Source organism: Ambystoma mexicanum, chromosome 9 (assembly GCF_040938575.1).
Source record: "Ambystoma mexicanum isolate Mex_15411 chromosome 9, UKY_AmexF1_1, whole genome shotgun sequence".
NCBI classification, from domain to species: Eukaryota; Metazoa; Chordata; class Amphibia; order Caudata; family Ambystomatidae; genus Ambystoma; species Ambystoma mexicanum.
In genome coordinates this window covers 660,266,350-661,326,899 of record NC_090931.1, presented here as the reverse complement: position 1 = coordinate 661,326,899, position 1,060,550 = coordinate 660,266,350, and the positions used below count along the sequence as shown (strand labels likewise).

Genomic DNA, 1,060,550 nt, shown 5'->3' with positions numbered 1-1,060,550 from the left:
CATTCCTTCGTGACCTCAATAAAAGTGTGTACAACAAATAATAAAGGAAAAAACTTAGATCAAAAGAAAAAAAAACTAAATATAAAAGAAAAAAACAGTGCCGGAGAATATAAGCAATTAACAGTTATCTAACATGAAGACCAAGGTACTTTTAGATGGATTTCACACCTGACATAACAGACGGTTTACGACAAGGTTTGGCCAGTTCTCTTATAGCTTTTTCCTTTTCGATTATCATCAGTTTCGAGTTTTATTTCAGTTAGAAAATGTATAGTTGCATAACCTACTGTTCTTGAACACACATGAAATATATACTTCAACAGATCTTTCGACTCTGTGTGTTAGGTGTTTGAAGAGATTTTTGAAATACTTCTTAAATATTCCAATTCTGAACAGACAGTGGTCAGATGTTCCAAAGATTCCTCATACATATTACAAAATCGACATAAGCTGTTTCCTTCTTCAGCCATAGCCCACTTAGATGTGACATCTTTAGTTTTCCATTGATTTAGCCTCAAGCTCAGAAGTCCTGCTCGGTGCAAGACACTTGGTGACTTTAAATGATACTCTTCGGGGGTGCCAAAAGGTTTCAAGGCAAAGGGGTTTTGGTCAAAACATTTATACACATGACACAGTTCTCTGGTCTTGATCCAATCTGTTTCCCATATTTTTTGTTTAGACATGTCAGGATTTTGTAACAGAAGTTCGTGTTCTATGTCTGCCTCTCGCATGAATTTCTGCGCTTGTTGCATCCATTGCCGAACAAAACGGTCCTCCGACGCCTTCATATAGTTCGCTAACTGCTTTACCAGCCCATTGCTATGATTTTTCAGGGCACATTTCCTATACAGCATGCATATTTTCCATTTATAGGTGGCTTGTATTGATATAAGCCCTAGTTCGTGCCTTATGAGGGCTACAGGTGTAGATCTAGGGAGTTTTAGAAGGCTTCTCCAATAGGCCCCCTCTTTCTTATCCCAGTACTTGCTTGGTTTGCATGCTCTTGTTTCAGCCCCATATAGCAGAATTGGGAGAGCCTTTTGCTTATAATACGTTAACAAAGGAGCAATGGTAAATTTACAATACTTGCCACTAATGATTCTGGATTGCGAAGTTAAACTATTCCATTTCAACATTGCGGTGGTTTCATACAGTATGTCATTTGGGTTGTTGTTGATGTTCACTCCCAAATAAGTGTATTCGCACACTGATTCAAGCTGTTGATTATCTAATGTCCACCCATGTTTTTTGTTTCTTTGTTGCGAATTTCCAAACTGAATCACTTTCGTTTTATTAATATTTATGATCATTCGATTAGATTTGGCATATTTCTCCAATGCTTGGAGCATGTTACGTAACCCCACTGGTGTCTTAGAAAGTAGAAGGAGGTCATCGGCATATAATAGCCATTTGATCTCATGTTGACCTAACTTCGGAGAGTCAGTTATGATGAGGAATTCTTTGCCCAGGTCAAAAATTAAAGTTAAAGATTGCTGAAGCAAGTATAAACCCTTGCTTGAGACCTCTCGATGTATCAATGGGGTTTGTCAGCAAACCATCGCTGTTTAGCCTTATCTGTAGTGAAGTGCCCTGATGAAGCTCAATGATCCACTTCAAGATGTTCCAGGGACAGTTGTTTCTCATTAGCTTCATAAAGAGTAGCTCTCTCAGGATGGAGTCAAACGCAGTTTTAAAATCGACGAACGCAACATACAAAGGTAATTTCTTGCTGGATTGTTTTGCAATGATGGCATTTATCGTCATTAGATTGATGCCTGTGCCCAGGCCCTTAATGAAACCTGTCTGCCATGGGTCCCTCAAGTTCTCTCTGTCTAACCAAGTGTTAAACTCACGCAGGATCAAGCGTGCAAATATTTTCCCTGGACAATCAAGGAGTGCTATTGGCCTATAGGAGACCGGATCAAGTCTGTGCCCTTTCTTAAAGAGCGGAATCAATATGGATTTTTTCCATGATTCTGGTAATTTCCCTGTACGCATCACTTCTTCAAATATTTTCATTAATATTAAAGACCAGACTTCTGCCTCTTCTTTGATCATTCTATTGTCGAGCCCATCCGGGCCCGGTGCCCTTGAAGAGCTCAATTTTGAGATGTAATTTAAAATATCACCTTGATCAAATTTTATCGTATGATCTCAGTTTACACTTATAGAGGGCATATGATGGATCAGTATCGGTGTCTGGTATATTCTCAAAAAGTTATCCCACCAGGTTTTAGCTGATATGGAGTTGACTTGAACAGAGGTCTGGTCTTTGTAAGTAACTTTATTCAAAACCTTCCAAATATCAGCAGAGGACTTTGATGCAATTCTTTTTAACATGTCCTCACTGTCCCTTTGATAACATAGCGCCTTTCTTCCTCTTATCCAGTTTTTATAGACTGACCGTATATGCTTTATTTGTGACCGTTTCTCTTCCAACGTTGAACACTTTAACAGGCGTATCTGTTTCCTCATGTCAGCTTTTTTGATTTTAACATCGCTATCAAAGACGTGGGCATGTTTATAACCATGTCCTTGAGAACTGTTTTTCACATGTACATATCTTTGCATAGTTGTTACATAATCCAGGCCTGGATATATGGATAAATGTTTATCAAAGTCCCACAGTGAACCATTAGTCCATTTGATTCTGTTCCTCCTGTTACTTGCGGTTATGGCGCCTTTATAGGTGCCACAATCGCTTTCGCACTGTGCCCTGCTTTTCCCAAATTAGACAGAGTTGACTGATTTCCCTATTTGATTTTATAGTCATAGATTGGACTATGTTCAACATTGTTGTATTCACATATATATATATAGTCCAATGTTGCTTCAAATGGACCATTGTGCCATGTACTAGCGGCCTGTATGTCTCCTTCGACTGACCCATTTAGCATAAATAGCTGCATGTTTTCCATGACTGTGAACCATCTTCGCTCTTCGACCGTTACTTTCCATTTGACCTTATTCAAGAGATGAAGGTTAAGGTCACCCATGACCATTACATAATCAACATTTTTTTCCTTGGCAATTGTATCAAAAACCTCTTGGAGTAGGTCAAAAAAGCAATCTGGGGTCAGATGCGACTTTCCCCAATAGATATTGACAATTAGAAGTGAGTGTGAATTACTACTCAACTTAATAATTTGAATAAAAGGAGTAATGGAGTCATACATTGATACTTTAAAACCCCTTGATTTCTTGACTGCTATCAAGAGGCCTGCCATTGGTCTACCACGAGGCAGGCATATGGCCGGCTGCAAAAATATTTCATATCCATCCCAGATGGGGGCCTCCCTCAATCAGGTTTCCTGTAGAACCACTATGTCAGATCCATCGAGTTCCACACTTTGTGTGTTCGTAAAGTGTGCAAATCCACGAGTGTTCCAACATATAAGTTGGAATCCTTCTTTTGTTGTGGATTGTTATGTACGGACCAACTGATTACATCTTCCCTCATTTAATCCTGTGGCGTTAGAGCCATAAATATGCAGACTCCATTTCTTGGAGCTCAACAAGGCTCCTTCAGTTGTTTGGGGATGGTCTTGGTATAAATTAAAGCCCATTTGAAAGAAAGCATCCTTCGCATGCCACATTATATCTGCAAGAATGGTTGAGTGAACAGAAATTCGGGATCGTGATGAATCTTGATCATCCATGAACTCTACTCTATCAATGTCAGAAGATGTTATTTTCTTCAGTTGGGATATCTCCCTACAGATGTTTATAACACTTGATCGATTCAGATCAAATTGCTGAAATGGGTGATTTCTGCATTCCAATATAAAGCAATGGCCGTTCTTTTGTGTCACTGCTCTCGACTTGAATGCATGTTCTTTAGTCATACTCATGTTCTTTTGCCATTGCACTGTTTTCCTCATGTTGCCAGTATCCATTGACTCTCTACTTGGAGTTATCATATTGGATTCAGGCCATTTTGCTCCTTCTTGTTTAGGCCAGTTTCCATAGTCTCATTTAACCTGTTTGTTATGTAATTTTCAACAGTGTTGTTTATTTCCTCTCTCTTTTGAACATCAGTTAACCCACTCCACCTTGAATCTACCAGTTCAGCACTGGGAGGTATCTGAGATTGGGATCTTTCTTTTTCTCTCATGGCTGACTCTTCGGCTACTAGATTAATTAGTGGTTTTTAGAATAAACTTGGGGTGATTTTGTTACTATCACTTACAGGCAGAACTCTTGTTTGACCACTAGGTTCATTAGTGACTTTTGGTTTTCAATGGTTTCTTTTGCAACACTTATTATCTTAAGGATTCGTCTATTTTTGGTCCTGCCTTTGCCAGCCTTTTCTGCAGCCATTACCCTTTTTGTCTTGTTTGTCCGAGATTGGACCTCTTTAGTTTGTTTATTCTGTCTTGCATCCATTTTTAGAGGGACACTAGGCACCTCATTTTGTATGTTCTAACTAATGCTGTCTTCAATGGTTGCTACTATGGCTTCCTTATTTTTAGACAGCCCACCATTGTCACATTTTGCACTACTCTGAAACTGTAGGTTTGAGGCTTCTACAGATTTTTTGGTAATGGAAGCCCCACTAAAGTTAAACTGTTTTAGCTGCAAAGCTGTCTTTGACCTTTGGTCTAGGGGGAATTCAGTTTGAGCTTCCGAGTCTTTTGACTCGCAATGTCTGAATATCTCGTATTGTTGAAGACACTCTCCCCGTTCACCCATTGCCTGGCAGCCATTGTTTTGGTTTGTCAGTTTGTTCAACAATATAGTCTGGTTGTTTAATTTTTGGTCCATGGCTTCATATAATTTGGCTAAAGATAACAAGGCTGCATTCATCGCTAATAAAGTCATGCTAGTTTCTGCCTGACCTAAGGCCTCCTCTGCATGACTTCCGGCAAACCTTAATGAGCGGGACCTTTCACCAAGAATTTTATTTTCCTTCATCGGCTGCCTAGGGATTGGGGGAACAAATGAGTGAATTCACAAAAGCTGCTTCTTCGGAGCATTCAGATATGTCTAGGGAGGTTTTTGTTTTTTGCCCTAATGATGTCCCCATTATATTCTCCTCCTCAACTCTCGGCATAACCGTGATGCAAAAATGTTGCTTTGGAATTGGGGATAGATTATCTACTTGCATTAATTCACCTGTGTTTGAGTGTACAAATACAACTTCCTCTTCATTTGTGGATGCAGTGCTCAGGTTCATAAAATTTAGAGCTTCGTCATCTACTTGTCCTATGATTTGTAGGTTTTGATAGGCTTCTCTCAATTTCTGTTGGGCCTCTACTGAGCATAATTTAGGAGGACTCTCGGCAAGTGTTTTGGGTATTAACGCTCTGGCAATCTCACACCGTTTGCTTTCATGCTCCATAGTGGTGTCTGATATTATGTTTCCAACACCTGAACTTAACATCGCTGGCACATTTGTCTTGATAGCAGCTACTTCAATGTCGAGTCGGGTGTTCAACTCAAGGAGCTTGTCTTGATCTAAATGACTATTTTTGATCTGTTGATCTTGACGGGTCTCATTCCCCGTACCTACATTTAGATTATAGTATGAATGAATGTCAGGTACCTTTGATGTTAGACGGTTCCTGTTTTTATTTCCCACTTTTTTCTCTCCTAAACAAGATGCCATTTTTTTCTTTGAAAGGTGAGAGATTGGTGTGTGCGGGGTTGCAACCATGTCTTTGGAATTTAAAATGGTTCCCTCCTTAAATAATGCAACATTCACAGCCGGCATGCCATATTTCAACGTGTAGGGACCCTTATCCATTTTAGCACAGTTGGACATCCGCTACAACAAACCTCTTTCACTAGGGGATAAAGATGTGTTACTGCCCTTTTCAATCAAGACACAAGTGTACTTCACTTTGTGTCAAAGGGCATTAAGTGAATTCTCGATATGAGCTTAAATGGTAAATCAATAATCTTTTTCCTGTCGTTTCCTGCATATTAAAAATGAAATAGTACAAAAAAGAAGGTGGGTGAGGCGCGCACTCCCGGTCCTGGTCAATTGAACCTGTTGCAGAAAAAAAAATAATAAGTAGCTGGGTCAAATCCCAAAATGGACAAATATTCACAGGGTTAGATCCTTCTGCTGCAAATCCAGGTACTCAGTAATAACAGGGTTAGATCCCTTGCTGCAAATCAGGTACTCAGCAATAACAGGGTTAAATCCCTCAGCTGCAGTTCTGTGGTCTGTAGTTGTTCTCCTCCTAGCGCTTTCTCATCTCAAATAATCATCAGGGAGGCTGTTGAGCAGGTGTGTCTAATTAGACTCAAAGGATTCTGGTAGCTGTAGTGAAAACGTTTTTTCTGTTCAGGTGACCAGCAACCGACACCCCTCCAAAGCACAAGTCCTTCCCAAATTTGGGGGAGGGGAGAGAACCATCTTTATGATTCTCCAAAGTGGGGCACAGTCACCCCGTGGCGCTGCCTCTGGAGCCCGGGACTCCCATAGCATTCAGTACAAAAAAGAAGGTGGGTGAGGCGCGCACTCCCGGTCCTGGTCAATTGAACCTGTTGCAAAAAATATAATAAGTAGCTGGGTCAAATCCCAAAATGGACAAATATTCACAGGGTTAGATCCCTTCTGCTGCAAATCAGGTACTCAGTAATAACAGGGTTAGATCCCTTGCTGCAAATCAGGTACTCAGTAATAACAGGGTTAAATCCCTCAGCTGCAGTTCTGTGGTCTGTAGTTGTTCACGGGGTGACTGTGCCCCACTTAGGAGAATCATAAAGATGGTTCTCTCCCCTTCCCCAAATTTGGGAAGGACTTGTGCTTTGGAGGGATGTCGGTTGCTGGTCACCTGAACAGAAAAAAACATTTTCACTACAGCTACCAGAATCCTTTGAGTCTAATTAGACACACCTGCTCAACAGCCTCCCTGATGATTATTTGAGATAAGAAAGCGCTAGGAGGAGAACAACTACAGACCACAGAACTGCAGCTGAGGGATCTAACCCTGTTATTACTGAGTACCTGATTTGCAGCAGAAGGGATCTAACCCTGTGAATATTTGTCCATTTTGGGATGTGACCCAGCTACTTATTCTTTGCAACAGGTTCAATTGACCAGGACCGGGAGTGCGCGCCTCACTCACCTTCTTTTTTGTAAAAATGAAATAGTAATAATAATAATAACAACAAAAAATAACTATAGTCTCTTACCCTTTCATTCAATATGGCTCAACAATAAACCTCCAACCACATTCCCTGCCATACGTAAAAAAAAGGGTATAAAAAAATGACAACACTTCAAGACGCGTTGTACGCTGCAAAAAAAAAAGAAAAGGAATTTTCTTTTTTGGCAACGTAGGGAACCAAAAATAACGAGAGAGGGTCTCATCTCCACTGCAATTTCGCAGTTAGAGATTATCACTGGCACCCCTCGCTGTCGGTAGCTCACCGCTTTTATAATGCCCTACAAGCCCATGCAGACGCAAGCTTCCTGCCAAACAGGACCAACCAACTATGTACAAGAGGGCTGGCGATGCGCACCGCGAACAGCAAACAGTACTTTGTGGTACTTGGTGCGCGGCGCAGGTGCGCCAAGATGATGGTATTTAAAAAAAAAAAACAACCTGGACGTCACGAGGGCAATGTGGACGGGACCTCTCTCCAGGAAGTACCTTAAGAAAAAGAAAAAAAAAAGCAAGTACACACTTAATAAACCTGATATAAACGAATGCAGGGCAAACGTAACTATAAACAAGACCAAATGAGTCCAAACAGACACGAGGAGCAAAGCACGTAGTCACCTTGTTGTTAGAAAGTCAGGCAAGCCAGGTGCTGCATTGAAAGACGTCCTCCTGGACAATTGACTCCACCATTACACGGCACGGCAGCAGGCTTAAGGAAAGTCTTCAAACAGTTCTCTCCAGCGCTATACAGCAATACAGCAAGAACAGCAAACAGTACTTTGTGGTACTTGGTGCCCATACTCCGTTTATTAATGATAAAGCTTTGGGATTATATGTGAACGCCTTTTCTGGTGTAAATTCAAGTTTATTGCAATGATACAAAATAAGCTTCATTTTTCTTCAGGACCCACAGCCATTCCCCAATTTTAGCCGGCCTAAGCCAGTAGTTCTCCAGCTCCCCTCATTGCTTATCCCTATTGCCTCTCAAGTGCAGAATGATGGCCCTAAACTGGCCAGCCCTGGATCTGACAGTCACAACTTCAGCAGGTTCAGGGTGTCATACACCACCACCCATTTCTGACCCTGCCAGAGGTACTGTTGGGTCTTATGTTTCAGTTCGGAAAACATCTGTCTGTGACCCCAATTGGAAGAAACTGAAACGGGTATAGAATTGTCGACATCACGGTCTTCAAGGCATTCAGTCTATCCATCCATGACCATGTCAATCATGACCAGTCTTTCTACCCTTTATAGAGACTGCAGGGCATGGGGCGATAGTTGGCCCCATAGAGACCGTCCAGTGTCCTAACACCATCACCAGAACTCCAAGGTACTTCAAACCCTCATGCTGAATGCCCATGTTCTGTGCCCCCAGGTCATCTACAGCTGTATCCGGCCCCCTATTATATGGAAATAAAGTCAACTTTTTAGCATTAACCTTGAATCTGGACAGGGACCCATATTCCTCAATAACAAGGAGGGCTGCTAGGACTGAGGAGTGTGGATTCCGCAGGTGGAGGAGAATGCCATTGACATACATCCCTAATTTGTATTCCCCATCTCCTACCGTCAGCCCCTGTAGCCATACATCACTCCTTATTTTTACTTCCTGCGACTGCATAGAAAGAGCAAAGAGTAATGGAGACAGCGGGCAACCCTGGTCTCTCCTCTCAAATTGAAACCACTGTGATCACTTGATGTTTACCACCACCTGGGTGGTAGGACCCCCATTCAGGGCTCCTATTCCTCTCCTAAATCTCTCCCCAAAAGCCAGTTTTTCCAGGACCGCAAACATGACCCCCCCCCCCCCCCTGTCCACACATTCGAATGCCTTCTCTGCGTCCAGGGCAAGCAGTAATCGATCTCCCCTCCTGGATCCATTACATTTTCTAAGTGTGTCCACCCCCTGATGGCCTTGAATAAAGCCTATCTGGTCAGAGTGCACCAATTGGGACAACAATTTATTGAGGCGTGTGGCCAGAGTTCTGGTGTAGATTTTTTTCATCTACATTCAATGATATCAGGCGATAGGACTGACACCTCTCTGGATCCCTCCCTTCTTTGGTTAGTACCAATATTAATACTTCGTTGAACAAGGGGGGAGCCATCGCCACCTCCATGATATATAAAGAGCAAAGGCAAGTTCGGCAGCAACAGCCCTGCATACTTTTTGCAAAAACCAATCGTGAACCAGTCCTCCCCAGAGACTTACCCATTGGCAATCTATCAATCCCCTTCTGAATTTCCTCCGAGGTCAACGGGGAGTCTAGACAGCACGCTTCCTCTGTAGACTGAGATGGAAGGGGATCCCTTGCAAAGTAGTGATCCACCACCTCCCTCATTCTCCAATCTGTCCTTTTGTGCAACGCTGAATATAATCCCACAAAACACCCAGAGATGTCTTCCGATGATTCATGACTCTTCCTGTCGTGATCGCTTACCTTATCCACCCACCGGTCTGCTCTCTGGGCTTAAAGTCTCCCCGACAGCAATGCGTCTGCCTTGTCCCCTTTTTCATATTTTTGTTTTAGAAACCGCAGCTTTCTGACTGCTCTCCATACCCAAAAATCTCAACTGCAGGCGTTTGTGCAAGGCCTGCTATTTCATCCCCCGTGTGACCCGTCGCCTCATGTAACTTCAACTCTCCAATTGCCCTCCATAGGAATTCTTCAGTCAAGCCTGTCCCTTATCAGTAGCCTCCCTGTGGCTTTCCCTGCATCCCACAATATACCTGTGTCTACCTCTCCTGTGTTATTGCACCCCTGGGGATGGGTGGCCCTCCAAATATCCACCAGCTCCTGGCATGGTATCAAACAGTAAAACAGATACTAATGATCACAGTTCAAGGGTGTTTAATGAACTTCAATCTGGCTTTAAAAACGCCCATCTAATCCTAAATCTAAAAATGGTCGCAAGCTATGACCATCAAACAATTAAGCAGTCCTATTCGAGTCTGTCAAAATAAAAACGGCCTATACTAATAAACATGTTGCCAGTCCTTGCTTCTAAATACAAAATAGTGTGGGAAACCATGTCATGCAAAAGAAAAGTGTTCAAGAAATGATACGTCGGGCTATTGAAACTGTTGGCCTTCCCCACGTTTTCAGCACTGGACAAGGCGGCACACTCGAGCTTAGCACAGTCACTAGCTTCTCTAGCACGAGGATGCAGTTCAAATCTCTGTACCGGGGCCTTCTATGTCAAAGTCTCTTTGCTATTCAAAGTCTTTTACTTCAGAGGGCCTGATGCGACAACCATACATTCAAAAGTTCCTTTCTCCTCAGGATTTTCGTGTACAACTTCTTGAGTGATTTTCGATTCACCCCGGGCCCCCCTCTGCCATGCTCAGACCCACTTTAACACAAAGCTTTCAGTTGATCGCCCTCTGTCGGCCTCAGACCAAATCCGTGTACTTTTCCAAACTTTCTCTACTTCATCGAAATCGAACACTTTCGACTGTGCACAGGATTTGACTTGACCCGTTGCAGGACCTCTTCGGGTTCACATTTAGTTGTCCTCTTTCAATTGATCTCCCTCCACAGGGTTTGGACCAACTTTATCAACTTTTATCACTTCTCAGCTGGGTACCTTACAGAGACCTTCGATTGAGCACCCACGCGGTGCCGTGTACTACTCTGTCAAAGGTATTGTAACTTGCTTTAAAGTTCAAACACTCATCGGCAGTTCAACTTCATACACATCTCTTATCACACGCCTTTTGATAATGTTCATTCCAGCGCTTGCCGTACAATGTTGCTGCTTGCAACCTTGGCTGCAACACAGAACGGTCTTGTATGGGTCACCCCAACTCTCACCGGCTGTGTTGATTTCACTGAGGTTGCTTTGTTCTTGGAGCTAAGGACACTACCACAGCAGCTGGCGCTTCTTCCCGCTTTGATTATTGATGTGGAAGGTCCTCTGGTACCTCCGACACACAATGCAGGATTCTTCAGCCTGGTTTCCTGGTCTTACGCTTTCTGTTCTCGAGGTTTCGTGAAAGTAGCGGTTCCTTGTCGAAGGTCAAGGGAGATTCCCTCCTTGTGACCCCCTTCTATTTGCCGTCTTTCTCCTCTTGTTAAACTGCCATCTTGGAACTGCTGTTTTGTCGTGTGCTTTGCCGGCTCAGAGTGTTCTCTCATGCTCTGCCTTTTATGCGTGTGGGGAAGAGTATTGGACGTCGGGTGTGAGTGATTGTCTGTAATTGCCTGACCTTGCCTGACCATTGTATTGGGACACGTCGGGTATACTGCTTGGGTGTTAGTCTGTTTTCCCTTAGAGCAGGCTGTCAGTGAGAAAGTGTTTGTGTTGTAAAAGGGGTAGGTTGAGTTCCTAAATATCCTACCGGGTAGGATGGGATAAAGGTATTACAGGGAACGGAATACCGCGTCTCATCATCCGTTGTCCCACTCCCCGAAGACCCCTGAACGAGGTGATCCTCCTGCACTGGTCCACCCCCAAGAACTGGACCCAAAAGCGATGGCTGTGTCCTGGCCACCTGGATGACAGATCCCCAGGGACTACTGGGTGAGACACCTTCTGGTTTCTCACACTGCCCAAGGATTGAAACCGCCCCCATAATCAGCATATCCCCCTCCTTCAGAACCATGTCCAGAGCTTGCTCACAAAAAAATAAACTTCTCTTGATTTGGGCAGTTAATCAAGGCCAATACCACTTTCACTTCCTGAGCTCTGCCGATATAATGAGGAGTCGCCACCCATCAATTTGGCTACTGTTTTGTGCTGTAAACATAACCCTTTATGGAGTAGGATCCCTACCGTTCTTCACCTGCTCCAATGCCCAGTATACTTCCAACCCCCCCCCCCCCAACTCTCGCCCCAATCTGTCTCTCCTCCTCCTCATTCAGCCTAGTCTCCTGCACAAATAGTACATCCAGGCCTGTCCTCTGGAACTCTCTTGCTACCAGTGACCTCTTCATAGGGGAGTTCAGTAGTTTAAAATTGAGCATCCCTACCCGAAGCTGACTCCCTCCATGCATCGTTATCCCAGTGGGTGACATATCTTTCAACAGTCTGCATTGACAACATCCCTCCCTTGCTCCCTTGTGCCAACTTCATCCACAGGCTCCTCACCAGCTCGAAGCCCTATCCCTAACCTTGATTCTTCTGACAACCCACACCTGTCCCTCACAACCCAAGTAAACATTGCCAACCATAACAAAACCAACATACCCCTTGAAATGCCCAAACCAAAAATAAGGGCCCCCTGGGTCACACTCCCCCCTGACCGCCCACCCCTGCTTCCATTTCCCAGTCCTCCTTCATTGCACACCATGAAGACTTTAGAGCGTCCCTTCAACCTGATACCTCCCTCTACCCCTGAGCTTCAGGGGTCCTTCGTCAGATATTGGGTGCCCAGCTTCATAGATTTCTTTGCTCTCGCTCCTCTTTTCCGCTGAACTGGGCCCCTAAGTAGCAGCCGTCGTCCTTAACATGTGAATGTTGTGTGCCTGGCACCAATCCGGCAAGGTAACTCGGGGCATGCATTGCCTCTGCAGCCGTTGTAATTCTGTATTCCTCCGCTCCATGTACTCCACTCCATGTTCAAACTAAAGCAAACGGGTAGGCCCATCAATACTTAATTCATGCATTAGCTAGCCACTGGGTCAGAGTGCAACAGTCTCTTCTAGACAGCATAAGGCCGGATAGATCCTGAAAAACTCAAACCATTCGCTCATCATATGCTGTGTACTGTGCAGATCTTGCTTTGGTCAATACCTCCATCTTTTCTGTGTAGCGATGAAACCTTACTATGATCGAGCGTGGTCCTCTCCCATAAGCCTTTCCGCCCCTGTGCGCTCATTCTCTCAATGTTTCTTTTCAACCTTTTTCAAACATGAGATTGACAATGCCACGTATCTTCCTCTCCACTTCACTGTCAATCCCGCTCTCACAGAACCCTGAGGTTGTTTCTACATTCCCAATTCTTGAGATCCAGCTTGAGAAGGACCTCTTCCTCCCTGGCCTCTATCTTAGTTAGCCTGGCATCCAGCCTCATCTCCACCAGGTCTGCATTCAGCTGATTGTTCTTGGGACCCTCCATTTTGGCCTCCACCGTATCAACTCAGCCCCTCAAGTCCACTAAGGAGGCTTGAATGTCACCACATAATGCTTTAATTTCTGCAAGGATGCCACATATAATTTTTTGTGGCCAGAAAAGACTGCACCTCCATCGGCAGCAGCACCCCTCCTGCTGCCATTCCCAACACCCCCTCCCCTATACCTCTGATGGGCAGTGATGACAGAGCTGAGACTGGATGGTATCCCGCTCTCCAGTATGTGTGGAACCTCCTCCCCTGCCGTTTTGGTGAGCCTCTGAGTAACCCCCAGGGACCCAGTATCCGCATGCACACCCCCACCTCACAGCAGGTCACCCTTCCACAGCAGACCTCCTTCCTACCTAAGCCCCTACACTGCTCTGAGTGCCCTAGCATGTTCTCGGCTCTCAGTTGGCCCTTGCGGTCTCAATCCTGTGCTTTCTCCATTCGCATTTTGGGGCAACTCTCCCCAGCCTTCCAGTCACAGTGCCTCCTCACTGTCGTATAGGACTCGTATGTGGGCCCCTGTGTGGAGGTCCGCACTCGAATGCTGTTTCTGAGTCTTGAAGCCACAAGTTTTCACTTCTACAGGTCAATGGTCCTCTCTAACCTCCATGGGCCCCCGACAGGCCAAGTACTGCGGCGGCCTTCGAATGAGCCACACCAATCTGCCTTTAGAAACTTCCCTTCTGTCGTCGGCACTGCCACGTGCCTCCCGTTCCCTTCCCAGCAAGCCCTCTGCTTGCGCTTGGCACTCCGTGCTACATTGACCCTTTGCTGAGTTTAGCAAGTCCCCAGTTATGGCCACGAAGGCACCGCAGCCGGTGGGGCGCCTCACAGGTGGGGATGAGATGTCTGTCAATCGAGTCCCCTGCTTCGTCTACCCCAGGTCTGCCCTTTAGGCCCAGGAACCCTCACAGCACTCCACACACTGTGCAGCACCAACAGGTGATCTTACAAGGGGACCCAACCCTTCAGGGGTCCTTGTGGCACATTCTCACAGATCCCCCTTATATGAAGGCGGACTGGGCTGCACATAATAATTGCATTTCTCGGGGGGCGGGGGGGGAAGCTGAAGCCATGTCAGCTCCCCCTTGTTAACGCCTTTTAAAGCCTAACTGATTATTTGTGCTAGAATCTTTTTTTGTGCCCTTTTGCCAAATACTTCACTGTCTCTTAATTTCCAAAAATAACCTCCTTATTCCACAAATATATCTGTGTTTTCTGTGAGTTCACTTGTGATGTCTGTGTGAATCAAGAACCTTGACAATGTTCGAATGGCTGATGTGGCCCACTGACATCTCCTGCCTTGATATTTCCACAAATAATCAATAGCCATTACTATTTCTGTGTTTGGCCTCAAAACCGAACCTCTATTTGAAGCACCCATTTCCAATTTGTTTTCTTTTGGACTGCAATTCTGTTTCATCATTTTGCTCTGAGGGTGTTGAGGTTGAATATGAAGCCCATCAGTTCCATCCTGGTCCTTCCTCCCTCTTACCAGGAAGCCATGCGTCAGCAGTTGCTATCCAGGCCTGTGTGACTGCAATTGGCTGTAAGCCATCTTGTGAATGGCTTCCCTGCAGTTAAGGGTTCCTGCTCTCCCCTTACACTGTGCCCCCGTACACTGTGTAATCAGCTGTGAGGCTATTAGAAAGAACCCATGTCACCCACCAAATTCATCCTGATCAATCCCTCCTGATCCAGGAAGCCAAGCAGCAGTCGTTAACGATCCAGGCCTGCCGGACTGCCACTAGCTCTGATCTAACCTGACTCCCTATCTCCCTTTTATGCATTACCGCTAGATGTCCTCTGTGCACGGTATCTGAATTGTAGGGCCGAAGAGGTCGAGTGTATCTCGTTTGTACCGGTTTTGTGATTACATTGACCACAGTAACTTCGTGGTCATCTAGTTCCACTCTTGGATGTAAATTTGTTTTCTTTTTTTCTTCTTAATCCCATATCCCTCCACCCAGCGCCTACCCCACTTCTCCACCCATATTACCCTACACACACACACACACACATATATATAACAAATGAAAAAAGTCCATATAAAAGAGTAGAACCTGAAGACCACAAAGTAAATGTGGTCATTGGAATCGCTGCATACCGTTTTGTCCCGTTACAGACTGGCTTGGCTTGGGGGCATGACTCCTTCCACTCACCTTAAAACATCCTACTGTAAACATAGAGACCTGAACCCTGATCACACCCAAACCCTCCCCCCCCACCCACTTTAAGGAAATTGCTTACAACTGAGACTGCTTTTCTAACTACTTCCTCCCACAACCGTGCATAGATAATTGTCATTCTTCTAACACATCTGAACCTTCTCTTGGAGTCTCCTATGTTCCCTGTATCTTATGTGCATGTGCGCTTGCCCAGCTTCCATCAGGGTCCCACTCAGCGCACACAGAAAATGTTCACCTTCCCAAGAGTTCATGATGCACAAGCTGCAGCAGTTAACTTCTGTTTGCTTTGTTTCTATGCTTAGAAAGCTAAATTATACTATTGAGTCTCAACATCTGGGGCTATCCCTGTTTATACTGCCCATACTATGTAAAGGTGTGTTGAGATTGGGGAAGACGCCCCTTCTCGGGTATGCAGCAGACAGACGAGGAGTGTCCCACACCCAAAAAAAGAGTCCAGTAATGAGGCAAAAGTACCGTTTTATTAACAATATCCAAACAAAACTGGGCCAGCAATGGACATCTGGTGTTCTCCAGTTCTTTCTCGTCTTGGTACGGGCTTACCACAGAGTTTTGCTTCAATATGACATCCTACACAAATGATACATTGCACAAACCTAGGTGGGATGCGATTGGGTGAATTGTATGGTAGAGTATAGGTTAAGCCCTGAGGTATAAGGGCTGAGGAGACGCTGTTTGGCTGTGGCGAGTGACAGTAGTATCCAGCAGAGAAACCAGCAGAGGAGAGAGAGATCCCAGGAGCAGTTAAACAGTGTCCTGAGAGGTGCGTGTGCCTGTGCCTTTTAGACTTTTACCCAGTCATCAATCACCTGACTGGGTCTCAAGGCATAAAAGGCCGCCTCCCCCGCCCTTGTGGCGTTAAGCCCTGAGGTATAAGGGCTGAGGAGACGCTGTTTGGCTGTGGCGAGTTAGGCGATGGATCCATCAATTCTGGTTGCCTCAACAACACTAAGGACTCGAGCTCAACTCAAGCGCGTGGTCCCGCTTGAACCTCCGGAGCCCCCGGCGAAAAAATGCCGTCAGAAGCAGGTGAGCCAATATTTTTCATGTAACTCGCCCACAGACAATTTTGGCCACGTGAAAGAATCCATTCCCCATTCATATGATAATGACAATGTGTTCATTGGCCCAGCCGAAGTAAAGTCTTATTCGAAGTCTCCTGGATCCAACTCTCACTTAAACCCTGACGTTACGTTGGATATCTTGCAGGTTACACATCATACACCCAAATCGGCTCAGAAAAGATCTAAGACTCGCCGTATGTTGAGCCACGAACTACTACCGACGTGTGATTCGCTTGAAAAATGCAACCACGCCACGGTGGACTTACCGGTGGGATCGGATCCCTCCCTTGTAGGCTGCGATGAGGCGAGCGAATCCCCCCGGGAGTCGCGGAGTCCAATGGTGGAGCTGATGCGAGGCGCCCCCTCCCTGGATGCGCGCTCGCGGGCGCCGGCGGTTGCTTCCGGCGAGTTCGCCGTGGATGAGGGGCGGTGCCGTTCGGTGGCTCCGGAGGAGGAAGCGGAGGATGTCGGGAGCCGTGACTCCCTAGCGGAGGCTGTGGATTCTGCACAGCGACTTGCTGATCCAGTGGAGGCGAGCCCCGGCAGTCGGGTCGTTGCGGAGCCTGGTAAGTGTTCGAACTGCTTCAATGAAGGCGAAGGACTTTCTGTCGCGGAGGCACATCGTGGTAACGACGTGTTGGTGATTAATCATGAAGGCATACTGCCCATAAAGTACAATCGAACACACCAACACTCTCGCTAATACGCCCACCCGCAATCAAGCCGACTGATGTTGGATTGACTGATGTTCAAGCTTTGTCTGATGACGTCCTATCAGGTGACAAACTATGGGTCGGCGACTCGGTGCCTGCCACCTCAGACAGGAGAAACTCGCTGGAGGTGGTATCATCAGTGTTAAAGAACCTGAAATTAATGAACAAATCGTACTCAAATAAACATTCTGTCACATCCACCCCTAAGTTTGTTGCAATGTCGGAGACTCCCCAGGAAAGGTGTCGTCCGAACATCACGACTTTAAATAGTCGTAGTTGGGAGTATGGCAAGAGTATGAATCACAAAGCCCTTGACCCTGTAACCCCAGATGAGTCTGTCTCGCCTACGCAAAATATAATAGCAGACTCACAAAAAAGACTCCCGATGCATGGTGGATTAAATCCTAACCCCAGACAGAATTCCCAGCATCAAATTACAAACGAGTCAAACAATGAAGGCTCTGTGAATGATTCGACCACAAAAGACTCCTCATTTATTGAACGCCCGTTTCCGAAAATTAGACGGGAAAGGAATCGACATGGACACGTAAAACGTAATACACAAGGAAAAGGCAGGGAGAATCAGCCAGCCCCAGGTGTGCATGTACCAGCAAATGAGCTTTTAATTGCCCTAACTTCGGCAATGGCGATTTCCTTAACACCTTTTACAAAGTTATATGAATCACTAAATGAAAATATAAAGGATATTTCGACCCTAACAGCCATGCTGAATTCTAAAGTGATGCACCTGGAGTCATTACAGTCCGCCCAAAAATCTAAATACGAGGAACAAAATCACACCATATTAGTGGGACTAAAGTCCTTAAATGAAGTCAAACTAAATGATAACATCGATAAAAAACTCTTTGCAGAAGTTGCAAGAGAAGCCTTGTCTCTCTTTCGAAAACCGAAAAGTGAACAAACCTGGGAAGTGCAAATTCCGGGAAGTGATATAACACAATCAACAAAGTCAAAGAAAGGCTCTCGTGAAAAGGATAAATTCAATTGTGACAAGTTATCCAAAAAGCCGACTTCTAAAAGGCAAGACTCCGAAAGCCAAGCAGAAGGATCTGGAGAAAAAGAGAAAACAGCCTTGCCCCCTTTGCGTGATGTAGGTTGTTACCTAGTGGAACCGTTGGCCGGGCCCCTAGCCAATTGCACTACATCGACAAGAGATAAGCCGGATGATGCTAATACCCTGGATATGTCCTTTAACACTGCTTTTCTACAATCGAAAAATATTACGAATCCAGCCTTACTGGACGCCCAACAAGCTTCCAGTTCCATGCAGCCCGCGTCTGAGGTTTCACAAGCCAGTGACCCATGTAGTCAACCTCCGTCTGTTGTGATGCCGGGCATGCTCTTTCCAATTTTTGGGAGTCAGGATACAGAAACGCACTTGAAATCCCATGTGACCGCAAAAAAACCACAAGCTTGTTTGGAGAAAAAACAGAAGAATTTGCCGGCACGGAAAAAAGGGCAACAAAAGGGTGCTCGCAAATTCTTACGTAACCTAAACATGTTCAAACTGGTGGATAAGGCTATTACCTCGAGCTTGAAATTAGCCGATACGATTAATGAGAAGGTACCCGTACGCTCAATCGAAACGGTAAAGGAACCTGGTACTATTGAAAGCTTATCATGCCAAGAGGACCACTCAATTCAGATTGAGTTATTGGATCTTTCCACATATGAGGAGACTGATCCAACAAGTGTCTCTGGTCCAAGTGAGCCGCCAGGCATTGAAGTTCCACAGAAAGGAAGTATCACTGGTTTAATGATTGCTCCAAAAGGTGACGTTCCTCATCGACAGAATGATACCCAAATATCGCACAAAAGTTGCGCTGTCCCTGAGAGCAATAACCCGCTATCTTGTCCATTTGACCTCTCCAAACTGAGGCGATGAGAGATCATTCCTAACATAACTGGAGACGGGGTAAGGGCCAGTGTACCCAGGAGTCCGGTCTTTAAAACACTTCAAGAGAGACGGGAAGGTCAGCGTATGAATAAACCACAGAATACGTTCGTGCCCAGCAAAATCAACCGCATTGGCTCGAATGGAGCCAACCAAATGGAACGAAGCGGTGTCTCCCTCCCTACTTTCGCCACTGAATTCCGATGTCCTCGACTGGAAATGTCCTTCGATCACCTTCCATTGCCAAAAAAAGGCGATTCTATGGCTGAACAAAGGCAAGAACAAATGGGTGAGAAAGAATCATCGATTCTAGTCAAACTAACGTTGGAAAGTCTATCTAGAGGAGATAACTTAATTTTGAATAGATCTAACATATTAAAATTATTACATCATATTCCCCATCTTCGGTCGCTTGGCTCAAAGGACATACAAACGGTAGAATTTCCAGATGAGATCCGTACAGACCTAGTGATCCTTCATTTAAATTCCCACATAATAGCGAATGAAATTTTGGAGGCTGAAGAAGACCTGCTATCGATGGGTTTTGATTTATATAAAGTGGAGGACGTCGAAAGCAGTGCAAATGAACAGAGATTGAAAGGCCCCCGAGATGCACGGGCCCCTCAGACAGATACACAACGGCCCAGTCTAATAGTACGAAATGCAAAGGTATCTAATTACTCTCAACGGCTGCAGCAGAAGCAAAACGAAAAACTGCAGCCGCAGAGGCAAAATGAAGAACTCCGAAATGTTTGTCACAAGGAAGTCATAAACCTGAACGACGAGCTCCTCGAGGAGAGTGAGCCAAAGAGAATGACCCCGATGGAGAAAATCAAAATAACAATAGCAAACAGAACTCCAGTTCCTGGGGTAATGGCCCTGAATACAATTAATCAGGTAGAAAATGAGGCCCCGCAGGAATGGTCTTGGTTAGCTTCAGCCCTGCATATTAAAAAGAACAGCTAACGTTCGATCCTGAATCAGGCTCAAGACTGTTTGTTTGCATCTTGGAACACTCGCGGCTTTTTTCATCTGTTTAACACCCCATGGTCTGACGACCTACAGGTGATATGTCTGCAAGAAACTTGGTTGCGCGAATCTCCACTGTTACCTGATTTTGAAGTTGCACTGAATCCAGCCTCGAAGGGTGAAAAAGGACGCCCGGTAGCAGGGTTATTAACCCTGATCAAACGATCGTCCGGTTACCGCCTAATTAAATCAACAAACCACACGCCCTACATCCAAGTATGCGAGTTAAAGAAATCCACTGACAAATCTTCGTCAGATGACACATTAAATATAATTAATATTTATTGGAATCATCAAGCGGCGGGGACTCATTCTTTTATCGATCAAGTTTCCGTAATAATCGACAACTTGCGGGAATCTTCCAAGTGGTTCAGGCACTATGCTCTGCGGTGACTTAAACATCGACTTTTTTACACCGCAGAGCGAAGCTAAAAGACGCCTCGCACAATCTTGGTTGGAAGAACTGAATATAAGAGGGTTGGAGATGTTAAACGGACACATACAGGGAGATACGCCACCTAAAGCCACGTGGCAAAATGGAACTCAACGTTCAATCATCGATTACATTTTTGTCTCTGATAAACTTCAGGATCGAATAAAATCTTTGAATGTCTGTAAAATGATGAACAGCGACCATGACATGTTGGTAACAAAATTCGACAACAAACTTGCAACACAAAGACAAAAATGGGGTTTTAACACCCTAGTCGAACCGAACAGACTACGCTTAAGACTAGAAGAACAGGATGTCGACAAGATTTATACTCAGTTTAAATCGCACCCAACAGACATCGAATATGCTCCGATTTTGATGCAATTCAAATCTAAGATCAATGGAATGAAAAATCACAGTTTCCAAAGAAATCACTCCTTTGATTTAGCAGTGTTACTACGAAAGAGATCAATGCGAGCAGAAATCAGGAAGAACAATAAAGGTCCAGCAGAAGAAAAATCGCTAAAAAACAAGGCAACTAGACAGAGCTACAAAAACTGGATTAAATCCCACCGAGCCATTCTACATCAAAATGACGCTGAGGCAATGTTACGTACGTTATTATCCAAGAACAGCGGGGATTTTTGGCGAGTAATAAACGAATTGGAAGCACCACAGAAGGCGTTAGTTACATGTCAAGTAACGGAAGAAGACTGGATCAAGCATTTTACCACGTTATATGCTAAACCTCGCACTCCAGAAAGGCTATCACTACCCACACTACTAAAGTGGAACCTGACTTTTTCAAAAGCTGAAATCCGGGAAGTCATAATGAATGCAAAAAACTCAAGAGCACCGGGACCAGATGGACTGACGAATCTTATGATTAAACAGTTCCCTGCCCAATGGACGGATTTGTGCTCTGACTTGTTTATACGAATAAATCTAGAGAAACGAGTGCCGACTTCCTGGAAAACTAGTATCATAGTACCAATATTCAAAAAGGGGAACAGAGCGCTACCAAACAACTATCGCCCTGTGGCACTGCTCGATGTGTTAGGTAAAATATACGCATCGTTATTGCAAAAGAAATTGATTAAATGGGCTCAATCGGCGCAAAAAGTCGATGATACAAGCGGGGTTTGTGAAACAAGTAGGGTGTTCATTGAATTTGCTGATCTTGAATCTGCTAAAGATGGAAGCTCTGAGGACAAACACTAGAGTCTACGTGGCCTTTGTTGATTTCTTGATGGCGTTCGATATGATTGATCGCAAATTGCTGTGGCAGAAATTGGAAACCCGGGAGTGTCCAGAAGATCTTCTCGCAGCGATCAAAGAACTTCATACTGACACTTCGATCGCCATTCGCCTCGATCAAAAAGGTGCTTTATCGCCCAACATTAACACCTATAAAGGAGTCAAACAAGGTTGCCCATTAGCAGCAGCGATCTTTAGTTTATTTATTTTTGATATAGGTGAGGCAATCCAATCGGTTAGAGCTTTTTCACCTAAACTTAACTCAGCTCCAGTAAGTTGGTTATTATATGCCGATGACCTAGTTCTTCTGGATCGTACACCGATCGGGCTTCAACGTAAATTGGACGCGGTCCAACAATACGTAGACAAGAACCGTTTAAAAATCAACTGGTCAAAAACAGAAATTCTGGTGTTTGAAAATCTACGATCTAGTCGGAATCAAAAGAGACTAAAATATCGGTGGAGTGTAAATCAGGTCAAGCTAGAGTCATCGACCTCCGTAAAATATCTGGGAATGATCCTTAACTCTACCATTTGTGATGACCCGTGGGTAATTGACTCCAAGAGGAAATGCGGGCAGCTGGCATGTCAAGCACTAGTAATCCACAAAAAATATGGCCGTCTTTCGATACGTCCAGTGAGGAATTTTTACGAACAAAAAGTGGTCCCTATCTTGTCTTACGGTGCAGAAAATGCTTTTGGCTGCCCTCCATCTCATTGGGCCTCTTTAGAACATATGTTTTGGTCAAAAGCACTGAGTCTGCCAATAGGCATTTCTACATCGTGTATAAGATACGAACTTGCTCTCGTGTCACTACACGCACGGATCTGTTGGAACCAACTGGTGTTGTTACGAAAATCTAAACCCGAAGTCGGAATTCCCCAATTCAAGATCTTCCATAAAGCAAGCGATGGTGTTACCGACATATGGTCGCAGTGGACAAAACGAGGTGAAGACTTGTTGTCTGGGTTTATCAATGCACAATCTCTCTGCGTTAACCCAGCTGGTGCCAAAGTAAAGATCTGGCGCGCAGATTGGATAACAACAAGTAACGAGCGCCTTTCCGCAAGTGCGATGAAAGATGCGCCGGCTGAAGCCAGAAGGTATAATTCGTTGCTTCCCTACATAAGTCTATTCCCAAATCCAAATGCACGAAGACTTTACATGCTATTTAGGCTGAACGCCTTCCTAACGAAGGATCAACTCAAACTGAAAGCAGAAGAAACTGACGTAAATGTAATCTGTCGTATCTGTGGTAAAGATATGGAATCCCTGAAACACCTCGTCTTATTCTGTTCGGCTCTAAAAAACGAAAGATCTATTCATCTGGGTGAATGGGCTTCAAATCACCAAGCATTGAGTGCCGAAGATTGGTGGCAGAAAATGTGGAACGTAACGGACCGGAAATTAATCATGCCCCTGACCTCATTTTTGTCAGTAATCGAAGAGTTGCTAAAGAAATTTATGCCAAAAATGTAAATGAATTCGTGTGATTTTTAGATTTGTGAGTAGTAAGAAAATTCGATTTGTCATTTAAGCCAGAGAAAAAGACAGAGAAATGGACGAAGGCTACAGGGGCACTTTTAAGTAAAGCCGCGATAATTGTAAAAGTGTGAATGCGGAATCGTTGTGAAAACATTTTAAAGGTTTGATTTTCAAACCAATAAAAAAAAAAAAAAAAAATGTTCTATATGGGGTTAGTACGCTAATTGGTCCGGCGATATCGGGTAATTCTGCTTGAGACCTCCTACAAAAAGATACATGGGAAGCATGAAATCGAGGTGCGTTAAGAGTGGTGGCTGCAACACTGTTGATGTGAGCGTGAAAGCTGACTGATTGACCAGGGATGGCTTTCTCAACTTTGCCAGTCTGGACTGTTACAAGCACATGAGCAACAATTCAAGGTGATGAGAACCGCCCCAAGGTGCTGCGTGTCCCGCTAAAGTTACCATTCCCTGATTCCCAAGGCCTACAACCAGAACATTTAGCTTTCAACTTTACACTGTATTGTATCTTTCGTCCCAAAGAGATGGATGGGAACGAAGATCTCAGTCTGCCCATGTCTGGCTCTAATGAATAGACATTCTCTGGCTGCTACAAGTCATGTCTTTGGGGGCCGCATTTCAAATTATTCTGCTAGGTAATTTGAGGATTTTAGCCCTTTTTGCTATGGGTCTCATTACATCCTTGGCCTCTAGAGACGTGTCTGAGCTATTTTCCTCTCGGTGTCAGGTGTGAGCTGGTGGAAACTTGACCTTCCTGCCACATTTGTTTCTTTCCTCCTTCAGATAGTTATGTCCTTCATCTGGGATCTGCTTATTGTCTGTACTTTTCCAATGCTGGTTCAAACCGGTCTTTCCCTGCTAACCTTGGCACGATGTGCACTCGCTATCTGCGCTGTTCAGGCTAGGCTCTTTTGCTGACTCAGCAAGACAGGGTCTCACTGCTGTCTTGCCATCTTAATGTCTCCTATTAGCCTAAAGTGACTGCGTCCTCTATCTTGGTTTACATGGCCACTCATTTGAGTTGTGTTCTGAATTAAGCAAGCGTTTATATGTATTATTATGCTACTTGCGTTTTAGCATAGAAACAAGATTATATGTTTTCTACATTAGTGGATACAAGCATATTATTTGTATCGAAGTGCAATGTGACCTAGGGTTTGTGTATCTTTGTGCTTGGATGTATGTGATTTGTGTCTAATGTGCCTACGTGTGTCGCCCTCAGCCGTGACTTCATTTGTCTCTTTCAGGATTACAGCTCATCCAAGGGTTCTATCGCCTGCAGATTTATTGCTTCAGTGATGTCATCCGGTTAGGGTCTATAAGGTTATCTCAGGGAAGAACGTCCCTCACATCGGCCTACAATGGTGCTGAGTGATAGATGCTGTCAGTGAGATACACTGTTCATGTCTATACTGTCTTAAAGGGCTGATGCGATGATGGACACGTTCATTTTCTCGTCTTCAGATGACTGTACAAACCTATTTAATTTGCCCTCCAAGGATTTTGGATAAGCAAATTTCATTCTCAGCGAAAACCAGCATTGCAATATCATTTGCTTAGCGTACATTGGACTATGGGTATGGAAATGAATCCCGGCACCACTTGTAATTAGCATTATGTCAATCAATATTGATACATTTACATTCTAAACTTCAAAGCATGCAGATTGCGTGAAAAGCAGAGTTCCAATAGGCATAGATGCTGATGAAATGCTATAGTAACCCAAATCTCTCCTGTAAATCATCTGTTTCACAGAGAACTTGTATAATCCTACCCATCAATATTAGGGTGAGAGGATGTTGCAAACAATCTTGTTTGCCCTCAAACATGATTGTATGTATGCAGATTTATGAAAACTGCTGCCTCTTCTTAAACTGCCCCTAATGTTATGGTGAGGCTTTATATATTTGTTTGAATGCAAATCTTTGTGGGTATTGAAATATTACAATGAGTAGTTATGTGGTACAATCTCAGGAAGAGCCCATCTCCCTTTTTACAAAGCCCTGTCAACTAGTAAAGGAGCCAAAACAGGAGCAGGGGGTCGGGGTTGGCATCACAGGCGCATATTCCTTGGGTGTTATAAGCCGCTTTCAAAATCCATGGCAGTTGTTTCGTCAGTGCAGTATGGGTACCCAGTGTTTAAAATGGAGAAAAAAAATGACGAACCTTTCAAACAAAACCGAATTTTAAAGTAAAAGTATGTATGGAGGTAGGGGGGGGGGTTAAGGGATTAAAAGGGCTGGGGGTAGTAGGAGGGTAAAAAGGGGGGCTTGCGGATGGACCCCCCAAATTAAAATAAATCAATAATAATTTGACTTTTTTCGTTATTTAGGTGTCGTTTTTAAAGTATGTTGTTGTTTTGGGTGTCGTCGTAAAGACATGGAACCTGCAGTATAGTGATGGAAATGGGCCATTTGTTATCACCTATGGACAGCAACCTCTAGAAACAGTGTAGAAAACTGCACCTTCTGTTTTATTTCTATGCTCAACTGCTTCTTAACATAGTCCTGTTTTCTACGTTCTGAGGCTCTAGCATACCTATCATGTCCAACTGTTAAGAATGAATTGCAGAAGGATCTACGACTAACAGAACGTACTTTGCATATTACACCATTGATCAGTGCAGTAATCAACTTATAAAGAACACCTACATGATTGTTATAAGGAGAACCTATCTCTTATTCATTTGCGTTGAGGTTAGGAAAGGTTTGCAAAACAACTAAAGGCCTGTTTCTCTGTGCCCAGTAATTTCACTTGCTATCTATGACAGGGTTTTGTGGTGGGAGTATTTTACTCCATGCTGTTGGTTTGGAGCGAAAGGAATTCCGGGAACTTATTAGAAGCAAAATGGGACAATAACCACTCTGCATCATCCTGAGTCAGCCATCAGAATTAGTAGCAAATATAGCGAAATGTATCTATGCATGTCGTAAAAGAAGACATTGCATAAGGCAATATGGAGTTGTAGGGAAATCTGGAAACCAAAGTGATAAATGCTGGAGAGAATTTAACATTGTATGTATCCTATGTGCTTATTTAACCTGTTGTGGCAATAATGAGGCTTGTATTATTGTAATGGGACTTTTGTGGGGGTACATGTAACGTATAGTGCCAATGGGGGTACTTTTTAGACAAGTGGAACTATGTTGTAACTCTAGAACCGATCACTTTCATAATCCATAGACCACCTAGTGATTAAAATTAGAAAGATACATTTTTCCCCTTAATGGTACTTTACAGATCTCGTGAAAATATTACTAGATCTCCTTCCCATGCCACTGTTATGCTGGTACCACTGTTCTGAAAATTGTAGGTGAAGGCTTCTATGGTTCCTTTGTTTTTGATATATATTTATTCCCTATTTTCTTTTTTGTTGAAAGCATCTGCCTATTGTTGGGGAATAAGAGGTGCGTTTGCTTATCTGTAAGGCTGGTTGTCGGTAAGTGTTGATACTGGTCTGTTTCTGGGGCCATTTCATGTTAATTGTAAGCAGTGGCACAGATACTCTGTGGCTCATGAACACATATTGGCATGTTTTCTGGCACACTGCTTTTGATTGCTATTATGCTGTTTCGCAAATAATGCATCATCTCTACATTTTCTGCCAGCCACTTGACTTATGATCAAAAATATTGTTCTCTGAAAGACATTTTAAGGTGAGCATGTGTTTCCAGTGGCATAAATCAAGTTCTGTTTTGCCTATGCGTAGTGCTTGCCACTGGACAAATGAATAAACACAACTAAACAATGTTTACATTGAACATACAGTGCTGTTTGACACATGAATGTTTCTCTGCGCAGAAGTACTTTGGCAGATCATAACGTCATGGATTTGTTTATGGGTACTCGAAGAACCACCAATAAAACACATGTTTTTTTAAGCCAATAATTCAGAGAAGTGCAGAAATGTGCACTTTTTACACTGAATTAAGAATTGTATTGTTTGGAGAGGAGGAAATTCCCTTTTACACTCCCTTCAACAAAGATCTCCCCATACTTCTGTATGCTCACAAATTGGATCACCTCTTTAGTTGTGCACGTGGAGTGTGCACAAAAGCAAACCATTTTCACACTTGCAGAAAAATAGTGAACATTACTCTTAACCTATCTTTACAGAACTCACTCTCTCTCCCCTCCATTTTACCATAGCCCTTTTGTCCATATCATCTGCCTGTCTTCCATTCCCCTCCCATTCCTTCCCAAGAGTTATGTAAAGCCCAATCACTGTGCAATGGAACTTCCTACCTCTTTGAATACTTCAACTTATACAGTGCCCGGATTATGTTAATGGGTATTGCAGAACCCCTGAGTTCCACCCATCCTCTACTCTGTGATGCTGCCACACTTGCAGACCTTCATTCTGACTCTGCTGCCATTGTACCGCCCGACTATTCAAAAGGGATTTGGCTGTTACTGGGGTTCTCATCTGCCACCTCCACATCTCACTTTGTCACCTTCTTTGAGCTCACTGCCACACAACTGCTTGTGCCTCCACCTCTGCCCTCCAAATCTTAGGACACCCTGGCCAGGGTCTCCTTTTTGGTTCTTCTTTTCAAACCTTCTTTATTCAATTGTTTCCAAACAAACCATGTCAGTTCAGCAACACCTCTCAGAATGTCAACTATTATAATAATTAAAACTTCCATCTCCCTTTTCCCATGTGCCCTCACATAGACCCATGCTTCCCCTCCCTGAACTTAAGGATTCTTCAGTGAAACAATTCGGAGTGGGTCGTCCCTGATAAGCATATTACAATTTCTTGATAGACCCCTCTAGCATTGGCATTGTTAAGGCAACATACGAGTGAAATCTTAATGACTGTGCATTCTCATAGATCAAGATAACTGTTCCCAAAGTATAGTGCTGATCAATCATAGGCAAATACATTAAGTTTATATACAAGTTTTCAATCAAAAAATGTATGTTTAAAAACACATTATTTCCAATTTATCAAAAGTGATTTGCGCATCCGAGCATATCAAGTTCAGAATCATAAAATGAATGATATAATCTAGCTTACGTTTTTGGTTGTGGAAAACTACTATACTGTAGTTCACGTATGGTGGTGTTCCATTAATATTAAGCTATTTTCATATAGCGTATAATATTACCCCCACCCACATTCCCTGCAGCATCCATTACATCCCTTCATCCTTTCATTTACCATTCAGGGGTGCTTCAAATCTGGGGACGAGGTCAACTCGTTTAGGACTTGACTGCAATGAAACTCCACCCCATCTTCTGAGCCAGGATCTCTGGTTTTCATCAAAGTCTCCACTTCCGCCAGACCCCATCTTCATATATCTTCAATCCATTGTCTCAACAATGGTCCTTTTGGGGATTTCCAGACAATCTCCATTCGTCTCTTTGCCAGGATTAACATAAACTGAGCGATTCTCTTTCTGGTCTTTTCTTCCGTGGAACTAGCCCCACAAACACACCTGCGGAGCACACAGGTAGTCAGTCACAAGTGCAACCACCCATTGATACAAGAAGCCTCCTCCTCCTCTCAGTAAGTCACTATGGTCAGACACTCCCACACCATATGCCAAATTCCTGCTGGCCCAGTCCCACATCTCGGGCGGTCAGGAATTATGGAAGTCCTCATGGTATGCAGCTTTCGCTGGAATCATGTACTCCCTATGCAATATATTAAATTGGATGAGTTGGAATCTTGCATTCTGGGATACCTTCTTCCCCTGTTCCCACACTTTAATCCATTCCTCCTCCCAAATCTGAGAACCAATATCCCCCTCCCACCTTTCCTTTATTACAAGGGATGTCTGGGTTTACAACCCCTGCAACACCTTATAGAGTTTCAAGATGTTCCCTCTTTCTTCCCCCATGATAGTAACAGCTGCATCACTGGGTTACTGGCTGGTTCCTCTTCGAGATTCCATATATCGTTAGAATTTAACCATCTCCTCAATCACTGATAACGCACAGCCTGGAATTTTCATGATCCCAGTCAGTGAGCATAGTCCACTTTCAGGCATTCATGCCAGGCAGGGAACATTATATGTTTGTTTATTCATTTATCATGCACACCAGACCCGAGGGTATCAGGGTGCAGTGGTTACAGGATATGCAAAGCTTAACTTACAGTTACACAGTATGAACAATAGTAGTACAGGTACAAGCAAAGGTCAATAAATACACTGGAGAGAATATATAGATACAGAACAAAGATGAAGTCCACATGAACGGGTATTAGAGATCGGTAGAATTGAGCCAGTTAATGTAACTGAGTCTAAAGACAGTTACATATCAGTCAGCAGGTCAAAGGTGGGTGTTCGCCTGGCACATATGGCATTTACAGATTATGTTTCCAAAGACTTGTGATGTTTAACAGTAATTACATGCACTAAACATGGCAGCTGCAAGATCCATTTACAAATTTGCAGCATGTTCTATTCATATTGCAGAGGGAGCTACTTAAGCCCCGCCTCCGCTGGAATGTGCGCTTCGCGTCTGCTCCACTGACAGCGGGTAACTCCATCAGCATTTCTCCTCACAGAACCTGTAAAAGGAGAAAATAGAGACATTAGCTTTACAGAAAACTACAGAATACAATAGTTTATAGAAAAGACTTACCTGACCGCAGTTATCTCTGAAGCGGTTATCAGTCAAAAGTTTCACTCACAACCGCAGCATCTTCAGTCAGAAGTTTTCGCTCATAGCCACAGCGTCTTCAGTCAGAGGTTTCTTCCGCAGCCACTGTATCTTCGGAAGGTAGTTTTCTGAAAACCTGCAGACAACACAAGAGGTATTTAATTAACTAACGAATATAACAGTTAATAAAAGAAGATGTTTTAATAAGCATTTACGTACCTGAAGGTTCTTCAAGGTTTCACCTCACAGTTGTTTCCGCGCTCTTCCTTGAAGGCTGCAGTTACTCCATATAGGCGAACATCCGTTTTAACACTTTTTCTCGTCCTGAGTAACTCCGCAGCCATCAGCAGCCATAATTCTTTTCCCAAATTCTGAGAACCTGGAAAAAAATAGAAAAAGAGCAAATTATTAGAAAGAGAGATCTCTCCAACGTAGGAATCAATCCAAGCCCTTAAAGATTAGTGTTTTCACCAGCTTACCTACCCAAAGACTCATTTTTAAAAGTACAGACATTTCAAGGCAAGAAGTTATAGAGTACATCAGCTACCCCAGTTACCATTGTTTCTTCATCTCAACGCGCCCCTGTAGAAAAGCAGGATGGAGAGCTCCACAATAAACAAACGGAGGTAAGAAGGGAGGGATTAAAGGAGTATACATCTCATGCAGTACTAGCTCAGTTAATAGATGATATAGCATTTCTATTGTTGTCATTGTTTGTTTAAACAGAAAGAGAATCCTAAAAGTGCCAAGGTACCAGGTCCACAGGCTGAGAAAGCATTACGCTACAGAGAAGTCCAGGTAAGCGTTACAGTAATGTACATGAAAGTATCCTCAATATCATGATACACTTGGATACCCATATATCTGAAATCCTCCGGTTCCCACTGCACTCCCCAATCCGAGAGGGCAGAAACCTTGCACAACTGGAGGTCTGCTAAAGGAAACAGAATGGCCTTTTCCTGGTTGAAGTGAAAGCCTGACGGTCTGCGAAAATTGCCAAGGACTTCTAAAATAATAGGCACTTTTTCCACTTGGTTACACACATAATGCAACCAATAATTTGCATATATAGATTATGCATCAGCGCTCCTGCCAATACATCTCCCTACATTGCATTGGGTGACACTGGGCACCCCTACCTTGTCCCTCTTTCCAGTGTCTGCTGCAATGAGATCCAGTCATTCGTTTTTCACCCTGGCCGGCGGTCTGCTATACAACATCTTCAACCAATTTAAAATGTTCTCCCACAGACCATACACCTTGAACAACCACCTCCATTGTAAGCAGTCCAAGGACTTTACTGTGTCCGAAGAAACTAGAGCAAATTCTCCTTTTAAGGTTTTTACCTGGTCCATTACATGATGGAGGTGACGCCTATTCTGCCCACCTACAAAACCACATTGGTCCGGAGGAACCAACCTCTGCACCACCTTAGACAACCTAATCGCCAAAACCTTTACCAGGTACTTGGTGTCCACATTAAGTAATGATACAGGACGATAAGGGGCACAGGCCTTGGGGTACTTTGGCTCTTCAACAAGACCGCAATGATCGCCTCCCTCATCGAATCTGGCAAAATACCAGTATCCAAATGCATGACCATATACTTTCTTTAACTGGGGGACCAGTATATCAGTATATTTATAATAAACACTATGCAGGGAAACCATCACTGCCCGGAGACCTACCAGCGTGCATCAAATTAATAGCAAAGTGAATATTTGATTCCTGACCGGGCCCTCCAACCCATCCCAGAGATCCTCTGCTAATGTTGGCAATCTCACCTGTTGCAGTAAATGGGTCACATTTTCTACTGAATTAAGTACCCTCACATCTATGTAACTGTTGTTAATAACCCTGAAATACTTAATTGATATCCTGCTGGGACCACACCGGGTCCCCGGACTCGTTAAGAATCTGATCTGAATGATTACAAATCTAGGCTGTTCCCGCCATATCAACCGGGCCAACAGTCGCCCCGCTTTGTCCCCCTCCCCATGAATCCTGACGTCCCATTGACTCTTGTCGAATTTCAATAAAGATTCTTGCGCTTTCCAATGGGATGCCAGCAAGATCACTCCCCACCTGCAAGTCCCCCCACCATTTCCCATTCTTAACATGCAACCGATTCTTCTAACTTCGTTGAGGAACTATTCAAAGACTTCTGAATTTCTGACACCATGGAAATGTATAACCCCCTCATCGTAACCTTGAAGGCTTCCCACAAAGGCCCTATGTCCTCCATTGACCATTAGTTTAAAAAAACTGAAATATTTCATCCCTCAATGACGAAAATGCCCCATCCTCCAGAGGCGCATGATCCAACAATATCCACCCCAAATATGCGGTGTCGGAGAACCAATAAAAGGATTCATTCCCCCACAAAAATATAATCAAGATAGGAATACGTGCCACGTGCCCGTGAAAAGTATGAATAACCCCTCTCCCGCCCATGTGTTTATCTCCATAATTCGACTAAGTCCATCAGATCGTGCCTTTGCTGCCTTCCAACCACTTCGGTTTGCAGGAAGCAGGATTATTTCAGGATAATAACAGGGGAGGGCCTGGAGTTCAAAGATCACATATCTACCTAGCGAGGCTGTTGGCCACACCCCCTCAAAGCCCCAGACCTTCTTGACTTAATAGTAATGTCCTAATTTCCTTCATGGGAGATTTGAACTGACCACCCACTAATCCATCTATATACATTCATGGTAACTAACTTGACCTGGTGTTATCCTCCTTTACTACTGCCAACCTTATGATTGATCCTTCCCTTTCTAACTGGGTCATCCTTCACTTCAAAGGCTCTGCTCCTCCTCCTCTCCCTCCCTCCCCACCATCACCAAACGTAAATTAAAGATTCATTCACTGGGCCCCTTCTTAGATAAGATCATCCCCCCCTTGCCCCTTTGCTTTAGCCCTGCCTGATACCACCTTCTTTTACCAGGCATTCAGTGACTTCAAATTGGCTCTTCACCCTCTCAAACACCACTAACTGGCTTGCACTTTACTGTGTCCACCCCTCTGCCCTGGATCACCCTGAGATTTGTTAACAAGACTGACCTAAACCTCCATCAGGGCCACTTGTGTAAATCGCCCTTCCCCCTGTAGCTTCCAAGTATGGTGGGTTCTATTTTCATTCATCACCATTTTCTTTCCTGGTTTATTTTTTTGCCTGAAAAAACACATCAAATTTATTTTTGGGGGGTTCCCCCAAAACCCTGAAACTCCTCCCCTATTATTTATTCCCAATACCCCACCCTACCCCTTATATGCCCTTGCTCCCACCCCCCACATATTTTTCGATGGGTTTTTTCAGGCAAAATATTTTGGCAAAACATGCCATGAAAAAAAACTGGCAATAAATTAACGTCATACCGTATGGTGTCCTTGCACTCACCATATCCCTGGACGCTGTGAAGTCTTGGTACTTTACTAACATCATTTCTTCTCTTCACTTGCACATTTGTAAGCTCTCCTCTACCCTCAGGCTCATTAACAGCTGACCAACACTCTAATTCCTCATCCCTCTCAGCAAATGATGTTTCCCTCCACTTCTCTTCTAAGGTCTTCAACACCTTCAGCACCCTTCTTTCCTCCTTTTTTTCTGTCCCTCATGCACCTCTGCTGTACCTTGCCTTTGCTCTTTCTGCCCTAACTCACCCACTGAATTGATGCCCATGTTTAGACAGCTAACCAGTTGTGCCCCTCACTCCCCAGTTGAGCCCTTTATTCCCCAAACTATTATACTGTCAGCACACATATCCTGCTCCTAACTGTCCCCACTCTTCAACCTCTTCCTCTTTTTTAGGATCTTCACCATCTGAATTAAAGTTGTCACAGTTTGGTTTTAAGAAACCCTCTTCTGCCCTGGATTGTCTGTAGACCAATTTACCTCTTATTCCAAAATGCTGCCTCAGCCAAATCACTGGTTACTTAGAAGCTAATGATCTTTGACCTCTTTAATCACGATTCCATGACTTGCAGTGAGTAATTTGAAGAAAATAAATCCATATTTACTCAGACCATTTAATGACTTTACATAGCAAATATATATATGGTTGGTACTGAAGCCAGTAAAAGTGTAAAAAAAAAAAAAAAAGTTAGAAAATTTGGACAGCGAAAGGGAGAGGGGGGGGGGCCCTTATGAAAAAACATTGTCAAAGTGGAAGGTTGCACAGTTTTCCCATTTATAAGGGAATCGCAAATAAAATGGCAATTTGCACTTCTGACATATGACTGGATTCTGTATCTGTCTTGCCATTTAAATGGCCTTCGCTCATGTTGTCTGCTTCCTCACTCGTGCTTACCACCTCACGATGGCCTCCATACCCTCATCCGGGACTTCCGTGCAGCTATCAAAACAGTTGATCTCCCCTTTCTTCTCATGGCCCTCTCTGACTTAGGAATGCAAAGATGTGCGCTCACACGGTTTGCCACCTACCACTTAGATTGCTCATTTCCAATGTCTTGCAACATACAGATCTGTCACCGATCCTTTAGTGTGTGGTGCTCTCTTCACCCTATACGCTGCTTCTCTTGGGAAGCTTATCTGCTTTGGCTTTTACCGTCAGCTGTTTGCTTATGGCACTCGGATCTTCTTTACCTTCTCTCTTTTCACCATTGAACTGTCCCCTTGCATTTTCTGACTTTCTCAGCCATTGGATAGTATTTTGCCGTCTCATGCTTAACTTGTGTAAGACTGAAGCTTTCTACCCCCTAATTTTACTTATATACTTTTTCCAAAACGTCCTCTTCCTCAAGGCTTACAATCTTCTATGACTGCAATCTGAAGCTCAAAGAATTCACCATAACCACTTAAGCCTGATCTGCATCCTGAAGACCCACCCTCTTCACACCTGCCACTTCAAAATAATGTGCATGTCCAGTCTAGTTCTTGGTCAACTGGACGACTTTACACGGCTGCTCATAATACTTTTTCCTCTACTATTTTGTCACCCTCACACAAATCTTAACTTCACACCTCACGCACTATAATCTCCAACCTCTCCCCACTGTGTTCATGCCTGTTGGGTTTCCATGAAAAACCCGCCCATCCTAAAACTCCCACTTCTGGTCTTTGAATGTATTCATTTGCTATTCCCCTGTCTCCCTGGTTGCTTCTGTATCCTATTGCTCCCCTCCTTTTTACCCTTGTCACCCACCATGTGTATCCTGCCGCTCCTTCTCATGCCCTCATCATTGGAGTGCACCAACATCCATGCTTTCAAATTGCCACCTAACCTATTTTCTCCACCTGTTAAATGCTTTTCACTAGCTTGCCACCTTGCAATTCCCTCTCCTCATTGTTCTCCCCCATCTCCCTATATCATCTCCCTGTGTCTATTATCTAGCTCTTTCTCTCCCCAATATTCATCCTACCTCATCCCTCTCCTAAACCATAATCCTGCTCATGGCTTGTGTCTTAATGCAAAGCACCCACTTGTGCAATTGCCCTTATTATACCCATGTAAATGTCTGCTTGAAACACCATGTTGCTAATACATACAGTGCACATAATGCCATCAAGTAGTTAGGCTGGAATATTCTATTTTATCTCTCCTCAAATTTGGAAACCTAGATATAAACATGAGCGTATCGCCAACTAATAATTGTTAGTCTATCAGCTTCCCACAGTGCTCCTAGGACAAAGCGTCACCTGAAGAAGGGTTTTTGTGCCATGAGTTCAGATACAGCAATCAGAATCCAAAGGAGAACTTCAAAGAAGCACCCAGTGGACTTGCTGCAGACAAAGATCAACCAAGAATTTAGTCAGACATTAGGTGGTCTTCTCAAAATAAATGTACATTTTATTTGTAAATTGTAATTTCTTCATTTTTGGTGTTTGGGGCTGATGTACACAACTTTATTTGTTTAGCCTGTATGTAGTGTAACTATCAGCTCTCCAGCATTGGATCTTTTATGGATTCAAGTTCTTATTGAATTGTCCCCAGCTTTGAAGAGAAAAAGCTTTGCTGTTAAAAAAATGAAATCATTACCCATTTAGCAATACATCTATGTGACCATCGTTCTGTGTGAGCCCTACATTAATGTACCATTTTTTTTTAAGGCCAGTTGGTTGTGCTTTTTTCCAGCTGCTGCCTTAAATCTACGTCATAGTGTAGGGGGCGGCACTTTATAATTTCTTCAGTGTGTGCTGTGATATGTTTCTGGGGTAGGTGCAACATCTAAGAAAACGTCTAAACAGAAAATAGACTCTTTAAGCTATGCGATAACTGTACCCACAAGAGCACGTGAAAAGGTGGTCCATCATGAGGAACTGCTATCGTTTATACCAGGACCACAATGTGCAAGAAGGATCTGGCACACATAGTAGGAGGGTGAAGACTAAAGGAAAAAAAAATAAAGGTAAGCAGAAAACCTGGAGACCATCCCCTCCCCACTCTCAAGCACCTTAGGTCCAGACACTGCTCACTAGACTTTGTCAGGCAGATCAGCACAGATGTTATGTTACACAGATTTGCAACGCACACGTACACCCAAAGGAATCTTGGCACGAGGATAGTCACAGTAGTGCAACATCAATCTAGGAGACTAATGAAAGAGCAGAGTTTTTAACAAGCGACGGAATTGCAGGTGGTACATGGTCAGCCTCAAAGTTAAAGGGAGACCATTCCATAACTTGTTAGCGGCCAGTGAAAAGGCTGGACCGCCCACTCTTTGAAGACGTAAACAGGGGACAACGACCAGACAGTCACTGCTTGACCGAAGAGGGCAGCCAGGAATATAAAGAGTGAATTTATCCCACAAGAAATCAGCACCAGCCTGGTAGTATGCCCAGTGAACAAGACAGAGGGATTTAAAGACTATTCTTTATTTCGCCGGGAGCCAATGCAAAGAACCTAGCACTGGGCTGGTGTGGGAACCTTAAGGGGTGGCTGTGGCCGCCTGAGCAGCCAGGTTCTAAAGCAGTTGCAGGCGATGGATTAGGTAGGCCCGAGCGCTGGGCCAGGTAGAGAGCATTACAATAGTCCAGCCTGCTGGAAATAAGAGAAGCCAGGATCTTCCTAAGAACTATCAGTAGGAAGTGGCCAGTCTGACATGCTACAATCCCCTATGACGCCATGGACAGAGAAGCAGAGTGATAGACCCCAAGATTCTTAACTACCGTCACTGGAATAGGAAAGTCACCCAGTGAGGATGGCCAGAAGGCTGAGGACCAAGAACAGGATTCAGAGGAGGCACCCACCACCAGGACCTCAGTCTTGTTCCCATTGAGTTTGAGCCAATTGGCACCCATCCACTCCCCCACGACTGCCAGCAGTCACACAGACTGGACGACACCTCCTGCCAGTCCTGATCTAAATGGACCAGGATCTGTGTGTCGTCCGCGTACGAGTAGCACCTTAAGCCGTGAGAGCGAATGAGGTCAACCAAAGGCTGCACATAGATGTTAAATAACATCGGGGACAAGGCAGAGCCCGGGGGACACAACAGAAAAGAGAATAGAGAGAAGAGTGTGTCCAAGTTTCTCCCGCGACCAACAGTCTGTACCAATCCTTGCAGTAGGCTTGCCCTACACAGCATGCCTCTGCAATTGTCCCACGTATTTGTAACGCTACCATATGGAGTTTAACTAATCAATAATTGCACTTATTATCCTATGCCTTGCCTCTGCTATTATACTGTCTACATTAACTGCACTTGACTATCCTTACCGCGTGTTGCCTGCTCCCAAGTTTAATACAGTATATTGTATAAACATAAGTATAATGTGTACCCTCTAATCTAACCTCACTGGACTATTCCAGATACACCACCCTAGGGTATTAAAAATGCTATCCAAAATGTACTTGATTCTGCTATAAATACCTAGAGGTGCGTATGCCAACACACTCAATTGTCCGCACTACTTTCATTATGAACATTGAGTAATACCTTGTCTAATCACGAGTCTACACAATAGACTACTGTGCATATAGTGACCTACTACGCCTATGCTTAAGCTAGCCCTGTGACCATGTCAATCCCTATGTTTAATTTGCCAGTGTAAATATATTGAACTTGGCCCTCTGTGATTACACTGACTCTAGCCACGCTCAACCCAGCCTACTGTAAAAGTTGAATTTAGCTATTGGTGCATAGATTGAATTTAGCCATTTATGACTACTTTGATTTTAGCCATATGTGACCACACTGTTATTAGCCTGATCAACCCAGCCTACTGTGAAAGTCGAATTTAGCCATATGTGCATAAATCGAATCTAGCCATTTTATCTTATTGAATTTAGCCATCTGTGAATATATTGAACGTAGCCTTCCACGACTACTTTGATTTAGCCTATGCTCACTCAGCCACGGCAACCAGATTGAATCCAAGCTGCCCTTGCTATACCTAGCCCAGGTGAATCACTGTGCCATACCTGAACATAAACCATTGCTATAGCCCCCTAGACAAGCCTAATCTAGCTCCATTTAAATTCACTAAAGTCTCCATTCAGGAAACGGAAAAAATTATTGACTCCCTAAAACCGTCAAACTGCAAAGGTGACAACTGCCAAGCCCAAATAATTAAGGATGCAGCCAGAGATCTAGCCCCCTTCATTTCTAAGCTCATTAATGCCTCCTTTTAATCTAATACTGTCCCAAGTAGCCTAAAAGAATCCTGGGTTCTACCCCTCCTCAAAAAACAAACTTTAGACCCATCCATCCCCACAAATTACAGGCCCATCACAACGGTCCCATTCCTTCTGAAGATAATAGTTAAAGTGGCCTGTCTTCAAATTCAGAAGTATCTTGAGACCAACAAAATCCTAGGCTCCCGCGAATCTGGTATCAGACCTCATCATGGCACAGAGACAGCTTTAATAGACCTTAAAGCCCAAATGAGCTGAATGTGTCATGACCCTTGGCCCTGGACCTCACTGGCAAGTTAGCCTTCCAGTTAGGGCCAGGTCAAAGGCCTTAAAACCTCATCCAAGACTCTCTTGGAGTCAGTCCTGGCGCCTTTGGCGCCAGGCTCATAACCATCATGAAGACCAACATTAGAATGGGACTATTTACTTGGGACTATTTAACTTGGGGGGGGGGGGGGTTCAGCCAACATGGAGGCACACACATAAGCTCAGTAACCAGGAACTGAGCTATGCGGTCTAGTCTTTTGGGTGTGGCAGGCCTGGGACTACTTTACCTGGACTACTTTGGGTGTGGAAGGCCTGGGACTATTTTACCTGGACTACTTTACCCGCGACTATTTAAACCGCACCCAAACAGCAGAACATGCTTTGCGTTATTCTGCTGTGGGCAGCGTAACGCCCACCGTGTCCAGTTCTTTGATGCCAGCTTACCTGAAACCAAGGACCTGTAAAGAGAGAAAGAACACTACGAAACTTACCTGGAACAGTATCCTGTCTTCAATCCATCGCCGACTTCAGTTGCACTCACCTGGAATACCATAACCTGGAAATGGGGAAAGAAAGACAGCGTTAGTAAGTGTTTACTCACGTTTCCTCCCGAATGAAGAAAGCCACACAATTCTTACCTGGGTAGTCATCTCCTTGTCAGTATCATTGTTGGAACATTACGGCTCTCGGCGAGGAACATCGCAACCTGCAAGGAGAGAAAAGACACAGGTTAGCAATATAAAAGGCGAAAGAGAGCCGCGCATCGCGCATTACTCACCATACAGCATTGCGCACACCGCACTTTCACCTACCAGCCCATGCTCATCTTCAAACTGCATGACAACACCAAAATACCTTTCCATGCCTAAAAGCAAAGAAGCAAGACATTATTATTCGAACTAAGAGGAACATAAGAACTGCATTTAAAGACTGTAAAGCAGCAAACATACAGAGTCGCAGCAGGCCTGGACTCCCACAGGGGGGGCTTGCACCAGTGAAGTAAGTTGGTCGCTGCTCGCCCCCCACATCTACGTGCCCCTGCCACGAGGAGCAGGACAGAGAATCCACCTTTTACAATATTAAGGTGAGGAGAGGGCCCAAGGGGGAGGAAGGAGTTGAGGCCAAGGGAGGTAGGAAAACATAAAGACAATCTGTTATTGAATCCAGCTCTCCTATATTGCAGACCCATCTTTAACCAGAGGCCTTACCAAGGGACCGGGAGAGGGTTCGAGAGTGCAAATCATCCAACCAGGGCTGGGTGGCGTCCCCGTGGATACCAGGTGAGCATAACAGAATGACAAATGAAATACAGCTATGCTACTCCTCCTTGATCTGTCGGCAGGATTTGACTTGGTGGACCATGCAGTATTATGCAAACACCTAGCATCGGCTGCCCACTTTTCAAGTGAAGCTATAGCCTGGGTCCAATCCTTTCTAGACAACAGAAGTATGCAAGTCTTCTCCACCTCAGCATCTGCAGACCCAATTCAAACAACATGTGGAGTCCCCCAGGGCTCATGTGTCTCACCAACGATGTACAATATCTTTACTAAGCCTTTATTTGACAAATTGGACAGACTGGGCGTCACCTACACAAACTATGCAGATGACACCCAGATCCTCATTCCCCTTTCTGGCAATTTCACCTCATATACAGCCTTAGTAAACGAAATCTACATCCTCATTCAGGCATGGATGGCAACCCATGGCCTTTACATGAATGACGATAAAATGGAGATCCTGATCCTGGGCTCAGCCAACAACCTAAATAAACTTGACTCTAACTATAGCACCTTCAACATTGATGGCAATATAATCGCAGTTGCCAAAGAAATGAAGACCCTTGGCTTCTACCTGGATTCCACGCTATCCTAAAAAAAAACAAAACAGGTTAACTCCCTGGCCTCATCTACCACCTACACTGGCAAACTTATTAGAGCATGCAGACCCTCTAGTAAGCTGTATTACCTTAGCCAATGCCCTTATCCTATCAAAACTGGACTACTGCAATGCACTGTATGTAGGAGCCAATAAATACATCATCATCAAGTTACAAACATTGCAAAATAATGCGCTCAGAACGGCCCTGAACCTCCCTACTAGAGAGCACATATCTAATGCCAGAAGAAACTACACTTGGCTGAAAATCAGTGACAGGATCCTCTTTAAAACTGTTACATTAACCTTCAAATGCATAAACAACATTGCCCCCCCATACCTAAAGGAAAACATAACTAGAAAGTCGTCTACACGACCGACTAGGGCAGCCAACTCCTACTGCCTCCAAATACCTAGATTCTGACAAAAAAAACTGTAGGCAACAGCTTCCCTATAAAGGCAGCCCAGCAATGGAACGCACTACCAGTGGAGCTAAGAAGGGATCAGTCTTATAATAGTTTTAGACGCAACACCCGCACCTGGTTACGCCAAAACGACCACTAGACTAACAATTTAGCTGTCTGTTTCCGTGTCTTGCCTCTAACCTGTACCGTTAACATCTGTAACTGTGCCTGTAAGCATTCTAGGTACCTGCCTATGCCTGTAACTAAGTTCTAAGTATTCTTGTCATGCTGTGTGCCCAGCTACCTAAGGTTTTAGGGTGCCCTACAAATAAATAAACAGAGAAAGGGAGGTAAAGATACTTCTGATGTTTGTTAATCTGCTTAGAATCACATGCTGTGCATAGGTCCGACATCCAGTGGTCACTGCGGAGTATCGCATTTTGTTTTTCGTAGTCGAAAAGGGACGTCGACAAGGCGTGTCTGAAATACTATCCCTATAGTGACGTGCGTTGTACCCACAATCCCTCACACGTCGAGGTCCCTCAGATTGTTTTTTTCCGCCCAGCTACTGGTCGCTTTTACGCGGAGCTCCTCGAGAGACATTGCAGAGTCCATCTCCTCGACCTTTGGTCGTTTTCCTATTTAATATATAACATATCGATCCCTCCCTCGACGCAGTTGTGAAGCTGTCTCCGCCGAGCAAGATCTTCGACGGAGGGGACGAGCGGAGGAGATCCTTCGGCGTTGCCGAACATGTGGCCTGGCCTCGCAGGCCAAATACAGTAGGGAGAGTGGGGTCGTGGGACATCTCTGGTTCTTTTCTGAGAATGCCTTTCCTTTTCCCCTTCCTTTCCCTTGGGGTCGTTATCACGATTTATTGCCTCAGCTATGGAGAGGACACCCTTTAGGTTTTGGCCACTTTGCAAGGGCAATTTTACTTGGAAGGACAAGCATTCACGGTGTAACCGCTGCTTGCCCCTCGATCAAAAAGAGGAGGGTTGCACGGCTTGTCGGCTTCTGAAGCCAAAGACTCTAAAAGACCGTAGGGTCAAGAGGTGGGCGGCCTACGCTATGTCGAAGGCCGATTCTTCACCCGCCGCTGCTACCACCGACAGTGACGAGGAACGTGATAACACGACCTCCGCTACGGAAGTCGTACACCCCTCTAAAGAGCGCTCGCGCTCTTCGTCGTCTGTCCCCGGCCCCGACGGGCTCGGCTCACGCCCTGCTTATGGGGATGAACACCCCGGCGACACTGACGCACACGATACCACACATAAGCATACAACCCATAGCTCTTCTTCCTCAAAGACGAAGAAAGCATCAGCGCCCAAGGAGACGCAGGTTCCACCGGCGGCCTCCTCGGACCGTTCAGGTTCGAAGCCCCTCTCGCAACCGCAGCCGCGACCAGCGACTGGGCTTTCGGCAAATAAGGGCGCCGCCCCCAAACCATCGGCCGGCGCGCACCAGCAGAGAGCGCACGCCGCCGTAGAACGATCGACACCCGTAACGTCGAAACCACAGCCCTCCGCTGACAAACGAGTCGCAGAGAGCTTGGCGAGGATCGTTGTAGCCGACGCCCAGAAGCGTACGCCGAAAGACACGTCGAGCGCTGCGCAGAGGTCGAAAGACACGCCGAAAAAGCCCGAAGAAAGACAGGGACTACCCCCTTCAGTCGGGGGGACCCCCAGCACACCGGAAGGCTTTTCGGAAGGCGACGGGACACTTTCCTCGACGTTATGGGAGAGGTGGAGCCGTTTTCAGCTAGATGACACTAATATTCCCCCGCTAGACCGCTCAGGGGTACCCCATGAAACCATGGAAAGGCTCCATCTCTGCATGGAGAGAATGGAGAGGTTTATGAAGACCCAGAACCCTCCCACTCCCAAGAGAACAAGAGAAGGGCCTCAGGAGGACCCCAGGGCCAAATATCCGAGACTAGTCAATCCCCAGCAGGACACAGCCTCAGACTTCCATAATGTGTATGACCTCACTGGTGAGGAACAATACTTGGAGGACGAGGATGAATTTGTGGACGATGAAGAGGGACAGAACCAGGAGGAAGGTCTGGAAGACAGCCCAGACATGGTAGGAGAAGGCTTCAGAGAAAATCCAGAAGAAGGACCTTCTCATCCCTGGCAATCCCCATCAGTATATTCGGACACTGATGTCCTGAACCTAAATCCTCCTGACAATTCACCTGTTAGAAACACGTCTCCCATTGACGATCAGCCCACATTCAATGCCCTGTTGCGCAGAGCAGCAGCACATTTCGAACTGGACACTGGGGAGATCTCTCCTGAAATAGGCTTTGTGGAAAGAGTAATTAAGGAGAAACCCCCAGTCAGCCAGACCATTCCCCTCCTCGCTTCAGTGAAGAGAAGAATCATCCCTTCGCTATCCACACCAGCACTAATCAGAGGAGTTAATCCAAGAATTGAAAAACTTTTCACTCCTTCACCCTCAGACCCGCTGTACATCAGGGGACATTCCATTCCGGATTCCTTTGTAGTAACTAATACAAGGAAGAGGGCAGGGGTGCCGCTGTCCACCAGCGAGGCACCACCTGACAAGGAGGGCAAGAGGTTATATGCCCTTGCAAAGAGAGTCACATCCTCGGCTGCCTTTTCGGCAAGAATTGCGAACAACAATTCTTTGCTAGCTAGCTACGCGGACGCGCAGTGGGCCAAACTGCGCAAAGACGCCGAAGAAGCGCCGGAACCACTACGTACACGCCTGCTATCAACTATTGGCGAAGGAACCCAGGTCAACCAGAGTATTGTAAAGAACTCTCTGGACGCTGCAGAGACAGCGGGACGTTCCCTGGTTCAGGGAATACTCCTAAAACGCCATGTATGGCTGCGCAACTCGGGGTTCAAACCGGAGACACAGGCGTCTTTAATAAATAAACCTGTTGAAGACTCAAACCTCTTCGGGAAAGCGGTGGATGAGGCTCTGGAGATGGCTAAAAAAGAGTTTGATACTATCAAAACTCTTGACCAGATCTCTAAGCCCACTACCAGACGCGGCTATGGCAACAAAGGCTTTTTTCGTGGCCAACGCCAACAGCAGAATCAGCAGCAACAGTACCCTGCCACCAATTACCAGACCAATAGTGGGCAGTACAGCCAAAGAGGCCAGCGCCGGGGCAAAGGGAGAGGTCGGGGGTCCACCCCCAGAGGCTCCCAAGCCCCCAACAACACCAAGTGACACGAAGATTCGCGTCCCCTCCCATGCAACACCGGTCGGGGGCCGGATAACATCCTTTCTTCCAGCATGGGAGGGAATAACGTCAGACCGCTTGGTACTTTCCACCGTAGCCCACGGATACTGCATCGAATTCAACAGTTCCCCAACATACAGACCCCCGAGGGGACGACGCATGACACCGGAACACCTTGCCATCCTTCTCCAAGAAGTACAACAACTGCTGGAAAAAGGAGCCATAGAGGTTGTGCCTCTATCTCAGGTAACGGAAGGTATTTATTCAGTGTACTTCCTTGTACCCAAAAAGGATCTAACCATGCGCCCTGTATTAGATCTGCGCCCAGCGAACAAGTTTATCAAACCCCAGAAGTTTCATATGGTGACCTTACAGGAAGTGATCCCACTGCTATCACAGGGAGATTACATGACAACATTGGACATGAAAGATGCATACTTTCATATTTTAATGTTGCCAGCGCACAGAAGATACCTCAGGTTCATGATAGAGGGCAAACACTACCAGTTCAGAGTGCTACCCTTCGGCATAGCATCAGCACCAAGGGTATTCACGAAGGTAGTGGCAGCGGCCCACCTGCGCAGGTTGTCCATCCCAGTTTACCCTTACCTCGACGACTGGCTCATAACAGGGGATTCTTACGAAACATGCTTCTCCAATACCCAAAAGACTGTAGACCTTTTGTTCCAGTTGGGCTTCTCCATCAACGAAAAGAAGTCCAGCCTAGACCCCAGCCAAATCAAACAATTCCTAGGGGCTCTAATTCAAACAAAGGACGGCCTCGTCTTCCCCTCCAACGAGAGGGTCCAAAACATGCTGTTTCAGATCCCTCAATATGTGACCGGTCGAGAGGTGACGGTACGCAAAGCAATGCGCTTGCTAGGCATGATGGCGTCGTGTATTTATTTGGTACCTCACGCGCGCCTGCGCCCAATGCAAGAGTGGCTCAACAGCCAGTGGTGTCAGGCCAGCGGACTATGAGACGATCTAGTGGTGGTCTCGCAGGCCTTGGTTCTCTCGCTACGGTGGTGGACAAAGGAAAACCTGGAAAGAGGGAAACCCTTTGCCACACCCGCGGCGGAAGCCACTCTAACCACAGACGCATCCCTCACAGGATGGGGGGGCTCACCTATCCCATCAGACTGGTCACGGAGTGTGGACTCCGAACGTAGCATCCAAACACATAAATCTACTGGAGCTACTAGCTGTGTTCAAGGCGCTAAAAGCCTTCCAGGAACACCTACAAGGCAAGACTGTGTTGGTCCTTACAGACAGCACCACAGCCATGTACTACATCAACAAGCAGGGGGGCACCCACTCTCCAGGACTGTCCAAACTGGCCCAAAATATATGGAAGTGGGCTCTCAAACAAAACATGTTCCTACTGTCACAACATGTACCAGGGGAACTCAATCTGCTGGCAGACAAACTTAGCAGAGATTTCCCCCCTGCCCGAAGAGTACGAATGGCGACTGCACGAAGACATCGTCTTCGACGTCTTCACACAATGGGGATTCCCAGAAATAGACCTATTCGCAACCCTGGAGAACTCACAATGCCTAAGTTACGCCTCCAGGTACCCCCAGAACCAATCCAAGGGGAACGGTCTGTCGATGCAATGGTCAGGGAAATTTGTTTACGCTTTTCCCCCCGACTCCCCTTCTCAACAAGGTGGTGCACAAGATGCACCAGGAACAAGTGACCATGATACTGGTGGCCCCAATGTGGGCCCGACAGCCATGGTTCGCTCACTTGATGGAGATGTCTCTATCTCCCCCAGTGAAACTCCCCTGCCCGTACAACATGCTGTCACAAGACAAGGGCAGGACTCTGCATCCATGCCCCCAGAACATGAACTTAGCAGCTTGGCTCCTGAGATCATAGAATTCGGACACCTACAGCTCCCGCAGAGATGCATGGACATCCTCAGGGAAGCCAGAAAACCTAACACAACCGCCACTGCTATTCTAGCAAGTGGAAGAGATTTGTCATCTGGTGCAGAGGAAAAAGCATCAACCTGATTGACTGCTCTCCCACACATATTGTTCTATACCTGACCCACTTATTGGATTCAGGTCTAGTGTTCAATTCCATTAAAGTCCGCCTAGCGGCACTTTCTGCATACACCACTTCCCAACTCAAGGTGTTGTGGTGGAAGATCCCTGTTATAAAGGCCTTCATGGATGGAGTAAAGAGAATACACCCCCCGATAGCTGACCTAGCTCCCGGATGGGACCTTAACGTGGTACTTACCAGACTCATGGGCTCACCATTTGAACCCATGCACAAAGCATCTCTTAAAGACCTCACTCTTAAGACTGCTTTTTTAATAGCTATCACCTCCATCAGGAGAGTAAGTGAACTACAGGCTCTTTCTGTTCTAGACCCCTTCGTTACAGTTCACAGAGATAAGGTGGTTCTACGCACGCACCCAAGGTTTGCTCCGAAATTCATCTCGAAATTCCACGTAAACCAGTCTATAGAACTGCCAACGTTCTTTCAAAATCCTTCCAACTTGGGAGAAAAAACTCTGCACACACTAGATGTGCGCAGAGCGGTCATGTTCTACATGGAAAGAACCAGACCACTGAGGAAGACTAATCAGTTCTTCGTTTTGGTGGCAGCAGGAAGAGAAGGGGACTATTTCTAGATGGATTGTTCAATGCATCACTCTCTGCTATACTCTTGCTAAGAGAGAACTGCCCTTTAAGCCAAGAGCACACTCTACTCGAGGCACGGGGGCATCCATAGCATTCATTGCAAATGTTCCCCTTGAGTCCATCTGCAAAGCGGCTACCTGGAGTTCTGTGCACACCTTTACAAAACACTACTGTCTATATGCACACTCGAGATCTGACTCCCAGGTGGGACAGGCAGTATTAAGACATCTTTTCTCTACTGTTCCTTCTCATAACCCACCGCCAACTCCGGGTACTGCTCGCTAGTCTATGCACAGCATGTGATTCTAAGCAGATTAACAAACATCAGAAGACAATGCATTACTTACCGTAAAAGCATTTCTGATGGTTGTATCTGCTTAGATTCACATGCGCCCACCCTTCCTCCCCGCTCGGATGGAAGGAACATAGACTTCCTTTTATATCTCTCTTTTCTGCACTCACTCACGTCTAGAAGGCTCCCTCAGGGCAGAAAAATACAAACAGAGGGACCTCGACGCGTGAGGGATTGTGGGTACAACGCACGTCACTATAGGGATAGTATTTCAGACACGCCTTGTCGACGTCCCTTTTCGACTACGAAAAACAAAATGCAATACTCCGCAGTGAACACTGGATGTCGGACCTATGCACAGCATGTGAATCTAAGCAGATACAACCATCAGAAATGCTTTTACGGTAAGTAATGCATTGTCTTATTGGCCTGATAGGTCAAAAAAGAGGTAAACTACGACAGGACAGGACCTGAGATGCGGATAGAGGCCAGGTGGGATAGGACTATGGGGTGGTCGACAATGTCGAAGGCTGTTGATAGATCGAGCAGAATTAGGGCCCCCCCACACCACATCCATTGGCCAGCCTGGCCTTATTATCCATTGCTGAAACTAGGACACTATCAGTAAATCTCTAGGGGCGGACACCTGACTGAAAGGGGTCAAGCACAGAGGAGGACTCAAGAAACCCAGAAAGAAGTGGAGATATCAAGGCCTCAAGAAGCTTCATAAAGAAGGGAAATAGAGAGATAGGGTTGAATTAGACAGAAGAGAGGCATCCAGTGATGGCTTCTTTAAAAGAGGGACCATGATAGCCTGTTTAAATTTTTTAGGGATCACACCAGAGCAAAAAGAATGGTTTACCGCCTGGGTCACCAAAGGAATAATCTCAAACAAGAGATCTTTCAGAATGAATAGAGGAATAGGGTTGGATGCGGCTGCAGATTTCAGGTGAGCGATGGCCTTCAACACGGCCTCATCAGAGAATACAGGGAAGGTAGCCTAGCCAGAGGTAGCTTGCTGGCTGCACCCCACTAGGGTCACACCAGGGCTAACCTACATGAGGTGAATGTTGTTTCGAATATTAACAATTTTGGAATGGAAAAACTCAGCAAGAGCATCAGTGTGACTGAGAAGCAGGCACTGTGGGAAGAAAGCAAGGTGTAAAAGAAAATAATTTTATCGACTGCAAATAGCTCCTTAGGCTGGTTGAGTTTCAATCTTGAGAGTAAAAATGTCTGTTTAGCGCTGCTTTGTGAACCCCAGTTTAGCCACTCTCAGTTCTTCTGTGAACCATCCCTGAGACTGGTGACCATGCAGCAGCATTGTTTTAAAGGGTACCAATTGATCGGCAGTAGCTAGCAGTGCCTGAGATAGGGTGGAAAAATCCACAGGCAAGTCAATAGGACCTTTTAGTCTTCACCGCAGCTGCCAAAACAGCCTTATCAAAGCCATGCCATTTCCTCTTCCGAACCATGCCTCTAGATGGTGTAGGAGGGGGAAACTCCAAGGGGTACTGAAAAAGGGATCAGAAAGTAGTCGGACTAAGGGACAGACACTAAGGGGCAGACTACCAGACCTGGGACAGCAGAAACAATAAGATCCAGGATCCCCCCCACCGAAGATGGGTGGGTTCAGTAACATGTTGGGTTAAACCCAGATCCACAAAACCCTAAAAAGAAAAATCTAGAGTCGGGACAAGAGGTGGGTTAAAGCGGATATTAAAGTCACCTAGCACTATAAGATTTACATGTTTCAGGTGAAGTGAAGCCACAAGTTCCAGGAAAGGTAACAGGAAATGCGTATAAGGGCCAGGTTGATGATAGACCAACAAAAAATGAACACATTCGGAAGCTGAGATTTCCAAGCACACTAAAAAAGTGTTATGCTCACCTGGTCTCTGCGGGGGCGTTGGGGCACGGTTGGAGCCCTCTCTCGACTTGGCTCCCCTGGATCGCCTCTCTCCTCCTGTTGCTGCAGAATATGCTGTTCTGGATGCTGGTATTGCCCCTGAGAGAAGATGAGAGGTAATGAGAATGGTGTGGTGGTGTTGTGACTTCCCTCGACCCTCTTGTGCCAAAATGAAGTGCGCAAGCGTTTTCCCATGCAAGCTCACCTGTTGTGTTGTAATGTTGAGCTATCCGTCCTGCTTCTTATGGCAGGGCGCGTAGAATGGACCTAGTTGCTTCACTGGTCCGTGAAAGTGTTGATCTAGACCGGCTGCGACCAATCCACTTAGAAGGTAAGTCTTTTGGTTATGATAAGAGTTTGTTTATTATAATGTCTTTTGTCTTGATCATAAATAGTCATTCTTGCAATCTTATCTCTTCCCAATAGGTGTGAAGATGCAAATCGGAGTCGTGGAGCGAATCCGGGGATTCCCCTGAGGATGATTGAGCTCCCAAAGTAGCTGGTAAATTGGCCTTTATGATGGAACTCTAGTCTAAAGTATGGCGCAGCCAAGCGTTCGATCGATAGGATTTCCAACCTGTTGTGTTCTTTTTCACTTGCAGGAGAAGGTCGGTGGCATGGAGCGAAGCCTGGATGTTCGGCGCAGCTCCGCGGTTGCAGGATGAAGTTACCGCAAAGGAGAAGAAAAGAAGTGGAGCTCCGAGTAGCTGGGCGCCCGGATCAGGTGAGAAGAAGGCTCGGACTCCGATAGTGATGGGATGCAGGTAAGAGGCGCGCACAGCGATGGAGCAGCTGGAAGTAGGTAAGGTGCGCCTACAGCGATGGAGTAGCTGGATTCAGGTAAGAGGCGCCTTCAGCGATGGAGTAGCTGGGTTCAGGTAAAAGGCATCTTCAGCGATGGATTTGCTGGAATCCGGTAAGATGTCTTCAGAGATGAGCAGCTGGAATCAAGTGGATGCACAGGTAAGGACAGCAGTAAGCGTTACGCTGCAGAAAGCAGAATAACGCGTAGCGGAGGCATGTGGATGGGTTGGCCTTTTATATAGGCTGGCCCTTGCCGCTCCCTTTAGCCCTGCCTAGTGGCTCCACCTTGCCCCTCCCAGGGACTCCTGCACGTGCCTTACAATGATATTCTATGGCCACGCTGCACATGCCTTAGGCATGGAGTGTGCAAGGCACACTTTTCCATGAGCCTGGCGCCAGAGGCGCCAGGTCTGGGTCCATTTGGACCCTGGGGGGTGAGGAAGAACCTGACCCTTGTCCAGTGGCCATGACAGCAATGACAGCAAGCTTCCATGTTCAAATTGTTTACTACCGGTACAGTAGTAATCTTAAGGGTGGCTTTAAATGTAACCGCTATCACCCCACCCACATGGGGTGCAGCTCTGTCTTAATGAATGACGTTATACCCCTCATGCAAGAATTGGGGAAACATGGGGGCCGATGTGTCTGTTAGCCAGGTTTCCATAAGACAGAGTACATCTGGACCATCGTCACAGATGACGTCATAAACCTGATCATCCTGTGCAACCAGGGAACGTGAATTAAGCAACTAGGCACTGAGAGGTTTGTTCGAGCTGGAAGAAACCACAACAGGAGCACAACATGCCGAATTAAAATTAAGGGGGTTGGGGGGGGGGGAGGGGAACAGTACCTGCTGGCTTAACTTTGGCACAAATTCAGCAGGATGTGCCTTTTCCTGCTGCGCCCGACCACTGCGCTGTCTGTGTACTGCTGGCCTATATAGGCACATTGTATAACCATAGCCAATCCCCTCCTACTGCTATGAACAAGGAAGAGGGACTGCCTCCCCAGTGAATGTGGGTAGGAAATAAAAACAGGACTGCCGGTTCCAACTAGCCTCAGGGTCCTCAGTAAGGCCAGGCACCCTCAGACCTGGTCCAGAGCCTGTATACAAGGACATTAATGCAGGATTAAAAGCAGGTAAAGCAAAGGAATTAAAATAATTAAACGCTAATCCAGTTAGAGTGTATGCGCAGTATGCAGCGGCCAGTCACCTGCCGTGGCCCAGGTGAAACCTGTGGCTAAAAGGAAAATAATGATGAAAATAAACAAAATAGAACAAAGGAGAACTGCAAGACAGAAGCGGAGCTGGTTGCCGAGGTTGTTGCAGTCTTCGGCAGTCGGCTCGGTTTTTTCCCTCAGTCACGATCAAGTAGTCTGTTTGCTACCTTTACTGCAAGAGGAGGAGTTTGCCAATAAATCCTTCTCCGTGCCGCGGAGCGGGCGTCGAGATGGTTGCCGAGGTTGTTGCAGTCTTCTGCATCCCGCTCGGTTTTTTCCCTCAGTGAGGATCGGGTAGTCTGTTTGCTACCTTTACTGCAAGAGGAGGAGTTTGCCAATATATCCTTCTCCGTGCTGCGGAGTGGCTGTGCAGAGCTGGTTGCCAAGGTTGTGGCAGTGTTCGGCAGTTCGCGGCTGCCCGGGCCGCAGGGATCCCAACATGACCTCGCACAGATGTAAGGAACCCGCAACGAGGATAGCCGCCTGGAAAGAAGGCGTCCGCTTAAATCCTCCCCAACCGGCTCTAATCAAAACATCCGACAACAGCTAGCCGCCATGAAGCCTCAAGAAGGCATGCAGGACACTGTGATCCCTGCGAGACCCAAGGACAAGGCCGCTGACACGAAGGCAACTATCGGTCGCCAGCGGCGTGGGCACTCCTCACAACTCAGAGCAAATAACCACCTTCCAGGACCCCTTGCGGTAGATCGACAAAGGGAAAGGAGACTTGCTGCGAGAAGAGAAGGCGACTTCGGAGTTGAAAGGTGAAACTCCACAACAGACCAAAAGCACTTTGCCCATTCAGCTACACCCTCCTCTCCCCCGCATTTGCCCTTTGCTGGGCTCAGCAGGCTACCAAGGACATTTGGCACATGACCAAAACTACTTGGCTCCTGATACAATCGCCTTGGAGTGCCATGAAAGGACACGAGTTGCTCGACCTATCCCCAAGGAAAGGGAAGACCAGGTTAAACAGAGCCCTATACAGGAGGAACCTAAGGGTGCCTCACTTCCACAAAACTTGGAAAGCAACGACTCGGGCTTCAAAATGGAATTACCCCCGCCATTTCTCCAGCTAATTTGAAAAACTCCTCAAGGAAAAGAAATGGCAATTGAAACGGGGGTCACTGAACTTTACAAGCCCTTGGTGGAGGCACAGACTGACTTCGACACGGAACATGAGTGTAAAACGAATACAAACGATAAAAAAACATTGCTCACACCTTCGCCCATGCTCCAGGACGACGATCTGATAAAAGGAGCATCGCCAACTGAAAAAGAAAGGCCGCTCAACTCCCTAAGACAAACGCTGGAGGTCGCCATTGAAATCTATCCAGTGCTGGCCATGGCCGACCTTGCAAGCCCTCAAGACACTACAAACGGATGGACTGTGGTCAAGACGTCTCCTACCTAACGATAGACGACTCAGACTTCTCAGAGTCGATCAAAGAGCCGGAGACCTGCATTCAATCCCGGTCCCAAGAAAGACCATTTTCAAAGAAAGAAACAAACAACCCTCATTGTTAGCAAAGAAGCCCAGAGCAATTGAAGGGCTCCAAAACTGTATGCTCCTAAAGGAGCAGAAACAGCCCAGTACAAATCACAAGGTCAACTGAAGGAGTCCAAATCTCTAGATCCGCAAGTTGGTCCCAAGAAATCTTACTAGTGCAAGCCCATTAATAAACAATGTACTCCCAAACAGACATCTACAATCACAAAAATATCACCAAGCCACCCCTCCTCTGGTGCGCTGAACACAATTTTCTTCAAACACGACAAATGGACAGAAGCGACAAGAAACGACCCCTCAGATGCCGAAATATTAGAAGGGATCGCGGAAGCACAAGAGCAAGAGGTTGGAGGCTCCACAGGACCCCAGACTGGAACCAATAGAGAGCAAGGCAAAGTTTTCCTAAAAAAAAAAAAAGAACAGACCTCCACTCCCAAGAGATGGCATTTTGGGAAAGGTCCAACATCTGACCCACCCCTCCTAAAGAGCCCTCCTCGGGAACTCCCCATCCACCATTAAACATCCTGACTCCGGCAACTGAAAGATCATTTATTCCTAACCAGATTAGGAGGGCGGGCAATGACAACTCTATTATCCAAATATTGAAATAAGTACCCGGTAAACAAACTAATTCTCCTCCCTCTTCAGCTAAAGCATTTAATTGTGGATCGAACTTACTGAATCAAAAAACAGAAAGTAAGGTTGACACCTCAAAGCCACTCCACCTTCCAGTTTCAACCTTGAACCCTAAGTCTCGGGTCCTTCCTGACAACATTCCAGACGAACCAAATCACTGGGACACACAAACATCACACACCACAATATCTACAAAAATCTCCACTAAGTCCTAATAGAAGAAGCAAAATCCCCAATGATGGAGGGAGAGAAACACCAAACAAAAAGACGGACCTTTTCGCCATAATGTCTGCAATAACAAAATCCTTTGAAAAGAGAGCGGGCCTTTGAAACTAAAGAGAAGAAACTAAAGCTATTGAGCCTCAAGCATTCAGTCCTAACCAAATCTGTAAATTGGCTGAATAAGGAAAAATTCAACACCTGTGAAAAGACAAGTAAGGAACCCAATCCAGCCACTAGGCATCTGCAACATAAGGACCGTCAAGGAAACGACCACTCGATCCTCAACTTCAACCGAGTGTCAAAACAAGACGACAATCCAAAAGAGCCCGCCTATCGCGATCAAATCGATCTACAAAGTCTAGAACTTTTAAGTTGGAACAAATTTGGGATGAAGGGGAGCCGTCCATCCGAAATTGAAAATCTATAACGTCTTTCTTCCACTACATCCCAAAGCTAAGATCGCTGCACCCTTACGACATAGACATCATAGAGTTCGAGCAAGAAGACTTAATGGATAGTGTCTTCCTGCACATCTCGTCAGAGGTGAAAAACATACTGAGGGACCCAACAGACAAATTGAGATACTTAGGTTATGACCTAAGCGAACTCAAACACTGGGAAAAGGACATAAAGAGATCACGGCCTACAAGAAACAGAGAACACTACGAATATTCGAGCCATACTAAGTCAAAGCACTGAAGTCCAACAGGAAAAGATGGAGGAAGACTACCATCTACTCGCCCTGGGCGGTCGACGAAAGTATTGGATAGACACTCTCTAGGGAACGTCAACTACCGAGAACGTCAGAAACCGGACGACACTAATCCAAAGTTGAGAGATGCCTCGCCTAACCGGAATTGTACCTCATTGCGAGGAGTTAGGTATTTGAGGTCCTCCTCCTCAACAGACTACTCCCTGAACCCTCGATCCACAGGGTCAAGGCAAGACTAACGTAACAGTAAAATCAACAGCTCAAAATATCATGACCTTGAGTCCTCAATTGACCATAAGAGTGCCACAGGGCCCTTTACAGAACCGGGTAATAACTATTGACCAGGATCCTACACAAACGCTCGCCCGTTTGGAAGGGAATGTCCACTTACAGAATCTAAAAGACCAGGATTTAAGGAAATGGGCATGACTTCCTGAAACACTGGCAAACTTTCGAAGGTCCTAGCCACCAAGATCGCCAGCCCACTCTGTGGCCACCGAACAAAGAACAACACCTGTACTTCAAGAAGAACCTTCATTGATCCTCGGTCATGGAGTACTTGAGGATTCAATCATCTAACATCACTGAGTGATGTCACTCTGGCATCCTTTGATCTTTTATGTCTTCAAGAGACTTGGTTAACGCTTAAGCCTGCCCTAGATGGATTTGAAATCGCGGCCTGTGCGGCTGACAAAGGAAAATTGGGGAGACCTTCTTCTGGTCTCTTTACTGCAGTCCGTTCTGGCAGTGGCCTTCACCTGGAGCACATCTTGTTCTCAGACACCTTCATCTTGGCTATCATAATGACCTGGAAACCTAGCTTGGTCCTAAAGAAACCCACTAGAATGTAGAAGTTTCTAGTGATAAATACATACTGGAATCCAAAAACTCAACCCGTTAAGATTTTCCTAAACAAGATCGAAATGCTAGTAGATGAAGCTAGCGAAGAAGTTGATCTTGAACACATCATATGTGGTGACCTGAACGCAACATGCATAAATCCAGGATACAAACAAACACCAGAGTTAAATACATTCCCTACGGTGGAAAGACACTGCGAGAGTCACCGAAATAGTACGGTAAATAGAGGCTTACTCTGGTCTACTATCATGGATTCACGGGATTTGCACAATCTTCACTTCCTCAAGACCCCAAAAGAGCCACCAGTTCCAACTTGGGGAAAATGCGGCCAGTGCATCAACATTGGACTTCTTTTGAGGTGGTGAGAATGGTCCATAGCGACCACAACCTGTTGGTCGCTCGCTGGGCAGTACTCGGGCACTCAACACTCGTAGAGAGGAAACAAATGGGAAATTCATTTGAAATGGCTGGTAGTGGTGCAAGACTGAAACTCGCCACAACCTCAATAAAGGAAATAACAAGGAACTATCTAACTCTGAAGCAAGTGGACACAACATTAACTGGCATCAGAAAGATCGACTATTGTCCATTGCTGGTTTCTTATTCTCAACCACGGAGTAATAATACACCTAAACGACACCATCTACACTTCAAAAATCTGCTTCTTATAGCAAAGAGGAAAGCCATGCATGGCTGCCATGACCATGGCATGGAAGCGTTTATTGCAGTCCCATCCAGACCATCATCCGTACTATAAGTGGCTGCCCATCTGGCAGTTCCCGGGCCTTAGCCCCACTCATGACAAACTCATCACACGACACTGGCACGATCTTGGCTATCGGGCACTGTCCAACCTATACCCTGAAGGGAAATTCATCACCCCACAGACATGGCGACCTGGGCACTCGGGCTTGGTGCTGGAGCTACTGCAGTATTTCAGGTTGAGGGCAGCGGTTCACACCATGTGGCCCTCCTATCCCGACAAACCCCCAGACTCACCTGAAATCCACTTCATAACCAATTCAGCCGGGGTTAAGGGCATAACATCCTCCCTGTATAAAATGTTGCTGGAAAAATTAGATGACGCACCTCAGACACCACGGGACGCATGGAGTGGCGAACTGGGCCTGATGCTCACTGACGTTATGTGGGGTAGGATGTGCTTGCATACACGCAAGGTTTCCCTTAATGCCAGACTCTGGTGTATGCAATACAAGCTCCTGAACCGTCTATACTACACGCTGCATAGGGTGGGGAGATTTGCACACAGCCAGGCCCATGCCTGCCCGAGATGTAAATCCATGGAGGCAGACCACATCCACATGTTTTGGTCCTGCGATGCGCTGGGCCCGTACTGGAATGCCATCATGGAAGCCCTCTCTGAGATAATTGGGATCCTGATCGTCCCTGACCCATTGGCTGCCCTGTTTGGATTATGGGATGGGGCTGGGGTGAGGAAGGTGTCTAAGTTCTTGAACATTGGTACTATGGTGGCCAAAAAATGCATACGGCAGCGCTGGAAGCGCCGCTCCCCCACCCCTAATTCGAGATGTGGCTGAAGGCCCTCACTTGGACCCAAATGTGGGAAGAGGACTACATTAACACTCTCCCCATGACCTCTCGTCCCAAAAATGTACGGTCTGATTTTTGTAGCTACCTGAACAGTAAAGATGGTATTAAACTGCTTTCCTCCTCCCCACCAGACATATAGATTTTGCTATTCCCTGAAATGTGCTGCGCTGATGGAGCTGTGGCCTGTCCTTTCCTGAAAACCCTTGTATGTAATACCATTAATGTATCTACAACGTTATCTGCTAATGCACCGTATTGCTTGCCTGTTCTTGCCTCATGCCAATAAAGAAAAGTTTTAAAAGAAGCAAAATAACACACTGGCAGTCCGCAGGGGAGCGACTTGAAAAAGTAAAACACTTCAAATATCTGGGTATAACAATCAGTACTAACAAGCAAGAGACACCAATGCAAGAATCTTTATTCAGCAAAATCAAAAACTTGACATCACAAGCAAGGATGCTTTACAGAAAATATGGTTGTTTCTCGCTAATGCTGGTAATTGATTTTTACAAGGCCAAGGTCTTACCCTCAATTACTCATGGAGTAGAACCAATGCCCTCCATTCCATCTCATATCTGGCCAAAAATAGAGGGTTATTTCTGGAGAAAATTTCTTAATTTACCAACATCTACTCCTCTGCCATCTATAAGAAGAGAACTTAGCTTAATCTCACTGACAAGCTTAGTTGACCTAAATGGTCTCATGCTCTTTGATAAAATCAGCGCTTCCGAACAAAAAAAATATACAAAATGATTAAAGAGGAACAGAACAGTGGTAACAATAAGATGTTATCAAAATGGGCGTCTAAGAACATGGACCTTCTGGAAGAAATCGGCAGTTCAGAGCTAGAACTCTGGAACAATCCGACGAAAATATCTTAGCGCCTGAAAGACCTCGATTGGATCAGAACCCAAAAGACAACAGTTAAGAACAAACTAACAACCCAAACACCACCTAATCCTCTGTTACGCTCACCTGACTCCCACGGAGGCGCTGGCCTGGTTCGCGCTGCTGTGAACTCTTCTAAGGTGATGCGCAGGGTTCGGAAGACGGACTGGACCGGGCACCCAAATCTGGCTTGTCTGGCTCGCAGAAGTATCCTTCTGTAGGCGAAAATAGGGGATTAACTGTCTGCGGGGTAATGCAATCGGCCTCCCACTTTCCCCTCTCACCCTCCTTGAAACCCTTCTGTGATTTCTCGTAGCGTCTCACCTTAGGGTCTGGAAGGACGAGCTCTCCATCCTGCTTCTGATGCAGGGGCGCGTTGGTATCCAGTTACATCACTGGATTTTCGGATTGGTGAGAACCAAACTTGCTTGGCTTCCAGGTAAGTTTTTTGATAAGAGGTTCCCCTTGTGTCCATGCATTAATGTACTAATGCTAGTGTCTTTTTCCCCATAGGGGCCGGGGTACGGAATGCCGGGGAACAGGCACCGACCCGAGATGAGAGGTGAAATCCTTGTAGAAATCAGGTAAGTCTTTAATGAGCGTTTTTTGGTAATGTCTTTTCATTCGCTCATTAACGCTGATGTCTCTTTTTCCCCTTAGGGACCGGGGTCCGGAAATGCCAGGATGCGGCGCGGACCCGAAATGAAGAGGGAATGAATCAACAGGTAAGTCTTAACATGGAGATTTAGCTTTCCTTATTCCCTTCCCTCTCTCACCTTTTGTTATGGTCTTTTTCTCCCTAGGCGCTGGGGCGTGACTGCGAATCCGGATGATCGTTGCTGAACATGGAGGCGCTCTGTAAAGGTGAGTGGAATGCGGCGCTGCAGCGATCGACGCGATGAGCTTTTAAATTAAAGTCTTCCTTTTCAGGATTGTCGGCGAGATGTCTCCGGGATGCGGATTTAGCAGGTAAGGACTTTTCCTTCTTCTGTTCTCTTCTTCTCTTCCTTTGCAGGTGATCCAGGATGCTGGCAGGCGTGGCAGAAGTCAGGATGCAGGAGCAGACACAGTGAGCGTCCAGCTGCTAGATGCAGAACAACGCGAAGCACGTGTGGCTGTTCGGGTGGGGTTTTAATAGCCTTGGAAGAAGTTACAGGTATGTATCCTTCCTCCAATCAGGTATGTATCCTTCCCCGACCACGCCCGGATGGTAAATTAGTCCCACAGGTAAAGTAGTTCCTTTCAGGCCTCAAGGAGGCCGGGATCCTGCAGCATGGTCTGCATCAGGTAAGTGCACCCAAGCATTCCCATAATGAGCCTGGCGCCTTTTATGAGCCTGACGCCATAGGCGCCAGGAAACTGTCCAAAGGGCCCCTATATGGGGTTGCTGCGTCCTTCCTTGGGGACTGGATGTACGCTTTCGGGGACGCCGGGCTTGAACCGGCTCCCCGGGAGCGGGCATCATGACATCCTCAAAGAATTAACAAACCAATGAAATACTAGTTAAAATTCCCAAACAAGAAACTGAGAACAATTTTTCTAAGGGCCCAACTGAACCTCCTAACGACTAAAGAGATCTTAACTATACGTGGAGCCCTGAACGAGAACAGCTGCCGGTTTTGTGAACAGAAAGAAACCGTGGCAACATTAAGCCATATGCTCCTTTCCTTCCCTGGAACATCATCCAAAAGACGTATTCACATGGGCCACCTTTTCAGAGACATGAGGACACTAGATAAGGAGCATTGGTGGACCCACCTTATGAGCAGGCAAAGCACAAAATCAACAATAGCAGTCAGCCAATTCTTAATCAGCATCGGGCTCGACAATGACAGGATAGACTAGCGCAAAAAAAACTCTAACAGTGGGAAATCGATACAGACTCAAACATGATTTATTCAGGGCCTAAAAGTCGAAAGGCTTCAAACTTGGGAGGGCCATCGCGACAATCATTTCATTGAACAATAGATGAAAGAAGACTTTTTGACTCTTTTGTAAAAATTGCATAAAAGCAGTTAAACCAAGTAATAAAATAAAGAAGTGTAAAAAGCTCCAAGGCAGCCTAACGCCTCCCACTGCTACGAACAGGGACTGCCTCCCCAGTGAGTGTGGATAGTAAATAAAAACGGGACTGCCGGTTACGAGCACGAGACTTGCGTTCCTCAGTGAGGCCACGCACCCTCTGACCTGGTCCAGAGCCGGGATACAAGGAAATTAATGCAGGATTAAAAGCAGGTAAAGCAAATTAATTCAAATAATAAAACGCTAATCCAGTTAGGCTGTATGCACAGTATGCAGTAGCCAGTCACCCACCGTGTCGCAGGTGAAACCCGTGGCTAAAAGCAAAATAATGATGAAAATGATGAAAATAAACAAATTAGAATAAAGGCAGCACCACAGAGGAGCATCAGTGGGCGCTTTTAAACAGTATATTCTTATTGTATAAGCACCTAACAAGCAAACAAATAAAATCAAAGCATGTGGTGGCTGCTCTATAAATGGCAAAAGTTCCAACTTTTTGCTTATGGGCACCTAACTCTCTTCTGCCTCTGGCAAAGGGAAAATACACTGACACTCTTATGGTTAGACATCAGATACTATGCTGGGGGGAAAAAACACAGAAGTCTGTGGTAGGGAAAAGGTGAAATAAATTGGAGAAAAAAAACGGTGTAGAAAGCTAGACAAAGGGAGAAAGCGTGGCCAAAGCAAGAGACCCTGGGCAAGTAAGAAGCCAATTGCAAAGAGAAAGGAAAAACTAGCAGAAAAAGAGACCAATGGAGAAATAAAGGAAAATTCTCTATTAATACCGAAGAACTGCCTTTCTAAGTATTCTGAGAACGTTGCCACAATAATGGCGATTATAGCAAAATTTGAGGCAATCAAGATCATACCAGCCCACCTCATTCAACCACTGCCCGAATTCTACATGGATAGTGACTTCGGGGAGGGAGACATTTCTCATTTTAGAGTGGCTGAAGAGGAGGATACGGTTCTAGTGCAGGAAATGTGCCAACTAGCAGTGGGAAATGAAGAATGGTATGACATTTACCCTGATATTACAAGGCTAGTAAGCTGGCCTGATCAAGAAGTCCGGAAGGGGCAGGAAACCCTCTCAGCCATGGGCCTACAGGGAGAAATCCAGCTCCAGTACATACCCCTAAGTTACACCACACAACAAGTTGTAGATGCTCTAGTTTACCTGGAACAAGAAGAGGCAGAGCATCCATCCTTCCCCAACAAACTTATCTGGAGGCCCCACAGAAACTTGAGCGGGGAAAGTGGGTGGGGCCTAGACCGCTTGTTATGACTTTTCGTTTCACACACGAACAAGTACCGGGTTGGGAAGACAGGACCTGATTGGCCAAGCAGAGTGATCCCATCAAAGCCAAAGGAGGGGGTTTAATCTGAGTGCAGGAAGTGTGTGTTTTTCAGGTGCCGTCAAAAGTGGAGGACGACCAAGAGACCAGGAGGAAGGAGCCACCAGTGGATTGTGGTGGCAATTTATGGAGCTGGTGAGTTATTGGCTATGGAGTAGAAGTGGTTCTGCAGTGCGAGTGTACGTGGTTGTGTGGCAAGTGTATAGATAAGCTAGCGTAAGGAGTGTGTAAACTAGGGGCGGTTGTTGGGACCAGTACACTGCACCTATGCGTGAAAGTTATGTTTAAGAAAATTGAGCTGCTTCTCAATGTCCCCTCGCCCAGTGGGATGGAAGACCTCCCACGAGAGGCTGTCTCGCCTCACCACTACAGACTCCCACGTTCTACTCCGGACCTGACCAAGGAAGGAAGGGAGGGTGGAGGCGGAAGGGGGGTGGGGAGGGTCATTTGTTACTGTTTGATTACAAAATGCAAATAAAAACTTATTGGAAAAAAAAAGAAAATAGAGCTGCTACTGCCAGCATACAACCAAAATGCTACAAACCAAGTAGTGAATTCACAAGCGCTTCACCCTAATGCAGGTGCTCCAAAGACAGAATAAGTTATAATAAGTGCATTGAATTGAGATAAGTTGGTTTATTCAATTCATAAACTAACATGAAGTACTCTTTAAAACTTGATAATCATAACTTGTTAGTGACATCCATACATCACCTTTCTGTAATGGATATTTGAAATTACAAACAACTAAGGAGAGTTTGTAAGTTACAAATTACTAAAGGACATTTGCCAACTCCATGGCCATCAGTTTCGCCCTACCAGGCTTTCTCAAGGCAAATACCACAAAAATATATTGATTAATTCCTCAAAGCAAAATACACGCTTCTATATTAGATACTTTATTGTGGCCTAACAGAATTCCCTTAGTTTTAAACAAAATATGCCAATATGGGGATAGGCATTTGTGCTGGTTCACTTATGAAATGCATATTTATTTATAGCTTTTTTGTAACGCCCAAAATCTGCGGTATCACAGCATTTGGTATAGTAAGACCGTAGTAAGAGATAAATTGGATGGATGTATTAATCATATTTGTCAAAAAGCCAAGGTTTTATAAGCTTTTTGAACACCATGTGTGATTGTTCGTTTCTGAGAGCTGTAGGGAGAGAGTTCCAGAGTGTGGGTGCAGTAACACAAAAGCTAACACTGCCTGCTCTTTTGTTCCTATAGCAAGGGGTTAACAGTGAAATGCTGGAGCTCTATCTTAATGAACGCACTGGAACTTTGAGAGTGACTGTTGTTGAGGTACAGGGGTGCCTCTTTGTAGATGCATCTGTGGACAATAGTCAGACTTTTAAAGTTAGTATGAGCTTTGATTGGTAGCCAGTGGGCCTCACGTCTGGTTGCCAAGATGTGGTCAGATCGTTCTAATCCAAAAGTGGCCCACAGGGCTTTATTCTGCAGAAGTTGAGGTTTAGCCAGATTAGATGCTGAGGTGCCCATGATGAGAGTGTTACAGTAATCCAATTTGGAGAGGTTAAGTGCTCGAGCGAGCGGGAGGCAGTTGCTTGGTGAAAGGAATTGCCTACTCTGAGAGATGAGCCTAGATGTGTAGGCAGTGGCAGATGCTAGTGCATTGATATGCTTGGACATGGTTAGCTCTGCTTCCAGGTGGACACCCAGTGTTTTGACCTGTTTCATGACTGTGAAGAAAGTACCATCAATGCAGACGTTAGTGAAGAAGGTGACAAGGTTTTTCAACAGGAGGATGATCCAACATTGAGGAGCTCGGTTTTATAGTCATTTAGGCAAAGGTTTGGGGTGGCCATCCAGTTTTGTATGGTGTTGTTCACATTGTTCATTGTGGCAGTGTCTAGAGAGCCTGTGCTAGGGATGAGTATTTGCGTGTCAGCTGCAAAAATGGTGTAGATGATTCCCAGTGAGTCTAGGAGGTCAAACAGGGGCTTAGTTTATGTATTGTAAAGTGTGCATGAAAGGAAGGAAACTTGTGGGACACTTAATGGTGCGAGGATGGGATCTGCTGCAGCCTTGCCAATGAATACTCTAGTGGTGCGTTTGCTGAGGAATGATTTGATGCATGAAGTGGCATCAGGTGAGAAGTGGAAATGATGGCTGAGGTGTTGGCAGATGGTGTTGTGGTCAACTAGGTTGAATGCTGCAGATAAATCTAATCTGAGGAGGATGCCTATGTTGCCGGAGTCTAGGATACTGTCCATTTGGATTTTCAGGTACTGCAGTGCTGTTACTGTGCCATGTTTTGGGCGGAAGCCAGATTGTCTCATTCTCCGAGCAGGTGGTTACGTTCAAGGAATTGTTGGAGTTGTGCGTAAACTGATCAGTCAAATAGTTTGATCAGAAATGGGACTGTGGTAATTGGGTGGTAGTGCGAATGGAAGATCAAGGGAGGGCCTTTTAAGAAGTGGGGTGACCCAGGCTGCTTTAATACTCAAAAGAACATTGCTGGTCAGAAAGGATGCATTGGCAAAGTCGGTGATGATGGGGGTCAATGTAGGTGCACAGAGCTTCACTATGTGACTGGGGCATGTGTCACCTATGCAGTTTGAAGGTTTTAGCGATAGAATGATAGCTAGAACCTGCTCTTGCGTGACTTGGTTGAACTTGAATGGCAGGGGAGAGGAAAAGCGGGCCACACTGGGGAGGTAGAGTCTGTTGTGTGTTTGGGCTTTAGCTGTGAGCATGGCCAGAACAGAAAGACACCCCCCCCGCCCTGGGGTAGCGGCCATGTAGTTATGGTTAAGTTGCTAAACCCATCGGAAGAGCACTTTTTGGGCATTTTATAACTTCGCTCCCCCTGGACGAATCCTCACCAAACTCTGCAAAAAAAAAAGTATATGGCCCACTTTGAATTGTTTTGTAAAGTTTGGTGAGGTTTGGCCTAGGGGGGGGGGCAAAGTTATAGGGGGGTGCCAAAATGTCTTTTTTCCCCCCATAGACTGAATGGAGAAAACTTTCGTCATGCCTACAGCCTAAACCGCTGGACGGATGTTCACCAAATTTGCGGCAGGAGCAGCGGTTTGTTCCCGAAAGCGTGCTTTTGTAAATGTGGTGAAAATCCATCCAGTACTTTTTAAAAAAAATTACCAAAAAGTGGGTCTCAAAAAATTAGTGGTATCTATGTCCGCTCCGCAGACACACTTCCCTGTTCGCTCCGCGGACATCGGACGCGCCTACTGATTGGATGGTGAAAAGCGTGACGTGCGTCACACTTTTGGAAACACCCGCCATCTTGGATTCGCGGACAGCGGCCGGTGTCCACGGACATCGCGGTAAAAACATTTTAAACACAACATTGCACTTGTCAATGGGGTATGGCTGCAAGAAGCCATAAAATGGGTGTTTTTCGCTGCGGAAGTCCGCAAACAGTTCGGATGTTCGCGAGCAGTCCTGAGAAGTTCGGGGAGACTTTAGATGTTTGGGGGCAGTTATTGGATGGCATATAACTTTGGCACCACTCGATGAAACTGCATGACATTTTGCAATTATATTTCTGACCTTTTGCACAAAGTTTGGTGGGATTCTGTTAAGAGGGGGCAAAATTAGAGGGGGGTCCCAAAATTATATAAAGGCTTATAAATGAGGTGCCATTTGACGGATCTACACTTAATTTGGCAAACTGATAATAGATCTAGATATAAATGTTTTTGCAAAGTTTGGTGGGATTCTGTCAAGAGGGGGTAAAATTAGATGGGTGGTCCCAAAATATTGTAAAGGCTTATAAATGTGGTGCCATTTGACAAATCTACACAAAGCTTTGCAAAAAGATTCTAGATCTAGATATAAATGTTTTCGTAAAGTCTGAATGGATTTTGTCAAGTGAGGGCTAGGTTATATGACGATTGTATGTGCATATATTTAACACTTTTGAAAAAATAAAACATGGGTGGATTTCCAGCAGACATGTTATGTTATGTTAAAGGTACTTATATAGCGCACCGTCACCAATGGAATTGGTCCCCAGACATGTGTAAGAAGCATTGGCAAGGACCTGAAAGCATGGTTTTGCAAATGTGCCAGTGTTTTATTTTTTGACAAGTGTCATAATGTAGGTACAAAAAATAGTAATATATCTTTAGTGACTAAGGTGTAGCCTGTGGCCATGGGCAGTGGCCAGATTGTCCGGGTCATGGAATAAGGTCATGATACTGACAATCTGGCTACTGGCCATGACCACGAGGGACAACACATGGGGTTAAAGTGGCCATGTCCACCTGGGACTGGCTTTGTGGTAAAGCTATTCGAAATTGGGATAGATTTGAAGGTTCCATGTGATATTTTCGCCGCAAAAATATCGCGATGCAAAAATATCGCCATATTTTTGCGGCAAAAATAACACATGGACCCTACGCGGGACACCCCCGCATCATTTTTTTATGTGCGGGTGACACCCCCGCACCTAATATTTTCGCCACCAAAAATATCGCCTATGGCCGTTCCCGACGACCATATGTACGGCGATATTTTTGCTAGCGAAAATATTACCTGATACCGATTTAAAAGGGAAGAAAAATGTGCTTGTGGTAATAAGGTCATAGGATTCTCTTTTTGCCTTCTATAGGCTTCCATGGAAAGCAAAGAGGGGCCCTGTAAGGAACCCCGCCTTCCCTTTCCATGGTGGCCATCTTGGAAAAGGATTTTCCTTCCTACACAGGAATACAAATCTTTTTTTTTTTAGCACCCAGGGTTCCCACTTTGGGAAGCTAGGATGATAATGCCTTCATCCCCCATTGGAATTAGGGGATAATGGTCCAGAGACCTCGTTATTCACCCTCGCTTCGCTTGGGCTGATAACTTGGGCTGGTATCCACTGTTCCATTCCCTGGAACGGAGGATGAACGCCACAATATTCCCATAACACAAAATGCAAATGGAAATGTTGGAAAATCTTGTTGAGTCTATGTACTTTCCTGAGAAATATAAAGTAGGTGGAGTCTATACGTTTTAGTTCTATTTTATAACTGTGAAAGGTGGTTCCTAAAGGAACATTTCTTTTGTTGTTTTTGGATGTATTTGTTTTGTTTTTGGCAGGAGAGCTAAGAACGAAAGGTGGGGAGGAAATGAGGGAAGAGGCACCAAACACTCATATGGAGAGGTAGGTGGACAGGGGAAAATGTTGCGCGTGTGTTATTTCTAAGGTAGGTGGCAGTGTTTCTCATGCTCCTTGATTACAGCAGTGGCGGTGGCTCTTGGGGAGGCGGGATGGCATTAGCTGATGCCATTTTAAGATAAATAGCAGTTTTGCTAAAAGTATGTACTGTGTACTAGATTGTTAATGGATAATGAGTAGGAATAGGTGTTGGAGCTGTGCAAGGGATGTTTTGAAGTTGAAAGTTGCTAGATCAGTAGAAAATGCAGTTCCGAACTGTCCACGAAGAACGGATCTTATCGTAAAGTGCAGACGGTTCTCGGACACGTCATCATGCCACGCGCCAGCGTATGGTCATGTGGCACTGCCCGTAAGGTCTGCAATGAAGTCAGATGTTCGTAGACATCTAAGGATGCAAAACTAGTTGATATAGTTGCAAAACGTGTATAGAAGTGTTAAAAATGGTTCTAGAAGGTGGGAAATGGCAGAGTGTTAAGGTGACACTTTGTAAATTGGACACAAATATTGCTATATTGGGTAAGTATAATATTAGTAAATTGTAGGAAAAAAGCACACACTGGTAAAAACCCATGAAATTCACTGAAAAAACTGTGTTAAAGGGACATTATGGTTACGTTGGACTAAAAAAACCTATGAATTTCAATGAAAAATCTTTAAGGGGACGTTATGGTTAAGTTGCACTAATAGAAACCTTTGGAATTCACTGAAAAAACCTTGTTAAAGGGACGTTATGGTTAAGTTGCACTAATAAAAACCTATGAAATTCAATGAAAAGACTTTGTTAAGGGGATATTATGGTTAAGTTGCACTAATAAAAACCTATGAAATTTAATGAAAAAACTTTGTTAAAGGGACGTTATGGTTACAAGTAAAACCGAAAAACCCCTGAAATTCGCCAGTTATGGTAAGCTAAGCAACCATAACTCGCGCCGCCACCATGCACTGATAAGACTAACACCCAAGACATCAAAGATGACATCACAAATGTCAAAGATGACATCACAATTTCTAGTTTAGCGCATAACCGCGAGATTATCATAAGAAAGGCTGATATAGGTGGCGTTGTAGTCATCTTGAATATGAAAGACTACCTAAATGAATGTTATAGTCAACTTGAAGACAGATCTTTCTACCAACCGATTGAAATAGATCCCACTGAATGCCTCAAAGAACTAATCTGAAACAAAGTTGATAACGCTTTGGAGAGAGGCTGGATAAGCAAACAAGAGGCTACATTTTTAGTAGCTATAAAACCTACTACTCCGAAACTCTACATTCTTCCAAAAATACACAAAACATTGACAAATCTTCTGGGTCGACTGATTGTCTCTAGCACTTGCTCCATTCTCGAACCATTGGCAAGAATTTGCAAACTTTCACCTAAAACCATTTGTAAAATCTATGGCTTTGTATCTACAGGATACTACTGCAACAATAAAACTTGTTGAAGATCATCCTTTTAATCAGACTAGTGAATTAATTACTTGTGGGACTTGATATAATTTCATTGTATACCAAAATCCCTCAGGCAGCGACCCTGGCAATGTTTGAAGAGCTATTATACTGCAAACGACAACAAAGCAAGACACTTAACACTTTCATTTTATGGTGCACAGAGCTTACCCTTACAGAATTTTGTTTATATTTTGATGGTAAACTTTATCAGCAAATCCATGGCACTGCTATGGGTGCTGCAGTAGCCCCTACACTGGCCAATTTATATATTGAGAATATAGAACTTAACAGAATTGCGAATGATGTGAACCCTTTTTGAGAAAGAAATAACCTGGCGACTACATAGATATTTTCATGGTGTGGCGAGGGACATCAGATGAATTGAACAACTTTATTTTGTGGCTGAATTAGCAAAATCCTTTCCTGAAATTCACTATGTGCTCCAGCAATCGTGACATCAACTTCTTAGATTTGACCATTTGGGTAGATAGTGAAAATCGATGTCTCAAAATAAGACAGTATCACAAACCCACGGACCATAATCCCCTTCTTCTTTTCACTAGTTGTCATCCGAAACACCTCAGAGAGTCTGCAAGTGGGACAATTTTTCAGTTTGAAAAGAAACAGTTACACATAATAATGATTTTTTTGACGGAAGCTACTAGCTTTAGCCATAGGCTATCAGCACGTGGTTATTCTGACAAAACTATACGTAAAGCGCTTAAAAGGGACAAGTCCAACAATAGAGATTCTCTTCTCAAATATAATGTGAAATGGACAAGATATGAGAATTTAGTATTTGTGAACACTTTTACTCATCACTCTAATCAAGTTCAGAAGATCATTTAAAAAAAACTGGAAAGCGTTGGAAGCAGGTAATATCCCTTTGTAATGTCTCTTATGCGTACAGAAGGGGAAAGAATTTGAGACTTATTAATGACAAACGATGTCACTCCGACTGTAGAAAGACAAACTACGATTAACAAGACATGTGGTATGACTAGACCGAAGGGACACAGACATTGTGGCAGTTGTTCTTCAACTAAAAGAAGTGTTGATGTAGAGATTGGTCTTAATATCCTGTGGTCACAAAATACGTTTAGCAATTGCAACACCTGCATGGTCATCTATGCTATTTGGTGTCCATGCAAGAAATGGTATATTGGTTAAACTGAAAGAAAAAGAAAAATACGCATTGGTGCACACACAAGTTGTATTCGCAATAAAGTGATCATTGCACCGTTAGTGTTGCAATTTCTGGAAAAGGGACATAAATGTGACGAATTTACGTGGACCATGTTGCGCAAAATAAAACCAAGAAATGATGAACCAAACGACAAGAATAAACATATTGAATTTGAACAGCGGTTCATTTTCCTTACCAAATGCCATATTACGGGCCTGAAGGATTCAGTCAAATGGCACAAGTTATAAGCAGATGGCATTAGATGTGCAATTATATTAACAATCGATTTGGTGTATTCATTTAATTCATCTAGACGGTTTCCAAGTAATTGTTTTATTCTGACAGCTATTCTTTCATCGTTGTTCATCTTTTGAGCTATGAGACTATATTGTATACTTATGCCATCTGAATGTGGTATATAGATTTACGCTTCACTTGGCATTTTGGGTGTGCAGTGAAAAAGTCGAAAACATGATGTGGAAAGTCATAATGTTGGACAAAAAAAAGTCAATTTTTTTTTAATGTTTTATTTTTTATTTACATGTTTTTTGGGGTTCTGCAAGTAATAAAAAGGGGTGAAACAAAATTACAAAAAAGCAGGGGTTAGGGGGGGACCCCCCCCCATTTCGAACAAAAAACAAACAGAAATAGACATTCGAATTTTTTTTTTTTTCTCTCGACATTGACTTCCGACATAATGTAATTCGAAATTATCACTATAAACGGCATTTTGTATTGCACTGAACATAAGCAGTTCTTTCACATACTCACTTGTGTCTTCATATATCCTCTTGCTGTTTTGTTATTTATAACGGCTCAAACTGACGTTGGTCTGCACTCACGTCACACACAAATGAGGGTAATAGCAGCATGTCTCCTATGAGCATTTATTAATAAATGAACATTATTCATACGCATATTAAGATGTATGCTTCATAACACATTAACATATTCCAGTGCTAGTTCACTATGTAACATGAACATCATTGCTCTTCTCCAAGATGGCTCAGCTGTTTGCTGTAGAGCTAAGTAATGGACACGTGGTTTGAAGTCACATGAGCAGGTTTTTAAATAACCCCACGTTAGTTTCAAGGCGCCTCGTGGTCAGCGCAGCGTGTCCCGAACGGTGCTCATGCAAAGAACCTCACAGGTATTTTCCATTTGGCTTGGTAGCGACTAGTTCCCATCCGAGAAAAGGACCATAGCAACGGCCCGCCCCCTCGTTGTCACGTGACCTCTGATGTCATCCTTGTGCTTTCCGGAGAAGAGAAGCGGTTCCGGAGCACGTTCAGTAAGTGGGCTGGGGCTGAGCGGAATTTTGAACGCTCTGGCTGCCGCTGGTGCAAGTGCAACCGGACCCTGCCAGCCTTTGGCTTGCAGCGTTTGGGGTTGGCATTTCAACACCGGGAACATTTCTAGGAGGCCCTGGAGCGTCCTGAGCGGCAAGGCTCTGGCTGCCAGGCTGCAGGAACAGCAGCAACCCGTGTGCTTTTGGCTGGCTGTAAATTGGAATTTTCTTCCGGATACCGTGAACGTTCCTGCAAGACACCCGATTTAGACGGGGGAGCAGGAAATTACATTTACTTTAAAAATCATGCTCAGCTATTCAACATGAAAGGTATGGAGGGCTAAGAAAAGGAACAGGGAGACAGTGTATGCTTATGTTTAACTGATCAACGGGGGTTAATAGAGTGATTTAATGTTTTATGAGGGTGTGATTATTAGGATGCGTGGTTTTAGAGGGCGTTGGCTGGGGCTATCTGCGTGCGATTCGGGATGGCACACAGGCATCTGTTGCTATTTGGAAGAAGGATCAGGCATTATGTTATTGGACTAGAGGGAGGGATTGGGCATCTTGCTGGGGTCTGAATGGTTGGATAGGGGCATGCTGGTGTAGGTCTGGTGGGATGAGGCACTTTTGCGTGGCTCTGGAGAAAGGGGGCACATTGGTGTGGGTCTGGAGGGATGGATAGGACATAGTGGTGTGGGTCTGGGTGAGGGATAGGGACACTGGTGTGGGTTGGGGTACATTGGTGTGGGTCTGGGGAGGGATGGAGGACATGGGTGTGTTTCTGGAGGGAGAGATGGGGCACAGTGTGTCTGGAGGGTGGCATGGGTCATCTAGGTGTAGGTTGGGAAGTGGGACGGGGCTTTTTGGTGTGGCTCTGGAGGGAGGTGGTGGGGGCACATTGGTGTGGCTCTGGAGGAAGGTGGTGGGGCACATTGGTGTGGATCTTGGCGGAGGGATGGTGCACATGGGTGTGTTTCTGGAGGGAGAGATGGGTCATCTAGGTGTGGGTTGGGAAGTGGGACGGGCATCTTGGTGTGGCTCTGGAGGGAGGTGGTGGGGCCCATTGGTGTGGCTCTGGAGGGAGGTGGTGGGGGCACATTGGTGTGTTTCTGGAGGGAGGTGGTGGGGCACATTGGTATGGCTCTGGAGGGAGGTGGATGGGGCACATGGGCGTTTTTCTGGAGGGAGAGATGGGGCACAGTGGGTCTGGAGGGTGGCATGGGTCATCTAGGTGTGGGTTGGGAAGTTGGATGGGGCATCTTGGTGTGGCTCTGGAGGGAGGTGGTGGGGGCACATTGGTGTGGATCTGGGTGGAGGTATGGTGCACATGGGTGTGTTTCTGGAGGGAGAGATGGGGCACTGTGTGTCTGGAGGGTGGCATGGGTCATCTAGGTGTGGGTTGGGAAGTGGGACAGGGCATTTTGGTGTGGCTCTGGAGGGAGGTGGTGGGGCACATTGGTGTGGATCTTGGCGGAGGGATGGTGCACATGGGTGTGTTTCTGGAGGGAGAGATGGGGCACAGTGGGTCTGGTGGGTAGCATGGGTCATCTAGGTGTGGGTTAGGAAGTTGGATGGGGCATCTTGGTGTGGCTCTGGGGGGAGGTGGTGGGGGCACATTGGTGTGGATCTGGGCGGAGGGATGGTGCACATGCGTGTTTCAGAAGGGAGAGATGGGGCTCAGTGGGTCAGGAGGGTGGCATGGGTCATCTAGGTGTGGGTTGGGAGGGTGGCATGGGGCATCTTGGTTTGGCTCTAGAGAGAGGGGGTGGGGGCACATTGGTATGGGTTTGATGGGAGGGATGGAGCACATTGGTGTGGGTCTGGGGGTAGGGACTGGGCACCTGGGTGTGTTTCCGTAGGGAGAGATGGGGCTTAGTGGGTCTGGAGGGTGGCATGGGTCATCTAGGTGTTTGATGGGGCATCTTGGTGTGGCTCTGGAGGGGAGTGGGGGCACATTGGTGTGGGTTTGATGGGAGGGATGATGCACATTGGTGTGGGTCTGGGGGTAGGGATGGGGCCATGGGTATGTTTCCGAGGGAGAGATGGGGCACGGTGGGTCTGGAGGGTGGAATGGGTCATCTAGGTGTGGGTTGGATGGGGCATCTTGGTGTGGCTTTGGATGGGGGCACATTGTGGGACTGGGGGGGTGGTTCATCTAGGTGTAGGTCTGGAGGGCAGGATGGGGGCATCTTGCTGTGTGAATGGAGGGTTGGTGGCATCTTGGTGGGGTCTGCAATGCATAGGGGCACATTGGTGTTGGTCTTGTGGCACATTGGTGTGGGTTTGATGTGGGGGCTGGGCCCATTGGTTTGGGTTTGATGGGAGGGATTGGGACATTGGTCTGGGGAGGGATGGCCGCATATTGGTGTGGGTCTGGAACGAGAGGATGGGGCACATTGGTCTGGGTCTGGGGCATACTAGGATGGGTGGTTTAGAGGGGATTGGCTGGGGCTATCTGCCTGTGATGGAAGGGGCATCTTGCTATGTGTAGGGAGGATGGGGCATTATGGTATTGGTATAGAGGGAGGGATGGGGCATCTTGGTGGGGTCTGAATTGATGGATAGGGGCATGCTGGTTTGGGTCCGGCAGGGAGCGGCACATTGGTGTGGGTCTAGCGTAAGGGGCACATTGGTGTAGGGCTGGAGGGAGGGATAGGAACATGGCGTGGGTCTGAGCAGAGGAATAGGGACAGTAGTGTGGGTTAGGGGTACATTGGTGTGGGTCTCGGGGAGGGATGGGGGACATGGGTGTGGGTCTGGAGGGAGAGACGGGGCTCAGTGTGTCTGGAGGGTGTCATGGGTCATCTAGGTTTGGGTTGGTAGGGTAGGATGGGGCATATTGGTGTGGCTCTGGAGGGAGTTGGTGGGGGCACATTCGTGTGGGTTTGATGGGGGGGATGGGGCACATTGGTGTGTGTCTGTGGGGAGGGATGGGGCACATGGGCGGGTTTCAGAAGGGAGAGATGGGCCACAGTAGGTCTGGATGTGGCATGAGTCATCTAGGTGAGGGTTGGGAGGGTGCGATGGGGCATCTTGGTGTGGCTCTGGAGGGAGGGGGTGGGGCACATTGGTGTGGGTTTGATGGGAGGGATGGGGCACATTGGTGTGGGTTTAGGGGGAGGGATGTGGCACATGGGTGTGTTTCTGGAGGGAGAGATGGGGCACAGTGGGTCTGGAGGGCGGCATGGGTGATCTAGGTGTTTTGGGGCATCTTGGTGTGGCTCTGGAGGGAGGGTGTGGGACCACATTGGTGTGGGTCTAGGGGAGGGATGGGGCACATGGGTGTGTGGCCGGAGGGAGAGATGGGGCACAGTGGATCTGGAGGGTGGCATGGGTCATCTAGGTGTGGGTTGGGAGGTGGGACGGGCATCTTGGTGTGGCTCTGGAGGGAGGTGGTGGGGCCCATTGGTGTGGCTCTGGAGGGAGGTGGTGGGGGCACATTGGTGTGTTTCTGGAAGGAGGTGGTGGGGCACATTGGTATGGCTCTGGAGGGAGGTGGATGGGGCACATGGGAGTTTTTCTGGAGGGAGAGATGGGGCACAGTGGGTATGGAGGGTGGCATGGTCATCTAGGTGTGGGTTGGGACGTTGGATGGGGCATCTTGGTGTGGCTCTGGAGGGAGGTGGTGGGGGCACATTGGTGTGGATCTGGGTGGAGGTATGGTGCACATGGGTGTGTTTCTGGAGGGAGAGATGGGGCACAGTGGGTCTGGTGGGTAGCATGGGTCATCTAGGTGTGGGTTAGGAAGTTGGACGGGGTATCCTGGTGTGGCTCTGGAGGGAGGTGGTGGGGCACATTTGGTGTGGCTCTGAAGGGAGGTGGATGGGGCACATGGGTGTGTTTCTGGAGGGAGAGATGTGGCACAGTGGGCCTGGAGGGTAGCATAGGTCATCTAGGTGTGGGTTGGGAAGTTGGACGGGCATCTTGTTGTGGCTCTGGATGGTGGTGGGGGTACATTGGTGTGGATTTGGGTGGGGGGATGGTGCACATGGGTGTGTTTCTGGAGGGAGAGACGGGGCACAGTGGTTCTGGAGGGTGGCATGGGTCATCTAGGTGTGGGTTGGGAAGTTGGACTGGGCATCTTGGTGTGGCTCTGTAGGGAGGTGTTGGGGGCACATTGGTGTGGGTTTGATGGGAGGGATGGGGACATTGGTCTGGGGAGGGATGACCGCATATTGGTGTGGGTCTGGAAGGAGGGGACAGGGCACATTGGTGTGGGTCTGGGCGGATGGGGGCATACTAGGATGGGTGGTTTTAGAGGGGGTTGGCTGGGGCTATCTGCATGTGATTCAGGATCGGCACATGGGCATCTGATGCAAGGGGCATCTTGCTATGTGGAGGGAGGATGGTGCATTATGGTATTGGTCTAGAGGGAGGGATGGGGCATCTTGGTGTGGTTCTGAGAGGAAGGGATGGTGCACATGGGTGTGGGTCTGTAGGGAAGGATGGGGACATTGCTTTGGGTATGAAGGGAGGCATAGGACACATTGGTGTGCATCTGGAGGGAGGGATGGGGCACATTGGTGTTGGTCTGGAGGGAAGGATTGGGGCTTATTGGTCGGAGGACGGATAGGGGCATCTTTCTGTGTGGAGGGAGCATGGGCCATCATGGTATGGGTCTTGAGGAAGGGATTGTGCATCGTGGAGTCTGGATCGGTGGGGGCATTGTTGATCTGGAATGGGCATATGATGGGGGCATGTTGGAATGGTGGAGCATGTGGGTCAGGGCTGGAGCGCTCTGGTGGGAAGGAAGGGGGCATCTGGGTGTGAATGGAGGGATGGGGTATGTTTATCGGGAGAGAAGGATGTTGGTTTATTGGAGTGGTGGGAGCATGTGTGTGTCGAAGGGATGGGGTAATCGGGTGTGGGTATAGAGAGAGGGCAAATGGCGCCATCTGAGTGGAGGTAGAGATGAAGCATATGGGTGTGGCTCTGAGGGGTGGAGCATCTTGGTGTAGGTATGGAGGGATGGATGTTGGTGTCTTTGTTTGGGTTCGGATGGAGGGATGGTGGCATGTAGGTCAGGAGGGAGGTGGCATTTGAATCTGGAACGTGTTTGGAAGGAGAAATGGGGCATTTGAGTGTGAATGGTTTCTGCTTGTGGGTGGGGGCATAAAGGATCATTAACAGCGGAGCAGCGGGAGGGAGAGCCGTGGGCCCGATCTCGTTTGCATCCCAGACGTGCACACCCACAGCCCGGGGCACCTCTCGCAGAGCGGTCCGGTGCGCGTGGTCAACCAGCCCCCTCTCCTCACTGAGCCCGCATCTGCGCTGGCCGGGGGCGCACACTCCTCTCTCTGACCTGCCAGCGGCTGGGCATTGGTGGGCACACCCCGGTCACCAGGGAAGCCCTGACTGGGGGCAGCCGGGAGCCGAGGGAAACCTGACAGCTCTCTAGGGGTGCCTCCCCAGGCAGACAGGCACCCGGGCAAGGCAGGCATGAGCCATGGTGCAGCTGGCTCACTTGACGGTGGGCGCCAAGGTTCCAGCTGCCCACATCTGTGTGTGAGCAATGGCCAGGCCCGCTGGCACAGTGGGTGACCTTCCCTCTTGCCCAGGTACCTGGAGCTGGGTCCTATGCGGCCGGGCTGGGGTTTGAAGACTCTAGTGGTCCCACCCGACCCCCTGTCTGTGCTGTCTCTGGCCTGCCTCGTTGTCCATCTCCCAGCCCCCCTCCCAAAAGGGAAGCGGAAGGGGTCAGGAAAGGATGAGTGGATCGGGCCGCGTGGGCAGGTGGCGGAGCGGCCTACCTCCATCCCCCTGGGAAGCACTGTGCTGCTGCAGCTGGCGGTCAGGCTGAGCACCTGGATTATTATTATTATTTTCTTTTGAAACCACAATGGTTTCGGCCGAGCTAGACAGGGAGCTGGGCTGTCCTGCCACAGCCAGCGCTGCCTCCCCCAACCTCTCCTGCACCGGCAGGGTCAGGCCGACGTCTAGGACAAAAAAAGTTGCCTGTGGCTCTTGGCGGTGGATCACTCGACTCGTGCATCGATGAAGAACGCAGCTAGCTGCGAGAATTAGTGTGAATTGCAGGACACATTGATCAACACTTCGTACGCACCATGTGGCCCTGGGTTTTTCCCGGGACTACGCCTGTCTGAGGGTCGCTTGTACATCAGTCGCCCCGGGGTTCACTCCCAGGGGCGTGGCTGGGGCTGTCGCAGGGACCCCATTCCCTTCATCCCCCTAAGGTCAGACCCCGATCAGCACCGTCGCTGGATCCTTGGATCTGGCGTGCAAGCTCATTGCCGACGCGTCCTGGTTTCCCCAGTTTCCCCACCTCATGCTGGTTTCGGGAGGGCCGGGTGGCGACGCACCCCGGATGTGGTGGCGGCGGCAGCAGGCTTTAAAAAAGCCTGGCGCACCTTCACCCTACCCCGGGGCACCTGGCCATGCTGTGTGTGGCTGTCTTTGGTGTCCCACGGCTGCCGGCGCAGGATGACCATGGAGCACGGACCTTGTGACCATGTGGGCTTCGGTCACAGATTGGGACAGAATACACTCGCCTGCGCCAAGGGCTGGGGCAACCCCCCATACGGGCCCGAGGCCAGCTGCCCTGAGCTTTGTGCTCCCCGACCACGGCCTCAGATCAGACATGGTGACCTGCTGAATTTAAGCATATTACTAAGCAGAGGAAAAGGAACTAACCAAGATTCCCTCAGTAACGGCCAGTGAAAAGGGAAGAGCCCAGCGCCGAATCCCCATTCAGCAGCAGGCGTGGGAAATGTGGCGTACAGAAGACCGACTCCCCGGCATCGCTCAGGGGGCTCAAGTCCTTCTGATTGAGTCTCCCCACGCGGATGGTGTTAGGCCGATAGCGGTCTCTTGCACACCGGGATCAGGTCTTCTTGGAGTCAGGTTGCTTGGGAATGCAGCCCAAAGCGTGTGGTAAACTCTGCCTAAGGCTAAATACGGGCGCGAGACTGGTGACCAACAAGTACCGCAAGGGAAAGTTGAAGAGAGTTCAAGAGGGTGTGAAACGGTTGAGCGGTAAACTGGTGGGGTCTGTGCAGTCCACCCACAGGATTCAACACGGCAGGCAGGTTGGTCACCTGGAACGGTGGAGGCCCTTGCGGGTCTGCGGCCCGGGTACATCCAGCCCCAGCAGGGTGCATTTGGGAAGGCAGGTGGCTCTCTGCTCCAGCAGAGAGTGCTACAGCCCCCTGACAGCAGTTTTGCTGTGTCCACGGGGCTGAGGGAGATAGACCACCACCGGGCCCTTATCCGGCAACTGTCCTGGCCCTTCTTTGGGGTTGCTAGAGTGGCCATGGGAGACGGGGCTCCCGATGTGACTGTGGTGGACTGCCCTCAATACACCCCAACCACGTCGTGCTGCCAGGCGGGGAGGCCCACAAAGGGCGCCAGGGGTCGGTTAACCACCCGACCTGTCTGGAAACACTGACTAAGAATATAACGCCTGCCCGAGTCAGAGGGATGAATGAAACCCTGTGATGTAATGATGTTGAGGGCCGGTGCCGGCGATTGCAGTGGCATCCTGTCACGGTGGGCTCTCCACCGACCCGTCTCCCCCGCTCTGTCAGAGATGATGCATGAGCATGTGTGATAGGACCCGAAAGATGGTGAACTCGGTCTGGTGGAGGTCCGTAGTGGTCCTGATGTGTAAATCGGTCATCCGACCTGGGTATAGGGGCAAAAGACTAATCGAATGATATAGTAGCTGGTTCTCTCCGTAGTTTCACTCAAGGTAGCCGGCGCACGGAAATCCCAGTTTTATCTAGCAAAGTGAATGATTAGAGGTCTTGGGGCCAAAATTATCTCAACCTGCTCTCAAACTTTAAATGGGTATGAAGTCCGGCTTGCTGGCGTGGAGCCGGGTATTGTATGAAAGTGCTCAGTGGGCAACTTTTGGTAAGCAGAACAGGCGCTGCGGGATGAACCGCACCCGGGGTTAAGGCACATGATGCAGATGCTCATAAGTCCCCAGAAACGGTGTTGGTTGATATAGACAGCATGATGGTGGCCATGGTAGTCGGAATCCGCTCAACTAGCCCTGAAAATGGATGGCCCTGGAGCATCAGGCCCATACCAGGCCGGCGTTGAGAGCCGCGGGGGCTAAGTCAGGCAAGTAGGAGGGCTGCTGCAGTATGCACAGAAGCCCGGGGCGAGGGCCCGGGTGGAGCCGCCGCAGGTGCAGATGTTGGTTGTAGTAGCAAATATTAAAACGAGAACTTTGAAGAATAAAGTGGAGAAGGGTTCCATGTGAACAGAAGTTGAACATGGGTCAGTCAGTCCTAAGAGATGGGCGAGCGCCGTTCGGAAGGGATGGGCTATGGCCTCCATTGCCCTCAGCCGATCGACAGGAAGTCGGGTTAAGATCCCCAAATCCAGAGTGGCAGGGCCGGGCGCCCTTGCGGCGTCCAGTGCGGTAATGCAAATGATCCCAGAGAAGCCGGCGGGAGCCGCACAGAGTTTTTTTTGTTTTTTGTTTTTTTTAAACAATTTTTATTTTATACAACACACAATTCTTGGGACTTCCACCATCAGATTCAGCGTCGGAGTGTTACAATCAGCATTGTCCAGTCCCATTCCCTCCCTCCCCCCTAACTTGAGCCATTATGTCCATGTCATCATCCTGTGATTTTTCAGGCGGGTTTATCGTTGTCTCTTTATCCGTTTTATCATCGCTCTGATCAGACTGGGGGGGCACTCATAGTAGCCACCAGCTGCCTCCATTCAATTAGGGGTCCTACCTCCTCCTCCCCTCCCCTACAAACCGTGTCCCACCAAACAGCCGTTTCTGCCTCTGCCCATTTTAAGAGGTCAGCCCACCACAACTCTATCCTCGGCCTCTGGGCTGCCTTCCAGCACATTGCTATCCTTCGTTTGGCCAGGACATATGCTAGATCTTTCATTTTGCTTATGTGCTTTAAGTTACGTGGCCTAGGGAATCCCCCCAGCATGCATGCCGAGGCCGACTCCACCTCCAGTGTAATACCGGTTCCTGCTAAGCGTGCCTTCACTTCTTGCCAAAACCGCCCCACCTCAGGGCAGGTCCAAAACATGTGGAGTAGCCCAGCCTCCTCCACCCCACACCTAGGGCATTTCTGAGTCGTACGGCCACCAAACCTAGCGATCTTACTGGGGGTGAGCTATGCTCTATGTGTGACATATAGTTGGATCTGCTGGAGCCTTGCATTCCGGGACACTTTTTTATATCTTTGGGCTCTTTTCCAGAGCCCATCCGATATGGGCTCTCCCACCTCATCCTCCCAAAGTTGTCTGTTGGGTCAAGTCCTTCCCCACCTTGGACCCCAACAGCTCGTATATGCGGGAAATCTCATGCCCACCCTCTGAAATATCATATATAGCCTCCATGGTGGCATCCGGTTGTCCGGTGAGCACCTCTGTTGGCCACTTCGCTCGTACTCTCTTGACAACTCTGGTGTAAGTTATGTACTGCCCTTTATGCACCCCAGTATCTTCGATCAGGTTCGGGAACTCTAATGCCTCCCCTTCCAGCCATATGTCTCCCAGGGTGGCCAGGCCCACTGGTTCCCAGTACTTGCGGACCCCTTGTATCAGCTGGGGATCCTCTCCACATAGTGCTGCAAGCGGCACCTGCATAGAGTACGGAACCGGGTGTCCCGCAATCTGCCACGTTCTGTGCCATATCTCCCATCCCAGTACCAGCAGTCCCGCCATCCCCCGGGCCCTCGACTTTCCCTGCACAGCAACCTGGTTTCTGCCGTCTTCTCGCCAGACAGCCATCTTGCTACATACTGCAGCTGCCCTGCCAGATAGTATAGCTCAGAATTTGGCAGGTTGATCCCTCCCCTATCACACGAGTTCTGTAGTTTCCAGAGGGCCACCCTGTTCCTGGAGTTGCCCCAGATGAAGCTCCTACACATGCTATGGAGGCTAGCGAAAAAGCGCCTCAGGATCCCATGCGGGATGTTAACAAAGAAATGCAACAGTCTAGGCAAAACTACCATTTTTAGCAGAGCAGCCCTCCCCACCATAGCCAGGGGTAACCTGGACCAGAATCCCATGCTGTTCTTAATTCCTTCTACTGCTTTAACCGTGTTGCGTGCATGTTCTTCTGCTATATGGTATATGTCAATTCCGAGATATCGGAACGACTTTGTGTGCCAGGGTAATCGGCAACACTGGCAGACTCCTGGGCAAGACAAGCTTGTATCTCCCCATAGGGAACACGCTAGACATTTTGGGGTTAACCGCTATGCCAGAGAGAAAGGCAAATTGCTCCATCATGTCTAGAATATATTGCATGTTCTCTCCTGGGTAGCGTAAATATAACAGTATGTCGTCCGCATATAAAGAAACAAGGTGCATGCCATCCGCAGTGTGAATACCTATCTCCTCGTATTGCTGTCTCAGGCAGGTGGCCAATGGCTCCAGTGCCCATATGTATAACATGGGCGACCACGGGCAGCCCTGTCTAGTGCCTCTGCTTAGTTACCATTTGTCCGAAATGATAGCACCCGTTTTGACCATGGCGATCGGGGAGCTGTATAACATTGTCACCCACCTGAGGTACCCCGGTCCCATTCCATAGCCCTTAAAGGTCGCGATCAACTAGGGCCTTTTCACTGGCTCGAAGGCCTTGACCACGTCTAGTGAAACTATTGCCAGTTCACCTGGGTCATTTTTTGTCTGGTCAAGGATGTGATGCAGTCTTCTGAGATTATCAGTTATGTTCCTGCCCGGGACATAGCCCGTTTGGTCAGCGTGTATCAGTTTACGAATGACAGCCTTAAGCCTATTTGCCAGTATAGCAGTGAGGATTTTACTAACCTGATTGAGCATCGATAAGGGCCTGTACGACCCACAATCAGTGATAGGCTTGCCCGGCTTCAGAAGCGGGATACTCACCACCTCTCACAGGGTCTCTGGTAGCCTGTCTTGCTCATACGACTGGTTAAGCATGGCCAGCAGCGGGGGAAGCAACTCTTGTTCATAGGTTTTATAAAATTCACTTGGAAGCCCATCGGACCCGGGGGCCTTACAGGTGGGCAAGTAGCGAACCACTAGTTCGAGTTCTTCCATCGTAATAGGGGCATCTACGTCTGCGCGTTCTGCCTCATCTAAGGTGGGTAGGCCCATGTCCTCCAATCTTACCCGAATTTCGTGGTCTCTAGGGCCACCTGGGTCCTCATAAAGATGTTTATAGAATCTCAGGAACTCCTCATTCACCCCCTCCTGGGTATTCTGAGCCCACCCTCCCTTGCCTTTAATTTCCCTGATCACCGTTCGCGGCGTCTCACTCTTGTATAGCCAGGCCAGCAACCTGCCCAGCTTATCTCCCCCTGCGTGCTGTCTCTCCACGTATTTCTTATAGCTTAGTTTACATAACCTGTCCCAGCAGTCCCCACTGGCCTGTTGTAATTGCCTTATCCTGTCTCTGTCCTCATCAGCGGTGCCTTCCGTACGCATCCTGCCCTCCAACTCCTCCTCAATTCCCTTCCACTCTGCTCTATGCCCCCCTGGATTCCCCTAGACTTCAAAATGGCAACCCCCCGCAAAACCACCTTAAACGTCTCCCAAACAGTTCCCATAGAGCTTACACTACCAGTATTTATCTCGAAGTACTCAGTGATCGCCTCTCTTAAATCCTCCCTGAATCCCGGGTCCTGCAGAGCCTCGGCTCTGAGTTTCCAAGTGGGAATCCGTGCCCTGGGAGGTTGATGCCGCCACTCCAGGTCCAGGGGGGAGTGGTCCAAAAGCACCCTAGCTTTGTATTCCGCACCTTCCATCTCTCCTGCCAACTCTGTGGAGGCGAACACAGTCTAATCTTGTGTGAAGGGCGTGTGGTGCCGTATAGTGAGAGTATTGTCTATCCACTGGATGCAACTGCCTCCAGACATCCACTAGGTCGAAGTCCCTCGGGAGGGCCTGTAGCACCTTTGCTGCTGGGGTTGGTTTGTCTATCTTACTATCCGATCTGTCAACATTAGGGTTAAGTACACAGTTAAAATCACCTCCCCAAATAATCCCACCACCCAGCAGAGGGCCGAATCTACCGTACAGGGTCCTAAAGTAAGCCGCTGTGTCCTGGTTAGGGGCATATAAATTTACAATACACACTTCTCGGTTTTCCAATATACCCTTCACAACAGTCAATCTGCCATTTGGGTCACCCGTGACCTGAAGCAGCTGAAATGGCACCTGCGGCGCCACCCAGATGATAACTCCTCTAGCATAGGCCGAGTATGTGGATCCCACCAGGTACCCCCTCCACTTCTTCTTAACCACCTCCAATTTCTCCCTAGTGAGGTGGGTCTCTTGCAATAATGCTATGTCGGTCCTCATCCTTTTCAGATACATCATCACCGTGTTACGTTTCAGATAGCTGTTGAGGCCCCTGACATTCCAGGTAACCACTGTAAGGCACCCTGGCGCCATCACCATGATATCCCGCCTCACATTTTGGCTCAATACCCTTTCCCTCCCATCAAACTTCCCTCCAACCCCCTTCCCAACTCCCCATTCCCCAACTTCAAACCACTGCACACCCCTCTCACCCTCCCACCTCCCCCTCTTCGTCTACCCCAACCCCAACAAGTGCCCAGCTCCATCCCTGGATCTCAGGCCCCCCTGCGTTTGGTTCTGCCCTAAAAGGCCCCAGCCCAGAACCCAACAGGGTGTCACCGAGCTACCAGTGACCTAACTAAACTATTTGCTATGGGAGTGTGAGGTCCTGCTCCGTATAGCTCCTATATCTATATCAAGGTTTCCAGTGCCACCGTCTCATATTTATAATTGTAGCTCTGAACACACTCCTCTGCCGGTATATGCAATGCTATATTCAAGTCCCATTGTCATGAGCTGCAGCACCTAGGGCGCTTTACCGACGCATGTTACTTATCTCCACCTTCTGCTCCCTGGATGTCCGGTTCCTGGGGACAGCTCTGCGCATCTAACCATCCCATGGCATCCTCTGGGGTGTCAAAAAACAAGGTTCTGCTCTTGTAGAAAACCTTCAGTTTAGCTGGATAAAGCAGCATGTACCTATGGCCTGCATCCCGCAATCTTCTTTTCACGGACCCAAAGTTCATGCGGCTGCGCTGTACTTGCAAGGTATAATCCGGGTATGCCGTTATGTTCGCAGCACCTCTTTGTATCGTGCCGCCCTTCCGAAAGTATTCAAAGATTTTGTCCCGGTAGTTTAGGATCTTTGCTATCACCGGCCTGAGGGGGTGGGGGGGTTCCCCGGCGGTGGCTTCCTCATCAGGGCCCTGTGTGCCCTCTCTACAGCGAACCCCTAGGGCAGGGCTCCCCCGGTTATCTCCTGTAATAGCATAGAATCGATGTATTCGTAGGGTTAGTTCCCTCAGCTCCTTCCAACAATGGGAATATTGTTCCTTCGGGTGCGTCCCTCCGCCTCTTCCGACCTGCTCTCCAGATTGCCCACACGTTGTACCAAGGCGTGAAGTTCAGATTTATGGGCAGCACAGGCTGCTGTGTTCGGGGCCACCTCTTTTTCCAGGTCCTCCGTGCGCTCAGCCAACAATCGTACGTCTTGCCGGAGAAGATTTACGTCCTCCTGCACCGCTCCAACTTTGAGCTCAAGTGCAGCTTTCAATTCACTGATTGCCAGGCCCACTTTGGTCTCCAAGGCCACTTTCAGGTCAGCAATCGCCGCAAGTACCTCCTGGTTGCCCATAATGTCTCGGCCCACAGCTTTCTTCCTGGCCCCTTCTGCACCTGGTGGTGTTTTGGCAAAAACGTCCAGTGTGGGCTGCTTGCCTTTCTGTCTGATAAGTTTGTTGGACATCTTGCTGCGTCAGGGTAAAGTGAGTCGGCCCCAAAACGTGCTGTCCTCTTTTAGAACGTGCTAAGTTGCCCAAAATGTCTAGGCCCGGCATGATCGTTTCAGGGGTGTCCTCCAGCGACCGGCCCTATTTCTAGAATGGACTGTGTCCTCCCACGTACCCACGTGGGTTCATTCAGCCTTCACAGGACTAAGGACCCTGCCCCAGTCGATCTAGCTCCCCGGGCTGTCTGCCTGGCGCTGGTGTGGCTCTGCGGGTTCCGGTGGCCACTCTTGCTGGTCCCCACTTTCATGGGGCAACCCCGTACACCTTCATCTGCAGTTACCTCTTGCGGCCACCTCGGGCACGTTGTCTGCGTCGCTTTGTTCCCACTTCAGGTGGCTGCAAGTCTCTGTGTTTCTGTCTAAGCCTGTCTGTGCCCCTCGGGTGGCTGGATCAGCATTCCTAAATCAATCATAGGCATGTCTTGTTCTTCGTTGTGCTATTGTGTTTACTAGACTCCACAGTATGGTTTGGTGGAGTTTGTTGCAGGTTGGGTTGCCGATGTGTGCCTGCGCCTCTTCGTCTCACGGTGCGGCGCTGGGTTTATTGTGTCATGGGCATTTCAGCTTATCATCAGCTGTCTGTGAGCGGCAACGGTGCTCTTTTCTCTCCTCCCGTCACCTCGTTAAAGGAGACGGACGCTCCCAGCGTCGCCTCCCTCTGATCGATCCGCTTGGTGCACAGCGTACCGGGCAGCTCCCTGCGTCTATATACACGCACGCATTGGCGCCATTTTGAATGCACTATCCAAGCTCCGCATCGCAGCCCATTCAAAGAATTGCTTGGCAACGTGATAGTTAGTTCAATATAAGTCAGTAGTGCTCTGGTCGCCACCGGTTCATTCTAGTTACTGGTTCCACATTCCACCATGCAATAGTTCCATGTTTGCAGGGTCAGCGCTCTGCATGACCCTGCCCTGTGCTGCAATTGCAAGATCAACTCCCTTGTCCCCGGTGGATGTATGAAGTTATACACATTGCAACGGGTAATATGATTAAGCTGGCATCTGTTTTGCTAGGAGCTGCTATGACATCTAATCAGGGTCCCCCTGTGTGCCTCCGTCAGGTCTCAGGCAACCCTTAGGCTGTGCTCGGCTTTATTATCAGTGAAACTTGATTGCATCCGTTTCAGGGTCTTCCTGTGTGGCACTCCGTATACTAAGCTGGCCCTGTACATCCGTGTTATTGCGTTACCTTCGGTCCGGATGGCCGCAACACGGACCCTGCAGCCGTGGACACCATGCACGACCCGAAAGGCTGCCCCGTCAAAGGCCTGTCTAATGGCCAAGTCTCCACTGCGGCTGCAAGCTAAACCGCCCATAATGCTTGGACGGCTCACACACCGTCACTTCGCTACAGCTGCTTGTGGGCACGCCGGTGCCTCGTATGTGTTGCGCATACACTGCCGAGTATTGCAGTGTATATTGTACTGTCACTTATTCATGGGTGAGCAGCCTTGTAGTCTATCACGCATACACGCGGACTGCTTGGGGTTCCAGTCCCGTTTCGTCGCGCACCCGGCATGCGCTTTTCAATCACGGCACTGTTCGTTTGCCGTTTTACTCCGTCGGGCTTCTCCCCCGGGTCCCGCGCTGTGGTCACAGGGGGTCTTCACAGCTCTGCTCTACTCGCGGCCCCTTCTGGCAGACCCGATCTGAGCGCAGCTCTCTCTCCTACAACGGGCTGCTCGCGAGTCAGCTGTCCTCCACATCTCTTTGTTGTTGGCGGATCGCCATTTTAGATTCCTCACAAGCGCACCGCCACAAAATTCTTCCGACTGATTTCGCTCGCATCACAGCGCCGATCCTCACCCTCTCCAGCTCCAGTTGGGCAGTGTTAGTTCATGAACTCGGGCAAACGATGTATTCAGACCAGGATGGTTTCAATGTGTCACATTTTCTCAGATCATCAGGAGCCTCCTTGGAAACACGTCCTCCTACATGGCTCTGTAGCCACGCCCCCAGCTGCACAGAGAGTTCTTTTCTTTGTGAGGGGCAGGGCACCCTGGAATGGGTTTGCCCCGAGAAAGGGGCCCGAGCTTTGCAAAGCGTCGCTGTTCCGGCAGCGTCCGGTGAGCTCCCGCTGGTCCTTAAAAATCTGGGTGAGATTTTGTAAATCTCGCGCCAGGCCGTACCCATATCCGCAGCATGTCTCCAAGGCGGACAACCTCTGGCATGTCAGAACAATGTAGGTACGGGAAGTCAGCCTCTAGATGCGAGCCGGTCCCTTCCTGGGGATCACCCCAGCTGCAGGGTTCGCCAATCTTGTTCTTCCTCTGGGGGTTCAGGGCCGGCATTCTGCCTCGGCCGACACCTAGCAGCTGACTTGGAACTGGTGCGGCCAGGGGAATCAGACTGTTTAATTAAAACAAAGCATTGCAAAGGCCTGTGGAGTGTGTTGACGCAATGTGATTTCTGCCAAGTGCTCTGAATGTCAAAGTGAAGAAATTCAATGAAGCGTGGGTAAACGGATGGGGTAACTATGACCTTTAAGGTAGCCACATGCCTCGTCATCTAATTAGTGATGTGCATGAATGGATGAATGAGATTCCCACTGTCCCTATCTACTATCTAGCGAAACCACAGCCAAGGGAACAAGCTTGGCAGAATCGTCGGGGAAAGAAGACCCGGTTGAGTTTGCCTCTAGTCTGGCACTGTGAAGAGACATGAGGTAGGATAAGTGGGAGGCCCTCGGGCCGCTGGTGAAATACCACTACTCTTATTGTTTTTCCACTTACCCGGTGAGGCGGGGGGCGAGCCCCATGGGGCTCTCGCTTCTGGCTCCAAGCACCCGGCACCTGCCGGGCACGACCCGCTCCGGGGACAGTGGCAGGTGGGGAGTTTGACTGGGGTGGTACACCCTGTCAAAGGATAACGCAGGTTCAAGGAGGACAGAAACCTCCCGCGGAGCAGACGGGCAAAAGCTAGCTTGATCTCGATTTTTCAGTATGAATATAGACCGTGAAAGCAGGGCTTCACGATCCTGCTGACTTTTTGGGTTTCAAGCAGGAGGTATCAGAAAAGTTACCACAGGGATAACTGGCTTGTGGCGGCCAAGCCTTCATAGCGACGTCGCTTTTTCATCCTTCAATGACAACTCTTCCTATCATTGTGAAACAGATTTCACCAAGCATCGGATTGTTTACCCACTAATAGGGAACGTGAGGTGGATTTAGACCTTTGTGAGACAGGTTAGTTTTACCCTACTGATGATGTGTTGTTGCAATAGTAATCCTGTTCAGTACGAGAGGAACCGCAGGTTCAGGCATTTGGTGTGCATGCTTGGCTGAGGAGCCAATGGGGTGAAGCTACCATCTGTGGGATTATGACTGAACGCCTCTACGTCCAAAATCCCCCCCTCTACCCCAGACCGTGATACTGTAGCGCTGTCGAGCATCAGTTAGCTTAGGACAGCCGGCCTTGGGGCCGGTGTGTAGAGCCGCTTGCCTCAGGACTTGAGTGTGGACAGAATGGGGGCCACCTCTCTCACCCATAGTGCACCGCATGTTTGTGGGAATCTGGTGCTAAATCATTCATCGACAACCTGATTCTGGTTCAGGGTTTCATAAGTAGCAGAGCAGCTACGTCGCTGCGATCTATTGGAAGTCATCCTCTGAGCCAAGCTTTTGTTTCAAGGCGGCAGCACTGCCAAGGTTCTCCATCCTTCCTCCTGGGGCATGCGGGGTGCACAGGAAAATACCACCCACCATAGGGGCGCACCTGCGGGGGTGTGCGGGGAGCACTCTTCTCACCTTTCCTGGTCAGCCTGGCAGACCAGATGGCCTTGGGCCCGGGCCTTCGAGGTGGTGCCTTAAGCCCCCGAACAGGGCAGGGGAAGAGAGGGTGCAGCCACCCCAGGGCGCGGGGTTGTAGCTAAAGCCTGTGCCCCTGGAAAGTGGGGTTGGGGCAGGCCCGGCTGGGCACTGGACCACCTGGCCTGGTACTAGGCCCAGATGACCCAAGTTGTGGCTGGTGGACCAGATGCCCGAGTTGCGGCTGACTCCTGCATTTGTCTCCGGTCGGGTTCCGTAAGCTTAATAGTCGGCGTGGAAGTGTCTCCCCGGCCCGAGAGCGCTGAGTTGGTGCCTTAAACCCAGGGCTGGGAAGAGAGGCAGCAGCTTAAGCACCCACCCCAGAGCACGCGGGGTGGTACCTTAAGCCTGTGCCCCTGGGCGGTGGGGGCAGGTACGGCCGCTGGGCCATCTGGCCCGGGGAGTAGGCCCAGATGGCCCGAGTTGTGGTTGCCACGGCTGACTCCTGCATTTGTCTACGATTGGCATGGAAGTGCCACCTTGCGGCCTTCAGGGCGGCCGTGGCGCAATTACCAGCTTTAGTTCAATGGCATTCGTGGGTTACTCCCGGTCCTCTGGCAAGTATCAACCAGTTGTGGTCAGGTCCAAGACGAGGTGCGTGTGTCAAGGGGCGCCCTGAGCGGGTCCCTTTCCTCCGCGTGGGGGTAAATGCTCTCGCAGTGGCCGGCCCTGAGTTCCACAGTGTTTGTGGGTTAGTCCTGGCGGGAAAGGCTCTAATGTTGAGGGAACAGCTCAGGCCAGAGCTCCAGGGTGAAAGCCTCCGGACCCAGTGGTAGTCGCATTGCTCCCCACAGGGAAAAGCTCTAAAGGGGCCCTGCTAAAGCTCCAGGGTGGCTGGCGGCGGGGGTGTCCTGACCTTGGGTGCCTGTCTGACGTCTGGGTTGACTGTCCCCAAGCCTGGTGGTGATTGTGGGGAGCCCTGTCCCTCTCTGGAGGGTAAAGCTCTAATGTGGCGGGCGAAGCTCTAAGGCGGCCCGGGCCAGAGCTCCACGTTGGCTGGGGCTGCTGCCCCCACTGGCCTTGGGTGCCAGCCTTGTGCGTGTGGGTGGAGTCCCCAAGCCTTGCGGTAGTTGCGGGGAGCCCTGGAAGGGGAAGCTCTAAATGGGCCCTGCTAAAGCTCCAGGATGGCTGGGGGGGGGGGATGCTGGTCCCCCCAAGCACCCAGCCTTGGGTACCTGTCTCACATGCGGGGCGACTGTCCCTCCCCAGAGGGATAAGCTCCAGGGTGGATCAAAAACCTCTTATGTGGAGGGGGGGGAGAAAAACTCTAAGGTGGCCTTGCCAGAGCTCGAGGATGACGATTGGTGCTGGCCCATGCCTTTGGGCACCTTCCGGTGCCCTGTCCTTTGTCAGGTGGGGGGGCCAAAGGCCCTTCCCATCCAGGCCCATTGGAATGCTTTGACCTACCAGATGGCCGCTCTCCGGGCCCGGCCATCTGGTTATTGGCCAGAGGAATGTCTGCAGGGACCAGGCGGCTTGGCTGCTCTGGAAGTTCTGATGGGCGTCAGTTTAAAATGTTTCTCCAGTTGGGTCTCTAAGGAGCCCGAGGCTTTTGCCGAGAGGTCCCGCTCTGTCACTCTGGGTACACAGATGACGAAACTTAGTCTCCTTCCTCCGGATTACTATAGACTGGGTGAGAGGGACCTGTCTGCGCTCCTCTTGGTTCTCGTTGCCCAACCCGGGCTCTATGGTGAAAACCTGGGCCAGCCGGGGGGGCGTGCCCCACGCAATGCCCCAGCAGAGACTGGCCTGCTGGGGGTGCTCTTCCGAGCACTCCATGGGATCGATTTGGTGCACTTGGTCTGTCTAGGGTTGGACTGCTTGGCCATCCTCGGCTGTTTCAAGCAATTTGCTTCCACCCGCCTTGGGACCGTGTCAAGGGTTTGCTTCCCTCGGGGAGGGCCCCCTCGTTTGGGCAGCTCTAGAGCGAAGGCTAAGCAGCCGGCAGCTCCCCAGTGGTCAGATCAGAACGGGTTCCCCTCGCAAGCCACGACGCGGCCCCTCCTCCACCAAGCACGTTTCTCCAGCAGTTCGGAACACACGTTGGCTGCTGACCCCCTCTGTCACCATACCAGTGGCAGCGTGCTGGCAAACCCCACTACCGGTTCAAGTTGTGCCTGGCCTCTCCCTCCCACCCACCCTGTGGCATGGCTGAGCAGGCCCGGCCGCCGGCACCTGCGTGACCAACCTGTCCACCCGACACACACACGTCTAGGGATGCTCTTTGGCGCTCGGGTCCTGCAGACAGCCCAAGAGGGTGCGCAGGTTGGCTCTGAGGCAGTCGCGCAGCTCCCCCCGTTGCCACCCTCCATCAGGTGCGGCTACCTCATTGATCCTGCCAGTAGCATATGCGTGTCTGAAAGATTAAGCCATGCACGTGTAAGTACAAACGACTGGTACAGTGAAACTGCAAATGGCTCATTAAATCAGTTATGGTTCCATTGATTGTGCCATCTGTTACTTGGATAACTGGTAATTCTAGAGCTAATACATGCCGACGAGCGCGGACCTCCCGGGATGCATGCATTTATCAGACCAAGACCAATCCGGGCTCGCCTGGCCGCTTTGGTGACTCTAAATAACCTCAGGCCGATCGCACATCCATGTGACCGTGATGATGCATTCAGATCAACTTTCGATGGTACTTTGGTGACCACGGGCAATGGGGAATCGGGGTTTGATTCTGGAGAGGGAGCCTGAGAAACGGCTACCACATCAAGGAATGCAGCAGGCGCCGAAATTACCCAATCCCGACTCCGGGAGTTAGTGACGAAAAATAACAGTACAGGACTCTTTCGAGGCACGGTAATTGGAATGAGTACAATGTTTAAATCCTTTAACGAGTACCCATTGGAGGGCAAGTCTGGTGCCAGCAGCCACGGTAACTCCAGCTCCAATAGCATATATTAAAGTTGCTGCAGTTAAAAAGCTTGTAGTTGGATTTTGGGATTGAGCTGGCGGTCCGCCGTGAGGCGAGCTACCACTGCCTGTCCCAGCCCCTGCCTGAGCGTCCTGGGGGTCTGAAGCGTTTACTTTGAAAAAAGTACAGTGTTCAAAGCAGGCTGGTCACCTGAATACCTAAGCTATGAATAATGTAATAGGACACTGGTTCTATTTTGTTGTTTTTCGGAACTGGGGCCGTGATTAAGACGGACGGCCGGGGGCATTCGTATTGTGCCGCTAGAGGTAACATTCTTGGACCAGCGCAAGACGAACCAAAGTGAAAGCATTAGCCAATAATGTTTTCATTAATCTACTGTTGTTTTTGGTTGTTGGTCTTCAGGTCTGCCACTCTGCCAAATTCCCCTAGGAGTGCTGTTAACTTCCCGAGGGAAGTGTCCATGTCTGTTAGCACGACTAGCAGGTCGTTGGCAAAGGCCCTTGCCTTATGGTCTTCCCCACCAAATGTAATCTTTTATTCCCCTCTCCTGTCTAATTCTAGCTAGGAAGGGTTCGAGAAAGTCTGCGTACAGGAATGGTGACATGGGCAGCCCTGCTTAGTACCCCTAGTGATCCTTATTGCCTGGGAGACATGCCTATTGATAGCCAGCCTGATAAGTGGTGCTCCATAGTTGACTTTGACCAGGTGGACAAGTCCTGGGCCAAACCCCATAACCATCATCGTAGCAAACAAGAATGACCATTTCACTCGGCCAAATGCCTTCTCTGCATCTAGTGCTAACACTCCCTGCCCTCAGGACTGCCCTGTTTGACTTCTCTATCAGGTGGGATATTCGCCTAATGTTGACAAACGTTTGTCGCCCCTTGACAAAGCCTGCTTAATCCGGGTGGATCAGGTCAGTGATTACTTTATCCATTCTAGATGTTAGAATTTTTTGTAAAGATTTTGGCATCAAGGTTTATTAGGGCAGTAGGGCGGTAGGCTACAGAGGGTTTGTTTCTTGTTTGGCCTAGGGGAGAGGATTACCTTGGCCTCCTCCATGGACTGGGAGATGCGGCCCGTATCGGAGAAGGAGTTGAACAGGGATGCCATTAACGGGACTAATGTGGTATGGAATGCTTTATAGAATGTGGCGGGGTACCCGTCCGGGCCTAGGGCTTTATTTGGTTGTAGCGATTGGATCGCTGCACGCACCTCGTCTTAGGTAATCGTCCATTCTAAAGCGTCACGCTGGCTCTGTTCTAATCTTTTTAGCCAGCAAGATTTTAAAAAGGCCTTTTGGAGGTCACTCTCCGGTGCCTCCGCAGAGTAGAGGCTTGTATAGAACTCTCTGAACGCCTGAAGGATCTCTTCTGTACGTGTGGTTTCCTGTCCCTCCACCATCTGAATGTGGCGTATTGTACCTGCCGCCTCCTTCTGCTTAACCTACCTGGCTAAGAGCCGGCCTGTCTTGTTTGCTGGAGGTAATAATTCTTGAGAATGTTCGGTGCACATGTGAGTAGTATACCCCTTGGAGTCCCCTTTAAGTTCATGCCATGTATCTGCTAATGCTATTCTGTTATGCTAGCCTGTAGTTTACTAGATGGGCCTTCAGATGTGGGTGTCCTGTCTGCGCTTCTGTCCGTGGATGGGAGCCACGCCAAGTTAAAATCCCGTCAGTATTAGCTGGCTCGTTGTTAACTGGTTTAGCTTCTCCAAAACCCCCTGCAAGTATTCTTCCTGCCCTGAGTTGGGGGCGTACACTGCGGCGATTGTGAGAGGCCACCCCCCATTGTAGCTGAACAAAGAGGAATCTACCTTCCTTGTCGACTTTTGTGCCTATTATTTCGATGTCAGGTAGGTGTCTAAATGCTATGAGGACCCCTCAAGCTTTGCTCTTGTCGTTGGCCTGCAGAACCTGGGGTTATCCTCAACTTCATTCTGTATCTGTCTTGCTTACGGATATCGGTCCCCTGGAGCGTCACAATGTCCGGCTTGGTATCCTGGAGGAGGTTCTCCAGTTTCTGTCTCTTTAGTCAGTGTGTTTAGTCCTCTAACATTGAGTTTTAGTATTTGGATCCCTACCCCTACCCCGTTACGTTCTGAGAGTAACCATGTCGAAACGATCCCCCTCCGGCTGGACTTGGCTCAACTTCCCCAAGCCGTAACGTCGTCCTAGGTTGCTTGATCTCGTTCCCATCCCAGAGAATAACTGTGCGGGGAGAGCCATTCCTCTGCTCTCCCCTGTTTCCAAGATCCGTCACCCCCTAACCCCCCGTCTCCCGGAGCCGACCCTTAGGCTGACATTCCCTGTTTAACCCCACCGGGTCTTAACCCTTGTCTCGTGATTTCCCCCCCCCCCTGCTGCTGTTAAGTGGACAGCCTATTCAGCCTGGGGCTTCGGTTGCTATCCCCCGCCGGCCCCTGCAATTGTTTGTGTCTCGGCTCTGACCTCTTTACTCTTCTTCACTCCCATGGCTTCTCTTGGTGGCTTTCATGTTCTGGCCTCCTATTAGGTCCTCCCCCTGCATCCCCTTCTTCTTCAATATTCAGGATCTTGGGTCCCTCATCCAACGTAGTGATGTGGTGTTGGCACCCTTCCCACTTGAAGACTATTCCAAAGGGGAATGTCCACCTGGATCTTATCTGGGCTTTGGTAAGGGCTTTGGTCACCGGGCCCATTTGCCTCCTCATTGATAGTATGGATTTGGCCAGGTCCTGGAAAAGTTCTGACGGCGCTGTTCACTTTTATCAGGGTTGCTTTCCTTGCCGCTTGGAGGATCCATTTGTTTCGGTCGTATCGCTGTAAAGCCATCGCCACTTCTCTTGGCCTGGCCCCGGGTTCTTCTCGCTGCGGACCTTCTATCTGAGAATTTCTCCCCCAGCCATGCCCAGCAAATCTTTGAACACATGCTGCATTGTTTCCCTGAGGTCGGCATCGCTCACACTTTCTGGCAGCCCCTTCACCCTGATGTTGGACCTTTCCGAGCGGTTCTCCAAGTCCTTGGCTTGGAGCTCCAGGTTGTGTCGCTATCGCCTGCAGCTTCGCTAATACATCTATCTTCCGGGTGTTTTAAGTGAGTTCTTGAATTGCGTTTCATTTGTATCAATTCAACTGTCGCCTTTGATTTCCTGCAGGGATTGTGCAAGTTCTGTGCGTATTAGGCTTAATTGTGTCTGAAGGGTAGCAGTCATTTGGTCACTGAATGCCTTAAAGCACTGTTGCAGCCCCTTGCTCGTGACCTCTTGCCCCTGTGGTAGCGTCGGGGGCTCCTCCAACTGCTGCCTCTCTGTCACCCATGGATCCTCTTCCTCCGGGGCTTCCCCCTCATTTCTACATAGCTTTTGGAGGGTCCCTTCTGTTTTCTTGAGATCTTGGTCCTTGAGGGGCCTTTTTTGGCCTCCTTGGCCTTGTTGCGCAACATTGCCTGCTGATGGCGAGTGCCTGCCTGCACCTTACTGTAGGGGGCTTCTTCCCAGGCCTCTGAGGTTCCTCTTGAACCCGGGGTATTGGCCAGTTGTTCTGTAGGAAGGGGATGTTTTTCTCTCCCTCCTGTGCGCAGCGGGGGTCTAGCTCCCCTTTAGAGCCTGGGTTGGTTGCCCCCTGGGGGCTGTGGGGCTAATACGCTCAAAGGTGAAAGTGGTTATGGTCGCAGTGTCACACTGGCCTGGAGCCCAGGAGCTTCTTGAATTTCTTCCCGGGGGGCCCCCGTGCTCCCACCACTGCTGAGCCTCTAAGTATGCTCTTGAACCCATGCAGGTTCCTTCTCGGTTAATCTTGCATGGCAGGGTTAGTTTTCATAAGGGTGGGTGGTGGAGCGAAGCAGCGCTCTCCTGCAGAGTCAAATGCTGAGGGTTGGGGGCACGTGCCGTCCCCACCCCTCGCCCCGGGTTCCTTCCCTGGCCGTTAGCGGGGGGGATGCTGCAGGAGACTTAGTGCTGTCACCCTTCTATTACTGCAGTTTGCCTCTGATGTTGCTGAATGGTATGGGCATGGGCCTTTGCTGGGGTCCGGGTATGCTGCGGGTCTCCTGCTATAGGGGGGGTCTCCTTCCAAGTGTAGTTTATGGTGCGCTGGGGCAGATGCTTTCATAAGCCTCCATGTCCGTTGTTTGTGAGAGGAGCGTCTTGCGTGCGCCTGCTTCATGGCTGCCAACTCCCTTAATTATGCCTACTTACCCTGCGCCAGCTGGGGCGCATCACAGCTCATGGGGGCCCTGTGCCGCGTGGTTCGTGGAGGCCCTGCGCTGCGTGGAGCCAGGCTTGCTGTATGGGGCAGAGGCAGGCGCAGGATTTCAGGGGAATACTACTCGCTCCCTCTCATTTGTAGCTGGGTGTCCGGGCTGCGCCGGCTCTGCTGTATTGCCAGTGGATTCGCGGTGGTCCGCTCACACTCCCCAGTCTCGCCTATGTTGCCTTGGCTGAATGGGCACCCTGCGTCTTCTGCACCACCCGCGTGGGTTCTCTGATCTCCTCCGGCTTGACTGCCGGTCCCCACACAGGCATCGCTGCTGGCGGTCTCAGGTCCACTAACTCTGCCCTCAAACGCTGCAGTTGAAGTTTTCTTGGGGACCGCTCGCTTCACGCGTCGTCCCCTTTGCTTTTGCTGCCCTGGGGTCTTGTAACGCCACTTATTGCTCCTTTTTCGGATGGCCGGGGAGGAGCGCGCTCCTCACGGTGGGGTGGTCGCGGGGGCCCTTTTGGAATCTTCTTATGAAGCTTTTTGAACCTTCGTCTGCCCTTTCTTGAGTAATCTTTCTTCCACACTTCTCAATCCATTTTTCGTCCAGGATGTGGCACAGAGGGGGTGCTGGTCTCCAACGCTGATGATGCGGCTTGGATGCACAACTCTGGCAGCGTCGGTGCTTATTACTAGACTTATCTGCTGCCTTTGATACCGTTGACCATGCCGCCTTGCTCGTCTGGGCTGGCCTTTCTGGTGCCGTACTTTCCTGGTTTTCTTTGCTTTCCTCTAACCGAACAGTCAATTTCCATCCCCCCCTTTTCACTCTGTACCGTCTGCCTTGAGATGTGGATTCCCTCAGGTTTCCTCCATCTTCCAGGTTTTGTTTAACATGTACATGTAACCTCTTACCAAGCTTATCTGCTCTCACGGCTTCCACTGTTATTCTTAACAGATCCTGCTCCGTTTAGATCTCTCTCTTGTCGAGACAGCGACCAGATTTAGGTCCTGTCTGGAAGCTGTGGGTGCATGGATGTGTAATAGCTGCTTCAAGGGGAGAAAATGAGGTGTTGCTGGTGGGCCCTCCTTCCTCTACTGCCTTTTGGACCCCCTCTTTTTGGCCATCTTTAGGGGTAAATATGTCATCTGAGATTCCGCAGACAGAAAAGCTAAGTCTAGTATGTCAAAGGGGCCATCTTCAACTGAAAACCCCATAGTAAGGTTCTTTGTTTACTCCTTTCTCAGTTACGTGCCCCTGTGTTGTCATTACTTGTTATGTCCTCCATGGAACACTGCAACGCCCCATTTCTGGCACAAACTGGTTACTTCTTATGGCACCTTCAGGTCCTGCAGAACTCTGCAGCCAGAGTAGCCACTTACACACCTAGTTGTGCTCACATTACTCCATGTGTGCACCATCTTCATTGGCTACCCATGGCCAAGCCCATTCAGGTCAAGGGCTAATGTCTAGTACATCATGCCTTTTATGGAACTGGGGCAGAATGTCTACAGGCTAAATTCTGTTTGTACATTCGTGCTCGGCCACTCTGCTTGGAATGCCTGATATTAAATACTGACAAACTGCCTTGTACATATAAATCCATTATACATCCATATAAAAGTGCTGTGTGCAAATGCGTCATAAAGTCCAAGCAGAACCATATTACTTTAAGGCAAATCGTAACTATTGCAAATGCCTGACTAAAGTGCCAAGAGTATAACGGATTCAAAAAGTGCTAGGTGCGCTTGAGAAACGTGTCAAGTGTTTCTGAGTTCCTTCCACTCTAATCGAATTTTTAATTTTAGGCAGTGTGAGTTGCTTTTCATGTTATTTTAACTCAGTGGGCCGCATTACGAGTTTGGAGGTAGCCATGGTGCTATTAGCGCCATGGCTGCCTCCAAACTCTGGTCCGGGTTCCTTGAATGAGGAATTACCAGGCCATTCCAACCTTGGAGGATCCGGTAATTCCTCATTCAAAAAACCCATCCCCATTTCCATTTGAGCCCCCACAGGGCTCAATGGGAATGGTCCCCTTGCGGGACCCGCAAAGGACGTCTGGTCTGACCAGACGTTCCGAGGGGGGTCCCGCAAGGGAACCTCGTAATAGGGTGGATTGGGTTTACCGGCGCTGTTAAACCCATTCCGCCCACCTTGTAATGAGGCCCACTGTCCTATAAATCCATATTTCGAGTGACATTTTTTACTTGCAAATATTCTGAGACCTTTAGTTGTCTATAGTTTACCTGTACTTATTCACACTACAGCACCATTATGAAAAGCAAATAATTTATAGATCGATAATTGCGTCACAAACCTCCGGCACTGTGTATCATCGTTCCCCTGCTGAAGGTGTGAAGTCGTAATATCTGTTAAGCCCTTACAGGAAATATTGTGACAAAAGATTGTGAACATTTGCAATAATAAAGTTTACTTTTTCTTTTATCCAATTCTTGCAGCGACTCATGTGCAGTTATGAGAACTGTTTTTCCATAAATGTTTCACTATTCAGCTTCTTTTTCCTTCCAATCCCCCAGGTAAAGCAGGTTCACTCCATATGGCTCCACCAATTTGATCTTTGGTTTACACATGTATATGTATTATTTGTTGCTTTACAGTGTAAGCACTTGTCATAATAAAAACACTTCAGTTACCCAATTGTCTATTTCTTTAAGCTAATGTGTTATTTGTTTTTAACCCCTTAACTGCCAATGCCTCCCACCCCCCGCGCGCCAAGCCCTTTTTTGGTGGTTTCGGTATGTCGCCATTCAATCCCTTGTAATGCTTTATTTACATGTGATATCTCCCTCAAATTTGGCCGGCAGAAAGGTCCTCTCGTCTAATGGGAACTAGCCCATTCACACTGAAGCAGCTATTTCCCATTAGAGAAACGGCCCTCCGACCTGCAGAGGCAGAAAGGTCCTCTCGGCTAATGGGAACTAGCCCACTCACACTGAAGCAGCTATTTCCCATTAGAGAAACGGCCCTCCGACCTGGAAAGGCAGAAAGGTCCTCTCGGCTAATGGGAACTAGCCCACTCACACTGAAGTAGCTATTTCCCATTAGAGAAACGGCCCTCTGACCTGTCAGTGTGAATGGGCTAGTTCCCATTAGACGAGAGGACCTTTCTGCCTTTACAGGTCGGAGGGCCGTTTCTCTAATGGGAAATAGCTGCTTCAGTGTGAGTGGGCTAGTTCCCATTAGCCGAGAGGACCTTTCTGCCTTTCCAGGTCAGAGGGCCGTTTCTCTAATGGGAAATAGCTGCTTCAGTGTGAGTGGGCTAGTTCCCATTAGCCGAGAGGACCTTTCTGCCTTTCCAGGTCGGAGGGCCGTTTCTCTAATGGGAAATAGTTGCTTCAGTGTGAATGGGCTAGTTCCCATTAGACGAGAGGACCTTTCTGCCTTTCTAGGTCGGAGGGCCGTTTCTCTAATGGGAAATAGCTGCTTGAGTGTGAGTGGGCTAGTTCCCATTAGACGAGCGGACCTTTCTGCCTCTGCAGGTCGGAGGGCCGCTTCTCTAATGGGAAATAGCTGCTTCAGTGTGAATGGGCTAGTTCCCATTAGACGAGAGGACCTTTTTGCCTTTCCAGGTCGGAGGGCCGCTTCTCTAATGGAAAATGGCTGCTTCAGTCTGAGTGGGCTAGTTCCCATTAGACGAGAGGACCTTACTGCCTCTGCAGGTCGGAGGGCCGCTTCTCTAATGGGAAATAGCTGCTTCAGTGTGAATGGGCTAGTTCCCATTAGACGAGAGGACCTTTCTGCCTTTCCAGGTCGGAGGGCCGTTTCTCTAATGGGAAATAGCTGCTTCAGTGTGAGTGGGCTAGTTCCCATTAGCCGAGAGGACCTTTCTGCCTTTCCAGGTCGGAGGGCCGTTTCTCTAATGGGAAATAGCTGCTTCAGTGTGAGTGGGCTAGTTCCCATTAGCCGAGAGGACCTTTCTGCCTCTGCAGGTCGGAGGGCCGTTTCTCTAATGGGAAATAGCTGCTTCAGTGTGAATGGGCTAGTTCCCATTAGACGAGAGGACCTTTTTGCCTTTCCAGGTCGGAGGGCCGTTTCTCTAATGGAAAATAGCTGCTTCAGTCTGAGTGGGCTAGTTCCCATTAGACGAGAGGACCTTTCTGCCTTTCCAGGTCGGGGGGGCGTTTCTCTAATGGGAAATAGCTGCTTCAGTGTGAGTGGGCTAGTTCCCATTAGACGAGAGGACCTTTCTGCCTTTCCAGGTCGGGGGGCCGTTTCTCTAATGGGAAATAGCTGCTTCAGTGTGAGTGGGCTAGTTCCCATTAGCCGAGAGGACCTTTCTGCCTTTCCAGGTCGGGGGGCCGTTTCTCTAATGGGAAATAGCTGCTTCCGTGTGAGTGGGCTAGTTCCCATTAGCCGAGAGGACCTTTCTGCCTTTCCAGGTCGGAGGGCCGTTTCTCTAATGGGAAATAGCTGCTTCAGTGTGAGTGGGCTAGTTCCCATTAACCGAGAGGACCTTTCGGCCTTTCCAGGTCGGAGGACCGTTTCTCTAATGGGAAATAGCTGCTTCAGTGTGAGTGGGCTAGTTCCCATTAGCCGAGAGGACCTTTCTGCCTTTCCAGGTCGGAGGGCCGTTTCTCTAATGGGAAATAGCTGCTTCAGTGTGAGTGGGCTAGTTCCCATTAGCCGAGAGGACCTTTCTGCCTTTCCAGGTCAGAGGGCCCTTTCTCTAATGGGAAATAGCTGCTTCAGTCTGAGTGGGCTAGTTCCCATTAGACGAGAGGACCTTTCTGCCTCTGCAGGTCGGAGGGCCGCTTCTCTAATGGGAAATAGCTGCTTCAGTCTGAGTGGGCTAGTTCCCATTAGACGAGAGGACCTTTCTGCCTTTCCAGGTCGGAGGGCCGTTTCTCTAATGGAAAATAGCTGCTTCAGTGTGAGTGGACTAGTTCCCATTAGAAGAGAAGACCTTTCTGCCTCTGCAGGTCGGAGGGCCGCTTCTCTAATGGGAAATAGCTGCTTCAGTGTGAGTGGGCTAGTTCCCATTAGACGAGAGGACCTTTCTGCCTCTACAGGTCGGAGGGCCGTTTCTCTAATGGGAAATAGCTGCTTCAGTGTGAGTGGGCTAGTTCCCATTAGCCGAGAGGACCTTTCTGCCTTTCCAGGTCGGAGGGCCGTTTCTCTAATGGGAAATAGCTGCTTCAGTGTGAGTGGGCTAGTTCCCATTAGACGAGAAGACCTTTCTGCCTTTCCAGGTCGGAGGGCACTTTCTCTAATGGGAAATAGCTGTTTCAGTGTGAGTGGGCTAGTTCCCACTATTATGCAGGACTTGGCCACTAGGGGCAAAAAGGGCAATTTTTCTAATGGTAACTAGCCTTCTTAGTGTGAGTAGGCTAGTTCCCATTATTATGCAGGACTTGGCCACTAGGGCCAAAAAGGGCCACTTCTCTAATGGGAAATAGCAGGACTTGGCCACTAGGGGCAAAAAGGGCCATTTCTCTAATGGGAACTAGCCTTCTCTGTGTGAGAGGGCTAGTTCCCATTATTATGCAGGACTTGGCCACTAGGGGAGCAAAAAGGGCCATTTGTCTAATGGGAACTAGCTTTCTCTGTGTGAGTGGGCTAGTTCCCATTATTATGCAGGACTTTGCCACTAGGGGCAAAAAGGGCCATTTCTCTAATGGGAACTAGCCTTTTCAGTGTGAGTAGGCTAGTTCCCATTATTATGCAGGACTTGGCCACTAGGGGAGCAAAAAGGGCCATTTCTCTAATGGGAACTAGCCTTCTCAGTTTGAGTAGGCTAGTTCCCATTATTATGCAGGACTTGGCCACTAGGGGCAAAAGGGCCATTTCTCTAATGGGAACTAGCCTTCTCTGTGTGAGTGGGCTAGTTCCCATTATTATGCAGGACTTGGCCACTAGGGGAGCAAAAAGGGCAATTTCTCTAATGGGAACTAGCCTCTGTGTGAGTGGGCTAGTTCCCGTTATTATGCAGGACTTAGCCACTAGGGGGCAAAAAAGGGCCATTTCTCTAATGGGAACTAGTATCAACCATTTGGCTTGGGCGAGCTCCATCTAGTTACAAGACTTTTCTCAACTAGCGAAATAAGACCACGTCTCCGTGTGTATACTGTCTCCGCAGATACCTCTTCTATCTATAACCTACACCCGCAAGGTTAAGAGTTAGAATCACACCAGTACGTTTTTATTTTTTACAACCTTTGACATGTGCTCTTTTATGCACACGCAACGCAGTAGTCTACAATTAATTTTTTGTCTATGGTCATAACAGGTCGAATTAAAATCATTGGCGGATTTACGTATTATACGTTGCACATCTAAGAACATTTTCATTTCCGTATTTCATACGGTGACTACAAGACATGTTGAAATAGAGTAAGTGATTTTGTGCTCCTTTGATTTATGGGTAATTGATGAGGATACACACTTTCTCCTCTTTGGTTACTAATTAGAATATATATCTTTTGGTAACTGACGAGGACATATTCTCTCATATTTTCCTTCTTCAGAAATGTGTATTGCCAGTAAACGCCTGCACCATATGACATATGACTTTATAACACAACACCCACGTAATTCTCCATTGTGCATATTAAGGTAGGACTGTTTGAGATAACTACAAGCAATGATGGATGGTTTTCATAAGTTATTATGGCAAGGGTCTTGCTTAATTTTTGACATTTGTGAACAAAATGGTGAATTGTAAGCCATTAAAAAGGTGGCATCTATTATGTTTCAATTTTTGCTAAATGTTTTTCTTTCTTCTACTGCTGCCGTCATTGTTGAGTTTTGGTAGAATTACTGTGTCTATAGTAATAATTATTATAGTTCTGCCATTATAAAGGAAAACTCAGGACCCATATATGTAATATGAGTCAAGCTTTCACATATCAGTTGAAATAATAGCCCGTTTGTGTGACTGTTTCCAATATTCACAGCTCTTTTTGTGAAAATGAATGTTTCTGTTCTGTAGGTGTTGTCTTAGCTGATGAATTGTTGTCAAGTATCATCATACCGCTGCATGTACCATTGGTCCCCTGAAGAAAACCCAGTACCCGCTGAAACATTTTTTAACGAGATGAAACATGTTGAGCAGTTGTTACAAATAATCATGTTTTAAAATTGTCATATTGGTATTGGTTAACACACACAAGAACAGTTATGAGTGTGTGAAAGCATATATATTAAAAACTGATATAGCATGATCCCTTGTTTTGGTGTTTGTTATGCAAGTCCTTGTCACTGGTGATGATGTTTTTAGATTTGTGTATGCGTCATTTTAGATGAGAATTATTTAATTAAAGATGTATACTTTTGTATTCAGTTTAGCAGTTTACCTTTGTTGGTAGACACACCTACTTTGATTACTTGGGGGAAGGTCTTTCTGTTTGGTTTGTTTTTCTACTAACGGTGACCTTCTCTGTTAATTACTCTAGAGTCTCTCCTAGTCACAGTTGTATGGTAGTACACCAGGCTTTGTCCGTATGGGTTGTAGGGATAATGGGAATGGGCATCTCAAGTTCTCTCAGGATGGCGAAAAGCTCTTTAGTATTGGACCCTGCATTGAATATTCGCACATTGTAGGAGTTAGCTTTGAGAGTAACTATCGCCGTCTTGTAAGAGTGGGAGCAGGTGGCGTGGGATTTGCAGTTGTTAAGAAAAGGATGCTTTCTGCATAAGTGTTCGAGGGCTCTTTTGTTCCTGTGTAAGGTTACAAGCTTCTCATTAAACCAGACGTTATTGGGCTTTGGGTCTTTTAGCAGTGATAGGGGCATACAAGTCCATGGTGTGTAGGAGACAGCCATGGTAATGGTTGTCTATGTCATGTGGGTTCTTGTTTGTAGACATGGAGGAGGAATTGAGTGACGCCAGGAGTGTTGGCTTCAGTACCTCGTGTCAGTTTGCTGGTGTTTTGGACACATACTGGGCTCGGCATAGGTGAGTGCACAATGCGAGGGGTAGCAAGGGTGAGATTAAAGTGAATGAGGAAATGGTCAGACCAAAGTATTGCGCTAATGGTCGTGATGTCGATGGTAGTATTAGCTGTAAGGATCCGATCCAGGATTCATCCTTTTACGCGAGTAGGCTAGTCTATCAATTGGGTGAAATTCATGTCATCTATAGCTAGTGATAGAGCTGATGCTTTATCGTCTGATGTGTCATTGAATCCAAGATTGAGGTCACCCAGGATAATTAATTTAGTCGTAGGGTTCATGAGTGGCGTAATCAAGAGGGAGGTGTCAAGGTCAGGGCGAATGGGGCCATTTGGTTGGCGGTAAAGCAGAAGGAGGTTGTACTTGGTTTGGGGATTTGTGGTAAGCTTAAGTAGCAGAATTTCGAATCCAGGGGTAATAGGAATAGGGTGAAGATCTGATCTGTATACGTTTGGCTAGAAGGGCTACACCTCCTCCTATGGCATTACGTTGGGTCGCCCTAAAGATAGTATAGTTGGGGGGGATGGCTATGGAGAGTGTACATCAATTGGTGCACATTTTAGAACATCAAGTTGTTTGGCTTGAGGTTGGGGGCTAGCATGGGACGGTGGCTGATGTACATCACAGCTGGGCAGTAGGGGGGGAGCTGGTGCGAGAGCCAAGTCTAGCATGTCTGGCAGCCCATATATATGGGCTAGGAGCTAGGATATAGACTAGGATCTAGATCGCCTAAGCCACCACGAGCCCACCCTGCTCTAGGTCACTCCAAGACTGAACATACATGTGCACTACATGACCCCTCCAAAAGTAAACCTAGCTGCACACAGAAACCCTGTACTAAATCATCTGACCACACCAGTGCTACCACGAAAGGAACACATAACCTCAAGGGAGGCCTCATCAACGCCAGTTCCTTAATAGCCAATGCCTCTGAAATTGCAGATCTCATCATTTACAATGAGCTCGACTTTCTCGCAGTGACAGAAACATGGCTGCACAAAGCAGCTGGTCCAGCCTTAATGCTCGCCATTCCTCCTAACTTCACCATCTAGAAAGGATAGAGAAACCTCCAAAGGAGGCGGCATAGCTTTCATCTGTAGAGTTGACCTCACCATCAAAGAAGGAGATCATATGTCCATGCCCTCAGCAGAACTACTCTCCCTCAAACTAGCTATCTCCGCATCACATACTATTACTGTGCACCTTATCTACAGACCTCCAGGCCTACTTGGTTCTTTTGAAGAAGACTTAACCACCCTTCTCAATACCAATGCTAAACCGGGGACACAAATGATCCTACTCAGTGACTTCAACCTAGGATACAATGACCCTAAAGACTCTAATGCCTCAATCCTAGCAAACACAATATTGGAAGCAGGCCTTACCATCCGTAACAACGGCCCCACACATGTCAAAGGCCGTACTCTGGATTGGGTGACAGATATTAACTGCACCTCCACCATAACGGCTATTGAACCATGCGTATGGTCCGATCATCATCTGATCTTGTTGACCATCTCAGACCTACCCCAATCTAAAACAACCAAACTACTGGCACCTCCAGCCCTTACACGTTGCAAAAAAAACCACAACCGTCGCAAATCTCCTCCCTCTGATTCAGCCTATCATTAATCACTCTAATCTCACCACTAACCCGATTGAACTGGTTGACCTGTATAACAACACTATCAACGCAGCTATAGATGGCATTGCGCCACTGAAACTAAGTAAATCCAAACCTCCTGCCCATCTAAACACCTTGTTCACCCCTAGCCTAAAATCCTTGCACAAAGAAAAAAGACACGCAGATGCCCGCTCGGGGAAAAAAAAACTCCCCTCATAACAAAATTCTCCTCACCACTTCCACCAATAACTACAAGAAACAAATCATTTAGGCAAAAAAGAGATCTTCAATGACAGAATTAAAAAAGCGAACTCTAACACCAGGGAAATCTTCACCATCCTTAGAGAATTAGAATCACCCATCACACCCATAGACTCCTGTAACAAAGATAAAATGTGGTGCACCAACATTCAAAACGCCTTATGCAATAAAATCACTATGTTACAAGACAAAATCTCTGCCAAAAGATCCTCCCTCCACAACATCACGCTCTCCACCCAAGAAGCCATCCTATAGGAACTCTCTGCCAACCAAACTAAACCTCACAACCAATTTAACTTCAGAGCTATCTCCATCGCAGAAGCTAAAAACATCACTTCTCTTAAACCCTCTCTCTGTCTTGGTGACACCTTCCAGCCCCTATTATCAAAGAAGCTGCTCAAGAACTGGCCCCCTTCGTCACTTCCTTTATTAACTCCTCCTTCAAATCTTGCTCTGTGCCTACTAACTTCAAAGATGCCTGGATACTACCCCTCCTAAAAAAAAACTAACCTAGACCCCAATACCGCAACTAATTACAGACCTATAACGACAGTTCCGTTCCTCCTTAAAATCTTAGATAATGCTGCCTATCTACAGATCCAATCTTACCTGGAGATTAATAACCTACTAGGCACTAGACAATCTGGATTCAGACCGAGGCATGGAAATGAGACAGCCCTCCTTGATCTCAAAAACCAACTAGATGAGCGTAAAAACAAATGAGACACATCTATTCTCCTACTCCTAGATCTATCATCCGCATTCAACTTGGTAGATCATAAAGTACTTTGCAACCACCTTAAATCGGCTGCCAACTTCTCCACTAAGGCCACGGCATGGATAAACTCTTTCCTGGATAATAGAACTATAAGAGTCTTTTTTGCCTAGTTCAGCCGCTGACCCAGTTCCCATCACTTGTCTGGTTCCTCAGGTGTCATGCGTCTCCCCTACTTTGTATAATATTTTTACAAAGCCCCTCTTTGATAAACTGGGTGTCTCATATACTTCTTAGGCCGATGACACCCAGATCCTTATTCCAATTCAAGGAGATTACGACAAAGACACAATCCTCATAAACAAAATCTACCAAATCATTCAAACTTGGATGGCTACACACGGCTTATGTCTTAACAATGATAAAACCAAGCTCTTAATCATTGGATACACCAGCAAATTAAACAAACTCTCCAATCTTTACAAATCCTTTGCTATTGATGGTATCAGAATTAATGTAGCCAAGGAAGTTAAAACGTTAGAATTCTACTTAGACTCAACGCTCAACCTTAACAAGCAGGTAAATGCCATAGCCTCAGCAACCAGCTACACCTGCAAGCTAATTCACGCATGCAAGCCATTCCTGTCTAAGGACAGTTGCATCACCATCGCACGAGCCCTTATCCTATCTAAATTAGACTACTGTAACGCACTCTATCTAGCTACCAGCAAACGCAACACCCACAAACTCCAAACCCTGCAAAACAACGCCCTCAGAACAGTACTAGGCATTCCCAAAGGTCAACATATTTCTGACCATAGAAGAACTGTTAACTGGCTGTCCATTAATGACCGTATCAAATTTAAAACCCTGAACATTACACACAACTGTCTTAACAACAAAGCACCTGCATACCTCACTGAGAAATTTACTAGGTACACATCTGAACGCCCCATTAGGAAGGCCCAATCCAACAGCATCAGAATCCCAAACTTCAATCTGAAAAGAACAGGAGGTTCAAGCTTCCCAGTATTGGCTGCTAATCTATGAAACTCTATTCCAGACCCACTTAGAGCCATTCCCTCCTTTCACCTGTTCAAAACTAATGTTAAACTCTGGCTACAAACCAACGACTGCTGACACCTCCCCTATGAATGACCGGTCTCCTAGACACCTATACCCTCTCCTTACGCCATCCCCTTATCCTTTTATCTCACCATTAATTGTATATATTTCCTAATATCCTGTATGTAACTTGTAAGATATGCTGGGAACTGTAACATAAGAATTAGAAGATAAGAAATGTAAGATATTCATGCAACATTAACTTGTAACTGTAACATAAGAAATGTAAGATATTTATGTAACTGTAACCTAAGATTCTCATAAGCGCCCAGGTGCCTAATGGCCCGGTGCGCTCTATAAATAAACAATGCTATATATATATATATATATATATATATATATATATATATATATATATATATATATATATATATATATATATATGAGAGAAGCTTTATACCGATGTACAAAGTGAGCGGTGTGCACTACAGAAAGCAGTCCAGTGAGGAAAATCCACGCTTGACATTGAGCCAGAAGAAACAAGTAGTTGCCGGGCAATAAGATACTCCTTTATTTAATTAAATATCATGGACAGGCAAAGAAAACACACGAAAACGACCTGTTTCGCATTAAAGACACCGCTTGATCACGTTTGGGGTGTAAACAGAGAAGAAGGACGTTTATACTGGCATACTCTCTATGGTTGCGGAGTGTAGAGAGGTGTGCAGCTGGAAGCTGCCTGCAAATGAAATCCGCCATCTTTGAACGTTATGTATAACAAGATAAAACATTCCAAATTCATGTTCATACTTGCAATCAGGTATTAAGGTAGCATTCCACATATCTCGACAATATTTAAGGCCGTACAACAGAAATGTTATACCCAGATTCAATGTGACGGTATGAGAAAAATAATAATAATCATAATGATTTGGGGGTCGGGACAGCAACTCCCATATTGGGTATGCTTAATCTCACAAATCAGTCTGCATGTGTGTATGTGTGTATGCGTGTGTATATATATATATATATATACATATATATATATATTAGGGTTGATCCATTAATGCACTCATAAAAGTGGCTGGTCCCCATGCATGGTGCTGTGTGCTGTATTAGATGTATTGCATTAACACATGCATGTGTTTATGGGCCAGAGTTCCCTCTGCCCTAGCGGTTGCTGAACCGGAGAAGAGGGAATGCAGTTGGCAAACTTTCTTTAGTCGTTTGTAACTGCAAACTCTCTTTAGTTTGTAATATCAAATTTCTGTTAGAGAAAGTTGATATATGGATGTCACTTCCAAACAATCTCAAAAAACAAGTTGTAAGTATCAAGTTTGAAAGAGTATTATTATAACTTATTCTGTCTTTCGAGCACATGCATAAGGGTGAGCCTCTCGTGCATTTACTAGTGTAAGGATTGTTTGGGAAGCAAATGTTACTGAGTGAGAGGATGGTGTTTTTGCAGTGGTTGGGAGGAGGGAGCAGTAGTGGGAAGGAGAACGTGGTAGTGTGGAGGAGGAAGCAGTAGTAGTGTGCAGGAGGAAGAAGTAGTGAAGTGGAGAGGTAGTAGTGATGGTGTGGAGGACGGAGTAGAAAAGGTGGAGGTGAGGCCTAGTATTTGTGAGACATTGAAGGGGCAGAGAGGCAGTTAAGGCAGGAGGAGGGAGACAGAATGTAGAGAGGGATAAGGACGAGAAAGAGGTGAGTGAGTGCGACAGAAAAGCCTTGATCCAAACGGTTTAATTGCAAGGCCCTATCACACATCTGTGTAGAACACTAACAACTGGATGGACTAGGGAAGGTGGTAAGACTACCAGCATCTCAGTTTACCATTGTTCGCATACGCCAGTTTTGTGAACAGTAGGTGTCAACCTTCAGTAGCATTAACCTGGGGTTTAAGGATGTCTGGGCAAGGATGTCTGGGCAAGGGAGGAGGTTCAAAACCAGAGGAGAGCGAGGGGGACAAGCATAAACCCCACAGAAGGACAATAAAGATCCACCTGGGACAGTGGGCAGAACAACCAGCTGTGAGATGTCCCTGCTCCTCCTCAAGCTGATCGGTGGGAGGACTCTATTGTTCCCAAATATGTCTCTATCCCAGAACTGCTGAGAAGATCACCTTTTGAGATCAATGAATACTACATTATACTCCTGCACAGAGTGACTGAAGCTCGTGGTGTCCACCTATAAAAGGAGGAATAATGTGGATACCATTATGCACTTGAAGAGGAGCAGGCAGGTATTTTCATGATGTCAATTGTGCCCAATTTGTGGGAAGAGATTAAATGTCTTCAAAACCCTGGCAACATTCCTATGAGACCTCCATGTGGGGAGAAAGTATAAAGCTAGAGACAATGCTCTCAGGCTTGAGAGGTCTGTGTCACCAGATTCCTTGGCAGCAAGTGCAGCTGTCAGTCGAGTATTATTTACTTCAATGCCTCAAGATAAAGAAGTATTAAAAATGGAGCGCATGGAATATGAAGTGCTTTTCACAGCATCCCTTTCATTCAGAGCAGCGAGTGCCACTGTTGTGCTCCCAAAGTAAGAACATGAAAGGCAGTGAATTTCACCCTAAAGTCAGGCAATAAGAGGCGGATGACATTCTGCACGAGGTAAGACTCATGTAAGCATACAGGGAAGGCTGCCCTTGGTGTAGCAAACGCTGAATTCTGTAGCGTGTCCAATTGATGAGTAGGCAATCTTGGTTTAAATACTTCAGACTTGATGTCCAGGCAAAATATCTGGATTTCCCTAAAACCTAGGGAGTCCTAATACAGCACTGTCACACACGCCTCACAATGTAGACTGAGAAGATATTATGGGATATCTTCTCATTATCTGGCAACACTGGGGGCCAGCAAGGGTACATACCGGTCTTTGCATAGGTCAAGAAGAGGAGGTGGCCAGCTGGGAAATACTGTCCCGACTCCCCTCCATGAGAGGCCCCTAAGCACCGGTTCCAGGGAGCAGAATATGCCACTTTGTCTCTGAATGGAAAGACATTGCATCAGACAAATGGTTGCTGCAAATTATTCATCAGGAGCACCTTGGGGTTTGATCAAAAACAGTTACCCTCCAACTCCTGTAAGCAATGACATGCAGCAACAAACAACTGTACTCATTAAAAAAAAAGGTGGTTTCCAAGATGGCCTACAAAAAGCGTGTGAACGTGTCCAAGCATGGGGGCAGGGAGTCTACTCCTGTTAATCTGGAGATAAGTGGACAAAAGGCAATTGGATGGATCTCACAATCCTCAAGAAATCCACTAGTTGTCCAAGCTTCTGTATGTTAACACTCTCTGATATAATTCTTCAAATCCGGCGTCTGGATTTTCTGTGTTCTCTTGTCCTATAAGATACCAACTTTCATGTTCCAATCTACACCATTGTCAGTACCTCCTGGTTCCTAGCAGGGATTAACCACTGGCAGTTATGAGTCCTGTTTTTCAGAATTTCATTGTGTTGACCAAGTTCCTGGTCTTATATATGCGGCAAGGGTGTCTACATATTGTGTTCCATGAGGTAGATTACTTAATTTTGCCACTTCATAGAGTGGTAACATTTCTTAATTCCAATTCATGGATGTGCATAGAAACACACTTGTATAGTTTTGCAAGTAACTAGAAAAGCTTAAGTACATTAGATATTGTATTTTTTTTTTACCATCAAATGTGTTTCAATTAAACAAATGGATTATGTTTATGTACAATAAATGATGGCCTACATGTATTTTGCCCTTTTCTTTTTAGCTCCCTCCAGGCCAAACTTCATTAATCTAGCTTTGATTTTATGTTGGGTAATGTATTTGGCTTGGTTGATGTTTTTTTTAGTGAATTGTGGCAGGAACCCAATAAATTCTTGCTAGTGCATGACTCTGCTGACATTTCTTTTTTAAATTGAATCTCTGGCAATGAGGCTAATTTCTTGATGAAAATTATAAGGAATATTGCCTCAATGTCCTATTAACTTTTGTGTCAACATGTCACAATGTGTCCTTGTATGGTAGGCCAGAACATGAAGGTTCCTGGTTCTTGCTTGTGTGGTATGCAAGCATATATTCTACATATACCTAGACCCGGATGACTGGCTATTCAGGAATGGCCATCACCTTGTTCTCTTTGAACGAGAACTGTGAAATTACATACAATTCTTGAAAGCTGTTCTGGACATGGCAAAAAAACAGGGCAGGTTCCATAGATAACAGTATCTGAAGCATTACAGAATGGCAAATTGGATTTGAGCAAAAACAACAGTGACATCAGGTAATTCAAGCTATTCTTTGGTTTAATTTCTTCTGCTCATTCCACTATGTAGACTGCACAGGAGGATGTTGCAGGAAGAGATTCAACTGCGGCAGTTGCAAATCGCAGGGCAATAGGGCAATGCCATTCAGGTCTCGAGCAGTATGCAACAGGCTCTGGTGTGCCAAACAAAAACCTAAAGCCTCACCAGTAGATTTTCCCTTGCGATACCAACTAGAAATTTGCATAGTGGTTGATACCGTTCACAAAGGTTTGGGGGAACTCACTCAGGGGCTCCTGTCCACTAGAGGTCTTCGGCTGAGCATTGTAAGGAAGGCATGGTATCAACAGTAAAACAGACAAAAGTGACCACAGTTCAAGGGTGTTTTTTTCAAACTTCAGAAAGGGTTTGAAAAACGCCTATCTAATCCTACATCTACAGATGGGAGCAAGCTACCACCATCAAATAATAACACAGTCCTAGTGGTGTCTTGTCAAAATAAAAGGGCCTATACTAATAAACCTATTGCCAATCATTACCTCTAAATACAAATATTGTGGCAAACAATGTTATGTAAAAGAAAGAAATGTTCAAGAAATTATATGTCAGGATGTTCAGGCCGTTGGCCTCCCTTTCCCATGTTTTCAGCACAGGATAAGGTGGTACACTCGAGCTTAGCACAGTCTCTGGCTTCTGTAGAACAAGGGTGCAGTTCAAACATTAGCATCAGGGCCTCTTGTGCCCAAGTCTCTTTGTCTTCCAAAGTCTCTTCTTTTTGAGGGCCTGATGCGACAAATAAAAAGTTATTTTCCTCTCGGAATTTCACATGTACTCAATTTCTCAGGTGATTCACTATTCACCTCGGATCCGCCTCAGCCGTGCTCAGAACCCCCTTAATACAAGATTATAAGATTCGAAGGGATTGTGTCCTCCGACGTATTCCTTATCTTTGATATACGTTTCCAGCTTGCTGGCCTCAGAAATTTTTTCTGTAGAGGGCGCTGCGCGTCAACGTCCGTCGAGTCGATGTCCCTCGACGGCCACCGTATCGGCGCCGACTTCACCATGCCCATAAATAGACACACGCTGCGTCCGTTGCTCAGTTCCGTTTTTCCATGCTTCGCGGGGCCTCGGAACGTCATTGCTCAGTTCAGTCAGGTTTATCTATTCTATTTCGACGAATATTCCTTATCGTTCTCGATGGCTTCTTCATCAGAACCGACGACGCCGCGATCCGGCTTCAAGAAATGTCGAGACTGCGGTAAAAAAATGTCAATAACGGATCCACACAGGGTCTGTTTATGGTGCTTGGGGTACGAGCACCATTGTTCGGAGTGTGAGGACTACATGTCCATGACGGCGAAAGCCCTGAAGGAGCGAAAGGGGAAGCTCGAGAGAGGTAAGTCAGCCAAATCCTCCTCAAAGGTTTCGTCGGCCGAGTCGAGGCATTCGTCTCCTCGCCTTCAAAAACACTCCCATTCCAGATCTCGAACCAGCTCCCACCATTCGTCGAGATCTAGACACTCAAAAAAGAGACGTCGAAGGTCCCATTCCTCGTCTTCGGTGTCCCCAGAAAGAGTTTCCTGTCCCACCAAACACAGTTCTCAAGCTGAGTGGGAGGAATTCAGAAAGAAAATGTTAAGCGTCTTCGAGAACGTGGCCTCGACCCCCTCGAAGACAGCTGAGGGTGATACCCCGGGTGAAAAACCCAAAAAATCAAAATGCCGCGAGTCGCAGCACCCGGCGAAACATTCCACCCGAGAGCACCATGAGCCATCGGGTAAGAAGGCACCGTCTTCGACGCCATCGTCGAGGTTTACCTTCAACGCTGTCGTCGAAGGTTCCTTCGACGCACGGGTCGGCGCCATCGACGCCGTTGTCGAAGGGTTCCTCGACGCATCGGTCGATCGACTCGATGCCATCGTCGACGCCGATGAAAGAGAGGACCAAGGCTCCACAGCCAACAGTGTTTTCAAGGGCCTCCGGCACGACGCCGAGACCGTCGTCGATGCCCTCGAGTAGGATCCCGATCCTCTCGAATTCTTCGAGGCCCCTTCCAGTTTTTTCGACGGCATTTTCGGCGCATTCGAGGCCGGTTACATCGGCGTCGACGACTTTGACATTTTCTCGTCCAATAACTACGAGTTTGGCTCCTTCAGCCCTAGAAATGGGCTTTACTCCATTTCAGAGATCTGAATACCCTGGTCTTTCTTCCATTTATGAAGAAAGAGAAGACTCTGACCAAGAAAATTTTGGTTTACAGAGATCCTCATTGCCTGCTGCAGAGGATTTCACTCTGAAGAAAGGAGGCTGAAGGAACTACAGGACTCACTTCATGAGGCCAGTGGACTTGACACTTCCCCAGAAGTGGAATTTGTAAAGCCAGACCCAGGGGAACATGCCGAAACACCATATAGAACCCTGATGGCAAGAATAATTGAGTTTATGGGCTGGTCTGCGCCTTCACCTGTTTTCCAACAGGATGATCTAACGGATATATTGGACAAAGGCCCACAGGAGGACCCGGTGGTCCCCTTCCATGCAGCCCTGCAAAGAAAAATTGCATCCAATTGGGAGACTCCCGAAGTCATCCCAGCAGTCAATAAAAGACTGTCGCCAAAGTATAGGGTAGCGGCTGCTGACCCTGAATACCTGTCAAAACACCCGACCCCAGAGAGCCTGGTGGTTCAAGCGGCAACTTCATCCAGCAGTAGGACTGCTTACCCTACTGTCCCTCGGGACAGGGATGACAAGAGGTACGACTCTATGGCAAAGAAAGTCTTCTCTGCCTGTAGTATGGCGTTGAAGTCCATCAACGCCACCTGTACGCTCGCCAGGTTCAGTCACACATTATGGGAGTGTGCTTAATCAGCGGCTGACTGCATACCCAATGGAGAGGAGAAGGAAGCCTTCCTTAACATCATTCAAGATGGCAAAGATGCCATGTGCGAGTCTCTTCAAACTGGCATCGATTCCGCTGACAGTATCAGCAGGGCCATGGCGGCTAGTACAACAATCTGCAGGCATGCGTGGTTGCGAAAGTCTGGTTTTGCTCCAGATGTACAGGCCAGACTTTTGAATATGCCCTTTGACGGCTCTTCGTTATTCGGGAAAAAGGCTGATCACAGTCTGGAAAAGTTACAGACTTCCAAGGCAGCAGCAAAATCTTTAGGAGCTGCTATCCGCCAGACTCCTTTTCGCCCCTCAGGAACCTCTGGGAGAGGAAAGTCCTTTCGCTATTATTCCGCATTCGTAAAAGGCAGAGGACAGCCGGCTCAAAGAGGCCAAAGAAGATCCACCCGAGGTGGACGGGTCAAAGGTACTAAGACCACAGGAGCAGCAGGTGCCTCTTTACCCTCGGCATCTGCATCAGCCGCCCCCAAACCACTTTGAGGCCTTCGCACACAAGACACCTGTGGGGGGCAGGTTAACTCACCATCTGACGGAATGGCAGGCTATAACGTCAGATGCTTGGGCGCTGGAGACAGTTGCCCAAGGTTGCTGCCTACCTTTTCTACACATCCCTCGGAGTCATCCACCAGGGAACAGCTCCCGAAAAGTTCCAGATCCGCTCCTCTTTCAGGAAATTATGGACCTGCTAGAGAAAGGTGCCATAGAACCGGTACCTGTAGCGGACAGGAACAAGGGCTGGTACTCCCCCTACTTTCTCATACCAAAGAAGGACGGAGGACTGAGACCCATCCTGGATTTAAGAGAATTGAACAAGTTCCTCAGGAAGGACAAGTTCAAGATGGTAACTCTCTCTCAGAGCCTTCAGGCCCTCCAGCTCCAGGACTGGCTGGTATCTCTGGACCTTCAGGATGCTTATTTCCATGTGCCAGTCCATCCCAAGCACAGGAAATACCTGAGGTTTGCAATTGGCAACTCTCATTATCAATTTCAAGTTCTGCCATTTGGGCTGACCTCCGCCCGAGGGTCTTCACCAAGCTGATGTCGGTAGTGGCGGCGAGTCTAAGGAGGGAAGGGATCCACGTCCATCCCTACCTGGACGATTGGCTGATCAGGGCCGTATCTTCGGAACAGGCCCGGACCCAGCTAGATTATGTCTGCCTCTTCCTTCACAGACTGGGCTTCTCCCTCAGAAGATGGACAGGAAGGGCCCCTCTACTCTGGCTTCTCCGGCTCGCAGGAATATTCCCCTGTGCGTGAAAAGGGAGTATTACCTACTGACTGAGTTATGCTCAAGCCTCCCACTCTTCCAACCCTCCGCGATTCCCCGTGAAGTCTCACCTTAGGGTCAAGAAAGATGAGCTCTCCATCCTGCTTCTGATGCAGGGGCGCGTTGAACCCAGTTACTTCACTGGATTGAGGATTGATGGGAGTTCAGGTAAGCTTGACTATTCAGGTAAGGCTCTGTAAAAGTTCTGTTGCAAGTCCAAAAGTCCTAGCTTATTAATAATGTTCATTGTCTTTTTCCCCTTAGGGGCCGGGGTTCGGAATGCCGGAGATATGGCGCCGACCCGAAGTGAAACGTGCAGTTCCAGTAAATGACAGGTAAGTTCTGGATGAGCGCTCGGGTAATGTCTTGCATTCGCTCATTCAATGTCTTTGTCTTTTTTCCCCATAGGGGCCGGGGTCCGGATGCCTGGAAGCGGCAAGACCCGAAATGAAATGGGAATGACCCAACAGGTAAGACTTAGAAGGAAACTGAGCTTTTCCTATTCCCTTCCTTCTCTCACCTTGTTCTTGTCTTTCTCTGTAGGTTCTGGGAAGTGGCTGTGGATCCGGATGATCGCTGCTGAAGATGGTGGTGTCCAGGAAAGGTGAGTGAAATGCAGCGCTGCAGCGATCGTAGCGAAATGCCTCTAAAATGTTGTCTTCCTTTTCAGGATCGTCGGTGTGATGTCTCTGTGGCGCTGATTTAGCAGGTAAGGTCTTTTGTCTCCCTTTGCAGGTGACCCAGGATTCTGACAGGCGTGGCTGAGGTCCAGAAGCAGGAGCTGACACGGTGAGCGTCCAGCTGCGAGGAGCAGAACAACGCGAAGCGTGAGTTGCTGATCAGGTGTGGTTTAAATAGCTTTGGAAGAAGTTCCAAGTGTGTATCCTTCCTCTGATCAGGTATGTATCCTTCCCCGACCACACCCGGGTGGAAAGTAATCCCACAGGTAAAGTAGTTCCATTCAGGCCTCAAGAGGGCCTGGATGTGGCAGCATGGTCTGCATCAGGTAAGTGCACATTAAAACACTTGAACACATGTCTAGCTTTATGAGCCTGGCGCCTAAGGCGCCACGACAGGGGTCCAACATGAGCCTGGCGCCTAAGGCGCCAGGACTGCGTCCAAAGGGCCCCAGCTTGGGCCCGCTGGCACTCCCCTGGGGGAAATGATGCCTGCCTCTGGGGTTGCTGGGTCGGACCTGGCTCCTTGGAGGTAGGCATCATGAAAGTACCCCCCTCCCCCCCCTCCTCCCCTCAAGGCCCCTCCCAAGGTTCTTCCCTCCGGGGGTTTTGGCTTGTTCGGAAATCTCCGGTGAAACCTTTGTACTAATCGAGGTGCGTGGACATGGTTACTAGGCTCCCACGATCTCTCCTGAGCTCCATATCCCTTCCAGTCAACAAGATAGAAGAGTTTCGACTTTACCACCTTGGAGTCTAAAATGTCTTTAACTTCGAATTCTAATTCCCCTTCAATTTGAACTGGATCTGGAGGCTTGGACAATCGGGTTCCTGGTTGTACGGGCTTCAAAAGTGATGCATGAAAAACTGGATGTATACGCATGTTGGACGGTAGATCCAGTTTAAAGGCCACTGGGTTGATTATAGCCTTGATGGGATAAGGTCCTATGAATCTGGGATTGAAGGTTCGCGGGCCCTTGAGGGATAAGTGTTTAGTTGCTAGCCATACCTGGTCTCCTACTTGCTAAGGAGGAGTTTTACTTTGGTGCAAATCTGCGTTTTCTTTATACTTTTTCTTGGCTTGCTGTAAATGAGTTGCAGCTTCTTTGAAGGCTCGGGTTATTGTGGAATGCAGATGATTTACTGCGGGCATTTCCAGGGTCAGAGGTGGAGCTAGGTTAGAGGTCCGAGGATGGTGACCATACAAAGTATAAAAGGGGGTTTGTCCGGTTCCAGAATGCACTGAATTGTTGTATGCATATTCCGCGATCCAAAGGATGTCTTTCCAATTTAACTCGGATTGGTGCAACATGCACCGAAGATATTGCTCGAGAGTCTGATTGGTTCTCTCGGTTTGTCCGTCGGTCTGGGGGGTGGTGGCTGGTGGATAACCGCACATCTATTTGTGCTAGTTGGCAACACTTCTTCCAAAAATGGGAGATAAATTGACTTCCACGATCCGAGACTAATATGGAAGGGAAACCATGTATGCGAACTACATTCTCCAGGAATTCCTTGGCCAAGGTGGAAGCAGAAGGCAAACCCTTTAAAGGGATAAAGTGGGCCATTTTGGAGAATAGGTCCACAATTACAAGGATTGTGTTGTAACCTGCACAAGGAGGCAGGTCGGTTATAAAGTCCATTGACAGGGTGTGCCATGGTGCCGGTGGAATATCCAAGGGTTGAAGTAGGCCGGCTGGCCTTTTCTTTTGAGCCTTGTTTTGGGCGCAAATTCCGCAAGACAGAACAAAAGACTTTATGTCTTTTCTCCAAGAAGGCCACCAGAAGTAACGTTTAATTTTTTCCTCCGTTTTAGCAATACCAGGATGTCCTTCCAATAAAGATTCATGATGATGGGCAATAACAAGTTCTTGCAATTCTTTACTTGGCAGAAACAACCGCTCCTGGAAGTAGGGTAAGTCATCCTTAACGGTGTAATGAGGACCCTTCTGACTCCATTCCAGTAAGGTTGAAGAGTCTAGAAGTTGTTTTACTTGCGTTTGGATGTCCTCAATAGTGTGCAATGAAGTTAAGCCTAAGATTCTTTGCTCAGGTATGATGGGCACAGGTTCTAAGCTCGAATTAGGTTCTTCCATGCCAATCCGGGATAAGGCGTCCGCTTTTCCATTCTTGCAGCCAGGGCGATAGGTAATTACAAAATCAAATTCCGCAAAGAATAGAGCCCATCGGAGTTGTCGTGAAGATTGAGCTTTGGCCGTCTTTAAATACTGTAAGTTTCTGTGGTCCGTAATTACGGTAATGGTGTGTCTTGCCCCGAGAAGATAGTGACGCCAAGCCTTGAAAGCAGATTTGATGGCCAGTAACTCTTTATCGGTAATTGCGTAGTTGATTTCAGAAAATTTTCTGGACCAAAAGGCCACTGGGTGTAGTTGGTTAGTTTTTGGGTCTCTTTGCGACAGGACAGCTCCCATGGCCGAACTGGATGCATCGGTTTCCACTATGTACGGGAGATCTGGGTGCGGGTGTTTCAGTACAGGTGCAGAGGTGAATTTGGTTTTCAGGTCCTGGAAGGCTTGTTCGTCTTCAAGAGTCCATTCGAAGCGTTTGTTTTTCTTTAGGAGAGCGGTGATGGGTTGGACTGTTCTGGAAAATTCCGGGATGAATCTTCGATAGAAATTGGCAAAGCCGAGCATGCTCTGAACTCCCTTCACCGAGCTAGGAGATGGCCATTTGAGGATGGCATCCACCGTTCGCGAGTCCATTCGGACTCCTTGAGGTGTCAGGATGAATCCGAGAAACTCAACTTCTGTGGTATGAAAAACGCATTTTTCGAGTTTTGCAAATAGTCTGTGCTGGCGCAATTTCTCAAGAACTGCCCTAACATGTTTTCTGTGATCAGATTCTGAAGAAGAGTACACCAGGATGTCTTCAATGTAAACAATGACACAGACATCGATAAGTTCCCGAAGAACATCATTCATAAAGTACTGAAAGGCGGCAGGTGCATTGCACAACCCGAAGGGCATCACCTGATACTCGAAGAGCCCAAATTTGGTGCGGAATGCAGTCTTCCATTCGTCGCCTTCTTTTATGCGCACCAGGTGATAAGCTCCTCGGAGATCTAACTTGGTGTACACACAAGCGTCTTTCACCTGGTCGATAAGCTCAGGGATCAAGGGCAGAGGATAACGATTCTTAATCGTTATTTGATTTAGGGCGCGATAGTCTATACACGTTCTAAGGTCGCCTTCTTTTTTTCGGCACGAAGAACAGAGCTGAAGAGACAGGAGACTTGGACGGGCGAATAAAACCATTGGCTAGGTACTGATCTAAATACTGATGCAAATGCAGGTTCTCAGGTTCCGTAAGAGCATAAATCCTACTACAAGGTAGTTGAGCATTGGGTACGAGATCGATTTGGCAATCATAAGACCGATGGGGAGGTAACGTGTTAGCCTGTTCTTTCTGAAAAACGTCTTGGAATTCTTGGTATTCTGACGGTAGCTGTACAGGGGTGGAAGTTGCTGAGGCTAGACCCATAGCTGGATTTCTTGAATAACAAGTCGGTTCACAATCAGGAAAACTTATCTTCTTTGCTCGCCAGTCAATTCTGGGATTATGTGTTTCTAACCAAGGTATTCCAAGAATTACTTGAAATTGTGGGGCCTTGATCACATCAAACACGATTGCTTCCCGATGTCCATCCTGACCCACCAGAGTCACTTCAACAGTGGAATGCGTTACTGGCCCTGAGGCTATTTCGGTTCCATCTACTGTAGTAATGACATCTTGGGTTACTTTCGGGCGGAGAGGAAGCTTGATCCTGGAAGCCAATTCACGGTCTATGTAATTTCCAATAGCTCCACTGTCGATGTATGCTTTTATAGCATGCAACTGCTGAGGCTGTTTTGGGTTCACGAGCACCATTGGCATGACAAAATGCGAGGTCAAAGAGTTAGTTTTCAAGCTCGGCAAGCGGACCCCTACGCTTGTCGGGCTAGGTCGTTTCCCGAATCAGGTGTCAATAATTCGTTTACCAGTAGCTCCAACCACCTTCTTAAGTGGTTTAACTGGACAATTTCGAAGAAAGTGACCGGAAGTCCTGCAATACAGACAAAGTTGCATTTGCCGCCTTCTCTCTCGTTCTTTCTGCGTTAATGGTCCTTTAATGCCACCGATTTGCATAGGTTCAGATACGTCGGTACTCTTGGATTTAGCGTGGGTCTTGATCGGTACTCGGTTTTCATACTTGAACCGATCTGCTTTTCTATTTTGAAGTCTGTGATCCAGTTGAACCACCAAGTCTATGTAGTCTGCGCAGACCTGGGGTGGGTTTACTATCTGAGCTAGAACATCCTTTAGCTCTCTGCGCAAGCCTCAATGAAACAATGTGATCCTTTTGTTTTCTGGCCATCCAGTTTCCACAACCAGTCTGTTAAAGGTGGCAATGTAGGACAGAAGATCCTGATTACCTTGTCGTAAGGATAGCAGTTCGTTATCAAGGGCCTGTCCTTGAGAGTGTCGAGCGAACAATCTTTCCATGCTGGCCTGGAAGCCCTGAAAATCCTGGAGAATGGGATCATCCTGATTTACCAATGGAATAGACCAATCGGCAGCACTGCCACTGAGGTAAGATAGTATAAAGGCTACCTTGGTCTGATCGTTAGGGAAGGCTCCGGGTCTGCACAGAAAGTGTAAACGACATTGGTTCATAAAGACGGCATATTTCTTGGGATCCCCCGCAAAACGTTCAGGCGGGGCCAAAGGCATGTGTCCAGGTAGATTAATTTGAACCGGGTTTCTCAAACCCATTGATGTGGAAATGTCTCCGGCATTAGGTAAAGGAGTGTGCCCTGCCTGGGCCTGTAATAACCTTTTGGCTAGGTCATCTGTTCTTTCCTTGGATAAGATCAGTTCTCTTTTGAGAGCGTTAGTCTCCTGGCGGGCTGAGTGCACCTCCGCCCGTAATTCCCCCAAAAGCTGGGCCAGCTGGTCAGTCTCGGAAGTCTCCATAGCGCCCGGGTGGGATATTGTGGGTAGGCTTCGCGTTCTGTAACGCTCACCTGATTCCCACGGAGGCGCAGGTCTGGCTTCGAGTGCTGATGCTTCTTCAATGGTGAAGCGCAGGACTCTGAAGACGGACAGTAAGGGCCCCTCTACTCTGGCGGCTTCTCCGGCTCGCAGGAATATTCCCCTGTGTGTGAAAAGGGAGTATTACCTACAGACTGAGTTATGCTCAAGCCTCCCACTCTCTTCCAACCCTCCGCGATTCCCCGTGAAGTCTCACCTTAGGGTCAGGAAAGATGAGCTCTCCATCCTGCTTCTGATGCAGGGGCGCGTTGAACCCAGTTACTTCACTGGATTGAGGATTGATGGGAGTTCAGGTAAGCTTGACTATTCAGGTAAGGCTCTGTAAAAGTTCTGTTGCAAGTCCAAAAGTCCTAGCTTATTAATAATGTTCATTGTCTTTTTCCCCTTAGGGGCCGGGGTTCGGAATGCCGGAGATATGGCGCCGACCCGAAGTGAAACGTGCAGTTCCAGTAAATGACAGGTAAGTTCTGGATGAGCGCTCGGGTAATGTCTTGCATTCGCTCATTCAATGTCTTTGTCTTTTTTCCCCATAGGGGCCGGGGTCAGGATGCCTGGAAGCGGCAAGACCCGAAATGAAATGGGAATGACCCAACAGGTAAGACTTAGAAGGAAACTGAGCTTTTCCTATTCCCTTCCTTCTCTCACCTTGTTCTTGTCTTTCTCTCTAGGTTCTGGGAAGTGGCTGTGGATCCGGATGATCGCTGCTGAAGATGGTGGCGTCCAGGAAAGGTGAGTAAAATGCAGCGCTGCAGCGATAGTAGCAAAATGCCTTTAAAATGTTGTCTTCCTTTTCAGGATCGTCGGTGTGATGTCTCTGTGGCGCTGATTTAGAAGGTAAGGTCTTTTGTCTCCCTTTGCAGGTGACCCAGGATTCTGACAGGCGTGGCTGAGGTCCAGAAGCAGGAGCTGACACGGTGAGCGTCCAGCTGCGAGGAGCAGAACAACGCGAAGCGTGAGTTGCTGATCGGGTGTGGTTTAAATAGCTTTGGAAGAAGTTCCAAGTGTGTATCCTTCCTCTGATCAGGTATGTATCCTTCCCCGACCACACCCGGGTGGAAAGTAATCCCACAGGTAAAGTAGTTCCATTCAGGCCTCAAGAGGGCCTGGATGTGGCAGCATAGTCTGCATCAGGTAAGTGCACATTAAAACACTTGAACACATGTCTAGCTTTATGAGCCTGGCGCCTAAGGCGCCAGGACAGGGGTCCAACATGAGCCTGGCGCCTAAGGTGCCAGGACTGCATCCAAAGGGCCCCAGCTTGGGCCCGCTGGCACTCCCCTGGGGGAAATGATGCCTGCCTCTGGGGTTGCTGGGTCAGACCTGGCTCCTTGGAGGTAGGCATCATGACACTCGCCACCAGAGGTGAGGGCTCAAGATATTCTACAGATGGTCACCAAGTTTCAAAATGCCCAACATCTCCCAGCCTTCGACTTTTTGAGGTTGCTAGGCCTCATGGCATCCTGCATCTTCCTTGTGCCAGGGGCTCGCCTGAGAATGAGATCTCTTCAGTGGGCACTGAGAAGTCAGTGGTCACAATTCTCAGGGAGAATGTCAGACCTTCTCCGGATTCCGGACAAGGTAGCCCACGACCTTCAGTGGTGGGCCTATTCAGAGAACATCTTGAAAGGAGAACTGTTTTGGCAACCATGGCCGGAGATAACAGTAGTCACAGACGCCTCGCTCACAGGGTGGGGAGCCCATGCCAACGACTTGACCATCAGCGGTCGTTGGTCTCCATCGGAGTCCATACTACATATCAACCTATTAGAGCTGAGAGCAATCAGACTAGCGCTGAAAGCTTTCCTGCCATCAGTACAGGGGAGAAATGTCCTGATAATGACAGACAACACGGTGGCCATGCACTACCTCAACAAAAGAGGAGGCGTAGGATCACTGCCACTGTGCAGAGAGGCAATGCAGCTCTGGTTTTGGGCAATTCGGGAAGGAATCTCTCTATCGGCAGTCCATCTAGCCGGAGAGAAGAATTTGACAGCGGACGCTCTGAGCAGGCAGAGCACAGTCTCCCACGAATGGGAGCTAGCTCAGGAAGTCCTTCAGGAGATCTTTGCCCTTTGGGGAACCCCTCAGGTGGATCTGTTCGCCCCAAGCACCAACAGGAAGTGCGATCTGTTCTGTTCAAGGGAATTTCCCCCGAGAGGAGCTCTGGGAGACGCGTTCGTAGTGGAGTCGGAGTTTCCACTCCTCTACATGTTTCCACCAGTCCCTGTTATTCCTCAAATGATCAGGAGGTTGAGAAGATTCCGGAAAACCATGATCCTAATTGCCCCGGACTGGGCCAGGAGGACGTGGTACCCGGACCTTCTAGATATGTCCATCTGTCCTCCAATCCGTCTCCCACTCAAAGAGAATCTTCTCTCGCAGAAGGGAGGTCAGGTTCTCCATCCAGACATCAGAACCCTCAACCTTCACGCTTGGCTTCTGAAAGGTTGAGGTACAAGGATTGGGATCTCCCTGATGACGTCATGGAGGTGTTGCTTTCGGCCAGAAGACCAGCAACAAAGTCTTTATACCGCTGCCGTTGGAACAAGTTTTGCAGCTGGTGTAGGGAAGAGAATCTCGACCCTTTTTCATGTGATACACCAACGGTGCTATCGTTTCGACTATACTTGGCAAACTCAGGCCTTCAAGTTAGCACTCTAAAAGGCTATCTTGCAGCGCTTTCTATCTTCAAGCGCACTGCGGAGGAACCATCGCATTTCAAAATTCCTCTAGTGGTACAATTTCTCAAGGGTCTGACTAATGTTTACCCCCCAAAACCATTCCAGGTTCCATTATGGGACTTAAATTTAGTCTTAAACTTCTTAATAGGCACTCCATTCGAGCCATTTCACTCTTGCGCATTAAGATTTCTCACACTGAAAACTGTCCTACTTGTAGCACTAACATCGGCTAGGAGGGTGAGTGAGCTACAAGCTCCCTCTTGTAAACCCCCTCATACAATCTTCCACAAGGTCAAGGTTGTCCTCCAGCTGAAGCCTAATTTTCTCCCAAAGGTGGTTTCTGAATTCCATATTACTCAGAAAATTACCTTGCCTTCATTCTACCCTCCTCCCCATCCGGGGAAAGAGGAGGAAAGGCTACACAGGCTGGACCCTAGGCGAGCTATCAGCTTTTACATCAGCAGAATGGCTAGAATCAGGCAAGCAGACCAGCTGTTTGTAGGATACTCAGGTCACAAGTTGGGACTACCCATAACAAAACAAACCATCTCCAGGTGGATTATCTTGGCCATCCTGGAATGTTATAGACTAGCAGGGAAAGAGCCACCACAAAACCTCAGGGCTCATTCAACCAGGGGTATCGCAGCTTCTTCGGCTCTCCAGAGAGGGGTACCGGTCCGGGACATATGTGCGGCTGCCACATGGTCGTCCGCACATACATTCACAAAATTTTACAATCTGGATTCCTCCACTGCTCAAGAGACCAGATTTGGCAAAGCCGTATTACACTCGGTCCATCCCTAAAGGGATACATAACACTATCACTCCCTCCTCCAATTACATACCACTGTATGGGAGTCTATCAAAGATAAGGAATACGTCGGAGGACACAATCCCTTCGAAGAACAAGTTACTTTCTTACCTGATAACGTTCTTTCGACGGGATGTTCCTCCGACGTATTCCTTATCGCCCCTCCCATCCATCCCCGCAGTGATATCTTCCCTAGTGGTTGCAGCTTTCGCTCCTTCAAGGTTACTAACCAATTCAGGCATGTCTTTCTTATACTACAAAACGGAACTGAGCAACGGACGCAGCGCGTGTCTTTTTATGGGCATGGTGATGTCGGCGCTGATACGGTGGCCGTCGAGGGACATCGACTCGGCGGACGTCGACGCGCAGCGCCCTCTACATAAAAAATTTCCGAGGCCAGCAAGCTGTAAATGTATATCAAAGATAAGGAATACGTCGGAGGAACATCCCGTCGAAAGAACGTTACCAGGTAAGAAAGTAACTTGTTCTTTTCATGTATCCAATTTCTCGGGTGATTCACTATTTAGCCCGGATACCCCTCAGCCGGGCTCAGATCCGTTTTAACACAATGTTCAATCAGTCTCCCTCCGCCGGGCTCAGACCAATTGAATTCACTTTAACACAAACTTGCTTTATCCAAAAGCTTTCAATTGATCTCCCTCATTCACGCTTGGACCAACTTTCTCTATTTTACTGTCAACTTATTCAATTGATCTCCCTCGTTTGGACTCGGACCAACTTTCTCTATTTTGTCATCAACAACTTGCTTTATCCCAAAACCTTTCAATTGATCTCCCTCGTTCGGTCTCGGACCAACTTTCTCTATTTTGTCATCAACTTGCTTGGCAGTATCAACATTGAAGGCTTTCGATTGTGCACAGGATTTTGATTGACCCGTTGCAGGACCACTTCGATGTAAAGTTCTTTGCCACTCTTTCACTGTTCTCAACTCTCATTTGGATACCTTACAGAGACCTTCGAATGAGTACTCGCATGGTGCCATACCACTCTGTCAAGGGTCTTGTATCTTGGTTTCAAAGTTCAATCACTCATCTGTTGTTCAGTTTTTACTCGCGTTGGGGATTGCATGTGTTTCATACACTGTTCGCTTCAGCGCTCACCATACAATGTTGCTGCTTGCAACCTTGGCTTCAACACACACTGGTCTGGTATCAGACGCCCCAACTCACCGGCTGTGTTGATTTCACTGGTGCTGCTTTGTTGTAGGAGCCAAGGAGAGTACCACAGCGGCATGCGATTCTCCCTGCCTTGATTATCAACGCCAGAGGGCCGTGGGTACCTCCGACACACAATGCAGGATTCTTCAGCCTGGTTTCCTGGTCTTACGCATTCTACTTTCGAGGGTTTGTGAAAGTAACGGTTCCTTGTTAAAACGGTCAAGGGCACTTCAGTCCTCGCGATCCCCTTCTATTTCGCCATCTTTCTCCTTGTGTTAAACTGCCACCTTGGAACTGCTGCTTTCTCATGTGCTTTGCCTTGCTCAGAGTGTGCTCATGTGCATGTGCCTTTTATGCGTGTGGGGGAGTCTAATGGCAGTCTGGTGTGCGTGATGCTCATTAATTGCCTGACACTGCTTGGCCATTGTGTTGGGACATTTTGGGTATACGGGTTGGGTGTTAGTCAATTTTTTCTCATAGCGAGCTGTCCATGTGTAAGTGTTTGTGTTGTGAAGGGGGGGTGGTGAGTTTCTAAATATCCTACCTGGTAGGATGGGGGTAAAGGTGTTACAGGAAAGGGGATACCGTGTCTCACGATTCGGTGTCCCACTCCCTGAAGACCCCTCACCCAGGTGATCCTCCTGCAGTGGTCCACCCCCAGGAACTGGATCCAAAAGTGATGGCCGTGTCATGCCAGCTGGATGACAGATCCCCAGGGACTAGCGGATGAGACACCTTCAGGTTTCTCACAGTATTGATAAGTTCTTCTTATCCATATGCTCTAAGAGCTTTGAGGCTTTCCCTTCGATGCTTAGTCATGTTTTAGTTATACGAGTGGAAAAAATAAATCATTTTTTCTTTTAGAGTATTAAGGCTGTTCCTGTTAAGAAGTTCCCAAATGTTACTGTTCATGTGATGATTGAAAAAAAAAGATGCTTTCTACCACCCAATATTATCAAAAATCAAGTTCTTGTACAGCAGTAGTAGGTGGGAATGGCCATATGAACTAGCATGGTCATGGATGGTGAATGGGTGGGTAAATAACAAAACATCCACAGGCTATGTGTCCCTCCTCACATCTCATTTTGCTCCTACCTTCACTTCCCATTACAATAGTGTAGGCTTATAGGCAATGCTTGGTGTACCACCCAATAGCCAAGACTAAAATATTTGAAAATATCAATATAGCCAGATGAGTGCTTGACACAGTTTCCAACGGTTATTGAATGGAATTTTAACAAACACTCCATGAAATGGCTGTCAAAAACATGAAGGTGAGGAAAATATTCCTCTAGAAGTGAAAGCTAGCCTAAAAAAAGGCCACAGAGGACACTTTACAATTAAAACTTACTTATTCAATGTAGTTCATTATTCTAAAGAAGCAATGCACTCTGGGGCTCATTCTTAATCTAAGGCCTCTAAACAGGTGAGTTATGACACAAAGGTTCAATACATTAAAACGTATCAACCTCAATGTTGCATTCTTTTACACTTCCATGTACCCAGGATACCAGAAATGCATATTAGTTCTGGTGTATGCAAAGGGTTTGTCATTTGGAGGTAGTCTGGTCTGAAAATGTTTGCAAAGTGTGTACTTGTGTTGGCTGCACATTTACACAGGAATATTGTACATGTGTTCCCATGTTTGGATGACTGGCTGATGAAGCCTTCAGGATGTGGTTCCCCTTTACCAAACATCTCAATCACGGATGGGATGGGATGAGAGGTGATGGAAATAATTTCCTCTTTTATACATCTAATTCCCAAACCAAACTTACACATGAGACCCAGTGCATGAATGGTTTAATGCTCAATCCTAACAAGCAACAGAGGACTGGAAGATCTAGTGGTTGTAAACTCCAAGATTAAAAAGTACCTAAAATGGTGGACAAAAGAACACCGGAATTACCATTCTCTGCCCCACATCCTCAGGTGATATTTATGACAGATGATTGTGTGGGATAATGGAGCTGGGATTAAAGCATGATGCACATTAACATAAACTGAAAAATAAATAATTGTGCCTTGGTCTATGCATCGCCATCCTCTGTGAAACAACTACTTCCTCCATGCCCGTGGCCCCAACCACCAATCCTTTTCTCTATTTTTTGTTGTTATTGGCATTTGTTAAGCGCACCGAACCCTGGGGCATCTGGGCGCTGATTGCAGGGAAAGCTTAGTTGCAGCAGGTTACAGACAAGAAAATGCAATGGGTACTTTGATTACATTCTATACATTAGTTAATTACATTTACATTGATAGCAGTGGTTGGGTAATGGTTGCAGGAGATGGTAAAATAAGAGGTGCATTAATTTTGTCTATCGCAACCTATCTGGCTTGAATTAAGTTAGATTTGGAGGTCTTGTGAGAACAGCCAGGTTTTAAGGCCGTTGCGAAAAGACCAATAGGAAGCATCAGATGGTAGGGTTAGTGGGAGAGTATTCCATAGCTTGGGAGCAATCACCGGGAAGCTACTTTCCCCTGCTTTCTGTCACTTGTATCTTGGGATGACAAGTGAGTGGGAGTAAGGGTCACGGGTGGGTCTGCTTGACTGGGCCTTATTGATTTTCCTGGACAAATAGGTAGGTGCAGTGTTAGAAATGCATTTGTGGGGCAAGGCTAATGTTTTAAATGTGATGCGTTCTTGGACAGGGAGCCAGTGTAGGCTACGTCTGGCTGTGGAGATGTGTTCTTTTTTTGGAGATGTTTAGAGCTGCTCTTACGGCATTGTTTTGAATGATCTGCAGTTTTTTTTATATTGCAGGTATTGGTACCTGCAAAAAGGGAGTCACAGTAGTTGATCCTGGATAGGATGAGTGCTCTGGTGAAGGTAATGCAACTGTCAGTAGATAGGAAGGCTCTGCAGATGTTGATTAGTTTAGCAGTGTATGCTGCAGCTGATGCAATGCAGTTAACTTGTCTGGTTAAGGAGAGAGTGGAGTCTAGATATACTCCCAGGGTCTTTACTTTATTTGCGACAGTAATGGTGTTCCCGTCAATGTTGAATGTTTTGTAGGAGTTGAGTGTCTTTAGGTGTGATTGTGTGCCAATGAGGAGTAGCTCGGTTTTTTCCGTCGTTGAGGCATAGACCATATTGTAACGCTCACCTGACTCCCACGGGGCGCTGGCCTGGTTCGCGCTGCTGTGACCTCGTCTAAGGTGATGCGCAGGGTTCGGAAGATGGACTGGACCGGGCCCCAGATCTGGCTTGTCTGACTCGCAGAAGTATCCTTCTATAGGTGAGAATAGGGGGTTAACTGTCTGCAGGGTAATGCAATCGGCCTCCCACTTACCCCTCTCACCCTCCTCAAAACCCTTCTGTGCTTCCCCGTAGCGTCTCACCTTAGGGTCTGGAAGGACGAGCTCTCCATCCTGCTTCTGATGCAGGGGCGCGTTGGTATCCAGTTACGTCACTGGATTTTCGGATGGGTGAGAACCAAACTTGCTTGGCTTCCAGGTAAGTTTATCTATAAGTGGTTCCCCTTGTGTCCATGCATTAATGTTCTAATGCTAGTGTCTTTTTCCCCATAGGGGCCGGGGTACGGAATGCCGGGGAACAGGCACCGACCCGAGGTGAGCGGTGAAATCCTTGTGGAAATCAGGTAAGTCTTTAAAGAGTGTTTTGGTAATGTCTTTTCATTCACTCATTAACGCTGATGTCTTTTTCCCCTTAGGGGCCGGGGTCCGAAAATGCCTGGATGCGGCGCGGACCCGAAATGAAAAGGGAATGACCCAACAGGTAAGTCTTGACATGGAGTTTTAGCTTCCCTTTTCCCTTCTTTCTCTCACCTTTGTTCTTGTCTTTATCTCCCCAGGCGCGGGGGCGCGACTGCGAATCCGGATGGTCGCTGCTGAACATGGAGGCGCCCTGTAAAGGTGAGTAGAATGCGGCGCTGCAGCGATCGATGCGATGTGCTTTTAAAAATAAATGTCTTCCTTTTCAGGATTGTCGGCGAAATGTCTCTGGGATGCAGATTTAGCAGGTGAGGCCTTTTGCTTCTTCTGTTCTCTTGTTCCCTTCCTTTGCAGGTGATTCAGGATGCTGGCAGGTGTGGCAGAAGTCAAGATGCAGGAGCAGACACGGTGAGCGTCCAGCTGCTAGATGCAGAACAACGCGAAGCACGTGTGGCTGATCGGGTGTGGTTTAAATAGCCTTGGAAGAAGTTCCTAGAATGTGTCCTTCCTCCAATCAGGTATGTATCCTTCCCCGACCACGCCCGGGTGGTAAATGAGTCCCACAGGTAAAGTAGTTCCTTTCAGGCCTCAAGGAGGCCGGGGTTCTGCAGCATGGTCTGCATCAGGTAAGTGCACCCAAACACTTTCATAATGAGCCTGGCGCCTATGGCGCCAGGACTGACGTTTTCTATGAGCCTGGCGCCATAGGCGCCAGGACGCTGTCCAAAGGGCCCCTATAAGGGGTTGCTGGGACCTTCCCCGGGGACTTGATGTCTGCTTTCGGGGACGCAGGGCCTGAGCCGGCTCCCTGGGAGCGGGCATCGTGACACATATTGAGCCATCCAGGCATGGAAAAGTTTGCAGAGTACGATGGAGTCTGTGTTGTAGTTGCCAGAGATGGGCTGGAGGATTTTGGTGTTGTCAGCGTAGTTTGTGTATGTGACTCCCAAGGCAGTCAAAGAGGGGTTTGGTGAAAATGTTGTACATGGTCGGTGAGACACATGAGCCTTGATGCACTCCATGGGTAAGGGTCGGGCTGCCGCAGAGGCGGAGAACACTCTCATAGTGCGGTTGGTAAGGAAGGACTCAATCCAGGCGATTGCTTTGGGCAAAAAGTGGGCAGCTAATGAGGTGTTGGCAGAGAATCTTATGATCGACCAGATCAAAGGCTGCTGAAAGGTTGTGGAGGAGGAGGATGGCCAAGTTGCCGTTATCTTTGATCTTGTCCATTTGGGTTTTTAAATCCAGGAGGGCGGATTCAGTTCCGTGGCCAAGGCGGAAGCCCGATTGGTGAGTGCCAAGGAGTTTGTGGGTTTCAAGATGGTTTTGGATTTGCAGGTAGGTTGCTCTGCTCAGTATTTTGAGGAGGAAGGGTACGGTCGTGATGGGATGGAGGTTGTTGGGTATGTTGGCATCAAGTGTGGGCTTCTTGATGAGGGGGAGTACCCAGGCTTCTTTTAGATTCTCTGGGACTTTGCCAGTTGAGGAGTTGTCAATTAGTTTTGTGATGAAGGGGCAAGCTCTTCGGTGCAGTCCTTTATAAGGGTGGCCGGGCAAATGTCTCTTTGGCATTTTGAAGGTTTCAGTCCTTTGATGATCTTGGTTGTTTCAGTAATTGTGATCGGGGTGAATTTGAACCAGGGGGTGTAGGAAGGGGTGAAGGGTTGTTGGTCTGGGGTCTGGATAGGTGTAGGGAGTTTGTTTTGTTTGGTGATGATTTTGGTTTGGAGTAGAGCGATTTTGTCTAGGAGTGCGTTCTTGATGTTTTTGCACCAGCTGAGATCTTTGGGGGGGGTGGGGTAGTGTTTCTAGCTCGCAAAGGATGGTGAAGAGCTCTCTTGTGCCAGAGCTTGCTTGCTTCTATTTCTTGTTGTAGATGTAGCTTTGGGTTTGCAAAATGGCTTTTTTGTATTTCTTGGAAAGGGCTGTGAAGTGCTGTTTGTTCTCGATGGAGGGTGTTTTTTGTCCAGGTATTATCTGCTGCTCTTTCGGCAGAAAGGCAGAACTTTGATGTTGGGGGTGTACCAGGAGTTGATGTGGGCACTTTGAGGACGGTTTGGTTATAAAGGTCAACCATGGAAGGCGGGGGCTGTGTGTGTGTGTGTGTGTGTGTGTGCGCGCGTGCGCGCATGTGCTGTTAGTGGGAGAAGTGAGTGCAGTATGTTGCCTGGCAATATGTTCCTTGAGTTTCTTGAGAGGGATGCTGGAGCTGGTTGTGTTACGGCTTCTGAGCAGTTTGTTTCGATGATGTTGACGGTAATGATATTGTGGTCTGGCAAGGAGAGTTGATAAGGATGGTGGTATTGCAGTTGAGATTTACTATCCAATCTAGAGTTCAGCCTTTATCATGGGTGGGGCCTGAAATCAGATCTGTGAAACCTAGGGATTCAATGGTGTTGGCTAGTGGGAGAGCATGGGCATCCGATGCGTCATTGAGACCTAAGTTGATATCTCCCAAGAAGATGATTTTTGGAGGTGGGTTTGGTGTTGGTGGAGAGGAGGTGAGTGATGTGCTCTTCGAAGGAAAGTGGTGGGCCTGAGTTAAGTGAATTGTGAGGGTGACTGTGGCAGACAGTGCGATTTTGATTGAGAGTAGTTCACCTGAGCTGATGGATTGGTTTTGGATTTTTCTAAGGGGAAGGGTATTTTCGCAATGAAGGCTACGCCTCCTCCTCCTTTAGTGATCGGACTATCTTTCCTAAGGATAGTATAACCATCTGGGATGGCTAGGGAGAGGGAAGGGCCGTCAGCAGTGTGCAGCCATGTTTCTGCAATTGCTAAAAAGTCTAGTTTGTTGCTAGTGATGAGGTCGGAAATGTGTGGGCAAGGACTGGATCTATCATTCATGAGTGCTCCTGTGAGTGGTGTTTGCTTTCGAGTCAGGAGTGGGGGCAGTTTGGGTGTGTTTTAGTCTAGTGTGGGAGGGAGGTTTGGGAGTGGTGGTGGCGGAGGCTCTGGATATGGCAGTCAAGTCTGGGATCAATTCAGGAGGAATGTTGTTGGCTAGGGATCTGGCATTGATGAGTGCTGATGCATCTGGAGCAGTAGTGTCCCTTTTATGTCACAATTCATTTCTATCCTAGTTTGTCCCCTTTTTATTGTTAAATGCCCCGTGCTTTGGGTTTCAAGCACAGATTGCACTGTGAAAGGCATTTCATCTTTATGACGTGCACCCATTTGTGTCTAGTGTGTCTGTGGCCTGACCATTTTTGGGCCGATGAAAGCTTTTGTTACGCTGTCATTGAGTGCACTGTGCCGAAGCATTCAGGAAGTTTGAAAGAGATGAGGTAAAAAAGCCTTTATTTTTTTTTACAGGCTTCCTAAGAAGATGATATATTTTACATAAGTTTGAGTCTTTATAGGGTTTCAGCTTTGCTGATTCCTACCGATGGAGAGCCGGAGGTGCAATAAAACCAGTCATTGGGCAGAGGGTCCTTCTAGACCGAGCACCAGAGTTTGCGGTCAATACAGCTTTGGTGGGCTATTTCTCGCTGAGACGCCAGAGTATCTCTAAGGGAAGGGCAGTTACCCATGCATATCACAGAGAGCCTGTCTGGGGCTCTGGATAGCTCCTTACGATCCCTTACAGTGGTTGCACGTGAGGCCCTTCCGGCTATGTGGCTCGGTCTTATGCTTTGATAAAACCAAGCCTTCTGCTCACTTTCACAAGCTTTTAGCCAGCATCGGGCATAAAGTCTGCGCTTGGAGATACCCAAAACATGACATAACTCGCCAAAAGAAGGCTGAGTCTCATTCTCATCCCTCCTTTCAAATGAGGTTTCACAAAATGGCCTACAAAGAAAGAGCTCGGGCAAAATGGTGGAGAGGTGCACTAAAAGAGCCAACCAGAAACCAAGAGAAAACCACTTCAGCAGCATTTGACAAGGCTCCCCCTATGCAAGAAGGCGCTACGAGGTTGGCGGAGGAAACTGCGTCCACACATCTGTCCTCTGAAGAACAGCCTCGTGGTGTATTATCTGTATTGAGCTCCAGCTTTTTAAGTTTATTGAGGCAAGTGGCAGAATGTACGGTTGACTGGTGTTCTCACAATACTTCTATGTTTGGCTTGCCCTACATCCTGTATTCAGTGATTTATAGCGTGTGTTAACAACTAGCCTCAGGCTACCCTGCTAACCATCTACTTATTGGCTATCCTCCATTGTTTTAAGTGAGATAAGAAATCAAGTGGAGCCCTAAAAAGTCCTGAAACAATAGTGGAGGAAGACTATTCTCGTCATGCCACCTAAGAATTGCATTTATTTACAATAAATAAATGTACGTTAAAAAAGACACCTAGGAAACTCTAGAAGTAGTGTCACCTTAATAAGTATAGGAACGGTTTTACAGACGTGATTGCGGTTTTGTATCTTGCATGAAAGGGGGAACTGTATTTTAAAAAAATATGTGCTAAAAAAGGATTCAGCAGCCATCAAAAGCATTCTACCAGATAAATACATTCAAATAAAAAGACATTTGAAAACTTTTTCCTTTTGGTGGAAGTTGGCTTTAAGATAACAAAGGGTTCCTTCAATTAGTACTCGGGAGGTTATTTTAACGAGGTGTTAATATAGCGGTAATGATCCTGTACTTTAGTTGGCTTGGCCAGTAATGGTGAGCTAGCCTCATCAGTGCGGGCTCAGGCCTTTTACCACCCACGCTTACCCCAGTATAGAAATGCTACAGCTATTGGCACCCTAGGCCTTAGGGTTGCGATTTCTCGTAAAAAAGAAGTACAAGGCAAAATGGCAGGTCATGAAATGGTCATTGAACGTTCTCCCTTTACAATGTGTATGACACAAGGTGAGCACCAAAGAAGTGGATTGGTGGTTAGAGAAAGGCAGGTAAGTGGGGAATAGGGCTGGAGTGAGAGTTTCAGGGGCGTGAAGGTGGCATTCCAGCAGGTGGGGGCTGTAGGGCAAGAGTGGAATTGGGGGCACAAAAATATAGTGGTTCAGATGAGTGGTGCAGAAAGCAGTAATGGAATACAGTCGCATTCTGGCAAATATAGCTCTCATTCTGAAGGCACGCCCCTGAGTGCCCATGCCAGCAAAAATAAAACTTGCTAGTGAAAAAAGGCCAAGAGATTTCTTGCAAGGATAACAAGTTTACACAGCACAAAAAAATAAGTATGCCAACAAAGAACTCTGCTGCTCGAGAACGTTCTGCCGAAAAATAGTACAAGCAGAAGGTTATAAGGCAACACATTGTCATTACTACATCATCCATACAGTAAAAAACCTGCGTGGCTGGTTGGTGAGACCCTATACATAGGCGACCTGCTCCATAGGGGATGCCAGGCTGCAATTCCCAGCCCCATCCGTCCGCCTTACATCACGTGGGGTCAGCTGGGCTCATCTCTCCACGGACTTAAGGTCACGTTCCTCATAAGTTACTATTGTAAGACAATGCTACTCTATCATTATGGTTTTCATGTGGAAAAAACTCAGGCACTAGCACAGGGGGAGGCTGAAGATCATGCTGACCCACACATTCTTCACTCAGTTCATATCGCACTCTCTGCACCCAAGGTTTCCACCCTCACTTTGGCCTATAATTTATTCCACCCTGTACCTCGTATTATAAAGTGGGTCCTTTATGAAATAAGGTGGAATGGTTGTGTTCCTTTAGATCTTGGGTTTATGGTTGGTGGCCTAAAGTCACCTACTATCGCGGACTTCAGTGGTCTTGACTGGGGCGGGCAGTTGTGGGTGCCATAACTCCTGGTGGGCTGGGTGGGGGTTGGAGGTCTGCTCTTGGTCTGGCTGTGATGAATGTGCACATTGAGGCAACTGGTGCTGTCTCGCGGCCTTGCAGGGCGCATCGCTTTTTGGGATAACAAGTATTTGCAACAGTTAACCAACAAAGAGAAGTTTCTATGAGAAGTAGCAGTGCAGGTCTTTCTACCATCAGTGCTTGGGCCTGTTCAGGTATCTTTGCCGAGCCGGTGTCTACCGCGTAGTCATGCAAGGTTTCTTAGCACAGCTCCCTTCCCATGGTACATCGCAAATGCATCTATGGGACTCTCCTCACTCTAAAGCGCCTAGGGGGGTGGGAAAAGTTCATTTCCTTCCCAACAATTCCTAGCCTTATGATTGGGTGGTGCCACACCCACCCCCTGTCTAATGTGTCCAGTTGGCTCCTACGGACAGAAAAAGATCAGATTTTGGTGAGCGTGTATAAATGACTGTCACTCAATTTGTTGGAGAATGCAGTGCCCATGTTGGCACAGCAGTATGCGGCATGTGTCTTGTTCTTGGATTTTGGTGAGGGTCTCTTAGCTCAGCAGCACTAAACTCCTCCATGAGGTGCAGGATAAAGAAGGGGGAATACTAGTTGTTGGTACTCAGTTACTTGATGCCTCTAAAGATAAGTCTGTACTGTTTTTGAGTTTCCCTTTTCTCCCCAGGACCTGTGGGGAAGTTTTGGCTTTGGACCACATCCACTATTGCCACCGGAGAAATGCACAAGAAGAGAAGCAGAGGCACACCCGTCTGCACCCACGTTGTGCTAAGTCAGCTTTGTTTATGCTGTTCAGCTCCCGTGAACCTGTGGGGAGTTTGTGCTTTGGGCCATGGCCACTACTGCCACCAGAGAACACACAAGGAGAGAAGCAACGGTGCCCGCGTTACTTCCAATTTGCGCTAAGTCAGTGCTGTTTTATTTCTGTTCCCCCTGCTCCCCTAGAGCTGTGGGGAAGTTTGTGCTTTCGGCCATGTCCACTACTGCCATCAGAGAAACCCACAAAAAGAGAAGCAGTGGTATGCCAGTGCCCTCGCCGCGTCAAAGTCGTGCTAAGTCAGTACTGTTTCTGCTGTTCTCCCTACTCCCTGGACATGTGAGGACATTTGTGCTTTGTGCCACGCCCACGGAGAAACACAAAAGAGAATCGCCCCGTTCCCATGCCACATCCAAGTTGCGCTAAGTCAACTCTGTGGGGAGTTTGTGCTTTGGGCCACGCCCACTTCTGCCACAGTAGAAATACACAAGAAAATTAGCTCTCCCCGGAAGCGTCTGCACTGTGTCAAAGTCGTGCTAAGTCAGCACTGTTTTTGCTGTTCCCCCAAGCCGCTTGAACCGTTCCAAAGGAAAACACAAAAGAAGAGGCGGTGCATCCGAATTGTGGTAAGTCAGTGCTGTTATTGCTGTTCTCCCTAGTCCCCTGGACCGGTGGGGAGGTTTGTGCTTTGGGCTACGCCCACTTCTGCCACAGGAGAAACACACAAGAAGAGAAGCTGCAGCAAGCTGTGCCAAGTCAGCGCTGTTTTTGCTGCCCTCCCCCCTCTGCTGCATGACCTGTAGGGGCATGCCAACTATTGGCATCAAAGGAACACACAAGAAGTGTAGAGGTGATGCGCCATCACCCATGCTGCATCCAAGTCGCGGTAAATCAGGCCTGTTTTTGCTGTTCTCCCTGCTACCCTGGACCTGTGGGGAAGTTTGTACATTAGGCCAGCCCAACTATTTCCACAGCAGAAACACACATAAAGAGAAGCAGCAGGAAGCTGCGTCCAAGCCACGCTAAGTCACCCATGTTTTTGCTGTTTAGGCTGCTACGGCGCTGGAAGGTATTAATTTTTTAATGAATTGTAGATTAACATTTGGTTTTAACTTTCTGACTGCTATTCCTGGAACTTAGAGTATTTGAAATTAATATTACACCAGTAGGGGAAGGAAAGGGCAGTCGGACTGAAACAGCCCTTCGAGCCAGTCGGGTGTGCACCTCAAGGGGCTTGGTGGTTGAAACAGCATGCTCAGGTATTTAAGAAAGTACTTGCTTTTTTTCAATTTACTTTGCTCCATCCCTACTGTAACATGACACTTTAGTGTTAGTACAAGCTGAGGCCTGGTTTCTTGCGTCCTGGATACTATTATGATTAAGAGGAAAGCAGCAGGGAATATATCCCTGGTGCCAATTCAGAAAATGTCCTCTGTAATCCCAGTACCAATTCAAGAGGTCAATGATTTAATACAAGAGATCAAGATATTATTACATGATCTTGTGGGTGACAATGAAGTGGGTCCACCACGTGTTTTGACACTCAGAATTAAGGGAGCAGAGGCTGCTTGCCAAAGCAAGTTACTTGATCTCCCAGGTGGGAGAAACAGACGAGGGAAGGAAGATCGTAGTGTTAAATTTGAGGTTGATAAATAATTGGAGACCCAAATTGCAGGGGTGGCGGGGTAGGACATTGCTTTCTTGTTGAAGTGTACCACAAAGATCCCAGCTTGGCGATTAATAGGGCTGTAAGAAGTTCAGTCCAAACTTCCAAGGAGGCTGATATTGAGAATACATTTACAGTCGCTAAGGAAAGTATGCTTGCCAATAGATTCTCGGTACTTATGAAATGGGAAGCTCCTAGTGATGCAACAGACTAGCACAGAATCAATTATCTGGAACTAATAATAGAGCTTGTTGTAAGGTGGATATGGTAAATGTGAATGATTGGGAGAATGATGGTTTGTGTGTGTGTGATTGAGTACTATATTGAGGCTGTGAACGCCATTTTTAGGAGACATCAAATAAATTGGAACAGAGATGATTCATTGCCAGTCTTTGATAGAAAAAGAGAAGAAGGGGGTCATTGCTAGAGAAGAGGGTGGAGGAGAGGAAAAGGGATGTGATAACATGAAATAGGATGGACCCAGAAAATGCAACTACTGCTAAACATGATTGCATGGAAGCTATAAACAAGTGATCAATATACACACAATTATCCGTCTCCAAATAACTAATGCTCACCTTCAGATTAGGGATAAAAGACACAGGGGTGATGAGGGTTCACAAGATAAGAACACCCTAGTAGGAAGAAAGCCAAGGATTAATTATCATCAAACTAATCCCTGGCCCCCATCAAGTTGCAACTGGGTTAAGTGGGAAGGTGTTTATGACGAACCTACCCAGCTTGAGTGGGAATGCGTAAGAAAACAAGAAATCTCTTAAAAAATATAACCACAAACTAATTAAGACATGTAAAAGGGTGTTGTTCATTGTGCATGCGGACATTATAGAGAACCAGTGTTTAACCTCCCCAGAACTATGATTACATCCGCCTATGTCTTTCTGACCCCTATTTGGTTGGGTCTTTTATCCACAGAGTTTAGAATGCTCCCACCACGGGGTTCTTTAATACAATTAAAAGCCTTGCCACAAGACAGTAGAGTTGCCTCAATACTGCCGTTCAATAAGAGTAACACAACGATACAGAAGAAATTAAAAGCAGTGCAGGATGTTTACAGTGCCAACCATGGAGAGTAGGAACGCAATCGGACAATTTCTTACTCAATGTTAAGTGAAAGGGAGTATAGGGCATCCTGTACCCATCAAGGAACAGGCTATAGGGCAGAATACACAGCTCAAGGTTATGTCCTGGAATGTAGCTGGAGGGGGGTAAATACCTGGAGGACACAAATTGGATAGAATATATGGACACTTTGTAGGAGACCTGAGCACGAATGAGCAGCATTTGGATCGATACAGAGGGCATTGCAAGGTTGCTAGGAAAGGAGATCGGCAGACCCAGTGGGGGTTTAACAATCTGCTTACTTTTTACTTAGATGTTAAAATCGTTGTAGTAGAAGTAGAATCCTCTGATATACAGGCGTTTAGGATTAATCTGAAAAGTAATGGAGATATACTACTAATAAATATTTACAACAGACTGTCTGAATGTAACACAACGGTCACATTTGAAATGATGGAAATTATAAATGACACATCATAATGAACACCAAGGGGAAGGAAACCTTCATTATTGTCATAGGTTGCCTCAACATATAATATGAACTACTCCCAAACACTGTTTACCTTGTAAAGGAGGAGAATCATTTCTGGAATATTCCAGCATCAGGTCCCACCACAGTAAAGAAGATGCATACCCTGGCATATGAAGTTGGTATGGATGTACTTAGGATGGGTTTGAGAGTTTGTAATGGGAGGATGGACAATGATATCCTGTCCAAAAAGACCTTTGTAACGGGGAGCGCTGCTCACTTATAGATTATATTCTGGTAATTCAAAATACCTAATCATATGTAAAAAGAAAAATCTATTAAAGGGAGAGAGGAAAGTGATCATGATCCTGGGATTGTCTGGCTAGACGTTCATGCTCAGGAGGGTATAGGTGAAGAACCAAATGGAGATAATTGCCATAAACTCAGGAAAGGAATAGCCTGCGGCAGGTTAAAAGCCCATGGCAATAATTTCATTCTAAGCAACGTTGTGAATAGACACGTAGAGGCCTCAATAGTGAATCATACGATTGATCGAATAGCATTTATTAAGATGCATGGAGCTATGGTTAAAGAAATATACCCATACTTTTCTACTCAAATTATCTCTGATAGAGGGAGAATTAAAACCATTGAAATCTGGTATTATAAAGATTGTAAAAGGGCTAATATGTGCCTGATGTAGACACTTAACATTAAAGGTATTGGTAACTTGGAGGCAATCCATAAAGTAAAGAGTATATAAAGTAGCGACTTAGTATAAAAAGTGAGAAAATAAAGTGACAAAGTGGGCTTAAAAAAAAACAAAGACTCCATATGGAGGAGGGTAAACAACCTTACCTCTGAGACTGCAATCTGCCCAGAGAATGGTGTGAATAAGGAGAAGTGGTATGAATACCTCAGTACCTTATACCACAAAATCAAAGAAAAGTATAGCTCAGTTATACTTGGAAATGATGGCCAATAGAGGATCGTTTTCGTACTGACGAAATATCCAAAGCTATTGGGCTCCAAACAAGGTGGCGTGCATCAGGGCCAAACAGAATCCAAGTTGAATTTTATAAAGCGAATTTGGCCATATGGGCTCCTGCAAATGATCATGCTATTTTGTTACTAGATGCAGCAGCTAAAATATATGGGAAAGTATTACAGCTTAGGCTAGAGGCGTGGGTTGAGGAAAAGAAAGCATTGAACCCTTGATGGGCAAGCTTTCAGAAAGGGATTAGCTGCATCTATTTATTTTTTCAACTTGAGAACTCCCTTCGATAGTGTACCAAGATCAAAACAATGGAAATGCCTGTCCTCCTCCTTTGGTCTACCCTCAGATGATCTGAGTAACATCGGAGAACTGTATTGTATAATAACAAAGCATGTGTTAGATTTGGTTCAAAGAGGGAGACAAACTATTTCCCCATTGACAGGGATGTATGGCAAGCCTGCACCTTGGCCCCTGTATTATTCTGCTTATATATTAACCAAATAGTGGATAAAAGGAATTGTAGTCAGATGCCTCGAGCCATAAGGGTAAGAAAATATGCATTTTATTACATACTGACAATGCCCTCCAAATCTCTAATACTCCAGTGGGGTTGCAGAAACAGATCCTCTTTTAGAAACTCTTTGACAAAATGGGGCTAGAGATTAATGTGACCAAATCTAAAGCAATAGTCTGCCGTCCAAAATAAAGGAATATTTAAGATGTGCTGAGAGATATGGACAGTGGGAATATTGGTACTTTTATTTGGGCCAATCAAGTAAAGTTATGGCGAATATACTTGGTCTTCAGGACCTCTGGTCTAATCCAGAACAGATGACCAACAATGCAAACATATCTGGTCAAGAACGCCTTGAAGATGGTGGCATGGAGTGACTATGTGAACAAGGCCAGTACAAGTACAAATGGTCGGTCATATTTGTTCACAAAATTTCTAGGAGGTTTTGAAATCTATCTCGACAGTATATACCCAGTGGAAACTAGAACAGTATACTTGAAATCTAGATTTGGGATACTGCCATTAGGAAGTGTGTTAAACGAATGGAATCTAAGAAAGGACCCAAACTGACTATTCTGTCCAGATACTCTGGTGAACGTTCAACATTGTATGTTCCTTTGTCCAGTTTATAGCAAAGTTTGAAAAAACATTCTGAAGCCTATACTTTTGTGGGCCGGCATCAGGTATCTCACAGAAGCAATGAATATCTGTAGATTAACAGATGATCCAGCCATTTTTACTAAGGTTGCTTAATTTCTGTAAGGCAAGAAAAGCTTTGGTATTGAGGAGGATTGGTGTAACTTTGTTTGTCACTTGCTCCAAAGGCCATAGATTTTAAAACATGTTCTATTAGGTTAAGAATACTTCAGCACCATAAATGTACGTGGTTTAAATTCGTTTTTGAGAAAGGTAGCTATAGACCCTGCATCTGCCCTGTAAATTGGTATATATAACATAGTTTAAATGTATGTTTTATGTTTATACTATCCTCCTGTCACTTTATTGTGAGTTGGGTACTTCAAGGAAAATAATCCCACTTTAATTTTAAGAATGGCATCTAAAGGTCATGCACCAGGAATGTATTAGGTGTGTCTTTTATAGTCTGATTATATGTATTAGGAATAATGTTTTTATGTTAGACTATGCTGTAATATGATGATTGTGAGGTTTATATAGGTTAATAGGGTGGCTGTTTTAATCATTGCTGTCATAGTCATCATGTGTATATTTGGTGGGTTTTGAGGCAATTGCCAAAACAAGATAGCCTCTGTTATTACAGATGTTGAATACAGGCACTGAAATGTATATTATTTACTGTAAATGGCATTGTGGTGCTGTGGAAACATACCAAAATTGTGACTCTAAAATGTGACTGCGCTTTTACTGCGCCGTCTGTATTTTAGAGTATGCCGACTCCCATTACTGCGCCCTAGTGGAGCGGGGGTTACAGAGGTGTCCCCTGCTCTCCTTGGTCACAGTAATGGGAGTCAGAGTTGTGGGGGTGTCCCCCTGTATACCATTGCGGTAAGTGGGGGACAGGAAAAAGAAAAAAAGTTTTTTTTAAAAAGGACACTGCAGCATCAGCACCACCCCACGCAAGTGGGAGGAACTGACGCTGCAGGGGTACAAGGGAGTCAGCGGCGCTGTATGGAAGACATGGTATCAAGAATAGACAGACACAAATGATCACAGTTCAAGGGTGTTTATTAAACTGTAAAGCTAGGTTGGAAAAACGCCTAATCTAAACCTAAATCTAAGATGGGAGCAAGCTACGACCATTAAATCAAAATAAGGAAGTCCTAGTGGCGACGTGTCAAATAAAAGGGCCTATACTAAGAAAAACCTATTGCCAATCCTTACTCTAAAATACAAAAGAGTGTGGTATAGCGTTCACAAGAAAGAAAGAAGTGTTCACAAATGATAAGTCAGGATGTGTTAGTCGGGGGTCTCCCTTTCCCACGTTTTGAGCACGGGACAAGGCGGGACTCCTGAGCACAGCACACTCTTGAGCTTTCCCAGCACAAGACAGCCGTTCCGTTTCACATATCAGGACCTTCAGTGGTTAAGTCTCTATACTATAAAAAGTCTCTTACCCCAAAGACCTGATGGCTTCCAAAAATAACAAACAAAAGAAGTTCTGTTTCAAATGTACGGTGGGTGATGGTTTCACCCCTAGGTCCCCCTCTTCCGGGAGCAGCCCCCTCAAACAGTTCTTATCAATATAGGGATCTTCGGAGGTTGTCTCTCCTGCTTCCGAGGATCTGATAGATTCAAATAACAAACAAAAGGTTCTTTTGGATTGCACTTGAGGTGCTGATTCTTCACCCCTGGTTCCCCCTCTTCCGGGCGTTAGACCCCTCTCGAATATCAGCCTCCCTCCCATCGGGTTCAATCTGGCTTATTTTCTTATTCTTGCCTTCATGTGTCGACGGGGTGTTGGTTTTCCACCCCCTGGATCCTCCTCGGCCGGGCTCAGACCGTTCTTGAATATTGGCCTCCCTTTGTCGGGTTCACTCTGGCTCTAATCCGCAGGGTTTCTTCTTTTGCTTTCACAGTCCTAGTCCACGTGTATGTTGGGTGATAACTTCACCCCTGGGTCCCCTCTTCCGAGCACTGACCCCTCATGAATCTCAACCTTCTTCCGTTGGATACACTTTGACTTTTGCAAAGATATTTTCTCCTTGTCATTCACAAATCTTAATGTCTTTTCAAACAGTTCTCCGTGAACATCCCTCTGCTGGGTTCACTTTTGTCAACACACTGTTCCTTGGGATTTTAGACTTCGCCCCTCTTTATTGGCATCCTTCCGCAGGGTTCACTCTTGCCATTTCACAATTCCTTTTACTTTCCTCTGATGCAGGATTTACTTCCCTTATTTTCTCTTGATGCAGGTTTCACTTCCCTTGCTTTCCCAACAGTTTGTCGGTCAAAGACTTTCGACTGTACAGGGATTCTGCTAGATCCCTATATGACCACTTTGCCCTTCCTCAGTGGTGGTATCAGTAGTTTCACTCAACATGGGATTAACAAGAGTCTTTCGAGTGAGCACCCATGTGGTGCTGATTCCCTCTGCAGCTGGCCTTCCCTTAACAATTTATAGTTCTTTTAATTTTTCTCAATGTGCCACTTTGCAACTTTCATTCAACACCTTTCGGTTTCTTATCGGTTCTTCCCTCGACTCACTGACTGTGATGAACCGCTTGGCTTTCCTTGTATCTGAGTCAAGGCCGGTATCACGGTAGCAGGCTTCTTCCTCTGTCCTGCTTATCAGCATAGGCACGCTCTGTGTACAGTTGACATCTGCTGCAACACACTTGAGCTATTGTCTGCGATCTTGCAATTTCCTTGTCAGCCTTTCGGTTCTCAACGCTCTTTCTCCTCCTCTTGAACTGCCATGCCTGGATAACTGTCTCTTTGTGCGGTCTGCCTTGCTCATCCTTTGCTATCGTGCTCCACCTTTTATCCCTGTGGGGAAGGGAAAGGGCTGTCAGGTTGTGTGATCCTGCACTTTTTTGTACTTAGCACTTTATTCCATTGGCAGCAATTTCCTTTTCAACAGCATCTTTATCATTCAAATGAAATTTAAAAATATGAGACAATGATGCTTTATCTGGATTAGGCATTCATTACTCTTTTGCACCTAGCACTTTATTCCATTGGCAGTAATTTCCTGTCCTATAGCATCCTTACCATTCGAATGAAATTCAAAAATATGAAGATAGTGATGCGTTACCTGGATTAATACTGGGTCATGAATTGTGGTAATTAAATTGCGATTGAATGGTTTAATGTATTAGATTGAATAAGTATTTTATACTAACATTAATTCATCCATTTTATTATATACTGTTTATATATTATGTAATTTTATAATGTTTTGTGATGATTATTAAAACATGAAAATATGAATCTGTTATGATTGGGCCACTATTCCTTTCCACCTTTATTCCTATAAATTGGGTACTTAAATTAATATAGTACTCCTCCATGTGAACTCTTCCCCTTCGGGGTTTTTGTTGTCTTAATTGCCTGAGTTTGCCTGACCCTTGTGTTGGGACATGTTAGATAAACGGCTTTGGTGTTTGTCGTCTTTCATGATGTGCAAAAGTGTTCTTGTCGGAAAAGGAGGGTGGGGGGTAGAGTTTCTGAGCTTCCCATATAGCAGGATGGAGAAAAGGTGTTGTACGGGAGTATGGTCCTTGTGCTAGGGGTTTGGGTTAGTACGGAAGAGTGAGATTGGTAGGGTTGTGGGACGAATGAAAATGACCAGAGTTTTTGTTGTGACCTGAACAGGGGGGATTGTGGGAATGTTAGTGTGATGTCAATACGGTATACTGGGGTTTCAGGAGCGAACAATCAGAGGGATGTGAAAAAGAATGACCAGGAGCATTTGGAGAGGTCATAGAAAAACAAGGATTTTGGGAGTTGTGGTTTTTGAGTGTAACGGGGTGTTTGGGTTTTATTAAGGGAGCTTCTTTGGTTGGAAGGGAGGTGGATGTGGAATAACCAAAAAAAGCCTCAAGGACTTTGTCCTTGGTAGAATACTGCATCTCTCCTGGGGTATTCCTCCAAGCATAACCCCGGGATCCCTTACCCATGTGATACTCCCTCGCTCTACCGGCCCCAGGATTGAGATCTGAGAGTGCCAGCCCTTCCCTAGGCACCTGAATAAGGGATTCTTGAGGTCTACCTGGAAGAATACCCTCAGGTTTCTTATAGCGCACATAAAAGTGTGCTGCGGTAAAGTTAAGTGGGGTGGGAGTTGGAGTATTGCGGGGAGAAAAGTGATCTATCTGATTACTGTGCCACGCCGTAATTGACGTCAACATTTTTGACGGTGCAGTGATGATATAGATTCTCGTGCTGTTAGTAGATGTCCTATCTGCAGGACATAAAATTAACTTGGGGATGAGCACTATATGTTAAGGATGATATGGAAACTAGAGTAAAAATGTTTATCGGTCTAACTAGGGTGATTGATTTTAATGTCTGCAATTTTTAAGGTAATTATTTGTTTAGGAAATGTAACTTGCAAATGATTTGACAACTATTGCAAATAAGCCAATCGTGACCAATTGTGCAAATTAACTTTATGCTAATGTCTTAACAAAATATTTATCTGTATGTTTGTGCACATGTTTTAAAGACTGGACGTCTGACATGAACATAAATAAAAGCTGCATCCCACATCTGCTCCCTACAGTACCTATAAGAAAAGAGAGAAATCATATTGGGCAACCAGAGACTTCCAGTCCATGATGCAAGACTGCAGGGAACATAGACACATATTCTCACAACCATGCAAAAAGCATAAGACCCTAAAGGGGTTATATTCCCCCCTTCTTTTCAGATGCTGCTTATAAGTCAAGAAACTGAATGAGCCCAGTGAGCATATCACCCCAGTTGGTGGCTGAGTGGTGTGTTTCCTCGAAACCTGGAGATCAATATCTCAGGATTTGTAAATGCCCTCAGTAGTGGGACACAGCTTCCACCTCCCAACCTATCCCTCCTGCCCCTTGCTTTCCCCTAACTTCCACTGAATCTGAACAGAAAGATTCACAAACTCCTGCAGCGTGATGCTGTAGAGAGAATCCTACCTTTGGAAATTGGAGAAGTGATACCGTGTTCTTTGCAATCCAAAAGAAAGACCAGGCTGGATTATGCACAATTTTTAACCACTAGGTTCTGCATGTATCTTCTACTTCAAGAGAAGTTCACAATAGTGACTATGGCTCAGATCTTGAAAGCACTGGAGGAGGGGGGAATTGGCTTTGCACTACAGACCTACAAGACTCATTCCTGCATAACCTATTTGGGGGCTTAACGCAAATATCTGCCATTTGCAATAAACTGGGATTACTTCAAATTCAAGGTGCTATCATTTGGCATCAGGTTTACACAAATGGTGTTCACAAACGTAATGTCAGCAGTGATAGCCTTCTAACCGCATGCAGAAATACATCTGTATCGCTACCTGGAAGGCTAACTCATTCTGACCTCATTCACTGTTTATATTCTCCTTGAGTTTTTCCATGCATTGGAAGAAACAGTATATGACGCCGACAGAGACTTGAAAATACATATGGTTCCTATAGGACTCCAATTAGGGAGAGTTTTTTTTCCACTGAAGGTGAGAGTTCAGGATATCTTAAAGTTTGGCTTGGTCACTGTCACAGTTTCCACATCAGCCACAGGAGTCTGGAACTTTAGGGCTGTTGGAGCCACCCCTCCTGTGATGCTACCGCTAGTGGTAGAAAAAGGGGGAATAGTCGATTTAGAAAGCTCACATATATATATATGCACAAATAGATGGACGAAGGCAATTCCTTCACAACCTTCCTAGGAATATCACTGGGCCAGGCACTTAACGTGACACTTCTGCCTGGTCCTAATATGGTGGGCAAATTAACAAAAACAGTAGAAAATCTTCATCTGGATTTAAGTAAAAAGCGGTTTTATAGGCAAGGAAAGGAGGTGGGCGCAAGAGGCCAGGGACAGGTAAGACCAGGAAGAAACCGGCCAGCCAGTCAGAGCACGTATTAACCCTTTCAACCTATTACTCTTGTTAAGAAAGGCAGCCAGTTTCCATTAGCTTTATTTAGGAAAGAACAGTATTCCGGGAGCTGGTTTTTTCCAGAGAGAGATGAGCGGGAGAGAGGGGAGGGAGGGAAGGAAGGAAGGAAGGAAGGAAGGAAGGAAGGAAGGAAGGAAGGAAGGAAGGAAGGAAGGAAGGAAGGAAGGAAGGAAGGAAGGAAGGAAGGAAGGAAGGAAGGAAGGAAGGAAGGAAGGAAGGAAGGAAGGAAGGAAGGAAGGAAGGAAGGAAGGAAGGAAGGAAGGAAGGAAGGAAGGAAGGAAGGAAGGAAGGGAGGGAGGGAGGGAGGGAGGGAGGGAGGGAGGGAGGGAGGGAGGGAGGGAGGGAGGGAGGGAGGGAGAGAGAGAGAGAGAGAGAGAGAGGAGGGCAGGTTTTCAAGTTGAGGAGGGACAAGAGAAAGTGGTTTAGGAAAGTCAGGACAACAATAGAGGTCCAAAGGAGTGGAGCGCAACTGGCCAAGCCAACTTGTTCAAAGAGTAGTGGAGGAGGGGCCAAGGGACAGGTGGTAGACCAAGGGATCCAAAGTTGGAGAGAAGCCCGATCACGTGCATAGCAGGATGCAAGTAATGTGGACCAGGGCCCCAAAGACTGGTAGGGCACAATCTAAAGACCCAGACAGTCACGTGGGGGCGGACCCAGGGATCAGGAGGTGGGTCAGTGCCAGAGGACCCAGAGGGAGAATCCGGGGCAAGGTAAAAGGCATGTTGAGGACATGGGGATAGGAGCTAAACAGAGCACCAAGGGCACTATACATCCCCTTTATCAGCAAGACCTTAAAAACAGTGCAGTGCTAAAACTAGAGAATGGAAGAGTTAGTACCCAGGTCGGATGAGAGAAAATCCTACCCAAATCAACCCAGGCAGGTGTGGTGTTGCCTACCCAATTATGCAGGAGGGCGAACTGGCACCTGCCTATTTCAGAACCCTGAGGCCAGAAGGCATCCAAACAACCACTGGTGGCCATAGACAGTCCCAGATGGTGATGGCAGACCAAACAGGTTCCAAACTAGAACTAGGGTGTCGGAGAACCAGATCCCACCATGACACAAGGGACAATTTTATTTCCCTTGCCAAGTCATATATGAATACACCATCCTGGGGTGATCGCCCAAGAAGCCTTACTAGGCTTCTTTTCTAGGCTAGGCTCTGGACTTGTTGGACGTAGGAAACTGTCATTCCAGGGTAGGGAATGCTCTATTTTTCATTCATCCGGGCACTTGTTTGCTGATAGAAAACTACTGTCTTTTGGTTTTACAGAAGACCCTCCATCTCATTGTAGTTCTCCCAAATCGTTCTTAGATTTCTCATTTTTTGGGGTTGCTCAGGCCGGCAAGCTGGTGGCAAATGGAACCTGGGAAAAGTGATTGGGCAAGAGGAAGCCTTTATAATATTGCAAGTGCCTACCCTGTTGCCAAGAAGGCTTTCATTTTTTAGTGTTCTAAGAGGTGTGCACATTTCTTTGGCATGTAAATAAAACAATATTGAGAACTAAGGAAATCTAGTGCCTGTTTTTTTTCAGCTCCTCCCTCTTTTTTTGGGATTTTATTAGGTTTTATGGAACATAATAAGCAACATACAGACATCATCTGGAACGTATTACAACCAGCAATCCTGTTACCCTCCCCCTTCCAAACAAACTGCAGTCTTTAAGAATGACATAACTTCCTTTCCTCCCTCCACCCCTTCTCCCACCCCCCCAGAATCCAATTTCTTCTCTTATTCCACACATTTTTCGAGTTTACCTTAATGTTGTATGTGGTCCACTTTCCTTATCGTCTTGTTTCGTAGCCCAGACTGAGCGGCAATGGCTTGGATAATAACCTATCCCCAGAGTTCCCAGGTGCACGCATTTTGTCGATCAATCAATACTACATTTGGTAGCAGCTCATTTATCGTTTCCTCTGTGCAGACCCTTGTGTGGAATTGGACATGCACTCATTGACAAAATCAGTCCACATTAACTCATTCTGAGCCGCTCTCTCATTGAGGGCTGCAGTGATTCTTTCCATTGTATAAATGTTTGTTGCAACGCCAACCCACACTCTCCTGCTCGGGATCAAATCAGCTTTCCACTTAATCACCAAACAAGCCCATGCGGCGAGCAGCAAAGGAACCACAATTCCTTTCATCCTCCTCATTTCACCTTCACATTCTTCCAAACCGAACAGTATCAGGAGAGGTACAGCCTCACGGGAGATCCCATCTATCTGCTTGATCCAACCAAGGACCTCACACCCGGGGACATTCCCACCACATGTGCCAATAGTTGGCTCTCTGCCCACATTGGCGCCAGCACAAAAGGCTCATGGTTTGGAACATTTTGGATAATCTGTGAGGGTCATATTGCCACCTATGGAGTCATTTAATGGCATGCAGTTTATATTTCGCCGCTATAGACACTTGTGAAGTTACTTTACATATCTTCGCCCACAATTCCTCATCCAATTCTCTACCTAAGTCCCTTTCCCACCTGTGCTTCAAAGGAGTAGTTGATCCCCTTCCAGTATCTAACAGTGCTCTGTACATGCTCGAAATCATTCCCTTGGTCTCGGTCACTGTATCAAGTAATTTCTCGAATGGTGTTAGGACTCTGTGTACTTTCTCACGCCATTCCATCCTCATGAGGGTGCCCTTAAGTTGTAAAAAAAGGAAATACAGGTAATGGGTGTAATCCCCGGGCCGCTTCCAATTCTGTAATCGTGAGGAAGCTACCACCCTTCCATAATTGACCCACTCTCTCGAGGCCCGCATCAAACCAGGTCTGGAATCGAGCATGGTCAGGGATCTCCTCACGCACTCCTGGAGCCCATATGTGGCTTACTGGGAGGGCCACGTGGTGACACCCTTCATGTCCGCCCCATATCGTGCCTAGTATGGGGTGGTTTCAGAGTCTCCGAAGTAATTTATCCCTAGGGACCCACAACCATTCGGAGACAGTGGCAGGAGGTAGATTATGATTATAAAGATGTATCCACTGCAACGCATTCCTTCCTCTCAAGTGGGGAATCAGTACCCTCAGTTGCACTGCACAATAATATAATTGAGATCAGGGATACCCACCCCCCTTTTCCTTGGGCAGGATGAGGACATCATATGCTATCCTCGCTTTTTTCCCCTGCCATAAGAATCTTAGAATGGCTTTTTTTACTACTCTGAAGAATGCCTCGGGGAGTTTCAATGGGAGCATTTGGAATGGATAAAAGAATCTTGGGAGGCCCACCATTTTAATGGCGTTGAGTCTCCCTACCCAAGAGATCGTGAGCTTCTGCCATTTTGTCAAATCAGCATGGAAACAAGTAAAGAGGTCAGGGAAGTTTGCGTCATAAATATTCTCTAAGTGCCGTGTCAAATTGATCCCCAGATAACAGAGGGTGGCGCCTACCATCACAATGCCAAGCGTAGAGAGTCTTGTGGTGTTCTCAGGAGTACGGTCTTGTAATGGGAACAATATGGATTTGGACCTATTAATTTTGAAGCCGGAGAGTTCCCCGTATTTTTCTATCAAGTGTATGGCTCTAGGTGTCGATGTTAAGGGGTTTTTAACATGTAGCAAAATGCTGTCTGCGTAGAGGGCTACCTTGTATTCCCTCCCATCTACCTGAAGACCCTCAATTCGACAATCCACTCTGAGTGTCTGGGCAAGAGGTTCTAGGGAGAGAGCAAACAGTATCGCTGAAAGTGGACAGCCTTGCGCCTCTCGAGGTCAAACCATCTGGAATACTCTGAATTCACCATAAACGATGCCTTGGGAGATGTGTAGACAGCCTTGACTCCTTTTTTGAAGATAGGGCCCAGTCCAACCTTGTCAAGTACTGCCTCTAAGAAGCTCCATTCGACACTGTCGAATGCTTTTTCAGCATCGATTGACAGGACCACGGGTTCACCTGACATTCTCTTCGATTCATGGTTTAAGTGGAGTGTCTTGCGCATTGTATCTGCACCTTGCCTCCCTAAAATGAATTCGACCGGGTCGGAGTGTATTAATAGGGGCATGTGGGTCTCAAGTTTGGCGGCCAATACTCGGGTGTAGATTTTTGCGTCGATATTGAGTAGTGAGATGGGACGATATGATCCGCATAGCTTGGGGTCCTTACCCTCTTTGAGGATCATGGAGATCAACGGCTGTGAGAAGGATTCAGGAGCCACCCCCGTCTGCAATATGTCGTTGAATAAGTCAACCATAAAGGGGAGGAGGGACAAGATAAAGGTCTTGTAAAATCCTGCTGTGTACCTGTCATTGCCTGGCACTTTCCCTAGTCAGAGCCTCTTGATTGCTCTTTCGACCTCCTGCTGTAAACGGAGACTCCATCTCTTCCACTTTATCTCGAGAGTGTCTCGGCATGTTCACCCCCCCCGCATGTATTGGTCTATTTCCATTTCCCCTTTACTATTTCGGATCTATATAGATGTTCATAAAATTTCGCAAAGGCCTCTGGGATCTCTTTCGTTCCATTGTTTGGGTATCTCCCTCCCCTTGAATAGAGGCAACCCACCTCTCTGCTCGTTGTCCCGGCAGTCTAGCAGCCAGCAGCGCGTCTGCTTTATCGCCCTTCTCCTAATGCTTCTGTCTGAGAAATTGGAGTTTGCGTACGACTATACCCTCATCTAATCGTCGGAGCTCCTCCCTTTTCTGCACAGCCTCTGCTATTTTCTCCACCCTCCCCTCAATGGATTCTTGTGCCCCAATATCTAGCTGCTTGATTTCCCTCCTCAGTCTATTCTCTATCAGAGCCCTTTCTCTCTTTTTCTCAGCCCCTTCCTTGACCAGAATACCCCGCCATGTTGCTTTCCCCGCCTCCCACACCACTCCCTTGGATACCTCTACTGTGTCGCTTGTTTTAAAGTATTCTTCAATCTCACCTGTCAGTTCCGCTCGGAAGACAGGGTCCTTCCACAGAGTTTCATTGCAACGCCACTTCGCAGATTTGTGTGGCAATGTGACCAGATTCATGTCAACAGTGACCATGTCATGATCTGACTACGAATTTGGGACAATCTCTGAGGCGGTCGCGGTATCACTCAGGGTCTGCGAGAGATACAAGTAATCTATCCTAGTAAATGAAGAGTGAGGTGCCAAGTAAAATGTATACCCCGTTTTGTTGGGGTGAAAGTTTCGCCAAATGTCACACAATTTGTACATTTCCATCATTTCCAGCACCTCCGCACGGCCACGGTCCATCGGTTCACTTGCCTCTGGGTTGCCAGCCTGCCTGTCCCATTTGGGATTCGCCCATAAGTTAAAATCTCCACCCAGAATAACATGCCCCGAGGTTTCAGACATTATCTTTGGGACTGTGCGTTGCAGGAAGCGAGACTGCCCAACTTTGGGAGGAGTAAAGTGTAGCAAGTGTGAATGTGGTTTTGTGTATCTTACCCACCACCAAGATGGCCCTCCCTTCTACGTCAGTCCATACTTAAGTAATCTCAAGATTGAGCCCCTTCCCTACAAGAATACCCACTCCCACCTTACGCAAGGGACCAGAGCCTCAATATTCAGTTCCCACCCTGGAGTACAAGACCCTACGTTCCTCCCCTCGGATATACTTGGTCTCTTGAAGAAACAGCACATCCAGCTTCGATCTTTTAGATTCCTTATGCACCAATGATCATTTTGTGGGTGAATCCAGTCCTTTTACTTTGAGCGTGCCCGCCCTGAGAAGTCCGGGTCTACTGGATGGAGACTCTACCACCATGGCCCTTTCTCTGTCTATCCCGCTTGTGTGTCACGCACATACAACCTCTTCTCAATACATTCACTGCATCATTAAACTTATTGTTACGCTTATCTGGTGTCCACGGGGACGCCACTCAGCCCTTGTTGGATGATGTGCGCCTCGAACCCTTTCCCCGATCCCTGGGTAGTGCCTCTGATGGAAGTTGAGCCTGAAATACAGGAGAGCTGGATTCAAGACCTAACTGTCTAGGTAGGGTGTCGTCCCACCTCCCTTGGATTCAAAACCTTCCCCTGGCCCTCACCTCACCTTAATTCCTTAGAAGGTGTGCTCTCGGTCCTGCTCTTCATGGCCGGGTGCGTAGTCTCGTGTGGGCATGAGCGACCAAGTTGCTTCACTGGTGCGAGCCCTTTTGAGTGTCTTTAAGGTAGGTCTTGCTGCTTTTCAGAATTTGTATTCTATTATGTTCTTTCCTTCCTTCCTCTTATTGTTATTAATGTCTTATTTCCTCTCAGATTTTGGCGTTTTTTGTGCGGGTTGGAGCTGAGCAGGAGCCGGTAAATGAAGGCGCGGTGTGCGCGATGCTCTCCGGTAAGTAATGCGTGGCGCTGTTTTGCCTTGTATATGCTAACCTGTGTCTTTCCCCTTCCTTCGTAGGCCAGTGCTCTTCGCCGGTTGCAGTGATGTTCCGGTATGATGCTGAATAAGAGGCGACTGATCCGGTAAGAATCTTGTGATTTTCGTTGTTCAAGTGGAACCGTGAGTATGCGCTCACTAATGCTGTTCCTCTCTCTCCCCTTTTCAGGTTGCTACGTTCCTTGAAGCATGTGGTGCCCAGATGATGGAGTTCGCTGGATCGAATGTCTCCAGGTAAGCAGAATCAGGAGCTGACGATGGGCTAAAGACAGGATGCTACTCACAGGTAGGATTCCAATAACAATGTTCTTTTTCTCTCTGCAGGCACGCAGTTCCAAGAATAGCTGGCATCAAAGAATACTGGAGATCCAACTGGACACAGTGAGCGTTATGCTGCAAACAGCAGAATAACGCGAAGCATGTTTTGCTGTTTGGGTGTGGTTTAAATAGTCTTCAGGTAAAGTAGTCCCAGGCCAGCCACACCCTAAACACTATACTGCATAGCTCAGCTCTTGGGAACTGAGGTATGTGAGTGCCTCCATGTTGACTGAAGCCCCCAAGAAAGTAGTTCCAAGTAAAATAGTCCCAACCTAAAGGTGTTCTTTATGAGCCTATGCCAAAGGCGCCTGGACTGACTCCAAGAGAGTCATGAGCCTCCTTACCCCCCTCACCACCCCCAGCTCCAAAGCTAAGTAAACCCTTACGGTGTCTCAAAGCGACCCAACCCTCATTATAAACATTTCAATGCTGGTATCTGGCTGAGCTATGTCAGCAACTACCCCGGTTTACATTTGGGGTGCCCCTTTCAGAGCACCACAACGTTTCACGAAAGTCAGCCGTTACCACATGTACAAATGTCAGTACAACGATTGGTCTATCACACCTTCCCAGGGCGACCTTCCACATCACTCTGGTCACTTCTAGCACTCAGTTAATTCACACAGGCAAGATAGCCTGTACGGGCAGCTGGCACATGTGTCTATCATATTGCGGGTCGCCACTTGATAGTCACTCCTTATCTTGTGAAGCGTCCTTTCTCTGGTATTGTATAATTCCCATACTCCTCAGAGTTCTGCACCTGGCGAGGCATTCATCCTCCTGTATTTTCTGGAACCTGGAATCTTCTTACATCTCGGACCTTGGAGGTGCCAGTGCCTGTCATCTTCACGTCCCTCTTTGTGGTTTTGTTTGTTGTCCTGGTTGCCCAGCAAGTCTGATGTGCAGGTCTTTGCCTTTCTCCATTTTCATATTCCCTTCCCATTCAAACGTGAGGGAGAAGGGGTAGCCCCAGCAGTATCGGATTCCCTTTTCTTTGAGCCATTTGGTCAGATGCATACACATTCTTCGCATGGCAAGGGTAAGTGAGGATAGATCTTGGAAAATAATCGCTCTTGTTGTGTCGAGAAGGATTTGTGGGGTGTGCTTGGCTTTTGCAAGAATTCTGGCCTTGTCGGCATAGTTGTGGAACCGTGCAAGGACTGTCCTCGGTCCACCCACAGCTCCCACAGCCCTGTGTATCCGATCAATTTCCGGTTCATCAACTGTGTCATCTTCGAACAGAAGTTTCACAATCGCATGTAGGGTTTTTTTCAGGTCCTTCTTGGTTTCCCCTTCCCTATTCGGGATCCCGAAGATCCGCAGGTTGTTCCGCCGTTCACGGTTCTCTAAATTGTCCATCTTCCGACGAAACTCCTCCTCTCTGGATTCTATGTCTATGATCCTTTGATCCATTTGGGACTCCAAGGTATCGAGGGAAGTTTGGTTGTGCTCTACTCCTTCTAGTCTCTCCTCAATCTTGTCAATTCTGAGCGTTATATTGTCCACCTTACCACCAATGTCCGCCCTCATGTTTTTCATTTCAGTGAGTAAGGCCGCGACATCAGCCTTGGTCGCAGCTGCTTCCACCTCAGATGCTGCCATTGCAGACTTCGGGCAGAAACCTACTTCAGAATGATGCAGGGTATAACTGTATTGTGCCAGCTTCTGGCGAGTGTTCATGTGTTGTTCATGTGTGACTTGATGGGTGGCCAACGTAGCCACAGGTCAAGTTGTTCAGGGACAGTTGTTTTGAGGGAAGATACATCTCTGATATGTGAGGTTAGTGAGTCTAGTACCTCACAGGCCCGATGTGGGATCACCTTGGTTGGCGAGGCAGTTACTCTCTCGGAGTCGGGTCTGTTGGAAGTACGTATAGTGCAGAGTGAGTCACTTCCTGTCGTTGAGGAACAGTAGGTGTACCTGGAGGAGGGCACACGCCCTGGTTTAGGGGGCCCAACCATCCGGTTGCCTCTCGCGGTGCGCTTCTCTATGCATCTAATGGGAGTCCTAGAGCTTCTTTCTCACTTGACATTTCCTAAGGGTTAACAGGTGACGCGTTGGTGTTGTGTCTTCGCTGTAGGAGACCCCCTCTGTAAGGGATAGTCTGTTCAACCCCTTGGAGAGGCTGTAGCCGTCGCATTCTGCGTAGGCTCTGTATCTGCATAAGGTAGTGCTCTGTCACTGACTGTCAGGGTGTAGAAGTGGACCTTGCATGTGTCTCCGTCTGCTGCGGCGGGGCTGTGTACTATAGAATTGTCACCATCACGTTGGTGCCCTCAAGGTACTCACTGTACACTGGGTTGTCCACATTGGTATTACTTGAGATACAACGGCAGCCTTGGGTCAGGGGACTCCAGATTGATTACAGGAGTGCGCCTCGACGTAAACTGGTCATCCGTGGCTGGTGTCCTCGTATTTGGACCTCCCCGTCTCTTATCAACGAACCAAAGAGTTCTTATTAGTGTCCGTGGGAAGCAGGTTATTTGAGGCTCTTAGGCTCATTCCGGAGGTCTATGTCCCTATGAGCCGAGCCTGTACCTCACTTACATTCAGCAGGGCTCAATGAGGGTCCTGGGTGGATCCTTTTGCATGTGGCCGGTGTGTATGGGGTATCGGGACAGGGGCTGCACAGATCGTGCCCGGGATCCAGTTCCTGGAGCAGAGCGCTCAAAGTGTCTTATTGCACCGCTCCCCAGCAGTAGTGTGTATAAGCTGAGGAGGTTCCAGATCAGTGTGCTGTCTCATGGGCCATTAATGGGTTTTTGCTACAGTATTTGAGACCATGGGAATCTCACAATCCAATCGCCCCATTTCCTCAGCGTGACTCCCAACGTTGCTACGAGGTTGGGCTCGAAGTCTGTGGAGGACAGCCAGTGCTGGACGTGGTGATGGTGTCGGAATTGCTCCAAGGAAGAGGGTTCTTTGCATGGAAAGTCTCATGTGTTATAGGTGGGTCCCAAAGTGCGTACGGGGCCACGCCACGTTCGCCCATTTCGCCAGGCGGCGGATCCGACCTCGGTGGTCACTGTGGGCAAAAGACCGGTAGGGCGGTCTGTAGCAAGTCGGATCAGCGCAATAAGTCTTGATCTCAGGATTTGTACCCTTATGCGGAGTGGGGCCCACACGTAGCACCAGCCAGGGTCTGCCCCGGAGCGGGACGTTGATCACGCTCTGCTGTCTGGAATGGAGCGAGGAAAGAAAACTGGTCATAGCGGGGGTCCGCATGAGTTGGCGAAAATCGCTGGCCCGCCTTCAGTGTTCCTCTGCAGCGCTGTATTCAGACCGGGTGCACTCGCCGCTCGTTCCTCGTCTCGTGGACCTGTGGGGGAGCAGTGCGCCGTCTGGAGAGCATCACGTCTTCTGTGGTGTTCGTTTCCACTAATGACCTCCACACATGGCACTAAGTAGTTTCGCAGTCGTCTGTCTCCTGGTTCTGAGTGTAGTTTTCCTCCGCGCTCACCAGCGCGATTTCACTTTCACTTTTGGCAGCTCCTCTGCTATTCCTGCACCGATTTTCTTCGGGTTTTCGATCAATGGGAGGGGGGTCAGTTCCCACAGTGGTTTCACCAAGTTATCCCAGAGTGGGGTGTCCACAAGTGGGGGCTCAAGCCACTTATGGGACCAGGGGGTATGGAGCTCACACGGGGGTTGGGCTCATCCATGTGCCCCCTGGTGGCCAGTTTAGCTCCTCCCTCTTTGACAGTTCACAGATTTTACAATCCACTTCAGTGCCAACCATTATGTTTCAGAGAATTCTAGGTCTCATGGCTTCTATTGTTTTGGTAGTTCCTTATGCCATGCTACATACGAAAGATGCTAAGAAAAACATGTGGAGCAATACAATCGAGAGTCCCGGCTACATTTCAGTTTAAAGAAAATAGCTGGGAGAGGATCCCAGGCTTTTTATCACAATGAATGCCCCCTTCCCTGGTTTGTGTGCTATTATGTGAACACTACAAGTCCATGACTTTTGGTGTCCTCAGGAACAAAAGTGGCACACTAATATCCTGAAACTGAAAGACAGGCTTTTGCTCCGAAAGAGAGCACCACAGCCAATGGTTTATGTGATAAAGCAGAAGATTGCAAGATCACTGTAATTGTGCGAACTGCCCAAAAGGTTATGAACATGAGCAACTCAGAACCAGGTGATTCCTATGGCGACAAATCTTGCATGAGTGTTTCATGTCTGCACGGATGTGCTGGCACACTGTAACAGGGAACCCATGAATGGGAGATTTCCTATCCTTTGCTGATCCAGACGCTCATAGAGGTGGTAACCTCTCTGGTGGATTGTTTTCCCACTCAAGTAAACAGGAAAAGTCCTGTACATAGCATGGATAGGTCAAGGAGCAGAAACCCTGTGAGCTGCATTTCTACTCCCTCAGAAGAGCCAACTTCTGTACGCTTATCCTCTCCCATTGGTAGTAAGAGACCTGCAACGTGGGCCTGATGGCCCCATCAGTCTTCAGAGAATATGTTGCTCTGACCTATTGGGCTGAACTACCATTTGTCTGTGTTTTTTATCCCTTGCTCAGCACTTGCCACCTCTCCCCCCTTGCACTTTCCCCCTTCCCTCTCCCCTGCACTTGCGCGTTCTCATTGTCACTGGGCCAAGTAAGATCGTTGTTTTGTCCTCCCTGCAATACAAATAAATATCAATATCAATCCCACCTTAGGATATCCATGCTCATCTTGTGAGAGCTAAATTGATGTCTGTTGGTATTCAATGACATTTGCTCTTGGAAGACATCTGCATGGCAACTATTCTGGGTACGCTTCACACCTTTGCCAAGTATTATTCCATGGATTTCAGCTCAATAGCTCATGCGGGATCTGGACAGCAGGTTCTCTGCAACATTTAGGGAAACCCGGTGTCATCAGAAATTATTCTTAATGGGTCACCCAACAGCCTATTTTAATTTGAAATCTGTTTATTAAAATACATAGTATTAACAGTATCGGGTAATAAAATCGCTGCAAAAATGTTGCCGGTAAATAGAATCGTGGCAAAAATGCTGTGGTTTGACCCCATAAAGGTGTACCCCATTATACCATTTAAGGGGAGCGGTGGTTGTGGGGGTGTCCCCTGCACCCCTTAAATGGTATAATGGGACCGGGGATTGCGGGGGTGTCCCCCGCATCCTTTACATGATTGTGGCGGCAAAACCACAGCATTTTTGCCGCGATATTTTGTATTCACTGCCATTTTTGCTGCGATTTTAAGACATGGAACCGTATTAACACAGGATGTAGTACATACAAGAATCCATGATACAATCTTAGGTGTGCAAGGCAGTTCAGTTAATAACCGGAAGTGCAGTTTAAGCCTAACTGTAATACAAACTAGTACTACACAACAACAAAACACAACCAAGCCGTGTATCAAATGCTAATCGTTCTGCTTTGTGTGTGGGAGTAATTTGGGCCCCCCAGCCTCAGAGTTTCTGATTTGTTGCATTTCCTGTGAATTTTGCGAGCGTGAAGGACATTACCATGTTCTCTGCAGGGAGGATAATAGTATACTTTGCTATTCTTGGGAAATCCTCCAGTGTAAAGGAACAGGATTGTTCGTAGAGATCGTACTCTGTCACAGGGGTTTATCATCTGAGGGGCTAAACATTGCTTCTATAAGGGCGTACCATGCTGTGATGTTCTCTTTAGGTTCCGAAACATTCACCTTCATGGCTCTGTGCCGAGCTGCGGTTTCAGCTGTGCTCCATCTCAAAAAGGTATGGTACCATGCTATGTTTTGCGGCCCCCTATTGTCCTTCCAGGACATTGCTATGTGCCTCTTTGCTAGTATACATGCCAGGTCAACTTTGGTAACCTGTCTGAATTTTTCAGGTCTGGTGTACGCTCCCAGTAGGCACGCCAGCAGTGCCCAGTTGAAGCGTGTTATTACCGTTTTAATGCATGCAGCTTTAACCTGGTGCCCAAAGGATTGTACATGTATACAGCTCCAGAACATATGTATGGTGTCTGCCCCTTCCTCACCACACCATAGGCAATCCGAGGCCATAGTTGGGTCGAATGCAGCTATTCGGAATGGGGTCATGTATGTTCTATACAAAACATTCATTTGCAAGGGACGGAACCGTGCGTTAGGGGATACCCTTTTGGTGAAAAGCAAACCAATGTTCCATTGGTTATCACTCACCTCCCCGCCCAGGTCCTTTTCCCATTTCTCTTTCAGTCCTGCATTTCGTGCACTCATCAGTTACTGCATGCAATTGTATATCCTAGATACAAGGCGCCAACCATCTTCCAGCTCATATAAAAGGTGCAACAGTAGGCACAGTGCTGGTTCTTCTGGACAGACCGGCCATTTCTTTTCTGCCATCACTGCCAGCCTACGATACCACAAGAACTGGCCTTTGGGTAGTCCCTCAGTGTGAAGCAAGTCCAGAAGTTCTCTATATCCTCCCTCCTTGAACCTGTCTCCCTGTGTGCTAAGCCCGAATTCCTCCCATTTCCTAGCCACAACCAGCTCTTTCACTCCAGTGCAGATATCAGGTGCCAAAGGGGCACGTGGAGAGTATGGGTTACGCATTTTTTATATTTTCATTGCCCACTTCCAGACCTTCCTTCCCACCTCTCAGAGCACCTCGTTATCCACTAACTGGCCACTCATCCAAAGGACGTCTTTCAATAAGACCAGTCTGGGCAGTGTCTGTAGCAATTCCGTCTCAGCTGTGACTTCGTCAGACAACCAGTACGACACATATTGTAATTGTGCAGCCAAAAAGTATGCCTCAAAACGTGGCAATTGCACTCCCCCATCCTCATACTGCATGCACAATGTCTTCAAGGCTATTTTCTGTCTGCCACTTCCCCTACATGCATTCCCTGAGCAGTGAGTCCAGCCTACGAAAAAACACTGCTGGTATCTAATAGTGCACATTAGCAAATTGGTAAAGGAGTCTCGACAGTGCAGTCATTTTGATCAATGCGATCCTTCCCAATAAAGACAATAGCAGTTTCCCCCAAAACATCATGGTTTTTTTTATCACCTCCAAAGACCTCACTTTGTTCTCTGCATGCATTTTCTCAGGAGAGTGTGCTATATGTATCTCAAGGTATCGGAAAGTGTCATGTTCCCACTGTAGCCCAAGTTCCGGCAGATCTCTAGGATTGCAGTGCCTCAGTCCTGCCAGTGGGAATAAGCACGACTTCTGCCTCTTAAAAGATATACCTGAAAGTTTGGCAAAGTTGTCCATCACTTGTAGCAGTATTGGCAGGTTATGCTCTGGTTCGTTTACATATAGAAGGACGTTGACAGTGTACAATGAGATTCAGTGGGGCGTCCCACCCACCACCACTCCCGCCTCTAAGAACACCTGCCTTAGGTACACTGCCAAGGGTTCAAGGGCCACAATATACAGCATTGGTAACAGCAGGCATCCTTGTCGGATGCCCCGCTGCACTTTCCAGGCCTCAGAAACCCACTTCCCTGGCTTCACTCTGGCCACAGGCTGTGTGTATAACACCTGCAGTGGTTCTGCTCCCTTCAGATGTCTGCCAGTGTAAAGTCAGCTATCATTGTGTTCCTGGCCACCGACATCAACCTGGGTCACGATGAGTCTGATCTGTCAAGGGTCAGGTATCTCACACAATTAAAATCTACACCCCAAATGAAGAGAGCCCCCCTCAAGTTTCCCAGTTTTGTTCTCAGTGATCCAAGGAAAGCAGGCACTGCGTGATTGGGGCTGTACATGTTCACTATGCATACTTCCTGGTGGTCTATGTGCCCATGTACAACCACATACCATCCCTCACTATCTATTTTGGTGCTTATAAGCCGAAAGGGGGATCTCTGCATTCAACCATACTAGCACCCCCCCTGGCGAATTTGGAATAAGTGGAGCCATAGCCCTTGTCGCCCCACCTAGTTAACAGTGAGTTCTGGTCTTCCGTTAGAAGGTGTGTCTCCTGCAGTAATGCAATCGTGATCCTTTCCTTTTCAGGAAGGACGTCACCCGATTCCTGCGCATATATGTGCCCAGCCCCCTGACATTCCATGTTGCAATTCTAATAAATGCCATCTATGCGTGATACCTTCACTCCCTCCCATATATCATTAGTGGCAATACGAAGGCACCCACCAAAAGCTTTAAGTGCATGGCTCATTCTAAACCTGAATGACAAAACAAAACGTAACCTTAACAGTGCGTACCCAAACGTGGGACAGTAACATTGCCCATCAGCTTCCGCCGCTCAGTCGAACCTGTATCCTCGTATCCGCAAGGCTACTTAGGCATGGGTAATTGTACCAACTAGACGGTACCAGTGGAAAACCCATTTGGGGGTGCCTTTTAGTCCTCGCCCTGGGCAGCAGCGTTGCACCCCTGCTGTAAAGCTGCAGTCTCAGGCAGTTAATTATGTCAATGCATGTGAGCTGCGTGTAACCCATAGTATGTAATGTGCTGTTAATGTCATGCATCTATCTCCTGCCATCCTTCAGGGTCTCCATACGCTTTTCTAACATTCCGTTATGTACCATCCACATGTTAACAGCTTCTGGTGTCTCAAACATGTGCATCTTCCCATTGTATAGCACCTTTAGTCTTGCCAGGTAAATAAGCATGTATTTCAGGCCTTGTCGACGGAGATGTTCTTTCGTGGGGACAACCGTGTTGCGTTTTCTTTGTACCAGTGGGGTATAGTCTGGATAAATAGCAATCGTAATGTTCTTCCAAGTCTCCCCCTTCTCTAGAGTACTGTAGTATTACTTCTCGATCTCTGAAGTTAAGGACTCTTGCTATAATTAGTCTTTGATTAGATACTGGTGGGGGTCTTTATTGTAATGATCGGTGTGCCCTTTCAATTGTGAATCCGTGGGACAGCTTCCCAGGGCCCACCTCTTGCAGTATTAGATTTTCAATATATGTTGTGGGGTCATTACCTTCACTCCACTCCGGTATTCCGAGCACTCTAACGTTGTTCCTACTGCGTCCTCTGCACGCTCTTCCAATATGGTGTTTTTGGTTTCCAAAGCTTCCATTCTTTGCATTAATTCTGCAGCAGCGGTTGCGGTTTCTTGTAGTAGTGACTCCGTCGTGGTAACCCGCTCTGTGAGTAGCCACCCTGCAGTGCATGTAGTTGGAACACGACTCTCCACTTCATACCTGGCCCGGCTATGTGAACCACTGTGGGTTGTGTCCCTCGTTCTGCACTATCGTTGTGCAGACCTCCCTTTTGGGCTCTTGCGGTCGTGGTGTCAGCTGTGAGCTCCTCTAATACTTCTGCAGCTGCTCCTCGCTTCCTCCTCCAGTCTGTTGTCTCTCACAGTCGAAGCCTGACCGCACATCCTGTCATCACCGCCTGTCCCCGATTCCAAGTCTTTCGGTCCCCATCAGTGGTACTGCAAGCCTACAGCTACTAGGGCAGTGGTCTTCAAACTTTTTTGGCCAGGGCCCCCCTGAGCAAAATTTGGGCAGGTCCGGACCCCCCAGGAATGCCAAATGGACAGTATATATTGCGCGCCATCACCTGCTCCCATCACAGTCGCTGGGCTCCCTCATCCCACTCCTACCCAGTCGCTGGTCTCTCCACACCCCATCACACACCCTGGGCTCTCCCCACTCTGCTCCCACCACTATCCCATGGTTCCCATCCCATGGTGCTCCCACCATAGTCCCTGGGTTCCCCCATCCCGTTCCCAACACAGTCTGAGGGCCAGTGGCGGCTGGTGATTCTTTTTTAAGTGGAGGGGCATAACTATTTCCGCCAAAAATGCAATAGCGACCGAGCACAGTGAGGGAGCTCGAACCAATAAGGGGGGATTCGGGGGGGTTTCCCCCGTGTGAATTTTTTTTAAATAATATGTTAAAATGTTGCATTGTAGAGCATACTTTTAACAAAAAATTGGAAAATAGCCAAACAGTTTGCAATTGGTGCTGGGAGTCCAGGGGGCAGGCATTGATATTTATATTGATATTTTATTTCTATTGCGCTCGTACACAAGTGTTTCAGAGCGCGACAAGGCAAGGGAGGGGAACAGAGGAGAATAAAACAGCGATCTTACTAGGCCCAGTGACATTGAGAACGCGCAAGTGTGAGGGGGAGGGGAAAAGTGCATGGAAGGGGGGAGAAGTGGAAAGTGCGAAGCAGAAGAGAAACAGATAAATAACAATAAATAAATAATAAAGGCAACAAACAGTGGTAGTGCAGCCAGCAATTTGCAAGTACTACGTTTAAGGCAGCAGACAGGGTAGGTCTGATAAGTGCAGGAAGAAAGATGGTTCTCCTCAAGTTTTAGAGTGGCAGGGCGCTGTTCCAGAGGGAGGCCCCAGCCGAAGACAGAGATTTACCCCCAGCTCGTTTCTTTGATAAACGACTGACCCTAAGGGAGTTGGAGGTAGAGGAGTGAAGAGCTCGAGAGGGGAGGTATTTGCGGAGGAATAGCTGAAGGTATTTTGGACCCACGCCCCAGAAAGCATTGTGGACAATGCAGAGGGTTTTGAATGATAGATGTCCAGTAAAAAGATACCATCCCTGTCCCCTGGGCCCCACTGGTCCTAACACAATCAACATGATTATGTGTGTATGCAAGGCACTGCACATTCATACAGCAATCACTCTATCATTCAAATGAGCATCCATCACCATACACTCACTCATAACATAAGCATACACGCATCCATACACATGTTTAAATAAAAACAATGAACATAAACGTACCTTCTGCATTGGCCTGCGTGTGGGTGCTGAAACGGCCTGCTCCACCTGCTCTGTCCGTATGTGCGAGGAGGCGCAGGAGCTCCCCCTCGGACATACAGACATGCAGTGCCCCAGCCAGCATTTCCAATGAGCTATGCAATGCTGGCGAAGCAAAACGCCCCAGCACTTGCATGGCTCAGTGAGCATGTGCGGCTGGGGAACTAAACTGAACTGTCAAAGGTAAACAGTGTTTCCCTTTGACAGTTCAGCCAGCCCAGGAGCACTCCATTAACTGGATAAAGCAGCTGAGGGAGTGCTCACTGTTTCACTGGGCTGGCTCCTTAGCTCCTCCATAATGGGAGAGGGGCCACTGGGTGGGCGCCCCTTGCCATTATGGATGAGCCGCCAGGCTCGGACAGGCCTATAGGGCAATGCCTGTACCAAAAATGTAAAATGCCAGTGTGGGCCAGTCAAAATGGGCCACCATTTTGGCCAATGTGGACCATTTTGATGAGTTACTTAACTATGCAGTTAGTAATGTTGACCATTGTTGCTGAATATATCACAATTTACTTACATTTTAACACAAAGCACCCCCTTGGATACTATTGAAACAGTGGGCTTCATTACAACTCTGGCGGTAGCTGTGCCGGTAAAACCGGCACGGCTGCCGCTGGAGTTGCATCCGGGTCTGGCACCCGCGAATGGGCAATTACCAGGTCATGCCGAGTTAGGCGGACATGATAATTGCCCTTTCGCGGTTGCCGGTACCGGTAGATCCCCATTCCCATTGAGCCCCATAGGGCTCAATGGGAATGGGGAGCTCGGATGCACCGGCACCGTTAATAACGGTGCCGGTGCATCCGACGAACTGTGCTCGCGGGTGCCGCACGGCCTGCCAGGTCAGAGCAAGCACAACTCTTACTATGGCGGTACAGTAGCAACGGTGCCAGTAGCTTACTGGCACCGTTGTTACCATACCGCCATAGTTGTAATGAGGCCCAGTCTGTGACTAAAGGAATGAATATCCATTTACAACTGTGGGCCACTTTTTCATTGTTGCCTGAGACAGTTTCATGCTTCAGCCCGACCATGTGAGCCACCCCTGACCATTTCTTGGAATCTAAAAAAAAAAAGATTTTTTTTTTTAAATTCATGCTGAGCTTTCAGGGCCCCCCAGGGATGAACCCGCAGACCCCTAGGGGGTCGCGACCCACAGTTTGAATACCGCTGTACTAGGGGGAGGCTAAGACTTTTCAGCTTTCTTTGTTGTTCTGGTGCTCTTGTCTTGCGTGCTGTTCCGGCCAGGGAACGTTATCATCATCCCCGCGCAGCTGCCATCTTGCTCACCACATGTGCCTGTGTCGGCTCACCGAGCATCTCACCTGTGCAAATAAAGGCACTGCATGCAACACCAGCGTTTCCCTGCGTTATATGTTAGCTCACACAAGGTTTTTCTGCTGTACGCCTTTGTTAAGGATGTTGTTTTAGGATCGTAGGCAGGAGCACTCAGCCAACACTTCCTCACGGCATGGACCCTGGCCAAGCCTGCATGCCCTCAGCCATCAGCCTATATGGTAGGTGCTTTCAAATATTCATAAATATGGAAGAAAGAGGACGGGATATAGGAGTGAGTTAAAGTTTGGATGGAAAGGATAAACAGAACTTGCCGCCTATGTAGTTCAGACTCTGTGGAAAGAGCTAGACATCTGCTGACCGAATGCATAGCGCTGCAAGATAAGAGACGAAAACACCTAATGCAATATGGAGGTGCCAATGCCAACGGCTTAGAACTGATGTGCCTTTGGAATAGATTTATGACGGGTGAAGATACATCAACTATTTACCATCTGACTTTGCAGTGGCAGGAAATGGAGAAACAGATGATACATGGATAAAAAGGACGAAATGAAACGTTCCTTTGCAAACGTTTTTAAATTGAAACTAAAATGCAAACAACAAAATAAAATAAAAATAGATAAACTACTTATATGAGTTAGGTTGTGACCATTGTAATTGAACTGTACTGTGATAGGAAAATACACCTATACTCGTAGGTTATACAAACATGTATGGATAGAAGAGATTTAACAACAAAAAACTTGGAATTATATAGTATAGTGATAGGAGACGTATGAATATGTATTAATGTGAAGTATGCATGAAATTTATAATGACCATTATACTAATTTTAATAATGAGTCTTCAGGGCACTAGGGCAGGGATGCCTGTTGTCTCCACTGATGTTCACTTTGTCACTCAAGCTTGTGGCCGTGGTCATTGTAAGAGGTTTGCAAGTGATGGGTTTAAAATTGGAGAACATCAATGCTTATCGTTATATATGCAGAGGACAGTCTTGTGTTCATGAGAGACCATAGCTTGTTGCCTGATGGAGGAATTCAGGTTGGAAATTACATGGAATATATTTTTGTTACACTCGCTCCCAGGACGCGAGTCAAAATCAATCCCCAAAAACGGACTGATTTTACCAGTTGCTAGGAGACCATATGCGCATTCCGCTGATACCACTATCTTTCCATTCCAGTGCACCCAAAAGACAAAGTATCTAAAAGAGTCATCCTAAATATTTATAAGCACCCTGTCCAAATGTCCATTTTCACTAATGGGTAGAGTGGCGATTGCCAAGTTGCTGATGGTGCCACGGCTGCTGTACGTTTTAGGTGATGCCGATCCAAGAGTTATGCTTTTGCAAGCGATGGGTTGCTACGAAGGTTTTTATGGGGTAAAAAGTCCCCACTGATAGCATGAGCCCCTATAAGAGTGCCTTATGAGATGGTAGGCATGAAGGAGTCGCATCTTAGTTGTACATTTGGGCTGCTATTACACAACATGCAGTACCATAGTTCTCAGACCCACTGATGGGACAGGTTGATGCATTAATTAGCACAATGCTGTTTCCACTGTGCTAGGTGTAGAACATTATGGACATCGTACTAGATCCTGGAAGCATAATTCGAAAAGTCCTGATAGAGGATATTTCCTTTTATATTTAGTGTCACTAAAGCAGTCAATTCAATACTTGTCACTCCTGAGTCACTCAAGTGTTTATCAGCCAGAAATTAAGGCTGATTTTTTACAGAGCTTGAATATAATGCAACCTCTTTGAGCAAGAGTCCATTACCTTTATGAGAATGTTCCAGCCACGTGTGCAGGGTTTGGTGATCACCTTAAACATGGGCTTAGGCAAGTGATTCAGGTGCATTCTTTCTTGGCAGTCTGAAACAGTCTGAAACATAAATGAGTGCATTGGTTTTTGAAGAATTAGTGCATTATTTGATAAAGAAAATCCATTACTGAAGTCATCATCTAGGTTTACTAGATTTACTAGCTCAAACACATCCTCTCCCACACCTCTTCCAGTTGGAGTCCTCCCGGGTCAGTCCTGGGCCCCGCTCCTTGCCATCCTCTACACCACCTCCCTGATAATACTCATCTTTTGGCGTTCAGTACCACTTTTGTTTTGCTGATAACACAGATTTTTTTCTCCTTTACCTCCTTCCCCCCCTGCCTTCGCTGAAAATATCTATAGCTCCCCCGTTGCCATCCGTCACTGGATGGCCTCACACTGCCTGATACTAAACTCCTCCAAGACAGAAGTCTTCTTTCTTCCTGCCTCCAACGCTAAACTCACACTCCTATCTCCTTCGCTCCTAACCTCCTCAATCGAGGATCTCAAACTTTGTGTCCTCTTTGAAGTCAGCCTTGGACTCTAGCATTTCACTATGCCCACTCCCAGGATTAGCATTCTCAATGTAAGGTAAAATCCACCCTCAGCACCCTGACCACTCCACCAAGACTAATCTCTACCCTTATGCTAAACAAACTTGCCAACTGTTCGAGTCTACTCCTTGGTCTTCACCTCTACTCTTCCCCACAACCAAAAGTTCTCAACTTCGGTACCCACTTCAACCTTGCAAGAGTTGCCCCTAGATCTGCACACCACCATCATGCTGGATAGCTCATCATGCAAAATGACTCTTTTTAAATTCCTATTCATGTCTGCAAAACTATCTATGGACTTGACCGACCCCACTCTGTTTTCTTGCTGCCTCAATCGCTGTACTCTCCCATTCAAATTCTGTGATCCTACTCTCTCAACGTCTCTGTCTTCTGTCACCCAGTTCCCTCCAGTTTCCACTCATCTCTTTTACCCCCTCGACTGCATTGCTCTCCGCTTAGACATCGACAGCCCATTAATAGAGTTCTTTTAAGACAAGTCTTGAAATAAACCCAGTCACTTAGAAAGGGAAGCTTCCCATCAACTCCCTGGCGTTTATAAACGTACCACAACCCTTCCTGCCTGAAAATGACCCACATACATGTAAGTAATGTAAATATATATATATTAATTTTGTAAAGTCACCCTACCCAGGGACTTCCTCTGTCATCTGTATAATTTTCTAGGTTTTCCATTTGAAAGGACATCCCTATTGTTTAATAAATACTGTAAGCCGTCATGTTTATTTCCTTAACTTCTTGCGAAAAGGTGCTTCCATAACATCTTTTGTAGGACACTGGTTACAGTAATCAGTCCATTTTTTAAAATGTTTTATATTTGTTGGGATTGCCTAATATACATAAAGGAAAAAGAGGGAGGGATGATGAATGGGGTTTTAGTGTATGATAACACTGTGGGTCAGAAATATACAGTACTATTTAACATGATAATTGCAGATGTCTCTCTTGTAAGTACTCTTGAGTGTTATTACATTGCAGCAGTGGGGCAAACGGTATATTACATTTTATTGGAACAACATCTCTGAGTTGTTGGCAAGTTCAGCTGGTCATGTTCTGTTATCAATAAATAGCAGTGATGTGTGCGATTCAGTAGCTTGCCGTGTCTGGCATACAATTAAGGGCACACAGAACTGTCATATTATTGATAATGTAACATGACCAATTGAACAGACCAATGAAATTAGTGTCTAGCATTGCTGCAATGTAACACCATTCACAAGCCCTACAGTCAAAGGCCAAGAGATCAACAGACGACTTGAAGACAAGATTTCTCATGGAAGGGGTTTTATTCTACAGACAGAAAACTAAGGGATTGGGTTTGGCTGAGATCACTTCTTAAGACATCAGCAGTACATAAACTAATCAAGCTTCTCTTCAAGCCATGGCCCTTAGAAGTTCCCTCTCACTTATTCACTGCATCTGTAGCGGAAAGCACCAAGACGACACTTTTTCTTTGGGGTTTCAAGTACCCTGTTCTTCTTTCTTGGCTGTTAACATTGCTTGCATTCCTTTCACATACGTCAAGTTGTTGTATTTATTCTCAGACAAAATGGACAGGATCAGCTCTGGTGCCTTCCATGGTCTCAAAGTGGGCCTGGTGTCACTCACTTTAAGATCCCTTTCAGGATCGTGTTGCCAGATCCTTGGTAGACTGTAAGTGACATCTTTGAGTTATACTTCTCCACCAAGCTAGGATTCTCACTTGGGGCTCATATCTGAACAAGCCCTCTTGCCTCTCTCTGGCCACCTCCTCTTTCTGACTTAAACTGCCCCATTCTCTCCTCCTGCGCCTCTCTCCATTTCAACATTCTGCAACCCACTACACTGTTCTCCCAGCCCTTCTTGCTTTCACTGGTCTCCTCCCTGTTGATATTCCGCTGTCCCTCATCTCTCTTGGTGTCCTTTGCACTTTCTCTTCCACCTTATACACTCCTTCTCCATATTACTCTTTTCCACCTCTTTCTGCGTCCCCCCTTGTGATGTTGTGCCCCCCACATCTCTTCACCTTCTTCCTCTCTTTCAATAGTTCTCCCCTCTTTCACCATACTGTTCCTCTAACTCCTTCACCTCCACTCCTCCTTTCCCATCCGCACTGTTCTCTTCCTCTCCTCCTTTCCGCTTGCCTTTCACCTCCTTCTCTCAGCTCCTCCTTGCTGCATTCATCGTATGCCGTTCTGCTGCTCAGTGACGCTTCACTGCGCACTGACCTCTCCCTCACGCTTCCAACTCCTGACAGCCACACCATTCTTGCCTTCAATCCTTTTCTCACTTGTTTGAATAATTTCACCTGTTCATTGTCATAGAATGAGCACTGTTTGCTCATTTGTCAGGGAGATACAGCTTCCCCAGCCGTTGCTGCTTGGTAAGAGAGAGTGTGCACTGCTCTGTAGTTTGCTGCACTCAGGTGCATGCCACCATCTTGGATGTGCATTTCTTTCTGTGGATGCTGTTGACACTCTTTTGAATGGAAGTGTCTCCTGTTTTTTGTCGAATAGTAATAGTTTTTCTTCCTCACTGGGGTTTGCTCAGTAGCTCTCAAACACTTACTACGGCAGTAAAACACCTCTAAAACCAGTCGTTCATAAAAGTGTTTGGGGTAAAATAACGAAAGGAAACAAGGCCCAAAATACTGAATGTTTTTTTTGTCGAATTCCCAAAACGTGTTTTTGCACTTTTTTAATGCATGGGGAGGCCCCACCAGAACCCTGCCCACATCCCCCAACCTTTTTATTATTCCCTAACCCAACCCTCCATCTATGTATTTTGAAAAAAAATTACAAAAATACCGAATTATTTGATTAAAGAAATTGTGTTTTCATCCTTGTTATTTTGCCATTCGTTTTTTTGATGAGATACTGAAAAACATCAAATTCCTAGTGTTTTCACATGTATGATTTTCCTAGTTTTAACAACAAATTGTTTCTGTCGTAAACCAGAAGTTCTGCCAGTGAGTCTCTCTGACCATATGTGGGGGCTTCTTGGTTAAGGTACACCTTAGACTTCCCCTGCTACACATAAGGAACATCCATACTAGTGTGTAAGGGAATGGTCTGGACAGCTGAAGAAGTCTGACAGTAGGCTAGGGATGCAGTGGATCCCAGGGGGGTTCTTCCATATACCTCTAAACGGGCCTTCTTCACAAAGCAGGTAGTATTCCCATGGTCTTCGCAGCCCCATCCTCTATCCTAATATCCTTTTCCAATTAAAGGGGTTGCTCAAAATAGTCTCTTCAAGGTAGGCATTCGCTCCCCTTCTTTGACAACCCACTACCCATGCCCTTCCCACTAAACATTCCTAAGTGCAGGCTTTTTTGGGGATGAACCGAATCGCTTCACTCTGTCCAATCCCTGTCAAATAGAATCTGTCTTCAGAGGTCTAGGCAACTACTATGTTCCTGAGTAAGACGTAGCTGTAAGGTTACACACAGCTGCCCCTGTTGGGCTAAGATCCATTTTGTACATGTCTGAGTTCTTAGTAGATCCTCCTCTCAGGTCTGAAGGAAGAAGGTCTCTGGTTCAGCAGAGTACGGAGGGGAAGGGGCTAACCAACCCTTTCCAGGTTACCTTCCCCACCTAACTGGGCCATAGCCACCACTTTGGTCATGCCCTTCTCGTCGCCAAGCAACACACTCGTACCTCCACACACCATGGGTTCAACCCTTTCTGATCAGGGTCTCGCCTCTAACCTAACCATCTTCTGCTCAACGTCTCTGATCTATCTTGTCTAATCGCCTTCTCCTTGGTTCTACCGCCTTGCTTGACTTCGCCTCCTTCTACCTCTCAGTGTTCACTTGCCACCTCCTTAGCTTCACCACCTTCCTCCTGCTTCGGGTCACCCTGCTCCAACAACCTTCCCACTGCCTTTCTAATATTTCCAACGTCCTCCAACAACACTCTGAAGTCTTATTCAAACTCGCCCACTTTCTCTGAAAACCTTCCAACCTATCTTTACCAACCCCTCCAATATCCTCCGTAACTCCAACCAGCTCCTTCATTAACTCTCCACTAACCTCATTCTTAAACTTTCACAGGAATATAGTGCCCTGATCACCCACCTCCTCCTTAAACTCACTCAGGACTACAGTTCCCAGCACACTCAAAGATATTGTGCCCTCCTCGCTCACTTCTCCCCCACCCCACCCTTCCAAAATCTTACCAACTCCCCTCCACACTCTACTCCTCCAGTCTCCTCCCCCTTGTCCCACTCCAGGCCCTCCTCCTCCCCAGCTCCCTTCAAACACAATTCAGTTTGCACTCCTCAAAATGAGATGGGCTGTGGGTATTTGTATAGTGTCCAATCCCCAACACCTGCGTGTGCTTCAGCCTCAGAGTTTGTAGATGTGAGCTCCCTGAATCCTGTCATAGTGCCTGCTGCATTTTCCAGGTTTGGGCCTTTTAATTTATTCTAGCTTGCCAGACCGCATAAACAAGCAGGCGCCATTTTGGAATTGAGGGGGTGGGGAGAGGTCATGTCACCTGAGTATGGACTCTGTATGCTGCTTTTACTCTCCTGTGTCTTAAATGGCAAGTTAAAGATGTTTATATCATGTTCCCCTTTTCTGCATTTGCTTCGGTGCAAACCTGCTTTGAAAGTGTGTGAGGACTGTTTTTTAAGAGTATGCTTTTATTTCTGAGGTGTTCCTCGCGTTTCTGTTGTTACTTTCCTGTAGATCTGCTGCTTCCATGTCTAGGGAAATCTTTTCAAAATGCCAGGGAGTTGAACTCCATTCGACAAAGATTCAGAATTACTTTATAATCACTGGTGAGTAGAGGCATCTTTCTTCTCGGTAAGCAGAACTGACTGAGAATCTTAAAAACAATGCTGCCATTTACCCGATGTGTGTTTTCTTGAGCAGTACATGCTTTCCAGACGAAGTAGAGATTGCTGTGCATGTGCTCCCTGACAGCTTTTCTCATGCTGGCGATGTTGTGCAATGGAGGTGAAAAGGCATTGTGGTGCTTGAATGCCAGTAATGCTGTTTAAAGAGAACAAAGTGTGCTGTAACTTCCCTTCTCTAGATGTGATTTCAAAAGGTGAAATATGTTTTTTCTTCTAAGAGGTCTCCCTGGGGCCCCTGCAGCTTGGTTACCCACAATGGTGGTCATTGGTAACAAAGGGGTCCATAGAGTCCTGGGCAGTGGTTGAAGTGTACAAAAAGAAGTAGAGGAACAGTGTTCCCTACTTGCCTGCCCGCGCTCCAAATAGACCCCATCGCCACGCCCCTCCCACGTGCAATACAAATCCCATACATGGGTCCGGCTTTTTATCCATTTCGCCGCCACCACTGTGTAAAGGCTGAAAGAAACCAAGCAAAGGAAAATGCTACATGCAGTTTAAACAACCTGCATTACCTTTATTCATTGTCCTCCAGAGCATGCAGCTTTACACACCCTCCCCTTTCCAATCACCCACCATTCGCACCTCTTGAGGGACATGCTAAAGATTAAAGTCACCCCACCCGCCGACCCACAATGCACATACTGCTGAGCCTGCAGGATTTTTATCACGTTAAGTTGCTTAAAAGCCAAAGAACAATTCTGATTACAGTGGGAGCAGGGCTATGGCGGGGCCTAGGAATGGGCTTTGTCCCAGTCACGATACAAAAAAAAAATAAGGCAACCCAGCAGTTCTACAACAGCTGATAGGAAGTTGGAGCTGATCCAGCAGGTCCCAATTTCGAATCCCCAATTAGGCAAACATAAAAAAAACAAACGCTGTAGCTCTGGCAAGGTGACACCGCTTCAACTTCTTCCTTTATTTTAAATTGAAACCATTCGTGAATGGTGTATTTTTAACATAAAAGTATAGAAACAGTAAAACGTAATTTAAAAAAAGTAGATGAGCGCTCACTGCTTGCAACCGCTACCCGCCCACTTAGACCACTGGTCCTGCGACTATGCAGTGGGGGTTCGAGGGGAAGCCCTATATACCTCCTATAGGTCCACTATCCTGTAGTTTAGGGGTTCCCCACTCACATGGGGAACTTTGTCAGGCAGGAAATGGTCACTGGCACCACTTGGAGCTCTACTGTTGGGAAGAAGCTAGTGCCTTCCTGTACCCCAAGCGCTTTAGCATTAGGCAAGATTTCTTTTGACTGCTTCTAGGCACTACAAGGGACAAGGGGGAGGAGGGGCACTGGGAAAGTGCTCTCATAGAAATATAATTATATACACAGACATGGGCAGGCACTAAAAGAAGACAGTTATTTAAATTTTAGGTGCAAATAACTATTAGCTGAATACATTTGTAAATGTTAAATTCTATGCAGTTCTAAAATCTCAAAGCACGGTAGAGGCAAGCTCTCTGCCAAGAAGAATGCAGCCTGTGCTAAAAATAGAATACAGGCTTCCACACAGTGTTCGTGCTAGCCCTGCCAGCACAAAGGGACCCACCAGCTGTTTGCTGTCTAGCAAAGCAGGCCAAGGCTCGATGCACAACATGCAGAATTATGAAAAAAGGGTTTAAAAGAAATTACAGGACCACATAAAAACATGAGTAGAATGAATGGAATATGGAGAGAATGATGGGAAAATGTTTTTATATGTAAATGTTCATAGGTAACAAAATGAAGGCAAAGTATGAGCTACAGCGTATATTTGCATAGGCTAGCAATATGTAGTAGCATGTACTGACAGAAATCGCTGACAATGAAGAAAGGAAGACTTTGCAGCATCCCTTGTATGAAGCAGGACGGTTTGGGATGGAGCCATGCCCATATCCAGTAAACAAGCCAAGAGAATATAAGCCCCTGCCGGGCATCATTTTGGCAGGAGAATAGAATGGAAGAGGGACAGAAGACCTTTCAGGCAGGAGAGTTATTTGTGACTATCCTCATTTCTGTAAAGTATAAACTTGTTATCCTTGCAAGATAGACTACTGGCCTTACTTCCTTAGAGGGGTGTAATTTACTGTGGTGTGAGCGTAATTAAGGGATACCCTTATAATATGTGCCACCCATACAGTGGTGACGGTCCCAACGTGATCTCAGTTTCGCCCCCGTAGTTTACGAAGCCCCAGGCCAGTCACCAGGAAAGAGCCACGGCCATCTATAGCGACCAGTCCCTTAAATCAAATAAACACGTGTATCCTGAGCGGTTTTAGGAGGGGTCATTTTAATATAAATCCTCTCTGCTCACTAAAGCGGGGCGTGGCTCCAGAAAGAAAGACAGGCCAGCATTGGGACTTCGTAAACGGAGGAAACCCATGTGAGTATACTCTTGTAAGCAATAACAAGGGGATATGTATGTATGATAGTATGGTGATTTGGATGAAGTACAAGGTCAATGGAATAGAATGAATAGGACTTTTGGCGATGTGCTAAGCAATAGATTGAATAGGACTTTTTGTGATGTGTTATGGAATCCATTGAATAGGACTTTTGGTGATATGTTATGGTATAGATTGGATAGGATTTCAGGTTTTGTGTTAAGGAGTAGATTGAATAAGAGGCGGGCTATGTATTGAAATTGTCGCACATGTTTTTCTACTTTTTATAATGGAAAAAGGAAGCCTCTGCGTATAAAAGACTGAGAGGAAAGGGAGCCCCAGTGTATAGACTGGGAAGTAAAGGATCCTCAGCCATAACAGGTTGAGAGCGTAGTACCACACATTTTTCTTTTATGACGATAAAAGCAATGGGATCCTCGACATATTAAGAAAGCTGGGAAGGTGGTATTACAAGGATATGAGGAAAATAAGTAGTGACTATGTATAAGGAATGGGCTTGGATTTTAGTCAATTATTTTTGTACATTTTCTCTTGCAGTGTTTTGTGGTAAAAGGGGAAGGAAGGTGGAGGAGTGTGTGTGTGTGTGTGAAAACAAAGTGGAAAAGAACAAAGTGGGGTGTGGGGAAAAAGTGGGTTGGTCTGTATTTTTGTGTAACAAGCAGCAGCGTGTGCAGCATAGCAGTAAGGTCTAAGTGAAACGCGCAACATTATGGGGGAAGAAACTCCAATAAAACACATGCGCAGGGTCCTGCCACTGTATTGTGACAGGATAAATATCACAAACAATGTGTAGTGGAAATAAAGGAAGCGGGATGTCCTGCTCCTGGCCAGAGCAGGGCTCCCATAACAGAAACATGCTAGAAAAAATATGTATCTTTTTAGCAGCAAAATATAAGGGTAACAAATTCCAAAAAAGAAAAGAGATTCTATATTACTGGCGATTATTGGAGGCTTTGGAAGATCACGAAGATGAAAAAGAGATCCAATGTAAGGGGATAAACCCCCGTAACACCTAAACCTGCAGTATGGTATACAAATCCAGTCTATAATCCTCCAGTGGTAGAGAGAGTGTCAACAACAGGATTATCAGGAATAGCAACTATGGGGGGGACTCGAGAGCTTTTGCACCTCCACCTCCATATAACCCATCCACAAGCAATGATATGCCTGTAGCATCAGTGTACCCGGGGGGTTCGCAAGCAGATATAAATAATGAGTTAAGAGCATTGCGGGAAAGTTTAGTCAGGTTACAAGAACCTGAAGAAGTATAACCAGAAATAAGGGTACCAGTGCAGAAAATAGGGGATTGGAAGTCAGGAGATTTTTTGGTTAGATTCAACCCTTGGGCAATAAGAAATGTTTGTGCTGAAAAAGATGATGTGGAGTGGGTATAGAGGGTCCTGGAATAAGAAGTAGAACAAGCAAGGGAAAATGAATGGGAAGATCAAGGTGGCACAAATAATGAAGAGGCAGGGAAAGAAAGATATCAAGGAAAGTAGGTGGTGAGAAACCCCGCCACAAGAGGCAGTGAGGAAGGTTAGACAAGAAATGGGCCAGATTTTAACGGTGGTAGTACAAGATCAGAAGAATACTAAAAAGTGGTAGTAGGCAAAATAGACAAGCATATGCCTCTTATGCATAAAGGAGTAGGGATAACTTAGTATGTGCCATGGCCTCAAATGGACAAACATAATTTTATTAAAGTTGTCCCCCAGCTTGTAGCCGGAGGAAGGAATAAAAGGCACTATTCAAGCTCTTGTGGAGCAAGGGATCATTGTGCCATCCACGTCCCCATGTAACATGGCCATTTACCCAGTCAAGAAAGCAACAGGGGGTAGTTGGAGGATGATCCAGGATCTACATCCTCTTAATGACATGGTGCAGAAGGAGTTTCCGGTAGTTTCAAATCCAGCGACAATCCTATGTAGCATTCCCAAGACAGCGACATACTTCACAGTGGTGGATATGAGGAATGCGTTCGTCTCAATTCCACTTCACCCCGATTCATGGTATCTCATTGTGTTTACACATGGTCAACAGCACTTTGAGCACACAAGATGCCTCAAGGGTACTGTGAAAGTCCAAGTATTTTCAATAGAGTATTGAATGCCGGCTTGGGAAATATTTAGGTGCCTAGCACAATCATCCAGTATGTGGATGATCTGCTGGTATGTAGAAATAATTAACAGTGCAAGAGGGATTCTGTTGCATTATTGAAATTGCCGGTTCACCAAGGGTACAAGGCAGATAAAAAGAAGCTACAATACTGCCAATAGGAGATACTATACTTAGCATAACTTATTTCTGCAAATGGGAAAAAAGATATCAGATAGGGCAGCGGCAGTACGCGCCACCCCTAGGCCCAGTATTGTCAAGGAAATGCAGCAGCTTTTGGGCTTAAGTAATTATTGTAGGGCATGGATCCTAGACTATGCAGCCTACACAATGCTGCTGTTACAAAGTCTCAGAGAAGGACAGAAGACAAAAAATTGGAAATTGGAATGGACTGAAGAAATGACTAGACAATTTGAGGACTTGAAAGAAGCTATTTGCACGGCCCCTGTTTTAGCAACTCCGGATTATATACAGAAGTTTTATTTATTTTCCCACTTTGATGGACGGCTCATGACAGCAGTATGGACTCAAAAGAGCACTATGGGCCACAACCCATTGGCTTATTATAGTGGGACGCTCAATTCGTCATGCAGGGACAGTTGGCATGCAAACCAGCACTCGCCGCGGCTACATTTGCAATAGAAAAAAGTTCCACGATTGTCATGGGGTGCTCTGTTACTTTGTTTGTGGAACATTCACTCTTTTCCATTTTGAAAGGTCTAAATCGACCTTGACAACTGAGAGATCCTCTGCATATGAGATTATAATATCCAAACCTCATATTCATATAGTAAGGTATAGGACGGTGAATCCTGCCACAATTTTGACAGAGGCATCCACTGATGAGGACCTGAAAATACATGACTGTGCTACATATGAGGGTGAAGAGGAGGGTAAATCTAAAGCTAGAGACAGTGCATTGACAGAAGGAGAGACACTATATGTTGATGGGTCATCAACAATTGACCAGGGGGGCGTGGCCTATGCGCATGGAGTGAAGTCGTACTCCTCTGGAGCTCCTGTCCAGTTCCTGCATCTGATTCTCCGAGAACACGGCCCGACTAACATATTTGCTACAGAAATTAGATGCTTAAGTAGAGTAACCGTCTCTACACGCCCCGGCAGCAATTCCGATGAGAAACGGATCTCCCAAAGTGAAAAACGAAGCCCCCGAATGCATGTCCCCACTGCATCAAGATGGCGGCCACCACAGAACGCTGACCCGGAGACTGAGGAGGAGCCGTGCGATCACCCGTGAAGCCATCTGGAAGCCTGTGGCTCAAACGGACACCAGCGGACCCGGCCTCCTGAACACCCCCTCCTGCAGGAACACCCCCTTGTTATTGGTGCTGGCGACCCGCCGCAACCTTGAACGCTGTCCAGCAAACAGGGACATCTGAACACGCGGCTAGGAGTGGACCGTGGGGGGGTGCGCGCTGTGGCGTCCCTGGCAGGCGGCCCGATCGCAACCTGGATCTCGCCCGCCCGCCCTGTTTTGATCCCACACAGTGTGCTGCCAGATGCCCCTCGCTGCAGGGATCGGTGCACGCGCAGGTGAGAGGTGTCATGATGCCCGCTCCCGGGGAGCCGGTTCAAGCCCTGCGTCCCCGAAAGCGGGCATCCAGTCCCCAAGGAAGGACCCAGTAACCCCATATAGGGGCCCTTTGGACAGTGTCCTGGCGCCTATGGCGCCAGGCTCATAAAAGACATCAGTCCTGGCGCCATAGGCGCCAGGCTCATCATGGAAGTGCTTGGGTGCACTTACCTGATGCAGATCATGCTGCAGGATCCCGGCCTCCTTGAGGCCTGATAGGAACTACTTTACCTGTGGGACTAATTTACCATCCGGGCGTGGTCGGGGAAGGATACATACCTGATTGGAGGAAAAATACATACCTGGAACTTCTTCCAAGGCTATTTAAACCCCACCCGAACAGCCACACGTGCTTCGCGTTGTTCTGCATCTAGCAGCTGGACGCTCACCGTGTCTGCTCCTGCATCCTGACTTCTGCCACGCCTGCCAGCATCCTGGATCACCTGCAAAGGAAGAGAAGAAGAGAACAGAAGAAGGAAAAGTCCTTACCTGCTAAATCCGCATCCCGGAGACATCTCGCCGACAATCCTGAAAAGGAAGACTTTTATTTAAAAGCTCATCGCGTCGATCGCTGCAGCGCCGCATTCCACTCACCTTTACAGGGCGCCTCCATGTTCAGCAGCGATCATCCGGATTCGCAGTCACGCCCCAGCGCCTAGGGAGAAAAAGACCGAACAAAAGGTGAGAGAGAGAAGGGAATAAGGAAAGCTAAATCTCCATGTTAAGACTTACCAGTTGATTAATTCCCTCTTCATTTCGGGTCCGCGCCGCATCCTGGCATTTCCGGACCCCGGCCCCTAAGGGGAAAAAGAGACATCAGCGTTAATGAGCGAATGAAAAGACATTACCAAAAAACGCTTATTAAAGACTTACCTGATTTCTACAAGGATTTCCCCTCTCATCTCGGGTCGGTGCCTGTTCCCCGGCATTCCGTAACCCGGACCCTATGGGGAAAAAGACACTAGCATTAGTACATTAATGCATGGACACAAGGGGAACCTCTTATCAAAAAACTTACCTGGAAGCCAAGCAAGTTTGGTTCTCACCAATCCGAAAATCCAGTGAAGTAACTGGATACCAACGCGCCCCTGCATCAGAAGCAGGATGGAGAGATCGTCCTTCCAGACCCTAAGGTGAGACGCTACGAGGAATCACAGAAGGGTTTCGAGGAGGGTGAGAGGGGAAAGTGGGAGGCTGATTGCATTACCCCGCAGACAGTTAATCCCCTATTTTCGCCTACAGAAGGATACTTCTGCGAGCCAGACAAGCCAGATTTGGGGGCCCGGTCCAGTCCGTCTTCCGAACCCTGCGCATCACCTTAGAAGAGGTCACAGCAGCGCGAACCAGGCCAGCGCCTCCGTGGGAGTCAGGTGAGCGTTACAAGAGGAGCTGAGCGCACCAGCACTCCATCAGGTGAGACACCATAAACGTGCCGCCCCCGGGGGCGCCGGCGTGATCAGCGCTGCTCCCTGACCCCACGCTGCACCCCGCCGCCCTCACAGTGATTATCAGCAGCTGAAGAGGCCAACATTGGCCAACGGCCCATCCACTAAGGGCAGTGCCTGAGAAGCTCCACCAGCATGGCTACACTAACTTGGTGACCTGGGGCGTGCGGCACTCCCCTCCCATCCTCTGTCTTTCATTATTGAGGGCACCCACCGCCCGGGAAAAGCATGCATCAGAACTCACACCCCTACAAAAAGAATAACCGCCATGCCGGTCCACGCCTGGTCCGTGTCCTAATCCATCACAAGCGGATGTCACCACATATCCTAACTGCACTCGCCAAAGTGGCAACTAAGTCGAGAACTCGGCTCAATCACTTTAAACCGGCTAGCCCACTTGTCCTCCACAAAGACCACACGCTGGCCTGCGAATTGACCCTCCCGGGTTAGGAATTGCTTGGAGTCCCGGCACAGCACTCTGCTGACGAGAGACTGGCGAGGACAGCATTGCCTTAGGAAAACTCTGGCAACAAACAGCACCACACACAAGTCCTGCTGACACACACCTGACCACTCCTACCCCCTGGATACCTTTACCCTTAGCTGCCACCAATGCCAAATGGCAGCCTTTCGGCACCACTAAAACTTTCTCTTGGGTACCCCTGAAGACAGCACCAAAGTGCAGACAGAAACTTCCCTCGAACTTTAGAAAGTTACACGTCTTTACCCCACCCCACTGGGCAGTGGTTGCACCGAACTCCACAATGGCGGCCTCCAAAAGGACAGCCAAGACTACAATTATGGATTCATTCTCCGGGGCCAAACCTAAAGAAACCACTCAAAAGCCCAAGGATACTGACCCTGAGTCACCAACACCGGCGGAACCGGGCAGAGATGACCAACTACTAGAGGCCATCAACGGACTGCGCTCTTTCATAAACATTAAAATCGAAGAAGTGAAGTCAGATGTGCAGCTGTTGCACCAAGATTTGCGCAACCTCGCAGACCGGGTAACTACCACAGAATCGATGCAACGGAAGACCACCGAAACACTGAAAGACATGCAAAGCAAAGTGCTGGACCTTGAGAAATGCAACAAGCTCCTTGAGGAGAGGGTGGAAGACGCCGAAGGGCGTTCCAGACGCAATAATGTGCGCTTTCGCGGAATCCCGGAGGGGAAGGAGGGCCCTAATCCCACCTCCTTCATACAGACCCTCATTCCACAAGAAATAGGAGTCTCCCACCTCTCGCAGGGATTTGCTGTTGAAAGGGCCCACAGGTCCCTTCAGAAAAAACCACCGCTGGGCTCCCGCCCACGCCCAATGATTGCCCGAATCCTGAACTTTCAAGACAGGGAAGTTATCTTAAGCTATGCATGAGAAGGCGGAGAAATCGGGAGGGATAATGCCAATATTTCCATTTACCTAGACTATACATCTGCAGTACAAAGAGCAAGGAACTCCTTCGTTCCAATTAAAGCACAGCTACGACAACTGAGCATTAAATACATGCTAATGTACCCCTCAAGGGTCAAAATAATCCATAAAGGCAGGGCAATCTTCCTGGAATGGCCAGCGGCCGCCAATATGTGGTTAGAGCACAATAACATGGCTGACAAAGCCGATGATACACCATGATGCTCTGATGTCACAAGCATCCCAAGAACTCCTGGGTTAAGAGTGGAACATTGACCTGGCATAAGCAGCAACCACAAAACACAACATCAAGGCACTGGACTCGGGGGACACCCCACCGTTACAACCACGAATCATGCCACCAAGGACGGGAGCCCACGTGCTCACTTATGAGAATCGCCACAACCCACCCCAATGAAATCTGTGCCGGCCTGTTGCCAGCACTATACCTGCGCCATATGACCTAGATAGGCCAACGAGGTGTGGTAACTCCTGAGCGTTGCCCCTTCACTGCAACTGCTGGGGGCAGTTCAATGTTGTTAAAGTTTGTTAACTCAGTCGTTGAAGTCACAGTTCAAACAGTGGTACGTTCTCCAATATATGGATCAATATCTCTGTCAAGGACAAGGGAAAGAAGAGTAGGAAATTCAAAACCAAGTGACCCTGGGGCCAGATGCCCGCACTGTCTCCTCACTGGGGAGAACGAGAACGAGAAAGCGACACTGAAACCCCCCCAGAAACCGCCATGGCTGCATGCATTAAAGTATTAACCTGGAACGTCAGAGAGCTGGGCACATTCCTCCGTAGAAATAGGATTAAATCTTACCTACACAGGAAAAAGATCGCGGTGGCCCTCTTACAAGAAACCCATCTTACAAAGGACTCCATGGCAATGCTACAGAAGCACTGGGACGGACAAGGGTTTGGGGCCACCTATTCCAAGTACGCTAGAGGGGTCTTCACATGGATCAACCCTCAACTCCCCTGCCAGCTAACTAAAACCGAGTCTGATTCTGAAGGAAGGTACGCGATATTATGGGGTCATATCAACCACACTGAAGTGTGCATTGTAAACTCATACCTCCCGAATAGCAGCATACCAGCCCACCTAAACTTGTTGTATGCCAAAGTCACACAATACAGAAGTGGATTTTTCATCTGGGGCGATGACTTTAATTGTGTGTGCAACCCTGAACTCGACAGGTTCACACACCTCCCCAGAGGCCCGTCAACCCCTACTGCAGCACTAAACACTATGCTGAACTGCCTCGACCTAGTGGATATTTGGCGGGAACTGCACCCAGGCGAAAGGGCCTATTCTTTTTACTCATGCCCTCCACACCAGGATTGATTACATATTCACTGGCAGGGAACACTTATCCCAAATCGGTGCAGCGCGATACCTGGGCCGAACCATCTCCGACCACTCACCCCTAATGATAGATTGGAATATCACAGGACCCAGATCCCTGATACCCACATGGAGAAAGCCCACAGACACATTGAAAGACCCGGCATTCAGAGATTATCTTAGAAACTCCCTAGAAAATGATATCGAAGAGAACATGGGCAGTGTAGACCACCTGAGCACAATATGGGACTCCTTGAAGGTGGTAATACGAGGAGAAATCATAGCAAAAGCAGGTGGAATCAGGAGACCGCTACGGGCTGAACTGGAACAATGGGAAAATGAGATTGAGAAGCTAGAATCCAACACCCAGGGCACCCAGAAGGACCAGAATAAACTCGCCCAGATTAGGGATGATTGCAAAGAAGCCTGGGGCAGGATAGCCAAGTTTGACTATGTCAGTAGAACCAATAGGCACACACTGAAGCAGACAAACCAAGCCAGCTTCTGGCCTGGTTGTGTAAAAAGGAACACCCTAGGCATATAACCCTGGCCTTGAAAGATGCAGGGGGAGGGCTACACCAGACCCAACAGAGCATTAATGACACCTTTAGACAATTTTATGCCCAATTATACTCACATAGCACTCAGATCTCCCCTACCGAGATTTTTGACACACTAGAAGAGGTGGGGTTGCCCCGGCTAGCACCGGCGGACAGTGAAGCCCCAGTTGCAGACATCACCTTGGAGGACATTTCTGAGGCTATTAAATCCCTGGCCACATGTAAAATTCGGGGGTAGTCCGTCGCTGCCCGGGGCCTTACAAGACCTACGAATCAACGCTGACCCCACTGTTGCAGGAGGTCTTTCTAGCAGTGGTCAAAGTGTACAAAAAGAAGTAGTGGAACTGTGTTCCCTGCTGGCCTGCACCCACTCCCCACAAGCCCCATCACCATGTCCCTTCCCACACACAATACACACACCCAAACACTTGCACCTGCTGTTTAAGGGAACGTTCAGTGCAGTGAGTGCACTGAAAGGGCAAGTTTCAACATCTTCCTACACTTTTATTTTAAAACGAAACCATTCCGGAACGGTTCCTTTTTAAAATAAAAGTATAGGAGCTGTAAAAGATCATTAAAAAAAAGTAGAGGAGCACCGCTCCCGCTCACTTCGACCACTGATTTCTAGAAGCATACAATTTTGGAATCCTCCCCGAAAGCATGCCCAAAACACTGGTGGTCCCGATGCTTAAACCCAACAAACCGGCAGACAAATGCGATTCTTATCGCCCATTAGCAATGCTCAACTATGACATTGAAATATTGACTATGATCCTAGCCAGAAGGCTCTCCAGGTTGATAGGAAGGATAGTACACACTGACCAAAACGGCTTTGTGCCAGGCCGTAACACTAGTGCCAACCTCCGCCGGCTCCAGCATATTATGTCCCAGACCAACCACAATGGTGGATCCTATGCGTTGCTATGACTAGATGCTATCAAAGCATTCGATTTCATCTATTGGGAATGGCTGCAGGCTGTCCTCAAAGGTTTTGGCTTTGGGGAGAAATTCATTAGATGGGTTGAGGTGCTTTACACCAGACCGAAAGCACAAGTAAAATCTGGAGGGCTAATCTCCACAGCATGGGACATACAAAGAGGCACTAGACAGGGCAGCCCACTCTCTCCCACGCTCTACATACTTGGGCTAGAACCTGTTGCCATCTACTTCAGGAAACAATTTTTTGATGCAGGCATACGACTAGGTGGAGTACATCACATTATCTCCCTATATGCAGACAATGTCCTCCTATACGTAAAGGACCCACACCTAAATGTGCCTACCATGCTAGAGGTTCTAGATAATTTTGCCAAAGTCTCTGGAATACGGTTCAGTAGACACAAACCCTGTCTCTTCCCATTGGCTGGCCTCAGAAACAAACCCGTCGACGACCTACCCTCATTAGGAGTACAATGGCAACAGACCACATTCCGATACCTCGGAATCAATATAATGCATACTTCTGAGCTAATGCATGAAAATAACACTCTGACGGCGCTACCCCCTCTATGCAAATAGATACGTTTTTGGTCAAGGCTCCCCATATCCGTGATGGGCAGGATTGTCCTCCCCAGATTCCCTTATGGATTCCAAAACGAATACCACTATATTAAAGACCCTTTCTTCCGCTTGCTTGAGTCGATATTTAAAGACATCCTATGGGGCGCGGGCAGACACAAGATGGCCCTAAACACACTCACTCTCCTGAGCAGACAGGGCGGCATTCAACTCCCCGACCTGGAAAAATATTACCTGGCGGCCCAGCTCAGTTTTGTGGCCAAATGGTTAGCGGACGAAGCTACTTCAGAAACGGCACTACTACAACAACCAATCACCCCAATGCGGCTTAAGGAACTCATCTGGGCACCTCAGCATCTTTTGAGTGAAACACCCCTACTGGCTGCCCTGGGTAGGCAAATATGGCACAGGACACAATTGCCCCTCCATTTGAGGCACACATACGCCCCAGAAATCCCACTGATCTCTGACCTATGCAAGACGACAGTCAACCTACCGACCATCAGACACTGGGAAAGGAAAGGGGTCTACACGTGGGGAGACCTATTCAGAGATGGCTCCTTCCAGGATTTCTCCTCCCTGCAATCTGAAGATGGCATACATAGCGGCCAATTCCTGTGGTACCAAAGGATTCGCAAAATGGCGCAAACCAAATGGGAAACATGGCCCGAGGAACCGGAATCAAACCCCTTTTTGACATTACTCTACAACTTGGGAGACGGCTGGAAACTGCTGTCCCAAATATACGGTCACTTAATAGATAGGCCTAATCCACGTAGCCCAGAAATCCAAATGGGACACCGATCTGGGGTGCAAAATGACCGACAAGGAATGGGAGAGGGCCCTAGCGTTCCCCAAGGAAGTTTCTAGGAATTCCAGGTTCCGACTGATCCAATTGAATGCGTTATACCACACCTACTTAACCCCATACAGACAAGCGAAGTTCAGTAAACAACCTCATCATAACTGTCCCTTGTGCAACGGAGACAAGGCAGGCCTCATACACATGTTCTGGGAATGCACCAGGGTCCGGCCGCTCTGGGCCAAAGTGGAACAGGCCTGTAGGGCGGCGGTCATGTCCAGATATGAATGGACCCCGTGTGAATGTCTACTGGGAACTTACCCCAGGCTTGCTAAAATCAAACATTCTGTGAAGCTAATGGACATGGCTTGTATCCTAAGAGGACCATTGCAATGGCATGGAAAAGACCAGCGGGCCCACGATTCCAAATTTGGCATAAGGAGTTTGAGCGATGGGTGGGAGCAGAAACAACCGCATGGGAAGACAGTGTGGCCAAACCTCCCGACATGGAGAGTTGGGCACTAGATGATTGGAAAGCCCTGATGTGGGCAGTGCTCCACCCCTCAGACGATGAGAAGGCCCCGTGAACGATTTGTTCCCTGTTGCCTGAGTTCCGCTCCCCCAACTATACCCCTACATGCAACTCCCTTAATCAGACTCTGGCTTCGCTTCCAATTGCCTATCCTGGCCTTATCTTTCCCTCTTCCCCCGTCTACCCTACTTCTCTATAATCCCCACATCCCAGACTGATTCTAAAACCACATGGAGATAACCACTGTTATTGTTATATGTTTCTGTTACCTAATTGTTTTTACCTTGTTCTACGTTATCCAAGATAAATTCATGCTGCGGTTGGCCACTTGACCACACTGCTGTTGCACTTATAACAAATGCCAATAAAGACATTTAAAAATAAATCAACAATTGACCAGGAGATGGGACAGAGGCATATAGGGGTGGCAGTGGTGCGCAGTAAGTGGGTTGGGGGGGAGCATGAAGTTCTGATCATGAAAAAATTACCTATGCATTATTCAGCTCAGGGAGCGGAACTTGTCGCTCCCATTGCGGCATTGAGAGCCTCTCAAGGGCAGTGTATCACAATCTACTCAGACTCAGTATATATCACAACAACAGTGCATGCAGGTCTGTTTTAGTGGAAGAGGAGAGGGTTTTGCAGTGCAGTATGCAAGGCTGTTGGAAGAACTGATTGAAGCCTTATCATGGCCCTTCGCTGTGGCAGTTGTCATGACCCTTACCCCAGGCAAGTCAGCCTTCCAGTTAGGGCCAGGTCAAAGGCCTTAAAACCTGATCCAAGACTCCCTTGGAGTCAGTCCTGGCGCCTTTGGCACCAGGCCCATAACCATCATGAAGACCAACATTAGAATGGAACGATTTACTTGGGACTATTTAACTTGGGGGGGGGGGGTTCAGCCAACATGGAGGCACACACATAGCTCAGTTACAAGGAACTGAGCTATGCGGTCTAGTCTTTTGGCTGTGGCAGGCCTGGGACTACTTTACCTGGACTACTTTAGGTGTGGCAGGCCTGGGACTATTTTACCTGGACTACTTTACTTGAGACTATTTAAGCCACACCCAAACAGAAGAACACGCTTCGTGTTGTTCTGCTGTGGGCAGCGTAACGCTCACCGTGTCCAGTTCTTTGATGCCAGTTTACCTGAAACCAAGGACCTGCAGAGAGAGAAAGAACACTACGAAACATACCTGAAACAGTATCCTGTCTTCAATCCATCGCCGACTTCAGTTCCACTCACCTGAAGGTACGAACTCCATCATCCGGCACCACATGCATCCTGGAATACCATAACCTAGAAAGAGGAGAAAGAAAGACAGCATTAGCAAGCGTTTACTCAGGTTTCCTACCGATCGAAGAAAGTCACACAATTCTTACCTGGATAGTCATCTCCTGGTCAGTATCATCGCTGGAACATTACGGCGTTCGGCGAGGAACAGCGCGACCTGCAATGAGAGAAAAGACACAGGTTAGCAATATAAAAGGTGACACACCGCTGCGCATCGCGCATTACTCACTGGACAGCATGGCTTACACCGCGCTTTTGCCTACCGGCCCATGCTCATCTTCAAACTGCATGACAACACCAAAATAACTTTCCATACCTAAAAGGAAAGAAGCAAGACATTATTATTCGAGCTAAGAGGACATAAGAACTGCACATAAATACTGTAAAGCAGCAAACCTATGGAGTCGCAGCAGGCCTGGATTCCCACAGGCGGGCTTGCACCAGTGAAGTAACTTGATCGCTGCTCACCCCCCACATCTAAGCACCCCTGCCACGAGGAGCAGGACGGAGAATCCACCTTTTACAATATTAAGGTGAGGAGAAGGCCCCAAGGGGGGAGGAAGGAGTTGAGGCCAAGGGAGGTGGGAAAACAAAGACAATCTGGGATTAAATCCAGCTCTCCTATATTGCAGACCCATCTTTAACCAAAGGCCTTACCAAGGGACCAGGAGAGGGTTTGAGAGTGCAAATCATCCAACCAGGGCTGGGTGGCGTCTCCGTGGATACCAGGTGAGCGTAACAGAACAAAAAGCATCAATAATATTATCCACCTGGGCGTCATGGAGACTTCAGAGATTGACCAGTTATCTCAGTTGTTGGGGCAGTTACGCGCTGAAGTACAGTCAGCCAGGCAAGTAACCAAGCTCTTAGGAGGGATTTGATTGTTACGTACCGACAAAATAAGTAGACAATTGCTCCAATCACAGGAAGGACAGGCCCCATTGCCTGGTAACATTCCGCCAGCACCTGTACCAACTTCTACCAATCCAGTACAAATAACCCTTCCTGGGGCAGTTCCTTTAGCTCCACCTGAACGATTTACAGGGGACCCCAAGAAGTACGCAACGTTCATGAACCAGTGTCATCTACATTTCCTTTGCAGACCTGGGGCTTTTCCTAACGACCAAGCGCGGGTTGCTTTTGTTTTGTCATATCTAAGCGGCAGTGCTGCAGATTGGTCGGTACCATTGGTAAGTCAGGATGACCCATTGTTACATGACTTTGGGGGTTTCCAGATGGAAATGGAAAAACTCTTTGCTCGTCATACCCAAGACCAAGCATTAGACAAACTTTTGTCACTCCGTCGAGGAAGTCAAGACTTGCTTACATATATAGCAACATTTAACAGACTACTTGTTGAAGCTGGGTGGCCTGAGGAAAAAAGGACCACACTATTTCATCGGGGTCTACGAGGGGAACTAAAGGATGTCCTTGCTCAAGTGGTTAACCCACCTAAAGACTGCAGAATTCATCAACCTTGTGGTGCAATTAGATCACAGATTACAAGACCAAAAAGTGGACCAGATAAGGTTAGACACTCAAGATGTGTATGTCCGGTCAAAGGATAATGTTCCACGTACATAGGGAAACACGGTAGAACCCTTGCAAATCCGAGGTGTACGACCCTGTTTAACTAAAACTGAAAGAGACAAGAGAAGGCAACAGCAATTATGCGTATATTGCTGAAATTCAGGCCACTTCATCAAAGAATGTACAGTGAAACCACCAAGGAGAACTGTTGGAGCCACAGAGAAGGAAGATAATAACGAGTCGGAAAACAACCGAGCCCGGCAAGTGTAGAGGTCTGCTTGACGAGCGAGAAGGATGAGGCACAGACCTCACACTTTGCATTACCAGTAATTCTGATCAATCACCAACAACCGTCTTGGATGCATGCCGTCGAAGCATACATAGACAGCGAAGCAGTTGGGAATTATGTAGACTAAGATCTGGCAGCAGAGATGGGGCTTCCCTTATGCTCTAAGTCGACTACTGAAAAAGTTACTACTGTTGATGGGACAGAAATAGCTTCCGGACCAGTAACCCAATGTGCAGCAGCACTAACCCTACTGTGCCAGTATGGACACCGATAATCTATTGCATTCGATCTCATCAAAGCTCCTCAGTTTCAACTAATCTTAGGGATGCCATGGTTGGTAGCTCACAACCCTCTAATAGATTGGTGAGCCAAGAAGTTGGCCTATTCCAATGATTGTGCTTGCACCTGTTATTACCAAGAAAAGGGGAAAACAGACTTATGTACTTCTGCTACTCCCAGTACGGCGGTGATTGTACTAGTTGTCACTAGTACTCTACCAAATGAACACCAAGATTTTCAAGACGTGTTCCAGAAAGAGCAAGTGAAAACTCTACCACCGCACAGGCCCTACGATTGTCAGATCGACCTCATACCTGGTGCGCAAATTCCTTGTGGCCGAATCTATGCACTTACTGAACCAGAAATCCTCCATTTGAAATCTTATCTTGATCAGTACCTGGCAAATGGATTTATCCGCCCGTCTAAATCACCGGCAGCCAGTCCCTTATTCTTCGTACATAAGAAGGAAGGAGATTTGAGGACTTGCATCGACTATCGCCCATTAAACCAGATCACAGTAAAAAAACGTTATCCACTGCCCCTTACTCCCGAATTATTGGATCAAGTCAAAGACGCCCATATATATAACAAACTGGACCTTAGGGGGGGCGTACCATCTTGTTCGAGTGAAGAAAGGAGACAAATGGAAAACCGCCTTTCGTACCAAATACGGCTTGCATGAATACCAGGTAATGCCTTTTTCGTCTTTGCAACGCTTCCGCTGCATTCCAGTACTTTATGAATGATGTTTTGCGGGAGTTCATCGACGTTTGCGCCCTGGTTTAGATTGATGACATCTTAGTGTATTCTGCTACAAAAGAAGACCATGTCAGGCATGTCCGCTCCGTCCTTACTAAACTCTGCCAACATCGACGTTTGCGCCCTGGTTTACATTGATGACATCTTAGTGTATTCTGCTACAAAAGAAGACCATGTCAGGCATGTCCGCTCCGTCCTTACTAAACTCTGCCAACATAAACTGTATGCTAAACTCAAAAAATGCTCTTTTCATGTCACTGAAGTGGAGTTCCTCGGTTTTATCCTCACACCAAAAGGTATCAGAATGGATAGGCACAAGGTAGATGCCATTCTTAACTGGTCGTCACCAACTTCATTTAAAGGAATTCAGAGTATGTTGGGCTTTGCAAACTTTTACCGCTGATGCATCCCAGATTTTTCTCAAATAGTGCATCCAATTACATCACTATTGAGAAAAAACAGTAAAAAGTTCCATTGGACCGAAGAAGCAGAGAAGGCCTTTCAAGAACTTAAGAAAAAATTCACTTCTGCTCCAGTTGTACGGCATCCTCGCCCAGACCTCCCTTATATAGTTGGAACAGATGCCTCTAGCATGGCTATGGTAGCTGTCCTCTCGCAAAGGGACCCAGGAACTGGCCAGTTACACCCTGTGGCCTTCTGGCCACGAAAAATCTCACCTCCCGAACTCAACTATGCTATCACAGAGAAAAAGAACTCTTGGCTATAAAATCAGCTTTCAATGCATGGCGACACTATCTCCTTGGTGCTAGACATACTGTCACGGTCATAACTGATCATCGAAACCTGCAATACCTAAAAACAGCAAAGGCTCAATCATCCCGTCAACTGCGGTGGGCTCTTTTCTTCGCTGAATATGACTATGTGATCACCTATCGGCCCGGAGTCTGAAACGGAAAGGCAGATGCCTTGTCCTGCGTGGGTGTTGATGAAAAGGTATACATAACTCCAGATCCAGTAGCCATCATTCCAGAAGACAAACTCCTGGGTCTTACGACAACATTGACACAGGGTGAACTCCAAAACAAGATCCAACTCTTAATGGATCCCACTCTCTCACAAGAGTGGTGTACTCAAGGAGAACTTTACACCATTAAAGACCAGTTACCATATTTTAGGAACTGTCTATACCTGCCAAGTAAAGATTTACAAGAGCAGGTTATTTCGGGTTATCACAACTCCCTGATTGAAGGTCATCCTGGAATTGCCAAAACTCTAGCTAAAGTAAAACGAAACTATTGGTGGCCCACATGGCGTAAAGACATCTTCCAATTTATCCAATCTTGCAGTGTGCGTGCACAAAACAAGTCCCAAAAGCAGAAACCAGCTGGTCTTCTTCAACCATTGGAAATTCCTCCCGCACCATGGCACACACTGTCCCTTGATTTCATTACAGATCTACCTCCCAGTTAAGGATTCAACACCATCCAATTCAATTGTAGACTTGTTCTCTAAAATGGCACACTTTATTCCTTTTAAGGGTCTTCCAAATGCGTCCAGTTTAGCAAAAGTATTCCTGGAGGAAATCGTACGGCTACATGGCTTTCCATCGGTCTTGATCACAGATCGAAGTAGTCAGTTCATATCCAACTTTTGGAGGAAATGCTGTTCAATGGCCCAAATTGACATTCGACTATCCACAAGTCACCATCCTCAAACAGATGGACAAACAGAAAGAACAAACCAAACCCTTGAGCAATACTTACGTTGCATGTTACATCAAGTGGAAAGAAATTGGAAGGACTTGTTATGGATAGCTGAATATGCCTATAATAATTCATTACACACCAGCACTGGACAAACCCCTTTCTACACTATATATGGTAGACATCCACATACTTCAGAATTGGATCTCCCAACCTCTTTGGAAATGCCAGTGATTAAAACCCTACATACGACTATTTCCCAGGCCTTCAAAGAAGCACCAGAACATTTACTGCAAGGCAAGAACAGACAAAAGAAATGTGCTGACCAACATCGTAGTAAAGCCCCCGACTATCAAATTGGAGACAAGGTCTGGTTAGCATCAAAATATGTGCCCATAAAAGGGACTCGGGCCTTTCGTCCCCGATATCTGGGACCTTTTTCTATTGAATCCATAATAAATCCAGTGGCAGTTAAATTAGCCCTACCACCCACTATGCAGATTCATCCTGTGTTTCACATATCACTCCTGAAACGGGCACAACCTGGTACTCTGTTTACAACACCACCAAAACCAGTATTAGTTGACGGAGAACCAGAGTTTGAAGTAAAATATATCCTAGACTCAAAATACACCAGATGCAAACTATACTACTTAGTTGATTGGAAGGGATATGGCCCTCAAGACAGATCATGGGAACCTAGTGAATACATCTATGCACCTCGCTTAATTAAAAGGTTCCATCAGAATTACCCAGCCAAACCAGGACCAGGCAGAAGTGCCATCGTGAGAAGGGCCTTTGGGGGGGATAGGGGGAGTGCTGTCATGACCCTTACCCCTGGCCCTCACTGGCAAGTCAGCCTTCCAGTTAGGGTCAGGTCAGAGGCCTTAAAACCTCATCCAAGACTCTCTTGGAGTCAGGCCTGGCGCCTTTGGCGCCACGTTCATAACCATCATGAAGCCCAACATTAGAATGGGACGATTTACTTGGGACTATTTAACTTGGGGGGGGGGTTCAGCCAACATGGAGGCACACACGTAGCTCAGTTACAAGGAACTGAGCTATGCGGTCTAGTCTTTTGGCTGTGGAAGGCCTGGGACTACTTTACCTGGACTACTTTGGGTGTGGCAGGCCTGGGACTATTTTACCTGGACTACTTTAACTGAGACTATTTAAACCACACCCAAACAGGAGAACACGCTTCATGTTATTCTGCTGTGGGCAGCGTAATGCTCACCCTGTCCAGTTCTTTGATGCCAGCTTACCTGAAACCAAGGACCTGCAGAGAGAGAAAGAACACTACGAAACTTACCTGGAACAGTATCCTGTATTCAATCCATCGCCGACTTCAGTTCCGCTCACCTGAAGGTACGAACTCCATCATCCGGCACCGCATGTATCCTGGAATACCATAACCTGGAAAGAGGAGAAAGAAAAGACAGCATTAGTAAGCGTTTACTCACGTTTCCTCCCGATCGAAGAAAGCCACACAATTCTTACCTGGGTAGTCATCTCCTGGTCAGTATCATCGCTAGGACATTACGGCGCTTGGCGAGGAACATTGCGACTGGCAAGGAGAGAAAAGACACCGTTTAGCAATATAAAAGGCGAAACAGTGCTGCACATCGCGCATTACTCACTAGACAGCATTGCGCACTCCGCGCTTTCGCCTACCGGCCCATGCTCATCTTCAAACTGCATGACAACACCAAAATACATTTCCATACCTAAAAGGAAAGAAGCAAGACATTATTATTCGAGCTAAGAGGAACATAAGAACTGCATATAAAGACTGTAAAGCTGCAAACCTACGGAGTTGCAGCAGGCCTGGATTCCCACAGGGGGGCTTGCACCAGTGAAGTAACTTGGCCGCTGCTCGCCACCCACATCTAAGCGCCCCTGCCACGAGGAGCAGAACGGAGAATCCACCTTTTACAATATTAAGTTGAGGAGAAGGACCAAGGGGGAGGAAGGAGTTGAGGCCAAGGGAGGTGGGAAAACATAAAGACAATCTGGTATTGAATCCAGCTCTCCTATATTGCAGACCCATCTTTAACCAGAGGCCTTACCAAGAGACCGGGAGAGGGTTCGAGAGTGCAAATCATCCAACCAGGGCTGGGTGGCGTCCCCGTCGATACCAGGTGAGCATAACACAGTCGTCAAATATGCTGCCCGTATTAATGCCACAGATGAAATCTCTAAGGACAACATGGCTGCAGACCAGGTGGCCAAGTTGGCAGCCTATCTCCCAGATACAATGTTAACAGAATGTACAGTGACCACCCCTGTAGAAAGCGGAACCACAGTTCCATACACAGCATTGTCTATATCACAGAGTTAGAAGGGAAAGCACCTGAGGAAGAAAAGGAGCTATGGTTGCAGAGGGGATGCACACATCTCCCACTGATCTATTGTGGAGGCAGGTGAGTGGTAATGCCCCAAAAAATACTCTGTGGCATTTGAGCAACTACATTTCCCCTCCCACAGCTACAAACAACATATTGTGGCAGATATTCAGGAGGACTGGTTTGTGCCAAACCTCCAGGAGAGCATTTAAAAAAAAAGCAATGCATTGTCTGACATGCCAAAGTTTCAGCATAGGGATGACATTATGGACATTAAGAGGTACATTACCCTGCCCTATAGGGCCATTCCGTGAACTGCATATAGATTAGGCAGATAGGGGGGAAAGGTGCAATGTATATAGGTACCTTATTGTGGTGGTTTGCCCCTTTTCAAGGTGGGTGGAGGCAGCACCATGTGCACACCAGATGCAAGGTGTGCAGCATGCTTCCTGGTCAGAGAGGTGTTTCCACGATGGGGCGTGTGCGAAGTATTGAGATCAGATAATGGCACACATTTCTTGAATGCGCTATTTCAGCATGTTGCAGCGTTATTGGGCATAAAACATTGAATGTGCTCAATTTACCACCCTCAGGCTAATGGCGTTGTGGAGAGGATCAATTGGCTTTTCAAGCGTAAACTGTCAAAATTGTGTTACAAGTTGAAAAAAAACTAGGTAACCTGTTTGCCCTTGGCCTTTTCAGTTTACGCACACATCCTAGTAAGGAACACTATTGGACACCACATGAAATAGTCACAGGCAGGCGCATGTAAACCCCCATATAGCCTGTGAGGAAAGCATCAGATGCACATCAAGCAGTGACAGTACTAGGAGAGGAATTTAGGGAATATTTAACAGCACTAACACGTGCTATCAAATATATCTCTCGACAGATTGCGCCACCCAAGAGCAAAGGATAGGACACACCGGAAAGGGACAGCAACTGCAAACATATCTGCCACAATTGGACCATTATTACCTGGGGAGCAGATCTATGTAAAAAAACATCATGCATCTTTTTAGTAGTATATTGTTTTGTATTACAGTGGTCGTGGTTGTTGGAGTGTATGAAGGTGTGTCTGTTTTATGGGGTGGCCATATAAAGGGGGCGGGGGGGGGGGTCAATTGGAAAATAATACTAGTATGACTATGACTTTGTCTATGATGAAAGAAATCACAAAATGTCTCACTTTTTGCCGGCCACCCCTACAGGTTTTCTTAGACGAATAAAATGGGAAGTATGAATGACGTATGATTTATATAAGGGTTTGGGCTTTGACACAATCTCTGATATCGAGTACTCAGAATCATCCAGGTCCACTATCCTGTATCTTAGGGGTTCCCCACTCCCATGGAGAACTTTGTCAGGAGGGAAATGGTCACTGGCACCACTTGGAGCTCTACTATGAGCATTGCCTCAGATGAACTGCATCCGCCGGCCCGTACAAATGTGTCCCACACTCCTTCAGCTCTATCCGCAAGAGGGGAGGAGATGAAAGGGAGGTGGCAACTCTAAGAAGAAGCAAGCGTCATGCACACAAATGGCTTTTGACAAATCAATTTGTAAATAATTTCTGTTTATTCTACTGCTCAACTTATGTCTGATGTTAGGGCCCATACATTTCTTTTGAGCATCAATGTTTGTCTCTTAAGTTATGTGTTCTGTTAGGCAATGGGCTGGTTGATAATCCCTGATTTTGACAGCAAGAATACAGGGTAGGGTGGCTACGGACCAATGGCCTTCATTCGCCATTAACTGCTTCCATGCTCTGACCAGCTGGTTGGCTTTTGTCCGTCAACAGTGCAGGGGCTGGGATAGCGATCGCCATAATGTATGGGAGGCATAACTGAGGTCCATTGCATGTCAATAATACTCATTCCCCAATGATCAGAGCAGCCAGTCATCATGTATATATAAGAATCACAGATATTGGTCTCGTCAACCACACATTGCATCTCAGTTGAAATATTTTAAAACCAGGTCATCCCACATGGTAGCTGCCACTTCACTCTGTTCAATGACTGCATGTGGGGCCGGTGGATTGCGAACACAAATCTGTTCATAGCTGTATTTGCATGCCATGTCTGGGGGCTATGCTGTGTAGTACTGCATAAGCAACTATCACGTTGTAAAGAGTTAGGAGGGTGTCAAACAATATCAGTCCCCAGAGTGAACTAGGCACCCAAATTGTGACTTCAGCATACCAAGTGTACGCTCAATGGGATTCTGGGTGCATGTGCATGCTGCTTTGTAATGTTACTGGGCTCTAGTAGCAGGATCTCTGTAAGGAGTCAGTAGGTGTCTTACCAGGGGCTAGCCACTGTCACCTATGGATAAGAGAAGCATCACATGGTGTCCTGTGTACTGATGCAGATGAACGTGCTTCAAGTGTGGTGGGCACGGACTTACCCAGCAGCCAGGTCTCTCTGCACTGTCCATCCTTAAATTGCTGTGCAATGAAAGAGTGCCAGTAGATAAATCACTCATGTGTTAATCCTGGATAGTTGGTGTTCACATTCAGGATGTTTGCTGCATCACACACCATCAATATATCCATGGAATGGAAGTTTTTCCCTATTCCTATACAGGTGTTTTGTGTCTGCCTGGGGTACAAGGGTCACATGAGTACAGTCAATGGTACTTCACTACTCTGAACATCCCACTATATCTTAAAATGCCTGGACTATGCCTACCCTTCTGCATGCATCATGGGGCATTGTGTCATGTTGTCTGGCAGGAACCACTTGGAAGACCTGGTGTATTGCCTGGAGTGTGAGGACTGGTAGATCCTGGGTGCAATGCCACTGTTCTTCTAAAAAGGAGCCTGTGGAAAGGAAATGCAAGACTGACAGTACCTGCAGTCGTGGTGGAAAGGCATAGAGTTGCATTATGGGTGAGGTAAGGGCCCCTTCCTACTGACTCACCACTTCCAGTATGATCTGGGCTGGGAAGCTGTACCTCGGAGTGACATCTTCATCAGCCAATTGAAATAGGGTGATCCTCCTCCTTTACCCCCTCATCAGTCAGTGCAGTTACATGATGTCTTAAACTGCAGCTGTGTTGTTTCTTGTGTTTGGAGAGCCCTGTGTGACTTCTTTGGTTGGTCAAATCAGTTGCACTCTTTCCTGGGCCACTTGCTTATCACTGTGATGTAGCTAATGTTGAACTGCATTATTTTGGAGGATATATGTTGGTCAGGTTTTGGGAATCTGGATTTTGGGAAAGGTTTGCGCACTCTCCATTTGCATGCTTATTCTGGGGCATGTGTGTGCTCTACACCCAATTTGTGGATCTTTACTACACCTATTATGTGCTGGTGCATCTCAGAGGCACACTTTTGCAAATTAGGCACATGTGTGGCACAGCTCAGATGTGTGCACTTTTTATTTTTGAGATTCTGGCCTGCAGTCGTCTTCCCAGCTCCTGTTTGCAGGAAGCTAAGACATAACTGACAGAGGGTGCAATGTGTTCTTGAATGGAGTAGTGACGCCTGTACGACTTAGTTATCAATTCGCACTGGCACAACCTCGTACTCATCTGGGCAATTGCTGAAAAAGTTTCTGGATCTAGCACTGGGAATATTTCTACATGTTTACACTGTAGAAAAGTATACATCAGAATAAATGTTGCTGAAGGTAAGTTTTGCTTTAGTCACCCCCGGTGGGACGGGTATACTCAGATGTGGGGTCCCGTGCCTAGAGACCAAAGCTACTCCTCACTTGTGATACCCAATGAGGCCGAAACATGTCTGTGGATGCTTGTGGTCTCGTGCAGAAGGGATGTGACCTAGCAGTTCCGGCTGGACTGCCCCTTTTGGGGTGGGACCAAGCCTGATTTGCATATGGCTTTTCCCCTTTTTGTAATGGCTTGATAGGCGAAGAACGATGGTCGGGAGGGTTGTCCAGAGCGATGTCAGAGGTGAAGATTAATTTGATGCCTTCCAGCCATCACCCCTTTTATTTTACAGAAGATAATTAGCCCGTCCTTCTCCAATATTGGCTAGCAGGTAAGTTGTGTCGTGTTCAAGGTGACTCTGAAGATTTAGTGATTCTCTCACGAAAACACCCAGACTCACTGCAGAGAGGAAGAAAGAAAACATGCCCTGCACAGACTTCCTTGTGAGGATTCTCCCCCCCAAAATGTGGGGTGGGGGGTTATACACAATGAATACATCTACTGGAAAACACTGTGCTAACTGAACACAGTGTCCCTCCCTCTGGGGCTCCTGTATGGTACTGACTAAATAACCACTGCATTCATGTTGAACAGAGTCCAAATAACACCACATGATTACTTTTAGAGATTTAAAGAAGAAACTAAGGACGTTGTGGCTTCGTCAGTGTGCACTGAAAATGACCAACGTGCTTTAAGCATGAGCTTTTCTACAGTGTCATACATACATATATATATATACACATACACATATACACACACACACGCATGGAAATATGTAACATCCTCTGGGAACATGTAGGGTATGTGCTACCTTCCACCTTGACCATGATATCTTGCTAGTTAAGAAATGCATTTACTCTAATATCTATAAGCTACTGCCATTGGCTCATGAGCATTGCACCCTATTAAGTCCATTAAGTCCCTTTGGGTACAAACTATTTGAATGTTTACATGCAACCTTCAGCCACCTTCACATCCAGGTATTACACATGTGCAGATGATATGCAGGACAGAATGCATCCTGGGAGCGTGGGGCATCAACAGAACAACGCTGTTGTCGATCTTCAAGCCTGATCAACTAGCTGCAAGGTAATCAGTTTAAACTTGGTGAGAAATATAGGTGCAAATCATGGGAGGAACAAACAAATTGAAAACCACAGATCTAGAGCGCAGCAAAACCAGACTGAAAATTGGGTTCCTATTGGGTGAAGATATTTGATAAACTAAAACTCAATGCAAAATCAAAATCTTGTTTTCAATATCTAAGAATGAAAAAAGTGACCTACTAGAACTTCCACCTTCTAACACAGCAATTAGAGTGTCATGACTGGTCTCTTCGAGATGCAATTTATGGAACTGTCTGCATCCAGATCGGCAAGGGTACGTGCTTCATCAGTACTCCACCTCCGTTATGGGAGATGAGGAAAATATTTCCCAGTCATTACTTCCAAACTACGGGACTCCATGGCACTCTACATTTTTGAGGCAGAATGCCATTACATATTCTCTTGCCAATTGCAAATAACTGTTTTTGAGTGCTAATATATGATCTCCCTGTCAATAAATCTCATTAGAAATAAGGGCCACGTTATTGTAAACTATGTGCTAAAAGAAATCCTATTCAATTGTTTTAGATTAAATCTTACCCCAGTGAAAGCATGTAAATGAAGTGGGTCAGTAGGTCACTACATTTTTAAATACATGAGTGGCGGATTGTTGGCCTAGCTGGTCAAATGCAAGCAAGTGATATTAAGAAAACGGGTAAGGCATATCACCATGTTTTATACACACAGCCGCCTCTACCCAGCAAAGAGAAGGCTGTAGATCTACTGCGGGATGCAGAACGCTCCCCTCTTCCCACCAGAGGCAAACAGGTACTGGATGCGCCAATTACCAAGCAAGAAAATAGGGCCATAATAAGAGAAAAGAACAGTGATAACCCACCAACAAGCTATGTTCTTACGGCTTTATTTCATCAAGAATATGGGCACTCTTTATAGCCCAGGTGTGGAGGATGTAGCTTCTCTCTTACGAAAAGTGGATTTTGTTGCAAATCATAACGAAGGATTATGCTGGGTTCCTACTGAAGCCCAAGAAAACCCCATTGAACTGTGGTTCACATAGAGCGTTATCAATGATCAATGTAGACATCAAAATGGTGTACACATCATTGGTGGTCAGGATACTGTCAATCATAACCACATTTCAAGTGGGGCTCGGGTTGCCTTTATTTCAGTCAGGAAAAGTGTTGGACAGCAGAATGGGAGCAGAGAAGAATTCTGCAGTAAAATCATTGAATGACAAAAAATAAATTTGACTGGTTAACCTTTTTACTTCGGCATTAATTTGGGAAACAATGCTGCACTAATTAAGAATCGTGTGCTGTGACCAGGTGACCAGCCACATCTTGGAAAGTCATAGAGATTGTATGTGACATGGATGGCTACATCCTGGGCAGTAGAGACCTAAATCATGACCTTAAAGGCCATAAGTTTAGGTCCCACATAGGTGGACTACAATTAACTATTCTAAATATCTGACTGGAATTAGAACAGGCTGCATTTTGTCAAAGTGGTGGGAGATTGAGAAGAGAACTTGTCAGGGATGCTTGCAGTCTTTGGGCCTATTATGTAAACCAATCAAGTCTTTGGTTGCCATTTGTAGAGGTTTTCAGGTAAGAGGGTTAGCACTTTTATAGCAGGCACATGTGTGCCAATGTTTTCTGAAGACTTCTTTCTTTACACATCTGAACGTGAGGTGAAAATAACATTCACGTTTGAGGAGCTAGAGGACTCTGGTCTTGTTTAAAGATGAATTGTGCAAAATCATGTCTATTCCCGCTGTTTAAAAGGCTGCCCGCAACACAGGGCAAACTCACCTTTTGTGGGAGCATGTGATTTTAAGATATCTGTGGTGTAGATATGTAGTGCAGTGAGCTTCTTCTTTAGCACAGTGCAACCAGTGATGTGGTGTCTCTTAAAAACTCAGTTGAATCTTGGCTCACACTTATCTACAACCAGGAGGGTGGTGATTATTAACATGGTAATCCACCCGATGTTGTGATATGTCCCAGGCTAACTACATATATATTAAGCCACCATTTATTTTTTATTTTAGGGATTACACTTCCTAATAAATAAATTGGTATGACATACATTACTCACCGTAATCGTATTTCTGATGGCTGGATCTGCTTAGATTCACATGCTGTGCATATAGTCAGGCACCTAGTGGTAATCGCAGATTATTGCATCGTTTTTTTACCAAGATCGAAAAGGGATGTCGACATGGGTGTGACACATCAAGGTTACACCAGTTGTTTTTCTTCTGTGGCATGGGAGCCTTGCAGAATGTGTGAGAACAAAAGAGAGAAGTTGTAAGATGTCTATGTTCTTTCGACTCTAAGAGGGGTGAGCGCATGTGAATCTAAGCAGATACAACCATCAAAAATATGATTACAGTGAGTAATGTATTTCTTCTGATGTTTGTGAATCGCCGTAGAATCACATGCTGTACCCAAAGATGGTGGTTGGATGTGTGAAGGAACAGTAGCAATGCGATGTCATAGCACTGCTTGTCCCACTTGAGAATCAGACCTCGAGTGTGTATCCAATAGTAGTGCGGGGGTGAAAGTGTGAACAGAGCTACAGGTTGCTGCTTTGCAAATGGAATCTTGAGGCAGTACATGCTATGGTAGCCCCTGTGCCCCGAATTGAGTGAGCACTAGGTGTAAAGAGTAGCTCTCTCTTGGCAAGAGTGTAAGACAGTGTGAAGCAATTTACAGTCCACTTGGAAATAGCTGATTTAGAGATAGGGTCGTCTTTTCTACCAGCTGCCACAGAGCTCAAGAATTGGTTTGTCTTTCCCAGTGGCTTCATCTTCTCAAGGATGTAAATAACAGCCTTCCTTACAGCCAGTGTGTGGAGGCATATTTCTGCCAGATTTGTGGGGTTTCGGAAGAAAGCAGGAAGTTTGATTAACATGGAACTTTGAGATGAATTCAGGTGCAAAACGTGGGTGGGTGCACAAAGCCCCCTTGTCTTTGTGAATAGCCACAAAGGGACCCTGAACTGAAAGTGCCTGCAGTTCACAAACTCTTCTTATAGAAGTAATGGCCAGTAGGAAGGCAGTCTTATAGGTGAGGGCCTTAAGGCTAACCTTGTGAATGGGCTGAAACTGAAGCTTCATTAATCTGGTAAGGACAACATTCAAGTCCCATCCGGGAATTGGGTTGGAAATAGGGAGATGAAATCTCTTCACCCCTTCCATGAAGGCCTTAATGACAGCAATCTTCCACCATGAAAACTTGCTCTGGTACGTGGTGTACACAGAGAGAGTGGCCAGGTGGACCATTATGGAATTGAAAACAAGTCCTGAGTCTTATAGGTGTGTTAGATAAAGGACAATATCTTTAGGGGAGCAGTCAATGGGATTGACATGTCTAGAATTGCACCAGATAAAGGGCTTCCACTTGTTAGAGTAGCAATGGAGCCAAGCTACTAAGTTGAGTGTTTGGGGGCAAGGATGCAGTGTCTCCACCTGGTCTTGAGACAGCATGTTGTAACGGGCATAGCAATTTCCTGGGAGGAGAGACTGACATTTCCATGAGATGGCAGAACCAAGGCTGTCGGTCCCTCATTGTGACTTGTTCTTGGTGCATCTTGTGCGCTATACTGTTGAGAAGGGGCATCAGGGATGGTAAGCCAATGCCCCAGACCATGTTATCCAGAGACCGTTCCCTTTGGATTGATTCTGTGGGTACCTGGAGGTATAATCTGGGCATTGGGTTTTCTTCAGAGTTGCAAACAAGTCTATCTCTGGGAACTGAACCCCCATTCTCAAAGGACGTTGAGTAGAATGTGCTCTTGTAATTGCCACTAGTGCTCTACGGGTAGGGGGAAGTCTCTGCTGAGCCCATCTGTCAGAAGATTGAGTTACCCTGGAACATGTTGCAAAAGGAGGAACATGTCGTGTTTAAGTGCCCTCTTCCAGATGTTTTGGGACAGTCTGGTTAGCCCTAGAGAGTGAGTGCCCCGTTTGTTCAGGTAGTACATGGCTGTGGTACTGTCTGTGAGGACCAGGACTGTCTTCCCCCTAAAGGTGTGTCTGGAAGGCTTTCAGGGCTTTGAGCACTGCAAACAGTTCCAACAGGTTGATGTGATTGAATGCTACTGATGGGGACCACACGCTGTGCACAGTCTGTGGAAAGAGGTGAGCCCCCTCACCCTGACAGAGATGCATCCGTGGTGAGAGTGGCCTCTACTGCGGGGGTGGTAAAGGTTTTCCCCTGCAGAAGGTTTTCCCTTGACCACTACTGCAGAGACTGAACGAGGGCTGTCGAGACAACCACTAGATCATCCTACTGGCCTTGCACCATTGGTTCGAGAGCCCCTCCTTCATGGGGCGCATGTACAAACGAGCTGAGGATCTAAGACGACGCAGGAAGCTATCGTCCCCAGCAGCCACATCGCCCTGCAAATGGGAACCCAGTGACTGGCTACATAGGGAGGGCTCTGGAACAGCATGTTTTGAACCCTCTCATAGGAGGGAAGACAAGCCAGTCTTCTGTCCGAATCAGGGTGCCCAGAAACTGATTTGGCTGGGGGCCAGACTTTGATTGTTTCTTGTTGATAGAGAATCCCAAGCTGAATAGGAGATCTACTGTTGCCTGGGTATTCGCTAGGCACGTTCCGTATGAGTCCCCCGTTATGAGTCAGTCATCAAGGTAGGGATACACAGGGATGGACTGCCAGCACAGGGGAGCCGCCGCTACCGTCGGTACCTTTGTAAACACCCTCGGGGCTGAGGTACTGCCGAAGAGGAGAACTTTGAACGGATAGTGTGTCCTCTATCATGAACCTGAGGTACTTTCTGTGCGCTGACAACATTGAAATATGAAAGTATGCATCTTTCATGCCCAGTGTGGCCATGTAACCCCCCTGCTGCAGCAGCGGGATTACTTTCTGAAGAGTTGTCATCCTGAACTTTTGTGGTTTGACATACTTGTTCCCAGGACACAGATCTAAAACAGGGTGCATGGTTAGATCCTTTTTGGGTAAAAGGAAGTGCACTGAATAAATTTGTTTACCTGGAGGTGAGGGACGACTTGGACTGCGCCCTTTTCCAACAGGACCTGAACCACTTCCAACAGGATGCACAGGTGGTCTGATGACAAGTGTATGCTTCTGGGTGGATGGTAGCGGGGTGGCTGGAGGTACTCGGAGCAATACGCATGGGCGACGATATTGAGTACCCACTGATCTTATGTGATCCCCTACCATGCATGGGCCCATGATGTTAGACGTCCCCCAACCGTGGAAGTGTGGTAGGGGACCCGTATCAACAGGTCCCTTGGAGGTGGAAGCGAGGAGCCTCTGGAAGCAGAGTTTCTGCCCCTACCCTTTCCCTGACGAAAACCGCTCTATTCGGATTGGATGTTGCCAGAGGATCCCTGTCTGGAAGCCTAGCTGGATCCTCCTGAGCTATATTATGCATGGGCAGAGCGGGAGAAGGACTGCCCACTAAAGGACCGACGGGAGTTGGAGTTAAGACGTTGGACAAAGGGCTTAGCCAAGATCTGAATGAGCGACTTGAGGGTCTCGTGCTCCTTTCTTGCTGTCTCCAGGGCTTCATCAACTGTTTTCCCGAAGAGGTTGGCCTCCTCCACTGGCTTGTTGATCAAGGAAGCCTGAGTCTCTGGCTTGAATCCTGAGTTCTTTAACCAGGTGTGGCATTTTAGTAGGGTTACCTAGAAAGGGTACGCCCCGCAGTTTCGGCAGAGTCCAGAGTATTCTTTAAGATATTCTGGGTGACCCATCTACAATCTGCGAACACCGCCAACATGCGGCTGTGAGTAGGTTCCAGTACATCTTGAAGGCCGCCCTGAACAAAGCCCCATTGAACGTCACTATAGCTCACAGGGTGCGTGGTGTTGTAGGCAATCCTGGTGGAATACGCTGCAGAGGTGGTAACACGCTTGACCAGGGTGTACAACGTTTTGCAGTCCTTGTCAGGAGGAGATTCCGACAAGGAGAGTGGTAACACTCTCTTGCAAGTAGTGGTTACAACTAAGGTGTCCCCTGATGTAGAGCGGGTCTGAGGGAGTCGGGCAAAACATTTTTTTTCCACATAGGGGTTTACCGTGTGGGTGAGTAAAGAGGGGGCCAGACACTTCTTGATAGGGTTCGGCAAGGGGATGGCTTGGCTGACCGGGGTCCTTTCCTTAAGAATATCTTCCACAAAGTCAGAGTCAGGGGCAGAATTGTGTGTGATAATTTTGAAGTGGTCAACAGCCTTCTTCAGGAGGGTGTTGAACATAATCTGGTCATCTAAAGGCGTCGAGTCTCTGGGCTGAGAGGCAGTAGCGTGTCCTAATGATGTTGTCAGTGTCAGCGTCATGTGGTGGGATGTGCCACGTGCCCTGGTCATCCACAGGATTCTCCAGTCTGGGTCTTGGTAAGTGGGATCCTGGGCATAGGCAGCACCCTGGCTAGGATAATTTGGGTCATCCCCACATCCCCAAAGACGTCGACTTGGGAGTCCTCGAAGGAGGGAAACTGAAGAGTGGAGCCTCTGGGACTGAGAAGGGATGCGGCACAGGTCCATATCCCTGTCTCTTTAAAATGTCCTCAAACTGGTCTTAGAAGTCAATAAACCTGGCCACCCTGCACATAAAGGCCCACACCTATCGCTGGTCCATTCAGAGGAGTCTGAGGGGTCAGGAGGGAGGACAGGGCGATGCAGGAGGGGCTGAGCCATGAGTTAGGGCACTAGAAAGAGGGGAGGAGGCTGGAGAATAGCCCTCAGGTTTGGAGGGTTCCTTCCTGTGGTCCAAAACGGTGAATAAGCCCTAGAAAGCTTCTCCCGAAGCTTTAGGAGTGTTGTCACCGATTGGATACGTTTCGTCGCGTCTTTTGGCACTGCCACGGTGGTCGGCGGTGCCACTGTGCCGTTCAACAGTACTGTGTCAGAAGTGGACGCTTTAGAAGTAGGTTTAGAACCGTGAATGCAGTCGCGCAGGTGGGTGCCGAACCGCACGGTTTGGTAGGCCCAGTAGTAGACTTTGTTGGGCTTGTAGACGCTGAAACTTTGTTCAGCTGATCCGTTGAGGATAGTTTGGGGGTTGTGTGCTTTGAAGTTTCATGTGGTGCGTGAGTGTCCTTGTTGTTGGCATGCCTGTCTGGGCCGGGGATGGACATGTGGGAGCACAAAGGCTCCACAGTAAGGTCAACGGCCTCTGAATCAGAGCCATGGCTGCTGACGGATTCCTCGCTGATGGGACACCACGAGTGGGGGAGTGACTCTCAGCGTGCATAGCGTAGGCCACCCATCGTTTCATACACCTTTTTTTCAGAGTTTTGGGCCGAAAGAGCTTACAGGTTTTACACGAGCGCTCGTCATGGTCACGAGGAAGACACCTATCACATGGGCAATGGGTGTCCTTCAGGGATATTTTCTGTTGCAAGACGGGCAAAACTTAAAAGGAGTACTCTCCATAGCAGAGGGAAGCGGCAGCCATACCAAGAGAAAAGGAAGATAAGGGGTAAAGAAAAGGCATTCTCAGAGGAGAAAGAATGAACAGGGCCCCTCTCTCTCTACAGTGAAGGCCGGGCCAGAGGCCAAGGCCACGTGGCCAACAGTCGCTGAGCAGCCCAGGAAGGAGTGTCGGCAGACGGGACCAAGCGTCTACAGCCGTCAAAGTCATCTAGGGCAATCGAGCCACCAATTTATTACGATAAATAGAAAACATCAATATAAACTCTTACGAGCTCTGCATTATGTGTGACCAACTGGATAGGCAGAAAAAAACATAGTGGGACTGCAGCATGTAAGGGATTTTGGGTACACTACACGTTATGTTAGGGATAATGTTAAAGTCACGGCCATGTCGACGTCCCTTTTCAATCTTCCAAAAAAAGATGCAATACTCCGCGATTACCACTAGATGTCAGAGTATATGCACAGCATGTGATTCTAAGCAGATTCACAAACATTAGAAGGGGAAATTGCAGGGTCAGATTAGTAACAGCAGTTCTGAGAGAGATGGAGTGTGAGTTTACGACCTTTGCGTGTACTACTGTCCGGCCAACCTTCAATGTGCAGTGCACTAGTGTCCCATTTAGTCAAAAGGCTGTAAATTGCATTGGCTTTGGGGAGAGCCTCAGCTAACACTAGGAGGAGGGGGGAGATTCTGCAAGGTGGTCACTGCAAGGGTCTAATAAAAAAAGAACCTAATATCAGAAATTCAATCCCTAATGTAACCCTCAATCTCCTGGGTGTTCACCTTGTGCCTTGACACACTTGTGAATAGGCGCGTTATAAATGCCATATATCATTTGAAGGTTCTTCAAGTCACAGAGTCATATGGCTGTTTAAGTGTCACACCATTCTTCTTTGCCTTCACCTTTTTCTTTTGGAGAAGGTGCTGGCCTCAAACCTCCTACCAGGGTATGCCTTATATTGTACCCCTCTTGCCAGAGCGGCATTTACATCATATTACCATTTGTATTTCATCTTTGCAAAATGATCCCTTTTTCGAAACTCCCATTACACACTCACCCTCACGCAACGGGAGTTATGAAAGGATCTATCTTGCTCCGTGCCCACCTACCCCCATCTTCCTCCCCTTGTCCTGCCCCTCCTCACTTTCCGGAGGACACACCTGGAAGTACCGCTCAACTACCCCTCCCTCCACATACCCCCAGTTCCCTTCTGTGATTACCCAGAAGACATACTCTCTAGTCTGTTTGCCCCCTTCCAAAGGCACCCCTTCCGCCACCCTGCTCCTCCTGTCGCCTTTTGCTTCCCGGATTTCACAATGGACGTTTCACACTGGCTATGAGAACAATTTTCATTTCACAATCCACAAAGTGCATCTCTCCCCTTACCTGTATTCTCATTGGTTGCAAGATTGGGCTGGTAATCTTGCACCTACCATCAGGATATGGGCTAGTGCCAACAGCCGACTGCTTAAATGCTTTTTCTCAAGGCCTGGCTCCTTCATGCCTTTGGAGTCACGTTCCTAGTCTAACCTTTCCCTGTAACCCGTCTTTTTCTATGGTGTGGCTAAATTGGCACTGCCACCTCTGGCTCGTTCTCCCTCTATACAGTTATCCTCTATGGCTTGCCCAGTGCTGGTTCTAACTATGTGCTACACCTTCCCCGCTTACTTTAATACAACTCTCTCTCCCCCCCTCTGGAACACCATCCTTACACCCTCACAGGCTAGCAGTCTGGACAAATTCTATCAGCATCTCTATCAAAATAGGTACAAAGGTGTGCCCTCATTTATACTCCTATTTTCCCATTAGTGGCTTCATTTGCGTTTGACTCTTCCCTAATGGTACCCTCTCTGATTTAAAAACTCACTAGTCATTAGTTACTGTGCATGATTTACAAATGGAAATTGGCCTATGCCACACGTTTTTCAGCCGAAGGTGATAACAGACTTGTCTTCCAAGTAAGGATCAGGTGGCAGTGTCATGGTGCCCAGAGGACCCAGTGCCTCATATCTCCTTTCACCCGTAACTTTGTTGCAATTTCTAGTATCATCACACGATTGCTCGCTTCGCAGCCACTTCCTGGTTGCCAGAGATTTCTCATTTGGCTCCAGTTTGGACTCCATGCTGGAGCTTTAGAACCCAGAAAGCTTTGTTTGGCAAGTCACTATCTGAGCATAGAGTCGTGATCAGTAGCAAAACTGTTGAATCCATTGCTTCCGTGAGATACATGTTCTGTAGCTTTTCTGTGGCTAATTAGTTACCCCAAATGCATAGGCTTACCTTGCTATTAAAAGCTTCCTTTCCTTTCTTTATGAGGCATATTTCCTCTGGGTAGGTCTGGGGTCCGTCTCCTGGGAGAAGAGCAAACCAGGGGAATACTGGGGGTTATTTTATATACCACTTCCAGGGATTGCATCACAGAGCAGGTACCTCCCCTTGTCCCCCAGAGTTCCCAAATCGCCCTACCTAACAAAAATTGAGGACATGGTCACAGAAATATGATGTGCTCCAGGCATTACCCAAAATTAAAGAGCAGGAATGATTATGCAACTGATATGAGTATAACACTGACAAGAAGCTATGGTCCAGAAGTGAAAGAGGATCCTCTGAATTTTCAATTTAAACTTGATTCAGTTAAAAAATCTGTCCGTACACATCCCTGACTACACTTTCTGAATTTGGCCATAGTGAGGGAATGCCAGAATTAATTAGTAGTGTTGGCTTCTTACATAGCCGTGGACATTCCCCATAGATGCAAAAATGGCTGCAATGAAGTTACTAATAGTTTAACTTGAATGATGGGTAGGAGACAAAGCCTGTCAATGGTGCCATGTCTGCTATGACTCCTCACAGCTGACATGGATGGGACGACAGCAAAGTTGATATACTACCTGAAAGGTGTATACATGCTATGTTGAAGAGCCAGAGGTTCTCACACAAGGATTGGAGGAGAGAATTGAGTGTTTAGGCACTAGTTACAAAGACGGCAGAGAGGTCAAGTAAGATAAAGGAAGAGAGTTTTGGATGGCCTCCAGGTTGAACAGGGTTTGTGACGCAAAGTAAAGCAGTTTCTGTAGCGTGCAAGGATGGAAAGCCAGATTGGTGTAAGGAAAGTAGATAATGTCAATAGAGATAAGCAGAGACTTCAGAATAGATTACATGTTCCAGGAGTTTTGAAAGAAATGGAAGTAGGGACAACCAAAGGCTGCTATTGCAGTCGGTCAACAATTGTTCGGTAGATCTGCTACTTTGGTGAAGTGTCCTTTCCTTTTGTCAGCAATTCTCTTACACAAGTCGGCCAAACATCTCCAGAAAAATATATTGAGATAATTGGTTTACGCCACCTTTCTGACCAGCCGCCAAAAATCTTTTTCTTTCTATTATTTTCCAAAAGGCACATCAATTATCAGAGGGGGCTGGAACTCAGTTATAGATGATTTTAGAAGTTCAACTGAATAGTTTACATTTCTAGCACCATATCAAGATCAAAGTTTGTCAATCATGCAGAAATGCACTTTCCATATTTAAATGTGTAATCGGTCACTGTTAACAGAAGTTCACTTTCATTTAAAGGCACAAATCAATCAGTCTAATTTCTTGTTCTGAAGGTTAATCTCTCTATAGATGCCAATTTTACCTTTGGGATTATTCATGCTCAAAAACCTCTTCTAATTGTTTTGTAGTAAGTTTTGGCACCATTTTAATCTTCAGAGAATCCTGTACTGCAGAAGAAGCTCCTAAGATTCATGAACGCGATTTCACCGCTTATCAGTGCTCCAGATAAGATTTTGAAGAGGGAGTATTTTACTTTAGGGAGTAAAAATGTAAATCCAATTCCCCATGGAGGTATTTTATAAGCAAGTAAAAATATATTTTAACTGGGAAACGGAACTGTTTTTGTAATAATTATTTCTTTGCACCTAGTTATTCATACACATTAAAAGATACCTGTTTACTTCTTTCAATCAGGCACTACTAATAGCAATTTCTTCCTGTGGTACTAAGTCCACTGCTGGTAAAACATATCCATGGAGCCATGTGAGTGAAAGCAGGGGCACATGTGTTTGTTTCCCATTTTTGGTTGAGAGTATTTTTACTCAACGTTTATATTTTCTAGGAATATTATCCTATTTTTAGGGAGTAAAGGTGCCGATACACACCTATCTGTAGGGCTGACTCTTAAATTTTCTCCAAAAAGCAACGAAAAGCCATTCCATCGAATTACTATTTTGGTTGACTATAATTCGATGAATCTATCGAAATTAGTAATATACATTAATTACAATAATAATAATAATGTTGATACATTTTGCTTTTTCAATGAAAGTTTTATCAATGTTGAAACATTTTGAACATTAAATAGAACTTTTATTAAACTTAGAATAACTTTTTTTTAACATTTAACTGTTTTTTTTCTTCCGCTAAATGGCACTAAATATTACTGTCTTTTTTTCAATGTTTTTGTTTTGAAATGTTCCATTACGTCATACGTACTGTCACGATGCCCGCTCCCGGGGAGCCGGCTCTGGCCCTGTGTCCCCGAAAGCGGACATCAAGTCCCCGGGGAAGGTCCCAGCAACCCCTTATAGGGGCCCTTTGGATGCCTATGGCGCCAGGCTCATAGAAAACGTCAGTCCTGGCGCCATAGGCGACAGGCTCATTATGAAAGTGTTTGGGTGCACTTACCTGATGCAGTCCATGCTGCAGAACCCCGGCCTCCTTGAGGCCTGAAAGTAACTACTTTACCTGTGGGACTCATTTACCACCCGGGCGTGGTCGGGAAGGATACATACCTGATTGGAGGAAGGACACATTCTAGGAACTTCTTCCAAGGCTATTTAAACCACACCCGATCAGCCACACGTGCTTCGCGTTGTTCTGCATCTAGCAGCTGGACGCTCACCGTGTCTGCTCCTGCATCTTGACTTCTGCCACACCTGCCATCATCCTGAATCACCTGCAAAGGAAGGGAACAAGAGAACAGAAGAAGGAAAAGGCCTCACCTGCTAACTCTGCATCCCAGAGACATTTCGCCGACAATCCTGAAAAGGAAGACATTTATTTTTTAAAGCACATCGCATCGATCGCTGCAGTGCCGCATTCTACTCACCTTTACAGGGCGCCTCCATGTTCAGCAGCGACCATCCGGATTCGCAGTCGCGCCCCGCGCCTACGGAGAAAAAGACAAGAACAAAGGTGAGAGAAAGAAGGGAAAAGGGAAGCTAAAACTCCATGTCAAGACTTACCTGTTGGGTCATTCCCTTTTCATTTCGGGTCCACGCCGCATCCAGGCATTTTCGGGCCCCGGCCCCTAAGGGGAAAAAGACATCAGCGTTAATGAGTGAATGAAAAGACATTACCAAAACACTCATTAAAGACTTACCTGATTTCCACAAGGATTTCACCGCTCACCTCGGGTCGGTGCCTGTTCCCCGGCATTCCGTACCCCGGCCCCTACGGGGAAAAAGACACTAGCATTAGAACATTAATGCATGGACACAAGGGGAACCACTTATAGAAAAACTTACCTGGAAGCCAAGCAAGTTTGGTTCTCACCCATCCGAAAATCCAGTGACGTAACTGGATACCAACGCGCCCCTGCATCAGAAGCAGGATGGAGAGCTCGTCCTTCCAGACCCTAAGGTGAGACGCTACGGGGAAGCACAGAAGGGTTTGAGGAGGGTGAGAGGGGTAAGTGGGAGGCCGATTCCATTACCCCGCTGACCGTTAACCCCCTATTCTCACCTACAGAAGGATACTTCTGCGAGTCAGACAAGCCAGATCTAGGGCCCGGTCCAGTCCGTCTTCCGAACCCTGCGCATCACCTTAGACGAGGTCACAGCAGCGCGAACCAGGCCAGCGCCCCCGTGGGAGTCAGGTGAGCGTTACACGTACTACGTCCACGTACGGCTTACGTGAACTCTATTTTTAAAGTCCCGGTTGAATGAGTCAGTTGGTTTGTAGCGATGGATTGGATTCTCCTTTGGATGTGTGTTTTTTTTTGGTATTTTTCTGGAGTTCTTGTTTTTTTGTTTGCATTGTTAATTTAATTTGGAATGGTTTTCTTCATATGGAATATGCTTTTTTTCCTGGATTTTGTTTTTTGTTTTCCTGGTTGTTCCCGTTTCGCATAACATTGTATGCATTGGAAACCTGGTGAGTAAATCTTTAAACTCTAACATTTCAAGTTGTATGCAACACTGTGTAGGTAGCATAAGGCTTCCATTGTTCCATATTGATGTACACGTTTTCAGGCGTTTTTCATATTCCCTGTATTTTTTTTCCCATTGATGTGTATGTTTTAGTGATAGCGTTTGTGAAGTCTTTACTTCCTGGGATGACTGTTCAATTCATAATTGTTTCAAAAAGTGCCATAAGTTTGGATTTGATGTGTTAAAGTTTTTATTTATTTTATTGTGCCATCCTTCCATTATGTTGTTTGTTCGTGCACATTCTCCTATCACTTCATTGTAACAGTTCCATATATTTTTGGTATATCTTGGACGTCTTCCTGACCCACTGAGTTCCTGAGTTGACTTATCCAGGTGCTTTCTACGTAATCTAATAATTCTGCAAAGTATGTTTCGTTCATTTTATAATATTCTGTTTCGATTAATTTTTCATGACATTCCTCCACATTTTCTAGCTTTACGAATCCAAGTGCAAATAGTAGTTTCATGTTGTGCTGACAATCCGTGTCTTGTACGTATTTATTTTGCATGCCAAGTTTCTGGATTTACCTCCAAATAGACTGACAAAAGTTAAAAAAGCAGCTTTGTAACGTACTTGTTGGGTATATTTCTGAGAATGCTCTTATTTGTGCCATTTCAAAATCCATTATCATGACTTCTGGTATTTCTGGTTGTATGGCTTCCTTCAAGGTTCAAAATATCATTTTGTAAATATCCTCTATCTTTCCAGGCATTAAAATGTACACTAGTGGTATTAGGGTTTGTTATATCATCGCATGGACACTGTAAAATTGAGAAAGTGGGTTTGGACATATTTTGAACGTTGTGTCTCATGCCAAATTTTTGAATGTCTGAGGTGTTTTATATTTTCATTTGTTGCAAATATTACTATTTTCTCATCTTGTATATCTATTATTTTCATTTCGAATTGTTCTTCCTTTTCTGCAAACATTTTGGTATTGTTATTTCCATATATGACATAGGCGCAACGGGTAGGTTTTCTTTTTTTTGTTTCATCTGCTTTAACTGTCTTTGGATTGTTTTTGTCTCTGGCCTTTGCACCGCTACATGAATCGGTATTTTTCCACACATTCTACTGATAACCGACCCACTCGGTTCTATCAGGTTTTCCTCAGCTCTATTTTTAATTTCCATTTGTGTCTTTTTAATCATAACTGTTGTACTGTCAGGCATGTGATTGTGTTCCCTGTTAGTCACCACGTAATACTCCTGCGTAATGGCTCTTCCTCTACACTTTTTTGCATAATATGGACTGCATTGCCAGTAGAATGTGCCTTTTCTTGCCCTTTGTTTGTTATACGTGTATCCTTTATATACCAATTGGTTTTTGCCTATCTGTGATTTTACAAATTCTACCTCATCTGACATTTTATTATGTAATAAGAAACAACATATAGTAAACTAAAACCGTGTTATATTTTTTACATATATTTTCTGATATTCTGTCAATGCCATGATTAACTAAGCTTACAGTTTCTTTTGTATGGTTTCGTTTTCCTCAGTTTCCCAAATATGTTGTCATTTCGATCAACTTTCGTGTCATCTGACAGACTATCATTTTGTTTCAACCGTCAGCTGTTTTTGCCTGTCAACGTAAGGTCCTTTACTCCTTTGCTTTGCATCATGTGTTAACTGTTTGTGGTGCGGCTTTAATTGTTTAGAGGGTGGTCGGAAGGTGAGGTGCCCGTGGGTAAGGTGGGGGGTTGAGGGAGGACCCCCCCATAATGTTTAAGTTGCCTACATATAAAAGGCTTTTTTTGGTTTTTCATGATGTGTGAATTGTCGATGGACTAGTTTCGATGGAATGGCTGTTTCTTTTTTTTTCTTTGGCATTCAATGCCTTTCATTAGATGCTTTGGTAATTCAATGCTTTGTTTTCTAACTGAAAGACTATAAACCTTATTGAGAGTTTAAAACATTACAGTAACCTTACCAGCATATTGACACACACACACGATTGACAAGATCACTCTCTCCATTCTTGACATTTGCTGTAAATCTAACAGCCAAGCTGACACTGAAGGCATTTGCTCACTTTTCCAATCACGCAGTATTCTTTTTCTTTTGCAGAAATGTAAGCTCTGAAGAACCAACAAAGCTGTGGGAAAGAGATCCTCTACCAGATCATCCTCCCCTACGATAATACTTGTAAAATCATAATCCACATCAATCATCAGTACTTTAATTGTTAAAAGGTTATTGTTGATCCAATCCCTGCAGAACAATAAGCTGAAACCACAACATGGTAGAAGTTTAAGCTAGTAGTATATGCAGCGCACATGGTGGAACGGAATTTCTTTCATCTCTTCTCTGTGATCGCGAGCATAGTCCCATAAATAGTGGTCAAGGAGAATGGCATTGATCTCCTCCTTCATTGTCAGGCCCTTCTGCTTGAAAATCGCCCGTACACGATCACAGATCAGTTCAACACACCAAATTGAGCAACCCCGGATCTCCATCTCCTGCCGGTCACCGTACTGGAACAGCAAACCTGTAGGGGACAGGAAGAGAGCACTTTAAGAAGCACACAAGTACCCAACCTTAATTTTGACTACAATTAAAGTAGATGTGGCAGAGAAAACATGGTGCATTAGGTAAAATGATGTTAACAGCAAAAACCCGGTACCGTTTCTTTTCTCCAGAGTTGGCCAATTGGCACATGGAGATCATCAATTACCTCCTCTCAGCCAATCGGAATGTTCAGAGTCCAGTCAATAACTACTGGTATTGACTATATTCCAAACATTCCGGAGCTTATTTTGCACCATTTTGTAATTTGGCTCTGGGGAGCCATCACCTGTAGACATACAGGTAGGCGGCCCCACGTTGCCAAATTTTGGTCATTTTCACAGCATAGTGCAAATGTAAAGGACAAGAGGCGGCGTACAAACATGTACATTCCACCATGCAAATGAGTAAACGCTGCCTACCATGCTTGCGTAGCAGGCAGCATTTAATTATAATTATAAGCGTTGCCTGCCATGCGCACTGGGGCAGAGTGTAAGCGAGACAGCGGAAACGCAAGTTGCGTTCCGCCCCTCCTCTCTCCCATAAAAATGAATGAAAATGTGGTGTGAATGAAAGGTGTAAAAGCCTTACGCAAGGCTTTCATACCTTTCATTCAAGTTACGACACAGCTCTTCTGACTTTAAAAGCAGACCATGAAACGATAATGCAATTACCAGGCAAGATGTCTTTAAACAAGACACTTGCTATCTGGGGGGGCCGGTTTTTTTCGCTACAACATCCTATTTAACTTACCAATGAGAAGGCAAGAACATGGGAAAATGCTTTCACTTTCTTATGGAGAAACCATTTACTTTTACACAACCCTCAAAGCATGTACATGTAAATTCCTCTCTAGTTTAAATAAGTTCCAATTGAAATGCTTGACCTATGAAGACAACCTTGTTATTTAAATAATAATAAATAAAAACACTTAATTTACTGAGTTTGCCAATTTACTTAATTCTTAAACAAATGTTCTTTGACTACACCGCAAACACCCAAAACCATGATTGGCTACTACCAGCATGTGCTAATAACCTTATAGACTTTGGGAGGAGTCATTATCATTTAGGATAAGGTTTAAGTTACTGTAACTATTGTTCTCCAGCATGGGTCTGGCATGGATTCACATGCCATGAATAATACCTCTTGTCAGGCTGGGAATCCTCGGTAAAAGAAACAACAGTTTCACTTTCACTTTAAAAATGTATTTCTCCTCTGGACCAATCACTGTTCTCTGGGTCATACTACTCCCATCCAATGACAGTCCTCTCCCTAAGCCCCGCCTCTGGCAGCCATCTTCAGATTTCGTAAGCATGTAAAGTGGCAGTATGACCAAGAAGAGCTGCAGAGGGGTCGGAGGGAGGGTTTTCATGTGAATCCATGCCAGACCCATGCTGGAGAACAATAGTTACAGGTAAGTAATTTAAAACCTTCTCCAGCATGGGTTCTGGCATGGATTCACATGCTCATGAATAACAAATACACAGCTGCACACATTACACAACCACGGGAGGGATCAAGGCTCAACACTTAACCCTGGAACAGACTCAACTCAAGCAAACAGGTTTCGTAGCACTGCCCGGCCAACTCTGGACTCCTCCCTGGAATCCCTGTCGATGCAGTAGAACCTCGTGAAGCTATGCGTGGACCTCCATTTCGTAGCCCTGCAGATGTTGAGCAAGGGTACACCAGAAAGGAATGCGGTAGTCGCATCGATCGCTCTGGTGGAGTGAGCTCTCGGGCGACCTGGCAGAGGCTGGTTAGCCAGCCGATGACAGTGCATGATGCAGCCGGATAACCATCTTGAGATGCAAGTCTTGGACAAGGCCTTCCCACTATTTACAGGTCCAAAGTTCACAAACATTTGAGAAGTCTTCCAAAACCTCTTTGTGCGTGCAACGTAGAACTCCAAGGCACAAGAAACATCCAGTGAATGCAAAGTCCTCTCCACCGGTGACGAAGGCTTTGGGAAGAAAACAGGTAACACCAAAGGCTTGTTGAGGTGGAATTCCGACGGAACCTTCAGCATGAAAGAGGCGCTCTCACCGGCGGGAAACATTGAAAAAAGCCCCTTGAGAACCTCCTTTACATGTCTATGGGACCACAAGGATGATCTTCCCGGGGATCTGGTGTAGCGGGAGATGGCCGCCAGGTGTACCTTGATGGACGAGCGAGCTGGCCCAGCTTTTGCCAGGGAAAGCAAGTATGGAAGAATCTGTGGGGCTGTGACCCTCAGAGGGATAAACTTTGGCTACCGGCACCACGTAGAAAAACACTTCCACTTATGGCCGTAGCACTTCAGTGTTGACGACGCTCTGGCTTGGCGAGGAACTCCCTGCAGTCCGCGGGCAGCTCATAGCTCCCAAACTCTAAGTCTGCAGGAGCCATGCCTCCAGGTTCAGGGATCCTGGGTCATGATGAAGGATTGTGCCACCCACTCTGGTGAGCAGATCCGGAAGTACCAGCAACTTGACTGACAGGCTGAATAGGTCTGGATACCAAATGCTGGGGCGATGAGTATCATCCTGCACTGCACTGACACTGCCCGAGTGTGTTGATCACACGTAGCAGGAGAGGAAACGGGGGAAAGTCATACAGAAACAGACCCTGCCACAGGAAGGAGAACGCGTCCCCCAAGCTCCTCGGTGGAATCTGCTGCTAAACCTCTGGCACTGGAGTGCACCGCCGTGGCAAACACATCGATCGGGGCTCTGCCCCATTTGACAAACAGACGGTCCACCTGATCCTGACGAAGGTCACACTCATGGCAAGTGCGCAGTTCCCTGCTGAGGGAGTCTGTGATGGTGTTCTTGACGCCTGCCAGGTGGAGTGGGACAAGGAACATCCCCTGTCTGATGGCGCAGTGCCACAATCCCTGAGCTTCTTTGGAGAGCGCTGGGGATAGAGTGCCCCCTTGCTTCCTGATGTGGACAATGGTGGTTGTGTTGTCTGTGAAGATCCTCACCACCTTGCCCTTCAGAGACTGTAGGAAAGACTTGAGGACCCAGAATACTGCCCATAGCTCCAGGATGTTGATATGCAGCTCCTTCTCTTCCGGAAGCCACACACCTCTGGCGTGCAGATGTCTGGTGTGAGCCACCAACCTTCCAGAGAGGCGTCTGTGGTGACCGTCTCCTGGTATGACAGGGTCTGAAATCCCGTCCTCTGGGCAATGTGGCAGCGCACCCCCCACCACTCTATCGCCCACTGGAACTCCTCAGCGAGGGGGAACCTGTCCGCAAAACCCCTGGATACTTGCTTCCAACGTGCATCCAAGAATTCCTATAGGGGTTGCATCCGCAACCTGCAGGGGGACGAGGTAGATGCAGGGCGACATCATGCCCAGCAACGACTTGATGGCCCGAACCGTAGCCGTCTTCGCTGACGACAGTCACTGCACCTTCCCCTGAATGGCTGCTAGCCTCTCCTCCGAGGGTGACGCCAGGCAGGTCGCTGTTTCATTTGTGTCTGTTTGCTATCTTTCGCCCAGAAGACCAGACAGCTTCCAACCACTGCTGATGCAGCAAGACGGAAAGTTTCTGCATCGCTGCGTCTCACGCACACCTATTAAGACGACAACCCTCATCATAGACTAATTTTCACACATGGCTGCCAGGCACAGAACCGTGTTCTGGTACTCCACCAATGTGCCATGGGAGGGTGCCGTAATCTCTTCTTCAGAACAACCTCCCAGTGCACATTTGCCATCAGCCAATAGTTACCAACAGATGTCCCAGTCGTGTACCGCTTGCAGTGTGCCGAGTTTTCCAGCCTAGGAGACATGGAGCTCCGTTACCTAGGGGTCCTTGAACTCACTCCGTGAGGATGGCAAACCCATGGATTCTCCATCTCCAAGAGTCCCTTTGAAAGGGATGCGTTTATTGAACCCCCATGGAGATAGGAGACATGTACATTTACCTCGAACAATTATATCAATGTTGAAATACATAGGATTTGTTTCTGTTTGCCTTACGTGTGAAGAAATTATCTTCTCTTATATGTGTTAGGTGCCAAAAAGGTCTAGTAATTTATATCCCCATTTATGAAGTGTCTCTAAATATTTGATGGTCAATGTATAAGTGTACCAGACCTTTAGAAGCTGTTTTTTTGTTTATTTGGCATTCAGCCTGCTCTTTGGTTCTTTATTACTTTCTCACTGGGTCTTACCCTTTTTCTTCACATTTTCTGTCATTTCTTTTTTCTTCTGTCCCACTCTTATTACTTGTAGCAAAGAAGGTTTAATGTATCAACCATTCTTCTCCCTTTTATTAAATGACCACAATAACATTTCTTAATATTGTGTATTGAAGTGCTTACGAGACAAAGTGTCAGTCTAAATGTTTGGGAACTTATATGTCCTTACCTTCTGATACAGCTTGGTTAAATCAACGACCAACTGAGTATCATCTTTGTTGGCAGGGATCCTTTTGTTTAGTTTTAGGCCACTGTGTTGAGTCTGGCGCCGAGAAACAGCACGTTTTGCGATGGCGTTAAGCAGGACTTTGGATAGTTTACAGAGAACCCCAGCTCCGTCAGTAGCCGGATGGTCTCCTTTGTATGCTCGTCAGCCAGTTCCTGGGAGCAGACGCGTATCGGCCAATCGTCCAGGTACAGGTATACGTGTAGGCCCTGCAGATGCAGGTGGGCCACCACCAGGGCCAGGCATATTGTGAACACTCTTGGGGCCGATTTTAAGCCAAATGTTAGGGCCTAGAACTGGTAGTGTTGGCCTTGTAGCACGAACCGTAGGAAATTTCGATATTTCCTCGGGATGAGGACATGGATGTACGCATCCTCTTCCTCCAGTTGGCCGAGCACATATTGCAACGTGCCCATCCTGAATTTTTGGGACTTCCGGTACTTGTTCAGAAGACGTAGATCTAGGATGGGTTTCCAACCCATCGGCCCCCCGGTCTTCTTTCTGACCAGAAAGTATCTGGAATAAACTCCAGAGCTCTGGAGCCGTTGGGGAACAAGCTCTATCGCCCCTTTCCGTAACATGGCTCGCACTTCTTCCAGCTGTGGGATGTGCTGCTCCTGACAGGGAACACGTGGAATACGAGGGCACCTGCATTGGAACTCCAAGGTGTGTCCCTGGGCGAGTGCGTCCAGCACCCATCTGTCAGTGGTGATATTCCACTCGCTGATGAATCCTGTCAGCCGGCATCCCCCCGGGGTTGCACGAGTGGGACCCCGACTTCTTGGCCGCCGGCACCATACGCTGTGGGCGACGGCGATGCTGACCTCCGCTACCATAGGCCTGGGAGCTACCCCTGTAGGCTTCCTACGTGGAGGATTGGGGAGGTTGTCTGTACGACGTGGAGTATCCCTTGGATGATCTGCTCGATTTACCCCTGGAGGAGCATAAAGACAATGAGCGATGCTGCTGCAGAGTGCCAAGGGAATGCCCCGTCTCCATGACGTCTTTATGGCTTGAAGGGATTTCTTGACCGCCTTCCCAAACAGATTTTCGCCGTCGAACGGCATGTCCAGCACCTTTGCATGAACGTCTTGGCCAAATTTAGTGGCCTTCAACCATACCTGCCGACAAAGGCAAACACTGTTTCCCATCTGCTGGAAGCCCAAATCAGCCATGTCCATTACCACTGTAATGGCATGGTCCGACGCCACCTCCTCTTCCTGGAAGAAGGCGAGTGCCTCAGGTTTCTTGACGTCAGGAAGGAAATCCAGGATAGGGGCCAGCTGATACCAATGCTCCTGGTCGTATCGGGACAAGATAGCCAGAACATTAGCCGCTTTGATCGTGGATGCAGCCGCGTAGATGACTCACTTCCTCATGGCGGCCATCTTCTTCCCCTCGTTGTCCAGAGAGACTGATGGTGCGGATGCCGGGTTGGTTGAACATTTTCTTGTGACAGCCAACACTTCTGAGTCCGGCGACGTTTGTGCCCTCAAAAACTTGGGTGTGGAGTCCAGCACCCGGTGATTCTTCTCCAACCTCTCCTGTTTGGTTGGAGCCGTACATGGTTCTTCTTGAGGACCAGCTCCTCCTCCTAAATGACATCCAAAAAGGGTACAACCATGATTGTCTTCCTCTTGGACTCCTGTCGCTGATATAGGAAGCCCTGCTTTTTGGTTTCCTTGGGCACCGACTGGAACAGCTCAGAGGTCTTGGAGATCGAGTGGAAGGATCCCACCTCGTCTGGTGGAGAGCCTCTATGAGGGGCGTCCAAGTGCGGCTATTTGCCATCGGCCGGGACAAAGTCCACATCCTCATTGGTTTCCGTGGCCGTCTCCATACCAGTGTCCACGTGTATATCCGGGTCCGCTGGTGGAGTCGGGTCCTGACGTGGTGGAGGGGGCTAATGCGGCGGCATCGGGCGATGCTTCCTTTTCTTGCGTGGAGACTGAACAGGGGGCTGTGGAACAATAAGTGCCAGAGGCAACATCTGCTGAATCTCTGTCAATAGGGTGTGGAGAGTTGGATATGTCCCTCAGCTGAAAAGGGAATGAGGAAGTGCTACGTCCTGCTCCGTCGTCCTCCTTGTGGACTGTGTGGACAGACGCTTGGTCGTCGTCGTCCGTGGAGATATCCATTGGCTGAACGTAAACCTTGGAGGGCTGTTTTGGGGCCTCCTCACCCCCCCTTTCCCTCCTGAGGGACGTGTACCATAATGTCAGCAGTAAAAGAGGGTGGAATTCTTTGAGAAACTCACACATGCTACTATGTCAAGACCTAGTTCTACCTCAACGCCACCAACACATTCACCATTCAAAACCTAAATACATCAATATACAACAGGTGGAGGAAGCAGTCAACCTCCCAGTGGCAGTCATTAGATCCTGCTCTACTCACTACTACAACACACATGCCTGATTCAGTTATAAAGGAACATGTTAATTCAGATGACCCTCGATATACAGAAGAGGACAAGCCAAAGGGGGTGGACACTGATGATGCCACAGCAATTTTTTCTCAGGCAAATACATTGAAAGAGAAAACTCTAAAGGTACAATGGATCATATGTGACGCAACCTTGTGAGTTCTCTAGTCCTTTGTATGTAATGAAACAGACATTTGTCAAACAATTTAAAGGCGCAAGTTGACTGGATTTCCTATTTCATGTATACCGAGCAATTGTTGCTCAAAGAATAGAAGGACATGGTGTCACAAAGTGGAGTGGAACCGAAATTAGACTTACATAAACATAGGAGAAAATAAAAGTTTATTGAGAATACTTATAATCCTTTCCCAAATAAAAAAAATAAAAAACACACACCACCTTATAGTAATGGTCCCTGGGATTCAACAGGGTATGGTATACTTTGACAAAGTTCTGAGTGTTTCTCTGCAGTTAGCAAATCTCAGGGTTACATCACCCCTTGCCAGATCCTTGCACAATGTATGGTGTGCCAACTATGGATATATGGAAACTCAATAAAAGGCTGTCTTTATCTTGGGGTTCAACAACAATGGGCCTCATTACAACTGTGCCGGTCCGGAAACAACAGTGCCGGTAGGCCTACCAGCGCTGTTATTTCCGGAACGGCACAGTACAACTCTGCGGGCGGGTGTTGTTAACAGTGCCGGTGCTCCCGTGTCTCCATTCCCATGGATGAGGACTAACAAAAGGACCAGCGCCTGACTTTCCGGCAACACCGGACTCCGAATAGCCCTGGGCACTGGGAAGTCAGGCGCCAGTAATTCTTTTTGGGTCTGACCGCAACCCGCTGGTTTTACCGGCAGGGTTACCACCAGACCTGTAATGAGGCCCAATGTCTCCAATTAACAAAGTCTCTGCTTCCACACAGCCTCAAACAGTAACACTCTCTGTTTTTCATGATCCTTAATCTGGGGTTTCTATCCTGGTGTACTTCGTTACTCATCATCTTGGGGGATTGAGTGTCCTGACACTTCTTTCCTGGATCTTCTCTACATAGCTTGGTTCCTCTGCTTCCTGTACATCCTGTACTGAACTCCTGGAGAGGAGCGCTGCACCCTTTCCTGAGTCCCAGGGCTCTATTTGCTCCCACAACATGGCTGGCCAGCTGAGCAACCTGGCAGTTAGACCAGTGAGGAGTGATATGGCGACCAGCCTCGATACTTTCACGTGGTGGCTAGCCAGGTAACTAACTAAAATGTACAAGTATAGATTTTGGGTTAGAGCACAGGAATATACTGAAACAACCCACTGCTCGTCCCCTCGATTTCCTTTTAGGACTTGAACCGTTAGTAGGGTGTTTCATGTGTGGATCTACTTGCAAAAGCAAATAATTATAACTAATTCTGCTCCTGCTCGAAGGAGTTCACTGGGCAAAGGCCTTTGGGAAATGTGCTAGTGAAGATTTACAGTGGAGGTTCTCCATTTACCTTGTTCCCTCAACACTCTGAACCTTGTCAGGAGAGATTGATACCCAGAGCTTCTAGCCCTTAGGATTTCCTCACCATTGAGGCTCCTGTTTAGGCAGTGTCTATTCATTGTCAGCTTCCGACAAAGGTTAGAGTAGAGATCTTGAGATTTTTTAAGTTATATTTGTTGCTAGACAGCTTTCTACTTTGGTCTCATTCATGTGGTTGGTAGATGTAGTTTTGTTAACCGTTTGATTCTGAATGGATACGCTATGCATCTTGTTCTCCTCCTACAATTCTGGAGGTCATTATTTGTCGGACATCTGCGGGACTACATGTGGATAAAGTTTGAGTTTATTATAAGGTCCTTTCTCATGTAAGCGAGTATTAGGTCAACTTATGTAAGGCAGGAAAAGGCCAGACAAGAAACCTTATGTGCCAGCATACAAGGAATTCAATGTGGTCTTTAGTCACATCATGAAGCCTACACAAGTCCCAGGCTGCTATCTAAGAAAATTGTTAATTTCCAGTAAATTGTGCTTCAAAGGGCCAGTGAATTGGTACCTAGAAACACTTGTGAAGAGCAGCATTATAAATACCATATTATATTAATTGCACACTCGGTTCTGCACATCTGAATAGTAGTTTTTTTTTCTTCTTTTTAGGAGGATAAGATGACCAAAGTGTTAAACCACTGACTGTTGTAAATAGTTACACCATTTGACACATTACAAATAGTCAATCTGCTAGTATATCACAACCTCTGCATCCTTATGAAGGGACAGTGATTAGATGCAATCTACATAACTAGAGCTGATGAATAGAAGTTGGGTAGACAACTTTTTATTGGGGCTGCTGAGTGCAAAAACACATTTTTTACAGGCAAATAATTCCTCTTTTTGTTTTGCAGGTGTACACTAAATAGTGACAAAATAATAACAAACACTTCTAAAGATAATTTAATAATGCCAATGAGAATAAAAACATGCAAGAAGCATAAGTCATAAAGTTACCATTTTCATTAAAAAAAGGCTAAATGTGTTCACAGACAAGCCTATATCCTGTCCTCCAAAAGTAATTCTTAACTCTGTTCACATAAAGTGAATAATGCGATCAGTACTTCTGCATATTATTTGCATGTAATAATAGTGTGAAGCCTTCAAACCAATTCCAGCTACTACATGAAACACACTTGGTAGCAAACGAGTACTCAATGAATTGTCTCATATATCATGTGTTAGGTAAGAAGTGGTGCAGTCATACTGTGTGAGACTACACAAGACTTATCTGCTTGGCATTAGGTAACCCACCTTTTGGTGTAGGTCTGTACTACACAAGTTGGTAGTGTGACTGAGCAGCCAGGCCAATCTCAAGAGGGGTAAAGGTGAGCTGTAGAGCTGTACAAATTAAATCCATCAATACAAGTCGCAAAGTAACACTTACACTCAAGGTTTCAGTTATAAACATTTATTTAACATCAGTTTTAGTAAAGCATTCTTAAAAAGGCAAATTGGTTGTAACAGTCAAGTAGAACTTTGGAATTACTTTTCAAAATCAATAAAGCTGGGGACTACTCTTTGGAGATGCCAATTCCTTGCTTCTACACCCTGAAGGGACTTCAATAACAAGGATAGTATTGCATTAATATAGAACACCAATATACTCTTTAGAATTTAAAGGAAGGGTTGGGGAAAATAGAACGGTCAGAACATTTATTTATAATGTGAGGACAATTGGAATCCTCCAATGAAGTCTAGGTATGCCTTTCCCAGTAGAAAAAGTGTTCAACAATTTTCAACCTATGAGGGACAAGCAATGCCAAAGTCAATGAATTCAGAAAGGTGTCTTTAGGGAGCCAGGACAGCCAAAGTCACTTGGACAAAGTCAATAGTTCTGATGCACTTCTTGGATAAAAGTCTTTCACAAAAGGTAGATGGTTCAGAAAATCAAGGTAGGCACACAAGCTGTTAAGCCTGTGCAAAGGGAGTTCAAATCAACTCAGAAAGTTAAGCAGGTTTAAATCTCAAGTGAGACAGCATGACTTAAGGCAAGAAGGTAAGTACCCCAAGCCCAAACAGTACCTCTGGTTAGAAGAAAAGTGGTCCAGCTGGATTCCGTCTTGCTAGAGCTATGCAGACCTTGCTTCCTGAGCCTCAGTCGTGGGGACAAGAGGGAGGACGTCTGGAGGGCTCATGCAGCGGTACTTAGGAAGGTTGTCAGCAGCTACAGCTCTCTTCGAATCAGCTGCACTTCTGGTTGGACTTTCCTTGCTCGTGGACTCTGGTGAGGGGACTTCGGATCGGGATTTCCTGCTTCTGGAGTGTCCTTAGGAGGCTCCTGGAGCTTTTGGCCGGATTCATTCCGTGGCAGACGTTGCACTCTGTTATGGACACTCGTCCCCTGGAATTGGGCTTTTGCAGCAACTGAGAGGCACAGCAAGTCAGGGATTGTGCCAAAGTGGAGTTTATCTCGGGGTTAGTTGGTCCAACTAACCCAAGGGAAGAAGTCGTCCCTCCTGGAGCTTCTCTGCCGACTTGAAAAAGGAGGTCAGCACAGCAGCAGGGCTTCACTGGACAATTCAAGGTCCAGGAGGTTGCAGCGGACTTCTCTTCACGGTTTCTTCGTCAGATGTTTCTTCCAGTGGTCGACAGACTCTAGTCCCAAAACCCTCACCTTTTAAGCATGTTTTCCCATTCATGCACAGCCTAGGCTGTCAATCATAGCAGGGTGGCTGTCCTTTAAGGACAGCCAGCCGGCCAATCAGGACTGGTTTCGTTCAGACACACCTAGAGACAAAGGACAGGGCAGTTCCAGGACCCTCCCTCACATCGTGTCCTTCCAGACACGCTTAAGCCCACCAAAGGCAAAACACACAAAGGGCTCAAATGTGTCTCAACGCACAGAGTAAAAGCCAAGAAAGACCTCACAAACAGAAAATGGCGAAAAAAGAAGACAAGGGCCATTTTGACATGGGTGCTTTACTGCAGCCGAGTGTACAGCCTGCGGTAGAAAAGCACAATGGTAATAAAAATTAAACCACTGCCACCAGCCATTTAAAGTAGTGAAGGTGCACTGCAGCGCAAGACAACTGGCCAGCGGCAAGCGCAGATATGGAGGGAGATCAGCCAGAGGTGTCTGCGGTGGGCCACGTGTCCAGGCATAGTGAGGACTGCCGCAAGCGCCTCAATGACTTGCTGGTCCGAGTACGTGTCCTACTCTCCCAGCACAGGTGTGCAAGCAACTGGAGAAGGGTCAGCACCACCACCACCACCACCACCCAAGATCATTGCCTGGGAGGAGCAGATGACAACACTCATCGATATGGGCACCATTGAGGGAGTCGGAGGAGCGGAGGCTGGCGCCGGTACTCAGGAGGCTGCAGGTGAGACCACCCTAAAATTGTACAAAGGTGTAAGAGGCACGCCCCAAGACCCTGAGTGAAGTTATGTGCACGCAATGTGCGTGAGGCACTGCAGCCAACCATGACTGACCCTCGTACCAACGCACCGTAGCGTACCTTAGTCCCCTGAGTACGTACACTGCATGAACACAAAGCACAGGGGATAGACATCCATGGCCATGGCACAGCAACGTGATGTGTGAGTGTGCATGAACCCCCCCCCCCTCCCGCAGCAATATGGTCGCCGTGCATCCCCAGCAGACATCCGAAGATGTCACACCAACATATCCAAGCAGTGTCCCTCCCCAGTAACACATTGCACCAATCACAACATGGGGAGTCAACAAAATGCAAGGGCGAAGCATTGATACTGTGTCCAATCCCACTGTAAGGCATGATATGCATGATACAAATCTAAGCTGCCCTCAACTCATACAACACCCTATGTACTCCACAGGCACACAGCGCTCATCGCAGGCCGATGATGATAGTGAGGAGGCTACAACATCCAGCTGCCCGACCTGGCGTGCTTCCACCAGCACCACCACCCCGCAAAGGGGCTGCCAGTAAAAACACGACACAGGACACATCCAACATCACCCCACCGTAGCCCATGGGAGCAGCATCCACAAGGCCACAGGGGGCCAGCGCCTCATACACCACCAGCCACCATGGAAACCCTGGATATTGAGGGAGCCACCAGTGGGTCTGGGCATGATGTGGAACACACATCAACAGCTGCACCTAACACTGCACTGTTGACCTCTCCAAGCCTCAGTGTTACACATGAAATAGGCACACCCCAGGGAAGCCCGGAGCCAGCGGAAAAGGATGCACAAACTCCACATGTGCATGTGTGTCGTGTTTGCACACCTGAGCCAGACGTGGATACATAGTCCTATGGTACCCTTGAGGATAGGCACTCCCACCTCAGGACCCCCACCCAAGGTGGCAACATGTCCCCCCACGGCCCCTCTCCCAGGCAGTGCAGAGCAGTCAGCCCGATCCCCGGCACACCTGAAGTACCACTCATCATGGGAGCTGCAGTGATGGGGCGTCTGGATGTCATTGAGGCCAGACAGATGCGAATTGAGGCCATGTCCACAGTGCACAGAACCCACATCGAGGCCATCAGCCGTGCCATATGGAACGCATCTAAGAGAATGGCCCGTGACAATGCACAGACCCGTAAAGTGGTGGCAGGTTTCGGGCAGAGGGTACGGGAGTTGTGCGAGGGCCTATCTGCGCATGCAGAGCAGATGAGGTAGTCGAACAATCTGCTCCGCCAGCAGCTGCAGGTTACCGGAGCCATTCCATCAACTTCGACTACGCCCACAGAGGGATCCCTGGAGGCTTCACCCAGGCTCTGTTCCATGTGCAATATTAGACGCCGCTCACCAGAGGATCCCGGACTTGAGAAGCGCCCGTGACCATTGTAGATGGACATGGCACAGTAGTGGCGGTCCTCGGGCACGTGCACCTACCTGCACTGTTTTGGGGAGTTCTCAGGGGGAGAGGGGATTGTGTGCTGGGGAGTTCTCAGGGGCAGAGAGGATTGTGTGCTGGGGAGTTCACAGGGGGAGGGGGATTTTATGCTGGGGAGTTCTCTGGGGGGGGGGGATTGTGTGCTGGGGAGTTCTCTGGGGGGGGAATTGTGTGCTGGGGAGTTCACTGGGGGAGGGAGGATTGTCAAACATATAATACATAACATTCAAAATACACACAAAGCGTGGACAGTCATGATTGTGATAAAGTGTTCTTTAAAGTTCAAGTGATATGTCAAATGTACCCATCACCTGTATCAAAAATAATTCTCAATCAAGCCCTGTCTGGCCAACCTCCCCTCCCTCACCCCATCCCTGTGTACACGTGCACCAGCTTCTGGCACATCATCATCTTTACTCCCATCCCCAGGATGCTGCATAGCAGCATCGTGGGGGCAGTGGCACATTCCTGCAACAGCAAATGTTGTGCAGCATGGCACATGTAAGTACGATTTTGCCAACTTTTTCAGGTGCATACATCAATGCCCCTCCCGTACGTTCTAGGCACCGGAAAAGTGCCTTCAGCAGTCCAAATGCCCTCTCCACGCAGATGCGTGTATGTCCATGGGTAAGGTTGAATGCCCGCTCAGCTGGAGTGTGTGGATGACGCACAGGGGTCATGAGCCATGTGTACTGGGGATATCCAGAATCACCTGCAGGGGACAACGCTCAGTCATCAGTGACATTGGCAGCAGAATCAAGCTTGTGTTGAAGAGGTCATGCTATCTCATTGCAATGTTGGCATACACTCTTCGCCTTCCGGGACATGAATGGTCTGAGGTTGCCATGCAGCTGTGTATCAATGTATATGTGAGTGCTTATGTGTATTACACTCATGTACTACATGTGCACTAGATATCATATGGTCACGTACATTGTGGTGTGTGCTGTGCTAGGGGCAGCATTGATTCAATGGACTACTTACTACTAGCACCACCCCGTGTCTAAATGTAACAATACCCTGTCCCTTGTCACTGTATGAGGGGACCATTGTATCTGCTTGTGCATGCAACATGTTGTTAGCCCAAGTGTCATTGGCATTCCCTTTGGCTGCTGTTGCGTTTGCTGATTGGCACAATTATGTACAGTTCTCCAGGCATGTGATTGGCCAATCAGGGGTCAGTATTTCAGAGATGTACATTGTCGTCAATCAAACTACTCCTGTGTAGTGCGTTTGAGGATCTGCCTACTTTCGGGCATCATTGGCATGACTGTCGGGTGGCTAGGGTGGGATGTCTCTGCTGTGTCAGGGTGAGACGCAACACTGCGACACACACAGGAGGCTTTGTGGTAGTTGGGCTTCCATATGTGACTGTGCTCCCACATGTCTTTGCCATTCCGACGCGGTGTGCTCTGCTGTGTTGCACATGTCCAAGGGTTCTCGTGCGAGGTACACACATGGGAATGTTGCAGTGATGGTGCTGCCCATGTCTCCTGCTGGCATGCAGGGATTTCACTGTGTATGTCCACCCCCATCAGAGGTCATTTAACATGCATTTCAGAATACATTTGTACTCACCCAGCATCCATGTGTTTTGGCCTTGGTGCCTTTCCATGTACGCTGGCAGGGTACATTTGCGCAGGACCATGGAGTCGTGGGTGGATCCTGGATAGCAGGGCTACATGTCATCTGCACATTCATGGAATGGAAATTCTTACGGTTTCTGTAGGCTGCCTCATGTGCCGGGGTCGAACTAGTGCTACATGTGTGCAGTCCAGGGCTGCTATGACGTTTGGGACTTGGGCAATGGCATGGAACTGGCCCTTCAGCTGGTTCACCTGTGCCTGTGTGGCTGGCAATGCAATGTGCTCATTCACATGGAGCAGCAGTGTATCCAGCACCTGTCCCAGCACGGCACTGAAGGTGGACTGGGCCATGCCATGCATCATGGCAACGTTGTGTTGGTAGCTGCCAGTCCCGAGGTATTGTAGCAAGGACACAAGCTTCACAAGCGGGGGCACTGCAGCGCTGATAGCTATATGGCTGCCTATGTCAGCCTGGATTGTGTCCAGCTACTGGGTGATGGTTGCCCTGTCCAGCCTATACTCAGTCACCAACTGCCCATCAGTCAGGGCCCAGGGTGTTGGCCTGACCCCGGGGATGGCTGCCCACCTTGCTGGTGCTGCTCTCCTCCTCCTTCTCCTCATCCACACCACCCCTTGTGCTCTCAGGGCCCTTTCCTGGTTGGCTGGCCTCTGTAGCTCCAGGCACAGCAGGTAGATGTCAAGGCTCCCGGCTCCAAATGGCAGCATGGTGTTTGAAAAAATGCGTGTTGTGCATGGGTGGGTCCTTTGTAGGCCTCCGATTTACATTGGTTTCACCTGGGCACCTGTTGCTGTCTCCTCCCTGCTGTTGCTGGTGTTCTGGTGTTGGGGAGGGTGTGCTGTGCATGGATGGGTCCTTTGTAGGCCTCTGATTTCCACTGGTTTCACCGGAGCACTTTTTGCTGTCTCCTGTGTTTTACCTCCAGCATTTGTCTAGGGGTATTTTCGGCGGATTTACCGCCAGTTTTCTGGCGCTAATAGCACCTACGTCGGACTCGTGATGGCTCTATAATAGCGCCGGCTGTACTTACGGCCGGCTGTAATAGCGCCGGCGGTATGTGGACTTGTGATCCGGCGGAGCAGTATTCGCAGCGCTAATACCGTTATCGCCAGATTTAAGGGTTACTGCCAAACTCGTGATAAGGACCAATATCTTTAGGGGAGCAGTCATGGGATCAATGTTCTTAGTACTGCACCAGATAAAGTGTTTCCACTTATTGGAATAACAATGTCTGGTGTTGGGTTTCCGTGCTTCCCTGAGTATGTCCATACATCTCTGAGGGACTTGGAGGTGCCCAAGCTCTAAGACTTCAGGTGCCAAGCTTCTAGGTTGAGTGTTGGGGGCACTTGCAACAGGATGCTGTACGGGCAAGAGACCGACATTCTCATGAGATGGGAGAACCATGGCTGCCGTGCCAACTTTGGTGCCACCAGGATCATTGTGACTTGTTCCTGGTGCATTTCGTGCACTATTCTGTTGAGAAGGGGAATCGGGGGAGGGGGGAAAGCGTAGACAGATCATGTTATCCAGAGACTGTCCCATTTGGAGCATTTCTGTGGGTACCTGATGGCGTATCTGGGCATTGGGCGTCCTCCAGAGTCGCAAACAAGTCAATGTCTGAAAAACCCCACTCCGCAAACACGTCGAGTAGAATGTGCTCTTGCAAGCACCACTTATACTCTATAGGTAGATGGAAGTCTCTGCTGAGCATGTCTGCCGCTGGAACATGTTGTGAGAGGAGGAACATGTGTTTGAGTGCCCACTTCCAGATGTTCTGGGACAGTTTGGATGGCCCTCGAGAGTGCCCTCCTGTTTGTTCAGGTAGTACATGGCTGTGGTACTGTCTGAAAGGACAAGGGCTGTCTTCCCCTGAAGGTGTGCTTGGAAGTCTTTCAGGGCTTTGAACACTGCAAACAGCTGCAATAGATTGATGCTATTGGATGCTACTGATGGGGACCACACGCTGTGCACTGTCTGTTGAAGGAGGTGTGCCTGACAGAGATGCCTCTGTGGTGAGAGAGGCCTCTACTGGCGGGGTTGTAAAGGTTTTCCACTGTAGAAGGTTTTCCGTTGACCACCACTGCAGCGACTGAACGAGGGCTATTTAGACAATCACTAGATCGTCCCACTGGCCTGACAACATTGGCTCGAGAGCCACTCCTGCAAGGGGCGCATGCTCAGATGAACGTGAGGAACTAGGAAGACGCAGGAAGCCATCATCCCCAACAGCCACATGGCCTTGCAAACGGTTACCTGGTGACTGGCTACATAATGAGGAATCTGGAACATCATGTTTTGAACCCTCTCGTTGGAGGGGAAGACAAGCCTGTCTTCCGTCCGAATTAGGGCCCCCAGAAACTGTTTGACTTGGCTGGGGACCAGGCTTAACTTCTTGTCGTTGATAGTGGATTTCCTATTCAGTCTGGGATTCTCTATCTTCTGGGTATTTCCCAGGCATCTTCCGTACGAGTCTCCGGTTATGAGCCAGTCATCGAAATAAGGATACACAGGAAAGCACTGCCTGCGCAGGTGAGTCGCTGCTACCGCTAGTGCCTTTGTAAACACCCTCTGGGATGAGGCAATGCAGAAGGTGAGAACCTTGGAACTGATAGTGTGTGTCCTCTATCCCGAAACTGAGGTACTTTCTGTGCACTGGCAACACTGAAATATGAAAGTATGTATCTTTCATTTCCAATATAGCCATGTAAGCCCCCTGCCGCAGCAGTGGGATTACTTCCTGAAGAGTTGTCATCCTATACTTTCATGGTTTGGCATATTTTTACACAGATCTGAAACAGGGCACATGGTTACATCCTTTTTGGGTACAAGGAAGTATATTGAATAAATGCCCTTGTTTACCTGGAGATGTGGGACTACTATGATGGCGCCATTTTCCAGTAGGACTTGGACCTCGTCCAACAGGATTCGCAGATGGTCAGGTGACAGTCGTCTGCTTCTGGGTGGATGGTAGCGGGATGGCTGGAGGAACACGATGCCGTACCCATGGGTGACGGTCTTGAGTACCCACTGATCTGATGTAATCCCCTCCCACACATGGTTAAAAGATGTTAAATGTCCCACGACTAGGGGGGCGGGAGGGTACCCCCAGTACCATTGAGTCACTTGGAGGCGGAGGCTAGTGAACCTCTGGAAGCAAAGTTTCTACCTCTGCCTTTCCCTAGTCAAAAACATCTTTGCTGAGAAAACTGGAAACCATGGGGGAGCCCTGTCCGGAAGACCAGTTGGATCCTCCCCGAGACATACTGTCCATGAGGAGAGCGGGAGAAGAACTGCCCTCGAAAGGGCTGTGGGTGTTGAAACTGCCTCGCTGGATGAAGAGATTGGCAGAGATCTCATTGAGTGATTTTAAGGTATCGTGCTCCTTCTTGGCGGTCTCCAGAGCCTCATCAACCGCTTTCCCGAAAAGGTTGGCTACCACCACTGGCTTATTAATCAGGGAGGCCTGGGTCTCTGGTTTAAAACCTACATTCTTTAGCCAGGCATAGCGATTGAGAAAGGTCCCCTGGGCAAGGACACCCCCACCGTTTCGGCAGAGTCCAAGCTATTTTTAACAATATTCTGGGCGACTTGCCACCGCTCCGCAACCACGGCTAAAAGGTTGTTGCAAGTGCAGTCCTTGTCAGGAGGGGATTCCGATGAGGATAGTGCTAACCCTGCCCTCTTCTGTGTAGTAGTGACAACCAGGGAGTTTGGCATGGCATGGCCCCTGATGTACAGCGGGTCTTCAGGAGTCTGGCAGAACATTTTCTCCACACAGGGATTGACCACACGTTTGAGCGATGGTATGAGCAATGAGGGCCCCAGGCGCTTCTTGACTCAACAAAGGGACGGCTTGACTGACCGGGGTCTTCTCAAAGATACTTTCCATGAAGTCTGAATCAGGGAAGGCTTCTTACGTGGTGATCTTAAACTGATCAGCAGCTTTTTTCAGAAGGTTATTGAACATCATCTGGTCGTCTATAGGCGACGAGTCCCTGGATCGAGTGACAGGAGGAGCATCCAGAAAAATGTTCCCGGGGGCGGGGTGGAATGACTTGTGCCCTGGTCCTCCACAGGGTTCCATTCTGGGTCCTGATAAGTGGGGTGTTGGCCGCCCTGGCCAGAGTCTTGGACATAGAAAACATCCTGGTTAGGATTATCTGGATCATCCAGAAAGACATATTCGTGGCAGTCCTGATGGGATTCCTCCAGGGATGAGAACTGAGCACCTGGGGAATGACTCAGGACAGGGGTCGACATCCCTATGTCTCTTCAAGATGTCATCAAATTGGCCTGAGAAATTAAAGAACTCAGACATTTTGTTCATAGAAGCTTCAAATGTGTCCCTGGTCCATTCAGGGGTCTGGTGGATCAGGAGGGGGGAAAAGGCAGTGTAGTAGGAGCTGGGTCCTGGTGCAGGGCTCCAGAAAGAGGAGAAGAGGCTGGAGAATAGTCCTCAGGCAAAGAGGAGGCCTTCTTGGGGTAAAAAAAAACACTAGCTTTGGAAAGCTTCTTCCAATGCTTTGGAAGTTTTTTCAATGAGTGGACCCGTCTCAGTGCGTCTTTAGACGCTACCGCGTCGGAAGCCATAGATTTAGTGGAAGCTCCCGCTACAGAGGAAGATTTATCATTTTGCGTAGGCCGTGGGGGCGGACACGTAGAGGGCACCGAACTGCAAGGTTCGGAAGGTGGAGTGCAGGTGTAAAAAGTTCCTCAATGGATCCGCCAGAGAAAGTTTAGGGGTTGTGTGCCAGGATGTGACTTTCCCATAGCATTGCCAGCGGCATGCTTGTCAGTGCTGGGGACGGACACGTGGGAGCACAAGGGCTCCACAGTAAGGTCGTTGTCTTCCGAATCGGAGCTGTGGATGCCGACAGACTCCTTGTCTGAGGCGCCGGCAGGGGAGTTACTCTCGGCCTGCATTGCGCAGGCCACCCACCATTTCTAACGCCTGGCTTTAAGGGTCTTATGCCGAAAGAGTTTGCAAGCTTTACAAGGACGCACGTCATGATCACGAGGCAGACACCGATTTCATCGGCAATGGGTGTCTTTCCAAAGGAATTTGCAATTGCAAAATGTAAAGGGCTTCCTCCACATAGCAGAGGAAAATGGCAGCCAGATCAAAGGAAATGGGAGGGAATAGGTAAAAGAAAGGCATTCTCAAGAGAAGTCAATACTAACAGGGCCCCAATCTCCCTACTCTAAAGGCCGGGCCGGAGGGACAAGGCCACGTGGAAATCAGTTGCTGAGCAGTCATGAAAGGGACATCGGCAGACAGGAGCAGGCGTCTAATAGCTGTCGAGTAGTTGTCGAAGGCAAGCGAACCGCAGAAGAACAGGAATCAGCAATATAAAACTCTTATGAGCTTCGCATTATGTGCGACCGACTAGTTAAGTAGAAAAAACAATCTGGTGGGACCTCGACTTGTGTAAGATTTTGGGTACACTACACATCACATTAGGGATAGTGTTAGTCACGCCTGTGTCGACCTACCTTTTCAAACTTCAAAAAGAATATATGCAATACTCTGCAATTACCACTAGATGTCGGACTACATGCACAGCAAGCAATTCTAAGCAGATTCATAAGCATCAGAAATGATTTTACAGGTGCATGGCATAAGCATATAGGGACTTGGACAGCTACAAGGTCTGTTTAAGGAATGTTCTGTTTTAGGGTCAGAAATCAATGTTTCAGTCTTTCTTTTAATCAACATTTGGTGCAAGCAGGGATGTTTATGGGTTCCTCTAGATCAGAGGTCGCCAAACAGTCGATCGCGGGCGACTAGTAAGTAGCTCGCCTGAGCCTTTTCAGTCGCCCGCGCTGAAGATACCGAAAAATAAACATTTATCCTAAGTTATATTATTTAATGGTGATTTTTGCAGCCATCTTCTGTGTTCAGGAACAGAACCCTAGTCGGCCCAATTGCAGGCAGAGAGCTTGGCTACTGTGCCACTTGGAACTGCTTGTAAATCCATTGACAAATGTCAGTATCACGTTATGCTTCTGCAGGCCGCCTGTAGTACCACAGTTGGCCTTGTGCGCCCCCACGACAGTCTTTCTTAAGCAAGCTGCTCTTGTTTGCCAGAGATGTTGGAGGGGCTGGGGCAGGATCAGGATCATTGTGACCACGCAATGAAAACATCACAGTAGCACTGCTGCTCGCCTGGAAATGTTCAAAATAATATTTTAAAAAATGGTGCAATTTCTTTCCAAATTCCACACCGTACATTTCCACTTTAAATCACTTCCATGACACAAGTACACCCACTTTTAGTACATTAGGCAATCCATAGACACGCTGTACAGTAGAAGCCTACCAGGGTAGTTCAGCAGGTTGACAGACCGATGCTGAGATGTTATATATTCAAAACTACAGGTTGTTAATCGTATGGCTTTTTGCAATGCATTATAAAAAAAGTGCTATACAATGTGTTTGGCCAGGGTATGGGTTGGGCTGGTTGCTTGCTTAATTTCAGGGCTGAGGTGGGGATATTTCTGCCCCTGTGAAAATCAAAAGTTGGCACCCATGAACCCACAGTTTAATTTCCTAAAAACTGCTGTCAGCATAACAGAAGCATTTGTGATTAACCAGTTTGCCAAGCATATAACATCTTTATAAATATAACTTGTGCTAAAACACAGAGGGGCACACAAATAATAATGATGTGTTATTTATATAGCGCCTTAATCCAAAGCGCTTTACAGAGCACATATTTACATGCAATATCACCCAACTGAAATTGGTACGTGTATCGACCTCAGAAGGATGAAAGGCTGAGTTGGCCTTGCTGGGATTTTAACCTGCGACCTGCAGATCACGCTCAGATAGCAGCAGCGAGCGCTCAACCCGCTGAGCTATCTTACTGGCAAATAACAGAGTATGTGTGGTGTCTGACAAAAAAAACATTTCAAAGAAAACTTTTGAACGCAAGCAACATTTTTCAATTTGGAAATTACTTTTTTTTAATTTGGAAAATAATAGTGTGCCTAGCATGTAGAAAGCCTGCATAAATCGCAAAGGAAGGGGCACAAAATTACAGGATATTTGTATGGTAGTCCAACAAATATCTGTCTTTTTGAGACAGCTACTAATAAATAATAATGCAACAAAGAGGTTTTTGAAGTTCTTAATATATTTGTGAAGGCATAGGTTATTCCATCTGTTTATAGAGGGGAAATAATCGACCCAAAAAAATATTGGTAAAAATTCTGAGGCTTATAAATATCCCCACCCCGATATCGTCCGCTAGTAGCTCTCCACTGTTGGCATCCACTACAAGTAGCTCTAGCTAACGTAAAGGTTGGAGACCCCTGCTCTAGATTAACACTGGAACAGTTCAGATTATGGGGATTAATGAATAAACACAATTATTTTAATTTTTTATTAGGCGCTTACCCACAAAAGTGATGATTTCACAAAATAAGTATTGCATGTTTCCATGTATGATGACATAGGGTCATAAACCAGAGGATTTCACATCATGGGCTTCAAGTCAAAGAGTGTCAAAGTAAAGCCCTACACCCATCTACTATGCACTGGGCCCTTGTACTTGCTCATTAAAATCCACAAACACACATTGGTACACGTAGCGTCAATGCACACGTTGTCTTCCAAGGGAAGCTGTGCCTGACCAAACACACTCAACCTGGTCTCTTTGATGAATTTCCTTCAAGCCTGGCTGCTCTAACCATTTCACTGTTACAACATCGCTGGGTTCCTATTGACATTAGGATGTATAACAATATATCCTAAGGGCAAAGAAAGTGATAAATCAGGAAACCACTGAGTAGTCCTAACAGTAATGTATTGTTAAAAAGGTATATAGAATAGATTTGCTAACCTTCTTTAAGTTTCTTCATCAGTTCTTCGGAATAGCGCATTGTCCTGAGGTGCACCAGCGCCTGAGGAATCCTGTAGTCTGCAAACATTGTCACTTCAGAAATGTCACTGAAGCAGCCATCACCTTTTCCTTCAAGCACAGTCCATGTGTCTGCCACCAGAATTTGCACCCGCTTGTAAAATGTCACTCTTCTTCCCTAAAGAAGCAAGTGGTTGTTAAAAGGACTTAGTCAGAAAGGCAAAACTTCCTACCAGCACCATCAAGGGGCTTTGTGGCCATGGACACAAACATAGTTGGGGCCCATACAGATGACTTCGATCATAATAATTGTTAGAATGTGCCCATTTCCATGACCCATTGGTTTGTGAGGTAGGGAGGAGGTCATCTTCATTTTAGAGCCACATTAAAACATGCAGACCCAAGGATCCTGTTCAGTGCAACAACTAGTAACATGCAATTTAAAGCTATGGGAGTGCAGACCTTGCTACCACAGCAGATTACATTTCTATCTTAATCTGGTAACCAGATGACATGGTCAACATCGTGGAAAACAAATTACATATAATGATTATTCAGATGCTTGATGTACCGATTTTATCTCCCTCTGTATACTTTCATCCAATTTGGATTTCATTTTAGTGGTTATACTGGGCTTTAACCATTTAAGTGTTGGCATGCAAGACTGCAGAATGCTGCGAGAAGAAGCAAATAGCAACCCCACTACATACAACACTGTTGTCAGAACTAAAGGAATGTGATATGATGATGGTTTTTAGAAAGGCTGTAACTTGCATGTGATTTAAAGAACACATGTCATATGTTATCATGTTCCTGAAAAGCCAGGGAAGGGCCAGCAACTATAGGTCAGTTTGCGTGACCACCAAAATAAGAAGGTCATAACAGTCAATTATAAAGGATTGTGGGATGGAGTGGATTACAAAATCAACAGTAGCATGTTTTTACTAGGTAAAGGTAATGCCGTACACATCTAATTAAAGTATATGGTAGATCAAGGAAGTGGTGAAGGATGTGGTCTAGTTAGGTTTCACTTTGGAGTATTGTTAGACAAGAATCTACGGTGACAGGAGCTGGAAGGAAGGGTGGGGTGGAGCCCATAAACGGACAGTACATGTGAGTCTTAAGCCAAGGCTCTTAAAGTGCTTGAGTAGTTTAATCAGTGATGGGGTAGGAGGCGGCTAAGTGACATGCAGGAACGAGTTCTGGTAAATAGCACTTAAGAATACATCATACAAGCGGCAAACTTTTGAAATGTAAATGCATTCAAGTACAATGGCCGTGACAAGGGGCGGGGAGGGAGCAGGAACAACTTAAGTACCACTACACATCAAGGACATTGATCCCTCTCAGTGATGGGCCCTTGTTCTTACTTTCCTATGTGCATTACAAGCCAGATACCTCAATTGGGGACTTTGTGAAGAAGAGCACTGTGCGAAGAAGCTGGTTAAACCAGGTGGTGTGTTTGCATTATAATGTTCTGCGCATCTAGACTATAAGTTATACACTGGGAATGCCACTGCCAAAAATATTTCAGCCGCCAACCTAATCATCAGGAGGGCCAGTTTGGCGAATGATGCCTTGAGTTACTTGTTCAGTTCTTGCGATAGGAAAAGTAGGACAAGGTATAGTGTTTTGAGGAAGGAGTTTTAGTGCCAAAGAGTCTAATTGCCTCAGTGTTTCTGAATATGCTTGGACTAGAAAGAAAGGAAGCTGAAGAGCATAATTTGCCAGCCTGTACTTGATTAAGAGAACATATGTTTAACTTGAAATTAAACAAGGAATGTCTCCACAGAACCCCAGGCATCACACTAAGGGCCTTATCACGAGTTGGGCTGCATCCCGGCTGTAATACAGCCTGACTGTAATAGCCCTAGCACAGCCTGGTCCAGCAGTATTACCGCTGGATCACAGGTTGGGTGTCAACGGTAAATCCCCATTCTACACTGGGTCCCATTGGATTCAATGGTGCATTTTGAGCGCTAATTATGCAGACTAATACATCCGGTGGTAATACAGCCGAAAACGGGATTTCCACCTCTAGAGAAAGGCTGGAGGTAAAACAGTCCATTTAGCGCCCAACTCGTGATAGGGCCAGCCCTTAAATGCGTCGATAATACCGTTACCACTGCATTTAAGGGCTACAGCCCAACTCGTGATGAGGCCCTAAGTTCTCCCCCAACATCCTTATCCAAGTTTTGCAAAGGAGGATTGTGTCCAATGTCTTTGGAGCTATTATAGGAAAAGAGTATCATATTAAAGCCTCATCACGAAGCCCCTGATTGATATATTGCGCTGGACCTTTAGTTATTATTTAGCCATCTAGGAAATCTAGTTACTCTTGTAGATATCAAAGTATAAAATAAGACACAGGCAATATGTACCTACCAACCACTGGCTTCCTCATCCCAGACTTAACTGCCTTCCTTGAGCACCCATTCAAAGACAGCACCTCCAGTGATTCCATAGACCACAATTAATTTGTGATCTTCTACTTCGACTCTTCTCTGACAACTGTTTCTATGTATATACTAGCAAAAAGTACTCGTTCTCCACGCGGGTTATGTAGATGGACATGACAGCACTCATCCTGTAGGTCGCTGTTTCGATTTGCTTATCACTTGCTGTGCTTTGCACTCTGAAGTAAACTGCACTGTGACTGGGCATGTGTGGCTGGTTGACATACCCCAGAGCAGACTTTGGGGGAGGAGGGCCTGGGGGAGGAGGTGAGAGTTGGTGTGCTGCTGCATACTGTTACCTTCTATGCTCCCTACCCACCTGTCGCCTCACCCTGGCGCAGTTCATTGCAGTGCAAATATCTTGGAAACCGTGCATCCTAGGGCCTGGACCTCGAGTTTTGTTCCTCGTGACTGGACCGGTCCTTCTACGACCACGTTGATGTTTCACTGATTTCAGGCAACCATCTCATGTGTGAAGGTGCTAAAATCTGGGGAAAGGGATGGGGTGTCCAAATGTCATGTAGCTAGTAATGTCTGGAGGGTCTTGACCGGTAACTATGCAAAATGTGGTGCAGATTGGTCAAACGGTGTGGAATTGTATATGGAACAACGCTTAGCAAAACCACTAACCCACAAATGTTGACATTTGCTGAAATCTGCGAAAGGGGTGGGGTGTCTAAATGACATGTAGCCAGTAATGTCTGGATGGTCCTAACAGGTAACTATGCAAAATTTGGTGCAGATTGGTGAAACGGTGTGGAATTGTATAAGGAACAAGACTTTGCCACAAATCCTGCCACAAACAAATTTTGACTTTTATACATATAGATAGATGTGTAGGGAGGAGGGGAGTATGGTATGGGGAGCCCCCCATCAAAAGAAAAGAAGACACTTCTATACATACAAGAGTCATTTAGAAGACCACAAAGTAAATGTTGTAGATGGAATCCCACAGAACCCAAAGACAGGCACTCTGCATTCTACCAAGATATGGACCAATCACAGCAGAGGAATTCTCTAGTATACGGGGGGTGGGATGGGGGGTTGTGTGAATAAAGCAGATTACACCCCTTCCCTCATAGTAACCAAGAGAGAATAGCTGGTAGACCAGACATAGACCATCTGTGATGATCTTGGTTAGAAAGTCAGGTACGCTTTTTTTGTATGCATATATACAGTCGATGTATGTGGTTCCAGTTACTCTTAAGCTATATGCAGGAGTGCAACCACTGACCATCCTCATGCACTTCAGCATAGGCCCCCAAATGACACACTGAGAACATTCATACTCAAGCACTCATCAACATTCTCCTGAGCGGCAGTCACACACTTGCATCAACATTCTGTCCGCATTCATAGATGGCCAGTAGGACAGAAAATCACCCAGCAGGAAATTACACCCCATTTCATCCAATGAAAAAGAAATGAAAATAGAATGTGTGTAAGCACACAGAGTAGAAGGTGGGTATGCATTCACTCACCGGACGCAATAAGGAGATCTGCATGTGCACTCTAGTAACTAAACACACACATCCAGACACCGAGCAAGAATAAAGGAGAAGATTAAACCACACAACCAGGAATAATGAATCGGCCACTGCCCTGGCACTCATCATTCCCCAGCACACCAACCATACCAGTGAGCTCAGGAAAGAGAAGAACATGCTTTGAAAAGCATTCAGGAAAGACAAAGCCTTCAGTCATAAAAGTAGATACTTTATTTACACGTTTAGAAAATCCAGCTATTCTTGTATATATGTAAATATAAAGTAATACACGGGCAACAGGCACTCACCAGCCATTGCACCCTCATCCCATACCTACCGGTTACCATAGAGCACCCATGCAAAGGCAAGATCTCAGCATTCCAGAAACACATGATACGGAACACTCCCACCAGAGCATCTGGCATTCTCTAGTATCCAGGAAGGGAACGAGAAAGGCAGGTTAGAACAAAGAGCATCATGTCGTGTAACATGCTTGTTGAGATCCCTTTTTTAAATTATGTTTTAATCAAAGATGAAATTGAAGTGGAAAGAAGTCATTACTCCCAAAAAGTGATGTACAGGCAAACAATGCCCGTCATTGACCTGAAAGTGACTTTCATATCTGTATTACAGTGTTCATTTTAGGGCATACTAGTTTCCCTCTCCCCAAACCCCCTCATTCCTACTCTTTACTCATAGGGTGTCCCTCCCACTGTTCAGTTGTCACCATTGCTTCTCACACTTCTTCCCTCCTGCTCTCTCATCACTCAATGTACAGCTCTGGGCCTCATAATGCACCCCCTCACACTATCTTAGCTCCCAATTTCTCCTTCTTAGTTACACCTTAATACTTGTCTTCACAACTCATGCGTCAGACATCACTACTCCTTTTTAGTGGTCATTTCGCCCCAAGTATCATTAATACTCCTTACCACAGCAGATGTCTCAAAATAGTTGTTTGTTTTAAAGAGGCCTGCACTGAAGAACGCTCGGTAATGAAGAGGGGCATATTCGGAATAAGGCTAACTGCCGACTCCCTCCCCCTCGCTCTGACAAGCATGTTATTTGTGCTGCAAAATAAATGTATTATTGGGTCTGGCTCAGGAAAAGCACATCCAAATGACCACTCATCCTTTTGCAAAGTTAAATCAACAGCATCTACGTATGTATATAATACGGTGGATGTTTTTATGCTCCACTGTGCGAGACCTGCTTCATGAAATCCATTCCCGAATGGCAGTGAGTGCCATTAATGCCTGCCTAGTACTTTACTACTTGAAATGCCACTCTGATTTCGGTAGTACTCGGATTAGATCAGTCAGTGATTGGCTTCTTCCTTAGTACTCTCAGAATATGGATTGCGAGCTTACAGCAATATGTTTGACAAGTATCAATGAGGAACATGGGGGGGGAGGGTGGAGAGTGGGAGAGTGAGAGAGTGAGAGAGAGAGTGAGCGAGTGAGAGAGAGAGAAAATACGAGACTGTTGAAAGAATAAGTAGGAGGTTGAACAGGGAGAAAGCATAGGCTGTGGGAGATATTGAAGAGATGGTTGGAGACGGAGAGAGAGGTTCGGGAGGGGTATTATAAGAGAACGGGGAAATAACCCTAGGGAGAAGAAAATGGGATTTAAGAAGGACGTGGCAGTAACTAGGAAGCACAGAGTCATTTGGAGTAAGGTTTGGCGCAAACCCAATAGACAAGGTTGAGCCTGGGAGGAGAGAAGGGAAACGTTTTGAGTAGATGAAGGAAGAGAGAGCAAAAGAGAGAACAGGAGCTACAACAGGGGTTATCTTGGGCCTAACACCATTGTTACCTGTCGAAGAGGACATGCAGGATGGATCGATAAGGGACAAAGCCATGGCCCTACAACAGAGAGGGGAAGGGCAGTAGAGGCTGAGTCAGCTAGCCAATTCCAGTTACCAGCTTCCTGGTAGATGCTCTTGTTGATTCAGCCCCAGTTTTCACACTCTTGGCAGTCTAGTGGACTGGCACACGGAATCCTGAAACCCAAGAGCTAGTGAGTCTTCCCGGAGAGGAGTATCAGAAGAAGAGGACCAGAGACCATTGAACAAGGAGACAAGAAAGAAGTGCAGGATATTTAAAACCCCAGGACTGTGAGTGACCGTCAATTGAGCAGCTACTCGGGAACGATCCACAGAGTGGATTTACAAATTAAAGACTGAAGCTGTTTAACAAAAGGTGAACCAACCTCTTATTAAAGTTTGGTGTTCCATGTACGTATTTTGGCACAAACCTGTAACAATCCCCAATACATCTCTGTTTAAATGTACATTTCTATCTTGGCCTCATGTTGGAAGGGTTTTGCTATACCACCACTGGTGACTATAGAGGCCAACCTAAAACGGAGCTTTAGTAATGGTTACTAAGCAGTACTGCAGCAACCCTTATGAAGTCTAAACACTGGTCAAAGTTACAGATTTACCTGGTATCCTTTTCAGTAAACACTCTCAGCATAGTTTATTGTGAAAATATATATGATATTTATTTACCAAGAATTGTGTGCATTCATGTTAAAAGAAACTATAAGGTAAGTAATTCCAAAATGCACTTACATAAAAAACCAAGTCTCTGATCTACAACAGGACTTTCCTCTAGTTCATCTGGGCTCCATTGCACCCCCACCAGACATGCCACTATGATTCAATCTCCCACAACCACTCTGACAAAAAGTACTGCAATTAGGGTACATTCTGGATAGGGTGAGTGGAGCGTTCTGCCATGTGTGGAGCAACATCATGCTTTGGAGCTTATATTGTCAGAAAAGCAATGTATAAAGGCCCTAGAGCATAACAAATTCTAGAAATTGTCATAGAAGATCCCTCCTAGGCCATTCTCCCAGTGACATCGAGCTTTCTGACAGCCATTGCCCTATGAGGTGAGGACCCTATGGAGACTCGATAGCCAGCCCTCCGATCCCTAAAACAGATCTATCACTGCTCAAAAGTTGTGAGATCGTTGCAAATATTGTCCACCCATTTTGGCACAGATAATACACCCTTCAGCTGGAGAAAGTGGAAGGCAGACAAATGCTGTACTCCCAAGTTTCATCTGTAATTGTAAGAGGTTTTATAAACTGGCAATTTCTCCATAGTTGCCCTACTCTTTCTTCCTCAGCAGTATGAATTCCCTTCACCCACCTTAAAACCCTAGATGAAAGTTTTATCACGGTCAGTGGCTGCTATAGGCTTAATTATCAAGGTAAATAGCTGGGGGGGACAATAAGTAGCCCTCTCTTGTCCCCCTTCCCAACATGATCCTGTCAGACCATCCCCCATTAACCACCGCCGAGGGACATGCATACAGTGCCTCAATGCAGCTCCTCCAGCCCTTCCCAAAGCCTGACTTACTTAGTGCCTCGACCATGCGAGCTGACCCGTTCAAAGCCTTTACTACTTCAAGAAATAGCAAGTCAGCTCAGTTTTCATCCAAGCAGCTAGAAGATTTTTGCATGTAACCAGCACCACACCGACCATGAGAAGCAGATGGCAACACCGAGCGCGGAGCCGTCTAAACGCCCAATAGGGAATGATATAAGGGGACAGAGCCCAGGAAGGTAAACCAAGTATGGTACCACCCAGAGGATGAACTGCACAACCAAGCAGCATCTTCAAGTACAACAGGACCCCAGGACAGCGGAAATCACTCACCGGAAATAAGGACCACAGAAACTTGTTCATTCAAGAACTAAAAATAGTCGAAGACTAGAAAAACATTGCCAATAAATAATTTCTTTGTATTATGTAAATGGAATGTACCTATGATTCGCACTTGATGCGCTAAAATAATGCATTAGTGCCTTGACAAAGCCCAAGAAAGGATGAAACACGCACGTGCCTCCTAGTGGAGTTATGTTGGCACAAGTTTAACAAATATGTTAGTAAATCTTTACTTTTACCTAAGTGAGGACACTGTAAGCATTTGAATTAAACTACCTATTTCTGACACACTAAAGAGTTTGCAGTAGCAAATTATTGAGGAATTGTAACATATGAATATTGTATATATGAATGCGCACAGGCCTACATAGAAAAACAAACTCTTTACTTTACTCAACAGACCAATAGGTGGATGGTGGTCTCTATGTAGCCATGCAGCCACTGACCTCCACTTAGCATGGAATAGTTCGAAATTGAATAAGAATCACAAGGAAAAAAGGGGGGCTGAGCGCACAGACTAATATCATTCACCAAACCCAAAGCTAACCCGGCCACATATTGCGTTGGGCAAGGGAGAGTCGAGCTACATTGCCACAATTATCTTGTAACAATCTTTACATCTATGTTGAGTAGCGAGATGGGTCTGCATGACCCAAACTCCTTCAACCCTTCACCTTCTTTAGGTATTACCGATATCACGGCCTCTTGAAATGACGCTGAAATCTCTTCTCTTTCAAGAATACCACTGAAAATGCTAATCAAGAAAGGGACAATAATTCAGAAAAATATTTCAAGAATGCTTTTGTGATGCCCTCATTGTAAGGTGCTTCCCCCAATGCCATCTGCTCTATTGTTTCCATGACTTCTCTAGTTGCTATGGAGAGTCCAGTCATACAGCTTCTTCCGCTAACAACCTTCTAAGGTTTAGCTTGGCTAAATGGTCTCTTCTTGGCTAGATGCTCTCTTATCTGTTCTACTATCACACCCCCTTGCTGTATATAGGTCTTCACAGATGTGTGCAAAATGGTGGGTGATTTCTCAGGGATATGTAGTCTCCCTTCAACTCGAAGTCTGTCACTGATAACACCTCTCTTCATTCTTTAGGCTCACAGTTCACTGACCGTAACCTACTTTTTGTAGAATATCTGCTTTAAGAAACACAACTTCTGTCTATAGTGTGTTGTGCTAGCCTCTGTCTTTATTTCAGGAATAAGATCCCTTTTGTCTTCCCTCTCCTACAGTAATTTCCTCTCCAGCTTTCATATCTCCCTTTTAAGCCTAGTTAATAGCAATCTTTCTTCGGGACTCCTTACACATCAGTAGTCCACACACCATGTAATTCGGCACTTCTCAAACTATACTTCTATACACCTCTCCCATATGTTTTATGGTGAAAGGTTTTCTTCATTTTCTCCTTTAGGGTTTGCCTAAACAGGGCAGCCCGCAAGAGCAAATCATTGCACTGCCAATGTTTGCCATCATGATAGAGTTCCACTGCATCGAACCATATAGTGGTCCATTCAAGCCAACTAAATTTTTAGAACTGGTAGACACTACAGACTCCTAACCCGTTCCACTAACACATCTTTATAAGTACATATGTATAGAAGGGAGGGAGGAGAAAAATGCAAACACTTAATTCCTTGGACTGTACACTCTCCATACATCCACCAAAAATAAATATTTCAGTTGGTGCTTGAATTTGTTTGATTCATTCTGGCATTGGAGGAGGTCCCATCGTTTAATGTGTGCAAATCAAGGCCAGGGTCTGAGACCACCTTTTTAATTTGAATGTATTTCATTTATCTTGTATAGCGCGCTTAATGCCAGAGTTTGGTTTCTAAGCACGGATCCAGGATTCGAACCTCTGTTGGCCTGCGTGGTCTTGCTTCCAAGACAAGCCCGTTGCCCCTGTGCGATCCTCCGTTGACATTGAGATCACATCCCAAGAGCAGTAGCCCCTCAGTCCACCCGAAAAGTCTTAAAATCCTCCACACAGAGGGCTCCTTGACCTTGTGTAGGACCATAAATAATGCCTAGAGCAATCCGCATATACCCCAAGGGCCATTAAAAGCCGCCCTTAAAATACCTTGGGTATAGCTGTCAGTTTGAATCTCAGGGATTTTCGGAAACAAAACTTGTTCCCCTCATTTCCTTTCTTTTGTACATCTGCGGCCCAATAGGATTATCCAAACTGTCCCAATTAAAGCCTGGATTTCTCTCCCTCCTTAAATGCGGCTTTCTTCGAGAACTATACAACCTATGTCATCTAAATTCCCTGAAGACCAAAGATTTCTTGAAGGGCGAGTTTAGCACCTTCAGGTGCAGCATTCCCATTCTCAGTCCACCCAAGCCATCCGCCATGCTCAAAGTGGGAGTCATCTTTCATCATTTGCCCTCCCTCTTTCAACCTCTTGCTGGGTATGAGAGTGTTCTTTAGGCTTTGTCAAAGTTTGGGTCTCTCTTTACCCTCAAATAAAACCCCACAATAAAATCCCCAACCACATACAAAACTACTCACGCCACTACCAATAGAATAATTTCAAATGCACAATCCATGTACATTATCTGTACCCTATATAGGGGACATATGGTACATTGTGGGCTACCTAGAAGGCCCAGCAGATCCCCTCCCTTCGAATCCCAAAACAAATCCCAAAAATAAAAACTCTTAATCATAATAACATTATGACTCCTAAGTAAAATAGGTCTCAGAGTGATATCCTGTTTATTTTCACAGTCCTAATAACAAACCTCCCAACATACACAGAACATCTAACATTAACCCAATCATTTGTCCCTAAGACATATTATGCCTGTACAAAGATTTCAAATCACAGTAAACATTTACTTTAATTCTACTTTCTGGGAGTCTTCTCTCATCCTTTCACAGGACTGGATATGTTCATTTTCTTATTTTTTCACAAACTGGACATCTTTTTACTTGTTTTTTTTTAACACAACAGAGGCCACAATTCACCCAAAAGAAGTTCTTTGTCAAAGAAGGCTGGCTGGACCTGTCTTTCTCTTCTAAATACAGAAGGCTGGTGACATCTTGTGAAAGATTGTAATTCTATAGTCCTCGCCGGCTTGTTTGAGACTCAACAAAAAAGGGTACCAACCCCAACCTATACCTGGTGGTTAATGGTTATACATTTTCGCATGTTAAATGTCAGCAGTGAAAGGTCTTGGAAATTGCAAACCTACTTCAAAATCAATATACTCAATCATTCGTATCCTTGCCAAAACGTGCACTTTTTCATGATACTCATGGCATCTTACAACAATGAAGTGGGGCCATTAAACAGACCACCTCCCATGTGGGCTCTGTTAATCAGATGTCTTTGCCATGTTTGTCTTTAAAACCTTTAAGGTTAGGTTTGCTTCTTGAACTTCCAAGACTGTCAGTCTTGCTACATATTTGATTTCCATTAGGTCCGCCAGCAATTGCTTGTTCTCAAGGGATTCCACTCTTGATGCTCTTATATGCAGTAGTTGTATCACATCTAACTCTTGATAGCAGTAGCTCTGTCACATTGATCCAGGTTGCATTTCTGAATAGGTTATGATTACTCAAAAGGTTCAATCAAAAAGAAGATTTACAGAATTCATATTCGCTCGAATGGCAATTGAAATCACCTTTCTTTTCTCGAGGGGTGGGTTGTTTATCTTTCTATGTAAAGCAGAAGACCAAGTGGAAAGCAAGGTCACACAGCCGCTCACAAAAGCACCCCAGCAGGGTGTGTAGGTAGTTGAATCTATTCGAAGTTGCTTTCAAAAGTAAAACGTAAAAATTATTTTTAATAGAAAATAATGATAGTCTTGAGATTCAATTGTTTTCCAAAATTGGTTTATCCACCGAGAATTTGAATAAGAAAATTATATACATATCATGCGATGAAAAGTCACTAATAAATCCTTAGTGAGGAGGAAACCACCATATGTTTTTTCAATCAGACCATGAAAATTGCCAATGCATTTCGGAATAATATTTCCTTCATCAGGGCAGGTCTATAAGCAATATACATACAATGAATCGATAGTACATAATCAAACCAAGCAGTAGTGACATATAATATAATCAACATACCATATTGTTGTGATTGTAGAGGTACGTAGATGGTAAACAAGGAAAAAAGAACAAAGGGTAATGAGGCCCTGTTGGATGTAGATAAAGACCATTAAACAATATGTAAAGTGAATGCAGCGAGTATTCACGGAAAGCATTTTACCTGAGGCGGGTTGTAAGCACAGTATGGCGTGAGTGGCTTAAAGAAGCCTTCGAGTGTTCAGACTGTCTACAAGGAGTCAGCGTTGAAGCGCAGCCTCCAGGAAATGGGCTGGAATCAAAAAGGTGTATATAGTTGCAAAAACGGGTCTGATCCGTATATAGAGACAAAATTCTAGCAGTAACGCAAACTAACCTTACGAGTCGCAAGGAACAGGCGTTCTCCTGTGATCGGCTTGCGTACATCTGAGGCTATCGTATCAAAGTGTCGCCAAGGCAACGCTTCCTTTTAAAGACACGTGACCGCGAAGCTTCCGCGAGGAGCGCGCAGTCAAAGTAAAGACACTGCAATCAGGCCAGTGGGCTTGAATTGCTATGATCCACATATTTAACATGCCTCATCTCTACCCAGGCGGAATTGTGGTCACTAAAAAATCTGAAATCTAAAAAAAGTCGTACTGTAATGAAAATAGAAAAAATACTGTGATAAAGCGGCATCATATGGAAAAAGGGACCTAGTGCAAGATCCAAACCATGTAGAATATATGGATCGGTATGTGTGGTTCTGAAGCTGCCGGTACAAACACTATCGACTGGTGATGTATTCTTAAGTGGTCTCCCTCTCCCAGCGGTGAGGGTCCTAAAATAGTTACATTGCGAGTAAACTCAAACTAATGTATCATTACTGCGAAATCTACGCATCTGCATGTAATCAACCCTGCTGGTGGTGGTGACATCCTAAGATGGCACCTTGCGTCCCAGACAATCTGTCCGGGAGGGCCATCAGGGTTCCATTGCTGCAATGCAGTTATACATTAATGTCATGTTCATGGTAATACTTAGGGTCAGGACGTATGTCCAAGAGATGCAACAAAGTTCCATTGCTTGGATACAGTTACACATCGTAGTAATCATTCACAAATATAGTGTGAAGAGCAGTGTCATCCTGGTTCATAAAGGGGATTACTCTTCGGGTACAAGGATAATCGTACAGTACAGTTACTAACACTCAGGCATCACATACAGGAAATAGTGCCAGCAGTCAAGAACGTATTGAACAAATGTTAGGATCATAAAAAGCAGTGGTAGTTGATCTCTTCATTGATGCCATTGGGGGTCAAGCTACTTAGCTTGTCGATCCAGAATGCCTCTCTACGGTTCAGACGTTGATTCAAGTCTTCATGGGGACTGTTCTTCGTAAGTGTCTCTAAAATCACGAATCTCATCTGGGTCAGATTGTGTCCATTGTCAACCCAATGTCGGGGTACAGCTGAGTTCATGTTTGCATTGCGGATGCATGACCGATGTTCATTCCACCTAGTTTTAGCCATTCTGGTGGATTGACCTACGTAGAACTTGCCACATGGGCATTTGATACCATAGATGGTATTTACACTGTCACAAGTACCGTATGTTTTTAGTAGAATCTTTTTCCCTGTTCTGGGATGGTTGATGACATTCCCCTTGATTATTGAGTTGCAGTTAGTTCAATGTAGACAAGGGAATGTTCCAGTCCTTTGAGTTATAGGCTCCTTGAGAGGCAGCCTTGTGTGTACCAATTCGTCCCTAAGGTCTCTACTGTGTTGATAGGCGAACACTGGTAATTCACTAAACAAACCTTGAACTCTAGTGTCGTTTCTCAAAATACTCCAATGTTTATTGATGGTTTTCTTTATTCTGTTGCTCTGGACCGAGAATTTAGAAACATACACAGGTGTCTTCAATTCTCTCTTAGTCTTTGGATTCTGAGTGGTAATCGAAGTGTCTCGTGCCAGGCTACTCACTCTGGTGAATGCTGTGTCGAGTTCATTCTGTTTGTAGCCTCTCGCTAGAAACTTATCTTTCATCACAAGCTGTTGGGCTAAGCAATCTTCTGGGTCGCTAACTATTTTCTTCACCCGAAGCAGTTGACTGTACGGGAGGTTCCTAAGCAGACTCGGTTGATCGAAGCTTAGACGATGTAGGAGATTATTGCGGTCTGTGGGTTTCCTGAATAGCAAAGTACTGTAGCCAGTTGATTGCTTTTTGATGAGAACGTCCAAAAAGGTAATTGTGTCATGGGAGATCCCTCGTGAACTGGATGCGCTGATCTATGTTGTTCAGATATTCAAAGAACGTGTCGAAGGCGGTCCTAGTGCCCCTCCACACACCAAAAATGTCATCGATATACCGCGTCCACAAGTGGATGTCTTTGTTCCATACTTGTTGGTTCAGTACATTGTCCATTTCAAATTTATACATGAAACAGTTGGCGTATGTGGGTGCCATAGTGGCCCCCGATTTTTTAGTGACCACAATTCCGCCTGGGTAGAGATGAGGTATGTTAAATATGTGGATCATTGCAATTCAAGCCCACTGGCCTGATTGTAGTGTCTTTACTTTGACCGCGCGCTCCTCGCGGAAGCTTCGCGGTCACGTGTCTTTAAAAGGAAGCGTTGCCTTGGCGACGCTTTGATACGATAGCCTCAGATGTACGCGAGCCGGTCACAGGAGAACGCCTGTACCTTGCGACTTGTAAGGTTAGTTTGCATTACTGCTAGAATTTTGTCTCTATATACGGATCAGACCCGTTTTTGCAACTATATACACCTTTTTGATTCCAGCCCATTTCCTGGAGGCTGTGCTTCAACGCTGACTCCTTGTAGACAGTCTGAACACTCGAAGGCTTCTTTAAGCCACTCACGCCATACTGTGCTTACAACCCGCCTCAGGTAAAATGCTTTCCGTGAATACTCGCTGCATTCACTTTACATATTGTTTAATGGTCTTTATCTACATCCAACAGGGCCTCATTACCCTTTTTTCTTTTTTCCTTGTTTACCATCTACGTACCTCTACAATCACAACAATATGGTATGTTGATTATATTATATGTCACCACTGTTTGGTTTGATTATGTACCATCGATTCATTGTATGTATATTGCTTATAGACCTGCCCTGATGAAGGAAATATTATTCCGAAATGCATTGGCAATTTTCATGGTCTGATTGAAAAAACATATATGACGGTTTCCTCCTAACTAAGGATTTATTAGTGACTTTTCATCGCATGATATGTATATAATTTTCTTATTCAAATTCTCGGTGGATAAACCAATTTTGGAAAACAATTGAATCTCAAGACTATCATTATTTTCTATTAAAAATAATTTTTACTTTTTACTTTTGAAAGCAACTTCGAATAGATTCAACTACCTACACACCCTGCTGGGGTGCTTTTGTGAGCGGCTGTGTGATCTTGCTTTCCACTTGGTCTTCTGCTTTACATGTATTTTAGATTTGGGTGTCTCCAAATTTGTCACAGCCAGCTCCTTTTGAACATTTGAACACCGATTGTACAAACAAGCAAATCTATTGCTTACAACTTTTTGAAAATTGGACGAATGCGGGTTCAACAATTAAAGTGGTGCCCACTCATCTTCCCTCTTGTTTATCTTTCTACCCAACAATTTTGGGAGCAAGGTGTGTGCATCTCCAGCCTTTCCCTGTGAAACCTGGTCTATGTGTTGATGGGATGTACTACATGCAAGGGAGCATTCCTGGTGAGGCTGATAATGCAGAGGACGTTTTGCAACAATGTCCCAATTCACCTTCAGAATCTTTCCTACGGATACATGCCCACAAGACAGATAAGATCAAGGGACATAGCCTTAGGCTGCTAGTACACAGCAATGTGGCAACGACCACAACGGAACAAAACTAACACCTCTTTGTGCTCAGCTCTGCAACAATCACCTCCAACCGCTTCATGGATGAATCAAATTACTAGAAAGAAATTCCTTAAGGAGCTGAAAACATCTTTTTAGTTTGGGCTATTAGGTGGCGCATAGGCCCCACCTATAAGCCAACCTATTGTATTTGAGTACAGGTAGGAGGGGGGATAACATGCGAGGAGGGACACAAAACTTCTGGGTGGTGTTTGGTTATTACCCACCCATTGATGGCCCATGGCCATGCTAATCCCTATGGACATTCCTATCCACAACTAGACGCTCCTGGCCCTAAACACAACCTCCAGGGATCCCTTTGAGCAGTAATATAAAACTGTAGCTTTCTATTTTTTTTTCCAAGCAGTCTGTAGAATATTAGTGGCTTAACTGCAACTGTAAATGGCTACTGGTGCAATACAACATTCCCAACCAAGTGTACCTTCAGCCACTTCATCTATACCATATTACTGCTCAAAACAAGCATTTGAGAGGTACCGACATCATATGCCCAGGTAATCGCACCATTTTCCAGCTGCTGTAATCTTATAGCCAGGTAGTACCATTATATCAGTGATTAGCAAGTGCCTGTAGCATTCCTACCCAAAGGCCCAAACTGTTGGCTTTGCCAATACTTGTTTCAATCGAGCCTTCTGTCTATAACTGACTAATGAGTGGGTACTCACCCCTCCGAGAGAGAGAGAGAGAGAGAGAGAGAGAGAACCCCATTGTCCAATGCATCACCCTGATTGTTCTAAACTCGGAATCCTCAACATTTTGTGGTTAATGGGCACTGTATCAATTGAAATGGTCAGCAATACCCGAAAGTCAATTCAACATATCAATTTGTAAATGTTGCCAAACACAAACTATTGTTGTAAAGAATATATACCTTGCAAAAGGTTCCTGTACTCAGCACGGTTCTGTAGACAGACATAATAACACTCATCAATTGTTGAAAATCAATGATCCTGTAGATCGCTGTTCCGAGTTGCTTATCGCTTGATGCGCTTTGCCCTCTGGAGTGAACTGCACTGAGAATGGGCGTGTGTGGCTGGCTGACATACCCCGGCGCAGGCATGGAGGGGAGGCGAGAGTTGGCCTGCTGCAGCATGCTGGGACCTTCTGTGCGCTCCCCCCACCTGTCGCTTCACCCTGGTGCAGTGTGTTGTAAATATCTCGGGAACGGTGCGTTCTAGGGCTTTGAAATGTGGTTTGAGCCTTTGATCTTTTGTTCCTTGTGTCGAGAGGCTTAAAATAAGATTTGCCCAGTCCTTCTACTGTCTCATGTCTCAAGGTGCTGATTCCGGGGTGGGGTGTCCAAATGTCATGTAGCCTGTAATGTCTGGAGAGTCTTAACAGGTAACTATGCAAAATTTGGTGCAGATTGGTCGAATGGTGTGCAGTTGTAGAAGGAACAAACTAACAGATGTTATGCTTTATATATAGGGAGATAGATATTACTGCACATATACTTACCTCAACTGTAATTATATCCCTGGTAATGTGGCTTCCTCCCCATTTTTCATTACCTGGGGAAAGCAAAACAGTATAGCTCGGAAATCTCGTACAGCCTAGAAATTGACCAAAGGAGGGGAATGGGGGAGCCGTGGGTGATTGACTCAGTGTGTGCTGCCGGCAAGACTCTCAGCGTAGTGCTCCCTCTTATCGTAGGAGTGCCACAGAAAGCACTGCAGCTGGCACAGCTACCATTCTCGCCGGAGCTGCACCTGACGGGGTAGCTTGGGTTCTCCAACATCCCAGGCACACCTGTCCCCGCTCCTTACTTTAAACCCAGGTCGCTCGAGGCACTTGCGACCCAGGTCCATGACTCCGCCCACCGATGCTGCACTGAATCTTCACTGGGCCCCACCTGGTAGAGCAATCTGGTCTTGACATGAAAAACTCCACCATCCCTCCGGCCGCTGCTTCGTTTCCTTATATCAAGACCTGCTTCTCCCTCGCGATGTGCTCCCTCTTTGAAAAACAAAACCACAAACCTTGGCATATAATAGCTTTATAGATCCGCCCTCTTGCCATGCAGGGAGTTATGGGCTGTAGGCCTTTAACTTAATTCTCGGTACAGCCCTATGTTCTAGGTCTATAAAGCACAATTACAGACCTAGTTCAAGTGAATTATTTACTTAATTTGAAATTAAGGTGGTGTTTCCAGGGTTTTGAGGTTCACCACTGAAAACACGCAGGTGAGGCTGGAACATTGCCGGTAGCATTTGGATGCATTTTCCTGCTCCTCGGGCTAGTAACATTGATCATTGATCAGAGACCTATAGGATTTAAAGATGACTTTACTGGCAATTTGGGGATCCCTGCATGAAATTCTTGAACCTGTGATTGGTAAATGGCTTATTTCAAGGCATATTCGGCCAGTGATACCTGCGGGAATTTTAAAGGAATAAGAGACCACATCATGGTTGGAGGGGAGGTTATCAGCCCAGGAACCTTTGGGGAATTTAGTGGGAAATGGTGCATTTTGCAGATCATTGGATCAGGACAATTGGTCAGAGACTGACAGCCAGTATTTAAAAACCACTCACTGGGGGATTTGGAGAAGCAGCCCAGAAATGTTTAGAAAATGTATTGGCAAATATTTTATTTGAACGTACATCTAGCCAATATCATTCTGCACTTTATTGTGTTAAAAGAACACTTTACAGAGAGTGGGGAGAAGGGGCTGAGATTTTGGCAAATGCAGTTAATAATTGTGCATTTCATACCTCACTTGGTCTGAGACTGACAGGTTGAAGATCACTATGGAGGCTGGATTGATGTTCTCCCCAGAAATGTTTGGAAAATGCAGCAGCACATTTTGTGGGGGCTTTATACACTTTCATTTTCTATTTTCAACAGTGCTTACAAGCAGAAAAAAAGGATAAAAGCGTTACTGCCCCCATTCACACCCATGAGTGAAATCCACCCCCCCCCCGAGACTCACTTTACAACACATGCACATCTTAAACATGTCCTGCATCATAATCAGAACGTTGCTACTCGTCACATGTAACAGGCACGAAAACAATGCAAAAGGTGCACCTCCAAGCACACCTAGCATGTAACATTGGCCGAACCCAATCAACATATCATTGCTAGTTTTCAAGAGCCACTTAGAACTGCATTATCAGTTTTCATAAATCCCAGTTAGCACATCAGGGCCGGTTTTCATTACGCACATTGTAGATCATAGCCTGTTTTCATGATCCCCAGTATGTATTACATTATACCCAGTTTGTACTTCACAGAGACAATCCATTATGCCCAGAAAGAACAGATGTTAGATATCTTTATAAACAGTTAATAATCATAGCAATAATGTTCTCTCTCTCTCTCTCTCTCTCTCTCTCTCTCTCTCTCTCTCTCTCTCTCTCTCTCTCTCTCTCTCTCTCTCTCTCTCTCTCTCTCTCTCTCTCTCTCTCTCTCTCTCTCTCTCTCTCTCTCTCTCTCTCTCTCTCTCTCTCTCTCTCTCTCTCTCTCTCTCTCTCTCTCTCTCTCTCTCTCTCTCTCTCTCTCTCTCTCTCTCTCTCTCTCCTCCCCCCCATCCCCCCGCCCCCGGGGATGGCCCCACAAGCAGAAAAAGGTACAAAAGAGGCAATTGGGGTACACTTTTCAAACAAGTCGGGTTCTGTGTCGCTATAATCACTAATACTACAACACAGACAAGAGGAGGAGAGGAAAGGGGAAGAATAGATCCAAACATTCAAGGAGACCCAAAATAATGTCTTCTGTTATTATAGCGCTCTGAGACCTATGTGTGTATAGCGCTATATACGAAATACATTATTATTAAAGAGGGTGACTCGAGAGAGAGAGACACTCTCTCTTCAGGGCCAGGTCCTCACAGCCCAGCTCTCAGTAGTTCTTCACTCGCAACACTCGTGAAAGAAAGCCAGTTAGAGAGCTGCCCATCTCTTCAGAGGCACCTTTCTCACATCCCGGTCTAGTCAATCTGTTTTCTAGGAAATCACTTCAGAGGCTCTCAACATCCCTCTTTTTTTCCGAAACCCTTTTCTCCCAGCACTTCTTAGAGCCTTTGTCTGCCACAGACTTTCTTCTCGCCATCTCTTCATCACCGTCTTCTCACAGCACTTCTACAGCATAGCACATCCCTTCTCCTGCTACTCTCACACTCTCTCTAACATCACTTCTCCTCAAAGCTCCTCATAGGCCCTCTCTTCCAAGCACCTCTGCCCTAGAACTGGTATCCATCATGGCAGAGACAATGCATCTCTCTCAAAGCCCCTGTTTCTTTCAGAGTCCTCCCCCAATCCCATCAGAATATCCTCTGCCAGCACCAAGCATCTTTCTAAGATTCCTTCACACAGCACTTCAGAATCCTGCTCCATCCCTCTCCAAGTTCTTCCCCATGAAAGTCCCTCCCTCTATGCACAAAGTGCTTTACTTTCTGAACCCCTCTGTCCCTGAGCGCTTTCCTTGATAAGCCCTTCACAGCACCTAGAAGACTCTGGGTCTCTTATAGCCACTCCTCTCTTGCATCTCCTCTCACAGTCACTGTTTCAGAAGCCCCTCTCCACCAGAAACCCTATCAGAGTCCTACTCTTCTGAAGCCCCGCTCTACCAGAGCCCTTGCTTCACAGCACTATTTTTATTTGCTTATACCGCGCCGAAAGCCTGCAGGCATCAGGGCGCAAACTTGCACTTGCAAAGGGGATGGGCGCTCTTTGCAGTAACCTTCCATCTTCTTCTAGAAATGGCTTGGCCTTGGAAGCGGTCAGGGTCTGCCCAGGCCAACCTGTGTTAAGCCCAGGCCCGGATTAACATAAATGGTGGCACACAATTTACAGTCCTGGTTGGCCACCCTGGCTCATTGTGTAATGCAACCTATTCAGTGTTCGATGGAGACAGGCATCCATTATGCCCAGTTAGCAATGCATGCCCATTACCCCCTTAGCAGCTCTTACCTCAAGCTGCTGAAAGAAGGGAGACCAAAGTTCAGCTCATGCCTAGCACAGCCTGTTGCTTGACTGAATCGAGACCACAGGGAGGTGCATGGGCAAGACCCCCTCCTTACCTCCTGCCGGCCAATAGAATGCACCTCTGGGGGATATTTGTGAGCAATTTCAAGAGCGGTATCAAGGATGGTTTGGGTTCCTGAACACATTAGTGGGCTGAAGGTCACACTGATAGGCCACACAGAGACCAGCCCATGCGAGAACATTCATTGCACCAATAAAGCAGGTGCAGCTTTGCAGGCTCCTAAATCATGCAGTGTCCTCCTTTAGGTGCAGCCCAGTTGTGTGAGCAGCAGCCGGCAGGCTACAATTTGGGTTTTCACTTGCGAGATACATGTTGGGGGAGCACTGGTCTACACTGCCCCTCAACCACATCCTACATCTGACTGTCTGAATCAGCAGATGAAGAACACAGCTGTTTGCTTAATGTGTTGAACCCGTTTCTAGATGGAAAGGACGGATCAGCCACGAGTAAACATGTCTTAACTCTTAATAAATGAATGGATATCCAGAAAGTTCGACTTACCTCAAATGTTCCCTCATCTCTGTAAGAAGGGAAATTCTCCACCACCATTTGCATCAGTCTAAGTGCACTCTTTTCACTCTTTTTCACACAGTTGAGGTAGGACCCTCCAAATTTCTCAATCATGATGTTTCCCGTTTCGTGGAGAACGCGCAGCCTCTCTTCCATCAGCGGCATAGGAATGTTTGTATCCGAACGCATCACATGCCTGAGCTGGTCTAGGGTTATGGTGGCATAGTAGGAGGCACTGGTGATAGGTATGCCTGAAAACAGGAGTGAAGCAGCAGCATGAGTTAGCAAGAACCTAACAAAAAAGAGTTGATTAAATTATTAAGCAAGGAAAATCTATATTTTTTTTTAAAGGTTTGTATTGCTAAAAACTCTCATTGGAGGGATCTGGTTCAAATACATGGTGACTGAGCACAAATGAGAAGCATCTTGGAAACACCCGATTAGGACTTACACAATGGCTGGTATTGGGTAAGGGAGATCAAAAGCTTCGATATATCCAGATACATTTCCCCTTTAATTCTGTGAACCAAGACCCAGAATTATCACTGGCCATAACAATGCAAAATGGACGGAGTGGGTCTTGCAGTCACCATGCCAGTCACTATGCCAAATGCAGAAATATGGGCAACCAAGTGACTTCAAAACATGGCAAGTGGGATCCCCTTACCTTGTCCCTCTGTTGTACAGTCACTGTTGACCTGCTAATTTTCGTACAGCCTTCATTTTGCGTCCATGCATTGTGATGAATCCTATGGGTCCCTCACTGAATCCCTGCCTAAAGTCTGCTCCCAGGTGGCCAGAGAAAGGCAGATGCTTCCTGATCCTGACCTTGGTGGTGGTGCTCTGCGGGAGGATCACCTGGGAGGAGAAAAGGCTCGAGAGGTGAGAGGAATCCAGGGGATGAGACACAGTATTTGCCTCATTTGAAGGGGACATTTTTCCACTCCCACAATATATAATGGCTTGTTGCCACCACAACTCATCTGTGGCACGGGTTAATCATCTTAGTGTGGGTGGAATTAGTCAGAGACCATGGATGAATAAAACAGATGGATATCTTTCTCAAATTCAGGGAACTCAGAGATTTGAAAATTCTCCTAACTCCCAAAAGTGCAAGGGAAGGAGGTTTGGGATTGTTAATAGCATTTCATCTAAAAACCTATATTCCTCTTTATCAACCAATCTGATGACTGATTCGTAGACCATTCACTTAGTAAAGGTTATAGGAAATAGAGACCAAAACCTGAATAAGAAAATAGTTAAGAAAACTAACTTTGTGGTTTGGGTCTTCAGCTCCCATAATTCCCTTAGTACTGGGACGAGAAAGAGGGATGCAGAGGAACAAAACTTTAGTAATCAGTTCATTAGTGGAAATTGTCCACACCTGAGGGAGCGTGGGTGGTTTAAATGGCTCCATCAGGTACAGACTGTAGAGAAGCTGGAGAAGTCAGAAGGGAGAGGAGCCAGAGAGGCCGAAACAGAGGAAGTAGTGTATGCTGTGCGGGCTGTGTTTGCAGGTGGAGGTGGGATTAACAGAGCAAGAAGACGCCATGACCACTGAGTATCCTGAGAGGGTCAGTGCCTCTCCTTATCCCCCTTGCAGAGGTTCGGCAGCAGAAAGTCGGCATGGTGGATGTTAAGGAGATTTATCCGTTTTATGCTTAATCCCTTTTCCTAATGAGACCCCAGCACTTTATGATGGGCTTCTGGCCCTTTTCCTTTTTATTCTGAATGAGTGCAGCCTTTTCCCCCTCATTCATTCTTATTTGCTCTGAATTCTGGAACTCTGTTTTCTGTATTTTACCTTTTCTATGCAGTCTGCTTTCCTCCACAAAGGCATCTGTGTTTAACTTTTGCAGCGCACATCACCTAATGTGCAGTGTTGCTGGGAACCCTTTGGGTTCTCCTTTGAGATTATTTGGCTACTGTTCTTAAGGATAGAGGGATACCTTGTATCCTTCCTAAAACTTTAACCTATGAGAGATTAGGACACATCACCTTAAGTGCTCAGGTGATACCTAGTATCCCCCTTTGCTCTGCTCCTGTGACTTTCTAATCACTGTGCCAACCAGTTATGGCTGGTGGCAGTGGACATGTTCTACCAACTATTGTGGTATTTTATACTGCAGACTGTGTTCACAGTCTCAGTTATGCACAATAGGGTCCCCTATGTTCTAACATGGTGGCTCCTTTCTTTTTTGCCATTTCTCGTGTGGTTGTCTTTTGTTAGCCCTTCTTCTACCATTCTTCGAGGGGAAGGTCTGTGTGTGTGTTTGCCTTTTGCAGGAACCCTTGGGTGTCCCCGCCTAGGCTCCAGTGCGTCTGTGAAGGTAAGAAGCAGGGGAAGAGTAACACTACCCTGTCTTTTTTTCTGCCAGAGTGCCTGAATGGAACCAGTTCCCACTGGGGGGGCAGGCTGCCCCTTTCTGTAAACTGCTGAGAGTTTGCTGAGGAATGAGTAGGAAATTCGAATATAAGGTGAGGTTCCTGAGGTAGAAGGCAAGTCGACCACTGGAACAGAAGATCCGAAGCTGAAGACGACCAGAGACGCCTGCAGAACCTTTCAGTAACCGTGAAGCGACCACTGCTGTCCTGACCCAGTTTGCTTATCTATAGAGGTGCTGCGAAGAGGACTCCTCCTTCCCTTTGACTGGGGGGGACCAACTAGCCCCAAGACGAACTGCAGATTAAGCCATCTCCTGAGGTGCTGCGACTCTCCATGGTTGCAGACCGCGAATACAAGAAGATCTGACTCATTTGCAGTGCAACTTCTTGGCATAGACAAATCTGCCCAGAACTTTGGTGAGCTCCAGTTAGACCTGCAGAGGCATGATCCCACTTATCCACGTCCCCTCACCAGAGTGCAGGGCTTCATGGTCATCAACTTTCTTTACGTTATTAACATCGAGAATTTCGATTGTGCACAGGAGTTTACTTGACCCGTTGCAGGACCACTTTGATTCACAATTCTTTGTCACTCTTTTGCTTTTGCCACCTTTCAGTTGGATACCTTACAGAGACCTTCGAATGAGCACCAACGCAGTGCTGGACCACTCTGAACTTTGAAGCCAATATACGATACCTTAGACAATCACTCATTTGTTCTTCAATTTTACTTGCGTTGTTTATCACATAGGCTTCACACACTGTTCTCTTCAGCGTTCATAATACAACGTTGATGCTTGCAACCTTGGCTTAAACATAGACCTGTCTGGTAGTCTCCCCAACTCTCCTGCTGTGCTGACTTCGCTGACGCTGCTTTGTTGTAGGAGCCAAGGACAGTACCACAGCGGCAAGCGATTCTCCCCGCCATGACTATCAGCGCGGGAGTGCCCTGGGTACCTCCGACACACAATGCAGGATTCTTCAGCCTCGTTTCCTGGTCTTCCGTTTTCCACTCTGGAAGACTCCTGTATGTAACGGTTCCTCCTTGAAGACATCAAGGGCACTTCCCTCCTTGCGATCCACTTCAGCTTTACCGTCTTTCGCCTTGTATTAAACTGCCATCTTAGAACTGCTGCTTCATGTGTTTTGCTTTGCTCAGTGTGCTCTTGTGCTCCGCCTTTTATCCATGTGGGGAAGTGTAATGGAAGTCAGGTGTGTGTAATGGTCAGTAAATGCCTGACCATTGTATTGGGACATGTCAGGTATACGGTTTGGTATGTTTTCTCTTATAGCGGGGTGTCCGTGGGAAAGTGTTTGTGTTGCAAAATGTGTTGCAAAATGGGGTGCAGGGGGATTTAAGTTCCTAGGTATCCTGCTTGGAATGATGGGGGTAAAGGTGTAACAGGGAAGGGGATACTGTGTCTCGTCATCCGGTGTCCCATCTCCACTCCCCGAACACCCATCAGCCAGGTGATCCTCCTGCACCGGTCCACCCTCAGGAACTGGATCCAAAAGCGCTGGCCATGTCCTGGCCACCTGGAGGACAGAACCCTGGGGTCTAGCGAGTGAGACACCTTGAGGTGTCTCACAGTACTTCCCTACAGCTCACATCCTCCTCCTGAGATAAGCTTGGCTGCTTTGCTATTCTACCAAGATCCTTTGGGTAGTACACACTATTACCTGTATGCCAAGGGACAGTTTTCTAGAGTCTTACATGAAATGGGCTTTAGGAAAACTCCCCTAACAGTGAAAAAGCAGAGATCTTCGGTGACTGGGTCACGCAGGAGATTCGTAGGAGCTTGGGAGGCTCTTAGTTGGGGGGCGGCGGTGAAAGCGAACGACAGGGAACTGTTTGCCGGGTCCAGTAGAGCCACAGAAGCTAAAGACCAGCGAGTACTAAGCGATACTGGCATACCTGGTCAGTCGCCCACTGGCGAGTGGGACCGGAGCGCTCAGGTGTTGCTCGCATATGCCAAGTCAGCTGCATCGTTCGCCTGCGAATGACAGAGCCACGTCTATGGGATCTTGAACTATCAGAAAATCACTGAATTAATGAAACAAAGTAGCTGTGTAGTTCCTTGTGCGAGTTTGTGGAGATACCAACAACCCGGTGGGGAAATATTAAGAACTAAGGCATGCAAGCAATGCCAAAGCCAAAAGAAATATAAACCTGGGCAGTTTGAGATCACCAAGCATTGCCAAGTGCCAAAGGAGAGTAATACGAATTCCAAGGGTTGTAGTAAGGAATGCTCATATGTTGAGAAGAATGTGCTTAATCTAAACTCACATTGCCAAAACCAAGGCAGAAGCAGGAAAATACTTTATCCTGACCACTATTTTGTTATTGATGCAGAAGGGTAAGAAAGGTGGAAAATAGGCTGCCCTTCTGGGAGAAGCTATCTAGAGGGATAGGAGCATAGTTTGCAGAACAGTCCCAATATGGATCAATGTGAATGTTCCATTACCTGAAAGCTGTTATTGTGCATTGAAGCACTTTTCTGTTTTGGTTGTTGAAGTAGACGGGCAGGCGAGTATATCCGTAGGGCAAGAAGTGATTGCCCATAAGATACCTGGTGAAAGGGTAAGCCAGGTGGTATCGGGTGCAAGTGCTGAAAAGTGGTACCAATAGAAAACAACATATTGAGTTGTGACATTTGGGGAAGAATTGTGAAAGCTGGCTGAAGGAAAGCTATAATTCTTCCTGCAGTTAAAATTGTGGTAAATCATCTTGACCAAATTATTTGTTCTTACTACAAATGTTAAACAGTTCTTATTCCAGAATGACAGAGTTTACAAGAATTGTGGTAAACTATCCTGATCAAGTTATTTGTTGTTGCTGCAAATGTGAGAACATTCTTATACCAGGAGGAGTGCAATCATATATGTTTCTCTTAAGACGCTTCATTGAAGTAACGGAACTCAGTGAACTGGAGTGCAAGAACTTAAGAACTGTATTGGAACTCTGTGTTAAACCAGATTTTCTTGTTCTTCCTTTGAACTGTGGAGATGACCTTTATATTGATCTGGGGAAGGGAAGTTCACCCAGACTGTGACAAGAGACATTGATCATTTTGTGAATCAGGTCATATGTTATATATTGTTGAATTGAACTGCCATAAATTTCCTTTTTGCTTTGATTGTTATACAAGTGTGAGGGTTAGATATCCCTTGGTTAGAGTGTTTCCTTTAGTTTATTTTAAGCAGGGAAATCCTCATCAGGGTAGAGATAGTGAGGTGTTTATCCAACCGTTTTATTTAATAATATGGCTAAAGTTCAAAACTCTTTATTTACAAATGTGGCCACCTCACATTTCTGACCCCTAAGAGTCTCTTGGTGCACCTTCCATGTCAGCATGTTTGCGTTCAGGATGGTGGGTACATCCGTCAAACTGAACAAGTGACAGTATTCCTCTGCCCTTCCTTTCATTTTCCATTTGGTTAATTTTCTTTTACTTTCTCACCTAAAATGGGCGATACCGCCTGTGATCCTTTTTTTCTCTCGCTGCCCCTCTGCCGCTCCATGCCCACGCTTCCCCTTCTCTTCAAACTGCACATTCTCCATTTGTGCTAGCAAACACCAGCCTAGGATCATAAAGCATCGATCCCAGCATCACTCTTGGTGGCATATTACCTGACAGAACAGCATGGTCCAGATCTGAAGTGGTGGGCAATAGAGAAAGTGTCAGGAAAAGACAGCCGTAATGTAGCCAATAGTCGCTCTCAGAGAGAGCAATGGTGGATGTAACAAACAGATAGCCACATTAATGTATTGAACAGGAGGAATGGAATCAATTAGGACGAGTTTCTTAATTCCTACACCCCTAACTTGAACTTTTGGGTTATTTTGATTCTTTATCCGACCCAAGTGAAGCACACAGGACTAAGGGGTGCCGCCATTTTCTACAGCATTTCCAGGTGTCATCACATGCTGGCAACCCTAACTGCAGCCCTGTGCGTTGACATGTCCCTATTATTTAGAGCAGACGCTGCAGGGATACATTTATTGCCTTATGCAATTTTTTATATTGTCAGTAAGGTTGTTTCTATCCCATGAGTATTACTTCATATGAATATTGTTCTATGAACTCATACGCCACCTTTTTTTCATTTTGAGTGGGTTTTTCTAACCGTTGTAGAGCTTAATCAGTGATTAGACGTGGTTGTGCTGGCTTACTAAAGTACACCATTGTTAAAGAGTTAGCTTGCATCTAAATCACTTGAATAAACATTGCTCCTTTACATGGGAACATGAAATCTCGAGACTTTAATTGAAAACAAAGCGGCCCTTGACATAGGAGACGCCAACTCGTGGCCACATTGTATCCAGAGCGGGTTCTACTCAGATGCGGTAAGTCAGCTGTGCCGCTCGTAAATTGTAATTGATTCCCCTTTGAGGGAGTACACATTCAAGTATAACGTTACTTACTGTACTAAAATTATCTCATCGTTAGTCACATAACAGCGGGTAGAGATAGACAGTTAAATCTATTTTCACTTAATTCTAGATGCCACCGAACTGGCGAAAAACAAATTGTTAAATTTATGTTTCAATACCAAACTTTTGGAATCCAATCCATCAGGCGCCCTTGTGTCGCAACATTTTCACCTCTGCATTTTACCCAATGAAGCAGCCAAGGATTCTAGCCATAGACAAGGTACACACTTTTCTTAATATATGGGTTGTATATTTTTCTTTAACATAACAACAACATTTGGGTTTTAATCCAAGTTGTAGGTTCTGTTTTTGCAGGAACCTTTGGGTCTAACATCACTAAACGGAATCACAAGACAAAATGAGTCTGTATTTCTAAATGAGAGGCAATTCTTTTCCCTCCTAATAAACTACGGTACGTTAAAGCGTTGTGGCAGATATCTAGACATAGCCTAGAATGAAATGAAATGCTGTAGACTAATATACGTGTTTACCATGATCACCCTTTAAGTTGTCGGATGTCAGATGATAATATAAGGGAGACTATTCTTTGCTTGATCCCTGAACACAGAGTCAATAAGGAGACACCAAATGAAGAATCATTTGAGACAGCAACTCTTGTCAATCACATGAAGGGAGGTAACCTACTAGCTCGTTTGGTCCGGAGTAAGACGGTTAATGTTATTAAATATGGTTTTGTACCGTCAAAACTAGCAATAGGAAAGATACCATTCACTTAATGGGAATCATTATTTCTATGTTTCAAAGGGCTATAAGTCACCCAGCACCCTTGAGCTCCATATCCTTGTACACTTATGTATTGTTTTTTTCTCTACCATTTTGTATTTGTTAGGGGGTTATTCAAGCCCACCATTTTAACATTTTGTATTCAAAATATTAATTGTAAACTATTTCAGAACTGATATAGGTGGTTGCTAGCCCCAGATCAGTAAAGTGTCTCCTACTACAGAACATCTTGCAGGATTAGAATGGGTGTAAGCAATCTGGTGCACAGCCCCTAAAATGCAACTGTTCTGAAAAGAAGTTCGGTCATTGATATAGGAAATATCTACGAGCCGAAAGATCCACTGGAAAGATTAGCTAACGTAGACAATGGAGAAGTCTACCCCGTGATTTCTCCAAAAAGCAAATTAATCGCACAGCTTTGGTGGGCCACAAGAGCGAGCCTAGCAGACACTAGGAAATCGTCCAACAATCCTATCTTCAATCAGTGTAGCACCGGAGTGTGGCACATTTTATCGAAGGAAATAATAACAGCCATGGTTTACAATGAAATGAGTAAATGCTTGCACATTTTCTAGAATATGCCAACAGCATGAAGGTAGAATTGTGAAGCTTAACAAATCTTGTGCATTTTCAATTTGAATAACATATTCATCACTGCATTTACTGCTAGTAATCTTCTTGATAGTTTTCCTTTCATCTCCATATGAGCATCTTCTCCAGACTCCCACGCCCCTTTTGCTATTGGCCTTCCCTTTTATACGGCCTTAAACCTGCCTTATACTCTCCCTCTTCCCTCAGGGAACTAGGGTAGCTTCTTCCTATGCAACTGGTATGGGGAATGTTGATGCGCCGGTCTCTATGGATGTCTTGCAGTTTTGATGTGGGACTTGGGGTTGGCTAGTCCTTCCCAATGCACCCCCTTCAGGAAAGATTGCCATCGCCTAACATGCTTTGGGATGTGTGGGTATGTGTGTGTGTGTGTGTGTATAGATCTTGTGAGGCGACAAATTAATTGCTCAGCTTTTGCTGTGTCAGGCCCCACTCCTTCTCCCTGTTTTGGATGGGATTTCTGCACCCACACAAGGGGAAACGAGCGGCCAGGTGCTGCCTGCTCTGCACGGCATGCCTTTTTACCGATTCCTGTAAAGGGTTAGATGTTTCTAAGGCAGAAATGCAACAAGGCCTTGCCACCTTCTGGTGTCATGATGAGGGTAATGAGGGCATTACCTGGCTTGTGGTGGCACCAGGACCCCCTGGCAACTCCACCATCCACCAGTAAGGTCAGGAAGGAGACTATCACTGGATTACTGCACCGGTGTACAACAACTTTGGTGGTAAGGTGGAGGATTTTCCTCCAGCAAAATGCTGGAGTTTAATCCTCCACCATACCAACAATAAAATGCAAAAATAATGAAAAAGAAAACCCCAGCAAAAATGCAGCCAGTGGAATTACCGTTGGCTGTCATTCTGCCGAAATCCCTATAGGGACTTGCACTGCTTACCACCTATTGCAATACTGTGGTAAATCGTGGGACCAATTGGCGGCAACAGTAATTCTGTTTGGCAGTATTTCAGCAGATTTACCACCAAAATACCATCAAACTTGTAATGAGGCCCTTTGTCACGCAAGCTAGGGCCACCTACGTTTCCATCAAACCTTTTCCATCTCCTGGAAAAGGGACACATCTGATTCAACCCCCATTCAAGTTGGAATTTCCCAAGGCTCTGTGCTTGGCCCTCTTTATGTCCTCCCTCAGGACAGCTGATCGCCTCCTTTGGGTTCGCCTGACACACAAATCTTCTATGTCCCTACTTTGACTCCCGAACTCTCTGCACATATATCCAGCAGTCTCTCTGTGATGCATCACTGGATGGTCCTTTGTTGTCTTTTGCTCAACTTTTTTAGGAACAAAGTGATCTACCACCCTGCATCTACCACCTCTTCTTCCCTCCTGTACCACCTCTTTTCCACCTGACTTACTCCCAAAACCCTGAAACACTCAATCTTGATCTTGGGCCCCTTTTTGACAGCAACCTTAACCAGCACAACTGTATTACTTCTATCTCTATCGCAGCCAGGATTAACATGCTTAAGACCAGGAAAATCACCCCCCCACTTACCAGGCCAAAACCGTCATACTGACCTTGATAATCAGCTGCCTTGACTACTATGGCAGCCTCCTCCTTGGCCTGCATCCATACCCGATAAAATCTTCCCCTCTCTTCTCCCACCGCAAAACATTGCCTCTATGCCAGCTAGCAGGCTAAAGAAAAAAAAAAAAGAAAACGCTCTACCTTAAAATTCCTACTGCTAGTTTTCAAATCCCTGCTTGAGCTTGCACCCTCCACCCTCCACCTAGCAAACGCAATCACCTTCTCCATGCAACTCTAGTATTCTCCCTAATCTCTCCATCTTCAGACTACCCTGTGCCTTCTCTTGATTTCGCTTCTTTTCCCTTCCTACCTCATACCAGTAAAACTCCCTTCCTCTTTGTGTTAAAAGCACTACTACCATACACTCCTTCGAATCTGCCCTTAAGCTCTACCTCTTTAACCTTGAATCTGCACCCTCTACTTATTCAAACGTTCCCCTCTCTCCTTGACTATGCCCCCGCCTAATACCATTGTACATACCACCCTATTTAAAGGAAGGCCCTTTGGACCACTGTCTGGTATTTGCCTGTTTTGTCCCTAGTTTCTGTACCATTTTTTGGCCAAAACGCAATGGCCAGTTGCTATCCAACTCACCTGCTAATGTACAGCACCTGTTTCGGGATTGCCACATCACCTGTTGATTTCTTTTCTACCGGTTTCTCTGTGAAAAACCATGTGTGCCTTCATTAAATACAATAAAAATACAAGAAATGCATCCATCTTCCTGGATACATCCGCAGCATTTGATATCAACAGTGACAAAACCCGGCTAAAATGACATAGCAAACCTCGGACAGGAGGGAAATAATGCAGAACACTGCATTACCTCATTTCCCATTGAAAGGACATCAAGAAATCAGGCCTCATTTGCTTCACCCATGTAGGTACCACTCAAATCATCTACAAACTTAACCACAACTGATCGTCAATCAACCACGACTTTGGAACTTACCTCCCCATGGTTGACAAACAGACTCAAACTTAACACAAACTAAAACGAGTATTTGTGGCACCACAACCACTCCGACGACCCCCTGGCCTGAAGAAACAGGCACCTGCCACACCTGCCCACAACCGGCTGCAACGATTGAAAGCTTTGCACTCTTTAGCCGCCGTGCCATTAGACTTGAACCCTAGGTAAAATCCATCTTAAGAAGCAGTTTCTTCAAAAACGGAAAGATCCATCACAGTAGCCATGTATGACTTTCGAGCACTGAATCATGGCAGTTATTGTACTTGTACTTTCCACTGTAGTCTACTTCAACAGCCTCTACTTGGGCTACCCGGGAAACATACTAAACACACTATAAAGAGCCCACAATGATGCAGCCAAACTACTTCTGAGGTTGCAAAAAATAGTCCATAGGTGCCCCTCTTTGAGAACGAACACGGCTAGATGACCTGTTCTTTGGGATGGTACCCACTCAAGAGTCCGCAGCCACACTTTAGCTCACTGTACCTTTCACTGAAGAGAAATATCCATTTGCATATCAGTCCAGCACCGAAATGCTATGGCAATTCTCTTCTGAACAAGAGTACCAACAGCAACTCCATACATGTGTTTCAGCCTTGTTGGGCCTCATCAGTGGATTTCTGCTGGTTGAATGAAGTATGCTTACTTATGCTTATCTACCACAGGGGCAGGGGGAAGCTTGGCCCCAACAGAGCTCTACAGAGCGGAACATCAGGTTATCTCAAGGTTCGCCAGCACATTTTTCACAGCTGCTGCCTTCTCAGGAGCGCTGTGGCTGAAGAAAGTGTCCCAGGTGATATTGGCTAGCACGCAGCTCCCGACCACATGTAGCCCATCCACTGGGCCCGGTAAGACCTTCATTATGGCTGCCATGCGATCCAGTGCCCAACTTTGTCCCGTCTTCCTCTGCCTGGAAGCAGAGCCGATTGGTCCGCATCAAACACAAAGCCTGTTGCCCAAGGGCCTCATTTAAGAGTCACTGCAGATCCATCCCCCTAACCCCCCACTCCGTCGCTGATCCAGGTTTTCTTTGTGCCTTGCATGGCCCTGCACTTCGGAGCTCCGTTAAGCCTCTGTGTCACCCTCTACAATATGCCTAAGTGTGCCTCAGCCAAGTTTCAATCTGCACTGGCTCATTGTTCTCTTCTTCTATGATCCAGGCGCGTGGCTGCTCACACAGCCCAGCTCCCTCGCAACCAGACTGTACTACAGTCTCTGTGTGCCGAACTCACATCCCCACCTTATCGCGGCCTCCCACTCGCACGGAACCTTTATGTAATTAACAGACATTCATCTTCCGGGCTTGCTGTTCCTTTCTCTGGGCCCTCCATCTTTGGTTACCTCGTTGCCTCTGAAGTACTCTCCACATGTGCGCCTCTTCCCCACCCACCAATCCCATGTTTACTTGTAGGCCTCGCTTTCTTCTTAAGCTGAATCCTGACTATGATCTCTATGTTTTGATTTTCGGGTTGCTTCATGATGCATCATTTATCTACTGCATTTACTGTATGGCATGAGATTCGAATCTGAACACGTTTTTTTTTCAAACGTGCATTCTGTTGTTTCTTGCTGCATTGAGTGCTGTGCCTGAAGATTGATTTTAGATTAGTTAAACCTGCACTCCGACTATACTCCTGTAATCTGAAGCTAGTTTTTTAAAATTTTGCTAGCTTAACACACTTTCTGCACCCTGTCAATTCAAATGCCCAAACTCTTTGGGCTGTTCTAGGTTCTGGTGCATCTACCTAGAACTACATTTAAATTAAGTTCCTTGTGTTTTATTTAGCATTTTAATTGTGTGGCTTTTTACATTAGCTTGATTATCCCATTTTAATTGACACTTAACTCACTGGTAATTGATGCTTATCTTGAATTGGCCTCATCAATGTGCTGCAATTTGGTTATTTGCTTTAAAATCGAATCTGGCTGTTCAGGACTATTATCTAATTGCTGCATTGAGCCTTTGTCTTGAATGCGACTTGCAACCTGCTTATCTCTTCACCCATTGCTTCATCCTAATGTTTGCATACTGAATGTACAGCCTTTTAACTGCTTTCTGCTGCACTTTAGTGTGCTACTCCCAACCCCTTTTGTAACCCTGCCCTGCCCCTGTAACTGTGACCCTGTTAATTGCTGGCATTTCTCATGTATGCCTAATCCTCATTTCGGGGTACCTAAATCTCTGCTACCCTTGTGCAATTTCGTGTTAAAGCGCCTCCTTCATCTTCATCTGTGACTGCCTGGCTACAAGACCGCCTGGTGAGTTCTTTGTGCACTGTGCAGCGCTCGACTCACTTAAGGGTCTCCTGGTCTCAAATCCAGGTCTGCCCATTGCTGACACCTATGTCAGTGCTCTCTCCAGGCAGACTATTACTGACATCCTCTTTGTCGTTCCCTCTCCTGACCTATGATATGGTATATGATATGCATTTATAACGCGCCTATGCAAAAGTGCTATGGACTCCCCATATGGTTTCCGTTCTCTCCCCTTTCTCTTCCTCTCCCATTAATGGTGGAATCCATTGGCACACTTCCCATCTTCCAGGTGCATCAATGTATACTTGAATGGCACTATAGTGGCTCAGGGCTATCAGCCCAACCTCCTCCTTTTTGACAGGCGTCTTCCACCTCTCATTAACTCCCATCCTTCTCATGCCACTCATCCTTCCCTGCCTCCCTCACCCCTCCATTGGTGGTACCTCGTCCCTGCAGCCCGCCTGGCAAAACCTTTAAAGGAGGCAACCAGCTTCACTTAGCTACCCTCAATTCTCGCTCTGCTTTCATGCACTACTCTGACATCTATCACCTTCTTGAAGACTGACCATGAATTCCTTGCGCTCACCGAAACGTGGTTCAATGCCAGCTCTGTCAGTGCTTTTGACACTCTACTTCCTGAGGGCTACAAGATCCTCTCCAAGTTGAGGCCTAACCGGTCTGGAGGCAGAGTGGTCTTTGTGTTATCGAATGGATCCCTGTCCCTATCATACCTACCCAATGCTACTCATCATTTGAATTTCTTGTCTGCAAATTTTGTCTGGAGCTCGCTCTTGAGCTCCCCAGATAAGCCTCTGCCCACACTGACAGCCTCCTCTGTCATCCGACCGATGAAGTGAGTGTCAGTTGCCGCCTCTTTTATCCCCCTTCCACTCCTGCTACAGATTCCCACTTTGACTCAGTCCTTGCTAACCTTCACCTCTCCATCTCCGACACCCTTGCGGAAGATCTGCATGAATCCTCCCTCCAAGCACAACAGTTGGTATGATTTCGACCTAGCCTCGCTCAAAAGCAAGTGCAGAGATGAGGAACGGAAGGGGCTGGCTTCGTGCACATCCTCTGACAAACTGGCCTGTCACCTGCTCCAAAAGCATTACAGGCTTGCCATCTGGGCCAAGAAGTTGGCCCATATTCAAGCCTGCATCCCTGTGGCCACCAATAACATGGCTGAACTTTTCAAAATCTGCAAAGAACTTGTCAATTCTACTGCAGTCTCTACTTCTCTTCCTTCCCAGGCCCTCTGCATGGCCTGGTCACCCACTTCTCTACAAAATCTCATTCTGACCTCTCTCTCCTCCACTCCCCTCCCTCCTTCACCTGTACCTAGGCCTCCTTTGGCCCCTCCGTCTCCATCCCTCCCACTCTCCTCCTTCTCGCCCATAGCACCGGATAAGGTCACAAAGTTTGGTCTATGAAAGTCTCCTACAACCAGGTGCAGCCCTGCTCCTCTAGAACTATCAAGGGCAACATTGCCACCCTCGCTCCTTCTTTGGCTGAGTTCTGCAATCACTCCTTTGCCACTGGCACCTTCCCTTCACCTTTTAAGCACTCCCTTGTGCATCCCCTCCTAAATAATCCATCTGCAGACCCTTCCTGCCCAGCGAACTACCACCCTATCTCCACTACCCCCTTCTTTGGCAATCTTTTGGAGAGGTTTGCCATCTTCCAATTAATCCAACACACCAAATTGGTTGGCTGTCTTCACGACTACCAACCAGTCTGGCTTCAGAGCAGCCGGAGGCACGGAAACTGCTCTCCTGAACACCCGTGAAGACTTGCTCTGAAACCTCGACTCCAACTCTCCCTCTGTTCTCATCCTCCTTGATCTATTCTCTGCTTTCGACACGGTCAATCATGCCACCCTCCTTAACCGACTCAGTGATACTCTGGGCATCACAGACTGGACGTTGGCTTGGCTAACCTCTTTCCTCTCAAATCGGCCCTCCTAGGTTCAAATGGGCCCTTTTCTCTTTGTTACCTCACTCTCTACCTGCAGCATCCTATCTCCATTGCTTTTGAACATTTACCTCTTGCCCATCTGATTTCCACCAGCTCTCTTCACTTCCAGTGTTATGCAGATGACACTCAGTTCTCCTTTAAACTTCTATCTTCTATCTCCTCTCCTGCCTCTCTCATCCCGATTGTCTGAGTGCTATTCAGGCATGGTGCGCTGCAAATGATCTCCGTCTTAATGACTGCAAGACAGTGATTCTTCTCACTGGCACCCCACCCACCTTCTTTCCTTCCCCCCTACTCTCTGCCCCCCCTCCTTGGGCCCCCTCCCCTCACCCTCTTGTGAGGCAAAAAACCTGGGGGTCATCTTTGACTCCTCCCTCTCCTTCTCTCCTCATATTGCTGACCTTGCCAAGAAGGCTCACTTTCAGCTTCACCTACTCAGAAGCATTCTGTTTCCTCACCTTCCCTCAGAAACTCAATGGGGGATCATTACAAGGTTGGAGGTAGCCATGATGCTAATAGCACCATGGCTACCCCCTCACCGCATGCTGGGTCCGGGTTCCTCGAATGAGGAATTACCGGGCCATTCCAACCTTGGAGGACCCGGTAATTCCTCATTCAAGGAACACGGACCCGGTACCTCCCCATTCCCATTCGAGCCCCCATTCGGCTCAGTGGGAATGGGGAGCATGCTAAAAACGGGCCCGTTATTAGCATGCTGGTCCTTTAGCGGCTCCCACAAAGGGCGCCTCGTAAAACCAGCTGCCCTTAGTGGGCACCGCTAAAGGACCTCGTAATGCGGCGGTAAGGGGTTAACGGCACCAGCACCATTACCAGTGCCGTTAACCCCTTACCGCCAACCTCGGAATGAGGCCCAATGTCTCTAGAGCTCTGGCTCTCTCCAGGCTGGACCTCCCTTCGCCCTCTTCAACTAATCCACAATAGGACTGCAAGACTAATCCTTGGCCTCAAACACAGGGACTGCATCTCTCCAGCCCTAAAAGCTCTCCACTGGCTCTCGGTGACTGCAAGGATCAAATTCAAGACCCTCTGCATCATCCACAAGGCTTTCTGGGGCCTGGGACCGCACTACCTTCAACTTTCTCTCACTATATACCACCCTGCTAGAGTCCTTCGGTCCTCCAGCTCGAACTCTCTGCAAGTCAGACGTTTCTCCAAGCAGAGAGTTGCTCTGGAATGGCCTCCTTGCACCTCTCCGACTTGTGCCAGATCACCTTAAGTTCCAGAAACTTCTCACAACCTTCCTCTGCTCCCTCTCTCTCTCCCTCCCTTGTTAATTTCCCCCGCTGATACAACAGGCTTCCTGGTCCCTTCTGAGTTATACAGGGGCCAGGCCCGCCCTCGACCAGTCTGCCTCAGCACTATGCACTTGCCTTCGGGCCCCCTCCCTGATCAGACAACAGAGTCTGGTGCCCCGCCCCCCCTCCTCGCAATCCCTTACCCTCACCCAATCCCCAATAGCACTTGCCCCAGACCCTCCAGCACTTGCCCAGCCCCTGCACCCCTTCCTTCCTGCATCCCCCTGCCCCTCCCTTTACCTTCCCCTCCCCTCACCCTGCCCCTCGACCCCCCTGCCCCCCTGCACTTCCCGTTGCTGCACTTGCATGATCCGAATGTCACAAAGCCAAGTAAGACTGTTTTTTGGTTTTATCCTCCTCCTGTTCCCTCACCTCCTTAGTCTTGTGGCGCCTGGAAACCCTTTCTGCTATGTAGGCGCCATATAAATGTTCAATAAAGATTGCGAGCAAAGATTCCCCACTTCTTTGTTTCTCGCATTGCCCTGCTAATGGGTAGACGTTTAACTCAATGGCTGTGGCACCCACATCCCATTTTGGGCTTTGCTGAAGGGACCTGCTCCCCTTTCCAGCTATCATTAGGAGGACAAAATGCAGATGTCAAAAGGCACCTTTTAAACGGCCACGCAATTACTGTTAAAGCGTTTAATTTATTTACATCCTTACGCAAGAGTGTTTGCCTTTCTTAGGCATGGGTGGTTAGTCAATCCGCACAGTGATGGACCATTACCAAATGATAGACCCTTCCCCCCACACACCACTCCAGTTACCTACCCGATCAGTATCTGCGGGCAAGTCAATTAAAGTGAGTAACACAAATCTCCTTTTTAAAGATGAATTTTCTATCCATGATGCCTGCTAGCTTCAAATGCCAAAAAAGGGGTTGCTTTGATATGTATGCATAAATGTGAGCTGGACATTTGTGACGAGCAATCTCTATACACAAGTGTCCTTACTACACTATTTCTTTTAGTGTGCGTCTTAAAGTGCTAGAAGTGAACTTTTGTTAAATAGGACATTTTTAGACATTTATTATTTTGCTTTCTGAGACTTTAGTGTCCCTATTTAGAATGTGCAAACTAAGCAATGATTTATTAATTTGGCTTAACATGGTTCCACAAGGATGTATGTATTGTCAGATTGCTTCATAATGCCATGTGTACTTTGAAAGTAATCAATATGACAGAATTTTATTACAGTCCTTCAATGCCAAACCTTAAATATTTCCAAAAAGTAAAATGTAGAAAGTGTGCGGTTAAGTGTCTATAGTGCAGAGTAGGTTAACATATTGGCTTTACTGCTTAACCAGAGTTTGTGGACTGGGGCAAATAATGTAATAACACTGACTTAATTGCAAAAATGGGAGTTATTAGAAGATGAAGGTCACCATAATTGCAAAAAAGGCCCCCTTACAATGGACCAGAGTTCATTATTTTAGAGACAAAATGCTTGTGCTCCTCTGTCAATGGCGCCTGAGACCATCGGCTAGAATTGTAATTTTCTTTCATGGCTCTTCCTCCATCCCATAAAACGTGTCTTGACAGACAGATTCATAGGGCATCATTAGGAATGGGCCGTTCTGGAAAAAATGCTAGTCATTTTGGCACTGGCATTTTTTCACAGACCGGCACACTTCAAGTTTGCAGATGGGGGACACAGATCTCCCAGCAGGCCAGACCTGCCGGGAGTTCAGGCCCCTACTGGCAAACAAATGCCTGAATCACCGGCACCATTACCAACAGTGCCAGAGATTCAGGAAATCCCATCCCATGGAGTCCTATGGGACTCCATGGGAATGGGAATTTAGCGGCTCTCCACCACCCGTTATATCCCGGTAATACCAGCATATTGGGCGTCAGGGACGGTAAGTGCAGTGTGCCGGTATCCCGCTGGTAATACCAGCAAACTTGTAATCTGTGCTGTAGTCTACCAGGAGCCAGTGTTTGAGAGAGTCTAGTATAGCAGAGAGTCTGTGGAAGAACCAATGTTAATTTCCTCCTCTGTTGTTACCAATTGCCAAATTTGTTTGCAACGTCCTGAGTACTGCCCCACAGGGAAACAAGTGAAACTGTTTGGTATGTCTTCTTAGATTATGCTCTTTTGTCTTGCATCGCTCGCCTTCTGCTGTTTTCACAGGTTCTTGGAGCTTCATGATCTGAAAAAAGTGGGGTGGGTAACTAACCTAGGACCAGGGAAAGTCTGCTTTGTTGCAATGTTGATATGTGCAGATCGGAAAATCTAGAGCTTTCTGCAGTGTGCACATTTTAGATACTTTGTGAGTTGCCTGGAGCAGTGGTTAATATACACTGCAGGTTACTAATATAAATTGTTTGTGTGGTTGTCTGTCGAAGTGGTGTTTAAGGAGTGTGGAGAGTTTTGTTGGTCTATCTGTGGTGAGTTAGTGTGGTGTTTAGGGAAGTTTAGTGTAGACACGTGTCTTCTGGTGGTGTAGGTTCCATTGTGTAACATGTGTTGTTTCAGTACTGGAGTTGTGTGACAAGATGTGTTGTCTGTTACGGTGGGAGGTAGAATGCTTTTGAGGCGATTATTGCTACCATGCTTTGGCCAACAAACTACCCAATAACCTAGGAGAACATTTTTCACTTTAGAAACATCACAGATGGTCACATTTGTTTAAATCTATGCAAAACATTTCTCCAGCTGTCTTGCCTTATTATGCCATAGACTATGATGTCAGGCTTAGTGACGCTATGCCATGGCACAAACCCACAGTCCGCGGTTTCTATTCAGTTGCCTTGGACCTCCCTTCTGACTGCCCGTTGATCTCAGACACTCCCATCTGTAGTGTCACTCATCCTTATATGGGATTATCGTAAAATGCAGATGGACATGGACCAAGAACTAGTAATTGACAAAGCCACCATTTGAAGAGTCAGCCTACTCCCATCCCTGAAGTAGTGTCCTTGGGAAAGGACATGGTAAACAATGCAGGGCTAACCCTTTCATCTCGATATTCTCAGCTCTGTCCAAGTGTTACAGATGATTGTTTGACGTACATCATGCCTTAGGCCGGGAGGATAGCTCATGGGCAATGTGTTTGTCTTGAAGCAAAGCAACGCATAGCAACACAGGTTTGATTCCCGGTCTCGCACTTAGAAACTGGTCTCCGGTATTAAGCGCGTTATTGAACAATTATATTATATTTATTATAAACAATAATAAACAATGTTAACCAAACAGGTTTTTCTCAAATGCTCTTCTGGTGGGTCTAACTCTTGGACTTATTAAGACTTATTGGACAGTTTCAGGAGGTCTCATGTTAATGTCAGGTGTAAAATAATTAACCATTCCGGGCTTTTAGGTTCATTAAAAAAAAAAGGTGCGTTTAAAAATATTATTGTGCATGCTGGTTTTCATGAATGTATTTATGCATGTGTTTGTGTGCAGGACATAGGCACAGTTTGTGAGCACTGAAGCAACAGGATGCAGAACTGGGGTCAACATGGGCGTATATTGAGATAGATTGTATGATTTGATTTGGGAATAAAAGGTGGGCAGCGCAAAAGAACAATTATATTATAAACAATGTTAACCATACAGGTTTTTCTCACATGCTCTTCTGGTGGGTCTAACTCTTGGACTTATTAAGACTTATTGGACAGTTTCAGGAGGTCTCAAGTTAATGTCAGGTGTAAAATAATTAGCCATTCCTGGCTTTTGGGTTCATTAAAAAAAGGTGCGTTTAAAAATATTATTGTGCATGCTGGTTTTCATGAATGTATTTATGCATGTGTTTGTGTGCGGGACATAGGCACAGTTTGTGAGCACTGAAGCAACAGGATGCAAAACTGGGGTCAACATGGGCGTATATTGAGATAGATTGCATGATTTGATTTGGGAATAAACGTTGGGCAGCACAAGCATATGTTGTTGAGACATACGTTTATTTGGCAATGAAAATGTGTTTTACAGGCGCAATGCTGTCAGAGACAAGCATCATTACTTTCTTTGAACACAAAAAGCAAGAAAGGGAGGACAAACCTCATGCTCTGGTTTAGGAAGAGCCTGCTTGAAAGTGGGGCTATGTTGGCATAATCTTGTTTTTTTCTTTGTGGACTGTGAGAAAACTGGTCTCACCAGCTAGTCCCCGGGGATCTGTCATCCAGGTGGCCAGGACATGGCCATCGCTTTTGGATCCAGTTCCTGGGGGTGGTCCAATGTGGGAGGATCATCTGGATGAGGGGTCTTGAGAGAGTGGAAGTGGGACACCCGAGGGTGAGACACGGTATACCCTTCCTTGTAACACCTGTTCCCCATCCTACCAGGTAGGATACCTAGGAACTCAATCCCCCCATGCCCTTTCTCGACACAAACACTTTCTCGAGGGCAGTTCACCGTGAACGACAACGGACTAACACCCAAGCCATATACCTGACATGTCCCAACACCATGGTCAGACAAGATCGGGCAATTACGGATCATTACACACACCTGACTTCCATCACACTTCCCCATACAGATAAAAGGTGGATTACGAAAGCACACTCTGAGGCAAAACACATGAGGAAACAGCAGTTCCAAGATGGCAGTTTAATACATGGTGAAAGACGGCGAGGCCAGAAAGGGTTGCGAAGAGGGAAGCACCCTTGACCTGCAAAGACCATTACTTTCGTGAGTCTTGGAAAGTAAGAAACCGAAGACCAGGAACTGAGGCTGATCAAACCTGCAAAGTGTGTCAGAGATATCCGGGGCTCTCCCCCGTCGATAAGCAAGGCAGGAAGGAGCAATTGATGCCATGGTACTGTCCTCGGCTCCTACAAAAAAAGCAGCGTCAGAAAACACAGCACAGCTGGTGAGTCGGAAAGACTGATACCAAACCAGCTTGTGTTTTGAACCAAGATTGCAAGCTGCAACATTGTATAAACAACAGTGTGTGTAGCGCCTTGGACGCACATATAATTGGAAGTCGAAGGAAGTAGTTGAACTTTATATTTGAACTTTGGGAGGCCAAGAAAAGATACCATAAACAGAGTGGTCCGGCGCCACAGGGGTGCTTATTCAAAAGTCTCTGTTAGGTATCCAACTGATGCGGAGTGTGAGAGAGAGAAATCTTGAGATCGAAGTGGTCCTGCAAGGGGTCAAGCTAAACCCTGTGCACATTCGAAAGCCTTCGATAGTTTAATGTAGATCATAATTGGTCCGAGCCCAGCTGAGGGAGACTAATTGAACACAAGAAAGGGATCTGAGCCCGCAAGAGAGGAATCCGGTGTGAACCGCGAGTCACCCAAAAATAATTTATCTGAACATAGTTGCGAAGGGATCTGAGCCCAGAAGAGGGGGATCCAACATTGAACTTTTGGTTTTGAAAAGGGTCTGAGCCCGGCTGAGGTGTATCCAGGATGAATACCCAAATTGAATACTGGAAAAGAAAAATAACATTTTCGTGTTGTTTTGTATACCAGGCCCTCTGAGACAAGAGACTTGCAAGAAGTAAAGAGGCTTGGACACAGAAGGTCCTGAACTGTGAAAATGGAACTGTATCCTCGTGCTGCAGAAGCCAGAGTGTGAGCTTTGCTAAAGTGAACCACCTTGTCCTATGCTGAAAACGTGGAGAAAGGCGGCCAAAGGCCAGAAAAGCCTGACTTATCATTTTGTGAACACTTTTCTTTTTCATGAACATTACCCTGCATTATTTATAAATTAGTGGTAAGGATTGGCAATAGATTTTATTTTATTATAGGCCCTTTTTATGTGACAAGACCCCACTAGGACTGCATTATTATTGGATGGTCGTAGCTTCCTCCCATCTGTAGATTTAGATTTAGCTAGGCCTTTATCACACCCTTGTACAAGTTCAATAAACACCCTTGAACTGTGGTCACTTGTGTCTGTCTTACTGTTGATACCATGCCTTCCTTACAACAGCCAACACCTGTTACAAAACGTTCCTGTGCACGGCTAGGACCTGGCATCTATTGGAGTGTTCCATGTGTGCCCTTCACAGCACAGGATAAATTCTGTATTGCTGCCCAATGTTTCGGAAATCTTGCATGAAATTAATGATTTCATACCTATTATTTTAAAAATGGCCAAGGAGATGCACCGTGAAACTTCAATAGATTAGTTCATGAGTGCACGCTTGGTTCAACTCAGGAAAAAGATTGGTGTGAGTATTGGTCACGTTTAGGTCTGTGAGATTGCGTTTGTTGTATTCGTTCTGTTAAGTAGGAGGGTTCAGACTGTGATATACATCTGTGCGTGATGGTGAGGGCCTTGAACAGTATGTGTTCTCTGATCGGGAGCCAGTGGGTGTCTTGTCTGGCATGAGAGATATGCTCTCTCCTAGGGATACTGAGAGCAGCTCTGAGAGCATTGTTTTGGGTAATTTGTTAAGATGTTTGGAGGAGGTGCCTAGGAGGAGGACATTGCAGTAATCCAATTTAGTGCCTATGGTGGCCTTAGCAATGCTGAGAACATTTTTGGAGGAGAGGTGGGTTGTACAGCATTAATGATTTTAGTTGTGAGCGCTGCTGATGATGAGATGTAACTGACTTGTCTATCCATGGACAGAGCAGAGTAAAGATATACTCCCAATGTTTTACCGCAGCAGAGACTTTGATAACAGTGTTCTCTATGCTGAAATTGCTGTATTTACTGTCTAGTTTGTTCAGTAGGATTTCCATTTTGTCTCCATTGAGACACAGGCCGTTGGCCGCCATCCACACCTGGATGAGTGCATAGGTCTTCTGTAGGGGTTTTGAGGTCCTGCGCATAGTGGTGAAAGTTAATGCCGAATTCTACTAGGTCCTTGAATAAGGGTAAAGTGAAAAGGTAATAGTGGGTAGGGGATGTCCATGAGCCTTGTGGCACTCCACAGCCGATGGGGGTTGGGGTGGCTGATGATTGGTCTGAAAAGACCCTCATAGCTCGACCTTCCAGAAAGGATGTTATCCAAGTGGTGGCTTCAGGAGAGAAGTGCGCATAGTCTGTGAGATGTTTGCCTAGGATCTTGTGGTCCACCAAGTCGAAGGCGGCCGACAAGTCTAGGAGCAGAAGAAGCACAGACTTACCCTTGTCCATGTTTTCTAGTAGCTGATTTTCTAGCAAAGCTGACACTGTGCCATGTCAAGGGCGAAAGCCTGACTGCCTCTTCCCCAAGATATTGTGCGTTTCCAGGTAGGCCTGGATCTGTAAATAAGCAGCTTTATATAACATTTTCAGCAGGAATGGCACAGTGGTAATAGGCCTGTAGTTGGGGAGTCTGGGTCGAGTGTGGGCTTTTTTTTAGCAATGGCCGAACCCAGGCTTCCTTGAGGGAGGAGAGTACAGTGCCTGAAGGAACAATGCATTAATAAAAGCTGTGACAAAGGGAGCTAGAGTTACCGCACAGTCCTTGATTAAGCTTGCTGGGCAGATGTCACCCTTGCACAGTAACTGTTTGATATGTTCCATAATTAGTAAGACCTCAGGGATGGTTACTTCCTTGAAGGCAAAAAGTATTGGGGCCTTTGAGGCCCAGGTTAAGAGCCACTGTGTGTTGGGAGCGCAGCCTTAGGCAGATTGTTGGGGTTAGACTTAATTTTCTCCTGAAGTAGGTTAATCTTGTCTAGCATAGCGTGCTGGATGCCATTAAACCATGTCTCATCTTTCAAGGTCTGTTGAGTAGATGTTTGTCAAAACCCAACAATCCCTCCCTTTCTTCCTCCTCACCTCCGTCTTCAATGGGTTCTTCTTGGGTCTCTAAATCCTTCTTTCTGTGGCTATTCAAGCCTGCCCCGCCCACATGCCAGCACTTCGCGTAAGTCTGCTCATTCAGCGTAACGCTCACCGCCGCATGAAGCGCTTCTTACCCGATTCCAGCAAAACCATCGCCTGAAGCGCATCTTACCTGATTCCAGCAAAACCATCGCCTGACGTGCATTTTAGCTGATTCCAGCAATACCATCGCCTGAAGCGCATCTTACCTGATTCCAGCCATACCATCGCCCGAAGCCTACCATCGCCAGCAGCGCATCTTACCTGCTTTCAGCAATACCACCTAACATCGTCTAAAGCGCACCTACCTGGCTCCAGCAATACTATCATCTGCAGCACTCCTGACTTGCTCTGCAGGTCCAACACTTACGTGGAAGCTCTTCTCTACCAGCATCCTCGCGGCTGCAGCCATCCATCTCCCGCTGACAGATCTTCGGACAGCTGCTCCTCATCTGACGTCGCCAGGCCATAACTGCAGGGGAAAAGGACAAATAAGGTCAGATACCACATAAAGACAATTCGCTAAGGTCACGCGCTACACAACCTTCGCGCTGACCCTAGGGCCCAAACTTACCATCTATTTTGGGACATTGTAAACTCCTCAGGGCTCCGTTTGGGCTCACTTCCAGCACTGCGACTATGCTGGGCCTTCATCACCTATTGGGGAAAAAGAAAGACATTACTAGGGAATACGAACACTAATCATAGGAAAAAAGACATTGCAAACGAGTGCGGACAATAATCATTGTTGAAGAACACTTACCTTCGACACAACACGGGAGCAGGGGAAGAAGGCTGATCCAGGGAAACCAGATCCTGGGAGGGCTGCAACCGTACCCCAACGTCCCCGCAGAGACCAGGTGAGCATAACAGGAGGGCAGAAAAGTGTGCCATCTTGCTATATGTGTCTACCGTCACCATGATAACCGTGTTGCTCTTTGACGGTGGAAGATCTACAATAAAGTCAGTAGAGACCTCTTCCCAGGGTCTCGAAGGTAGACGCTCTTGTTGAAGAATACCAACAGGTTTCTGTTGAGAGACCTTGTTAGAGGCACATATAGGACAAGACGCAACATAAGACTTGACATCTCGAACGAGAGAAGGACACCAATAATTTCTTGATATGAGGTCCAACGTAGCCTTCTGCCTCTTATGACCAGACAAAGGCAAATCATGAAACCATCCTAAGACTCGAGTCTGTAACGTTTTCGAAGGTACGTAAAGTGCCTTACCGTTGAATAATAGGTTTCCCTTCTGTGATCTCATGTCCATAGGGAGATCCTGCTTCTGGCAGTTCTTGGTGGCTGCTTGCACTTCCTGGAGAAAGAAAGCTACAGTTGTTCGGAATCTCTTGTCTAGTAACAGCCGTTCATTCCCCTGATAGATTCCGGTATCATCTCCTAAGCTGCGAGTCAGGGCATTGGCTACCAGATTCTGGGAACCAGGAACATATGCGATATCAAAATCAAAGTGGGAAAAATAATATGACCATCTGGCATGCCTTAAATTCTTGCATTCCATTTGTTCTAGTACTTTTAAATTGCGGTGGTCAGTACGAACAAGGAAAGGATGCGCAGCCCCTTCAAGTAAGTGCCGCCACTCCTCACAAGCCTGTTTTATGGCTAATAGTTCCTTCTCCAAAACCGAATAATTCCTCTCACTGGAGGTTAAGGTTCTGGAAAAGATATGCGATCGGGTGTTCCAGCTCCTCCTTCTGAATAAACACCACACCTAGGGCTCCACCAGATGCATCTGCTTCGACTATAAATGGTTTGGTCTGGTCGAATAAGGACTGGGGGTGTAGAAAACAAGGTTTTAAGTTGCTGGAATGCTACTTGTGTCTCTGAAATAAACCTGAAAACCACCCCCTTCTTAAGCAAAGAGGTTATAGGCAAGACCACCTCCGATAAATAAGGGATAAATCGCCTATAAAAATGTGCTAGTCCCAAGAACTTCTGGATCTCTTTGACAGTGGTTGGTTCAGGCCAATCGAGGATAACCTTAACCTTGGCAGGATCCATCTTGACCCCCTCCGCGAAAAAGGATGAAACCCAAATAGGACACAGATGATGTTTCAAAAAAGCATTTTTCTGGCTTGGCGAACAGATGGTGTTTCGGGAGACGATTGAGTACTTCCTTTACCTGCCTGGGATGTCAGTCAGAGTAGGCGAAAAGATCAAAATATTATCCAGGTACACTACCACTGACACAAACAGGAGATATGAAAAGATCTTATCAACAAATCTTTGGAAAACTGCTGGGGCGTTGACAAGGCCAAAGGGCATCACTCGGTACTCATTTAGCCCTAACGGAGTCCTGAATGCAGTCTTCCACTCATCACCCTGTTTTATTCGCAGCAGAAGGTATGCCCCTCTAAAGCCTAACTTAGTGAACATTTTGGACCGTTGGACTGCTTCCAGTATGTCTCTAATCAAAGGCATGGGATACTGGTCGTGGACTGTTAAATGGTTGAGTCCTCGATAGTCTATGCAGGGTCTTAGTTCAGAGGATCCCTTTTTGGATATGAAAAAGAGGTGCCCTACCTGGAGATTTGGACTCTCGGATTAACCCATTCTGCAGATTGGCCTCTAGATAGGATTTGAGTGCTTCCCTTTCCGGTATTGAAAGGGGGCACATCCTCCCAAAGGGTACTTCTGAGTTGTCCTTGAGGTCAATGTTGCAGTCCTCAGGTCTATGAGGTGGTAGGAGACGAGGGAGCTTATCCCCAAACACCTCGGCGTATGGCTGATACTGAACCTCTACTGATGAGACAGTAGGCTTGGACAGACCTATTGAATCCCCTAACAGGTCTGAGATCCCAGGTTCCCCAAGACATCTCTGATGACAATAGGTAGAAGCAAAACACATACTGTTAGCTCTCCAGTCTATGGGCCTGATCACGACTTCGGCGGTAACCCTTAAATCCGGCTGTTACTCACCGGACAGGGAGTATACCAAATCGGTGGCCGGAAGGCACAGGACTGAATTATTGATTGAAGAGCTAGGTCGGGGCCTCCAACCTAGCCTCCTCTCTGTGAGGGCACAAGACCTTTTTAACGATATGACTCTCTGCTGGATAAGACCAGGCAGAGAGACTGATCGCTCAAAAGGGCGGGGAGGACACGCCGCCAAGAACCCAGCTGTAAAGGAAAAACAAGAGGTGAGCAATAGGGAATAAAGAAAGATCCCTTTCCCTCGATACTTCTTTCTAGTAGTACCTGAACTATGCCCTCCCCTTGTTTCAAGGCAACAGGAAACCACCTCCAAGTAAGAGAGGAGAATGTAACCTGTCCTGACTATAGTTGTCAATTAACTAAGGAAAATGGATAACCATACAAAAGAAAACCCTTACCACTAATGTGCTGTTGAATCTGTAATGTCCAAAGAGTTCAGAACAACGGAAGTGCAAAATAACAAATAGGTAAGTTAGTTAGGGAAACTGAACCCGGGCGGAACGAGGGCCGCACTAGAGTCGGGTAGGTGCACTATCCGCAAAGCGTCCCTGTGCACTACTGAAGAATGTCCAATGGAAGTCTGATTGTGGAAAGCGGATGTTAACAGCAACAGCAAAGGACACAATTGAGTTGGAGTGTTGCAGGTGATATAGTTCAGCGGCAAGGTACAATGAGTACAGGAGATGTGCTTGTTAGCAAGTGGTGAAAAGAAGAGTCTTACTGATGCCGTGATCACAAGGTTCCAAAAGCGGCAGGCAAAAGCAGTCCGTGAAAGAAGAAACAGGTCTGGTACACGGGTAAGTAGTTTTCCAAAAGCGGCAGGCAAAAGCAGTCCGTGAATGAGGAAACAGGTCTCGTACACGGGTAAGTAGTTTTCCAAAAAGCGACAGGCAAAAGCAGTCCGTGAATGAGGAAACAGGTCTGGTACACGAGCAATTAACGGAGGATTGAAAACGAAACTTCTAAATACCGGGATGCAACTTTAATCAGAAGCAGCGTTTCGCCCAGTTCCGAGGTTTAAATCGGGAAAGAGAAGGCGGAACCGGACGAAACCGAGGCTCACGCATCATCGCCTCTGAGCTGACAGCGGGAGGCGGAAAGCTGGGAATTGTAGTCCGAACTGACCGCGGAGTACTGAAGAGTGAGCCGAAGCCCTATTTTCCAGGGCAGTTGCCAGTGGGTATAGAATGGGTTTGCGATATGACGCATACCCTTACGGAGGGCAATAACCTTCCTGCGGGCCTGCCGAGGCGTAACACCGGCGGTAGCGCTAATATCGCCGGATGGATTTCGCCCCAGCTCTGAGCTGGGGGGAAATCCACCGAAAATTTGCGCTATTGCCGCCGGCGGGAAATCCGCCGGCGGTAAGAGCGTGAAAATTTCCCATTGAGCCCAATGGGGAATGGGGCATTTCCGAATGGGCTCAATGGGGAATGGGGAATTACTTTACCGCCGAACTTGTGATCCGGCGCTATTAGCGCCGGGGAGTTCGGCGGTAGGGCTATTACCGCTGGCGGTAATACCGCCAGCGTTAACGGCCAAGTCGTGATCAGGCCCTATCTTGGGGTTGTGTCGCCGCAGCCATGGAATTCCCAGTATTATTGGGAAATGGGCTGCTCTGATGACATCAAAAACTATCATTTCTCTGTGACCTCCCATGGTCACTTGAACAGGTTGAGTTTCAAAGATAATAGGGCCAGATGACCAGGGTGTGCAGTCTACGCCCTCCACTGGAATTGGTTTCTTCTTCTCTTGCAAAGGGATCTTGTTCTCCTTAGCCCAGTAAACATCAATAAAGTTTCCCGCAGCTCCAGAGTCCAACATCGCTAAGACCTTGAGTGAAAGGCCTTTAGATATGGAAATAAGTATTGGGAAGACCATTAGACAACTGTCTTCTTCTTTTACTGGCTGAGTGTTGTTGCAGGGGGCCGAGTAGTTGTTCCCGTTACTTCTCCTGCATACTAACGGGATTGTGCGTTTCCCTGATGCCGAGTCGGTACTTCAGGACATTTACACAACAAGTGTTTTGAAGACCCACAGTATGCACAGAGACCCATCTCTCATCATCTCTTCCGTTCCTCAGGTGTCAAAGGTCCTCTAGTAGCTCCGATTTTCATTGGTTCATCCATGTTTCCTCTTTCTCTTGTAGTTGGAGGCAAGGAAGGTAACAGTGGGTAGTTACAACCTTTTCTTCTTTCACATCGTCTTTCTGTTAGTCACGGCAGCCCTACAGACTAACTAACTTCTGGAAGGAGGCTGGGTGGGCGATGCAGGCGAGTTCATCTTTTATCTCCTTGTGTAAACCTCTCTGGAATAATGTCTGTTGAGCCGAGTCCAGCCATCCTGAATTTGTAGACAATCTTTGGAACTGGGAGACATAGGTCTGAACATCTTGGGTACCTTGTCGGATATCGATTATGGCTTCAAACGAAGAGTATTGTACCTCAGGTCTGTCAAATCGGCTCTTGAAATTCTGTACAAACTGGGCGTAATTGGTGAGAGAGGGATCAGCATTTGTGACCAATGTGGTTGCCCAGGCTAGAGCATTGCCCATAAGATTGGCAATCAAAAATCCTACCTTGGTTCTGTCAGTTTTGTAGGCCCAAGGCCGGAAAGAAAAATAAACTTGGCAGGCATCCAAAAATTCTTTGAGAAGCTTCGGATTTCCATCGAACTTCCCAAAAGGAAATGGAAGAGAAGGAAGATCGCCACAGAGGTCATCCCTAAGGGCCACTTGCTGCCGAAGTGTTATGTTTTCAGTCTTGAGGGTCTGTACTTCTACCCTCAGTCCCTGTATGGCATTAACCAGCTCCTGGTATTGTTCCATTGAAGCCATGGGTTCGGGTGGGCGTTGTATGCTATCAAAAAAACCTGTGAAAGTCTTGAGATGAATAGCGGAACTAAAGATGGATAAGCGATAAAAACAGTCTCTTGCTTAATACAGTTCCAATTGTGTTTCCGGAAAAAGCATGGAAAAAGCATGGTTCTTTGTCCTCTCTACACACTTGAGTACCCGTAACCGGGATGGTGGCAAGCAAAGTCTGGACTGACGAATAAAGAATCCCTCTGTAACCAGGGTGGTCAATGAAGGCAGTGCAGCAGGAGACCCCAGGTAAGTAATATTAGGGCCTTAGCCAGAACAGTCTATTGCAACGAAAACCCTAAACCGAATGAAGAAAGGGTCGGGAAGAGGAATACCAGAATGGAGAAATGAAAGGTAGATAAGAGTACAGAATACGAAAGGAGGCGAGATTAAGTCAGCTATAACTGGAAACCCGAAAGAAAAGCCAGCGAACTCCACAGAAGGTACGCAAACGTAGCTAGCAGAGAAAAGGTAAGAATACGAAAACGGATCTCGGCCTACCGAAGAAAGGGGGCGGAGTTCAAGTACAGTGCAAAGTCTTGTAACACGGTTACGGGAGAAAAGGTTGAAACACATATGCTACGACATTAGGAAGGATAGTAAAGATTGCTACAAAGGCGTGGTAACAATATCAATAAGACAGAAAAGTGAAAGAAAGGACGAATAAACAAACATGGTTGAATACCGGAGGGAAAGGGAATAAAAAGCTAGCGATAGAAACAAAACAGGAGTAACTGCAACGCGGTTGAGAACCGGAACAGAAAGGAAGCAATAGCAAGAAAAAAATGGAACAGGGGTAGCTAGACAAAGAGGGGAGAGAAATGCTACACAGACACAGGTCAAGCTGGTACAGCAGGAACAAAGTACTAGCACAGCGACTGGCTCCTAAGGACGGATACAACGCTTAGGAAACAGGGCCACACCCAAAGAAATACAGGAGGCGGTCATATTGGAAGGCGGCTAGACTGTGCCGCACAGATGGAGGAATAAGTCACGTTACTGTAGTTTCCATCAGCTCCAGCACTTCCATTGCATGGCAACGTTGGGTGCGACTACCAATCAGTTGAAGATGGCAAACAATTCCTTAGACTGGGATTTTGCTTTGTCGATCCTGAGGTTGTATATGGCGGTTTTCGCAACAGCGATGGCCTTTTTAGATTGCTTGGCAGCTGTGTGGTATGTGTCTCGTGTGAAGACAGAGGGGCAGGTTTGCCATTTGTTCAAAGCCTGTCTTTTAAGTGTTTTTTGGTCAAGTAGATCCTGGCTGTACAAGGAGTTGGCATGTTTAATATGTTTGCCTTTTTTTTCTCCAATGGGGTAGATGCCTCAGATTGATAAGTACATGGAAACCCTAGCTAAAGAAGTTAATCTCAACCTCACAAAATGATATTAGAAGGTCCCACATAACCCCAAAACCAAAGAATAAAAGCCCTTCTCCACGCCTGACGGGCTATTCTACTTTGCAGCCCTGCCCCTTGGACTTCTCAGAGTTTGGACGACTTTCCAAAGGCTCATGGATTGAGCATTGAAACTGTGTAGAGAATTTCCAGGCACCTAGCATGGACGACATGGTCATTCACAAAGAGATCTTCAATATCTCTAGGCTGTGTTTAAACATACACGCTTGAGGAAAGCCAGCCTAACCACCAACCACTCTCAATGTCACCTGGTATAAACTTCCATAAAATATGGAGGGTTCCAGGTTGGAAATGGCTACCTGTGTCAACTTGAAGTCATGGTGGAATCAGCCAAGTGCACCCCTTGACCCCCAACAGGGTTAGTTGGCTACTATCGTTGATTTGTCTCCAACCTTTTCACCACAGCAGCACCCTTGACTGACGAATTGGGCAAGGATCAACCACACTGCCTTCTGGGACAAATCTGCTCAGGACGTATTTGAACTAAAAAAATTCACTGTCATAGTCCGGTTCTCATTATGCCAGATTTCTCGCAAGCTTTTATCCTCCAGTCGGATACCTCTTTTCGTCCCAAATACGAGAGGGAGAAGAGAAGACAATATTATGAGTCACCAGGAAATTACAGCTGTGAGAAAGAAACAATCCAGTGGTGGAGCTGGAGTGCTTGGCAGTCAATTGGGCAGTGCCTGGCCTCAGATGCTACCTTAGAGGGAGACAATTCAACGGGTCACGCCTCTCTAGTTTGGATGGAAATGAATAGACAAATTAGAAAATATCCAGGTGGTTCCTAGGGTGCAATGTTACTTATGGCTCTCACAAAACTGTGAGAATATAAAGTCATCTGGGACAGCCATGGTAAAGAAGTGAGACATTCATGCCTTCTTGGGGCCAAGGGTATGCACCACTTTTGCCACGTGGCAACTCTGCTGAATACATTTGTGCCGCATTTGTTTTGCCATTTTTTTTACCACAAACCGGTAGATGGTAAATTGGGGTAAGGTATATATTTGAGTGGTGTCTGGCGTGTCTGGCGTGCAGAAGTGGAGGTGTGGGCAGTCTCCCCTCCCACCAATGTTTGTGGTAAAAAATAAATAAAGCTAATCTGGCGTAAAAAATTCAGCGAAGTTGCCATTCAGAAAAACGAATGCGGGAAACCTTCATAGAACCAGGCCGAATACACATTACCTTTGACAGCAGAGAACATGGATACCCTGGAAATCAAGTCAGAAGTATGGTGCAGAGTAGGTGCACAAAATGTTTCAATACTGCTTCATAAATATATTTACAAAAAATAGACATAAATTAGAGAAGGTGACAAGAGCAGTTAATTGAAGTGTACTGAGCTTCCTAAGATCCCTTGTGACTGAAAATTTGAAGAAATGTATAAAGGTAAGTACTGGAATGACATTTCAAATGAGTCAGAGCAACCAGGGAAGAATACATTGTGGGTGTAGAGCTCCAGTGCAAGAAAAACAACAAAGAGGAGGCTATGAAATGGAGCAGATAAAGAAGAAGAGAGTTCAGCTGTTACTGGATCTGTGCTTTGAGAGTACCGCAGAGGCGTTGAGGATTGCAGAATGCAGTTAAATCCCTGGTCAAGTTGATAACACCTGAGGCTCTAAGACACAGCTTGTGAGTGGAGCGAGCCATTACTTTTTCCTCAACCAGAGAGGAGACAGTCCTTTTTGGCAACAGTTAGGCATGCTGTTGGGGACGGACAGTGTAACATTGGACGGTGTGCTATTGTTGGCTCTCATTGAAAAGTGTATGCTCTGCTGTGGTGCAAGAGGATCATGTCACATCTCCTTCCAGAGGGTTGTATGATGTCTTTCATGCCACCCTTTAGTATACAGGGTCAGGTTACCTTAGATTCTGCTGCCTCCTCCCTCCACTATGAAAATGTAGGGGCCGCTAGAGCGCAGAGACGGGATGTAGTCGTTGGTTGCTGGAGCTCAGCATATCACCTTACAAATATTCTGATTATGGATAATCAGAAATGTATTTGGGGGGAAATTAAGCTGCCCGCTGGAGTGCGGTACCGAACCACAGCTTGCATCCCAGGGTTGGTGCCCATACCATCGGCGGAAGCAGAGAAATAGAATCCATGCAGAGGGTCAGCGTGCAGAGGCCTGGAAGCCACGGATGCCAGTACGGGCTGACGCTGCCAAAAGGCGCGAGCGGTGTGACATCGTCAGTCTAGACAACCCCAGATGTGTTGGGGGTACGGCCCCCGGCGGCAGTGACTGTTCACGGAAGATGGACGGCAGATCTGCCAGCTGGGGGAGGCCACAGTGCCCCACGATGTGCCCGGTCTTCACACAGTACTGTGGGGTACCAGGTTTTTCTTCCCCCTCCTCTGAGAAAGTGGGGCGTGGCAGAGTGTTAGAGCAGAAGGCCCATGACACAGGCCTCGGCCAACCCAATCCCTGGGCCTATTGGGAGACGGCTTGCTGACGGAAGGAACGAGATCTGTGCAGTGCCAAGTGTAGAAATCTTGGAAGTAAGATAGCTGCTTCCTGTCCCCAGGTTGGGCCCCTGCCGAGTGGTGAAGGTGCAGGGGGTTAGGGAGGGGGGATTGCCCCATGGGAACTGGCCCCCTTTGGAACCACACCGAGATTCTCGCTCTGAGATTTCAGGATGGCTGGGTCCCCCCTCCCAAACTCCACAGAGAGGACGAGAGATAAGCCACACAAGCATAGTTTACAGAGCAAGATAGAGGCTTACACCTCTTCGTCTGCCATGCGGAAACAGTCCCTGGGCGTCATTGATTATGGGCACACAGGTACCCTCCATGCTGGATATTATACAGGCCATAAATGACTTCAGGTCCTTGATAGAGTGCCTACTGTGGCAAGACCTTCATAAGATCTCGGGCCGAGTGGGTGAAGAGAAGGCCAGGAGTGCTACAGAGCCAGGATAGCATTATTCCCTGATTTCACCCAGGTGGTGCAGACAATATACCTTTTATTATATGGACAATTTAAATATCTAATCTACCATGAGCGCCAATATTTGTTCTTCACAGACCCCAAGCAAGCATGGGAGTGGCTGGAGCAGAGATGGGACAGAAGATGCACTGTTAACGCAGGAGAAAACTGTCAGTGTTGTCCAGCGCTGATACCAATGCTGTGGACCTGAGACACGAAACGAACGAAGACCCAAAGATCTCCATGCCATCCCAGTGAACAAGGGTGCATTAAATTGTTGGAGGAGGATGCACAGAAGGGGCTGGCATCCATGCCAAGAAGCAGCGTCTGTACTATGTTTTTGGGTTGGTTAATTGATGTTAATGGAGGTATGCAGTGGTACTTGGAGAGTTTGCGGTTATCGCTCTGCTCTCTGCCTCCGCAGAAGTTGGAACCTGGTTAGTTGGTTCTCCAGCATTGGATCTTCTATATATTCACATATTGTGAATATTCACCCGTCGTCAGGCTGGGAATCCTCGGTAACAGTGCAGTTTAAACTTAAACTGAAAACTTTCAGTCACTTTTGCACTCTAGTACAGTCATTTTGTGTAATTCTGCCCACAGCCAATAGGAACACCAACTCCGCCCTGTCGGCCATCTTCTGAATTTTTACTGCACGTTCGTGTTGGGGGGTCCTCAAAAAATGTCCCTCTTCAACTATTCTTCACTAAAAGTTGACTTTAAATACATTTGACAAAAATTTCACCTTTTCGACATCTCATCGACAACGGGCGCAGACGGCAACGCTGCAGGGTCCGTAGACCGTTCCCATCGCCAGTAATCTTTAACAGCTCATCCTCTGAATAGGTCGGGCCTACCGCATGACCGAGTCCACATGGAAGAGCCTGTGCCCGCTATAGGCTGAAAAATGTCTACGTGGAAGACCATCACGATGACTGGCTCTACTGTCTTCATCCGCCACACGTCATACAGGACTGCAAGATCTGCTAGTCCTTCTCTAACAAGATGCTAAGGGATTATCATCGGCATCTCGTCACGTGGCTCAAGCACGCTGGTGGGGCCCTCTGACTCTGTACGGAGCCATGCCTCTCTATGACAAGGCAGGACAGCCCAGTGAACCACCTCTAGGTCGCATGAAGTCCACGCCACCAGCAAGAGGAAGCACAAGGAATCACAAGGAAGCTTCTGACGACGAGCCAAGATCTTCGCACAAGAACCGGTCATCACTTAATATCAGTGGCAAGTGCATGTGTAAAGAAAAGAGAAGCTAGGGCGTTTTCCACAGCCCGACGGAAGCAACCCCATCAAGCAAGTCCATTTCGAAGTCTAGTGCCACTCTTCCTCGTTGATGGCAATAGCTACCCAGTCGACGTTTTCCAATTCAGCACCAAGTAAGTCCTTGTCAACGCCCAATTCTTCCTCCAGGGCATCTACGCCGAGGCCAATGACACCGTCCATGAGCATCCCGCTGACGACAACGAGCAGGCAGGCTACCCTGTCGACGAATACTTCATTGACGAATACTACATCGACGACTCTGGTACCCTCACCAACAGCCCCGTCGACAGGAAAAACTGTTTCTCACATGCTTACGACCACCGCAATTGTGACGAACATTTCTGCCACCCCCACAAGCATGTTGTCAGCGCTAGTGGCGGCACTACCGCAAGCATCATACCCGGACCTCAGGGTGGTGGTACTCGCAGAAGGGACCATTGTAGTGGAGCCAAGTCTCTCCTCCTCGGAGGGTGTAGAGGAACGGGATGTCATGCAGGACACCACCTCCTAGGAAGCAACTTAGTTCTCCATGGGGTGAGGCAAGCTCTATTAAGCTACCACTATTGCCACCCCTGCACACATCCCCTATGGGGGACGAATTGCCTCCCCAGAGGGACATGTCACTGGAAATGTTATCCACACAGATGGCTACATTACAAAAAAGGCTTCCAGCGCGAGTCTCGGTCCCACCTCGACGGCCTCCTGTTGATGTCCCTGTGCCATCCAGGGAGGAGGATGACGTTCTGTGATCCCCGGGGAGGGCTGAACACCAGTCAAGGCCCCAGCAACTGTCGAACACAGGTACGGACACATATCCAGACCACCTGGAAGATGTGACGTCAACACATACGTCTCAAACGCACAGATTTAAAGATTTCATCACGGCTAATGGGGGAACTGGATGATATCCCAATTAGAGACTCTTCCCCCAATGAGGTGGAGGCCTTCCACGCACTCATGTCCAGGGCGGCCAAAATGTTCGGCCTCGCCCCAGAGAAGCAGCGTAAGGACAGGGTGCTGTACCAGCACAGAGAGCAGTGCATGAAATCATTAATGGCCATTCCGCTGTTGGAGGACGGCCTAGTCACCATGGCCCACCGCGCAACGGCCCCTGCAAAGAAGGACCGGCTTGACAAAAAAATACAGGGCCCTGGACAACCCTCACCCCTGCCTCCGCACTCAAACTACACCAGACTCGGTTGTCTGCGCTGCCAACCAGTCGTCGTCCTGCTCTGTTCCCCCAGGCAAGGAGGGAAAATGCCTGGATGCCTTCAACAAGAAAATCATTACCACCGCAGCCACGACTATCAGGGCTGCAAACGCAATGGCCGTTCCGGCACGATATGATTGCTAGTTATGGTACAAGCTGGGTCCCATCCTAGAGTTTCTGCCCGATAGCAAGAAGCTATGGACATCTTCCATAAGGGCGAATTGGCATCAGACCATGCCATCACGGTAGCGGTGGATATTGCGGACACAGGGTTTCACAAGTTTGGTAATGGAGCAGTGGTTCGCACACAAGGGTGGCTCAAGGCCACAGACTTTCAGCCTGATGTGCAGTCCTGGGATGTAGACGTGCTTTTCGATGGCAAATACCCATTCGGAAAAAAGGTAGATGAGGCTTTGCGATCTATTAAGACAGACTGCTCGCTCCCTGGGCACGCTAAAGCAAAGGCGCCAGTCCTTTAGCTCTGGGAAAGGGCGTTATGGTAGAAATATCGTCTTCCTACAAGTCACCATACTCCTCAGCCCTCAGCAGACCATTACAGGAAGAGGTCCCAGTCCTACAGGGGTTCTCAGCACCGCCAAGGCTCCTCCCAGTCTAGGACCCAGTCCTCAAGCAGCCATGACCAGCCCAGGGATCACATCTGACGAATGGGTGCTATTCCGTCTCCAGCAGGGTTACTCGCAGGAGTTTGTACTCTTTCCACTGGACATTCCAACCCCACACAAGCCAGAGAAGTTAAAACAAATCACCTTCTGCTACAAACCCGCACACAAGCCGGAGAAGTTAAAACACCTCCTGCTGCAAGAAGTGCATGCAATACTAGCAAAAGGGGAGGGTGCCAAAATAGGAACTGGCCACAGGAGTCTACTCCCGCTACTTCCTGGTACGAAAAAAGGCACTGCGCAACAAGTCACGGTGTTGGTGGCCCATATTAGATCTAAGGGTGCTCAACACATTTCTAAAAGGTACAAACGTTCTGTATGGCAATGCCGCAACAGGTGCTGTCCCAGCTGCAACAAGGAGATGTCTTGGAGTCTCTCGACCTTGAGGACGCTTATTTTGACATCCCTATTCGCCGCTCTCTCCAGCAGTACCTACGCTTCTTGGTGAGAGGAGTAAACTATCAATTGAAGACCCTTCCCTTCGGCCTGCGTTCTGCTCCTCAGGTGTCTATCAACTGCCTCGTACCAGTAGTGGCACACTGCGGCAGAGGGGCATCCATGTATACCGTACTTAGACTGTGGTGAGAGCTCCCTTCCACCCACTGGCACAAGTCAGCACGACATCCACCATCCAGTGTCGTCTGCAACAGCTAGGATTCTCCATAAACTTCCCAAAGTCGCGCCTAGTTCCATCAAGACAGGCGCTCTACCTTGGTGCGGGACTCCAAACCTGCACTGCCAGGCCCTCTGACGAGAGGGTGGCAGCTCTTCTGGCGAAGGTGCACTGGCTCAGCGGGGCCCAGATGATCACAGTCCGCAATTACAAGTCTTTGCTGGGGATGATGTCACTGCAAGCTGCACATGTGCAGGAATTCCTGGATGCCCAATGGATACAGGTGTCAGGGTCTTGGGACGATCACATCATTCTGACACAAGCCGTGAAGCAGAACCTTCACTGGTGGTCAGCGAGGGAACATCTGGTGAACGGTGCCCCATTCAGGCTGCTGGACCATAAGGCCATCGTTATGACGGATGCCTCGCTGGAAGGCTGCAGCGCCCACTGTCAGGACCAACACAGGAGAAGCCTCTGGTCCGAAGAGGAAATGTGCCTGCATATCAACCTACTGGAGTTGGGGGCAATTTTCTGGGCCCTGAAGTCGTTACTCCCCCTACTAGCGGGGTAAGAGGTACGGGTCTACACCGACAATACGACATCAATGTTTTATGTCAGCAAGCAAGGGGGAACCAGGTCCCCCACCGCTCTCCAAGGAAGCTCAGGCTCTCTGGCATTGGGCATTACAGCACCAAATGTTTCTCATTCACCTCCATCTGCCGGGGATTAAGAATACCCTAGCAAACTCCCTCAACAAGGAGTTGCGCTCTTGTCATGAGTGGGAGCTGCACAAGGATCAACTTCACCTGTTGTTCCAGACGTGGGGCACACCGGAGATCGACCTTTTTGCCACTTACGACAACAGTCGATGCAAGACTTTTGCAAGCAGACTTCTCCCATCCAGAGAGCTTGGGGGACTCCTTTGTATTTCCATGAGAGGGCAAGTTCCTATATGCATTTCCTCCGATACCGATGGTGCCTCGAGTCATCCATACCTTCAGACTATCGGTGCATGCTGATTATTAGTGGCCCCTACGTGGCCGAGACAGTTTTGGTACACAGACCTCCTTGCACTCTCGTCAGATGCTCCTCTTAAGTTGAATCCACACCAGGCTCTCCTGTCCATGAACCAAGGGGCAGTGCTGCACCACAACCCGGCCTCACTCAATCGGATGGCCTGGCTCCTGTGTTCTTAGAGTTTGGATCCTTGTCGCTTCCACAAGACTACCAAGAAGTGCTGGCCAGAGCAAGAGCTCCATCCACTTTGAAGTGCTACAGGAGCAAGTGGAAACGCTTCCAGGTATGGTAAAGGGAGTCATCAGTTGCAGCCTTATTTGTTATCCTTGGCTCGGTGGGAATTTGACGCATTCTTCGATCAAAGTGCACCTGGCTGCAATTTCCAGGCACAACGGTTCGTTACACGTGCCAACCCTGTGGTCCCAACCGCTGGTGAAGGACCGTTCAGGTCTTTTCCACCCGTCCATCGTCCAGCTCCAGCATGGCAACTGAATGTGCTTCACGTGAAACTGTCCTTCAAGCATGTGCACCAGGCATCCATCAAGCATCTTTCCTGGAAAACCGCTTTCTTTGTGGCTATTACAGTGGGTGAGATTCAGGCATTTTCTTGCAAACCGCCTTATTTGATGTTTCACAAGGAGAAGGCTATCCTTCGTACTAACCAGATATTTATGCCTAAAGCTGCCATCCTCCTATCTGAATCGAATAGTGGTTTTGCCAGTGTTCTTTAGCATCAGTCGAGCGAGCACTGCACACGCTGGATGTGGTGCGTGCTCTCAAGTACTATATGCCACCAACTAAGTCATTCCTTTCTACGGATCGATTGTTTATGTCTTTCAGACCTACTGGGTTGGAGAAGGCTCTGTCGAAGTTTTCCATTTCAACGTGGATTGCGGCCTGTATTTCCTTCTGCCATCAACAGGCTGGCAGGCCCCGGGCTCACTTCACTACAGCGGGGCCTCACTGCCTGACATTTACTGTGCAGCCACCTGGAGATCGGTGCATACATTCACCAGGTTTTACTGTGTCGACAGATTCCACTGCAGAGGGACCAGTCTGTTCTGCTGAACCTTTTTTTTGCGTGAGGCAGGTAAATCTCCAGTGGCAAATTGTGCTGGGAGCTTGTGTCTGCCCGCATGTATTGTTTATTAATATTGCTTTGTAATCTATTCATAGCATGTGAATCTATGAAAGATTGAATGCTGGAGAAGGAATAAGTTACTTACCTGTAACTCTGGTTCTCCAGCATTGGTATTTTTCATAGATTCACATGCGAGCCTCCCACCTACCCCGCATGGCCCTTCTTTTGGCTCTTACTGCCGCTCACGTACGCTTGCCAAAGCTGAAGATGGACGGCTGGGGAGGAGTTAAGGGAGGTGTTACGATTGGCTGTGGGCAGTATGACCCAAATGACTGTACGAGCACAAAAGTTTTCAGTTTAAGTTTAAACTGCTCTGTGTTACCAAGGATTCCCATGACGACAGGGAATATTCACAGCGTGAGAATCTATGAAAGATACCAATGCTGGAGAACTGGAGTTACAGCTAAGTAACGTATTGCTTACTGTTCGGCAACGCATTCTCTGAGATGTAGGCTGTATCGGGTGGGGGAAAATTTCAGGATGCACGGGGTTGCTAGGTGGAATCGGCACATGCGATGTTCATTTCCTGTGTTTAGACATGTTTCTTTTGATGCTAAGATTTGGTCCTGGTTAAATATGGCGAAATGACTCGATGAGTTTAGATGGTGAGAATACATTTCTGTGTATGTATGGAATGTTAATGGTCTCTGTAACAAAATAAAGGGGGGGTACAGTCTCGGAACACCTTAATAAGCACAAGCCCATGTTTTTATTCCCCCAAGAGACTCACCTGGCTGGGAATTCATGCAAGTTCTTGAGAGCCAACTATGGCTGGACCTTTTATGCCAGATTTACAAGGGGCACCGGGGGGGGGGGTCATGATTATGATACGGAATGGTGTCCCATTTGAGATCAAAGTGTTGGTGCCAGATGACAGGTGCAGGTACTTCTTACTGATTGGGATACTTGGTTGGCAGGTGCTGGGGCTTCTTATGCCCCATCGCCTCCGGGGAGGGATCTCCTACTTGAACTTCAATGGTGGCTAGCAGGACATGTAGTGGACCTTTGGATTGTGGGAGGGTATTTCAGTGGTGCCATGAATAGAGCTTTACATAGGTTCACCAAAACTACTGGTAAGACCCGCACTCGTACTATGCTCAACACTTTTGCGGATGCCTTCGGCGTAATTGATGTATGGCGGGTGATCCATCCTCACCAACAAGATTATTAATTTCATTCGGGGTACATCTTACCTTATCACAAATATCTTACCTTATCACAAATATTTAACTTTTTTATGCCAACTACTGATATCATCAGTGATATCATCAGTGATGCCACTATAAACTATCTACCACGCAGTATTTCAGACCACTCCCCACTGTTGTTGGGGGGCCGGTTACACACAAGGGAAGGGACAGTTGACCCCATATCATTCGGGGGCTCCACAGGTGATGAAGAGGCTCGAGGATAAAACAGAAGAATATTTTGAGTTAACCTTCTCATCAGTGGGTGACCCTGGTATACTCTGGGAGGGGTATAAAGCAGTGCTCTGCGGTGAAACCATTTCAGTACTTGCGGCTAAAGAATGGTAAAGGGTAGGGAACCTCATACAATTGGAGACAGCCTCCGAAGACTAGCAGGATTTCATCTCTAACCGCTCCCTCGAGACACGGAGACGATAGATGCGAACCCGAGATGCATACCACAATTGTGCAACTGACACTGCTCAGCAGGAATATCTGGCTTCCCAAGCCAGGTTATACGACGCAGCCGATAAAGCTTGGAAACTACTGGCCTGTTTAGAAAGGAGGGAATCTTCCTCAAGTCACACACAGGGTGTCAAAACAGACACTGGGGAGACGGCCACAGAGGAGGTTAAAATCTGCATGACCTTTGTAGATTATTACGCAAAATTGTATGGAGCGCCTGAGGACCAAACTGAACCGCAACATGCAGATCTTTTAGACAAACTCCATATCCCCACCAACACCCAGAAACATTTCCTAGAGTCGGATATTACCGAAGATGAGGTAGCGGCAACAATAATGTCACTCCAATCGGTTAAATCCCCTGGGCCCAGTGTCTTCCCTGTGGAGTTGTGGAAACGACTACATGACAATATCTAAGCCTATGCTGTTCATGTTTCTGAGCAGCAGAGTAAAGGAAGAACTCCCCCTGATCTACAATGGGCCTCCCCAAAAAAGATAAACCGCCAGAAGACTGCGCATTCTATCGGACAATATCGCTCATCAACATTGAAGCTAAAGTGTTGACCAACATCCTTGCTCTGAGATTGTCGAATGTTTTCCTATCTCTGATCCACCCAGACCAGAATGGCTTTCTACCAGACAGATATACCCATATGAACTTACACAGACTGCATATCGCTATGGACCAAGTGGGGCACATCTAGGGCCCTCTTGCAGAGGCAGGCAAATTTCGAGTAGGCATTCGATACGGTCCGGTGGGAATGCATATAGGTAGAGTTCATTAAAATGTGAGTGGGACCAGTGTTTCTACAATGGGTACATTGTTATACAAACATCCTATGGTTGTGATTCGGGTCAATGGAAGGAACTCCCACTAGGGGGAGGGATTTACAGGGTTGCCCCGTCCCTCAAATATTTTTATTATGGTCATAGAGCCACTGGCGATCTGGTTACGTTAAGACCCTCTCATGAAAGGTTTCATATGGCCCTCGGCATGAGAAGACAGAGTATTTCTACATGCTGATGCTTTAGTGCTGTATATGGGGGAGCCGCGGTGGTCGCATGCGAGGGTAATGTAAATATTATGACTTTACGGGAGCTATAGCAGACTCTACGTCAATTAGAATACATTTTATTTTATTGTTTAAAGTGCGGACCTAGCTCGAGAGCAGCAGAGCGCTGTACAGAGTGGGTAGCCAGCATTTGGGCTGCCATCTTTTAACAGGAGAGCAGTACTGTGAGGTCTGTGTTTTTGGTAAGGTGTTGTTGAAAGAGCCATGTTTTGAGAGATTTGCGAAATTGGAGAATTGTGGGGGAATTACGAGCCGACACCGGGCTCGAGTTCCAGAGGGTGTGTGCATGACAAGAGAAGGATTGTTTGTGGGTCCTCTCTTTGCGGGCAAGTTGTGATTCTAGCCAGTTGGTCTATTTGCTGCACAAGGAGTAGGTGCCACCAGATATGTGGAGCTTAGCAGCCAGGTACGCTTCTGTGATACTTGTGACTGTTTTGTAGGTGATGCATAGGATGGGGGTAATTTGGTGCTCCTGTAATAAGATGTGCTTCAGCATGGTGTACTGCTTTTAAGGGGGGCCAAGTGAGCACTTCCCCCATCGATGAGTGAGACCACATTGGCCTGTACTAAGGTCAGGAAGTTCTGCGGTAGGATGAAGGGTTTGATTTATCGAAGGGGTAGAGTCTGTGCCAGGCTATTTGGGCCTTCTTGGCTATGTGTTTCTGGAAGCTGAGGATGCTGTCAATGGTGAAGCCAAAGGATTTTGCTGAGTCTGACAGTTGTGGATCAAATCCTTCTAGGCGCATTTCATTGAGCCATTGTTGGACAAGTTACTTTTTAGCGGGCGGGTCGATGAGGACAACTTCAGTCTTGAATGGATTTAGTTTGAGGTAGGCGGTCGACATCCAGGACTGGATGATAGCTAGGTAATTGCAGAGCCTAATGATGTCCTGCATGTTATTTACTCTCATGTACAACTGAGTATAGACTGCGTACTGGTGGATGGCTATATTGGGATCTTTGAGGAGAGTGCCCAGAAGCTCCATCTAAAGTGGGCGCAGGTGGGATGGGATGGGGGGGCGGGGGTTTCACCAGTTTCATGGCAGAGTTGCTGAATAGTTCAAGGAGGCCTGAGGAATTCCCTGTGGTGGGGAGGTCTGCAAAGTTTGCTTTCAGCTCACTGACCAGAAGGTTTTGAATGAGTGGCGTTGAGTGAGGGGGTGTTTAGCCTGACCTTTGTGAGCCGTAGTCTAGTGGGTGACTGATAATGGGATGGTGGCGTGGTCGACCAGTCAAGTGGGATAAGGTCTGCACAGGTGATGCAACGGGGATGATGTGAAGACCAAGTCTAGGGTGTTGTCTTTGTTGTGCATGGGGGAGAGCACAATTTTCTAAAATTCCATGCAAGCAGTCAGTGTGAAAATCATGCTTCGAGATTGGTTGTCTGTCTGTGACTCAGGGACATTAAAATCACCAAGAAAGACATTACTAGAATGTGCTAATTTGGCAGAGGAGAGTATGTTGGAGATCTTTGCAATGAAAGAGTCACTCCTGTGAGGTGGTCTGTAGATGAGGTGGAAGGTGATGGATTCCTTGTGTGATGGGCAGGCGAGTGATTAAAATGAGCTTTTTCTGGGAGAGGGAGTGATGGAGCATGGCCAATAGCTCCTGTGGATGATTGCCACTGCGCCTCCTGCCCTTCCTGGCAAGTCGGCATGTTGGATGCAGTAGACTTGGGGTAGGACGACTTTGAAAATCTGTGCTGTTCCCAATCCATATTGCAGATTCTCTGTGGCCATTAAATCGTTCAACTACTTGGACATCCACATTTGTTGCGACCCTAGTGCATTCCTTAAATGCAATTTGACACCAATCACTGACAGGTTCCTGATGGACACCAGGTTTTGGGCTGCTCCTTCCCTCATTTTGCTGGGACGGTCAGCCTTGTTCAAGATGATGGCCCTTCTCAGGTACCTATATGTTCTCCAGAAAACCCTGCTTGCAATATTGCAGAGCGAATTTCAATAATTGAACAGGCCTTGAGGCAGTTACTCTGGCGCATGTCACAACCGAGGATTGCACTGCGTACCCTTTGAAGTTCAGTGTGGAAAAGTGGAATGGCTACATGGCAACCCATTGCATCCTCATATTGCCATTGGAGATGAATGGTTGTCTGCTCCGACCCTCTATAGACCAGACACTGTAGATGGCATCACAGCAAGTAGTCCACAAGAATACCATTAGGCAAGAGGGAAGGGCGGGTAGGGTCACCATGAAAACTCCTCTATGGAACAATAGTAATCTATTAGAACTCTGGAAACTGAACTTCACCAACTCAAGGTGGGGAAAAAATATACATCTTTTTGTACTGTCTGAGGGATGGATGCTAACTTTCACGGATATGCAACACAGATTTGCGATGACTGCCATAGATGGATTCCACTATTACAGGTTCAGACACACCATGTGAGTACAACTTTGTGGAACTTATGACTGCCCCGATCAAAATCTGCTAGAAGCCAATTTGAATACAGAACAGATTCTGAAAAAGGCTCTCAAAACTATATCAAGTTGTTCTTAATCTTACCCGCCGGCCCCGCTTGACACGGCTCCAGCTGAAATGGGAGGCGGATGTTGGCCCCATTAAAGCAGAAGACTGGCAGGAGGCACTGATGGCACCAAGGAAAATTGCCATCTCTGCCGGATTCAGGCTGGTCTAGTTAAAATGACTACATAGAGTTTATTATAAGTGCAATATGCTGTTTCGATGTGGCTGAGCCGGGAACCCCAACTGATTATGCTGCCATGTGTTAGTTGGCATCTTCCACCACACAGTCTGGATATGTATGAAAATCTGCAGGAACTGGCTAGCAATTCAAAGGTGCATATCCCAAACACTCCGGCAGCCCATAAACAGGTGAGCCGAAACTGGATCTGTTGAGTATATCGGAAGAGATGGCTTATTATCGGTACGAAAAACCTTTCATACCAATGGTATAAAAGGCGATATATAAGTGCAAAATAACATAACATAACATGTTGATTTTGGCTAAATGTAAAATTGCCCGACGGTTGGGAGTGTAAGAAATGCCTACAGTTTCTAAATGGGAAAAGGATTTGGACAATTTCCTGTCAATAGAGGAAAGGATATACAGGGCCTGTGGTAACCCACATAAATTTGCCAAGATATGGAACAAATGGGGGAATAACGAATAACTGACCTGTATGATTGCACTGAATTCTTTGTTCTTTGTGTTCTGCTCGATCCTTTTGTGACAATGAACTAGGTATACTGTTACGTTGCTGATCAAATTATTGTTGTTTTTGTTAATTATCGGGTATTGGTAGTATCTTTTGTTAAATATAAAATCAATAAAACAGATTTTATGAAGAAAAATAACTGATGTTCTTGTATTGTTTTTTATAGATTGTTCATGCATGTCCGAAATAAACATGATGATGATGATGAACTATGAAAGTGTAATCTAAGGTTGATATATCTGCTAATCCTTTTAGTAGCTCAGTGGATAGTGTTTTTTTAAAATTTATTTAGGTACTACACGCAACAAAGTAAAGCGATAAAGCAACTATTTGGATGTGGATACCTGCTGTGGTCGACTGCGGAAAGTCTACTTTTTGTATTTGTATTTATTTGGAGGACACAATGAGAAATTACTTACAATAGCACATTTACAGATGGTGAAGGCATTCTCCAAAAGGGCACTTGTACAAAAACACAAAGATGAAGACAAGTGTTGCACCAGATTATGAGGGTTGTAGAAATGGGAAATCTACAAAGGACGCAACAATACACACAGAGAGAAATATATATAAGAAAAAAGCTGACTTAAAAAGGTAACATTAAGCCAAGGGGGCATGTTCCTGAAACTAAAGAAGAGCAGTATTTAAATATACCAAACTACATTATTAAGTGTCACTGGAGGCGGTGGTGGGTTAGGTAAGGAGTATGGTGGAAGGTGAAGGGTGAGCCCCCTCTTAAGCCAGAAAGTGAAGATTAAGCATGAGATTTGAAGAGATCCACAGTTGGGCTGGCTTTGATTGTTATGGACAGTGGGTTCCAGTGGAGCGCGGTAAGTACGGAGAAAAAGCGGAAGCGAGAGGAGGAAGAGGGAGGGTATGGGACGGTGAGGTTACGTGTGGAGGAGGATTGTAGAGAACAAGATGGTGAGTAAACCGAGACAGGTAGTCTGCCCGGTACTGAGGAGCAAGACCATTGATGGCTTTGTAGAGTAGGAGAAGGAACTTGGAATTGAGCATTTTGTATGGAGAGCCAACCAACGTGCGTAGGTAAGTAGAAGTAGGACAGGATCTGGGTAGGTTTTAGAGTGCGGGTAGCAAAGTCGAGGACTTTTTCTAGACGGAGGAAGGAGTAGAGAGGAAGGCCAAGCAGTAGGCTTGAGCAACAGTCAAGTTTGCTGAGCACAAGAATGGAGATTGGAGTCTTTGTAGAGTGGTTAATAAGAAAAGGAAGAATTCTATAAATGTTAAGGAGGTTAATACTAGCAGCAGAGGAAGTAAAAGGAATGATTTGTTGCTATTGTAGGTCGCTATCAAAGTGGACACCAAGATGGCGAGCCTTGGGAGAGGGAGCAAGGAGGTCAGGCGAGGAGGGTAGGGATGCATTGGAAGCCGGGATAAAGAGGACTTGCGTTTTTGACTGGTTCAGCATGAGGCAGCTGAGAGCCATCCAGTGGCAAATTGCAGTTTGACAGTTCGCAATCCATTGTGAAATGGCTTTGTACAATGCTTAATGGAATAATTTGAAACCAAAACATTGATTGGACACCCCCCCCCGCTCCCCCTACACGTGCGCTGCTTCACTTAGTGTGGCCAACTGGAGTTCTGCCTCTGACATCTCATCCTTGCTTTTCTGGCCTCTGATTTTACTAACTCTATCTGGTAGGGAGATGCAAGCTAAATCCTAATTTGTTCTGTGTGGGACCAGGATAACCAACTACTTATCAGAGCTTTCCTGTTTAGAAAAGTGTCTGGAACTGGGCAAGGTACTTCCGCTGCTTACTTTCCCCTGTCTGCAGCAGGCAACCTGCAGATAGTTTGACGTCCCTGAAAGCCAGGTTGTCTCTAAGTCTCATGTACCAGCAAATTGAATTTTTGCAGCATATGGAGGAAATGCTGTTGCATGTTTGATGTCTAAATTAATTCTTTCATGTACTCAAGTCTTTTAAAAGGAAAAAGGTAATCTGCACTGAGCATTTAAAAACAACAGCAAAGGAGAGTGACACACTAACCTTCATCTAGCGCCCGGTTGACAGCCGCACACAGAGCCCAGAACCCACTGTAGGTTTTCCCCTTGTAGGACACTAAGCACTTATGCTTGTTATTTTCAGCCCAGAAGGAGAAGTTAAGAGTGTCGGTCAGGAAAACCCAGTTGACAGCTTCTTCATCCATTGCTCGCGGGTTCAGCTCATGGAGGGATTTCCAGCCCGCCACAGAAAACTGGTTCTGGCTAACTTTATCCACCAGCGTTGTAGCAAATTTTCCCACGCCATCTTGATCGATGAAGACATCTTTGCTGTGCTCTGCAATGAATTTTCCAGATTCCCTGGGAGACAATGGACTTTCCATCTTCTTTTATATACCTAGAGGAAAGAATTACATTTGTTATGTTTCTGTGCCCAGAGAATTGCTTTCAAAGTTTTTACAAAACACTACATCCAAAAGGTGCATATCATCTTGATCTAAAAGCTTATTTTTTTTCCCCTATCCGCTTAAGCCGACGCTCGGGGCATAAACCCTGCAAAGATGCTGGATGTACCTGATTATTTCAAATACGAACATTTCGAAGACGAAAATCTCAAATTCTAAATGTTCGTAGTCGAAATAATCGCCCCAGTACTAAATGCCCTTTCTACACCCCGATCCCCCAAGCCCCTTATTTACCTTTTGGTGGCACACTTTGCTGCTCCCCCCCCCAAACTGTTTGGGATGCGGGGACACCCCGCCACCCCCGATTCCATTATAGCGAACAAGGGTGTAGGGGACAGCCCTGCAACGCCCGCTTCCCTTGTTCGCTATAATGAAAACCGAATGGTTAAAATGTTTGGCATTTTCAACTGTATGTAATTTTGGTACAGCCAAAATCCGAACATTTCAACCATTTGGTTTTTTATTTACGATATTTTCGTATGTTACCAGTCAACTCTTGGCAAGTAAGAAATGGTGTGCTCTGTGCAAGTGGGAAAAGGGTGTTAATGCCAGGGAGACGTGATCCTTATGCCTGGCACATAGCCTGAAACGTCATCATGTTCATCCTGATACAAGGATATTGGGGCACATTGGCAAACAATGCAAGGAGCATGGGGCATAGGTACAGTGTAAGGAGCTTTGGCATATTGACAGCCAGTGCAAGAAGCTCATGAGCAGACAGGGCCACCTCCTAATTTCAAGTCACTTCACACCATCACTGTGTGACTTCTTTCAGACATCTGCTGCTGTCCTCGCACGGTCTTCCCCCAATGGCTGCAGCTGGAGATGATTCAGTTTGTAGTGTGTGCCTACAATAATCTCTTCTGACTCTGCGGCAATATCCAGCAAGCTTCCAGGGATTACCCGAACATTTCTAGCCTCAAAGTGTTGCAGTCACCAAAGAATGTTATCTCTTGCTTCCTGGGACAAAATCACTACCAGAATATATCGGCCCTCAATGCAAATACCCCCCCATTCAACCGCTACCACGCCCTCTAAAGCAATAGTGCCGGAAAGATGACATACCAACAATGGCATTTCCCCCACCCTAGCCAAACTTCTCAAAGAACTTTCTTTGACTGTAGTACCCCTTTAAATTCTGACATGTGGTGGATATTGAACCGCAAAGAGACCAGACATGGGAATACACCTAACAGGCTTTATTAACAAATGCGCACAAATGATGGCCGAAATAAACAAGCATTTGCAATGTCAAAAGGTTTGGCTTTTGTGTTGGCCTGAGCTAAACATGTGCCAGGCATTGCCATCAATGGTAGTAGCTACAAAATGGTGAATGTACCTACGCACACAATAGTAGTGCCTGGAAATGCATATTGAGTACCTATTACACAAGCCAAAACTGCTGGCTTTGCCAATGCTCGCTTTTGATAGGACTTCAGTGAGGAACATGCATACTGCTTATGAATCAAATGGCTGAAGGCACACATTGTTAAGAAATGTGTATTACACCTGCAATGCATTTACAGCTGCAATTAAGCCATTAACTCTCAGAAGACTGCTTTCAAATAACACCAACAGGCACTTCGAGTTTTGATGTTACTGCTTAATAAAGCGAGCTCCAAGAAATGTCAGCAGGGTGTGCTTTTGGGGTGGGGGAGCAGGGGATGGGTGGGAATGACCACAAGCATCGGTATAAATATGGGCATTCAATTGGTGAGTAAATAAACAAAGACCTACAAGCTTTGTGTAACTCATCCTCCCATCTCCTGCCTAGCTGTACTCCAATGCAATAGTTTTAGCTTGTAAGTAGCACTTAAGCACCACCGCATATGCAAAACTAAAAACAAGTAGGGTCCGAATAAAACTAAAAATTGTCTGTCTGGCAATTCTCCAGAGTGGGATAGTGCTCTAGGACCACAAAAGAAAGTGCCTCGGGGAAACAGAAAATGCTCAAACTAAGTTTCTACCAGTTCTTAGCCAACCCCGGTTGGCAGGTCTCCTCTTGCAAATTAGTACAATAATCAGTGAGCTTACAGTATCAAACTCTTCTTTTAGTGCATCTTGATGACTTATTTTTAGGGGTTCTCGAATCCTTTCCCCACAGCTCCCAGGATTTGTACTCCTTGGTTTGCAACGCTCGGTTTTAAGAGTTGCTGCACCCAGATTAGCACAGTCATTCATTCAAGATACCGAGCATCCACCCCAGCCTCGTCGGCTCTGGATTGGAGCCTATTTGAAGGACTCTGTAAGTGGGGTAACAAGTTGCAGACCTTTAGGCTGAGGGGAGCCCTATGGAAGAGAGGATTCTGAATCTGTCCTTCACTGCCTTGCTCATCTCCAGGGTTCTGCTCCTCCAGCCACCTGCCCTAGTCTGTCTCTCTTCCCCTGTGCCTTGCCTCTCTCGTCTGTCCCACAAAGCGTTGCACTATTTTGTCTGTCTTCCTAGGTCTCCTGCTTTGTATGTTAGGTCCTGCCACCTCCTCTTTTAAGAATATTCCACTCCAACCCCCTCTCTCTCTCTCTGATCTCTTCCTTTAACTGGTCTCTTTCCTCCTCAGTTCCTCATACTACATCCAGCTCCTTGATGTTAACCAACCTTTCCCCCTTTACTCCTTTCACCACTCTTCCACCAGCCCTGATTCTCTTTACTCGATCTACTATTCTTTTCTTGTCCCCTTTTTATCAGGATCTTTCAGCCGCCTACTCTCCTTTATATCTGCTCCACACTACTGAGCTCTCTGTTCACCCCTTTGGGCACCTTGAATGGAGTGGTTAGGGTTCTCTTGTGCTGTAATATCACTTCCACCTTCATCACTCCTGTGGACCCCCTCTTCACTCCTTTGAGGATCTGGAATGCAATGGTCAGGAGTATCTAGTTCCTTACTACCACCCCCCACCTTCTTCATCATCCTGGGTCCCTTACGAGCCTTCCTTACCTCAACCTCCTGGGTCTTTCTTCTCCATCCTGTTGGGTCTCCTAGCTCCCCACCGTCAGAGAGTGTCTTTCACCAGCCTTCTGGGCCTTCCCTGCAGTCTCTGGTTTCCTCTAACTTGACACAAATGAGACAAGTGAGACGGAGGTGGGGCTATTTCAGCCACAGACATTAAAGGCCGTAGCAACGAGTTCTTTATTGATGTTGGTAAGGACCTTTTAACCCTCATCATTATGTGCTGCAGCGGGTTAATCTATGTTTGAGATATAATAGCTGAAGGACCATTTTGGCCATATAAATGCTCAGAGAGAGGATTGCTGGCTGATGCAAAATCTTGAAAATGACTTCTTTGTACGAATAAATTCGTACACCTGGGCTGCAGGAAAGACTTGACTTCTGAAAATACTTCTGTGTTCAACATGTTGCGTAATTTTCATTTTCACTTAGAGTCTCAGCTTGCACAGTGGACTCATTCATGTTCTATTCCTTTTCATAATAGGTGGAACTTTGGGAATTCTCATGTGATGTAGCCATTGCCAAAATCGGTGCATTCCTTAAAGCTAAGCAGGATCTGCTGTGATCTCCCTTTGTAGATGGGCTTGTTCTACTGCTAGATGGTAGCTGTATTCTTCTGAACGTTTCCTAATAAAACAGGTCCTTAATATGCAATTCCTGTCCATCCAAGGTTTGCTCTGACATCCCTTCAGTTGTTATGGAGACTAATTGTGATTTTTAGTTAGTACTTTAGTTTAACCTCCATCTTCATATTCCAATTTAGGACATCGTGGAGGTCTTCTCAAAATTAAAATGTCTAGGAAATAATTTCCTTTTTTCTGGGATTCAGACTGAGAGTCTGGTCCTGTTCCCCCCTTGTCTAGTCTGGACTTATTTACTAACAGGATCTGGATTTAACTTCTGACCGATTCCCTGGGGTGTTGTCTGAGTGAACGATTGTATACCTGTGGAAATGCGTACATGTATTGGCTACATTCTATTTTTCGCACTGTGCTGTCAACTCACTGTAAGGACTGTGACGAGGAAGACGAACATGGAGTAATGACAATTACTGCTAAGTAAATGGGCCATTTACTTCGAAAGTGGCAGAGTCAAAGTCCAACTTGGGCTTTCAAGTGCATATGTCTCAATGCCAAAGCAAATGACCAATCATTAACCTTAATGGCAGTCGCAGCTGGTAAGAAAACAGGGCCCTCTGATCATTAATCATTACGTCCTGAGGGCTGCAGCAGCCATGCATTAAAAAAATGCTGCTTAAAACAAAGAGTGTTTGTGAAAGACAATTCTGTAATATGAATACAACATAAATAAGAGACAACTGAACCTTTAATAAAGTTAGACAGTAGGGGGCGCGCACCATATACATTTATTTTTACATTTATAGCAGTGCACAAAACCCTGAGGCTTTAAGGCGCTAGTTACAATACAAGTGCATTGGAACAGTCTACAGTGTAGAATTGCGCATGGCATTTTCAACAAAATGTGTCTGCAGCAGAGTGCTGCAACAGTCAAATTAGGAGGGTTGCAGGTAACATCCATACACTGAAAAATGATGTATAAAGTCAAATCAGGTAGGTTGCAGGTAGCAGTCTGGTAAAGCCTCACCTCATGTTGGGGGTGGGGGGCTACATCAGGCATCAGGTGTGCATAAGAAACATTGGGCCTCATTACGAGTCCGGCGGTAACCGTGCCGGAAAAACTGGCAGGCTACCGACGGACCCGTATTACCATTCCGCCTTCGTGATTTCCGGAATCACTGGGGCATTATGACCCCGGTGACCCGGGAATTCCAGAGGCGGAATTCTGTAAGTCTCCATTCCCACGGAGTCCCATAGGACTCCATGGGGATTGGGACAATGGAAACACCGGTTCAGTCTATGACGAAGCCAGTGTTTCCATTTGCGCCTGCAGACGGGTGGTGTAAATCCTGCCAGGTCAGAACTAACGGGAGTGACACCTCCCGCCTGCAGGACTCTTAATCAGCCGGTCCGGAAACAACGGTGGCAGCGGTTTTACCGCCACCGTTCTTTCCGGACCGGCAGGGTCGTAATGAGGCACATTATCTTTTTTTAAAAATGTTTTATTTGTTTATGGTTTTTTTTTTACAAACCTTTATAAATGTTCATTTTCAACAACAATTGAATTCATGTATATATACACACAATTACATTAATACATGAAATACATTAAAACCTATACATATACATTCCTTAATCGTACATAATACACAAACAATTCAATAGTTACACATCAGACAGTTTTCAAGATTAGAATTAAAATTCATACTATCATACCACAAAAATACCACAAAAATACACCCTTCCTAGTTCTAAAAATATTGGACTAAGCCCATTTATCATCATACACAGATAAGCATCACATAATCACATAACTTCGATTTGTCATCCTATCGGACTTGCAGGGGGAGTTTTCTACTCCGACATCACAGAGTGGTTCTTCATAAGCTTAAAGCCACTAGGCACTCATAGCTTCGATTACATGTCATTATTTCTGCTAAAAAGAAAACTCTTATTTCAAGGACCCATCGAAGAAAAAATGTTCCGCCTTAGGCAGGTTATCCAAAACACTATACAATCCTAAATTCTGATAATTTATTGTTAATTTCTATCAGAAGCGATGTCAAGGCTAAAACCAATATGGAGTTATTCCCCCACATATATCTTTTCCATAATGATTCTCTGGAATACCAGGATTTAGTTACCATAAATTTTGCAAAGACCCTCATATGTATATTCTCAAAATATGGACAGAACATTGTCAAATGTTTCAGGGTTTCTTGTTCTTTCAATCCCATACAAAAACGACACCCGCCCATATCATTTGCTTGTACAACACCTCTCCAAGATTGTATTCTTTCAATTGTTAACAAATGATTTCATTTAAACCGCATGTAAAAGGATCTTCTCTTCCCACATGGACATTTTATGAGAAAGGGTGATCTATCTCCTATTTTCCTCACAAACTTTGCATATTCTTTGTAGAGTTTATACCCATGATTTTTATCAGTTATTATACACCAATCATAATCCTGATGCTTCCTCTTTACATTCAGCAATTGTGCCGCCCTCTCCAGTGGGGTAACATTGATCCTAGCCATTAATGTATTCACTATTTCCCTAAAATGGTTCATTGAGGGGGTAGGGGGTTAGCATCAATTAGCCTCTGTGTAACAACTTAAACGTCTATGAACTACTAACAGTGTAATAGGTTACTAACGAAGTTCATAGAATGGAATGGCAGAACCCGACAGCAGACCGTCTGGAGCAACAACTGCAGAATGGAAAGATCACCCGAGAGTCCCTGCCCCTCCCAATCACCGGAAATGCGAGTACCAGTGAGGGAGAAACACGAACCCCAGGGAAACCCTCGGGGGGAAAAAACCCTGGACGTCCTGGACCGGTTCTCCTGATTGAATGGCTCTTCTCAGGGCGAAGTGTGCTGGAGGAATATGACGAGAGTTCTAGAGGACGAGAAAGGACAGGTAAATAACAGAAAGCATGGTAAGTCTTTGAATGAACGTCTTATGGAAGGGCTCTACACTTACGGAAGCCCAGATAGGCAGGGGTTAGATCACTTGTGTCGACCGACCCTGGGAGCTGGTAATGAAGTTGATTGCCGGAGAGGGTATGGTTCCTAGCAAGGGAAGGAATGTTAGTAAGGACACAAAAGGAAGGAGGGAAAGTAAAAGTCTAAAGAAGCCATGAGAACTTACTTTCTCGCTACTGATCTCTTTTCTAGTTCGGGTGCTTGAATCAAACAGGAAATGCTACTCGGAGGTAAGATTGAGGATGCGAGACGGAAGCGGTTCTCAGCAGGACAAAGGCGTGACAGAAGTCTATGATGGAAAGAAAGGTAGTCAGAATGGGGAGAGCTAGAGAGTACTTGCTAAAGTATCAATAATGGGGAAAAGAGTATCCACGAACTTACGGTGCATCACAAACAGCAGAAGCGACGCACCGAAGCAGTGTTCCGTGTTCCTTAAGTGGAGTCACGTGATCCGTCAATTGCGTCTGCCGGCAGCGTGCAGCAACTAGTCTGTTACAATTTGTTCACCAGTGCTCTCTAGCCATCTCGCAGTTCACACGTAGCATGCCTCTGTATAGAGACCAAGTACGCCTACTTAGCCATCGCTGGAAAGGTGTAACAATCTGACCCAGATCCTCATACAGTGAGGTCCTTGGCGGATTTAACATTTTAGCATAATTGTTCATCAATCTCCAATTCCATTTAGATGAGATTGTAGACAACCCTTGTTTGTGACAAATTATGGAATTTGGAATTGATGTCGCTAGAGCCAATGCATATTTCCACATCGTTCCCTGTGCTTTGTCAAGTATTGTATCAATTTCTAATAAACAAATATCCAGGCCATATAATATCACTGCCTCCACCTTTAGTGTGTAAAATCCAATTAATGGTAGAAGTGAGAATTTGCAGTACTTTAGATAAATTAACCTCATTTGGTTCATGAGCGGTTTAATCTTCAGATCTAAAGCCTTTTTCCACATCACTACCGAGGCAGAATCAATAAGATTATAACCCACGTAACGTAGAGAAATCGACGCTCAATTTTTATACCCTCAATTAGCCAGTTAAATCTTATGATTTTCCTTTTCCTATTTGCAAAGATCATAATATGAGACTTCAAAGGATTGGCCTGTCGGTTAAATTCATATGCACATTTCATAAAAAGATTTAGTTTTGTTTGAAGGCCAAATGGTGACCTATCAAAGAAAACTAAATTGTTCGCAAATGCCATCCAATTAACCTTAAGCTTACTAAGTCTTACCGGGAACACATTCACATTTTCCCACAGGCCATTTAGATCACATATATACAAATTAAACAAAACTTCTGCCAGGTTGCACCCCTGTTTAAGACCAATGTGCGTAGGTATTGGATCGGTTAAAGCTCCCTCCTGATTAAGTCTCACTCTGTAATTTGTCCTTGTATGCAGCGTAGCTATTATAGTAACTAAATGCAAGGGGATTCCCAACTTCAGCATTTTTTTCCATAACAATTTTTGAATTACTCTATCGAACGCTGCTGTCAAGTCCAACGCTGCCATATACACTGGCCCACAATTCGAAAGTTTTGGTCTTCTCAAGTAAGTGAGCTAAGATGGTTGCATTAAGTGCACATCCCATATGTTTCCGGACCCCTACCTGGTACTGGGAAAACTTTAGATGAAGCATCCATTAGGGCTAATGGCCTAAAATTGCTTGGATCCAGCGGGTTGCCTTTTTTATAAATTGGGATGACGTTAGCCGAACACCACTAGGCTGGAATTTCTTTTGATTTGAAAATATTATTGAATTTAAGTTTGAGGATAACGCCCCAAAAGTTCAGGTCAGATCTTAGAACACAGGGGGGAAATTCATCCAGCCCAGCCGCTTTCGAGTTTTTAAACTTAGAAATTGCCTGTATAATTTCAGCCTAAGACCACAGGCAAGTCCCCAAATTAGAGGGAGACACGTCATCACATTCCACATTGGAGTATGGGGTCGGGAGTAGATACTTCCGTGTTAAATATTCAGACCAAGCATGAGCAGAGATAGAAGATTGTAATTAATCATGAGTATTAACCGTGATACTCCTTAAAACTGGCCCCATAGGTTCCTAGTATTAGGTTTAGTCAAGTTATACATAGTATGTTGATTGTCTGCAATAACTAACTCATACTTTCTAATTTGTAACTTATTTTTGTAAGCTTGCAATATTTATTTTTTAAAACATTTAAACTCCGGTTGCTTCAACATTCTTTTTTTAATTCTCTTACTTTGACGTTCTTCTGTCTTTTTAATTTCCGCCATTTCCACATTGTATATATGTGAATCGTTCGACGCTTGCCCGTTTTTTTTTTTCATTGGCAAGTCTGTATAGATGGCATTTTATAATTTCGACATTCACTTCTTGTACTCGGCCTAAATTTTGACCATTCCACCTGTCAAAAGTTATGAACCTCTTATCCCAACTAATCCGTTAATTAAGCTCATCACATAGCTTTACATTCCTTCGGATAGATATACCTTGGCTGTCAGGCTCTATCAGTTCTTGCGGCGGTTAGTCATTTAACAGATTAGAAGAAAAGAAAAAAATAAAAATATATACGTTTTGGCTTGACCTCTAGCCCAAGTGTATTTACAATTGTTTGGATTCGATTTTACTAGCTGCACATCTCAATCTAAAAAATTATTAACACAAGCTTGACCTCTTTTATACGATAGTGATTCACTTTTTTGTTACAGTGAAATCCCTGATGTTAGATTCGGTAGAGACAGAGTTGAAGTTTCCTCCAATTACTATTTTACAGTTCGAGTTTCGAGCTAAAGCTTCTTTCAATATAATGTCAAGAAGAGAGAGTGCATGGGCTTGGGAGTATTTAGCGGGGTTCCAATAGATAGTTACTATCAGAAAGGTTATATTCATGTCACCATGCATAACTAATTTCACCATCAAGAGATCATCAGCACCGTAGATTTTACCAGAAGATGCTCTAATATCATTATTGACTACAATTGCCAGCCCCCCTGAGGGTCTACCTCTGGGTCCTTTTATGGCTGGTGGTGTAAATGAGTTATAGCCATCAATTGTGAAACATTGGGAATTCATGGTTTCCTGCAGTTAAAGAATATATGGTTTATCCACTGCAGGGATTAATTCAAACCAGGTTTTAAAATTCTTGAATCCACGGACATTCCAAGAGGTCCGAATGAATTTATTTTTCTACGTGACTAGAATAGCTTTTTTATGTCCTATTAAACTGGACATAAGGGGTTCCAGCCACAAGAACTCCTTGGTAACAGAGGCAAAAGCTGTAAATTGCTTCAGTAGTTCCTCATTGTTAGCTACAGCTACTATTTGGCATTGTGGACTCAACCTGTGTCTCCACAAATCTTGTCGCCTCTTCTTTGGTTGCAAAAATATATGGCGCCATCCCTATATGCTCAAGGTCATTTATTTGCTCCCAAATTAACTTTGTGATTACGTAAGACTGACACTGCCATATCATACGATTTATTATTGGTTGCTGGCAGCGTTATCCAGTATATATCATGCGATATTAATATTCTTAACGGCGGAATCAGTTTAAATGCATTTAATATTTAGGTTCGATTTAATCGTGACCTCCCGTTCCTGGCAAGGTCACTCTCCCCCCCCCATAATATTTGACATATCGGGGAGGGGACTTGCGGTTGTCTTTGATCAGACATATCTATAGAGCTTGTACTGTTACTACTTAAAGTATCTGCTTTTTTAGGTTTGTCCTTATCACAATTTCGATTCCCGTTTTGACTCGCCAGTGCTATATCATTTTGCCCTACCTCTACTTGACTGCCCCCCGTTACAACTGGACATACTATCCCCGTGGAGGCCTGCTTTTTATTGATTCCTGACTCAAAGGTCAGTTTTTCAATTTCATTGTCAGGCGGAAGGTCTGCTCTTGGTTCTTCTGCCTGGCCAAAATTGATTTCAATGCTGCTGCTTTCTTCGTCTACACCTATTTCTGCTACTGTCTTTTTGCAGTTTCTAATTTTGGTTCCCTGTTTGTTTCGCCATTGGATTTTGTATGTCGAGGTTTAAAATAACAGGCATCGCTCCACGACATATACTTTTTCTTTTCTTTTTACCATCCATTTGGACAGTAGGTTTATGCTTATTCTGCTTCTCATCTTTTTTTTTATCTCCAGTAGTGATTTGGATTCATCATTAAGCTGTTTCAAGTCCAACAATTCATCATCACTGGAGATATTACATTTCTTTTACATTGGTACTGTGTTGATTTATTTTTTTGGGAGATTGATTTTTAGTTTTTTTATCCTGACCTGCTTGCATTTTCTTCCCAAAGGCTCTTCTTTTTTGCCCTCTCGGAGCAAGGCGCCTCGCTCTATGTGATCATCCTAACTCAGCACCTCCTTGATTTTCACAGTCTAGACTCTCCCCCCCCCCTCATCCTCTAAGACCGACCCATTGATTTTTTTCTCCCAAGTCCATCAAATCAGTAAGAGCAGATGGACTATTCGGGTCTTCACCAACATGAGGTTTTTCGGGCTCCCCTAATTGCATTTCCATTTGGGGGACAGTGTGATGGTCCACTTGTACTGCCATTAATCTTCCTTATTCGACCTCAATTAGTCACATTTTTTCACTATTTCGGGCTTCAAGCTGTGCTACTAGGTAGTTTGCTTTCTCACTTTTAGATTTAGGTTCGGCCACAGTTCCGGCAACTACCGCAGCATAAGATTGTGTTTTAGACTCTGAGGCTGTGAATCCGGAGTTTGACAATACTATTGGGGCATACAGTTGCATTCTTTTTTGTCACAGCTGACAATGTTATTAACATATCATAAGCGAAAAGAAAGCCTTCCAATATATTGGGTTTCCCCAGTATCTCCGACAGAGACTGCTTAATTTTGCGCATTTCAATGTGGGTGGTTTCGTGATCTTTGTCCAACAAACTAAAAATATGCAAAAGTACTGGGAATGAATAGTTGTCAACTATACTGGTATCATGATAGTCAGGCGAAGTTGCCTTGCCTTCCTCTAGCAAATGATCTTCATTGTGCTGGTACAGGCTAATACCTGATCCAGTTTGCCCTTGAGTGTTTATAGGGCCCAGATTAGTAATGGGTTTAAAATGTTGTGATACATGTGAAGGTGAACTAGCCAAAGGCAAGAACTCCCTTCCGGAAGTAAGAATGCTTCTGGTACTGACTGTCCTTGGAAATTACCATGCCTGTTATTAAACAAAAAGACATTCTCCACCCCCGTAATTTTTTGCGTGACTGGGGTTGAGGGTCCTATCGAGAGTCTAATTTGTTTCTCTAACTCGGCCTGTATCGCAGGAGCCAACATAGAGAAGTCGGAGATTACGGGGACATTAGTAAAATGCCAAGGTAGGCTGCTGAGGCTATTGGAACAGTGTTGCTGGTGTAAAAGAAGCCAAGAACTTCTTTAATATATAGTAGCAAGGATACAACGCTAGCCAAGTTGCCATGAGGGTGCGGCAAGACAGACAGATGCAGCGCATGAAGATAAACCCCAGATTGCTAACCCATTGCAGAACACGGTCTATGGGCGTGGTTACAAGCAAGCACAGGGATAATGAGCGTTGGTAGATGCATAGTTAAAAAGGTGAGAGCTGTGAGAATTGTCCAATGGGAGGAGCCAAGGCAGAGCCATGTCGTGCCCAATGTGAATAGGGTCTGCAGCTGCTGTGAATGTTATTTGCGGCACAGATTGGTCAATGTAAGTGTTTTCCCCAAAGGCATGCGATAGCGGTGCAGTGTGTTGCTGGCATTCTCCCAAAGGAGAAGATTGGGAGCTACTAAGGACCCCCATGACATACGCTAACATGAGGAGTGCAAGGGGGCCTGGGGTGGGGAAATGGGGGGAGGGGAGGGGAGGATTAAGGTACAGTGGGGTATTAGATGGCATTTGGCCGTTTTATCTGCCTAGCAGATATTCCAAGCGGCAGTGAATCCATCGTTGCGGGAGTCAGGCTCCACTGGCAGAAGAAAGCTGCACGGTGGGCATGCAGCTCCTCAATAGCCAGGCAGAGATGTGTGGCCTTAAATCACAGCCTTTAGTTAGGGCTGGCTCAGCCAGACACGGTTATTGATGGAATCCTATTGCCAGTCAGGTCGCCTCATGTGGGGAGGTGTCCCCAGGGCTGGCAAGCCCCTGGAAGGTCGTGTAGTCAGCCATCAAGAATTGATCCAAGTCTTGTCTTAAGCCATAGCAAACTGCCCTACAGAATGAGGTTAAGAACATTGAACTGGCTTATAGCAAAAGGGTAATAACTGGGAACAGATTTAGGGGCGTTATCGGCTCTGAGCTGACTTTAAGGAAATTCAAATCTTTAAAGAGCAATTAGTAGACTTTAGACAAGTTCAATTATGGACTGATCTCTCTACTAAGAAATGTAGTGGGAATTACAATGAAACGATCTTGAGTGCATATGTAGATTCGGACCGTTTACAGATTGCGAAGCATCCTATTTGTTATTGTCCCTTTTTTTCTTTGGAGCAGAGGAGAACATTGAGAGCAGTGGGATCAGAGGGTATATTTTATAGAAATCTTACCATGGAGTACTTAGATGGGAACGATGTTCCTCTCATCTACCACAGAACTAAATTCTGGCTTGCACAGAAGGGTCGTCTGGAACTTCTCAACACAAACATAGAACGTTAGGATTAAGTAATGCACTATGGTTGTAAATCAAATTTTCTGTAGGGACCTCTGTGTAGATTGGATTCAGCTTTGTAGGATTGTCTCCGATTCGGAGAAGTGTACATTGCATTCCCCTGTTGTATATTATTGTTTTTATAAAAACGCCTATTGGCTGTATTATAATTTTTAAAAAAAATAAAATTGACTTAAAGCGCAGCATGAAACTTTCAGAGAAAAAAAAGAATATCTGGTAGGTACTCAGCACACCCAGGCACCCCCATGCATCATACATTCATTCACATACATTACAATACACAGTATTACGCACCCTTGCATGCATACAGCACAAACGCACACAAAAATAAACACCTTTATTCTTACCTGCTCTTGCTCGGGATCCAATCGGTACGTATCCGCTAGGAGGAAGGCCTCCACGTCAAGCAGCGCTCCAGGCTCCACTACGCAGACAGGAACACCTCTCTACGTAGCGGAGCCTCCAACTTCACAGTAACGTTCTAGTTGCAGCGCAGCGCTCTGGAGCCATGCTTCAAATAGAATATTACTTTGAAGTTGGAGCGCTTGCATCTTGACTTGTGACAGTGCATGTGCTCCGGCTTCAGCCAGGGCCGGCTTGAAGGGTGATGGCTACGGTGCGCCCCTGTGCGGCCGCACGCTCGATCGCGCCTTAAACTGGCCCAGATTTATATGCCGCTGCCAAAGTGTGAAGTTCATTTTAGCAAGTTGCTCTGTTCTAGAGAGCTCCGGCGGGTGCCTACTATCCTCTTCGTTTAGCGAAAGTGTGTGTAACAGCACAGAATACACTACTGGATTACTTTTCCCGTTGAACCTTTCTGCCTCTCTGTTTTTTTCTTTTTTTTGTCTAAACGCTATAACTTCCCAGGGCATTTGCCTTCCGGAGAGCCACTCGGTCCTCCAAAACTCTATTGTTGTAGTCTTTGGTGCATCAAACTGAAAATGTACCTACACGCAAATTAATGATTGATCTTAGAGTTCGCGAGCATGATAACATTTCACATTCCACTCAGTAGGTGCTAGTCCAGTCCTGGTGTTTTACTTTGCATTCTGGGACATGTAGTGCTGGGTTTACAAGGGAGAAGCCCAGAACTACAAGTCCTAGGGTTGCCACCTTTGAAGCAAAAACCGGACTTTTAGTTCCGCCCACTTTGTGGAAGCCCCACCCGTTGACACACTCCTTTTATAGATATTCCAACTATAGTACAATAGCAACACAAGAGAAAAATAAAATCATGCTTGCAGCAATTTTTTTAGTGTACCATATTCGTTTACTACATAACAATCTGCATCATGAAAACAAATAGTTATCTAAGGCTGAAATTACATTTCTCTAAATGATTTACCATACCTTTTATTGACCTAGAAAAGATGAAAAGCTGAACTGGTTCAGACAAAATTGGATCCAGAGATTGGCAAGCTGTTAGGATATTACTAAAATCAGATGTACATTAACCCACTTGACCTATTTGCCAGAGAAAATGTTATTACTTTTAAATGCAGCTGTATTAACATTGCTATAGTAATTATTTTGAGCTCTGAAAGCCAATGAATCCTTGGAATAGCTCAGTGATTTAAGAACCTGCTGCAAAACTCTAGCTGAAGGTTTTACATAAATCACTGCATCGGGAACATTAAGCCAACAAACCAACATTCCAAAGAATCAACCAAGGAGAAAAGGTGAGAGTGCTTCTTAAACCAGTTTATAAAGTGCACACCATTTACAGCATGGTCTATAGCAATTTTTAAGAAATGTCGCCATTTTTGCCCAACCAAATAATTTTATACGAGCATGAAAGTTTAAAACCTAGTTTGGGCACATCCAACATTAAGATGGTTGTTACCAATCACTACAAAACTTTGGAGCCGGAGACCAGTCATAAAATACAGCCAGAACATGTTTTCCACCAGAAAAATATACGTTTTGTCAGATGAGCTAAGAGGTGACGCTGGGTTTACTGACTTACAATGGACTTTTCCCACTTCCTAGCCTTTCGCATATTAAGCATATCAAACAGAAATTTTATATATATCTTGCTCCCATAAACCATAATCAGATCCCCCAGGTTATGTCGGTTTTGCAATCATTTAAAATACAGTGAAATCAGTAGTTTTGCACAAACACCCACAAAATAAGCTGTTTTTGAAAAAACACACAAAGAAAGCAGTTTTTGCAAAAATACCCATTTAAAAAAAAAAGATCTGCATTTAAAAAAAAAAAGTAAAAAATAATCACTTTTTTACAGCAGTGGGCCAGACAAGGAGCAGTGAGCCAGAGGGGGAGCGGTGAACCAGAAAGGACAGAGAGTGGTTGTCCTGAGAGGAAGAGGTGGGCCAGATAGGGAACGGTGGGTCAGAGAGGGGGAGCGGTGGACCAGAAAGCAGAGAGGGAGCGGTGGGCCAGAAGGGGAGGAGCAGTGGGCCAGAAGGGGAGGAGCAGTGGGCCAGATAGCAGGGAGCAGTTGGCCAGATGGCAAGGAGGGGTGGGTCAGGAAAAAAGGCAGCGGTGGGCATGAAATAGAGGGTGCTGTGGGCCAGAAGGAGGGAGCAAGCTGTAGATTGGGAGAAAGGATGGGGGAATAATATAGATAGGGAAAAAGGTGCTAAAAGAAGGAGTGAGAAAGAATGAAGGACTAGAGACTGCAGAAGGAACTGGCACACGTAAAGTGTGAGTTGAAAGCACGACAGAGTGTAGCAGGGACTACGTAGTGCGATTTGTGACTTGGCAGTGTGACAGAGACAGTAAGTATGCACATAATTGGCAGAGTGAGTGGTTTGGGAGTGTAAGTTATGACGGAGAATTGGTGAGTGTGAGGGGTTTTGGCCAGTGGGGGGATATGTCAGTGCTTGGGGGATTGAAGAGCATAGAAGGGAAATAGTAGAAACTTTACAAGTTATAGTAATCAGTAACGCTATTAATATAAAATAGACTCGTACAAGAAATCATAGAAGTAGAGCAAAACAAACCATGTTCAGTCAAGCCAGGGGACACCTCGGACCCTATTAACTTGAAACTACATACAACGGGCGCAAATAATCGCAACCTGTCTCATTTGCAGCATAACACACACACTCTTTTGCAATCCCATTTTCTAGCACCCTACAATTAATACAAAATGTGAAGCAAAAATACTGGAGCAAATACAAATGAGTGCCACAAAATTAGATTTTTTATTTGGTAAAATGTTTAATCTCAACACAAAAAATCCTGGCGGGTCTGAATAACGAAGTTTCATTTTTCTCAATGGAAATGCGGAGCTGCACGTAACAGACTTGAAGGCTAATGGGGGCGTGGAGGCCATGAATGGTGCAACTCTCACTTGAAATTGGTTAGCTAGATAGAGCTAAAAGAGGGGGCTCCATTCCAAAAAAGCTTTAAGTATAGAGAAGTGGTCCTATAACATGTCTGAAACCTCCCATCCAGTACTGGCTGTTCATTCAACTGCAGCTTTCATTCTGGAACTAGTATTTTAGCTTTTCCCAAATGTGTGTACCGCAAAGCAAATGCAGATTGGCATTGGCAAAAAGGCAAACACAGACCACTAGTCAGCTTCTTTCTCACCACTGCCTCCTTCCTCTATGTGCTGGTTGTGAAGCAGAGAGTGCTGCATCCTGTGCAGAGTCTTTCTCTGCATTCTGGTATTCATAGTTGCGCTTTTCATTCAGCATTGCAGAGCTGTGACAGAATCCTGAAAAGGAGGCAGGCATGGAGGCCCTATTCACATGTGACACTGCACGAATTGAATGTATCTGAAGTCTGCTATGGGTTTGTTGTATTATTAATGAACATGTCTTTCGTTTTTCATTGTTGAAAACAGGCATGCACCCTATTGTTGTGCAAAAGGTCTTCATAAAAGGTGCAGTTTTGCAACAAAAAAGTACTATTCTTGCTTTCAAACAAGCAGATAACGTTGTACATTGCTTTTAAAGAAACAGTTTACCTTTTCTTTCACAAATACACCAAACAGCTGGTTAGATCTGTTGTTTGGACTTTGCTTTAAAATGCCCATGGGCCATCAAAATTAACAGCCCCAACATTAGCACTTTGCTTGAAGAGTTGGAATTTTGCAAATAAAGTGTCACTGAAGGTGAACTTGCCACCGTGACCCATTGTATATCAATTGCTGCTGACTGGGCAACCCTTAAAAAGGAGTTGTGAATCACAAGTCCGAGGATTCGTATGCAATTAAAAGCCTGGCAGGCTGATATATCCCTCCCCCCCCTTAAAACCTCAAAGGCTGCTTTTGCTGCTATGCTACTGGATGACACTGGATTCTGAGTATTTCTGTAAACTGAGTCTGACCCACGGGAAGGATAAAAAATCCGGATTTATTTTCTGTCAAGCGACACAGATCTAAAAATACGGTCACTCAATCCGGATCGTGGCAACTCTAACAAGTTCCAGAATGTAAAGTTAAAACCAGGACTGGACTAAGTTCTTCCGAATAGAATGGGGCATGTATGCATGTTGTTGGGTAGTTTCTGGGAAAAAGCTGATAGTGTTGCAGTGTAACACAATTGCCTGCCCCCGGAACGGCTGGGCCTTTTATTAACTTGGTAATGTCATGTTCGCTGCGCGTCTGGTGGCTAGGCGCCATACCATTACAACATCCCTCCCTCATCATGAACAAAAGAACACATGCAACATGAACCACAAACTGTTCCACTGTTTTGTCTAAACATTACTGGCAATTTGGACCTGCAGTATGCAAGTTCTCGTACCATTGCCTAGAGGTTTAGTTCTCAAATTTCAAGAACATAGTCTTTCAGTCTACTATGTATCTTTCGGTTGATTTGTTTATATATGATATGGCATTTGTAATGTGCCTATACACAAGTGTTTCAAGGCGCAACGAGGCATGGGAGGCGGAACAGAGGGAAGACAGACAACGATCTTACTAGGCCAAGTGTCATTCAGATCGTGCAAGTGCACGGGAAGGTGAAAAGTGCGGGGGGGAGGGGAGTGCAGTACATGGGATAAAAAGAATAATCTCAATCCCTCCAGTAAACCACTTTCTCTTCTCACAGGTGATGCTGCTGTTTTCTCTACTGACTAGTCATCACTGGTTACTGCCTCGTCTGTGGGTTCATGGAAGCCCCCAATCAGCGTCTCTTCTTTTGCCTCCTCCAATGTTCCACTTCCCACTGCTTAAGGTGTTAAGAATTGCTGGAACCAGGTAAATTTCTGATGACTTCTTCACTTTGCCTTTTGGCAGTGCACATTAGACCTTTCCTGTTGGTAATGTCCCAGGATGTTGATTTGTATATGGTAGACTCAACTTGTGATGAGTCATCTGTTATGTACCAATGCATCGTCTCCTACTTGGATGGTTCGAGACATCATTCTTCACCTGGACAATTCCTTTTCGTTATTTGTGATTAGTTTCTGGCTCAACAACATGGTGTCAATGTTTTGTTTCTTTCTAGACTCATGCTCTGGTATGAGGGATCTGACTTTCCTGTCAAGGAACGCCTCTGCCACTCCGGTTGCCATGTGTGGTGTGGTCGGGTAGGAAATTAGGAAGGTGGTGAGTGCCAATTGTATGGCTGTCCCTTTTACGTGAGCAATGCAGAACGCCTTGTTCAGGGTTCACATGAACCGCTCCACATTACCATTCGCCCATGGCCAACACAGGGTGATGTGACGGTGGCGTGGCGTACTCCATAAAAGGACAAAGTCCTAAAAGTCTTCGCTTGGAATGGTGGCACTTTGTCTGTCCCTATAGTGGGTGGTATACGGTGGGCCACAAAGCTCTCTTCGATTAGAGGCAGAACCTTTTCAACTGCTGTTGAAATGAACCTCACCTTTGGGTACCTTGAGAATTCATCTAAAAGCACCATAAAGGGCCTGTTCTGTTACACTGTTCCAATGTCCATACTGATTGCTTGCCATTAGGCAGTGCCATGTTTGGATATTGTATTGATGCAGTCACATTGGTTCTCGGGTAGCCAGACTCCATTTGCAGCAGGCTAATACAGAGTCAACCATCTTCTCTAGTTTGGGGGAACCACACGTCCTCCATTAATCGTGCTTTTATTTTGTTAGCGCCTTGATGTCCCATGTGAGCTACATAATTACCCTTTGTATTAGTGCAAGAGGTATCACTATTCTTCTTCTATGAAGCAGAATACCTTCTGCTCCCACAGATAGTTCTGCACGTACCCTCCATAGCCCTTGCATAAAGGAGCGAGTGTCTGGTATGCAGTGAACATAATCGGACAAGATTGACTGCCACTGGCCTCCACAAGTTATTCTATGATGCACTACATACGGCTGTGTCATGCTATGGCATCAATTATTTCGTCCATCAGCATTGTTTGTGGTCAGCCAGTTTCGTTGACTAGTGCCTCTGCTTCGACTTCCACATCTTCCAACACAGACGGAGTAGTGTACGACAGGTAGTCTGTGGGGATACTGGCCCCCACCTCAAGGGGAAGTTGCAGCATCCAACTCTCCAGCTGCAGCAGTGGTCTCAATGCTGAGCTCTGTAATATGGGTAATAGTGGCTTGTTATCGGTATTTACTGCGATGTGGTGACCGTACAAATATAGGTGAAAGTAGCGGTATACCGCCGGTATCCCGAGAGTGCCACTGGTGCCTACCCTCAATTTGGTAATACCTTCTTTCTGTTGGTGTAAGCGCTTTACTAGCAAAAGCTATGGGGAACCGCACCCCTTTTGCGTCGGTTTGCACCAACACTGAGCTGGAATCCACCAACATTTCTGATTGCCTTTCGGGGTCAAAGAACACCATGGTGGAGTTCTGTTAAAGATGGCGTCACTAGGGCGCAGCGTACCTGCTCGTCCGGAAGTCGGCTTAGTAGATGATGCCAGAATGCCAGAAGTTCTGTGGTGATGTGAGAGTGACACAAGGAACCAGCCCAACTCCCGTCCAAATGGATACTGGACTGGAGGTGAACCAGCTCCCGATGCCACAGGTTAGCTCACCCCTGATTAATGTGGCATCAGGACAGTGCAAGCACTGACAGGGGGAGCCTGATAGTCTTTGGCTAGAAGTTCTCTGCAGACAACTGGAGCAAGAAGAGTTGCGAGTCGAATCCAGGAGCAGGAATCCAGGAGGCGGCAGAATGCAAGGGAAGGCGGAAAGGCAAGGGAACCAAGAAGGACCAAGAACCCAGAGGAAGGAACAGAGAACAACTGAGAGGGGGGAACTACCCCAGCAGGAAGGGAGCAAGGAGAAGGGAACCAGGGAGACCCCTTACCCGGGCAAGGAAGCGCAGGTCTAATACAGAAGGAACTGGAAAAACCAGGCAGGACAGAGCGGAACTTAGATCAAGGCAAGAGCAAAACAACGATCCGGTCAGACCACGTTGAGACGCGGTTTGATCAAACCGCCGGGCTCCTTAAGGAGGACCTCCCACACCCGGGAGGCTTGGAACGCAAGCCGTGCTGCTTCCCAGGTGCTGGGAGGCCCAAAGCGAGGCTTGGGCCGCAAACCGGCCAGGAGCCGAGAGCATAGTGTACCGCGCATGTGCGGAAAGCGGGAAGGGGTCGACCGCACATGCGCGGAACGGCACGCCCCGGGAACCCGGAAGAGCGCGGGACCCGGAGTGGCCGACCGCGTACGCGCGAGACCAAGCATCCCGAAGATCCAGGAGCAACCGGTACCCAGGACCGCCCCGTACCCCCAGGCGAAAACAGGGGTAAACCCTCCAAGGCATGGCACGCCGCATCAGGTAAGTGGGCTGGAACAAGCCTGGGTTGGGCGGCGTGACAAGTTCTCTGCAAGTGATGGTTTGGCATCGTCACAGAGGTTTTGAGTATGTTAGGGCCATTCCCATTCGTGATCCTTCTGGTTCAGATTCCTCCAGATTTCTGTTAATGTATCTCCTGCAAAACTGTATCATCATCACAAGGAAACTCTTTCTGATGGGGAAATAGGGAGTGCAAAGTTCTTAATGGTCACAACTGTCTGAGGGTCAGCGGAAATGCCTGTGGTTTTGGAAGACAACTGTGTACTGAAAGACTTCCCCAGTCAAGGAGACAGTGAAACAGTTGCTTGTAGTAGAAAAGATCTACGTGGGAGGAGAATGTTGTAATGGGGCGAGAATCTGGCTGCAAGGAGATCCGGTGATAACCCGATTTGAGGTCATTATTGGAGAAAATTGCTGCCCTCTGGAGGTCAGCTAGGATGATGTCCATTGTCAGGGTGCGGTGCCTCTCTCGTCTGATGGCTCAATTGGAGAGTCTCATATCTACACACATGCAGTCTTCTGGCTGTTTCAGCTATGTGGGTATGAGTGGTGATACCCCTGAGGTTGGCCCACTCATTCTTTCGATAATGTCAGCGCCTTTAAATCATTGTAGCTTGGCTTCCACCATCTTCCTTGGGTGGAAAAGGATGCTGAGCAGTCAGTCTATGTAGAGTCTGACATCTTGATTTTGTAGAGAGCCTACACTTTAGAACAGGTCTTCATACGCCACCCCTCGTCTCTTGATGTCCATCTCATAGACATTGAATGCAAAATGAACCAGTCCTAAGTTTTCAGACATGTTGCAACTGAGCAGTGTGTCCTTGGCCTCTTTAGTGGCATAGAACGTGGTGGGCAAAGTTATTCCATTGTGGATGATGTGCGTTTGGAATGCTCCATTTAGGGGTTTGGGTGATGTTTCACTTCATCTGGAATATTCCTATGTTGGGTGCTGCCAGAGCTGGCTTGTGAAACTGAGCAGACAGCATCACCTTAACTGAGCCCCCTGTATCAATTAATACTGGTACTATGGCAGATAGCATTGTGACCACACAGCAGGGTTGTCTTCTCTTACCTTGGATGTCTGGTGAGATGGCTGATATAAAGAAAACGTCTTCTGCATCAAATGGTTCCTCGAGGTCTGTGGTGACGTCGGACATCTCTTTAATGACTACCGTCACATTGGCTGGGCGACCTCTTGTCTGAGACAGATTTTAGATTTTTCTGAAAGGGCGTTGGAGGCCAGGGCACCCTACAAATGCTGGCAAAGTGATTCAATTTCCTACATCATTGTCAGACAGCTGCGGGGCAATCTTGTCAGTGGGGCAGTGCCACACCACATAATTCACATGAGTTCTTTGCAGGTTCTGTCGTTGTGGTCCCATAGCATGGCCTTGCAGTCTCTCTCTCGTGCTGGAGCCTCTGTGGGCTTGTCCTTACTGCATCAGCTTCTTCAAGCTTGAGGCTCTTAATGGCTCTTAAATGTTGGCAGCATGAGCCCTGCCATGTTCCAGTCTCCTAAGTAGAGGCAGACAGGGTTCCTTGAGGATTTGTTTTCCCAGTTGAGAGGACAAAGACTTGTGCATGATATTTCCTCTGATCCCACCTTTCTCATCTGGGAACAGACATGTCTATGCTAGGTGTCCCAGTCTGGTGTAAGGCATCCAGGGATTCTGTCAGATCCTGTTGAGCCTGCCCATGTTGGAATTCTTCCAACTCGGGTAGGCTCATTTGTTTAATCGATGTTCACCATGGGGGTGAAGTATTTTGTCAAAGCCCTGCCAATGTCATTGTATGACCCATTTCCTTGAGGTAGAGTTTTAAATAATTTATGTCCAGCGTGTAAGCACAGTGAGTGTGCTTCATTCTGTGTGCCTTTTGTGGATTTTCTGTAGGGACCCAGGCCCTTAAAGCACTTCTCGCAGTCCCTCTCCCACCCCGCACCCACTTCTTGATTCCCTTCCCTCCCGCCTCCCAACCCACCCTCCCCTTCCCTGATTGGTCCGTCAGTCCGTGTTTTCAAGTTCTAGCAACCGGTGTGCTGCACCGGCTCCACTTTTTCAGCATGGAAGCATGGTGAGTGTGCCCCATTCTGTGTGCCTTTTGTGGATTTCTGTAGGCACCCTGGTCCTTAAAGCCCCTCTCGCTTTTCTTCTCCCATCCTGCACCCTCTTCCTCATTCACTTCCCTCCCGCCTCCTGACCCGCCCTCCCCTGCCCTGATAGGTCCATTAGACCATGTCACCCAAGCCATAACTGACCTTCCCAGGGCAGCCCTCTGCCCGTGCAGCCCTTCGGCTAAGGGCCCTAGGGCCAAGGGCAGCTCCAACAAGAAGCGGCTCCAGAAAGTGTATGCAGGTGTCCGCAAGGGAAGCGAGAAGCCAGTATCCTGCCGTCAACCAGCACCAACCACTAAAGTAAGTGTGGCACGGGCGGGAACTGAAGCAATCACTTCACTCCAGAAAGCCCTGCCACTCTTAATTAAAAATGTCACTGTGTTGAATTTCTGCATCTAGATATTATGGTCAAGCAGCATTAAGTGTGCCCTAAAAGTTGTCTGTGTAATTCTCCGCCGCTAGATAGCGTGGCCAAGCAACATTGAGGGTACCCTAAAAGTTTCACTGTGCTGAACTCTCCATCTAGACATTACGTCCAAGCGATATTGAGTGTGCCCAAAGTTGCACTGTGTTGAATTCTGCACCTAGGTATTATGGTAAAACAGCATTGAGTATGTTCTAAAAGTATTCTGTGTAATTCTCCGCCTCTAAATAGCGTGGCCAAACAACATTGAGTGCGCCCAATAATTTCACTGTGTTGAATTCTGCATCTAGGTATTTTGGTCAAGCGATATTGAGTGTGCCCAAAAAGCTTCACTGTGTTGAATTCTGCATCTAGGTATTATAGTCAACAGCACTGAGTGTGCCCTAAAAGTTTCACTGGGCCTCATTCCGAGGTTGGTGCTAGTCATGGCGCTATTAGTGCCATGACTAGCACCATTACCGGTACCGTGTCCGCCCTGGTTCAATGGGGACTTACCGGTCTAGTCCGACCTTTGCGGGACCGGTAAGTCCCCATTGAAAATGCCATTCCCCATTCCCATTTCAGCCCCCATAGGGCTCAATGGGAATGGGGAGGGTACTAATAACGGTACCGTAAATTACGGTACCATTATTAGCTCTGAAGTCCCTTTGCGGGTCCTTAACGCCTGCTAAAACCAGGCGTTAAGGAAGGATCCGCAAAGGGACCTTGGAATAAGGCATAAAGGGATTACCGGCACCAGTGTCATTACCAGTGCCCGGTATCCATTTGCGCCCGGGTCGTAATGACCCCCCCCTGTGTTGAATTCTGCATCTAGGTAATATGGTCAAGCGATATTGAGCGTGCCTTAAAAGTTTCACTGTGTTGAATTCTGCATCTAGGTAATATGGTCAAGCGATATTGTGTATGCCCAAAAGGTTGTCTGTGTAATTCTCCGCCTCTAGATAGCGTGGCCAAACAACATTGAGGGTGCCCTAAAAATTTCACTGTGCTGATCTGTCCATCTAGACATTACGTCCAAGCGATATTGAGTGTGCCCAAAGTTTCACTATGTTGAAATCCACATCTAGGTATTATGGTAAAGCAGCATTGAGTGTGCCCTAAAAGTTTCCCTGTGTTGAATTCTGCCTCTAGGCATTTTGGTCAAGCGATACTGGGTGTGCCCTAAAAGTGTCACTGTGTCGAACTCTTCATCTAGATATTACGGTCAACCAGCATTGAGTGTGCCCAAAGTTCCACTGTGTTGAATTCCGCTTCTAGGTATTGTAGTCAAGCAGCATTGAGTGTGCCCTAAAAGTATTCTGTATAATTCTCCGCCTCTAAATAGCATGGCCAAACAACATGGAGTGTGCGCTAAAAGTTTCACTGCGTTGAATTCTGCATCTAGGTATTATAGTAAAGCAGCATTGAGTGTGCCCTAAAAGTATTCTGTATAATTCTCCGCCTCTAGATAGTGTGGCCAAACAACATTGAGTGTGCCCAAAAAGTTTCACTGTGTTGAATTCTGCATCTAGATATTACGGTCAAGCGATAATTCCCATTACTCCACGCCATGACTCCACCCCACCCATCAAAATCCAAAATGAGAGCTGCACTCTGGCACGCCTCCCACCTCCCTCCCCTTAAACCCCCCCCTCCCATCCCAAACCAAACCACCCTCCACCAGCCATCGCAAACTTGCCAGTAACCCTCACCTTGCCACCCCAGCCCCTATCCAACTCCCAAGCCAGAGGAGCCCGATGGGATGAACCGGGTAGGAGTGAAGGAATAGGCAATAGATGGATGGAACGGATGGAACAGATGGAACAGCTAACATAGATGGAATTGATTAATGGACAAAGTGGACGGAATAGACAGAATCGGTAGAATAGATTGAATGAATGGAATGAATATAGTGAACAGAATAGGTAGAATAGATGACATAGATAACATGGATGGAATAAATTGAGTAGATGAAGCAGAAGAAATGGATGGAGTGGATTAAATGAATTGGACAGAATGGAATGAGTTGTATCACTCTGCACCCTGTTCCCCGTGTTGTTGCTATATATCTGTATGCCCATATATACCTGTATCGACCCCTGTCCCTATATATCTGTATTTCGCTATGTCCCCACCATCCTGTTTCACGTGCCTGGTCTCCGGCGCTTTACAGATAACCACCATATCACACCACTACGCTCACTCTCTACTATACACCATCATTCAACTAGAACACAGCTATACCCCTGATAATTCGGCCTAGCTGTTCACACACGAATACGACCCCATGAACGCCTCATTACCCTAATAAAACGCAACTAGCCGAGCACATTCCGGCCTGGCTGCTCACATAGGCGTTCCTCAGGCCTAACGCAGCCAGAACCCAGTCTGGGTATCCACCCACCAGACTGCACGCATCCAACTGATATCCTCAGCACCACCTATGGCTAGGAAGCAGCTACCATCTGACATTGAAACCAGCTGCACACATACCCGGTGCACCCATGAACCTTACAACTCCATCTCTCTCTACTGACCTAAACTACGGTTCCCGAGGGCGTTCAACCTACCAGCGCTTTGAGGTCATACCAATGATATATAAAGCGCTATATAAATACCAAGTAACAGAACATAACTTGACTCCCAGCATAGAAGAGGTGCATGGACCTCTTTATGTCATCGGACTCGAGCCAGCAGCAGCAAAGAACATGTCCAACCGCTCTTTCCATAATGTCCATCTGGGCCCTAGGGTTGCAGGGGCCCCTGACACATCAAATTATTGGACCTCTACCATCACTTGGCTCCATGGGTATTTTGACCCTTTCCTGTGTCCACAGGGACGCAGATGAGGGCACTCGATCCGCTACCTCCTCTATGCCCGCCCTGTCACAAACTGTTTGAGACATTGGTCCAGTTAGTAAATCATCTAAATTAGCACTTCTTGGGGTGAGGAACGGGGCGTGGACAGGCAACCACATGCTCAGTTAAGTGTTGCACAAGCACTCTGGACACCCAGAGCCTCTGACACCTCTGGATTTTGTCCCACCTAATGTGGATCCTGGCCCCTCTTAATGGGGACACACACCTGGAAGTAGCATGCTTTCCTTTGAAGAACAGCGGCTCAGGGCCACCATCAGCCACGCAGGCTCACTGCCGGATCGCTCAGCATAGAAAAGGTGATCGAGCGCCCCTCAGGGTTTGTAGGCCATCCATGGCACGATCACTAGGAAACATGATGTGGCCCCCTTCGTCTTACACAACAGGACCCTACGCTACAAAGAGCATTGCACCAATCGCGGATACCTCCACTGAATCCTAATTCTCTCTTCTAGACCTCCTTCCCTACTCCCCATTTCATCCCATCTCCTTCTCTACCTTGACACCCTTGCTTTTTTCCCCCGGGGTGTGTTCGCTATGTAAACCTGCTTCACAACTAGATCTGTGCTTTATAATTACCACACACAGTCCACATCTGTATTAGTTAGGATTTAAAATGACCAGGATTTGGGAGCTATTTAGCACCTGCTTGTAGCCTAAAAGAGCCTAGTTAGTGTCAAGGTAACAGCTACCCCAAACTACTTTCAACTCCCAGGCAAAATCGGGACTTATATCCACACCTACTTGACACGAACTCTGAGTGTTTGGGAAAGTCTTTAAATGAAGGGACATTAGTACGCACTTAGAAGGAACGCAAAGCACAATGCATCATTTGTTATAGACAAAAGTTTAGGGTGTGTATCTTATGTGGAGTTCTGATTTGCAGCACATACTGCTGTGTATTAGAGCCTGGTTCCCTAGAGATGGCTCCTGCTTAATAAGGCTGGTGTCTGATATGCAGGAGCAGAGTTTAGCCCTTGCTCATCAAATCCTTATTTCTATCCCTGGCATTGCTGACTAACCTCGGTTGAGGCATTTTTCATCAGCATTGAAAGTAATGTCTATGAAATGGAAACCCGCCGCCACAGGATGGCATTTCTTGTTTTAATAAATATTGACATTCCGGGTAAAATAAAAGAAGGGGAGAATGAGAGGCCAATAGCGCCCTCACACAGAGCATTTTATGTGGAATTTCCTAGAAGCACACGCTGGGCAATCCCATAGGGGCCATCTACTTCAGTGTTGCCGCTACTCCCAGAGTACTGAACAGGCTATTTGAAAGCAGCTCAAGTGCAGCAGGGATGTATGTCTTTATTCCATCTGCATTCATTTTGCCATACATTCAGTTCATCAAAACAGGGGGAGACGCCCTACCCCCTTCTTTATTTTACCCCACATTCTACGCCCCAGCCACTCTTGACCACAACCATTAGCTTTAGCTAACCTTAACCACATGCATTGCCACATTCCCAATATGAAGATGCAGACAAGGTAAAGGCATGAAGAAGTAAATGGTGGTCATTACAGGTTTGCCGGTATCCTGGCGGTAAATCTGCCAGGATACGGGCAAACTGTATTACTGTTACCGGCACTCGGTCTGGTGAAATGTCCACCAGATTTAGAGTGCGGGGTGACAGTGTAACTTGTCATTCCATGGAGTCAGATAGGACTCCATGGGGGAGTTTGTCTGTATTACCGGCGCCTGTAATACCGGCTATGTTTGCCAGTAAATTGGCGGAATGACGGGTCACTCCGGTCACCTCACCAGCAAACTTGTAGTTCACTGGTGCAGTAAGGTGCCGGTAAACATTAATACCGGCATGTTAATGCCGCACCACCCAACCCGTAAATGTCTGGCGAAGTGACGCTATACTCAGTAACTTTAGGGGACGTTTTCTATGCAAAGTAAAGGCAGTGGTCAAAGTGTGCGGGAGCGGTTGGGAGCGGTACTCCTCTACGTTTTAAAATTACGTTTTACTGTTCCAATACTTTTATTTTTTTTAAAGAAACCATTCCAGAATGGTTTCAATTTAAAATAATAGTGTAGGAAGACGTTGAAGCAGCGTCACTCTGCCAGAGCTACAACGTTTGTTTTTTATGTTTTCCTAATTGGGGAACTTGGGACCTGCTGGATCAGCTCCAACCTCATATCACAGTGAGCTATCATAGAACTGCTGGGTTGCACTTATTTTCTTTGTATCATGATTGGGACAAAGTCCATTCCTAAGCCCCATCATAGCCCTGCTCCCGCAATCATCTGAATTTTTCTTTGTATTTAAGCAACTTAACGTGAAAATACTGCAGGGGCAGCAGTATGTGCAGTTAGTGAGTAGGTGGGAGGGGTGACTTTAATCTTTAGCATGACCCTTAAGAGGTGCGAATGGTGGGTGATTAGAAATGGGAGGGTCCATACACCTGCATGCTGTGTGGGACAATGAATAAAGGTAATGGGGGTCGTTTAAAATGCATTTAGCATTTCCTCCCTCTTTGTTTCTTTCAGCCTTTACACAGTGGTGGGGGTGGAATGGGGAAAGGCCAGAGCCAGGTATGGGGTTTGTATTACGTGTGGGCGGGGGCGGTGCGATGGGGTTTGTAGGGAGGAGTGGAATGGGGAAAGGCCGGGGCCAGGTATGGGGTTTGTATTACGTGTGGGCGGGGGCGTGGTGATGGGGTTTGTAGGGAGAGGGGCATGCCAGTAGGAAACATAGTACCTCTACTTCTCCTCGTACACTTCGACCAATGTACACCCCCCCACCATCCCTAGCCAGCCAAGTCAATGGTGTGGCATCAAACGAGTCGTAGTCCAACACATCTGGAAAGCTACTGGTTGAAGACACTTTGCTGACTGCCAGACCGGGTCGGTGTTTATGGAGGCACACGTTTTTTGAGCCCCCAATTTCCCTATCATCAATAATCTGCTTATTGCAACTAAAATACAAAATCACGAAAAACTCAAATAACATATGCAGAATCTTTGGAGAGCAACTAATGGCGAAATATTCTAGTTGATGATAGTCACCGATTTTAGCTCTTTGCCAAACTCCTTCTGAACACATACAGACACACATGCGCGCGCGCGCCTCACCCAGTGTTAGCTGTCTGGCTCTGTCAATAAACACTCGACTCTTCTACCACATTGGGGAGCCGAAAGGCTGAAACTATCAGGGAAAGCCTCCCTGGTAGAGGACACACACTGCCACAAACCCGAGGCAGTGTAAGAGGCAAACATAAATCACACAAGAGCATCTCAATCACTAATAGAATTTGCACAGTAAACGGAGGTTTTTTTTTTACAACATTTTCATGGTAAGGTTCCCCAATAAAAGTGCCAACTTTTCAAAATAATGTCAATGTACTTGTTCATTTTTAGCCAACTTATAAAGTTCTTACCTGTCTCTCTACAAGCGGAATACATGGCAAGACAGGCGCACACATGGAATTTTATACCCAGTAGGCTACAATAAAATGCACGTGAGTGCTGATAGTGCAAATACAGGTGCAGCATTGTATAATAATCTGAGAAAACGTTGGTTGGTTATCAAACTGCAACTGAAAAGTTATATTGTAACCAGCCTCGCCTTGATTAAAGGCAGAATTAGTCAATGGGACATCAGTGGGTTACGTCACATGGTGCAGAGAACGGTGTATAACCTCAGGTGACTGGAGTACTTGCGGTCCATCTCGGGGTGATACAATGACTAGTAAGGCTGTTGCAAGCAAATAGCAGCACCACAAGGAACCACTTGGTAAATTAAAAACACACACTGGGACCGTGAGATTATAACAAATATATATATTATTCTCTCAAAACCTATCACGTATATGAAAAATATTTTAAAAACCTACATCAGAAAACATCCAATGTTTAAAAAGACATACGATAAAAGTGCAATGTGCTGAAGTGCAACATCAATTAGCATTCTTCCAAAGGTATATTCATGTTCTTCGACTTTGTTAAACACAAGTACTTATATGAAATAGACAGGTTGCTATCAAGCAATTCCATGAATCAACATAGTGCATACTCATTACTATATTTTAACATCACTAGAGAGGAGACTGCAGGTGACACTCATAGTTTTTTTAGTCAATTCTAGACACGGTCACCAGTACTGACTGGTTTCTTCCAAGCACACAAAATTGTCGACACATTGGGCCTCATTGCGAGTTTGGAGGTAGCCATGGTGCTTGCTTTTAGCACCATGGCTAACTGTCACGACCCTCAGCCTTGATCCCCACTGGCAAGCCCATTGGCCAGGTGGAATCAGAACTCGGATCGCTAATAAAGCCTGGCATCCACTTCTCAGGCTCTCTTGGGGCCAGGCTCATAAACAAGGAAAGACATCTGCTTGAGGAACTACTTTATTTAGGCTTTCAGCCAACATGGAGGCATCCACATAGCTTGATTCCTAGAACCAAGCTATGCGGTATAGTGTTTTGGGTGTGGTAACCTAGGGACTACTTTACCTGGACTACTTTGCAGTGGCTATTTAAACCACACCGGAACAAGACAACACGCTTCGCGTTACTTTGCTACTAGCAACGTGACGCTCACCGTGTCCAGATTTCTCACGAGCCTGGCGAATTCCGGACCTGCAGAAAAAACAAAGAACATTGTTAGCGGCAGAATCTTAGCTGTAATCTCCATCCTTTACTGCTCGCAGCTCCTGGGCAGCTCCGTTGGAAGAGTTTGCCGCCCGGATCGAAGGAGCTGAGAAAGGGAGAAAGACATTATTAAAAGAGGTAGTAGAGACATTACAACCACGAAGCGCTTAGAGACTTACCTGGCTGGTTGATTTTCGACCAGCATAGCTCCGGAACTCCATCTGCACTGGGAGCACACCGCGACCTACGAAAAAGAGAAAAGCACAGGTCAGTGAAGACAAGACATCGCTGTGCTGCGCAAAGCGCCTCCTTACCGCATCATAGCACTATTGTGCGCCATCGTTGACCGGCAAGAACCAGCCTACCCAGTTCTCCAAGCGGACACTCCGTGCACCTAAGGGAGATAAAAAGAGGCATTTTAGAACAGTGAAAAGGCATGCAAGAATAACGTCATAAACTCGCAATAAGACCTGCCTGAAAGACATTACTAGGGCCGCAGTCAGTGAAGTAACTGGACAACGCGCCCCTGCCCAGAGAGCAGGACGGAGAGCCCACCAATTCCGACAACCAGGTGAGAAGAGAACCCGGAGGGGCTGAAATCACAAGGGAGGTGGGAAAAACTTACCTTGGTCGTTCAGTCCTAACGTAGTCTTCATTTCCAGGCGGAATACCATCGACACCGAGAACCACACCAGGTAATCATTGAGAAGGGCACCAGCGACCAACTGGCTGGGTGGCGTCCCTGTGGATACCAGGTGACCGTTACAGAACGGGGAGCCCCACATAAATAGTCCATCTGGGCGCCATGGAAACATCGGAAATCAACCAATTGGCCTAATTGTTGGGGGACCTTCGTGCTGAGGTTCATTCAGCCCGACAAGAGACTAATGCACTCCGAAGAGACCTAATAGTGACCAAGGAGTGCACCGACGAAATCGGCAGACAGTTCATGCAATCGCAGGCAGGTCAGACTCCTCTGCCTGGAGGAAATCCACTGATGCAAAATCCTATCTGTCACGATCTCTGCTTCCAAAAGATCAGGACTTGCCCGACTCCCTTGGAAGCAGACCCATAACCCCGGTTCCGAGTGCCAGCCAGTCCCAATTGGGACCTTTTGGACCCTGTCCTGGCGCCAGTGGCACCAGGCTCATAAAGATGCCCAGTCCCAGCGCTGGAAGCGCCGGGCTCATAATGCTTGGGTGGACTTACCTGCAGCAGACCATGCTGCTTACTTACCTGCCAGTTGAACCCCTGATCCTCTTCTGTTTGGGACTACTTTTCCTGTTGGGTGGGGCAGGAGCCACTCCCTAGGTTCAGAACACTGGAACTCTTCTGGAAAGCAGGAACTCTTTTCTTACCTAGGCGTGGAAGGAGACACCTAAGCACTACAGGAGGCTATTTAAACCACACCCGATGGATGAATCTTGCTTTGCGTTATTCTGCATTCTCTGCAGCAGAACGCTCATCGTGTCTTCTGCTTCTGATCCTGGGCCTAAGGGAACAAAGGCTTACCATCCTGGAATCCAGTCTTCAGCAGCACCTGTAAAGACAAAGAAAGAACAGGTTAGCACTACGGTCTTCAGTGGCAGCGCATCTCTTACCTGGTCCATCGGCTGTCACCAACGCCTCGTGCTGCATTCCGGCATCTGAAAGACAAAGGCTTACCTACTCTTCGCATGCTCCGGAGGTCTTCGCACTGCATTCCGGCATCTGAAAGACAAAAGCTTACCAGCTCTTCGCACGCTCCGGAGGCCTTCGGCGCTGCATCCCGCATCTGAAAGACAAAAGAAGGTGCGTTTCAAGACATTGGGCAACTTTATTACTCACGTGCCATTACTCCTTCCCACGCCGAATCCAGTGGGTATTCCAGCACCCTTCAGCTTCTCTAAAGCTCCGAACTTGTACCTGCAAGATAAAAGGGACAGTTAGTGCGCATCGTGAAGCAGGCTACAAGCGCTTACTTACGTGCTTCCAGGCGCTTCTATTCCTCACGCGGGTTCGATCCTCAACTCTCATCAGTCCGCCATCCGCCATCGCCGGAACCCTGCAAAACAAGGGATATCATTACAAAAGACTTTTAAGACATTTGAAGTGCCCAGAACTTACCGTTCGTGCAGTTAACGACGGACAGCAGTCGACTGAGGTCAAGAGGCCTGCACCCTTATCCAGTGAAGAAACTGGTTACGGCACCCTGCCCGAGGCAGATGGAGAGCACGGCGTTCACTTACCTAAGGTGAGGGCGTTAACCTTTGGGGTTCTACAGGAGAAGAGAAAGGGAAGAGGAGAGAGGCACCCAATAACCCCAGTTCATTAATCCCATATTTTCTATCTGCAGACATCTTACTCTTCGAGTCAGACATACAGTGCACAGAGGTCCAGCCCAAAGAGCCAACCGTGTGTTACACATCACCTTTGAAGATACGGCATTCACCCAGTCAAGACCGGCGCCTCTGCGGGAATCAGGTGAGCGTTACACTATCTCACCATCTTATACCCCCACACCAGTACAGATCACGCTGCCTGGAACAGTTCCCCTGGCACCACCAGAAAGGTTTTTGGGCGACCCACGAAAGTATGCTGCATTCATAAATCAGTGTCGCCTTCATTTCCTTTGTCGCCCTGGGGCATTTCCAAATGACCAAGCTCGGTAGCTTTCATCCTATCATACTTGAGTGGAAGTGCAGCGGATTGGTCGGTGCCGTTGGTGACCCATAATGATCCATTGTTACAGGACTATGGGGGGTTCCAGAGAGAAATGGAAAAACTGTTTGCTCGCCATACCCAGGAACAAGCAGTGGATAACGAACTCTTATCCCTCCGGCAGGGGAACCAAGACTTGTTAACATACATTGCAACTTTCAATAGACTGGTTGCTGAAGCCAGGTGGCCAGAAAACAAAAGAACCACATTATTCCATCGAGGCTTACGAAGCGAATTAAAGGACATCTTGGCCCAGGTAGTTGATCCCCCAGAGACTGTACCGAATTCATAAATCTGGTCGTGCAGCTGGACCATCAGTTGCAGGACCGAAAAGCAGACCGGTCCAAAGCAGACTCTTGAGTAGTTTATGTTCGGCTTTGAGGCAACGCACCACGGGTGCCAGACAACGCCGGAGAACCCATGCAGATCGGAGGGATACGACCTCCATTAACAAAACAAGAGCGGGATAAAAGAAGACAACAGCAACTTTGTTTGTATTGTGGAAAATCAGGACATTTCCTGAAAGACTGCCCGGTAAAACCCCCAAAGAGGACAGTCGGGCCACAGAAAAGGATGAAGTTAAGAAATCGGAAAACTACCAAGCTCGGCATCCGTAGAGGTCAGTTTGTCGAGTGATGAGAAAGAGCCACTGATCTCACACTTTGGGATACCCGTCATCTTAATAAACCACCAACAATCGTCAAAGATGCATGCCGTAGAAGCGTACATCGACAGCGGAGCAGTTGGGAACTATATAGATCAAGAGCTGGCAGCAGAGATGGGGCTCCCTTTGTGTTCTAAGTCTACCAGGGACAAGGTGACTACCGTGGATGGGACAGAAATCGTCTCCGGACCAGTAACCCAGTGCACAGCTGCAGTAACCTTGCTGTGCCAGGATGGACTCGGGAGTGTATTTCGTTTGATCTTATTAAGGCACCTCAGTTCCGGATGATACTAGGGATGCCATGGTTGGTTGCTCACAACCCTCTGATAGACTGGCGGGCACAGAAATTAACCTTCTCGGGCAACTGCTCCATGGCCTGCTACTCTCCTGAACCAGAACCCGACTCCTGTATCTCCAAGACTTCCAATACTGTAGCTTCTACCCTAGGAGTAACTAATACTTTGCCAGATGAATATCATGACTTTCAGGACGTCTTCCAAAAAGACCAGGCTAACACATTGCTGCCGCATAGGCCTTATGATTGTCAAATTGATCGTATTTCTGGGGCACAAATCCCTTGCGGCAGGATCTACGCTCTCACCGAACCAGAAAACCTTCACCTGAAATCCTATTTGGACCAGTACCTTGCAAACGGATTTGTACAGCCATCTAAGTCCCCAGCAGCCAGTCCTTTGTTCTTCGAACCGAAAAAGGAAGGGGACTTGAGAACCTGCATTGATTACCGCGCAATAAACAAGATCACCGCGAAGAACCACTACCCCTTGCCTCTTATCCCGGAAATGCTAGACCAAGTCAAAGATGCCCAGATCTATACCAAATTAGACCTTCGGGGAGCATACCACCTGTTCCGGGTCAGAAGCGGAGATGAGTGGAAAACCGCTTTCCGTACCAAATATGGCTTGTTTGAATATCAAGTCATGCCTTTTGGCTTATGCTACGCTCCCGCAGCGTTTCAATATTTCATGAATGATGTCTTGAGAGAACTGATTGACGTTTACGCCTTAGTGTACTTAGATGACATCTTGGTCTACTCAGCCTCAAAACAAGATCATATCAGGCACGTTCGTTCAGTCCTCACCAAGCTCCGCCAACATCGTTTATATGCAAAACTGGAAAAATGTTTTTTTCACGTCACCGAAGTAGAATTTCTTGGTTTCATCCTTTCGCCAAAAGGCATCAGAATGGACGTACATAAGGTTGACGTTATTCTAAAGTGGCCATCACCAACATCTCTGAAGGGGATACAGAGCATGCTAGGTTTTGCGAACTTTTACCGCCGATTTATCCCAGACTTCTCTCAGGTTGTGCACCTGATCACAGTACTGCTACGAAAAAGCAATAAAAAGTTCGCTTGGACCGAGGAAGCAGAAAGAGCCTTTCAGGAACTGAAACAAAGGTTCACCTCCGCTCCAATCCTGCGGCACCCTTGTCCAGACCTCCCTTATGTCGTAGAAACTGATGCTTCCAGTATGGCAATGGGAGCAGTCCTTTCACAGAGGGACCCAGAAACTGGCCAGCTGCATCCTGTGGCCTTCTGGTCAAAAAAGTTCTCACCCCGGAAATTAATTACGCTATCACGGACAAAAAACTCCTAGCCATCAAGTCCGCTTTCAAGGCGTGGCAACACTGTCTTCTAGAAGCTAGACACACCATTACAGTGATCACAGACCACCGGAACCTGCAATATCTTAAAACAGCCAAAGCCCAGTCTTCACGCCAGTTACGGTGGGCCCTCTTCTTCGCAGAATATGACTATGTGATCACCTTTCGACCAGGGGTCAAGAATGGGAAAGCTGACGCCTTATCTCGAATGGGCATCGATGAAACGGTGTATACAACTCCAGACCCGGAACCCATCAAACCAGAAGACAAACTCTTGGGTATCACAACAACCCTATCACAAGCCGAATTACGAAACAAAATTCGACAGTCAATGAACCCGGATGCTTTCCTCGCATGGCAAACTCAAGGAGAACAATATTGCATCAAGGATCAGTTACCTTTTTTTAGGGACCGGCTATATGTACCCAAGAATGATACAACAGGATATCATTTCAGGGTATCATGACTCTCTGATCGAAGGACACCCTGGAACCGCTAAAACCTTAGCCAAGGTGAAAAATAACTTTTGGTGGCCTACCTGGCGTAAGGAGATTGTCCAGTATCTTCAGTCCTGCGGCGTCTGTGCACAAAATAAATCTCAGAAACAAAGCATCGGGTCTCCTACAACCACTGGACATCCCTCCCGCTCCATGGCACACTCTTTCCCTTGACTTTATCACTGATCTGCCACTGAGTCAAGGCTTTAACACCATTCTTGTAGTCATGGATTTGTTCTCTAAGATGGCACGTTTTATTCCTCTCAAGGGCCTCCCGGACGCATTCCACCCTAGCAGAAGTATTTCTGCAAAACATTGTCAAGCTACATGGTTTCCCATCAGTTCTGGTCTCCGATCGAGGCAGCCAACGGGCCTGTTATTACCAGCCGCCCTTAGCGGGACCCGCTAAAGGACCTCGGAATGAGGCGGTAAGGGGTTAATGGCACCGGCATCCTTACCGGCGCCGCTAACCCCTTACTGCTGCACTCGGAATGAGGCCCATTGTGTTTCGGCCATATGCCAAAGGATATTGTCAACTTTCTATGTTCCTTTTTGTTTCTAAAATAAGGACTTCAACAGGACAACAACAATAATTAATGATTAACTTATGCGTCCCTCATACACCATAATTCAGAGCAGAGGTAGGAAATCAGCACTTGACAGTTGGTACAATATTCAGTTCAACACCTGAAAATATACTAAAACAAGAAATTTTTAAACACCATACAACTAATGAACAAGAAATCTATAACCCAATTCCACATGCGATTCATCATTCACTGACCAGTACCTTATTTCACATTCAGTTTCATCTGTAGTGCTGTTAAAATATAGTAATCAGGAGGGGGGGCGTGGCCTGAGCTCATGGTGTGAGGCTTCCTTCGACCGGAGCTCCTGTCGAGATCCTTTCATGACCCTACAAAAACTCGATAAAAAGCTGACTTGAGCAGACATACGCACACCGGTGGACACTGCAACCGATTGCCTTACCCCCGGGCGAAACATACCCGAAAATCGGAGGACGGAGGCTGAGTGGGACGGAGGCGAAGTGGTGCCCCTACGAAACCAAGATGGTGGACGCAACCATGTCCCAGCAGTGAGGAGGAGCGGCTGGGGTAGGCAACAGCACAAGTAGGCACCGAGCGCCCCAACATAACAGACGTATAGTGACAGAAGGCGATGCTCCACAAGCGGGACGAAACAAGTCAGCAAAGAAGCCCCGCATCGCGGCTACCTGAGCGCCTCGAATGCTGAAGTGACTCAGACACGGGAAGCGCAACAACAGAGGCAGCAGAGTGGGAGAGCAGCAGTGGCGGCCCGAGGACACACACTGAGCCACCAGCGGCTTGGAGGGTGAATTCAGTGGCACAAAGCAGCGGATGTCCCCCGTCGGGATGCAGGTCAGCGCAAACGAACCATTGAAGACAACGGCACAAGACTACGGGCTGCAGGCACCCGGGGAAAAGAACTGCCAGGGGAGTAAGAAGACTAACGCAAGCGTGGAGGACAAAATGTAGGCCTGGACACATCAGACCAGTGACGCGGGGTCTTGAGGAGGAATCCACGGCTAGCAGAAGGTAGGCTGTGACACCCATAGAGGCGGGTGCACAGGTCTGTGAGGCTGTACTGAACTGGCCTGGGGGTGCCGTGGTAATCACAACATAATCTATGCACGGAATTGAGGCAGGCACAAACAGCATCATCAGTGGAATGCTGGGACGCCACACAGCAGAACTGAACCCCCACAAACTGTGGTTGGTGCACAGAACTATAAACCTATAGACACAGTACTGCGAAGCCAAGTGGCAAATAACTGAATTGATGTGAGGGACCCCCCCGTGTGAGGGACAACAACATACAAACAGCAGTGTGTACACCAAACGGACTACACTCACTACATAGTTAGGCACTGTCGAAGACATGCCCTCCACCAAAAATAAAAAGGACACAACGATCATGGACTCCTTCAACGCTGCTAAACAGAAAGGGCAAAAACAAACTGCTTCAGAGGTGCAAGTCGAGCAATCAGATAAGGAATCAGCCACCAAAGATGACCAAGTGCTTGAAGCAATTGCAGCCCTAAGATCCTTTATAGATACAAAAATTGAGGAGGTCAAATCGGATGTACAACTGATGAGGCAAGATATGCACAACCCCACAGAGAGGGTCACAACGGCTGAAACAGTGCTGAAAGAGAGACAGAAACCACTAGGGATCTGGAGAAGAGGCTGATGGAGCTAGAGAGGAGCTGGAGGCCTGGGCGGAGGACGCGGAAGGACGTGCCCGGTGCAACAACATACGCATACTGGGAGTCCTGGAAGGGATGGAGGGGTCCAACCCAACAAATTTTGTTGAAAATATGATACTGCAGGAAATCGGGGCAGGGGCACTGTCACAGGGGTTTGTAGTGGAGAGGGCCCACAGATCCTTGCAGAAAAAACCACCACCGGGCTCACACCCTCGCCCCATGATAGCAAAAATATTACATTTTCGTGACAGAGAGACGATCCTGAAATTTTTGAGAGAAGGTGGTGTGATCCGCTGAGATAACGCCAACATAGCCATATACCCCAACTATACCCCTGCGGTGCAAAGGGCAAGGAACTCATTTGTGCCAATCAAACTAAAGCTCAGGAAACTGAACCTCAAGTATATGCTGATGTACCCGTCTCGGTTTAAGATACTCTACAAAGGACGGCGGTTTTCCTGGAAACGCCGGCGGCGGCCACCATGTGGTTGGAACACAATAGGCCTCATTAGGAAAAGCACCAATAACGGGACAGTGTCCGCCCTTGTTCAATGGGGACTTACCGGTCCAGTCCGACCTTGGCGGGACCGGTAAGCCCCCATTGTAAAAGCCATTCCCCATTCGAGCTCCCATAGGGCTCAATGGGAAGGGGGAAGGCGTCAATAACGGTACTGCAAATTGCGGTACCGTTATTGACCTCGGTATCCCTTAACGGGTCCCGTCCATAACGCCTGGTAAAACCAGGCATTAAGGGAGGGACCCGCTAAGGGACCTCGGAATAGGACGCAAAGGGATTACCGGCACCAGTGTCATTACCGGTGCCCATTATCCCTTTGCACCCACCTCAGAATGAGGCCCAATAACTTGGATGACAGCAAAGAGGCGGTGGCATGAGAAGCAGCAGGCTCAAAAGATGAAAGGGGGTGTCATGCACTCTCCATCATGGCACTTGTGGAATAGATGGCGGTTTATCCGCCATTGAATTGCCCCGTCTTTAATCTTTCACTTCCGCATCTAGCGGTCTAGTTGTTCTCTTACTGTTGTTTTGCTTCCCTTCTTAAGTCCCGCCCCTTCTTCTGTACAGCGCGTTGCAATCCTTCGCTTCATACTCCGGGTGCCTGCGCTTTTTCTTTTTTGCATTTCGCCTCGGCGTCCTGCCTTTTTTTCGGGTCTCGCCCCAAATCCTTTCTTCTTTCCTTCCTCGCTACTTTTTGCCTCCTACTCACCGTTGCCGTCTCCTCCTTGACGGGTGCCGGTCTTGCTACCTTTTCCTCGCCTTCGTTTTACTTTTTACCCCCTTCGGTCCGGTACTTGTTTTTCTAGTCGGGCCCTTGCCTTCCCTCTCCTCCCTCTCCTTACCTTTCTGGCATTTCCTTCCAGTCTTCCTGTTTCTTTCTTTTTCTCTTGTCCTCTCCTCTGCCTCCTTGTCCTTACCTGTTCTTCTGCTTCGGTGGATGTCTTTCACCCAGTATTTGGATACCGCCATTCAAGCCTATCAACCATTGAAAGCTCCTTCTGCCTTGAAGACATTGGTTCAGCACAGCTGCAATCCGGACCCTCTGCTCCGTCAAGATCCTTCCGGGCTACCTTCCTACAACGCAGGTACTGTTCAAGAGTCTGGTTGGTCCTCTCTGTTTGACCATCGGTCTGGGGGTGGTGACTGGTTGACAACCTCACGTCGATTTGCGCTAATTGACAACATTTCTTCCAAAAATGTGAAATGAATTGACTACCTCGGTCAGAGACCAATACGGAGGGAAATCCATGTATTCGAACGATGTTTGAGAAACTTCTTGGCCAGAATTGAAGCAGAAGGTAATCCTTTCAAAGGAATAAAGTGGGCCATCTTGGAAAAAAGATCCACAATAACCAGAATGGTGTTAAATCCATTACATGGAGGTAGGTCTGTAATAAAGTCGAACGATAAGGTGTGCCATGGTGTAGGTGGAATATCCAAAGGTTGTAAAAGGCCAGCTGGCTTTTCCTTCTGACTTTTGTTTTGAGCGCAAATGCCACACGACATTACAAATGACTTTATGTCTTTTCGCCAGGTAGGCCACCAGAATTGTCTCTTAATTTTAGCTTCAGTTTTCGCAATACCTGGGTGCCCTTCCATCAGGGTGTCATGATAATTGGAGATGGCTAGTTCTTGTAGTTCCTGGAGTGGTAGAAATAGTCGTCCTTGATAATAAGGTAGGTCATTGATGACTGAGTAGTCTGAGCCTTTCTTTACCCAGTCCTGCAGGGCTGTTGGATCGAAGAGTTGTTGGATCTTTACCTGAATATCCTCTAGTGTTTGTGAAGTAGTTATGCCAAGAATTCTTTGTTCTGAAATTATAGGCACTGGTTCCGGGTTCGAATATGCTTCTCCCATTCCTATTCGGGATAAGGCATCTGCCTTGCCATTTCTACAGCCTGGTCGATAAGTGATCACAAAATCGAACTCGGCAAAGAACAATGCCCATCGAAGTTGGCGAGACGATTGGGCCTTGGCTGTCTTTAAATACTGCAAGTTTCGGTGATCAGTGATTACAGTAATGGTATGCCTGGCGCCGAGAAGATAGTGCCGCCAAGCCTTGAAGGCAGATTTGATGGCTAATAACTCTTTATCGGTAACCGCATAGTTTAACTCGGGTGCCGAGAACTTTCTGGACCAAAATGCTACTGGGTGAAGTTGACCGGTTTCTGGATCCTTCTGGGACAGAACTGCTCCCATGGCTAGACTGGATGTGTCGGTTTCAACTATATATGGAAGGTCAGGGCGAGGATGCTTTAATACCGGTGCAGACGTGAATTTAGTTTTCAGTTCTTGGAAGGCATTCTCAGCTTCTTCAGTCCACAAGAAGCGTTTGTTTTTTTGCAAAAGTGCTATGATAGGATGTACAACGTGCAAGAAATCTGGAATGAATCTGCGGTAGAAATTAGCAAACCCGAGCATGCTTTGTACTCCTTTAACTGAACTGGGTGATGGCAACTTGAGAATGTCGTCCACCTTTCGAGAGTCCATTCAAACTCCTTTTGGAGTCAAGATAAACCCAAGAAATTCAACTTCTGTAGTATGAAAAACGCATTTTTCCAATTTTGCATATAACTTGTGCTGGCGTCCATTCGTCGCCTTTCTTTACACGTACCAGATGATATGCCCCTCGAAGATCTAATTTTGTGTAGATGCAAGCGTCCTTTACTTGGTCCAGTAACTCGGGGATCAGAGGCAATGGGTATCGGTTTTTAACCGTGATCTGATTTAATGCGTGGTAGTCTATGCACGCTCTAAGGTCACCTTCCTTTTTTGGCACGAAGAACAAAGCTGAAGATACAGGGGACTTGGATGGACGAATGAAGCCATTGGCAAGGTATTGGTCCAAGTATTGTCGTAGGTGAAGGTTCTCGGGTTCCGTAAGGGCGTAGATCCTACTGCATGGAGGTTGTGCACCAGGGATGAGATCAATTTGACAGTCGTACGACCGGTGAGGTGGTAAAGTGTTTGCCTGCTCCTTTTGGAAAACATCCTGGAATTCCTGATATTCTTGAGCTAACTGCATGGCTGGAGTAGCGACGGTAGCCAGGTCCTTGTTCAAGGTTTGTTTTAGATAACAGGTATGTGCACAATCCGGGAAGGTTATTCTCTTTTCTTGCCAATCAATACAAGGATTATGTGTTTCCAACCAAGGTATCCCCAGTATTATTTGAAACTGCATGGCTTTGATTAAATCAAACACAATCGTCTCTCGATGCCCATCCTGACCCAATAGTGTCATCTCAGCGGTGGAATGGGTTACCGGCTGTGGTGTTCGAGCTAAAAAACATGGCGCTGGTGCTCAGTGTATTCTGGGGGAACTCAGAGCCATAATGGATATTTATCCATGCCTCAGTGGAAAGCTGCACTTGCTTTGCGAAACAACATGTTTTCAACGTTATTCACTGATGGGTTTGGAATGCAGGCCTTCTCAGCCAAGGACACAGCGCTGGGAAAGCTAAGATCCGCAGGTGCCGGCTGGTACCTGATAACGAGGTTTGTTTTGGTTTGCTATGCTTGCGCCAAGGTTTTGAGATGAGTTATGGAATTGTTTTCCGGGGCATTTAGGAGAGGGAAGCGCTTTGCTCCTTGAGGTTACTGACTGTTGACCCAGCTGGCAACCAACGGTCACCCATCAATGCGCAAGCGCAATGCCAGAAGGTTCGAGAAGTTGCCACCCCTTGTTGCGGAGGGCATATATGCGGAAACCCTCAATGGTCAGACGGGATAAGCACAAAGACCTCAGTCGGAGGGGGGACGCCCTGGTCCGATATACCTGTGGGCTGTTGTGCTCTTGGCCTGGCTGTTATCGGGGTCTTTCAGCCGCTTCTAGCGAGATGAGGTTTCGTCAAGTTACGCCCATGGTGATGTATTCTTGCTAATTTACTGTCTTTCCTAGAATTTATCTGATCTATGCTTATATTGTATATATGCCTAACTATGAATAAATAGCCGTATAAGTGCTACTTACTCTCTAAGCGTGCGTGTGGTTGTAAGTCATTGCGTTGTCTACCTGCGTTCAAAGTATTGGCTCTGCGGCTGTACTGGTGATAAATTACTGTCCGTGCACTATTGGTGAGCAATACATTTTTGGCGACGAGGATGGGATATTTGTGATGAATTGTTCCAAATATTAAAGAATCCGTTTGAACGCAGATAGGTTTTGCTTACATTGCGAGCGAAAGGTTGTTTTCATTTGGCAGAGAGTGCTGGACTGTGTTAATCTGTTCTGTGTGTGTGTGCGTGTTTGCGCAAGTGACTGCGGTGTAGGAAGAAATATATATATATATATATATATATATATATAGGCTTTGTTTTGTACATTAGTGCAGTGATGAATAGTTTGTTCAAGAAAAAGGGAGTTCTCGCTGGCGGTGAATGTCCTGATGTGATGATTCCAGGGTGGGTGAAAAGCCCATATGATAAGTTGGCTCAGTTATGGGCATGCGGTGCGGAGCTGTGTGAAACATGGGATGATGAAGTGGGAGACGCTGATCCGTCAGAAGTAATGTCTTGTTTCAAACAGATTTCAGTAGAGAGGGGAAAGGAATGCGCCGCGCTAGGCAGGCGGGGTTGGGTTCTGCTGCATGCCTACCGAAAGATACATCAGAAAAATGTGGAAATGAAGGATGATATTTTGCGACTGGAAAAAGAGTTAGCTGCTGAGAAACAGATTGCGTTAATGCAGCAGATTCAGATGAAACTTTTCAAAGATAAAGCTGACAAATATCAGGGTGTGGCTGAAAGGGCAGCAGTCAGAGTAGCCCGATATAAGTACAGAAAAAGACGGGGAGGGGTCAACCAAAGAAAAGTGGCAGCGGTAATCGCTACCGCAGATGTAAATTGGGATCCCGATAAATGGGATGGAGACATCTTTGACTCAACAAGCCCAGAGAGTAGCTCGGCAAATGAGTCAGATTCCAAAGCAGAAATTAATCAAAAGGCAGTGGCAGCCAAGCCGGTCAGAAGACGCCGTGCTGGGCCCCACCCGCAGGACCCTGAAGGCGGGGTTGTGGATTTAACCACGCTGGAAGATTACACTGAGCAGGAGGTTGGAGAAATCATTACTCGTTTGAGGCAAAAGTCAGGGGAACCTTTATTGACATGGATGGTGAGATTGCTAGACGGGGGAGCTGCTGGGTTGTTAGTAGATGCTGCAGACTCACCGCGCTTTTTGCCTTTGTCCAATGACACTAATGTACAGGAGGTCTTAAGGGCAGGGCCGCCCCCTGATGAGAATGGCCAACTTTCACAAATGTCTTTGTTGAATTTAGCAGCCCAAGCATGTAACCGCAAGTACCCCATCACCACAGATTGGCCTAGTGAGGAAACAAAGTGGTATACTTTGAAAGAGGCGATTCAAAAGGTCAGAGAGCATGCTATGAAAGAGGCAATTCATATAGATGCTCCAGGACACATGGGGCCGTGTCGCTCTCAGTTTCAGCTAGAAACATGGTGATCAGAACTGCACCGCCCGCATACAAAAATTTCATTATGACTTTGCTCGTAGGTATGACGGGCAAACCCACAGATGAAGTAGTGGATGCCATTCGGCAACTGGCAGATTTAGGGGAGTGGGATAAGAGTGATAACAAGCCACGGGAGAGGGAGGGGCGTAGTGAGAGAAGAACTGAAGGCAGGAGGCAAGATAGTAGAGACTCCCGAGTGTCCAGAAAAGACATGTTTTTGGCCCTGTTAAAAGATGGTGTGCCACGGGAAGAAATTGATGGCATTGAAACAAGGGTCATGTACGAACTATACAGAAAGAGAGGGCTTGCCGCCAAGGAGCGCTACAAACAGGTTAAGAAACAGGTGGTGACTAAACCACAGAGGGACACCACACCTTCTGCCCCTCCTGAGGAAGAACAGGAAGCGGGGTCTATGGGGACACCTTCCCCGTACCAACCGGCATATGCTGATTTGAGGAAGGTGGTGAGTGCGATGCTAGAGGCAGAGTCAGGTTACACTCATTCAAAATTTGACTAGGGTTATGGCCAAGCTCCGGCAGCGTCTGCTCGCATAAAAGTGGATAGGCGGCCCCATGTTAATGTTAAGATTTTTTGGGGACCAGGAAATACGCAAGGGGTGCGAGCATTGATAGACACCGGGGCGGAGGCCTCTCTGAGTCACGGAAATCAGACATGATTCAAAGGCAGTCGCTTTACTATTACAGGTCTAGGGGGGAAGGAGATCCCCGCAGTACAAACTGAAGTGGAAATGAAAATAGGCAGTTTGGCTAGGCAGAAATACCAAGTGTTGATTGTCCCGATACCTGAGTACATAATTGGCTTTGACATTCTGGAGGGGTTGACTTTGGGACTTGGAGGTAAAACATACCAGTTTGGGGTGAGTGCATTGACCTGCACACCCATTACCGTAGGCAAATTGAAGATGCCCCCGGTACAGCTGCCTGTGGCGACCAAGCGGGTAGCAATGAAGCAATACCGCATTCCTGGGGGGCACAAGAAAATTTCAGACACCATCAAAGAGTATGTAGAGGCGGGTGTGTTACGACCTATCACTACCGCATGGAACAACCCCCTCTGGCCCGTCAAAAAAGGGGATGGGTCTTGGAGGATGACGGTGGATTACCGCGAGTTGAATAAACACACTCCTCCCTTGGTGCCCGCAGTCCCAGATGCCATTACCTTGATTGAAAATGTCCAAAAGTTTGAGGCGACGTGGTATGCAGTGGTAGATTTAGCCAATGCATTTTTCTCTGTGCCAATTGCTGAAGAGTGTCAAGAGCAGTTTGCATTTTCTTGGAGCGGGCGTCAGTACACCTTCACAAGGTTACCTATGGGGTACATACATAGCCCGACTATCTGTCACCGGCTGGTGGCAGAGCACTTAGACAAGATACCTTGTAAAACTGATATACAAATCTCTCACTACATTGCTGCTATTTTGATTCAGGGCAAGGATGAGCGCAGTGTGCAAAACCAGTTAGAAGTCATTATGGAGGGATTGAAGAAGGAAAGGTGGGAGATTAACCCGAACAAAATTCAAGGCCCAGCTGAGACAGTGATATTCCTAGGGATTCAGTGGCATAATGGGCATCGAGAAATGGTGCCGAAGGCCCGACAGAAAATACTTGAGTTTACCACTCCAATGAACAAAAAGCAAGCTCAGCAGTTCATAGGGCTGTTTGGGTTCTGGAGACAGCACATTCCCCATTTAGGGCAGATACTGGCCCCCCCTTTACAAAGTGACACGAAAGAAATATGAGTTTCAGTGGGGGGGAAGAGCAGCAGAAAGCATTTGAGTTGGCGAAAGACACCGTGGAGCAGGTGCTCGATCTATGGCCATTAAAGGAAGGAGAAGTGGAATTGAATGTGTCTGTACAAGACAATTATGCTAATTGGAGTGTGTGGCAGAAGAAAGACAGGAAACATGTGCCATTGGGGTTTTGGAGTCGTAAGTTGCCCGATGCTGGTAACTCATACACTCCATTTGAAAAGCAGTTGCTGGCATGTTACTGGGCCCTGGTTTATACTGAGCAAATGACGGTGGGCCATGATGTATTGATGAGGCCAGAAATACCGATTATGCAATGGGTGTTGAGTTCTCCTAAAACACACAGAATAGGACATGCCCAGGAAGCCAGCATAATTAAATGGAAATGGTACATTCAAGACAGAGCCAAATCAGGAAAGGGTGGGGTTGCAAAATTACATGAGCAAGTAGCCAACATACCGCCCTCAGAGTACATACCACCGGAAGTGTCTGAGAAACGCGAGTCTCCCGTGAAATGGGGAGTACCATATGGCGATTTGACCATAGAGCAGACAGAGCATGCCTGGTTTACTGATGGCTCAGCCCGATATGTGGGAACAGAGCGATACTGGAAAGCGGTGTCATATAATCCCAAGACAAAAAAGATGTTGACGACGTCAGGGAAAGGGAAGAGCAGTCAGTTTGCAGAGCTTTACGCAGTTTACCAAGCATTGAAACAAGAGACCCCTGGTCGATGTCATTTGTACACAGATTCATGGTCAGTGGCGAATGGGTTGGCGGTGTGGCTGCCAACCTGGCAAAAGAATGGGTGGAAGATTCATTCAAAAGAGTTGTGGGGAAAAGAATTGTGGCAAGATATTGCAGAAATGTTATCACAAAGTGAAGTCACGGTGTATCATGTGGATGCGCATTGTGCGACAGAATCATTTGAACGTTGGTTTAATTCTGTTGCAGATGAACACACCAAGATTTCATCTGTGGATGCGGAGGCTCAGGAAGACGATTTGGAGGGTTTGGCCAAGTGGGCTCACCAGAAATGTGGGCACTTTGGAGAAAAGGCTACTATCAGGTGGGCACAAGCTCAAGGAATTAGTATTCCTTTAGAGGTAGTGAAAACAGTCATCTTGCAATGTCCGGTATGCCAACACCAACAGCATAGGCCTATCCCTCAGATTGTTCACGGCACGTTGCGAAGAGGAAAGTTACCAGGTCAAATTTGGCAGATCGACTATATCAGTCCTCTGCCAATCAGCAAAGGTTGTCAGTATGCATGCACCATTGTGGATACCTACTCTGGATACATGATGGTTTTGCCATGCAAGTGTGCCACACAACTGAATACCATTAAGTTGCTAGATCAGATCACGATGCATTACGGAGTGCCTTTGCAAATTCAAAGTGACAACGGGTCACACTTCAAAGGCAAATTAATTCAGGACTATTGCCAGGAGAAGAGTATAGAGTGGCTTTACCATGTGCCCTATCACCCATAAGCGTCAGGGTTAATTGAAAGAATGAATGGGTTGTTGAAGGAACAGCTACGCAAATCTGGAGATGGCAGTTTGGCCGGTTGGCGTGATCGTGTGTTTGATGCGGTGCAGGTGTTGAATAATAGACCGGTGAACAATCATGAGACTCCATTGTTGCGACTAATGACTCCTGCTTTACAGATTCAACCTAACTTAGTTAGAGAGACTCTATTGTACTGGGAAATTACCCCGGGCTCTTTAGCTCCCTATCGGGCGACTCCCGAATCAGTAGGAGTAGACTTGTATTCTCATGAAGAAATCAGATTAGACCCGAGAGGGATTGTTGTGATTGAAACAGGGATTGGGGTACAAATTCATCCAGAGCATATGGGATGGATTGCCCCTAGATCTGGACTAGCATTGAAGGGAGTTCAAGTGCTGGGAGGGGTCATTGATGCTGATTACCAAGGCGAGATCAAAGTCATCTTGATGAATAGTGGGGACCAAGTTTTACCGATTCATAAGGGTGATAGAGTGGCTCAGCTAATTATCATCCCTGTTAAATTGTCCATGATTAAAAAGGGGGAGCCTCCCACAGTGTTAACTACCCGTGGGGATCGTGGTTTTGGCTCTTCAGACAGCATGATACCGGGTGCAAAGGTGTGGGTCGAAAGGCCAAGTGGTCCACCAGTGCCCGAAGATGTTATTGCATCAGGCAAAGACCAGATAGTCTTAGTAATTGGACCTGGTGAAGACAGATGGCAGTATGTGCCCGCAGACAAATGTTACCTAAGGGAGTGATTTTCAACACTGATATCTCTTTTCTGGGTTTGCCTTGTAGATCCTGTGTCTGGCTGGTGTGATTGTGGAACTAAATGGACTCCATTTGGGAGAGTCAAACGGCATGATGCTCCGGATAAAAAATGTCATATCTGTGCCAACGATCCATGGGAGACCGATGATGAGGAGCAATGATGTCCGAAAGCAGCTCGATACCGATGCTGAAAAGCCAGCCAGACCAACGACATGGATTCATGGAAGGCGACAAACACGCCAGGTGCAAGTGCAAACAACATCGATGCCAGCTATGCAAGAGGCGTCTTTAGGACGGCGAAAATATTCCCCGATGATTGCCCAAACGGAGAATATGTGGACATACCTGGCACAACAAGTTCTCAACATTACGCACTTTTGCTTAACCGATGTGCCCAATGCTGAAGCTTTACTGACTACGTGTTTAGTTGCAGTGCCGACGCCAGTTCTGGTTCTAAAGCACATTTTTGCCGTCACGCACAATGATTCGTTAGTTCAAGATTCCGATATCAGACAATCCTTTTCGGTCTATGAGTACTGCAGGTTTTGCCAGGAAACGGATCGCAAATGGAGAAATTTGACACGTATTATAACCTACAATATAACTCAAGGCGATGTGTGCTACTTTATGACCTGCAATGCTAAATAAATTGGCAAATGCCAACAGCTAAATTTAACCAAACAGAAAAATCAAACTGTGTTCGAGAAACGATTGTGTTCACGAGTTCCAGGCACATGTACCAGTGTGAATAATACTATGTCTTGCAATCATACCGTGATAGCTGCCAGTCATCTGAATCATGTGAAACTTCCAACAGGATGGCTCTTTTCATGTGGTAACATCACATACACTTATATTCCAGCTAACATTTCTGGAGGTCCATGTGCCTTAACTCGATTAGGACTAATGATGTTTCCTTTACACCCAGCAATATCTCGAAGCAAAAGATCAACTTTCGAATCTGTGGGTCTATCCCCCGATTGTGATTCACATGTGCATTTGCTATCAGAAGCTGAAGTTCTAGCATTAACCCTTTCATTAGTGGGAGTTTGGGGTTTAGCTGCTGGGGGGTACAAGTCTTTGATCAAATTAGCATGTTTAGTAGTAAAAGGACTCAATCATACTTCTCAAGCTTTAGAAGAGTTACTCCTTGACAGCAAAGTTATTAGAAAAGCTACTTTGCAAAACAGAGCTGCTGTTGATTACTTATTGCTGAAGCATAATTTAGGTTGTAACGCAGTTGAAGGTATGTGTTGTTTCAATCTAAGTGACCATTCACGATCCATTGAAAGTCATATTCGAGGTTTGAGGGATCTCATTTCTCAAGTGTCCCAAGAGCATACTGGGAATTGGTGGGATTGGTTATTTTCATGGGTTCCTGATATTGGAGGTACACTGCGTTATGCTTTTGCTTGCATTTGTATTATATTAGCTATCATAATAGCTTGTTGTTGTTGTATTCAATGTATTCCCAACTTGGTTCTAATATTTCGGCGGTTTCAAAGACCGCCTCCTTTGCCACTGGGCTATGGAAGGTAAATATCCAAGGTGGATTGTGGTGTTCGAGCTAAAAAACATGGCGCTGGTGCGCAGTGTATTCTGGGGGAAGTCAGAGCCATAATGGATATTTATCCATGCCTCAGTGGAAAGCTGCACTTGCTTTGCGAAACAACATGTTTTCAACGTTATTCACTGATGGGTTTGGAATGCAGGCCTTCTCAGCCAAGGACACGGCGCTGGGAAAGCTAAGATCCGCAAGTGCCGACTGGTACCTGATAACGAGGTTTGTTTTGGTTTGCTATGCTTGCGCCAAGGTTTGGAGATGAGTTATGGAATTGTTTTCCGGGGCGTTTAGGAGAGGGAAGCGCTTTGCTCCTTGAGGTTACTGTCGGTTGACCCAGCTGGCAACCAACGGTCACCCATCAATGCGCAAGCGCATTGCCAGAAGGTTCGAGAAGTTGCCACCCCTTGTTGCGGAGGGCATATATGCGGAAACCCTCAATGGTCAGACGGGATAAGCACAAAGACCTCAGTCGGAGGGGGACGCCCTGGTCCGATATACCTGTGGGCTGTTGTGCTCTTGGCCTGGCTATTATCGGGGTCTTTCAGCTGCTTCTAGCGAGATGAGGTTTCGTCAAGTTACGCCCATGGTGATGTATTCTTGCTAATTTACTGTCTTTCCTATGATCTATCTGATCTATGCTTGTATTGTATATATGCCTAACTATGAATAAATAGCCGTATAAGTGCTACTTACTCTCTAAACGTGCGTGTGGTTGTAAGTCATTGCGTTGTCTACCTGCGTTCAAAGTATTGGCTCTGTGGCTGTACTGGTGATAAATTACTGTCCGTGCACTATTGGCGAGCAATACACCGGCCCAGAGGCAATTTCAGTTCCATTGACTGTGGTGATGACATCTGAAGTGATCTTTTTGCAGAGAGGTAGATTCATCCTAGAAGCCAATTTGTGGTCCAAATAGTTTCCTATGGCCCCGCTATCAATGTATGCCCTTACTGCGTGCATACGTGATGGCTGCCTTGGATCCATAATGACCATTGCTATGATGAAATGCGAGGTCTGAGTATCCTTCTTCAAGCTCGGCAAGCGGACCTCTACGCTTGTCGGGCGTGGTTGATTCCCGAGTCAGGCTTCTTGTGGCTTTTATCAGCCGCTCCTACCATTTTCTTAGGTGGTTTTACAGGGCAATCCCGTAGAAAATGTCCCGACGTTCCACAGTATAGACATAATTGCATTTGCCGCCTCTTTTCCCTTTCCTTTTCCGTCAAGGGTGCTTTAACTCCTCCGATTTGCATGGGTTCAGAGGCCTCTGTTCCTTTGGGGTTAGCATTGGGTTTAACCAACACCCGGTTCTCGAACTTGGCTCGATCAGCCTTTCGATTTTGAAGTCTGTGATCTAACTGGACCACTAAGTCTATGTATTCAGCACAGTCTTGCGGTGGGTTCACGACTCGAGCCAAAACATCTTTAAGTTCTCCTCGAAGGCCACGATGAAATAATGTAACCCTTTTTTCCTCGGGCCTTCCAGTTTCCACCACCAGCCTATTAAAGGTTGCGATGTAGGTTAGCAGATCCTGGTTAACCTGTCATAGGGACAAAAGTTTGTTATCCAGGGCCTGTCCTTGGTAGTGTCGGGCAAATAGTCTTTCCATGCTCATTTGAAAACCCTGAAAATCCCGAAGAATAGGGTCATCCTGATTAACTAATGGGATTGACCAATCCGCTGCACTACCGCTGAGATAGGATAATACAAAGGCTACTTTAGCTTGATCGTTTGGCAAGGCTCCGGGTCTGCATAAAAAGTGCAATCGGCATTGGTTCATAAACACGGTAAATCTTTTTGGATCCCCCGCAAAACGTTCTGGCGGGGATAAAGGGATATTTCCTGGTAGAATCACTTGCACAGGGTTGCTTGATGTAACAGGGGTTGGCATCCGCCCCCCCCCCCCGAGTCCCGGTAGAGGGGTTTGCACCGCTTGGTTTTGCAATAATTGTCTAGCAAGGTCATCAGTGCGTTCCTTAGAAACAATCAGCTCTCTCATGAGGGTATTAGTTTCTTGGCGAGCGTCATTTACTTCCGCCGTAAGTTCTCCTAATAATTGGGCCAATTGGTCAGTCTCTGAGGTCTCCATGACACCCAGGTGAGGATTTGTAGGAAGGCTTTGAGTTCTGTTACGCTCACCTGGCTCCCACAGGGGTGTCGGACGGAACTGGACTCCCACAGTCTCTACCAGTGTGATGCGTAGTGCAGAGATGACTGACTGGACTGGCCCACCTAGCTTCGTCTGCTTGACCCGTGGAATTAGTCTCCTAAAGACGGGGAAAGGGAATTAGCCACCCGTGGATTCGAGTATTAGCACCTCACCGCGTTCGCACTTATCACCCCGATATTCCCTTTCACAAAGCTCACCTTATAGTTTTGAATGATGAGCTCTCCATCCTACGAGGAATCCATGGTGCGTTGATGGCCAGTTACCTCACTGGCTTGAAGATATTGGAAGAGTTCTAAAGAGTTCACAATGTCTGAGTAATCACTCTGTCCAATTTCTTTGTTTTCTGTTGCAGCTTAGATCCAAAAGAAGATCGTCTTGTGGCAGCTGAAAGCGATCAGGTAAGAGTCTGTGTTATCCAACACTGTCCAGTAAAAGTTGCTAAGGTAAAACTTGCTGCTTTCTCTTTTCATGCAGATGCGGCGAAAGAGGATTTGGCGTTCTGGTGATTAATACCTCTGGCGGTAAAATCAGGTAAATATATGATGGAAAGAGATTGTCCTTGTTTGTTTCCTTGGCTCACCTTGTCGTTTTTTCCTTGTTCCCCCTTAGGTGCTGGAATGCGGTAACCAAGTGATGGAGGCAGCGCCAGACCGTGGTGGTGCTGCGAGGAACGGTAAGTATGGAGCGGCGCTGCTGCTGGCGAAGCGACGTGTTTAAAATGAAGTCTTTTTCTGGTTCAAAGATGAGTTGAATCCAAAATCAGGTAAGAAATCCAGTAATGTTCTTGTTCTAACATTTCTTCTTCTTTCTCCTCCTTTCTAGGCGCTCTGGACTCAAAGCAGGCGTGGCAGGATGCTGGATGCTGACTCCAGGCACGGTGAGCGTCACGCTGCAGGATGCAGAATAACGCGAAGCATGTGCTGCTCTTCGGATGTGGTTTAAATAGCCTCCAAAGTAGTCCCAGGTAGTATTCCTCCACATCCACGTATTCCTCCACAACCACGCCCAAGTAACAAAATAGTTCCCTAGATAAAGTAGTCCCTTCCAAGCCTCACAAGGGCTTGGATTCCTTGCAGCATGGTCTGCATCAGGTAAGTTTAAACATATGAGCTTGGTGCCTATGGCGCCAGGACTGATGTCCCATATGAGCCAGGCGCCACAGGCGCCTGGACTGTATCCAGATGGCCCCTAACAGGGGATGCTGGGCTTGCTCCAGATGACATGATGCCTGCTTCCTGGGTTGATGGACTAGGTCTGGATGCCAGGGGGCAGGCATCATGACAACCTCCCAGTGAAAGCCTTATTTTTTTAACATGTCTCAGATGCAGATTATTTAAAATAGGAAGTGATTAGTGATAGGAAAAGGTACTTTGTTCTTGAAATTATATACGCTTTTAATAAGTGTGATTAGAAATGATGGGGGTAAAGAACAAGCTGTGTGAAACAATTACTTTGTTATGCATTTCATTTCACTTTGTATCTGTATGAGATTTTTTGTAAGTTCTCATTAATTAGCATTCTGGAGCTTGCAGGCTTCCAATCAGGATGGGGAAAATAAAGCTACAATCACATCATTTTGTCGCCACCTTTTCCACTCCACAGGACTTGGAAAATGACCACATATGATTGCAACTTTATTGGTAAAAGGAAGCAGATTCTAAATCGTTAATTGTGGGAGAAATGTACACTTTTCCAGACACATAGTGTAAAAGTGAAGTGAAAAGGGGATTTTGCCTATGTTTTGCTATTTACTTTTCCAGGACTTTGTGGAAACAATTCAAATTGCCTATGGGGGCCTTTTTGCAAAGAAGTGCAAACAAGTGTAGTCCCCTCAATGCAAGTTAAGATTCAAAATAATATTACCCCAATACACTTTTTCATCCACCCGGATTCTACAATGATGAACACATTGTCGGATTGTTTTATCATGTGACTTGTGCATTTTTAAAGGGATCTGTCTAAAAATTAGTACTATTATTTTTTATTGTTTATTACAAACATTTACAAAAGAAGTTAGCAAATGAAGAAAAATAACTAAATAAATGGAAAAAGAAAAGTAAAGAGAAAAATCAAATACAGAAACTTACAGTAATAAACAACATTTCATTTTCATGGCTTACAATCATTGGTATAAAAGTATGCAATTCATAACAATATATATACAGAGTAGCAGCTATGGTAATCAGGGTTTAAGTACCATTTCAAATTCTGTAGAAAAAGCGACTTGTGTGCAAAGACTCAGAATTATATATTTTTAGGCATTTAAAACCAAACCTCAATACATATTTGTACCAACTTGAGCTGGGAAGATGTGTGGTCAAGTAACTACATTTCAGGCTAGACTCAGATTTTGGCTTTACCACTTAACCAAAGTGTGTAATCCTGGTCAAATCATTTAATCTCGCGGTGTGTTTCCTACCAAAGTTAGGAGCCCTTAGAAGTGATTCAGTTTGCAGAATGAGCTATTAAAAAAACAAAAAACACTAATGGTTTAATAGATCGGCAGTGCAGGGGTCAGAACCTGCAAAGTAGACATACACACATCTTTCTTTGGAAAATATAAAGCCACATGTATTGATCGAAATTGTGACATTAAATAGCAAACCAAAGTCATCTAGGGCAATTGCATATTATAAACAGTATGTAAACGGGTTGAAACAAATAAAAAAAGTATAGAATAACATTTTAACGAAACATAAATAACGAAATGACATTCTAATTGTTTTTTTGCAGGGGTCCCTACCAAGCCCCCCATTTCCCCATGTTTAAAACCTCACCCAACCCCCTCCCACCACATTTAACCCCTTACCCCACATGTTTTTAAAAAAAAATAAAATCAGTATTTTTTTCACTATTTTGTACTTGTTAACATTTTATTCAGTATAATCACGGCATACCATGTAAACGGTATGTAGCAGACAATGATGCATAGGGAGTGGCAGGGGAGCGGCGGCCCCTCCTCCTTGCCACATCCAACCGGGAGTGATACCATGAGGCCAGAAACCCCTCAACCTGCACTGCCTACCTCCTGATCCCACTCTCCCCTTCATTCTACCACAACCATACACTCTCAATTCACTTACAATTAGCTGCAAAATTGCAAAAATACAATGTTGTGCCTCAAAATGTCATTTTGTAAGAAACAAAATATTCTATTCCTTGCTTCAATATTTATTGAAGAGGAGGGGGGCCGCCTTTCACAACAAAATGGTTGGACCACAAGCACCTCATACATGGTCTCCTCGGAGTAGCCACAGAATTCAGGAAGCGATTGTTGAGCGCACACTATCTTAGATGGAATAAGGACTGTGGGCCACGCTGCTGAGCCCCTGCAGAGGAGGAGGTGGCATCATCCTCAATTCTCCCCAGCCAGGCCAAGAAGACATGGTGGGGCAAGGGTAGGGTAGGTGAGATTGATTCTAATTGGGAATGGTAGTTGTGGGGAGCTGATGGAAGGTGACATGAGGTGATATTGGCATATTATTTCTGCTTTTCTTTTGCTCTGTACTTTCTTTATATCTCAATTATAGCATTACATTGAAAAAGGTACGAAACACTTGTCTTAGGGCACGATCAATTGGGATTAATCTCTAAAACTCGCGTTAAGGGTTCTGCAGTATACAGCTTTCATTTTTCATGCTTTGGCAATAGTTTTCCTTATGGAGATGGGGGAGCGTATGGAAGATGAAGTGGGTAGCCAATGGAAGGTCAAAGTATTGAGGGAGCTTATCGAAGGACACACAGGAGCAAATGGAAGAGAGCAGAAGGATGTGGAAGGGGTACTGGAGAGCCTGTGACTTTGGAAGGATGAGCAGGTGGAAGGTGAGAGCAGATTTCCCATTTGAACAAATTGAGTGAACCTGAGCAAATCAACTCATGTCAGCAAAACCTGGTGAGGTGAACAGGCTGTTTCCAATCAGAGTCATGCCCCTAAACATACAGCTCCAATAGTAGAAAAAGACAACTTAAAAAACATGTAACATTTGTTGCACTCATGAAAGTGATTTACTACTCCCACCATAAGCTCCACACATGCCTCACCTACCTGGGACCATCTGTCAGCCTTGTCCAAGAATCCCTTTACCGTAAATCTGCCATGGAGTGCAATCCTAACAAGCTTCTTTATCAGACATTCAAGTAGTCTTGCAGGTAAATGTGTCAACCCTGGTCCTAACAACCTGGGTTTGAATCCAGGCTTATGCACCTTATAAAGTGTTCTAACAGACAAAACCAAATTAAGGGCAAATTGATTTTCAGATCCAGGAAGAAATGTTTTGCCGGATCACGGTTGTGAGAATGGTTGGGACTCCTGATCACAAACCTGATCCACCCAGATACAAATCTCTGGAGCCGGGCATGGTGCCATGATCAGTCCCAAAGTAATATGGGTGCTGTATTCCTATAAAGGAAACAGTACCTAACATTGCAGTGAATACCGAAGCTGTATACTGTGACATAGTCAGAAAAGAAAAACAGTCAGTTATAGCTGATTGTACGTGGTGAGGTTGCTCCAAACTCACATTAATAAACACACAATAATGTCTGCATCATTATATGGAAGATGCCGACCTTTGGCATGCTGTGTTGCCAATTATACATTAACGCAAATATGACTTGTATTATGTGTTTTGAAGATTGATAACAGAATTGTCTCTCAATTTATTTTATTTATTGAACATTTGTATGGCGCTTGCCTATACAGAAAAAAAGTTTTTCCAGGCGTCACAAGACTAAGGGGGAGGGGGAACAGAGGAGAATAACATTAAACGGTCCTACTAGGCCTTGTGACATTCGGATCGTGCAAGTGCAGCAATCAAGAAGTGCAGGAGGGCAGAAGGGGTAAGGTCAGGATGAAGGGAGGCAAGGGGAGGCCGAGGGAGGGGATGAGTGAGGGGGGGACCCCGGGGCTGGGTAAGTGATTTACCTCCCACCCTGCTTAGAGAAACGTGCGACCTGCAGAGAGTTAGAGCTAGAGGACCGAAAGACTCTAACAGGGAGGTATTTAGGGAGAGAAAGTTCAAGGTAGCGCAGCCCAGGCCCCAGAAAGCCTTATGGATGATGCAGAGGGTCTTGAATCTGATCCTTGCAGCCACCAATGGAGAGATTTTAGGGCTAGAGAGATGTGGTCCCTGGGCTTGAGGAGAAGAATACGTCTCGCAGTTCTATTATGGATTAGTTGAAGAGGGCAGAGGGAGGAGAGAGGAAGATTGAGGAAGAGGCTGTTGCAGTAGTCCAGCCTGGAGAGGACCAGAGCTCTAGAGACATTCAGTTTCTGGGGGAAGGTGAGAAAAGGGAGAATGCCTCTGAGGAGGTGAAGCTGAAAGTGAGCCTTCTTGGCGAGGTCAGCGATATGAGGTGAGAAGGAGAGAGAGAAGTCGAAGATGAAACCCAGGTTTTTTGCTTCACGATAGGATGAGGGCACAAGGAGGGCAGCCAGAGAGTGGGGGGGGGGGATCTCGGTCTTACTGGCATTAAGACAGAGATCGTTAGAAGCACACCAAGGAATAAATTAGTTTTGCAAAATTGATTAGTCAAAATTGCTACATAAAATATGTTTGATTAGCATTTCAACCTTAATGATTAGCAATGTTCATGTCATTATTTTCAATGGGACGAGCAGTTAATTGAACCATGGCATCAATAAAGACTCTGCTTATGTGAGTGGCATTTTGCTTTTCCATCACATTTTTCCAGTGATGGGCATACAAGTGCGAAGCCACAAGCAAATGGTTGGTTTAAACAATTTTATCAAGGAATCTAGGACTAAGGCGGGTCATGAGGTGTGCTTGGTGTATTGTGCTAGACAATGGAACAATTCACCAAGTGTACTTCGAGTTGGCGCTGGCTTGGGAAATTGGGTGGGTGCAGAAGGGATCTAACACAGTACGGGCATTTTCAAACATCTGTTCAAGGAAAGACTGTGAGGGCTTCGTGTGGGTTGCAGTGCTGTATTATCAGGATTGGGGTGCATTGGCAGACCAGAATGCAGGTTTGGAAAATCTGCGGTAATACAGAGCACAAATGAAATGCATTGGCAGAGTTCTAAGTAGGCCCCATACTTGGAATAAGAGTGGTGTCACTGCTGGAATAGCAATTGGTGCTCTGGATCAGGATTGAGATGCATTGGGAGAACTTATTGGCCCCAGTGCTGCACAAGCAATGTTTGCAAAATGTTCTAATTAATATACAATTGCAGCGCTGTGTGCTGGCTATAGTAGGGAAAGCTACACTGGGGTGCTTTAACAGAGGTGTACGTGAATCCCAGTGCAAGAACAGCAGTGCTTTCTGAAAGTCAGGATTAATGTGCATTGGCAGAGCTCTGCTGACCCCAATGCTCTAATATGAGTGGGTGCTGCTGGTCAGGATTGAGGTGCACTGGCAGAGCTGTGTGCTGGGTCGAGTGTAGGAATAGCAGTGTGTGCTTCATATTAGGACTGAGCCACATAGGGCTATATACTGCCTTGTGATGGAGTAGCAGGGAGTGTTGCAGATCAGAGGTACATTGGTAGATTTATATGCTGATCCCAATGCTGAAGTAGCATGTGATTCTGCAAGTTAGTAAGAGGTACATTGGCGTAGATACGTGCTGGCCCCTGCGCTACCTTCAAGGCCATCTTGATGGTATAATGGGAGGAGCATCAACTATATATTCCGCAAATATCATTACAAAGCGAAAAATATATATTAGTCTGTATGTTCATGGGGTGAGCCGAAACATTCCAGCACCAATACCAATAGGTCCCTGCGTCCACTCCTGCTCGATGCAGCCAACAGTTAGTGGCGACAGGGGATCTGTGGCAAACAAGCTGCAGCAAATGGATCACTGCAAAACGTCCTGATCGGAATTGTTATGTGCACTTTTATGTCCAATAAAACCTGACAGCTACTAATGTTAGCCTGTGAAGCCAAACTGGACTCACACTTTTTACCAAATAGAGCTAAAAAAACAGCTTCACTGTTTAAATAACGTGTGATCCTCGGCAAGCCATTTACTCTGTCTCACTGCACGTTTTAATCTTCAAAAAATTGGAAGTGTTCCGTTGTATAATTTATTTATAGAAAGCCCTCACAGTTTTGAAATCTAGTCAACAGATGCATATGATTACAAAGGTATTTGCTGCTTGGGTCGATCATGGCAGTTAATTTAAATTCCCATTCTAGTTTGAGTATCATACTGGTGCCACTCAGGTACGCAACTAGGCAAACATTTATGGAGGGGGGGGGGGGGTAATCATTCAAATGTGAGAGGGGCTAACTTTAGAGACTGGTAAGGGAAACCTTGTGTGGGTGCACCTAACTTCTTTACAAATTCGAATGAGACTATAGTGCAGCTTAGTGTTACAAGCTATTAACTCGCTCTGTGACTGAAACACACTGCTATGAGAATGAGCTGTCTCCTGTCCCCCATGCCCTGCTAATTGCTCCACTGACATAGAAGTACTAACAACACCTCATCACGATTTAAATTGCCCAAAAAAATGTATGCATATGAATGCAGGGGCTAACCATGAAATGCTTTACCTCGGTAACTGCCGGGCCTTTGTCAATAGTGCAGCCCCAAGCACTAATGTCCTTGTCCTGTCTTGGTAGTTCAGCCAGGTCAAGTCAGCATAACCCTAAATTTCAGGGTGGTGGGAGGGCTAAAGCCCAGTCTGATCAACGACCGTTGCGCCACTGTTGTCGCTCCAGACTGAAACGACGTTCTCTGGAACTGCTGTCATGCGAAAAACACAGAACGGCAATGTGTGTATTTAGAGGAGGGAGAGGTTTGTAAAGATGGAAAGCGCAGCATTGTCAAGGTGACTGTGAAAAGGACCAGGACAAGTGTGCTGCTTGGAGGAGGATCTGTCCGACAGGCTGGACTCTGCAGAGCAGCACATCAATCAGAGGTGTCATTCCAGGCCTCCTAACACAGAATGGGCGACAGGCTGCACATAATACTCCCAGCACTGAAGTTTACGGGATTGTGTGTGAGCGAGTGCCTGGAAGCATTTCTCTTGCCAAATGCACATCCTGCAGGTCCGCCCTCCTCCCCCTCACTGTTAGGGGGTGGAGCTGGCCATGGGACATCGTACCAGCTCCCCCATCGGATTCTATGGGACACCAGCATCAGGAGGCCCAGGGCCTCAGAGGTTGGAAGGGTGGGGGCTGGGCATGGGACATCGTACCAGCCCCACCCTGAAGTGCTATGGGACACCAGCACTTGGGAGGCTTCGGTGCCTCAATAGGTGGCAAGGCTGACCTTGCTGACTCAGGCAGGCTTGTCTGGCTGGCCGTGGAGGGTGCCCCATGAAGCCGTGGTCTGCAGGCCCCTTGTATTCAGGGTGGGCCTGCAGGCCGCAATAAAGGACACACACACAGATTAGTTAGTCATGGTGTCCGCTGCCGTACTGCCCCGCACGTGCCTGCGGGCTCCCTTTTATTATCATGGGCCATGACGTGGTCATGGCCTATCTTAAAAGGGTAACACAGTAGAAAGGTACACACCCCCTTAAAGGGGAAACACATGTCAGAGGTCCACTCCATAACATCCCTCCTTTTTCAAAGGGAACAAACATGTGTGATTCCAACATAACGATTAACCAGTGTAACCACAAACATAACTGACTTTATGACCGTCACAGTCTGTCAACTCATCCCGCCCCAATGTGCCAGTTGCAGTAGGCCCCTCTCTGGTGGATGGTTGGCAGTTGGACCACAAATTACAGAACCCTTTATTAACCTCGGGTACGGAATTGCCACCATTGTAGGACACTCCTACCGAATGCCGGAGCACAGCTTCACATTGCTGTCCTTTACTGAGACCACTTTAAGCATGTACATACTAGGCAGGTTCACAGCATCACAACAAATTTTACTGAGTCCTCTTAAAGCTAGGGCGGGACTCCAGGGGACCAATTCGTTCTTCATGAGCGTCGGTTCAGGAGTCACTTCCCGGGTCCAGGTCCGTTGACAGTACAGCTCACGGCCGGCAAAGCCACGCCTGGTAGGTACCAGAGGCCACATCGGCATAGTCCCTTGATGTGGGCAGGGCAGCGATCCACATACCTGCGGTATCCAGGCTGCTCCATTTCCTTGTTTATTTCCTTCCATGGCACAGGAGGGTGCACAAGCACTCGTCCCGAGCTGCAACCCAGTGCCTGCCGGATGCGCTGCTTCTAGGTGTTGGTTCAGTTTTGTGACTGCCTGGCATGCGGGCGGCACCAGTGGCAGGCACTTCAGGAGCCTTGGTGGTTCGCATTGTGTTGAGGCCCCTTTTGGGCAGGCAGCCCGGGTTGCTTCCATGGCAGGGTGTTGGAGACACATGCCCAGGAGTGCGCACAAGCACTCGTGAGAGCTGCAACCCTTCCTTTCCATTCTTCTCCTTTTATATCAGTGTGCGCAACACGGGACTAGGATGCGTGGGTGATGTTTCCTGGCATGAACTTGGGGCTACAGGCCCCCAGTCCCTGAGGTGCAAGTTCACTCCGGTTGGGGTTCAAGGCTGCTTCCGTGCCTCTTAATGTTCTGCGGCCGCTAGAGCTCCGTGGCTCTTCCTCACCCACCCACTGGTACCCCTGGGGATGAATGCTGGGGTGCACACACCCCGGCGGCCTTAGAGCCAGGGCTGCCTTGCCGGCGCCGAGTCCTCCCCACTTGCCGTTCCTTGATGATGGGTCTTGGGGATTATTTGAGGGTAGGTCCTGGGGACATGCGGCAGCGCCGGCATAAGGCGCACATTTTGTTTGATTCTATTTATAGCTCCTACCGGAGCAGTGCAGCACTCACCACCGGCAGCCCGGGTCTGAGGATGGCCAGGGAGCAGCACCTTACTTCATTCTTCGCTCCGCTCTGGAGCATTTCTTTTCTCGAGCGGAATGGCCGCAGCACAGCTGCAGCTTTCTGTACCGTGGCTCGAGTCGCTTTCCTTCTGGTCTGGCCTGTGGTGATGGCAGGCATGCGGGGGATGGGCAGCTCACTTCTCCATGCGGCGGATGCCGCAGTTGTAGCCGCTTCGGGTTGAGTGGGGAGGGGCAGCTCCTCTTCGCTGCGACCGTGGCCCAGGACACGCTTCTTCCCCTCTGAGGTGTGGAGGGCGGGCAGCTCACCTCTCTCCCAGCGAGCAATGCCTCCTCGAGGCTCTTCCTTGTTGCGGCGGACGCCGCTTCTCCTTCGCGGCAGGTGGGGGAAGTGCAGCTGTGGCTTTCCCCACTGCGGCTCAGGCCGCTTTCCCTCCATCCCGGCATGTGGTGCAGGCATGCGGGGGAGGGGCAGCTCAGGTCTCCATGCGGCGGAGGCCGCAGAGCAGGCTTCGTGATCTGTGGGGGGGAAAGAGAGAGGGAGGGGCAGCCAGCTCACCTCCTTCCCAGCGAGCGATGCCTTTTCCCGGAGCACTTCCTTGTTGCGGCCGATGCCGCTTCTATTTCTCGTCGGGTGTGAGAAGGGCAACTCACTCCTTTGGTGCGGCAGTTGCGGCGAAGCATCCCCCTTCTATCAGCGTGGTCCGCTTATTCCTTTAACTTCGTGGCGAGCACGCCACTTGGGGACTCTTGGCGCGGCTTACAGGTGGGGGAAGGGCAACTCCTCTTGGTTGCAGCCGCGGCCGCAGGACCGGCTTCCTCCGCTTGGCGGTGGGGTTTAGAGGGGGTGGGCTGCATACCTCTTCTGGGGTTGTCCTGGTTGTGGCGGGTGCCGCCTTCACCTCACGGCCGGCGGGCGTCTTCACAATTGCGGCCGGGGCCGCGGGGGCACTCTTTCCCGTTCTTGGAGGGTGCGGGAGGCGTTAAAACACTTGCAGCCTCCATTGCTGTGTGGCCGACGCCGCACTTCATGCTGTGGGGCGCAGAGCCCATTTCCTTTTAGCTTGCGGCGGGTGCCGCGAGGGAAAGGAAGTGTTGCTTTCTCCCCCAGGAAACGCCACTTTCTTTGCGGCTGTGGCCGCTCCACTTTCCCTCCTTCTTGCCGGGCACCGCAGGATGCAGCTCACTGCAGGGTGGCCCGGGCTATTACCGTAATACGTGCAGTGGAGCGCGGGTCCTTCCTGGCTGCAGTGAGGGTTGGGTGCTGTACTGAAGGAACGTAGATACTGCTTGCACTTTGTGTGCTCGTGGTCTTCTCTCTCTCCATTTCCATCTTGAGAGAGATACAACTTCCTCATCGCCAATGTTAGGGGGTGGAGCTGGCCATGGGACATCGCACCAGCTCCCCCATCGGATGCTATGGGACACCAGCATCAGGAGGCCCAGGGCCTCAGAGGTTGGAAGGGTGGGGGCTGGCCATGGGACATCGTACCAGCCCCACCCTGCAGTGCTATGGGACACCAGCACTCGGGAGGCTTTGGTGCCTCAATAGGTGGCAAGGCTGACCTTGCTGACTCAGGCAGGCTTGTCTGGTTGGCCGTGCTGGCTGTGCAGGGTGCCCCATGAAGCCGTGGCCTGATGGCCCCTTGTATTCAGGGTGGGCCTGCAGGCCACAATAAAGGACACACACACAGATTAGTTAGTCATGGTGTCCACAGCCATACTGCCCGCAAGTGCCTGCAGGCTCCCTTTTATTATCTTGGGCCATGGCCCATCTTAAAAAGGTAACACAGTAGAAAGGTACACACCCTCTTAAAGGGGAAACACATATCGGAGGTCCACTCCATAACACTCACCAGCCTGTGGTATATCCCCACTCCCAGCTTGACTATACGCCAGGCTGTACACCCTCTCACCTAAGTAGCTGCAGCGAAGGGGCCCCATCGTTGAATTCTCCTGCTATGCTCCGGCTTCTTACTTATCCACATCCATGAGACAGGGCAGTAGATGAGTATGTAACTCGATCTGAAGATTTGGGCTCTCCTGCACATGCGCACTATTGAACAGCACGTGCTTGTGCATCCGGGCTGGGCTGAAACTGGGCACATAAGTTGATACAATGTTTCAGTCCAGCCGCCGAGCCTCTGCCTTGTCTGCATGCTGTGCACAGTACTCTCAGGCAAAGATAGTACCAAACTGGCACTATCAACGCTCTAGAAAATTATGTTGCAGTTAGTGCGACAGGATTGATTAAATAAAACGCAAATCACTGGTATTGTACCGCAAATTGCGATACGATACCGCTTATTTTATGCCTTGCACACCATGGACCTCATTATAAGGGTGCGCTACCGTAATGAAGGGGGCCGGTACGGGATCGGTCCCCTTCATTACGGGAGTGCTGATCGCAAGTTTCCCTTTGCGGGACCCGGATCAGACGTCTGGTAAAACCAGACGTCTTTTCCGGGTCTCACGAGGGGAAGAGGGAGGTAACAACGGGACACTTGTAATGTGCCCATTGTTACCTCCCTCCCCATTCCCACTGAGCCCTATGGGGGCTCAAATGGGAATGGGGAATGGTTCCTGCAAGGAGGATTTACCGGGTCCTCCTATGTCAGAGTGACCCGGTAAGTCCCCATTGCAGGAACCCGGTAATGGAGCTAGGTATGGAGGTAGCCATGGACCTTATAGCTCCATGGCTACCTCCATACTCGTAATTAGGCCCCATATCTGGATAATAGTCAGGCAATCAGGAATGAGTGAGGTGGTAGAGGAGGGAAGCTTAAAGGAGAGCCAAGTGTCATCCGCATAACACTGGAAATGAGGAGAGAAGGTGATCAGGTGGGCGAGAGGGGCAAGGTAAATTTTAATGAGCCACAGCGAGAGGATAGAGCCCTGAGGGATGCTGCAGGTAGTGAGTGAGGTAGAGGAGAGAAAAGGGCCAATTTGAACCTGGGAGGGCCGATTCGAAAAGAAAGCAGTCAGCCAAGTCTGTGCCCAGTCTGTGATGCCCAGAGTATCATAGAGGCGATTTAGGAGGGTGGCATGATTAAGTGTCGAAGGCAGAGGACAGATCAAGGAGGATGAGGATAGAAGGAGAGTTGGAATCAAGGTTTGAGAGTAAGTCTTCATAGGTGTTCAGGAAAGCAGTTTCCGTGCGTCTGGCAGCTCTGAAGCCAGACTGGTGGTCGTGAAGTCAACAGATTCAGTATGGTGGATTAGTTGGGAGATGACCAACTTCTGTAAATGTTTGCCAAGGACGGGGGTAGAGGAGCTAGGGCGGTAGTTAGCTGGGCAGGAAGGGTCCGCAGATGGCTTTTTTTTAGGAGGGGGGTGCACAAGGGAGTGCTTGAGAGGTGATGGGAAGGAGCCAGTGGCAAAAGGGTGATTGCAGAACTCAGCCAAAGAGGGAGCAAGGGCGGCAAATTCTAGAGGAGCAGTGAAGCACTTGTTTGGAGGAGACTTTCATAGATCAAACAGTCTTGGTGACATCGTCCAGTGCTATGGGTGAGACGGAGGAGAATAGGAGGGGTGAAGAGAGATGGGCCAAGGTAGGCCTAAGAGCAGGCGGAGGAGGGAGGGGAGTGAGGACAGGATGGCCTGCATTTTGGTTGTGAAAGGGAGGCCAATGCTGTGCAGAGGGCCTGGGAAGGAAGAGGAGAAATAGACTGCAGTAGGACTGGCATGTTCCTTACAGATTTTGAAAAGTTCAGCCGTGTTGTTTGTGGCACCAGAAATGCAGGTTTGCATATGGGCGCGCTACGTGGAGCAGATGGAGTCTTTCTTGCTTTTGGAGCAGGCGACAGGTCAGTTTGTCAGAGGATGTGCGAGAAGCCAACCACTTCCGTACGGCAACTCTGCACGTGCTTTTCAGCGAGGCTAGGTCGGAATCATACCAACTGTTGCACTTGGAGGCAGGCTTCATGCAGATCCTCATGGCAGGGGCAAGGATGTCAAGGGTGTTGGAGATGGAGAGGTGAAGATAAGCAAGGACTGAGTCAGAATGAGAGTCAAGAGCAGAGGGGGGAAAGAGGCAGCAAAGGCAGCTACTGACACTCGCTTCATCGGTCGGATGATGGAGAAGGAGGCTGGCAGTGCGGGAGCCCAGGAGATCCAGATGAGAATAGAGGAGAGAGTGATCAGACTAAGAGAGGGGTGTCCTGAGAGGGTTAGAGAGAGTTAGGTCAGCAGAGATGAGTGCATCCAGAGTGTGCCCGGCTGAGTGAGTCGGGCCAGAGAGAAGAATGGTGAGGGAGAGAGTCACAGAGGTTGGAGAAGGGAAATGCTGCATTCGGAGTGTCGAGATGAATATTGAAGTTTTTGAGGAGGAGAAGCTTAGAAGTAGAGGTCTGGAGAGAGGAGTTGAGGTCGGCCCACTCAGATAGGAAGAGGGAGACCGGCCTACGGGTCCTGTAGATAGTAGCAAGAGTGATCAACAGGGTAGGTGAGATGCAAAGCTTATAGACAAGACATTCAAAGGAGAAGTAGGCTTGAATGGGTATTATAGAGGCAGGGATCCATTCAGGGAAGACAAGGGCCACTCCGCCGCCTGGACTTGGAGAGGATCATGCAGCCTTCAGGAAGAAGAGTGTCAGAAGCAGTGACAGAGCGGGCATTGAACCACGTCTCGGTGAGACCGAGGATGTCGAGGTCAAAGTCTTTGAGGAGGTGACAGATGTCAGAGGCATGTTTGACAGCAGAGCGAGAATTGAGGGTAACTAAGTGAAGCCGATTGCCGCCATTAAAGTATTTTCGAGGAGGGGTACAGGGATGAGGTACCATCGACAGAAGGGGTGACAAAGGGGTGGGGGGTGGAGAAAGGAGGAGTGGCAGGAGATGGGAAGAAGTTGAGAGATGGAAGGTGACTGCCAAGAAGGAGGAGGTTGGGCTGAAAGCCCTGGGCCATGATAGCGCCATTCAGGTAGACATTGATGATGCACCTGGATGATGGGAAGTGTGCCAAGAGCACTTCCCACCTGGTACCACCATTAATGGGCGAGGAAGAGAAAGGGGAGAGGAGAGTAACCATAGGGTGAGAAAGAGAATGTTAGTAATAGTCTGCCTGGAGAGAGCTTTGACATAGGTGTCAGCAATGGGCAGACCTGGGTTTGAGAGCAGGAGACCCTTTTTAAACGTTTTCCTTCCAGATTTAGAAAGAGAGGGGTGTTAGGTAACAGAAATGCAGTTAGAATAAATTGGGGAGATGGAGAGAGCAAAAGGAATGGGGGAGTTTACAGGAGGGTGTAGGAGAGGGAGAGAGGAGGTGAGCTGCACCATACACGAAAAACCCATCAGCCTAGCAGGCACAGATGAAGCAGGTACTTTAAGCAGGATTCAGACATGGGCAGCAAATTAATCAGGTTTATTCAGATTGAAAACATCCATCAAACACATAAACATCACATACACATAAGAAATCAACAATAAACCATTACATCACACTTAGCAATACCATTATCAGGGCAGCTCACAGATAAAACTACAACTAGTTCAGACCAAGTTTCTTAAAACAATTACTGTTCATGTAAAAACACCTTTCTCAGGAATATGGTGTTTAAAAAATAAATAAGAAAGAGCCCAAGCTGTCCACACAGATTCAGCCATCAAAAGAAAGAATAGTGCCGGCCTACAGAGGCGGATATTGGTGAGCTTGACCACCTGCAGGATGGTGGACCGTCTAACTTCTCTATACGCCAGACAAAACAATACAAAATGCTGCAGGTATTCCCTCACTGCAATGCAGACTGGGCAGCGGAGATAGTTTGGGAAGTCAGGCCACTTTTCCGTGTTTACCCTGAATTGTAAGCAGTCACACCTTGCCTGGGTCATGAGCCATCTTTCCTTCTTTTTCGGGCTCCACAAAAGGTAGGGCTGGATCACATATGCCCTACTTATCAGCACATGTTGTCTATCAGAGTATGTTGTGCATGCCATGTTCCCCCTGTTTTCCTGTGCCCCCCCCCCGATACAATGCCTGCTATTAGCTGTCAATTGCATGGTTGACAGCAGTGTTTCTGTAGGGAACGAGTCCTGAATATTACTGGTGCGCAAGGACTCCTTATCGTATGCCAGCCAGGGGATTTTGTGCCAGTTTTCCTTACCCATAATGCTCTTAATGACATACAGATGCATGCTCATTTGCCCATAGGCGTGACCAGAAAATACTTGGGGCGACAGCCCATTGATCCGCCCAAAACTCCATCCCCAACACCCTGTGGACTGAAGCACAGGGGGTTGAGCCCGGGAGGCACAGGAGCTGTCAGAACCTTTTCGCCTGTATTTCCACGGCCATCGTGTGGCCCCACAATGCAGCTCCATATAAAGTAGCTACCTCTGTCTGGACAGCATAGACCTACAAAACTAGTTTCAAGGGCTGGCCTTGGCACCTACTTAAAAAACAGGAAATTCCTGCTCAATATGGTTTCATTTTCAAAGATTGCTTTTTAATATGTGCCTTGCCTGTAACTGCCTCTGAGAATCTGCCCCCCAGATAGTCAAATTCTTTGACCCTTGGGATGATTTCCCTGTTACACACCATGGGGCGCTTCTTGGCAGACCTCTTGCTGCCTACGCACCCCATAACTGCCGACTTGGTCGAAATAATTTTTTACCTCAGGCTATTCATAAAAGCTGCGTAACCATCGATCACAGCCTGTAGGGCCCTTGGGGTTCTGGCCATTAGCTCTGTGTCATTGGCATATGCCAGTACCAGAAAGGCCCTCCCACCCAAGCTCATGTAATCTGCTCTACTATCCACTAGGGACTTAAGAAGCCCATTTATTTATAGTGTGAAAAGTATTGGTACCAACACACTGCCCTGCCAGACCCCCAGCCCAACACCAAAACAGTCCGTACACTGGCCTCCCCCCCCCCCAGACCAGTGTGAACCCAGGCCTTATTTTCTGTGTCGATTTCACGCAACACAATCAGTATTGCTTCCGGGGACTCCAACGACCCCAGCACGGCCCACAACTTTGATCTATCCACTTTATCAAATGTCGTGCGAAGGTCCATAAATGCAAAATAAACGGCCTCCCCCTTGCAGAACACAAAATTGGAGGTGCGAAGATACACATTTAGGCCCTGTTCCATTGTTCGTAGCCCTGGCGAAAATCCTAACTGAATATCAGAGAGCACTGTCCTTTCCAAGAGTCAGGACCTAAGGTGCCCCAACAAGACCCTTCCAAAGATTTTACAGGAGGTGTCCAAAAGGGATATTGGTCGGTAAGACATCGGACTGGCGGGGTCTCTTTTTTTAAATCGGGAAAATAATGCCAGATTTCCATGAAGGTGGAAGCCGGCCAGACATTAGGCATGCATTATAAGTTATGGTCATCACAGGTGCCCAAAGATCAATTTGGTCCAGAAACAAGTCGGCTGGTATTGCATCAGGTCCAGGGGCTTGGTTACAGGCTTGTGCCGTGATTGCCAATGAAACCTCTTCGATTTTTTTAAAGTGTAGGGTTGATCTGCCATCCCTCCCAACCTCTAGTGCTCCAGTGGCTCCATACAGCGAGGCAAAATGTGACACCCAAGATTCCACTGCCACGAGTGCCACTTATGCCTTCTGATGTATTGTGGAACGCCCCCCTCCCCCTATACAAATTCCCGAATCTTTTGGAGTAGTTTGTCCTGGAAGCCTCTAAGAAGCCTTCCCATGCCTGTTACTCCAGTTCCATTTTGTTCTTGCCTGCGTAATCTCCCCTCTTGAAATAACAAGGGATTTTAGGGCATTCAAGAGGGCTTGTTTGGTAGTCGTACAAGCTTGGTCAAACCATCCCCTCTGTTTAGGCTTCCCTTTTTGGTTGCACTCTATCACAAAGCCCTCAGTAAAAGCCCCTAGAATACTCTTAAAGAACTATACCACCTGCACTGGGTTGTCCTCATTCTATAGGATGCCGTTGAGTTCCAAACTTTTCCTAGCCATGATGCTCAGATGCAGACCAGAGTCCCAAATTCTCTCCCAGGACACTCTTTTTTTGACATACTGATTCAGTTTCAACCCAGCAGAAGGCACAAGCAGGCGGTCCTTTCCCTCCGACAATCCCACTTAATGTTAAGGTTAGGGGGTTATGGTCACTATTAGGGTCTGCCACCACCTCAAATTACTATGTTACTCCACAAGTCTAAGGATATACAGAAAAAATAAATTGTAGAGGTACCTACATGGTTGTGGAAGTTTAGTTTTCACGGAATATCAGGTCAATGCGGCCATTGACCGATCACATTTCCCATTCTATCAGCCACACACTTAGCTGTAGACCCTTCACACATACCCTAGTATCCTCCATTTGCGGTTCCTCAAAATTCATGAGTTCATCCTCTAGAGGGTCATAGAGATCTTTAGATATTCCACACCCCATTCTGAGGTTAAAGTGGCCCCCCCAGACGAGCCTGGTTCGGCTATTCCCTCCTTTCCCTAGGTACTCGTCCACAAAGCCCGAGTTTCCCCAGGCGGTTCACCTCCGCCTTATGGAGCTTTTGTAAAAATGTAGGATGGCTGTTTTACCGCCTCCAGGTGAGGTTATCAGCAGCATCTGAAGGAAGTCCAACTCTGTCTCCACAACCTTGACTCTACAATTCAAAGCAGACTATAAAAAAAACCTGATGTGAAGTTCAGCATGAGAAATGCCGGCATTAAACTTGACAACATGATTTTAAATACACCTGCATTTGGCGCTCCAAAGAAGCAGGTAAAATGCAGCAAATCAACACGGGCAACAGATAATTCAACGTGTCCAGATTTGAAAATCACACATGCATGAAAAATGCCAGCGTTTGAGTAGGGCACCAGGCTTTAGCCAGAGTAACATTTGGCACAGCCAGGACATTGAGCAGCAGGATACAATACGCTGGAATACAGATAGCAACAGCTTTCAGCTAAGGCCTGCAGAGTAAATACAACCTCTAAGTTCAAAATTCAAATGCACAGCCACAAAGGTGTTTTTTAGGTAAAGCCTGCAGAGTAAGTGCAACATGTAGGTTCAAAATTCAAATGTACAGCCACAAAGGTGTTTTTTTAGGTAAAGCCTGCAGAGTAAATGCAACATATAGGTTCAAAATTCAAATGTACAGTCACAAAGGTTGCATTTACTCTGTAGGCTTAACCTAAAAAACACCTTTGTGGCTGTACATTTGCATTTTGAACCTAGATGTTGTATTTACTCTGTAGGCTTAACCTAAAAAAACACATGTAGGTTAAAAATTCAAATGTACAGCCACAGAGGTGTTTTTTAGGTTAAGCCACAAGAAACTCCAGGATCAACGGACTTCTAGACTTGAGCACAGGCTCAGAGATCTGCATTTCGGAACTAGAAACCCTCTTTTCTCAGGATAAGAAGTATCAGCAGAAAACTGCAAACACCTGTTTTCTTCTGATAGCACCTCTGAAAACTTATGGACACTGCATAAATCTTAAAATCTATGACCAATAACAGTGTGAATATCCAGGATGCACTTTATTATCCCTCCTGATGAGCCACATATTTAAAGTGGTGAAACACATGTAGAGGGCTTGAACAACCAAATCAGTAGGTCCGGACAATTGGATGACCACTAACAAAATCACGGATTAAGACTTTCATATGGATTGAACTTCAAATTAAATAAGACTGATTATGAGGAAATAAGGAATCACGAAGTTGGGACAAATCAAGAATTAAGACCTTGGACATGTAATTAAAAACTAAGGACATGAAACTACAAATCAAGAATCTAGAAATCTCACAAATCTAATACAATTCAAAACAACCTTAATAAATGTTTCATGTATTACTTACCGAAATCTAGCCAGAATGTATTCTTTCTTTTAGAACAGACAGCAAACTGAGCCACACAATTGTGTAAGACATATGGTGTTGGTTCAGGATAAGAGCCTACACACGATTTTGTTTCATTTGAGAAAAGGCCTGTGGTTCTAAAAGCATCAAGAAGTGATTTTTTCCCATATGTTTTTAGAAGTCAATGTGTGTATTGTCTAGAGCTCAACCAGTAAGCACGCCGACTGAGGGCAGTTCAGGAGGGTGCGTAGGGTACTATGCAGGCGAAGACAAGAATACACTTTAGTCGGGAGGGTCAAGGGAAGCTCAGGAGGTAAAGATAAAAAGCACGCACAACCTGAACGGTGCGTGGAGCAAGGTGCGGCTACTAGAATCAACCAGATGCTTGATCGGGCTCATGGTAGAATGAACATGAACGATGTTGGCAGCAATGCCGAAGTGAAGATGGGGAAACACGTGGCGTAGCCATGGGTGGGCAGCCATGGTGGGGGCCGCCGGCAGAGAGGTTGCGGGGGGAGCACTCCGTGGGAGAAGTGGGTGGGTCTGGGTGCAAGGTGATACCAGAACTTACCCAGGAAAATCAGGCGACAGTGGGAGACACAGGGTTCGGAGGAAGGCACATGGGGGCCAGCGTTCACCTGCTGGCTCCCAGGCTATTAGTTCCTTTCAGAGTTCTTGCAGCCAATCAGGGGACACCAGCGAGGCTGGTGGGTGCCTTGGAGATGAGGTGCCCGTCCGGAGGCCATGATGGAAGGCCCAGGATGAAAGAGGGCTGCTGCGGACCTCGAGTTCCTAGGACCTTGGAGTCAAGGGGCCTCATTACGAGATGGGTTGTAGCCATGGTGCTATTAGCACCATGGCTGCCTCCCATACCGTGGCCAAGTCCGGTGTTGTTCAATGCGGACTTACCGGTGCAGTCCGACCATGGAGGGACCGGTAAGTCCCCATTGAACAAACCATTTCTCATTCCCATTTGAGCCCCCATAGGGCTCAATGGGAATGGGGAGGGCGCTAATAACGGGTGCGCAAGTAGCAAGCCCGTTATTAGCGCCCTGGTCCCTTAGCGGGACCCGTAAAGGACGTGTGGTTTCCTTACCGGTGCCGGTAATCCCTTACCGCCCACCTTGTAATGATCCCCAAGGTGTCTTGCCTCGGACTAAAGTAAAAATGATTCATGAAAGTCCTCATTTACTGGAACTAGTAGTGCGTAATTGTGATTATGAGAGGCAAGGACTCAATGCTAAAATCTACATCTAATCTTAAGGTCAAATGTTGACTGGCCCGAGTTAGCCTTACATCCTTCAGAAGTCAGTAAACTGATTTATTCACTGAGCTAATAATCGCAGTGCTTAGAATTTGGAGGAATCCTGCTTGAAGTGCTACATAAAAACTGAACTACCTCTCTGGATTACCACTACAGGGCCACGTTTTGCTGAGTTTCTATTTCATTTGCAAATGCAACTATTTCATTTTTATTTTGTAACAACGCTTGCACTGGCTGCAGAGCCACGTTTTTAAATGTTTTTTAAGTGTAGTTATGTTATGTTTATTTATTTTAGCATTTATATCAGTGCACAAAGCCCATAGGCATTTATGCGCAAGTTACAGAAAGTGTATCGTACAGTTCATGAAGTGCAAAAAAAGCGTATCCATTAAGGTAGTTGGTGGGTGCACGCTTTGTCGAGCCACACCTCATGGTGCGAGGGCTACATAAGTCATTCAAGCAAGCATATGTGACAAAATAGGTGTGCATGCATAGACTGGCAAAGCCACACCATATGGCATTTGTATAGCGCCTACTGCCATTGGTATGGCCGTAAAGCACTGTGGGATGAACGCCCTTCGGAGGACAGTAGTCCCAGATGTGAGATGTGAAGGAAGAATTTTTAAAATGCGTGTGTGCATTTTTAGCCAGCACGAAGGAATGTAGGGAGAGTCATATTGAAGATTTGAAAGAGGCTATGGCCCATGTTATTGGTGTAATGACAATCACTTACCATTGAGCAAGGGCCCTGCTGTCGCTGACCATTAATAGTACCATTTAACACATTGACTTCATGTTAAGGTTTAATAGACATTGAATACTAATCCATGCCCCAGATATGGTTTTATGGTGGGGAGTATTTTACACACTGTTTTGACAAAATTAAATTGTAAGAGTAAAAATAATTTGCCTTCGTCAAAGTGCAAATAGTATGCCACATGCAACCAGAACATTACTTAACTTAAAAATGAATAAAACACATAACCAAAACAGTTGTGTCGCAAAGATGTCTGGCTTTGAACAGATTATTACATTTGTGAAAATTGTTCCTAAACACATTGTGTAAGAACACACCAGATAGATGCAACTTTATGATAAATGTACACAACACAGGAACTCTGAAAAATGCCTTTGTGCAATGCAAGTAAGCATTCACTGAAAAAATAATCACTTGTTTGTTAAAAGTATACTTCCCAAATGTAATTAAGATTTCTATCTTATTACTGCTACAATCACAAAATGCTAGGAAAATAAATATGCAAGCATAATGCCCCTCTCCAGACACAAAATACAGCAGCAGTTGAAGAAAAATAAACCATTCTTCATCTCACTGAGTGCTCTTTCTGACAGGCTCAGAGAACACAGTTTAGAGAAGAATGTCTGTACCGCTCTCCTTCATTGTCTGCAGTTTCAAACATGAAGATAAGAATCAAAATGTGTTCTGATTTTTGGCAAGGCACCTGCCCTTTGTAGTGACCTCTGCTCTCAACTGGTGCGTAAATGTACCCGTATATCGTCCTTTTGCAGACAGTTATTTGTCTCATCGATATGTATATGGGGGTGGGTAAGGGTATAAAAATTGTTGGGAAGCGGTCTGGGTAACAACATAAGGAAATGGAGGGTTTGCGGGGGTGACCCCCACAAATAGCCATGCAGTTGTGTTAAAGGTGCTAATTCAGCACCAGACAGGGGGGATGCACCTACCAACTGTGGGAGTAAAGAAGATGTACAGTAGGGATTGCCACATGGGGAATAACACAGATAGTCTGAGCCACAGACATACTGCATAAAAGGACTTCACTGTGAATGGTAATGGGTAACGATACATTGGATGTAAACTTGGTCCAACACACTGCTCTATGATTAGCTAAAGGAGGGGAGGAACAAAAATAGCACAATCACAAATACGCGTAGTGGGAAATCCCTCGGGCGGGCGGCATCTGGGAACTTTTCAATTTAAAACACGTGACCACAACGACAGGGCTGTGCAAGCGGGGGAGGAGGCTCAATTTACTTGTTATATGGGAATTAACACAACCAGAACTGGGTGATGCAACTGCAGGGCAGTCAGCCAAACAAGCCGCCCTACGCAATAGTGGGGAGGGAGGCTCTGTTCCAGTGTGCCAGAGACATGACCGCTGATGCCCATCAGCAGGCACCAGTGGGAAAGAGTGGCATTCCTGGCAGGACCATTCAGAAGGTAAGCGCCTAAGCTCTGATAAGGTGGCCAGCCCTCGAAGTATCTACCTGAGTCCGTGATGGTCATTATCTAACAGGTATCGTGTGAATGTCCCCTTTACCACCAGCTGCAGGGTGTCTATTGTGTCCCATTGTCAATGGTGCTGACCAATGGCAGTATATTAACCCCTTAACTGCCAAGGGTCCCCCCCCCAGTGCCAAGGCCTATTCTGGTGATTTTGGTATGTCGCCATTCAATCCCTTATAATGTTTTTGTTACATGAGATAACTCTGCCAAATTTGGCCTCTTTTTTCCCACATGTAGGCTGTCATAACGCCACCAAGGAATCCTAGTTTGCTGTATGGGGGTGAGAGAAAATAACCAAAAAGGGAGAAAATTTGGGTTTTTTTCCCCTCGGAAAAAATGCCAATATAATGAAGTACATAGAAGCCTGTGGTTTATTCCTTGTAAGAGGTAGGAACAAATGGTTTGCTGTGCTGAATTCACCATTTTCCAGGCTTTCAAGAACAGGTTGAGTGCAAACCAAAAAAAAATATTTTTATATGGTTAGCATCCATTTAGTGAGAGGTAGGCGATTTTGCCATTTTTAACCCAATAGGACAATCGTGGACGGAATGGAAGAGGAGGGTAGGAAAGCTGAATGGGAAGACAGAAAGGCATACAATTCTAAAAAGTAGACAAAATCCAAAGTCTAGGAAGGCGTGATTTGCGCAGGTCAGGCAACCTAGGGAAAGTGTCCATAGTTTGGGGAAAAATTGGAAAAATAACAGATTAAAAAAGGTATGTGGTGCACATGGTTGGCACAGTAAGGCAATAGCTTCTGTGAATTTTGAAAAAAGCAATGCTCTGCTACATTACCCCGACTCTTCTAGTTAGGAAATCACACATTTTTCGTAATGTTTCACAAAGCAAGCAAAACCACAAGGCAAACACTGAGCCATGATACACAGGATTTTTATGCTTACGGCCTAAACAGATGTACTTAGCATGTGTAAATAAGGAACTGAAATGTGGTGAGAAATGCCAAGCATACATTTTTTGAAAGAGCACAGGCAGACCTTTTGAAGCGTAGGTGACTTGTGCAGGCTACAAAAGCGTATAGTGCCTAAATCAGCAACTAAATGTAGGTCACATTTGGGAAATCAATGCAAGTGTTGGGGTGACCAGGTATTTGGGTGCTGTATCGGTTAGGTAAATGAGCATACACAATATCCGTGTGTGCTGCAGAAGGTGAATCCCTAGGCTCCCCCAGCCTAGCGCAATGAATGAGAGAAATGATGTTGGACCACCAATCATGCGCTGACAAATATCAATAAAAAACAATATGGAGATGGGTCATCTGATTTAAACCTATTTAATGGTGATGCTTAATGCATAGACAATGGTGCCTAAATTATGCAGTGGTGCTGACACGTGTTTCGACCCGTCGGGTCTTTTTCAAGGCACACTTCAATTAATACAAACGTATCAATTAAACCCAAAAAGGGGCACGATTACAGTGACCAACAAAATTAACCAGTTGGTTAACCACACATGTGAAAGTGAAAGAGAAACCTAAATATAATGCAGAACAATGAAGTTGAAAGCAAGCAGGAGGAATACAATCCAACATTAGAATGTACACATTTCATAGTATCACAACAGAACATATAGTGGTAGATAAAAAAAGGAGAAAAACAGTAGAAAAACACACACAGAAAACAAAAGTTAGTCTTGGTCCATTAAGATCCTCAATGAACTGATCAAATCAAAGAAAATTAAATCAATCTGTTGTTTCATCTCGTAATCTGCAAAAATGATCAAAGAGTGCATGTAGCAATACAATTGCAATTGGATATGAATACACAACCTAAAAAGTAGGTCAGTGAAACCTCTGTCATCCCGGTATGAAAATGAATGCAAAATATACCACAGTTCAGAAGAAACCCCCTAATGAATGCTAACTGGAACGCACGGTCTGTCCAGATGCTTTAAATCAATATCTTACAGAGGAATCTCTAGTATGCCCACGAAAGTTTAGTCGGATTTGAAATAAAGCCGATTCAAGTAATTGGCGTGAGAGCTAAAAGACACAAAGAAGTATGGATGTAGTGCATTAGAGCATGGACATGTCACGCTTGACAATTTGGTGCTTAAACATCTCAAAATTGTGCATATCGGTGCTGCGCTGTTATGGGAAAATATGGGAAGCGCCAAATTCGTGTTAAGGCGTGTAACCAAATCAAAAACCCGATGGACACAGAGAAACCTGATAATCCCAGTACATGTGGCCAAGTGGACCACGTGCAAGCATGGGTAAATAACTGATAAAGATAAGATAGTACAGTGAAACTATATGCCTCATAAGTGGACCAAGTGTGGCAGTTATGCATCGTCACAGGATTAGAGAGTGATTAGTGGCTAGCCGTAATCTGAGTGACCAATTAAGGGTGATATGCTGCCCAACACTAACCATATCATTGCAAAGAATGAAATAGACACTAACAATAGTATGTACCGTGATGTCCTGTAAGAACACACCAAAATCAGGGTGCTTCTGAATGTATTGTCATTGGCCACAACTTCTAAAAGGTAGGATAGGACTGTCCTCTATACGGAAAGCACGTTATGCAAACAAGCAGTATGGCAGGATGCCACTACTACAAACTTAAGGTAAAAAGACACAAAGAAATGCGAATGCCATATATCAGGCCACGAACAAGTTATTGATGACAATAGTATGCATCAGCACCTCATAATGAACACAGAGGTGCCGCACTGCTAGGGAAAGATTATTGTAAAAAGCACCTCGAGCGCATCTAAGCCCGTGACGGAATCCCAATAGCCGGAAAGGCATAGTAATCAAATAGTCCCGGTGCATTTTGCAAAGTGAACCACTTGGACAGATAAATGAAAAGTTAGAAATGAGGTGAGAAGGTAATGAAAACCTGCAAGCCCAGTGGGTACAGCATGCGTCACGATAATACGTCTCAATTGTGTAAAAAATGTATCCGAAGTGGTAATCTGAAATAAGATGTACGTGCAGTTTAGTTAGTCCGCACTCAAATCAAGGTGCTTCTGAGGAAATCATGGTCATCCACAGCTTCTTTGGAGGTAAAATATGTCTACCTTCTATATAAATGGCACGTTGGTGTGGACAAAAAGAAATGGCACTAGCAGTTGAGCCAAAATGGAACACAGGCCAATCTCAGGCCCTGTATTTGCGGGGCATACAAATGCTGGACAAACATGATGGAGTTACGATCACAATAAATTGTACAATGAACGATCCTCGTACCCCATGTTTCATATAAAGACATATGGCATACATTTTATGGATAAGGGTGACGTAGAAAAAGCAACAAACAACGTCTATAGCTAATGGCTGACAGGTCCGAACATACAAGGACCAGGTGCAGGAAAAAAAGCCAAGCGCTCAGGAAACACACAGTGGACGAATATGTATGGGGCTGGTGTCATAAACAAACACCTACAGGAGTTAATGCAGGTCCCCGTTGGAGCCAAGGAAGATCAGAGGGAGGATAGGAAGAGACAGCTCCCCCAGAGAAGAAGGTGGAGGAGACGGGCAATTGTAAGACCCTCTTCTTGGAAACCCACCAATGAGCAAACCTTGCCATTATGCAGTCATGACAGGGAGGCCATCACCTTCATCCTCTAGTTCACTGAAGCAGGCATAAATAGCGGCATCTGCATATGGACTGTAATACCCCCTCTGCACATGCTGCTGGTGGCCCTGCACTTCTCTGCTACAGGAACAATCTCACATACCACCATACTACTGTATGAAAAGTCACATGTCATACTCAATGTGGCACATTGCTACGCCCGCCTCCCAGCCCCACTGCAGATGCTGACTGCAAAAGCATCAAAGGCAGCTTTTTTCCAAAGCTGGCTTCTGTAACCTGTTGGGGGCAATGTATTTCTTCAACAGTTCATTGAAAATCTCCAGGCAAAGCACCAGGTCCACACGCACCTGAAGCTACAGCACAACCTGTGTATGTGTGGGATTTAGAACGAGCAACCCTAGTGGAGACACAATGAAGCCCCGTGCACAGGACACACACACAGGGGGGGTTACAAATAAAGTGACCGGGGAGCAAAGGTAAATAGAATGCATATGGATAGCAGGGGGGGAGTTTTACAGGTGAGAAGTAGAGATGAGTGGAGCTATGAACGAGTAGTGCCAGTGGCATGCAGTGCCACCTTTTGCATCTCGTACTTATTGTGCCTGTTTCCCAGGAGCAACCCATGACTCCACAATCCAGCTGAACAGCATCCTTCACAGGCTCATGGAGTTACTCAGACAAACCCTGCCCTAGGTACGTGACCGTATCAGCTCATTTTGAACCAAACTTCCACGCCCACCCCTTCAAATCCCTGCACATCACTCTTTGGCCCTGTCTGACCTGGAACATCAGGATCAAGAGCGTGACAAGGAGGAGGTGGTTTCACATAGCCAATGTGATGTTTGTTTGTGATGTTTCTTGGGTAAGAAACAGGGTGGAGGTGGGATTCCTTTAAGCAGTGTTTTTTTTCATTCTTGCAATCGATGATGACACAACGGAGGTCGCTGACCAGAGGTCGAAGTGGGCGGGAGTGGTGCACCCATACTTTTTATTTTTAAATTTCACTGTTCCTATAGTTTTCTGTTCCTGCTGTTCAACAAAACTGATCAAAACTATTAGCTGCATGGTGAAGTAACTTATCAAACTGGCCACACTATGAGTTATGATATATTTTATTTATATCGCGCTCATACACAAGCGTTTCAGAGCGCGACCAGGCAGAGGGAAGGGAACAGGGGAGAGAAACAAACACAACGATTTTACTAGGCCCCGTGTCATTGAGAACGCGCAAGTGCAAGGGATAGGAAAAAGGGCGAAAGTGCACGAGAGGAGAGAGAAATTGGAAAGTGCAGAGCATAAGAGAGGACAAGATAAATGATAAGTAAATAAATAAATAAATACAGTGATCCATAACAGTGGTAGTGCAGCCTGTGAGGGCCAAGTGCAAGGTTAGTCAGATAGATAGTCAGATAATCAGTGCAGACAAAGAGTGGGGGGGGGCTGTATGGGTATAGATACAGGCCCCAGTGCAAGGGGTGGCCAGGGGGCAGTGCAGGAGGGTGGCAGGGTGAGCAGGTACCTGGGCCCGAAGGGTGGCCAGGTGCAGCATTGCTGAGAGAGAAAGCAGATCAGCAGGGGAGAAGATGGGCAAAGGCAGAGGCGAAGAGGAAGGTCTTGAGGAGCTTCCGGAACCGTAGATGGTTCTCCTCAAGTTTCAAGGGGACAGGTGCAGTTCCAGGGGGAGGCCCCCGCAGAAGACAAAGCTCTACCACCAGCTTGTTTCTTTGAAAAACGACTGACCCTCAGGGTGAGGGAGTTGGGGGTAGAGGAGCGAAGGGCTCTAGAGGGGAGGTATTTACGGAGGGATAGTTGAAGGTAATTAGCATCCAGGCCCCAGAAAGCCTTGTGGACAATGCAAAGGTTTTTTTTATTTAATACTTAATCCTTGGATGCATGAGAAAGTGGGGGGGGGGTTGAGGGAAAAATAACTGGTTAGAATTCTTTCCTTTTCTTCCCTTCTTTTAATTTAGAAATTTGGATCTGGGAAAAAACAAGGAATCTTGATTAGGACGTAATGGACAAAAACAGAACACGATTTAGAGGACTCAGAACTTAAGCTCTGCAGCTAAATAATTGTCTTTCTTTATCTCTAGAGGGCTTGAAATATGATATGTTGTATATTTTTATTGCAAGATGATACATTGTTTTATATGTGTTTTTGTAAAGGTCAAATATGATCAAAACAAATAAAAAATAAAAATGTTTCCTTGCAAACACAGAGAGCCAAATGAAGGGATTTCAGAGCTGGAGAGATCCGATCCCAGTGCTTGAGACCAAGGACAAGTCTGGCATTCCTGTTCTGGATTAGTTATAAAGGCGGAGAGTGCAGGTAGGTAGATTTAGAAAGAGGCTGTTACAGTAGTCCAACCTAGAGAGAATCAGAGCTTGGGACACAGCTTCTGAGGGAAGGAGAGGAAAGGAAGAGTGCCTTTAAGGAGGTGCAGTAAGAAGTTAGACTTTTTGGAGACATCAGAGATGTGTGCAGAGAAGAAAAGTGTGGAGTCAAAGATGACCCCAAGGTCCTTAGCTTCGCTGGTAGGGGCAGGAGGAGGGCCAAGGGAGGCCGGCCAGAGAGTGAGGGGAAAGGATGGAGGGGGTGTACCAATGAGGAGGATCTCAGTCTTGTTGGTGTTTAAACAAAGATCATTTTACGGCACACCAATTTTAAATGGCGATTAGGCAGTCAGAGATGAGGGAAGGAGAGGAGGTGGCCGAGGGAAGCCTGAAAATGAGTTGGGTTTCGTCAGCATAGCAATGGGAATTTGAGAAGCAAAATGTAAATGCAGTAGGTGAGAGTTGCCAGGTATTGATTGAAAAGCCAGTGTGAGAGGTTAGACCCCTGGGGAACACCGCAGGTAGAGAGGGAGATAGAGGATAGGAAGGACACAAGTTGTACCTGGGAGGGTCGATCAGAGAGAAAAGAGGTCAGCCAGGCCAGAGCATGATAGGTGATACCCAGGTTGTCACGGAGACGATTTAGCAGGGTGGTATGGTTGACCATGTCAAACACAGAGGAGAGATCAAGTAGGATGAGGACAGAGGGAATGTTAGAGTCAAGGTTGGAGAGCAGGTCTTCACAGATGTTCAGGAGAGCAGTTTCCGTACTTCTGGCAGCTCTGAAGCCAGATTGGTGGTCATGGAGAGAGCCAACTGAGTCAGAGTGAAGGTTAAGCTGAGAGATGGCAAGCTTTTCCAGGAGCTTACCCAAAAAGGGAGTAATGGAAATTGGGCGATAGTTAGCCAGACAAGAGGGATCAGCTGTGGGTTTCTTGAGGAGAGGATGCACAAGGGAGTGCTTCAGAGGGGAGGCGAACGATCCAGAGGCAAAGGAGACGTTGCAGAAGTGGGTAAGGGCCGGAGCAAGTGTATCGATGTGGTCCTTAATAGCTTTGGAGGAGCAGGATTGGACCTGTCGTGAGGAGGCTTTCATAGATCAGACTTGTCTAGCGACCTCATCAGGGGAGAAAAGAGGAAAGCCAGAGAAAGAGGGAGGAGGGGTAGCTGAGGGTGGGTCAACAAGCAGAGAGGGAGAGGGGAGAGGAGCGGGGGAGGCAGAGAGTGAGGGACAAGATGTCCTGGGTTTTAGAGATAAAGTGTGAGGCTAGGTCATTGCAAAGAGCCTGAGAGGCGAGATGAGGGGTGGATACTGCATCAGGGTTGGCCAGCTCCTTGCAGATTTTAAAGAGTTCGGCCGAGTTGTTAGATGCCGCAGAGATACAGGCTTGTATATGGACTTGCTTCTTGGTATGTACAGAGAGACGTATTGCCTTTGGAGTAGGCGGCGGGCCAGTTTGTCAGAGGATGAGAAGAGGCCCTCCTTTTCCTCTAGGCCGCCCTACACTTATGTTTGAGTGTAGCTAGATCGGAGTAAAACCAAGAATTACACTTGGTTTTGAGCTTCAAACAGATCCTCATGACAGGGGCAAGAGCATCAAGAGTATCAGAAATAGAGGAGTAGAGGAGAGGCAGGGCTGTGTCAGGGTGTGTGTCAGCCAGGAGTGGAGGAGGGGGTGAGAAGGTGGCAGCGAAAGGCTTGACTGACACACATTTCATGGGCCAGATGATTTCCAAAGCAGAATGCTGAGGAAAGAAAGCTCAGCAGGTTAGGCAACTGTTGATAAATTGTTATGTTTAGACCTGCCTGTAAATATTTTTGCTTTTTTCACTATTTGTGCTGCTCGCTGTGCTCCAACATGGCTTGGTTTTGACATGAGGATGGCCCCTTGCTTCCCTCAGTATGGGAATTTGTGCCCCTGTATCCAAAAAAATGAGGCGCCCATGCCGGGAGTAATTGCCAGGGTAGCGGGACAGGATATGGCTCATTCTCACAGCAGTCCTTAAGTGGGGCTTCATATATGAAGGACAAAGGACAACATGGTGTGTTCGTGTGTGCCTGTTCATGGACCCCTGCTGTCACCTACAATTGCTTTATTGTTGCACTGGCCCTCATGTAGTCCCAGATCACTTGATTTGACAGGCAGATAGTCTCACTATCCATTCATACCAGAGATTTTTGCATAGAGGACTGACTGTAGCAGGGCCAACATTACTTTTCTTCTATGATCATTTTTTTAATCAATTATTCTGACTTTAGGACTTTTAAGGACGGTCGACAAAGTAGGCTTTAACCTTCATCATCCTTGGCTAAATTCTGTGACTTGGCATAGGTTCATACCACAAAGTTAATATTTTCAGGAATTGCGAATGTGCTAAAATGGCACTGGTTTTAATTTTTTGACTAAGCAGAACTTTGTGTGATCAATTATTTTTAAATCTATAATAACACATTGAAATCCTCCTCAGATTACATTGCAAATGTAGTCCCAAAATAAAACGTACAAACACTTGTTGAAATCATGGATGCAGAAGAAGGCGGACCATCCAACAAAAGGCAGAAGGCGTATCATTTTCATCAAGAGCGGGAGACCAATTTCTTTTGCGCAAGTGTAAAAGTGAAGTGTGTGTGTTTAATCTGCATGGCCAAAGTTACAGTGGGAAAAAAGTAATGTTGAGAGACATTTTGGGACAATGCATACAAATTATGAAAAGAATTTTCCTAAAGGAAGCCATCTGCGATCCCAAAAAGTAGCTGAACTAAAAGCTGCCCTGCAGATGCAACAGTCATTATTTCCCCAACCAGCAAAGAAAGCTAATGCTGCAACAGAGGCATCCTTCAAAGTTGCAAATTATTTGGCAAAACACAAATGTACTTTTACAGATGGTGCAGTTGTGAAAGGTGCAATGGCTCTAGTGGCTCAGTCCATTTTAAAAGATGTTAAAAACTGCCCTGAAAATATGTCTGCCATTTCAGATGTGCAGTTAGGTGCAAACACAATGGCAAGGAGGGTATCTGCACTATCAGCCAATGTGATGAGGCAGTAAGAAAAATATCTGAGCATATGCAATGCTGGCACTGTTTGCTCGAATGGTGTTTGAAGATTTCACCAACAAAGAGGAATTCTTGACCTTGTTGCCTCTGAAATCCACAACCAGAGGTGTTGATATCTACAATGAGGTGAAGAATTATTTTGTCAAAACAAAAATTCCATTGAACAAGTTGGTGGCAATAACAACTGATGATGCACCAGCAATGACTGGGCGTCATTTTGGTTGTGTTGCGTGTTGTAAAGCAGACCCTGATTTCCCTCCATTGTTGCACACTGCATCGTCCACCAGCAGGCAATGTGTGCCAAAGTGATGGGGTTTGATCATGTAATGGCCCCTGTTGTGCAAATTATTAATTCAATGTGTGCAAAGGCCGAACAGCACAGAATGATCCAAATATTTTTATCTGCCGCACATGGTGATCTATTGCTAAATACGGAAATCCGATGGCTTATCAGGCGGAAAATACTACATTGCTTTCTTTCACTTTTGCCAGAAATCAGAGATTTCATGGGATCAAGAAATGAAGACATCGGCCAAAGATTGCAGCATTTCTTGGCTACTTGATTTGGCATTTCTGGCAGATATTACTGAGAAATGAAATACCCTGAACTGTGAACTGCAAGGAAAAGGTAAAACCCTTGCTGACATAAGCGCAGTAAAGACATTTAAGTTCAAACTTAACATTTTCAGTAAACAAGTGGTGAAAAGGAAAATGCTTCTGTAATCCAAATGCTGACAGACAGAGACTACAGCTGGTCCTGAACTCCTGAATATTGACAAATACAGCAGTCTCCTGAGCAAGCTTAAGGAAGAGTTCAGTGACCGGTTCAGGAAATTTCGAAAAGATTGAACAGTCTGTGATATTCATCACAAACCCCTTCATAGAAGTCAATGTTTGTGAACTTACAGAAGAAATGAGTGAGCAATTTAACTTGAACAGGTTTGCTATGGAAATGGAGATTGTCAGCCTGCAAGGGGACATTCAGTTGAAAAGCAGACAATCTCACACTCATTTCTGGAGCCTTGTTGATTACAAGGAGTACAGTCACCTTTGAACAAGAGCATTAAAAGTGACTTCTCTGTTTGGTTCCACCTATCTCTGTGAATCTGCATGTTCAGATATGATATTCCTCAAATCGAAATTTCGAACACTCCTGACTGATGAGCATTTCAGTGACTCCATCCGAGTTGCTGTTTCAAGGTATACACCAGATTACAGAGCACTGGTGGGTGGAATGCAGTGTCAACCTTCACACTGAATGTCCCGATCGTTTTCCTACATTGTGAAAGTCTTTTTATGAGACAGCTTCTAATAAAAAAGAATGCAATAAAGAGCTTTTTGAACTTAACATAATCGTGAAGGCATATGTTGTTATTCCCTCTATTTATAAAGGGAAAATGAACAGCTAAAAGAAATGATTACAAGTTCCAATGTTTATGAACATCCCCCACCCCTGATATCGCCCGCAAGTAGCTCTCCTCTGTTGGCCCTCCATTGATAGTAGCTCAAGGCAACGTAAATGTTGGAGACCCCTGCTCTAGAAGGTCCTACCCATGCCCTTTTCTTACAAACCTGAATCTGGTACCACTTGACAAGGACACATCCAGATCCCCGATTCTAATTAGTCCAAGCCACTTGCTTTTCAAGGTCACATTACCCCTCTCCAAAGTGGCAGCCAAAACCCCTCTGTCAAGTCCAAACCTGTCCTACTAATAAAACCCCATACAAAACCTATCTGGCATAGTTCTATCCTGAGGCTCCTCTACAAAGCCCCAGACAAGAAAAAAACTCTGAAAAGCTCCAATCTTGGTGTCTTCTACAAAGCCTCGCTCAGAACACCTATACCAATGTGCCATTCAACCCCCACTCTGCAAAGCCCCATCCAAAAACACTATGACAAGGTCCAATACATACAGGTGCCCTCTATAGAAAGCACATCTGAAACCGTTCTGCGAAGATCCAAAAGTAATGCCTTCACTGTAAGCTCAGTAAGGGAACAACATAAGGAAATGGAGGGTTTGCGGGGGTGACCCCCACAAATAGCCATGCAGTTGTGTTAAAGGTGCTAATTCAGCACCAGACAGGGGGGATGCACCTACCAACTGTGGGAGTAAAGAAGATGTACAGTAGGGATTGCCACATGGGGAATAACACAGATAGTCTGAGCCACAGACATACTGCATAAAAGGACTTCACTGTGAATGGTAATGGGTAACGATACATTGGATGTAAACTTGGTCCAACACACTGCTCTATGATTAGCTAAAGGAGGGGAGGAACAAAAATAGCACAATCACAAATACGCGTAGTGGGAAATCCCTCGGGCGGGCGGCATCTGGGAACTTTTCAATTTAAAACACGTGACCACAACGACAGGGCTGTGCAAGCGGGGGAGGAGGCTCAATTTACTTGTTATATGGGAATTAACACAACCAGAACTGGGTGATGCAACTGCAGGGCAGTCAGCCAAACAAGCCGCCCTACGCAATAGTGGGGAGGGAGGCTCTGTTCCAGTGTGCCAGAGACATGACCGCTGATGCCCATCAGCAGGCACCAGTGGGAAAGAGTGGCATTCCTGGCAGGACCATTCAGAAGGTAAGCGCCTAAGCTCTGATAAGGTGGCCAGCCCTCGAAGTATCTACCTGAGTCCGTGATGGTCATTATCTAACAGGTATCGTGTGAATGTCCCCTTTACCACCAGCTGCAGGGTGTCTATTGTGTCCCATTGTCAATGGTGCTGACCAATGGCAGTATATTAACCCCTTAACTGCCAAGGGTCCCCCCCCCAGTGCCAAGGCCTATTCTGGTGATTTTGGTATGTCGCCATTCAATCCCTTATAATGTTTTTGTTACATGAGATAACTCTGCCAAATTTGGCCTCTTTTTTCCCACATGTAGGCTGTCATAACGCCACCAAGGAATCCTAGTTTGCTGTATGGGGGTGAGAGAAAATAACCAAAAAGGGAGAAAATTTGGGTTTTTTTCCCCTCGGAAAAAATGCCAATATAATGAAGTACATAGAAGCCTGTGGTTTATTCCTTGTAAGAGGTAGGAACAAATGGTTTGCTGTGCTGAATTCACCATTTTCCAGGCTTTCAAGAACAGGTTGAGTGCAAACCAAAAAAAAATATTTTTATATGGTTAGCATCCATTTAGTGAGAGGTAGGCGATTTTGCCATTTTTAACCCAATAGGACAATCGTGGACGGAATGGAAGAGGAGGGTAGGAAAGCTGAATGGGAAGACAGAAAGGCATACAATTCTAAAAAGTAGACAAAATCCAAAGTCTAGGAAGGCGTGATTTGCGCAGGTCAGGCAACCTAGGGAAAGTGTCCATAGTTTGGGGAAAAATTGGAAAAATAACAGATTAAAAAAGGTATGTGGTGCACATGGTTGGCACAGTAAGGCAATAGCTTCTGTGAATTTTGAAAAAAGCAATGCTCTGCTACATTACCCCGACTCTTCTAGTTAGGAAATCACACATTTTTCGTAATGTTTCACAAAGCAAGCAAAACCACAAGGCAAACACTGAGCCATGATACACAGGATTTTTATGCTTACGGCCTAAACAGATGTACTTAGCATGTGTAAATAAGGAACTGAAATGTGGTGAGAAATGCCAAGCATACATTTTTTGAAAGAGCACAGGCAGACCTTTTGAAGCGTAGGTGACTTGTGCAGGCTACAAAAGCGTATAGTGCCTAAATCAGCAACTAAATGTAGGTCACATTTGGGAAATCAATGCAAGTGTTGGGGTGACCAGGTATTTGGGTGCTGTATCGGTTAGGTAAATGAGCATACACAATATCCGTGTGTGCTGCAGAAGGTGAATCCCTAGGCTCCCCCAGCCTAGCGCAATGAATGAGAGAAATGATGTTGGACCACCAATCATGCGCTGACAAATATCAATAAAAAACAATATGGAGATGGGTCATCTGATTTAAACCTATTTAATGGTGATGCTTAATGCATAGACAATGGTGCCTAAATTATGCAGTGGTGCTGACACGTGTTTCGACCCGTCGGGTCTTTTTCAAGGCACACTTCAATTAATACAAACGTATCAATTAAACCCAAAAAGGGGCACGATTACAGTGACCAACAAAATTAACCAGTTGGTTAACCACACATGTGAAAGTGAAAGAGAAACCTAAATATAATGCAGAACAATGAAGTTGAAAGCAAGCAGGAGGAATACAATCCAACATTAGAATGTACACATTTCATAGTATCACAACAGAACATATAGTGGTAGATAAAAAAAGGAGAAAAACAGTAGAAAAACACACACAGAAAACAAAAGTTAGTCTTGGTCCATTAAGATCCTCAATGAACTGATCAAATCAAAGAAAATTAAATCAATCTGTTGTTTCATCTCGTAATCTGCAAAAATGATCAAAGAGTGCATGTAGCAATACAATTGCAATTGGATATGAATACACAACCTAAAAAGTAGGTCAGTGAAACCTCTGTCATCCCGGTATGAAAATGAATGCAAAATATACCACAGTTCAGAAGAAACCCCCTAATGAATGCTAACTGGAACGCACGGTCTGTCCAGATGCTTTAAATCAATATCTTACAGAGGAATCTCTAGTATGCCCACGAAAGTTTAGTCGGATTTGAAATAAAGCCGATTCAAGTAATTGGCGTGAGAGCTAAAAGACACAAAGAAGTATGGATGTAGTGCATTAGAGCATGGACATGTCACGCTTGACAATTTGGTGCTTAAACATCTCAAAATTGTGCATATCGGTGCTGCGCTGTTATGGGAAAATATGGGAAGCGCCAAATTCGTGTTAAGGCGTGTAACCAAATCAAAAACCCGATGGACACAGAGAAACCTGATAATCCCAGTACATGTGGCCAAGTGGACCACGTGCAAGCATGGGTAAATAACTGATAAAGATAAGATAGTACAGTGAAACTATATGCCTCATAAGTGGACCAAGTGTGGCAGTTATGCATCGTCACAGGATTAGAGAGTGATTAGTGGCTAGCCGTAATCTGAGTGACCAATTAAGGGTGATATGCTGCCCAACACTAACCATATCATTGCAAAGAATGAAATAGACACTAACAATAGTATGTACCGTGATGTCCTGTAAGAACACACCAAAATCAGGGTGCTTCTGAATGTATTGTCATTGGCCACAACTTCTAAAAGGTAGGATAGGACTGTCCTCTATACGGAAAGCACGTTATGCAAACAAGCAGTATGGCAGGATGCCACTACTACAAACTTAAGGTAAAAAGACACAAAGAAATGCGAATGCCATATATCAGGCCACGAACAAGTTATTGATGACAATAGTATGCATCAGCACCTCATAATGAACACAGAGGTGCCGCACTGCTAGGGAAAGATTATTGTAAAAAGCACCTCGAGCGCATCTAAGCCCGTGACGGAATCCCAATAGCCGGAAAGGCATAGTAATCAAATAGTCCCGGTGCATTTTGCAAAGTGAACCACTTGGACAGATAAATGAAAAGTTAGAAATGAGGTGAGAAGGTAATGAAAACCTGCAAGCCCAGTGGGTACAGCATGCGTCACGATAATACGTCTCAATTGTGTAAAAAATGTATCCGAAGTGGTAATCTGAAATAAGATGTACGTGCAGTTTAGTTAGTCCGCACTCAAATCAAGGTGCTTCTGAGGAAATCATGGTCATCCACAGCTTCTTTGGAGGTAAAATATGTCTACCTTCTATATAAATGGCACGTTGGTGTGGACAAAAAGAAATGGCACTAGCAGTTGAGCCAAAATGGAACACAGGCCAATCTCAGGCCCTGTATTTGCGGGGCATACAAATGCTGGACAAACATGATGGAGTTACGATCACAATAAATTGTACAATGAACGATCCTCGTACCCCATGTTTCATATAAAGACATATGGCATACATTTTATGGATAAGGGTGACGTAGAAAAAGCAACAAACAACGTCTATAGCTAATGGCTGACAGGTCCGAACATACAAGGACCAGGTGCAGGAAAAAAAGCCAAGCGCTCAGGAAACACACAGTGGACGAATATGTATGGGGCTGGTGTCATAAACAAACACCTACAGGAGTTAATGCAGGTCCCCGTTGGAGCCAAGGAAGATCAGAGGGAGGATAGGAAGAGACAGCTCCCCCAGAGAAGAAGGTGGAGGAGACGGGCAATTGTAAGACCCTCTTCTTGGAAACCCACCAATGAGCAAACCTTGCCATTATGCAGTCATGACAGGGAGGCCATCACCTTCATCCTCTAGTTCACTGAAGCAGGCATAAATAGCGGCATCTGCATATGGACTGTAATACCCCCTCTGCACATGCTGCTGGTGGCCCTGCACTTCTCTGCTACAGGAACAATCTCACATACCACCATACTACTGTATGAAAAGTCACATGTCATACTCAATGTGGCACATTGCTACGCCCGCCTCCCAGCCCCACTGCAGATGCTGACTGCAAAAGCATCAAAGGCAGCTTTTTTCCAAAGCTGGCTTCTGTAACCTGTTGGGGGCAATGTATTTCTTCAACAGTTCATTGAAAATCTCCAGGCAAAGCACCAGGTCCACACGCACCTGAAGCTACAGCACAACCTGTGTATGTGTGGGATTTAGAACGAGCAACCCTAGTGGAGACACAATGAAGCCCCGTGCACAGGACACACACACAGGGGGGGTTACAAATAAAGTGACCGGGGAGCAAAGGTAAATAGAATGCATATGGATAGCAGGGGGGGAGTTTTACAGGTGAGAAGTAGAGATGAGTGGAGCTATGAACGAGTAGTGCCAGTGGCATGCAGTGCCACCTTTTGCATCTCGTACTTATTGTGCCTGTTTCCCAGGAGCAACCCATGACTCCACAATCCAGCTGAACAGCATCCTTCACAGGCTCATGGAGTTACTCAGACAAACCCTGCCCTAGGTACGTGACCGTATCAGCTCATTTTGAACCAAACTTCCACGCCCACCCCTTCAAATCCCTGCACATCACTCTTTGGCCCTGTCTGACCTGGAACATCAGGATCAAGAGCGTGACAAGGAGGAGGTGGTTTCACATAGCCAATGTGATGTTTGTTTGTGATGTTTCTTGGGTAAGAAACAGGGTGGAGGTGGGATTCCTTTAAGCAGTGTTTTTTTTCATTCTTGCAATCGATGATGACACAACGGAGGTCGCTGACCAGAGGTCGAAGTGGGCGGGAGTGGTGCACCCATACTTTTTATTTTTAAATTTCACTGTTCCTATAGTTTTCTGTTCCTGCTGTTCAACAAAACTGATCAAAACTATTAGCTGCATGGTGAAGTAACTTATCAAACTGGCCACACTATGAGTTATGATATATTTTATTTATATCGCGCTCATACACAAGCGTTTCAGAGCGCGACCAGGCAGAGGGAAGGGAACAGGGGAGAGAAACAAACACAACGATTTTACTAGGCCCCGTGTCATTGAGAACGCGCAAGTGCAAGGGATAGGAAAAAGGGCGAAAGTGCACGAGAGGAGAGAGAAATTGGAAAGTGCAGAGCATAAGAGAGGACAAGATAAATGATAAGTAAATAAATAAATAAATACAGTGATCCATAACAGTGGTAGTGCAGCCTGTGAGGGCCAAGTGCAAGGTTAGTCAGATAGATAGTCAGATAATCAGTGCAGACAAAGAGTGGGGGGGGGCTGTATGGGTATAGATACAGGCCCCAGTGCAAGGGGTGGCCAGGGGGCAGTGCAGGAGGGTGGCAGGGTGAGCAGGTACCTGGGCCCGAAGGGTGGCCAGGTGCAGCATTGCTGAGAGAGAAAGCAGATCAGCAGGGGAGAAGATGGGCAAAGGCAGAGGCGAAGAGGAAGGTCTTGAGGAGCTTCCGGAACCGTAGATGGTTCTCCTCAAGTTTCAAGGGGACAGGTGCAGTTCCAGGGGGAGGCCCCCGCAGAAGACAAAGCTCTACCACCAGCTTGTTTCTTTGAAAAACGACTGACCCTCAGGGTGAGGGAGTTGGGGGTAGAGGAGCGAAGGGCTCTAGAGGGGAGGTATTTACGGAGGGATAGTTGAAGGTAATTAGCATCCAGGCCCCAGAAAGCCTTGTGGACAATGCAAAGGTTTTTTTTATTTAATACTTAATCCTTGGATGCATGAGAAAGTGGGGGGGGGGTTGAGGGAAAAATAACTGGTTAGAATTCTTTCCTTTTCTTCCCTTCTTTTAATTTAGAAATTTGGATCTGGGAAAAAACAAGGAATCTTGATTAGGACGTAATGGACAAAAACAGAACACGATTTAGAGGACTCAGAACTTAAGCTCTGCAGCTAAATAATTGTCTTTCTTTATCTCTAGAGGGCTTGAAATATGATATGTTGTATATTTTTATTGCAAGATGATACATTGTTTTATATGTGTTTTTGTAAAGGTCAAATATGATCAAAACAAATAAAAAATAAAAATGTTTCCTTGCAAACACAGAGAGCCAAATGAAGGGATTTCAGAGCTGGAGAGATCCGATCCCAGTGCTTGAGACCAAGGACAAGTCTGGCATTCCTGTTCTGGATTAGTTATAAAGGCGGAGAGTGCAGGTAGGTAGATTTAGAAAGAGGCTGTTACAGTAGTCCAACCTAGAGAGAATCAGAGCTTGGGACACAGCTTCTGAGGGAAGGAGAGGAAAGGAAGAGTGCCTTTAAGGAGGTGCAGTAAGAAGTTAGACTTTTTGGAGACATCAGAGATGTGTGCAGAGAAGAAAAGTGTGGAGTCAAAGATGACCCCAAGGTCCTTAGCTTCGCTGGTAGGGGCAGGAGGAGGGCCAAGGGAGGCCGGCCAGAGAGTGAGGGGAAAGGATGGAGGGGGTGTACCAATGAGGAGGATCTCAGTCTTGTTGGTGTTTAAACAAAGATCATTTTACGGCACACCAATTTTAAATGGCGATTAGGCAGTCAGAGATGAGGGAAGGAGAGGAGGTGGCCGAGGGAAGCCTGAAAATGAGTTGGGTTTCGTCAGCATAGCAATGGGAATTTGAGAAGCAAAATGTAAATGCAGTAGGTGAGAGTTGCCAGGTATTGATTGAAAAGCCAGTGTGAGAGGTTAGACCCCTGGGGAACACCGCAGGTAGAGAGGGAGATAGAGGATAGGAAGGACACAAGTTGTACCTGGGAGGGTCGATCAGAGAGAAAAGAGGTCAGCCAGGCCAGAGCATGATAGGTGATACCCAGGTTGTCACGGAGACGATTTAGCAGGGTGGTATGGTTGACCATGTCAAACACAGAGGAGAGATCAAGTAGGATGAGGACAGAGGGAATGTTAGAGTCAAGGTTGGAGAGCAGGTCTTCACAGATGTTCAGGAGAGCAGTTTCCGTACTTCTGGCAGCTCTGAAGCCAGATTGGTGGTCATGGAGAGAGCCAACTGAGTCAGAGTGAAGGTTAAGCTGAGAGATGGCAAGCTTTTCCAGGAGCTTACCCAAAAAGGGAGTAATGGAAATTGGGCGATAGTTAGCCAGACAAGAGGGATCAGCTGTGGGTTTCTTGAGGAGAGGATGCACAAGGGAGTGCTTCAGAGGGGAGGCGAACGATCCAGAGGCAAAGGAGACGTTGCAGAAGTGGGTAAGGGCCGGAGCAAGTGTATCGATGTGGTCCTTAATAGCTTTGGAGGAGCAGGATTGGACCTGTCGTGAGGAGGCTTTCATAGATCAGACTTGTCTAGCGACCTCATCAGGGGAGAAAAGAGGAAAGCCAGAGAAAGAGGGAGGAGGGGTAGCTGAGGGTGGGTCAACAAGCAGAGAGGGAGAGGGGAGAGGAGCGGGGGAGGCAGAGAGTGAGGGACAAGATGTCCTGGGTTTTAGAGATAAAGTGTGAGGCTAGGTCATTGCAAAGAGCCTGAGAGGCGAGATGAGGGGTGGATACTGCATCAGGGTTGGCCAGCTCCTTGCAGATTTTAAAGAGTTCGGCCGAGTTGTTAGATGCCGCAGAGATACAGGCTTGTATATGGACTTGCTTCTTGGTATGTACAGAGAGACGTATTGCCTTTGGAGTAGGCGGCGGGCCAGTTTGTCAGAGGATGAGAAGAGGCCCTCCTTTTCCTCTAGGCCGCCCTACACTTATGTTTGAGTGTAGCTAGATCGGAGTAAAACCAAGAATTACACTTGGTTTTGAGCTTCAAACAGATCCTCATGACAGGGGCAAGAGCATCAAGAGTATCAGAAATAGAGGAGTAGAGGAGAGGCAGGGCTGTGTCAGGGTGTGTGTCAGCCAGGAGTGGAGGAGGGGGTGAGAAGGTGGCAGCGAAAGGCTTGACTGACACACATTTCATGGGCCAGATGATTTCCAAAGCAGAATGCTGAGGAAAGAAAGCTCAGCAGGTTAGGCAACTGTTGATAAATTGTTATGTTTAGACCTGCCTGTAAATATTTTTGCTTTTTTCACTATTTGTGCTGCTCGCTGTGCTCCAACATGGCTTGGTTTTGACATGAGGATGGCCCCTTGCTTCCCTCAGTATGGGAATTTGTGCCCCTGTATCCAAAAAAATGAGGCGCCCATGCCGGGAGTAATTGCCAGGGTAGCGGGACAGGATATGGCTCATTCTCACAGCAGTCCTTAAGTGGGGCTTCATATATGAAGGACAAAGGACAACATGGTGTGTTCGTGTGTGCCTGTTCATGGACCCCTGCTGTCACCTACAATTGCTTTATTGTTGCACTGGCCCTCATGTAGTCCCAGATCACTTGATTTGACAGGCAGATAGTCTCACTATCCATTCATACCAGAGATTTTTGCATAGAGGACTGACTGTAGCAGGGCCAACATTACTTTTCTTCTATGATCATTTTTTTAATCAATTATTCTGACTTTAGGACTTTTAAGGACGGTCGACAAAGTAGGCTTTAACCTTCATCATCCTTGGCTAAATTCTGTGACTTGGCATAGGTTCATACCACAAAGTTAATATTTTCAGGAATTGCGAATGTGCTAAAATGGCACTGGTTTTAATTTTTTGACTAAGCAGAACTTTGTGTGATCAATTATTTTTAAATCTATAATAACACATTGAAATCCTCCTCAGATTACATTGCAAATGTAGTCCCAAAATAAAACGTACAAACACTTGTTGAAATCATGGATGCAGAAGAAGGCGGACCATCCAACAAAAGGCAGAAGGCGTATCATTTTCATCAAGAGCGGGAGACCAATTTCTTTTGCGCAAGTGTAAAAGTGAAGTGTGTGTGTTTAATCTGCATGGCCAAAGTTACAGTGGGAAAAAAGTAATGTTGAGAGACATTTTGGGACAATGCATACAAATTATGAAAAGAATTTTCCTAAAGGAAGCCATCTGCGATCCCAAAAAGTAGCTGAACTAAAAGCTGCCCTGCAGATGCAACAGTCATTATTTCCCCAACCAGCAAAGAAAGCTAATGCTGCAACAGAGGCATCCTTCAAAGTTGCAAATTATTTGGCAAAACACAAATGTACTTTTACAGATGGTGCAGTTGTGAAAGGTGCAATGGCTCTAGTGGCTCAGTCCATTTTAAAAGATGTTAAAAACTGCCCTGAAAATATGTCTGCCATTTCAGATGTGCAGTTAGGTGCAAACACAATGGCAAGGAGGGTATCTGCACTATCAGCCAATGTGATGAGGCAGTAAGAAAAATATCTGAGCATATGCAATGCTGGCACTGTTTGCTCGAATGGTGTTTGAAGATTTCACCAACAAAGAGGAATTCTTGACCTTGTTGCCTCTGAAATCCACAACCAGAGGTGTTGATATCTACAATGAGGTGAAGAATTATTTTGTCAAAACAAAAATTCCATTGAACAAGTTGGTGGCAATAACAACTGATGATGCACCAGCAATGACTGGGCGTCATTTTGGTTGTGTTGCGTGTTGTAAAGCAGACCCTGATTTCCCTCCATTGTTGCACACTGCATCGTCCACCAGCAGGCAATGTGTGCCAAAGTGATGGGGTTTGATCATGTAATGGCCCCTGTTGTGCAAATTATTAATTCAATGTGTGCAAAGGCCGAACAGCACAGAATGATCCAAATATTTTTATCTGCCGCACATGGTGATCTATTGCTAAATACGGAAATCCGATGGCTTATCAGGCGGAAAATACTACATTGCTTTCTTTCACTTTTGCCAGAAATCAGAGATTTCATGGGATCAAGAAATGAAGACATCGGCCAAAGATTGCAGCATTTCTTGGCTACTTGATTTGGCATTTCTGGCAGATATTACTGAGAAATGAAATACCCTGAACTGTGAACTGCAAGGAAAAGGTAAAACCCTTGCTGACATAAGCGCAGTAAAGACATTTAAGTTCAAACTTAACATTTTCAGTAAACAAGTGGTGAAAAGGAAAATGCTTCTGTAATCCAAATGCTGACAGACAGAGACTACAGCTGGTCCTGAACTCCTGAATATTGACAAATACAGCAGTCTCCTGAGCAAGCTTAAGGAAGAGTTCAGTGACCGGTTCAGGAAATTTCGAAAAGATTGAACAGTCTGTGATATTCATCACAAACCCCTTCATAGAAGTCAATGTTTGTGAACTTACAGAAGAAATGAGTGAGCAATTTAACTTGAACAGGTTTGCTATGGAAATGGAGATTGTCAGCCTGCAAGGGGACATTCAGTTGAAAAGCAGACAATCTCACACTCATTTCTGGAGCCTTGTTGATTACAAGGAGTACAGTCACCTTTGAACAAGAGCATTAAAAGTGACTTCTCTGTTTGGTTCCACCTATCTCTGTGAATCTGCATGTTCAGATATGATATTCCTCAAATCGAAATTTCGAACACTCCTGACTGATGAGCATTTCAGTGACTCCATCCGAGTTGCTGTTTCAAGGTATACACCAGATTACAGAGCACTGGTGGGTGGAATGCAGTGTCAACCTTCACACTGAATGTCCCGATCGTTTTCCTACATTGTGAAAGTCTTTTTATGAGACAGCTTCTAATAAAAAAGAATGCAATAAAGAGCTTTTTGAACTTAACATAATCGTGAAGGCATATGTTGTTATTCCCTCTATTTATAAAGGGAAAATGAACAGCTAAAAGAAATGATTACAAGTTCCAATGTTTATGAACATCCCCCACCCCTGATATCGCCCGCAAGTAGCTCTCCTCTGTTGGCCCTCCATTGATAGTAGCTCAAGGCAACGTAAATGTTGGAGACCCCTGCTCTAGAAGGTCCTACCCATGCCCTTTTCTTACAAACCTGAATCTGGTACCACTTGACAAGGACACATCCAGATCCCCGATTCTAATTAGTCCAAGCCACTTGCTTTTCAAGGTCACATTACCCCTCTCCAAAGTGGCAGCCAAAACCCCTCTGTCAAGTCCAAACCTGTCCTACTAATAAAACCCCATACAAAACCTATCTGGCATAGTTCTATCCTGAGGCTCCTCTACAAAGCCCCAGACAAGAAAAAAACTCTGAAAAGCTCCAATCTTGGTGTCTTCTACAAAGCCTCGCTCAGAACACCTATACCAATGTGCCATTCAACCCCCACTCTGCAAAGCCCCATCCAAAAACACTATGACAAGGTCCAATACATACAGGTGCCCTCTATAGAAAGCACATCTGAAACCGTTCTGCGAAGATCCAAAAGTAATGCCTTCACTGTAAGCTCCATCCAAATCACCTCTAAGTACAATACTGAAATATTGTCTGCAAAGCACCATCGAAAAGCAATGTCAAGATTCAATTCTGACCCCCCTACATTGCATTTTCCATTGCATCTCTAAAAAAGGGTCATGTAGACCCATCTACTGCAAAGCTCTATCCAGCTACCCTTCCTCAAATCCAACCTCTAAACCCTGACATCACCCAAAAGGACAATCCTGACTCTACTTTATAAATGCCATGTGCCCCATTTACAAAGCCCCATACAGATGCTACACTTTCACAGTTCAACTTACAATCATGTTTCTAGTCCTGTGGAGAATGCTCTTCACAGAACCCAAACCTAAAACGTAACACGGTTTACTGCAATTCGCCTCTCTGCACAAAACCATAAGAAATCCGCCTCTCTGTAAAGGGAAAATCCACTTTTCTGAACAGGATCAGAAGAAATCTATGCCGAAATATGTCCCTCTATCTGCCCAGGGCAAATAACATCCATCCCACACTTCTGCTGCACGGGACAAATCTCCAAATACCCCCTCTGGGCAGGGAAGTCTCATCCCATTCCCAGCATGGAGCCAATCAACAAAGCTGTACCTTTGTAAAGTACACCTGTCCCCTGGTCAAATACCCCCTGCTCTGCAAGACAACACATACCATACTTCCCCAGCTCTCTAGACTAGACACTCTCCGCACAGAACAAATACCTAATTTTAACACTACAAATGGCTAAATACACCCTCTGCACAGGACACACTCCTCCTTTATATTGGAGCCAGGGATGCAACTAAACCTAAATTTCAGGGTTGATGGGGACTAACTGGTGATGGGAGGGGCCACTTCAGAAACTGGGTGGGGTAAACTTGGAGGCTGGCCCCCACTGTTCTACCCCCAAGGTCTGGTGTGGGGACCAACTATCCAACAGTACATTTTAAAGTGTAATATGCAGAAAGGGGATGGAAGCCTTTGTTGAAAGTAACAGCTTTAAAGTTTTAATGTGTTTGTGCAAGTACATTTTTCTGAACAAACACAGTAAAACTTGTTGGGAAGGAGCCTAGAACTTTCCTTCATTTCCAAACTGTCCCAAGCGCTTTACAAATAAGTCATGACCTCTAAGCACTATAGCACTGGGAAAGCTTTTTTCATGCAAAAATAATCACACACAGGCATGGCCAGTCACTAAATATAGATAGGTAGTATTTAAAATATAATGTACAAATAAATTAGTTGAAAAACACGTGTACATGTTATTCTGTGTAGTTTTAAAAATCCAATGTCAAGGCACACAGTAAAGTCAAGCTGTGCTAAATATAGACTAGGCAGGCTTGAACAGAGAGTGGCTGACCAACTGGTCCTGTCAATCACAGGCCAATGGAGACTAAAAAAGATTCAAGGCACGACAGAATACTATGGGAAAACAGTTTTTTTGTAGGAATTGCTGGACCAGATCAAATATAAGTTTATTGAGTTAAGTGCTGAGAGAATGGCGTGAAGATGTGTTTATGTATGAATGTTTATAACATAGTAAATTATGCTAAACAAGAACGACAAAGTATTCCAGCTAATACAGCATTATGTAAAGTTGGGAACCTGCCATGCAACACTGGAGACACTGCAGCATCCCTTGTATGGCAAGAATAACACGTTTGGAGGAGCTCTGCGGGTATCCAGTGACCAACTGAAGAGTATTGAAGCTGCAGGCCCAGGAGTAGTCGTCAGGACCTTGGAGGGAGCCAGCGACAACGACAGAATGCTGGCCTCAAATGGCAGAGTCCTCTGCCATTTCCCCAATCCTTGTGATCTGTACAGATTAAAGTCTTATCATCTGCAAGACAGACTCATGGCTTTTGATTCCCTAGAGGGGTCATTTACTCTGGTTTATGGTGATTATGATCCCATGTATTTAAGGGGCGCCCCGGTAAAATGGGGTTCGCTTTCAGTGGTGACCCCAACGTGATACTTAGTTTCTTCCCCTGTGCTTTGTGAAGCCCCAGGCAGGTCAGCCACGCCAAACTGTAGTGATCAGAATCCTAATATTAAAAAACCCATGTATCCTGAGTGATTTTAGTAGAAGCCATTTTAAAAGGAATCCTTTCTGCTCACTGGAGCAGGGTGTGGCTCCAGAACGGCTGGCATGGGGACTTCGTAACAGAGGGAAACTCAAGTGAACAACACCAACGTGAGTATACTCTTGCAGGTGATGACAGCATGGGAACATGTATGTGATATGGTGATATGGTGATGTGGTGATGGTGGTGATGTGATAGTGGTGATGTGGGTGATATTATGGTGATGTGATTGTTGTATGAGGTCAGTGGAATAGATGGAATAGGACTTTTGGTGATGTAGTATTGGTGATAAGTGAGTCATGTATTGAAAATTGTCACATATTTCTGGTTTTCCACTTTTTATAATGGAAAGGAAAGGGATCCCCAGCTTATAAGGACTGGGAGGTAAGGGATCATCAGCCGCCATACAGGTTGAGAAGGTAGTACCACACAGTATTATTCTTATGATGATAAAAGCAATAAGTGGTATTACGTAGTGGCTCGGTATAAGGAATGGGCCTGGATCTTAGTCTTTTATATTTTCTCGTGCTGTCTTTTGTGGTAAAAAAGGAAGGAAGGTGGATGAGTCGCGGTGTGTGTATGTATGTGTGAAATCAAACTGGAGAAAGTGTAAAAGGGAGTGGGGGAAAAAGTGTGATGATCTGTATTCTGGAAGCACGTGCAACATAGCAGTAGGGTTAAAGTGAAGCATTAGGGACGCGCACAATATTATGGAGGAAGGAACTCCAATAAAACACATGCATAGGGTTCTGCCACTGTGTTGTGACAGAACACATAAACAATTGATAGTAGAAACAAAGGAAGGTGGGACCTCCAGCTCCTGGCCAGAGCAGGGCTCCCATAAAAGAAACATGCCAGAAAAAAATGTCCATCTTTGTAGCAGCAAAATATGAAGGGAACAAGTCCCAAAAAAGAGATGAGATTCTAGATCTCTATAAATTAGTTGAGGATTTGGGAGATCGGGAAGGTAAAAAAGAGATCCAATGTAAGGGTATACAAACCCAGTATATAAGCCTCCAGAGGTAGAGAGAGTGTCAACAGGATTATCAGGATTAGCAACTAGGAGGGGGGAATCAAGAGCTTTTGCACCTCCATATAACCCATCCACAAGCTCTAATATGCTCGTAGCATTAGTGTACCCAGAGAGTCCACAAGTAGATTTTGACAATGAGCTAAGAGCATTGCAGGAAAGGTTGGTCAGGTTACAAGTGCATGAAGAAGTATCACCAGAAATAAGGGTACCGGTACAGAAAATGGGGGATTGGAAGTCAGGAGATTTTTTGGTTAGGTTTAACCCTGGGGCAATAAGAAATGTTTGTGTTGAAAAAGATGATTGGCAGAGTGTATGGACAGTGCTGGGACAAGAAGTAGAACAAGCAAGGGATAATGGAGGGGAATTGTGCATTGTCCACAAGGCTTTCTGGGGCCTGGGTCCAAAATACCTTCAGCTATCCCTCCACAAATACCTCCCCTCTCAAGCTCTTCGCTCCTCTACCTCCAACTCCCTCAGGGTCAGTCGTTTTTCAAAGAAACAAGCTGGGGGTAGATCTCTGTCTTCGGCTGGGGCCTCGCTCTGGAACAGCCTCCCTGCCACTATAAAACTTGAGGAGAACCATCTCCGGTTCCAGAAGCACCTCAAGACCTTACTTTTTTCTTCTGCCTTCGCTCCCCCTCTCCCCTGCTGATCTGTTCTCTCTTGGCACCGTGCACCTGGCCACCCTCTGTCCTTCGGGCCCAGGTACCTGCTCACCCTGCCATCCTCCCGCACTGCCTCCAGGCCAACCCCTTGCACTGGGGTCTGTATCTGTACCCATACAGCCCCCACTTTTTCTTCCTGCACTTATCAGACTTACCTTGTCTGCTGCCTTAAACCTAGCACGTGCAAATTGCTGCCTGCATTACCACTGTTTGTTACCTTTATTATTTATTTATTGTTATTTATGTTTCTCCTCTGCTTCGCACTTTCCACTTCTCCCCCCTTCCATGCACTTTTCCCCTCCCCCCTCTCCCATGCACTTGCGCATTCTCAATGTCACTGGGCCTAGTAAGATCGCTGTTTTGTTCTCCCCTGTTCCCCTCCCTTGTCGCGCTCTGAAACACTTGTGTACGAGGACGATAGAAATAAAATACCAATCAAAAAAAAAAATAAAGATCATGGTGGTAGAAATAATCAAGAGGCAGGGCAAGAAGGAGATCAAGGAGAGCAGGCAGTGAGAAACCAGTCCCTGCCACAAGAGGCAGTGGGGAGGGACAGACCAACAAATAGACCAGATTTAATCATGGTACTACAAGATCAGAAGAATACTAAAGGGGTAGAAAACAAAATAGATATGCAGATGCCTCTCAAACATAAAGAAGTAGGGATAACACAGTATGTGCCATGGCTTCAAAAGGACAAAAATAATTTGATTAAAGCTCTCCCCCAGCTTATAGACGGAGCTAGTAAATGGATCTATGAATTTGAAAAACAAACAGTAGGGGTAGCCTTAGCAGTAGGAGATTTTAAGAGTTTACTGGACACCATAGTCGGGGACCAGGCTGGGGACATATGGGCAAGGGCTGGGGTAAGTCTTGCAAATAATGAACATGATGGAGCAGCCTTTGATGAGGTAAGGGCAAGGGTATGGGCTGCCCTAAGAAGGATGTACCCAGATACCCCTGACATACCTTCTTTAATGCAGTGCACAATGGGAGATGATGAGGACCCAGTTAGTTTATTCTTAAGTTACAGGAGATGTGGAGAGTTGACAGTACCATTTTTCTATTTTACTGTAAAGAGGGGACTACCAAAAGAGGTCCAGAAAACACTAGATAAAATTGTGGGAATTGAAGCCAAGGGGTGGGCAGAGATACAAAGTGTAATAGTCCACAATTGTAAGAGAATCAAGAAGCAGGACAGGGAGACAGTCCAGAAGCGGCAAATCGACGAGGCACAACTAGTGGAAAATAAACTAAATAAGTGTAACGCTCACCTGGTATCCACAGGGACGTCACTCAGCCTGTTCTGACCTCTTACGACCTCAAACCCTTCCCTGGAGTCTACTCGACTGGAGACTGGGCCTGAAACAGAGGATTGGTAGAGTTTAACTCCCTATAGTCTCTGTGTGCTTGAACCCCTTCTTCCCCGGGGTCCAACCCTTCCCTTTGATCCACAGCTCACCTTGTTTTCTTGGAAAGTGTGCTCTCCGTCCTGCTTTCAGCGCAGGGGCGCGTTGATTGATGCAGGCTCGTTGCTGCCTAGTTACTTCACTGGCAAGATAGGTAAGTATAATGAGTCTTTTGAACAGTTCTCTAACTTCGTTCCTTTCCTTCCTTAGATGATGGCCGGCGTCCGGGGATGGCGACATGCTGCAGAGATGAGTAGCGCTGAAGGTGAGTGAGAGCGCGATGCGACCCTTTCGTATTTGTATTGAACGGAGTTCTTTTTCTATGTCTTTTAGGTGCCGCGACGTTTTCAGCGTGGATGCCGGTTATGAAGAAGAAATGCGGTGAGTAAGCGAGGTATATGCGGCGCCTCTAGAAGTTTCAGTCTTTAAAAATAAGCGAAGATTTGCTGAATGCTTACTAATGACTTTTTTCTGTTATTTTCCCTTTTCCTTAGGAAGCGGCGTGCCGGGATGGTAATGACACCGCCGAAGATGCCCGCAGAATAGAAGGAGCGATGAATGATGGGAAGAAGCGGCGCAAGGTAAGGCTGTTCCTAACGGTGTTCTTGCAGGAGCTGAGCGCAGAAGAAAGATGCAGGCCTACTGGAGACCGGTCCGAACACGGCAAGTGTCACGCTGCAGGTGCAGAAAACACAAAGCATGTTTCTCAGCCTGGGTGTGGCTTAAATAGTCTCTGGGTATCCCAGGTGTCTCTGGGCTGAACCACACCCAAAAGACTAGACTGCACATGCAGTTCTGGGAACCGAAATATGTGGGGGCATCCATCTTATCCCCAAAGCACTACAAGTCCAATCCCCAATGTTATCCTATGGAGTGAGTGAGTCTGGTGCCACAAGTGCCAAGTCTGACTCCAAGTGGGTCTTTGGAGGGATGGAGAGGCCCTTGAGGGCCATGTAGGTGATTGTGGCCTGGCTCCAGTCTGACATCTTGGAGGGCTGGGGACATGAAGGGCAGGAATCATGAAAGCACTCCCCCCCCAAGGCCCCTCTCAAGGTGGCTCTTCTGTCTGGTCCTGGTTTGTTTGGATGGTTTTGATGAAATCGTCTAAGCAAGCGAGGTGCATGGATGTACTCCCAAGGCTCCCATGTCCTGTCTTGTGGACCATACCCCTTTCAGTCTACCAAGTAGTATAATTTGGATCTGACGTACTTTGAATCCAGGATGTCCTTGACTTCGAATTCTGGCTCCCCGGCGACTACTACTGGCTGCGGTGGCGTTGCTACCCGGGTCCCAGGTTGAACAGGTTTAAGGCGAGACACGTGGAACACAGGATGAATCTGCATGTTTGACGGCAAAGCTAGTCTGACGGCCACAGGATTTATCACGGAAGTGACAGTGAATGGACCCAGGTATCTTGGACGGAAAGTTCGGGTTCCTTTAATGGAAACGTGTTTAGACGCCAGCCAGAATTTGTCTCCCACTTGGTAGTTGTGGGCCTTTGCTCGCTGTTGATCAGCAAACTGCTTTTGGTGATTCTTAGCTTCCAGTAGGTGTTCAGCTGCCCTTTTAAAGGTTTGAGAAATGGTCGTGTGCAAGGTTTTGACTGCTGGCATTTCCAGGGTTGTAGGAACGTCCAACTCAGAAGTACGTGGGTGCCTGCCATACATGGTATAAAAGGGTATCTGCCCAGTGCAGTGCGTAGGGAATTATTATAAGCATATTCAGCTATCCATAATAGGTCGAATCAGCTTCCTTCAGCTTGGTGTAACATGCAACGCAGATACTGCTCGAGCGTCTGATTTGTCCTCTCAGTTTGACCATCCATTTGGGGATGGTGACTGGTGGATAGCGGTTGTCGATCTGGGCCGTAGAGCAGCATTTTCTCCAGAAATTAGATACGAATTGAGTACCTCGGTCTGAGACTAAAACTGAAGGAAACCCATGGAGCCGTACCATGCCTTCAAGAAATACCTTTGCCAGAGTGGAAGCATTTGGGAGTCCCTTGAGAGGAATGAAATGTGCCATTTTTGAAAATAGGTCCACACCACAAGAATAGTGTTAAACCCTTGACTGGGTGGTAAGTCAGTAATAAAATCGAGGGACAACGTGTGCCAGGGTGCTGGTGGGATTTCCAATGGTTGTAATAGCCCAGTCGGTTTCTGCTTGGATGACTTGTTTTGAGCACACACTCCACAAGATAGGATGAATTAGATAATGGGCCTCATTACAACTCAGGCGTTAAGAGTTAACGCCACCGTTAACCCTTAACGCCTGATTCTGATTTTAACGCCTGCTTTTAGCAGGCGTTAAAATCCATGGCGCTAACCTGCCATGGTGCTAATTACGCCGCCGTAATTTACGGCGGCGTAATTAGCGCCTTCCCCACTCCCATTATGCCCTATGGGGCAAAAATGGGAATGGGGAAGGGAAAATGGGAAATGGGGATTTACCGCCCCACTCACCTTGGAATGGGGCGGTAAATCCGCCATCCACCATGGTGTAAACAGAGTTTACACCATGGTGGTAAAGTTGGTGCACTTAGCACCAAGGTTGTAATGAGGCCCAATGTCTTTACGCCACGTGGGCCACCAATAATTTCGTTTTACCTTGGCTAGGGTTTTTGCGATTCCGAGGTGGCCCTCGATCAAGGAATCATGATAACCGGACATGACTTGTTCTCGTAGTTCTTGGTTTGGTAAGAATAAACGATTCCTGAAGTAGGGCAACTGATCTTTTATCACGTAATGTTCTCCTTGTGCACTCCACGCTTGTAATTGCTCTGGACTCATCAGGTTTTGGATTTCTTCATGTAATTCTTTCTGAGTTATGGTTGCTGTGATTCCTAGGAGCTTGTCACTCGGGATGATTGCTATTGGGTCAGGGGTCTGATACCCTTGCTCTTACACCCCCACACGGGAAAGGGCATCAGCCTTCCCGTTTTTCACCCCTGGTCGAAATGTAATCACATAGTCATATTCAGTAAAAAAAGAGCCCAAGGTAGTTGTTGTGAGGATTGGGCCTTTGCCGTTTTCAGGTACTGGAGGTTCCGGTGGTCAGTTATTACAGTGATTGTGTGTCTGGCACCCAAGAGCTAGTGCCGCCATGCCTTAAAGGCTGACTTAATGGCCAGGAGTTCTTTGTCTGTGATAGCGTAATTGAGTTCAGGGGGTGTGAATTTACGCGACCAGAAGGCAACAGGGTGTAACTAGCCCGTTTAGGGGTCCTTTTATGAGAGGACGGCTCCCATAGCCATGCTTGAGGCTTCCGTTTCCACCAGGTATGGGAGATCAGGGCGAGGGTGGTGTAAGATTGGGGCAGATGAGAATCTTGCTTTCAGTTCCTGGAAAGCTTCCTCGGCTTCTGTTGTCCACTGGAACTTTTTGTTGCTTTTCCTTAGCAATGACGTGATGGGATGCACGATTTGCGAAAATCCTGGGATGAACCGGCGTTAGAAGTTTGCAAAACCCAGCATACTTTGAACCCCTTTGAATGAAATTGGGGATGGCCAGTTCAGGATAGCATCTACCTTGTGTACATCCACTCGGATTCCATTCGGGCTGAGAATAAAGCCCAGGAATTCCTCCTCAGAGACGTGGAATGAGCACTTTTCGAGCTTGGCGTAGAGCTGGTGTTGACGGAGTTTCTCCAATACAGATCGGACGTGTTTAACGTGGTCCTGCTTTGATGCGGAATATACTAGAATATCGTCGATGTACACTAGAGCACAGACATCAATCAATTCCCGTAGGACATCATTCATGAAGTATTGAAATGCTGCAGGCGCGTTGCAAAGGCCAAAGGGCATTACTTGATATTCGTACAAGCCGTATTTGGTGCGAAAAGCGGTTTTCCATTCGTCCCCCTGTTTTACACGAACAAGGTGATATGCCCCCCTCAGGTCTAGGTTTATGTAGATTTGGGCACTTTGACTTGATCGAGCAATTCAGGGATCAGTGGCAGGGGGTAGCGGTTTTTTACGGTAATCTGGTTCAGTGCGCGATAGTCGATGCACGTTCTCAAGTCCCCCTCCTTTTCTGGTACGAAGAATAGAGGACTGGCTGCTGGAGACTTCGAGGGACGGATGAACCCGTTGGCCAGGTATTGGTCAAGATAGGCCTTCAGGTGCTGGTTTTTTGTGGTTCTGTGAGTGCGTAAGTTCGCCCACAAGGGATTTGTGTGCCGTGTATCAGGTCAATTTGGCAATAGTATGATCTATGCGGTGGCAGGGTATTACCCTGTTCTTTCTGAAAGACATCTTGAAAGTCCTGGTATTGACTTGGTAGGATGCCGATTGCCACAGTTGCAAGCATGGAGGTTCTGGTGTCCATTGGTTGTTTAGCTTGGCGATAACATGTGTGGTCGCAAGTCTCGGAAAAGGCCAATTCTTTTGCTCGCCAATCGATTCGAGGATTGTGAGCTACCAACCATGGCATTCCCAAAATCAACCGGAACTGTGGTGCCTTAATGAGCTCGAAAAAGATAGATTCTTGGTGTCCATCCTGGTACAGAAGGGTTAAAGCTGCAGTGCATTGGGATACTGGACCAGAAGCTATTTCCGTGCCGCCGACAGTGGTAACAGTGTCGGTGGTTGATTTAGGGCGTAATGGAAGCCCCATCTTTGCCGCAAGATCCTGGTCGATGTAATTCCCAACGGCTCCACTGTCAATGTGCGCTCTTACTGCGTGCATCCGAGATGGTTGTTGGTGATTGATCAAGACCACAGATAGCGCAAAATGGGAGGTCTGTAGTTCACTTTCTTCGCTCGACAAGTGGACCCCTACACTTGCCGGGTTGGGGAGTTTTCCGATTCCTTGATGGTATCTTCCTTGTCGTGGCCCCTCCGTCCTCCTTGGTAGCTTCACAGGGCACTCTTTAAGGAAATGACCTGACCTTCCACAGTACAGACGTAACTGCTGCTGTCTCCTTTTATCCCTTTCCGCTTTAGTCAAGGGGGATCTGACCCCCCCTATTTGGATTGGTTCTCCTGAACCTTCCGTTGTGTGGGCAATATTGTCCTTTGAACGCACATACATAGGGCGAGGGTCTGGTCTGGTTCGATCTGCTCTTCGATCCAGCAACCTATGATCCAGTTGAACAACAAGGTCAATGAATTCTGAGCAGTCTTTTGAGCGGGGTTCACTACTTGTGCGAGAACATCCTTGAGCTCCCCCCGCAACCCCCTATGAAATAACGTGGTTCTCTTCTCCACTGGCCATTCTGCTTCAACTACGAGTCTATTGAACGTGGCTATGTATGTTAATAGGTCTTGATTCCCTTGGTGTAGGAACAGAAGTTCATTGCCTAATGCCTGCTCATGTGTATGACGGGCGAACAGCTTTTCCATCTCCTGCTGAAAGCCCCTGAAGTCATGCAGCAAAGGATCGTCTTGGGCCACAAAGGGTACAGACCAGTCCGCGGCGCTACCACTCAGGTAGGATAGCACAAAAGCAACCCGTGATTGGTCATTCGGAAAGGCCCCTGGTCTACAAAGGAAGTGCAGGCGGCACTGGTTCATGAACGTTGCAAACCTCTTGGGATCCCCTGTAAATCGTTCGGGCGGGGCCAAGGGAACTGCCCCAGGAAGGGTTATCTGAACGGGATTGGCTGATGGCGCTGGCATCGAGGGCACGCTTCCCGGCAATGGTGCATGCCCTGCTTGTGACTGGAGAATTTGCCGGCTTAAATCATCAGTGCATTCTTTGGCTACTATCAGCTCTCTCCTCAGGGTGTTGGTCTCCTGCCTGGCTGCATGTACTTCGGAACGTAGCTGCCCCAACATGTGGGCTAACTGGTCGGTTTCTGACGTTTCCATGATGCCCAGGTGGATTTTGATGTGAGGCTTTGTGTTCTGTAACGCTCACCTGGTATCCACGGGGACGTCACTCAGCCTGTTCTGACCTCTTACGACCTCGAACCCTTCCCTGGAGTCTACTCGACTGGAGACTGGGCCTGAAACACAGGATTGGTAGAGTTTAACTCCCTATTGTCTCTGTGTGCTTGAACCCCTTCTTCCCCGGGGTCCAACCCTTCCCTTTGATCCAGAGCTCACCTTGTTTTCTTTGAAAGTGTGCTCTCCGTCCTGCTTTCAGCGCAGGGGCGTGTTGATTGATGCGGGCTCGTTGCTGTCTAGTTACTTCACTGGCAAGAGTCTGACCGGTAAGTATAATGAGTCTTTTGAACAGTTCTCTAACCTTTGTTCCTTTCCTTCCTTAGATGATGGCCAGCGTCCGGGGATGGTGACGTGCTGCAGAGATGAGTAGCGATGAAGGTGAGTGAGAGCGCGATGCGACCCTTTCGTATTTGTATTGAACTGAGTTCTTTTTCTGTGTCTTTTAGGCGCCGCGACGTTTTCAGCGTGGATGCCAGTTATGAAGAAGAAATGCGGTGAGTAAGCACGGTATGCGGCGCCTCTAGATGTTTCCACGCTAACCTGGAGTGTCTTTTCCCTCTTGCAGATGGATGAGAAGTTCCGGAGACAGAGTTCCCCCAGAGCGGCTGGGATTCAGGTAAGCGTTTGAAGCTCGTACAGTCTTTAAAAATAAGCAAAGATTTGCTGAATGATTACTAATGCCTTTTTTCTGTTCTTTTCCCTTTTCCTTAGGAAGCGGCGTGCCGGGATGGGAATGACACCGCCGAAGATGCCCGCAGAACAGAAGGAGCAATGAATGATGGGCAGAAGCGCTGCAAGGTAAGGCTGTTCCTAACGGTGTTCTTTTTCTTGCAGGAGCTGAGAGCAGAAGAAAGATGCAGGCCTACTGGAGACCGATCCGAAAACGGTGAGTGTCACGATGCAGGTGCAGGAAACACAAAGCATGTTTCTCAGCCTGGGTGTGGCTTAAATAGTCGCTGGGTATCCCAGGTGTCTCTGGGCTGAACCTCACCCAAAAGACTAGACTGCACATGCAGTTCTGGGAACCGAAATATGTGGGGGCATCCATCTTGTCCCCATCAAAGCACTACAAGTCCAATCCCCAATGTTATCCTATGAGAGTGAGTGAGTCTGGTGCCACAAGTGCCAAGTCTGACTCCAAGTGGGTCTTTGGAGGGATGGAGAGGCCCTTGAGGGCCATGTAGGTGATCGTGGCCTGGCTCCATCCTGACATCTTGGAGGGCTGGGGACAGGAGGGGCAGGAATCATGACAATAAGGTGGTCGTTCAAGCAACAGTGAAGGCACCGAGTCAGGGGGAAAGGACAGGAGATACTCAACAAATTGGGAATGCCACAATTGTGGCACTATGCAGTGTAGGAAGACAGGGACAATGGGGTGGAGGGCAGTACCCCAAACCCACAGTGGCGATATGAAGGAGCACCAAGGGGAAAAGGAGGATTTCAAGGAGGAAGAGCAGGAGGCTTTGGGAGCATAGGGCCTCGGGGAGGAGGATTGGGACCATCACAGTGCTGACTTTGCGGGAAATGGGGGCATTTTGCAAGGGAGTGCAGGAAAAGGCCTGGGATGAGATTTAATTATGGGTCTTCGCCTATAGGGGAAGCATTCCAAGGGCCTCAAGGTAGAAGACAACAGCAATTTGGGCTACAGGGTAAAAATCAGTCCCCTGATGGGGCTGACAGGCAAGGGCAACATGGGCAACAACTACAGCATGGTGAGGGAACACAGTTTAACAGAATGGCCGGGGGAACGGGCGCCCCATTCCATGGAGTTACAATGACGGGGCGGCTCTTTTTCATTCCCCAGGACAAATACATATTCTGATCAGGACAACCCACAGAAAGCAAGTCCATGTCCAATCCTATTGATAACCGCAGACCCTGAAGAGGAGCCCTTGGTGGAAGAGGAAATAGGAAACAGGCAATTTATATTTATGATAGAATCAGGTGCAACTAAATCATGCATCATGGAGGGGAACTTTCCATTATCAGGTAAAAACTCTTTACATGCAGGGATTCTCTGGGGCTATTTCGAGAGTTCCATAGACAGAGGAGCTGGATATAAAATGGGAGGGGGGGTGGTACGAGCCCCCTTGTTATATTCATAGAGTTCCCCTGTGACCTTGTTGAGTAGTGATCTGCTCAGAAATGTATTAGTCACAGATCAAGGGGTAGTGTGTTCCACTCCAGAGATGTGTGTAGCTCAAGCAATGGTAATAATCAATGCAATAGCAAGGGAGTCAGTAGTACATGGGGTCCCTGTGGTCCCAGATATATTTTTTGTTATGGTATTATGGTATTAGTAAATGCAGTGCCTCAAATTGTGACAAAGTGTTGGCGAGTGCTTACAGATTTTAATTTTCCAACTCATGGTGCCAACCGAGATGGTGGCAGGGGCAATACTGTCATTAGATTTGCAAGGACTAGTAGTGTCAGAAAAAGAGTAGTCCTGATTGGTACAGACCAGGACGGGTGAGAGTGGCACACAAAATATTATGTATAGACCAGATAGTGTATTTAAAGGAAATGACGGATAAGGAGTTATTTGGGGACAGTGACCAAAATGGGGAGATTATTTTGGGAATCTGCATCCCATGTTATATCATGGTGCAGTATAGGGAGGTACCGTGCCCCCTGATGGCTGTAGTAACTCAGATGTTTTTATTTTTGAGGAGGACATAGGATACGTGCCAGCATAATTATGGACTGTTAATCCATATGATGTTGGGTTACTGAGAGCTGTGACCCCTGGCCAGATTACAATGAAGACAGGTGCTTAGCACAAATCATCCAGTATGTTGATGATCGGTTGGTATGTAGGGAAAAGGATCATCAGTGCAGGAGGGTTTCTGTTGCATTATTGCAATTGCTGGCTCACAAAGGGTACAAGGCGGATATAAAAGAAGCTACAATACTGCCAACAGGAGGGACAATACTTAGGACAACTAATTTTTGTAATAGGGAAAAATGTTTTTATCGGATAGGGCAGCGGCAGTACGCACTGCCCCTAGGCCCAGTACTGTGAAGGAAAAATAGCAGTTTTTTGGGCTTATGTAATTTTTGTAGGGCATGGATCCTAGACTAAGCAGTCTACACAAGGCCACTGTTACAAAGTCTAAGGGAAGGACAGAGGACTTAAAAGTACATTTTGATGGACTGACAAAATGACTAGACAATTTGAGGACTATAGCTATTTGCACGGCCCCTGTTTTAGCAACTCTGGTTTATTTATAGCAGTTTTATTTATTTTCTCACTCTGATGAACGGCTCATGCATTGACGGAAGGAGACATATTATATGGCGATGGGTCATAAATAATTGACCAGGGGATGGGACAGAAGCACACATGGGTGGTAGTGGGACACGGTAAAGGGGGGGAGAAATAGTGACAACCCCTGTAGAAAGTGAGATCATGGTTTTATACACAGCATTGCCCATAATGGACCATTATTATCTGGGGAACTGATCAGCCCCAGGTTTAAAGGTCCATTTGAGGTGGTGTTCTGTACTCCTCTCGTCATCTGTATGAAGGAGTTAGATATTGGGTGCATCTCTCGGATGTCCTTAGAGCACCCAAGACCAGGCAAAGTTTAGTAAGGGCATAGCAAAAGAAGAGACATTTTTGAGGATCCATGCCAGGATGGTGTGCAGTGGCACACATCTGCTTTTTTCTTTCTTTTTAAATGGTTTAATTTGCTCTTGTTTTTTCTTTTTTCCATTTTTTATTTTATTTTTCATTTCTGTTTTTTTGTTTTCTGTTTCTTTGGAAGGTCCAGGATATGGTCAGCCCTGGTGGAAAAGGGGTCTCTTTTTTCATCTGCGTGTCCCTCTCTCTCTCTCCCTCTCTCCCCCTGTGTCTCTCCTTCTCTCTCTCTCCCTCTCTTTCCCTCTCTCTGTCAAAGGTCAAAGGCCTTAACACCTCATCCAAGACTCTCTTGGAGTCAGTCCTGGCGCCTTTGGCGCCAGGCTCATAATCATCATGAAGACCAACATTAGAATGGGACTATTTACTTGGGACTATTTAACTTGGGGGCAGGGTTCAGCCAACATGGAGGCACACACATAGCTCAGTTACAAGGAACTGAGCTATGCGGTCTAGTCTTTTGGATGTGGCAGGCCTGGGACCACTTTACCTGGACTACTTTGGGTGTGGCAGGCCTGGGACTATTTTACCTGGACTACTTTACCTGAGACTATTTAAACCACACCCAAACAGCAGAACATGCTTTGCGTTATTCTGCTGTGGGCAGCATAACGCTCACCGTGTCCAGTTCTTTAATGCCAGCTTACCTGAAACCAGCAGAGGACCTGCAGAGAGAGAAAGAACACTACGAAACTTACCTGGAACAGTATCCTGTCTTCAATCCATCGCTTCAAAAAAATGGGCTCCTGGTTATGGACCTATTCTACCCAGGAGGGTTACTTTAAGACAAAAATTACAATTAAATAGGTACAAAGAAGAGTGCTCTAAGGAAAACACACTGTTTCACCCCTTATTACCCTCTGCATTAAAGGAGAAAAAGAAAGAAACTCACTTTCTTTGTTGTTTGGAGAAAATAATAGTTTGTTTATCTATGCAGTTAAAAAAATCAACATAGAGTGAACAGTTCTCCAAACAGCATAACATCACATGGTTCAATGAAACCAACCGTACAGGCTTATAGGATATATTTACAAACACATGGGGTCACATAGTTTGACACAACAGACGTGTAGGTAACGCAAACTCAATCAAAATACATAGTTTGTTATGGTGATTCATATACTTCAGTATAAAACAACACAATTAGACAAAGTAAGCAACAACAGAAAAAAAAGGGGTTCGTGAATTGACAATTGGTAGTGGACAGTGACAATGCACTGTTGTTCGGGGTGCGTCTACACCAAGGTGTTTCGGCCGTTTAGGTGGACCAATTATGTCCCAGCATATGTACGGCCTTCATCAGGACGAAGTGCTGCACGGGGTGGAATAGGTGCTGTGGATAATTATTTCCACTGGCACGAATTTCTAGTATTACGCCAGGCGTGGGAAGGATCTTAGTGTAATCCTCATTTGTGAGGATCTTGGAGTGGGATGGACTCTGATTTTAAATATGCGGTCCTCGCGCGGAAACCTTTGTGCATGAATCACGAATAGCGGGCCAGTGGAGAGCGCTGTAGAAATGTGCTGACTCACTTCGGGGCTCGAAAGGGGCCTGGCGGCATAGCGTTAGTACTGTCCACTACCAATTGAACCGTGTGATGTTATGCTGTTTGGAGAACTGTTCACTCTATGTTGATTTTTTTAACTGCATAGATAAACAAACTATTATTTTCTCCAAACAAAGAAAGTGAGTTTCTTTTTCTCCTTTAATGCAGAGGGTAATAAGGGGTGAAACAGTGTGTTTTCATTAGAGCACTCTTCTTTGTACCTATTCAATTGTAATTTTTGTCTTCAATCCATCGCTGACTTCAGTTCCACTCACCTGAAGGTAAGGACTCCATCATCCGGCACTGCATGCATCCTGGAATATCATGACCTGGAAAGAGGAGAAAGAAAGACAGCATTAGTAAGCGTTTACTCACGTTTCCTCCCGAATGAAGAAAGCCACACAATTCTTACCTGGGTAGTCATCTCCTGGTCAGTATCATTGCTGGCACATTACGGCGCTCGGCGAGGAACATCGCAACCTGCATGGAGACAGAAGACACAGATTAGCAATATAAAAGGCAAAACAGCGCTGCGCATCGCGCATTACTCAGCGGACAGCATCGCGAACACCACGCTTTCGCCTACCGGCCCATGCTCATCTTCAAACTGCATGACAACACCAAAATACCTTCCCATACCAAAAGGAAAGAAGCAAGACATTGTTATTCGAACTAAGAGAAACATAATAACTGCATATAAAGACTGTAAAGCAGCAAACCTATGGAGTCGCAGCAGGCCTGGATTCCCACAGGCGGCTTGCACCAGTGAAGTAAATTGATTGCTGCTCGCCCCACATCTATGCGCCCCTGCCACGAGGAGCAGGACGGAGAATCCACATTTTACAATATTAAGGTGAGGAGAAGGCCCAAGGGGGAGGAAGGAGTTGAGGCCAAGGGAGGTGGGAAAACATAAAGACAATCTGGTATTGAATCCAGCTCTCCTATATTGCAGACCCATCTTTAATCAGAGGACTTACCAAGGGACAGGGAGAGGGTTCGAGAGTGCAAATCATCCACCAGGGCTGGGTGGCGTCCCTGTGGATACCAGGTGAGCGTAACACTCTCTCCCTCTCTCTCTCCCCCTCTCTCTTTTACTTTCTCTCTTTCTCTCCCTTTCTTGATAACCTTTTTTCTCCTCTCCAGGAATAAGCAAAGATGACTGACCGACCTCTCTGTTATGTAGGGATAAAGATAAAGATGTTATTTAGTCTATAAATGTAGTAGTAATGTGTTGTTTTGTATGACACTTGTTGTGGTTGTTGGATGTTTGTTATATGGGGTGGCCATATAAAGGGGGGGATGGACAGTTGGAAAAAATGCTAATATGTCTATAAACAAGGAAACACAAAATGTCTCACTTTTTGCCGGCCACCCCTACAAGGTTTTTTAGACGAATGAAAAGGGAAGTATGAATGACGTATGATTTAAATATGGTGTTGGGTTTTGACACTATTTCTGACATCCAGAATGGAGAAACATTGAATAGCTAGTACTCTGATATGCGCATTGCAGGAAGGAAATCAATGAAAGATGTTACGTGTGTGCATTTATCCCGCACACATCAGGGTCTCCTAAGGTTTTTTAGGTCCACATCCAGTCCAATTACAAAGGCACAATGCTTGGTACATCTTGCACTATAAGGGATAAAGGGCATATTCCAGGCACATAGTGTGCAGTTGAGGAGCATTGATCTAGATCCAGGGTTATGCAATGGCAACACGAAATACCGCCAGCATCTACAAGGACCATATTTCTCTTTGGGAGGTTACGCAAATGACAATGACAAATGGCAGGGCACCACAGTGATGTGCCTGGCAGATGGGCTGATCAAGTACAGCGGAGAAGCAATATCCCAAATAGAGACTATGTATGCGCAAATATGGTCCCAATACATCACAAGGTTGACACAAATTGCAACAATGAAGAAACCAATGTGAATAGATAGGGCCAAACATTTTGAACTTTGTTTTAGCAATGAAGGAACAGTTCCTGGTGGCACAACCACACAGTGCAACCACACTCTTGTGATCCCTGGTATGACGAAAGGAACAGCAGGAGTGATGGATTACTACTGGGTTTGTGGCTGATAAACCTACTTGCAACTCCTACAATCTTGGAGGGGCAGGTGTTCACTGGCCATCCTTCACTCAGTGGTACTAGTAATCCTGGATGAACACCTGAAGGGAGAAGAAATGCCTGTCCAGGTGCCAACAGCCACTTTAGCACCTAAGAAACAGAAAGATGCTTGAAGATCACACAAGAATTTGGTATGCTGCCAGAAAAAGGACGATTTCAACGGCGGGGAAGAAAGAAAAGTTGAAACTGTCAAAAGACTGTTCCGCATTGCTCAGAGGAATACCTGACAAGTATTGGATTTTTAGCTCAGCAGAGACTTTCTTTTTAATCTTTTTTGGCTCCTGGGGTACAAGCAGCTGCTTCACTTTTCTACCCCCGGAGGATGCTGAGAATGGGTCACTATCCCATGTCATCAAGGCGGTGCACAATCTAGGTGTTCAAATGAAGGAAGATGGTGGAATTCAGAACACAAATTGGCTACCGCTTGCCGTTGATTGGGCCCTGTCACGGCTGGGGGCAGCAATAAAAATACTGGTTCCTGTGATCATGTTCTTCTTGGTTCTCTTCTGCACGTGCCAGTGGGGTCTCCAATGATGTGTTCCTATAGTCCCTAATATTGCAAAGATGATAGTATCTATTGGGGGACCTAAAAAACCTTGCCATACAATAAACAGAGAAAATCAAACTAATATTTCTGGGGTTGTAGATATGTGGGGTGGGGATGAGTTTGTTACTGTAGAAGTAATGAAAGGGTGGAATGTTGGGAAGGAGCCTAGAACTTTCCTACATTTCCAAACTGTCCCAAGCGCTTTACAAATGAGTCAAAACTTCTAAGCACTATAGCACTGGGAAAGCTTTTTTCATGCAAAAATAATCACACACAGGCATGGCCAGTCACTAAATATAGATAGGGAGTATTTAAAATATAATGTACAAATAAATTCATTGAAAAACACGTGTAAATGTTATTCTGTGTAGTTTTAAAAATCAAATGTCAAAGCACACGGTAAAGTCAAGCTGTGCTAAATATAGACTAGGCAGGCTTGAACAGAGAGTGGCTGACCAACTGGTCCTGTCGATCACAGGCCAATGGAGACTAAAAAAGATTCAAGGCACGACAGAATACTATGGGAAAACAGTTTTTTTGTAGGAATTGCTGGACCAGATCAAATATAAGTTTATTGAGTTAAGTGCTGAGAGAATGGCGTGAAGATGTGTTTATGTGTGAATGTTTATAACATAGTAAAATTATGCTAAACGAAGTATTCCAGCTAATACAGTATTATGTAAAGTAGGGAACCTGGCCATGCAACACTGGAGACACTACAGCAACTCTTGTATGGCTAGAAGAACACGTTTGGAGGAGCTCTGCGGGTATCCAATGACCAACTGAAGAGTATTTAAGCTGCCGGTCCAGGCGTAGTCGTCAGGACCTTGGAGGGAGCCAGCAACGACGACAGAATGCTGGCCTCAAATGGCAGAGTCCTCTGCCATTTCCCCAATCCTCATGATCTGTAAAGATTGAAGTCTTATCATCTGCAAGACAGACTCATGGCTATTGAGTCCCTAGAAGGGTGCATTTACTCTGGTTTATGGTGATTATGGATCCCCTGTATTTAAGGGGCGCCCCAGTAAAATGGGGTTCACTTTCAAACTTTAAAACTGCCATTTTTAGGAAAGGCTTCCCTCGCCTCTCTGCCTAGCAAAATGCAAGTGCACACATGAGCCCCCTGCCCAAGGATGTGAAAGAACACATAACGTTGTTATATGTTGGCTCTCATTGTGGGAAGGGGGCTGGTGTGCGCATTTGATTTTTCCTGAGGCAGAGAGGCGATGGAAGCCTTTCTTGAAGGTAGTACCTTCAAAGTTCACTGCGTTTGTGCAAGTACATATATCCATGTTCATCAGCTCTCAACCACAATGCTGTCTCAAAGTCATGCCTTCCTGTTTGTGGAATGATGACAAGGTGCTAAAGTGAAGGGCGCTGCAATACTCAAGTATGCCCCACTGCACAAAACACACCTCCTTTCGCTGTTGCACATATGAGATCCACAAACTAACCCCTTCCCGGGCCTTCCAAATCGACAATTTTTTAGGCGAACAGCCATCCCAATTTTGCTGGACTGTCCCAGAATTGGTACCGCTCTCCCCGCCCCAACAGTTTTTTAAAATTAAAAACCCTGTCCTGGTTTTAGGGAAAGGGAAGGTCACCACTATCAGTCCCACCATGAAATGATTGAATATTGATAGTGGGCAACACTTATAAATCAAACAAGCACCGGAATACTTTACATATTTTCTTGTGTCACATTAACCATATCTCTGACATCACAGGGTCGGTCGGAACCCCCAACCTTTCAGGTACCGAACACACGAATTACCTCATTGTGCCACAAAGCCTGATTACAAAACGAATACATATGAAGACCTGTAATATTAATTGGAGCAATCACAGCAAAAGCTGCTTTCTTAACGACATGCTTACATTAGAAATCAAAACAGTACATTTTATATGGATGATAGCAGTCCAGTCCTAGAAATACTGCGCGATAGGGTGTTCCAAGTCTCCATCTTGGTAGTCCTTTTATGTTTGTGACTATCCCATTTTTTTTTATCCTGAAAATGCGTTCGCCCTACTTTCTGCACAAACAAAATAATTATACGCCTTAATGTAAACCGTTATGCTGGAAATTCGTCCCCAAATGTGTCCCTCTGCACAGGAAAAACAGTCAAATATGTCCCAGTGTACAACACACATCTCCCCTCTCTGTTGAAGAGTGCACACAACAAATCCCCAAAATACCTCTCTCCAGCAGGTATGGCAAAAACTCCTCTCCAATTGGAAAGAAAAAGAACTATTCGCATTATTATAAAATGGAAATTCGCCGGAAACTGGAGGAATGGCTGTGCTCATTGGCCGTGCTCATGCCCCCCCCCAAAACACTACCTTGCACATAACGAATCGGCCAAATACACCGTAATACTCGTTCTTTCTGGCAGGCCAAATTTAAGACTTACTGTATACCAAATTCGTTTCACAATTTAGGAATGACGGTGTTAATAAGCTCTCAGCCACGATGTCCTCTTACATTCCGGCCTTCCCCTCTCGGCACGAGGCTGCGCCAGCCTTCCCGCTAGAGTCCAGCCTTACAAAGACTACACGTTGAGGAAGTGCGGAACCTGAGGCACGTGACTACCCAGACGTGACCGAACGTGTACCCCACGTGATGGGGGGGATAGGAGCGTAGCTAAGGTCCGTTTCTCGGATGGCAACTAGGCACTATCGTGGGTATGGGATGCAGAGTTTTAGACAAGTTATATGGAGAGCTAAAAAGCACACCGTAGCGAATTGCAATAGGTAACTGGCACTTTATTATGTTAATAACAACAACAACGTTATAGTTTTGTAGCCGCTGTTCTTCATATCTGTTTTTGTATTGACTTGCATATGCAGGAGGATGGAGGATGTTAATCACATCTTTTCATGTCTCCGAGACAAAGTTCTCATTTGCGCTTTCAAACCACCTCCCATGTTACATCTACGTTATTAGTATTGTAATATTATTTAACTTAATCTACGAGGAAATAAGCATGGCTCAACATGGATATACTACGAGTTACGTAAAATATACCAGCCTGTGGAAAGCACTATATATACACGTGTGTGGTTCTAGTGTATATCTAAAATAACCACTTTAAGGTCATAACAATGTTGTCAGCTAAGGCACAATGGTGTAAAGTGCATTGGTCGGAATCACACCCTATGGTCAAGTGGAGAAGCGGGGATTTTAGGTCAGGTTTCCTGATTCTATAGTTTGTAGTTCTAGGTGGTAGACCGTGGGGCCTTTGCGCGTAAGGTGGTGCAGTAAAAAGTGTCAGTAACGAAATTACTGCAACGTTTACTGTACTACAGAGCCATACTTCAAATTTGCATTGTATGTATTTCATCCACTTCTATACCTCCAAAAACTGTATTCATTACTGCATTGCCACTTCCTGTTAATTCTTCCAAGTCCCGTGAATGGGGACTAACGCTATTTTACCACCACTTGCAACGCAGCTAATTTACTGCGGATATGAGTGGCATTAGCGGTAAACTAATATGGCAATATTTGTTTGAAATATCGCCATCCTCGCAATGACCCCAATACCTCATAATCATTCATACAGATAACAAAGACCTATTTTAGGAACATTATCAGAACTCGGGTGCTGTTTGAGGCGAAACCTAAAAGCCTGCTGCATGGTACTATTTCTAATAGACATTGGTTATTTGTATCACAACCAACGCCTAAAGTGCCCAGTAATCTACAGCCATACCGAGTACTGCTACGTTTACCCACCACCAATAGTCTATTAACAGTAGATCTTAAAGAGTGTATGGGGATATCGCTGAACCAGGTTGGATAGATACTCGCACATCCATTCAGAATTGCCCACATCTGCGACAACACCCGGGCTTGAATCTGGTCTTCTATAAGCAGCCCTCTAAACGATAGGCGGGCCTGAGAGATGTAGCCAGCATTTCTCTGCCCAGAAATCACACATACTGCATGGTTTTGAACTTCTTGAAGCTTAAGCAGTAAATTATCGGCAATACAAAGGTAAAGAGACAGGCAGAGTTGCATTCTAGTTAGGGCAACTGCCTGAACTAGGAGCTAAAGGGGCCCCCATCCAGTAAATTGCTAAACTGGCTAATGTTATGTAGGTGGTAATGAGCGGTCTACCCCAATAGATGCCCATCGAGATCCACAAGGTTTTGGGCATCATCAGCATATAGATGACATCCATGACCCATTTGAACCACTGGTTGCATGTTTTAGGTAGAACATATTTGGGTATCTCATATTTGAGTATCTCATAAGTGTTGCAATGTCTATAAATGTGCAGTGGGTGACAACAATATTTGCATTCATCCCCTGAAGTCCTCACACAATCTCAAATGTCTCTTCTTTTTTTAAAATCCCATTAGGGGAAAGCCACCCTGATGTTTCTTCATACCCTGCCCTCGTTATTGACAATCAAACCATTCTTTGTATATAGGACAGCACCCTGTGCTTTCTGTATTCTCATTGCTTCGCCTAATTATGTATGGGGTATATCTGAATATGGCTTGATCTTTTGCCACACCTTTGCCAGAAAGCTCCAACTTTTGTTAAGGCCATGATTACTTTTACCCTGGGAATCCTGTATCTCCTCCCTTTGTGCTTGCAGTTTCCCTATGTTGGTCCTCCGTTCGGGGTATTAGGAATATCCTGGACCTTTGGGCCTGAAAAACTGTTGAGTGCTTTAGAAAGAGCAGGTTGTCCAGTAAACTGAGCTGTTTTCCAAAGCTAAGTATATTTCACCATACAGCCACCTGTTAACCTAACTAAGCAAGTGCAGCTCAGGGAACGGGTTGTAAAGTGGTCATTTTTGTGCAGATTATTCGAAGAGGAGCCAGGCATCCACCTAAGAGGGGTCCAGTCTTCACAACATCCCAGGAATCCTCAAAGGTTTGCTAGCATGGGCCAAAGGCAGCGCAGGGAGCAGCCTCAGTTCTTTATCCGCCAAAGAGAACTGGAAAGTTCGGGGGTGGGGGGTCCATCATTGCTGCTTTTTGGACACACTGTTGCTTAGATTGGTGGCTTGTAGTCTGAAAGCTTCCCTCCCCACTGCTCGTTGCTGTGAGGTAGCTTTAGTGTGGCATTAAGTGGTCTACAGAACACAAACTGTGCTTACTTTATATGCAGGGTCAGACATGACCTATTTACTTTATTAATTCTCTCCACTTGTTACCAGCAATATTCATCTCTCACACAACGTACTCTTCGATTATGCTCCTTTCTGATTTGGCATGGGAGCCCCCAAATTATTATTTGGGAATTTACCTGCGGTATCACAAATGGACAAGGCAGGTATTTTAAGCCTACATATCTACCAGGATTTCCTGAGCACGCTCTAGAGCCCATCACACACCAAACAATAATGAATATCTATCTTCTAACACTCCAAAACTGCCTTGGAATCCCAGTGCCTATATTGGCTTAACACATTCTCTTCTGTGTCACCTTTCTGAAAAAGAAAGCCCACATATAAAGGATGAATACTCACCCATACAAATACAAGCATTTAGCCGTGCATAACTAACCACCAGTGTCTGTAAACTCCTTTCCAGATTCCCTCTCTTACTTCAACATTGCCATTCTTCCCAGCAGACTACGGTCTGGTTATCCTGATCAGGGGCACAATATTCTTCGGACAAGGATTTGTCGCTTTGAAAGTACTAGGGCAGTGATTGGACTCCGTAAAAATGGCTAACAACATTCACACAATTCTTTTCAATCTTGTGAAGATCTGCTCTCCAACCTTGACTCTAACATCCCCTCGGTCCTCATCCTACTTGATCTCTCTTTAGCCTTGGCCATAGTCAACCATACCATCCTGCTCAACCGTCTCCATGACAACCTGGATATCACTGATCAGGCCCTGGCCTGGCTGACCTCCTTCCTCTCTGATCGACCCTCGCAGGTCCAATTTGTGTCCTTCCTTTCACCTATCTTCCTTTCTACCTGCGGTGTTCCCTTGGGGTCTAACCTCTCCCCCTGGGTCTTCAACCAATACCTGGCAACTCTCGCCCACCGCATTGGCATTTTCTGTTCCAATTTCCAGTGCTGTGCTAACGACACCCAACTCATTTTCAGGCTTACCTCGGCCACTCCTCTCCTTCTCTCATCTCTGATTGCCTATCTGCCATTCAGGATTGGTGTGCCGCCAACGATCTCTGCCTGAATGCCAGCAAGAAGGAGATCCTCCTCATTGGCACACCTTCACCCTTCTTTCCCCTCACTCTCTGGCTGGCCTCCCTTGGCCCTCCTCCTACCCCCACTTGGTCATCTTTGATTTCACACTTTCCTTCTCTGCCCACATCTCTGATGTCTCTAAAAAGTCAAACTTCCTACTGCACCTCCTCAGAGGTACTCTGTCTTTCCTCTCCTTCCCCAAGAAGTTCACAGTCTCCCGAGCCCTGGCTCTCTCTAGGTTGGACTGTTGTAACAGCCTCTTTCTAAATCTACCTGCCTCTACTCTCCTCCCTTTGCAACCATCCAGAACAGGACTGCAAGATTTGTCCGTAGCCTCAAGCCCTGGGATCGTATCTCTCCAGCCCTGAAATCTCTCCATTGGCTCCCAGTGGATGCAATGATTAAATTCAAAGTCCTTTGCATTTTCCACAAGGCTTTTTGGGGACTGGGTACAAAATACCTGCAGCTGTCCCTTCGTAAGTACTTCCCCTCTCAACCTCTTTGCTACTCTACCTCCCTCATGGCCAGTTGTTTTTCAAAGAAACAAGAGGGTAGATCTGTCTTCGGCTGGGGCCTCCCTGCCACTCTGAAACTTGAGGAGAACCATCTCTTGTTCCAGAAGCACCTCAAGACCTTCCTCTTTGCTTCTGCCTTCACCCTCTTCTCCCCTGCTGATCAGCTCTCTCTCGGCACCGTGCATTTGGCCTACCCTCTGACCTCCAGGCCCAGGTTCCTGCTCACTCTGCCACCCACCCGCACTGCCTCCTGGCAATGCCTTGCACTGGGATCTGTATCTGTACCACCCCCTGCACTTACTAGACACACCCTGTCTGTTGCCTTAATCCCAGCACTTGCCGCGTGCTGGCTGCACTACCATTGTTTGTTGCGTTTATTATTTATTTATTTTAATATGTATTGTGAGAGGATTCAATTCAACACTACAGCTAAGTCAATGCCTAGTCTGGGATACTGAATGGAAACCCTTATTGATATATCTTTATGTCCAGTTCATGCGTTCTGGATGACTACCCCTATATAACACCCCTCTCTTGGAATCCCCCTGACCCCACTGAGCCAAGAAGTAGTTCTGTTTTGCAAGTTTAAAAGGTTTATTTGATAATTTAAACAATAGATATATATATCACACTTTATAATAATTTAATAATTGAATATCACACTGAATCTGAGCAGTAATCAATAATGGATAGTCTGGCACTAGCACACTTGTGAATAGGAACAGAAGAATAAGGTGGTAGAGAATGCTTTATATAAGTTCAGATGGATGTAATGTTGAATGAAAATGCAATACAGAAAATACTCAATATGATTTCAACAAAACAATGTAATCACGTTTCTCTGGCAATCCCCTCGCCCCTTTATGCAATGCAAGGAAATGCAAGGAAAGCACACAGTTCTCAGAAATGCAATCAAATGTAATTCAGTTCACCCCAGCAAGCTTAGACTACAGAAGTTTGAAACACAGGCCCCAAAATGCTTTTGTATGTGATAGCAATATATTGGAAAATGTGCTAAAATGATTTTAATTCCCTCTGGAGGTTCAGGGTGAGTGGTATCTAGTTAATATTAGTCCAGGCTCACTCTAGCAATGATTCAGGGATGGTTCTTAAGAGGCAAACGAAATTTTAGCAAGGAAAGCAAGAACTGCTGTTTTCACACATGGAGAAATGTGCAAATCGCGGCAAATTCGCGAGTGCGGCAAAAGTATCGGGGGTAGGAATGCGGTTCTAGGTTCGTAGGAAAACCAAGATTCCCAGCTTTCAGAGGAAAGTTACTGCAAGTCTCTAAGACAAACGGTCACGGAGATATGAGCGATATGGTAAAGGTCGTTTTTCAGATTTGAAATTTTAAAGTTCAAAAAGACAATTGACAGCTAGCAACTAGAAATGACAGGTAACAGCTTTGCAAATGACAGGTGACAGTTAGGAGGCAGTTCTGGTTAGATTAAAATAGATTGAATTATATTATTTTAACTAAGAGATTGGTTCTGCACCGTTCTGCTAGGTACTCACAATATATTTAGAAATAGGCCTCGCCACGGATCTGGTCAGGTTTTTGGACTGTACTCCGGACTGGTCTCGGCACTTCACAGTGATCTGGGTCAGCTCTCTGGTTCTGCTAACAGTGGTCTGGGTCAGCTCTGCTCTCTCTCTGGGTACAGCACTGCTTCTGGATCTTTCTGCACAGCTTTCTCTGGACCCAGCGCTGATCTGCACGCTGTTCGGTTTGCTGGATGCTGAGGCCCATTGAGAAGAGTTCTCAGTTTGTGGGTTTAGGCCCTTGCTTTGAGTTCTGAATCAAGTTCTTTGGAGTTTGTGTTGAATCTAGTATCTTCTGGATGTTGTGTGGTCCGGCAGAGCGCGTTGCAGCAACTGGAATTGAATGTCCCTATCTGTCCTGACTGTCTGCTTTTATGTGTTTTGAAAATGGGTGTGTGTGCAGCATCACTAGGCTCTACCCCTCTCCACTTGTCATTGGCCACTTCATCCTCTTCCCCTTGATTGGGGGAATGAAATGAAGTGTCATCATGATGAGGTCTGTTTATGATACAGAGAACCCACCCCTGTCAAATTACACACAATCTATATTTTGACCCAAAAGACATATTTGCACAGGTACACATTTGTTTAAAATTACATGCACCCATCACATATCACAGGAGGTATACCCTGTCCAAATCTGCTCTTCCTGGGAGCTTGCGTTCAGAAATGGCAACATATTTCACTTTTTAACTGGTTTCGTAATATCGGACATTACCCCAAATTTATACACATGTGCGCAAGGAGTATAGACATTACTTGATGAAGTGTCAGATTTTTAACATGCATACATTTTAAGTAATACCCTCTTAACTGCTAGCTTCCCCCCAGATTATGCCACCGGTTCTAAAAACCTCTTAAAATGTGGGCAGAAAAATCACAAGAATTATGGTATCATTTAAATAATTATGACAAGTCCGTACTATGAGATATTCATCTTTTTCTAAAACCATATTCTGGCTACAGGGGTGTGTCTTTTCAGGCCACATGGTACAGAAACCAGTCTTTCCACTTTCTTCAAGCTCAGCCTCTGTCTCCAGTTTCTCCCCCTCCCAGTTTCTGCCAAGAGGAAGCCATTTTTATTACCCCTGCAATAAACCATCTGCCTGGGCCCTGGAAGGCCCATTGTTCAAGAGGAAGCCATTTATGGCCACTTCCATAAACCCTCTGCCTGGGTCCTATGTTTAGCCTCTAGCAGTCCCTTGGTAATCCAATCAGAGACGTGTCATATCCCTTTTGGTGGGAGCAGCAAAAGGGCAGCTAGGCCTGGGAACATAGCTGTTGTGCAAGTCTCATCTCCTGTCGGGGGTAGCTGGTGGGCAGAATTCAGTTCCTTAAGCCAGGCCCCAGCTAATGTCACTTTTGGTTACCCAGTTTTCTGCATTCAAATAAAATGAACCATTTTTACATATGCAGCTAGAATGCTGATTCTAAGTTTAAAACTATGACATTTAAACAATTGCAACCTATGTGACACTCAAAAGTAGGTCACTCATTTCTTTTAAACATTTAGATTTTTAGTGTCTTTCAGTCCAAATTTACTTAAACTGCTGAAATCCACAACTCAGCCAGTCTTGTTATAAACCTTAAAGTCACTTCAGAATATAACTTTAGATTGTATCCACCTCTCAGTAAGTCTTTCTTTGGCCTGCCTTGGGTTCATTTATTCAGTTTTACACAAAAAAGAAAAAAGTCTGGTGTTGTTTTAAACCGCCGGCTTTCTGATAGTGGTGAGTACTGGTAATGCACCCATTTTTGGGATTTAAGAAAATGAATTCCCCACAATTCTAGGTTGCTTTTGGCAATCAGCATTGCCGTTCCCAATGGTTTCAGACTACTGTGTGGGTAGTCCAATGGTGGTTTTAGGCAGTGCCCTTCTGTGCCCATAACATCGGCAAAAATGAGTGGCAGCCTATTCTTCATGCATTTCCCTGTGCATTTTCTGGGAAGCTCTGGCCGTCATGATGTTTTCAATGCCAGTACTGCACAGTTTTAAGGTAGGGCTCGGATGCATGGATAAAAACATCCCACAAGCCCCCCTCTTGCGATGGCCATTCTGTTTCACTGATGGGACTCGCAAGACCTGGGATATTTCCTCATCTTCTTCCAATAGATGGCACAGTTCAGCATCTTTTCCTCCATCCGGTCGGATCGATTGGTTCTCCTCGCCGGTCCTGATGGGAGTATTGGGCGGTACCCTGGGCCCCCCGGTCTCTGCTCCCGGTCTCCGGATCGTCCTCCTTGGCCAGTCTCCAGGTTTTCTTTCTCCTAGGACGACAAAGGAAGAGCGGCAATACCTATTCATGGACATTTCTCCCCCACCATTGATATAGTGGGGTGGCATGTAAATTTATAGTCAAAACATATGAACATGCACATTTCTTTTTGCATTTAAAAACAAAAAACACCCACATTGAGAAACTCAGAATTTGATAGGCGATATGTAGGATATTTTAAGTTAGAACTGAATTAATCTGAGACAGTACCCTCTAGGATTCCAGCGGATTCCTCCAGTTGTTGCAGAGTGTGCCTGGGATGGCAACACTTCAACAGGTTAATGTGGACCCACGTGTCTTCCCCCTCTGCCAAACCGCCTTTGGGGATGCGGATCTTGTAGGCCACAGGGGAGATTTTGTCTATAATCTCAAAGGGTCCCTTCCATGTAGGCAAACATTTTCGCTGTTTGGCCTGGTTCCTTTGGAAATTGTATAGATGGACCCGGTCCCCCACCTGATATTCCTTCCTGGAAGTCTTCAGGTCATAGTGGGTCTTCATGCTATCAGCTGATCTTTCTAGATTCCGCTGAGCATAAGCAAAAGCATGTTGAAGGTGTTTCCTTAAATTCTCCACATACTCATGAGTTGTGGAGGCATTTATTAGTGTCTGCTCTTGGGTCCTGTAGAGCAAATGCTGCGGAAGCACCATCTTGCGCCCAGTCATCAACTCAAATGGTGACATTTTGGTTGCAGATGAAGGGGTAGATCTGATGGCCATTAGGACCAGAGGTAATCGGATATCCCAACTTGGCCCAGAATCTGCCACAAACTTTTTTAATATGCTCACAATGATTCGGTTATATCTCTCTACTGCCCCAGAAGAAGCTGGCCGGTAAGCAATATGCAACTTCCTTCTGACCCCCAGTATCTCCCACATCTTTGTCATCACTTCACTGGTGAAGTGGCTACCTCTGTCTGACTCAATCCTTTGAGGTAAACCGAAACGGGAAAAGATGTGGTTAATCATCAGGGCAGCTGCAGTTTCTGCCTTGCAATTTGGGGGTGGGAGACATTCCACCCACTTGGTAAACAAGCATGTCACAGTCAACATGTACTTATTCCCCCTAGCCGAGCGAATCACGGGGCCTACAAAGTCGATTTGTAAATCTGACCATGGCAGTGTCATCCCCCTCTTTTGGAGGGGTGCACGGTGCGTGAGGGATGATGGCTGAAATTGTGCACACACAAGACACCCCTTCAAGTATTGGTCGAGGTCCTGCCCCATGTGTGGCCAGTATGCAACCTCTCTTAAGATTTCCAATGTTGTGTGAAACCCCCTATGACCGGCGGTGGCCGCATCATGGGCGTGACTTAACATCAGGCTTCGGAATGAGGTAGGAACCACCCACTGATCGTGGCCAGCTTTGGATTTCCTTACCAACAAACCGTCTTGGATTCGGAACATTTTTGGACATTTCATCAACACTCTTAGGTCCTCTTTCCCAATGTAATCGGTATCCGTCAGGGGAAAGTTCTCAGGGTCCTCAAAGTGCTGGTAGAATTTACCAATTATTGGACCCCCCTTCTGAGCGGTAATCAAATCAGCATCAGGGGTCTCCTTACTCCATTGTGCAATTGAAAGATCATGGTGAGCATTTGTCTGGGACCTAGTGATAGCAGTGACCTGGATTTCCCCCAACAGGGACTCAATCTCAATTAGATCCCCTTGGATGGCCCCGGTTTTGGCCAGCTGATCAGCTAAGTCATTTCCAGTTTTGTCTGGTCCCTCTACTTTGGAATGACCCTTGATCTTTTTCCAATAGATGGTCATCTCATTCGAGGTGACCAGATCATCAATGTTTTGGATCAACTTCCCATGTTTCAAGGGTTTGTTGTTAGCACATAACATGCCTCTGGTTTTCCAATTAACCAGGTGCTCCACGAACCCGTTCCGTACATAATCCGAATCTGTGATTATGACCAGTTCGTGGAGTTTATGCTGGACAGCAGTGAGGATGGCCTGATGCACAGCCATCAATTCTGCCACCTGACTACTTCGGGGACCAATTTTGTATCCAGTGGAGGGTTCTAGGAACTCATTCACCCATGCATTCCCTACGCCGGCCACCAGTTCTTTCTCCCCGTTGTTGTCAACATGGTAAGAGCATCCATCCACATAGACAGTGGGCATTCCCTCACACTTGTCCTCTTCAAAGACTTTGTGTGGGGAATTAAGGTATGCCTCCGTGTTGTCCTTGATTTTTAGACTTTCGTCCTCGAGACAGTTTTCTCTGGCACAATCATGCAAGTCAGCCAGACCTTGCGCGAGGGGACTCTTCTTGTTTTGGCCATATCTGACCTCCACAGGAAAGCCTTGCATTGACAGAATCCAGGAAGTAATTCGGGAATTACTCACATTTCCGGCCCGGATTCTGTCACTTTGGAGATATTGCAGAGGCTGGTGTGGAGTCTCCACTATGATGTGTTCCCCCTGTATAAACGGGTGGTAATTCTTCAATGCCCACACCGTTGCCAGGAGTGCCTTCTCACAATCGTTGAATTTTTCCTCCACAGAGGTTAAAGTTTTGCTCGCATAGGAGATTACTTTATTGACCTTGTCATGCTTTTGGTATAATTCTGCTGTCAAGCACGTATTAGAGAACCCCGTCTCCAGGAAGAACTCCTTGTTTCTGACAGGGTAAGCTAGGCAAGGCGCTTGTGAGAGGCTTCTTTTGAGTTGTTTTACTGCCTCGGCTTGTTCTGGACCCCATTCCCACTTGACCCCCCCCCCCTTCAGGAGATGAATCGGGGGTCTGGTGATCTCTGCGTAGCCCTCAATGAACTTTCTGCTGTAATTAGTCAGTCCAAGGAGGCTCCTTAGTTCCCGCTGAGTTGTGGGGTCTTTCAGTTTTTGATGTGCTTCCACTTTCTTTTCCTAGGGACAGAGACCCTGAGGAGTAATCTCATGCCCCAAGAAATTAACACGGGTTCTACACCACTGTGCTTTCTGAAAGGAAAGTTTTGCTCCGGCGGCCCTCAACTGGGTCAGAACATAACGGATCTCCGCTATGTATTCCTCCACAGATGAACTTTTGATGAGGACATCGTCTACATAAGCCAGGTTACCCCTCGCACCCAGGTCGGGCATGGCCTTATGTAGGAAAATATTGAACTCATTACCGGAGTTAAGGTATCCGAAGGGAGTCCGGGTCCATGTGTACTGCTGGCCCCCAAAGGTAAAAGCCAGCTTGTATTGGTCCTCCCTACTGACAGGCACAGTCCAGTATCCATTGGTCAGGTCTATTGCAGTGAATACCTGTGACCCCTGGATCTGGGCCAGCCTTTGGTCAATGTAGGGCAGAGGCCATCGGGAAGTATGGACCCGTTTGTTGAGCTCCCTGAGGTCGGCGCAGAGTCTCCACTGGCCGTTTGGCTTCAATATTCCCAGCACCAGATTATTGAAGGTGCTGTGGACTGGACGGATTATTCCCCGGGACTCAAGGTTCTTAATTATTTCAGTAAGGGACTCCATTGATGCAACAGGCTAGAGATATTGCTTCACAAACACCGGAGTCATGCCAGGGTCCGTGGGGATTGTTGTTGTGTGGATGTCGGTGCGACCACAGTCATATGAGTCTACCGCAAAGAGATCTTGGAAATCCAAGAAAACTTGTTTCAACTTTTGCTTTTGTTCCAGAGTCACACAGGCATCAGCTAGGTTGACTCTCTCTTCCACCATCTGCCTGAAGCCTGGAAAGACTTCTGGTTTGGCTATTTCAGCGGCCTCCTCCAGCTGGGTGGAGAAGTCCCTGGTCAGAGTGCTGATTTGGACTGGAGGCTTCAGGTGGGAAAGGCAACCCTCATGGACCTGGAAAATCCCCTCATCCCTCCTGAAGTCACAAGTCACATCTTCCTTACCATAAGGGCAAGAAGTGTACACCAGGAAGTTCCCCCCCATGCCGGGTAAAAATCCTGTCTGGTGTTGTATTGTCATCACTGTCACTGTCAAAGCAGTCCTTGGGGATTGGCCCTAACAGTTCATTACCTAAATCAATGGAAAAATGTCGGTCATCAACCGCCATTCCAATAATGGTGCCTGCGGCTAGAGTAATACTCTTTAAGTCGCTGTTATCCACCTCTATTAGAATGGTGTCATGTTCTATGTTGACTAATGGTGTTGGGTTTACCCCCAACCCTTGCTGTTGGAGAGAAGCGTTTAGATGTATGTAAGCATCAGGGTTTTGCAGATATTGTCCTCTTTTAACTTTCACTTCCAGGGAGAATTGTCGGGTCCTTTCTGGGATGGTGACTTCCTCTTTGATCTGAATTTCAACTGCATAAGGTAGCAATTGAGCTGACCTAAATGCTTTTTCTGGATCATCAAAGCCCATGGGATTATCCGCTAATCAGGACCAAGCTTTGAAGTTTATTAGGCCCAAACTAATGGCAAAGCGATTGAGAATGTCACTGCCTAAGTAAAAGGCAGCAGTGACGTCTCGCACGACCCAACAATTATGGACTATGCTCTTGTTGCCAATGGAGATTTTGAGCATACACCTGCTTGGCAGGAGCTGTTTGGAATTAGGTGCTTCCAGGTCCATTTCCCATTTGTCTATCAGTTTGAATGTGGGAATGGCTGGATCTTTTGGGAGTTGGCGGAACATGGCTTCGCTTATGAAGCTCTTACCGTTGTTCACACACACTCGAGCGAGAATAGAGTCCTTCCCATCATTTAATCGGACAGGGATGAACAACTGCTCTCCAATTTGCTGAATATCAGCCAGGCTCTGAGCTGATTTCACATCTTTCTGGACTATAGGAGTGGGAGTTTCTGATTGTGGATTAGTATAGAATCTCAGACTGTTTCCTTCCAGCGTGGAGTACCACTTTAGACTGGAAGGAAGGTTGATTTTCAGAAATAGAGAGGACCCTCCATCACCAGTCTGTTGTCCTACTGCTATTACTGTCACGTCTGGAATTTTGCTATTCCGAAGTGGAATTCTACTTGGTCAGATTTTTGTTCAACCATGTGGCAGGTGCCGTTTAAACTAACATGGTTGACACTCTGTTTTAATTTTATTGGTCGGCTAGTCTGGGTCCAGAGGACCTTGTTTACGCAATCTATTAGAGGTAACAACCTTCTCAGGAGGTCATTCCCTAGTAAACAAGGGGTGCCCTCTGGAGTCACAACTATGACTGGGTGTTTCAACTTGTGTCGCCCAATTTTAATGTCCAAGTCTGCCGTCCCCTCGACGGGAATTTCCTTCCCGTCAAAGTTCTGGAATTGTCCAGGAAGTGAGGTGAGAGGAATTTGGTAATTCCCTCCCCTTCCTGCATTCAGTTCATCAAAGGCCCTTCTGGACAGAAGGGTAGCTTGAGATCCAGTGTCCACCAGTGCCAAAATTGTACCCTGCCCCTGTACTTGTACCGGGCCATAATATCTTCCCTCCTTCTCCTCAAGGGGGCACAGATAATGCACATGTTTGGACAACTGGTGGGCTAACTTTCTGGTTTTGGACATTTCAAGAGAAGAAATTTGGGCAGAATTCTGTGGAGAGCCTTGGGAATCTGAAAGAAAAAATTGGCAACTGGAGATCAGAGCCATTGTGGGCCGCCCCCCCCCCCCCTTTTTGGAGGCAGTCACCAGGATGGGTTTGAACCAGGGGATTTTCTTGCTGTTGGTTCTGGGATGAGATGGTGGGCGGCGGTAGCTCAGTCTCCACATCTCCCCAGTCTGGATTTGCATCCCTAGGGACCCATTTTTATTTGGGAGGAGTTCCCCCCTCTCTGAAGGAGAAGATCCTTTTCCCAGGATCCTCTGAGGATCCCTCTCCCTCAAATTGGAAGATCTGTACCTCCTCCTCAAACTGAGTCTGTTTGGGTCTTTTGTTTCTCCTACCCCCCCTCTGCTCCTTAGGAGGCAGGCTTTCAGGGGCAAGAGATTTTGTTTCCGGTTCCTGGGTTTCCAGGGGCTGTTTACAAGTGAGGAAGGAAGCTTCCTCCAAGGCTTTACACCCCCCTTCCCTTTGTGCCTCCTCCCTGGGAACCGGTGAGTTATCGGGGTGCTGCCCCCGTCATTGTTCTGGAGCACCAGGTCCAGAGTTGGGTGCGTTCTGCGCCGGCATGCCGATCTGAGGGTTCTGCTGAGCCCTCAGTATGTGACCCAGATCCCGCGCCATGTTTTGAACCTGGCGCTCTAACTGGGAAACCCGCTCAGGCTGTTACGGGGCCCTGTTTTCTCCCCTGGGCTGATCCCGGGAAGGGTAGCTATCCCTTCTTTGGTAGTACCCCTGGTTGGGAAGATTTGGATACCCCTCCACCCTTGGCCTCCCCTCTCCCGGATTCGGTTGTCTGGGCTCAGGGAATTGGGGAAAGAAGGGTGGAGGATTTTGGGGCTGGAAATTGGGTGGATACCTGGGGAAAAAGTTCTGCCCAGGATTTGGAGAATTTCTGCCCTCCTGTGGGAAGTTGGGAGGGAAGTTCCCTGGGTTAGGTGCTTGGCTGGATCCCCCCCTTGGGCTGGAGGAGTCCACACATAACCCAGGATGGGTCGACTTCCCTTGTAACGGGGGCTTACATAATCAGGAGAGCGAGGGACCCCATTTGTGGGGCTGGCTCCCTGTCTGTGACTGGCCCGAGGACCTTCTGGGCCTAGCATTATTAGGTGCAGGTAGGTTTTTAGGCCCCCCCATCTCCAACTCTAAAACGGGGGTGACCTTTACCTCTGCCACCTTGGCAGCAGCAGTGGTGTTGTTGACTTTGGGGTTTTTGGGCGCATTATTTTTAAATTCTATTGGCTTCTGCACCTCATAGATCCGGGTCGCCTGTTCAATGACCCAGTCTAAAGATCTTTTCTCGTGAAAATCCCTCACAAGCTGGATCATTATGTATTTGGGCAAGGCATGGAAAAACGTATTAATAAATTCTCTGCTATCCGTGCGCACCCTTCTTGTGGTCTGTGCAAAAGCACACTTTAATCCTGCACAAATTCGTGTGGGGCCTGATCCTCCCCACATTGTAAATTGTAGGCTGCCTTGCGAGCCTCTTGAGGATTTCTATGAGTAGAAAAATGTTTCAAGATGGCCGCCTTATAGGTGGACCATCTTAAATGATTTTGGTCCTCCAGCCCTGCAAAGAAACTGGAGTATTCCGGGGAGAAGGTGCACTTTACATATTGATTACAGCTTTGGCTGTCCTTCAAATGGAAAGTCTCCATCATTTGCTCAAACAACTCTAAGTGCTCCCAAACAGAATACTTGGCGTTCTTATGATAAGGCGTGATGATGCTCCTGATTGCCTTAATCTGCTTTAAGGGGTCCTTAAGCAAGGCCCTTTTTGTCTTATTGGCCCTTTTGGTCCGGGTAACCCTGGTCCATTCATCTTCTGACTCAGAGGCACTGCTCCCAGAGGTTCCCGTCTGTTCTTCCAGGTTTTCCCGGATTCTGCGAGCCTGGGAATGGCTGGCAGAATGTGGGGACCTGGTCTCCTGTGTCCTGCACCGCTCAGAGGAGTCTTCAGATCCCTCCTTGCTGCCAGGATTTGATGGGTACCCCCACCCCCCACTGACCTAACTGTGCAGAGATTTTCAGGATGCCCTTAATAATAATTTGGCATTTATATAGCGCTACGAACCCTTAGGTATCTGAGCGCTGCTTATTATTTATTACCCACGGTGTGTGGTGCTCATTTATCGACCTCGGAAGGATGAAACGCTGAGTTTGGCGCTGCCGGGATTCGAACCTGCGTTCGCAGGCTCTGCACTGATGTCAAAGCGAGCGCTCTACTCGCTGTGCCACTTGACCGGCCTTAATGGGCCTACTCTCCTGGGGTTCCCCATCAAATTGCACTGTGCTTGGGTGCCCATACCCGGATGCCCGCCCCTCCATTCCTGGGTGGTACTGGCCTATGAGCCCCATGCTTCTGGCTGGATAGTAATCTGCCATCCCTGTGGCCCTGTGCTCATGTGCGCCAGGGGACATGGGGGTGGCAGAGGCCAGGGACTGAGAGATATAAAGGCCTCTGGTACTAGGGCTCCTGGGGTTATGCTCAGGAGTTTCTCTTTCCCAGCGAACCTCATCTCGATCCACCCCTGCTCCCTGTTGCAATGCAAGAGCCTGCGCCTTCAGTTCCTCAGTTAAGGCCTTACTAGACTCTATCAGTCTCTCCTGCATCGCTACCTGTTGTTGGAGTCTATCATTGTGCTGGCAGAGAGCCTCATTCTCTCTCTGTGCCTCCTGATTGGTGGTCTCTTTCCTGACTAAGAGCCTGCATTTGTGCCGCCAGGTCGTCCCTCTGCCTTTGAAAGGCACCAGCTTTCTGGCGTTCTTCATCAAACTCTGCCTGGGTATCCAGGTCTTTCAAAATCAGCTTGTTGCTCTCTGCCTTCACTCTATCTAGATGACTTTGCAGGGTGGCTACCTGCTCCGTGCATGCCCTGTTAAAGTCTAATTGTTGCTCCAGCTTTTTCTGGCTCTGCAGTAGGGAGTCCAAACCTTCTTGGTACACCTTCTGCAAGGCCAGAAATCTGGTATCCTGGTCAGCCTTTTCCTGTTGCAGGATGTCCATATCCCTCTTTATTTTAATGATGTGCTGTCTACTCTCATTTTCTGACTCCTGGCTCCCCTGCAGCCTCTGCTCAGAAGAGACCAGGTCAGATTGGACCTTCTCTAACGCCATCTGTCGCTTATTCGCCAGATCTTGGCTTTCAGTACATTTATCCTGCATGTCTCCCATATATAGGTACAGGTATGCGGCTATCCTAACCATCTTGTCTTGTTCATCCTTAGCTTTAGGAGCCATGTATAGTTCACTCAGGGCCACATGTAGGGGACCCTGATCTCCCCATATATCTGACCCCGTTTCAGTGACCTGTTGCGTGATGGCCTGCAACCAGACCATGCGGTCCTGGTGAGTCCACTCACCTCTCACAAATAACTTATGTAAGAAGTGCTCTTTGGCTATTTTCATGTCTACTAAGGTCGTCATTCTAGAGATTGGTCTCTGTCCTGACTTACAGAAGTTTGTATTTTATTTTTGCAAAACAGACCTTTTCCTTAGAGCGTTCCTTTGAGGAGTGCTTTACAGCGTAACACAGCGTGGTGATCCGACCGGATATGTGTATCTGGTCAGCTGGCACGCTGTATTAATCTGCACAAATGGTAGATCTAACCCAAACGTCCAGCTCGAGCCCCAAATTTGTAAGAGGATTCAATTCAACACTACAGCTAAGTCAATGCCTAGTCTGGGATACTGAATGGAAACCCTTATTGATATATCTTTATGTCCAGTTCATGCGTTCTGGATGACTACCCCTATATAACACCCCTCTCTTGGAATCCCCCTGGCCCCACTGAGCCAAGAAGTAGTTCTGTTTTGCAAGTTTAAAAGGTTTATTTGATAATTTAAACAATAGATATATATATCACACTTTATAATAATTTAATAATTGAATATCACACTGAATCTGAGCAGTAATCAATAATGGATAGTCTGGCACTAGCACACTTGTGAATAGGAACAGAAGAATAAGGTGGTAGAGAATGCTTTATATAAGTTCAGATGGATGTAATGTTGAATGAAAATGCAATACAGAAAATACTCAATATGATTTCAACAAAACAATGTAATCACTTTTCTTTGGCAATCCCCTCCCCCCTTTATGCAATGCAAGGAAATGCAAGGAAAGCACACAGTTCTCAGAAATGCAATCAAATGTATTTCAGTTCACCCCAGCAAGCTTAGACTACAGAAGTTTGAAACACAGGCCCCAAAATGCTTTTGTATGTGATAGCAATATATTGGAAATTGTGCTAAAATGATTTTAATTCCCTCTGGAGGTTCAGGGTGACTGGTATCTAGTTAATATTAGTCCAGGCTCACTCTAGCAATGATTCAGGGATGGTTCTTAAGAGGCAAACGAAATTTTAGCAAGGAAAGCAAGAACTGCTGTTTTCACACGTGGAGAAATTTGCAAATCGCGGCAAATTCGCGAGTGCGTTTTTCGCGATTGCGGCAAAAGTATCGGGGGTAGGAATGCGGTTCTAGGTTCGTAGGAAAGCCAAGATTCCCAGCTTTCAGAGGAAAGTTACTGCAAATCTCTAAGACAAACGGTCACGGAGATATGAGCGATATGGTAAAGGTCGTTTTTCAGATTTTAAATGTTAAAGTTCAAAAAGACAATTGACAGCTAGCAACTAGAAATGACAGGTAACAGCTTTGCAAATGACAGGTGACAGGAGGCAGTTCTGGTTAGATTAAAATAGATTGAATTATATTATTTTAACTAAGAGATTGGTTCTGCACCGTTCTGCTAGGTACTCGCAATATATTTAGAAATAGGCCTCGCCACGGATCTGGTCAGGTTTTCGGACTGTACTCCGGTCTGGTCTCGGCACTTCACAGTGATCTGGGTCAGCTCTCTGGTTCTGCTAACAGTGGTCTGGGTCAGCTCTGCTCTCTCTCTGGGTACAGCACTGCTTCTGGATCTTTCTGCACAGCTTTCTCTGGACCCAGCGCTGATCTGCACGCTGTTAGGTTTGCTGGATGCTGAGGCCCACTGAGAAGAGTTCTCAGTTTGTGGGTTTAGGCCCTTGCTTTGAGTTCTGAATCAAGTTCTTTGGAGTTTGTGTTGAATCTAGTATCTTCTGGATGTTGTGTGGTCCGGCAGAGCGCGTTGCAGCAACTGGAATTGAATGTCCCTATCTGTCCTGACTGTCTGCTTTTATGTGTTTTGAAAATGGGTGTGTGTGCAGCATCACTAGGCTCTACCCCTCTCCACTTGTCATTGGCCACTTCATTCTCTTCCCCTTGATTGGGGGAATGAAATGAAGTGTCATCATGATGAGGTCTGTTTATGATACAGAGAACCCACCCCTGTCAAATTACACACAATCTATATTTTGACCCAAAAGACATATTTGCAGAGGTACACATTTGTTTAAAATTACATGCACCCATCACATATCACAGGAGGTATACCCTGTCCAAATCTGCTCTTCCTGGGAGCTTGCATTTAGAATTGGCAACATATTTCACTTTTTAACTGGTTTCGTAATATCGGACATTACCCCAAATTTATACACATGTGCGCAAGGAGTATGGACATTACTTGATGAAGTGTCAGATTTTTAACATGCATACATTTTAAGTAATACCCTCTTAACTGCTAGCTTCCCCCCAGATTATGCCACCGGTTCTAAAAACCTCTTAAAATGTGGGCAGAAAAATCACAAGAATATGGTATCATTTAAATAATTATGACAAGTCCGTACTATGAGTTATTCATCTTTTTTCTAAAACCATATTCTGGCTACTGGGGTGTGTCTTTTCAGGTCAAATGGTACAGAAACCAGTCTTTCCACTTTCTTCAAGCTCAGCCTCTGTCTTCAGTTTCTCCCCCTCCCAGTTTCTGCCAAGAGGAAGCCATTTTTATTACCCCTGAAATAAACCATCTGCCTGGGCCCTGGAAGGCCCATTGTTCAAGAGGAAGCCATTTATGGCCACTTCCATAAACCCTCTGCCTGGGTCCTATGTTTAGCCTCTGGCAGTCCCTTGGTAATCCAATCAGAGAAGTGTCATATCCGTTTTGGTGGGAGCAGCAAAAGGGCAGCTAGGCCTGGGAACATAGCTGTTGTGCAAGTCTCATCTCCTGTCGGGGGTAGCTGGTGGGCAGAATTCAGTTCCTTAAGCCAGGCCCCAGCTAATGTCACTTTTAGTTACCCAGTTTTCTGCATTCAAATAAAATGAACCATTTTTACATATGCAGCTAGAATGCTGATTCTAAGTTTAAAACTATGACATTTAAACAATTGCAACCTATGTGACACTCAAAAGTAGGTCACTAATTTCTTTTAAACATTTAGATTTTTAGTGGCTTTCAGTCCAAATTTACTTAAACTGCTGAAATCCACAACTCAGCCAGTCTTGTTATAAACCTTCAAGTCACTTCAGAATATAACTTTAGATTGTATCCACCTCTCAGTAAGTCTTTCTTTGGCCTGCCTTGGGTTCATTTATTCAGTTTTACACAAAAAAGAAAAAAGTCTGGTGTTGTTTTAAACCGCCGGCTTTCTGATAGTGGTGAGTACTGGTAATGCACCCATTTTTGGGATTTAAGAAAATGAATTCCCCACAATTCTAGGTTGCTTTTGGCAATCAGCATTGCCGTTCCCAATGGTTTCAGACTACTGTGTGGGTAGTCCAATGGTGGTTTTAGGCAGTGCCCTTCTGTGCCCATAACATCGGCAAAAATGAGTGGCAGCCTATTCTTCATGCATTTCCCTGTGCATTTTCTGGGAAGCTCTGGCCGTCATGATGTTTTCAATGCCAGTACTGCACAGTTTTGAGGTAGGGCTCGGATGCATGGATAAAAACATCCCACAGTATCTGTTTTTCCTTTGCTCAGCACTTTCCCCTTCCTCCCATCCATGCATTTTTCCCTTCCCCTCTCCCATGCACTTGCGCGTTCTCAATGTCACTGGGCCTAGTAAGATCGTTGCTTTTGTTCTCCCTTGTTCCCCTCCCTTGCCTTGTCGCGCTCCGAAACACTTGTGACTGTATCATTTCTACACTGGCACTTTGTACCCACGATACTGAGGAATGACAGTTCATAGAAGGATATTTGTTGCTGATTACTTTCCTGAATCGTACTGTAAGGGTGCAGAAGGAGGAGACTGGTGCAAAGGTGACATCGTGATTGCTATATACCTTTCAATATCACAGAAAATAAAGAGAAAACCTAACTTTCCCTATCTCTGAGGGATTTTCCTACCTGAACTAAAATACTAATAGGGTTCTCAGAATGACCTTAGAGCCCACCGTCCTGTTTCAAAAGTCCCCATCTCTGTCCCTTATACTTATAACTAATCTAAAGGTTGCATCAATGTTCTTGGTCCAGGAGAATGACTCCCTTCTCCTGGGCTGTTTGGCACAGTTCTGGTTGCACTCCCTTCCACTGTTCTCATTACTTCACAAACAAAAGGACTGCCAATCTTATAACACTCTGTATATGAAAGCTCACTGTTTCTTCAATCCAGAGGGAATGACTCCCTTCCCCTGGATCACTTGTTCCCAACACAGTACTTGTCTTTCCAGGGGACTGAATTCCTTCCTCTGGCCTCATTGTTCCATGTTCAAGTCTCTCAATTGTCAAGAGAGTAACTGCCTTCTCCAGACTGTGGCTTTTCTGTAACCTGTGTGGGGTGAGAGGGAGGGTGGATGACTCCCTTCCCTGGGCTTCTTGGCTTTTCCTTGTGGGTATCACTACAAGGAGAATGACTCCCTCCTACTGGTATCTTGGTTTCACAATCACTTTTACCCTCAGTGATACTCAGGGGGAATTACCCCCTTCCCCTGATGATCCTTCTTTCACTGCTTTCCTTCTTTCTCGACAGTTATATACAAGTATGATCCTTGACTCAGGTTTCCCCAGTATAGCCCACTTGCTTGCCAAGTACAGCCACAAGGTAGATTACTTGTATCTTTCTCCTTGTTTGGGTGCGGGTCCCAGACCCGTATTTCTCTGTCCTTGTACTTTGGCAAACTTGGTCCATGCTCCTGGGAAGTATTGCCTTGAAGAAGATGACTTGTACTTTCCTCTTTATTTGGGTGCAGGTCTCAGACCGTATTTCTCCGCTTTGGTAATTCGGAGGACTTGGTTAACTTTCCTGCTAAGTACTACCACAGGGAAGATGACTTGCCTCTGGTAACTGTTAGGGTCCCAAACACTTCTTCTCTGGTTGTTGCAGTTCCCCTTGCCCCTCTTATAGTTCTCGTGTGCCACCTTAGCACCTCTCTGCCTCTCCAGTGAGCATGTAGCTGCCTGCTTGCTACTAGGCCGTGAAGGAGCTGCCGCCGCTCACCTGGTGACTGTCCCTGTACCCCTCTGGCTTTGCTGTACCACCCATTACCTTACTTCAGGTCTCGGTACCTTGCCGGGGCTTCCTGGTGCTGGACTCGCCACTCTGCTTCACCGGGCTCTCATCGGCAGTGTCTGCGGTCGTCCTCTCATCGGCGGTGTCTGCAGTCGTCTGACACCACCTGTTCTCGGGCTGCTCAGCTTCCCTTCTTCTGAGCGTTCGCAGCTCTGCTCCTGCTAAGCCCCTCAGGAAGGCCCGTGGCTACCCACATGCATGCTCCATTCTGCATTGTTTCCCGGACAGGATACTAATCTCCTGTGCTGGAGATTCCTTGCACCTGATGCCTCCTTCGGCTGGATTCGACAAAAGGTCTTGTCCTTTGTCAACCTTTATGCTTTGTTACAAGCCTATTCTTCTGTTTCCCGGGTGTGATCTTCATTGCTTCGCAGGGCCAACTTGTCTCAGTCCTAGATCATCTTGGGTCTGGCATCTTTTTCATCCCAGTACTTCCCTTACAATAGTCTCTACAAGGTACTGAGTTCCCAGAGGAAGAGAAAAGAGAGAGTGAAGATGTGTGGTTGCGGTTTGATGTCCCGGGCCATACTCTAGGTGGTCGTCCCTGTCCCCAGAGGAGCAGTCTCTCCCGATGAGAACTTCCTGCTGTGCACCCCCCTCCACGGGGATTGTTGGGTAGCAGCCTCACCACCATGGCCACGCAGGAAGGGGCTCCCCCCTTTGGGAGAGGTGATGACATTTAAGGATTTGTCACAGTACGTTGAGTATAACTCCCATTTGAACTTTCTGTGTCACATATTAACACCCTGTTGAGTATTCAACACTTTCATGACTGGTAACTTTGTCTCCTTAGGACGTTGCTATGAGTCGGCAGAGAAGATTGGAGACCGATGGCCTACATGTTCAGTTTGTGGGCGATGAAGATGTTTTGGAACATATCGTCGAGAAGCAAGAGGTTATTGGTGTGTTGAGGGGATTTTGTTTTTTAAACTATTGCTTTGATTGGTGGTGCTATTCTAACTACTTTTTTTCAAGTTAAATTCCTTGAGTTTTAATGAGCCAATACAACAGCCCCCTCATCCCAACTGTCAAAAAGGCTTTTCCCAAAAAAAAACTGCTTGCATGAGGGTATACAGAGACCTTTCACAAATTGTAACAATATAACTTGTTAATGGCTTCCAAGACAAATGAGAATGTAGGAGCTCATAATGCCCCATCCCATGATGGACACAGTTTATCAGCAACCAAAGAATGATAGACCTCTTTTATTAAGCAGATGCAGGATTTTGTAAGGGTATGCAGTTTAAGTGGCAGCTACTAAAGGCAGTGCATAGGTCCCTGCTCCTGCCACACCAACAGTGTATATTGCTATCATGTATTCGGCTTACACAAGACCTGAAAACACTACATTATATTTTGGGGCATACTTCTATCCCTAGAACAATTCATATTCGTATCCCTAAATTCTGGACTTTATTCTTGTATTCAATCAGCCACATTATATAATATTTCTCATGTTTTTCAATGTATATGTAACTTTTTTAGCAACTGGACCCGTTTAATTACTATCTTTAAAATGTAAGCCTTCCCACCCCCAATTAACATGTTGGTCGGGTGTGTATAGTATAAGAATTGAGATTTGGGGCATTGTGTCAAGTGAGCAAAGCCCCATTTTTCCTGTTTGAACATGTTTATATATTCCTCATGATTCCAGCATTTACATGAATACGGAATTGAACATTGGTGTTGCTTATATTAATGACTGGAACCTTTAGACTGGGGAATGAGCTGCACTTTGAGGTGACTATTGTCAGAGTTTTGGGATCATAAGCCAACTGAATGTTGAATCATGTGAAGGTTTTTATTAGCTTGGGCTGTCGCTGCATCAGGCCTACCTTGTCGGGGTCCTGGATCTGCGTATGCACTGGCTGAACCACCAGCAAGCCCGTTGTTTCTAGCCACTCGCCATTCTTGACTACCCAGTTATGTCTCACTCCACCTAGCTCTGAAAGGAGACAACACTGCACCAAATCACTGTAGCAAGCAACATTTATTACAAGATACTGCAAGAACATAGTTGTCTGACTGAGATGCCTGGCTCTCTGCCCGCCACATCTATGCATGATCTAGTTAAATAGAAATATTCTAATCAGACCCACCCTTTATCCTGACTTTGATTGGTCCTCACAACCACTCGTCCTTTACTTCCAACGCACAATTGGTCCATATCGATACACAGGTCCTAAAAACAAAAAGTAAAAAAAAATGTGTGCGTGGGGGTTCTTCATAACATACAATAGGAAGTTATGTGACCTGAAGTGAACATATCCTAGGCGGAAATATGCACATTTCATTGAATTGGTCTTTTCCAATCAAAGGTGCACAGAACAAATAAGCATTTGCCTTTCAGAAGATTAATCTTAAACGGCCGGAAAAGAAATGTCCTTGTAATGTTCCCGGCAAAGTGTAAAAGGTGCGATCCATTTAAACCTAAGAATCTATATCTAAATGTTGTCTGCAATAGCAAAAGTCCAAAATAAGAAATGTTCCGTCATGATCGTATTTTCCATGTGGTCTTATGGGTGTTTGGCCTTGGAGAATGGCGGCCTGGGTTAAAACGCCAACTTTGGCCGAACAAACTAAACCATTAGTTTAATTTAAAAAATGGAATGGATGCAGTCCATCGGTGTGTCCCCTCGCTATGTGCCTTGATCGATAGCCTACAAAGCAGTGGAGTGGCTGGCTCGAAAATCCATCCATCACTTAACCTGCTTACTCTAAAAAGCAGTCACAGGAATATCCTATCCTAGGACAATTGGGTCTTCTCCAGAGGCCACAGGAGAAGATGCTGACTAGTGGCATGACCCTACTGCTTGTGTGTGCTATCCACCCCATTTCAAAGGGCAAAGTGTCTGCTCCATGTCGCAGCTCCTGGCCCTCTCCCTCTGGGTACTAACAAAGTAACCCTTCCGCCACAGAGTGAGTAAACATCACAGAGCTCGATCTCTGACAAAAGGCTTCTATGAAGTACCTTCGTGTAGCTTCTGGGGGTATTGTAGAACAGAGATGGGAGAGGGTTCCTTTTTGGAGTGATTTGGGGGTGGAACAGGAGCGTCGCCAGCTATGGGCCGCCTTGAATGAAAGGAGGTATGGAAAACCGGTTTCAGCTGGAGCTGCCACCCCCCCCCCCCATCTCTGGTGCAAGAGAGGTGGAAGACTTGTTTGGCTGCCCTCGTCAGGACTTACTGTGCTCAGCTGTTCCCATGCGACCTACTGGGATGATCACAATAGATGGTGTCACTCCATTGTACTGTAATATATACCTACATCTCTACATCTGAACTCAATTGCATACGTCTTTGCAATCCCATACAGTGCTCTGATGTATACTTGACACTGTTCCAGATCTAGCAAAACACTCCAGCTTCTAAGTTCTTTATGATATCTGCAATGAATAAACATTACACATTGTGAATATTCTTAGAGCCTGCCCAAATTTTGATTTATCAGTGGTATTAAAACATGCCTTTGTATTCTGTGTTCTTTGGTGGCCAGAAATGCTGTCGAACTATATACCCTTTTAATAGAGCGTTTGTACATTTCCGTTTAGCATACGTTTTTATAGAAATTTAGTTTTGAAGGCACCAAGTATTTTAACCCGAGTTTATAATGCTTGCGGACTAACCAATCTGAAAGAGCAGCTGTGCACTTTTTAAATCTCACCCGGGATAAACCAAAAATATAACGAGGGAATTTTACATTCATATTAGAACATGGGTGTAAAAATGGTCTCCAAATTGCTTGAATTCTTATCTGGATTACTGAAGTCTCTCTACCAATAGTGTATTTTGCTATATAGTAACATTTTCCGGCACTCTAAGGAAGACACTCCTCAGTTATTCATTGTTTGGCTCTTATAGATTTCAGTGTTTTTATACACCAAAGGTATGTGGCATAAGAACTTGGTTTCTGTTTGATTGTAGGCACGAGGTCTCGGAAGGACGAGAAGAAGACTGCAATCAATGTGAAGGCGTTTCTAAAGAAGGACCAGGAAAGCTCTGAAGGTGGAGAGGAGGATCTCTTGAAGGAGCAGGACTATGTGGATGTTTTGGGGACTGATGTTCAAGGTAACTGGTGGAGTATTTTATGGTTTAAATTGGATTCATGGATTCTTTTAAACCGTGTTTCCAACCCAACAAGCAGTGTAGCGCCTCTAGTTTAGTCTCATCTGTTGATCCGATGTTCTGGAAAACCCTCAGAAAGTGCCACTATTTCTTTGTTTCTAGGACCTCTACAACCTTTACTTCAATCAGTTGTATTTTGCTGCTGTTCCTTTTGAAACCCATGCACCTGCCAATACTTGCTCCAGAGTCCACACTGATCACCTGCACTTTTTCCTTGATTGATGGCAGTGAATGTTGTACTGCTCTTTCTGAAGAGATCAAACTCCAGGAAATTAGCCCTCCGGTTTGTGTTGCCTCTTCTAAAACCCTATGGACTGGAAGGAGTACACTCTAAGGTTCATCACTTTGAGGGACAGGCATTCCTGAAATGGGACTAGTGAACAGCTTTGCATTTGCCAGCTCCAAATGTATGTGTGCATGTTGCTCGTTGTACACTTGCACATTTCTGCCCCTCGCTCTGTGGAGCTGGCACTGCACCCCCTGAGACATCTTACCAGCATTAAAACATGTGACCTGTAGGTGCAGCACAGATCTCTACAGCTGGCACATTAATTACTAATCTATGTACAACTTTCTGCTGTCAGGCTGCAATTCGAATGAGAAGCTTCAATGGGTTTGTTTGTCCACTGCAAGTCTGCGTAAGTTGAAAGTCACACGATTCAATACTTGTAAATTGGAGACGTTTAATGCACCCAGGGCAGAGGTCTGTGTATAACCTGCACGTAGCAGGCTCTGTCCTAGCATGGCCTACTTGGCCATTCGCACATTATTTAAGCACCAAGCTTTTTTGTCCTTTTGTGGACGATTACAGCCCCCAAATATGGGGTAAACACCAATGTGCATGTTAGACTCCTGGAGTCAGTAACCGGAACCAGATAGTTGTACTGGTGGTCACTATTTTGAAAATAGTGACTGAATGAGTTGCAGCAATTATGGCTCACAGTGAAACCTGCTTTTTTCTCATTGGAGGCTCACAGAATTGAGTCTCCAGTTGCTGTGAAACCCAGTAGTAAGGCAACTGTACTTGGTTGCCACTGTGTGACGGGTGGAGCCTGGAAATTACTGTGTGATAATTTGCTCCTGTGAACTCTCATAAGACTGTGTAGGTGCCTGAGGTGATTACTGGCTTGGGTTCCCCTGGAATCCACATCCTTCGAGTTCGCCTTGGAGATTGAATGTATGAATGGGATTTATAAAGCGCACGGTAAGCAACTGAGTGCTGTACATCAGGTTGCACCAAGGGTGCAGGGGTAACAGAGGCACTGGGATGGATAGGGATGGCAGTGAGAGCGGGAGTTGCAGAGAGGGAGAATTATGGTTGGGTGGAGCGATTGGCGAGATGTTCTTTGACTAGTAGGGCCCTTCCTTATGTTTAGGATGGAGGGGGGCCAGTCCTAGCTGTGTTGATACCTTGTTCCTGAGACAGGGTGCATAGTAGGAAAAGGCCTGTTTCATTAATCCTGCAGTGCTTTGTTTCCAGTCTGGTGGTGATGTGGCTCCTGGTGGTGCACCAGCTTCCTGGAGGTGGTTCGTTTCACGGCCAAGTAGATTTGTGTTTTGGTTGTGACTGCTTTGTAGGCGATGCAGGCTGTCTTGAGGATGATGCATGCTTGAAGGGGTAGCAGTGCAACTCCTTAAGGATGGTGGTAATGTGCTGTGGGTTTATTTTCTTAGTCCTGTGATGAGGCATGTTGTATGGCTTTTATCAGGGTCATTTTGACATCTGGGACTTCTGCAAGTAGGCGGTTGTAACTGTTCTGTTGGTGATGACTCGGTCTTCAACAGCCTTTCTGATATCCTGGGCCTTTGATGAACAGATTGCATTTGTGGATAAGCTTATATTGGTACCCTGCTGCTTGTTTTTCCTGGCGATGTGTGTTTTGCATGAGAGGTCACAGTGGATTAAGCTGAGAGATGTTTCACTAGGTGAGATTGGAGGCATACATCTTTCGAGCTTCATGCCAATTAGCCAATTCTAGAACTGGGCAGCCTTGGTGGGGTTTCCAAGGAGAATACATGTGGCCATTTTTGAGATGAGCTTCATGTAGGCACTTGACATCCAAACTTGAATGAGAGACTGACAGTGCTTGAGCCCATGGATTTTTTGATGCCATTGATCTTTAGGTAAAGCTGCATTTCATTGGTCTATTGGTGCATCTTGATGTTGGTATAGAAGAGGAGTTCCCTGAGATGTTATGTATTGGCTAAAGATGACCAGGAACAGGATGGCACTCGGCAGGTTACTTGGTGGCACTGGGATTTGTTGAGGCCCATTTGGATGGGTTGATCTCTGTTGGAGACGTAGAAGGCAAACTATTGCAAGACTGTTCAGTTGACGCCTGTGTGCACAGCAAGGATGTTCAGGAGGGCTTTGTGGTTAATGTACTCGGAGGTGTTTGAGAGGTTGAGTAAGTATGGGTCTCCTTTGTCCAGAATGTGTGCAGTGTCATCCGTATCTTGGATGGTGGCAGTCTCTGTGCTGTGTCGTGGTCAGAAACCAGATTGGTAGTTTTGTAGGAGATTATGCTAAGTGATACTTTGATGCAACTGTCTTCTTAATCACTTTTATGAGGAAAGATCAAGGAATGGTAAATGCATGATGAGTGAATATTTGGACCATGTTATCTGGGTATCTTTTTATATTTATTTTATTTATTTATTTATTTTTTGTCTGGTTTATTAAAACCTTACCAAAACATAGATATGACACATACAGCATATATAAAAAGATGAACAAGACAATACAATTTAGAAATGCAGTTCTTAAAACATAAAACCAATAAAATGACATGTACTCTTAAATCCCTGAATTAGTAATTAATAAAGTTAATTAAATTCCACCATAAAATTCATGATAATCAACTACTCAAATCAAATTGATGATCAATTACTAACTCATGCTCTGCACATTTTGAATATGTAACAGCAGTAATGATTAAGGATTTATATATTTCTTTTAACATTCTTTCTCAAAAGAGGGGAGTCTGGAGGGTACCTCCATCATGGACAAACTTACAAAAATATACAACTCAAATATGTGTTAAGTTGGTACATTCCACAAATAAATGCTTAAGAGTCTGCACCTTTTCTAATTTGTCACAGAAAGACATGTCCTAGCCATGGGTCTATCTTGCTTTTGACCCCTATTAGTTCCACGGTTGCAGAAGGTTGGGCCTGAGTCTCATAAATTATCTGGGTTTCTTCATCAGGGGAAGGAACCTTCCACAGTTCGGTGCCTCTGGGAAGATGCTCTGTGTGAGGGATACTTTGATTATGTAGATAAGTGACTTCAGCACTCCACCTGTCGTGACCTTCACAATCATCTTTGTGGGTAGTGGGTTTGAGGTCTACAAGACTGTTGCTTTAATATTTCCATAGTAATTGTCCTGAATATGATCCATCTTGATACATTGCGGGCTGGTATGTGTGGGTCGGCTGTGGTGTGTCTACAGCTGTCAATGAGTTTCCTTATCTTGGTGATGAAGAGGTTGTTGATATTGATCCATTTTTCAGCAGATTGCAGTCTTACAGGTTCTGGCAGAAAATTAATGACAGAGCATCACAACTGGAAAAATGTCTCTGCTCTTGTTGGATGCTTCCTTGCTGTTTGTTGTGTAGTAGTGTGCTTTGGCTATGGTGATGTTTGCTGAACAGGGGGTTCTCAGAGTTATAATATCTTCTAGTAAGTGGGATTTGTGTCAGCACTTTTCTTAGCTGTTTGTGGTGCACTTGCTGTCAACGAGTTCCTATGTGTATGTGTGTGTAAGGTATGGGGGGCTTATGTTTGTTGATTCAAACTTTCAGTGATGCATGGGTGTTGGTGGTCTCATGGTGTGGTTGAGTGCACTGTGCTGGGTGTTGACATTCTATGAGGGGTTGGACGTGGAGGCTCAGGTGATGAGGCTTCCTTCCATAGCATCTATGTGGAAGTTCTGGAAAGTGCATTTGGATTGGTATGTGGTGGTGGTGGAGCAGAATGCACAGGTCTGTGTAGTCTGTCCTGCTGAAAGATACGGGGGAGACATAATGGCTGAAGAGATGGTGAATACCAAGTAGATTGTTACATTTATTGTGGGTTGATTCTGTGAAAAGCTGTTTGATGTCTCTGGTGTCGAGCAGTTTGAGTAGAGTATCTCTGGTTTTCTTGGTGGCGTAACTCCTGGGCAGTTTGAGATCTACAAGGAAGATGTCATTTGTGTTTTTGATAGATGCTATTATGATTAGGTCTTGATTTTGTTGATGGTCGGTAGAACAGGTGGAAATGACATGCCAGTGCGTGGGTGAGCAGGCAGTTGCAAGTGTGGATTTCCAAGGATGCAGGTGTGGTGAGCTTCTGGAGGGTGTATGTCTATAAGGTCATGTGGATGATATCAGTCCAACAGTCTTCCTTTTGCATTACTAATGTTGGATGCTGTAGCACATGGGGATGTGAACCTTCACGATGTGAGTGGAGGTGGGGGTGAGCCATTTCACAAGTTTTAAAAAGTACAAAAGAAAATAGTTGCCATGAAAAAAAAGGAGACTGGAACTTCTTGGAGTGCCTTCTCCCTTTTGATGGTGGCCATTAGGCGCAGACTGGAAGTGGAAGCCGCAGCCTTTAACAGGTAATTAAAGCTTTCGGGTAGGGGTGCTTGGTTGTGATCAGAAGCACGGGGTGGGGAGGAGAGGGGACTAGGAGGTTTATGAGGCACATCAAGAGAGTGAGCAGAGTGGAAAATGGTGTCAGCGTTGGCAGAACAGGGTCTGTAAAGGTGCACAATACAATGAGGTAAAACTCCCCTTTACAGACGCCTCATTGGCTGTAACACCATCTAACGGCATAAAGCGGGTGCCAATAAGATAGTAATAACTTTTGGTACTGCAGCAAATGTCTAGCAGCAAAGCAGTACTGCTCACAGAGCCACAGGCTACCCATTACAGGCCTGTAATCTTTCTGAAGAGTGCGGGATCCCCTCCATTGAGAACAAACATCATTCAAATAACCTGTTCTATGGGATGTATCCCACTCAGGAGGGCCTACAACCATATTTCAATATTTTCCCAATACTTTTATTTACAGGTGTATTAATTTTTACAATAATACAATACAGTTTACACATATTAACTTTTTCACACTTATAAACAGCCCAGAGGCATTGTGCCGCTGTTAAAAGCAGTCTTACTTGGTTACAGAGAAGAAGCAGTGCATACACAGGCAGATACGGCAAAGCACAGGTCCAGTAATCATATCCACTCTAAGAACCTCCCCCAAATTCCTTCATATAGATTGAATTTCTTCCGTTTGCTCAAGATCACTCTCTCCATCAAATACAAATTACATAAGTCATCAATCCAGGCTGACCTGCTTGGAGCAGTAGAATGTTCCCAGTCTCTTAGAATAATTTTGTTTGCAGAAAGGGCCGCTTTAAAAAAAAACAGCACCTTTGAGGGTAACGCAGGTCATCCAAAAGGGTATACTTCCCCAGAATCGCACTGTGAAAGTCAAAATCAAGATCTGGCACCAAAACTCTATGCATAGTCATAGTGACTTCCAGCCAAAATGATCTCACATTTGAGCATTCCCAGATCATGTGATCGAAGGATCCCACGTTGTGGCTGCAACCCCAAGAAGCATCAGAAGCAACAAGCATCAGAAGCAATCAGTCCTCATGCAAATATCTTAACCGAAGTCCAGTACACGTTATTCAGTATTTCGACTTGACAAACTCTCTTCCCTACACTCCAGAGAGGTCAGGGCAACATTTCCACACATTCGTCCCCATCTCCCAGCTGTTACCTCTGTCCACAGGCACTCAGACCAGTCCTTGAGAATTTTTTTCGTTTGAGTGCCTATAAGTCATCAAGAACTTGTACATGCAAAGAGCGAAAGGAGGACAAGTCCCCAACACTTAATGAGAGGCCAATGGCCTTGTCGAGAGTCTTCTGCACCATGTTGTAATATTCTGAAATATCCTCCAGTGACATGCCATTTACAGAGAAACTGCAAGGATTCAGAAATATCAAGTTCTTACTTTTGTCATAGAACAAGTTCTCTAATTTTTCAAAATAAAACAACTCTTGGGAGCTGAATTTCCTCTGTCATTTGCATAAACGACAAAAAGGTATTGTTCCTGAAGATATAAACCTGATTGCACCCAGCTGAGTGCAACTTCATAAAATAAAGTGATACTCGGCCCATGCCTGATGACAAATCGGCTATCCAAGTAACTTTCAAGTATTTTAACTCTTGATTATGTTTTAAAGAACTTATATTATGTTTGGATCTCTAGCTTTATCGCAAGAGTGTTCATAAATGAGGGGTAAGATAACTGAAGATTTTCTTTCCTCAAAGCCTAACTTATTAGGGCTTTGCAGTATTGATTACAGAGCAGTTGGTACAACTGAGATGCCATCTTAGAACAAAACATTTTTTTGTTGTATGCCTACGAAGAGAACCGGTGTCCTGTGTCATAAAAAAGCCTGGTGTACCAGGCACAAAGCATTAAGTGTAACCTTTGAAGGGACACCAGTACAGAGCACAAATGGCAAGAGAAGTATGATTTCTCTGCTTCAGCCTCGGTATGTGTCTGGCAGTGGCAAATTCTGCGTACGAGATATGCTGGAAGTCAAGATAGTCTGTTGGCATAATCCAATTTGACAGGATAAGTGTGACAATTGCTGGCATTTCATTCTATCTGTTAAAAAAGGAAAATTACATCTTAAATGTCTTGTATGATTAAAAGCCTGTTTGAATGCAGAGGAGAACCGACAAGAAAGGAGTAACTTCTTTTCAAATGTACGCAGATGACATACCTCATGAGCTAGTTCTAATGGCCATATCTTTGTCAAAGTTCAGGCTGAGTAGTTTGAGTAGTAGTTGAGGGGCATATGTAATTCTGTGGGATTCTGATTTAAGGGAAGTTATGACTATTGGGGGTGCATTGCAAATGAAGCATATAACAATAATGTGTATTACCAGGTGTTTTGTCTTAATTTGTGGCAGAGGGCATGTGTGGCGTCATTAATCCAAGAAGGCCGACGTTACAATGTATGAATCAGAATTTGATCTATAACTACTTTCAGAGTGATCCTATGCAATATTTTCTAAGGACCTTTTTTGTCCACCATAAAAACTGAATATAGAAGGTCCTTAAAAAAAATTGATATCTCTTATTGTTTAGGAGTTTCTGTTAATGATTTCTAAAATGTTTTCCTTCTATCTTGTTACAGGTTTTGGTAATTGGCAAGAAAATTTGAAAATGATTTAAGAGCAGTTGAAGCGTGAAATTTGATTCCATTTTCCAGTAAAATACATTTTTTTAAAATGTCTTTTTCTACAGATATCGAAAGTCATTTAAAAGTTCCATCATCCTACAAAAAAAAGAAAACAGATAACCGACTTTTCCTTCTGCATGTTATGTCAACAAAGAAAGAAATATCGCCTGGTTAATCCAAAATGTTATGTAAAGGTTTTAGAGTGTGTTAAGAAGGGAGCCGAGTAGAACAATAACGACTACGTGAACATAAGTCTATAGTTAGGTAACTTAACACCTGAAGAACTGAAAAATGAAAAAGCATCATGGCATTCAGAATTCTACAAACAATGTACTCCTAAGGCAAACGTGAATCAATGCAAAAAATTGTATGGAGAGCAGCTGTGTGAGCCAAACCGTCTGTCCTCAGCCATGAAGAAGAGGAAGAAGTAGAACAAAGCTACACGCATCCGTTTGAAAAGAGCAGTAGAACTGTCTTAACAATGACACATTGAGATCCCGGAGACCCTTGCGCAAGGGAAATTTCATATCACAAGCTATGTTGGAACACACATGTATTGAATGTCTTATGACACAAGCCTACACCAAGCAGAAGAAAATGCAGCCAAATTCCCTTTCTTATGAAGCAACAATTGTTGAATGTGTATCTTCAATCAGTGATTTCCTCCTTGAAGGCAACGTAACAACAATGGGGAAATTCAAAAGCTTCAAAGGAAAATTGCAGCCAACAATGGTTTAGAAGGACAGATGAAAACAAGAATGCAAATCAAAAGTTTAATAGAAGAAGATCTTGAATGTACTGGCATTATTTTTAGTAATCCTAAAAGGGTAAATGAACCACAAGAAGTCTCACTGAAAGTAACAGCAAATGTTGCAATATCTCATGCAGAAGAAGAATTTGAGGATATTGAAAAAAATATGAGAACCCTTCTTGAAGCAGCTATGATTTTACAGAGAGCCGTACTAACTTGTGAAAAATTGAAATTCACTGGCAGTTTTGAAGAAGTGAATTTGGCACATGCTCCAAAGGAAGTTGTTCTTTTTAACAAGTGGTGCTGTCAAGGACAGATGGATATGAAGTTATTCAGAAAAGCGGGATACCACTTTAATGAACAGGTTTCATAAATTGTCACAGATGGTTATATGTGAATTGCGAACACCAGGACAAGCTTCCTATGCGAGCTCTTCTACCACACAGCATATCTGCGAAATGCCCTTGCAAGTGGCAGTTGGGCTCACAATGGACACAGCTACACACAGCAAATTCATCATTCAATTTCTCTTTGGCATGGGAGCTTCTATAGCTTCTATAGATTACGCCTGAGTCTTCTGTTTGAGACACAGATAGCCACAGAGGTAATAAAACGCCTGGATGAGTGTGGAGGATCTTACGTTCCCTCAGAGTTGGTAAGAGGAAGATTTGTCTAGTGTGCTGCTGACAACATTTACTTCCTCGAATACTATGTATGGTAATGGAGAACTTTGTATGGTACAGTTATGGTGGTCTATCAGGATAAATAAGAGTCAGATGTCTTAAGCCCAGTTGAAATATGAGGACCATCATCACTTCGATCACTGCAGACGATTCCTTAATCCTATCTGAGGTCATGTCTTGCAAGATTCCCAAAGTTTATAGATCACAGAATCCCATAAGCAGTAGAATTACTGATTATAGCGAGAGGAATAAGGTTATTTTATATTCGAACAGGCTTGAGGACCTACTTTGGATAACGGCTGAAGTTTCGCAATTGAGGGATTTTTCAAGAATGTTTCGATGAAGAGTTGCTGGGTTCACATTGTAATCTTATTGAAGAAACCAAGACTGATAAATGCGAGAGTCAGAACCACTCAATACAGTTCTGTAGGTAGAATTTCCATCTTGTGTGTAATTCTCCCCACTTAGTCCTGCAAAAATCGCTGGGGGACTCACTATTAGTTTTTTCTGACTCTCCTGAGTGAGTGGGAACCTTTTTCCTCATTCACTCATTCTTTCTCTGTGACCCTGGGAACCCTTTTTGGTAAACTTTGATGGAGCCTGCTTTCCTCCATCTTTTTCAGTGTCCTCTTCTATTTTACTATTGCCGCACACAGCATCTTCTGTGCAGTGTTGCTGGGAGCTCCTTGAGCTTCCCTCTTTAGCTTTATTTAATTTCTTTTATGCCAACGTACTGTTACCAGGATAGGGGGATACCTTTTATCCTACCTATGCTTTTCTTTTGTGAAATCAGCCCACCCCACCTTATGAGGAGGGCTGAGGGGATACATAGTATTCCTTTTCTCACTTCTCCTGTAATTTTCTAGATACAGTGGCAAATCAATCTGAGAGGCTAGTGGCAGTGGATATTTTCTACCGACTTTTCGTAGTTTGTACACACAGGCTGTTGTTGCAGCTGCAGTAACTGTCACATCGGTCACTATTGACCTAATATGGTGCCCGTCTTCTCTTTTCACTAGCTCACAATGGCTTGCCCTTTCTTGAGCCTTCTTCTGCTAACCTGAGTGGGGGAGTCTTGCTCACTCCTTTGTCTTCGACAAGCTTCCATTCGGAAGCCTGCCCGTAGGCGCCAGTGTGTCTGGAAGGACACCAAAACTCCTCAGGTCTTTTTCCTCCAGTGCGTCTCCTTGGATTCAGTTCTAATTGGGTGCCTGGCTGTCCCCTTCAGTCATCCACCACCCAATGTTTGGATATTGTACGCATGTTGATTGGCTGGGTGCCTGCATAAAAGGCGGGGTCTTGATGCTGAAGCAGGAGTAGACCACTGGAAAATCCATTCCGAATAAGAAGAAGGAAGAGGACAGCTAGCTCCAGGGAGTGCCAAAGCCAACTGAGTGACCGCTGCTGCTCCAGCCCTATCTTCTGTGCGACAGGCATAGTCCAGAATGGACGACTTCTTCCCTTGGACTGGTGGGCCTAACCAGTCTCAAGACCATCTGCGGTTCGAGCCATCCATGAAGTGCTGCAACCTTCCAGGCTTTCAAAACCTAAATACCCTGGGACCTCTGGCACTGCTACGGTGCATCGCCTCTTTGAGCGTGGTTCCTGCTGAAAACTTGTGGGCATCTTCCTGAAGCTACAGAGACTCCGTCGTGATTATGGAAGTCCCCTCAAAAGAGTTGAGGACTGAGAGAAGGAAGAAAGTCTTCCGGGTGACAACTGTCGCTGCTACAAAGCCTAGGTCGAGCCTCCAAAACTAAGTGCCGCGAAGATCGTCTGCTGGGCATCCCTGTGAACCAATCTGACCATCTGCTCCTGCCAAAGGTTCTTCCTCCCCCCCCCCCCCAAGGCCAGCGACCCGAACCAGAGCTACGGTCTCCCGTGGGGACCTGCAGGTGACATCGCTTTTCTTCAGTATGGAAGGTACTGTCTGTCTCCAGGGTACTTACCTAGGTAGTTGTCTTGCTGTTCGCTTCTCCTCAGTTACATTCGGGTGGACAACCAAACCGTGTTGCTGTAGGCCTAAGAACATCCGTCCTCGAGGCTGAAATCCTTTAGGTGGCCTATCTAGCACCCCCTGAGCCCGTTTGAATCCAATTGGATTAAATACTTGTTACAAACACATTCCTTCTAAAATTTGACAACTTTGTTTGCCTTCCTTTGCTGTGCTGCCCAAGGGTCATTGGTACCCCAGTGTCCCCATCTGACATTTTGAGACACTCATTCCCCATATAGAGATGGGCTTCTAAAGATGAGGCTTTCCTAGAGTTGTTAACCTACCAGTATTGCTAATTCAGTAAATGTTGGTTAATGTATGATTTACTAACCTGAAACTACTCTTGTGCTTACCTGATTACCATCTAAAGGTCTACTGTTTGAAATGAGTATTGCTACAGCAAATATCTAGTGTAAATATCTATCTGTGTGAACTGTTTTTACATACCTGAATTTTTTTGAATTTAACATTGCCTAGCATATATTATAAATAAGAATAGGTTTATGTAACTACTAAATGTTTCCTTGGCTATAAGTGTGCTCATAGGTCTGTGTGCTGAACTATAGCCCTTCTCCCTCCTAGACTAAGCCTGGCTGCTCGTCCATTGCTACCAACTTTTGGGTAGTGTGAAGGCATCATGAAGGAGACACAGACAACTGAATAGAATTTAGGCTATAAACATCTATTAACAAAAAAAAGAGGGTAGGAAAGAGGCCTAACCTGCCCTATGCTAAGGTGGCATTTCCCTACCTAAATAAAACTAATGATAGTCTGTGTCAGGAAGTCCAAAGCAAATGTCATTATGTGTCCAAAACCTATACTTGCCCTCACATCTAATTGTATACAATGTGTAGGAATGTCAGCATGAAATGGGAAGTGTTCAAATAAAAATTCAGAGTTTCTTCCAGCTCTTGGGTAGAAAAGGGTTTCCCTTCCCCAGTGTTCAAACAGTTCACGTTACAAAAGAGGGGTTCCCTTCCCTAAGCTTTCAAGTCTATAAATGTTCCAAAATAAAACAATTGCTTAGGATAATCAATGTTCCAAAAAACACATGCTTCCCAGCTCTTCAGGTTTGGTTACCTTTCACCAATTTATAAAGTTCAGTTCCTCGATTTCAGTTCACATATGTTTTCATTTATTAAGTCACAAATGGCTCTTCCTTCTTGGGTGGGTGTATTTGGTCTAGGTGCAGTTGTCAGACCACATGGCCCACCCGTAACAGGTCCGACACACCTTACTTGTATCTGTTTCATAGTAATCTTGCCACAGTTTCAGCTTTACAGTGAGGCTTGACTTATCTTTTCAGGTGCCCTTGAAGCTTTAATATCGCTTGTTTTGTCACCATTCACTTGCTTAGTAGCTTTCACTTGCAAAGACCCAGATAGGCTTCCCAGTGCACCCTCCTGCTAGGAAACTCAGTCACAGTTCTTTTGCATAAACCCTCATAGGTTTCCCAGTACTCTCTCCTGCTAGGAAACTCAATCACTGTTTCAGGTCTCTTGACCAAAGCATCTGGCACCCTTTTCCAGGTTTCTCTTACATACAGGTGTTCTCTTCTCAACCATTCGTTGCTTTCAATAATGCTTAATGATATTTGTTTGACTCTGGGTAATGCTTGATTCTTCGCAAGGCTTACTGGACTCTTGGCAATGCATGCTTGCTTGACTCTTGGCAATGCATGCTTGCTTGACTCTTGGCAACGCATGCTTGCTTGACTCTTGGCAATGCTTGCTTGACTCTTGGCAATGCTTGTTTGCCGCTTGACAATCTTCATCTCGACCATTCATTACTTTCATTAATACTTGATGACATCTATTTGACTCTTAGCACGACTTACGTTCACTTATGCTTGTTTGGCTTTGTGTGTTATGTGAGAAACCTGAAGGTGTCTCACTCACTAGTCCCCGGGGATCTGTCATCCAGGTGGCCGGGACACAGCCATCGCTATTGGATCCAGTTCCTAGGGGTGGACCAGTGAGGGAGGATCACCTGGATGGGGGGCCCCCGAGGAGTGGAAGTGGGACACCAACGGGTGAGAAGCGCTATCCCCCTTCTTATAACACATTTTCCCCATCCTACCCCGTAGGATACGCTATCACTCTAACCCCCACCCATTTCCGACACAAACACCTTAGCACACCACGAAAGATGACAGACAAACACCAAAGCCATTTACCTGACCTGTCCCAACACCAGGGTCAGGCAAAGTCCGGCAATTGACCAGAATTGCACACAGGTGACGGCCCTATCCCTTCCCCAAACGGATAAAAGGTGGAGCATGAGAGCACAATACGAGCAAGGCAGACCGCACGACGAGAGAGCTAACTAAGCATGGAAGTTTAAGAGGAGGAGAAAGACCGCGTGAATCGAGAGGGTGTCAAGGAGAGAAGCGACCTTACCCTCTCCGACCAAGGCCTGTGAAACCTCCCCAGAAGTAATCGTAAGACCACAAACAATAGCCAGCGTGTGTTACAGCAGATGTCAACGGTACACAGGTTCCTCCTCTGCTGACAACCAAGCCAGGGAGAGGCGCTTGTCCCCATGGTACCGGCCTTCACTCCAGAGACAAGAAAAGCTAAGTGGTTCATCACATCCGGTGAGTCGAGGAGAGAGCTGATAAGAAACCGAACAATGTTGAATGCAAGTAGCAAGCAGCTGATTTAAAGAAAGTACAAAGAACTGTTGATACGCAAAGGGAAAGCCAGCATATAAAAGTCAAGCACAATGTGGGTGTTTATTTGGGAATCTCTGGTCGATTACCCTGTTGTTGAGCTACCTTAACCAGAAGGCCTTGGGAGAAAGGCAAGAAGGGGGTCAAAGCGGTCATATATGGGTCTAGTAAAATCTTCTGTACAGTCGAAAGCCTTTGACCGACAGATGATTGTGAATCTAAGGGAAGCGAATCCTGCATCGTAAAGTTGGCAGATTGAACCTGACAAAGCGATGACGATAAAAGGGGGGGGGAGTCTGAAGTCCCAATAAATAGTGTGTTGACAAGCATGAGCCCGGCAGATGGATGCCCACAGTGAATCAAATAGATGTCGCAAAAAAAAAATACATTGCGTGTCATGATGCCTACCCCCGGGCATCTGGACCAAGCCCATCAGCCCTGGAAGCAGGCATCCAGACATTTATTAAAACCTCAGAAGCCCCGGCTAGGGGCTATCTGGGTTCAGTCCTGGCGCCTTAGGCGCCAGGCTCATAGTCATCACTTACCTCAGGCAGACCATGCTGCAAATGCATCCAGGCCATTTGTGAGGCCTGGAAGGGATTATTTTTCTACAGGGACTATTTTTTTACTCGGGTGTGGTTCTAGGGACTTCTTACCTGGGACTACTTTTGAGGCTATTTAAACCACGCCCGACCAGCAACACACGCTTCGTGTTATTCTGCATTCTGCAGCGTAACGCTCACCGTGCCTGCAAGCCGGCATCCAGTCTTCTGCCACGCCTGCCTCGAATCCGGAGCTCCTAGAAAAAGAGGAAAGAAGGGAAAAAGGTTAGATCACGGACATTATTTTAATTCCTTACCTGATTCAGGATCTTGCACGACTCCAAGCCTGAAAGGACATTACTTCAGCACGCATCGCATCGCCAGCTGCAGCGCCGCGCCATACTCACCAGTCCACAGCATCTTTCGACTCGGCGCTGCCTCCGTCATTTTCTTCAGCGAACTCCAATACCTGGGGGAAAACAAAGGAATAACAAGGTGAGCCTAGAGAGCTGACAAAGACAATCACTTTTACCACAAGGCTTACCTGATTTACCACCGGAGGCATTACCCTTCAATACGCCACATCTTCTTATGCCACATCTATAAAGGGAGGAAAAAACAACAAGTTAAACTCGCGCAACTTTACCGGATAGTGTTGGGTAATACATACTCTTACCTGAACGCCATCAGCAGCCTCCAGACAATATTTTTTTGCTGCAAATCAACAAGGGGATGCAAGAGTGAACATCGGACATATTGAACTCTTTGAACTTAGTAAACCCCGGAGCGAATATTCCTCCAGAACTGCAGTACCCCAAACCAGTGAAGTAACTGGTATCAACGCGCCCCTGCATGCCACGCAGGATGGGGAGCTCATCATTTAAAAACATAAGGTGAGGATACTAATTGGGAATATCGGAGGTGACTAGTGGGGAGAGCGAGAACATTGGGGAGGGACCATCACTCAAATCCACGGGGCTAAATCCCTTTCTCCACTTGCAGGAGAATACTTCTACGCGTCAAGCAGATGAGATTAGGCGGGCCAATCCAGACTGTCATCTCTGCACTACGCTTCACGTTGGTGGAGACCGCAGCTGTCTGGGTCCGATCGACGCCCCTGTGGGAACCAGTTCAGCGTAACATTGTGTTGAAAGCCATAGTGAACCCAGCGGTGGGAGGCTAAGAATTGAGAAGGGTCTGAGCCTGGAAGAGGGGGACCAAGGGTTAAGAATTATCATCCAAAGACCAGTAGAGCAGAACTTTGGACTTTTTCTTAACCTTTTGTTTAATCTTTTGGAGCCCCTCAAACCCTCATAAGTGAGAAGCTTGAATACCGAAGGACCTGATATTGCTAGGAACTTTCTAGGCATCTGCACTTGGAAGATGGGCATCCAGGGGTGAAAATGCACCACCCAACTTGCAAGCAGAAAGGAGCTTTGTTTATTATTTTGTTGAAGACATCAGGTCCTCGAAGCCAAGAGACTTTTTGTAGAAAAGAGTTTTACCCACCGAAGCCCCTGATAAGCTGAGACCGTAACTGTTAGCTTGTCCTGGGGAAGCTAGAGCGTGTGCTGTGCTCAGGAGTCTCTCCTTGTCCCATGCTCAAAATGTGGGCAAGGGAGACCCAGACTACCGCATTCTGACTTATTTGTGAACACTTCTTTCTTTCCTGTGAACCCTATCCCACACCCTTAGTTTGTATTATATTTAGCGTAAGGATTGGCAATAGGTTTTTCTTAGTATATGCCCTTTTATTTGACAAGACGCCACTAGGACTGCCTTATTATTTGATCGTCATAGCCTGCTCCGATCTTAGATTCAGGCTTAGATTAGGTGTTTTTTCCAACTCGCACATACAGTTTAATAAACGCCCTTGAACTTTGATCACTTGTGTCCGTCTTTACTGTTGCCACCATGAGTTCCTTACAGTTAGCATTGCTTTTCATGTCAGTTCATAACCAATTCACTTCACTGGTATCAACGTTTCTTCTGGTTTAATCACAGTTCATTCATTCACTGTAGTATTCTGAATTTTCCCTGATTTAAGCAAGGGAGTTCACATAAATGCAGTCTTTTTCTTTAATCAGCATGTCAGACATGGCAAATTTCCCACTGAAAACCGTGTTGGTATGCCCCGGGGCTCGCAGCACTCCAGGGCAGACTCCCTGGTTTTGGTTAGCGTGTCTGATGTATGGCGTGGGGCTACAGCACTGGTTGTGTTTCTGGTAAGTGTTCCCTGTCCTGCCAGTCCTCCTGCGGTGTTGTGGACAGCTTCTCTCACCTGCCGGTATAGCCAATGCACCTCACTGCCTCTGTGACTTCGCCAGCCCCTTCTGCTGCGGTTCGTTCGGCGGTGCTCCTTCAGTTCTCACATGGCCTCTCCAGATGTCTTTCCGGTTCAGGGTGAAGCACTAGCTTTCCTCTCCAGAGCTTTCTCGTGCTGGACTGCTTTCCACCTTGCTTCCTGCTGCACTTGCTCTGCATCCCTCTCTGGTTTCCCTGGACTTCTCTGGGTTTCGCTTCCAAACTGCTGCGCTCTCGTTCACATCTCTCCGCTTCTTCCAATACTGGCCTCTAAATATACCAGTACTGGCCTTTTAAATATACCACCAACTTCATTAGGTTGTCAGCAACTAGACTGTGCAGGGTTAGTTCTGTAGTCTGTCATCAGTCTTTGAAAGGATGTGTGGCTCTGGTGTGTGTCTTCCTCGTCCCAGTACCTGACTGGTGTTTACTGGGGGATGTTTTTTGTAAAAGATAGTGCAGGAACTGGTAATATCCTACAAAGGCCTGGGGGGGGTGTTAGATTCATTAGAAAAGGGAAATTGGGGAGTTTGTGTCGCACAGAAGGGTGCCTCATCCCCCATGTCTCCTCCACCCAAGTGAACCTCCCTCGCATATCCACCCCAAGGGTGGGATCCGATAGTGGATGCCTGGCCACCTGGCAGGAGGGTATATTGGGGAGAGAAGTGAGGAGGCCCTCCGGTTCCTCACAGTAGTTCAGGCCAAACCTAAGAGTTGGAGCCCGGTACTCTATAGTCCTACCATTGATGGACTTTACTAAAACTCCCTAACAAGTTCTGACTTGATCCGCTTACAATTCCATTATAAGTGATAGATGCCAGCCCAACAAGTACACAAACAGCTCACATTCATGCAGAAGATATGGAAAAAAGCGTCTGTTGTCACCCCAGAATAAAAAACAGTTCTAACATTCGGATCTTGGTCTTTACAAGACTCGTCAAATAACTGGATGCTTTACCAGGTGAGCTACATCTAATAATGGCAGTGCTTTGAGCTATTGGTTCTTTCTTGGGTGGTGCAATCATTGAGGCCACCTTAACTGTACTTTATGATGCAAATGTTGTGCCGAAGATTCTATCGGGGAAGTGCATAAGTAGAGCAGTTGAAGCACACACATCGCTAAGGCTTGCCCTTTTCAAATGCTTAATCGATTCATTCTACATGTTGAAATCAACATGCTATTTGTAGAAAAGGATGGAACCTGAGCTTAAGTTACTCCAAAGTTTACAAGTGGATGATTCCCAGATACAAAATCAGTCCATAATTAAGTTGTGACCGTTCTGACAAATTTGAATGTGAAGGCCAAAATGGAAGCATTTGAGGCTAAAGAATCTCAAGAAGAACCAACACTCAGAGTTGCTCTTCAGTACATTCATATGGTGGATTCAATGCTTTTATTTATCAGATCCGTGCGAATTGGGATTTACACCTTGCATCATTTGAAGAGTTGTACTTTTTCGCCCTAGATTTGATAAACTATGCAAGTACGATAGCATGGTACTTCGCAGAAATGAAACCGTTCGAAAGCAAACACCCGGACCTGTGGAGTGAGTTTCAGAAAGGCAATGGGTTTTAAGCAAGACAAAAGTACTCTTTTATGCGTTAGGTTCGGATGAAGCTCTGGAACATCAAAACGGGGCAATGAGAGTACTTTGTGTGGTTAATTTTACTCAAAGGAAAAAGGCTCTACCACGATAAGTTTGAGCCTCTCCTGAGCTGTCAAGTCTGTTTACAGAAGCAAATTAAATTGTAGTAATCACAGATTCCAAACGGTCAAAACATCATCACCTAACAGCATCCAAAGCAACACGCCAAAAGGAAGATGTTCAACAGATCTACAACTCAATCATAACATTTACTAATTCTGTGAACACATCAAGAATGACAGAAAAAGATAGCCAAATGTACAAGTGCTTTAAAGAAGACTGGATTGAATTAGACAGTTGTAGCATGTGGTCACCAAAGAAGCAAGAGAACCTTCAGCTGTGTAAAAATGCATGCAATGTTGTTAAGACAAAAAGTAGCAGGCACCATAGTGAAGTTAAGGTAGATAGTTCTCTGTTCACACGTTTGCTGCTTGCTTCACGAATTCGAACTGACATTGATCTTCAGGAATTCTTCAGTAATTATGAATTCTCTGCAATGCCTCTTTCAATGTTCAACTTAGATGGTACAATGATTTTAGCCACAAACAAAAGCAAGCTGGTGAAGATACTGGAAGAGGAACCAACATACATAGGTTTCTAACAACATGACAGAGGTCTCTTCATTTGTTACTGAGGACAGACAGTCTGTGCCAGAGCAAACCTATACAGCAGCTGCCCTTGACGGAATGGCAGAATTGCAAGCACTGCAGAAACCGTCATGTGTGAAGTCCTGCCGTGACCTTGCAATTGAATTCAACAAGATAATAGAACCTTATCTGTTCATTTATGATGAAACTCATTTAGTATTTGGTGCCTACCTAGAAAATTCATTCAAACACTACATGCAAAGGAAAGGAGCAGGAACAGCAACACCTGTTGAGTACAAAATCACAAATTGTACAAATATTGAAACAATTTCCAATGCAAACTCTCCTATTGCATTCTAAAACTAAATATGAGCTAACAACTTACCTCTCAAAGTTATTCTTCACTCACAGAGGATAAAAAGAAGCCTGGTAGTCAGTTGGAGAAATGAAGCCAAGTCAGATGGAAATTGTGTTGATGACATTGAAAGCACACGTGATGTGGCAGTCACAACATTATTTCTTCACTCCCTTTATGTATCACGTTGTGATGCTACCCCTCCATATTTTTTCACCGGATACCAATGTTTTTGTCCTTTCACTATAGTGGTTACTGTTTTTCCCATTTGACAGCATGTTTGTCACAGGAGTTGGAACGAATGGAAGGTTTATAGCTCTCAAACGTGTGTGCTCCTGCTTAGGGCCTACAAAAGTACAGGCATTAGTAGGCCTTCGTGCTCTTTCAGGGTGTGATGTATCCAGGTGCTTTTTACGAAGAAAGCAAAACTATCTTTGAGGAAAGTTTTCAAGACTTCAGAAAAATAAATCCTTGACGCTTAGGGAAGACTTGGATGTCTAGAAGAATTTAAGAAGGAAGATGACCGATTGATGAGCAATTCATTTTCTAGTCGCCATGAGCAAAGATTTCGGACATTGATCAACTGCGTTGGTGGTTGTTCATAAAAAATAGGTGCAAAGTGAAAATCTGCCACCTACAAGATCCTCTCTAATTCCATACATCGTAAGGACTCATTACCAGGTGATGAAGTGGCGACACACTGATGAACAATACCCGACTCTCTCAGAGCCATCACAATTCGGGTGGAGAAGGCAGATAATCAATATTCTCCTATGTGTATGCTTCCATGTGCACCACAATCATTCATACATCTGGTATGGTATGCATGCATCAAAGGACGGTGTGCTGTGCATTTCAGATGCCGAGCCCAGTCACTAAAGTGCACAGAACTTTGTAAGTGTGGTGGCGGCTAAGAGCTCTGTGACGATGATGATGATGATTTTGTAGATGATGAAAATTAACTCTGGGACTCAGAAGATGACCTGTAACACCTTAATTTCTCTCTTAAAATGTAAATAACTATTGTAGTTTTAATAAATAGTATATTTCAATGAGAATGTTGCAAATCATTTAAAACTTTCTAATTTAGTGAGCGTACAGTCGAAGGTTTGTGATGAAGTAGCAATAAGAGACTATATCACGGAAACAGTAAAAGATATTAAAAAAATGACCTTTTCTATTCTTTTGATCATGCTCCTACTTAGCAAATTATTCAAAATCCCATGGACTAGGTTATTTTAACAGCTGTCCCTCGACTATATATTGGAGTACATTCATTGATTTATCACCTTAAAACACATGCGTAAAGACTGAATATTAACTTGTGATTGACAGGGTCTAAACATGAACCGTATGTCATCCACATAGTTCTACACTTTTATATCCTCTGTATTATGTAGATCACTGGTCAGACAGAGCAGAAGTCTATATGGACACCAGATTTATTAGGAATAAATTAACAAATAACAATTGGGGTAGATTTGCAATATCTAAACATGTTTGAATCATTACTCTCCAAGGTCCAAAGTGCCTATCGGGGGACATAAAGACTGTAAACCAAAAGTTCTCGCATTTCTCAGTAAATCAGAGACCAGCAAGCTCACTCCAAATCAGTTTGTTTTACTCGTGAGGTTAAATGGATTGCTACACCCTTTTTGCCTATCTCATTGGGCTTTATTTTCCCACACCCTTCTCTTCTGTGGTTCCAGTCTTGTTTGGTGGTGTTGGGTCTCATAAAGGAGTGAGAGGGACGGCTTGAATTTTTAACTGTCAATTTGGAGGCAATTGGATTTAACTTGCCAGGGAATAAAAAAGCTCCCTCTGTTTTGAAAAGCTGCTCCTCTAGCCTTAGCCAGAGCCATGGAAGAGGGTTTCTATGAGAGGGTGAGCTCCACAGAACTGCTTTTCCCTTCTTCCTGGTGTCTGGTTCCCTGTATCCCCCATTTATTTTATAGTTTTTCATTTTCATAGTTTATTCAGATAAACTCCATAAACCAGTACATTGCACAAATAAAATAAATAATAACACAGCAATAAAATTAGATATACATCAGTGCGGTTACAAGTTTGCCAGTCTGGTAACTACGGTACTGGTAAGCTTGCCGGTACCGCAGTTACCGGACCGGCAAACTACGAGTTCTGCTCGCGGGTGCCTTTTCACCTGTCAGGTCGGACCTGGCGGGCGGAACGGCACCCGCGAGCAGAGCATGTCGGATGCACCGGCACCATCCGACCTACCCATTCCCATTGAGCCCTATGACAATTTGACACCCCACACCTTTCTCCGGATTTCAGCACCTTCACACATGAGACGGTTGCCTGAAATCAGCAAAACATTAATGTGGTTGTAGAAGGACCGGTCTTGACACGACTAACAAAACTCAAGTTCCCTATGGGTTTTCAGGGTCCTAGGATGCACGGTTTCTGAGGTATTTGCACGGCAATGCAACACAACAAAATGCACCACGCCGGGGTGAGGCGATGGGTGGGGAGAGAGCACAGAAGGTCCCAGTATTCTGCAGCACAACTCTCGCCTGCCCCTAAAGTCTGCTCCAGGGTATGTCAGCCAAACTGCACCACGTCAGGTAACATACATGCGCCCGTTCTCAGTGCACTTTTCTTCAGGGTGCAAAGCACATCAAGTGATAAGCGAATTGGAACAGCGACCTACAGGATCATTGATTTTCAACAATTGATGAGAGTGCTATCATGTCTGTCTACAGAACCCGTTCGGATAACGGGTATGTTTTGCTAGTATTTATATATAACTGCAAGAGTTGTTTGTGTGCTCAAAAATCTTTGTACTCTGCTACAGCCCTTCTCCCTCCTAGACTAAGTCTGGCTGCTCAGGCATATCTACCAAATCTTTTAGGTAGTTGAGGCCTATACTAACAGTTGGAACCCTGGACACTAAAGACAGAGTCTTCTATAGTCATACCTTAGGTGGACTTTAGTAAAACTCACTAACAGGAGCCTCCTTATTACCCAAATTGATCGAATATATTCAATAGAATGGTACATTTGACCCAATTCGGGCAGTACCATTTGTTCGAATATCAAAAATACCGAACATATGGAGCAGGGGTGTTCCCCCTCTCTCTTCCCCCGGCTCACCATGTTCGATATTGTTTGGCCTTTGGGTGTTGCATGGGTGTCCCCCGCTCCCAGAACATTGGAGGCGGGGATGAAAAAAATAAGAAAAGGTGACCTTGCAGCGTTTGATCCGACCTGCGTTAGAGGGACGGAACTGATGCCGCAGGGACAGGAGAGGTGGCGGACGGAGAACAGGTAAGTAGGGGGTGCTGGGGGGATGTACTGGGGAATTGGGGAGAACATGGGTTTGGTGTGTTTGGCCATGGCAAAATTGTATTTCTGTCAATTCCACCGCGAACAATTCTTCCACGGTCAGACAACCCAAATGCAACCCATGCTGGAAGCTTGCTGACTCCTGATCATTCTGAAGGCAAAGCTCTGCCTTTCTCTGGCCACAACAATCCTGCTTCAGGTTCTTCCTTCCTCCCTGGTCTGGCAGTAACTGCAGGATTTTCCACCTTTGCAGCCTTTTTTCTCCCCTAATTGCTAATGGGATGTGGGTGTATCCGTGGCCCCCTGCTGCTTTACTTGAGCCTGAGCGGATCTGTTTCTACTATTTAAAAGCTTGCTCCATCATGAGACATTTTGGGCTGGACCTTTGCATCTGTCCACCTTTGAGGGAACCTCATGGTTCCTGTCCTCTTTTTCGACCGGAGCATTCACCGACCTGCCCCAAAGAGTCAGTTTTGACCTCCCTTGCTCTCTGCTCTGCTATTGTGAGGGTTGTCTGCTTTGGTTTCCCTGATCTTGATGGCATTTCAGGCTTCGTCCTTCCTTTGTAAGAGGCTTTGCCTGCTGACCCCCCTGCATGGAACAGTGATCTTCAGAAAAGTGTGAGTCTCACCTTACTTATGCACCCTTGACACCTGGAGGTTGTTATTCCTGCACAGCAGCCTTTTGCACACATGTTGGAAGTCTGTAGACTCTCACTCTGTTGCTGTTTCCTTCAGTGTCTGAGGCCCTCAACCGCAGGCCGCCATGCCAGGTGCAGGCCTTCTTGCCAGGTATCGCCACCACGCCTCTGCACCAGACTCCTGTAATCACTTGCGCACTCTACATTTAACGGCCTCTGGTCATCAGACCTGCATTTGGGTCTCCAATGCTTGGGTCATCCATTGTTGCCATCCTCAATATTGCCTTCTCTGCAGCTCCCCCTGGACTCTGGTAATACTGTTTAGCCTCTTACCGTTGTCTGCCTATTCACTTGGTCGCTTTTGTTCTAATGGGCAAACCTTCTAAGACGATCACCTTAATCTAAGTAACTTAAATATTACCTTACTCTGAAATAGTTTTGCATACTAGCAAAGACGGCTGCTTGTTTATTTTAATTTTTTTAAGAGATGCATTACTATGTTTTGACATTACTGCTTTTTGATGTATATACTGGTTGTTTCCTCAAGCACAACCTAACAAATATTCTCAGTAATACACCGCACGGCAGTCCATTTCGTGCTAATGTGCATCAAGCTGCACTTCAAAACCACCCCCTCTCTCTGGCGGGTGACGGACCTTTCAACCACATTAACATGTGTGACAGTCCGTAATAACTGCGGGGAACTCTGCCTGTCACTACAGGTTGGTTTTCAGATCTTTTGGAAAATGTCCACAACAACACTGAAAACAGCTATACAAAAGTCCATACTGGTCTATTGGTTGCAAATTGTCTTTGTTTGAAATGCCTGACTGATCAGAGCTAAGCTTTTGTGCAACAAGAGCGGGCGCAACATAGGAGATAACCTTATCATGGTACAGTTTAATGTTTGTGCAGACTTGTATTACTTAATTTCCACTTGTGTACAATTTTATTTTATATTCAGTCCATTACTTATTTTAATGTGGTACTTAAGAGTAAAGAATATTGTTCCTACATTTTTCTTACTGCCACAGAAACAAATACGTGTTTGAGATGTAGCGAGTTTGTGTGTGGAGAGAGAGAGAGATATATATATATATAAATAAATATCTCTCTCTCTCTCACAGTTTTCCCACAGTGAGGTGATTTCCTCATACCCTTAGCTTCTTTCTGTTAGACATTTTATCATTAGTTTGACTGTATATAGATGTTGCCTGGTTTGCTAACTGACTCACTATTTATCCCAAAAATAAATCTCGTATTTTTTTGTCCCCAATAGACCTTCAGAAGGCCGGGCCAGTCGTTGGAGGTGGGGATGTTTACACCTTTCAAGCTATCAAGCGCTCCCACAAGATGGCACAGTTGGGTAAGGTTTTGATGGTCAAGTGAAGCCAAATAAAAGTAAACCTTCAGGGCAATATTATGGAAAGTGTACCTTTTTCATAGTGGTCTGTTTTCCTGCCTAGCCATTTCTGTCATTGTTTCACTGCTCGCCCGAGGAGGATAAGCCTGAAAGTGTTTTTGTGCTGGGGAGTGGCATGCGAGTGACATGGATGGATGACAAGTGTGACAGGACAGGCAATACAGAAATGACAGTTGCACGAATGAGGAGACTGACGACCAGGATGTGAGGTGGAAAAAACTTTGGCCACAAGCTTTATTTTAGTACCAGCCATGGTGCGAAAGAAAAACCAGCCATAACATCACATTAGGAATAACAATACAATATTTTGGGGACAGAGGGAACAGGTGAGCAGGGGGCCCTAATCCCAATTAGGGGCCGCTCGAGGCTGCTCTCCGCCACCATTCATATGAAAGCTTGTGACAATTGTTTGGCTACTGCGTGTGCGCTGTGACATGTTCATAATTGTTTGTCTTTGAAACAGGTTCATCCTACTTTCTCTTGTCCTTTCCATGTGAGGTGGGGAGGTGTGTGCTTGTGTGCCATTTATTGATGTCAAACCTGACAGGGTTTAGCACTTGCGCCCTCTCTTGCTCACAGGGTGATTTTCGCTGAAGTTATGGCTCTTGATCCGTATTTCTTGATAGAACAAAAACCCCGCGTTGTGAAGCTTTTCACTTGATCCTCCGCGGGATGTGTTCTTAGAGCCATTTTGATTTTTTTGGTCATGTGTTTTGTACTTTTCCATGAATGGAGGCGTTTTAGCCTCTTGGTCCACTCTTTCGAGATGAATTTGGCACTTATTACACACATGATCCACTTGAGTTTTTGAAGCCCCCACGCTACGTTTGTGGGCTAGTTGTTTCATCGGGGGTGGGTTCTAGGAGCCTTACTAGGGTCTTCCCTGCTCCTGATCCACTTGTGCTACGAGACCCCTTCCGCGCATTAGGCTGCTTGTTTTTACAGCCAGGGTGGGTTCAAAGAGCCTTACTGGGTTTTACCCCGCTCCCGATCCACTTGCCTTGTGAAACCCCCTCAGCGCTTAAAGCTGCATGTTTTTACAGCCGGGGTGGGTTCAAAGAGCCTTACTAGGTTTTTTCCCTGCTCCCGATCCACTTGCGTTGTGAGACCCCCTCGGCGCTTAGGGCTGCCTGTTTTTACAGCTGGAAAGGGTTCAAAAAGAGAGCCTTACTAGAATTTTCCCCTGCTCTTGATCCACTTGTGTGAAACCCCTTCAGTGCTTGTGTTGTACTATTCCGCCGCTGGGGTGGGTTCTACGGGCATAGCTGGGAACTTCCCCTGCCCACGATCCACTTGCGTACCCCAGTGCGCTTATCTTGCCTAAAAAGATGCGAGGGGGTGGGTTCCGGAGCCTTACTAGGAACTTATCCTGCTCCTGATCCACTTGTGGTGAGACCCCCCCTTCTGCATGCATGGAGATGGATACTTGAGGCTTACTAAGACATTTTTCTGCTCAAGTTCCTCTCTCCTTTTCAGTTTTGTAAAACCCCTAGAGCTCCCACCTGTATTGATGTTCTCTGGTGGATTCTGAGCGCCTGGGTCTTCTATAACTGTATTTTCCTAGCATATTAACTAATAGATAAAAGACCCCCCGGTATTTTAGAAGGAGGCCCTTCTTGGAGTTGAATGTTTATGTTTATTTTACAAAGTGAGGCGTTTTAGCCTCCCCTAATGATATGATTGTGTTCCATCTTCTATCTGGCCCTCGATACAGCCTTTCCCTACAGTTATTTGCCGGGTGGGAGGGATGGTTTTTTAGACCTGCAGCCGTCCTGCTGCTGTTCGTGGCTGACGGGGAGGAAGCATGAGAAGGGCCACCTTGCCCCGCCAGATAAAGGCAAAATTCGGCCTGGGGGCAAGGCGGCCCTTTCCTTGAACTTCAAAAGGCCCCCGCTCAGCATCCGCAGGATGGGAAGGGGGACCTTTGAAGTATGGAGGACAAGGTGACAAGGGGCAGTGACTACCGGTTGTCACCTGCCCCTATCACCTCACCCTCCTGTCTTGGAGACGCGCTGTCTGGGTTCCCATTGTTACGGGACCCAGCAGCCCGACCCCACCATGTGCATGCTAAGTGGGGCAGCGCCAAACAGGCGCTGCCCCACCGGACTTCACACAAATCCCCCACCTCCCAGCTTACGTCCCCGGGCCTCCCATCCGGGTGGGCCCGGGTGTAAAAGCCTGGAAGTGTTTTTGTGCTGGGGAGTGGCATGCGAGTGACATGGATGGATGACAAGTGTGACAGGACAGGCAATACAGAAATGACAGTTGCACGAATGAGGAGACTGACGACCAGGATGTGAGGTGGAAAAAACTTTGGCCACAAGCTTTATTTTAGTACCAGCCATGGTGCGAAAGAAAAACCAGCCATAACATCACATAAGGAATAACAATACAATATTTTGGGGACAGAGGGAACAGGTGAGCAGTGGGCCCTAATCCCAATTAGTGGCCGCTCGAGGCTGCTCCCCGCCGCCACCCTGAGGGGATGCTGACCGGCGTCTCCCAGGTCCCCCCAAAATAAGGGATTATAGATTAAGTACAGCCTCTGGCTGCAAGGGTCCAGAAAATATTCCTGGTGAGGATGTCCATACCTTCAATGGACAGGTGAACCCCGTCACTGCAGAACAAGGTCTGGTTGTGTACCAAGATCCCATGCTTAATAAATTTGAGGCCTGAGAAAAGGCAGAAATTGGCCACAGCTTTGTTCAGTTTGCGCCTAGAAATCTCCATGGCTTTGTTGCACTCCGCCCCATGCCAATGTTGGCGAGGGATGATTTCTGACATCATCACTTCTGTTCGAAGTCTTAGCATGTGTACCAGGGATCTGAGGGAGGTGCAGATTTGGGCCAGGAGAAGCTTCCTGCCCAGCTGAGGTAAGTCATTGCCCCCGAGGTGGATGATGAGAAAATCGGGAGGAGGTGAGCAGGCCCCCAGTAGGCCAGCCAATTTGTCGTGTAGGTCTCCCCAGCGCATGCCCGGCTTGCCCCACCAGTAGGTGATGGTGTCCTGGAAATGCATGCCGTCCTGGGTTTCCTCCAGCCAGGGGGGGAGATGGAGGATACTATTAGATCAAGTCTTTCCTGATGTATCTTTTGTAAGCCCCCGATCTCCAACTCCCAATCCCTTTTATGGCTTTCTCTTGCAGCCCCCCCATCCAGGCTGAAGTGGCTGCTCCTATCCTGAAGGAGTGGGATCCAAACTCAGTTGGATTCCATCCTATAGCTATTATAGTCTTCTTGAGGACAGACCTCACCTGGAATCTACTGAGGGCAGACCCATTTTTGTGTGTGAATAATTGCACCCCCCCCCCGACTGGGGCGCTTGTTCATGAATGCCTTGGTGGTGCAAATGGGGCAATATTCTGTTTCCTCGATGCAGTACAGGTTGATGATCCTCCCTTTTTCCTACCTGGTCAGTTTTGGACCTACACAGTTTCACAGCCATGGAATCCTTCCCCAGGTGGATGTCGCCTATATACAGCCCTTCCTCTGATCCTGTGTTTTTGGAGGCTATCTCGCTGATCCTGAACGCCCCAAAGTAGTTTAGTGTGAAGGCGGCTCTAAATAGTGAGGTCTCGTAGGCATTGTTGCATACTGCAGGGAGGGTGTCTAGCAGAATTTTTAATTTAGCAAAATTGAGGGGGCGCCTGGTGTCTGTCTTGACCCCCTCCATTTTGGACCAACCCTTGAGAGCATATCTGGTTAGTGCGCTGTGGGTGGGGTCGGGTGCCCCCGCTAATCTAGTGTAATATGAAACTGCTGCCAGATGGGATGAAGCCCATGCCTTCTTTTTGCTTTGTTTGAAAGCCCATTCCATGAAGTCATTGACATGGCACTCCTGTATATCCCTGATGTTGGTGACTTTTGTGATCCTTCCAAAATCAGTCAAGCACTTATTGTACATTTTGGCAGTTTTCTGTGCCAGCGCCTTTTTGGCCAATTCCCCTAGAACGCCTTTAGGCTCACCTGTAGGAGTGTGGTGCCGGGAAAGGCAACCCCTTTTGTCCGGGCCCGGGGGTGAGGGTAGAGCTGGGCGCGGGCATCTCAGGGAAGAGCTGTTACCGGCTGGCTGGCGGGAGCTGCCTTGGGTGTGTCCATGATGGCCCAAACCTCTTCCGGAACCGCTGTCCTCCTGGCTTCTGCCTGTGGGTTTAGTGCCTTGAAAGTGGAGAACTGAAAACGGGACAGAGCGTCAGGGGCCTTATTATCTTTGCCTGCAATGTGCCGCCCAATTATTACAATGTTATTTTTCAGGGCGACTTTCGTCATTTCTCTCAACACTTTCAGCACCAGAGGGCAGGAGGCAGCACCCTTGTTTAAAATGTGTACAACCGCCATGTTGTCTGACCATGTGACCAGCTCTGTGTTGGCCAACAGGTCCCCCCATAGGTAGAGTGCCAGCCATATGGGGAATATCTCTAGCAATGTGATGTTCCTGGTCCAGCCCCTCTGCTGCCAGCAGGGCGGCCAGTGGCCGGCGCACCACTTGTTACCAAAACATACCCCAAAGCCTCTGCTGCCAGCCGCATCCGTGAACAGGGACCTTTTGTCTGCCCCATTCATGGGTTTGCACCATATCACTTGGCCATTGAAGTTGTTAAGAAATGCTTCCCACATGGCCAGGTCTTGTGTTATCTCCTTGCCCAATCTGATGTGGTGGTGTGGCTTTGTAACCCCCCTCATTTTTAGTTCCAGGCTCCTGTGAAAAACCCGGCCTTAGGGCATGATTCTGGTGGCAAAGTTCAGCTTCCCAGCAAGGGACTGTATTTCACGCAGCGTTGCCTTGTTCCTGCCTGTCATCTGCCTTATTGTCTGAAGAAGGTCCTCTATTTTGTCCCTGGGCAGGCGACACTCCCCCATGGAAGAGTCAATCTCTATTCCTAGAAAAGACAGGGTGGTGGTGGGTCCTACAGTTTTTTCGGGTGCCAGCGGAACCCCTAACTCCTGCATGGTTTCGCTGAATGTTTTTAGGGATGAGCTGCATAGGAGGGATCCTGCTGGGCCAGTGAAAAAGAAATCATCCAAATAGTGTACCGTTCTGGCTCTGGGCATGGCCTGTTGGAACGCCCACTGTAGGAAAGAACTGAACTGTTCAAAATAGGCACACGCGATGGCGCAGCCCATGGGAAGGCATTTGTCAAAATAGAATTTGTCAAAATGGAAACACAGCCACTGGTAGGTGCTCTTGTGCACGGGCAGCAGCCTGAAAGCTGACTTAATGTCTGCTTTTGCCATGGGAGCGTGTCTACCTGACAGTTTTACTAGGTCGACAGCATCTTGCACGCAGCTGTAAGAGACAGCGGCCTCCGTGGCAGGGATGCCGTCATTGAAAGAGCTACCGGGTGGGTGTGATAAATGATGGATCATCCTGAACTCCCCCGGCTCTTTTTTGGGCACAATGCCCAGGGGAGAGCATAAAAACTCAGTGAAGGGGGGATGCTGGAAGGGGCCCTCAATTCTCCCTAGTTGTAGCTCTTTATCAATTTTTTCTCTTATTATGGTAGCCAGGGATGAGGCAGATTGTAGGTTCTTGGGTATGGTAGGAGATCCCTGGCCCTTGAATGGGATCCGGAAACCATCTTTGAAACCCTGGGCCAGGGATGCTCTAGCTGCTGGGTCAGGGTAGTTCTCTAACATTTTTAGCAATTGGTCAATTTTTATTGGTGAGGCCCCTAATCTATAGCTAGTGCATGCTTTTACCCTCAGTGACTTTTGGGCTGGGCCTGGAAGGAGAGGCCTTTGTGCAATTGTTGCTGCTGTGCCCACCACTGCATGTGCTGCATTGGTGCTTGTATCTGCAATCGGTGCCCTTGTTACATGACCCTCTGTTGAAGTACCAGCAGGACCCCGGAGTGCTTCCTTTGGCCCCCCCCGTTGCTGCGGTTGCCAGACTACCCCTGATTATGCCCTGTTTTTCACCCCCCTGGGGGCATTCTTCGAAAGGGGGGTTTGTTTTTGTTAGTATTTATACTGTCATGTTGAGGCCTGCGCTGGTTATGTTGCCTGTTTCTTACCCCTTCTATTATACTGATGTTCATAATCCTTGCTGTTTTGGGCGCTCTTAGCTGAGTTTTCTTTTAATACATGAAAAAGATACAATTTAGGGTCTTCCTCCTCCCAGCCCAAGTCAGGGAATATCTCTGCATCTCCTTCCTAAACTCTCTATCATAGTTCAGCCAAGACTCCCCCCCCCCCCCCCCAAAGGTATTGTGGATCTCCAAAATTCTGTGGTGATAGGCAATCAGTGCTGTGCCCTCTTCAGGGAATTTTTCTAGAATTATTGTGGAAAGTATTTGGAAAGAGGCCTCCCAGTTCTGAATATTCTTCTCCAGTGTGGGCCTCTTTGCTCTCTCTTTTTCTTCCTCTTTCTTATCCCTTTTTGAAATGCCAAAACCTAATTCTTCATATTCCAATAGGCAGAAAATGTCAATAAATTGCTTTTTCCATATCTTTCTCTTAATTTTCCGCTCAATGTGCCATGCAATGGTCTTTTTTAGGCTTCTATTTACACTTTTGCCGTCAGTGCGCCTCCCATATTTAGTCATATGAGGGGTTGGAGACGGTACATAATGGCTAGGCCCAACCCATGCTTTAAGGTGGCCGTGGTCATCCTCGCCCCCAGATTCCGACTCTGTGTCTGTGCTGTCCCTCTCGCTGCTGGAGCTGCTCGAGTCATCCCTGTGCCTCCTCTTTTTCCCAGCACCCGCTCCCTTATGCCATTTTAAAAATTGTTCAAGCATAGGCCCCAAATCATTGCTTTTCACAGTACCTGATTTTGCTTTCCTTTTGGTGCCTGGGTGGGTGTCTGAAGAGGCGGGCATGCTGCGGACGTCAAGGCGCTGCTTCTTCCTAGCTGGCTGCTCCCTTTCTGCTGGCTCCTCATCGCCGTCGACCTCCTCTTCCAGGGCGCCTGCGTCATCCTCATTGAGACTGGTGGATGCGAGCTCAGCCATTCTTTCCTGCACCACATCCATGCCATGGACGGCTTCCGCTGCTTTGGCCCATTCCAGGAGTAATGTTTCTTTCAGGGATAAGGCGTTGGCCATCTCCTGCCTGTTTGGGTCTCTGCGTGCTGGTTCGTAATGGGTTGTCCTAGTGTTTCCCAACTTGCCGTGTGGGTCAGGGTCCTCTTCCCCCCCTTATTGTAATTCCCAGGCGAGGTAAAATGCTGGGGCTCTGTATCTGCCTCCTTCTAGTGCAGGTCTGCCGAAATGTGCGTCTGGGAAATCCCGCTGTCCCCTGTCCTCTGTGTCCTCCCTGATCCGGAGAGAAATTAAAAATTGTTTTGCCCAAATATAACTTCTTGCGCCCGCTCCGGGGCTCGAACCAATGTCCTTATATGCTTGGGACTGACGCTCTGCTTGTCGTGCTATGGAGGCTCTGCTGATGCAGCCCTGCTCACTCCTTGTGTTGTGCTCGAGGACCCGCCTTCTTTGGGCTCTGCGAGCTCCGTGTGCGGCCGTGCAGACCTCCTCGAGCTCTTCAGAGACCTGCCTTCTTTGAGTCCAGTGTCCTCCCAGAGCCGGATCGAAATTAAAAAATGTTTGCCAAAATATAAATTCTAGCGCCCTCTCCGGGGCTCGAACCTATGTCCTTGTACGCTTGAGACTGACGCTCTGCTTGCTGTGCTATGGAGGCTCTGCTGCTGCAGCCCTGCTCACTCCTTGTGTTGTGCTCGAGGACCCGCCTTCTTTGGGCTCTGCGAGCTCCGTGTGCGGCCGTTCGCTGCCGTGCAGACCTCCTCGAGCTCTTCGGAGACCTGCTTTCTATGAGTCCAGTGTCCTCCCAGAGCCGGAGCAAAATTAAAAAATGTTTGCCAAAATAAAATTCTAGCGCCCTCTCCGGGGCTCGAACCTATGTCCTTGTACGCTTGAGCCTGACGCTCAGCTTGCCGTGCTATGAAAGCTCTGCTGTTGCAGCCCCGCTCACTCCTTGTATTGTGCTCGGGGACCCACCTTCATTGAGCTCTGCGAGCTCCGTGTGTAGCCGCTCACTGCTGTGCCGACCTCCTCGGGCTCTAGATGTGCGAAGTCCGTGTGCAGCCGCTTGCTGCAGGCTTCCTCGGGCTCCTTGGTCCTGCCTTCCTTGCGTCCTCGGAAAAAACCCGAAACGCCCGCCGCTCCTGCTTCGCTGGTCCCCTCAGCTGTGGGGAAAGAAGTGTGAAAGAAAACGAAAAGCCTGCAGAGGCAAGACGATCTTTTCTCTCCTTAATCCAAGTCCTGCAGACCTGCAGCCGTCCTGCTGCTGTTCGTGGCTGACGGGGAGGAAGCATGAGAAGGGCCACCTTGCCCCCGCCAGATAAAGGCAAAATTCGGCCTGGGGGCAAGGCGGCCCTTTCCTTGAACTTCAAAAGGCCCCCGCTCAGCATCCGCAGGATGGGAAGGGGGGCCTTTGAAGTATGGAGGGCAAGGTGACAAGGGGCAGTGACTACCGGTTGTCACCTGCCCCTCTCACCTCACCCTCCTGTCTTGGAGACGCGCTGTCTGGGTTCCCATTGTTACGGGACCCAGCAGCCCGACCCCACCATGTGCATGCTAAGTGGGGCGGCGCCAAACAGGCGCTGCCCCACCGGACTTCACACAAATCCCCCACCTCCCAGCTTACGTCCCCGGGCCTCCCATCCGGGTGGGCCCGGGTGTATTCTCGCTGTGATGGCAAGAGGAGCAGACCACTGGCACCCCCACACACGAAGAGATCAACAAGCGGCGCCTTGCTATTCTAGCCAGGTTTCTTCCTAGTATGGTTTTCTCCAGCACTCTGAACCGGAGTGCAATGGGGAATCTACGTAATTACTGCACATCGGGAAATTGCAAATATGAAAATATCTAATCGCGAAATCCTCCGCTGTGATCACACTCGCTGCCATCCTGCAAACCCCACCCCTCCCCCTACTTAGCTCTTCGGCCTCACACACAGAAGTGTTCCGCCGACTCTCTTCTGTCCCCGCAGCGTCAGTTCCTCCCAGCAGGGTCCCCTTTTCTCTTTTCCTTTTTTTCTTCTCTTTATTGTCCCTTGCTTCCAATGGCATGGAAGCTGGGGAAATCACCGAAGCCCATCATCATGAACAAGGCAGGCGGGGGTCACCCCTTTAACCCCCACTCCCAATGTTCGTCATTATGGGCTTCGATTATTATTATAATTCTTTTTTTTGCCAGCCGAAAGCTTTTTTTTCTCAATATTTTCGGGGAATACCGGTGGTAACTGGCAGATGCTTCTGCCAACAAGCAATTTCCTGCTTGCATGTCTGTGCACAGAAGTGAATTTCTTTAATGGAGGGTAAGGGTAGCAGTCAGCCCATGGAACACCGGTCTGCCCCCAGGTGGATGGAGGCTATGCCTATTCTGTAATATGGCCTTCCATGATGCTGAGGTTTACAGATTATGTTCAAAGTTGCTTCCAATATAGATGTATTGTGGTCTAGCTATATTTTGTATTGACATATTTTACCTGCCCATTTATGGCTGCGTGATCTACAGTTATTATAACAATACCAATAGTAGCACACATAATTATCATGCTGTGGCGCTAGTTCTTCATAGTCATGTAGTTTTGTAGTCCGGGCTGCCTGTTTTATGATTTTGAACTGGGCATGTTCTACCCACTATTTTTCAAAGTTGGGCCGAAATGTTTTTTTAAGGAATAAAATAGTAATTGTTATCCGATGGGAATAATTTGTAGGCGAGTAAAGATGTACTTTAACTCAGTTATATTTATTTTAATAATCCTCTTTGCACCTATTCATGCAATTTAGGGAGGCTCCTTAAAGATCCTTTTTACAATTAGAGGCCCTTCCTGTAGTACTGCTCTGGTGGATTCGAACAGATTCTTGGAGCTTTGAGGATGTAATCTTCTTTTTTTGGTAGTATTTTTACTCCCTTTTTTTGTATTCGTTACTATTTTTTGGGGAATAAAAGTGCCTTGTACACTGGACCTCTTATCTGTCAGGCTTGATACAGTGGTATATTTTATATTCATGTTTTCACTAGAAAAAATAGTAATTTAAGTGGAAATATCAAATAGTTAATCATAAAGTAAATTAATACCACCCAATTATTAAGTATTCACCAAAATATTAAGTCCATAAATAATCTATACACAGATAATAGTAGAAATAACCTAAAGCTTGTTTAATTAAACCATCTGTTTCTTCACAACCAACCGTCTTTGTTGGATGAAACAAGATTATAGTGTCGTGTAATTTAGGGTGCTGCAATGAACACAGCTTTAGAAAAAATAAGCATGCCATTGCTGTACTGATCAGATCAGAACATATATCTTTAGGTAAAAACCTGAAAAACATGTGGGTCCAAAAAAGCTGCAGATCGAGACAAACGCATTCTATGCATGAGGTAAACCCACGCATTAAGTCTTGTCTTTCATTGCCAACGTTTGGTCATTTACAACCATGATTCTGCTAAATGAGTTAAACGGTACAGTCTAATGATGAATCCTGTCACCAAAAGTGCCACCAAATTTGTCCAAATCGGACTGACTTTGTATATGGAACAATATCTTTCCATGTTTGTACTACAGGAAAGGGCCTTGGGCCTGGGTTCTGGTAGTGAGTCTTATTGTATTTAAAAATCGTAGCCTTAACTATTACTAGTATTTTGTTTGTAGTCAACGTCATTTATTTATTCATAAACTCTAAAAAAAAAAATAGAGCACACTTCTTAAGTTTGCTGTGCAAAATAGCTTGTTTTTGCAACTTTTTCTAAAGTTAAAAATTATTGAAATGCTTGATTCACATTTGCAAAGTACAGTGTGGTTGAGATATTGCGCAAGTATTTGGGGAAAAGCAACAAGCTAGTTTATCAAATATGTATACATCAATTTCAAAGTATATGTTGTGCAAAGATTAGCACAATTGGAACGCTAGTAAAAGTCTGCCGATAGCAGGTCATCCAGGAGAACCGCTTTTCCAATATAGCAAAATGCATTCAAATCATTTCAAGGCTGGACATAAACAAACCACCCTTCTCAGGCACCAATTTCCTTATCAGGTAACCAGCTAGGTACAACCCATCTCATATAAGAGTCAGATTTATAATGTAGAATGTCTGTACCCTCAATCGCATTCAACACCTTCAAGAGGAAGCAGCGTAGCAGATGATTTTTAGTTCAGTATTATTTTTTTATTGAAAACCCCTTTTCCTAGGAACGATAAATGTAGTTTTTAACTGTTCAAATGAGCAGAGGTTGCATTCCCAAAATCGCATAGTGGTACATTATCGCTGATCACAGCAATACAACATTAACTATTGTTGAAAATGGCCTTGCCGAGGATTTAAGCCATGGCAGAGAATGACCATTAATATGTTACAATCATTTGTATTGTTCTTTCATTATATCCAAAGAATTGTATTTGTAGAATAACAGTATGTAAGTAATCATTGACATGCAACACAACAATGGGCCTCATTACGACCCCGGCGCTAAACCATGGTGCTATTAGCACCATGGTCCATGCCGGGGTCCGCCATAGTGAATGGCGGAATTACCGCCCCATTCCAAGGTTGGCGGGGCGGTAATTCCCCATTCACCATGGGCCCTTCCCCATAGGGCTCAATGGGAATGGGGAAGGCGCTAAGTAGGGTGCCGCAAATTGCGGCACCGTACTTAGCACCAAGGTCCCTTTGCGGGTCCCTACTTTAACGGCTGGTAAAACCAGCCGTTAAGGTCGGGTCCTGCAAAGGGACCTCGTAATTAGGCGCCAAGTGTTTAACGGCGCCACAAAACACTTAGCGCCTGGGTCATAATGAGGCCCAATGTCTGCTGCAACTGATTAGTTAATGATTATTATTGTTTAATCTAAGCAGAGAAAGAGCCACGATATTATGATCCTCATGACCATTATTGTGCATGGAGTACTTCTATATCCTGAGAGTGCCTCACTTTAATTTACTTATTCTGTGGTAATCTGAACACTAGAAGTAGCCTGGAATAAACGTTTTACATTGGAACTTTGATTGCACAGTGCTCCTGCCAGAGCTGGCATAGTGTGATAAAGCCTCTCCTTGAGAACGATAGCAACTGCCACTGGAACAAGGAATTAAATGGAAAGCTCTCTTGAGGTCCTTTCATGTTACTATCCTTCCTTTCAGCGTCATTAGTCAAAATGAAAAACGTTTCCTTTTGCTTCCACGTGTACTGTTCTTCTTGTCCCAGATCAGGACAGGAAGGGAGTAAATGGGATATTATTTAAAATGGGCAGCTTTGTGTGACCTCCACTTTACTGCTTCTAGAATTTTCTTGCCAAAAATATGAGGCTGCAGATTGGGTTATCTATTTCCATACTACTGAAGGTACTTTTATTGAATGCACTTAAGGACATGTGTCAGAGGGTGCAAGAAGACACCAAATATTTGGGTAGGCGGGAGCGAGGATGGTGAAGGTGACCATCTATCATAAGGAGTGCATTATCCTCTATTGTACTGCTCGTGGGGAGTTGAAGATCATTTGCAGGGTTGAGGTACAGGTGTGGAAGGATCTTGGCTTGTAGTCTTGTGACTATATGGTCACAGTACATCTTAGGACTTGTGATATGCTTAAAACTCACAATAGAGGCTACTGTATAACTTGTTGATATACAATAATTGTCATCACCATTCCTAACCTCTGCACAGGATATGTCAAAGGTTTGGAGGAAATGGTGAGAGGTTTCAATATGCTAAAAGCCTGAATGCACAGTATTCTACTTAGTAGGGGTGAATAATGTGTTGGATCAGTAACAAGACGCTATGCAGCCTCACCCCCATTATTGATCTCCCCGCTCTTGCCCTCTGCGCCTTCCATTGGCTATTGTTACTTTAATGCACGTAGCCTTGATACCAGCAAACCAAATTGGCCACCAAGGAGCTTTGGCTTTGAACTGCACTGCGACTTTCCAGTTATTGCTCATTAAGGCACAATGAAAACTTTGCAAATATAAAAGGATAAATAGACTACAGTATTTCTGCTTTAACTGTATCCATGTTTGGTTGCTTCGGAAATCAAATATCGGTGTTCTGCACTTTGAATAAAAATCCCTTGGAAGCCTCCAAAGTAAAATAAATAAATACCCGGTCTACACCTCTCATTGACTTTGAGCCACAAATAGTGTTCCTAATGTCAGCTGTGGAACAGTGTAATGACTGATTTCAGCTATGAAATTACTATGGCACAGCCTCTCGAGTAGCTAATGAAGAGATGCTTTTTATGGTTCTGGAGTCCTTCCCCTCAGATATGCCATCTCTAATCCGCCAGAGGTGTCAAGTGTGATTAGATAGTCTTAATGCCTGGCTGATGTTCAGTGACCAGTTGCCAGTGTTTGTCACTGAAAACACTATTACATGTGGCATCAAGTCTCAACTGTGTAAGCCAATTTCAGAAATATGGATAGGATGAACTGAGTTTGGCAACATAATTGCATCTCGAATTCTGGGCCAGGATTAAGGCATGTTGACGGTCAGCTCGGGTTGCATGATTTTTGCTGAGAATTTTTTTTCACTTACTTTTTTAATGGGCACTTTGTGCCTATTGCCTATTTCAAACATTTTATGAAGGGGGGGCGCTGTTGCTCGGCAACCAAGATGGCCGCATAAACGTCGAGCTCCGGATCAGCAGAGCGATTGATCCTGTTTAGTTCTGCCCGACGCTATCGAGACCCCGCAGGACTTCACCCGATCCCGCGGGAGCCCCGTCGCTGCGGCTGGGTGCAGTCTGGAGCCGCTGCGAGCCCCGTGGACGCGGCTGTGCCTTCTTTTCCTCCAGCGACTGCGACCTCCCGCTCTCCCCGCCCTGCGGCGCCCGCGGTGCCGGCTCTTCTTCAACTTGAAGCCGCGGCGCTGCGGGCCGCTCTGGGGGAGGGGCGCCCGCCCGGCGAGGCACGCCGGATCATCGCGGCCGGCCGGGCCTCTCCTCACTCCTCTGCACCTCCCGGCCAGGATCCCCGGCGACTGCTGGCCTCTTCTCCATTCCGGCGAGGCTCGCCGGCGCTGACCGGCCTCGGACCCTCGGGCCAGGCCCCGTGGGACCCCATCGTCGCCGGAGCACCCGAGAGGTAGGGGGCGTGCGGGGGGGGGGGCTGTGCCTGGCTGCTGCGGCCCCGGATCGACAACTCGCTCCTACTCTACCCTGCGAGCGATCCCCCTGCACTGGGGCCGGCGCCGCTGCTGGGCCCGTGGCGGTGCGGACCCCCCCACCCCTGCCCTGCCTCTCCCCCGACGTTGCTGACGCCCACCGGAGGCCTACTGGGGCGCCCTGGACACCGTGACCCGTCGGGCCGCGGCGCACTCTCCACGCCCAATCTGCCCTTGGGCTGCCTGTGTCCTGGAGCTGCGGAGCCGGGGAACAAAACTACGCTGTTGTCTGCCACTGTGTCCTACACCGCCTGGGCGCGCTCGGGCCTGCTGCATCCTCTTCGTCATCAGCCTCGGCGACACCTGCCCACCTGCCTAAGAGGGGTCGTAGCCTCTCCTTCTCTCCACCCCCCGGACTCTAGGTGTGCCCACTAGTTGCTCCTCGCCTATACTGTCCCGGTATACGCATCGGTCCCGGCGACCTGGAGGACGTGTCTCGGCACCAGTATCTAGCTCCCCCCCTTCTTTCTCCTCGATTCGCGTTACGGCCTGGATAACCAAGGGTGGTGCGAGGAAGCAGAGCTCCATCAATATGTTTGCGAAGGCTGCGGAGAGACCATCCGGGGAGGCTGCTGAGCGGGCCTCTACCGCCCCGCCCGACGCAGCCCCGGAGTCCCAGAACATGATGTACTTTATACGTGAGGGTTTCACCGCTCTTCACTCAAAACTAGATGATATGAACGGCACCATATCTTCTATTAAGGCCCACATTGAGAGGACTGACAGCCGTGTATTGGAGGTCGAGACGCGGGTCGGTTCCGCTGAGGATGCACTGGGTGCCCTGCGCACCGAGGTTGCCGCTCTTTCTAACCGGGTCCTTGAGGTGGAAAAGAAGAATGAGGATTTGGAATCCCGCTCGAGGCGCAATAATCTCCTCATCATCAGGGTCCCTGAGGATGACATTCACGAGCCAATGGAGGACTTTGTTCAGCGCACACTTCTGTCGCTCCTTGATGAGCCCGAGCTTTCTCCACACTTCGCAATTGAGCGGGCACACCGTGCCCTGGTGGCTAAACCTAGGCCCGGTGCCCCTCCTCGGCCTATCATAGCTCGTGTATTGAACTACTGTGACCGCGACGCCCTCCTCAGGGCCGCAAGACTCAAGGGTGAGCTATTACTGGGCGGTGCAAGGATTCATCTTTACCCTGATTTCTCAACGGCTGTCCAGCGGGAACGCAAGACTTTCCAGGCAGTGAAACGCAGGCTATGAGACCACTATCAAATATGCTATGCTCTATCCCGCCAAGCTCCGCATAGAGCACGCCAATCAGGTGTTGTTCTTCACGATTCCAGAAGAGGCCTCCAAATTCATCGACAAACACTTCCTTGGCTGATCCCTCTCCCCTGACCTCGGTTCAGCAGTTATCCTAGGTCCCCGACAGGGGGCGCATGGGTTCGCCCGCCCTCCTGTATCGGGGCCACACTGCTCCTTCATCCCGTAGCCTGCTTGCTCAGTTCAACTTGCAGGACCCGCCCGGATCACTACTTGCGAGAACTTTGTCCAATCTACACTTCATCTCTATTGTGGGCACCTTACGTTCTATTTGCTCTGCTGTAACCCGGAGTGATACGGCCAGACAGGCCTTCAGACCCCCAGGCGCTGATGCCTTCGTTTTGGTTTTGTTTGCAAGGGGATGGGCTTGTCATCCCTCTGTTTGGGGGAGGGGTGTGGGTGGGGGCGGGTAATGTTGGGTTTTTTGTTATTGGAAAATTAGCGCTGGCAGCGAAGGGGGACTGTGCTGAGGCACTCTGGAACTGTTGTCGTAGGACCGTTGACCCGACCCTTTGGTCACTGACATTCTACCTAATCCCAAACACCGCCACATTGTGATGGAGAGTGCCCTGACCTTTATGAGTTGGAACATACGGGGACTGGGGAATTATAGAAAGATGAGACAACTTCAGTTGCAGGCCGAGCGCCATGGATCCAAGATTCTCTTTCTTCAAGAGACTCATGCCCGTTGTGTACACTGCATGCGTTTTGCCAAGTCCTGGGGTCCCCATAGGTTTTTACCGATTACTCCTCTCAAAGCCGGGGAGTCATGACCCTCATTCACAAGAGCCTCCATTTTACCCTCATCTCCTCGACAATCGACCCCCTGGGTAGATACGTATTGCTCCACGCCATGCTGCACCACAAGGAAGTGATTCTTCTGAACATCTATGGCCCTAACCTTGATGACCCGGATTTCTATGTGCAGGTCACCTCCCTTCTCGATGGCTTCCCCCTTGTTCCAATCCTCTGGGGTGGGGACTTCAACAGGATCTTTGATGTAGCTCTAGATAGATCAGGTTCCAGGCCCCGTCACCTCTCCAGGGCGGCTTACGCGGCACTGTCTTCCCTTCCCCGTCTGGCCATGGTGGATGCATGGAGGTTCTTTTACCCGGATTCTCGCATCTACTCTTTCTACTCCTCTGTTCATGACTCCTACTCCCGCATTGATAGGTGGGTGATTTCTAACGTATTGGTCAAGAGCGTCACCCAACTAATGATCCTTCCGAGAACCCTATCTGACCACTCTCCCATCACCATCTCTGTAGAATGGGGTCCCGATCCCGCCCGCATCCGACACTGGAAATTGAAACCCCTTTCCCTACTTGATCCGGAGTTCTGCTCCGAGCTTGAGTTGTCGATCGAAGAGTTCTTCGAGACCAACACGGGCTCGGTAACGTCCCAGGCCACCTTATGGGAGTCATTCAAGGTGTATATTAGAGGGATTGCGCTGTCCAAGGAGAATTGGGTCCTTAAGTCGATCCGTAGAGACCTCGCCACCAGCAAATCTAGACTTTCGTCCCTGGAGGCTACATGCTCGCTTCACTCTACCCCGGGTAACCTGGCTGACATTGGGGAGGAACTGGACAAGTTCCGTTCTCTTGCGGACCGTGAGCAGAGGTTTCTCGATAACCCTGGCATGGCGAGGAGGTATGGGGAGGGGGAGCGCCCCGGCCGCTTTCTGGCTCGGTTGATTCGACACGAGACGGGGTCCCCGCACATCCTCGCGGTCGAGAGTGCTGATGGCTCTGTGGCAGTCTCTTCACAGGAGGTCAACAAGGAATTTTTCACCTTCTACGAATCCCTGTACGCCAATGCTGATGAGGTATCGCTGGCAGAGATCGACTCCTTTCTCGATGCCCTCCCTTTGTCGACCCTGTCGCCGGAGACCACGGGTTCCCTTGATTCCCCTCTCACGCGGGAGGAGCTGTCGGTCGCTATTGATTCCCTGTCTTCGGGCCGCACTCCTGGCTCGGACGGTGTCCCGGTCGAGTTCTAAAAACGCTTCAAGTCACAACTGCTCCCTTAATTGCTGGCTCTCTGGGAGGAGTCCGTGGAGGCCGGGGTGCTCCCCCCTTCTCTCCGTGAGGCCACAATCGCGGTGCTACTTAAGTCCGGTAAACCCCCTTCGCAGTGCGGTTCGTATCGCCCACTCTCTCTCATAAACTGCGATGTCAAGATATTTGCCAAGGCACTGGCTCTCCGGCTGGTCCCCCTCTTGCCATCTATTATCCACCCGGGCCAGGCCGGCTTTATCCTGGGTCGCTCTACCTCCCTGAACCTGAGGCGCCTATTCAACATTATTGACAGAATCAGTCCCGGAACACACGCTGTGGCTGCTGCCCTTGACATAGAGAAAGCATTCGACTCGGTTTCGTGTAGGTATCTGTGGCGGGTTCTCGAGTGCTGTAAATTCGGCCCCTCTTTTCTTTCCTGGGTCAGACTGCTTTACTCCGAGCCGGTTGCCAGGGTCAGCACAGGCGACCGTTGCTCCCCCCTTTTCAAGATCGCCAGGGGGACGAGACAGGGATGTCCCCTCTCTCCCCTGGTCTTTGCGATAGCAATCGAGCCTTTCGCTGACATGCTCCGCCAACTCCATGCTCACAGGGGCCTCCGTTCCGCGGGACAGACGGACATAGTGTCCCTCTATGCGGATGACGCGTTGTTGTTCGTGCGCTCTCCTTCCACCAACCTACCCCCTATGCTAGCGGACATTATCCGTTTCGGTCGAGTCTCGGGCCTTAAAATGAATTGCTCGAAATCCATTCTCTTTCCGCTCACGGAATGTACCTCTCCCCCTCCCGACACCCTTGGTTTCACATGGGCCCAAACCACATTCACCTACCTGGGGACGGCGGTGACTCGCCAGCGCGAGCTGACCTTCCATGAAAACTACCAGGAGTATCTCACACACTTGACAGCTAAGATCCAGGTCTGGGACAAACTCCCGATTTCTCTGGCTGGCAGGATAGGTCTGCTGAAAATGGTGGTGTTGCCCCAGCTGCTCTACAGGTTCGCTAACATTCCCTTGTGGCCGAGGGTGGGCTTTTTCCGCGAATTGACTCGCACCGTGAATTCCTTTCTTTGGCACTTGGGTGCGGTCCGCCTTAAAATTGGGACCCTTTCCACTCCCATGTCTAATGTGGGCCTTGGTGCCCCTAACTTTCTTAAATACTGGCTGGCGTCACAAATCCAATACACATCCTATTGGTTTAACACTACGGATCCTGCCCCGCACGTCCGACTCGAGAGGCTTGCGGTTATGGACCGGGATATCCGCTCCCTGGTGTTGCAACCCGCCCCCTTGGCACGGGACTCACAGAATCCGGTCGCCTGCACAGCTGTTGCACTGGCAAAAATGTGGAAGCTGACGGGGATCGCCTACGCCTTCCATGGCAATCTCCCTCTTTGGAATTTTCTTCCTGGGGTCCCATGGGTTCCACTGGGTACGGTCCGCCGATGGGCGGACGCGGGCTTCGAGCTGTTGTGTGACGTGTTTGACCAGGGTATATTCGTCGAGTGGCCCGACCTCCCCTTGCCCCTGAGAGGAGACCGGAGTGTATGGCTTCAATACGCATCCCTTCGTAGGACCCTTAAGCGGCATTACCAAACATTCCCTGCATTACCACCTGACGACCCGGCCATTGAGGAGCTCACTTCCCCCGGCCCCACGAGGGGTAGGATTTCTAGGTTATATACCATGTTGCAATCCAGATCGGTCCCAGACTTCGCTAAACTGAAACGTGCCTGGGAGGCGGACCTCGGTGTTGAGATGACCGATGATCGCTGGACCCACCTATGCGAACGCGCGCAACGGGTTTCCTTCAACTCCCGGTTTAAACTTATCCAATTCAAAGTGCTTCACAGGTTTCACCACACCCCGATTAGACTACACCGTATGTCCGCCGACCACCCTGCCAGCTGCCCCAGATGCGGCCAGGATGATGCCGACTACATCCATATGATCTGGTCCTGCCCCCGCCTCGCACAATTCTGGGAGGCCGTTTGCTCGACGGTGTCCGCTGTAACTGACCACCCCATTGTTCTCTCTCCGCTGGTGTGCCTCTTTCATGATCTCCCAGGCCTCCCCCGAGATTCCAAGAAACTTGCCGGTCTCTGCCTGCTTCTCGCGGTGCGCTCCATTCTGCTTTGTTGGCTTCGCCCCTTGCCTCCCACACATGCCCAATGGCTGAGAGCGGTAACGTGGGCCTCTTGACTCTGAGGAAGCCTGGTCCCACTTACAACCCACTCACTCCAGACCCAGAAACATATGGCTCAGGTTCCGCTCCTATATGTCTGACCTAGTCGAGACTCAGGACACCTCCTCCCCCCCCGTTTCCCCCCACCAGCTTGGGTCCTCACCCCAGACATAGCTTTCTGATGTCCTTTTTCACGATGTGACTGTATTTTGTTCTTTGAATGTTTATCATGTGTAGTAATCTCTGCATACCTACGCTATGTACGCTACTCTTTTACATTGCTACTGCCTGACGCTGTTCGCCTGTGTTTTGCTGCCACGCTTATAATAAAAAGAAGTTTAAAAAAAAAAAAAAAAAAATTATGAAGGCTTACGTTTAAAATTTCCACACGATTGGGACTAAGTCACACTCTGCATTGTCTGCTTAGCCTCTTCACTCATTCCTCTGTCAAGCACAGAAAAGGTAATTTTCAGCAAACAAATCCTATTTGATACCTGCTTACAGCTCCAGTTTATTTATCTATTTTGTGCGTCGTTACTGTATTTTTGTGTTGCCTTGAGTCATTTGGGGGCACAGGGGAAGTTGCCCTTTTGTGATATGCCCTTTTGTGTTTTTTAGCTTCAGAGCTGGCCCGAACACCAGGAAAAAGTGTGACCTTCAGCACTGCAGATAGCCCTCCAGAGGCGGCCACACCTCCCCCAAGCAGCAAAAGTGAGTGCAACATTAAATACACATTTTTAGATTTTATAAATTTGTGTGCCGCTGTTCTATATCAGTGTTGCTGATATGCTCTCCAATGTTGACATTATTGGTTAGTTTTGGGATTAATTCAAATCTGGTACTTTGAAAGGCGAGTTTTCTAGAATAAAATGAAAGTGTGTGTGTGTGTCATAAAACATTTCAGTGTCATAGAGAGACCAGCCCATAATGCACCCTTAATAGTCTGTTGGATAGTATCTCAGTGGTGCTGTACTGGGGCAGCTACACAAAATGTGGCCTAATTTATTATGACCCTCCTATGCCAGTTCCTCAAACAATCAGATGCCTGCCACATGTTTATTTTATTTATAATGTCTTGGAATAGTACCAACAAAGCATGGTGTTTATTTCCCTTAATTGTATGTTTCTATCGGAGGAAGCCACCATGGGCCAAACTACTACTACTCTTTTTTGTTGTGCTGCTGGGAGGAGAATCCCCTCCATGTGGCTCCCGTGCATTCCTGATGATTGCTAGGGCTGTTGTAAAGCCACAAATCAGGCACATTTCCCGTTTGGCCTCTACAGCCCCAGTTTTGAAAGAGTTTGGGCCCATTAACTGGTGGAAAAAATGTCTTTGCACATATTGCAGCGATCGAAAGGAGGATTTGTTGAGCAGGAGCTAGAAAGAAGCTCCGGGGTATCCAGCATCAGCCAGTGAGCAGTAGATACCTATGGGAAACCAGGAGTTGGTAGATGGGTACATTTTTTTTTATTTTCTACTCTATTTAATTTGCTTGACAAAGTGAGCAGCACATGAGCTATCAGCATTTCACAAGAAAGTAATAGTGTGGCCTCGCAGGACCATGCAAACAAAACTTAAGAGCCTTACAACGGGTGAGGTCTGCATCAAAGGAGCAGTCGGACAATTTAAGTGAGGTTATGTTCAGAATCACCCCGCAATGAAATGACATGGTACAACGTCCTTTTCATCGCGGGACGTTTTTTCACTGCGTTTTTTACCGTGAATTCTTTATCGAGAAAAACCCATTGAATTCTTTGGAGATGGGGGGGTATAAAATTATATATATATATATATGGGATGTGGGTTTTTGGTAATATATATAAACTGAAAGGGAATGGGTGGTTGACGGGGGGGGGGGCCCCCCAAACATTTTTTTAAAACAATTAGATGGGATTTTTCGATAAGAAATTCGCTGTGAAAAAAACAGTGAAAAAACATCACGCTATGAAATGACATGAAACCGTTCAGGGGACGGGGGTCATCAATATCGTCCTCGTCTTTACTGGAAGAAGAAAGTAAACATTTTTTTTTAAATTTTTATTTTCATTTAGTTTATACAAACTTTTGAAAAACTTTCTTTAACACATGCACAACATTCCATCTCTCATCCTTAAGTATTCTTCTCTATAACACCTTATTTGTTCTACTTCTTAAGGATTGTTCTACAATCATTTCCTCTGACTTCGCCCCAACAATTATTCTTTCTTGTCGGTCTTTTCAGAGTGGTTGGTCTCATGACTTGTAATTGTATGGGACACTGTTTAGGCACCACTGGACTCGTTTTTAGACGATTCTGCAGTAACTCTAAAAATCACATTAATTCAATCAACAGTGACTTGCTTGCAGTCAAGTGTAGTTGTCTCCACCATTCCTCTTCAGACAGCGTCTGGTAATTTGTCATCACCTTTCCCATGCAACTATCACGTTGATCGTTTAGTTCAGTACAATTTAGAATGAGATGTTTTAAATTTTCATCTTCCTCCCCACAGAATCGGCATAGAGCATTTCCCCTTGGAATCGCACGCCTGTTCCTCAGAATTTCTTTTATTTCTAGAATATTTCAACAGAACATCAGATAGTATCTTCTGAGGTGCTTGCACGGAGACGGATCCAGAAGAAAGTAAATATGAACGAAAGGGGATCCAGATATTCCTAAATTTGCTTACTGCAGGCTGCAAGCTCGCCCAGTCTTTCTCAGTATCAGAAGCCCAGGTGACAACCTGAAGCCATTGGTTGAAAGTGGGAGTTCTAGGGCGCAGCCAGAGCAGCAGAATACAGCGGGCAGCAAGCAGCATGCACAATTCAGCCAGTTTCTTGAGATTGCGACCTATACGGGGAAACTCATGAAAGAGGCAGGCCCACGGGGATGGTGTAATAGTGCACTCACGTATTTGAGATATTGTTACACATACTTCTCTCCAGAAAGGGGAAAGATCTGGGCAGGACCAGAGCATATGTATGTAATCTGCATTGGCCGCACTGCACCTGGGGCAGTCAGAGGGATGATCTGCTGACATGCAGTGTAGCCTGACTGGGGTGTAGTGGTATCTGCAGAGTATTTTGAATTGGATTAATTTAAATCTAGAGTTGAAGGAGACTTCTTCAGTGCGGGCACACATAGACTCCCAACGTGGATCAGTCATTTCCCTCCATGTCTCCCTCACACGAATGGACCATTTTTCCCTGAAGGAGGCCGTATAGTCTGGAGACTCTCCCCCTGGAGGCACTACCCATCATGATCTCGGCTAGCAGGGAATTGAGGGGAATACAGGCCATCTGCTCTTGAGGGACCAGCAGAGCCCCGCATATTGAAGCCAACGGGAAGGCCGTCCACGTAAGGATTCGGGTAGGTCTGGCCATTCAGTGAAGGTCCCCAACGTGAACACATCCCATAAGGTGGCAAAGCCCTCAGTAACCCAGTGGCGAACCGTGGTGGTGTCTACACGTGGGGAATAGGGGGAGATAGTTCCACAAGGGAAAGTTACTGTGAAATGGGCGTGGGGTGCCTATCTTTTTCCAGAGTTTGTTCCATGCCATCCTTGTGCAACCGGTAGTGTCCACAGGGTCTAGCATGAGACATGGGGAAGGGAGAACCAAGGAGCGAATGTCCAGCTCGCCAGCCGCCAAACGCTTGACTTTGACGTGGGGGGGAATCTGTCGGAATCAAACCAGAATACCACAAACTAGGCTTGCGCAGTGATGCACTATCCCTCAATTTGGGGGCACCAAAACCACCCTCCACAGTTGGAGTAGCTAATGTTTCAAATTTTAGGCGAACAGCCTCGGAGTACCACAGGAAGGCGTTAACAGTCCGGGTCAGTGATTTAAAGAACTCCTGACCTGGCCAGAGTGGTATATTTTGGAATCTATACAGGATTTGTGGCAAGACGATCATTTTGAGGACGGCCACCCTTCCAGCTAGTGTGATCAGCAATTTAGCCCAATCAGCCATTTTTCCGGTAAGAGAGGTGAGGTAGTTCCCGAAATTGAGATCATAATGAGGGATCTGGTGACGAGTGACTACTACCCCAAGATAGGTGATTTCTGTCTGGGACCATGTGAACCCCGGAGATCTCCGTGGGGGGGGGAGGAATCGGTGGCATCAGTCAACAGGAACAATATGGATTTAGTACAATTAACCTTTATGCCTGATAGTTCACCAAAAAGGAGGATGTTGTCTAGTATAGGGGCAGATTAACATCAGGAGAGCGGATGTAAAGTAAGGCATCGTCCGCGTAGAGAGATATGATCTCAGGAGCCTCAGACAGTCTATGAGCATGCCGCTGCCGGATCTGGTCTGCCAGAGTTTCGATAGCCAATGCAAATATTAGCGGGGAGAAGGGACAACCCTGTCTGGTACCTCTCTATCTCAAATTGGGTGGAACACCTGTCTTCGGTACGGACCCTGGCCACAGGAGAGGCATATAACCGTTTCACCCAAGATATAAAGTGGGGGCCAAAATTGCTCTACTCCAGCACCAGCCATAGAAACCTCCAAGAGACCGAGTCAAATGCTTTTTGCATATCTAGAGTGGCTGTCACAGCCTGTGTATCAGGGTCACTTCAGGCAAGAATGTTAAACAGACTGCGTAGGTTAAGAGAGGTGGAGCACCCAGGAATAAACCCTGATTGGTCTGGGTGAAATACAAATGACATGTATGGTGCAAGCCGGAGGGCCAGTACTTTGGCAATTATGTTTACGTCGTAATTGATATGAGAGTGGTCGGTAGGAGTCGCAATTCGTTGCCGGTTTGATAGGTTTCAGTAGTACTGAGATGATCGCCTCTCTAAGAGAGGGGGGGAGTTTACTAACCTTGCAAGCCTCCACCCATACAGTGAGTAATCGGGGAACCAGGCGAGCCTTATAGCATTTGTAGAATTCAGTAGTGAGCCAGTCCATGCCAGGCGCCTTACCTGATGATAGCGAGTCTATTGCCTTAGATAACTCCTCCGCCAACACCGGCTGGTCCAGGGTTCCCCTGGACTCTGCGGACAGCATAGAGAGTGGCAGACTGTCTAGAATGGTTTCAATATCGGCTCTGGGGGCTGTGTCAGTATTAGTCTATAGTGTTTCATAGAAAGAGCTGAACTCGTCATTCATTTCTTGAGGCGAGAGAGCTAGGGTGCCGTCCGCTCTTTTGATAGCTGGGATATGGGGTGCCCCCCTTTCTTGACGGATTAGTCTGGCTAATAGAGGGCTGTGGTGTTCCCCCTCCCCATATCTACGAGCGACCCGGGGGTCGTCAAGGAATTTTTGCTCACGCTCGGCCTTGTCCCGGAAGGTATCCAAAGCAGTGCTTATCTCACCTAGTATAGTGGCAGATGGTGATGTGGCGTATTGAGTTTCAAGTCCAGCCAGGAGTGACTTGCTCTCCTTGATGGTCCTCCGAATCACTTTAAGAATGCCCGCCTCCTTGGCTAGCGCGATGCCCTTGATGTAGACCTTGAACGACTCTCAATGAGTGGTTCCATGTGATAATATTGCTGCAAAAATATCGGCATACAAAAATGTCGCCATATTTTTGCGGCGATATTACCCCATGGAACCTGCGGGGAACCCCCACAAACCCCATATACTTTAAAAGGGAGCGGGGGCACACCCCCGTAACCCACCCATCCATTTACCCCATAAATTATCCCCACCAAAAATATCGCCTATGGCCGTTCCCGACGATATTTTTGGTGGGGATAATATTACCTGATACCCAATGAGTGGATTGGGATTTCACAGACCCAGTGTTAACTCGGAAGAAGTTGTCGATACTAGCCCCGAGTTCAGACTCAAATACAGCATCTAGCAAGGCGTGTGGTTTCTCCATGTGTGTGTGTGTCCGTTTCCCTCGCCCAAATTCAATGAGACGGTGACCGGAGAGTGGTCCGAGAAGGTTCTGGGTAGGATGGTCATCTGTACAATAGATCTCATGGGGATGTTGGAGACTAGCCATCTGTCTATACGTGAGTGCGAGCCGTGTACCAAGGAGTACAAAGTGAAGACTCAGCAGTCAGCGTGCGTCAGCCTCCATGCATCTACCGCTCTAAGCTGTGATTGTACTTCAATAATGGTTTTGGCAGCTTTATAAGCTGGCGAGGCTTAGTACCAGATTGATCTAGGTCAATATCTACTATATGGTATTGAAGTCTACGCCCCAGAGTATAGGAATGAGGGCAGAACCTAGCTAGCAGAGAGGAGAGATGAGAAAAGAATTCAGGATCATCGACATTGGGGCCGTAAACGTTAAGTAGAACCACTTCCCTTCCCAGGAGTGAGCTGAATAATAATACATAGCGCCCCAAGGGATCAGCATGTGTTACCTTTATACACGTTTTAGAGACTTGTGGATTTGGGTAGAGTAGGTAGTATAATGATACTGGGGACCCCATGACCTAGCAAACCCCTCGCACCCCTTAGCCTGTGCATGGATTTCTTGTAAGAAAAGTATCTTTACTTTGTGATGGTCAACATATAGTTGTAATTTACGCATTTTGGTTGGGTTACCTACCCCCCTGATATTCCAGCTCATATAAACAATGAATTCATCCACCATCAAGGCGGTACGTTCGCAACTGTGTAGACATGCCTAGGTGGGAGCATGCTCGTAGTGTTCTCATCCAGATTAGAAGGGGTAGCATGCTGATATAGTTATTCTGAAAGTGGCAAAAGCCTTGAGTCCTCAGTCGCGCATCAAGCAGTTGTTCAACCATTTTACCATTTGAACATGAAACGAACTGCAACTGAAGCAACTCCTCTATGCTAGCCTGTGGACTGTGCGTGAGCCTGTGATGACCGTTACTTCAACATTGAGCGTAAGACAAACCTAGTGAGGTGCACAATTTAGAAGAAAGAAAGAAAGATAGTAGAGACCATGGATGGACTCAGAACTGGACTCTGGCATTCCCAACATGAATGATGCTAATGATAAGGGAGACAAACAGGCGTATGCAGTGCCGCTAACCAGAGTAAGTGAAGGGCGCTTCCAGTATGGAGGAAACCAGAAGGGAACACGGGTGATACAATCCGGCCGTCAGCCCGGGAAGTGATCATCAATACATTTGGAGGCCTCCTCTGGGATAGTGAAGAAGAAAACTCGGTCTGCATACTCAATTCTTAGTTTTGCAGGGTATAGCATGGAGTATTTGACCCCCAGCTCTCGTAGTTTACTCTTAACGGCTAGGAAGGTTTTGCATTCTTGGTGAATAGCCATTGAGAAGTCTGGGTACAAGTGGATCCTGGCGGAGCCGAGCATCAGTTCGCCCTTGGTAGCAAAGTATCCCTGTCATGGTAGTTTCTTACAATAATGGGACGTGGGGGAACGCCAGGCTTGGGCTTTGCGGCCTGGGATCGATGGGCCTGCTCAACTGCAAACTGAGGTGAGAGCTTTGGAGGAAGAAGGAGCAAGAAGTAGGCGCTCCACGTATTCCTCCATAGGGCCATCTATTTTGTCCTCTGGAATAACGATGATACGCAGGTTGTTCCGTCTGGACTGCGATTCTAGGTCCTCATTCTTCTTGCTGACCGTTTGGACCTGCCTGGACAGCGTGGCCACCTCAGCTTCGGGGGGGGGTTACAGTGTCATCCTCTGCCGTGCTGATCCTGGACTCCACCTCTGTCACTCTGGTGTCTGTCTTCTCCATCCGTGCCTTAATAGAGCTGATTGTCCCGCTCATGTCGTCAGGTTTCGAGTGAAGAGGGTGAACCGCTCCCGCATGTAGTCCCATCATTTTCTGATGTTCTGTGGGCTCAGAGGGTCCAGCCAGGGGGACTCAGACTCGGGTGGGGCTTTGTTTGATTTCAGGGCTTTTTTTGTGAACATGTTTATGGAGCTCTGTTTTTTGTTGGCCCCTTTAGTCATGACCGCACCAGGGCGACCGTAGGATTGCTGCAAGGCTCAGCAATTGGCAATAGAGTTCGGAGGGGGGAGTCCAAGACGTCCCCTCCTGTCACCAGTAGGCGGAGATGGGGCGCGGGGCGCAGAGTTTCAGAGCAACTGCGAAGGTGGCTCAGGCATGAAGTGTAGACGTAAAGATGTTGAATGATAGTTGTGTGTAACACAAAAACTTCGGGAGGCAGGTTTGTTAGGCAGTGTGTGTGTCCCCTGATACGTGGTGTCGACGCAGGGGGGGAACCAGGGCACAATCTGGCTAGGTCCTGTGGACTATTTGTGCATAGCTAGTACCTGGAGGGCGCCAGTGGTGTCTGCGCAGTGCATCGATCTAGCACTATGAGGACACTGAAGCAGGATCTTTATTGTGGATCAGCTCCGAGAAATCCCGTACGTGCTGGTGTAGTCACTTGGAGAGATGTCGACTGAGTAGGCTAGAATGGGTTGTGTTCTCCCACATAGGACCCGGCTTAACACGCGTGGGCGACCATCTGTGAGGAAGATACGGCAGTTGGGAAGGACCAAAGACAGGTAGAAGTGCACATATGAAGTCGGAGCGCTGTGCGGGGCCCCCAGCCACCAATGTGCGTTGTCGGTGCCCAAGGTAGGGTCAGTTGAGTTATAGCAGGGCAGGGGGGGGCCCTCTGGAGCAAAGCCGGGGTTAGGAGCAACAGGCTCCTCCGCCACTATCCGTCTCTGCTTACCGTGGCTGCAGCTCTGTATTTGTAGGTCCGGCAAGGTGAAGCGGAGGTCCAGTCACCACGCTCTGATTGCACCGGTTGTCTCCTGTCTGCATGCCCGCTATCCCTTGTGGGGTCGCTGGGGCCCCCTGCCACCTGGATGGCTCCGTGGGTCGAGCTGGGCCGGGCCATGGTGTCCCATATGCGGGCGGCGGGAGGACTATTATCGTAGGCTAGGCAAGTGGGGGAGGCCTAGCGGTCGACGCAGCAGTCAAATCAAGGGCACATGAGACCCGCAGCTGCGCCGAACAGGTCGCAGCAGGGGACATGTAGGCAGTCCCCCGCTCCACGGATCAGCGGTCCGGAGAGTGAGGTCTGAGCTGCCAGGGGTGCCGCAGAGGAGGTCCTGCAGTCCGGACCACAGAGAAGAGCCTCCTCCCACCCAACAAGGCTGCAGTAGCGGCATCTCTCCAGTCGGCAGGAGCCTATGCCAGGTGGAAGTGTGCCGCGGGTCGCGGCACAGGGTGCAGTCGGCAGCCAGATCAAGGCGAATATCTCAGTTTCTGCTCCAATGCGAGAGACGGCGGTTTGGCAGCTTTAGCACAACGCTGTCAGGCACCAGTTCCGTTATTTAACTGTGCTTAACGCGGCACTATTGAGGATTTGTCGGACATCAGGATGTTGCTCAAGTCGGAGCAGCCCGTGCAGGCGGCCATGTCTCGTTTGTGCAACTGCACCCCAACATCTTCTCCCCCGACCCCTCCCACGATTTTGTAAATTTTACTTCCACATGGGAGGCAAACTATAACCTTACATCCATTATATATAGTTTGTCATAGGGGTATTTTTCTAAGGAACCAGTTGGGCTGGGGAAGCAAAAGTAGTTCCTGGTGGCTGTTGGTGTCAAGCTACCCAGAGTCTTCTAGGCTACAAACAGGAGCTCCGAGCTCCTGACAATTTTGAACCCTGTATTTGTGTGCAGGGCTGTATCACATTAAGAACGATTCTTTGGAGAAAAATGTATATAGTTAAAGCTCACATCTCACACAGTTGTTAGGATAAATGCAGGAAGGGGGCCAACAGCAACGTTTAACTATCTAACCCTGCTAGCAGAACATTCTGTCCCTACAACGGGGTGCCTATCCCCTAGGCAGCGTATGGTGCAGCCCTTATCTAATATGGATAGTGTGGGAGAATAGCTGTCCCTCCACTAGCCAAATGTATGGGTGCTCCAACCTGCATTGGTACTTGCTTAGAGAAAATTAATAACTGTATCTAAAAACGAGCAACCAAAATGCAAAGCAAACGCACAACTCCTATGTCTCCTGGTGTGACAGAGCTGGGTATTAGATCACTGTCAATCACAGCTCAAATAGCTTGGATGAGTGTTTATATGACCGTGAGATTTTCTGTCCGCGTTTTATTCACCCATAGGCTATTTAATCAAATCTCGTGTGGAGTGGTGAGTTTTGTGAACATCTAAAAACGGGGCATCAAGTGTGGTATTTAGATGCCTACTTAATCAAGAGCACTGTAAAAAGCTCACAAATTGTGAATAAAAAGTAAGTGATATATTTCTTCTGGGATACAACCCCTTGTTATTGGGGATATCTGAAAGTGGTCATGGGTTCACCCATGACCAGTGAGGTCGACTGGTTTCGATGGAATAGAACGGTTCCAACCATCTTCAGGACCGTCTCATTAATTTAGCTGTAAATCTATCTTCCAGCCATGCCTGGGTGTAGGGGCACAGGGTGGAGTGGCTGCTCCATCTCCTACAAGAAAGCCATAAGACATCAGACAGATGCAATGTTGTGTGCAGGGCCTCAGGAAAGGCATGGGGTACTCTTAAGGACCTGTTTATGCTTTTATTCAAATACTGTTCTCATAATCTGTTTTTTGTATGTAAATGGAGGTCTGGGGGTGATTGTCCGTCTCCATATACCATCGCAGTTAGGTCAGCCCTCCCTAATTGTGCAACTTTGTCTGGTGCATACTTGGGGCCCTCTTTTAAGCCAACGTGTGTATTCCATCCATCATTTACTTAGTGATAACTATTGCTCGGGAATAGAATATATATGTAGAACTCTGAAAGTGTGTTAATCGTCATCATCACTTTTCATATATTCCAGGAATAACTAGAGAGCGAGTCTTTATCATGTCTGTTTTAGTTTGCTATCAGTGGACATAGGTTCTCATTTAATAAACATCAAAGGTGCTGGTTGTGTGCACCCCCAGGCATTTGATACTGTCCACTCATTAGGAAATTGGCAATTGTTGCAGGCCCTACTTATTCTATGCAGAGTTCACCAAGTCCATGATTTCGAACTTGGTAGGTGGATCTTGAATACAGATACGTTATGGCAGATTTGCAAAATACAAATATAGGGTCTGTATCAAAGTGACAGGGCTCGTTAATGAAGCGCAAATTGTCTTCATGCACGTTTTTATTCAAACCTCCCAGCTCTATCTATCTTAATCTTCTTGATGGAAGTTTCTTTCTCATGTGTGTGGCTAAAGTCTTCATAGCTAGAATAACAAGAGTGACAGAGGGCAGGCCATCTTGTTGTGTCCCCCTACCTATCCACAACCTCACGAGAGATATTGGTTCAAATACAGCTTTAACCACAACCTTCCCTACAAATATCTACCTGGTTGTATTTTTTGTTTTTTTTCCCGTCCAACTCTAATAGTAATCCAGATTTATTTTGCCTCCTTTCATCTTAAGAAAGCTGTACCACCACCTGATGATATCGCTGGTCTTCCTCCTGGCCACGAAGGCTGCCTGGTCAGAATCAACCAGCAGCAGACCCAAGGTTTGCTGATTTGAGGCCAGGATCCCATTGCAATTCTTTGCGTCAGTGTAAAATATTTCTCTAGGCCTGTATTATGTATGATTTTCTTGATTTTTTCAATGGTTTAAGAATTTGCGATGATGACTTCCATGATTGATTGTATAGTCCTTCCCGCTTGTAGTAAAGAATTAAATAGATCTGCAATAGTCTGCATGAAATTGCCTCACAAAAGGATGCAGGCAAATCAATCTAGTCATGATGCCTTGATTAATTACAGGTTATGTATTATTCATATGAAGACTGTGGTCCTAATCGGTCCTTGCAAAACACCCCGAAGTTCATCACTGATCTTGGGCAGGTCAAGTCCTCTCAAGTAATCTTATTAGGCCCGCTCCCTTTCTGGTTCTACTGTATAAATAGTCTGAAGTGTGCCTATGTCCAGCTTACCATTTATATTTTGTCTTCTGAAGCCCTTCTGTGACTGCAGTGTGTAAACATGTGCCTGTGCTTGCATAGCTTTTCATTTGCATGCTATATTGCAACACCACTTGTTTCCATGCCCATAGTTATCACTGTGCGAAAATTCCCCTCTGCAGCTAGATAATGGATTGAGCTACCCCTTGTGAGTGGGCCCTACTGCACGTGTTTGCCTGGTGAGGTGAGTGCCCCTCCACCCTCACCCCCCCTCCATTTTCATTTTTTCCTCTTCTTTTTGCTTGTTTCCCCCTGCCCACTGCCCTTAGCTGCAACCGTCCGAGATCCCTCCCCTGTCCTCTTTCCGCCTCCCTGGTCCGTGATTGGGGATTTCTTTTGGGAAGCCAAACTTCCCCACAACCAAGACAGTCTTTCCATCTGCAGGCCTGTGTTAGCGGGTCCTGCTGAACCATCTTGGCCTGGTGAGATGAGTGCACCTTCACCCGCACCCGCTCCTCCATTTTCATTTTTTGTCTCCTTTTTGCTTGTTGCCCCTGCCCGCTCCCCATCTGTTAGGAAAGATTTCATGATTATAGGTAATTTTCCTTCCATGTGGCAACCCCCAAACTTTTTGATGTTGTTCTACACCCTGATCTAGACTTTGCCAGAGAAGCACGGCCTCCCGCCGCACTCCTCTGGGCTTTCGCTCCATTCTTACGGGGAAACTGACATGCCCTTAAGACAGTCAGTACCGGGAAACGTTGTTTTCCGTAATTCTTTTATCATGTTGCAGCTTTCGCGCAACATGACACAAGAGGGCACTGTAAGCTAAATTACTGCTCTCTTGGGTCTCTAGTCACTCTACAGGCCCTAGAAACTCTCATTGGATTGTTAATGAACGGTGCAAGTGAATCACGGACGGGACTGGTGGCAGCGATCATTTCTTTGTGCTTTGAGCTCCTTTTGGCTGTTTAAGCACGTTTCTCGCGCTTAGCCCAAAATGGTGGCCTGGCTTCCAAAATGGCCAGACCACGAGGTTCTTTGTCCTGCCCGCTGACCGTCTTGCCCCCTTCACCTTCCCCAGGTCGAGCCGACCCGGGGCCTTCCTTATTTGGGCATGTACTTTCCCGCGAAACACAGATGCTTTCCCGGGCTTCTACCGGCCTGGTGTGAGCCTCCAGGATGTGGGCTGGGATGTCTGGTCCCAATACACATCCTGGGTGCCAGAGAGTCTAGTGTGTCTTGAATGCCTTGGACCACCGTGGTCCGTGAGAGGTCCACTTATGGTGTGAGTGTTTTGTGAGCAGATCTCCCATTGGGTCCTCTCCATTTTGGCGCGAAGGGAACTCTGGATAAGAGGAGGCTGCAAACACCATTACTAGGTCGATCTCCTGAGTTTTCACGAACAAAGGATACAGGAGCCAAGTATCCTGCAACTAAGAGGCTGAACCGAGGAATCGCTGGTGACCCGCTGAAGGACTGCTCCTCTGCACTGCTGTTGCCCTGTGAGACCATTCTGCCTCTGATCGAACGAGAAGGCCTGTACTGATACTTCGACCCTTTGGAATAGTGGGAACAACTATTCTCGCCATCTTCATCATCTGCTGCACGTAAGCCTTCGGAAGCGTCCCTTGGCCATCCAGTGGACTGACCAGCCTACCCAGGAGTCTTGCTCTGTCACCGCCGTCAGGTTGCTGCTGTAGTCCTTGACACTCTCGCACGATTCGTACACTTGGCATTCCCAGGTCTGAAGTGAGAAGTGTACATTGGGCTGAAATACGCATGGCCGCTGCGTTGCCCTGCTGTGGTAACAATCTGTGCGGGTTCGCTGCGTTTGGGACATCCTCAACTCTAACTTCTACACGACGCTGAGACGTCCCCTGCTCGTATCTGAACCTGCCAGCACTGAAACTGACGCGGAGAAGCCTGGGTCTGCCTGCATCGGGGACCGGTGAGTAGCAACGCTAGAAACCGGTCGCCCTCCTGCAGTAGCTTGTAGCTTTTCCTTGCTGTGTTAAACAGCACGCCTTTTTCGCACTCGCGCTCTGCTTCTGCCCACAAGTGGAGGCTGCGCTTGACTAGCGGAGATCTGTTCGTCCTCCTTTGTTCACCGCTCTGAACTGCCCGATTTCCTTGAAGAGACTCCCCTTGGCCCGTTGGCACCAGCGTCTGCAGGTACCTTTGAGCACAAGGCTCCACTTTTCGTAGGGCTCGGACTTCCTTCTAGTTAGGAGCCTTTGAAGGCGAACTGGGTCTAACGATTACTTGCACTGCCTGTTTTCCTCCCCATCTAGGTGGTCTGCATATTTCGTGCTTCTAACTCTTTAGACCCTTCGGTAATTGTATATATATTGTATTTGATTGTGATGTGTTGTTTTACGTGAGTTTTACCGTGATTCTTTACTATGGTCAATGTTATAGAGGCCTTGCAATAAATGTGTCTATATTTTTTAATATAACACCTGTCTGGAGTAAATTGTAAGTGTCCTTGCTTTGTGTGCTCATTGCGGGCTTTCAGTCACCCTCACCCCTCTTGAGACCTAGTCTTGACCGCCGCCATCGCTACCCTGATTGGTCTGGCTTGTCCAGAGGTTACCCTGTTCCAAGAAACTAGGCTGGCCTTCTGATCCATCTTAACACAATTTTAGCAAAGGAACCCAGGGCAGCCTTGCCCGTGCAGCCGGCTAAGGGCCAGTGCAAAGGGCATTTGCCCTCTGTGCAGCTCCCATCGCTGTTTGCCCTTGCTCACCAATGGATGCCAGACAGACCACCCTGCAGCTACAACTCGGGTAAGGGGGTATGGGCGGTGAGCACAGCCATTACTGTGCTCCAGTAAAGCTCTGCCACATTTACATTACTACCATTTGTTGGGGAGATTTATCATTTGTATGCTTCCTCCCCTCTCCTAGTGAGACCCCCAGCACTTTTTGTTGGACTTCTGGACCTTTTTCTTTATATCCTAAATGAGCGGAGCCTTTTTCCACTCATCCATTCTTATGTGCTCTGTCTTTTGGAACTCTGTTCTCTGTGTTTTACCTTTTACATTTCATTCATTTCATTTAAAAAAGCATTATTCGGTATAGACCTTTAGCAAAAATGTATACAACATAATAAATTGAGATAGAGTTGTATACATTTCTAATACAATCCATTTAAAAAAGACCAGTGTCATTAAAATAGCTCGTACATATAAAAAGACACACTGTATTCCAATAAAAATTAAATCTTTCGAGGAGAGCAAATGCTTGCAGCCTCTATATCCTAAATAGTGAAATAAAATAATCCGATCTTTTAATCAAATTCATAAAGAGTTGCTTACATAAAAATAAAACATCACGTTTGGCCTTCGAGTGGGCAACTGGCCATAAAAAGTTTAGTAATTCTTATTGCTACAGGGTCCGTTGCACTCCCTTTCTGCATTCTTCTGCCTTTGCAACCAGGCGCTATGGGTATATCTTGCTGTGGCAAAAACAACCTTCCATTTTACTGAATATATCAAGTACAGCATGGCTTCGTGAGTGTGTTGGATCTGTTCAGTGTTCAATAACCGTTTCAAATACGTGCATCTCAGTTTCATAGCGATAGGACAGATTAGCATGTAATGCAGTTGTTTCATTTACGGCTCTGCACATAGGGCATAAACCAGACCTCGAGGGAGACCATGATCGAGTTTACCACGCTGTCTGAAGAATCTCGAACCTCAGTCTGACATATAGCGATCTTTCGTATGCAGGGTGGATTTCATCCACGTGTGTTGGCCAGCTGTAGCTCTTGCCCCCCTCCCGATACAGTTCCAACTCCGGGGAACTCAAGAGTCCTACCCAATACAACACTGGTTTTAGAGCAATTTGATCGGCTATGGGGAAAATACCAAGGTATAAAAGTACTGATGAGATTGGGTAATTTTTGGCTAACAGAAGCATTTTTTTCATAAACTTGTTTTCCTGTATAGATAGAGATGGTGCATTAGCGTAACACCAGATCTCTGAGCCATAAAGAGATGCTGGCAGAGCTTGTTTTCCATAGAGATCCAGAGCCGGGGAAATTGCTCTTCTACCATGGCGGGAGAAGAAAGATTGAATTCCCCCCTGCTATACTTTCCTAGACTAATCTCGGCATTGAGCAATTGCTCTGTCCATCCACCTGATTTATGGAACCTGGTTCCTAGATAGTCAACATGTTTGACTTTTTCCAACCTAGTGCCATCGATTTCTATTCTCAAGGGATCACTCCTAGCAAAATGTGGTTTTAAAACCATCACTTTAGTTTTATTTATATTCAGTTAGTATGGAGTCTACTGTCATCCATATCTCTTTTAAGGCATCTGTGTCTACTTTTACAGCCCACGGCCCCTTATGGCCCCTTAGGGCCAGTGTTGCTGGGAACACTTTGGGTTCTCCTTTGAGATTCTTTCTTTATCCTTACTTACTACTGCTCTTAAGGATAGAGGGATCTTTGTATCCCTCTTAAAACATTATACTCTGAGAGATTGGCACACACCACCTTATGTGGAGTACCAAGTGGATAGCTAGTATCCCCCTTCCCTCTGCTCCTGTGACTTTTTTGCCACATAGACAACCCTCTAGTTATGGCTGGTGGCAGTGGACATGTTATACCAACTATTGTGCTATTTATTTTACTACAGACTGTACTCATGTCTTGGCTGTGCACAATACGGTCACCTATGTACCAACATGGTGCCTTCTTTCTTTTATACAATTTCTAGCTTGGTTGTTATTTGTTAGCCCTTCTACCATTCTGGGAGGGGAAGGTCTGTGTGTGTTTTCTGCCTTTGGCAGGAACCCCGGGGTGTCCTAGCTATGCTTCTGTGTGTCTGGGCAGTCAGGAAGTGGGGAGGAGGTCTTCACTTCCCCGACCTCTGTCTGCCTGAGTGCCTAAATGGAACCAGCTCCCACTAGGGGTCTGGCTGTCCTGATTGGACTGTCATCCGGCCCTTTCTGTAAACTGCTGAGCGAGATTGCAGAGGAGTGTGTGCTGAAACTGAATAAAAGGTGAGGTTCCTGAGGTGAAAGGCAATGTCGACCACTGGAACTTGAAGTAACCGAAGAAGACGATCAAAGACGCCTGCAGACCCTTTGCAACACACTGAAGCGACCACTGCTGTCCTGGCCCCGTTTTCTATGCGACAGAGGAGCTCCGAAGAGGACTCCTCCTTGGCTGATGGGACCAACCAGCCCTGAGACGAAATACAATCTGAGCCATCTCCTGGGGTGCTGTGCCTGTCCAGAGCTGCCGACCATGACTACCAGGTGACCTCCGACCCAATCATAGTGCAACGTCCTGCAGAAACCCAATCCATCCAACTCTTTGCTGAGCTGCAGGTGAACCTCCAGAGGCACAACCCGACTCATCCCAGTCCCCTCACCACCAGAGTGCATGGCTCCAGGAATTGAAGAGGATTGACCGGGTGAATCATGTCCTTTGTTGGTCTGCAGATAAGGTTTCAAAACCACAAATTGACCAGAGAAGCAGAAGAAATCCATGCCAGAGGTCCTCTCTCAAGACTGCTGCTGAGACATCCCGTTCAGTGGTCCTGCCTTTCGTCACCAGACCAAGGAATCCAGAGCCCGGGTCCGTCTCTGCTGCACAGAGGAGAATCCAGCCATGAACATTTCTTCTCACCTAAGGTACTGTGGGGTGAAAAGGTATTGCTTACCTGAAGTCACTCCAGAGTTTTAGAGTGCATTACAGAGATGTCCAGCGTGTTCAATCTTACCTCAGACCCAAGCTGTCAACTTGTGTCCCTTTTGCAAGTCCTTTAACATGGTCTCCAACTTTGTGTTAATTCTTCTAGCATCCTTAACTAACGACTGAAAGTATCCATAGGAACCTTTGCTGTTCTGCTGCTTCGTAAGACTTTGAGACTTCTCCAACCTGACTTTTGCATAGAGTTGGGGGATCAGACTTTTAAAGCTTCCGTTTGCCTGAAAAAATGCCTAATAGAACCTTAAGCTCTGCTACTGTTTGACTAGTCAACCCCTTTCCTTTCTAAAAGACTTTTAGCCTGATTCATGGAAGTGTTTCATAATGGCGCAATCCCATAGGAAAACGTTCCATGAATCAGGCCCTTTATCTTATGTGGTTTTGCTAACTACAATTACTGTACATCTTTGTCTGTGTGTGCGTGTGTGCTCGTACCGATAATATGGTAGAACTGCCCTTAGTCTCAAACTCTGTAACAATTGTACCATGAACAACTGCAAACTAAGCAGTGGTCTTTGAAAAGTATATGTAATCCTATGTGCGTTGGTTAAATGACATTTATTATTTATTTTATGACATTTGCGCTCAACCCAGGGCCCTGCTGGACTGGATGCGTTTGTTCCCCCCTCAGTGACCCTTCCTCGCACCTCCGTCTGTATGCATGCATGACCTAAATGTACTAGGACTAGTAAGTTTGTCTGTCTTGCTCTCTCCTCCCCCACACTTTTTTATCCTCCTCCCTAGCTTGGTCGCAACTTTAACACTTCACAGACTTGCAATAGGGGAAATGCCGCCAGGCCTAGTATGCTCGTTTTTCTGTTTAGATCATTCGGATACTTCAAGGCCTAAAAATGATTACTGTATTCCCTTGTTCCCTTCCCGCCTTGAAGCACTCCACCTGTGTATAAGCGCTGAATAAATAAACAATTACAATTCCTTGTATAAATAATAAATATATAAATGTATTGTTTCTCTTTGGACTACTGTACTGACTGGGTTCAGTGTACTTACCTGCAGCTCACATCTTCCTCTTATGATAAGCCTGTCTGCTCTGCCACTCTACCAAGGTTCCATTAGTAGTAAAAACTGATACTAAGAGTTGGGGACCTGTATGCCATTGGGATAGTTTTATGAAGTCTTACCTCAAGTGGAGTTTCGGAAAACTCCCCTAACACCATTTACCAACACACAACCCCTAAGGCCGCTTCGGAGTCGTCGAAGAAGCGCACAGCGCCAACATGGCCGCCAAAGATTTTGACGGCACCTTTCGAACCTTGTGGTTTGGTGCCCTCCACACAACAGATTTCGCGGCATGCGACTGGGCATTCCTCTGGAAAGGGAGTTCACCCTAAAAAACATCCCGCCGTCGACACACCGTCCAAGGGCGCACAAGCACTGAAGGCCTCGGTGGAGTCACTGACAGTGCCGTCGAGACCTTTGATTCAACCGCCGGAAATCTGCAAAAGCCTTGCAGCTATCATTTTGGCAGCCACAGAGCACGAAGGCACCCCCTCTTGTCTAGAGGAGTATTCTGTAGCCCCCCAGCCCTTCTGGCAACCTTTTCCACCTCCAGACCCTTCTGCCTCTTCTCTATGGACTAGGGAGAGATTTGAACAATACATGGACAAAAGGGCTAGTTTATTGACTTTTCTGACAGGTACATTACATCCAAAAGGCCCAGGGAGGAGGACTCCTGCCCCACTCCCTACAAAAGGCAGACATTCCCCATCTCTGCACAGGGACACCAGGAGGATATCTTGGATGTCCCAGTGGACCCAACACAGGAAGATACCTATGAAGAGATTAATCCCTTTGGAGAAGACACAGCAGATCAGGACCCATACTGGGACTAAGATCAGGCAGGGGGTCGGGAATCAGGGCCCTTGGTTCTCACCTCCACATACCCCTGACCCGGACATCATCTGTCTAGATCCCCCTTCTTCGCTTCCACAGAGGGATTCCTCCCCTGTTTACGACCAGATGTTGTTCAATGCTATTTTAAAAAGAGCTGCAGATCATTTCCAGATTGCTAGATATGAGGCAGCTCCAGATTCTGACTTTGCTGAGGATATCCTGAAGGAGAACCCTCTGACTAGTCAAGCCATCCCCTTATTGAACTCTATAAGGAGGCGTCTGGCCCCTTCCTTAATGTCAGCGTCTCTCACACGGGCGGTCAACCCCCGGGATGAAAAACGATTCTGCCCATCACCTTCCGACCCACTCCATATAGGGGTTCATGCTACACCGGACTCCCTGGTGGTTACTACCACTCGGAAAAGGGCAGGGGTTCCACTGTCCCGGACAAGGACTGTAAAAAGCTTTATGCTCTGGGTAAATGGGTCACCACCTCTGCGGTCTACTCTACTAGGATTGCAAACAATACCGCTCTCCTGGCAAGTTACAGCGTTGACCAATGGGGCCTAGTCCAGGATGCCTTCAAGATGTCCCAGAGCCCACCCGATCACGCGGTCGTGGCTGAGGGCAGACAGGTTACCCATAACATATTGAAGAACACTCTGCACTCTGCTGAGACCGTTGGACGCACTCTAGCCCAAGGTACTTTACTTAAGACCTGCTTGGTTAAAGAAATCTGGCTTTAAACCCGAAACTGAGGCCTCTCTTATCAACAAACCAGTTGAGGACTCTAAACCTTTTGGGAAGGCTGTTGATGATGCCCTGGAGACTGCAAAAAAAGAACACGCAACACTAAAGTCTCTCATCCAGATCACGGCTAAGTCCTACCACCAGCGTGGAGACTCTAACTCACGGCAGTCCTTTCGTGGGCTACCTTTTTCCCGCTCTCCTCATGGACAATACGACTCAGGGAGCACCCCCGGGTCCTCTGGCCAAGGCTCTTCTAGTAACGACCAATATCAACAAAGAGGCCCTATCAGAGGCAAGGGTAGAGGCAGGAACTCTACTCCTAGAGACTCCCTGGCATCTACCTCAAAGTGACTCGCTGGTTCGGGTCCCTTCCTACGCTTTCCTGGTCAGGGGTTGCTTGTCATCATTCTTCCACGCCTGGGAGGGGATCACATCCGACTAGTGGGTGTTAAAGACCATTGCCTATGGCTTCTGCATTGAGGTTCACCAGCCACCTCGATACTACCCACCAAAGAGCAGACACCTGTCGCCAGAACACCTGCACATCCTGCTGGAAGACATTCAGGTGCTACTGGAAAAGGGCGCCATAGAAGTCACCCAATTCTCCAGGTAGACAAGTGTATTTATTCAGTGTACTTCCTTGTACCCAAAAAGGATCTCCCCATGTGCCCTGTTTAAAACCTGCAACCGGTGAACAAGTATGTCAAACCTCACAAATCCGGAATGACAACTCGGCAGGAGGTAATCCCACTGTCGCAGCAGGGGGATAACATGACCACATTGGACATGAAAGATGCATACTTTCATATTTCAATGTTGCCAGCCCTCACAAAATACATCAGGTTCATGATAGAGGACACCCACTATCAGTTCAAGGTTCTCCCCTTTGGCATTGCCTCATCGCCACAGTTTTTCACAAAGGTACTGGCGGTAGTAGTTACTCACCTGTGCAGGCAGTCCATCCCAGTCTATCCTTACCTAGACGACTGGCTCATAACAGGGGATTTTAATGGAACATTCCAGACAAATACCCAGAAGACGGTAGATCTTCTCTTCAAACGAGATTTCTCTATCGACGACAAAAAATCCAGTCTAAACCCCAATCAAGTCAGTTTCTGGGGGCTCTAATTCAGACCAAAGACAGCCTCGTCTTTCCCTCCAGCGAGCGGGTTCAAAATATGCTGTTCCAGATCCCTCACTATGTAGCCAGTCACCAGGTGACCATACGCAAAGCAATGCGACTGTTGGGATGATGGCTTCCTGTGTTTCCCTAGTTCCTCACGCTTGTCTGCGCATGTGCCCCATGCAAGAGTGACTCTCTCAGGCCAGCAGCCAGTGGGACGATCTAGTAGTTGTCTCGGCAGCCCTCGTTCAGTCTCTACAGTGGTGGTCAAGGGAAAACCTTCACCACCCTTGCAGTAGAAGCCACTCTCACCACAGACGCATCTGACGGGATGGGGGGCTCACCTCCTTCAACAGACGGCGTACAGCGTGTGGTCCCCAGCGGTAGCATCCAGTCACATAAGCCTGTTGGAACTGCTAGCAGTGTTCAAGGCCCTGAAGGCCTTCCAGACACCTCCAGGGGAAAACCGTTCATGTCCTCATGGACAGTACTAAGGCCATGTATTGCTTAAACAAACAAGGGGGCACTCACTTTCTAGGGCTGTCCAGACTGTCCCAGTACATATGGAACTGGGTTTTCAAACACAAAGGGCCTCATCACGAGTTGGGCTGTATTCCCGGATGTAATACCGCCGACTGTAAAAGCCATAGCACCGACCGGTCCGGCTGTATTATCGCCGGATCACGAGTTGGGTGTTAACGGTAAATCCCCATTCCCCATTGGGTCCATTGGATTCAATGGGGTATTTTCAGCGCTAATTATGCGGGCTAATACAGCCGGCTGTAATACAGCCGAAAACAGGGGATTTTCACCTCCAGAGAAAGGCTGGAGGTAAAACAGCACATTTAGCGCCCAACTCGTGATAGGGCCAGCCCTTAAATGCGGCTGTAATACCGTTACCACCGCATTTAAGGCCTAGAGCCCAACTCGTGATGAGGCCCAAAATGTTCCTCTTTTCACAACATGTTCCAGGGGAACTCAATCTTCTGGCGGACATACTCAGCAGAGACTTCCCCCTGCCCGTAGAGCATGAGTGGCAGCTGCAGGAGGACATTGTACTCAACGTTTTTGCAGAGTGGAGCTTCTCAGAGATCGACTTGTTCGCCATGCTGGAGAATGGCCAATGCCCAGATTACGTCTCCAGGTACCCTCAGAACCGCTCCAAGGGGAACAGTCTTTGGATAACATGGTCCGGGAAATTTGCCTACTCTTTTCCCCCCCTGAGTCCCCTGTTCAACAGAATAGTGCACAAGATTCACCAAGAGCCAGTCAGGATGATTCTGGTGGCCCCTCTGTGGGCCCGCCAGCCTTGGTTGTCCCATCTCATGGCAATGTCAGTCTCCCCTCCCAGGAAGTTGCTGTCCCTGTACAACATATTGTTTCAAGACCAGAGGGAAACACTACATCCATGCCCTCAAACTCTCAATTTAGCAGCCTGCCTCCTGAGGTCCTAGAGCTCCCTCAAAGATGCATGGACATACTCAAGAGAAGCACAGAAACCTAACACTAGACATTGCTACTCCAGCAAATGGAAGCGCTTTGTCATCTGGTGTAATGTCAAGGGCATCAGTCCTGTTGAATGCTCACCTAAAGATATCGTCCTGTACTTAGCCCACCTGTTCGATTCAGGAATGGTTTTCAATTATCTAAAGATCCACTTAGCCGCTCTTTTGATGTACACCACGTCCCAGAGCAAAGGTTTCATGGTGGAAAATTCCTGTGATTAAAGCTTTTATGGTAGGGGTAAAAAGACTTCATCCCCCTATTTCCAACCCAGCTGCACGGTGGGACCTGAATTTTGTTCTTACCAGACCAATGGGTCCTCCATTTGAACCAATGCACAAGGCTTGCCTTAAAGCACTCACCTACAACACCGCCTTCCTTGTCACGATCACCTCTATAAGGAGAGTTGATGAACTGCAGGCCCTTTCAGTTCAGGACCCATTCGTCACGATTGGTGTCCAGACATTTGGTCGACCTAAAACTGGTCGAATGACATTTGGTCGACGCAATTTGGTCGAAAACCAAATGGTCAAATTTTTTTTTTAATTATATATTTATTTTTCGGGTTTTCGTTTTTTACAAAAATGGGTTTTTAGAAAAAAAAAGGGGTTTGGTGGGGGGGGGGGCCAAAAAAAAAGGTGAAAATAAAAAAATTCGACCAAATTGGTTCGACCATTTGTCTGGTCGACCAATTTTTTTCGACCAAATGTCTGGTAACCGTCACGATTCACAAAGATAAGGTGGTTTTGCGCACACACCTTTGCTTTGCGCCTACATTTATCTCAAAGTCCATGTAAACCAATCCATAGAACTACCCACCTTTTTCCAGAACCCCACTAAGGCGGCGGAAAGAAGACTCCACACACTGGATGTAAGGAGTGTGGTTGTCTACTATCTGGAAAAAACAAAGCCACCCAGGAAAATAACCCAGTTTGTAGTTTCAGTGGCAGCTTGTACAGCAGGGGACCCAGTCTCTAAATCGGCTATCTCCAAGTGGACCATAAACTGCATCACACTGTGTTACACGCTTGCCAAGAGAGATTTAGCATTCACACCGAGAGCACACTCTACTCTGGGCACAGGGGCTACCATAGCATTCATTGTAAATGTTCCTCTTGATTGCATTTGCAAAGCAGCAACCTGGAGTTCTGTACACACCTTCACACAACACTACTGCCTAGATACACACCCTAGGTCCGATTCTCAGGTGGGACAAGAAGTGCTAAGACATCTCTTTGCTACTGTTCCTTCTCACATCCCACCATCATCTCTGGGTACTGCTTGCTAGTCTATGCACAGCATGTAATTCTAAGCAGATTCACAAGCATCAGAAGACATGCATTACTCACCATAATAGCATTTCTGATGATTGTATCTGCTTAGATATTCACATGCGCCCACCCTTCCTCCTCTGGTGGAGTGGAAGGAACATAGACCTTTTACACCTTCTCTCTTCTGTACTCGCTCACGCTGACTATTAGCCTCCCTCATGGCCGAAAAAAACACATCCAGAGGGACCCCGACACTTGAGGGATTTTGGGTACGCTACATGGCACGTTGGGGATAGTGGTACAGTCACGCCCATGCAATGCTCTGCGATTTCCACTTGATGTCGGACTATATGCACAGCATGTGAATCTAAGCAGATACAATAATCAGAAATGCTATTACGGTGAGTAATGCATGTCATATAAAGCTGCACCTGTCATGTGAGGCTGCATTTGAACATAAAAGGCTGCTCCAGGACGCCTGAAACTGTACCTCGACACATAATGTTTTAGCTTGGGTCATGTGGCAGCACCTTGACATGTGCATAGGTACTTTGTATTCAGTGCCCATAATTGTCCAATTAGGCTGTACCTGGGCATGTGAGGTTAGGCCTAGCATAAGCTGATTATGTAAAGTTCACCCTAATATACCTAAATAATATAATTTAAGTAAAGCTGAAGTACCAGATGAAGTACAGTGTATTGCAAGGGTGACACTTTAGTGACCAAGAAAAGTAGGGGGAAGCACTTCCAGCTTGTAAGATTTCTTCATGTCATTCTTTTTAACAGAGCAGGCGACTTCCAACAAGACTCCTTCTAAGGTAAGTGCAAAGTCCTATGTATCTTTTGTTGTCCATAATTCATAGCTCAATTTCCCATTTGCTTTATGTTTGAACATGTTTGTTATTGGAAATGAAATTGGAGTTAAAATAAGAAAGCTTTAAAATGTGGGGAGGAAAAGCATTCCCAACTGCAAGAAGATGAGGAAGTGGTAGGGGGCAAGAGGTGTGTTCCCCTGTTGCGTGATAGAAAATGTGTCTAAAGAGTGAGAATATGTGAAACAGGATAAACCTGAGAATGGGACAATGGGATATTGGAGAGGTAGCATACAGAAATGTAATTTAAACATAAACATCCAGAACCAACCAACAAACAACAACAAAAATAATTTGTTCAAGTACACAATTGTTGCATACAGTACAGAAAAGGGTGTGTTTCAATTTTGAAACTGCGCTGCTTTCAGCTTAGTTTTCCTGCTATAGACCATAACTTTTACTTTTTACTAGTGACAGGCTGATGGTAAATGCTGCAGTCCTGCTTGAAAAAACAGGGTAGGGCTTGCCAACGTTTGCTGTTTTAGTTAGCCCATATGGCAAACCTCCAACAACAGATGAAGTGAACGTGGAGAAACTGAAATTGAGGAGCAGAGCTAATGGATCCTCTGAAAAGACCCCCAGTAATGTCTATAGAGTACCTTTACCATATCTGCACTCGAGGAACCACCAAAGAAAGAACTAGCAAAACTACTAAATGAAACCCCAGAGGAGTTCCTTGGTGGAAACCTTGATTGGGAAGAAGATGAAAGTACCTATTTCTTAACCTACATGCCAATATATGAACCACCAGACTAAACTGGACAAGTACTAACTTCCAGTTTGAGTTTTCAAGAGTGAGATACCAGCCTAAATGAATTTCTATTGTCACCAAAGTGACATTTGAGCTGGGCTGGTGCCTCTATATTTAAGAATATGTATGTGGGCCTACACAAGCTTACTCAGGCATTCAGATTTGTGGGCTACATCGCCAAAAGTGCATCCTCTCAATGTTGCCCTCACACCCACTCTGCAATAATAATTGCCCACTCGCTCAGTTCAACCAGTGGTTTGGCAAAGCCAGTAGATCCTACTATGGAAACACTCTTCCTCCCAAATGCTAGCATGCAGTATTGACATGATTTCCATCATACCATACTTACCAGAGACTAAGCACTGTTACAGAGGCCTTCCGCTTGCTCTACTGTGTATTTGGCAGGTTTCGTGGAAGAGAATGGTGCTATACCCAATGCAGGGCTCCAGAGGAAGTTGGATCTATATGCTCATGTCAAGCGAATCCTATGCCCTGGAGCACCTCCGGGGAATAAGAATAATCAGCAAAATTGTTGTGAGCATTAAAAATAGGTTGTCAAACAGTAAGCAATTATCAATAATGTACTTGAATATAATGCTAGTATTCTACTCTTTTCCTATTTACATAATCTATTACCTACGGACAGTCAACAATCTTTATAGCCATTTAAAATATGGTATGTAAAACTAAGGATATATTCAAAATAGTGTTTTCAGTAGTCATATGATGTTCTTTCAGCCAATGTGAAACCTGTCAAAAAGAATGGCTAAGGGCCATACAAAACCCAATGGTTACTAAAAGGCTTTATTATATAAATAACCTAAACCCACAGATGAAAATCACAGGTAAACCAAAGAAATCCACCTCTTTGGTTCCTCTCTACCAGCCACCCATGTATTTATGGTGTCACTTATCTTGACCAGAAGTGGTGCAGGCTTTGAAAGGTGCTGTACCCAAACTCAACTCAACTCAGCTAAGTGTGGCCCAAACGCCAGTGGCGGTCAAGGACTAACCTTACAAAAATAGCATGGGCACTCTGCTGTTGTATTCAAGGCAATTTAAAATGTAAAGAAATGATATTCAAATCTAATTCAATCACGGAAATATAGGAACAAGACAACAATTAGTCTTATTACCAAGATGCAGGTGGAAAATGTGTCTGCAAAGCTTCTACCCCCTTGTGCTGCCCATAGACTAGTTTTATCAGTTTTTCCCCCACATGGAATCTCCTCGCCATGAGTTCAGGAATGTCTGCGGTAACCACAACCATTACTGAGACTACTATATAGCACTGAACCACGCTTTATCTAACCGCTAATCCTCGTCTGCTTTGTCACTGCTTATTTTTCTCATTGAGCTCTCACCTGCACTTCCCTGTGCTGTGGCATAGGCACATCATGTAAATAATTAAAGTCGCTGGAGCGTCATAGTCTCCTTATCAAAACCCCTCCCATAACCTTGTCTTGCTCGTCCCAATACTTTAAAAGGGAGTGTCATGAAAAAGCATTTATTAGTCATTTCTGGTGCACTTTCATTGCATGCATGAACACAGTTTGCTCAATTGAATCTAACTCATTGCACTGTTAGGCGTCAAATTGAAATGTTATCTTTTATACGTAGGATGGACAATGATGATTCTAAGAGGATGTATCATTTTGCTAGTTTGCCAGTTCTAACTTTATCTCAACGAGATGTTCCCTTGTACTATAAACAAGATATATCTTGATTTGCCTAATGCTTTTATAAATCAAAGTAATTACAGACTAGTGTTCAATGTTAAAAGTTAGTCTAGGTTTGTTTTTGTTCTTTTTGAAAAGTAAACATTCTTTCCATTACTCATTGTGACATGGCTCTACTGCAAAATGAAATGTTGAACTTTACCATGACTCGCTTAGCAACTCTTTTAGTGGTGAGCAATGAATTGCACTTTCATAAAATTAACACTTTTAAAATGGATATTTATGAATGATCTGCTGTTCAAAAACAAACACCCGTTATAGGACAAACCACGAAGAAGGAAATGTCACTGTTTTTTTAAATAGTGATACATACAAGGCATTATGACCTATTTGAATGTACACTTATATGACTGTTGTATGTCTTTGCTTGGGCCACAATGGCGCAATTTACTTGTAGCACATTCAAAGCAGAGTTCAAAGCAATATGTTTTTCAAAGCAGGCTACATGTCTGCATGCAGCCCTGAATGGTACAATGAAAAAGTTGAGCAGGATGCAGATATCCACATGTTTTTGTTTTTATTATATGTGAAAAGGCCAGATCTCTGGCCGTGTCAAGAGGGGCATGGTGGAGCCGGACTCCCTTTTCTTAGTGCCTACAGTGAGAAACCTGAAGGGTTCTCACCCGCCAGTCCCTGGGGATCTGTCATCCAGGTGGCCAGGACACAGCCATTGCTTTTGGATCCAGTTCCTGGGGTGGACCAGTGCAGGAGGATCACCTGAATGAGGGGTTTTTGGGGAGTGGAAGTGGGACACTGAATAGTGAGATGCAGTATCCCCTTCCCTGTAACACCTTTTCCCCATCCTACCAGGTAGGATACCTGGGAACTCATGTCATGATCTCTGCTTCCAAAAGATCAGGACTTGCCCGACTCCCTTGGAAGCAGACCCATAACCCCGGTTCCGAGTGCCAGCCAGTCCCAATTGGGACCTTTTGGACCCTGTCCTGGCGCCAGTGGCACCAGGCTCATAAAGATGCCCAGTCCCAGCGCTGGAAGCGCCGGGCTCATAATGCTTGGGTGGACTTACCTGCAGCAGACCATGCTGCTTACTTACCTGCCAGTTGAGCCCCTGATCCTCTTCTGTTTGGGACTACTTTTCCTGTTGGGTGGGGCAGGAGCCACTCCCTAGGTTCAGAACACGAACGCTTCTGGAAAGCAGGAACTCTTTTCTCACCTAGGCGAGGCTGTGGAAGGAGACACCTAAGCACTACAGGAGGCTATTTAAACCACACCCGATGGATGAATCTTGCTTTGCGTTATTCTGCATTCTCTGCAGCAAGAACGCTCATCGTGTCTTCTGCTTCTGATCCTGGACCTAAGGGAACAAAGGCTTACCATCCTGGAATCCAGTCTTCAGCAGCACCTGTAAAGACAAAGAAAGAACAGGTTAGCACTACGGTCTTCAGTGGCAGCGCATCTCTTAACTGGTCCATCGGCTGTCACCAACGCCTCGCGCTGCATTCCGGCATCTGAAAGACAAAGGCTTACCTACTCTTCGCATGCTCCGGAGGTCTTCGCACTGCATTCCGGCATCTGAAAGACAAAAGCTTACCAGCTCTTTGCACGCTCCGGAGGCCTTCGGCGCTGCATCCCGCATCTGAAAGACAAAAGAAGGTGCGTTTAAAGACATTGGGCAACTTTATTACTCACGTGCCATTACTCCTTCCCACGCCGAATCCAGTGGGTATTCCAGCACCCTTCAGCTTCTCTAAAGCTCTGAACTTGTACCTGCAAGATAAAAGGGACAGTTAGTGCGCATCGTGAAGCAGGCTACAAGCGCTTACTTACGTGCTTCCAGGCGCTTCTATTCCTCACGCGGGTTCGATCCTCAACTCTCATCAGCCCGCCATCCGCCATCGCCGGAACCCTGCAAAACAAGAGATATCATTACAAAAGACTTTTAAGACATTTGAAGTGCCCAGAACTTACCGTTCGTGCAGTTAACGACGGACAGCAGTCCTCTGAGGTCAAGAGGCCTGCACCCTTATCCAGTGAAGAAACTGGTTACGGCACCCTGCCCCGAGGCAGATGGAGAGCTCGGCGTTCACTTACCTAAGGTGAGGGCGTTAACCTTTGGGGTTCTACAGGGGAAGAGAAAGGGAAGAGGAGAGAGGCACCCAATAACCCCAGTTCATTAATCCCATATTTTCTATCTGCAGACATCTTACTCTTCGAGTCAGACATACAGTGCACAGAGGTCCAGCCCAAAGAGCCAACCGTGTGTTACACACCACCTTTGAAGATACGGCATTCACCCAGTCAAGACCGGCGCCTCTGCGGGAATCAGGTGAGCGTTACAGAACACAAAGCCAACTGCAAAACTCCCACCCAGGCGCTATGGAAACCTCGGATACCGACCAGCTGGCCCAGTTACTTGGGGAACTAAGAGCAGAAGTGCATGCAGCCCGTCAGGAAACGAATGCTCTAGGAAGGGAACTGATTATTTCCAAGGAGCGAACAGACGATTTCACTAGACAATTGCTACTGTCACAAGCCGGACAAAACTCCGTTACCCGCATCAGGGGCAAATCTTCCTTCAACATCCTCTACGAACCCAGTGCAGATCAACCTACCTGGGAATGTACCTCTGGCTCCGCCCGAACGTTTTTCTGGTGACCCAAAGAGGTTTGCAGTATTTATTAATCAGTGCCGGTTGCACTTCTTATGCCGGCCAGCAGCCTTTCCAACTGATCAAGCTAAGGTAGCTTTCGTGCTTTCGTACCTTAGTGGCAATGCGGCAGACTGGTCGATCCCTCTAGTTAATCAAGATGATCCGGTTCTCCATGATTTTCAGGCTTTTCAGCTCAGTATGGAAAAACTGTTTGCAAGACATTCACAGGGGCAGGCCTTGGACAATGAGCTCCTTTCATTGCAACAGGGTAATCAAGACCTTTTGGCTTATATTGCGTCTTTCAACAGACTGATAGTGGAAACTCGATGGCCTGAGGACAAAAGGATTACGCTGTTTTATAGAGGTCTATGTGGAGAGCTCAAAGATGTGTTAGCCCAAGTAGTGAATCCCCCGCAAGACTGTTCGGACTATATTGACTTAGTCGTTCAAATTGACCACAGACTGCAGAACAGGAAGGCCGATCGTTCCAAGTTTGATGCTCGAGTATTTTCCAAACCACCAACACCTACCAAAGGAGTAGACTCCGGGGAACCCATGCAAATAGGGGGCCTGAAAGGACCACTAACACAAAAGGAGCGGGAAAGGAGAAAACAGCTGCAATTATGCCTCTATTGCGGAAACTCGGGGCACTTTCTTCGAGACTGTCCGGTGAAACCAGCCAAGAAGGCAGTAGGAGCTGCAGTTACCAGGGTCACAAACTCTGAGCAGGGAAACAACCTCGCCCGACAAGAATAGAGGTCCTCTTGCCGAGCGTTAAAACCAGTTCCGTGACCTTGCATTTCGTGATACCTATGGTCCTCATTAGCCCTGAACATCCGGATCGATTACATGCGATTGAAGCTTACGTCGACAGCGGTGCCATCGGCAATTATGTGGATCATGAAATGGTTTTGAGGATGAATCTGACTCTTTGTCCAAAGGCTGTAAAGGATGTCATTACTACGGTGGATGGTACGGAGATAGCCTCCGGACCAGTAACGCATACCACCCAAGAAGTGACGCTAGTAAGTCAAGATGGACACCATGAGAAGATCGTGTTCGATGTGATCAAGGCCCCTCAGTTCCAGATTATTCTAGGAATTCCTTGGTTAGAGAGGCACAATCCTCAGATCGATTGGCGAGCAAGAACGGTTCAGTTTCCAGAATGTGTCTCTACTTGTCACCCTCGACCTGGTGTTGCACTGGCAGCAATTTCCTCGGAGGCTCCCCAGTTACCTCCTGAATACCTAGAATTCCAAGATGTTTTCCGGAAGGATCAGGCTAACTCTCTACCTCCTCATAGGTCTTATGACTGCCAGATAGACCTGATACCTGGATCTACTCCTCCTTGTAGTAGAATTTATGCCCTCACCGAGCCTGAGAATCTTCACCTCCGACAATACCTGGATCAATACCTAGCGAATGGGTTTATTCGTCCTTCCAAGTCCCCTGCTTCCTCAGCTTTGTTCTTCGTTCCAAAAAAAGAAGGGAACCTTAGAACTTGTATAGATTATCGCGCCCTGAACCAGATCACCGTTAAGAATAGATATCCGTTACCTTTGATCCCTGAACTCCTGGACCAAGTCAGAAAAGCATGCATATATACAAAGCTGGATCTTAGAGGAGCCTACCACTTGGTACGAGTAAAAGAGGGCGATGAATGGAAGACGGCCTTCCGCACCAAGTCTGGGCTATTTTAATATCAGGTCATGCCCTTTGGACTTTGCAATGCCCCGGCCGCCTTTCAATATTTTATGAACGATGTCCTCAGAGAGCTCATAGATGTGTGTGTTGTTGTTTACATTGACGACATCCTCGTTTATTCTTCATCGGAAACTGAACATCGGAAACATGTGAAAATGGTCCTCGAGAGATTGCGTCAACACAAACTTTTCGCTAAGTTGGAAAAATGTGTTTTCAACGTGACTGAAGTTGAATTCTTGGGATTCATATTATCACCTAGCGGAGTGCGTATGGATTCAAAGAAGGTCGATGCAATTCTCAAATGGCCATCGCCATCATCCGTAAAAGGTGTTCAAAGCATGTTAGGCTTCGCTAACTTTTACCGCAGGTTTATCCCCGAATTCTCTCGAATAGTCCAGCCCATCACCGCCTTGTTAAAGAAAAACAAACGTTTTGAATGGTCTACCGAGGCGGAACAAGCTTTCCAGAATTTGAAGACTAGATTTATCTCTGCACCGAACTTAAAACATCCTCGCCCAGAATCCCCTACATCGTTGAAACTGATGCTTCGAGCCTTGCCATGGGAGCAGTTCTATCACAAAAGGACCCAGTAACCAATCAGTTGCATCCCGTGGCATTTTGGTCCCGCAAATTCTCGCCTCCTGAAATCAATTACACTATTACTGATAAGGAACTTCTAGCTATCAAGTCCGCCTTTAAGGCTTGGCGGCATTATCTTCTGGGGGCCCGACACACCGTTACTGTGATTACAGATCACCGAAACCTGCAATATTTGAAAACCGCAAAAGCTCAATCCTCTAGGCAACTCCGTTGGGCACTATTCTTTGCCGAGTTTGACTTCATAATTACCTATCGACCTGGTACAAAAAACGGTAAAGCTGATGCCCTTTCTCGGATGGGAGTGGAAGAACATTTGATCAATCCTAAACCTGTACCTATCATTCCCGAACAAAGAATTCTAGGTGTAATCGCCACACAATCCATAGAGGAAGTTAAGGATAAAGCCAGGCTACTGGTAACTCCAGCAGACATACAAAATTGGCATCTGCAGGGAAAGGACTTTACGGTGAAGGACAACCTATTATATTTCCAAGAACGGTTATACCTGCCCAGCACAGATTTACAGAAAAAGGTAATCTCTTGTTATCACGATTCTTTAATGGAAGGACATCCCGGTATAACCAAGACCTCGGAAAAGATCAAGCACTACTTCTGGTGGCCATCTTAGAAAAAAGATATCAGAGACTTTATAATGTCCTGTGGAGTATGCGCCCAAAACAAGAGTCAAAAGGAAAAACCAGCCGGCCTCTTACGCCCTATTGACATCGCACCTCGCCCTTGGCATACGCTTTCTATGGACTTCATCACCGATCTACCTCCATGCTCCGGATACAATACGATCCTAGTAATCGTGGACCTATTCTCCAAGATGGCGCATTTCATTCCACTCAAAGGCTTACCAACAGCAGCAACTCTGGCCCGAGAATTTCTCGAAAACATCGTCCGACTGCGCGGTTTTCCTTCAGTTCTCATTTCGGATCGAGGTAGTCAATTTATTTCTCCTTTTTGGCGAAGTTGCTGTCGGTCGGCTCAAATTGATGTGAGACTTTCGACCAGCCACCACCCTCAAACCGACGGACAAACCGAGAGGACCAATCAAACTCTGGAACAGTATTTGCGCTGCTTGCTACAACAAACTGAAAAAACTTGGAAAGATATCCTTTGGATAGCCGAATATGCCTACAATAACTCTGTCCACTCGGGAACTGGGAAGACCCCGTTTTTTCTTTTATACGGTAGTCACCCTCGAACCTCGTAGTTGGATCCACTCCAAGATCTTGGAACACCAGCAGTAGACCACCTGCATTCTACAATCACCCAAGCCTTTAAGGAAGCCGTTTCTCACCTTCAAAGGGCTAAAGAACAATACAAGAAAGGAACAGACCAACATCGGAAGGAAGCCCCCCAATATCAAGTAGGAGATCAAGTCTGGTTATCCACCAAATATCTACCTCTAAAAGGACCACGCGCATTCAACCCAAGATACCTTGGTCCCTATTCCATCACTACCATAGTAAATCCAGTAGCGGTCAAGTTGGACTTGCCCCCTCACATGAAGATACATCCGGTCCTCCACGTCTCTCTATTAAAACCCGTGCAACCTCAAACCCGACTAACTAAATCTCCAAAACCTATTCTAGTTGATGGAGAACTCGAGTTTGAAGTCAAAAGCATCCTGGATTCCAAGATCTCCAAATCTAAACTATTTTACCTGATTGACTGGAAAGGCTACGGTCCCCAAGAAAGATCCTGGGAACCTGCAGAATATGTCCACGCCCCTCGTCTAATCAAAAGATTTCATCGAACATTTCCTAACAAGCCCAAACCCCCGGAGAAGCCCGGTTTGGGAGGGGCCTTGAGGGGGGGTGCTGTCATGATCTCTGCTTCCAAAAGATCAGGACTTGCCCGACTCCCTTGGAAGCAGACCCATAACCCCGGATCCGAGTGCCAGCCAGTCCCAATTGGGACCTTTTGGACCCTGTCCTGGCGCCAGTGGCACCAGGCTCATAAAGATGCCCAGTCCCAGCGCTGGAAGCGCCGGGCTCATAATGCTTGGGTGGACTTACCTGCAGCAGACCATGCTGCTTACTTACCTGCCAGTTGAGCCCCTGATCCTCTTCTGTTTGGGACTACTTTTCCTGTTGGGTGGGGCAGGAGCCACTCCCTAGGTTCAGAACACTGGAACTCTTCTGGAAAGCAGTAACTCTTTTCTCACCTAGGCGAGGCTGTGGAAGGAGACACCTAAGCACTACAGGAGGCTATTTAAACCACACCCGATGGATGAATCTTGCTTTGCGTTATTCTGCATTCTCTGCAGCAGAACGCTCATCGTGTCTTCTGCTTCTGATCCTGGGCCTAAGGGAACAAAGGCTTACCATCCTGGAATCCAGTCTTCAGCAGCACCTGTAAAGACAAAGAAAGAACAGGTTAGCACTACGGTCTTCAGTGGCAGCGCATCTCTTACCTGGTCCATCGGCTGTCACCAACGCCTCGCGCTGCATTCCGGCATCTGAAAGACAAAAGCTTACCAGCTCTTCGCACGCTCCGGAGGCCTTCGGCGCTGCATCCCGCATCTGAAAGACAAAAGAAGGTGCGTTTAAAGACATTGGGCAACTTTATTACTCACGTGCCATTACTCCTTCCCACGCCAAATCCAGTGGGTATTCCAGCACCCTTCAGCTTCTCTAAAGCTCCGAACTTGTACCTGCAAGATAAAAGGGACAGTTAGTGCGCATCGTGAAGCAGGCTACAAGCGCTTACTTACGTGCTTCCAGGTGCTTCTATTCCTCACGCGGGTTCGATCCTCAACTCTCATCAGCCCGCCATCCGCCATCGCCGGAACCCTGCAAAACAAGAGATATCATTACAAAAGACATTTGAAGTGCCCAGAACTTACCGTTCGTGCAGTTAACGACGGACAGCAGTCCTCTGAGGTCAAGAGGCCTGCACCCTTATCCAGTGAAGAAACTGGTTACAACACCCTGCCCCGAGGCAGATGGAGAGCTCGGCGTTCACTTACCTAAGGTGAGGGCGTTAACCTTTGGGGTTCTACAGGAGAAGAGAAAGGGAAGAGGAGAGAGGCACCCAATAACCCCAGTTCATTAATCCCATATTTTCTATCTGCAGACATCTTACTCTTCGAGTCAGACATACAGTGCACAGAGGTCCAGCCCAAAGAGCCAACCGTGTGTTACACATCACCTTTGAAGATACGGCATTCACCCACTCAAGACCGGCGCCTCTGCGGGAATCAGGTGAGCGTTACAACTCAACCCCCTCCCCTTTTCCGACACAAACACTTTCGCACGGACGGCTCACCATGAGCGAAAACAGACTAACACCAGAGCTGTATACCCAACATGTCCCAATACAAGGGTCAGCTAATCACTACACACGGTTTATAGTGATGGCATCGAATGCAAAAGCATAGAAAAAACATTTTTTTTTAATGGGGGTACCCCCAACGCCTGTTTTTTTTTTTACCCCTTAAAACCCATTATAATAAAAATAAAACCTTTTAGCTTTAAAAAAAAATGCATTTTTTCGATGCTTTTGCATTCAATGCTTTGTATTCGAGGGCATCACTGGATACCATTACACACACCTGACTTCTATTACACTTCCCCACACAGATAAAAAGCGGCGCACAAAAGCACACTCTGAGCAAGACAAAGCACACGGGGAAACAGCGGTTCCAAGATGGCAGTTTAATATGAGGAGAAAGAAGGTGAGGCCAGAGAGGATTGCAAGGAGGGATGTGCCCTTGACATTTTCAGACCGTTACTTTCATGAACCTTGGAAGGTAAGAAACCTAAGACCGGGAACTAGCGTTGAACAAACCTGCATTGTGTGTCGGAGGTACCCGTGGCTCTCCTGCGTCGATAACCAAGGTGGGGATTAGCGATTGCCGCTGTGGTACTGTCCTTGGCTCCTACAACAAGGCAGCGCTAGTAAAGAAAACAAAGCCGGTGAGTCATCGAACCAAGATTGCAAGAGGCAACATTGTATAAAGGATTCTAAAGAGAACAGTGTGTGGTACGTATGTGACGAGCGACGCAACTATAATTGAAAACCAGAGTAGTGATTGAACTTTGGGAGGCCAAAATACCGCAGACAATGGTCCGATGCCACGTGGGTGCTCATTCGAAGGTCTCTGTTAGGTATCCAACTGATTGGCAAATGTGGAAAGGAGAACTTTGAGATTGAAGTGGTCCTCCAACGGGTCACACTAAATCATGTGCTCATTCGAAAAGTCTTTGATAGTTTAATACGAACTGCAATTTGTCCGAGCCCAGCTGAGGGAGACTGTGTAGAAAACAGGATCTGAGCCCAGCTGAGGGAGAACCGGGGTGAACCGTGAGTCACCCGAGAAATAATATTCTCTGAACATTGTAAAAAGAAGGATCTGAGTCCGGAAGAGGGGGATCCATAATGACGATGGTGGTGACAAAAAGGGATCTGAGGGGGATACAGGGGAAGTCACCCGAATTGAATGCTTCTAAGAGGAACTTTTGTTTATCATTTGTGTACATCAGGCCCTCTGAATCAAGAGACTTTTGAGAAGTAAAGTGACTTGCACCGCTAAAGGCCTTGATGTTGGTAATGGAACTGTATCCTTGTGCGTAAGAAGTCAGAGTGTGTGCTTTGCTCGAGTGAACAGCCTTGTCCCGTGCTGAAAACGTGGGGAAGGGAGGCCAAAGGCCTGAACATTCTGACATATCATTTTGTGAACACTTCTTTCTTTTTCATGAACACAACCCTACACTATGTATATTAAGCGGTAAGGATTGGCAATCGTTTTTTTATTAGTATAGACCCTTTTATTTTGACGAGACGCCGCTAGCACTACTTCATTATTGTTTGATGGTCGTAGCTTGATCCCATCTGTAGATTTAGGATTCGATAGGCGTTTATCACACCCTTGTTTTGTATTGTATTTTATTTATTTGTATAGCGCACCAGGCCCAGGGGCAACCGGGCGCATCAAGTTGGATTGAAGTTCAGTAAACACTCTTCAACTGTGGTCACTTGTGTCGGTCTTACTGTTGATACCATACCTTCCTTACACTGCCTTATGATCCAGTGCAGTTGTAATATATTTACTTCCTGCCACTGCATGCAAGACCTGGCTCGTGACTCCATGAGTCATTGCTCTCGAGGTTGGAGAGCGCTCGCAGTAGAATGCGAATGCGGGTTGTATTACAACGGCGGCGAGAGGAGGTGTCAAATGGTGGGGCCTTAATGTCCATCTAGCTTCCGTGTAAATATACGGATATATAAATAAATAAAATGACAATCGTTATAATACTAATATTATCTCACGTACATCATTACCTACATTACATGTGGCGACGAGGTTGAGCCCTGGCCCCACCGCCTCTTCAGTCTCGGTCATCACAGAGCAACGTAACGGCTTCCAGCCGAGCTGTCCAAGAGCGTTGTAGCGGCTTATTGCGGTACCGAGGGACACTGCGGCCGCTCCGCTTTCTGCGGGCATTGAGTTCCAGCGAATTAAACAGGTACTTTCTCGTATTTGGATTGATATATGCATGCGCTGCTGTGTCCCTGCTCACCGTAACTCAGACTGTGATGGGATCCCTCTGGCTCATTTCCTGTACATGCGCACTTGGTCAGAGCAACGCCGTAGAACTTAAAGGGATATGCTCATCAGTTTCAAGGCAATTTAAAGGGATATGCTCATCGTGTTCAGGAAGATTTAAAGTCACAGTGTAGAAAGCGTGATGGGAACAATTTAAAGAGACAGTGATAGAAATCCTTACTTCACGTGCTCCATTCCACAGAAAAAATGTATTTCCTCAAGTTTTCATGGCAATAATATAGTATGCTGCATTTTTGATGCTCTCAGTATTTTTACCCTTCTTCTCCTGCAACTACAAAAAAGTGTAAAAGGAATTATCTGTGGGCAGATAATATATAATTTGTGCACACAATTTTGTGAACAACTTTGCAGGTGAAAGTGGATATATGTGTATATAATTAGTGTACCCATTACCTATCCATACACTGCAAAATGGGTATCTAGACCTGAAGGAAAATGTCTTTCAATAGTGTACCTCCACCCATGTTCTTCCTACCCGATGTGCGAGAACCAGGAATTCTATGGAAAAGATGGATCAAATCTTTTGAGCACTATGCGGGTGTTGTGTGTGGTCAGAATTGCAGTGTAGAGAAAACAAAATCACTACTACTGCACTGCCTGGGCCCAGCTGGACAAGAAAAATGTGAAGACCTGCCAGAGTTGCCCCTTGATGAAAGTGCAGAATTGAATGCATATGAGCGTTCTTTGAAGAAGAGGAGTAAACACTATGATAAGAAACTAAGTACAATCCTAGAATGGTACAAATTCGGAAAAAGAGTACAGGAAAAAAGGGAGAGCGTGGAACAATATATAACTGAATTGAGGAAATTGGCAAAGACTTGCAGTTTCAATGCACAATTAGAAGAAAGAATGAGGGATCAGTTTATGTTGGAATGCAGGAGCAGTGAGAGAAAGACCATGGTCTGAAGATGATCCACCTTTGGATTTTTTTTATGTGTGGCCAAGGAAGAAATGTGAAACGTGTCAGAGAATTAGAAAATAGAGTTCAGACAGTTGAAATTAAAAATGACATTCCAAAAATAACCACTACAAATAATGCCATGCCAATAAAAATAATGAAATTAATCTATTGCCCACGTGGCAGAAACATCGAGCAGGAGGGGTTCATTTGAGAAAGTTTGCAAGACACCATGGAGAGAAAAGAAGAATAGCGTATTGTCTCCCAGGCCACAATCTGCGTATCAAAGGAGGAGAAATCCACGCAGACGAAAAGACAGTCCAAGGAGAAAGAATACCGGCAGATGTTTCAGGTGTGATGGTACAGATCATTGGCAGATAACCCTGAATGTCCCGCTCTCAAGATTATTTGTGGAAAATGTAAGGGCAAAGGACATTATGCAAGATGTTGCAGAGTTCAAAATACTTCAACTAATTGAATAGGTGATGAAAGTTACAGTGTTGAAAATGATGAAGAATGTGTATTCATCATAACTGATGAAGAAAATGAAGAAGAAATGGAGAGTCCCAAAGCCACAGTGTGTGTTGATGGTATCGACATGCAAATGATGATAGACTTGGGTGCCAAATACACCCTTGTACCGCAGACCCTATGGAATAGAAGTAAACATGAATACCTGCATGAATCGGATATTAAACCCAGAGCGTATGGGGGAGTCAAAATAGATATCATTGGGTGGTTCTGGGGCACGTTGAAATTTAAAGACAGAAGAGCTAATGGCAAAATATACATCACGAAAGCAGGAAGAACACCTTTACTAAGTTGGACTCATCAGAGTAAACTTAAAGTGAAACTTGATGCCAGTGCCAGTGAGTCTGTACTAGCAGTAGAAAGTGCTGCATGCAAACTTGGGAAATCTAAGTGTACTACAGAAGTTGATAAAATACCAGACAGTGTTTTCACGAAAGGAATTTCATGTCTTTGTGGCTATGTGCATGAAATTAGAATGAAGCAGGGACATGTTCCTATAGCACAGAAATTGTGCACCATTCCAGTATCCATGAGTGAAGAAGGAGATTAAGGCACTAGAAGACCAAGGTGTCATAGAAAGCATAGACGCTAGTGAGTGGGTCTCGCCACTAGTTGTTCTCAGAAAAAAAAATGGAAAGTTGAGAATATGTGTTGATATGCGAGAACTCAATAAGTGTGTTGTTCCTGACAGGCACCCTCTTCCAAATATACAGGAAATTGTTTCCACAATAGGACCGTCAAAATACTTTTCCACTCTTGATCTTATTTCAGCATACCATCAGGTTAAATTACCCAAAGATTCAAGGAAGTTGACGGCTTTTATCACACCTGATGGGCTATATCAATATAAGAGATTACCTTTTGGATTAATATCTGCTGCCTCAGTTTTTCAGAAGATTATGCACCGGTTATTTGAAGGAGATCAGGGTGTCATCTGTTTTCAAGATGACATTTTAGGGCACGCTATTGACCAGAAATCACATGATGAAAGACTTCAATATGTATGTAATAAACTACATGGAGCTGGAATGACTTTAAGTAAAGACAAGTGTAATATCAACCGACATGAAATTGACTATCTGGGGCACACAATATCAGCTGAAGGGATAAAACCAAAGAAAGAATTAGCTGATACTATTAAGAAGATGCCAAGGCCTAAGTCTAAGGAGGAAGTGCGTACATTCCTTGGGATGGCGGAATACTATTCCAAGTTCATACGAGATTTCGCACTCCACACCATACCACTCCGTGAACTTTTGAAGAGTAAGATATTTGAATGGAGTGTCGAATGTGAAGAGGAATTTGAATTAATTAAATCAGCATTAAACAAGGCACCATCATTGAAGAACTTCAGAACTGACAAGAAAACGATTATTACCACAGATGCCAACAATTTAGGGCTTGGAACAGTTGTCACTCAGGAAGTTGATGGAAAAGAGTTTTTAATAGCTTTTGCATTTAGACTTCTGAAGGGTGCAGAGAAATCTTAGGCAGCCATAGAAAAGGAGACATTGGCAATCAAGTGGGTGGCAGAGAAGTTCAGAAACTTCATCTGGGGTGTAGAGGTAGAATTTCGTACTGATCGCAAACCTCTGATACATGTTATCATGAACAAAGGTCTGGATAAGGTGTCCAATCGAATAAAGAGATGGGTACAAGAGTACAACTGCAAGGTGAGGTATGTGCCAGGTGTGAGGAATCTACTGCTGAATGCTTTTCACGTCTCACGACCATTTCTGAAAATGATGATGACAAAGATACTGACTCAGAAGTTGTTCTAAATATTGAGACGCTATCCATTTCAAAAGACGAATGGGAGGAAGTGGAGAAACAAGATTCTATATTAGTACGATTGAAACAAATGGTCCCGGGTCAAGGTCCTTTGAAAAAAGCAAGGTTTGAAGAACTTAATCTCATGGATTTTTGGAGTGTTGTTGAAGAATTAAATTTAGAAAATGACAGAATCAGGAGAGGCGACAGAACTATCCCACTCGAAGGATTAGGGAAGAAAATTGTTGACCTGGGTCATGAGGGTCATCAAGGAGTGGTCAAGACGAAGCAAAGAATATATGAAGATTACTGGTGGCCAGGATATGATTTACAGATTGAGAGATTTTTCCGTAACTGTATCCTTTGTTATGAAAGTGATAGAGTATGTATGAGTGGGAAATATCCCATGGTAGTGACGAATATTCCAGAGAAAGTTTGGGATGATCTGGGTATGGACATATTGGGCCCAATTTATTGTGATGGCAAACAACAATTTTGTCTAGTCGTTATTGACCTTTTGACCAGATGGGTGGAAGTTTTAATTAGGCCGTACATGACTGCTAAGGTAGTTGTTGATTTTCTGTCTGAAATTTGTGCAAGAGAAGGGATTCCAAAAAGCATCATGACAGACAATGGTGTGCAGTTCCGTTCGAAGGAGATGCAAAATCTCTGTGTAAATAATTCCATGGTACACAAAAGAATTGCTATATACCACCCACAGACGGATAGTTTGGTTGAGCGTTTTTAACAAGGTGCTCAAGGATGCCATTCGTTGGGTCGGGCGAATGGGTTGAGATGGGAGGATGTTGTTAAAGAGAAGATCATTGCTCACCGTTTCACACCACATTGTACAACAGGATTGTCTCCATTTGAGTTGAGTAGGGGACGCAAAGCAAATACGAAATTGACTCCATCTTGGTTAGCAAGAGTGACTGTTGTAAAAAAAGATTTTGGGGAAATATGTGAGAATATTAGGAACACTCAATTGAAGAACAAACAGATTCATGACAGTTTCCTGTGTGGTGTCAAAAGAATAACAAGTCCATCAGTGGGTGTGTTAGTAAGAATTAAGTAACCTCCTGTTTTAAGAGATGGACCATGCAAGTGGTCGAAACCTGTGGGAGTGGTTGAGGTTTTTAAACATGCAGTAAAAGTTGAGGATGGGAGGATCTGGAACATGGAGAGGGTGTGTGTGATGGACACAACCGCGTTGTTTCTGCCTGAATCTGCTTTCCCATTTGGGGCTCTCGGGCTCCCCTGGGAGCACCGGAGACCCAAAGTGATAGCCACGGCAGGCAGAAACACAATGCGGTTGTGTTGGAAAACGCTGCAGTTTTTCTTTCCGAGTTTCTCAGGCTCCTGCGAGCCGGAGGAGCCTGAGAAACTTGGAAAGAAAAACTGCAGCGTTTTCCAACACAATAACGTTGTATTTATGTTTGCGGTCGCTTCAAAAGCCACCGCAAACATAAATACAGCGTTTTTAAAGCTGCGGTTTAATTTCTAAGTTTTCCGGGCTCCTCTAGCCTGGAAAACTTAGAAAAAAAACGCAGCTAGTGCTTATTTTTTTAAAAAAATAAATAGCACTTACCGAGATTCAGCTGCAGCTTTCCTGCTATGGTCTCCGGTCCCCGTCCTCCGCGTACAGCACTAATGAAGGGAAAGCCACCCAGCGGTAGCTTTTGTTTACTACAGCTGCCTGGCTTTTCCTTCATTAGTGCCGCAAAAGCCAGCATAGGAGGGCATCCATTTCACAAAATGGATGCGCCCATGTGCTTGCTTTTGCGAATTTTGAGCTTGAATAGCTCAAAATTTTACATAGGAAGTTTTAAAAAAGAGAATGCTAGTATTTTTTTTTATGTTGCCTATCTATTTTTTAAATAACATTTTTTACTAGACCATGCCTTTAAGCCTGATCACTGTAGCATTTTCTTGGGAGACCAGATCACCCGGTAACAATTGTAACCCTCCAGCCAGTGGCCCGCCTACAGTGCTGTTGGTGCCCCAGCCCACAAGAGACTAACCAGAAGGGGCACTGACCCCAAAAGTCAATTGACTTGCCACACGATTGCCAAAGGTTGCCCCCCCTAATACGAACTGGAACCCCTGGACTTTCGCACCGCTATTGATAACCAGCAGCAGTCACGCTCAGAGATTGGGAGCGGTTTAGCTCCTTCTTATGGATTTTCAGTCAAACACCCAGCTGGAGAAAGCCAGGGCGAGATTGGCCAGCAGGAGGGAGATTTAAGTAAGGGACAGGACACCGGTAGTGTGGGTTATCCAGGTGATGTCAGAAGTGGAATGGAGGAGGACCAAGAGACCAGCAGGAGGAGAGAAGTGGGGATTGTGCAGGGTATAGTTTGATTAAGTAAGGTATTTACTGAATAAATGGGTACTGCAGTGTGAGTGAGCATGTCTGTGTAGCAAATTGTTAGTTTAACATAGTGGAAGTAGTGTCTGTAGTGAGGGAAAGCAGAGTGATGTAGAAAGTGAATGAAGTGATAGGAGTAGTAGTGTGGCGAGGAGAAGTGGTACTTGTGGTGTGGGAGAGGCAGAGTGTATGGAGCCAAAGTAGTAGAGGAGGAGGTGTGTAGGAATAGTAGGAGGGATACAGAAGAAATATGGGTGAGTAAGGGAAGTAGTAGTAAGAGCAAAGGGTGTACGGTGACGATTGTGTGGCATCGGATGGAGAGAAGGAGGATTAGTAGAGTGTGGGTGTGAATGAGCCATCCTCTGCCCCACTGAGTAAGTGCAAGGCACTATCCCAACTCGCTATAGAATTCTAACACCTAGTTAGAGTAGCAGCAGATAGGAAGTCGCGAGGGAGGCATGATAGCCTACATTCAGGGAGACTGGCCTTGGAGAAGGAAAATCTAGCTAGTAGGTGTTACCTGGGTAGAGATACTAACTTGGAGGTTAAGGACGCCTGGATTGGGATCCTGCGCCCAGTCCAGCTTGAATGAGAGGGACCGCCCTAGACCCCACAAATCTACAGTAGACACCATTGAACTATAGTGGCAGTTGGGTGTGCCTTCTCAAGCATGGGGTCTGGCATGGATTCACATGCTCATGAATATTCCCCGTCGTCAGGCCGGGAATCCTCAGTAAAAGAAAAACTGTTTCACTTTTGCTTACAAACTCTTTCCTCTTTAAAGCAATCACGGAGCTCTGGGTAATACTGCCTCCAGCCAATGACTGCCCTCCCCCTAATCATCTCCTCTAGCAGCCATCTTCAGATTTTTTACTCCACGTTCAAGTGTTGGGAGTCCTCGTGTTTTGCTCAGTGAGCTTTTCTACGTTTTCGAGCTTTTTTCAATTAAAAACTTCTATTTTTCATCAATTGAGCCCTTGTGCTCTTTCACTCCTTTGGCCGGCAAGCAGGGATCCATTTGTCGGTATCTTCAACGTCCCTCAAGGGCAAGAATCGTCGAAGTTTCATCGAAGATTCCAAAATGCCTTTGGGCCTACACCGCACACCACACCATGTCGCAGGAGAAAGAGGGAGGATCCCTTTTCAAGCTCTGCTCCAGCTGCGTATTGAGAAACAGGTTTGTAGAAGACCAACAACTCCAGTGCCTCTACTGTCTCCATCCGGACTACAGGGAAGCGGATTATGAAATCTGCTTTGGTTTTTCCAAGCGAACCTTCAAGGATCATCACAGTAGGTTGGCGGCATGGCTCAACGCCAAGGCCCCTACCCCATGCAGCAAGCATGGGCATGCCTCACCCAGGACCACCTGGTCAGAGGAGCAGGCATCTAAGGCCTTTGAGGGCGCTCTATACGTGGGGGCCCAAGAAAAGGCCAAGCACTTCAAGTGCATTTCCGTCGGGGTCGCCACGCAAGCGGGTCCCGCGTTGGGCAGGGCACGCTCATCTTTACCGTCTGCCCTCCATCTCCAGTCATTGCTCCAGCTCCTCCTCGAAGAGGAAGTCGGCTAACTCAGGGAAGCTGCGGGAGAAGCCAGAGAAGACCAAGGTGAAGGGAAAGGTGTCCGACCTACCCCTGAAGGCCCAGGCAAAGTCATTCTCGACGATCGAGCTGGTGGCAGTCGCCCTCTCGAAGGTGAAAGGGGGCTGACCCGGTCCAGGGGGCCCAGTGGTGCCCAGAGTATCCCAGGTGTCACACTGCTGAGACCGTGGAAGTTATGGGCAAGATGGAGGCGCTATTAGGTCCCAACAGTCTGTCTGTGAGCGGTCCAGTCTTTTTGTTGCTGCTGCATTTAAGGACGCCACGCCCCCTGCGAGTCGCGTTGCAACTCGCTATGCTGACTTTCGATTTTGTGCCTACTACCGTTCCTGACATACCGAGCTCCTCTTTTGTTTTCTGGGTTAATCTCCGCGGCCCTTCGCCTTCTCGTTATGCGACGGCCGTTCTCTCTTGCCTTTCCTTTCCTTTCCCCTTATCTGGTCCTCGGTTCCAGCCTAGCTTCGCCCCCCGTAGTACCCTCTACCTCGCTCGGCTGGTACCTGTCTTCCCTGTCGGCGAGGTTCCGGTTTTCCGGTTCCCTGTTGCTCGGGGTCTTTTCCGGCTTCCCTCGGTCTTGCCATCCCTCTTTCACCCCCTCTTTCTTTCGCGCACTCTCACATTCACTCGCTCTCTCATTCATACTCTCTTGCATTCACTCTCTCTTTCATTCGCGCACTCCAGCATTCACTCGCTCTCTCATTCATACTCTCTCGCATTCACTCTCTCTTACTCTCACGGACTCACTACTGCTCTCTATTGCTCACGAGTTTTCTCTCTCTCTCTCTCCCCATACCTTTACCTGTCTACCGAAACAACTTACCTCCGTTTGCAGTCTTCTGTGCCTATGTTTGATCCTTCGGAAGCATAGAAGTTCTCCTTTGTGGCTCCACACTCCATCGCCTCTTCCAGGGCTCCTTCATCCATGCCAAGGAATCACAGTCCGGTAGCTGTCATCCATTGGAGTATCAACTGGACATTGGCCTCAAGACTTTTAAAGCCTCTGATCTGCAATTCCTCCAATCTATCCTCGCCTGCAGCCTCACAGGGTTTTTTCTGCCTTACTGGCTTTTTCCCTGTTTTGGGAGGGGCGGACTCCCCAGGGTTCACCTGACGGTTTATTCCAATAACGGTCAAGGTGGCCTCCGGAGGAGACCGTCCCTATCTCTTCGAACGCAAGAAGGGGAAAGGACTCCTTAAGAAGGATACTGAAGAGGAGAGAACCCCGAAAGACCGGAGGAGAAGACAGAAAGTCGCCAGTCACAGTGAAGACCAAGGTGAGGAGACTCCTGGGGAAGGAACTGTGGGAAGTGGCTGTGACACCAGGTGGGAGGCCTCGGCTAAGCCGGTGGAGAAGACGTCGGAGAAGATGCCATCCCTAAACCTGAGACAGACCCCTTGGGATGCAAAAAATGGGGGGGGGGGGTCCTAAACCGTGCTCCAGGGCACGGATATTTCTTCCTTGGATGAGGAGGACCTGGTGTCCGTTCACACTCTCCCAGAGGACGTGGGGAATGATGATGACGGCAGAAACGCTGAGTGGGGTGGCGACGGCAGAAATGCTAACTAGGGTGCTGGGCCCAGCAAACCTCCTGCGACACATCCAAGGGACGTATCGCTGGACATCCTCTCGACCCTCCACACTCTGGTGTCAGAAATCCAGAAGAGGATGCCTCCGGCGACACCGGGCCAGCCCCAGCAAAGAGGAGTACCCTACACCGCTGAATTAACCTCTGCACATGCCCTCCCCCCTAGGGATACAGGGACAGACACAGTGACTACGGACACAGACAACGCCAGCATTTCTCCGACTCCGAGGGCTTCTCCGTCATACGAAGTGGGGTCGTTCCATGCCATGGTAGCCAGAGCATCAGAGCTCTTCCAGCTGATGCCAGAAGAGGCCAAGAAGGAAGGTTTCCTTTACCAACGGCGTGAAGCCAGGAGAAAGACCATTCTAGTGGTGCCTCTCCTGGATGACGTTTGGGACGAGGGCCTGGTGTTGATTTAGAAACTTGGCATTGATTAGAAACCAGGCCTCGGCCCTGGCAAAGAGAGATAAGCTGGAGAAAAAGTAATGAGTGCCTGAGTCTGCACCCAAGTGCCTATGTTCTCAGACTGCTCCGGACTTGGTGGTCTCTGCGGCAGTAAGAAATAAGTCATCTAACCCTTCGTCTTCAGCCTATGTCCCTCCAGACATCGAAGGGAAAAAGTTAGATGCCATGGGTAGGAAAGTGATCTACTCAGCGGCAATGACAGTCAAGGCAGCTAACTCGCTTGCAATCCTGGCCAGATACGACAGGGAGCTGTGGTATAAGATGGCCCCGCTGCTGGAGTTTCTGCCCGATGACAAGCGGGTCCAGGTGCTGGAGATCCTCCAGGGGGGCGAGTTGGCATCGGGCAATGCCATCTCTGTGGCCCTAGATATCACAGACACGGGGTTCTGCCAGATGGAGAACAGTGTCTGCCTCTGTCGTCGTGGCTGGTTGAAAGCCACCAACATCCGTCAGGAGGTCCAGACGAGGGTGCTGGACATGCCTTTTGAAGGGGGCAACCTCTTTGGGAAGGCCGTCGACGAATTGTTACAGCCATTAAGAATGACGCAGAAGTGGCTCGTGCCCTGGGCACCCTTCCGCAACATTGTCCTTCCTTTTGTGCCTCAGGAGGAAAATCCGGCAGGTCTTCGATCCACGACCCGGGGGGCCTATATGGGCCGCTCAAGGCTTTCAGAGGAGGTGGCTGATGTCACTCCCAAGGCGGCATGCAGACCCGAAGCAAGATTGAACCGGCCAGGACGTTGGGCCGCCACCCTTGCACCCGAATGGGAGGCTGACTGGGCTTCGTCAGCCAGTGCAAAAAGCCGTCCACCGGCCGATGGGTGCTGGACGCTCTCGCCCACGGACACCCTCTGGAATTTCAACAAAAGTGTCAGCGGATGCCGCAGGTGGCCCGGCAGGAGCAGCACATCCCCCAGCTCCTGCTGGAAGTGTGGGCCATGATTAGAAAAGGTGCGATAGAGCTGGTTCCAAAGCGGCTCCTGGGCTCTAGAGTCTACTCCAGATCCTTCTTGGTAAAGACATGGGGATGGAGGCCCATTCTAGACCTGCAGCGCCTCAACAAATAACCAGAAATTCAGGATGGTCATGTTGCAGCACGTGCTCAGCCATCTGTAGGAAGGAGACTTTCTGACATCGTTGGATCTGGAGGGCGCTTACTTCCATATCCCCTTTCCTGAAAAACATTTCGGACTGAATTCGGTGCCCATGGTGTTTACGTAGTGCCTGGCACCCATGGCGGCCCACCTGCGTCTACAGGGGATACACATGTAACTGTACTTCGCCGACTGGCTCATCCGGGCCAGGTCAAGGGAACTGGCTGTCGAACACACAGAGAGGACCGTCCGGCTGCTGACAGATCTGGGGTTCTCTGTCAACTAGCCAAAGTACTGCTTGATACCATAGCAGAACGCACTGTTCCTGGGGGCCAGACTCAGCACGGTCTCCTGCCTGGCGGCTCCCTCAGACGAGCAGATGGCGGCCCTGATAGGCAAGGTGCAACAGCTGTTGACACTGAAACCGCCACGGTGCGGACCATCAAGTCTCTACCCGGCATGGTGTTGTCGTGCATTTACCTGAAATGACTGCAGGTTGCGGATGCAACCCCTTCAGGAATTCCTGGACTTGCGATGGATCCAGGTATCTGGAAACTTTGCAGTTAAGATTACTCTCGACGAAGAGTACCATCGAGCAATAAGGTGGTGGGGCATGCGATCCAACATCTCTGGGGGCATGGATTTCCAGAGACCCCCGTGATAGGACTGTGGCTTGCTGGAGGAGAGGAATCTCCACAACCATGTCCTGGAACTACAGGCAGTGTTCTGGGCCCTCCAGTCGCTCCTTCCGTCCCTCAAGGGCAAAGTGGTGAGGGTCTTCACATACAATACCACCTTGATGTTCTACATCGGGAAGCAGGGGGGGGGACCAGATCCCTAGCACTCTCCAGGGAGGCGCAGAACTTGTGGCACTGGGCCGTCGCTCAGTATCTGTTCCTCATTCCTTTCCACCTGGCGGGAGTCAAGAACACCATCGCCGACTCCCTCAGCAGGGAACTGCGCTCTTTCCACGAGTGGGCGCTTTGACAGGAAGTTCGCCAGAAATTCGCCAGCAAGTTCCAACAGCCGAGAAGCATGGGGGGACGCATTTTCCTTCACGTGGGAAGGCCTCTTCCTGTACGCGTTTCCTCCGTTGCCTCTCCTGCTGCCTCTCAACTCAAACAGTGCTGATGCAAGATGATCCTAGTCGCCCCGGCGTGGCCGGGGAAGATTTGGTACCCGGACCTGCTCAGCCTATCAACGTCACCTCCGGTCAAGCTGCCAGTGGTCGCGGATCTGCTCACCAGGGAAGAAGGCGCACTTCTGCATCACGACCCAGGATGGCTGAACCTGAAGGCTTGGCTTCTTAGAGTTCAGAGGGTACGAGTTACCGGTGGACTGCATGGAGGTCCTTGCCAGGGCCAGAGCATCATCAACTCTTAAGTGCTACGGGCACAAGTGAAAGCGTTTCGCTACGTGGTGCCGGTTGCAGAAGATCAACCCTCTGAGGCTCAAGGCCCTGCATATTCTTCCGTACTTGTTGTCCTTGGCCAAGGCGGGGCTGGTGCACGCCTCTATCAAGGGGCATCTGGCGGCTATCTTCCGCTACACCAGGTCACCAGGACGGTCTTCTCTTTGGACCCACTGTCTCGTCAAGGAGTTCCTCAAAGGACTATTTCGATTGTTCACGCCGGCGAAGGCTCTTGCCCCGGCATGGCAACTCAACGTGCCACTGACAATGCTCATGGGGCCCCCTTCGAGCCTGTGCATCAGGCCACTCTCAATTTCCTCTTGTGGAAAACAGCTTGCCTCGTGGCCATCACCTCTGTCAGCAGGGTGGGTGAGATCCAAGCCCTATCCTGCAAACAGACTTATCTGACTTTTCACGACACAAGGGTAGTGCTGCGGACACACCCCTCCTTCATGCCAAAGGTTCAGTCGGAATTCCACCTCAGCGAGCCTTTGGTGTTGCCTGTGTTCTTTCCGAAACCTTTGTCGCCGTCTGAAATGACTTTGCACTCGCTGGATGTGGCACGCACAAAGAGTTTCCGGAAGACGTCTCGACTATTTGTGAACTTTGGTCCTGTGAACCATGGAAAGGCCCTGGCCAAGGCTTCCATCTCTAGGTGGCTCTCCGGCTGTATCACACTGTCATCGGTTGGCAAACCGACCGCTGCCCGGCCGTCCGAAAGCCCATTCAACCAGAGCGATCGCTGCAACGGTGGCGTTCCTGTCTGGTGTGCCCCTGATAGACATTTGCAAGGCTGCTACATGGAGGTCCACGCAGACCTTCACAAGATTCTACTGAGTCGACAGGGATTTCAGGGAGGAGTCCAGGCGTTGGCCAGGCAGTGCTACGCAACCTGTTCGCTTGAAGGTGAGCCTGTTCCGCAGGTAAGAGTAATTGCTTCTGTTGAGCCTTGCCACCTCCCGTGGTTGTGTAAGGTTGTACTGCTATGTATTCTTTATTCCTGAACATGTGAATCCATGCCAGACCCCATGCTGAATAATGAACAAGTTACTTACCTGTAACTATTGTTCTCCAGCATGGGTCTGGCATGGATTCACATGTGAACCCTCTTGCCGTCCCCTCTGTGACTCTTCTTTGTCATACTGCCACTTTACGTGCTTACCAAATCTGAAGTTGGCTGCCAGAGGAGGGGCTTAGGGAGTGGTTAGTCATTGGCTGGGGGCAGTATGACCCAGAGCTCAGTGATTGGTTTAAATGAGAAGGACAATTTGTAACTGAAAGTGAAACAGTTTTTTCTTTTACTGAGGATTCCCGGCCTGACGACAGGGAATATTCATGAGCATGTGAATCCATGCCAGACCCATGCTGCAGAACAATAGTTAAGTAACTTGTTCCTTTCCTGCCATCTCTGACATAACCAAATACTAACTTGTTTTAGCTTGGGGTGTAAGCTGTTCAGACTCTGCTCATGAAATATTTGACTGTGTCTATGCCTGAAGTGACTCGCACCATTTAGCCAGGATTAACAAAGGGAAGGCCAATCCTGAAGAAACCAAAGAGATAGTATTTTTGTCTGGAGATAGCCAGAAAGAAAGGGGGGATTTGTGATGAAGTGACCTCCCGGTCAACGTAACAAGGATCTATGACTATCACAAGGTCCTTGAAGCCTGCAGTGCCAAAAAGGAATCTTAAGAACATTTCCAAAGGCTAAGCTTTCCAGGCCAATTTTAAGGTCAAACAATGCAGACATTTTACCGAATTCCCCTCTCGCTGAGAGAAACCCCAGAAGGTTTTAGCGAATTATGGATCCAAGTGATGGAACACTATGAGGAAACCCTAATCACTCCACAGAAATTCATACCCACCCTGAAGAGGCTAATTATGGGAGACCTTAACCTCTCTCCCATTTAACACCAAGGCTGACCGGCAGACATGCAGCTCTTCCTTCTGCAGTGGCCAGGTACACTGAGAGGTGACTTGAGGAGAGGGAAACTCTTTTCCCTCCAGCTGGAACCTTAGTAGAAAGAGCCCGACTGCTGCTAACACCCACAGTGAAATGAATGGGGAAAGCAGCCACAAAACATGGAGGACAGGAGAAATGTTTCCCAAACTCCCAGTCCAACAAAATGACTCGTCACACACAGTAGCCTGCTGAGCTCCAGGACAGCGCAGCCAAACTGTAAGAATCGGGAAGTGCTGCAACTAGAGGTGGAGAGCAACGACAGCAGCACTATTACAGCAGCTTCATGCATACAAGAAATCCAGAGTAGTGGTTTACTCATTTTAAGTTTTCTGTGGCATGCTCTGACACAAAACCTGACTTTTTCAGCTATACTGTGTGAAGCTATTCACTACAAACCCTTTTTAGAAGGTCAGCTCATAGAACAGCAATGATGGGGAGTTTTTAAGTACAGAGTTATCAAGTTGTAATATTAGAGAGCTGGAGAAATGATGTGTAAAGGGGCAACTGCTGTGGTGTGGAGAGTTGGTCAGAAGAGAAAGGTGTAAAGTGTAAGGAAGGCATGGTATCAAAAAGTAAGACAGACACAGGATCACAGTTCAAGGGTGTTTATTGAACTTTCAAATGGTTGGTAAAACTTCTATCTATTCCTAAATCTAAAGATGGGAGCAAGCTACGACCATCAAATAATAATGCAGTCCTAGTAGAGTCTTGTCAAAATGAAAGGGCCTATACTAATAAACCGATTGCCAATCCTTACTTCTAAATACAAATAGGGTGGGAAACAATGTTATGCAAAAGAAAAGCAAAGTGATCAAGAAATGTCACGATATTTGAGCCGTTGGCTCCTCTGCCACACGTTTTCTGCACTGGACAAGGCGGCACACTCAAACTTAGCACACACTCTTGCTTCTCTGGCACTAGGGTGCAGTTCAAAACCTCAGCATCGGGGCCTTCTGTGCCAAAGTCTCTTTGCCATTCAAAGTCTCTTATTTCAGAGGGCCTGATGCGACAAACAAACCCCAAAGTTAATTTCTTCTCAGGATTTCATATGCAAAATTTATTGTGTGATTTACTGCTCACCCCCGGTCCCCCTCCGCTGGGCTCGGAACCACTTCTCTCAGGATTTCCCCATGCACACTTTCTCAGATGATTTACTGTTCACCCCAGGTCCCCCTCTGCCGGGCTCAGACCCACTTAAACACAGTGTTCTTAATTGATGTGCCTCGTTCGAGCTCGGACCATTTTATCTCATTGTTCAATCTTTCCTTTTCTATATCAAAAATCGAAGACTTTCTATTGTGTGCAGGATTTTGCTTGACCAACTGCAGGACCACTTTGATTCACTAAATCTTTCTCTTTACAATTGTTTACTTTCCCTTCCGCCACCTCTCAGCTGGATACCTTACGATTGTGCATTCATGCAGTGCCGGACCACTCTTGTCAGCGATATTGTATCCTTTCAAAGTTCAAACATTCATCAGTAGTTCAACTTTACTTGCGTCTTAGATCACACGCATTTTAACAATGTTCGTTCCAGCGCTCGGTATACAATGTTGCTGCTTGCAACCTTGGCTTCAACACAGGCCGGTCTTGTATCAGTCTCCCCAACTCTCCAACTGTGTTGATGTCTCTGTTGCTACTTTGTTCTTGGAGCCGAGGACAGTACCAGTGTCTTTAGCGGTGGCTGCTGCTTCTCCTGGAGTCGGTTAGTCATGTAGTAGGAGCGCAGGTACCTCCAACACACAATGCAGGATTGTTCCGACTTGTCTCCGGGCCTTAAGCTGTCCAATCTCGGGGTCTCTTGATCATAATGGTTTCTTTCCAGAAAGGTCAAGGGAATTTTCCTCCTTGCAAACCCCTTGTAGTTTGCCGTCTTTCATCCCTCATTCAGCTGCTGTCTCGAAACTGCTGTTTCCTTGTGTGCTTTGCTTCGCTCTGTGTGCTTTCATGATCCACCTTTTATCCATGTGGGGAAGCTTAGTGGAAGTCAGGTGTGAGTGTCGGTCAGTAATTGCCTGACCTCACCTGACCATTACACGTCAGGTATACTGCTCGGGTGTTAGCCTGTTTTCTCCCAGAGCGGGCTGTCCTTGTGAATGTGTTTGTGTAGGAAAGGGGGAGGGGGGGTAAAGTTCCTACGTATCCTACCTGGTAGGATGGGGTAAAGCTGTTACAGGGAAGGGGATACCACACTCACCATCCAGTGTCCCACTCCCCAAAGACCCCTCACCCAGGTGATCCTCCCACACTGGTCCACCCCCAGGAACTGGATCCAAAAGCAATGGCTGTGTCCTGACCACCAAGGTGAGTAGAAATGACCTGGACACTAACCCAGGCAGAAAACAAGATAGAAGAGTTACAGAGGTACTAACACTGGAGAGACTAGGTCATAGTGTGAGGACACTTTAAAAACCCAGAGAAACTAACAATTATCCTTCAAAAAACAAATATACCACTTTAAAGCAGAATCCTTGTACATGTCATGTTGAATGACTTCTCACAGTGACATTCTTCTGGCAGAGCAAAGGCGACTACCCGTGAGGACAAAACACAGTAGCCTACCTAATCTGTAGCTCTGGCATGAGTCCCTGTATCTCTTCACTTATTAGTGACTTTTCCCTGATGAGTCTTTATCTCGGGCCTCAGGGAGGCAAATTCCGGCTGAGCCCCAGAGAGACACTTAAGGCTCCCATGTTCAGGGATTATTCGTACCATTTTTACCCACACTGCCATACTTGTAATGAGGCCCTGTGAGAGAGATGTTGGATACAGATGTTACAATATAAAGTCATGGTGACTGCCTTCCTCAAAGAGTGAGGGCTGCAGTTGCCATAACCAGGTACAAGCTTTTTTTGTGAATGCTGTCGAGGCACCCGGAGAGAGCGCCTCGAAGAAGCCTGCAAGAATTGAATATGCTAGCCTGAGTGATTGGGTGGCAACCACAAGTTTAAACCGATTCACTCCTGTAATTGGACGCAGAGTTTCCACTGTGCAATGTTTACTTTATGGAAACTATCATGTTTTCCAGACAACTCTGTATAATTCATCTGATTTTCACAAATGTACCATATAGTATTCTGTTGTACATATGCAATCTTTTGTTCTTTGCTTTGCATAGTAAATCCATTCTACAAAAGCAGAGCATTACTTGAAAGTGGAAAAGCCAGATTAGCATGCATAGTTGACCCAACTACTTCTCTTTTAGGGTAAAAAGAATGAATTTGTTTCAACCACACCTCACCGACTGAGAAAGCGCCTATCAGGTGAGTATTGAGATAGGATCTTTAGGCTAATCAGTTGCAACCTCTTTACAGTTTATTTTTTGGGTGAATGTTTGCTCTTTAAATGTGCGCTTTCATGAGACATAAGTTCTTTCATTTGCCCAGAATTGTGGCGCTGAATCAAACCGGGGTTTCACTCGTCTTTATGATGGGTTTAATTCATGAGCGGACATGTTCCAGACACTGACAGTGGAAGATATTTGATTTCTTGGGGACCATGTCTCCTAGTGCATGGGTGTGGTTGGACTGTAGGGGCTCCTCCTTTTACACCTCTGCTGGGAAATGGTACACATCTATTTGAACCCATCACAGTGGGTTGCAGCGACCATTAAGACTGGGGAAGGTATGCACTCCACGAGACAACAAACATTGCAATACCAACCCTCCTTCAACCAGATTCTGAGTTTGTGATGCATGTAGAGCCAAGACAGGAAGCATGAAGAGTCTCCTGGGTAAAATATTCATAAGCATCATTTTATGGGGTGAATAGAACTTAAAATGATACAGCTTTGTTCAGCCCTACTTGGGAGTTACCCCAAAAGTTGACCTGTGCCAGCATAGTGAAATAGGTTGCACTTCATGCACATGTTGGGGAGATTTATAATTGTTTTGCTTCATCCCCTCTTCTAGTGAGACCCCTAGCACTTTTTGCTTCACTTCTGGACCTTTTTCTGTCAATCCTGAATGAGTGGAGCCTTTTTCCTCTCATTCGTTTTTGCGGGCACTGTCCTTTGGAACTCTATTCTTTGTATTCTACCTGTTCTGCTTCATATCTCAAGGCATCTGTGTTTTACTACTGCAGCACACAGCTCCTTATGGACAGTGTTGCTGGGGACCCTTAGGGTCCTCCTTTAAGATTATTTTTATGTATCCTCAAATACTACAGTTCCTAGTATCTCTCCCAAAAGGAGAGATTTGCACACACCACCTTCAGTGGAGTGCCAAAGTGTGAGAAACATGAAGGTGTCTAACTCACTAGTCCCCGGGGATCTGTCATCCAGGTGGCCAGGACACAGCCATCGCTTTTGGATCCAGTTCCTTGGTGTGGACCAGTGCGGGAGGATCACCTGAATGAGGCGTCTTGGGGAACATGAACACTTTCTCACAGACAGCCACTGTGAGTGATAACTGTGTCATGGCCACAGGCCCCAGGACACACAAACCACACCAACTACTAGTGATGGGGGCAATGGGTCACATGTCCCACTCATGTCCCTTTGGGACTCATAGGCACAGGGGCACTGGCTGGACTCAGTCCTGGCGCCTTTGGCGCCAGGCTCATATAAAGAAGTGAGCAGGAACAATTTATTTCAGTGCAGGAGTGCTTTTATTTCACAAGAACTTTCCAGGTGCTGAAAGCCTTTATTCCAGAACATGCACTTTACTGGGGTGTGGCTCCCTAGGCTGGGTCTTGACGTGCTGACTCAGGGAGTGGCAGGGTGTGGCAAACCGGCTGAAGCTGGTGGGCATGGCTTCTGAGGCTCAGCTATATAAGCTGCTCCATCCTTCAGGCCGGTGCTTCGCGTTACATTGCACCTCCGTGCAACGAGACGCTCACCACCGCCAGGACCAGCAACAGACTTACCTCGTACAATCCTGTTCTGCAACTGCTTGCTTACCTGGAACCTGGTGCTCATCTACACGGCAGCAGTCCATCTTCCTGACAACAGCCGCTTGCTTACCTGGACTCCAGTTCTCATCTACACAGCAGCAGACCATCTTTCAGGCAACACACCGAGCTTGATCCCGACGCCGCAGCACCCGCGGTCTTCATTCCAAGAAAGCCGAATTCCTGAAAAGAAGACAAGACAAGGTTAGAACAACTACCGACACGTAATCTTGGGTTGCGCTGCAATTAATACTCACGCACACACTTAGAGGTTACTTACCAGTTACCAGACCATCGTAACTACTCTCCTCTTATCTCCGGTACTGCTTCAACCTCTGCAGCGACCGCCGGAAGGACAACATCACCTGCATGGGGAAAGAGCAGAGAAAGAGACATTATACACTGAACAGACACTAGATTAACAACGAACTTCACCAATACAATAACGAAAAGTCGAAAAACTAGCAGGTGGGTGAAAACAATGGAAACACTTACCAGCAAGAGAAGTGGACTAGCCGCAGCCGGCCTGGGCTACCACGACAAGGGACCAGTGAAGGAACTCAGTCCATTAGACAAGCGCCCCTGCCAGAAGCAGCAGGACGGATAACCTGCCATTATCATTCAACAGGTGAACCCTCCAGAGTTAGTGCATCCCCTGGGAAGGCACATCTTGGGAGAAGAGATCTGAATAGGGGGTCAGGGATGTAAGCTGCATACTTACAACTCCCTTATATTTACTCAGGAATCGCACTGTCCCGCCGCAACCATTCGCATAGGCGCAGAGGGTGAAGCCAGACAAGAGAGGTTTCATCCCTCGTAGGGCTGCAACCGTGCCCCAATGCCTCCGCAGAGACCAGGTGACTGTAACAAACGGACTAATACAAGAGCCGTATACCTGACATGTCACAACAACACGGTCAGGCAATTGCAGATCATTATACACACCTGACTTCATCACACTTCTCTACACCGATAAAAGTTAGAGCATATATGCACACTCTGAGCGAGGCAGGATGCACGAGGAGACAGCAGTTCCAAGATGGCAATTTAATACAAGGAGAAAGACAGCAAGACCAGAGAGGGTCACAAAGAGGGAAATGCCCTTGAACTATAAAGACTACTACTTTTGTGAACCTTGAAACATAAGAAACCGAAGGCCAGGAACGAAGGCTGATCAAACCTATACAGTGTGTCGGAGGTACCCGGGGTTCTCCCGCGTCGATAACCCAGGTGGGGAGGAGCGATTGCCGCTGTGGTACTGTCCTTTGCTCCTACAACAAAGCGGCGTAAGAAAAGACAGCACATCCGGTGTGTCAGAGAGACTGATACCAAACCAGCTTGTGTTTTGAACCAAGGTTGCAAACGGCACTTTGTATGAAGAGAACAGTGTGTGAGGCGTTTGCGATTAGCAGCGAGAATATAATTGGAAACTAACCAGAGTAACTGGACTTTGAGAGGTCAAACCAAGATACCATTTAGAGAGCGGTCTGGCGCCATGAGGGCGCTCATTCAAAAGTCTCTGATAAGTATCCAACTGATGCTGAATGTAAGAAAAGGAAGATTGAGATCGAAGTGGTCATGCAAAGGGTCAAGCTAAACCCCATGCACATTCAAAAGTCTTCGATAGTTTGAAATACATCACAGTTGGTTTGAGCCCGGCTGAGGGGGATCTGGGGTGAACCGTGAGTCACCCACGAAAGAACTCTCGGACATTGGGGGTAAAGGGATCTGAGCACGACTGAGGGGGGGCGTTCAGGGTGAACACCCTACTTGAAAACTGACGGAGAAAGTATGTTTCCTTGTTATTTTTGTACAGCAGGCACTCTGAGTCAAGAGACTTTCCAAGGATAAAGGTGCTTGGATACAGAAGGTACTGTACTGTGGAAATGGAACTGTATCCACGTGCCGCAGTGCCAGAGTGTATGCTTTGCTAGAGTGACCCGCGTTGCCCCGTGCTGAAAATGTGGGGAAGAGGACAACGACCCAATCATCCTGACTTATCATTTTGTGAACACTTCTTTCTTTATAATGAACTTATCCCCACTCTATTTGTAAATTAGTGGTAAGGATTGGCAATAGGTTTTTTTTAGTATAGGCCCTTTTATGTTGGCAAGACTCTACTAGGACTGCTTTCTTTATTATTTGATGGGCATAGCTTGCTCCAATTTTTAGATTTAGGTTTAGATTGACGTTTATCATACCCTTGCAAAAGTTCAATAAACACCCTTGAACTGTGGTCACTTGTCAGTCGTACTATTGCCACCATGTGTTCCTTACAAAAGGGATAACTAGTATCCCCATTCTCTCTGCTCCAGTGACTTTTTAGTCACACAATCACCTAGTTATGGTTGGTGGCAGTGGACGTGTTATACCAACTATTGTGTATTTTTTGTATTGCAGTCTATGTCCATAGCCTCAGTGCACAATGGGGGCACCCAATTACCAACTTGGGGCCTACCTTCTTTTTTCGCCATTACTAGCATGGTTATTCTTTGTTAGCCCTTCTGCCATTCTGGGAGGGGGAGGTCTGTGTGTGTTTTGCCTTTAGCGGGAACGAGTAGTTATCCCCGCCTAGGCTCCAGAGTGTCTGGGCAGGCAGGAATAGTGGAGGAATTTTCCACCCCCCTGTCATTTGTCTGCCAGAGTGCCTGAATAGGTCCAGCTCGCACAGGGGATCTGACTGTCCTGATTGGACAGCCAAATGCCCCTTTCTGTAAAATGCTGAGAGAGATTGCAGAGGAGTGTGTGCAGGAACTGTATAAAAGGTCAGGCTTTTGGAGTGAAAAGCAAGTCAACCACTGGAAAAGAAGACGATGACCAGAGATGCCTGCAAACCCTTTGCAACACTGTGAAATAACCACTGCATTTATTATGCAACAGAGGAGCTCCGAAGAGAGCGTTGCCTTCCCTTTGGCTGGTGGGAACAACAAGTCCCAAGATGAACTTTGAAATGACCCATCTCCCGAGGTCCTAGGCGCTTCCAGAGCTGTGGAACCCCAATACCAGGAGACCTGCTGCGCATTTCGAGTGCATCGTCGTGTAAAGGCTGAATCCATCCAATTCTTTGCTGAACCCGTATGGACACTCCAGAGATCCGATCCAACTCACCCAGACCCCCCTCACCAGAGTGTGGGACTGCAGGAAGTGAAGAAGATTGACTGGGCGATCCGTGTCCTTTGTTGGTGCTGCAGATCAGGTGTGTATTGAGATAGGATCCAAAACCGCAGATAGAACCAAGAAGTTGCTGAAAGTTGTGCTACAGGTCCTTCCTCGAGACTGCTGCTGAGAGATCCTGTCCATTGTCGTGCCTTCCGTCACCAGACCAAGGAATTAGGAGGTCCGGTCCAAAGCTGCAACATCGCGGGACATCCAGCATGAACATTTTCTACTAACCTAAGGTACTTTGGGGAAAAGGGTTTTGCTTACCTGATTCCAAGAAGTCACTCCAGTCGAGGGCAACACAGTCTTACCTCCGACTCAAGCTGCTGCTTGTGTCCCCTTTTCAAGTCCGTTTTAAGGTCTCCTTTGTTAGTTGTTGACTTGCTGCTTCAATAACTCTAGAAACTGAAAGAAATCCACAAGAACTCTTCATTGTTCGCTGATTGTCAAGACTTCAAGCCCTCTACAAACTGCCTTTTAGCTAGGTTTGCGTTTTTGGACTTAAAAGACTTACTAGGTGAAGAAACTTTCTCTAGAACCTTGAACTAAGCTCTGGCTACACTAACAATTTTTCTCCCTTTAAGTGACTTTGCTATATGTGTTTGCAGAGTAAATGTACTACCGTATAAACCGTTGAAAACTGCATGAGTGCACAATAACCGATAATACAATAACATTGTCTTTTCCCTTTCTAACGTTGCTACAAATGTAACCGTGAACCAAAACAAGCATGAAAGTGCCCTTTGAATTGTATTCTCAAGTATTCCTAAGTGTTCTACTGTAAGCGTCTGACGTGTTTAAAGTGATTCTGGTGTAAATATAATAATTATATACTTTTTATATAAATCTATGTGTAAGTGCTTTTTTGTTTTGCCCGTTTAACTAAGGTTCAGGGCCTCATGCCAATTTTAACGGTAAGCTGCCTCCAAACTCTGGTCCGGGTCTGTGGTCCCTGAATGGGGAAATACCGGGCCATTCCGACTTTGGAGGGCCCGGTATTTCCCCATTCAGGGGACCCGGACAATCCCCATTCCCATTTGAGCCACCATAGGGCTCAATGGGAATGGGGAGCATGTTAACAACGGGCCCGTTAATGACAGGCCCGTTGTTAACATGCTAGTCCCCTCGCGGGACCCGCAAAGGACGTCTGGCCCGACCAGACGTCCAGACCGGGTCCCGCTAGGGGACCGCGTAATAGGGCGGAATGGGTTTAATGGCGTCGGGACCTTTACTTTACTGGCGCCGTTGAACCCATTCCGCCAGGGTCGTAATGAGGTCCTCAGTGTACTTACCTACAGGTCACATCTTCCTGTTAAGATAAGCCTGACTGCTCTGCACTCTACCAAGGTCCTGATCTAGTGCAGACTGATTGTGTATCTACAAACCACTGAGATAGCTTACTAAAGTCTTACTACCAGTAGGACTTTATGAAAACTCCCCTAACAGTAAGTAGACAACAAACATTCATCCATTCAGATGAGTTTACAAAAGCAACGATTGTCTCCCAGGGTTGATGGTAGTGACTGGAAACTAGACCATTGCTCCAAGGATGAGAATGCCGCTTACTTGGGGGCATTGTAGCTGGTGAAACCTTGCCAGATGGTGGGGTGCGCCAGAGCTTGCGTGAGAAATGCTGCTTACTGTTCCTTTTAAAATATGGAAGTTGTATCTCGGCTATAAAGCTCGTCCATCGCATTTCTGCAATGATTTCCAATATCACTCAGTGGAGATTGTGCCATACTATATATGCCACCCCCTTCATGTTGATTTCTTGTCTGTAGCACCAGCCCTGCGTTCAGAGAGTGAGAGCGACTACTCTGACTCTGGCTCAGAAGGGGAATCGCCAGACGAGCGGGAGGAGAGTGCTGGCGAAGCAGTATCCAATCGAAAGACACCCATTAAGGCTGCTGCAACGCAGGTTGCCAACAAAACACCAGCCAAGAAAGCTAAGCAAGCTGCTGCGGTATGTGAAGGATATGGACATTATCATTTTTGTAGGAGGAACACCATCAATCTAGAACTGTTTCTTAACCGGTGGTGGTTTTTTGGAATTAAATGTACAGCTTTCTTCATGATCATGTATGGTTAGTTTTGCTACAGTGATATTTAGGACTGTTTCACTTTTGTATGCACTGCTCTCCCAAGGCACCACCGCCATTCTCGTATTGCTTGGTCACTGCTCAGTAAGTGTAGACTGTGAATCGGGTCATGTTGACATAAACTCCCATACATACTGCGCACAAGCACTAAATGCTGTGTCAGGTGGCTTGCCTCTAAATCGTCTATACTGTTTCACAGTCAAATTTACATGACCACTCACACACCCACTACCTGGAACACAAGGTGTCAGTCAAGGGAATGTTTGTTTTCAATAGTTTCCTTCATATTATTGTAAGGGTGATCTTTTGCTCTTCACAAAAAGACAAATAATGTTCCTGTACTGATATGGCAAGGCTCTCTGAGGAGGATATGGGAAGATAGAAGGTTTTGTTTTAATCTTCAGTTGTGCACAGCTCATGGACCTCAAAAATGAATGTAAAATCCTCTTGTCTGTTTTAGGCTCAGCTAGTAGAAGAGTACTTTGAAGCTCACAGCAGCTCAAAGGTGCTGACCTCTGATAGAACGTTACAGAGGTTACGGACACCCAAACTTGACCAGGTAAGTTATGTTGGTCCAGTAAAAGTCATTTACTTTGTGAGGACTACTGTATAGCCTTCTCCCTGTGTATGTAAATTCAACTCGCTTCAGCAAAGAGTGAAGTCTGCTTTGAAAAAAAACACTTCAATGAAATAATATGACTGTCCTGTTTATGATAGATTTTAAGACCCTGAAACACATTTTCTCAAAGTTTGGCTAGAAATAGACAATGCATACAAATCAGTTTTGGAAAATGGTTGTAAATGATTGTCCACCTATATTAAACTATAAGGCTTAAATGACAATAATGTGATGGTTAACTTAGCTGAGAGCATTAGAATGATTTAGCATGTAGTTGTAGGAATTTAATCAAGGAGTAGCCAAGAGTATACAGTCCGAGAGGTAAGCAGAGGTAAGCAATCACAAAATTAGTGGTCACATAATATAGCTACATACCTCCCACTTTCTGCTTTGTTTTTGATGAAGCAGATCTCAGAACTACTCCACTGAAAGCGAGGAAGACTGCATCAGTGTTAGGCCACGCAGTCCTATTGGCTCTCCTTTTGCTAACTTTAGTAGTTCCCTGTACATTTTGTTGGCTTTTTGGCATCCTGACTTATTTTTGCTGACATACATCTACTGACGTCTGCCTGAAAGCTGAAACTGTATTTTTTGAAAATGTGCCCTCGGTTGCCTAGTGGCTACCAGGGCAGGGGTTCTCCCAAAGCAGACCGTTTTGTCATTGGGTAGGTGTTCTTACCCACAGTGTGGTGGACCATAGCTTTGTGGCAGCTGTGTGTTTTACTTTGACTTCACCGCTCTGGTAGCCACATAGTCCCTGAAAAAGAGCAAAGGGACTACTAAGGCATTTTAAGTCCTGTGGCCTTCCCATTTTATTGGCATTGGGAATATGCATGTTTTTAATAAGGGGTGTGCTGTTTTGAATGTTCTGACTATGCAAGGCCTGTGCAGAGTGGAGTTTGGATGGCCCATCCTGTTCAGATTTCTGCATAAACGTTGAAAGTGCAGAGATGTTGACTGACTGGGCTAATTCCCAGCTCTATTTGTCTGTCTCTCTGTCTGTGTGTGTGTGTCTCTCTCTCTCTCTCTCTCTATCTCTATCTCTCTGTCTCTGTCTGTCTCTCTCTGTCTCGCTGTATGTGTCTCTGTCTATCTCTTTGTCTAGAGACACTCCAAACGATTGCAGGTGGGATCATCTAATCGATTTGGCGAAAGGTGCTGGAGAGACCTCTTGAGTCTGGCTGTGCTTCTGAATGCTCATGCTCATGCTCCTGTGGGTGAAACGTTGCCTCTTTGTCCACTGACTTTGTGCTCCTTCCTGCTACTTGATCCAGCTTCCTCGACCCACGATACTCGCTGGACCTTACGTGGAAGTCCCTGCTGCCTGCTTGAACTAGCGTCATTGTTGCTGCTGCTTAAAGCTGGCTACGACTGCTGCTCCTTGTGGGACATCCTGTCCTGCTCCCCATTGTCCTCACCGGAGCTGCCTGTCATCAAATTCAAGGTTCACTGTTGTGCTTCTGTACAGCTGTCCTGCTCTCCCCTTTGTAAGTTGCCTGAATGGGGACATCTGACGCCACAAGCAAGGTTTTCTTTTTTCTTTTTTAGCACAGCCGTTTCCAGACCCTGCAACAAACAATAGCTCTGCGACCAAAATTAAAACCCAACACCAGATCTGATCTTTGCACCTAGGACTCCTGGGCTTCCTAAATTTATTACAACTGGGGTCACATGCTTAGGAGGGGGACATTTGACCTTCAGTCTGTCGCTGATTATTTTCTCCAGGGTGTTGGGGCTTTGTGTCCAGTCCTTCTCCAAGGCAAGGATGTTGGTAACAGTTCTCAATTTTCGGCATAACCGCGAGCAGCCTACTGACTGTGTACTGTTAGTCTATGGGCAAACATTTAAGACTACCTAAACTAACTGTAGTACCTTTTACTGAGGAGTGAGGCAGCAGTGTGATAGCTGTAGCCTGTGGCAATGTTAAGTTTCCTTGCACCCAAGTATTTCTACTATGTCCATTGGAGGAGGAGCATGCATTGAACAGCTTGTGTTTAAAAACTCAGTGCGGCCGCAGAGCGGGCCGCAGAGTGATACCTGCAGTCTGTGGCAGTTCTTGCGGTCTAGAGCCTTTTTATGCAGTTTCAACCACCATTCAAGCCGAAGGTAGCTGTATGATTATGCTAGAACTCTAAGGTACAGTAAACTGCCATAGCCTGACGAGTCTCTTAATCCAAGTAGTCATCCCGGTTGATTTACCAGTTTTGAATTGTCTGCCTGGGTGAACTACCCGACCATAAAATCCAAACGACTCTGGTTCAGGAGCTCCCTCACCCCTCCCCCCTTGTCCCGCGTCCTTAAATCTACACCGTTTGTGACTGCTTGCTATCAACTCACCGGACTATGCTTGGTTGTTTGTTTTTGAGGTTTTCTGCCAATAGACAAACTGCGGTTCGCTACGCTTGTGGTGACGGGCTTGACTACTGTGGACAAAGTGAAGGTGTTGGGAGTCTCCGGCAAAGCAAGACTCGGCCGAGCAAGTCGCTTTCAGCACCTCAGCTCTCGGATTTCGACTCTTGGGAGGGCCAAGCGGGGTCTGCTTGCGTTACGCCTTTGACCCGCGTAAACCCGATCAGGGTATAGCTGAGTTCTGAGTGCAGTGTTTTTTTGAAGGTGCACGCTCTTCAACGCTAATTGATCAAAATAAAAACATTAAGGGACTGATCACCATGACAAAGAGCTACAATTTGCAGAGTGCCTCTGCAGGAATTGATATCCGAGCTCCTGAAATAGAGGAGTCAGGCGGCCGGGGCAAAACATTATTCCGGTAAATAGATCAGTATTCAGATTGCTGCCGGTGTGAAGGGGGGGTAAGGGAGGCTTTTTTTAGAAAGCAAAGCCTCTTCCCAAATGATGATCAACAACCTTCGAGCTCTGGTTTAGCCTCAACGTACATCTCTGCCCAGAGAGATTTGGGGGAATCTACACCCATTGGTCCAGCCCTGAAGCAATGCTTGTCCCTAAATCGGGACTATACCCTCACGGCCACATCTATTAAAAACACAATTCAGAATTATTTCCCCCTGGAGCATAATTCTATCGGGTCGAGTGCAAGGGAAATGGCGGGCAATGAGGTCCAGGCTCCAGTGAAGCCCCCGCAACAGGACCTGGCTCAGGATGACCGAAGAATTGACTTGTTGGAAGAAGAGTTGGTGAACTCTAACATCCTACCAAATCTAGACTCGTCGTTCGAATTGAATGCGATCTCAGCATTTTTGGATATGTCTAGACTGGCAAAAGACGTTCGGGAGAAAGCTACTTGGAGAGAGCAGGATGTTCTGGAGGAGGTAAGGAGAGGGAACAGTCCTCAGGAAGGGTCACAAAATATTTCAACAATGACAGCCCTCAACTTTGTTTTACATTCCCTTGTGAATGTCTTTGAAAAACATCAAATCCGAAGTTCAACAACACTCGGGATTCCTGTTGGAGACCACCAAGGATCTGGAAACAAATGACAGCTCTTTGGTGACTCTTAAATCAGCTGTGAATGACTCCATTAAAGAAATTCTCTCCGAATTCCGCAAACCATCTGCAATTCCATCACATAAACTGGACGCATTAACTTCCAACTGGGAGGAAGCTAGGGAAGTCTTGGCAAACCTGAATCAAAATGTATTGCAAGTCAACAGTGATTTACTTCTAGGACAATGCTCGAGATGCTCTAAGCGGTCTCAGGTTACTTTGGCAAACCAGGAAATGGATGATACTCCACTCTCAATCTCGACTATGGATGAATTTATACAGTTAGTTCAATTGGTCGAGAATGAAGAGGCTGCCTGATCCCTGGCTGGACAGCCGTTGGAGGAAGGGGTCTCGGCCATAAACGAACCGAAAGCTCAACCTCAAAAAAGAAGAAAGAAAAGTAATGGGAAGTCCAAAAGAAAACTGAGAAAACAACTCCAGGCAGCAAGCAAAGCCTCCGATTCGGAAGTTACAACTGAAGATATCATAAAAGGCGTCCCGATAATAAAAAAGATAAAGAATCAATCATGTGCCACCAATCGATTTATCCGCAATCTTAAAGGGCAAACAGCTGAGTCCTCTGAGAAAATTAAAATTCGAAAGGAAGGAAAGACCATAAGAAACTTTTAAAAGAAGCTTAATGTAACCCTCTTCCCCTAATTTGTCCATAAATGAGCAAGAAGTGGGACAGCTTACAGTGGGGATTCAAACGGAGCCGATTAAACATCCCTTAAGGATCGCTCCTATCTTCTTAAAAGCTAAGCCCCCTGTAAAGATTGCGCCAATCTTCTTAAAATCTAAGCTAAAGGGGGTGAGCAACATTACGATAACGTCTGTTGCAATGGGAGGCTATACTGAGTTACTGAGTACAGAGGGAGTGGGTCCAAATCAATTTGTCGATATAGAATCTAACTCCATTAGTTCTAAATCTTCTGTCGAAAAGCCTTTGTTTGCAGGGGTAGTCCAGAGAGAGAAGAAAGGTGAAGTGGAGTGCACTTCACAGAGCAGAAGTATGGAGCAATCAGGGGACCACAAAATGGAAAAGCATGAGATGGTACCTCGTGGACTGAATCTGTATCTGTCCCGCTCCACGACTAATAATAAGGGGAAAGCTCAGCTGAATTGATCAGCGATTCTGGCAGCGATCAAAGCTATTCCAAGCCTAAAATACATCACAACGATGGACATCGACCAAGTTGGATTTCCATACCTGCCCAACACTGATACTGCAGAACTTGTGCTGAAATCTAGGCTAGGATTGGACTCTATATTGAGAGCAAGTTCAGAGTGGACTTGGAGGGGGTTCTTGATCACAGAAGTCTTTCAGATCTGTCTGATCCAACTCCAACCCCTCATCGAAACACAGAGCTGCGCCCCCATTCTAATGAAACGACGAAAGCCTCAAATTCACCACCAAAAGTTTTGGAAATGGTTTCAGAGATAGTTTCCCAGATTCTTCGTAAACTGGGTATGGCGGAACAGCACCTCTTACTAGCTCTACGATTAGAACTCTCATGGAACTCTACGGGATCTAATTCCTTTTGTAATGAGGCCATGAAACGTTACACATTCGTGTCATTTGATTTGATATTTTTCCAAGAAACATGGTTGACAAGGTTGTTTGACATCTTACCATCAATTGGCCAGAGCAGTGGAGGTGGGCCGTCCTATTGGTGGTCTGTGTGTTATGTGCAGAAATTAGGTATTCAGGGGCTCAGTTTTACTTTCTGAAGAAGTCACTGGGATTATGATAATTAGAGTTGTATCAAAGGATGGAGCTGGGGAGCAAGGTTGGTTCTCCAGCATGGGGTCTGGCATGGATTCACATGCTCATGAATATTCCCTGTCGTCCAGCTGGGAATCCTCGGTAAAGAAAAAATCAATATCAGTTTAGTTTCTGACCTGTCTTTCTTAGTAGTAACCAATCACTGATCTCTGGGTCATACTGCCCCCAGCCAATGACTGCCCTCTCCCTAAGCCCCGCCTCCGGCAGCCATCCTCAGATTTTTACTGCACGCTCAAGTGTTGGGAGTCCTCGTGTTTAGCTCTCGAGTTTTTTTACTGCGTTTTCACGCTTTTTCAGGAGAATTTCTCTTTTTTTCGGTTAATCGAGCCTCAAGCTCCACCGTTTCTACTTCTGATAACGGGGACCCGTTTCGGAATTTTTCTACGCCCCTCAAGGGTGAAGTTTTTGTCGAGTTTACACTTCTTGGAAGATTCCGGAAGATCTGCGGCCTACCTCAACGGACATGGCCCAGGACAAAGGGAGCTCGACGCCCGGATCCAAGCTGTTCAGGAACTGCCCTGGATGCGGACTACGTAACGTTTTCAAGGAGGACAAGCATTCGCGATGTCTCTACTGCCTGGCAGCGATCAAAACTATTCCAAGCCTAAAATACATCACAACGATGGACATCGACCAAGTTGGATTTCCATACCTGCCCAACACTGATACTGCAGAACTTGTGCTGAAATCTAGGCTAGGATTGGACTCTATATTGAGTGCGAGTTCAGAGTGGACTTGGAGGGGGTTCTTGATCACAGAAGTCTTTCAGATCTGTCTGATCCAACTCCAACCCCTCATCGAAACACAGAGCTGCGCCCCCATTCTAATCAAACGACGAAAGCCTCAAATTCACCACCAAAAGTTTTGGAAATGGTTCCAGAGATAGTTTCCCAGATTCTTCGTAAACTGGGTATGGCGGAACAGCACCTCTTACTAGCTCTACGATTAGAACTCTCATGGAACTCTAGGGGATCTAATTCCTTTTGTAATGAGGCCATGAAACGTTACACATTCGTGTCATTTGATTTGATATTTTTCCAAGAAACATGGTTGACAAGGTTGTTTGACATCTTACCATCAATTGGCCAGAGCAGTGGAGGTGGGCCGTCCTACTGGTGGTCTGTGTGTTATGTGCAGAAATTGGGTATTCAGGGGCTCAGTTTTACTTTCTGAAGAAGTCACTGGGATTATGATAATTAGAGTTGTATCAAAGGATGGAGCTGGGGAGCAAGGTTGGTTCTCCATCATGGGGTCTGGCATGGATTCACATGCTCATGAATATTCCCTGTCGTCTGGCTGGGAATCCTCGGTAAAGAAAAAATCAATATCAGTTTAGTTTATGACCTGTCTTTCTTAGTAGTAACCAATCACTGATCTCTGGGTCATACTGCCCCCAGCCAATGACTGCCCTCTCCCTAAGCCCCGCCTCTGGCAGCCATCCTCAGATTTTTACTGCACGCTCAAGTGTTGGGAGTCCTCGTGTTTAGCTCTCGAGTTTTTTACTGCGTTTTCACGCTTTTTCAGGAGAATTTCTCTTTTTTTCGGTTAATCGAGCCTCAAGCTCCACCGTTTCTACTTCTGATAACGGGGACCCGTTTCGGAATTTTTCTACGCCCCTCAAGGGTGAAGTTTTTGTCGAGTTTACACTTCTTGGAAGATTCCGGAAGATCTGCGGCCTACCTCAACGGACATGGCCCAGGACAAAGGGAGCTCGACGCCCGGATCCAAGCTGTTCAGGAACTGCCCTGGATGCGGACTACGTAACGTTTTCAAGGAGGACAAGCATTCGCGATGTCTCTACTGCCTCCATGAGGACAAGACGCACGTGGAGAAGGACTGTGCGTTCTGCAAGAACCTTTTGGAACGGACCAAACAAGATCGTCGTTCCCTCCTCGCCACCTGGCTGGAGAAGGGCACAGCAAGTGAGAAGGCGAAGAAGAAGTCTGAGCGGGCTTCTAAGTCCTTTGAGGTCGCCCTGGCGACGGGGGCCCAACAGAAGGCCAAGCACCGCGAGTCTGCGGGCTCTGGAAGCACCGAAAGATCGGGCTCTTCGGTTGCCAAGCAGGGCGCTACTTCCCCGGCACGTTCGACCATGAGCCAACGCTCTGGTTCGGGGAAGAGGAAGTCCGAGAACCCGGTAGGCCGCTGGAGTGGACCCGGTCGATCTCGAAGGGGGAGCGAGGCGCCGACCCTCCCCCCAAGGCGAAGGCCCAGAACGCACCTAAGGTTGTGAGGGCCTTGATTCACCCGGCTAAGGCCTCTACCGAAGTGGTCGCTGCGACCCTGGTGGAGCCGGCTGAGACTACGCCAATGGAAACGGCCTCTGGGCCCAGAGTATCCCTGCCGCCGCAGAGGGAATCCTCTTTCCAGCCCATCTCTAAGACCCCCGTGAAGCCCCCGGCTGAAAAAGAGGGGGGGGAGCTGGTGGCCATTACAGACTCAGAATCAGCCTCTGAGGAGGAACTGGTGGAGACCGAGAAGGGCCTCAACGAAAGGTCCATAGGCCTCAACGAGAGGTTCATAAACCTCAACGAGAGGTTCGAGAAGGTTCGATCCCAGGGGGCGGTCCCTGCTGACGTGATCGAAGATAGCGACGACGAACAGGGCCCAGTGGAGTGGCCATCCCGTCCGTCGCAGCCATTGCCCGAGCCCCAGGATAGCTCGGCAGCCATTTTGTTGGCAATCCAATCCTTATGTACCAAGATAAGGACGAGATTACCACGCACCCCGACGGAGGAGCCAGAACCAGGCCTGTCGGGAAGCCCTCCGAACAAGAAGAGGAGAGTCCACCCCGCTCCGCCCTTCGTGCCTGCGAGACCGGTGGAACCCTCATCCCCCGCGCCGGACCCTAGAGAGGATACGGCGACGGATACGGGGGGCAATGATACAGCGACGGTGGCAATGATACGGCGGACATCCCGTCGTCCTCACCCCCCTAACCCTGCGGGCATCCGCAGCCGACGAGGTTGTCTCTTTCCACGCCATGATAACCAGTGCATCCGAGCTCTTCCAGCTCTTCCCTGAAGAACAGAAAAAGCAGGGGTTTCTGTACCAACGACGGGAGGCTAGGAGGAAGACGGTCCTCGCGGTGCCCTTACTCAACGACATCTGGGATGAGGGGCTTGCTGTCCTCAAGAACCCTGCCATGACACCCACCAAGAGGGACAGGTACGAGAAGAAGTACCGAGTCCCCGATGCCGCCCCCTTGTGACTCAGGGCCCAGCCCACGCCGGACTCGGTCGTCTCGGCAGCGGCTAAGAAGAAGGCAGCGGGCGCGGCAGCTTCATCTCCACTTCCCCGCCGGACAGCGAGGGCAAGAAGTTGGACTCTATGGGACGACGAGTCATCTCGTCGGCGGCGACGACGATTAAGGCGGCCAATGCCTTAGCGATCGTGGCCTGCTGCGACAGGGAGCTCTGGTTCAAGATAGCTCCCCTGCTAGATTTCCTGCCTGATGAAAAGAGGGCAGAGGCCCTAGAAATTCTGCAGGAGGGCGAGGTGGCGTCGGATCACGCCATCACGGTGGCGACGGACATTGCCGATACCGGATTTCGCCAACTAGGCAACGGAGTTTGCCTCCGACGACGAGGATGGCTCAAGGCGACAGAATTTTGCCAGGACGTCCAGACCAGAGTGTTGGACATGCCGTTCGACGGCAACAACCTCTTTGGTAAGGCGTGGATGAGTCTCTACAGGCCATCAAGACCGACTCGGAGACGGCCCGGGCCCTTGGGTGCTTCAGCAGCGACGGCCCTTTCGGAGCCCCGGAGGCTGACGGGGTGCCTCCAAAGGATCCAGCGGTGGCTCCTCCACTTACCGCCAGGCAGCCCGCTCCTCTTCCCAGGGGGCCTACAGAGGTCGCGGCAAGCAAGGGGGTTCCCGCCGTCGTCGCCAAGGAGGCCAAGGCGGCAAGGCCGCTTCCAAGCAAGACTGACCCTGCCGGGTTGTCGGGCCCCCACCGAAGCACCCCGGTGGGAGGCCGGCTGACGAAGTTCGTCAGTGTGTGGGAGTCCATCTCCACCGATCGTTGGATGTTGGACACCCTGGCCAACGGGCACTCGCTGGAGTTCCTAAAGAAATGCCCTTGCATTCCTCAACTACTGTTGGAAGTGAAGGCAATGCTCAAGAAAGGTGCCATCGAGCTCGTCCCCAGGAGGCTCCGCGGCTCCGGAGTGTACGCAAGGTACTTCCTCGTCAGAAAGAAGACAGGCGGTTGGCGCCCCATCCTGGACCTGCGTCGGTTAAACAAATGCATCAAGGCGCAGAAATTCAGGATGGTCACCCTCCAGCACGTGCTGGGACAGCTGGAGGAAGGCGACTTCCTATCGTCGTTGGACCTGGAGGATGCTTACTTCCACATCCCCATTCTAAAAAGGCACAGGAAGTTCCTTAGGTTCGTGGTTCAGGGACACCACTACCAATTCAGAGCCCTACCGTTTAGATTAAAGTCGGCACCCAGGGTTTTCACCAAGTGCCTGGAACCTGTGGTGGCGCGGCTGCGCCTGCAGGGGATCCACAGCTACCCCTACCTGGACGACTGGCTAATCCGGGCAAGGTCAAGGGAACTCGCCGTCGATCATACCGCGAGGACTGTCCGGTTGCTCACGGAGCTGGGGTTCTCCATCAACTACCCCAAATCCCACCTGGTTCCATCGCAAGTAGCACTGTTTTTGGGAGCGAAGCTCGATACAGCGGAGCAATTGCCCTCCCCTTCAGAGGAGAGGACCAAGACCATCCTGGGCAAGGTGCGGCGCCTGTTAGCCACGGACGTGGCCAGGGTGAGGTCCATCAAGTCCCTTCTCGGGATGATGTCCTCATGCATCTACCTTGTGCCCCTTTGCAGACTTTGGATGCGTCCGCTTCAGGAGTTCCTCGACGCCCGCTGGTTTCAGGCGACGGGCTGCTTCGAGGACAGGATCCTTCTCGATGAGGAGTTCCGTCGGGGGATCCTGTGGTGGGGCACCCGGGCTCACCTCACTGCAGGCACGGACTTTCAAACCCCGGCGTTTCAGGAGACGGTGACTACGGACGCCTCTCTGGAGGGTTGGGGGGCCCACACCAGAGATCTCCACGCAAGAGGCCTTTGGCTCCCGGAGGAGAGGTCTCTTCACATCAACATCTTGGCGCTCCGAGCAGTGTTCTGGGTGCTCAAGTCGTTCCTCCCGTCCCTCAAGGACTAAGTGGTGAGGATCTTCACCGACAACACCACCACGATGTTCTACATACGGAAGCAGGGGGCACCAGATCCCCAGCCCTATCCAAGGAGGCCCAGGATCTGTGGCACTGGGCCTTCGCCCAGGGGATGTTTCTGGTTCCCTTACACCTGGCAGGAATAAAAAACACCATCGCCGACTCACTCAGCAGGGAGCTGCGCTCGTGCCACGAGTGGGAACTGCGGCAGGATCAAGTGGATCGACTCTTCCAACGATGGGGCAGACCCCAGATCGACCTGTTTGCAACGGCGACAAACTCCAAGTGCAAGAGGTTTGCCAGCAGGTTCCCACAGCCGAGGAGCATGGGCGATGCTTTCTCGTTCCCTTGGGACGGCCTGTTTCTATACGCGTTCCCTCCATTGCCGTTGCTGCTCCGTCTCATCAACCAGCTCAAGAAATCCAGGTGCAGGATGATCCTCGTCGCTGAACTTGCAGGCCTGGCTCCTGCAGCACTAAAGTTTGGAGGGTACGATATCCCGGCTGATTGCAGAGAGGTTCTTGCAAAGGCCAGGGCGTCCTCAACTCTCAAGTGTTACGGTCATAAATGGAAGAAGTTCTCTGTCTTGTGCCGTGCACAGAAGATTAACCCTCTGCGAATTACGGCCCCTCAAGTGCTGCCGTACCTGTTGTCGCTGGCCAAGGCTGGACTGGCTCACGCCTCCATAAAAATACATCTGGCTGCCATCTCCCCGATATACCAGGACGACGGGACGGGCGTCCTTGTGGTCTCATCGCCTGGTGAAGGAATTTATGAAGGGACTATTCCGATCATTCCCGCCGGTGAAGGCTCCTGCCCCGGTGTGGGAGCTTAATGTGGTGCTGACCAGGCTCATGGGAGCCCCATTCGAGCCTATGCATTCGGCGCCTTTGAAGTTCCTGTCATGGAAGACAGCGTTCCTCGTGGCCATCACCTCTGCACGACGAGTGGGAGAGATTCAGGCCCTATCTTGCAAGCCTCCATACTTGACTTTTCATGACACAAGGGTGGTGCTGAGGACGCACCCCTCCTTCATGCCCAAGGTGCCGTCAGACTTCCACCTCAACGAGCCCTTGGTGTTACCAGTTTTCTTTCCGTCGCCTTTGACGCCGGCCGAGAGGACTTTGCACTCGCTGGATGTAGCTAGAGCGCTGAAGTTCTACGTGGACCGCACAGAGAGTTTTCGGAAGACGTCACAACTGTTTGTGAACTTTGCGTCTGTGAATCAAGGGAAGGCTCTCTCGAAGACTTCCATTTCCAGATGGCTCTCCGGTTGCATCATGCATTGTCACCGGTTGGCAAACCGACCGCTGCCCGGCCGTCCGAGAGCCCATTCGACCGGAGCGATCGCTGCTACCACGGCGTTCCCATCTGGTGTGCCCCTGCTGGACATCTGCAGAGCTGCTACCTGGAGGTCGATGCACACCTTCACAACATTCTACTGCGTCGATCGGGACTTCAGGGAGGAGTCCAGGGTCGGCCAAGCAGTGCTGCGCAACCTGTTCGCTTAAGGTGAGCCTGGTGAGGAGGTAAGAGATGCTTAATGCTGAGTTGTTGTATTGCTTAATGTTGAGCCTGTTGCCACCTCCCGTGGTTGTGCATGTGTATACTGCTATGTATTCTTTATTCATGAGCATGTGAATCCATGCCAGACCCCATTCCGGAGAAGGAACAAGTTACTTACCTGTAACTGTTGTTCTCCAGCATGGGTCTGGCATGGACTCAAATGCGAACCCTCCCACCTACCCGTCTGCGGCTCTTCACTTGGTCATACTGCCACTTGGCGTGCTACCAAATCTAAGGATGGCGGCCAGAGGCGGGGCTTAGGGAGAGGGCAGTCATTGGCTGGGGGCAGTATGACCCAGAGATCAGTGATTGGTTACTACTAAGAAAGACAGATCAGAAACAAAACTGATACTGATTTTTTTCTTTACCGAGGATTCCCAGCCTGACTGGGAATATTCATGAGCATGTGAATCCATGCCAGACCCATGCTGGTGAGCAACAGTTACAGGTAAGTAACTTGTTCCTTATTGGTAAACATTTACTGGAATCCAGCTCATTTGCCAATAATTGTCTTTTTACAGAAATTGTGGGACATATTTATCATATGTAGAACACTGTATCCGAGGGATGACATAATAATTAAGGGGGATTTTTAACTCTGTGTTGGAGAGGGTCTGCCGCAGATCGCCCAAGGAAAGCGAAAGATGGCAGCCGGTAAAGTTTGGTGCCAATTCATGAATGACTGGGATTTAGTAGTCCTAAATCGTAATTTGTGTGGGGATGTTCCTGCAGCACCAACGTGGAGAAGAGGTTCCTCATACCCTACCATTGATTATGCTTTTGTCACATGGCACTTTTTTTTTAATGTTGAATGGAATTCAAAATCTTAGAGGAAAGCCTTAGTGATCATGCTATGCTGGTGGCAACATTTAAGATTTCCCGGAACCTTAAAAGTACATCCCTGTGGTGAAAGGGCTGGATTTACTCGCTGTTAGGCTGTGGCGAGTGTACTGTGATTAGAGAGCTCCTGTATCCTGTGCTTTGCGGAGGTGCATGTGCCTTTAAGGACTTGAGACCAGCTGACCTTAAAAGGCTGCCTCACGCGCCCTTGTGGCGTAAGCCCTGTGGAAAAAGGGCTGGACTTACTCGCTGTTAGGCTGTTAGGCTGTTTGGCGAGTGGCGCCGGCGCCTTTAACTAATGGCTGCTCACGGTACTCCTGTGTCTAGAATGCGGGCCCAGAAGAAACGCAAACGACCTGGAGGGAATGAAGGAAATGGAGATTGCAGTGCAGCAAATTACCCCAGAAAAGTAAGTTGTTTTTATTCCTGTACTTCAACGAGCGAGAATGTAAATGTTGGCACCAGTAACGTAATGAACGAGGATTTAGCATCTGGCTCGTGTAAGCATTTGCCTCATTGTAGCGGGATAGACTTTGGATCGAAGCCAGACGGGACCCTGTGTAACTGTAACTGTAGTGAGTTTACTCAAGAACTGGCTCTACCTCACTCGAGCAAGGCTGCTCTTGGCGTGTTAGGACCCAGTAATAATGGAATACACTTTAACTACTGTAACAAAGACTTACCGAGTGTGCCGCTGGTGCCTTCAGGTATGGAGGAGGTTCCTTCGAGGGAAGAACGTGCCGCTATGGAGTCGGAGGAAGTCGCAGGCGAGTCCGGTCTCGGACCGCCGGCGCGCCCAGCGACGGCAGGGTACGGCGTTGGTGCAATGACGCCAGTCTGATGACGCATGCGAGGTGGGAGGGCCAGCTGGAAGATAGCTTCAATCGTGAAGCCTGTAACAACTACTCCTCTAGAGGACGCTCTTCCATGCCAGCACCCACCGCTTTAATTGTAAATGCTGATGGTGAGGTTGGGTTAGCCGGAGTCACTTCGCAAAAATGAGCGAATGACGTGCCTAACCCAGGTGAGATCTCGAGCATAAGCTCGCCGGTCCTTCGTCCGGAGATGATTTCTGATTTGAATGCAAACGAGGAATTTAACGATGAAGTATTCAGTTCCTCGCTCAGTCTGTTAAAGGAATCCGCCGTCCTGGAACTGTATTCAAGAACACCAGCTAGGGCGGGCTGACGGCCCACAGGTGTGAAGAGCGTTGCGACTTGTTGGAGGTCGCGAACAAGATATTGCACAGCCTGACTTCAATGAACAAAGCATGCAGCAATAAACTAATGAAAGATTTCACTCCGCAATGCGAGCAAATGCATAAAACAGCAATAAAACATCAGAATGCTCAATTAAATGATCCTAATGAGGACATATGGGCTAATGTATGCTACAAACGTATGAAGCCGTCTGTGGTTCAATGGAGGCGACAAGTGAGACCTTACTGAACGACTTGTCTTTTAACCAGATTAACTCACAAAAGAGACTAGTCAACGTGAAACGGCTGGAGTCGAAAACAACGCATTAGAGTGTTCGAAATGTACAGTCTTCTGGTACGACGAGATTGGATACCTGTGATTTGTCAGATTCCTCCTTTATAGAACGCCCCTTCCCAAAAATAAGGCAGGGAAGAGTTCACAGGCAAAAGAAGTCAAGGAAGCGTGCCTCTCAGGCCAGTAATCTGGGAACTAACAAATTTAGACTATCGACTGAGTTACAAGCCGCAATAATATCCTCCTTAGCGATCTCTCTGGCCCCCTTCATGAAGTTATACGAAAACCTGAATGACTCAGTGATCTTACAACACTGATGGCTCTAATGAATACTAAAGTGGGTTACTTGGATCAAATATGTAGTCAGTCTTCCTGCAATGTCGAAGAAGGTTTGAAAAGCCTAGACGCTTCATTTAAATCTCTGTATGAACAAAAGAGAAATGACTCCTCTGACAAAAAACCTTTGGTAGAAGAAGCCCGGGAAGCACTGGCCTTATTTAAATACGAAGGTCTGGGTCTAATAGGACCCAATTGACACAACAAATCTAATACATCAAAAAGGGACTCTAAGCTGCTTCCAGTCGCGAGCCCTGAGTTAACGGTGCAGACTGTTGGTGGAGCTCTAGAGGGTGTCCACAGCGCACCAGAGAACGCTACCCGAGGGTCTGAAGGTACTGTACTAACTCTGCTAGGCAGCGTGATTGACCTCACACGCCCCAAGGGCATTGCTCAGGTTATCCATTCTCACCCGAGCGGGGATAGTGCAGTGTCAACCTCGCAGGGACGAGCTGCTAGCACTTCATCTGAGTGCAAACAAATTGCCGACATTTCATTCATCACGGCCTTCGAGCAGGCTAGAGCTTGTAAGAGACAACTGTGTATTGATGACCAAACGCCATCGACGTCTAACATGGACCCACATCTAAGTAGGGAGAAAAATGTGCCAACTGTTAGCCAAGGTTTAGAGAAACTTAATGTATTCTCCATTTTTGGAGGCATTCCAAATAGCAGCATGAAACTAGCAGAAGCAAAATCCAAACTCACAAAGCCCGCTAAAAAACCAAAGAATTTGCCGGCTAAGGAAAACAACAAAAACACAGGAGCAGGAAAGTTGCTGAGAAACATAAAATTCGTACAAATAGTGACGAAAGATTCCAGCAAATCCGAATTAAAAGAAAGAACACATCAACTGGAGCAGATAAAGAAAGTTGCCCCTCATGAAGTAGAGAAGGAGGTTGAAACACTGCTTAACGAGATCTCGGCCGAGCCTTTAAATATGTCTACATACGATGAGGTGGAAGAAGTCGAAGTTATAAAAACCGGGCTGCCGACGTCACGAGGGGAAAATACGTGCGATCAAATAAATTCTGCAAGTGAACCAGAGTTTACTCACATAGAACGTCCAGATGATATGGACGGAGGTGCCGCCGTGGCTCAAGCTTCGAGTGTACAGCATTTACATGGGGCTTTGTCATTGCAGATTGCGGGAATTAAGAACACCAGAACCTGTCGCATTGTCATCGAATCAGCGACCCCAGAGATGGGTCCAACTGTCCCAGTAAGCCCACCGTTAATGACAATGCATGAAAGGAGGCTGAAACTATGCACCAGAGAAAAAAGTGTACAACTGGATGAACGCAAGGTGTCCCAAACCGACACGCATAGAAATGAGGAAGCAAATTCTGCCTATACTCGGGGAGCAGTTGGTGCAGTTGGCGGTTTTACCCATATAAAGGGGAATGGAAACTTATTAAGCAATCAACTTGACTCACATGTGAATTCTCAAAGAAGTAACAGAAATCAAGCTAAAAGAGGGAAAGACTTGGCGCTGGTCTTCAAGTTAATGATCGAGAGGCTGGACTCTAAAGATAAGCTGATTTTAAATTGCGCAAACATCATCAGACTATTTGACATGATTCCAAGTTTACGTGCCATCATGTCCAACTATTTAAAGATCGTTGAATTTCCTAATGAAAGACGTAATGATAAAGTCATCCTTCACGTGTCCTCGTCCCTGATAGCCACCACAATTCTGGATGCCAAAGTAGCTCTATTCTCGCTGGGGTATGAAGTTTACGCGCTGGAAACACCCTGTTTGAGTTATCTTGAACAGGGTGTAGGAGGTAACCACGACAAGTTAAGCTGTCTGCAACAGAGCACAGTGCTACGCTCTTAAAATAAAGAGGAGAATACACGCCCCCAGTGTATTGAAGTAAGGAAAGCAGCCAGTGGTCGGTCCGCGAGTCCTACGTGTGAAAATGCACAGTTAGAGAGAATAAAAACTTAACTCAAAGACAAATGAGGATGAGAGTGCACACAAGGCAATTAAAACGGATATTAGAATCACCATATGCAGAGGCCAAAATTAAAAATCGATACCAATCAGTGTCACCAGTCGTCCGAACGCATTGGGGGGTCAATCGCGACTGGGGCTGGGTAGCAGCTATGCTTAACACAAATGACCAACAATAATGTCAGGAATTGTCAACCTCGAGTGGGTGTTTAGTGGCTTCCTGGAACACGTGAGTCTTCATATACCTTTTTAACATGAACTGGATGGAAGGTCTAACTATCGCTTGTTTGCAAGAAACATGGCTAACTTAAACTCCAATCTCGAGCGGTTATGAAGTGGCTCTGAACGCCGCAATAAAATTGGAGAAAGGGCGCCCGATGGCGGATCTGCTAATACTGGTAAACAGGGCCTGGGGCTTCAGGATTATAAAATCTATCAACCATTCCCTATTTATTCAGGAAACAACGATTACAAAGCAAAAACTGGGTTCTGAGGTCACTGACTAAATAACACTTTTAAATGTGTATTGGAATCACCAGAGGGCAGGCAGAACGGAATTTATAGAGCAAATTGCGGACATTCTGGATGTCCTGTATGAGGCTAGTGCCAGGGCGAACATTATGATATGTGGAGACGTGAATATTGACCTTTTCAAACTTGTGGCAGAAGATAAAAAGGCGCTAGCAAATGAATGGCTCGAAGAAATGGAATCGAGGCAATTGCAAATGCTGAATGGGAACACCTTTGGGGACATGCCACCGTCAACAACTTGGCAGCGTGCCGATTCACCTTCCACAATCGACTACGTGTTTGTGTCTACTGACTTGTATGCCCAAATAAAATCCTTTAAGATTAGGAAGCAAACCAGGTGCGACCATAATATGTTAATAACAGATCTTATAACGTCTTTAAAGGAGGGCCCTTTGAGGTGGCAAAACACCATTTCGGTTGCAGCAAACAGGGTCAGACTTCGCCTAGAGGAACACGAGGTTGCCCAACTGTCAACTGCCTACTGTCAGTACAGTACCCAACTGGAATATGATCAGTTACTGCTTCAATTTAAGACCAAGAACGTGGGGTTGAAAAACCTAAACATGGCCCGTAAACATTGGTTCGATCCAGATATACAAAAACATAAACGGCAGATGAGACAGGCTATTCGTCAGGCTCAATCATTGGATCAAAAAAACTCGAAATAAGGAAATCAGAGCCGCAAAACAGAGATATAAAAACTGGATGAAGGTCCACATACACTTGACCATTCAAAATGATGCGGAAATATTGTTATGTGTATTAAAGAACAAAAACACAAGGGATTTTTGGAGGATTATTAATAACATGCAGGCGCCGCAAGAGTCTTTGCAAATGTGCCTGGTGACAGAAACAGAATGGATCTCTCACTTCGAGGCCGTATATAAGGGTAACAAGACAACGGATGGTGGGAACGAAGTGTCTTTTCCACCTCGTGTACTCACTTTCTGCAAAAATGACATTGCGTCTATAATCACGAGGGCCAAAAATTCAAGAGCTCCCGGCCCGGATGGCCTAACTAATTATACCATCAAACAATGCCCCGAGATTTGGGCTGAGTTTTGTGCAGTTTTATTCATAGGAATAAACAACTCCGGCCAATCGCCCAAATCATGGAAATCGGCGATCATCGTACTGATATTTAAAAAAGGGGACAGATCAAACCCGAGAAATTATCGGCCGGTGGCATTGTTAGATGTAATGGGTAAGGTCTACGCAACCACTCTGCAACAAAAACTAGTAGAGTGGGCTGTAAAAACGGCGCATGTTGACGCCCGACAGGCTAGCTTTGTCAAACAAGTTGGCTGCTCTCTAAATCTACTGCTTCTCAATTTGGTAAAAATGGAGGCTTTAAAATCAAATACAGTGTATTTATATATATGTGGCATTTATCGACTTTTCAAGCGCCTTCGACACTGTCGATCGAGAGCTCCTGTGGTCAAAATTGCTGTGGTGGGAGTGTCCTGAAGATCTAGTAGCCACAATCCAGGAGCTTCATACAGACACATCTCTCAAGATCTGCTTAGATCAAGCTGGGACATTGTCAACGGCAATTAAAACACACAAGGGCGTAAAGCAAGGATGCCCGCTTGCTGCAGCTATATTTAGTCTGTTTATATCAGACATAGGTTCTTCGATGGATGCAATAAATTCATTCCTGCTGTTAGGGAGAATTCTCTGTTTAGGCTGAATTTCCTAACCTAGTGAGTCCCCCAGCAGCTTTGCTGGATTTTTAGGGTTTATTTTTTTTCTCCTGCCAAGAGTGAGACTCTTTTACCCTCACTCTTGGAAATGATTTGAGAGTGTTTCTTTGAATATAGATGTGCTTAATGGGCTATGAGGTCTTTTACTCCGTAAGGTTTCATGTGTTTTTGTGATGTGTGTTACACAGCACCCTCCGTGCAGTAACACAGGGGTATCATAGTGACCCCCCAGTATAGACTCCATACCCTGGGACTGACTACTGTCTCCCAGGGCATGTAAAGTCACCATTGACTTTACTAGTCTTAAATTCTGAACAGAACCAGTACAAACCATCATATTGTGGACGTACTGGCTGGGGTAATTCGATTGCCCCAGGGTCTGTTAGTCGAGGGGGCACGTCTCCGTCCCCCCTGATCGAGTTTTGGCTGGTGGCAGTGGATACTACTTTTTATATTTAACCGCAAATATTTTCCTATGGGATTTCCCATTGTTTTAGGCTACTATCTTTATTTAATTATTTACGGTAGCCTCGAACATACCGCCGGTTTATTTAATTAATATTAATTCTCCGGTTGGTATTTTTTGCCAAAACTTGATTCTAAAATGGCGTTTGTGTTCCCTTCTGTGACTCCAACCCAAGTCGAGCCCTTTGTTCCACTTTTTGGCGGGCTTCTCCACAGAAGCCCTCCAAAGTGGTGCCACTATGTCTGGGGTACTTAGGAGGGGTGGAGGGGAATTTAGGCACCCTGGACTGAGTTGCCTAGGCAACTCAAGTCACACTCTGCCCTGATTGGCCCAAGTGGTGAGCCGGCCGGCTCACCTTGGCATGTTTGAGTGACAGCTGGGCTGAGTGAATGGGGGTTTGCTGTATAAAAGCAGGGCTTTGGGGACTGGAACTTCAGAAGTCGCCACAGGACCTAAGAATCCGACGAGGGAGAAGCTGAGCCGACCTGCCACGACACCACAACCGGTGGAGCCATGCTGGACCGTCTCACCACTTTTTCCCAACGACAGAGGAGATCTCCCGCCGGAGAGTCTTCTTCCTTTGACTGGTGGGGATAACCAGTTTCACTGTCTTTTCGCTTTCCCGACGTATCTCGTGGCCGTCTTGCCCGTGCTAAGCACCCCGGCAACCGGGATACCACGTTTTACCACGACCGCGAGAAAAAGGTACCACCTTTAACCGGAAAACTCTGCGGCTGGTTTCTGCCCTGGTAGTGCAACGACCTTCATCTTTCCTCCAAGTCGAGATCTTCTCTTTCCCTGGACGACGACGCAACTTGCAACCACTACCAGGAACAACTGCCACCGCTGGAGGATCCTTCCCACTTAAGGTACCGTGTCCTGCCTGGCTTCCCTTGCAACCGACTGTACGGGGTAGATTTAGCCCCCGGCTTTCGAACCTGGGTTAGCCTGGGACACCCTGGCTAAACTTTTCTAATCCTCTCTAAACTCTTTTCTGAACCCTCTGCAAGACTTTCTAAGCCTAGTGTAACTGTGTGATCTTGGGCGTATTTGTGCTCTGCTCTCTCTAAGAGTGGGCCCCGCCTTTGGACTTTGGCTCACAAGTGACTTTTTGCTCTCTGCCTTGCTAACCGTGTTCTGGAATCATAGAGTGGTGTACCTCTTCATATTCTGTCTTTTTCCCTCCCTTTTTCACAAACTTATTAGAGTGCAATCTAGTTAAGCGCTCACCTCTGTATGAAAATAAGTGGTGTTTTACTGTGATTTTCTAATAGGGAAAAAGGGGTGTATATATCATAATAGTAACTGTGTTTAGAATATTTTACAATACGAGTGCTGGAGTGTTTCAACTGTGTGTTTTTAAATAAATAATTATATACTTTGATACCAAAACTCTGGTCAGTGTTTGCTTGTATTATTGTATCTGAGTACCTATTGAGTATACTTTGCATACTGCCTAACTCTTCTTGAGGGAAGTCTGACTGCTCAGCCACAGCTACCAGGTAAATCTGGGTGGTACAGACTGCTACCAAGTGGGTTTACTGCTAACACCTGTAGTCTTAAATCTTTTGCAGTGGTCCCTAAGGGAACTGCACAGGTTTCTGCCTAACACCCGCCGAAAATAAATAAATCACATGTAAGCTGGCTCTTATATGCCGACGACTTTGTCGTGATGGATTTAACACCTGTCGGCTTGCAAAGGAAGCTCGATGCCATCCAGAGCTATGTAAGTGAGAATCGGCTGCTGATCAGTACAAAAAAAGCGAGATCTTAATATTCAAGAACTTGAGAGGGGTCTCCTTGAAGAGAGCAAAACAGTTCAGATGGCTCCTAGGTGGTGAACCGATGATGACATCACAAAGTGTCAAATACCTGGGAATGGTAATAAGCTCTTGTATTAATGATGGCCCTTGGGTAGCTGATACAAAAAGGAAATGCACTCAGTTAGCGAGTCAAGCGTTAATTATGAAAAAGAAATTTGGGAAATTTTCGCTTGAACCACTGCGGCTGTTTTATCAACAAAAAGTCATTCCAATACTGATCTATGGGGCCGAAAATGCTCTGGGATGTTCTCACGAAGTATGGTCTTCACTGGAGATCCAATTTTGGTCGATGTGTTGGGTCTCCCAAGAGGGAAAATGTCCTCATGCATTAGACACAAACTATCCTTCATCTCACTTCAGGCAAGGATTACCTGGAACTTGCTATGCTTGTTTCGAAAGACCTGTGCCTGAGAAAACATCCTACAGTTTGAAGTTCTTCACAGTGCAACGGCTAAAGGTCAGAATTTGGTGGGAATGTGGATGCAGAGATGTGAAAGTTTACTGGTGGAATTTGACATCAAGACCAACATGCTCCACGAAAACCCAAATGCTGCAAAATTGAAAATTTGGCGCCTAGACTGGGAGCGAACTTGCTCTCAAAGAGCCTTGGCGAAATTGATGATAGACGTGCCATCTGAAGCATGCACCTTCAACACGGTACAACAATATATCAGCCTGTTCCCAGACCCCAATGCACAGAGACGCTTCATGCAATTCCGTTGAACCTGTTTAAAACAAAAGAGCGACTACAAAAGTGGATGCAACAAAAATCAAAATCTTATGTGCAGATTCTGCGCAAAAGAAATAGAAACTTTGAAGCACTTAGTTGTATTCTGTAACAGTCTTTGCAGCGAAAGATCTTTGCACTTGGGTACGTGGAGTGCAATCCATCCTTCCCTGTGTGCGGACGAATGGTGGGGACATATATTTAATGGAATTGATTCGAAAATTGCTAATCCCACTGATGCAATTTTTAACAATAATTGAACTTCGGTTAAGTACGGTCTCTTGCGTATAGGAAGCAAGCAGCGAACTAAGGAGCATTGGGGAATTGGATGTTGGACGTATTTGGAGGAGCAAAGCTAAATGTTGCTTTATGCATGTTATTTGTTGTTTGTCGATGTATGTAAAAGATTTTAAAGGTTTGTATAAACCGAATAAAATTAATTTTAAAAATAAAAGTACATCCTTGAAGTAGTTTGTTTTCAAATGTTGCGGGAAATAGGTTGGTCAGATTTGATAGAGAGGGTCAAGCTCTAAACAATCACCTAGAGAGAACCACTAACTAGTGGACTGATCAAGAACTTTTTTTTTCCACTCTGACCGAGGCTACTTTGCAGAGTTTCTATGGAACCTTGACCCTCCTGACTTACGCCCCATAAACAAATAAACCTATCCATAGACTTTGCTTTGACATCCAAATGTTGGAACAAAAGAGGGAAAGAAGGAGAAAGCTGTATGCATTAAAAAAAAGTCCAAGATAAGTATAGTTCAGCAATTTGAGGAGGCTAGGCTAATTAAGAATACATTCAAAAATTGGATGAGGTCCCATAGATGTTTGAGGTCACAGAAAGATGGGGAAGATATGTTAAAGACACTATTCCTCAAAGACTCACGCAACTTCTGGACCTTGATTAATAAGAAAACAGTTCAGTGACAGGATATGATTATTCAGGAACATTCATGGGTTGACCATTTTAGCAAAATATATGGCCCTCCCCAGATTTCAGAGCCTAAGATCGCATTAACTTCTAAGTGGGCCCTTAATCCTTGGAGGAGATTAGGAGCCTTATAATTAAAACATCGGTTATCACGGGCCGCAGGCCCGAATGGGCTCTCAAAATGCAATCCTGAAGTTTAATCTCGGCCTAAGGGAAAGGGTGCTAAAAGCACAGTTGGATAAAACAATTGAAACAAGAAAAATACCAGACTCGTGGAGAAGCTCCATGAATATTCCCATCTATAAGCGCAGTGATCGTTTGGCAGCCTCCAATTACCGTCCGATTTCCTTATTGGATGGGGACGGTAAAGTATTTGCGGGCCTGGTACTCAGAGACCTGGAAGACTGGGCTAAAGCCAACGGAATTATCTCCAAATTCCAAATGGGATTTAGGAGAGGCTTATCTACTTCGCTTAACAATCTTGTCATTTGCTGTCTTAGTTCAGGAAGTGATGTGGGGCGTGGGGGGGAGAACTCTGATCGGGGCCTGGGTGGATTTATCCCAGGCCTTCGACACGATCAACAGAGATCGCCTATGGGGCAAATTAAAGAGCTAGGGTGTGCCGGACAACCTGTTGGCAATTTTAATAGAACTCCACCATAATTGTACCTTAAGTGTTAGACTCTCTAGATCTGGGGATCTATCTCAATCAGTTAAAATACAGAGAGGAGTTTGCCAAGGGTGTATGGTGGCCCCGTTTCTTTTCAATTTATATTTGTCTGACTTGTTTCGGTGGTTCCTAACGCTGCTAGTGGCGAGTCCTAGACTAGCCTACGCTGATATTGTTTTTCTGGACTATACACAAATTGCCCTGCAATGGCTGGCCAATGCACTGGGTGAATATGCAAAATTGAACAGCCTGAAAATAAATCCAGAAAAATCCAGAATAATGATATTTAAAAGCCCACAAGTGAAGATGAAATCTTTCACATGGTCGAAGGATAATCGAGCTATTCCCATAGCAAATGAGATTACGTATATGGGTTCTAAGATCAGTGCTTGTCCGTACAATGTGGAGTTAATTAACACCTTAAATATGGAGTAAAGTTTGGTTCTCAAATGATCAAGATCCATATTAAATTCTGTAAAAATTCCATCCTTCCTATTATAAAATATTATATTGGAAAAGTAGTACCGACCCTGCTATTCTGCCTAGAATGTAATATTCAAAGCTTTGAAATAAACTTGGAAACAATAGAGGCCAAATTATGGAAAATAATCCTGAATCTCCTAAACTCGGTCCCTATGGCCTCTATTCGGTATGAATTGGGGTTAACTTCTCTCTTATCCTGGATGGAATGGAGATGGGTCTCGTTATACAGATTAATTGTAGAACCTCCTCTAAACTCCCTTTATGAAGATGTCTCTTTTTAATTGTTGAAGGGCGATAATACATTTTTAAATATCCTTAAGAACAGATGTACGGAAATTCTAGCCAAAGCAGATTCTGATCAAGATACTTTGGTCCAAAACCAGCTAAAATCAAAAGAATGTATGAAAAGATGGGATTCGATCAGAATGATTGATAAAATGAGAGCGGCCAAATTATCCTTCTCATTCTCATTTTGTGACAAACCCAGATCACTTCTACCTACCTATCTAAGAAAGTTACCTGATCCGAGGATTAGGGTGAATTTCCTCAGATTCAGATTAAACATCTTACCTTCTCTGGAAATTGTACACATTAGACACGGGGTAGCTTTTCCCAGTGACATTTGTCAGGAGTGCGATATGAATGCAAAGCACTCAACCAAACATCTGCTATCGGAATGCCCAGGGACTAGGGAACGTAGGTGGGGCAGACTGCAAAGGTTTGTCCACAATGTTGAATCTCTGGATTCTGCTATGTTCTGGGAAAGAATGGCCTCGGGAAACCAAGTGTTTCTGACAGTAAACGTTGTAAAGATTCTGAATGCCTTAAATCTCATTAACAAGGATACTACTTGTAGGAATTTCTAAAGATTGAAATATGGTGTATTCATTTGTATTTTCTATGCTCCTTTTAAATGAATTGCTTAATGTACTGAGTTATGATAACTTTTTTTCCTTTGTTTTTAGGACCGTAGCTGTCATTTGGGTGTGTTGTCAATTTGTGTTTTTGATTTTCTGATTGTCTTTTTAATTGTTTATCATGTGTAAAAAGTAAACATTTATTTTTGGCTATATCACAATCAAAAAATAAAAGTATGTTTTCTTGCCAATAAAAAATGTGTAAGTACTTATCTTCACTGTATATATTTCTTGATGCTTGTCTTAAAGATTACATTTTTCAGTAACTATATTGTGTACACCTGCCTTTCTTTGTGTGCTGGTGTGTGACTTACCATACCTTAGTACTACCCCTCTCCTCTTCTAAAAGTGAAGCCAGACGACTCAGTCGCACTTCCATTGTGGAAGTCAGGACTTAACTTGTGGAAACCCTGGACATACACCCCCATGAGGTGGTCTTCAGATGCCCTCACGAGGCACAATAGACTTGGTAACTTGCCATGTATTGAAAATTACAATCTCCTCGGAATGGGGGCACTCCCATACCCCTTACACTGATGTTGTTTGGCCCCTTATGCTGAGCACGTGGGCCAGTTTGTACAGCAGTTTCAGCCTCATCCGGCTGACACCGAGCTCTGTGTATACTAGAGGCTCACATTTGGGGGGGAAAAACAATATTGCCAAAAGGTTGCTGTAGAGCATGAAAACATGAAAGTGATGGGAACAAGTATTGGCACTGCCAACAGTTTGGGTGTTTTGTGTAGAAATAGGACCAGCACTTTTTGGGCACTGCCGTAGTGATATTAACTGGCATTGATGGGAGCAGGTGCAAAATGGTCCGAGTACCTGGGCATCTAGTAGCAGTTCCTGGCAACTGCCTAATACACACAAGCTGAAACTGTTGGCTTTGTCAATGCATGTGTTTAACAGGACTTCAGTGAAGGGCACTCATAAGGCTTATAAATCGAGTGGCTGAAGGCAGACCCAGTTAAGAAATGTGTATTAATCCAGTAGTGCTTTAACTTCTCCTATTAAGTCATGAACTCTCCAAAAACAACGTTGAAAACACACTGGCAGGCACGTGGAGTGCAAAGTTTGATGGTAAGGCTTGATTAAAGCAAGCTCAAAGATTTCAGGTGAAGTGGCGGTTTGGGTGGGAAGGGGCAGGTAGTGAGTGGTAATGGCCATGGGGATGAGAATGGTCCTGTGCAGTCAATGGGTGGGCAAATAACCAAACCAAACCTACAGCCGTTGTGTCTCTCTGCATAATCCATTTATCCCTGCCTGTACTCTGAAACAGTAGTTTCAGTTTATAGGTGGCGCAAGCGCCACCTGATAGCCCTAACTAAAAATGGGCGCTCAGGGGAGAACTAGTTTTGTTTTCCTCATGCTTATTCCTGACACAATAGACTCTCTTTGGTCTCCAGCTTTCATATCTTCTTGAGGAACACTACTGTTTTGTCCCATTGGTTATTTGAACCTCTTTGCCATTTGAAGGAGACCTCTTAATATTGTTTCTGCTCCTCCATCGCATTGTTTTATGAGGTCAATGGGTAGAGCTTTAGTGCTCTAAATGGCCAAAATGTGGGCTTTGGCATAATCGACTTTTCACGCCCATTTACATTTCCTAATAGAAGCATTTCAATGATGTGGTGAACCTTCACAGCAAAAGACTACAGATTGAACATTCCACAGCATCTAGTTGTGCTTTTCAATGATTTTGCTTTGAAAACAATTGAAAGTGAACCGTTCCTACTACTGATATTTACCAGAAGAGGTTAATAAATAGCTGGTCAAAGATTGTTCTTTTTTTATGACGTTTTTAGGGTCTTCATTTAACTTGCTTACTAAAACCAGTTTTGAATGTTCACAAATGCAGGAAATGTTGCGTAACCTTTTGGAAAATGCTTCCCCTGCTTTCTCTGAGGAGCTGAAGGATTTGAACCAAAAGCATGAAGGCCTCTTCTACAAGTGGATGCTGCATTTACAGTAAGTGTTTTGGGATTGTGGTGAAAGGTGTCCTGATTGCAAGGCCAAGGATCCAGACACAAAATCCCTCGATGAAATTGCTGGTGTGGAGAAATATATATTTTTTTTTGATTTGTGTTTGGTTATAATAAACATTTACAAAATTACAACTTTACTTAACATCAAATTCATTTTATACAACATAAAACTTTAAAATATGCTTCAGCATCAGCATCTTTGCATTCTTAACGGTCATTAGCCCCATATATTCAGAAGAATTTTTAAAAATAAACATAAAACGCATAAACTCATTAATACAAGACCCTTTGGCAGTTCTAGCTATAAAACAACAGTTATATTAAATTACATTATAAAGCTATATCATTGCCATCTTAACTTTCGAATTGAGCAAGCTCTTCTTCCACAATCTTTAAAAATTGCCTAATGCTAGAATTGGAGGATATGTTCCATTCATAAGTCTGTCCTATAAAAATTCAGTGCAATCAGCAAATTCAACTGTAACAAAATTAATTTAAAAAAGAGCGCACATTTTTAAAATGTGGTCACTCGAGCACCAGATGTTTAAGGGTTTCATAGTGTTCCATATAACTGGGAAACCTAGATTCCATAGATTGCATAGTAATTGACAGACCAGTTCACCTGTGACAACATTCCTTAGTGTGACATTGATTCATCTTAAAACACATGAATAAACTTCTTATAATAGGACAAGGAAATATGGCAACATAGGGAATACATGGTACACGTTTTTGTAAAAATGTGCCAGTTGATCTAAAGTGCATATCCAATTTTCCTCAAAGATTTTTTTTTTTAACAAAACCAAGTCGAAAGCATAGATCATCATGTGATGCCCCAAGTCGATCTAAAATCACTATACGTTATAGTATAGTGAGCGGGGGCTGTGGGGGATACACCTGCAGCGTTCCGTTTTTAAAAAGAAAAGAAAAGGACCCTGTGGCGTCGGTTCCCGATCACGGAAGTGAAAAGGAACTGGCGCTGCAGGAACCCAGTGTTAAGATGAAGCTAAGTGGGGTTTGTTTATTTTGGGGGTGTGGGTGGGGGCTTGCTGAGAGTGTGGGTGGGGGGGTGTTATGGGTGTTTTTGTATGTGTGGGTGTGAGTATGTGTGTGTGTTCGCATGAGAAAGGTGTAAACATTTGGTAGTTTGCACATTTCTCATGCAAATGTTTCAGCCGCGGCCAAATCACTTAGATTCTTCAGGAAGACTGACAATCACCACAAATGCTTTCATGGTGAGCTTGGTAAACTGAAGTTAAAAAAAGAAGCCTGGAGAGGAAGTGGCTAAAAAACCCTTCATTAGCTAATAAAGACCACTCGAAATGTATTAATCTGAAGTACAGAAAGAGCATTAGAGAGACAAAGTCTAACTACTATAACAAATTGATAGCAGCTGCGCCAAACTCCACAAGCAAACTTTTTAATATTCTTAAATCAATAGGAAAACCTAAGGCACTAACTCCCCCTTATGCCCTAATGGAGGAGGACTGTGAAGTAGTGCAAAGGGCTTTCGCCGCTAAAATACAGAAAGCTAGAGATACCATTATTTTGATCATAGATTCTTCTAATTCGGATATATCTTTACCCGCCGTAGAACCCAGAGATAATTGACGAGCTTTAATTTTCACCGGGTTCCAGAAGATGAAATGGTTAAAGTGATGGCAAACATCAAACCTACTTCATGTTCAGAAAACATTCCACCACCCAAGTTTACACTGGAAAACAAAGAATTGTTCTCCCCAGTATTGACAAGAATTGTAATGCCTCATTTCAAGAGGGTTTGGTACCTAAGAGTATCAAGGAGGTTACCATTCCACCCTTGGTTAAGAAGCCTGGCCTGGATACCAAGGACCCAGTCAACTTGCGCCCGATTGTTAAGATGGATTTCTGAACTCTGTCCTGGAGGGGCAGAGGTTCAGAAGGCCAGCCTAGTTTCTTTTAACAGGGCACCCTCTGGACAAGCCAGACCAATCAAGGTAGCGATCGCGGAGGTCAAGACTAGGTCTCAAGAAGGGTGAGGGTGAATGAAAGCCTGCAATGAGCACACAAAGCAAGGACACTTGGAAAGTAGGGGTTATATTAAAAATATAGACACATTTATTACAAGGCCTTTGTAACATTGACCACAGCGAGAAATCACAATAAAACTCAACTAAACCAACACATCACAATCAAATACAATATATATACAATGACCAATGAGTCTAACGAGTTAGACGCAAGAAATGTGTAGACCACCTAGATGGGGAGGAAAACAGGCAGTGCGAATAATAGTTAGACCCAGTCCGCCTTCAGAGGCACCTAACTAGAAGGAAGTCTGATCCCTACGAAGAGTGGAGCCTTGTGCTCAAAAGTACCTGCACACGCGGGTGCCAACGGGCCAAGGGGAGTCTCCTCGAGGGAATCAGGCAGTTCAGTTCGGTGAACAAATGAAGATGAACAGAGCTCTGCGACTCAAGCGCAGCCTCCACTGTGGGCAGAAGCAGAGCGCGAGTACGGAAAGGCGTGCTGTTTGACACAGCAGGGAAAAGCTATGGGCTACTGCAGGAGGGCGACCAGTTCCTAGCGATGCTACTCACCGGTCCCCGATGCAGGCAGACCCAGGCTTCTCCGCGTCAGTTTAAGTGCTGGCAGGTTCAGATACGAGCAGGGGACGTCTCAGCGTCGTGTAGATTCCGCAGCAGCAGAAGTTAGTTGAGGATGTCCCAAACGCAGTGAACCCGCACAGTTTGTTACCACAGCAGGGCAACGGAGCGGCCGTGTGTATTTCAGCCCAATGTACACTTCTCACTTCAGACCTGGGAATGCCAAGTGTACGAATCATGTGAGAGTGGCAAGGACTCGTAATACAGCAGCAACCTGACGGCGGTTAGAGCAAGACTCCTGGGTAGGCTGGTCAGTCCACTGGATGGCCCAGAGACACTTCCGAAGGCTTACGTGCAGGAGATGGTGAAGATGCCGAGAATAGTTGTTCCCACTATTCCAAAGGGTCGAAGTACCAGTACAGGCCTTCTCGTTCGATCAGAGGTAGAAAGGGTTTCACAAAGTGACAGCAGTGCAGAGGAGCAGTCCTTCAGCGATTCCTCGGTTCAGCCTCGTAGTTGCAGGATACTTGGCTCCTGTATTCCTTCGTTCGTGAGAACTCAGGAGATCGACATGGTAGTGGTGTTTCCAGCCTCATCTTATCCACGGTTCCCTTCGCGCCAAAACAGAGGGGACCCAATGGGAGATCTGCTCACAAAACACTCACACCATACGTGGACCTATCACGGAACACGGTGGTCCCAGGCATTCACGACACACTAGACTCTCTGGCACCCAGGATGTGTATTGGGACCAGACATCCCAGCCCACATCCTGGAGGCACACACAAGGCCTGTAGAAGCCCGCGAAAGCATTTGTGTTTCGCGGGAAAGTACATGCCCAAATAAGGAAGGCCCCGGGTCGGCTCGACCTGGGGAAGGTGAAGGGGGCAAGACGGTCAGCGGGCAGGACAACGAGCCTCGTAGTCTGGCCATTTTGGAAGCCAGGCCGCCATTTTGGGCTAAGCGCGAGAAACGCGCTTAAACAGCCAAAAGGAGCTCAAAACACAAAGAAACGATCGCTGCCACCAGTCCCGTCCGTGATTCACTTACACCGTTCGTTAACAATCCAATGAGAGTGTCTAGGGCCTGTAGAAGACTAGAGACTCAAGAGAGCAGTAACTTAGCTTACAGTGCCCTATTGTGCCATGTTGCGCGAAAGCTGCATCATGTTAAAAGAACTACGGAAAACAACGTTTCCCGGTACTGACTGTCTTAAGGGCATGTCAGTTTCCCCGTAAGAATGGAGCGAAAGCCCAGAGGAGTGCGGCAGAAGGCTGCACTTCTCTGGCAAAGTCTAGATCATGGTGAAAACAACAGCAAAATGTTTAGGGGTTGCCACATGGAAGGAAAATTACCCACAATTAAGAAATCTTTCCTAACACTGATGACAAACTCCAATTTCATTTTAAGAATTCTGGATAAGATAGCAACAACCCAACTACAAACGCACGTCGAAGCCAATGACATTACACAAGCAGCAATCAGGTTTCCGTGCTTCACACAGCACGGAGACTGCTATGTTAGACCTGCAGACGAGAGGTGTAGACAGGGTAGGACCTGAGCATGCAAGGCCCACCCAAAATCTGCAAAATGCCCTCTTATCAGCACTGTGTGGGCATTTGCAGATGTTAGTCACTGCGATGGGCCCAACTACATTAGCTTCAGGCCCCACTAGTTAGAGAATCCTGGCTAAGCCCCTTTCTGCAGACATGTATGCTTGGCATTCTCGACAAGGGCAAGCCAGGGCTTTTAATGCTCCTAGATCTAAGTGCTTCTTTTGACCTGGTCGATCACCAACTATTACAACAAGTCTTCGACAAAATGGCTGTTGCTCCGCGACTGCATTGGCATGGTTGACATCGTTCTTGGCTGACCGTAAAGCAAAGTACACTGGGGGGGAAAATTCTCAAAGGCTGCTCACATAGGTTTTGGGGTCCCACAGGGAGCCAGTCTGTCGCCCTTATCGTTTAACCTATATATGCGATGCCTGTGTGATCTTTTGGAAAGCGTCGGCGCATTCTTCACCAATAACGCCGACAACACTCAGCTGGTGCCAGAGCTGGATAGAGACCATCATACAGACAGTGCTAAAATTGCAGCAGTTTACAGCACCGTAGACAAATGGATCGAGCACAATTGGATGTGCCTGAATAGTAAAAAAAATGAGTTCATGATATTTGGTATGCGTCAAGCACGAGCTAAGTTAGGCGCGGAATACAAAGCCTTCGATATTAAAGACACACGTACCCCAGTAACGGCTCGGGTTAAAACCCTCGTGATGATGGTGGTGGCATCTGTGGAGGCTGAGGCACAGGTTACCTTTTTACATAAAAATAACTCTTACTACCTATGTCCCACCTGGATTATGGCAACGCGCTGCTGCTCAGGGCCACAAAGGAGGGAATAGAGAGATGCCAGGTAATGGAGAATAATGCTGTACGTTTCATCAAAGGGATTAAGAAAAGAGAGCCTGTATCTCAAGGAAGTAAAGCACTGCACTGGTTGACGATAGAAGACATGATCCTATTTAAATCCCTGACCATAGTGTATAGGTGCCTGCATGGCTCTGCACCCGCATATCTTAAGAAACAGCTTTTGAGATACACTCTGAATTGGGCACTGAGGTCTGAAGCACAAGGCAGGATTCAAATGCCCTCTTTCAGTTGAGTAACTGGCTTGGGTCGAGAATTTCCAGTTCAGGCAGCACAACATTCGAACAAGTTACCTTTCTCCCTCCGCCTCGAAAACAAATACCTAATTTTTGGGAAGCAACTTAAAACCCATCTGTTTAAATAAGTCCACCATGGAGCCTTGTAAAATTCCTTAATTTTTGCACCCATTGTCTGTCTTTGGTATTTGATGCGCCCTGATGCCTGCAGGCTTTCTGCGTTCTATAAGCATATAAAAGTAAAGTACCTCTTTATAGTGGAAGGTTAGGCTGGCAGAATTCACCCCAAAGGCTTTGGCCTTGCAGCGGGAATCTGGCAATGGCAACTTGGCTCTTACTACTTTTGGGCTTGAGATAAAGGGTACTTGGAGGAATGTGTATATTTCAACTTCACCTGCTTTTGAGGAACCTCTGTTCCATTATCAGGGTTCGAAATTGCTGGGGCTGAGGGCTATTTAGCTCCTGCTTCTAGCCTAGGAGAGCCTGGTTAGCTTGAAACCATCAGTTACCAGCAGCTACGTTTGACTCTCCTGGCCAACTGGCGCCATGGCGCCATACAAAGATAGATACATGTGTGATATTAACTCTGTATGTTTGGTAATATGCATAAGGGCACATCTAAGAGATATTTAAAATAGACTGTAACATACATCATGGACAGAAATGTGGGGTTTACATCTAATGCGCAAGTTAGATGTGGCGTGCGCTGTGTACTAGCTCTTGGATCTACGTAGGTAGTTCCTGCCTATTGGGTGATGCCCAATACCCAGGAGCTGCTTTCAGCTCGTGCTCCTCAAGTTTCAATATCGACCCCTGCATTACGGTTCACTAAAGGCGACACCCACTAATCAGCTGCCACTTCTAACAGTGTGGTGTCCTTAAAGATGGAGTCGGCAGTATGTCGAAAAAGCTCTGTGGGACAAGCATCCAAATGTTACAACAAGATGAGGTTGAAAAGCTAATTATACCATACCCTTTTTGTTAGCCCTAATCCATCCATTCCAGTTCCTTGTGGATCCATTCAGCTAGGCCGCCAGACTTTTAACTGTTTCTTCTTGGAGTCTCTGAAATTCCTCAGACACAGAGTCAGAGTGCTCCTAAACTTCTGTTCAAGAGCCTCATTCATTTCAGAAATCGCATTATATACATTCTGAGGCAGGCGACGCAGTAAGTAGACAGTCTTGCCCTCACCACTCACGTTATGCTTCTTGCACCCTAGCACAGAAGAAAAAAGCCAGAACAGCATATGTGCCCATCCACATGCACACCAACTAACTTTCTAGGGTGACGGGGACTGGAATGGAATTATGTGCCATTACCTGTCCTCATGGTGCAGGAAGTTGTCTACTTTGCACCCTAAGAGTTTCTTAAGCTACAGTTTATTGGCTTGGTTTTTCTCCTTCACAGTAAGCTCAGGGACCAGCTTTCTTATTACAAGGGCTAGACAGTATCTCTACAGTTCAGTCTTTTTTTGCCAGCTCAGTTTTCTGGAGTCTCTCAGCCACCAGGCTGAAGTGATGCAGCTTGTAGTGGAGAGGGTATGGGGACTTGTTCGGGTCATAAGATCCTCCTTATTAGTTTGCATTGAACATCAACCTTGGTTCCTTAGTTCCTTGGCACTACTCGTGAGATTTAACCAGGAGACATATTGCAGGATTAATGCATTCCCAGGTTTCGGTACATGCTCCAGACTGAATCTTCTACCATGCCCCTTCCCAGTTTGGAGTTCCTTCTTTCTTGCATGGCATGATACTTCTTATATTTTATAGTGCACCCCACCCGCCTGTTATCAGTAGGGTAGATAGGGACATATATATATATTTCTGATGCTTGTTAATCTGCTTAGAATCACATGCTGTGCATAGGTCCGACATCCAGTGGTCACTGCGGAGTATTGCATCTTGTTTTTCGTAGTCGAAAAGGGACGTCGACCGGGCGTGTCGGAAATACTATCCCTATAGTGACGTGTGTTGTACCCACAATCCCTCACGCGTCGATGTCCCTCAGATTGTTTTTTCCCGCCCAGCTACTGGTCGCCTTTACGCGGAACTCCTCGAGAGACATTGCAGATTCCATCTCCTCGACCTTTGGTCGTTTTTTCCTGTTTAAAGATTTAATAGATCGATCCCTCCCTCGACACAGTGGTGAAGCTGTCTCCGGCGAGCAAGATCTTCGACGGAGGGGACGAGCGGAGGAGATCCGTCGGCGTTGCCGAACATGTGGCCTGGCCTCGCAGGCCAAATACAGTAGGGAGAGTGGGGTCGTGGGACATCTCTGATTCTTTTTGTGAGAATGCCTTTCCTTTTCCCCTTCCTTTCCCTTGGGGTAGTTATCACGCTTTATTGCCTCGGCTATGGAGAGGACACCCTTTAGGTTTTGCCCACTTTGTAAGGGCAAGTTTACTTGGAAGGACAAGCATTCACGGTGTAACCGCTGCTTGCCCCTCGATCACGTAGAGGAGGGTTGCTCGGCTTGTTGGCTTCTAAAGCCAAAGACTCTAAAAGACCGTAGGGTCAAGAGGTGGGCGACCTATGCTATGTCGAAGGCCGGGTCTTCACCTGCCGCTGCTACCACCGACAGTGACGAGGAACGTGATAACACGACCTCCGCTACGGAAGTCGTACACCCCTCTAAAGAGCGCTTGCGCTCTTCGTCGTCTGTCCCCGGCCCCGACGGGCTCGGCTCACGCCCTGCTTATGGGGATGAACATCCCGGCGACACTGACGCACACGATACAACACATAAACACACAACCCATAGCTCTTCTTCGTCAAAGACGAAGAAAGCATCAGCGCCCAAGGAGACGCAGGTTACACCGGCGGCCTCCTCGGACCGTTCGGGTTCGAAGCCCCTCACTCAGCCGCGACCAGCGACTGGGCTTTCGGCAAATAAGGGCGCCGCCCCCAAACCATCGGCCGGCGCGCACCAGCAGAGAGCGCACGCCGCCGTAGAACGTTCGACACCCGTAACGTCGAAACCACAGCCCTCCGCTGACAAACGAGTCACAGAGAGCTTGGCGAGGATCGTTGTAGCCGACGCCCAGAAGCGCACGCCGAAAGACACGTCGAGCGCTACGCAAAGGTCGAAAGACACGCCGTAAAAGCCCGAAGAAAAACAGGCACTACCCCCTTCAGTCGGGGGGACCCCCAGCACACCGGAAGGCTTTTCGGAGGGCGACGGGACACTTTCCTCGACGTTGTGGGAGAGGTCGAGCCGTTTTCAGCAAGAAAACACTAATTTTCCCCCGCTAGACCGCTCAGGGGTACCCCATGAAACCATGGAAAGGCTCCATCTCTGCATGGAGAGAATGGAGAGGTTTATGAACACCCAGAACCCTCCCACTCCCAAGAGAACAAGAGAAGGGCCTCAGGTGGACCCCAAGCCCAAATACCCGAGGCAGGACACAGCCTTAGAGTTCCATAATGTGTATGACCTCACTGGTGAGGAACAATACTTAGAAGAGGAGGATGATTTTGTGGACAATGAAGAAGGACAGAACCAAGAAGAAGGTCTGGAAGACAGCCCAGACATGGTAGGAAAAGGCTTCGGAGAAAATCCAGAAGAAGGACCTTCTCATCCCTGGCAATCCCCATCAGGATATTCGGACACTGATGTCCTAAACCTAAATCCTCCAGACAATTCACCTGTTAGAAACACGTCTCCCATTGACGATCAGCCCACATTCAATGCCCTGTTGCGCAGAGCAGCAGCACATTTCAAAGTGGACACTGGGGAGATCTCTCCGGAAATAGACTTTGTGGAAAGAGTAATTAAGGAGAAACCCCCAGTCAGCCAGACCATTCCCCTCCTCGCTTCAGTGAAGAGAAGAATCACCCCTTCGCTATCCACACCCGCACTAATCAGAGGAGTTAATCCAAGGATTGAAAAACGTTTTACTCCTTCACCCTCAGACCCGCTGTACATAAGGGGACATTCCATTCCGGATTCCCTTGTAGTAACTAATGCAAGGAAGAGGGCAGGGGTGCCGCTGTCCACCAGTGAGGCACCACCTGACAAGGAGGGCAAGAAGTTATATGCCCTTGCTAAAAGAGTCACATCCTCGGCTGCCTTTTCGGCAAGAATTGCGAACAACAATTCTTTGCTAGCTAGCTACGCGGACGCGCAGTGGGCCAAACTGCGCAAGGACGCCGAAGAAGCGCCGGAACCATTACGTACACGCCTGCTTTCAACTATTGGCGAAGGAACCCAGGTCAACCAGAGTATTGTAAAGAACTCTCTGGATGCTGCTGAGACAGCGGGACGTTCCCTGGTTCAAGGAATACTCCTAAAACGCCATGTATGGCTGCGCAACTCAGGGTTCAAACCGGAGACACAAGCGTCTTTAATAAATAAACCTGTTGAAGACGCAAACCTCTTCGGGAAGGCGGTGGATGAGGCTCTGGAAATGGCTAAAAAAGAGTTTGATACTATCAAAACTCTTGACCAGATCTATAAGCCCACTACCAGACGCGGCTATGGCAACACACGCTTTTTTCGTGGCCAACGCCAAAAGCAGAATCAGCAGCAACAGTACCCTGCCCCCAGTTACCAGACCAATAGTGGGCAGTACAGCCAAAGAGGACAGCGCCGGGGCAAAGGGAGAGGGCGGGGGTCCACCCCCAGAGGCTCCCAAGCCCCCAACAACACCAAGTGACGCGAAGATTTGCGTCCCCTCCCATGCAACACCAGTCGGGGGCCGGATAACATCCTTTCTTCCAGCATGGGAGGGAATAACGTCAGACCGCTGGGTACTTTCCACCGTAGCCCACGGATACTGCATCGAATTCAATTTACAGACCCCCGTGGGGACGACGCATGACACCGGAACACCTTGCCATCCTTCTCCAAGAAGTACAACAACTGCTGGAAAAAGGAGCCATGGAGGTCGTGCCTCTATCTCAGGTAACGGAAGGTATTTATTCAGTGTACTTCCTTGTACCCAAAAAGGATCTAACCATGCGCCCTGTATTAGATCTGCGCCCAGCGAACAACCCCAGAAGTTTCGTATGGTAACCTTACAGGAAGTGATCCCACTGCTATCACAGGGAGATTACATGACAACATTGGACATGAAAGATGCATACTTTCATATTTTAATGTTGCCAGCGCACAGAAGATACCTCAGGTTTATGATAGAGGGCAAACACTACCAGTTCAGAGTGCTACCCTTCGGCATAGCATCAGCACCAAGGGTATTCATGAAGGTACTGGCAGTGGCAGCGGCCCACCTGCGCAGGTTGTCCATCCCAGTTTACCCTTACCTCGACGACTGGCTCATAACGGGGGATTCTTACGAAACATGCTTCTCCAATACCCAAAAGACTGTAGACCTTTTGTTCCAGTTGGGCTTCTCCATCAACGGAAAGAAGTCCAGCCTAGACCCCAGCCAAATCAAACAATTCCTAGGGGCTCTAATTCAAACAAAGGACGGCCTCGTCTTCCCCTCCAACGAGAGGGTCCAAAACATGCTGTTTCAGATCCCTCAATATGTGACTGGTCGAGAGGTGACGGTACGCAAAGCAATGCGCTTGCTAGGCATGATGGCGTTGTGTATTTATTTGGTACCTCACGCGCGCCTGCGCATGCGCCCTATGCAAGAGTGGCTCAACAGCCAGTGGTGTCAGGCCAGCGGATTATGGGACGATCCAGTGGTGGTCTCGCAGGCCTTAGTTCTCTCGCTACGATGGTGGACAAAGGAAAACCTGGAAAAAGGGAAACCCTTTGCCACACCCGCGGCGGAAGCCACTCTAACCACAGACGCATCCCTAACAGGATGGGGGGCTCACCTATACCATCAGACTGCTCACGGAGTGTGGACTCCGAACGTAGCATCCAAACACATAAATCTACTGGAGCTACTAGCTGTGTTCAAGGCGCTAAAAGCCTTCCAGGAACACCTACAGGGCAAGACGGTGTTGGTCCTTACAGACAGCACCACAGCCATGTACTACATCAACAAGCAGGGGGGCACCCACTCTCCAGGACTGTCCAAACTGGCCCAAAATATATGGAAGTGGGCTCTCAAACAAAACATGTTCCTACTGTCAGAACATGTACCAGGGGAACTCAATCTGCTGGCAGACAAACTCAGCAGAGATTTCCCCCTGCCCGAAGAGTACGAATGGCGACTACACGAAGACATCGTCTTCGACGTCTTCACACAATGGGGATTCCCAGAAATAGACCTATTTGCAACCCTGGAGAACTCACAATGCCGAAGTTACGCCTCCAGGTACCCCCAAAACCAATCCAAGGGGAACGGTCTGTCGATGCAATGGTCAGGGAAATTTGTTTACGCTTTTCCCCCCCGACTCCCCTTCTCAACAAGGTGGTGCACAAGATGCACCAGGAACAAGTAACCATGATACTGGTGGCCCCAATGTGGGCCCGACAGCCATGGTTCGCTCACTTGATGGAGATGTCTCTATCTCCCCCAGTGAAACTCCCCTGCCCGTACAACATGCTGTCACAAGACAAGGGCAGGACTCTGCATCCATGCCCCAGAACATGAACTTAGCAGCTTGGCTCCTGAGATCATAGAATTCGGACATCTACTGCTCCCGCAGAGATGTATGGACATTCTCAGGGAAGCCAGAAAACCTAACATTCGCCACTGCTACTCTAGCAAGTGGAGGAGATTTGTCATCTGGTGCAGAGGGGGAAGGCATCAACCCAATTGACTGCTCTCCCACACATATTGTTCTATACCTGACCCACTTGTTGGATTCAGGTCTAGTGTTCAATTCCATTAAAGTCCACCTAGCGGCACTTTCTGCATACACCACTTCCCAACTCAAGGTGTCGTGGTGGAAGATCCCTGTTATAAAGGCCTTCATGGAGGGAATAAAGAGAATACACCCCCCGATAGCTGACCCAGCTCCCGGATGGGACCTTAACGTGGTACTTACCAAACTCATGGGCTCACCTTTCGAACCCATGCACAAAGCATCTCTTAAAGACCTCACTCTTAAGACTGCTTTTTTAATAGCTATCACCTCCATCAAGAGGGTAAGTGAACTACAGGCTCTTTCTGTTCTAGACCCCTTCATTACAGTTCACAGAGATAAGGTGGTTCTACGCACGCACCCAAGGTTTGCTCCGAAGTTCATATCGAAATTCCACGTAAACCAGTCTATAGAACTGCCAACGTTCTTTCAAAATCCTTCCAACTTGGGAGAAAAAACTCTGCATACACTAGATGTGCGCAGAGCGGTCATGTTCTACATGGAAAGAACCAGACCACTGAGGAAGACTAACCAGTTCTTCGTCTCGGTGGCAGCAGGAAGAGAAGGGGATGCAGTTTCAAAGTCCACTATTTCTAGATGGATTGTTCAATGCATCACTCTCTGCTATACTCTTGCTAAGAGAGAACTGCCCTTTAAGCCTAGAGCACACTCTACTCGAGGCACGGGGGCGTCCATAGCATTCATTGCAAATGTTCCCCTTGAGTCCATCTGCAAAGCGGCTACCTGGAGTTCTGTGCACACCTTTACAAAACACTACTGTCTAGATGCACACTCGAGATCTGACTCCCTGGTGGGTCAGGCAGTACTAAGACATCTTTTCTCTACTGTTCCTTCTCATAACCCACCGCCAACTCCGGGTACTGCTCGCTAGTCTATGCACAGCATGTGATTCTAAGCAGATTAACAAGCATCAGAAGACAATGCATTACTTACCGTAAAAGCATTTCTGATGATTGTATCTGCTTAGATTCACATGTGCCCACCTTTCCTCCCCGCTCGGATGGAAGGAACATAGACTTCCTTTTATATCTCTCGTTTCTGTACTCACTCACGTCTAGAAGGCTCCCTCGGGGCAGAAAAATACAAACAGAGGGACATCGACGCGTGAGGGATTGTGGGTACAACACATGTCACTATAGGGATAGTATTTCAGACACGCCCGGTCGACGTCCCTTTTCGACTAAGAAAAACAAGATGCAATACTCCGCAGTGACCACTGGATGTCGGACCTATGCACAGCATGTGAATCTAAGCAGATACAATCATCAGAAATGCTTTTACGGTAAGTAATGCATTGTCATGTGAGTTGAAATGGTGCACAGCACATTTATATACATGGTTGATTATGTATACATTTAATTCTTACACGTGCATACTGCAATATCCTGGAATAATGGGGCTTCAACACAGAACATGTCGCACGTCATAGTCATAGTCTTTATTTTATGCTACACTTGGACTTTTTTAAAAAAAAAATTTAATTACTTTATTATTGAAAACGTTTCTTTAACTTTGCAGTCTGTGTGGCGTGGTCATTTCTTTTTTTATTCACATTCCATTTCATGTGGATCTGGATATGAGAGCATTCCCACTATACGAATAAACAGCTAAAATCTATTTCACTTAATACCTGGGAACCAATGCAGGGGATTTAGTCTACCCAAGAAACACACAGGAGGGATGAGTTCAAGCTTTCAGGGTGATTTCCTACCTCACACTGAGGTATCCCTAATCATTTGGAAGAAACTAACCGCTGTTGTAAGAAACTCGAGCAAAGAGCTAAACTGGTATGCGTCTAAGGATGGGTGCACGTGAGCATAGGTTCCTATTTGGGGGTACAAACTGATTAATTAAGAAATAGGGTTTCTGTTCTACCGTGATCTTTTTCCAAAACCTAAACGAAAGGGCTTAACTTAAGCAAATATGTGGCACAGCAGGCCCTTGTCCCCTTTTTGCAGGGATGCAGTAACAGACTGGCCTGGGAAGTAAACACACAGGGTGCTCATCTATTTTTAAATCTGATCTGTCCATCCACCTTTCCTTAGAACCTCATGGCACCCCAATCCTACCAGATGCTTAAGCAGAATGATATTCTATCTCTTCTCTCAGGTTGATCTCCATGGTGGCTCAAGCCATGCTTTTGTATTATGGGATGCAGAAGTGGGTGGTTGCGGTGGGGTTGGGGGTAACTGCAGCTATCCAAGAGGGTGTCTGGGTGCTCCTTAAGGTTGGAGACATTCTGTCGAAAGCGATGTGTTAGCATCCTATGTTCTCAAGTGAACAGGAACTCTGCCTGCTTCGAGTCTGTCTCAGCGATCTCCTATTTCTCTGCTGCAGCTCTGATCACCTCTCTCCTTAGGGATACAAAGGGTCAAATCACTGTCTGCCATCTTCTTGAAACCTCCGGACCTGACTCTTTCTGATATGCCTGTCTATTGCTTAGAGAACATATATCCAGTAGAAAATTGAGGTGGTGGTGGTGGAATTGAATGGAAGTACTTGCTCATTAGTGGGCAGTTTTTTGTTGTTGAAGGTGGTGGAAGTTTCTCAGAACCATACACTTGTGATGGATTGTTAAAAAAATATAATTGATTGTTTGAATTTCTTGAATGTTGTTTGAAGCACCAGAATGTTATTTGAAGCTCTAAAGTTGAGAGCATAAGTTTACTTAGCCACAGTGCTTCACTCTTGATCATGAGAGGTCTCTGTAGACAACGTATACAAAACCGAAGCAGGACACAACCTGGATTTCGTTTCTGGTTTAATTATTATTACTTGTTCTCGTTCTGTTTGCAGCTTGGGCTTCAATATCATACTTTTTGGATTGGGATCAAAGAGAAATTTGCTTGAGAAGTTCCGAACTGATCTGTTGCAGGATTCATTGCATGTTGTCATTAACGGCTTCTTCCCCAGTATCACTATAAAATCAGTAAGTGATTTTCTTTATTCTTGGGTATCTAAAGGCAAAGGTTTTAGCTGTTGGGATCTGTTGAAGAAACGAGATTAAAAACCAAGTGCGCTTGAAACCCATTTTATTTGTGAATTAATCTGATTTCAGTGAGTGCAGAATGTCTGGAGAAGTTAATTGTGCTTGTAGGCACCCTAGTATATTTCGTAATGGATTTGAACATTTTGCAGCATCAGAAAAGCACTTTTGAGGCACACAATTGAATTTTTGAGACCCTGGATTTGTGGATTTCTTTTCTGTGTTTCTGGGTGAATGGGAACTTTTCCACCTCACTCACCCTTTCTTTTATTCTGGCTAAGGGAGTTATTTTAATGTCTCGCCATACTTTGTTTTCTGGAGTCATGTTTTCTGCTAACTTTTATAGGCATCTTTTACTACACACAGCACTCTCTGTGCAGTGTTGCTGGGATCCCCTTGGGCTTCCCTTTGTATTTTCTTTTATATTCCCTGTGTGAACTACTGTTCCCAAGGCTAGAGGGATACGTTTTATACTTCTTACATGTTATATTGTGAGATCTGCACCCAGCATCTTATGTGGAGTGCTGAGGGGTTACATAATATCCCCTTTCTTACTGCCCCTGTAACCTTTCTGTTACAGTAAGAAGCATACCTGAATGGCTGCTGGCAGAGGACGTGTTCTATTGACTTTTGTGTAGTTTCTGCCCGCGGGCTGTATTCACAGCCCCAGTAATGCACAAAAGGGGGACCATTGACACAAAATGGTGGCTCTATTCTTTTTTTTTTGCCATTTTTTGTGTGCTTGTTCTTTCCTGGTTCTTCTTCTGCCATCCTGGTGGGGGGAGGTCCTGGTTCGACTTTTGTCTTCAGCAGGAATCCGTTGTGAAGCCTGTCGAGGCTCCAGAGTGTCTGTGACGGCAGGAAACTAGGGAGGAATCCGAAACGCTGCAGTCCTTTGTCTTCAGGCATGCCTGCCTGGAACCAGTTCCAACCGGGACACTGATGGCCACTCCCCAAAGTTTGAATGTAGCATGAGTGCTGATTGGCTGGGTTTCTGGATCCGGAGGCTGTCGACAAGTCGACTGTTGGGGAGTATTTTCATTTTAGTGCTAAATTCCTCCCCCCTAAGAGACCTCCAGCTCTTTTGCTGGACTTTAGGACTTTTTAATTTTAACCCTGGAGTCAGTGAGACCTTTTTCTCACTTTCTCATGTGTTGTGACCTGATTTGGATGATATGTTTCCTCTGTTTATGGAGTCTGACAAACTCCGTAGGCATCTACTTTTTGTATGGTGACACACAGCACCTTCAGTGTAGTGTCACAGAGAAATCCTTTAGATTTCTCACAAGGTTTCAATACCTTTTCTTGTGTGAACTACTGTTCCCAAGAAAAGTAAAGTGAAATTGACTTTACTTACCTTTTCTCTTTATAGGACAAGCACACACCATCTTATGTGGAGTGCTTGGGGAGGGTGGGGTTCCCAAGTAGCCCCTTAGCCTACATTCTCATCTAACATTTTTTATGTTACCCTCCCTAATTGAAATGGCTGGTGGCAGTGGTTTAATTGTCCTATCCTTGGGCTTTTCTTCAGCAGGCTGAACTCTCAGATACAGTATAGTACCCATGAGTGACCATTTTGTCAAAATGGCCCGTCTTCTTTTTTTTTCCTTTTTCTCTTTGAGATCTTTCTTGGGTTTTACTCTGCAGGCCAAACCAGGTTTGAGCCCTTTGTTCATTTTGCCTTTGGCAGGCTTCAGTCCTGAAACCTGCCTCTGGCTCTAGTGTGTCTGGAAAGGCAGCATGTGAGAGGTTCCCAAAACTCCCCTGTCCTTTTATCTGTAGGAGTGCATGAATACAACCAGTCCTGATTGGCTGGCTGTCCTTTTAGGACCGCCACCCTGCTGTTTGGGTGACTGCTTAGGCTGTGCATGAATGGGAGAAACCTGCTTAAAAGGCGAGGGTTTTGGGACTAGAGGCAGAGTCAACCACTGGGAGGTACACCAGATGAAGAAACTGTGAACGAAGCTTGCTGCTTCCTCCTGGACCTTTGAATTGCCCGGTGAAGCCCTTCTGCTGTGCTGAAACTCCTTTTTCTGATGGACGAGGGAAGCTCCGGAAGGGACAACTTCTTCCCTTTTGTTAGCGGGACCAACTAACCCTGAGACGAACTCCACTGGACCACCTTCCCTGATTGGCTGTGCTTCTTTGCTGCTGCAAGAACCGAGTGCCAGGGGTCGAGAAATCCATAGTCGAGTGCAACATCTGCAATCCGGCCAGAAGCTCTATGAGTCTCCTAAGGACCCTCCAGAAGCAGGACGACCAGAGCTCGAGTGCCCTCACCAGAGTGCAGGATTCAAGGAGTGAAGGAAGCCCAACTTGTATACGAGATCCGTGATGGTGCTGTTTACCGAGCACTCAAACTGCAAAGTGCCGCTGATCCGAAAAGACCCTGTAGCTGCCAACGACCTCCAAATTGCTGGCACAGGAGTCCTCCAGACGTCATCCTTTTTGTCCCCACGACTGAGCCCCCCAGGAACCCAGAGTCTGCATCACTGCAACAGGACAGAATCCAGCTGGACCCCTCTTCCTCAAACCAGAGGTACTGTTTAGACTTGGGTACTTACCTCATTGTCTCGAGCTTTGCTTTTCTCAGTTGAGACTTGCAGTGGCTTACCTTAGAGTTGATTCCAACTTCGCTTTTCACATTTCTACAAAACTCTCTAACTTTGTGCAAGACTTTTATTATCCAAGAAGTGATTCTGTTCCATAGACTGTGCTCCAATTGACTTTGGCTGTCCTGGCTCCCTGCAGACTCTTCTAGTCCATTGACTTGATATTTCTGTCCCTCATAGCTGGTAACTTGTTTTAGACTGTTATTACTGGGAAAGGCTTGTCTAGACCTCATTGAAAGATTTAAGTATACTCACATGCCCTGAGAACCTGTTTAACCTTTTTTCCTTCCTTTAACCTTTCCTTTCTGCAACCTCCAGAATCTTCAATTTATAGCTAGTGATATATAAATGCTGTTCCTGTTATAGTGAAGGAAGTCACCTCCGGGTATTGGAATTGTGTAAAAAGCATCTCTAAAGTGTATCCACTAAACTTGTGCTGATTCTGGAAAGGTATTTTAAAGGATATTTGATTGTTACATATCTTGCCCTTTTTAAAGAACGCTTATTTAAAAACTGAGTTAAATAAATAAATAACTATTTATAGCTGGAACCTTGGGTGTAAGTGTTACTTGGCTACTTGTATATATGCATATTTCATTGCTACAGCTTTACAGCTCACATTTACCCCATTTGAGATAAGCCTGGCTGCTCAGTCACACTAGGAACTTGTCGTACAGGCCTATACCAACAGGTGGGTTACCTAATACCAAGCAGATAGTGTTGTGTAGTCTCACAGTGTTACTACACCAATTCTTAACAAACATGGAACACTGGAGCTGAATCCAACGAGGAAGGAGAAATGACGCCTGTAACTTCTTCCAGTGACCGGAGATGCCTGCTGAGTTACTGCTGCTGTTCTGACCCTTTCTTCCATGCGACAGAGGAGACTTGAAGAGGGCGTCCCCTTCCCTTGGACTGGTGGGACCAATCGGCCTTAAGAACACCTGCATTTTGAGCCATCCCACAACGAGCTGTGACCTTCATGGGCTGCAAACCTCCAAGACCCTGGAACCATGTGGCTGAGTGCTGTGCATCGTCTTCCGAATAGTGAATCCCTCTGAAACTTTGGTGGACTCCTGCTGGACCTCCAGAAGCACGATTCCACTCCTTGAAGGCCCCTTTGCAGGAAGTTGGACCGAGATAGCAAGGCAAGTCTTGCAGACGAGAACCGTTCTTGATCTGGTATCCTCGAAAGGGCTATTTACAATCATGAGATAGACTTGCCTGACAGATTAGAACGTTGAAAGGTTTATCAAGAGAGGTTGTTCATTGTCATTAAAACATTTTAATCATCATAGGTCCTGTTCATTTACAATTTCCACAAGGGTGGTCTGGCTAACATAGCATCCATAGGTTGTGGAGCATCTTAGTTTTAAGCACTGTTGTCTTCTGGTTCGGGATGTAAAGAAATATCATGTGTTGATTTTTGTATGAAATTTTATATTGATGATTAAAATGTTTTTAATGACACTGAAATATCTCTCTTGATAAACCATTCAGCGTTCTAATCTGTCAGACAAGTCTCTGTCTCATGTTTGTTAATAGTTACCCCTACCCGGAAATAGATAGAGACCGCACTCAGTTATTTGTTGGATGAGTGCACCCCTGGAGTTCCTCCCTAATCCTTTAGTAATCCTGAAAAGGGCGCCAAAATCCACAGAGCCCTTCCATGTTCACCCAGGACAAATACTGGAATGCATCCAGGGAGACTTCTTCTAGGTCCCTGAACTATTTTACTAACAAGAACTGTTACTTAACTACTACGGAAGATTTCCAAAGGAAGGCTTGCCTTTTCTACAGCTTGTGCCTGCCTTTCTGACCTCCACTCTGACCCTGAAAGAGACCCAACACTAGATAGGGAAGGACTCCGAAAGCATGGGCTCTGTGAGAAGATTGTTAAGTAACTTACCTTGTGTTGGTGTTGATTCTGTCATATGGATCTGAAACAAAGTTCTTAATTGCCTTTGAATGTGTCTACTAGTCTTAAAGGTATTACAAGTGAAACTGTATTATTGCTGAAAAGGAATAAGTTACACAATTCTCACTCACCTTTGAATCACATAATATGATTCTGAAAAGTAATTACCAAGTTCTTACTTGCCTTTGAATTGTGTCTACTATTCTAGAAAGCATTACAAAGTTATTACTCACCTTTTTAAGGGCATACTGGCATGATGAAAATTAATTGTCAGGTTAATACTTATTTTGAATTGCATACTGCCATTCTAGAAAGTATAACAATGTTTACTACAAAGTGGTTTTTACTTACCCTGAAAAGCATACTGCCATTCTATAAGTCTTTTACACTGTGGTCTACCTACCAGAAGTATTTTATTGGTTTTATATTGTGTTTATTGCTTATGATAGTACTTATCTTTCTAAAGTACTCTCTTTACCTGTGTGTGTATATATGAGTGTGTGATAAACCATTATTTGTACACGACTCTAAGTGTGTAAGTGGTTTTTTGCGCCATATGTATGCTACAAGTCCTTTGTACCTTCGTACAGCCCCCTCTCCCTAAAATAAGCCTGACTGCTCTGCCATAGCTACTCCTACATTGAGTAGTACAGAGGTATACTAGAAGTTGGAGCTCTGCGATGCCAAGTAGAGTCTTATAGAGCCCTTTGGGTGGACTTTAGAAAAAAACTCCCTAACACCGTTGGCATACAGTGGGATTTGTGAGGTGTCGGATTACATTGATTCTTGAGATACCTGTGTCCAGATAAACCATCTATTTGCATTTGGTTTTACCAAGAAAGGGTACCTATAAGTAATCGCAAAACTGTACCATGGGATACTTTAAGCCTGAGGCCTTCTTAGAGGTGCCAATGGAAAGACTGACCACACTCTCGAAAGAATGTTGCCTAAGCTATAAAGGAAGTAAGCTTGAACTATACAAGAAATTGTGGGTCAACAGAATGTTCTCCCCTAAACCTGTATCGCTGTTAGCACAGTTTTTCTAAAGTCCAACTAAGGGCCTCATAAAACCATACATCTGAGGCAGTACATAAATCTACTCTTAGTATAAGGCTGTACCACCTGAGAACATTTGGTAGTCTAGACAGAGCAGCCAGACTTATTTTAGGAGGGAGAGGGGGCTGTAGCTTGGTACAAAGAAATTGTAGCATAAATATGGTCCAAAGAAACACTGCAGCATTATGTATTGTAAAAATAAAGGGTTTATTTAAATACAAGTAGACCAAATATAATATCTTATAAACACAATCATGAAAACCAACTCAATACCTATGGTGTGCATACCAAGGTATAACCTTATTTAGAGGTGCAAGAAGCAAGTCTAGGTGAGTCAAACCTAAGGTTATACATTCAGGATAGTAATATTCTATTCTTGGGGAATAAGACGAGGTTAGATCTACTTTTTGAATATAATCAGCCTTTCAAGGGTAGGTGACCCTGTCAGTCATGTAGTGACACTCAATTATGAAATCACAAAATAAACCAACCTTGTTACAAGTATAATCCTTGCAACATTACTTTTTAGAACTCAGTTCAGGGCTAGTAAAACAACTTGCATACTTTCTGGAGGGGCCTCAAGCTACCCAGTGATGAGTATGAACCCTATATTACTATTTTAGAATGCACTAAGCAAAGCAAAACCCAATTAAACTTTAAGACACCATGTATTTCAAGGTAAGCAATTGACATCTTGGGACATAACTATCTTTTATCTAATCGCTAGTTATACCCAGTATACGTGCATAATACAGTTTTTAAGTTAAGTAGGAATTTTATGAAACTATTTTAGAATAGCACCAAAGCAATTCAGGGACACACAACCCAGGGTTACAAGTTTAGAAGAGCAGCAGCTAATCAGGGTGAGTAAGGCCTATATACTTTTTAAGGGCACCTCCAGCAACTTAAAGGGAAAGTTCACTCAGAAATCTAATTGTCTCAATCTATCGGGCATGTATTTTTAAGCATACTGTAATCGATCTTAAAAAAATGTCCTATGCATCTTACCTTTGTTTTCCCCACATTTACAGATACGAAAACAACAGGTTGGGCACCGCCATCTTGTGCTAATCTTATCTGTTGATACATCGCCCTAAGTGCCCTTGCAGCAAGAATAGAGATCGCCCATCCCCTCAAATTGACATCACTTGTCCAAATGATATGCTACACCTATTTTAATGAAGTTAGTGGCCAGCGTAGACAAACGTACCCTGTCATCACCCACGCCATAATGTTACCTAACGCAGAACCAGGAAGATAAACACACACATCCTCTCAGTGCGGAAAATGTTTTTCTTCTCACAAACAGAAGAAAATATTTATTTTAAAAAAAAACAATAGTCTACAATGTAACAAGTACTTTTATTTTTCACATAACGCTCAAAATAGAAGATTATGTCCAAGAAAAAATTAAAATATTAGCCAATATAAGTTATAGCTAGCGACCATTGCATGCTTCGAATGTTTTATAGAAGTTCCTCATGAAACGCTGATTGCATTCAGCGATCGATTAATCCCTGTGTTTCATTTCATCTATGTTCCTTGTGTCCTTATGTTACATTGCTGATGGTTCTTGAACCCACATGCTGTTCCATTAATCAGAAGATAAGGAGTCGTTTGACTTTCAAATGCATTGCCTTCACATCAGATCGTTTTCACATCATAAACACTGGCAGTTTGCTCCTTATTACTTCTACTGCTAAAGGACAGATTGTTCTCTGGCGATTTTCCCACATAATGATAATCAAACAAGCCCTGTTGATGATTATCGTCCAATTTTGATTGAAGAATCCTTCAGACGGATGATGGAAACTATGGCATGTGCAGAACAGTAGAATATAGCTATGTAAATGCCAGAATAAAAGAATATATTTCAGTAGCCGTTTTATAATCTAATATACACATTAAAATATGTTAGCTAACAAGTTATGTTATAATTCAGTACCAAACGAAAACGATGAGCAACACCCACACCAGACGGAATGAACACAGAGCTGTCAAGATGGGGGAGTAGGCCACACCACGGCATGCAGAGAAGTGCACGGAAGTAGTCAGACCACCGAATGGGAGGGAGACACAGGTGCACCCATTTCCCCATAGCGGCCCCTACCTGAAAGTAAGGACAGAGATAGCAACGTCTTATGTTGAAACACAGACAGAAGGCATTGTAATTGAAGTGGAAAGAGTAGCGAGCGAACAGATAACCCCTGGGGCCCAGAGAGCCCAAGGGAACAGGGAAATGGTTCTGCCCGCGCCTTAACAGTGCCCAGGGATGCGATGGTGGCTGCACACCAGGATATGCTATGGGACAAAGCGGTGTAGACATCATTGGCCTGAACACAGGTTGTGGGTGCAGGGGTTGGAGGAGGCCTCACCACAATATAGGCCACCTAACAACCCACAACTCTGCACAGAACATATGATTGCGAGAGGCACAACAAACCGCAAGTGCAACACTCAGGGCGGTTATAGCGCGCGGTATAAATGTTCTTCAACATAGCATAACGTATGATATGCATTCTTTTCATCAAAAAGTACATTTGTCCGTCACATAGTTAGTCATCAGGCGCACAGCACACATGCCATTTTCAATCGCCCAAATATTATGTAAAGTTACGCTTACATAATTTCAGGGTGTTCCATTCTCTCAATGTCTAGCAGAACAACCGCTCCGAACAACAGATCCCAGAAATAGAAAGTGAAGTTTCATATGTTCACTTTCAGTATAGTCAATGTTATCAATTCTTTGTGGCTATTCGACACATTGTGTCCTTCGAACTGTTAGTGCATTTCATTCAAGGACAAATAACAATGCCAGCCTGTATTCAGTGATCTAATCAAGCGAGGGGTAGGTTAGAATGCCACATAAAAAGATACAGCATAAGACCTTGCTTCCGACACATGGTTTGAAAACTAAGGACAGTTAAAAACCGTGATTTACAATATGTGCCTCAACAGGGGAGTGATAACAGACCAGAAAATTATGTATTGCTGTTACAGCGCAGAGATAGCCCAAGAGGTAACAATAGGAGATCCATTCCCCCTTCTCGCTCATCACGCACTATTTCATGGCCCAAAACATACCTCTGCGCCTAGTCGCCTGCGACCTTCATTACGAAGTCCCTGTTCTACCTGTAATTCGTTAGTTCGCTTCCTAAATTTCTGGCATGTATTTTACGCGTCTTACTGAAATTCCTGCATGTCCATTCATGCTCACATGCACACCTGAAGCAGTCCCGTGTACCATCAGGCGAAACTACATATGCCTCCTGTGTGTTTATTCTCATGTCAAGTAGTCGCACGCACCACGTGGTGAGGCTTTAAAACACTGTGGGCCTGATTCATGGAATTTATTGCACTGTGCAAAGTGACTTTTCACTGGTGCAAAGTGGCTTTGCACTGCCAACATGCACCCTGATTCTTGGAACAGTGCAAAGTGTCTTTTTGTCGTGCAAACTCACTTTGCACTACAAAATGACACTTTGCGCTGCTCCACCCTGATTCATGGAGCAGTGCAAAGGGTATTTTTGCAGTGCAGTACTGCATGTCAAACAGAAACTTTGAACTGTTCCATGAATCAGGGTAGTTTTTTTGGCAGTGCAAGTTCACTTTAAACCAGTGAAAAGTCACTTTGCACCATGTAAAAAATTCAGTGATTATGTCACTATCCTTTTATTGCACTTGAAGTGACCATTTCTGCTAGCTAGGAATTCAATGTGGTGTATTTATCTAGTTTTTATTTTATTGAGCATTTGTAAGCATTTGTAAGGCGCTTTACACAACAGAATTGTGTTTTTAAAGCGCCACAATGCTCAATGGGAACAGAACATGGGAAATTACAATGGCAAAACAGTAATATACTGTTGTTGTCCTACTAGGCCTTGTGTGCAAGTGCATTGTGGAGAGGTGCTGGTGAACAGTATGGAATGAGGAGCAGAGGGCTGGACAAGTGCTGAAGGAGGGCCTGGGAGGGATGTGCTAAGGGGAGCCAAGGGAGAGAACCTCTGGCTCAGTGGTAGTACAGGCGGCTCTCACAGGTGGTATGTGAGCCATCAAGCAGGGGACCACAGGGCAGTGAAGTGTGGTGGAGGAGTGCTGGTATTGACTAGGAGGAAGGTCCTGGGATCCTGTGGCATTCATGATCATCAGGCCACTGGTCACAGAGGCAGTGGGGTGATTAGCGGTGAAGCGAATAAGTGATTATGCGAAAGCTAAAGAGGGCCCTGTGGATGATGAAGAGGGTCTTGAATTCGATTCTTGCAGCCACCAGGATTAAGTGCCGAGATTTTAGGACTGGACAGATATAGCACCTGGGCTTGAGGGCAAGTAAAAGTCTTGCAGCCCTATTCTGGATACGTTTGAGGGGGCGAAGGGAGGAAAGCGGGAGATTGAGAAAAGCTGGAGAGGACCAGAGCTCCAGAGACATTGAGCTTCTGGGGGAAGGTGAGAAAAGGAAGAATGCCTATGAGTCGGTGGAGCTGGAAGTGGGACTTCTTGGTAGGTTCCATGATGTGTGGGGTAAGTGTGTGGGGTGAGGCAGAGAGCGGAGTCAAAGATGACCCTGAGTTTTTGTGCCTCACAAGATGGTTGTGGTAGAGGGCCCAAAGATGGTGGGCAGAGGGGAAGAGGAAAAGACTGCACAGGTGTCCCGATGAGGCAATAAGGAACGTAGGCCTTTGTTCGATTATGATCTGAATGTACACATCTGGGATGCCATCCATTTCACCACTTTCCATGGCCCTTTCAGAAAACGTTTACTCTAGGAGGAACGCACCTCCACTTCGTACAGATGAAAAAAAAACTTTTATTGGTCATACTTATTCCCTAAGCATCGCCATATCCACGGATGACATTACACGCGGTTACCTGTGGTTCTATGATTGGCAATATGCATCAATGTTTAGAAAAATGAGCCATATGTCTGTAGAATAATTGTCAAGTGCTCTCTGTGTCTTTAGCTCAGTTGTTCGTGGGTGGTCCCCATAGATACAATTACCATCAAGTGCACAACCACAACTTCTTCTCGTGTATCGCGCAACGTGAATGGTAAATAAATGTGATCTACCATGCACATGTGAACCAAACCAGGGCAGTGGTCAATGTGCTATGTGGGCTAATGCAGTTGGGCTAATATGTACAAACTTTGCGCCCCTACCACTTCTGCCTGTTAAGATTGCTTGATTAATATCACCCACTCAACTAATGGTTACTGTTCCGTCGATCCTTGTTTGAATTGTATTTATTTTAATTTACTTTTTGGGTTGTTTGTCTTTCAAGGCGCCACAAGACTGGCAAGTGGTGCGGGGTGTGGTTTGGGACAAGGGATAAAGCTAACAATAGCGGTCCTACCCACTAGTTCATTTGAAATGTGGATAGTGCAAGTGCATTAGTAAGAAGTGGGAGAAAGAGGTGTGGGTGTGAGTGCCAGTTGACTAAATGCGGAGTGCTAGTGTGGGAAGGGAAGTGCAGAGTAAAGAGAAGAGCGTGCAGGTGAAAGGGGTACAAGGGTGGAGCAGGGGGGGACGCAACAGGGGCTAGCCCACTGCTACGGGGAGGCCATGAATGCAAGTGCCAGGGATTGCATGAGTTGCAGGGGGTGAGAGTCATCCAGAGGGGCCCATTTTGATAGACAAGAGTACTTCCCATCTGGTGCTAATATTAATGGATGACGAAGAGAAACGGGAGAGGACAGAGACCATGTGGTTACTGCATATGTCCGTCCGGAGCACATACTTCAAATAATCACATTGACATTTGAAGTTTTATATATATATATATATATATATATATATATATATATATATATATATATATATATATACACACACACGAAAAGCAATATAAAGAGAGGAAAGTTAAAATTAAACCATTTATGCATATTTAACACGATTACATCAGCAAAAATGAATGAATAAAAATACATTGAACATTAAAATTGCAAGTGTTATACCATTACATAATTATTTTTAATCGATATATTAGGTAACGTATTGAAACTTGCTTGTGAAAAATTTGTGAAGACGGCTACAAATCATTTACATCTGGAAGTCAACCTCTCAACAAAGTCAGGTTTTGGAGGACAATCCTCTTTTGCAATATTGTGTGGCATAGTCTGGGCGCTGGAAACACTCTGAGAACCATTCCATGCGTATGGATGGCCAGCACAGTAAATGTCAGATCTTTTACAAATTCAAAATCCATTTCCTGGAATATTGGCTGGGCCACCAGCTGTTTGCTTCGTTTTGTAAACACCATTTGGTAAAAAAGTGTCTCGAAGGTTCCTGCAGTTCTTGCTTGTTCCCTCCCAACGTATTTGTTGTGCCAAGTACAGCCAGTCTTGTTCTGGCCTTCATACTTTCTATGCTGAAATGCACCATTTTTGGCCTGTAATTTAGGCATATATTATGGAACACCTCAAAATCAGCAGTGTGGCAGAATTCAGTGAGTCGCTTGAGGTCTCCTGAAAGCGTTTTGTTGTACACGATTTTCTCCAGTGTTGCCTGAGGAGGGGAACCTGACACCAACCACTTCTTCTTACGCTCCTGCTCCTTAGTCAAAGATCCATATCCAAATTCGTGGAAATGTTTGTTTAATCTCCAAGAGTGTAAGTTGGAAAAATGGTGCATCAATGAACGTCACTTTTTAAGTAGAATTTCTACAGATCCATTCAAGTTTTTGAGCTCCACCAAAGATGGTTGCTGATAGACTGAAACCACTTTAAAATGTTTTCTGAACCCTTTACCAGCAGCTGTAATTATTTTAGAAATTGATTTTGAACGTGCCATGCAATGCATCAAATTGATGCTGGATGTGTGGGAACTGCTCCAGCATGGCCTTTGCTATTCCAACGTGCCTGTCAGTGGCTATCAGGTCTATGTGCATTCCCCTGGATTCCAGAAGTTCGATTGATTTAATGAAACTGTGTTTCTCCATGGCAACAGACAATATACATTAAGACACCTGCACGATGACCGAACTTTTTTTACTTTCCATGTCTTGAAAGTGGTAAGTACAATAGTTAGCGGAAAATCTTGGACTGTCACACTGTCCATCGCCAGCAAGCATGACCCTTTTGCAAGCGAGTGTACTGTCAATTGATATTTGTTTGTGCTTCCAGACCTGGCTAATAGCGGGAACAACAAATCCTTCTGATATTTGTAGTACTGTGTTTTAGCAAGGAACTCAAGCCCCACAAATTGACAGAAACTTCAATATTTACTGAACGTTGATCCACTGAACAGCAAAGAAGATGAACAAAGTAAATATCCAGCAGGCATTTTTCCAAGCATAGGTTGGGCTGACCATGAAAATGTGTTATGTTGGTGGACACAGCTGGCCTGGATTTTCAGGTCGGTGCCTTTGACTACACAAGTACAATTCACCAATGGCTCCTGTGAGAAACCTGAAGGTGTCTCCCTGGCTAGCCCCCGGGGATGCAGATGGCCAGGTGGCCAGGACACAGCCATCGCTATTAGATCCAGTTCCTGCGGTTGTGCCAGTGAGGGAGAATCACCTGCATGGGGGTCCTGTGGGATTGGGACAGTATCCCCCTTCCTTCAATACCTCTTCCCCATCCTACCACTTAGGACATTTGAAAACACTACTCCCCGGTTTCCTCACACAAACACTTTGGCACACAGAGCCGTTTACCTGACATGTCCCAATACAAGGGTCAGGCAAAGTCAGGCAATTGATGAGAAACACGCACGCGCACATCCCTCCCCCCCGCTGAAAGAATCGTAAGGCCGAAGACAATAGCCCAAGTGTACTGCAACCGATGTCAACGGTACATGGAGTGTATCAACGCTAATAAGCCAGAGCGAGGGAGACTCCTGCTTCCGCGGTACCGGCCTTGACTCCAGTAAAGAGTAAAAGCCAAGCAGTTCATCACAGCCGGTGAGTCGAGGGGAGAGCCGATAAGAACTCTGCTCTGGTGAGTGAAAGTCGCATAGTGAAAAAGTGAGAGAAGTTCAAAGAACTATAACATTGTAAAGGGGAAACCAGCTGCAATAGGTGACCGGTAACATGTGGGTGCTGCTCCGAGAAACTCTGGTCAAGCCCCGTCTCAGTGAGACTACAGATACCAGAAGGCCGTGGGAGAGCTGCCAAGATAGGTCAAAGTGGTGTAGAGTAGCAGTTACATACCTCTGCAGGAAATCCTGCCCCCCCCGCCCCCTATATTTTGGAAGACTGAGATTGTGCCATGCTTGATACCAGCAGTTGTGGCCATACCCCAGCGAATATTTGAAAGAAGATATCCACTGAGAAAGCATTATCAAATGTATCCCAGACGAGACGATAATCTGAAGGAGGAACTCCCTGAAGGAATATGAAAAAGAGCAAAAGAGGAGATTGTGACGTCACAAAAGATGAGCGTGGCGTCCCCAGAATACTGGTTGAAGAGAATGCATGGATCTTACAGAAACTGATGACGAAGTTAAGAATCGAGTAAACTTTCATGCGCAAAAAGAAGATTGCATGTGTGTGACGCACTAAAGAAAATGCAGGTCATTCAATAACTGTACAGAGGCTGTAACACAAGTAGACTAAGTGATCATAGAAGCTGGCTATATGTAGTGAATAGACTGCAGGCGAAGGTGACATTGTATAGAAGCTGGACATCAGTGTGATGCATTTAGTAAGCCCCTGACCCATGGAGAGGAAAGGTCAAGAACTGTATTGCGGGGATGCTGTGGTGCAGCCCACAAGCTGGCTGCTTAGCTGTTGAGCTCCGTGCCCAGCAACCCAACATCAGAGCACATTGGCGGCTGTATATCGAATCCTGCAACGTAAATACCTGTGTGGAGTTGCGCTGGTCCTGGGCTGTGTTCCTACCCAGTTTCGGCAGAAAACGGACGGTGGGGGCTGTGTTGTGCTGCCCTGACTCCTGGGCCGTGTGTGCTGCGCGGGACCGCGCTGGACCGCGCATCGTCCGATCGCTGTTTGCCTGCTGTGCGGGTGCCGGGGGAGCTGCTCTCCACCCCTTACCCACACTGCGTCCTGCTGCCTGTGGCAGACTCTCCTCTCTCCATCGGCCCCCGGTGCCGCAGCGGACTTTTGTGGTCGAGACCATCTGATGGCGCCTCACCGATCCTGGCTATTGTGGGCGCTCCCCCGCCTGGCGCCGGCTCCCTGGCCTGCGGCTGGGAGCGACTGCTGCTGTTGGCCACGGCCATGCTGGGCCTGTGCCACCGGGGGGGGGCTGGTCTGGCATCCCTGGGCAGGCGCCTGTCCCCTGCTGAGGGGTTCTCCTGCAAACCGGAGCTGCAGATGAGGAGCTGGAGGGCCGCCGTAATACAGCTACATGCTTTTCACTCACATGCATACAGTTCCCAGCTCCTGCGCCTGCCTTCTAACGCTGCCACAAGGGCCCTGCACTGTCAACACATAATAAGGACCTCATTGCCAGGGCCCCATACTCCGACCCCACGTAGGGCCACCTAACGCACGCAAGTTGACTGCAGCTTGGGGCTTCATTCAATCAGGCAATAGCCTTATTGCTTGGGGGGGCTCCTCCCCCGGTGCTACATTGGGCTTTGGCTGCGTATTAACTGTCCATTGGCTCCTTCACTACTGCCCTGGGGGGGGGGGGGTCTGTCCTGGGCCCCGTGCCCTGACCACAGCTAATCATTACACTTGTTCTGTATGACGGACTGAGTGGAACTTCGGTGCCTAGTCCTGTGTGCCCCCCGCTTGATCGAACCTGCTGCCTGGGACCGCTCTGCCCTCCGTTTATGATCATCCTCCTCCAGCCGCTTCAGTGGGAGGCGGAGGGTCCCCACGATCTCCTGCTGCTCTGGAGTGCCTGGCGGAGGGGTCTGCCCCTGATCTTGCGGCTTCTCGCCTGCAGCCCCCGGCGTGCTGCTTTAAGAGAAGCTTTGTCAACGGAGGGGACGGCGCTCTCATCTGCCTGGGTTGGGACCGCTTCTCACGCCATCTCACGCTGCTGTCTCGTGGTCCCACCCACGCCTGCACAAATAGTGCCCGCCTACATCAGCACGCAACGTCATCTACCCCGGGATGCCCAACGGGCCTCGGGGCGCCGCCAGGACTGGGGCTATAGACAACTTCACCAAACTGACGCCCAGGGCGGAGCAGGGTGCCACCTCTACGACCAACGCCAAAATGGAAACGTCATCAGAACCCACCCAGCCCGACATCAGGGTAATAATGGACTCTATGGCCAAAAACTTTGCCTCCTTCCACAAGAAGCTTGATGATAACGCGAACGTGGCCTCGCTCAGATCGAAGCTAGACCAACATGGTGCCAGGATTACTGAGGCTGAAACCAATCGGGGCAAACGAGGATAGCATACTCCCCCTCCAAAACACCATGACAGAGCTGGTGCGTGACATGAAGAGTGTCAAGGCCAAGTGTGATGACCTGGAATCGAGATCGCGAAGAAATAACATCCGCATTGTGGGGGTTCCGGAGTCCGCACTTAAGGGTCGCATGGAGCTGGCGGTTGAGACTCTCCTCAAAGATCTTCTCAGTGACCCTCCGCTTTCACCATTCATCACAATCGAGTGGGCGCATCGCTGACTAGCTCCTCGCCCCAAGCTGGGTGACTTCCCCAGGCCAATAATAGCGAAAGTCCTCAGCTATAGAGACAGAGAACATATATTGAGCCTAGTGTGTGAGAAGGGCGAATTGAGGATGAACTCGCAAACTATTCGAATTTTCCCAGACTTCTCTGTGGGGGTCCAGGCGGAGCGCAGGCAGTTCAACGGCGTGAAGAAAATGCTTCGGGACAGGAAAATTGAATATGCAATGGTATTCCCAGCGCGTCTGAAATTTACCTTCAACAATAAACTCTAATTTTTCACGGTTCCAGATGAGGCAGTGAAGCTTATTGAATCACAGATCCCGATGAGAGCGCCTGCAGACGATCTGCTGGCCAATGACTGAGGTGTCCTACACTTCTGATGTAATAATAGCAATCATATCTCTCCTTGTATGCTAATATTCGTCATTTTGCCTCCATTGGGAAATAGTGTGTTGAAATGCTAACGCCGCCCTAAAGGTGCTTGTCGCGCCGCAATACTTGCCAAACTGGGTACACGGCAGAGGCAACCCCCGCTGCGATTGCAATGTCTGTTGTTGTGGTTTGTTCTCAGTTTCGCCCCTGTTGGGCAATGGGGCTGGAGCTGCCAGGCTTGACATGGCACTCTCGCTCTTCTGTTTTGGGTGGGGAATACCACACTGCTGTTAGGGGATGGGCAGTGAGGGAGGGGTGTGGTAAAGTTGTGGGCTGTTTAATTGAACATGGCATGAGAGTTGGGGTAATGGTTGCGAGATGGTGCGGTTGCACTGAGGCCGCGCATAGGGTACTGAATGGCAATGGGTACAGTAGCAGGGTTGTTCCTTGACATGGCGCTATGCCCATTAGTCTGATGACATGGAACGTCCGTGGGTTGAGCAATTTCACTAAAACCCGAAAGATAACTGCTCATTCCCAATGGCATGGGATCAAAATACTGCTCCTTCAAGAAACACACGATAAGGTACACCTAGCAGCATGTCTAGCTCCGACCTGGGGCTCAAATAGGTTCTATACAAAATACTCAACTCGGGCTAGGGGAGTGCTCACCTTGGTCCATAAATCAGTTCAATTCTCTCTGCGCGCTAGTTACTTGGACCCGGAGGGTTGATATGTGACCCTTCATTGCTTTCTTGAAGGCATGGAATGCCTTCTAGTGAACACATATGCCTCGAACTTTGACTCCCCAGAATTCTTTGATGAAATTCTTACCATACTCCTGAGGTACATTGGAGTCCCAATCCTATGGGCGGGGGGGGGGGGGGGACATGAATCTAATTCTTAACAACGAACTAGACAGTTCTGGCACCTCCCGCAGAGCCACTTCACGCGCGGCCAACACTCTCCATACACATGCTGCCACACTGGGCCTCACTGATGTGTGGAGGGCCCTTCATCGAGTCCTCAGAGAGTATTCCTTCTATTTGTCAGTCCACGATAGCCTATCAAGAATTGACCTATTTCTCATATCAAGAGAGCTGGTGGGAAGGACAACAGACACACAGCTATAACCGCGCACACTGTCAAATCATTCCCCAGTAACACTGGATTGCGCTGGGACGGGCCGACCTTCCCGATCCGCCTGGCGTTTCAAGTCTGAGGCTTTTGAGGGATCTTCTTTTCAAAGCTGATATTCTGGCCGACATCAACACATTTTTCGATTGCAACATAAGACATGATACATCTGATGGGGTTCGCTGAGAGGATGTGTATCTCGAGGGAGGCTGGGATCCTCAATAACATTCAAAATAGCCTGCAGCGCTGTGAGGCAAAACTCTAGGCTCTCGAGAGGGATTATATCAGTGCCCCCTCACCATCCAAATTGGCACAGATGAGGTTCGAACTGGAGTCCTTTTAGGCTCACGCCCACAGGGAGGTACAATACTACGCCCGTCCCTTGGCAGCGCGGAAATACGGTGAGGGTGATAGGCCGGGGAGAACCCTGTCCAGACTGGTCTGCATGGAAGGGGGGAGAACCCGAATAGACTGTATCAGGGATACTGATGGTACTCAGCACTGGTCTGATCAACGTATCCTCGAGGTGTTCACTGAATATTACACAGCTTTGTATGCCCCCCAGCAGGAATACAGCACACAGGACACTGACCTTCTCCTGGATCAAATTCCCATGACCCTCCTCTCCCAGGCCACCAGTGATCAGCTTGATGTCCCGATCACCCTGGAGGAAATCACAGCCACCATTTTGGGTCTCCCGAAGGGTAAAGCCCCTGATCCAGATGGACTCACCTCGGAGTTCTATCTGGAATATGCTGCTGTCCTGGCACCCAGGCTCCTCGAAGTTTGGAATGAGTCGCTCAGGCTGGCCACCCTACCTCATTCTATGCGCGAAGCCCTCATAACCGTCCACCCCATGCCGGGTAAACCACTCAACGAATGCGGATCCTATAGACCCTTATCTTTCATTAACACGGACACAAAATTTTTCGCCAAGATTATTGCAAACAGATTCCTTCCTATAATGACTCATCTGGTCCACCCTGACCAGAGTGGCTTCGTCCCTGGCCGATCGACGGCCCTCAACGTTCGCCGGCTGTTCAATGTCATGTCCAGAATAGATCTGGATGCCAGGGCAGTACTGGTCACCATCGATGCCCAGAAGGCATTTGATACAGTGTCTTGGTAATATATGTGGGCTGTGTTGCATAAAATGGGTGTGTGCCCCTGCATGATCTCATACATCAAACTACTTTATACGAATTCGGTGGCTAGGGTTCTGGTCAATTCCCAAGCCTCGTCTCCTTTCACGCTCCACAGAGGCACGCGCCAGGGCTGCTCTTTCTCCCCAATACTGTTCGCGCTTGTCATCGAGCCTATGGCCGATTGTGTTCATAACAAGCACGCCCGGAAGGGCATACGCTTGCGTGACACTCCAGAGATAATTTCGTTGTATGATAACGACGTACTCCTCTACATTAGGGACCCATCAACCCACCTTGACCCGATCATTCGTGACATTACTAGAATAGGCACATTCTCGGGCTTTACTATAAACTACACTAAGTCGGAAATATTCCCGCTCACTGCGGCAACCACCCAGCCAACATGTGAATTCTCCCTTCGCTGGTCACCAGGTGGAATCAGATATCTTGGGGTCCACTTGTCCCTCTCCAGGCCTTCGTTACTAGCTGACAACTACACAGTTGTGGCGCGTCAGGCGGAAGACAGGATGCTCAGATGGCGCAACCTCCCCCTTTCTCTATCGTCCAGACTATCCCTAATCAAAATAATTGTCCCTAAACTACTATACACTTTTGCAAATGTCCTGATCTGGCCGGGGAAGCAATATTTTAAGAATCTACATGCTGCATGTGCTCAATTTTTATGGCACTCCGGTACAGTTCGTAAAAAGTGGCAACACATGGCTCTCCCATATGAGAAGGGGGGCTTCACGGCCCCTGACTTTGCTCGATACTGGATAGCTACACAAGCACAACACGCTACACACTGGTATGTACTTCTGGACCCCCCTCCGCACGTGAAGCTTGAGAAATTGGCTAGCGAAGGGGTCAACACCCTTTCCCTTATTGTCCACCACACATACCGCGCTGACTCTCCGGCTGACCCCGTGGCTGCCACAATCATGGCATGGAGACGGTTACTGCAAGGCCTATCTGACTCCCGCCCGTACCACAAGTGGCTCCCTACATGGCAGTTCTCGGGTCTCAGCCCCACTCACAATAAACTCCTTATGCGACACTGGCAGGGCTTTGGCTATTGTGCGCTGTCTGACCTATATCCCGACGGGAAATGTATCACCTCGCAGACATGGCGCCCTGGTCACTCTGGCTCGGCGCTGGAACTACTACAATATTTCCGATTGAGGGCGGCGTTCGGCGTCATGTGGTCCTCCTTCCCCAATGAACCCCCAGACTCTCCTGAAATTCACTTTATAACCAACTCAACCGGGGTTAGGGGCATAACTTCCTCCCTATACAAAATGCTACTTGAAGGAGTCGGTGGCACTCCTTTGTCAGTGCGGGAGGCATGGAATAATGACCTGAGTCTGGTTATCACTGATGACATGTGGGGGAGGATGTGCATGCACACACGTAAGGTTTCACTAAACGCAAAGTATCATTGCATTCAATATAAGCTCCTGAACCGCCTATACTACACTCTGCTAAAATGGGGAGATTAGCACATAGTCAGGCTCATACCTGCCCGAGATGCAACTCCACGGAAGCAGATCTCATGCACATGTTCTGGTCTTGCGAGGCGCTGGTCCCCTATTGGAAAGCCGTCATGGAGGTTCTTGCCGAAATAACTGGGATCCACATTGTACCTGACCCACTGGCTGTTCTGTTCGGGCTATGGGATGGGCCTGCGCTGAGGAAGGCGTCTAGGTTCTTCAATATCAGGACTATTGTAGCTAAAAAATTTATATTACAGCGGTGGAAGTGTCGCTCTCCCCCCCTCGTTCGATATGTGGCTGAAGGCCCTTAATGTGTGAAGAGGACTATAGCAACACTCTCCCCATGACCTCCCGCCCTAAAAACATTTGGGCTGACCTCTGTAGCTATTTGAACAGTAAAGATGATACTGAGCTACTCTCCTCTTCCCCATCGGATTCATAGCTCCCGCTACTCCCTGAAGTGTTTCTGAAATGTGCAGTGCTTGTCTTCTTATGTCACACTACGGATGTAATACCTCTCAGTTTTCTATAACACTATTTATGTGTACCGTTGTTTTTCTTGTGCATACCTGACCTTGCCTCATACCAGTAAAGAAAGGTTTAAAAAAGAACTGTGTTGCAGCAAGAATTATCTGAGGTCATGGATACGAATGGCGAGACTGTCTGGCATGGTGTCAAAACTGAAGCAAGCCAAGCCAAGTTATCTATTCTTGAAGGCAGAAAATGTGAGAAGCTGAATCATCCCTTGTTAAGGTGCAAATAAAGAACACTAAGCATGCCAAGTTTTATTCATTTGAGACATTCAAATGCGTCTCGTGAGCCAAGGATGGAAATAGAGTTGTGCGTAGAGTTCTAGATCAACGATCGTGCATGCTCGCACTCCCTTCTATTCCCAGGGGCAAGAATACTCTGCAAGGCCAAGTTCAAAGACAATCCTCATAGCAGAAGGCATGGGTGATGAGAGACGTTGGGTTAATTGGTGGGGGGGAGTCAAGTCCACCTCCTGGCACCTGGGTCCGAGCTTGCGTGCTGCTAAGTGAACCGAATGTTCCAGACATGGCACGAGCGTGCCAACCAATTATAGAAGGCCATATAACAAAGGGCCTTATAGTTTGAAGACCCATGATATACTGTGTACTTAATAGTGTTGAAGATGACACGTTTTAGAGGTAAGCATAAGTTGGCCACCTGACAATAGCTATCCATCACAATCCCACCCCTTATAGAAAGTATACTTAGATGTTCCCCTTGAGCGTATCACAATCCCACGTAGGTTATTCTCATTTGCCACATAGTATAATGTCATGTATGACACATTTTTTGTATATAAATTTGTTATTATGAAGAATGCTCTGAGAGCTCGAGCAAACGTCCATTGATGTCTGTTGTAACTCCCCTTTTTCGATAATTGTTTATAAACTTTTGCCATCTTCCTGATATGATTTGATTATTTGATGTCAGTTATTCTGCATCCCCATCTATTGCATGCATGCTATCCAAAAGGAGGTCAAGCAAAATCCCTGTACAGTCAAAAGCCTTTGACCTAAGAACTATAACGTAAGCACAGGGAGTGAACCCCATGAACATTGAAAGTAAATGTAAATGTGAAGTTGGCAAGAGTGACCCCAGAAGAGGGATGCTGACGAGAAAGGGGGCAAGTCTGAAGTCCCAAGAAACAGTGTGTTGACAAGAGTGAACCCTGCCGGGGAATGTCCACTGGAACTGTTTAAAAAGACATTAAGATTTGTGAAGGAAGGTAAAGCTATAGTGAACCCGGTGGAGGGAGGCTGAAAGTAAAAGGCGGTCAGTGCTCGTAACAGGGGGACCCAGGGGTGAAGAATCTTCACCCCAAGTGAAAGCAGGAAACAAACTTTCATCTTGTGAAGGAACCTTTGGTTTTGTTATTTGATTACTTCAGGCCCTCGAAGGCAAGAGATTTTCAAGAGAAATGAGACTTGTCCATCAACGGCCCAGATAGCTGCAAGTGGAAATGTCGTCTTGTGCTGGGGAAGCTCGAGAGTGGACTGTGCTCTAAAAATGTCACCTTGCCCTGTGCTCAAAATATGGGGAAGGGAGACCTAAGCTAACGCATCCTGATATATTATTTGTGAACACTTTTTTCTTTTCTTGAAAGAAAACTATCCCACACCCTTTTTGTATTAGTTGTAAGGTTTGACAATAGGTTTCTTAGTATAGGCCCTTTATATTTGACACAAAGCCACTATGACTGCCTTATTTTCATTTGATGGTCGACGCTTGCTCCCATCTTAGATTTAGGTTTAGTTCAGGTGTTTTTGCACACTGCCTTCATTGTTCAATAAACACCCTTGAACTGTGATTATTTGTGTCTGTCTTTACTGTTGCCAACATTAGTTCCTTACACTCCCCACATATCCTCCTATGTAATTTATGATCACATTTAGTCATTTGTATAATCTCTAGCCGGCAGCAGTCAAATACAAAGTATTTTTTTCTCCTTTAAAAGCCTATCGGCCTGCAGTACTGTGGTTTGCGATTCGATGATGGTGGGAAACTCCCCCAAAATAGGAATACTGAAGTCGATATCATGAGCAGATTCGTTAATGAATTAAGATGCTTCATTTATTTTTGGGCTGTGATATTTCTGCGTAAATTGGAAAAACATGGATAATTGAATGTTTTGCATGTGGACATTTTTTAGAGGGTGGAGATTGTGTCATCGGTTCTGCAAACATTTCCGATATATCTTCTGTCTCTTCAGTTTCCTTTAGGCAACGTTTTGCAATTTAGCAATGATCCGTGGTAACTTTCCGTGGCTCGCTGGTGACATTACATTCCTATTCCGGCCACTGGACAACTGCATCATTGACTGTGAATCTTCACTGGAAATGCTGTGCCTCAAAAAGTAGTTGCTGCATAGTGACATCCATTTGGCAAGCGACTTCATTAGTTTCTGATGTTGTCGGAGTCTTTATGCTCCTCTTCCTCCTGGGCCTCTAACAGATTGAAATAAAAATATGCTCAATTCATAGCACACGTACAGAAGATACGATTTACCAACTAAAAACGTAATATCAGCTTAAAAACTTCTAAATAAACTGGTTTGTTCTTTACCCTTGTTTTCTTTATTTTCATCGAAACAGTGGACTTCTATGTGCCGACCACAAGACCAAGCTGAAAAAAAGCATTTTTACAATGTATAAAACAAGCAAATTTATTTTCCACTCAACAAAACATATGTACATATATACAAATAGAACCTACTTTACGTATGTTAAACATTGCAAAATATTAAAAATTACAATGGCAATCAGATGTGTGAGTAAATGATATTTCAGATTGATATGTACACCTCTGGTGTATGTGGCTCTTCTATTTCATCTGCTTCAGTGGTACATTCCTTGGACAAAACAATTTAAGAAAAATTCATTGTCAAGCACATTTAATTGTACAATCTTTAATCTCACAAAGTAGTTCTCGACCAAATGGTTTTAAATAATTGTCGACCGGAAATAAGGTTATTCAATGTAAAACAATTTGAAAATTCTTAGCAAGATAACGCGAACACTTGGAACGTGTGACCTTTTCAACATATATATTTTACATGTCACCTGATACCCTTTCACAATGTCACATGGAGTTGATGTGATATCCTGCAAAACATAGTGAATCAAATGTTGCCTCCCAAAGTAGTTTGCACTGTAAGGTTTTCATTTTAATCTAAAATATTACCAGTCCATTCAATAAACTGTGAGCCACCAAAAGAAAACATCTGTTGAAAACATGAACTAGGAAACATTACATTCTGATACAATGCTCTACAATGAAATGTGCTAATTCCAGAAAAATGCATAAAACCTTCCATAATAAAGATTTCCCACGCTAATAGCTCAGGAAAGTCTTCATTCTATTAAAGACAAGAGGCGAGCATTAGACTTTTACTTTCTCTTAATTTTGCCAACTCAGCATTTTAAAAGTTCAACTTTAACTTTTTCGATTTAGTTTTTCTTACATATCCTTAGGAAAACAAATGTAAAAGTTTCAAGTTTGTTAATAGAACAAAATTTCACCAAGTCTCTTAGGACCACTACTCCCATGATCCCGAGGTCCTTTGTAGTCCTGACCTCCTCATTCCCACCAATCCGGGCATAGGTCATGGTATAAACACTCTCCCCCCTCAGGTCCATTCCCCTTTCTTTGCAATCTGAGACTAACTCCATAACACTTGAACTGTCCAACTCATATTACCGGAACTGTCTCGGTCCGAAGCTGGCATCTTCAAACGGTCCAACGGGGACAACTTGCTCAAATGAAAACAGCTCATTGATGCACGAGCTCACGAAGTCTTCTGGTCGTCTCCTACGAGAGTAGAGAATATTCACATGAGGATGGGAATGCATTCAAATGTTACACATATTCTCGTCTTGAAACATTCGGATGTCATATTTTCATTATTCATTTTAAACATTCCTTTCTTCAAACTGGGTGGGATATAATGCTTGTCTCCTTGTCTTTATTAGAATGAAGACTTTCCTGAGCTATTAGCATGGGCAATCTTTATTCTATGACAAGACAGGAGGCTCGCATTATGCTTGTTCAAAGCTTGCTAACACTCTATTCGAAATATCAGATACTGGTTTAAAATAGAACGTCTTAAAGGTAGACTCGGAGGACCAATCGGCTTATTTCATAATATCTTGTAATGGCACTCCTGATGCAAATGCCCTAGAAGCCATCGCCCCTCTCGCCGAATGCGCACCAAATAAGGATATATCTATTCCTGCCCAGTGCATCACTTCTCTTACCCACCTCGCAATGGTTGCTGAGGCTACCACATGATGGGGCTTCCTACGCGCTATAAGCAATTGTGTTTCGCTGCGCGGTCTAATCTGTGCGGATGCTGCTTCGTAATCCTTAATGCATTGCGCTACACATAGTTTTTTATTTTCTGTAAAATACGGATAGGAAATCACTCTTGAGTCGGTCTTTGTCCTTTTAACGATATTAAAAGGTACTCCTTCTGGGTAAAATATCTTCCAATCAATCTCCAATGTCTTAACATCCGATACCCTCCGGCAGGCTATGAGGTACAGAAGCATGGCTAGTTTGCCTGACAAGTGCGACCGTGATAATGCGTCATTCTCAGGCCACCTCTGAAATAACTGAAACACGTCTCTGATGTCCCAAAGAACCGCATATTTGGGCACTGGCGGTCTCCACAATTTCATGCCTTTGAGGAGACGCAGAACTGCCGGATGTTCTCCTGCTGGCCTATTCTCCACCTTGTCATGGTCCGCTGAAATTGCTGATCTGTACACCCCTATAGTTCTATAGGCACAGTTATCCTGAAACTTGGAAGCTAAGAAATTTAGAATGTGTACTAAAGGGGCTGAAATGGGCTCCAGACCGTGCGGTGAAAACCATCGTACCCAGCCGTTCCAAGCTGTGTTATAGCTCCTAACTGTGGAAGGCGCCCAGGAATCTCGGATACAGTCTGCAGCGAGTCCCGAAATTCCTGGCAAGTTCCGTCTTTCCCTGAAACCCGGCATGCCATGAGCTCTAGAGACCCCGCCTCTATCAGAGGGTGGGTCCGACACGGTCGGATCGAGCAGAAGGCGCTGCATGCTCGGAACTATCCTCGGAAAATCTGTAGAAAGTTCCATCGCTACTAGAAACCAGGCTTGGGTCCTCCAGTAAGGCAACACCATCACCAGCTCTGCTTGGTCTCTGCGGACTTTCGCTAGCGCTCTCGTGATCATCACGAACGGGGGAAAGGCGTAATGCACTGCTCTGTTCCATGACTGCAGGAAGGCGTCTGTACCCGCTGCACCCGGGTCTATTCTCCAGCTGTAATACTGTGGGGTTTGCGAATTCAGCCTGGAGGCAAATAGGTCTATCTCTAAGGGTCCCCATATCTCTTTCAGGCGTCTGAAAATCAGGGGGTGTAGCCTCCAATCGCTGGAGTCTACAAGATATCGAGAATTCCAGTCTGCTATACTGTTTTGGCTCCCTGGAAGATATTCTGCTGTTACTGCAATGTTGTTCTGCAGGCAATAATGCCAAAAATCCTTCGCTAATTCTGCTAGCATCTTGGATCTTGTGCCTCCTAGTTTGTTGATGTAACGGACTGCTGAGATGTTGTCCATCTTGAGCAGTACCAACATCTCACTCTGTCTTTCTTAAAGGCCTGAACTGCAGAGCCTGCTAGGAGCTCTAGACAATTTATGTGGAGATTCAACTCTTCCTCTGACCACTTCCCCCCCTGTCTGAACTTGTGCGCACCTGGCTCCCCAGCCGGCCCTGCTCGCGTCGGACTCTATGGTCAACTCTGGCACGTCTCCGAAAATCGCTCTCCCGTTCCAGGCTTCCATGTTCTCCAGCCACCATTGTAGTTCTGCTATGGCTACCAGCTGTTCACATCTTTCAGGTTTTTGTCGGGACGGATCTTGTCCCCCCTGCGCAGTAAAAACATGTTGCTGAGAAACCCTTGATCTACTACGCGCTCGCTTGTCCATCTTGAGGGGTACGCAACATCTCACTCTCTTTCGTAAAGGCCTGAACTGCGAATGAGCCTGCTAGGAGCTCGAGACAATTTATGTGGAGATTCAAGTCTTCCTCCGACCACTTCCCCCCTGTCTGAACTTGTGCGCACCTGGCTCCCCAGCCGGCCCTAATTGCATTGGACTCTATGATCAACTCTGGCACGTCTCCGAAAATCGCTCTCCCGTTCCAGGCTTCCATGTTCTCCAGCCACCATTGTAGTTCTGCTATGGCTTCCTGATCTAGATCCACTACCTGATGGTATTTCAAGCCTCCGCGGAGGTGTTTTATCTTCAATCTCTAACGCTCGGTAATGCAATGGACCTGGGAAAATGGCTTGAATGGATGCTGCGAGCAGCCCCACTACTCTGGCCAGATTTCGGAGAGAAATAGATTGCTTTGCTATAACAGCTCTGAGCTCCTTCTTTATCGCCCTCACTTTGCGGCTCAGGAGCTGCAAGATTGCTTTCACTGTGTCTATGGTGAAGCCTAAAAATTCCAGTCTCTGGACTGGCGCTAATTGTGATTTCTCTAAATTCACTAAGAACCCTAGAGAGGATAGGAAATTGAAAATCCACCGTACATCTTTCGTGATCGTCTCCTTGTTGCATCCCATTACTAGGATATCGTCCCAGAAGATGATCATCCGTATTCCTCTCACTCTCTGATAGCAGCGACTACCGGCTTCATCACTTTTGTGAAGGCCCATGGGGCTGACGCTAGTCCGAATGGAAGACATGTAAAGCACCAGATCTCTTTCCCCCTATGGAATCTCAGATATTTTTGAAAGGCCGGTGCTATCAGAATGGTCAGGTACGCGTCCTTGAGGTCTAGACGCGCTAACCAATTTCCTGAACGCAATAGATCTCGAAGGAGGTGAATGCCCTCCATCTTGAAGTGATTGATTTCTAACCGGCTGTTCAGATCTTTCAGGTTTATGACGGGACGGATCTTGTCCCCCCTACGCACTAAAAGCATGTTGCTGAGAAACCCTTGATCTACTACGCGCTCGCGCTCTATCGCTTTCTTGTCTGCCAATTTTGCCAATTTGCTGTGTAACAGCGCTAGCTCTTCTTGAGCCATATGAATCGGAAAGGGCTCCCTGTCTTGCACGGGGGTGTCTGTGAAATCTAGATGCATCCCCGCTACCGTCTGTAAGATCCAAGCATCGCTTGATGAAGCTTGCCCCTGCTTTAGAAAGAGGAGAGGCCTCCCCCCGATAGGAGTATATGGTGTACTCACCGCCTGCAGCACCGTGTTGTCGGAAGGAGCCCCTTCCTCTGCGACCTCGCGGATGTCTTCCTCTTGCAGGGAAGTAGGTGTCTTGTTGGCGCCCCTCCCAATATTGGGCGCGCGGACCTTGAGGCCTTCTCTGATAGTTGGAGCGACCTCAGGAACACCCGGTCCCGGCAAAAACACGCCCTGGGAAGATTTTTCTTATCAAGCTCTGGGCTCTTTCGAGGGCTGTGCATGTACCCACAAACTGGGACATTTCCTTTGCGATGGCTTCTCCAAAAAGAAGACCTGTGGCGCCTTCGCCGGCTTCGTACGTGGCTAGGTCGCTAAGTTTTTTATCAATCTTTAAGAGAACTCCTCTCCTCCTTTCCGATGATAATGCGCAGTTGGCATTGCCTAGTAGGCACACAGCGCTCTAGGCCCAGTTGCCTAACGCTTGGTCATCTACCGGGGTGCCTGTGTCCTTTGCTTTCTCTACCAGATCGATAATTTCTGCAAGCAGTCCTGTCAGATCCAGGAGCTTGTCTTGGCAACCCTTCCAAGCACAATCTTCACCCTTTCGAACCCTTTCGAATGTCCTGCGCGGATTTAGTAACAAAGGTGATCATCTTAGGATCTAAGTCTGGTGTATCCGTTAATCTTCCCAGCAGCTCCGGTCTCGGGCATTCCGATCGCATGCGGGATCGGACCTCTCTGTCTAGCGGTTTCCTGATGTGCTGAGAAATGTACAACGCCACTCTGGGCGAGGGCACCCATTCAGACGATTTAGGGTGTCTAATAGCTTCCGGGTCGAACATATCAATGATACTGTCTTCCTCTTCATGGGCACTTTGTGCTATAGGTTCAACCGTCTCCTCCTCCTCGCCACCCTCATCATCGGGGGCGTAGCCTTCTTTGTAATCCCTTGAATTGTACACCCCTAGGGCAGCGGGTCTATCATGGCTCTCGGCCATTTTAGCTAGAAATCTGGGTCGCTCTGACTGAGGGGAACAGTGTTGTCCCTTTCCTCCGTGCCCGCGGGGGTCAAAGAGTCTAAGCTCTCTCAGGCTTTTTTACACCCGTACTTGTCAACCCTTTTACGAGGGTGTCCAGCTGACGTTCCCTCCCCAGGGCTATCTGCCCGTCTTTTCCTGGCTGCTAATTGCTCTCGTTGTCCAGCCAAGTTTGCTTCAAGCATCTCTAACCTCTGTGTCAAAGGTTGCACTCCTTGAGAAACTGCTTGAATGAGGGAATCGCCCAGTACCTTCTTAAAACTGAGGGACAAATCGTCCTCTTGCCATGCGTGGTGGTCTTCCCATTCTTGCTCGCTCCATTCAGGTGTGGTGGAATGGGAGTCACCTGGGTGAGATGAATGAGCCATAATCAAATGTTAGCAGGGCTAACTGCTTGGGAGTCAGCTTATAATAAGGCTCTTAATCAGAGTTCGTTTTAACACACTGTGAGCTTTTCCAGCTACGTGCCCGCTCCTTTTTTTTAAAAAAAATGTTTTATATGAAGCCAAGCATCTTGAACACATGCTCCACTACTCTCCCAATCCTTCCGCGGTATTCCTCTGTGAAAACAAACGTTCGAGAGCCGTGAGGAATGCTGGGAAGATTGTTAGGTAAGGTTGCCGCTGGGTCCTAAAACCCTCGTACGCAGCGGTGCGAGCCAGCTGCAAACCTACGCGCGTAGGCTGACCCTCGCGCCTCCGGGTCCTACTGCCCTGTTTGTTCTCTATATCCCTCACGGAGAGCGGGGTGGCTGCCAGAGATGAGCAGCTTTGCTCGCGCCTCCACCCCACCTCTCCTCCCGAGACGTCGAGCGAGTACCCGGCGTTCGGAAAATTACGTGCTCTGACTGAAATACTGCACACGCCTAAATATATAAACAAACACGTCCAGTCTACACGACTTAACTATGAATCAAAAGGCTATAATACAGAACGGAACTCTAGGATAATGTCTTAATCATTATTAAAACTACACTGCAAATACCATAATAGCATCAAGGAAACACTTATCTCTCTGAGTCAGCAAAAGAAAGAGGAATGGACCTGAGGGGGGAGAGTGTTTATACCATGACCTATGCCCGATTGGTGGGAAGGAGGAGGTCAGGACTACAAAGGACCTCGGGATCATGGGAGTAGTGGTCCTAAGAGACTTGGTGAAATTTTGTTCTATTAAGAAACTTGAAACTTTTACATTTGTTTTCCTAAGGATATGTAAGAAAAACTAAATCGAAAAAGTTAAAGTTGAACTTTTAAAATGCTGAGTTGGCAAAATTAAAGAAAGTAAAAGCATAATGCGAGCCTCCTGTCTTGTCATAGAATGGTGAACTCTTTGAGATAAATTGAAATGAGAATGCAGTGTAAATTGGGTATAAAGCAATACAAACTTTCCGATCAGCGATCGATGAAACTACAGAACAAAATAGTTGACCAACCCTAACTTGGACGCACATATAAGCCGATTGAGCAAGCATGGTAACAAGATGATCAATGCCGATATACCTTGTAGATTGCCTAGATGTTCCCCAGTGAACTATGAAGGTGTTTATAAAGGCTTAGAAAAGTGGGTGTGTATGTAAATGTGTGACGTGTTCGTTGCCACCCACCAATCCTCGATGTCAATGTTTGACATCCTCATACGCATGCACCCATCCCCCTTGGGAGCGCGTAGTCATAGGTGCGAACTGTCATTGATACTGGAGGGGGATGGATGGGCATGAGGTGTGCGTAATAGGCCAGAAATAAAGTTAAAACGATACATACATATGTTGATTGCCGGGACCTTGTCAAACTCAGATCTAGAGTAAACTTACTCATTACTTTGAACTACTGTTGCTCGAAGTTCGTGCATAAGGACCATCATCAGCAACACAGATCTTGTGAGTCAGGCTGCCCTGAAGTCATGCAGCTCGGTAACGCATATCAGTGGTGTGTCTTCTTCGGGTATCTAGGCCAAGCATCCAGAGTTTTCTTTTCAGCCGCAGTTCTCCACCTCGGTTGGAATAACCTTGCAACCATCGCAGGTACACCAGGTGGAAATACCTTCCATGCGACAGGGTTCAGGCTCTGGTGATTGATCTTCACGAGACTCATCCGATTCCTCGTTGTTTCTGCTTCTTTCTCTTTCAAATAATTCCTCCTCTGAATATTCTGGTTCGGACTGGTATGGCTGTATTGTTGCCATAGTACCTGATGAAAAGTCAGAATAATAAGAATGTGTTTGTTGGTATACTAGAAATACTGTTAAAGAAGAAGAGAACACACTGCCATGTTACAAAAACCCATAGTACAAAGACATGAACAATAGGCACAAACTATGACATTTCGCATTCAAACACGGAAAAAATAAGCCTTGTAAAAGTAAAATTTTAATATGGTTTGGCAAAGACATTTGCACATAATATAAGAAATGTTTAAATAAAAAGCAACCACTGAGTTCCATTCAGATAGAGTAAGTACCTGTTTGCAGGGCGTCGAACTAGGGAGATAGCTGAACAGAGCAGATTCAAGTCACAGAGGCTCAAAACGAAATACACTGACATGAAGGAAAAAGAAACTCCAATGTTGTGTGATCAGAAAGGGTTTGGTTATTCTTTTCGAGGAACTATGAAAGTGACAGAGAGTGAAAAAGTGGGTGCAATAGACCGGAGTTTGAAATAAAAAAAACAGGAGGTCGATCCGGTTATCACAAAAATTAGTGTGGACCTACAAACGATAAATCCAATAGAGGTGTGATCAGAAAGGGTTTGTTTATACTTTTCGAGGAACGGGGCGTCTTGGCATTTCCATGGAGACACATCAATAGATTGCGCACAGAGGATGTTGACATGAGGCATGCATTGGCATTGTGAAAAGGGACGTAAGCGTCTAGTGATTTTAGTTTGAGGGGCATGCGATCTATAGTCTTGCCACGAGGACACTTGAACTTGGGGCGATGTATCAACGGATAAGATTAGCAGAAAATGGCGGCACCCAACCCATTGTTTTCACATGTGTAAATGTGTGGAAAACTAAGGTAAGAAGCATAGGAAATTTTTTTTCAGATTGATTACAGTATGCTTAAAAATACATGCCTGATCGATAGGGACAATAACATTTCTGAACTTTTTAGAAGGGGCAAACACCATTCAAAGTTAGTAAAGCAATTTATACACTTTTTAGAGGGGCAGAAAAACCAAGAATCATAAACAATAAAAAAAAGAAATCTGGAAAGAGACAATTATTCCTATGCTGTAAATAAGGCTGCGGCAACTGAAAAAATGGAAGCTTCAAATCACTCATTTACCCAGCAAATGGACATGAGTCCTCTGAAAGTGGCAGAGAGTGATAAAGTGGATGCAAAAGACTGGAATTTGAAATTAAAAAAACAGGAGGTCGATTCGGTTATCACAAAAATTAGTGTGGACCTACAAACGATAAATCCAACAGAGGTGTGCAAAAAAACTGTGCGTATAGCACCAATCATTTGCAAATCTACAAAAGCGGTTATACAGCAGCATGTTCAGGGTGAAAGGGGTACTAGTACTGATGGAGGGGAAGGCTCAATCAACCAAAGGGGAGGGGAGAGGAGCATGAGCCCAGCGATGAAGCTAGGAATCTCTATGATAGTGCTGAAGGGGAGGATATAACTGACATGCATGATAAGTCCCTTCGCTTACCCGCTGTGTGGCTAAGAGAAATGGACCAAAATAAGGGTAGGGAAGGCCTGAATTGGGGGGGGGGCAATCTTGTCATTAGCAAGGCAAATACCATATTTGTTCCTATTGTCATCGTACAATCTACATCACATATGTTTTCCATATGAGCAAGTCACCTCAATTGTAGAGGTAGTCATGAAATCTAGAATCAGTGCCAAGGCCCTGCTTAATTCAACCCCAGACTTAAAAAACGGGGCATAGAAGTGTCTAATGTTTTGCCAGAAAATCTCCAGCAAAGGAAATATGGAGAGAACCAAAATAGGGTGAAGGGTGCGAGATTAGGGGTGATCAGGAAGGTCAAGATGAATCAATCTGGTCTAAAACAAGAACAGGTAGATTAACTGAGTAGAAGGGGCAGTTGGGAAATCGGGGAGGAGACAGAAACAAGCTCTGGGCAATGCTCCCGGAAAACCATACTGAAGTCTTTCAGAAATTCTGTGGTCTGCAGGATGTGCTTTAGTTGGTGACCAGTTGAAGTTTCTCAGTTGGAACACGCTGGGCTTCAGTTCATTCCAGGGCGAGGAGATGAAGAATTTTATATTTCAGGGGCATAACCTGATTCTCTTCCAAGAAACCTGGTTGTGTGATGCCTTTTAAATTAGACAGATTTACAATCCTATATTAAGTTGCTTCAAATCCAAATGGGGGAAGATTCAGTGGGGCTCCTAGTGGCTGTTCAAAATAATGGGATTGAATCCTGTGTCCGACTGGCCTCGTAGAGAGAGGGGATTCTTCCAGTAAGGATATCCTTCAAAGCCGAGGCTATGCTGGGAATGATTGTAGTTATCAATGTATACTGGAGCCCTGTGCATTCCGATTTGAAAATCTTTTTGACGGACTTGGCTGACGTTCTTACCAATATAAAGATCTACTTTCTTGGGGACCACATATTGATATCGGGAGTTCTGAATTCCTATTGTTTTAAACTATGAGATCAGACAATAAAAGGGCCTGTGTGTATGGAACTAGATGGCTGAAATTCTTTAAAGAATTTAATTTAAGCATCCCTAATGGCACTTTTGCAGGAGACATTCCTGCTGCCAGAACATGGAGTGGTTCCTCAAGCTCTGTACTTGATTATTTGGTACTCTTCCCCTAGTCTTCTCAGTACATGTAATATGATGCTGATTAAAGATATGGGGAAGAGTGATCATATTCCCATTCAGGCAACTTTTGTGCTGAGTATTAGAAGACGGGATGAAAGGTTGTAAAAGCAGGTCCTGTCTTTAAACAATGGATGGAATCGTCTGGTCAGATTTGAGCAATGTGGCAGGGTCCTGAATCATAAACTGGCCAACTTGTTGGACGCAGAGTATGGGCAGGCCGTAAGTGAACTATTTAACCCAATAGGCCTTTTAGATTTCATCTGGGAACTGGATAACCAGAGTGCCTAGAAAAGCCACTCACGTAAGAACCATCAACGTAGTTTTGATCAGGAGACCTGTGACCAAAAGAGGGAATTAAGAAGAGAAATTCACCTCTTGCCAGGGAAGACCTTCATATAGAGGTCTTTATGCAGATGAAGAAAGATCTATGTTATAGCTATTGAACTGGTCCAAACAAAAAAGTATGAGAGAAATCGTCTTGATGGGCTGAATATGCAGACAGCCATATCAGAATGTAACTCAAAGAATTACTGGAGCATAATCCATCCTTGGAGTCATGCCCAAGCTTTTTATTATTTTTTTATTTTTATTACTTTGTACAAACTTAAAATAAAAAGGATGACATTTACAATTTCTTTCCATTACTTTCCTTTTACCAGTACATTAGGTACAATTTAGATGCGTTTTAAGATCTCCCAATCTTTTTAAATTATCATTCTGATCTTATTATTAGATATTCGTTCCAAAGTTGTCATCTGCTACAGTTTTTATCTCCATGTCATTCTGTGACAACAGCTTGAATACCAGATCCAAGTATGTAGTCAACGCATATGTTAGTTTGTTATTTGAACCATTTGAGAGGGAAGACCACCATTCCTCACAGCATCCAGATGGTTTTTCTAGAATAAAAGTTCCCAGGTGTTTTGTTCTCAGTGATCTGAGGGCCGTGCAAAAGAGAGTTATGTGTTGCAATGTTTCTTTAGAGCCCGCACACAATCTACACATGCGATTTGAGGTCAAGTCAAGTTTGCAGCTTTTCGATTCTTTGGTGTCAAGTAGATTCAAATGAAATTTCATGAGCATCATTCTCCAATACCTATTTGGAAATCTTTCCAAATATGTCAGTAGTTTATTCAGCGATTTGATCTCTAACGCGACATTCTACATGATCTTGTGTTTTTCTCTCTGTTCAGTAGTGTTTATCCAGTCTTGCAACCACAATTTCTTTTTGACACAGTTTGGATTATTTTGCAGAGTGTCATTATTAGTGTAGAGCTCATGTAGCATTTTTTCACATCTCGAGCTCATTGACATAGGTTGTTTCTCTCTGGCTACTCATTGGATTGTATATTATGTCAAATTGTTCTGTGCAATCTGTTGCTTTTGTTTTCCTATAAGGTGCCAACATATTCCAGGTCACTCTCGCATTTATGGAGATTAGGCCCAGCTTGTATCTGATGCATGCAGTTGGCACACCCTTTGGCAGAGCCAACGCTCTTCTCTATAAGATGTTTTCAAGAGACGTCCACAAGGTATGTGAGCAGCCCAGGGCACATTCCGCACCATGGATTAGGGCGGGCACGACCTTTTGTTTGTGAAAGTCGACTGTTGGCTTTAAGGAAAACTTGCCAAATTTCTCATTTATTATCGTTCCTTGAGCGGATTGCTGTTGATTCACATGGCAAGGTATTGAGTCTGACTCACACATTTAAGGGCTTGATTTTCTAGGTACCATTGAAATGTTCTTTTATGGACTCCTTTTTTGCCTCTAAGATCTTGGAAAATTAATATTTCTGATTTCTCAGGATTGAAAGTAAGCCCATTTTTGGCAACGTACCTTTCTAGTGCACATAACTTCCGTTGTAATCCAATTTGGGTGACGTCTAACAGAACCAAATTGTCAGTGTATGCCATCCAGCCCAGATGGTTTCCATACATTTTTGGTGGAAAAGATGGCACTCCTCCCTACGTTATGCCCATATCTGAGGTAAATAGATTGAATAGGGTGGAGGCTAGTGGGCACCCTTGTTTTACCCCTCTGCAGGTCTTAATCAGTGCAGACAGGGATCCTGCTTGGTCGAGGCAAATTCTTATTTCTGTTCCAGTGTGTCATCGCCGCGATCATGCCTGGGGGACAGCTCCATTGGTTCAGTTTTCTCCACAGAAGTTCCCTGTCAACACTATCAAAAGCGTGGGCCAGGTCGACGAACGCAAGGTATATTGTTGTTCTGTGCCAGATTTGGTCCATCTTCAGCAAATTGATCAGTAATAAGTTCAAGCCACAGCCCACGTCTTTTACGAACCCTGTTTGCCTCAGGTCAAGTGTACAGGAGGTTTTAATCCATGTTGACAGTTGGCATTGGATTTGAGTGGTGAAAATCTTTCCTATAACATTGAGGAGCACGATCGGTTGATAATTTCTAGGCTCCGATCTTAGTCCTTTTTTAAAATGGGCACCACGATAGCTTTCTTCCAGAAGGTCGGAATTGTGGACTTGGTTGTTATCATTAAGAACAATAACATACAGAAAGTGGCCCACTCCTCATGATGTTCTTTTAACATTTGGTTCTTTAGGCCGACGGGCCCTGGGGCTCAGGAATAACTGATTTTGCAGATATTTTGCATGATGTCGTTTCTCTCCATCGGGATGTTCCAGCCGTGTAAGGTTGGTAGGACAAGATCTTCAGTTGGGCTTTTTCTCTCGAACAGTTCATTGTAGTGGGATAGCCAGCCCCCCACTGGGGCTCGGTTCCTTTCAGGCAAGGTGAAATACAGAGGGCTGCAGATTTTTGGACTCCTCCCTCGCTTCCTGCCTTGTCAGACACTCTGGAGCCTGGGTGTGCAATACAAAGGATTCCCGCCGAAGACAAAACTTCCACTGAAGTCGTTCCCACCTAGAATGGCAGGGGAAGACCTCAGAAACAATACACAAATGAGAAATGGCAAAAAAAGAAGGAAGCCACCATTCTAGCAGAATGGTGGTTCTTCTGTTCATTACCAAGGGTTATTTAACAGCCTGTGAGTAATAAGACTAAAAGGTCACTAAAGTAAAACTACTGCCCCCAGCCATTCAAGTAAACTTGCAATTTTAACAAAAATGTTGCCAGGTAAATAAGAAGAGGGATGCATTGTATCCCGCCATATACCACCCCACCCCAACTCCACATAAATTGGGGTGTGCTGACTCACTTAAATAAATGTAAAGGGAATGTGAATCCCACTTTACTTCTTGGGAACAGAAGTTCAACCAAGAAATAATAAGAGAAATAAAAAGGAAGCCACTACATTTAAAATTCTGTGTGCTGCCATAGTACATTACAGTCACATCATACACTATGTAGCGACATAAAAATGTCTACCATAAAAAGTAAAAGTCTAGGTGAGAGGGGAAAAAGATTCCCACTCACCTAGGGACAAGGTAAAATAATGACCAAGTTCAAGCAAAAGGTTCTGGGGTTGGCACAGGTCAGGAAGATGTATTATAAAGATGAAAATCTTACCTAACAATCGCCTACTAAGAATATTGATTTGAGTGAGGATGATGAAGAGTTAGACATAAGTCAAAACATCTCTGAAGATGTAAATGAACAATCTGATGAGGAGGATGAAATAGCAGAAGCTATTAGTTCACCCCCTCTCCTTCTCTTTCTCCAACTCCTGCACCCCCTCTACATTGGCTCATGAAATATATGTGGAACTAGAGAAAAGGACAATGCTGATGGACTATAATGTGTCTATGGAAACAAAGTTTGTGGACTCTACTCAGTCTTCTCTGTTTGATGCTTTCTGGATCCAAGAGCTGGTGATCAATATGACCTGAAGAGGGATATGTTTGTGTGGCTGAAAACCTTTGACCTTAATTGTAAAAAGTTTGGTCTGAATGAGAGTGAGGCGATCCCAAGGCTTCCCAAGAATGGCTACCAACTGATTTTGGATATGAATGAAGCTAAACAAAGACTATACTGTGGTGAGGCAAGCTCTTATATATAGATATGGGAGGATATCTTTCCAATATCTACACCCTTTAAGGGAACATGAGAAAATTGATGGAGTCTTCTGGGCTATGGAGCACCAGGATAAGTGAATGCCTAAAATCTTAGATGAGCGAATGGAAGGCCAGAAAGTGAGCATTTTTTTATAGCAAGAGAAATTCCCTCCAGCACCTGGCTGACTCAGGGGAACTTGATCCCAACAAACTAGGACTAGCTGCTGACTTGTGAGAAGCCAGAAGGGCTCGTACTGAGGATTTGAAGAAACATAAAATATGTAACGAAAACTTAACTGAACCCTAATCCAGTGAAGCCCACAAGGATTTTAAGGGTAAGATCCTTGGTACTCAACTAGGGACTAGAACCCCATATCCTAATGTCCCCTGTCCAACTTGTCAGCTTACAGGGTGACAGGAGGAATGTCAGAACATATGTCAGTCCACAGGCAGAGATGGCTGGTGCTGTGCCTTTAGCCACTAATCCTGAAGCAATAGGAATGGTCTAACACTCAGCTGAGCCCCCATGTAAAAATGTGTAAACTCAAACCCCTGCAGTTGAGAGGCTACCTTAGGAGACCACGCCTCAGACAACAATAGTAAACTCTGCTTCTCTCGAGGGCCCCTGGATAGATCCAATCCTTTAAGCCCAAAAAGCTCCATGTCACTCCTGTGACCCCCACCTGAGGTGACTGAACCTTCTGAAAACCACTTACAAAGATCGCCAGAAGACCCTCTTTCACAAGAGAAGGTAGTTCAGCAGGTTGACCAGAACGTAGTTGTTCCTGTCAAACTCCAGCCCCAATATGGTCTTGTGCCATTGGGCAGGTCACTCCTGTGGGCTCACCTCCAATACCTGCGGAGGTGACTGGGCCCCCTGAAAATCCACTTATAGTAGAGGAGTTCCAGAAGACTGAACAGAAATTACACATTCCTGTTAGTCGAACTGAGCCACTTAGTCAGAAGACTAGGGCTCTCACTGTGGAAGCCAGAGAGGCAACCCTTAGGGTCCCCCTCTCCTGAGACTGAAAAGATGATTTCTAACTCTAAAGGGCACAAGGATTTAAATCCCCTTGCTTTCCCTAGCAATCCCACTCCTAGGCCCGAATAGAAGGAGGCCATTCCCATGGCCCCGCCTTCAGCTGAAGCTAAGGAGACTGGGCCCTCTGAAATTTCACTTGTAGTGAAGGACGCCCAACCAACTGACCAGAAAATAAATATTCCTGTCAGTGCCCTGAAAAGCCTGAACCTGTATTGTTAGTCAATAAACGTAGAACACTATGTATTGTCTCTCACACACCTGAGTCCCCTTTTAAAAAGATGAGTGCTCTTCTTGAACCCCAGAAGACCCACTTAGCCAAGTGGAGAAGGTTCACCAAACTGAATCCCCAGAAAACCCACATACAGTAGAGGTGATCCAAAAACTACAACCACCAAAAGACCCCCTCTCACGAGAGGAGGAGGTACAGCAGGTTGACCAGAACTTAAGGGTTCCTGTGAACTCCCCAATATGGAGTCAGACCATTGTACCAAGGGCAGAGATTACTTTCTCTCCTTTATTGGAAAAGAGTGCCAAGAGAAAAACCTCTAGACCTAAAAAATTGTCCAGACATTCGAGAAAGAGGAAGACTAAGATTAGCTCTTCCACTAGCCCTCCTCTTATCAAACCTGTTCCTTTAGGAGACATGGGTAGGTTTTCTGTGAGGCCTAGGGTCTCCAAATCTGGGGACCACTCTGTAGAGAATACAACAGTTTCAGAGGACCCTACTTCTAAAAGTCCTAATGTTAGGAGGGCAACCTCTAACAAAGGCAAATCCAGATCTCTGAGGAAATGGGAGCCTAAACCATGCTGTACCATTAAAACGCCAATTATGAAAACTGAGACCCTGCCTGCTTAAGATGGGAGAGGTGGATAGGAATCATGGCGACTCCTCTAGGTCATTTGGGCCTTTTACTAAAGGTCCTGTAAAAAAGCCTATTTTAGGTTCAGGAGCTGAAACACCTCCTGAAGGTCTGGTGAGTCAGACCCCCTATTCTTTTAAAAAGAGAAAAACCCCTAGTAATAATTGTAGGCCCTATAGTTTACTAAGGATAATGATGGGGATCGTTTTATGCAGACATGCCTGAACTTACATCCCACCAATGAGATTAGAGCAATCAGCGGTTTGTGTGAGGAAATTTGTGTCCCCATTGCCAGGACCCCGTGACAGTGGAGTCCCTTTTTCATTTAATGGCCTTGTGTCCAGCTCTGAAGGTGCAGCGCTCCAAACATTTTTGTTCACTATTCTCAGACTTTGCAATGGCCGATGAGAAAACTTGGTGGCCATCTTTGATGTCTGGTCAAAAAACTTCTTATGTACTTGCAGTGGTGAAATTCTTGATGGGGGTGCTTCGGGAGATTGGAATTTCTAACACATTTTAAATTTTCTCTTTCTTTTTCCTCTTCATGTTCCTCCTTTTCTGTATCCTTGTTTATTCTTTATAGTTATTGGTAAAGAAAATCAATTCTGCTTTGCTAAACGAATTGTTGACTCAATTGTAATGCACATTTTAAAATAAAATACATTTTTTTCAAGATAAAATAATTCTGGGTTAGAAAAACTGCTGGTGGACTCTACAGTTGGTTTACCCAACTGTAACAAGAGAGCCATCCAGAGGAGGATTAGATCCTCCTGTCCCTTAGTGTGGGGGGACGAGCGATGGGCCAGATTTTTCATTTTATGCCAAATTTCCTTCACCTGTGCAACAGCCAGCACTTTTTTGCTGAAGTTGTAAATTTCTTTTCTATGTTCCTGGGTGAGCGTGAACGTTTTCTCCCACTCACCCTTTCTTTTACTGTGGCTATGGGAGTACTTTTTATGTCTCTCATTACTTTATTTTTGGAGTCCTGTTTTCCTCCAACCTTTACAGGCATCTTTTGCTACACATAGCACTCTGTGCAGTGTAGCGGGGAGCCCCTTTCTTTTATATGCCTTGTGTAAACTACTGTGCCCGAAGTTAGAGGGATACTTTTTTTATCCGTATTACATTTTATATTGAGATCAGCACACACCACCTTATGTGGAATGCTGAGGGGCTACATAGTATCCCCTTTCTCGCTGCTCCTGTAACATTTCTCTTACAGTAATAAGCATACCTGAATGGCTGGTGGCAGTGGACATGTTCTACCGACTTTTGTGTAATTTTACCCACAGGCTGTACTCGTAGCCACGGTAATGCACAGAAGGGTCACAATTGACCCAAAATGATGGCTGTATTCCTTTTCCAACATTTCCTGTGAGCTTGTTCTTTCTTGGTCCGTCTTCTGCTTCCTGGATGGGGAAAGCCCTAGTTTGTCTTTTGGCGGAAATCCTTTGTGAATCCCGCTAAGACTCCAGAGTGTCTGTGAACACAGGAAACGAGGGAGGAGTCTGAAACTTTGCAGTCCTTTGCCTTCTGGCATGCCTGCTTGGAACCAGTTCCAACACCCCCCAATGTTTAAATGTAGCACAAGTGCTGATTGGCTGGGTTCCTGGATAAATGTCTTGTATCCGGAGGCTGAAGACAAGTTGACCGCTGGAGCTGAATCCAATGAGGAAGAATAAGAGAAGACCCCTCTAACTACTTCCAGCGACGGGAGATGCCTGCTGAAAGCTGCTGCTGTGCTGACCCTTTCTTCCATGCGACAGAGGAGACCCAAAGAGGACATCTCCTTTCCTTGGACTGGTGGGACCTGCATTTTGAGCCATCCCACAATGAGCTATGACCTTCCTGGGTTGCAAACGTGCAAATACACTGGAGAAGCAACAAAGAATCCTTTACTGGAAGCCTTTGCACTTGACTGCTGCAGAGAAATCCCATCCAGGGCTCTTTCGTTCATCTGAAGACCGAGAATGCATCGAGAGGCCCTCCGCCTGCATCTTCTTCATTGCTGAGGTACTATGAGACTCGAAGTAATACTTTAATACTTAACTAGAGTCGTTCTGTCACTCCTGTGTAGCTACGGGGTTGGGGGTAATTCGTGTAGTTGTAGTTGGGAGTTCACCCATCCATGTTTGCCCAGGCCTAACGCTGGAACGCATTCGGGGAGCCTTCTCCAAAGTCCCTGAACCCTTTTACCAACAAGAACTGTTACTCGGCTGCTACAGAAGGTTTACACAGGAACCCTTGCCTTTTCTACAGCTTGTGCATGCCTTTTTGACCTCCATTCTGACCCTGAAAGAGACTCGGAACTAAATAGGGAAGGACCCCTAAAGCCTGGGATCTGTGAGAAGATTAAGTAAACTATCTTATCATAAGGATCTGAAACAAAGGTCTTACTTTTTAGAATAGTAGACACCATTCAAAGATATTACAAGTGTTAACTGTATTATAAACAGAATAAGTTCTCACTCACCTTTGAATCATGTAATGTAATTCTGAAAAGTAATTACCAACTTCCTACTTAACTTTGAATTGTATCTACTATTCTACAAACTTTATTTATATCTCAAGAGCTTAAGCTACAAACATGCCTGTGGGATGTAATATACAGGACTCATCATTGTTCTTCTTATCAAGTCCATCTACATTTTACAAGGGCTCATGAGTTTAACAATTGTAACTCCACCCCCTCCCCCAGCCCTCCTTTTGCCAATATAACATTTTGGTATTTGGTCTAAGCGAAGTGTCTTTGCCCAATACAGTCAAGGTTGTAGCGGAACAGTCCATTCACATGGGGATTTTATTTTACAGAATCGAAACCCTGCACAGGTTCTTAGGTTTAAAGTACATGTATTCCCTGTCCTCCATAAACTCATGGAAAGGCATCCACGTATTCCGGTATTATGGGTAGGAGCCAAATGCCAATGCTGTTACTTTCTCCATTGCCATCACTCCCCAAGTCTCACCCACCACATAGCCAACACCGGCCCATGTTCATTTTTCCATGCCTGTGCAAAGTTGATTCTGGCCGCACTTAGCATGTGAGTGATAAGGGTGGCCCTGTTTCCTGTGTTCGCGTAAATACCTTCTACCGCCGCTCCCAGCAACACCACTGCTGGGTCAAGAAACAGCTATACCCCCATCACTTCTTTGATATGGCTCAGTATCTCTCTGCCACTGGACAGGCCCACCACATATGGATCAGATTCCCAGGTTGCCCACAGCCCCTCCAGCATGTTGAGGGATAGCTTGGAGTGATGGAGTGGATTCATTGCGCCGTCATGTACCATCACAGGCAGATTGTATATGCCACCTCTTTAATTGAGACGCATTTGGAACTTTTTGTTGCCCGGCGCCATATTTGACTCCATGTCTCCCCTGGTATTGGCTTCCCTACACCCATTTCCCATTTCTACATATATGGTAGGATTTCTTCCGGGTCCGCCCCACACATCAGTCTGTATAGCTTTGACACCCCTTTGTCCAGTCTCCCCTCTTTTACAGTGAGGTCCAGACCTATTGGATCACGGATTGCCACGTCCCGTACCTTTGTGATCGTGATCCAGTGCCTGATTTGGTTATAGCGAAAGCGTTCCCTTTCGGGGTTTGTAGCATATCCTTACATGCTTCAAATTTTAAGGAGGTTCCCTCTGCGTAAAAGTCTCTCAGTGTCAAGGGTAGCCCACATCCCCAGTGTGCCCAAACATTACGTTGCATTCCAGGAGTAAAGTCAGGGTTATGGGCCATCGGTGCTAGCGGACCTCCCCCTATTTTCATTCCCTTTCCTGTAACACCTTATCCCAATATCAGAGTGTGGGCTTAGTTGTTTCCAATAATGCACCCCCTTTGCCCCTATGCCTTGCTGCTAAGAATCCTAGACTTTCTAGGGGGGTCTTGGTTGCCTCCTGCTCCAAGGGTGCCCATCTATTTTGCTTCTCTCTGGCTGCCCATTGCAACAATGGCGACACCTGTGCTGTCCATAAATACCTGCGGAATTCTGGTACACCAGCCCCCCAAGCACGTGTGGCCGGAACAGAGCCTTCCTAGTGACCCTGGGCTTTTTCTTTTACCAGATGAATGACATAACTTCCCCCTGTAAATTCCTTATTGCTGAGTTTGGGATTCGTATTGGGAGCGCTCCCATCACATATAGGAATCTAGGGAGGAGGGACATCTTGACTGCCGCTATGCTTGCAAGCCAGGATAGCTCTTGTATGTCCCATCTTTTAAGGTCCTCAGTCAGAGACTTCAGCAGGACCGGAACATTAGCCCCATAGAGCCTCGAATACGCTGGTGCTAAGTGTACCCCTAGATATTTTATAGACCTTCGTTCCCATTTCAGTGGGTAGCGATTTTCCGATTCCACCATTTGTACTGGCTCCTCAGTAATGTTGAGCACTTTGGATTTAGGGTAATTAATATGGAACCCGGAGACCTTTGCAAATCTATTCAACAGTGTTATGGCCTTGGGGAGAGAGTGTGTTGTATCCTTCAAGAACATAAGGACGTTGTCCGCGTAGAGGGCTATTTTCTGGGTCCCACTGGCCCCCCCCTGCCTCCACCTCCTGTATTTCCTGATCATCACGAGCCTTCTGCACCAAGGGCTCCATTGCCATGGCGAAGATCAGGGGCGACAGCGGGCACCCCTGTCTCGTGCTCTTCCGGATCGGGATACGGTCTGTAAGCTGGACGTTAATGGGGGGGCGCTGTTGCGCATGCTGCCAGATGGAGCGTCTTGTGTGAGCTCTGCAGGCGAGCCGAGGTCCGGGGGCAAAAACTAGCGATTTATTTTCCTGCCCGGTTTTTCACCAAAGTGGCAGATGTGGTATGTGATACAGCCATACACCTACACACCAAGTTTGGAGTGATTTGGTGCTGTGGTTCCCATAAGATGCTGTGTGTTTGGTGCGGCCCCGAGAATCCTCCTGTCGTACCCGGGACACCACGCGAGTCTGGAAGCAGAGCTACCCATTGTATCATAGTGAGAGGTTTGCCGGGCGCCCACCCCATTTCAACCAACGAGCGAGCGAGGAGCCTGTGGGCGCAGCAGCAAGAAACCGCCAGCACCTGGGACACGTACCGTAGAGCATGCAGGCTCTCTGGTAGGATCACCGTGGAGCGCCTGCACATGCTCAGACGCTGGAAAGAAACTCTTTGACCGTGTGCGCAACCGTGAAACGATAACCCAGCTGAAGGTGAGGGTAATCCGGGCCCACACTACGTGATCCTGCACAGACTTTTCATTGAGTGATTCGCTGATCGCCGAGTGCGGATGGCGTGAGAGACTTTGGAGCCACTGCTCATACATCCACATGTAGGAATAGATATAGATCAGCAACGCCGCGTGGATGGCCTATGGCGATTAGATGGCCCTTCCACCCCCCCTCTTCAGAGGAATTGCGGCTCCTAACCAGCCGTTGGCCACTGCTTTTTCGGCTCCATAAACTAACTTTAAGTCCCACAAGGTTGAGCGATTGGCCTCTCCTCGGACTGTGAGGACTTGTGGCAGCAACAAGACACCCTGCCTACGCAGACCAGGCGACAAGGCCCCCAATGCACCCAGCAATACGAAGAAGATAAAATGCCCAACAAACACAGCAAGATTGCCCGCAACACTGACTCACAGCAGCTACTGTGCGACCGCATGATCCCCCTGGCCGCTACAATCCAATGCCATATCTTCTGAAGTGGTCTACCCGGGGTGCTCCGGACGCAGGCACTAGGGGTCACGTCGCCAACCAAGGCTGCCCACTATATATCGTGGTCTGCCACACCTGACCTGACACGCCATGCTGCACGAACGCGGCATTGCCTGGAGACGGAAGCACATATCCGCGGCAAGAAGTGCCAGCTACAGATCCACATGGGGTGTTCCCGCATTGAAGGCAATAATGCGAAGGACTGGGGGCTGATCATTGAAGCCGGACTTAGCCCGTAATACACTCTAACCGGCGCCTGCTGAATTATTAGGAGCGGGGAGAAGCAGAGTGACTAGAACCACCAGGACCCGTGAGCTAGGCACACTAGGGACTAGAGACCTCAGAGACTGTCAAGCTCTAGGCAGGCAACAACACAGGCACCATAGTCAGGAAAGTTACAACGCTGAGGTGTGGCTACTGGCCCCCAAGAAAGATAGGCCCTGCGCTCCACGTTGGGCTGCACCTATGGCAAAAAGACTGTAGAGAGTCGAGGCAAACCCCAATCATAGGAGGTGGCAGTTACAATTTTGAGACAGACCACGAACGCTCGACGACCGGCACAGGAGGCATATCGCACATAACAACCCATGTCAGTATATCAGACCCACAGCCCCGAGATAGGGGCCGCGGCCCAGGAGCACCATCGAAACTGGACTCATTCCTAAGCTGCAGTCGGGCTGCTGGGACATAGAGAACACGGTTACACATAACCCCACATGCCACTGAACACACCTCCTACACCTTGCAGTGTGGTGAGAAGCTATACAATGCCCAAGGGGGCAGCGCCCAAATAAGGGAAAGGTACCATTGAGAAGTATACAACACCAACAACCAAAGCAAGCGATGGGAGTAACTTTGGCCTCGGATCAGCCATGCAGAACGCATGGGGGCTACGTCTGCCACTATGGACCCTCAGGCGGTCTTTGCCTCGATGCAACAAGGCTTTATGGCCTTGAATGACAGACTAGATGGCATTAATGCAAACATGACCACAATTAGAAACCAGCTTAAGAAAGCCACAAACTGTATCACAGAGTCGGAGACCGGGATCAGCACCACAGAAGATGCGCTTGAGGCACCGAGGAGCACCGTGACAGAAATGGCCAAAGATCTGGGAACAGTGAAGTGCAAGTGCAAGGTTTTGGTAGCTAGAACCCGATGCAATAATGTCCACATAGTGGGCGTGCCCGAAGATGCGCTGAAAGGCCCTATGGAAATAGCAGTGGAGGAATTGCTCAAGGACTTGCTAGGCGACCCTGGCTGGTCCTCAATGTTTGTCATCGAAAGAGCGCACAGATCACTTGCACCCCACCCTAAACCGCGCACCTACCCTAGACCTATTATAGCCAGGCTGATGAACTATAGGGACAGGGTCTTGGTGCTTCGAGCAGCAAGAGACAATCAAGAACTGAAGCTGGGCTCCAGCATCATCCTGATCGTCCCAGACTACATTGGCAGTACAACGGGAGCGGCGCTCATTTGCAGGCGTCAAGAAGATGCTACGCGAAAGAGTGCCCTATGCATGCTGTACCCTGCCAGGCTCCGCCTACAGCAAGAAGCCAGCATCCCGATGCCAACCAAACAGACAACCAGCACTACTGAGGGGAGGGTCGGTGCCTCACCACAGCCCGGACGAGACGAACCAAACAACTGATTCAACACTACATTTAAGAACATTGGACATAAGGCTACAGTAGCAGATACCCATGATCCGTATCTTATTCACATATATTTGTTGCCTGCGACGCACTGTCACAATACTGAAAGCCACTGTTCATTATGTGTACTGGAAACATACATGTGGGAAACCTGTGGGCAGTCATGTTACTCTCCTAGAGCTCGGCAGCCGCGGAAGCGCCCCCCAGTGCAGGTGCAAGGTTTTGTTAAGCGGAAAAGGGTTGGGGGGTTGGAAAATTCATAGTTGAAGTTCGGGGGACTATGTGGGAGGCGGTGGGGGAAGCAAGTATGGGTGGGGAGTTAAAGTTAAAAATGCACACACATACACAAGATGGTCACATGGAAATAGCACAGGACACTTGATCATTTATTTATTTATTTATTCACATTTGTTGAGCGCACGGGCAGCCCAGAGGGCATTGTGGCGCTTGTTACAGATATGAAAATGACTTGCTGTACATACAGTGAAGTCATTACTTAGTTGCAAGAGAAGAGTAGTAGCTACAGGAGAGGAGGAGAAAAGAGTAAACGACACAAAGGAAGAGGAATTAGTTAAACAAGGTGGTTTTCAATTTTTTTCGGAAGGCAGTGAGAGAGGTTTCTGCTCTGAGCGTGCTAGGTAGTGCGTTCCATAGCTTAGGGGCAATGTAGGGGAAACTTATTCCACCTGCTCTAGCTCGTTTGATGCGTGGGACCCTAAGTTGGTTGGTGTGGCATTGCCTAGTTGGTCTGGTGGAGTGAGATCTGGCTAGCGTATCAGACAGGTATGAGGGTGCAGACAGGTTGATAACATTTGTGTGCGGTGGTAAGTATTTTGAATGTAATGCGCTCTTTGACAGGTAGCCAGTGTGCTGCCTTTCTGGCTTGCGTGATGTGATCCCTTTTTGGTATATTGAGAGCTGCTCTTAGTGCATTATTCTGTGTTGTTTGGAGTTTATTGAGATTGGAGTTGGAGGTGCCAGCCAATAGCGCATTACAATAATCTAGTTTGGCTCCAATGGTGGCTCTGGCAATAGAAAGGCAGTTATCTTTGGTTAGGAAAGGTTTGATGGCATTAATGAGCTTAGTGCTCAGGGCGGAGGCAGAAACAAACAATGGAGTTGACTTGCTTGTCCATGGAGAGTGAGGCGTCAATGTGGACTCCTAGTGTTTTAAGAGATGGTAGAACTGGGATGACACAATTGTCTATGCAGAAGTTGGTGTGAGTGGGTCGAGGTTCGTGAGAGTGGATTTTTGACCAAGGATGAGAATTTCGGTCTTATCTCCGTTAAGACATAGGCCGTTCGTGGCCATCCATGCTTGGATGGTGGCGTATATATTCTGGAGGGTGGCTGTGTCTTGATGGTAGAGTCCTTTGAGCGGGAGGAGCACTTGGGTATCGTCAGCGTAGTTGGTGTATGTGATCCCAAGTGCGTCCAATTTATCGAAGAGAGGTTTGGTAAAAAGATTATAGAAGGTAGGAGCCGTACATGAGCCCTGAGGGACTCCATACCTGATGGTGGTAGGCTCTGCGTTAGCTATATTGGAAAACACTTTCATTACTCTTCCTTCGAGGAAGGAGGTGATCCAGTTTGTGGCTTGTTCGGAAAAATGATCGACTAAATCAAATGCCGCCGATAGGTCTAGGAGGAGCAGAAGGGCCGGCTTGCCTTTATCTAGAATTAGGGTAATTTGGTTCTTCAGATCTAGTAAAGCGGTTTCAGTGTCATGACCTTTGCGGACTGCCTTTTACCTAAAACAGAGTTGTTTTCCAGCTAGGGTTGTATCTGCATGTGTGCAGCATTATCTAAGATTTTTAGAAGAAAAGGAACCGTTGTAATGGGCCAGTAGTTGTTAGGTTGGGCAGGGTCCAGGGTTGGTTTCTTTAAGAGCGGACGTACCCACGCCTCTTTAAGGCTGTCAGGGACTTTGCCCGTCTTGAATGAGGCGTTAATGAATGCTGTGATGATCGGTGTGAGGGGTGCCGCACACTCTTTAATGATGTTGGGGGGGGCATATATTGCCTTTGCATTGAGATGGTTTGAGCTGTTTGAGGATGTGGAGAGCATCTGATTCGGTGATTGGAGAGAAATTAAATTTGGAGGTGTGCTTATCTTTAGAGGTATTGACGGAGAGGGTCTGTTGGGGGTGCAGAGCCTTGAAGTGTTCTGCTATTTTGTTTTGAAGAAGGTCTATTTTATTTAACATCGCTGTTTGGATGCTATTGCACCAGGCTTCATCCTTAACAATCTCATCTGTACAGATTGGGGGGACGGTGAGCACTTTAAAGATGGTGAAAAGCTCTTTTGAGTGGGAGTTGGCTTCCATGATGCGTTTATTGTAGGTTTCTGACTTCGCCTTAAATATGGCACTTTTGTATTTTTTAGAAATACAAAGATATTCTACTTTGGTGGCATCACAGGGATTGGCCTGCCATGTTTTGAAGGCTTGCCGCTTGCATTGGCGTAGTCCTCCGTGAACCATGAGTTGGAGTGAAACAATTTTTTTTCTTTTTTGTTTTCAAGAGGAGCTGCGGCGTTGATGGCATGGGTGAGGGTGTCTTTGAAGATCTCTGCTAGAATGTTGGGGTCAGAGGAGAAAGGAGGTGCTAGGCAGGGGTTGTTGAGAAAGGGACGTATATTGTCTGCTGTAAGTTATTTGGCACTTCTGGCTAGCTTGGCCGGTGCGGGTATTATTGGTTTGGAGTATAAGGATATGGGGATGCAGAATTGAAGGCAGTTGTGATCAGACCATGATAGGGCTTTGTTAGAGTTGAGGGTGGAGCCACAATTGTGTTCTGCCACCCAATCTAAGATACAGCCTTTATTATAGGTCAGGACAGTAACTATCTGTGTGAATCCTAGATCTATGAGGTTTCTGGCGAGAGTGGTAGCTGCTTTGTCAAGTTTGTCATTGTATCCAAGGTTTAGGTCTCCTAGAAGCAATGTTTTGGAAGTTTGTTTGATGTTTTTTCCAAGGAGATGATTGACTATGCCTGTGAAGTTATTGACAGGGCCTGGTGGTCTATATATGACATGAATGTTTACGGTGTCTTTAGGGGAGAGGGTACGTTTGGCTGAGAGGATGTCAGTGGTGTCTTCCCCTGTGGTGGGAGTCTGTCTTAAGGCTAGGGTGTCTTTAAAAATTAGTGCGACCCCACCTCCCGTTTTAGCTAATCTGTCCTGTCTTAAGACCGAGTAACCTGATGGTACAGCTAGGCTGATAGTAGGGCCAGAGGCAGAATGCAACCATCTTTCTGTTATGGCTAACATATCTAAGTCTTGGCTGGTAATAATATCATTGACTTCTAAAGCGTGGGCGTTGAGTGAGCGAACATTTAATAGAGCACATTTGAGGTGTTGGAGCTTTTTTGATTGAGGTGGCTTGAGGTCGGTAATTGGAATTGTGAGTAGGCTTATTGGTCATGTGATGTCTGGGAGGAGCGAGCGTCAGAGCCCTTTTTTGGCGCTTGTGGGTAATAGTGTATGGCGGGCGGCAGGTCTTAGCGTGAGTGCGTGAACCTAGGCATGAGTTCCTAAGTGTTACCTGCATGGGTGTGGAGATGAATGCTAAGGGGAGTGTGAGTGTTTTGAGTCTGTGCTGCCTGAGTATGATCTCGGGCATTTTGGGGGGAGTAGCGTGTGTGGTGGTGTGCCTTAGTTCCATGATATGGCTGTTGGGTTGCCCTTTGGGCACGAGGTAGGCAATACTACTAGTAAGTAAGATGTAAACTAAACCTATGAAGATGTACAGTGTGTGGGCGGTGTACATATTGAGATAGGACAGCGAGAGCTGGAATGCTAATGGGTTAGGTGAGGCAGGTGCCTGACGGTGCAGCTCACAGAGAAATCTGTTACGAGCTAGGTAATGTAGGAGGGCTGCCTAGAGGTCATGTGTCAGTACGAGGGTGTCTCTAAGCGACCATAAGGCACAACACAACACGCAGGCACAACACAATATCACAGTGGTCTCTAAGCGACCATAAGGCACAACACAATAGCACAGTAGTCTCTAAGCGACCATAAGGCACAACACAATAGCACAGTGGTCTCTAAGCGACCATAAGACACAACACAATAGCACAGTAGTCTCTAAGCGACCATAAGGCACAATACAATAGCACAGTGGTACACAGTAGGCAGATTCGATTTTAGCAGGGAATGGCTAAAACACAGTATGCAAGTACACAGGCGCTCTATCACAGCACATAGAGGGCAGATTGGATTTATAGTTGAGCGTCAGAGTAAGCACAGAGTACAAGATGCTTAGGCAAACCAAATATTGTCAGGGCAGCGTCAACATATGCTGTTAGTGCTATGCGTGGTAAAATGACAGATAAATATGCATAGTTATCACAGTAGTGGCAGCAATGGCAGTACAATGGTGCTGGGTGAGCTGTGACTGCAGGGTATAGCAGAGAATAATCGGCAAATATCTGCGTTCCATATATTTGGACACAGAACGGGCATTACAGGCAAGGCGATCTTAATCAGAAGTTAGTTTACAAGGTGGTAGCCATGCTACTAACAATCTTGTATGATCGAAGTGAGTCACTGTGTCTGATAACACAAGGGGAGAGTGTAGTCTTTATCAGATACAGGTGCTTACAATGTCACGGGAGTCTTACCAGCAAGGCACAGGGTCTGTGGCTAGGGCTCCGGCGTGCTCCGGGCAGGTATGGATCCTTCTGTGAGGATCCTTAGGTGGGGGAGCCGGCTTGCCTGCTGGCGCGTGATTGGCCTAGATAGCCAAGGGCTGGCCAATGAAATCGCTCGCTGGAGTCAGGTGGGCACCGAGAAGGTGCCGGCGGCCATTTTGGATAGGGAGCCCCTCGTGGGTTCCAATGGAGGCCGAGATAGTGGCTGCAAAGAGGCTTTAGGGCTCGATTTGGAACCTGGGAGGAATTTGTCCTTGCAGTTCAGTAATTATGGAGTGCAATCAAGCACACTCCGAAATTCGGTAGAAAATACTTTCAGGTCGTGAGAAGTGAGGCAGAGTGCCTACCTCTGTCAGGGTGAAGCCATCAGGACTGCTGCTCCACTGCTACAGCAGTGGTGGGTGCTCCTGCACCTTCAGGGACCTGTGCTTACTGCAGGGCAGGCTCCAGGCATCATTATGTATCCTACTAAAAGCACTGCAGAGTATGGCTGAGGAAGACCCAAGGGGATTTAAATTAAAAGTTGGAATGTAAGGGGGCTGGGGGCACCAGTGAAAGCTCGGAAAATAATGGCATAGATTAACAGATCTGGCGCTCAGTTCGCATTCCTCCAGGAGACACATACACTGGGACACCGGGCAGACAAGATAGCATCCGGTTGGGGCAGTAACCGCTTTTACACGTCCTACTCAAGCAGATCACGGGGGTACTCACGTTAATAAGTAAAACACTACCATACATGCACTTAGCGGCAGAGTGTGATCCGGAGGGGAAATAAGTGATCGCACATGGGAAATTGGCTGAGATGGTGGTACTCCTCGGACGAGCCTGACTACTACACCAAGATCTTTCAAAAGTTCGCCAAATATCCAACTTCTCACATAATCATGGGTGGGGATTTCAATACAATACTAAATACCCAACTAGACGGCACATCCAACAGCCGCAGCACACTCACCCAAGCGGCACGCACAATACACACGCACATAACAGACCTGGACCTGTGAGATGTCTGGCAATCCCTTTTACTCCTCACTCGAGGATCGATATTTAGCTGGCATCTCAAGGAGTCCTGGGGTGGGTGCCCGAGGCGATGATATTGCCTAGAACACTTTCGGATCATTCTCTGGTGGTGCTGACCTTACATATTCCCAAAATCTCCCCATGTAGACCCCCTTGTAGATTCAAAGCCGCAGCTCTATTAGATCACGTGTATGAGACTAACTTGACCCAGCACATTGACGAATACTTGGAAAAAATGAAGGCACAGTAGAGAGCCAAGCAACTCTATGGCAGGCCTTCGAGGAATATATAAGGGGGATCGCCATGTGAACGGAGCTGGGAGTGCTTAAAGACATTCGCAGAGAGCTTGGGAGGCTTGAGGGAAACAAAGCCCAACTGCAAGAACAACACGCCATAAACCTAACAGCCCAGGCAAAACTAAATATTAAAACTCAATTGGAAAAGTATAAAGAGGCAGCTGAACGGGAAATCTGGTATTTTGACCAGCACGTGAACAATAGACGATACAGAGAGCAAAACAGCCCGGGTAAACTCTTAGTTAGGATGGTGAGAGGGGAACGTGGCAACTCCAATATCCCATGTATAACCCACCCAGACGCAGCAGTATTGACTGATCAGGAAGAAATAAGGAAGGTCTTTTACGACTTTTACGCTTGCTTGTGCTCTCCCCAGAGTGTTGCCACGGAAGAAGAAATAGACAGATACTTAGCTGGGATACCCACCACACTATTGTCGTCAGAGATGAGGGAGGCACTGGAAAATCCCTTGACCCAGTTAGAGATAGCTGAAGCTATCAAATCCCTACCAAATGGGAAGGCACCAGGGTCTGACGGACTGGGGGCCACATTTTATAATGAATTTGCTACGACCCTGGTGCCCTGACTCCTGGCTGTCTGGTCCGAGGCTTTGGAAACCGGTGAGCTACCCGAAACAACACGCAAAGCGTTCATCGCCTTACTGCTAAAACCCGGGAAGCGTCCCAAAGAATGTGACTCCTACAGGCCTCTCTCACTAATAAACACAGATGCGAAGATATTCGCTAAGATATTGGCTACACGACTGAATGCCCCACATGGTCCATGAGGACCAGGCCTGCTTTGTACTTTGGCAGGTCCACGGCAACTAATATCTGCTGCTGCTATAACATTCTAGCATCGATACCTCAAGTCGTTCAGGGGGTAGCACTGGCACTAGACATGCAAAAGGCCTTGGACACGGTCTACTGGCCCTTCCTTTTCAGGGTACACAATAACTACGGGTTCCGGCCGAAATTTTGTGAGATGGGTGTGGATATTGTACACAAAGCCTTACGCCAGAATCTGTGTTAATGGGATCCTATCAGTGATTCTGGAGCTGGCTGCTGGCACCAGACAGGGCTGCCCGCAGTCCCCTTTACTGTTTGCGCTGGTTATAGAGCCCCTTGCAGATCTTTTGAGAGCTTGGGGCAGCAAGATGGGAATCTCGATAGCCGGCAGGATAGAGATCATTAAGCTGTAGGCAGACGACATAATGTTGCATTTAAAAAAAAACGCGACCCCCTTGGCAGGGCGCTACGATTAGTCAGGGAATTCGGGGGAATACTCCGGGTTGAAGCTGAACTCAACTAAATCTGAGATCTTTCCACTCACAGAAGCCACTCATAAACCCACAGAGCTACATGGGCTCATATGGGACCCTACACGGGTGAAATACCTGGGCGTTAAAATAGCGCGCAATACACAAAACGCCCATACCTTAAACTATGCAGCAATTACAGACGTGCCAATTAGAACGTTGGCGGTCACTTCCAATATCGCTCATGGGAAGGTTAATCAAAATGATCATCTTGCCCAAACTGTTTTATCTGTTCACCACTGTCCCTATATGGCTGGGCAGAACATTCTTCACCAGAATCCAAGGGGCATGCACAGCATTTTTCTGGAACGGGCAACCCAGAGTGAGCTGGCAAAGACTTACCCAAACGTACCCTCAGGGCAGCCTTTCTGCCCCTGATTTTGAATTATATTATCTCGCAGCGCAGGCCTATTACACCACATACTGGATAGAAGGGAACCCCCAGGAACCACACTCGGCAATTGAAGCGCATACACTGGGCCCGTTGAAGCTTCAACACAGAGTGGCGACAGCCAAGGTCAGAAGGGACAACACTATTAACCCGACATTGGTAACATGCTCAGCATGGTCCAGAATGGCTCGCCACCCCTGGCAGGAGGTCTTATATCATCCAAACATACCACTGTGGGAAGCTCATTACCCCCCACGCCCCTCCACGTAGTATAAGACCCTTGCCACACATTGGAGAGACAAGGGAATACTCTGGTTTGGAGATCTATTTGTTGATATAATCTTCATCAGCTGGGAGGTGATTAATGAGACCATAGGGTCAACCCACTACAGAAGCTACAATACCTAAGGCTGTGCTTGGCCATGGCAGAAGTGTAGGCCATATTCCCTACTGAACCACAGATACATCTGGGTTTGGGATACATGTTCACCGCCAAAGTAACCAAGACATCCATTTCCACATTATAAAAAAATTGCGCAATCTACCAAAGAGGTATTACCCCATGATGATAAAGGGAAGTGGGAAGTTGACCTAGGCTATACTATTACCGACCAGCAGTGGGCAAAACTGTGTGCACTGACAAGAAATGTCTCATATAGCTCGGGCTATCAGCTAATACACTACAAGGTATTGCACGGGGCTTACTACACCCTGTCCAGGATCAAGACCATATACCCCAGAGCTGATGGGAAATGTCCCAGATGCGGGAGCGAGGATACAGGCATGCTCCACATGTTGTGGTCATGCACGTGTCTGTCTAAATACTGGGCGGATGTGTGCAACGCACTTGATGAAATGGCAGATCAACCCATTGTGTGGGACACAGGTATATGCATGCTGGGCACAGTGAGTAAAATGAACCCTACTTGGCGCAAGTTGCTCAATCTCAGTTTAATACTAGCCAAGCGGGCAATATTGGTGCGTTGGAAATGTTCAGAACCACCCACGGAAAATGGTTGGGAGAGGGACATGACATGGGCTAATGACTGTGAAGAAGTATATGCCGGCTTGCTACCCGGGCACCGCCGCCCCAGAGACACATGGAGCAGATACAAACAATATCTGTCTGATAAATGTGTAGGAGATGTGGACTCCGAAGCACTGTAATAATGTATTGAAGTGTACCTGCTCGTTGTGGAGCAAAACAATAATGATGATGATATTATACTGTCAAGTTATGATGTTATGTTAAAATAAAGGATTTTTTTAAAAAAAGCTGCCCGTTAATCATTAGGTGCATAGTTGGGTTCCCATAATTGGCTAGAACCATACGGGTGAAGATCGGCCCACACCCACATTTTTCAAGAGTTAGTTGTAGAAAATCCCAGTTTAGGCTGTCAAAGGCTCTAGAGGCGTCTAGTGCCAGCACCGAAAACCGCTGCCCTGTACTCCGCCTCAATTCAATGGTATCTATGGCTCTACGAATGTTGTCATATGTATGACGCCCCTTTACAAAACCTGCCTGGTCCGGGTGTATTATTTTAGGGAGTATTTTCACTAACCTCTGGATAGGATAGTAGAATAGATTTTAGCGTCCCCGTTTAGTAATGAGATAGGGCGATAGCTCGAGCATTCTGATGGTTCTCTGTCCGGTTTTAACAGAAGAAATATGGTGGCTGGGCCCATGTCCCTGGAGGTTTGCCCCATGTCCCTTATGTAATTGAAATGTTTTGTTAAGGGGCCCACCATGGTAGTCCTAAATGTTTTATAATATGCATTGCACAGTCCACCTGGGCCTGGGGATTTGTGTCCTTTCAAAGTATTTATGACCTCCCCCTGTAATATAGGCGCCTCTAACATCTGTCTGTCTGATTCTGTGATTTGTGGTAAGGTCACTTGACCCAAGAACGCTGCTTGTGCCTTCCTCTCTAGGTCATCTCCCTTCAAGTTGTTTGTGTTATATGAATGCATAATTTTGACTATCTCTTCTCCCCCTCCCACCCCCCTCCTTAGGTCGCCTCCCTGATGTTTCAGTTGGGTGATATGGTTCCGGGTTGTCTGCTTTCTTAATTTGGCTGCGAGGAATCAGTTTGCCTTGTCCCTGTTTATATAGTAAGATTGTTTAGTCCGTAGGAGGAGTTGTGCGGATTCGTCTGCAAGGAGTGTCTCTAGAGCCGTTCTAGCTTTTTTAAGTTCCCGCCCGCCCTTTTGTGATGCTTGCTCCTTCTAGTGTGCCTCTACTGTCCCTATTTCGGCTTTGAGTTCCCACCTCACTGCCTCCTTTCTCTTTAAAAAATGTGCTGTGTGTGCAATAAACTCATCCCGTACTACTGCTTTGCTAGCACCCCAAATGGTACCCCAGTCAACACCCTAAGTAATGTTTTCTTGAAAGTAATTCCTCAGGGCCATTCTATCTCCGCCCTAAGGGCCTGGTCTTATAGGATTATTTCGTTTAGGCGCCACGGTTTTCAGGTTTGCGGCAGCAGCATTATTGGCTCTATCGACAAAGAGACCGGTGCATGATCTGATAAGCACCGTACCCCTATATCTAACCCCGTGATTTGTGGGACCATGGTGTCCTAAACCAGTACCATATCGATTCGCGAGAAGCCCTTATGTGCGGCTGAGTAATGAGTATATGCTCTTTCTTGTGCGCGGAAAAAATGCCAGCGTAAATTGTCACCAGGGTGACCTGTTGGCCCATCAGTTTCCCTTCCAATACCAGATATCGTCCCTCCGGAGAAAACAGTATACCCACTCCCCTTCTTTTGGTCCCGCTGGAGGCCAAATACTGTGTGGGGAAGGCTGTGTTTTGATCTGTGCTCGTCCTCGGGGAGCAAATGTGTTTCCTGTATGCACACCACCGAGGCCCGGCGGTCAGAGAGCCTCCTCATGATGAATTTCCTTTTTATTGGGGAATGAAGCCCTTGATTTTAGATCAGCCACAGTCGGGGGCTTAGTTGTGTGCCTTCCATTCCGCAGTAAAGTTTGCTCACTCCCCTGGTTGTTCTGCCAGTGTTGTGCAAGACCTTGACCAAAGTGCCATGTGTGTTACCCCCCAACTTAAAACAACCCCATAGACGTCATCAAGAACTGTCACCATGGTTGTACCACAGTGAGTCACCGGGATGTGTTCCTCCCCCGCCCCCCGGGAATTTGGGGTCTGAGACCCCCCCCCACCCTCCCTCTCCTGCTACATCGTTTGAAAAACTGTTACCTTTCCATTTTCCCCCATGACAGCTTTGTAGGAACACATACCCCCCGTATTCCTCAGTCCAACATTTCCTCATGCGTTCCCCTTGTTACTTTTAGTCCATACCCTTCTTCCTAGTTGGGGTTGGTCCCCGAGTTGCTCCCCCCACACCCACCCCTCATGTGGGGTCCATAATTTTGGACTCTTTGTTAACCATTCGGGCGGGGCCGCGCCGGCTTCCGTTGCTCCTTCTCTGGTCTATCCTTTCTTTCCTTACTGCCCGATGGTTTGCTTTCTTTGTCGTTGCCTTCAGTCCCGTCGTCCTCCCTCATGAGATCATCCATATCCTCCTCCTACATGATAGTATATCTCTGCCCCTTCCACTCAAAGCGGAGCCCAGTCGGTAATGCCCATTGGTAGTGCACATTCCTGGAACTCACCCAGTCTGTGGCGACCCTCAAGAGTTTCCTCTTTGCAAGGGTGGCCTGGGCCAGCTCTTGATAAAGCTGAATGGGTGTAGATCGAAACTTTATGGGTTCCTTTTTCCGAGCTGCCCGCATGACGTCTTCCTTTAGCCGGAAAAGATGTATCCGCGTTAGCACATGCAGAGTCAGGTTTTTGCTGAGTTGGAATGTGGAGTAAACCCTGTGGGTCCAGTCCAGCACAATCTCTTTCATCCGCCGTTTCCAGGATCTGCCGGCAAAGGTCTGTTACATACTGTTGCAGGTCAATATCTGCCACAGACCTCGGGATCCCTCAGATCCGTATATTATTTTGCCTGGACTTGTTTTAGGCGTCCTCCTGCTTGCTCTGAACACAGTCCATTTGCTGTTCCTGTTCTAACTCTTGTACTCTTCTGGCCAGCTCATCATGTTCCTGCCCCTGTTCTGCTACCGCTGTCTCCACCTAGTCAACTGTTTTCTCTACGGCCAGGACACCCCTGTTAAGGTCTGCGATGGACTCGGCTAGGTCTGATGCGCTGACTCTTATTTCTTTTTTAAGCTCTTGCATTATAGCTAGCAACTTCGATTTCCATATGGGTGGGTCCTCCGGCTCCAGTAGGCTACCTGGGGGGAGAATGTATCTGGGCGGCTGCTTGCTGCTAATTGCGTTTTTGAGTTTCTGTGGTTTGCATCAGGGCTTTGATGTCTTCGGACGTTGGCCCTTTCTGTTTTGTCGTTTGTTTGACCATTTTCCGTCTGTACTACAGGTATGAGTTACCCCAACCAATGTTTCAGTATTTGGCAGAGATTGATTTGTCCTGGAGCTCCTGTGCGATTACTCCCTCCATATTGTGGGGTGCCACCAGAGACTTGTTGTCCCCAGTCTGTCATTCTCCTCCTAGGTATTCCTTATTGCGCTGCCCTCCCTCTCTTTAGACTCCTTCAGGAGTGTCAGCGTGGTGTTTGCAAGTGCTCCCTGTTTATTCTGCTTTGACAGTGTAGCTGGGTTTAAGGGCTGTTGAGCTGCTTCAAGCTGATTTCCAAGGCCGTCCCGGCCGATCTCTGTACCCCAGGGAGTTTTCAGATCGCCCAGGTGTGTGTCAGGGGTGTATCTTCTTGCTTTTTATTGCTGTGGGTTTATGGAGTGTTATGGCGTTGTGCAAGCATTGCTTGCAGGTATTGCGCAGGGTTGCCAATACGCATGGTTTAGTGTGACCCTATAGAGTCACTTTTCATGTCTTCTTTATTCTCCATGCTGGTCCGTGCCTGCATACATTGTTCGCTTTCATGGGGTACTCGTTTGTTGCTTAACTGTTTTATCAAGCACTGTGGGATCACTGCGCGTTGGTGTCTGGATGGGTTTACATTCTGCCCCTGCCTGCAGCGTTTCAGCAGGGGTTTAGATGATTCGCACGGCCTGCCCCTCCGCCTTTTACTACCGCATTATTCCGCTGTAGCTAATTCGGCCACCCCCCGGTGCCTCCCTACCAGAGTTGCCCTGCTCATGTGGCGCCTGTGCCCCCTTCAGTCTCCGAGAGCTGGCCTTTTGCTTCCCGCCCACAGATGGGGGGGGGGGGGGCTGCACGGTGCAGATGCCTGTGCCTGTGCTGATGGGGTCAGATAGTCCCGATTCCCTGCAGCCTTCCACGGGCTGCTCTCCCCGGGGGCTCCAACCTCGTTTTCAGGGGGACCTGTCCACATCTCGGGACCTCTCTCAGGCGTTGCGGGCTTCGGACCTCGTCCCGGACACCATTTGGCAGGGGGTCAGCTCGCGTAGGAACATTCATGTCTTGCTCTGTCGGGAGAATTCCTCAGAGTCTCCATCTCACCCAGCAGACTCTGCTGGCTTTCAGGCATCCGTGGAGCTTACTTCTGGGTTGCCTGACACATTTTAAGGGGGGTTTCGGGCTCCGGGGGAATGAAAGGGGCTCAGAGCTCACCGAAGACGCATCTTCTGGTGTGATCGGCTGGCCATGCCCCCCTGTGTCTACTATTATAGAAGGTATTATAAAGTTATTACTCACCTTTGAAGTGCATACTGCCATTCTGAAAAGGAATTGCTAAATTCTTACTTATCTTTGAATTGTGTCTACTATTCTAGAAAGTATTACAAAGTTACTACTCACCTTTGAGTTGCATACTGCCACTCTGAAAAGTAATTGTCAGGTTCTTACCTTTGAATTGCATATTCCCATTCTACGAAGTATAACGAAGTTTACTACAAAGAGGTTTTACTTACCTTGAATAACATACTGCCATTCTAGGAGTCTTTTACACTGTGGTTTACTTACCAGAAGTATTGTGTTGGTTTTATATTGTATTTATTGGTTAGGACAGTACTTACCTTCCTAAAGAATGTTTTGCCTATGTGTATATGTAATACTTTTCTATAGAGGGCCGTTCTTTAAACCTACCTGACATGACCCAAAAATCACAGCCCCATGAGGCGTGTCTTATTGGTGCCCACAAAAGCCATAATGAGGCACAAGTAAACGTTCTGCTTTCCAGATCAGTGAGATTGGAGCAGCTTGGAACAACTGGAGTGAATAGGCAATTGGAGGTTCCTATGTGGACTGGTTTTAATAGTGTTTTTAATATAATTGCTTAGCAGGAGACGTGGGCCGTGGATCCTGTCATGTTAAATGGTTACCAGTCCTTTTGCAGTCATTTTGTATTCTAGCCACTAAGGGGCTAAGAGGCAGGCCGAGGGGGGAGCCTGCTGATCTGGATCGTTTCTTCTATGGGCTGGGAGGTGAAGAGGGTAGACACCCTGTCCCCAGATGTCCTTATGCTGTATATTAAATATAATCTGTGAGAGACATTATGCCTAATTAATATTTATAACAGACCCTCTGGCATAACAGGCATGGCCTGTATTGAATCGGTCCAGAAGACGCTAGCCGCTAATGATGCCGCGGGTGAAAAATATTCTTTTCTAATGATAGTGGGTGACTTCAATCTGCAACTGGAGCCGATTAAGTTGCTTGTAGGATTGTGGGAGGATCAAGACGAGGCCTGGGATATCCCTGACCTGGTGGCGTCTAGCCCAACCTCATTGTACTCGTTGGCAGCTAATACTTTGTCAATCTTGTACAGCCTTGAGCTTAGAGCCTGCAACGGAAGGTTTGTTACAGACCAAATGGCCAAAAAGATATTCTTTGGGGCGAAAAGCTCTTCATTAATTGATTACATATTAATCTCAGCATCAGCCTGGGTACGGGCAGGGGAGTGACCACCGCCTGATGGCTATGCACTTAAAACTGGAAAATCAATTCTCTGGAACGAAAGCCTCAATGAAGGGACCCAAAAGGGCAAAAGACCTTGTGCGAAGACCATTGAAATGTGCCAAGATCGTTAACCCCAGTTGAAGCAGAGCACATATGTATCAATTTTAGCCAATGTCAAGGCAATCTGTAATCCAGAAACTAAGCCCATTTGGGTTGTTGAACGAGTTTGAAATGTTGAAAATAAATGTGCAACCTTATGTTTCAGGGATTGGGGGGAAATGTAAGAGTAAACTACTGAGGGGCATGGTTTGATGGCTCCTGCAGAGAGGCAAAGAGAGATATAGAAAAATGCCTCAGAGATCCCTTGGGGATTGATAGACCCCAGCTTCGTTCATTGAGATCCCATTAAAAATCCAACTTTATGATAAATAGACCAAATATCTACAAGGGAAATGGAAGGGATTACACAACGCCTGGCAGTCGAGAAACAATGTTTTGTTTTGGAAACTGATCTCTGATAGTGATCTTAAAGGGGACCCCAAAAAGTTGGATAGTATTAGTGGAGAGAGATGGAGGGCACATTTTTGTGCTTTAAGGCAACGGGTGCTGCTGGTGCGTGACTAGGCACCTTTTATACTAAATAGGTTTTTCTTTCCTTGTACACGCAGCGTTCGGCAGTCAGGAAGTTGCCTGGCTTCCGTGTTGATTTATTCGGACACGGTTAGCAGTCTGTTTTTTACTTCCCTCCCTCAGTGGGTGGGGATTAACACCTGATCGCATCTAAGTCAAGCCTGTCTGTGCTTGTCCGTGCCATGGGCAGTTGACATGGTGGTAGGGGCTCACGTTATTTGGTCTAAAGGGCAGCTGTTGGCGCTTGCACCACCTTGTACAACTCTGCCTGCCTTAGGGGACAGGAAAAATCCTGTCTCTGATTTCCCAGGGAAGGCACTGATAGGACTATTTATCAATGCCCTCTCCCTGGTTAAACACTCAGTTGCCTGCTCTGACCTGTTAGCAGACCTGGCCCTTGACATGCTATGTGTTACGGAGACGTGGCTGAATGACCCTTCCGGGCCTGTGCTGGTTCAGCTGCTTTCTGATTCTTATAAAATCTTCTGCGTAGACCGCCCAGCAGCCCAAGTAGGTGGCGGCACGGCAGTTATGGTTGAGGCTGGTTTGGTTGCCAACCATATTCCCTGGTCCTCTCTATTAAAATGGAGGCTATTTTGGTCAAAATTGTTATTTCTACCCATCTTAGTTGACGTATCTTAGTGGTCTATCGTCCCCCTGGAGTGCATGGTGCCTTTTGTGATCAATTTTTTGTCACAGATTTCAAACTCAGATACCCACACCTGGTTGTTAGAGGTGATTCCAACCGGCATTTTAACTGCCCTGCCACGATGCAATTTTTTGAAGCTATGAAAGATATGGGTTTGACCCAACTGGTGGCTTCTTCGACTTATTCAACTGGTAACCCGCTGGATTTAGTTTTTGCTAGGAATCCATTGGTCACCACTTTTCCCCCGTTTCCTATCTTATGGTCTGACCATTTAGTGGTGCCTTCTTTAATCCAGGCACATGTTCTTCCGTCCTCGGTGGAAGCTAAATAGCAACATTGTCGAAATTGGTTAAAAACCTCCAATAGGGATATTGCCTCTAATATTCAGGCACAATGGCAAGTAGCTGGTGCAATACATTTCTCTACTCTCTTGAAAATCTTTGCCAGTGTGGCAGATAATTTAGCTCCGCCTACCCTCCGTAAACTGAGGGCTCACCCTTCTCAGCCTTTGTTTATGGATGAATTTAAGCCTTTACGGCTAATAAAAACGACATACTGAGCAGGAATGGCGGCGAACTTATTCCGCCAGTGCTAAATCATCTTTTGCCCTGATCGGTAGTACATACCATCTAGCAATTCAGACTGCTAAGAGTGCCTTCTATACTGGCATAGTTGAAAATGCTTTGAATCAACCTTGTGAACTATTTTCTGTTGTCCGGTCGCTTTCTTCTTCCACGGACACTGCTGTACAGGTTGGTCATTCACAAGTTTTTTGGGATGATCTAGCAGCATTTTTTATCAAGAAAGTTAATTTGATACAGGATCAAATTTGCTTAGCCGCTTTTCCTGCTCCTGAGCAGCAGCCTTCCTCTTGCTCATCGGACCATAGCTGGTCGGTATTTCCAACCTTCTCCGTTCAGGAGGAGGAGCTGGTGATTGGTAAATTAAAATCTGCCTCACTCTCGGATGCCATCCCTGAACGATATTTATCCCCATATTTCTATATGGTTGACAGAAGCAGTCAATGACTCCTGTCAATCTGGATTTATCTCTCCAGAGCTTAAACAAGCTATTGTCATCCCACTTCTGAAGAAGCCTTCATTAGATCCTTCCTCACCAGTGAACGTCCGCCCATCTCCTTGCTTCCCTTTTTTATGTCCAGATAATCACGTTGATATTGAATTTGGGATTGGTATAAATGACCTCATCTTCAAACAGCCCCACGAACAGATTGGCCAGGGCAGGCGCATTTTAGTGCCCAGGGTAACTCCCTATATTTGCTGGTAAAATGTGTTGTTGAGTACAAATTTGTTGTGCTCGAGTGTCAACGCCAACATTTCAATCAACATTTTACAGTGGTGGTATTGGGAAACATAGCTGTCTTTGTATAGGTATTCAATAGTCTTGATTGCAAGTATGTGTCTTATCGAGGTGTGGGGAGCCCGAATATCGAAGGTGGCCAACAACCATTCTTTTTAACATTTGCAGTCTTTGAGTAAATTTAGTATGCTTGTTGTGTCTTTCAGATTGGATTTAGGTTTTGGTACATGAGCAGCCAGTAGTGCATCAACACATTTTACCAGCAAATACAGGGAGTTCCCGTAGGCACTAAATATGCGCCTGTCCTGGCCAACCTGTTCACAGTGCTGTTTGAAGATGAGGTCATTTCTATCTCTGAGATGCTGTTCCAAATTAGGAAGACTTTGTCTATGTATCTTGTCCAGATAATCACGTTGCTATTGAATTTGGGATTGGTATAAATGACCTCATCTTCAAACAGCCCCACGAACAGATTGGCCAGGGCAGGCGCATTTTAGTGCCCAGGGTAACTCCCTATATTTGCTGGTAAAATGTGTTGTTGAGTACAAATTTGTTGTGCTCGAGTGTCAACGCCAACATTTCAATCAACATTTTACAGTGGTGGTATTGGGAAACATAGCTGTCTTTGTATAGGTATTCAATAGTCTTGATTGCAAGTTTGTGTCTTATCGAGGTGTGGGGAGCCCGAATATCGAAGGTGGCCAACAACCATTCTTTTTAACATTTGCAGTCTTTGAGTAAATTTAGTATGCTTGTTGTGTCTTTCAGATTGGATTTAGGTTTTGGTACATGAGCAGCCAGTAGTGCATCAACACATTTTACCAGCAAATACAGGGAGTTCCCGTAGGCACTAAATATGCGCCTGTCCTGGCCAACCTGTTCACAGTGCTGTTTGAAGATGAGGTCATTTATACCAATCCCAAATTCAATAGCAAAGTGATTATCTGGACAAGATACATAGACATCTTCTTAATTTGGAATGGCAACTCATCAGAGATAGAAGAATTCATCAATGAAATTAATAACAACACTTTTGGAATATCCTTTACGGGGGACTTATTGATGCTAGGCAAATCAGTTTCTTGGACCTAGAAATCTGTCTCATCAATTTCAGACACTGACATTTAGGAAGCTGACGAAAGTAAATTTGATGTTATATGCTACGAGCTGTCATCAAAAGAAAGTGACAAGTAACGTCCCAGTAGGAGAATTCATTAGGGCCACAAGAAACTGTTGTGACTCAAGAATATTCCAAATGGAATACGAATTACTCTCAGACAGATTTCGACAAAGAGGTTACCTGAGAGACAATGTACGGAAAGCGCTCAACAAAGCTAAACACCTAGACAGGAACAATACCCTGGTTCAGAGAACTGCAAGGACTCCAGATTCTGGAAGTATGCAGGTACAATGCATAACCAAATATTGTACAATCACTTCAGAATTAGAAAAAGGTTGAAGAAATACTGCATTTACTATTATTGTATAAAGACTTGATTCAGTATTTAGGTGATGAACCACAAATAATAATCAAGCAAGCACAAACACTCAAGAATCGACTTAGTCCATCATTTCTCAAAATCCCTGTGACACGAGGAAACCTAAGCTGGCTGAATCCAGAGAGATCAGGCTTTCACAAATGTGGCACTTGCACATTGTGCAGATATGCAAATAATACCTGCATGAAATTTGCAGATATCTACGGGACAAAATGGGAAATAAAGGTTTTTATTAACTGCAAAACTCTGTTTGTTTTCTACACATTAGTCTGTGTGTGTAATAAAATCTACATTGGAAGTACAATCAGAACACTAAGAACAAGAATCCAGGAACACATCTCCTCCATCGGCAGCCAAGACCCAGGACTCCCTTTAGCCATACATTGGCAAGAAAATCACCAGATGCTAAACAAAGAGAGAATCAGATTTATTGCTTTGAAGAGAATACAAAATAAATGTCAACCAAAGGACACAACAACAAATAAAAGCACTTTACCTAGCGCAATTTGTGTCGTGGCAATTTATTTTGTTGCAGAATACATGAGAGTAGTGGCTCTGCTCCAAGCCCACACACAATGCGACAGGTCATCCTTTTATGAACATAGCTATAAAATAACCGATTGATTCCAATTTGCAGAGAGATCCTCCTGATCTAAACCCACACCAGTCTGAACAAACCAGTCGTTATCTAGGTATACAAGAAGGCAGGTAGGGATAACCCGGCCAATTTTAGACCTACATCCTTCTTGGGTGGGGCTGGGAAGCCATTTGGAAAAATTATTTGGAAATATCTCCAGGCATGGGTGGACCAAAAACGGATAATAAGTGTCCACCAGGCAAGGTTTCAAAAGGGACGTGGTACCATAGACCAGTGTCTTATGTTATTTCTAATCATCCAAAAATACACAGTTTTATTAAAAAGATGCTTGTATTTACTATTCATGGATCTTCGGACAGCATTTGACACTGTGTCCTGCGAACAGTTATGTCAGGTCCTGGTAGAGTGGAAAGTACCAGAGCATCTGATAGGTATTATGTCCGCCTTATATTCCAATACAGTGTCTTGTGTACGTTATAATCTGGGCTGTGAACAAACTTCATACTTTGAGGTGGCCTTGGGAGTCGGGCGGGGCTGTGCCCTGGCCCCCCTTTTGTTCATTCTATATATATACACAAGGAATTGTAGATGAGTTAGTGATGGGGTGCCAGGACTGCCCGAAGCTGGCTACAACCAAGTTCCCGGGATTTGTCTACGCTGGTGACGCTGTGCTAATAGCCATGTCACTGCAGGGCCTAAAGGATTCTCTAGCAATCTTCACAAGGAAATCTAGGGAGCTGGGTCTTGGCATTAATACGGCCAAGACGAAGTCGATCGTTATTAAACCAAAATGTGGGAAGAGGGTTGCTCTGTGAATTACGATCGACAACAAGCTAATAGAACAAGTCAAATGTTTGGACTATTTACGGGTGAGGATCCAGGCTAGACCTGAATGAACCCACCAGCTAGGCAGGGCAGCAGCCATACTGAATGCATATAGTGGAGCTATATCAGAGGCAGGCTGTCCAAGGTGCCCTCTATGGCTCAGAGCTATGGGGGTATGAGAATGCAGAGACTCTTCTAATAAGAGAAAATAATTTATTTTTTAAATGGTTACAATTACCATCAAGTGCGCCGACTGCACTAGTGCATTTGGAATGTGGCACACTCCCTTTTGCTTTATCTATTATATATCAGCCTATCTCTCTTTGGGTCAGATTGTAGACGAAACCAGCCCTTGAACCGTGTATGAAGGCAATGGAACATATCATGTCACTGGAAGGAGCAAGCAGATTGAAATGGCTTACCCACATAAAAAGAAAATTATTCTATCTGAAAATGGGTGAGTTTTGGAATGAGCCTGGTAGGCTCTGTAATTTGAGATGAAATCTAATATAGCACCTTATAAAACAGAGCTAGGAAAATGCTAATTCGTGAGCCCTCAAACGTAAAGTTGCTGACTGCTTATTTAGCTCGGAGGCATATATATGGTTTTAAACCCTATCTGGATCAGATCAGGTTATTGCATGATCACTATATTTAAGGATAAGATTAGGTGTATTGCCTATCAACGCCTTTACCGCCAAATGGAATGGCCTTGGTTCTGCCAGATTCCCCAGAGGAGCCAATATCACATTTCATGTTATTGTTTAAATCATTCATGCGGCTAAGGTCCGTATACCTGAGACCCGTCCTGCTGGAGGCAGGAATCAAGTCATGACCCTGTGCCGTGGAATTCTGGTCCAATCAATTTCCCCCTCAATTGTGGGTGCTATGGCCTGTTTATTGCATAAAGCATGGATCTTGAGGAGAAAAATAGTAGCACTTTAACTGGGAAACAGGCTGCGAGTATGGCTCTCCTGCTGCTCCAGTAATCCCTTTGGGACAGTTAATTGCCATCTTGCTATGTTATCTCTTGCAATATGGCAAATCCTTTGATTTTTTTTTTCTAGTAGTCATGTATTCGTTTTGTTTTCATACATTTTATCGGTGTTATTAATTTTCTGTATTTGTGATAACTGATTGTGTGATTTTAATGCATTTCATATTATATGTGTAACCTGATGACTTGATGTCGAATAAAGGTTTAAAAGTAAGTAAATATATAAAAACCCATTATTTTTTCATAACTCTAAGTGTGTTTCTTCGGGCCATATGCATGCTACAAGTTCTTTCTACCTTCCTACCGCCCTCTATCCCTCCTAAGATTAGCCTGACTGCTCTGTCATAGCTACCCCTAGATTGGCTAGTACAGACTTAAACTAGAAGTTGGAGCTCTGTATTGCCAAATAGAGGGTCTTATAAAGTCCTTTGGGTGACTTTGTAAAAACCTCCCTAACTATGTACATTCATAGAATGTTGTGTTCTTTAAGTAAAAAAGGAGGGATTACTTACCGTAATTTTCTTTCTATGGATTCTTCTCTCACAGATTACTCATCAGATAGATCTCCCCTTTCAGCTATACCTGCTCGAGAAAAGCTTTTAGTGGACCTCGACTCGGCCGTTGATAGTCGATCCGTCTTGACTCGGTGCTCGATCGTCCGCTCCGGACATGGCGTAGGTTGTGGATGGCGTTGGGTGTGGTACATATACTCCATCACTATGCCCCCATACCTCAATTCCCACCTTTTTCCCCCTGAGCTCAGACACTGCAGAGGAAAAATACTGAGAAAAAGATGACCAACTATCCAACAGAGGATTAGAAAAACCAATTCCCAACTGGGATAAAATAGACATTTTCAAGTTCATTCCTTTTTTTATTTTTGTTTTTAGAAATGAAGGCATGCAGTTGCACCAAGAAAAGGATGAAGACCCTGGAACCATCGCCAATACTTCCCACGCCCCCTCGTGAGGAGAAGGTAGCCGCCTACTGCTGACGCTTTCTCGGGTGGGGATGGATGGTAGGAATAAGGAATCTGCCGGAGAATAATCCATAGAAAGAAAGTTACTGTAAGTAATGTCTCCTTCAATGGATTGCCTTTCTCCCCCATATTCCTCATCAGAAAGACTCCCAAAGCAGTAGAAATAATGGAGGTGGGAACAAAGCCTTATAGCAGCAAATTCTGCAGTACTTCCCTTCTGAAGCGTGCATCAGCAGCTCCACAGGTGGCGTCCAGACTGTAATGCTTCGTGAATGTATGAAGTTAGGACCAGGTTGTGGCTCGGCAGATGTCACTGTCTGGTACTCCTCTTTGCAGCACCGAAGAGGTAGAAATCCCTCTGGTGGAATGGGCCCTGATGCCAGGGGGCAATTCTTTGCCTGCAGTATGGTAGCATTCTGAAATAGACAATGTGATCCATCGTGAGATTGTTTGCTTCTAAACTGCCAGAACTTTCCTGGAAACGGAGAAGGCCACAATCAACTGGTCTCCTTTCCTGTTCTCCGCCGTCCTTGCTACATAAAAGCTTAATGCTCTCTTAGGGTCCAGCCGGTGAAAACGCTCCTCCTCCTTAGAAGTGTACAGGGGTGGATAGAACCCCGGGGGATTGATTGCATGAAAGCGATTGAATTCTGACACCACCTTAGGTAGGAAACCTGGCCTCAGTTTAAGAGAGACCTTTTCACGAAAAAAGCAAAGGAATGGAGGTTTGCAAGAAAGAGCTTGCAACTCGCTGACCTGCCTGGCCAAAGTGATGGCCACCAGAAAAGTTATTTTCAATTATAACAACTGCAGTGAGCAAGAATGTAATGGCTCAAACAGAGCTTCCATAAGGAATGTGAGCACTAAATTTAGATCCCAATCATGGACAACAAAGGGAATAGGTGGAAACGTATTCACAAAACCCTTCAGAAATTGAGCCATAACCGGAACTGTGAAGAAAGACCTTTGATCCGGAGACCTTTTGAGCACAGACAAAGCCGCCAAGCAACCTATGACTGTGGTGACCTGAAAGCCTGAAGAGACCAGTAACAGAAGGAACTCCATCACTGTAGTGGTGGGGCAAGAGATAGGGTCAATCTTGTGTTCCCTGTACCACGCCTCCAATCTTCTCCACCTGCACGCATACAGAGATCTTGTTGACGGTCTGCGTGCAGCCAACAGCACCTCGAGTACTTCCTCCGAGAGGTCCAGTCATATCTCATCCTCTCAAGAGACACGCATGTAGGTTGAGGGATTCTGGGTTCAGGTGGAGCACCCGACCTTCCGACGGGCGGTGTGGCAACTGGAGAGGTGGACAGATGGTCAAGCCTAGAAGGTTCGAGTACCATGTCCTCTTCACCCAATCCGGGGCGATCACGATCAAGGTTGCTCGAAACCTCTTGAGACCCTATGGGATGATGGGAATCGGTGGGAAGGCGTAGTGGAGAGGAAATGTCCAATCCACCACAAACACATCCCCTAGTGTGCCATTCACTGGGAATTCCCTTGAGCAAAACTGCTTGCACTCCCTGTTAGACTCTGTGGCAAACAGATCCACCACTGGGGAACCCCAGAGAGAGAAGACCTCCTCTAAGACTTCCTGGTACACATCTCACTCGTGTGAGACCGTGCTCTGCCTGCTCAGAGCATTCGCCAAACTGTTCTCTGTCTCCGCCAGATGAACTGTGGAGACCAAGATCTGGTTCTCAAAAAATAGCCAGAACCATAATTGTATCTGCAGAGGGGGAGGGAGCACACCCCACTCTGCTTGTTCAGGTAGTGCATGGCCACATATTGTCCGTCAAGATCAGGACATGCTTCTCCTTCAGAGAAGGAGCCAATGCTTTCAGAGCTAACCTGATGGCTTGCAACTCCAGCCTTTTGATGTCCCACCTGGTTTACATTGCTGACCAGAGGCCGCTCATCTGTAAGTCCTAGCAGGGAGCACCCCAACCCTTCAGGGATGCATCTGTGACCATTCGGACCTGAGGCCACGGAGACCAGCACGGTTTCCCTTCTAGCATGTTTCTGCTGCTGGCCCACCAAGAAAGGTTGTCGATGTGCCGAAGTACTGGGACCACTGACATCGCAGGAGCCATTTCAAAGATCGCATCAGCAGCCTGGCCTCCGGCACCAGAAAAAAATGCAGAAGGCCATGAGACCTAAGACGCAGAGGAAGGAAGCCGCTGGTAAGGTGATTCTGGAACAGTTGTACCATCTGTGCAACGCTGGTGACTCTCTCCCTGGGTGGAAACGCTTTCCCTGCCCGAGTGTCTAGGACTGCTCTAATAATCTGGAGCTTTTGATCTGGTGCAGTGTGGGACTTCTGCAAGTTCAGGAAGAAGCCCAGTCTGTGGAGTAGTGAACAGGTGTCCCCCGAGTTGGGACAAGACCTGCTTTGCAGACTTGCCACTACTGCCATGAGCTTGGTGAAAACGTTTGGTGCAGAGGTCAACCCAAAGGGGAAGTACTTTGAACTGATAGTGCTTGTCCCCTATGAGGAACCTCAGGGATTCCTGTGCTTCCGATATAATATATTGGCACATGCAAGTAAGCGTCCTGAAGATCTATGGACACCAGCCAGTCCTGTAACCCGAGAGTGTGGAGAATCTTTCAATGTCACCATCTTGAATTTGTCCTTCCTCAGGAATTTGTTCAAAGCCCTGAGGTCCAAGGTGGGACAGAGATCCCCCCTTCTTGGGTATCAGGAAATATCGAGAATACCAGCCCGAACCTCTCTGCGTGGGCGCTACCTCTTCCATGGCACCCTTCAACAACAGGGCTTGCAGTTCTTCCTGGAGCTCCTGTTTCCGGTTGGCAAGGAGCTGATGGGCGTTTGTCTGGAGGTCTTCTCAAGAAAGGCAGACAATAACCCCACCACACAAACTGTAGAGCCCAGGCATCGGAGGTAATCTCCTGCCATTGGGCCCAATGCTCAGTCAGCCGTCCTCCAACCGGTGAGTATTGGGAGGAGAAATCAAAGCGGCTTTGAGGACGGAGCTCCAGCCACTGCTGCCCCTATCTCCTGGCCCCTTCTGCAGCATGAGAAATGCTTCTATGCCTGCCTGGCTTGCGTGAGCTAACACTTCCTGCTGTAGGGGATATAGCGCCTGTAGCCTCTACCCCTTGAAGAGAAACTGAAGGCAGGTTTGTCCGGCTGTTGCACAGCTAGGCCAAGCAACTTTGTGGCAAGCTTGGACTCCTTGAACCTTTCCAAAGGTTCATCAGCCTTTGGGCTGAAGAGATTCTCACCATTGTCAAATCACTTACTCTGGACATTGGGAGAAAACCCTAAGGAGTGCAGGTAGGATTGCCTCCTAAGAACCATAACCGATCCCATTGACCGACCAACACAGTCTGCAATGTCCAGACCTATCTGCAAAGACTGTCTGGCCACCTCCTTTCTGCCATCCACCGACTGCAGGAAACCCTCCTGCATCTCCCCTTCAGGGATGTACTGGCCCGTAAGCTCCACCGCCTTCCACAATCCAAAAGAGTACTTTGCGAAGTCACAGGAGACTTTGGTCACCTTCAGTGCCATGAAGGAGAAAATCTTTGCTAGGGCATCTACTTTCTTGCCCTCTTATCAGTTGGCAAATTCGAAGTGGAAGCGGCAGCCCTGTTGGACACTGTGGCCACCAGTACAACCAAACCTTCTGGTGTGGAGTGAGAGGGGAGACCAGAAGGATCTCTTCTTGCCAGCCTATATTTTGTAGTCGGGTCCGAATTGACTGGAGGAATGGTGCAAGGACATTGCCATAAGGTGGCAATGGTGTCAGCGATAGCTGGATTGAAAGTCATAGCCATTTCTGTGGTGGGACTCTCATTGAGAATGTCCGTAATGTCATAGCCCTGGACAGGCAGAGCTGGAGTATGTAATCCTAAGGTATGTACTACCCTGTCAACACAACAAGAGCCCTAAATGTTGCATTTGTCTGGGCATAGAGGTGGGCTTGCTGCATCTCGACGTCTGCTGAGGTATCCAGCCCGTTGTGCAGTCCCTCAGCCAAGGCTATCGAGTCTGATTGGTTGGTAAAGTAGTTGGTACTGCCAGCCCCTGAGTAAATTAGGTCAATATCGCCCTGATGTCCGTCAGTTGACCTGCTTGACAGCGGTTGACGTTGATGGTTTGACGGGTGGCACCTATAAGGGTTTGGGCGTGATGGTGCATTGCAGACAATCAGAACCGAGGCGCACAGGAAGGTCCCGGCGTTGAGGGCCAGACAGGTTTGCTCGGTGCCGAGCCTGAAGGTTCCCCTGACGCTGATGGCGCCGAAATCAGTACTTCTTTGGGGCCGGAATCACCAGACACAGCTAGAGCTCCGGGGCCTTCTGTATTGATGGCTCACCCGCACCCACCATCCGCCTTCTTCAACATCTCTAACATTTGGGACTTAAAGTCCTCCCATTCTGCTCTGGACATCGACTTGCCGCATTCTGAAGAGGAGTTGGAGTCGCATCAGTGTCGGTGATGCCTCTTCTGGAAGATGACGATGAGTGGCTCCAAGAACAGGATTTTTTCTTGTTCTGGCGCCAGTGCCTATCTTCTTTCTCAGGTGTGGGCCTCTCTGTTTCGGGCCTCCACAGACTAAGTGGTCAACCGCACCAGTGACTTGGACTGTGGTAAGCCCACGGCGAGCTTTGCCGCCCACTCCCGCAAAGACTTTGGGTTCATCCTACCACAAAATGAGCAACTCTTTTGTCGTGACCCTTGTCAAGGCCCTCCACGCATATTTCATGCAGGTCGGTCATCGACATCTTTGAGTCGCAGTCGGAGCAGCGTGTGAAGCTTGAGATCTGGAGTGTGGACATGGTCGCTCAAGATGAGAGAAAATGACAAATGGAAAGAAGGAACTGAGGTACGGGGCGAAGTGACGCAGTATATGTATGTCGCCCGACGTCACTTCCGGCATTGACGGCCGAGTCGAGGTCCACTACCCCCCCTGGCAGAGTGTTTTCCAAGCAGCTGAAGCTGGAAGGGGATATCTGTCTGAGGAATCTGCAGGAGAAAGGCAATCCATTGAAATATAATTTTTGTAAACAGGATTACACATTGAATCAGAACTGTTTTCAACTAATCTTGAGTAGTTTTTACCAGCATGCCCCACGGCTTCCTTAAGCATCAGAAACTAATTTCACCATGGACTTCAATGGGAATGCCCACCAAATACATCCAACTTCCACCTCCTTGGAGAATCGGCAGGCTGTGATCTAAGCACGCAAATATCTACTGTCTGCTGCCCCCACCCCAAAAATAAACTCATGCTTACGGTTGTGCCTTCTACTCTGCTCCACACGGCAGTCCATCGCTATCACCCTGCTTCCTCTCTGCTGCCACCCCTTCAATCCCCAAAAAGCAATATCCACACCTCGGGTTCTGCCTCACCAGAATCCTCTTGTTTCACACAATAACGTATGCGAGTATATGATCCAGTCCTGGTTGTAGTCTTTGCATTCCCATTTTAAATGCAGGACTGTAATTTCCATAATATGTAAAAAACAGAGTGGAGGAACTACTCACAAAGGGGCAGCAGAATATATATGATCCTCAAAGTACAGCAAGTTGTTTGCTGCCTGATTACCAAAATAAAGTGCAGTAAAGCATGATTCAGCAACAACAAAGTATATCATATTTTTACCTAGCACTTTTAAAATGCATAGGACTGTTAATAGCACCTTGAAAGTTCATAGAATTGATCTTATGTCAAAAGATTATATTTTATGAATTCCTTGTATTCTACTGTGAACAGTTGGCATTTAAACATAGTGTGACAAATCCTGAGGTGCTGTCACTGCTTTAGATGGGGAAGCCCCTTTCCATGAGGCCAGGGTGGCGAGGCCACTACCCGATAGTCCCCCTGGAAATGGTACTCAGCAGGAGGATCTCATGGGGAGGGAGGACCCCATTGAGAGTAGTGACCACTTTGGGAGAACACTGTATCCTCTTGACCACCCCACCTTCCCTTAAGACCCCTTCAATTCCCCATTGCCTATTACTTCCATGTGCTATAGTAGGATATCCCAAGTGAGAACACCTGGGACGAGGAAGAGGCCACGAGGAATGATGATCACTCGACCGAATCCAAATACATGCTCTAGTGACCTAAACACTCCTATTGGCCAGCTGGCCTTTAAAGCCAGAGAGAGAAGAGAACCAGGGTGTCTTCAACTTTGGTCCAGCACAGAACGAGAACACAGCAAGGCCCACGCAGATCCAGAGTGCAGAACGGCAGAGTGTATCCTGGAGGGAAGCGCACTCGCAGAAGTCCTGTGATGCAGAAAGCAGACTGGGGGTGAGACAAGGCACTCGCCATTAACCGAACTGCTGGTGTGCAAACCCCTCCCCCCGCAAAGCTATAGAGCAGGGGCACGGAAGACTGGAGAAGGTCCCAAGAAGCCAGGAGAGCCGCTGAAGCTCTTGGTAGACCCGCAACCAGACAGAACGTGGCGGCCAAAACCCTACAGGTACAAGGGTGGCTAATCACAGGGCTTGGGAGACCCAGAGAGTGCAAGGGGTCAGAAGCAAAGCAGAAGGGCAATATTCATTAGGGCAGAGTAATCAAGTGAAAGGGGTCTGGGAACCATATAAGTTAGGCATACCCCTACCAGTAAAGAAGGGTTATACAAACTTTACAAATGTAAGTTACACTCACAGACCTTAGCAGGAGAGTAAACCAACGATGCGGATCGAAGGAAGATCAGGCCAAGAGAACGTTGTGCATAACCAAGCAAAGGGGGTCTGGGACCCATGTTGGGGAGCTGCATCTTGACCAATGGTAAAGAGAACTCACAGACTTTTGCAGGGGAGTAAACCAAGGCTGTGGCATCGAAATACATTATGTATAGGCACATTATAAATACCCAATAAATAAGTAAGAGACATTAAATAAAGAAAACAATGAGTTTAACCAATCGAATGGAGTCTCGGACCCACATAAGGAAAGCATACCCCGACCAGGAAGAGAGGGGAATACAAACTTTGCATATAGAAGTGACATTCACAGATCTTGGCATCTTCGGAAGCATACCCCAAATAGTAAGCAAGAGGAATATGGCACTTGTGTTTACAAGGGACACACAGAGACCTTGGCAGGTGAGTAAACCAAGGGCCTGGGTGGAAGTGAATACAGAGAACAGTGAATCCAGGAACAATGAGCACATGACTTGGCAAAGGTGTCCAGACCATTCTTTCTTCATGCAGGACCCAGCAGTCGGGTTTATCAAGTAAAGATAAAGAGGGTCATCACAAGTTTGCCAGTCCCTTAATAATGAACCGGTAATAATGTTTACCAGCACTATTACCAAACCGGCAAACTACAAGTTTGCCGGTAGGGATGGAGGATTTACCTCCATCTAAGAGCTGGAGGTAAAGAGAAATATGCCAGTATTGCTGGCAGGGTAATAACGGCAAAATACCCCCATGGAGTCCTATAGGACTCCATGGAGTGGGGTTTTACCATTTAAACCAGCACTTGTAATCTGCCGGTAATACCAGCAAACAAGTGACAGTAACGGTATTACCATTTGCCAGATACTGCCGGGATACCGACAGGCTTGTAATGACCCCCAAAGACTTGTCTCAACTGTTAGAGACAGATGTGAAGTTGGATAAAACTGGAAAGACTCTGGGGAAAGGGAAACAACCCCTTGAGTCTTGTGGAACGTTTGTTTGTTTCTCTACACCGTTCAGAACTTTTGTTTTGCGCTACCGAGCTAGGCTGTAGGTCGACAACCGAAAGACACTTCCCCTTTTCACCTTATATTGAGTTTAACTTGTGAGGGATAGTTTAGGATATGGACACAGGACGGCAAACTTTACTTTGGACATTTTGACAGACAGTTTCATTAGCTACTTTTGTTGACGCAGGGAACCCCTTCTTGGAGGTAGGGCTAGCTAGGATTTCCTCCACCCCCTCCCCATTTTGGTTGTTAATAAAAGTCTTTGCCAATCATCATGCCACCTTTGTGTCCGTCTCATACTCCTAGACCCTCACAATATTAAGACTTGAATATTGTGTAAATGTAAGGTTTTTAAATTGTACTTTTTGTATGTGCATAAATGGATGAATGATTCAAAATAAAGCACTTAAGAACAGGAACACATTAACAGTACATTCTTGTTTGAAAGGTGACTGTCACATGCAGGTATCGTGTGCAGTGGCTAGATAAGCTCTATTCTCTGAAGTCTCCGTGCTTAGATAACTGACCTGCATGGGCAGTTAAAGATGCAAAGCCCAAGGTGCCCTTTCATCCTTGGCAGTCACAAAATCACTATAGACTAGAGGATCTGAATGTAGTAAAATAGATTTTGCATTGTTTAGGTGTTAGAAATGTCCCTTGTGGTGGTAAGATTTCACCCATTGCGCATGTCTAGTAAACCCTGACAGAAATGTCCTGTCTATAGTGCATTTATTGCGACACTTATCCTTGGCCTCAAGTCCAGGGACCGCATCTCTCCAGTCCTAAAATCTCTCCATTCCCTCCTGGTTGCTGCAAGGATCAAATTCAAATCCCTCTGAATCATCCATCAGGCTGCCTGGGGCCTGGGACCACGCTATCTACAACTTGCTTCCACCAAATACTCTCCCTCCAGAACATCCGATCTTCCGGCTCCAACACTCTGCTTGTCAGACGCTTCTCTAAGCAGCAAGCGGTGACTGTTTTTTCCTCTAATGGCTTCCTCGTCTGGAATAGCCTCCCCCATCCTCTCCGTCTTGAGCCGGATCTCCTCAAATCCGCAAGCTCCTCAAGACTTTCCTCTTCTCCTCTTCCTTCCCCCTCTGCCTCCAGGGCTGACCCCCAGTCGATGTGATTGGAGGCATGGGCTCTTATGTGTCCTGGGCTCTGGCCTTCTTTCCAATCACATGCAGCCTCCGCCCTCCCCCTGACTTCTCTTTGCACTATTAAGAACTATATTGACACAACGTCAGAGACCCATTTAGCATGTGCAGAATAGTACCAAGAAGAATACGATAACAGGCACCAGTATTTTTACTGCTGCCCCCAGACATGACGGGACCAAATCAAAGGCAAGCGATAGCCAATCTGTGTTATGAACTCCACCTTCTTTCTTCATTTGAACACCTAGATTGTGCATCGATGACGTGGGATAGTGACCCATTCTCAGCATCCTCTGGGGGTACAAAAGTGCAGCAGCTGCTTCCCAACTTTTTACACACTCCTCCTTCTATGGCTGTTAACAGATCCAGCATGGTAGCAGTTTTGTATCGTCATGAGTCTCAATGCACAAAGCTCTACTTTGATGGTTTTGATGGCATGATGCCTACCCCGGGGACCCAGACCAAGTCCAGCAACCCCGGAAGCAGGCATCAAGTTATCCCAAGCAAGCCCAACAACCCCTGCTAGGGGCTATTTGGGTGCAGATTAAAACTTACCTGATGCAGACCATGCTGCAAACTTACCTGATATGTACAAGAAGGGGGGGTGTGCTGACTTGAGAAGTCTAAGCCGACTGCAGCTTATTAATTGCAGTCTAAGTTTAAAGACAATGTGCTATGTTTGGGTATCACAATTTATATATTACCAAGGATAGCAGTACATGAAAAAAACGTAATAATCCACATGTGCTAGATCATTAGTTTGCGAGAGAACAGCTTTTGTTAAGTGGCTGTCCTTATTCTTATCTGATGCAGACCATGATGCAGACCATGCTGCAAGAGCTCCAAGCCAAAAGAGGCTTGGAAGGGACTACTTTACCTAGGGACTATTTTTATTACTCTGGTGGGGCTGGGGAGGAATACTTACCTGGGACTACTTTGGAGGCTATTTAAACCACGCCCGAAGAGCAGCACACGCTTCGCGTTATTCTGCATCCAGCAGCGTAACGCTCACCGTGCCTGCAAGTCTGCATCCAGTCTTCTGCCACGCCCGCCTCGAGTTTGGAGCGCCTAGAAAAAGGGAGAAAGAAGGAGAAAAGGTTAGAACAAGATCAATACCTTTGATCCTTACCTGAATTCCCGATCCATCGTGCCTTCGAGCTGGAAGAAAGAAGTTATTTTATGCGCGTCGCCTGCTGCAGCGCCGCGCTGAACTCACCGGCCTTTGCAGCATCTTCACATTCCACCGCATCCTCCTGCATGTTCCCGCCGCACTCCGGCACCTAAGGAGAAGACAAGAACAGCAAGGTGAGCCAAGGGAATACACAGAGGAATATTAGTTACCCCCCCTCCCCCAGAGACTTACCTGATTTTACCACCGGGGGTACTATTCCTCTTCACGGGTCGGCGCAGCTTCCACTGCATCTTTGCCGAACCCCGGCCCCTAAGGGGAAACAAAAGGACAGCAAGGTGAAACAAAGGGACTAAAAAGGGGAACCCTCCTCACCACAATAGACTTACCTGATTTACCGCCGGAGGCATTATTCCCTGAGACTTCATACTTTCTCTCAGCGCCTGAATAAGGGAGAAAGCAACAGGTTGCATATTGACATTATTTTATCGAACTGTGTTGGATAATACAAATCCTTACCAGAATATTACCTACAAATTCCCAACCGGGCGTTATGGATAGCTCAGAAACTGACCAATTGGCCCAATTACTAGGGGAACTGAGGGCTGAAGTGCATTCCGCCCGTCAAGAAACCAATGCTCTTAGGAGAGAACTGATTTTGTCAAAGGAGCGAACTGATGACCTTGCTAGGCGACTATTGCAAAGCCAGGCTGGAGAAGCACCCCTACCTGGTTCCGGGGGAAATCCAGCTCGTGTTATCAAGTAACCCTGTGCAAATAAACCTACCAGGAAATATTCCATTAGCTCCACCCGAACTCTTTGCCGGAGATCCCAAAAGGTTTGCCGTGTTTATGAACCAATGCCGCTTGCACTTTTTATGCAGACCTGGAGCCTTCCCAAACGATCAAGCCAAGATAGCCTTTGTATTGTCATATCTCAGCGGCAGTGCAGCTGATTGGTCATTTCCACTAGTTACTCAGGATGACCCAATTCTTCGGGCTTTCAAACAAGCATGGAAAGACTATTTGCCCGGCACTCCCAAGGCAGGCCCTGGATAAACAAACTTTTGTCCCTACGACAGGGTAACCAGGACCTTCTATCCTACATCGCGACCTTTTTTTTTATATATATATTTTATTGAAAGACTACAGTTTTGCCAAAAAGAAAAAAACTTTTGTTTCAAGACATCGACACATCATTTCTATGCAATAAACACAATGTCTACCGGCATCTTTATGTGCTACCGAGATTTCAGTTTGGAGTGTCTTTATAGTCCAAAGGAAACTTCAGAAGCATAGTTAGATAATTTACAATGGCACATACATGTTTGTTGTTTTGTCCAGAGGAAATCATGTCCCACCATGTCGCCATGTTCTCATCCAAGGGGGCAAATTCGCCTAAATAGGCAGTGCGCTGGTCGCATATTGCTGGACAATTTAGGATTAAATGTTTTAGTGATTCTACAGCAGCAGCACAAAAGTGACATAAATTATTATTTAAATTGGGGTGTTTCCTTTGATATAGGATGTCCTTCGAGGTCAAGGTGTTTAGCCGGAAGCGTAGAAATTACTCCCGATAGAAACAAGTATAACATTGTGACAGATATTTGGCTTGGCAGTTGTTTTTTTTTAGCATTACCTAGCCATTGAGCAGTTGAAATTGATCGTTTTTCAACATTAGCGATCCACGACCATGTATCAAATTTTCTTTTGGCAAGTTTGGGATGAGAAAATAAATCGAAGTTATTGATTTCTGCAGCCACGATCCACACGTGAACTTTATTGAGCCATTGGTCTAACAGTCGGCTGGTGTGTGAGTTGTCAATAGGAGTAAATATTTTATAGGCTGGAGCCCCACTCACCTCTTTTATTTTACGCCATAGCAAGATGGACTTCCATATCATATGGGTGAAGAGGGAATTCAATGATAATTCATGGCGTATCAAGATGATTGACACACAGTCCAGAAGATTCAAAACTCGTCTCCAGAAAAGCCCCTCTAATTGGTTCCATTTTTGCTCACTGATGTTCCAACCGGCTTCTGCGGTGAATGTTAAGATAGGAACTACCTTTTGAAGGTAGAACGTTAGAACCGGCGTTAGCGAACATTTTCCAAAGGTATTATTGAGCTTTGCCGCTTGGATCGCCAATCGTGCTGCTTTCAATTTTAGGACACTTAGCCACTGCTCTTCACAAATTGAATTGTTAAACTGGACACCCAGATAATGGATTGAATTAGTTGTAGATAATCGCTGTCCTCCAATGGCCCAATTAAATGCACAATCTTTTTTGCTAGTTTTTGTACCTATTGATAGAATTTTCATTTTGTCTGGATTGATTACCAGCTCATTAATGGTTAGGTAATCAAAAAGACAATTCAAGAGCCGTTGTAAGCCGATCTGAGTTTTATCAATCAATACCAGATCGTCTGCGTATGCAATATAGCGTACGGAGGACAGATTTAATCTTGGGGGGAAACGGTGTGCCTGCTCAAGATGATTCGGGAGATCTGCAAGAAATAATTTGAACAGGTCGGCGGCAAGCGGACAACCTTGCTTCACGCCCCTTGTTGTGAGGGTACTGTCTGATAAGTCGCCGTTGTTCTTAAGGCGAACGCGAAATGAAGTGTTCATATGAAGAGCCATTATTGGGATAAGGATATCTTCAGGGCAATTCCAATTAATTAATTTTTTCAAGAGCAGTTCGCGATTAATGCCATCAAACGCTTGCTTCATGTCAGTGAAGGCTAGATGTAGTTTGGATTTTTGTTTTAGGGCGTCTAGTTTCAGGGCTGTTAATATAGAGAGATTTACGTCTACTCCTGTGCCCTTTGAAAACCCTGTTTGACGTACATCAGGAATTCCTGCATTTTTGGCCCAGGATGCCAATTTCTCTCTCAAATTGGAACCGAATAGTTTACCGATGCAGTCTAAGAGAGCAATGGGCCTATAGTTTTCGGGAGCCTCCCAACTACCCTTCTTATGAACCGGGATCACCATTGCAGTAAGACCGGACTCAGGCACTCTTTGTGCACTTGCAATGTTTTGAAAAAGGCGCTCAATAAAGGGGGCCCAGATTTGTGGATTTTTTTTTTAGCATCATATTGCTAATCATATCTGGCCCAGCAGTGCGCGAGTTTTTGAGTGACTTAATAGAATCCACAATTTCAGTTTGTGACATTTGAACATCCCACGGCACTAGATTGGCTTCAAGATCTAACATCGGCACTATAGACTGGTTATTAAAGACTGCTGTGAAGTGCTTGCACCAACTATCACCAGTGATCGTATTCTGTGTTAGGTTTGTACTTATTGACGGCCCCATATTCAAGATTTTCCAAGTGTCTCGTGTGTTCTTGGTGACCACCAACTTCATCATGAGTTCAGCGCAGTCTTGCTCGACGACGAGTTTCTGGGATCTAGTCCAGTTTCTATAGGTTGCTCTTCTTGATTTGACTTCATTACGTATAATTGTCCATGAAATGTTTTTTTGTTTTTTTAAACGCCGGATGTCACTTCTTAACTCTTTTTTTTTGGCATCCATCACTTTGCTAAACCAATGATTATGAATTGTAGGTTGACTAGGTACCGCGTTGTTTGTTGTTTTATATATTGCTAACAGCGGCGTATAGTCAACCCCACTTGGCAGGTTTATCAGGTTTTCCGTTAAGGCGCATATCTTCTTGATGCTCAGTCTTAGGCGATTGCCACTTGGATATGCCTCGACTTGCATCGGATATCAGAATACAGATTTTTGCCCTGGCAATAGGCAATCTAGTTTTAGTATCCTATGATCGCTCTTTGTTGAACTTATGGACTGCAGAGAGCTTATCTTTTCTTCAAGATTCCTGGACACCCAGAAGTAATCAATAATACTATGCAAAGATTTACGATGCCATGTCGGTTGAGCCGGCATGTCACCTCTCACTCTGCCATTCAACATCACACAGTTATGCGTCTCCATTAGAGTGGACCAACGTTGTTCCTTCGCACCTAGATCCTCATGTACAAGATGGCTGTAGATGTTGGACTGAGGATCACACTTGAACCAAGACCCATTTAAGTCTCCACAGCAGATGATTGTTAGGTTTTGATATTTCATCAGTGCGTCATCCATTAGGCCACTGATCGCAGAGATGTAGTCCGCTTCTTGTATTTTCGCTGGATTCCAATAACAATTTATCAGTAGCAAGGAATAAGACGTTTGGATTTTCAGTCTGTGAGTGCATTAAAGAGGCTTGAATATATGGGTTGGGATTGACACAACTTGGGCTAGACCAATTTTGCGACAGTCGTATCATGGTCAATAGCCCTGCACTCGGGCGCCCTTGTTTGTTTTTAATAGCCGGGTTGATCATTGTGACAAATCCATCTCTCATTGGTGCATCGATCAACCAGGTCTCTTGCAAGCAGATAGCAAAGACATCATCTAAGGGGACCTCGAAATCCTGAAGCAAATGATGGTACCCTCGTGTGTTCCACGATATGATGGAAGAGGTGACGTCTTGGTAGCATAGTCATGGCTAATCCTGGTTCCGATTTTTCGGGAGACTAGCTTTTTTTTTCTTTTCGGGTGTTTGATTCAGATGGTTTACCCTCAGAGAACATGCTATGACGTAGAGGTCTCACCTCTGCTGGGTTTATGTCGGCCGAACTTAATACCGACTGATTTGAATCACTGATCCAGGCTTGCTTTTCTGGTTCGACCGAAATATCAAAGCCAAACAGCAGTAGATCTTCAGCTGCTTTGAGGAGTGTATTGCGTACACCTGCTGCATCTATGTGTAACAGCACAGCATCAGAGCGACGTTCATTCATATATTCAACGATTTTAATGTCATTCGAGTTTATCAACCGCAGAGGAGGGATATGATTGAATAGACGCAAGACATTTTTTCGATTCAGATTCAATTCATTGTCGTCTTTATGGATATTTTGTAGCCTCAATTTACACTTATGATTGTTTTGTCGCTGTAAGTGCGAAGCTTGAGACCTCCAAGTGGGACGAATTTGCTGGTTACGTTGCTTTATAGTGAACTTTGGGTTTAGGCTAGATGTGGCAGCCATGGAGTCTGAATCAGCCTTATGAGAAATGGTTGAACATCGACTTTTTACTACTTGCCACTTCTCAGGTGAGCGACTTTGCCTTAAGTGAGTACCTTTGGAAGACCTCTGCATCTCAAGTGGATTTTCTTCACTGGCATCCTGCGATAGCTCATCATCGCTCGAGTTTGAGTACGTAGAAAGATCACATAGGTCTGGCGCGTCTGATTTCATAGAAATAACTGAGGAACTGTCGTCTGAGTTTGAATGACGACGCGTGGCACCTTGTTTCATAGGTGGATTCAAAACACACGATTGTACTGCTGACAGACCGTTCACGTCCTCAATGTTGTGCTTAAAAAGCCCCAACCGCGGGGGAGTAGTCAGGTTTCTAATGAACTTTTTCGTGGAGGTGTGTGTTATCGGTTTTACTTTTTTAGCCTTTGTAGTTTGCTTTACAGTTTTGGCTTGAACTATGAGCTTGGATTTTGTGCTAGCTGTATTTGAGTGTGCAGTGCAGCTTGCAATTTCGTTCTTTTTTACAGGTCCCCCAAAAATGCTAGCTATGAACGGTACACTTTCCTGCACATCTGCTTGTATTGCGGCTGATGTTGCTCGCGATGTAACTTGAGATGGCGGCTCCACTGCCACTGCTGCCGACATGGCGTCTGACGAACCATGTTGGTCGACCCTAGCCAAGATGTGAGAAGAATCCGCTGCAGCTGAGTGAGAGACATTTTGACTTATCACCTGCAGGTCAGTGGGTGAATCATTTTGAAATGTCACAAACAGAGGAAGCACCACATTGCTTCTCAGCCTGCCCCCTAGAGAAAGCGTTCAGCGATGGTACCGTACTATGCTTGTCAGCTTTAAACTGGGTTGAACAATGACCTGAGTTGAGTAGGGGCGCAATCTCAGGCAGGACTTCCAAGAGACATTTTAACTGAAGATCATGTCTCTCCTGTTGTAGGGGGACCAGGTCATTTAGACGAGAATGCCAATGCGAGCTTGCGTCTTTTCCTGCTTGCACATCTTGCTGGATGAACTTAGTAAAGGAATCAATTTGGTCCAATTTAGATGTGCGATTCACTAATATGGCCCCTTGGTCTGTGATTGTTTCATTTAATGACTCATACAGCTTAACAAACGGAATCATGGCTTGTGACGACGCCGCTAGCACATTGTTATGTAGCTGTATTGCAGCACCTACAGTTAGATTGATTTTTGAATTTGGTGTTTTCTGTCCATCTTTAACTGGAGTTGGAGCTATTGGGTGCTCGAAGCCGGACGTGGAAGCTTTTGATGGAGTGGTTAATAGTGTTGAAAAATTTGGACCTGATAAACAACTGCTGCCTTCTCGTTGTTTCACTGTACTCGACAAGTACAAAGGTTTTAACTTTTTCTTGGAGACCAGGACAACGGGGTTGTTTGAGATGTCAATGTAGATGTGGCCAACAGGGTTGTAATCGGATGTGCCAAAGGTTTCTGGCCCATATGAGTCGTCCGAGGATTGAAGGTCGGACGATCATTGGGCAGGCGCTGCTGGACTGGAATATCGTCAGACAAACCATTTTGTGGCCGATGTTGTACTTGACTGTCCACTTTAGGTGCAGAAGGGCCAATATTGCCCTCTCGGGCATGCCACCAGAGATTTGAGAGGGCAATGCTGGGGCTACAGCAGACTGCAGCATGTGCACCTTCGTATGAATGCTTGATTCTATGGACTTTGATACTGGCAATTTCAAGGCTTTTGATGCCTCAAGCAGATTGTTTTCCACCGGCCTGTTGTCGGCTGCAAGGTTTTTTTTAGGGTCAGGGTTTTTGATGCCTGAAATAGGGGAAATCCGATCTGATGTGCCATCAGAGGGAGCAGGCTGCGTGGTCAGTGTGGTACTTAAATCAGCTATGGTGAACAGGTTTTCCGGCTCATCATTTGCATGCATTTCAGAATGTTCGCATGCATCAACCCCCCTCTGGACCGCAGGGCAGATAGAAGGTACCCCCGATATGCCTGGTACGGTGGCTTTGTCTTGCGTAGCCAACGTGGCGCTTGTAATTTCAGCATCTGTAAGATCAAAGGGGGAAAAGTAGAATTCAGGTAGAGGAGTTTTCTCAACATGCAGGACCTTTGCCACCTCACCATCGTCTGGGAGCGTGGGGATCGGTGCAAGGTCAGTAAGGGAGAGTAAAACCAATGGTCTTGATGTAGATTACTGAGCCTACTGTGATAGGAATAGGGATAGGAATTGAAATTTGATCGCAAATGTCAGATCCACCTTGCGTAGTAGTAGGCTCCAAATGGATCATAGAGTCATCAAGGTGTACTTGGGCAATAGTTTGAGACATAGCTAGGGAACCCACAGTCATCGCGCCGGCAACAGTCTTACCGTGTAGCTTTTTGCTTGCTGCAACTACAGCTGAATTTGCCCGCAGGGCAGTCTAGGGGTTTAACATCCGACGTTGCTGCAGCGTCTTGTGGCGCGTCTGCGGCCGGCTCGAGAGTGAGGCTTTTGGCGTGGCAACCATCTCCCCCGGTCACCTCCAGGCAATTTGGTAATCAACCGGACTCAGTACCCAAAGCCCAGCGCCAAACAGCAGCAAAACAGTTCTTGCCGCCGAAAAAATGCGCCGCCCTTTACTCCGCGGCTGGGCTTAACGCCGCAAGGGTGGCTTGGGCTGCAATTTCTGTGGTGGAACAAGTCACGTGACCGCACACGTGACCGCCGATGCGCTCCACCTCCTCCAGGAAGCGAGCGCAGATTCTCCACGGCAAGAGTCCTCCAAGACTCGCAGTGCCAGCGCCAGGAAGCAGAGTTCAGGTAAGAAAATGTTCCTTAAAAGGAAAGCAGCTTCTTCAGCTATACAAACGCGCCGCTGGGGCTGCAATTTCTGTGGTGGAACAAGTCACGTGACCGCACACGTGAGCGCTGATGCGCTCCGCCTCCTCCAGGAAGAAAGCGCAGATTCTCCACGGCAAGAGTCCTCCAAGACTCGCAGTGACAGCGCCAGGATGCAGAGTTCAGGTGAGAAATATTCCTTAAAAGGAAATCAGCTTCTTCAGCTATCCAAAAACGTGACCTTTAATAGGTTGATAGTGGAAACTGGATGGCCTGAGGTAAAACGAATCACGTTATTTCATCGAGGGCTTCGAGGAGAACTCAAGGATGTCTTGGCTCAAGTCGTGAACCCACCTCAAGACTGCACTGAATATATAGACTTATTGGTCCAGTTAGATCACAGACTTCAGAACAAAAAGGCTGACCGAGCCAAGTTTGAGAATTGGGTGTTGGTCAAAACCCACGCTAACCCCAAAGGAGCAGATGCTTCAGAACCCATGCAAATCGGAGGGGTTAAAGAACCCTTAACCCAGAAGGAAAGAGAAAGGAGACAGCAAATGCAATTGTGTCTATATTGTGGAACTTCTGGGCATTTTCTACGGGATTGCCCTGTAAAACCACCCAAGAAGATGGTAGGAGCTGCTGATAAAAGCCATATGGAGTCAGACTCGGGGAAACGACCACGCCCGACAAGTGTAGAGGTCCGCTTGCCGAGCTTGAAGAAGGATACTCCGACCTCGCATTTCATCATACCAATGATCCTTGTAGATCCAGGGCAGCCATCGCGTATGCATGCAGTAAGGGCATACATTGATAGCGGGGCCATAGGAAACTATGTGGACTACGAATTGGCTTCCAGGATGAATCTACCTCTCTGCCGAAAAACCACCTCAGATGTCAACACCACAGTCGATATAACTGAAATTGCCTCTGGGCCTGTAACTCATTCCAACACAGAGATGACACTATTGGGTCAGGATGGGCATCGTGAGACTATTGTGTTTGATCTAATAAAAGCCCCACAGTTTTTTTTCAATGGTTGGGCTCATGGACCCTGGATTTGTTAGTTGCATATAGTTGAACAGTGGATTTTTCGTCATTTCTATTTTATTTTTCACCATGGAGCAATGGATTTTGCTTATTTCTTTCCGTTTGGATTTGCTTTGTTGGACGGTGACTTTGGACACATTTTCATTTGGATTTATTTGGATTCTGATTTCAAATTTTTTCATTTTGGAACATGCTGCATTTTGTTTATTATTTCCATTATTGTGTGATTTCATTTCATTCACTTCATTTTGTGTAGAATACATTTTTCTTTCATACTTCAATGTGTGGTATTCTCTCATTGGTTTCATGCATGTCACAATGTGAGTTTTCACATTCACTGGCACCCATTGTGTGTGTGTGACGGACATGTGTTGATGTACATACATGCCATTTGGGTTGTTTCATGTAATGGGCATTTCAATGTGGGGTGGATGTAATACTTGGTTAGTTCTTTGGGCAGGGGTGGCATGTGTTGGGATTTTGGTGGCCATGAGGGCCATAATTGTGTATCATGATGACGTGTTGGAGGGGGACATGAGTCGGGGCCTGCTGGCAGGTGCCTGTCACTGCCGGGTGGGTGGGGGTGCAGGGGGACATGAGTCGGGGGCTGCTGGCAGGTGCCCCTCACTGCCGGGTGTGTGGAGGTGCAGGAGGACATGAGTCAGGGGCTGCTGGCAGGTGCCCCTCACTGCCGGGTGGGTGGAGGTGCAGGAGGACATGAGTCGGGGCCTGCTGACAGGTGCCCATCACTGCCGGGTGGGTGGGGTTGCAGGGGGACATGTGTCAGGGCCTGCTGGCAGATGCCCCTCACTGCCAGGTGGATGGGGGTGCAGGGGGACATGAGTCGGTGCTCACTGGTGCATGGTGACATGTGGGCTAGCTGGGGTGCATGCCCCGGGTGGATGGGCTACCTGCGGGGCATTCCCAAGGTGGATGAGCTGCCTGCGGGGCATGGCCTGGGGTGCAGGGTAGTCACCTGTGGTGTGGGCTGCTTGCAGGGCCTGGGAGGGGGGAGAGGGCACACCTGGGAGATCCCACACTGCCAATTTGCGTGTGATACTTCCTGCGCACCCCCAAGATACACGTACCCCGCTCGCCCAGCTAAATTGCGTGTGATACTCCCCGCGCATCCCTCCGAAAACACGTACCCCGCTCGCCCAGCTTAATCACGTGTGAAACTGCACATGCCCCCCTCAGAATACACGTACCCCGCTCGCACAAGGCCTATCGCGCGTGATACTCCCCGTGCACCCCTCAGAATACACGTACCCTGCTTGCACAAGGCCTATCACGTGTATTCCCCGCACACACGTCAGAATACACGTACCCCGCTCGCCCAGCGAAATCACGTGTAATACTCCCAGCGGACCCCTCAGAATACACGTACCCCGCTCGCCCAAGGCATATCGCGTATGATATTCCCCGCGCACCCCTCAGAATACACGTACCCCGCTCGCCCAAGGCCTATCGCGTGTGATACTCCCCGCGCACCCCTCAGAATACATGTACCCTGCTCGCCCAGCGAAATCACGTGTAATACTCCCCGCACACCCCGAAAATACACGTACCCCGCTCGCCCAGCGAAATCGCGTGTAATACTCCCCGTGAACTCCCAAAATACACATACCCCGCTCACCCAGCGAAATCGCGTGTGATACTCCCCACGCACCCCTCAGAATACACGTACCCCGCTCGCCCAAGGCCTATCGCGTGTGATACTCCCCGCGCACCCCTCATAATACACGTACCCCGCTCGCCCAAGGCCTATCGCGTATGATACTCCCCGCGCACCCCTCAGAATACACGTACCCCGCTCGCCCAAGGCCTATCGCGTATGATACTCCCTGCGCACCCCTCAGAATACACGTACCCCGCTCGCCCAAGGCCTATCGCGTGTTATACTCCCCGCGCACCCCTCAGAATACATGTACCCCGCTCGCACAAGCCCTATCGCGTGTGATACTCTCCGTGCACCCCTCAGAATACACGTACCCCGCTCGCCCAGCAAAATCACGTGTAATACTCCCCACGCACCCCCAAAATACACTTACCCCACTCACCCAGCGAAATCACGTGTGATACTCCCCGCGCACCCCTCAGAATACACGTACCCCGCTTGCCCAAGGCCTATCGCGTGTGATACTCCCCGTGCACCCCTCAGAATACACATACCCCACTCGCACAAGCCCTATTGCGTGTGATAATCCCAGCGCACCCCTCAGAATACACGTACCCCGCTCGCCCAAGCCCTATCGCGTGTGAAACTTCCCACGCACCCCCCAAATGCACTGTCCCGTCCCTGTGAACTGGTGCAGGGTTGGCGCGGCCCTTTGCGCTGAATTGGGGATTTCAATGCCTTATCCTTGTGCAAGGGGCTTTCTTGGGGGCGTAACTGGCGCTTCGGGATGTTCTCTGTGCCAGCGCTCAAAATGGCTTTGATGTTCCATGAATACGCGGTGCGCCAGAATGCTGTTTAGCGCACACGGCTGGTGCACGCTGGTGCACGCTACCTCTCCGCGCTGCTCACGTGCGCTGTCTCTGCGCTGAAATCTATGAATTACCCTGAACATGTCTATAAAATTATGTGAATTGTGCCAATCAATCCTGGGTCTAACCCATTCCCACGGGATTCTTCACTTTGCCACATCCCTGATTTTAACGTTAGTAGGCTTTAGTGTCTATATGCATACACCACATTACAATATCATTAATTCTATGCATGCATGCATGACATTACAATATAACAATTTGAACAATTAAATGTTCCAGGAAGGGAGGTGGAGCAAAATGAGCAACTTTAGGGGTACCTGGTACATAAACTGATGGCAGAAGGAGGAGCTGGTACTACTTCTAGTGGCAACAGAGACTCTACTAATTTATGCATTTAATGTAGTGAGCTCATTGAAGACCTCAAAAAGATTTTTTTTTTTAAAAAATATTTTTTATTTTCAAAATAAAACATTACAAACCAAACTTGCAGCATTATACATTACACACTATAAACATCAATTAATGCCATGTTACTGCACTGCAAATCCTCCCCCCATCCCCCAAGAGCTTTTCAACCTTACAGTTCTGTGTACACTTGGTGGGGCCGGGCGTCGCCCCTCTCGGAAGCAGCAGGGTCCATCTCCGTGCCAAACAGTCCCGTAATTAACATTCTCCAAGCCGCCAGGTTGCCCACTTCTTCCTCCCCACAATTACCACACGCTTCCTGCCATACCACCGTTTCAGCCTCCGCCCACTTCTGCAGGTCCCGCCACCATATCTCTATTCTTGGCCCATGGCGTTGCTTCCAACTCATAGCTATCCTTCTCTTAGCAAGTACATACGCCAGGTCTCTCAGTTTCCCGAGATGTTTGGTGTTCCGTGGTCTAGGGAACCCTCCCAGGAGGCAGGCCCAGGCCGTGTCAATGCGTAGCAGAACACCCTTATCTGCTAATTTCTGTGCCACTTCCCCCCCAAAAGCTTTCAATCACTGGGCAGTACCAGAACATATGTGTCATACCTGCGTCTTCTTCATCGCATTTCGGGCATGCTTGTCTACCTGCGCTCGCAAACTTGGCTATTTTCTTCGGGGTCATATATGCTCTGTGCGTGATGTACAGCTGTATTTGCTGCAATCTAGCATTCCTAGACACTTTCTTATGGTATCCCATGGCCCGTTCCCACATCCCATCAGTCATCTGTGCCCCCACTTCCGCTTCCCAATCGAGCCTCAAATCCATCAAGTCCTTCCCCACCCGGGTCATCACCACCTCATATAATCTGGAGATCTCATGCCCGCCCTCTGATATATCATATATTGTTCCGATCAGTGCGTCCGGATCTTCCGCTAGCACCGTCTCCGGCCAAGTCTTGCGGATGATCTGTACCAGCCTTAGATATGTAACATATTGGCCCCCGTGCAGCCCTGTTTCTTCACCCAGGTCTACAAATTCTCTAATGGCCCCATCCTGCCATATGTCTCCCAATGTGGCCAGCCCAACCGTTTCCCAATATGTCCTCATAATTTTCCTGAGCTGGCTGTCCCCCGTAGTTAGGGCGGCCAGTGGCACATGCGGGGAACACGGGCACGGGTTCTCAATCAACTGAAACATTCTGCGCCAAATTCTCCACCCCAACAGCAACATACATGGGCGTCCTTGCAAGTCCGACCTAGGGACCCAGACGACCTCCTTTAGATAAAACGGGGCGCAGTCCCTCCCAACCAGCCTAGACTCAGGAGTTTCCTCATCAGAGAGCCATTTGGTCACGTATTGCAGCTGGCTGGCCACATAATAGGCCTCAAAGTTCGGCAGCTTGATGCCTCCCCTATCGTGGAAATTTTGCAGTTTCCACAAGGCCACCCTGTTACGGATACCGTGCCACAAGAAGTCCCTACATACACTATCAAGTTTGACAAAGAACTTCCTGGGTATCAAGTATGGTATATTGCTGAAAAAGTGCAAAAGCCTGGGCAGGACCACGATTTTGAGCATCGCCCCCCAGCCCACCATTGCCAGCGGCAGCTTCTCCCAAAACCGCATACTATCGCGGATTTTCTTTACCGCCGCCTCGGTATTGTGCAAGTGTTCTTCCTTCACAGCATGATATACATCAATTCCGAGGTAACGGAAAGACTCAGTTGCCCAGGGCACGGGCAACACCGGCAACCGTTCCAGAGGGACCCCAATGAAGCTCCCCAGCGGGAACATGCTCGATTTACTGGGATTAACCGCTATGCCGGACAGCTCCGCATACTTTTCCATGACCTCTAAAATGTACTGGAGGTTTTCCTCCGGATACTTCAGGTACAACAACAGGTCGTCAGCATATAGGGATATCAAATGGTTCTCTCCTCCCACCTCGATGCCAACCAAGTCATATTGTTGTCTGAGGTACACCGCCAGGGGCTCCAGGGCCAATATGTACAGCATCGGGGACCAGGGGCATCCCTGTCTGGTGCCTCTGCTAAGTCGCCACCTTTTGGATATCACGGATCCCGTGCGCACCCAGGCCAGTGGCTCGCTGTACAGTAGTTTCGCCCACCTCACGTAGCCAGGCCCAAACCCCTACCCCTCCAAGGCCGCCAGCAACCACGGCCACCTCACTGAATCAAATGCCTTAACTGCATCTAGGGACACCACCACCACCATCTCTTCATCACTTCTGTTCCCCTCTTCAATCACCCGGTGAAGTCGCCTGTGATTGTGAGTTATGTTTCTGTTGGGGACATAGCCCGTCTGATCCGGGTGTATCAGTTTACTGATGACCCTTCGTAGCCTGTTGGCCAGGACCGCCGTCAGGATCTTGCTGTCCTGGTTCAACATCGACAGCGGCCTATACGATCCACAGCTTTGTCGGGGTTTATTAGGCTTGGGGAGCGGCACTATCAGCGCTTCTCTGAGCGTTTCCGGTAACCGACCCTTCTCGAAAGATTCATTGAACATTTCTAGCATCGGGGGGAGTATCTCTGCCCCATACACTTTATAAAACTCACTCGGGAGTCCGTCCGTGCCCGGAGTCTTACAAGTGGGCAATCCCTTCACTACCTCCTCCAGTTCCTCTAGTGTGATAGGTGCGTCCAGCTCCTCTCTTTCTTCATCACTAATCTTGGGCAGCTCTATGTCTTCCAATGTAGTTCTGATCTCTGCCTGATATTCTCCCCCTTTGTCCTCATACAGTGCTCTATAATAATCAAGGAAGGCTGCATTAACTCCTTCCTGGGTGTCTACCTCCTCTCCGTCCTCTCCAACTATCATTCTGATCGGGGGCCTAGGGGTTTCTCTCTTATATAGCCATGCCAGTAGGCGGCCAGTTTTGTCTCCACCCGCATGCTGCCTCTCAACATATTTCCTATAGTTAAGGTTACAGAGCCTTTCCCAAAGCTCCGAACACCGCTGCTGCAGCGCAAGTACTAGGTCTGCGTCCCCTCCTGCTTCGCTACATTCGCGCTCCAATTGTCTCTCCGCCTTCTCTAGCTCCATCAGAACCCCACCCTGCAGGCCCTTCGACTTAGAAATAGCGTCCCCTCGTAACACAACCTTGAATGCCTCCCAAAGTGTACCAGCCGAATCTACACTGCCCGTGTTAACCTCAAAGTACCGCTGGATCGCCTCCCTGATATCCTCCCTAAAAACCGTGTCCCTAAGCGCCTCCGCGCGGAGGCGCCATGTAGGTATCCGTGCACGAGGGCGGCCATACTGCCAGGTCAACACTAAGGGCGAGTGGTCCGACAGGACCCTCGCTTTATATTCAATTTGAGTGGTCGCCATCACCACTTCTGACGTGGCAAAGAAGTAATCCAATCTCGTGTGTAGGCGCTGTGGAGCAGAGTAGTGAGAATACTGCAAGGTATCATGGTATTTCAGTCGCCAAACATCCGCTAGCCCAAAGTCGCCCAGCAACGTCTGTAATACTCTGGCCGCCGGGGTGGGCCGATCAATCCTATCATCGGACCTATCTGCCCTTGGGTCGAGAACACAGTTAAAGTCCCCTCCCCAAATGATCGCTCCCCCCACGCATGTGCCCAGATGGGTGCATAGGGTCCTGAAGTATGCAGCAGCATTTTGATTGGGGGCGTATGTGTTAATAATGCAAACCTCTCTATCCTCAACCAGGGCTCTGAGCATAACCAGCCTGCCCTCCGTGTCCACCTCCTGCCACGTGACTCTGAACGGAACGTGCGGTGCTACCCAGATTAGCACTCCCCTGGCATAGGCAGAGTACGGGGAGCCCACCACCATGCCACTCCACTTTTTCTCAACCAGTTCTAACTTGTGCCGGTTCAGGTGTGTTTCTTGCAATAGTGCAATGTCAATCCTCTGCCTTTTGAGGTACAACATAACTTTATTCCTTTTTAAATAACTATTAAGTCCCCTGACATTCCAGGTGACAATCTTAAGGTCTCCCATGGCAAGTACGTTCCTCCCTGCCTCCCATGTAGCGACCCCCAACCGCCCACCTGACACAGATAGAGTTTCGGTCCAGTAACTCCTCATATAAGCTCAAACTCCCTTCAACTATATACACAACTAAACCCCAACTTCCCTCCCCTCCCCCCACCCGTGCCTTCCCCAACATCACACACCCCAACTGCTGCCCAGCTCCAGCATCAGAGCTCAGGCACCCCCACATCTAGCTCCGCAAGCACCAGTCGGTGAACGGAGCCCAGTAGGGTGAGGTCACCCTAACGGCTACCCAACTAAAACTATTGTGGGGTAGAGAGTATCGCCCTGTAGGGCTCCCGATCAGATAAACATTCACAGTGTCTTGACAAAATAGTGCAATCATCTGACCTTCTTTACCGAAGGTGTCACACCGACTATATTCAAGTCCCTCGAGCCACGCCATCTTGCGACGCCATTTTACGATTCCCGTATCTCTTCAGAGCCCTTTCTGGGCCGAACTTCCGATTCCTGGGGGCATCCTTGCGCATCGAGCCATCCCATAGCATCCTCCGGGGTTTCAAAAAACAAAGTTTTATGTGCATGGAAGACCTTCAATTTTGCTGGATAAAGTAACATATATTTGTGGCCCGCTTCTCTCAGCCTTCGCTTTACAGACCCGAAGTTCATGCGACTACGTTGTACAGTCAGAGTATAATCTGGATAAGCCGTGATGTTTGCCGCTCCTCTCGTGATCGTCCCTCCTTTACGGAAGTATTCCAGTATCCTCTCCCGGTCGCGTAGTTAAGGATTTTGGCGATCACAGGCCTAGGCGGGTTCCCCGGAGGTGGCCTCCTAGTTAGGGCTCTATGTGCTCTTTCTACTGCAAATCCTTGAGATAGGGCCCCTCCAGGTATCTCCTGTAAGAACATGGATTCGATGAAATCCGTAGGGTCACGGCCCTCTATCCCCTCCGGTAGGCCCACGATGCGGATGTTGTTGCGACGGGCTCGTCCCTCAGCCTCCTCCGCTCTGCTCTCCAGGTTGCCAATCCTTTGTGTCAGGGCATGCAAATCGGCCTTATGAGTGGCGCAATCTGCTGTATTCGGGCCAACTTCTTTTTCAAGGGACTCCGTGCGCTCCGCCAGGGCCCTGACATCTTGTCGTAGCAGATTAACGTCCTCCTGGACCGCCCCAACCTTGCGGTCCAGTGCAGTCTTTAGTTCAGTAACGGCCAGTTCCAGCTTTGATTCCCAGGCCGCCCTCAGTTCCACAATCGCCGCCAGGATTTCTTGGTTGGTGCACGAGGACGTCGTGCCACTCCCAGCCAGCGCATCCTTACTTTTGGTAGTGTCCTGGCTCGGGGGAGTTTTAGTGAAATCGTCTAAGGTAGGCTGTTTCACCTTCGGCCGCACCGGCCTGTTCGACATGACTCAGGAAATCGATCGGTTGCTAAAGTAGCAAGTTTGTGTACAGTGCACCTTCACAGCCAGGCCATCGTTCAACTCGCTCCTATTCGAGTCCCGGGCCCTGGTCGGCCATTTTGAGTCGCCCTTTGTTCGCGGGGTCTTTTAACTCGTAGCCACCGATCTCCGTCGCCGTTGATCCCATTCTCTCCAGAAGTTCACAATGCGTGGCCAATACCTTCACACACCATCATGTGTATCGTCGGTGGTCAGCGATCCGTCGTACCGCACATATTTGCCCGGATCGTTGCAGGATCTCGGGAGCTCCTCCAGAACGCGTCCTCCTACATGGCTCTCGTAGCCACGCCCGAAGACCTCAAAAAGATGTCTGAAAGGAATGCTTCAGGGCTGTACCTCTTGTTGACCAACCAGCTGGCCGAGATCCCACCAAGTTGGAGTTTGTAGCTGCACACAATCTAAGCAGCACGTGTCTGCAGTAGAAGGCTATATCAACATAAAGGTAGAATCGCCCAGTTTTGTGAGTATCCTGACCCATGAGTAGAAGGTACCGACAAGACCCAGAAGGAGTAGACTTGGCATGAAAAGAAAGAGGAACTGGCAACCCAGAAGGGTACTGGGTGGTCCATACGCTCTCTAGGGGAGGTTGTCTCTGGACCCTTATGGCTTGTACAGCCCTCCAAGGAGTTCTCTGTAGGGCATTTCTCGGAAATGCCTCCTTCTCCTTGGCCTTGAAAATGCGAGGGGAGTCTTCGTAACAGAGGCTCCATGTTTTTCCTATGGCCGATCCTTGTGGGACTGTGGCTTTAGGTAACCACAAAACAAAAATGGGAGCATCGAGAACCCTCGATCATCAGGGGGTGGAAGTAAAAAAGTAAAAGGGAAGAAGCCTTCCTTGGATGGGACCTAGTTTGGGCACTTTAGAACAAGACAGATTTACGTATAAGAATTCACCAGCACCTGTGGGTCACCTCCAGTGGAACAGATGCTTGCGCAAACACCCCTTCTGCAATCGGGCTGATGGGAACTAATCAATGAGTAGTCCTACCTTTTTGCTAAGACTTTTACTTGCCTTTTTGCCTCATTGTGTGAAAGCCCACGAACTGATTTGAAGGCCTGCACCTCAAGGTGTTGACATATCAAAGCAAGAGTACCTTTTGATGCTAGACATCACCGCGCTATGGGTGGTACTTGTGGGGGACCAAAGTAAAAGACATGAAAATACATTAAGGAACATATTTCTAAAATCATTGACCTCCGTCTTTAGTGGTAGCCCCTGGAAAAGGTGGATAGACTGTAGCATTTGGGAGTGGGGGGATGGGAGTGAGACAGAGAGACAGACACACCAGGCACAGTGAGACTTATTCTTGCAGTTGGGGCTGTTGGTATATTCTGGGTTCAGAAGTTGCATTCTTTACCCTTATAAAATCTATGGCTTTATAAAGCCATGAAGAGAGTAACGTTTAATAATGTATTGTACATTTATGATCTATAGGTACTTTGAGGTGCTTAAAACCAGACTTATCCAGTTTGTTCTCCTTTATAATTTGAGTTGCCTTAAACCATGTTAGATGAAGTGTGCCTACTGAAGTAGTTAATTTGCAATTACGTAAACCAGTTTCACATGATGCTGTACCAAAGTGCAACCACAGTGACTGAGGTTCAGTTACGGGCTTGATCCCATCAAGGTTTGGGCCTCTACCAGTTCTGCTTGTACGCTTACTACTTTTAAATGTTTCCTGCCTGAAGTGAGTACTTGTCTAGGGAGAGCTAGACTTGGAAAACGTCTGCACACACTTACAAATGAACAGCCTTATGGCAATTCTATTAATTGACAACTCACTAGGACTTGACAAGAATAGACTACCTAGAAAAACTGTCTATAGCTGTGCAAACCTGTCCATTGCAATCTATTATGAAACTTTCAGTGAGTTGTGCTTAGCTCTTCAGATCTTCTGCCATGCTACTGATGAAACATGGGGCTGTGCACAATATTTTCTCACCTACTGTATGCTAAACAGTTAGAAAGTCGTTTTTGTTTTAGAAGGGCTTTCGCATTACGGACTCATTTTTTTTGGAGCATTGTGTTGATCTTTTTAAAATATATTCTTCTTTGTCCTTCTTGAAAATCTATTCCCTTCAATCGATTCTGAAGAGAGTTAGTCTGTCGATTTGTTTTTTCATTACCTTTGACTACTCCAACTAAAGATTAATGGCTCTGGCACTGCAAAGTTGTTTTGCATCTATTTAAAAAAAATGCTTTAATCTTTCAGGCATTCTATAGTACATTAAGGCGTGCTGTCACATGACTTACCTGCATCACTGGTATGTCATTGTTTTTCATCAGAAGCTTTGCTCACCTATTCACGTAGAGGAACTATTGTCTGGAAAATATGGTTCCATTCTTTACCTGAAAAGCAATAAATTCCTTTATTTGAGCATACAGACCTCGCAACATTGACCAATAGCTTTCTCGTTTCAGATTCTGAATTCCATCACAGAAGAAGTACTGGATCACATGGGAACTTTCCGGAGTCCTATGGATCAGCTGGACTTCATCATCAAAGCATTCAGACAAGGTCAATCAAAAAGTGTGTGCGCAGAGTGAAATTTAGGGGCGGGCCAAGGGTTGTTATAGCAGGCAGGTGCAACATGCAATAGTCTTTAACACAAGTTTGATGCACTATTTCATAAAAATAGATCCTTAAATCCTATATTTTAACTAACATTTTGGTCACTTCAAACTCATGGATTCATAGGATTAATGCAGGCTAGTCAGTAAGATAATTCAGTGAAGTAATTCATCTTCTAAAGAGATATGTCCACCCACGCTCCCATTCGTCCAAGGTAAACGAAACAAAAAACCTGGGCTTTTGAGATGGATAATAATAAAACGTGTATGCAGGATCTAGTGAAGATGCGCTTTGTAGTGAGTTAATTGCCTTATAGATCGAGTTAGGGGTAATTCTCCTGGGATTATGTATCAACCTTATCCCAAGAGATAATGAACCCTCAGAGATCTATGAGGCTATTGCTCATAGCATTAATAGCAATATTGGTTTTGGATTTGTGATGGTGAAATAAAACCAGTTAGTTCAATAGTGAGTGTTAGGAAAGATTTCATATTTGTATGTAATTTTCACTCCATGTGTCACCCCCAAACTTTTTGCTGCTGTTTTAACACCATTGACTGACTTTGCCAGAGAAGCACAGCCCTAAAATGCAGTCCTCTGGGCTTTTGCTCACTTTTTATGGGGAAACTGACATGCCCTTAAGACAGTCAGTACTGGGAGACTTTGTTTCCCTTGGTCCTTTCCTCATGTTGCAGCTATTGTGCAACGTGTAACAAGTGTGTGCAATGTAACTTACCTTACAGCGCACTTGGGTCTCTAGTCATTTCAAAAGGCCCTAGAAACTTTTGCTGGACTTTTCATGAACCGTGCAGATGTGTCATGGACAGGACTGGTGGCAGCTATTGTTTTCATATATTTTTAACCCTTTCTTGCAATGTTAACTGCGTTTACCGCATTTGGCACAAATAGGTGGCCTGTCTCCAAAATGGCGATGCCATGACATCCTTTGTCCAGTCCTTTGGCCATCTTACCCCTTCACCTTCCCCAGGTCGAGTCAACCCGGGTCAGTCCTTATGTGGTCATGCACTTTCCCGCGAAACCCAATGCTTTTGTGAGCTTCAGCGTGCCTTGTGTGTGTGCCTCCAGGATGTGGGCTGGGATGTCTGTTCCCAATACACATCCTGGGTGCCAGAGAGTCTGGAGTGTCCTGAATGCCTGGGACCACCGTGGTCCATGATTGGTCCACATATGGAGTGAGTGTTTGTGAGCATATCTCCCATTGGGTACTCTCCGTTTTGGCGCACAGGGAACTTTGGATAAGAGGAGGCTGAAAACACCACTACCATGTCGATCTCCTGAGTTCACACCGAACAAAAGAAAGGAGCCAAGTATCCTGCAACAAGAAGCCGAGTCAAGGAACCGCCGGTGACCCACTGGAAGGTTTGGCACCTTGAGCCTGCTGTCGTCCCGTGGGACCCCTCTGCATCTGATCGTCCTAGAAGGTCTTCGACCCATTGGAATAGTGGAATCAACTATTCTCGGCACCTTCACCAAATCCTGCAAGTAAGCCTCTTCGGAAGTGTCCCTGGGCCAACCAGTGGGCTGACCAGCTTACGTGGGACATTTGCTCTGTCACTGCTGCCGTTTCGGGGAGGGCCTCTAAACTTGGTATACTGCTAGCTCTGTGTCCACGGCACCCTCACACCAAATTTCGTACACTTGGCGTTCCCAGGTCTGAAGTGAGAGGAGTGCACCCGGACCGGAGTAAACGCGGTTACCGTGTTGCCCTGCTGTGGCAACGACCTGTGCAAGTTCTCTGCATTTGTGACCCCCTTACCCCCGAAGCCTTCTTCAGTGGAATTGGGCTGATTCCTCCACCCGGATCGGAGAAATTGCCACTGTCCCATTTGGCAGTCCTCGTTGCATCTCGGGAACTACACAGTGTCGAGACGTCCTGATTGTCGCATTCGAACCTGCCAGCGAAGTGGACTGTACTGGCGAAGTTTGGGGTCTGCCTGCGTTGGGGACCGGTGAGTAGTCCTTACACCAACCGGAGGCCCCTAGCGCAGGAGCCCACTTTTACGCACAAAGTGGCCCCTGATATGGCCCCTTTCCACAGCTATTGCGAAATGGCGACTCCATCCCGCACTCTCAAACTGCCTCTGTCTTCAAGTGGTGGTCCTGCTTGAATAGTGAGAAATTGTTCTTCATCTCCTTGTCCACCTTCCTGAACTGCTAGAGACCCTTGAAGAGACCCTATTTTGTCCATTGGAACAAGCTCGTGCATGTACTATTGAGCATAAGGCTCCTCTCTTCGTAGGGCTTGGACTGCCTCTTAGTTAGGTGTATTCTTGATGTTGAACTGGGTCTAAAGATTACTTGAACTGCCTGTTTTCCTCCCCATCTAGGTGGTCTACATATTTCGTGCTTGTAACCCCTTAGATACCATTGGTCTTGTATATATATTGTATTGATTGTGATGTATTGGTTTAATCTAGTGTTACTGTGATTCTTTTCTATGGTCTATGTTACAAAGGCCTTGTAATAAATGTGTCTATATTTTTAATATAACACCTGTCTGGAGTAATTTGTAAGCGTCCTTGCTTTGTGTGCTAATTGAGGTCTTTCAGTCACCCTCACCCCTCTTGAGACTTAGTTTTGACCGCTTGCCATAGCTACCCTGATTGGTCTGGCTTGTCCAGAGGTTACCCTGTTCCAAGAAACTAGGTTGGCATTCTGAACCTCTGCCCCTCCAGGTCAGAGTTCAGAAATCCTTCTTAACAGTGATTAAAGTAAATTAACAAACCGTGTTACTAAATGAAGTGTGGTTTTATTTTGTAGCATTTAATTAACATGATTGTCTGGTTGAAACAGAACTGTTTTAACACGAGCATGCAGGGTATGATGCAAAAGTAAACTGTTTCTCTATACACATTCTGCCCGTTTAGCTTTGACTTTACTTTGGATGCTGCCTGTCATGATAAAGTACGGTGAAAATAAAATACTAGAAGAAAGGGTGTCTTGTTGAAAGAAATCTTGCTGGGAAAGTGCATTGTTATTTCGGATGGATTGTGTCCTCCAACGTATTCCACATCTTTGCCTTGTAATGTCCACAGCTGTGCACTTTGGAAACTTTTTCAGCAGAGGGCGTCCTGCGTCGATGTCCCATAGACTCAGTTCAGTTTTTTCCGAGAAAGTGTTGCTTCGTGAAACTTGGCACGCCTCGTTGAGATGTCTTTTTCTTCGACCCCTCCGACTCCGCAGTCTGGCCGGGACTGCAAGTCAAAAATGTCGATCACCGACCTGCATCGCATTTGTTTGTGGTGCTTGGGCAAGTCTCACAACACCAACGACTGTTCAAAATGCCAGTCGCTGACTGCCAAGGCGTTGCGGGAGCGTAAGGGGAAGCTCCAGGTAGGTAGGAGCTCTAAGCCTAGTAAGTCTCAAAAATCTAAATCGTCCAAGGGGGTTTCCATCGACTCCTCGAGGGGTGACTCTTCGCGTTGGGAGGTGGCCCGGGGATCTCGGTCCCGGAGTGGTTCCCGCCATTCTTCTTCCTCGTCCAGGCACTCTAGGAAGCGCCGTCACCGGTCACCTTCCCCGTTATCCTCGGAGGATGGTTCCTCGAGGAAAGTGGCATGCCCGATGAAGTCCTCGATTCCGAAGGAATGGGCTGCCTTTAAGTATCAGATGTTAGCGATATTTCAATCGCAAGGCACGGTTCCGGTCGTGCCTTCTAACGAGGCCGGCAAGGAACGGTCTAGTACTGCGGCTCGCACGCCTTCAGGCTCGGGTCTGTGACACGACTCGCACCGGGAACCTTCGAGGTCCTGTTCGGACAAGGCTCAGGAAAGTCGCCAGAGACGTGCCTCCAGGTCTCGGTCCTCGTCTCCAGCGAGACCACTGTAACCTGCTGGAAGGCTCCATCCTCTAGGTTGGCGCTGTGTCCGTCCGACTCGGAAGTCGATGCTTTGCCGTCTTATCAGCCCACGGCGCCGTCGGCGCGGAAGCCTTCGGCGCTCACAAAGTTGAGGTTGTCAACGCTCTCGATGTCGAAGCCTTTGGCGCCCTCTACACCTTCGGGTATTTTTGTCCACAATTTGCCATTGGAGTGCTCGGATCTTGTGGATCCTCCTAGGAAGGCTACTGTGAAGTCTGTGAGGCCAGTTTTGGACTCCAGGCCCTCTTCTGTCCCCAGGCCAGGGTTTCAACTCCCTCTGGATGACATTTATGAAGAGGAAGAAAGGTCTGATTTTGAGGACTGTGGTGAACTTGATGGGGCTCCTGTTTTTTCTGGAAACAGTCAATTGGAGGAGTTGAGGCAAACCCTTCATGATGCCAGTGGGTTGGACACTTCTCCGGAAGTGGAATTTGGTAGGCCTGAGCCTGGGGCTCATGCTGAGTCTTCATACAGGAGGCTTATGGCTAGGGTCTCGGAGTATCTGGGCTGGTCCAGTCCTCCTGAAGACTTTGTACAGGATGATCTAATGGACATCTTAGATCAAGGTCCACCCTCTGACCCGGTGTTACCGTTTCATCTCGCCTTACAGAAAAGGGTGTCAGCTGCTTGGCAGTCCCCGGAATCTCTTCCGGCTGTTAATAAATCTTTGACAAAAAAGTACTGCCCTTCCGTTAGCGACCCCAGCTATTTATCCACTCACCCCACTCCCGAGAGTTTGGTGGTTCAGGCGGCTACGGCCACCTCGAGGCAGGCGGCGTACCTTACCATCCCTCCTGATAGGGACGACAAGCGCTTCGACGGTAGGGCTGGAAGGTATTTTCTGCAGGGAGCATGGCATTGAAATCGGCCAACTCCGCTTGTGCCTTGGCAAGTGGCTCACACACTCTGTGGAACTGTGTTTCCTTAGTGGCTGACCATATTCAAGAGGGGGAAGAAAGGGATGGGTTCCTTACTCTCGTGCAAGACAGCAAGGATGCCATGTGCGAATCCCTTCAGTCAGGTTTGGATACGGCTGACAGTGTTAGCCGTTCCATGGCTGTGAGCACCGTTATACGCAGATTTGCATGGTTGACGAAGTCGGCTTTTGCTCCGGATGTGCAGGCCAGTCTTCTGAACATGCCCTTTGATGGCGCACATTTTATTGGCAGCAAGGCTGACGAGAGCTTTTAGAGGTTGCAGACCTTGAAAGCTGCGGTTAAATCTTTAAGCGCAGTTGTGCGTCAACCTCTTGCCTTTTCGTCCTAGGGGACAGCAGTGGAGGGAAGGTTCTTTTCGTTACTACTCCTCCTTTGGTAGAACGAGAGGAGCCGCCAGTCAAAGGGGCCAGCGAAAAAGTACCCATGGTGGTCGTGGAAATAGAGGTGTCAAAGCCGTTCGGGCAATTGCCTATTTGCCTTCAGGCACTTCCGCAGCCGCTTCTAAACAATCATGAGGCCATGTCCCATGGTTCGCCGGTTGGGGCAGACTGTCAACATCTCGAAGAGTGGTGAGTCATTACTTCAGATGCGTGGGTTCTGGATATCATAGCCCACGACTACTGCCTTCCCTTTCTTCAGGGGCCTCACAACAATCCACCGGGGAAACTGTCTTTGAAGCTTCCGGATCCGCTCCTTGCGCAGGAAATCTTAACCCTGCTGGAGAAAGGCGCTATAGAACTGGTGCATGTAGCGGAGAGGAACAAGGGATGGTATTCCCCTTATTTTTTGATTCCGAAAAAAGACGGGGGCTTGAGACCCATCATGGACTTGCGTTAGTTGAACAAACTTCTCAGGAAGGACAAGTTCAAGATGGTTACTCTTAAGTCCTCCTGGCCCTTCAACTTCAGGATTGGTTGGTGTCTCGGGACCTACAGGATGCTTACTTTCATGTGCTGATTCATCCCAAGCACAGAAAGTACCTGAGGTTTCCGGCTGGCGACTCGCTCTTTCAGTTTCGGGTCCTACCGAAATTGATTGACCTCCGCCTGAGGGTCTTCACCAAGCTAATGGTGGTGGTGGCAGCGTACCTCAGATGAGAGGGGATTCACATCTACCCCTACCTGGACGACTGGCTGATCCGGGCGTGCTCTCCCAAGCAAGCGTTGGATCACCTTGGTCTCACCTGCCGCACCTTCCACAGGCTGGGCTTCTCCTTGAGTTTCAAGAAGTTGGATCTGACACCTTTCCAACAGCTCCAATACATCGGGCTGTATTAGACATGTCCTTGGGGAAGTGCTTGCTTCCCAAGGTGAGGGCTCATCACATTGTGCAGATGGTGGACAATTTTCAACATGCCCAGAGTCTCCCGGCTTTATAATTCTTAAGGTTGCTCGGCCTCATGGCATCCTCCATTTTTGTGGTGCCGGAGGCCAAGCTGCGGATGAGATCCCTGCAAATGGGTCCTCAAGATGCAGTGGTCACAGTTCTGCAGCAAGATGTCGGATCCCATTCAGATTCCACGCTCGGTCTCCCAGGATCTTCTGTGGTGGGCCAACAAAGGGAACCTGATGAGGAGGGGAACCGTTTTGGCAACCGTGGCCAGAGGTGACACTAGTGACGGATGATTCCCTCAGAGGATGGGGCGCTCATGCCAGCGGTCGTTGGTCTCCAAACTCCACATCAACCTGTTAGAGCTGAGGGCCATCAGGCTAGCCCTGAAGGCTTTTCTGCCGGCAGTACGGGGGAAGAGTGTCCTGAACATGACGGACAACACAGTGGCCATGCATTACCTCAACAAAAAAAGGGGGGGTAGAGTCACTCCCGTTGTGCAGAGAGGCAGCTCTGGTTCTGGGCCATCCAGCAGGGGATTTCAATCTCGGCAGTTCATCTGGCCGGAGACGACAATGCGGCGGCGGATGCTCTAAGCAGACAGAGCACGATCTCTCACGAGTGGGAGTTGGCTCAGGAAGTCCTTCTGGAGATCTTCACCCTTTGGGGAACCCCGCAAGTGGATCTCTTCGCAACCAGTGTCAACCGGAAGTGCGACAGATTCTGCTCAAGGGAATTTCCTCCGATAGGAGCCTTAGATGTGTTGGTCGTGGATTGGTCATTCCCACTGCTGTACGCAATTCCTCCAGTCCCCGTCATTCCTCAGGTGTTGCAGAGTTTACAGAGGTTCGGTTCGCACATGATCCTCATTGCTCCAGATTGGGCCAGGAGAGTGGGGTACCCGGACCCTCTAGAAATGTCCATCTGCCCTCCACTCAGTCTTCCCTACCGAGAGGGGATCTGCTCTCGCGAGAGCAGGGTCATGTTCTCCATCCAGAGGTCAAGACTCTCAACCGCCACGCTTGGTATCTGAAAGGTTGAGGTATAAGGATTGGAACCGCCCAGGATGACGTGATGGAGGTGTTGCTTTCGGCCAGGCGGCCTGCCACAAAATCTCTGGACCGTTGCTGTTGGCGTAAATTCTGTGACTGGTGCTGAGGTCACAATGTTGATCCTTTTCAGTGCTCCATTCCTATGGTTTTGTCTTTCTTACTTACTTTGGCCCACCATTAAGGGTTACCTGGTGGTGCTGTCTATCTTTAAGCGCTTGTCTGAAAAATGTTCTTAAGATTCCTTTCATTTCACATCTTCTTAAAGGACTGACTAATGTGATCCTGCCGTCCCCTTTCCAGTTGCTGGTTTGGGTTTTAAATTTGGTTTTGAAATTTAATTTCTCATGGGAGCTCCTTTTGAACCTTTGCACTCTTGTCCTTTGAGATTGTTGTCCTTCAAGGCTGTGTTATTGGTTGCAGTTACTTCAGCTCGCAGAGTGAGTACATTGCAGGCACTGTCCTCTAAGCCACCCTTTACTGTGTTCCACAAGGACAGGGTTGTACTGCGGGTACGTCCTTCCTTTCTACCTACGGTAGTATCTGAATTTCATTTGCGTCAGAAGGTGGTTCTTCCATCTTTCTACCCTCCTCATCCTGTTAAAGAAGAGGAGCGGCTACACTGTTGGACCCTAGGAGAGCTCTGAGCTTTTACATTTCTAGGATGTCCAGGGTCAGAGTGGACGATCAACTCTTTGTGGGATATGCTGGACACCGATTGGGCCAAGCTGTTACCAAACAGACCTTATCCAGGTGGATTATCCTCACCATTACGGCGTGTTACCGATTGGTGGGTAAGGACCCTCCTGAAGGGTTGCAAACTCATTCCACTAGGGGCGTGGCTACTTCCACCGCCCTCCAGCGGGAGATTCCTATTAGGAATATTTGTGATGCAGCCACATGGGCATCAATCCGCACCTTTGTTAAACATTACTCCCTGGATACAATCCATGGTCAGGATATGGCCTTTGGAAAGGTGGTTCTTTATTCTGATTGGGTACTCTAAATTCTTTTCCCTCCTCCATTTACTGGTTCTGCTTTGGGAGTCTGTCAAAGATGTGGAATACGTTGGAGGACATAATCCATTCGAAGAACAAGTTACTTACAAGCTGGTAACGTTCTTTCGACTGGATGTTCCACCAACGTATTCCACATTGCCCTCCCAGCCTGCCCCTCTGGAGAATTTCCTATGCGATTGCAGCTTGCGTTTCCGCAAAGCTATGTGCAGTCTAGCAGGCATGAGACTGGTGCCACATGTTCTGAGGGAAAAAACTTAAACTGAGGCTATGGGCGCCGTGCGTCCTATTTATAACATCCGGTGACGTCGCCCTCGACGGAGGCCTTCGAGGGACAACGACTCACCGTCATCGACACAGGACGCCCTCAGCTGAAAAATGTTCCAAAGTGCACAGCTGTGGACATTACATGTCAAAGATGTGGAATACATTGGAGGAACATCCAGTCGAAAGAACGCTACCAGTTGGTAAGTAACTTGTTCTTCTTGATTGTAGACCAATCAAGAAACAGTTTCTACTTCTCCTGGCACAAAGCCCAGAAAAGGGCCAGCTGCAGAGTGTTCAGGCGCTGCAGAAGTGCTCATTTCAAAAGACTCTGGCTGGCCCCTTTTGCATTGAAACTGCAAGTACCAGAAGGCCCTAGGAAAGGTCAGTGTGAGGTGTTGGAGTGGTCCTACAAGGGTTACGACAAGATCCTTGTACAATCAAAAGTCTCTGATGCATTGCCAAAAGAAAGCTAGGGGAAGGGAATCCATGCTCTTTGGAAAGATTGTGAACATTGGGGAATAAGGCTAGTGTGAACCCGACAGAGGGATGCTGAAGGAAAGCTAGGGAAAGGAAACCCACACTTTCTGATGAGTTGAGGCAGACCATGAACAGTGTTGGAAACTTATGAACTGTGGTGTAAAGATGGCTATGTGAACCTGATGGAGGGATGCCAAAAGGAAAGCCAATACGTGTGAATCTTGCATTGCGATAATGTAAAGTGAACTGTATATTTGTCAACGTGAACCCGGTTGCGGGATGCCTGTGAGTTGGGGTGAAGATGAATACACTTGTGAACACTGTGTCGACGAGAGGAAACCCGGCCGAGGATTGTCCACAGTGGGAAGTTACAAACTGCATTTGAAAGGCCCTAGTGAACCCGACATAGGGAGGCCCAAGTTGCAAGAAGGTTCTGAGCCCGGCAGAGGAAGATCCAAGGAGCGTACAGCAATCGCCCACGGTACAAGATTATCCTGGGAACCCACCTTTTCCAAATGTAGCAATATGTTACCATGGAATAGATCCAGGCCCCCTCTTGGTCAATATAATTTGTAAAATTGTGTTCATTCAGCTTTTGCTGAACTCCAAATGCAGAACCATTGATAAATTGATCAATAGGCTGAAGAATAAAGACATCAGTTAAAAAGTCGAGGCACAATTCTAAATAGGCATCATAATTTGAAACCGACCATGGCAATTCAAGCAACATTTTAATAAAATAGGTTTCTACCACTTTTAAATCTGAGAAGTTTGAACACTTAATGAATTGCCATATTTGGCAGCAGAGGCTGCTTTACTGTTATAAACTTTCAAGATAACGTTCAACGTTTGGGTCTTGAACATCTTCCTAAATTGAGTTACCACGCCTAGTGCTTGTTTGAATCTGATTACTTGCTTGCACATATGGTGCTCGCTGGTTAGTTTAGTACAAAAGCGAATGCCTAAATAATCGAATTTGTGGACTTATGGAATTACTTTGTTACTATAAATAGTAGGAAACTATATTTGCCTATCAGGTTGGCAAACCACAATTGCAAACCCATAACTGCACATTTCACTGTAATGACCTGTAAATCCAGATCCTGCATGAATGCGGAATATGCTGTAATCAAACTTTGTAGCTCATGAGGGATGCAGGCAATTAATGGTTTATCACAGGCGTAACGAATTACAAAATAACAATTTTGCAAAAGCAGTGGGAGCTGCTGGTTCATATTATGTTGCAGTGAGCCTGTAACATGACATCTGTGCATCGTGGCGCATTCAGAGCATCACTTTTGACTGCTTTCATTAATTAATACTGTGAAAGAAATTAAACAATTTAGAAAGATTATACACAACACCCCAGGCTCTCTTTTACGTATCGATTGCGTTATTGTGGAAATGTGGATTCCAAGAACTCCATTACAAACCGAACAGATTTTTGCATCTTCAAAAGTTACTCCATTCAGTCAGTAGCATTCCATTTTAGAAGTCATATCTGCCAACTCAGTCAGATCCCAGGCCCCTTCTGTTGCTTTACAGAGACATGTTCACATTGGTGTGATCTGTAAACCAGGCACATAGTCCACCCTTGTGTGCCTTTTCTGAACACTGATATGAATGCAGCAGCTCCAGGGGCTGGGGTATAATTATTTGTACACAATGAACCCAAGAACATGATTTCTTGATCCACTTGAGCTGTCGATGTGGCTACCCACCATCGGCTCAATTCTCCTCTGGTTGGAAATAAAGGAGGCTAGCAATAAGACTAACCGTAAGCAACAGGTTTGTTTTTACTCACTTTAACGGTCTTGTTACGTCAAACTGGATGTTAATAAAGAAAGGGGTGAGATATGAGGAATGCACCAGTGGTGGGGCCATGGGTTCTGACAGGAACATACTGTACATGTATCATTGGTCTAATTTAAAATGATTTAAATTGATTGAATGCAATAAACATAATTTCTGTAATACTTTAGCCAGTAATAGAAATGTCAAACTTCTAGCCAGGCATAAAATAGTCACTCTCCCCATTAGTTATCCATATGGACACAGTACACCATTTCTTACTTGCCAAGAGTCTATTACTGACCAATGGTGCGTGAAAATGTTAGGGCCTCCATTAGTTTGGTTTCTCAAACACTCCAATAGGTTGCATTGTCCACATCCGGTGCCCATGGGAAATGTTTATACGGAGGAGTACATAAGTCACTCAAAAGGGTTGTAACTTAGGTTTTTTAACATTTGACAAACAATACAAATAGAAACATTAACTTTTAGGCCTCTTTTACTATGCTAAATAGTCTTGTCATAGAGCTGTCTTGCACAAGTTGTGTTCTATGCTTTGGTTAGTTCCGTTATGAGGAAATTATTAGACTGGATAGAGCTTGCAATGAACTTTACTTGAAATATGCTACCTTCAAATGTCTGTCCATACATTTCAACATGGTTTTCAATGCTAATTCTGTTAATTGTTTTTAAAGATAAGATTGTAGAGTATTTCAGACAGCAACGCGTTGGTAACAAAATCACTTTGGCAGTTTTTTGTTTTGGTGCACTTGACTGAAGAAAATGAAGGGTTAAAAAAATCAGTCATGGATTGCTACCAGGGGACGTGCTGGTTATGTAAGCCTGAAAGTGTTCCGCTCCCGTTGGGTCCCCGAAAAGTGGCCTGAGCCCCTGCTTTTTGCCCCACAAACCCCTCATGCCCCCAGAGCAGTCAACCCCCGGCCAGAGACCTGTGAGGTCCGACGGCTCCAGTGGATCGAACAACGGTGAGAAACGGCTCAGGGAAAGTGCGGATCAGGCCCGCAGCAATGGATTAGAAAACAAGTGCTCCTGTGGCCCAAGAGGATGGGCTGGGTCCCGTAGCCAGCGGCCTGCCCTGCCCACCCCGGGGCCCCTGCCGCACATCCCGCCTCAGAGGTGAGTGTTGGGCGTAGGATTCACCAGAGGGAGGTGAGTGGCCTCCTCCTGAAGCTGCCCCCATGCACCACGGCAACAGCAAAGACCCTAAGGTTTGCAGCTCGCAGGGCGGACCGTGGGGAGCACTCTGCGGCACCTGGGGCCAGTGCACACAGAGGCAGCAGCGCGATTCAGCCCGATCGGGGAGGCAGAGTGAGGGAGACAACCCCTGTGGGCCCCCCGTGTGATCCTGTTGCGAAACTGTGGCCATGGGGAGTCCGGCCACTGCAGCGAACTACAGCCTACCAGCACGAGCACGGCAAAGGGGCCCCTAAGTGGAGTTGAGGGGCCCAGGGATGGCCCTCTTGGTGGTTCGGGAGTACCAGGAGTTGGAGAAGCCACTGCCGGGGCTAGCCCAAGCAAGATGTCACAAGTTCTCCACAGGCCACGCTGGGGACAGGGACAGCTGTGGTTGGACCTTGGCTTTGCTGTCGCGACCCGAGGTGACTAGACCTACTACGACACAGCCCCCTGAAACAATAAACAACCGAAAAGGAGTTTATCCACTAACAATAGTGCCATCAGGACAGTGCCCTGAGGGCCCCACGCTGGCCACTGGAGGGAGAGAAGCAGTGCCACTACCAGTGCTCATTGTGGGCGGTGGGGCGCGCCCCCCCACCACTCAAGGAATAGAGAGGGAGCAGAGAGGTATGTGCAAGGCTCTGCCTGGCCCTGGCGGCACACCAAGTAAGGCAAAGTAGAGGCCCAGTGGTGAGGGAGCCCTCAAGGCACACAGAGTGAGGTAGCGGCCTGCCTGCAGTAAAGTGGGCAGCCCCCTCAGTACAAGAGGGTAGAGGTACCAGTCAACGTCTTTGGGGTCACTTCTCACGCTCGAGGACACACCCTGAAGGCCGGGGTGGTACATGGATGCAAGATTGAGGTTGGCGAGCTTTGAATACACCCCAAGAACAAGCGGAGGAGCAATAGCCAGACGGGACACTGTGTCTTTGGTGGAGGAGGAATCTGCTGCCACCAAAACAAATGTAGCAGCACTAATGGAGGAGATTAGGAGCATGAGAGCGGACATTGGGGGTAGGGTCGCCCAAAATTACCCAAAGTATCGACAAAATGGAGGAAAGAGTGGAGGAGGAAGAACATAACCAATCCTTCCTTGATACTTTGGAGCCCCAGATGGATGTGCGTCTTTTGAAAGTGGAGAGGAGAGAGGAGGAGATTATGCTCCAAATGGATGACAATGAAAATTGCGAAAGGGGCAGCAATCTTAAAATGTTCGGGATCCCAGACAAATAGGGAGAGACAGAGAAGAACTTGAATAGAACCCTATACAAAATTACGAAAATCACCTTCGACAATGACACAATTGACGAGGCAAAGATCGTGAGGATCCAAAGGACCGGGGGCGCAAATGTAGGCCCCAGGTCTGTCCTCGCCCACTTCCAGAACTACAGTGACAAACTCCAAGATCCTGGAAAAAGTGAGGAAAAAGGGCCTGGTGCTCTATGGGACAACAGATCTCATGTTTTTTTAGGACTTGTCCTCTCTGACCCTTACCAAAAGAAGGCTTTGCTCACCCCTCACCAAATGGTTAAATGATAAAAGGGTCAGCTACTGGTGGGGGTTCCAGTTTTCCATCACTTTTTAAATGGATGGGTACAGGCTTATCACAGAGGAGTACATTTACAGGGTCACCAGGGTGCTCACAGACGCTGATACCTCACACACCTCAAAGGAAAAGGCGGCAGATGAAGGACCTTGGCAGACTAAGGGCTCAAGAAGGTGACGCATTCCAGGCTCCAGGAAGCTGAAGACACCCCCCAGAATGCCACCTCCCAGAGGTGCGGACCTGGCCTAACACAGGGTTGCATCTCTACCGTTAACATTTAAAGGAGGGGGAAACAATGTTTAGAGACGTCCATGTTAGGGGGGGTCTCAGTTATGATCTCAGTTATGGTTCCTATGAAACACATTCATGTTGTAATGTTGGGGATGGAGTTTTGTGGGGGACGAGAAATTTGATGACTTGTATTTGATGTTTTTTGAGAAACTGTTAGGGGGACGAGGAAGGAGGGCTCTAGAACAAGTGGCTTGAAGAGAAAGGGATCTGACTGAACGGGTGCCATAGGTGGTTCGGTTTCAACCTGGTGACGTTAACTGGGGAGAGCCAGACGCCCTGGGGGGGGGGAGAGGGACTCTGGAGGAAGGTGGGGGGGGGAGAGTGATGGGGACCTTGGTACCGGCTTTCTTCCAACTGTCTGCCTTTTATGGCATGGTTCTCAATGGGCACACAAAGGCCTCTTAGGTGGAGAGAGTTGAGCGCCCGTACAGGGATAACGTGATGTCAACAGTGGAGATAAGACTGCATGAGGACCGCTTAAGCGTGGGCACTCTGAACGTCAAAGGATTGAACGCACCCACGAAAAGATCATTGGTTGCAAGGGAATTCCGGAGGTCCGAATTAGACATCCTTTTCCTACAAGATACCAGATTTGCTACGGGGGAAATAAAGAAGGATTCCTAGCGGGTTCGTTGGCCGGGAATACTGGGGTTCAGGTCCTCTAAGGAAAGCGGGTGGGTATTCTTGTTAATAAGGCGCTCAAGATGGAACTGACCAAGGTCTGGTCTGATGTGGAGGGGAGTGCTCTGTTGGTCTTGGGCACAATCAGGAAGGTACGCTTTACGTTTGCCACGGTCTACATCCCAAACCAGGGACAGCTAAGATATTTGAAAGATACACTTGCAAAAATACTGGTAGAAAGCACCGGACATCTCATCACAGGAGGTGACTTCAATGTATGGGTGGACATTGAGTTAGATAGACAAGAGCGACAAGACAGGGTCCAGGACTAGCCAAAACCAGGCTATCGAGAGTTCCAGGATAAATTTTAGGGTTATGTGTTAAGAGACATATGGCGCCATTCCCACCCACAGGGAAGGAGTTATACCTTTTATTCGCCCCCACAAGGAACATACACTAGAATTGATGACATCTATATTGCTAGAGACCTATGGCAAGTAGCACAGGGTTTGGCGATCATCCCGTTCTCCAGGTCCGACCATGATATGGTGACAGTGGACTTGCACTAGATGGGATTGACCCCCAGAGCTGCTAAATGGAGGTTTAACAAATCACTCTGGAAGGACCCTGTGTTCCATTCGGAGATGTACAAGGAAATTGCAGAATACTTTAAAACAAAACACAAAGGGGAGGTAGAGAAAGGAATTGTGTGGGAAGCCGGGAAGTCTACCTGGAGAGGAATCTTGATTAGGGAAAGGGCGAAGAAGAAGAGGGAACAGTCAGTAGTCGAAAGTAGGCTGAGGGAAGAGATAAAAGAATTGGACAAAAGGGTGCACAAGCCGTCAGGGAGGCGAGAGGAATGCACACTGGATGTGAGGGGGATGAGGGAGGAGCTGCACTTTCTGGAAGGGGCGGAAAATAATCAGAAACATACAATTTCTGAAACAGATATTTTACGAGAAAGGGGACAAAGCGGACGCACTCTTGGCAGCTAGAGTAGGGGGGCAGTAGGCAGAAAGATGGGTTACAGAAATCGAAGGCGTGGAAGGGACAAAGGAACTTTCGGGGGGCGTGAGGCATTTCGGAGGCCTTTGCAGCCTTTTCATGAAAATTCAGAGGTTGAACCCGAGGCGGGGAACATAGACATGTATTTGGCTGGTATTCAACTGCCCAAACTCTTTCTCGCTGAGACTAGTGTATTGGGGGCCCACATAAAGAAAGCAGAAATTAAGAACGCAGTGGCGAGACTACCACTGGGAAAGGCCCTGGGTAAGGATGGCTTCTCTGCTGGGTTTTATTAGTAATTTCTCTCTGCCTTATTGCCGTTCATGACAGAACTGTTCAATGAGAAAGCATTTGATAGGTTGGAGTCTCAAGTCAGTCCTCGTGAAGTTTGGGGTAGGGGAAAGGTTCCTCCGAGGGATCAGTCTACGTATCTCCAAAAGCGTGTGTTCTGGTTAACGGTGGGTACTCACGCTGGCTCAAACTAGCAATGGGAACTAGACAAGGTTGCCTCCTCTCCCCGACAATGTTCGCACTCTCGATAGAGCCTCTCGCCCAGAAGATCAGAGCTGACCCACGTGTGGTGGGATTCTCAGTAGGGGGGGGGTAGAATACAAAGTCGCACTGTATGCAGGCGACATGCTTCTACACGTAAGGGATCCCCTGAACTCCATACCTGCAGTGATTCAATTGATCGAGCAATATGGCTCCATGGCAGGACTAAAAATCAATAGATCCAAATCGGTTCTTTTCCCCTAGACAGGAATAGGGACGGGAAAATAGGGAGGTTTCACATCACTAGGGTTGCAGGTTGGCCTGGACACAATGAAATACCTGGGTATAAATGTCACTAGGGATATTGGGAACTTATTTGAGGCATACCCCCCCACCCTGATGGCCAAAATAAAGGCAGACTTGTTAAAATGGCAAAAGCTAACAATATCTTGGCTGGGCCGCCTCCATGCTCTGAAAATTGTGGTCCTCCCAAAGATCCTTTCTGTTTCAAATGCTCCCTATCCGGGTCCTGGGCTCATTCTTCTGAGAGATAAAGGGCTCCCTCCTGAGATTTATGTGGCAGTGTAAAAAGGTGAGGATTTATAGTGCTGTGCTGGTACTATCGAAGGAGAAAGGGGGAGTGGGTCTTCAAGATGTGAAGCTCTATAACAAAGCCACTCAACTCAGAATTCTAATACCCCACCTTCAGTCCCAGAAGGACCTACAGTCGATTGCTTTGGACAACTTACAGTTGCACCCTGCCACAGTGGGGAAATGGCTATGGGTACCAAGAAGTAAACTGCCATGTAGTATCTGTGAGCACCATATTGCGGGGACTGTATGGGACATCTGTAGACAAGGGTTGGAAATGAAGGGCGTGACGACATGACCCTCACCCCTGGGGTATCTCTGTGTACCAGGAATAAGGGATGCAACACCGAACCCCGAAAGATTCCAGAAATGGTTCGAGGCCGGGCTTGAAAGGATTGGGCAGCTCTGGAGGGAGGGTAATTTTGTCACCATAACCAAGCTAGAAGAGGCGCTGGGCATAGGCAAACCTTCAGTATTCTCGTACCTACAGCTCAAAGGGGTCCTCACAGGGGTGGGTTTGAAGGAAAAGATACAGAGGGACATCACACCTTTTGAAGCACTCCTAGATAAGAGGACCGAAACAAGGGGGCTGATTTTGCAATGTATGGGTCCCTGGTTGGGTCAGGGAAATGGAGGTGTCGATGGGAACACACGAACTTGGAGGTAATATTGACCCAGACCTCGGGGACAGACCATGCAGGGGAATATCTAAGACCTCAATTTCCTGTCCATACAGACTCCACTCCATTAAGCTACTCCACAGATGGCAATACAACCTGGTCAAACTCTCAAAGATTTTCCAAAACTCAAGTCCTGTATGTTGGAGAGGTTGCGTAGAGAATGCTGACTACTGGCACATGTGGTGGGGATGCCCGAGGGTACACATCTTTTGGGACGAGGGAGCAACATGTATGTTCCATTAAAACCATTCCATGTTTTCCCTTTCCACAGATTCATCTTTGGAGCTGTATCTCATCATCCATAATGTGGACAGTCAGATGTTGCGAGGTGACAAAACGCAACAAGTTCTTGGGCAGTTGGCTTCTGTGCCTAACATTCACTTGATTGCCTCGATTGATCACATCAATGCTCCTCTCAGTAAGTCCACATCGTTACCTTGCATTGAAAACCAAAAAACTACAAATGTTCTAAGGATAGTCATGAAGTTGTATTCCTTTCTGGAGGCTGCAGGTCAGTGTCCTCTGCAAATTGTTCTTGTGGTTTCCAAGATTTTGTTATTCCCCAATGCTCCTTCTGCAGTAGCCTTTATGGTGCTGGCTGTGGTCACATATTGTGATTTAAGGGTTATTTGGTAGGCTAGCCTTTAAGAGCATTATATTCTAGGGAGGAACGTACTGAAGGGTAGAAATGTTTGTTTTAATACATTTCTCACAATAATCCTAATATTTATGTGTTGTTTTTTTTAATAGGCTGTGCAGGGGGTCTTAATGCTGTGCTTTTCTTGCAGTGTGGGATCAGTCGAAGCAGTCCCTATACAACTGGCTATGGTATGAAACCACTACATACAGCCCCTACCTGGAAGAGACCTCCTACGAGAACTCTCTGTTAGTGAAGCAGTCTGGAGCATTGGCCCTGAGCTCGCTAACACATGTCCTTCGCAGTCTTACACCCAATGCCAGGTCAGAGATGAGCATGGTTATGTACTTTCTCCACAACATCGCCTCTGCATTCACTGTAGCCCTGATGTCCTGACTCCCAAGTATATCTCTTCCTTTCATACGCCTATTCCACTAATGTAAAGTGGACTCCTAATCATATGGTATTGTTTATTTATATCGCGCCTACACACAGGCAAGTGTTTCAACGCACTCAAGGAGGGTGGGGACATGGGAAAAACAAACAGTCGCTCGGAGCCCATGAAATTCAGAGACGATAATAGTCCGCACAGGCAGAGTAAGTGCGTAAAAATACATTTAACAGTTTGGGAGACAGCAAATAGGCCTGGCAGCGATTCTACAGTTTTAACAGTGCAATTTAGGGGTGAAGACAAAGGAGAACAGATGTTCTTCAAGTGCAGTGCATACGGATCGTGCAAGAGGGTCGCAGGGTGAGGAATCAAGTGCACCCAGTCGGTTGATACTGGGGTAAGTGCAGAGAGAGCCACTCTCTAGGGATTCATTTCTCAAGTGCAGGAAGAGGCTGTTGCAATACTCCAGCCTGGATAGAACCAGGCCTCTGGAGACAGTGAACCTCTGGGGGGAAGTGAGAAAAGGTAGAGCACCTCTGAGGAGGTGAATCGGATAGTTCGACTTTTTTTTTAGAGGTGTCTGAAATGTGAGAGGGGAAGGAAACAGTGGAGTCAAAGAAGATCCCAAGGTTTCTTGCTTCGCAGGTGGGAGCGGGCGCACGGCCAAGGGAGGCCGGCCTGAGCAATAGTGGGAAAGCAGGAGTAGGGGTCCCAATCCGAACGATCTCAGCCTTAGTTGCATCGAGGCAGAGGTTGTTTGCAGCACACCAAGACTGAATAGCGGATAGACAGTTAGATATGAGCGAGGAGGAGGAGGCGGCTGGGGGAAGCCTGAAAGATAGTTGCGTGTCATCTGCGTAGCACTGGAAGTTAGAGGTGAAAGTGGCAATCACACATGCCAGGGCAGCCATATAGACGTTGAAGAACCAGGGGCATAGGTTAGATCCCTGGGGAACGCAACATGTTGAGAAAGTGATAGTCGAGTGAAAGACTCAGAGTTCCACCTGGGATGGACGGTCGGAGAGGAAGGACGTTAACCACATCAGAGCCTGACCTGTGATTCCCAGGGTGTCATGGAGACGTGCGATCAGGGTGTCATGGTTAACCGTGTCGAAGGCAGAAGAGAGGTCAAGTAGAATGAGGAAAGAGGGGGTGTTAGTGTCAAGGTTTGAGTGCAGGTTTTCACAGGTGTTCAGAAGAGCAGTTTCCGTGCCTCTGGAAGCTCTAAAGCCAGATTGATGGTCGTGGGAGGAGACAATAGATTCCGTGCGGAGGGTCAGCTGAGAGATAGCCAGTTTCTCCAGGAGTTTGCCCAAGTAAGGAGTAATGGAGATAGGGCAGTAGTTTGCTGGAATGGAGGGGTCGGCAGAGGGTTTTTTGAGCAGAGGGTGCACAAGGGAGTGCTTCAGGGGAAGACTTCATAGATCTGACTTGTCTGGGAGCTCATCCGGTGTGACAGGCGAAAGAGAAGAGAGGGTAAGAGGAGGGGGGCCAAGGGAGGCTCCGGTGTTGGTATAAGCTGTGGTGTGGAAGAGAAGGTGGAAGTCCTGGGTGGGTGTAACAGAAGAAAAGGCTGCTGCAGGATTGGCCAGTTCCTTGCAGACTTTGAAAAGTTCAGCCATGTTGTTTGATGCTGCGGAGAGGCAAATTTTAATAGATTCTTTTCTTGGTGAGGATGCAGCATCAATAATGTATTTGAAGGAGGCGGCAGGCCAGTTTGTCAGATGGGTCGCCTGACGCATTCCATTTCTGCTCAGCAGTCCTACACTTACGTTTAAGGGCAGCCAGGTCGGAGTCATATCAAGAGTTGCACTTTTGGGAAGGCTTCAGTCAGACCCTCATGACAGAGGCAAGAATGTCAAGAGTGTTGGAGATGGAGAGATTGAGGTTAGCAAGGGCTGTCTCAGGGTGCGAGTCAGCCGAAGGAGTGGGTGGGGGAGAGTAGGAGAAGGCAAAAGCAGCCACTGTCACTGACTTTGAAGCCAAGTGGCTGTGCTGGATTTATTGCTGCAAGAGGAGAGCTGCTTGTGTGTTGAGAGAAGAGACTGGTCAGTCCAGGGGAGGAATTTATTTATTTATGGAACCTTCTCCGTAATTGTCACTGTCCAATATTTGAATAAGCTGTCTGTAACCTCACTGTGATACCTAAGGGTTTGTAACAAATGTAATGAATAAATAAATAAAATATGAAGATGGTGAGGTCTTTAAAATGGAGGCTAAGAATCACATACAGCATCTCTGGGCTGGTCGCTGAGGAGCGGAGTTTGCTAAAGAAGCTGGAGCCTGACAGAGAAGGGGAACCCTTTGTGCCCAAAAAGGGCAATGATCCAGTGAGGGATAGTAGAGCCAAGTGAGCCCACAAAATGGCTGTGCTCCCATGAGGGAAAGGAGCGACCCTGACATCCCAGAAGAGTGTGTGCGTCAGTGAGGGGAAAAGGAGCACAGTGAGCCCAGAAGAGGGGTGTGCTCCAGGGAGGAAGAGGAGAACCCCATTGAGACCAGAAGTAAAAGATACCCCAGAGACCCTTGACCCGAGAAAGGTTAGGGCGTTAAAAGAAGAGTGATTTTGTTCCCCAGAAGAGGGTATATGTAGCAGAAGTGTAGATCTTTGAAAACCTGAAGAGGGGTGTGCTCCAGTGAGGGGGAGGCAAGCCAAGAAGATAGGTGCTCCAGTGAAAAGGGAGGGAGGAAGGAAGGGAGCGAGCGAGAGAGGGGAAAAAAAAGAGAAGAAAAAGAGACATGTAACAGAGGGGGAGAGCCTTTGGTCCTGAAAGATGGGAGTAAGTAACAGAGAAAAGGAGAGCCCCAGTAAAAGGGAGGACTTTTGGGGCACTTCCCAAGGGGGGGGAAATCCCAAAATCTAGAGAGGCGGAGAGGACTTGTGGTCCCCAGAAGAAGGGATAAGGACTGAGTTGTAGAAGAACTAAGCAGGAGACCCACCTGCCTGGAGCTTTCTGTATGCCTCCGTTTGCAGTTCTGAGCTCAACAAATATGTTTTCCAGGTACCTTTATGTCACATCCACCATGAACTAATATTCACACAGCTTTAGGTTTTACTATTACTTAATAAACTCCTTTAATGATATTCAGGTATTAGTAGTTGTTTGTTCCCTCGATCTTGTGACAGACTTTTACACAATTATACTAAAATGAAATGTATGTCTAAAGTCATTATTTAGATAAAAGAGATTCCCTTTGACCAAACCCAAAAAATATAAATGTCTTGCATCTTATCCATTTTATGACTCATAAAATTCCAGTAGCTCTACTTCCTCTACAGCCCTCCTTTTCAAAGCATTTGATAATTAATCCCTATAATCCAGTGCATAAATCCCACATTTCCTTTTGCTGGTGTTTTTTCCAAGTTTGGGACCCACAACGCCAGGCTCAGGAGGATGGGTAAATCTGCCACAACTCTAAAGGAGGTCTAATGGTGACAAATGTAAAGATATATTAACCAACTACCAGGGTTAAGGTTTAGACCTACATGTTGGAATGGAAAACCTACAATGTGCCCTCATTGAGACAGAATATTGATTTAACAGAGTGGAGAATAAACACAGAGCCCATTTTGTAAAGGATCAAAACAGCCTTTGAAGACCTGAAAATAACATGCTAATGTATCTGCAGTTGGCTGTCTGAGAATAGAGACACAGCAGCAATGAAAGGCTTAACTTGCAGTGCACCTAAGCCAGAGATCTTCAAACTGTGGGGGGCCCGGCTGCATCCCAGGGGGAGATGGGGGTGCAAGAGCCCAGCATGAAATGTGTGTTAAAAAAAAAGAAAATCATAAATTCCATTTTTTTTTTAGATTCTAGGAAATGGTCAGACTGGATCATAAAACGGCCGTAGGCAACAATGAAAAAGTGGCCAGCAGTTGCAAATGGATATTCAGTCCTGTAGTCACAGAATGTTTGAATAGTACCCAAGGGGGTGTTTTTTGTTCAAATGTAAACAAATTGTGATATTTAAAGAACATTTATTCAGCAACAATGGTCAAAACTACTAGCTGCATAGTGAAGTAACTCCTCAAACTGGCCCACATTGGCCAAACAAGTGGCCCATTTAGACTGGCCTACACTAGCATTTTGTATTTTTGGTACGGTCATCACCCTATTGCCCTATAGGCCAGTCCAAGCCTGGCAGCTCATCCATAATAGGTAAGGGGGCATCCACCCACTGGCCCCCTCACCCAGTATGGAGGAGCCGAGGAGCCAGCCCAGTGAAACACTGAGCACTCCCTCAGATGCTTTTTCCAGCTGAAGGAATGCTCCTGGGCTGGCAGAACTGTCAATGGGAAACACTGTTTGCCTTTGACAGTTCATTTCCCCAGCCGCACATGATCACTGAGCCATGCAACGTTGGGGGCGTTTTGCATTGCCAGCCTTGCATAGCTCATTGGAAATGCTGGCTGGGGCACTGCATGAATGTATGTGTGAAGAGGTGGTCCTGCACCTCCTCACACATACGGGCAGAGTAACCTGGAGCAGGGCCTTTTAGCAACCACGAGCAGGCCTCTGCAGAAGGTACGTTTATGGTGATTTTATTTTTTATTTAAATATGTATGGATGCGTGCAGGGCTCCAGATAAGGCGAGTACTAGGCCTTTTATGCATGAAAATCTTGTAAATACGCCAGCTTTATTATTTTCCTGTGTACGCAAAGGTCAGGTTACTTGACAGAAACCAGAAGGCTTCTTGTGATTTGTATCTACATGGATGTAGTTGCAAGCCACCTCTGAAACCGAATATATTTCTCTGAAGCCTTTCAAAAAAACTAAACTGCACACTGATAAAAGGAATGGTTTCTTTCAATTCAGCTTCAGAAGCACTGTGCATGTTTTCCTTGACTTTTAGGATTGTATAATTAATAAGATGGAAAACTAAGTTGCAATTGAGAATTAGTATTTTTTTTAACAAGTTATGCTTTTTTTCCAGTGAAAGCAAATCAGTATGGCACAATTGTATTTATCAGAGTTCCGGTGCTGTGTGCATAATCATGCAGAGGCAGATCGTTTTTACACTAATTTAATTTACAGTCTAATTATAAAAACAGTGTGTAAAATGATGACTATGCACAGTCTAGTTTACATCCATTCAACCTTGCAGTCAATGGTGTACATTACTATAAATGGCCACTGGCAGCAGAGTCTTTGCTCAAGGTGAGTAATTGTCATTGCACTGATCACAGGTGTTCTAGCCTCTCAAATATTCAAGACTACAAATAAAACATCCAAAACCTGACTCTCAAAGTGCAAGCGCTGTTCAAAAACAAACAAATGAAAGTTACATTGGTAATTGAAATAGAAACTCAGCAAAACCTGTCCCTTTGTTAATCCAGATAGGTATTTAACTTTATGTAGCACTTCATAAATAGTTTGTCATACATCTAGGTACTGTGATCATTATACCTCAGTCGATACTCAGTTAACCAACCTCTGAAGGATGTTGACCAATAAGATAGCTCAGCCGGTTCAGCACTCGTTGCTGCAATATATGCGTGATCTGTGGGTTGGTGGTTCAAATCCCGCCGAGTCCAACTCAGCCTTTCATCCTTTCGAGGTTGATAAAGGAGTACCGACTTTGGTTTGGTGGTAATTGTGATAAATATGTTCTATGTACAGCGCTTTGCCAAAAAGAGCTATATAAATAACCATTTGATCACTAGATTAGATATAGAATTTAGCATGGAGTCCTTGCCTCTTTGCGCTGTTGTATCATAACATTGGCATACCATTAGGTAGTAATAATCTCCAGGAAATTAGGACTTTCATTAAACATCAAAAGACAATTCTGCTATCGAATTTCAAAACACGCAATACAAATTCATGTATGCTTTACTATATAAGTGGCTATGTTTTTGTGATTTCAACATTTAAATATATACAGCAGAGATCAAATGGCCAGAAATAATGAAAGGTGTATTCTGTCACAAAGCAGAAAGCTGCCGCATAGTAATGATTTCCATATGGTTTTTTCACACGTCGGCTGGATGTCGCATACATTTTACTCTCTTGCGAAGGAGAAAAGTCATTTTTATTCTCTTAAAATCACATTTACTCTCAATGTTTAAAAATGGAGAGTAAAATACTCCCACCTCAAAATCTGGAGCACTGGATGCGTGTATGATTGTGTTAAGGGACTGTGGTGGGAGTAGGATGGGCGGGAGCACTGGGATAGTGGTGGGAGCAGGGTGGGGAGAGCCCATGGTCTGTACTGGGAGTAGGGTGCAGTGACGGTGCGCAAAAGTTCATCTGGCATATTTGGGGGGACCCGGCCTGCCCAAAACTTTGCTCAGGGGGGGCCAGGCTGAAAAAGTTTGAAGACCACTGACTAAGCCCTTACAAAAACAAACCCAATTTGTATGCTTCCATTGGCCACAGTTCCACACTACTGGTTCACTTTGTATATCATTTCAAAGAATATATTGGCACAACACAAGTGCACAGGCTTTACAGCAAATATGACATCAATGTGACAGAGGGTGTGCATTATCCAGAATGGATACATGTTCCCATCATCCCTACTCAGGCCTACTCCTCCGAGTGCCTAGTTTGCAGACTTACATTATCCCCAAAATCTTCTCTCATTCTGGCCACTTTCTATCGGCCACCTGGTCATTCCACTCTTTGTCTCTGAATGGGCTGACCTGGCTTCCTCCCTACTCCCCTCCTCCTCCTGATGGGTGATCTTAACATCCATCTGGACTCCCACTGACTACTCTGGTCTTTTCCGCAACCTTTGCGACTCTCTCGCCTTTTCTATCCTTCCCTCTGGCTCCACACACACCGTGGGCCACAGCTTGGATGCTCTCATCTCTACTGACATCCCCCTCTCTATCCCTCTGACTACAATCCTCTCCTGGACATTCAATTCATATTGAATGAGGTGAACTTTCAAATAGATTGGTTATTTGGTTTCCTAATCCAAGTCAGGGGAAGGAAGTCTTTAAAGCCTTGCTGCCATTTTGGGTTTCTTTCACTGTCTTCAGTGCTGGAGCTCGAGTTAGTTTGAAGCTCTACTCCTCCCTTGCCTCTTGGCTGTTCTGCAAGAGGAATTGTTTGGGAGGATGGATTTCAGGTGTTAAAATGCCATCATCATGGCAGGAAATCATCTCCCATTTTTTCCACCTGTGAAAAATCGTGGGGGAGGAAACATTTAAGCGTTCTCGTTTGCAGGCACTGCTGTTGGGAGGGGGTTCGGAATGAGTTCGGTTTTTGCCTCTCTGAATGTTTTGATTCTTCAGTAACACCATTCCTATATTGCAGTCTACGGTATCATCGTCCATCTTTATTCCATTCTATGCTTGTCTGCAATGGCTCCTCATGATACTGCCTTTATGATACTCTGCTCACCCCATCCTCTAACAGGTTCCTCTCTCTACCCATATGTGCCACAGTGGACTCCAATACCCCTTCCATTCAAAACCTTATCTACTTTGTCCTTTCTGAGGCCCTGATGCCCCCTGCTGCCTCCCCTCTGCTGCCAAACTACTTGCATGTTTTCTCAGTTGCCACTCGCTTTCAGCTTGCTGTCTCTAGATATGATACACCCTTACTTTTTCTCTGCCAAGCCTGCAACTCTCTGCTTCTGGGTGAAAGCAAACAAGTCGGTTTTCTTTGCCCACCCAATACATGCTGAGGAACAACATTTGCATATGCTGCCACAACAGTAAAGAGTGTGCTTGGTGCAGTTGCTGCCAGCAATCCGTTTTCTTGGTTTGTTTTTTGGACATAGGCTTTTTCACCCGGCAGTATTTAGCAGACTGCCGTCCACAAATCTGTGATTTTGGGGAAAAGTTTTCACTTTTTACTTTTTTATTTTTAAAGGAATTGCAGTATTGTATTTAATATTGTGTAAATCTATGTTGCAAACAATGAATATTGTGATAGGTTCAAGACAGTAAATATTGGCACATAGGCCACATTAACAAATGCACATAGTCTGCTTCTATCGTGCCTCTGATCCTACTAGTGAAATGTACCTTCTCATTCCTGTTTTTAGTTATTTAGATACTCCTTTCTCCAATTGAATCAAAGACACTACGTTCATGTTTCCAAATTCTCTATTTCATTCATTCTTTCTTGAAGGGTTAACCTTCTTATCCATCAGAGATGCAAGTACAGACTATTTCCCTGCAAAGATCCTCCCACTCTTTCCTGAGTTCCTACTTATAACTGTGATATTTGTATACTCCTGCCCTCTCCAGCACATAGGTGCTTAGGCTGGAGAAGGACCTCTACGACATTAGCCCAGCAATTGGGAAAAACAGGGGCCTACCAATTATTTCAAAGATTCAGGCAAAGCCAATCCAGGAATAAGTTCCCATTCCCCCGAGATGCACATTTTTCTTGCCTCTGCAGCTCAGATGTGTAGTCTGTGAAATCTACCACCAGCCAACATCAGAGAAGAAAATGTAAATGTTCCACAGTGTGTTGGAAACTCAAAGCTCATCTTTATTCCTAATACCAAATATCCTGCTGTGGTAGAACACTACCAGAACCTTCCTATTAATCGTGGCAGCAAATAAAATCTCCAGAGGTCAGTCTCTGGCGATTAGATCATAAACCTTATAGAGAAACCTATTTTCATATTTGAAATAAAAGAAATATCAAGTGACCATTGAAGCATAAGATGCACCGTGTTACTTGGATCTCCTCTTTCAGTTCCCCTGACTGGGTTACAATACCCAATCCCGCTAGCTCTTAAAACATTAGTAAGCATTGCAACCAAGTAACCTAGTCAGTTTCAGGCCTCCTGAAGAACGTCTGCCAGAACCTATTCTGGGAAATGTGCATGGAATTTCAGATATGACCTCATGCTGGTGCTTTAAAGGAATGCTGCACTCGACCATCTCTTCACCCCTTTGAATAAGGAAACCAACATCGCAGGGCTAAGAAGCAACTAAACGGTTTAACGTGGAGTATACCAACCTGCAGAGAACTAGCTGAAACGAGTTAATAAAAAAAGTCTAAAGCTATTGCAAGACTTAACATGCTTTAATATGTATTCAGTAAAGAACATCTTGTGGTGACTTCTCCAGGATTAAACAATGTGTTTGTATGTTAACATTCACCCCGTGGCACAGCTGATCTTGCCACATCAACTTCACTTCTAAATGTGCACCAATGACCCTCAAATCATTGGTTACTTGATCTGGGACAAGAGCGTCATGAGGCAACATATTTCTGGATTTGGAAATGGGGGCATTTCCTCACTCCTTGGGTAGTGAATGTGGGTCTACCACAATGCACTGGATGCCTTGGACCTGCCAGTTTGAGAAGTTTGAGCGGAAGCTCCATTCCCTCCAAGATATTGGAATCAAATGCGTGTAGCACGACACGCTCCTTCCTTTTAGCGAGGTCCTCGCAGAAACTGTTAAGTCAAACTGTTAAGTCAGTGTAGCAGTAGCCCTGCAGTATCCAAAACTCTTTCAAGGAAGCATTGTTTGCTCTTGGTGAGCCTCCCTTTTTATCCAACCAGAGAGTTTTTTTGTTCAAGATACTTCTGCCATAACAATGCTATAGGTCACAGGACCCCGTGATGGAGACTGGAAGAAGCTTGATACTTTTGAAAGGAACGTATTTGAATCTGGAAGCCTTGCATCGAAAATCATTAGTGCTTCCTTGTACCCTGTTAAGGCACTATCATTCGCTGTGCGATGTGGTATGTGAAGCAGTGAAACATGCCCCTTGCCATGTGGAGTCCATTCCAACAGCTCATGATTAATGGGGAAAGCGGTTGCAAATCAACTGCTTAAAACTGGGCTTGACTCAGCTGACCGAGTTGCATGAATGGGCACGCAAGAAGATTTCTGATGTCATTCTTGGATGGGGACGTCTGGTGTTGCCTTGGAAATCTAGTCTGACATCCTCTACATGCCTTTTGATGGCAGTGAGCACTTTTGGAGTAAAGCGGAGGCTTACCCTACCTTGAGAAATGAACGCCTCGAGAGCCACTGCAAAGTGACTTGCATTGCCCGTTTCTCTGCTGCTGCTTCTATTGCTGTTCTGATCAGATCCCTCCCCCGCTCATCCCCCACCCCTTCAGAGGTTCACTGGCTAGGCCAGAAGCATTTGCAGCAATAGTAGGCGTGGTATTTCCATGCCTGAAGGAGAGATTAGGCAACCAGACTTCTTTCGTGCCATCTGCCACTACCCCTTCTAAACCTCTTTATCCCGTTCCTGGTCTGTATGGGGCAGGCTTCACCTTATCTACCCGGAATAGGATAACATTAGGTTTTGCAAATCCTCTCCCACATAAAGGTGCAAGGAGGTTTAAGGGAGCACGTGGCAGTGGAGGGCATGTGTAATCATTGATAGTGGATCAAACAAATGTCGACCAGAAAGAAAGGCAGTAAAACATGCCTGTGATGCCGCTCAGTTTTCTATGAAGCCAGTTTCAATTTCAGGGATTTTGTGGCACTAAATTAGTCAGTGCATGGTGGTGTGATGGACTCGAGTTGTGCTCCGGTGTCCCCTTGAAGTGCGGTGACTTCTTCACTAGAAATATTTTTTTTTCCTGCTACATCAGGGAGATTACTTGTGGGTGCCAATACACACTAGCTGTGTAAAGGTGAATGAGTGGACAGAAAATGTGAAGAGGGTCACCCTAGCCAAATCCTTCCCACCCCGGAGCTTCCGGATTGGCTCATGGCCATCAGTCTTCAAAAAGCATTACTTCCATGTCCCTATTCAACGCAAAACTTGGTGGAACCTGATTAGGTTAAAAGCATCATCAGTTTACTGCACTACATTTTGGCTTGACTTCAGCTCCTCTGGCATTAACAAAGGTTGATGACAATTGAGGGGTAGGGGGCACACCTGCAGGGAAAATATTAATCATTTTTCTCTACCCTCACGGGTGGTTCTTTACGTGCAAGGTCAGAAGACGGAGCACTAGAGATTAGGGAAGGCTACGCTATCCATTTTCTTCATTCTCTGGGGTACTCTTTGAATGTCAAGAAACCTTGGTTGACACCTTGCAAGCAGATTCAGTTGAGTGGTGCTGTCCTGAAAATAGAGGTGGGTGCACCTTTCCTGTCTCAGGAGAGTGTTCAGAACATCCAAAACACAGCAGTTCTCAAAGCATAAAGAAATTCCTGCTTGCGTTGAAGCTCATGGCCTCTTGCATGTTCATGTTTCTACATGTCGGACTGATGTGATTTCTCCAGCAGCTGCTGAGAAGTTGTGGTCACAATTCTGTGCTCAAGTCTGTAGTGGGGAGCCCATTGGCTCTTCATGGCTTTAAATCACCCTGGTAACAGATGCATATTTACACCGCTGGGGTGTTCATATACAGGATCTGTCCACCAGTGGCCTCTGAGATTGTCAGGAGATGCTTCATCAAATCGATAGCTTGAATTGAGATCAGACTGGTATTGAAGGCCTTTATACCACAGGTTCCGGAGATGTCGGGCCTAGTTCTGAAGGACAGCTCTGCTCCCATGCACTACTTGAACATTAGAGGCAAAGTGGGTTCACTTCAACTTTGAGGGAAGCCATGATCCTCTGGTTCATGCTCCACCTCCATCTGCAACAATTACTGCAACTGCTACTTCGACCAAGGGCCTGCACCTTAGGGGGCCATTTAAGGCTCCCAGCATCCCTCAGGTGTGTGCTGTTTGGCTTTATTGGCTGACCTTCCAAGCAGCATTGCTCTTCAGCCTTCTTCCTCGTCCCAGTATCTTTGGGATTATGGAATCTGTAGTCCAAGACAGCAAAATTGGGTTTTCCTGCTGACTTCTTAATTTTAAATGCAGTCTCCTTTTTCTTAACTGCATTGGAAATATAAACATTAAGATTTGGCTGGAAGGAGGGAGACAGTTTGTTTACGTCATTATTTATATGTTTCCTTTCCATAAACCTTTGAGAGAAAGGGGAATTTGTAACCTTAGAGATTTTAGCCAACTCTCTTCCACCATCAAGGTCAGGATCAGGAAGCGTCTAACTTTCTCTGGCCACCTGAGAGGAGACACTTGGCCGGGATTTTGTGAGGGATCCATAGGATTCATCACAGGATCCAGCAGTAACCAGTTAACAGGAGTTACCATTGGGGAACGAGGAGCTAGTACATAGCGTTATGCAAATCTCACTTTCACATAAAATGCAAACATATAATTGTATCCATTATTTATGACCCCTTATACTTTAAATGTCATATAGAAGTGTACTAATGTTTGTTTATAGATTGCCAGAATTAAATTCACATAGTTGTATTTGTTATCAGTTGGCATGGGGAGTCAAAAGTTGCTCCTATTAACTGTTGGTTTTAAGTTTATATATATAAGTATATATATAAGCAGGAGTTAAATAGCTCCCCTCAATGTCAAACTCTGTTTAAGTGCCAATAATGTAATTTCTGACACAGAGGTCCTAGTAACATGGGTCAGAATCACCCTGGAGAAATGCTTAGCCCTCCTGTGGTTATCACATGATTACGGGCGTCTGGAAGTGTGTTTCTAGAGATGAGGAAATACTGTATCCATCCAAGAAAACATTAGAGAAAGGAACAAGCTTGATCATCCTTGTTAATCATCTACATAGCAGTGATCTTCTAATAACCATAGGCGTTTTTACTCTTGAAGGGCACTGTACATATTCTTCGAGGGCAAAGAGCACTTTTGAATAGCTTGCAGCTCATAGTGATGTGTCTGAAGCAGTCGTTCAAAATAGTCGAGCTACACTTAAGACATACATTTTAACGCCACATCAGTACGCTACATATGTCACTTCACAAATACTATTGAACTCTCGAAATAAAATAAATAACTATCTATCTCAGTCACTGTAAATATATAGTGACTGAGATAGATATGTACTTTATTTCGGTTCTCACCATTTACAAACACAATACAATAAAAAATGCATTATTAACAAGAGTCATGTTAAAATATACAGTGCAACTGTTAAGAACAAGACTTGATAAATGGGGAGAAAATGTAAACTTAGTTTCCTTGCCATGCGCTTAAGAGACAATATAAAATCATAAGTCGTTAGCAAAGCAAACATCAACACATGACAGGACAACATCACTTGCATCTGAAACAAGCCTAATGTTGTTGGCAATAAAATGTCTTCTCAACCACTGGCGTCTCAAATCTAAAAGTTTTCAGCAGATAAATAAAAGGTGGGTTAAATATTCTACAACCCCCGAACACAAATACAAAGCTTAGTATTGAACTGCCACGACATCCGGGCCCTTACTGGTAAAATATTCAGACACCATAGCAATAATATGTCTCTGCGCCGGTGAACGGATAGAATTCACTGAGAAATTCTTGTGGAAAGTGTGACGTGCCACCATTAGGTGTCCCAGTGAGCGTACCTTTTTCATACTATTTATAGCAAGATCAAATTCTGTTCTTCTTGCTTTCATTTTCAGTTGTTGTGTAGTCATGAACCCTGCCCCTCTCAGTTCATCAAAATCTATCTCCCACCTCTAATACTCCCGCGCGCCTTTATTCAGAAAATCAAAAGTCTCATTTTGGAACTGATATGGGCGGGCAAGCCAGCAAGAGTAGCGTACACGACACTAACATTACCGGTCACCCAAGGCGGCCTCGCACTTCCCGATTTCGAAAAGTACTATTGGGCAGCCCAAGCCCAATTCCTGGGCCATTGGTATGCCTCTGAATACGTCCGCCCACATGTTCAAGTGGAGCGCGCCTTGGCGTCCCCGGATTTCTTAACAGCAGTCATCTTCAGCGAGCAACCAGTCCCGTACAACACATTGAACACAGTCCAGTCCTCATACGTTATCTGGAAAAAAATTGCCCGCAAATATGGAGTATCGATAAGATACTCTCCGCTTTTACCTATCAAGTTCATCCCCGGTATACCATTGACAAACGAAAAAGTCTTTCTGATCTGGTTAGACAAAACTAATATCCAAAAATTTGGGGATCTCTTTCCAGAGGATATGTTCTTGACACCGCAAATGGTCAGAGAGAGGGGGGGCACCTCCTCGCTCGATATCTTTCTTTACTTTAGGCTGCGGCATACCCTGCAGACCCTCCTCCCAACTTTCCCCAAACAACCACCAACATGGGCACTCTTACACAATGTGATACAAGCAGGGGGAGAGGGGCGGCTGGCCTCCATGATTTATAGATCACTACTTGCTGACACAACCCTACCAGCCGTATGTGCGAAACAGCGCTGGGAGAGAGCCCTGCATATCGAGATACCCGGCAGCGAATGGTCATATATCCTTCAGCAAACTCAAAAAGTTGCTTTAAATACTCGTTATAAACAGATTCATTTTAACTTTGTCCACCAGACATACTATACTCCCCCAAAAGAAACGGCGCCAGCACCCGGAGGCCTCCGATCACTGCGAAAGATTGACTCCCCAAATGCTGACTTTGTTCACCTTGCCTGGCACTGCCCGGGGGTGGAACGTTTCTGGTCCTCAGCTCTACAATACATAAGTGACATAATCGGTGAGGTATTATCCCCACTTCCAACCACCGCCCTCCTGAGCATGACTAAACACCTACAAGCCCCTGTGAGAAAGCTTGCTTCCCTGCACTTAGTGTTGGCTCGCAGGAGGATAGCCCTGACTTGGGGTCGTGGCCCTCTTCCCTCAATGGCGGCATGGAAAAGAGACATCCTTTACTGCCAAGACATGGATGCTGAATTTCTACGAACTCTTCCCCTTCACGCACGGCCTCCAGACATATGGGCTCCATACATTAGCTATTTAATCTCTATCTCCAATGACACTGCATCGCTATCATCACCTGAGAGCCTCAATACCGCGGTGAGCCCGCCCCCGGCTATTCCCCCCAGCCCGTTGTAGAGCACAAGGTCCCGAGGATCCCATCTGGAGATGGAAAACAGGCCCACAGCTTCTTTTTCTGTGAATGCATTGTATGTGTACTGAACGTAATGTTTTTTCTTTTGTTTTACTGTCTCGACCTGCCGTACCGGGTCGTTATTGTATGCCTATGCTAAAACCCATAAATAAAGGTTTTAAAAAAAAAAAAATCTATCTCCCACTTTCTGCACAATGTGGAACTTTTCCTGTACATGGGGTATGTGCCTTTGGTAGCTCTTCCATCACATTCGTGATGTTAGGGTTTGTCAAATGGCATGAGTGTAATTTACGAAAATACTCAAGGAACCGAAGTTCAGCCCGGACACCAATATTTAAACCCTGGCTTTGAAAGCAAGAGTAAGCCCCGGGATGCTAGTAATCAAACCAAGCAGCTTTCTCAAGTAGATATGCAAACACGCTATGCAGGGCAGTACAACTCGCACTGCACCAGATTTCGCTACCATGCAAGATGAAAGAATGGATCTTTGCTTCCAATCCCTGAATGCATTAATCAAAATGAAAGCCCCACTATTTTTGATAATCATTACGAGTTTGGCGGTAACCATGCCTCTATTGGCGGCATGGCTGCCACCAAAATGGCGCCGGGGTCCGGGTCCTCGGAATGAGGACTTACCGGGCCATTCCGAGTTCGGAAGGCCCGGTAATTCCTCCCTCCAAGGACCCAGACACGGTACTTCCCCATTCCCATTCCAGCCCCATAGGGCTGAATGGGAATGGGAGAGGGAGCTAACAACGGGCCATTACGAGATGGCCCGTTGTTTGCTCCCTCTTCGTGGGACCCGGTAGGCACGCCTGGTTTTCCCAGGCGTGCTTACCGTGTCCCGCGAGGGGAACTCGTAATGCGGCGGTACGGAGTGAACGGCGCCGGCACCTTTTACGGCGACGTTCACTCCGTACCGCCAGGGTCGTAATGAGGCCCAAAATCTTTTTAAACCACCTAGGCCGATCCGCAAACGGATTTCTAATAATGCTAATTGAGCAGACCACAAACAGTTGCTTGAGAACATAACGCCCAGATAAAAATATGATTCAACCACATTTATATTCACATTGTCTATGGACCAATTGTAGTTACTTTTATTAATGCCAAACACCATTATCTTTGTTTTCTTCAAATTTAATTCTAAGCCATTGGCACACATCTCGAGAGGATAGCTAAGGGGCAACGTGCTCGCTTTAGAAGCAAGACGATATGGAGCAACACAGGTTCGATCCCTGGGTCCATGCTTAGAAACCTCCGGGTATTACGCGCGTTATAAATAACCTATCATAAAAAAAGAACCAATCATAAAATAGCTAGCTGCATAGTGAGTGAGTGCAATTTAAACTCTGCAACCTTCTGTGCAAATTTGTGAGCACAAAGCAAAGACATTTGCATGGGCATCTTACAAATTAACAGTAAATAAATAAAATCAATACCTATTCCGTCTTCCTGCTCTCCCCAGTGACCCATTGGTGTAAGATATAAAGTATTAATGCTGGCTCCATTTCGATACCAACCCCTCTGTATTGGTAACTCATGCATGTGTGTTGTGGAATATCTATTCTGAGCGTATGTATGTGGGCATTGGGGTTTCCCTGTTTCATTACATTATTTAAACACTGCACATTCTTGATTGCAAATATAGTTCTTGATGTACCAATGCTGTTGCACCACTTTATGCAGTTGCCATTAGTGAAATATGTCATTCTTAACACTTTTCAGCACAAACTGTTCTGGCACTATGTTTAGAACAATGTTTCTGACCCTCAAGTCTCACTCACAGCACCTTAGTTGCAACAGTATTCTGGGACCCCAAATGCCCAGTAAACAATTACTTTTACCACCCATCCACTGTCCCTACTGGCCAACAAATCCTCATCATACAATATAATAAAAGGCCAGATGGATCTTTGTCTGATGCAATGATGCGCAGTAGAGACTGGCCGCTTCGCTTGTTGTCACCGCTAGAGGGAGCTGTTGTCTTAGGAATAGAACACTCTGAAAATGTCTCACCCACACACTTCGGCCGTGTACACAGGTTTTCATGCTAGTTATAACATAACAGTCTCATTATTACCTAGAAATAAACATCCAAAACACGCACAGACGTCACAGTAGTTCATAAATGGCAGCTCCCTGACCTCTGTCCGCTATGTTACACTTCAGGAAGTTCCCAGTAATACACTCCAACTTGTGGCAGTCAGTGTGTCTTCCGTGCCATAGATCTTCTCCCAAATAGCTAATCACAATCTCGGCACTGTGGCCATGCCCTGGATGTATCCCTGATCCATCAACACCACAGAAAAGGAGGGCATCTCTTCCTGGATTGGAAGTTCATAGTGACCCCTGCCAGGTATAGAGTCATTTGAGTGGTGCCAAAACCTCTGTACGGTCTGTGGTTCCACCAATTGGGCTATCCACTTGTTCATGTAGTAGCGCATCACCCTCGAGCACAAGGAAGTAGCAAAGAGGCGATCCCATTAACCTGCACTTATTTTTTTTTTATTCTTACATGCAACATTTGGTTTATTACAAACCATTTTTGCATTTACATATCATTCCAACCTTGCAAAATCCACAAATTTAAAATAAAATCCAATTCGTAAAAGTAGAAAAGCATCTAAGTCATCGACATCAAATTCATTATTCAGTTTTAAACATTACTTCTCCAGAATGGGGTCTGGCATAGATTCACATGCTCATGAATATTCCCAGCGTCAGGCCGGGAATCCTTGGTAAAAGAAAAAACAGTTTCACTTTCACTTACAAACTGTCTTTCTCCTATAAACCAATCACTTGACTCTAGGTCATTCTGCCCCCAGCCAATGACTGCCCTCTCCCTAAGCCCCTCCTTTGACAGCCATCTTGAGATTTTTACTGCACTTTCAAGTGTTGGGAGGAGTCGTGTTTTGCTCCATGAGCCTATCTACGATTTTTCACGTTTTTTCGTTAAAAAGTTTGATTTTTGTTTAATAGAGCCTGTGTGCTCTTTTGTTCCTTTGACCTGCAAGCAGGGATCTGTTTGTCGGCGTCTTTCGTCATCCCTTAAGGGCAAGTATCGTTGAGTTTTCATCTGAAATTCCAGAAGGCCATCGGGCCTACACTGCACGCCGGACCATGTCGGAGGAGAAGGACAGAGGTATTATCTTCAAGCTGTGCTCCAGCTGCGGCTTGAGGAATGTGTTTGTGGAGGACAAACACTCCCAGTGCTTCTACTGTCTCCATCCGGATCACAGGGAGGCAGTTTGCGAAATTTGCCTGGGATTCACCAAAAGCACCATGAAGGATCGGCACAGCAGATTGGTGGCTTGGCTCAATGCCAAGGCCTCTACCCACTCCGGCAAGCAGGAGCATGCCTCACCCAGGACCGGCTGGTCTGAGGGGCAGGCTTCTAAGTCCTTTGAGGGTGCTTCATCCGTGGGGGCCCAAGACAAGGCCAAACACTGCAAGTCTGTTTCCGTCGGGGTCGCCGTGCAAGCGAGTCCCGCGACAAGCAGTGTGCAATCATCACCATCTCAAGACATCGATCCAGCTCCTCCTCGAAGAGGGAGTCGGCTAACCCCAGGAAGCTGCGGGAGAAGCCGAAGCAGGCCAAGGCACAGAGTAAGGTGACGTCCTGCCGCTGAAGGCCCAGGTGGTCCAGGAGAAGTTGTCCTCGTCAATTGAGCTGGTGGCGGCCGCCCGCTCGAAGGCGAAAGGGGCTGACCCTGTACAGGAGACCCTGGCTACGCCCAGTGTGGCCATTCCTCCCAGGCAGTAGGCTTCGGCCAAGCCGGTGGAGAAAACACAGGAGAAGATGATGCCAGCCCTGAGCCTGGGTCTGACATCTCAGGATGCAAAGAAGGGGGACAGTGGAGACCTCAATGGTGCTCCAAGGCACAGATATTTCTTCGTCGGACGAAGAAGACATGGCATCCGTTCACATGGTCATGGAGGATGTGGGAAACGACGACGGTGGAAACGCTGAGGATGACGACGATGGTGAAATCATCGCTGGGGACGACGGCGGAGCCGACGACGAGGTAGGGGCTGGGCCCAGCAAGCCTTCTCCCCCTCCACCTCCTAAAGACGTGTCGCTAGACATACTATCAGGGAGAGAGGTTAAACCCCTGGGGAACACCACAGGTAGAGATAGAGGAGAGGAAGGACCCAAGTTGGACCTGGGAGGGTCGATCAGAGAGGAAAGAAGTCGGCCAAGTCGGAGCCTGATCAGTGACACCCAGGTTATCGCAGAAATGGTTGAGCAGGATGGCATGGTTGACCATGTCAAAGGCAGAAGAGAGATCAAGTAAGATGAGGACACAGGGTGTTGGAATCAAGGTTAGAGAGCAGGTCTTCACAGATGTTCAGGAGAGCAGTTTCCGTGCTCCTGGCAGCTCTGAAGCTAGACTGATGGTCATGGAGACAACCAACAGATTCAGTCTAAAGATTATGATGGGAGATGGCCAGCTTTTCCAGGAGTTTGCCAAGGAAAGGAGTGATGGAGATTGGGCGCTAGTTAGCCGGGCAGGAAGGGTCGGCAGAGGGTTTCTTAAGAAGAAGATGCACAAGGTAGTGCTTTGGGGGGAGGGGAAGACTCCAGTGGCGAAGGAGTGGTTGCAGAAGTCAGCCAGAGCAGGAGCCAGGGTGTCAATGTGGATGGAACAGGGGTGAACCTGTTTAGACGTGACTTTCATAGATCAGACTTCTCTAGAAACCTCATCTGGGGAGAACAGGGGAAAGGCAGAGAAGGAGGGAGGAGAGGTGGCCGGGGAAGAGCAGGGGGATAGAGGGAGGAAAGGTTACAGAGGAAAGGTTACGGGACGTAGGAGTATGGGCCATAACTACTGACCTGGTACCTTTTGGGGTATAAAGTGCAGGCGGGTAGACCAAGGAGTATGGTGTTCGCTTCAGTGGATCTACAAATGCTAAATGGGAAAGTTATGGGAGATCTTACAAGGGAACCGACATGGCACAGTGGGCTGAGCGAATCCACAATCGACTGTCTTTGTGGATGACCATTTTTGTCACTTATGTCTGGATATGAGCATAATGAAGAACACTTGGAGCGATCATTCTATGCCGGGGGTTCAATTTGGGCTATCTGTTTGTACTGTTACTCGGAGTGCTTTAATCAGTTTTGAAGCTTAATTCAGCAAATAACAGAATTTGTTGGTCACCAAAATTGATCCGCTGTTTTAATGGAACTTTCGTGGAGACTTTTAAAAGGACACCGTATGATTGAAAGTTGTCCATATTCAATGCTGCCAATTTTAATAAACTATTGACGGATAAGTTAGGAAAAATATATTTGGGTAAAACTAGGGGGAAAAATAATGTGGGGAAAAGATCTCATGTGCACAAATTCAATGAAGTTCTTGCTTTAAAGAAAAGGGTGTTATGCGGGCATATTAAGTCAGTTATGTCCTCCGATAATGTTTTAGATAGGAAATTGGAGTTAGGTAAACAGAGAAAGCGAACCTACAATACATTCTGTAAAGGCCATTGGGCAATGTTATTGCAGAGAGATCCTGAATTAATGTTACAAACCTTGATTAAAAGGGACTCCTAGAACATTTTGGGAGATTAATAATTCCCAAGAGGGTGAAGCTCCCATAGTTCAACTGAATGCTGTGTCTGAAGCATCTTGGGCTATTTATTTTGAAAAACTGTATTTGTGCCACGGTGAAATGCTGGTAGGCCCTTCGGGTAATTTATGTACTGTGAAGGATGAATGGCAATTGGTATTCGACACCGATTTGCTGTGTGATTCGATTAAGCAAAGTAAGCCCTCTCTGGCCCCCGGCCCTAGTGACCTGACTAATAATATTTTAAAGGAAGATCCCCTGATATGGGAACTAATGTTAACCTGCGTTCTTAAGAATGTGGATTCAACTAATCGGTTTCCTGAGTCTTGGCGGACAGCCCTGGTGGTTCCTATATTTAAAAGGGGCGTGTGGATGTGGATATTAAAGTCTTTGCATCCCTTTTACTTACCCTATTGGCAGTAGTGGGTGCCAATCCATTGGGAGAATAATTATGTTTCAACAGGCTTTCGGAGGAGACATTGGACAAATATAAATGGTCTAGTAGTTAGAACAGTTCAGGAACAATCGTTGGCAGACAAATGTGGATGCACTTATGTGGCTTCAGTAGACCTCTCACCAGCCTTTGACAGAGTGGATCGCGGAAGATTATGTGCAAAATAAGCCGCTTAGTGTCTGCCAGGTGGCCTAATGGTTACATGAAGGCTCTAGGAAACAACTGTGCACACCCAAATGGGTATTGGAAGCATGAATTATTTGGGTTGTCATATAACTGCTCATCAGATTTGAGAACCCTTTGCAGTTTTAAAACAGAAGTCGTCCACCTTGACCAACCAAATATTGAAAGTAGACTGGAAATGTTGCTGTATTTTCATGAAACCAGCCATTGATTTTTTTCTTTTTTTAATGAAGGAAAAATTATGGCAAAAATTATATATGGGCTGGAATTGTTTAACAGTAAATCATTTGGCCTACTAGATAGATTGGAGGTGTTAATTTGGAGGATCATTTTGAAAGTCCCCAACACCTTCCCGTTTGCAGCGATTAGCTTTAAATTAGTGTTGTCATCGATTAAAGTATGTGCTCAGTTGAGATTATTGGCTCTCCTATACAGACTAATCACTGCACGTAAAGGTCTGCTGTGTTACAATCTAAAGGAGTATATGGAAAAGCAGCTTGTTTGTGTTCACCTGTTGAAAGAGCTTAATTTTAGATACTTTTAAAGTTAATCCAGAGAAAGTTAAACTGCTTTTTATGATGGGAATTGGAATGCTACCATTGACAAATTCCATAGTTATCCTTCTCACTTGGTCCACGAACACAAGAAAAAGGGCTCCTTTTGCGTTTAAGATGCAATCTGTTGCCGACTCATGAGATAAAATTGAGAAGGAAAATGATTAGTAATGTTGATTTTGCAAAGATAATGACTATTGAAACGGAAAAACATCTGTTTTTAGAATGCCCCGCACTGTCTGTATAAAGGGTGGCATATTTTAAGAAATAGCTTGCGGGGGCATGGCCGGGAGCCGACTGAATTGCATGGCTCCATGAATGGCCCTGGTCAATCCCACCGTCGTAGGGAATTTGAACAACTTGGAGATCGCACCGGGCCTTACAAACATACCAGTCGAAGCATGAATATCTGCTGCCTTCAGCGCGCTGCGTCGGGAGCCGAGTATACCAGCCCCTGCAGCCTGATTCACCCCCGAATTCTGCACCCGGCCGGCGGGAAGGAAGCCAAGATGGCGAGCGGGTATCCAGAGCTCTTGCAGCCACCGAGGGGGAGGAGCCGCGCTCCCCTGGGCGTCCCGCACCTGCACTGATCGGCCGGGGCAGCGGGCCGTGGGCCACGGGGGAGTCCCAGGCCCATCGCAGCTGAGGAGGGCCATCACCAGGGCGTAGTCCTGGCTGCAGCTCCTGCAGGCCCCCGATGCCAGGAGATTCCCCACGGCCGTGCACTCGGGTGGCTGGCGGGCGGGGCCGCTCCGGAGCTCCGCTGCCCCCGGGGGGGGGGGATCATCTGAGGCGGCATCCTCTCCATCTGGACTTGGACTGTGCCGTGTGTGGACACAGCACCCCTGGGCTTCGGATCTCCTCTCCAACGTATGATAATCAAGGGGGCAGGACCCCGAGTCACTTCCTCCTCTCCCCGGACTGCTGGAATCCGGCCACGCTGCCTGGAGGGGCGGGCAGTGGAGGACTCCCGAGCACGCCACGCCGGGGAGGGACTCCTGGGGGTCCGGCCTGGGCTCCCCATCCGGGGTGGACATTTCTACACACCTGGAGGGGCCGAGACTGGAAACTACCCTAACAAACTCAGCACTGCCAAAGGGGATACTGGGGGGCCCCCGCGCCCACGACCCCGGCTCCAAGCTCCTGTGATGGGCCTGGGAGTGGTTGGCTGGCAGCGCTTCCTGTTTCGAGTGGTTCGGGACTAGAAAGCACACACAGCCTCTAAGCAAAGGACTGCGGCGTGGCACCATATTTTAACCGCACCGGAGATACGGGGCCCCTGCTCTGCCTACCCGTAGCTTGGTCAGAGGGACAGAAGCCCGCACCCGGTGGGAACGACAAGAAAATTGGGGTATCAAAGACTGGTGCGCTGCAGAGCCACACTGGCAGTGCCACAGATGCAGACCTCACCTGAGGCACCCCACCAACGCTGACCCACAGAACCAGGTAGCAACATACAGTGCAAGCAACCTCCACTAAAGACTGCACTTTGCCAGGAGCTGCATGGGCCGGCCAGTGTGCACAGTGATCAGCACCTACACACCAGTCAATAGCTGGACGGATCCAACACATACAGTGGCGCTCCCTCCCCACACCGGACCGGCCGAAGCAGCACCAAGGGGGCGAGAGCGAGTGCCCCTCTGAGCGGGGTACACCCTGCAGCGCCCAGGCATACGCCTCGCTCAGGCGCCTCAGCCCACAGGGGAAGCCTTGCCACGGCCGACTCCATCCTCCAACCGGCAGCACTATGGCGAAAAGCGGCAAATCGACGAAACAAGCGGACATTGCGGCAATGATGATCAACTCCAATCAGAGCAAAGCAGGAAAGCCTGACCAAGCTGCGGGTGCGACACCTGAGGGCATCCACACAACGAGGAACCGCGGGCTGACCAATTCGCTACTAAATCAGATCTAAAAGATCTTCTACTGGCGCTTACCAAAGAGAACCAGAAGGGCACAGACGAGGTCAGCAAGAAGATCGCCTCGCTGGACAGGAGAGTATAGGAAGTGGAAAAACGCATCAAGGAGGTTGAGGACAGCCTATGCGACAACACATTTGAACTGGAGCATGGTCTGAACAGAATAGCGATGAAACAAGATGTGTACCTTTACTGTGTTCTAGTAACCACTAGATATTTGAAAAAAATGTTAATTTAAATTATGAAGGCAGAAAATGTGTTGCCTAATCTTTGGCAATCACAGAATAAATCTGCGTGTGGGTATAAATTAATACAATCTCTAAAACACAAAATTGAAGATACAAACGATACATTAAAGGTGTTTTACTATTTTCTAAAGTACATATCAAGACAAAGTAAATGCAGAGAAAAAAACACAGTAACATATAACTATTCTGGATAATTATTTGGTCGTTATCCAAAGACAATAGACAAGTTTGGGAATACAGTTTTAGAGCAATCCCTATGTACAAAACATTAAGGCAATTGAAAATATATACATTCAGGTAAGTATAGAATATTTCAAGTCTAATATTTCTAGGCGGGAGAAATTACAAATGTTCAAGGGTCTTTTCATGTTAGATATCTGGTCGTTAGCCAACGTGATCCCAAGTTGGTTGGTAGCAAAAGTTGGTTTCAACTTGGTTTGAAACAGGTGTGTTGTTGATTCCTGTATTTGTCACGTTTCGGCGGTAAAGGTTTGAGGTTTGATCCGCCTTCATCAGGGCTGAGAATCAGAGAGATGTAAAATGCTAGAAATCTTTTATATTTGCATTGATGGATCGGCATCGGAGTCGTCTGCGCAGATTCCGCACACGGCCCCCTGGACTGATGTTCCAAGGGGAAAGGGCATCTGCTCAGAGGATGTCTTGTCTTGGTAACATGAATAATTTTCTGGATCAGTTCTAAGTGAAAATGTTGGCTTTCACTCATATCATGGATCGTTGAAATTGTCCCATGTTCATTTTTTCTTTCCTTGGGCAAGGTTGTTGGCATCAACCTATGGGCAAGAGTCCAGAAAGCTCCAAATATTTCTTTCTTAATGATTCACGTAGTCTAGTCGTGATGTTAAGTCCACTTGCGCTCTTTTCTTTGCTTTAGTGAGACATCATCTTTCTTGCCTTGAATGCCCGTCATGCATACGTTCTGACGATAGTCATTTCGGTTGAGGCCTTTTTATGTCGCTTAAACGCTTTTCTTTACTTTAATACGGCTACTTCGCCTGTAATCGCATGCATACACGCTCAGGTGAGGGCCGAGAAAGTGTGTCCTTGTTGGACACGTGGCTTCTGTCTAGGTTAATCTGTGGGTTACAAAAAGAGAACAAATATTTACCTATTCCGTCTGTTCTTAGGGTGGGTGAGCGTGTTTATGTAGCACTGAACAGAATAGCGGCCTTGGAGGCCGGATGCGGCGCACTCGAAGCCAAGCAGGACGACGCAGAGAATAGGTCACGCCGTAACATCCGTATCCGCGGGATCCCCACCACAATAACCAATGCTGAGCTCGAGGGCTTCACCAAAGACCTGTTCAGGTTTATAATAACACTACCGGACAGTGCCCCCCCCCTAGAAATTGACAGTCCACCGCACAGCACCGAGACAAGCGTCAACTTCTCCACCGGACGTCCTCGCCCGAATCCATTTCTTTAGAGTCAAGGAGGAGATAATGAGGGAAGCTAGATCCTCGAAGCAAATCACCTTCAGAAGAGCTACCAACACGTTACACCAGGACCTAGCAAATATAACTCTTCAGAAACGCAGGGCCCTCCGAAGCCTAACGGAATGGCTGCAAGAACAGAAAGTGCAGTATCGTTGGAGCCACCCAACAGCCCCAAACTTCGTATGGCAGGAATCCGCAGGCAGATCCGCAACCCAAAAGAGGCGGATTGTTTTCTGGGGAACGGATCTATCGACGGGGGCTCAGAGCCAGACACATGCTCCCAGTCACAACCCGGGTCGCCATCATCCGGCCCTTGGTCACAAGCCAGCAGACGCTGCAAGCCCCGGGGCCCTCAGAAGCGGCATAACCCAAGCTGACTCCGTGGGTTGTGGCGGTTTGCCCACAGCCAATGCGGGGGGTTAGTGCCACACCTCTCTGCACACACTCAGGATGCATGAGCACCCCTTGCACTGGGCCCTACTCCCATCATGGTGCGGGAGGGGGTCTGACACCCATGGATGCATTCCCACATGTGCAGCTAGGAGCATAATACCACACTAATTTCCAACTCTACTCTTCCTGAGCCCAGGATAGCGAACAATTCATCTCTTGCCACTGCCGGGGCCATGAAGTTGCTCTCCATTATTTGCAAACCACAATTATTTGACGGCGGGGTTGGTTAGTAAATCAACAGATCAGCTTTATACTCTCATCCCAACAGTTTCTGGGGGGGAAGGGAGGGGGTAGTTAAGGGGTCTGGGAATAGTTCAGAATCCCAGATACCACGGTTAACGGTTAAAGTTTCACACGCAGACATCAGTAATTGCAGCACATTGACACATACGCATGGGAACCTTCTCAAGCCCCCCCCCCCCCCGTCTTCTACCGCACAGCGCTGTCCGCATAGAACCAGGTGATCCCCCCATAACCAACAGGCCCAGACAACGTTAGAGATGTCCGCATCCTGACCTGGAACGTCCAAGGTCTTAACTCTCCTAGGAAGTGTAAATCGGTGGAGAATAGACTAGTGGCACTAAATGGGGACATAGTAATTCTCCAAGAAACTCACCTCCTGCCAGCCAATGAGCACCAAATTAAATTCAAGCGCTTCAAACAGGGTTTTTTCGCCTCCGGTGGTGAGAAAAAACGGGGGGTGGCGATCCTGCTAAGCGATAAATTCCCGCTGAGCGACCCCCTCGGTCAAAAAGGACCCAGCAGGCAGATATCTCCTCCTACGAGGGCGGATTGCCGAACAACCAATTACAATCGCAGGGATCTATGCCCCCAATACAAACCAGGGTAAGTTTCTATTAGAACTTCTCCCAACACTGCTAACTTTCACCACGGGTTACCTTCTCATTGGGGGGGACTTCAATGCAGTCCCGGACCCCGTAAGGGATAAATCACTGCCTCTGTCTAACTTAGACGTCGCCCGCGGGCAGGCCTTAGCTAGGTTGTTAAGAGAGTCAGGCACAGTGGATATATGGAGAGTGGCTAACCCAGAGAGCCGCGAATACACATATTATTCATATGTGCACGGGGGACACTCCCGAATCGACCTCTTATTAGCCACTATTATTCCCCTGCTTTAGCAAAATTGAATCCACACACGCATGGTATCTGATCACGCACCAGTCTCGGCGGACCTCTCGATCCAGGGGGCCCTAACCCACCTCCTAGATACTGGAAGCTCAATGATTCCCTTCTGTTGGACCAGGTGATTAGGGGAGAGGTGGAAGACGCCTTGGTTAACTACTTCAAGGAGAACAAGAGCCCCAAAGTCACAATAGGGTTATTGTGGGAGGCTATGAAACCAGTAATAAGGGGAGTGTTTATCAGCTCAGCCGCCAAGCAATTCAGAGCCTCCAAGCTCCACACGCTGGCCCTGGAATCCAAGGTCTCCACACTAGAAAAGGAACTAAAGTCCCAACATTCCAGAAAGGCAGACATGCAATTAAAAAAGGCCAGAAGGGTTCTAGAGATGCATTGGGCCGACCGCACTGCAAAGGCTTTGGCGTATACAAAGCAATTTTACTATCAGAAAAGTAATAAGGCAAACCATATACTAGCATACAAACTACAGAAGAGACACAGCAGGAATAATATCATAAGCCTCAAAGGGCCGAATGGGAAAAACAAATACACCACTGCGGACATAATAGAGATTCTAGTGAGCCATCACAGGTCGATTATGCAAGGGCCACCTTCCTCTTTGGAAGAAACGGCCAAGCAGAAACACTACCTACTGCCATTCCGCACCCCAGCTGTCACCATCCCCCTCAACTCCTTAGAAGCCCCGATCTTCTCAGAGGAAATCCTGGAAACCATAAAATCACTAAGAACACCGCCCCTGGCCCGGATGCGCTGACAACCAAGTTTTATAAAACATTTGCACGCGTCCTAACTTCCCAACTAACACTACTATTCAATTCCTTTCTGACCACCGAGAAAGTAACAAAATCCATGGCCGAATCAACCACCATCCTACTCCAGAAACCAGGGAAGGACCCCGAACAGGCGACCTCATATAGGCCAATAACCCTAATGAACACTGAGGGGAAAATCTGTTCCAAGGTGCTAGCAGGTAGACTGGGGTAGGATTCTCCCTGAGCTAATACACAAAGATCAAACTGGTTTTATCCCGGGCAGAGGGACACACGATAATGTCAGAAGAACATTAAACATTATTGAATCTGACAATAGAATGGGGAATGCACTACTGATTATCTCCCTCGACGCACATAAAGCATTTGATCTAGTAAAATGGGACTACATTTGAAGCACCCTAACAAGCATGGGACTGGGCCTTAATTTTATAACTTGAACTATGGCAAATTACATGACCCGCTTTACACAGCTTCGAATCAACGGTACAAAATCAGAGGCCATCCCCATATCCAGAGGCACCCGCCAAGGCTGACCACTGTCCCCCCTGGTGTTCGCCCTGTCTATGGAGCCGTTTGCCGAGAGGATCTGACAAAACCCGAACATTAAAGGGGTCACCATAGGCGGGACAGAGCATAAAGTTGCACTCTATGCGGACGATGTCCTCCTAACTGTCACTGACCCGACACATCGCTTCAGCCCCTGCTAGAAGAACTGGAGGCATTTGGGGCAGTCTCTGGGTTTAGAGTGAACTATAAGTCCTCAGCCTTACCGATCAACTTACCAAAGCGACTGACAGTCAACATTAGCCCCGAGCTCCCCATCCCATGAGCCAAAGCCACGTTGGAATACCTGGGGGTCCAGATTCCCAGAGCCAGCACCCTGATTTATAAACACAACTTCCCACAACTATTCAAAGAGCTTCGGGTATACCTAAAGCGGTGGAATAAGCAGGAGATCTCCTGGCTAGGCCGAGTAGCGACAGTAAAAATGAAATTACTTCCTAGAGTGTTGTATCACTGCCTAGCTCTCCCAACCCAGATCCCAGAGGCGGACCTCATCTCCTTGCAACGGGAAATTATTAAGTTTATTTGGGGGATGGGAGGAGACCTCGCAATGCAAAGAATATAATGACCCGAAGTCGCCATCTGGGCGGACTAAGCGTCCCTGATATCTCTAGATATAAGCGAGCGGCTCAACTGTCACACGCCTTCGCCTGGTCCCGCACCGAGGATCGCCCATGGTGGCTTCAACTAGAGGAAGCAAGGCGCAAGCCACCCCTGACCGACTTGCCACATATCCAATCCTGGAAAGCTCCCCCCGCCCTGAATCCACTACCAGCAACGTGCAAACACAGTGGACAGCTGGAGGGCCACAGCCAGGATATGGGGAATCATGAGCTCTTTGGGTCCATTGACTCCGATTTTGGGATAACCCAGGATTCTCCCCAGGCCTCTGCAACCGCAGCTTCGCCAAGTGGAAGGCGGGCGGTCTTCACAGGATCTCGGACTTCCTGGAGGGGGGTTGGCCCCTCTCGTTCGAGGATTGCAAAACGAAGTTCAAAGTCCTCGAGGAGGAAAGATTCCGCTACTCACAAATCCGCCATTGGATCTCCCAGTGCATCATCAAAGAGCGAGGCTCTAGAGACCTAACGCCCCTGGAACTCACATTAACATCCTCCCCTCCGAGGGGTAAGATATCGGCTCTTTGCAAACTCTTGGAAAAGACAAACCCAGAAGCAAAGGAAAGATATATGGTGAATTGGGAGAGAGACCTTTCGCGCCCGCTGGAGCCAGAGGCATGGAGCAGAATATGGACAAGGCTTCACAAAAGCTCCCAATGTGTTACCAATAGGGAAGGAAGATATAAGGTGTGCTACAGATATATCACGCCAACCCAGCTGTACAAATCTGGCGCCAATCCCTCACCGAACTGCTGGAGAGGCTGTCTCCGAGAGATCGCTATTCCATCTCCTTTGGGAATGCCCGAAAGCAGCACACTATTGGAGAGGAGTGCTGAATCACATCCAGACAATCACGGGCCTCTCCTTTCCCTGAGACCCCGGAATTATTCTGCTGGAGGACATACGGGACGGGGTCATGCCACTATCGAGGAACATGGCCCGCTTGTGCACACAATTGTTAACAGCGGCGAAGATAGCCCTCGCCCGACTTTGTCACAGCGGAAAAGATGACAGCACTTTGCATGGGCAATCTAAACCCCTTCCGAAACACATGGGTTCCATTCATGGCCTACGCAGAACGCTTCCCTGGATTTAGGCATAAACCCCCAACCACCTGCTGGCTGGACTGAACCCCGCGATGAAGCACTATTTCCAGGCAGAGTTCTCATTTGTCTGTCCATTCAGGACAGTCAGACACCCTGTGGGAGCTGGTCCTATTCAGGCACTCTGGCAGACAAAGGACAGGGGGTGGAAGACTCCTCTGCCACTTCCTGCTGCCCAGAGACTCTGGAGCATGGGTGGGGACACCCAAGGGTTCCTGCCAAAGGCAAAACACACATACCGACCCCCATCCCAGAATGGTAGAAGAAGGGCTAACAAAGAACAAGCACTCTAGTAATGGCGAATAAAGCAGGGAGGCCTCAAGTGGGTACTTGGTTGCCCCTATTGTGCACTACCGAGGCTACGGACATAGCCTATGGTATAAAAACGACACAATGGTTGGTTGAACACGTCCACTGCCACCAGCCGTAACTAGGAGATTGTCTGTGTGACTGAAAAGTCACAGGAGCAGAGAGGAGGAGGATATTAGGGAATCCATGTGACACTCCACTGAAGGTGCTGTGTGCCAGTCTCTCAGACTATAGAGTTTTGGGAGAGATACCAAGTATCTATCTATCCTTAAGCACTTTAGTTATTCGAGGATATAGAAAAGGGAATTGGGTGCCCAGCAGCACTGCCCATAAGGAGCTGTGTGCTGCAGTAGGAGAAATACAGTTGCCTTTTAGAGCTATGGAAGAGATAGAATCCATAATACAGGTAGAATTCAAAGAATAGAGTTCCAAAAGACAGAGTCCACAAGAATGAATGAGTGGAAAAAGGCTCCACTCATTATTGAAAGAATAAGGTCCAGGAGTCCAGCAGAAAGTGCTGGGGGTCTCACTAGGAGAGGGGGTGCAGCATAAACATGATAAATCTCCCTAACACTCAACAGATTTCACACCATCATTGAGCTAGGGATGGCAGAGATTTTAAATGCATCCTAAACTACCTCCTAAGACCACTCTTCATGTCAAACTGAGCAACGTCCTATCCTGTACTATCCAATTGCCTTGTGGTGTTGCTTAATGCTATACAATCGTCCATTCGCTGTTCAATGTTTATGTGAGCCATCTGGCATAATTGATATTCTTTTGAACCTCATTTCCAAATCTACGCGACAGCATGCAGATCCTACTGAACTCGCTTTAAGAGCTAACAATGATCTGATCCAGTTAATTCTTCAGAAAATGGGAGACAGGACAATCGCAACTGCCTTTGTCTCATTACTACCAAAACAAGCACATCTGCTTTGGCCCGTCATAATCGACCTCCTCCCAATCAGTTGACCCGATGCTTTTGGCATTCCACCTTCCCCTTTCCCTGTGGCCGGAAACTTCATCTATTGTTCGACAGCTATTTTTCCTTCACTCACCAAATCAAAGAAGAATATGTCCCTTTTCGAATGGATTGTGTCCTCCCACGTATTCCTCATATTTAATATACTCTGATATCCTACTTGCAGCTAGGAAACTTTTCTCATCAGAGGGCGCAGTCATCGACCTTGTGCCCCTCGAGAGCCTCCGTACTCAATTACGACATCGACGATGGTATATATGGCACGCACCGCGTCCTTTGCCTCCGTTCTGTTTTTCCACACAGCTGCTTCAAATGATTCTACACCTTAGTGTGTTATTTACTGCATAGTTAAGAGTTTGTTACAAAAATGTCTACTCATACCCTGAAAACTGGCTTCAAGAAATGCGCTGAGTGTTCGGCTAAGATGTCCATAACCGATCCTCATCAAGCTTGTCTCTGGTGCCTAGAGATGGGCTACATCATCGAAGATTGTGGCTCGTGCCAGTCTATGACTGGAAAAGCGTTAAAGGAGAGGACAGGGAAACTTGCTTTGGGCAAACCATCCCTGAGTTCATGTTTGGTGACTCCCACAAAAGTTTAATCCGAAGATAAGAGCCCAAGAGGGATATCTTCGCACCGGGCCAAGAGGAACAGTTAAAGCTCGAAGTGTTCGAGATCTTGGCGGTCCTCTTAGTCATCTTCTAGGAGATCAAAGAAAAGGAGTCATCGCTCCAGGTGCTCCTCTATGGATTCCTCACCTGAAGGGAAACAAGTGAAATTTCCTAAAAAGGGGGCTAGTCAAGTGGAACTGGAAAAGTTCTACTGGCAGATGTTAAAGTTGTTTGAGAAGGTGGCAAAGCCAGATCCTTCGTTGAAGTCGTTAGATACTCCCAAACCCATTGCGCAAAAATCAGAACCGTGTGTCGTGGCAGAGGGCCCGACAAGTAGGTTGAAGGATTGGAAGGCATCTTGTGCGTCTCTCATGGCCTTGACGCCGTGAAGGGATCCTCCTTCTCCGACCCATTAGTCAGTGTCGAAGGTGTTGAAGTCAAGTCTATCGATGCAGAAACAGTCAGGGTTGAAGCCCTGAAGTTCTTCTGAAAGTCTGTCAAAGGTTTTTAAACCTCAGGGAAAAAGAGAAAAAGTCCATGACCTTTATTTATGAGGAAGAGGTGGAGGAAAAAAGCCCTATTTATAGTTTTGGTAGGGAATACGGCACTCGTGGTGTTCCAGAGGAGCTGATCCCAAGAATCTAAAATGCAAGACCTTGTGGACACCCTGCAGGATGGCAGTGGTCTAGACAATTCTCCTGATGTTGATCTTGGCACTCCAGAAGGTTCAGGTAATGCTGATGCATCTTATAGATCAGTAATGGCAAAGGTTATTGAATACCTTGGACAGGGTAGATCATCTGTTGACTATGAACAGGATGGCCTTATGGATATTTTGAACTGAGGACCACTTAAGGACTCATACAGCAATGAAAAGTTCTAAAGTTCTAGAGAACTGGAAAAATCCAGATAACATCACTGAAGTTCACAAGGATTTCACACAAACATACAGACCCTCATCGGTGGATCCATAGTTTCTTTCGAAACATCAGAGTCCACAAAGCCTTGTTGTGCAAGCAGATAGAGCTGCATCTGAGGGAGCAGCCTATCCCACAGTCCCTCCCGACATGGAGGATAAAAGGCTCAATGCCATGGGAAAGAAGGTTTTCTCTGCACGGAGTATGGCATTGAAAGTAACAAATGCAACTTGTGCTTTAGCGAAGTTCACCTACACTTTGTGGGAAGTGATAGCCATGGCATCTGAACACCTCCCAGAGGGTGAAGAGAGGATTCGCCGTTGGCAGTTCTCTCTATCAGTCTCGAGTTCTGCCATTTGGGCTGACCTCCGCCCAAGCGTTTTCTCCAAGCTGATGGTGGTTGTGGCAGCGTATCTACGGAGGGGGGATTCACAACTACCCTACCTGGACGATTGGCTGATCAGAACCCGTTCACTCGAAGAGGCTCTGGAACATCTGGACAGCACCGGTCATTCTCTCCACAAGCTGGGCTTCTCCCTCAACTTTAGACGTCCCACATGACACCTTCCCAGAAGCTGCAATTTAATTAGAGCAGTCCTGGACCTTTCCTCTGGAAAAGCTTTGCCACCCGAGGTGAGGGCTATCCACATAGCGCAGATGATAAAAATATTTCAAAGTGCCTCAAATCTTCTGGCCTTCAATTTTCTGAGGTTGCTTGTCTCATGGCATCCTGTATTTTGCTGGTGCCAGAGGCCCGTCTGGGAATGAGGTCTCTTCAGTGTGCTCTCAGGACTCTGGCAGGATGACGGCTCTGGTATGGATCCCGAAGAGGGTCGCGCAGGATCTCCTGTGGTGGTCCGTCAAGGAGAATAAGTTGAACGGGGAACCCTTTTGGCAACCATGGCTGGAGATTACCGTGGTTTCAGACCCCTCCCTATCAGGTTGGGGAGGTCACACCAACGGTCTAACAATCAGCAGACACTTGTCTCCATCGAAGTCCAAACTGCATATCAACCTTTCGGAACTGAGGGTGATCAGTCTAGCGCTGATGGCTTTCCTGCCGTCTGTACAAGGAAAGTGTGCCTTATAATGATGGACAACACAGTGGCCATGCATTACCTCAACAAGCAGCTCTGGTTTTGGACACTGCAAGAAGGAATCTCTCCAGAAGAAAACACGGCGGCAGCCGCTCTGAGCTGGGAGAGCACAGTCTCCAATGAGTGGGAGTTAGCCCAGGAAGTCCTTGAAGAGATCTTCACCCTTTGGGCAAACTCACAAGTGGATCTGTTTGCGACCAATGTCAACCGGAAGTGCAAACAGTTCTCCACCAGGGAATTTCCCCCGAGGGGAGCTCTGTGGGATGCGTTCGTAGTGGACTGGGAATTTCCACTTCTGTCTTATTCCTCATGTTCCAAGGAGGCTAAGAAAATTTCTATGATCCTGATTGCCCCAGTCTTAGCCATGAGGAAGTGGTACCCACAACTTCTGAAAAGGTCCACCTGCCCTCAAATTCATCTTCCACAAAGAGAGGACCTTCTCTTGCAATAGGGGGGTCGCATTCTTCATCCAAGGATTAGGACCCTCAATCTCCACGCATGGTCTCAGAGGTTGAGGTACAAAGATATGGACCTTTCTGGAAGATGTCATGGAGGTGTTTCTTTCGGCCTGAAGGCCAGCAACAAAATCTTTATATTGCTGCTGTTGGAACAAATTTTGCAGCTGGTGTCGAGATAAAGGAATTGATCCATTTACTTGTGACACACCACCCATTTTGTCTTTTCTACTACATTTAACCCATCAGAGGCTACAGGTTGCTACAGCCAAAGGCTATCTGGTTGCGCTGTCCATTTTCAAGCGTTCTCCGGAACAAGGTTCCTACTTCAAGGTTCCTATAGTCATCCAATTTCTGAAAGGGTTGACCAACATCTTCCTACCGGTTCCTTTTATTATTCAAGTCTGGGATCTCAACCTAGTTTTAAGCTTCCTGATGGGTTATCCGTTTGAGCCATTACATTCTTGTCCACTCAGGATGTTTTCTTTGAAAACTGCATTCTTAATGGGCATTGCTTTTGCTTGCAGGGTGAGTGAGCTTCAGGCTCGGTCTTCTAAACCACCACACAGTCTTTGATAAGGAAAAGGTAGTTTTGAGGGTTTGTCCCTCTTTTCTTCCAAAAATAGTGTCTGACTTTAAATTGACACAAAGGATTGTCTCACCGGCTTTCTACCCTCCTCCTCATCCATCTAAAGAGGAGGAAAGATTACACCTACTTGACCCTGGAAGAGAGTGGACAACCAACTATTTGTTGGCTATGCGGGCCACAGAATAGGACAAGCGGTTACTAAACAGACGCTGTCTCGGTGGATCATACTATGCATATCTGACTGTTACAGACTGACCGGGAAAGAGATTCCCGAAGGTATAAGGGCCCACTCGAACAGAGGGGTAGCCACTTATTCACCCCTCCAGAGAGGGGTACCCCTACAAGACATCTGCAATGCTGCCACAAGGTCTTCTGTGCATACATTTGCGAAATATTACTGTTTAGATTCCCTTTTCGGGCCAGGAATCCAGATTTGGAAAGGCTGTGTTACATGGCATAAACCTAAATTAAATAAAAATCAAACTCTTCTTTCCCACCTCCTGCAACACACTGCTATGGGAGAATATCAAAGATGAGGAATACGTGGGATGACACAATACTTAACCTTGGTTATGTTCTTTCTACTGGATGTTTCTCCCACGTATTCCTCATCGCCCTCCCATCCTTCCCCTCTGTCAAGGAGTTTCTGTGGTTTACACCTTTCTCTGTTAACTCTCGTATTCTCATCTTGGATACTGCTGTGCTGGTGAGAGGAAAAATATGAACTGAGGCAAGGGGTGCATTACGTACCATATATGCCACTGTCAACGTCATACTCGAGGAGGACTGAGGCTCTCGAGGGACACGAGGTCGACGACGACCCACGGCGCCCTCTGCTGAAAAAGTTTTCCGAGCTGCAAGCAGGATATCAGAGTATATCAAAGATGAGGAATACGTGGAGGAACATCCAGTCGAAAGAACATTGCCAGGGTTAAGTAATTTGTTCTTCTTAACCATGACAAAATCAACATCGCTCAATACGTTATCCTGTCCAGATTTGATTGTTGCAATACTATTTATATGGGGTTAATTAAGGATTCCATCTGGCACCTGCAAGTCCTTCAGAACAAGGCAGCCAGGCGTACCTTCTTCCTCAATCCTTCGGACCACATTTCACCTGCTTGAAATCCCTGAAACATCTGCCAGTTGAACCCAGAATCGCCTTCTAATCTGTATTCATCATTCACGAGAGCCTTGCCAGCAAGTACCAGGCTATCTCTCATCCAGCATTAAGAGAAACACACATTCTAGGAACCGGAGATCTGCATCCCGGAGCTTGCTATGCACACCGAAATTCAACAGAAACTCCCTCAATGTGTTTGGATCCAAATTCTGAAACAACCTGAATTTGGAAAGCAAAACTGAGCCATTTTACAGGAGATACCACCAACGCTCATTCTGTCTGCTGGACGCAGCTTTCCAATAACCCTGGCTCCTCCCACTTTGAGCATCCTTTTCTTTTCCCCCAGCGATCTGTAATTATTTGTAATATTTTATGTTCTAATTTGATTTTGCAGTCAAGAATGTACTCTGAACTGTAGTCTGTGAAATACCCTTCCCTCTGCTTTGAAACTTTTTTTCCACAATTTTGGCGCATTAGAAAATTCAAATAAATGCATTTTATAGCTTTATGAGCGCTATATCTGTTAGTTGTGCCTTTCAATTACTTGGTTTTCAAATTAGTTTTGTTTTGCTTTCCTTTCACAGAGGTATATTCAGACTTTTGGGAGAGTACCAGCTTGCGAACCAGGATAACCCTTCATTTCCAGGTAATGTATTCATTGTTCGCTTTAGCAATTTCCCATACGTTTTCAAAACTTGGTCAGCATGTAGCACCATATACTTTCTTTGTGGAATATTAAATGTTAATGTTAAAGGTATTTGTACGGCGCACCATCACCACTGCTGTGGTCCCCAGGCGCTCTGGCGGATCTGAAAAGGAGGGTGTCAAAAAAGGGGTGGGGGAGTGGGGTTAGTAGGGTGTAGTGGGAATAGGAAAGTGAGAGTTGTGATGTCCTGTTGGCCGCTACAGTTCGGTTTGCACCGTTCCCTGAGCTTAAGTGCGGTTTTCGATCGGTGCCAGAATTCCTATGTGCTGTTGTGGCGAGTTATGTGTTGTTAGTCTGTTGTTGCAGTGTGGTGAAGTGTGTGCGGATTGCTGTGCAGAGGGGAGGTTGTGTTTGTTTCTGTATGTTTAGTATGGGGATAATTGAAATTTAAGGTACGGTTATAATGGTTTTCAAGTATTTGTTGATTTCTTACCACTTTGTTGAATATTCCTGGATTCACCTGTAATGAGTGGTTAGCTAAACGAACAGGTCAAAATGTACCTACAGGTCCTATATAAATTAACAGTTTATAGAGTGCTGAGTCACTGTAGTACTATATACAGTTATGATGGATGTTTAATAGCAAATAAAAACATCTTCAGTGGAACCTAGGATTCATTCAAACCAGGTGAATTCAGACTACAACAGATTTGAAAAAACATTTTTAGGAAAGTCTTTTGCTTATCTGAAAACCTGAAAGCTAACTTTAAAAATGGTGAAAGGGTGGGAGAGTTATATTGTTACAGGAAGCTATGGGGAATAGGAGATATGGGTGTACAGGAAAAACATATTTCCCTCTTTAAAAAACTTTGAGAAGGGGGCAGGAAGGGGAAAGAATTAAAGTAATTAGCGGTTATGTGGGAGAGGCAGGGGTTGCTTAACACTCTACACTTGTTAAAAGCTTTGTAAAAGGAAAACTAAATTGTAACGGAGAAATGGTTAAGAAAAAGTCATAAAATCTTTCAAATAATACAAGTATACTTTACATTTATCATTCTTTATAACCTAAAACCTTGTAGAACACTATTCCATATAATGACACTTTAACCTAACTAAACTGAATACATTTATTTGCTAATGGAATTATAGGTACTTGCCATCAGAATGTTTAAGTGAGCACCAAAGTCTGATCCATTTATTACTGGCCAAGTACTTTTCACTGCTCTTGCCTATGTTCTACAAAAATGGTTGCAGGCCACCTTGACCACACCACAATAACCAACCAGGAACTGACTTTTAGGTGGGTAGAGGAAATCAAAGAGTATGTGAATGGGACATAATTGAAATACTGGATGTTGTTTAAAGAGACCACAGATAAAAAAGTAGAAACAAAAACTGTTTAAATCCAATACGTTTGTGGAAGAAGGTCCACAAATCGCAGCACTATGTTCTAATTTCTTTTTATTTTACTATTGCCCCCCCCCCCTGGTGCCAAAGACAGTTTCTTTGTGCCACCATCCCCATATCGCCCCTTACCTCCAACTAATGCAAAAAGACTGTATCGTGCAGTGTTGTTCATGATTTTGTTTAGTATCAGATGGGCAATTTGCTGATTCGGGCACCACTTGGATTATGACAGTGTTGAGTTGAGCTGCTCAAATGAGAAAAGGTGGTAAAGATAGATGTATATATACATTTTGTGGTACCATGTGGTGCCATAGTTTTTGCTATAAACTTTTATTCAAAGAAAAGACAAACCTATCTAACCCTAACTCTAATGGGGTTTCCTTACCTAAACTAAAGAAACTCACTGACTTCCTGATGAGCACCTGAAAGTCCAAATCAAAAGGCAGTGTCACAGTCAAAAGCTCCTACATTAGCCCTGTTACTATAACAAACAAATACTAAATTTCCCGGTTCTGATCGTGACCTAGGAGAATGACACCCATCTCCTGGATGCCAAAGATGACAAGTCTTCTCAAAAGTAAATGTTCCAAGCTTTTCATAACAAACTGTTCTACGAGATCCTCGTAGGGCTAGGAGAATGACTCCCTTGTCCTAGCTGATTTCCTCAATGTTCCTTTAACAAAACGTGTAGTTCTTTCAACGAGAGTACAACACTTTCAGCTTTCTTCTTACACTTTTGCTTTCCCCCATCAGAATGACGAAGAGGCTCCCTCAGTTCCTCTGGACTCTCCAGCACCACAATCTTAACTGGCAATGGAGTTGCGGTATAAAGTGGGTTGATACTTTCTCTGCTTCTTCACAATTTACAGTCTTGAATCTTCTCGGCCGCCTGCTGGACTTGTTTTTGTTCCCATTACATTCTCCCTCGGAACTTTTCACCGGTTTTGCCAAGGGTTGCCGGTCCTCTCCCTCTTCTTCAACTTCTTCTTTCACGCTAGTTCTGCGGCCTGCTTCTCTCTGCTGCTAATTGTTGCTGTCGGTCTTGGCTCAGTTGTCTGATTGCTCGGTCCACGCACGATGGGTCACAACGCCACCACCACAGTCTCTTGTACTCTCTGCACGTTTGCCTATGCAGTTCTGCTGTAGGCGGTCTTGGCACTGCTGTCGGACCGGATTGTCCACCCACTACACGTCCACCACCTTTCCATCTCTTCGGCTTTACTGTGCCGGTTCCCAATGACTCACAAGACGCTTCTCAGCCACCCCACTGTTCGTCTCTTGGTTTGAGGAGACGTGCCTCACTGCAGTCTTCCGAAGCCCAAGCTCGACCTCACAGGCTTTGACGCAGCCTCCTCGCTTGCCGGGGTCTCTTTCTGGATGCACAACAGTTCTCAGCATACCAGACCCACACACGCCATTGTCGGACGGATCAGAAGACGACAAAGAAAACAGTCCTTCTTTGCTGTTCAGTTTAAATAGCGGGGACGGCCCCAGCGTACCGTCAGTCCAATTGACAGCAGCTAATCGAGCCTTCATACCGCTCGATTGTAGCATTCTCAAGCTCTTCGTCCCTGTACCTATGACATCAGGGTGATTTGATATTTTTCAATAACACATTGTTTCGAAAGTGAGCTTATGTGTAGAAGGTTATGCCATTAACATCAGCCTGCAGGGTGTGGTTTAAAGGGGCTGTGACTCCCAATTACATCTTTAGCTCTCTATGGGATGCTCCTGTATGTTACCACCCTTAAGGGGACTATTGGTTAATGGCTGCACCTCCCTAACCTCATGGAAAGGGGCTTCCCTAGGGGGAGAAGTGACGCTAACTGAAGGATCGTCACAATATACTCTTAAGATACCCCCAAGAGGCATTCATAATGTAGATATGTAGTTTAGCCTTGGTCCTTCACTGTCTTTGTGTCTTTCTCCTATGATTCCAGACCAGACTTATATCACTTTCAAGGTATGTGAAATATCCCACCCCACCCCACCAGTTTGCTTGGGAAAGGGGGAGTTATTTCTCCTAGTTCTTGTCCCTTGATGTAAGATGACTGGCTTCTCCTCTGTGCCAGAATGCTGTATGGTCTGCCAAAGTACTCTGCAAACAGGTTCTCTCTATGCATCTAGACAAACACCCCTAATGATGCAGAACATGCAGCTTCTCCTCACAGCCCTTTGGGTATTTCCTAATAACACCATGGCTGCAACAAGGGCGCCCCCACCAATCTACTGTTAAAAACTCTGCTCTGTGTCCGGGTGAAATGAAGGATTGGTGCAGTCACAACTTTGTACGTTATTTATATATGTATGGGGTCATTCATAAAACATTGTGCCCCCTTACATATATGCCCCACACTTAAAAGTGGACAAAACATCTGCATACTGAATGTGTGCGTGCTGTGCTCATTCAAAAAAGTGAGTCTGCCTGTGTAAAATATTGTTGTGTGTGCAAACAAATTTTTGTTAATCAGCCCAAATGCAAAATGTGTGCAGGGGCGCAGTAGGTCAATGGAGAGTATGACACAGAACAAAGCTCATCCTGATTCACAAATAGATGCCCTTTGATCCGTGGCAGATCTCTGACTCTTACCCCAGCCCCTGGTTTCACCTGTTGGTCTCAGGCTAGGTGCAGGGCAAAGTGGAATGCCCAAAGGTGGTCGGGGGTAGGTGAGCCTCAAAATGCAAAGTCCAAATTAGGAAGGTTCATGCTTTACATGAGTGTTTCCATTTCCTTTTCCATAGCAGAGTTCGAAATGTAAACAAATGCACATGCAGTGACATGCCTATTCGGATTTCTTAGACCCTAAGAGTAGGTTTCAGGAAGATCAAGCCACACTTGGGTTACAGGGATTCTCTGAAGATGCCTGACTCTCTCAGGAGTATCATTGCAATTACAATGAAGGCTATGATCTCAAGAGAGGACCAGGGTGGTAAAAAGGTACAGTGTACAGTGAAACCTAACACACACAATAAGGGAACTATTAGGGAGATTTTCCAGATGTCCTCTGGTGCTCTCTTAGATAAAAGCATATTAAGTGTTAGCAGGGGTACCACCAACTCAAATCTGACCCATACAATGATAAATGTGACCAAGCAGCCAGATGTCCCACTATTAGGAGTGGAGTGGGATGGTACAAAGGTGCACTAGGCACTCATTAGCACACAATAGAGGTAAGTCTACACAGCATATTTATTGAAAAATATATTCAATTTTTTTATAATAAAGTCAACCATTAAGAAATATCTACAGTGCAGGCAAAAACTATTAAACAAATATAAGTAATATAAAAACAGCCAAGTGTCTCATTTAAGTGTCTCAGAAGAGAGGCAGTCAGTTTCAAATCTGTCGCACACACTTTACATGTAGGGAGAAATTAATGGGCTATTTGAAAGAGTTGAAAAGTGTTTAAACGAACCAAGTCCTTTTAAAAATAGTAAACCGTAGATAAAAAATCTGAGCACTATCCCTAAAATGAACAACTCTCTAATCAAACCTTTACGAAGTGCAATTTCACAGGTAAGGGCAATGATTAGAGGTCATGAAGACTCTAGGGCCGAGCTGATAGCTCAGGGGCAACACGTTAGTTTTGCAAGCAAGAAAACTTGGTCCCGCGCTTAGAGACTGGTCTCGGGTATTAAGCGCATTATGAAAGATTAATTAATTCATTAAGATAGCTTGACCATAGAGTTTAACGGTCAGTCTGCAGAGATCATGTTCTTGGTGTTGAGGGGGACAACAGACGGGCAGAAACACTGGGTTCCAGTGACCCTCATGTTGCCAAAAAAGCCAGTAGTGTAGGAAAATGCATTTCTGCCAAAAAACTTTACACGATGGACTACAGCAACCAGAGGGCTGTTTTCCGTGGCAATGAATAACTCTGCTTTATTCTTAAACTCTTGCGTGGCGTCTGTGCTTGAACATGGATTACCTGCTTTCAAATTTCCATGCCTGTAAGTTTCTTTCTTCGTTCCTGCGTTAAAAAGATTTCCAGTAAAACCACAAGGGGAAGCTAAACTGTATGTGCTTGTCTGGAAGACAGTTCACATATGTGCCCAACAGTTATAACTCGACAGCGATTGCACCACTTAACCGTGCAGAAGACCGGACTGTATTTTTACAATCCTGTTTGTTTTGTCAAGTGACTTTTAGATACCTTTCCACTAGCATCGTATTCAACATGTTACGATAAGAAATGATACACCATGTTTTTTGTCTGAACTGGATATTAAGAAACCCTTTTCAGCTTGATACCAGTGTTTCAGGATTTCAGGCAGTGACGAAACTGCCTCACCTGAGTCGGTTAGCGGATTGTGGACCTGAGATTTATTTTGATACAATTGACATTAGGAATTTGGACACATGCACAACATTGTGAAACTATGCTTTGCACTGAGTAAAAAGCACAGCGAGCAACTGTGCACTCTAACTCTTTGCCCATTGCAAGACAAAGTTATGATTAGTTCTACTAAGCTACACAGGGGTCACTGGATTGGGGAGGGAGCAAAGTCTCTAGTAAGGCAAGTAATTAAGCCCCTTCTCATTTCATATCAGGTTGGAAGAGCTGCTGGCTTTGAAGACCCATCTGCCCAGTCAGTACAGAAGGCCCACGTGATTGTCCCTTTCCCCATGAATGGTGTTATTCGATACTGTGACACTTAGTTTCCGGGAGTCTCTGGTATTATGTGGGTACTGAGCGAGTACTGTCATCCTAGATCAGGAAGTTGTTGGTGTCCACGGAAGGAGGCTGGTTAGACATTACAGTAGACTGCTTGTTTTTTATTGTGAAAAAGTAAGTTAAGTATTACCAGCATGTCACAGGAACTGCAGAGAGGACAACGTTTAGCCTGGAGTGGCTAGAGGACCCCAACAGGGCAGTTCTAGGCCTAGACGTGGTGACCAAAAGACCTAAGAAGACTAGACCAGTGGTGGATCCAAAGCCAGAAGAGTCTAGGGCCATAGCAAGCAGTTTTGGGAGCCCATGGGGTCGTGGGTATCAGTTCCTAAATGATCTGCAAGCAGAGCCATTGGATATGGCTGGGCAATGGAACCCCCACTAAATAATGAACACCCATCTCAAGACAACCCATAAAGAGTTGGACAGAACTGAAAAACCAAATAAGCACAATAATCACCATCTAAAAAGGTCACCAGATTCTCTGATGGAGACCAAATGGCTTCAGGACAAGAGGCAGAACAGCCCGACAAGGCAGAGAAGCTCCAGAGGTCTGAGCCCTGATGCTTCACAAAAACGCAGCTAGTTTTTGAGTGGCAACACACCACCACTCTGGTTTCCATCAGGCAGCAGGAACACCCATATTTAGGTTCAGTGTGTATTTAGGTTGCAGTGCTTCACAGGAGCACTGGAAGTCTGCATGCACGGTGGTTTCAGTAGTTCCACTGATTGAAAGAGAAGAAAGTCTGAAGCAGGTTTCTTTCCAGTGCATGGAAAGGCAGAGTTTCACTATCTGTATTATTTGGAGTCAGGTGGCCAGCCAGCCTCGATCTTCAGTGACTTCCCACCTCTCCAGCATCTTCCAGCAAATTTCAGGTACAAATATGCAGAATGGCCCAAGTCTCCCCAGTTTTAATCTTTCTTTCTCTTTCCCTCCCTCTCTCTCTCTGGTGGTTAGCCCAGCCCACCATTCCACAGTCATGCACCTTTCAAGGTTCTGGCCGCCATCTGTTTAGGATTGACCAGTCAAGCACAGCTTTTGTGGGAACAAACACACAGATGTGGATTAAGACGTCTGAGAGCCACTCATCCATTCCCAACCAGATTTCAAATAGCCAGAGGTACCTTTGTGAGCTCCGTGAAGATCCTGCATAAGCATAAACGGACAAACTGGCCGTCCCTTACAAACACACAAAGAAGGAGCTCAAACAAAATGGCTGCGTTGTAGGATTTAAAAATGCCTCAGTCGTAACTTTGCTTATGTTCAGGGAGCAAGGGGATACCAACGCTACATAAAGAATACAGACTGGTGTAGCCAAAAGTAAAGCGGATAGCTGCCCTCAGTCTGCTCCCCAACACACTTTCTGAATGAGACAACTCACATAGGGGCAAGTTGGTTGTTTTGGGTGAACCTCTAGTCATCAAAAAGCTTTCGGGGAAAATAAATCCTCTGCAACAAGTTTAGAAGATTACTCAAGCTACCAAAAGAAAAGTTAAAAGGGGCTTTCTGTGCAAACAGTTTGAGTTCAATGGTATAAACTCCTTGAATTTTCTTAAAACGCAGCTTCAACATTTAGGCAGAGTCCGCACAAATCCTGGTTGTATTCAGCTTGCCCACAATGGTTTCCTGCGGACTAATGGTATCCAATATGACAAAGAAGGCAGACAACCTCCAGTAAGGAAGAAAATGAACCATCAAAGTTGTGGTCCAGCAGAAGTGTTAAGTGTGTGAAAGTGAAGACCCTCACCCTAGGATGACAACACAAGGACCCTGGATGGCATTGCTGGAGTGAGGAAAGAAGAACCAGATGCCACGGTGCCGTGCAGGTACTTGAGTTGCGGAATCTGTAGCTTAGGTGGTGCAGCCGATGGGCCCGTGGTTTAAGAAAGGTAAGGTGTTGGGAGAATTCTAATTTCTGTGCTAATTCCCTTCTACCTTAGAGACCCACAGCTCTTTTGCTGGACTTTAGGACTTTACATTTTTAACCTGGAGTGAGACAGAATTTTTTTCTCACTCTCTCATGTGTTTTGACCTGATTTGGATTATATGTTTCCACTGTTTTTGGAGTCTGACAAACTCCAGAGGCATCTACATTTGGTATGGTGCCACACAGCACCTTTAGTGCAGTGTCACAGAGAAATGTTTTAGATTTCTAATAAGGTTTAAATACCCTTTCTTGTGTGAACTGCTGTTCCCAAGAACAGTAAAGTGAAATTGATTTTACTTAAATTTTCTCTTAGTAGGTTCAGCACACACCATCTTATGTGGAGTGCTGGGGGGTTACTTAGTAGCCCCTTATCCTACTCTGTCATTTAACATTTGTTATGTTACCCTCACTACTTTAAATGGCTGGTGGCAGTGGTTTAATTTTCCTACCATTGCGCTTTTCTACTGCAGACTGAATCCTCAGCTGCAGTGTAGCACCCATGGGTGACCATTTTGTCAAAATGGCCCGGTCTTTTTTTGCCATTTTCTCTTTGTGAGGTCTTTCTTGGGTTTTACTATGCACATTGAGCCAGTTTTGAGCCCTTTGTTTGTTTTTCCTTTGGTGGGCTTCAGCCCTGAAGCCCGCCTCTGGCTCTAGTGTGTCTGGAAAGGCAGGATGTGAGGGAGGTGACCAAAACTCCCCTGTCCTTTGTCTCTAGGAATGCAACCAGTCCTGATTGACTTGCTCACCAGCTCTATAGCTCACATGTACCCCTCTTGGGAAAGGCCTGGCTGCTCAGTCACACTACCAACTTGTGTAGTACAGACCTATACCAAAAGGTGGGTTACCTAATACCAAGCAGATAAGTGTTGTGTAGTCTCACACAATATGACTACTCCAATTCTTACCTAACATAAGGTGATGTCTTGGGTAGTCATAGGTCGTATATTCCACCTACTGGAAGTCTCTTTGCAAGAGATTTGGGATCCAAGATGCAAGGTGAGCTGCGCAGGGTCCGTTAATTGCCGTTTAATGGACCCAGTCTAGAGGTAAGTAACACAGCTGACTCAAGGGAAGGGAGCACTAGTGTGGTTCCCAATCCTCTTGTGATGTACAGAGGCAAGCAGTACTTTGCCATTGCATTTTGCATTTAGAAGCCATTGCATGTGCGTAACTTTTGTCAATGGCTGGGACCCATCCAGAAACAGCAGGAAACACAGCAAATTAAGACAAAGTTATGGTGCGGCTACCCCTATTCTTATACGGTTTTTGGAGGCTGAGTGCATATCCAGGGCAAAGTAAACAAAACTCATGTGATTCACTGTGTTTCACATTTAGGAATCCTGTCCTATTGTACAATTTAAGGCCCATCACTGCAAATGCACTCACATGGCCTCAGAAGGGTGCAGCTGGGCCTTAGCCCACAACCCTACACACCCACCCACATGGAATCAGTACGCCAATATGTATTCAGATGTTGGGAATGCGCCTTCACCTTGTAAGTCCCCTAAATGAATCTGGGACTCGCGAGAAGAAACTTGGGGGTGCATGGCGACTATAGATTTTTGTGAATATCCAACGAGTTGTTTCTAGGCAAATCTAAGTGGCGCAGAGTGCCATTCTGCCCTTACAAGGAATTTACCATGGCCCTAGTTGGTGTCGGGGGAGTGTGGTTGTAGCATTTCAGTTACATGTTAACATGTCTCTTAGCTATAGGGTGGAGTTATACAAGGTGGCAAATGCAATATGGCTGCTTTGCAATTGAAACCAAAGTTGTCCCTGGATCAGATTAGTGGTACGGTTATGGAAGGTTGTAATAATTGATCAATGCAAATGGTCAAGCAGGTGGCCAAGAAAGAGCTAGAGTGTTTCAAGGAAAAGACTCCTCAATCTAGTCTGGCAGAGCCCAGACTACATCTCAGTGCTAGAATGAACAAAATCAGCATTGCCTCAACTGTAATAAGCTCAGCACTTGGACTTAAATTCTTTTAAAAAAATGTTTTTACAATGTCTCTTCTTGTGCTATCCAAACCAGGTCTTTCCTTCCAAGATTTCTATCAGCAGTGTCGAGAGGCGTTCCTAGTAAACAGTGATCTCACGTTGAGGGCCCAGCTGACAGAATTCAAAGACCACAAGCTCATCAGGACCAAGAAGGTGAGTCTCGTAATTTGGCTCAGGTAAGGAACTTTTTGTTATTGTTTATTATTAAATCTAGCTGCCCATCCACAGCAACTGTACTGCACATAACAGAAAGATACACAGGGAGCATTTACAATAAAAATCAGGAAGACTTTTAATCATAGGCACTCGGCTTCGTAGCTATTGAGCCTATCTTTTTATTTTCTTAGGGGAGATGTGGTACTTCTGAGAGCATAAAGACTTTGAACTTAAGATGTGCAAAGGAAATATGTTTATCTAATTGTCAACCGGTTTATTCGATGGAAAGCTCGCCTTGTGTAATACTTGACCATTTTGGATGTTTTCGCTAGGGGACTCTGATATTTCAGGGGCATTGTGATGGGTGTGCCAGCTGGCAAAGCATTCCTCCTCAGTTACAGAAAGCAAGTCTTGCTGTTAGCCACTGAGCTGGTTCATCACGTTTTAATACTGCTCAAGGTGTTATGGTTTTTTGACTGCGCCCAGTCCTTTCAATGTCACTCAATATGGTAACGTTACCAGCCTCCTCCTATGAGATCTAGAGGAGAAGCCGGTGTTGGAGCTAGTGCTTGGTGCAACAAGGGTCCTTCGGGCAGCAAGGACGGTCTATCTAGGCTCCAGTGCAGATTGATCGAGCTAAGCTGGGAGTCTGTTGCGACTTCTTCTGACTGATGCGCCGGGCACCCTGGACAGGGACAGAGGACACAGCTCCCTCTCGAAGTGAGCTGGACCCTTTGGGTGCAGGGGGCAATGGCCCCTAGCATCCCCCTGGAAGTCTTCACCAACTAAGACCTGGGGTGCATGTTTTATCCTGCAACTTTGCTTGGGTGAATAAATACCTTGTTGACAATGATTGGGCAAATTTTATCCGGGGCCATAGGCTAATAATCATGAGCCTACAGGAAACCTGGGTCATTGATGCCCCTCATATCCAGGGGTATACCACCTTTGCCATCCCAGCTATTAAAGCAAGGAAGCACCGCCCAAGGGGAGGGCTGGTGATGTGGGTGTACGTCGCCTTGTTTTAGTCCATTCAGCTAGTGGATTACGATTCCCCTGATATGCTCGAATTACATTTTCCAACTAAAGGATGATTCCATGATAATGCTTATACATTTTTATAAAAGGGGCCCGTTAAACTTAGGCGTGGACCTCATCTTAAAGATGACTGATCACATTGGCCTCCGGGGAACTAGTTCACCTAACTTTTTGAGGATATTGACTATAGGGGACCTGAATTTGCAGTTCAAACCCCTGGCCAGTATGGTTGAAATCATGGATGAGGAGGACAGCCGCTGGGGTGTAGGCATTCTCAACTCTACCCATCCAAGAAGGCAATATAGTAACGCCGAGGAGGTAGCCATTCTGCTATCGGCCAACCGCAAGGCTTGTAATGGGCTTGTTTTCCTGGGGATGCATGACCTGGCCCAAAGTAGAATAGACTACATCTTTATTAATATAGCGGCCTGGCATTTAGTGAATAGCTTCCGTATTCAAGGAGGGGTCGAAAGCGACCACCATCCACTGGTGTTGGAGGTGAATGAGTCCTTCATGGGACTGACATAAGTCGGTGGAATCAAGGCACTGGAGGCCGGTGTCGTCCTGGCTGTCCATGGTCACGCTAGACGCAACATCAGGTGGGGAAATCTTAACCTGGATATCATCTTGCCTATTATGAAATCGTCCCTCTCTTGGGCGAGTTCGCACATGCAGATCCGCAAGATAGTGTTACCTTAGTTAATCTACACGAGAGGCAGCTAGAATTGAGTATCATGACATCCTAAAGAATAAAAGGAGGGCATGGTGCGAGGACACCTGCGGTGCCCTCCTAACTCCAATAGACATAAGTGATTCCAGGGAATGCTGGAGTGTAATGGGGTGGGACATAAAACAGGGTCCAACACGCTGCAGGGCTGCATCACTGATCATACTTGGGTTGAGTACTTCACTGGGCTCTATAGGAAAGAAAGGATACAGATTGGCAACATGTCTGGGGATAGAGGACCAGAGCCTGAGGGCGAGGGTGCCAATAATCCCACCGCTGGCACTTACTCTTGAAGAAGTAGGTAGAGCCTTACTCGGGCAAAAACTGAGGAAAGGCCCAGACACGGTCCCAATCGATCTGTTTGCTAGCGAGCCAGCTATTTGGATCCCATACCTAACCAAACTTTTTAACGCAGTCCTTAAACACAAGATGTTCCCCTCATCATGGATCTGTGCAGAGATGGTTCCTTTTCACAAGAAGGGCGCTAGAGAACTGCCCGCTATCATCCAATTTTGTTATTGGACGTGGGTGAGAAATGTATGCATGGGCAATATTACTCCATTTCTAATCCTGGATCACCGATAGCCATATTATCAACCACCGCCAAGCAGGTTTCTGTGGGGGCTCAGCACAGTTGACCAAAGTTTACGGCTGTGGATGGTATGTAACAAATATGCTCTACTCAGAAAAATGTTTGTCTTGGCGATTTATGTAGACCTGCAGATAGTATTCTACACAGTACTCGGGTGGCACGTGTGGGAGGTCCTCAGAGGGCTTAATATACCTGCTAGCCTCTTAATTGCCATCTATAATGTGTATTCTGGAAACTTAGCTGTGGTCCGATGGGGAACAGATGGCAGCACCACAAGAACCTTTCATATCAAGAAAGGGGTCCGCCGGGGTGCGTAATGGCCCCCAGGTTAGTCTATATCCTTATCAATTGAGTAATTGGAAGAGCTGTTTGGCTCACAGATAGATGCCCCCATGCTAGCTGGAGACAAGATTCCGGCCCTATTGTTTCCTGACGACGTGGTCCTATTGTCACACCTACTGGTGCGTGCAAAGAATTGGGGATATTTGTCGATTTCTGCAAGAAAATGGTTGGCACGCAACGTAACCAAAGCGAAATCTATGATATTCAGCACCAAAACCAGGAGGAAGCCCAGGGGACTTAGCCTGGCTCTGGATGAAGGCTCAATCGAACAAGTACATTTTTATGATTACCTGGGGATAAGGGTAATGGTGTGCTGCAGTTGGAGCATGCACCTGGATAAAGCAAGGGTTTATCTGACTAGGTACAGTGGTGCCCTTGCTAGGATCACCAGCAAACAGGGCAATTGTGTGTCTCGCTTGAGGCCTATAAAGCCCAAGCGAGACAGGCTGCAATTTACAGGGCAGAGCTATGGGGGCGGGTAAGAACCTCCTCTCTGGCGACCGTGAAAAAGAGGTACCGCAAGAACATTCTGGGGCTACCACTTTCCACACCCAATTTACCATTGCTCCCAGGCATGCAAAGAATTGAGCCCATTTGTCAACTTCGTCCAATGTACTTCTGGGTTTGGTTTTGGTTGAATGATTCCCTATTCAAATATTGAGAAGAATTGATGGATGTAATTTCTCAAGCAGGGGGTTCATACTTAGCGTGGGCTGTCCATGTCAAGGAATTGCTGGGTGGCCTGAGTCTTAGAAAGTATTGATCCAAGCATCATATACAACTCTTCGAAGGCTGCGATAAAGACTGCTAAGCTGGGAAAGGCCCAGCGCGATAACTCTTCTAAGGTTGCTGACTTATCGGTCCTGTTACGTTATTGTAGCATAAAGGTGAAAGAGGGTTATGAAGGTTATCTTTACTATGTTAACCCGAAAATTGAAAGATCCCTATTTATTAAGTTGTGTCTAGAGATCTTACCAACTGCAAGCTTCAGACACAAATGGAACAGTAATGTACCTTCTCTGTGCCCGTTGTGCGACAGTTTGAATGAGAATATGGTTAATCTTTTAGTGATATGCTCAGTTAAATTGCAGCTGAGGAAACAATACTTAAAGCCATTGTTACTGGCTCGAGGTTGCCAGACGACAAATGAGGCCATGGCAATATGTCTGAAATCTCGCGATACGCTTGCAGTTTATGCTGCTAGTAAATACCTTGTGTGGGTTTGGAAATTAAGATTGAAGAAGGTATCGAATTTAACGTTGCCAGGATATTACTTCTTATTGATGATGTTTTAAGGGATTTTATTATTCAGTCATTGTGAAGCCATTTTCTTTTCTTTTTCATGTGTTTTGTTTTAATGAATTGCTATAATGTATGTACGCTTTTAGGACTTTTGGTCCAAATAAAACGTTATGAAATGAAAATAAATGAAATGTGGCAATACATTTATTGATTAGGACAAATGAGGTTCAAGGGGTCTAGAAGGATATTGCACTTGCATAACAAGTTGGCCTCGCTAACGCACACAACACATATATGAGATACAGCTGGGTGTCTCCATAAAATATTTAGATATCTGGATGACTGCATATGTGGCTAAGGCAATTCTCTGTTTTTTATTGGCTTTACAACATAAAGTCTCTGGGGCATAATAAAGCTCTTGACCAAGAACATACACCAAATATGTTGTGTTTTCATTCATTGAGTCCTCCTTTTAAGAATGACTTGCTTTCCAGCACTGCTAGTCTGGGATCTCACTAGACCGATTCTCCATCCTTTTCTTATCACAGTTTTATGATAGAAGAGGAGTTGTTTGGCTCCTGCACAAAAAAAAATATATGTTGATTATTAGTTTCCTGCATCTATCAGTTGGGGTTGGGAAAAGAGCACTGGTGTCGCAGAAGAGATCCTTGGAACTCCTGTCCAGCTACCATTTAAAGAGGGACATGATTGATATGAATGTAGCTCACTTTAAACAAGGAAGAATTCTCTAGTCCCTCTTTGCATGAGTGTGTGGTGGGGGGCCAGAAATGTATCCCAGACCCATGAATACAGGCTATAGAAGTTTTTGGTGCCATTAAGGTTTGTTAGCGAGTGGCTTCATCAAATAGCAAAAGGGATAAAATACATGTGTTTTTAATTGAATACATTTTCAATACTCCGCACACATGCTCTGCATTCAGCATGACCTGTCTTTCAGTAAGCTTTTATTTTTTCACCTGTCCATGTTGTTGCATTGGCGTGAATGGGCTACTTTTAAATGTTGAAGAATAAGTCAAAAGGGAAACAGCCAACCTGTGTTATACTACCAGTGTTAGTGTATGTTTATTATGCTAGCAGCTGCGCTAAATAATACTTCTAAGTCACTTGGACTCCCTAGAGGTGAACTCTGGTCCTCAGGAGTGTGTCTTCGCTGCATGGTTGCTAGATGGTTGCTAGATGCACAGAAGCTAACAGCCTTGGTATACACAGTTATTTACAATGTGTCCCGTTGTTAGCATAAGGACATTATCACTTGATCCCCTTGCGAGGAATCTGACCTAGCTGCTGCCCTGAGCCGAATAAAGTCTTTGAATCAATCAAACCAAGTAGTCTAGGTCAATTAAAGAGGCCTGATAGGGTTAGTTACTGTTACAAACTGAATTTACGGTCTTAAGAATATACAGTGTCATTTATTACAGGAGAGTGTCATGAAGTATGTGCTGGAATCTGAGGCATTGTGCAATAGCACCTGGAGTGCACCACAGTAAATGATCTCATGCCCAAATAACCGGACAGACTCAAAGAATCTGGCAAAATACTACTTTATTATCAGTTCAGTAAAGTAGGGAAACCTGGTGAACAAACAGATTGCAGCTCGCACGCTCTCAATGTATTTCAGTTACACAAAAGGTTTTATACCTCAATATACATCAGCTATTTATTTATTTGCATTTGTAAAGGCCACAAACTGCCCTCGGGCATCGTGGCGCTGTTAAGAATACTTTCTTGGTTACTTAAGTGCATATGATCAAAATCAGTGGCATAACACATGAGAACCAACCCCATAATGCAAGGGACAGAATCAGTGGCATAAAAAGCTATGATGTCATCCTACGTGGTTAACAGTAAAAACCTACTGGGTGGAGGGATTGGTTATGGGAAACGTATACTTGTAGTTTGTATAGGTGTTAATATTATCATTGCATGCCTTTATCTGGTAGGCTCGCCTTGAACTAACTCTTAACTATGTAAAATACAGATAATAACATGACCCCAGCATTGGATAGGCTTCTGCAACAATTTATGGTCTACCATTACATAGGCCCTCCTAATTAGTTGGCACTCTGGGGCGCTGTTGCGTGGTTAGCTAAAATGGCCTCTGCCTGAGAAGCTCCGCTCGAGGTTCTGATATCCTGTTAAAATCCTCCACTGAATATGCCCCTTCATTTCTAACTTGGATATCAGGTTTTGTCGGTACTCTTGGGGCACCATTTGAACTAACTTTGTTTCTTATCGGGGGACCGCGTGAGATGTACCACTGGGACTCGCAGCAGCGGCCGTTGGACGTGTCGGAGTGGGGGAGGGGGCACTCACCCGGTGTTTGGTGGTGATCCATTGGAGGCCCCCGATCTGATTGCAGACAGCTGCGGGTGCTTCCTCCCTGGCCTGCACGTCTGTGGGCTGTGAGCCGGGGGTGGCCCGTGATCCACTCTGCTGAAGGCGCCAATGCTAGCCAGGCTTGGCCCAGACCCAAGCGGGTGACGTCCGTGTCTCTGGGATCCCACCCTGTGAGCTGCAGACGAGAGCTGAGACCCTTCTGTCCCGGTGTGCACTGCACTGGCCCGGCCTGTTGGGGAGCAGTCAACGCTGCGGTCCCTGGGGGATTGACTTGTCATTAACTCCAGATGATACTGGTGTCGGCGCCGTCCCCTCTTGATGCTTGAATCCGGTTGGCTATATCCTCGTCTCTGGCGCTGTGCCTTCCTTCGCCTGGCTGTGCTCCCTCGTGCCTCTGTGCCAGCAGGACCGTGGGTCCCTGGGGGCTGCAACTGGCACCTGACCCGGCAGCAACAGAATGATCCTGCAACCAGTGACTGGTGGATGAACCTCTCCGTGGGAAGCTGGCATCTTCACCTCTGCAAGTCCGTTGCGATAAGGAGAGCGAGGGGGGTTTTGCATCGGTCTCCAAGCTGTAAATCCAGACTGAGCCCCGGGACCCCCCGCTGCATGCACCCTCCTCTTCAGCCAACGTCCGTGGCCCCCATTTCCAATTGCTTCCACCCATTACCTCTGTGCCTCCGCAGCATCGCGGTCCTGGATCTGGAGGAACAAATCCAATGCAGGAACTGACCCTCCTACATGCCTGATTACTGGGGGTCGCCACTGGAAAGCGCTGCTGTGGACCCGGGCCCTGGGCGCCTATCTTCATTGCAGGATTGGTGTGCCTGCTCCTCCAGGGCTGGTGGGTCAGAAACCATCCCTGCCACTCATGAACCTGAACCCTAATAGTGCCTCCCTATGCCTTACATCCCTTCTCGTGGGCAAAAAATGTTTGTTTTTTATTTTCTTCCTTCATCGATGCACTACACTCGATCTGATCACCAGTGCGGGGACCTCCGCCCTCCTCTCTCAGCCAAGCTAACCTGAACTACGACAGTAGTCCCCATTGACTTTTCATACCAGGACCCACCCTACCACCGCAGCCACCAATGCCAGACCGAACTTGTACGAGAATACAGCGCGGCGCTGGAACGGGGATTGAGGGGAATCCTCTGCCGCTCCAATTTGAGTTTGCTCAACTGACTCACATACCAGCCTGATTCGGGAGAGTGGCGCTACCAACTTCTACATCTGTGCACCCCACCCCAGTGCGGTGCATTGTCTCCCTGAACCTGGTTTATGTGAATACTACGACTAATCAACCACTCAACAATCCCAGCATGGGGAACCAAAAAAAGCAAGCCAAGATGCACCAATTTGCCCGATCCGAACAGTCTCCGTCACCCCCACTTCAAGCCAAGAGACCATTCAGATTGATGCTGCTGCCCTGAATCAAACACTGTTGGCCTTAAAAAGCAGCACTAATAGTCTGTGTTAAAACACTTCAACTATACAAATTGATAAAGTATTTGGTCACATGGCCGAGGCAGAGCAGCGAATTGGGGAGGGTGAGGACATTGTCGCCACGCTGCAGCGGGAGATGGTGGAACTTCAACAAGCTGTGAAGAAAGTAATGGACAAAAACGATGATTTGGAGGGGCGGTCCAGGCGGAACAATATACGCATACTTGGTGTTCCAGGATCGACAGCCATCGAGAACATGGAGAAGTTCACGGAGTCCCTCCTGATGGATATCCTGGATCACCCTCCAGTAACATCTATGTTTATGGTGGAGAGGGCTCATCGGGCACATGGCCGAGGCCCCCTCCCAGTGCCCCAGAGCACCCGATCATAGCCAATATTTTCAGTTACCGGGACATTATTCTCCGTTCTGCCAGGGAGAAGGGTGAGCTGCAGTGGGGCTCCTCCATTATTCGCCTGTTCCCCGATTTCAGCCCAGCGGTTCAGGAGCAACGAAAAACATTACAATCCATCAGAAACATCCTTAGAAAGAAAGGTATTAAGTACGCCATGCTCTACCCGGCTAAGCTCCGAGTGCAGCACAACGGATCCACTGTCTTTTTCACCTCACCAGAGGCTGCAGAGCGCTTTGCCTCGAATCTACCAGACCCAGGGGGCTCCCCAAGGCGCTCACTGCACCACCCTTAGAGTCTATGCAGCGTGATGACCCCAGCGGTTATGATCAAACAAATCCGTGACGGTATACCCCGTCTTTAGAATGGGCTTCAGGTAAAAGTATCCTGTGGCCTCGACTATTAGGAGCAGGTTGGCCGCCTTTAGCGCTCCAGGTTCCGCAGACACTGTGGATTTTTTCATTGCGTTTATGGAGCTAGTTGGGTTTGGGGTGGGTTAAGGGAGCCGGTAGGTTACAGTTTCTGGCGTGGGTGGGACATGTGTGGGGGCTACTAAGTTTGAGGTTGCTTTGTTTGTTGTTAATAAGTACAAAGACGTTCCAAGGGCTCAGGTCAACGCACGCAGTCCGCAATGGGCCAACTCGCACAACTGCACTGCAACCTTCGTCGTATGCTTGTACAAACCTGAACCTACTCACTGCCACTAAAGTACCGCAAACGCCATGGCAGCACACAAGTTAGGTGATCAGAGGGGGAAAGCAATAGTTTTGATGTCTTGGAACATAAGAGGTCTCACTAATGCCAAGAAAACACATCTAATTACAAATTACTGTAGAAATCATGGGATAAGCATATTATGCTTGCAAGAGACGCATCTTGTAAAAGGGGCCCCTTTACCTAAGCTTGCAGGATGGGGTGTCCACAGATATGAATCATTTTATACATTGCACTCCAGGGGCGTGGCTATATATATATATATATATAGTTGGAGGGGATTGGGTCCTCCGACGTATTCCATATCTATGACAGTAATCACCACAGCTATGCTGCTTTGGAAAATCTTTTCGGCGTCTTTGTCCAGCGTCGATGACGTCGATACGCCGCCCTCGAGGACCTACTCCGACGGCCGATGTCACTGGATGTTATAAGTAGGACGCACGACACCCGTAGCCTCAGTTCCGTTTTTTCCGCGAACGTGTTTGCTTCGGAGATCTCGGCGCGCCTCGACTCTTTAGAGTTTCTGTTCTTTTGGTTCTTCGAAGTTAAAGTCCTTTGTGATGTCTACCACTTCTTCCATCCGCATCCGGGCTTCAAGAAGTGCGGGGACTGCGGGTCCAAGATGTCGGTGACGGACTCGCACAACGCCTGCCTCTGGTGCCTCAGGGAGGCCCATGACACGGATGATTGTGTCGACTGCCAGTCGCTTACGTCCAAAGCCTTGCGGGAGCGCAAGAAGAAACTGTCGGTCGGTAAGGTGTCCAAGCCCCGGAAGTCGAGGTCCGCGGGGCTTTCGACTGACGATTCGAGGGGCAACTCTCTTTATCGTCGTCGGAAGTCCAGTGGGTCTCGGTCCCGGAGTGGGTCCCACCACTCCTCTGCCTCTTCGAGGCACTCCTGGAAGCGCCCTCATCGGTCGCCTTCCCCGTCCTCATCCGAGGACTCCGCCCGTCGGCGGGTCGCTATCCCACCAAGCATGAGACGCCGGAGGAATGGGCTTCCTTCGGTAAGAAAATGCTAGCGATTCTTGAATCGCAGGGCACTGGTCCATCCGTGCCTCTGAGTGTGGTCGGTCCTGATCGGACTAGAGACACTGCTCGAACGCCTTCGGGCTCGGCACGATTCGCGGGAGCGGTCCCGCTCGGACAAGGGGAATCGTTCTAGTCACGGCCGTTCCAGGTCCCGGTCCTAGACGCGCTCGAGACCGTGTGAGCCTGTGATGTCTTCGAGGAAGAGGTCGACGTCTGTGGCGCCACGGTCGTCGAGGGACTCTCTCGAGGCTCCGCCTCCGAAGAAGTCATCGACGCCATCGGCGCCCAGGATGTCGAGGGACACGCTCAGGGCTTCGCCCTCGAGGCCTGTGTCGACGCTGTCGATGCTGTCGGTGCCGTGTTCGGCGTCAACACCGATTCACTCGACGCCTTTCGAGGCTGATTCGACGGGGGTACCCCGGGTCATGGTGGAACCCCCTAGGAAGGCTTTGGCCAAGGTCAAGCATGGCTTTGTTCCCCATTCTGTGCCCTCTTTCCTCCATCTTGAGTACATTTCAGAGGTGGATGAGGGATCTGATGATGGCATGGTTCCTGATACGGTGCCAGATGAGATTCTCTCGGGCCATAGCCAGATTGAGGACCTGCGTCAGTCCCTGCACAACGCCAGTGGTCTGGACACCTCTCTGGAGGTGGAGTTTTGTAGGCCTGAGCCTGGCACCCATGCCGACTCCTCGGACCGGCGCCTTATGTCTAGGGTCACCGAGTACTTGGGTCGGTCTGCTCCCCCAGGGGATTTTCTTCAGGATGACCTCACGGATATCCTCGACCAAGGTCCACCAACTGACCCGGTACTGCCGTTCCAAATAGCTCTACAGAGGAGGGTGGTGGAGGCTTGGACTGCTCCGGAGAGTCTCCGGGCAGTGGGCAAGTCTTTGCTGCGAAAATACCGCCCAGCCAGTAGCGACCCCTGCTACTTGACCAAGCACCCCACTCCGGAGAGTTTGGTGGTGCAGGTGGCTACGGCCCCAGCAAAGCAGGCGTTGTATCCTACCATCCCTCCTGATAGGGACGACAAGTGTTTTGATGGTTGGGCGAAGAAAGTGTTTTCTTCAGGGGGTATGGCTCTTCAGGCGGCCAACTGCGTATGTGCCTTGTCACGTTTCACGCACACTATGTGGAACTGTTTCCTTAGCGCTGAACATATTCCTGAAGGGGACGAACGGGATGGTTTTCTTGGTATGGTCCAGGATGGCAAGGATGCCATGTGTGAGGCCGTTCAGTCGGGTTTGGACGTGGCAGATTGCGTCAGCCGGTTCCTGGCGGCGAGCACCATCATACGCAGGTTTGCATGGTTGCGGAAGTCGGGGTTTGCTCCTGATGTGCAACATGCCCTTTGACGGTGAACATTTTTTTGGCAGCAAGGCTGACAAGAGCCTTGAGAGGTTGCAGACCTCCAAAACTGCAGCAAAGTCGTTGGGCGCTGCAGTTCGCCAACCTCTGCCTTTTCGTCCAAGGGGACAGCAATGGAGGGGAGGTTCCTTTCATTATTACTTATTACTCATCCTTTGGTAAAGCGAGAGGAGCTGCCAGTCAAAGGGGCCACCGTAGGAGTGCCAGAGGTGGAAAGCAGGGTATTCGAGGAGCCAAGGCCGCTCGGGCAGTTGCCTCTTTGCCCTCAGGCAACGCCGCAGCCGCTTCAGCTCAGTCATGAGGCCATGTCCCATGGTTCGCGGGTTGGGGGAAGGCTGGTGCAGCATCTTGTCGAATGGTGTGCCGTTACTTCAGATGTGTGGGTTCTGGAGATCATAGCCCATGGCTACTGTCTTCCCTTTCGGCAGAGACCTCACGGCAATCCACCGGCGAATCTCTCGTTGCAGAGTACGGATCCGCTCCTTGTGCAGGAGATTCAAGCCCTGCTGGAGAAAGGTGCCATAGAACTGGTGCCTGTAGCGGAGAGGAACAAGGGATGGTATTCCCCTTATTTTTTGATTTCCAAGAAAGACGGGGGATTGAGACCCATCATTGACTTGCGCGGTTTGAACAAACTCCTCAGGAAGGACAAGTTCAAGATGGTTACTCTTTCCCAAATCCTCCAGGCCCTTCAACTTCAGGACTGGTTGGTGTCTCTCAACCTCAAGGACGCTTATTTGCTTGTGCTGATCCATTCAAAGCACAAGAAGTACCTGAGGTTCGCGGTTGGCGACTCGCACTTTCAGTTTCGGGTCCTGCCATTCGGATTGACCTCCGCCCCGAGGGTCTTCACCAAGCTCATGGTAGTGGTGGCAGTGCATCTCAGGAAAGGGGGGATTCACGTCTACCCCTACCTGGACGATTGGTTGATCAGGGCACGCTCTCCTGGGCAAGTCCTGGATCATCTGTCCGTCACCTGCCACTTCCTCCACAAGCTGGGCTTCTCCCTCAACTTAAAGAAGTCCCACTTGACAACGCAAAGCCTCCAGTACATCGTAGCAGTGCTCAACACGTCCCTGGGACAGTGTTCTCCTCCCCAGGTGAGGGCTCATCACATTCAGCAGATGATGCACAAATTTCAGCATGCCCAGAGTCTCCCAGCGTTCGAGTTCATGAGATTGCGCAACCTCATGGCATCCTGCATTCTTCTGGTGCCAGAGGCCAGGTTGCGGATGAGAGCTTTGCAATGGGCACTCAAGCTCCAGTGGTCTCAGTCCTCTGGATGTCGGACCCTGTTCAGGAGCTGTCCTTTGTTGGCCAGGACCTTCTGTGGTGGGCTGTCGAAGGCAATCTGATGAGGGGACTCCATTTTGGCTACCCTGGCTGGAGGTGACGATCATGATGGACGCATCCCTCACGGGATGGGGAGCTCATGCCAACGAGTTGACAGTCAGCGGTCGTTGGTCTCCGTCGGAGTCCAGACTCCATATCAATCTGTTGGAGCTGAGGGCCGTCAGGCTTGCCCTGAAGGCTTTTCTGCCGACTGTGCGAGGAAAGAATGTCCTGAACATGACGAACAACACAGTGGCCATGCACTACCTCAACAAAAGTGGGGGGGCAGGGTCACTTCCTCTGTGCAGGGAGGCGATGCAGCTCTGGTTCTGGGCAATCCAGCAGGAAGTTTTGATCTCGGCAGTTCATCTGAGCAGGCAGAGCGCGATCTCTCACAAGTGGAAGTTGGCTCAGGAGATTCTCCTGGAGATCTTCGCCCTTTGGGGGACTCCTCAAGTGGATCTCTTCGCCTCCAGTGTCAACCGGAAGTGCGAAAGGTTCTGCTAGCGGGAATTTCCTCCAAAAGGAGCCTTAGGCGACGCGTTCGTGGTGGAGTGGTCATTCCCACTGCTGTACGCGTTTCCTCCAGACCCCGTCATCCCGCAAGTGCTGCAGAGGTTACGAAGGTTCGGTTCCCGGATGATCCTCATTGCTCCGGCATGGGCCCGGAGGACGTGGTACCCGGACATTCTCGACTTGTCTATCTGCCCTCCACATCGTCTTCCCTTCCAAGACGATCTGTTCTCACGGGAGGGGCGTCGGGTTCTCCATCCAGAGGTCAGATCCCTCAACCTTCACGCTTGGTTTCTGAAAGGTTGAGGTATAAGGACTGGGACCTCCCTGAAGACGTGATGGAGGTGTTGCTTTCGGCCAGAAGGCCCGCAACTAAGTCCCTGTATCGTTGCCGTTGGAGAAGTTCTGCGACTGGTGCAGGGTTAAGAAGGTGGATCCGTTTTCATGTAACATTCCTGTGGTTCTGTCTTTTTTGGTTTCTTTAGCCCACAGGGGCTTGCAAGTGGGTACCGTTAAAGGTTACCTGGCGGCGCTGTCCATATTTAAGCGCTCGTCTGAAGAGTGTTCTTATTTTAAAATCCCTTTAATTTCTCAGTTTCTAAAAGGGCTCACTAATGTGTTCCCTCCGTCACCTTTCCAGGTGCCCGGTTGGGATTTGAACCTTGTCCTCAAGTTTCTGATGGGTGCTCCGTTTGAGCCTTTGCATTCGTGTCCTTTGAGACTGTTAACTCTCAAAACTGTATTTTTTACTTGTACTTCCGCTCGCAGAGTGAGTGAGTTACAGGCACTTTCAGTTAAGCCACCCTTCAATGTATTTCATAAGGACAGGGTTGTCCTTAGAGTTCGTCCTTCCTTTCTTCCGTGGTGTTGTCGGAATTTCATTTGGGTCAGAAGGTTATTCTTCCGGTATTTTATCCTCCTCCGCATCCTGGTAAGGAAGAGGAGAGGCTCCATAGGCTCGATCCTTGGAGAGCTTTAAGCTTTTATATTTCACGCATGTCCCGGGTCAGAGTGGACGATCAACTCTTCATTGGTTACGCTGGAAAGCGTTTGGGACAAGCTGTGACTAAGCAGACTTTGTCTCGCTGGATTATTCTGGCAATTTCTGAATGTTACCGCTTGGCGGGTAAGGACCCACCGGTCGGCTTGCGGCCCCATTCTACCAGCGGCATGGCTGTCTCTACTGCCCTACAGAGGGGTGTTCCTATTCGTAACATCTGTAATGCAGCCACCTGGGCTTCGGTCCATAGTTTTGTACGTCACTACTCCCTCGATTCCATGCGTGGGCAGGATCTGGCCTTTGGCAAGGCGGTCCTTTGCTCCGTAATTTGATTGGGCATTCTAAATTTCTGTATTCTAAATTCTTTTCCCACCTCCTTGCATTGGTACTGCTTTGGGAGTCTGACATAGATATGGAATATGTCGGAGGACCCAATCCCCTCGAAGAATAAGTTACTCTCTTACCTGGTAATGTTCTTTCGATGGGATGGTCCGATGACGTATTCCATATCGCTCCCTCCCTGCCTTCCCCGCTACAGAATTTCTTATGCATTGAAGCTTAAGTTTTCGCAAGGCTTTGTGTGGTCAGACTGGCAGAAGACTGGTGCCACACGTTCTCGGGAAAAACTACAACTGCGGCTACGGCGTCGTGCGTCCTACTTATAACATCCAGTGACGTCGGCTGTTGGAGGAGGTCCTCGAGGGCGGCGTATCGACGTCATCGACGCAGGACGCAGACGCTGAAAGATTTTCCGAAGCAGCACAGCTGTGGTGATTACTGTCATAGATATGGAATACGTCGTCGGATCATCCCATTGAAAGAACGTTACCAGGTAAGAGAGTAACTTGTTCTTCCCTACAATACAGGCTGCACAGACAAATTGCAGACAATGAGGGCAGATTCGTAATGCTAGCGGGGGAACTACTTGGCGCCAAACTCCTTCTGATAAATGTATATGCTCCCAATGCTGACTCTCCGGAGTTCTTTCATCAATGTGTCAAGCATATACATATGTTCCCCGGGTACGGGATTGTATGGTCTGGCGATTTCAACATGGCCCTTACGCTTGACAAGGACATATCCACTACCTGTCAATCATCCCTACTGGCTGCATCAAAGGCTTGGTCTTCCATATCCCGATATCCCGATCTGGGCGATGTATGGCACTCCCAACACCTAGGTGTCAGGGCATATACCTTTTTCTTGGGAGTGCACGACAGCTCGTCTAGGATTGACTATATAATGGCCTCCCCCTCTATACTCCGAGACGCGACAGAGACTATACACGCACACTATCCGACCACTCCCCTGTTCTCCTCCGATTCACGCCTGTGGAGAGCTCACCATCCCGCCTCCGCTGGAGATTCAGGGCGTCTGCCCTAGAAGATTTGGCTTTTTGGTCGGAGATAGGTCATGACATACAGACCTATTTCACTGCCAATGTTAGCTCAGTCCAAGACCAGGGCACAATATGGGAGGCGTTCAAGGCGTATCTGAGGGGGTGTTGTATCTCTAGAGAGGGAGTGGTGCTTAAAACTATCCATAGGTCCATGCGCATACTAGAAGATAAGATCAGCGATGGAGAAAATAGGCAGGGATCAGCGGATAGCGATGGAATCCGGCGCAAACTGCAATCTCTGAGGGCAGAACTCTATCAAATGGCCATGTGCGAGGAACAATACATGGGGGATCCAACCGTGGCAATACGATATGGGGAAGGGGACCGCCCAAGCGGAACCCTAACGTGGGCTATCAAGAAGGAGCGGCAGCCCACGGGCCTAGCCGAGATTGAGCGTCCCGACGGGACCCTGGTTAGGGACTTGCAGGGGATCAACGACGAATTCCGAACATAGTACAGCAGACTATATACGTTACACTCTGGCCCTGGACATGATGAGTTAACACAGTACCTAGATGAGGTTGCCCTGGGCTGGTTGGACCTATCACCGAAGAGGAAATCAGGGAGGCCATAAAATTGCTCCCTAATGGGAAAGCACCCGGGCCGGTAGAGATAACAGCCGAATTTTATAAGGCATACAAAGAATTGGTAATACCCCACCTCCTGGTAATATATGAGCATGCCTTTTCCAGTGGTTCTCTCCCGGAGACTACTAGATCGGCCCTTGTGTCTGTGCTCTTTAAACCGGGGAAAGATCCTTGGCAATTATCCTCTTATAGACCATTGTCCCTCATCAACACCGACAATAAGATACTAGTCAAAATTCTTACTGCACGTATCCTTCCTCACATGCCGTTTCTGGTTCTGCCGGACCAAGCCGGTTCATCACCGTCCGCTTTACCCAACATAATCTGCGACGTCTTTTCACTCTCATGCATAATGTAAGCCCAGCTGTGCCAATAGCGGTGGCCGTTCTCGATGCCGAGAAGGCCTTCGATTCGGTTGAATGGCCTTTTCTCTTCGAGGTCCTCGGGCGATCCGGGTTTGGGCTAGCATATTTACGATGGGTCAAAATACTGCATACCACCCCTAGAGCGGCTATATACACCAATGGCGTGACATCCGAACATATTTATCCCTCCCGTGGCACACGTCAGGGCTGTCCTTTCTCCCAGGTCTTATTTGTCTTAGCCATGGAGCTTCTCGCCTGTCACATCCGAGACCTGCACGCACACAGAGGCGTTCACTTGGGTACACACCTTGCCATTGAGTCCTTATACGCAGACGATATACTGCTGTATGTTAAACACCCGCTGCAGAATCTCACTCCCCTAACACAAGAGGTGATCAGATTTCAGGAACTGTCTGGACTCAGAATCAATTGGACCAGGTCCGAGGTACTCCCCTTAAACCCTAGCGTACAACAGAGTGATGTGGGCGACGGTTTCCGCTGGTGCCCCCTGAAGATACGATACTTGGGCATTGTAATATCCACCACACAAGAAATCCTGTACAGGGACAACTACATACATGTATTGGAAACTCTGGAACAGAGGGTAGAGTCATGGTTATTGCTTCCCATATCTCAGGCAGCCCGCATCGCACTAGCGAAGATGGTAATTCTTCCTAAACTCCTGTCCATATTTAGCAACTTGCCCTTGTGGCTCCCTGCACAATACTGCTCCCGGGTCCGGAAGATGATGACAAGTTTGGTTTGGGCCGGGAAACAGCCAAGAATAGCTTACATCACTCTTACAGGGCCCTATGATCAAGGTGGCCTCATGTACCCAGACATGTATCTCACTAGCTGCCCAGACACAATACATTGCGGGGTGGGCCTCCCTGAGTCCAGAATCGCCCCACTCCCACCTGGCTAGAGCTATAAGTGCTCTGGATGATCTAATGGGCCTATTATGGGGTACCCGCGAGAGCACCCCCAGGGGTGAGATTCAACCACTTGGTATAACCTGCAGAGCTTGGGACGAAATAGGGCGCCTACTAGGCTCCTCCCCATACTATCTACATACATTTCCAATTTACAACATTGTCGGGACCCCATTGACACATGAAAAATCCTTCAAAGATCACTTTCGGGCTCTGGGAGTCCCTTGGCGATATGGTCCGGGGCACCCTTTTTGTGACCTGGGAGAGATTTAGGATAAATGGTGAACACAACGCCCTGACCCTACTGTATTACTAGAGGGTCAGGGGTATTCTGAAAAATAAGTGGCCTGAGTTCCTGCACGCCCCCACTCCTCATCCTACCCAGTGCTACATCACGCAACCTCTGTCCACCCGGAAGCTAGTATCCACAATTTAGAAACTGAATAGAAACGGACGGAGCATTCAGAACCAAAGATACAAAGAAGTATGGGAAGCAGACCTGGGGGAATCATTGAGCGATGACCAGTGGAAATCCATCTGCATCCAGTCTCGCTACATATCTCTAAACTCCTGATATATATTGATCCACTATAAATGCCTCCATCAGATCTACTACTCCCCCAAGCCCTAAGTAGATTCTTCCCTGATAATTCCTCCAACTGTAAGAGGTGTGGGATGCAAGCGGCTCATTTCTACCATGTTGCTTGGTGCTGCCCCCGCATTAGGCCTTTTTGGAAAGAAGTAGAAGATGCAATGATAAGTATGCTGCCCTTGCCGGGAGAGTACTCCCTGAAGCTCTGGCTCTTAGCCCTGATCGAAGGAAGCAGCTGCACCGAAAAAAGACTTTTGGTCATTGCTTCAGTGGCGGCCAGATACTTGGTAGCCAGAACTTGGGGGAGATCCAACCCCCCCCCCCCACACTCCTGAAGTGGCTGGAAATCATGAGACAGTCTGTACAGAGCGAGACTAGATACCCTTCCCCCCCACCAGCCACCCATTTGACTACTGGCCCCCATTCAGACAATACCTGATGGACAACGTCTCGACTTCTCAAACCCCTGCAACTACCCCAGAGCATATATAGGAGGGCACCTCTGTATTCTTCTCTGCGCCATGGATATACATAAAGACATGTGCAGTGGTGGTCAGCTAGAGTACTCGAAATGGTTTTATTTTGAACTTTCTCTTGCTGTGCGAGGTATGGGCCGATTGCAGCGGAGCAGGCGTGAACTTGATTGTAACAATGTGAGTTTGGTTAGGAGGGACGGGGGCTGGGCCCCTGTAAGTCTATGTTAATAGGGTCGCTATATGTACTTATCTGTTGAAATTCAATAAAGAAGGTTTTGTCTTACTAACCTTGGACGTTCGGCTCGTTAGCAGCATGTAAGCAATGAAACCAGGTGCAAGAGAACAACGTCAGACAACTGTCTTTCTTAGTTAATTAGCCTACCATCTCTCATCAGTTATGCCCTAAGCCAAGGCTTCTTTTCTTTGTAGTTGACCTTGCTGACTGTTCTCTTCCTCTGAACTTTAAAGGGAGCGAAGGTATATTGATGTCTTCATCTGGAGCCTTACGGATAGGCCTTGTTTTCCAGTCCGGAATCACATGTGAGGAAACCATGATTCTGTCCTTCTATTAAATGTTATTTGATTCAATTATGTTAGGTGCTATTACTCTCATTGTTCTCTGGAGACTTGGTTGCTCTATTCTGCATGGGCTTTCTGCTTCTTTAATTGAAAAATACTTGCCACTCAAAACTTTTCACTCCTTTATTAAATCTAGGAGAAATATGTTCTGTGTATGTAGCTTATCCTCTTTGAGACTTTTCAAGCCACGTAGTTGATCTTGTTGCGGCATCCTTGATTCTGGGCCAAGTAAATACCTTTTGTTCTTGCACAATTCTGCACTCTAGTGCCTGTCAGCTATGAAGCCTTGGTCTTTCTCCTCTCGAGGCTACTCGCTTATTTTTACACGATGCCGACATCCGTTTTCTCAACATGGCTGCTTTTACCTGCATTCTATTTCCTACTTTAGCAAGCTTCTCTGTTGTTCTATCTAACTTGCGTTTCTGTGTATATTCATCGATTACATCTCTTTTTAGTGCATATGGTTTTCATATACGTTTACTTTGTCACTTCAGTCACATCTTCATTCTTTCGATATTCATATGTTGGTTGCAGTGCATTCTCGTATCTTCTCTTCTTCATGATGTCACTTCACATCTGTCAGACTTTACTTGTAGTTCTATGTCCAGTGGTGTCTGCAGGCTCATGTCTACTGCATCAGTGTGGGGATACATTTGGTACGGTTGTCTGAGCACATAACGTCTCTTATATCTCTGATGTAGTATTGGGTTGATACCAGATGTCATGATCCGAAAGCGCCGGCCTTTCTCTGGTCTCCTGAGGGGAGGACCGTGGGCGGGAAACAAGTGAGAACACCCTCAGGTTTCTCATAGTAAGTACACTGAACCTAGCTAGTAATGCACATCAAAGAAACACTTACACATGCATTCATATTAAAATATAGATTTATTATATTTACACAAGTCGTTAAATACTTGGCACAATAAACCAACACACATAGGTATACTTTGCAATACTTTAAAAAGGACACTTCTTAGTTGGTAGTTACTGAACGTGCACAATTGTTACAGGAGTTTGACAGGACTACCGTACTATCGGTAATAACGCGCACCCACAAAGTAATACAGTAATTGCATTTAGCATACATATATAAGATTGTGATTTCTGGGAAGGAAACAGTTTGTGAGTGTTATCCTAGCAGAGTTTGAGGTTCTAGAGGCAGTTACCCTGCACAACAAGTATTTTAAAGTCAAAAACGCAACCCTAGCTAAAAGGCAGTTCGGAGAGGCTAAAGTCTTGAAAAGCAGCCGAAGTCAAAAGTTCCTGTGGATACTTTCTAGTCTCTAGGAAAGAAGATACAAGAAGACTTAACCAACGTTGGAGACCCTGTTAAAGGACTCAATAAAGGGACACAAGCAGCGGCTTCAGTCAGTGGCAAGAGGGGGTTGCCCTGGACACCTCTACGTGCAATCCATTGCTCTGGAGGTGACTTTCTGGAATAAGGTAAGCAATACCTTTTTCCCCACAGTACCTTAAATTTGAAGAAAATGTTTGTGGTGGAGGCTCTGCGATGTTGCAGCTCTGGACCCGATTTCCGGATTCCAGATTGGCTCAAAATAAAGTTCGTCTTCGGACTGGTTGTTCCCACCAGTCAAAGGGAAGGAGGTGTCCAATTCGGAGTTCCTCTGTTGCACAGAAAACGGAGTCAGGACAGCAATGGTTGCTTCACGGCATTGCAAAGGGTCTGCAGGCGTCTCTGGTCATCTTCTTCGGTTACTTCAGCTTCCTGTGGTCGACTCGCTTTTCACTCCAGGAGCCTCACCTTCTATACAGTTCCAGCACTCACTCCTCTGCAGTTGTCACGACCTTTGCCCAAAACCCCCTCTGGCAAACCCATTGGCCAGGTGGAGTCAGGACTCGGGCCTCTAGAGCCTGGCATCCTCTTCAAAAGCCCTCATGGGGCCAGTCCTGGCGCCTATGGCACCAGGCTCATACACCATGAACAACAATGTGCTTGGGATCTACTTTATTGTATTGTCAGCCAACATGGAGGCATCCACATAGCTTGGTTCCTAAGAACCAAGCTATGCGGTCTAGTGTTTTGGGTGTGGCATGCCTGGAACTACTTTCCCTGGTACTACTTTACTTAGGCTATATAAACCACACCCTGACTGCAGAACATGCTTCGTGTTACTTTGCAGCTTGCAACGTGACGCTCACCGTGTCCAGCTATTCCCTCGAACCTCAGAGAAGCAGAACCTGCAAGGAGACAAAAGGAACATCATTAGCAGCAGCATCTTACCTGCAGTCTTCATCTTTAAAAACTTGCAGCTACTGAGAACAGCTTCCTCAAATCTGCATGCCTCCCGGACAGAACGACCTGAAAGAGGAAGATGGAGGCAACATTAAAGAAAGCTGTAGAGACATTTACAAATTACGAACTGCTCAAAAGGCTTACCTGGCTGGTCGCCTCTCGACTGGCAACACTCCGGACATTCCACTCGCGCTGAAGAACACCGCGACCTACAAGGAAGGAAAACACAGGTTAGCAAAGGCAAGACTTTGCAGCGCTTACTTACCGCATCATAGCGCTCTTAATGCGCCATCATTTACCAGCGGGGCTCAACCAAGCCAGTTCGCCGCACTGAAGCTCCGCATACCTAAGGGAGAAAAAAGAGACATTTTAAACAAAGAAAGGCATGCAGGATAGCAACAAAACTAAAGAACAGCAATAAGACCTACCTGAACAATATCAAACGGGCCGGCGTCAGTGAAGTAACTGGACCGCACTCGCCCATGAAAGACAACGCGCCCCTGCAAAGAAGGCAGGACGGAGAGCACAACTAATACTACCACAAGGCAGAACCTTCCCCACAGACCACATCAGGGCAAAGCTGAGAAGCATACCAGCGAGTAACCCAGCTGGGTGGCGTCCTGTGGATACCAGGTGAGCGTAACAGCAATCTTCCTCAGCCGTTTAGAGAAAGGGGTGTTTGGCTGTCCATGAAGGACAGCCAGACCCCCAGTGGGACCTGGGCCCATTCAAGCACACTGGCAGACAAAGGAGAGGGGTGAAAAACTCCTCCCCCACTTCCCACGAGCCCAGGCACTCTGTAGCCTAGGCAGGGACACTCAAGGGTTCCCACCAAAGGCAAAATGCACACACAGGCCTCCCTCTCCCAGAATGGTAGAAGAAGGGCTAACGAAGAACAACCACGCTAGTAATGGTGAGAAAAAAAGGGGAGGCCCCAAGTTGGTACTTGGCTGCCCCTATTGTACACTACCGAGACTATGGACTTAGTCTGTGATAGAAAAATCACACAATAGTTGGTAGAACACGTCCACTGCCACCAGCCATAACTAAAAGATTGCCTATGTGACTAGAAAATCACAAGAGCAGAGAGAAGGGAGATACTAGTTATCCCTCTAGCACTCCACATAAGGTAGTGTGTGCCAATCGCTTAGACGATAACGTTTTAGGAGAGACATTATCTGTCAATCCTGAAGAACTGTAGTTACTCGAAGATAAAAGGAAAGAATCTCAAAGGAGGACCCAACGGGTCCCAAGCAACACTGCCCCTATGGAGCTGTGTGCTGCAATAGTAAAATACAGATGCCTTAAAGGGTTATGGAGTAAAATAGACTCCATAGGACAGGTAAAAAATACAAAGAATAGAGTTCCAAAAGACAGAGCCCATAGAATGAATGAGTGGAAAAAGGTTCCACTCATTCAGGATTTCAGAAAGAAGTCCAGAGGTCCAGCGAAAAGTGCTGGGAGTCTCACTAGGAGAGGGGATGAAGGATAAACATGATAAATCTCCCTAACATGGGGCCCCTTCGAGCCTATGCACAAAGCCAGCCTTAAACATCTTACATACTTATAGCCATTACCTCAATCGGAAGGGTTTGTGGACTACAAGCTCTGTCAGTACAAGACCCCTTTGTTAGGTATACACAAAGACAAAGTGGTGTTACGCACACATCCTTGATTTTCATCAAAGTTCATATGAAAATTCCATGTGAAACAAACTATAGAGCTTCCTGCGTTTTTCCAAAACCCAACAACCACAGCACAAAGAAGTCTACATACACTAGGGGTACACAGAGCTGTCCTCCTCTGCCTTGAAAAGACAGTCTACCAGGGCATCCTATCTTTAAAGCAATGATTTCTAAATGGATTGTCAACTACATCTAACTCTGTTACTCTCTTGACAAGAGAACATTGCCTTTTAAGCCCAGAACACACTCTACTCGAGGCACTAGGGCAACGTTAGCCTTCATAGCAAACGTGCATCTCGATACCATTTGCAAGGCTCCCACTTGGAGTTCAGTACACACCATCACCCAAGATTACTGTCTGGACACATTCTAGGGGTGATACACAGGCGGGACAAGCAGTGCAGAAACATCTTTGCAGCGCTATTGTCTAACAACCCACTTCCTTCTACTAGTGCTGCTTGCTAATCTATACAAAGCATGTGATTCCAAGCAGATCCACAAGCCTCAGAAGGGATACATTAGTCACCATAATTAATTGTATTTTCTGATGCTTGTATCTGCTTGGATTCACATGCACCCACCCTTTCTCTCCCCTCTTGGAGTAGAAGGTGCCTGGGAAAGAAACATAAATCTTTCGCACCTCATGGTCTGTAACTACAAGCTTACAAAATACACTTCCCCTTGTCAAAAACAAATATGAGGGACCTCAACGCAAGAGGTATCATGGGTATGAGGTACGTCACACTAGGGATAGTATTACAGTCGCGCCCTGTCTACGTCCCTTTTCAAACTTTGAAAACTTCATGTGCCATACTCTGCACTTCTACTAGATGTCGGCCTATGCAAACTCATGGGAATCTAAGCAGATACAAGCATCAGAAATACGATTACACCGAGTAATCTATTTACTTATATATATATATATTTTTTAATGCACAAGCATCAGAAATATGATTACACCGAGTAATTTATTTACTTATATATATGTATATATATATTTTTTTTAATGCTGTGTAGTTTGGTCACAAACTTTTTGTATGTTTGATGAGAATGTTGCGGATGTCTGGAAGTGTTTCATTTAGCAAGTGCAGTGCAAATTCTGGTTCTGGTTCCGGGTTAGCTTGGTGTCAGTTTTGCTATGTTTTCCCAGAATTGCATAGTTCTAAAGATGAGTGGGAAAGAGTGTCCGCTTGTGATCTGTTCTCATCTTTCATTTGTCTTTGAAGGTTTGTTCTTGTGGGAGCATTTTTGCAAAGATTCTCCGCGTTTCATCTAGGGAGGAACATTCCCTAAAGAGATGGAAGAGTGTTTCAATTGTGGTGTTCTTTTTTGCAAAGTCTGCATTAGGTCTCTTCTTTTGGAATTTGTCGAGTGTGATCGAGATATTCTCTAGTTGATAGAATGTTCAATCTAAATCGCAGGAAAGTGTCTCGTATGAGTTTGAAGGGAAATTTGATTAGGTATTTTGGCAGTTCATTAAGGGCTCTTGTCTCATAACGCATGGAGTGAGAGAGTTTGTATTTGCCCTTATCTTCACAAGTCTGGATCCAGTCAAGTTCCCCGAGTAGTTTTTTTGCCTTCTCAGGGCGGTTTACAAAATTCTTTCCATCTCGCAATGGTTGGATTGTCAGTGGTTGTGGAGGTGTTATTCAGAAATTTGATCGAGGGGATGTTGTCTTTAGAGATGGTTTTTCTGTAGAGTGTAATGTGTTTCCATCTGTTGGTTGATTACAGAGATTGTAGACCGAGCTCATATCGTATTCTCGTTGCCAGGAAGGATTTTGGAAGGGAAAGTACCTTCCTCCAATAGATACCTTCGCTGATTTCCCATATCTGACGTGGCAGATTTAGGAGGCTCTCGCTTCCATAGGCGAGTATTTGAGTAACCTTCTGTTTGTAGAACGTGAGTGTAGGTATCGTGGAGAAACGTCCGTATGTTTTATGGATCATGGCGCCTTGGCGTGCTAGCGAGAGGCATTTGGTTTTCAGATTCTCCATCCAGGACAGTTCTGTTGTCGATTGATTTAGGTGGATCCCAAGATATTTTGTTGTCTTCACTATTTCAAGAGGTTTTTTGTTGATCGTCAATTGAAAGGTCGTTGCTCTGCAATTTTTTTCTATTGTTAGTGCCATGATCTGGGTTTTTGTGAAGTTGATGCTCATTTTGTTTTCTTTGACGTATTGATCCAGAGCGTTGAGTCTTCTTTGTAAGCCAAATGAGTGTTTTGTCCAGCAATACTAAGTAATCTGCATAAAGTATATACGGTATTTTGGTGGTGTTAATTTTAGGAGGAAATGCTTCTACGTTAGCTTGGCTAATCATGATGTCAAAAAGGTAAAAGTTGAACAGTGTTTTCGCAAGAGGGCAGCTTTGTTTGAGGCCTCTTGTCTGTTGGTACGGAGTTGGATACAATGCCGGTTGGTGTAAGTCAGACCTTAATAGAGGTTTTGCTGTAAAAAGCCTTGATGGATTCAAGTATTTTGGAAGGGCATTTCCAGGAGTGAAGTTTATTCCAAAGTCTGTTTCGGTTGATGCTATCAAATGCCATTTCCAGGTCTATGAATGCAGCGTAAATTTGTGATCCAGTTCTCGAAGCTTCTTGTTTTAGGACATTGAGAATCGTTAAGTTTATGCCAGTGCCGGCATTCTTCACAAATCCGGTCTGTTGGGGGTCGTAAATATTATTATGGGGTGTTCAATTGTTTAAGTAGTGTGGAAGCAAAGAGTTTGCCTATAGGGTTGAGCGTGGCCAGTGGTCTGTAGTTTGTTGGTAGGTCTTTTTCTCCTGGCTTGTATATGGGGACCAGCGTGACTGTTTGCCAGGTGCAAGGGATGTATTGTTCTGTGGATATTAAGTGAAATAGATCCATTCACAGGTCGGTCCATGCATCTGGGTTTTGTTTGATGATGTGGTTACTGAGGCCATCAGGGCCAGGAGCTCTCGAGGTGTTAACATGTCTTATGAGGTAAAGAATCTCCTCTTGTTCCAAGCCATTGAACCATTTGGAGCTGCTGCTGCTAATGTTTGGAGTGTTGGTAGTATTTTTATACAATTTGGCAAAGTGTGTGGACCAAGCTTTTTCTGGAACCTCTGAGTTGAGGGTTTTTTGGGCAGACTTGTTGTTGTTCAGTATGGTCCACAAGTCTCTGGTGTTTTTGTTCTTCAGTATTTTCAGTACATTTTCCTCGTCATTCTGCAATACGATTGCTTTTGTTGACTTCATCCAATTCTGATGTTTAAGTTTTAAGGGATGTATTCTTTTTCTGCCGTGGGTGAAGTCTGTTTTGTCGATATCGCAAATTTGTTTTCGCAAGGTTCTTTTTTTGGTGGGAATTAGTTCATTGTATGTGTGGATATGTTTGTGGTAAATCTTGCCACAAGCTTTCTTTATGGTTTGGTAGGGTGATAAGAGCCATTCGTAATTTATTTTTGCTTTTGTTGGATTGGACGAATTCTGGAAGTTGTCTTTTATTATTGATAGATGATTAGTTGGATTCGAAGTCGGTTTCCTCCTTGATTGATTTCAATTTTATCAGATTTTTCTTTGTGTAGGAGTGAATGAATGTCGGTCCAGATTAAGGCTACTTTGTAATGATCGCTGAGTTTGGTGGGGATAATGGCAAGTGTCCTGGCGGCCTCTATGATCACGGGTGAAGCATAGATGTAATTGTTGTAGTTCGTCAGAGTTTCGGTTGTTCATTTCCTTGTCCCAGGCTCTTGTCTTGCGGTTCATCATGGATAGAGGTGTTCTCTCTCCCTGTTCGTTGAATAGGTGGATATTCATGCCCCCACAGATGATTACATTTGCTTTGGGATGTTTTGTTCTGATGTTGTCTATGTATCGATGAATGTGGCGTCTGGCATGGATTTGGGGTTCCAATATATATTAACTATCGTGATAAGTTGGGTATGATTGATTTTCGATTTTCTGAGTTCTGGATGGTCTTTGAATTCAAGCACAGTTAATTGTATCCAATGGTTAGGGTTCAAAGTTTCTATCAGGTGGATGTTAGCTTCTATTTTCCACATTGTAATGAGACCAGCCTGTGGTCTCCCTTTTTGCCCCAGAAGAGCCGGGTTGAATGCGTTCAAGCATCCGTCGCAGTGAGGTTGTGTGTCAGCCAGGTTTCCTGAAAGAAGATGATGTCAAAGTTGTTTCGGTAATCGTTTCCCGGTTTATACAAGTGCGAGAACCCTCTGGTGTTCCAGGAGTATAGTTTTATTTTATTTGAGAGTTTGTTGGAGGATGGTTATAGGTGAGTTTATTTTATTATTTTCCGTTCTCTTGTTAAAGTTTTTTCATCGGTTGGGGTGTATGAGCGGTAAAAAGCTCTCTCATATTTGTCGTCCCTTCTTGGATTTTTGGCTTGTTCTTTATACCTTGTGTCTTGCTTAGGGTTGGTTTTTTCGGATTTGTGTGTCTCTTCGGGCGTTAAGGATCTTTTCCCTTCTGTGTTGTAATGGGAGCAGGTTTTTGCTGCTGTACATCTGAATCCTAGTTGGTCGAAATAGTCTCTGCATTCTAGAATCTTGTTTCGAAGGAATTGGTCCTGTAAGCAGATCTCAATTGCGTCCATTTTATTTTTTGGGGGAAATTTAACCAGTCTTATGTCGCTGGATCTTGCGTTTTCCAGGGTAGGGATGACACGGAGCAGGCGAAGTAAGTTGGCTCTGTTCATAATAAGGTTATCGTCAAGGCCTAAAATTCTTTGTAGTTCCACCATGAGATCTTGGTGTGTACAGCGAGAGTCGACAAAGATAGGAAGTGAAAGTCGTTTTTAGTGTTTTGGGGATGTTTTTCTTGGATGATGTTGTTTGAATTGAGTCACTAGTGGAAGCGTTGTCAAAGCTCCAGCTGCCTTCTGAGTCCGAGGTGTCAAAGATTGGAAAGGAGCCGGTGTCGTTATTTGGTAAGGGTGTAGAGACTGGGATGGTCAGGGTTGTTTCTTCTCTCTTTGCCATCGGTTGTTCAAGGCAAGGTTGTTTGATTCCCGTCTGGTTCTTTGTTTTGGCCGTTTTATTGATGTGTTGCTGGTTTGAAGTTTAATTTGCTTGTTGGTGGTCGCTTATTTCGTCATTAATGGGTATATGTTTTTTTTTTCTTTGAGCAGGACTTGTGGTGTTGAAGTGGTCGTGCTTTCAGATTGTTTGGCCGATAATAGTTTGATCAGTATTGCAGTAAATTGCTCTTTCTAGGCATGATCTGCTCTGGCTAATTAGAATAGTCTGTTTTGCCATTGGGCTGATGTTTTGGCCTCCTGGTCGAGGCGTAGTTGGAGTTTAGTAATGAACAGCTCAGTGTGGACTTGCTTTGTGTGCATCAAGGCAATGAGAGTTGCCTGGTCTTGCATGGTGTCCTTAAGGGATTCATAGAGTTTGATGAACGGTACCAGAGCTTGGGTAGAAGCTACGATTAGCGAGTTCTGAAGTTCTGCCATTGTTGTTGGGATTGGGATTTCAGGGTGGTCGTAGTTATGGTCGCATTTGTATTTTGTTTCTTCGTGATTGGATATGTTTATTTTTGGTAGCATCTGTGTAGTGTCAGTACAATTTGCTTGCTGTGTGTGACGCAATTTAGTTGTTGAGATTCCATGGTTCTCATCAGGTTTGATATAGAATTACCCTTGTTTAGGTGTTGAAGCTCCATCTGGGTGCTACAAGTTGTACCTGGCGGGAGTGAGGTGTCCAGAAATTAAGTCACATTTTTCCTGATTGGAGATTATAGACTCGATTTCATCGATGTCAATCAAGTGAGAGTATTGGCAATTTTTTCTTTCTGCGATTAGCACGGCTGTCAGTGTGGTTTTGAAATTTTTTATGGCTTTCAGCGTAGTTTTGTTGCCATCATTTTTTCTCATGCATTGCTTTTATCTTTTGTTGAGTTATTGTTGAGTCTTGCGTGTCTGTGTCCTTTTTTGCGATCTTGGTGCTCCTGGGCCGGTATTTTTGGTTAATTGCTAGAGATTGGTTCTGTTTGGCCCTCTGTTTTGATTTCCTTTTTCTCCCGAGGGCGCTAGTTATTGGATTTGTGGTTGATCTGAGAGATTTTCTTCTGCTCGTCCAAGGGTGGGGTGCTATGGCTAGGACTTATAGCAAGTTCCTGTGTGGTTTTTGTGATATGCGAGGTTTGAGGCTCGCTAGATAAAGGGTCAGAGTTGGAGGGGTGGGTAGATGGGGATTCCTCGTTTCTGCTTTCCAATTCCGATGTGTTCATATCATTCTTTTGTTGTTTAGCGCACGGTTTGTTAGGTGAGGCGGGGTAGTAACCCGAACGGAGACGGGTATTCTATTTATTAATAGGCGCCTCTATGGTGCACTCAATTGCGCAGTTATCTGAGTAGTTTAAGATAGTGCTGTTGCCATTGACATGTGGGCTTTTCTCTATTTCTGCGGTGGATTGTAGGGGTGCTCTGTGTCTAGTGAGCGGTCCAGTTAAGGCAACCATGTTAGCGTTTGTTGGTTAGAAATCGTGAGCAGAAAGAGTGCTTTCCTGCACTGGTTGAGTGGAAGTAAATAAGTGTGCAATGAGTACGATACCGGAAAGGATAATCTGGTCAAAGGCACAGAGCCTGCAGTCCCCGTTATCCAAGCTGTTGTTGTTTGGAGTAATCTGGAGCCGCCAGTCTTGAAAGTTCAGAGGTGTCTGGGCGAGGTCCTAAAATTGAGCTTGGCGGATGAGTTTATGGATGAGTGGGTCAAAGGCACGAGGCCGACAGTCCCCAGTATTCAGGAGAGTACTCACAGTACAAATTGTGCTGTATGTTATTTCCAGTCTAGGGTTGAAGTGCAGGGGCTCCCTGGTGTCTGTTTAGGGAGTTCAGCGTTAAGTAGGTGTGATGATGGTCAGGTCAAAGGCAAAGTGCCCGCAGTCCCTGGCGTCAACGCTGGAGGGGGCCCAGCTGCAAGAATGGGTCCACAGTGTGAGAAGGACGCTGGCCTGCGGGGGCGGGGGGAGGAAGTGACTTCCACAGCGGGTCTCGTGTTGAGATGTGAAGCGTTCCGGTCCTGAGTTGTGTGGGCTTGCCCCGTCTCTAGGAGTGGGAGTGGGAGTGGGAGTGTGAGTGTGAGTGTGCTGCTCAGCAGCAAAACAGCAAAAAAACGATGCAGATTGAGAGACCACCAGAAATCTTAAATGAATTAGGAGCAGGAAGATAACCAGAATAATCAATATTCAATCCTTTTCAGTCGGGTGGGTCCTTGCAGTGGAAATTACTGTTATGTACCGCACATCAGTTCTTCCATGACCTTAAATTTCCCGTATTCGTTATGTGCTTTCTTGCAAATTCTGCAAAGCTTGAGAACTTTTCAGTATGGTTCTGGTAAAATCAGGGTCTATGTTGCAGCCAAGCAGTTAACAGCCAACAGCAGGTACAGAAGAAACACGCACTTTACTTGCACAGGCTTACGGTGAGTAATGGATCCCATGTTGGGCGGGGAGTAGAAGGTTGTCGGGTGGAATGGGGTGTGGGCAAGGAAGAGACATTTTGGGGAGACCGCATAACAAAGCCAAGTTTGAATTCAGGTCTGCCAATTGTAGTTGACCAAAATGTACACTGTAAATGATAGTCAGACAATTTAGAACCTATTTTCAGTTGTGTCCTGACAAAAAGTGGAATCATTGTGTCCAGTGGTGGACGTCTTTCTCCCTGTGCCTTATGTTAAAACATCACCGAGTTCCTACATGGCAAGACCACATCTGGTTGTTTATAATCTCATGCAGATTATAATCTCATGGACAAGCAATTCTGTCTGAATTTCCACTTTTGTGGACGATATTCATATGATTGTTCCAGTCATCATTAGAGAATTGACCCAAGGATAAGTAATGCATAGCTCCCCAAAATTACATGCAACTATTTGGCATTTCTTTGGCCGCTGTCCATTAGGAGCATGGCTGGTAGCACCTGTTGCAACCTGCGGCAGGGGGTTATCTTGATTGACTTTTATAAATTTATATGCATTACCAGTGTTCTGTTCTGATGTTTTTCTCTCTTGTTCAAAGGGTACAGATGGAGTGGAGTATTTGTCGATTCCTGTGGACCATGGGACTCTGACCGATTTCTTAGAAAAGGATGACAGCTAGATGTCCGAGTGCCACCCTTCCCACCAGTGGAAATGGTTGAGAAAGCTGCTCTGTGTCTCTGGATAAGTGCTGGCCACACCAGGTTGCTTTGTTTACAGAACTTCATCAGGCAAATGTCTCAGCATTTTCCAAAGGCCGCCATATCTTACCTGTATGCACTTTTTTCGCTCCGAGACATGCTATTTGTTAAAGGATATCCGATTGCAATGTATTGACCCAACAAAAGGGCCTGTGACTGGATCACAAAGTGACTGGGAAACATAGATTTATTTGAAGAAATAGCTAAATGGTGAATAGCACATTAGAAGATTCAACTTTCAATAAATTGAAGTGCAAATACCTGAACAGAATATTGAAACTTGTTGACCATCATTATTCTGAGATTTTGTTATCTGACGATACTAAAGTGAAAACATAATTGTTAGTTGGTTAAACCAGTAGAAATCGAGTTTTGCCATTGTGTTCGGGTGCTTTTTGATAGTGCATTTAAAATAGGTTTGTGACCTAAGCCCTATTCTCTAAAGGTGCTTGATCCTGTCACTGAATAAGTGCCGTTTTTGTTTGTAGTACATTCTGGCAGTCTGACAAGAGGTGCCAATTATTGAACATGTATGGAATTAATCACCAGAACTCTTTGCACTCTCTAAAGAATGTAGAAGGGGTCCAGTCCTATCCAGTTTAATGTATGTATAGTGTGGGGGTAAGCTTACACTTTTTCTGTGTATGTGGTACTGGGAGGAATTGTGATACTGAATGCTCTCCATCCGCTACCTTTTCCTAGCTCTAAAATGTGCATAAATAATAAAACAAGTTCCCAATCTTCTGAATCACCTTTGCTAGGCTTCTAGTGTTCCTAGGTATGCTGCACAGTGGTGGGCAGTGTGACAATTTTACATAGCATTGGGTGATTGCAGGGCAGTGTTCTCTGTACAGCACCTTTCCCTTTTGGCCAATTCCAGACAAACGTCTGCACTGCCCCACCTGTGCCAGTTGTTCAGAGGCACTGGTATGTTAATGAATCTAATGTTTGCCATATAGCATAATACTTACAGAAACTGGTAGGCTGTACCAGAGCCATTCACAAGCCAGGTACAGCAGGGAAGTGGCTCAGTCTGCCTAGGGGGGCCTTGTAACGCTTCTGTACTGATACCAAATGCAGGCCAGTATGTTAATACAACTACTACATAGTTGTATGGTTAACCTGCACGACCTATAATCCAGACACAGATCAATGTCTCTGTGAGTTAATGTAGCTGCTGCATAGCGATGTGTGTCAGTAGAAGGTTCCTAGGTTAAAATCCAACTGAGCTCACAGAGGCTTATACTTTGAACAGGGTTGCAATTCCTCGGCAGGAAGGATATCAAAACAACGCAGTGCAACACAGGTTCGAATAGCGCTCCTGCACTTAAAAACCACTTGTTGGTATTAAGCACGTTATAAAAGAATAATTATAATAATTATAATTTAATGAGGCGACCGCCACGCACAGCGTGTATACTTTAATTGTGAATGTAGATTAGTTTAGTGATTTTATCTGTCACTTAACCTTTTTGCTGATAATTCAGAGCAATTTACAATCCCTTCTTAGAAGTACTTCAATGCATTTAATGTGGGCAATATGAGAACACCTCAGCAGGGCTATTGAATCTTTAGTAAGGCGGTACATGTACTTTTTCAACAGGACTGCCATACATTTAATAGGACAGTACATCACTTTTTTGTATGGGTGATATTCTTTAAATTGATCAAAATCTGCACTTTTTAAGCGGGTCTTACATTCGTTTCATGTGGAATGCAGGACTTCTTTCCAAAAATAAAAAAAACAGTACAAGGGCCTCTCTGCAGGGCTTCTTTACTTTCGGCAGTACAGTGCTGATGCTCCTATCCTCCTCCACAGTAAGTATGGGGATCTCTCGCTAACATTCCGGACTGACTTATAACCGTCACATGCAGAAGCCAGCATACATCATTCCCAAGCTGGCCAGGCAAATCAGTCTACCCCTGCTCCCAACTTCTTACAAATGTTAGAGGAAACCATTCCATAGCCTAGCTGTCTTCTGGACTGTATACAATTTGTGCATTTGGTGATAAAGCCATTCAATTGGACTCATGACACTACATGAGATCTGAAGGCTCTGCCATGGGTCAACATGATATTGGGAGACAGGTTTTCCGGCACATTCGTCAGTGCGACAATGTTAAATGTAACCCTATAAGCAAATGGTAGCCAATGGAATGTCCTTTTAACTTGGCACACTTGATGCCTGTATTATCAAGAGCCTAACTAGCTAAGACAATTTGAGGCAATTGGAATTTAATGGTAAAGCATAACTGGCAGTAGTTGTCATGATCTCTGCTTCCAAAAGGTCAGGGTTTTCCCAACTCCCTTGGAAGCAGATCCATAACCCAGGTTCCGAGTGCCAACCAGTCCCAATTGGGACCTTTTGGACCCAGTCCTGGCGCCAGTGGCACCAGGCTCATAAATATGCCCAGTCCCAGCGCTGGAAGCGCCAGGCTCATAATGCTTAGGTGGACTTACCTGCAGCAGACCATGCTGCTTACTTGCCTGCCAGTTGAGCCTCTGCGCCTCTTCTGTTTGGAACTACTTTTCCTGTTGGGTGGGGCAGGAGCCACTCCCTAGATTCAGAACACTGGAACTCTTCTGGAAAGCAGGAACTCTTTTCTTACCTAGGCGTGGCTGTGGAAGGAGACACCTAAGCACTACAGGAGGCTATTTAAACCACACCCGATGGATGAATCTTGCTTTGCGTTATTCTGCATCCTCTGCAGCAGAACGCTCATCGTGTCTTCTGCATCTGATCCTGGGCCTAAGGAAAAAGGCTTACCATCCTGAATCCAGTCTTCAGCAACACCTATAAAGACAAGAAAGAACAGGTTATCATTACGGTCTTCAGTGACAGCTCTTCACTTACCTGGTCCATCGGCTGTCACCAACGCCTCGCGCTGCATTCCGGCATCTGAAAGACAAAGGCTTACCTACTCTTCGTGCGCTCCGGAGGTCTTCACACTGCATTCCGGCATCTGAAAGACAAAAGCTTACCAACTCTTTGCACGCTCCGGAGGCCTTCGGCGCTGCATCCCGCATCTGAAAGACAAAACAAGGTGCGTTTAAAGACATTGGGGAACTTTAATACTCACGTGCCATTACTCCTTTCCACATCTAACCCAGTGGGTATTCCGGCACCCTGCAGCCGCTCCGAACTTGTACCTGCAAAATAAAAAGACAGTTAGAGCGCATCGTGAAGCAGGCAACAAGCGCTTACTTACGTGCTTCCAGGCGCTTCTATTCATCACACGGGCTCCATCTTCAACTCACTTCAGCCCGTCATCCGCCATCGCCGGAACCCTGCAAAACAAGAAACATCATTACTAAAGACTTTAAAGACTTTAGAATTACTCGAAACTTACCGTTCGTGCAGTAAACGACGGACAGCAGTCCTCTGAAGTCAAGAGGCCTGCTCCCCTTATCCAGTGAAGAAACTGGTTACAGCACCCTGCCCCGAGGCAGATGGAGAGCACGGCGTTCACTTACCTAAGGTGAGAGCGTTAACCTTTGGGGTTCTACAGGAGAAGAGAAAGGGAAGAAGAGAGAGACATTCAATAACCCAGTTCCTTAATCCCATATTTTCTATCTGCAGACATCTTACCCTTCGAGTCAGACATACAGTGCACAGAGGTCCAGCCCAAAGAGCCATCCGTGTGTTACACATCACCTTTGAAGATACGGTATACGCCCAGTCAAGACCGGCGCCTCTACGGGAATCAGGTGAGCGTTACAGAACGCAAAGCCTACCACAAAACTCCCGTCCAGGCGCTATGGAAACCTCGGATACCGACCAGCTAGCCCAGTTACTTGGGGAACTAAGGGCAGAAGTGCATGCAGCCCGTCAGGAAACGAACGCTCTAAGAAGGGAACTGATTATTTCCAAGGAGCGAACAGATGATCTCGCTAGACAATTGCTACAGTCACAAGCCGGACAGACCCCGTTACCCGCATCTGGGGGAAATCTTCCTTCTACATCCTCTATGAATCCAGTGCAGATCAACCTACCTGGGAATGTACCTCTGGCTCCGCCCGAACGATTTTCTGGTGACCCAAAGAGGTTTGCAGTATTTATCAATCAGTGCCGGTTGCATTTCTTATGACGGCCAGCAGCCTTTCCAACTGATCAAGCTAAAGTAGCTTTCGTGCTTTCGTACCTTAGTGGCAATGCGGCAGACTGGTCGATCCCTCTAGTAAATCAAGATGATCCGGTCCTCCATGATTTTCAAGCTTTTCAGCTCAGTATGGAAAAACTGTTCGCAAGACATTCACAGGGGCAGGCCTTGGACAATGAGCTTCTTTCGTTGCGACAAGGTAATCAAGACCTTTTGGCTTATATTGCGTCTTTCAACAGACTGATAGTGGAAACTCAATGGCCTGAGGACAAAAGGATTACGCTGTTTTATAGAGGTCTACGTGGAGAGCTCAAAGATGTGTTAGCCCAAGTAGTGAATCCCCCACAAGATTGTTCGGACTATATAGACTTAGTCGTTCAAATAGATCACAGACTGCAGAACAGGAAGGCCGATCGTTCCAAGTTTGATGCTCGAGTATTTTCCAAACCGCTAACTCCTTCCAAAGGAGTAGACTCCGGGGAACCCATGCAAATAGGGGGTCTGAAAGGTCCTCTAACACAAAAGGAGCGGGAAAGGAGAAAACAGTTGCAATTATGCCTCTATTGCGGAAATTCAGGGCACTTTCTTCGAGACTGTCCGGTGAAACCTGCCAAGAAGGCAGTAGGAGCTGCAGTTACCAAAGTTACAAACTCTGAGCAGGGAAACGACCTCGCCCGACAAGAATAGAGGTCCTCTTGCCGAGCGTGAAAACCAGTTCCGTGACCTCGCATTTCGTGATACCTATGGTCCTCATTAGCCCTGATAATCCGGATCGATTACATGCAATTGAAGCTTACGTCGACAGCGGTGCCATCGGCAATTATGTGGATCATGAAATGGTTTTGAGGATGAATCTAACTCTTTGTCCCAAGGCTGTAAAGGACGTCATTACTACGGTGGATGGTACGGAGATAGCCTCCGGGCCAGTAACGCATACCACTCAAGAGGTGACGCTAGTAAGTCAAGATGGACACCATGAGAAGATCGTTTTCGATGTGATCAAGGCCCCTCAGTTTCAGATTATTCTAGGAATACCTTGGTTAGAGAAACACAATCCTCTGATCGATTGGCGAGCAAGAACAGTCCAGTTTCCAGAATGTGTCTCTACTTGTCACCCTCCACCTGTTGTTGCACTGGCAGCAATTTCTTCATAGACTCCCCAGTTACCTCCCGAATACCTAGAATACCAAGATGTTTTCCTGAAGGATCAGGCTAACTCTCTACCTCCTCATAGGTTTTATGACTGCCAGATAGACCTGATACCTGGATCTACTCCTCCTTGTAGTAGAATTTATGCCCTCACCGAGCCTGAGAACCTTCACCTTCGACAATACCTGGATCAATACCTGGCAAATGGGTTTATTCGTCCTTCCAAGTCCCCTGCTTCTTCAGCTTTGTTCTTCGTACCAAAAAAGGAAGGAGACCTTAGAACTTGTATAGATTATCGCTCCCTGAACCAGATCACTGTTAAGAATAGATATCCGTTACCTTTGATCCCTGAACTCCTGGACCAAGTCAGAAAAGCATGCATATATACAAAGCTGGATCTTAGAGGAGCTTACCACTTGGTACGAGTAAAAGAGGGCGATGAATGGAAGACAGCCTTCCGCACCAAGTATGGGCTATTTGAATATCAGGTCATGCCCTTCGGACTTTGCAATGCCCCAGTCGCCTTTCAATATTTTATGAACGATGTCCTCAGAGAGCTCATAGATGTGTGTGTTGTTGTTTACATTGACGACATCCTCGTTTATTCTTCATCGGAATCTGAACATCGGAAACACCTGAAAATGGTCCTCGAAAGATTGCGTCAACACAAACTTTTCGCTAAGTTGGAAAAATGTGTTTTCAACGTGACTGAAGTTGAATTCTTGGGATTCATATTATCACCTGGCGGAGTGCGTATGGATTCAAAGAAGGTCGATGCAGTTCTCAAATGGCCATCACCATCCCCCGTAAAAGGTGTGCAAAGCATGTTAGGCTTCGCTAACTTTTACCGCAGGTTTATCCCTGAATTCTCTCGAATAGTCCAGCCCATCACTGCCTTGTTAAAGAAAAACAAACGTTTTGAATGGTCTACCGAGGCGGAACAAGCTTTCCAGGATTTGAAGACTAAATTTATCTCTGCACCAATCTTAAAACACCCTCGCCCCGAACTCCCCTACATCGTGGAAACTGATGCTTCAAGCCTTGCCATGGGGGCAGTTCTATCACAAAAGGACCCGGTAACCAATCAGTTGCATCCCGTGGCATTTTGGTCCCGCAAATTCTCGCCTCCTGAAATCAATTACACGATTACTGACAATGAACTTCTGGCTATCAAGTCTGCCTTTAAGGCTTGGCGGCATTATCTGCTGGGGGCCCGACACACCGTTACTGTGATTACGGATCACCGAAACCTGCAATATTTGAAAACCGCAAAAGCCCAATCCTCTAGACAACTCCGTTGGGCATTATTCTTTGCCGAGTTTGACTTCATAATTACCTATCGACCTGGTACAAAGAACCGTAAAGCTGATGCCCTTTCTCGGATGGGAGTGGAAGAACACTTGATAAACCCTAAACCTGTACCAATCATTCCCGAACAAAGAATTCTGGGTGTAATCGCCACAGAATCCATTAAGGAAGTTAAGGATAAAGCCAGGCAACTTGTAACTCCAGCAGACATACAGAATTGGCATCTGCAGGGAAAGGACTTTGCAGTAAAGGACAATTTATTGTATTTCCAAGAACGATTATACCTACCCAGCACAGATTTACAGAAAAAAGTAATCTCTTGTTATCACGATTCTTTAATGGAAGGACATCCCGGTATGGCCAAGACCTCAGAAAAGATCAAGCGCTACTTCTGGTGGCCGTCTTGGAAAAAAGATATCAGAGACTTTATAATGTCCTGTGGAGTATGCGCCCAAAACAAGAGTCAAAAGGAAAGACCAGCAGGCCTCTTACGCCCTATTGACATCCCACCTCGCCCTTGGCATACGCTTTCGATGGACTTCATCACCGATCTACCTCCATGCTCCGGATACAATACGATTCTAGTAATCGTGGACTTATTCTCCAAGATGGCGTATTTCATTCCGCTCAAAGGCTTGCCAACAGCAGCAACTCTGGCCCGAGAATTTCTCGAAAACATCGTCCGACTGCACGGTTTTCCTTCGGTTCTAATTTCGGATCGAGGTAGTCAATTTATTTCTCATTTTTGGCGAAGTTGCTGTCGGTCGGCTCAAATTGATGTGAGACTATCGACCAGTCACCACCCTCAGACCGACGGACAAACCGAGAGGACCAATCAAACTCTGGAACAGTATTTACGCTGCATGCTGCAACAAACTGAAAAAACTTGGAAAGACATCCTTTGGATAGCCGAATATGCCTACAATAACTCTGTCCATTCGGGAACTGGGAAAACCCCGTTTTTTCTTTTGTACGGCAGTCACCCTCGAACCTCGGAGTTGGATCCCCTCCAAGATCTTGAAACACCAGCAGTAGACTACCTGCATTCTACAATCACCCAAGCCTTTAAGGAAGCTGTTTCTCACCTTCAAAGGGCTAAAGAACAATACAAGAAAGGAGCAGATCAACATCGGAAGGAAGCCCCTCAATATCAAGTAGGGGATCAAGTCTGGTTATCCACCAAATATCTACCTCTAAAAGGGCCACGCACATTCAACCCAAGATACCTTGGTCCCTATTCCATCACTACCATAGTAAACCCAGTAGCGGTCAAGTTGGACTTGCCCCCGGACATGAAGATACATCCGGTCTTCCACGTCTCTCTATTAAAACCCGTGCAACCTCAAACCCGATTAATTAAATCTCCAAAACCTATCCTAGTTGATGGAGAACTCGAGTTTGAAGTCAAAAGCATTCTGGACTCCAAGATCTCCAAATCTAAACTATTTTACCTAATTGACTGGAAAGGCTACGGCCCCCAAGAGAGATCCTGGGAACCTGCTGAATATGTCCACGCTCCTCGCCTAATCAAAAGATTTCACCGAACATTTCCTGACAAGCCAAAACCCCCGGAGAAGCCCGGTTTGGGAGGGGCCTTGAGGGGGGGTACTGTCATGATCTCTGCTTCCAAAAGGTCAGGGTTTTCCCAACTCCCTTGGAAGCAGATCCATAACCCAGGTTCCGAGTGCCAACCAGTCCCAATTGGGACCTTTTGGACCCAGTCCTGGCGCCAGTGGCACCAGGCTCATAAATATGCCCAGTCCCAGCGCTGGAAGCGCCAGGCTCATAATGCTTGGGTGGACTTACCTGCAGCAGACCATGCTGCTTACTTGCCTGCCAGTTGAGCCTCTGCTCCTCTTCTGTTTGGAACTACTTTTCCTGTTGGGTGGGGCAGAAGCCACTCCCTAGATTCAGAACACTGGAACTCTTCTGGAAAGCAGGAACTCTTTTCTTACCTAGGCGTGGCTGTGGAAGGAGACACCTAAGCACTACAGGAGGCTATTTAAACCACACCCGATGGATGAATCTTGCTTTGCGTTATTCTGCATCCTCTGCAGCAGAACGCTCATCGTGTCTTCTGCATCTGATCCTGGGCCTAAGGAAAAAGGCTTACCATCCTGAATCCAGTCTTCAGCAACACCTATAAAGACAAGAAAGAACAGGTTAGCATTACGGTCTTCAGTGACAGCTCTTCACTTACCTGGTCCATCGGCTGTCACCAACGCCTCGCGCTGCATTCCGGCATCTGAAAGACAAAGGCTTACCTACTCTTCGTGCGCTCCGGAGGTCTTCACACTGCATTCCGGCATCTGAAAGACAAAGGCTTACCTACTCTTCGTGCGCTCCGGAGGCCTTCGGCGCTGCATCCCGCATCTGAAAGACAAAACAAGGTGCGTTTAAAGACATTGGGGAACTTTAATACTCACGTGCCATTACTCCTTTCCACATCTAACCCAGTGGGTATTCCGGCACCCTGCAGCCGCTCCGAACTTGTACCTGCAAAATAAAAAGACAGTTAGAGCGCATCGTGAAGCAGGCAACAAGCGCTTACTTACGTGCTTCCAGGCGCTTCTATTCATCACACGGGCTCCATCTTCAACTCACTTCAGCCCGTCATCCGCCATCGCCGTAACCCTGCAAAACAAGAAACATCATTACTAAAGACTTTAAAGACATTAGAATTACTCGAAACTTACCGTTCGTGCAGTAAACGACGGACAGCAGTCCTCTGAAGTCAAGAGGCCTGCTCCCCTTATCCAGTGAAGAAACTGGTTGCAGCACCCTGCCCCGAGGCAGATGGAGAGCACGGCATTCACTTACCTAAGGTGAGAGCGTTAACCTTTGGGGTTCTACAGGAGAAGAGAAAGGGAAGAAGAGAGAGACATTCAATAACCCAGTTCCTTAATCCCATATTTTCTATCTGCAGACATCTTACCCTTCGAGTCAGACATACAGTGCACAGAGGTCCAGCCCAAAGAGCCAGCCGTGTGTTACACATCACCTTTGAAGATACGGTATACACCCAGTCAAGACCGGCGCCTCTACGGGAATCAGGTGAGCGTTACAGTAGTCGAGATGCAGGTTGATTGCCACTTTTTCTACACTGTGCCTGTTTTAACACCATGCAAAAGATAGTATAATGTAAACCTTGTTTACTGTAATTTGGAAACGACACGGTTCATACAGAGAGGGAGACCACAGATGGAAGGCGAGAGATCCATGTAAAAGCGAGATTGGATCTCAGCCTGCACCAAGGGAAAGTGATCAAGGAGGGAAGCATTTGCAATACAGAACTCCAATCTGACCTTAACTTCCAGACTAAAAAAAAACAGATTGTTATTGGGATACGTGGTTATTCCTGCTCGGAGTCAGAGGACAATTATCCTCAAGATTTCGATTGAGATGTACTGAATTGGGAACACCTCATCTTTCATCTCTGATGTCCATTGGAGATGGTGTGGCTCAAGCTAATATATGTGTCAGAAAATTGGTTGTTTGTCCTGAAGAAGGTTGCCATACAAAGAGAGTACTACTGATGATGCTCGTTGAGAGCAACTGAAACACGTGTCGACGTGGGAATCTGTGGGAACAATACAACACAGACTTTTGTGGTACCCCAAAGTGATGGGGACTTCTCTTTACGAGTTGTGAATGTACATGACTGTTTCTTTATGTATAGACCAGTTTTTAAAGAACTAAATGTTTATGAGAGGTTGATGGTGACAGTATGAATGTGAATGATAGAAAATGAATGAGCCACAATGTTTTATTGAATGTTTAATAATTGTTTTAGATTTATATTTTTTTTGAAAAAAATAAGTCTTGGGAATATAAACCAGGTTTAAAAATTGCCGTGTATCCGGCCATCCTTGTCTTGTCTACTAGTCCATCCCCCTTGTTGTTTCTGATTTTTGATCTGTAGGACTAGGGACGTTAATACAGGTACCCCTCTTTTTTTGCACTGTTACACTCTCGTATAGAGGTCTGTGGATTACCTTGTGGAGTAAAGAACTCTGGGAGGGTTGGGAGAGAAGGGGAAGCGTAAGCAAATATTCCTGACCAATTAATCGCTAGAGCATTCCCCAGTGACCCCTCTTGTGGGTACCTGAAAGCAACGTTTTGGCATTTTTTCTTTTATGTTATTACAAACGGGTCCCCTGTTGGAAATCCCCACATCGTGAAGATCTGTTTGAGTGTGATGCGTTTTAGGCAGGATTGTATGCAGTACCCTTTGGGTGCACTACAATAATCGTGACCTCCTGCCAATAGGGACCCAACCTTTGGTATATGTATGAACTACACAAGTTGTTAGTGTGGCTGAGCAGCCAGGCTTATCTCAAGAGGTGTGAATGTGAGCAGTAATGTTGTGACTCAAGAGTTCACAGTACAGTTATTCAAATAAACTCTTGCACTCAAGGTTTCTTGAGAAAAACAAGTATTATTTTTTTTCACAGTCAGTTATATGAGCCTTCTTCAAAAGGGAGCAATATATGTAACACTTATAATACATTTCAAAACACACTCTTAGTTTCTCTAAATCTGATGATACCCATTTGGGGATTGCACACAGACACTTCCTACACCCTCAGGTGACTTAAATAGCTAGGACACTGTGGACATTGATTTATCACTGGTACATTTAGAGCAATACTGAGTTTGGTGTAAAAGATAGATAGAGGAATAAAACAAAGGTTAACAAATAATTCACAAACCGGTAATTACTTATTTTTCTTTAAACTTTCTTTATTGAGTTTCAAACAGCAACCAAACAACAACTGGAGGTTGCCTTCAGACCACTGGCCCTTCCAACCCACCCCACGCCCCCATTCCCAACCCAGAGCATTATAACCAATCATGCCCATACAACTCCATATTAACATCTGTGTACAATAAGAGAGGAAAAAGTTCATGCCCAGCCCCCAAGCCCACGATGTGAAAGACAGGTCCATCACGAGATTGTGCTAGTGTTCCTAAACCAGTGCGGGTGCAGGGGACTGCGGAGTGTACTTTAGACATGTATTGTCTCAGTGGTGGCCAATAGTCGAGGGGGCGACAAGAGACGGGGAGCGTAGAGGCATATCCAATCTCCCTTCGCTTAGCAGCGTTCATAAGTCCCAGCCATTTAGAAAAAGTAGGCGATTTGGGTCTCCCCCAGTTTCTGGCTACGAGATACCTTGCCAGCACGGAGGCCATGCTTAATAGTTTATTTTCTGCACAGCTGTCACCATCAGTCAGAGCCAGCAGCCAAAGCTCCGGTGTGTAAGTACGTGGGGAGGGTAGCATCACGCTCATTGCCGCCTCTATGCTGGACCAGAATGGCCTTATGCAGGGGCTGGACCAGGCAACGTGATAAGTCAGCATCCGTGCCACCAGACCTCTTACATGCCGAAGATCTCCCAGGGAAGAACCTGCAAAGGGAGACAGGAGAGTAGTAGGCCTGATGAATAAACTTAAACTGAATCAGTCTGTATTAGCAATTTAAGTATATGTGCCGGGTCTGCATGCCGATTGTCCTCCATTGAAGCTCGCTCAAAGGCTCTCTAAGGGCAGTTCCCCATAGATGTTTATATCTGTGATTTCCAGATTGCCTCCCAGATCTTACCAGTTTATAAATAGATGACACAAGTTTACCAGATGACAATGGCTGAATAATAAAATTTAGAACAGGGTAAGAGGGGGCTCGAGGAAATTCCGCCATATAGCTTTAAGTGCACCTCGAAGCCTGTAGTAAAGGAGCAGAGTCACCGCCTTATGCCCTCCTCTGGTTTTAAGTTCCTCCCAGCACACTATCTGATCATTATGGACTATATCAGAAAGAGTTTGTACCCCCAGCCTCGAGAAGAGCTTGTTAAAGGTTCTTTTATGCGCAAGTGGGACCCCCACTATGTCATAGATCGGGAGGCTTGCCTGATAACGGGGAAAAGTCTCGAGCAACTGACACAACTTATCCCAGGCCTTAAATGACACTGCTAGTGGCTGAACCTCCCCCTTCGGAGTGGATTCCATGAAGCCCCATAACAACCCCAGGAGTGTGTTTGGAGAGGCGGCTGCTGCCGCAAGATGATTGTGAGGATTGTCAAGGCTAGGGGAGCTCCATCCGGCAATGTATTGTGCCTGTGCTGCGAGATAATATGAAAACATATCAGGATACTCCAGACCGCCCTGTTCGTATGGCCTAGCGAGGATTTCGTACGATACCCTAGGCTGTTTACCTGCCCAAACGAGCTTGGTTATAATTTTCCTGACAAGATACCAAAAGCGCATTGGGGGCCAGAGTGGGGCATTATTAAAAATATACAACAGTTTAGGGAGTACAACCATCTTAGACAGTGCTATGCAGGCTGCCTGGGACAAAGGGAGCAGTACCCACGCCTCAACCCTCTGCTCTAGTTCCTCCAGGGCTTGTATGTAGTTATCCCTGTACAAGGCATCTGGCGCGGTGGAGACCCTCACCCCTAGATAGCGTATACCCTGCGGGCACCGACGAAAACCGTCTCCCACATCGACCTGTTGTACAGTGGGAGTCATTGGAAGAACGTCCGACTTGGACCAGTTGATTCTAAGATGGGATAGTTCCCCAAACCGGACCACTTCTTGGGTCAGTGGCTTTAGATTCAGCCATGAGTGCTTAACAAACAAGAGAATGTCATCAGCGTATAGGGATATCACAGCACGATGTGTGCGCACCAATACGCCCCTATGTGCATGTAATTCCTGAGTGTGGCACGCCAAGGGCTCCATTGCGAGAGCAAAGGGGACAGGTGAGAAGGGGCACCCCTGGCGGGTACCACATGTAGAAATACTCTGAAATTATACCGTTAGTGCATATTGCCGCCCTAGGGGCTGTATATAGTATTTTAATCCACTTTATGTATGTTAACCCAAACCCGGACGGCGAAGTACCTCAAAAAGGAGGGGCCATTCGATGGAATTGAAGGCCTTCTCCGTGTCCAGTGCAGCTATGGCTATTGGGACCTCCGGGTGGACGTTGTGCATCAAAGTGAACAAGCGCCTCAGATTACACTGGGTTAGAGCGGCCTGGGAAAAACCGGCTTGATCTGGAAGAACCAGAGCTGGCAGGTGAGGAAGGATACGGTCAGTAAGAATTTTTGCAAGGATTTTATTGTCGGTGTTGATAAGTGACAAAGGGCGGTATGAGGACAATTGACGTGGGTCTCGCCCGGGCTTTAATAGTACCGTCACTAAGGCTGATCTAGTGGATTCCGAGAGGGAGCCAGTAGAAAAAGCATTGTCGTACATATTCAGCAGATGGGGAAGCAGTAGGTCTACATATGCTTTATAAAATACAGCCGTTATCCCATCCGGCCCAGGAGCCTTCCCACTAGGAAGGGATTTTATGGATTTGTGGATTTCCTCCTCCGTAATAGGGTCATTGAGCAAGCTACCCCGTTCCCAGTCCAACCAGCCCAGGGCAACCTCATCTAGATACCGGATCAGAGCATTGTTGCCCGGTAGTGGGCACGACGTGTATAGTTGATCATAGTACTCGCAGAATTCGATGTTTATCCCATGCAAATCTTTAACTAGGATCCCATCCTGCCCCACAATCTCGGTAACAATGATAGGGTGCCGCTCTTTCCGAATGGCCCAAGCTAGGGTTTTACTCGGGCGGTCCCCTTCTCTGTATCTCATCGCAAGGATAGGGTCCCTCAAATATCTCTCCTCGCTCATGGCCAAGTGTAAAAGTTCCTCTCTGAGGGACAAAAGCTCACAATGGAGCTCACGGGTGTCCGCCTCGCCCTGCCAATCTCCCCCTCTCTAATTTTATCCTCAAGGGCTCGCATAGATCTCCTAATGCTCTTAAGGACCCCGCCCTCCCTAGAGATGCAACATCCATGCAGGTAGACATTGAATGCTTCGCAGATTATACCCTGGTCAGGGACTGATTCACCGTTAAACTGGAAGAATGTTTGAATATTCTGGCCCAACTCAGACTGAAAGGCTACATCCTCCAGGGCGTGAGCCCTGAATTTCCACCGAAGATGGCTCAGGGGGGTCTGTAGGAACAGTAATGCTAACCAGTATGGGAGAATGGTCGGACAGGGTACGGGGAAGAATGGAGGCCTCAAGGGTATCCCTTAGAAGCTGGTGGGTAACCATTATGTAATCAATTCTAGAACTGCCATGCACTCATGAGAAAAATGTATACTCCCTAGTGTCAGGGTGTAGGGACCGCCACACATCATGTAGGCCATGGTACTGGGATATGGCAGCCCAGGTTCTGGTAAGGATGTTTGACTTGTCACCAACCTGTCCAGCCCGAGTGTGAGGGCTAAGTTAAAATCCCCGGCCCCTATGATCTTGTAGCCCGGAAATTTGCATATATGCGCTGCACACTGATGGAAGAACTCAGAGGAGTCCACGTTCGGGGCGTACACATTTATGAGCAGTACGTTAACATTGTGTAGCTCCCTGGCCAGGATCAAGAACCTACCCTCATTGTCCCTAAATTGCTCATGCAGTCTATATTGCAATGAGCCATGAATATAGATGGCTACTCCTCTGGAATGAGATGTATAGGATGAATCGTACCTATGGATGCCCCATCCAGCCAGCCTAGGAAGAGTGGCCCCCTTGGCGAGATCCGTTTCCTGAAGCACAGTATGTTAACCCCATGATTCCTGCAGTAATTCGCAATCAGCCGAGTCCTCTTGGGATTGGTGAAACCCCTTATATTCCAGGACAGGACCAAGAGAGCCTCTAGCCTACCTCCTCCCACCATGTATATGACCGAACAACCAAGAGGGGCACTATGGCAAGGCGCGTGAGTCGTGGAACGCGTGTTGACATGTTCTGACTACGTGAGTAAAAGGACCGTTAATCGCTGAGGTAACCATAAACAAAAAACAGCCCAGCCAGTACCCCGGCTCTCCCACCCCTCCCCCCCAACCCTCCCACGCCAGAAACCATAACCTACCGGCATCTCTACCCCACCCCAACCAAACCAAATAACAAACAATCAAACAGCAGTGCCTGCTGATATTGGTGGTACGCTGCAGGCAGCCAGTGCGCTCCGAAAGGCCTCAGCCCATAGGAGATAACTCTTGGACCAGTCAGCAAGGGTCGACATTTGTCGCTCCATCACATCTAATTGGCACCTTTGGAGTGGGAAGGAGAGCGGGCCGAGGGGCCCGCAGTGTCTGGGAGATTTGACGCGAATCGCTCAGCAGCCTCAGGAGAAGTGAAGAAAACCACGGTCCCATTGTGTTGCACACGAAGTTTAGCAGGGTACAACATTGCATATTTGACCCCTTTCCTTCTGAGTACGGCCTTGACCGATTGAAAGGTTTTACGTTGATCCTGGACCGCAGGACTGAAATCCGTAAACATTGTGATCACGGATGAGCCCCAATGTAGCTCCCCCTTCTCCCTGGCAGAGCACAGGATGGTGTCCCAATCGCGATAATTAAAAATTCTAGCTATGATCGGGCGCTCCGGGGCGCCAGGGGGAGGCCTTACTGCAGGCGAGCGATGTGCCCGCTACACCATGAACATCGATGAAAGGGAGGGGCAGTCCAGAATGTCAGCAATGAGTGTTTCTGTGAATCTTTCCATATTATCAATAGGTGTGGATTCCGGCACCCCCAGTATATGTATATTGTTCCGTCTGGAGCGGCCTTCCAGGTCCTCATTCTTGGCCGTGATTTTCTTGACTGCTTATTGCAGCTCCTCCACCTCGCGCTGCAGTGTGGAGACTTAATCCTCACCCTCTTCTATGCGCTGCTCCGCTTCTGTCATGCGACCACACAATTTACCAATCTGTATCGCCCAGACGTCCACATTATAGGTTAAGGAATCTATTTTGGCGCCTAAATTATCAGTACTGCTCTTTAAAGCAAGCAAGGTTTGATTCAATGCAGCAACATCAAGTTGAGATGAAGATTGGCTCGAGGAGGGAGATGGTGACCTAGAAGGTTGGTCGGCGCGGGCAAATTGGTCAATTTTGGCCTGCTTCTTGTGATTTCCCATAGCAGCAGGAGTGGGTGTCAAGGAGTACAGCGCAGAAAGCAGCACGGGGACTCAGGGGAAGGCTATTCCTCTGCAGACAGTACAGGTATCCAATTAAGGTTTAACCCCTCCGTATCCCGAGGATCAGTAGCTCGTGTCACTCTAAGGCGTGGGTTATGCTGCCGAAGTCCCACTCCGTGTTCCCCGAGCAGAGGAACCCAGAGAAGCCGGTGATAAGCCAGAGGGTTGAGCGCAGAACCATCGAAAGGGGAGAAAACTGAGGCACAGAGACCCAACAGCGGGTGGAGCAGGTGCTGTCAGCGTCGAGGATAGTGGGCAGCCGGAGAGTACTCCCTTTCTCACACCCCCTTCAGTATTGAAGCCGCAGGCGTCAATGACACCCCTTAAACAACCAACCAGGGGCAGGTGAGACCTGTTAGGCAGAAACCTGTGCAGTTCCCTTGGGGAACACTGCAAAAGATTTAAGACTACAGGTATAGCAGTAAACCCACTTGGTAGCAGTCTGCACCACCCAGATTTACCTGGTAGCTGTGGCTGAGCAGTCAGACTTCCCTCAAGAAGAGTTAGGCAGTATGCAAAGTATACACAATATGTACTCAGGCACAATAGCACAAGCAAACACTGACCAGAGCTGGGTTTCAAAAGTATATAGTTATTTATTTTTAAGAACACACAAATTGAAAACACTCTAGCAAAATATAATAAAACACTCCAAACACAGTTTATATGGAAAGCAGTCCCAATCCTTATTCCTATCTAGACAACTCTAGGTTAATACCACATAATTAAAACAGAGGTGAGCGCTTAACGTTAGATGACACTCTAGTAGGTTAAAGAAGGGAGAGAAAAAGAGCAGAATTAGGATAAACACACCACTCTAAGGTCAAGAACACTTTTGGTAAGCTCAAAGAAGCACCAAGTCACAGGTGAGCAAAAGTCACTAAGCAGGGCCCACTCTTAGAGCAGACAGAGCGAAAACGTGCCCAAGATCACACAGTTGGTAGGGATTCAGAGTCTTGCAAAAGAGTTCGGAAAAGAGTTAGAGAGGCTCAGAAAGTTTAGCCAAAGTGTCCCAGGCAATCCCAGGATCGAAAGCCGAGGGCTAAAACTACCTCGTACAGTCGGTGGCAAGGGAAGCCAGGCGGAACACGGTACCTTAACGGAAAGGATCTTCCAGCGGGGGCAGTTGTTCCAGGCAGTGGCAGCAAGGCTCGACGTCGGTCAGGGGAGAAGAAGATCTCGCTGAAGAGCAGAAGAAGAAGGTCGTTGCACTGCCCGGGAAGAAACCAGCCGCGGAGTCCTCCGGTTAAAGGGTTGCACTGACTTTCGCGGTTGGGGTAAAAGTGGTGGGGTTCCGGTTGCCGGGGTGCTTGGCACTGGCAAGGCGGCCACGGGATACCTCAAAGAACGGAAAGAAGGTGAAAACTGGTTGTCCCCACCAGTCAAGGGAAGGAGCCACTCCGTTAAGAGTTCTCCTCGGTCGTCGGGAAAAGTGGTGAGATGGTTCAGCAGGGCTCCACCGGCGGTGTCGTCGTGGCAGATCAGCTCAGCTCGTCCCTCGTTGGATTCTTAGGTCCTGTGGCGACTTCTGAAGTTCCAGTCCCCAAAGCCCTGCTTTTATGCAGCAAACCCCCATTCACCCAGCCTAGCTGTCACTCAAACATGCTAAGTGGTGAGCCGGCCGGCTCACCACTTGGGCCAATCAGGACGGAGTGCGACTTGAGTTACCTAGGTAACTCAGTCCAGGGTGCCTAAATCCCCCTCCACCCCTCCTAAGTACCCCAGACAGAGTGGCACCACTTTGGAGGGCTTCTGTGGAGAAGCCCGCCAAAAGTGGGACAAAGGGCTCCACTTTGGGTCAGAGTTACAGAGGCGAATGCCAACGCCATTTTAGCATCAAGTTTTGGCAAAAAATCCCAACCGGAGTTATAATAATAAATATATAAACCGGCGGTATGTTTAAGGCTACTGTAAATAAATAATTAAATGTGTTAGCCTAAAACAATGGGAAATCCCATAGGAAAATATTCGCGGTCGAATATAAAACGTAGTTTCCACTGCCACCAGCCAAAACTTGATCAGGGGGGACGGAGACGTGCCCCCTCGACTAACAGACCCTGGGGCAATCGAATTGCCCCAGCCAGTACGTCCACAATATGATGGTTTGTACTGGTTCTGTTCAGGATTTAAGACTAGTAAAGTCTTTGGTGACTTTACATGCCCTGGGAGACAGTAGTCAGTCTCAGGGTATGGAGTCTATGTTGGGGAGTCCCTAGGACACCCCTGGGTTACGGCACAGAGGGTGCTGTGTAACCCACATCACAAAAATATGAGGCCCTATGGAGTAAAAGACCCCATAGCCCATTCAACACAAGGTTTAACCAAGAAAACACACTTCAACATGCCCAAGAGTGAGGGTAAAAGAGTCTCACTCTTGGCAGGAGAAAAAATTAAACCCCAGCAATCCAGCAAAGCTGCTGGGGGACTCACTAGGTAGGGAAATTCAGCCTAAACAGAGAATTCTCCCTAACACTCGCCCCCCCCAGACTAAGGGACAGGAGGATTTAATCCACTCCTGGATGAACCTCATACCTCTAGTCGATGATATACATCCTAGAGAGTCCATCAGCATTTTGATGGTGACACCCTGACCTGTGCTCAATGGTGAAATCAAACCCTTGCAGGCAGATTGACCATCTCAATAGTTTTGGATTTTCCCCTTTCATTTGCATTAACCATCTCAAGGGTTGGTGGTCAGTCTGAATTACAAAAGTAGAACCATACAAGTATGGCCTAAACTTCTTCAGTGCCCACACAATAGCAAAGCATTCTCTTTCGATAGTTGCCCACCTTGTCTCAGGATCCTTCAGTTTCCTACTGATGAAGCAAATGGGGTGCTCCCTACCCTTCTCATCCAGTTGGCTTAGAACTGCACCTATACCTACATTGGAAGCATCAGTTTGTACAATGAAAGGTTGGTGGTAGTCAGGAGCCCTTAACACTGGAGCTTGGCAAAGAGCTCTCTTCAGTTTTTCAAAGGCCTGATTGCACTCCTCATTCCATTTTACCTTTTTAGGGAATTTGGGAGAGGAGATTACATTCAGTGGAGAAGCTATGGTCCCATAGTTCTCAATGAAATTCCTGTAATACCCAGTGAGGCCTAGGAAAGCTCTCACTTGGGTTTGAGTAGTTGGTGTTGTCCAATTTTGCACAGCTTCAATCTTGCTGAGCAAAGGCCTTATTTCTCCACCTCCTACCTCATGTCCAAGGTAGACCACCTTACTTTGACCAATCTGGCACTTACTGGCTTTGATTGTCAAATGGGCCTGTTCAAGGGCCTGCAACACATGTCCTAGGTGGTTCACATGCTCTTCCCAGGAGTGGCTGAAGACTGCAATGTCATCCAAGTATGCCATGCAGAAGTCTTCCATCCCAGCCAGAACTTGGTTCACCATCCTTTGGAATGTGGCAGGTGCATTTTTTAGTCCAAAAGGCATGACCTTAAACTGGTACAAGCCAACTGGGGTTGAAAATGCAGTTTTCTCCTTGGCATGGTCTGTCAGAGCTATTTGCCAATAGCCTGACGTCAGGTCAAATGTGCTGAGGTACTTGGCTGCACCAAGTTTATCCACCAACTCATCTGTCCTGGGCAAAGGGTGGGCATCAGTCTTGGTGACTGCATTTAGAGCTCTATAGTCCACACAGAATCTCAAGTCTTTGGATCCTGCCTTTGGTACTAACACAACTGGGCTAGACCATGGACTAGTAGAGGGCTCTATTACCCCGAGATCAAGCATCTTCTTGACCTCTCCTTTGATGTGGGTTCTGATATGTTCTGACATTCTGTATCCTCTGCTTTTGACTGGCAGACAGTCACCAGTGAGTATCTCATGCTGGCCCCAAGGGGTCAAACCTGGTGACAGTGAGAACAGGGAGGCAAACTGATTTAACATAGATTTGCACTCCTCTTGTTGCTCAGGTGTCAGGTCTGAAGAGAGATTGACTCCTTCAACTTTTTCATCTAAAGGCACACCTCTGAGGAGATCAGGGAGAGATTCACTCTCTTCTTCTTCTGCAGCTGAAGCTAGAAGCAAGGCTCCTACATCAGGTCTGGAGATGTATGCTTTTAGTCGGTTGGTGTGGAAGACTCTAGGAGCTTCCCTGGGTCTGCCCAGATCCACCAGATAGTTGACCTCTCCAAGTTTTCCCACAATCTTGAAGGGTCCCATCCATTTGTCTTGCAAGGCCCTCTGCCTTGTTGGGAGCATAACTAGAACTAGCTGGTCTTGAGTAAACTCAACCATGTTAGCCTTCTGGTCGTGCCAATGTTTGACCAGAGCTTGACCAGCTTTCAAGTTGTCACTTGCTTCTGCCATCATGTGTGACATTCTCCTCCGGAGACCTATCACATAGTCAGTCACTCTGACTGGCTTGAGGGGAGGAGCACCTTCCAATCCCTCCTTAATCAGGGCCAATGGACCTCTGACTGGATGGCCATAGAGAAGCTCAAAGGGAGAATAACCTACTCCCTCCTGAGGGACTTCTCTGTAAGCAAAGAGAAGGCATGGCAGTAGAAGGTCCCACTTTTTCTTAAGGGGTTCTTCTAAAGCACCTATCATGCTCTTCATGGTTCGGTTAAACCTTTCAACCAACCCGTTTGTCTGAGGGTGGTATGCGGTTGAGAACTTGTAGGTAACTCCACAGGTTTTCCACATGGCTTTCATGTAGTGGGACATAAAGTTTGACCCCCTGTCAGAGATTACCTCCTTAGGAAACCCAACCCTGGTAAAAATACCAAGGAGGGCCTTAGCCACAGCCGGAGCTGTAACAGTCCTCATAGGAATTGCCTCAGGGTACCTAGTAGCATGGTCTACTACAACAAGGATAAACCTGTTGCCTGAGGAGGTTGGGGGATCAAGGGGACCAACAATGTCAATCCCTACCCTCTCAAATGGGACTCCCACAACTGGGAGAGGCACTAAAGGTGCCACATTCTTGGAACCAACCTTACCAGAAGTCTGGCAGGTGTGGCAGCTCTTACAATATCTATCTACTTCAGCCCCCATCTTTGGCCAATAAAAGTAGAGAGAGAGCCTTTCCTTGGTCTTCTTGAAACTCAAGTGACCAGCCAAAGGTATCTCATGGGCTAGTTGTAAGAACTGTTGTCTGTTCTCTTGTGGGACTACAAGGCGTTTGTAGTCTCCAGGTTCAGACTCAGTCGGTTCACTGTAGAAGAGGCCATCTTCCCAGTGTAACCTATACTTCCCAGGCTCTTGCCCATCAGCCTGAGAAGCTGCCTGGTGGCGGAGACCTTCCAGAGTTGGACATTCTCTTTGCCCCTTACGAAAAGCTGCCCTGCTAGGCCCACCTTCTGCCAGTAAAGACTGCAGCTCAGGATGGTCCTCAGGGTCCAAATCTCCAATAAGGTTGGGGCCTCCTTCTAGCTCTTCCTCAGAGTCTAGCTCAACCACACAGGGTTGTACCTCCCTCTCAGCCTCAGCTGGAGGTGGAGTTACAGGTGTAACTTTGGACAACCTAGGGGAAGTCCTTGTTGGAAGCACTGGAGTGCTTGCTGCTGGCTTTTTCCTAGGAGTCTTGGGTTGCCCCTTTGCTCCTGATCTGGTAGTTACTGCAGTAAGTTGCTCCAGTGGGAAAGGAGTGATTTCTGTCATCATCTCCTGAGATAACCCTCGCAGGGTTTTCTCTCTTGCAGGTTTTGTGAGCTCCTGTAACCTTTTGCTAGGTGGTCTGGGGGTATGTGACACAACTCCAAGAGCTTTGAGGTCATTACCCAACAGAACCCTACCTGGCATTTCACATTGTACACTGACAGGTATTTTTACAGCCATATCATTACATTGGATGAGAACTGGTAACTGGGGACACATCTGCACAGGCCCACCAGCTAACTTGGTGAGGCATTTGGGTGCCTTAGCAACATCCTCTGCCTTGAAAAATGATTCATCCACCACAGTTATGCTGGCTCCAGTGTCCCTAATGGCAGGAGTCTCCTGACCATTCACCTGGACACTGTCCTTATAATACTCTTTAGTATTATCTGGGATAGAGTTATAGACATCTAAATTCTGTTGTTCCCACAACCCCAGAGAGACTAAAGAAACACTAGCTGAGACTCCAGTGGGTTCATCAGCTAGTAGTAGAAAGTTTCCACTTGCCATATGTACTTCCTCTTCTGGAGCGAAGGCTAAGGAGGCAAGCTGGACCCCTGAAGGTTTACCCTTACATCTGGGATCTCCTTTCACATGGTCAGTAGCCTTCCAAACAAAGCATGAGCCAAAGGCTCGCTGGAATGGAGGCTTGTTCTGACCTCCTTCTGGTCTGGGACCAGAAGGTACACTAGCCTGATTTGGTTTCCCTTGTGGCTTACCCTTATAGTTTTGTTTGGGGCCCTCTTTGGAATTTGTAGTATTAGAATTCTCTTTGGAGTCCTTTTTAGGCTGTTTCTCCCCATCCTTCTTCTGAGTTACCCCAGAATCCTTGTGAGTGGCCCTGTTGGCAACCCACAAGTCAGCAGCCTTAGCTAGTTTCCGGGAATCTAATTCCCTGGAATCAGCCAAGTGTTGTCTGAGCTCAGGAGAGCAGGCATCATAAATAGTCTCCAACATAAACAAATTCTTCATACCTTCATAAGTGTTCACCTTGTAACCCTTAATCCATCCCTCATAAGTTTTTCAACCCTTCACTCACCCAGGTAGCCCAAGGGGTACCATCATGCTTTTTGAGGCTCCTAAACCTCTTAAGATACTGGGAAGGGGTCTTCCCAAACCTAGCTATTAAAGCTAGCTTCACACATTCATAGTCCTTCTTATCCTCCTCCCCCATCTCCATTACCACATCAGTTGCAACAGGGGGAAGCCTAGAGAACAACCAGGGGAGTAAGTCATTTCCTGTGATGTTCTGGAGCCCATGATTATATTCAAACAGAGACAACCAATCCAACACATCCAATTTAGGCTCATGCATACCAACCAATTCTTTAGGCATCCGGGGTCTTTTAGGACTGGAACTTCTAGAGGAGCCAGAGAGAGAAGCATTCTCAACAGATAATTTCTTCATTTCTAAGTCATACTTGAGCTCCATTTCCCTCAGCCTTAGTTCTTTGTCAGTTTGAGCATTAAGTTTCTTATACTCTAATTCTAGTTTCATTTTCTCCAGTTCAAAGTACTGAGGACTAAATGTGGGACCTGGTAAAGGTCCAGTAGGTACAGCAGGTAGAGCAGGCAGAGGCCTAGGGGGGACAGTCATAACAGCCTCACCCTCCTCTTCTGACTCTTCCTCAGAATCATCAACATTTTGCTCCACGTTAACTTCAATACTGTCATCTACAGTTGCTGGAGTGGTAGGTTCCTCTGAACCATCACCCAGACTTTGGTTAGCTAACAATCTTTCAATCAGCTCCATTTTCTTGCCCTTAGTCAGGAGATCCTTATGTTTACAGAGCACTCTTAAACAATCAGCAGTTTTGGCTGCAAGGGACTCTTGACTATAGCTTTCTATAACTGACATGTTAGAGGATTACTTTTACAGTGCTAAGCTTTGTGGTTAGTTGCACTAAGGTATCTAAAGCACAATAAAATGTATACTCAATACAAATCCCACCGCTGTACACCAGTGTTAGGCAGAAACCTGTGCAGTTCCCTTGGGGAACACTGCAAAAGATTTAAGACTACAGGTATAGCAGTAAACCCACTTGGTAGCAGTCTGCACCACCCAGATTTACCTGGTAGCTGTGGCTGAGCAGTCAGACTTCCCTCAAGAAGAGTTAGGCAGTATGCAAAGTATACACAATATGTACTCGGGCACAATAGCACAAGCAAACACTGACCAGAGCTGGGTTTCAAAAGTATATAGTTATTTATTTTTAAGAACACACAAATTGAAAACACTCTAGCAAAATATAATAAAACACTCCAAACACAGTTTATATGGAAAGCAGTCCCAATCCTTATTCCTATCTAGACAACTCTAGGTTAATACCACATAATTAAAACAGAGGTGAGCGCTTAACGTTAGATGACACTCTAGTAGGTTAAAGAAGGGAGAGAAAAAGAGCAGAATTAGGATAAACACACCACTCTAAGGTCAAGAACACTTTTGGTAAGCTCAAAGAAGCACCAAGTCACAGGTGAGCAAAAGTCACTAAGCAGGGCCCACTCTTAGAGCAGACAGAGCGAAAACGTGCCCAAGATCACACAGTTGGTAGGGATTCAGAGTCTTGCAAAAGAGTTCGGAAAAGAGTTAGAGAGGCTCAGAAAGTTTAGCCAAAGTGTCCCAGGCAATCCCAGGATCGAAAGCCGAGGGCTAAAACTACCTCGTACAGTCGGTGGCAAGGGAAGCCAGGCGGAACACGGTACCTTAACGGAAAGGATCCTCCAGCGGGGGCAGTTGTTCCAGGCAGTGGCAGCAAGGCTCGACGTCGGTCAGGGGAGAAGAAGATCTCGCTGAAGAGCAGAAGAAGAAGGTCGTTGCACTGCCCGGGAAGAAACCAGCCGCGGAGTCCTCCGGTTAAAGGGTTGCACTGACTTTCGCGGTTGGGGTAAAAGTGGTGGGGTTCCGGTTGCCGGGGTGCTTGGCACTGGCAAGGCGGCCACGGGATACCTCGAAGAACGGAAAGAAGGTGAAAACTGGTTGTCCCCACCAGTCAAGGGAAGGAGCCACTCCGTTAAGAGTTCTCCTCGGTCGTCGGGAAAAGTGGTGAGATGGTTCAGCAGGGCTCCACCGGCGGTGTCGTCGTAGCAGATCAGCTCAGCTCGTCCCTCGTTGGATTCTTAGGTCCTGTGGCGACTTCTGAAGTTCCAGTCCCCAAAGCCCTGCTTTTATGCAGCAAACCCCCATTCACCCAGCCTAGCTGTCACTCAAACATGCTAAGTGGTGAGCCGGCCGGCTCACCACTTGGGCCAATCAGGACGGAGTGCGACTTGAGTTACCTAGGTAACTCAGTCCAGGGTGCCTAAATCCCCCTCCACCCCTCCTAAGTACCCCAGACAGAGTGGCACCACTTTGGAGGGCTTCTGTGGAGAAGCCCGCCAAAAGTGGGACAAAGGGCTCCACTTTGGGTCAGAGTTACAGAGGCGAATGCCAACGCCATTTTAGCATCAAGTTTTGGCAAAAAATCCCAACCGGAGTTATAATAATAAATATATAAACCGGCGGTATGTTTAAGGCTACTGTAAATAAATAATTAAATGTGTTAGCCTAAAACAATGGGAAATCCCATAGGAAAATATTCGCGGTCGAATATAAAACGTAGTTTCCACTGCCACCAGCCAAAACTTGATCAGGGGGGACGGAGACGTGCCCCCTCGACTAACAGACCCTGGGGCAATCGAATTGCCCCAGCCAGTACGTCCACAATATGATGGTTTGTACTGGTTCTGTTCAGGATTTAAGACTAGTAAAGTCTTTGGTGACTTTACATGCCCTGGGAGACAGTAGTCAGTCCCAGGGTATGGAGTCTATGTTGGGGAGTCCCTAGGACACCCCTGGGTTACGGCACAGAGGGTGCTGTGTAACCCACATCACAAAAATATGAGGCCCTATGGAGTAAAAGACCCCATAGCCCATTCAACACAAGGTTTAACCAAGAAAACACACTTCAACATGCCCAAGAGTGAGGGTAAAAGAGTCTCACTCTTGGCAGGAGAAAAAATTAAACCCCAGCAATCCAGCAAAGCTGCTGGGGGACTCACTAGGTAGGGAAATTCAGCCTAAACAGAGAATTCTCCCTAACAAGACCTCAGGATGCAAACATGAGTCCCTGCAGCGCCAAAGTAAATATATTACCCAGCTTACTCCTCAATGGTATTGGGTGCCAGTTGAAGGGTGGTCTTACCATGACACAGTGATCACCCAAATCTCACAGGCCAGAGAGCAAAGCTTGGTCCCTCATCGATGGTAGCCTGGGGCCAAGGGAGACCAACCCACTAGGGCGAAATAAGGAGGACAAATAGCGGGGCAGACCCAGTCGCAGGTGGCATATGAGTCGATGATCGAGGGCACAGGCACGTCACTGCATCAATTATACCATCTCAGGGCCCGGGTCCCTCCCCAGGGGGCAAGGCAAGGCAGATGCCACCCCACTCCCAGTTTGGGCGCCCACAGTCCAATGCTATCCCAGGAAAACAGACCCAGGTGACCTCAGTGCACGAATGGGAGAGCAGTAGAGCCAGACAGAAAACCATGAAATGCGGAAGGTGAGCCCTTAGTCAGTGGCGAAGAACACTATACAGGGCGCCTCACTTTAGCAGTGTCTAGTCCCAGAATCCAGGCAGTGCCGAGCAGCCCTCACCACCAGCCCAGAGTTCGGCTTAAAAATAGATCCGCCCCAGTGGGCTTCACCTGCACCCGTCCTCCGTTGCCACAAGGTGCAGCAGGGGGCCCAAGGGGAACAGCCAGCAGCGCAGGCAGTGACGGCCAGCAGAGGGAAAGCTGGAACCACAGCAAACCCGCGCCGGGCAGGGGCCCAGGCAGCCGCAGCGCAACGCCGGCCGAGAGGGCACATGACCACCGGAAAGTGCCCCGATCCGGACCGCCGACACCAGTAGAACAGAGCAGCTCCAGTTCCCACAGCCGGAGGTAGTAAGGGGTACAAGGGGCCAGCGATGTGCCGCAAGTGGAGAGCCGCGGGAGAGCACCCCTCCCCCACACGCATACCCAGCAAAGCAGCGAGGCCACCACTAGCACCCGTCCAACGTTGTAGCTCGCAACTCGCCCGTAACTCGCCCGCAAGAGGAGAGAACCAGGTCAAGAGGTGCTGCACAACTTCAGCCAGCATCAAACGAACAGCCAGGGAAGACGGGTCCAAGAAGAGGAGGATTTCGAACAGGTATAGAGGCCTCTGCCGGAGCCTCTCAGGCAGCAGCCATCTCGGACAGCCGCGCAATAGCGCCCCCCAAACCGGTAAGTACTTTTAAAAACCTTCCAATGTCAAATAAGTGTAACCCTTTCTGGAGGAAAAGATAAAGCACAGTGTCAAAGGGAAGAAGAGTTTCTCAGGGAGCCAGTACAGCCAATGTTACTTACACGATGTCTAGGGGAGCTGAAGATCTTCTTTGCAGGTAGGTAAAAAATCTTGCACAGTGTTTTTAGAAATCTTTGTAGAAAATAGAACACTTGAAGTGCCACAAGCTTGGGAGGCTTGTGAGGGACAAAGCTATAGCAACTCTGCAAGACAGGTCTCAACTTAGAGGAAGTAAGGCTACACAACAAGAGGTAAGTTCTTTTAGACTTTACAGTACCTCTGGTTAGAAGAAATGGTTCCAGCTGGCTTCCGTTCCAGTACAGCTCTACAGATCCTGTTGTTCCTGAGACTCAGTTGTGGGGACAAGAGGGAGGATGTCTGGGGACTCCTGCTCTGCAATGGTAAGGTTAGCGGCAGCAATGGGCAAACTTCAATTCAGTGGTCCTTCGGTGTTTCAGCTCCTTGCGTCGGACAGCAAATAGCAACACCGCGGGTCCCGGATACCACTCTGGACTTTCCTCACATCTGGGGTCCAGCACTCTGTTGAAGTGGCTCAGGCTTGGTCAGTCCTGCTTCAGGGAAGTCCGGAGGATCTTCCTGGCACTCGGGTCTGACTTAAAAGCAACGCACTCAATCTGCTGTTCCTCTCCCTGGCACTACGGTTCCAGCAGCAGCAGAGGAGGAAGTACAGCTATCTCTGAGAGGATGTCCAGACAGGCTTACTTTGAAGTTGATTGGTCCCACCAACTCGAGGGGTGAAGTCGTCCTTGCAGGGCTTCTCTAGTTGAGGTGATTTTGGAGCTTCAGCACAGCAGCAGGGCTTCGCTGGGCAGGAGTTGCGTCAGGCGTCTCTTCCAGGTTCTTCTTCGGATTCCTTCATCCAGTGATCGACTCTGCCTTCCAAGCCAAAAAGCCTCACCTTCTATGCAGGTTTCTCCCATTCATTCCAGCCTAGCTGTCAATCAAACAGCAGGGTGGCTGTCCTTGCCGGACAGCCAGCCAGCCAATCACCTTTGGGTGCATTCCTGTAACCAAGCGGATTAAGCACAGGGAGTTTCGGGCACCTCTCTCACTTCCTGCCCCTGCCAGACATACTGGAGCCAGAGGCGGGCTTCACTCGTGAATCCCACCAAAGACAGAACGAACAAAGGGACTAAACCTGGTTTGGCGCGCAGAGTCAAACTAAAAAGGACCTTTCCAACTAGAAATGGCGAAAAAAGAAGACTGGGGCCATTTTGACGAAATGGGCACCCATGGGTGCCTTACTGCAGCAGCGATCGCAGCTCGCTGTAAAAAACACACGGTGGTAGTAATAAGTAAACCACTGCTACCAGCCATTAATTGTAGAAAGGGTAACATAAACATGTTACATGAGAAACTAGATAAAGGCGATACTAAGTAACCCCTCCAGCACCCTATGTTAAGATAGTGTGTGCTGGGGCTAGAAAGTTACAAAATGTAAGTAAAGTCAATTTTACTTCACTGCTCTTGGAAACAGAAGTTTCACCAAGAGGAGGTATTTAAACCTTTGGGAAATCTAAGACTTCCCTGTGCCACTGCACTTAAGGTGCTGTGTGTCACAATGTAAAGATGATGCCTATGGAGTTTGTCAGACTCCACCAAAGTTAAGAAACAGAGAGTCCAAATCACAAAAAATACACGAGAGGGTGAGAAAAAGGGCTCACTCTCCAGGTTTGAAATTAAAAGTCCTAAAGTCCAGCAAAAAGAGCTGGGGGTCTCGAAGGTAGAAGGGAATTAGCACATTTTTGAGAATTCTCCCTAACAATGTGTTTACTTCCCATTTGTGGTTTTGTTGGAAAACCCTGCTTAGGATGTCTTCCTTCGCCGGCGCGAAGGGGGTTAGCCGGTATGTGCCGGTCTGGCCGGACTATAAAGTCCATAGCAGCTCCTCGTTATTCAGGTTTGTTTTGTAAAAGGACTGTTGGTCAGAAATCATTTTAAATTTCTACATTGTACTTTTAACTTGTTACGTTTTTTAGACTGTGTAAATTGTATTTGTGCACCCTCTATCTTTGGTATAGCATGTATTAATTAGTCCAGGTCTTGTTTGCATACTGCAAATTGAATCAGGAAGTTTTATTCCTGCGCGCATTGTTCCGGGAAAAACGACATTTCCCATCAGCTTTTGGTAGTTCTTTGCCCTACTTCCTTTCTAACCCGGTGCAAATGCACCGGTGCGAAGGGGGCTAGCCGGTCTGTGGCCAGACGTGGGGGCGCTGTGACTCTCCTCATCAAGATGGGTCTACAGGAGGTATTGGCAGCAATTGCTGAGGCAAGAAATACATTTACCAACCAGTCCTGAACATTATCCATGCCTGTAAGGGTAAGTATTCCCATAACATCTGTGAACCCGGAGTCCAACTCCATGTACATATAGGATGCCCCCCCTTAAACCGTGTGCACAGCCGCTAGCACAGGGCTCTCTGATTGAAAAAGCTATTATTAATCCTGAGGCAGATAAACTGCTATTGGTCAGTTACAAACAACAATGTTTAAATAAGTAACTACTACAGTACATACTAGGATAGATAAGAAAGGTCCACAACATACGAATGAAGAGGGACTAGCCACCAAAAAAGCCAGCTGCCAGAGACACAGCCCTCAAACTCAGCTAGTAAAATAAAATCTATTCCAGAACTCAAAATTAGCTTACTCAATACTCAATCTTTGAACACGCACAATGCATTCATGACAGGATTATGGAGGAGGATATAAATATATTTTGCATCATTGAGGCATGGCTTAAAGAACACATAGGCCCTACATGCGATACTGCCGTCCCGGAAGGATACACAATATATTTTACCAATAGAGAAACTGGTCAAGGAGGATGAGTGGTAGTAATTGCAAGGAGCTCCATCCTCCTGTTTCCAAGTAAATCTACGTGTAAGAGCTGTGAAATTCTTCCCTTAAAATATTCGCTGACTGAAAATAGCTGCCTTAATTTGGTAGTCGTGTACAGACCACCTTCCATCACACCTGATTTTAACGATGAATTCTCCGATCTCCTCAACCTTCTTAAAGGTCCAAACTGCACCACGTAGATAGCAGGAAACCTTAATAGATGTCATGGCATTTCAGTAGAGAAAGAGGCCACCAACCTAGAAAGACTACTGAATAATATAGATTTTCATGTTACCAACAGTGCTCCCACAATGGAAAATGGGCATCAATTGGACTGGGTAGTGACAAATAACGTAAATACACATGACTATAAGACAAAACCTTGCATTTGGTCCGACCACTTTAGTGTCACATTCCAAATCATCCCTCTTTCCCCTACAGAAAAGATCCGAACCCTCCAGTGAAAATAGCTCAAAAGGAATTTTAAAAACATTAACAGGGAACAGTTAGAATCCTATTTAAAGGACATTAATGATAATATCAAAGAAAAAGACACCTGCAAAGCCACGATGACCAATTTGTTAGATCATCTAAAACAACTGGCAGACCAGAATGCTCCCCTCCAACTTAAAACACGCAGATCCAATGTTAAACCCCACACATGGTTTTCAAAAGATCTGTCAGTACTAAAAGGGACAAAGAGAAAATCAGAGAATGTATGGAGAAAAAAACCAACAGTAGAGAACAAGGAAAAATGCAAGAATATAGAGTCAAGATACAAGAAAGAGATAACAGAGGCAAAAAACAGTATTCTCCAGCATGGGGTCTGGCATGGATTCACATGCTCATGAATATTCCCCGTCGTCAGGCCGGGAATCCTCGGTATAGAAAAAAAATCAGTATCAGTTTCGTTTCTGATCTGTCTTTCTTAGTAGTAACCAATCACTGGTCTCTGAGTCATACTGCCCTCAGCCAATGACTGCCCTCTCCCTAAGACCCGCCTCTGGCAGCCATCCTCAGATTTTTACCGCACGTTCAAGTGTTGGGAGTCCTCGTGCTGTAGCTCTCGAGCTTTTGCTGCGTTTTCGCGCATTTTCAGGAGATTTTTCTCATTTTTCGGTTAAATAGAGCCTCAAGCTCCACCGTTTCTACATCCGATCAACAGGGATCCGTTTCAGAGTTTTCTACGCCCCTCAAGGGTGAAGTTTTCGTCAAGTTACGCTTTTGGAGGATTCCAGAAGTTCCGTGGCCTACCCCAGACATGGCCCAGGAGAAAGGAAGCTCGACGCCCGGGAAGCTGTTCAGGACCTGCCCTGGATGCCAGCTTCAGAATGTTTTCAAGGAGGACGAGCATTCGTTATGCCTCTACTGTCTTCATGAGGAGAAGGACTGTGCGTTTTGTGGGAACATGTCGGAGCAGACCATGAAGGATCGCCACCTCCGTCTCGCCAACTCGCTGGAAGGGAAGAACCCGTCAGGTGAGAAGAAGAAAAAGAAGTCCGAGCGGTCTTCCAAGTCCTGTGAGGGCGCCCGGGCGACGGGGGCCCAACAAAAGGCTAAGCACCGCGAGTCCGCGGGCACCGGGAGCGCCGAACGGTCGGGCTCCTTGGCTGCTAGGGAGGGTGCATCCTCCCCGGCGCCATCAACCACGAGCCAACGCTCTGGCTCGGGTAAGAGGAAGTCCGAGAACCTGGCGAAGCTTCTGGAGAGGCCCCAGTCGATCTCGAAGATTCCGGCAGAAGAGGAGCGAGGCTCGGACCCTGCCCCGAGGGGAAGGCCCCAGGCGCCCAGAAGGTGACGATGGCCTTAATTCACCCTGCTAAGACCTCGATTGAGGATGTCGCCGCGGCCCTGGCTCAGCCTGTGGAGGCTACTCCAGTGGAAGCGCCCTCAGGACCCAGAGTCTCCCTGCCACTGTGGAGGGAGTCTTCTTTCAGGCCCATTGAGAAGACCCCCACGAAGTCCTCGTTGGAAAAGGTGGGGAAGGGGCTGGTGGCTATCGTGGATACGGGCACGACCTCTGAAGAAGAGCTCATCGAAGTCGTGGAAGAGGCCCAGCCCATCGGGAGGGATCCCGACGAGGGCGACGACGAGAGCGACGGTGTCGCCGACGACGAGAGCGACGGTGTCGCTGACGAGGCTCCTCAAGAGCCCTCGCGCCCGTCGGTTCCGGCGCCGCAGGACACTTCGGTGGCCATTTTGTCAGCAATTCAGTCCTTATGCTCGGATATAAGGACAAGGTTGCCCCTTCCCCCGACGGAGGTACCTGAGCCAGACCTGACGGGGGAACCGGAGCCAGGACCTTCGGAAAGTCCACCGCATAAGAGGAGGACGCATCCTACGCCTCTTCTCCCACCTCTGCGGCCTGCTCTGCCTTCCCCCTGGTCTACTACCCACGGGGATGATACAGGCACGGACACGACTACGACAGGTACAGATGACGACGGAGGCGACGATGGGACGTGTCCCCCGTCACCCCCTGCTCGGGCTTCCCTGCCCGACGAGATTGGATCCCTTCATGCATGATTTCCAGGGCATCCGAGCTTTTCCAGCTCTGCCCAGAAGAGAAGAAGAAGGAAGGGTTCCTTTACCAACGGCGCGAGGCTAAAAGGAAGACGCTCCTCGCCGTACTGCTTCTTGATGACACCTGGGTTGAGGGGCACCGACGCTGCCCCCTTGTGCCTTCGGGCACAACCTACCCCGGATTCGGTCGTCTTGGCGGCGGCAAAGAAGAAAGCTGGGGAAGCATCGGCCTCAACATCAACTTCCCCGCCAGACGGCGAGGGCAGGAAGTTGGACACGATGGGACGACGGATCATCTCATCTGCAGCGACGACTATCAAGGCGGCCAACGCCCTGGCTATCGTAGCCCGCTACGACAGGGAGTTGTGGTTCAAAATCGCCCCTCTGTTAGACTTCTTTCCGGACGCCAAATGGGCTGAGGCCCTTGAAATCCTACAGGAGGGTGAGATTGCTTCGGACCACGCCATCACGGTGGCAACCGACATCGCCGACACTGGTTTCCGTCAGTTGGGCAATGGCGTTTGCTTGAGACGACGAGGATGGCTCAAGGCCACGGATTTCCGCCAGGACGTACAAACCGAGGTTTTGGACATGCCCTTCGACGGGAACAACCTGTTTGGGAAGGCGGTTGATGAGTCCCTTCAGGCCATCAAGACAGACACAGAGACTGCCCGGGCACTGGGAGTGCTCCAACAACGACGGCCGTCCTTTCGGCGCTCCGGAGGCAGACAAGGTGCCTCCAAGGGATCCGGCAGTGGCTCCTCCACGTACCGCCAAGCGGCAAGATCTTCGTCCCAGGAAGCCTACTCGGTACGCGGCAAGTCAGGTGGTGCCCATCGTCGTCGACAGGGAGGTCAAGGAGGCAAGGAGGCCTCCAAACAAGATTGAACCGACCGTGGGGTCGGGCCCCCGCCGAAGCACCCCGGTGGGAAGCCGGCTGGTGAGGTTCGTCAGCGTGTGGGAGTCCATCTCCACCGACCGTTGGGTGCTGGATGCCCTGGCCCAAGGGCACGCCCTCGAGTTTCAGAAGAAGTGCCCTTGCGTTCCACCCATGGCCAGGAAGGAAAATCACATCCCTCAACTACTGTTGGAAGCAAGGGCGATGCTCAAGAAGGGTGCCATCAAGCTCGTCCCAAAGAGGCTTCGGGGCTCCGGAGTTTACTCAAGGTACTTCCTCGTAAAAAAGAGGACAGGAGGATGGCGCCCCATCCTGGACCTACGACTGAACAAGTACATCAAGGCGCAGAAGTTCTGTATGGTCACCCTCCAGCACGTGCTGGGACCGCTGGAGGAGGGCGATTTCCTGTCGTCGTTGGACTTGGAGGATGCGTACTTCCACATCCCCATTCTAAAAAGACACCGGAAATTCCTCAGGTTCGTGGTCCAAGGGCAGCACTACCAGGTCAAGGCCCTCACGTTCGGATTGAAGTCGGCACCCAGGGTGTTCACCAAGTGCCTCGCACAGGTGGTGGCGCGGCTGCGCCTACAAGGGATCCGCGTCTACCCCTACCTGGACGACTGGCTCATCCGGGCAAGGACGAGGGAGCTCGCCGTGGAGCACACTGCGAAGACCATCCAGCTGCTCACGGACCTGGGATTCTCCATCAACTTTCCAAAATCCCACCTGGTTCCGTCCAGAGTCGCCCTGTTTCTGGGAGCCAAGCTCGACACAGTGGCACGGCTGGCCTCGCCGTCGGAGGAAAGGACCAGGACCATTCTGGGCAAGGTGCAGCATCTGCTGGCCACGGACATGGCCAGGGTAAGATCTATCAAGTCCCTCCTCGGGATGATGTCCTCCTACATTTATCTGGTGCGCCTTTGCAGGCTTCGGATGCGCCCCTTACAAGAGTTCCTCGACGCCTGCTGGGTCCAGTCGACTGGCAGCTTCGAGGACAGGATCCCTCTCAACGAGACGTTCCGTCAGGCGATCCGGTGGTGGGGTACCCGCTCCCATCTGTCGGCGGGCACAAACTTTCAGATCCCAGCTTACCAGGTGACGGTGACGACGGACGCCTCCCTGGAAGGTTGGGGAGCGCACTCTGGAGATCTTCACGCGAGAGGCCTTTGGCTCCCGGAGGAGAAGTCACTCCACATCAACATTTTGGAGTTCCGCGCAGTGTTCTGGGCCCTCAGGTCCTTTCTTCCGTCCCTCAAGGGCAAGGTGGTGAGGATCTTCACCGACAACACCACCACGATGTTCTACATCAGGAAGCAGGACGGAACCAGGTCCCCGGCCCTATCCAAGGTAGCCCAGGATCTGTCGCATTGGGCCGTCGCCCAATGGATGTTTCTGGTGCCTCTTCGTCTGGCAGGAATAAAAAAACACGATCGCCGACTCACTCAGCAGGGAGCTGCGCTCGTGCCACGAATGGGAACTATGCCAGGATCAAGTGGATCGACTCTTCCAACGATTGCGGCAAACCTCAAATCGATCTCTTCGCGACGGCGATGAATTCCAAGTGCCGGAGGTTCGCCAGCAGGTTCCCCCAGCCGAGGAGCATGGGCGATGCTTTCTCGTTCCCCTGGGACGGCCTATTTCTTTATGCATTCCCTCCGCTGCCGTTGCTGCTCCGGCTCATCAACCAGCTAAAGAGATCCCGGTGCAGGATGATCCTCGTCGCACCGGCATGGCCGAGACAGATCTGGTTCCCGGACCTTCTGGACTTGTCAACGTCCACACCAGTCAAGCTGCCGACGGACGCAGACCTTCTCTCCAGAGAAGGAGGCGCCATTCTTCACCACAACCCGGAGTCGCACCCCTCCTTTATGCCCAAGGTGCCGTCGGACTTCCACCTCAACGAGCCCTTGGTGTTGCCAGTTTTCTTCTCGTCGCCTTCATCGCCGGCCGAGAGGACTTTGCACTCACTGGATGTTGCTAGAGCACTGAAGTTCTACGTGGACCACACAAAGAGTTTTTGGAAGATGTCACAGCTGTTTGTGAACTTTGGGACTGTGAATCAAGGGAAGGCTCTCTCGAAGACTTCCATTTCCAGATGGCTCTCTGGCTGCATCATGCACTGTCACCGGTTGGCAAACCGACCGCTGCCCGGCCGTCCGAGAGCACATTCGACCAGAGCGATCGCTGCTACCACAGCGTTCCTGTCTGGTGTGCCCCTACTAGACATCTGCAGCGCTGCGACGTGGAGGTCGACGCACACCTTCACAAGATTCTACTGCGTCGATCAGGACTCCAGGGAGGAGTCCATGGTCGGCCAAGCAGTGCTGCGCTACCTGTTCGCCTAAGGTGAGCCTGGTGAGGAGGTAAGAGATGCTTAATGTTGAGTTGTTGTATTGCTTAATGTTGAGCCTGTTGCCACCTCCCGTGGTTGTGCATGTGTGTACTGCTATGTATTCTCTTATTCATGAGCATGTGAATCCATGCCAGACCCCATGCTGGAGAAGGAACAAGTTACTTACCTGTAACTGTTGTTCTCCAGCATGGGTCTGGCATGGATTCACATGCGAACCCTCCCGCCTACCCCTCTGCGGCTCTTCACTTGGTCATACTGCCACTTTACGTGCTACCAAATCTGAGGATGGCTGCCAGAGGCGGGGCTTAGGGAGAGGGCAGTCATTGGCTGGGGGCAGTATGACCCAGAGACCAGTGATTGGTTACTACTAAGAAAGACAGATCAGAAACGAAACTGATACTGATTTTTTTCTATACCGAGGATTCCCGGCCTGACGACGGGGAATATTCATGAGCATGTGAATCCTTGCCAGACCCATGCTGGAGAACAACAGTTACAGGTAAGTAACTTGTTCCTTATAATAATCAAATCACATCAGCTGGTAATGCCACAGGTAAACTATTTAGCATCCTGAAGTCCATTGGGAAACCCAAGGCGATCTCCCCTCCCTTCACTCCGTCTCAACAGGATTGTGAGAATACCCCAAAAGCCTTTTTCTTGAAAATCGAAAAAGCTAGAGACATAATTAAGAAATCCCAACTAAACCATTCAAAAAATCCAAATCTACCCCTTGAAGAGGCTATTGACAATGTCAAAACGCTTAACTTCTCTAACATCACCTATGAGGATATGAAAAAAAACACTTGCCTCTATGAAACCAACCTCCTGTGCTGAAAATATCTTACCAGCAAAAATGATTCTAGAAAACTATATACGATATCTTTGCTCCTCTATTGACCAGAATCATTAATACCTCTTTCAGGGATCAATTAGTGCCCCAGGAAATAAAAAGGGTCACTGTCACTCCTTTGGTCAAGAAACCAGGCTTGGACCCTAGAGACCCCAGTAACCTCAGGCCCATTACCAATTGCAATTTCCTATTAAAGATCATGGATAAGATAGCTACCTCACAACTACAGGCACATGTCGAGGTATCGGAATCCCTCCATCCTCAACAGTCGGGTTTTAGACCTGCACATAGCACTGAGTCGGCTATGATAGATCTTCAGGCAAAGATGCTCAGTATTATGGACAAAGAGAAAAAAAGGCCTTCTTATCCTATTGGATCTTAGTGCTGCCTTTGATCTACTTGACCATAACCTCCGCGAAACAGCTCTGTGTAAAACGGCCAATTGCTCATCAGCAGCTAAAGGGTGAATAATGTGATTCTTAAAAAATAGGACGTCACGGGTTCACTGGGGTGACAAATTCCCGACAGAAAGAAATTCTCTGTGGGGTCCCACGGGGAGCGAGCATGTCCCCTCTGCTGTTCAACCTATATCTTAGATTTCTCTGCCAGATACTAGATCAGATAAGCATCTTTTTTACCAACTACGCTGATGATACTCAGCTAGTGATGGTACTTAGTTGGGATCACAAAAAGGACAATGACAACTTACTTAATATCTATTCCAGCATAGAACAACAGTGGATTGACACAAATTGGATGTGCCTAAATGGAAAGAAGTTGTAAATGGCCTTCGGTTCCCAGCAGGCCAGAAACTCTCCTTTTCCACATTACAGTTAATTTCAGATCGAAAATACACAGATCAAGGTTCTCGACAAAGTGAAAACTTTGGCCATGATGATGGAAGCATCATTAGGAGCCGAAGCGCAGACACAATATATAAAGAAAACTTGTAGCTATTATCTTAGACTCCTTAAAGCCATCAGACCATATCTATCAGAGGACAATTGCATGACCGTGGCTAGGGCAACCGTTTTGTCCCGTCTTGATTATGGTGATGCCCCGTTAGTAGGGGCTAACAACAAATGCCTCCAAGTTTACCAGACCATACAGAATAATGCAGTCAGAATCATTAAGCGTATACCTACATTTGATCACATTAGTAACGCTAGGAATGAGCTGCACTGGCTTAAAGTGGAAAAAAGAATTCAGTTTAATGCCCTCACAATAGCGCACCGCTGTATCTATGGCAAGGCACAAGGGTACCTGAAATCAAAATATATACTTATGTACCCAACCGCACTCTAAGATCAGCAGATCAAAACAAGATTGCGGCAATTTAGCACAAACGCAAGCGAGGCCTTGGTAAATCCTTTCCGATTGTTACAGCAGGATTATGGAATCATTTGCCTATCAATATAAGAAAAGAAGTGAACTACTTACATTTCCGTAAGCAGGTGAAGACTCACATCTTCAATTAAATGCCTCTTTTAGCCTTCTAGATGCATACTCCTGCGGTCTTGTTACTGTGTTTTGTTTCATGTCCCTGCGCCCCGAGACTTGCAAGTTACCGGCGCATTAGAAATGAAATAGAAATAGAAAATGTCTTCCAGATGATTGTGTTCCCCTGAGACATGCTGTGCCTGTATATAAATTCACCTCTTGATGCACCAATGCCATATTTCCTCAGCTCTAGCTGACAAGGAGGAACACATTCTTAAACGTTGTTTCTTTGTGTGCCATATCTGTGGGGTTGTCTGTGTTGACCAAAGCACTTTTGCTGATCAACCTTATCTAAAAAGATATCAGTGTCATCTTAACTGCTAAGAGCTCTAGGATTTTTTAAGAGCTCTAGGATATTTGTGATGTGATGTTTGGCTTGTGACCATATACTTTGTGCCATGAGTTCCTGGAAATGGGCCCCCCAACCCAACTTTGAGACGTCTGTTGCAATTGTTGCCTTAATTGTTGGGAGTTTGAAGGGCCTGCCTTTTCAAAGGTTTTCTTTTGTCCACCATGGCAAAGCGTTTACTACCTCTTTTGAAACCACCACTAGTTCGTCCCACTTGCCCAATACTTGGGACCATTGTCCTCATGGCCACTATTGTATTTTCCTCATGGTTAGCCATGCATTTGGTACTATCTAGGTGCATAAAGCCATCATACTCAGAACGGATATGACCTTTCTTACCGTTACCTGGAAACCTGTTTGGAAACAAAGGATCAGGTGAAGGAAGGCTTGCACCCTTGTGGATGGATATGCAATTGCTTGCTTTTAAGCTCCAATGAATTGTTTATTCTGGGATTGTACAAGGTTTGACTTGGTCTAGTTTATGGTGAAGCATAGCTTGAAATAAAGGTTCACGGTTTTGTGTGTGTTGTCCAGGTATTCTTCCTTTGACTCCCCTGTTATGCGCCAGACATGCAGATAATGGTAAACAAGGAACCTTTCCCTGTGTAGGTGATCCGCTACCACCGCAAGCACTTTTGTGAATACATGATGTACCAATGCTATTCCAAAAGGCAGCACATTGAGCTAGTAGTGGGTCCTTTCCTACCTTAAATCTTGGGTATTTTCTCTGGACATGGAACATTGAAATATGAAAGTATGCATCTTTCATATCTATTGTGGTCATGAATATTCCCTTTTTTTAGAAGAGGGATGACTTCCTGTAGTAGTGTCTCTCTGAATTTTTGGGACTTTACGTACTTCATTGCTAGCCTCTGATCTAATACTGCCCTTTTTGTCTTGTACTTCTTGGGCACACACAAATAAAGGGAGTAATTGCCCCTGTTCACTTGGTGTGTTATGTTATTTGATATTTGTATAGCGCCTACCGCCATTGGTAAGGCCTTGAAGCACTGGTGAATGAACACCCTTCGGAAGACCGTGGTCTGAGCAGACATGTAAATGAAAGGAGCAGTACAATGCGTGCAAACATGTATTGCCTAATCAGTGGTAAGCAGAAATGACTAGGTTAAAGCAGTTGTTTTTGGTCATGCAGCACATGTTACAAAGGCATATGGAAGAGTCCTGTGTCAGTGACTGTGTGACAGTTGGCCCAAATATTTCGTGGGACTGAGCTGTATTCTATGGGTATGACTTTCCCGATGGTGCTTTCCTGCAGAAAAGCCTACATTTCTTTTTCTAGGAGATCCTGATGGTCCTGCAGCAGCTTTCTTGGAGTCCCTATCATTTCTACACAATACCCTCTCACAGCCCTGTTTATCATACACAGGTCTGATATAATTCTGCTTCCATGTGTGGCCAAATGATATGTGACCTCCCCTTGCCCCAGCCCTTTTCCAGGAATGACATGTTGGAGTCCTTTGTTTAGAGGCCAAGGTTGTGCCTCTAGACGTGTGTCCACTTCCCCTGGGTTTTCCACTATGCTGCTGCCTAGGGGAGAGGAGTAGGTGTGCTGTTGTTGGTTTCCTGTAAACTAGCTACTACCCTGATTCTGTGTGAACTGGGTTGGTGGTTGAGAGAATGTGTTTAAGGAACAGCGGGATTCCTGAGCCCCTGTAGATTGGAAAGATCTGCTGTTTTAGAATATCATGGTCCTGTTTGGCTCTTTCTAGTGTTTCATCTACCTCTTTACAAAAAGATATGCCTCATCTATAGGCTTATCTATTAAGGTAGACTGGGTCTCTGCTTCAAAACCTGAGCCTCTAACCATGTTTGATACTTTATAACAACTGTTCCTGTGATCTGGCATCCTGCTGTGTCAGCTGCGTCGAGTGTTCTTCATGATAACGTTAGCCGTCTTTTTCCCCTCTGATATATATTCTTGCATACTATTGCCTGCACATCCGCTTGGACATGTTTAAGCACATTTTCCATGTGGTCCCACTGTGCTCTGTTGTACCTAGACATTAAAGGAGCTGCGTTTGCAATTCTATTTTTATATGCAGTATTTGAGACAGCCTTTCTTCCTGAATTGTATATCCACCTGCTGTCAATCTGGGGCATATTTTGTGTTAATCATGGGTGTATTTGCTCTCGTTCTGGTCGTTGTCGTGACATGTAGGGAGTCTGGGGGAGTTGCCCTCTGATCTATATTGGTTCAGAATGTGAGGGTTGATGTTTCTTTTCCACCCTAGGATTTACAGGCTTCGTGTAGACGGGTTTAGTGAAAGATGGAGTCATTTTAATGGATGACCAAGAGATACAGTGAGGTACCATTTCCTCCTCTAAAATGTCCTCTAGAAAGTCCTTATCCTCATCCAGTTCTTCTGTGAAGATTCCAAATCGTTCAGCTGCTCTTGGGAAGAGGAAATTGGTGTGTCAACTTCATCTGTAGATGCCATATTGTAGTTATGGTCTCATTCATTTCCTTCATTGACCACTCCTTGTGACGCTTCGAAGTTGGCTCCAAAGCAGTAGAACCACGTATCGATGCGAGGCTAAAACGTCTGCATGGAGGCCCTGGTCATTGGCCATGTTGGCGTTTTTGAGTCCAAAATATCAATAAGCATTTTTCGCTTCATTGCTTTCTAAGGAGTTTTTCTTTCTGCATCAAGTCGATGCTTGAAAGTGCCAATGTAGGTGGTGATGTGTGTTTTACAATCCTCTTCCCTATATGTGTCTGTTTCGAAACAGCCTTTGTTCCGCCTTTGTGTTCCCTTGTTTGTAGGGCTACTGCCCAACATCAAGGATGTGGTTTCCTTTGATTTTCGAATCCATGTACACGAATCGATGGTTTTACTTCCCTCGTGTTTGTGTGTTTTTTCATGCTATAGATAGCATGGGGAGTTCTACATAACAAGCCCTGAGTTAGAGTCATCAGAACTGGGGCTCTGCCACAGTGCTTTCATCAAAAGCACCTCTTTACTCAGCTGTTGGGGGTCGGCTTCGACCCCTTTGTCTGAAATCCTGACCTCGAGTTTCATAGTCTGAGTGCCAAGTCCACATGCATGGTGTAGGATGCCCAGCGCTTTTGATGGCGCACCTGAAGGGTCTTCAGCATGGTCCCTTGGGAGACAGTGGTTCCACCCCATGTGTGTCTCCAGAGAAATTTTGAATTATACATACGGGCAGAATTTAAAGGGTGTAGTCTCCATATGGGCCTCTGGGAATCTACGCAAGCCTAAGTTGAGTAATGTTGGAGGACAGAGACATTCTCTAGGCCTTCAAATAGTAGAACTATTGTTCTCCCCCTTGTCACAGTCTGGTAGGGTCGATGGAAGTCTTTCATCCTACTTCACTTGTTGAACCATGTGCAATGTCGTCAAATTGGCCTCTATTCAACAAGCTTTGCTGCCATCTGATGGCAGAGAAAAAAGAATCTGAGGACGTTGACGGACAAGAGATCATGGGGACCTGTACACATAAGATAGGGATAGTCTGACAGGAATGCCCCTGTCAACGCCCTCTTCTCTGAACTTAGGAAAAAACTAATGTTCTTCTCTGAGCCAACAACTAGATGGCAGACTATGTAAAGCATGTGAATCTACGCACATTCACAAGCTCCAAAAACATACACACAGCACACAATGTATTTACTCGCTCAGAGTCGATTATCACCAGCTAGTGGCGAGTATACATTTTGCACCCTGATCTATATAATGTATATAGAACATAACTGGGGAGAGTAGAGCCCTACTGGTCTCCACATGCCACATAACCTGATACAAGAGAATAGCACAACTCTACCAATTTAAGACTTGACAGATATTGGAAAGTCTAGAACAAGGCCATACTGCCCAGTATAATAGGATAAGCCCACTGCATCAAAGGTGCTAGATACATCGAAAGGGACCAAGATTGCCTTATTCTCCTTAACCACTATCTATGAACGTTTGTCACGTGCATCTTGAATCAGAGTTTACCCTTCCCCCTCAGCCCAGTCCCGTCTCCAATTACAGGAGCAGAGCAAACACATGAGTGACATGCAGATTAAGCTACTCTGGTGCATGTAGGTTTGCAGCTGTGAAACCACCACTTTATCGATTGACATGGAGTTCTCCATGGGTGGAGTATCCACATTACACATTTTCAAATGGTGCATCACCACAGCTTGTTTAGGAACTTTGATTCCATCACTTTTCTTTAAATGTTTGAAAGGGAACAATTGGTCAAATGCTGGCAATTAAGGGGCAACATGTTGGCAAATAATTTCAGCAGCCATTAAAACAACTACATGCAGGTTCTGCTTGGAAAGAAATATTTCTATGAAAAGATCCACACTAATGTATACATTTTCCAGACAATTGTTATTGGCATCCTATGAATTTACGCTCAAATCAGAGAGCAAGATTTTGTAAAAATATTGCTGTCTCTTTATTGGACAATTATTCGTTTTCTTTAAGGAAGCTAAAGCTCTATGTAAGTCAGAGATCAAACCATGTATTAACTAGAGTTCTGAGTGAATCAGGGTATTACTACACAAAGTAGGAGGATAATTTGATATAATGTGCTTCACATGGCGGCTTTCGCAATCTTGTGTATTTTCAGTAGTCTAGTAGGAGTAATTATGCATACAGTTAAGGGTATACCTCTGAGTGAGTAATAGTATTTGCACTGATTTTTGAATATTTATCACACCCACAATTCTGGGACTCAGAGAATCTAGACACTAGGAGCATCATTTTGAGTGTGTCCAAGTATTAAGAGCAGAGCTCTAAATACTTTCTGTCATGCTACCATGTCATGTGTACGCGGTGAGACTTGTGCAATGTTGATCTGTTAGGATCTGTATATTTTGTTCCCAAGTGCATCTTTGCTGGTGATGTTAACTAGAATGGTGCTTTTGATGTACACCTTCTAATTGCTTTTTTGCAGATTACTGCCGCAGTCCCCACCACCCTTTTGTGGACTTTCACTTTATCACTCAATATATACATCTAAACCATTATCAACCTTGGGGGTTTTCCTTTTTTAAATCTCCCTTCCCAATTCCAATCTGCACATTTTTCCTTTTTAGTTATTTCCTTATTATTTTGTTTTCGGTACATGGTGCCATTTTTTCTTGTACCAGGAGATTGTTGTGTTAGGTCAGGTTTTATTTCGTCTTTTTGCATTGTCTTATTTTCCTTGTTCAAACAGGCAGGTATAACTCCACAAAATACCTAAATAATGCAAGCAGCACTCAGTTCTTGAAGAGCTGCAAACGTAAGCTATAAAGTAGACTCTACACTGGTGTTTGAACTGACATGAGCATGCTGGCCTCTTAACATGACATGGTAACTGCAGCCCAAGTTTAGAAGAGTAGACAAGGCTGAGTTATGCAGATAACTCCCAGAAGAACACAGCCTCAGCCCATAAGGAATCTTGCCGCCCTCTACATTACCATTGCTATGATGTTCCCAGCAGGTCTCATGAACTTCCAGGAAGCCTGGTCCAGGGCTTTGCTCCTAAAGGAGGCACATTTTAAAATCCACCTGCAGTTCAGCATGAGTAGTTCCTCCCATCGTTCTCATCTACAGAACCTGGCCATTTGTCACTGACGGAATGAGAAAGAAAGTGGCCTTCACCCAGGCACCACAGACATAGACGATGCAGACCCGTGATGGACATCTTGGAGCCGCACTCCTTGCATTTTTTGAATCCGGAATGAGGGGTCATCGGAGTTGAGGATGAAGACATATTTATCGAAGGTAACTGCGCAATTGAGGTAACTACGCAATTGAAATTGAACGAAGCGTGCCAAGTTTATAAGCACAAACACGCTAGTGGAAAAACAGAACTGAGGCCGTGCATGCTACTTATAACATCCGATGACGTCGCCCTCGAAGGAGGCCTTCAAGGGACATCGACTCGACGCCATTGACGCAGGACGCCCTCTGCTGAAAAAAAGTTTTGCAGAAGCTGGACATTACATGTCAAAGATGAGGAATACATTGGAGGGCACAATCCATTCGAAATATAAATTGCTTGTTTCCTATTTCTGCCTCCACCAAAGGCTCCAGGGTGTGCGGTTGTCAATAGGATTGGACACGCGAGTGCTCTCTGTGGGCTGTCCTAATCAGAATATGTATTTGTCTTGGGGAATGAAAAAGGGCCGCCCCCCCGCCATTGTAACTCCTTGGAACGGGGCGCCTGTTCCTCCTGCCATCCTGTTAAACTGTGTTCACTCGCCCTGCTGTGGTTGTTGCCCACGTTGCCCTTGCCTGTCAGCCCATAAGGGAACTGATTTTGACACCCTCGCCCAAATCACTGGTGTTCCATTCCTTGAGGCCCTTGGAATCCCTGCCCTGGAGGTGATGGCCGATAATTAAATCCCACACCAGGTCTGTTCCTTCATTCTCTTGCAAAATGCCCCGATCTCCAGCAATACCAGCACTGTGATGTTCCCAATCCTCCTCCCGGGGCCCTATCCCCCCAAATCCTCCTGCTCTTGCTCCTTGAAATCCTCCTCTTCCCCTTGGTGGTCCTTCATACTGCCACTGTGGGTTGGGGTACTGTCCCCCCCACCCCATTGTACCTGTACTCCTTTGCCCCATAGTGCCGCAATTGTGGCATTCACAATCTGTTTAGTAGCTCCTGTCCTTTCCCCCTGAGCCGGTGCTGTCACTGGTGCTTGGACGACAACCTTATTTAGTTTCTTTTCCACTAGTTTTACCTTGTCCGTTTGCCGCTTCTGTGCTGTCTCCCTGTCCCATTCCTTGATTCTCTTACAATGGTGGACTATAATACTTTGTATCTCGGCCCACCTTCTAGCTTCAACTCCCAAAATTGTATCTAGTGCCTTTTGGAGCTCTTTTGGTAATCCCCTCTTTTTACGATAAAATAGAAAAATGGTAGAGTGGTCCCATTGCCCTCCTATCTCAAATCTCCACATTTCCTGTAGCTTAAGAATACACCTGTGTCCTCAACATCACCCATCGTGCACTGCATTAAAGAATGTAAGTCAGGGGTATCTGGGTAGATCTTTCGTAGGGCATCCCATACCATACCCTTACTTCATTAAAGGCTGCTCCATCATGTTCATTATATGCAAGACTTATCCCAGGTTGCGCATATGTCCCCAGCCTGTTCCCCAACTATGGCGACCAGTAAACTCTTTAGGCCTCATAGTGCTAAAGCGGTTTATTCTTCAAATTCATAGATCCATTTACTGGGTCCGGGTGTAAGCTGGTGGAGAGCGTTAATCAAATAATTTTTGTCCAAGTGAGGCCATAGCACATACTGCGTTATCCCTACCCCTTTATGTATAAGAGGCATCTGCATGTCTATTTTGTCTTCTATCCCTTTTTTAGTATTCTTCTGATCTTGTATTACCACCATAAAATCTGGTCTATTTCTTGGTGCATCCCTTCTCGCTGCCTCTTGTGGTGGGGATGGGTTTCTCGCCACCTCCTCTCCTCGATCTGTTTCTTGCCCCGCCTCTTCATTATTTCTGCCACCTTGCTCTTCCCATTAATTTTCCCTTGCTGGTTCGACTTCTTGTGCCAGGACCGTCCATACCCTCTCCCCATTATCTTTTTCGACATGAACATTTCTTATTGCCCCAGGGTTGAGTCTAACCAAAAAATCTCATGACTTCCAATACCCTATTTTCTGCACCAGTACCCTTATTTCTGGTGGCACTTCTTCAGGTTCTTGTAACCTGACTAACCTTTCCCGCAATGCTCTTAATTAGTTGTTTATATCTGCTTGTGAACCCCCTGAGTACACTGATGCTACGGGCATGACAGCACTTGTGGATGGGTTATATGGAGGTGAAAAAGCTCTTGCGTCCCCCGCCCTAGTTGCTAATCCTGATAATCCTGTTGGCACTCTCTCTACCACTGGAGGCTTATAGACTGGATTTGTATACCCTACTGCAGGTTTAGGCGTTACGGAGTATATCCCCTTACATTAGATCCCTTTTTCATCTTCCATATCCTTGAATAATCGCCAGAGATCTAGAATCTCTTCTTTTTTGTAATTTCTCCCCCTTTTTGCTGCTAAAAAGATGGCCATTTTTTCTAGCATGTTTCTGTTATGGGAGCCATGCGCTGGCCATGAACAGGACATCCGCCCCTTCCTTTGTTTCCAGTACCCATTGTTTATGATATGAGTCTATCCTGTTACAATACAGTGGCAGGGCCCAATGCATGTGTTTGATCATAGTTTATTCCCGCAAAATGTTGCACGTGTCTCTAATGCTTCACTTAGACCTTACTGCTATGCTGCGCACGCTGCTACTTGTTACAGAAAAATACAGATCAACCCACTTTTTCCCCCAACCCCCTTTTTATTTGTTTCCACTTTTTCACACACACACACTGCAACTCATCCACCTTCTTTCCTTTTTACCACAAAAGACAGCAAGAGAAAATATACAAAAAGAATTGACTAAAAAGAAGGCCCATTCCTTATACCGAGCCACTACTTTTTTTCTCTTATATCCTTGTAGTACCACCTTCCCAGCTTTTTTTATATGCTGAGCATCCCATTGCTTTGATCGTCATAAAAAATACTGCGTTGCACTACCTTCTAAACCTATTATGGCTGAGGATCCATTACCTCTCAGTCTTTTTATGCTGAGGATCCCTTTGCTCTCAGTCTATATTCGCTGAGGCTCCCTTTTTGCATTATAAAAAGTAGAAAAACAGAAATACGTGAACATTTCAATGCATAATCCACCTCCTATCCAATCTATTCCTTAACACATCATCTGAAATCCTATTCAATCTATACCATAACACATCACCAAAAGTCCCATTCAATCTATTGACCTCGTACTTCATCCATTCACACCAACATACTGTCATACTTACAGGTCCCCTTGTTGTTATATCTTACAAGAGTATACTCACATGTGCATGTTCACTTGAGTGTCCTCCGTTACGAAGTCCCACTACTGGCCTGTCTTTCTCTCTGGAGCCACGCCCCACTTCAGTGAGCAGAGAGGATTTCTTTTAAAAATGACTCCTACTAAAACTGCTCAGTAAACACATGTTTTTTGATTTAGGGGAACGGTCACTGTAGATTGGTGTGACTCCTTCCTGGTGACTAGGTCTGGGCCATCGCAAAGTACGGGGGGAAAACTGAGATCACGTCGGGGTCACCACTTGTAAGGTGTGTCTAATTATGCTCATACCAGAATAAATACACCCCTCTAAGGAAATAAGGCCAAAAGTCTATCTTGTAAGGATAACAAGTTTAATCTTATAGAAATTAGGATGGTAGCAAAGGACTCTACTGCCTGAACTGTCTTCTCCTGTCCCTCTTCTTTTCTTTCCCTGCCAAAGTGGTGCCAAGCAGGAGTTTATATGGGCCTGTCTTGCTGTAGTGGTGTCACAGGTGCCTTGGGGTACTCCAGGGCTCACTGGGCGTGCGGTGGAGAAGAAAGGGGGGTAGGTGATTTGCTGTCTGTTAGTGAGGAATGAGGTGATCCAGTTGAGGGCCGAATCTCTGTTACGCTCACCTGGTACCACAGGGACGCCACCCAGCCGGGTTACTCGCTGGTATGCTTCTCAGCTTTGCCCTGATGTGGTCTGCGGGGAAGGTTCTGCCTGAAAATACAGGAGGACTGTGTTCAAGACTGACCGACTGGGGTAAGTATCCTCCCTCCACCCCCGTATGATTTCAGTCCCTCTGGCGCCCTCTCCTCACCTTGTGGTAGAATTAGGCGTGCTTTCCGTCCTGCCTTCTTTGCAGGGGCGCGTTGTCTTTCATTGGAGAGTGCGGTCCAGTTACTTCACTGACGTCAGCCCGTTTGATATTGTTCAGGCAGGTCTTATTGCTGTTCTTTCGTTTTGTAGCTATCCTGCATGCCTTTCTTTATTTAAAATGTTTTTTTTCTCCCTTAGGTATGCAGAGCTTCAGCGTGGCGAACTGGCTTGGTTGAGCCCCGCTGGTAAATGATGGCACATTAAGAGCGCTATGATGCGGTAAGTAAGCGCTATGCGCAGCGCTGCAAAGTCTTGCCTTTGCTAACCTGTGTTTTCCTTACTTGTAGGTCGCTGTGTTCTTCAGCGCAAGTGAAATGTCCGGAGTGGTGCCATTTTCATTCATTCTGTCAATATTTCACTGCTCATGCAAATATTATCTGGGCCCTGTAGTGTAAATTACACCTTATTTTCATAATCTGTCCCCTTCTGCATTTTGATGTACAGAATATGTAAATCCCTATTCTTAGCCTGTATGGACCCTTGACAGACAGTAGACAGCTGGTGAGTCACTTTGTGTGCTGCCCGTGCTTGGCTCTAGTGACAAACCACCACGGAAGCGCCTGTAGTCCATTTTTTAGCACAAGCCACATTCTTCCTGGGAGGGGGGGGGGGGGGAAGTGTTTGACTCATACCGCACAAGATTTTACAATACATAGGATTAGACATTACTAATCTACCCAACTAATAGTTAATTGTGCTTTATATTTTAACAACTGCCTTTTTCAGTGCCTGCCCAAGTCTGTGTTTGTGATTATATCTGCATGAGAGAGCCTTCCTCCCCCCCTAGACCATTATAGCACCTAGAAGAGGTCTTGCCTAATTCTAAAGCGCTTGGGGGTGCTGGAGGACCCCGGTTCCTTCCCAACAGGTTGCAGGTTCTTCTTTGCTCTCCAAGGAATCCTGCATCCACAGGCGAGTCAGATGAAGGCTTCCCTACTTTTATGAAACCTGGTTGAAGATTGTTCAGGATCCTTCAATACTTTCGATCATCGGGGAAGGGTTGAGCTTAATGATCCCACCTTGACCTCCATCTCCAATGAAATTTCAGAGCTCTTCTCCACTGCTTGTCTCAAAGTAATAGTTGGTCCCCGAGAAATAGGAAAAAAACAGGGCTTTACTTTAGTTACTTTACAGTACTGAAAAATCAGGGGGGGAGTCATTCCAATTCTGTACCTCTCAGAGCTCAATTAGTTAATCTAGAGTCATTTCAAAAGACAACTCTGGCTCAGATTTTAGAGGCTGTCTAGGTGGGGATTGTCTAAAAATCTGTGGATCATCAAGAGGCTTACTTTCACATCAAGGAAGAACAGCCAGTACCTTAGGTTCACCCTGGAACGTTAATCGCATCAGTACAGGGTACTCCCCTTTGGTTTAAATGTGGCTCCATGAACAAACTTTCGGTGGTGGCTGCCAATCTGTCTCCTGAAAAGCTCAACCGAAGGGGAGGAAGATCCAAACCATAGTAATGTGCAACATCCTGAACAATCTGGTGTTTTCCATACAAGTACTCTTGTTCAAGCTCCGAGGATTCTGTTCATAGGGGCTGTCCTGAACACCTTGAGGGTATGTCATCCTCATGCTGCCAAGATTGTGACCTTAAAACCATCCATTAAATCAAAATTGGGACTCCAGCAGCTGCCTGGTGGTTCCAAAGGCTTCTGGGGCTGATGACCTTGTCCATTCTGATTGTACACCTGGCAGTGCCCTGAATGAGACCATTACAGTCCCATTTGCTAGAGAATTACTACCAACTATTGGACCCAGAGTCCATAAAGATTACCATCATGCAAAAATGTCAGCTCCCTCATGGTGGACCTTGAATGAGAGTCTTCAGAAATTTGTAGAAGAGGAGGATAAAATACTGATCCTATGAGAATGCCGACTCCTCCAGCACAGGATGGTGAATTCACTGTCAATCATCATACTCTCAGGTTGTGGAACTTTCAGGAGCGGAATCTACAAATACATTACTTGGAACGCTGCAATTTTCTTGAGCCTCTGATCCAGAGGATGGTGGTCCCGTTAACAGCAGAGCAATGTTCTACCTGTCCAAATGGGGGAGGAATTAATTCTCCCCCTTGTGCCTCCTGACCTGTAAACTGGGAATGTGGTCTCTTTAATCACATTTACCCTGTTGCATCCCATCTTCAAGGCACAAAGAATATGGAAGTGGACTCCTTAGGCCACTCAACCAGTTGGCATCATGCATTTATTTTCAATAATGGGTCCTTCCAAAGGTGGCTTGTTTGGGATGGAGAGCTACTGTCTGTGGTGGGAATACATCTCATGTCAGGGGTTGTCCCATTCTCTGGGAGACATCTTCAGCCTGGATTGGTCAGGGAGTCTTCCCTGTGCTGTCCTCCCTTTTCCTCAAATTTGCCAGACTTTCAGTACCTTCATGGAGGCTTCTAAATGCAGCCTGATCCTAGTGGCGCCTTACTTGCCTTGCCAACACTGTTGTAGAGGAAACACCCAAAGCAACGGATATCTAATGAACCGAAACCTGGATGCCCCAATTAAATAAAAACACAAACCACCGTAAAAGAATATGAACCCTGCCAGACTAACATAACCACTGCACAGACTACTAACACCTCTAGCCCTACTAAAAAAACGTTCCAATATCCTACATACTTGCCGTCAAACCAAAAACACATCTCTGCCGCAGGAGAAACCTACAAACACCCCAAATGGACAAACTTGGCAACACCCAACTAAACACAACACACTACAGAAAACGAAACCAATTGCACATCATCCCACACACTCTCATACACACGCATCCCCAACCCTTAGCAACTAAAATCACACCCAGCACACGCGGACTGTTTTATCCAAACTGAAGCTAAGAACAGCACATCAAAGCTCTCTAGTGCTTCCCCCTTTACTTTCAAAGGGAGTGTTTCATCCCCTCCCCTTGACTAGACATCTCCCAATACAGCCGAGAAATTGGTGTGTAATCCTTGCCTACCATGTCTGGTTTCTGAAAGGTTTCCCTGTGTTGGAAGCTAACAAACCTCCTTATGCATGCAGCAAGAAAGGGCTCCACAAGAAGCCAATAGTTAAAGTTCTATTACTGGTCCTTCTCAAAGGACATCAATCCACTTAGACGCTATGAACAATGTTTTGCAGATGCAGGCAATATGATTAAATCCCTCAAGCACTATTTGTCTGCTATTGCAGCATACAACTGTGAAGACATTTCGTGGGGCTGCTTCTACTTCACCCCCTTCTTTGGAACCTTATTGTGGTTTTGGCTGGTATGTGTGCGCCATCTGAACCTCTACGTTCTTGCAACCTGGACCTTCTCATGTGGCCAGTACAGCTGCAAAAAGAAAAGGTAAGTAAGCTACAATCTTTCCTTGGAAGACTATATGGAGGCTGTCATCCTTTGGACCAGGGCTCAAGTCGAGGGTAGACGTGGGTGGACAGAGTTCACTCACTTTTTTTTAGATGGTGGACTCAGTCCCCCCCCAGCTAAAATGAGAACATTGAATGTCATCTGGGAATTTATTAAATAAAGCCGACCTCAAGGATCGAACCTGCAGTCAGGACACTTCACCACTGCACTTTATAACCTGATGAAAAATAACAAACAGCTAAAGGTGAAATTCCTCCTTTCATTACTGCAGTTCGAGAGAAAACATTTGTATCGGTTCTTGAAGTTTAAAACATGCACACATTTTAAGGTTTTCAAAAACACTATTCGATGCAAATATCCTCGCTTGGTTTTGTGTATGTGTGGATTTTATGAAAGGCAAATGCCATTCGTCCTGTGCAATTTGGATGGTTATGCAAAGCCAATTTAAATATGCATATTTCCCCTTCATATGTTAATTTCTGGCGACGTCACATCCCATCGTGTTTGTTGATGAGTCCCCCTACTTTAATTTTTAGGACTGGACCCCTGCTCTGGACTGTGCCATCTTTCACCCTTAAAATCTCATCTGAATTTGATTTAAATCCGGACATGTTGTCTGCTTTCTATGCTAGACCTCACACTGCCTCAGCACAGGTGACTTTACATAATCTCTATGAAGGGCTGCCATCAGGGCTACTCTGCATGCCTTGGTGAGGCTCTGCTTTTAAAACTCCTCATCCAGGAGGGTGTGCATTTGCTGGCTTGTGGTGGATTTGCAACATTAGGCCGTTGGTGAGGAAACTCACTGCTGGGGACCCATGAAATGGTAACTTTATCTCGTGTGTGGGGAAACTGTAAACTTGCAACATTTTGTCAAGTGTTGACCTGTGAAATAGATTTTCTGAGCCTGTTCAAAGAGCAAACCTTACCGATGAATGAATCTGGCTCTGAATAACAGGACTGTTTGAAACTCAAAACCCAAAGCCCTAAGGAGACAGCAACTCGGAGGGGGAGGGGTGCATTCAGGCTTTTCTGCGTCAATCCCTTGCCATGTGCTAGGGATCGAGGGTTGGTGACAGACTATCTCCACCCCACCACACGATGACTTGGGAGAGGCCTCTGTCCCTCATCCCTTCGTAGTCCCCAAAGCCTTTCCCGAACCTTGTCACAGAGCACTTGCAAAGTATGCCCTCCCCCCCTCTTGCATGTGCCTCCAAGCTTACTTCCTGATTAACTGAAATCTACCACTTAAAATGACACAGCCGCTGCACATGGTAACCACTAGCATGCCGCATCGGTGGAGCTTTGACAAATCTTGATTTAGCACCCCCCTTGCCCTGTCAGTGACTAGCCCAGACTTGGGTATGTTTATTCAGAGGGGATGGGCCCAGTGTCATTGCCAAACACCTAATACCAGTGGCATTTGGGCATGTCTGCTTGCTCTGAACACTCCTCCTGGACACACGTTCCTGCAACAAACCTGATTGTTGGGCAATTTGTTAAGGATGATCTTTTTGAAATTCGCCAATGTAGCTTAAAGGGGATAAGCGGGGGGCAGAGGGGGCATGTAGTTAGATCTTTATGGCCAGGGGTTCGAGAGGTCACTGCTGGATACAGGCTTAACTTATTAAGCTAAGAGGTAAAAGAAATATATAAAACTGGAGTACATTTTAGAGTAGTGATAGGAAGAAGGGTAGAGCGAGGTAGCGAATGATGTCAGTGAGATTTAGGGCTGGTTCTACTTATGCAGTACTGACACCAGTGCCAAAGCTTGCCAGAGGGTGGAGAGAGGTGGGTGGCAGCAGTTGGTGTCTACTCAAGTGAGTAGTCAAGATGTGCGACATTGGAGGACACCTGATGTCAACTTTTGATAGAGGAATGCTCTTCTGATTTTGCTGAGAGGGAACAGCTGAGCTTTTGTGGCGGGACCACATGACAAACATGTCTGCATGCACTCAAGTGACCCAGAGATGGGCAGCCTATACAGCCCATGTCCCACCCCCTCCTTTCGGAGTCACAGGGCATAAGGTACACGTGCTGTGCCAGTACCAGAAAATGCTTGGGTATGCCACCATGACAATATCCATCAAGACCAACCAAGCAGGTTGCACTTGCTGTTCCGACCACTTTCTCAGGTGCAGAATTGGGTGGTTTGCTGATCTTGCCTACTGAAGATAAAGGGAATATGTGAACATCTGAAGAGGAAAAATCACAGGTCTGAATTTCTGCTGTCCCTATCCATACGGTGACAGTAATGTGAAAGCAAGATCTTTGTTTTGAAGCGAGTGACCACTTATGAAGAAACTATATTATTAGAACCGTGAACCCCCGTGTAGACCAGCTCTTTCAGAAACACTTAGCAGCTCAAAAAACACAGCATGATATTATTTAGCACCCAGAGCACCAGCACAGTCCTACCCGTGTGAGCCCTTCATGTGCAAGTCAACTGTCAGTAATTCGCAGAGAATCAACAGCAATCTGGCCTCTTGCACACACTGCTGGAAAATGGTGTGGGCAACCCCTTCCTTCAACCCCCTTTTTTTGTTGCAGAGGGCAGTGCTAAGGAAACATTAGAGTGTGGACAAAAATATCAAAGGACCTTATGTTTGCTTGATGCTAACCTGGCTATAATTTTAGCACATATCTCTTGCCCTTGAATATGTGGTCAGAGCGTGGACTATATGGCTGTCGTAGCACACAAGATGGCTTTTCCTTCGAACAGGCAAGAGTGGTCATGGAGTAATTCAAGGGGGTAGCAAGTATGTGTGCAATTTGCCACCAGGCAATGGCTCTAGGTGAGTTGACTTCTGGGTGGAGGTGGCACCAGAGATGCTAGGACCTTGTTTGCATTTGGGCTTTGTGGCAGACATTGGATCATATGCCTGCTGCATTATGAATTGGCAGGACAATGCAGGTCACATGCTTTCTTAGCAGTTGTGAGCCTGTGGACAAAATGTGGAAGAACTATTCCCATTTGAGCGGGGCTTAGCACGCAAAAGTGCACTGTGTCAACTGCAAATGTGCCAAAAGTTGCAACTGAAAAACCTGAATGTCTCTGGCCACCAGTTGGATTGACTTTGCACATGGCACGCTATATAAGCAGCAAAATACCATTAATTCTGTAACACTTGTAGCAGAGTTGTAGATAGAGCAGATGCTCTATGTTCTTTTGAGGCCACAAAAAGTGGGTTCGCAGTCACAACCGTTAGCTGGTCAGATAGTACAGCGAGTAGAGCGCTCGCTTTGACATCCGTGCAGAGCCTGCTGACGCAGGTTCGAATCTCGACAGGGCCAAACTCAGCCTTTCATCCTTCCGAGATCGATAAATGAGCACCAGGCTGTCATGATGCCTACCCCCGGGGAACCAGACCAGGTCCAGCAACCCCGGAAGCAGGCATCAAGTTATTTTGAGCAAGCCCAAAAACCCCTGCTAGGGGCTGTTTGGGTGCGGTCATGGCCCCAGGCTCATATGGAGAGTCAGTCCTGGCGCCATAGGCGCCAGAGCTCCAAGCCAAATGACGCTTGGAAGGGATTATTTTACCTAGGGACTATTTTTTTACCCGGGTGGGGTTGGGGAGGAATACTTACCTGAACTACTTTGGAGGCAATTTAAACCACGCCCGAAGAGCAGCACACGCTTTGCGTTTTACTGCATCCAGCAGCGTAACGCTCACCGTGTCTGCAAGCCTGCATCCAGTCTTCTGCCACTCCCGCCTCGAGTCTGCAGCTCCTAGAAAAAGGGAGGAAAGAGAAGGAGAAGAGGTTAGAATAAGAGCAAAACCTTCGATCCTTACCTGAATTCCGGATCCACCGCGCCTTCGAGCTGGAAGAAAGAAGCATTTTACACGCGCCGCCTCGCCTGCTGCAGTGCCGCGCTGAACTCGCCGGCCTTCGCAGCATCCTCACGATCCACCGCATCCTTCTGCACGTTTCCGCCGCACTCTGGCACCTAAGGGGAACACAAGAACAGCAAAGGTGAGCCAAGGGAATAAACAGAGGCAATAGTAACTACCCCGATAGACTTACCTGATTACCGCCGGGGGTACTATTCCTCTTCACGGGTCGGCGCAGTCTCCATTGCATCCTCGCCGTTCCACGGCCCCTAAGGGGAACAAAAGGACAACAAGGTGAGACGAAGGGACAAACAAGGGGAACTCTTCTCACCACAATAGACTTACCTAATTTTACCGCCGGAGGCATTATTCCCTGAACTTCATATTTTCTCTCCACACCTGAATAATGGAACAAGCCACAGGTTACATTCTGGCCTTATTTTATTGAACTGTGTAGGATAAGCCAAATCCTTACCTGAACTTCGTCAGCTACCACGAGGAACTCTTCGCTGGGGTCAAGCTGCAAACTGCAAGGAATCGGACAAGAGTGAAAGTCAGACATGTGAACTCTTACGAACTACATACTTTTTGGAGTCAATATTGTTCTGGAACTCACCAATTCCTTTGAGCCAGTGAAGCAACTGGTTATCTACGCGCCCCTGCGCTCAATGCAGGATGGAGAGCTCATCTTTTCAAACCATCAGGTGAGACTATAAGAGGGGACATCAAAGGTGATCTGTGGGGAGAACAGCGGGGGTGGGGGAATTTACACTCAACCCCAAGGGTGGTTAATTCCCTTTCTCCATTTACAGAAGAATATTCCTACGGGCCAAGCAAACGAAGCTAGGTGGGCCAGTCCAGTCTGCCATCTCGGCCCTACGCGCTACATTGGTGGAGGCCGCAACTGTCCAGTTCCGATCGACGCCTCTGTGGGAGCCAGGTGAGCGTAACACACACACTGTGGGAAATAAGCAGCGCTCAGATACCTGAGGGTTCGTAATGCTATATAAATGCACAAACAAACAAAGCATCCCTGAGTGAGATGGGGAAGGGCCCACGCTTTGTCTGGTGAAAGACCTGCTTCCAATCCTGCATGGTGATCTGTGGGTAGTTGGACTCCAGGTAACATTGAGTATGTGCTGGCTCCCTATGTGGATGCACTTTTTTGAAGTAAAAGTCCATGTTTTTCATTTGTATGTCTTGGAGGAGGACTTGCAACAAGCATTGCTGCAAAGGAAACTGCAGTGCTTGTAACATCAATTGGAGAAAATGCAGGAAGACGAAGAATCATCCCAAACTTTGCAAACTACACAGGGCAAATCAAGCTCACTGAAGACTACGTCCTCAGTGGGCAGTACATAACTGACATGGTAAAAGCAGTGTGGATGCAGCCCATGCAGAGGAGAATCTGTGGGACACCCTCCTCAGTGACTGGTACTTTGGATAAAGACAGATCAACAGAAACAGATAGCAGACCATCCGCCGCACAGAGCGTTTCTGCCTACCCATTGGGTCCTTCACCTATGGGGAGGGATAATAACCTCTTACAGTATTGGTACAAGTGGCACACCCGAGAGAGTTCCGTCTGGGTAGGGCGATTTAGCCAAAGGAGAAGCCTCACAGTGCTGCATGTTGAACCAATTGACTTCCTTATTGAACTCTATGGCGCAGTCTCTGCCCATAGCCAATCCACCAGCTCTGATTTGTTTTCTGTTGTTCAAAGTAGTCGTGGTGCATGTTTTTGGAAAATATATAGCTGTAGTGGAAAGAGACACCCGACCAGTTGCTGTCTTGTTGACTATAGTGCAAGTAATGTTTTTGCAAACTTATGACAGTGTCAAAAGTATCTCCCGCAGGGTGCAGACACTGTCTCCTACATACTGTTCTCCCACCCCAGCAATGTCTCGTTTCATACCCCCAGCCACAGCGCTAGAGGAGGATAAAGAGGTGGTGCTCCATAGGACTAGATTTTTCTCCACAACTACATGGTCCGACTCCCCACTGCCTGTCACCACAATAAAGGCAGTAAATCCCTCCATGCCACATGCTGTATTTGAGGGGGCTCCTTCCCAGAGATGAGGGCTGGCCAGTGACCTCTGCCGATTGGGGAAGCTGAATGGGTTGGGGGGGGCTGTGTGGTTTCTCATTACTGTTATCCCGAGTGTGATGTCCTTGCCACAGCCTCCAGGCGACTTTCTTTGTTGGTAGCAGGGCAAATATTCCCACACTCTGGACTCTATGGGCTATTGGAGAGAGGGGGGTTGAGTTGACTGTGGCTCATCCTGAGCATAGCTTTCCCCCACTGACACTGCAAGAGATGGGAGAGACTACACCCCCTCTTCTTACTTCTCACCCTACATCACAACTAGCTCCACCTCCTGCTTTGGCATCTCTGCAGGCTGGTCCTACTTAACGTCTGCAGAAGCACCTTTGCCCTGCTGGTTAGAGACCACTTCCTCTTCATCCAGATGGGAGCCATCCAAAACTACAGCAGCCTTCTTGTTGTAGCCACCAACTCCTCCCACATGAAAAACATGCATAACCTCTTCTCCAGTCCTCTGTGGGGATGACCACACTAGACCTTATCACTCTTGCATCAGTTTGTTGTCAGTGCCAAGATCTCCCCTTGATCAGAAATACTGAACATGCTTTTGGATATGGTACTAATTGTATTTGACATTTGTATAGCGCCTACTGCCATTGGCATGGCCTCAAAGCACGGTGTGTTGAGCGCCATTGGAGAAGCAAGATGTGGAGAAGGATTCTAGAAGGCGCGTGTGCATTTTTGGCCAGCGAAAAGGCAGGTCGGGGTGGCTAAGTCCCTGATAGCGACCCATGGAGCTTTGCATAGTTTTTGTGTGTCAGGAGAGTAGGCAAATCAAGGTGACTGATTATGTGCACAGCTGGACTGAATTTGGTGGACTAGGTCAGTCAGTATGCAAAGGGGAAGAGCCAGGTCTTGAGATCCTTACAGAAAGTAAGGTGATCCTCTATGTGGCTGGTGCTAAATGGAATGGTGTTCCAGATAGTGGGAGCTTAGACTGAGAAAGAAGTTGGACCTATTCTGGTCAATTATGCGACTGGGATGAGGAGGAGTGCTGTACCAGATCTCAGGTTACTGGTGAGCATGTAGGGTGTGAGTTTGTATTGCAGATATTCTGGTCCTGCGTTGTGCAGTGCCCAGTGGGCAATGCACACTGCCTTGAAGGTGGATCATCCTCGGTTGGTGTTGCACATAGCCTTGAAGTTGGATCGTCGCCCGATCGGCACCAGTGAAGGACACTGAGGATGAGCGTGATGCGTTTTCTAGGGACTAGGGCAAGGAGTCTTGCTGCAGTGTTTTGTACCCATTGGAGCTTTCCAAGTTGTGATGCGGGGGGGGAATTTATAGGGTGTTAGCATAGTCTAAACATGAGAGAACAATAGCCACAATCCCAGTCCTATGTGGGAAGGTCAGGTATGGGAAAATGCATAAGTGTAGGTAGCAGGATTTTGTCACTGAGTTGATATGGTGTGATAGTGTCGGGTCTGAGTCCATAGTGCATTCAATTTTTTTTTTAATTTTATTTATTTTATTTTTTTACTGTGTGGAGGTGGGCCTAGTGAGTGGGCCAACGGGTGGGTTGAGGGAAGAGGGCAGTCTTCCCACAGAGCTTGAGCTCAGTTTTTTCCAGGGTTGAGAAGGCGGTGGTTAGCAGTTATCCAGCAGTAGATTTCTGAGAGACATAACATGAGGTCCGGGGAGGTGGAGGAAGGGCCCTTTCGGATCTTGAAGACAATTTGGGTGTCATCTGCGTAGTTGTAGCAAGACAGGCCATGAGAGCAGGGGGAGGGGAGTTGAGGACGTGGTTTAAGAGCAGGGGGGCAGAGGCACACTGTGGCCATGGGGTGTGGATTCAAGATGAAGGGAGGAATATGTATTATTTGGGCTCTGTTGGATAGAAAGGAAGAAATCCACTTCAGAGGTGCGTTCCTGATGCCGAACAGTGGAGTCTGTGTGAGGGTGAGGTGGGTCAAGGGTGTCAAAGGCTGCTGAGAGGTCTAGAAGAATTAGCTAGCCACAACCTTCCGATTAGGGATTTGATGTACAAGGTCTTTAATTCTGCCAGGAAGGTCCCTGAGGTGAGATATGAGTTAATAATGGCACTTGCGATGTTGCCAGCACAGGTTGAAGGTAGAATTGCTTTTAGAAGAGTCGGAGGACAGGGGCCTCCTGGGGGGCAGCTGCTAGATAGCTTCAGAAATTCAGGGAGGGAGATAGGAGAGAAGGAAGAGAAGAGTGAGCAGGTGGAGGGCAGATCTGAAAATCCTGTCATGGATGCTGCAGGGTGGGGCATGAGCAATGCTATTTTAGTGACAATGGCAAGGTTTCTTATTGTGGAAGTGGTCTGAGAGGGAGTCAGAGTGTTTGGGTGTGGGCGGGGAAGAAAGCGGTGCATGCCAGGGCCTTGAATTCTGCAATAGGCATGTAGAGTTCCCTACCAGTGTTTGGGGCATTGGCGATTCTATTCCAGTAATAGGATTTATTTGGCCTTGCATAGTTCTACCCAGTAGGCTTTAAGCTGCTGGGCGTAGGTTATTCTATTCAGCGGCAACTGGATTGCCCGCGAGCTGTGTTTTAGGATGTGGTTCTGGGATTTGAGAGATGTGAACCACCTGGGGGAGAGGCCCTGTCTGTTAGAATGATCTGATTGATTGGGGTGAGTGGGCTAAGAGCTTCTGACCCATCATTCAAAGTGGCTGAAGGAGATCTAACCAGACTGGAGTGGTAGGGAGGTCAGAAGAGAATCTGCAAGGCCTGAGGTTACTTCGACTTTCTTCGATAGTGGTGAGTGGGTAGGTGGCCCAGGGGCTGTCGAGGAGGATGAAGGATCTACAGTCGAAAGAGTGCAGAAGATGGCTGCATTGTCCAACCACACTGGTAGGTGTGGCAGAATTGAGGTGATGAGTTCAGGAGCGCTAATAATTGCCCGTAGTTTATGGCCTGCAGAATGGGTAGGTCCAGATACTAGTTGTGTAAGATGTGGTATCCAGTTTTTCCAGAAGGGATCATGTCATGGGGTTATTTGAGACATCAAACCTGATGTTGCAGTCCCCTAGCAGAGTGAGGACGGGGTGAGAAACCAAGATGGCTTCTACAGAGTTGCTAAGCATCTGTTGTAGTCCAGGAGAATATATATATGAGTAGGAAGCTGTGTGAGAGAGAGGGGTAGAGGAGAAATGTTACTAGGAGGGATGTGCAGTCTGAGTTGCAAGTTATGAGTGTGAAACAGAGAGGTAGGATTTGTACAGGATAGCAATGCCGCCTGCCGGTTCGTTATGCACAAGAGTGTACCCTGGAGGGAAGGCCTTGTGTGCAATGGGCTGGGAGTATTGAGAGAACCAGGTTTCAGTAACGAAGAGGCTATCGGGGCCTTCAGAAGAAATGTACGTCGTAAACTTGTGTTTTTCCTTTATTTTTTGCAACAGCTCTGGCATTGATCAGGAGGCAATTTAGTCCGTTGCTATGGAGTGTTTGATGCAAAGGGTTGAGGATTCAAGGTGGGGCGGGGAGTTGGGAGGCGGGAGTCTGAGCTACCAGGTGGAAGGGGAATTGTTGGTATAGAAGGAAGGGTGGAAGAAGAAAGTTGCTGTATTATATGTCGAGAAAGGGGGATCCCCCGGGTGACTGGCATGTGCGCTGTGTAGTAGGGTCTGCAGGAGTGGATGGGTACCGTGGCTGAGAATTGTTAGGCGAGATGTTGCGGGCTGGTGCTAAGGTCACTGTTGTGGCTGAGTGTATTATAGGGTTGTGTGTGCAGAGTGCTCGCGATGTTTGTATCCTCTGGGTAATGGAAGGTGCAGTAGATAATAGTGGGGGGTGAGCAGTGGAGACCCTATTCTGAGCCGAGGGTATGCAGGGCTACGATTGGGGAATTCAATCTTGTTTCCTGTCCTGAGGGAAAGGGTTGGTGACAGTCTTCTACAGTCTGCGGTCTGACTTCTAGAGGAACAGTGTCTGCTGTCCTTGCCAGGTGTGTTATTTCGCAGATTGAAGAGAGATGTCAGTGGGTTGGGTGGCTTTGGAGAGGCTGTGACTGTATGAGTGGCGGGATGCCATGGGTCTGGCAGAGAGATGGGGTGAGGTGTGTAATATGGAATGCGCCCGGGTAGTGCAGTGCATTCTTTTGGGAGGTTCTGGACAGCAGGGGGGGAGGGTGTGTGTGTGTGTGTGTGTGTGGGGGTGTGTGTGGGTGTGGCTCTGGGTGTGTGTGTGTGTGTGGAGAGCAGGGGAAGGTGGCTAGGGTTGCACTGACACAGTTTAGAGATGCAAAGCATGAGTTATAGTGGCATGGATGACAGGGTGGTGGTAGGGGGGGGGTCCAGAGAGGGGCAAGTATGGTGATGGGTTGTGTCCATTTGGGGGGCTAAGATGAGAAAGATGTGGTGGCGTGGCGGAATGTCCATGAAAAAATCTAAAGGAAAAATTAACATGTTTTGCTCCACCACCTTAACTATTACCTTTGCCCCAATCCACACCTATATTTAAAAAAAATGTCAGAGAAAACATGCAGTCATTTCGCCATTCGATTTTTTTAAACACAATAATTTCTACGGATAACGGAGTGGAGTCTGCAGAAGGGAGCTGAGGAGTTTCTGGTGCGTCTCTAACTTTGGAGCTGCTAAGCATGGTGGGGGAACTACAGTCTAGGCCCTATGGGAAGTGTAATAATACAGAGCCGCAACTGCAGTCAGTGTGGGGTCTGCACTGTTGGGAGTGCAAACAGACAACCCTTATAGAGAGTATTTTGTAGACAAAGTGCGGTGGAATAGAGCAGGAATAAGGGATACAAGAAACGTACATCACTGCAGAAACAAATTCAGAGTAGTAGAATGGAATAACAGCGAGACTCAGACACAAATCCACACCAAAATCCCTGCATGACAAATGCAGAAAGGTGGCACAAAACAGCAGCAAAAAATGCTGAGTCGGCACAGAACAGAAGCAAACTTTAAAATGAGCGAACCCAAGAATGATGAGGAAACCGTAAGTCAAAAGTTTCAGACTATCTAAAAAGGTAATCAATACATTCCCCTGCCGGGTTTTAAGGTGATGTGTATTTCCAAATTTCTATGAGGATTTAACTCTGAAAATGGAAGAACATTTTAACAACAGTTCTAAAACGATGCTTAAATGCTAATTTAAAAAAACAGATGAAACACTTTGAAAGCTTGATAAGTAAACACAATCATGAGAGGTTGAAGAGATAGGGAAACCTGACTCAAATAAAAAGAATTGTGATATTCTTAATTAAATCAAGGCACACATTCAAAATTAGGTCAAATTGAACCCCCTCCAAAAAGAAATTAAGGGGCTAAAAAGATTGGAGAAGAATGGGTGTATACCTTTACAAAGTAAATCTGAAAAAAGTACTCCAGCATCCACACCACCTAGCACTGATGCAGAGAGTAATGATGAATCATAATCTGCTACACTCAAGGTGCCTACTTCGGTAGACACAAATAAACAGTAAATTATTTTTCAAATGTATTCCACATCTTTGACATGTAATGGCCACAGCTGTGTACTTCAAAACCTTTTTGGCAGAGGGCGTCCTGCGTCGATGGTGTCTTAGAAGGAACAGATGCTGGCAATTTTCCAATCCCAGGGCACAGTTCCGTCCATGCCTTCGGAAGAAGCCGACAAAGAACGGTCTCAATCAGTGGCTCGCACGCCTTTCAGCTCGGGTCATCGACACGACTATCATCGGGAACCTTCGAGGTCCCATTCCGACATGTCTCAGGATGGTCGCAAGTGATGTGCTTCTAGGTCTCGGTCTTCGTCCCCAGCGAGACGGCAGAAACCTGCTAAGGGCTTGAGGTCGTCGTCGACTCTGTCAGCGATGTGTCCGTCGGATACCGACATCGAAGTGTTGCCTTCGCACCAGCCGTCGGCGCCGTTATCGACACCAAAGCCATCAGCGTTGTTGCCGAAGCCGTCGGCACTCTCGACGCCTTCGGGGCCTTTTGGCCGGAATTTACCGTTGGGGGATCCCTGCTACTATGGATCCGCCTAGGAAGGCTATTTCCAAGTCTGTGAGGGCTGTTATGGATCCAGACTCTCTTCTGTCCCGAGGCAGGATTTTTACCTTCCTTTGGATGACATCAATGAGGAGGAGGAGAGGTCAGACTTCGATGTTGACCCTGTTGAGCCTGATGTGGCTCCTGTCTTTTCTGGAGACAGTCAATTGGAAGAGTTGAGGCAATCTTTTCATGATGCCAGTGGTTTGGATACTTCTCCGGAGGTGGAATTTGGCAGGCCTGAGCCTAGGGCTCATGCTGAGTCGTCCTACAAGAGGCTCATGGCTAGGGTCACAGAGTATCTTGGCTGGTCCAGTCCCCCTGAAGCTTTTGTTCAAGATGACTTAATGGATATTTTGGATCAAGGTCTGTCCTCTGACCCGTTGTTACCTTTTCATATGACGTTGCAGGAAAGGGTGGCAGCTGCTTGGCAGTCACCGGAATCTCTTCCGGCAGTTAACAAGTCATTAACTAAAAAATACTGCCCTTCCGCTAGCGACCCCAGCTACCTTTCGTCTCACCCCACTCCTGAGAGTTTGGGGGTTCAGGCGGCTACGGCCACCTCGAGGCAAGCAGCGTACTCTAGCATCCCTCCTGATAGGGATGACAAACGCTTCAACGGTTAGGCACGCAAGGTGTTTTCTGCGGGGAGTATGGTGCTGAAATCGGCTGACTCCACTTGTGCCTTGGCTATATTTTCACACACTCTGTGGAATTGTGTTTCTCTAGCGGCTCAGCATATTCCCAAAGGGGAAGAAAGGGAGGGGTTCCTTGCTTTTGTGCAGGATGGCAAGTATGCCATGTGTGAATCCCTTTGGTCGGGTTTGGACACGGCAGATAGTGTTAGCCGGTCCATGGCTGCGAGCACTATCTTTGAGCACTCAGATTTGCGTGGTTGCGGAAGTCAGGTTTTGCTCAGGATGTGCAAGCCTGTCTTTTGAACATGCCCTTTGATGGCGCGCATTTGTTTGGCAGCAAAGCTGACAAGAGCCTTGAGAGGTTGCAGACCTCAAAAGCTGCGGCTAAATCTTTGAGCGCAGCTTTGCCTCAACCTCTGCCTTTTCATCCTAGGGGAGTGGAGGGGAGGTTCTTTTTGTTACTATTCCTTCTTTGGTAGAACGAGAGGAGCCACCAGTCAAAGGGGTCAGAATAAGAGTACCCGTGGTGATCAGGGAAATAGGGGTTGCCAAAGCCGCTCAGGCAGCTGCCTCTTTGCCTTCAGGCGCTGTCGCAGCTGCTCCAAAACAAGCATGAGGCCATGTCCCATTGTTCACCAATTGGGGGCAAACTTTCTCAGCATCTCGAAGAATGGTGGGCCATTACTTCAGCTGCGTGGGTTCTGGACATAATAGCCCATGGCTACTACCTTCCCTTCCTAAAGCGGCCTCACGACAATCCACCGGGAATCTCTCTTTGAAGATTCCAGATCCGCTCCTTTTGCTGGAAATCTTGACCCTGCTGGAGAAAGGCGCTATAGAACTGGTGCCTGTAACCGAGAGGAACAAGGGTTGCTATTCACCATATTTTTTGATTCCAAAGAAAGAATGTGGATTAAGACCCATCTTGGACTTGCGTTAGTTGAACAAACTTCTCAGGAAGGACAAGTTCAAGTCCTCCAGGCCCTTCAACTTCAGGACTGGTTGGTGTCTCTGGACCTACAGGATGCTTACTTTCATGTGCCGATTCATCCAAAGCACAGAAAGTACCTGAGGTTTGCGGCTGGCGACTCCCACTTTCAGTTTCGGGTCCTGCCATTCAGATTGACCTCCGCCCCAAGGGTCTTCACCAAGCTAATGGTGGTGGTGGCAGCGTATCACAGGCGAGGGGGACTTCACGTCTACCCTTACAACTGGCTGATCCGTACGCGTTCTCCCGAGCAAGCAATGGATCATCTTGGTCTGACCTGCCGCTCCCTCCACAAGCTGGGCTTCTCCCTCAATTTCAAGAAGTCGTATCTGACACCTTCCCAACAGCTCCAGTACATCGGGGCTGTGTTGGACACGTCCTTGGGGAAATGCTCGCCTCCCAAGGTGAGGGACCATCACATTGTGCAGATGGCGGACATGTTTCAACATGCCCAGAGTCTCCTGGTTTTTCTCAAGGTTGCTCGGCCTCCTGGCATCCTGATTTTTCTGGTGCCAGAGGCCAGACTGGGGATGAGATCCCTGCAATGGGTTCTCAAGATGCAGTGGTTATAGTTCCGGGGCAAGATGTTCGATCCCGTTCAGATTCCACTCTCGGTCTCCCAGGATCTTCTGTGGTGGGCCAACTAGGGGAACCTGATGATGGTGGAGCCGTTTTGGCAACGGTGGCCAGAGGTGACAGTTGTAACGGACGCTTCAAGGTGCTCATGCCAGAGATTTGACCTCCAGCAGTCGTTGGTCTTCGTCAGAGTCCAAACTCCACATCGACCTGTTAGAGCTGAGGGCCATCAGGCTGGCCCTGAAGGCTTTTCTGCCGTCTGTGCAGGGGAAGTGTGTCCTGATCATGACGGACAATACAGTGGCCATACATTACCTCAAAAAAAAAGGGAGCATAAGGTTACTCCCGTTGTGCAGAGAGGCGATGCAGCTCTGGTTCTGGGCAATCCAGCAGGGAATATCACTCTCGGCAGTTCATCTGGCTGGAGAGGAGAATGCGGCAGCGGACGCTCTGAGCAGGCAGAACACAGTCTCTCACGAGTGGGAGTTGGCTCAGGAAGTCCTTTTGGAGATCTCCACCCTTTGGGGACCCCCACAAGTGGATCTCTTCGCCACTAGTGCCAACCAGAAGTGCAAGTGATTCTGCTCAAGGGAATTTCCTCTGAGAGGAGCCTTAGGAGACGCCTTTGTCGTGGATTGGTCATTCCCACTTCTGTATGCGTTTCCGCTGGCCCCACGTCATTCCTCAAGTGTTACGGAGGTTGCAGAGGTTCGGATCCCACGTGATCATCATTGCTCCAGATTGGGCCAGGAGAGTGTGGTACCCGGACCGTCTAGAAATAGGGGGGAGGGTGGTCAGGTTCTCCATCCAGAGGTCAGGACTCTCAACCTGCATGCTTGGTATCTGAAAGGTTGAGGTATAAGGATTGGGACCTCCCGGATGGCGTGATGGAGGTGTTGCTTTCGGCCAGGCGGCCAGCAACAAAATCCCTGTACCATTGCCATAAGTTTTGCGACTGGTGCAGAGGACAAAATGTTGATTCTTTCCAGTGTTCCATTCCATGGTTCTTTCTTTTTTGCTTTCTTTGGCCCACAGGGGCCTTCAAGTGGGTACCATTAAATATCACAATTTGTTTACATTTGAACAAAAAACACCCCCTTAGGTACTATTCAAACATTCTGTGACTAAAGGACTGAATATCCGTTTGCAACTGCTGGCAACTTTTTCATTGGTGCCTACGGCCGTTTTATGGTCCAGTCTGACCATTTCCTAGAATCTAAAAAAAAATTGAATTTATAATTTTCTTTTTTTTAACACACATTACATGCTGGGCTCTTGCGCCCTTCCGCCCCCCGGGCTGCGGCCGAGCCCCCCTGGGGGGTGGCGCGCCCCACAGTTTGAAGATCTCTGGCTTAGGTGCACTGGCGTTAAATGGCCACATATGGAAATCACCAAAAAAAGGCCCTGGGGGGGAAATACCCATGGCATTTAAAGGGTTAAGGGTTACCTGGCAACGCTGACTATCTTCAAGCACTCGTCTGAAGAATGTTCTTATTTTAAGATTCATTTGATTTCCCAATTTCTTAAAGGACTCAGTAATGTGTTCCCGCCGTCCTCGTTCCAGGTGCCGGTTTGGGATTTGAATTTGGTCTTAAAATTCCTGATGGGTGCTTCATTGTACCTTTGCACTCTTGTCCTTTGAGACTGTTGTCTTTCAATACGGTGTTCTTGGTTGCGGTTACTTCCGCTCGCAGAGTGAGTGAAGTGCAGGCACTTTCATCTAAGCCGCCGTTTACTGTGTGCCACAAGGATCGGGTTGTACTGAGGGTACGTCCTTGCTTTCTAGTGTCTGAATTTCATTTGAGCCAGAAAGTGGTTCTTCCGTCTTTCTATCCTCCTCCTCATCATCCTGGTAAGGAAGAGGAGCGACCCCATAGGTTGGACGCTAGGAGAGCTTATTTCTATGATGTCCAGGGTCAGAGTGGACAATCAACTCTTTGTGGGGTATGCTGGACACCGATTGGGCCAGGCTGTTACCAAACAGACCTTGTCCAGATGGATTATCCTCACCATTACAGAATGTTACTGATTGGCGGGCAAGGACCCTCCTGAATGGTTGCATGCTCATTCCACTAGGGGCGTCGCTACTTCCACAGCCCTGCAGCGGGGAGTTCCTATTAGGAATATTTGTGACGCAGCCACATGGGCTTCTATCCACACCTTTGTCAAACATTACTCCCTGGATACACTCCATGTCAAGATATGGCCTTTGGTAAGGCGGTTCTTTACTCTGCCATCTGATTGGGTATGTTAAATTCTTTTCCCTCCTCCATTTTCTGGTACTGCTTTGGGAGTCTGTCAAAGATGTGGAATACTTTGGAGGACACTATACATCCGAAGAACAAGTTACCTACCAACTGGTAACGTTTCATTCGACTAGATGTTCTCCAAAGTATTCCACATCGCCCTCCCAGCCTGCCCCTCTGGAAAATTTCCTATGCTATTGCAGCTTACGTTCCCTCAAGGCTATCTGCAGTCAAGCTGGCATGGGTTGTGTGCAGGTCACAAGTTATGGAGGAGAAAACATAAACTGAGGCTACGGGCGCTGTGCATCCTATATATAACATCCAGTGATGTCGCCCTTGACGGAGGCCTTCGAGGGACATCGACACAACGCCATCAACGCAGGACACCTTCTGCCGAAAAAGTTTCTGAAGTACACAGCTGCGGACATTACATGTCAAAGATGTGGAATATGTTGGAGGAACATCAAGTCGAAAGAATGTTACCAGTTGGTAAGTAGCTTGTTCTTTTGGCAGAAATGAAAAGATACAAGCAATCGAACAGACTGTAAAACAAGGGGAACTCTTTTGCACCTTTAATAAATGTAGACAATACGGTTACATATAGAGACCTACATAGATTTGTGACAAAACTGAAATTAACTTTCTTTTCCATAATAAACGAGTTCTTTTTTATTGAAGAGGACATTTCAGAAACAGGTCCTATGCACACCTTTTTTTAAAGTAGTGACTAGAGATTTCAAAAACATGCATACATGTATAGATAATATAATTACACAGGAGAGGAACTCTATAGAAGATTATCAAATGGTAAACATCTTACTAAAAGGCTGACAAAGTGGGAAATAAGGTTATCATGAACAAGGAAGATTCTGTAACAGCAGGAGAGAAACCCCTAAAAATCCCTAGGTACTACCTTACATTAAAATCTGATGCCACAGCACTAGTTGTTGATCGGAATGAGCTCATTAATAAATGGTTTGAGCTAGGGTTACTAATAAAGGACGAGAACCACTATCTGTCAAGGATTTAAGAATGCCGACAATTTAGTTCTTACCAAAAAGTCTTAGAAAGTATGGTATAATACTGGATTTGAGGCCAATTAAGAGCAGAATTGGATGGACAACAGAGGCCATAGCCAAGTATATAGACACATCTCAGAAATTATGTATACAATTCAGGCTCTTATAGCAGAGACTCAATGGATATGTTGAAGTACTTGAAGACAATAGCATGGCAAAAACATTACTGGTTGTTATGATGTAAAAGTCTATATACATTGAGCACTAGTTAGCTATGAATATGAATTTTGGCTCAGAGATACATTAGTGCCATTGTATATGCATTGTGATATGCTAGGAGAACTGTTGCAATATTCTCCAACAAGGATTTATTTTCAATGAAGTGATGGGAGCTAAATATGCGCTTAGTTAGCCAATTGATTTATGGGACCTTTTGAGATTATCCAGGTACTATCTTTTACAATGTCAGGGTTAGAAAAATATGTGCTGGTGCGCAAGATAGACAACATCTTTGTAGTATGGACAGGTGGTAAAATTAAACTAACATGAACTTGCAGCAAATACATAATTACCTTTGATTTGTTAAGATTAAAACTGAATTTTTCATAAAGAGACAGGTGAACTCGGTGCTACATGAGAGGACATAAGTGGAGCATAATTACAAAATATACCAAAAGGAGAGTAAAGAGGAACAGTAGCCAAATGAAAGTATTTGAGGCAGAAGTATGAATAATAATCTTTTTGAAGAAGACATCAAAAGGAATAGGTCTCATTAGTGTGCCGATGGGCATTTAATCACCTTAACCCAAAGGAGGCACACCACTTAAAAAGCAAGTGCACGTTTGTACTTAAAGCAAGTTTATTGTACATTCATCTGGGGAGGGGCTAGATGACAATGTAGAGTCAAACTAACCCAAGTCTCCCTGGACCACACAAGTTGACACATTATATACATTTTTGCAACTGTTAAAAACTCACATCTATTTTATTACAATCCACCCCCCACATGCGATTGATCAAAACCTATACAAAGAAATGCAATCTTTCTCCAATTCCCCCATTCCCATTGGTTGCAGTGATCTTAACTACCATCTTCAGCTCATGTGTACAACAAGCCCCTTTTTAGAATTTGTCTGTGGCAGGTCATGACATCATCATACAGATACAAAACAAAGGGTGTGATTGCTGGAAGGTTTAGAATGAATCCTAACCTCTGGCATTGCTCTGGGCAACCCTCCAGACCATCGATTTCACCTGCCAAGTCATTACAAAAGGGGAAAGACCATATGAAAATCTGGCTTGGTTCAATCCCTAAAGGGGGAGTCCAGCCACAACTGCTTGGTCACATCCCTTCTGCATGAGACCACAAGCACCCCCAAACATGTTTTGGCCTTCTTGGGCCTCATCAGTGAGGAGTAGCTTGGGTCCCCAGGCCCAGCTGGTCTGAGACATCCAATCCCTAAATGTCATTGCACATGGCTTGCAGGAGTACTACAAACATGAGGAGGGGCAGAATAAACAGATTCCCTTTGAACTGTCGATAGCCATCTCACCCACCCCAAATTGGTGGCATCATTGATTCTAATCTAAACGACTACCAATTCAACACTCATGGCCTATGGCCACTTCCTGAGGAAACAATCGAAACACAGGAAGTATCGGTCAACTCTGGCCCTCAGGCGTTCTCCACTCCAGGTTTACTGCTGGTCAAAAACAAATGGCCGTATCCCTCTGCAAGCTTGGATGCACTTAAAAAGATAACATCTTCTGTTGCAATACTGCTAAGCCATACATTCCATGGGCAGGCCTGTTGGCTTACCATCTGCGAAGGTTGTATTTACACATTACCTCTCTTGTGGCCTCTAAAACCATGCAAAACAAGTTCCCAGATGCTCGGAATTTATCTTGCGAACCCCTGAATGCAGAATTTAATCAATTTATCAAAAAGCCCACTACATGTAGATTTAGAAATTCCCTATGCATTTATATCAGTGTGCATACATGATTAATAACCATCATCTCTTCTTCACAGTGGGTTCTTCATGACAAGTATATTTCCTCGCATGCACATTATGAAACTCCTAGTCGCCCAGCTTCTAGGCACTTCGTAGCACACCATATCTGGATCATGTTTATATTTCATTTGGCGATTTTGGCCTCTATCTTGCAACGTGCATGCAAATCTAATATGTAACAACTTCAATACAAAGTAACACTTGCAGTAACACATCCCATTCACATTTAACTACACTGGATACTTATAAAATGAGACCATTGTGCCAACTTTGCCACACCCCCAGTCACAAACAAGGTGTGCACAACATGAACCCCTCTTCCTCATTTGGACCTTCCCTAACCATCCCAACATCCCTCCACCCCAACATCCCCCCGCCCTTTAGGTAGTTCTATAACTAATACATCTTATTCCTGTTATTTAACCCCATCTTCTCTGGAAAAACCCTAAATCATATCTCACATGTGTCCCAATATAGGCCTACTCCTCCGCTGAATAACCCCAACTCTGTCCCCCAACATTTCTGCAATCTACCTACTGCTCCACACAATCATCCCAACTTGGTGGAGGACACAAGACAGCTTCAGTGCGCATACCCATGCGATATGAAATGGTAGTGGTCCAGCCAAGGGTCATTTGTGGTTCATGCCTTATTCTGCATGATCACTTTGAGCTTGTGAAAGGCAGCAAGAAGTCAGAGTCTGGGACCCATTCTACTAATCATTGGGAGGCACACACATGCAACAGTTGTCCCCATATTTTGGCAGACCTCTGCCTCATACATGTTAGGAGGTTGAGGATATACCGTTCTACAAGGTTATAAGCCTCAGGACCTGCAGTTCTTCCCTGGTGGCACTGAAAGCAGATTATGACGAATTGACAAATAGCAGAAGTTCATACCGGGTCATCTGGAGCCAATTGGCATTTTCTGCGGCTTGGATGCCAGGTGGGATGAAAAGAAGGTCTCTGTGTGACTAAACAGTCGATACTGTTCAGGGATGTCCATTAAAGATTTGGAAGATGCCGCTGAAAGGTAGTTGGACCGATTGGTCCATCGCAATAGTCCCTCCTTTCCGTGATTAGACGGAGTAATTGATATGTCGACGTGTGATGATAAAGTGGACGCGAGGGGCACAGATGTGGCTTTGAACATTCGGGTAGGCAAGGATCAAGTGTTGCTCAGGAATTGCAAGAACAGGCACATGTAAAGTGGTGAAACTGCACACACCTCGCAAGGCTTGAGGCAACTGCCTGAGCGGTCCTCAAATCCAAAACATTTCCAGAAGTGCAGATGCACCTCCAGCCAGGTCGGTGTTGCGAAGGGTGTGGCTGAAGTTCCCATTTGTGCCAACAGGCACGTGCTATTGCCCTTAAAACACACAGAAAAATGGATAAGTGGTTGTTATCCTAACAGGTTTTTCTGTCTCCTTGAGCCATGTCAGATGTAAATATTTCTGCCACACATTTCCAAATTATTGGTTTACACGTGCCACCCCTTCTTCTAACAATCCCCTCATCCCTCCAGCTCTGCAACTCTTCACCCCTTGCTCCCATCGGTTATCGGTGATAATAGCCCCTTTTTAACTCAATTGGACTCTTTGCATACACTGGACATTCTTTTGCTCTTCATGATCTGTAGCTGAACATTCTTCGTCAACAGGTAAAATAGATGATGTGACCTATTGCCCTTGGAACTGCCTGCCTTCAGACCCTGCACAAAGCCAGATACACTAGACACAGTGTGTCTGCTAGCTCTATTACATCTGGGATAAACACCCTAGGGACACCAGAAGCATGGGGGATGAGAGACCAGATGTAGCAAACTCCTATAGAGCTCTCTCCCCCAATTTTCCTCATGTGGCTATACCATACATTATCTGCTGCAAAACCATGTGTGTCTACTATTGGGCCTACATTTTCATTGTCCTCATTGCTCAGGAAATCAGCATCAAGATTTCTTAGTAAACTTTATAATATGTCATAAAATGTTATGAGACTAGATACATTTAAACCATTCACATACTGTTTGTCATCTTTGAACGTGACAAAAGAACCTAAAAGACATATAAACAATCATCCTAATATACATTATAAATCCAACGTTTTATTCTTCTCATAAAATTTCAATTCCTAGTTTCTATCCTCGTCCCCCTTTTCCACTGGATTGAGTTGCAAATCCTTAGGGCATACTTAACTTTGAGCCTGCTACTATGCTGACAGAGGGTTACCAGTATCCCTTCATAAGGCACTGATTTGGACCCAGCTCTTGTTGCCCTCCACCTTCACAGCAGTCGGAATTGCAAAAATCACAGTGTGGCCCATGGTAACGCTGCTCATTCCAGCACTGCAGGAAGGTTTGGATAAATATCCAGTCCCTGGGGAGCAATAATGGCTTCTGCAGATCGGCAGATTCTTTGCTGCTTCATCCTTTAGGCTGTTCGTTAAAAGACACAACCTGTAAAGATACAATTCTGACACTTTTGGTTAAAGCCCAGAGGTACTCCCTAATCTCCTCTGCCGTCTTATGTGCATATGTTGCTGTGCATGCAGGTGAGAGCGGTGTGTGTAATCTATGCCAGTCATGATCTCGTGAGGGCGGAGGCAGTACTTTTCCCTGGCTGATTCCTCCAATAAAATAACACCAAAGGCAGACGGTGCAACCATGGTTTGCTTAAATCATTACACATCTTAGCTAATCGGACCTTAAAAACCCCATTCAACCGTTCCATGAATCTGTTGGCCTGCAGGTGGTACACTGAACACAACCTGTGCTTAATTCCCAAGATCAAAGTGATTTCTGAGAACAAGATATTAAAAAAGTGGGTTCCATTGGCTGACTTCAAATTCTCACAGATTCCCCACCATGGAAATACCTCCCTCATCAGAAATTTTGCTGCAGACTTAGCATCCGGGTATACGCAGGAACCAACCTCAAGCGCAAGTCACTGGGAGAATGGACAAACTAGGACTATAAGGTAACAGTAGTTATGACATCTCACAAGCATATTGACAACATCCATATGGATTTCCCGAAATGGCTCAGTGGGCCTAGGCAAAACTCCCGTTACTGACCTCATGGTATTTCCAGGATTAAATTCCATACAAACCATGGAGTTTCCTACAAATCTACTTATCTGTTCCTGGAGGTTTGGTATAAACCATTCCTCTTGGAGCTCTGCTGCAATCCATCATTGAGAAGTGTGTGACAGGTAATGTAGTTGCTCTAGAGCCACAAGAAGCAGTTCTACAGGCATTACTACATTCCCAGTCAGCTCCTGTCTCTACAGCAAATCCGTGAATGAAAGGGCACATCCTCCTTTCCCAAAGCGCCTGTTCCTCTAAAGGTTCTTTTCCCAGCATTTTTATTTGAAGCGAGGGGACTGCAGTGTATGGAGTTGTCAAACGTACCTACTTGGACATGGTTTCAATTTTTGGGGAATTTGTAAATGGCAAATATGTGGCTTCTTTCGCCGCCCTGTCTGCGGCATCATTACAAGTGCTATTGAGTTGGTACGATTAGTGTGCGCAGCACATTTTACGATGCCTACCTCTGTGGACAGGGTTAACCCTTCAATTATTCTGGATAGCAGTGCAGCATGCTGGACAGGGGTCCTGTCAGATCTCCTAAACCCTCTTCCTTGCCACCTTGATAATCCTGAATGCACAGTGGAGGTTATATACACAGTCAGAATAGTGACTGCCTCCCCCTTACTCATTTCTAGCATCTCTATAAGTGCAACTAGTTCTGCCGCTTGTGCGGAGTAATGCGAAGGCAACCGTTTCTTCAGTCCGACCTGGTATTCCCCATCTACATGGCCCACAATGGCTGCATCCGTATTCCTCTCACCATTGTCTGGATTGTCGCGGGCCCATCAACAAAAAGTACCTCACCTCCCTCCAAAGCATCCTCCCTTCCTCTTTTCCCTCACAATCATGGGCAATGTCATCAGGTTTCACTGGTTTGGCTACAAATGTCATAGGATTGACTAGGTGACACTGTACAAGATGCATCGATGCATTTGATAAAATAACTTCATACCCCAAAACTATTTGGGTTGCCAAAGTAAAGTTGGACTTTTCCAACATCACAAAAACTGCTTGCTCCAGGTGCAATGTGAAGGGGAGCCCATGGTAATGATTTGAAGACTTTTGAATTGCAAAAGCTGCTGCTACTAAAGCTTGCTCACAAGGGAACTGTCTCTGCATTACTGAGTCTAGGAGTCTTCTATAGTATGCTAAAGGTTTATGGCCTAGTGATGTTTGCTGGGTCAAGACTGCTGTCATCACCTGTCTGTTCGAGTGAGAAAACAGATCAAATGGTTTCTTGTAATTTTGGGTCACCATTTCTTCAGATTATTCTATTGGACCCTTCAATTTCTGTGCTTCCTTAAGTCATAACAACAGTGGTTCTTTCTGGCATTCCCTTCCTTCCTTCCTTCCTGCGGGCGATATCACTTGCCCCAAATATACTACCTCTCTGGCAGTACTGCAATTTTTCTTTTTCCACTTTGTACCCCTTCTCGGCAAGTAGGGTGAGGAGTGTTATTGAATCTCGACACTGCTTTCTGAAGTACTAGACTCGCAGATTGTCCACATACTGGATTACTGTACTGGACACATGTAAATTCCCCAAATTCATTTGAACCATCGTGTTGAAAACACTCAGATTCACAGTACACCTGGGGCAACCTTATGTGCTCAAATCTCTGACCACAATACATAAATGCTGTTAGGTATTGAGAATGGGGCTCCAAGGTGACAGCGAAAATGCATTCTTTAAATCAATCGCCGTAAAGTGGGTCGACCCCATTAGGGATATTACAGAGAATGGGAGCAGGATTCGGTACCAGCAGATTTTCTGCCTCAACAATATTATTGAGGGTATTCAAATCCTGGACCATCCTCCAACTGGGCCCCCTTCGTTTTCTTCACAGGGTAGATGGCCGTGTTACATGGGGACACAGAAGGTTATATTATGCCCTGCTTCAACAATACCATAATGGTCTCATATTCCCTCCTCTGACCTCTCTAGACATGGGGTACTGCTTAACCCATGGTAATATTGCACCAGGTTTCCATTTTAGCTGCACTGCTCCAACACTCTTTAGCAGCCCCACATGAGGATAGCTGGTCCATAAATTATCCAGCACTTTTTCCAAATCCTCCTTCCAATGTGGCAATGTATTTCTAACGATGAACATGATCTGTGGTACTTACCTTTGCTCTATTTGGCAAGGCACCCCTACCTCAAAAACCATCTCTCCTGTGTCTTCGAACAATTGCTCATCGGACACGTCCCTTAGTGATAAGGACAGATGGATGCACAAAAATGGGCGCACCTCTCCGCCTTCCTCATTGGTGCCCGAGAGAACCACCCTGCTCTTCTTGATGACTACTGTTTATAGAAGAATCTTAACAATGGTGCCTGATGTCGGTACCCACCATATTTGATCTCTGATTACTAGAACCCAACTCAACAAAACCATTACCCCATAAAGAAACAAAGTTGAACGTACAGGTACCCCACTTATCATGCTGTCATTACAGTATGTATGCAAACACAATGCTTCTCTTACCGGATACAAACCTGGAGTCGAGCATACTATACCTTCCTCTGTGAAAGCGACTGAAATTTGGCGCTTGCTTAGGCGATCTCTGCCAAAGTTTCTCGACAGGGTATGTGTGCAATACAACAAAGGAGCAGATACATTTTGTGTACCACCTTAATACATAGATCTTCAGTGTAAGGAACCGACAGGATAGCCCCAGAGAATCCCTGTGTCCATATAGTTTTGCCTGACAAGGGGAATTCAACTCCCTTGATGTAAGATTTTGTAGATCCTGCATCGAACATGAATGAAAACATTCGGTCACCTACATGCACACCTACCTGGGGTTCCTCTTCCTGGTTGGTGGTAAAGGACAGGACTTGGAGATCCCTTTTGGCTGTCGTACTCTTGGTATATATTAGCACTTGGAAGTGAAAAAGGATTCCCTTTAAAAACACTTGCTCCAGTGTAATGAGTGACTGTTCCTTGGGGGTAAATTATTTTTCTCCCATGTTTGTACCAGTGCCTGTGCTGGCAAGGTCGGTTGACATTAGCAAAACAAAAAGGTGATGGCTGGAAGGTTTTGAATAAATCATAACCACGGGCACAGCTCTGCTTCCAGACCATCAATTTTCAGCCTGCCAAGCCATTACAGAAGGGGAAAAATCATATGCAAATCAGGCTGGGTCCTACCCCAAAAGGGGCAGTCCAGCCCAAACTGCTAGGTCACATCCCTTCAGCACAAGACCACAAGCATCCCCAGACATGTTTCAGCCTTGTTGGGTGTCATCAGTGAGGAGTAGCTTGGGTCTCTAGGCCCGGCAGACTCAGGACCCACGTCTGGGCATATACGTCCCACTCGGGGTGACTTTAGCAAAATGAAAAGGTGATGGCTAGAAGGTCTGTGCAGCCCCAGTCGCTGGGTTCTGTTCAACCATGCCTGATGTGATTGCACACAGCCTGGGGCATATGGCATAGTCGGGATTACATTTGCTGGTCGGCTCTGACAATCTCGTGACACTTGCCACATCCTTCCGCATGACCAGCACTGAATTCAATACAACCCCTGCATAGTTATTTACCATTGGCCCGTTAAACCAGGGCCCCAAGTCTCTGAACCTGCCAAATTACCCACTTCCTAGTGAAAATCTTCCCAACCACTCAGAAACCCTTTCATTTGTCTTGGACCGGGAGCATAACCGTCCATCTAACCTTGTGTCATACCCAATTCACCATATCCCTGTTGTCCCAATTGTCCCTGCTGTCCCTCCATGGAGCTGGTAATCACTGCCTCTTCCAAACAGAAGTTTTTGCTAGCTTTTTCTGAACAAGCTTGGCCTCTGCCTTTCGTGCATGTTCTATACTCTCCTTTTCCTTCTCTTGCCTCCTTTAAAAAAAAAAACTGTGTGCCTGAATTTCCAGCCAACTCTTGGCCTACATCCCTACTACTTTATCTAAATCATACTGGACGTCCTGGGAAGTCCCTTCTTTAGCATGTGGTAAAAGAATCACCACATTCTTATCCCACCCTTCTCCCAAATCTGCCCTCCACTTCTCCTGATATAACTGGATGTGTGCGGCAGAATCATGATCCAAATTCATTGTTTTAGCTAGAATAGAATTTATATCAGGTGTATTGGGATACATAATATGCAGGGCGCCCTATATCTGCACCCTCTAATTATTAAAAGCTGCTCCAACATGGGCATTTGTATCCAACTGAACTCCTGAATACAGCACCCTCCTCCAAAGTTCGTTTGACCATTCCCCAATGAAAGCTGTGAATAAGCATTTAATATTCCTTATGGCCAAAAGGACACCAGTAGTGCATTTCTCTAATGCATAAATTGACTTACCCGCCCCTGCAGTGAGCGAAGGGAGGGTCTTCAAATTACTCCAGTCCATGTGGCGCCACGCAGATAATACACCTTTCCCAGATCCTTCTGGAGCAACAGAAACTGAGTTGCCCCTGCTTTTACTGGGGCTTCCCCCATCTCTTCTCTGCCACTTACTGCAAGTACCATGGCGCATCCTACGATTCCATGGTATACTCTCTGCCACCGCTACTGGAGCGGGAGGTGAGGCTGCTACGCCCTGCTCATCCTGCTCTCCCATCTCGACATCCGATCTCCATTCTCCTTCATCTACTCCTGTTATCACTTCACCAGACACTTCTACAGGCACGGACGCATACTCAGCACTACTGTGGGTTGTAGACTCCTGTTCTACCTGCTCGAATCCTGTGCCCATAGCAATACTTCTGTTCTCCAGGTCCACATTGAACTCTTTGATAATCGATTTATCCAAGCAAACGAGAACTTGTCCATGCCTCCACCTTCCTCCCTCTACGTCCTTTGCCAGTCTATTCACTTCTTCCCACTCTTCATTTCTCTGCCACCGTAACAGCACTACCTCTTCCTTCGCTAGCCTCGGCGCTTCCATTTTTTTCAGCTCCTGTGTCTCTACCATTCACAACCTATGCTCTATCCTACCGGTAAAAGGCATAGTCTCCCCTTTCTCCCTCATTCACAACCCTTCATCTACTCTTCTAGCTGCCAGCCTCTGTCTTGTTCCTCCACCCTCAATCTCTCTGCTAACCTAGCAGTTGGGGGAGTTATTCCCTTTCCGCTCTCCATTCTCAACCTTTCTTCAGCCCTAACCATTGGAGGAGTTATCCTTCTACTTTCCTCAATATCCCATTTTCTAGGAATTGTTGCTGATGGAAGCGTTATCAGTGTCTGTATCACAATCCTTTGAGTTAGAACCTCCATTTTCTCCAGTTACCACTCCGAGTCTGTATACCCTTTTGTGGGCACTAAAGGATAGCACCTATATGGGCCTTCCCACCTTTTTCATAAATCCTCCATAGCTGTAAACTGTTTAACCGCCTCTCTAACTTCAAACCCTTGTGCCTTGTAGTTAAAGAATGCAGGTTTTCCAATATCCTCTCATCATAGGTCCCCTCAGTAGGCCAAGAATTTAGCATTTTACCCTTAGTTTCCCCACAGCCAATCCTGATGGTATTTTAAAATCTTCACCTTATAGCTAGGAAGTACCCAACAAATGATTCAGCGGAGTCTCCATACTCAAACCCAATTTACCCAAAATAATTTTACAAAAAACACTGAAGCCGAACCTGCAGCATAAACTTTCAACCCAAGGAGGCCCCCTTTTTACCCCCTTCTTGGTTTCTTAGTCTTCCCCCACAATCACTTACCTTACTCGCTTTCACCACAATCACCTCACATAGCTATTTACTTTAATCATACTTCTCACTCTTACACAAAAGACTATCTTTATCCAAAAAAAACATGCCGGCCAATATCTCAGAGATATCTCCTTCTCTTGAGCATAGGAGTGCAATGTTTTCCACCACAACACCACTGTTCTTGCTTCCTTCATCACTAGTACAGTATTTTCTACAACAACACTGTCTTTTCCGGACTACAGTAGGATACCCTTCACTACTGCGACTAAGCAAGAAAAACAAGGGGAGTGCTCCATCCGCGCAGTCAATACAAAATTAGGGGTGCCAAGGGTATACTTCAGGGAGCGATCTATGCGTGGACTTACCATAAGATGCCACCACAGCTCTAGGTGAGGGCTCAGGCAACCAGACAAGAAAACTGAACGGGATGGGGACAAACCTCACAATGGACGTGCTGGTGTGGATACCGCCTCACACCTCTGAAATAACACTAGGTAAATATATATACAATGCACTTGCACCACAAAACCGTTCACTCACTCCTTTGAAACTTTCACCCTTTCAATCACCATAACCTTGGCTAACATCAAGCACACACTCAAGATTCTACCCTTATCAAACCCCTTGAATCAAAGAAACAACCCCCCCCGTTTCCCCCCTTTATACCCAGAAAAGTGCACTCATGTGAACCTGAAGTGGTGCTGCTCCAATTCGCACTGCACAGCTGGACCATGGTGCCATGCCTCTGGGGAAAAGACAGGCCTTTAACCAATATGGCCCCGTAAACCTCTTTTTCACTGTGCAGGGAAGACCGGTGCCTGCAGAGAGGCACCACAGCCGAGTTGTACGGATAGAAGACCAACATCTCGGAAAGTCTGGGGCACACCCAGGGACGCCGGATGGGCCTTAATCACCTCAATCCAAAGCAGGCCCACCACTTACAAAGCGAGTGCACATTTGTAAGTAGAGCAAGCTTATTGTACAATTGTCCAGGGAGGGGCTAGGTGACACTGTAGTCATCTCAACCAGAGTCTCCCTAAACCACACAAGTTGGCACATATATTTTTGCAACATTTAAAGACTCCTATTTATTTTATTACAATCCACCCCCACAAGTGATTCCCCCATTGCCATTAGTTGCAGTTATCTTATCTACCATCTTCAGCTCATGTGTACAACACACCCTTTTTAGTATTTTTCCTGTAGCAGGTCATGACATCATATAGTTAGACATTCACATACAAACATAATTCATTACAATTACCAGCTGGTCTTAGACCTCCTAACTCTAAATGTAATTGCACATGGCTTGCAGGAGTACTTCAAAGATGAGTAGCAGAATAAACAGGTCCCTTTGTACAGTAGATAAGCATCTCGCCCACCCCAACTTGCTGGCGTCGTTGGAGCATTGTAATCTAATAAACTACCAATTCAACACTCATGGCTTCTGGCCACATCCTGACAAACAATCGAAACACAGGGAGTATCGGCCAGGTGTCCTTCACTCCAGGTTTATTGCTGGTCAAAAATAAATGGCTGGATCCTTCTGCAAGCGCCAATGCACTTAAAAAGATTACATATGCCTTTGCGATACTGCCCAGCCATATGTTGGCTTACCATCTGATAAGGTCGTAGTTACTCATCACCTCTCCTCTGGCCTCTGAAACCCTTCAAAACCATTTGTTCCCAGACACTCAGAGTTCACCTTGCAACCGCCTGACTGCAGAATTTAATCAATTTATAAAAAGCCCACTACATGTAGATTTATAAACTCCATATTTATATATCAGTGTGCATACATATACAGTGTGCATAATAACTGTCTTCTCTTCTTCACAGTGGGTTCTTCATGACAAGTCCATTTCCTCACATGTGCATTATGAAACTCGTTGCCCAGCTCCTAGGCACTTCGTAGCACACCATATCTGGATCGTGTTTACATTTCCTTGAGCAATGTTGTCATTTATCTTGCTAGGCGCATGCAATTTAATATTTTATCAACTTGAACACAAGTAACACATCCCATTCACATTTAACTACACTGGATACATATAAAATGGTACCATTGCACCAACTTCGCTACACTCCAAGTCACAAATATGGTACGCACAATGTGAACCCCTCTTCTTCATTTGGACCTTTCCTAACCATCCCAACATTAACAGTAAAGAAACCAAGGCAATTTAATAGATTTGATGAGACCTAAAGAAAAGCATGGGTGTGTTAGTCCTAAAGTTGAGGTCCGGTTTATTGCTAAATGTTCAGCTCATGCAAGGTTAATTGTACAAGATATTACAGAAACACAGCAGTATATTGTTGTACAAAGATGTAACACATTATGTTGTTTAATAGTGTCTGCTTTTTCTTAAAACTAAGACCAAGTCAAAGTTATATGGAACCTAAAACATCAGTGATTGTAAATGGTTGACCACCAAACCTAAATGTTTTTCAAATGTAGTCAATGCAACATGTGTCTTTATTCTTTACCTAAGACCGAAAGATGTACACCCTATACCAGCAAGGAGATTATCGTTAAAGTTCTTATGTTGACCATCTATTGCTGTGTGGCTGTAAAAAGGTCTAAGTGGGTATTATGTCTCATTGAATTTAAGAACATTTATAGGCGATCCGCAAAGGAAATACACACTATCCCCTAGCTCATCATTGGATACAAGAACACCCAAATGATGACCTCAGCTAGATTTGATTTTTAGGCTACAAAGGGATTCAGAAAATGCAAGCGGTGGTAGAAGAGAACATTTTATGAGAATGGAAGCAAGATTGATTTATGAACTATGTGCAATCTGGGACGGCCTCAAGAAAGAAAGAATGAAATGTCTTCATAAGGGATTAAAAATGTAAGACTTTAATGAGAGGAACTCAATTAAAAGATAAGAATTTATTGAGAAGAACTTTGTTGAAAGAACTACAAACAATGAAAACATTTTCACTATGTTAAATTATCTTGCATTTGTATAGCACCTTCTGTCGTAGTTTATGACATTGAAGTGATTTTGACTGTCGGAGGCAAAGGAGGAGCATGATGGAACATTCAGTAGTGGAAGAGAGGAGCTAAGCCAGGTAGATAGTTGGGATGAGGGAGAGGGATGGAGAAAATACTCAGGAAACATGAGTAGGCAAAATTGGAGGCAGTATGTGTGCCAAATTTATCATTGGGCTCAACTGTATTTTATGGGGCGCAGGGTCGAAAAAAGAGATAGCTTGAGAGGAGGTGTTTGCTCTGCACCAGGGGATAAGTCTGGAATGTACTCACTGCATGGTCAGCATTTGCATAGTGAAGTCATGCCCAAGAAAACAAAGACAGCAAAGCCCTTCTACTTACTTCCCTAGGCCCCCCTTCCCAACAACATCTGGGAGGCAGTGTATGTCAGAAATCAGAATTTGCCAACTTTACAAAAGCTCCCTGGAAGACTAGCATAAAAGAATGCTCTTTTTTTGTATTTCCTCATTTATGTCATGGGTACCAAAAACCTTGTGCTTGTGTGCAGTGTGTTTAAGGTCTATGGCTTAGTGAAGGCATCATGAAGCAAGGCAGACAACAGCTTCCCTTTTCTTAAATGTATTTTATTTTAAATGTTATGATGGAGTAAGGCCAAACTTGGCCGATGCTAAGGTGGGATTTCCCTACCCACAGAAACTAAGGATAGTCTGTCAGTATCTTCAACTTAAAAGTCTGTCTGTGTCTGAAACCTATACTTGCCTTCACAACTAAAGATATACAATGTGTAGGATGTCAGACCAAAAGAAAGTGTTCAAAATAAAGTTCTGATCTTCCAGCTCTTGCTGGTTTTCAACTTCCAGGTTCAAATAGTTCCCAAAAAAGGCTTGGGATTCCCTTCCCCAAGTGCAACACAATTCCAGGATACCTCCAGGTTCACTTTATAATCCTTTAGACTTCATAACAGTTCAAACAGATGCATTCTTTTACTTCTACACTTATACCACACAGCCTTTGTCTCTTAGCTCTTTCCCCGAGTCGGGCTCCTTGGTCTAGGCTCAGTTGGCAGACCACACGGTCCAGCTATTACAGGTCACACAATGTCATGAACCTTGCCCCTGGCCCTCACTGGCAAGTCAGCCTTGCAGTTAGGGCCAGGTCAAAGGCCTTAAAACCTCATCCAAGACTCTCTTGGAGTCAGTCCTGGCGCCTTTGGCGCCAAGCTAATAACTGTCATGATGCCTACCCCCGGAGCACCAGGCCAGGCCAAGCACCCCCGGGAGCAGGCCCGGGAGCAGGGTAAAAGCCCAGCGGCCCCTTATAGGGGCTCTTTGGACTCTGTCCTGGCGCCGTTGGCACCAGGCTCATGTTGGACATCAGTTCTGGCGCCATAGGCGCCAGGCTCATAAAGGAAGGTGTTTTGTGCACTTACCTGATGCAGACCATGCTGCAAGATACAGGCCTCCCTGAGACCTGAAAGGGACTATTTTTTTATTGGGACTATTTTGCCACTCGGGCGTGGCCAGGGAAGGATACTTACCTGGAACTACTTTGGGGGCTATTTAAGCCACGCCCAGACAGTAGCTCACGCTTCGTGTTGTTCTGCATCCAAGCAGCTGAATGCTCACCGTGTCTGCTCCTGCATCTGGTCTCCAGCCACGCCCGCCTCGATCCTGGAACACCTGTAAGGAAAGAAGAGAAGAGAAGAGAAAGGTGAAAACCAAGAATTTTATCAAACTTCTTACCTGCATCCGGAACCTTCACGCCAGCGTTCCCGAGAAAAGACTTTCATTTAAAAACACTGCGTTGCTCGCTGCAGCGCCGCGCTTCACTCACCTGTCCTCGGGAGTTCTTCTGGCTCCACCGCGACTATCTGCATCGGTCGCCACATCGAGAGAAGAAGAGACAAAAGGTGAGCAGAAGGAACATATGAGGAAAGCCTAATTTTCCGCCATAACACTTACCGGTCTTCTGTTGATGGACCATTCCTCATTTCGGGTCGGCGCCGCTTCGTTGGCAGGTACCGCATCCCGGCCCCTATGGGGAAAGGACAAAAGACATTATTGGAGGAATATAAAGACATTAAGAGGGATCGCCCCCATCCCTTACTCACCTGAGTTTACCATCGGCAATTCAATCCCTCAACGCATCGCCTTCATTCTGCACCTGAAAAAAGACAGATCACAGGTTAGGAAGGCAACAGAAAAGGAGGCTCAACACTTGAACTTTTGTAATCTTCATGCTTACGGCGTTCCGCTCGGAAAAGTCAAGTGGATTTTGCCAGCGCCATTCTGAAAACCAGTGAAGTAACTGGACAAACACGCGCCCCTGCACCAGAAGCAGGATGGAGAGTTCATCCTTTCAAATCATAAGGTGAGCTTCAACCGGGGATTTCGGAGGAAGTTAGAGAGGAACGAAGGGGGGAGCAAGCACACTATTCTGCAGACTGTTAATCCCCTTTCTCATCTGCAGAAGGATATTCCTACGGGCCAGACAAGCAAGATTTGAGGGTCCTGTTCAGTCGGTGTTCCGAGTTCTGCGCATCACGCTCGAAGAGGCCACAGCAACCCAGACTAGACCAGCGCCTCCGTGGGAGTCAGGTGAGCGTTACAATAACCATCATGAAGACCAACTTTAGAATGGGGCTATTTACTTGGGACTATTTCATTTGGGGGGGGTTCAGCCAACATGGAGACACACACATAGCTCAGTTACAAGGAACTGAGCTATGCGGTCCAGTCTTTTGGGTGTTGCAGGCCTGGGACTACTTTACCCGGACTACTTTGGGTGTGGCAGGCCTGGGACTATTTTACCTGGATTACTTTACCTGAGACTATTTAAACCGCACCCAAACAGCAGAACATGCTTTGCGTTATTCTGCTGTGGGGTGTAATGCTCACAGTGTCCAGTTCTTTGATGCCATCTTACCTGAAACCAAGGACCTGCAGAGAGAGAAAGGACACTCCGAAACTTACCTGGAAAAGTATCCTGTCTTCAATCCATCGCCAACTTCAATTCCACTCACCTGAAGGTACGAACTCCATCATCCGGCACCGCATGCATCCTGGAATACCATAAACTGGAAAGAGAAAGAAAGACAGCATTAGTAAGCGGTTACTTAAGTTTTCTGCCGAATGAAGAAAGCCACACAATTCTTACCTGGGTTGTCATCTCCTGGTCAGTATCATTGCTGGAACATTACGGCGCTCGGCGAGGAACATCGCAACCTGCAAGGAGAGAAAAGACACAAGTTAGCAATATAAAAGGCGAAACAGCACCACACATTACTCACCGGACAGCATCGCGCACACCGCGCTTTCGCCTAGCGGCCCATTCTCATCTTCAAACTGCATGACAACACCAAAATACCTTTACATACCTAAAAGGAAAGAAGCAAGACATTATTTTTCGAACTAAGAGCAAAATAAGAACTGCATATAAAGACTGTAAAGCAGCAAACCTACAGAGTCGCAGCAGGCCTGGATTCCCACAGGGGGGGCTTGCCCCAGTTAAGTAACTTCGTTGCTGCTCGCCCCCCATATCTATGTGCCCCTGCCACGAGGATCAGGACAGAGAATCCACCTTCTACAATATTAAGGTGAGGAGAGGGCCCAAGGGGGAGGAAGGAGTTGGGCCAAGGGGGGTGGGAAAACATAAAGACAATCTGGTATTGAATCCAGCCCCTATATTACAGACCCATCTTTAACCAGAGGCCTTAAGGGACTGGGAGAGGGTTTGAGAGTGCAAATCATCCAACCAGGGCTGGGTGGCGTCCCCGTGGATACCAGGTGAGCGCAACACACAACCGATAACCCTTGGAACTTCGTGATGCTTTTGGTCTTTCTTCCTTGACTGACAGGTTTTTTACCTTGTACCTGTATCAGCACTTAACATGTACTGTGGTTTTCTCCTTGGCAGTCTTTTGGCTTTGCCACAACTTGTATTCCCTTTATTCTGTGGTGTATATCCTCTTCCACCAGCTTGCTTTCACATTGTCCATTCAAGTTCAGCAACTTGTTTTTCACGCTTGCTTTTCACTTAGTTCATAAGTATTTAACTTGTCTTTCACTTTGTTCATCATTGCTCCTTAACAGTTTTCAATACGTTCACAATAGCACATCACTCGCTTTCCACTCGTGCTGTATCATCACAATTTCCATATCTTCCATTTAGTTCAGTATTCAATATAGGTGGTTATATTTCACAAAATACTTGCCAACTTGTTTGTGAATCAATGTTGTTTGTTTCCGGTTCCAAACCCCAGTCTTATAAATTTCAGTTTGATTGCTCTTAGCAAATGTCCATTTCCCACGCCTAGATCACACCGGTACGAGTTTTCCCTGTCTCGAACTCTTCGGGGCTTGTCTGCTCCTCCGGGCGTCTTCCTTCTTTTCTCTTAACTGGACATGCCTGACCCTCCATATTCATCTTCCTCGTCCCAGTACCAAAGTGGAAAAATGTACTAGAATTGTGCAGCACTCCTAGTTTCCTCTTTGTCCCAGTCCTAAAGGCATATGATTGTGGGACTATGTGTGGAAGGGATAAGACTGCAATGCCCTACAAAGGCAAGGAGAGTGTAGGACTAATTCTCATACAGGAAAGTGGTATACCATGTCTTACCTGAAGACATCCTCTCCCCACTCCCTGAGATCCTCCCTCGCATATCCACCCCCCAGGGTCAGGATCCAAAAGCAATGGCCTTTCCCCAGCCACCTGAGAGGAAGATCCAAGGGAAGTAGATGGGAGGTTGTCCTCGGGTTCTGCACATACCCCCTTTCCCTATGCGGGCTAGACCTGGGTGTTTCACATGGAAACCAGGAGAGGAAGTCGACACTGCCCTGATCTCAAGCCTTTATGTGTTCCACAGTGCAACCATAGGGCTGAAGATCCAGGAACCACTGCATGGCTCTGGGATTAGATCCCTTCCTCATAATAAAGGGGAGTGGTCTATGATCAGCCTAAACTTACAGCCTAGCAAATAGTACTTAGGATGGAGTATAGCCCATTTGGTAGCCATTGCCTCAAGCTCTATGACAGTAATTCTTCTCCCTAGAAAATAGCTTCCGGCTGATATACAAGATGGGATGCTCGAGTCCATCATGGTTTTGGGAAAGGACAGTTCCTAGACCCTTTAAATTAAGGAAGTGTCTGCAAAGTGAATTCTTGGAACTGTCTGCTGTTCTCAAAAGGGGGCTCTAACATAGGGTCTGATTTTAGAGTTGTAACAGATCTCTTCCTCCCACTGGATCTTTTGGAGCTCCACATTTTTAAGTTTCTCAGTTAGTCGGCGGTACTAGCCGATGAACCCCAAAAAGGCTCTTAGGTCTTTCTTTGTTTTCAGTGTGGGGATATCCAAGACAGTTGTAACCTTTTCACGCTGGGTTTGAACAGTACCATTACCCACAATGAACCCTAAGTATTTAACTGCAGACTGAGCCAGTTTGCATTCTTTGGGTTTTGCTGTTAGGCCTGTTTTTCCAAATATCTGCATGATTGTGTAAAGGTGGTACTAATTATCTTCCTGAGTTTTAAAGTGCATCACAATGTCGTCCATATAGGCTTTGCAAAAGTTTGAATAGGGTTGTAAAATTTGGTCCATTAATCTTTTAAATGTTGCAGGAGCTCCATGTTGACCAAATGGTAATACTTTGAATTTAAACAGGCCTATTAGTAGTAGCAACGGCGGTTTTCTCTTTATCGGGCCCATGCAAAGGAATCTGCCAATAGCTATTTGCAAGGTCTATAGCGGAGAGATAGACAGCAATACGCAGCCTGTGTATAAAATAGTCAATACATGGCAATGGCATTCACCTTTCTAAAGTCGAAGCAAAACCTCCAACTCCCATCAGGCTTTGCCACTGTCTCGACCATAGCCCCTGGCCTTGGGGCTCGGGGTCTCTGGCCCTTGCCGCAGTGTTCCTGCAAGGGCCCAATCATGCCCCCCTCGGCGGTCCTGGTGCCAGGCTCATATGGCAGGTGGAGTTTCCATTGGGAATGGACCAACATGGCTGCTTCCACAAGGTTCAGCGTGGAACTGCACCACGCAGTCTAGCATCTAGGGCGTGGTCCGCCCTGGAGGCACCTGGGATACCGGCCGGCTATTTAAGCCACACCCGAGCTGAGGCACGCGCTTCGCATTGTTCTGCACTCGCAGCATGATGTTCACCGAGACCTGCTCGCAGCATCCCTGGCCTGCCTCTACAAGGGGAGAAGAAGAAGAACGCCATCATTCATCCTTACCTGTTCAGCAACCAGCTCCTCAATCGCTCCGGAGTCTTCCCTGGAGATCGTCCTCACCAGCAAGCAAAATCCTAGGGAGAAGAAAAAAGAAGAGGACAATTTAGTAAGCGTTTGTCTTCCAATTCCAACGCCTTTCAGACTCACGCTTACCACCGAAGCCCTCCTGGAATTTGACAACGGTCCTGACATCTTCCACTCTACGTTCCACTTCTATCTGGCCGCATTGCTTCCAGGAACTTCTCGGTGAGCTGCAAGGAAGAATAGTACAGGTTAGCCCGATTCAAAAGATGCTCATAGTGCCGCGCTCCGCTCATTCACTTACCTTCTCGAGCACCACCCTCTCCATCAGCTCGACGTCTCCATCATCCCTCCTGCACCTACGAGAGAAGGAGGAGGTTAACAGGGCAACTACTATTACGGACACACACTGTTTAAGAACTAAAGACTTACCTCAAGAGTGGAGTTGCAGCAGGACTGGACTCCCGGGCCCACACCAGTTAAGTAACTTGGCTGTAAGGTGCCCAGCCGCGATGCGCCCCTGCACAGAACAGCAGGACGGAGAGCGCACCTTATCGAAATATAAGGTGAGGAAGGCTCTAAGAGGGTCGCTATGGGGGGCAATTGGCGAGGCGGGCCCCAAGTGAAGGTGATTGTGGCTAAAACAGAACTCCCTTCTTCCAGAATAGATCCACGGCAGCGAGAGGCCCTGGGGGAGGTGAATCCAACTGAGAAGAGATCCAGCCAAGTTGGGTGGCGTCCCTGTTGATAGAAGGTGAGTGTTACAGCCACCAACACGATAGGAGAGGACCAGAGGTTAATAGATGGTTTGATTATGTTACCCTCCAGCATCTGCATTACTTCCTGAATGATGGTTTCTTTTGTGGATTCAGGGATCATCTAGTGCATTAAATGTACCACTTTGCCTTCTGGAGTGATGATATGATAAATATCCTTCACCCTTCCTGGCTCTTCTCTAAATACATCAGTAAATTGTCTTAAGAGATCATATAGGTCTTGCTTTTGATTATTAGAGAGTCTGGATGGAACTAGGGCAGTATTATCTAAATTATCCAGTAACAAACAGGACAAAATGGTGGCATTAGACACTGAAGGATTTTCCTTCTACTCCTTTAGAAGATGTATGTGGTAGATTGGTGTTTCTAGGCAGCAATCAGGTTGGGAGATCTTATAGTTACAAGGACCCATTTGTTCTATTACCTCATATGGTCCATGCCGCTTGGATATTAGCTTGTTCTATGAAGTGGGTAACAAGACCAATACCTTTTAGCCTATGGAAAACGATCTTAAAGAAACCTTTTTTTATCATAGAAGGCTTTCTGTTGTTCTTGAGCATTGGCCATATGGGTCTGTACCAAAGATCCAACTGCCGTCATAAGTTCTTTTAGCCTAGTTGCAGTTTGGGAAAGTGGTACTGGGGCCTCTTCTTTCTTCCCAGGTTTCCCTTAGCATACCTAGGATGTCCCAGTGGATCTCGCCCATAAAGAAATTCAAAAGAGGACAAAACTGTCAAGGCCTGAGGTGTCTTCCTAACTGCAAATAAAGCCCATGGGATCAGATTGCAAATAAAGCCCATGGAATAATCTGATCCCAATTTCTACCATCTTCTTCCACTAAATGATGTAGGATAGTTTTCAGGGTCTTATTAAATCTTTCTACAAGGCATCTGTCTTGGGTGGTATACTGAGGTCCTCAAGGTGGTAAAATGCAATAAGTTTCACTCCCCCTCCAAACGTTTGCTCATGAATGTAGAGCCTTGATCTGTCAGTATTTCCTTTGGAAACCCTACTCGAGAGAAGAAGGGAGTGGGTGTTTCAAAATGTGCTGGGTGGTATTTGCTCTCAGGGGAAAGGCATCCAGGTATCTTGTTGCATAATCCACAATTACCAAAATGTATTTGTTCCCCTACTTCAATGTTTCAAGGGGCCCCACAGCATCCATACCAATTCTTGAGAATGGAATGTCAATGATTGGTAACTGATTTAAAGGTGATGGCATACAAGTACTAGTCTTTTGGAAAATCTCACAAGCCTGAACAAAGGTATTAAGGTTGGCATGTATTCCTGGCCAGTAAAATGTTGATCTGGGCCTGTGTTTGTGTCCGTCCTAAATGGCCTCCTGTCAGGTGCGATTTCTAGGACCACTTGCTTATGACTCTTGGGGACAACCAATCTAGTTCTAGCTGCACCTTCTGAGGTGGTGTCTCCCGATACATAAACCGATGGCTCTGCCTCAGGAAGAAAAAAGGCCCTCCTTTCTCACGGCCCTCTTGTTTGGGTATAATGTGTAAAAAGGCTTTGTCCAACAATGGGTCATTTCTTTGGGCAAAGGATAGGTCGGGCAGGGTTTCAGTTTCTTCCTCTGACTTTTTTAGGCTCAGGTTATGGAGGGGCATTAGGTGGTTCATCTGCCTCCCGAAACCTTGTGTACCTCCATCGGTTCTCTGCTCCCCAGCTTTCTCCTTGACCCTAGCGAACATTGCCCTCTCAAGCCCCAACAATTCCCTTGATGGATGTAAAAGGGATCTTTACTGTGATTCTGTAGCAGAACTTTAATGTCCGCTCTAAAGCCTGACTCCATAACCACAGCTAGCACATCAATTCCGTACCTCCATGCTAGTCCTGATTTGGGAGCTAGTCTAATATAGATTTCAGGGGGTGGAATTAGAATCAAATCAATGTTCATCAGTCTGGGGGAATAATCACATCCCTACTGCTACAAATATCAAAGCCAATAGATCCCCTTCTGGCTACTGAGGGGGTCTGATGCTCTGGTACTTAACTTTTCAAATCTGAGTGTTCCCCAACTTGTATCAGTTCTGCCGCATCCCAGACAACAGATTCACTTAACAAAAGTATTTTATTTTAAATGTCAGGATGGAGTAAGGTCTGACTTGTTCTATGCTAAGGTGGGATTTCCAAACCTACATAAACTAAGGATAGTTTGTGTCAGTAAGTTCAACATAAAGGTTTGTGCCCAAAACCTGTACTTGCCCTTACAACTAAAGATACACAATTTGTAGGGATGTCAGAACCAAATGAAACAGCCTTCAAAATAAAGTTCTGAGCTACTTCCAGCTCTGGCTTGATTTCAACTTCCCCAAGTTCAATTGGTTGAAAAAAGAGACTTGGGATTCCCTTCCCCAAGTTAAAGACAATTCAAGGATCTCTCAGGGTTCCCTTCCCCAAGTCCAGCACAGTTCAAGTCTCTTGACTTTCAATGATACTTCCAGGTTCACTTTAAAATCTTTTAGACTTCGTAACAGTTCAAATAGATGCTTTCTTTTATTTAAACGCTTAGCCAAGAGACAAAGGCTGTGTGGTATATTTCCCAAGTCGGAATACTCGGTTGCTTTTCACTTAGTTTATAAGCATTCAACTTGTTTTTCATTTTGTTCATCAATGCTTCTTAACGGTTTCAATACTTTCACAATAGCACATCACCCGCGCTTTATTATCACATCATTTCCATATCTTCCCTCTAGTTCAGAATTCTATATATGTTATTGTATTTCACAAAATAATTGGTAACTTGTTTGTGATTCAATGTTCTTTTATTTGGGGTTCAAACCCCATTCTTATACTTTTCAGTTTGACCACTCTAAGCAAATTTCTAATTCCCACCCCTGGAGCACCCCAGTACAAGTATTCCCTGGGTCGCACTCACCGGGGCTTGTCAGCCCCTCTAGGAATCTTCCTTTTATTCTGTGGCTTCCACTTCACTCCCGGGTACAGGTCGGGAGCTCCAGCAAGCAACCTCACAGGTACAAGCGCTGGGGGGGGGGGGGGGGGGGGGGGGGGAGGGGGGTGTGTGTGTGTGTGTGAGAGAGAGAGAGAGAGAGAATATGGGCAACACTGGGTCTGCATGCTGTGGGTGGAAAGGTGAACCACTGAATACCCCATTGAGGACCCACTCTCCTGCACACACAAGGAGTGGTAAGTGTAGCACACCAGAATATACATGGCCCAGTCAATCAAAACAGTGAGGGTAGGATAGGGCACCAACCTTAACCAAACCTACTATAAAAATAAAAAAAAACAGCCTTCTACATAAACCTCTCAAATTCTGTACTGAACACAATCATACCTTCTCTACAGCACAACAAACCACATACATTTCACTGCACCACCGCAACAAAACAAATCATGCATAACATCCCAAAACAGCACATGACGGCTACTAACCGAAAAAGCACACCTACACTCAGCGAATCTTGCAAACCAAACTGAAGCTATCAACAGCACATCACAGCTCTCTTGGCCTCTTCTCCCACTCAGTCCTGCTAACTTACACCCTTACTGTCTTGTTTTAAAGATCCGCCAGAGCAGCAAGGGACCACAAAGGTGGTGACAGTGCACGGTATCAGAACCATGTCTACAAAGCAGACATCCGGAAGGCCAAAAAATCCTTCTACGAAGCATAATCTTGCAGAATTCATGCCCCCTGCACCTCCTCCACCCTCATCTCTCAAACCCTCTGAGACCACTTTTACAACACAGCACTAGATGTATCCTGCCCCATCAGCATAAAACTAGCAGCACTCGCACACCTACCCACCTTCAATCTCCTCCCACTTCTCTTTCTACCATCTCTAGATCCAAATGCCTTAAGTTACTAGCCAACAGACGCCCATCCTGATCCCCATGTGATCTGTGCCCTCCCACTCTCACTCAAAGAAATCTTTACCACAACCTGCGCAGGCAGCATCACAAGATCCATCCATAACTCCCGAGGTAGCTTCCCAGCAGCATTCGAAACATCTCATCTCCTTTCAAAAAATAACTCTTGACCCAGCCCCCTCCCAACCCCCTCTTCCCGCCAACTATAGACCAATCTCCAACACCAGTTTCATATCCAAACTCATTGACCGAACCGCCTACTCCCAGCTCTGCACCTTCTTAGAAGCCAGTCACCATCTCAACCCCACTCAATTCAGTTACATGATGGTCTGAAGATGAACTATCCCTAATTTTGATATGGGATGACCACAAAAACACCAAACACAAGGGTTGTGTCTAGGAATGAGACAGCACTTACATAGATTTCTTTATTTCTCACCAACAGACACGAAATCACCCACCTCTTTCACCTCGTCTACCCATCCCATCAATAAAAGTCCCACAAGGCACCTGCCTTTCACCTCTTCTCGTCAACCTCTACATGAGCCCTCTTCCCACACTCATCCACTCACACAATCTCACCTGCTACAACTATGCAGACAAATCTTTAAAATCCTCAAGTCTGTTTTCACCCCCCACCCTTACCTTGCATCCTGCATCGAACAATTACCATCGGGTGACTGCCAGCTACCTCAACCCCAAAAAAACAAATTCATGCTCTATGTAAAGACTACTCTTCCGCCAACCCAGCCCCTAGTCGCCGTCCTTAGCCCACCCCCAGTAAAAACTTGGGCTGCACCATCAACACTTACCTGACACCACAACACTGTATCAAAGACCTGCTACCTACACCCTCAGACGCATCTTCCCTTGCCTCTCCTACCCACCAACTCGCTCTGCCTCTGTGCTCTCAGCCCCAGAAAGCACATCACCCACAGGGTCCACTGCTGGCTCCCAGTCAGACGCCAAGCAGCTTTCAAAGCCATGTGCATCACTCACAGGGCCCTCCACAAGGCAGAAGGAATCACCCTCTACCAACCTAACAAACCTTCAATCAGGCACTGCACTCCTAGTGATTACCCCTACCACAGTCCCCGCCCTCTTTTCAAATCAACCAGAATCAGAGGCTCTTCTCCATCCAAGATCCCAGTATCTGGAACTCAATGCCACTCAACATCCGAAGCATTGAGGACCACTTGGCATTCTGTAGGGTCCTCAAGCCATACCTATTCTCCCTCGCACCCCGACAAACCCTGCCTCTTCAGCCAGCCACTTTGGCTAAAATGCACACGCATTCTAAACCCCTGACAAATGTCCCATAAATGGACTTCAGTCCCGAGGGGGGGGTTCAACCTACAGCACATTGGGCCATACCAATGGTGAAAGGAAAGGCACTATATAAATGACAGCCACCACCATTTATCAGAATATTTAGGTTTTGCCCTGTATTGCATCTAGCTGAACATGTGAGTATAGCCTTGCATTGCATTTAGTGAATTTGAATCTAGCCCAGTACTGCATTTAGATAAATTGAGTTTAGCCTTGTACAGTATTCTAATTGAATACTCCTGAATCTTGCACCAAAGTTCAGTGACCGGTACATTCTAACCGAAGCTGCCAACAGTACATCACAGCTCCCTTTCTCTCTCCCGCTCCTCCCACTAGCCCACCTCTCCCCAACCCTCCTCCGCTTATTTCACAAAACTGCCAGAGCACCGAGAGACCACACAAGTGGCACCTGTGAGCTTTGTATAAAAAAAAACATTTATTGCATTTAGCTGAACATTTTCTTGTACGGCATTTAGCTGAATATTGGAGTATAGCCATCACTTAACTGAATATATCCAAACCTCTATGAAACCAAGAAGCCAGCAACAGCAGACTGGTATGCATCCCAATCCATGCTTATGGAGGATAGCCAGAGGCAAGGCCACCAACTCGCACACCCCTGCAACCATACTACATTCTCAACAACATTTTGCACAACACCTCTGCCATTAGAATGCAGCCAATCCCCCCCCGCCCCCCACAACAAAAATGGCTGTCTTGCTGGAAGCAATCTAATTTTGCACTCTCATCAACTTCAGAGCACCCACCCACTTGCTAGCTCGATTTGGGTAGCTAGTAGGGAACTGGCCACCCCTACCCAACTACGGTTTGGCTAAAATGCACATGCATTCTAAACTATTCTAATGGATCTCTCATAGCTGGACTTCAGTCCCCAGAGGGCATTCACCCAACAGCACGTTGGGACTATACCAATAATGGAAGTGACTATACAAAAGAGAGGATGATTGTTGACAGGTCAGCGCAGACTGAATAACTATAGTAGCTCTTTCAGAGCCACTAAAGCGCAGTGACATTTCTCCACTTAGACGAGCCAGTTGTCTAGGTAGGGATAAATATGGATTCCCTTGTTCGGAACCCAGCTGCTATGGGAGCCATAAGCTTTGTAAATACTGTGGGTGCAGCATTAAGACCAAATGGGAGACACCAGTACTGAAAAGGTCTTTGGCCTATTGAAAATCTGAGGAATCTTGTGCACAGGCTAGATTAGAACATGTAGATAACAGTGCTTCAGACCCACAGCGACCAACCAATCTCCACGGTTTAGGGCATTTTGAATGAGCTGGTATTCCCCATCTTGAACCTCTCCAGGTGGAGGGAAAGATTTAGGTAGGAAAGATCCAATACTGTCTTCAGACCTGACTGGCTTTTCTTGGGTACAGTAAAGAGTAGAAGCAGAGCCCCTTTTCTTGAAGGAGGCACGGACGAACAGGACATCCTCAATCACCTTGACCTCCAACAGGCTGGCAATCTCTCAAAGTCCCCTAACTGAATGAACAGGGAGCTAAAGGGACAGACTTGGAATGGGCCAATTGTAACCTTTGCCGACTACCAAGAGGGTCCATGAATTCTCTGATCAGATACGCCAGTTCTGATCGGAGTATGAAATTCTGTCTCCTAGCGGGGAGTAGTGGATCGGGATGGGTATATCACTGCTTTCCGTTATCAGTGCCAGATGTTGGGGGGGCAGAAAAGAATCCTTTGAGGTTCTGTTTCTTTCCCCTCCGAGAGCTAGGCAACCTGTTCTACTGTTTGCCCTTATTCTTGTCGTAGGAACGAAAACCTATGAAACCTTTGCTTTCAAAAATGGGAGCAGGGTTGCCTAGAGGCTTGAAAAGACTTTCGGGGCCTCTTTTCAAAGAGGTAAGAGATTTGGCCATAATTGTGGAGGCCCTTTTCCTGTTCAGGTTCGTCAGTTGGCAAATAGAACTCCTTTTCTTCGAAGGGCAAGTCAAATATCTTGTCCAGAAAATCCTTCATAAAATTGGTAGCTCTCGCACAAGTTGCTTGCCGGAAACCTACACCAGCACTTGTGGCTCTGTATCTATATGATGAGCTGCAGACTCCTGCAACTCCTAAGCAATAAGTTTAGCCTCGGCTACCCCGCACTTGAAGCTGCCATTCGCTCCTGTGGCAAGTGTCTCTGGAAATTGGCATCTCCAGCCACAAACTGGTTGGCGGTGGCTAGCAGAGCATCAGAATTTGCCTGATGCAAATGGAATGCATTAGCATAAACCTTTTTTGCCACAGACATCCAAAACCTTAAAGGGTAGAACGCAATCGTGCGAAGTGGCTTGAGTTGACCTAGTAAACATGGTTGTGGAAGACGGATTATGATGGCAGCAGGTTTGATGACAAACGTGAGTCCCTGTCCTACGCATCAATCCACTTGCTAGTAGCAGTGACAGAATGGTGATTCTTCCAAAGTGACTTCCTCTGCAAAACCATCCTTATGTAATGGTCTGTCTTGTGGAGACACAAAATACCTGATCGAACTCCTGGTTACGCATCAGATTTTTCTGGTACTGGAAATCCTGAACACGCCCCTACCCACATCAATCTGTTGTGAAAGGCTTTTTGCTGACAAAGAAGCTCTTCCTCAACTCCATTATCTGTGTCAATATTCACTGAATGGAATCGGGAGGTAAAGGAACAACTGATCCTTGACCCATTGAGTGAGAGTGCACAATTCTTTTTTCTTTGACATTTTTCAAAGAATCTATCCTCCAATGAGGTAGACTGCGCATCGTTTGTCAGGGTCAAGAGGATGGCCGGACACCAAGTTGTCTGACCAGACAAGGGGACCTGAATCTGAGTTACAAAGGAGGCATGGGCTAAGTGGTCAACCAAGTTGTCATTGGCAACCCTCACAAAATCCCCCTTAACTGTGGGAGGAAGAGTAATATGAGCAGATGCTGCAGATTCAGGAGAGGAAATGATTCAGGAAAGGAATTCTGCCACACAGGACACCAAGATTGAGGAATCCTTGTGTTTACCTTCTGCCCTGGAGGACATGTTGAGGGCGGTCTGATGTTGACCCTGTAATGGCATCACACCCTGAGAAGAATATGAACTTGCCTCATAGGTGGAGGGAATGTGACTCGTTTTGAGCGGCGAGGAAGAGACGCAGTAAGTCTTGCTCAGTGCGGAGTTCTCTCACGAGACACTTCTGGGTCCTCAGGGTGAAACTGGATTGGTAAAACCCTCAAGAGTTGGCCTGGAAGGTAAAGGACCCTGAGACCGTACAGGCCCAGTAGGCTTATGATGCCAAGGCATCACCTCTGGTCTGAAGACCCAGTATTAGACTTCAAAAGGTCCTGTTTCCACTCGTAGAAGCCTGTGATGCCGCAGTAAAAGATCCCTGGGGAACCCCAGTAATTAAACTGAACAAAGTCGACCTGGCCTCAGAGTTGTCACTTGTGATGCAGTGGCTAACGGCTGTAGGACTTGCTTCCCTGCCGCTTACGGAGGATGCTTGGACTTACCTGAAATAGACACCTGCTATGAGACCAATTATTTCACATGACCTGTAGGAGACACGCAAAGACCTCACCACCAAGAAAACCTATAAAGTGTGCAGGGTGACAAACGCATGACAGAAGGAGCAGACCACCCCACCTGTGGTCAGAGACCAAACACTCCAGGCAGTGTGCGTGAGAATCCACCACGACTTAGTGGCTGCCGCAGATAGTGAATCCTTCACACCAGTTAAAAAGCAAAAACACGACAGTTGTTGCGTGAGGCAAACAAGTTAAAATGGACAAAATGAAGTGAAACAGTTAAAAAAAAAAAGAAATATGCACACTTTGCAAAGCATCAAGTCCCGTTGACGGGTGTTGCCAGTAGGCAATGTTTGGGTTGGCCAGGCCAACGCTGCTGTGCCTCCCATGCGATACAAACATTTTAAAGGGAAATTGTCCTTTTTTGCTGTATTGTATTGATTTATAAAGTGCCATTTACCCATTTGTATGGCCTGAATGCGCTTTGTGGTTGGAATGCCCTCGGCGATCGAATTCCAGGTATGGGAAATTTCAGTTTACTTTAAGATGCGTGTGTGCATTCTGCAGGGTTAGGAGTGATGGCTTCCAGTAAGCAACCCAGAGGTCAGGCACTGTTGATGGTTAAAATGGAATGCTAGTGCAGGAGACTGTGCCCCCGTTAGGGAACATGTTGAGTTTGTGCCAATTCCCTTTAACCTGAGACACCCCGAGCACTTTTGCTGGAATCTGGACTTTTTTCGATTTTAATCTCCTGAGTGAGTGGAACTTTTTACCACTAATTTTCTCTGACTTGGTCTGCTATTTTTACTGTTTTATGAGGTGTGGTTACCTCCATGTGTTTAATGCAGGCATCTGCTTTTTGATTTGCGACACCCAGCACCCTCTGTGCAGTTCTTGTGAGAACCACAGTTCCCAAGAGAAGTAAGAAAAGGTTTAAGTTACTTACCTGTAACTATTGTTCTCCAGCATGGGTCTGCCATGGATTCACATGCTCATGAATTGGTTTAGAGGAGAAATACAGTTTTAAAGTGCAAGTGAAAATGTTTTATCTTTTACCAAGGATTCCCAGCCCGACGGGGAATATTCATGAGAATGTGAATCCATGCCAGACCCATGCTGGAGAACAATAGTTACAGGTAAGTAACTTCAACCTTCTCCAGCATGGGGTTTGGCATGGGTTCACATGCTCATGAATAACAATTACACAGCAGTACACATGCACAACCACGGGAGGTGTACAAGGCTCAACAGAAGCAATAAACACTCACCTCTGAAACAGACGCACCTCAAATAAACAGGTTGCATAGAACTGATTGGCCAACTCGTGACTCCTCCCTGGAATCCTTGTCGATGCAGTAGAACCTGGTGAAGGTGCATGACGCAGCCATAGAGCCACCTGCAGATGCTACGTCAGAGGCCTTGCTCGATTTAAGCCACACCAACAGTCTGCTGTATCAGTGTTTTTTGGTTTTCTTCAAGAAACCACAGCACACCTCGCATCCCTCCTCATAGTGGTCCAAATGTAGGCAGTATACACATTTATGGTGTCCATCTGCCACAAAGAAGTTTCTTAAACCAAACTTCAAGCAGAGTTTGAAGAGGCTTTAAATTCCTTCTTCTCCTCAGTCAGCCATGCTGAAAGGGCACTAAGTAGGCCCCAAGGTCAGGCCTTCTCAAAACTTTGATGATGGATGAAGATCTTCACCGGTAACAGAGCTGTGCTGCCAGTCTCTATCATTCGTCAAAAATGAAAAAAGCAAAAAAAGTCAAATTCTAACTATTTTGCAAAAATGCACAAAAACAACGACATTAGCTCAGAGAGCAACGAGGACTCCCAACACTGAAGCGTGCAGTAAAGATCTGAAGATGGCCACCGGGGGTGGAGCTTAGGAAGAGGGATGTCATTGGATGGGGGCAGTATGACCAAGAGTACAATGATTGGTTTAGAGGAGAAATACAGTCAAGGTGAAACTGTTTGTTTTTACCTAGGATGCCCAGCCGGACAGGGAATATTCATAAGCATGCAAATCCATGCCAGACCCCATGCTGGAGAAGTTATTACTTACCTTTTCTTTTGTGAGTCCAGCACACAACCCCTTAAGTGTGGTGCTGGAGTCGGAGGGGGTCCATGGCAACTACTTCTCCCACTCCTCATGTAGCTTTATTACACTGACTAAACTTAAATGGCTGGTGGTAGTTGTTAATTTTTACTACCTTTGGGGGGGCGTGGCTTGGAAGCCATGTGAAAAGACGTGCCTGTACGGGAGCTCCAGCTGATCCGTACATAATCCGACTGATACCGCGCAAGGACCGCTGTGATTTGGCGAAGATTGGAAGACTGTGTACATGAAGTCCGGCTGCACGCGAGGACACATTTTTACACGGGTTCGTAGTGCGCACGGATACTTAAGAGCCGAATGAAGCACTGGTGGCGAGACCTCGACGGACGACAAAATGGCCGCCGCCGCTTGACGAGGGGACAAAGGAGCGGTAGATTGGGACCACAACATACGTGCGCCCTCTCAGCGGTACGAAGGGGGCAGCGCGACCCTGCCCATCTGGGGGGAGCGCCGGACAACAGCGGTGCCTGAGACTGCCGGGCGAGCTGGGACTCTCAACAGAGTCGTGGTGTATGGGCGCAGTGCCTCCCTGGCCTGGACCGGAGCGCGGCCAGAGGGACGCTCCTGACTGGAGATATGTCGAACAAGCTTCTGAGGGCGAAGAATAAACAGCCCACGCTCGGCGAATACGCCAAGACGTCGCCCGGCCTGGAGGGTGCCAGGAGCAAGGATAAGGCTCAGACCAAGGAGATGGCCGCCGGTGGTGCGAACCAGGAGGTCCTCGCTGCGATCGCGGATCTGCAGGCGACGTGGGAGACCAAGCTCCAACTTGCTGTGGCCGAATTGAAAACTGCGTTGGAACTACAGGTTGGGGCGGTGCAGGAGGACGTGAACCTCCTGAGGCAGGATGTGCGAGCCCTGGCTGAGCGCACGGAAACTTTGGAAAAGGAGATGGGCCCTACTGTGGCGGTCTGCACTGCACATAAGCGCGATATCCATGCCCTGGTGCAGCGGGTGGGCAACTTGGAAAGTAGGGCTGAAGAGGCGGAAGGACGTGCCCGGAGAAACAATGTTCGCATCGTGGGCCTGCCGGAGGGGGCTGAAGGCCAGAATCCCACGGAGTTTATTGAGAACTTGCTGCTGCAGGAGATCAGTGGGGGAGCCCTGTCGCAGGGGTTTGCGGTGGAGAGGGCGCACAGGGCCTTGAGCAGAAGACCACCGCCGGGGAACCCACCTAGCCCTGTGATCGCCAAGATCCTCAATTATCGGGATCGTGAAAGGATCCTTGAGCACTTTCGTAAGGGGGGCACCATACGGCGAGGAGAGGCGACCATTACTGCTTACCCCGATTACACCTTGCAAGTGCAGCGCAGTCGCATGAACTTTGGGGCGGTCAAGAGGCGATCGCGGGCAGCAGGGTACAAATATATGTTGCTTTACCCGGCCAGATTGAAGGTTTTCTTCAAGACTGCTGTTCTTTGACACTCCGGAGGAGGCCATGGAATGGCTCGATGCACAAAACTGTCCTCAGGAGCCAGATGAGCGGACGGCGGATGGAACGGGAAGAGATAAGTGACGCTGCGGGCCCGGTTGGGCTATGAACATTGGGACTGGAATATAGTCGGTATGACTTTGTTTGGTAGTGTATGCGTTAGGACTTTGAAACATGGTCCGGGTGCGCGGACACGGAAGTGCGGGAGGGGAGCCTCCGGGGGCTGTTCTTTGTACCCCAGTTTGAGTTTAGTTTAGTCACTGTGTGTGGGGTGACACCCTGTCGGGATCTCTATTTGGGTTCCAGAGAGAACCGAACACAGGGATGCCTGAGATCCAGGGATGGAGCTGGGCAGTTGGTTGGGTTAGGGGGGTGGGGTGGGTCAGTTTTTATATGAGCCTGGGTTAGAAACTGGGAATGGGGGCCTTTGAGGTAGAGGGGAGGCGAGTGGACCTGGGAGAGAGATGGAAGTCACTGATACATCTTGGGGGACCTTAGGATACTAACGTGGAACGTTAGGGGGCTTAACAGCTACCTTAAGCGTAACAAGGTCATGTTGTACTTGAAAAGGCAAAAGATAGACATCGCCTTGTTACAGGAGACACATCTGACACGGGACAAACTGGAACTGGTGGGGAGAAAGTGGAGAGGGACAGTAGTTGGATCTACATATTCTGCCTATGCTAGGGGTGTGCTGATTTGGGTTGCACCACATGTCCCGTTTAAGCTACTTGGGGAAGTTGTGGAGTCTGATGGGAGGCTGGTCATGGTAAGGGGGCTTGTGGAAAATAAAGTAGTGTGTATTATAAATACTTATGCTCCCAACCGTGACACGGTGACATACTTTAGGACATTGATCACTAGACTGGGTGAAGGGATGGGGGGTCCGGTGATTTGGGGAGGGGACTTTAATTGTGTACTAAACCCCAAGGAGGACAGGTCGGATGACAAGGTGGACAGGCCCAGCCCGGCGGCTAGGGTACTGCTGGCGCTGCTGGTAGACCTTGGCCTGGCTGACGTGTGGAGGACGAGACATCCTGGCGTGAGGCAATATTCGCATTACTCGGCCCCGCACCAGTTACACACAAGGCTGGATTACTTTTTCACCACTCCGGACGTTGTCGCGGAGTGTGACCAGATAGACTACAGGGCGAGAGTCCTTTCGGACCACTCGCCCCTGGTCATGCGTTGGCAGCTTTGTCCCCCACGTGTGCGAATTCCAACATGGCGCCTTAGGGCGGAAGCGCTCAGGGATCCAGTCTTTAGAGAGGACGTGAGGGAGGAGATTTTTGCTTACTTTGAGGCGAACACAGGCAGTGTCAAGTCGGCTGGCACTTTGTGGGAGGCCTTTAAGGTTGTAATGAGGGGGGTTGCCACTGCGAAATCCAAGGGATTAATGGGAGGAGTCCTGGCAGATCTGCGCAGAGCCGAGATTGAGTTGGAGGAAGAGCTGGGGGAGGGTGGGACGGACACGGAGGAGGTCATTAATCTGCAGCAGAGGTGCGCAGAACATTGGGACAGGCTCTGTAATCTGAATTACAGGAAGTACATTGAGAGGTTGCATGCCGGGGGAGACAAGACGGGCAGGCTTCTTGCTTGGCTGTATAAGAGCGAGACCCCAAGATCCCCGATCCGATCAGTTATCACTGAAAAGGGAGTGGAGGTGGACACCCAGGAAGGGGTGAACGGAGTATTCGCGGAATATTATCAAGCATTATATGAGGATCGAGAGGGGGGAAGCCGGGAGAAGATAGATGTAGTACTGGAAGACATAGGCCTGCCCAAGATAAGTGACGAAGAGCGAGAGGAGTTGGATGCTCCGATCACTCTGGAGGAGCTGCAGGAGATTGTGCGGCAGCTACCCACTTGCAAGGCCCCAGGAGCGGATGGGTTCCCCAGTGAATTTTATAAAGCGTATGGAGAGGAGGTGCTCCCGCCCATGCTGGAGATGTTTAATGAAGCGTTCGAGGTGGGGCGGTTGCCGGAATCACTCAGGGAGGCGATTATAGTACCGCTCCCCAAACCCAATAAACCGGGACATGATTGTGGCTCCTACCGGCCCCTGTAGATGCTTAACCAGGACAGCAAGATCCTAACAGCTGTCCTGGTGGCCAGAATGCGGCGGGTAATAGGCAAGCTGATCCATCCGGACCAAACAGGCTATGTCCCGAACAGGAATATTACTCACAATCACAGACGCCTTCACAGGGTGGTGGAATGGGGAGGCAGTGAGGACAGCGAAATGGCGATAGTGGCGTTGGGCGCGGTTAAAGCGTTCGACTCTGTTCGATGGCCGTGGCTGCTGGCGGCTTTGGGGCGGTTTGGACTGGGACCAGGCTACATGAGGTGGGCCGAGCTATTATATAGTGCGCCTCTGGCTAGGGTCCGTACGGGCGCAGTGGTGTCAGATAGATGGCAGTTAGGCAGAGGCACTAGGCAAGGGTGTCCTTGGTCCCCAATGTTGTACATACTGGCCCTCGAACCCTTAGCAATCTACCTCCGGCAGCAGTATGACCCGGTGGGTATAGAGGTGGGAGGGGAGTGCCATCTTATATCCCTGTATGCAGACGATATGCTGTTATACCTGAAACATCCGGAAGAGAATTTGCAGTATATCTTGGAGGTATTGGAGAGGTACGCCTGGTTGTCTGGTATAGCGGTCAACCCTCAGAAATCCGCACTATTCCCGCTAGGCAGTTATGTGGGGATACCAGAGGATAGGTTGCCAGTGCTGCGGATCCCGTGGGCGACGAGCTCCTTCCGGTACCTGGGCATTGACGTGTATCACACGACCGAGGAAGAACACAGGCATAATACTGAGCTAGCTGTGGGAAAGATTGAGAAGTGCATGAGGTTCTGGGAAAGATTGCCTTTAGCGATGATGGGTCGTGGAGCTATGCTTAAAATGGTGGTGCTGCCCAGGCTCCTGCATTACTTTAATAACTTCCCGTATATGATACCTAGGAAGTTTTTCGCTAAGTTACATGGCGTGTGTAGGAATTTCCTGTGGCACGGCACGCGTAACAGGGTCGCATTATGGAAATTGCAGAACTCTTACGAGAAAGGTGGCGTGAAGCTGCCAAACTTTGAGGCCTATTATATTGCGGCGCAACTGCAATACGTGGCCAGGTGGCTCTCAGATGAAGAGACCTCCGAACACAGGCTGCTGGGAAGAGACTGTTCCCCCTTCTATTTGCGGGAGGTGATCTGGGTGACTGGTTCATGGATGAGAGAGCGTCCTAAGATGCTAGCCCTTGGCGGGAACATATGGCGGCGTGCCTGTCGGATGATGGGTGACCCCTTGCCGTGTATGCCGCAGTTACCTCTGGTCACCCTGGCAAAGGAAGACGGGCAGCTGAGAGCTATTATCCGGACATATTGGGAGTCAGTGGGGTTGATCACCATGGGCGACATCTGGCAGGATGGGACTCTGATGGAGTTCGATGAACTGGAGGCAGGGTCGGGGCTACACAGGGGTCCATATGTAACATATCATAGGGTGGTCCGGGAGGTCCGGAGCACGTGGCCCGAAACTACTTTGGCCGATGAACCGGATGCCACGCTGGAAACAATGTACGACGCATCAGAGGGCGGGCACGAGGTCTCTAGGTTGTACGAGATGTTGATGACAAAGGTTGGGAAGGATTTGGGGCACCTGAGACTGGAGTGGGAAGCGGAGATGGGGGCCCCGATGTCGGATGGGATGTGGGAGCGCGCCCTGGGGTACCATAAAAAGGTATTGAGGAACGCCAGGTTCAAGCAGATACAGCTCTATATTACGCACAGGGCATATATGACCCCCCTTAGAATTTCCAAATTTCTGGATAGTGGGCGCCAGGCATGCCCCAAGTGTAACGAAGAGAATGCGGACATGATACACATGTTCTGGGCGTGCCCAGTGATTGCAACCTACTGGGGTGAAGTGGCGCAGAGGCTGGCAGGGAGGGGTATCACGCTTAAGGTGGATTCGGCTTGGGCTTGTCTGCTGGGAGGGTATCCCAGGGCGCGGAAGCTCCGACATGTTGAGAAACTTAAGGATCTGGCCTATGTGCTTGCCAAACGTAGGATAGCCATGGGGTGGAAGAAATGTCATAAGCCGCGAATGGAGGTCTGGTGGCGCGATCTCCAAAAATGGGCGGATGCCGAAACGACAGTGTGGCAAGATGGCAGTATGGCAGGGGATGAGGAAGAAATAGGCTCTCTCACGGCATGGAAGTTATTGTTAACTGAGCTGTTTGGTGCGGGATCGGCCTCGGCTGGACTTGTGAGCGACGAGGCCCCACCGCACGGAACGGACACTGAAGGCGGACACTCTACAGGCTCATAGGGGGGAGGGATGGGGATTGCAGTGCCTTATTTTTTGTTTGTTAGGTTTTGTTGTTTGATGTGTTTTATTTATGTTTTGTTTTAATGTTGTTTGGTTGAGATAAAATAAAAATATATTTAAAAAAAAAAAAAAAAATGTTTACTACCTTTTGTGCAGGTTAACAGCAGTCCGATTCCTCAGCTGCAGTACAGCACCCATGGGTGACTATTTTCTCAAACTGGACCCAGTCTTCGTTTTTCGCCATTTTTAGTTTGTCAGTTCCTTCTGGGCTCTTATCAATCCATGTAGATGAGAGTGCTTTTTAAGTTTTGCCTTTGGCGGGCTTCAGCCCTGAAGCATGCCCAGGCTCCAGTGTGTCTGGGAAGGCAGGAAGGGAGAGAGGGTCCCAAAACTTCACTGTCCTTTGCCTGTAGGTGTGCCTGGATGTAACTAGTTCTAACAGGGTGGCTGGCTGTCCTGCAGGACTGCCAACCCCCAGGTGTATGACATATGCTGGAACCCATTCATTCACTCCCATGGAGTGAAGGCGAGGACTTGGACTACAAGCACAACTTCCACAGCCGCAGAGATCCCAGTGAAGTCCTGCAGCTGTGCCAACCCGTTTTCATCTAGACCGGGAAGACCTGTCGGGGACAACTTCCTCCCTTAGGCTGATAGGACCAACTGTTACGCTCACCTGGCTCCCACAGAGGCGTTGATCGGAACTGGACAGCTGCGGTCTCCACCAATGTGACGCGTAGGGCCGAGATGACGGACTGGACTGGCCCACCTAGCTTCGTTTGCTTGGCCCGTAGGAATATTCTTCTGCAAATGGAGAAAGGGAATTAACCACCCGTGGAGTTGAGCGTAAACCGCCGACCTCCGCTGTTCTCCCCACAGATCGCCTTTGATGTCCCCTCTTATAGTCTCACCTGATGGTTTGAAAAGATGAGCTCTCCATCCTGCATTGAGCGCAGGGGCGCGTTGATAACCAGTTGCTTCACTGGCTCGAAGGAATTGGTGAGTTCCAGAATAATATTGACACTGAGATTCCCGGCAAGACGCCGTAAGTATAAAGTTCGTAAGAGTTCAAATGCCTGACTTTCACTCTTGTCCGATTTCTTGCAGGTTGCAGCTTGACGCTAATGAAGAGCTCCTCATGGCAACCAATAGTATTCTGGTAAGGATTTGTATTTTCCAACACAGTTTGATAAAATAATGTCAATATGTAACCTGTTGCTTTCTCCCTTATTCAGGCTCTGAGAGAAAGTATGAAGTCTTGGGGAATAATACCGCCGGTGGTAAAATCAGATAAGTCTATTGTGGTGAGGAGGGTTCCCCTTGTTAGTCCCTTTGTTTCACCTTGCTGTCCGTTTGTTTCCCCTTAGGGGCCAGGGTTCGGTAAAGATGCAGTGGAAGCTGCGCCGACCCGTGAAGAGGAATAGTACCCCCGGTGGTAAAATCAGGTAAGTCTATGGGGGGTAACTAATATTCCTCTGTGTATTCCCATGGCTCACCTTGCTGTTCTTGTCTTCTCCTTAGGTGCCGGAGTGCGGAGGGAACATGCAGGAGGATGCAGTGGAATGTGAAAATGCTGCGAAGGCCGGTGAGTTCAGCGGGGCGCTGCAGCAGGCGAGGCGACGCGCATAAAATAACTTCTTTCTTCCAGCTCGAAGGCGCGATGGATCGGGAATTCATGTAAGGATTAAAGGTATTGCTCTTGTTCTAACCTTTTCTCCTTCTTTCTCCCTTTTTCTAGGAGCTCCAAACTCAAGGCGGGCGTGGCAGAAGGCTGGATGCAGACTTGCAGGCATGGTGAGCGTTACGCTGCTGGATGCAGAATAACGCGAAGCGTGTGCTGCTCTTCGGGTGTGGTTTAAATAGCCTCCAAAGTAGTCCCAGGTAAGTATTCCTCCCCAGCCCACCCGAGTAAAAAATAGTCCCTAAGTAAAGTAGTCCCTTCAAGCCTCTTTTGGCTTGGAGCTCTTGCAGCATGGTCTGCATCAGGTAAGTTTGCAGCATGGTCTGCATCAGGTAAGTTTTAATCTATGAGCCTGGCGCCTATGGCGCCAGGACTGACTCTCCATATGAGCCTGGCGCCATAGGCACCAGGACTGGACCCAAATAGCCCCTAGCAGGGGTTGTTGGGCTTGCTTAGGATAACTTGATACCTGCTTCCGGGGTTGCTGGTCATGGTCTGGGTCCCCGGGGCTAGGCATCATGACACCAACTAGCTTCAAGACATTTATTTTGGGCAATCCCCTGGCTTTCCTGGGCTGCAGAACACCAATTCCTGGGGTAACTGGAGCATTATTGAGTGCTTCCAAATATCAAATCTGGCTTAAACCTCCAAGCATCCATGTGGACCTCCAGAGGCAGGAACTCTTCACCAAACCTTCCGCAAACCAGAGTTCAGGACAGTCATCGAAAAAGGATCCACCTAGCGATATTAGTTTCTTCTTGCCGCTAAGAAAAAAGGCGCAAAAACCACAAAGCCGCTGGAGTGAGCTGAAACCTTTGCTGCCGACCCCTTCTCCAGAGTGTTGCCGCAGAATCCTGTCACATGTCACCACGACCAAGGAGCAGCAATAAGGGTCTGCATTGTTGCAGGCAACCAGCTACATTTTCATCTTCACTCTGAAGGTACTGTGGGGATTGGGTTGTACTTACCTTGGGCAATTTTCTCCTTTGCTTGGGGAGTGCAGTTTTCTTAAATTTGGAGTTGACCTCAATTCCAATCCAATGTATAGGCCTTACAGCCTTTGTGCCATCAGGAAGGCTTCTCTTGAGCTCCTGTATTTTCTAATAGAACCTCTGACTGGTTATTTAACTGTTCATCTGAAGATCTTCATCAGAACTAGTGCTGTACACTTTACTGTAATTTTGCTGGTTTCCTAAAGGTCCTGTCATGACCACTAGTCAAGGGCCACTACCTTTATCACCCAAAGGGTCCAAATGTACCCAGTCCTGGCGCCTTTTGCGCCAGACTCATAAGAAAGTGTGCTCTGCACACTTTGTGTCTAGGGCACGTGCATCCAGGCCGGGTGTAGCCATTAAGAAACATTGGAGGTCATGTGCAGAAGTCTGTGGGAGGGGCAAGGTGGAGCCACAAGGCGGGGCTAAGGGGAGTGGCTGTGGCCAGGCTATTTAAGCCAGCCCCACCCGCATGCAAGCGCCTCACGTTAGTCTGCTTTCTGCAGCGTAACGCTCACCGCCGCCTGAAGCGCCCTTACCTGTTTCCAGCTCATCATCTCAGCATGCAACTTATGAGGTTCCTGAACTTCTTCAGCGTGCGCCTACCTGACTCCAGCCATACCATCGCTTGAAGCGCAGCTTACCTGATTCCAACACTGCATCTTCAGCGCGCATCTTATCGACCTCCAGCAATACCATCGCTCGACGCGCAGCTTACCTGACTCCAACAACTCCATTGCCAGACGCGCGTCTTACCTGTCTCTGCAATACCATCGCATCTTACCTGATTTCCCTTGTCGTCGGAGCGTCTAGCTACGCAGGAGCCTTCTTCTTGCCCAGTATCCTCATGGATCCATCCATCCATCCAGCCATCCATCCATCGCCGGCAGGTCCTCGGATCTTCGCTCCCCATCTGGCGCCACCAGGCCATCCCTGCAAGAGAAAAGGAGCACACAAGGTTAGAAACTGTATAAATACTTCACGCTTGGTCGCGCAACATATAAACCTTGCATACAACCTTGAAACCCTACTACTAAGTGGGGACTGCGCATCCCCCTCTGGCACCATTCGGACTCACTTCCAACACAGCGACTCTGCGTGGCCATCTTCACACCTATTGGGGAGAGAAAAGAGATTACAAGGGTTACGGACAATAATCATTGAAAAAAGACATTGCAAAAGGATATGGACAATAATCATTGGAAAAAGACATTGCAAAAGGATACAGACAATAATCATTGTTACGAACACTTACCTTCAAGGTGGTTCGATCACAGCCGGTCTGGGCTGCCACACACTGGCCATAGATGGACTAGTGAAGCAACTAGGTCCATCTACGGCACCCCTGCTGATGAGAAGTAGAACGGAGAGCTCATCCTCACAAGAAAACAAGTGAGACTATATGGGTAAACACATGCTTCACCTCATTCTGGAACGAAGGGTTCGGGGGGGGGAATCACCATCCATTCGCAGCATTCTCGCTGCCTCTCGTCTTCTCTCATGGGCACTGCCAGAAACCAGAGCAGCCCACACTACAGCAGCTGGGGAAAGACGCTGATCCAGGGGAGTCAAGTCCAGGGAGGGCTCCAACCGTGCCCCACCGCCCACACAGAGACCAGGTGAGCCTAACGGGTCCATCTGCTTTATCATACTGGCTTTGGCACTGCCGGTTCCTCCATAAACTTTAACTGTGAACACTTTTCTTTTAGTTAGGAAACAGACTGCCTTCACCCCTCTTGTAGAGTGTACTTGTTAAACAAATGTTCTGTTTAACCTTAATGCCCCGCCAAACTCAATTTTGCAAAGGTAACATATATAAGTGCTGGAACTGACCTTAACAGACGCTCTGTGTGCTGGATATGTAAAGCATAGAAAAAGTTACTTGCCTGCATAATTGTTTCTTCTATAATTGGATTACATTTCTAAATTCAATGTTAGTTGCTGTATTTTAGATTTGCTTGTGTGCTTTGTGTATGGGACACATTACTCACCACAATTGTATTTCTGGTGTTTGTATCTTCTTAGATTCACATGCTCTGCATAATCCGACATCTAGTGGTAATCTCAGAGTATTACAAGATTTGTTTTGAACCTCGAAAACGGACGTCGACAGGGCGAGTTAGTGATACTATCCCTAGTGTAATAGTTTGTTTCTGACATGAGGTTGCATGAAGTGTAGCGTGAGTACAGATGTGATAAAGCAGAAACAGTGAAAACCCAGAAAACATGCATGCGCCTTCTACTCCAGAAGGCGAGGAAGGGCGGGCACATGCTAATCTAAGCAGATACAAGCACCAGAAAAACAATTACGGTGAGTAATGTATCCCTTCTGGAGCTTGTGGCTCTGCTTAGAACACATGCTCTGCATAGATTAGCAAGCAGTATCTCGAGAAGGAAGTGGGAAGTGAGAAGGCACAGCAGCAAAGATGTTTTTAGGACTCCTTGACCCACTTGTGAATCTGCATTGGAGTGCATCAATGCTGTGTGAACATATGGATGGAACTCCATGTAGCAGCTTTGCAAATGGCGTATAGGGGGATTTTTGCAATGAAAGCTAAGGTACCTCTGGTAGAGTGATCTCTGGGGGTAAAAGTTAAGACTTTCATGGATAGAGAATAGCAGAGCCGTATGCCCTCGACTATCCATCTGGAGACGGCGTTCATTGATACGTGATCACCTTCCCTTCCAGGTGCTATGGAAACAAAGTTGGTCTGTTTTCCTTAGAGGTTTAGTTTTGTTCACATAGTAAAAGACCACCCTCTGTATATCAAGTGTATGGAGGCTTCTTTCAGCCGAGTTCGATGGATTTTGAAAGAAGGTAGGAAGTTCTATGGATTGACTAACATGGAACTTTGAAATTAACTTAAATGAGAACCTAGGGTGCGTTATAGGGACAACCTTGTCCTTGTGTATTATGAAGAAAGGGTCTTGTGCGGACAAAGCCTGTTGCTCACCGACTCGTTTAAAGAGGTGATAGCATACTAGGAATGCAGTTTTGCAAGTCGGATGTTTTAGGCTGGCCTTGTGCATAGGCTCAAAGGGTGGATGCATGATCTTGGAGAGCACAACATTAAGGTCCTACCCGGAGGAGGGTTGGAAATTGGGGGTAGGGTAAAGCCCCTTCCATGAATGCTTTAATGTCAGGAACTTTCCACCACGACACCTTGTTTTGTGAAGTGGTGTAAGCAGACGGGGCCACCAGATGGACTATGATGGAGTTACTAGGGCGGAGTCTAGTAGGTAAAGCATCTAATGTAGAAGTTTAGCTGGCGAACTTTTTGTGGGTTTAATTTTTCAGACGTACACCAGGTCACAAATCTCTTCTACTTATTGAAATAGCAGTGTCTGGTGTAGGGTTTTTGTGCCTCTTTTCGGATACCGATACACCTTTTTGGAAGATTTAAGTGGCCAAATTCCATGACTTCAGGAGACAGGCTGCCAAATTCAGAATGAGGGCGCATGTGGAGGGATGTGCCCTGGTGTTGTGTTGTGTTAGCATGTTGTACGGGCACAACAGCTCAACTGGGTCACACATCGCCAGTTTGAGCAGATGTGGAAACCATGGTTGTCTCGCCCACATAAGAGCAATCTGGATTAGAGGACGGAAAGCTGCATAAGCATACTTTCCTGACCAGTTCATCCACAGGGTGTTCCCCTTGGACCTTTGTTGGGGAAACCTGGACATGAAGTCTGGACATTGTGCGTTTAGGCTTGTGGCAAACAAGCCTAATGGGGGGTGACCCCATTGTGAGAATATTCTGTCTAGGATATCTGTCGAGTTGCCACTCATGTTTTTCTTGTAGAGGGTATCTGCTAAGAGTGTCTGCCAGAAATTGAGTTCCCCTGGAACATGGAGGTTACAAACATGTTCCACTTGAGTGTCCACTTCCATATTTTTGGGGATAGTTTGGACAAAGTGTGTGCCTCTCGGCTTGTTCAGGTAGAAGTGATAATGTGATATTGCCTCATAGTTTGTTCATGCGCCACAGAAAATGATAATACACACATTAGTTCATGTGGAAACCACTCAAATTTTTATTTTTGGTGGCGGTTTGTATCTTCTTGAAATGGCCCTTTGAGATAACACGTGTTTTGGCAGAAAACACTGCCTTTCTCAAATCACGGCAAATCTTTAAATTCAAACATAGATTTCTCAATCTAATTGAGTTTTTAGAGAAATATATAGAATAACTTAAGAAAACAAATGCAAGTGTTGGAAATGACCAAAAACCAAAACTTATATCTATGCACATGCATATTCAACAATGGGTCCATGAAAGTAGTAGTTCACATTCATTGGCAGAATTACATCAAATCATAACACATATGTGGCCCAAGAATTTCAAATAATTTCAATATCCAATGATTCGTTATATCACAGACACGAGGCAGGGGGGAGAAGGAGGGCTGTTTAAAAAGAATAAAAAAATGAAAAAGAAAATTAATACATGTTCCTTAGTGTTCATTTTGGTAATTTCTATGCACAGAAAATAGAGAAAGAGTGCATGTTTGTAATACTGTCGTCTTTTGAATAAGTTCCAATATGTTTCTCTTACCAATTGGTGTATCGTGATTCATAAGCAGTCTTGAGAAATGAAAATGTCATGGGTTAAATCCCAGCCTGTTAAATAAAAGCATTATCAGTTGGTGCTCTACGTGATTTGCACTACAAGCAGAACCTTTCATTATTTTTATTTCTATTATCTTTTTACTAACAAACATCAAAAGAACTTAATCTGGAAAGAGCATGTCTTTCCCTTCTAATTAATGCAATATGCAGGTAAACCGTGTTTTCAAAAAGACGTGCAAAAGAACACGTATATGACTTTAAATTTAACATATTTTTATTGGCATTTATATGGTTACAGTCATGCATTTCAACATATCTCAATTTCCCATGCCTTACGTGTAAGTTAATATTTATAACCCTTAACAACAAACAACAACTTCCTACACTTGCCATGTGTAGCTCATAACGCCGGTCGGGACTAACGCCTCAGTGTCTGGGGCTCAGTTCTTCCTTGTGCTCTTCAGGTTCTGTGGTTGGCCATTGTCAGTTGGGTATAATAGGGTGGTTTTCCGGGAAAGTAGTGCGTGTCTCTTTTTCCCTGATTGGCACGCTCAGGGGGGTTTATCATCAGATGGTTGAAACATGTCCCATACCAGCGCTTTCCATGCTACCCATTTATCATTGCCTTCAGGCTCCAATCTGTTTACCCCTTCCATCCAGACCTTGGTCTCCGCCTCTGCCCATCTTTCGAATTCCCTGCGCCATTTTTCGTATTGTGCCCCCCCCCAGCCGTTTTCCAAGACATGGCGATGGTTCTCTTGGCCAATATGTAGGCCATGTCCATAAACTTAACTACATGTTTGTTTTTGCCAATTCTGGGGTAGGCGCCAAGCACGCATTCTTTCGGAGACCACTCATATCTTGCTACCCCAGCAGGCTTGTTCTATGCGTGCCCAGAAGCCTCTCACACGCTCGCACCTCCAGAACATGTGTATAAGGTCAGCTTCCTCACCTCTGCACCATGGGCATCGTGGACTCGCGTAATTGTTAAACATGGCTATCCTGAGCAGGGTCATGTATGTGCGATATAGCACATTCAGTTGTATTCGTTTGAAGCAGGGATTCCTTGATACTGCTTTGGGGAAGGCTAGTACCCTTTCCCACTTTTTCTCCGTTATATCTGTACCCAGGTCTTTCTCCCATTGTTCTTTCAGTACTGTGCCCCTAGGGTTGGGGTGTGTCTATTAGCATGTTGTACAGCCAAGAAATCGGCCGCCAGCCATCGTTTAGGTTGTACCTCAGGGTCAGTAGTGGGTCCACCTGTGGTTCCTATGGCCAGCCTTCCCATTTCTCCTTGGCCACCACCCAGACTCTTTGGTACCAGAGAAATTGCCCGCTCGGCACCTCCTCTTTTTCTTGTATTGAGGCAAACTCCCTAAAGACCCCCTCCTCGTATACATCTCCCCATGGGGATATCCCCTTTCCCTCCCACCTTTTCGCCAAGTCTGTGCTATCTCTGCATGTGTCAGCCGCTATTGGGACTTCCGGTGAGAAGGGGTTTGCTAGTTTCAGTAAGACTTGTGTTCGCCTCTATACCTTCTTCCCCAGTGTCACCACCATTGGATTATGCTCCGGGCCTCCCTGTGCTACCCACAGTATTTCCTTAGTTTGATGGGATGTTGTAGTAGGTCAGTTTCAGAGGCGGACTCATCTGCCAGTCATTTAATTACATGGCTGAGTTGGGCCGCCAGGTAGTACCTATCTAGGTTTGGCAATTTCACCCCTCCTTTGTTGTATGGTAAATATAGCGTTGTTAATGAAAGTCTATGGCGGGTAGCGCCCCATAAGAATTCTCGGAGTAGCACTTCCAGTGATCGAAAAAAGGACGCCTTAACATAGCAGTGCATGTTTTTGAAGTACAGGAATCTCGGCAGTATGATCATTTTGGTAATAGCTACCCTGCCTAACAGTGATAGTGGCAGCTTAGACCAGAATCCCATGGACTTCCTCAAACCCTGCACCACTTTCGCCGTGTTATGTTCGTGCATCTGTTCCGGTGTATGTCTAATGTTCATTCCTAGGTATTTAAAGAAATCTACCTCCCAGTTGAGTCCCACCACTGGCAGTTCATTGATACTTCTCCCCCTTACTCCAGCTATCGGGAATATGCAAAATTTGGTTCTGCTAAAGCTGATCCCGCGATACCTTGGCGTAGTTATTTAGTATATCTAGGATCACTGGGTCATTGAGGTGCGGGTCCCTTACGTATAGCAGCTCGTCGTCTGCATAGAGCGATAGTAAGTGTCCCATTCCCCCCAACCCAGACACCAGCATCTAGGCGTTTCCTGAGGTATATTGCTATTGGCTCAAGGTCCAGCACATACAGCATTGAGGATAGTGGATATCCCCGTCTGGTCCCTCTCTTTATGTCCCAGATTGCTGACACCAACCTCCCAGTTTTCACCCTAGCCTTCGGGTTTGTGTATAGTATTCGCACCCACCGGATAAATCCTTCCCCGAATCCAAACTCCTTTAATGTTGCCACCAGCCACTCCCAATATATTGAGTTGAAGGCCTTTGTGGCGTCCAGGGAAAGTATAGCGTATTGCTCCTGGGAACCTGCTGTTTGTGCAAGAATGTGTTGCAGTCTGTGTAAGTTCAACGCAGTGCTGCGCCCTGGTATAAAGCCGTTTTGATCGCTATGTATTAGGCCCTCCAATATTCTCCTCGGGCGCTTGGCTAGTTTCGTGGTCAAAATCTTGACATCGTAATTTAACATCGTCAATGGGCGATAAGAGTCACATTCTTCCATTTATTTCCCCGGTTTGGGTATTGGTATGAGTAGGGTTTCCCTCATGGACTCTGGCAACTCCCCTTTAGTGTATGCTTTCAGAAATACCTCCAGCAACACCGGTGTCAGAACTGCCTCATGTGTTTTGTAGAACTCTGGGCAGAGTCCGTCGCTTCCTGGTGTTTTACTAGAGGCTAGTGACCTTATTGCCTCTTTAATATCATCCCCTGCTATCTCCGCCTCCAGGTTTTCCTGTTGTAACAGGTTTATTTTGGGAAGGCCTATTTCATCTAGTGTGTCCAATATGTCTGTTTGTGGCACCTGCTGGTCGTGGCTGTAGAGTTGGGAGTAAAAATCTCGAAATGTGTCGTTAATCTCTTGTTGTGACTTGTGTATTGTGCCTGCTGTGTCCTTGACCTTCGTTGTTTGGCAACGTGGGTGTTCCCTTCTACACAGCTAGGCCAGCATCCTGCCTGACTTGTCGCCCTCTGCATGTGCTCTGGCAGTTTCACAGAGTAATTAAACTTGGAGAGCCTTCCCCATGCATCCTGGCAGTTCTCTCGCAACCATGCCAGTTCTATCTCCTCATCCCGTGTCCCCTGTGTGTTGGATGTTGTGTTTTATCTCTTCCTCCCAGATTCTCCAATTCCGTTCTAAGTGTTTTTCGTATGTCTCCCGCACCTGCAATGGCCTCTTACCTCACCACCACTTTCGTTGCCTCCCAAACTGTGCCCCATCTTTACACGCTACCCACGTTTTTCTCTACATATTCCTCTAGTCTGTCTCGCAGCTCTTCCGTGAAAGCCTGGTCAGTTAGGGCGTCTGGTGCCATGTGCCACAACGATATAGGTGGTCTAGGCCCCCATGTTTTCCAAACCATCAGCAGTGGCGAGCGGTCGGATAGTGACCTACCCAGATATTGCGCTGATTCTATTTGTGTTTGGTAGCTCTAAGCCATAAACGAGCAATCAATTCTTGTGTGTAGAGAGTGTGGCGAGGAAAAGTACAAGTAACCCCTATCTTTGGGATGGAGCTCCCTCCACACATCTACCAGGTCTACAGTTTCCACCAGTGCATTTAGAGCCCCTGTTGCTGCCTCATTCCTGACTGTTGCCGGTTTAGACTTGTCCATCTCCCAATCTCTAACACAGTTACGGTCACCTCCCCATGTGCAAAAGCTTTCTCGACAATGGGCTAGTTTGGCCCCTAGCGTATCGAGGTGTTTCGGGATCCCGTGGTTGGGAAAATACGAATTTATTATGCAAACTTCCACTAGTTCAACGCATCCCCTAACTATTAGGTATCTGCCTTCTGGATCTGCCTCCCAGCTCAATAATTTAAAGGGAATTGCCGGACTTATCCAAATTAGCACCCCTCGAGAGAACTTTGAGTAGGGAGCACCATAGCATTACCCATCCCAGTGTTCAGTTATCGCAGCCATAGTTTGCTGGGTCAGATGGGTCTCTTGTGCTATGACCACCTTTTTCTTGTTGGTAAAGGATTTCACCCAATTCCTGCGCATATATGTGCCCAGGCGCCTAACATTCCATGTCAGTACTTTAATTTCATTTGCCATTCAAATATATGGATTCCCCCTTCTGTCCTCCTGCCCCTCTGGTCACCAGCCCCCGTTTGAACCTTTCCAGATGTTCAGCGCCCCAGATGGCCTTCGCTACCCCTTCCGACCATACCATACCACATGCACACACTTCTTGGCACATACCTCATTTTGGGTAGGATTCAAAACGTTACAAACTTTGTACCAAACCAAAAGTGGAAAACTGCACTCAGTAGCCACTTTCCCATTGTGACGCTCGAGCGCCCCCGCATCTGCCTGACCCATCCAGGCCACGGAGTGCGGGCTGTGGTGCGCTGGCAACTGGCCAATGCCAAACAAATCATGGGGTGCGCCCACTTGCTCTGTTCTTGGTGCTTACCCCGGCTCCTGCCGTAAAACAGAAAAATTACTCAATTTTCTCTTGTCTTGCCACCTTAATCTGTTCTGTTGTGGCATTCTCCCCCCCTTTCATCTCTTGAGCCTTCTTCATCTCATGTCACCGCCTCTTTGTCGTCATCCAAGTTATAATCTTCCAGCCACATGGTGGCCGCCACCGGTGTTTCCAGAAAAACAGCCCGCCCTTTGTAGAGTACCTTGAGTCGAGACGGGTACATCAGCATGTACTTGAGATTCAGTTTCCGGAGTCTTTGCTTGATTGGCACAAATGAGTTCCTCGCCCTTTGCACCGCTGGGATGTAGTCAGGGTATATGGCTATGTTGGCATTATCTCGACCAATCACACCACCACCTCTGGAGAATTTCAGAATCGTTTCTGTGTCTCGAAAATGCAATGCTTTTGCTATCATGGGACGAGCGTGCGAGCCCGGTGGTGGTTTTTTCTGCAATGATCTATGGGCCCTCTCCACTACGAACCCCTGTGGCAGTGCTCCTGTCCCAATCTCCTGCAGTATATTTTCCACAAAATCCATTGGGTTGGACCCTTCCGGGACTCCCAGTATGCGTATGTTGTTGCACCGGGCGTGTCCTTCCGCATCCTCTGTCCGGGCCTCCTGTGTCGCTTTTCTCCTCTCCAGCTCAGTCAGCCTCTTTTCCAGATCCTTGGTGGTTTCTGTCATCTCTTTTAGCACTGTTTCAGCCGTCATGACCCTCTCTGTGAGGTTGCGCATGTCCTGCCTCATCAATTGTACATCCGATTTGACCTCCTCGATTTTTGTATCTATAAAGGATCTTAAGGCTGCAATTGCTTTGAGCATTTGGTCGTCCTTAGTGGTGTGTTCTTGATCTGGTTGCTCCATTCGGACCCCTGGAGCAGTTTGTGGTTACCCCTTCTGTTTAGCAGCATATAAGGAGCCCATGATCATTGTGTCCTTTTTGTTGTTGGTGGAAGGCATGTCCTCAGCAGTGCCTGGCTGTGTGGTGAGCGTAGCCTGTTTGGTGTGCCCTCTGCCGACCGGATGTTGCTGTCCCTCACGTGGGAGGGGGGGGTGTCCCTCAGAACAATTCGGCTATTAATCACTCAACTTTGTAGTCTTGTGGCTAAAGGTTCGTATTCCCATTCGCCAATTACAGTTTATGGGGGTCCTGCTTGGCTGTGTTGCGCCCCAGTGTTCCACTGGTGTTACTATTCATTTTTACCTTGGTTCCGTGTGTATACCCCAGCACTTCGCTACCGTTGGGCTTGTGTTCACTGCCTTCCTGGGGGTCGTGTCGAAATTGTCTTCTCCCTAGTGTCTTAACCAGCCTGGCACTTGCGGGTCGGTTCAGTGCAGTCTCACTGATCTGTGCACCCGCTTTCCAGGTGTCGCCACCTACATTTTCTTCCTCTCAGCCGTGGATTCTACCTTGATACCCAGCATCAGTGGTCCATTGTATCCAGGCCGGGTGTTGTCTTCACACGCGCGTTGGTCTGCTCACGTCACCTGGCAGTCCTCTCCTCCGGGTGCCTACTGCTTGCGGTCTTGTGTCACCGTCTGCAGTGTTCTTTACGCAGGTCTACTGTCCGACCGGGGACGCCCGCTCATTTCTTGCCACAGAGCCTGCCTTCCAGGCCGCTGATGGCCCTGCATATGCCCTCAGTCCGCCACTGCTGTGCTTCCCGCTCCAGTTTCACCGCAATGTGTGAGGCGTTTTGCTAGTCACTCCACTGCCTCGTTCCGACTCGCTTATGAAGCTCTGCTTCCTACCCCTGCACATACATTATGTTGGGGCGCTCGGCGCCTGGTCTCGGTGTTGCCTGCCCCCGCCTTCCTTCCTTCACTCCTTTGGGGTCTTGGTCATTTTTTTATTCTTTTCATTTTTTCTGCAAAACATCCCTCCTTCTCCCCCTCCCTTGTGTCTGTGATATAACGAATCATTGGATATTGAAATTATTTGAAATTCTTGGGCAACATACGTGTAATGATTTTATGTAATTCTGCCACTGAATGTGAACTACTACTTTCATGGACCCATTCTTGAATATGCATGTGCATAGATATAATCTTTGGTAACTTACAACACTTGCATTTGTTTTCTTATATGTTATTCTATATATTTCTCTAAAAAACTCAATTAGATTGAGAAATCTATGTTTGAATTTAAAGATTTGCCGTGATTTGAGAAAGGCAATGTTTTCCGTGCGAATACGTGTTATCACAAAGGGCCATTTCAAGAAAATACAAACCACCATCAAAAATAAAAATGTGAGTGGTTTCCACATGAACTAATGTGTGCATTTTCATTTTCTGTAGCGCATGAACATCATATGAAGCAATATCACATTATCACTTCTTGTTAAACGGAGTGGAAGAACCAAATAAATCTTTTTTTGCTTGTCATATACATGCAACACCACCTGTTGTGAACCGGATTTAATCTTTAGGGCGCGGAGGTCAACCTGCTAGTATCCAAAACAAAAGGTTCCTCACAAGGTTTCCAATTGTTCAGGTAGAACATGGCGGTGGTTCAGTCTCAGTTTGACCTGTAAGATATTGCTGAAAGGCCTGAAGAGCCTTGAGGACAGCCAAGAGTTCTAGGAAGTTGATATGTCTTTGGGAAGTAGCATGTGTCCACTGGCTGTGTGGTGAAGGAAGTGAGCCCCCCCCCTCCCCCATCCGGCAAGTGAGGCATCTGTAGTTAGGATCGCCTATGCTGGTGGAACGCAGAAGGGTTTTCCTATTACCAGGTTGTCCCGGATCACCAGCGAAGAGCCTGTACCAGGGTTAGCTAAACAAACACTAGATCATCCCACTGACCGCTTGCCTGAGACCATTGTTTTAACCATTCCTGCAGTGGGCACAGGTACACGTGTGGAACCAAATGAATACATGAGGCCATCATCCTGAGAAAGCGCATTGCTTTGCATAGCTATCTGGCGACCAACCTTATAGTGAGGTGCTTCCAACAGCATGTTTTGTGCTCTGTTTTGAGGGGAAAGCCAGCTCCTCCTTTGTATTTAGAATAGCCCCTAGAAATGGTTTTATTTGGCTGGGGACTAGGCTTGATTTCTTTTTGTTCATGGAGAAGCCCAGTTTGAAAAGGTGGTCTATTGTCATGAGTATTTGGCTTGCAAATATGAGGCGATTCCCCGGTAATTGGCCAGTCATCAAGAAAAGGGTATACTGGGATGGACTTTCTGCGCAGGGGTGCTGGAGTACTTTTGTGAATAATCTTGGTGCTGAGGCAAACCCAAAGCGGAGTAACCTTCAACTGGTAGTGAACTCCCGCCATCTTGAAACACAGATATTTTCTGTGCACATGGAGCACTGAAATATGAAAGTATGCATCTTTCATATCCAATGTTGCCATGTAGTCCCCGCGTTTTAGGTGTAGTATTACTTCTTGGAGTGTGGTCATGCAAAACATTTGGGGTTTGAAATTTGTTCGCAGGCCACAGATCTAGTACTGGAGCCTGGAAAAGTGTTTCTTTGGCACAAGGAAGTACATTGAGTAAATACCCTTGTTTACCCGATTTGCTGGGACGATCTCTACGGCACCCTTTTTCAGCAGTGCCTTTACTTCTTCCAACAATTCTGTTGACATTTTACTCTGTCTTGGCAGCCGGTAGGGTGGTTTTTATAACAGCTTAATACAATACTAGCCTGTCACGGTGGACACCCACTTGTCCGACATTATCCTCACCCATGCGTGGGTCAAGTGTGAAATTCAGCCTCCTACTGGAATGGCATGGGAGGGGATCTATAGCAGTGCGTCATTGTTTGGGAGGGATGGAGCGTCACCTAGGTGAGGTTCCGCCTCTTCCTCTGGCCCTTTTATTTCCTCTTTTAAAACTGGAAGAGGAAGTTTGTCTTTGGGATGGGCCCCACAATCAGGATTGTCCACCATAAGTACAGCCTGAGGAATGTTGAGCACTCCGACCCCAAAACCTTCTAGAGTTTGAGGAGCAGCATTGAACATAGGGCTTGTTTGTTAACTGGCCAAGGGATTTGAGTGTCATATTCCTCCTTAGCACTCTTAAGGGCGTCCTCGACAGCCTTCGCGACCAGTACATTAGGCTCCAGCAGTATAACTTAAACCCCAATTGTCTGAGCCAGACATGACGCTTGAGGAGCATGCTCTCTGCTATGATGCGTCCTGCATTATCTGCTGCATCAAGGTTATTTTTCTTAACGATGTAATTGGATATCTGCTTGCCCTCTGCAAAAGTATTTCACAATTGAGACTTTAGGAATTGTGGGACAGCTTCGACTTGGTGTTCCAGGTCATCCCATTTGTGGCAGCCATAACTAGCGAGAAGTGTAGTGTTGTTGGTGATTCTGGTTTGGTATGCTGCTGAGGCCACCTCTCCCGAAAGTACAGATTTTCTTGCTTTCTTTGTCTGGCGGGGCCTCAGCCGACGCCAGGGGAGTGCCTGTCCTCTTTCTGGTAGTGGTGAGCACTAATGAATCAGGTTTAAGCTGAATCCTAATATACAGAGGGTCAGTGGCACCGGTCTGAATCGTTTCTATTCTGGGGTTGACCGCCCTTGTGAAACTAGGCACAAATAGGGAGGGCTGGGTGAGTCTTTGTACAGACTGCAAGAGCGGAATAAACTGGATGGCAGAACTTTGTCTCCCAGAATGTCTTCTGCAAAGTCTTTGTTCACTTGTGCTTCCAGACTCGCAATGTTAAAAGTGTTGTGCAGCCTTAAGTAGTTCATTGTATTGTAGTTGGTAATCAACGGGAGAATCTGCTACTGGCTGGTCCTGGTGGACTGGCGACTGGATTATGTAGATATCGTCATCATAGAATTGGTCCAGCCTATAAAGGTCACCTTGAGACACCAGGCCATGTGACCCTGAGGGATCAGCATAGACCATGTCCTGAGAGGGGTCTTGGTAGGTCGAGGCCGGGGGGTGCCTAGAGCATGGGGTGCTAGGCTGTGGCTAGGTTTTTTGGCAGAGGGCTGGTGTGCTGAGGGACCTGGCTGTGCAGCATCTCTAAGGGATGATAGTTGATCTGGGTGTCTGTCCACAAAACTAGACCTCCTCAACATTTTATTGAACTGTTCAGGAGTATAAATCACATGAAGGTGGTAAGTCTGACATGATAGGGGTGACCTGGGAGGGAGTATTTTTGTGGTGCATAGCCCATGAGCGGGATTGGGGGTGAGATCTACAGCCTGTGTGCTCCTAGAATCCAAAGGCGTTGAAACAGATTTTTTTTCAGTGACCTAGCTTTAAGCAGGGTAGCACTGACCTGTTTGATCAACTCTTGCATCTCCAGCGTCTGCTTGGGGGATACCAATGCGCCTTTTGCTGTCCGTTTTCCGGCACGCGAAAAGTGGGCCTATGTGTGCAGTGTCTGAGCCAACCTTAGGTCCGGTTTCGGCGGCCTGTCATAAGGCGAAAGCTTACGCGATGGCCCAGAGGACAGGGAGGAACCTGAGGCTCTCTCATGGACACTGCATGGGCTTAGACGGTATTATCAAAAGTCATCCGTGGGGTATGTGTTTAGTGTTCTTAGGCTAGTGTGCTCTGGCCTCCGGGTGTCCTCTATCGCAGAGCTGCCGGCCTGCTTATTGGAGTCGGGGGCCTGCACATGGGGTTCCGTCGAACCCCACTCACCTTTAGCATCACGAAGGACCCCAATACTGCCCTTGCTTGTCTTCATCACATCGATGGAGACCTTGACCTACATTGCGTTAGTGGCCCAGCATTTGGTAGGTTGATCCCTTAGTATGAAAAAGTTTGCAAGATCTGTAAACCTTTTTGGGGTGATCACTCAGGAGACAGTAATTGCACACTGTCTCCTTCTACTGGAATTTTCTCTGGCAGGTACGGCAACATTTGTCCATTATTGATTACAAGAGCAAATTGGCCAAAAAAAGGGGATGGCACAATATGCATTATCTGAAGAGTTCACCATGAAGAACCTCCCCCCTCTCTCCCTACTGTAATGGCCAAAACCCAAAAAAGGCATGTGTAGGCCACGTCTGGTCAATCAAGTCAAGTAGTCGGCGAGGAGGTTGTCTGTCGAAAGCAGTCAAGCAGCCTGTTGACCATGCTGCAAGAGTGAACAATAAGGAAAGAAAGAAGAGTCCAATAGTAAACTTTCAACTAATTAAGGCATCATGCTGGAAGAGAACTCTGCATTTGCGACAGACTACGATAGTGGAAAAAAACAATCTTAGGGACCTCAATGCATGAAGGACCATGGGTACAGTGCACGTCACACTATGGATATTACTAACACGCTGTTGACGTCTGTCCAAGTTTCAAAAACAAATCTTGTAATACTGTGCGACTACGACTAGATGTTGGATTTTGCAGAGCATGTGATCTAAGTAGATCCACAAGCTCCAGAAATCTAAATATATTTGAGTGTGTATTTATGGGCTACATTACTCACCGTAATCTTATTTCTGATGCTTATATCTGCTTAGATTCACATGCTATGCATAGGCCGACATCTAGTGGTAGCTGTTGAGGATTCGTTTTTGAAACCCGAAAAGGGATGTCTGCAGGGCATGCCAGTTATACTATCCCTAGTGTGAAGTCTACTGTACCCATAGACCTTCACGCGTCGAGGTCCCTCAGATTTTGGTTTCTGACATGAGGTAGCATGAAGTGTAGCGCGAGTACAGGTGTAATAAAGCAGTTTATAGCAGATGAAGCCAGAAAAATATCCATGCACCTTCTTCTCCACAGGGGAGGAAGGGTCGGTGCATGTGAATCTAAGCAGATACAATCATCAGAAATATAATTAAGGTAAGGAACAAGTTACTTACCTGTAACTGTTCTCCAGAATGGGTCTGGCATGGATTCACATGCTCATGAATATTCCCCGTCAGGCTGGGAATCCTTGGTAAAAGAAAAATCAGTTTCAGTTTTGTTTCTAAACCGTCTTTCTCCTATAAGCCAATCACTGAGCTCTGGGTCATACTGCCCCCAACCAATGACTGCCCTCTACCCAAGCCCCTCCTCTGGCAGCCAACTTCAGATTTGGTAGCACGTAAAGTGGCAGTAGAACCAAGAGAAGAGCTGCAGAGCAGGAGGGTTCGCATGTGAATCTATGCCAGACCCATGCTGGAGAACAAGTTACAGGTGAGTAACTTGTTCCTTCTCCAGCATGGGGTCTGGCATGGTTTCACATGCTCATGAATAAAGAATACACACCAGTACATACATGCACAACCACGGGAGGGGGCAAGGCTCAACAATCTCTTCCCTCCTCATCAGGCTCACCTTCAAACGAACAGTTTGCGCAGCACTGCTTAGCCACCTCTAGACTCCTCCCTGGAATCCCTGTCGACACATTAGAATTCTGTGAAGGTGGGTGTCGACCTCCACGTAGCAGCCCTGCAAATGTCCAGCAGAGGCACACCAGACAGGAACGCCGTTGTAGCAGCAATCGCTGTGGTGGAATGGCCCCTCAGACGGCCAGGCAACGGTCGGTTTGCCAACCAGCGACAGTGAGCGATACAGCCAGAGAGCCACCTGGAAATGGGAGCCTTGGACAGGGCCTTCCCATGGTTCACAGGATCAAATTAACAAAAAACTTCAGCGCTCTAGCCACATCCAGCAAGTGCAAAGTCCTTTCAGCCGGCAAAGGCGTCCAAAACACAGGTAACACCAAGGGCTCGTTGAGGTGAAATTCCGACGGAACCTTGGCCATGAAGGAGGGGTGTGTCCGCAGCACCACCCTCGTCTCGTGAAAAGTCAAGCAAGGCCGCTTGCAGGACAGGGCCTGGATCTCACCTACTCTTCTTGCAGAGGTGATGGCCACGAGGGAAGGTGTCTTCCATGACAGAAACTTGAATGGAGCCCCCATGAGCCTAGTCAGCACCACGTTCAATTCCCTCGCCGGGGCCGGAGCTTTCACCAACAGGAACAAACCGAACAGTCCTTTGATGAATTCTTTGACTAGACGGTGCGACCACAGTGAAGACCGTCCCAGAGACCTGGTATAGTGGGAGATAGCCGCCAGATGTACATTGGAGTTGTGCACCAGCCCCGATTTAGCCAATGACAGTAAATACAGAAGTACTTTAGGGGCCGTGACCCTCAGAGGGTTGATCTTCTGTGACCGGAACCAAGTCACAAAGTGCTTCCATTTGTGTCCGTAGCATTTCAAAGTAGACGATGCCCTGGCCTTGGCGAGTACCGCCCTGCAGTCTGCTGGAAGACCGTAGCCACAGAACTCTAACGCTGCAGCCTTCAGGTTCAGAGCTCCCTGGTCTTGGTGCAGAATTCTGCCTCCTTCACTTCACGAGAAGATCCGCGACCACTGACAGCTTGACTGGAGGGGACGCTGAGAAGGTTCGGGTACCAGATCTGCTTCGGCCATGCTGGTGCAACAAGATCATCCTACACCGGTACCGTCCCAGTTGACTGATGACTCAAAGAAGCAGCAGCAATGGAGGGAACGCATACAGAAACAGGCCTTCCCAAGGGAATGAGACTGCGTCCATCATGCTCCCCTGCTGATGGAATCTGCTGGGAAACCTCCGGCACTTGGTGTACGTTGCCGTCGCAAACAGATTGATTTGGGGACTGCCCCATTTGAGGAAAAGGTTGTCCACTTGATCCTGCCAAACCTCACTTGTGGTAAGAGCGCAGCTCCCTGCTGAGAGAGTCGGCGACAGTGTTCTTTACTCCTGCTATGTGAAACAGAATGAAGAACATCCCCTGGCCGACGGCCCAGTGCCACAAGTCCTGCGCCTCTTTGGAAAGCGGTATGGATCTGGTGCCCCCCCTGCTTCCGGATGTAAAACATGGTGGTATTGTCCGTGAAGACCCTCACCACCTTACCCTTGAGGGACAGCAGAAACGACCGTAGTTCCAGTACGTTGATGTGTAGCGTCTTCTCTTACAGCAGCCACAGGCTTCTGGTGTGTGGACATCCGGTGTGGGCTCCCCATCCTCCCAGGGAAGCGTTTATTGTGACTGTCTCCTGGTACAGGGGGCTCTGGAAATTCAAGCCTCCAGAGATGTTGGAGTTCACACCCCACCACCTTAACGCTCGACGGAACTCCTCGTCGAGTGTGATCTTGTCCTGGAAACCTCCGGACACCTGAACCCAACAGGCGGCGAGGAATTACTGTAGAGGGCGCATCCGCAACCTGCAGACCCGAATCAGGTATATGCATGACAACATCATACCAAGCAGAGACTGGAAGGTCCGCACCGTGGCGATCTTCAGTGCCAACAGCCGTTGCACCTTAACCCAGACGGCTGCCAGGTATGCCAGGCAAGACAGTGTTGAGCCTGGACCCCAGGAACAGCGCGTCCTGCTATGGAGTCAAGCAGGACTTTTCAGAATTCACTAAGAACCCCAGTTCTGTGCGCCGTCGGACGGTCCCCGCCTTGTGGTCGACGGTGATGTCCCTTTATGTGGTCCGGGTGAGCCAATCATCTAGGTAAGGGTACACGTGGATCAGATGCAGATGGGTCGCCACAGGAGCTAGGCACTTGGCGAAGACGCTGGGCGCCGACTTCAGTCCGAAGGGAAGAGCCTTGAACTGGTAATGCTTCCCTTGGACGATACGCAGGAACTTGCAAAGCTTCTCGTTTGTGGGGAGACGGAAGTAAGCGTCCTCTAGATCCAATGACGACAGAAAGTATCCCTGCTCCAACTGGTCGAACACATGCTGTAACTTCTGGGACTTTATGTACTTGTTGACTCGTAGGTCGAGAATGGGCCTCCAGCGCACAGTCTTATTTCATACAAGAAAGTATCTTGAGTAAACTCCCGAGCCCCGGAGTTGCTGTGGGAACAGCTCCACCGCCCCTTTTCTTACCATGGCCCGAATGTCATGGGTATCAGGCAGGTAGTTGGGGCAAGCTGGGTGGAGACTTGGCAGGCCTGGCATAGGCACACACAGAACCCATAACAAATCCCTCCTTTCATTCCTTCTTAGTGTTTGTAATAACTTCCTGGTTACCACTTCCTGTTGCCAAACAGGAAGTGCATGATAACCCATGAGCTCTCTAGTGTTTGGGTGTGGCTGGCTATATAAGCCACACCCAAGATTCTTCCAGTGCTTCGTGTTGCTTACTGTGAGCTGTATCAGCAACACACTTGCCGTGCTCTGGATCAGCCAGCATCTGCTTACCTGCTCCGTATCACCCGTTTCTGCTTACCTGCTCCGGATCATCCTGCTTCTGCTTACCTGCTCCAGATCATCCTACTTCTGCTTACCCGCTTCAGATCATCCTACTTCTGCTTACCCGCTTCAGATCATCCTACTTCTGCTTACCCACTCCAGATCATTTAGCTTCAGCTTACCTGGTTCTTACTCCACGCCGCAGCCATCTCCAGTTTTTAGTCCCCTCTCTACCTCTATTACAGGACTCAGACACCACCTAGTCTATAGTCCTCTTTCTCTTTCCTTACTGGAGGGCTTCTGCTGTCTATAGCCAGATCCTGCCACTCTCACTTACTTTCCTACATGTACCAGCAAACACTCCGTTTCAATCCCCTTTCTCTCTTTACTACAGGCAGCCTCCAGGCAATAGTCCTCTTTCTTTGTTTACAGTCATGCTTCTGCTGTATACAGCCAGATTCTGCCTTACCGGTTTATGTGTCCCCATACAGCTGACCTGCGCACGCAGGACTCTTTGCCTGTAGATAATTCATTTCTCATAACAGCGCACCCGCATACAGGTGAGTGCAGCCTTTGCCCAATTGTATCCAAAATGTGTCTTTTTCGTGCCGTCCAGTATTCTTGACTTTGGCCCCCACTGGCACATTCCTCAAGCTTAATAGTAAACTGCTTCTAGCGGTTCTTTCCGCCCACAACTACATTATGGTATTCTGCCACTAATTTACTGACCTTATATAAGAAATCCAGTTCAAGCGTGGCTTTCCTTTTGGTATTGAGGTCCTGCACCTTCGGTTTCATTTCAGCTCGGGATGATTTACTTAACCACGTGATTTCGATGACATGTGCCTTCTAATATTTCTGCCATGCGTTTTGGCTACATGTAGATAAGCTTTTCATCTTGCATTTTGGCTTAAAGTTTATTTTCCTTAATGACAATTGAGGGTCATTTTCTGTTTCTTTTTTCTTCTGGGGCTATAGCTGCTTAAAACTACAGTCATGTACCCTTTGCTACGAAATAAACACTCAAGTCTTTGGTGTCATTTGCCTCAAATGATTCATTCTTCCTGTCAGCTAACATACCGTTGGCATACCACAGTGTGCCTCAGAGCACGTTACTCTATTCAGGTAAGCAGTGCTGAATTGTGCTGTTCCTTTTCGCTGCACCTTGTGCAGTATTCCACTGATTTCAGGCTGGGTGACTTCTCTGCACTTTTGTTCACATTTTCTTATTTACTAAACCCCTTCCATTTTCCATTCATCTTGATGCAAAGTGTCATTATTTTCTTCAATTTGATGTTTTGCACTCCCATAGTGACCACATTGGGTGATGGATCCTAAAATATTTTTGGTCTGTCCTGGGTCCACTCTCTCTGGCTCTGATCACCTAGCTTCACTGATTTTAATAAGCTGTAGCGCTACTAAAAACTATGACACCTGTATACTTTTCCAGACATCCATTTATTGTCATACTTCCTTTAGGGCTGAACGGAGAAATCCTCTACCTGATGAAGGTGGTACACCCCTTTAATTCCACAAAAACGCCCACTGTGCCAAACTTAAGCTTGGGTACTGTGTTGTACCATCAGACCAATAGTTGTTCGCTATCCACGCTTTCTTTCAACTCAGGCAAGCAGAGGGCGTAGGCTCCTCTACATCAGCCTTAAACTGGTATCTTCTAACCAGGACTTTTTGGAATGATTTATTCATGTTCATAATGATGTATTGATGTCCACAATAAGTTGCAATTGGTTTTTCTTGCGTCAATATGCACATGATGGCTTAACTTGTCCTGGGTATCAGGCAGGTAGTTGGGGCAAGCTGGGTGGAGGCTTGGCAGGCCTGGCATAGGCACACAAAGAACCCATAACAAATCCCTCCTTTCATTCCTTCCTAGTGTTTGTATTAACTTTCTGGTTACCACTTCCTGTTGCCAAACAGGAAGTGCATGATAACTCATGAGCTCTCTAGTGTTTGGGGACAAGGAAGAACAGCGTTAACACGCTCACATCAATAACGCTGCGCATACTCACCAAATCTTCCCGCGACGCTGGAATCCAGGTTAGTTGGACGAGCGCACAAACCCCTGTAAGGAAGAAGAGACATTATTCATTGCGCTCGCTCCAATAACGCAGACACTTATTTCACTGCGCTCTCTCTCTCTCTCTCTACACTGTGCATACTTACAAAAAGCTACCAAAAGCCTCTGTGCAAACTTACCTAACCACCAAGTCTCCAGTATTGCTGAACTCGGACTTGAGGCGCTAATACCACATACTTTCTGCTGCAAGGGAAAGGGAGAGACATTACCAGGCGCGCTCGAATTGAAGGCGCTGCGCAAACCTACCAGCAGCTAGCTTCTACACGCAGCGCTACTCACCCACAAAAATACCGGCAGACAAAGACAATACAGACAATTTTGGACACTCAACATTCTCCGTGCAACGTTCACTTGTGGGAAGGACTTTCTAGCCAGTGAAGAAACTGGCGCCTTGAACTCTTGGCCTTGCTGTGAAGGCATAAAACAGCGTTTGACATCTGAACTCAGCCTACACACATTGGCACCAATCACATGAGTGAACCGCGCCCCTGCAAATGCAGGATGGAGTGCATACCCTACTAAGGATCAAGGTAAGCCCATAGGGGGACATCACAGCACACAGTAAAGAGAAGGGAAGGGCCCAGGGGAATCGGGTGAATTCAGGTCTGAGTGTAAACCTTGTATTTAACAGGTATTCCTCCGGGTGAAACAGGGGAAGTGAAGACTCGGGGTCAAGGGAGGCTTGTCCATCGCTGCTGCAGAGACACAGGTGAGTGTGACACCCAACTTCCAGCATCAGCTGAGGGGTGTGATTTTCCTGTCGGGCCAATGGTGGTATTCGCGGACACTTTTGTTAAAACACCATGGTGTGTCTGTGGGCGAGAGCATCCAGCACCCATCGATCGGTGGAGATGGTCTTCCACACGCTGATGAACTTCGCCAGCTGGCCTCCAACCGGGGTGCATGGGTGGGTGCCAGACGTCCTGGCTGGTTCAATCTTACTTGGAAGTCAGTCTGCCTTGTGGGGCCTGGACGACGCAGGCCACCTCCAAAAGCCTTGGAGCGACCCTGCTTGGTTTCCTGGGTCAAAGAGCAGGAGGGTTGGCGGTAAGAGGAAGAGCCCCCGCCGAAACCCTTCGAAGACCTGCCGGACTTCCCTCCGGAAGAAGGAAAGGACGGCCAGTGTTGCTGTAGGGTGTCCAAAGCACAGGCCGTCTCCATGTCAGTCTTGATGGCCTGGAGGGATTCATTGACAGCCTCCCCAACAGGTTATCTCAGTCAAACGGCATGACCAGGGACCCTCGTCTGGACCCCCTGCCTGAAGTTGGTGGCTTTGAGCCAGCCGTGACAGCGAAAGCAAACCCAGTTGCCCATCTGGCAGAAAACCGTGTCTGTAATGTCCAGTGCCACCGTGATGGCATGGCTCGACGCCACCTCGCCTTCCTGGAGGATCTCCAAAGCCTCAACCCGTTTGTCATGGGGGAGGAACTCCAGGAGAGGAGCCATTTTTTGTACCAAAGTTCCTGGTTGTAACTGGCCACAATCGCTAAGGCATTGCCCGCTTTCACCGTCACCGCTGAGTAGATGACCTTCCTACCCATGGAATCAAACTCCTTCCCCTCCTTGTTTGGAGGGGAAGACTAAGAAGACACCACACTCGTCCTGGCGGACGCCGAGTCCGGCAACAGTTGAGACCTCAGACACTTGGGTGCATACTCTGGCCTTGCCTTGACTGGGGATTTGGCCCCTCTATACTTGAATTTACAGCTGTCCACACATTACCTGTCTAGCATTTATGCTTGGAAACTCTATTCTGTTAATCAGCGTTGAGGGTGATGTCAGTCTTATATTAGACTGTCTTCCTTTCTTCACATGCTCATGTTGTTATAATCCGTCCTTACGCCTTGAGAACGACCGTGAGTGTCACGTGTTGGCTGTTCATTATGTAGATTTTCCAGATAAAGACCTTCATTGATACTATTATTTGCGTTCAAGATTTATTTCTCTATTCATATTTCGAGAATTTCTTTGGATCAGCGCACTGATTTCACCTTCAATTCCTATACTTTACCCAGACTCTGGCACCCTGTATTTCTTTTCAAGCCAGTCTCTTTGCTGGAGCTGAGGCGGGGTTCCTCAGCAGGGCCAGCCTCTCATCCCAAACGTCATCCAGGAGTGGGACCAACAGTATGGTCTTTCTCTGCGCATCCTGGTGCTGATAGAGGAAGCCCTCCTTTTCCCCCGGGGTGAGGTGGAAAAATGAAAGGAGCCCACCTAGTCTGGTGGGGAAGCTCTTGGCAGTGGTGGAGGAGGATCTCCCATCCCGCTGTCGTCCGTGTCTGTTGTCGCTGTGTCCGTCCCTCTACGGGTGGGGGAGGGTTCAGCAATGGTTGGAATAGAGGTGTAGGGTGTCTCCTTTTCTTCGCCGTTGGCTGCCCCAGTGTCAACGGGGTCACTAGTGACGGTGCCGCTGGTGGTACCGTCGGCATACTCCTTTGAATCTGACACAAACGTGTGGAGGGTTGAGATGATATCCTGCGAGACATCCCTCGGGAGCAACTGGGGAACAGGGTGACTGGCCTCAGCACCCATGTTGTCATCCCAGTCGGTGTCACCGATGGGCATTGTATCCATCATCGTCGTCGTCACCACCCTGAATGGTGTAGATGGAAAGCATCTCCTCCGAAGAAATGCAAGTTCATTGGAGTTCATTCCGCCCCTACACTCCTTTTCAGGTCCCGAGTTGGTCGGTCTCGGGCGGATGTCTGGCATCCTCTTCTCCAGAGTCTTCTTAACCAGCTATGCTGAAGCCTCCCGTCTTGGAGATAGGGCCACTCGGGCTGCTGTAGGGCACCCTGGCCGTGGTCCGCCCCTTTCACCTTTGAGAGGGATGCAACCACCAACTCAATCGAGGCAGACAATTTGGCATGGTGCACCTGGGCCTCCATGGGAAGGCCAGCTCCCTTGTCCTGCTTGGCCTTCTCTTGCATCTTCCTCTTGGCCAGAGAGCTGGAGCGGTGGCAGGAGATAGATGCTGACAGAGACTATGACCGTGCCCTAACCGTCGCGTGACCCGCAGAAACGGCAGCCCCGACAGAAGCAGAGTCGCAGTGCTTGGCCTTGTGTTGGGCCCCCACAGATGGAGCACCCTCAAAGGACTTGGGAACCCGCTCAGGTTGGCTGGATCCAGAAGAGGCATACTCCTGTTAATCACTCAGGGTAGAGGCCCTAACCTTGAGCCACGTCACCAACCGGACATGTCGACCCTTAATCGTGCACTTCGTGAAGCCACAGCAGATCTCACAATCTTCTTTGTGAGTCAGGTGCAGGCAATACAGGCACTGGGAATGCTGGTCATCCGTGAAGACATTCCAAAAACTGCCGCTGGAGCTTAGCTTGAAGAGGGAAGCACCGTCCTCATCCGACATGATCCACATAGTGTAGGGCTGACTAACTTCTGGAAGCTTCCAAAAAGAACACTTGACTATTTCTGCCCTTGAGGGGAGTGAAATATGCAGAAAAACAGGTCCCCGTTAATCAGAAGGAACGATGGAGCACACAGACTAATGACCGAAAAATAAAATTGTTCCATCACAAAAAGTGAAAAACACAGAAAAGCTCAGAGAGCAAAACGTGAGGACTCCCAACACTTTAATGTGTGGCAAAAATCTGAAGATGGCTGCCAGAGGTGGGGCTTAGGTAGAGGGCATTCATTGGCTGGGGGCAGTATGACCCAGAGCTCGGTGATTGGTTTATAGGAGAAAGACAGTTTAGAAATAAAACTGAAACTTTTCTTTTGCACAGGATTCCCAGCCTGACAGGGAATATTCCATGTGAATCCATGCCAGACCCCAAGCTGGAGAATGTATGCCTGCTGGGGCTTGTGGAATCTGCTTAGATCACATGCTATGCATTGATTAGTGAGCAGTGTCTGGAGAAGGTGGTAGGTTGTGAAAAGGTACAGAAGCAAATAGATGTTTTAGCACCGCTTGTCCCAACTGTGAATCTGCTTCAGAATGTGCATCAATGCAGTAGTGCTGAGTAAAGGTATGGATAGCGCTTCATGTAGCTGCTTTGCAAATGGCGTTCAGCGGGACGTTTGAGATAAAAAAAAAAACCAGTAGAGTGAGCTCTTGTGTGAAAGGCAGGGTTTTATTTCACAGAGTAGCAGAGATTTATGCATCAGACTATCCATCTGGAGGCTTTTTTTTTATAAATCTTTATTTGATTTTGTTAAACAGAAAACAAAAAAAAAAAGAAAAAGTAGCACAACATGAGTACACAAGGACATTAGGAGACCTGTCATTAATGTTGCAATAAATAGCAGTACATAACATGGCTTTCGACGGTGAAGTAATGCGACGGGGGGGGGGGGGTCAGAGAGTCCGCACCGCCCGTCCGGCAGATGCGCTGGGCGTCTCGGGTGTCCCTTGTTCGTGGCCTTGGCGTTTTATAGTTCCCATTTCCCCCATATTTTCTGGAACTTACGGGGGGATCCCCTTGCAGTATAGATTCGCCTCTCCAGGGAGGCGCATCTGTCCATTTCATTGGACCATCTGTCCATGCTTATCTTGTCTCCCAAGCCCCATGTGGCTGCCGTTAGTCTCTTTCCCGCTCCAAGTGCTATTCCCAGAAATATTCTTGTGTGTTTATTAAAGGTCAGTTTCGCCTCCTATACCCAGCAGGATAAGTTTGGGGTCTCTCAGGATTGTGGTGCCAAGTATTCTGGAGAGGTGGAGTAAACATGCAGTCCAAAATTCCTGCAGCACCCCCACATTCCCACATGTGGTAGAAAGTGCCCTCCGCCCTTTTGCATCGGCCGCATTCCGTGTCCCCATCCTCTCCCCAGCTGGCCATTTGCGTTCTGGAGTAGTAGGACCTGTGTAGGATTCAAAGCTGTATCAGCCTGAGTTTGGCATCGATAACTATTTCCCTCGGGGACATCAGGGCTTCCACCCACTCTTCCGCCTCCAGTGGGCTCAGGTCCTGTTCCCATTTACCCCTGAGGCTGACGAGCTCCCCGGATCCAAAGGGGTAATTGCCTGATAGAGGGTGGAGGTTACCTTGTGAGGGATACGTTGCGGGAGTAGGTTTGTTTCCAAGGGAGAGCAGGTGGGTATGTCGGTCAGGTTCAGGAATTGGGTGTTAATGGCGTGTGCGAGTTGGAGGTATCTAAAGCGGTCCATGGGTGACAGACTTTGAAACCCTGCAAACAAAACACAGGCTGTCAGTCGCCCCTCCTGGACAATGTCCGCCAGTGTGGATATCCCTTTCCTTTCCCAGATTTCAAAGTGGCCCATTTTTTGGACTTCGGGGAGGTGTGCATTACGCCAGAGGGGTTGGATCAGGGTTGGTGTCTCTTCCCAGCCGATGTATCTATGTATCTCCGTCCAGACCCGCTGGATGTGACGGGACCCTGTCAGTGCTGTTCTTAGGTTCTCTGGGCTAACATAGTATGTTCGGGGGGGGGGGGGGGCAGTATCCCCAGTCTATACTCGGATATGTGGTAGCAGCGGGTCCCCATGTAGCCAATCATTTGCCCCCCCCCCCAGCCTGTGCCGCCCAGTAGTATGTACGAATGTTCGGCAGTCCTATACCCCCTTCCCATACAGAGCGGTAGAGCGGTTTTAAAGCAATGCACGGCTGTTTCCCTCCCCAGAGTAGTGTACGGAGGGTCTGGTTGATATCTGCAAATGTTGTGGCCGGGATGGGGAGCGGGTCGTTTTGGAGGACATGCAGGAATCTCGGGAGTGCCAGCATCTTGAATAGTGCCGCCCTGCCGAGTAATGAAAGTGGGAGGGAGTGCCAGTGGGCGACATTCTCAAATTTTTTCATCATCGGTGCAGGTTCAGTTTGGGGAAATCCTCGTGTCCTGTTAATTTGTATGCCCAGGTAGGTCAAACCCAGTATCGAAACAGAATATGGGCAGGGATCTGGGATTGCTGCCTCCCATCCCTGTACCGGGAAATTGTTTTCTGTGTGTTTACCCGGAGTCCCATGAAGTGTTGGTATTCCTCCAGAGTTCTGGTCACAATCGGGCAGGAGACTATAGGGTTACTAAGATATATCAGAAGGTCATCCGCGTACAGCGAGACCCGTTCCTCCCCGCCCCTTGGCCAGGCAAATCTTGTCCATTGTGTATCAGTTTGGAGACATTGTTTTTTGAAACATGCTCACCTGCCAGGAACAATGGAGACAAACAGTTGGTCTTTCTTACTAGTCTTTTTTTGTTGACATAGTAAAGGACCACCCTCCTTACATCTAGTATATGAAGTTCTCCAGCTGAGCTAGTTGGTAGCTCAATGGACTGATTGACATGGAAACTTGATATACATTTAGGTGAAAACCTAGGGTGAGTTCTTAGCACCAATTTGTCTTAGTGGATAACAAAGAAAGGGTTTTGCACTGACAAAGCTTGTAGTTCACCGACTTCTTATGGAGGAGACAGCCACCAGAAACGCAGTTTTAAATGTAAGGTGTTTAAAGCTTGTGCATAGGCTCAAAGATGGTGAGGGAGGGCGGGTCCTATGAGCTTTGCAAGTACCACAATTAGGTCCCACCCTGGAGGCAGGTTTGAAATGGAAGGGTGGAGGCTTTTTACACCCTCCATGAATTCCTTTATGACAGGCATCTTCCGATAGGACACCTCACTTTGAGAAGTGGTGTACGCGGATAGAGCCGCCAAGTGAACTTTGGAGTTAAAACTAGCCCAGAGTCTAGTAAGTGGAACATGTAAAGGAGGTGTGTGATGGAGTACATTTCTATTGTGTTTATTTCTTTTGACTGGCACCTTATTACAAATCTTTTCCACTTGTTGAAATAACAGGGTCTGGTTTGTGTGCCTCCTTCAGGATGCCCATACACCTTTGATGGGTTTATGGCCAAATTCTATGACTTCAGGAGCCATGCTGCCAAGTTCATAGACTGAGGATGTGAGTGTAACGTTGTTCGCCCGTGCTGTGTAAGCATGTTGTAGGGGCAGAGTGAGCGGATCACACATTGCCAGTTTGCACAGATGTGGAAACGAAGGCTGTCTCGCCCAAATAGGAGCAACTAGAATAAGTGTCACTTGTTCCTGGTGCACCTCGGTCACCACTTTGCTCAGTAGCATAGTCTAGGGCATTCCCCTTTGACCCGTGTTGGGGAAACATGGATGCAAAGTCTGGGCGTTGCGTGGTTTGGCTTGTGGCAAACAAGTTTTAAGGGGGTATGGGGTAACCCCATAGGGAGAAGATATCATTTAGGATATTTTTGTTGAGCTGACTCGGTCTCTTCATGTAGAGGATCTCTGCTTAATAAGTCTGCCAGAGAATGGAGTTCCCCCTGGAACATGTTGCAATGTTAGGAACATGCCCCGCTTGAGTGCCCACTTCCCCATTTTTTGTGCTAGCATGGGCAGTGTGTGCCCCTCAGCTTGTTTATATAAAACATGGCAGTTGTCCTGTCCATGAGAATTTGAACTGTCCGACGTGCCAGGTGCACTTGGAAAGCTAGCAGTGCTTGGAGCACTGCCAGTAGTTCCAGAAGGTACATGTGGTTTTGGGCTGTGATCTATGTCCACACGTCATGCGCTGTGTGGTGAAGATAATGGGCTCCCCATCCGGTGAGTGATGAGTCTGTTGTGACAACTGCTTGCACTGTAGGGTTGTGAAAGGTTTTCCTTTTAACAGCTTTTCCTTTGTCCACCAGCATAGGGCTTGTACTAGGGTCAGCGAAACAACCACTAGATCGTCCCACTGACCACTTGCCCAAGACCACTGTTTCGCTAACCATTCTTGCATTGGACACATCCGCAGTCATGCATGCAGGACCAGGTAAATGCATGCATATGGTTATTTGGGGACCGGCTAGATACTGAGGTATTTGCAGCAGTAGGTTTTGCACTCCTGTTTGACGGAAAAACTAGACCCTCTTCTGTATGTATGACTAGAAACTGTTGTCTTGCTTTGGACGAGACTTTTTTCGGGTTGATTGAGAATCAATCTTATTTAAACAGGAGATTGATTGTTCTCTGGGTATTTTGCTTGCAAATTTGGGGGGATTCCCCAGTTATCAGCCAGTCTTCCAGATAAGGGTACACTGGGATTGACTGTAGGTGTGCGGTCAATACCGCTAATACCGTGGTAAATACCATTGGCGCAGAGGCTATGCCAAAGGGTAGTACCTTGGATTGGTTCGCCATTTTGAAACGCAAGAACCTTCTGTGCGCTGGGAACATTGAAATATGAAAGTATGCATCTTTCATATCCAAGATTGCCATGTAGCAGTGAGATTACCTCCCTACTTCTGCATGCCTTGTCATGCAGACATTTCGTGGCTTGACATAGGTGTTTGCAGGGCACAGGGATTAGGACAGGGCACATCGTTAAGACTTTGGCAAAAGGAAGTACATTGAAAAAATACCCTTGTTTACCTGGTTTGCCGGGACGATCTCTATGGTGTCTTTTAGAAGCAGTGCCTTCATCTCTTCCAACAGGATACGTTCTTCCTGGGAGGTGTCTGTCTTGGTGGGTGGTTGGCTGGTGTTTGGATCAGCTCTATGCAATACCCCTCTTCCCCCAGTCAAGTGTAATGCGACCTACTGGAGTGGCATGGGAGGGAACCTGTTGCAGGTGGTCATTGCTTGGGGGGGAGGGGAGTTAAGCCCCTCTAGGGGAGGAGGATCTGCCCCTACTAAGAGACCACCTCTGGCCTCTTTGAAAACCCTGCTGTGAGGATTGCTGTGACGAACCCCAGGACGAACCTTGGCTCTAATTTGAGGACTGTTTGGAGTTTTGCCTTCTGAAACAGCAAGTGTTAGAGCACCCTTTGCCCAAAGGGTTTGTTGGTGAGCTGCCCTAGGGTTTTGAGGGTGTCGTGCCCGTTTTGTGCTATTGAGAGCATCCTCCACTAGTAACCAATCACAGGCCGCTGGGTCATACTGTCCCCAGCCAATAACTGCCCTCTACCTAAGCCCCTCCTCTGGCAGCCATCTTCAGATGTGGTAGCACCTAAAGTGGCAGTAGGACCAAGAGAAGAGCCACAGAGAGGTAGGAGAGAGGGTTTGCATGTGAATCCATGCCAGACCCGTGCTGGAGACCAACAGTTACAGGTAAGTAACTTGTTCCTTCTCCAGCATGGGGTCTGGCATGGATTCACATGCTCATGAATACAAGAATACATAGCAGTACACATGCACAACCACAGGAGGTGGCAAGGCTCAACATTAAGCATTTCATCAACTCAACATTAAGCATCTTACCTCCTCACTAGGCTCACCTTCAAGCGAACAGGTTGAACAGGTTGCACAGCACTGCCTGGCCGACTCTGGACTCCTCCCTGGAATCCCAGTCGACGCAGTAGAATCTCGTGAAGGTGTGCGTCGACTTCCACGTAGCAGCCCTGCAGATGTCCAGCAGGGGCACACCAGACAGGAACGCCGTGGTAGCGGCGATCGCTCTGGTTGAATGGGCTCTTGGACGGCCGGGCAACGATCGGTTTGCCAACCGGTGACAGTGCATGATGCAGCCAGAGAGCCATCTGGAAATGGAAGCCTTCGAGAGGGCCTTCCCTTGGTTCACAGGTCCAAAGTTCACAAACAGTTGCAATGTCTTCCGTAGGCTCTTCGTGCGGTCCACGTAGAACTTCAGCACTCCAGCTACATCCAGCGAGTGCAAAATCCTCTTGACCGGCGACGGGAAAAAAAATGGTAACACCAAGGGCTCGTTGAGATGGAAGTTCAACAGCACCTTGGGAATGAAGGAGGGGTGCGTCCTCAGCACCACCCTTGTTTCATGGAATGTTAGGTATGGAGGTTTACAGGAGAGGGCCTGGATCTCACACTCGTCGTGTGGAGATGATGGCCGCAAGAAACGCTGTCTTCCACGACAGGAACTTTAACGGCGCCGAATGCAGTGGCTCAAATGGAGGCCCCATGAGCCTGGTCAGCACCTTGTTGAGCTCCCACACCAGGGCCGGGGCCTTCATCGGCGGGAATGATCGGAACAGTCCTTTCATGAACTCCTTCACCAGGTGAAGGACCATAGCGACGAGCGCCCCAGAGTTCAGGTGTAGCGGGAGATAGCCACCAGATGGATCCTGATGGAGGCATGCACCAGCCCCGCCTTGGTCAGCGATAGCAAGTACAGCAGAGGGTTAATCTTCTGTGCATGGCACCAGACAAAGAACCTCTTCCATTTGTGTCCATAGCACTTAAGAGTCGAGGACACCCTGGCCTTTGCAAGCACCTCCTTGCAGTCCGCCGGGACATCGTACCCTCTGAACTCTAGTGCTGCAGGAGCCAGGCCTGCAGGTTCAGCGACCCCGGGTCGTGGTGAAGGATGGTGCCTCCTTCTCTGGCAAGAAGATCCACGTCAGTCGGCAGTTTGACAGGGGGGAGGGGGGGGCGAGGGGGGGGGTTTCGTTGACATGTCCAGAAGGTCCGGGAACCAAATCTGCCTCAGCCACACTTGTGCAACGAAGATCATCCTGCACCGGGACCGTCTGAGTTGACTGATGAGTCGCAGCAGCAACGGCAGGAATGCATACAGAAATAGGCCATCCCAGGGGAATGAGAAGGCATTGCCCATGCTCCCCGGCTGGGGAAACCTGCTGGCGAACCTCTGGTACTTGGCGTTCGTCGCTGTCGCGAATAGGTTGATCTGGGGATTGCCCCATCATCGGAATAGAAGATCCACTTGATCCGGTTGCAGTTCCCACTCGTGGCACGAGCGCAGCTCCCTGCCGAGTGAGTCGGCGATGGTGTTCTTTATTCCTGCCAGATCGAAGGGTACCAGGGCGACGGCCCAGTGCCACAGATCCTGCACTTCCTTGGCTGGGGATCTGGTGCCCCCCTGCTTCCGGATGTAGAACATCGTGGTGGTGTTGTCAGTGAAGATCCTCATCACCTTGCCCTTGAGGGATGGGAGGAATGATTTGAGGGCCCAGAAGACGGCTCGGAGCTCGAAGACATTGATGTGCAGAGACCTCTTCTCTGGGAGCCAAAGGCTTCTTGCATGGAGAACTCGGGTGTGCGCTCCCCATCCCTCCAGGGAGGCGTCAGTTTCCTGATGTACCGGGGTCTGAAAGTCCATGCCCGCCGCATGATGCGCGCGGGCGTCCCACCACTCGATCGCTTGGCGGAAAGTTTCGTTGAGTGAGATCCTGTCCTCGAAGCTGCCCACAGCTTGCATCCAACAGGCGTCGAAGAATTCCTGCAGTGGTCACATCCGCAGCCCGCAGAGGAGCACGAGGTAGATGCACGACATGCAGAGTAGGGACTTGATGGACCTCACCCTGGCCACCTCCATGGTCAACAGCCACTGTACCTTGCCCAGGATGGCCTTCGTCCTTTCCTCCGACGGGGAGGCCAATCGCGCCACTGTGTCGAGTCTGGCTCTGAGGAACAGGGCGACTTGTGATGGTACCAAGTGGGATTTCGCAAAGTTGATCGAGAATCCCAGATCCGTGAGCAGTTGGACAGTCTTTGCTGTGTGGTCGACGGCGAGTTCTCTTGACTTTGCTCGGATAAGCCAGTCGTCCAGGTAGGGGTAGACGTGAATCCCCTGTAGGCGCAGCCGCGCCGCCACTGATGCCAGGCACTTGGTGAATACCCTGGGCGCTGACTTCAATCCGAAGGGAAGGGCTTTGAACTGGTAGTGCCGCCCCTGGACCAAGAATCGTAGGAATTTGCGATGTCCCTTTATAATGGAGATGTGGAAGTAGGCATCCTCCAAGTCTAGCGACGATAGGAGATCGCCTCCCTCCAGCTGTCCCAGCACGTGCTGGAGGGTGACCATCCGGAATTTGTGACTTGATGTACTTGTTTAGACGACGAAGGTCCAGGATGGATCGCCAACCGCCGGTCTTCTTCCGGACGAGGAAATACGAGTACCCTCCGGAACCCCAGAGCCTTTTTGGGACGGGTTCTATGGCCCCCTTCCTTAGCATCGCTCGTACCTCCTGAAGTAGTTGCGGGACGTGGTTTTCCTTCCTGGCCACGGGTGGTATACGGGGACACCTGTGAAATTCCAGGGTGTGCCGTGGGCCAGGGCATCTAGCACCCAACGGTCAGTGAAGATGGACTCCGACACGCTGACAAATTTCGCCAGGCGGCCTCCCACCGGGGTGCTTGGGTGGGGGCCCGACACCACGGCCGATTCAGTCCTGCTTGGCCACGGTCTTGCCGCCTTGGCAATGACGAGATCCCCCGTCTTGCTGCATCCTCTGTAGGCTTCCTGCAACGAGGAGCGGGCCGCTTGACGGTACAAGGAACCTCCGCCGAATCCTTTGGAGGCAACTTGCTTGCCTCCGGAGTTCCGAAAGGACGGCCATCGTCGTTGAACACCCAAGGCCTAAGCCGTCGGTGTCCACCTTGATGGCCTGCAGTGACTCGTCCAATGTCTTGCTGAACAGGTTGTTCCCATCGAAGGGCATGTCCAGAACCCTGGTCTGCATGTCCTGGTGCAAGTCGGTGGCCTTGAGCCAGCCGCACCAGTAAGGCAAACGTTGCCCATCTGGCGAAAGACTGTCAGCGATGTCAGTGGCCACCGTAATGGCGTGGTCCGAAGCCACCTTGTCTTCCTGAAGGATTTCCAGGGCCTCAGCCCTCTTGTCGTCCGGGAGGAAGTCCAGCAGGGAAGCGATCTTCAAACACAGCTCCGTCATAGCGAGCCACAATCGCGAGAGTGTTGGCCGCTTTAATAGTAGTCACCACCGATATGATACGCCGTCCCATGGCGTCCAATTTCTTTCCCTCGCCGCCCGGAGGGGAAGTTGAAGCAGTCGCCCCAACTGCTTTTTTCTTGGCCACCGTGGCGACGACTGAATCCGGGGACGGCTGTGCCCGGAGCCGTGGACGGGTTCTTCAGGAGCACAAGCCCCTCGTCCCAGTTGTCCAGTAACGGGACTGAAAGGACAGTCTTCCTCTTGGCCTCCCGCCATTGGTAGAGGAAACCTTCCTTCTGTTCTTCGGGGCAGAGCTGGAAGAGCTCAGATGCCCTGGCGATCATGGTGTGGAAGGAGCCAATTTCGTCGGGAGGGGAGGCCCGAGCGGGTGGTGATGGAAGGTCCATTCCGTCATTACCACCGTCGGCATCTGTCCCCGTCGTCTCCGTTCCCATCTCATCCCTTAGAGGAGGGGAAGGAGGTGAAGGCTGGAAAGGAGGAGGGGGATGAGTTCTCTGCTTGTTCGGTGGGCTTTCCGATGGTCCAGGCTCCGCTGGATCGTCCGCTGGGGGTAAGGGCAACCTTGTCCTTATCTCCGTGCAAAAGGCCTGAATAGCCATCAAGATCACTGCTCAGTTGTCTTGTGGCATAGGCACCGGTTGTGATGGGAGCGACGGTTGGGGAGTAGGATCCTCCGTCCCCTCCACAGCCCGTGGTTCCTCATCAGCACTGCCGTCGCTTTCTTCGTCCGCCTCGTCGGGATCCCTCCCATAGGCCCGGAACTCCTCGAACTTCTTGTCCAGGATCTTTGCGACACCAGCCAGCTCATCTTCAGAGGTGGTATCTGTGTCCGTAATGGCTACCGGGGCCCCCCCTCTTTCTCTGCCCGGGGGTCTTATCGATAGGCTGAAAAGAGGATTCCCTCCACGGTGGCAGGGAAACTCTCGGCCCAGAGGTTGTCTCCACTGGGATAGCCTCTGCAGGCTTCCCCAGGGCTGCCATGACTCCCTTGATCGAGGCCTTAGCCAGGTGAATCCGGGCTTCTGCGACTTTGGGCGCGCCTGAGGCCTTCACCTTGGGGGAGGGTCACTGCCTCGCTCCCCCTCGGCTGTCTCCGTCGGGATGAACTGGGACTTCTCCCGAAGCTTACCTGGGTTCTCCGGTTTCCTCTTCCCCGAGCCAGGGCCTTGGCTCGTGGTTGATGGCGTTGGTGATAATGCGCCCTGCCTGGCAGCCAAGGAGCATGACCGATCAGCGCTCCCAGTGCCCGCAGACTCGCAGTGCTTTACCTTCTGTTGGGCCCCCGTTGCCAGAGCGCCCACAAAGGTCTTAGACCGCTCGGACTTATTCCTCTTTTCACCTGCTGCTGGGCTCTTCCCCTCCAGCCAGTTGGCGAGTCGAGTACGACGATCCCTCATCATCCGTTCGGGCATGTTCTTACAAAACGCACAGTCCTTCACGTGCAATTTGTCGTCGTGAAGGTAGTAGAGGCACCGTGAGTGCTCATCCTCTTTAAAGGCGTTCTGTAGCCCGCATCCAGGGCAGCTCCTGAACAGCTTCGGTCCAACAGGCGTCATGCTTCCCTTGTCCTGGGCCATGACCACGCGGGGTAGGCCTCAAAGAACTTCTGGAATCCTCCGAGAAGTGGAAACTCGACGAAAAGAGGCCCTTGAGGGGCATAGAAAGTTCCGAAAACAGGTCCCCGGATCGGAAGTATAATCAGTGGGGCTTGAGGCTTGATTGACCGAAAATATAAGTTAACTCTTTGAAAAAACGCAAAACAGTAAAAGCTTGAGCTAAAACACGAGGACTCCCAACACTTGAACATGTGGTAAAAATCTGAAGATGGCTGCCAAAGGAGGGGCTTAGGTAGTGGGCAGTCATTGGCTGGGGGCAGTATGATCCAGAGACCAGTGATTGATTACTAGTAGAAAAGAGTTCAGAAACGAAACAAAGTTTTTTTTCTTTACCGAGGATTCCCAGCCTGACTGGGAATGAGCATGTGAATCAATGCCAGACCCCATGCTGGAGAAGTGCGTACAGATTGCTGTGGTTTTAGAGGTATGGTTGTGTTCGAGGGGTGAGTTTAGTAGAGTTGATTAGCATTGGTGTCTGAAGAGACACTAATTTTGTGTCTTTCAAGGTTTAGAGGCATTTCTTCCTTAGTGATCTTGTTTCAGCATGACTCCATGTCACGCTAATCAATCTCCACAATTCCATCCTGGTTGTTACTCAGGCCAGCCCTTACATCCAAGTCTGTGCCTGATGCAAACTGGTCCCCATGGAACAATCTAGTTGTGACCCATTCCCATAGTTCTGTGTGCGATGCGGTTCAGTCAAGCCATTACCATGTCCAGATTTGACGCAAGGGAATCGCCATACCCATGTCTGCATTGATTTTGTTGTGTCTCGGGTTAGTCGTTTCCGATGCAAGTCCATCTCCAGGCATTATGCTAGGATGTGGTGTATGTCAGTCTAGTGGATTTCATCTTCTTACTGGCTTAGGTGCAGGTTTTAGTGTAGCGCTAGTGGTCTAGTTTTGGCTGGAACGTTTGCTTATATGGTGGGGTTGGTTTGAAGATGGCCATCTTGTGAGCATGCAGTAATTGTTATAGTGTGGATGCTAAGTTGCATGGGGTTGACGGTTTACATATGATGGCATGTCAAGCCTGGCAGGGAGACGCTTGCTAGTGGGATTAGGTTGATAGTTGTGCCCGTTTGTCAGCCTGGTTAGTTATTAGTCTGTCCCGATTGGATGGTCACTCATGGTCGGTTCAGCCTTGCATTGTCCCTTTAGTTCTTGCAGGTGGTCCCCTTCTCTGTTGGTTCTTGGTGTTGTCTGTACCGTCATGGATTTCTGTCAATTGGCTCTTTACATTTTTTATTTTATGGTTTGTAGTTTCCGTCTGGTTCAGAGGTATTGAAGAGCCAGGTTTTCAGCAGTTTTCAGGCTTTTAGGTGATCTTGTTTTATTTCTTTCGGGATTGTTCCAGGTTTGTGCCTGCAGGGGAAGGGGGGGGAGAAGAGGGGAGAGAAAGGTCAGACACCCCCCAAAGTATTTCTCTTTGCGTATGGCTTTGGTTCCAGGTGGATTTTGTTGCTCGATCCAAGGAGTCTCATCTTTTGTAGGAATGCTGCTCCCTGGCCGCCGATTACTCTGTTATGCACATGGTCTTGAAGGGGATACGTTGTTCGATTGGAACACAGTGTAAAATGTTTTGCACTGGTGTGATGTGGTCTCTTCTAGATAGGAGAAGTCTGGCCACTGCATTTAGGATGTGTTGCAGTTTCCTCAGCAGGTAGAGGCTTTTGGTGTAGTCGATTGACATGAGGGCAACAATTGTCAGTGTTTTGTGGGTGAAGGATCGGATTCTTTGTTGAGTGAAGGGGGAATTTAGTGTTTACCTGGGGTCTAATGTTAGTGCACTGTCCATTAGGAACCCCATGTTTTTGACATTCGATGTAGCACCGCTCCCAATTCTATCAGCCACAGATTTTTAGGTTGTTGGCCTTCATCCAGTCATACATTTCTTTGCAACATTCTCCTAGAGCTGCGTTTTCTTCTTGTGCATCTTCTATTTTGTAGATTTGTGCATCATCTGCGTGGTTGTAGCATGCAAGATTTTATTTTTTTGAAGATCTTCATTAGAGTCTGGTAGATGTTTAAGTACAGTGGCAATAGCGAGGATCGTTCTGGTACTCCAGCCGCTCACTCGCAGAGCAGATTTGAATGGCTTTATCTAGACAGTCTGTTTGGTTTTCTAGGAATGTTATCATCCAGAGTAGTGCCAAGTCTATTATACCCATTTCCTCTAATCTCGCTTACTGTGTTGAATGCTGCGGAGAGGTCAAGAAGAATCAGGGCCGAGGTTGTGTTGGAGTCGGCGTTTGTCTTTAGATCATCCCAGATAGAAATGCAGATTCTGTTCCTCTTGCGGGTCTGAAGCAGACTTCTGCTTGGTCCAGCAACCAGCATTTTCTTCTCCATGCTCTTGAGTTAGTTTGTATACGTAGGTTTCTAGGAGTTTTGCTGCTTAGGGGATGTTTGAAATAGGTCTGTAGTTGTAGGTCTTCTACATCACCACTTGTGTTCTTAATAAGTGGTTTAATATAAGCTGATTTGAAGGATCGTGGTACAAGGATTGATTTGTAGATGTCTGGGGTCCATGGGAGAGCCTGCTTTCTTGCTATTTTACCACCTGGACAAACAAATGTCTGATATTTGCAGGAAGTTTGAGTTTGTGTTCTGGCTCCTCATTGGTCATACTTCACTGGTCTGTTTTATAGGATGTCAGATGTTGATTGTTTTGTTTGCTAGATTGTTGCATACTTTGTGAAGGTATCAGTTGTCGCAACCTAGTGGGTTTCTCATTTAGTTTATTTATGAAGTTGAACGTTTGTGTGTTGGCAGCTTTGGTGATTGTCCGTGCCTTTTCTTTGCTTTTGAAGGTCCTTGTATGATCCAATTTGCCTCTGGAACAGTTTTTTTTTACCTTGGTCTTATTCTTTCCTCCATTCTAGTTCCAGCTTCTTTTTCATGGTGCTTAGTAGTGGGGTGCGACCATTTTGCCATTGCTCTTTGACAGGGCGAGTGGTTTTTCTGGGGAGATGCAGTCTATTGCATCAGCGATTCATTTATGTAGGTCTGTTTTTGTCTAGGTCTGCCTTGTCCAGTTCGGTGTGTGGTTTTGTGAGCACAAGTTCTATTAGGTTGCTCGCTTGGATGGCTTTCCAGTTTTGTGGTGGTTGGGAGTTTGAGGGGCTGGTTGGTTGCTTTAGTTGGGAGCTTGATCACAAGTGGGATGAGATGGTTGCGGTTCACTCCAGAGTATCAGCAGTGCCATTTTTTTGTTGCCAAAAATTGCATCAAGTGTGCATCCTGCCATCTGTGTTGCTCCTTTGACCAGTTTAAGTTTCTTGGTTGCTAGCTGCCTGATTAGTGAACTTTGCGAGTTGGTGCGTTTTTCTTCAAACCATATGTTAGTCACCCAGGATTATCAGATGTTATGTTGGATGGCTATGATGGTTACAATGAAGCTGTCGAAGGTTGCATCATGTGTCAGTGGTCTGTAAATCAGTATGAATTTAATGTTTGTTTTTGGGTTTGCTTAAGAGCATGTAGTTGTCATCCAGTCATGTTTGATTAATAGGATGTGGATCTTGTTGTACAGCAGGTCAAAGATCTGTTGTGTGTATTGACAAAGATCTTGCATTGATTATGCTGCAGCAATTTTTAATGGTATGAAATGGTTTGTGTTTTATGGTTCATGGAAGTACAGTGAGTGTGCCCCATTTTGTGCTCTCCTTCGAATTTCCTAGCGGCTCCCAGGCCTGTGAAACCCCTCAAGTAGTCCCTTTCTCCCACCCTGCACCCTTCCTGGTTGGCTTCACTCCCGCCCTGCACCCCCTGCCCAGATAGTGTATTCAGGTGTCCGCAGGGGAAGCCAATGAAGCCAGCAGCTAACAGACACCAACAAAGTGTAAGTGTGGCATGGTTCGGGTGTAGAGCAAGTACTCTACTCCAGAAAACCCCTGCCACTCTACCTTTCCAGAAGGTAGACTGGCACGGACTTGTCCATGCATACTTGGGAGAGATTTGTAACCACCAGCCTAAATCTATTAATGACTGCACTATAAAAGTTGCCATGCATTATATATTAAACATAATTGCCAATGCTAACTAGAGAAAACTTTTGGACTGTCACTTCTAGATAGAATAGCGAATATTAGCCACACTTAGACAGAATTCTTAACTTTGCGCCGAATGTAGACAGAATTGTGAATGATGGCATGTGCCACACTTTGATGAAACTGGACTCCAGCCTGCATCACATCTAGATAGAAATGGGAATGATAGCATGTACCATATGAAATTGTGCACTTTGGCCTGCGTTGCATCCAGATAGAATTGGGCCACACTTAGCTGGAACTGAACTTTAGCCTCCGCCACAGTGGATAGAATCGTGAACTTAAGCCTGTGTCACAGCTGTATCCTCATTTATACCTGTATCGACCCAAAATTTGAGTAAAGGGCAATATGTATTCTCAAGACTAGAATGTGACCCTCCCCACTCTACCTACTGTGCAGGGCAAAGGATCTTTTGAGACAGATGTTGCTGTTGCCTATTGAAACTTTTTTCTTGAAGCGCCGTCACCGAAGATCTTGCGGTAAACTGATATTGCATATTTACTTCTTGGCTGATGCCATCATTTAGAAAAATTATAATTCTAAAGTTTAGTTTTAGTTGCAAGTTCTAGAAAGGGGAGATCGATAAAAGTTCTGTTGCATTTAGGCCATCACAAAATTAAGAATAGCATTGACAATCTGGCACTTATTGTACTTGTTAAATTCCCCCTTCATGCTGGCAATTTCCCCCCACTGGCCACTTGCTTGCACCAACGCCAGATGGGAATTACTGCATGCGCCGACACAGAAGAGACATGAAGTAGGAGCGGCAAGTGGGAAGGGGATGGCATGATGTATAGTTGGGGATAGAAGTGGCCTACTGAGAGATTAGTGGTTGTCCCCAGCACAACGCAAGTGAGTGGCCCACATGCAGAGGTGTCCACTGCACAGGAGAGGGGGGGGCACCAAATACAGATGCGGGAAACCACAATTCAGCAAGTGGCCTGCAGGAATTTATTTTTTACAACTTGCTTGAAAGGAACCTCTACAGTGGGCGACATTAAGCCAGCGGGTCGGTTTTAGTTACAACAGTGTTAAGGATTAAACTACTAGGTTGCTATTCTCTTGCACCCTAGGCTACTCGTTTCCTGAGTGAGGTTGCCAATGTGAAGTTTTTCTATCCAGCCACTGAGCATACTTAAGGTAGAGGGCAAATTTGATGAGTGCAAACACCTATGCAAGCAAGCATGAGCAGATAACCAGTATGCAGGTCATTCTCGGAGTCTTAGTTGTCACTTTAAGGAGCTATGGTGTGATTTCCACCAAGCACCTTATATCAAAAAGTTGAAGACTAGGTTAGCCTTCATTTGACTAATCTGTTTGCACTGGGGGAAAAACCACCAAGAAAATGAAGTAACCCCCAGAGTTACAGGTACATCCACCCTTTCATACTCTAGGCCTTTCTGGCTAGGCAATGCACTACCTCTTTCCATAGAGGAAAATGGCAAACAAAAGTGTACGCTATTGTGGATTCTAGGATAGTCTGCGGCATGCACCACTAGTACATGATTTGAAGTAAGTCATGGGAATCTGCTACCTATGCCCCATAATCTGGTGGCCAACTTCCATTGGGATAACCCCACTAAACCTGGCCCAGAGACAGGGCCTCGCTTTGCACATACTGTGAGGAGCTGGGGTCGTTTTGTTCATGAAGTTAAATTCAGGATGAGCATTGTGTAGGAGTGCACTGGACTTTGCTGGAAACGTATTGTTTCTGCTAAGAGTTTATAAAATTTCCCTTAAATGGTGATTTAGGAAGTAGGTCTCTTCCCCCAAATCAAAATTTGGGAAGAGTACAATCTGCTTGGAACCATTAGGCAGTACACATTCTATTCACTGTATTTTATCCCTGAAGCTTGCGTAAGCAGTTCCAATCACACCGGATCACCTACTCTTGAAGTCAGGTTGCAAAGGACACATTTCAGGAAACAGGACGAGTCCAACTGTGGAATTCATTCCCCCTCACATTCGACAAGCAAGACTACATGGCTTAACGTAAAGCTCTAAAACCTGGCCTTTTCGGTAAACCTGTCAAGGACCGTCTGGAGCCGCCAAAACCCACCAAAAGTCAAGAATCACGAGTTCAATTACATTAAATTAAGCAATTACAGCCAGCAAGTGGTCCTAGACATACTGAGGGAAGGGACCATGGAAACCGACCAAAAAGAAATCAAGGTGGAATTAGCAACTGTGAGGCCACATGAGGCAGCCTTGGTGTCCTGCAAGCTCTAGGATATGCATCTGCTGATTCTCTGCTTCCCGATTTCACTGCACAGGCCTAACAGCATGTTGCGCCATCAAAATGATCATACCCATTCATTCCTCGTCTTGCCCAAATACATACCCAAGATACAAACCCACACACAACCAGGCACTAGAATGCCTCTGTCCAGCAGGTCCTTTAGCACCTCTGCCTTGGTAGGACTACAGTGGCGCGAGATATATCCTGGCCCATGACTAGTATCCTGCCAGGACCTACACTGTAACCCACCATATACCACAACCTGGGACCTTGAAAATGGGTCCAATGACAGTGCTGAGTTTAAGAATAATTACCCTCCGACTGTGCAAATCCTACTCTAGTCCAATCTTTGAACCTCCTCAAGATTACCGCAAAACATGACGTTCACTGCCAGCTCATCCAAACCCACAAAGTAACCAGGAAAAGTGGGCACCTAAGAGTACATCATCCACTCCAGACACTTCCTTTTCCCATCACTATGCTCACTCTCCACCTTACAAATAGAGCACAGCTATATCCTTTATCAATTCTGCCTAGCTGCACACATACAAAATTCTCCGTTAACACCGCAGCCTGTTAGAACGCAGCTATACCCCACGAAGAAAGAAAATCTGCCTCGCTGCACTCAAATGTCCTACACAGGCCTAATGCCACCTGAATGCAGTCCCTCACATTCAGACTGCACATATGCAACTGATCTCTCACTACCACGGCACATAGTGTTAGAATGCAGCCACCATCACGCAAATCCTACTGCCTGCACACATTAAGGGCACCAAATCACTACTCTACTAGACTGTCCTGGACTATGGTCCCCAAGGGCATTCAATCCCCAAGCTCTTTGAGATCATACCAATGATACATAGGGCACTATATAAATGCCAAATAACATAAGCAAATACCTGGAAAAAACCATGCTAAGAGCTGCATTCTCATCCCCCAAAGTAGCTCTGCACTACAAGTTTCCATTGCTTACCATACAAATATGCAGATTACACATCTCCATTCAGAGACACTACTGGAGCTCAAGTGATTAGAGTCTGCCACACCTCTGCAAAGCAAACACTGTGCGAGTCAGCTATGGGTCAAACTCATGAAAGTGGTGCAAAACAGAAATAAAGTTATAGGCAATTAGAAATAGATGCAATTGCGTTTAGGACAGGGACAGAAACAGTTGCAAGGGTATCCTTAAGAAAATAAGGCTAGATCCATCAACATTCCAGAAGACTCATGAGCACAACGAACAAACCAGTGACACATAGCACAAGAAATCTGCATAAGCACACCAACCATGCTCTACTCCCAACTTCCCACCACAGCCAAACCGTTTCATCCTTTGTTGCTAAAAGGCCATGCACACTACAATCCATAACACCTTTAATTGCCTTTAGCCTTGCAAAGTATTTAAAGCAATCACACATCGCTCTCAGAAGAAACACAAGTAAACAGTATATAAAAAAAATCACTTTCTTTTAATGTTGGGTTCTCGCCATTTAATTGCAAATACTGTCCATAACAAATTTGCCAAATCATAAGTACTTGTAAACTTTATTTATGTAGAAAACCTGTGGGGTAAAATGATTGCTCATTTTGAAAGGCCTTAAATTACATTATTACAGTAGAAAATACAGGAGGTAGAATACAACTGAAGAGGGGAAATAATGAAACATCTGATTTAAATCTAGCGATCCTGCTGCTACTTAAAACATGGTTTTAAAACTAAACCAGACTTTTTTCACCACAGAAACAGAATAAAAATAAAAGTGTTCCATGAAAGCCCTTATATCATGCTTGATACAGGAGGTAGGATGTAAAAACCAGAAGGACACGCAATGAGACGAGATGCAACAGTTTTATCTACAGCTCCTGTGTTTGCTTACTGGGGACATGGTTTCAAAACTCAATCGCCCTCTTCGGTTTCAGACTCTGATTCTGTTGGAGAAAAACACATTGTGAAGACATGCTAAACTATTGAGATACTTACAAATATTTGCATAGCAGTTATGACTTGATCTGCAAGAAAAACTCCCATTTCAGAAGTTTCATATTGTAGTTCAAGGAGAGATCTTCAACAAAACACTAAAGTTAAAGCTGTGTGAGACCAGTAAGGTTCCATTTTGTGAAACTTACAATTGAGAAAGCTGAGCATACAGGCCCAACAAGAGACTCAAAATTAGCATCTGTATACATTTAACAGTTTAAGAATTACACATTTAGAAACAAACGTAAATGGGTTAGCACCATAGAAGAGTTCACAAGGTTATAGGTTAACTTGTTAGTGTTGCTACAACCAACTGAAACTCAATTTTGGTTAACGTTTGCAAGCCTGCCTCCATTATTGCTACAGTGTGTAGTTCCCCATTTGAAAGGGTGTTATAGGGCATGTCACTAAACAGAAGACAGCCTTCAGACAACCAGGATAGTAAAAAAAAAAAAAAAACAAAAAAAAAAAAGCTTGGATTCTACACAGCCTAAAATGGCTCTTGTGAAATGTAATAAGCTGCGATTGTTGAATACAATTACTGCTGCTTATAAAAATTCACAAGGCTCCCGCAGGGAGCGAGCGGAAGTCAATTGCCATGTTTAATGCGCTATTGAGGAGTGGCCATACAGGTTTTTACATTTTAAAAAATAAAAAAAAAAGCACGATCAAGCACCTTCACGTTAGGATGGATGTCACGCAATAAGCGTGACGCAGAAGGGAATCATTACACAAAGCCAAACTATGATGCTACAACATTAAGAGCTTACCTTCTTCGGCATTCTTTAGCCATTCTACAAATTTTTTCATTTGTTCCAGAAAGACACTTTTCCCTTTCGCAACATGTGCGTCTTTATACCACTTCAAAATGGGTTCCTCACTCAGAACTTCGGCTGGGGGGGGGGAAAAAAAAAAAAAAAGGGTAACGATTAGTTATTTTCAAATTCACTTGAGGGCACAAAAGCTATGTCCCCCAACCACAGTGCACTAGTTCTGCAATTATCCAAATCAGAAGGGGTTTGTCACAGCCTTCGCTCAAAGTTCATTTGAGACATTTCCTATACGACGGGATTACTAGATTATTAAAATGCTATTACTGCCGTTCCTGCCAGATAAATGCTAAAAAGAAACTCCCATGAGCATTTTCAAATCAAAGTAATGTACAGTTGGACCCTATAATAGAACAAGCAACATGGCAAACAAAAAACAAAAATCTAAAAACGATTTGCTGCTAGAAGATTCGATTGACATCTATCGCCTAGTTTTACTTTGAGGTTCTGGCTGCAATTCTACACGATAGAAATTGATAAGACCATACAGCACACAAAGGCTTGGTTAGCCACCAAATACAAGGGGCAGCGTCCCTAGGCAAATTGGCCTGTGACAAAGTAAATTAAGAACGGCAACAAGTCCAGCATAATGGCTTATGCCACCCTGGAGAGGCCGAAAGTTGATGCCCATTGAGATTCCTGTGCTAAAAAGGCAATAATTGAGATTACCTGAAAAGGAAAACTTAACTAATGAATGAGTGAAGTAGGTTTCCTCTCGTGAACTGCAACCAGCAGGGAGTTATGTAACATTTCTCCCTCACTGACCCAGGCGCTTTTGTGGAAGGTGGTTGTTTTTAGGGTAAATTGTTCGAAGTAACCAGGTGAACCCTATGGAAAAATGGTTAAAAAGTATGTGTATATGCACACCCACCTAACGTGTTACATTAAGTCAGCTATAAAAACACAGATTCCGTGCAAATCTAGTCAGCATCTGATCACATGGCTAAGGTCCAAATTCTCACATTAGGCCATTTGTTTCCACTAACTTCAGGAGCCGGTCGTAAAGTACCCATGGAGCATTAAACCATGTACAAAGTTTTAAGTAATGGCAAAGTATCCTTCTGGTTATAATTTACTGTAAACTTAAACTCCCACCAAGACCCCTTCATGGTGCATGCCAGTTATGGAGGCATCACAAGAAAGCTCCACAGCTTCAACTCCTATCATACAGAGGATCATAAGCGATACAATGTCACTTCATACAATAGCTAGTCATGGTATTCAGTCACAGCCAGGTGGTCTAACAGATGAGGTCAATTGGAACTCAAATTTGCCACGTACCTCCAACAAAAGCTAACCTCATCACCAAGACAGAAGCCCTAATTCAGTCATAGGAAGTAACAGCCTGGTCCCCCGAAGGATTGAGGGAGACGTACATCCCCTTGTGCATTTCCTTAACCTATCAGAAGCCAATTTGCATGACTTCCCATAGTTCTCCACCTTTCAATTACTTCCCAGCGCCCCTGCTAGCTCTGGGCTCCCAGGTGCATGCCAGGACCTCCTTTACTCATCTATGCTTGATTCAGACCCAGTTCATCCCCAGTCAATCCAGATTGCTCCCCCCAACCTCATCGTTGCTTCCCTGCTTAGCTAAGTGCCCTCAAACACCATGAAGCAGACTGAATATAACTAATACAAACTCCAGACACCAGACTAAGGAGCTGGGCACAAATGTAATATGTGGAGAATCAGTTTGAAAGTGCCAACAGCCAGAACACATTGATTCTCAATTGGGCACTGAAAAGGCTCATCTTTGGAAAAGTATATTTGCATTTTGCAGAGCACAATGCTGCTGCACAGCATTCCGATTTACAGGAACAGAAGTACGAATGCCAGTTTTAAGCCCCAATATGTTATTTATATAGCGCACTGTCATCAACAGTGTTGGTCTCCAGGCGCTCAGGCGGATTTTTAAACAAAATGGTGGGGGTGGGTGAAGAGGGCATAGGAGGAACAAGTTACTTACCTGTAACTGTTGTTCTCCAGCATGGGTCTGGCATGGATTCACATGCTCATGAATATTCCCCGTCGTCAGGCTGGGAATCCTCGGTAAAGAAAAAACCAGTATCAGTTTCGTTTCTGATCTGTCTTTCGTAGTAATAACCAATCACTGGTCTCTGCGTCATACTGACCACAGCCAATGACTGCCCTCTACCTAAGCACCGCCTCTGGCAGCCATCTTCAGATTTGGAAGCACGTGAAGTGGCAGTATGACCAAGTGAAGAGCCGCAGAGGGGTAGGCGGGAGGGTTCGCATGTGAATCCATGCCAGACCCATGCTGGAGAACAACAGTTACAGGTAAGTAACTTGTTCCTTCTCCAGCATGGGGTCTGGCATGGATTCACATGCTCATGAATAAAGAATACATAGCAGTACACACATGCACAACCACGGGAGGTGGCAAAGGCTCAACATTAAGCATCACATCAACTCAACATTAAGCATCTTACCTCCTCACCAGGCTCACCTCAGGCGAACAGGTTGCGCAGCACTGCTTGGCCGACCCTGGACTCCTCCCTGGAATCCCGGTCGACGCAGTAGAATTTCGTGAAGGTGTGCGTCGACCTCCACGTAGCAGCCCTGCATATGTCCAGCAGGGGCACACCAGATAGGAACGCCGTGGTAGCTGCGATCGCTCTGGTGGAATGGGCTCTCGGACGGCCAGGCAGCGGTCGGTTTGCCAACCGGTGACAGTACATGATACAGCCGGAGAGCCATCTGGAGATGGAAGCCTTCGAGAGAGCCTTCCCCTGATTGACAGGTCCAAAGTTCACAAAGAGTTGTGACGTCTTCCGAAAACCTTTCGTGCGGTCCACGTAGAACTTCAGCGCTCTAGCTACATCCAGCGAGTGCAAAGTCCTCTCAGCCGGCGACGAAGGCGACGGGAAGAACACAGGTAACACCAAGGGTTCGTTGAGATGAAAGCCCGACGGTACCTTGGGCATGAAGGAGGGGTGCGTCCTGAGCACTACCCTCGTGTCGTGGAAAGTCAAGTACGGGGCCTTGCAGGAAAGGGCCTGGATCTCTCCCACTCGTCGTGCGGAGGTGATGGCCACGAGAAAAGCTGTTTTCCACGATAGAAACTTCAACGGGGCCGAGTGCAGAGGCTCGAACGGAGGTCCCATGAGTTTGGTCAGCACCACGTTGAGCTCCCACGCCGGGGCCGGAGCCTTCACCGGCGGGAACGATCTGAACAGTCCCTTCATAAACTCTTTCACCAGACGATGAGACCACAAGGACGTCCGGCCCGTGGTTCTGGTGTATCGGGAGATCGCAGCAAGATGAATCTTGATGGACGCGTGAGCCAGACCAGCTTTGGCCAGCGTCAGCAGGTACGGCAGCACTTGGGGAGCCGTAATCCGTAGAGGGTTAATCTTCTGTGCGTGGCACCAGACAGAGAACCTCTTCCATTTGTGTCCGTAGCATTTAAGAGTCGAGGACGCCCTGGCCTTTGCAAGAACCTCTCTGCAATCGGCCGGTATGTCGTATCCTCCAAACTCTAGCGCTGCAGGAGCCAGGCCTGCAAGTTCAGCGACTTCGGGTCGTGGTGGAGGATGGCGCCTCCTTCCCTGGAGAGTAGATCCGCGTCCGCCGGCAGCTTGATTGGCGGGGACGCCGACAAGTCCAGAAGGTCCGGGAACCATATCTGCCTCGGCCACGCAGGTGCGACGAGGATCATCCTGCACCGTGACCTCTTGAGCTGGTTGACGAGCCGGATTAGCAGAGGCAAGGGAGGGAACGCGTAGAGGAACAGGCCCTCCCAGGGGAACGAGAAAGCATCGCCCATGCTCCTCGTCTGGGGAAACCTGCTGGCGAACCTCCGGCACTTGGTGTTCGTCGCCGTCGCGAACAGGTCGATCTGGGGTGTGCCCCACCGTCGGAAGAGGCGATCCACCAGATCCTGCTGTAGTTCCCACTCGTGGCACGAGCGCAGCTCCCTGCTGAGTGAGTCGGCGATGGTGTTTATCCCTGCCAGATGAAACGGCACCAGAAGAATCCCTTGGGCGACGGCCCAATGCCACAGGTCCTGCGCCTCCTTGGACAGCGCTGGGGACCTGGTTCCGCCCTGTTTCCTGATGTAAAACATGGTGGTGGTGTTGTCGGTGAAGATCCTCACCACCTTGCCCTTGAGGGACGGAAGGAAGGACCTGAGGGCCCAAACACTGCACGGAGCTCCAGGACGTTGATATGCAGGGACTTCTCCGTCGGGAGCCAGAGTCCCCTTGCGTGCAGATTTTCGGTGTGCGCTCCCCACCCTTCTAGGGAGGCATCCGTGGTCACAGTCACCTGGTGGGCTGGGGTCTGGAAGTCCATGCCCGCCGTCAGATGCGCGCGGGTGCCCCACCACCGTATCGCTCATCGGAAACTCTCGTCGAGCTTGATCCTTTCCTCGAAGCTGCCCGTCTGGATCCAGCGCGCATCCAGGAACTCTTGCAACGGGCGCATCCGGAGCCTGCACATGGGAATGAGGTAGATGCAGGAAGACATCATCCCGAGGAGGGACTTGATGGACCTCACCTTGGCCGCGTCGGCCACCAACATCCGTTGCACCTTGCCCAAGATGGTCCTGGTCCTCTCCTCCGACGGGGAGGCCAGAAGGGACACTGTGTCGAGCCTCGCTCCCAGAAACAGTGCGACTTGCGCGGGCACCAGGTGGGATTTGGCGTAGTTCACGGAGAATCCCAGGTCCGTGAGGAGTTGGACGGTCCTTGCCGTGTGGACCACGGCGAGCTCCCTCGTCTTGGCGCGGATGAGCCAGTCGTCCAGGTAGGGGTAGACGTGAATCCCCTCGCGGCGCAGCTGCGCCGCCACCGGTGCGAGGCACTTGGTGAAAACCCTGGGTGCCGACCGCAGTCCGAAGGGAAGGGCTTTGAACTGGTAATGACGCCCTTGGACCACGAATCTGAGGAATTTTCGGTGCCCCTTTAGGATGGGAATGTGGAAGTAGGCATCCTCCAAATCCAACGACGATAGGAAGTCTCCTTCCTCCAGCTGACCCAGGACGTGCTGGAGGGTGACCATCCGGAACTTCTGCGCCTTGATGAACTTGTTCAGGCGTCGCAGGTCCAGGATGGGGCGCCATCCTCCCGTCTTCTTCTTCACGAGGAAGTAACGCGAGTAGACTCCGGAGCCCCGAAGCCTCTTTGGGACGAGTTCGATGGCGCCCTTTCTGAGCATCGCCTTTACCTCCAGGAGAAGTTGAGGGACGTGAAGTTCTTTCCTGGCCACGGGGGGGACGCGCGGGCACCTTCTTTGAAACTCGAGCGCGTGGCCCCGGGCCAGGGCGTCCAGCACCCAACGGTCGGTGGAGATGGACTCCCACACGCTGACAAAGCCCGCCAGCCGGCCTCCCACCGGGTTGCTTCGGTGGGGGCCCGACCCCACGGCCGGTTCAATCCTGCTTGGACGCGGCCTTGCCGCCTTGGCCTCCTTGGCGACGACGGCGGGGTCCGCCAGACTTGCCTCGTCCTCTGTAGGCCTCTTGCGACGACGAGCGGGCCGCTTGACGGTAGGAAGCGAAACCGCCGCCGGAACCTTTGGAGGCGCCCTTGCCTCCGCCGCTCCGAAAGGGCGTCCGCCGTTGCTGCAGTACTCCAAGGGCCCGGGCCGTCTCAGTATCCGCCTTGATGGCCTGAAGGGAATCGTCCACTGTCTTCCCAAACAGGTTGTTCCCGTCGAAGGGCATGTCCAGGACCCTGGTCTGGACGTCCTGCCGAAAGTCCGTAGCCTTGAGCCATCCGCGACGTCGAAGGCAAACGCCGTTGCCCATCTGGCGGAACCCAGTGTCGGCGATGTCCGTCGCCACGGTGATGGCGTGGTCCGAGGCCACCTCACCTTCCTGCAGGATCTCAAGGGCCTCCGCCCTCTTGTCGTCCGGCAGAAAATCCAGCAGGGGAGCTATCTTGTACCAGAGTTCCCTGTCGTAGCGGGCCACGATAGCCAAGGCGTTGGCCGCTTTAATCGTCGTCGCCGCCGACGAGATGACTCTGCGTCCCATGGCATCCAATTTCTTTCCCTCGCCGTCCGGCGGGGAAGTCGACGTGGAGGCCGCACCCCCCCCCCGCTTTCTTCCTGGCTGCCGCGGAGACGACGGAGTCCGGGGTAGGCTGCGCCCGGAGGCATAGGGGGGCCGAGTCCGGGACCCGGTACTTTTTCTCGTACCGGTCTCTTTTCGCTGGCGTCGTGGAAGGGTTCTTGAGGAGGGAAAGGCCCTCATCCCAAATGTCGTCCAACAGAGGCACTGCGAGGACCGTCTTCCTCTTGGTCTCGCGCCGTTGGTAAAGGAAGCCTTCCTTTTTCTTCTCCTCAGGGCAGAGTTGGAAAAGCTCGGATGCCCTGGCGATCATTGAGTGGAACGATCCAATCTCGTCGGGCGGAGAAGCCCTGGTGGGAGGCGACGACGGAAAATCCTCGTCGTATGCCTCGTCGTCCGTACCCGTCGCTGCCGTGTCAGTCCCCGTATCATCCCCTCGGGTGGACGGGGAGGAGGGCTGGACGGGGCGCGACGGTTGAAAAGGAGGCGGTGGATGGATCCTTCTTTTCTTGGTAGGGGGAACACCAGGAGGTCCCGGTTCTGGATCCCCCGACGGGAGAGGTTCCTCCGTCGGTAACGGTAGTCTCGTCCTTATCTCGGAGCATAAGGACTGTATAGCCAACAAAATGGCCGCTGAGTTGTCTTGCGGCGCTGGCAGAGGGGAATCCGACGGGCGAGCAGGGGCCCCGTCGGTATCCTCGACGATGTCGTCGTCGTCACCTGCGTCGGGGCCCATTCCGACGGGCTGGTCTTGTTCCACGCCTAGGCCGTGGCTTAAGACCTCGATCAGTTCCTCTTCTGAGGTTGAGGCCGAATCTACGACGACGCCCTGCCCCCCCTTCTTCCCCACGGAGGGTTTCACGGGGGTCCTATCGATGGGCACGAAAGAAGACTCCCTCCGAGGAGGCAGGGAGATTCTGGGCCCCGAGGCCGCCACCACTGGTGCAGCCTCCACAGGCTGGGCCAGGGCCGCCGCGACCGTTTCGATTGAGGGCTTGGTCGAATGGATCAAGGCCTTCACCACCTTAGGTGCGCTCACCGCCTTATCCTTGAGGGAGGGGGCACTGCCACGCTCCTCCTCTGCCTTAGAGCTCGACCGGGGTCTCTCCAGGAGCTTCGCCGGGTGCTCGGCCTTCCTCTTACCCGACCCAGAGCGTTGGCTCGTGGTTGATGGTGCCGGGGAGGGTGCGCCCTGCCTGGCGCCCGTAGAGCCCGACCGTTCGGCGCTCCCGGTGCCAGCGGACTCGCGGTGCTTGGCCTTATGTTGGGCCCCCGTCGCCGGGGCGCCCTCAAAGGTCTTAGAAGACCGCTCAGATTTCTTCTTCTTCTCGCCAGACGGGCTCTTACCCTCCAGCCAGCTGGCGAGACGTTGATGGCGGTCCTTCATGGTCCGTTCCGACATGTTGCCGCAAAACGCACAGTCCTTCTCCACGTGCGTCTTGTCCCCATGAAGGCAGTAAAGGCAGAAAGAGTGTTCGTCCTCCTTGAAGACGTTCTGCAGCTGGCATCCAGGGCAGGCCCTGAACAGCTTTCCGGGCGTCGAGCTTCCCTTCTCCTGGGCCATCTCCGAGACCGGGCCTGAGAAGCTTCTGGAGTCCTCCGAAGTGTAGCTCGACGAAATCTTCACCCTTGAGGGGCACAGATGAATCCGACACGGGTCCCCGTTGATCGGATGTAGGATCGGTGGAGCTTGAGGCTCTTTTGACCGAAAGAATCGAAGTTTTTGTGAAAAAGCGCGAAAAAATAGCACTAACGCTCGAGAGCAATAGCACGAGGATCCCAACACATGAACGTGCGGTAAAAATCTGAAGATGGCTGCCAGAGGCGGTGCTTAGGTAGAGGGCAGTCATTGGCTGTGGTCAGTATGACGCAGAGACCAGTGATTGGTTATTACTACGAAAGACAGATCAGAAACGAAACTGATACTGGTTTTTTCTTTACCGAGGATTCCCAGCCTGACGACGGGGAATATTCATGAGCATGTGAATCCATGCCAGACCCCATGCTGGAGAAAAATTAGTTGTGTACTGTTGGCAGCTTCAGTTCGGTTTTCACCGTGCGCCGAGCTTGGTTGTGCATATAGGATCAAAGCAGGTCCTCGCGTGCTGTTGCGATCTGTGTTTGTTGTTGCAGTGAAGTCAGTGCTGTGAGATGCGGTTGTGTGGGTGTGTGAAGTATGTAGACATTTGAAAATAAAGACTCAGCAACTGGAACACAGGTCTTTGTTTGGTGCAGGAAATGCTACACATTTGCCTCAATTCTGAGTTGAACCTTGATGATCAAACAAATGCAGCCCTCTATACTAGAAAATGGGGCAGCAGCGCCATATGGCGTTTTGGCGCATAGTAACATTATGTAAGTGTTGAATCCTTGTCTGAGATGTATTGTGCCCCTGCCCAGTGTAAATGCGTTTAAAGACCTAGGAGGAAGTTGAGAAGGGGCTAAATGCTCCTTATAGGATGGATGCATGTCTATTACATATGAACCATTTCCAAGAGCAACACAAAGTATGCATTAAACATAGGACAGAGTCCTGGACAGAGGGTGGCCAGGTGCACAGTGGCAAGAGAGAACAGATCAGCAGGGGAGGGGGACCGGAGATGGTTCTCCGCAAGTTTTAGAGTGGCAGGGAGGCTGTTCCAGAGGGAGGCCCCAGCCGAAGACAGATCTACCCCGAGCTCGTTTCTTTGAAAAACAACTGACCCTGAGGGAGCTGGAGGTAGGGGAGCGAAGAGCAACATTAGGTGACAACATTGTACTTCTAATCAACTGGGTTGATGTGCTTATTCTGGCACCAAATTACGAATAGTTTCCATTTGTCATAATAACAATGCCTTGTTTTGGGTTTTCTTGACTCTCAAGATATCCATACATCTCTGGGGTAAATTGAGATGTCCGAACTCTGACTTCAGGAGCCATGCTGCCAAGTTCATCAAGTTGGGCTGAGGATGCACCGTTAGCCCCTCGTGCTGGGAGTGTAGGTTGTACAGGCACTGGAGCTTGATGGGGGGGGGGAGGGGGGGGGGGGGGGGAAATCGGACACCGCCAGTTTGCGCAGGTGTGGATGCATGGTTGTCTCGCCCACATAGGAGCAACCAGGATGAGAGTCATCGGTTCCCTGTGGATTATGTTCAAATAGTAGGCAAACATTCCTGACCAATTCATCCATAGGGCGTTCCCCTTGGAGCCTGGCTGAGGGAACATGAGTGTGAAGTCTGGGCATTGTCTGTTTTCGCTTGTGGCGAACAGGTCTATAGTGGGGAAACACCACTGAGAGAAGAGGTCTCCTACGACTTCGTGTATTCGCCACTCGTGTTCCTTTGGGAGGGGATCTCTGCTCAGAGCATCTGCTAGTGAGTTGAGTTCCCCTGGAACACGATGGTATGACAAGTATGTGTTCCGTTTGAGTGCCAATTTCCAAATTTTCTGGGCAAACCTGGACAGATTGGGAGATCAAGTGCCCCCTTGTTTGTTTAGGTAAACATTGCAGTTGTGCTGTCTGTTAGGATCTGCACGCCCGAAGCGCTCTGAAGACTGCCAGAAGTTCTGGCAGATTGATATGGTTCTGAGCCACTGTGTGAGACCAGAGACCCTGAGCTGTATGGTGAAGGTAGTGGGCTCCCCACCCTGCTAGGTAGGCGTCTTGCGACAACGGCCTACATCTCTGGGTCGTGGAAGGGTTTCCCCCTTCGTAAAATTCTCTTGTCCACCAGCAAAGACTCTCTAATGTTGGTGAAACGACCACTAGATCGTCCCCACTGACCACTTGCTTGAGACCACTGTTCGACAACCATTCCTGCATGGGTCGCATGCGTACGTGGGGAACCAGGTAAATGCAAGATGCCATCATGCCTACCAAATTCATCGCTTTGCACACCCTTATTTGTCGACCGGCCTGATTGAGGAATTTGCAGCAACATATTTTGAATTCTTTCCTCCGATGGAAAGGCCAACCCCTCTTGGGTGTATCGGACAGCTCCTATGTGCTTGGCACCAGAATTGATTTTCTCTAGTTGATTGAGAAGCCCAATTGGAAGGGGAGGTCGACTGTCCTTTGGATGTTGAATCTGCAAAATTTACTGGGGTCGGGGGGGGAGGGGGTTAACTCCCCTGTAATGAGCCAGTCTTCCAGGTAAGGACACTGGGATTGCCTCCCTGGGTAGGTGTGCCGCCACCACTGCCAATGCGGTGAATACCCTTGGAGTCAAGGCCATTCCAAAAGGCAGCACCTTGAACTGGTAGTGCTGGTTGTCTATTTTGAAATGCAAGAATCTTGTGCGCTGGGAACATTGAAATATGAAAATAGGCATGTTCAATGTTGCCATGTAATCCTTTTGTAGTAGGGGGATTGCCTCTTGCAGTGTAGTCATGCAGAATTGTGGCTTGACATACTTTTTTGCAGGGCGCAAATCTAATACTGGGCGCATTGTTAAGATTTGTTTGGCATAAGGAAGTAGGTTGAATAAATACCCATGTTTGCCTGGTTGACTGGGACGATTTCTCTGGCGTCCTCTGCAAGCAGAATGGCGATCTCCAAGGAGGATTTTCTGATGGTCCAACGAGTGTACCTTCTGTCGCAGAGGATGGTCGTGGGGGCGCCCTAGTAACTATACAATATCCTCCGGACACTGGACAGCACCCATCTGTCTCAAGTGATCCCATCCCATATGTGGGTGAAGGTGGAAATGCGCCCCCCCCCTACTGTTTTTCCCCATGAGGTTTCTTGATTTCGATAGTAGTTTGAACCCCTCTGGGAGCTTTGGCCCCAAAAGCGATAAAGTTTCCCCTCTGTCCTGAGGGTTTATTTGTGAGTTGTCCCATATCCTGAGCAGTGGGAGGAATGACTACTTTTATTTGTAGGGTCAGGGACCTTGGACTTGCAATAGATTTAGGGACCTTCTGTTTATCTTTATGAATATGGAGTACAGAAGACTTAACGCTGTTGATCCCTTTGCGATGACTAGAGGAATGTTTTCCAGAATTTTTGGGGGCCTCAGAGGGATTTGACCCCTGGCGTCAAGATTCTAAGGTGGTACGAGATTCAGAGGTTGTATTGGAGGCAGGACGTTGAATCTCGGGTGTAGATGCTACGCTTCTTGACTGACTATTGAAAGTGTGATACCTTTATCAACCATGGACGGTTGTTTTTGTCATGAGGCAAAGGGTAACGCCCAGGGGAGACCAATGTAGACAGCTCTTGGTGTCTTCCGTTGCCCATCGCTCGACAGGCGTGTTGAGTCACAGCCGGGGCTGGTGTGTTTAGTGGAGGTAGTATGTCACGCTCCTGCCGCCGGGTGTTGTCCCTAAAATGTGGCCACTGGCCAGTTCGGGGTTGTGAGCCTGCGCGTGGTTGTCCGAAGTCACCCCTCTGCCCTTGCCGTCCGATTCGGCAGCATTGCTGCCAACACTGAATGTTCCCTCCACTTCCATGGCCTCTAGCTGCCTGGTGTAGTGGGCCCAGCGTTTAGTCAAGCTGTCTTTAAGGGTTTTTGGCTTGAAGAGCTTGCAAGCTCGACAGTTAGCCTCGGGTTGGTCTTGTGGGAGACCAAGATTGCATGTATTGTTTTTGTCTACACAGGGAAACTTTTACACTTTGGGCAGAACTTAATGGAGTACTCGCCATATTTAAAAAAATGGTGGCAGGTATATTTAGGAAAAAAGGTGGAAAGCCGCCTATTATGACCACCCCCACTCTCCCTGCTGTACAGGGCCGAGGCCTTCCAAGGCCTGACGTCCATCGTGGCAGTCCTTGACGGCTGGTTTCCTCGATCTTCACAGGCGATCTTCGGCGTAAGTAGGAAGTAAATAGGGAAGTGTAACAGTAATTTTAAGAATGGCTAAAGCCAAGGCAACATGCGTCCGACTAGTATGGCGGAAAAAAAAAACAATCAGAGGGTCCTAAATGCGTGAGGGATCATGGGTACAGGGGCCGTCATACTAAGAATATTACTGGTGAGCCCTGGTTCGACGCCCCTTTGAGTTTCGAAAAACAAAACTAATGCTCCGCAGCTTCCACTAGATGTCGGCGTATGCACAGCATGTGAATCGAAGCAGTTTCACAGCAACTTCACTTTTGCAGAGATGTAGTCAACCAATTGACACTTCAATTGTCGAGCACGTAAATAAAGGTTTGGAGTTGGACCATAAGCATATCTGGTAACTCACCTGCATATGCAGCAAGAGTACAGAGTCTCACGAACAGGACATCAGTTTGTTCCTTCATGCCCACAAATCTGAAGTTATGTAGTCTACACATGGATTTTATGGAAGTGATTTTCAGAAATCTAGTTAGGTGGCAGGGAGAGCGGACTGAGGTCAGGTCTGCAACCTTCGGCTCTCCAAAATGTGCTGCACAGCTTCCATCAGACCTGGCCAGCATAGTCAAATGGTGAAGGATCATGGAAGTCCTAGTCCAAAATATCTGCAAACTGATCTTAGAAAAATCTCAAACTCCCTCGATGAGCCAGCATCAGAATAGCAGCAAGTTGTGAAGCCATCAGACCGTGGTTGGTGGTGCGCTCCTGGAGACCTGCCAGACTTCTCTATGGGTCACCAGTGCTGCCTTGCAGCCTGCCTCACCTGTGCCAGTTGCATGGTGGGCATGTGCTTTTGTGGCTGTTGCTAAGGCCGCGTGACTGGGCTGGAGCTTGGATGGCATATAGGTGCCAGCGTCACCAATGGAGTCAAGGCGATATTGCCTGGGTGCTTGGTGATTATGTGGGGTTCCATCTATCTCACGCTGACTGGCCAGGTGTTTTGGGTGTGGACTGGAAGTCAGTTGCTGAAAAGTAGGTAATGCAGTTTGCCTGCCTTACACATCATACTGGAAGTGGTATAGGACTTTTCACCTCCCACCCAGAATTTTGTGATTTATGCTATGGGGCACCAATGTATTTATTTTTAACTGCACTGTCCCTTTGCTGGACTCAACTCCCTTTCGCCTGGATCAAATGTCATTTACAGTTAGATTTTCCTTGTTCTGTATTTTGCCAACTTCAGTTATGTACCATTTCATTAATGGTCAAGCGCTTTGGTTTTAAAGCACTATAGAAGCAACATACAAAAAAAAAACTCATGCCCACAGCTTTCATCAAACATCAGAAGGGCCAGGCCAAAAGCACGGTGTGGAACACATTAAGTCTAAATATTTTTTTTTTAAAAAGCAACTTTTCTTTGCACGCAAACCAACACTCTACTAAAAGGAGCGCTTCAAGTGGAAATGACACCCAAACAATATTCATATCAACATTGCTTGTTTGCATCCTACCTCTGCATTAGAGGTAAACCTAGTCAATGACTATAGTAAAAGTAATCTGCGTGTGCACACACACACTAAACCATCCACTTAAAATGAAAACTAGTCCCTTCCCTGGACTAATGTGTTTCATACAGAGGTCATGTACCACAATTCATAGAACCAGTCAAGCTCTTTACATCCTGAAACAGTCATCGACAAAGGCATGTAGCAGTGAATGAGACTGAAATGCATGTTACACAAATGTGCATAGTGGACAAGAGAACCAAGAGATTGCTATACCATTGACAAAGCTTTCCAAGAGCTTACTGTGGTGGAACTCAATGTTGTGGCAAATGTCTACATTGGAATGAAGGCAACAGATTCATTTGCACCATGAAAATCCCACCATTATGTTGTACACGGGATTTAGTAACCATACCTTTATAAAAAAGCACCACAATTTTCTGGAAGGATTTCATGAAGTGAATGTTGTCATAACAGTACTCCTGAATCTTCAGCAGCAGAGTCAGTTCTGACTGACCTTGGGTAGTAAAGGCAGCAAGGAGAGGGCTGTATTGCTGGAAGAAACATACCAAGTCAATTACACGCTGAAAAGTACAGATACCACATAAGCCAATAAGGGACAACCACAATTCACAGGCAAGCAAGTTACTTTGTACCTTCAAATGCTTGATGGCTTGCTCCGTTACCAGCTCCTCCTTTTTGTTCCATTCCACAAGGCTCATAACACTGGACCACATGATGCCTATAACAGTCTGTTCAGAGATGTTGTTTTTCTTCATCTCCTCCTTTACATACAAACTTATCTGAGGAAAAAACCCCAAAAACAGTTTTTACTAAAAAAGTAAAACTGCAAAGTCATTCAAAGATTTGAGGTACTTTTGGCCACAGTTTATGCCAGAGAATCTGTACTCACTGGGTGCAGGACATAGTTTAAAATCAGGGCACCAAATTGCTGCTAGTAATTATGTACTCTTGGTGAGTAAGTGTGTACAGTCTACATCGAATTGAGATGGCAAGTGACCTTATGGATGGCTACTAGCTTTCAACATTACATTTATTCCCCGAATTTATTTTCCAGATGTTCCTGGTTAAAGTCTTGAACTTTTCAATTCTCTGCAAAGGTTCCACAATGGTGCAACTGAAGAAAGCCACTTGTTGGGTGGAGGTGGAGAAAATACAAAAGATAAATTACCACGTGATGAGGCCAGACTCCCCACATTGTTTTAGTCTGAACTGGGGTGGCAGAAGCCCTTCATAGATCATGAACAATTGGTTAAGAATGCAAAATTTAAAGATCAGTTCAAACTCACAAAACCCAGTTTGGGGCGGTTCAGTGATTGTATCTGTTCTCAAAGGTGTCCGATTTGCAGGAAGGCTACATCTCATTTTACCATTACAATAGGCAATCTGGTAATGTGCCATTGAGTGTTGTGGCAGTCAGTCGAGTGTCATTTGGATGTGCAAGGGGTCGGGTTACCAAAAGTAATTTTCTGACAAGTGATAGCACTTCCTGGGCTACAATACCATGTTCTTGCAAGTACCACAGGAATGCTGTAAGCAGCCAAATAGAAGCATTGGTTAAACATCAGTTGCTAAATGTGATTTAGATTAGTGGGGAAATGCATGCCAGATAAGCCTGGTCAATGACGTTGGGTGGTCTGGACTGCAGTAAGGGAGACTAGTGTCAGTGTGGAAGCTGCCAGGGAGGAACCTTAATAGGCCAGGTTTTCAGACTCAACCCTGGTAATGCGATATGATATATGGCATTTATAACATGCTTCAAGGCACGAGGAGGAAAGGGAGGACCGACAACGATCCTACTAGGCCAGGTGTCATTCAGATCACACAACTGCGTGGAAAGGGGGTAGGGACAGTGCACTACATGGGAATAGAAAAAATAAGTAACGGCCAGCAAGTGGCAAGTGCATAGGTAAGTGCAGACATCAGGTGTCAAGGGCTGGTAGGGGGACTGTAGGGATACAGAAACAGTCTCCAAGTGCAGGAGGTTGCCAGGTGGGCAGTGCAGGTGTGGGACGCTGGCGGGGAGGGACCTGGGCCCAAGATTAGAGTGTCCAGGTAGCCAGAGCAGTTCCGGTTACAGCCACGAGGTCAGCAGAGGGGGAGAAAAAGCAGAAGCAAAGAAAAAGGTTTTGGGGTGCTTCCGGAACCGGAGATGGTTCTCCTCAAGTTTAAGGGAGGCACCAGCCGGAGAGATCTACCACCAACTCGTTGCTTGACGAAACTGACCCCAAGGGAGTTGGAGGCAGATGAGCGGAGAGCTTGAGAAGGATAATATTTAGGGAGAGTTGAAGGTATTGAGGCCCCATGCCACAGAAGGCCTTGTGGACGATGCAGAGTGTTTTGAACTTAATCCTTGCAACCACTAGGAGCCAGTGCAGAGATTTCAGTCCTGGAGAGATACAATCCCTGGGCTTGAGGCCAAGGACAAGTCTCGCAGTCCTGTTCTGGATAAATTGCAGAGGGCGGAGAGTAGAAGCAGGCAGATTTAGAAAGGCCGTTACAATAGTCCACCCTAGAGAGAATCAGAGCTCTGGAGACAATGTGCTTCTGGGGGAAGGAGAGGAAAGGAAGAGTCCCTCTGAGGAGGTGCAGCTGGTAGTGCTACTTCTTAGTGGCGTCAGATGTGAGGGGAGGAGTGTGGAGTCGAAGATTTCCACAAGGTTTTTAGCCTTGCAGGTGGGAGCACGAAGAGGGCCAAGAGAGGCCGGCCAGAGAGCTACAGGAAAGGATGGAGCGGGTGTGTCGATGAGGAGAATCTCAGTCTTACTGTCATTAACGCAGAGGTCATTGGTAGTACACCACACCTGGATAGCAGACAGTCAGATGAGAGGAGGCGGCCGAAGGTAACCTGAAAATGAGCTGGTGTCATCCGCATAGCACTGAAAGTTGGGGCAGAGAGCAGCGATGCGGTGGCCAAGGACTGCCAGGTATTGGTTGAACAGCCAAGGAGAGAGGTTAGACCCCTGGGGGACACCACAGGTAGAGAAAAAGATAGCAGAGAAAAAGGACCGAAGTTGGACCAAGGAGGGTCGGTTAGAGAGGAAGGAAGTCATCCACGCCAGAGCCTGACCAGTGATACCCAGGTTATCACTTCAATATAGCCCTACAAGCACCATCACTTAAAACAAGCTGACACATGGTCTCGCCCCCTCAGCCAGCAACCACTGGTGGTCAGTATCACAGAGCTAAAGCAACATCCCAGGAAAAAAAGTACTCTGAATATACCCCCAAACAATGAAAACTTGTATCCCATCAACATCCCCCCCCACCCCCCCAACAAACACAGAAAGGGTGCACAAGTAAATATCCCATTATGGATACAAACCTACCCCTTGCCTTCACCCATACAGCTCAATACACAAGGAACAGACAGAATTTCTCTCAAAAGAGCCAATGTGCCGCTAGAATAGATCTGTCAGCTCAGTGACCCGTAGAAGGAAATCAGAAACCGGGGTCTCCAAACAAACCGCGCAAAGACACTCATACCAATATGCTCACTCTCCTCTACACCAACAAATAGAATGCAGCTATACACCACAATCAATTCAGCCTAGCTGCACACATACCTACTCACCTCCATGAAAACCTCAAACAGTATTCATTAAGCAGCTATACCGCATGGGAAATTTATCTTAAACACCCAGCTGCACACATACACAAGGGCCACCAACGCCATAATGCAGACCCTAGGTCAACTGAGTAGCTGCACACATTCTGACCTCTCACAGCCACCACACCTACCATTAGAATGCAGCTACACACCGCACACATACCAGGTGCACCCAGGTGCTTTATGCTACCGTACACTGCCACTGACCTGCAGTCCCAGAGGGCGTTCAACCCACATCGCTTTGATATACCTATGGTATTTGAGGGATATACAAAAACACAACTGTACATTTGGGTACCAGACCAGTGCTGCTATGGGCTGGCTTTCAATTACTGCTTGATCAGAAGATTCTTGGGGCAAAGTATGCACCACAGTGATTTGCATTTCTCCATATGCCCCAGAAAAGAAATTTACCATAAAATCGCAGAACAGATGCCCACCCTCTACCACCCAAGTTCATAAAGCCTTCCTCTTAAAGGACCTCCCAGCTCAGTATTACTCATGACCACTCCTCCACGCCATCTCTGCACAACACTCCCACCTTTAAGCACAGTTGCATGCTACAAACCAACTATTGGGCAATTACTTGTCTTCCAGTGTGTGGCCGTATTCAGTGGAGAGGACTGTGCCACCAGACTTGCAGAACCCAGCTACTTCCCACCAAACATGTGCAATGAAACAAACAGCAACAAAACCTCACATCCTTAAGGGGTTCTCCATGCGACATCATTTCTGCAAGTTCTTTCTGCAGCTCTTTGCGAGCCCCAATGGTTTGCTGGTTTCGCACATACTCTGAAAGTTCTTTCAATCCAGCATCAGTGAAATATTTTGTGAAGTGTTCAACACTTTGCTTATTGGCTGGAAAAAGTTCCTAAAAGAAAAACAAACCAGTGAACAAATTGTGTACATTTGAAGTTTGGAAAAGTAACCTAAACACCAGTGTCTACGAAAATTACAAAAAAAAAATAACTGATGCCAGTGTTGATTAACTGGTTTGTGAGTAATCCAGATGGCAAATGCTTGTCAATGTATATTTAAGCACTTCCAACATCTGGACAGCTTTACAGCGAGAATACAATTAAATCCTGGACCTACTAGTCTCAGTTTATGAAGGTAGGCGATTATTTCCATGGCTACCCCATGCCTGCCCTTTTCGTAGCATTTATATGCACTATGTTAATGTTAAAGGACATTTGTACCGCGCCCTATCACCACCAGAGTGGTCCCCTGGCGCTTGCAAATTTACAAAAGTCTAATCCATGTTGTCAATACACTGATCAATACCCAGCGATACACTGATCAATACCCAGCTTGAACGAAACATACCATAAGTCTATTATCCATTCCAACTTTACGAAGACTTCCAGCCACTGCATTGATGTCTTTTTCATTGATCCATGATTTGAACAGTTTTACAGCAAAGGCTGCAGAAACTCCTATAAAAAAAATTAAATCTTTGTTTCCAAGAATGTTTTCGCTAAATTGTAGTCATTGAATACATATGGAATTTTATTTGCAAGGTGTTGATTTGCACAGTCATGCACCGAAACACTCACTTGCCAATGAAACACTATGGCAATTACAGCAGCTTTTCTCACAGACCAACTAAGTTCCCTCCTGCCCGTAATCAGTGGCTAGGGCAATGTAATCATCTAACACAAGACAACACTCTCCAATGGCAAGTGTAGCAGTCAGGCTTAACTTTAGGGAGGTTCTATGATTAAAAAGGTAACACTTAAAACCCAGAGGTTTTAAGTGCGGACCCTGGGATTGAACCTCTGGTGCTCCGTGACGTCTTGCTTCCAAGGCAAGCACGTTGCACCCGAGCTATCCCCAGAGATGATCTGGAAATACACACCCCCGCCAAAGCACAGGTTAGGTGCCGATAGTGGATGCGTCCAGAAATTCAGCTCCGAGGAGGAGAAAAAGCAGTTACAGCTTCTTTGTAAAGGACAAAAAGAAGGATATGGTCACAGTATTGGCATGCCGAACCAACCATGAGTCCAATGGCCCAAAAGAACAATTTCTTCAGTGGAGTGGGACCCACCATCCATAAGTGGAATGGAGACAAAAGCGTTTTTGACCGAAGACTACCCATGCAATGCAGATTAACAGATTGGTTGGTGGCGGGGGGAGAGGGGTCATCACCACCAGCTCCTAAAAATCAATGTGGTATGCCTTGGCAGGAACCGGTGAAAAAGTAATGTAAAATGGCCCAGTAAACCCTAAGATGTAGGGCCTGACCCCAACAGATGAGCAGGACGATATCAGCAGGGGCACCAAATTGGCTATACCCAGGTCACTGCATCCAAATGGATGAAAATCCTCATGCAAGTGGACTACCTGATCCTCCAAAATTCCAGTAGCACCGAACAGTTTTCCCCCCTATATATTCCTTCACTCACAGGAGCCATCTTATAAATCCCACTAGGTGAGGTTTGATGCCAGAGATTCAGATCGGCCTCAAACCACCAAGCACTTTGGCCCACACCCACAGAAAGGTTAGTGCACTGGCAGGGAACTAGTCTAGGCTCCAAACCACCATGGAGGTTGGCAACTTTGGCTCAAAAAACACCCATGGGACCAGAAAGGCAATTTTAAGGCAGGCCTTGTGGATTCCCAACAAAAGAAAGCCCCTAGACAAAAATGACTGCAAGTATTTATGGAATATTTATACAGTGCACTATTCACCAAAAGGTGCTTTCAGGTGTCGCAAGACAAAAAGGGGGAGGGGGTGGGACAAGGGTGGTAAAGATCCTACTAGGCCTCGTGACATTCTGATTGTGCATGCGCAGGGGGGAGGGGGTGGTCAGGGGAGGAGGCATAAAATGCAGGGGAAGTTGGGGGTGGAGGGAAGGAATTAGTACCCAGGGGCTAGGCAAGTGCCCTGGGGGAAGGGTGAGGGGGGGGTAGGACCGCCTGGTGGGTTGGCACCCCTCCAGTCGGGGAAGGGGAACTGGCGCGGCAGGGGTGAATTGGAGAGGTGCTGGTAAAAACTGAGGGAGGGCCTGGTGCCCTGCAAGGCTCCTAGGGGACCAGGTCACCAGTTGCAGCAGCAGATGGGAGCATTATTAAGTGAGGGTGAGCGGGAAGGAATTAAAGCGCATGTCTTGAGAAGCTTCAGGAACTTAAGAAGGTCCAGCTCAAATTTGAGAGGGGCAGAAAGCCATTACACAGGAAGGCACCTGCCAAAGTGAGATCTTCCACAAACACTGTTCAGAAAAAATGTCTGTAGAGTCGGAGCTAGAGGACTAAAGGTATCTAGCAAGGCAGTATTGAGGAACAGCTAGATGTAGTGGGTCCCAGGCCCGAGAAAGCCTTGGGGATGAGGGAGGGTCTTGAATTTGATCCTTGCAGCCACCAGGAGCCAGTGGAGATTTTTAGGGCTGGAGAAATGCAGTCCCTGGGTTTAAGGCCAAGGATAAGTCTTTTCAGTGCAATTCTGGATCAGTGCAGGGGGGGGGGGGGACGAAAGAGGCATTCTGAGGGATAGGCTGTTGCAGTAGTCCAGCATAGAGAGAACCAGACAGTTTCAGTGGTAAGGAAAGAAAGGGTGGAGCTGAAAGTGGGCCCACTTAGCAAGGTCTGTGTGGTAAAAGGAGAGAGGGGAGTAAAGATGACAGCAATGTTTGTAGCCCCACAAGATGGTGAGGGGAACAAAGGAAGGCGGCCCTAGAGTGTGAAGGAAGCAGGTATCCAATGAGAAGGATCGCAGACAATCAGGAATGGGGGGGGGGGGGGAAGAGGTGGTCGAGGGAATCTTAAATGGAGCCATGTCTCAGCACAACACTGGAACTGATAGAAGCTGGCGATCAAATGGGCAGGCCGGTCAAAGTAGACGAAGAGCCACAGCGATAGGATAGAGCCCCGAGGGACACCGCGGGTAGAGTGGTGGCGAGGAGGAAAGGACCCAGTTGCACCTGAGAGAGATTATAGAAGTCAACAAAAACAGTGCCAGGTCCATGATACCAAGGGAATCATGGTGTCACTTTGAGGATGGCATGATTGACACTGTTCAAGGCATAGAACAAATCAAGGAGGACCCATTAAGACCCCCATCGGGCTACTAATTCCATAAATCTTCTCGCACCCCTGATGAAGCAAAAACATTAGCTGCCAGCAGGCTGCCCCCTAAAACCAATGTAAAATCACCCTAGAGCAAACAAAGGGGATGGCCAAGAGGGACCTTACATACGACAATACAATAGACCTCAAGTATAGAAAAAAGGGATGTAGTGGCAAGGGAACTTGAACTGAAGTCCTGGCTGCCAAGAGTATTGGGGGTCCCATAAAATGAGAATGCAGAACCCCAAAAGGTTTCTGCCCCAACACTCCTTGTTGCTTCACACTGCCCAATCTCTCCAGCCTTTCACATGTAGGACACCAATGACATATCAAGTAAACATGACAGGATAGCACAACAATCAATGGTAAACAGAACCCAGAGCAAACGTAAAAAGTTGGATTCACACATTCAGCCTTTGCATATTCATCCACTGGGAACATTAACCAGTAATACCGGTTCAGGGTTTCAAGTTTCCCTGTTGGAAGAAAAAGGTTCACAGCAAACTGGATGATGCACCAACATGCAGTTTATTAACAGCTCAGATACTGAGGGCAATGTAGTCTCCATTGCATGCACACAGGCTCGCAGTTCACCATTTTCCATTTAGAAAGCTACACTTCATAGAAGCCACAGGTTCAACAGCTTACACGTGGACAAGAGCAATTCTTGGACAAGAGCAATTCTTGTACAATGGAAACACCAAATACAGATCTCAAAGAAGGAAGTCAGCACAGCTCTCCCCAGATTCCCCAGTCAGCATGCCCATTTTGCCACAAAAAAGTTGTGTCGGGGGAGGGATAGGGGTTTGGTGGATAGACTACCACTATTGTTGGTTTGAACAGTCCTGAATTATTGCACTGCCACTCTTCTTGGCATGTTTAGTCCTTTGTGGACCCTTTTACTCCCCAGTGGGCCTACAGGTTAAGCTCAAGCCTTGTGGGTGCTATATTCCCTCTTTTTGGTGGTGCCGTCCCTTCCACCTCAGTCCAGTCATCAAGCTACAGACTACACTGAATCACTGCATGCAAGATATACCAAGCAGAATGCAGCGTTCCGCAGCTGAAGGAGCACAAGTCATATTTTTACAAAATATACAACCACACTAGCATGCATGACATTCCCAGAAATAACTTGGTCACCTCGCATCTTCGCGATTTATAAATTATGCATTTATTAAACTGAAATGTATGAATAAGGACTATGGGTCACTGAATATTTCTGCTTCAAATGTGTTGCCCCTCTTCTCCACTTGACTTCATGATGCCATGTAAATAAACATTTGTGATAGCAAGTATGCGTAAAGATATATTAACGCCCTTTTATTCATGTGATGTATATAGTCTGAATTTTCTTAACAGTTCCTTTAGATTTGATATACTCATAAGTATAAGGAGTTCAACATTTAGGCTTTGTTGTTGAACAGCACTTACTAGAGTTTAACCAGTCTCTCAAATAAAAGCAATTCTGAGGTTTAGTTTCTCCATTGAATGAGTACTCAGAATTTGTGTCCAAAATGTAATCCTGTGATATTTTATGATCGCATTCTCCCAACTCATGATCTTATATACTGTTAAAAAACATTCTAACCACATTACTTCTGTCTCTTCTCCACCTAATACAGCTATGCACCATTGTGATCATGTGAATATGGAGTGTGTAAGCTCAGTGATCCAGCATTTTAGTTTATATGTAAATATGAGAGTTCATTTCAAATATTCACCATAACGGAAGATGCCTTCATCAAATTTAGTCAAGCATACATTGTTTTACAATATGCATTGTCCATTTCCAGTATTCGCCAAAGTATTATGATTGCTAATCAAATATGTTTGCTAATAAAATGATGTAATAAGCACATTTTGTTTATTTGTGAAAAGGAATTCATGCCTTGTATCGTATAAATAGCAGAATGCTCATTTGGTGCAAGGAGAGTTGGAAATGAGCAGCAAAGTCTGCAATGCTAAATGCTGACATCTGCATCTCGTTTAAACCTCTCGACACCAAACGAGCTCACTTTTCCACCACTGGTCATGCCAAGAGGCTCTATGGTCACAGGGATGCACCAAATCAGCTTGCAGCAAAACAAGGCACAGCACTGCCACAACAGTTCTAGCAGTGCGTCTCAATGCAATGGTGAATTAGCTCAGTTACATTCTTTCAGGGTGAGCAATGGCAATCCAACCATCTTGTTGAGGAACAAGTCTACTCGAAACCCTGGAATGTAGAGTTGTAGCAAAGGACATTTACAGAGCAGAGGGTAAACAGATGTGAAGAAATGCAGGGGAAAATAATTTAATTTAGTAAGAGGAGTTGGGAGTTAACTCATGTGATAAAGCAGTATAGTTGTAGCAAAGATGGCATGGCAGGCTAGACTTCTGTACTGTCCATTAGTGGTACAAGGCATGAACCCAACAGGTCCAAGTGTTGATCAATGCATTAACTGCTTTTTATGCTGTTTGGGTAATTTACCTAATCCTGCCTCCCCCCCAAATCATGGGAATCTTCACAATATTAAAAACCTTTGAACTACACCTATGTGAAATCTAGTCAGTTAATTATGGCCCCAAGGTGTACCAGCTCCATAATAGTCTTTCTACATGTGGTCATGTCTTTGGTTACCAGAAAGCAAACAAGACTGGCAGGTGCACGGCGATGCCAGACACTTGAGACGGGTCCCCAGAAACAGCGCATCATGCAATGGCACCAAGCAGGACGTTGCAACGTTTATCAAGAAACCCAGTTACGCTAGTTGCTGGACGGTGCCCGCCGTGTGCTCGACTTCCCTCGGATGAGCCAATCTTCCAGGTAGGGGTAGACTTCAATCCCTTGCAGCCGCGCCGCCAGACATTTGGTGAAAACCCTTGGTGCCGACTTCAATCCGAAGGTAAGGCTGACCATGAAACGGAGAAGCTTGGTGTCCTTTGTATATGGGGAAATGGGCACCCTCCAGGTCCAGCAACGATAGGAAATCCCCTTCTTCCAGCATGTGCTGAAGGGTGACCATCTGAAACTTCTGGGACCGGATGTAGTTGAGGCAACAAAATTCTGAGACCAGATGTAGTTGAGGCAACAGAGGTCTACTATGGGACTCCAACCACCCGTCTTCTTTCTGACAAGTATTGCTGGGAGGACACTCTAGCCCCTGAGCCTTTCCGGGAAGAGTTTGATTGCACTCTTCAGCATGGCCCGCACCTCCAGCAGGGGACGTGGTTTTCCTTCCTAGCCACTGGTGGAATGCACTGTCATTTGTTGAAATTCCAGAGCGTGCCCGTGGGCAAGGGCGTGCAGCACCCAACGGTCGGTGGAGATGGGCGTTCACCAGCCGGCCTCCCACCAGGGTGCGCAGGTGGGGGCCAGACGTCACAGCTGGTTCAATCCTGCTTCGCCACCACCATGGGGAACTTGGTGATGATGGCGACCTCAGCAACCTCCTCCAGGACTTGCTGCGGCCCCTGTAGGCCTCCTGAGTCGAACAGCGGGACGGTTGACAGTAGGCCGACGAGCCACCACCGAAACCTTTTGCGTATCCCTGGGCCTCCCCTCCAGAGGCCCGAAAGGACTGCAGGCGTTGCTGGAGCGTGCCCAGTTCCCGGGCCATCTTGGTATCCACCTTGAGGGCCTCCACCTGTCTTGCTGCATAAGTTGTCCCCGTCAAAGGGCATGTCCAACACCCTCGACTGTATATCCTGGCAGAAGCTGGTGGCCTTCAACCAACCCCACCAAAGGTTAACGCTGTTGCCCAACCGACGGAAGCCTGCGTCAGTGATGTCGTGGCCACGTTGATGGCATGGTTCAATGACGCCTCGCCTTCTTGCAGGATCTCCAGCACTTCCGCCCTCTTGTAGTCAGGAAGAAAGTCCAGGACGGTAGCGATCTTAAACCACAGCTCCCCGTCATAATGGGCCACGATGGGCAAGGCATTGGCCGCCTTCATCGTCGTTGCACCAGACGAGATGACCCCGCTGTGGAAGATCCAGGACTTCACCAAGAGAGTCCAGAGACGGTTATCTGGGAAACTTGGGTACAGTGTCCGGCTCCCTGCATTTCATCTCATATCGGTCCCTCCACGCCGGGGACGGGTTCTTCATGAGGGACAGCCCTTCGTCCCAAATGTCGTCCAATAGAGGGATAGAAAGTACGCTTGGCCGCCCAGCGCTGGTACAGGAAGCCTTCCTTCTCCCCGGGGGCTAGTTGAATCTCCGAGGCTCTAGCAATCATGGCATGGAAGGAGCCAATCGCCTCAGGTGGCGAGGCCCTGGGCATGGGAGGGCCACTCAGTCGTCCATAACTGTGCCCGTCGTCCCCATATCCGGTTCTGCATCGTCCCTTGGAGGGGATGGCGGTGGAGGGTGTACCCTTGGCGCCCCTCCCCCCCCCCCCCCCCCGACCACCCAGGCCCTGCGGGATCTCCCGCGGGCGACAGGAACACCCTTGTCCAAATCTCTGAACACAAGGTGTGCAGTGCCTGTAGAATGTCCGCCGGTAAGTTGCTGCAACGGGGCAACGCTTCCTCTGGCTCCTCACCAGCCTGCTGCTCCTCGTCTGCATCCTCGCCGCTCTTCCGCTTTGCCTTCCCATAGGACCTGGCCTCTTCGTACTTCCTATCCAGCATTGCCTTCAGCCCAGAACGTTCCTCCTTGAAGGCAATGTCTGAGCCCTGCAGGACTACCGCTCCCCTACCAGTCTGCTCGACCAGCGGGGACAGTCTCGGCATACTCTTTCACCTGTGTCCCCTCAAAGGGTAGGAAAGAAGATTCCCTCCGAGCAGGTAGGAGGGGAACTCACGTAAGGGGCCACCTCCTGTGAGTCTGCAGCCTTCGCTAAGGACACCACCATGTCTTCCAGGGAGGTCTTGGTCTGGTGAACCTGGTCCCCCTTGGCTTTCTCCAGCAGAGTCAGTTGGGACTTCTCCAGAAGTTCACCCGGGTGGTCCGACTCGCTGACCCGGAGCGTTGGCTTGTGGTCGAGGGTGCCGGAGATGCCGTTCCCGACCTGGAAGCAGAGGAGCCTGTCCCCCAACAGCACTCCTGGTGCCCGTGGGTTCGTGCGCTTTGCCTTATGCTGGGGCCCCCGTCTCCGGAGTGCCCTCAAAGGTCTTAGAAGACCAGATTTACTCTTGCTGGGTGAGGCTTGCTGCCCTGGGATCTTAGTCTGGAGCCACTCGGAGAGCCGCTTGCAATGGTCCTTTATGGTGCCAGGCACCATATCCTTGCAGAACGCACAGGTCTCCACGGGCGTTGTGTCAGAATGTAGGCAGTAAAAGGCACAGGGCGTGCCCATCGTCCAGGAAAATGTTCCCTAGTCCACATTCAGAGCAGATCCTGAACAGAGGCGTAGAGTCTTATCTTCTGCCATGTCCACGAGGCGTAGGCCTCAGAATCTTCTGGAATCCACCAAGAAGGGAACTCTACAATAAATTGCCCTTGAGGGCCATAGAAAGTTCAGGCCAAAAGAAAAATAATAATGGGTCCCCGTTAGTGGGATGATGGGTCGGTGGAGCTTGAGGCTCACACACAGCCAACTCTTGAAAATCTACATGGAGGACTTCCCATAAGTAAATTAAGATAACTGATTCTAAATTGTAACCATACATGTAAATGGGAATGCTTGTGTAATTAAATGAATCAGAGATACTGCACAATATTTAACACCAATACCCAGCTATTACAAATACGCCACACTAGCTAATTTCTTAAAAATTAGCCCAGTACAGCAGTTAAGCATGCCCAGCACAGAACGACTAGAATACATCTTTTCAGTCAGGTGCACAACACACCCAGAAAAATACATCCTCATGACAACTAAGCAAGTCATACTACAAGCAACTATGAGCCTCATGAGCTCAAAGGAGTGGTGTAGGCTAGGAGCAAGATGACTTATAGTAAGGTCACGGGTATTAGCTGGAGTTTTGGCCTAGAGAACCAGATCTCTGTACTATGCAATATTCAACTTGTACATCCAGCCATCTAAAAGGGCACACTTCTAATAATTTAGATTGCTCCATCTAGCATAAGTAAAGACTAAATGCTGTTGTGATTAATAAAATTAGTCTGCAGAAGATTCCAGCCTGAGCAGTGGTCCGCCTAGGATATGCATTTGAAGTGCAAGAGTTTGGCACACATTTAGAGGATCCAGAAAAAACAAGGTAGCAAAAAAAAAAAAAAAAACAGAAAACAAATTCATCTACTAAAATAAATTGAATTCAACCATATTACCTTCTTTAACCAAGTTCTCATTATAAAGGCTGTTGAGAATTGACGCAGAAAGGTTACCATTGGCCAAAAGAATGCCAGTTAGCATGGCCAGTTTGTTCCGCTCAGACTCCGTAAAACCCTTCAGAAATAGAAGCAGCTGAAAAATAGGAAATGGCCACAGGTTAATTATCAGAACCAGCCTTTATCAAGGTGATTTAAATAGAATTCACTCCAGTAAACTACCTGAAATTCAAGATCTAATAAGTCTCAGTGCACTAAGCTGACCAACAATAAAGCACAGTTTCACAGAAATCGCTACTGCACACTAATGGCCAGCTATATCCCTACCAATTTTATTTAGCATTTATAAAAAGGCACATCAAAAAATTGTTTCTAGGTGCCACAAGGCAATCGGCGGTGGGGGAATGGAGGGAGATTTTTATATATATATAAGTCCTACTAGGCCTTGTGACACTGATTGTGCAAGCAAAGAAGAGTGCAGGGGGACACAATGCAAGGGCATAAGATGCAGGTGTGAGGGGTCCAGGTAGAAGAAGCAAGTGCTTGTGGGGGGCCTGTACCAAAGGCCAGACAGCACTTGTAGGAGAAAGGCCAAGGCAAGTACCAGGGAATAACAGGGGAGGACCAGTGTGTGCTCGGTGGTTAATAAGTGAACAAAGTCACCAGTCACAGTGGCTGAAAGAAAGAGCAATTAGTGAGGGGGGAATGAGGTACAGAAGAGTCTTCAGAAGCTTCCAGGATTTAGAAGATCTGGTTCAAGTGAGAGGGGCAGGGAGGCCATTCGAGAGGGAATCACCTGCTAAAGCGATCTACCCGCCCACTCTGCTTGGAAAAACGTATGATCTGCAGAGAGTTGGAGCTAGAGGAGCGAAGGGGCTCTAACAGGGAGGTACATAGTTGGATATATAGGAGTGGTTCCAGGCCCCAGAAGGCCTTGTGGATGATAGAGGGTATTGAATTTGATCCTTGCAGCCAAGGGAGAGATTTAAGGGCTGAGAGATGCAGTCTGTGGGCTTGAGGCCAAGGATAAGCCTCACTCCTATTCTGGACTAGTTGAAGGGGTTGACTAGTGGAAAGAGGTAGATTTGAGGAGAAGCTATTGCATTAGTCTAGCCTGGAGCGAGCCAGAACTCAGTTTCTAGTGGAAGGTAAGTACGGGGCGAAGCTGAAAGTGGGCATTGGCAATGTCTGCAATGCAAGCGGAGAAATAGTCAAACACCAACGTTTCCTGCCTCACTAGATGGGGACCAAGGAGTGCGGCCAGAAAGGGAGGGAAGCAGGGGTCCCTGCTCCAATGAGAAGGATAGAACAGGTTACTTACCTGTAAACTGTTCTCCAGCATAGGTCTGGCATGGATTCACATGCTCATGAATATTCAGTCAAGACAGGAATCCTTGGTAATTGGAACAGGACTTACGAACTGTATTTCTCCTCTAACCCAATCACCATATACTGCCCCCAGCCAATGAATGCCCTCACCCAAAACCCCCTTCAGACTTGGTAGCACATACAGTGGCAGTTTGACCAAGAGCAGAGGTGTAGGAGGGAGGGTTTGCATGTGAATCCATTCCAGACCCATGCTGAGAAGTTACAGGTAAGTAACTTGTCCCTCTCCAGCATGGGTTTTGGCATGGATTCACATGCTCCTGAATATATAGCAGTACCACATTACTCAACCATGGGAAGTGGCAAGGCTCAACAGAAGCAAAACTTCTGGAACAGACTCGGCTCAAGCGTTGCATAGCACTGCTTGGTTGACCTGGACTCTCTGGAATCCAACACAGTAGAAGCTTGTGAAGGTGTATGTAGACCTCCACCTAGCAGCCCTGCAGATGTCCAGCAGGGGCACACCAGAGAGGAATGCAGCAGTCGCAGCGATTGTTCTGGTGGAAAGAACCCTCAGACAGCCAGGCAGCAGTCGGTTAGCCAACTGATGGCAGGCCTGTTTCTGTACATGTTCCCCCTGTTGCGAGTCATCCGTCAACTCAAACAGTGCCAATGCAGGATGATACACTCCTCCGGTCATGCTGCTGTCAGGTTGGAGTGACATATTCTTTACATACAGTATCATATACTCATTTACATTGGGTCAGAGGAGACACATTTAGTATAGAAAGGTTTTAGGAAGTTATTATGGGTTATATTTTTAAACAGCCAATTTTGCCCTTAACCTTCATTACAGTCTATGGAGATTGCCCCAAGCCAAGATGGAGGTTCTCAGTCTAAATTCTGATTGGCTGGAGATTGTATATAGGGAGGACAATGAACGTTCTAAACTGCCTTTCATCATCCTTGCCCAGCTAAGAGGTTGTGTGCCTTGTTGCTCCTGCTTAACTTTGTCAAGGGTGACAAGTTTCTAGCAGTTGAGCGGAAGATCTGAAAGTATAACAGGAGTCGTGTTTGGAGTTTGGTGGAGACACAGGACAGGAGTCAGAAACTTCCATTTTTTACTGAGAAAAGAAGTTTAAGTCTTATTCACAAGATAAGTTACTTTCCAGTTTTGTTGAATTTGTAAAAAGGTTATATTTATCTAAGGGATTGAAATCAAATCTTTACCTAAAAAGATTTAAGCGCATACGTTTGTTTTTATCGCTACGTGTCAAATCAAACTAGAGCGTGAGTTTTTTGTCCGTTAGTTTTCGCCCGCGCGTGTGTCTCTGCGCATGAGTGTAGCGCGAGCATGTACTTTGGACTCGCGTTACTGTTAGTTTACGCAAGGGTTTTTTCTGCGTGATAATAAGCACGTGTGTATTTTGCACGTGTACGTATTTATACGCGAGTTGGACATTAGCGCGAGTGCGTTTTACCCGCAATTGAATTGTCAGCGCGTGAGCGTATTTTCTGCGACTTGGAGGGAAGCGCGTGTAATTTTTATCGCGTCTTGGACTTTAGCACGAGTGCGTTTTTTCCCGCGAACTTGATTGTTAACGCGTGTGCGTATTTCCTGCGATTTGGAGAAAAAGCGCATGATTTTTTCTTCCCGCGGTTTCTGGCTTTCCACGTGAATATTCCATCGCAAGTTAAATTCGTTCCTGGGAAAAGACTCTCTCAAAGAAAATATTAAAAACAAATAAAAGAACTTAAAAGAACTTCATAAATCTTACTTGAAGACCCTGTTCAAGAATCTTAGATTTGAGCAGACCAACTACAAAGTTTAATTACATTCATGGACCTACTGAGAAGGCTGAATTATCTATAAGATTCTGGTCCACAAGTAAGGAAGTTTTGTCTGCTTTTCACTTCTCTGGGCATTCTGAAGAGAAGAACCAGGTATGGTTTTTAAACTATTTTGGTTAAGGATTTAGAGTTTAAGGTTAGTATAGTAACCCATGAGTAATGAGGTATATTGCATGTTTATGTTTTAACTACAGGTGATGAACCAGCGAGTTGATAGCTTCCAGCCTGGTGTTTGTTTCTTTGTCCCTTCCCCCTTTCTCCTGAAAGTGAGGTAAACTGAGCAGTTATATTTATGTCAGCTCAGAGTGCCACATTTTGGGTGGATTGTCGGGGGTTCAGCAGCTTCTGCAGACACCAGGTTCTCAGACTGACAGCTGCAGCTTAGTCAAAAAAGATGGGTGGCTGGAGGCCATTCTAGACCTGCGGTGTCTCAACTGCCTCAAGTCCCAAAAATTCAGCTTGACCGGAAAGAGTTCATCCTGCATCGCAGCAGGGGAACACTAACAGGCCTTCCCACAGAAAGGAGAATATGTCCCCCATGCTCCTCCGCTGGTGGAACCTGCGGCCAAGTAAATATTTCTGGCATTTCTAGTTCCCCCGTCGCTGCAAACAGATCGATCTGGGCCTGCCCCACTTGAATAAGGTCCACCTGGTCCCACCAATGTTGCCACTCATGGCAGGAGCACAACTCCCTGCTGAGGGAATCTGCAATGGTGTTCTTCACTCCTGCCAGGTAAAGGGGATGAGGAACATCCCTTGTCCGAAGGCCCAGTGGCACAAGTGTGCCTTTTTGGAGAGCGCTGGGGACTGGGTGCCCCCTGCTTCCTGATGTAGAACATTGTGGTGTTTCAGTGAACATCCTCACCACCTTGCCCTTCAGGGATGGAAGGAATGACGAGAGCCCAGAAAATTGCCTGCAGCTCCAGGATATTCATGTGGAGATCATTCTCTGGCAGCCACTGGCTTATGGAATGCAGGAAGCATCTGTGGTTTTGAAACCCTGGGTGATGTTGGAACGTACGCCCCACCACTTCACCGCCCGACAGAACTCCTCGGCGAGAGGAATCTTGTCTGCAAAGCTTCCGGCCACTTTTATCCAGCGGGCGTCTAGAAACTCTAGAAGAGACCGCATCTACAACCAGCATAGTTGCATAAGGTATACGCAAAACATCATGCAAAGCAGTAACTTGATGGTCCGCACCGTGGTAGTCTTCAGTGACAGCAGTTGCACCTTGCCCAGCAGGGCCGCTATCCACTGCGGTGAGAGGGATGCTAGACAGACTGTTGAGCCTGGCACCCAGGAACAGAGTGTTCTGAAATGGTGTCAAGCAGGACTTTGGGCAATGGACTGAATCCCAGATCCTTCAGCAGCTGGACAGTCCTCTCCATGTGTTCAGCGCTACCTCTCTCGAATTGGCCCCGATGAACTAGTCAGGTACGCGTAGACTTATCCTTGTAGATGGACCACCACTGGTGCAATGTACTTCATGAACTTCAGGCCAACAGAGTGAATTGATAGTGCCTCCCTGCACCATGAAGCGTAGGAACTTTCAATGCTTCCTGTGAATGGAGACGTGGAAGTAGGCGTCCTCCAGATCCAGGGACGTCAATAAGTCTCCTTCCTGCAGTTGGCTGAGCACATGCTGCAATGTGACCATCCTGAATTTTTGGGACTGAGGCGGTTGAGACCCTGCCAGTCTAGAATGCCTCCAGCCCCTGGTCTTTTTGACCAAGTAGTATCTCGAGTAGACTCCGGAGCCATTGATCACCCCCTTTCTTAGCCGGGCCTGTACCGCCTGCAGTACAGGAGGGATATGCTGCTCCTGCCAGGTCACTAGAGGGATATGGACACTTGCCGATACTCCAGGGTATGTCCCACTCCAGGGTATGTCCCCATCTGTCAGAGATCTTTTTCCACTCACTGACGAATCCGGCCGGCCACCCACTGGGGTGAATGGGTGCGAGACCGACATCCTGGCTGGTTCTGTCCTACTTCAGCGCCTGCTTTTTTTCTGCCTTGGCGACGGTGCTAACCACCTCCACCAAAAGCCTTGGAGTGCCCGTGTTGGCCTCCTGGGTCTTGGACCAGGAGGGCTGACGGTACAACAAGGAGCCTCCACCAAAACCTGCCCGACTTTCCCCAGGAGGAGGGAAAGGAGGAGTGGTGCTGTTTACCCAGGCATGAGCAGTCTTTGTATCGGTCTTGATAGCCTGCAAGACCTTTTGACAGCCTTCCCGAAGTAAGTATGCCCGTAGGGCATGTCCCATAGCCTATTAGTGGACTTCCTCGCAGAAATTGGTGGCGTTCAGTCAGCCTCAACAACAGGCAGACACCTTTCCTCATCGGTCAGAAACCAGTGTCAGTGATGTCCAGGGCCACCGTGATGGCATGGTCCGAAGCCACCTCCCCTCCTGGAAGAGTGCAATCAACTCCACCCGCTTGTTGTCTGGCAGAATCGGGGCCAGTTTGTACCACAGTTCTGTTATACCTGGCCAGGACTGCCAGCACGCTGGCCGCCTTGACAGGTGGATGCTGCAGATTAGATGACTCCCCATGGCGTCCAACTTATTCCGCTCGCCATTGGGACGGACTAGGACGAGGGGTTAGACAATCTCTTCCTTGCATCTGCCGACAGTCCAGCAATGGTTGCGACGGAAGGCACTTGGGTGCGGAGTCTGGCACTTTTGCTCTAGCCTATACTGCTTGGCCGGGGAAGGATTCTTCAATAGGGCCAGGCCTTCCTCCCACACATCACCCTTGAGGGGCACCAACATCATTGTCTTCTTGGCCATGCGGCCCAGGTATTGGAAGCCTTCCTTTTTTGTCTCCTCGGTTGTCAGCTGAAGCACGAACCTCTAGGGACCAAGGCATGAAACCCCACCTCAACCAGTGGTGATCGCCCACCGTGACAATGTTGTAGTCTGTTGTCGTGGCTGTGTTGATCCCGGTGTCTGGATCCCTCGGGGAGAGTGCACCTGGTGTGGAGGTTGATTTGGGGGTGGATGGCACGTCCTCTTTTTCGACAGAGGCTGATCCGGGGCCACACCGTGTGGCATCCTTTTCTGAATTACCACCATATGTAGGATCAAGAGGATGTCCAGAGATACATCCCTCAGCCTATCAGGAGCGGTCGGCAAAATAGACCCTGCGCCGTTCTCTGCGTTTCTGCCGCCGTCCTCGTGGATTGTGTGCAGACTCCTGGTCCACCTTGCCCAAGGATGATGTCCTCGGGAACAGCCTGTGGGTGGCCCGGGACCTCATCGTGTCCCCAGTCCCTCTTTTGCACATTGAGGGGTGGTAAGTGCCAGGCTCAGCGACTGCATCATCTTTTCTAGTTTTCACCACTGACCGGCCGAGGCCCCGGGGGCAAGGACACCCTGGGCGCAGTTTGTGCTAACTTCAGTGTCAGCTCCTTTGGCTTTTGAGAGAGCAGCAAACCTGACTGACTTGCGGTGCTTGACCTGGTCTTCGGCCCCACCCCCCCCTGGCTGGAGCGCCCTCAAAGGACTTTGAAGTTCACTCGTCGGACCGGCTGGTCCTGGGTGAGGCATGACCCTGCTTCGTGCACAGGGCAGAGGCCTTGGCGCTTAGCCACGCTGCCAGTCTACTGTGACGATCATTCTCTTGGAGAACCCAAATCAGATCTCAATCTACCTCTTTGCGGTCCGGGTGAAGACAGAGGCAATGAAGGTGTGCCTCCTCCACAAACATGTTCCGCAGTCCTTTACTTGATTACTTGATTACATTTATATCACGCAACCACTGACCCAGAATCTTAAGGGCACCCAACAAGACAGACATACAAAAAAGGACCAGGGCACAGTCGAGTCCTGGGAGGGCTGGGCCTTATGGAAGCTGAGAGGTCATAGGGAGGTACCAGAGCCATGCCCATCTAAACATGCCAACCGCATCTGGAGCAGATCATGAAGAGGGAGCTTCCCCCCATCATGGTCAGAGGTGCAGCGTAGGCCCATTGGCCTTCAGGAAACTTCGATGAAAACTCCAAACCTTGCCCTGGAAGGGCGCTGAAATTTACAAACGGATCCCCTGCTAGTCAGCCAAAGAGAAGAGCACCCAGGGTCTACAAAAAAAAAATCCACGGCAACTGCAGAATAGCTTATGGAGCAAAGCTCGAGGAGTCCCACACTTGAATGTGCAGTAGAAATCGGAAGATGGCTGCAGGAGGAGTCATTGGCTGGGGTAGTATGACCCAGAGTACAGGAAAAGTTTGTTAAGTGAAGGTGAAACTTTAAATGAGGATTCCTGGCCTGACAGGGAATATTACGAGCATGTGAATCCATGCCAGACACCAAGTTGGAGTCTTACCGCCATTAAGAGATTAGTCATGCACCATGCTGGAATAGTCGGCATGAGAAGAGTGGATAGAGGGTAGCTTAGAGAGCAGAGTGTCATCAGCACAACAGCAGAAAATGAGGCGATTTGAGAGTCAAGTGGACAATGGGGGGCAAGGTAGATGTTGAAGAGCCACGGCGATAGATAGTCCTGAGAGATGCTGCAGGTAGAACCTGAGTTAGCGGTTGGGTGAATTGATTATTCAATACCCATTCTATGCAGAGGGCATTTGCGATTTGACTCCCATTGGTCTACAAAGAGCTCCTTCCTTGACAGTCTGGAATGGTCAAAAAACACAAAGAAATCAAAGGTTTTGGTGTTTAAAAGGGGCAGGAAAAAAGGTAAAATGTTTCCTTGGAAACTGGTAGCCTTGAGGTTGTCATAAGTTTACATATTTAAGGATCCAGTTTATAATTTGGATGGTCATAAGCTCTTGGACCATAACGCCATTTTCTTGGGAGCTTGGTTAAGTTTCGTTCCTTTGATGCTAAATTAAGGAGATTGTGATCCTTCCAGTTTTAAAACTGTATAAGCACAAAGGGTGCTGAAATTAATATATGGAGCCCAAACAAGGAGGGCACAAATTGACTGGCATAAACTGGAAAGACTAATTCGGCAAGGGCTCCTGCATCTACCCCAGTCAGTCCCACTAGTGTGGATACTATGAACTAGGTCAACTCCCCATCCAGACCCTGATGGACTGGGGAAAGCTGCAGATGTTTGCAGCTGGTGGGGCCAACATACTTTTATATGCGCTTGAATGCCTTATGGAATAAAGGTTGACGTAAAGCATTGGTAAATTGGGGCTCCGAGTGCCTAAAAACACCAAACAATAGGAGCATCACCGGGAGCCAAGCCCAAACTTGTCAAGACAAACTATCCAGACACGCGTGGGTCATTATAATAGAATCTCTAATGCAACATCAATGCTTTGGCGATCATTTTGTCTGGGTAGTTAAAGGTTTTCATACTGTCTTCATATTTGAAAAAGCACCCATCAAGACACTTTAGGTGCCACATTTTAAGATGGAGATTAAATCGCGTGCCAACGCAAGAGGTTTTAGGTCGGCGAAAGAACATTCGTGGGAACCAGAGACTTTGTCGTCACTCACAAGCAAATAAATACTTTAAAGCACCTGTGTGTACAGTGCCCCAGCCTCTGGACTATGATGGGTCAAACTATGCCTACTGAATAAGAATTGTGGAGGATCTAATGAATTGTGTCCATTTGTATTTTAGCTTTTTTAAAGGCGTGTACAGTGGATTTTTAACTTGAAGTTTTAAGCAGAAGTTGGTTATGTGGTTGATTAATAATACATGTTTAAATGTGATATTGAATTGTTTTGATTGTTGTGTTAAAAGTACAATTGTACTGTAATACGCAAAATAAATCGTGAGTTATAGGAGAGGAAGGCCCCCCCACCCCCATTTACACCTGGGCAGGTCCATTAAAAAGGAAGGTCGTCAACCAATCCAGTGCAAGGTCCATGATGCCAAGAGTGTTGTGGAGCCGCTTTAAGGAAGGTGACATGGACCGTCAATGACAAAGGCGCGATCAAGGCGGACGAGAACAGAAGGAGTTGGAAGAAAGGTTTGAGAGCAGGTCTTCATAGGTGTTCAGGAGAGCAGTTTGTGCCTCTGGATGCTCTGAAGCCAGATTGGGGGGGGGATCATGGAAACAGCCAATGATTCTGTGAGGTGGGTCAGTTGGGAGATGCCCAACTTTGCCAAGAGTTGGCCCAGGAAGGGGAATAGTGGAAATAGGGCGTTAGCAGGTCCCCAGATGGATTTTTTGGAGAAGGTACACAAGAGTGCTTGTGGGAAAAAGCCAGTGGCAAAGGACAAGAGTGGAGATATTTTCCTTGATAGTTCTGGAGGAGCAGGCGAGCACCTGTTTGAAGGAGACTTTCATAGAGAATACAGCTTTAGAGAACGCATCTGGTGCTATGGGCAAGGAGGAGAGTATAGGGGAGACTAAGGGAGGCCTGAAAGCAGGTGGGGGCAAGGGAGTGGGTAGAGGAGAGTGAGGCCAGGATGCCCTGGGTTTTGGTTGTGAAATGCGAGGCCAGTACAGAGGGCCTGGGATGGAAAAGGTGAGGTGGAGACTGCAGTAGGATTGGCAAGTTCCTTAGATTTTGAAGAGTGCTGCTGTATTGTTGGTGGCCCCAGAAATGCAGGTTTGGATATGGGTCCTTTTCTTGGAGCGGATGGAGAAACTGTATTGCCTTTGTCAGTGGATGTTTGAAGTCTGCCACTTTGTACTGCAGATGCTAGGTCAGTCATTCCAGCTGTTGCATTTGGAGGAAGGCGTCATGCGGATCATGACAGGGGCAAGGGTGTTGGAGGTTTGCGAGAACAGTCAATGGGAGAGTCAAGCGGTAGAGTGGGGGGGGGGGGGGTGAAAGTGGCAACAAAAGCAGCAGCCGACACTCACTTCCTTGGTCGAATGACAGAAGGACTGGCAGTGCGGGCATGGGCTTGCCAAGTAGCCCAATAGCTCCAGAGGAGAGGCTGGAATGATCAGACCAGGAGGGGGTGTGGCGAGAGGGTTAGAGATGGGGATGTCCATTAAGATGTGTGCATCCAAGGTCGGCTGAGTGGTTCAGACCAGAGAGATGAATGGTGAGGAAGGAAGAGTACAGTGGCTGCTTCAGAGGAATCTAGATGAATGTTGAAATCAGGAAGAGGCCTTGAGAGAGGCGAGGTCCGCACAGAGATGGAGGGTAAAGTGGGCCAGTAGATGGTGATAGCAAGCGAGAAGGTAGGAGAGATACCAATCCTGCAGACAAGGCAGTCAAATGAGGAATAGGTTTGAATGGGAACAATGGTAGCAAGGATCCATTCAGGGATAAAGGCCACTGCCTCCAGACTGGTTGGGCATGGTTTGTAGAGCATCTGGTAGCCCCCAGCCAGAAGAGGGTCAAGAGCAATGAGAGAACTGGCATTGACCAGTGTGTCTCGGGAAGGGCGAAAACGTCAGTCTTCAAGGAGGCGACAGAGGTCAGAAGAGTAGCTGAGGGAGGAATGGCAGGAGAAGGAAGGCAGTTGATTAGGGCTGGAAGACAACCATCAAGGAGAAGGATATTGGGCCAAAAGCCCTGTGCCACGAGTGCCATTCTGATAGACAATGATGCACCTAGGATGGTTAAGTGTACCAATCTGGTTCCAGCATTGATGGGCGAGGAAGAGAGGATAGAGACCATATGAGTCCATGGGTCCAGAGAAGGGGGGACAAAGGATGTTAGCGATTGTCTGCCTGGAGGAAGCATGGACATAGTTGACGGCGATGGGAAGGTCTGGGTTGGAGACCAAGAGTGCTTTCTTGAACTTTTTCCTTCCAGGCTTTGAGAGAGGTTGTGTGGGGGTTGGTGATAAAATGGCAATTATAGCAGCTAGAGATGGAGCTTGATGGTTGCAGGAGGGGGGGGGGGGCAGGAACAGAGCAGAAGGCCAATGCACGAGGAGCTCTCCAGGCAGCCTTGCAGCGAATAAGGGCAATATATATTAACAGTAAGTCAAGCGTCAGGTGATAGGCATTCAGTAAGAATGCCTAGCAATTAAACAGTATTTACAGAAGAGCTAGATTCAAGCACCAAACATTAGAAGGCAGCCAGTTGATTCAAAACACCCACATTTGAAAAAAATTAAAAAGGCAAAAAAGCCTAGCAAATGAGTACAGCAAGTAATTACTTTCTAGAATATAGTCTGCCGGCTCCCTGGATTGGCTCAATAAATTGAGGTCAGCCAATCTGCAACATTTAAGAAACCTCTGGGGGGAGGGGAAGGGGGTTAGGTAATAATAGTACTATTGCACTAAATCTTGGGAGGATAGCGCAGGGACCATGCACGCTCGCCTTGAAAACAAGACACAGTGAGCAAAACAGGTTCGATCCCATGGTCCACACTTAGAAACCACTGGGTATCAAACCCGTTATAAATAACCAATTATAAATTTAAAAAATAAACGAGTTATCAATTGAAGTAGCTGTTTGAGACAGTGGAGAGATCAAGGCACAGGAGACTATCCAAAAGGTATCAGTAGATTGCTTTAGTTGCAGTACGGTAGTGACAAGGGGCTATGGGTGCTTAGTTTACCACTTCAGTGCCGTTAAAAGTTTTAAACAAGAAGTTTTAGTAGGCCGCAAACACTTCAGCACACCCCAAGTCAGTTACTGGCAACCAACAGCTTTAGTTTCCCCCAGGGATTTTGATTACCTAGTCACTATTGTGGCACCAGTCTAGTCAACTGGTTTTACCACCTAACCAGGGTCTGCAACCTTTGGCTTTCCGAGAGGTTTTGGATTACATCAGCCTAGTCAATGGGGAGGGATCCTGAGACTCATAGTCCAGAACTACTGCTGCAGGTTGCAGACCTCTGCACTAAAGCATACAGCTAGTCACCTCAGACGAAAAAGACCTCATCCTTGGTCACTGGAATACCAAATTGCTCTAAAAATTGTAAACAGCCCAACAACACTGCAACCCCGACTGCCCGCTTTCTAAACCCTTGGGGGATTGTCTGATCAGCTCGCCCTCCAATACCGAATCAACTCCTGCATTGAAGCGCACAAAGTTAAAACTATACCATACAACTGGCGATTTTCCTGCCTTCAGTGACCTCAACCTCTGCAATCGGAATGCCATTAACATTAAAAGTATTGCACTTACTCCTAAACCTTCAAACCTACTCTTACAGCAACACCATCAATCTTAAATTCCCCATCTTCTGCCAGGTCTGCCCTCAAAATTGATGCTCTACCAACCGCCCATTTCGCAATCTCCATCCACCACACACTGTCCGTCCGACCAAATGCACCAAAATTAGATTCTAACCCCACTCCATGGTCCTCTACCTCCACCAAGTCATGTTCTTGATCGGCTCCTGCATCACATGCCCCACAAACTCCTGCACCATCCAATCCTTCATTGTCCTACCAGAGCCCCAAATAACAGATCCAGCTGCCGAGGACAACCATGAATAGCTGGACTTGTATCAAGTCATGTACACCCACTCACATCTGACCAGTCAAACTACTGCACCTCCTTATGGGCATACCAAGGATCAGTCCGAGTTCACTCTCCAACCTATTTAACTTCCCGTTCTGCAAACTTAGTTCTCCCCTGGACTGCAATGAACCCCCCCAAATACCTCCACACAAAAATCGTACAACTGCCACTCACCACTGCACAGTCTTCTACAATCTCATATCCTTTCAGTCTACAACACAAACCACACTTAGCCCTCAGCACACTGCCAATGGGAGGAGTTTCCTTAAAGCAACCTGATCTCACTACTGCAACCAGAATATCTCATCAGAAAAATCTGGCCATAACTGTATACCCTTTTGTGCAGCAAAATGCTAGCATAAATTTAAAAACGTATCGCTACTAGTCTATCCACCAGTATCCCCAACCACTCTGCTCAATGTACCCAATAACCAGTCCTATCCGCCCCAGTGTCTACTCCTGCTCTGCCCCTTCCACAAGTGTCTACTCTTGCTTTTGTTTTGCACCCCCCCTCAAATGGCGTGCTTCCACATACTGCAGCCCCATACAAAGCCACCTCTTCAGTGTAACATTCAACAAGGCTCAACAGCTAACAATGAAGCACCTCACTACCTCCAACTAAACGCACCTCCTTGCAACCAGTCATCAGTACTACTCAACATTGGCCAAAACCACCATTACACTCCCGTCCCTGGTTCAAGTTTACAGTCTTGCTCACCCAAAGCAATCCAAGGTCACATTACCCTCAAGGACTGCCTCTGCTGTCAGTGCCCAAATCTGTTCTTTAGGAAGCCGCCCTCAAATACAAACACTTTTGTCATCCCTGTAAGTTTTAACACAGACAAGGAGAACAAAAAAACTAGAATGTGCACATCTGAGGTACATACACTAAACAGCCAAGTACACTAAACAGCCAAGTACTCCATTTGTGTTCCCCAGAAGCCAGAGGTAAATGCAACAGAAGGCCCAAGCTGATTTGAGCGACCTGAAATTGTCTCCATTTAAATTTTGAAAAGCACATACAGCGCAGCCTGCGCAGTTGTCCCCAGCGCCTTGCCCGCTTCCGCCTCAGTTCACATCCCCCACCTAACAGCCACCGTGTCCCGAACTGGTCCTCTTCCACATATTAGTCAGGGTGTCCAGCCATAATTTCGAAAACAATTTCGAAAGTCAAAAAAGTCGAATCAAAAATGTCGAAAAAAAAAATGTCTAATTGTTTTTTTTTTTTGGGCTCTAGTTTGTGAAAAAATAGGCAAAAATAAAAAAAAGGGGGGTTGGGGGGACCCCCCCATTTCGAAAAAAAACGTCATTAAAAATAAATTCGACATTTTTTTTTTCGACGTTTTTTTTCCGACTTTTTGACTTTCGAATATTTTGTATTCGAAATTATGTCTATGAACCATTAGTCAGCACTCTGGGCAACCCCTCCGGCTAAGGGCCCCCAAGGCAAGTGGGGGTCCAGCAGCTCCAGTGTCAGCAGGGGAAGCAGCCACCTAACCAGCCCAGTCTACACTGCCACCTACCCCTCAATCACATCACCAAACCACTGCACCCCACTACCTGGTCTCTTCTGAACTATAAGCCCAAGGAACAGGACCAGCAGTGCTCCCACCTAGATCCCTGGTAGCATTGGCAAACTGCCCATTTCCCCAAGCAACAACCAACCTGTTCCTTGCTGTCACCCTACTCAACTAGGTGGTTGCCAAGGCATAATTCCACCTGCAAATAGCAGCTCATGAGACTATCCAGACGTGCAAAACGAAGAACAGACTGCCAACAAACAGCACCAATGAACAAAGTAGGCAAATCACTGGTACCATTAACTACATTAACATTCACCCTACCTTACACCTCCACCACTTGCATCATTGCACCAACCAGGCACATCTGTCACACTGTAGGAAATCAGCTGTGAACACATGGTTTAGAAGCCTATTGTCTGTGAAACCTGGGCCCTTCTCCCACTAAACAGGAATCTCAAATCTAGGCACGCTCTCCCATATATGCCTACTGTATTGTGAAACCTATACAGGCATTTCTAATCTAGATGTGTTCCCTGGTGTGCCATTCTGACAATACCACTAGTCAGGAACAACCAGCAAGCCACTGAAAGCAATTGCTTAGAACTAGTTCTTGCACTCAATTGTAGGTGTTTTCCCACTGCCCAGGTGTAACAAAGCTAGGTGTTGCATTGGATACGGTGCCCCATTTTGGGTTCTTTACCCACTGCCCAGGTGTCACAGACGGGTGCTGTTGCACTTACTACTGTCCCAATTTTAGGTATACCCCCCATACACTGCAAATCTAGGTGCTGTTGCTTTAAATGCTCTGCCCCATCTTGGGTGTCTTCCCACCATCCAGGTGTCAACCCTCAGGGCTCATGTGCTGTTGTACCCCAGTTTTAGGCATCACAAATCTAGGTATTTTTCCATTCACTGTCTCCCTGTTTTAACTAAGTCTAGATGTTACCGCACTGTTATCCTCACTCCACCAAAATAACCCCCCCCCCACCCCCCCTGACAACCCTCCCTTCCGCCAGCAACCCAACAGGACCGCACCCACAACTTCCCACCTGACAAAAACAGCAGTTGATGCAAGTAGAAAACTTCATCAACCAAACCCTGCCACTCACTGTGCTACCTTGAACTCCTAACCCTGGCGCTCCATCCACAAACCCCAGTCTGCCGCAACAACTCCTGCACCTCCCCCTGTAAATTCACACCAAACTCATTCACCCTCAAACATGCTACCTTTACCTCTGCCCACATCAGCAAGAACCCCACTTTGCCCCAGCTCCGAGGAGCACACTGGCTCCTTGGCTACGCAACACCCCCTCCCACCCCAGTTTCATCAGCTCTTCCCCCAGATTCTCACCATATATCAACCCCCACATCCGACCAGACCTCAGCCAGAACCCCTGCAGGACCACTCTCCACCCAAACACCAATCACTGTTACAGGGAGAGGCCCAGGTCACCCCCACCTCCCATTACTAGCCCAACCCCTCAAAAACCCCCTCAGCCGTTTGCTCTTCACTGGGTGCTAAAATGGCAGCCAAACCATTGTGTACACACACACCACACCCCTGCATCCACACGGCCTCCGTTGCAAGACATTCCCCTCAACCACTTCCCCCTAACATGGCACAGAATCTCCAGAACTATTGCCTCCTCTCCTTCTAGCCTCCTACACTCTTCCCCCCCCCCCAAACACACAACACTCCCAACTACCCATAGCCCAGCTCCTGGGGAACTCACCCAGCAACTCCCATGTTGCCCCTCTTTGCACTCCCCCTCTCCTACAACCTCCAGTCCTGCAGCCTGTCGGCTCCCACACACCACACAAATCCTTCCACCTACATTTCATGCAAACCCACGACTGCACGCTCCAATCAAACCTCAATACCCCTCCACACCAAACATTTCCCCCTGCCTATTCAGACTGTTGCACTCGCTCTTACCGCCAGCTTGGGACTGCTCCTGACCGCCCCCTCCCCAGCAGGCCCTTCCACATTATTGGAACCTCCTCCATTGTCCAAGTCACCTGCCTCTTCTTCAGTGCCCACTCTGGGCCGAAACCAACATCTTTGCCCTACTATCTTCCGGTAACCCTGTGATCACCGAAACAGGGTTTAAGGACAACTTTAAACCAATCGCTAACAAAGCCTTCCCCCCTCCTGATCACTCACAAGCCCCAATTATCCATCTCCCCCACCAAAACCCAACTAACTGCAAATCCCTACTGTCAGACTGTTAACCACTACCTCCCACCTCCCCTTCTCATCTACAGACGACCAGGATATAACAAATCTTTTTCAAACAATCTCTGCGACTCACTGGCTAGCATTCTGAGCAACCATCCTTCAACTCACCCTACTGGGGGACTTCAATATCTGGTTCGATGGTCTCAACATCCCAATGACCCAAACCTTTCGTTGAGGCACTCATCCTCTTCAGGCATAGCACAGAACCCACCCACACTGAGGCCACAACCTTGACTCCTTCAGCTCCTCTGACCTTGTCAGAGTGACCAGCCCTAAACCGCTCATCTGGACACTTAGCCCTACTACCCCCACCACACAGAGCTCCCCCCAGTGTCCCCCTATGATCACAAGTACTACCTGATTTAGCTGAAGCCTTGCAACGCTCACTCCCAACCTCGGCTAGACATCTACCTACTGAATCCTTTCACTCACACTCCTACCACCAGCCTACCCAAAAGGTTCATGCCCCACCTGAAGACCCTCAACACCCCTATAACTGTTTCCTCGAGCGCAGACGGCAAACAAACATCTTAGCAAATCCCTGTTCACCCACCATCACCATAACTACAAATGCAAAATCTGAAAAGACTACCAAGCTGCTGCAACCGCAGTAAATAACTCCACAGGATCAGCTTGGAATTTGTGAACCCCAGTTGCACCACTGCCCCCACCACCTCCAAAAGCACTGTGCAACTCACTCTCCCATCACTTCAACAGAACAGCACTAGACAGGAGGGCTGCCCTTAATGCCAAATTATCCATCCGCACCACCCTACCGCCGGCACTTCCAACTCCCGGCTCAACTCCAAATCAAGTAATTCCATAAACTGTCCAGCAGCAGACCCTCAGGATCCCCTGGACCCCTGTCCTGCCTCCCTCAGACATTTTCTCCACCTGTGCAGGAGAACAAGTCAAATCTGCACTCAATCACTGCTTCACCTCTGGCTCCTTCCCAGACCCATTCAAGATAGCACACTTCCAACCCCGCTTCTGAAAAAGCCAGGTCTCAACACCCCCCCCCTCCCAACCATCCAATTATCTCCAACACCAGATTACTGGCAAAACTTACAACTGCTCTGCCTACTCTCAACTAACCTCGAACCCAACAACTCACTAGACACTGCACAGCCTGGCTTTCGGCCTAGCCATGGAACGGAAACCACACTGATCGCGATCTGGGATGTCCTAAAGGTCACGCCAAACTGAAGGTATGCACCACTCTGGTTCTCCTCGATCGCAGCTGCCTTCGACACCAGCAACCACTCGATCCTCCTTGACCAGAGCTACTCAATAGAATCCAAGACTTGGCACTCAACTGGATTGCCTCATTCCTGAAAAGAAATCACTATCCTCCCTTTTACCTCATCAGCTCAATCTGTGAACACCGGAGTACCCCAAGGCGCTTTCCCCTGTTCAACCTCTGCATGCCCACTACAAGCGATCATCCGCTTGCACAACCTCACCTGCTACAATTATGCTGGCAACACCCAAATCATCCCAAGAATCCACAAGACAAGCCCTGATCAGCCCATGACCTAGCAGCCTGCCTCAATGTTATAGCCCTATGGGTATCAGGTAGTAATATCGCCACATATATGGTCGCCGTAAATAATATCGCTGGGAAAATGTCAAGGCGATATTATTTGGGTGACATATATATATATATATATATATATATATATATATATATATATATATATATATATATATATATATATATATATGGCGACTGGGGCAAAACATTTTTTTTTTTAAATGTGGGGGTTGCAGGGGTGTCCCCTGCATGTTCCATGCAATAATGTCGCCACAAAAAACAATTTTTCAGCGATATTTTTGCATGGTGATATTTTTGTGGCGACATTACATGGAACCGCCCTATGGAGGTCTACAAACCTCCTCAACCAAGGGAAAACAGATTATGGTATGTAGCGACAGCTCTACCCTGCAACCACTCCCATGGCCTTACCTCCCATCTCCCCCCCCCACCCCCCCCCCCAGCCCGGTCACATGCAACCAGTCAAAAATCTTGGCAAAGCCTGACCTAGCCCTGCCCCACCAGATCAACAATGTATCAAAATCCAGTCACCACCCCCTCAGGCTTCTAAGACACATCTTCCCTTCCCACTCCTTTCCCAACAGAGGTCAATCGTCATGTCCAGACAACTATACACTTGGGTGTCCGACATAAAAACAAAGTCCAAAATGCAGCCACTAAAGTCCTTGCGTTGGGACGAAGGGACCACATCTCCCATGTTCTCCACACCCGCCACTGGCACCTTCAAAATCCTGTGCATCAGCCACCGAGCAGTGCACAAAAGCAGCCCATCTTCATCCAAGAGAAGACTATGCGCTACCACCCAACATGCAGGCTAAGGTAGTAAAGCACAGCCCTACTTATGATCCCAGCCTCCAACTCTGAGCGTCAGCCTACTCTACCCTTGAACAAACTATGCAATTCGCTAGCCCCGCATTCAGCACAAACAGGACCACAAGGGATTCCATAAAGCAGCAAAAACGTGGCTTTTCCCAAATCCATGAGCCCATGGGACATATACCCATCACCTTATGGCCCTTGTCCTGTGAAGACAAACATTGCCACTGAATCACAATAAACACCCAACATAACCCGAAATCCCTGACGCATGAAGGACCACACTAGACATAGTATTTCTGGCATGCCAGGTTGGGGGGGGCGGGGTGACCCCTTTACCCTCTCCACAAAGGCTTTAATCACTGGAATCTTCCACCACAAAACGTTGCTTTGGGATGTGGTGTACACTGAAAGAGCAGCCAAGTGGACCTTTAGAAAACAGAAAAACAGTCCAAGAGGAGTTAGGTACAGGACAATATCTTTACGAGAGCAATCAATAGGATTGATGCGCTTGGCATTACACCAGGTAACAGCACTTACTGGAGTAGCAGTTGGTGTTAGGCTTGCATGTCTCCCTGAGACTGTCCATGCATCTGAGGGAGTTGAAGGTTCCCCAACTATGCCTTCAGTGGAGTGTTTGGATGTAGTGTCCCACCCTGATCCTTGGACAGGATGTTATACGGGCATGGCAGCTTCCTGGGAGGGGAGATTGACATTTGCCATGAGGTGGGATAAGCAAGGCTGGCAGACCCACGTATTGGCCACCAGGTTCATCATGATTGGTTCCTGGTGCACCTTGTGCACTATTCTGTTGATGGGGAATTGGGGGCAGGTGGTTGGAGCGTAGGACCATGGTCTCCCAGACCATTTTATCCAGAGACTGTCCCCCTTTGAGCGGTTCCATGGGTATCTGGAGGTGTAGTCTGGGCATAGGGCTTAGCGGCAAATAGGTAAATCTCGGGGAAGCCCCATTCTTCAAATATGTGGATGTCCTCTTGTCGCCGCCACTCGTGCTCTACTGTGAGAGAGTGTTCAGTATGTCTGCCAGAAGATGGCGTGCCCTGAAACATGGAACATGCGTTTCAGTGCCAACTTCAGATGTTCTTGGACAGGATAGCCCTAGAGTGTGCCCCAGTACATGGCTGTACCACCGTCCATGAGGACTAGAACTGTCTTCCCCTGGAGGTGTGCATGGAAAGCCTTCAGGGCAAACACTGCTAGCAGATCCAACAGGTTGATGTATTTAGACCCTCTGTGCGCTGTGTGTTGGTGGTGAAGGCAACCCACTCTCCTCCAACAAATGCCTGTGGTTGAGAGTAGCCTCTACTGCACAGGTATTGATGCCCCCCCCCCCCCCGCTCTCCCCCTGACTGCCAGTGCAGAGACTGAACAAGGGCTGCTGCGAACCACTGGCCCGACACCATTGGCTAGAGAGCCACTCTTGACAGGGGTGCATGTGCAGATGAGCATGAGGAACTAGGAAGCCGCAGGAAGCCATCATAACCAGCAGTCGCATGGCTTTGTGTACGATCACCTGGTGACTAGCTACATAGTGAGGGATACGGAACAGCACGTTTTGGACCCTCTGGTTGGAGGGGGAAGGCTAGCCTGTGTCTGAATTAAAGACCCCAGAAACTGATGGGGTCAGGTTGGATTCATTCTTTTTCGTTAGAGAATCCTAGGTTGGAGGAGATCTACTGTCTTCTGGGTATTTGTCTGGCATGTTCCGTACGAGTCCCCCGTTATGAGCCAGTCGTGGTAGGTATAGACTGCCTGGGCAGGTTAACACTACTACCGCCGGTACCTTTGAACACCCTTGGGGCTGAAGGAATGCTGAAGGGGAGAAACTGATTAGTTGGAGTCCCATCATGAACCCGAGGTACTCTCTGCGCTGGCAACATTGAAATATGAAAGAATGCATCTTTCATGTCTAATGTGGCCATGTAATCCCCGAAGGGTTGTCATCCTGGATGTTTGACATAGTTGTTGCAGGGAGCAGATCTTAAACAAGGCGCATGGTCAGATCCTTTTTGGAGTACAAGGAAGTACACTAAATAAATAGGTTTACCTGGAGAAGGGGGACGATTTTGATGGCACCCTTTTCCAGCAAGACCTGAACTTCCTCCAGCAGGATACGCAGGTGTTCTGGCGACAGAAGTCTGCTTCTTGGTGGGTGGTAGTGAGGTGGTCAGCAAGTCACTTGGAGGTGGAAGCTAGGGAGCAAGTGGGGGGGGGGCAGAGTTTCTACCTCGGCCCTTGCCCCTACGAGAGCCTCTTTGCTGGCACTGGAAGGTGCCAGAGGAGCCGCACCACACCAGTCATGCCTACCTTGGAGCAAGCGGGACAAGGACTGGCAGGCAGTTGGACTGCCACACTGGTGAAAGGGGTTGCTGTTGGTACTTTGTTCAGAGGAATTTCCATAGTATTTCAGTGCTGGACTGCCCATGTGGGCGGGACAAAGGCTGATATGCAAACGGATATTTCCCATCTGTGAAAAGGTGCAGTGAGCAAAAAGCGTGTGCTGCAAACTCATCTCAGAACAGGTTATCATGCCATGTTCTTTCTGGAGAGGAGCACCTGCTACCTTTGACACTGGTGAAAGGGTTTAGCAGTAGTCATGTTTTTTTTGCCAGGTTCCAGGGCGCCATCATATGCCTTTCCGAATAGGTTGGACTCCTCCAAAGGCCTGTTAATTAAGGAGGCTTGTATTTCAGCTTTGAACCCAGAGTTTTTCAACCAGGCATGCCACTTGAGTAGGCTTCCCTGGGCAAGGGTGCGTCCAACAGTTTTGGCCAAACCCAGAGTTTTTTCAGGATATTCTGCCTTCAGCCACGACCGCCAGTAGGCGCAATCGGGTAGGCTCTGGAACTTCCTGAAGGCCATCCTGTACTAGGCCCCCACTGAAAATTACTGTAGCTCGCAATGAGCCTGGTGTTGGTATTCCTCATGGAGTAGTAGGCTGCAGAGGCACTGACACGTACCAAGGGCATAGCATTTTTTGCAATCTGTGGAGGCGATTCTCCAGAAGACTGGTACCCCTGCCAGTTTGCAAGTGTTTGATGCGACCAGGGGGTGTGTGACCACTCCCCCCCTCTACATCCCCCCCCCCTCATGTAGAGGGGGCTGGGAAAAACAATTTCCCCACAGGAATTCACTGCCCGTGCAAGCCAAGGGGACAGTAATGAAAGAGCCAGGCGTCTGAGAATTTAATAAGTAAATGGCTTGACTAACTAGTCTTTTCTTGGAGGACGTCCACCACAAAGTCCGTGCCAGGGGCAGCTTCGTGAATAGCTGTGGTTGGCTGCTCTTTAAGAGGGAGTTGAACAGCATTTGGTAGTCAATTGGCAACGAGTGCCTCTGCGGAGTAGTAAAGAGGAGAGAAAAAAAAAGTTCAAGAGCTCTGGTGCTGCTGTCTGGGTCGTGATAGACCAGATCTTGGTCATGAAGGTTAAACCCTTTGCAAGAAACCGCCTGGGCAAGGTCCTCTGGGTCGTCCCCAACAATATTATTGTGGTGTTCTTGTCGCTCCTCTGAGGGCCGTTTCCTAAATTTAGAGGGGATGGGGCAAGAGTTCACTTCCCTGTGTCTTCAAGACCTGTCATACTGGCCTGAAAAGTCACTGCCATATACTCTTCAAACTATTCCCTAGTCCATTCTGAAGAAACTGAAGTGTGATAGGAAGGGCAGTCCATTCTGAAGAAACTGAAGTGTGATGGGAGGGCTGCCTAGAAGGGGCTGACCCCCTTATCTTATGTAAGGCCTCAGAAAGAGGCTGGGGCCTCAGTAGTCTTGATGGGATGGGGGGGTTCTTTCTGGTGTCCCCAGCGGCCGAAGCAGTAACCGAAAGCTCTACGAAGCTTCAGAAGCCGTATTGACAGCGTAGAGTGTTTCATGTGCCCATAGGCCGCAGTCAGCGATACCACAGAGTCCTTTGGTGTGGAACACCTTTGGACAGCAGGTCAACGATAGTGTGACCAGAGACCTGCCCGGTCAAGGTCATTTTATGCCCAGTTGCTTGCTGCGGTTACGGGTGCCAAACCGCAAGGTTTGTAAGACACTGCAGACAGCGGACCTACGGGTGTTGAGGCCTTTGATGTCGAAGAGGCCTTAAGGGTTGTGTGCTCAAGTACATGTGGTGCATGGGTGGCCTGGTCACTGGGGTGAGACTTCTCCATAACAGTGCCGGCAGCCTGTCTATTGGGGCCGGGCACATGGGAGAATGTAGGCTCTGCAGAAAGGTCACTTGCTTCCAAATCGGAGCCATGGCTACCAACAGATTCCGCGTCTGAAAGGATGGTGCCAGCAGGGGGGGGGGGGGGTTTCAGCCTGTATAGCATAGGCCACTCACCGTTTAGTCTGCCCGTCTTAGTGTATAACGCCGAAAGTTTGAAGGCCTTACACGTGCGCTAGTCATGTCACAAGGAAGACAGTTGATGCATCAGCGATGGGTGTCTTTCTGGGGACATTTGTTACAAGACGTGCAGAATTTAAAAGGAGTCTCTCCATAGTTAGCGGCAGACTGAGAAGAGAAAGGTGTGAAAAATGCATTAACAGGGTCCCACTCTCCCTACTGTAAAGGCCAGATCTGAGGGCCAAGGCCACACAGTCAACAGTCGCCGAGATGTTGTACATGTAGGTGTCTGCAGGAGCCAAGCGACTATACAGCCGTCGAGCTGGTGGTCAAAATAGACCAAATGACCATAGGTTGCGGGAACAGATCTAGTAATATAAACTCTTACGAGCTCTGTACAAGTGACCAACCAAGTTAACAATGTGGTGGGACCTAGACGCATGAGGGATTTTGGGAACATTATACGTTAAGGATAGGCCCATGTCAATGGCCCTGTCCCTTCTAAAAAGATATGCAATACTGCACAATTACCACTAGATGTCAGACTATGAACAGCATGCGATTCTAAACAGATCCACAAGCATCAGATATACACACCCTTATATCTTCTTAAAGTACTTGCATAGACTGACTTGACCACATAGTGCAGATTATATGGGGCAATAAGCAGCAGGCCTCAAACTAACTGCAAACAATAACCAACTGTCATGTCATTTTGGTGCTGTTTTTCTGTGTTAGTTTCCCTGTATGTGGCTATAATTTGAATGCATTCTTGGTTTTTATATGTATTTTCTGTAATAAAACATGTAAGTTTGAAATGGTTAGCTATTTATTCAATAACATTACTCACAACTTTGATAAGGTAGCACTTTACCATTGGAAAGGACTAGATTCAAAATCTTGTACTTCCTTGGTACATGCTGCAGCCATTGCCTATGTGCATGTATGTTTAGGCTCCTGTATCAATAACACTCAACATTCTTTAAAACATTTAGTTTATGATAAGATCTCCTGATCACCCGTGTTAAGCATGATTGTATGTAGTAACCCTGTGGGAGACACCAGCCTTATCCTCTTGGCAATAGGTCACCCAAGTCTGTACTATACAAGTTGGTAGTGTGACTGAGCAGCCAGGCCTCTCAAGAGGGGTCCATGTGGGTTGTAACAGCTTCAGTAACAAGTATTCAAATAGGGTTTCTTCAGTTTTAAAATAAGCCTCCTTTAGAAGGGGGCAATTGACAAATCGCTCAAGCAAGTAGATACTCTGGGAGGCACACAGATTTTCCTAAACCCTGAGGTGAATTCAATTGCTAGGACACAGGACATCTCACTAATACTGAAGTGGCAGAAAGGAAAAGGTTAGGTAAGGAAACCATGGTTAACAAGTTTCTCAAACAAGTTAAGCACTTTCGAAACCCCCACTGCAATGTACATTAACAGTTTCCTAGCTATACATGGTATGGAACAAATTACTTACCAGTAACTGTTCTCCAGCATGTATTCACATGCTCCATGGCTATTCCCCAGTCTCAGGCTGGGAATCGTCAGCCAAGGGGAGGGAAGAAAAAAAAAAAAAAAAAATCAGTTTCACTTCCAAACTGGTCTCTGGTCATACTGCCCCCCGCCCCCCCCCCACCCCCTCAGCCAATGACTGCCCCCTACCTAAGCCCCTCCTCCGGCAGCCAGATTTGGTAGCACGTAAAGTGGCAGTAGGACCAAGAGAAGAGCCGCAGAGGGGTAGGCGGGAGGGTTTGCATGCGACTCCATGCCAGACTCATGCTGGAGAATAGTTACAGGTAAGGAACTTGTTCCTTCTCCAGCATGGGGTCTGGCATGGATTCACATGAATTAACACATAGTACACATGCAGACCCACGGGAGGTGGCAAGGCTCAAAAGTAAGCATCTCTTACCTCCTCACCAGGCTCACCTTCAAGCGAACAGGTTGCACACCACTGCTTGGCTGACTCTTGACTCCTCCCTGGAATCCCTGTCAACGCAGTAGACTCTTTGTGAACGTGTGCTCTCGAGAACGTGTGCATCGACCTCCATGTAGCAGCCCTGCATATGTCCAGCAGGGGCACACCAGACGGACTGTAGTAGCAGCAGCAATCACTCTGGTAGATGGGCTCAGACGGCCAGGCAGTGGTCGTTTTGCCAACCGGTGACAGTGAGTGATACAGTTGGAGAGCCACCTGGAAATGGAAGCCTTGGACAGGGCCTTCCCATGGTTCACAGGACCAAAGTTCACAAAAAGCTGAAATGTTTTCCAGAAACTCTTTGTGCAGGCCACAAAGCTTCAGCGCCCTAGTTACATCCAGCGAGTGCAAAGTCCTCAGCCGGCAACGAAGGCATCGGACATAACACAGGTAACACCAAGGGCTTGTTTAGATGAAGTCAGACGGCACCTTTGGCATAAAGGCGGGGTGCGTCTGCAGCACTACCCTGGTCTCGTGGAAAGTCAAGTAAGGTGGTTCACAGGGAAGGGCCTGCTCTCCCTCACTCGCCGTGCAGCGGTGATGGTCACGAGAAACAGTCTTCCACGACAAACTTGAGTGGGACAAAATGCATAGGCTCGAACAGAGCTCCCATGAGCCTAGTAATTACCACATGGAGTTCCCATGCTGGGGCCGGAGCCTTCACCGGCAAGAAGGAGTGGAAAAGTCCCTTGAGGAATTCCTTGACTAACGGTGCAACCACAAGGAGGGTTTTCCTGGGGATCTGGTGTAGCGTTAGATAGCCGCCAGATGAGAGCCCCGATTTAGCCAACGACAGCCAATATGGAAGCACTGGACGGGCCATAGAGGGTTGATCTGAGACTAGCACCAAATTGCAAATCACTTCCATTTGTGTCCGTAGACTTAAAGTAGATGACGCCTTGGCGAGTACCTCCTTCATGATCGAAACACCTGAATTCTAATGCTGCAGGAGCCAGGCCTTCAGGGACTGTGGTGCAGCATTACGCCTCCTTCCCTGGTGAGATGATCTGCGACCAATAGCAGCTTGGCTGGAGGGGGCCTAGTCAACATGCTGAGAAGGTCTGGGTAACAGATCTGCCTCTGCCATGCTGGTGCGGCGAGGTTTACCCGGCACAGTCCGAGTTGATGGATGACTCGAAGCAGCAACAATGCATACAAACAGGCCCTCCCAGGGGAATGAGAATGTGTCCCCCATGCTCCCCGGCTGGGTAAAACCTGCTGGCAAACCTCTGGCACTCGGTGTTAATCGCTGTCACAGATCGATCTGGGGGATTACCCCATTTATCGAACAGGTTGTCCACTTGGTCCTGCTGAAGCTCCAACTCGTGGCAAGAGCGTTGCTCCCTGCTGAGCGAGTCGGGACTGCCCAGTCCTGCACCTCACTGGAGAGCGCTGGGATCTGGTGCCGTAGTTACAGTAAGTTTATGTGTAGCATCTTTCACAACAGCCACAGGCCTCTGGCGTGAAGGCAGCCAGTGTGGGGTCCCCATCCTTCGTGACGCATCCTTTGCGACACTGATATCCATGCCTCAGTGATACTGGTGTACACCCCATCGGACTGCTTGCCAAAACTCCTTGGAGTGCTGTCCTGGCGTCAAAGTACTCTTTAAAGGCTGCATCCGTAGCCTGCAGAGCCGAATCAGGTAACTGCACAATTACCTCATGCCAAGCAGCGACATGGTCATCGTCATCACTGTGGCGATCTTCAGTGTCAATAGCCGTTGCAGCTTTCCCAAGATGGCCAATCGCCTTTCCTCAGATGGTGACGCAAGGCATGATGCCGTGTTGCACGTGGATCCCAGGAACAGTGTCCTGAGATAGAGTTCACCGAGAACACCAGATACATCAGAAGATGGACAGTCCGCTCAGTGTGTTTGATGGCAGTGTCCCTTGACTTGGCCCAGATGAGCCAGTTGTCCAGGTTGGGGTAAAGTGGACCCCTTGCAGTCGCAGATGGGCCGCCACCAGTGCCAAACACTAGGTGAAGGCTCTGGGTGCCGATTTCAGCCCGAACGGATGGGCCTTGAACTGATAATGCTCCCCCTAAACGAAGTGCAGAAACGTTGTGTCCTTTGTATATGGTGACGTGTTCGAGAGAGTCCAGCACCCACCAGTTGGTGGAGATGGTCTCCACCCACACCTAAAGACCCCCCCAACCCCCGCGACATCCTGGCTGGTTTAATCTTGTTTGAGGTAGACGTGCCGTATTGCAGTCCCCGGCGACAGACGTCCACCCCTGAAGGCATTGGAGTGACCCCTGTTGGCTACAACGGGAGGGCTGGTGGTAAGGAGCCCTCCCCCACCCCGAAACCCTTCAAAGAGCAGATCGACTTCTCTCCTGAGGAACGAAAGTACTTTAGTCGTTGCTGTAGGGTGCCTAGGGCACATTGGGTCTGTATTGAGGCCATCCACAACCTTCCCGAAACAGGTTGTCCCTGTCAAAGGGCATGTTCAAAACCCTGTCTAGTTGATGGCCTTGAGCCAGCCACAACAGCTAAGAAACTCACCCTCCACCCCCAATCTGGCGGAAACTTGTGTCCGTGATGTCCAGGGTCACGGATGGCGTGGTCCGATGCCATCTCGCCTTCTTGAAGGCGTTCGCAGCCTTGACCGTCGTCGAGTAGTTAACCTTCATACCCATCGAATCCAACTTCCTCCTCCACCCCTCTGGACAAGGGGAAGGAGGAAGCGGAGCTAAACCAGCCTCCTGCCGGCTGCGGAGTCCGGAAACGGTTGAGACCGTAAGCACTTGTGTGCAGAGCCTGGGACCCTGTACTTCTCCAGCTGTCTCTTTCCTGAAGGGTTCTTCAGCAGAGCCAGCCCTTCGTCTCAAACATTGTCCAAGAGCAGGACGGAAAGGATAGTCTTCCTCTTTCTCACGGCACGGACATAAGAAGCCTTCCTTTTCCTCCGGCATGAGCAGGAAAAGCTCCGATGCTCGGGTGATCGCACAGAAAGATCCTACCTCATCTGGCGGAGAGGCTCTAGGCGGAGGGGATGGGAGGTCCCCCATCATCTGAGCCGATTGTCGCAGTGTCCGACTCACTCTTCCGAGGGTGGGGAAGGAGTAGTGTAGAGGGGGCCATAAAGGCGTAGGCTGCCTCCTTCTTGGCCAGTGGTTACCCCAGTGTCAGTGGGGTGGCCAGTACTGCCATCATGGGAGGAGCGGGCAGTGGGGTCACCAGCATACTTTGTATCTCAGACACCAGTGGGCGTCGGGCTGAGAGGATGTCCAGTGAAGTCTCTAGGTGGTAGCTGGGGTGTAGGGGCACTAAGATCCAGGCACTAGTCATCCTGGGGCCCCTCATCGTCACCTCCATAGATGGTATCTCCCCCCCCATGCCCCCCCCCCTCCCCGTTGCTGCCTCAGTCATGGGGTGAGTCCCCAGTGTTCCCCTCGTCATCATTGCCCTCCTGGACGGTGTGGACAGAAATGATCTCAACTGTACAAATGTCGTACCCTGGAGGCCTTCAGCACACACGTGCGCCCCACCCCGTACACATTCAGCAAACTGCAGTCGGAGCAAAGCGCCACCCTTCTCGTCTGACATGATCCATGCAGTGTAGGCCTTAAGAATCTTCTGGAACCCTCCAAGAAGAATACTCAGCCCTCAAGTGGCACCGAAAAGAAAAGAACCAAAAAACAGGCCACCGTTAGTCGGAAAGATATCAATGGAGCACATGGGCTCGACTGACTAGAGGTTGACTCTCAAAAAGCAAAAAATGCAGCAAAAAGCTCGAAGCACAAGGGCTCAACACTTGAATGTGCAGTTAAAATCTGAAGATGGCTGCCAGAGTGGGTTAGGTAGAGGGCAGTCATTGGCTGAGGGAAGTATGACCTAGAGCTCAGGGATTAGTTTACGGGAGAAAGACAATTTGGAAACTTTCTATTACCGAGGATTTCCAGCCGGATGCCATGGAATATTTGTGAGCATGTGAATCCATGCTAGACCCCATGCTGTAGAAACTGTTCAAATAAAATGTACGAGCGAGTGGGAAAAGGTCCTGAAATCCAGCCAAAAAAAAAAAAAAAAAGGGGGGGGATCTCCAAGGAATTAGCATATCTGAGAATTCTCCCCAACAACCCCAGACATTGTTGCCAAAAAACACTAACCCTTTTAGAGACAGATCATGAAAATGATTTTAACATGTGATAGTGATGTTATAAATGATGTGATGTCCATCTTTCATGTACTATGGTTGCTTAGCTTACCATAACTGGTGGATATGTTTTTTATTTTGACTTGTAACCTTAAACAAATTTCATAACTATTAGTGCAACGTAACCATAACGTTCCTTTAGTTTCAGTAAAAAATAAAAATTATATATGACAATGCATTACTTACCGTAAAAGCATTTCTGATGGTTGTATCTGCTTAGATTCACATGCTGTGCATAGGTCCGACATCCAGTGGTCACTGCGGAGTATTGCATTTTGTTTTTCGTAGTCGAAAAGGGGACGTCGACAAGGCCTGTCTGTAACACTATCCCTATAGTGACATGCTTTGTACCCATAATCCCTCAAGCGTTGAGGTCCCTCTGTTTTTATTTTTCTGCCCTGAGGGAGCCTTCTAGATGTGAGCGAGTACAGAAAAGAGAGATATAGAAAAGGATATCTATGTTCCTTCCATCCGAGCGGGGAGGAAGGGTGGGCGCATGTGAATCTAAGCAGATACTGTAAAAGCATTTCTGATGGTTGTAAGTAATGCATTGTCTTCTGATGTTTGTTAATCTGCTTAGAATCACATGCTGTGCATATACTAGCGAGCAGTACCCGGAGTAGGAGGTGGGTTGCAAGAAGGAACAGTAGAGAAAAGATGTCTTAACACTGCTTGTCCCACCTGGGAATCAGATCTAGAGTGGGCATCTAGACTAGTGTTTTGTAAAGGTGTGTACTGAACTCCAGGTTGCCGCTTTGCAGATGGAATCAAGGGGAACATTTGCAATGAATGCTATGGATGCCCCAGTGCCTCGAGTAGAGTGTGCTCCTGGCTTGAAGGGTAGTTCTCTCTTAGCAAGAGTGTAACAGAGTGATGCATTGTACAATCCATCTAGATATAGTGGATTTTGAAACTGCATCTCCTTCTCTTTCTGCTGCCACCGAGACAAAGAACTGATTAGTCTTTCTCAGTGGACTAGTTCTTTCCATGTAAAACATGACAGCTCTGCGCACATCAAGTGTATGCAGGCTTTTTTCTCCTAGATTTGAAGGATTTTGAAAGAACGTTGGTAGTTCTATAGACTGGTTGACATGAAATTTGGAGATGAATTTCGGTGCGAACCTTGGGTGTGTGCGTAGAACCACTTTATCCTTGTGAACTGTTACAAAGGGGTCTAAAACCGAAAGGGCCTGTAGTTCACTTACTCTCCTAATGGAGGTAATAGCGATTAGGAAAGCAGTCTTAAGAGTGAGATCTTTAAGAGTTGCCTTGTGCATGGGTTCAAAGGGTGACCCCATGAGCCTGGTGAGTACCACATTAAGATCCCAGCCAGGAGCTGGGTTTGCTATTGGAGGGTGTATTCTCTTTACCCCTTCCATGAAGGCTTTGATTACTGGGATCTTCAACCACGATACTTTGAGTTGTGAAGTGGTGTAAGCCGAAAGCACTGCCAGGTGTACTTTAATAGAATTGAATACTAGACCCGAGTCCAGTAAATGGGTCAGGTACAGAATAATTTGTGTGGGAGAGCAGTCAACGGGGTTGATACTCTTCCCTCAACACCAGATGACAAATCTTTTCCATTTGCTAGAATAGCAGTGTTGAGTCTCTGGAGGATGTCCATGCACCTCTGTGGAAGTTGTAAATGTCCAAATTCTATGACCTCAGGAGCCAGGCTGCTAAGTTCAAGGTCTGAGGGCATGGGTGCAGTGTCCTGCCCCTGTCTTGTGACAGCATGTTGTACGGGCAGGACAGTCTCACTGGAGGAGATAGAGACATCTTCAACAAGTGAGCGAACCATGGCTGTCGGGCCCACTTAGGGGCCACCAGTATCATGGTAACTTGTTCCTGGTGCATCTTGTGCACTATCTTGTTGAGAAGGGGAGTAGGGGGGGAAAGCGTAAAATTTCCCTGACCATGGAATCGATAGACCGTTCTCCTTGGACTGGTTCTGGGGGTACCTGGAGGCGTAATCTTGGCATTGGGAGTTTTCGTGAGTTGAACAGGTCTATTTCTGGGAAACCCCACTGTGTGAAGTCGAAGACGAGGTCTTCTTGTAACCGCCATTCGTACTCTACGGGCAGCGGGAAGTCTCTGCCGAGTTTGTCTGCTAGCAGATTGAGTTCCCCTGGTACTTGTGATAGTAGGAACATGTGTTTGAGAGCCCACTTCCAGATGTTCTGGGACAGCTTGGACAGTCCTGGAGAGTGAGTGCCCCCTTGCTTGTTGAGGTAGTACATGGCTGTGGTGCTGTCTGTGAGGACCATCACCGTCTTTCCTTGTAGGTGTTCCTGGAAGGCTTTCAGTGCTTTGAACACCGCTAGTAGTTCCAGCAGGTTTATATGCTTAGATGCTAAGCTCGGAGTCCACGATCCGTGAGCAGTCTGATGGGATAGGTGAGCCCCCCCCCATCCTGTAAGGGATGCGTCTGTGGTTAGAGTGGCTTCCACTGCGGGTGTGGCAAAAGTCTTCCCTAATAACAGGTTTTCTTTTGCCCACCACCGTAGCGAGAGAACCAAGGCTGCGAGACCACCACTAGATCGTCCCATTGTCCGCTGGCCTGACACCACTGGCTGTTGAGCCACTCTTGCATTGGGCGCAGGCACGCGTGAGGTACCAAATAAATGCACGACGCCATCATCCCTAGCAAGCGCATTGCTTTGCGTACCGTCACCTCTCGACCTGCCACATAATGGGGGATCTGAAACAGCATGTTTTGGACCCTCTCGGAGGGGAAGACGAGGCCGTCCTTTGTTCGAATTAGAGCCCCCAGGAATTGTTTGATTTGGCTGGGGTCTAAGCTGGACTTCTTTTCGTTGGAGAAGCCCAGTTGGAACAAAAGGTCTACAGTCTTTTGGGTATTGGAGAAGCATGTTTCGTAAGAATCCCCTGTTATGAGCCAGTCGTCGAGGTAAGGGTATACCGGGATGGATAACCTGCGCAGGTGGGCCGCTGCCACTGCCAGTACTTTCGTGAATACCATTGGTGCAGATGCTATCCCGAAGGGTAGTTCTCTATCTTGAACCTGAGGTATTTTCTGTGCGCTGGCAACATTAAAATATGAAAGTATGCATCTTTCATGTCTAGTGTTGTCATGTAATCCCCTAGCTATAACAGTGGGATTACTTCCTGCAAGGTCACCATACGAAACTTTTGGGGTTTGACAAACTTGTTCGCTGGGCGCAGATCTAATACAGGGCGCATGGTTAAGTCCTTTTTGGGTACAAGGAAGTACACTGAATAAAGAACTTCTGTTACCTGAGATAGGGGGACAGCCTCTATAGCTTCTTTTTTCAGTAGCTCTTCCACTTCTTGAAGAATGGTGAGGTGTTGCGGCGTCATGCGTCGGTTCCGTGGGGGTCTGTACTTCGGGGAACCGTTGAATTCGATGCAGTATCCGTGGGCTATGGTGGATAATACCCAGCGGTCCGACGATATTCCCTCCCATGCTGAAAGGAACGATGTTAGCCGGCCCCCGACCGGTGATGCATGGGAGGAGACCCGAATCTTCGGGTCATTTGTTGGTATTGGGCGTGGAGCCTTTGGGGCTGGAGCCGCGCCCTCTTCCTCTGCCACGGCATTGGCCTCTTTGACTGAACTGGGTGTTACCCTGGTTAGAGGGCCAGTTGGTAGCAGAGTAAAATTGCTGTTGGTTTTGCTGATGGCGTTGGCCACGAAAGGAGCGCCTATTGCCATAGCCGCGTCTGTTAGGGGGCCTAGAAATTTGGTCAAGAGTCTTGATGGTATCAAACTCTTTCTTCGCATGTTCTAGGGCCTCATCAACTGCTTTCCCAAACAGATGTGTTTGTTCTATGGGCTTATTTATCAGGGAAGCCTGGGTTTCCGGCTTAAATCCCGAATTGCGCAGCCAGACATGGCGTTTGAGAATTATTCCCTGAACCAGGGAACGGCCAGCCGTCTCTGCGGCATCTAAGGAGTTCTTTACGATGCCCTGGTTTACAAGAGTTCCCTCTGAGATTGTAGCTAACAGGCGTGAACGCAGGGGTTCTGGTGCGTCCTCTGCTTCGCTGCGCAGCTTGCTCCACTGTGCATCTGCGTAGCTAGCTAGTAGGGAATTGTTATTTGCAATCCTAGTTGAAAAGGCGGCGGACGTCGTGATTCTCTTCCCAAGTGCATGGAGCTTTTTGCCCTCTTTGTCAGGTGGTGCCTCACTAGTGGAGTGTGGCACCCTGCTCTTTTCCTTGTATTAGTAACTACGAGGGAGTCCGGAATAGAATGGCCTCTGATGTACAAAGGGTCAGAGGACGAAGGGCTGAAGAGCTTTTCTATCCGAGGGTTGACCCCTCTGACTAAGGCAGGATTGGAAAGGGAAGGAGTTATTCTTCTCTTTATAGAAGCCAGGAGCGGAATAGACTGACTAACAGGGGCTTTTTCTTTAATAACTTTCTCTACAAAGTTATTGTCAGGAAGAGTCTCCCCTGTGTCTATTTCAAAATGCGCTGCTACCTTGCGCAATAGTGCATTAAGTGAAGGTTGGTCATCTATGGGAGAGGTGTTTCCAATAGGTGAATCCTTGGGAGGAGAAGGGTGAAAGACATCAGGGTCGGAGTGCACTGATGGGGATTGCCAAGGCTGCACTGATGGGGATTGCCAGGGCTGCGAGGTAGCTGTATGTTCTTCGAAAGCTCCTGCACTAGTGTAAGGCTCTCCTTCAAACCCCTCTTCCTCATGTTCTTCCTCTCCACCCAAACACTCCTCATCTTCCTGGAGGTATTGCTCCTCTTCAGTGAGGTCATATACATCTGTAGAAGGGGGGAAACAGCCTAGGAATCTTGACCCTAGGGTCATCCTGGGGCCATTCTCTTGGTCTTTTGGGTGGGTTTTGGTTTCCCAAAAACCTTTCCATTTTCTCCATACAAGAATGGAGTCTTTCAAGGGTCTAATGGGGGACCCCTGAATAGTCTAGAGGGGGAAATCAGTGTTTTCACCTTCAAAACGTTTAGAACGCTCCCACAACGTTGAAGAACGGTTTCCGTCGCCCTCTGAAAAGCCCTCCGGTAGTTCAGCAGTGCCCTTAGATGAAGGGGGCAATTCCTGGCTACTCGTGTGCTTTTTCGGCGTTTCCATAGCTTTTTGTGCAGTTCGACGTTTGTTTCGTCGTCCGCTTACGTTTGTCTTTGGAAACAATTCTCGCCAGGCTCTCGACAACGAGTTTGTCAGTAGAGGACTCTGGTGTCGACGTTGCCTGGGTTACGCGTTGTTCCTCGACGGCCGCTCTATGGAGCGTTATGTCGGATGATTTTGGGGTAGCGCCCGTGTTTGATGAAAGCCCAATCGCTGGTCGCGGCTGCGTTTGCGGGTGGGGCTTGAGACCCTTACGGTCTGAGGTAGACGCCGGAGTGCCCTGCGTCCCCTTCGGCGCTGATGGATCCTTCGTCTTCGACGAAGAAGAGCCGTGGGTTGTGTGCTTAGGCCTATGGGGTCTGTGTGCGTCCTTGTCGCCGGGGTGTTCATCCCCATAAGCAGGGCGTGAGCCGGGGACGGACGTTGAGGAGCACAAGCGCTCCTTCTGGGGGTTAATGACTTCCGTAACGGACGTCGAGTTATCACCCTCCGTCACTTTCTGTAACAGCGGCGGCGGGTGAGGAAACTGACTTCGACATAGCGTAGTCCGCCCACCTCAACATTGCGTTCTTTAAGAGTTCTTGGTTTCAAGAGCTTACAGGCCGCGCAGCCGTCCACCTTATGATCGAGGGGCAAGCAACGATTACAGAGCTTGTGTTTGTCCTTCCAAGTGCATTTGCCCCTACAGCGTGGGCAAAACTAAAAGGTGTCCTCTCCATAGCTGAGGCAATAATAACTGGTGATAACAACCCCAAGGGAACGATAGTGGAGAAAGACATTCTCAAAGAGAAGATAAAAGTTCGAACCCCCACTCTCCCTACTGTATGTTGGCCGGCGAGGCCAGGCCACGTGTTCGGCAGCGCCGAAGGATCTCCTCCGTCTCTTCCCCTCCGTCGAAAACTTGCTCGGCGGAGAAACAGCTTCACAGCTAACGTCGAGGGGAGGGATCTTTAACAATATAATAAGTATAATTAAGGACCGAGGTCCGTAGTAAGTATTTGCAATGTCTCTAGGAGCCCCGCGTAAGGGATTATGGGTACAATGCACGTCACTATAAGGATAGTGTTACGGACAGGCCTTGTCGACGTCCCCTTTTCGACTACGAAAAACAAAATGCAATACTCCGCAGTGACCACTGGATGTCGGACCTATGCACAGCATGTGATTCTAAGCAGATTAAAAAACATCAGAGATATATATATATATATATATATATATACACACACACACACACACAGATAGTTCAGATATGGGAAAGCACTGCCTACCTTTTTCACCTCTTCTTCAAAGCCCTTCTCCAGGTATTTGTAACGCCGGATTAGCTTGTTAAAAACCTACAAATAAAAAAAAAAAAAAAGGCATTTTAAAATCAGCATTCCACCTCAAATTCCAATTCAAACACAAACAACAAGTAACCACTAAAAGACTGAGTTCAAGTTAATACCAGGTAGTTCACCACCATGCAAAACATTTTTTTAGCCTGCTGATCCAGTCCCTGACCACTGCACATTTTACGCCTCTTAAAAATACAGCAGACGCAGTGACTTCAACAAGATGTAGAGTGCCCCCTTTATAGCCAGCTCACACTGTTGGTCCAAGTCAGCGTTTGTCATCAGGCCTCACCTAGTAAGGCTAAGCAACTGCTTGTTCATAGCACAACACAAATCTAACTTCCATCAGCGATTCAAACAACCTGTCCATTAGATCTGACCAATTAGACTTTAGATTCAGTCTGGAAAGGGTTTGGAAGTGCAGAAAAATGTGTAGCAGTCCTTCAACTGACTCCCTGCAAGAGCGAGCCTTCCCTATAGCCCTTCTCAGAATGTTGTCAAATTTAGGTTACAGGGGGCGCGGCCCGGAGCGACTGAGCAGATGTGATCTTGTAGAGCTATATATTCCCTCCCAAAGAATACACAACCATGATGGGAAAAATAAATTCCCCCAAGCAGGGATCCCCGCACTCCCAATCTCCTAGTTTTTACTAGCAACACATACTAAAGCAGATTTAGTAAAGCATTTAAAACCTTGGAGACAACAGCATCAGTGCAGTGGTCAGGCTGACTGTTTACAACATGTTAAAAAATGCTTCGATTATAGTGCACGCACCATAAGTCATCCTCAAAGTCCATGGCAAAACACTCTGGTACATTGTTAAAGTCCAAGGAACCACAAAAAGCTAAAATACTACCACCATGTGAAACTAAGAATTGTTTGAAGGTGCTTGCACTGTGCTCTAATCTTATGTTGCACAATCTGACTAAATCTCTTCAAATGCCGATTACTTGCAAGATAACGTACCTGAGCAAATGCCTGCATGGTCTCTAGGTCCTCCTGCGCCGCAAAGACGCAGACATCAGTGTGTATCACGTCATCTGCCAGAGTCCCTCCTGGGGCTAGAAACCAGAAAATGGCTACATTTTAATGGTGCACCGAGCATTGTAGTTTAGGTTCATAAACTAAGACCAGTAATCCGCAGAAGATTTATTTAGGAATGTGTCCTTTTCGTTAACGGATTGGCAAGACTACACCACTTTGCTAGCCTATTCTGCAGGAATACATACTGGTCTGACCTTGCTAATCCAACAGAGAGTGCAAAACTATAAGGAATAGAAGGGGCCCAAGAATCCTGCAGTTGGCCAATATAGAAGGAATTGTATGCTTGGACCAAAAAATAAAAACCATACTGCAGCACCTGTTTCCGATCATGGAAGTGAAAGGGAACTGGAGCGGCAGGGACTCAGCGTGTAAAAAAGGCAAGTAGGGTTTATGTTGGGGTGTGGGTATGTAGGGTTTTGAATGCGTGGGGGGGGCTGTCTGTTTGGGTATTGATCAATGCAAGTTACATAAACGCTATAAACTAAACCTGGCCAAGGATTATGGTATGGGCTTTAAAAATGTCCAGCTGCAATGATCTCTTCATTCGCAAAACATTTTAGCCACAGTTTCCCTCCAACTTAAAAATCTTGGCTACAGATGCTCTGGCCAACTACCCATGCATTGCCTTCGCCTGGGTGTCAAAAGCTGGAAAGACGTTAGCTCAAACCATGGCAATTGATACAGGACTAACTCACCTAAAAATGCAGGTTTCCGTTACAGTTGCTATCAAAGACATCCATGTGCAGGTTGGGCTGACCTGCAAATTTCCGCCCACAACATATTTAGCAAGAATAATAACTACAAGCCCCTGGCCACAATGAGCATTTACCTCTGTTTCCAAAGAACCAAGGATTAGCTGTAAATATTCATATCTTTGTCCACCAGAACAGCAGGAGGATAAATCACTAACAAACCATACAATTTGAGCAATCCAAGTTAAACAGTCTGATCATAAAAGACAAAGGCACGTGGAGAGATGCTTACCCAACATTCCACCGGCCACCAGGATGTCAAACAAAGTCTCTGCATAGCGGCGGTAATCAAGTTTTGCTCCAGAAGCATCAAGAAACTTTGCTACAGCTTCCAAATCGCTCCCAGTTTCATTCAAACCTTGAATAATGCAGTCTTGAAACTGAGTAGGATCAAACCTCTCTTTTTCATCTAAAAAAAATAAAAAGTGGGGTGAGAGGGTTGAAAAATGGGAGCAAAAAGTTTAAGAGTCATGACAGTACAGAGTAACTCAGGATTGCTACCACAAATGCCAATAAACGCACATCCCCACCATAAGGACGCAAAACCAGGCACTGGCTGCACATGGAGTCAATGAACAATGGAAGCCAGCTTCAAGGCACTGGCTACTTAAAAGCACTAAATGAGATCAAAGCTGGAAAGGGTCCATTAGCAGAAGAGTAAAGGCTATATTGTATCCAGAAATTAAGCTGCACCTTACCCCATGAGACCCAACAAGACAATATGGGGGTGATGTTGCATGTAATGAGGTGACAGTCTATCGGAGTGGGCTGGACCATTCTCACAGGTTTCATCAACTGGTCTGTGCGTTTAATAGTACATATTGATTTGAAAAGAATTAGCCTGAGCATTTTGGTCAAAATCACTTCAGAATTTATGGAGCATTATCCAGACTATAGTGCCAGGCTGATGCAATGTAGCCAGTTTACATATTTTATAGTGAATGCTACTGCAGTACAGATTCTACACTAACAGTTGAAGTCATGACATAGCTGAATATGAAAGCTTATTTGCCACTAAGAAACTAGTCATTTATTGGTTGTTTGTAATGCGTGCATACAAAAGTCGAGGTGCAGCAAGGCTTGAGGCGGTCGGGGGAACAGGTAGGAGAAAAGTAGCAATCCCAACAGGCCTTGTGACATTCAGATCATGCAAGTGCATTAACAGGAGGGGGCATGAGGGCAAATGCAGGATGAGGTAAGTGGTAGGGTCACAGGTTAACAAGTACAGGGGTAGACTCGGCAGGGGGGGCTGGTGTCCTGTATGACTGAAGGAGCCACACCACCACTCTCAGACAGAGGGGACATTAGCAGGGTAGGGAGAAGGAAGGAGAAAAAGGGAAGTTCTTGAGGAACTTCAGACGATACGGCTCAAATCCAGTGGCAGGAAAAGCCTTGTGGATGATGTAGAGGGTCTTTGATCCTTGTAGCAACCGGGAGCCAGTCTTGACATTTAAGGGCTGGAGAGATGTGGTACCTGGGCTTGAGGCCAAGGATAAGTTTTGTAGGCCCATTCTTGATTAGTTGAAAGCGGTGAAGGGTGGAGTAAAGCAGATTGAGCAAGAGGCTTTTGCAGTAGTCCAGCTTGGACAGAACCGGAGCACTGGAGACAATTTCTGGGGAAAGGGGAGAATGACGAGGGGCAGCTGAAAGTGGGCTTTCTTGGCCAGGTTTATGATGTGAGGAGAAGGAGGGAGGGGCGGGGGGGGGGGGACAAGGTTTTTTGCTTCACTCAAGGGAGAGGGGCCCAAGAAGGGCGGCCAGTGTGGGAGGGAAAGAGGGAGCAGGGGTCCCAATGAGAAGTAGCTGTCTTACTGGCATTAAGGCAGAGATCGTTAGTAGTGCACCTGAATAGCAGACAGGCACCAGAGGTAGAGGGAAGCTTCAGAGAGCTGCGTATCAGCATAACACTGAAAATTAAGAGGATGTGGAGATCAGATGGGCTTGAGGGGCCAGGTAGCCATTGAAGAGCCAGGGCGAGAGGATAGAGCCGAGGGACACCACAGGTGGAAAAGGATATGGAGAGGAAAGAGCCCAATTGAACTTGGGACAGTCATAGGAAGGAGGTCAACTGGTCCAGAACAAGGCGTGCAACGCCAAGGGTGTCACAGCTGCTTTATCAGGGTGGCATAATTGACCATGTCAAGGCAGAGGAGGGGTCAAGAAGGATGACAACAGAAGGAGAGCTAGAAACAAGATTAGTGAGCAAGTCTTTACAGGTTCAGGAGAGCAGGTTCCGTGTCTCTGGCAGCTCTAAAGCCAGACTGTTGGTCATGGAGGCAACCAACAGTTTCAGTGTAGTGGACAAGCTGGGAGATGGCCAGCTTCTCAAAGATTTTGCCCAAAAAGGGGCTAGTGGCCATATTTTCCGGACAGGATCAGGAGAAGGTTTGAGAGTGCTTGAGGAGTGCAAAGAAGGATCCAGTGGCAAATGCAGAAATCAGACAAGGCTGGAGCAAGGGAGACAATGTCCTTAATTCTTGAGGGGCAGGTAAAAACCTGGAAGAGACTTCATAAAGCGGACTAAACCTCATCAGATGTTATGAAGAAAAAAGGGGAAGGGACAAGGGAGAGTATGTGGAGTAGAGGTGAGTGAGGAGAGTGTATGTGGAGTAGAGGTGAGTGAGGAGAGTATGTGCAGAGTTTGGGAGATGAAGTGAGGCCAGAGAAGTGCAAAGTGCCAGGGAAGGCAAAGGAGAAGTGGCGACTGCAGTAGGGCTGGCAAGTTCCTTGCAGATTTCAGCTGTGTTAGTGGCCATGGAGATGCAGGCCTGGCGAGTCAGCATTGCCTTGGAGCAGGATGCAGGCCAGTTTGTCAGCGGATGTGCAGCCTACCACTTCTGCTCAGCAACTCTGCACTTGCGTTTCAGAACAGACAGATTTGAATTATACCAGGATTTGCACTTGGAAGCAGCCTTAGGTTAGGAGGGCTGTGTCAGAAGAAGTCAGTGTAAGGAGGCAGCAAAAGCAGCAGACGACATTGGTCGAATGAACGAGGCTGGCAGTGCGGGCGGAGGATTAGCCAGGGGACCAAGGAGGTTCAGGTGACAGGAGAGGATTGGAAATGTGGAGGTCTGAGGAGATGAGGGCATCCAAGGTGTGTCCGCCAGAGTGCGCCGGACCAAAGGGAAGAATGGAGAGGGAACGATTCAACATGCAGAAAAACCAGGCTGCATAAGGCAGGGTAAATATTGAAGTTTCCAAGGAAGAGAAGCTTGGAGGTCAAGAGAAGTGAGGAGATCAGCCCATTCAGAGAGAAAGGGGGAGACCTGGCAGGGGGGGGGGCCTGTAGATGGTGGCCAGAGTCAGAGCAGCCAGGGGAGACATACTCTACATACAAGGCTTTCGAAAGAGGAATAGGTCCGAGTGGGTATGATAGTAGCAGGGACCCTCTCAGGGAAGAGGAGGGCCAGTCCCGCCCCGGGTCGGTTACGCCTGGAATTAGATAGGATCTTGTAACCTCAGGGAGGAGAGTCAAAACTTGTGACACCCGTCTGTGAACCATGTCTCGGTGAGAGCAAGGACATCTAGGTCGAGGTCCTCAAGGAGGTGGGAGCTGTCAGGAGTGTTGGACAGTAGAGCGAGAGTTGAGGATAGGCAAGTGGAGCAGATTGCCACTTTTGAAGGTCTTCCGAGGAGGGGTACAGGAGTCTGGTAAACTTGTCGGAGATGGCAAAGGAGCCAGGGGGATGACAGAAGCAGGGGAGGAAGAAGGTGGTGAGACGCGAGACACCCATCAAGAATGAGGACGTTGGGCTCAGAGCCCTAGCCCATGACTGCCATTCTGATGGACATTAATGAGGACCATGGAAGAAAGTAAGAATGCCCAGCAAACCTAAAGGGTGCAACCACTTACCTCTTTTTCTAGTTTTAAAACGCTGGCCGGATAGCGTTGGCTTCTGCTGCTTTTGATTACTCATAAAAGACACCTGTGGAGAAGAGGTACATAGTAAAAACCTGCAGGCTAAGCACTTGGTATCGAGGTCTGCAAAACCCATAGTTCACAGATTAGAGACTCAGCAGGGCTGAGAGACTGCTGCAATTGCACTGAAAGTTATGAATTAAACAGTAACCATTATGCCAACTCAAAAAGCTGCAGCATGGCAAATCCATTAATACAATGCCTTCCCCAATGATAGCCACTTTCAGGCTCAGCATCTTATGTATGGCGTTCCTTTCACCAATATCACAAAGCGCCGCTCATTTTCTTAATACTAGTCACCAAACACCAACTAGTTGGCCGTGTCACATATTGAGTGTCTTGCATTACATTTTACAGTACTGATTGTTTGGCCATTTATTTCACTTACTCCAACGCAATGATGTGTTAATTTGCCTGGAGCAGTAAATTCCCACGTCATCTACTAGTATCGAGTGGATTGATGTTCAGATAGCGTTTAAAGAATCTGAGAGGATGCATTACGCCTGTTGCTTAGGATCGAGACATATGCCCGCTACTCAGAAGACGGTCATAGCCACTAGGATGTTGAAACTATCCAACACTATAGGACCCAAAAAAAAAAAAAAAAAAAAAAAAAAAACACACAAGAGCAGTCAAATCAGGGGTGTGGAATTCCCATAGCTCCACTCACAGGGCAAGTTCTTTGTTGGCATTGACAAGACACTTATTTGAACATGGTACCCATGGCAAGTTCAAAAAAAGGACTATGAACTGTGCAAGTTGAAAAATGAAGTTTCCAGAGTCTCCATCAAACATTGAACTCCCCTCATGACTGCTAAGCTACCTACTCCACTGACATGTCTGGAAGGGCAGTTCCTGATCAATAATGACTTCACCAGGGGCCATCCTGCTTCCAGCATCCCTTCTTACTCTTTATGCCACTAACACCTCTCTCCTACTCCGTCACTTCGACCAACACTATTTTGCACGCACACAAACCTTCAGCTCCTGCTCACCACTTTTCTGCATGCTGTTGTATTCTAGGGCACGACCCAGCTGATAGAAAAGCAGCAACCCACCTTATTTATTACACACCCTGCACTTCTTGTGCTGTTATTTTAGACCAATCTTGCAACGGTTGAAGGCAACAAATAGACTCCACCAAATACACATGGCAAGGGTTTATATACCATTGGTCACCGGTATGTGAATTAAAGGCAGCAGCTGGTTGTAGGTTCTGTCAGTGCATTATTCGGGTGGGCTTTTGCGTTCATAGAACAGCTGCACTGTGTGCTAGCAAGGTAAACCTTTCCCTGTGAAGGAACTTTCTGGTTACTGTGGCAAGCTGCTACTCAAAAGTGAAGGCCGGCTTGCAGACAGCGCTACAAATTAGAATTCTATACAGGCAAAGCCTCTAAACGCACTTTTTCCCTTCTTACAGAAATCAGAACACAAACAATTCGCCAAGTATGAACGACTGGGTAGGGACAGGGTTAACCACACATTTGGACAAGTTCCTTTTGCCAATGCAAAACTTATTGCATGGGATTTCCCTATGCATGTCATTTGGTTGCCGTTTGAGGAAACCGCTTAATATAGTGGTCAAAAAGAACCTTAATGATGCCCAAATGGAGCAGAATGCATTTTTAAAGTGCAGGTTCTCTTGGATTCAGTTAAACAGGTGGAAACCAAATAAAGGATTAAACAGGGGAGGTGCGAGCGGCAGAACTAGAGTATATTTAAGACTGGTATATGTAGAAGAGCAAAATGGCATGTCATTAGTTACTTATTAAGGTTGGGAGTACCCATTACCTACCTGAAAAAACAAGTGCAGTGTTACAGACCTGTAGAGCATGTAACCACGTTGAAGCTAAGGAAAGTGCCACGTTACAGCAAGTGTTGCATAGGGAGCAAACTCACGACGAGCACTGCTAACAGTTTGTATTTTGCAGATGACAACATCTAATTAATGTGGCATTAATGGTGCCCAGTCAACATGCATCCCAAATAAATTTCATCTTATTCCTGTGCTGGGAAGGGCACAGAGAGAACATGTATTCTTAAACAAGCTGTCAACAGTTGGCTTTTGTGTAGGCATGTGAAAGGCATTTGCCAGGCACTGCCATAGTGGTATTAACTGGACTGTAGCACCTACAAAGTGTTGAGTACCTGGCAACAGAATAGCAGTGCCTGATGAATGCCTACTATTGATATACAAGCTTAAACTGTTGGCTTTGCCATTGCTGGTTTTAAAAGGACTTCAGTGAAGGACAGACAGTGCTTATAGAGTGGCTAAAGGCAGACTTGACATTTTTATTACACCAGTTGTGCATTTACAGTTTCAATTAAGTCAGTAACTCTCAGAAGACTGCTTTGAGAAAACACTAGCAGGCACGTTGAGCACAAAGCTTGATGGTAAGACCTGATAAGCAAGCTCAAAGAGATCGCAGGATCACGTGTTTTGGGTGGACAGGGGCAAAAGTGGGTGGAAATTTCACAACAAAGTGGCAAACTGTCTAGTGTAGATGTTAATGACAGAGGGCGACATTGTGCAAGCACTGCTGACTGATGGTGAGAGTGGGTGAGGATGAGTGCAGGAAATCAGTGGGGTAAGTCAGTGACATATTGGAAATGTGTGAATGTGGATGAGGCACGTGTGGTTATGCAAGGCCAGGGATACAGCTGTCCATAAAACTAAACAGTTCATGTGACAGCAATCCCAAAAGACCATGAGACTGCGAAACTGGGAGCTCACAACACCAATTCAAGACAATCATAAGACTGCAAATTCTGCGGCCCCTCTGCCACTGAAACCAGAAGCACTTGTGACCGCAATATCTGACAGTAATCCCAAAATCCCATTAGACTGTATAATTAGGAACCCATGGGAGTGATCCCTGCAGCCAATAGGACTGAGGGTTCAGCAGCCCACGTGACATTAAACCCAGGAGCCCATAAGAACGTAAACGTAGAGGCACATAACTGACATCAGGGACCCCAAAAGCCAGTAAACCTGAACTCTGAAGACCATGTGACAGCAAGCTCAGAAGCCCATGTGGCAGAAGGGTCACCAATTATGTGATTGAGAACCAAGTTATCCATCCCCTTTATGGCGGGCTAGCTAAGATCTCAGGTCATGGGCAAGCAGGATCAACAATGTATTTCAACTGATTGCAACACCTACACCCTTCTAACTGGAGGCTATTATAGACATTCCCTCTGCTTCAGTTACCCCGGCCATGTTAAGAAAAGCTCATATCATAATACCCTCAAATGTCCCCAACACAGTGCTTGGGGTCTGCAACCCTCCAGGCAGTGCCTCAGCCTGGCGTAAAGCTACGTATGACCTGTGTGAGGTAGCAGGCAGATGGGCTGCTATGTCATTCTTAGGGCACAAGTTGGCCCTGCGCTCTGCAGCTGCTCTGGGGAGGGGTGACGCCTTTTGTAGACCTTGTTTAATGAGGTTTTGCCTCCGAACGCTCTCACGTATGACACCCCCCCCCCCCCCAATGGCGGGTTAAGAGTTGAGGCTGTGAATGGATGAAAACGCTGCATTCCATTTGTTTGACCGTCCCCCAGAACAGCGCCCTCTGAATAATACATTATATATAGGAGGTGGTGCAAGGGAGACGACAGACAGGACGTGAAGACACAAGCATGACGGACTAGTCTGCCCATGTTCCTATGGAACCAGCACTGTCTTTGCTCCGGCTTCTCCATCACTTCCACTTGGGAAGGTAGCCGTAGCCGTCTCTGCTCTCGCATCCCCGTCATCCACTACTTGGCCTTCGCGAATTATGCTACCCATTCTGCCACTAGTACTTTTAGTGGAAGCAGCCCATTGCACTTGCAAATCTTTCTTGTGAAGAGCCTCCTCGGGTTAATGCTGAGATTGCCCTGCACCAAGTAAAAGTTGTTCCCCCTGCCTCGGTTGTGGAGTGGGTTCTTGGCATGTGGCAGTACTAGAATGAGTGGTGGGCACTATGGAATCGGGGAGGGTGGACTAGGACTACAATGCATTGGAGGGGCTTGATACGGCTAAGCGATGTTATATTAAAAGAATGGTGGAGAGCAGTTCGTGCAATTTGCTAGAAGGGAAACTCTGCAGATTATGACATTTCAAAAGGAGCTCTGTCGCTAGAGTGTTTTCATTGAACGGCGCACAACTGTGTGGAGATGCCGGCACATTGATTTTGCTTTAAATGTGTTAGCAGGAAAAAAAAAAAAAAAAAAAAAAACACTCCCCTTTAAAATGTACATGCATGTACATGCGTCGGTACTCCCAGCTAATAGCATTGGTTTCCTAGGCAGTTTGTGCTTCATTTCACTGCCCAGTGCAGTGTCAGGAATTGTGCTTTTTATTACAGGGAACGGGCGAAAACCAGGGCCCGAGAGCAGACTGCGGCTTAGATGGGAGGCCTGGGAACCCTTGAGATGTCAGCAGGCACTGGAAGGGGGAGGAGGGGAGAGAGAAAGGACGGTCCGGAACTCAGGACTGAACTACCCTGTCACTATTGCATTTTTTATGTTTACCATTATGTCTTCAGTTCTCTTCGCGTCCCTGTCATTGTCTGTCACAATTGCCCTGTCACACGGGGCGGGGGGGGGGGGGTTCAGAAAACGTTATTGCCATGTTATTGGGCATTTCTATAGCACCCTTCATCATTGGCATGATTGCAAAACGCTGTGTATTACAAAGAAAGGAACCACTTGCTATGACCCGTGGGGCTCCATACCAGTGTCCAATTCCTAAAGAGGAACTCCCAGCTCTGTGGGACAGGGACAAAAACCTGCACCATATAAACGTCCAAGCAGTCAATAAGCCATTATATTAAGCCTCCAAGTCAAAATTGAAATTTGGCTGATGAAGTTGCGCACATTGCATAGATGGAAAAACAGAAAGCCACTAGTAATAAACATTCCATCCGGTAGAGCAAATGTGCTCAAGAAACGGCCCGTCCTAGTTTGTCGCAAACCAAACCCGGCGCAACATGATGCACCAGCAATGAGCCCGTAACCTGCTGTGCTATCTTACCTACTTGTACATTTTGCCCACAGATGCTCAATGCCATGAGGTAGCTACGGACCCGTCCTTCTCCACAAACCACTCTTAGGTCTGTGTGCCCATAAAACCACAAACCCACTGCCCCTTATCTGCTGGTAGAACAGCTCAGTTGGCTTGGCCGGCTTTGAACCTGCTCCTTGAGATCACACCTATTACTGCCGTACGAGCTGAACCAGCTCAGCTGTCCTGCTGTACAACAGAACCATTAATTAATCTCCCTAGTGAAAGGGTCCTTGGAAAGTCGTAACTCTTCATTACCCAGCCCACACTCACTGTACGCACCTCGTAAGTCGGCATTTTCATGGCACATTTTTTTTTGGTTTTAATAAACTGTAAATACTCGCAATCTCAATCCCCTCTTGGCAGGCCCCATGGCCGGGTGAAATAAGGGCCCGTTCAGGCAACCTTTCCCACTCGAACTGTGCGCATCCATTGTCCACTCCCCAGTTACAATAATTGGCGTGCCAATACTTCCATAGTTTTTGCCATAGGAAGATACAGGGCTGCACTGCACCCCAGGCCCAATGCTCAGCCGCACAACGGAGCTGCCCATGCCCAGCCCTGCTGGGAAGAAATGTGCAGCCGCAGTGCCATTGTGTGTCAGTGGTGGCAGCCGGATGGCAGCCAATTCAATGAAGCCACCTATGCAGATTCACAAGGAGACGTGCACGCTGTGTATCCTTACGCACCAAAGAGGCCCAATGCCCAGAGGCCTACTGGGGGATGTCCCGGTGGGGCAGTCCAGCCCGGAGTGTTTGTCAACCACCAAAAAGTGCTAATATGAGAAATCAAGGCATCAGTAGCAAACATGTCATGGTGTTCAATTTTGCTTGCCACTACCGACTCTTTTCAGTACTCTGTTTAAAAACCATTCATCTCCAAAATTAATGGTCCAAGTCTGTTAAGTGAATAGTCGGGTCCTTTGAGTGGCTGCAGAGTGTTTGGTACAGCTTGACGGCGGACTGCTTTGCAGTCTCTTTTCACTGGCTACTTTGCATCTCTCCAAGGAGTGTCTTGTGCCGAGGGGCCCAGACCCCTTTGAACTCCTGCATCAACAGGTTCAATTACAAATTAAGCACAGGGCGGCTTTGGTGGAGATGTAAAAGTTAACAAGTATAGAGCTCCCATCAGCCACGCGGACTCTCCGTAGTGGGCTACGGGAGCTAACTGCAGATATCGGACGAAGTGGCATGCAACAGTCCTGATTCAGGAACCCCAGGGTAAGATGCCTGATCTGCATCATGAACTTAAGTGGAAACCCGAGCGGGAATGTGATTTTATGATGCCCATTCAAAATGAGGTAGCTCCTGCTAAAACTCTGCTTATTGATTGGAGAATGCGTGAGATCGCGAAGATATCAGGGCCGAGGAGATAGCCTCAAGTAACCTCCACCAGATCCCGAGGGGTAACCATTTACCCACTACCGGCTTACTCTCAACGGATGATCCAACACCACACCCACTTGTTATCACTGATAAAGGTCAACTTCAAGCCACCTCGAGGCAGAGGAAATGTGCCCACCTCTAATTGTCGACTTTGGTGACCAGCCCTACCATGAGGGCTTAAAGCCATGAAGCAAGTCCATCAGAAGCTCCAGCTTTGGATTTATATGGAAGGGGGGGGGGGGGGGGAAGGGGGTGGCACGATACTTCCAGCTCCAGTAGCAGTTATCTGACAGTAACCAACATAATCTACTGAGCGTGTGATACAGACCAAAGAATGTTCACACTGGGGGGTTCAACAAAGACGAACTATTGCAGAGCAGGCCTCAAATAATTGAATCACGTCTGAAATGGAAATGGTCTGGTTTTCGTAGGAATGACAACTAAACAGCCCAGGTTCCCAATAAAAAAAAATGCCTACGCCTTTAACAAAACAATCCAAGGACCCAGGGTGTCATTGCCAGAATAATGTAAGATCTGAAAGGACTCCTGGAAGTAGGCTTGGGCAAAAACCTAAGCCTTGATTTAACCCATGCGGAACTACTTGAAGGATCCGAGATGGGTGATCCATGTTAAACATATGAAAGACCGTCTAGGATTGAACCCAATAAGGAGTCTACAACTACGACCATTGAGCTAATAAAAGGCTAATAAATAAACGACCAAGAAAGTCCACAGACATTAGATGATGCAGTTTACCAATGAGGAATATTTTAACTCTGGAAACAGGTCCGTCCTGTGAAATTAGTAAAATTAAATGCAATCAGCCCTGGTTTAGGAACAAACCAATGTTTGACCCACAGGGGACCCCAAAGAATACTCAGCCAACTAGACCATGTGATGATTAAAGTGCTCTCTGTTCCTCACATTCTGGATGTGGGAAGCAGCTCGCCATCTTAGGGCCATTACTGTCAGATCATGACAAGGACCGGGCGCAAATTAGGTCCGACCGTAAACCTCCTAAGGAAAGGTGTAGGCAGGATCTGGTTGCTGGGGAGGAGCCGTCATCCTCCACCCGACTTAGCCACCTAAATTGAATCTCAAATAACACCTGTCCTGCTAACAGGGGGTGGCGGGGTGGGGGGGGTCAAACAGCTGACCATTCAGACTAATATTAGACCTTCAAAGCATGACTCAATGGCTTTAATGTTAATGATCACGATTGCGCTGGCTCCATTTATGAAGCCTTATGAGGCCATAGATGAGATCCTGGCAAACCATACAACATTACTGGCCATGCTCCACACCATTTTGAGGAATGATTAATTACATCTCGCTAACAGAAGCAGGACAAGGAATACCCTCATCGTGGATGTGTGAGAGACCAAAGAAAGGGTGAGCAGGGGTTTATGGCAGAGTCCTCATCCGACAGGAAAATAGGGAGGGTTGGACCCCCTGAACTCTGAGGAAAGCAGAAAAGGATTGATTCAGATGTACAGGACCATGCCGTGATGATTAATGATTCTACTTATCTGGACCTTCTGCACGTTCCTTTGCAGCAAGGAAGCATCTCTGCTGAATCAGTCCCCGACACACCCTCCGGGCTCCTCAATATCGAATCCTACAAGCCAGAGTAACTCTGATCAAGAGCCTTGAAAACTAAAGACAGCTAACGACCCATAGGAGGAAACATACGTCAGAAAGGAGAGGGCTCTAAAATAGATCCTTTGTTTATCACAAAAATGAAGGCCTCATCAAGGACAAACCAGCGCAACGGGAAGTGACTCATTCACTCTTCAAGAAGCTTTCACTCAGTAACAAAACAAAAAGCGAGAAAGCTAGCAGTAACAATGCTAAGAAATTATCTCTGAATAACCAGAGGGAAATAAAACAGAACAAGCTTCCATCTAATACAACACAAGAGCCGAATGCTCTTTTGGACCCCTCAGTATATTCAATCGAATCAAACGAGAACGATATCCTGCCATATTCTGAGCCAAAGGGCGTTGTGACAGACAAGAGCCCAATACTAGCAGACCAAAGTAGTCAGAGTAAACTACTGAGAGAAATGTATATTTGGAGGAGGAAGTGGATCAGCCATTTTTAACATCGGCTGAAGAGATTGGCCGATTAATTCAACGTGCAAATTTTCAAGCAGCCAAAAATGGGTCGCACAAATAGATAAAAAACCTAGGGAGAATGATTGCTTCCAATAAGGGAACCAACGAAGAGCAGAAGCGAGGGAACATGGAGCTGGCCTCAAACTAGTACTTATGAACAAGGCAGAGGAAATCCAGGCCCAAATCATAAACTCCGACAATCTAGGAAAAGACATAAGTGTGCGGTGTGAAGTGAAATACTAGAGCGAACAGAGAAAGCCCAAGATTGGCTTACTTTAAACCGTCACAATGTGGTTAAGCTTTGCCGCTGTGTTCCACAACTGAGATAGATGACCAGCGATGACTTTACTGAAGTTGATCAGGTATATCTCCACTTGACCTCTCTTGTAGTTAAAGCTCTGCATCTTCAAGTTTTAGTGATGGGCTTTGAATTGTCAGAAACACTGGCTAAAGATGAGAATCACAAGGAAGCGACGCAAAGCAATAAATGCAAGATGAAGTAACAGGACTCCTATAGATCATCATCCTCCTTTGACGAGCAATGTGCTGAAGAACCAGTGAGATCAATCCTATGGCAAATACCATAAAGGGCACCGCAAACCGGAAAGTTTGCCTTTGCCAACGATAGCCAAGTGTTACAGTCACAGAGAACCCTCCAAGAAATTCAATCGGCCAAAAGAAATATTGAAGAATCATGGGCCTGGTCGCTGGCTCCAAACCAAAAGCAATATCCATGACCGAAAGGAAACTGCCCAACTAAGCTGGTATCCTTTTATCGTGTAATGCAAGAAGATTCACACATCTACTGGAAGGGGGGAAATTGCTTATTTGGAACAATTGGGATTTCATATGTTTCCAAGAAACATGGCTAATAGCGGACACTTCCCTCGATAGATTCTCCATTTCTAAATCCTGCCATCTAAGGATGTGCCAGCTTGCTAATTTTTAGCAACAATTTAAATTACGAGACAGTGAAGCATGTTAAGAGGGGTGCTTTTGTACAGTACGTAATCCCAAGGAAACAGGCACCAAGGCTGCCAATACAATGGCAAACCTCATCCTAATCAACATCTATTGGAGCATGAATGGTATTAGCTCCATCAACATATGCAATTGATGAAGCCTATACTTGGCCGAACTTAGTTATCCCTCTGTGGTGACTTGACTTACCGTTTATCCTTCGATAAAAAAATTACAAGACTCGAATGTCCCAAGTGGATGCTACGAGAACTCACCAAGACATCCTACGTGGAAAATAGGGATATTAAAGGTCTACAATTGATTCATATATGTTTCACATAATTGAATAAAGAATGTGGCATATTAAGTGGTGGACTCTGGAAAAAGTGACCACAATTGGTTAAAACTATCTTGGCATAATGACCCCAAGTCCCAAATTGAATATGCAAGCTGTAGCACAGAATTTGAAATCTTCCGAAACACATGAACGAGAGGTCCCCAGGGACGAATGTGACTCAACATTATACTAGTATACTGATATCAGGGGGAGAAGAAGAAAGAAAAGAAAAAAAAAGTCTGGATAAAGTACCCACGATGACATACTGGTGAAAAAAAAGTTTAAGGTTGCTTCTTGGGAACCAAAAAACCCATCTATGCATAAGGAGGTGGAAATTAGATGGCTGAAAGCAAATTTCAAATCATGGGACGTCAGATCCATTCTATTTTAGAACGATGAATAACCAGGTTACTCACCGTAGTGACCACCTTACTCCTAGTCCATAGTCCCCTTTCCTCCATACTTACAGGACATCTCTCCGTCCTGTGGGACGCGACCTGAGCACTTTGTAAAAAGCATCCAAAATGTTTGCAAAAATGTGTCGTTCCTCTCTTGCGCGGGGCCCTGCACGGGGCTGTAACCCTGCCCACCTTGGCTCCGCAAAGCGCATTGCCCATCAGTCCTTTTCTATCGCCAGGTCTAAGACCTATTAGCAATAACAGAGGAACCTTATTAGAGGGGATGGCGGGCAGGCGTATGGAGGAAAGGGGACTATGGACTAGGAGTAAGGTGGTCACTACAATGAGTTACTGTTACTCCTACGTCCCGTCCCCTTTCCTCCATACTTATGGGAGATTCCCAAGCACTCCTTACAGGAACTGCGGGCAGATGGAAAAGCACAGCCTGACCAAACTGAGCATCAGCTCTTGAACTCATGTCAAGACAATGCTCACAAAAAGCAGATGGGGAGGCCCAAGTAGCTGCCCTAGCGATGGACTCCCAGGAGACATTTCTGAAAAGCAACCGCAGCTGCCTTGCCCCACACTAGGTGTGCATGACTACCCTTACGAGGCTTCAGCCCTTGGACGGTGAAAGACATTAATGCAGGCGGCAATCCACCGAGAAATAGTCGCCTGCGTACCTTGAGGGTTACCAAAAGTCAAAAACAGTTGAGTAGAACTTGTATGTTCTGTCCAGATAGAACTTAAGAGCCCTCCTGACATCAAGACAATGCAGAACCCTTTCTGCCTCGAGGTAGGGTTTGGAAAAAAGACAGGCAGGGAGATAGACTAATGGAATTCCGTTAGCACCTTAGGATTTGTCCATAGGATTACCTTATCCTTGTGAAAGATCAAGGCGGCCTGGAGCACTAACCGGCCTCGCTGACGTAACGGCGACCAAAAAGGACACTTTCCAGGATAGGTACTGGAGGTCCGTGACCTTTGGTTCAAAAGGCTTATGACACAAAGCCGTCAGGACTACATTTAGGTCCCACAGCGGGTGGCGACTACGAACTGGAGGGAAGAGATGCGTCAAGCCTGCAAAATGCCTCTTAACCACTGGGTTACCCAGAGAGTAAGAACATGGGTCCATAGAAAGATAAGCGGAGACCACTGAAAGGCAAGTTCTGCATGACAGAACATGAACACCCGACCCTGCTAGGAAGGATACGAAGGACAGCACTGTGTCAATCGTAGCCCCCCCCCTTGGGTCCAACTGTTTTTCCAAACACCAATGACAGCACCCGAGTAATTTACTTCTGTACTGGGATCTAGTCGAGGGTTTCCTGGCTGCCTGGATAATACGCATGTTATCGGCAGACAAGTTAAGATGTTGTAAAGACTTGAACTCAGGCATCGTGCCGCCAAGCTGAGCAATTGTGGGGAGGAGTGCCACACTTGCTGTTCCCCCTGATGCCGAAGATCAGGGGTCACTGGTAACCTGATCGGCGGGTACACAGACCGGTGTTGAAGTTCTGAGAACCAAAACCTGGCTGGCCACCACGGGGCTATGAGTAGAAGGGAACAGTTCACAGAGTTCAGCTTCCAGATAGCTCGATGGGCTAGAGGCAGAGGCGGGAAGGCGTAAGCCCTCATGTTGTGCCATGGAATCTCAAGGGCATGCCCCAGACGCGAGGCTCCCAGCCTCCCCCGAAGGAAGGCATACCGAGCAAGCTTCTTGTTTACATCTGTAGTGAAGAGGTCCACTTCCAGTGTGCCCCAACGCAGGAAAACCCAAGAGAGGACCTCCGCCTTCAGCTCCCACTCGTAGCTGACCACTGTCCGCGGGTATCCGCTGTGACATTCAGCTGGCCTGGGATGTGCACTGCAAGCAGCCAAACATCATGAAGGACAGCCCACTCCCAAATCTGGATGGACAGGTCCACGAGAGGGGGAGACTTGGTTCCCCCACGTTTGTTGATGTAATACATCGACACCACATCACTTTGGTGGTAATAATCGGTCTGGACGCTTTGAGCGCTAGAAAGAGCGCCAGAAGCTCTAGATTTATGTCGAGGAGCTTGTCCGGAGGCGACCAGAGATCCGAGACCTGAAGATCCAACATCGCACCCCAACCCAGAAGGGAGGCGTACGTTGTGATCGTCACTGTAGGGGCTGTGTCCTGAAACCCCACAGCCACCTACAAGTTGCTGAGAGGACCACCACTCCAGGTCCACTCTCATGGAAACCAGAATCATCAACTTGGAGTCCAGATCCACAGCCTGATGCCAAGAACCCCAGAAGAGCAGCCTGAGTCCGCCTCATCTTCAGACAAGAGGAAGAGCCAACACGCATGAGGCCCAGAAGCCTCTGGAACCACGAACCCGACATGCTCTCCAACTGCACAAACATTTGACACGTGGCCAACAGATTCTGTCCCCGGTCAGGTACACTTGCAGTCGATTGTGTTCCAGCAAAAACCCAGGAAAATCAAGTCCTGCAAGACCCCCATGGAAGATTTCCGCCAGTTCACCGACAGCCCAAAATGGAACAGGAGCTGAAGGAGAGACTGAAGATTGCACACGGTTTTCAACGGCAGGACTGCGTAAGAGCCAGTCGTCCAAATACGGATACACATGGATACCCTACAGATGAAGATAGGCCGCAATCACGACATAATCTTTGTGAAGAAAATTGGAAGTGCTCCTCTCCCAAAGAGAAGTCTCCTGTGTGGATTCCATATTAGGATATATGTACGCATCCTGTAGATCCACCACGCTGAGCAAATCGCCCATCTCCAAGGAAGACCGAATCTGGCTGGATGTGATCATCCAGAATTTCTCTTGGGGTAAGGAAAGATTGAACTGGGAAAGGTCTAGGATGGAGCACAGGCCAGCCTGGTTGGGTTTTGTCACCCTAAACAGACGGGAGTCGAAGCCCTCCCCTTGTTCCCCGAGAGGAACGGGTTCCACAGCTCTGAGGTCCAAAAGTTTCTGAACCTCGGTTTTGAGGGAGGGCGAGCCCAACAGCTGGAAAGGAGGGTTGAAGGGTGGGGAAGGGGTAAGTGGAAGCACGCCCGAGCGACTGACAAGACCCATCTGTCTTCGGTGATTGTCTGCCATGCCTCCCAATGAGACGCGATGCATCCTCCCACAAAGGTCTCGTGCAAGCACGTAAAACGCTCATTTTGCAGGTTTTTCGGTGGTGTTACCACCTGAACCTGAAGAGGAGGCTGAGGAGCGGGAGAAAAACTGAGTCAGTTGTTGCCTATGGTGGTTATTCCCCAAGGGGGTATCCACTCTGCGAGATTTCCGGCCAAGGAAGCCCCTAAAGCCAGAGGAGGGTCGGCTTTGCGACAACAGTCTCTGGGTTTTGAAAGGGGTCTTAACAAGGACAGCGGTTTGAGTGTTATCCTTCGTCTTAGTGAGCGCTACATCTGTTGAGGAAGCAAAGAGCTCCTTACCATCGAACGGAGCAACACCTTGTCCTGTACCTCTCGAGAATTTAGTGGCATGGAGCCACGCCTACCGTGAGGTATCAACCCCCAGCATATGGCCCCGAGCCAAGGTGTCCACGTGATGAGCCGCAGCCTCCAGGAGATCCTGGGCCAGGACCCTGCATCAGCCAATCCGCCCTTAAAATCTTCCAGCTTCTCAACCGGGATGAACTCCTCAAACTCCGACAGACCTTTCCACGTCCACATATTAGCCCCCGCCACCACCAGTTCGGCATTGGCCTGCCTGAGCTGCAAGGCAGAGTTGGCGAAAATCTTCCTCCCAAGGAAGTCAAGGAGCTTGTCCTCCTTTCCCAGAACCTGAGTAGCCATTGTGGAAGAGGATGCTGCAGGCCTGGACTGCAAAGTGGCTGCAGCCACCACTGTGGAGGAGGTGGGCAGACAAGACCACCTCTTCCAAAGAAGGCAGCCTGTATCGTGCATCAATCTTCTTATTGACGCAAAGTCAATATAGTGTGGCTTCTCCCAGACCCTACGGACCTCAGCCAGAACGTCCTTCTGCAAGAACAGGCTGGTACGCTCCAAGGGGGGACAGGGTGAATGCTCCAGAAAGCACACCCTCCTGCGGAGCAGGTGCCTTGGGCACCTGAACATCCAAGAAAGCCATCATGTCCAGTACCCGGTCATGGAAAGCTTTAATAGAGCGGGACAAGACCTTGTTGTCCTGATCGCCTTGCACGTCATCCGACAGGTCAGGATCTTGCTGAGCCGCGCCGGACGCTGCCTTGTCCACGGGAGACAATGGTGGCAAAGGCGGAAGAGTTGGGAGGCACCGGCGGAACGACCGGAGAAACAGGTGGACATCTCCCCCTAAAAAGCCCTGTGAAATATTCCCTCATGGAGTCGGTACGCACGAGCGTCTGAAATTTACCGAAAAAGGCTTTCTCCAGGGACTGCTTTGGACCCCGAGGCGGCCTCTCATGAGAAGGATAATTCCTGTGACGTAACAGGGGAAGGGTTCCACACTGGTCCCACTGACGTATCCACATAAAACAGTGCCGACCCTGCAGGCAACGCAAAAAAGTGTGGAAGGGGCATCCGGCCGTTCCAATCAAACTGGCCGATAAGGATGCACACAAGGGACTGTTCAGCCACAGAACCAAGCCCTACACCTGAGGCCAATGGCGTAGTTGTAGGGGCAGCACCCAAAATGTCTGCTGCGGTCGTGGCAAGAACGGGCACCATTTTGTCATCACCTGAGGGGAACTGCAGCACGTGAGGAAGGGGTCCCCCCCCCCCCCCATCGATGGGTCAGGGGTCTTAACACAAGGAAGCTCGGCAGAGCCAGTACTGTGAGGCCTGGAATGTTTCTGTGACATACCAACCACCAAAAAGTCTTCAAAGAAAGGACCTCGGCACTGCCAGTAAAAGAAGAACTTTGCTTCTTTTGCCGCCCCCACCCCCCAACAGGCCTGGTGTCGCCGAAATAGAAGGAACGGTGAGAAACAGCCTTCACTGACAAGGCCTTGCTAGGCCGCTCAGAACTGTTGGTAGCTTTAGCCTCTGCACGAGGAACCTCCGACCCAGGTCCGGTGAGCCTCATCTGCGCAGGCCTCGAACAACATTTCGGTGACAGCAAGCCCACTCAAGGCCTCGGGGCGCACCCTGGTCTTTGAGGGAAGCCGACAAAGAGGCCTCAGAGCAAGCTCCGGTACCCCACGACTCAGTAGAAATGGGTCCACAAACAGCCCCCACAGGAGGGGCCTCGGAGCGTGCTCCGGTATCCACAGGCCCCTTACGGAGACCCTGGGAGAAAACTCTGGTACAATTAGGCCCAACGGGCACATCAGGGCAATCCCTGGTGACAGAGCGATCAACACACCTCCCAGCCTGGGAGGAACCCCGAAAGGTATCCCCTGGCCAGGGTGCTCTGAAAAGTAAACAACTTACCGGGCGTTTCTTCTTTTCGTCGATGAACGCCTGAAAAGGAGTTCGCCGGAACACCTCCCACCGCTCCGACGTTGGAAGTGCCCGGACCGAGACGTAGTTGCAGAGAAAAAAAAAAAAAAAAAAAAGCGTCCCAACGGTGATCTGGACCCAAACACTCTAGACAAAGAGGATGGGGATCCGCCCTCGCGAAGCGTCAATGACAAGAGCAATCTGGAAAGTCTAGTTTAACGACAGACACGATCGCTAGCGAGAGCCAGAGGGGGAAAAAAAAAAAAAAAAAAGAAAATCTTCCGAGGATGCAAGCGTGTCCAGTCCCGAATGAGTGGAGAACATTTTGGATGCTTTTTACAAAGTGCTCCGGTCCTGTCCCACAGGACGGAGAGATGTCCCATAAGTATGAAGGAAAGGGGACGGGATGGAAGAGTTCTTATGTTGGTATCACTGAACAGGAAATCTGCTGAAACCTGGTCCCTTAAAAAGGTCTGAACCATAATCAAACTGCATTACAGACAAACTGTCGGCAGCAGCCTGGTCGATGTTCTTTGAAGCTCTTTAAGCTACCCCAGGAGGAACTGTACAAGTGGCAAAATAGTCACCCATCTGGTCCTTGTCTTGTGACCAGAATGAGCTGGTTCCCTTAATAAAAGATTAACCCATTCGAGGGCGCCTGGCCCAGATGGTCTATTGAATATTACGCTAAGAGAATCTAGAGAAATGGGCCAGATTCTGCTTTTAAAACAGAAGATCATACCCAGCTATAAAAATGGAACCCACTCTGATCCTGCCGACTACAGACCTAGAGCACTGTTAGATGTGCAGGGGAAACTAATAGCCAGTCTCATTGGACGCAGAAAAACTGGCTGAATGACCCCTTTCCAAGCCGGTTCTGTAAAGACATTGGTACTTCACCGCCAGCTCTCTTGATTAACTTTAAAACAAAGCTATCGATACCAACACTAACATCTACATGGCCTTGACAAAAGCTTCTGACAGCTTGAAGCAAGAGCGTCTGTGGGCCAAATTGGTAGCAAAGCAACACCCGGCAGACCTGTTGGAACAGATCCAAGGATTATATACAGACACCACAAAACATATCTGCCTATCAACGAAAGGTGATCTGACCTAGCCAATTCCAAGAGACAGAGGAGTTAAGCAGGGGTGTGTCTTGGCCCCAGCACTCTAATTTCTACATTGCATACTTGGAGGAATTTATGAAGACCTGTAGAAATGTTTCAACCTAATTTGGGGCCTATGAAAATAACTCCTATATGCGGACGATTTAGTCCTTATTGACTGTACCCCAGTGGGGCTCCCAAGGCAACTGAACGGTGTCCATGAATATGGCAAAAAAACACAAGTCTACCGATGCAAAAAATATTTTTTTTTTAAAAAAGGAAATTGAGCTGGTCAAGTGGTTTAAATACTTGGAACTCACCTAAAAGACATGCAACATCTCAGAAAAAAGATGCTTGCCTGAGATGGCAGCATATCTAAGAGACTAAATTCTCTGACGCCGGTCATTTGATTTCTATAGTGCGAAAGTGGTCCCAGTGCTAATTTATGGCGCCACGGTCTTTGCAGATTTACCGGTGACTCCGGATCCATTCGGAGGGAACCTTATGCTTCCCAGGTGGTGATGAAAGAATTAGGACTTTGCTCACTCAAATCAGTTGATTGGAAATGGAGTTTGTTTGGGAAGTGCTGTGTACTAAAGCCCCGCCGTCCCCTCCCCCCGACCCATATTAAATATCTTAGCAAGGTGCTTCAGGCCAACTCCCAAAAAATACCTGACCAAATGGGGTAAACCATTGCTCTAAACTCCCTGAAGTTATATTCGGTTCAATGGAAGACCTGCAGACCAACCCAAGCAGAGTCAAAGTAAAACTGTTCAAAGCCGATTGGATCCAAGCACTGGCTGAAGTTATTTTAAAACTACAAACGCAACTGGCCTTGACACCAAGGAAACAAAGGGAAAAATCCAACTTTAAGGAGATGCCCAAGCCCGAGAAAAAGGACAGTCTTTATGAGGATGCGATCTAATCTTTGCAGAACCAACAAAGTTATAGCGGCCAGGTCTAAGGATAAAGTAATACAGGCTGCAGATTCAGCAGAAACAGAAATGAAAGAAAACCTTTACCATTTAATTACTGTCTGTCCATGTCTTGAAAAGCATACAGAACACTCTGGCCGCTTTACAAACTCTTCGGCTGCTGATTTGTGGCAACAGCTATGAAGAGGAACCCAGATGCCTCTGGTCATAGCTTCGTCCAATATTATTGGACAGTGTTGGAACCTATGCTGGAAAAACCAAGTGACCCAATTTGAGCCAAGCGACCTGGCAAAGGACTAAATTAATCAAAAACAATGAGCATACGTCTATAGTGATCAGACGAAGGACCTTCAGCGATACCTGGTCGATAAACTGATTGGTTCAATCTAAAAAAAAAAAAAAGCTGCGACTGGAGGACAGAAATTGGCTGTTTTGCTAAAATGTTTATTTTAACATAAATATGCAAATAAAGAATTGTATTTTTTTTTAAAAAATGGTGCTCGTGAATGTTCACACCAGATATGGCTTCCATCAACCTACCGCTTTATCCACTTTAGAGTTCCATTTCCGGAATGGTCACATCACGAAGCATTTATAACTGGTTCATCCCTGTGCTGAGTAAAGTTGACCTAGGTCCATGGAATTATCAGGGATACTATTAGCAGCATTTTCTATTGTTTTTGGTCCGCTTCCTACTGAGGCACTTATGAGAACTCCAAAATGCCCCAGACTAGTTGTAGTACGCATCTGGTCGCATTTCATGTTTCCAGAGCAGCGGGACGTATGCTCATGCAGTGCAGCTCATTTACTTCTTAGCAGTCTTTTCCTGAACAGGTACACTTATGGGTCTTATGCGGTGTAGCTACTGGTGATCACGTAATTGAGAGCAGGCGGCACTATGGTCCACCCTGGTTTACCTCATGCAGGTTCTTGACACATTCTATTCGACCATTGGTTGCTGAGACTGCTCAGCATTTATTATGGCGACTGTCATATTCAGCCCCCTTAGGCCCCAGTCTTCATCTTTCATATTAAGAGATAATTGATGTGCTCAAAATTGAGAAGTTGCCTTTTTGTGTTTAGGCTCAGTCAGCAGGCCCTATGTGTAAGGACCGTTTTTCTGAAGGCCAACCAAGGGCTAACTAAAACCATACAACTGAGACAGTACAACAACACTCCTAGTATAAGGCTGTACCACCCAAGTATATAGTAGCGTAGACAGAGCAGTCATGCGGGAGATAGGGTTGTAGGAGGGTACAAATAACTTAGCATACCAAGGGTTCTACAGAAACAAAGGTTCATTATAAATTCAGTTAGGCCAAGTCAAGTCTTGGGGCAAGTCCTTTGTCAGAGTCAAACACTGACAACACCACACAATGCTTGAAGGTACACAGACCAAAGCATAAACCACCAGAATGAGTAATTCTAGTAAAGTCAGACCGTAGCAAACATTTAGTATAGGGCATATCTATTCATGGGAAGTAAAACCATCTTGCTTTTAGATTACTACAGTAAGTCATGGGTAGTAGACACCATCAGTCAAGCAGTGACTCCCATTTAAGGGAACACTTTAGTAAACCAACCCAGTTACCAGGATACTTTTCTGAATAGTGGAACACAAATTCATGAAACATATACCAACAGTATACCAGATCAACCAGAACTCAGTTTGAATGGGTTCCAGCATAAAAGTAGTGGCTTTTGGGAACACAGGTACAAGGAATCCAAGGAGGAGCAGATGCCAGCAGCACCTTCCAGGACAGGAAAAGCACAATTGAAGCAGTGCTGACCCAGTTTTCAAAAATCGACTGGAAAGACCCGCCAAAGACTTCCTCCCTTAGGCTGGTGGGACCAACTAGCCCCAATACAATCGTTTTGGGCCACCCCCCCAACCTGCTGCAACTTTCCTGGGCTGCAGAAATCCAATACCTGGGGTACCTGGACCATTATTGGGTGCAGAATCTTCTGAAGATAGAATCCAGTTGAAACTTGGATTCAGTGGGGACCTCCAGGGACAGGAATTCACCAAAACAGTTCAGAACAGAGTAATCAAAAATTCCAACCGGCAATATTAAGTTTCTTCTTGGTGCTAGGAAAAAAGTCCCCAAAAAACAAATCTGCACGAGTGAGTTGAATACATTGCTGCTGACCCCTTCTCCCAAATGCTGCTGCAGAAGCCCACCAGAGGTCCCCCTTTAGTCACTATGACCAAGGAGCAGGAATCTGGGTCTGCAGTGTTGCACCTAGAAGGAAGCAATTTCTTCTTCGCTTTCAAGGTATTGTGGGGGTTGGGTTGTAATTATCTTTTGCCATTTTCAGTGCTTCCGCGCTTGGGAAGTGCCGTTTTTCTTCAATTGAGGGTTGACTACAACTCTTCTGTGCAGGCCTTTCAGTCTGTGCACCATCAGGGTTCTTCTTGAGCTACTGTGTTTCTTCAAGAAACACGACTGGCTAACTAACTTTCCCTCTGAAAATCTTCAGAACGGGAACGGTCCATTTGACTTGCTGTCCTTGTTTACAAAAAAAGCCCATCTTCTGGATCCCATTGACTTTGGCAATGCTGATTCCTCCATAGGTTTTAACGTTGAACACTTATTGCTAGAAACCAGATTATATCCCTCTGGGAAAGAGTGCTTGTTAATAACAGTTGCTAGTTGTGTTCTGCCTACCCCCCCTCCCCTCCATCTCAATTTTGCAACGGTAGGTGCTGATACTAACCTTAATTGACGTCACTCTGCTGGATATGTAAAGCATAGAAAAAGTAAACTCACCTGCATTATTGTTTCTAATATAAATGGATTCCATTTCACATGGAATGTTATTGGTGGCATTTTAGATTTGCTTGTGTATATAAATATATTTTAATATAACCGAGTAAGCGTTTACTTGGACACTGAAAACCGAAATCATTGTACTGCTCTACAGCTCACGTAACTCCCTCCTAAGATAAGCCGTACAGGCCTATATTAAAGTGCTGGGTCCCCAATACCAAGAGATTGGTCTAGTCCCACACCAGTTGGACGTTACATCCAATAGGTTTCCCTGTACATGGCTGGCCTTTTGGTGGCAGTAGTGCACTAAACACGCGGTGTGCTTACAGAAACATGCACCATTTCATAAAAAGCAGAGGTAAAGTATTGGCATGGGGAGGAGTACATGAAACTTCTTGCAAAGTTACATGACCTGCAGTTCAGGTGTCATTGCAAGGCCAAATTATACAGCAACAACCACTTAATATTCTAGTGTCAACTCTGCGACCAGGGCCCAGCTATAATAGTGCAATGTGCATTTCTGTCTGGCCTGGATGCGTCCGAACCTACCATGTTTACATGCTGCCACTTTTACTCCCCAGCAAAAAGGGGAAACACATTACTTACAGGGCACATAATCTCCCCATGGTCTCCTTAAACATGTGTCAAAGGCCACACTCACACCAGCATGCTGACAAATGAGGGGAGGTAGTCAATAGAGATGAATGCCATAGGGAGCAGCGATTGTGCTTAGGAAATGTCTCGTTTCATACAGAGTGTGTTTTCCAGAGAGCAGTATAAAAAGTGAGATGTAGCTAATGTTGACCCTGCGAAGTAGAGGCTGGCAGAAGAATTTAGAGAAGAAAGAATACTCCACAACCTACTGGCCTAGACTAGATCTGTCCTAGTTAGTCACAAATAAGATTAGTGCAGATATTGCACAATTATCCATTTGAACACTTCCTCAATCTCAGCAACATTTAGGTTTAGTCTACTAGTAAGATGTGGGTACTCCTGTAGACGCGAGCCACCCCAAGGCATTTGAAGAACTTGCTTCAATCGTTCCAACACACCGATACAAAATAGAACATCTCTCCCTTTCTTTGGGGAAGGTCACAGAGGCCTAAAATAGCAGGTTCCATGTAATGTCTCTACAAAAAAAAGTCGCCGGTTTTTGAGGCCAGATTTAGAGAACAAATGGTGGGGTGCAGAAATGTCATTTTCATGACAACTGAGAAGTAGTTTGATGGAATCCAAATCAAGTTAAGTGTTAGATCTTCACATGCTATGCATAGGCCAGCATCTAGTGGAAGTTGCGAGTATTAGTTTTTTGAAACTCGAAAATGGGTGTCAAAATAGGGCGTGGCAGTAATACTATCCCTATTGTGACGTTCCCTGTACCCATGGTCCCTCAGATTGTATTTTTTCCTGACATGAGTAGTGAGAGTACAGAGATCCCAAGACACAAGGATATCTGTAGCTCATGTAAACATCTATACACCTTCTCTCAGGTGAGGAAGGGGTTATGATGAGTAATGTATTCCTTCTGTAATCTTAGATCACATGCTATGCATAGATTAGCGAGCAGTGTTATGAGAAGGTGGTGGGTTGTGAGAAGGAGTAGCGGTAAATAGATGTTTTAGGACCGCCTGTCCCACCTGTGTGTGTCCTGGAATGAGTGTCAATGCAGTAGCACTGAGTGAAGGTGTGAACTGAGCTCCAGGTAGCAGCTTTGCAAATGGTGTCTAATGGTACGTTTGCAAGAAAAGCTAAAGGAGCCCCAGTGCCCCGTGGCGTGAGCTCTAGGTGTAGAAGGCAGTGTCTTTTTTGATAATGAATAGCATAACTATACATTTGACTATTAATTTGGAGATTGCTTTTGAAATGCGCTCTCCTTGTCTGCCTGTAGCCATGAGAAACAGTTGATGTTTTCCTAAGCAGTTGGTCTTATCTACTAGTAGAGAACAGCTCTCCTCACATCTAGTGTGTGGAGTTTGACGTCAGCTGAGCTAGATGGCTTTTGAAAGAAGGCTGAGAGCTCAATAGACTGGTTTACGTGAAACTTGGAAATAACTTCTAGGTGAAAACCTAGGGTGAGCCCGTAAAACCAATTTGTCTTTATGGATGACAAAGGGGCCCTGCACCAACAAGGCTTGGATCTCGCCGACTCTTCTTATAGAAGTGAGACACTACGGCAGTTTTCCATAGGTGATGTCTCCAAGGGTAGCCTGTTGCAAAGGCTCAGAGGAGGGGGTGCAGGGTGTCCATGAGTTTTGCTAGTACTATGTGTAGATCCCCAACTAGGCGGGGGGGTTAGAGACTGGAGCATGTATTCTTTTCACTCCCTTCATGAAAGCTTTAATGACTGGCACTTTCCACCACAAGATTTTACTTTGAGAGGTGGTGTAAGCTGATAAAGCTGGTAAGTGGACTTTGACAGATAAAGACCAATCCGGAATCCAATAGGTGGAGCATGTTAGTAAGAATGTCTAATGGAGAACACTATGGGGTTGATCTGTTTAGATGGCACCAAATGACGAATCTCTACCACTTGTGAAATAGCAGTGTCTGGTGTTTGGTTTCGTGTTTCTTTAAGGATGTCCATACACCTTTGTGGAAGATTAAGGTGTCCGAACTCTGACTTCAGGAGCCAAGTCCAAAGAGTCAGGTTGTGGGTGTAACGTTGATCGCCCATGTTGGGTCAACAGGTTGACCTGGTATGGGAGCTTGATGGGAATCGCACATCGCTAGCTTGCCCAGTTGTGGATACCACTGGTTGTCTCACCCATATAGGAGCAATTAGGACTGTATTTTGTTCACTATCCTGCTGATTAATGAGTCAGGGGGGAAAGTGTAAGCAAATACCCCCGACCAGTTCATCCATAATTCCCCTTTGAGTGTGGCTGGGGGAACCTGGACGTGAAGTGTGGGCATTGCTTGCAGCGAACAAGTCTAGAGAGGGGTATTCCCAAAGAGACAAGATGTGGTCTACGACATCTGTAGTGGCCACTCGTGCTCTTCTGGTAGAGGGTCTCTGTTGCGAGAGTCCACTAGTGTGTTCAGTACCCCTGGAACACGTTGGGAGGACAGGGACATCCCTCATCTATGCCCACTTCCATATTTTCTGTGACAGCTTGGAAAGATTTTGGAGAGTGTGTACCTCCCTGCTTGTTGACAAAGAACATTGCGGTGGTGCCGTCTGTTAGGACTTGTACCGACAGGTTTGTTCAAAGGCTTGTAGGACCTTGAGGACTGCCAATAACTCTAGTAGATTTGTGTTTCTGTGCAGTCACTTGTGACCACAGCCCGCGTGCTGAAGGTAGTGCCCCCCCCACCCACCCGGAAAGGGACACGCCTCTTCTTCAGGCCCTGCGCTGACCTCCGGGGTAACCCTGGGTCGCTTGTTGGTTGGTATTCCAAGAGGAACCTTGGTTTTGGCTGTATCTGGTTCCTCTGTGCGATTGGGCCCCGAAAACGGCGAAAGTTACTACCACCTCTTTGGCCTGGTTGTTTATTCATCAGTTGGCCAAGGTCTCATACTCATCCTTGGAAGACGAGTGTCTTCAACTGCTTAACCAAACACGTTTGGCTGAACTGGCATATTTAGTAGGGTAGCTGGAGTCTCAAGTTTAAAGCCTGACCATCTAAGACAGGCGTGGGGTTTTAATATGGTGGCTTCTGCAATAACGCATCCATCATTGTCAGCTGCGTCAAAGTTATTTTTCAGGGGGACGCCTGCTGTAGCTCTGCCTTCGGCAGCCAGAAGGGAGAGTTTGGCCTTAGTGGTTCTGGCACCGACTGCCAGGGCCTTTACCTCACCCCACTTTGTGCAGCCATAGCTGGATAGCACACACACACAGTGGTTCGAAAAGTTTCTCGATCCTAGGGTTCAACACCCTGGTATCATTTGGCAGTTCTAGGGAAGGCTGAATCCTTCTTTGGACTGACTGATCAGCCAACATATTTTCTGCAAAATCCTTGTCCTGTTGCATTTCAATTCTGAAATGTTCTGCAGCCCTTAGCAGGATATCGTTGAATAGGTGATGGTTGTCCACTGGTGAGTCTGGCAAGGGAGGGTCTTGCGGGACTGGAGACTCAGTCATCTTGGTCTTGATTGTCTCCCCCCCGAACCCCCCACGGCATCATAACCCTCAATGTTGTATTAATACTTGGTCACCTTTGTCCAAGTATTCATCCTCCTGGTCATAAAGGTCATAGGAGAGGCGAGGAGTTGTGTGCTGGTTCAGCAGCCAATTCTACTGGGGGAAGAGATCTTATAGGGTAAAGCTGTTGCCTGGGACTGAGAGGCTGTAAGTGTTGTATTGGACCCAGACGCCTGTGCAGTGGGAGGCGTGGAGGCCAGGCTGTCCAGAAAATGTGGATGTTCAAACCTTTATGTTGGGTAGAGGGTTGCTCCCTAGCCTTATCCTTTAAGTGCGTCCCTCTCACTTCCTGGAGCTAGGGGGGTCGAAGAGGGGGCTTTGGTGGACTCCCTGGGTTTGTCCCCGGATGTAGGCCGAACTTCAAATGCGGGGATGGCTTCAGCGGCTTCTTTCGCCATCGCAGTGCTGGACGGGGGAATTTTGAGTAGGGCGTCCTTTGTCTTGATGGGCTTGTCGTGCAGCAGCGCCTCAGGGCGCAGAAGACTTCCGATTTGAAGATCATCCCTTCGTCGCCGACTCTCACCGTGCGATTTCATGCGCATCGCGGTGGGGTGTGCGTTTGTGGGACCCTACAGGACCGCTGGCCTGTGTTTTAGGGTCAGACACCGGGGAACGTGGAGGTTCCCCGTCACCCTCGCCGTCCGAAGGGACGGCGTTGCTGGATGAACCTTTGACGTCCATGGAGGCCTCGGGATGCATGCCATGATGGGCCTAACGTTTAGTTCACTGAGGGGTTTAGGCCGGAGTAGCTTACAAGCCTGACAATTAACCTCATTGTGGTCTATATTCAAGCAAAGGTCAAAGTCTCTGTCCGACGGTCAGCTTAGTAGTCTTCAGCATGGTGTCGGTAAAAGGACAGGAAGAAATACTAACTTAAAGTTCAACCGCGTACACCGAAAAAAGAACCCTGCTTATATTTTTGCGACCACTCGCGATGGTGGAAAAAAAAATCTGAGTGGCCCACACACGTGAGGGATCATGGGTACAGGGGACATCACAATAGGGATAGTATTGCTGGCACGCCCTAATTCGACGCCCATTTTGGAGTTTCGAAAAAATACTCTGCAGCTTCCACTAGATGTCGCCTTTGCATAGCATGTGATCTAAGCAGATTACACAAGAAACAAAGGTATAATATGGCTGGGGCGTGGAACCTTTGGCTCTGGACTACAACTCCCATCAGCTCCACCTAGCATATACAATTGCTGCATTAAGGTTGTGCATCAGGCCCACTCCTTCACCCTTTACAAGTGCTGCCAAATTGCGCAATTTCAGACAATAAGGCTTTTAAAAATCTATTAGGGTGTCAAAAAAGGAACTATAGATCTGCATATTTTGGGCTTTAGTGAGAAAGAAAGCACTGCAACACATTTCTGGCAAAAGATTCTCAGAGTATATACACTTGCTATTCTATCCTCCCAGGTAAAAAAAAACCTGTACACCCTTTTAATGCGTTTTCTGGCTGGATGCAGATTCATATTGTGCCAACTAAGACGTACACAATGGTTTGTCCAGAATCGCTTTAGTTAAGTGGTGAAACTGGAATTTGTAATTAGTCTGTAATGCCCCTGAACAGAGCTCTAGTTGCAGAATCAGCTCATGCTTGGCTTTCAATAATGCACCATAAAAGCTTAACCCCCCCCACCGCATGCACCATAATAGCTAACCCCCCCACAGCCCATTCTTGAATGGAGACCACGAGAGGCACCCTTTGTGTTTTGCAAAACATACTGTGATCATCTTTCAATACTTGCAACATTGAAGCAGTGGCCAGCATATAATTGGGCTGTAAACTAATCTCAAACTCACCCCCCTCATTCTACCTACACTGAACCAACTCCCACCATCTTGTTGAAAGCTACAACAATTGCATGCGCCTAGCCCTAGATGCCATCGCACCACTAAAGCTGAGAAAACCCAAGTCAATAAAACATTTGAATACCTGGTTCACAGCCCACAAAAGCCCTTAGATTAGAGAAACGCAAAAAGGAACAAATTAGGAGACAAGTTCCCACAGATAACAAGCTGATCCTCAACAAAATAGTTTCTACTTACAAAAAAGAAATCTTCCGCGCCAAACAAGAATCTTACAACCTGAGAATACTCAATGCTAAATCCAGCACTAAAGAATTGTTAACCATATTAAACGAGCTAGAGCCACCCATCCAGGCCCTAGACACCTGTAAGACAGACAAGCAATGGTGCACCAGCATCCAAAATGCCCTATCCAATAAAGTTGCAGGCCTCCCAACTCCAAACCTAACACCACCACCCCATGCACCAGCCTTCAACACCCTCCCCCCACCCCCCTCACTCGCTTCAGCTTCTCCAAAGTTTCCACGATAGAAGTGGAAAAAAAAAATCATACTCCGCCTCAAACCATCTAACTGCCAAGGCGACCTATGCCCACCTCAAATCATCAAAGACGCAGCCAGAGACCTATCCCCATTCATGACCAAACTCATCAACGCCCCCTTCTCTTCAGGTACTATCCCTAACAACCTCAAAGAATCCTGCGTCCTCCCCTACTAAAAAAAAAAAATAAAAATAATAATAAAAAAAACCCTCACTCGACCGAGCCGTACCCACCAACTACAGACCCATCACCACCCCATTCCTACTAAAAATCCGCGACAAGACAGCCCATCTACAAATTCAAAAGTTTCTTGAACAAAACCACCTCCTAGGAGTCTGGCAATCAGGATTTAGACCCCAACACGGCACAGAAACGACACTCATCGACCTCAATGCCCAAATCGACACTCAGATAATGGGAATACTGCCGTATTGCTCCTCCTAGACCTCTCGGCAGCTTTTCATCTGGTCGATCATAAAATCCTATGTAGCCACTTGGACTCGGCCGCCCACTTTTCCCACAAAGCTATTGGCTGGATCAAATCATTCCTGAGCAATAGATCCATGCGTGTCTTTTCCACCTCAGCTGACCCCATCCCCATCAAATGTGGGGTCCCTCAGGGGTCGTGTCCCCCCCACACTGTACAACGTGTTCACTAAGCCCCTGTTTGATGATCGTCTGGGTATCACCTACACCAACTATGCTGATGATACCCAGATCCTCATCCCGCTGACGGGAGATTACAACACGGATTTGGCCTTGTTGAACAAGGTGTACCTCAACATCCAGGCATGGATGGCCTCCTATAGTCCATGCCTGAATGAGGACAAGACCGAACTCATCTTGGGATCAGCCACGAACCTAAACAAACTACTCCAGCTTCACCATAGACGGCAACTCTAAAGTAGCCAAGGAAGTGAAAACCCTTGGCATCTACCTCGATTCAACCCTCTCCTTCCATAAACAGGTCAGCTCCTTGGCATCCACCACAGCCTACACATGCAAGCTTATACGCTCAGCCAAACCCTTCCTCTCCATCCAAGGCTGCATTACCCTAGCCAGATCCCTCATACTATCCAAACTGGACTATTGTAACTCCCTCTTTGTAGGTGCCAACAAACAGGTTACCAACAAAATCCAGATCCTACAGAACAATGCTCTCAGAGCAGCGCTTAGCGTCCTTAAAAGAGAACACATTTTAAGAGAACACATTTTAGGAGAACTCACAACATCTGACAAAATCCTGCTTAAGGTAGCCTCCCTCACAAATGCCTTAACACAGCTCCCCGTTATTTAGCAGACAGAAAAACTAGATACACGCCCAACAGACACCAGAAACAGCATTGCTAACCTACTTGCTGTTCCCAGATTCAAGTGAACGAAAATGGGTGGCAATAGCTTCCAGGTGAAAGCAGCCCAACACTGGAACACACTACCACCCTCCGTTAGAGCACCACAAACCTACCACCAAATGTAGGCGCAACTACATCCAGTGGCTAAAGAACTAAGACCAATAACCAACACCCCTGTAACTACTGCAAATTTTCTTTTTTTCAACCTATAACCATCTTAACTGCACTCCTGTCCCTGTGTAACTGCATTTCCTCACTGCGTCCGTGCATAATGTAAATAATGTAATATGTAATGTAAATAATGCACAGCAATGTAACTAAGCTAAGAATATACTTGTAATGCTTGTGCCCTCATACCTTCTAGTCCGGTGCGCCACATAAATAAACTTCACCTCTGCCTAATCACCTGCAACAAAAATCCTCCTGCAGCAACTGGCCCTTCCCATTTGTTCCTACGTCTTATGCACCCTAGTAAGGTTTGACACCCGAGTCCTCGACAATGGCCCCAAGATCCAGCAGTTCCCTCCACTGCTAAGAGACAGCTTTTACACAAACAACTTGGCTGTACCCATCTTCACCAAAACCTACCATGTCGTCACCTTCACTACTGCTCCAATAGGCGTACCCATTTTAACCAAGTACTGATCTTCACAACCCCAGGAGGTATAAAAAAAAAATAAAAAAAAAAATCAGTTGCGGATGATTCTGGTGGCAGTCGGAAGGCTCACGCCGCTTGCCATTGCAGGGTGGCCAGCACAGCATTCCGCTGCGACCAATGTGCCCCCTTCCCCAATCAGAATACTACATGAGAACATTGCAACTTTGTAAACCAAGGTTGTCAATTTCAACCATTTACATACGTGGAATCATTCGTTGGAAACGGGGCCTGCACAAAAACACGATGAGACTAAGTGGCAAGCCAGTTCATGAAGCAGTGAATCTAGTGGGATTAGACCAAGGGAAAACAAAAGCATAAACCTTAAGGTGCTTCGAAGGAGAAGTACGGTATAAACAAAGACATGACAGTGAGTGGAGTGGGCAGGTAGGAAAGACTGGAAGGTTTAAGTGCATGTAGCAAAGCTAAGACTCTAAAGGATTAGAAAGTAAGGCCAAAGAGTAGGCTTGAGCAGTGGTCGGGTTCTCAGAGCATATTTTCGTAGCATGCAGAGTTAGAACAGGGCGAATTTTCTGAATGTTGAGCATGTTAATATGGGCTGCAGTGGTAGTGTTGAATTGTTACAGTATGAGGTGGTCATCAAACATGACACCAAGTATGCAAGCCTTGGGCAGGGAGCAAGGGGACGTGGGGAGGGATTGTGCTGGAAACAGAGAGAAGAGGTATTAAACTCTCAAAGGCAAGTATGATGCTGTAGCAAGCCACTCTGTCAAGGATTGCAACGAGTTATCTGTTCTGAGATGGCTGTGGCGAAGGAGGGAAATGCGAAAAGTCAGCAAAGCAAAGAGTGATCGAAGAGGGAAAAAGGGCAAGATAGAGTTGCAGGAGATTTTAAATGAGCAACCTGTCAGGTAGGAGGAAATCCAGAAAAGAACAAATCTGTGAAACAACAGCGGGGAGAGGGGACTGGCCAACAATGTCAAATGCAACCGAGAAGTCCAAAACAACGAGTATAAAAGAGTTCGGAGTGGCTGTCAGACAACTGAAGAACTGCACAAGTGAAGTCTCAGTGTAATGTATAGTACAGAAGCCAGGTAGTGGATTTGTGTTATCACTACCAAGGTACCTTATTACTAAGATGGAAGACAACCCACTTTGCATAATAGTTAAGGAGGGAAACTGGTTAATAGTTTGCCAAGACGTTTAGGTGAACAGGTATTTTTCTTTAAAGTAGTAGGGTAGTTGTGGGTTTGAAGGAAGGAAAATAAAATTCAGGGGGAGAGGTTAACGAATTCAGAGATAGGGTAGGTTCTCTGCAAAAGATATGTGCAATAAAAGACTGTAGAGGAAAAACAGTGAGCTAAGTCATCGGTAGACAAGAAGAAATGTGATATTGGCCTGCGAGGTATGAGCAAAGTTAGCAAGGGTTGTGACGGAAGGACATAACGTTTTTTTTATTAGGAGAAAAAGTGAATGGAACAAGGATGAATAGGGGAGAGGGATCGCCACAGCAAGGCACAAGCAAGAGACAGGTTTGAAATGTCTCCGTCATTGAAGAGGGACTGAAGTGAATAATGCAGTGATCAGATGGAATGGTGTCAGTGGCAAAGCCATCTCAGTCAATAGGTACTAGAGAGGGTAGGCTGGTCACGGTGGAGTGATCAGCTAACAGGTAGTTCATCTCAACTCAAAGCAGGTGGTTGCAGAGGGCCAGAGATTAAAGCACTTCAGAATGACAAAGGGGGTCATCAGTGGGAAGTGACACAAGGAGAAGGGCCATGTTAGGGAAGGAGGAGTTGAGAGCCAGAATAGTGTCATATTCAGAAGAGGTGAGAGGACAATGGAAACTAAAGAACCACACTCCACTTCCCAACAGGTCAAGGAGAGAGGAAGACAGCTTGGAGAGGTGCTAGCGTAGCAGTCATGAAGGAGAGATCAAGTTTACTATGACAGGAAGACATACAGGTTGTGTGATAAGAGTCAAACTGGTCAGTGAGGCAGATGTTGCAGAGAGATTGCAAAATCCAGAGGCAAAGGGTTAGTGATAGAGGGTGGGGCGAGCAGGTCATGGAAGGAACCCAGCAAGATCTGAGTTTCAATGACTGCCCGCACCACAGTGTAGGCAGCAATAGCCCTGCTAAAATGGCTGTCTCTGAAGCAAGCAACAGCCTCAGCACCCCTGTGCTACAACATGATTGGCCAGAAGCTGCATTTGACTAGTCACTGGACTGAAGCCTATGGGAGCAAGCTCTGTACCCAACCCCACCTGCACTGCAAAACCCAGCACCACAGCAAACTTGAGACTGTATACACATTGGAAACTTGCAGCTGCTCACCACAATCGATCCTGACAGGGAGCCAAGTCGCCCAGCACACCACAAGGTAAACATGCATCCCACTCTAGCAATGGCACTACCCTGCAATTTTTAAGTGTGTTCTGGCCCACATTCACCCCCCACAACCCCTCCCCCCCATCCGAGGAGTAGGAGCCTCAGGCCACGTCCCTGCAGGAGCAGTGGACCCGCCGAGGAAGCTGCCCTTTTTTCTAAGGCTCTTCGGTAAGCGCAGAAGCACCGGCGCGCATTTGCAGAAAGGGCTTTTTCATCTCGTGCTTTACTGTCATCCAAGTCTGCAAAAGGAAAAAACCTCCATTTATGCTCAACAGCCTAGTGTCTCCATTAAGGCACACGAGGAATCAGAAATTTCAAGATGGCCGCCACGACCTAACGCAGCCAGCTGATTGGCCATTCACTTCATTCCCATTGGGGGTGCCATGTAATAACGTCGCCACAAAAATATCGCCGAAAAATTGTCGTTTTTTGTGGCGACATTATTGCAGGGCAAAAACAAAGAGGTGATGGCTGGGAGGTTTAGACTGAATCTTAACCACTGGCATTGCTCGGGGCAACCCTCCAGACCATCGTTCTTCGCATGGAACATGCGGGGGACAACCCCGCAACCCCCAATTTTTTTTGCCCCTGTCGCCATATATATGATCACCCAAATAATATCACCACGACATTTTACAGGCGATATTATTTACGGCGACCATATATGTGGCGATATTAATACCCGATAACCCATTGGGTGCCGGCAGGCGAAGCCGACCCACTCCAACACAAGGCCCATGGAGACAAGGCCATCACCTGTTTTGCACCTGTTTCCGCCGACTCTGCCAGACCCCCTGATCCTCCCACGATACGTCTGCCAAGGTAACCTTCATGATTTTTGCAGAACGAACTGCCGAGACCACAACTACGCTGCCTCTGCAACAAGTAAATCCAACCTTCTGCTGCAAATGACTTCGCCGTTACACATTTACTTCCATTTAAACTCAGATATGCTTATACCCGTTTTATGATATAAAAGCCATTACCTTGTACTTTGCTTCCTCACGGCACGCCAATCTAATGTTCCCAATATGACCTCCCTACCCATACATGCTTGACTCCAAGTTCAGCATAAATTGCAACCTAGAGCACTCTTAGCCAACAGCCACCCTATATCTTGGCCGAATGCAAATCCCTTACACAGGCCTCATATTGATGCTAGACAGGGCATCAGCACCTTATATTAACCATGTCTTGTTGCTAAACTGCATGTCTGCTCACTTATGTTATGCACCCTGTCCAAGGCAACCCATATGTCCATTACAATTGTGCTCGGTTATGCCAGGTAGTACTACTGTATCCAGATGGTGTGCAACTCTACCTCAGTTTATTTGTGCGACCTTGATTTTAGGTGTTACCCCGTGCATCCCAGCCTATTCTGAGTTGTGCATATCTAGATGCTACCTTAGTGCATGTTAGCCTATCTGTGTCGTGCAAATCCAGGTGCTACCTTAATGCATTCTAGTCTAACTGTATTGTACTTGCCTAGTCTGCCTAACCACTAGTATACTGCCACTATTTGTACCCGTCTATGCCCGTCTACCTAGATCCTAGCCCACTACTTGCCTAGTCCGTCTAACACTGCCACTATTTGTACATGCATATGCCTGCCTAGGTCCTAGCCCATTTGTACTTGCCTAATCTGCCCAACTACCAGTGTATGGCTTCTAACCACATTGCTTAGACTTCCCTACTACCAAATTGCCATAACTAAATATAGCTACACGCCTTTGCACACAACACCAGCCTATACCTCAGCCACAGCTTCCTCTAAACCAGCCTAACACCCCTCAACCCTTTAGCTTCAAACAAATAACGATATTAGAGACAGAAAAAAAACATACTCTCTCTAAAGCCATCTAACTGTAAAGGAGACAACTGCCCTGCCCAAATCATATAAGAGGCAGCTAGAGACCTAGCTCCCTTCATCTCTAAGCTCATCAATGCATCCTTTAAGTCCAACCTAGTGCCTAACAAGCTAAAACAATCTTGGGTGCTTCCCTTGCTAAAAAAAAAAGAACACTTAACCCTGCAATACCAACAAACTACAGACCAATTACCACAGCCCCAATTCCTACTTAAAATCATTGACAGAGTAGCCTACCTGCAAATTCAGGACTACTTAGAAACCAACAACTTACTAGGCGCACGTCAATCCGGCTTCCGCCCCCTTCATGGTACGGAAACAGCCCCGATTGACCTTAAGACCCAAATTGACGAGTTGAAGTTCAATGGCAAAATCAGCTATGCTACTCCCCCTTGACCCATCTGCGGCCTTCGACCTGGTAGATCATGCAGTCTTATGCAATCACCTTAGCTCCGCCGCCCACTTTTCAAGTGATGCCATAACCTGGCTACAATCCTTCCTTGCAAACCAGACAAAGAGAGTCTTAGCAGCCGCTGATCCCACACAAGTTTCCTGCGGTGTCCCTCAAGGATCATGTGCATCTCCTACGATGTACAACATCTTTACTAAACCTCTGTTCAGACAAGTTGTACAGACTGGGTGTCATCTACACCAACTACGCAGATGACACTCAGATCCTCATACCTTCTTGGAAGACACGGCTTTAGTAAACAAGATTCATCTCCTCATTCAGGCATGGATGGCATCTCACGGCCTCTGCCTGAATGACGACAAAACAGAGTTACTGATCCTTGGCTCAGAGATGGTGATCAAAAAACTTGACCCAAACTATGCTTCATTTAACATTGACAACAATGTCATCAAAAGTGATGCCTGCAGTCAAAACTCTTGGGGTCCATCTCGGCTCACGCTCACCTTTAACAAACAAACTAATTCCTTAGCATCTTCCACTGCATATACTTGCAAACTGATCTGAGCATGTAGACCATTCCTAACTGAGACTAGCTGCATCACACTAGCCAACGCACTCATCATATCCAGGGTGGATTATTGTAATGCTCTATATGCAGGATCTAACAAGTACATACTTGATAAACTACACTCCAAAATAACGCTATTAAAGTAGCTCTAAATATTCCTAATAGAGCTCATATCTCCACCCCCAGAAAAAATATCCATTGGCTAAAAATCAAAGACAGGATTGCCCTCAAAACCCTCTCTCACCTCCAAATGTCTCAACAACATAGCTCCCCCCTACCTGGTAAACAGAGTCAAGAGAATCTCAAACCGTCCCACAAGAATGATTAATGCTTACACCTTAGTGGTGCCAAGATACAAGAAGAGCACAGCTGGCGGTTCCAGCTTTCCAGTCATAGCTGCACAAACTTTGTTTGTAAATATGTCAACTAGTTTGTTCAACTAGCTTTAACTGTATCTTCGCACTCAGTTCTGTACATGTACTTTGATTCTAATTGAACTGCATAACTAATTTCCTGTAACCAAGTTCTCAAGTAGCCTTGTAATGTCTGCGCCCAGCTACCCTTTAGGTTTGCGCTATACGAAACAGACAAACTGTTCCACTCACGAGCCCTATGGCTCCCAGTTCATTCGCATAATGAGAAGGGACATGCCCATAGTCATGAGCCTCATCACCACCCAGTGAGCCCTTCCCTGAAAGGCAGAAGCCGTCCTAGCATTGCCGTGAATGCCCCACATCGAAGCCCAACACTTGTGCAGCCTGTAGTCACAGAGTTACCCTCATCCCGACCCGTATATCATTGAATGTAGCCAAACAAACCTCTGCCTTGTACACCCCATACCGCAGAGTGTCCACCAATCTCTTCTGCAGAGAAGCCACACGCCCACCTCTGCTCTACTAGAAACAACCGACTCCAATACAGAATTGTGCCTAGACCAACAACCCACCAGCGCGAAAAACCAGAGACTGGCAAGCTGTACCCAGACGAGAGCTACAAAAGGTGAAACACCTAGTCGTACAATCCCACTCCTAGCACCTACTTAAAACACCTAAAATCACCCAACAAAACTAGTCCCAAACAAAACCAGTCATAATCGGACAAATATTCTCTGAACACTATTGACACCCAGGTTTGCAAGCCCAAACAGTACTTAACGAAAGATCCGTACCAGCCCAATCTCATTGAAGCTCACAGCAGACCTTCTAGCCATCACAGAGTCCTGGCTTCAAACCCTGCGCTCTCCCTTACAGTACAACAGCCGATAGGCTAAGCTAGACAGAGAAACACTAAATATTCGAGAAGGCCCTGTTAACCCTACAAGTAACTGCGACCGTCTCTCTGAAGTGGCCAAGGTGTAGGTTAGCGGGCAGTGATTAGATAGTATTTGTTAATATTACAGTAACTTCGTGCTCGGGAGTGGGGCATGAGGGTACCTGTCTGTTCCGAGGGAGTGGAATATCAGTCTATGATATGATCTGACGAGGGCCATGGCGTGATGTTGACTTCAGTTAAGAACCCCTAACCAATCTAGAGCGCAGCCTTTCACATGGGAGGGGGTGGAGCATGCGGCCTAAAGCTTTCAGTGCCATGGCACTGTGTCCCTGGAACAGTGCCATATCCCCCCAACCCCCCTCCAAAAAAAGTGGTTGCAGGGGCATAATCCAACCTGCAAACCAGGCTGCTGCAGTACCCAGATGGAAATCCATCGTCAACACAAAATGTTTTTAAAACCTATCCTACTGTGAAACCTAGGATTACCTCCCACTATACAGGGTCCTCAAATCAAGGTGCATCCCCACTTAACTGCCCATTATCCTGTGAACCTATTGTAATTGAAACAGAAGCCCCTCTCCCACTGTCAAGTACTCCAATATCTAGGTGAGGATTTCTCCTGTACCCAAAGTGCATTATGAACCTGGGCCTCAAATCAAGGTTTATCTCCCCCACAACCGCCTATCAGACCTGCCACTTTGTAAAACGCAGGCCTCTACTGCTGTCTAGAAGTCTCAGGTGCTGGTGTTTGTATCCGCCTGTATTCCTCCCCTCAAAACTAACCCAACATTCTTACACATATTTCAACCAAGATGCCGGCAGCATTTGCAGCGGCTCACCTTGACAAACTGCCACCCCCATGCACAATACCAATACACAAATAATCCTGCATGGAAACCAGCAGCATTTACTCAGGTACACCACAAGAAACATACTGCTCTACCATGCAAAAGAAACAAGGGATTAGGCAGAGCTTGCCCTGCCAAAGCAATCAAAAAATGGAACAAACTACCTAGTCAATTGAGATTGGAATCAAACTTAACAGCTCAAAACCACTCTTTAAATAAGAGCTCATTGAGCTCTCTTATTTCACTTCCTTTCTTCACTGTGATATCATAGTAGCACTCTGCGTGTTGCGCACAAACTCGCCCCCCATGAACAACATTTCCACCTGACAAATACACCAGGGAAGCCAGCAGCTTTCGCTGTGGCATATTGCAACAATTCAGTTTTAAAAAAATCTCCCAATATGCCAGCTTTAAGATTGATAACCTCATAATACCAGTGTCCACATCGAAAAACCCTAGGCGTCTACCTCAACCCCACCCTTTCCCTAACACCAGCAGCCTACACAACAAAGCTCATCAATACTTCGAGACTATGTCTTGCCCCTGCCATTGCCTCACAATCACAGGAGCTAGATTGGATTACTGCAATGCCCTCTTCATTGGTACATCCACAAGCTACAAGTTATCCAAAACAATGCCATCAGAAGCTCTCAATATCTCAAAAAGAGCAGATCTCGGAGGCAAGAGGAAATTCCCACTGGCTTCCTATCAACAAGGATACATTTCTAAATTCTCTCCATCAATCGCCAAAGCCGATCTAACTCAGCAACCCTCTACCCCTCAAAGTTATCCCCAAAGCACAATCCTCCAGGACCCAACTACCAAATGCTGAGGAGCCAGCTTCCCTGCTGTAGCTGCCAGGCAATAGAACTCGCTCCGACCACAGCCAAGGGGGAACAATCGTACTGTCTTCAGAAAAGTAATCAAAACCTGACTCTTTGTCCAGCACCTATGAGACAAAGACACAAACACTCTATTTGACCCCTCCCTTTAGTGAGCACCTGGATATGTAGATATATATGGCATTTATAACACGCCTATACACAAGTGTCGAGGCGCAACAAGGCATGGGGGGGGAACAGAGGGAGGACAGACAACGATCCTACTAGGCCAGGTGTCATTCAGATCGCGCAAGTGCGTGGGAAGGGACAGTGCTGTACAAGGGAATATAACAATAAGTAAGTAAACGGCCATAAAGTGCAGACATCAGGTGTCAAGGGCTGGTAGGGGGACTGTAGGGGTACAGAAACAGTCCAAGTGTGGGGGTGCCAGGTGGGCAGTGCAGATGTGTGATGCTGGCAGGGGGCAGGACCTGGGCCCGAAGATCAGAGGGAGTCTAGGTAGCCAGTGCAGTTCAGGTTACAGCCATGGAGGTCAGCAGAGGAGGGGAGGAGAACAAGCAGAAGCAAAGAGAAAGGTTTTGGAGGTGCTGCCGGAACCGGAGATGCTTCTCAAGTTTGAGGGAGGCACTAGCCGAAGAAAGATCTACCACCAACTTGTTGCTTAGAGAAGCGACTGACCCCGAGGGAGTTGGAGGCAGATGAGCAAAGATATTTAGGTAGAGAGTTGAAGGTATTGAGGCTCCAGAAGGCCTTGTGAACGATGCAGAGGATTTTGAAGTTAATCCTTGCAGCCACCGGGAGCCAGGGCAGAGATTTTAGTCCTGGAGAAATACGATCCCTGGGCTTGAGGCCAAGGCTTGCAGTCCTGTTCTGGATAAGTTGCAGAGGGTAGAAGTAGGCAGATTTGGAGAGAGGCCATTACAGTAGTCCAACCTAGAGAGGACTAAAGCTCTGGATACAGTGAGCTTCTGAGAGAAGGTGAGGAAAGGAAGAATACCTCAGGAGGTGAAGCTGTCAGTGCGACTTCTTTGACGTCCGAGATGTGAGGAGAGAAGGAGAGGGTGGAGTCAAAGATTACCAAGGTTTTTAGCCTTGCAGGTGGGAGCCAGAAGAAGGCCAAGAGAGGCTAGCCAGAGAGCTACAGGGAAGGAGGGAGCAGGTGTGCCGATGAGTATCTCAGTCATACTGGCATTAAGGCAGAGGTCATTGGCAGCACACCCCACCTGGATAGCAGACAAATGAGGAGACTGAGGGAAACCTGAAAAAGAGCTGGGTGTCATCCGCATAGCACTGAAAGGTGGGGCAGAGAGCAGCAAGGCAGTGGGCAAGGTATTGGTTGAAAAGCCAGAGAGAGAGGTAAAACCCCTGGGGGACGACACAGGTAGAGAAAAAGAGAACAGAGAGGAAGGACCCAAGTTGGACCTGGGAGGTCAAGCAAGATGAGGACACATGGGAAGAGTCAAGGTTGGGGGCAGGTCTTCACAGATGTTCAGGAAAGCAGTTTCCATGCTTCTGTCACGAAGACAGCCAACAGATTGTGTTGAGACATCGATGCCTTTGAGTTTTGGTTGCTTAACAGGTGTAAAAAAAAAAAATAGCCAGTTGGTGATACTGGCAGAATCCAGTGCGAGGTGTGCACAGGAGCAATGGTAGAAGGCACACCAGGTAAGAATTATAAATTGTTCTTTTATAACACTTAATACCAGTAAGCAGTTTCTAAGACCAGGATCCAAACCAACCTTGCTTCCAAGACAAACATGTTCCCAATGAGCTATCCCCCCTCTGTTGTGGCAGAAGGCTAAGGAGAAGGGGAGAAGTACCACCAGGAGGAATAGAATAATGCCTAAGTGCATCATTGAGTGTAGGAGTAAGCAAATGAAAACTGAAGGAAGGGAGCAGCCCAAGAGTCTTATGAGATGGGGCCATTGGTAGCCAAAAGATAGTTCGGCATCCCTCATCTCTTAGGAGATATCAGCTCCAATAAGTGATTTTGTTCAATGTAGGTAGGGTGAAGGTCACAACAGAAAAGTTTTACGCGAGTATATGTTCCAGCCTAATAACACTGACGCACGGCATCAAGCACACATCAGTTTACCGTGTTTTATATGGCCCACATTTGAGATCAAGCCTCAACTCAAGAGGACGCAACGGTAGCCACAAAAGATAATGTCGCCGGTACAACTATGATCAGTTTGAGGTATGCTAAAACATTAAACTTGGAACGTGCTGTAGTACAATCCAGACAAAGTCACGCCAAGCCAGAATTTAGCACTGAACTGAAATAAGTTTCACTGTGTTGCTGCAATACATGTTGGCGGGTCAGCAATCTGCCTTAGTTTCAGGGAGGTGGACGGGAACTGTCAAAACGGCGCACGATGGCATTGATGCGGGGGGAATCGTGATTTGTACAAGCGTTGTAACTTCAACACAATGTCTACCACGGGATAACATTTTGTGAGAGTTTTCAACAGCTGTAGAATAAGTGTAATAAACTACTAATTCATTCAATTCGGTAGCATCGGACGCTTCACGCACACTTCGGACTAAACAGATCCCAAAGTACACAGGGCGGGCACTGTGACGCCTGGCTCCTCCCGGTCACGCAATCCCCACCAGGGGTCTGGGGGACATCTTGGGGTGCTGGGTAAAGAAAAGAAGTTTGAACCTAGCAAACGTAGGCGCACTTCCAAGTACTTGCATAGCGAACCGCACCCATACAGCTGCGGACCATGGAAGACTCAGATCTCGCAACACAAAACCAGCAGGGATTAACTACTGCCAACACTGTCCCACGTTGTACGTGGAGCCATCGTTCCCTCCCCCCGGTTCCAGACCGACACTCACCGAATGAAAATCTGAGAGGAAACGGGCAGTGGGAAATAGACGAAGCGTCGACGGCTGTGGACTTCCCCCCCTTTACGCTGTGCGACGCCGGAAAGGAGGAAAAGAGGAAAAGGGCCGGGTAACGTCACGCAATGCCGTCATCGCGAGAGTTCACGCTATTGGGCAAATCCATTCTCTTCATGGAGGGGTCAATTGTACTTACCCTTGATCTGTTGATGATAGTGCGCAAGTGAAATCACGTGTGGTTACTCAATGTTAATTTATATAGTATTATGGATGTCTACGTTTCATGTGTCACTCTCCATGCAGCTTGTATTATTTTAAGTTAAATACGCCTACGTGACACCCCCACACATTATTGGCTCATACCCAAAACGTTGGAAATTCACGCAAGGTCCTCCTCTTTCCGGACAGCGCTAGTTTTATCCGACACCGGTGGTACGACTGCTGTAGTGAGGCAAGCAAAAATAAAAAAACCTAGGCTGGTGGTGAGGCACAGCAATTCTTCACCTCCCCTCACCCGAAATATATCTATCGGCCATCTTGGATTGTTCTATAGTATCGTACGTGCTACGGAACCGTAAAACCATGTACAATGTTTTCAATTTTAATTTATTATTATTATTATTTTATGTAAAATTATTTTTATGAATCTTTAGGAGAACACTACAACAAATTGTTAAACATACAAATTGTTGATGAATAATTTGTAACATGTAAGAATTATTAAATACAATACATGTAAAAGTAATGCAAATTGTAAGGTCGGCACCCTCTGCTGTAACCTGGACCTCCGGTTATCGGTTGCCGTATTGTGCACCTCGCTGTACTCGGGGAATAACCAGGCATAGATGGAGGGAGTAGTCTCCACGTCTTTATTCAACTGCATACAAGTGGCCCTTTGTGGCCCCCACGTTACTTCCCTCCCTGCACCCTGCCAAGACTACAATATTTTGCTAAATTGATACTACTAGCCGTAAACTATACAAATTAGGACTCACGGGGGACAAACTAGACATACAAGTTAATGTTAAAGGATATTTGTAGTGTGCACTATCACCACCGGACATAAGGTGAGGTTACTAAGGGGATATCGGAGGTGATTAGTGGGGGAGAGCGAGAACAGTTGGGAGACAATCACTAAAACCCACAGGTGGTTAATCCCTGTCTCCACTTGCAGGAAAATACTTCTTCGGGTCCAGCAGACAAGACTAGGTGGGCCAGTTCAGACAGTCATCTTTGCACTACGCATCACGTTGAAGGAGACCGCAGCTGTCCGGGTCCGATCGACACCCCTGTGGGGTCCAGGTGAGCGTAACAGAACGCAAAGCCTCTCTACAAATACCCACCCGGGTGTTATGGAAACCGACCAACTGGCCCAATTATTGGGGGAACTTAGGGCGGAAGTACATGCCGCTCGCCAAGAGACTAATGCCCTCAGGAGAGAACTAATTGTCTCAAAGGAGCGCACGGATGATCTGGCTAGGCAACTACTGCATAACCAAGCTGGGCAAATGCCCCTACCTGGATATGGGGGAAACCCAACCCCCGTTTCATCAAGCAATCCAGTGCAAGTGGTTTTACCAGGAAATATTCCGTTAGCTCCATCCGAACGCTTTGCTGGGGACCCCAAAAGGTTCGCCGTGTTTATGAACCAATGCCGCTTGCACTTTTTATGCAGACCGGGAGCATTTCCAAATGACCAAGCCAAAGTAGCCTTTGTATTGTCATATCTTAGTGGCAGCGCAGCGGATTGGTCCATTCCATTAGTCAACCAGGATGATCCTCTTCTCCGGGATTTTCAGGGTTTTCAAAGGAGCATGGAAAAACTATTTGCCAGACACTCACAGGGTCAAGCCCTGGACAACAAACTTTTATCCTTACGACAAAGTAACCAGGATCTGCTAACCTATATTGCAACCTTCAATAGGTTGGTGGTGGAAACCGATTGGCCGGAGCAAAAACGAATTACATTGTTTCATCGTGGACTTTGGGGAGAACTCAAAGATGTCTTGACTCAAGTTGTGAACCCACCTAGGATTGCACAGAATTTATAGACTTAGTGGTCCAGCTAGACCACCGACTTCAGAACCGAAAGACTGATCGAGCTAAGTTCGAGAACCGGGCATTGGTTAAACCCAACGTTGCCCCCAAAGGAACAGATGCATCTGAACC

The 1,060,550-nt window shown here is 47.0% G+C and overlaps 3 protein-coding genes, 1 long non-coding RNA gene and 1 other non-coding gene across 8 annotated transcripts; 2 read left to right on the top strand and 3 right to left on the bottom strand.

Moving 5' to 3' along the window:
• Window positions 1-75,990: 75,990 nt before the first annotated feature.
• On the top strand, window positions 75,991-76,141 carry LOC138489839 (5.8S ribosomal RNA). The gene has a single exon (XR_011274938.1). It is a non-coding gene; the product is annotated as a 5.8S ribosomal RNA (ribosomal RNA).
• Window positions 76,142-141,680: 65,539 nt separating this feature from the next.
• Window positions 141,681-156,875, bottom strand: LOC138488466 (uncharacterized). The gene is made up of 2 exons (XR_011274672.1): window positions 152,567-156,875; window positions 141,681-143,459 (listed from the first exon to the last, which is right to left on the bottom strand). It is a non-coding gene; the product is annotated as an uncharacterized lncRNA (long non-coding RNA).
• A 58,018-nt stretch (window positions 156,876-214,893) lies between these two features.
• LOC138488465 (queuosine 5'-phosphate N-glycosylase/hydrolase-like) lies at window positions 214,894-426,910 on the bottom strand. Of its 3 annotated transcripts, none has more exons than XM_069615440.1 (5): window positions 426,756-426,910; window positions 306,976-307,326; window positions 258,978-259,237; window positions 237,890-238,085; window positions 214,894-215,224 (listed from the first exon to the last, which is right to left on the bottom strand). In XM_069615440.1, the coding sequence occupies exons 2-5, from the start codon at window positions 307,310-307,312 to the stop codon at window positions 214,992-214,994; spliced, it is 1,026 nt and encodes a 341-aa protein (XP_069471541.1). In that variant the 5' UTR covers window positions 307,313-307,326; window positions 426,756-426,910; the 3' UTR covers window positions 214,894-214,991. The 3 variants fall into 3 exon arrangements, with proteins under 3 accessions (XP_069471541.1, XP_069471543.1, XP_069471542.1); XM_069615442.1 differs by having other exon boundaries at window positions 426,827-426,900; XM_069615441.1 differs by having other exon boundaries at window positions 426,763-426,882.
• Window positions 426,911-426,921: 11 nt separating this feature from the next.
• On the top strand, window positions 426,922-796,075 carry ORC2 (origin recognition complex subunit 2). Of its 2 annotated transcripts, none has more exons than XM_069615439.1 (17): window positions 426,922-427,095; window positions 449,517-449,625; window positions 452,647-452,790; window positions 476,862-476,948; window positions 497,215-497,307; window positions 521,378-521,409; window positions 551,337-551,394; window positions 557,962-558,143; window positions 558,740-558,838; window positions 585,641-585,750; window positions 600,563-600,695; window positions 699,539-699,635; window positions 717,128-717,274; window positions 717,645-717,816; window positions 754,426-754,487; window positions 764,531-764,649; window positions 795,645-796,075. In XM_069615439.1, exons 2-17 carry the CDS (start codon window positions 449,526-449,528, stop codon window positions 795,723-795,725), a joined length of 1,716 nt encoding a protein of 571 aa, XP_069471540.1. In that variant the 5' UTR covers window positions 426,922-427,095; window positions 449,517-449,525; the 3' UTR covers window positions 795,726-796,075. The 2 variants fall into 2 exon arrangements, with proteins under 2 accessions (XP_069471540.1, XP_069471539.1); XM_069615438.1 differs by having other exon boundaries at window positions 426,976-427,095; window positions 699,539-699,647; window positions 795,645-795,864.
• Window positions 796,076-948,560: 152,485 nt separating this feature from the next.
• Window positions 948,561-1,058,548, bottom strand: BZW1 (basic leucine zipper and W2 domains 1). The gene is made up of 12 exons (XM_069615437.1): window positions 1,058,376-1,058,548; window positions 1,018,353-1,018,425; window positions 1,014,732-1,014,908; window positions 1,013,670-1,013,764; window positions 1,012,640-1,012,705; window positions 977,126-977,261; window positions 968,171-968,280; window positions 967,545-967,715; window positions 963,870-964,016; window positions 963,629-963,767; window positions 949,859-949,981; window positions 948,561-949,039 (listed from the first exon to the last, which is right to left on the bottom strand). The coding sequence occupies exons 2-12, from the start codon at window positions 1,018,414-1,018,416 to the stop codon at window positions 949,008-949,010; spliced, it is 1,260 nt and encodes a 419-aa protein (XP_069471538.1). The 5' UTR covers window positions 1,018,417-1,018,425; window positions 1,058,376-1,058,548; the 3' UTR covers window positions 948,561-949,007.
• Window positions 1,058,549-1,060,550: the final 2,002 nt, after the last annotated feature.

Excerpts from the sequence above, each read along its gene's own strand:
- LOC138488465 (XM_069615440.1), bottom strand. The coding sequence starts at position 307,312 with ATGGAAAGTCCATTGTCTCCCAGGGAATCTGGAAAATTCATTGCAGAG. Across the intron at positions 238,086-258,977 it reads GAGATGAGGGAACATTTGAG|GGAAGAAGAGTGACATTTTA; the intron begins GTAAGTCGAACT and ends TTGCTTCTTTAG. Across the intron at positions 215,225-237,889 it reads GATGAAGAAACTTAAAGAAG|GTTTGCTGTTCCAGTACGGT; the intron begins GTTAGCAAATCT and ends TGTCCCCTACAG.
- BZW1 (XM_069615437.1), bottom strand. The coding sequence starts at position 1,018,416 with ATGAGTAATCAAAAGCAGCAGAAGCCAACGCTATCCGGCCAGCGTTTT. Across the intron at positions 1,012,706-1,013,669 it reads CCATGCAGGCATTTGCTCAG|GTTTTTAACAAGCTAATCCG; the intron begins GTACGTTATCTT and ends TTTTATTTGTAG. Across the intron at positions 967,716-968,170 it reads GAATGGATAATAGACTTATG|GAACTTTTTCCAGCCAATAA; the intron begins GTATGTTTCGTT and ends TTTTTCTTTTAG.
- ORC2 (XM_069615438.1), top strand. The coding sequence starts at position 449,526 with ATGAGTCGGCAGAGAAGATTGGAGACCGATGGCCTACATGTTCAGTTT. Across the intron at positions 699,648-717,127 it reads CAGACAAGGTCAATCAAAAA|ATTCATCTTTGGAGCTGTAT; the intron begins GTGTGTGCGCAG and ends CCCTTTCCACAG. Across the intron at positions 754,488-764,530 it reads GGATAACCCTTCATTTCCAG|GTCTTTCCTTCCAAGATTTC; the intron begins GTAATGTATTCA and ends TATCCAAACCAG.